Below are 1,006,680 nucleotides of genomic sequence, written 5' to 3' on the forward strand. Positions count from 1 at the left end.
TATTTTCTTAAGAACCCAAAACCTAAACTCACGATTTTTCCTAATGAAAAACTTCAACAAAACTTTAAATTCATCATCATCCAAACCGCCTAAACAGGCTTAAATTTTTAATTCGCTATTTTATTTGTGCTCTAGGTGGACCCAAACGATCTTTAATAAGAATTCCTAATGTTTCTACCAAGCGCATCAAACTATAATTAACATGAATTTTTACTCAATAACTTTTTCAGGAACCAGGACTGAGTCGAATGTTCTATTCGCAGGTAAAACCTAATCAACATTTTAATTTCCAGCCCATTTTCTTCAAATCCTGATTCGCCAAATTCATTACAACACCGTTGAAAAAAGCCCTAAATAGATCCAACCCATGATAGTTTTAAATACGGCCTGATGCGGTGTTTATAAACATAGCGTCCTTCCCGGGGCGATATGAAAATATTAAAGGGCTTGGCCATGCTTTGTGCAAAAATCCAATAACTTCATGTAGTTTATAATGTGGCTAATTTTGGGTTAAATGGCAATGGCGTCGGAAGCCGTAACATCCCCTCTAACTTAGCTTTATGAATGTTAAAGCAGGTCAGGAAAAAGCGCATACGAATAACCCGCCTATGACTACCCGGAAAATCAAGATTTTCCTACCATGATACCGCTGAATAGATCATAATAGGATATGCCAATACCCCATTAGCGAAATTAATCTGGCTTTCATTCTTTTATGGAAACTTTTAGCTATAGGGGAGGTACAAAGTAGGCCACTGCACCAATGAAACGAATTCCTATATTACTCATTTATTATGTACATCTTAAAATTACAAAGCCAATAAATAGTGAGTATCAGGGACTTTACCCCCGAAATTCAATTTCCCCGTTTGTGGACTGTAAATTCTTCTCATGACCTCCTTAATTTCGCCTACGCTTATAGGAGCCTGGTTAGTGCGGATCTGCATAAAAAAAACATTAGCCCCATCAAGAAACTTGCAAATAAAATTGAATATACCCTGGCACAATCAACACGCCCCCTCTCCAGGCCATGAGGAGCCTTAAACATTGCAGCAGTGTAATAGGAGCCAGAACCAGGCAAATGTGCCAAGGGATCACTCCCTAAAAGTGATATAGTTCAAACATTTTTTTCAACCCTAATTTATAATAAAGGGTGATCATTAAAAGGCATCTCAAGTAGGCATTCGAATTTTGGGGGTACCTCTCTCAAAGTTTTTTATGATCACTTCCTGCTACCTGACTGGGCGTCCTCTCTGACAAGCAAAGCATAATCTACAAGTTCGGCAACAGTCTGAAAGGCTAAATAACACAACACATCCATAGAGTCATCCTCAAATATTAGTTCTTTTTTCGGATCTATCCACTGCTTTATGTTCTCAAATGATCTGGGACAAGTTTTGAACGACGCGCACCTGCAATACTTCCACAGTAAATATTTTGATAATAAAATTATCAAGGACTTTACCTGGACTTTTGAAACTCTAGATATTTCTCTTCACTGAGATTTCTAGAGATGCGATCAGCTCTCAGCATGCGTTCTACTTTAGTTTCATCAACTTCAGACATATCCAAGAATTCTCCAGTTTCGTCAATACTCTCAATGAACTTTATCAGTTTGTTTTTGGTCTTGTCATCATGATCAATCTTAGATACTGTGCTCGAACACTTTAGTTTTTGACTCAGCTCTTTGTGAAGAATGTAACTGTAAAAAAATTGAGCGTTTCTAACCGTTGTAGGAAAAAATATCTTAATAGACTACTTACCGGATAAACCTGTGCATTTTGTATTTATTATGGCGTAACAAAAAAACCAAGTCCCTGCCCCGCAACACTTTCCCATCCCCATATTTAAGAGCCTCGATCACAATTGTCTTAAGCTGGCTTTGAACAATGCTCTCGACTAACTGAACAGTGTCTGGATTTGGATCGTGACTATCTCCTAACCCATACATCATCATGTGAATTTGATGATGATGGTTTTGCATTTTATTGGGCATATGTGGTATTATTTTTAAGTACTTTTTGGTAATGTTTTGTTGAGACTATTAGTGAAATTAAGGGTGAGGATGAAGAGCTCGAATATTATAGTTATTGGGGTCAAAACTATTTTATTAAGTGAATTTAAGTTATGTCATCTACTTGAATATAAGGAGTAATAATTGTTCATAGTTTTTGTTAACTTATGAGGTCCTGTTTATGATACAAACAATATTAATTAAATAAAACATTATACTACACCGTTTAAACAACAACAACTTCTCATAACCTCACTTTCTCAAACATTAGATTTGACAGAAGTTAGTCCTGACGCATAACGTATATACTTATATTAATTGAGTTGAGTAAAATGTCGCTTTATGAGTAAATTTTTACTTAACTATTACATATATATTTCTGCGGTAAATTTTGATTGGGTATGAGGTCATTTATGGTAAATCTATGATGAGGTAAACGGCAAATTCTCTGTGCACTCTCCACATGAAATTAATCATTTCATATTAAGGTCTCGTGCAGTTTGCCTGTTCCCTGAGATCAAATTAAATTAAGGTTCTAATCTTTTTTCATTTATGTACAAGATAAACGAAGATAGAAATGATGAATGGTTGAATGCCTTGCATCTCAGTCAGTTGCATTCCCCACCAAAGTTCCACTTCTATGGTTTGATACATTTCATTATATAAAACGTGCACGAAGAGCTCTTATGCTCAACGTGTAAATAGTCACGTCTCATTAATAACTATTAAAATTTGCCTTTTTCTACAAATAAGCTCTCCTTATTACATTTGTACTGATTTGAGGAAATCAAAACACTTGCAAGAAAACCGGCTTCGTCAGAGAAATGCTTGAATTATTTGGAGTGACAGAAACATATCGGAAACTCTCATTTCGCAAATTTTTGTTATTTTGAATCAAAGTTCCCGGTTCTTGAAAGAAAAGCATACAAAAATCCCATTTCTTTTTTATTTTGAATGCGACTCCTTTCAGTCGACAAGAGATGTTACGTCATATTCCATCATGTAGTTTGTCCATTCCCGCAAACATATCCAATCAGCTGTTTCTACGAAAGATGATAATATCTTCCTTTTCATTCCAACTAATTTTGATGATGAGTGGCGTATGTCGTGACTACAGCGTAAATTGATCATCTGGGTCAGATTATTCAGGGGCGGATCCGCTTTTCCCCCTTATTCCGGCCAATAAAAGCCCAACACAGAGGTCACCTTCAGATCCAAAATTTTCAATTTTACAATAACAGTTTGCTAAATATTTCGAGAAGAGATAGATTAAATTTAAAATCTCTCAGTCATACTTTACGACAGACAAATCAAAAGATAAGAGAGGTTGTCCGTGTAGCCGGCTGTATACAAAATAGTGCGTGGACGTCGACCGACCGCAGAATAAACAGGTGAGGCCTACCTTTGGCAATTTTCAAACTTGGTGCGGAAATGCGCCAATTTGGCTTTGTCAGCACTGACAAAATTCACGTAAGCTTTCAGACAATATGACTGAAAAACCGGGAGCCAAATTCATTGAACGGGGGGCCCACAAAGGGAAGGGAATTGCTGTCTTCACCAGTGGAGGAGATTCCCAGGTAAAGCTCCTCGACTAACATATTGTTATATATTCACCAATCCATGCCCTTTTGGGGTTCTAAGCTAAGTAAAATGAACTTACAGAACCATTGTTTTAGGGCATGAATGCTGCTGTTAGGGCAGTAGTACGTATGGGAATCTATTTAGGATGCAAAGTGTATTTTATCAAAGAAGGCTATCAAGGTTTGTCTATTTGTTATAAAGATTTATTTGTCATGTTGGGGATATTTGCAGGAATGGTAGATGGTGGTGAATACATAATTGAGGCAAACTGGGCAGCGGTCAGCTCTATTATTCACAAAGGTGGGACTATTATTGGATCTGCAAGATGCCAGGATTTCAGGTAAAGTTGTAGAATGTTGTTGAGTGATTTTCATCCTGTTTTCTCAGATGAAATGAGGGGAAATTTGGCACTAAAATGTTGCATAATTTTACAAAAGAGGTCATCAAGTTTGTAATTAGTGTGTGAACATGTGGCACTAACAGAACCTGAGATGTCATTAGGCTAAGCCTGTTAACATACTGAGTTTTGCCTAGGACCACAGAAATATCAAATTGTCAGCAGTGTATTAATGTTTTAAATAACAATACAACTCCTAGGTATAGGACTTTGTACTCAGGCTCTTAATAACTTTAATTTTTTAAAATAAATATACATTACTTGGTACGTTGTTACTTGTTGACCTTTGTACCCCAAAAGGTTTTAATTGCAGAAAACTTTGTAATTTTGTAACATTACTTACTAACCTAAACTAACCTGATTTAAACTCATTTTATTCAGACCTTGACTAACCATAACTGATTTGAAACAAAAAAATTAGTGCTGGTAACACTGCATTTTATAGTTAATAAATCACTGTTTTAAACCCTATCTATCAATTAAATTTTCTATCTAGTATCTAGTATCTATTCAATTTTATTTCCCAATCAGAGAACGTCCAGGACGTCTAAAAGCTGCCTATAATCTCATATCAAGGGGTATAACCAACTTAGTGGTAATTGGAGGTGATGGTTCGCTAACTGGCGCGGACTTGTTCAAGCAGGAATGGGTCGGCTTATTGGAGGAACTTCTCAAAACAGGTCAAATTACTGAGGAGCAAAAAAATAAATACAATCATCTCTACATCGCCGGCCTGGTGGGGTCTATTGATAATGATTTCTGCGGCACTGATATGACTATTGGAACTGACAGTGCTTTGCATAGGTGAGCTAATATTAATTTTTCTTCCAAAAATATTCAGTTTTTTTCTTTAATATCCAGAATTATTGAAGCCACTGATGCAATTGTCTCTACTGCATATTCACATCAGCGAACCTTTATTATGGAGGTCATGGGCAGGCACTGCGGGTAAGACACTTTTGGATTAATTTACTCTCTAGGCGTTTTAGTAGAGATAGAAATTATTTTTATCGAACAGGTATTTAGCTATTGTCGCAGCATTAACCTCTGAGGCAGACTATGTGTTTGTCCCTGAAAATCCTCCTCCAGAGGATTGGCAACAGAAGCTGTGTGACAAACTTGAGCAGGTTGTTATTTTTATAGGTTTGGAGGACTTTTAAGGACTAACTTGAGGAATAATGTATTTTGGAGTTGTATTTTTTGTTTTAACTAATATTACTATGGTGGAGATTGTACTGTGTGTAGTTTGTGTATGTTTTGTATTGCTCGTTGCAGTTATTTAGCACTGGTAGCCGCTCTAACAAGCGAGGCTGACTACGTTTTTATCCCGGAAGATCCTGCTGCGATTGATTGGCCCGATAAACTTTGTAAAAAGTTGATGCAGGTACTTACAAAATAACTTGTAATAGAAAGTAGAACAATTTTCATAAAACGGTGGCTATGTTCAACAACCATAAAGACACGTAGTAAAGGAAAAACTTCTTCTGATGTGGTTTATGTAAGAGCAGCGAGTTTAAATAAAATGTGTTTTGTTGAGTTAGATATGGTAACTAACATTAATTTTTGCCAGAAATACTAAACATTCCATAATAATAATAATCAATTCATAAACAGAGCTGTCGCAGCTATCCAAAAACTAATTGAACTACTATTTGCTCAATGAAATGAGTGTAGTTAAAGTAGCAATTATTTAAGTAAAACAGTAAAAATAATTATACTGCAATTAAACGATGTACTTGCATTGATTGAAATACTAGGTCAGGCCAGTTACATAGTATCTGTATAGCAAGATAACAAAAAGTTGGTATACACTCATATGGAACAAAAAATATTTACTATTTAATGGCAATTATGTAGTTCGATGCGTAAATTCGGTCTTATCAGACTTCATGACATAGATGATCTATTTTCAATCAAATTTCTCCTTAACAGGAACGAAACGTAGGTCAACGTTTAAACATCATCATAGTCGCCGAAGGCGCCATCGACCGAAATGGCAAACCAATCACCGCTGAAGATATAAAAAAGGTAGTCGTGGACAATTTGCACCAGGATACCAGAGTGACTGTCCTGGGACATGTTCAAAGAGGTGGAAACCCCTCCGCATTCGACCGTGTTTTGGTATAACAACCTCATTGAATCTTCCCTTATTTTTGCTCACATTTAAACATCCAGGGTTCACGGATGGGAGCCGAGGCTGTTATGGCATTGATGGAAGCCGATGAACACGCAGATCCGATTGTGATTTCCTTGGACGGTAATCAAGCCGTTAGGTTACCTTTGATGGAGTGTGTTAAGCAGACAAAGGCTGTAGCACAGGTTTGTTTCGTGTATAAATGGGAAAAAGATTGTTTAATCGTTTTTATTTGCAGGCAATGGCGGATAAAGAGTGGGACAAAGCTGTGCAGCTCAGGGGAAAATCTTTCATGAGAAATTTGGAGACTTACAAGCTGCTGACGCGCCTCAAGCCCCCCAAGACCGCCTTCGACGAACAGGGACGTGGCAAAGTAAGTGCGCACATTTATTTTAGAAGCAGAGTTTAATGTATACGTGAACAGGATGTCAGAAAAATCTCAATACTTAATGTGTGCTTCTGACGGTATTTGCTAAAGGGCAAATTCCTGTAAGTGGAAAATTTGTGTTTGAAATTTAAGAGTGCTCTTCGGAGCATAAAGTAAATTTTGCAGCTCTTTAACAACTTTCGGTTATTATCCTGAATTTTTTAATTTCAAACAATAATAATATATTCCTTATGCTATAAACACATGTATCTAATTGACTCTGAAAAATTTAAAGTCAAAATATATCCACCGATTTGACAAGAAGAAAAGTTTTTAGTAAATAATATGCTTTATACGTTTCAGGTGGGTTAATTATTTTTCCTTTTATTCTGTTTGAAAATAGCGTTTCACATAAAATTGAGGGTTGTTGGAGCGTTGAAATTGCTCATTATTCTCAGTTAAAACTGACTGGGAATAGCATTAGCCCTTCGCTGAGGGCGTGAACGAAAACCCTTGTTACCCCTTCAGAACATATAAAAAATCCACCTCAAATGTATAGAACACATCTATAATACAATACTTTATCCAGATTTTTTTATTTAGAATCTCGGAAACTGTTAAACTAATTTCTATGTTTCGTAAATTTTTTGGAAAGGATTTTTCATCTTAATCGTTATAATTGTCCATAATCCAACATTTCCGAAACTAAATCACTAACAATTAATTGTATTTGTTTTTGCTTTCCACTAAGGACGAGAAGCACACTCTTCAGAAGGTATTTAGTTATAATTTTTAAGGTTGAACGAGGTCACCTTAAGGCTTTTCAGCACGGGCCAAATGCATTATTATATTTTTTAAGTTGCCTGTACAATTTGATTTTACGGTGCCAATACATGATCGAAATAACCGATTGCTCCGCATGCGATATACGATATTCGAAGTGCATTTGTAACCTACTAACCGATTTTCTTGATTTTTCGTTATTTTTAGCGAGATACCCTGTGGGGCTCGGTGAGTATACTTTTCAAACCCGCATCTGTCACTGCTTTTACTAGGTAGTATACATGCTCGTTCGTTCTACACGAAACTTTTCACTATTTTCTGCTTTTTATGCCTTACCTACCTTTTCCAGTAATTGGTATTCTAGCCGAATGGAATGACCTTTTAAAATTTAAATATTTTGAAAAAAAGACAACTTAAGTATTAGTTTTTAGGGGAATCCCCAAATTTTGGCGAAATGCCAAAACGTCTTATGTGGACTTACTTTCAAAATATTGAAATTTGAAGTCAAGTAGTTTACATATTATAGTTACGAGGATAATTGTGGTGTTTAAAATTGCTTTATAATACTCACAAGCACCTTTTAATAACCTAGATTGTTATAGATACACTTATGGTGGATAGAGTAGCTGTTGTGGCATGGTCAAATCTTTAGAATTCACAATGTAAATTTAAAAAAACTCGGGAAATATGCGTTAATTTCCCTTCACTCTGTCAGCTTATATTCGGTAATTTTTCTCGACTTTTCTGCTAATTTCATACCATTGGGCGCTCTTCTAGGAGGGCTACAACATGGCCGTTATGCACATTGGGGCCCCCTGCTGTGGTATGAACGCAGCTGTGCGCTCTTTCGTGCGTAACTGCATCTACAGAGGCGATACTGTACTCGGGATCCACGACGGTATCGAAGGTCTGATTGCAGGAAATATTAAGCACATGAGTAAGTTTCATTTCACTTTATACGTATATGTATCTAATACAGGCTCATTTTAACATTAAAAGGTTGGTCTGATGTGACTGGTTGGGTTGGCGTCGGTGGCGCTTATTTGGGCACCAAGCGTACCCTGCCCGGACATCGCATGGGGCTGATAGCCTCAAGGCTGGAGGAATATAGAATTCAAGCCCTGTTGATCATCGGAGGATTTGAGGTATTTGTCAGGAATAAAAATTTTGCCAGAAGTTCACGGTTTGGTTTTCAAGGGCTTCCAAGCGGCGCTGCAGCTGAGCGAGAACCGAGACGAGCACCACGCCTTCCGCATCCCCATTATGGTCATCCCGAGTACCATCTCTAATAACGTGCCTGGCACTGAATTCTCTTTAGGTTGTGACACAGCTCTAAATGAAATTACTGAGATTTGCGATCGCATCAGGCAGTCCGCTCAAGGCACCAAGAGGAGGGTCTTTGTGATCGAAACCATGGGTGGATATTGCGGGCAAGTTCCACAGTGCCCCCTTTGCTTCATTATTGATTGGTTTTGGAAACTTTAACAGATATTTGGCCACATTGTCTGGGTTAGCAGGTGGAGCCGATGCAGCCTACATTTACGAAGAGAAATTCACGATCAAAGATCTACAACAAGACGTTTATCATATGGCCACAAAGATGTCCGAAGGAGTCCAACGTGGACTTATCCTTCGCAATGAAAAGGCCTCCGAAAACTACAACACCGAGTTTATTTATCGGCTCTATTCTGAGGAGGGCAAGGGCCTGTTCAGTGCCAGGATGAACGTTTTAGGTTTGTTGCTCTGGATTTAAGTTTTTGATCTAATCGAAGCGTATTAGGTCACATGCAACAAGGTGGTTCACCCACTCCCTTCGATCGCAACTTGGGCACTAAAATGGCTGCCAAAGCGGTAGACTGGATGGTGTGCCAGTTGAAGAATAACACTGATCACGACGGCAAGATCAATTGCACTGATCCCAACACTGCATGTTTACTGGGCATAGTCAAGCGACAGTATAAGTGCACCAGTTTGCAGACACTGAAAGAACAAACCAACTTTGAGTAAGTGACTTTGAGTTAGTGGTGGTATAAATCGTGATTCTTTGGTGTTGGTTCCTAATTATAGTTAGAGAGTTGCTTTGAAGCCTGTTTTTGCCACCCTCCATATTTAACACTCTAAATACGAAATCATTGATCATAAATACCATGGTGTATTCGAGTTGATTTATTTATGGAAATTTGGCAATATTTTTAAGGAAGTTTATGGAATTTCTTTTATTTAATCTTTTCTCTGCTTCTTATTAGGTCCCTATGCGTGCTCTCTGTTTCAATGTTTTTGACATTCTTCGCAAGTATACTTCTTTTTCATTCAATTTCCCACCAAATTTCCCTTTAATTAGTCATTTTCTGGAATGCATTTTTCTCTATCTTCAAGAACCACTTCCTAGCGCCTGTTTTAAGTTGTAAGAGTCCTCTATTCATAATTCTCGTTTGTCATCTATAATTTTTTATAATTATACCACCTTGTATCATCTAAGAAAGTCCTTTCCTATTGAAGTTTTTGTCACGTTTGAAGATCTTCATGGTTTCTCTGGTTAATCTAACCCTTTCATATATCAATTTTGAACTTTATGGATAAAAATCTGAATTTTGTCATTTAATTTATTTAATATTTTTAATGAAATTTCTTCATATTGTTAAAGTATTGTAGACTGAAGTTTCTGAAGAAGGGGTTATACTACCTATAGTACATCGTCGCGAAACAGTCATGTTATCAACACTTTCTTAGTTAAGCGTTATCAATCGTACTCCCAATCTCTCGTCTTAACTCAAACAATCTGGACATGTCGTCAATCCTATGAAAATCCCAAAAATGTCGTCAACATTTTCTTGCTTCAGCGTTGAAAAAAATTGGTAGAAATGCTGTGTCACTGCTAAATAAAATTTGGAAAATGCCATCAACACTTATCAAGAAATTATCGAAATCCTATCGATCCTGAGAACAATGCGAAATTGCCATTAATGGCCAAAAAAAATGTAGGGGTTGACGGGGGAATATTGCAGGGAAATCAGGAAATAACTTCCAGGAGATTTGGCAACAACGTGTCGAAGACCACCGGAAATGCATGCTGGGTTGCCGCCCTTCATCATATATCTCTCCTGTGTTTTATCGAGCGGCGTTGCCAATGTTAACTTTTTGTTGTGTGAAATATCTAAACATTGCAACGGCATGCATTTGTTACCATGTTCCATAATGCTGGTAAATTTCCATGAATAGAATCGGCCTGAATATACCGTAAATGCACTTTACCATTATTTCACTATATGGGTATAAAGGATATGTTTGTCTCATAACGAAAAAGTCGATGCATGGGAATAATGGTGTGACAAGTCAGCTGAGAAAACCCGGTGTTATTGCAGCCAGCGCATACCTAAAGAGCAGTGGTGGCTCAAACTGAGGCCTCTTCTGCGTATTCTGGCGAAACACGACTCCACCTACGAGGAGGAGGGCATGTACATGTCCATTGAGGATCGACTCGTCGACGTCACCATTTAAGCCACTTCGGTTTGAAGGAAACGAGGTTTTGGGGTTGTGCTTTTGTTAGTGAAGTTATACACTGCTTGTATTCGCTTATCGGTATATCCCTTCTGATTGATATCAGGTTGAAAAACAGCGAATGAGTGTATTTTTCAGGATATCAGAGTTGCTGGAGCTGATAGGGACTTGTTTATAAAATTCAGGACGCCTAGAAGTGTATGTAAAAAAAAATACTTGACTGTTATGAAACTCAAAAAGGCTCTATAAAATACGAGTTATTTGGCGTTTAAGAGCGTCAAAATATGAGAAATAACTGAGAGTTTCTGTGTTTCAGCATAGATATTCATTTTTACATAGATAAAAGTCAAGTTTAAGGTCAAACCTGTGTGGAAAATAGACTTTGGTAGGTAAAAGGTCTTTTTTGCATGCGCTAGAAAGGCATGTTTTCTCGTCTTATTGCTTACACCTAAGACGAATAAAAAAAAAGAAATTATTTGAGATGCTCTTAAATAGTCATGAAGTCTTTGAACGAAATTGCACAAGCTCAAAACGTCCTCCCCCTACATCGGAGTTATTGATAGTTTATATTAGTGATGATGGTGTCGCCATGGACGTAGCCAGAAGGTAACAGGAGTTCCTGCCCCCCAGTTCCTTATCCTGTAAATTAAATTAGTAAAATTAAATAGTTTCCTCGTGTGGGATAGATTTGTGATGTAGCTCCCTCTGGTGACTGCTCTTCAAATTGCATTTCTCCGAGAGCTACCAGGGACCTATGTGAAGTTATATTGACGAGTAATTTTAAGTTTTAAAAATAGATTGTACAGAGACCGGTTTAAGAATTAATGTGAAAACAGTCTAAACTCGCATATTGCGGAATCGGTAAGTACAATGTGAAATTGTTTATTGAACCTGGAAGGATAGTTAATGAACTTTTAACCTTCAAATTCGGAATCTGCACTCGTATATTCCTTAATATGAGTGTGCATCTGCAACCAGATATACATTAAAAAGTGCCGTTTCTAAGATCAGAGATAATGTTTTCATTATGGTGGAACTACTGAAACCTAAAGGTCAATTATTCCTCCTATTAAAAGTTTTAGCATATGTGTGTTATTTTAACGTTTATTACGTTAGCTTTGTACGTGCGTCCCCTCTAAACAATCTCCTGGCTACGATCATGGGCTTTGCCTATAAATTGTAGAACAAATTTTTAAGGTAATAATTCAGTCTCGTTTAACAAATAAAACTCAGTATTTTGTATAGTTCTATGAAGGAAAATGGATAGGTAAATAATTATTGTAGACCTCAGGGGTAAAATGTGTGAAACGAAATAAGAAATGCTTTGTGAATTGCACTGATTTTGGCCAGTTTACAGCAATTCAGTTACAACCTTATTTTATCCGTCTTTATTTGTCCAACGCGTAAATACTCAAATTTTCGTCCACGTCTGGTCCGCTTTCGATGCCTCTTTTATGAGATTTATATAGTTTTTAATTTATTTATTAGTCGAGTATACATTTTAAAGCAGAATTTTAAATGCAGCAAGGGAGCCGCTAAACTGTGCCATAAACGAACATATATCGGCGATTCTGTTGTTCATTCATGTTTCATCTATTTGCATTACGGTAATTTACATTATGGTGACCTTAGTTGGAGAGAATCAGACAGAAAAGCGAATTTAGTGAGTCTCATATATCTATCCCGAAAATTGCTTTTCTGACTTTCCGAAACCAGGGGCCCCACCATTCTTTATTATACCTTAATAAGCTAATATTGTATATTTATATAACAGAATTATTAAGTAGTCTCAATGTTGCATTAAAAAAGTCAAACATATGGAGCACATTTTATTTACGCCCCCTAACACTATCGTGGGTCACATGCTTTAATACAGCACTTCTTTTTGTCGCTTCACGCTCTGCGCTTTACCTGCTGCTACGGTAAGTAAGCTCTATATGTCTCTATATTTTCCCTATTTTTTTCAAAAATAAAGCCTCAAATTACTCCCCATTTTTAGGCACAGGATCCCCAAGGAGCAGTGGTATTTGAAGCTTAGACCATTGCTTCGAGTGTTGGCCAAACACGACTCCACCTACCAGGAAGAAGGCATGTATATGAGTATTGAGGATAGGAATTTGCAGGAGTTAGTTATCTAGGCTCTGTTCCTCTGGGAAGATCTCTCTAATATGCAATAATAATCATGTATTTTGTGGGAGTGTATAGAGCTTTTTAGGAAAACTTAGTTTAGTTACTTACCACTTTACTTATTTCAATTCACTGTACTTTAGCGTAAACGCTAATTCCACGTTTCAACGCTTAAACGGGATTTATAAACTCGACATTGGATTTGACTTTGGCGCCAGCTCCAAACTTCGGCGTCGTAGCGCTGCTCGACACCCTAAATTGGGCTGTATCCTTAAAGTTGGATTTGGTGTTGTACTGCGTAAACACAAAAATATTACTTCTCAATTCACCCATTTTTAACAAGTAAAAACATGATTCTGTGTCGTCGGTTGATTTCATTAGCCAAAAACGCCGTGCTACGGTTTGGATGTGAGTGCGACGTAGCCCCAGATTTCGACTTCAAATTACCTCAAGATGGTTCTGACAAATAAAATATGGACGAGTTATAGGCCAATGAAGAGAACGAAATTAAAATTTTCTGTAATTTTTGACGTCATTTCTGTTTGTGAAATTTTTTTGACCACTAAGTACAATTTTTCTGAGGTCATCTTGTAACCGTTAATGTCAAAAGGATAAAACTGGTTTAACTTTATATCTCACAGTTTACGGGATGGCCCGAAATTAAATAGCAATAATTTAAGGACCAATTCTACGACCAAAAATATCAAGAAAAGTTCTTATAAGCATAGGGCGACAAAGAGGCACTAAGGACGGTACAACTTTTTCAAGGGCCGCCTCTGAAAATGGTTTTTGGTTTGAGATACAGTAAGAAAATTTTGTACCTTTACCTAACATTTTACGCCGAATCCAAAAATCTAAACAAAATTTTAGAAGTGAGTTGTACAGGGTCGGCTTAGAGTATTTTTGGACCTAACTTTTTTGCTTGCAATTGTTTTTACGATTGACCACAGCAGATGAAAATATGGATTGTTTTGCAAGAAAAGGTATTATTAATTAGCTTTTATTGTTGCTACTTAATTTCGGGACACCCTATATATAGGATGCCTCTAACTGATCTGTAAGAGATTCCACCGTTCATTTCTGTGGTCAATATTCGACAATTTATCCCAACTTGCTTTAGTCCAAAAGGTACTAGTTTCAAACAACAGGGCTTCAAAATTGAATATTTGGATGAGGTTTTTTTCTTATTTCTTCTGTAATAACATTAATTGAGCAAAACTTCCTATTTAAGGGGTAACTTTTTGCGCTCTCTACAAATCTTTCGTTTGTGAAATTTACATTCTACACTATGCTTTGTGCAAATAAGGTACACTTTGAAAGAACCTTCAAGAATCCTCGTTTTCAAGATATTTGCGGCCCAAATAATCAAAAATTCTGTAATTTAAAAACCACTAATTTTTGGCCTAAGGTAAGTTGGCTTAAATCGTCGCATATTAACATCAGGCACCTGCCTGATGTAGTTCTTCACAGACTAGTTCGAGATATCCTGGATAAGCGGGGAAATTAAATTTATTGACATTTATCTTTCAACGCTAAATCTAAATCCAACGGCGAATGTAAATCCGACTTTAAGTTAGGTACTACTAGTCAATATTACCAGATGTTTTATTAGTTTATTGAACTATAGCAACGTTTATTCCGTTACTACTTGATGTTTGTTTCATTACTCCTTGGAATGCAAAGTTCATCTAGACTCCAGGTCGCTCAATAGTAGCAAAGCAATAATTTATTAACAAAAAATGGGGCGTTTTGCAGGTCGTGCAGTCCCTATCTGGGATTTATCAGAACTCCTCAGGAGGCGAACCTATATGTGTGGAACCAGAGCCGAAGCTAGAATTCACTTGAGTTCCCAAGAATATGAAAAAGCAGTTCTCGATTTTGTTACTTAAGTACGACCTGATTTCAACAGATCTGTGGTATTACGTCTGTGATATTTTCACAATGTTGTTTTATTAAAATTTACATATTACTTAAAATCGATTTCAAAGATTTTCAGATTTAATGCTGATGATGTCTTGCGAACTGTGCATGTTTGCAATGCTTTCAAATTGGAGGGTGTCTGTAAATATGTTTAAATTTAGAAGAGTTAGTAGGATCATTTTTTAATCGTTTTAACAACTTTGATTTATTTTCATTTATCCACGTTATTGAATCATCCTCAAGTGGGTTTCGTCATTTACCAGCAACAGATAATAATGGTGCAATGTTTATTCTGTGGGCACGTCAAAATCAGGTTTAAAAATTAACAATTTTATTTACATAATCGCAATTTAATATAAAGTAGGTCTGGGCTTGCCCCTTAAGTCCTTTGGAACTTCCTCTGGAGCCAAGTCGGAAAACTGATTCAGACCTTTACTAAAGGTGACTTCTCCAGCTTGGAACTTTTTGTTATGCTCCAAGATGTCTTTAAGATGGGACTCGAGGATCTGAAATCGTTTCTGTTCTTCCTCGTCTGATTCATAGGATTTTGAGTGTTGCGCCTTAGGAATAGATATTTAATTGTTAACTGCACTTATCTTTGATTTGGTTATGCTAATACCTTGCAAGTAATCCATTTCTTCTGGACATTCACAGACCCCACTAAAATAGAAAAGGTGCGGTTCTGAGTTTAAAACAAGTGTGTCAGAATTTCCTCAGAACAGATTAGATAAAATAACATTTCAAGGTTTTGCAGGGTAAAAATTAAGACAACAATTCGGTTTCTTCCTCTAATGCATATTTTATTAGTGCAAAAATTATAAAAAAATCTAATACAAGTATATCATGACCCCGGTGTTAACGTCTTGTTGCCGATAAGCCTCCACTACCAGTCCCTTTTGGAACCTCCTCAGAAGTAAGGTCAGAGAAGGAGTTTAAGGCCTTCTTGTAAGTTTCATCCCCAGCCTGAAACTTTTTGTTGTGCTCCACAATGCTTTGCAGATTACTTTCAAATATTTGAAATCTCTTCTGCTCTTCTTCTTCGGAGTTGTATTTCTTGGAGAATTGTTTCTGAGCCGGTAAATATAGTTAGTGTTAAAATAAGGTTGTTTATAATAATTTTACCTTCCACTTGGACCATTCTTCTTTGGCATCTACAGGGCCAACGAGCACAGACATTGTTGCTTTTTCTTGATAAAATTTTTATAACTGTAAGCCAATTTTTTGGTAATAATGCCTTAAATACCTACGTCTGACATAGCTCGCAAGATTAGATACAGGTGATACTTTGTAAACATATTTATAAGTATTAGGATTTGATCGGTAATGTTTAACCAGTCACTTAAAGAAAACTTATTTAAAGAAACTTTATTCTGGGTTGTGACTCACAACAAATATTGTTTTTAACTTTTTTTGAATGTGTACTTACTACCAAACATACATGGATTTTCATTCCGAGTCATTATAAAGGCAAATCTGTATTACTGAGATTAGCTATTGGGACTGGAAAAGCAAACGTTTTTTATATCCACGTTGAACTCTTAGTTTTCAATTTTCATTGCACCTTAATTAACGAGTGAAATAACTTTCAATTTCCATTTAAAAAAGTGGATAATGAAAACATCACTGAAGTTGATCATGCTGTGTATATATTGCTGAATATTAAATAAACGTATGGTCAATGTGATGGTGCCGATGGTAGACAACAATTAAGTTATTTTAATTTTGACTTAAGAGTTAATTTATTAGTAAATTAACTCAAAATTGGACGACGCTGTATGTGTTGCGTACATAATATGATTTTATTCAACTAATCCATTTATGGATAACCTAATTAGTCTCACAAACTTGAAAGATTACGCACTGATTGCATAATAGTTACCTCACCCAAATTAAACAGCTAATTTGCTACAGTATGAGTGTTTTACGGACGAGGAACATTAGAAGTCGAATCTGAAGAATATCAACTAGTGCTGTAGCAACATCTAATAAAAGCGTACCATATATTATTTTATTTTGTTCTATCATCTAAGTTATAAATTCTTTTCTAGCCCTAAACAATCTTTCTTGAAAATATGGCGAATGAAAATTTGTCACTTCAGTTCAATCCAAAGTAAATATGGATTTATCGAAACTTGCCAGTGTGGAAAATGTTTAAGTTTAAGTGAATAGTTGCGGAAAGACTGCAATTTTCCAAATGATAGATCCCTAATTAGAATCTCGTGAAGTTGCTTAGCAACAACATTACAGAATCGAATATTAAAATGTTCGATTTATCGGCCGCAAATCAGCACAGGATAAACAGTACTACCTGAGTAGTGTGAAATGAATAACTATTCTAAATTACGTCCGATAGGAGAAAACGGAGATAAATAGAGTAAATTACAGTGCCTATAGTCAGGTTATTATTTATTCGGATAATTAAATTCGTCACATCACAATTGATTTTCTATCATCAAATTCGAAAATTATATAAATTCACGTCCCTTTTTGCATACCTACTCACTTTCCAAAATTCCATTAACTTTCTCTCTTTTCACTTCAATAAATACTTCAGGATTATGAAAACGAGATATTTATTTTAAGTCTCATTAACAAAACAAAGAACAGTAACATAACACATCTTTGGAAGAACTATTATCATAGAACATTCAAGACAAAACATCCTATCTGAGTACAATTCTAAAATTTACAACATAAAGATCTAGTAAATCATCAGCCTTTTATGTACTGAATATTAATATAAAATATATAAACATCAAACATACATTTACTATGATATTTAAAGTAGTACTGAGACTTTAATACTGTCGTAGTATCTGTGGAGATGACCTATTTCAACAAGAAGTCATATGACTAAATGAATAGTTTCAAACTCTGGACTGTTTTGTCCAACTTCTTCCAGATAACAAACACGTGATAAAAAAGAAAGTTTTTATAATTTCGTTGGTTTTCTCACAGTTGCGCATCTTTAGTCCTAAAAATCCTAAAAACATTACATAAAAATATTCTATCTAGAGATCAGACTTTGAGCAATAGTGGCCTTATATGGGAGTTAAAATCCTTCACAATTTTAGTTAATTTAACATTTTATCTCCCAAAGGCCTCGTCATACTTAACCCTAACATAAAAATATCTTTGGTCATGAAAAATCATGGCTAGTTATTAATCACTTTCAATTTCCGCTGGACATTTTCCAGCTTCCCCAGTAGTCCCATGTAGTAGTATTCCAGGTAGGGTAACGGAATGTAGAACAAAATGTCGTTCTTGATTCGAATGCATTGGTCGGAAAAGTACTTGATAGTACCGCTGTTTAAAGGAAAATTAGACTATCAAAAATGTACTTAAATTTCACGATTGCGTTGCATTTATATGTTAATCGCAATATACCAGGAAATAAATTGATTACGAACCATATAAAAGACTGAAGGAATTTTAGCCACTTTACAAACCAAAATGCTATTTCAAGAGGTTATCACAGTGTTATTGGCAATAATAAGCTATTCTGAAAATCACAAAATTATTTTGGATAATGAGTTTGAAGTGGACTTAAACGAAATCAACCATGAATTGGATAAGTCAGACGGAGAGGCCAGAGTCTCTAATTGGTTCTTCATTTATCCTGGTAATTATTAAATTCAAATAAAAATGTAATTTTTTAGTTCTTCAAACTTAATTAGGCACTAAATGGTGTGGAGCTGGAGATATTGCAGAAAACGACGAAGATTTGGGAACCGCGAGAAACACTGATAAGTGCTGTAGGGCTCACGATAAATGCTCGGATATAATTGAAGGCCATGGGGTGAAATATGGATTAGAAAATCCTTCATTTTACACGAAATTAAATTGTGACTGTGACGATTCTTTCTACAAATGCCTCAAGTCTGTGAACACCAAAACATCCGCACAAGTGGGCCATATTTATTTCACAGGGTTGGGTACTCAATGTTTCAAAGAAGAGTATCCTATAGCTGGATGCAATAAATATACGTCTTTTCCGTAAGGATATTGCAGGTCCTTAGCAAATATCTAAGTGAAAATAGAAATTTTTCAGGCACAAGAAGTGTTTGGAATACATATTCAACAGAGGGATGGATAAACGATATCAATGGTTCGATGTCCCTAACTTCTGATATTGAAATTTGTTATGCAGGGTGTCCGGAAAAGTAAGCAGAAATAAGAGGATTTTTAAGATTTGCAGGAAAGTCGTTATTATACTGAGTTTCAGGGCGTTTCTATTTAAAGATTTGACTTCACAGTTCTTTCAGTTTAGGAAGTGTAAGTTAAAATTTGAAATCCATGATTATTCTTGAATTTTATTTTCTCAATTTGAGAGCCTCCCGGTTAACAACGATCAGATCTTGATTAACACAATAATAATTCCTCTTTAGGAGTTTTTGTCTGTTGTCCATTCTATAAGAATATGGTGATTTTACATCTGGTTTGTAAAAATATCAGAAGGCCTATTAATAACTACAGTACCACATATGTTAACGAAAATACTCATTCCATCACGCTTCATTAGTAATAAATACGAAATAGCCTAGGCCTTTAATATCATGTTTTAGCGCGGCAGCAACCATGCAACGACCAATGACTTTTTGTCAGTTATTAGTCTTAGATCGTAAGTTAAAATGTAGCCAATTTCAAGACTACATTTATAGCTCATAGGTGCTGGATGATAGGTTGAAAGTGAGCGTAAACCACAACTGGCTAAGTAATGAATGAACGTCACTTTTCACTAAGTATTAAATACCCTATCGGACATTGGATAAGTCACCGATCGTCCATGACCATAAACGTACCATAAAGCGTGGTTTAAATTGACTTTTTTTTGCACGAAAGGTCTATTGAATATCCATAATGTACTGATCTCTACTAATAATCATCTTTGATAATGTTCCGTTTATTGAAGGGTTTTAATACTAGAAGTTTATTTCCACAGCTTAAACGTAAATCTCTGGTTACCACGCGGACACCATTTTCCGGTCACCCTGAATAAAAAGAAATATTGTTAATGCTATTTATTTTTAAACTATTAAAAATCTCTCAGTAATAAAATGAAGTTTAATTTGTTCCTGTTGATTATATAAAGTTATCGTGCCGTGAGATACAAACAGCATTTAAATTCACAAGTTGCACCTCAATCGTGACATTTTCAAAACTTAACTAGACTTTTATTGCATTTTGCTCACGACTTCCGTACTATATAAAATCAAGAAACCCAACACCAAACCGCATCAAAACCTCAAAATGAGGAATTTTCCTATAGTTTCCATTTTATTGTTACTGACAATTCAATGCGTGACTCCACAAGACCCTTCAGAGCTAATCAAAGGTAAGAAATAATGAAAATTTATTACTCATTAAAAATAACCCCAAAGTTACAGACTTTTTGACTAAACAAGAATATTAAAGTATTTTTCGTAACATCGTAAAGTTGTTGCAAACGGTCGAAAAAGTCAATGAATGTTGCATTGAATATGACCAATGCAGAGACTCATCCCTGGACTAAAAAAAAAGGTTACAGGAAGTTGGATTAATCACCAGTTAGGGCCTAGGAACTAAGAGATTCCATACGCACTATATATTAATTACGCTTACTATTATTTAATTCAGAGCAAATTGTTCTTGCGACCTGCAATTTCAAGCATGTTTGAAAAATTTGGACCATTTAGTGGCTGATATAATAGGATTCTTTTATTACACCTTTCTAGGTGGATAATGCTCAGAGCTTGAACACCTCATTAAGACATGTCAGGTGTATGTGACTTCTTCTTGGTAAGAAGACAATTTTTCCACTTAATTTCTAGTTAGAAGGAAATTTGTAGGAGAACTACATGTGCTGAATATGACTTAGATATCACTCAATAAAAAACATATCAATGGTTCGATGTTTCTCAACATGAGCTACCAGAAAAAGAAGCAAACACATTTAAAGAATTACTAACATTCCAATGCTCAGATATAATCGAGAATATCCCTAAATTATTTTCTCATGTATTGACGATTTTTAAGAAAATTATAGAAGTATTGTGCACATTTATAGACTGTTAAAATAAACTCACAACTCATCGTCAGTCACCCTCTCTAATTTCATAAACTTCTTGGAGTTGATAATTTCATGGAAAAACTTCACTTTTGCCTCAAGAAATGGCAAATGCAGCCTTGAGACATACTCCTCCAGCACCTTAAAAAACATCAGTCCATATTTCATAGTCTCTAATGGTTTCTCTGAAATTTGCCAAATTCTACAACTGCCAATTAATTGAACTTCAAAGAAATACCTCCCCATATTGAAAATTTATCGTACAATACACGATAAGCGTCGAGTAACATCCACGAATCCTTAGGGAAAAGTCGGTCATAACTTTCTGCTATCCTAATAACAGGTTCCACAGTAAACGTCTTTCGATCTGAAATATATTTACAAATTTCTGATTTAAAGAAAATGGAAGGAGGTAACAGACAACAGAAAACACACAAAACCACGAAAATATAAGGCGAAAGCAACCTACACACATTACCCGCTATTTCAGCAGTCTTCTCAGCTATCTTGTCGATGTGAGAGTAAGATTGGCAGTCTTTGCACAACAATTTTTCTTCTTCATTATTCAAGGTAACTTTCTTTGCCACGCCAGTCTCGCAATTGAGGCATTTATAAGGATAGTTTCGCTGCAAATCATATCTTGTGATAAAATATTTTCAGGAAAATTGCTATACCCACCCAAGTGCTTTCGTAATTGCATAAACTGCATCCACACAGAGCATTGAAATAAAAGTAATCAGTCATTAAGAGCTGCCGCTCTTCCAATGAGAAAAAAGTACTAATTTCCTGATATGATATGGTGATTTCTTCGTTTAGGCCTATGGGTTTTATTGCTTTTACTAAAATTCTGTCATTGTATGGTCTAAAAATTTTGATATTAAAAGGTTTTCTAATATTCTGATTTCAGAGCGTACAGAATAATAGCAACTAAAAAATCCTCCAGAAAATACTAAAAATTTCAACTTTTGATATAACACTTTGTATATTTATTTTAGATGAAGTGCAAAAATTCAGTGGTGTAAGATTTTCTTCAATTGTTGGGATTGCGCATATGTGTTTTATTGCAAGTTTCACTACGCCACTGTTTCCTTATCAATTAATTAAAAAATATATACAGGGTTATTCACGCTATACGGCGCGGAATATTGTGGCTAAAGTGCGAGACTTCCAAAAAGTTTCACTTTTGGGCTATATGGGGATCTATTATGGCTACTTTTTAAAATTATTTTCATATTATACAGGGTGTCTCAAAAGTCCTGGCGCAAAGAACAATTATTTAGCGTATTCTGTAAAAACGCGAAGACTTAGCTATGAACACCCTAATACCATTCGATAGGTAATTAAAAATTACATATCCTGGTAAGTTAAAAAATATAGCGTTGTATTTAAATTAATCAAGTTATAGCCACTTAAAGTTCTTATTTGATTAGTTTTAATTTTTGCACATCCTGTATAAAATGGCAAGTTTATCATGATTGGGATATAAAATATGATCTATTGTTACACTATATTGTAAATTACACTTGCATAACTTAAATACTTCTTAAGTGTTTAAAACATGAAAATTAGGTCAAATTTTGATAAAATTCAAATTATTTAAAAATCCTTAAGTTTTAGGTATAGTAAACCTTATTAAAACAAACACTTATTTTGATCAGAGAATCCAAACATGCAATAATATACAGAGGGTTCCATTAAAAAAAACGCAACTGTGATACTTTTAGGGCTTTTGGGACACCCTGTATAATATGAAAATAATTTTTAAAAGTAGCCATAATAGATCTCCATATAGCCCAAAAGTGAAATTTTTTGAAAGCCTCGCACTTTAGCCACAATATTCCGCGCCGTATAGCGTGAATAACCCTGTATAATTTACTCAGAATATCTATAGGAGTCTTGATCAATTAATTAATAAATTTAATAATATACTTCCATTGTTTAGATGAGTATCCCTATAGCAACTAGGAGGCGTCGGAAGGTTATTTTAGGGATCAAAATTATTAGGATTTTCTTTTCATGCAGACTCTTTAAATTTGTCAATTAAAGGGATTTCCCTACGCTTCTTGAAGCATGACAACATTTAAATCTGAGTTTATTTTAGGTTTTTCGAAGTAGTAGGTGTAATTATTTGGTTTAATGACAAAAAACACTAAAAAGTTCCGGTTATCGTAAAGATTCCAACTTGCAACAACTTTAAGAATTTATTGCACTTTTTCGTTTAAATTGGATTACGTAATTTAAATAACTACCCATTTTACACTACTTACATGATAACGGCGTTTGGAGAGCAAGAATGATTGATCAAAGCTATTGTGGGGCAAATAGCCTTTCCATTGCCTCCTAAAGCATTAAAACAGAATTCGGCGTCTAAATTGGTGTACCTCAATAAAACTGTGTTCATTTGAGCTTGGCAATAGTGTTTAACTAACAGTCCTCCAACGTATATGTGTAGAATGTTTTCGTTCTCCATTTGAAAACTGCTGAAGAAGTTGGTGCGCATTATTAGATATGTAACTGTTTTCACCGCTTGCTGAAATAAATTCCTAGATGAAATTTATGTTTTAATGATATTGGTTAATTACCCATAAAATTTCATAAATCTTTTTAATTGGTATTCTATCAAAATTACTCTCTAGCCTATAAATGAAGGGGTAATTATTGCCATCTATCCCCCACTTATCTTGGTTGTCCGAGATATTGTGGACGAAATTATATCTGGCACCATAGAGAACCATTCTAAGGGCAATATAACTGAAAATTTTCCTTCAAACCATGATATGCTATCAAATAATCTAGTTTTTACCTGTAATCTGTTTCCTCTAATGTCCAAAAATGCCTCTGAAAGCCCTCACACTCAAACCTATGATAATCATTATGAGACTGCAATAAGCAGTTTAAGGAGCAATATATCACTATGTTACACCCTGTACAACTAAAACCCTCAGTAAGTTTGATTTATACGGAAATGAAAAGGAAAACCAATACTAACGTATAAAATTTATGGATTGTATAAGCGCAATGATGGCAACGATATATTTTGTGTTCCCCCTCCATGCACATACACAATGGGTTTACTTGCAATATTGTCGCTTTTTCGTTTATCAAAACCGCTCCTTTGTCTAGATTTTCAGTACTAATTAGATGCCTTCCCTTTTCTTCAGTCTCTCTGCAACAATCATTTTTGTCATTTTTTGTCTTTTAAATTTTATATTTCTTACGCAATCTTTAAAGAAGGATGAGCAAACTCTATAGACTCATTTGTCTTTTCCATCGGGGGTACCACAAGGTTTTGTTCATCTTTCTTAGGAATCCTTCTCACTTTTTCTGATAAATCACAAGACTCATCGAATTGTAAATGATCAATTTGGTTTACAATACGCATGATCACCTTTGAGTCACTACATAAACTGAAAAGCTTGGAATGTAATGAAAGCCATGAAATGTTTTTATGTGACTTACTTAATTTTGGTATAATACTTTTGAAAAGCATCAAATTCATCGGTATAAAAGCGAGTTAAGCCTAAAACCTCTATGGAATTACTGAATATCTCTCGTAATGTCGGTGATGCGTCGTCCATAGTTGCAGGATTTGATTAAATATCTGAAATTGGCTTTTTTAGAGAGATGTTTTGAAGGAAATTTGTAATTCGATTGTCGCAAAATGTTAAGGACACTCAAACAGGTAATGTTGAGGAAAAATTCAGGGCTACAAGATCATTTAAAAAACAGGAAAAAGTATATGTGTACAGTATACATAAAAGAAAAAATGCAAAAATAAAGTGAGTTTTGAGTTCTCTCTCCTCTATCCTATCTTCTGACATAAACTAACCTGAAGCAATAATTTGGAGCAGGAATTTCAGGCTAAAAGATGTTGTAGAAAAACATGAAAAAAAGGTAGGCAGAGAGCAAAAAAATTACACTTATCAATAAAAAAAAACAAAATAAATATACAAATTTTATGGGAAAGTTCCAACACCTGTAATTTACACCCTTCAAATTTTTAAGGGTACTTAAAAATGAAATTAGAAGAGAAGAATATTTAACATTAAAAACAGAATATTAGAAGACTTCTGACATTACAGAAGAAAGATAGTAAGCATAATCATCCAAGAACTCTTTCAAAATGATTAAGAAACCTTCTGTGCAAGCTACAATAAAGATTTTTGCTTGAACTTGCTCGGGAAAATTCAGAGACCATTCTATGATTGTCTCCATGTGGGTGAAAATAAGTCTTAAAAAAACCTTTTTCAGCAAGTTACTTAATTTAGCTCGATCACAATTGAATTCTAGCATATTTGTTTAATTCAGATTTAAAATGTTTGAGCTGAGTAACCTGAGGTTATTTTGCAAATGTAACCCCAGCAATCTTCTGAAAGTTTTAAGTGCCTGTCTTAACAATCAGTATGGGAAATTTGGGGTTATTTAGGTCATAGGAATGGCACAGAAGTGAGGCAACAACTTGTGGCTTTCAAGAGGACCTCAAATACGGTCTTTTTGCCGATGAACTTACCTGATATCAAGAAAACAACGTTGGAAAAAATAAAAAGTCCTTTAAACGCTTAAGAACGCTACATATTTTGCTTTTATTAATGAAATAAACAAGTAAGTGCCTAATAGTCATTTTTACACACTTCCATTTTCATTTTTTTTGAGGAAAAAACTCTAAATCAAAATAATGGTGAGAGGAGGGAAATGAAAAACTGAAATAAATTTCCGGTATTCCCACCAAATGACATTTTATGATTTATGACAGCACGTGTCATTTTTCCATTTTTTAACCAATCGTAAACCAGAATTTACCGACCTACGCTACACTCATAAACCAATCACGAATTACTTCTTAGTTGGGTAACAATATTAGCCAGCTTCTATCTCGTTCTTATATCTTGGCAAGAATTGTAAAAAAGTGAGTCAAATATATCCTCAAGGTCATGTGCTTACAACTATCATTGTCAATTCACATGTGATATGGTATAAATTCTAAAAAAAGATTTTTAAGGTTATAATTTTCAAAAAATTGTATTTTAAAAATTTTTTATTATTGATATCTTCCAAAGAAAAATGTCTATAAAATTGTGCTGTGTCCTCCCATTAACACTAAACTGTCTAAAATCAACCAGGACTTTACTTGCCACCTTCGAAAACGTGAATTCACTGCGAAGTCCCGTTCTACAAACTGCAGTCTCAATTCTCAACTCCCGTGGCTTTTCTTCTGATTTAGCTGCCAGAAAAGCCTCAAATCCAGAGAAACAAAAAAACCTTTATAAGAAGGTGTATTCGGCTCCATTAACTGCACATGTCAAGTCAGTAAAGGCAAGTTGTAGCGACTACACAACCAATAGTCAATACCAGTCGTCAAACAAAAACTTACAGGTCTTCTCAATATCAAGCAGTATAGTAGGAATACTGGCCCAGCCAATACTTTATAAGGAAATTGTGGGCACAGGAAATGTGCCAGTTATTATAGCTGCATACTCTTTTATAGGGTTTTTCACCATTATCACTCCCCTTTTACTACACCTCATAACTAAAAAATATGTAACAGAGTTGAGCTATAATGAAGACACCAACACATATCTGATCAAAAGCTTAAACTTCTTCAGTATAACCAAAGAGGTAACACTCCTAAATTAAAGATAATTTTAGTCTTATAGTTAGTTACATCTAGATTGAGTTCAAATTGGATGATGTGTATGTACCAGAGGTCCCTGGCATGTTTGTAACATTTCATATTAAGGGTAAGCCATTTTTTGTGGACCCACGATTCTTTGACAATCCACACCATTATGGGAAACTGATGGGCTTTGATAAACCCATGGACTTCAAACTGCTGGACAAACATGAGAATACTGCAGATACTGCCAGCCCGAGCTCAAATAAAACTTAACTGGACCTATTTAGTAGAAACTATTCAGTGTCTTGTGATCTTATTTATTGTTAAATATTGTTTTATAAAAATAGGCATTAAAATAGTTACCTACATTATTGTTCTTGAGGCTTATTTAATCTCTAATTTAATCACTGCAACAAAAGATTATAAACGGATTTGTTTTTTATCCAATTAAATTAATGCTCTATAAAAATCCGATGCAGAGATTAATTGTGCCAGCTTAAAAGGCTCAATGCAAAATGAGTCTTTTCAACTGGACAAGTGTCTCCTATTATGAAGCAAGGTAATTTTACTAAAATTGGAAGAATTTGTCTAAAATATACAATTTTTAGAACCAAAGATGCAGGAATTTCTCATAATTTAGGATGGGATTTAGGTCCTGAGGACTTAATTCACATTCCAGAACATTGGTTAATCTACCCAGCCCCCCCTAAAAGCCTTCACCTCCTATTGGGCATGATTTATGTATTTTTTTTTTTAGCTTCAATTGTGGGCAATGGTTTAGTACTATGGATTTTCACCACGTAAGATTTAATACAACTTTTCAATAAATAATTAATTGTTTCTCTAGGGCAAAGCCTCTGCGAACTGCTTCCAATATGTTTGTTGTGAACTTGGCATTTTGTGACTTTGCAATGATGCTGAAAGCCCCAATATTTCTGTATAATTCTTTTCATTATGGGTTTGCCTTGGGAGCTACGGGGTGCCAAATTTTTGCTGGGATGGGGGCTCTTTCAGGGATTGGTGCAGGTAAGTATAGAAATGGTGATTTTTTGTTTAGTTTAATTCAAGATTTAATAGGTATGACAAATGCTGCTATAGCCTATGATAGATATACGACCATCACCAGGCCTTTTGATGGCAAAATCACCAGAACTAAAGCTTTAGTGATGGTATTATTTATTTGGTTTTATACTATTCCTTGGACTGTTTTGCCTGCGATGGAAATTTGGGGCCGATTTGTTCCAGGTAAAACAAAATTTGCATATTTGAATATTTGTTTATAGGGTACTTATTTAGAGGGATTTCTCACTGCTTGCTCTTTTGATTACCTAAACAGAAGCTTTGATAATCGCCTATTTGTGGGAGCAATTTTCACATTCTCCTACGTCATTCCTATGCTTATGATAATCTACTTCTACAGCAAGATTGTAAGCAAAGTTTTTAGCCATGAGAAGGCCTTAAGGGAGCAAGTAAGACTCACTTTATTTCATTGCAATAATTTTATTAAAGCGATTTGAAGGCTAAAAAGATGAATGTAGAGTCTCTAAGAGCTAATCAGCAGCAAAATGCTGAGTCTGCAGAGTTGAGAATAGCCAAAGCAGCCATTACCATATGTTTCATGTTCGTAGTATCATGGACTCCTTACGCAGTCTTAGCACTGATAGGAGCATTTGGAGATCAAACATTACTCACCCCGGGAGTGTCCATGATTCCAGCATTAAATTGCAAATTAGTGGCGTGTATTGATCCTTATATTTATGCCATTAGCCATCCTAAATTTAGGTGAGTAAAATATATTGAAGATAATTTTCCTAGAGGTTTTTTTGCAGAATTGAACTGCAGAAAAGATTGCCTTGGTTAGCTATAAACGAAAAAGAACCAGATACGCAGTCTGTATCCACTGAACAGACAACTGGACAGCAAATAACTGCGTAAATTTGTTTTTTTCTTTAAAGGGCTCGAAAAGATGCCCGGAAATTAAATTTTTACGACGATCTTTGGCTGTGGAATCCAGGAACAACGATAGAGGACCTTGCAAGCTTATGCATTCTTATTTATAGTGCCAGAATTTCAGTGTTTGGGTTAAAGTTATTAATTAATAAAATGCATGCAAACAGCTGGGTAATCATTAAAATAATATCCCTCCTTTATCCCCTTTTCACCAATCTCCCATGGCAACGCCTAACAATCTCAACAAAATTAAGCACCTCAATTGGCAGTTCCTTTGTGTATAAAAAAATTAATCACATCACAGGGCGTTTCTTGAGGAGTGGAGGTTTATTGTGCGACCTCCCCTTCCGCCGAAACGGAGGGAGATTCGGGCAATGGGGACAGCTCCTTTAAGCCCCAGAGGGAGAGAAACTGTTCCCATAGTAACGCTTAACAACCCCAAGGAAAATAAAGAGCCCAATTAGCAGTTTTTCTGTGCGTGAAAAAATTTCATTCTTAAAAATAAAAAGTCTGTAAATCGTATTACACGGCGTTTCTTGGTGAGTGGAGGGCTGTGGTGCGATCTTCCCTTCTATCGAAACGGAGGGGGATTTGGAAGATGGGGGCAGCTCCTCTGGGTCTCAGAGAGTGAGGAGCAGCCCCAAAATAAATCTCAGAAGCAACATGAAACTGGGAGGATGTCTGATGTGCGCCCCACCTGTATCTACACAAGGGTAAGTGCGTGCATACTTGAGAATCTAGGCAATTTACGTTAAATAATGGGGAAATTTCAAAGAGAGCGCTTAGTTTAGGGAAGCCGGAAAATACCAAAAATGATAATGGAATAAATTAATTTAGATACTATAGATTACCATTTAGTTACGGTGGGGATTAGAACATTATCGAGTCCATTAAAATGGAGAGGTAAGCCGACTTTAAATAGTCAAAAATATACGCATTACATCAGTTGGGACTAATTGGACATATTTTTGACTATTTCTGATAATCTTAACTTGGCGTTCTTTCTTGTTAGAACGGAGATATTAAATCTTCTAGGATGGGTGGCCCAAATGTAGTACCTATGCACATCCCTCACAAGGAGCTATTGGAGAAAATCGAATTCAGAGACGAGAAAGCTGCCTCTTTAGTATTTCTATTTCCTTTGTCATTTTAAAATTTATCTTTAAACAAATTAATTTTAGACCAGCAATAAAAAACGACAAGAAAATATCTTGACTAAAAGGCGGAAGCTACCGCCCATAGGTCCTAAGACACACACTATATCTGGTAAGATGAATATTGAAGAGCAATATCTAAATTGAAACGAATTCCGTTTAGAGACTCGCAGTAGAAAATTTAACTTAAGAATCACCACTGGAGTCCCATTTTGTCATCAAACAATCGACGACCAGTACGAGTATGATTCAAATTTGAACTATATAAATTACTTTTGGGACTTGTAGGGCAAAACCAGCAAGCCTTAGAAAATTGGAACAAGTGGCTGACCAGAAAGAATGGATAGCGAAAATGAGAAAATCCACTGACGGATTTTTCGTCTATTTCACGTACGCAGTACCGAAAAACTCCAAGTTTTTCAACCCCTATATGCTAAAGTAGCTTTTACATAGAATAAGTTTTAGATCTATTTTAAATCATGGCAATTTCTAGGGTTGTGGGCTATGAAGATGTGGACAAAAACGAGTTTTTCACTATGAGCGCCAGGGGGGTGATGCAGCATGTGGGAAGCGAAGTGACTTTCACCTCTCTGGATAAATGGGAGGACGAGTATGACATGTACCAGAGGTTGATGACTATTAGAACTTTTAGGGCTTTCCGGAAATGGAAGGTGAAAATTTGCAAAATTGAAAGGTTTAAGATGAATGTTTCGAGTTTTGAAAGGATAGACTTTAATACGTTTTTATTAGCATGTGGTACAACTTTGGTTTATTCCTAAATATCTTTAAAATTAGAAAATATATGCAAAAAAATTCTATCTTGAAGCTGGAAAGTGTCAGTGGCGTAGGCCTTATATAAAGCTAGTTGAAAATTTTAAATAATATTAAATAATAAAAAATCATTCAACCCCCATGAGCTATAACTTTGATATATTTTTGATATGATGATTTTAATTTGAAGATTCTCAAAATCTAAGAGTTTATGCAGGGAATTTCCGTGTTTGAAACTATAGACAATCAGGGGCGTAGTCTGCCTATAAAGGCCGGTAGAAATTCTCTACAACAATAACTCCTTATATTACCTCCCCTATATAACCTTATATGGGCCTATATACCCTTATATAACTTCTTAGTCCCCAGGCAGTTATTCAGAGTGTTATTTTTCACAGGGTTTTTACGTGTGGCGCAAGAACATAATTTACTCCAAGTACACTGCAGCTCAAAAGTATCTCGCTCAGAACATGTTCCTTCTGAATCCGTTTCTGAGACAGGGTCTACTAGACATTCAATACATGTGCTATAAAATGATGGACACTAGTTTTGTAGATCTGAGCGAGAAGGAGAATATTTTGCTGTTTTTCTTTATTGAAAATCAGGTATGTCACTAAATATGCAACAAATTGCACAAGAAAATCGTAATTTTAGATGGACAAATTGAATCATATCAAAGAAAAAACTTCAGAGTTTCACGATTTAGCCAAAGAAATTGTTTCCAATGCCTGCCATCGAGCTTTCCTTGCGAAGGGATTTACTGAAGATGAGCGTATAGTTGACGAGCAGGAGAAAGGTATATTCTAAAAAAGTTCATTCTTCTTAACATTAATCTCAAAACAGACCAAAAGAGGCGCAGACAACAGAAAGCTTCATACATAGCACAGGCCAGCAAAAAGAAGTTTTGCGAGAGATTAGCTGCGTATATAATGCTTGTAGATTACATGTCTATAAACATGCTTCATCAGCTGATAATCAACAGCATTACCGATTTGAACAGTCTATTTGAGATCCACTCAAAGTACCTGCCCAGAACAGAACTGTTGGAAAAGGCAGAGATGAGCCCCGTGTTGGAGGGCAAGAGAGACCCCGTAGATCCCACTGTGAGTGAGAAGATTAATTATCGGAGCGTTTTTGAGCGCCTTTGGTGTGATTTAGCTGCCGTTGTTTATCGTTAACGTGACCCTGGAGCCCGAGCAAATCAAGCTGGATCCCTCATTGGAGGTCTCCAAGTGCATTTTCAGACAGACAATCCAGCTTTGGGAACAGCATTGCAAGGAAGTGAAGTCTTTCGTCGCCGATCCGTTTTACTCTTCTTTCACGACGTATGTTAAAACCACAATCTTACGTGTTTAAGCACCAATCTCCCTTCACCAAGGCCGGTGATCAACGAGAAAATCGAAGATCGCATTTGCGGCTGGGGCCCTACATTGGAATTCTACCTCAGCACAGATGAACACTTGGAGTTTGAGCTAAACAGAGTTTTCGAGTATTTCGACACCAATTACGAGGCCGCAGACTTATATGTGAGACGACTGGACTCTGTCCGAGAGTTCTTTTCTGAGGATTTGCTGGTGACCGAAGAGGACATAGAGAAAGAGACTGGCAAGTTGCTTATTTTGAGTCCGATTTCAAGGGTTCATGTAGATGTTTAGTTCCCGAGCATTTAAGAAACATGTGTATCCGATACAACTCTGAAATAGCCACAATCGAAAGCATCATCAAAGCCCAACCTTTGGGATTGCTTCGCTTGATACTCGATGGCTTCAAGAGTAGGGCTTTGCCGGAGCCGACAGGATTGCTGGAGATTGTCAAGCGTGTGATTCCATGGTAATTATAATTGAACATCCCCTAAATACCGATATTATTTACATAGGATTGGAAGAGGAAAGACTCAGAAGAAATCCGACTCGTTTTAGAGTCAGAAGAGTATGTTTCTGCGTATTTAAAATCCATACATCATAGACTTTTTTTTTAGTGTGCTTGTCCCTATACCCATCTCTCATCATTATGGAGATACAGAGTCTCAAATGCTGCATTTCGAAGAAAATTTGTTATAAATTACGATTTTAACCTTTTCTACACATTTTTCAAATCGCGGTTCAAATTTTGCCTTTATCAGAACAAGGCATGGCTTCATGCCAAAAGTCAGTGGCGTAGAATTGCCTTTATTTAGTTTGATAAATTTCGCGTTCATTTACAAGAACGCGGAGTTGCTTCATGCGGAAAGTCATTGGCGTAGACTGACTTTCTTTACAACCATAAAATGTTTAAATGATAATTGTTTGATAAGTTTTCTAGTATTTTTGAAGACGTAGGATCAAAATTCAGCACGCCTCTGCTTTTCATCTGACAAAGTCAATACATTTTTTTATTATTTAGAAGAATAAGGAGCGACTTCACGCTCAAACTCAGTGGCACGGAGCTTTCTTTTTTATAACTACAAAATATTTAAATAATTAATATGAAAATGAGTTTTTTCGTGTTTTGTTCACGTGGAATTCAAATTCTGCGCGACGCTGGATTTCTGAAATAAAATTAATATGTTTTGCAATTATTTAGAAGAAAGAGAAAGTGCTTCATGCGAGAATAAGTCAGTGGCGTAGAGCGCCATTTTTGGAGGTATAAAATGATGTAATGATACGATGAGTTCACCATAGTTTCTTCATAGACAAAAAAGTATATAAAAAAATGTGTAATTTTTGTCCCCCTTCGAGTCCTAATTAGCCCAAAATCGCAGTTTTAATCGTTTTCGAGATATTGAGATTTCAGCGGAAAGTTGCCAAGAAAAAAGCCGTTTTGGGAAGGATTTTATGGTAAAAAACCACAACGAAGGGCGCTATCAGCTCAGAAATATCATGGGGTACGCTTCTGAAACCATTTTATTTGCACGAGGATCAAGTTCCAGATCCTCAAAGGCGATATATCTAAGAATTTCCTTAGAATTTGAATCTACTCATTTTATCATGCCTTGCATGATTGAAATTCCCTTCTTTTGAAAACATTCCCAGGATTGGTAGAGGAAAAGTCTCAGGACTAATTCAAAGGGTGGAAGAAGCTGTTAATTACCTCCAGCAAGATCCCGTGACCACGATGGACTTTGTAAAGTACCTGGAATACCTGAAAGAAGCCATCGCAAAAGTGGACAATATGAAGGAGGTTTTAGACTATTGCAAAGAACTGTATGACGTCACCAAAGAATTTGCCATTCTCGTTCCTGAGGATGAAATGACCGACTATCTGGGCTTAAGTGAGTCTTTGGGGAACTTGCGGGATTTGGTGGTCAGTAAGATTGAGGAGACTAGAAAGGTCTCTAAAGCCTTCAGTGACCAGCTCAATAAAGATATCAGTGCGCTGATTTGGAAAGTTGAAGGCATTAAAGATGAGTATGTGGTAAGCTTTAATTTAAGCCTTTGCTGGGGAATGCGTGCTTAAACCTCCCAATAGCAGCCTTGGCTGTATGACATCAATTCGAACATTGACGAGGTCACAGATTTCCTGGCCGATCTCTATGAGCGTCTAGTGGCCTGCCAACTAAAGGCTACAGAGTACGAAGGCTATCAAAAGCAATTTGGGGTATTTAACGCTAAATCTTCTCAATACATCTATGTAACTTTACACGGCACTGCAGCTTGAAATATCGCTCTTTGATGTACTGGACGAGGCAATGAACGATTTAAAACTGAGACAGCTTTTGTGGGAGAGTGCAGACTCCTGGGCTAAAACTGTTGGCGAATGGTACCATTGTGACTTCAGCACTCTAAACGCCGAAGAGATGAGCTTGTTCACCGCCAAAAGCGGCGAGAGTATCAAGCAACTAGAACAGGGCTTGCCCCACAACTTAATAGTACCAAAACTTAAAGAAGAAGTCGAATTAATGAGGGAAAAAGTATGTTTTTTTTTTAACTTAATAACAAAAAACTAAAAACGGAATTAAAGCTACCAGTGATAAGATACCTGCGCAATCCCACCATGAAACCTCGTCATTGGAGCCGCGTCGAAGACGCCTTGAACCACAAATTCATGAGAGACGAATTGATGACGTTGGAGTTGTTAGAGAATCTGAACGTCTTTAGCTGCTCCCAAAACCTAATGGAGATCTCCAGGCAAGCCAGCAGCGAGGCAGCGCTTGAGGCCCTTCTCGAGAAAGTGGAGGAGGCCTGGAAGGGGCTGGAATACATCGTCATCCCTCACAAAGACGCCAGGGATGTGCATGTCTTCGGCTCCCTGGAGGATGTGCACACTGTGCTGGATGAGACCAACATCAACATAACAACCATTGCCAGTTCCAGGCACGTGGAGCCCATTCGGGCACGAGTGGAGCGGTGGCAGATAAATTTGGACTTGTTCTCTCAGACTCTGGTAGGAGTGACGCATTTGTAGAAGTTTAGAGCTTTAGGATTAAATATGGTTTTAGGATGAGTGGATGATGTGCCAGCAAAAGTGGCTGCATTTGGAGGTGATTTTTTCGTCTTCTGATATTCAAAGGCATCTGCCAAATGAAGCAAAATTGTTCGTTATTGTGGATAAGTCGTGGAAGTTTATAATGAGGCACACTGCTAAGGTGAGGCGCTGAAACTGATGTTAACATCGCGTAAATTAGTTCTATTAGGCAAGGTGTAACGTATCATCGTGGAGATATTTTAGGGGGCGATGGTACTCTGCAAAATAATAAAAAATGCTAATAAACTTGTGATTAAAAACACACCATTTTCGATATATAGGGTGTTTCTGAATGGACGGTAAAAATTTTAATGGGTGAATCTTGAGCCAAATTTAAGACGAAAAGTTCATAAAAAGACATGTCCAAAAATGCTTCGTCTTCGAAATAAGAAAGTTGACCTTGACTTCCGGTATAACCGGAAGTGATATAACCTTCAAAATATTTTTAAAAATTAGAGTCTATCTATATTAGTTTAACTCCCAAATATGAAAAATTTAGATTAGCTACAAGTACAAAAGTTTCTAATGAAACAGTTACGTGAATCACCCTGTATATATATATATATATATAGCATATAGTAGTGGCCCAAAAAAACATAACTCCTTGTATATGGCTATCGACGATTTTGACATTTTGCTGAAGAGGGCCCTAGAGAAAATAGGGGTACAAAATTTCAAAAATTTAATTTGAGGTATACGTGAGCAAAACGCAAAGTATGAGAAAAAATGTAAAACTATATTTCGAAAATGGTATGTTTTTGACTATGAATCCATTAGCATCTTTTTCATTTTGCTGTATAAATTGTCATTTTAGTTCATAGTAGAAGTAGTATAGGGTTTTTAAGGCCCCAAAAATAGAATTCATTAAATACAACACTATGTATTTATAGGCATTTAAAATTCTCGAACGACAGAATCTCTCACAGTTCTGGAGTTTCAGAGTCTTAAAGGCGATTTTTCTAGGAAAACTTAGATGAAATTGACATTTTAATTTCCTTTCTCTTTTTTCAAGAAGCTCACTTTTGCATAATTAATGAGATTTTCAATTCCTTATGTTGAAAATAGATTCACTCCTTTAGAGTTTAAAGAAATTTCCCCTTCAGATGCCTTCGGCCTTGGAAGCCACATTGCAACGCGGCCTCCTGGAAACCCTCCAAAGAAACAACGCCCTTCTGGAACAGATCATGAAGTGCCTAGAATCTTATCTGAACACAAAAAGAGCGGCATTTCCCCGATTTTATTTCCTTTCCAACGGTGAGCTTCTCGACATCCTCTCTCAAGCAAGGCAAGACGACACACGATAAAACTATCAACAATCCGATAAATTTCAATTTAGGAACCCACATGCAGTTCAGCCCCATTTGAGGAAGTGCTTCGAAGCTATCGCACAATTGGAATTCGGCCTGAAATCTGCAGATGAAGGTTGGGAGCTTAAACTCTTAAATAACGAATTTAAATGAGCTTTTATGACATAGGAGAAGAGACAAGGGTACAAAAGGGGGCTAAAGAAGGAAAGAAGGGAAAGGCACCTACAATGGTCCCTACCAATAATATTATAGCTATGATAAGCCCCGAAGGTGAGCGGGTGCAGTTGAGCCAGGGCCTAAAGGCTCGGGGGACCGTGGAGGATTGGCTGGGGAAGGTGGAGGAGTCTATGTGTCTCAACTTGAGAAAATGCATGAAGGCAAGCTTCGTCTTCGTTTTCCCGATAAGTATCGCGAATATTCCCTTTTCAGATTTCAATAAACCACTACGTGCAAAAACCAAGGACCGAATGGGCCATTTGCCACCCCAATCAGATCATTCTTACCGTGTCCCAAATCATGTGGGCCAGAGGCGTGCATGAAATCCTGGATGCGGATAGAAACGCTGCGAAAGAAATGGACCAGTACGAACAAAAATGCGTCAAGGTAATTAACGCATTTATTTAATTTAGTTTGCGCTTAGAAATTAGCTTAAACAGGATTTAAACGATTTGGCTGTTCTCACACGAACCGACCTACCTGCAGTTACCAGAAAAATTCTCATCGCCCTAATCACCATAGACGTGCATGCCAGGGACACTATAAGAAATATAATAAAAGGGAAAGTCTCGAACAGGTCTCTTTTTTTAAGAAAAATAATATTTATCTGAGATATACTTCTGCGCAGCAACAACTTTGACTGGCTTAAAGTGCTGCGCTACTATTGGCTGGAAAACATCGATGACTGCGTGGTCAAAATGTCCGGCGCTTCTTATCGCTATGGGTACGAGTATCTGGGGGCTGGAGGAGTGCTCGTTATCACTCCATTAACCGACAGATGTTACTTGGGTCTTATGGGAGCTTTGCAGTGGGACTTGGGTATGTTACTCGATATTATAAACTTTTCTGTAGAGTCCTGGAAGAACTTATAGTAACCTAAAAGGACCTGAATAATATAATTTTTGTATCCTTATGTGGATTAATAAAAAAGTCAGTGGCGTATCTGGGAGAATACAAGCATAAAAGGAGAAAAAGCATATTTGCATGGATTTTAATATTAAAAATTTCGCTGCCATTCATAGAAAGAGCACACGGATAAACAAGGTTTCCAATAATTATACCCCTCGTCTACAGGAGGAGCTCTTGTAGGCCCTGCAGGAACCGGCAAGACCGAAATCACCAAAGACCTGGCCAAAGCCCTTGCGATCCGATGTGTCGTCTTCAACTGCTTCAAGGGTTTGGACTCCAAAACGATGGGGCGATTTTTCTCTGGGCTGGCCCAATCGGGCGCCTGGTGCTGCTTCGACGAATTCAATCAAATCGACATTGAAGTGCTCTCCGTTATCGCTCAGCAGTTGGTCACCATTAGGAATGCCAAAGCTGCCAAACTCTCCAGGCAAGGCTCTTTAGGGTTCTTTGGTAGTGTCCAAATCCAACCCAAAACTTCCTTAAGGTTCATGTTCGAAGGTCGAGAAATCAAGCTGGTCCAGAAATGCGCCGCTTTTATCACCATGAATCCCGGTTATGCCGGAAAGACAGAACTGCCAGATAATCTGAAAGCCCTGTTTAGACCCGTATCCGCGATGGCCCCGGATTACGGTCTAATTGCTGAAGTTTTTTTGTATTCTGAGGGATTTGAGTCATCAAAAAATTTATCTCAGAAGATTGTGAGAATGTATAAATTGTGTAGCGATCAATTATCCCAGCAGGATCATTATGATTTCGGAATGAGAGCAGTCAAGAGCGTGTTAGTAATGGCCGGATCTATGAAGAGGATCAGTCCGGACCGAAGCGAGGATGAGGTGCTCGTTTGCGCCCTTAGGGACAATAATTTGCCTAAGTTTTTGTCGGATGACGCAGTGCTGTTTCAGGTAATTGAAAAAACATCCAAAGGCACTTTACTAAGTTCTTTGGTACGTAAAGGGGATCCTGCAAGATTTATTTCCTGACACTGAACTTCCAACGAGAGACTATGGCGTATTGAAGGACACTATAGTGAAGGTGATGGAAAAAAAGAATCTGCAGCCTGAGGAGTGTATGATACATAAAGTTATCCAGTTGCACGAAACAATGATTGTTCGTTGGGGGGTGATGTTAATGGGGCCCGCTGGAGGAGGAAAAACCACCATTTTAAACGTACGAAATTCAACCCCAACTCAAAACTTTTAAAGTCTGTTTCCAAACATAGACTTTGAACTGGTCCTTAACAAGAATGGGTGAAGAAGGGCAACAAGGGCCTTACTACCAGTCCGTACGCACATTTATCATGAACCCAAAAGCTGTCTCAGCAGGAGAACTCTATGGAGAAGTGAACCCTTTTACTCTGGAGTGGAGGGATGGTTTAATGGGCGTTGTAATGCGAACAGCTGTAGAGGTAATTGATTGCTAAACTGTGTATAGAAGTCTCAACAAGTAAAATAAAAATTTTAGTCCCTAACAGAAGATCATCAATGGATTATTTGCGACGGTCCAGTGGATGTGGTCTGGATAGAAAATTTGAACACGGTGTTGGATGATAATAAAACGTTATGTTTGGGTAATTCTGAGAGGATAAAGCTGACTGCTTATGTTCGTATGGTGTTTGAGGTGCAGGACTTAGCGCAGGCTTCTCCTGCTACTGTCAGCAGGTATGATACGCAATTTAGAGCCAAATTATTAATGTAGAGTTAACTTTAGTATTAATGTAGATTTCAGTGTAAAATTATCGATTTACTAGTAGTACTTAACAGGAAAATCATGAGAAAAGCAGAGATTTTACGGTACATAAATAAAAAATATAAACTTTTCTTGTGACTGCACTGTAAAGTAGCAGTCGCCAAATTATTCAGAAATGTGCTTGGTTGAGTACATTTTTAACATTTCTTTAAATTTTATGCATCACATAAACTTCTGCGTTCATTAAGAAGTTACTCTTTGTTCTGAGGTTCATCCACGATCTTATGCTGAAAATAATGTTTCAGATGCGGAATGGTATATATGGGCTCAGAAGAGTTAAAATGGATGCCTTATGTTAGGTCATGGATAAACATCATCAGGGATAATCTTCTGAATAGCGAACTGAAGACCTTTTTGCTAGAACTATTTAGCATTTACGTGCAAGACGGTTTTGACTTCATCAAAACAAACTGCACATGTGCGATTCATCAGGTACCGTAATTCATGACTTTTTGAATTAAGTTTGATAGTAAGTTCCATCAGGTGGACATCTCCAAAGCGAGGATGATTTGCTCCCTGATTCAGAGTCACCTATTTTTACCGGGAGCAATGGAGAACATCGAAGGAAAATCCGAAATCCGCTGCTTTGTTTGTCAAGTTTTCATCTTTTCCTATGCCTGGGGGCTGGGAGGGAACATAACGCACGAAAGCAGAGAGAAATTTGAAGCTTTCCTGCAGAGGCAATTTGAGGAGTGCATTGACGCCAGGTGGGAATTTTTCAGTCACACTCTATCTCCCTTTTTAAACGACGTTATATTTCCTTTAATCAATCAGGCTGCCCTCTGGTCAAAATATTTGGCACATTTACATGGACATGCAGAGCAAGCGACTTACTCCCTGGCAGGAAATAATGCCCCGGTTTCAGTACGACAAAAAGACACCGTTTTTCGACACCCTGGTACCTACTTTAGATACTGTAAGATTCGGCGACGTTATGGAGAGATTGATCAACGTAGATCACGCAGTAATGCTGACGGGAGACACCGGTAACTTTCAATCCCTCCTCAGGGAAATTCATTTTAGATTATCCAATTTCATGTAGAAGACACTGAATGATTAATTTCCATCAAATTCTACGAAAACGGTTAAAGGTACAAAAATACTGCAAGGGATCGAAGAGCGAAAAAATTGAAGAAGGAACTTAAATTTGGTACTAGAATTCATACGGGGAGCCCCCCAAAAAAATACAAAACATAAAATAATATATGACCCACAAAAACTTAACACTCTGTATGTAGCTACCGGCGATTTTGACATTTTGTTGTAGAGGGCCCTAGAGAAAATAGGGCTACGAAATTTCAAAAATTTAATTTTAGGCATACGTGAGCAAAACGCAAAATATGAGAAAAAATGTAAAATTTTGCCATCCAGATATCGAGAATGGAGCGTTTTTGATTATGGGGCATTAGCATTTTATTATTTTGCGGAGTACTATGGCTCCCTGAAATATCACTCTGCTTAGTGGTGAAGATTTAGAAATATTGATATTCATTAAGTGGGAATTTAAATAATTTAAAACAAGTTTTACCCCTTTGAAGAACAATCATCTTCCAGGGGTCGGAAAGTCTGTGGTGGCAAAAGACGTGCTGAATCGTATGGGAATGACTGGCCGATTCGTTTCTGCTTCGATGAATTTTTCCGTCCAAATCAGCAGCAGGTGTACACAGGAAAATATTGAGCTGAAACTGGAAAGAAAGAAGAAGACGTTGCTGGGAGCTTCCCTGGGAAAGAAAGTCATCATATTCATCGATGACGTCAATTTGCCGAGGCTGGAAACTTATGGAGCTCAACCCCCGATAGAGCTAATCAGGTAAGATTTGTTTACTGCAGAAAATTTAATTCAAATTAATCTAGATTACCGCAAAGAAAGAGAATTAAGGTCTTTTGGGGTTGCTACATAAAATTTTGCTTTGCTGTTACTATAAAAAATATTCAAGTGTGTCCAGATTACTGAAAAGACGGTTTTGTCTGTGCGGCTTACTACACACCAACCACTTTCTAATTTTGACAAATAAAGTGAAAATTTTCGTAATCCGAGCTAGTGACCAAACGAGTGCCCTTTCGCACCTAGTTGACGAATTGAACCACTAACTGCAATGTTTGTCGGTGTTTTGCAGGATATTAAAAAAAAAAGAGTTCAGGTTAGTTCAGTGAGTATCTCGAAAACGGTGCGTTTGCGGAACCATTTTAATAGGAACTTTTTTCTTAGAATGGGCCAAAAAATCACACCCTTAATTTCTGAATCCTTTTTTTAAACACCCTGTAGAAATAATATGGCAGAGTAGCTTGACTATGTACAAGGTGTCTCAGTAACTCTGTTACAGGGCGATATCTCCATTATGGTTAGAAATACTCGAAAATGTTTTGGGGACAAATTTGGGATTTGATGAAACGCGTTATGTGGTGGAACTTTACTGTTTTTACTACTTCCGGTCCTACCGGAAGTCAATGTCAACTTCCTTATTTCAGACGGAACACCCTGTATATTTTTGCATTTTTAGATTCCACACATTAAAGCGATTAAATAATTATTAGGTCTCCCTATTCCTAGACCTTACGTTTAAATTCTATATGTGATTTTTGGCAGCATAGAGCTCAGAAGCACGCCCGTAATTTAAGCAATGTAAAGCAATGTCAAATTTAAACAATTTAGATTTAACATCGTCCTCGTACAACAAAATTACAAAAAAATCATGTATGAAACTCGTTAGGAAATATTAATTTATGCGACTGGTCTCACATTATGGAACCGCGCTACCCCCCCCCCCCCCCTCCTCCTCCTCCCTCCCCTTGCTACGTACAATCGTACATTTTACAATTAGTTGCAATAGTGAGTTTAAGTTACTATAAATACCAATGATTTTCTGCTCCAGATTCAAATCAATCATGGATTTAAACAAACTAATGTCTTAAAAATTCGCAGGTCACCCTTTCTTTCTTTAGGGGTCAAACTAGTCTCGGATAAATTTATCAGCAAGGTGGATCCAATTTTAGTTTAAAAAATTTCCATGTCTCTGATAAGCTTATCAGAAACCTATGTTTATCTTCAATGAAAAAATTATATGATATTTTTACGACTTAGACAATTACTGGATTACGGCGGCCTCTACGACAGGGAAAAACTCTTCTGGAAAGACATTCGGGACGTTATTTTGACTTCAGCATGCGCTCTTCCAGGAGGAGGCAGAAACCCCCTTAGTCCCCGCTTTGTCCGGCATTTTGGCGTGCTGCTGATGCCCCCACCCAGCGAAGTGACTCTAAAGACCATATTCAAGGTAGTTTTGTTTACAGGGCGTCCCAAAAATAAATCGCTATACTTTACCCACATGGCTCATGTGTAGCGACATGGAGCTTACTTAGAAGACACTTTTATGAAAATATGAGTGGTTTGCATTTCTTCACAGTTATAGCACTCTGTATTTTCGCATAGCTCTTTTAGAACACTACGACATCCTGTATTCAGTTATTCCTACGATCTTTCCAGGCAATTCTCAAGGGGTTCCTAAACGACTTTTCCAACGAATGCCGAAATTTGGGGGACAACGTAGCGAGTGCCGCAGTGGACATTTACAATAGAATTGCCCGCGATTTGTTGCCCACTCCCTCAAAGTCGCACTACATATTTAATTTGAGGGATTTGTCCAAATGCATTCAAGGTATCACTCAGGTCGATGCCGGCACCATGAGTGAAGAAGGGGCGCTCATGAGGTTATTTTACCATGAGTGTTTAAGAGTATTTCACGACAGGTCAAGAAGACTTGCTCCACCTTTGCGTAGGGTCCCAAACATATGTTTTTAGATTGGTCGATGCGGAGGACAAGTCCCACTTTTACTTCCTGATGAGAGAAATATGTAACAGAAACTTTGGCACTCCGGTGCTGCAGCTGCCTGACAACACCGCCGTAATAGAAAAACCCCCCAATTTGCTCTTTGGGGATTTCATGCAGTTTGGGGCGAAAAGGACCAGCAGAATCTATAACGAGCTGAAGGACATCGACAAAGCTCAGCGCATCTTGCAGGATTATCTGGACGATTTTAATTTGACGTACAACAAGGACATGCAGGTGATACTTTTCATGGCGGCAGTGGAGCATTGCGTGAGAATCGCCAGGATTCTGAGGTTGGAAAGGGGGAACGCCCTCCTCATTGGGGCGGGTGGCATTGGGAAGCAGTGTGTGACCCGGCTGGCTTCCCACGTCAATGGATACAAGTAAAACCGGGAAAATCTGGGGGTTTTTAGTTGTAAAATTTTGGATTTTCAGGTGCTTTCAAATTGAGCTAGTGCGGAACTATGATCATTCGTCGTTTTTCAAGGATTTACGAAACATTTACTTTCACACAGGGGTGGAGAATATGGATAGTGTTTTCCTTTTCACTGATATGCAAGCAGTGCAAGAAGAGTTTTTGGAGGATATCGATAACATTCTCAATTCGGGTATGTGGCTGAAAACCCACAAAAAAACCCTTTTAGGACCAATAAGTCGAAGTACTGGCAGCTTTGTGCGACAAAGCAAAGCACGAGGCAAACCAGTTTCAAAGCACAAATGCGGCAAAAATGAGGTTTTATATCATTAATTAGTAAAAGAGCTCAAATTAATCCAACATGAAAGGAACAATTCAATTTTTAAAACCTGACGATATAACTAACATTCCGGTTGATGTCTCTAAATACCTTATTTTCATGGACTTCGGATCGCAAATGTGCGACAAGTTTCTATTGAACTTAGGTACCTACCAGTTACTGAATTCATTATTCACACTCATACTCACACTTAGAGCCTCTTTCCTGACGATACATATCCCATTTTTACCTAAACTCTTTTTCTCCCACTGCACTATACATATTCAGTTAGTATTTAGAATAAGTCGAAGTACCAATACTCGACGAATACTGTAAAATATACGAATTCTTAGCAATTTATTTGAATTCATGATTAGTGTGAGGGGGGGTATTATTGAAAGATAGAAACGGTGGTGGAGGATCTTTGGGATGCTGTTCGGATTTCGTATATCTTGGAATAATTTTTTAAAGTTTGATATTTTCTAAAATATTAAGTAAAGTAAAAAGCTCTGATCGTTTTTCGCTATATTTTGACGATGAAAATGAACATAGTTAGAATCAAATACGCGCCGTTTTGTTCGATAACTTGTCTATTTTGAAAGCAACTTCATAATTCCGCGATTGAACCCTATTGGTAAAAAACATGACCAGCTCATTTTCACAAGTCTCTCTTGAGACCAGTTTTTTACCATCAAGAAAATTTTGCAAATCCTTGAAAAGGTGATAATCGCTTGGTACCAGGTTTAGACTATACGGCGGCTGCGATAGAACGTCCAATCCAAACTATCGGAGCTTCTGATGCGTCGTTAAAGAGGTGTGCGACCTGGCGTTGTCTTGATGGAACACAACACCCTTCCCATTGCCCAATTCTAGTCGCTTCTGGTCGATCGCCTGTTTCAATCTAATCAGTTGTTGACAGCAGAGGTCTGAATTGAGTGTTTGGACCGATGGGAGCAACTCATAGTGAATGATTCGCTTGCAATCCCACCAAACACACAGCAAAACCTTCTTGGCCGTTAATCCGGGCTTAGCGATCGTTTGGGCCGGTTCACCGCGATTGGACCAAGATCTTTTTCGGCTGTTCTCGTATATGACCCATTTTTCATCTCCAGTCACCATTCGCTTCAAACATGGGTCAATTTCGTTACGTTTCAGCAAAGGATCGCAAGTATCAATTCGGCCTAAATGGTTCTTTTGCCTTAATTCGTGTGGCACCCATACATCGAGCTTCGTCTTGAGACTTGCCTTATGCAAATGGTTCTAAACGGTTTTTTGGTTAATCTTCAGTTCCTGGGCAATGGAATAAATGCTCATATGTCAGCCTGACTTGACGATTTCCATGATTTTATCGACATTTTCAACGATTGGCCTACCAGAGCGTGCCTCATCTTCGACGTCCATAGTACCAGAACGAAATCATTGAAACCACCGCTTTGCTATTGCTTTTGATACTATGTTGGGTTCATAACCAGTACAATTTTTTTTGGCTGCCTGCTCTGCTTCTTTACCTTGGTCGTAGTGGTACTGAAGAATGTATCAAATTTTCTCTCATTTTTCATAATTCTATTTTTTCGTGAACTAACTCTACTGAACAGTTCGTTACAGGAATGAAAATGCCCTTTTTCCATTTTTCTGTTTTGAGGCCAATAAATGAAACTACTCTTATATGGGGACATAAATTCCATAGAAACAAAAAAAAAACCAAGAGCCCAATGCTCGGTCCAAACGTAATCGTTCCTTAGGTGATGTGCCAAACCTCTTTGAAGCAGAGGAATACGAAAAAGTGATAAATAGCAGTAGAGACTCGGCTACAAAGGAAGGTCTTCCCCAAGAGCGTGACCACATCTACCAGTACTTCATAAGCAAAGTGCGCAGTAATTTGCACTTGGTCATATGCATGAGCCCTGTGGGAGATACCTTCAGGTTGACTGAGCAAAAATTCTACATTGAACATTTTTAAATTCAATCTGACCCCTTTAAGGCGTCGCTGCAGGGTGTTCCCCTCGTTGGTGAATTGCTGCACCATAGATTGGTTTGAAAAGTGGCCCCAGGAAGCTTTATTATCAGTGGCTCAATTCAGCTTGAAATCGTTGGGAAGTCAGGAATTGTGCGATGGTCTTTCTAGAGCTTGTGTAACGATTCATGAGAGTGTGGAAAAAATGACTGGCAGGTATGTTAATAATTCCACAAATAAGGAGGCCGTCAATGCCTTTTTATAGATTTTATCAAGAAATGAAGAGGCACTACTACACGACCCCCAGCAGCTATTTAGAGTTCATCAAGCTCTACAAAGAGATGCTGCAAGACCGACAAGACAAAATCGCCAAAACCAGAGACAGAATCACGAATGGACTCCACGTAAAAATTCTCTAAATTAACCCTCACTCCATTAATGATATTTTTCCAGAAATTGTACGAAACAAACAATGTTATTGACACTATGAAAGAGACCCTGATAATCCTGGAGCCTGAACTGGCCAAGAAGTCCATTGCGGTAGAGGAGCTTATGAAGAATTTGGCCAAAGAGCAGAAATCGGCGGACAAAGTGCGAACCACTGTGAAGAAGGACGAGGAAAATGCAAAAGTATTTTATCTTTAACACTTGTGAAAACATTTTGAAAAAAAGTAAAATTTATTAAGACGCAAGCGGATGAAACTCAAATTCTTGCGGACGACGCCCAAAGAGACTTGGACACTGCTTTGCCTGCATTAGAGGCAGCTACCAAAGCACTGGAAGCATTGAACAAAAGCGACATTAATGAAGTGAAACTCTTCCAAAAACCCCCTAAATTGGTTCAGTTTGTCATGGAGAGTGTATGCATATTAATGGGAACCAAGTAAGATGCGCTTAATTTCATGTAAACATAGGTATTAGTCAATTTCTCGTGTAATAGAACCGATTGGGCGGCTGCAAAAATAATCTTAGGAGACACCAACTTCCTCAAGAAGCTGCAGGACTACGATAAGGACCACATCACAGATTTGATGCTGAAAAAACTAAAAACTTACATCGAATATCCGGATTTTGTGCCCGAGAAACTGGTGACTTTGAGCAAGGCCTGTAAAAGCTTGTGCATGTGGGTGAGGGCTGTGGATATGTACGCCAAAGTCTATAGGATCGTGGAACCCAAAAGAAAAAAGTAAGCATTTAAATTATCTTTTTGAAAGTGGTTTATGAGGTGACTCAATTAGGCTTCAATCTGCTGAAATGGAGCTCAATACAGTAATGAGTTTGCTACGCGAAAAACAGAAGCAGTTGGCCGATGTGGAAGCTATGATCGCGTCTTTGGATGCTAAGTTTAACACCACTATGGCCGAAAAGGAAGCATTAGAGAACAACATTGCATTGACATCTGCAAGGCTTAACAGAGCCGGTAGACTTAATATTGCTTTAGGGAATGAACAGACGAGATGGGAAAACAACGTCAAGGCAAGAGTAGGCCACATCTTGAGAGCTTTATCTAGCATTTAGGGTTACAGAAATTTGCCATTGAGCTAAATAATTGCGTGGGGGATGTTATGATGGCGGCTGCTTGTGTTGTTTATCAGGGAGCTTTTACTACCAATTACAGGGTGAAGCTGGCGAATATTTGGGAGAAAAAGTGCATTGCGGAGAAGATACCTTACACTAAGGGTTTTAGGTGAGTTTAAATGAAATATACAGGGTTGTCACTTTATAGTAGTCGCAGCTAGAACATGTCATGTGCCACTAAAAGCTCAGTTCTTGAGTGTTGATAAAAGCTCTGTTGAAAAACAATCTGACAACACTATTTACGGCATATTAAAAATCTCCAAGGTTTGCGTCTTGTTTCCTGTTTAAATTACTTCATAACTCTCACCGTTTAGAGCAATAATAAGGACAGCAAAATAATACACCCTCTGCGCAGTAGGAATATCTAATTCAAGATAAATCATATCCATCTTGAAACAACCCCGGAACGCTACAACTCCTTCATAAATCAAAAGTTTCATTTGAAAACTAAAGTTTGCAAAATATAATTATTTTTCGTCACAGTGGCAATGCCTCAAGCAACGATACGAGCCACGTGAAGCGCCATTGAGCCAATGACGAGGCGCGAAATTTGAGACATCTTCTGAGCAGTGTTGCCCTTTCAAGCCAAGACAGTTTAGAAGTCTTGATTTTTCGCCCTCAAAAAACATACATATTTCAGTTTTTTCTTGAATTAAATAATTAATAACTGTGCGATTTTAAGTCTGCTAGATGTTCTGGCAGACGCATACGAAATTCGCACATGGAACGCATGCGGTTTGCCCAAAGACAACGTTTCGACCGAAAATGCAATCATGGTGATGAAAGCCAAGCGATGGCCGCTTATGATTGATCCTCAAGAGCAGGCCAATAAGTATTATATTTTATTTGTTGCACTCACTTTTCCTCATCATAATTTGCTTAGATGGGTGCGTCAAATGGAGGCCCAAAACAATTTGAAAGTAATCAAACTAACCGATCCAGATTTTATGAAAGTTTTGGAAAGCGGGATGAGAATTGGTACGCCAGTGCTCTTAGAAGAAGTGGGGGAGACTTTGGACCCAACTTTAGGGCCTATTTTCTTGAAACAAACTTTTGTCCAAGTATGATTTCAGTAATAATTTTAAACAAATTTTCAGTTTTTTTTCTAGGGAGAAAAGACTCTCATTCACTTAAGAGAATCCGACATTGAATACGATCAAAACTTCAAGTTTTATATCACAACGAAACTAGCGAATCCTCATTATTTACCGGAGGTTTGCATTCAAGTCACTATAGTCAATTTCACAGTTACTACTTCTGGACTGGAGGACCAGCTTTTAGCGTATGTTTTATCTTCATTAATTCAAAAGAAGATTCAAAGATTTTTTCAGAGACGTAGTCCGATTAGAGCAGCCAGAACTCGAGCAGCAGCGTAATGATTTAGTAGTGCGCATCAACGCTGATAAAGCCCAAATCAAAGGAATTGAAGATAAGATTTTGTACCTGCTATATCATTTCGAAGGAAATATTCTGGATGATGAGGAGCTAATTGAGACTTTGAATGAAAGCAAGGTAAATAGATAAATTAAAAATAAAGATTTCGATTAATAACTTGTTAACTAATAGAGATAGGCATAGTAGGATATATGGAGGTTCTTGAAAAACTACCATTTCTTGAGGAACATCCGCCTAAAACTCCCTCAAATTTGTGGCATACGTTTAGAAAACACCTTGTATAAAAAATCGAAAAAATCACTGGAATAGCATGTGACCGCCCTTCATTTTCTGAGACACCCTGCATATTAACGCAATTAGGATTTAAGATGAGGATGATGTTTCTAAAAAAATCGGATTCATTTCCCTAATTAGGGAAGTTTCAGGAAACGTCTGCTATAATTGAAGCGAGATTAGTGGAAGCTGAGGTCTCAGAGGAGAAAATCTCCATAGCCCGAGAAAAATACCGGTCAGTGGCCACCAGAGGTTCAGTCTTATATTTCGTGGTAACACGGCTAGCAGAAATGGACCCTATGTATCAACACTCTTTGAAGTACTTTAGTCAGGTACTCCTGCCTTTCTCGACCTGTAAAAAGTCATTTAAGTCATTATGTAGGTATTCAACAACGTAATGCTAAGCTCAGCCAAAGACCAAGTATTGGAAAACCACCTAAATACCTTGATAACCAAAAGCACCCTTGCAGTCTACACAATAATTTCTCGCGGGTTATTTGAACGTCATAAATTGGTGTTTAGCTTTATGTTATGCATCGCAATTTTGCAACAAAAGGGTGAGATCATAGACGCCCAGTGGGAATTTTTATTGCGAGGCCCCGTGGGCAGCAAGAGCATAGCCAAAAAACCAGATGTGCCTACCATAACTGACGCCATGTGGCAAGGTGCTAATTTTCTTGCTTCGACATATAAGCAATTCCAAATGTTGCCTGAAGAGATCACTAAAGCTATATCGGTCACTGTGGGGAGCTATAGTGTGGTATGTCCAGTTTTTTGGAAAGCTATAAAATACTAAACAAGACCTTTAGGTGATCAAAGTGGTGCCCAATGCATTAGCCAGCAATGTTAATTGGGATGAGACTTTGGCGGATTTTGAAAAGCTCCTCCTAATCCGCACTTTACAGGAAGAAAAGCTGGTGTTTGTCATAATGGAATTTGTGAAGCTCAACCTCGGACAAGCCTTCATTGAGAGCCCTCCAGTATCCCTCAACCTTCTGTAAGATTACCGTTTTAACCCCCTCACATCAAAGTGATTAAAAACTCCCACAGCTACCAAGATACCTCAAACGCAGTTCCCTTGATATTCGTCCTGAGCACCGGTTTAGACCCTTTCAGGACTTTTCAAAGATTCGCAGCTGATATGGGATACTCCGACAAGTTAAAATCAATTTCCCTGGGTCAGGGACAAGGTCTAGTTGCAGAAAGATTGATCCAAGATGCTTTGGAAACTGGAGATTGGATTTTTCTGCAAAATTGCCATTTGGCTGAGTCCTGGATGCTTTCCATGGAGAGGATGGTTTTGAATATTGCGGAAAATGCCGGGAAAGTCAATAAGACCTTTAGGTTGTTTATGAGCTCTATGCCTTCTAAATCGTTCCCAGTGGCGGTGCTGCAAAATTCTGTTAAGGTCACGAATGAGTCTGCTAAAGGGCTGAGGGCGAATATGAAGAGGGCATTTGCCGACATGTCGGAGGATTTCTTCGAAGAGAATCGTAAGTTTGATAATCGATGTTGATGATGGTATCAACTTTTAGATGAAGGTAGAAAATTTTAGTTTTTCAAATAACCCTCATGCTGTGTCTTTTCGAAACCGTTAGAGATAGGGATAACAACAAAGTATGAGTAATTCTGTCAATGAACTGTAAGTAATAAATTTTCAAAAATATACAAGAGATTCCACTTAAACAAATCGTCTTTTAGTTAAAAGAATATCGGAGATACAAAAAATCAATATTTCAACCAATTCTCTTGTTGACTTTCTGCATTCTCAAAGCCGGTAGAGTTAGGTACAGAGGCAAATTATTAAGAATTTTCCCAACTAGATGTTAATAATACATATTCAAAGAATATACAGGAAGTTCTATTTAAAATTTTTGAGCAAACGAAAATCTTTAGAGACAGGTATAGGGACAAATTATTAGTAAGTCTTTTAATGAGCTGGAAGTCACAAATTTTCTAAAATACACGGAGGTTCTATTTGGATCCATTAATTAATAAAATAACCCGCTTGTAGTTAAATGGAATTTAACAACTGAAGTAGAATTTCGGAGACTTAAAACATGAAGTCAGGGACGTACTTACATTCTATAAGCAGTCATGAATGTTTCTATAGTAAATTCGTAAATTAAATGGTTTATATACCTTGCAACCCTATAAATAATCCTCTAATACGCCCTTGGATTTTATTGCTATATGTTTTTATACATTAATGTAGTTAAATTTTGAGGATTTTGAAAATGTGTAATCACTGGTCTGGCTGGCTAGAACAAGCTCTTTAGTTGTACCAGGCATTGACAAATAAATTTTAATACACTAAAAAACTTTAAATAAATAAATACAAATGTTCACATATACATGAAATTATGTAATTATCATAACATTTTTTAAAAATGTATGATTATAGCTCTACATCAAAATTGGAGAAGCATATTGTTTGGTATCTGCATGTTTCACGCAGTAGTTCAAGAACGACAAAAATTCGGGCCGATGGGCTGGAATGCAGTGTACGAATTCAACGATAGCGACCGAGATATCACCTTCAACACCTTCGAAATGTTCTGCGTGGAGGGTTTCATCCCTTGGGACGCTTTGGAGTATTTAACAAGAGAAATCACGTACGGAGGACGCGTTACTGATTACTGGGACTTGCGCTGCTTGAAGACCATCCTCAAAATCTTCTTATCACCTCCAACGTTAAACAAAAACTACAAGTACTCAGCTTCAGGCACTTACTACTGCCCAGACTTCCCAAAATTGCAACTATACCGGGATTTTATTGACAGCTTCCCAATCATCGAAGAACCGGAAATTTTTGGTATGCACGACAATGCAAATATCGCCTCTCGGATCAAAGAAACTCGTACAGTGATTAACACTATAATGGAGTGTCAACCCAGGTCTGAAGGAAGTGAAGAGGATATATCTAGCGATCAAATTGTGTATGAATTGGTTGAAAAGGTTACTAGCATGGTTTTGACGAAGGTTGCTACAGAGGATGCCAACATTTATCTATTTAAAAAAGATGATAAAGGGAGACTGCCATCGTTGACTACAGTTTTGACCCAAGAAATAGATAGATACAATGAATTATTGAAACTCGTGCACGAGTCCATCGATCAGCTGAAGAAAGCCATTACAGGGTTGGTGGTCATGTCTGAAGCTTTGGAGGATGTCTATAAGGCTTTTATGAATAATCAGGTATATTTTTGATAATCAGACGCAATTGAGGGGCAATGTGAAGTGTTTAGGTTCCAAAAATGTGGTCTGCAAAAGCCTACAATTCTTTAAAAAGCCTTGCGAGTTGGGTGCTGGATTTGACACTAAGGCTGGATTTTATTGGGGTATGTCCTTTAACAAGAAAACAAATTAATAATAGAAATTTTTGCATAGATTTGGGCTCGCTCAGGCCACCCCACTTCCTACTGGATTTCCGGGTTCTACTATCCTCAAAGTTTCCTTACTGGAACCCTCCAAACTCATGCCCGCAAATATAACCTCCCCATCGATAAACTGAAATTTGACTTTGCGGTCAAGAACGTGAATTTGAGCCAGGAAAACATAAAGCTGGTGCACGATGTTGAAGGAAAAGAGGTAAAATGGTTTTATTGAGGCTCTATATACAGAGTGCACATCCATGATAAGGATGTTAAGCATAGGAATCTCGTAAACGGTAAAATATAGATTAAATCATAAATAAAATATATTAAATCGGAGAAAAGTTGGGCATTCAAGGGACTAGTTTCACGAGAAATAGATCTACTTTGATGGTAAGAGATGGATGAAAACTTAAACTACTTTTCAATGGCAGCTTTTCACAAACTTCAATATGACAGTTTTGGTTTCTTTCTATGACATTCCATTGAGGCCCTAAATAAATGACAACGCCCGAGTCAAAAATGACACTTGTAAAACTCTTTAAAATCTTAACAGCTTACTTAGTTTTCTTTATTTAATATAGTAAAGTATCACTTTTTCCTGTAAGTCCGAAAAACAATAATTAAAACCTCCCAATTAATTTAAACAAACCTATCTCACTTCCAGCAAGGTCCTAGCCCTTACACACGTTTCACTCACTAAATGACAGCCACACTAGTGACGTGTTTCACAAGTCTTTGAAACAAAAGAACCAATTATCCCGATGATTATTGTATTTTATATAACAAACATCCCATTTTCAGCAGCGCTAACACTCGACTGAATCATCGAAGAAATGATATCGCTTCGAAGCATACAAAAAACTTTACAGCTTTTTGTAAACATACAGCTCACCGGTCTGAAAATCGATACGCGAGACGAAATAATACATGTATTTAAATTTTAATATTTCTACATATTGAATAGGTACATCCTTATCTTGGATGGAATATTTGGCACTTGAATAATTGGTCCTTTTTTTAATAATTCATCTCACTTAAAAGGCCTTAGGAAATAACGGAAATTTGTTTGAACAAGTCTTGTAATTTAGACAATATACAGTTAATTAAAAAAATAAGCAGTTTCGCTTTTGTAACATTAACAGGCACGTAAAATGATAGAAAACAACAGAAAACCTAAACCATTGCGTAGATTACTAAGTATAAATACATTAATGAATTTGTAATAAAAAGTCGTCTTAAAACCGACAAGAAATTTACCAGGGCCATATTTAGAAAAAAGTTGATAATTCTTGATAAACGAAATATTAGAGACGAAAACCAGGACTCACATGTTGAAGTTTATAAAATACTGCACTGGAAAAGTTGTTTTAATTTTTATTTACCTCTCACAATACGGGGATTTTTTTTAATTCAAAAATTTCGGTGTATTTGAAATAACTGAAAAACCAAAAATAATTTTGTAGATATGTTTACACCGTGAAACTATTCCCTGAAATGCGCAATTTTTCTCACCTTTAACCAAGTCTGTACCTATTACCGTTTACGAGATCTCCATGCTACACATACTGTACATGTATATATATACACACATATCTAAAGGTCTATGAGCTTTATCAATCACTAAAGCCCCCGGAAGATGGAGTTCTCGTGCACGGTCTTTTCTTAGATGCCGGGAAATGGGACATGGAAACCATGAAGCTTATAGATCCAAAACTAGGTAAGTTCCACTGCAAATTTAACCGTAATTTGACTTAATTTTTAAAGGAGAAATTAATCCTCCTTTCCCGGTGGTTCACATAATGCCCAAAACGAAGCTTCCAGAAGATCTTCGTTACATTTGTCCCCTATATAAAACCTCAATTAGGGCAGATGTTTTATCCACCACAGGTCACAATACGAATTTCGTAATAGCAGTACTACTGCCCACCGCCCGAACTCAAGACTATTGGACTTTGAAAGGAACTGCCTTGTTGATGCAGATTACGAATTAAGATTTAAACGAATTGGATGTTTTGTAATTAGACTGTCGTATCACAATATTAGTTTTGATCACCTTGTATGTGTTCATTAATAAATCAATTACACATATAGTTTATTTTTAAAGGATGAATCACGTGCCTGTTATGAGTGATTGTTGCAGAAGCAGGATTTCCTCGGGTAGGTTTTGCCTGTAGAATATTCGGGAACTTTCTGAGTAATCCGTGTAGAAGTCCATGAAGTTGAGCATAACGACGACTTCAGGTAAAATCTCGGGAGACTTTATTCTGAAATGACAATCAAAGTTTCTTAAGAGCTTTAGGTATCGAATTAATAAAGTATGGAAGCTTAATTGTATACAACTGAAACCTCACAGGTACTTCTCTATTTTCTGACCTTTTTAAAACTACTTAATCGGTTCCACTAATAGCAATGCCAAAAAATCCAAAAACTCCAACTTACCCTGTATACTTGGTCAACTGCAAAATGTACCCTGTAATCAATTTAATAAAATCCCGATTAATATCACTGTGAACCTGCTTCAGTATTGTGTGAACTGCAACCGACAAGGCTACGCCATCCATTTGATCATATGCTTTTTTACTCAAACTTCCTAAAAAAATATATAAGTAATTGAATAAATCTCAATTAACAGTACAGATTTACCAATATTTTGAGGTAAAAACATCAATTTAATGTGTGCCAGCACAAAAATAAATATGGTAATTGCGTAGTCCATATTATTTCGCGAACTGACATATACTTTACTAAAAGGTTCGTTGAGACCTGCATAGTCAAAATACGCAGACAGTTGCTTCATCGCTGTCTCCGAAGGCATTGGATTATTCTGCTTTAAGTCCAGTAACAACGACCTAAAATTACATAAAATAATTACTTTCTTATAACTCATTAAAAATACTTATACAGAATTTACTTATTCAAAGTCCTAAGAGATGCTTCATAGTTTTTGGCATTAAACTTGCAGGATTTATTCAAATGGAATGCTATAAGATTCCTGAGTAGCTGCAGCTGCCCTATCAGCAAAGTTTTTTCCAGGAATTCAGACCAAATTTTAGTGGTTCTGTTGATGTATGTTTGATACACCTTAAGGGGATTATTATTTGCCTCATCCAAGGATTTTTGTTTTATGTCATTGTGGATCGCGGAGATTACATTGGACCAGGAATTGGCTTTAACATTTTTATTCTCTAGGTGAGCTAAAATTATGATGTTTGTTAATTATGTGTGCTGGAAGGAAATTTTTGAAATTTACCAATTATTCTCTGCAAGGCTGTGATTATCATAAAAGAGAATAATCTATCTAGGCCAACTAATCCAGTTATCTCAATGGCTTGAGCTATACATGCAATGGTTTCTTTATTCATTATTGGCTTGTGGACTTTTATATCGTACCAGGTGGATGTTGTGGGTAGAAACACCGATGACCTAAAGAAATGAAAAATATATATACATATATAAAAAGATAATAATCACATTTATTGTACCACCTTGGATCCGTCAATCTAATAACTTCCCGAGCCAACCTCCCTACAAAATTTTCACTCCCATCTATAGGAGGGTAAATGGGTATAGGTACATAACGGCTTTGATAAATGCTTTGCCAGGGATGCACTTTACTTCTAAGAAACCCATTACACTCCTGTTCTACATTATAATTCACAATCCTAGTCACTTCTTCTTGCCAGATTTTTAATCCATTTATGTTGATGTAATCTTGAATGTACTCAAAAGACCTCTTATATCCATCCATAATTTGTCCAAGGATTTTAAGTTTCGACTCTAGTTCGTCTTGTTTCGGTTTTGAGCTGAAGGTAAATTCGCTGTTTAGAGATTTGGAAACATGCTGAACTAGTTCTTTTCTTATTCCATCTTCGAGGAGTTGTTTGGGATCAAGGCAGACCACACCTACTAAGGTACTTTTCATCATACGCATGCCTGCAATTGAAGAAACAAGTTGCTATAATAAATATTGAGGTACAGTAGATCAGTTTCAGGCCCACTCGTGTTATATCTAATATAATCTACTAAATTATAGGCTTTTAAAATCTTAAATATTTTTTAAATACACGGTTACCTTGACTGAAAATCGACACTGAATGAGTCAATTCTGCGAATTCAAATCTTTCATCCAACTGAGCAAAATCTTTTAGTTTATCCTTGTCCACCCTGCTTGGAACTTCCTTTATCACCCGAGTCTGCATTTCAATTATTCGAGCCAGCTTTTCAAACATTGTGCTAGGGATTATTTGCAAAACCTTTCGAACATAAATCTCCAACTCTTTGCTATAATACTGGGAAACGGAAATAAGATCTTCACTATGTGATTGATTAATTCGCAAGAGAGGAAGCTCCAGAGCTGAAGCCAGCTACAATTATTATTTTATTATATAAGAAATATTAAGATAAAATATAATAAGGTACTTTCAAGAAAACAGCTCGGAGTTTAATGACCAATTTTGGCTCCTTTTTAATGCCATTTTGCATGATTTGAGTATAAAAATCTATAAGCTCCCAGGCGTAGCTAATATCTCCTATTAAGTGTAAGTTAATCATCACATCCTCCTTAATGCTCATGGTTCGAATCATTTGATTCAAATCGCTGCGAGTTTCGGATAAAAATTGAATGACCTAAAATGTTCTTTGTATTTTCCTTTAAATCTCAGAAACAGCTCTCAAAACCTGCATATTATTATCTAGCTGATGATATTCCTGCACTTCTTCTAAGGCCTGAATAAGTTGCACCAATTTCCTAGAAGACCCGGAATCCTCTCTAGACAAATTCTCAATTTGCGCGGCTATTTCCTTAAACCACCCTTCTAAATCCGAGTTTTTTTTAATTCTAGAAAGAGGCTTGGATCCGCTGAATACCTCAGATAACTCTATTAAGCTCTCATAACTATTTCTCTTTAAATCCTCCCATTGACTGTCTTTCTCCAACATGAGACTCTTATACAAATCCTGCGTTACCAATTCAAGCTGTGCAGTATTTAAAAGAAGTTTAAATAAATATGATTGCTCGCAATTTGACTCAGAAGTTACTAAATCTCTAAACAGTTTTAGCTTTTTGTTTCTATTGTCGTTGGTGCCCGGCTTCAGAACTGTGTGCAATATGAGCCATCTTAAAGTGACATTGCACTCTCTCAAAGTATTAACAATGTTGTTAATATCCTTTAAAAGGGAGTCTTTTGTGATATTACCCTCTTTCAAAAGATTGCTGCTAATTTTCAATAAATTTGGCACCTTTTGCCCATAATTACTGGCAAAATGCTTGATATTAGAGACTTGTAAAGTATTGCTTAAAGCTTGTTTTGCTGATTTAAAGTTCTCCCAAGTTTCAGCCAGATTCACAATAAAACTATAACATTGAAAATTAATTAAAACAAAATGCATGAGTCTAAATTACTACCCCATATAAACAGAAATTATCCAATTATCTGGGAAATATTTGTCTACAATTTCTCTCATTACTGCAGATTCACAATGCAGGATAGTAGGAGAGAAAAACAGACATATGTAAAGCATTGAAGCTTGAGTGGCTAGTGCTGTGCTCCTATGCTTTGGTAAAGGGAAAACAGATATTTGGGAATAAATGTCGTCTGAACGTAGTCGTCCTATCACCATATCTATGTAGTTACTATTTATAGACACTCTCCTATAATCACCTAATTTAATTAATATCAAATTTTTGCCCACGCTTTAAACTTACTTAAAATAATCCTCAGGATAATTCTGGGGCTTTTTAGATGTGTTTAAACCAGTGTCCATAAGCAACTTACAAACCTCATCAAAGCTGCTCTCTGTGTCTCGTCTTTGAGGGGTGTATCTATTATATGAAATAAGTAATCTCTCTCGGATTATTCCATCAATATGAGCATCAATTGCGATTAACATTAAGCCATAAAGAAATAATGATTCACACTGTAATAAATTTGGTGATGTATTATTATATGTTGCTTTTTTAAAGACTCACAAGAAGTTGTTTGCCTTCATTATCTTGGAAAACTGTCTCTAGGGATTGGTGTATGTAGATCCCATCCTCAAGTTCCTCAATGTAATGGTTTAAATCCATAATGTAGCTATGGATGCTTTCAAACAGAAGGTAAAATCTTTTAATTATTTCAATGTGATTGTCACGGAATTCTTCATCTAGTTCTCTTAAAACCTATAAAAAATATGTTATTGACAGATATTATGTAAAATTCTGAGGACTATCCAGTGAATTTCCGGTTTTTAAAGAAATAAAATTATGTTTTGGGAACTAGAAACTCACCTCACTCTCCTCAATTTTCCTCTCGTGGGCCTCAGAAGTTTTAAGGTAGGAAAAATCCTGGATAATTTCTCCATATATCTGAATATCCTGCTTGGACTCTAGTCTGGAAAATCGGATTTTAATTAATGGTTTTTTTTGGAAATCCGGGTCGAAAGCTACCTGTAAACTTTGGGAATGTAGTCTTTCAACCTTAGTAATTCGGCAATAATTGCATTTCCCCTGGACACTAAAAGAAGGATGTTTTGGCCACAAGCGTTATTCTCCGCTAAAAATTCCTTCATTTTTAACTTTGTAATTCCGTAAGTCCAAACCCGCCTATAAAAAAAAACAAATAAACAAAATCTAAGGTTATGGCTTCAAATATGAAACAGTACTTGGACACTCAATCGATAATGTTATATCTATATTTCGTATTCATTAAAAAAGGACGCATATATTTTTGCTTTCTAGGGACACGTCAAACCATCTGTCAACGTCATCCATTCATTCCCCGCTTCAAACATAAACATAACCAAACATTTTAGATTCCAAGTTTATTGTTGGGCTTACTATTTCATTTTGGCAATTTTTATCATAATTCTATTATGAAAAATGTTACCCAACAGGAAAAGGAAGAGTTCGCTGGAAAGAGAACCCCAAAATCCGAAAATCAAGGTAAATTCTCCTTTGGTGCCAATGCCTCAGCCACATATACAGCACTTAAATAAGGTTTCCCAGGAATTATGCTTAATTTTCTAATATATGCAATTTTTTCAGAAATTAAAGGATGCTTGGAAAACTTTTCCGGAAATTAAAGGTTTGCTAAATGAAGCTTCACTGGACCAAACAAGTCCTGAGCCCATCAACGAGGCAAAAATTAAGGTATTTATCCTCTAATTTACCACTCCAGTTCCCAATTACTTTACTTTTTAATTAAGCCTATTAGTTACTTTTCAACTTATTCAATTGAATTTTAGATGAATAAGTTATTGCCTGATGACTATGACTTTATAATACTAACAGCGAGCACGAAGCCTGATGATCAGAATCAAGGCAGTGATGCAGTATTTGGCTGCATAAGGCTGCCTATACTTACCAAAGAAGATGCCTTTAAGTGGTTAAAGAAGTTTGAGAAGAAGACATTCACTTCCTACAGGTCACAGAACCATTGGAAATGTAATTCTGGGACTGGACTTACCAAGGTAAGTTGAACAGCTGTAAAGCGCAAGGTCAGTGACTTGCTGAAATGAGGTATGTGAACAATTTACCTAACAGGTGGTAAAGCATGTAGGGTTTACATGAACATGTGCAATAAAAAGTTTTACCATATGCATGTCAATATTAAATGAACATAAAAGTTTTGATACCATGCCACTTTGATCTACATGTGTTGTAAAACTTTTTATAATTACCATTCCCATAAAATGCTACTTTCAACTTGCAAATGTATGTGGTAAAGGCACTTTATCACACACTCTTAGGAAAATAAATTTTTGGGGTAAAGTCTGTTGATATAATTGGATCAACTTTTTCTATGAAATTTTGACATATTGCCCCTTGTATGCTATGGCAGCCATTAACAGTCATTTCAGGGATGTGTTTGGTATTCTCGGGTTTCAGGGACATTTCAGAACAGAGATTGTGATGGATCAGAGTGTTAGTCTGAAACATTAGAACCTAAACATTTTGAACAAAGATGTGCTGTTGTCTCTTTTTCAATTTTGACAATAATCAATTAAAGGCTGTTAACTTCACGTTCAATCCATCAAAATAGATCCCCAATGATAGCCAGCCCATCCAATGGTGGAGAGAAGAACACCATTGTCTTCTACTATGTGTTTTCTGATATCATGAATGGGTTTTATCAGTTAATAAAGCATATTGTAAAAAAATTGGGAAGTAATGTCATAGACATTACAGTCTTTCTGGATATATTGAAGACATTTGATTGTGTTTGACATGACATGGCAATAATTATTTGAAACAAAATTTTGGATCAGGTAAAGGACAAAACTGTGAGAGGACTAACTACAGTAAAAACATTGCTTGAAAATTGCTAAATGCACAAAAAACTGCAATTATGTAAATTACAAAATGTTAATTACAATCACTACCTATAAGTCTGTGTTTTTAATAAAGCTTATAATGCGCGGCAATTCTGTGGATAAATAAGGTTGACTTAATCTTATCACATGGATTTTTGGGTAAAAAATCTATATTCATTTGTCTTTATTATTTATCGATATTGTTTAAGATTTAGGCTAGGTCACTAGTTCAGATACACGTTCTGACATCTTGCAAACCTTCATTTTCACTTTTCAGATGGTTGTGCTGTTGTCAATATAGAAAAACCCCAACATCCGAGAATATTAAATGCATACTGGGTTACCTTTGGACTGTCAGACTGAGGACTTCAAATAAATTAAATTTAACATCCCTCATTCTCATATTTTCCAGAACAAATTCGTCTGCTCCTTCCGGAATCCCAACAAATTATCTGATTCCTGCAAAGCCTGCTTAATATTCACCATCAAAGATGCAAATGAAGTTGCGTAAGTAACTTCATTTACTTAAATTCATCAAATCTATTCTTCAAATTATTGCTTTTTGTCTCTAGGACTAATCCTGACTATTACTTAAGGGACTTTCCGTCCCAAGTGATAATCCAGTTCTGCCACAACCACCAAATAGACGTGGAATTGTTCCTGCGAAACTTGCGTCCTACAAAAGACTTGAGTGATGTGTTTAAGATTTATTACATGTATGGCCATTCCCCATTTTCTGCTCTTATTTGTCATAAATGTGACTTGCACAGCTCATATGGGCCAGAATTTTATAACGTGGTGTCCAGTAATGGCATTTGCCCCCCTTATAGTTGGTGCTCGCAGGAGTATGAACAACTGTTTAATCGAGGGTTTATTGAACCTGGAAAGGTTGAGTTAATGGAAAGGCTGCAAGAAGTTATAAAGAAATATAACGAAGAATGTGGCTCAAAATGTGCAGTTCTCACTGAAGATAAGGATTTAATGTTATGCATTTGTACTCCCCTAATGAAGAGTGTTTTTGAGTCTGGCTTTGCTGAGGATTTGATTACAGTTCGGTGCTTCTCAGGTCCTAAAGCAGCTTCAGAGCATCAAAAGCTAATTTTGTTTTTGTGTCATACTCCTATTGGATCTCTCCCCTTTGGTATTGTGTTGACACGCAGTGAAGAAACCACCGCCGCTTGCAATGGCATAAAAACCTTGCTCACTTTGCTGGGAATGCCTTCATATAGTCCTAAAACAATTATAGTGGATGAAAACCCTTTCGTGCATAAAACCCTCAAAGAAGCCTTCTCCACATCTGAAATAATCTTCAATGAGTTTCAATTGCTGCAGTCTATATGGAGAGTGATTCGATTGGTGTGCGAAAATGATCATGAAGAATTCCAGGCATTATATAATATGTTTTTGGTGATTTTGAGCAGTCGCTCTGAAGAAGATTTCAACAGGAACTTCGATAATTTGCAGGTTTATGCAGACAAATATCCGAAACTAAGTGACTTTGTAAAATATTTTAAAGTCAAATTCAATAACTACGTTCTCTATTGCCGTCCTCAAGTTGAATTCAATATTGACGTATTAAATTACACAGATTCAGGCACAATCATTTTGCAAGATGTTTCAGTTAAATATTGCGATTATTTTAATATTTTGCAAATTTTTGATTTTTTGACCAAAACTTATGTTACTCATTATGAACGGAAACTAGGGAATATCGTGGATGGGGATTTAAAGGGATTTTTCAAGACCAACTTTTACGTTCCCTTGAATCAAATTTCTGGGTTTTCTTGCACCAAAGTGAGCGATACAGAGTTTTTGGTGGCGCTAAATAATACACAGTTTTATGTCAACGCCGAGCTGGACACGTGTACTTGCGAAGTAGGGGTACATGGAGGTTCTTGTGTACATCAATATATCGTGGAAAATGAAGTAGGGTTGCTTCCTGAATGTTACACTCCCCTAGGCGAAGACATGCTGGCTATATTAAAGTCAATTTTAGCATACAAAGGCTCTATCAATAAAACGAACCAAGTAACTTATGTCTGCCAAGAGGAGGAGAATGCTAATATCAAAATTGAGGTGGACTCCGTTATTGATGTAAACAATTTAGGCCTTGTTGATGAGATTTTCCTTTCGAGTTCGAAAATAAATAATCCATTTACTATCACTAAAATTGACGAAGAATTTGTTAAAGAACAATTAGGTGATAAGGAGATTGAGATGGAGCAAACTGATACACAGGCTAAGAGAGAAGAAGAGTTAATAAGGAGTGATGAAAAGGCTGGAAAAATAGCGGAATTTCTCACTCATCTGAATGAGAACAGCACCTTCAGTTCAGTTGCAGTAGCTACCGAAACGAAGGAAACTGTAAACACCATTGAAGACTTTCGAAACCAGTTTCCAGATCACATAGAAATCATTAATGAAGAAGACACAGAATTACCAGAAGAACCATATTTTGCTGAGTACAAGGTAATGGACAAAGGAGTCTTGAGTATAGTTACTGACAATAATGATTACACCAACCCTGGTATTCCTTCTACCAGCGAAGGCCTTGTAGACAGTTTTGAGGACTCTAATTTAGTTCTGATCTCCCCTAAAGACTTCTTTGATGGCCCTGAAAAAGGAGAGGATGACGCCACAGATAATTCAGACTCAAAAGTCAACATTCTCTCTTCCGTGGTGATTAAACCTCACAAATCTCCAAACCGAGAGAAAATTCCTACTAAAATGAACCTCAAAGATCTAAGGAGGAAAGACCCAAAGACGTCTTCAAATTCCAATTTGGTGGCCAGAATTAACGAGGTCTCCATCTCTCGTGTTCCAACCAAAAAAGTCAAAAGTATTAATGGTCGCAGTTTCAAATCAGTTTCTCCTGATGATAAACGTCCCCAGATCACTGGATTTACAGTGCTACAAACACTGCAACAGAAACCCGATTTGCTTGTGGTTCCAACATCAATAGATGAACTTGAAATCGTAAACAAACATGAAGATTTAAAGAAGGAAGAAATAATGGCACATCTCTTAAATGTTACAGGTGAGGAGAATAAAGATACTGCAGAAACTGAAGAGATTATTAAGTTTGTAGTAGAAGAAGATCCTGAGATTGCACCAAAGACTATTAAAAAACCAGATAAAGAGTCATCTCTAGATCTATCTGGATATGTTAGTGATACTGTAGGAGATATTATTGAGATCGACTCGGATGATCTTGAAGAATTAGCTTCTAAAGAATATTTCCCACTAAATAGTCGCTCTTTTAAGGCAGATTCAAAAAATGACATCACAGATAGCGGAGACGTCTTCAAAAATCAGCTATCAACTGCTTTTGGTCAGCTAACAGAGTTGGCAAACAAAAACACCTTCAAACAGTCCGTATCCAAGTTTCTCAACAAATTCAAGGAGCTCAAGTCTAGTGAGAAGCTGGTATCAGCACTGGAGAATTTCGGATCCGAGTTGCCCACGCAAACTAAAACTCAATTCGTACCAAGAAAATCACTAGGAATTAACTGTGATCTTTCAGACTTCTCAGATGACTCCAGCGACTTCGAGCATTACAGTGACTGTAGAACTAGCTGCAGCGAATATCACTCCGAGTTAGAGGAACTAGACGATGAAGACTACCAAGAGTATCTTCGTCAAGAGGCTAAGGCTAATGAATCAATTATGAGACTACCAAGCGATTTGCCTGGAAACGTGAATCAACCCTTTGGGATTGAGAATAAGCCCTCACAAAGCAGTAGGAACACAGCACTCACAAAACCTCAGGTAAATGTGAGTCGTGTTAAGAAAGTTGCGCCAATCAAGAAGAGATTCTACTCGTCTGATGATTCTGATAGTGATGCTTCGAAATCTAGCGGTATATTGAAGAGTAACGTATTGAGAAGTGTTGGGTTGACCGCCAGGAGAGTTATTCCGAATGTTAAGCAGGAATTTCCTAGTGATGTCAGCAAGAATTGGATAAGGAAAAATAACAGTGTAAATAAGAGAAGATTTTTACAAAGAAATTCGATAGTTCAACCTAATTATCACACGTTTATTAGCACTGAGACTTCAGATAGTGAGAGCGAGGCAAGGCCTGCTAAATTCAAACTTCAACCTAGAACTAACAGCATCACTAACAATCCTAAGAAACATGCCCAAAGAAGAAAATGCGAGAGCGGGACTGATAGTGAAGTTTATGAACCAACTAAAGCTGCAAAAACCATCACTGCATTATCATCCGGTAATATGGTGAAGCATGATACTAGAGAATTGGAACACATATTGACCGGCGATGACGCTAAGGTGCCTTGCCAACCAAAGAAGAATAAATTAGAGACATCGCTGTTAGAAAATGAGGAACTTTCGTTTTTGTTCGACGACCCCAGATTTGAGGCCATAGTGATGGATGCAGAAGAACCTCTTAATGATGTCTCCAGTTTATCAATTTCAAAGCCCAAAAAGAACAGTAACGGGAATGCTCTAAGAAATGAGTTGCGCGAGGATATTGATGACATCGCAACAATGTTGGTTGGGCCCAAGGAAACTAAGCAGGCAAGTGTTAAACCTGGGAAAAGTAATTTAGAATTTATAAAAATGAAGTCTGAAAAGACTGCACATCATCGAAATTCCAAAGGTGCGAATTTAAAACTGGAGAGAATGAACATTAACAGAAGTTTATTCGATCGTCGAAATTCCGAAAGTACTAACTCAAAACCAGAGAAAGTGAAGACTGTTGGCACTTTATTAGATCGTTCCAAACGTACGAGTTTAAAACCTGAGAAAGTGAAGATTGAGAGAAATTTCGTAGATGACCGAAATTCCAAGAGTACCTTCATGGCAGCCTCCACCCTGGAGCCTCGCAATCTGGGCTATGAAGATATTTATAAGCAATTCCTGGAAAATTCCCATTTACATAAAGAAAAGAAACTTGCTGTGAAAGCACGGACGAAAATGAACTTTCCCGAAGAAGCTTCGTCGAGTGACAGTGCAGATTCGGAGATTTTGGAAAAATTCACTTTTTCTAAGAAAAACGAAAGGCGCAGGCAGAAAGTACCCGATTTGCAACTCATAGTACTGATAGAGAGAAACATGCAAGTTGAGGAGAAATGTAGAGCGATGAAGCGGAAGCAAGCTGGTTGGAAAGGGAAAAGGGGATACAAAGAACTATTGGAGAATGCACAACGCATGAAATTTATGTGAATTTTTGCATCTCAAGAGTTAGTTTTTTTGAATTATTTAGAAATATTAAGGCCTTATTTTCTCATTGGGTATGTTTCCACAATGTTGCTTTTATTTAGAAAAGTTTATAATATTGTAAATAAAGACCTAATTTTACTTGTCTTATATTTTTAAATCAATGCAAAAGTCTTTCTTTTATTTCATTTGGGAATCACGCCTCACACGCAAATAGGGGTTGTTGGAGAGGTAGAATTGCGCAATATTCTTAGTTAAAATTAATTGAGAATAATATGCACCCTTTGCTGAGAGCTAAGAGAAAACCCCTTGTTTTGAATAATTTAAACTAACAAAGAATAACATTCATCCTTTACTAAAGGCGAAACTCCTTGTTAGTGTTTCGATAAGAAATCGGTTACCGTAAAAATAACAGAACTAAAGTGTATGGGATGTGAGTATGTATAGTATGTGAAACATTTTCAAAATTCGTCGCCTCAATCGCTGAAGAATTATAGGTCTTGACTAGAGATGACTGAATGGTGCTTGGTCATTTTACCCAATTTAACCTATCTTATTTTAAACTTTATTATCTGTGTTGGTGTTACTTTAAGTGATATTTGTTAATGTTTAGTTTCTTGTTATGCGCCCCGGGCTGACCTCATGTTCAAGCAAAACAGCCAAGCGCTTTTAGCCATATCGGTTTTATTAAGCAAAGTATATGGATTTCCTTTGATTTTAAGCTTCCTTGGTTCTATTTAATTTTGTGACCATTATCAAAGGCATTCTGTCGCCTATGAACATTCTTTTTTTTAATGTAGTTTAGATGTTCTTGAATGTTATTTTTTAAAGGTCTAGATTCCGCACTCCCCCAATCGAAGAACTCATTATCAAACCAACCTTCAAAAAAATATAGAACCAACCCATTAGAAAAGGCCTGCGGCATATATTTCATCTATGGAATTCTCTATTTGTAATGTAATTTTGGCGTTCTTTAATTATTTTTTTAGAGGCTGCACCAATTTAAAGTTTCTGATATTTGCAAGGAATTTTATACAAGTTGTCCGTTTTACGAGCCCCACCGTTAGGCTCTCGGTTGTCTTAAGAAATACGAGGTCGATTAAATTAAGGCAAAGTCGGGCAATTTCAGGCTCAATCAGTTTACGTTTTCAAATCGGCCGAGGTTGCCAGTGCTTTTCTAAATACCCGTGTAAAACTGATTTTTGTTCCCGTTTTTTACTTATGAATCGTTTCGGCGTATTTTTTGATAGCACTGCCAGTTTTCGAATGCACCAAATTTCCTAGATGTAAAGTGTAAATTTTTGGCTTTTCTTATGGCCTCCATATTCGCTGTTTGAATATTTGACTACCCCTACTCTTTTCAAGTTCGCTGATATGACACATGTTATAGTTAGTGCTGTCATATTGGTTAAAACAAAACATTTCCTTTTTTGGTAATGGTGTCACGAAGCGACAAAATCGCCTTTCGACGATCGAAGAAAGCCATTCAAATGAACATTATCATGATCTAAGATTGAGAAAATAACATGACATCTCAAATTTTTGCTGACAATCAGTTTGATATTAAGGACAAATCATTCTCACGCAATCCGTCAAATTCCCTGACAGTTTTTATATCTAGTTTAGTGCGTTTTCCAAGATTGACGTCATTTTCAAGCTTACTTTGACAGTTGAAAGTGTTTTATCAACTGGAACATTTGTGAATCAACTTGAAATGTCAAAAGTTACCGTCGTGTTATATGGGATTAAACCTATCGTCTGAGACCTTAGCAAAGGACGAATTATTCACAATTAGTTTTAACCGAGAATAATGTGCAATTTCATCCCTGTTTATGTGTGAGGCATTATTCCCAAACAAAATAAAAGAAAAGTTCATTACTCCACTTCAAACGTATAGAACAGATTTAATACAAAGTTTGTAACAATAAATGTTTAAAATAATTTTTGTTTAATTAGATTTTTGTGTACTGCAATTATTACTTTATTGCTTATATTGTTTTTTTTATTGTTATGTATTTGTGTTTATCCCCAATATATTTTATAGGCTTGTAAATAAAACCACCTATCTTGTAATTACATTAGGATAATCACCTAACATATATTTATCATAGAAAATTCGCCCAATCGCGGCATCTTGATCTATTCAAATCAAAGCACCTCCGATTGAACCTGAAAAATTACAGTATTCACAATTCCGCCGCCTATTTTGGCTCATCCTCATCAATCAATAAAACTCCAAAATAAATACAGTTACTGCTTTTGCTGCTTCCAATAGCTGCGCGAAGCGAAATTTTCTGTTATAAAAATATGTTGGGTGGTATCGTTTGTTATTTCATTGTTTTTGAAGATGGCGGAACTTGAGTTAATTAAGGACGTTTATGTAAATTTATGCTAATGGGAAAAACTGCGCATGACTTTTGTTTTTGAAGAAAAGTCAAAGTTTGACAGATTTGGACGGGCAATGTTGCCGGAGGGAGTGAGTTTTGTGCCTCGCGAAAAATACATAAGTAAGCAAATTATAGTAAAAACTTAAATGCTTTTTCTTGGAATATTTTTATGAAAGTTTTGGAGCCAGTATGGAGTGAAAAGCTCCAGAATAAAAGAATTATCTAAGATCAGAACTTTCGTTAAAGAAAAACTTAATGCTCATCTTTAGAAGTTTCCAGACAAATTTGAAATAGAAAATTTCTTAAAGCGTGTTACGCAAACGTCGGAATTAAGCTAAATTTGCATAATGAAGGAAACCTGTGAAAATGTGTGTTATATGACAACGTTGCTTGCAATCAAAGGGCATCAGAGTTTGACAGATTTGGGTAAGAATGTTGTCAGATGGAAAATCGAATCTTTACAAAAAGACGCCACAGTTCGACAAACTTGAACAGATTTAAGCGAGCAACGTTGCCGAATTGAACACTAAATCCTATGGTCTCAGAATTTTCACCGTGACAGGTAGGAGCAGCGTCTTCAGAGATTCAAATAAGAGGCACGTGGTAACGTCGCGTTCAGCATTTAGTTTCCAAGAGATCTTTCAAGTTTTTAACAAAAACGCCGTTCGGGCTCACAAGGAGCATTGCTACCTTTTCCATAAAATTGAAGATTTGAATTTTTTTTTCAGAATTTTGTCTGTGTCGCACATGTGTTTTTAGGCGGGTTCACGTATATCCACACTATCTTATGTCATACACGAACAAAATTACGAAAATATTTCATTGGACGACACAGATATATCACTCCTAATATAATAAATAAGAGTTCAAGATTTATTTTCGTCGAAGATGTTGCGATCCAGTGGCACAAAAGGTACACGAAATTTATGGGCAAAGATTTAATATAAGGGGGCCCTGTCTGAAACGAAATTAAACCGATAAAATGGTCCGCTAATGTCCATTCGTCAATCATATATATATATAACGGATTTCTTAATGCCCAGTTAAGTTTTTTGATATATGTAGAATGATGTAAAGCGCAGTAAACTTTAGCGATCACGTGAAATTGAGTTTTTCAGTAGCGATCTCATTTTCCATTAAAAATTCAATTAAAAGGCTCTTGTTAAAAACCAATTTTTTGCCATTCATGAGTCTCAAGTAAAGAGAGATTCAATGAAAGCTTATTTCTATTAAGTGGGTACACACTCAAATAAATAGGCAACAACTTCAGTATAATCTCAGAATTAAAAAAACGCGTCTTTTTCCTTCATAAAATTGCCTTGCAGACGAAACAACTTCCAGCTTACCAAAGAAATTCCGGAGATTTTCTAATAAAGGCAAAATTACTTTTAGCTGTTGCTATCAGTGGGTCTGAATTTGGAAGAGAAGATGAAACAGAAGGACCCTAGGCAATTAAATGCCCCCCCACCCTCAAAACTTTATAGCTTTAGCATTTATTATAAGGCTTTTTTTTCTTTCTCCATGAGATGACAATCTGCCAGCTCTACATCGGTTGGAAATCAGAGCAAAGGGCCTCAATAATGCGATCTCATTGAAACGGTATAAATTACTCTCGATTCACTTTTTTCAGCTGCAAATAGGGCCTTTTCGAGATTATTGCACTTTAGAGATAGAGCAATGATAGCACGTACGGAGCTTATCGAGTTTAACAGAGGGTTGAGCAGCGTTTGTGTTATTTTTGAGGTTTTAAGGGGGGTGAATGGCAATTTAGTTGATAAGACGTTGTGGTTTTTGGATAGAGAGACGTTTGCGAGGAAATTGCCCTTTGGCAAATATAACAAAAATGAAGAAAAGTGGACATGGTAGAGGATGGATTTTAAATTTTAAGACTACATAACTGTACTAAAAAAAAGGCAGAACACGCTTATATTTTCTCTTGAACTTTAATTGAAGGAATAACAAAGGTTTAAGAGAGTTCTTGAAATACTAATAATATTTCTTATTCGATTCTTGTAATTTTAGAAATTAATTTTTTTTCACTCGGATAAATTTTCCAATTTTTGAAGAATTTCCGATTGTTTTTTAACATTTTTTTGGTAATCTTAAAAATATTTTTTGTTTTAATTTAATTTTCCATATTCTCATTTCTTTTTTTTTTCTCTTCTTTATTTCGTTTCTCTTCTTTCTATATTTACTTCACTTTAATTTAGGCTTTTTCCAATTTTTTATTGATCTTAAAGAATTTCTTTGATTTAATATAGAATTCCTGATATTTATCTAAAAAGCCGCAGATCTTTTTTCTATTTTTGCTTGGAGATTTCGATTATTTGCCGATATTTTCTCTCCTCTTTAGACGGAGAATAAACTTAATTCCTGTACACTTAATTGTTCGTAGTTTTTGAAAATGTTCAATTTGACGAAAGAGACACCTATGCCAATGTATTTTGCTGTTGAATTTAAAAGAAACAGAGGACTAATTTTAATTTGCGTTAACTCATCTTTTAAAGAGTTCCAGTGGCGGTACTAATTTTTTCTTAACTTGGCTTCTAAAAACTTAATGGGTTGAAATTTTTAAAAATGTTTCATTTAAAGCAAGAAATACCTCTGCCGAAACATTTTATTGTACAATATGGAGAAGTTGTTATAGAATTTGGCAAAAAATATCCAATTTTTTTATGCAATTTTATTGGTGATAACAATTTTTTTATTTGATGCATTAAACTCATAATTTATTATCTTCTAACCTTCAGTGCTGTGCCAAACTCTTAAGGGTATCTTAAATTTTGGAATCAAAGAGTAACATTTTCTAACCTACTACGTCCTTGATTAAAGTTTCTGACAATGACTTCTTTATATGTATTTATATCCATTAAAAGCTCAGGTTAATATTCCCAAACTGTGGTTGACAGGCAAAAGTAGAGTTTGTTTTCAACTTTAATTCAAAATATGGTTTGAATTCTAATTGCTACGCCTCTGATTTCAATTATTAGATTTTTTTGTCCTTTTCATCAGTGGTAAGTGAAGACCTTCAGAAATGTTCAAAATTTGATTTAAAATTTATAAAGAGAGCGTGATATTTTTTCCCTTGTTATGTTTATGATTTCCATTATCTGAGGATTTTTTTAGCCTTTTTAAGCAAGTATATGCAATGAAATATTACGTTGCTAGTACCTAAATATCAGTGACGTGCAAAGCTCTCATCAGATATGGGTAAAATGTGTCCTAATTAAAATTTTAAATTCTTTATCTTTTTGCAGGTCATCCCGGATTTTATTCGCAACTTGTACGAGTAATAAACTTTTCCTAAAAAAACAAAAAGTCACCCTCAAAACTCTAAAATTGAACTTCAAACATCATATTTCAACCGAACCCTCTTTTCCCACTCGATCCAGAACATCCATTTCATTATTTCAACAACTGTTCCCATTTTCCTGGAAACGTGTGCGTTTTCCTGCCCTGGTGCAATAAAAAGTTCAAGAAGCGCTCTTTTCTGCGCGCGTTTTTCAAACCCGTTCCCGAGGGAACAATTTCCAGAATTTCCAAAGTCACGACTCACTCCATCGCCACGTTCCATCGAGGGCGCTCACTATAAAATCTTTTTAATTTACAATCCCAAACAATCATAGAGTGCCGGTTTATGTCAGATGTCAAGCGCTTCAATTGTTTTTGTTTTGATTGTGAGTAATGTAGTTCATTTGTTTTAGTTGTGAGTATACGTTAGTGTTTTGTTTTATATAGTGAGTGTTTGCGAGGTTTTTGTTTCTCATTCTCCTAAAAAGGTACGAGTTGTCACTGTATGACGACGCCAACGAGTGACACCTCGTTTTCAACTGTTTTGAGTAGAATTCATTCGTATCAGTAGATTTAATTTAAGTGGTATAAATCGACACACTAAACAAACTCTTATCTCGGTTCTCAGCAATGATGATTTCGAAATATTAAGTCAATTGACTTCTAACCCGCTTATTTAGGAGTTTGAGCGCCAACAATTTAACTTTTCTTCCTCGCTGATTATTTTTAATTAAAATCGTTTTAACTCGGCCTCGGAGGAGGCGGTTAAACGACCATTTCTATGCCGGCGACGAAAATGCATCTAAGAAGAGAATTAGCGCTAAATAAAATGCTAATTTTATGTTGAGTCATGTGACTTTTCGTTGGTGATTTGTTTTGGGTGGAAGTGTGCCGTGTAAATCAAGTCAACGAGGATGCTGCCTTGGATCCTGTTTTTCCTTGGTAAGTCAACTTTTGGTTTTGTGCAGAAATTTTAAAATCCCCATGTTTATCAGGCACAAAATTGGGGGGATTATTGGGCCCATTCACGTAAATCCCCCATAATTGAGCCCATCTGTTATTTTCTGGCATCTAAAGATTATCTGAAGACCCTACTTATGCAGATGATATGGGGAAATAAAAGCCCCCCTCCCCACTCTCTTAAATGGCATCGATTAGGTGCTCTATTTATTGTTACCGAGAAGGCAATTTAATCCAACACTATGCACATCCCCTACCTCCGTTGCCTGAATGTATCTAATGCACCGCACCCCCATCCTTCCTGCAGCAATATGTTTTCATTAGCTCTCCATAAAAGTAATAAGATTTTTAACACTTCCACAATACGAATTTCTAGCTGAGGAATATAGAAAGTTTTAGGGGTGCAATTTACGTAGTTAAAGAGGGGTAAAGTTCAGTGGTTGCTTTGAAAAGTTTTGTTATTATAACGCGTGTTAATGGAAATAGTTAGGATCAAATTTGAGGCTTTTGTTAGGCCCCTATGTTGCACTTAAATTAAAGAGGGGATGGAGGAGTGTTACTTCGCATCAAAAGTGACCCTGTATCTCAAAAACTAAGAGATATGAAAATCTGATTAATGCAGGCTATAAGGCTCATTGAGACAATTCACATTTTATATTTTTTTCAGGAAATCCTTTGGCCTTTTCGTGATTGCTTACTGTTCTTGTGTGCCAATGAGTTTTTCATAATTGTTAGTTGTCGAGTTCCAACGCATTTTACAGCTTGGCGAAATCTTTATTTCTTAACGACTCTACGAATTTTAATTCCGCTTTTTGAAAAGTTTTGATGACCCCATTTTAAAGAACTTTCTCGGATTCTAAAATATCCATGTATCAACAAATCTGGAATTTTTAAGGATTTCAAAGTGAGTTTTTGAATTTTGATGCACTACTGATTTATACAAATTTCGAAATCCCGAAAATTTTTCTACAAAATTGGGAAAAATTCTAAAAAGTATGCGAAACCCAGGGCCACACTATGCGTGGTTAAAAACAGGATTAAAAAATACATTAAAATGATCTAAAACACTTTACGTAGATTCTTTAAAATAATATTTGATTCCTCTTGAAGAAGTTGTACCTTTTTAATTCGAGTATAAACAGGGATCTGTGGCTAGGAGGTAAAGAATAGCGCACAAAACAAAACTCAAAATATGGATAAGTCTTAACTGTCTTTAGAACGGTACTTCGCTAAAAATTTTTACGTCGCCTGTAGAATATAATTTTCTGTCTAAATCTTGGAATTTACGATTTAATTCCAGAATATTCAGAAACATGCTAAACTAATATTTCGAAAAGCAAAAGTAACGGGTGAAACAATCTTTGACAGAACTAAACTATTTTGAAAAATCTTAATTGCTTCTGAAATCACATTACGCCCATGAATTTTATACATTCCTGTAACGTAAAATTTTCATTTCAAATCCTGAAATTTTTAAATTAATCCAACAATAAACGGAGACGTGTAGGATACACATCCGGAAATTTTCAAATTAATTCGGGATTAAACATAGCCGTTCAATTCAAATATCTGAAGAAGTAATAGATGAAAATATCGGATTAGCGATGTAGACATTGGTAAATTGTTCTTGTAGTATTATACAACTAGAAAACATAAAATATGGAGGACCTTCTATTTGAAAAAAAATTAAAATTTCAGTCTATTAATGACAAAAAACTAGTTTTTAACCGCTCACGTCTAAAAGCCCTCGAATATCTCGAAATCCGAAGGAGGTGGATATGGGGCTATGTATTAGTAAACTGTTCCGATAGCATAATACAATGTGAAAACACAGAAATGTACTGGGTATTCTATGGGAAAAATCCAATTTCCGGCCTCTAAAGAATATAAAACACGTTTTCAATTGTTTTTGCCTATAAATCCTCAAATATTTCCAAATCCGAAAGAAATGGAAAAGTATAGAACTGCGTATTAGTAAACTGTGCCTCTAGTACAATAAAATTTAAAAACATAGAAATATACAGGAATTTACTATTTAAAAAAAATCGAGTTTCCAGCCTCAAAATTTGAAAAATATAAAAAATTAGATATTATTTCCTATTTTGAACGAACCCTGAATTGAATTGACCGTTTTATTACGATATTAATATTATAAAATATTAAAATTCACATACCTCTTAGGTAAATCTTTCATAATTTTCCAATGTTCTCATATAGCTTCAACCCATCAACGACTTTGGTTTTGCCCCCGCGAAACCCATCCCTGAAACAAAACACCGCCAATTCCAATTTAATCAAAAAACCTTCGTGATTTTTACGACTCTAGTAATTTTTCACAAGAATTTCTACACCTGTAATCGGGAATAATGGAGGGTAACAGCGGTCCCCACTCCCTAATCGGATTTAAGTGTGGCCAGTCATGAAAAATGACCAGTAGTGACCGCTACAGCCATAAAAATCCCATGTATACGTATTAAATCAATTACGCTGACAGGTGGGTTTGGCCTTAAGGGAGAGGAAATTGGGTAAATTTGTTATATGGAATGAAATCTGCTTCAAAGAAAATTCAAACGGATTGCCAAAACTAGCGGAAAATCATATGGGAAATTGGTAATAAAAATTTCCGAGGCCACTTGAAGGGGTTGTGATTGCAATTTTTCGTTTTCTCGCACCCACATCAGCAGCAAGGGCGATTGCAATATATTTTTATCGGCTATTTAACGTTCTTATTTAGCTCTAGGCCAAATTGATTTTCGAAGGGGATGAGAGATTTTAGTGAAAAATTAGGGAAGGGAGGGTTTAATAAAAATTAATGAATTGAGAGTGCTGTTTAAGGGCCACTGCACTTTAGGGTTGATTGAGTTTTTGGAAAATAAATATTAGAATTTCCTACATCGAAGTTATTTCCAGCCTTAATTATCTATCTGAACACTTCTTGGATTTTCAGGTCAGGCTTGAGTAATAGGAAACGTGCAGATTACTTAAACATGTAAATGAGCCATATATAAAGAGAACTCACGTTATTTAAAAACCAATGAATACAAACCTCCGTTTTGCAGCTAATTTTCTTTGGGAGTCCTCTCACTCCCTCAAAATGACCGAATTCTACGTTCCAAGATCACCTAGAGGTACTACCAACGAAGTACCCATGAACTGTAAGTACGACCTAGAAGGAGAGGTACTTTACGACGTCAAATGGTACAAAGATGATATGCAGTTCTTCAGATGCATGGCCAATGGCAGTGTCCACGAGTATCCAGTTGAAGGGGTATGTCTAACACCTTTTATTATAAAAAAATAACCATGGAATTATTTTTATATTTAGGTGAAGCTACGCTCTTCAACCTATGCAGCAATAGGTTCTTGCCCTTTCACCCTTATAGGACTCACCAGCAGTTCTGGAGGAACATACAAATGCGAGGTAACCCTAGATGATCCAGCTTTCAGGACGGTTTCTGGGGTGAATGTTTTTAAGGTGGTACAGTCCTCCAGGAGGACGCAGGAGTTCAATGATGTTAGTTCTGAAAGGATTAGAAGTAAGTGTTATTTGTCCTCTTTAGAGAAGTGCTGTAAAGGAAATTTTTGTCGATTTTTAAAGGTTCACCAGTCAGGAATCAAACCAATGTTCCCTTATTAAGTAGTGATGGTAAGTAAAGGTGTGGACTGTTAGGAGATTTTTATTGAAGCATTACTGTATTGCAGGAGACAGGAGATTGCAGCCAATTATATCTGTTTATGTTGTAGTATTTATTGTTTTGTTATTTTGTAGGTTGTAGGATAATAAATAGTTTTGGAAAATTTTTTGAAGGTTCTTAAATAAAACCCTCACTAGCACGCATATTCCTTGAAGTACTAGATTAAAAGTTCCGTAAATTTTGTTAATAAGTACTTTCAAATTTCTGAGAAAACAACTCTACAAAGGTCTAACTTTGCGAATACTACATACGGCAACTTTAAACTAACCAAACGTTGAGGTATGTAGTTATAGAGGATTTGTTTTTCAATAAAATTCATGGAGAAATTGTCTTAGGCAGTAATTACTACAATTAATAAGGCATTGCTTGGTCCTAAATTAACTTGTATTTGAAAATCAGAGATTAATAATATTTGTTTGGACAGAAATAACTAGGGTCACTCTCATAATTTTATTGTGTTGAAATCAGGGGCGTGCTAGCAGGAAAATTGTATTATTACTAATTTTTTAAATAAAATTCTTTGGTTTAAAAAAATTGCAACTCCAAAAAAGAGGCCACACGCCTATGTGTATTTGGGAAACACTCGACATCAGTTTTGCGCAGCAGCTCAAAAAGCTAACACTTGATCACATTGAAGCCATGGGCGTGCTAGCAAAGGGTATATCAATACCATAATTTGAAACAAAAATAGCTGTATCTCCAAAAAACAGGGTGCACGTCTATGTGCTGTGGCGAAATACTGATTTTGAAATAGTATCTAAAATCATGGGTGTGCAGCAGGAAAATTGTTTCAATATCAAAATTTACAAGAACGACTTTTGAACTCCAAAAAACAAAATTGCACGCTCATGTCTCGTGAGGAAATACTCGAATTGTGCCTTGTGAACAACCTCAAAAATGTGCACTTTTTTGAAACAATTATATCATTCCCATAATTTGAAAGAAAGACTTAAAACAAAAATAATTGTAACTCCAACAACCTTTTTGCTTTGCCTCCCTTGAGAAAGAGAGGCCACCACCTGTTTCTCCAGGGAAGTGTGTATTTAAAGGAAGCTCCAAGGTCTTTCTTCAATCGACAGCACATATTTTGCCCTATTTCTGAAGGTTCCTAACAGCTTTTCTTATTCGGAGCTCAGCGACGTAAAATAAAGTAATTAAACAAAAATAGCTAATTAGCAGATTATATTGGACAGTCTAAAATAGAAATATGAAGTCCCTTCAAGGAAAAGCGAAGAAACGTTGTGCCACTAAAATAATCGTTACCACCCTTCTACTACTAGCAATTGTTGACTAGCAGAACTTAAATTCAACCTATAAGCAGTAGTTCGAATTAAAGCCAGTAAGAGAGATTGAAATAATAAAATAAATTTTAAAAAAAACAATAAAATTGAAAAAATACTCAAATATAATTTACAGTCGTGTTAACTTAGTTATAAAACATTTACTTAAAATAATGTATTAATAACTCCTGAAAAGAACTTTAAATATTTTAGTAGAAATAACAGATATTTCATGGTAAAAATAAATAAGAACAATTTTGAAAGGACTCTAAAGAAGTCTCAATTACATAATTATTAACTAACCCAAATTTCAATTGAAGCAGTTCCATAAATCGCCATTTTAGTAATCTCGCAGAACTGTTTCGCCATGACTAGTCACACCCTGTGAGAGAAAAATTACTTGAAAGTAACAATTGGAGCCAATAGTTCAGGAAAAGCACTAGTTTCTATTAATATTAATATTAATAATAATTATTATTAAAATATTATTTTGCAGAAATTAATTTTTTTTGTCACATTTAAGTTTCAGAGCAAGACAAGCTTTAATAAAATAACATAATAAAACCTAAAATATGGCATATTTTGTTAATCTTTATTTGATCTATTGTGGGTTTTTCAGGGAACTACAGCTCTGGTGAGGAGCATAAAAACACACATTTGACCTTCGGAAATTAAACGATACCCTTAACTAAGTTATTGAATAAAATATATATAAAATGTAAACATTTTTAAGAATTTGTAACAAAATATATATTAACACTGTCTGGCACAAAGAAGCCTTTTACTGACCCATATCAACTTGACGAATATTCAACAACTCCTCTATGGATCCACCGTCACTAACGTGTCCTCTCAAAATCCTTGTTTTATCAATCTCCAGTCTTGTCATTGTCTCTTCCAATCTTTTAAGTCTCAAACTCATTCTTCTCCCTTCTTCCAGGCTTTTCTCAGCTCTATCCAATACTTTATCCAATTTCTCATCAATTTTCTTCAAGTATGTAACTATCTCATTGTCTTCAGAATTCTCCCTGGTTGCTCTTTGGATCTGAGCCATTTCTTCATAAGAACCCTTCTGCTTCTTGTCGTACCGGTCCAAATATTTCTCGATACAGACTATATCTGAAGGAGCAAAATCTAGTTGACACAATGGGGGTGGAGAATCGGGGGAGTCAATGGAGAAATGTGAGGTATTCAACGCTCTGTTCACTTTTGATTTCTGGATTCTCTTCTTCTGGTTTTTGCTCAAGGGGATATCCAATTTTAATCTTTCAAACTGCTCAGTAGTGACTAAAATAAATGTGTACGTTTATCGTTTTTATCCAAGTTATTTCGTTATCTAATTCAAGCTATAGTTGTCGTGCAAAGTGAGCGGTTTAATGACACAATAATGTAAATGAATGCGAATGTGGTATTTTATCTGTGTATTGACTGGGTAATTCCCCTGGTTAAATCTTTTCTGGATTGTTTTCCTCGAGATTTCTTTGGAATGGAATATTTACTTACGCAAGAATTCTCCTATAACATAAGGATCTATGGAATTTTTGAACCCTATCTCTATTCCAGAAATAATTTTCTTCAGCCAATTTGCCATTCCTTGAGTAGAGGATTCATTCAAAGACTCGATGAGATTGAACTTCTTGTTCCAGTAATACGGAATTGTCCTTTCTCGAATATGTTTTTCATATGTCTTTAGCATCTAACACAAAGCATGAAATGTCCTCTGCACTTCATTTTCTTACTTACACAAATAATCATAAAGCTCATTGGCTGTTTCCAAAACTCCGCCCTTTTTTCATCAACACTCCACAGGAAGATTGTTTTGATGAAGTAGCTAGGAATATAGTCTTTGTTTCTGTCCCTCAGTTTCTATAATACCAAATGTATTTTTTCCAGTGTGGAAGTATTACAAATTACCTTTAAAATCTTCAAAGAAGGCTTTAGAACATTCTTATCATTACCAATGAGCTCCCGCTCCTGCTCTTGAAAAGACAACCTCCAATATCGCTCTAGGAGAGATTTGTTCATGGTCTTATCTTTCGGTTTCTTAGGCACCACCAAGAATGAGGACTATGTTTTCAATAAGCATGAATTAAGCCTAAACTTCCATAAAACTATTCGCAATAGTACCTTTGCACTGAAGGGATTCGTTCGATACCCACTAGACTCCTTAGGCCAATGTCGATTACCATCAAACTGGAAACAAGGCACTAGATCAATGTCCAATTGAATATCGGAATCATCCATTTCTTTGCCTGTTATTTTCAAGGTGAAAGCCGGCCCTACTTTAATCATTTTAATCTGCAAATGAACCATTCAGGACGACTTTAATTAATAGAATTAAGTCCTTAATACATAGATTTTGATAACGTCAAGCTTCAGCGGATTTAAAGTAACGTCAAGGTAAGTCTTCTTTCCCTCCTTCGGAAAGTTATTGTAGACTTTGTTGAACACCCTTTCGAACCAACTTTGGACTTTTGTGGTGGAGAGAAAGAAGTTTGATGCCAGCAAAGTCTTGAGTTCTCTGTGAAATGCTGATGAATTAAGAAAAAGGACATGAAACATTTAAAACGTACTCGAATTTCGCTTCTTCCTCAGCCGACCCTTGAAAAATCTTCTCGTAATCCTTCACTTGCACTTGAACAAATCCAGGTCGATCGCTGCAGTTCAATACAGGATTGACCATTTCCTATAAGTTATTCATGGTGATTAGTGGTGATAAAGTCTTTATGAAAGTTCAGTTACAGGTAAACTGAAAATTAAATCTAGGTCGTATTCGTTGGGGTTGCCCACTTTCAGTTTGTCGTAATAGCTACCCCCGTGGTATTTCCCTTTGAACAAAGCAGTAAAGAGAGGGCTGGTCTGCTTCATTTTTCCTACTATTTCGCTGATTATCTGAAAAAAAAAGAAATATATGTATAGGATGAAGAATAATTAAAACGTATTGATCTCAAAAATCGTAGAAGACAATATTTTCCATCAAAAGTCTTTATGAAATAGTCCAATATAAGTCTTATAAAAACAATCTCGATGTAATAATTCAGGCCACACATTGGCATACAATATGTAAAGTTGCGCTACAATTTAATGTTAAACTTCCTTAAAATTTCAAATTTTGAACTTAAGCCTAGTTGATTGTGATTTGCACCAATTGTAAATTGTGCAGTTCTGTTGTCGCTTCATTGCTCTATTTATTTATCACAGATAATAAATAAATTGAAAGTCAATTTATTTAAAAATTCTTCCCTTCCAGTGGAAATAAATTACAAATTTGAAATTTGGAGACTGAGGACGTGCGGATGCGATCTGTCAGCTATCGTAAACCGTGCAGCTCTATCTATATATATATATATATATATATATATATCTATCTGAAATTTGAAGATCAAGGATACTTGAAGGTAGTAGATCAATCGTAAATCGCGCAGCTCCATCTTTCATTATTGTAGACTTACGATTCTGTTTTTCTGTCATAGAAAACCATTGGAATTTACGGAACATCATTTTCAAAAATTTACCTCTCAAAGAAGAAATAAATAAAACAATTTGCAAATGGAAGATTGAGGACACTTTAATGTGCTCTGCCAGTTGTGACAAATCGCACAACTCCCTTTCCATTTCTACCACCCAAGGAAGAAAGGAATTATAAATCTGAAGTGTTTAAGTTAAGGACACCTGAGTGTGATTTGACAGCTGTCTTAAGCTACGCAATTCTATTTGTCCTTGTTTCAGAGGTAAAGCCGTGGTATAGTTCTGTTTTTCTACCATGCAAAATTACTGTAAATTCAATCACAGATTTTCCAAAAATTCTGAAAAGGGTATCAATAAAAATTTTGAAAATTGGATGTTAAGGACACTCGAGTATAACCCGGTAGCTATCCGCAATCTATCATTGCGCAAATCAATCTTTGTTTCGAAATATACAGTTCTGTTTCTCTATGGCTACAACACCTTGATGAGAAACAGTACATAATCTTTACCGAAGATGTAATAGAGTCGAACAGTTTCGAAGCCTTCAAAGGGACTATTCGATGTTTGTACACCGTTGAAGCCTCAAATTGCCCGTAACCAGCTGAAGGCGGCTTGTTTTGAGGTAGTTGATCAAACATCTAAGAATCCAAAAAGTACGAAGTTTCACTACCTCTTTAGCTGGTGATTTCAGGAAATGGTACTTATCACAGGTGGCAGAGCTTTGCTTTCTGGACACCTTGTGCCTGATCATAGGAGGATTGAAGATCGAACGTCTTCTTCAGTATCCTCGCCGATTTCTTTAAGAAAGCACTGGTACTCCAGTTTGGCGGTCAACAGCTGGGTACCCAAACAGCAAATTCCGATTCCTTTGAACGAAACCCGGATTTGAGCCATATTTCATATTTAAAATTTTTTTGCAAGTGTATTGTGACATGAAGAGAAACCGTCTTTAGCAGTATATTTTTTACGCACGTTCATTACCCAACAATTATTTGACTATTGATCAAAACGAAAGTTTATTATATCTCAAAACTAAGAACTATGGATGTTCTGAGGAGATATCATATAATCAATTTAACCACTACGAAGCAGTATGGGAAAAAGCTGTTTGAGGTCAACACATGGAACTATTCCAATCTCTCCAAAAAGAAACTTTCCAAAAAACCTTTCAAGTAGAAATTAAGGAGAAAGAAGGGAAGGTTTCATTGTTTTGCTTCTAAAATCAGAGGTATAATGAGCAATACATTATATCTTCGGGCTAAATTTTGTTTTACAAATATCAAAATGGCCCTCAACTCCACTGGCACACAGCCTTGGCAAGGCCCCAAATACGAAGAAGAACCACATATGAATGGCTTAACATAGTTACAATTAAACTGGACGCCCAGGTTTTTAAGCAAAAAACGGTAACTAAGTTCGACCCAGCAACGTGAGTGTCTTCTGTAATTTTTTGGAAAAATTTTACTTACCTTATTCAAGATGATATTGTTCCTCCGTTTCTCTTTTTGAGGCAAAGCTATGAATTTGCCATTAATATAGTTGATCACGTTGTCCATAGAATTGTAGAATCTTTTTTCATCTTTCGACATCATGACAGAGTTGCTATTCATCTGGAAACACTGGTTCCTAGGCGTGGATAAGTACTTGCCTAATGAATGGATTATTTCCTTTTATATGATGAAATAAATGCTATCATCCAGTTAGATTAACATTATTTTAATGACAAATACTGAAACAATGTTCTATAAAATTGCAGATAAGGAATATTTTTATGATCAAAATGTCCTTGAATTGTTTATAAATTTGTCTGTAATAAATTCAAAATTAATCTAAACTTTGGAAGTTTTCAGATTTCTTAAAAAAACACATTCATTTAAAAATAATAATTGATGGACGCCACTGAATTGGTATACAAATAATTAGTTTAATTATGTCCCTTGATTCGAGATATTTTCCATTTAATTTAATAATAAAACAGTAGGTAAAGTAAGTAGAAGTAAGGAATGAATTGAAGCCAAAATTCTAGAAGTTTTCATATATTTCTTTGAAAATACATGTTAATTTAACATAATTCATGACCGTTACTGAATTTTTATAAGAAAATTGCTTTAATTATGTTCCTCAATTTGGAAAATTTTGAGCGTGATTAATCATAAGACAATGACGCCAACAACAATAATTATTTAAAAATAAATCCTTAATGTGGAAGTTTTCATAGGTTTCTTTAAAATAACTATGTGGATCTTATATCGAAACTGGATGTCTCAATTGACGTTCTGGATCTTTGGAAATATAATTTCATGGAGTTTAAAATAGGGCCTGAAACTATAATAAAATCTCCTGAAACAATCTACTAGTAAATTATTTAAATGAAATGATGCTCTTAACAAAAACTGCTATTGATTTTTACAGAGTTTAATTCTCCCAAAATACTTTCACAAAGTTAGGAAATTTTTAGAGGGATTACGGAATTCAGGGCTGTGCCATTATGGGTGATTAAAAATGGGGCTGAAAAGTTCAATAAAATATCCTAAAACTTGAAAAAATATTTAATGCCCCTACGCCTCTAATTTTAGAGAGTTTAAAAACCCGAAAATTCTTATTCACGTCCAGGGAATTACAGGAAAATTTCTAGCGGTAAAACTATTTTTGAGACCATACTGACTTGAATGACTTTTATTTAGTTCTGAAGCACATAATAATTCGTGATTAAACAAGGACGTGCAATACAGACATGTGAGGAGCAAAAATCTATGGAAAAAACCAATCGATTTAGAAAAAATCAAAACTGCACTACGCCAATGACTTTTTATGTAGTTCTGCAGGGCAAAGCAGTAAAAATCTCAAATTAACTTCGGAATAAAGTCGGATATCTACGTACTACACGAGTATGTGGAAAAAATAATGCAATTAAAAAAAAAACGTTATTAATTGGTGGAATCTCACTACTCTAATTACTTTTATAGGGACGCTTGGACAATTTCCTCAAGAAATATGATATACATTTTTGCTTCTAATTCTGGAAAAAAAAACATTTAACGGCTCAAAAAAATATGTTTAATCGCCTATAGAGTTTGATTAAAACCTGTTTGGCCTCAAAATCAAATCCTGTCTCTACTCTATAATTTGAAACTCCTCTATCTTTATTCATATCACCGAAAGGCGGCGTTAAATCCGCATAGAGAGGCATATCTACGAGCCGGTAAATCACCCCCAAAGAGACCATTTAATTCAAGAAGGTCTTCTTATTTCATTCTATTAATCTCGAGGGTCGTCTGCTACTGAAAGACAGATGCTTTATTTCCGTTTTATTAACCTCCCGATGGAACGTCTTTTTCATTTATTAGTCCAAACAGCTCCAATCTGGAGCAGAGGGTGACCTACAAGGGCCTGGCTACGACATAGTATTAAAGCGTGCGAAAATAAATCAAAAATAGTAGGAAGTAGAAGGAAAGTTAGTAATAATCGATAATAAATGATGTCGAGCGATGGAAAACATGTGGCGGTTTCAGTCAAAGTTTTGTAAGCGGAGGGTGAACTACACATTATTGTTTATCGGGGGTGGAATTAGTGCGCCGTTGCCAACCAAACAACGAGACATCCGAAGGGGTAAAGAAATAGCAGTTTAGAAGCACTCTGTCTAGCAACTAGATCCGAACTTTCCACCCTCATGCGTAAAACAGACTCGTAAGGGGGCTCTTCACATCATCATGGCAATGACCAGGAAGCTCCCCAACTTCCGGCAATTTTCCCTCATTGCAGAATCCCCGCGGCAAATGAGGAAACCCCTTTTGAAGAAACAATTCTCGGAAGATATTCCCGATTTCAAAGACCCGTGGTTCGAAAAAAAGGTACCATCAGTGAAACTTGCCTGGGGATGTGAGGAGGACGCGGCGAAATTAAATGAGGAGGTAATAATTAAGAAGTGTAATCGGGAAATTAAGAGGAGCGGAAGTGGGAAACTGACCAGACATGCCTCATTGGAAAAAGACTCGATTTTGAACTCAAAACAGGAGCTTCTGGGCAATAAAGAAAACGAGAAATTAATAGAAACGAAGCCCAATTTGAAGATCTTTCTAGCACACAATATCTCAGACTCTACAAGTAATGAGGAAAACTTAAAGATTCCTCAACCCAAATACTTACAGCCAATGCTCAACACTACAAACGCTCAATTGAAAATCAAGAAAAGCACAATGAAGAAACCTTTAGACTCCCCTAAAGCTGTAGATCAAAAAAGGCCCAATTTAGGCAACAAAACCAACACGATAGTAGTAGTACCTCTAATTGAGAACAGTCCTAGAAATCCAGAAGACTCATCAAGCATCAATGTAGTCATTCGTCCCATGACAGCTCAATCCAGAAGAGAAAAATTCCAAAAACGCACTAATTCAGCCTTCAATGGCAGCACCTCCAAAGAGCCCTCGATACCCTTCAGGCCTCCGTTAGTTAGGTCGTCCTCAGCTCCTTCAATCAAGCCAGAAAAAGGCAAATTTGTGGCTACAAAACGAAGACTAAAAGGAAAGAAGTTACATCACTCCCCGAATCTCGAAGTTGCTGAATGGAAGAATGCTCATTCCGGAGTCGAAGTTGAGACCATGGTATCGCTAATTAGCCCCAGTGGAAGTGAAGATGAGGAGGATATTGAAGAGGCACGACCGAAGTCTGTGCTTAAGGGAGGAGGCAAGGAGGAGGTGCACAGCAGTCGAGAGGTATCTTTGAGGAAAACTGTTAAATCTGGTAAGTAGTTATGTATAAAAAAAAAAATGAATTGCGTGTCTTTCTGGTGTCCTTAAACTGTCGTAGAAATTCGTGCCAGTGCCCCACCAAAAATGTATGCAATAAATAAAAGAATAGAGGGCTCTAAATTAATGATAGAGGCCTTGAGTTAATACAAATAGACTACAATACACAATTAAAATTTCAGCCCCATTCGCGCCTATAAGTTCATAATTTTGAGTATAAATTAAGGCTATTGTTGAGTATTGAAAAGGCTGTTTGCAAGTGAAGGTCATATTGCGGTTTTTACCCTCAAATGCATCAATTTTAATATAATGATCGTTTAAACAGGTTATAAATACACATGAAATTGAAGCAATAGAAACAAGCTTCAGTTGTGAAATTCAGTGAAAGCAATTTTCCCGTACAGAAGAGTTTCAAAATCAGGGTTTATCAAAGGACTCATAACTTCATTTAAAGCTGCGAAATCAACTAAATTTATTAACAATGACGGAAATTGCACTTTCAAACTTCAAACTATGGAATCGCGTGTCTAAATTTCCCGCTTGCAGCTTTGGGGTCATTTTCCCTCAAAATTCGCCACCTTATGACTAATGGCAAGCATGAAAGATTAATAATTATTGAGTTCTGTGAGTTTGAGTACAAAAAAAAAATTGTTTTTGCGAGCACTAAAATTCACGTCACACGGAAAAAATGAGGGTGATGACCTACCTCGCTAAAGATCAATGTCGAAATGATCTAGATCCTGAAATATCACTTCTAAGAAAATGATTTTCCGTCCAAGTCTCAAGAGGGGTTTATAGATTGGGAATGTTACGGTTTGGATTCATCGAAGGATCAGCGTACTAATTACGAAAATATCTGTAGCAAAATTTTCAAAATTACCTAGAAGCTTCAATCGAAAAAATTAAAATCCAAAAATACATCAGCCCTACACCAATGATTTTTTTATATGCAAGTAGCTTCAGGTGTATACCACAACTGAAACAGTTTACAGAATTTGCTTAAGATTAATAATCGGAAAATTTGTTATTTCAAATAATAGAAAGGCAGTGGCGTGTAAGTCACGAAATAATCCTCGACAATGTTTTTGATGTTTATCTCACAAGTTCGTTGTGAAAATGTTGCTTCTACGCAAATCAATTTCTAGAGGGAAACATTATTTTCTTCAATTTGTAATTTTGCAGGTCAGAGTTAAAAAAAAGAATCGTATGTGGCATAAAATGCATCATTCTCGATCACTTTGCCTAATTCCTGTAGGTAACTTCAAATTCCTGCCCCTTGGCCGTGTTTCAAAAAGAAAAAGAGTGACTTCAATTGCAAATTAAAATTTAGAGAATTAATAAAATATAAAAAACTAGAGACATACATGAAACAATGTTCCTATTATTTTGAAACATTCCTATGATTCATTCTAAAACCCTCTGGGGTGCGCCAATGTGTCCTTAAAATAAAGACAGGGGCTTCTATGACGCCTTCAAGCTTCCGACATTTGGAGAATGAATGAAGAGACAAACGGGTGTAAGAAGAACATTTTTTTCTAAAATAAAGACAGTGGTTTCAATTCCACCACCAAGTTTTTTGAAATTTAAAGAATAAATTAAGGATAAGTCAGAGGCGTATAGGGCGTGGATTTCCCGGCAAGATCTGTAAAATGTAATTACAATTTTTTTAGAAAATTAGTAAATTCTTCTGTTGATGCTGCGACAATGATTTTTGGGAAAGAAACAGTATTAATACGAAGAGGAAGTAATCTTGATGCTTCACGTCAGAAAATTTCAAGTCAAATAGAAAAACACAGAGGTGAGTACATGGAATGGAATCGACTGTTTACCCAATTTTTCCAAATGTTTTTCGGATATTTCTTCCATTAATTGGCAAAAATCCTGATGCTCCCCTAATATGTTTCTAAAACAAGGACCGAGTTTGGAAAATTTAGAGGATGAATTCCTGAAGACCCAGAGGCGTGCAAAGCATTAAATGTTCCTTCGCTCGATTTCCCCAATTTCAATGAGAAATTGTAAAAATTCTAGGGCTTCGCTAATAGTGTTAGAAAACAAAGACAGTAGCTTCAATTTCTCCTTCAAGTTTGCGAAAATTTAATGAATAAATTGATTAAAATCGAGGCGTACACTGCATTAAATTGACACTTGTTCGATTTCTCCATTTTCAAAGTAAACATTCCGACGAAAAATTGTCAAACGTTGGTGCTCCACCAATGTGTTTCTACAACATAATGACGCTCGCTTTAATTATGATGTGAAATTTGAGAAATTTACAGAAGCAATTAACGAAAAACCAAAAAAAAGGAGTTTTTCTTCGATCGATTAGATTAGATGAACGAGCACAACTCCCTACCAACTTTGGGACTCCGAGAGATATTTAGCCGGAAAATTGGGTGAAGCTTGGAAGTCCGATTCGGCTCCCTGGAGAAACTTGTCGATTTTAAATTTAATGAACACGATTTATAAAACAACTTTTATTGTTGGGTAAACTGGGAGGAAATGAGGAAATAATCACTGACAAACGTTCAATGGGGGACAAGCTCTATTAAAAACAGTTTGGGATGATTTCCAAGAAATCTCCGATGGAAACTCCAGGAAGCTCGTCGAACCATCCACAAAATTGCCCAACTAGTTAATGGCCAGCTTTTGATAATATTGCCGATAACATATAAAGGAATTAAAAATTGATCTCTTTCAATTCGAATCGTTTCAAAAATTATAAAAAATTCTTCGACAATGGAAAACGTTTTGCGACTGCCACCGCCGTAAATCTTTTTTCGTACGATAATGGAACCAATAAAAAGGAATTTTGTGCTTTGTAATCACGAACTATGAAATCGACGACCTAGCCCTTCAACTTTTATCGACCCGAAACAGTCCAATATTTTATTTTATTAAAAGGTATCGGCAAACATTTGTCTACCTACCCGAAAGCCATTATTTGCCCTTTTCAAACAAAACCAAAGTTAAAATGAAGCAACTTAGGACGGTCGATGCGAACTTTTTCCACTCGGAAAGTTTCCCATTGAACTTCCGAGACTCAAATAACGTTCCCGGCTAAAAACCCTTATCAAGGTAGTCAATTATACGTGAGCCTCTATCAGATCCCGATATTCGTTTTCTTGGAGCTATCGAAGGTCAAACACCCTATGGCGTGACCCGGAGAGGGAGTTACTTCAATTAAACTACGGCAATTAAGGGAGAAACCTAAGTTTTCGAATTATTGCGCCTTGTTCCGTTCGGAGCGGGAATTATTTAACTTCCCAAACGAAGAGTCAAAAGACTGATTGGCGTTTCCGAAAACTTGATGATGGTTGCACCGTTACGAAACTCCTTTAAGTTACCCTCTAGAAATGAGATCACGAAGCTATATTTCTAAGCCGGCGACCTTCCCTTGAGTCCCAATACATCGACCCCTACATGAAGTGACACACATAATAATTCAGGTAATAAATTTTTAGTTTCCTTCCAACAGTCGAGCATCCACGCAGTGCGGAGCTTCTCTGCTAGCTTCCCAGCTCGCAGGGGCTCTATGGCTACAACTTTCACTTTACCTTTAAAAGCTAAACAGAGCAACGCAGGAAAGTCTCAGGAGAAACGAGGGACCAATCCCGGATCACCTGATGCAGACGAGAGGGTGCCTAAAAGGCGCCTCCTGCGCAACAGCACTGAGGGGCCCAAGCACAGGTACCTACTGCTCAAGCGCAGATCAAATAATTTTCTTGGGTCTAATAGCTTTGCAGCCACACATGAAATAGAGGCAATTAAAAGCGAGGAAAAGAGGACAATTTCCATAGATATTCATAGCAAGGAGAGCCGCGTGAATGAGGAGTTGCAGACTTCAATCAAGTTGAATCTTCAAGAGAACAAGGGACTATTGCCTACGTTTGACTTGAAACAAAAGGTTAGTCCAGGATTCTTTTTTTGTAAGATTTTATGAATTTTGTTAGCAGAGAGAAGAAATTGACTTTAAAGAGGAGAAACCCAGCGATGAACCCACGTGCGACACTCCAAAAGAGAAGCAGTGCTGGGAAATGTATTGCAAAATGACTGGAAAAGGTTCTAATAGAAAGCAACTAGTTCCAAATTGAAAATGTTTATTAAATTATGGAAATTTCAGGTATTAATGTATCTTATGATACAATTTTGCGAGGAATGTTAACTCCAACTGAATACAGAATAAGGCGAACGACTTCTATTGCTGAAGAAATGCATATGATGTTAAACCCACCTACTGACGAGGATAAAGAAGATGAGGACCCTCTTAAAATTTTGTAGGAAAGCTGATAAAGAAATTTGAAGTGTTTACAGACAGTACTTAATAAAATTAAGCTACTTACTAATTCTATTTATTTCACATTTATTGCTCTAATTTTTCAGGGATCCCCTTTATGAGTGTGTGAAGCTTTTGTTAGTTTAATTAGATATACGAAATAGAAACAGGAGTGTTAGCCTTGACGTATTTCAAGGTTTTAAATTAGAAATAAGAAATTAGAATTTCTTATTTCTCAAAGATTTGAGATTTAAGAATTTAAAATTTGAAAATAAAACTTTCCCCGGGAATTTTACAGGTGACATGTAGCCAAAAATACGTCCATAGACAAGGTCAATACCCTAACCCAACTAAAACACTATAAAGTTAGACCCAACATTTAAATTGCAGAATATTCTTACCTTCAAAACTCTGAGTAATTATAATAACAGTAAAAAACAGGAGAAGACACAATTAATTGAGTATTATTTATTATTCGTCTCTCACTAAAAATATAAACATTACGAAGAACGCCCTCTTCACGAAACTAATACAACCACAAAACTGACAAACGCCATTCCCAATTGTAAAGGTTTTGAAAAAGAGAAAGAGTGAAGATATAAGAGAGATGGGTCTTGTCAGAATGATTATATCCTAGATAACTCCATCTCTCTCGCACTCATGACATATGAATAGCAATAACAGAATCTAGGAACTTTTAACTCACATCTAGGAAATTTTGTACCGATTGGTCATGAAATAAAAACCGTTGACTTTTTTTGACGTTGATGGCTTTTCAAATGCTCGTGTTCTCAGTTTTCCGCAATTAAAAGTATTCATAAAACTCTTAAAACACCAATAATTTTACCTCCAAAACAGTCCTTAACCCAACGGAACTTTCCCTACAATGGCCAGTAAACCGCGAGTGCTAAAAACCGGCCCTAAAAACTTACGAAACAAGGAAAACCAAGTTATCAAATGCGTACAAAACACTAAAAACTCTTCACAGAAAGAGTGTAAGACGACGAGTTTTTTGAATGTTCTGACTCCTGCGGACAGTAATAAACCTACCAGTCAGGTACAGGACAAGGCAGGTAGTTCTTCGAATTCTAAAGAGCCCTTGGATGATGGAGCTGGAACAAAGACTGAGGAGAAGAAGTTGAAGTGGACTTTAAATGATTTTGATATAGGTGAGTCTGAGTTTGCGAAATCTTCAGAAAACCCCCCTTTTGTTGTATGGAATAACTGAAAGTTTTTTTCCATAACAGTTGACCTGTGAATATAGTTTGTAAATCTTATATGTATATAATTAGCACTATTAAGGCCTCAATGGCAAACTGGTCGGATAGTATATTCTATTTTCTTCTTTTATGTCTCTTTCAATGAATATTTTCTATCAAAAAATGATTCAAGAGTTGATTTGTAAATAAATTGTAATGTAATACTCTCTCTTCTTTTTTCTCTACATTTTCTCTATCATATTCTATGTAATTTTGAAGGTTCTTTGTGGGAGTTTGCTCTTATATTAGGTTGTGTAGTATGAAATGAGTAGATTCTCGAAATGCCACATTCAACTGCGAATAACTTCACTCTAAATCTATATTTGGACTTGACTTTTTTATGTGAAAAAGGCAAATTCTTTCTCTTTCGATCAGAGTTTAAAGTGTTAAAAATTATTGAAAACTTTTATTTATATAAAAATTTTTGTGCAGCCATGCAAAATAGTGAAATTCGTGTGTTAATGAAATATGAGTTCCACCATGGAACCACAACAGCTCAGACGGCTCGCAATATTAATGATGTGTTTGGTACTGAAGTCACTTCACAGCAAACAGTATCTCGTTGGTTCATGAAATTTCGGTCTGGCAATTTTGACCTAACAAATGAACCACGTGGACGACCTGAAACTCCAGTGGATAACGATTATCTGAAAGCTGTGGTGGAAGCGAATCCACGTCAAAGTGCAAGCGAATTATCGTTAATATTCATTGTAACCAAAAAAACAATATTGACTCATTTGGCTGAAATTGGTAAGGTGAAAAAGCTGGACAAGTGGGTACCGCATGAGTTGAGCGACATACAGAAAGAACGACGTCTCGAAGCTTGTGTTTCTTTGTTGTGCCGGTATAATAACGATCCATTTTTGAATCGGATTGTTACTTGTGATGAGAAATGGATCCTATATGACAATACCAGACGTTCATCGCAGTGGTTGGATCAAGATGAACCACCAAAACATTGTGCGAAAAAAAATCTTCATCAAAATAAGCTTATGGTGTCCGTTTGGTGGTCCAACGCAGGTGTCATCCATCACAGCTTCATGAAACCTGGTGAATCGATTACGGCTGATGTCTACTGCCGACAACTGACCGAAATGATGAGGCAACTGACGGTTAAGCAGCTAAGATTAGTCAATTGAAGCGCACCGCTATTGTTGCACGACAACGCTCGGCCACACACCGCACAAGTCACCTTGGCCAAGCTACAGGAGTTGGAATTGGAAACTCTTCGTCATCTACCATATTCACCCGACTTAGCACCCACTGATTACCACTTCTTTCAAAATTTGGATAACTTCTTGGTAGGAAAAACATTCAACTCCGACGAGGCTGTCAAAGCTGCCTTCCAAGAGTTTATCGACTCCCAGCCTGCAGGCTTTTACAGCAGGGGAATCAATGAACTTCCTGTTAAATGGCAGAAGTGTATTGATAATGGTGGTGCATATTTCGATTGACAATAAAAACATTTGATATGAAAAAAAAATTACTAAAGTTTCAATTCAATTCTACTCATTTCATACTACACGACCTAATAGTTTATATTTATGTAATAAAAAATACACATTAATGAATCTATTGAATCTCTTATTTTGTCACACAGATAATTAACCATTAACTTCCTTTTTTTAATTCTTCTTTCTTCTCTTCACAGGTAAACCATTAGGAAAAGGAAAATTTGGAAATGTATACTTGGCCAGAGAAAGGAAATCTAAATTCATAGTAGCATTAAAAGTCTTATTTAAAAGTGCCATCAAAGAATGCAATAACGAGCATCAAGTTAGGCGCGAAGTAGAAATTCAAAGCCATTTAAGACACCCAAATATACTGCGTATGTATGGCTATTTCCATGATGAAACTAGAGTTTATTTGATCTTAGAATATGCTCCTAAAGGTACAAATAACTGAAAATTTCCTTCAGTATTTTCAAAGAGAAATTTTAGGGGCAGTTTATGTAGCCCTAATGAAACTTCCTGAAAAAAGGTTTTCTGAAGATGTGTGCGCTAATTATATAGCCCAAATCGCACATGCTTTGAGGTATTGTCACAAAAGGAAAGTGATCCATAGAGATATTAAACCTGAGAACTTGTTGTTTGGGGCTAAGGGAGAGATTAAAATTGCAGATTTTGGATGGTCCGTGCATGCACCCAGTTCCAGGCGAACAACTTTATGTGGCACTTTAGATTACTTACCCCCGGAAATGGTAATTTTTACATTAGTTTCACTGGAATTTTGTCTAAATAATAAATTTATTGCAGATAACAGGTAAAGCTCATGATGAAAAAGTTGACTTATGGGCTTTAGGAGTATTATGCTATGAATTTCTAACTGGGAAGCCTCCATTTGAGGCCAAAGAGTATAATGAAACATATAAGAAAATTAGTAGAGCAATTTTCACTTTTCAACCTCACATTTCTGAAGGAGCACGTGATTTAATAAAGAAACTACTAGTTGTACAGCCAGAATATCGACTGAGTTTGGAGGGTGTTCTTTCACATCCCTGGGTTTTACAACATCACCACAAGGCACAGGACGAAGCTTGTACCTGATAGTTAATATTTGTGATATGCGTTACATTAAATAATTATTTTTTAATATGTACTACGGTTTTTTTAAATTGCTTTTTGTTAGTCAATATTAAATTCTTATAAGAGTGCATTTCATAGTTGAATGAACCACGAGTATCCGGAGATAAATTAACCATCCGCTTATCTAAAACGAGCCTATAATTTTTATGTCAGATTCAGTGAGTGATTACCGTATGAGTTTTTTACGAATGAGGCGACGTCAAAGGCCAAGTTCTGGAAAATGCTAAGCAGTACTAGAACAAACCTAATGGATGTTTATCATCAATTATTTTATTTCATACTGTGACCTAATTTACAAAAGATATATGTTTTGAATCAAAACAATGTTAATTGAAAACTTGACGAACGTAATTATCTATACTTGATACTCTGGCGCAATAGAATGAAGTAAGATATTTATAGAAACCTACCAGTATGAAATGCAATGTGGTATTTATGTTATAAATATTTGACTACTTACAGTCAAAAAAATGTATGTTGCAATATTTCAAATTATCTTTACGATATCGAACATATTTCCTTCATCAAATTGTCTAGAACTTTATTACTTCTTTCTGAGTCAACAGCTCTGTAGTCCTTAACACCATATGATCGCCTTGGCAACTATAGTCGATCTCTGAATTGCACTTTTGAAGTCTATAGTATAATAACTATTAATTCAGCCGAAAGCCTGTGCCTCTTACACCCTCTAATTCTCATTTAATTGTTGATTTTTATCATAAACCCAATTTGACTCACTGCTATAATCAGTTCCAACAAAACATCCGCATAGATTTGTTCCATAGTGTTGTGGATATGCCTGCCACAGAATCTATAGGTCTTGAATAATTGAAATTTTTATAAAAGTTAAAGAAAAACATTCGCTACAGGGTACTGTCTAGTGTTTTTCAGGACTTTAATGTAAATTCTTGTTAGTTTAAGGTAGTTACGCATAGAATAATTTAAAATTAATCTTATTAAGGTAGTTACACAGAATAACTTAGAATTAAAAAAAAAAAACGTAATCTTCGGGCCCAGCATCCTCGTGATACGCCTATGAACGTCACTAGTTCGAGAAGTAACTTCCGCCAAGCACAACGTTTTTTCACCCATTATCCTTGGATAGTAGACGAGCCAAGTGGTGGAATTTCCAGCGGCTTCCTTGTCGGAACTAATACCAGGGTGCAATTACGATTACCGAAAGACACAAAAAGGGCCAAACCGTGCCTCCCGAGCGTTACGCTTTAACGCGGCCAGTGGTTATTGGACCAATAACTACTCCATCGTCTAAGAACGCCTATGGTTGTTCTCCAGTTGATGCGGTATTTAAGAAGTTGCAACATGAGACAGATCTCTCTTGCAATCTTGCACCCCCGCGTCTTAGGATCTTGCTTTTGGTTCTCAACTACCGGCTCAGTGTCCTCTTTTTTGTTAGGTGCCTCCCGTAAATGAATCTGTGAAGTGGTTCCCGGGGGGCCGAGCGGAAATCCCGGAAGAAGTATCTAATCCCGACTGGTTAATTTCACGACGAATCCTTCGAAAGTTCATAATCGACACGCTGTAAAACAGTGAGTTCGGGAGTGTTAGTGCTATATCCGGCAACAAAGAGACACGCAGGTTAGTTGTAGATTATTTAGCATAAGAATGGCATTGTACAATTAGTCTTAGGTTGTAGAGTAGCTTAGAGAAATATTTTTCTTCCTTTGTAATTCGGTTAATTCCCAAAGTTTCCTAGGTTAAGCTGTAAAAGTACCGTAAGGGATCTTTTAGAAAAACTTAGGTGGTACCCCTTGGCAAATACATTATACGCGATAATTTTTTTTTCTGTCATTAATAAATTCGTACACAGTAAAGAATGACCTACGGTAATTCAAGAAGCAGAGAACAAGCTTTCTTTGATTCGTTAAGAGGCGAAGGGGATGACTCCCCAAGTACCATTGAGGAAAGGGTAAGTTTGGCCGACCAGGCAGGAACAAAATTGGCCCGGACGACACCGGTTCCCCGCCCGCGACGTTCAAATACCACCAAACTCCGCAATAATAGCCCTAATGTTCTGGATGAAGAATATCTGACAGAAGCGCTATTCATGCAGCGTTCTATGAAATTTCCGCGTCTCTCTAGGCCAAATGTTCTAATTGTATTTTGTATTTAAACATGCTGCAGGATAATAAGATCGTAGTTATCGTAATTCTCTTTTCTTTCAACTGTCCAAATCAACACAGCGAAATCTTCATTCTAAATAATTATATTAGGGATGTTACTGCAGTTAAACATTCTGTTCTATCATAAAAAGTCCATTAACACACCTTTAATTATACAATAACTTTTGTAGTTATGCACATTAGCGGTAACAAAAAATTAATAGCCGCAAATTTACATAAATGAATTATCTACAACTATATCTGTAATTTAAAATAATATATACAGTGCGATTCGCAGAGCAAAGAGACACAAAACAAGTGTGTGTTGAGGACCTCAAGACAAGCCATTTTTTCCTCAAACCTGTGGTTGTTGAGATATTGGGCTCAAAACATGTCCTTAACAAATCGTTTCATTTTAAAAGTATACAGTCAAGTTGTTGAAAAATTCATGGGGTTTATTCTGTGCCTTTGCAGTCTCAGCTAAGTACTCCGCCAAAAAAAAAAAAAAATTGACTTGTTTTATGATTCTACACGCTCCTGTTCTGGGTTCTCTGCATTGCGAATAATCTTGTATATGTTAGACTAAGGTCTATATAAAAATCAATTAATGTAGAAAACTTAATAATTTTATGATAATTGGTTATGCATATGAGCAGGGAGTTCCACTTCCTACGAAAAATATTTTTGATCACAAAGAGTTTTAGATATACCCTGCATAATTATACAGATCTAAAAAATAATACAAATTTAAATAAATGAATTGTTAAAGTAATTTTCGAGTACATCAACTTTACGCTACGATTTATTAATAAATTTGAACATTTTCCGTTTTTATTTTAAATCGATGTCCTCCTCCATCTTCCTTTTGCGAATTTTATACTCCTTCATCGGTGTGCCAATCAAGTTCTCAAGAAACGTGTGAAATGTTTTAGCATCTTTCGGGTTTTCCGGCTTTTTTCCTTTCTGAACACTCGCATCAGGGCCTTTATCACAACTCTCTAAATTCGACACATTTAACGTAATATCCTTCATGAGCACGTTCGATTGTAGAGTCCCAGACGACAAACTCGGTATGATACGATTATTAATGCGTTTCAAAGGCACCTCCGGAATTAAAGACGAATATTTGCGTTTGCGATTCACATCCAAATAATTTTTGGGTAAAATATGAGTCGTTCTTGGTTTGATGTTGGATGTAAACGTAGGAGTTTGAGAGTTACAAGCAGGGACGTTGAACAACGAACTATTAGACGAAGTTTTCAGCAGGATTTCATCCCTGGCTCTCACAAGTTCAGCAGTGAGGTCCTTGTATTTCTGTTCCCAATCATCCATGTTTTTCTTGAGATCTGTTAAAGTCGCCTCTTGCTCGGCAATTTTGGAGTTTTGTTCCTGGAGTTTACGCTCCTGGCCGCGTAGCTTTACAGCCTGGATGTGAAGTTTGGTGTTTTGTTTGCGCACCTATAAGGGTATACGAAAACTTAATCTCAGTTAACAAAAGTTAATGAAAAACGAACCCTAGTATCAAGTTTCAGCGTATTCCGAATCAAAGAAGTAATACGATGTTTCTGAGACTTGGTGACCATCTTGAGTTTGCGAATTTCTGAAGTTAAAGTTGTAGGAACAGGCTGCTGGAGGAAGATTCTGGGTTTTGAGACGGAGGCAAGTTGTTTGTACAAGACTCCTACGCAGTGCGACAAAACATTCATAAAATAAGGAACTGGTGGCACATTCACTATTACCTGTCTTCAATTCCATTTGCTCCCTACATTTCGGTAAAATGTACTCATCGAAATGCTCTATAGCCATACTGCTCAAGTCTCTCAACTCTTGTAAAAGCTGGTGAGACCTGGCTGGCACTTTATCGCTTAACACTATATCTAAGATCCTCTTTATCTCATCTAATACCTAAAAATATCCCTCTTTGATATTTTAAGTTACTTTGGTTTGAAACCAACCTTCCCAGGTATAAAACAAATGAGCTTGTTGTCAATATAGCGCATGTAGGTCATATTGAGCATGCTGAGTCTCGTTTCTACCGCTTGCAGGATATCGCAATGTTTCGCACATGGGTGATTCCTCCTTTCAGATTCGCGCCTCGGTAGAGCCGCTTTGACTCGCTTGTAGATTGCGGAATTGCGCTTTTCCAGCCGAATGAAACCACGAGAGAGGAGCTCGCCTCCCATTTCATTAAATTTTTTACATACCTGACACAAGAAATGTTCATTTTTCATTCACCATAATGGTAGGAAGTGAGTTGTACAATAAATAAAAAAAACCTGATATATGAAGAAAAATTGTATGTATTATTATAACACTGGGTAAATAAATTGTCCGATAATACATCTTCGTCATGAACTTAATAATACAATAAAATTAAATAACATAAAGATTTTCTTATTATAAACGGCCAAAGTTCAACTATCATTCGGTACTAAGAGATCCAAATTGGCATCGCAAACTTCGGAATTAACAAACTTTTGCTCTCCTCCCCTAACTGATAACTTATGCTGCACTAGTGCCACCTTTTCCTTCATCATACCAGTCTTCTCCCATTTGGAGCTTCCACAGTTGCCACAAGGCTTTGTAGGAACAAATTCTATAGTAACAGTCCGGTTCTGACAATTTCCGCATTTATAGAACCTCTTCATGGCATCAAAAACCTTCAACTGATGCCCTTCACTCTTGCACATGTCTGAAGCAGAAAAGCTCACATACTTGCACTTAAGACACTTCACAGCTTTGCATTTCACTTTGTGAGTGTTTATCATCTTCTCCTCCATCCTTTCTTTGACCTCTAGTTTTTTGAAGTATTTCTCCTTTTCCACATTATCATGAGCTTCAAGTAAATGAGCGTTAATTGAAGTCATAGCCATCATTTTCTTGAATCTATCAGAGATAAACTCACTTTCTTGTAGTTTGGATTTTTTGGCTGCATTGACGGCAGTTTCAGCGCAATTTTCTAATGGGCGTTTTTTGCAGGTTTTAGTACAGTTGGGGTCAGCTTTTTTGATGGGGCCATGCCTCTGAATATATTTCACTGCATTCAGTTTAGCTCTATTGACATGTCTTGATGTCACTGGTTGATTTAAATCAATAAGACCACCTTTTCCAAAACCAGAAAGCATTGGAATTCCCATGCAAAGATTGTCCAATGCAGAGAGAGACTTAACTAGAGGATTTTTTTTGGCGATTTCTATCTTCTCATTTGTCTCACCTGATTTGTTGGAATTTGCAGAGGGAGATTTAATTAAAGTGTTTTGTGCAAGATTTTTAGTAGCAATCTCATCTGTTTTGTTCAATTTTAAATTGTTCTGAGGAGTTGTTTTAATATTTGAGACTGGCAAATCGTTTTCTTCATCAGTATAGTTAAGTTCAGTTTCAAATTCCTCAAGTGAGATTAATCCTGAATTTTCACTTTCAGGCTGAGCAGCACCATGTGAAATCTTAGAAGCTTTTAGTTTTGTTATAACTGATAAAGTTGTAGCTTTGCTTTCATCCATTGTGATTGTTTCTGAAACTTTACCAGAAAATTTGCTTTTGCTTTCAATGTTGGTAAATAAATCTCCTTTTAGATTGTATTTTGCTTTTGTGCTAGTAGCTGGAGTAACATCTTCATTTTTAGCTTTAAGTTTGTTTATAACATCTAGAGCTGTAGCTTTAGAACTATCAGTGGTAACTTCATTGGACCTCATTCCAGAAAACTCTGTCTTGCTTTCTAAACTTCCTCCTAATTTTTTCAGCAATTCCAAGTCTTTAGCTCTTTCTGCTGGGTTTACATCAAGCATTCTAGCAGCTCCCTTTTGTTTCTTTCTAATTTTATCTTTCACACTTACACTTGCCAGACTACCATTTAAACTTAATTTTTGCATAATGCTATTCTCCCTTGCCTCCAATTTACGATTTTTCTTAGCAGGTATTGCCATGTATGATTTCCCTGCATAAAATACCTCATTTTTTCCTAGCACTTTATTGCGAAGATTAACCAATCCTTTGCCCACAAAATTAGCTTGCAGCTCTGACCTTTTGCTACACTTTTGATATTCCTGTTTAATATGATAAATACAGAACTCACACCTACTTAAATTTACTACAGCTGTACATTTTTCCCCATTTTTCTTTGTGCTTTTACATATTCCGAAATCCTTGGAATCCCCAAAAATCATAACTCTTTGAGCAGTGTCTATTGATAAAGCTGCAATATCTTTAGATCCTTCTCGTCTTTCCAATTGACTAGGGTTTAAAACTCCCACAACACTGCCGACATGAGTTTTCCATAAATCAGAATGAGCACCTTTAAATAAAAACAAACTAACAATCTTAATGTCATCTTTAAGGTCACTTAATGTCCAAATGGAGTATTGAGTTCCTTTTTGTGAGGTTTTTGGAGGTGATTTGCTAACAATTACCCCACAAATTACCCAGTCTTTTTCTTTCAAATTACCCAATGATATTTGCTTTTCCAAAGTGCTAAAAGGAACTGCTAGACGGTTTTCCATCTTCTCTCCAAGCATTGATAAGGGGATTTTAGGGTTTATAATTCGCATCCCAAAAACTGGATCCATATAAACATCTTTTACAGTTTCTAAAGCTGGTTTGGGTTTAAATATGTTTGTTTTTGTTGAAGAGGTCCAAGTAGAGACACGTTGCTTAGGAGCCCCATAATGACTTCGTGAAATGGAGTTTGCTTCTATAGAACTTAAGTTATGCTTAATTTCTCGCCCACACTCATTGTACTTTTGATCCTGATAGTTGCGATTACCTTCATCATCAGACGAGTCTGTGTCGCCACTATGCACGGCATTATTTTCCTTACTGAGGGTGGTTTTTAGGGGAAGTTTAAGGTTGCTTTCGAACTGGAATAAGTCCGTCTCTTTGAGGGTGGTTGTTTTGGGGTTGGGAACTGTATCTTCCGACTGATCTGTGATTGCTGCCACTAGGGCGTCTAGTAAATCTTTCTGTTGCGACATTTTGTGTTTATATGTTTTTTAAAAATAGGTATTTTCTGCACAATAATTAATAATATAACAATTTTTTGTTGGCGCCAAGAACATGAGTTTTAACATGACCTCTAATGTCAAAATCATAAGGTAAACAAAATGAAAATTCTTAGTGGTGACATCTAGTGGTAAAACTGACTTCTCTGCTTTCGCTGTTGAGAGGTGATTGGGGCGCTGTTAAAGAGCTAGCAGAGTTTTATGGAAGCGAACTCGATCGTGCTCGAATTTTTTGAAAATACCATTCATGCTTTCTTTGTACTTGTTTATTGCATTGTAAACAAAACTAATGCGCAAAATCAAACCGTACTTGGCTCTAAGTATTAAAAAATACTAAATATTATAGATTAATACATAGATTTGTCGTCTAATAAACCTTTTTTTGGGGTTTAAATTGAGAATCAGAGGCAAGGACTACTTACTATCCGGTTCTTGGCAATTTCCTCGTATGTAAGAAAGGAAAATATCTTTTCTAGGGCAATTTCTGGCAGCATCAGTAGAAATGGGTATCGTAATTGAGCCATGACTGCTTCCCAGAACGATCACCACCCTTTTACTGTTCGTACCTTAAAAACTTGTTCTACACCCGGAAACTGGGGTTTACAACGTAAAAATGCTTTAAATTATTGAAAAAAGTAAAGAAAATTACACAAAGATACGATCTTCGCTAAATGTAACAAAATCTTCTTTCTTACTGCTAATCTGGAATCAATAGGGAATTGACGTTTGAATGTCAAAATCAACTGATTTTTGTCAAGTTGGGGGACATTAGTTTCTTCTTTAATTTGTATGAATTAAAACTGTGAGAGTTATTTCATTAATCCTTTTCGGTTTGCTTTTAATTATTTAATGATGCGTAAAACATGTTTCGTAAAAGGAAGACGGAGATGGAGGTTATGTAAACTGTACAATATCGACAACAAAAAATCACGTGATAAGTTTTCGTATGTGTGGCAAGGCCGTGCACATTTGAATCGAATTGAACTTTCAGAACATGTACAGAACTTTCAGATTCGTTTTTTATAGCTCTTTTGTTATTTTTCTAAAACAGTCGATGATAAAAAATTATATTTAACTTAAATTGCCGAAGAGCTGTAAATCAGATTCTTTAACAGAAGGGGTCGAATTTCTTTGCAGCAAAACCCAAAAAAAATACTGGCATCACTTATTTCTTCTTAATTAAAATAAATATCTTTCTGACCATTTTTAGTTAGCAGAGATCTCTACGATGGACGATATTCTTGCTTTTCTAAAAGAAATGTCTTTAGGCTCAGGCGTCAATTTGGCAACGTTGGAGACCCACGTGTTTTGTTTGAAACATTTGAGAACACAAATATAACCTCAAAAAATAAAACATGTTTTTGTTTCCTAACGTTCTAAGTTTCTAACTTTATTTTCTTTTTTCCCAATAATTAGACTTGCAAAATGGACATTTCCCTTGATTTTATAGCCGGCGCTTCTATAGTTAAGCTAAAACCCCTATTTTCAATCAATGGCGAGTAAGTAAACCTTCATAATTAGCACTTCTTATAAACTGTTAGTCCAGTAAATCTTTGCAATTATCCTATTCTATGCTTCTAGAACTGTATTTATTGCCTCGAAGAAATCGGTGTATCAGTACAACACCAAAACAGGCAAATTAATCCATGAGTTCACAGGTTGTAATGCAGATATTATTGGTATGAGCTTCCAGATCATCAACAGCTTAGAGTGTATAGTGGCATGCTCTAAAACAGGCAAAATAATAATATGGAAAATCACTAATAAAATAGAGTTGTTTGAATTGGTAAGGTACTTACAAATATTTATGTTATCTTTAATCAAGGGGTAGATTACTGTTGAAATTTTTATACATTGAAATACCTCAAAATACTTTAGAAATATCTAAAAAATAATATCTTAAGATACTTTGCAATGCCTTAAGTATGTGTGCTAAAATATCTCAGTGACCTACCATTTACCTTTACTATTTTTAATAATTTCAATCCCTTCTGTAGCAAATTCCCAAACGTAATGTCACCAGCTTTCACTTACTTTCTGGAAACATGACAGTTGGTCTGCAAGCCCTTATAGCTTACCGAACGAAAAAGAAAGGAACCAAATTTTGCTTAATCAACACAAAGAAACTAGACATCCACACTGTGCTTTTAAAAATCCCAAAAACTGACTTTCACATTGATGTTTGCCAAGACAAATATTTTTCAGTTGTTGTTGAGAATTTTGTGCACTTCTTTAGTTTGTCAAGTTTCACTCTTAGCAGGTAATTGTACTACCAAAACCTACTTCCTTAGTCACACTTATTTATGAATATTTCAGTTATCAAATGGCCAAAAATAGTAGAAAGTTTACTTGTGTGTCTTGTCACCCACAAGAAGAAGCTGTACTCACTGGGGATGATACAGGTAGAGTTGTTTTTTGGCAAAATCTTTTTGGTAAGAAAACTCAGGCAATTTATCACTGGCACAATTTACCAGTAAAATGTCTGGCCTTTTCTACTTTGGGCAGTTATTTCTATAGTGGGGCCAATGAAGCTGTTCTAGTGAAGTGGCAGATTGACAACCCTAAAATCAGACAGTTTTTGCCAAGGTACGCAAGTATCTGTACTTAATATTCTCATATAATAATGATTTTTTAAAGATTGCCTGGAGGGTTAGTGCAACTTGCAGTGTCAGACAATAACGCCTATGTAGCAGTTGCAACAACTGACAATGCAGTGAGAATAATTGATTCAAGAATGAATCAATTAACCCTTATTCAACATTTAGTAGTTGGAAGTCAGTTTGAGTGTGGGATTATATACGACCCAATAACACGAGCTTTAGTGATGAATGGAAATGTTGGATGTGTGCAATTTTACTCACCTATTGACCACTCTTTATTATACAATGTATGTGTATTTATATTGGGACTTTGATTTTATGTACTTAGACTTGTATAGGTTGATATTGTGGGTCAAAATAAACTGACTTCAGAGAGAGAATGTGACTTGGAGAATACAGATTTGAAGAAAATTGCATTGAGCCGCAGTGGAAATTGGCTTGGGACAGTTGAAGAAAGGAAAGATGGGGAACAGTTGAAGGAATTGAGGCTGAAATTTTGGTTTTTTAATAAGGAAAAGCAGACGTTAGTTCAGATTTTTACTAGAAAGATTTAGTGTAAAATTCAATAATTTTAGATATGAATTGAATACTTCAGTTGAATTTCCTCATGAGGCGTCAATCAGTGACATACAATTTCAGCCAATATCTTCAGAAGATACTTTAAAGTGCATCACTATAGGCAATGACAAGACTTTTAAAATGTGGCAAATTGCTGAATTTGTTACAGTTCATAGTAAGCTAATTTTAGAGACGTTAATAAAAAGAATAAATTTTCATTGTTTGATAGGGAGAAGCCTAATTTGGAAATGCGTCAGCATAGGATCATTTCGAGGCATGCTTTGCAGAGGTCTATCATTTTCCCTTGATGGTTCATTATTTGCTTTGGGTTTTGGTGCCATTTTGACTATATGGGCTACAGAAAACTGCGAACTTAAAAGCTCCTTATTGCACTCAGAGTTTAAGGAAGACATCCGGTTCGTACAGTTCGGACATGGTAAGTTTGATTTGATGTTTTAAGCGGTTTCTGAAAATTTGATTCAAGGAAGACAGTGCCACCTTGTAGTAACTGCGAGCAAGTCACATTTGTGTGTTTGGAATATATTAACTTTGACCATGAGCTGGGTGGTGCCTCTTAGTAAAGTGAGTCTTTTGGTTTCTGACCCTTTATCGCCTTATATGCTTGTCCTATGTAAAGTCGAAAAATCTAGATATAAATGTAAGTTTTGGTTTTGCACAAATAGGAAAAATTTACTGATTTTTATGTAAAAATCTATAGTGTGCGTGTTTGAACCTTCTTCTCCAAACCTCATATATTCAAGCAATAAATTGCTGCCGAAAAGCAAACAAATCGTAGCCGCCGCTTTCGTTCCGCACGCTCACACCTCAGACTCAAAACTGCAATGGTATGAGCGTTCCAATCTATTCCTCATCACCTCAACTAATGTAAGTTCTCGATTAATAAATTGCTTGCAAGTTTAAATGCCAACTCTTGAATGTTTCTCAAAGGAATTATATCGATTGAATAAAAGTGGAGATTTACTTTTCGATAAAGATGGCCCTGCTGAAGATCTCTCGGAAGAAATGTCTGTGTTTAGGAAGATGAAGCCTCAAGTTCAAAGCAGTGACGTCAAGCAAGGTATTAAGCAGCATTTGTTCCCCAGAGATATGAATTATAAAGGGTATAAAGAGGTAAGGGAGAGTTTTGAATCGTTTTGATTTTGTGTAATTGTTCTATTTTTTAGTATTTGGAAGCTCCTATTGAGACCTTGCCTCCAATTAGACTATTGGCTGAATCTTTGTTGAAAAGTCTTATTTTGCAGAGGGAAGAGTCATCATAGTGTTATTGTACATAAAATGTGTGAGATTAAGTACTATTAGTTGCGTGATCTTCCAGATTACGTTATTCAGCGCCAGATGAATCGAGTTAAAAACTATGAAGGCAAAGCAAAGATTTTCCATGCCAAAAACTGAGACTAATTGCACGTGTTTATTGTATAAATAAAAAAAAACATAAATAAGATGTTTCCTTAACAATATCAGACTTTTAATCCATATTTACTTTATAAAACCTCTACATGGCATCGGCTCGAGTTACGGGTACCCTTTCCGCGGTTTCTCCTCGTCCTTGATACAAGACAAATTTAGTCTATTCACCTCTTATTTCCAACGTTCCCACTTACCTCGTAACATAATCCCATGCTGCTTCAACAAATGTCTTTTTCTAGACGTAAAATTCATTTCAGTCCCGCAATATTCGCAGGTATATTTCTTCCGCTTAATCCCTTCTTCTCTGATTTTGTGGCGCTTTAAATGCTTTCTTAGCTCGCCTTCTGTGTACATTTTGCCGCATTTTGGACACGGCTTCTTCTGCGATTAATAATAAAAAATGAACGAAAACATTTAATATAATTAAGTACCTCTCCATGACTATCTTTTCGATGCCTCAATAAGGTTCCATTACAGCTAAAAGCTTTGCCGCAAATCTCACAGGAAAACGGTCTTTCTCCTGTATGCCACTGCCTAATGTGCGTTTCTAAATAGTGTTTTTCGTAAAATTGTTTGCCGCAGTAGTTGCAAGTACATGTGGGTTTTTTTAAGTGCACTTTGCGTCTGTGCAGAATCAAACCTCCAATTTGCCTAGAATTTTAAGATAAAAATCGATATTTGTCCGAAAGAAAAATACGAACGTGTATGATTTATCCGGACAAATTTCACAAACATATCCCTTTTCTCCTTTATGTATCCTTTGATGTATTATTAGATTTTTTTCACGATAAAACTTTCTGGGACAAAGATCGCAAGTAAAGCGCTTTTTCACTTGAGCCTTGTCTGAATGATGGTACCGCCTGTGCGCCACAAAATTCTACAATAATATTATGATAGGTTCAATGTACAATAACCTTTACATATGTATAATATTAATACTTGTCGAGTTCCGTTGATGACTCTGCCGCAATCGGGACATAAACAGCTAATTTTATCAGGTTTATCCGTCTTTCTATGTACAGTTGTCATGTGTGAATTATAGTTTTGACGTGCCTTAAATAACTTCCCGCAAATTGGGCATAACCTTGGGCCTTCAGCAGAGCCTTCTGCATTATCTAATATCTTTCCGCCCTTCTCATCAGGTTCTTTTTTAAAATTTTCAAACGGAATGTCTGAGTCTGAGTTCTCTGAGGATGAATAATGATGTTTAATATCTTTTTTCCTGGTTTTTCTTCTATGAACCCGCCGCGCACGAGTCAATGGTTTCCTTTTAATCTCTTTCTTGACCATCATCACTTTTGTTTCCTCCAAAGAATCCTCAGAAGAAGCATTTTCTTCAATGTTATTATCCCAGTCACTATCACTTTGATCAAATTTAGTCCCTGGGACAAGTTTAAAGTCCCCATTCTTTACAGCCACATCAGGCTTTATTTCCACTTTTTCATCTTCACTCTCGCTAACCTCGACTAACAACTTCTTGCTGCAGGGAGAATCAGGTTTAGCCTCTCCATTAAGGTCATCACAACTGACAAATAAGGGATCTTGTAGCTGAATTTCATGACGTTTTTTTAGCTCAATGTGTGCTATGAGCACTTGCTGTCTAAATGAGAGAGCAGCTTGGAGGGCTTGGAAGCACGTCTGGCAGATGTGTTTAGGGAAGAGATCAGTTTCAGATACCTTAAAAGATTAAAATCAAAACTACTATTAAAGAAATTTTTTATATCTATTTGAGGAAATATCTTTTTATTAGCATCTAAGTATGGATTATGGCTATGCCTTACAAAGCACAAGAATTGCCTCACTCATTAGTCTGCTATAAGTTTTAGAAAGTGAATCAATAATTCATCAAAAGAAGGAAGAGCATATGAAGTGTTAAAGGAAATATGAAGAAATCACATAAGTGGTAGGATCTCGAGCTTGATAATTTGATTTTTTGTAAAATTGAAGTTTTTATGGTTTAAAAACTTTAAAGATGATATAAACAGGCAGCTAACTAATAGAATCTTTAATTAAATTAATAAAATCTTCAATTCAAAGTAGAAGAATTCTTAAAGTCTTTGATACCAAATTTGTAGTTTATCTCCCACTCAGGTACTCTTTCAGTGAACTTTACAAGTTTATAAGAATTGCTGAGTAATTTACAATATATTTAATAACTTAATTAACGCAAACCTGGCAATTGCATTACACTATAATTCTTAGTAACGAACTAAAATATCTCTGAAAGTAACCTACCTCAATGGAAGCCACTTCTTTGATTCCCTGTAACACATTCTTCTGGTCAATAACTACTGTTTCGACTTCAATTAGGTCACTTAGAATGTATTGGAGCAGACAAGTCCTGCATTCAGTACTATTTTCCATTTTTTATTCACATTTACTAAAAAATATAATTTCTAAACAATTTAAAGGTTTCTTTTATGGGTTGTTTTGTTTACCGTTTTTTTATTTACAAACGTCATTTTGACAATCAGCTGATTCAAATGTTGATGTCAAGAATGCTGTGTAGTATGCGAAGTGTTAGCGTAATTTAATTCTACAGAACAAGATTGTAAAGATTGTCATAATATTTTCTTACATGATAATTTTGTTACTTTCAATTTTGAAATAATTATTTGGGTTTAAAATAAGAATAGGAAATAAAACACTTAAAACTTTAGAGTAGGTATAATTTGAACGTGAACAAAATCAGAATAGTCTAGATTAAGATACCTACAATATTTTTTTAATTTATTTTTTTAATAAAATAAAATTAATTAAAACATATAATCGTTGTTAATATTGTTCACTAGCCGGATCGGTGTTTATTATATAGCAGAACCAACTAAACATTACACAGAAGACGCATTGTTATAGACAATAAATAACATTACTAAAAATGTGATGGCATCAATTTTCTATTCTCTTACTTAAATTTACTACTATTCTCAGAATTAGTTTTCCCTTGAGCCCCATTATTATTCGTCTCCTCCTTCTCATTCAGTTCCTGTCTCTTTCTAAACCTTGCACACCTCGGACATCCATCTTTCCTCCTCTCATAACAATTTTTGTGAAACACTCCTTTACACCCCTCACAGATAACCGCGGTCAACACAAAAGGAAACAAAATCTCCTCGTTTTTGCATACCTCACATATGTGCCCCCTGCCTTTACAAATCTCACACTCGCATTTAATATGTTTCATGTAAATATCCACTAAATTATGTAATTTTGAAGGCAAGTCTCCTGAATATGCGTCCATTAAATCTTGCAAACTATACAAATCTACAGTTTCAATTAAGTGAGGTCTGTCGCACTTCCACAATAGGTGTTGGTCAATGGAGTTACGGCACACTAATAAATATCTCCTGATGCCTTGTAATTCCCGCCTAAGACGCTTGACTAAACTCAATTCTTGCACTCGGGAAAATAGCTTTGGATTGAGTTTTTCTAGGTTTATAATTGGTTTTTCTGCCGTCACCTTTAGGAGCTGAAGACTTGCTTGGCAAACTGGATGTGCTTTAAAATCCCAATTATGGATTACACGTGCGGGTATTATTGCTGAACTATTCCAGTGACAGGCAGAACAGTAATATAGGCCATTGTAGTCGCAGCGGCGGATGTCTGACCATTCTTTATCTATTGTAGAATTAATTTAAACTTCATTTAAACCCAGAGTTTCTAACGCAGTTTAAAATTTCATTTTACAAATAAACATTCTTTAGAATTACCTGAGAAAAGCAATTTACCCAAGCAACTTACTACACCCTCAGGGACAGCTAGCAGACAAAATTTAACCATTATTATACATTTATTGCCAGCAATAATAATAATATGTAATGACAAATACTCACTCAAAACCAGATGGGCATTGCACTCGGCACACAAATATTTTTGAGCAGACATGCCTAACTCAGGGCAAATATTGAACTCATATTGTCCTTTTTCACATGCAATTACATGGGCACACTCCCTCACAATGGACCCCATGCACTTGTAATGACATGCATAGCTGCAGTCTTCACACATGTACCATGCTTGAACTACACTCCTGTAAGGGTAGGTCTTGAATTATTTTATTATAAATAAGAGGTAATTTACCATATAGTTCCTGTGCAGTGATCACAGTAGCGATAGTTAGTGCTCTTTAATAAGGACTGGAGCTTTAAATGATGGCCTTTTATTGATCTATTTGAAACAACGTTTGATTTGTTTTGTGGATGTCTGTGAAATAATTTTTTACATTATTTTATTAAATATGTTTTTGCACATTTACTGAGGGTCTGTCATGGCCTCTCTAAACTCTTCCAATTTTAGTCTAAGTTCAATTAAATGCCTTACAAGCACCTTTCTTTCCAATGAATATTGAGGGTTTTCTAGTATTAAATCCTTACAGCTCTCAATAGCTTTTACAAGGTCCTCTTCATTAGCTTCCTAATATAATAGTCACAGTATACATAGCAGGAACAAAGGAATGTATTTACCTTATTTAAAGCTGACTGCAGCTCCTCTGAGATTAGATTTGGAGGCACAACTTGATCAATTCCTTCACTGATTGATGTTGCTCCTGAGAGAGTGGGAGCTGGACTGATTGATGTTAGAAATCTTGTGATATCTTCTTGGACATTCATGTTGAGTAATACATTGATAAAAAAAACATTACTTATTAATATGTTGTTGTTTTAAGACGATTTCTCGGTGTTGTATCTAGAATTTTATCATTACGAAAATGTAAATAAAAATCAGCTGTTTGAGGTGTCACTGTGACGTCATGTCAAAAAAACTCTTGCTTGGAAATATACGAACTATTATTCTCTCTTTTTTACTTATAGCCGTAATGAGGGACAACACCATTTCCTAATACTTATCTAAATGTTTTGGCGGAAACTCAAATTTATAACCTCATTTTCGAAGTATACGTTTCCTAAATTTCTTTACATCAAAAAAGCCTTAAAATGTCCAGTACAAATACCCCAACAACACCGCTGCGTAGAACCTCTCGTGTGTTGAAACCCAGCTTAAAAGCCGTGGAATCGGAATCCGTTTCTAAACTTAAAATCTCTGGTTTTGTACACACTTTTACAAGTAGTGATGAAGAGCCCCAGTTCAGTGATGAAGACCTGGAGACACCTGAGAAACCTAAGCTGTTGCATGAAGACGAAGCTATTAAAGGTAAGGACATGTTCACCTTTAAGAAAACAAAACAGCGAGAAAACTTAGCTGAGAAAATTCAAGAGGCCCTTGTTAAGACTCCTCATGTAGTTCGATCTAAAATGAAGCACAAGCTGAAGGCTGTTTTCGAAGATAGTGGGAGCGAGTATGAGGTTTCTGAAGAAGAAAGTTCTTCATGTAATAGTGATAATAGTAATGAATCCTCTGAAGAGGATGTTAAGAAAGTTAAACCCAAAGGAGAAGTAATGAAGTTTGACAATGTTAAAACCACAACCAGAGGCCGGATAGTTAAACCTAATAGTAAATATACTATTGACACTGAGGAGTACTTTGCAAACTCTGGGTCAAACAAAATTAAGACTTCAAACAACACTTTAGATAAGTTGCAAACCCCACGTCTACCTCAGTATGAACTGCAGAAACTGTTGTCCAACAAACAATTCTCATCAGAGCATTCTATAGCAATAAAAAAGCTTACTATGAGCTACAAAAGGAACTTCATTAAGTGGCTATATATTTTAAAACAGAACTTTTCAATTCTTTTATATGGATTAGGCTCAAAAAAGAACATACTCTCTAGCTTCCATAAAGAATACTTGCAAGATGATCCAGTTATAGTTGTGAATGGCTTTTTCCCTTCTTTAACTGTAAAGAACATTTTGGACAACATTATTCAAGACTTATTGGAGCTGAAAGACTGCCCCTTAAGTTTACATGATGCAACTGACTTAATAATCCATGAAACCAAAAGTAGGGGCATTTATATTTATTTACTTATAAACAACATTGAGGCATTACGAAGCATGAAAGGTCAAAAAATCTTGGCAACCCTTGCCAATAGCCCCAATATCCACTTGATAGCCAGTATAGATCATATAAATGCCCCTCTAATTTGGGACCACAACACATTGAGCAAATTCAACTTTACATGGTGGGATGTAACTTCCTTCCTTACATACCAACATGAGACTGAATGTGAGATGTCTTCAATGACCCAGCAAAATAGCGCTTTAGCCTTATCTTCTCTGCGCAATGTCTTCCTGTCATTAACTCAAAACTCTAAGGCGATTTACTTGAAAATAGCAAAACACCAGCTGGAACATTCCAAGCAGTATTATCAGGGTATGGCGTTTAAGGACTTGTATATGGCGTGTCGGGAAGGGTTTATCGTAAGTTCAGACTTGGCTCTTAGAGCTCAGTTGAGTGAGTTTATCGATCACAAGATGGTGAAGAGTAAAAGGTCGACAGAAGATGGGACTGAGTATTTGGTTATTCCATTGAATAATGCGGTTTTGGCGCAATTTATTGACGAAAATTAGTAGCTTTTGTGCGTGGAAGGGAGTTTAAGTGATATTCATGTTTTTCTTATAAGTATATATGTATGTATTAAATTATTAAGTCAATAAATTATTTTCTTGGGAATATGGAGGTATTAAATTCTATTTAGTTCTAAAGTTTATTAACTTTAATTCCGGTATGTATATTTAAAAATTTTAAATTTTCCAAATTTTTGAGTTTTTTTTTCAGGTAAGTAATTTTCTACTGATACGTGCATACCCGGTGGCGTACGTCGGTCTCTCTCCTTTCTTATTGGTCAAAATCAATTTTCAATTTAGCTTCACAAATTTTAAATCTTCAAGTGACATAATCCTCAATAATTGTCGTTTAGCAATGACTCCGTTTTGAGAAAGTTATCGGGAAACTTTTAGAACAGAAAAACAAAGAAAATCCATATAAAATTTAAAATACAAATAATTCATAAACAGAAGATATTAATCAGCTGATTTTGGACTTTTAACATAACCTCAAAATATTTACAATTATTTTGTCTTCTCATCCACATAAACTTTAATAAATATGGCTCTTTTAAGCAATTTAGACCCTCTTCAGCCTCTGCTAATTGCTGTCAGCGACGAGGAGAAGTCCAAATACATAGAACACGTCAAAAACTTCACGTCAGTGAAGTTCTCTTCACCTCAAATCCTCAAAGGTAAATCAAATTTGTATACTGCCCTGGCTACACAAAGATTACAGTCATTTCCCTGCTTTGCAGATGTTGAAAAAGACCTCTTTACCAACATAGTCCTAGATCTAAACCCAGAAAAAGTAACCCCGCAAATTCTTTCCATCCTGCTTTCTATATTAAACCCTGAGGGGACAATTTTAATCCCAAACCTTGAAAATGTTTCTACAACAGAGTTTTTGTTGAAAACTAATGGTTTTGTAAATGTCACTGTCAATGAAACCAGCATCACAGCCTCAAAACCGAAGTATGCAGTGGGATCTTCTGCAAAACTCAATTTAAAGAAACCCAGTGCAGTTTGGAAGATTGATGATGACGGGGATGAGCTTATTGATCCTGATGATCTTTTAGATGAGGATGATTTGAAAACACCTGATCCAGCAAGTTTGAGAGGTGAGTGTTACAAATCTAAAAATGCTTTAGCAGAAAAATATTTTGATGAGATTAATAATTTTGCTCTGGATGAGCTTTTAATGGTGATTTTGATATATGTAATTATATAAGTGTGTGGCACAACTGGTAAGCGTAAAGCCTGCAAGGATTGCTCTTGTGGCTTAGCTGCAGAATTAGCTGAAGAAGCTCATGCTGGGAAAGTGGCTGCTGCAGCTAATGGACCAAAATCATCATGTGGTAGCGTAAGTTATATTCTTCATTGCAGTTTAATTGTTATTTTATTTAAATTGTTCTAGTGCTATTTAGGAGATGCCTTTCGTTGTGCCACTTGCCCCTACTTAGGAATGCCTGCATTTAAACCTGGAGAGAAGATCACACTCTCAAGTTCCTTACTAAAAAGTGATATATAAAAATTTGAGACATATTTGTGCGTTTATTGTAATATATGTTTTTGCATCAATAAATTAACAAATGAATAGATATAGTAAGAGTAGCCTAAGAGTAAAAATTGTACAAAAAATATCACAAACTTAATTCGCGAGAGCGCTACTCGCATAACTCTTTCGTCCTGGGTCGACCCAGTTTTAGCTCGACCAAAGCGTCCAATTTGTTAAGGCCAACACCGTTGGTCTCTTCATAAAAATCCAAATTTTTGCACGTTCTATACCAGTGCGACAAATTTGGATATTTCTCTGTTGATATGGGAGTGATAACCGTGGCGGTGCTCACTGAAGCTACGCAGCACAAGTCGGCTACAGTTAAATTATCGCCAATCAAGAAATTCTTGTTCTCCAAAAACCCATCTAACAGCTTGTAGGATTCAGTAATGGCACTTATTTTCTCGGCTGGGATCTCCTTTTCGTTCTCCACGACAATTTCCTGCTGGAGTAGAAAAATAGAGTGTTTCCTTTGATTTTCTTTTACTTACAATAACTCCGTCGATCCTAGGGCTGAGAGTGTCTGATTCGAAAAACAGCTTTTGGTCCACTTGGTGCTTGCTCTCCGGGTCTTTTGGGTATAGAATGTCGTCCTGTCCATATTTCTCCACCAAATAGCCTAGAATAGCGTGAGTGTCCCAACTTAAAAAATCTCCATCCTGGAGAGTGGGTATCGTGTAATCCGGGTTGATCTGCAAAGCAAAAGAAAATTTTATTGCACAATTAAATATTCATGTAGCTCTATAAAAACAGTCTATAAACGAATGTTTTAGTCATGTTACTGCGTACTAATGAGGACATTTTGCCTTCACTTGGAGACACTTTGAGAAACTAATTGCCGCACGTTATGAATGCCTAAGTAGTAAATGGCATATTAATTCTTTTGAAACGTAAAATATATACGCATTCCCAGAAGGAGTGTAAAACGGCAATTTATTGCAAAATTAATTAGAAAGGGTATTAGAAATTTCATTATATGCGAGGAAGACTTGGTGGTGTAATTTGCCCTCCTGTTGCATCGAATCGATAATATTACTCTGGCTCAGCAGTTCCTGTTTTCTCTCTTCATTATCTCTTATTTGAATAACAACAAATTGCATATGATTGGTGGTTTAATTAAATATGTACACTTGTGGTGCGACATCGCTGCTGTAGATTGTAAATAAATCGACACATAAATTGCCTTTTGAATTCAGAGATTTTGGTTTTATAGCATGGAAACCTCGTTTATTTCGGAAAAGGAAACCCAATTCTGGTCTAAGCCCCGTCAGGGATACCTAATCCTTCGAAGCGTTCGTTCCTTTAACCATTCAATTTCACACTGACTGACTATGAGGAGGGAACTATTTGATTATCGATCCCGAATCCTGCTTATTTACACCAATATAAACTTGGATTAGCTGGATTTTTTGCGCTACAGGGATTGTTAAAATATACCTCTTCTTCGGAATAATTTACGATTTTGTAGCTGAGAGAGGAAGTGGGAAAAGTTTTCCATATGCAAATGCAAGCTGGAAGTTTGCGGATGCATATTTCAAAAGGATGATACAAGAAGAAAAACGAGTCAAGTGCATGCAGGATGGGTAAAACACATTGTGTATGTCAAGTCGAGGTTAATGCGGGAATTTTATCTTTTTGGGCTGCAGGTCACGGAAAGAGAATACATTCTGAAACTTAAACATTTTTTGTGGCAGGCTGAAAACCGCATCTTTTTGGAAAGTCTCTCTATTAGGAATTCCGCTTTAAGCCTCGGAACCTTCAGGCGTAGCCCCATATTAATTACTTTTAATTTAAAACTGGAGCTATTAGTAAACCTTTCTCGAGGCAAAGTTTGTCACACGGGTAAACTTCAACGAGGGATTTATTATACCCTTGGAACACAACGAAGTTTTCCTCGTCTAAAAACCTGGAAAGTAATAATAAGTTTTCTTCTATTTTTAACAGAAGAATTTTCATTACGTTTATCCATGCTGATGGGACAAGACACTAAAAACACTTTTCTTCCTCCTAATATAAAAAAGAATTTTTCGGCGTTTAAAGGAGCTTCGAAGGCAGTTGAGGGGGTGGTGGGTACCTGTTTCAATTTCTTGTATCTACCCTTTTTTTCCAAACTGCTTAGGGCGATGATTATCGATCTGTCGGCTCGGATTTGAGGGCGAAAATGTGCTTTAAAGGGCGATTTTACTACTGCAAATATTTGTCCATACTAAAGAGAATTTGGACCCGAAATTTCTGACGGGCCTTGTAATAAAAGGCGCTGTTTATTCGAAAATAGAAAAATAAAAGGTTATTCATCATGTCTAAAAATACATCCCTTATTTCATTATTTCATGACTTGATCTGAAAAGGGCTTTTGTTCGTTGGTCACGCAACGGCCCCTACGTTACATTTATTATTAGGTGTAAGTAGTCTAAATCCCCTTCTTTACTATTGCTATTCCTTGTTTTCTACTAAAAATACATGACAATTACCGTGAAACTTCATACCCCGAGTCCCCACATAAAGCGAGATTAATTTGTCTTCTAAAAATACTAATGGACACCATTATAACTCACTTTATTTGTTTTTTTGTACACATTGCTAGCTGGCAAATATTTGAGCTGCAGATTCCAAACGATAAATTATTGTCTGTCCACGGTACTTCAGTGTGTTCCAAAAATGTAATAAACTGAAATAGATTGTAGTAAATTGCTAAACGGTTTTAGGTCTGTATTTTTCAATTCGATGTTGATTGGTTTGTAAATTAACGGAAAAATCGAAGAAAACAATTTTTAATTATTAAAACCTGGGTTTAGGATTTGGCAATACTTGAATAGGGGAAAAATCGCTTTAAAAGGGTTTAGCCAGATAGGTTTCTACAATTTTCTTCAAGTGACATGTGTATACAGGGTGTTTCGGAATGGATGGTAAAAATTTTAATGCATGAATCCTGAGCCAAATTTAACACGAAAAGTTCATATAAAGAAATGTCCAAAAATGTTTTGTCTTCGATCTAGAAGGGATTAAAACACTTTTTTTTGTTTTTCAATTACTTGTTTATTTTTTTATCGAAACTTGCTGAAAATTTGTACATTTCATACGTCCAGTGTTTACTTCAAACGGAAATTTTCGGACTTTGATTTCATATACAGGATGATGCGGATTGATGGGTCTTGAGCTCTCGTTTATCACATTTTTTTTCTGTTAATATTTTGATTGATTTGATTTTTAGACAAATTTCTGAAATGGGCATTGAGTTTTCTCACTTTTCAGTCTCTTTCGCATAAATCGATGGTTTAGGTAATATTCGCGATAATAGCCAAAGGTGTTCACATCAATCAATTTAAATAATAAAGTAATACTTAGTGAAGTTGGCCGTGATTTTTTGCTGCATTTGTTTGCTGTCAGGTTTGACAACTATTGCCTGTCAGTTGCCTACTATTGCTTATTTACAAACCCATTGCGGACTATTGCTCATGACTCATCAATCCACATCATCCCGTATATGAAATTAAAGTCCGAAAATTTCCGTTTGTAGTAAACACTCAGCGTATGAAATGTACAAATTTTCAGCAAGTTTCAATAAAAAATAAACAAGTAATTTAAAAAAAAAACGAAAAAAAGTGTTTTTTAACACCCTGTAGATCGAGAACGAAACATTTTTGGGCATGTCTTTTTATGAACTTTTCATCTTAAATTTGGCTCAGGATTCACCCATTAAAATTTTTATCATCTATTCAGAATATTTATAATATATTAATAAATATAATATATATAATATATAATAAACTTATTTCGGAAGTGTTAACCGATTTTTAGACACGTTAAGTCGGATCACGCAACTGACTAACATATTTAGGAAGCTTTAAGAAGAGTTTTGGCGGCTTTAACAGACTCTTAGCTGACGGCAAAGAATAGTATATTATGAAGGATGTCGCATATCATTATGGAGATATTTTAGGGGGCGACAGTGCTCTGGAAAATAATAAAAAAATGCTAATAGATCCATAATCAAAAAGTGCCATTTTCGATATACAGGGTGGCAAAGTTTCACATTTTTTCTCATATTTTGCGTTTTTCTTATGGATGTCTCCAATTAAATTTTTGAAATTTTGTGCATCTGTTTTCTTTGAGACCCTCATATTATTTCGGATAGATGATAACTGAAACCGATAATTATCCTTTACATTCTTAATTTGCATCGATATATTTTTGCCCGTTCTACGAAAACGGCGATAGATACGAAAATACTGCAAAAGAACAATAAGCTAAAGAATCGAAGAAGGGATTTAAATTTGGTATCAGAATTCATATAGGGTGTTCCAAAATAGGTACAAAGCATAAAATAGTACATGACTCAAAAAAATATAATATCCTGTATACAACTATTGATGATGTTGACATTTTGTTATAAAGGGTCTTAGAAAAAATAGGTATACGAAATATCAACTATTTAACTTGAGGCATACGTGAGAAAAACGCAAAATATAAGAAGAAATGTGAAATTTTGCCAGTTTTTTAAAATCAAAAATGATGCGTTTTTGGCCATGGGTTTATTAGCTTTTTTAAATTATTTTGTAAAGTACTATCACCCCCTGAAATATCTCCATGATGATATCTTACACTTTGTATAACGAGTGTGGGAAGTAGATTATTATTGTCCGCAAATGATTGCCGGTAAGGTAAATTTTACTCGCATACGGTAATAACCAAGAAGTAAAATAGTCTATGCGAAAATCACTGAGCTTTTGACATACAAAATTGAATGTGTTTAGTTTCAAATAGTCCTGTTTGTTAAAATCAGTTTGTCACAATTGCTCTCGTGTTTTCTCATTAAGTCTCAGTCTGAGGAAGCAGTCATAACATCCCCTAATCCCCCTAATCCCCCCTAATCCCCTTGGGTTTATTAAACCCAATTTACGACAACATCACTCACAAATAAAATTTTATTTTTAAATATGAAATTTGTTAAAGCCTTAAAAATTCCTCTCAAAGTCTATTAAATTTATGTTACAGTTTGTTGAAGTTAGCTCGCATTAAGTTTGTTTGGATAAAACGTACGTTTTTGTAAAATATAGTTTGTTAAATCCCTTAACATGTTTTTTAAAGTCTATTAAACCCCCTTTTCCTTAACGGCAACTCCGTTAAAACCTTTAAAATTGTTTTTAAACTCTGTTAAAATTTTTTAATAGGTCAGTTTATGATACGGCTACTTGGAAAAAATATATATTTTGTGAAGATATACTAAAATGTTCTAAAGTCGCTTAAAGCAAGGCAACTTAGATCTGTTAAATCATGCATGTGTGCGGTAATATACTACTGACCTCACTCGAATAAGTGCGGTAGATACTACTTACCACAGAATTGTATAATTTTATATTATATATATTTTTATATTATTTTATATTTATATTTATATTATTTTATATTATATAATATTGTGTAATTTATAAACGATATATTAATACATACATCGACCAAGTTTATGAAAGCAAGTTTTGGAAAAAATACACAAGTAAAAAAGCTTTACTGAAAATAACATAGGATTTAAGTCAAGGGACTTTAATGGAGCTTTTATCATAAAACATGTAGATCGGAAGTACGAAGACACTTTTTAAAACTAATAATAATTGAGGTGCTTTAAAAAGATGACCAATCATTGTAGTGCTTGCTGTTATCGTATTTTGAAGAGTTTGCTGGACTAAAGCCATCTTGTTTTAACCGACTTTAGAACGTTCCAGCAGATCTACTCAAAATATATATTTTCTCCAGGTAGACTTGATGCAAACTTACTTTATGAAAGAGGAATTTAACAGAGTTTGAAAATGTCTAGAGTTTTCAAAAAGGAATTTTGTACACTTTAACGGATTAGTCGTTAAGGAAAAGTGCGTTTAATAGACTTCAAAAAATATCCTGAGGGATTTAACAAACTATGCTTTAATAAAACGTATGTTTCATCCGAACACACTTAATGTGAGCTGACTTTAACAGACTTTATAATGAAAAATAAATTTTTATTCGCTGTGGGTATTACCGTAAACGGGGTTTAGTGGGCTTTAAGGAACATTTTTAGCGCTTTATTAGATTGTGGCCTAATAAAAAATAGAAGAGTAATCCTGACAAACCGATTTTAACAAACTTTAAATTGGGAATATTTAAAACTTTATACACATTTTCTTACAGTTTTGACGCCACAAACAGGGCGTTTTTCGCACAAGCTATCTCGCTAGGTGCAATATTGCAATAACTTTTGAAAAAGAATATAGAGGACTTTCGTGAAAGGTAGTTTTAATATTTTTCTCTAGACGAACACAAGAGATTGTTCATGGAAATGAAGTAACTTCGTATCCATCTACAGAAACTCGTGTTTGCACTTGCAAAGACGAAAACTTTTATAATGTGAAATGCGTATCTCTTTCGAGCCAATTTCCCTGGGAGTTGCATGTAAATAGGTACACACACACGTTCACTGATCCGATACCTTAAGACTGTTTTCAGCAGTTAGAATTTTAATTTTTTGAAATTTCTTGCAAGTTCTTCTATCGCTACTTTATCAAGAAGCCTCAATCTATCAGTCTTAGGTAAAAGTTTTAATTACTTAACGTGTTTCTGCATACATGCAGGTCCCCCTTAAAAATCGATATCTACTGCTATGTTCAAATAATATTCACGGTAGCGCCTTTTGTTCCCTTCGGTTGCTTATTTCATCCATAAAGTCCACAAAAGAAATTTGGCGAGGTTTTTTACTTTTGTAATAATTACTTTTCGCTCGGCATTCGCGTTTTACGGTTTATTTGCACTAATTTCCTAAGGGTATAAGCGCGGCCTTCACCGAGCACCCCTATACAAGTCGAACAAAAGGTCCTTTGAACCATTATCGTAGATTGTCGGTAATGCTTTAGGGAGTACCTCTTTAGAGCGTTTTACATCTCACTTACCTTCAAAAGCTCTTCATCGCTATATTCTTTGTTATAAACATTCACATCCACAGTCTCCAAGTCGAGTCCCAGGACTTTGGCCGTCAAAAGAACCGCCCGAACTCCATGATGCATGTCGCTGCCGAAGAGCTTTGGTGGCATCCTCCACTTGATGCACACTGTTAAGGACCCTTTCCCTTTAAAAAAGTTGCTTTTCGCACTATTTCCGCACTGTTTTAAGTGTCGAATAATACGTTAGTGATGCTGTCGGAAGAACGGTACTTTGATGGGCTCAGTGAGGCATCGCGAACGTCCTTCGAATAGTTCAAGCTCGATGTGAACGCCCTGGAAGAGATTATAATGTGTTTTTAAATTAGAACTTCACCTGTTTTTTGTGTGGAGACTCATTTATAGTTTTTACCATGATTGGAAAATTAATCGCGATGATGATGCGCGATGTTCTCTGGGTGAAGAAGCGGTACAGAAATCACATCACGTTGGGAGATGCACGGACGAGACTGCCACCTTTTTAATAGAGTTTTTTCATAAAGGTTTTTGCTGAAACTCATATATCGACGAATCTATTTTTGAAATTTGTCGTGAGATTGAAAAATCGAATTGTCACGCTCTGTATTACAATCCCGTTTTTGCTACGTCTGAGATGCTATAACAAAATTTTTTGATATACAAGGTGTGCGTTTCTGGAACGCAACCATAAGGATCTCAGTAACGATGAAAGATGTGAATTCAAAATCATTGATACTTTATCAAGGCAACTTTTGCTCTTCTACAACGTGATGGTGCTATATTTGAAGTTGATGATGGTTGCCGAAAATCGAAACGTCGCCATATGAGCTGAGAAAAAATAAAAATATTTTTCCGAAATTCCGGATTTTCCGAATACCTCCGAAATTCAGCGGAATTTTTCAAATTTTGAAATGACATATTCTTAAATTCTAAATTGCGCCAATTTAACTGATCTCGCATCTTCCATGAGCACAGAGATCATTTTCAGGGCTTTTTAAGCATAGTTTTCGTCATGATTCCCTTTAAATCCTGAAAACTACTGTTTCTTTAATGGAACACCCTGCATACTATCACATATTATGAATTTGTGCATTACAGAGAAAAATATCTCCTTCAAATGTCTATCCCTTTTCGAGTAACTTTAGTCTTCATGAGACCATGATGTCAAAATTTTGGAAAAATATTTCCATCATCTTTTTCCATAATAGACCTCTCTGTATATTATGTGAATTTTTGAATTTGCTACTGATTGAGGCTAATTTGTTCATCACATTTACGTGTCAGTTTTCAAGTAATTTCCGCATTCGCGAAGCCACGATTTCAAAATTTTGAAAAACTATTTTCGCAATGTTTGGAACGCTAAAATTCCACTTTTTCATATAAATAGTTCTATGTATTGTGTAATTTTCTGAATATGCTTCTCATGAAATTTACCTATAGAAATCTCTCCTAAATTGAAACAGATGAGTGTTCTAGTTTTCGAGTATGTAATAGAATTCGATTTCGATTTGTTACGAACTTCCATGTTATGGTACGATATGTCATTACTATGAGCATTATTTATGGCAAAATTCTCTAAATAACTACAGATTTCGCAGTGTCCATAAAGCAACCTACATACGTGCAACATAGTGGCGTATCGAAAGTTTGAAAAATTTTAAAACATATTGGTACATAGTAGAATGTTCCTTTGAATTTTAGCTCACTTCGCTTTTGATTTTTTAAAGGTAAAAGTTGGCCAACGGGAAAACCCCAAATTTGAGAATGTGTAGAAACCTAGTTAAATGTACAATTATTCAGGGGAGTATAATGGTTCAAGAAGGAAGAAGTGCTTAAATTGGTTTAAAATTTAAGTAAAATTTGAAGGATTGAGCTTCTTCTGAAAATGCAATTTTGTGCCAAGCAGTGGCACATCTTGATCGATTTTATGTCTAAGGATTAAAAAAAGTTCAAAATCGCCACTTTTATCTTCAAGAAAGCGTTGAATCAAATTAGGTATTTTTGTCTTTATTATCTGAAAAATAGCTCTCACGACATTTCCGATTTTCTTTATAGGACAGGTCTAAATTTGATATATTAAGTGATATTTTCTGGCTCTGAAATTGTACGATACACAATGGCGTACCTTAAATTTTATTTACTGGCAAAAAATGTGATCAAAATAGATATTTTTTACGTCAACATTTTTGCAAAATCCTTTTTACTGTTTTCATTTCATTGGGTCTAACACAAAGGCGTCTCTTAAGTTTTCTACTGCTAAATAACATCAAAAACGTTTTAAATTAAAGTGTGACTCTTTACGTGCACAGGACAGATTACAGTGTCTTCTAAAACCATTTATTAAAATCGAGAATTTGCTGTTTGATATTCGTTCAGTGCGATGGAAACTAAAGTTGTGATTGAAAGAAAATATGTGTCAGTGCAGGCGCAATAACCCAAACTCACTGCATTCACGCGGTCATCCACCTTAACCCTTCCACCCCAAAAATCAGTTTTACCATGAAGCAAAACATAGAACAATTGACCCATGGCTTGATACTACCAACAAACCTTAATCGCACTAGAAGCAGCCCAAACCACAGCAGCTGAAGTCCAGAACGCTAGATAGTTGGAAAAATCGAGTGTCCGGCAAAAACAAAAGCCGATGCCGCATGCCGCGGCGCGCGATTCGCGTTTGTCTCCGATGTTCCACTGTTTCCCGAACCGATATTCGACTGTTTCAGCCGACCCAAACCCAAAACGCCGGCGGGATGCACTTTCAGTGTGTTGAGCTGGCGGAGGCCAGGGAAATCAATAAAACGTCGCCGCCAGTTTTCTGGATTTTAATCCAGGAGCAACTTGATTTCCAAAAATTCTACAGAAGAAAAAATAAAGAACATGCGGTTGATGTCATTGTCAGGTGAACGTGACGTCAACACGACGAGGTCCAAGTGAGTTCGCTAACGCGTTGGTGGTATGCCAATACGGCGTCACCACAATATTAACGTGACCTAAATTCGACATCAATATGAGGTCAACATGTAACATCAACATAACGTATACATACATATATGACTTCCATATGAGGCCACCGTGCAGGATTAGTGAGGAGTCAATGTGACGTTCGTATGAGGGGAACACGACCTCTGACATCGTCTAAACTCTTCCATGGAGCTGCCATAACTCTACGAATTAAGGTAAGTTAAAAATTTATTTTTGTTTGGTCTGATTTTATATCGGACCCTGTACTAAAACTGTTGCTGCCTCGTACTTGACATTACACGGAGTTGTCACAGGGGGATGACTGCCCCCGGGTTAGTCGCAACGATCACGGCCTTTTCCATCCATCAATTTCGATCTACTTTTGCAATATTGCTTTAACCTTTTACGAAGCGTTTAAAGCCAAATTACATATTAATGACCTTTAAGGGAGCTTTGGAGGTAAAATATTTCAGATTCCGGGGTCGTTGGCCCCCTGGAAAGCCTGGCAACACCATCGTAAACGGTCTGCTGCAGTAAACAAGATTTATCGGGAGAATTTAAATGAGGAGTCGATGAGTATTGTGTAATAAAATTGTTGAATGCGACGGGGTCGTCGAACACAGGTGTTTTTGTGATTACCGAATTGGAGGTTTTGATTGATCGATGATTTGACCAGTCACGGAAATGATTGGAAACGTCACCAGAAATCTGGAGAGTGAAAATTCGATCGGTTTTCTTCACTAGGTATTGCTGGAACGAAGATTTTTCTCTGGAATTTCTCGAATTTGAACTGCCAAAGCGGGTTTAAGTCCAGCAATCTTTTAAAATTTTGAAAAATTTCAGGTGTTTGAAATATAATCTTCAAGAATCATCAGGTTTTCAAAAACCCTTAATTTCACATCTTTTTATAGCCCCTTTAAGATTTATCTCTCATGTAGCGTAGTAGTCATTGGCGCATCTTTCTATTTTTTTTCCAATCGAAAAATCATAAAAAATGTTTGAACAAGGCGAACATTTCTTATCTTCTCGCATTGCGTACGAAACAGTGGTGTATCTTGGTGGTCTTGATTATATAAGTAAGTGTAAATAAGAATAAAATTAGGTTTTTTATCTTATTTCGAATTTTGAAAAATCTGTTTTATTACGCCTCTAATTTTTTCAAAAGACAGTTTCAAATTTCAATAATTAGGTTGCACTTTTCAATGAAATTGCGTTAATAGTTTGGATCTGAAGCTTGATTTTTGACGCAATCAGAATAAGTGAAACCAATTGTGTAAATATATATACAATATACAGGGTATTTCAAATTCGACCCTCACCATTGGGATCTCGGAAACTAGGGGAGATACGAAGAAGTTTAAATGGGGGCAAAGTTGCGTAATCTAGCGCTTGATCGAATACCATTTTCGAAATTTTAATTTTCCGAGTACTTTCGGAGATATCCGAGAAAAACTAAAAATTGGAGAATCCATTTTTATTTTTTTTTAGTGTTATTTGACAAGGAAGATTAAATCCGTAAGCACATTTTCATTGCCACTTTTTCTCAGCTACACTATGACATATTCAGATTTGCCATCCGACGTTTCGTCTTTCGGCTCATTATCATTTATCATCATCATTTAGCTGAGTTTTGTACCTTTGAAAATCTTTTTTCATTCTGCTTCCATACTTTATTTTAGGTTTTTGGTCAGTTTGGTGAGTTTGGTGCTTTCGAAATGTTCATCCAAAGTTTTAAATAATGTTTTATGCGGCTGTTGTCTTTCCGGATATAACTCAAAATACATTTGAGCTGTTTTCGTACTGTTCCTATCAAATTTGTAATAAAGTCTTAACATATCTCGTTTCTCTTTATTTCTGAAGCTCATTTTCATTGGAAATCTGCGCACGCTCTAATCTCGTTTGAGGAGTTCTGTCATAAAACGTGAACAAAAGAAAGGCTTTCGATGAAGTCAAGGCCAACTATGTGATATTTCTTTTTACTTAAATATTTCGGTTTTAAAAAAAGTAAATTATAAGAAGTTTTATATCAATGAAATCAGAATGAAACGCACTATTTTTCTGTCGAAAAATTCAATATGGCGCCCATAAGAAAAAATAAAGTTAATAATGGTAGCCGAAAGACGAAACGCCGGATGGCAAATCTGAATATGTCATAGTGTAGCTGAGAAAAAGTGGCAATGAAAATGTGCTTACGGATTTAATCTTCCTTGTCAAATAACACTAAAAAAAATAAAAATGGATTCTCCAATTTTTAGTTTTTCTCGGATATCTTCGAAAGTACTCGGAAAATTAAAATTTCGAAAATGGTATTCGATCAAGCGCTAGATTACGCAACTTTGCCCCCATTTAAACTTCTTCGTATCTCCTCTAGTTTCCGAGATCCCAATGGTGAGGGTCGAATTTGAAATACCCTGTATATATATATTTACAAATCTTTATTTCGCAAGAAACAGGCTATCGATTAATTTGTCTTTCTGCTTATGTTACAATATCAATAATGTGCAATAATAAAAAAAAAGAGAACACATTTTCATTTGGAATAATGCCTCAACAGGGTCGTGGGAAAAGAGAGGTATCGGGATTATCTCGTTTGCTTTATTAGGCAAAGGGGATTAAGTATGGTCCAGTTATGAGGGTTATCTTTCCGTTTTGTCTGCAGTTGTAGTCGTCTTTCATTGTGTAAATATTAGGTCCCCATGTAGAAATTTAGAGTGTGGCTGTCCCATAAGACAAATTCCCCATCTTCCAATACTGGAACTGTATGGTAAAACTCCCCAAAATTCAGTTTTTGTGCAAATTTGTACAATAATTGTTATTGTACAAAAAACTTAATCTGACAAGTTTATAGGACTGAATTGAACAAACATTTGAATGCTGCAAACACTTTATTTTTTCATTAAGAAATCAGCTTCTTCCCTAAAACCTCTAGCACCTTCTTCAACCCTTCCCCATTCACCCTCTCCCAATAAGGCAAAGCCTGCATTTTCTGGTACCACGTTCCGATCCTCTGGTGCTTTCCAACGCTAAGCTTCAAATAGCTTGTTGATGAAGACAAAGTAGTGGCAATACTAAAGTCAGCTATAGTCAAGTGTGCTCCAGCTACATAAGAGCGGCCCTCAAGAATAACCTCTAAGAGGTCATAAGCTTCTTCTAGGGGTTTTGCCAAATAAGGGTTTAGTGGTTGTGGTGAAGGGGCCGTTACTATTGATTTCTAAATACACGTATTTTTTAGACCAGTATAAGTCCTTAGAAAATAATGACTTCTGCTTACAATGAGGTCGTCATGGGCAGCAAATAGGAATCCTGTATCAAACTGATTCATTGCATCCACCAAAGCTCTCTGAGCTGGATTTTTGGGGTACAAACTATCATCAGCGCCATATTGGTTGACCAAATAAGCATTAATAGCATGACTGTCCCATACGGTTAAATCCCCATCCAGCAGAACTGGCACTTTGCAAAGCGGATTGATCTAAAAGCTGTTTCTAAAAAAAAGTTCTTCGAGTTCTCATAAAATACCTTTTGAAATTCTGGCGTTTCAGTTTCTCCTTTAAACAAATCCACTGCCTCAAAATCCACGTTTTTGAGGCCTAAGGCCTCGATGGTTAGCATTACTGACCGCACACAAGGGCTGACCTTAGCTTCATAGAGTTTGAGTGGCATTGTTAAAAGTTGTGGTAAAACTGATGGTGCAGGTGAAAATGGGTTTCAAGCTTATGGTAAAATTGATGGTGTAGGTGGAAATGGGTTTCATGGTTGTGGAATAAATTAGTGATAAATAATGTAAATGTGAGGGGCTGATAATATGAGTATTAGGTAGTTTTGGTGAAGGTTACAGGAGTGATTAATAAGCCGTGAAAAAAACAAAATGCGAATTTAATTATTTTTAGTGAATATCTAATCTTTTTATGAAAATGCGTTAAATTGTAAGTTTTAAGGAGAACTTAAGAATTCCTGATGGTGCGGAGTTCTTTACGGTATCTACAACAGGAAAGTCACAAATGGTTTCGTGAAGTTAAATTTTCATGATTTAAATTTTAAAATTCGCAGCTTTCTGAAATTTCATGCCAATTCGTTTATCTGTCCCAGGTTCAATTGGTCACAAATTGACTATTTTCGAGTTTTTTTCAGAGTTCTTGCAACTCTAGTTTTAGAGATTCAGGGCAAAACACGGAGATACTATAGGAAAATGGACACTTAAACTCAAACACTCGTCCTATATACATAATAGTTGGACTAAATAGAAATACGTCATTTATCCCGTTCGATACGCTCTATTCAGCTCCATTCGGCGTCAATGCGAATCCCTTAGCTCAATTTCTTAAGAAACCATCAAATAAGTCAGAAATTCTGTCGCTTTCACTTTACTTTGATTTAAGGATGCACCATAATTTTTTGTTGCTACCTGTACACCTAAATAAACCAAAGATAGTCCACTACATGCTCTTTCCAGAAAAAATTGCTCTATACCCTACAGCATCAACTACTAGAACCATTTAGGTCTAAATAAACCAGGCACGCGCAAGATTTGAGAAATTTTTGCAATTTTTCTACTCGTTCGGTCTTGATGGCCTCAATTCTGCCCAAGAACTTGTTTAAAAGAGGTCAAAATTTCGACCTTTATTCACAAATTACTCTCTTATTAACTAGACATCAACACACACAAGTAAAACCCAATTATTCCTCAACATTGGCAATGTATTTCACCAATAATATTAGTTACAAGGACAAAACTCAATTCCTATTTTCCTAAAGCCATTCACCACCACTTCCTTGTACATTTCCAGACCTTCCACATTGGTCTCATAACAAGGAAGCTTCTGGAACTTTTCTACATATTTCTTCAAGTTAGGAAATTCTTGGAACGACTCGACGAAGCCCCAGGAAGTTACCGATGTGATAATACTAAAATCAGCAATCGTCACGTTGTTTCCAGCCACGTACTGAGTTTGCGACTTTTCCAGGATTTTATCCAGTATTTGGAAAGCTTCTTTCAGCATGTCCAGCTGCTGTTTTGTGGGTTGGACCTCTTGAAACAGCAACTGCTTCTTTATATTAAAAAAAGATAGAATTGATTTTTGTTTTGATCTTCATCGTACTTACAGAGATGTAAAGCCCTCTCACAAACAAAATACTGGAGTCAAAATGAAGAATGTGATCAATAACAGCTCTTTTTTTGTGGTCATCTTTGGGGTACAAGTGGTCGTCCTTGCCATATTTGCTAACCAAATAGGCCATTATTGCATGGCTATCCGCGAGGCAAAAACCATCCTCTTCTTCCAGAAGAGGCACAGTATGTTGAGGATTTTTCTATTGATTTGTAATTATGCGGATAACTAAGATTATCGATTTTACTAACCTGCAGGAAACTATCTTCCATGTTCTCAAAAGCCAACAAATTTACAGGTACAAGTTGCAGTTCCACCCCCAAAACTTTGGCACACATTAACACAGCCCTTACTGGAGGACTTGCAGGGATACCGTAGAGTTTTGGGGCCATTTTTTCTCGGTACAATGTTACGCACTGTGTGTTAAAGCGAAGAAGAACGAAGACTAAAGGTGCTTATTAAGCACATATATTTTATTATGCCACTTTCATGATTTTATTGACTAAGTTTACAAAGCCTAGGAAGCATCGGATTTAATGCAAGTTGCATTTATTGCAAAACGAATGCATTTGAAAGCAATACTTTTAGAAAAATACAACATTCCAATTTCTTGAAAGCTGCACGCGCCGTTTCCTTATGCTCCCCCGAATCCCCCACATTTTCCTTACAATAAGGGAACTCCTGGCATTATTCAACGTATCTCCCAAGTTCAGATAATCAGCATAAGAGACAAAAATATCCCATGTGGTCAGGAATTTAATAATATAAAACACTAATAATGCTAAAACCTGTAATAGATACATTATCCCTTGCTATATACGGAGTGTAACAAATTCGAGTCTATGTATGAGGATCTCGTAAACGGTGAGAAATGCGAAGTTGGTTAAATGGAGACTAAGTTGTGTATTTGGCGTTCAACAATAATTCATTTGCGAATTTTAAAAAATTCGAATACTTTCGGAGATATCCAATAAAAATCGAAAATCCAAATTTTCGGATTTGGATTTTCGGTTTTTATCGGAAACAAATTAACAAAATACGATCTGACGTTTGTTGACTTGACATATCAATGCAATCCAAGGCTTCTTCGATGGAAAAGGTGTTTTACTTTTATTCATATGAAATCCATTAAAATACTGGAGCATAATACATCACTGGAAAGGAAATTACCCGTATATTTCAATTTTGTAAAAATCAAAGATGGCGCCCATAAGAAAACCAAAAGTAGTTCATAATATTTCAAAAACCAATTGTTGAGGAAAAATATCAATCACCCCAGTAGAAAACCAGACAAAACGTGCTCTAGTAGTGTTTCATTATCAGTTTTCTCCGAATAATAGTTTTCGAGTTTTTTCAGAAGAACGAAAATCAAAATTTTCGGTTTTTATCGAATATTTCCGAAAGTATTCGGATTTTTAAAAATTCGCAAATGAATTATTGTTGAACGCCAAAATATGCAACTTTGCCTCTATTTAATCGACTTTGTATCTCTTACCGTTTCTGAGATCACCTTGCAGAGTTTTCAATTATTCCAAGAGAATATTTGGAAGGCCTTCGTGATAGCGATTTAACCTACCTCACAGGAGGACTTGTCGGAATTCCATAGAAGAATAGTTTTGGGGCTATTTTTTTCTCAATGTGAGCCAAAGCGGCTCCTCCAGACTTCACATAAATAATTTTTTATGTGATCAAATTTACAAGTTTCCAGAACTTGATGAACTTGAGGTCTTATTTGCCGATGAAATAATATATTGAAGACTTGCCAAGTAAACCCACTGGACTCATACTCTGTGTAATCAATAATTAAAGTGGTCATATGATGTTTGTCTTGTTTTTTGCAAATAATAAGAAATGCTAAATAACAAGAGAAGCTCCATAAGTTGATAGTATGCTTAATCCGATTGTTATTCAATTTAGAATTTGTGTTGATAAGGAGGTCAACTCGTGGGTTATAGCACAAGTTGTTATGCCAAAAACCTATGGAATCATGAAGTCTAACTCTTGAAAGTCACCAATCAGCTGAGCTTGAGCTGATGATCTTCATATTGAATTGGTGCTTCTTAACGCTTTTTTCAAATCTAAATCTTTACTACTACTTTAATGTATAGGAGCTCAATCTTATCGACCGTTATATCTAAAGTAGTCATTCAATTAAAGTAAAAATAGAGGCCAAATTAAAGCAAACGATCAGTTGTTTAGTGCCGAAATAATGGTTGTCTTAAACAGTCTATTGTTAGACATACCATTTATGTTTAATTGCTTTCATCAAAAACTTGAGGGTGATTCGAATGAAACACTATGGACCACCACGTTTAAAGTACATATTCATCTGAAATAAAAATAAAGCTTCAATTAGTATGAATTATGAGGGATCTTATACCGAAAGAATGGTAATCCTCAGTGGTATATTGAGGGAGAAGGAAATTTTTAAAACTGGCTTAACTAAAAATTTTAATTAATTAAAATTTGGAGAAAAGTAATAAAATAATAAAATTTAAAAAATTAAAAAATAATAAAATGCAGAGATCTAACTCAAGGAATCGCTACGCTCAGATTACTCATTCGATGTAAACAAAAATCGAGGCTCTGTTAAAGCTAACTATGAGCTGGGTAAGGCTAACAAAGAGGTCATTATAAGTGGTGTAATGACCGAGATATAAATTTTTAATATTGTCCTTTTATTAGAGAATAATATTAAAAAATATATATATTTAAAAATTAATCACTACGCCCAAAAAACACATGTTTGCTTGAAACAAAATTTGGGTCAATTAGGGCATAACATGAGCTATCTAGCTTACAAAGAATTATTTCTCGAGTGGAGAATTTTTAAAGTAATAATTTATAAATCTATAATTCTAATAATTCTCTAATAATCTAAACCTAATAGTTTATAAACCTTTACATCGAAACCTTAAGCTTAATTTGATTATGTTAATTTAAGTAGTTTGGTGGTAAAGCAATGGATTGCTTGTTAGGACTTGCGACGTATTGTTATATCATGGATTATGGTTGGGTTATTTATTAGTTTAAATGTTCAAAGTGAGTTTAAGAAACTGATGTTACGCCCATGAACAACCCCAGCCATTGGGTAATACTGTTGGAATTCCCAGCGCTTAACACCCGTCTTCGGTTGAGGGAAGTTATTTTATGATTGGGATTTCCAGCACTATTCTTTGTCGGACTAACATTGCGAATTTAAATTAAAGGTACCGCCAAACGAATACCATGGCTGGGCTCCAATAAAAGCCCAGCGATCGTGCCTCTAAGTGCTACGCTTTAACGCGACAAGGTAGCCTAGAAGCCGCTAATGGGGCCTTATCGGGGGTACGTCTATGGGTGTTACACCTCCGTATCAGTACTTAAGGAGGGTGCGAAACTGAAGAATCTCTCTTTTTTCGCTACTTCATCACGAACTTGTACGCGCTAGATTCTCGTCAACATTCTTTAAATAACGCATTTCTCGATATTGTATAGTTGTTAATGTTACCAATAAACCTTTGTTAAGTTAAGAAGGTTTAGTTTCTTTTATACGCGAAAACAATGTCTCTGAGACTGCGAACTCAGGGTGGTCCTTCATAATCGATCAATCCAGTCCACGATCTACGTAGTTCACGGTTCTCGTATCGAAAGGGGTGAGTCGACCCAATCACGTACACGCGCCAAATTTGGACCAAACATTGCTTTTTGTGACATTTTAGATTAGCTTTATCATTTCTTTGATCATTAATTAATGTAATGCCAATTTAGACTCTTCAAGTATTAACTGATATCAGATGCTTATCGAGCGTTTTAAGAGTGCAATAATTGAAAAATTAATTATCACAAATGGTAGCGAAATGCGAAATAGTTTGTTGGTTTATCCAGTTTCATTTAATTAACAATTTTGCTATGGGGAGTTTAATCGGCAATGTTTCTTAACTTTGTCAATCTTTTTGTAGGATTCGTTCAAGTTGTAATTGCTTTGAACCGCCTGGCATAGAGTATATTGAAATTTATATAAAATAGTGGATTTTACATGGAAAATTGAGATTCATATAGAATGTTGAAATTCATATAGAATATTGAAATTCATATAGAATATTGAAATTCATATAGAATATTGAAATTCACATAGAATGTTAAAATTCATATAGAATGTTGAAATTCACATAGAATATTGAAATTCATATAGAATAATCTAATTTATATAGAATATTGAAACATTTACTCTTGCCATCAACTGTTCCACTCTAGTTTAATTTATTAACTAATGCACACGGGTTCCTGCCGAACATATGCAGATATATCGAGCAATATGTTGTTGATTGCAATTAGAGGAAGCTAAAATGAAACTCGTTTTTCAATTTGATTTTAGTTAATGACAATTTCCCCAAAGCCGTTCATATTATTGTTTAACATCCAATAACGAAATCAATCAAACTTCTCAATACAAATCGGTTTACGAGATATTGTGTAACAATAATTACCGCTCAAGGCATTTATTAATGGCCTCGAGCGGTAGTTGTGAAATAACAATCATTTACAATGACACGTTAGAAATAGTGGATAAACACACAGTGACAAATCATGTAAGAGGATATTTAAAGTACTTAGGTCGGTCTAAGCACATCATTCTATTAGGTAGGCATGGCTCCGATACTTTACGGAACTCCCGCGAGTGTTCCCTTTAGGGCTGTGCTCATGTGTGCCAAAGCTATAGGCCTGGAACTAGAAATTAAGCTTGTGGATCTCTTCAAAGGGGAGCATTTGGAGCTTGATTTTGTCAAGGTAATGTCAAGACTAATAGATGGCAAACTATCCAATAGAAAATTTCCAGAAAAATCCTCAGCACACGGTTCCCTTGTTGGAGGATAATGGATTTTTTCTGGCAGATAGTCATGCTATCAATGGGTATTTGGTGAGCAAATATGGCAAGGAAAACGACAGTTTGTATCCTTCAAAGAACCTCGAGAGAAAGGCTACCATAGACCACAGAATGTATTTTGACTGCAGTCTTCTTGCTGGGAGCGGAGTTCTCATAACTGTAAGTATCTTCAGTAAAACTCTCAAGGATTTGAATTAATTTTTTTCAGAAACCTTTGATACTAGAAGGCTCCCCACCATCACCGAAGGCCTTAAATCAACTAAGGGAGGTCTTTGACATCTTGGATAAGCTCTTAAAAATGCAAGGCAGTCTTTATGCTGTGGGTGACACTATTTCTATAGCAGATTTCAGCATGGTTGCCTCAGTTTCCAGTTGGAAATATTTTGTAAGCAATTTTGAGAAGGACTTCCCGCACGTTAAGGCTTATTTGGACAGACTTTCCAAAGAAGAGTTTTACAAGGAAAATATAGAAGGTCTTGAGATTTTTAACTCTGTTGTAGAAGCGAAGCTGTAGGAAAACCATTGTGTTCTATTAAAAAACTGATATTTTCACATGAAGAAATAAATACATCGTAACTCGAAAATTTGTTTTTGTAGTCCAGGAAAACTTTCAAAAACTACTTTAGTTATCATCCAATCAAATTCATAAATCTTTAAACCCTTGAAAACTCACAATGCAGCCTCATTTAGCGGTTTAAAAGTATTAAGGGGAAATTCATGCCTCTTTTGCAGGAAATTGAGAAAACTAAATTAATTAAAAACAATACATTTTCTTTTCAGTTGTCTTCAGGATAAAAATTCGTCTTACTCAAAGCAATTCCATTGCAAAATTTCAGTGTAAGGATAGATTTAGAAATTCATAACTTTGAAAATGTTCCATCCATGATAATCATCCTTTCTGCGCGAGATAGAAAGCAGTTTGCCTAATCTGTTGTTGTTTAAATCGGATATTGGATATTACGGGTGTCACTGGCGATAAAGTTATATCCCTATATTTGAATATCATGGTTTCAGAACGAGAACAGATTTAAAAATGTGTAACTTCGAAAATTTCTCGCTGACAACCGCTAATCTTGCAGCACTAGATAGCTTAGAGTTTGCACTAATTGAAGCTCAATTTTTGTTTGAATCGGATGAGTAATCTCTATGTAGTGGTTTATAGAGTTAGATTTCTACATTAGAGCAATACTCAAATTTCTTGGTGGACAGATGCCAAAATGGGCAACTCTGACAATTTTTTTATCAAAATCATCATTCTCTCAGTGCTGAATAGCTCAATGTTTCTCCTAATTGAGCCTCTATTTTTGTTTCAATCGGACGAGTACTGTGGATGTAACCGCAAATAAAATTACATCCGTACATTTCAGTAATAGGATCGAGTATATACAATTTTTGATGGAGGGTAGCTTTTTTAAATTCTCTAACTCTGGTAATCTATTCATCAGGATAATTATTCTTCCAGCGTTGAATAACTCATAGTTTGCACTAATTGCGGTTCTATTTTAATTTCTGTTGGATTATTTCTCTGGAAGTAGTAGTGAATAGAGTTAATTTCGTCATTAGAGTCACGCTTAATATTTTTGGTGTAGGCAGATTTAAAAATTTGCAACTCTGATAATTGATCTGTTAGAATAATCATTCTATCAACACTAAATAGGTCATACTTTACTCTAATTATTCAAGGTTTGCTTTGCGTTGAAGTTTATAAAATTCTTGTCTGCTTTCGTATCTCACTGTAGATTTTGCCATCAGGTCAAAGAATTGCTGTGTACTTAAAAATGTGGAAAATTAAATGAGCTTGAATGATTAAAGTTTAGGGGCATAGCTAAAACATGTGGTAAATTTAATTAAAAGAACTATTACCATGTTTCGGGGTTAAAAAAATATTTTAAAATTCTCAAAAAATACATTAGATTAACTCTACTTGAGGGTTCAAATATTGATTGGAAATTCGCAATTCTTTTGATATCCCACTGGGGGCTCCCCTAAAATCTTCGTGAATCTCAAAATACCCTCTGAAAAAATCCTTTAAAACCCTTGAAAACGAAGTGGAAAAGCTTTAAATATTAAGAAGAGGTTTATAAATATATTTCATACGCTATTGTGGACTGTTCTCAACACTCTATGGTTATTATTTATTATTCCTGCAAATATCTATTTATATTGAGGAAAAATTTTAAACTCTTCGGTACACGAGTGGAGCCTCTCCTATGAACTTCCACCATTCTTAAAAATGAATGCAACATTTTCAAAACCCCTTTTGAAAAAACCTTGTTCAGGCAATTTGAAGGTTTAAATACCTTATTAAAGAGCAGTTTATATAATTTTATAATATACTGCTCTCCCTAAAAATTTGATTTCTCTCAAATATTCCTACAAAGCTCCATTACTAAGCAATTCACTAATCTTGAAGTAATTAATGAATCAGCAGTAATATTGGGTATGCTTAAAATAGCTACTTATCGCATTTAACGGTAAACAATAATAATGCAGTATAATACCGCACAACACATAATTCCGGGACTAGTTGCTTTATAGGTCTCGCTAAGCTAAGTTTACCATGACTCCAAAAATCTATGGTATTGTAGGTAGCCCCCCGTATGGATCTGTTTTAATGACAGCAAAAGTCTTAGGACTAAAACTGGACTTTCAATTTGTAGATTTGGTTGCAAGAGAACATCTAAAGGAAGATTATCTCAAGGTATGTGTAAATTTGGTTCAGTTTATTTTCAGCTAACACGAATCTTTTAGAAAAACCCTCAGCACACAGTTCCTTTATTGGAAGATAATGGATTTTTGCTGGCAGATAGTCATGCTATTAATGGATACTTAGTTGGCACCTATGGTACAAAAGAACATGACTATTTATATCCAAGAAATGATATAAAGAGGAGAGCTCTTATTGACCATTGCTTGCATTTGGACTCTAGCATTGTGGCTGCTAGAGGTTTTCTGATAAGTGTTAGTAACATGCAAATATAGGATCCGATTTATCAAAGTTCTGTTAACTTTACCAATGGAATAATATTGTTTCTACACGAACTGGGCAAAGTTATCAGGACTTTGAGATATTAGCAGTAACACTAGGAAATATTTTTTAGAGACCTCTGATACTTGAGAACATTCAACCCTCTAAAGTTGCTCTTGATGGTTTAAGAGACGCTTTTGTAATCCTGGATAGACAAATCAAGACCCAAAACAATAAATATATGGTAGGGGATCAATTATCCATTGCAGATTTTAGTGTGACGTCCACTGTGACCAGTTGGGGGTATTTTGTAAAAAATTGGCAAAAGGATTTTCCCAATATTAATCAATATATTGAGAGGATGAAGAAGGAGGATTGGTTTAATGCCAATGAAGAAGGAGTTAAAGGGTTTTATGCCATTGTGGATACTCTAATAAAGTAGTTGATTTTCATCAAGTTGTAATTTTTGTTAGTTTACTCTTCAAAAATCAACTGTTTTTTGTTAAACTTTATCATTTTTATTTCAAAATTAAAAATATATCTTAAAACCCAAAGGAAATTAGAAACTATGGAATAAATCAAAGTAGTGAAACATTTTTTCATTGAGGAACACATTTTTTGACCATTCACAACTAAACAATGACAGAAAAAAATGGTGGTATAACTTGTGATCAAATAGTGAATGGACAGTTCGTGAAACACACACATATCAATCTACATGAAGCTATAAATGATGAAAGTGTGTGTAAGTACAAAATTCAATTTATAAAATGAGTGATTTTGCCAGAAAATTTTGGATTGCTTTAAATAGGGATCTATGGAAATTTCTGGAATTATGTGATACAATATATGTATATATAAGCAGTATATAAAATATTGTATAAAATAGAACTATATTTTTGCATTAAATTAAAAATATAGTGTTTGTTCATCAAAGACAAAATTAAAGGAAAAATTGCACATTTTTTCTGTGGAACTTACCCCTATAATAACTTAAATACTTTAGCTCCTACTAGCTTAATCTTTAAGATACTCATCATTTCTTTAACTTGGCTTCAACAAGAGAGTTAAAAATTCCAAGACCTTCCAAATTTTCTATGTAAAAGTCTTCATTTTTAACTCTCTCCAAATAGGCATTGACACAAGGAAATTCACTTTCAAAGTTAGAAAAAAAATACTTCCAACTAGAAGCTGTAGCAATTATACTAAAATCTGCTATTGACAGGGTATCTCCCACAACATAAAGGCTGTCATACACCTTAAAGAGTTTCTCCAACATGGTAAAGGCATCCTTTAAGTGTTTTAAGGTCTTTGGCTCTGGTTGTAAGTCTTCAAGTAGCAAAGGTCTCTGAAGAAAATTACTTAAAATTCCCTTCAGTTTTGCCTTATAAAACATACAGTTATTAGAACTCCAGCAGCAGCAATAATGCTGGAATCAAAATGCAGTCTGTGATCAATAATAGCTTTCCGCTCAAGGTCTTTCAAGGGATACAAAGGGTCATTTTCTTTGCCATATTTGCCTACCAAATATCCATTAATGGCGTGACTGTCAGCAAGAAAAAAACCATTATCTTCTAAGAGAGGAATGGTGTGTTGAGGATTTTTCTAAACAAAAAGTCATACTTATAATGATTAACAAGAGTTGTTCTCTGTACCTTGATGAAATTAGGCTTTCGATGCTCTCCTTTGAAGAGATTCAAATGCTTAACATCCAGGTTCAGCCCTAAGGCTTTTGCGCACATGAGAACAGCCCTAAAAGGCACACTCGCAGGGGATCCATACAATATTGGAGTCATCTTTGACTTTTAAGTGGATACTATTTAAATGTGTTTACGTATTAAGTACACCAACAATTCAAACAAGTTTGAAGCCTTATTTCTGGTTATACGCAATACCTTCTAACTGAGGGAGCAAATTTTAATCCAATGGACTTTTTGAAGGGTGTGATTTCAGGGGTTCATTTAAAATAATGAGCACATGTAGATAGTTTATTTAATTGTTTTTATATGGTTTAATTCACAGAATAATTGGAGCTAAAATACCTTTACAATGGATTGGACAGATCAACCTCTACCCTTTTTCTGTACATGTTTACACTGTTGCCAGACATACAAAAAATCAATTATGTATTATTGAATACAGACTATGACGCTTAGTACTTTCAACATGACTTACAGTCTGTCACCTTATGGATACGTGCGACATCACTGGTGGCCCACAGAACTTCCACAGGGCGTGTGATTGGAGGATGGTCACGGGGTGCGACGTCCAAGGTGTTTTTTTTTTAATATATTACTATTCCCCCTTTAAAAATGTCATTTGAACAACCTTCATTTCGAGCAATTTTCGCGAAGCAAAATCGCGAAAATCAGCATTAAAGCTATCTCGAGATAAAAAAAAAATAGAATAATTAACTCCAGTTTATAGAGTTCATAGAGGCGATTAATTCGTAGCAGATTTACGGCGAAAATCCAAGCCTGTGTCAGCATGATATACAGAGGACTATCTGAGAGGGAGATAAGAATAGAATTTGATTGAATGCAGGGCTGACTTTAGCAAGTCTGGTGCCTTGGGCGACATTTTAATCAGTTTACCACTAAGAAAAACCACTGCCCTTTTTACTCTGCTGCCCTGGGCTGTTGGCCAATCTTTCCCTAAGGGCTAGTACTGATTAAACGTATAAATTGTCCATTTGTAAGTTTATTTTTTAATGTTAGAGCCTGTTTGAAGAGAGCTTTTATTTAGATTTTGCCGTTAATGTACTATTGAGAAGTAACACAAAGGAATCAATGAGACAGTAACCAGTAACCGTTACTTTATCAATGTAATTTGCAGCTGAACGCATCATTATTAAGGAAGTAGTTTCCAAATTAGGATCAAGTTTAATAGCAATTCTAAAATAAGCTTTCACTATCCTGTTCAAAGTTTCTATTCATGGCGCGTTGCTGCGTCAATATATAAGTGATGTATTGCAATACTAGCTGGACTTTACGATTAAAATAAATAATACATTCATAAAAAGATCAAAATTCTTATGAAATGGCGAACGTTAAAAATACGATGTTTAATACTAAACGTGCTCAACGTTTTTCTATCCATTTTAGGGCCTTGCAAAATCCAGAAAATTTCAACCTAAACAATAAAACACTAACTAAAATCTAGCTTTGTTTTTTTATTGTTTCATATTTTCCAAGATCTCTGTTTCCACAATCATGTGCTACAACGTTTGTGAATTAGTTTACAAAATGAATGATCGAGTAATATTAAATCAGTCTATGGCACCGAAATCGGCACCTAAATAACCATTTTTCTTTACGTAATCAATTTTTCGAGAAAACATCAAATGCGCTTCGTCGTTCTTGATTTTTCGTGAAAATCAAAAATTAGGCATATTTGACATTTTTTGGGGCACTTTTATACTGTGTTGAGACTGGCAGTAACACATCTATTTGGTAATAGGAGATTTTTGTATTATTTGACAATATAAAAGTACCCCCTACACTTGTTAAAAAAAGCTTAAAATTAATTTAGTAGATGATATAAATGTCTAGCGATACAAAGGGCATTTACTTACAATCATAATTACATAATATTAAGATATGTAGAAAACCAAGGCAGTTTTGGGTTAAGTTATTAAAACATATCATAAGGCAAGAAGAAACATGTGTATATAAATAGAGTAATTAAAAAATGTATAAAGGGACAATAATAACACATTAAAAAAATATCAAACCCAATGTTCATCTTTAATCACTTGGGATTTGATTCACGAGTAACAAAGCAGCAAACCGTTTAAAAATATTGTAGCTACCTACACTGGGACCTATATGCACATTCAAAAAACCGAAAAAATAACATATTCGAGCATAATTTTCTATTGCTATGAAACACGTAAACCTTACAAGGACCAAATTGAGATTTGAACCCATTGCACAATGACAATACAAAATACTAAAAATATCATTTGCTAGTAATTAATTATGTTGTGCACATCAGGGCGATTTCTATACATCTTTTACCATAACAATATATTCTTCTCCCACTGTTAGGCACATAATTTACACTATTTTCATTAGTAATAGTTCGCTTATACGGAGCGCTCGTCGGTAGCGCGTCCTTTGCCTGTATCATCTGCAAACATGTAAAAGCGGAAAACGAGTGTTAATAGGGCAAGGGCCGCCCTAACCAACAAAGGTTAACAGAAGAGCCACTCAAACAGCAGTTATTGTCATCTTCTGTTGTCTAATTAGAACTATTAGTTGGTGTAGTGATCGAAAGATCCCAAGTATTCTAAGGCTGCCCGATAGCAGAACTGGTACTGATCCTAGTATTTACGGATTTAACAGAGTTATAAAGTTTTAATGCATACATTTAATTGAAAACATACCTCTGTTTGCACCATGGCAGGACGTTGCGTCCGCAGTATCCGGGCAGTCTGGAACACATCTACAACCCCCTCATATTGCATCCTTTCCAGAACTATACTTAAGGTAATAAAAACCCCAGTTCGACCTACTCCCGCACTGGAAAAAGAGAAGTTTTGTACGCACATTTCAATGGAAATCATCCTCACCTGCAATGAACAGTTATCGGTCCGTCCTGCCCAAACTGCTCCTTGGTTTTGTGAACCTGACCAATGAAATCGATGAACCCATCTCCGGATTTGGGCACTCCTTGTTCAGGCCAATCTGTGAACTGGAATTGGCGCATTGTGCGAGACGACCCATCGCGCGCATCAGTCACCTTGAACTCGCGCAAAATGTATTGGGGCATGTTGTATTCGGCAATGGGGTCCACCACGTAACACCCATAACGCACTGAACGGTCACTAGGCCAGTACTGGTAACATTTTTCCTAGAAATAACATTCCTTAGAAATTGCCCGATGAATAATTTATAATCGAAAATCTTACCCTTCCCATTTCCTTAAGTTTTGTAAGCATGACAACAATGGTGGAATTGTGTTCCCACAGCATGCGCCAAAGGTCATCGATAGTCTCCTGTAGAGGGCCCTGAGTTGCAATGTAAGCCTTCCTGTAGCGGTAACCATCGATGAAGCTTGCGTTGATGTAGTCCGAACCTTCCACGCTTCTGATGGGCTGCAGACATACTCTCGTGCTCTCATAGGGCAGGATATGTACTAATCTGTGATGCGAACATGATTATACTTGTTAAAACATGGGAAAAGAAACCTGCCTATTTTTGTGCTTATTGCAAGGTAAATTTGCAGTTACAAAACGTGAAGAATCAGTCTTAATGTTGCCCAACTTCTTAAATTCGTGCTCCATTCCCGTAATATTCTCTCCCGGTTCGAGTTGCATTAACTTCTGGATGTGGGAGTGCAGACTACGTGCTGGTACCTCAGTTTGGCCGCAAATGTACGCCTCCAAAAGTGCGTCGTGGATGAAAACATACTGGTCTTCAGTCTGAACCATATAGTTGCGCTGCGCACGCAAACATGTAACATGTCCGTAGATATCCACAGTTTTTTCGTAACGCATCCGTTCCAACATGGAATCGATGACAATGAAGCATCCAGTCCTCCCCACTCCTGCGGAACAATGTACGATGATTGGTCCGGCATCTGGAGGATTTAAACTCTTCACTCTGCGCAGGAATTGTAGGAATGGTGCGGGATGGTCAGGAACCCCATGATCAGGCCATGCAGTAAACTGTAGCTGCTTTATTTCTCTACTTTCAATTTCTACATCTTTCTTGATTTGGAAGGTGCGAATGCAGTAAGTGGCTAATTCCTGTACGTCGGAAATGGTCACTGCCATAGAGCCATAAACTTCAGTCCCACGAGGGGGCCAGTATTGGTCGCATTTGATGCGAGTGCGCTCTTCAAGCTTGGTCATCATCACTATGGTTGTAGACTTCAATTCCCAACACATTCTCCAGAAATCGCCAAAAGTTTCCGGCAGAGGTCCTTGGGTGGCTACATAAGCGTTGTGTTTCCGATATCCGTCACAATAGTTCGCATTAATGTAGTCTGAGCCTCTTCTTCCATCCTCGATGGGCAGAATTACCCGGCTATGATCATATGAAATAACGTTGGCATATCGATTTTTGGGTTTATTCACGTCCATATTAGAAAACTCCCAGGTGAACGTTTGTCCAGGCTCAATACTTTCGTACTCCTGAGAAAACTTGAGATTGTCATTCGCTTTAAGTCTTTCAATGTGATTAGCCAGCTCCGAAACCGGAATGGGCGGATGGGAGATCATTGCAGGAGTTTGAAAGTTTAGTCGACGCTGCTCTACAGGATCACTTGGAGCTATGCTACTAAACAGAGACCAATTTAAACCTCAAGATCTGGCGTGTATATATTGGATGTGTTTGAAAGGTGGTTCTCCCCAATTTTTTTTATGCCTAGAAAGGTTAAAAATAATTCTTGCATAGACCACGAATTATTACAAAAAAAAAAAAGAAGTTAATTATTACATGAAAACAAGCATATTTCTTGACCATTTGGCGCAGGAAACTATTTGTTGCTAAAATAAAATTTAACGTATTTATTGGAACCAATTTTTGACCTTAGTTGTTACCACTTAAAATTCACGTGATTATACTCATAAAAATGATGGCAATAGTCAACTGAAGCCAATGATTCGTGCATAGTAAGTATATCCTGCTAAAGGATTGTTATTATAGACCATGAAACAGTTTTTTTCCTTAACCGACCCAATCTCTTGGTTTATGTTAACTATCCCCGGAGTCTGCAGAAAGAAGCAACAAGCAAATTTAAACTGAGTTAACCTAAGTTATATTTGATAAACAATATTATCAGTATACGTGATGTTAAAGTGATCCTTTTATAAACTTCGAGAGAAGATTTCTCTCAAAATTATAAAGATTTTGACAATTTGGTGAAAAACTTAATCAGGGTCCAATGTTTTATGCATTCTCTTTCCCCTTCAAAATTCCTAAAAAATTCCAAAGGGGCGCGTTATAATCACCATGTGAAAAACTAACGACTTCCAATAAAATTTTGAATTGTGACGCAATTTGAGTTTGATGCTATTTTGTGCCTTTTTGGTTACGGATGCCGTAATGAGAAGGGCATCGTTAGAATGTCTCGGTTTTTTTCTACGCTTCATAATTTAATGCTTTTTTTAAAATAAAATAACTAGATTTAAAAGAATTAAACTTGCAGACATGCACAATTTACCGAAATTCTTTCAAAAATCACCGCAAAATTCATCTAGTGTGCCATGAATGCGTGTTTTGTCGTTCGCGCAGGGTTGGATTCCATTGTTTAGTCGGCCATCATTGTTATTTGTTAGTGCTATGCCCGGCTTCGATATCTGTCGAAATATTCGGTAATGTTTTGAGTGAAGTTTCGGTTTTAAAACCTGTAAAATTACTTAAATGCGTGAAAATATGAAGAAATAAGTGTTATAAGTGTTTCCTACTCAAATCCCGATAAGTTTGTTTCGCGTTTTCCCCGGGAACCGCGTAATGAACAATTAGAATTTTGTGTCGTGTGTTGATGAGAGTTTAGAAACAAATTCTGGTAAGTTTTGAGGTATATTCCCAATTTTTTCATTGAAACTTCGTGACAACGGAACCTATGATTAAAATCATAGATTCCTAATTATATGTTATTTGCTTGTGGGATGCTTCTTCAGCATATTTTGGTATATTAAATTATTTGATATTTCACTATTATCGTATGGTAATCGTATCGTAATGTAACAGAAGACAATTTTTACAATGATCTTCCTTACATGGTTTAAGAAAAAATGTATCAATACATTTTTTACGTGATTAGTCATTTCTACCTCGGCAGGAGTAATGGCGGGAATGTGAGGAGTTTTCGCATGGTCTGCGTTGTAATCAGAGATGATATTAAAATGACATAAACCGCATACTTATTTTTTCTTTCGCTCTAAAAATGGAATTTGAATCGTCAGTTTCAATTATCGGATTTTTTTTTCATATCACATATGGAACAGGTAAAATATTAAAGTTAATATAATTTTGAGTTAAACCGAAAGTGATACGGGTCTGTCACGTATATCATAAATAACGAAAGTAAATTTTTATTTTAAAAATTTGGAAAAAATTACCTTTCAAAAACACCTAACACACTGAGAAGAGTATAAAATGTGACAAGTGTGACGTTTTAATTTTAAAACCTTTACCTTAAATCGGCCGGAATCAAAGGTTTAGTCACAGCAGCCTGATCTGGGGCTTTGCAAGGCTGACGCCTCCTTCGTAAAATGAATAATATCACCAGGATTGAGCACAAGAAAATAGCGGCAATCACCGGACCAATCACCCATAGATACGTGGCCTCTTTTCGTTGGGAGCTAACTTTAACATCATTGTCGGTAGGCGCGTTGGGGTTGGGTCGGATTGGCGGTTCCCCTGGTGGAGGAGGGCGCATGTCCAACGAAAGAAACTCGGAGAAGGGGCTACTGGTGTAGAGGTGCTTTTGGGGAGTGTCTACAACCTGTAAAGAAAGGAAACATGTATTTTGGGATTGGTCAATTGTATTTTTAGTGTGAACAGGGTGTTTCTTATTTGACGATTGAACTTACTTAGAAAAATATCTTACAACAAATATTTTATTCATTACTTGTGATAAAGAAACGTGTATAATTAAAAAATTATATAATTTTATCACTACCTAAAAAATGCGAAATTAAATTTTTTTTCGGTGTCATTTAAAGAGAGGGAGATACAAAAATTGCCCTTGACACAATCTGCAATTTGTAGCATACAAATTGCATACCAAAACAAACCAGTATCTGTTTTCTCGTACTTTACTGAATTTGAAACTAGTATAAATAGTAAAACTAGTTTTTTCTTATGTTAAATACGTAGTTAAATTGGCGTAATTGCAATTCAGGACACGCATATAGTATATTTTTTATGCAATTCTTCGCCTTTATACACCTCTAACCGTTGAAAGGGACGCAGTCATCGGTCATTGATTTGAAGCTTGACCGTCGATATTATAACCCAAGCTTCTCTAATCATTACATTTTACGAAGAAGGGTGGAGTAATAGCACCATGACAAATACGGCTGACTATTAATACGCAACACCACGCCCCTCCATGCCAAAAACCTTATAAAAAAGAAATGAGATTATTCAATCATTCAATCATTAATCAATTTGACAATTGATGGATAATAAAGGGTCACTATTGAAAAGAAATCTCAAGTAGACTTTGAAATATCACATGCATACCTTGACAAATTCAACTGTGATCTATTTTTAAGGTCAGATGTTAGATGGTAATAGTAAAATGCATAATTAAGACCCTACTTTACTATTAATCGCCTGCGCACGAGGGCTTTTTAAATGATTACTTGTTATTATAAGCCACGCTTTTCAAGTCAATAAATATTACATTTATATGGACATAATATATTCTTTATAATCCTTACCGCTCTCACAAAAATCCTGTATCTCTTCCCATGCTTCAACTTGAAGTTAGTCAGCCCTTCCTTTACTTCCCCAGTCCCCAAATGAAACGTGTACGGAATGGTCCTTTGAGGAAATTTGGCAGCGATGTACGGTAGTGTTGAATCTTCCTGGGCTCTTTTGATATTGGCAAGCAAATCATCAGTTAAAAACTGGTCTGGATTCATGTAGATTGTGGATTTATCCTCAGGCACTACCACCAAATAATAGTGACTAATAGGGCCGTATTCTTCTGAGGCTTGTGGAAGAATTACGTGAATTTCCGAGTTGACTACGCCGTAAAAGTCGGGTTTGACCATGGGTTGAGGAGCGGCCATTTGGGTAGTCACGGTGATTTTTGTAGGGGGGCGATAGGACTCGTCACTGGGTATGGCGCTGACGTTGACGTTATAAGTGGTGAATGGTGATAATTCGTTGATGGTGTGGGATTTTACGTCATCACTGAGAGTAATCTCAACTCGAGGGATGCTCTGAGTTTGGGTGATTCCTTGAGAATCTACAAATTCTTTGATGGCATCAAAGGAGATTTTGTATTTAATTGGATTTAGGCGAATGGGCGGAGACCAGGAAAGTGTCATAGAATGGGTGGTAACATCATGAGCACGCAGCTTCAAGGGAACATCCTCAGGTTTTACTTTAACCAATACCTTTTCAGATAACCGTCCCAATCCATTCTTCATTCTTGCAGCTACTGCTACCGCATACTGAGCGTATTTTTCTAAATTCACTAAGTCAGCTGAATTAGTCAAACCTACAGATTTCTGTTGCCACTCATCTAAATCTTCCACTGCAGTCATAGTGTAAAATATTTGATAACCAATAACTTTATTCCTAGACGGAACTGTCTCCCACCAAACCTCCACACTTGATTCGCTAGTAGCTACTGCTTTAACCGACATTGGAGCCCGCCCTATGTCCTTCTCAGTTTCTACAGTTTGTTTATCACTATTCGGCCCCGCCCCTTGACTTGTATACGCTTTAATATGAAACACATACTCAGTATTCTCTTCCAAATTCGTAAATACAACCTTAGTTTTAGTTACATTACGGAAAAGAGCGTTATTATGATCGGACTTCTTGTGAAACTCTACGTCGTATTTTATAATTTGTCCATTGCGGTGTTCTCTTTTGGGGGGATCCCAAGTGACGCACACTACATCAGGGGTTTGGAATCTATAGGTTATGTTGGTGGGTGGGCCGGTGGGCGGACCTTCTGGTGTGTGCAAATACTTGATTGATTCCTGACCATAACCTATATGATTTTGTCCAGCTACTCGAAATTCATATTCAACCCCCCTTTCAAGGTCATTTATGCGATAATTGTGAGTGATAGATTTTATATGGATGTCTTTGAGCAGCTGGTCTTTAACTCCATACCGAAGCCGGTAAGCTTTAAGTTCACCGTAGGTTTGGGTAGGTCTAGACCATTCTAGTTCAATAGTTACAGTGGGTTCGCGCTCAATCATTCTGGAAAATGGAGAAACATTGTATTAGTTGTGGAATTAAATCTAGAGAGCAGCTAACGCCGTTAAACCAATTAAACCAAACCTAAACCAACCAACATCGAGGGAAAAAGTTTTTTGTTGAATTCGTTCCTAAACCAATAATTTGCCTAGAAGGCGGTGTTAGCACAAGATCTCTGAATAAAAGTTTGCCTAATTAAAGGAGACAAATTAAACAGGATTTAACGACTTACTGATTTTATAAAGGTGCTACTAAAATGTTTGGATAAACATCGAGAAGTAATAAATCTTCGCAAATTAAGAGGAGCAAGTCTTATCAGAAAACTCCAAAAGAGTTTGGCTGATCATACACAGGAAGTTGTATTACAACTTCTTAAATTAACTAGATATTTACTTCACATTTGAAGTGCTTATTTGAGGTGTTAAGGATATGAACGATATGCCTTCTCAGTTGATTCTGAAAATTCATAATGTAACAGTTTGTTTGGATCAGGTCTTTGTCTATCACTCCGAAATTTTAATGCCTCGTAATAAAAATCATTCAGTAGATTTTCAGCACCAACTGATGCGACGTATAGCACTAGTAGACTCGAAAATTTTCAGGTAAATGTTGGATAAACTTTAGAAGCTAGAGAGAAAATATCGAGAGAGCCCTTTTTAAAATTTAAACATGTTGTTTTTCATTAACGTAAGACATTTTTTAACGCATTTTCCTTATTTGCCCTCCTGTGAAAAAATTAAGACTAGCAAGTCACTGGTCACTGCGGAGGTCTAAATACATCTTTTCAGTCAGATTACAGCTCTATTTGCCAATTTTTGAATTGACATTTATTGTGTTACAACAATCTGCAAGTTTTTAAAAATTTTGTTGATCTTTGATATTTTTATTAAGTTGAAAATTTTGTTATTATGAAAATTTGTGAATAAGTTTTAAAAATTGACAGGAATTTCGGTTCTGAAACCGTGTGAAAATTCTGTCACTTTTTAAAAATTTAGTAATTTTCAAATATTAACAAAATTTACATGTTTACAAAATATTCAAATTTCATCAATCGACAGAATCGCTTTTATGGAAAACGGGGTTCGCGCTCGTACGAACGTTGATAATGTAGGGAAAGATAGAGGATGATTTCTTTTGACCATGCTTCTAGACCACTCATTTCAATTGATCCAACTCAAATTTACCCCCTGAAATATCTAACTTACTTCAATGTTAAATCAGGTCTGTTAGGTACGCCCCCAGGGGTCTTCATTTCAATGGGAGCGCTTCTATCCCCATCCCCCTTCCTGGTTAAAGCAGCCACTTGTACTGCATATGTAGTGTCTGGTTGTAAACTTGTAATATTCAGCTCGAATATATCCCCACTCATTACATTGAATTGCATAGGTTCATTGAGAAAACTTTTGCTCTGTAATTATCACAATTTACCCTTTTAAGTTCAAAATCCCTCTAAGCATACCTCTTCTTTTATTTCTTGCACGTGAACGTGATAACCCAAAATAATCCCATGTTGATCCTTAGATTGGGGTGGTTGCCAGTTAACTTTGATGGTGGTGGAATTAATAGGGGTTACTTTGACGTCCTGAGGGTCTCCCGGCACTGTGAAATGTTGAAAGGTGAGAGATCGAGGGGTTACGAGTGATTGGGGTGGTTTTTATAGTTTTGAGATTACATGCGAGCACATCACACGTTTTTCATGTAAAACTTTGTATTGTTACGGTTGTTTAACATCCTTTTTGCTTACACATTTGAATACCAACACACAGAGATGGGTATAGTCATAGTTACCTCTTCCAGTAGAGTTTTTGCAAAAAAATTGAGGGGGAGATGTTAGGAAAGGAGCCCTAATGTAATAGAATTACAGAAAAATCCTCCTTTTGAAAAAAGGGGGGTTTCAAAAACAGTTACCTCTCAAAATAGTAGCGTATCAAAAAAAGCACAAAAATCTACAAAATGTCTAACACCACTACGGCACACAACAAGAAAAAATACTCACTCCTCCATTCTGTAGGACCGCGTTTAGCAAAAAATTCAAGAAAAATATCAAATAGAAAGTGTAAAAAACGCTATTCTATATGGAAAAATTTCTCCGCTACAAAAATGCTTGGAGGCTCTCAAAAAACTCGTCTTTGTATACTCACACACATGTAGTGATTATCAAAAAACTGCGAAAAGTCGGGACAAGGGAGATGTTAAGCTGTTGTAGTGTAAAAGAAAACAGCATTGTGGCCATCTGCACATGTTGAAAACAAAAATGAAACGCTATCATGACATGAGCACCAAAAAGTCGTTACGGCCCACGTCACCAAGCAAAAATCCTCGGTCCGCACCTGCTCGCAATAAAACACAGTTAAAGGTATATTGGTATTCAAATGTCCATCATGAACGCAAGCGATTAGTGCTTGAAGTAGATCGCCAAAAGCGCTAAAACTAATATTTGTTAGTTGTCAAAAAATGCACTTTTGTTAAAACTCTCAAGTACCTGTATTACGTGTCCATATTTTTGAGACTTTGCTCAGTAGGAATGAAGTATTTTCAAGTGACAGTTGCCTGTATTTGGGGTTAGAAATGTGGGCATTTTGGGTTAAAATTGTAAATTCACTTTGAAGTGAAAGATTCTGAGTATCTTTTTTGAAAAAAAATTTAGTTAGTTGATATTTTGGAATTTAAAATTTTTGTGATTTGTTTTTGCTATGGGATGCAATAAAAACTATTATATGAAACAATGCAGAAACTTTCATTTATTTTAAAATGTTAAGTGTAACAAATATGTTAAACTTTGCCAAGTAGTAATTTAAAAATTCCGCCAATGTGGGAGGAAATATTACACATCTTGTGTAAAAATATACAGTCAGATGCTGCGCTCTTTCTAATTACTAAAAATTTAAAAAAATGTCGACTAATCTTTTGCTTGAGAATCGAAACTCTTAGGAGTGAGGGTGGTGGAGTTTCTATGAAGTTGCTCTCAAGTTAGTTATAATTCTTGTTACTTTTTCCTAGAGTGTTGTAAGCTGGCCGATCAAGAAAATATATTTTACTTGTGAACATACATATTTGTCTGGTAAATTACAAGAAAATTTTGTTTTATATGTAAAAAATATTATTTCTCATTGTCAGGTCAAATTTAATTTGACTTGTTCGTATTCGTCAAATATTTTTGTGGTAATTTATCACTCGGACAATTGCCATCTTATCCTATTTTTTCTATTCCTCTAATCATTACGTTTTTCTACTAAAAATACAGATCACGTGGATTAGTGGACAAAAGTTGATGACAAATTAATAATGATATTGAATTTTTTTTCTCCAGCGATATCCAATTTTACACAGTATTGAAAATTCCCTCTCATTTCTCCAAGGTTTTTAGGTTTTAGTTTGTCCATGAGTGTCGACAATATTCAACTTTCTATAATTTTTACGATGTTAATGGAGGCGAGGAACCCACAAGCTGCAGCCACGGAAAAGTTATCTAACCTACGAATTAAGGGTAGTTTTGAGAGTCCGACTCGAGATTGGAAAGTAAACGGTCGTACGTGGGAACACAACCTTATTCACAGTAATTGATAGCGTGCATGCCGGGTACATCTCAAAAAGTTACATGCAGTTAGGATTTTCACCGGAACCCGATGTTTTGGCAGTAAAAAACTGGTACACAAGCGGTCTGATTAGTTTAGCATAGCACAGGGGCAAACGTTACTTTATTAAACTATATTGATATAAACATTTCATATAAAAATTTTATTCTTGTGACAATCTTTGCGTCCTCGTAAAAGTCGTAAATCAGGGGGTTAAAGCGGTGTCAAAGCGGCACGCGGCGTTTTTACGATTCTTCATCGAACGACGAACGTTAAAGGTGCCGACATGGAGTGACGGAACTTCTATCGCATAAATGTGTAAATTTTGCCAGAATGATGAGATTTTGAGGGGCTAAAAGTTAATCGGGAGTACGTCGAAAAAGGATCAGCTCTTCTTTTATACGTAACAATGGGTAGTATGCTTCAAAAGTGGTATTTGCTAATGCTTCAAGTATCTAGTTCGCATGTGGAGGGTCTACTACACTAACGAAGCATTTTTCCATTAATTACCTTATTGGTGTAGTTAGTAGGTACTCATTAAGATTTTTTAGTCTTTACATTAGGTAGTGAAAGACTTTTAGTGACTCGATTCGGACCGTGCCGTACATTGTGAGTAAAAATGTTTCTGCCAGAATTCGACTCCGTTAACAAAAGTTTTCACGTATCCCCTCGGCATAATTAACTTTTGGCTCGTTAAAAGTCCGATCGTTCCGGTTAGACCCAAACTTAAGTTGATACTGCTAAGGCTGTGTTTCCACGTACTGTTTGTCGGTTGCCACTGGATAAATTTTGCTTAGTTGCATCTTGGGGATTCGTTGTCTCTATTAGTGCTTATTTGCTTTCTACAAAGTTGAGTATTATATAAAGTAGTATATAAAGCTATTGGATGATCAACGGCTATTTATTGTAAAAATTTCAATTTACGAATGTTGCAATATGGAAAATTCCATTCTTTGTGATCGTCTATTAATATAAACTCATATCGAAGACGAAAATATCTTAAAAACTGCAAAACCTGAAAGCGCTTGAAAAATTAAGAGAATTTTTGACGCCCAGGCTTGTAAACACACATATTATAGTCCTTATTATATGCTTGTCTAATGATGTACTATTTTCTCACCAAAAAATGCCCATATTCCTAGTAAGACCCCCCCAAAAAATCACCATAATCACAAAATTCCCAATCACTATATAAACTCGATACAGTCACAATTCATCTTGCATCACAAAACTAATCATCGTTGTCAATCAATCATTCACTCACACTCGAATAAACACTTGGTGCAAGTGTGATTAAAATACAATAAAGTGATTCATAGAAATGTGCCATTTTAGTGCGCATGTCACCTACTGCTGTGAGGTGCTTGTAGCAAGTAAGGAGGTGATGAGGAGGCTGTGAGGGAAAAAGATCAAGTTTTGCCTGAACTTTTTCACACGGGAAGTGTGAACAGGTGGTCATGCGAGGATGAAAGAAGTCTACTAAATATGAAAAAACTGTGCCGGAAATAAAAAGTTAGAAAGTGACTGAAAGTGCCATTGCAAATGCAACTCGGTGCGAGTGTGTGAGAAAATACCTGGATAGGCACCATTGTGGATTAATCATGATTAATCATCCTTTATATATTACACATAATTTAATCATGGTTAATAATTTTGGTGCCTACGACCATAAAAAGCAATCAATACATGTGAACGTGAGTAGCGAAATTAAAACAACTAGAAATAAACCAACTAAACGGAAGTCTAAAAAACCTTTCTCGGTGCTCTCCTGCAAACGCTTTTGTAGACAGGAAAAATGCAAAAAATCATCGATTAGTTCAATTATTACATCATCATACAAAAATACGATCCCCATCAAAAATGCTTTAAGGACTCAAAAATGGCTGTAAAAATCGGAAAAATACAAAACCAGCATCAAAAATCCTTCCTGGGCGGGCTGCAATGGTTAAAAATCGATAAAAATCACAGTTTTACATATCATAGATATGTCAAAAAAGAAATTAAATATCAGAAAAAAAGTATTAAAAAATAAAATTTTAATGTTCAAAATTAACCGATGTACCTAAATAAAATAAAATAAAAAATGAAATAAAAAAACGGATTAAGGAGGATTGAGGATAAATTTGAAGGGCTTACTTTCCACCTTGGTAGCTGACGTCATGGGAGCTCGTAGAAAATTTGTTATTATGTTTAATGGGCTTACAGAATCAAGAGAATTTGCAAAATATTCAATTTGAACCGTAGCTGGGTATAGAAAATTTATAAGACTAGGCATATATTTTTGTAATTATTTAGTAACTGGTTCTGCAAAATGAAAAATTTGGACTTTTGACGATTTTTTTAAATGAATGTAAAAAAACTTTTTAGTTTAACTTATTCCGGTTTAAACCGAAAACAAATTTTAAAAATATGTATTTCCAAGTGTGCGGTTTATGTGGGCAAACGGTTCTGCCAAATATAAAATAGGTAGGATGACATTTTGGGAAGAGAAAAAATCAAGAAAGTGATATTTTCCTATTATTTTTTGCAGAAAACGACAACTCACTCGATTATTCATCGTTTGCACTGCAACAATATAATCTTCACTTAGCTGAGTCTTGCTTATAACAATTAGTGCAAATGACGAAATGGCGGTAATTATTATTTTCAATTAAAAACATTCAAAACCGCCGACTAGAGTCATTTATTTTGAAAATTATAGTGTCGTCTTGATATTTTAGAAAAAAATGTTCGCCCGCCATTTTTGGACCAAATATTAATTTGTGATGTATTGTCATAGTGGAAATTTGACGTTCTTTACGAATATTTAAAAATGTCTTTTAAATCGAAGTTGATGTCCCTTGTATTATGACATGCTTGTTGTATGTCATAAAACACTAAAATTTGAACATATTACATAATAAAAAAAATGATTGATACAATTTTTTCTTTTAAAAATTCGGAGAAGCCACCTTTCAGAAACGGTTTCAACTTGAAATATCTTTCAAAGGTATTTTGAATTATAATTGTATCACTTAAAGCAAACATTTTTAAAATCTATTTACGAAGTTTCTCTTGATTTTGTACATCTCTGGACGAAAAAACCCTAAATCTAGCGAGAAATCCCATTTTCCCATAAACGACCCAAACACGACATAATTAAACTCAGGAAACGTACCGTCTTCTAAAGTTTGAACAGTGATAGGATAAGAAGTCGGTCCGTCCCCGACAGAGGTCCCGGCGAGCACCCAAATCCTATACGTGGTCCAGCGTTTCAGTTCGTCCAGCTCCATGGACGTGTCGTTCAATTTGCTAATGGTCGCATCGCTATCGGACCTATCGGCCTCCACAAAATACAGCTTGTAGTAAGTTATCTTTCCGTTGCTCCTATCGGCCGCCGGCGGATCCCAAACGACCCGGATGGCCGTCGGACTTACCGCCTTGCCCTGTACATTGCTCGGTGGCGCCCCCGGCACTAGAGGGCGCGCGCATCGTTAGTCAACAAAACAAGCGAGCAGCGTTAGCAGGTCCGGGCTCGAGAACCCGACCTGCGCGCTGGAAGCTTCGGTGTTAGTCACTAGGTGGGGGTGTAATAGTAATGTGCCATTGTGTGGTGATGTATGTATTGGAAATAGATTTGTTTAGTTTTTTTGAGGTAGACGTAGGCTCACATTATATAGAATTTTTGTTATTTGACTTATCGTCTTGCGTCTCATATCCTAATTTATTATATTTATTTTAAAAAATATTCAAGAAAAGTTGCGTTTTTGGTAAAAAAGTTTCTTTCGTCCCCTTCTTGGTACAACAATTTCCACATCACTGAGCATATATCCATGTTCCCTTAAAACACAAATTTCGAATTCAATATGGAAACGACACAAGACGACAATATTTAAAATACATTTTTAGGTATGTATCAATGAATTAATCTGTAAAAATATAATAAAATATCGGACAGAAGACTAATAAGATAAATAAAAATCGGGAGGGTTGAAAAGAGAAATAATAAAACCCAAAATTAAAGTCACTAAATAAAAAATAAAACTCGATAAGTACCAGCTTTTTCATAATTTTATACGTTTTAGGAATGAATATTCTTACTCTCATTACCAAAAACACAAATAAACCATTCCCTACTGCAAATCAAACAAAAAGTCCGAAGGCAACACAAATCACTAAAAGTGTCAGTTATGTTGAGTGTCTATTTGTAACCGTGTTTGAACTCCCAATTTAATGATCAATATTCACCTGTAAAATCCTAGAATAAAGTCTACTTTCAGCCGATCAAGAAACAATAATTTAAATCAACAATCACGCAAATTTAAAAAGTTCATTAAAAAAAATGAAGGTGCATTTGCACTCCAAATAATTAATTGCATGGCCAGTACTGTGCGGTGCTTGAAAAAGAAAAATAAACCACTGTACTAAAAAAATAAATAAACGTTACGCATGCTCGACAATAGTTGAATGCAAATCGCACATTCACACGCGCAAACGCCCTAAAACTAAATTATTTTTAGTCACTCTGCACACAATATGGTTGTTACACTTTTAAATTTTACTCATCAATATAGCATAGTCACATATCTCATTTGATATTAAAAATTACAGGAAGAAGTTACTAAGTTGTAGGACAAAATAAGACGAATAACTATTACTTGTGAATATACAGGGTGGTTTATTTAGATCAGCGATGAAAAGGACAAAACTATTTTAAAGAACTTCCTGCATATCATGATATTCGGAGTCTGCAAATGATGATATAATCATTATTTTTTCTACTTTTTGCGTTGTTGTCAAATTATTTACAAAATCTTTACAATTTTAAGAAAAATATTATCATATTAATTTCAAGAATAACTGTTACGCAGATTTGGGTATTCGTCATTTCTCCAGATTTGGATTTTCCTAAAATTTGCAGGATTTGGCGAAAAGGGTGTTTCCGATATTTTCTTATATTATTCCTGATTTGTCGTGTAAATATTTCACATACTATTAGAAATTCATGAAAAGCTTAAATAGAAATGTTTTAGGAATGTGTTGGGGGTATAAATTAAGTTGCACTTTTTTCAGCCGCCTTGCATGTTTAAAAATATTTTAAATTTTAATTTAGGCTCCTGACACATTTATACAACATTTAAGCTTTCCCTGAATTTTTAATAAGTATGAGATATTATTTGTTCTACCCGAAAATGTGAAACCCTCCATCCTTATTCCATAAAAGTATACTTTTTATCACTACCTCTTATTAAATCACCTTGTATATCCAAAACTACTTATTTATTACCCTACAACTTTAGTTCTTAACTTTTCACTCAAGCTTTATTACCAAACGAGATATAATACTGTACCACCCTGCATTCTATGCCTTTTATCGGATTTTTGTTTAATGAAAATGTCCAGAAACTAAAGTACTTTCTGGACACTTTCAACAAACACCAAAAACCTTTGCTTCGCATTTTCTTCGGATGTCAAACGTGTATGTGTTTCATATATTTATTTAAGACCCATTTGAAGTTTTAGCCCTTACCATACTGTTTAGTTCGTACGGGGATGGGGGGCGTAGTCGCCCCCTCTCCTCTCTGCGACCTAGCAGCCAGCCACACATAATACAGGGTGTTGGGGTACAATCCTGTCAGAGTATACGTCTCTGTGACTGGAATTCTTCGATGGTGCTTCTCCTTAGCATAAGTGTCATTCCAGTACAGCTCGTAACTTGCAATGCTTTCTCCAGAATGACTTGGTTTGTTCCACTGTAGAGTTACGGCGCTTTCTCCCACATCTGAAGCTCGAAGATTGCTGGGTTGACTTGGAACTCCTGTGAAGTAACGCAATATGTGTTAGAATTGGATTTATTACTAATCTAAATTTTTTTAAAAGCTGAAGAAAGAGCGTAAAAAATAGGAACTTACATTATGAGTGTGATAAATAAAATACTATAAGAATTCAAACAAATCATTGTTAAAATAGTGAACATGAAAAAATATTATATTTAATGAAACGGTAAATCGTGATCTAAATTTTGGCGTAATCGTAGAGCATCAAAAACATGTGAAGTTATAAAAAAAGAAAAACAAGACAAATTAGTAAATAAATCTATACTTCTATATATTGGAAATTCTCTATGAATAACCTATTAGAAATGAGATAAATTACTGCACTACGAGTACATCGAATCCGAAAATTCAAAAAATTCTTTAAAAAATCGACCCCGACAAACCAAATTTGGGGACTTAAGGGTCATTCTGTGACGGACTGGATGAAAATTAAAACTAAAATTTGAAAACTCTTCAAACTTCCTTAAAATCGTTGAATTTGAGAACACAACGAGTTCTCAACAAGATGAAAGGCGTGATAGTAGACCACAGGTTCGCTCTGTAAGGGTTAAAATTACTTAATATTCAAGCATGATTTAAATTAGATTTAAGTTACATAGCTTCAACACTAAACCTAGATGTGAATCCTTACTTTTTCCTAAGTTTTCAAGTATTATTGCAATTTAGACAACATTTTAATCAGAAGTAACACTCTGTAATTACCTTGCTGCGTTTTCACATGTACCGGAGGACTAAGTGGGCCTGGTCCAACTGAGGTCATAGCCTGCACTCGAATAGTATAAATAGTATGAGGGGTCAGTTCGCTGATCGTGGTGAGTTGGTTATTGTCCACCACTTGCGAGTCCCATTGAGCCATGGGCAGTTGGGAATTTGTGGTGTAATACACCTTGTAACCCTAAAAAATCTGTTAATAGACTCAGTTTTAATGGAGAATGAGGTGGTACCGTGACTTGACCGTTCGGAGTCTCCGGCTCGTCCCATTGAATGACCATGGTGCTGGAGCTTAATGGCCTAACTTGTACGCTTCGAGGGGCAGTTCCGGGTTCTACGGAAACAAAATAAAATTTGTAATAAAAAATACAGGGAATTTGAAGGGTGCATCTATCTTATAACTTATTAGATTTTCTGCTTTTTATTATTTAAAATTTTCAAACTACGTACACAGGAGCAATGGAAGTATTAGAGTGTTTTGGCAAGCGACCATGGAATTACAATGCGTATCTTCGCAAATAACAAACCATGTAAAGTACGAGGAGTATTCCAAAACTAAGGTCCGGTGACCAATATTTAATTGATGATAAGCCTGAATAATGTTTCACGCGTGCAGCGCTATCTACCGACTCTTTAGAAAACTACCGCAGTTGTTTTGATTTGGTAGTCGTTTGTCAGTCGGTAAGAGCAGATCGCAATAGCCGAGACAATCGTAGATCCTGCTAGTTGGCAAAAGGATCTTTAGCTGCAGAAATCCATCATGAGTTATGCCTAATGCACGGACCGGAAATAATAAGTGACAAACAAGTTCGAAAGTGGTGTCGAGAATTTCGAAATGACCGCAAAAATGTTCACGATGAACAGCGGAGTAGCAGGTTCAGTATTCGAACCGACAACATCGTTGATCAAGTGAACCAAAAGTACAGTCCCGACCTAGCACCAAGCGACTATTTCCTCTACTTGCATTTGAAAAAGTGGCTGGGTGGACAACGATTTTAAAACGACGACAAACTCAAGACTGTCATTATCAACTGGTTCAATTCCCAGGTGGCAGAGTTCTATGTAAAGAGATTAAAGAAGTTGGAGCAGCGTCATAGAAAGTGCATAAATGTGAACGGAGATTGTGTGAAAAAGTAAAGTAGATATGTAGTAAAATATTACTGTCAATAAAAACTTTTTCTCATGAGCTAATTTTTTTTATGACCAATCGGACCTTAGTTTTGAACCACGCCTCGTATTTTTAACATATCCAAAAACTATCATGATTATTAGAGATACGGGAATATTCACTACACTGTCGTTTTGGCAGAAAAACAATAAACTTATTAGAGTACTACACAACACTGAGTTACACCAAATACTTACTGGCACCTCCAAAAGAAAAGTCAGCTAGAAAACACAGGACCTATTAGAGAGTGCCCAAGGTATATTGGAACGATTTAAAACAATGGCAGCAATATACATGATAATACCCGAAGGTTTGAAGATATATTACAATGGTTTCAAGCACTTGTCAATACGTTGCCGGATACCATGAGTTTTAGTGGGTAATAGAAACATTCAGCTTTTGGCAACGCATTAACTCACTTCCTAATGTCGCAAAAACAGCTAAATGGGTCTACCACATAAAAACAGGTGCTCAATACTAGGCTAGTGCTGTTGAACACAAAATCCGGCCTGTAACTTACATCAGCGAATTTCACAGTGGTTATTAGCAGTTGGCATGAAAATGGTAAATAACCCTTAAAGTATTCAGTTGGAAAATATTATGTAATATAGAATATCCTCTCATGGAGAAAAATTCCTAAACCTGCGTAAATGTCCCAATAAATGGTTCTCTTGTGCATATTTATTTATTTACCTGTCTCTCCAGTGGTGACAATAGCAGGAGCACTTGGAGGGCCTCTACCGATGTTATTTACGGCAATCACGTACATTTCGTATTCAGTGTAAGGGCTGAGATTCCTCACTGCGTAGTACATGGTGATAATTCCACTTATTTCGCTGAAAGCTTGGTTTGCGAACTTTGGCTTGAACTGAATGACGTAGTATTGAAGGTCTTCTGGTCCCGTGTACGACCACGTCAGCCTCACTGAAGTGGCGGTTATTTCGGAGGTGCGCACATTTGAGGGTGGTCCCGGCAATGCTAAAAAGAAATATCAATGAAGGAGAAAAGTCTTATGCTCACATGAAAACTTACATTGTACTTTGACTTGAGAGAATGCCTCCACAACACCCAGAGCACTGGCCGCTATGCAGGTATAATTTGCTGAAGCCTCAATTTTCTTCAATTCCAATGTATTCTTCCCTATCGGTAACTTATCTTCCGGTGTTAAATCTTCGGTAGCACCCTTCCGCCACTTAACGAAGGGCATCGGAGATCCCACAGCCACGCAGGTCAGATTTACATCATCCCCTAATTTTACTTCCTCCAATAGAGGAGGAGGAATAGAAAAGGATGGCGGAACACGTCGAACTATGGAGAATCGTAAATTTTTTTAAGATAAGAAATTGATAACAGTTTTGAGGGCCGAAAATTAAGGAATATAAAAGAAGTTTACAATAAAAATGTATTTTGCTGAGTTTGTAATCAGTTTTGTCGGCCAGGAATGAATAGAGCAGGAGAATTCAATACAAGGAAAATTGTCTAAAATACGTTAAAAAAGCTCGTTTTATATCAGGCTGAAACTCTTTGTTTTCATATTTCTGCCATATATGAAATTCTGGACTTACCTTTAACATAAAGCAAGGCGTACTTGGAATAATCAGTCCCAATCGAGTTCTCAGCGACACACTCGTACTTGCCCTGATCCTTTTCTTCACTGCTTTTTATTTGAAGAGCCCCTGCAATAAGAGTACCTAATTGCGATAATTATGTTATGCCAGGACGGCGAGAAAACACTTGACACCAAACCTAAATTAAACCCCTCTCGAATTATGAAACTTTAATCTGTGATTGTGTGGCAGCAGTCGAGGAAAGGGCCAGCTTTCGCGAACTTCGTGGACACTTCAGCGCGAACCGAAAGGGCCCTCATCCGTATTGACATCCGTGGGCTCCCCGAAATACCTTCACGTGCCAAACTCGAATTCCCTTGACTTAGCCGAGAGTTTAAAGCTTTCGATGTAAACATTTCCAAGGGATTATTAGGTCAAAACCGGTGTTGATTTTGTCCCTTCTAACTATAACTCGATTCGTAGTTTTTGTGCGTTTCCGGACAAAGGCGCAAAGTTCTTTGTCTGGTATTCGCGACAAATGCAAGAAGGGCTCATTTATTTTGACACGTAAAACGTTCATAAAGGGCTTTTTGTTTGGCGGCAAAATGGGACGAATTTTTCTTGGCCGTTTGTTCGCTTTTGTGATAAATTGGCCGTAATAAGGGGGAAGAGTATTTTTAAGTATGTGTGGGTTGTTTATACGGTTTGATCCCGCGGGTGTCTTTTTTTCATTTGGCGCGTTTTTATAAGAGAAACGTCAACGACAATGGAATAAATTATAAATGTGTTTTTTTTTTGTAAAAAGTCATGCATTTCATTTAAACATACAAATTGAGGAGATAAGTGGATCAAAAAAGTATTGGCACACCCCTGATTTTTCAAATTTAACAAAAATTCTAACATGTTTTTTCAAAAAACAAGTTTAACTATTTTCAATTACTTATTTTACAAAAAAAATCAATAAGGTTTTCTTGTTGTAGGACTGCATGAGTAAAAAAATATATTTTTGGTGCTTAGAAATTATATGTATAAATTTGAAAAATCAGGGGTGTGTCAATATTTTTTTGATCCGCTGTATATCACACACAGTCTGGAAACACTCAATACTTCCTTAAACAACTTATTCTTGTCAAAACCCAGATACAAGTCAGAACTTTTATGATAACATATTTTGATGACACTAACTTACTACTCATTCTTATTAATACCTGTTATATTTATAGAGTTGTGTATTCTTGTATATAGGTTGAAGGTATTATTTTGAAACTAAGTGGCATTAATGAGGGGCACCTGGGATTGATATACCCTTGAGATACGCCCCTGGTAGGCATTAGTTGGTACTAGGGAATTTCCCGTGTTATACTTTGTTAGCATTGGAATTCCCTGCAATAGACTTTGGCGGCCCTATAATTGCAGTTCCAATTCCCAGTTGAAGCGCCACGGTTTAATCCGGCGGATAGTGTAGATAGCACCTTAGCCAACGTACGCCCATGGTTTATCACCGTAGACTTTAGTATTTAAGGATTGGGGCAGGGCATGTACGGGGCTATTCTTCTTGGTTGGTCGCTGGCGACAGAAGCCGTGTTCGGGTTCGCAAATTCATAAAATACCCTGTCCTCCGCTTTTTTCACTTTGTATTAATAAAAGCACATTTATAAAACTTTTCATGACCTGTGATTTCTTTCATAAGATGTAAACACTATCCTATATCTACACCAGTATCGAACCTGATACTACATATTTCTAACGTTATGTTCATTATTCTAAGCATTAAGATGGGCCGTGTGATACCTTTAATGAAAGAATTTTCAGGTCTGAACACACCTGCAAAACGTCATTGAATTCGGTTAAACTTAACATATGTGGTATCGTGTTAAACATTTCGAATTTTTCACAAATATAAAATTAAAACGATCATAACTAAAACAGACTTCATTTTGGTTTCCAGAGTAACTTCTAAAGTTCCAATTCAGAAATCACTTAAAACATAAAACATTCATGGATCTAATTGTGTGTTTCGAATATCTGTTAATTTAAACTGACACAACTGGGTCCCAATAAACCGAAGCTATGGCAGCTGCCCGACTCGGCTCCCTGAATAATTTAAAAGTATCCGAAATGGAGCTTTGAAAATGAACTCTTTGGGCTCAATTTTAAAGCAGGTTTTCAGTTAAAAATCGCGGCAGTTTCTCATTCGGGTTTGAGCAAACGTTTCACTCGCGTTCCTCGCGGAAATATGAGTTAGTTTGGATTTATCCTCGTGAAAGGTTTATAGCCTATTCTGGGGCTATACACGTAAGTAAATTCCCATTGGAATGCGAAACGTGCCCCGGCGCATTCCTGACATTTCTATACACTCCAAATAACATTCTCGAAGGGTTTTTATCGTGCACTCATAAATCGACTTTTATTGTATTCAAAAAGCGGCCTCCATCAATTTTTTCCGCCTTCTTGCAACATAATAAAGTCACAGTCAAACATTATAAGGGTAGAAAGGCGATGGCTCGGAAAACATGTTTTCCTTGCCCGTGGAAGGTAATATTTCTGAGAAATTTTCCTTTTCATAAATTTTATATGCCTATGCCTCGGCAGGAATGATACTGAAGCCGCGCTCTGGTGTTTGGCTTGCATATTGATTCGGGTTAAACGAATATCTACGCGATGTGCTCTGGCCCCGTTGTCCTGAATACGTAGAGTGCTCAAAACCGGTCTGGCATATAAATTAGACCACCAGCCACCGATAAATATTAAAAGCCGCAAATGGGAAGTCTTACTTTACTACTTTATCGTCCACCTTTAAACTTTACACGCCTGATTAGTATTTCATGCCCAACGCCCATGCAGACCGGAATGTCGATTTATTCGGAGAGAACTGCTCTACTACGTTGCAGAAATTTTCCAATGTTCAAAATTAAAAATTAAGAATAAAAAAATGAGGCAAGACAAACCACGTTTAGATTTCTCTGAGAAAATTGTGAAAGGACGAAAAATATACGGAGTGTTTTCTAGACATGTGCAGAAACTTAAGGGGATATTCTTTGGGGTTTTTGAAAGAGTTTGGAACCCACTTAGTAGAAGATTGGATTTATATCTTTTACTTTGTGGTAATCAATTGGGATGCAATTGTTGAGATGAATTTTTTCCGATTTATTTTTTCGTAAATTGAAGAACATAATTTAAACAATATAGAGATCCAAAAAAACGCTATCTTTGCTGCCAATTCTACTTCAAAAATATAACTATTTAATAATGTCCAGCAACCTACAGCACCTTAACTACTTGTAAAAATTTGTGCCTTTACAGTCTTTTCATATCATTTCATCTTTTTCTCCCCACTGGAACTCAAAACTTAGGCCTAAGATGATAGTAAATCTTTCGTGGAATAACATTTATAAAGTATTTTTTAAAATTGTATTGCATTTTTTACTGTTTACCATAGTTTAAAAATTGTTTAAGATTAGCAAACACTGCTATGTAATAAAATTGATATGTAATTTTATTATTTATATTTATTGTATAATGTATTATGCATTGTATAACTGAGAAATTTATTGCAAAAGTTTTTTTTGGTTCGGAAATTATGGCATTCATTTACGAGTCTCTATTCTACTTGCTCTACTAAATCCACTTCGCTCCTTAAAACAAACAACTGGCTTGGCTACGACAGTGATTCCCTCAATATTTTCATTGGATGTTTTTTGCATCACATTTTGTTATTCATCTTATTATGTTGAGATGTCGCCTTTAGTGATTTTCTTATAAACACGCATCAATACTTTAAAATAATTTTTTTGCTGATCCTAAAAAAGCCATTGTGTGGGCGAAAAAAATCTTTGCGTGCACTATTAAGGCATAACATTGACCTGCGTGTGATAAAATTTTTGCCGCACTCAAATTATTGGTTAAACTCATAGGAGACAACAAATATATGCATGCTTAAAGTACCCTTTTCGCACGCTAATCAATAAATAACAATATTATTTTTTTCCAGATTAAAATAGTCAATCAGAGACGTTACAATGTAGACGTAGTCTTGGATGAGGTATTTAGGTATGTTTTCATCATATATATATTTAAATAATATTATATTTTTAATAATATTTAATGTACCCGTTGTCAATTTTTAACTATCGTTGAGTGCAATACTAACACTAAATGGGTGATAAAAATTGATTTTTTAATTAATGCAAACAACTAACGTGCCATACGGCTTTCGTTCGCGCGAAAATAATTTATCCCAAAAGTGCTATTGTCGCCTCTAGTTGCACAATATATTAAAATAACTTTACAAACTACTCTACTACTCTAATTGTTATTACTGAGATTTACGATCTTACCTAGTTTATCTTCCCTCATGGAATACCTCGGATTGTTGGTCATGTTGATCGGCAGCAAATTTTTAAGCCACGTAACCTTCGGTGTGGGATTGCCGGTGGCGACGCAATTCAGCATCGTATTGTGCCCTATTTCCACCACCTTGTTGTTTTGGGGCGACTCCACAATTTGGGGGAAGCCTGGCGGCACTTTGTCCGCTGAAACAAGGATTATTAATTAGATAACGCCACGTTGGGAAACATTACTTTTTTCCAATGGCTTATTTTTAATCAATTGCGCATAATTATTCCGTAAACAAGTTCGTTTTTATCAGACTCTGTTCGGGACGGAAGTATTAAGTAGAAAGAAGAAATTCACGCTGAAATAATTTTATCGCTCAAATTTCCTTGCAAGTGCACCAGTTTTCTAAGGAAGGCCGTAGAATTAAAAGACCTTAATTTCCTTTTTAGTTCTAAACATATTTAGCATTAATTATGCAACTTTTTAGGAAAATTCATTGCCATGAAGAATAATCCGGCTTTACTTACTTCAATGCCATTTACAAAACATGAATGGACTCGAGTGGTTCCACTCGAATTTCCCAGGATAATACGCGAATTGCATGCAATAAGAGAGGCCCCATTAGTATATTTTACTCGGACTCTGAGCGTACACATGCTTTCGCCTTAATTGCCCAATTAATACAAGACGAAAGTTTAATCTTAGAAAGCGCCCGGGCAGCATTAAAATAAAGTATTCGGAACTTGCGTACTTAAAACGTCCGACCGAGGGGCTCTCGTATTAATGGTTTCGGTTATTGAAAAGTTATGTCTCCATTTTCAACTTTTTGGGGAATTATTTCGAGTCGGCTGAGAACACAACGAGATGTACAAATTATAAAAAGGTTTGAATGGATGGGTATAATGATGTCCTTAAATTTTATTACGTGTCAAAACAACAGCTTTTCAAGTTAATATCTCTACCATTAATAGCTGGTTTTATTTAGCCAGCCTTCTCCCCGTTAAAAGCGCTTTATAAGAATACCTTAGCGACATTATATTCCATAGAGCTCGGCAAAACAGCAATTACCGACTGACTTAAGCGAGGTTTTTCCCGTCTGAAACTGTTTAATAAAAGTGTATGTGTTGTATCCAGGGTATTCAAACTTCGGTCTTCGAACAATGGCCTCCAACGACTTGTTTCACTCTTTGAACTTGGTCATTATAACTTTGCCAGGCAGCCAACAAAGGGGCCCTATTTTGCACAATAACTTTGCCTTCTTCTTCATTGTTTTCGTTATGCGCTAAACTGATGACCGAGCTTAAGTTCGTTTTATTAGAATCGTTAAACAAATCGTTTCAGCGTATATAATTCAAAATTCCGTCTTAGGATCAACTCACAATCAATCGGACTAGATTAGCCAAAAGGCACATATCTCGTCGTAGTTTTGGAGATGGGGTCTTGTTGAAATAACTTGGGAAATACTGAAATTCCTTTGAAAACTCTCGGCCCATATCGGTCTAACATATTCGGCGTTTTTGGTTTTATTTGGTTCAATTCTTTATTTTTCAGCCCTCCACAGAGACGGTACACAGCTTCAAATCTGTATTAAAACTAGTAACATGGATATTTTTAGTCGCATTTCGTTAAATAATAGTTTTAAAAATTGATAAAATGAAAAAATGCATTTAGAAATCACACCGGTATGTCTCTGTTTTGAATTAAAAATCGACCGACAATTTGAGTATCCGTAGAGACACTCTGAGCTTGCAACTTGTATTTCAGTCAATGTCGCATATATTTTTTCTTAATAAACATATTTAATTGAATTAATAATATTTATAATTACTAAAATAAATTATTAAAAATTATTGGATTCAACAATTTAAGTATTCGTAGAGAACGCTTTGAGGCCAATCTATACATTTAAATCAGGGTTGTAGACTCTTTAATTAATATTATGATCTAAACGAATGTTGTCAAATTTAGAAAACTGAGAAAAAACTATAAATATATTTAAAAATGCCCCTGATACGTCTCTGTCTTGAATCAAATTAAATTGAAAATTTAAGTGTTCTTAGATCACGTAAATACTATTTTAAATGACATTTAGGCCAGAACGAATATTGGGAAATACAGAAAATTGAGAAAAAATGTTACCAGAAATCCTATCGGGATTTTACTGTCTTGAATGAAATTAAGTTTAAGATTTGAATATTCCTAGATTGCTCTGAGTTTGAAATATGTATTAACGTCGAGATTTCAAACAGAACAACTATTATCAAAGAAAATGAAAAAGATTAGAAACCCCACCGGTTTGTCCTTACATAAATAAAAAAGATTTACATATGGGAAATATGAATAAGAAATTTAGTTTCTCATCAAAGTACATCAGTCCGATTTGATTCTATGTAAAAATCAAGTTCTCTTTTACTTCAAATAAGTTCATGAGAATATATGAATAAAAAATATTAAAATTTCATGAAATACACTGACAGCTGAATATTATGAATGCTACTTGAAATCCTTCGGTCCAGATCAATAACCAAACTATGTAAAAATAAAATGCCCTATTTTGCACAATATTCATTGTGTTCTAACAAAAATCAGTTCTAGCATATTCATTTTTAAATGGCTGCATTAAGTGGCAAACTGTGGATACTGCAAAATATAGAATTCCGTTTCGTGGTCATGCGGTAATCGGATTAGGCCAGTTGAAAGCTATCGGCACATATCACTTCCTATATATGCATAGAAATAGCGTTTTATTATACCTCAAGGTATACCAGCTGCGGGATCATCGGCATTTTTGTGTATAGGAATATTTTATCGGCGCAATTGCGTTAGGATTTATTTTATTATTTCAGTTTATGCAGATTCATAATGGTGCAATTTTGTTTAAAGGCCTCGGACGGAATATTAAGTTTTGTTTGCTTTGTCTTTGTCTCTTGCTTTTCTGGAGTTTCTCTAGTCTAAGGGAGTTTTTCCTAATTATTCAGAATCGACTTTACGTGAGGTTATTAGAGCTTGATGCAGAGGAAACGTAAACACTTTCTCTTTACATTAAATGGAGCATCGAATACAATATATTACCCCCATTACAGTTAAGATGTTTCGGGATAGATATATAGTGAAATACCCCTTAAAATTTCAGAGATGTTCCATTACCGTTCCGGAAAATGTGCAATAAAAAATCATGACAACCTAACTTACCGTAACTTTGCTATAAACAAACTCTACGCAGGTTTCCCCATTAGAGGGGTTCGGATGGACTTTTCGAGAAGTCTACCCGTTTTTTTACGATTCTGAGCAACTAAGTTGAAATATTCTCTTCGATTGTGTAATGTTCTCCATTTTAAGAGCTTTTGAACTGATTAAAATCCGAAAAATAGGAAACAATTGGGACATTTTCCAACGTGGCCTCTATTGAGCTTCCCCCAAGCACCAATTAATCCTGAGAGCGTATATGCAATCATGTTGAGATAGAGCTGAACCCGCTGTTATTAAACGGAAAATAATGAATAAAGTGCTCAAATTCGCCAGATGTAGATATTATTCTGAGGGATATATGGCGCAATTACTAAACAAAGGCCGCAATACACACGCATCCGAGCCACGGGGGTAGTAATTTCCCGAGGGAGATTTTTACTCTCTTATCTGGAAAAAAGCTTATCTACAACGCACCAAAAGGGTTAGAAGAGTGAAGAGAATAAATACTTAACCAAACACTCAACCGGTCCGTGTCGTATTAAACACACAAACGATTTGTTTGGACAGTCAAAAGCAAATGTTGCGGCCAACGGAAAGGGACACACAAAGGGCTGTATTCGGTAATAATGGCGACTTGATAGAGCCATTGTGGTCTCACAATGGCCTCAGTGATGGTGACACGACTCGGCTAGTCTGAGGATGAAGAAAAGTCAGTTCAGTTGGGCCTTTTTCCTAAAAGAAATCTGCGTCTTTGATAATGATACCGTTTTGAACGTAACGTAATGCGATGATGCGAAGGAACATAGCAATTTGTTTGGCAAAGCGATTGCAGAAATACAAATCTTTAGACCAGAACTTATCAATTTTTTTACTGCTTTTTAGGTTTCTATGTTTATTTTCATTTTTCTTTAATATGTAAAGCTGATTTATCAAAAAGTACCTAGATTCCACATTATATTGAATAAAACTGACAATGTAACACAGTTCTATAAATATAGGGAAATTTCCCTAGATCTAGCAAGTTTGAATTGTGTAATGTCCTTTTCAAACATTCTTAGTTTCCCCGAGCATCCCATATTCCCAAATAATTTATGTATGAAAAGTTCTAACATTATATAGTTACGGGCTAACAATCGATGATTTTTAAATTTCTTGTAGGTAAGGCGCAGGAATTTTCAAACAAACCTAAATGTTTTTTAATCATCCTCAACAGAAGTAATTTTTTACATATTAATTAATTAAGAAAAATGCGAAGTGACGTCAAGTTGTAGTATTTTTTGGCTCGAAAAAAATCCCAGAATTGACAATTTTTAGCAGATAGACAATTACTTATCTTAAACCCGTTCATTATAGTAAAAATATCTCAAACTCGGTAAGACCAGCCTATCGAAAAAGGAAAAGCATTCTGATTTCTTCATATTTACTTGCAAACACAAACCAATTTTCTTCGAATTTGCAGAAAACTCCAAAAAGTGATGAAGTTCCATGACTGTTAATATTTTAAAATACAACTTTCTCTTACATTTTCAATGGACAAAACTGTCGTTAAATACACCAAAATATAATTAATTATGTTGCCTATGTCTTTTGAATTCAAAATTATTTTATTTTGAGTTTTGCATCGAAATCCCTTTCGAATTTAAAAACTCCAATAGCTCGAAAAAGTGTTTCTGCTACTTTAAGAAGCTTATAACATTCCTATGAAGATTTTTCGATTTAAACATAATACGATCATTTAGAGCTGAAGAACGGAACTAGCTATGAGAAGTGGCAAATGTCTGTCTCTATTACTTAATTTATTACTTAAACTAAGTTACAGGTCTCAGTTAAAATTAAGAAAATTTGTAAAAATGTTGATAGAAATATATCTTTTTTCAAAATTGTATTTAATTGAACTTAGTTTGCGTGGACTCATTAAGGTTACCTTTGTTAATGGTTAAATTGGTTTACAAATTATAGAGGTATCGGTGGTTAAAGTTTGAAAATCAGCAAAAGTAGGCCCTTTTATAAGTTTTCAGCAAAATATTGAAATTTATGAAGTGCGGTTTTTCAAACTATTCAACTTTTTTTAAACAAAACTGTCCATTTTTGCAATTAAAAATGATTTAGATCGGTTCATTGTCATCTCTACTCTCTACATCATGCACAGGTACATTTACCTAAAGCTTCGTGTTTCCAATAATACTGATTAAAATAAAAAGCGAATACAATCTAAATTTGTATTATTTATTATAAACTGTAATTTTCCAAATGTGTTGTTTTTCAATATACTGAATGTTATTTTTATCATCTTCCGTAGTATCGAAAAACCAGCAATTCCGAACGACTGTTTGGATTTCCATCGAATGTTGTTGGTAAATTGCGAAGAAAAACGACCGGTCCGTTATTTAAAATAAACTGAAACGAGCCTACATCTATTTCGTGTTTTGCCAATTTACAAAATGGAAGTGCATTAAACAAATTTGCTCCCTGGTCCGATATACTGCAAATAATCGACCGTTCCAAATCAAATTAGTTTACCTATGGCTGGCGGTTTTTGCCTCGGTGTTATCCATTTTCATTTCGACGAAATTTCCACCGAACAGAAGTGGCATTTCAAGATCTACGTATTTCGCGTTGAAGCACATCTCCGACTAACTATGAAGCCTACGAAATATTTCTCTTTTACCAGGTACGTTTAATTAAATTTGCAAAGAAGGAAGGAATTCCAACAGAAGAATGTTCATTCCTTTAGAACGAGCTTTGGTTTTTCCATATTGAGCTTTTCGAGTGCAACCTTTATTAGATCAAGAGAACTTGCAAACCAGCATTTATTAGAGTAAGCAACGAAATTGAACATTTAGACAAAATCTTGTTGAAATAAATGAACTACTTCTACGATCATTATCAGTTTGAACTGTAAACGTCATGTGGAACTAAATTTATATAGAAGTATCTGAATGTCTTTCTCAAGCCTGTTGATATAAATATAATAAAGTTAAACAAATCTTCAATTCGTTTACCAACAAAAAAGGTGTTTCTGCATTATTTTTCGTTTTCTCCTAAACCTATTGGTTGAAAAGTAGAATTAAATTTAAGAGAATTGCATTTCAGAATGGGATATTTAGTTCTTGAGAAAATTTAAGAAATGTTGCAAAAATTACCGTGCAGAATGAAGGTTCTTGCTGACAGAGGTACTCGGAAATTAAATGTAAGATATTCTCTATTGCCTCAGAGAATTTTCAACTTCAATAACAACTCAACAAAGCCGAAATAAAAATACAGGAAAAGTTTCTAAACAAAATGGGATGTTTATTTTTAGAAACTCACAAAAAACTTTCATTAGAAAATCTGAAAAAGAAAGAAATGCGAGGTAAAAATACAAGATCTACCCTCCAGATCGGGATTTTCATTGATATGAGCTCCCAGAAAAGCTTCATTAGGAAATCTGAGAAATACTATGGAAACTGCGACTTAGAGAATTTTCCCCATTGTACTAGGTTGTTCGGAAAGTAATTTCGTTTTTTTATGTGAAAATGAATGACAGTTTTCGTATAATAAACAAATGCTTTATTAAATTATATATTGGCCGTTCTGGTCCAACACCTTTTGCCATCTTTCTGGTAGTAGCATAATTCCACGCTCATAAAATTTTTTGTCTTTGCTGGCAAAAAACTGATCGAGGTGGTTTTTGACCTCATCATTTGAGATGAAAGTTTTACCGTCTAAAAAATTTTGGAGTGACCGGAACAAATAATAATCCGATGGTGCCAGGTCTGGAGAATATGGTGGGTGTGGCATTGTGTCCCATTCAAGCTGTAAAAGCTTTTGGCGAGTGACCAAACTTGTGTGAGGTCTCGCGTTGTCTTGGTGAAACACTACACCTTTTCTGTTGATTAGTTCGGGTCTTTTCTGTTGAAGTGCATCCTTCAGTTTGTCCAGCTGCTGGCAGTAGACTTCCGAATTAATCGTTGTGTTATCCGGTAAAAGCTCAAAAAAAACGATTCCTTTAAAATCCCACCAAACAGACAGCATCACCTTTTTTTGGTGAATATCGGCTTTGGAAATGGTTTGAGTCGATTCATCTTTTTTGCTCCATGACCTCTTGCGTTTGACGTTGTTGTATACAACCCATTTTTCGTCCCCAGTAATGATGCGCTTCAAAAACGGATCATTTTTGTCACGTTTGAGAAGCGAATCGCAGACGTCAATGCGGCGACACAGATTTCTCTCTGTGAGAACATGGGGAACCCATATATCGAGCTTCGAGGATAATCCCAGGCCTTTCAAGTGGTCATAAACTGTTGAATTCGATAAATTTAACTTCAATCCGATCTCACGTGTTGTTATTCGACGGTTCGCATCAACTAATGCCTTTATGGCGTCTTTATCAGCTTCAACCGGCCTTCCCGAACGTGGTGCATCTTCGACATCAAAATTGCCAGATCGAAATTTAGAGAACCAGTTCTGACACTGGCGTACTGTCAACACACCTTCTCCATACACATCGGTCAATTTCTTTCTGGCTTGAACAGCATTTTTACCCTTTCTGTAGTAAAACAGTAGGATATGTCGAAAATGCTGCTTATCGCTCTCCATATTTAAAAGGGCACCAACCAAAAACTACTGCGTAGAATTAATTGAAATGTTTCACACACAAGCCTTGTTATATGAGCTCTCAAAGCATATAAAAATTATATGGCTTAAGTGTGAGGTTAAGTGCAAAAAAATACCATTAAATCCTCTGTCGGGAAAAAACGAAATTACTTTCCGAACAACCTAATAGTACTCAGTAACCATATTCCCAAGATCATTGGCGAATTGCAAGATTTCAAAATTTCATTTGCATGGTTTGTCGGCGGATTCTTAGTTGAAGTAAATTGTGATCTTGTAGAATAATAACGTGAAATGTTTTTCAAATTAGAGTGGATCTTCTTACAGTCAGTGGCGGGCCTAGGAGTAATATTTCTTTCACTGCAGATGATTTGTCTGAGGCAGACGTTTGACTAATTTTATGCAAACAAATCCCCATGTCTCGTTTTATCTTAAATATAATATATAGGCCTCTGTCTCAAGGATAAGGAGCAGTAAATTGCCTTTGGGAAAAAATCATCGCCGTTAAAAGAGGAAATTTAAAAGATAAATGTTTGCTATTAATTTAAGCGACTGCATTTCCGACAGCAATTAATTTAAATTAGAAAAAAGCGTATATTCAACATTAAGGAAGAAATATTTTCAGTTTAACTGCCACAATTATTGTATACTTGATACTATGGGACTAATCTGATACAAGTAGTTCTGATTATATCCTCCAATTGCGCCTTGCAAGTAACAGCAATTATACTAATGGATTCCGAAATGGCGTTTCCATTTGTCCCGATAAAAAGATTTTGCGCTTTTTGCATAAACGACGCCGGCGTCAGTCTCCAGCGGCCCTTTTTGCCACCTTTTCAGGAATACGTTTCCTCTTAGACGGCTCGATATAAAGGGCTGGGATCCGCTGCAAATAAACGGAATTGCCTTTTCTTAAGCGCTCAACTTCAAAATATTGATAAAGGACTCGTGTTTCTGCTTTACAGATATCACACAAAAGACATACAATAAAAATGAGAAAACTTTTTCAACAAAGTAAATCTGAACTGTATTCATTTATACTGCTGGAATTTTTCTATAAGATGCATGGAATCTGACGCAATATAACTTAATAAAGGATGCACATTCTCGTTTTTGGAGTCCTTGGACACGTTATTTGAATCTAGGATAATATTTTTAATTGCTTTTTTTGGAAATCAATTTAGCAAAGCTTCAAAAATTGGCTGCTATCCAATGTGGTAATCCCTTGAAATTCCTCCCGATAATTCAATAAACTCTTCCGCCTCTATCCTTTTTTGTTTGGCTTAATCTGTTTGCACTTCTTGTATTTTCCAGACCAATATTTGCTTCGCTCGTATACATTTTTGGTTTGATTTGCACATGCACCACCGATCCCGATATAATTACAAGATGTCCGAACCAGACAAAAATTACTGGCATAAAATTATTTATTTTCCAGAGTCAGTCAGTTGTACCATTAATAATCCTTTCTCCCGTGTAATCGTCCATCTTCCTCGCTGATAATGACGTAAGCATGTCTTCGACATCTCCGACTCCGGTCTGGAACAATTAGATTTTAGGAAAACATTTACCCTGATTAATAGCGATGTTACGTCGGACAATGTTATGTTTGAGCTTGGATCTGACGTTCGCAATTTAACAAAACCGGTCCCGTGTTCCGAAGAAATTTGTTTCGTTTTTAACTCCGATTAATTGAGTTTGGCAGGTACATCGCTCCATTAAAGCCTCAATCTCTCAAGGAGTGAAACAACTCCATTAAAATTCCAATAGATTTTGTTTTGTATCAAATTTTTAAAAACTTTCTTCCATCCAAGTCTAAAATAACAACAAGCCATTGTTGCGGCGCACAAAAGAAGTGGCGAAAATGATATTGAAGCTCGAGCACTCGAGGCTAAAAAGTTTCTAGTTCTGGCTTTTTCTGACTCCAATTTGAGAAACTTTGTTCGGGTTAGTGGTCGCAATTAACGTCGCTCTCAAAGCTCCTTATGTAAATAGTCCCCCTTGAATTATACAGGAGCGAATTTGCAATGGAGTTCAAGATTACTCGCTTTCGTCATTTATTTTTTTATCGAGAGGGTCAATTTATTTTTCGTGCTGAAAGTAATCCCAACTTTTAAGCTGATTAGTGTTGTCTATTGTCAGAGTCTTCATGGGGAAAAAAGGATTTATGTAAAAATGAAACGTGACTTTTCGAAAACAGAATTTTCGACAAACAGCATCGGTTATCAATTAAAAACAAATGTAAACCATGAGACTAGTCCATCACGGCCTGTGTGAATTATCGCCAAATGAACGCAATTTTATTCAATGCGCCAGAGATTTAATTAAACCTATTTCAAATTGGTTAGTCTCGAACCACTCCAACTACCCCAGAATGCATAAAATAGTTAAAATATAGGGTATGGAGTATTATTAGATAGATAAAATTTAGTATTTATAGCCCATGAGCATCGAAAATCCATTATATGAGCACGTAATGTGTTTACGCCTTTGAAATATTCAAATATCGAAGGGAAATCTAATCGAGGGGGGCGAAATTGTAAATAATGTTGAATTAAATGATGAGGTACAATAAAATTTTAAGTGCAGAGAAATAATTTCAGTGATACGTTAATATACATATTTCTATTGCAATTCGTATGGTGCATTAAAAATGAGCCCCATTGGAGAGATTTATCAAACCGAAACTAATACGAACTAACACTAATCCGGTTCAAACGGTCCAATTCCTAATTTTTAAATGCGCAACTTGAATTGCCCTTTAAACCATGCGGGTTTCATTATTGCTGCAACTTCGTATTGGGACCGAAACTTCTATTTTCTATTTTCGACAACGTTTATAAAAGCGGGGTTCAATTTGCAGTCCGAGTAATGAAAATCAGGGCCGAAACGGTGGAGTTCCTTTATGTTTAAATCTACAATCTAAATATTAGTATGTATGCATGTATGGAAAATTGGGACTTCTTGTTCAATTTAGAAACTTTGTAGACTTCGTAATGTACTATAAAATATGGGAAGTTGTGCGTGTTATCAGGAGTTAAAAAAATCACGTTACAAGTTCTTATTAAAAACCACAGTATAGAAATCGTTATAGATAAATCACCTTTAGCGAACAGTAAATTCAAAAAATTGCTTAATATACAGGGTGTTTCTGAATAGACAGTAAAAATTTTAATGTATGAATCCTGAGACAAAGTTAATACGAAAAGTTCATATAAAGATATATCCAAAAATGCTTTGTCTTCGATCTACAAAAGGTTAAAAAACGCTTTTTTATTAGTATTTTTAATTAATTGTTTATTTTTTATTGAAACTTGCTGAAAATTTGGGCATTCCTAGAAGCGTTCCCTATTAATGTTGAAATTTGTATTATTGTCAGATATGTAGACACTATTTTAAATTTTATTTAGGTCCGAACAAGTATTCGGAAAATTTCCTGTAGAAATCCCATTTTTACGTCCCCGTCTTAAATAAAATTGATTTAAAATTTTGAATTTTCGTAGAGAACACCGAAGCTTGTAATTTGTATTCAAGTCGGTCGGTGAAGTAGACGATATTTTAAATCGCAAATTAATGAGCTTAAACGTTATGAAATTAAAAGTTAACCTAAAAATTCTTCTAAAAACCCTATCGGGAAGCCACTGCCCTGAATTAAATTAAATTTGCAATGTAAGTGTCTGTAAAGGGTCCTTTGAGCTTGAAATATGTATTAAAGTCAGTGGCGTAAACCCGTTTTTAAGTTAAGTTTTTCTCAGAATAATTGTTGTAAAATTTACAAAGTTGTAAAAATGACTAAAAATGTATTTAGAAACCTTACTGGTCGCACATAACACACGCCTCTATTATGAATTTGATTAAATTAAATATTTTTTAATTCTAGAGATTTATTTAAAACTCTCGCTACAGATCGGCCTAAAAAAGATTCTACTAAAAACCAAATGTTGTTTTCAATTGAAAAAGGGTGAATTTTACAAGGGATAATTTACATACACATATGAATTATAGAATAGATGCAGTCTCCCATTAAAAACGCAGAATTTAGTTGAAACAATTGAAGCAAATTTAGAAAATGGTATAAAACGTTGAGTTCTACATGAAAATGTAATTTTGGCGTTTCAGCCCTAGGAGGAAAAACTTTTCCAAATTAGTTGAAACGGACCCTTTATGAGATATTAGGCAAGTGCACTATACGATCGTATTCATTCAATAATATACAGGGTATTATGAAAAAAAATCGAGGTTAAAAACTTCTATTGGTACATTGAAATATTCAATATTCTAAATTGCCCCTTTAAAAAATATAATGAGATACTTTTGAACCTCAATTATTGGATTTTTGTTCGCGTGTAGCAAATGAAACTTTTACACAAAATCTTCACAAACTGTTACTAGTTTTCAGTTTTCACTCAGGAGAATGTAGACGAAATAGTGATATTTCCTTTAAAAGCTGTTGTTTAAGATCGAATAGGTTTTTTATCCCACAAACGAGGCGTGATCGGGGTGATATATTGCTTCCCCAGGGTATTGATATTTAATTAGGGTTAAAGAGGCTAATCCATTTTATTTTCTGGCTAAAACTCGAGTATTATCTAGTGTCTAAGGTTTCTTTTGTCGCATCTACAAAGTTGCGCTAGAGCTTAAATCAATTAACATCTCGTGTTCCAGGAAACGAGCTAATTATAACGGCGATAATTAATAATGTAGCAGGAAAAATCGCCGTGTACGAAAATAAGATAAATTCCCATCGAAAACATAATAAATTATAAACAGACCCTGTACAAAACATCAGCGGCACACACGCATTCGCCACATCGAAACGAATTTTATGTATACTGTGTACCATGGGTATACTGTGTTAAAATATGTATATATGGCGAAGCTAAACCGCATTTACCACAAAGTTATTAATAACTCTCATAAATACGGGTTCCCATTAGTCAAAATTCCCGCCTAAACTTTGGCTTGTCTGACTATTCTAACGGAATAATTCCTTTAAGTGAAATTTACGGCGTTGTGGCACGTTTCCGGATTCTCTAGATATTGTTATTTACTACCTTCTGGGGACGCCTTAATCGTCACTCCCATAAAAGCGATTCCAAATTAGCGAACTAATTATTTAACCTATAATGACATAATACAAAACAAATTCCTCATCCGCTTATGTACGTCCAATACATCAATTTGCATACCATTATGTCGTATTTACATGCAAGCATTAGGCGGCTATTGAAGTTTATCAAAATATTATTAACAATTTTAATTTAAGCATTTTGTCGATATTATTGTCGGACGATGGTCGACAACATTTTCCCACTCAGTCGTTTAATTAAAGTTGAAATTGAGGGACGAATAACGAGTAAATACGCGACATAAATTATCAATTGTCTATTATTTGTGGAAATGACAAACAATAATACTAATTACGTTGAATAGGAAATTGGCAATTAAACGATGGATATCTTTTTAGCTGCTGCCAATGAAATGAGGGAATTTGTGGGGAATAAGTAAACACTATTCTGTACAAGCTGAAAGCGCCAAAGTAATTCTTCTAAATGTGTTTTTATTAATTTAGAATACTCGTTTGATGTACAGTGTTGACCATAAATCTAGCAACTTTCCATAAATTTGTTAGGACTTGCGACGTATTGTTATATCATGGATTATGGTTGGGTTATTTATTAATTTAAATGTTCAAAGTGAGTTTAAGAAACTGATGTTACGCCCATGGACAACCCCAGCCATTGGGTAATACTGTTGGAATTCCCAGCGCTTAACACCCGTCTTCGGTTGAGGGAAGTTATTTTATGATTGGGATTTCCAGCACTATTCTTTGTCGGACTAACATTGCGAATTTAAATTAAAGGTACCGCCAAACGAATACCATGGCTGGGCTCCAATAAAAGCCCAGCGATCGTGCCTCTAAGTGCTACGCTTTAACGCGACAAGGTAGCCTAGAAGCCGCTAATGGGGCCTTATCGGGGGTACGTCTATGGGTGTTACACCTCCGTATCAGTACTTAAGGAGGGTGCGAAACTGAAGAATCTCTCTTTTTTCGCTACTTCATCACGAACTTGTACGCGCTAGATTCTCGTCAACATTCTTTAAATAACGCATTTCTCGATATTGTATAGTTGTTAATGTTACCAATAAACCTTTGTTAAGTTAAGAAGGTTTAGTTTCTTTTATACGCGAAAACAATGTCTCTGAGACTGCGAACTCAGGGTGGTCCTTCATAATCGATCAATCCAGTCCACGATCTACGTAGTTCACGGTTCTCGTATCGAAAGGGGTGAGTCGACCCAATCACGTACACGCGCCAAATTTGGATCAAACAAAATTAATCTTTTTACATCCCTTTACTATTTCCAGACCATTTTTTTATACCTTTTTATGTATACAGTATATCAAAGTGAAACTTGTACACCTTCAAATTTTCTAACTTGTCCTTCTCGTTTCCTTATTAAAAGGTTATTTATATTTCTCTATGTACATTTCGAGAAGAATGATCAAGAATGATGGATTCTTATCACAATTTTTTTCTTTCAGTAACGTTTTCTTCCTTGACCATTGTTCCCCGAAATATACACAGAAACGTATAAATAAACCTTAATGACCAAATAAGAAGGACATATTAGAAAATTTGAAGGAGTACGAGTTTCACTTATATTGTATATATTGTTTAATACTTTTTTCTTTTTATATTTTATTGTATTTGTCAGAATAGATATTGTTAACAAAGCCGATATTTACTCTTTCATGGGTTAAATTCGGTATCATGGAATAATTTGTTTTTAATTGTCGACTGGTCAAAAAATAGCAACTTCTGCTCTTTCAACGTTATACAGGGTGAGTCAGAAAAAATGGGCCAACACTAAACTGGAAATACTAGTAAGTAATATATTGTGAATAAGGTCAACATGGCTTATATCAATGTCGCTGGTTTAAGAGATACAGTACGTTCAGTTTAAATTTTATTTTGAAATTTCTCGATAATTAAGAAAGATTTGATAGTACAAATCTGAAAATTGGTAGTTTTATGTTTTTTTGGTGTAAAAATTGCGAATTTTCAGATTATTTTGACGTTTCTTCTAGAGAGCGCTAGTTTCACTGTATTATTTAAGTAATATGAGATATATTTTTTACCTGTTGAATCATGCTTAAAAAAAGTCGAGAATGTAAAAGAACGTTCAATTCTGCAGAGAAAATGTACTCTTGTTTAGGTTGTCTAAATCTGTTTAAGTTATTTGCATTTAAAAGGTTCAATGTATTTTACTATGATTGGGGGCAAATTAAGGAAGACTATGTTAATAAATTAATTCCGTCAACATCCAAGAGATGTGAGGCTGTAACTAAACAAAAGGATTACTTAACTAAATATCGAATTTGGTTTTATTTTGTACAATTTATGTGAAAGAAAATCTACAGAAATGTAAAAGTTACTATCTTTTTGACTAACTAAAAATTAAATTAATTTTTTAATGCCTTTTTGTATGATTTTTTTATTATGTTTTCTTTAAGCATCTCAAACAAAATGTTAAATAATCATTAAAGAACATACATATTGAGTCCTCAAATTGACATTTCCAGTTTTATTTCAGTTATTTAAAAGTTGCTATATTTATAGCCAATATTGTAGATTTAAGTGTTTCTGTCACAAGCGCAGAAAGGCTTTCGGTCGCCTTTTTATCACGAAATAACTTGTTTTATATCGTACATAAATATTTTTAACGAAATTTCCCAACTCCGTCAAAATACATCGGCGTATCTTTATCTTGTGGTTGTTTGGCGTCTATTATGTAGAATTTAAGTTTCTGTCCATATTGAAACAGAATATACTAGAATTACCTCCATAATTACACCACATATGTAATCGCGAGTACGAGTAATTACTCCCAACACCTTCTTGTTTACGTTCTAGGAGCAAACTCGGAGCTTAACTTCTGAACTAAAAATTTATTAGCAAACTTTGAAGCGTTCGTTGTAAGCTTGTACGCGAACTATCTTTGCATGTTAATAACAAACTGTGTTCACCTTGAGGCCTAAATAAAGGTTTCTGTTGTGGGAAACTTGATAAGGGTAGTGTATAACTTTGAACCGCGTCTTCTAATTGGAGAAGATTGTTCAAAACCTTAAGTTAAAAAGGAATCAAGCAAACTACGTGTTTGTATGTGAATGAAAAACCCCTTGATTGGGGTGAATTATTATAAGTCTTTTGCAACATTTTAAAACTCACGGCTGTATTCATTATGCAAATGGCCAGCTTTAGAATTTAAGGGTATTATTAGGATTTATGCTTTTACGGTGTGTAAAATATGATTTTTTTTAAATAGCTGTGCGTGCATGAATTTTCTAGGTAGCTACATAATTTTGCTTCGTATTCGTTTTAGTTTTGCATACTGTTTTTTTTCAAATAATTCTATATTGGCCACCTATAGCCCTTATGTATTACCAAAATTACAAATGTAAATATAAAAAGGTTCCCTTCTCGGCTTCCGTTTCCGGTTGGGCGCGTCCCTTTAAAACACATCTCCAAATTATGCATACGTATGCAAATCCAACGCCGGGATTTATTCCCTGCTTTTTGCATGGCTTATTTTCGGATTGTTATGAATATTTTCGGCGGCAACAAAAGTTACAATTTTATATTTCTACGACTACAACATAAAGGCTCTGTTCCGAATGCTCGCCAACTTTCGTAGACATAAATTCCCACATTGAAACTCGTAGAATAGTTAAAGGAATTGTGCGCGGTTCTGAATTATCGATGCAAAGAAAACACACACCCGCCGATGCTATTCTATGATTTCACCATGGAATCGAGTAAAACTATGTTATATTAGTTTGAATAAATTAGTTGCGACCACGAGTCCGAAGCGAGTTTCTTTGCCAAGGGTGGGAATTCCGAAGTTAAAGCAATGGCCAGGTTTTGCTTTGTTTTGGGAAATATCGCTAAGTTCCTAGTAGAAATTATTATTTTAATGAGTGGATAACAAGAGAATAGTATTTCCTTTGTGGCTGTTGTTGTTGTCTATAATTTTGTCAAATTAGAACCGAATTTTACTAAAATTTGGAGAAAGTGGGCCCAAATTCTAAATAATAAAGGCACAATTTGATTATTTTCTAAAACTGACGAAAACCCTTTCTACCAGATTTCTAAACTTAGAATTTTTCTAAGTTAAATGACGCAGCAATAAATGAATGTTGTTTAGGATTCAGTGTAATTTCTGCCATATCAGAACTGAATATTTTTTAGCTTAACTCTAGTGAATTTCCTATTAATTTGAAACAAAGGCAACGAAAATATCTGGAGCCCAAAATCAGCTGGAATCCTTTGACGATTTTTGATCAACTTTGGGTCTGGAATGAACTTAATTTCGCGATAAATTGGCGAATGAGTCAGATTATAATGATATGTGTATGTACAGTGACGTACCAAATTCTGGTCCACTACTTTTACTATTAGTTTGATTTAAAGATCAAAAATATTTAAGAAGATCTAAATACAAAACTAACCAAATTTTGTAAAAGAAATCGTCAAATTTTCGCTTTGAAATACGCTTCATGTAATACACAGTGGTGTACTAAGCTCAGTATTGGTGCTTTCACTATAAATTTGAACTCGAAATTTTTAGTGCATTTTTTTTTCAATTTTTCGGGTAGAATGGGTATACTGTGTTAAATGTGTTAGATAATAAACAGTGGCGTATCAATCTCAGATCTAGGCTCTATTTATTTTTGACATGAAAGTAACTAAAATTTGTCAATATCGGAGTTCAAAACTAACTCGAAATTTTTAATAGATTTTGGTGAACTTCCAATCTTGAATGAACTATTAAATGTGTTAAATCGGGGAAAGTGTCACATAATAGGCAGTAACATGCTCAACTAGAGTCTAAGGCCTTCACTATTAGCTCGAAAAAAAAATATCTAGGTTCTAGTTTGAATATAAAAATTTTTCAAACTCTTAATTTTGAATGCATAGTGATGTATTAAGTTCACTTCCAGAATCTTCACACTGATACTTACTAAAGGATATAAAATTTTATATTTGTTAATTCAATGGTTAAAGGCTGAATGTATTGTAATATTTGCCCTTCAAACGAAAAATTCCCTATGGTAGAACTTTGACCATAAAATCCAATTTTTGGCTTAACAGCGCACATGGCTGGAAAGCTAATAAAAGAAAATTCGTTAATGGACAATTAGGTTCCGACCAATGGCGGGCGTGTAGGGGTTGCAATAAAACGCACAAACAATTTGCCCCGATCGTAAACAGCAAATGTCGCCACAGAATGAGATACACTGGGACCCCATCCGGCAATCATACACTTGATAGAGCCATTTTGGGTCGGACGCAATCATTCTTCGCTTTTTTCTGTCTTTGTTTCAAATATTTTTCAACTAAATATTCATGTCAGTCGTAAAACTACGTGGTAGTAATAAGAAGTTCCGCGATTTTATTTCCAAGAAAGCTTTCAGTATAAAACCTCCATCAGATAGAGAACAGACAATGCGTGTGTATCTCGTTTGAGTTCACTAATTGCGCCGTTTCTCAGAATAATATCTAGAGAGATCTGCTAAACTAAAGCACTTACCATTGTTGAAGGTGATAAGCTGACAGCCTCGGGTCTATGCGACTTTGTTATTTTGGTTTTCTTGCACGTATATGACCGTCTTTATTTCGATTAAATGAGGTGCGGATTTAGAAACCGGGAAGCTGTGTAGTTTTTGAACCAAGCACAATTCTACACCTTCGAAACAGTAATAGTAAAAAATTAATCCCGAGAGAGGGATGGGAGGGAATAAAAAATAATGCATGTCAGTTAATTTTACTTTCCGCAATGCTTTAGGTTAGAAAGCGGCCATTCTTTTATATTAAGAAGATCCGGCCGCGTAAATAATATAAAAGAGCAAGATACATTGCCAGAATTAGTTTAAATGCTGTTTAAAGCTCGTTTAAGCCATTTAAGTTGAAATAGTCTGGCTGGTGCTATGCATCGAACGTTATCACACTAAAGTGATGCAAAGTTAAAAAAATTGTATTTTAGACTTAATTATGGGGCATCAACACTGCTTTATCATATAAAGCTACAAAAGCGAGAGTTATCTAATTTTCGTGGCCAAATTAAATTCTCTTTAAACCCGCAAAACCCGAAAAGTTTTCAGAAACTGTCAAGTATTAGCCAACTACTTTTCTGTTTGTTTTAATATATTTAATGTTTAACGCATATTTAAAGTTTGTACGGTGTAATATACGTATGAATTTATAGAATTTTAAGGGCCAAGCCACTTTATTATGTAGAGCGATGAAAGTTGGGTTTTTTTAAATTTTGCTAATTTAAATACTAAAAATGTTATTTGAGTTTGTACATATTTATAGGAACAACATTTAAATTTTGTGCAATTGAAACGTAAAAATCTAAAACGATCAATTTGTGAAGTATGAAATTATTAATTTTTGGAGTAACAAAAACAGCATTATCTTTTAGAGCGATAAAGGTCACGAGTTTTTCAATTTTTGATTCAAATTTAAAATGTCGCATATCTACAACTCGAATAAATCCGTTGAATTGTCAAACATTTATATGAAATATTTGGAATGTACTGCAAAATTCCGGATCTTTAAAGCACATTCTGACCTTTTAAGCCTCGCTGAGAACATAACACATACTATATAATATCTGTAAGACTTTCCGACAATTCTAATACAACACCATAAAAATGAAAGCAAAAACGACTTGCACTTGACTGCATAACACCACTTTCTCATAAACCATCCGACCATCGTAAATGGGCTCTGACTTTTCCTTTAGAGATTCCGACATTGAAAAAGCATAAAATGGGGGTATTCGTAGCCGAGAGTTGACGGCGATATTAAGTACTCGGCATGCACTCAAATCTACTGTGTTCTGGAGGCGAATCGCACCAAAAGTGACAGGACATTGCGATGCTTTTATCGTCAAACGAAATAAATTTTTTACTCTTAAAATCGAGACCAACCTCACGTTAGAAATATAAATCATCACAGGAACAATATTTGACTTTAGAAATTTGAAAAGGCAGATGGGAATCGGAGCCCGGGTCTAACAACAATAATAATTAATAATAAAGGAGAAGTTATCAGGTGCAAACCCATCAAATCGTTATTAAGCCTATACCGTTCCGAATTAGCCACATCGGGATCGGTTTCGCAGCTAAGCTCGGCTATACGTTTCGGCCTGGCAAATCTATAATTCAGGTTTTGATTTACGCAGATTGTCGTTCGAAATTTGCTAATAGATTAAACAGACAGCCAGAAAGGGCAGACGAGACGGGATTGTCTGCTTCTGGCAGATAAATCATTCGTTATAGAAATGCCTTCAAATCGGTCTGTATAATAATTCATGTCAGAATTTATTCGCTAAGGCGAGAATAAAGTGAACTTGGCCAAAAGGCATGTTCCGTGTCATTGATATTCGAGACTGTGCAGATAAGACTTTGTTTCATGTTTGATCCGTACAGTGGTCTCATTTCAAAAATAACCACCTTAGTTGCTTCTGATGGCAAAGGAAGTCGAGTTTAGACAAAATATGTATTAAAAAATTGATATGGAGGATTACATGAGAAGACAGTAGAACCCGAGCGGTCACGATTTTCTAGTAAGAACAGCAACAACGAAAAAATCAGAGCCGTAATGAAAGGCTATAAACCCAAATTGTAGGAAAAAACCGATCCATAACATTTAAAAAAAGTCTGATTCGAAGAGGATCTGAGAGAAGTACACCACATATTCTCAAGCATATTTTTACCGGTAGTTTTCTGTAGATATTGAAAGCTTATGATTCTAAATTGTGTAAAGAAAAATCAACCTAAAGAGAAATATATAAGTAAAAATTTAAAAGAATAGTCATCGCGTATTACTGAAAATTGAACACAGAAATTGTCAAAATTGCTGGTTCTAAATACTTTGTGATATACCAGTGATTGATCGTATATTAAGCACCCTAAAAGGTCTCGGTTCTTTAAAAAAAAAATTCATTTTAATCTAGTAAAAACTGGGGTGTACAGAACAGAGTTTTCCCAAGCCAACAAAGAACTTAAAAGGAAGATTTGGATTAGACTAAATGAAATTTTAAGATTGTTAAATGCACTGAATACTGAAATTCTCAATTATTAAAAAAATGGTTTATTTTTGACTTGCTTATTCTATTACTAACGATAGTTGTTAATTCGGGAGAGAAAGGAATCCGAAACACAATCACCTTTTCGAGCTGCAATTTGATCTGGAAATAATTGAAGTCAAGGTAAATCAGCAGCAAGGAACAGATTAGCCCTGATCCGAGAAAATGGCTTTGGAGGCGGTATTTTTCCAGGCAGCCGTTAATGTAAGCGCCCCGTTCTATCGCATTAAATATTAAAGCGGGATTCCGGCTCCACCGACCAGGGATGAATGCTTAATGGGCAACACCGCACTGCTTATAATCCTGTTTACTTTCAATATTATCAGTCATGAAACATATTTCTATTCTCACTAGACTTAAATTGCTGGATAAATCAATCGGTACAAACATATCAGTACTTCCTAAACTTAAATAGTTAGCCGAAGAGATAAATCACGTTCAAGCACACATTTGAAATTATCCAGAAATATATTTGTCTTGTTTGTTTTGTCTAGCAGTGTAGTTCATTTTTAAAGTTAATATACACAAAGAAATTCAACAAAAGCAAACCGAGTATCGCCGAGGTACTTTGGGGCGCACTTAAAAATAAATCAGGAAAATTCATTTTCAGTTTCTTTGTAGTTTTTCCTTATTTGTCGGGAAAAACGGAAAATAACGTGGTTTGCAGTCGGCAAGAGTCTTTCCGCATTCCTAGTCATTTAATTTCGCCGAGCCACGGAGAATCTCGCAATTCTTTTACGTAGTCGTACAATCGCTCTTAAGAGATTTTTTTCCCATTTCTTCCAACAATTTTTTATTACCTTTGACTTCCTTTATGGCAATTAGAGGGGAATTTCCGGGCCGAAAGGCGAGGTGACAATGGCATTGTTTGGTTTATTAGTTGTCGAAAAAACCAATCCATTTGCTATCAGATAATGGATCGGGTACGTACGTGGAAAAATAGTCTTTCATTATGTGAGCACGTTTACTAATTGGCACTAAAGTAAACAAATTGCGAACGGGAAATAGGTTTTTCATCAGTTTTTGTCGCGCGAGAGACATAATATGACCCGGATCAATATTTCCTAATTGCGTTAGTGTATACGAGAAATTGACTGATGGAAACGTATTATTGGACGGGTGATCAAACATATATATTTTTTTCAGTTTACAGAAGTATTGTGTTTATTGTCGTTATACCACATGATGAACGTTTATCGATTTAACAAATGCCCCGCTTTTTAAAATTTTTGCTACTAATCGCTTCCTCAACTGATTCATTATTGAGCTAAATGTCCCATAAACTCTGAAAGCTATAAACAAAAAATTGTAAACATTAAAGTAATAAAATGTGGACGCTTTTTATTTATGTTTAGCTAATTTTGATAGCCTTATACAGGGTTTTTACTTTAGGTGTCATACACTTTTTTCACATTTTGCTTTCTGTTCTGACAGTTTTTGAGGTATACTACATATTATATACTAAAATAAACTAAAATGAAGAAGCTGATGAAAGTTGCCAAATTCAATAGAGAATTTGATTTTTCGGAAGGAAATACTCAGTGGTGTTCCTCAAAAGAAGAATAAAAAAAAGGGGGGGTAAGAATGTCTGATTCCATGGACAGTAACTCTTCATCTTTAAAAAGAGTTCTAGTAGAAGTTGAAGTATAAGAGGCAAGTCTTGGATAGATGCATCACTCATCTGTTATCAATTCACATTTTATATGGTAATAGTAAGAACATTTTATCGAATTTAATGATTGTTTAGGAATAATGTATGTATCAGGTCAACGGCGATTTTGATCGGCGATTTATAAGCGGCTGTTACTTCAAATTGGTAGGTTCTTTTCTCGTTCCATTTGTGGCTTTAAATAAGGCTAAACCTTAATATTTTGATGTTCCTAACACATATGAAATCGCTTTAAGACACCAAAAAATATTAATTAAAAAAAAAATATTACATGCAGCTAGAAAATATATTCATTTTATTATTAAATAATTTAAAAACAGTCTTAAATAACTAAGTAACATTATGCCGGTTATAAAAACCATTGAAAACGTATTCCTTCAATTTTAATACACAAAATGCTTTCCTCTCAATGCTTCCGATAACATTATTCAAAGAAACAGAACTTGCATTAATTTGTTAGATTTTTTCTTGAATTCGTGTCTTAAATCATTTAAATTTCGATTTTAAATTTGTATTTATCTGCATTCTTACTGATTATTCAGTCATCAAAGTACTGTCTTAGACAATTCAAAGTTTGTTCAGTATAGGGAGCAGTTGCACCATCTGGTTGAAAATAGCCACTTTCCAGTTCATCATTGTGTAGTTATTCAAGAAATGGAGTGAGCATTTAATTCAGAGAACATTCTGCTATTAATAGTTAGTGCTGTTGAAAACAAATAATTCTCCACTTTTAACAAATAGTCTCGTGAAAATAAACAAAGTACATTCATAACAAAAAATGCATTTGTTCGTTTTCTTATTGCTGTCCAAACTCCTACTTTCTCTGGACATACGATTTGTCCATAATCGCTGCCGAAATGTTCATAATCTCAAAATTTACATAACAAGAAATATGAAATCAGGGTTTTTTGATATGAATAATTTTTTACAACTATATTGTTGTTGGCAGTATAATGCAGGTACCACTGGCAGAACTAAACTCGTCTATTATAACATAATGACAGCAATTTCCGAACAGACTGGACAGAATAAGAATAAAGCTCCAAATCTTTCCGCATAAGTTAATGACATGCTCCAAATAAAAACCTGAATTTGTTGAAATAGCTGCCTAATAGCCGTGGTGCAATTTTCATCAATTATCTCTTGTGCAGCTTGAAGTACCTCTCTTGTAAGGGGAGTTGCCCGTCCACTTCCCTCTTCTAAACTTTAAACGAGTTTACGCTACTTTTAAGAGTATTTTTAAACTATTCATAATTAACTGCCGTATCGGGAAGAGCTTCTTGAAACACCTCAAGGCAAAGCTGAATGTGGTATTGTCATTCCTCATTTATTTTCTGATCTTTTTGTTCAAATGTACCTTCAGTAAAGAATCATTATTAAAGAGTTACTAACAAGCTCATTAAAATTTAAGTATTTGAAAATACTGGTTTTTGTATAGGTGTGGAAAATCCAGTGAAAACTGAAAGAAAGTGTTAAAAAATTTGGTTGTTTTTTTGTCCTTGTTATCTTCTGCAGCAAGTCGGAGTCAGACGGACTATGTCCGCAGCGCTTAGCGTGAAATTGCCGAGCTCAATGTAAACAAAACACGAGTGATTTTTAAGTGAATTGAAAGGGACAACGTCAAACTGTAACTGAAAGTTTTCTTTCCAAAACCGTACAAATGCAAAATTATTCTTTGCAGAAACTGCATAGTATCAAAAAACTCAAGAATTCATTGGAAATTCAAAAAAAAAGTTGAGTATATTTAAAAATTCTGTCAAATGAACACTTTCGAATACTCCCGAGAAACCATTCCCGAGTTTTATCGAAAAGTTCAAACTGGAAATAGTCGAAAATATTTTGGTTGAGTTTAGTCGACTTTCAGAATATTTCAGATTTCTCCAAGTTATAGTTTTCGTATAATCGATCGATGCAATTTTTAGGGGGGCATTCTGTATATTATTTAATTTTCCCTACCAAACGGTTAAAGCAATAATGCAACAAAGCTTCACAGTTGAATGACGATTAAAGCAACTATAAAATAAACATGCTTCGGCTCCCTAAATCGGATAAAGTATTTTTTGGTAATCATTATAAATAATGCAAATCTCCGGGCAACAACTGTCTCAAATGATGCCTTGAAGACTGTTATTAAATCCCTCTAAGCGCTGTTTCATGATTTATAACCGAAATTATGACCGACAGTTACGTTCGCTTTTACTCGAAAATTCAAAATGGATTCCTCCATAAACCATCTTGAAAATCGCTTTAAAAATAATCACAATGTCGGTAATGAGCAATAGTTTTTTTGTAATATGTTTTAAAAGCTTTGTTGAAAAAAGATTCGCATAATGAAAAATGGGATTGCAAGCTGGTGATACGATCGTTTCATAAGACGTTTCCTTCAACGGGTGAAAGAAAAACTCGACGATGGGGCGCAAATGCCAAAAGAATAGAATGAAGGATGGCATTTTGAAATAAATTGTTTAGTGTTCAGCGTTTCGGAGTCAGATGTTGAATGGAACGAGAATACAAAGTAACGCTTGCACAATGGCCTCCGATATGCTGATTTCAAATTTCGCCAGACATTTGAAGGCCCCGAAGGAAAATGAATACACGATGATATCGTGATGGAAACGAAATTAATGAGATATGATGGGAAAGTGAGGAGCCACTTTCACGACGACGGATTATCATATTGAAAATGTTCAAATGAACGCCGATTTACATAAAGCGCATTAAAAATTTAACATATTCAAAGAAAACACCTTTACGAAAGCAGTTTCCAACGATCGATCGCCGCTCTATTTGCAATTTCCAGGAGCCTCAATTATTGTTCGATATCGGCGGCCGTTTTCGTTTTAGTTCCACCGTTCTTTCGCTGTTTTACATCGCTTTTTTATCGCTTTGGCACGCAAACTTTTTAAATTAACTTATATCCCGCTAAAATGCTGAAACAAGATTCAAAATAACTTTGCAAGTAGATGAAAACTGAAGATGCATCCATCGCTCCATGGGGGCGCATTTACGCTTGGTTTCCTCTTCAACAATGCAGATGCTCAGGAGGATATATACGAATCGCTGTAATTAAAAAAACTTGCGACGAAATGCGAATACGACACTCCTGGAAATGCGAAACGCTTTTTCCTTTGTGAATAATGACTGTGCACTTTAGCTTCCAGTTTAATCCACTAGCAGACAGTCAGTGTATGTCTCTAAATGGAGGTATGCTTAACGGAAATCGCTCGGAATTTTCTCGCTGTTTGGACACATGTACACCCTTTTATTTTTGTTTCGGATTCGGCTTAATCTCCTCTAATTCATTAAACAAACTTACCAAATAACAGAGAGCTAAACTTTTCCTTTATATCTTCTCAATTCCTTTTTTATGGCAAAACCCTCCCCGTCCCAGTTGCCAAACCCATTCGAAATTTAAAAGTGAAGGGGAGCGCAGCAGGCGAATTATAATTTCAGATATAAATCCTGAGAAATAACGCTTATAGCAGTTTAGTATAAGTCTGCCAAGGATCACTTAAGACAGTTGTTGCAGGCAATCTACATTTCTATAGAGGGGAGCAGGTAATAAATAGCATCTTAAATTGAAGCTGTTGGCATTTTGTATTCAAAAACAAGTTCATTGATTGTACTTTATTTATCTTTCAATTTGACCAATTTGACGAAAATGAGCAAAAAACGTGTCTGCATATATACAGGGTGTTCCTTAATGATGTGCGGATATTCTAAGGTGGGATTCTACGTTGAAAAAATAACGATAGTTTGTTCTATAAATTATGTTCCAAAATGCTCCGTTACGAAAATACAGGGCCGCAAAGTTTTAGAAAAATAAATTAATATTAATGAATAATTCCGAAATCGCTTGAGATATTTCAATGAAATTTGGTATGTAAAGACAGTTTATAAAGGAACATTAATTGCAATAAAAATATGCGTTTCGATGCAAAATTACTCAAAACTATTTTAATATAACAAATAGAACAATAGAAAATTTAACATATTATGGGTTGACATCGTAATGAAATATGAATTACAACCAACAAGGAACAAAAAAAAACGATTTTTACAATAAGTGTTGAAAATGGCCTCTTTCACTTAATATGCATGCTTCCGTTCTTCTTCTCATCGAATTGTGTACTCTTTCCGATTTTTCCGGAATATTTCGTATTCTGTCACATGCTGCAACTATCCTTATATTATATTATTATTATATCATATCATCTTTACATACCAAATTTCATTGAAATATCTCAAACGGTTTCGGAAATATTCATCAATTTTCATTTTTTGTCTAAAACTTTGCAGTCCTGTATTTTCGTAACGGAACATTTTTGAAACACAGTTTATATAATAAACTATCATTATTTTTTCACGTAGAATGCCAACTTCAAATATCCGCACATCATTAAGGCACACCCTGTATGTTGACGAGCAGTTTATATCGAAAACGTCTATTAAAAAACATGAGTAAGCTCACAGCTCTATCTAGACGTCGAACTTCAATAAAATTTCACTGATATCTCAGAGTAAATCTAATTAAATTTAATGCATGTCCACATCAGGGGAAAATGATCCAACAACTTTATTTAAAAATTTTAATCTTGAAATTTTAAATTAAAATACAGATTAATATGCAACAAAGTCCATTTCAATTTCATCGCTTCTTTGTTCACCATTAAAAACGTTCGTTAGTTTTATTGGCGAGATGCAAGAAGATATTACTGTCTCGCTTCTATTTATACATCCAGATAGAGTAGATCCGGGCGGAACGAAGAAAATCCAATCCAATTTAACGCAGTTTAAGCTTGTACAGGTCTTGGCAAGCTTTTCTGTGTTGAGTTTAAGACATAAAAAGCTCCTTTCTAAATGAGTAGAGAGTGTTTTTAAAGTGTAAAGGGAAATCCTCCTTGGTCCGGGGTTGAATTAGACGAGGAGGCTTTTCTTAAGGCACATAGATTTACAGGAGTTCGTTTTCAAGTACCGTCTAGAGTCTAGATGTGGGCGTGATTTAAACATCCACAATTTGGAATAATCTATCACTCGCAAGTTCCCGCTGACACTGCGGTATTAATAACACCCTATCTCACCTCGTGAAATCGACTAAAGCTGGAAAAAGTGACATCTTGCCTGGAGAAGGAGAAATTAATTCATTCGAGTAAATCTTTAACGAAGCAATTTGTAGGTATATAGCGGTGACCTTAAAACCGCACTTTATTATTCATTCTTGAAGGGACCCAAAAGCTCGGCGCAACCCTCGTTATGTAGTTAAGCTCGAATTATACGCTTAATCTACTTTTGTCGTGATTAATAATATTGTATGTCTTCGAATTTAGCTCCCTTTTGGCGGGCGTATGCAAAGTTTTCAACTTGGCCTGTTTGTTACGCTCATGCTGCCCGGATTAGGAACGTTCGCGAAAAGTTTCGAATAATTTCAGATGCCCCGGTTAAGCCTTCTACGGAATTAACTCTTTTGGGGTAGTTTTATGAAAAGGGTCGTGATATAATAAAGTTGATTAAATCATGTTCCAAACGGTACATCACGCGCGTATTGGCTTTACTTGATTAATGATAGTTCAACAAAGACAACTCTGACAAGTACGGTCCTATGTTGCTATTTCAGCCTGACTTATATAACTTATTTCTTATGAAATTAAGAGGCAAATCATATAGTGACTAAATGACGTGTGATTAAAACCCCAAAACAAAACGTTCCACGGACATTTCACTGCGACATAATATCCGGAGGACGAGCCTAATGCCCCAACATGCTCATAAATCATAACCCATTCACGTCGCCGCTGTTAGATGTTCATTTAATTAAACTTTAATGCCAAGCCCGAGTTGTATGTGCGATATTGAGTCGAAAACTGTGTTAAAAACGATTAGGAACATGTAATAATATACCAGGAAAGATTCACAATAATATATACAAGTATCGATGGTGTGGTCAATACTTGGCAGAGGATGATAGTCCTTTTTGGTGACATCGTTTAGTTTCTGGTGATCTACACAAAACTTAGTTGAACCGTGTTTCTTGATCACCAGTAACATTAAATGTATCTCTGGACTTGTTGAAAATTCTATGACTGCTTGTTTCTGCGCGCTTCGAAGTATTGTCTCCACCTCATCCTGCTTAGCTAATGCTATTGGGCGAGGCCGTTCTTTCATTGACGGATGGTCTGGCCTTTGGTATTGATTTTGTACTTAACAAAGCTTTTTTCCAGCTGGTATTCCTGTGTAGTTTTAGTTTCAACGCTCAACAATTTTAATAATATAAAATATAAATATATAATATAAAACGGTTTTGGATACCTTTAACAATAAAGCTGTATGCTGTTGCAGTACTTCAATATTTCGTAGATAATGCAAAAATACATCTTGATTATTTGATGATTTTATTAACTGATGATGATGACAGCTTTGTTTACAAACTTCACAATAAATATGCAACATTTTAATTTTTTCGTTGAAAATACATTCCATGCGTTTGAGGCGAATTGTTTTTTTTTTTATTCCATTTGGGAATCTCACACACAAGTAGGAATCGTTAGAGCGGTTGAATTGCACACTGTTTTCAGTTGAAACTAATTTAGAATAACATTCACCTTTCACTAAGGGCTCGGATGAAAATCCCTGCTAAGGTTTCCGTGGTACCTAATTTAATTCGTCTTTTTAAAATTTCATTTTCTGTGTTGGTACATACTGCAAGTGCTATCTGTTCGTGTTTAGTTTATTTTCATGTGTCTGAGGTTAAGGAAAAATGAACAATCCAAATGTAAAAAAGAAAAATATACCGAATAAAATAAATTTTACAAGTTAGTTTAAGAAAATGTAGCGGTAAAGATAGCAATAAATCCATCCATAAAAAACCCTGTCTGACACTGAGACTTTTATTCTTTGTAAAGGCTTAAATTACTCTGTCCCTCCCAAATGTATTCCTAAGTTTGACTGCATTTCAGCTTTAGAAGAAACAGCTCAACCACATTTACAAATGATAGTCTAGAATTTAGTCAAAACTGATTTTAAATAAATCCTTTAAACTTAAACAAAATTCAACCCTCTTTGAACGAAAAGCAGTGATAAATTTTTTGCAAAAAATAATAATATTAAAATCCTTCCAGTAGACAAGGGTCACACTTTGGTCATAATGAATTGTGTTACTTATCTGTGAAAAATTGAGAGTCTTCCAAATTATGGGAAATCATTAAATTAAATTAAGACTCCCAAAAACAGTAGGGAGACAAATTTATAACACACTGAAAAAAACATAAAAATGGTTTCACAGACGTAGAAAGATACAAATTAACACCTCACAATAATAAAATACCCCATTGATGTCGCTAAGATCTACAAAAATAACATATCCTTAAGACCTGTAATTAGTAGCATAAACTCACCCACTCATGTAATAATTGATTTTTATTAAATATCCTAAATCCATTAGTAGAAAACACAGATTCTTATATTAAAAATTTTACTCATTAAAAAAAAAATATTAAATATATAGAATAGCCCCAAGTTACACTTTGGCATGTTTTCACTTTTTCAGTTTATTTACAGATATTCCAGTTGATAAAATACTTTCAATTGTCCAAAGTAAACTTGAAAATGACGTCAATCTTGGAGAACGTTCTAAATTAAACATAAACATTATTATGGAGTTAATAACGGTTTGTTTGGGAACGACTTATTTTCAATATTAAAATCATTATTCTCAATAAAAGTCTGAGATGATAATGGAATTCCCATTGTCGATGTCTCTCACGAAAATGATCACAGAAAAAATGTCATTTACAATGTTCCTTGCGGATGTGAGAAGTTTTATATTGGTGAGGCCTTCAGAACCTTAAAAAATAATTAAAAAATATATAAAAATTTAAATACTAATCAATACCACTTAATCACCAACAAAGGACATGAAAAAAAGGTTAAATTAGGCATAATGATAAAATACCAATCACCTCACATCAACCTTTTGGAACGATAACTGACTGGTTACAAAAAAACTCTCATTCAACAGTGTTAGGACTTGTGAAATCGACAAATCCATCCATAACCTTTTGTTTTTTTTTCGTTTAATTAATTTTGTTTATGCATAGGTCTAGGTTTAGACTCGCAATCAAATACCCTTTTTAAGTGCACGCAGTTAGTGTCAGTGGTTTTTAAAATTGATTTTTGTTTATGTTTAGGTTTAGTCTAGATTGTAATTAGGTAACCTTTAAACTCATCTAGAATGAGAAAATATTTAATTATTCTTTTGTTTATATTTAATTTAAGTTTAAATGTTCAAGCAGATTTCTTTAGGAAGGAAGTCAGATTTTGGACTCACTTACATTTAAACACGCCTTTAGACGAATATAGATACGTTCACGTTTAAGTGAGATGTATGACAATAGTCCCAGAAGTACCCGACTTAACACTTAAAGGAAAAACAAATGGAAAATATTACGTTATTTCTCAACGTAGTGTCCTTTGAGATTGACACACTTTTCCCAGCGATGTTCTATGGCTTCTATACCCTGTTTATAGTAAGAAGCTTCGAATATTTCAAAATAAACATCAACCTCGGACTTCACCTCTTCATTATTGGCAAATCTCTTCCCACCGAGCAATTTTTTCAAGTTTAGAAATAGAAAATAATCTAAGAGGGCTAAATCTGGCGAATAGGGTGGGTGAGGAAAAAGTTGAAAACCAAATGTGGACTGGTGCGTTGTCTTGATGAAATAAGACTTTCTTTTTCACCAAATGCAGTTGCTTTTTCCTAATTCCTTCGCTCAAACGCTGCAATAAATGTATATAATATTCTTCGTTTATTGTTTTTCGTTTAGAGAGAAAGTCAATAAAAATTATCCCACATGAATCCCAAAAAACTGAAGACATCACCTTTCCAGCAAATGAAACGATTTTCGCTTTCTTTGGAGTCGATTCTCCCCTTTGAGTTCATTGTTTTCACTCCTCTTTCGTCTCAGATGTGAAATGATACGTTTCTACGTACGATACTACGTTTCATCCATGGTTATGAATCGACGCAAAAACTCGGTTTTATCGCTACGAAACTTTGCCAAACACTCCCTTGAAACATCCTCATGGCGCTGTTTCTGTTTAATTGTGAGTAATCGTGGCATCCATCTTGCACATAACTTTCTAATATCCAATTGTTCGGTCAAAATACGATGTACAGTACTTTTTGAAATGCCTATTATGTCTGCTAACTCGGGCAATTTTAGCCGACGGTCTTCCAGTACAGTTTTGTGGATTTTCACCACAATTTCTACAGTGGTCACCACATTGGGCCGACCACTGCGGAGTTCGTCTTGGCAGCTCGTACGACCGCGTTTAAACTCTGCCACCCCATATTTTACAGTTGTTAACGAAGGATTAGATTTCTCCAGAGTAGAATTTAACTCCGCTTTGATGTTGGATGGACTAAGACCTTTCAAATGGAAGTATTGAATTACGTATCAATGATCAATTTTTTCCATGTTCAAAAAATCTTTAAAAGCGTTCACTAAAAACGGCTTCAAAACAAACACAAATCAACGAAGCACCCTCAAATTTTAGACATAAGCCTTTTAAGGTTAGGTTTTTGTAAAATTTTTAACAAAAAATCTATATGTCAGGCAGGTACTTCTGGGACTATTCTCGTAATATTCATATTTAACTAGTGCACATGAAAGTTGTTTGCTCGTTTTTTCTCGATTATCGCATTTTGCGTTATTATTGTTTCACATGGTTTTCGATGTCAATCAATTTTAGTTAAAGTTATGAAGGTCGTTTTTCAATTTGCTTGAAACAGTGTTCCTAAGACTGCAAACTCAGAGTGGTCCGAACGTAAAATATATAGTCCATAATAATCTTGGCTGTCACTCCATAGAACCACCATACCTCGATTAACACGAAGGATCACACATCTTAGTCCTCCAGCCCGATCGTACAATTTGGTCTCTCGAGGCGTGCTACACATTTGGTTCCTCTACGCTCAAACTACATTTGGTCTTTTCATCGTACCAAACAACAAACATCCATTCAGAAGAGCAGTGACTCAGCATGTTTCACACTTTTTATTTACATAATTTTTTGTCGTTTTAGAACATGGTGAGAGATGTGTCATCGGAGCGTTAATAAAGGTTTTTCATCTGATCTCCAGAAAAAAATAAATATTTATTTTCAGTTAGTTTTAGCTGAGAATAATGTGCAATTCCACCCCTCCAACAACCCTTACTTGTGGGTGAGGCATTATGCGCAAATAGGTTAAAAGGAACAAATCTAGTTATAATGGAGGAAAAATACTATAACAATATATCACTTATCATAATCAATAATTGAATCGGAATGAAAGAAATCTCTCCATAGCCTGAATGGAAAACAAAACACCATGAGGTTCCAATATGTACAATAGGAAAAATGGTCGAGCCCGAAACACTGCTTCAATGGAAAAGCCATATACTGACGAGCAAAAAGCTCTTCCCTGAGTTATTGTTCGCAGTTGTTCATTCTGAAGTTATTGGACATGAAAGTTGTACAATAAGTTCTTGGAAAAATATTGAGATTCAGAGCTCGCAATATTATTGAAAATTTTAGAGGAACATGTTTTCCATGGATAGATTTCCAATACGTCTAATACAGAAGTAAGTCCTCAGATAAAAAACTTTCCGTCTTTTGCTTTTAAGGGCCAAATCTTTTACGAGTATTTAAGCAGACACCTGACTTTTAAAAAGCCTTATTTGAAAATGATTTGCACTCCCGATATGCGGAGCTCCAAGAATTCGCAGATATCGAAACCGGGAAGTTTTGCTCAAGATAGGGGATTTATTCCATGCCCAACAGGAGGCAATGAATAAATATTCCGGAAAGTTTGCACTTGAGCAGTCAATGAGGTTTCGCACTTCCCTGGAAAGAAAATATTCTCCACAGCCTGGATAATGAATTACTCACATCATTCAAAATATGTTACGTTATGTTAGTTTAAGGTTTCTCTTTTAATAATAACATTTAGTTTCCTTCACTTTCTAATTATTACAAACAAAATCCAATTTAATAACAGCATCAACCGCAACTTAAGAGCTTAATCTTTATTCTCCTTTATCGAAATTTTCAATATAAGCCGGTTTAATCTGCTACGATATTCTGTTTACCATTTTTCTATACAATTTTTGCTGAGGCATCAAACGAACTAGCGGGCCAATTAACCTAATTAAAAGGGCTTTCAAATTTCCTAAAGCAAGTTACGTCGCCTCGTAGAGGGAGACTCTGAAGAACAGACCTTGAAGTCGGATTTAAAATCGATAATGTATTTTTGGTGAATACTGGAGAGATTGAAGAATTTAAATGACATTTCTGATTTTAAAATGTGTTTTACACGTCTATGGCGGATTGTTAATGTTTTTAAACTCCATTTAGGGACACTTCACGCTTCTGTAGGGGTTTTTGAAATGATGGAATTGAAGACTATTCATAGTGAAAACTAACTGAGAATAACAAACACCCTTCACTAAGAACTCCCTCGAAAAAAATTTCTTGGGATTTTTACGCTTTTTGATTCGATTTATCCGGTTGGAGTCTCTTGGTGTGTACAAGGTACGTTTCAAAGTAAACAGGTCTTTTTCAAAATAATAGCAACAATTTTTTTTGTTAAAACCGATTTATTTTATTCAAAATAGTCTCCCTCGCATTCTATACAGCGATTTACACGGTCTAAAAGCATGTCAAATGAGTGTTTTAGATCATCGACCGGGATGTCCTTCAAGATGGTGGGACAAGCCTTTTGGATGGCATTTACATCCTCGAAATGCTTTCCTTTCATTGGCAAATGCATTTTTCCGAAAAGGTAAAAGTCGCACGGTGCCAAATCAGGTGAATACGGGGAGTGGTTGATGGTGAAAAAACGATTTTTAGTAAAAAAATCGGCACAACTGTCGATGGATGAGATGGCGTATTATCGTGCAACAAACGCCAACTTCCTTCTTCCCGATATTCTGGGAGAATACTACTACGAATACGATGCACCAAACGCTTCAAAACATCAGCATAGAACACTGCATTAACGGTTTGACCTAGTGGAATGAATTCCTTGTGGATAACGTCTTTGGAATCGTAAAAGCAAATCAACATTGTCTTAACTTTTGATTTCTCCAAACGTGATTTTTTGGGATTTGGTACGTTTGGTGCCTTTCACTTGGCAATCTGACGCTTCGTTTCTGGATCATATTGAAAATACCAGGTTTCAACATCAGTGACAATGTTATAAAGGAAGTTTTTGTCTTTCTTGGTCTTCTTAATGATGGCTTGCGAATGTTGAATTCTGAGCAATTTTTACCCGTCAATCAATTTATGCGGAATGAATCATGCACACACCTTTCGTAAACCCAAATGTTCGGTCAAAATGCGATAAATGGATGCTTTGGACATACTCAATCCCATTTCCATGAATTTTAATGAAGTTTTTGGCTGCTGTTTGATGAAACAACGCACAGTATCGATGGAATCTTCGGTGATCACGGATTTCTGTTGTCTAATATATTGGTCGTCATTTAGATCCTCACGGCCGTTTTTAAGCCGCGTATACCACTCATGAACTTTGCCACGGGATAAACAATTATCACCATAAACTTGGTTCATCAATTGAAAAGTTTCGTTAAAGTTTAAAATAAAATTTAATATTGGCCCTTTGTTCGATGCTTATTTTTGTACAAACATACAGTCACTTCAAACGCTATAACTCCGCTTCCAGAGCACTAAATGTCATAAAATTTTTACTGGAAGGTGGAAAAGAATGTAGCTTTCTAACGCTCTATGTCACATATAGGTGGTTCCGCTAGAAGTGGTTATTTTGGAAAACTCCTGTTTACCTTGCAAGGTACCTAATATACTGGGTACACCGTTTGTCTTCATGTCTACTAACTCTATTAAAAGAAAATTACATTCATTTCTCCTTAAAAAAAATCACATTTGGAAACTTACACTGGTTTTTGCTAGGCACTTGAATGAGAAATTATTTTTTTCTCGAAAACAGCCACTTGGGCAATAAAATACTAAGAGGCCTTTTTTGTTAAGAATTGATGGAATATGAAGAAAAAAATATTCATATTAAAAAAAGTTAGTGGCGTGCCATTTTTTTAATTAAAAACATCCCATTGAATGGCCGCACGGGCGCCACTGGTGTAGGTGGAAATGGTCTGCATACTCCAGAACATGCACATTTATCCCGCCATAGCATGTCTAGAATTTCATGTCCGCATCTCAAACCGTTTTTGAAATATTAAAAAAATATTAAAAAAAAAAAGGAATTAACCACCCTGTATCTTGGAAACGAAGCGATTTCGGATCTAACTTTATTTATTCTAAATTTTTTTTTTATGAGCTCTACAACCCCTGAAAGTTTGTCGGTATATTTATGAAACACCCTGTATTTTAGTCACTTTTTGGCCTTTATATGAAAATTCAGAAATTTCCGCAGAAAATTCTAAATTAGATATACAATTTGAAAACGTAATAACCACTCAACTTCCTGTTGTTGTCAAAATAATAAAAACTCGTTACGCCATTACGGGATCCTTGTAAAGTAGACAGACGAGGCCTTTCCGACGAGCGGCGGAAAAGTGAAGTGTTGTTTTGTTCGGCCGCATTGTAAGTCGTGTTCCGAGGAAAACACGACGTAACATTATCCCAATTGCAACAAACTTCACTCCGGGTTTTTGTAAATGACAAGCGGAATTAATTATCAAATCCAGTCACGAACACTGCGGGCACTTTTACCAACTTCATGGAAATGGTTCACGTGTACGTATAACGTTTCTTCCGGGGGGCGAAAGCGCCACTTGGGAGAAACTGTACTTCTGGATAAATTACTAGATATTATGAGAATATGTGATTTTTCTTTAAACATCTGCTTTATTTGTCTGTGCAGAGTGTCGCATATTTAACTAATTTATTAAACATGCGGCATTATTAATGGAACATAAACGAGCCACGAATTGAAAAATAATTTTAAACATCGTAGAACACGCGGTATCAATCATATATTCGACAAACTTATGTGATCTTAAACACCTTTCAAATTTCCAACGTTGTTCGTTGTTTACCGCACACTAACGTAGTTTATCATTTATATGCGGTAAATCCGTGTCATGCCTGAACTATCGTGTACGGTGTATTATTAAGATAAATTAAACAATTTAAATCGACCCCAGAACATTAATCTTTGTTTGCACAAACGATGGATTCACTTGACGTTCCAAAGGCAAACGCGCCTTTCCAGATTTCCAGGCATTATTACACGCAAACTAATTTAGTATAGTTACTCTATATTATAAAAGTCCTTGGACCCTGTTTCTAGATGAGAATAGCCTATTTTACTAAATGCAATAATGAAATCAGATCCCGTTTCGCACCACGAAACTCGGTTATGGTTTCCGACGACATGTAATCAACTATTGTCTTTCTAAATGAGTTTTATGTAAATTTCGCCGCGATAATAGAAATTCAGGTTCTGAGGAAACTTCGGGAATTAATTTAATAAACGAGATCGGGTCTAGTGTGACACGTCTTGCTTTTAAAACACCTCGACTGTGGATTTCCATACATTTAGGTAAAACTCTTTTAAGGCAAAAATCAACAAAAATTACTGTTAACTAACCTGAATTATGTTTAAAATGTCCAAAAAATTATTTAAAAAAACACTGCATGAAAGCTCCTTTAAAAACCTTACCAGCCACGAACCAATTTATTCATCGTTCTTAATGATGTTATCAAACAAAAATTCCAAGTTGATGGCAAAGTTTTAATGGCTTGTTCAGTCCCTTTGACTTCATGTTATTGTACAAAACCATGAACAAACTACATATTATCGAAGAATAAATACCCTTTTGAGGATGTTGAAAAACAGGATCGTTATAACTGCAATAATCCCGTCTCGCTTTCAAACATCCAATTACGTTCCTGAGGTCTAACGTTGAAAAACGAGGGAAAATCTTAAAAACTCATTTTACGAGAGAGGCGAACTTTTATATTCCTAATAAAATTAATGAGTTCATATTCCTTCCTAGAGTTTTAATTTAATGGACAGCGCTTTCCTTTTAAAAAATAAAGCCGGTTGCATCGTAATGGAATTCCCGTGTTCAACCTGGAATTGGGGTTTTGGAAAGTTTGCGCGATGTGTCCCCCTCGAGGGAGGGGGAGCGTTATGTCCACTGTTGGGAGGATGCATTTTAAATAGCTCACCTTCGAAAACTTGCAAGGTAGCCTCAGCACTCACAGCGTCTCCTACGCCATTTTCAGCTACGCATTCGTAGGTAGCATCATCTCGACCTGCCTTAACAGGGTCGATCCGAAGTAGAGCCAAACCATCTGGGAAGTCCTTCACTTGGTATCGAGTTTGAGAGCCTGCAATAGAAAACTGTTTTACGCTCTTTATTAACTCGTGAACACTACATAATCCAGACCTCTCGGGACTGTAAAGTACAAACATGCAGAGGAGCAATGAAACGATTAAACAGCCATAAACCCTCCATTCGGCCTTACACAACTGGGAAATTACGTCTGTTTTTCCTTCGTTTAAATTTTCCGCTTTTTCTTTCCGGGGGAACTGCAAACAGTGACGTTTCAGGAAACGACGGTCTTCCATCCACATACGGAGAGGATTAACTACTCTCCTTTGCTGCGGGGGTTTCATTTTCTCTCGTGTCGCACCAGTTTAAACATGTTGTAAATTTATGGCCGCTTTTCGTGATTTTAAGCGAGTCGGATCATGCAAGTGCACTGCTGAACGAAACAACGTATGTATATTAGGAGGTGGTTTGAGGGTTTTTTTTTAAGTGAAGATTATTCTGAGTTTAAATATTCAAATTTTTGTACGGCGTTTCTGATTATTCATTCGGAAAAGCACGGTTTAAAGGTATGATCAAATTCCAAAAAATTTATAACTTGATTGTCTAATAATTGAATCGATGAGATTGAAAACAGTACGAGTCCAAAATAATGATTTTTGGGTAAATAAAAAAATAATGTTTATCTTCTTTTTTGTGCTTTGTGTCGTCCGAGGTTATTCACACATATTATTATATAGTATATTTTTTACGTCTTTTAAAATAAAAATAAGTCTTGATATGTTATGTACTTTTCAATTTTTCCTTAAAAACAAACGTGAACTTGTATTGTTCTTCTTCACAATGGTATTCAGTAAGTTCAAGCAATCGCATTAACAATGCAGATTTGAGATTGTTCTACTCATTTGATGCAGCTTTGCATGACAAAAATATGGATATATTACCTAAAAACGGCAAATTTTGGACTTGTACTGTTCTTAATCTCACCGATTCAATTATTGCATTGATACTGAATGTGCTCCTCTACTGACTGTAACAATAAAATTATAGTTAAACCGTTGAAAATATTCAAAATTTGATTATCCAAAATGTAGGTACGTATTAGATATGGTTAACAAAGCCTTACACATATATTTTTCGATTTATAATAATTCAGAAACCCAGAGTTTTTGGTTCTACTAAATCCCGAGAAACTTGCAACTCGATTGCACAAAACCAAAGGCGCACCAGGCAAAGTCATGAAGACATTACAAACACACATTTATCAAATTTTTCAAGCAGAGATTTAATAAATGGTTACGATAAGTTGAACGTATTCCGCCACTGACTTTTTCCGAGATATCTTAGTTAAAGCATCTATTATATGGCACAAAATTGGTGACTTGAATGTTTAAAATGCAGAGTCGAACCAGCCCCGATTAGGAAGGCATTACATACGTGTTTTCATTTAGTTCATTTACATACTTTAGAACATCCTGAATATTATGCGATTTTCTAAAATGACTAATCATTAATGTTATTTTACTTATGGAAATCCTATCATTTGCCTCACAAATTATTCCAATAAAATATTTGTGTTTTCCAGTAGTTTACTTTTGTGCCTGCAAGAGAAACTACTTACTGGAAACCTTCTTCCCGTTCTTCCTCCATTGAATCTGCGGCAACGGATCTCCTTTGGCATGACAATAAAACCCCGCCATTCCTCCCGCCCTGACTTGCTGATTTCTCGGCTTCGTAACTATCTCTGGTGGATCTGAAACAAATATTCTGAATCAGTCTCTGAGTAATGCGAAGCCCTCCATAACCTCTCCTTCAGGGATTCTAACGAAATCATCTTTGAAAAGTTGTATTATGGAAATAAATTTCCTCTGATTTGAAGGCACAAGTTACGCAATACAATCATCCGAATTGCAAATGAGACATTAGCTGTGTTTTGATGGATGGCCCCGAAAATATGTTTTTAATGTAAATGATCAAAAGAAAGAGTTCTATCGGGGGAGTTATTTAAATTCAATTAAAAACGGAGAACTACAGGATACATTAGAATACCAACAAGTGCATAGCGCACACGAACGCGACTGGAAATATTCAACGACAGGAATGCAATTTCCTGAACTAGTTAGATAAGACTGCGCCATGGTTGGATGTGTCTTGTTAGTTGATACCAAACACTAATTTGTCGCTTTATCTTGATGCTCATAGAAAGCACGCTATTGGCGAATTATTAGATAAAGAGAGCGGCAAAATTCGAGGTAATTCCGAAAAGTATTAATCAAACAGCAGGCGCTGTGCAGCGAAATTCTCGATCCATTGTACCGGACAGAAAATGTAGCCGAAACAGATAAAAGAGCTCAATAAAAAATAAATAACTCACATTTGTCAACTGGACATTACCGGCCAAATCGGGGGGTCGTTTGCCGATGTACCTGTATTAAAGATTTTTCCGCATTGGGCGTTGCAAATCAAATAAATTGGCGCGTTTCGAATTTGGTTTCCATCAAACGCTATCTGGAAACTCATTTATTTGGCCCCGGACATGTTTTATATTTTAATACAAACCAAATTTCAATTCGCGATTTAGGGGTGAAATATTTGAAAATGTTGGGAGTTGCATGACGCATGTGGCAAGCTGATGGGCTATTGACTCAGAACCAGCCTAAACGCTCTACTAACTAGAAAACTAGAACAATTTTGCATTGCCATTTGTAGGAGTTTCTGTAAATTTCTGCGAACGACGTTAATTTCGGAAAGTTTAAAAACACTAGCGATAGATAATGAGAAAAAATCCAGAATTACTAGAAATTAAGTATTCAAAGTTTTGCCTCTAGTAGTATAGCAGAATGGGCTTTGCGTTAACTGCGTGACACTACAAATATCGCATCAAATTGATATGCAGTAGTGGCCATAATTATAGCAACTTTTAAAAAATCTATATAACTTCGCCAAAACCATTTTAATTAACTTGAATTTATAATACAATCTTCGTTGACTACTTTCTTGTTCATGGTTAAAAAAGAACAATATTGTCTTAACACATAAACAAATGAATACATTAATAAATATTGAGCAGGACAAAAATATAGCAACTTTAATTTCAAAACATATTTTTAGTAATCAAAAAAATTATAAAATAGTTAAAACTAATACTTGGTGTAATATCCCTTTTGTTTTATAAGTTTTGCACAATCGTCGCGGCATGAACTCAATTAGTTTCTGGATATAACACATGTCAAAGGTATTCTGAAGCTCTGCGAAGAGTTCGTTAAGATTTAAGTAAGTTCTATGCCTTATTTTATTATCAACATGACCCCACATGTCTTCTATGGGGTTCAAGTCTAGTGACTGTGAAGGCCAAGCCAAAATATTGAAGTTCTGATCCTGTAACCACTGTGTGATAAGTTTTGATTTGTGCTTGGGGTCGTTGTTACGCTGGAAAATACATCTTCAGGGCATTGCATCATCAAAATAAGGAACCAATTTGTTGTTTAATATGTTTTTGTACATAAATTGGTCCATATATCTTTCTATACGATATAGGGGACCCACGCTAAAACCAGAGAAATATCCTCAAACCATAATGGAACCGCCACCGTGTTTCACAGTAGGTGTAATAAATTTTTTGTCAAAACTCCACAGGTTGTTTAACATAAGAGGGCCCAGTCTCTTCTAAATAAATTAAACTTAGATTTGTCGCTAAAAACTATCCGTTTCTATTGCTCTAGCGTCCATTGAATCTGTTCCTGAGCAAAGTGAAGTCGGGCCAACACATTCTTTTTGAGAGCAGTGGCTTTTTTGCCGGTCTTCGAACAAAAAGACTATCATCCACTAACCCTTCTTCTTATGGTTCTTGAACTTACTGTAGCAAGTCCCATTTCTTCAAGGATGGCTTTAATTTGTACTGATGACGAAATTGGATTTTGTTTTGACATCCGAATTATGCATTTATCGATCTTTCTAATCGTTTTCCTGACCCGTCCAGAGTGTTTTGATGTTGCTACTTACCCAATTAAGCTAAATTTTTTGATAATTCGGGAATTGATTTATTTATTCAGACGCAAACTATTGGCAATATCAACTTGCTTCTCTCCATCTCGGTGACGTTGAATTATTTTTTTTTATGGCAAATAAGACGGTTTAACTACGACCTATTATCAAAAATGAATAAAGAAGACTAAAAAACTAACAAACAATGTATAAACGTTCATCAAAAAAGACGCAAGGCGCAAAGGCGCAAGGAGCAATGAAGAAGGCGAGAAAGAAAAAGTTGCTACAATTTTGTTCAACTCAAAAAATCTATACAGAATTTTAAATGATAAGAAAATATTGGAATGTGATATGCTGTAAACAGGAACGACAAATATTTTATAAACTCGTGTCAAGTTGAAGTGGTCTAGCTTATGTTTTTTTTAATTTTTAGAAAATTGCCATAATTATGGCCACTTGTGTACATATTTAGTCAGTTACAATATTTATGAAATTTCCTCTTCTCAAGCATCAAATGCATGGCATATTACGGATAGAAACCCCAATACTCCCTATTAATAGTTTTCAGGTTAAATAAGCTTGAAGTTTTATAATTAATGCAGTCCACGACTTTTAGCGAGGCAAAGTAAACAATCTACTAAAAGACAGCGTAATCAGATTAAAATGGGAGCCAGTTGCAGTGTCAAAGAGGAATGATTAATTGTTTTTTTGTTTCAAGCTTAGGTAAACAAAATGAAATTAGTGTAATGAATATTAACGTCGATTTCAAATGAAGAGAAACAATGCGGGAGCTTTTTTCCTACCCCAAATCCCTGTACTACACGTGTAACGTTTAAAACTCCACAGAATGAGTTATTAGTTTCACTGAACTCGATCACGCAGGACCAATCACGCTACTTCAAACTCTATATACATTTCTGACCCAATTTCGCAGCCTAATCACAAAATACTAATCAAAACAATGGCAGGCTTAAAAAAATTCAATAATCTTTTAATTAACTTTCGGCAGGAAAGCTCGGGAGGCCGCTGAAGGGACAAAAATAAAAGGGAAAATGCCAAGGGGGCAAGGAAATTATGAAGTGGACGAGCTATTTAGAACGACATAGATAAACCGATCACAGGAGTTTTAACTGGAAACCGGCTTGTGTGGGTGATATTCGCTTTGAAGTTGCTCGCGGAAGTTGTTTGGCTACGGTTGTACACTGGCAAAATGGCCAAAAGGCAGGAGTTTTAAGCGGGAGTTAATTAAGGTTAGTTTTGTGTTAATACGAAATGTTGAAAAAGTGCCCGGTACCTCGATACAAGTTGTTAGAGGGCATGCAAAGCTGAGTGGTATTAGCTGCATTAAAAGTTATTCGGCAAAGCCATTTTGTGTTTTGAATATTGAAGATTTTTTATCTCTTTGAGTTTTTCAAAACGCATTGTGCATCGATGGGCGTTGAAAATTGGGCGATGCGACTTTACCAAAGCCACATCTAATTCAATTAGGAAAACGAACTGAAAAACTACTTTGAGGAAAACACCCTTACTTCTTTTATAGGAAAAATAGCGCCTAATTTTACGAAATATATTTCCTCTACACAACACTTCGAGGCTCTGAGTCAACCAATCAGACACACTTCATCCACAGTTAGTTTGCCAACTAATAAACTGCAATATCAAAACTCCCAACAGAGACGTAGAATTTATAGCCAAATACGTAAAAAGACGCCGGCATCATATTGGAGTTTTTCGGTAAAAACTTCCGGGGAGCAGAAAGGCAACTTCATGGTATCAACTTTGAGCCAAAACTAAGAGAGTTTTCTTGTAAACCTGTCAAGTGAAAAAAGTTACCGTCAGCTACGTTCGAGCTTTAGATAGCTGAAGGACGGTTATGGAAGTTTCGGATTATTTAAAGATTTCCTCTTGACTCGGAAACCCCAACTTACGTGTTAAATATTGAATATAAGGAAATTCCGAATAGTTCCCTGGAATTAAAGAAATGGAGGTTTAATGATGTTTTTGGGTACATTCGAGAACCAACGGTGGTGGCTTAATTAAAATGATAAAAAATTAATTCTCCACCCTGAAAAATTCTCCTTCAGGGGGTTTAAAAGCCCAGAGCGATTTCTTCTTGGAAAATTAAAAAGACCTGCCCGAAATTGAAAGCAATTTTAGGAAGTGATGAAACCTCGCGAATAAGCAAAAACATAATTTAAATGTAAATAGGATTATCTTAAAAATATGTTCTTTACGACCAACTTTTGACAAAATAAAGGCGTTTTTTCTTCCAACTTCCGGTTTAATTAAAATTATGGACGCCGCTTTCTGGAGGCGACGATTTTTTAAAATAGATTGACGCACATCCAAACAAATTTATATCACCCTTAGATATTTTGGGTAACGTCCCTCGTATTGTCAAAGCGCTTTCTATCCGAAGATTCCCATTAATCTTGCAAGACTACTCAGGGCCAGACAGCTTTGCTGATGCCGTAATTTGTGTCTCTCGGATTTATATCTTTTTCCTGGGGAAAATCTTACAGGTCCAACATTTGATTGGCAGAACAAAATACGTCCTACCCGAGTTCCCTTTGTCTTTCATCCATTTACTCCCTGTCAAAAATTCATTCATTAAAGTTTAATTTTGTATTGTTTACGCAAATTTTTCCCAAAACAGATTTGCTTATTGTAAAAGGAAATGAAACAATTTCTTATACGGCATGTCCCATCCAATCTACGGGACCATTTTGAGCAAATCTAAAGTTATTTTAACCTCCGTTTCAATTACTTTTATGTAACATTTTGGTAAAGCAAACATGCCATTAGACAAATTATTGTAACAATGGCTGAAAGACTAAATGGTCGATAGTCTGTTCCTTAGAGAATGAAAATTGTTTATATATGTATGTACAGGGTGGTCCAATTACTATGGGCCCCTATTGTTATCTTTTAAACTGTAAACGTTAAAAGTTCAGTTAAATTAGACAAAAGTTGTCAAATTTGATGACAAGTTAAGATCTCGATACACTGTTGCCATATGTATAGTTTCCAAAAGACAAACCCAAAAGTATAATAAAACGAAACATGTCTTCGGCAAAATTTCGTTTTTTCCCAATTCTTCCAAAATCGAACAAATTTTGGCAACTGTACCTCGAGATCTTAGCTTGTCATCAGCTTTAACAACTTTTGTCTAATTTAACCGAACTTGTAACGTTTACGGTTTAGAAGATGGCAATAATGATCCATAGTAATTGGACCACCCTATATATACAGTATATTCATATATATATACAGTATATTTTGGCCAATCGCTCTATTTCTTCATTGTTTAACGTAAAAAATGAAATTGTATCAATGTTTCTGGGACTCTCTGTATGTATAATTCAATCAGCAGTAAAATTATGAAATAACCTTATAAGTTTAATAGGCAATTGATTTTAAATTTAGTTAAATTGAGTGATGCAGACCTTCGATTTCCTTTTAAAAAACGGTGAGGATTGCCTGATGATCCCTTGCTAAGTGGCAGTAAAACAGAGAATCAGCAGGTAGCTCGATATGAGGGTGCAAGCAATTTTGGGCTTATTGATACCTCAATTTTGATTGAATATTGATCGAAAATCAACCAAATTTTTAAATTAGAAGATTGTATAGAGTGGTAATTAGTTCTCTACTGCTCGATTTTAGAAAATATTGCCTGGGTGGAAAATGAGATTAAACCCATGAGAATGCAGTAGGAATGTTGAGTAGTAATAAACTTGAGGTAGGTGAATAATTAGCGACAATTTTAAATATAAGTCTTCATAATATATTTTTAGCATTATTTCTCAAAAAGCGCCTTACACGCAAAAGAATGAAAAAGCTATAATTTACCTAGCTTATGCCTACAAAGTAAGATTCACCCTGTATATTTTGGTTTCCGGATAATATTTCATGGGAAATCATAAATCTATTTAGGAGCACGTCTCATTCATCACGCCACGCGAGAAATGATATAGTACGTAATTTTAGAGTCTATCAAAACGGCTACATAAAGAATGAATAACTGAATTACATTATTAAAATCATCTTTTGCAACTTCTGAAGCATAAAAGTAGTTTTTGAGGGGGTGGAAAGGGTGCATTAAGGATTCATAACGTGCGAGCTTTTGGGGGGTGCATGCTATATTTAGGGTGTGTATAGTCAAATATTTATGCTGCTGTTAGCGCAAAGACTCTGCCTTGATAAACTGGAATGTATTTCCAGTATAATAACACAACAACACTACTATTTGTAGTAGTGTCTTAATAATATTCATTTTTAGCACCAACGATAAGACGACATATATCAAAAACATCGAAATTACCGCAGAAGAGAGATTTTATTTTAGATCCAGGAAAATACATTTTTTTGTTTCTTTGCTTTGGAGCCCTGGATTTCATAGTCTAAGCGGGTTGTGATTGACTAATAAGTCTATTACAACCCGCTTTGAACAAACCTACAAATCTCATGTAGCCGATTATTTTTTAAGGCAATTGTCCGCTGCCTCAAAAAACAGCTCAAAACAGGTTCCCTTATTCGAGTAGTGGAATCCGTCACATTTTATTTTAAAAATTATTGCAAATACGTAATATAACACTATTCCCTATTTACTATAATCTACTCAACGAACTTCCTAATTAGCTTTAATCTAACAAGCACTATCCTTCACTTTTCATTGATATAGACAAAAAGACCTAAAACTCCAACAGAACTTCCGTTCCCTCGGGGCATGTTAAACCGGATACATTTGTCATGAACATTTTATATTAATATATGCCGGCATAATATTAAATATGAATATGCAGGGCGTACATGCAGGAGATACGAAATCCCTCGTATACGTTGAAAATTCTATTAGAACTTTGCTTCGAAGTTGGTCTAGTGCATTTAAATTACTTTTATGTGTGTTTTAGAAATGGCATTTTACGCTTTCTCCAAGTATTATAACCTCTAATGCGTTCTTTGATAATTTGAGTTGAATGTTTACTTGTGCAGTGAGAGACATATTGCTGAAAAGGAAACAAGGGAGAGAAATAATGTTGTGCTATTATGCAACCTCACACGAGACCATTTTTATCCTGAGCCTTATATCTCAGTTTATCAACTTCCGCAAGCCGTTTCTTGGGGGAATAAAAGACACTGCCATAAAATGCGATAAATTAAGGCCAAACTCAGAGGCGCACTCCTATTTATTTTAATAAATTTTAGACCAAAATCGTTTTCTTCGTGATTTGAATTTTTGAGCGGAAATGAAGCAAAGCCATAAATGTGTGATCCGCAGCTAGACGGAAGAGGAAGTTCCGAAGTACGCCAATGAAATTAAGGCAGGTCGACCATAAAGTTGGCAATAGGCTTTCGGGAGAAAACCCCGGGTAAGTGAAATGAATGACGACCGTTGAACCGCAGATATTAAACCGTAACCTTCAGCCACATACCAAATAAAGTGCGCTTAATGCCCTCCGGGGAACGTCGGCCCTTTCAATTTAACGCATCTCAGTTTATGAATTTTTTTGTGTTTAGTGTGAAAACTCGCGGCCCCCATCGCTCTAAAGGGTTGGGCGCGCTACCATATGTTGAGATCCGAAAGGAAATAGCGAGCCATCGAATTTAATCGAAAATACTCCGATATCTAATATCAAGATATATGGGTTGTGACGTCCCAAATATATCAGATATTATTATACATTTATGTATGAATTCTAGGGCGGACCCGTGCAACATATGGCAACAGCATATTTAGATCTTGCTGAAGTATAATAGGGTAGGACGGTCTAAGTGTATTCAATAGTCAGGGGAATTGATAAATGTTAAATTATGAATTTTTGATATAATTCAGAATTGGGAAATAACATTGTTTGAATTACGAAATATGATTAATGATTCTGTCTGCTGTATTTTTATTATAGCGATCAAGTTCGGTGAGCTATATTTTTATTGCGGCAAAGTGTCGGGTGACGCTGACATTGACTAATTGTTGGGGTTTAATGTAACATTAATACGTTTAGTAATGAATTTGTAAAATATTGAACTTTGATTTATTGAGTGAATGTTTCCAATTTTCAAAAGATTTACGCATTCAAAGCGGAATAATCAAATCTCAGCAAGCGAAAGCGTTTAATTAGGCGCACATGCAACTTAGAACAATGTCACTGAAAGGGCGGCTGCAAACAAAACCCGCCTTAGTCATGTGCTCATTACCTTCATTACGGTTTCTGTACGTACATGTGAATGTTTTGTCGTGCCGTAAATTTTCCCGGAGATTTGTACCTTGGTTAGGACTTTCAGTTAATTTACTTTCAGCATATAGAGCCCCGGAATACCGAAAGGCTCTATGCAAATGCGGTGGTAATTGGTGGCGAACTTGTCGATTGAGAAATTCCAACCTTGGAATTATTTAAATGAAATAAAAGACCCTCAAATGAGAGGGGGACAATTGTTCTCTGAAAACCGAACGGAACGAACTCCCCGTAACAATGGTCTTTCTTGTAATTATCAGCCAGCTAACCGGACGGTAAGATAAAACCTTTTGTCTGCGGAAAACCCGATTAATTTACAATGGCCTAATTATCTTGGCACAATTTGACTGCGAGATATTTTGAAATATGATATGCTACACAGTCATGAATCTTGATAAAAAGTGTCCTAGGTGTTGTTGCCCGAAAAAACAGGCTTTAGTTAATTTTACAGTTTAAATATAACTGGACTTCGGAAGTTTTTGGAGGTTCAAATGGACACTAAATCACACATCAGATTAAAATTGATATAGAATTTTGCATAGAAAAAAAAAGGAATATACTTTTTCAAAATTGGAGGACGAGATGGACATTAATTGAGCATGTAGACGAGCTTAAAAATGTAGGGGAATTTCACTATGGTGAAAAGCGGTCTTAAAAACCCGAAGTTTATAATTTAAAAGTAGAATATTTTGGAGATTGACATGTACAAATTGAAAACACTGTTGACATTTGAGCTACCAATGTAGTAATCAGTTTCAAGTTAATAAAAAGTTCATTTTGATACATAATAAGAGGCTCCTCTGGACATCAACTTTCCTTCAATAAACTTGGTCTGTGAGAATAAAAATCGAATGTAACCTAGAGAAATTTAACTTCTAAATTTGAGACACTTGACGGCATACCATATATGATAATAATAGGAGGACAAAATGTATTTATTTATCAAAATTGGAGGATAAAATACAATCTTTTAAGAATTAACATACAGGGGAGATAAAAACGTGAGGTAATTTTGTTGAAACGTTGGGTATAATGTGGCTGAAAAAATATCATGAATTTGTTCTAATGGGTTTAGCAGAGAGATGTTATACTTCGGCACATGTTCCCTTTATTTTCGATATCTTGTTTGGTTCAGAAGTGATCATACGCATCTTCAGTACTGAATATTAAGTCAGTTGCGGAAATCTAAAAGCTTATTAATAAAAAAATATATCAATAATTTCTCGAGACCTTTCGCTGAAATCCGATATTTTCGTCCCTCAATAACCGATCCACTTTTCCACCCTCCAAGTTTCTTCAATTATTCTATATTAGCACCGGAATGCGCTAAAAGTTGTATGCCCCGTGTAGAAATTGGCAGTTGGTAATTTGAAAAAAAAAAGGATTTTTTAAAATTCTACCGTAAGTCTTATGTAGTGGCGGAAAAAGTATTTAGACTCCGCTTCACTCGGAGTATAAAATGTTCTAAAATCGAAAGTATTAATTGCACTTAACAATGTATATTTAAAAAAGAAATCTCATAGTCAGGTCTTTTAAACAAAATGATTTATTAGCACAAAAAAAATCTAAAAGCGAATAAGTACAAATTATACTAACATCAGTATGAAATACATGAGGAAAAAACTATTTAGACACATTCTACAAGATGTGACAACAAAAAAAAAATTACAATATTTTGTCCAGTACCCTCGATATTTTATAATTACTTCTAACCGCCTAGGCATAGAATGAACTAAATTTTTAGTTACTTCTACGAAAATGCTCATCCATGCGTCCACTAACTCTCTTTTTAAATTGGTATGTTTGTGTGTCCTTTTTTTATTTCTTTTGGTCAATTCTTCAGTTACAGACTTCCCTGTTGCAGTTTCTAAATTTCTGGCGATGTTTGTTGAACTTTCAAATGGGGTTTTCTTAATAGTTCTGACGATAGTGCTCATTTCTGTCGTCAATTTTTGAAGGTTCGCCGGTTCGTTTTTTATTTTGGACTGTATTTAAAATTTTAAATTTGTTCACAGTATATGCCAATGAGGAATAGTGTCCATCCACCAGTCTTCATATTTCTCTTGCAGATTTACCTTCTTTATAAAATTTAATACTTCAACTTTTTTTCGATTGTTTATTCCCTAGTTGTTGGAGTTATATAAAATTTGAAGTTTATCTTATTTTAATGAAGAAGCAACTGATTTTAAAAGCTCGTGGTAAGCCTGTTGGTTGTATTGTTTTTTACAACCAGCAAATAGTTGAACAGCGACCTGCGTGTAAGTCCAAATACTTTTTTCCACCACTGTAGCTACCTTAGAGTAGCAACATACAGGTCACCGCTCGCAATATTATTTTATATCAAAATAATAAGAATACCTACATTTCGAAGCCCAAATAATAGCGTATATACCTCCGCACTGAAGCGCATTTTCATCTTGTGGCGATTAATCCCTGAGATCGGGCAGTAAACTTTGCCGCGGGATTAAAAGACTTACTTTAGTCTCTTGATATATACTATTCAATTGCGCTCTCGAAACGTTGCAACTTTAAGGAAATAAATCGAATTTCTAAGAATTTAGTAGATACCAAGAAGAATAGAAAAAGTTCTCGATTAATGATTAGGAGTTTTAATAATCAGACAATAAGGATCGGTATAGGTCCCGAATTTGAAGCGTCGACGTCGCGACGTAATGACACGGCAGCAATTGTGAGGCGTCAAAATATTATAGAGTTATCACACGAAAATCCTCGTATATAAATATTTCCGGTGAAGCATAGTATTATGCTCGCATACAATGAGCATGATCTCTTTAGGACAATGAGGAGTTAGAGGTAATTTTTGAAATTATTCTAATCAATTCAATTCAATCAAATTAAACAAGCACTTATTTTATTTTATTTCTTATATTTTACCCCTATTTTTTGCCTATTGTCGAGTCTTACAGGCAAAAAAATAAGGGAAAAATCGTAGTTTTTTAGCGTGCCTTATGCTTATCGGCCCCAGCAGATGAGAATCCTGATGTATGTAATCTCGTCTTCTATTTTTTTTTAGAAATATCGAGATGTAACAGTTAGTTCGATTGGACAAACCACCATCAACAATCGGCGCCGAATCGTGTTCGCTCGTGCATTTCCAAGCGATTTTAGTGGAAGCGAAAAACCCGGCGGCCTAAGCATGTTTTAATTTCGTTATTTTACGATTTACCACAAAAATTACGATTTTTAGGACAAAATTGATAATCGATACCTTTTTTAGAGTAATTAGCCTCACAGATTTTGCACCTGCAATATAAAATTTTGTTGCCGTCGACGCCAGGTCAGGTAACTAAAACCTCTCCATCGGGGATGACAATCTTCATTATATGCTCGTTTAATAATAAACTACAATATTTTTAGAGATCTAGGCAAGATATAAAAGAAGCGTGAACATGTCCTGATGTATGATGAATCACTAGTAGATTTAATCTCAAATACCATATGTACTAATGTCGCACCTTCTAATAACCCAGCATGCACTTCTCACACATGTTATGTTTTCACGCGTCCCAATTTTGGCGTCGGTTTGTCACGCGCTCCAATTTCGGCGTAGTTTTGTCACGCGTCTGAATCTCCACTCCTTTTGTTTTTGTCGTGTAACCGTTTTTAATGATTACTTTGCCTGTCTACAAGGCGATGATTCACGTAGCCTGTTGACTAGAGATTAAAAAAAACAATTTTTTCAAAATAAGGTTCTAATTAAACCTCGCGTTGCAACGCGATTTGAATTCGCAAAGAGCAAAAATTTTGAAGATCTTTTCGAAAATGCCCACCTATTTGTTCTATGTAAAAAAATTGGTCTACCTTGTACAGGGTCGCTCAAAACTAATGATTTTACAGTTGTACATTAGACCTGCCTAGAGCCCGTTTTTTAAATAGAAATCTCTGTATGTCAAATTCGCTAAAGTAAAATTAAATGTAACGTAAATCATTGCATTTAGTCACCTCTAAACATTGAATTATAATGGTTGAAAACTGTGCAGTTATTCAAACAATTTCTCGGGTAGGGGGCTTGTGAACATTCGTTTTCGTGTTTATATGAATGCAAAATAAAACTATTAAGTACAATGTGCACGAAACGATTTGAATTTTAACTAAAACTCGCATAAACAACGAAATAATACAACATTTTAATATTTACATTAGACGCTCAAAATGATGGCCATTGAATTCCAAGCACTTCAAAATGCGCACATTTATAGGCTGATTTGGGACCCCCTGGATCTCATTTGCATCAACATTGACGCAATTCTTCTTTACGGTTTACTGATGTAAACTTGTTTTTTTTATCTTACCCCACGAGTAAAAATCCGGTGCGGTAAGATCGGGAATTCCAGCGGGTGAGTCCCTCGGGCCCAAACGTCTAAACCAACAGTCGCCTAACATTTCAAAAAGCTCCCTTGGTACCTCCGCGATGCAATGAGCCGGCGCTCCGCCTGATTGGGCACAACAGGTGCGATATTCTTCTAGAATTAGATCTTCTGAAAAACCGGTTACTACCGACCTCAGGACCGAGGGATTTACAAAGCGTCACATTTCAGAAGCCACGCTTTCGAACACAGGTGAAAATCAACATATGCTAAGCGACATGAATACGGTTAGAATTTTGAGGTGATTTGAAAAATGTCGAAGTTTACGGGATGTTTCATTTGAATGTGTTGAGTTCCGCGAACGATGTTAGTTCCAGATACAATCGAGAACTTTGCACTGGTGAAGTTGTCTTTGTAAGGCGGGCCGTGACACAATGCGGCCGCACACCTGACCTGAGGAGGTGGCCTTCCCCTTGTAGAACACTTTATTTTCCGATAGAAAAGTTGGTGACATTTTCTGATGTTGAATCCCACTTCCGAAGCACAACAAATGCATCCAGCGGCGACAGTCGAACAAGGAAAAATATGCCCTCAAATAAAAGTCACTGGACAGCAGCAAATTGAACAGTAGATCAATAGGGGGCGGATGTTAGACTGGTGGCGAAACGAAGCTGTCCCTGCAGTGCAATATATCAATTAGGTCCAACTGCTTTCGCGCAAAAATACCTTCACAACAAACATGAAACAAGTGAATGCAACGGACGGTGTTCGTTTTCGTTCCAGCGTGATTTACGAAGTGAGCCAAAGTGATGGGCGGTCCCGACCTGCGGAAGAATATTTTTGTTATTCCTGGAATCTGGATTTCGTTTGCTTTGGCTTTCAGTCGTTAGCAACTGGGAAAAGTAATCCAATATTTCAGAGCCCCGTGTATTTCCGGCAAATAAATCCTCAACATAATACTCTCCGTAAGTTAGTATCCTTATTAAACCCCTTCAAGCTTCTCGGCCGCTGAAATTTATCGCCGATGATAAATCACAACCCGTACAAAAGATTTAATCCGCATTAATCTTCACATAGAGCTAAACCTCTCTTCATAAGAATATACTTTAAAAATGCGCCTGCTTTACTAGAATAATAAATTAGACCATATTTTATCTTCTCTAAGCCAAGTATTATCCCTTTAATTAATAACTGCAATTTGGACGTAACACATTTAATTCTCAGATTCCCCAAATCCCTCCCAGAAAAATAAAAAAATATGTATGAGAATGGGTGATTAATAATTTGCTAGATGCGCGGCCATTAATCCTCGAAGTCATTGAAAAATGCCCGCTTTATTACGAAAAAATAAGTCGGTGACTTTTTGTCAGTAAGCTCGCTATCAAATCGGAAATGCAATTATCTCTCTCTCTGTCAAAGAGTCGGAATTAAATTTTAATTAAAAATACTTTAAATCGTTTGCAGAACGACTTAAAATTAATTGCCATTTTATTTGACTCGCCAGATTAATGGGGGGAAATAGATCACGAACTTCCCGGTCCACGTAAGACATCAGCAAAGTGCAAAAACGACTTCATCCACCTTCTAAAAGTCGATGCAAAATGGCGTAGGAGCAGAGACGAAAAATAATACAACAAAATACTTTAATGCTGAACGCGGCAGCTTAAAACTTTTCACGTATTTTACCCGCCTTGGTAATTTAATGGTGAACAATGTAAATTATAATCTGCGCGGGCTTAAAACTTGCTCACTCCGCGGCACACTGTTAAATTTACACAAAATAAGAATAGGAAAAGGTCGGTTTGGGTCATGTCAACACCACTAACAGTGAGAAGGGATTTACATTCTGGCGATATTAGTATGGCTGCAGCTACAGATTGTCATCATGATGGAGATTAAATAGTCAAACCCCATTAAGATAGTCAAAATGCCCTTTGATCTAAATTGAAAAGCTAACTGAATGGACATATAAGTGCATAAGTTATGATCCTTTAATGCCAATCAGTTGTGCAAAATACCTTTATCCACACCCCATAGACCAAAAAAATTCTTAAAACGCTATCTTCTCAATTATAATTTTTAACTTGAAAACTGGTTTTTCAAAAAATCTGAATAAAATCATACGTATATAGAAAACCCTCGCGCATTTGCTACATATTTTTCATTTTTTTTCCTACTAATTCTAGCCTAATAATGATGTTTAAAGTTTCAAAATGAAATAGCTTTTTTTTCAAAACGGGCTACAGGTCCAATTTTTCCTTCTAATGGTGGGTATTTTAATGGTAAATTTAAGTGTATATAAAACGTGTCCCTTTTTAGGCTGCGCTATATTGAAAAATGCAAAAAGCTCAATTTTTTGACATTTTTTTCAATACCGAATTAACCATTTCGGCTTTTTTGGGCATTTGATGCATTTTTTTTTATAATCTAATAGTAATCTTTTATGGCATTTTATGCCGAAATGCTTAATTCGGTATTGAAAAAAATATCCAAAAATTTAGTTTTTTGCATTTCTCAATAAGGCGCAGTCTAAAAAGTGATATATTTTATATACACTTAGATTTTCCATGAAACTGTCCATTATTAGAAGAAGAAACTGGATCTGAGGCCCATTCTGAAAAACAAGTTATCCCATTTTGAAATTTGATGAATTGAATGAAATTTTAAAAATCGTTTTTAGGTTAGAATTAGCAGGAAAAAATGTGGTGAATGAGCGAGGATTTAATATATACGTGTGATTTTTTTAAAGATTTTTCGAAAAACCAGTTTTCAAGTTAAAAATTATAATTGGGAAGATAGTGGTTAAAGGTTTTTTTTTTATCTAGGGGATGGGGGTAAGAGTATTTTGCCCAACTGATTGACATTAGAGGGTTATAACTTATGTATTTATATGTCCACTCAGTTAGGTTTTCAATTTAGATCAAAGGGAATTTCGACTATCTTAATGGGGGGGATACTCTTTTTCATTGCTACGTTGAATTAGCTTGCGCAGGGGGCAATTATCGAATAATTTCGTTTGTCGCAGGGTTGCAGTAAACTGAAACGTATCAATCCCTCCATTTTTAGAAAGTTTACACTGGCGAAAGTTAACTTTCAAGGAATTGTATTTTTAAAGAATGCAGCCGCAAGTGTGAAGCATTTACGGTGGCATTCTGGCAGTTTGCGATATTCAAGGTGCCAAGAGCGACCAGGAAAATGATCACAATTATTGCACTTATGCGAATTGCCGCTGTAAGTTGCTATCGATTGATCCAACGTAACAATAAGTCTAGAATATTAAGTTTCAAACATTTATAAACAGCAGTTTGGTTTTGCATTATTGCTCCCATCACAAGCTGGATTACCGCATTACTGCCAGCACAAAATTAAACTTACTGTACCAGTACGTATACAGTAGCTTAATTGAAGTCTCTCTGTAATGTAGACAATATTTATGAATAACTAAACAAACAAAGCTAGTTGAAAACGTACACCCAATCTGTACAGCATCAAACTTAAATTTACTAATTTGCAGCCGTAGTTAATTTTCATTGCATGTCCGCAAACCGTATGCCATTATACGAGAATAGCATATTTTTGAGCTGTATTAAATTAGGCGTGCTTATTTAATTAAATGAACGCACGGCTCCACGCGTTTGCCATTTAGATTTGTTGAAACAAACACGTAATTTAATTAATTTAAACTGCTGTTCTCTCTCTCCCTCATTGAACGGCATTCTTTATTATTCCGAATTGTTTTTGTTTGCCGCGGAACTGATAACAGTAAATAATATTATTAATTAATAACCTTCGTTCTAGTTAATATAGAATTCATTCGAAACTTACTGTATCTCATGGACGATATTTCAATCTCGGGCCCGCAAAATAGGTGCGGCCTTGTCGCGCATCCCACATAAAATATTCATTTTTCTCCCTGTCTGTATTATTTGTGTCATCCGTCGCGTTGCGCGTAACTACGTGTTCCTTATAAATAATGTAATTCAGTACCGGAATTTAATGCATTTTAATGTAGCGCTAGATATAAATTTCGATAGCCTTAATAAACAACACATTTCGAATTAGCCATACGCCGCGAAACCTCCAAGTAATGTTCTTTTGAAGTTGCTTTTTAGCAAAAAATGTCCACCTACTCAAGTTTAACTTCTAAAAACTCCTTGAAGCAAATACGTCTTTACAGTTAAGTACCAAGTTAATTAACTAAGCAATCCTACTTTTTGAACTTAAGTTTGTGGCCTTTATTTAATTTTTTGAGTGGTTGTAAAAGAAGTTTCGAAAGTTGTAATGATCGTCTAGTTAATTTTACTATTAAAAGCTTCGTTTCAAGTTAAAGTTGTTAATTATGGATAATTTAAAAATCCGATAACAGGTATTTCCAGTTTACATGTTAATTTTCCCTCCGATACACGAAATATTATTTGTATGATATTTTTATTTGATATGGATTTTAAAAGGCAGTTATTTAAAATGTATTTTGTTTGTGAAATAATTTAAGCTTATTGATTTTGGCGAAAATTTCAAAGGAGAGTTGTTTCACAATAGCTTTTGACGCATTGAAGGAGGATAAATCTATGCCTGAGTTTAAGCAAAAAGGCTCAAGTAAACTGCTTCCGTTTTAGCCTTATTTATTTTCACGAAGAAATGTAGATACAAGTTTTCGAGTAATTTGAGCAATCATTACACCATGATTTTATAAAAAGGAAATAAAATAATTTTATTTTAAATCATTTTCAGGCACTCAAATTACGAATATTACAAGATATTTTTAAAACTACTGAATAGAATTTTGTTTATGTATATATTAATTATTTTAATAAAGACCACTGTATATTTGACTGCATTCTAACAAAGCAGGTGTATCGTAAGGTTGTTTGGAATCGTTCGGAAAAATGATTTTAACGTCAGTCTAAAATAGGAAACATTTAACTTTTGAGCGACTCGAATTTTTCTATAGCTTAGATTCGGTTGGTCAGAACAATCCCGGTAATCATATAAATATTGTATTTAATTATAATAGAAATCCCAGAGAAACTAAATTATCCGAAAATTTGTCCATAAAAAAATTGTCCACAGAGATAAATAAGGAGAAATTTTCAAAAACATCCCAATCAAAAAATGGAGAAATTTGAAATCTTTTTTGAGCCAGGACAGTAAGAAAATCTCTGATACTTTAGTCTTATAAAATCAATAAAAAATCTCGAAAGAATCCTCCGAAAATGTCCTCAAGTCTATAAAAAAATTCTGTTAAAATTAGATGAAAATTTAAAAAAAATAGAAAATACTGGAAATTATATATGGGTTATGATGAAAGTAGCAGGTTTTTTTTGGAATATTACCAGCAACAGCAGCAGTTACAGCTTCTCCATCCTAATTTCCTTTTAAACGTATCGTTAACTAGTGAGAATTTTCTCGTGCGTTAATAATTTCGAACCCCGAATCTGCCAAATGGAAATATGAAATTTAGGAGGGTTGAAGCCCCCTCGACGTTTAACCTTACTTTACTCACTCTAAACACTAACAAAATACAAACGTTGTTTTATGAGGTGAACCTATGTCATTAGGGCTTCGAGGTCGGGGGATAAATTAGGTTTCTCGGCGGTGGAGATTTCTGCCAAAAGTTTCTTCCTGTTTTTGAGTCTCCGAGTATGGTTTCAAGGTAGAAACTACCTTCAAACTTGTGAAAAATTTATTGTTACATAAAGCAGTTATTCCACGTTCGACTGTCTAACTCTGAGGTCTGGTTGATGGTAAAGTTCATAAATCGCCGGCATAAAGTTATAAATCTTTCATTCGGGATTTAAACTATTAAATGTGCTTATGGTTTAAAGGCGGTTCTCGAGGGCGATACTGAGCGGTGTTAGGGCGCGACTTCCACGGTTTATCCCAACATTAAATTTGTAAATTATAAATGGCCATAGCTTAGGTAGATAACAGTCATACACGGCTCCCTCGCGGCTAATTTTAATTGGATTATACGACTGTCCGGCCCATGAGACCGGCTTTAGTTTACTATTGGCAGCTAAGCACCCCGGGCATTACGGCAGAAGCGTCTCCTAATATTAATATTTACGGTTCCTATCAATCGATTAGATGTGCGGAATTAAATTTACGATTTTCTGGATTCTTGAAATGAATTATATGCAATCCCTGCGGTTTGTCTATAATGCGGGGCCATAATTTTTCCCTACGCAATATTGGCGGAACGTCCGCCATGTCCCGCCATCCCGGTGAATTATATTCGCATTACCTGACCTGGGAATCTGTTAGCGTTACGGGATCGGCTTAATTGATTCGAATGCAGCAACATTGCGCTAATGAACTGGGAAAATTGAATTCAATGGGCTGTTTAATTCACTCTCGCGAATAACAGCGCTTTTTAAATCCGGCGTCAAACGGAGGTCATGTAGTGCGAAATTGTTTTATGCCGGTTTTTTCGCTGATTAATTGGTAGCAAACCTATGTATATCGATGCAAATTCGTTTGGAAAGAAAATAACATTTGTGTAACAAGTTGAGGTAACTTTTATCACACCTTTTAAATGTTTTACTTTCGAAATATCCATAAAATCGTCAACTAGCAATTTAAGCTCCCGCGTCCAACAAGAGATTCTTATAATTTCTAGTTACTTGTAGTGGCAACTGTTCTGGCACGATTATATTATCAGTCTGTTACTAAACTGGGAAATGATTTTCGAGTAACCGCAACGAACCAGCGACCACTTTGGAACAGTCCGAATTACGTTACCGAGGCTCGGTTTTGGACCGTAATTATTACCAAATGGGATTGAAGTGCGTATCGCTTTTTCACTTCTTTCTATAACGCTATGCAAACTTCCTCAAAGTGAGTAAACGTGTACGGAAGGAAGCAAATGCAAAATTCCTGTCCCTTCAAAGTTTCTATTACCTCAAAGCAATGTCTAGTACTTCTTACGATCTGGAACTAGTATATCTTACTCAGCAGTGTTTTAATTGATAGTTTTTACGGGTAAAAAGTCGGTAATTATTATCTTAAATTTTCACTTAATAGTAATCGAAATATTAAAATAACTTTCGACACGTAACGGAAACTAATAAATTTTACTATAAAATTTGTGGTGTCACAGAAGGTCTTCTGACTAGCATTTGTTACATTCTTGTTACCATCAAAATAGTTTAACTGTTAAGCCACGTTAAAGTTATCGAATAAAGTTATTCTTACGTTGATGAAACTCATTAATACTTCTTTTATGTAACTCTTCTTGAACAGTAATATTTCTTAGTAAAAGTGACGAAATTGTCACTTATTTTAAGTAAAATTTCCCAGAACTGGGCTATTATAAATTCTCCATTGAAAACGATTGATAAATTTTATGAATCAAAACTATGAAGACATGAAAATAGGAATTGTAAGAAAATAAACTTAAAAGCTAACCATGAAATCTAAACAATTCTAGGAAAGAATTCTGAAGAATTAGAGTTTTGCCAGTTAAAAATATTCAAAAACCACTCTGAATGAATCTGAAATCTCTGATTATTTCCATCAACTTCGTACAACTCCCGCAAGGAAATTTTTCCAAATCTGGTCAATTGGGATTAGTCTGCTTATTTCAAATTCAATGTTTTTGCAATGATTCAGACCTTTAAATTAAATTTTTTTTTCTAGCTATAACCGTTTTCGCTTATCATCCACACACATTCTGTTGTGCCAACCTGTAGAGCATTATGTAAAATCTGCACGATACTATATTTTCGGGGGTCAGGCCCTCTTCTACATCTTAATTTTTTAGTCGCTTTTTGTGCAGCTCCCTCCATGCTCGAAAGGAATCCAGAATTATCCAGAATAAACGAGAAATGTCAAGAGAAATAATAATCCTAAAACTCCTCGGGCGGGTTCAGATACCAAAGCACTGACTGACTTTTCCGTTCTGATGTTCTCGCACAGCGTCGTACCGATGGGGTTTGCGTCCTTCGTAATAATAATATTTATTTAAAAAAATTAATTTACCAGCAAATTTACAATATTGTTTCACTATTGGAAACTAGCACTAAAAGGACGGAATTTTTCTAAGAATTTCGAGCAGAGTTATTGTATCTTTTACAGTTTCGGGTATCTTTTAGTTTTATAGTTTTGAATGCTCTCTTTATAAACCAGGGCTCAATTGGACGAACGTGGAAGTATATAAAGTACAGACAAAAGCGGAGGACCGGACCACCTCTTTGCGTCATCTGCGGCATTTCGGCATATCGCTAATCTAATAGTCCCATTTGTCCCCTCTAATATGGTGCCCGTCCACAATGACTTTATCGTCCAGGGGCGATATTACCCCCAGCGCTTTCATACAGTTTTTTCACGTAATATGTTTACTGGATAATCATTGAAGCGGAAGGGCCATTTCGTTCCGTACAAAAGGCGAGACAAAGGATGTATCACTGTAGATGGAACTGAAATGGAATTATTACTCCTTATCACTTTGGTCGCGGAAATAAAAATTGGAAAAGTCTGTTTAAAGTGTGATCAGCCAGAAACTTACAGCAGCACAAAGTGTATTGTAATCAGATCATAAATTAAATCCTGCTTATTGAGAGGGTGCATGCAGTAGAGCGGATCACATTGCGCAATGATAATAGTTCCACACCGAATTTGATACCTTATGACTACATTCCGTAACTGAGTTATATAGGAATCGATGAATAAACGTCTTGAGCGATGACTTGAACGACGATTATCCATCTCTAAGGGTAATTGTCTTGCATATTATACTGCTACTGCGGTTCGTTAGCTAAAACCCCAAATGTTGTTTCCTCGGCACATGTACAGGTTAATTTCATGCAATAAAGTTTAAATCAATTTTGCCATATCATTGAAGATACGAATAAATCTCTCAGATTTCCCTATTTCTAAAGGGCTCGCCAAATGTAGTGCAAGAAAGTAAACGTCAATTTGACAGAGACGCTTTTTTGTTTTATAGCTATGGAGTTATATACGATTGAACAACGAATTAAAGTTGTTCAAGAGCACTATAAAAATGGTGCAAAAATAAAGAATACGTTTCGCACAATACTCGAATTTTTCGGTTGGCATAACCGTCCAAATCAGAGCACAATCGGTCGTTTATTGCACAAATTTGAATCAACTGGTTCGGTTAGTGATCTACTAATGACTGGCAGACGAAAAAGTGTTCGTACACCAGAGAATATCGCTGCTGTGAAAGAAAGTGTAAAGGAGAATCGAAAATTGAGTGTAACTCGTCGATCGCAAGAATTGGGCATTTCATCCGCCAATTTACACCGTACTATGCATAAAGACTTGCGTTTACATGCATACAAAATTCAATTAACACAAGAACTTAAGCCGGCAGATCGTTTTGCCCGTTGTGTTTTCTCGGATTAGCTCATTGAACATCGTGCAATTGCTGCCACTTTTTCATCGGAAATCATCTTTAGTGATGAAGCGCATTTCACGTTAAATGGGACTGTAATTAAGCAAAATTGTCGCATTTGGGTTAATGAGAATCCTAGAGAATATCAAGAACAATCGATGCATCCCCCAAAAGTAACGGTTTGGTGTGGATTGTGATCGAAAGGAATCATTGGTCCTTATTTCTTTGAAAGTGATGATAGAAATACAATTACTGTGAATAATGACCGATACCATGCCATGATAAGTGATTTTTTTTTCGAAAATTAATCGTATTGATATAAAGGACCTTTACTTTCAACAAGATGGTGTGACATGCCACACAACGCATGGAAACATTGAGTTGTCGCAGTCGAAATACGAAGTACGAAAAAACGTAATTTTGCGAAATGGAAATGTGTCTTGGCCCGTTCGTTCATGCGATTTGACACCTCTCGACTTTTTTTGGTGGGGATTTTTGAAAAGTAAAGTGTACGTCAGTGATCCAGCTACCATCCATGATATTAAAAACAACATTATTGCCGAGATAAATGCAATTGAAGCGACCACGTTGGAAAATGTCATCAAAAATTTCGATCATCGTACTGACGTCTGTGAAACAAGACCTGGTGAACATTTGAGTTATATTATTTTTCATACATAAATGGCATAGATCAATGTTCAAAATAAAACAATAAATTGGATTGAATCGATATTCCTTACGTTTTTAATTTGCCTTTACCTTCCTGCGTCTATTTTGGCGGACTCTTTATATATGAGCCACGTCATTTATCAAGTTGCGAAAATCTTTCTATGATGTCATTCATATGTCACTTTTCCTCATTTTAATCCTCAATTTGTAATTGAAATCACAATTTTCAAACCGCAATTTAATTAACCCTAAAGTATGGCTTTAATAATTGCACGCCCGAATAAATAACAGAAAATGCTTAACATAATTGCGTTCAATATCTAATTACTGATAAATTATTCTATTTGGATTATATACGTTATGAAATTTTATTGACAGCTTTTCCCGAAAGTGATATAAATATTTGTTGCCTATTATTAACCGGCCAGAAATATTAAATTCCCCTCTGAAATATGTATTTGTTTAATATTGTTTGTTCACGTTGATGCAGCTTTTTCATGATTTTTTGTAACAGATATCCAGTAAAAAAATCTACTTCAAAATGTCTATTATCCCGGCTCCTGCTGCTTGCCAGACTATAAAATTACAATGTTCGATGGTTTTTTTATCTGGAATGATGGATGTGCACTCCCTTCTAGATTTATGGTGTCTAAGAATCTAAATATCTCAGATAGTTGCAGTTCAAAAAGGAAAAAAAAATACATGGAGCAAAGTGCTTGAAGGAAGTGTGTTTCCAAGCTGCTTGGAACTCTATGTACTCGAAAATACTATATTAATATAAACAATCAATGCTTCTAGCACGAAGAATATATACAAATCAAATTTACCTAAAACGAGACTAATTGAAGAGGTTTAAAAGTTTCTGAAATACCCTAAAAAATAATGAAAACCGGCAATAATTATTTCAACGATAAAAAATGTTTCTGAAAATACTTTTTTTAAGAAGAATTTACGTTGCTCTATCATAGATTGAGCTAGTTGACAATAATTTACAAACGTGCAAAGTAACCTAACTATAATCAACTCAGAACATCATTGATGTTAAAAGGATCAAATCGAATTAAAAGCGAAAGTTGGTATTATGTTGTGCTAATGCATTCAGAATTGAAAATAGTAATATATTTTGGGATAATTTTTGATCCGTTTCAACATCAATTGAACAAACATAGATTGAACAACGTGCAAGAAAAACAGATAATAACGAAATTGGGAGTATAGAGAACAACGTGCAAAACTAGTTTTGTGTGTAACTTAAAGAAAATGGTATAAGAAACTTAACAGAGGAATATGAAAACATAAGTTTATGTAAAGGTATCTATTACTATTATTATTATTATTATTATTATCATATACCGGTTATTAAATGTTATATACAATAATTAAAATGTATGTAAAAGGTGTTTGAGTTCTGTAAATTAAATCTAAATACACCAACGAATATTAATTGTGCCTTCTTTAGACAATCCGTCTTGAAAGCATGCTGTGCGTATAAAATGGTCTCAAAATAGACATTCTCCTTAAGCCCACATACCTTCGTCAGTTTCTAATATTGTGATATTTTGGCAATTGGTGAAATATCCTATAAAGAAGGTTCGAATCAGTATCAAATCGTTTTTAAAGAATGGTTTACAGGGTGTCCCAAATTCGACTATTGCCTTGGGGATCTCGGAACCCATTAGGGAGGCATAGTGGGTTCAATGAAGGAAAAATTGCTGCTTTATGAGCAGAGAATTTTTGAGATATACTTCCGGAGATATTCGAAAAAACAAATATTTTTTCGAAATTTTGAATTTTCTGAAAGCTAAAGACAAAAAACCCTACCTATTTTGAAGTGACTCGGACCTGGACATTGTGAGAAGGGTTTTCTCCATCTGTAGTTGAATAACTCAATTGAAAGATAATAAGAAACTTTTCACAAAACAGAACTTTTTGCTAAAGTTTAAATGCAAAAAAATCTGTGGTAAGCGTAGTTAAAATTCTATTTTCAATTTTTAGTATTTAGATCGATGTTTTTTCAGCTTAGTATTGAAGAATTCAATACCATGAATTCATTAGTTTGTTCACCATAAAAGTCTCTAGTAAAAGCAAAAAATTAAGTTTTAGTCATTTTCAAGTATTTCACAATTTGTGAGTTTAAAATTAAGGCTTTCGGTAACGTACCAAAAGATCAAGAATTTTATTAAAAACGTCAAACCACAAAATAAAACACGTCCCTGATTTTCGGTAATTAGATCCAATTAAATTTTCCATATTTTGAGGTGTTGATATTTTTTCACCTTAAAGTTAACGTTTTTAAAAGGGCACATTAACAACTCAAGGAATTTTAAAATTTAGAAACTCCGAAGTCAAGACTACACGTGAATTAACTTATTAATGAGGCTTTAGTAGAATTTTTTTCCAAAATTTTGCTTCAGCGTTTCCAACAAAAAATTAAGTATCAAGCTTATCAAGACTTCCAAAATTTTTTTGTGCAATTTCTTGAAGGGACCTTTGGATTTCGATAATTACGTTAAAATCAGATTTTGATACTTTGGGGCCTTGTTTTCAACCAAAAATTGAAGTTTTCAATGGCGTATGAAGAAGTATTAAAAAGTTTTAAAAGCGTCGCATCCCCCTAATTATTAATGCGATCCTTTGTTTCAATTTATCGACCCCTGTGGAGATGCTCCCGATTTATGGCATTGCAGCAAAATTTATTTTCCGCGACATCTTGAAGAGTTTAGTAATTTTTAGCTAAAAATCAAGTGCACCAGTGGCGTACCAAGGCAGTTACAATTTCATATTTGCAGCTCCTAACACAGTTTGGCAAAATTCAATATTTGTTTGAGAGACGCTTATGGAATCCAAGAATTAATACTTTAAAATTGAAATATGTTTTTTGAATCATTTTTCTACTCCATTGCGTCTTTTACGGAATATTATGCAATTAATTTTTTTCCGTTTTTTCATTGACAGAGTGTTGCATTTTTATTGCTGAGAATTAAAAAAATTATCGGAACTAATTGCTTCATGGCATCGTCTACTTTGAGTTTATTTAACATAATTGAATTTCATCTTGAAATGAATGAAGAACTAGTTAGTTAATTCGCATTTTATCAAAATTTTGTAAAATATTCCTTCGTCTTTTTCTTTCTTTCGCTGAGTGTTTTCGAATTTCAAAAAAAAAAAAATTTAACTTGTTTTTCTTGTATATCTAAAAGGTATTAAACATTGAAAACGTAAAGTTCGCTTCTGACAAAAGCGCATCTTTGCCTCGATCTCTGTGTCTCTAAAGAATTCGAGATTCCCATGTATAGAGCCGAATTTGGAACATTCTGTTAATTCTACTGGACAAACAAAATCAAGGTATGGCAGGGGAATAATATTCACTTTATTTATTTAAAATCGTTTTCAATTTGTTTCGAATAAACATGGACATGTTTGTGCTGTACCAATTGAAAACACGAAACGATCGATTGTTTGCGCTGATGCCGCTGCAAGTAATTTAAAACTTGAAACACCGGCGGAAAAGTTTTATTTTTAGAAATTCCATTTCGGATCACCTCAAATATTAAAGATACTTTATCTCGCCATTTTGTCAAACCGAATTCGGAGTCCCCGCAGATCGTACAAATGCGATTGCACAACTTTTATGTGTCTTGTCGGCCTGGCCTAGAATTGTTTCGTCTATATTTGCTCAACCTTTAGATAATACATGAAACTTGCGGAGGTAATACGTTCCTGTCTCAGTTTACTTTAGGCTTAAAAGTTTTATCTGATCGAGGATTTCAAAGCGGTTTAGGCTTGCAATGCGGAATAGTGCCATGAGGAAAATTGTTTCAAACATCCCGAAAATGTCACAGCCTCGCGCTAGGATTATATAAAAAAAAAAGTTCATTTATGAACATAATGTGAATTCCAAACGTTCGGTCCGGCTCAATTTGCTCTCTGCTGACTTATTGAATTTTCGAAATAAACTTCGACTTCCGCAAACTTTCCCAATTAATCAGAGCCGGAGGTGCCGAGGTGCTCGACCAATTAATAAACCATTTTAATTTCCCGGAATAATCTCATCTTCGCCCCGAAACAAAAACGGAAATAAACACCTGACAAAGGACAATGCCAAGATAACTAATCCCGAAATGTATCAGGGGAACAAAGCGGCGCACAATAAGCCCTGCCGTTAATTTAAAGCAAACCGAATTAATTTGCATTGTACGATTTAAATAAACGAGAGATGGCGACGATGCATTCGTAACATATACATTTATCGGTTTAAGTATGCGATAATGCACTTAATTAATTAATTGATCTTTGTTACATTAAAATATGAAAAAAAAAAACAATTGGTCTAATGAAAATTGTGGCAAAACCTCAGTTTTTTAATCATTTTAATTTAATTTTTATACGTCTTTAAAGAGAAATCCGAAAATTAAATTAATACTACCATAATTTCATAGAAAGTTCGCAATTTTGATATTTTTAAGAAAGAAACATATTACGATTGAAACAAATTCAAATTGCCACAAATTTACAAATAAGGAATTTAGTTTTTTGAAAAAAAAAATCACTTAATTGGATAATTCCAAGGGAATTTCGGAATAAGGGGTTAGTTACTCTCTTGAAATAGAAATTAATTTTAAATTGTTAAATTTGAGAGAAATGAGCTCTCCTATGACGCTTTTTATTACGACTCTCCGTACATGACTCAAGAAATATGAAAAGGGAATGTAAAACAATAAACAAAAAACTCATGCTTGATAGAGGGGTTTTCACTTCAGTAAAGCCACTTTAAAATCCCATTCACCCAGCCCTTGAGTTTCATAGGGAAATTTGAAACCAGCTCATTTTGTAGAGAAACCTTCAGATTGTTCAATTACTCGCAGGACATTGGCTTATCATGATAATGTGAGAGGTTGTAACTCTATACAATACTCAGTTTTGAAAGAAGGTGTTTCGCAGTAGTACAGCTCCCTTAAAATCCTACTCACTATGTCTCTGATTTTCAAAAGAAACCTTGAAATTGTTCAACTGCTAGACATTGGCGTGTCATGAGAATTTACGATGTTTTGAAACCTTAAAAAATCCTCAGATTTGAAAAAGGGATTTTCACATCAGGACAATTGTTTTAAGATTCCACTTATTATACGCCTCTGACCTTTTCCATATGGAAATCTTCAACCCACACATTTTTGTAGAGAAAGCTTTACAGAAGTCAAGTACCCGTAGCGCATCGGCGTGCCACGCGAACTTAAGAGGTTGTAAAGCTCTAAAAAACTTAAATACCAAATTGGAGGAATAAAGGGTTTTTGTCGTTTTGATGATAATGAGTGGTACACGGGGAAGCATTTTCAAATACAGGGTGGCGCAGGTAGGAGGTACTATTACCCGGATAACTTGCGTAATTTTTAAATTAAAGGCAATAGCTTTTGGTGAAATTAATGCTTTCGACGTGCTACGTTAGGGGGGGTACCTACCCCTTACAAATTTCATATGACAACATAGGGCATATAATACATCGAATCAAAGGTTTTTGAATCCCCTAAATGAACCTTTAAAAAAACTTAAAAATGAACATTGACAGGTTAAGGCTACCTTTTTTTTGACCCAAATTGAAAAGTGAACATTGCAAATTATAGTTTTAGCTACATAAGTTGTACTGGTGATAAATCATTCCTGCGCCACCCTGTATAATTTCTATACCAGCTACTTTTATTTTTCGTTAGATATAAATACATTTTTGGCAATCAGTACAAATCGCCCTATGGACTACCAGCGTTATCCGCTTTCCCGATTTTTCTCTCTCAATGGTCCTTACTATGTCCCAAACAAAATCATCCCCCAAAGCATAAAAAGTGAAATAATTTACTTAAGGTGGTAATAACTGTTCTGTCCTCGTACGTAGCACAACACGCAGCTTGAATGGGCGCAGTGATTTATATCCAGGGCTATTGTGCTCGGCAATTACACACACGAAGACGCCGCTTCGGGGGCGGGACGCCTGGGGGCGGCAAAGGCGTCCGTGTGAGCGACCCCGGCGCGTCGACACAACCGACGCTTGTAAAGCTGCAGAGATATCTTGTCCGATGTGATTTAGGTACTTATTTCTTGTCTCCATAAAATTCCCTTTTATCGCAACCCCATTGAGGGAACTATTTTGTTATTTTAACGATCACAAAAAACGCAGTTTTCAGACCAGCGAAAAATTTTAAATGGAAATTGTAATTAAAATTGTCATTTCTAATGATCGAGAGAGGCAATTTTCGATGGAGCTTCTGGACGATATAAAACAACGTCGGTGAAAAATGCCCGATATTAATTGTGGTGTCGAAAAGCTTCCGCTGGTTGTTTCGAAAAATTGAATTTATTTTAAACGTCCATCAGGTCAAAAACAATATACAGTGCATGATGGCGTAATGGGTTTTAAATATGCTTCAGAAAATTGTAATTTGATAAAATGCATTTTGATTTATCTACTTTCAGAAAGCTTGTGGAACGTGGAAACCTCGTTGAAAATAATGCAAAAATATGTATAATTTCTTTGATCTAGACATTTTACCGAAAATAACAAAAATACAGAACGTAAAGAGCAGCTGTACGTTTTTAATAAAAAAAGAGAGAAATGTACGGTCTATTTCATCTAACAGACCAGATTAAGTACACTATTATGTAAAATTTTGTTTTGCTTTTTCTTTATACTGCGAATTTTTTAATTACATTCTATTGAAAAACAAAATTGCACAGCAAATAGAAAAAGCACTCCAGCTGTGGAGCAAAGATGTATAGACATGCGACGAATGTTTGGTCTCAAAATTTAAGTTTTTAATTTAGGTCCTCTTTAAACTGGAAAATGTTTAGCAATTATTGAAATGAAAATAGCAAAATACAATACAGATCGTTTGGAAAAGGAGCTAAACCACTTGAACGAAAATAAGAAGAAATGAACGATTTATCGCATCTAGAGGTGCGGGTTAGAGCAAAATTGTCAAAACGTGGTCGCTTTTCCGTTCAAATGGTAATTAAAAAAGTACCTTTCAAGCTTTGCCAGAGAGGGCAACTTGGACGAGAATAAGCGGGTCTATCCTTTCAACGCTACCTATATGAACAAAAAGACTTAAGAGCTAATGGTAGAGCTCAAATTATACAATACTTAAACAATGAGAGCATTCAGAGAACAGCAGCGCTTTATTGAACTTGTGCGTTATTGACTTAAAACGGCAAGCAGTAAACGCTGAAAAGCTGAAATTTTGAATCTCCACTTTTCAGAGGATCGCAGACAAAGACAGACCGCTGTAAATTCCCTGAATGCACCCAAGAACTGAAGGGTGGCAAAAGTTATCAACTCAATGTGGAAATTTTTCGATTATCTTTTAAGTTGGGTTAGCAGGGGATGGAACTCTATATTTTGAGGGAAGCCAATAAAGAACGTTGATTGATGTTTTTTTTAGACCTAATTTTATTGAAAATAGTTTAATTTCAGCTTCGCGTACTAGAATCGTAGTAGACAGTTTTACTAGAAAATATACAATAACAATTACGGGCTCTTGAATGAAACCTGTCCAATTCATTTCAACAATATCGACTCAAATTGGTCTCGCACGAGTTTCCATCAACCCTGGAAGGAACGAATGCCTCAACCCACGCTCAACTCCAGTTCCTCAAACCCATATCTCTAATTCTGACACTTTCCTTCATATACCTGAAAATAGTCGTTCGTTTGTGCACCTAAAAGCTAATTTTTCAGGGAAGGCCTTTAACGTTCCGGTTCGTGGAAGCATTTCGCGTTTTTGCGCAACGTGCATGTGGGTGGGTGCACGGGAAAATTCGCTCCACTTTTATTCCCCGGTTATTTATCGGGACGACAATTACGTTACAGAAACTTTCCCGGAAGGTAATGAAGACTAAATGGCTGTTAAATTGGATTGCGCATCCATAGAAAGACTTCCGGGTGATCGAAGGCCGAGTTCGGAAGTAGTTTCTCCCCCGCCTGGGGGATCATGTAGTGAACCCTTTGTTGAGCAAAAATCTTGGATAGGTAATTCGTTTTGGTAGCTACAACCGAAGGCATCCTTAAACTTCAGACAAACAAACGAGACAGATAAAAATGACACAGGTCGAAGCCTATCTCGGTAAACAGAGGCACGTGAGGGGAATGGCTGACTTCGGACTGTCGTGTTCTCGAATGCACGGCCCGATTCCTTCTGCTTAATTGTCGGAGAAAGTATATTTAATTTTGAGACACCAAGTTTGTTTAGCTCTATACGTGACTTCCGATGGGGTGACGAATTTTTCCCTCTTAAGAAGCAAGCACAAAGACGACTAATTGGCTACAAGACCTGATCAATTCAAACCTGATGCACATTACAATGTTCATCCATATTTAAATTCCTTTAATTATTAATTTCATTTTTTCAACGTTTGCAATTATTCCAGGAAGGTTTTGTACTATGACGCTATTTTCTCATGAGATAGATTGTAAATATAACTACATTACCGTCGGCCGCAAACTGCTTCTTGGAGTACTCACCAGCTCCGGTACGACGAGCTGTAAAAAAATTAAAGTGTACTATACTGTGCAAATCAATATCAAGCTAGAAATAAATTACTTTGCAGTCCCATCAGTCAGAAACCTGGAATCTGTGCTAAAATCACGTAATGACGAATATACCTTAAATAAATAATGAATTTTTGGAAATTCATAACTCTGGCAAGTATGATTAAGTGCTTCCTCAAAGCAACCTTAATATTCTATAAGATAAAACTTTCGAGGCTAAACTACGATAAGCTAGCCCAGAAAGTTGGTAAACGAAACCCGGGAAAAGTAATAAGTCTTCTTTGTAAACGGTAAAATATAACTAAAAACGTCAAAAAGTTTTTTCTCCAGAGACAATTCCCCGGCAAATCCGTTCCTCTACAATTTTAGATTTCTGCTGGCCAAGTTAATAGTTCTTGTATAACACTTTAATCCAAATTGAGTTTGTCTTTGAGAAGTTTTGCTACCGCCATCCAGTTCGAGGCTTTTTGGCTTTATTTTTACCAAACTAGAAGATTTCTTTGTAGCTATATATGTTAGAAGTTTTATATTGGACATCGCAAGTAATGAGATATTTTTCAAATTGTAAAATCTAATTGAAATCTTTCGGTTTAGGTCAGGCTGACATGAACGATGAAAATTAATTTTACATTTAAGCGATGAGAAGGAAGGAGTGGGGGGGAATTGCAGTGTAAATTATGTCGCATTAACCATGTGTAATTCATCTCCGAAAATATCGACCTCAGTTGAAACAAATCAACTGCCAAATTTAGAAATGTATTAAAAACTTTTGGTCCGTATCGATCTGAAATGGATTCTATAAAAACAATTTTCTCGTTAATTGAAACAGACCGATATTTACAATGAATATATGAATAATAAATTTAGGTTTTCATTTAAAATATCGAACTTAGTTGGAACAAAACAACCGGAAAGTTTTGAAATAATAAGATTTGAAAACTTTCGGCTTCGATCAATTTAAAATAGATCCTATGAGAAAAGAAAATTTCTTTTTAATTAAAAAAAGAAGTTTGTCGAGTAAATTATGTACCATGATGCATATGTAGTTTATCACTAAGAATGTCGAGCTTAGTTCAGCGGAATTTATCTGGAAATTTAGGAATTCATTTTAAAAGTTTGGAAATTCATTTGTACACTCTCGGCCTAAATCAATCCGAAACAGATACCATAATATCAAATGCACGTTTAATTGAAACAGGCTGACGTTTCCAATGGAGATATGAATGACATATGCAGTTTTTTATTCAAACTATAGAACTTTGTTGAAACAAAACAATAAAGGTTTTCGAAAAATATTTGTATTTGAAAACTCTCGACCTCGATCAGTTTGACATGTACGTATACTGGTAATAATTATAAATTCCTGAGCAATAGCCTCTTTCCGAATAAGTCGGATACAACTTTTTCATTTTTGTTCAGTTAATACTTCGATGTTAAAATGACTGCGACAGAATTAAATTTTCCACGCTATAATAGTAAAATATATTATTCATCCTTTAAAATATTATTATGTGCACGAGTATTAAGAATTCATTATCCATATCATTTAATAAAGATATTCACTATTCGCCGAAACTGGCATTAAAGCCACAGCGTTGCCACGTAGACCCCACAAATACTAATTTGGATCAAACGATCAGCGTGCCCGAGCAGCAAACCATAATTCATCAAGGGACTGATCGATACAAGCAAAGGCGATTACTTCCACTAATTAAGTCTAATGCCCGGAATTTCGAATACCTCTATCTAATACTGACTTCCATTTTTCCCGTGTTGATATTATGGCGACGACCTTTATATGTGAGGTAAAGGTAATTTATCACTTTCTGGGACACGATGGTAGAATTGTAATTAAAAGTTAAAAAATAGTGGATCTATAAACGAATAAAGGGAATTGAATCCTTAAAGTCTGCTTAAACAGCCTTTGAATAAATCCACTCTTTTTGACTGTTTTTCATCTTTTTCGTGTTCTGAGGTTTCTCTATTCTTCTAAATGTATCGGTTCTCCACCTTTTTGTTTTATCTATTAGTATCGTTTTTTGCATAGTTTTAAATTTTTTTACACATTTGTTCTTTTCTCTATTATCCTTTTATACGATTAATTTATAGACTCGAAGATAGAGTTTACTGCTTCTTTACTTATAGTCTCTGTTTTATAATTAAATATTGTTTTCAGGTTAATTTATAGAAATCATTCCAAAATCTCCTGGATAAAGTTGTAACTCGCTGTTTTGAACTCTGCGAATGGTCCAGGTTTTCTAAATATCATATTACTTTCAAACTGATTTTAGGTGTGTTGAATAAATCGTAAAACTTGCGGAAATCCTTTAAAACCACTTGAAATATATTACACAAGAGATTCTATTAGTTTGATACAAAATACGTGAAAACAGATTTTGAAAAAACTAACACATTTTCCTTTTACTTCGCGGGAGACCAATTTGTTAAAACAAATTTATATCGTCACATAAAATAATTTTAGAAAATAGCAAAAGGGGAACATACATCTGCAATGCGCATTTTGTGGCTTATACGATACATACCAAATGGGATGCATAATTGTTGTAAAGTGTAATAATTTGGTTTTCCGCCGATTGACTAATAACACACTCCTTTAATGTGTGCAAAATCATTTATTAAGAACTGCCATCAGTACATTATTTTTCATTAATGCACGATGGTGCAAATTTGGTAAACCGCCTGTGCTCTTTGGGTTTAACCAATAGCTATGCGATACGTTTGTCACGTGAGATGGCATGAATGTGATGAGATGAAATTTGATGATAAATAGGATTCATCGATTTCTGAATTTGAGGAAATACTCGTACATTTGCTCATTTTAATTTAATCTGAAGATATAACAACATTCAAAGGAACAGCAGTGGTACACTATACAGAAGTTATATTTGGAAAATGATAACATACCTTGAACTAAACCTATATTTTTAATAATTATTAAATAACTGTGCCCACTAACCCCATGGAGATTTTTTTGTTACATAAAGCCTCATAAATGCATGCTAATTTGCCCTCACATCTCTGAAATTCACAAGGCTAATCCCCCAATATTTCACCTCCATATTTTTCACTTATAAACAACCATGTTTAAAGCATTAATAAATTCTCGGAAAGCAGGGCAGGCGGTAATGGATCCTGGGCACGTTTTCGTCTCCCACTTTAAGTAATACACTATATCAGGTTTCCTGTTACTCCTAACAATGTACGCTTTTTTAATAAAAGTAATGCGATACCTGAATATTCTTTACGTACCCTCAAGAAGAGGATCATTAAAAACGCAAAATAAGGAACGCGGCGCTCCTAAAAGAAATTTTGTTATGGAAGTAATGAGGTCGAACCTATTCCGCCTACGGTCTCGAAATCTGAGATCGCGTACCTCGTGTGCTTTTGCTGTTAAGGCATGCATATATCATTAGACGTTTGATCAATCTGACGGCTTTTCTTCTGGGGTAAATAAATCAACGAATTTGGGGACGACCTCCCCCAGATAATTAAAATGCCGAGGGCTTTTAGCGTGGCCGCACAGAATCATTTAACTTATCCCTTAGTGACGCGTTGAATGGTTTATTTATGCCGTTTGCGTCTTATATTGTTTTACATTTTCTATTAAAAGTATTAATTTTGTGATGATAGATATGATAACTTTATAAAATTTTGTGTTGTGTCATAAATCTCAATTTAATCTTAAAAAGTTATTACTCTATTTTCCTTTTGCCCTCATATCCAAAAGCGCGCTTCAGTCGTCTGAATTTTATTGCCACCATGATACTAAAATCCACTATAGGAGACAGTTAAGAAGCGATAAAGAAATAATCACCATAAACTGTCTTGCGTCTTAACCCATTTTGTCCCAGTGGTGCATTATCGAACCACACATTTTATGATTTTTTTTTGCTAAATCCAATATATATTCTTTCATACCTATTTAGAAATTTTATTACTATTAGATTATAGAACTTAGTATCGTACATACTGTTGATTTTTGTTTTAAAACAAAAAAATTATGACATCTTAGAGTCATGGAAAACGCTGCATAATTTTGTGTCAAATGTTGAAGTGATTCAAATATAGTAAGGTAATTTATTTTTGCAAAGTATAATCTTTTTTGATAAGTCTATAATATGTAGATTACATAGTAGAAAAAGTGCATTTGAATTGTCATATAAATTATCACTTATTTTGTGTAAATAATACCGGTGCCTAAACGCACCACTGGTTTTATCTATGAAATAAAATCAAGTTATTGCAATTTTCGAAAAGTGTGTGCATTCAGAGTGAATAGTCGCCGATTAGTGTATTGTTTAGTATTTATTTGTTTCTTGTGTTGGGAAAATACCCAACACTATTCTAGAATAAATAAACCCATCTATCTGCCCAATTTATTGCTCAGACTAAATAATGTCATTACTCACAAAATCTACCCAAATTATTGCTTAGACTAAATAAGGTAATTACCGATAATGTTGATATAGGCATAAAGTTCCAATCAATTTATAGGTTTGAAAACTGATCCTCATGAGAAAATCATTTGGATTTTTATTGACTCAATACTCTTTTTTGTGGCTATGATCTCACGATGAAGAAAAAACGAATTAGTTGGTTTGAGTCTCTCTAAGCGAACAAAACTCACATCTCTCTATAACCCAGGTGCCTATTAGAATTTCAGTAACTATACAGTGTAGTTTTGTTGAGTGACCGTGTATTCATCCAGTGTTTTTTTTGTATCGGTTCAGCGCCATATAAGCTGTAGTCCGTTCATTTGATATTTAATTACAATAAAAAAAATCCATATGTCGTTTTCGAAGTATTTTACTCAAAAAGAATTAGAAGCAGCCTTGGAGGAGATCGTGACGGATTTGCAGAATAATGATGAAAGTCGTAAGTATTACTTGTATTTACATATTTTTATATGTATGTATTAGATGCAATATGGTAATATTCAGTTTTTTGCGAATTTAAGCTAAAAGTAAGAAAAGATAATATTTTCAGAACATATTGACGCTGTTTATATTCCACCCGACGTGGATACTTTGACCGATGAGGAAAATATAAACGATGAAAATAATCTACAAGAGTTTGAGGAACCAACTGATATAGTTGGAACTTTCGAATTACATCTACCGGAATATACAAATCAGTCGTGTACGAATCAGTCCTGTACTTTGTTGACCAATGAAGCTCAATGGGATTCATCGGATGATGAAACTTTGGGAGTCCAAAAGGAGACGTTTGCTTTCGGCAAATGAAAGGCTTGCTTCTACAGTCAAATGGAGGAAAGGTCAAATTGAATATACTCACGCACCTATATCTGATGAATTTCAATCACGCGAGAAACTAAAAAATAAGCTCTCGGGGAAAACTCCCCTTGAAATATTTTTTATGTTTTTTGATGATGAAGTGATTGACTTGGTTTTAAATTTTTCGGTAAAATATGCTCAAGACAATAACCACCATGAATTTTTATTATCAAAAAACGAATTTTTAAATTTTATAGGAATTTTACTTTTTTCTGGTTACCATTCATTACCACATATTCAACATTATTGGTCTACTGATGACCGTCTGTTACCAGTGGTGCGTTAATGCACCATGAAATATTATGCTGTTTTTTATATGAAATAAAGTTTTATGTACAAAATAATTCAATTTTAGTTATTTTGTGTAAGATTGTAACATTATGGTATAAATTTTCGTTAAAATTATTAGTAGTATCCTTATGTGTCCCAAAACAGTATTTCATATATATTCCCAATGGTTCGTTTACGCACCAGTATTTTTTTTTGTACATAATTTTTTTCTAGTTTTTTTTGACATATGTAATGTATTCTTAAATGTAACAAAATAAATATTTACAAACAAAAAATTCGTTTTGTTTAATTTTTCGATGCTTGGGACAAGATGGGTTAATGTATGAACCTTTAAAGTTGTTTATGAAAAAATGAGGAAAGACCCTTGTAAATATACTCGTAAAGATTTTTATCACATTTGAAGGTTGGGAAACAAACCACGCAATAAATGCGCTTTTTTTCCGGCTTTATCCGAAATTACTATTAGAAACTAATACAGCAACAATTTCAATTACCAAACTAAATGTTTGAGCCTTATATTTTATTATAAAATATTTTAAATCGATACCAGGACGTGCCCTGAATTTCAAGCTGGGTAAATTTATTATTGTTCCTGAAACAGCGAACATTGGTCCTTATTCCTCACCTCGAGATATAAATATTCATTAAAACCTTGAATTCATTTTAATTGGGTTAATTTGCATTTGACGGGCTCTCGCTGGGTGAAATATCATCTTCATAAATATCTTACTTCGTGAATGAGCGTGGATTTATTATTGCTTTGTGCATAAGTTTAAGAAGTGCAATATGAATTTTTAACCGTACATTTCACAGTAATTATTAAAATATAAAAAACTATATCGTTGTGGCACATAATAAATTCAACGTATTTTTTTAAATTTTAATAGCTAAATCCGTTTACCAAAATGAAATATTCTATTTGTATTCAATTACAAGCTTATATCCGTTACGAAAATTACCATCATTTATTTTTATACACAAAACTCAAATATGCTTTGTTTGTAGAATCATATCTATATGGCTTTCAACAAGTCAAAAACTGTAGGAGGCAGTACTTTACTCCAGAGTTGTCAATGCACAATTGCATGCGAAAAAGGCATATTTCTTCCCGTGTGGGCGCGAATGTAATGTATATTCCCCGAACCGCCTGTAAATTGAGTTCCATAGATCATACGTGTAATACGACGAAAAATAGGGAAACTCCGAATCCAAGCATAAGCCCATTTTGATGGCTTTAGTTTGTAATTCCTTTTCTGTGAACTATATTACAGTTTCGGGATAGGGGCGAAATGCGGGTATTATTTGTTGTTTCAGAAATTCTTATATTAGAAAGTTCTACATGGAACTATTAATTGCTTACATATATCTCAGAAAAATCTATTCAATTTCGATCGTAAAACCTTGGTAAAATACTTAAAGACCATAAGTTATCATTTACCTCCTACTGCTGTTTCAGATCTGCAGACATTTCCGAGTTTCCTGAAACTCGAATTTTGGTCCCTTAGCCATCCACTGACTAAAAGTGATTTTTTAAAAATTGATCACTCTGTATATTCTTTAATGTTTAGGTCCCGTAAGGATCATTACTCATATACAAGGTGGGCCATCGAAAAGTTTCCACTTGATTTTGTGAGCGTTTGCTGTTTTTCAATTTTCTCCAGCTAACGCTCACAAAATCAAGTGGAAACTTTTCGATGGCCCACCCTGTATATTTTCTTATATCCCGTATCGCACATTTACAAATTACTTCCTCTATAGTCATCTCTATCCGTTTTGCAGTTTTACAGCGTCATAAAAAGTTTTCTAACTCAGCTTGGTGGACTCGATTGTTTAATCTCTTTCTTCATCACTAGTAAAAACGTAGATTTTTAAAAATCGTCCCGTATTAATTTTTTTAAATAATTCACCCTGTGTAACGTTACATATTTACAAACTACACATAGCATGGGATTATTACTGACGAAATTGATGGAACCCTGTGTGCTACGCTGATTTATGACTAAGCAAACAAACCTTTTAGAAGGTTGGAATTTTTGTTTTTTTATTAACAATTATTATTGTAATCATAATGGCCCGCTGTGATAATTATGTTCATTTTTTGCTTCAATAAACAGCGCTCCTGTTAAAAAGGAGAATACTGGAAACCAGTTACCACTTGCTTTAGTTTTTCAACTTTATTCTCACATGTTTAATTTATGTTTCATGTAGAAAACTGGTTATTAAAAAGGCACTACCCGCGGGCCTGAACCGATTCAAAATTAGCAAACATGCAATTGCCCTTTTTGCTACTTAAAACAAAGCCTCGAATAAGTGGCAAGCAACTTTTGAGTAAATTCGATGACCCGAGGCGAGGGGAGTCATATAAAGTGAATAAGAGCGCAAAGCGTGGCAAAGCAAAAACAAGGTAGGTGCCTCCGCTAATGAAAGCTTTATACGGGATTACGTTCTAACACTAGTTCGCCTATTCAGTTGATGGCATTATTCAGTTTTACTTTGTTCGGATAAACAATAACCGAAATTAATGTTGAGCGTTTGCTCCTTTCGGAGCGGCGCGCTGAATAATTGAATATTCATGTCGAAGTTTTTGCAACGAAAAATTAGATTATGGATAAACTAGCGGCGCAAGGGCTACGAGTTTTATCCGTAATAAAGTTAAATAGACTTTAATATTAGATGGCGCAAGAGCGAGAAGACCTTTTCGATTCCCCAATCCCAGTCTAGAATGAATTAAAACAGTAATGTACCAGATCTCAGCTCTGAAATTGATGCGATAACTGGCATGAAAGCAACTGCGGTCCTCTAATATCAAGTTTAGTGTTTAAGTGAGGGCAAAAATGTCACTTTTCGGTCAATTACTCTCCAAGACCAACAATGTCGGCTCTCGACAAGTTTCGCCCTGTGGCGTTAACCGCCGGTCAAATTGGCACAATTCGGCCAACAGCTTTGTGGAGTTAGCGTCGCAGAGATAAAGCTTTATATGCCATAAAGAAGGTTTAACAGCTCCCCGTTCTGACAAAAAGTAAATTTGTTTGTGGTAAATATAATGCAGGCCCTTCTGGATTTAATTGCTACGAAACTGGAGTGATCCGGTTAGACCACTGTCTTTGACCGGTTTCAAAACACCGGAAAATCACATGTTAACTCAGGGGGATTTAGAAATGAAAGAGTGTAACGTGAGTCGAATGCGCAAACATAAATTCATACACACTCATTCCAGATGGAAACGGCACCGTCCAGTTATGTAACATAACGGCGGTTACTCGTGATCCGAATACATTAGCTGCTAAATGGACGAAATATGGCGATTGTCATGGAGAAAGGCAGCTTTCTAGGTTTCTAGAATCAATGATTCTAGGATTTCGAGCTCGTAAATGTTTCCTTCCCGTTGGATTCACTATACAATATTTATGTTGCGAATGCAACGCTTATGTCGATATATTATTGTTATCAGTAATAGCAAGAGCCACAGAAACAGATTCGGCATTATTTCAAATTTTTTTTCTTTTTATATGTAGACTATGGGAAAAATATAAGCGGATAGTTTCTACGTCATCAGCATCAATAAGTATAAACTGTAGTTGTTAAGAATTGCACAGCTTTCAGATTCTGCTATGATACGCTGATTATTCTATCTATGCAGATGTTGCTGATGCCCTGAAAAATTATAAAGTTTAATTAACATGTATATGACGAAAATAGTTTATTGAATCTAGGGAAAGCTTAGATTTAGCTTCTCAACTTTTCTTTAATAAAGAAATTTCCAATAAATAAATTTTTTATTTAAATTTAAAATTGAATTCCTGAAGCATGTATTGTTTTTTTTAATATCTTCTTCAGGTCTCAGCAACACCTTTAATTCCACCCAGCCACCTTAATTCAAACCCAGAAAATGTATGTTAGTACTTTTGTGTCCCTTATGAGAAAACCCTAAACCCGATTTGGATCATCGAATTTGGACCTCGTTGTCCGTATCGATATCCTGCAGGGGCATAACGCAATAAATCTCTCTATGTTCATTATTAATGCATAATTTCAATTCTGACAAATTAAGTATGGGCCACAAATTAAAAAAAAAGAGCTTAAAATTGTTGTGTTGAACAAATTTATGTGGAAAATGTGACAAAGTTATTAAGAAAAAGTGTTTAGAATCAAAATTTAGGCCACCAAGATATTCGGCCAATTTCGATCTCCCACATGTTTAATATTCATTCAAAAACTTTGCCAAAAAAGGTCTTTTATACACATTAAAAGGAAACGTGAGAAATTAAAGTTGGTGCGGGATTTTGAAAATTGGTGTAGGGGCGTAATGTTGCTTTTAAACAACTTTTCTTAATAAATTTGTGTACTATCTGCCGCATAAAAGGCACTTTACTCGTGATATAGATACGTTTTTTGCACATTTTTCGCGCTCTTCTCTCACTTTGTTCTCGAAATTTGAATTATGGAGCAAATTGGTCTTTAACCAAAAAGGGCTGGGTTTTCTTGGCGGTGGCGAGCCTCGTAAAAGCTGATACTGAAAGATTTGTCCCTGATGGACTGGTTAATCTCTGTCTGTCATTATCATCGACAGCAACAAAATCTTCTGTTTCCAGTCGTTTATAATTGTATATCAATTTTATAAGGGAATTTTACGAGCCCAGCTCGACGTCGCTAATCAATTTCGACCACACATCACATCGAACAGTACAAACTAATATGATAAACGACGTCCCAGTCTTATTAAACTAGGTGAGATATATGTACGCTATTAAATTGATATGAACTGCTCGGTTTATCATCCGCCTTGATAAATCGAGCTTCCGCTTGACAGACGTTGATATAAATCACAAACTTCTGGTATCTGTTTTGATTTCGGTCCCGGTTTTAACCTGCAATTCGGCCGCCCGATTAAACGAGTTTCGGAATTGAATATGCTAATTTTGCACAGTTATTGACTGCGAGAGGAGTTTCTCAAGCACGAAACTCTTGCACTTTAAAAAGCTAACCGATAATTCATTGCAGGAATTTACGAACGTTAATATCCGTTGCTCAAAGGGGATTTATTAAGAAAATGACGCTTCCAGCAGAAATTGAATTCTAATAAATGGGAACTGATACCATTTAGGCGGCGAAGTAATTTCAATTAACAGCAGCTTGCATGTAACTTATTTGCTTCGAGATTTATTAGAAAAATTATTAATGCAGGGACGCACCTAGAATACCCGAGTTGGCTTTTCGGAGCTAGTAGGTCTAACTTTTTATTTTTTTATAATAAAACTTATTTCAATGGAGTGGAATTAATTCATACCAAATTCATTGGCTTCAATTAAAAAAACTGAAGGAAACTGTTTCATGACACTACAAATCTACATGGTGCAGGTGTGGAATTTGTGACATTTTCATATTTGGCTGATGAATGGTGCGTTAAGACTTTTTTTTCCAAGCAGCAATTTTTCAACTTGGTCTTCCATGTCACCGTTCACATTCAGCGATCATCCCTGGAGATAAATTAATCATCCTTTTCCATTAAGTTCCCCTGCTTGATTGAACGTGTCGTTCTTCTTACTGCTGGTATGCTGATTTAATTCTGTGTATACAAATGAGGAAAACCTCTGTGAAAGACTTGCTACTCAGCTTAGAAACTTAGACCTATTTTTCTTCGTGGACGATTGCCATGGATCACTTAGATAGCGGTAGACAATTTTAGTACATTTTGTCGAAAGATCTTTCAACGTAGGAACGTCATGAATAAAGACAAAACCCAAAGATTTTCCGGAATTACAGATTCATCAGTGAGAGCTTCACAATGACATCTTCCTTTACGTTCCTAGCCGAGAGAGATGTTTTGGGTAAAATTAAATTTTTAAGGGATCTCAAATTGTCTAAACTACGAAAATTTTAATAATCGAAAATTCGTCCTCACTTGAGTAAAATTCAGTACTGCCGTACTATACTTGTATGGAGCAACAAAGAGGTCAGAGAAATACAGGGCGTTTTTTAATGATCGCGAAAAATTTCAACACCCTGTATTTTTTCAACAAAGCATTTTCGGTATGATTTATATGACAAATTGGCATTATTTTTCAATGTAGAATCCGTGGTTAAAATTTTTGGCAATCATTAAAAAACGCCCTGCATGTATTATAATTTGTTTTCTTCTCTTTAATATTAGAATGATACTGGTTAGGAGTTTTAGAATTCTCTATTCAGCAAATGCAAACTTGAACGGATGGTGGTACTAATTAGAGTAATTAAGAAATCAGAGAAACTTCTACCATAATCTATTATACTCATGTAATTTGAGTGGCGTGAGACAGCTTGAAAATGACTAAGTAAAATAATTTCTAAAAAAAGAGTTTTTGTGGCACAGCTAATCTACATGTTTCAGGTCTGTTGTTTGTGGTAATTTCACATTAGGTAGACCCTTTTCCAATTTCACCATTCATTCAAAACAGTCGATAAAGCTTTGAAAAAAATAGTTTCATTCTCAGGATAGGGGCGTCTATCATTACCGAACTTCACGAAATTAAGTTTTTCACTACAAGAACAAAAAAGCGACCCCCACACTAATGATTAATGACATGTATATTAAAGTTGTGGAGTAGCAGTTCCCTGAAAGTTCACAAGTTGAAAAAGAGGTCCCGGCTCTTGGCTTCTTTAATTGACACTTCCCGGCAGCTGATATAAAGTTAGTTATAAATTGAAGGGCTGCAGTGTCGTTCATGAGAGGTGTAATTAATGTTTGTTTCGTACAAGTTTTGCAGATGTCTTAATAGATTTTGAATCCGTTTGATAAAAGAGAGAGTTCTATTCCTAGACAAATTGCTATTGTTTAATGCTCAAACCCTTCCGCCCACAAGTCGCCTCGAGCGGATTAATTTGCGTCTCGAAACTTCGTGAAATCTTAATAAAGTTTCTAGGGTTTGGAGAAGTAGCTACTAAGGGACGTCCGTCGTGCTTATTAACTTACTAATTTGACTTTATTTTAGTTTCTCTCACTTGATTTCGTTAGCTCTATTGTGCGGCCCCCATTTAAAGTCAAACGGCTATCATATTCTAATTTTCCTTATGAAACCTCGGGGGATTGCTCGGAACTTTTCCTTAATTTATTTTCTGATTTCACAGAAGGCACAATTTTATGACTAACAGAGTTCTTTCAAAAAGTTTTCGGCAATGAATTTTAAGATGCGATTCAGCTTTTCAGGAATTCCCTCGATAATTAGGTCTATATTTTTCTGAGATTCAATATGAGTCGGAATACATTAAGCATTAGCACGTGAAACGCCCTTATGGGGTCCGAGAACGATAGCTTGCATGTTTCGACTTCTGGTGTTTCTTTGTTTAAAAAGGACGAATATTGAACAGTCCCGTAAATTACGCCAAAAACCCCAGATTATTATACAGTCCCCTTTCCTTATCGGACAAGAAAAAGGTCGAGGTCAGACGGGCATTTTTCATAATATTATTTAAGCCGTTTTGGCGTTTGCACAGGGTGAAAAATTGCAGGCAAACGTTACAAGAGCACTTCACATTATAATTTATGAGATATAATCGATTTCACACGTGGCGGTATATTTCTAAGCGGTATTGAGAGGCTTCGGATATTTTGCATGCGCCATTTCACTCCTTATTGATAGCTCTGTCTTAATTTTGAAAACACCTTAAAGGTGGAGCGGCTGGGGACAGTTTCTGTAAGGTGAACTTTTAGATAATAAGTTTAGGAAGTTTTCGGATCATTTAACTCAGTTGCAAAAGGAGTTCTACCATCTGCATTGTGCGTAAGTGATTTATTGCCTTATGAATTTCTAAATTGTTCGATATATTGGGATCGCCAAAAAAGGGTATTGTGGCGTTTTCACATAATGAAATGTGGGCTTTCTTTGAAACGATTCTATATTTATATCCCATATTTAATTTTTTCCAACACCTGGCCCAACGGACTATTTTCAATCAACGAAAGTATAATGTTGGAGCTGTTTTCTGACGCGGCAAAGAAGCTATTGAATCTCGGAGCGAGAAGGCCATCTCACGATCGCATCGTACCTAAGCGCAAGAGTGCAGATGGTAGATATAGAGGTAGCTCTATCTGATGTGACTCATGTAACCGTACGTATTTATCATAGAAAAGTCACTTGGCTAGACGCCAACTACGACTTTGATAGCTCGACTACCCCTATCTCTAGCCTCACGCACCCGCTGGAAATAGCAAAAGCAATAATTTTAGTTAATTTAGCGTGCTATCATCGGACTTATGTTTATTACAGAAAGGTCACTCAATCGCGGTACCTTGATCTGGTTACATCCAAGTCAACGATGTCAGGACTATTCACGATTCCATCGCTTACCATAACTGAATGTTATCATCCTCTTACATCACATACTAAAGAGAATAAAGTTGTTACTTTCGTTGCTTCTAGCAGGCGCGCGAGGTGAGAGATAGGAGGAAAAAAGTTATCAAGAAAAAATTCGGAAGTTTAGACAAGTGACTTTTCTATGATAAATATATGTTCCGTGGTGCAATCGGGTGATAAGAGTGATTCGAAATAAGCGACGGAACTCTGAATACAGCTGTCTTGCTTGGGTTTTATTGGCGTTGCTCTGACCTGACTACATCAAGGTGCAGTACCTAAGTAAATTTTCGGTGATAAATATATGTTAGACGTCTCAAGAGTCCTACTCCGATGCTTTTATCCCCCAGAGACAGTTCCGGGTCGTGGCAGGTTTGTAAGGAAGCCCGAAGTTTTTAGTGGGTAGGCGCTCCGACGAATCTCGCACTATCGGGCCGCCAGGACAACAAGTGGGGTGTCTTTGTGACGATTTTCCTCGTGAAAAAAAGGTCTCTCAAGGGTCTTATCCCAGTCTTTCCCTCACTCTCTTGTGTGTCTTCATTAACGACTTACCAAATGGTCACGAGGAAAATCGATATTATTCGCGAACCGCAGCAGTCTGACCGAAAAGCCGAATTTATACGGTCCACGTTGGATTTCGATTTGAAATTGACTTTGGCACTGAAAGATAAATGCCTGTAAATCTAATTACTCCATGTGTATTGTCGGATGTGTAGCTGTCGCGGATCTGCCATAGAATATAAGTCAATTTCATTTTTCTGGCGCTCGCAGCAAAACGAGAGCGCCGAAATTTTTGGGGTTTTTCAGTCTAATCGACTGGTATGGATCCTACATCGACCATACTTTCAAAATCACGAAAATAAGTCACAAAACGACTCCGTATCGCAAAATCTAAGAGATATTATAGATCGGCAAAAGAAGACAGTCTGAGGTATTTTTTTCGTTATAATATCTAATATATAAAATGTTGCCCTTGCCATAGATAATGAACAGCACACGACCGAAAAAGGCGACACCCCAGGCGAAATTGAATTTGCCTCCGTGCTGAACTAGAAAAATCTGATAAATGAAATATTTTTCGTGGCGGCAAACGAGCACGTAAAAAATTAATAACCCCGGCGTGTCGGGTAAACTCTGCGGTGGCGTTTTCCCGGGCAGAATGTTTCTTAGGAAATTCAGTTTCGACCGGCCGGTTTCGGGTGTGATGTTGATTATGATAGGTTATCTCACGCTTTAACACGAACTGGCGTGCCAGGCAAACCTAACGAGTTTAAAACTTTCGGGACTCTTCCGTAGTATTAAAAATGCATATCAGATACCGCCCGAAAAGAAATCCGGTTGTGCGATACATGGCCACCTCACTCCAGAGTACCGCGGCTCCCACTCAATGGTAAATATTGTCACTGAATGTCGCGTGCAGCCAATCTCGTAGGACTGCCACTGAGTATACATGAGGTACGTAAACCATTATTTTGCGCCGACCCTTAAAATGAAGGCAACACGAAAAAGGCCATCGCAGTTAGTATCACGCAAGTCATTACCTCATTACTCTTTGCACTAAAAATAATAAAAGAGTAAACTACTTTCCATTTAATAACCGGCGTGGTATGTTGTTAAAAATTTTATTACCTCATGATGTGCATTAATAATGAGCTTAGGAACGACATAATTTGCCACAGAATGTTTTTGCGGCTCGAAAGACCGAAAAAATATGTTTATGCATAAGGCGTAATCCGAACACTCGCTTCTCATGGCATGCGAATTCAGATTTAAGCCAATTCAACCTCCTGCCCCCCCCCCCCCCCCCCCTCGAATGGCATTCCGTGGTTATAATTTAAAACGCATTAGCCCCAATGAATTTCATCGTACCATACATTATGCAGATATATTACACTAATAAACATAATATAATAAAATACCCTCTATTGTGACTTTTTTCAATAAGCTAATAATCAGCTAATTATAGATCCATAATTTCATTAGCGTAATACGAGTCTAATAAAAAATATCATTAACCAATTGTACACGTGGCACCTTAATAACTACTTATGGAGGTGGAAAAGAAGCAGAAGGTGCAGGAAAACGGGAGGTAATATCGAGGACTTGGAGGAGCCTCAGGGGGCGAACCCCCACGAATATATTAACATCTATAGAGCGTGTGATGGCCCCCAGATGCACGCTAAGACGGTATCGATTGGGGAATCGTTCTCCGAACGGTCACGCTAATATTGTGTGATTGTCGTGCTATTTTAAGAGAACTTAACTGGACATTGGTGCTACTGTTGTTGAAGGCAACGGCAACAAAATTGCTCTCAGATATCAACTGATCGATAAAGGAGCAAAAGAAAAGAAGAATGCTGATGTTGTAGGACAAATAGGTGCTACTTCTCTGGCAACGAGGATGTCAGCCAGTCAACGAATTAATTCTGTTCTGAACTAAATAGGTAAATATGTCTGCCAACTTGGAGATTGATAATGTCTCATTGCTTATTTAAACATATTCGCTGTGCTTCTCCTATATGTAATAGAGTATATCGGTCTCTAGCAATCGCATCAATTCATGTACTCATTGTTTAAGCTCAAGATACACAACAGCTCAGTGTCCGGATACGCCCAGAACAAGCCGATCTTGAATAGCAATCAACATTGGAATCATATTAGTTTATGTCAAAACTCCAGACACGATTCTACTGAACTAAGCAACAATTGAAACGAAACAAAACTGGCCACATTCAATTGGAATTATGGACGTAATTCAATTGAACTGGAAGAAGCAATTTTTATACAATTGGATCATAGATCTACACGTCACGGCAACTTATAGTTTATCGAAATTTAAAGAATTTCTTTTAAGACAGCTCAAATGAGGTTCTCTGGAAAATTGGAAATGTAATTTGAGATACCTCTATTTTAGAGGTATCTTTGGAATCGCGGAAACAGGTATCTCGTATTTCATGAGCTAAAAGAGATATTAAAACCAGATTCGGCTCAAAAATCGAATATCTACAGATTTTTTTACAATTTTTTTAACTTTTAAGCAGCTGTAAAATGCTGTATTTTTTGGACAAGAAACGAAAAGAAGAGTGAAATGTGAAATATTGAAACAATATATGTTCAGAAGATACCCTCATAGAACGATTCTGATTATTTTAATTCTACTAATGAGATTCGAATTGTACAAGATTTCAAAATTTCCCAAAAGTAAACTGAAAAACAAAGACTTGTATCAAATTTTTGTTACTTCTTAAAACCCTTCGTGGAACGAGCCTGAGTCCTGTGGTCTTACTTACTAGAATTAGGTTTTGTAGACAGACCTTCAAATCCTACAAAAGTTATTAATTAGCGTAAATAATATTTCAGGATTTCCATAAATTTTCGAAAAACATTTTCAAGCATTCAAATAGTACAAAAATCAGGAGTGTAATTGATCCCTCGGATTTTCAGAAATTGGTAAAATGGCATAAAATGAGATTTATGTCTTGCTTTTTATAACTTTCTTCAATCCCCTTATGGGGCGCCCATGGTTTTTCTAATTATACATATATGAAACATAGATTTGAAGGAAAATCTTAAAGCTTTTCGATTCTACAAAATTCAGTAGCGTATTTTTTTCTTACACTATCCATTTCTAAAGCAGAAGGAATAACTGAGATGTTCTTCATTTCGCAACAACTTCCGTGTATCACTGCTCTTTCAGGATTCCTGGAAACTCAAGAGGAAAAGTACGCTACTGGCTTTTTCTAATTTCCTGCTTGAGGATTTGGCTCCAAAATCCGACTCTCACAAGTAGAATTACAGGTACGCTGCTATTGACTTTTGCAGCATAGAGGCTCACCGAGGCGGTTAGTTTGAGTTATTCTTTGAAGCAATTGCGTTACAGACTTCTAAGCTACGTGTGCTGTTGATGCATCGTGATACTGTTAGATCCTTGGACAACAATAATTGATAAAAGCTTTAATAAAAATTGAGACCGGAACAAAATTCGTCCTGTCCAAAATGAACGATAAACCCTCCCATATTTCGCAGTTCTACGTCCGTGTTATGCAGTGTCAATTGCAAGGGCCGAAAGCCCCGAAGTCAAAAGTGAGTTTCTCCTTTCCGAAATCCTGACTTTCTTTTGGATTCCCTTCGAATATTTATTGTCAAAGCGATTTCTCAGCCGGGTCGGTCTTTTATTTTCATCTGGTGTCCTTGTTTTACGTGTGTAGATATATGACCCAGCCTTCGATTTTATCTCCCGAAAGTTTAAACTTGGCAAGCGATGGACCCGTCGAACTTTTGTTTGGATTGGCGATTGTGTTCTGTACGGGTCCGAAAGGGTCCCGAGTTTTCGCCGGGATTTTTCTGCCCTATTGAACATTTACTTTGCGTCAAACTTTTGTCTATTATCGTAGATTTGGGTCTTGAATTAGTATCGGCGCCCGGATTCGATGCTGCGTAATTTTCGGCCTTTGCTCGTTTCATTCTCCGAATATTTCTGCATTATTACAAGACTCGAACATAATTTCCGGATAGAACGCCGTACACTTCTTAGTTTATTTTCCTCTCGTGAAAATACATTTCCGCTAAGTAAAATGCCGAGTTTATCTACTCCGATATCTCTCTCCGTATCGCTTACAGAAATAAATTCAATCGCCTTCAAAACCCGAAAACAAATTATATTAATCCAACAGCAATTTTCTGTCGGAATCGTATATTTGAAACGGAGTAAAAGAAAAATTGATTACCTCTAATACAATTTTTAAAGACAACATTACTTCTACTTCGGGAAAGTGCCTGTAACTCAATAACTCGCCTTGATGGAGGGTTTTAAGGTTCCTATATAGATCTCCGGTCTGAAGGAAAACCGATTTTTCCCATTGACGGCTTTTCCTTTAATTCGAGAAGTCAATCCAGATATAACTCGAAACTACCTTTGTCAAAATCCATTTTCCGCTATTGCAAAATTGCTTACTTTACAGCACATGCAAATCAACTTCCAAACTCAAAATACATACTTGAATTTATACATTCAATTTATTTTTCACTTTTGGCGTTGCAAGTTTATGGCTTTAACAACACCTTTATTTAGGCAACTAAATATTCAGTTTGTAGAACCGGATTGGAGCTATTTATGTACCCAGTTAGGCAATACATCTTTGCATGTTTCCCTCGACTAGATTGCAGCCTGATTCGCCTCTGTTTAGTTTCTAATTGGTTTATAAATTTCGAGGTTTCTAAAGGACATTTGACACTATAAAGTCAGTCATTGGCGTGGAATGGTTCTGAAAGAAGTTACGAATTTAACAAAACTCTTTTATTATCGTTTCAACACTTCCTTCAGCTAGGTCATGTCCGGTACGCCTCTGTTTATTTTGTGCGGTTATAAATTTCAGGATTTTCTTATCGATTTATGATTTTATGGGTCGCGTCCAGCACTGCTTAGAAGATTAACATAATACAAACTTTTTGCTGGTGAAAATCGGCGAAGAAGTTTCCGACATGTGAGCTCTCAGAAATAACTGAAAAATGTGCCGTTTGCATTTTTAAACTGTATAGTCATTTTTCGACTTTCAATATGCACATCATAAGTGAACATATTGAATCTTACGCTGCAGACGGTTGATTTGAAGACGATTTTTGCTCGAGAAGACCAATTATCTAAGTTACCAAGCAAACACCTTTTATCCTGCACCGTAAACTTGTTACCTTGCCGAACACAACAATTTGAAAGAAACGGATTAATTTGCCAGTGCCGAAAGCAAAATGGGAAAAATTGTTTAGCTTAGCAATTTGCTTTTGTGTACCCTCCGACCTTAAAAGGGTCAACTAATCGATGGGGCTTTAAATAAAAGTTAAAATTACTTTGCCTTTCTTATTAAGGCAGGAATTCTAATGGCTCCAATTAAAGCGTTATCCGTACACATAGATTTTAAATTCAGTGTCTATCTATGTCAAATTAAACCCTGAATTTTGCAAATGTCATTCCGAATCGATACTGGCAGTATCCTTCCTGTGAAATTCAATTTAAATTGGCTTGATATATAAATATAGGTCACGTCAGACGAAGTCGACGATGCTTGACATGATCACACGGATGTGCTTTTAGTCCAAATTAACTATTTACGGACGTGATGAATAAATTTCGTTCGTCCACTAGGGACTTGAGCCGTTTTCTCCATGTTTGCATATAATAACTGGTGCATTAGGGTTTTAGAAGGAATGCATTATTTATGCGAGGTTCACGTAATCCTTTATGGAATAGCAGTGTTAATCGATGGCGGTATCATGAATGTCTGGTAATAAAGGATTTAAATTAAAGCGTACTTTGAAAAGCAGGAAGAATAATAGCTACGGCATTCTAAAACTCTTCTCCCTCATCTGTTTATATAGTGAATGGTGCGTCCCAGAAAAGGAATACTGCAAAATTCTTCAACTTAAAATAGGCCCATTGAACTCGATTAATCTTCGAGTAAAAGGGGATTATTTAAATTAACTCTTCATTATGCGAGCGGTTAAATTAACATAAAAGGAAAAAAGCGAAGTGGAAATATCTGGTCGTCTTACACGGTGTCCCAGGCAACATCGGCAAAAAGATACAGGTTGCTCTGGTACAAAGAGTCTAATTTATCAGCATTACTTGAGAAACTTTTGGGATCTTATTGCCAATGTTTCTCTGTAACATCTTGAATGTTGATTCCAGAGACGTCGATTTTGCCCTCTCTCATTTTTTGTTAAAGCAACAGAGACGTCTTTAATAAACTGTCTGGTGCTGCATTGACCTCATCGCGTCCATCGTCAAAAACCTTCTGCAAGAGAGTCCCATCATCGGTATCGAAGAAATTCGATTTAAAAATCTCCTTCGCAAGCGATCAGAATTCATTATGGACCAGAGAAGTGATGGGTGATAAATCGGGCATCAAGTTAAAATGGGAAAAATTCGATTGCTTACTGTCGCAAACCGAAAAGAGTGATGGTTTCAAGCTTCGACCAGACAAAAAATTGTTCGCGAAGACGCCGCCGCCGGGACAATTTCATTAAAACGGGACAAATTATGCGGAGCAATTGAGATTTATCTTTAAACTGCGACTGGCAGCGGCAGGAATACTTGCCTGGAGACAACAATGCAATTTAAAAGGTGTCGGGGAATACTACGAATTTGTTTGTAGAGTCATTAACCTACTTATTAGAATTCATTGTTTGAACTAAATTTTGATCTACGTGCCCCCGGAGTTGTGTTTTTCTTCGTCAACAGTTTTCGATTTCTGCTTGTGAAACATGAAAAATTTCATAGAAATCGTTTCAATCACTCACACTACTCAGAGGAAAACAATGGAGTCATGTTACCCAAACATTTGGTTAAAATGAATTTATCCGAACAAAACAAACGAGTTGCCTATTATCATTCCCTGTAAACGGTAGCTAAAAACAAATTATTCCCGCAATTTCGCATTGTTCGATCAAACGAGCGATACGCGAAATGTTGCTAATAAATGCACAGGTGTCGCATTTGCATTTTTTTTTTGCTTCGACGCGCCACTTTTGAGTTTCCCAAGTCTTCCAGGTGAATAATGCACATTTCGTGTACGAGATGCTGCGGGTCCCGAGCAACGAAATTCGGATCTAAATTTTCAAACAAATCCCGTTTTACGAGCCTTTGTTGTATAATACGCGCGGCGTTATATGGCGTGCGACGTCCGCCATGATTTTAATATACCCGAGGTGCGCTCCAACACCGCTCCATCAAAATGACGTTCCGACACGCGAGACTCATGAGATTAAATATTTTTCACAACTATTGGATGTGATGCTATTTTTCATATCGCGTCGCATATTGTTGCTTTCGTTATTTTTGGTCCAGACGTTTCATGCCTACTGAATAATTTTATTACCACCTTCAGTTTCACGCGTTTTTCTCATTAGTAGTTAGCTCAACAGCGGCATTGGTATAAATATTTTTTCATCCCAACCCTTTTCTCATGTCGCCCGTAGCAGATTTGAGGCACTTGCCTTTGATCTACATATGCGTATATAATATCGCACAGAAAGTACGTATTACATGGGATTTTTAAAATTTTTACTGCCTTCGAGTTCTGCTTTAAAAATGATGAGAAATGAAATTCTACAAATAACTGCAATTTTTTCACTAAAAATTTAATTATTTAATCCTAATAATAAATTCCGCTACCAATATGCTTACAACACAACCGTGTGGTGCGATTTGTTGAAATCATTTTTTTAAATATCCTAAATACTGAATCAATACAAGTTCTCGATAGTATGTTCTGGGGTGCAATAATTAGACGCAACATGGAGCAATTCTGGACTCCTAAGTTACCCTATTTGACCCCGCTGGACTTTTTCAAGAGGGCTTTTAAAACAGGACGTTTATCAACAGAGACCCTTCCGACCTGTCGACCATCTTGAGACAGTTATTCAAGAATATGTTCTAAATATAAGTCCGCAAGGCACCAATAATTCAATGACGAAGGTTGCCAGAATGACAACACTTTGTATTGAAAACGACGGAAGGCACACGGAAACATTTTTTTTCTTTTTAGCAGTTACCTATTAGGAAACATTTTCATAAATAAAATTTCCATAAACATGTACCTTCTTCAAATAGGTGTTGTTCAGTTTTTCATACTGCTCTATAGCGACAATATTTATTATGGGGTGTATTTTCGCCTTTCTCTTGTAACGCTATTACTGTTATGACGTCCATATAACTTTTGAGGGAGAAGTTCCAACAACTTCCAGACGGCCCAGAGAGGCTGTTGAATAAGTCTAAATCCAAGAAACCAAAAACTTGGTTCACGGTACGAGTATCTCCTAAGACTGTTTATAACTCATCTATAACTCAATCAAAAATCAGGCAGAGTCAGACATGATTACAATTCTGATAGCTCAATGTGTCTCTCTGAAGGGCATATGCCTGTGGGGAGCCTGCAATCCTTAATATCAACTATTTTTCTTCATAGAAGTTTGGCGTTATCAATCATACGGAGGCTTGTTTATAAACTCTGATTCTACATGCCTTTCGTTTGTCATGGTTTTACTTATATTTATTTTTAGCTTTCATGTTAATGCGTGAATCTTATTGTTCATTGTGATTTGAGTGCTGTCGATTTTATTCAGATATATGCGCAACAATTGCACATCCTAAAGAAGGGAAAGAAGAACCAAAAAGAGAATGAGTGTACTCATATATTTCTTTATTAATGTCGACTATAAACTGATTTAGAAGCGTTAAGGTATTGTGGAATTCATAACAGCCCCATAAAGGTTAGTTACATCAAAACATATAGTACAAGAATGTTTCATTCGAGTCATATCTTCAGTTATGCAATGTGTTTGGAAAGATTTAAAAATGCGATTTTTGATCCATACTAGGGTGTCTAGAAAGTGCAAATGTTAATATAATCGTACATTTTCCAATGATTAAACTAGTTTGTCTAGAAAATAGACCAGCTCAAACGGAAACACCCTGTATTATTATTGTCGTTTTCGGCTTGTTTTTCTCACCGCTGCACGGACTGTGCAAAACCTTTCTTTACCGTTTTTAAGGGTAATTTTTCAAAATTTGAGCCACAAGCCTTATAATTACATCTCTTGCACATTTCTTACGGCATGCTTTTTCTCAAATCGAATTTTCTACAGAATCAACAGATATTTATTTAGGCCGGTTCATTCTGGAAGGAAAGCCCCGATATGTTCCCTTTTTCGATGGTTCTGACCACATCAAAGAATACTTTCAGTTTGTTATTTGTTATTAAAATACCATTACTTATATATTACTACTACGAAAGTATATTATTTCGCAAATTTATCCTCCCGGCCAAATCCTCTGAATACACAAAGCACCTTAGTATTTGGCCCTTTCAACACATAAAAGTAATTTCATTTCGTTAGTATAGCCCAACATATACACGAGCGATCTATTTAAAATTGGCTTGAAAGCCAGGGCTTTTCCGAGAATTTTCAATTGCCTTGTTTCAACGGCACGAGGTAAAACAACCATTTTTGCCGAACAAATGTGCTTTCTGAACAATGGCTTACATACGGAACTGTTATTGTAGCGGCTCGCTGATATTTTTACCTTCCCTTGAAAAGTGCAAACTTTAATTAAGGGCGATGATCACTTGACAGCTTGCGCTCTCGTCAAACTCTTCTCGAATCGATGGGAAATTTGTCTGAAGCATTAAAATATTCATCGGGAATATACTGGCACAATTACCCTTGGGTAACGGCTTCCATCAGCAATAAGCCATCAGCATGCAGCAGTCGGGCGTTAATCAGTCCAATTTCCGGGCCTGGTTTCCGATTCCGGCATTTACTACGACATCCAGCGGGTCCGGGCGATTTCCTTACCGGAGCGACAACACCCGTCCCTCAGCTTCCGCCATCTCGACGATTCCGATTTATCGAAAAGTTGTCAAGATGCAGAATTTCAATATATTCAATTTGGCAATTGACATGATTTCCCACGTAATTATTTACAGGGTGTTCATTAAGTAGGTAATCAAACGCTAGGGAATGATTTTCAAACTGATTGTAGGGCACAAAGGTCGCATAAACGTAATTCCGCAGAACGAAATTATCCATGTAGAAAACTTGAGCCAGATATCTCCAAAACTCAGGAATGATATGACCCTTTTTCCTTTTGGTAATGCGTCGCAGGCGTATTCCTTAGAGCCGTCTACATACTTGATTGAACCTTGTATATTTTTGGTACATTTGCGAATTAAATTTTATACATAAATTTCCAAAAATGACAAATCGGTGAGCTGATAAACGCAATAATTATCGTTCTCCCCCGATTCTGTAATAACTAATTTTGGGAGCCGCAGAAACTTTATTAAGTCTCGACAACGACAAAACTTGTAGACGTAGATTAATCTGTTTAAGCCAGATTTTGGGTAGATGAAATTTCCACTCTAAATGGCAGCAATTTGTCTGGAAATTCGATTGGGGTAAATGTGTCAAGATTTTAAAACGTATTCATAATCATAGTAAGATTCGATACGGCATTTTTTCAACGTTAAATTACACAGGGCCAGAAAAAATGTCCAAAAAGGTTCAACATTTGCTGAATTCCAGAACGACGAAGTTTTTTTCTATTTAGGAATTCCTTGACACGATCTATCTTTTAAAAATATTACCGCAAATGTCCCGTAGCCAGTTCTACGTGGAAACACGGAAACCTGAAAATTTAACATAGATCTCCAGGTAAATTGTCACATTTTTTGATTTTTTTTTTGACATTCTAACAACATTTCGTGGTCTACGCCCTATTTAGATTAGCTTTTTCAAGATATTTATCTGTAAAATATGCCCATTCTTGTGGTTCGAAATGCCATATTTTAACGATCTGAGGGAAAAAAGATCGAAATGGTGTCTTTGAAGAGGTTGTATTTTTCCTTTAAAGTTGTACGAACGAGTATTGACAAATGCTAAATTTACACCTTTTCGTAAATTCCCATGTGTCCCTGACCCGACACCATTAACCCTATACACATATTATGAATGAAACGTGTCACATTTCGCTAATATTAAAATGTATCACGGTTTTCTATATCCAATCCGTCAAACGCCGAGTCCATGACACCGAAACATGATGAATGAAGTACGAAAATGCGAAATACCGTTATCAGTTTTCGATTCAACTTTACCAGTCCATTAAAGTATTAACCTTTGTCGTTTTTAAGAACCTCAACACTTTCACTTACACACACTAATCTGATTAAGAGGGCAAATTTGGGTCAGACCACTATAACCGAAAACATCGCGTGTGATGTTAATCTTGACTTTTTTCATATCTACAACTCACCCTAAAATATTTATATAACCCGAATTAATATCTGGACTTTTCCTTTTTCCGGGGAGATTAAGAGGGCGAAGGATATCTGTTTAATAATGAAATCGAGGACAACGCCCCGAAAATGTTTGTCCGCAATGTGTTTGGGCTTATCACTGTCTGACCATATTAAAAATTAAATCGCCCCTTTTTACATTATGGATCAGTTGATCGCGTGACATAAACCGATGTTTTTATTACATACTTTTTAAAGAGGGCTGTTATTTAAAACTAGTCTCGGCATTGTACTTTTATTAGCGGGCATATTAGGAACAAAAAACACTGACCATCGTCAAGAGTAATAATGACAATCCTTGCCAGTCAAAAGACTCTTAATTTCCCTAATGAAGTTAACTAGGTCGCCGCTGTGTTCTTTGTGACAAAGAGCCCATTATAATGTCTCAACTGTCGCGTAGCCCTATTTAGGTGGGGCCGCGAGAGTAGATGTGTGCGGTTACATGTCAAGGGTCGTCTGACTAGCAGAGTCTGTTTTGAAACAAGTACAAGGCCCTTAATTACATAAATATTTACCGGATCGATATCACTGCTCCCCCTGTTTCATTACCTTCGTCACAGTCGAGTAAATCTTTTCGTTGGTGGGACTAACTGGTGTGAAAAGGGTTTTTTGAAATGTGGAAGTATGTAGTAAGCCAATGACCTTTAGGCTAACTTGCTGGTCATGGAAAAAGGAACAAAAAGAAGGTGAGCTTATTCAAAAAACAAGAAAAAGAACCAGTGGAATAATATTCCTCATTTCGAGACATAAGAAACTAAAAAAAAAATCAAATAATGGAACTTGAAAATTTTGCCTTTAAGATACCTGGGAGCGGCACCGTTTTTTTAACTAATCGAGATCGAAATTTTTTATGTAAACTTTTTTCTCAAATTACTGTTCCACCATAGAAATAACAGAGGCAGAATAGGCTCCATTTGAACAATAAAAATATTAAAATTTCTGTTTATGATAACATCAAAAATCAGCCTGAAACACCACTGGTTTCCAGCCAATCAAAACACAATTTTCTCTGGAAGAGGCTGAAACTCACACCAATGGACTATCATAAATAAAGTGGAACGTTTCTCTTTTTTAAAGTCTTAAAAAATTAAAAAACTCATTTTGTTTTTGAAATAACGGTTTGAAGTGATACTGGCTTTAAAGTAATCGTGAGAAGAATTTTTTAAAAAGTAATTTAGATTTCAAATTGAGACTCTACTATGAAGGCAGTGGTAAAACGCGTTTTTTATGAACAATATATATGTATTTTTCGTCGATATATCGACAGTTTTATCAAACTCATTTTACAGGGAAATAAATCAGAATTTTTGTTACTCAAAGGGAAGATCCGCAAGATTTTTGATTAGATAGGCCTTCTAGAAGATGATAAGATGATGGTGTGTTTTTACTGACATTTGTAGAAACTTTCGACTGTTAGCCATTGAGTAATTGAGCTACTGAGTGACTGATTCGTCGCGGAAATATTCAAAGCTTTTTATTTGATGATGGGAATTTGTCAATTAAGCTGGAGAGAATATTAAGAGGAAATATTGGGAAAATTGGGACTAATGAAATAACTAGCTTTTGCGGATTTAATTTGAATCTTTTAGCATTTTACGCAGAAGCACAATGAATAAGAAGGTAGTAAAAATTGCGAAAATGGAAATTTGCAAGCAAAGCTGGGTGGCGATGTTCCCATTGATTATGATTGATTATTGCAGATAGATAAAATATAAAATTAAGTACAATTGAATTTTTTTCCTCTCTGCTCAACGGAATTTTTCGGTATTTTTGACTTCGATACCTCAATTGTGGAGAACGTGCAGCCAGAAAAATGTGTAAGCAAAAAAATTTTTTTAGGCACTTTCAAAATCTCAAAATCAAGAGTTGAACCGACCAAATGTCTCAGAAACTAAAAGAGATGTACACATAACAACCTGGTTGGCAATAGATAATATGCATAGAGCGGAATAATTTGAGTTACATTTTGAATGGAATCCCTCCATGGCTTCTCGAGATACCGACGCTGAAAGCTCAAAAGCCTGGCAGTAAAATCCTGGCGAGATTATTGTGGTGACATTTTCTAGTATAACCTAATGGTACTTTGGTGTAATCATACGAACACCTGATTTTAGATGCACGTTCGAAATCGCAAGAAAAATAGGTATCAAAGTGACCCTCAATATCTCGGAAACTAGAAGAGACATTACAACCAGTCTCGCGCAGGCTTAGGGGCTCATCGTGATTACCGATAGTTTCTAAGACAATTGTTAAAGTTTTGGCGCTGAAAAACCTCAATGATAAAGCGAGGAAACCATATGACGAACCTCCACACATCGAGAGTTTCAATTTTCAACTGCTATGATTTATCACCACTTACCTAACCTCAAATTGGAAGTTGGAAATAAATTTGCTTCGCTCCCTCAAACTGCCATTAAAACTCCGCTTTAAATAATGCGCTAAAAACTGCCGGCCAATTTTCGAAGTAAATGGAGATCCGCCGAAACCGTTAAATAATTTATTGGACACTTAACCGATATTCGGATCGGCCCAGTGCCGGAGTTTCAAAAAAATCGAGATAAGATTAACCATATACACACACATTAAAAGTCCGTATAGCAGGGATGGGTGTTTATTATTCCGAACGTTACGTCAGTCACCATTTAGGAAATTAGAACGGGGCTCACGGTACGTCGTTTAATTTTGTCTGAATTCGTTGGGACGATTTGTATGGAAATGGGTCGAAACGGTTGCGTTGCGATTTTCGACTTCGAATTCTACACCTTGCGATTTTTATAAAAATGCACGTCACATCATCTTTAGTGAAGCTGCAATCATTAGACTAATTGATGATGACACGAGAGAAAGCGATCGATAGGCTTGTTCGCCTACAATGGAAAGTTCGGATAACACATCAGTAATTAGATCGGAGTTGACGCTTTATACTATACAGTTTCAAGCAAAAATCGCTTACAGGCAATACAAAGATTTTCCAGTAAATAAAGATATCTAGGCGGCAATATCACGAAACAAATTTATTCTGGGTTTTCGCATTCTTGGCTCAGGTTTGTGCCAGATATTAAACTAAGACCTAAAATGTTTGATTTTTTCTGCAACTCCCTCTGATATTCAAATTAGCTGAGAAGCACTTATTTGCAGCATTCTGGTTTCCTAGTTTACATAACCCACACGCAGGCAAAAGGACTGTTTGAAACACAGACAGGTTGTTCCAATGAATTGTTTCAATAAACAGACAAAGTGTAATTGAAATGGAGGGAGGGAAGATATGTTTAGATAATGAAATAATGTTTTATTTTTTATAGTTATTTAATTAGAAATTTCTGAGGAACTGCGCAAAAACTCCATAATCTTCGAATAAGCTGACAGTCATACAGATTAAGTAATATTTGCAAAACCGTCTACCGTTCCGCTTTCGCGTCGGCTTAAAACTTCGCCCCGCTTAACCCTGCGGAAAAGAGGCAGATTTGGTTGGAAAATAAAATTCACAAAACTACTAGTTTCCATTAAAACAATTTTCTAGGTAAAAGGATAAGTTTGGTAAATTTTATAATTCAGATATCTGCATGCATACCTCTACAATTTACAAGGACCGTTTGATAAGTCAGTGACTTTTTGAATGAAAGATATTTTTTTGGGTCAAAAAACGTTCTATTTCTCAACATAGTCTCCTTTTAGCTCGATACATTTAGTTCAGCGTTTTTCCAATTTTTTTTATCCCTTCCAAATAATAGGTTTTTATCAACGTCCTCAAAATAGGCGTGTATTTCAGTGATAACCTCTTCATTAGACTCAAATCTCTTATCGCCCAGCCATTTCTTCAGGTTTGGAAACAGGAAATAGTCGCAGGGGGCTAAATCTGGAGAATGCGCTGGATGAATTAGCAGTTCGTAGCCTAATTTATGGATTTTTACCATGGCGACTGCACATGTGTGCACCCATGCATTGTTTTGATGGAACAGCACTTTTTTTCGCCAAATGCGGTCGTTTTTGCTTCAATTCAATATCGAATCTGTCCAAAAGCTCTAAATAATATTCACCAGTGATCGTTTTACTCTTTTTTAAGTAATCGATGTGAATGACACCGCGTGCATCCCAGAAAACTGTGGCAATCACCTTATTGGCCGACAGACCCACCTTGGCCCTCTTGGCCACCTGGAGAAACCCACTGTTTCGATTGTTCCTTGATCTCTGGTGTGTTGTGATAGATCACATTCAAAAAGTCACTGACTTATCAAATGGCCCTCGTAATTAGATATACGTCCAGGATGCGTGGGTTATAAATATGTAAAGAAATTATTTAAGTGACGGTAAGAAATTGAATTTTAATTGAAAAAAGTTGATATGAAACATACTGGGTGTCCCAAATTTTCTGTACAAACGAGTATCTAAAAATTTCGTGGAGATAAAAACGATCTTAAAAATAAGGATGAAGGTACTGGTATACGGTGAACAATTTTAAACATACGGAGAGGTTCAAAAAGTATCAGATGAATAAACTTTTTTATTTTGAAACAAACTCCCTGTCTAATATTGCACTTTTAGTACTTTTTACACTTTTAATAGTTCTAATTTCCGAAAGATTATGGCGAAATGGTTTTCGCGTTACGTTACGCATATTTGCCTTAATTTAACCGATCCTGAATGCCTTATGGTTTAGAATTTCCGCTAATTTGTAGCACCCTGTACATATAACAAAACAACGTAGAAATGAAGAAAAATGTGGCAGAAAATCTAAACAAGTCCCTCCTGAAAAGAAGGAAAAGGGCACGTATGCTATTATCTTTGGGCAAAACGAAAGTAAATTTGAGGAAATAGCCGAAAACGACAACCAGTAAGAGGCAAGAGAAACAGGAGCGTACAAGAAACCGCTAAAATTGAAGATATAGATAGGAACGGAGATAGGAGCTAAGCGAATACAAATGAGATTAAGAGATGCATATAAAGGATATGTATGGATGTGGCATGGATATGATACGTATAAGAGATAGGAATCTAAAATTTAAAACCGTTGCAAATAGAGAAAATGTTAGGGAATTATTATTATCAAGTAAACAGAATTGGGAAACTATTATGAATGCTCTTAAGGCTGTTATGAAGCAAAACGAGAATTAGAAAAATTTTGAGAGAAAAATGGTCAAAAATACGGGCGAGAAGTTAGAGTGAATCTCACATTGTTCGGCCGCCAGAAGGTCAGACTTCCGATTCTCTACCACATCACTTTAACATCATTCCCGGAAGAACGGTTTATTCTCCAGGGAATGTCATCAAAATGATGTTAGTTCGTTATATGTGTATACGACGGCACTGGTTTGATACGCTATCTTAACGTCATTCCCCGGAGAACGTTCTACTTCCCAGGGAATAGAATACTCTCCTTCATAAAGTGGTCAGACCCCTTTGCTGAGACGGCAGGGGTCCATGTGAAGGGACCCCTAAGGGTCTAATTGCAGGTTTTAGCCGACCAGCTCTACTACTATTACTCGCTGTTGTCTTAGTATTTAAAATATAATGCTTGTGGCGCAGGAGAAGAAATCATAATAGCCAAAATTGAAAAAAATTGATAAGTCTGTTCCCGGAAAGTTCGCTCGAGCTTGGTGAGATTAGAAGGATGCCTACTGGTTCACGAAACTATCTCTAATTTAAGAAGATCCCATCTTAAAACTGAAGATCACTAGAATGGCAAGGAGAATCAATCTTGAGGATATCTTTTCCCAAGAAAATTACCCTTGAGGTAAAAAAACATTTAGAAAATTAATAAAACAATTAGAAGGAAATCTCTTCCTGAGAAAGTTCAAACCTTCGCTAGGAAAAATACAAACAATTATGAAAAAATTACATGCCAATATGCACAGAAAGTAAAACTATTATTATGGTCTCGAATGAATTTAACCGTGGCTTTTTGCTCAATCATTCTAAATTGATTTTACATCAGACCCGAGTAAAGCGCTGACTTTTTCTATAGACACGCGAGGCAAATGTTAAGTCAATACAAAAGTTGATTAGTTGGTTGTTGGCGTAAAGTAACACTCATATGCACCATTATACTAACTCGCATTTTAACAGAAACAAAACTGAATGCAAGCACTAAATTACCCGAGATGGAAGAAAAAGTAGATCTGGCTGTGTAAACACTACATGCAGAAGTGTTTGATCGCAGCAAACAATAAAAGTAACTTTTAAATTAAGCTCGAGTTTCAGTTCAAAGCACGTACCGAGATTTTTGTGCTTTATTTGTCTCAGCAAATAAAACAATGAAATTGAATGTACGCGGCAATATCGGCGTTTAAGTGTACGTGCAATATCCCGGTATTGATTCGTTCTGGAGGTTTCGATACTAATTTCGTTGAGATTACTCGTTTAGGCCGTTTTCCGGTCATTCCGTAAGTCTACACTATAAATAAAGGAGTCATTAAAAGTGAACAATAAATAATACGCGTCAAACGTAACGTGCCATTTCAGATAAGGGATTTCGATAAAAAAGTCATTAGAAAACAAATATTGCGTGTCTTAAGTCTGGGAATGTAAAAATACTTTGTTTTGCGATAAATGTTTCTTTCTCTAAGAAGTCGCTGGTAGTAAGATGGGGAGACCAAAGACCCTTCAATAAGGCTGAAAGTGTCCTTTCACAAACCATTAATCTCTAGAAATTTGAAGCAATTTCTCTGAGAGGCATTTCGTGAAGAATCCTTAGTTTACTATCGATGATAATATGTTACCGGACTCTTTCAGCTTTTCCTCACTTTTTTTTCAAATTGAAGAATTCAAATTCAACTCGTTGGGAATCCTCAAATTTCTGAATTGAAATTTCTTTTAGAATAAGCAATTTAGCTCTATTCTGGTGATCATGTGTAGGAAATTATTTCAGTTTTCTTCGGGTGTTTTTTTTTCAAATTAAGGATAGTTTTCCAACTAGCATCCAATTTTCAGAAACTTGCAGCAATTTCAGCGGAGAAAATCTCTTCAAAATTTATTCAATTTTCCCATATGCTAATCGTACGTTTTATTGTATAAAAAACAAACCATAAAATGTTATACATTTTCAGAGAAATGCAAAAATTAAATCAACTTTTTACCTGGATCAGACTAAAATACAATTTTATATACCCCTGGCATTTTTATCAACATGATGAATCATTTCAAATTTATATTAATATCGGCGATGACGTTATTGATAAATATTACAAAGATATTTTTAATAAAATCGAGATTATATGTTATTGGAAAATGAATTATATAATATGATGCTTTGGCTCCGGTGCTATTACCATATCATCATTATTAAAACAATGAACACAACCTGTGTTTCAAATAAAATTTGCTGATGGGTTTTATGTACTATTAATCACCAACTTAAGAGATGAAGATAGATAGGATGGTAAATCGTCCTTACCTACTAAGGAGGTGATAATATAATACCAGAATTCAGAACATTACTCAATTAACGTACCAAACTTAATAAAACCATAATATATAGTATATATTTGTTTGGAAATATAAGAAGGAAGGAACTCCCGGCCTTGATCAGCTTAAAATTCTATATTTGTACAGACATTGATGAGTCGCTTAAGTTTGGAATATTTTGCATTTATGGAAAAGTAGGTACGACGACTTTACAGCTACTCTGCCCAAAAATATGTAAGTCCTTTATCCATTTGTCCTATGTGACAACTCGGACTCACAATTCAAAACCAAACATCATTTTTTGTATAATTTCTTCAATTATCCACTCTACTTTGTCACTATTCTGCTCAATATCCAATTTTTTCCAAACCAATGGAATGGCCGCAAAGCAGATTTGCTTGCAAATTTCCATTTTGTAATTGTATTATTTCGTATTCAATATAAATACTTCGGCGTAAACGCTAAAAATTCCAAACTTAATCTATTTGTCGCAGAAAATAAATCGTCTATTGAATAATGAATATATAGGTTACTGGACAATGAATTATACAATGATATGATCGACGTGATGCTATTACGATTTTTAATAGACAAACTTTAAAGCCATATTTTCATTATTATAAAATATTCGTTTTAGGTGAAATTTACTACTGGATTTTATGCATTACTTCCTCAGCACCTTTAACCATTTTTACACGACATTTCACAATTTCTTTATTAATCTTTGAAGTGAAAAGCCTTTTGAACTCATTTTTTTGTCAGCAAAAATCCCCTTCATCGATTCCCCCATCATTCGAGTCAATCTCCTGTCGTGGTAATCAACATTAATATAGACGTTCAAGTCCATCACTCAAAGTAATAAAGAATTTTTGTTACATTAAGAAAAAGATTCGAACAATAAATACTAATTAAACTGAAATAACGCGGAAGCCTCGAACTTTAGTATAAACCCATAAAGTTTTTACAGCGATTTTACATCGGTTTGGCGTGTCTACGGACAACTTTACATTAAAATTTATATTTCCCCGTACCGAGCCAGACATGGTCCGGAATCGACGGCTAATTGACCACCGTTGGTTCTATCTCGAGTGCATTTTCGCAGGCCAAAATGGCGCCTGGACATGCAACGCCAAATGGATTCGCTGAATTTGTCTCAAATCGAGAAAAGACGCAAATTTCCTCTGAAGATCTTCTCGTACAAAGCGGTGAATAAAACTTGTTGCCAACTTACCATTGCTGCACACTTGCCCCAACACCAGCAGAACCAGAAAGGCCAGAAACTGACCACCCGGATATTTCAGCATTGCCGTTATTCGGGATCACCTGTGGGGGAGAAAAAGAAAAAATTTGTTACCACACGAGTTGTTCCTTTGGTGAGCTTGGAAGGACTTGGACGCTAAGTACTAGATTGGTAGAATTCAGCAGTTTCTTTGGAGATATCACAGATAAAACACTTAGGGGTATTGGTTTTTAACACTAGGAAAGTTGGTTGTAGCACATTATTCACAAGAGGAGGTGAGGGATCACAGATGAGACACTTATTTATGGTCTATTGTAGTTCGTATTCACTAATTTGCATGTAGTGTCAATGACGTGAGGCCTTTTTGCGATGATTCGACATAACGTCACTGTAGGACTCCATTTCGCTTGTTCAGGGAATTTAGGGCCAATGGCGCTGCATTGATTTCAGTTTTTATCTATGATGTTGAATTAGTATTAATATTAAAAAACAAATGTTTGAAACATTTAATACGTTTTTTATGCATTAGGAAAGCGTGCTTATAAATTTACAATAATGTTGATAATAAATACTGAAAACGAATCGACTTGTATGATCAGTGTTATCATCATTAGCTTGATCAAACATAAGGTAATTTGTCTATAAACATAACAATCCTCGATAAACTAAATAAAATTGAAAATGCATTAAACAGAAACTTTATGAATAAGTACTATATTGCTCCATTATATTCCATTATGGTATTTTAGATTTTCTTCTAAGGAACTGAACTTTTAAATTCATGAAATACGGTATTGAATAGAGTTCAAGATATATACTTATAGGCAACAATTTGGAAGATTATTTTGGTTTTGTGGCAGCAAATTTTATTCAAGGAGATTTAGAATTTCTTCAATTTTTAAGAAATCGACAGATCGTGGAATTACATAAAAAAACATTAGTCACAGAGGTGTTTTTAAGCGGAATTTTTAAGGGTTATATTTGTATTATCCAATAAATAGAATGTTAAAAATTTTTCAATTTTTTTTAATGCAATTCTAGAAGATTCAGAATTTCAGTGTTCAATAAATCGTGAAAATTTCTGAAAATGTAGGTTTTCATAGAGTTGTTTTCAAGCAGAAACTTTAAGAAAAAGTTTTGCTTTGCCCTGCAGTATCGAAATGCGGTATTTCTTAAAATTTAATGAAAATGTAACATTCAAAAAGGTATAACTAAAAATCCAAGAATAATTTGCGTTTTGCCTGAACACCGTTCGTTTTCGAACGTTAAATATGCCTCGACATTTTCGACACACTAAAGAAACTTGAAATATTATCGAGATGAAGCCTCGAAAAGAGGTGTTAATACGCAGAATCTTGGTGGATTATATCGCTTTTGCTAGAAATTAATCGACTCTAGTATATCCAGAATTTCTAGAAATTTTAGCGAAGTTGAACAATTTCCGGGAAATTTGCAGTATCATGAAAATGTAGCTTCGCGAAGAGATATTTTTAAACAAGAACTTTCGGCATAAGTTTTCATTCCTGAATAAACTTCTTTCTAGACAATACTTTTTGAGAAACCGATATATTCAAATTTGCTCAATTCCTTCATAATTCCGCTATAAAATAATTTTAGTCGTTGTCATCAAAGACACCCTTCTCTTCCACGACAAAACCAGCCACATTTTCGAAATTCGCTAACAAACCATCAGGCTGATGACGGTTCTGCAAACCACCAATCAGTGGCACAACCCTCATCCACCCCTCACAATTAGCAGCAAATTACCGGAGCCGAAAAGAAAGAAAACATCGTGACGCCACACTTTCGACGCACAACACTTAACACCACATCCCTCGCGGCCACATCTGTCATTCAATACGCATCCAATTAACTGTACGCGTAACGCGAAGTTCTTTTCACACTTCACACGTGCTATACCGAACGTTCGAGGGCGTCGGGGCGGCGTGCGTCTCGCGCCTGTAGCATGGCCACTACTAGCGTCGGGATGCCCGTATTTCGAGGTCCGATCGGCGGCGCTGCGCGTCGATCGCGTCCGACGCCTCGCCAAGAGCTGGAAAACGGGACTTTTGCTTCTACTTTGCCGTGTTCTTGCTTATTTTTGCGTTAATAATGAATCGGATGGCGGTGAGGATGGTTCATCGGTGAGCGATTAGTCCTATGCTCTGAAATGCATACTATTTTGTCAGGACGATATTATGTGACTGAAGTGCAAAGGTGCCATGAGAGTAATAATTATTGCTGAAGAACTTTCTATCAAGGCAGCATTTAAGGACGTTTAACGACGGAAACAAAAATCACGAATGTAAGTACGCTTATAGCCATCAACATTATTACGCATGTCTATTTGCTTGAATCAGTAACCAAACCCCCAAAATATATAGTAGTCAATGTAGAAAAATAAAATTATAAAACTCGCGTCCCCAATCGCTTTAGACAATACGGCAATACAAATGAATATAGTTAATCAATGTAGTAAAAATACAGATACATACAGAAGGAACTTGGGGATCTTGCCGCAAATAAGAGGAGCATACATTTTTATAATTGATAAGAAAGAGAAAACATCTCATTTTAAAGCTGCCGTTTTACTTCACTGAACAGTTAAATTTGTAACGGAAAAATGTACCATTAGAAATGTTAATGGCTATGTGTCACGCAAATTGTATTTCAGATCAGCAACAAAAAAACAATAAAATGGCAGTTGCCCTCACCTTCATCTAAAGAAATAATAACTCAAATAATGTCAGAAAAAGTGGTGAATGAAAATGTTTTGTGTTAAGAAACTTTACTGAGTTTTAACAAAATACTACAGTTAATAACCGACATATTTTGGGGCTGCTCCTAACTTGTGCGCGTTAGGACTCGTTGGTGCAAATTATGCTCCCAAAATGTATTTAACGTGCATACTTACTATGTGATGATCTGCTTCTTTTCTGGACCAAAAAGGTTGGATACTTTTTTTGTATATAGTTGGAAATATGTCTTATTATGTATTTCTAGAATATTAAATGCAAATAATTCATCGACGTGCGTTATCTGCAAAAGCGTAGGAACTTGAAGAAATGGATGAGATTTTCAGCTTAATTTCTCTTTTCCCTATAATTTTTGTGCGCGTCTGGTTATTGTCAAATAAATTCGTGCATTTCGACAAATTATTAACGATTTTTGGTTTATTCAATATATAAGACTCACTGGCGTACTTTGTCTCCAAACACGTAGAAAAGTAAGTACGTGAAAGAAATTATTTGCTGTTTCATTCCTCCGTTCTTTGCCCTTTCCCACACAACACTGGTTTCTACTAGATGAATTTATTAATTCCTAATAAATTGAAGAACCTTAGAGTGACTATACAATAAACATAGCTTAATGGCGAAAGTAATATTTGAAAAGCACTAAAAATTGAGGGTGTAAAATATGTGAAATTTAACAAACAAATAAAAAATTTGAAATTATTAGATCTACATAATTCATTGATGTACGTTGTCTCCATACTCAAGAGTACTTAGAAATTTGCAGAATTTTTCTAAAGCTCTAGAAAATGTGACTCAATCCAAACGACGGCTAGAAATTCTGGAGACATCGTAAAAAGTTCCTCCCTTTTCTCAAATTGGGAAAACTAAATATTAAAGATGATCCCAGATGTTGTGAAGAAATTAAAAGAGAAATTTTAGAAATTCTGAAAAGAAGAAAATTTTAGAAAATCCTTGCATTTGTAGTATGAGACAAAACAGAGTGATGGAAAAACGACAATTTATAGACCAATATGTAGATGTCTTTAACTAAGGAAAAACACCGTTCTTTATTTTTCAAGGAAGGAAAACATTACAACTGCAATGGTTGAATTAAAATTTCCAAATGCCTCCTCTGCATTTTTAATAAATTTTGCGATGGCTTAAGAAGAAAGGTCGATCTTTCATCGTTCCATAATTTAGCTCGCCAGATCCGGCTTCATCTCTGGAAAATGAATATTTGGACTGACGGTACGGAAGTTAGAAAACAAAAACTGTTTGTTCTCTTAGCCAGGGCTAGCCGTCCATTATTAACGAAGCTGAAATTCCTCTATTTCAAATGACATTAAATTGGATCTCTTATTTATGACTGGATCTCGCGGAGTATCTTTAGACCTACTATAATGAAAAATTACCAGAAAATATTAAGAAAACGACTAAACTAAATTTACAAATATGCGCAATAAGAAGTAAACATTTCTTGTTCCTGGACCGCAAAAAGTATTTAATGCGGTAAATCATCACAAAACAAGAAAACTATGGCCTCCGTGCTTCATAATAGGTTTAGGAATATTCGATGCGCGTCTCCCTTTGAACTTCGAAATCGCATTCGCAATTATCCGATGAGCTACAATGCCCGAATGAAAACCGAAGCAAATCGTTAAAACGCAAGATAAATCCAACCTAACGATCCTGAAGGGTTAGCGGAGGTTTCCATCTAAATTTGGTTCTGAAAACATTCTTTTATTAGCATCACAAAGCAATGTCCACATACATCCGTATTACGGAAAAAGTTACTTTGACACGTTAACACGTCTATACGCTGACGTGTCAGTCCACAAATTCCCGGCTTATCTCTCAACTCAGTAACTTTGGCAACAATTCAAGCTGAAATTTCGTTTCGTTTCCTTGCCCGTCGCAAACTTCTTGTTGACATTTGAAAAGTGTCTGTTTAACCGCAAAGAAAACTTTCGGATCATCCCAATTAACATTTGAAATTGTTTTCGTCTGCCGGGAATTTGTTAAATTATCACCTCTTTTCGAGGTACCTGCTCCACGGATTTCCCAGATGTTCGTTAAAAAGTGGACACGAGTAGATTATGTAACTTGCTCAGAACAAAAGTGGATCTTTTTGTGCTGAACCCAGAGGTTGAAGGCGGAATCGAGGCTAAGCCCTGCCACTAGACTAAGCACAACAAAAGCCTTCTACTCCGAATAAAATATACCATTTTTCTTCAATTATCAATGAATCTGAATAATTCATGTTTATTATTAATGCAATTATTGCAACGAGATTTTAATGGCATTTATTCCTAGGAATATTGGAATATCCATAAGCATTATGGAACCATATAATAAGACAAGTTGTCCCTATGATATAGCAATTGATTAGTAGTAGTATTGCACTACCATGAAGTGCAGTGAGTTTATGAAACAACTTTTACTCCTGAGCATGCAGCAGCATGCAAAAGCAGCGCTTTATGTACGTTTTCTGGGGTAAATAAATTTGCATTTTAAGACCGTAAATTTAATTTTGGGACTGATTCAAAATGGTAATAATAAACATAAGTAAATATAGAGGGTGATATTTATGTATCGAGACAAACTTTAAAAGGCAAGTCCTTGGAAATATGAAGATAAAAAATGGATATTAACATGGGTCCGTAAGAGTTAAGTTCTCGAGATACAGGGTAGTCAAATTCAAATTTCGATTTCGATATTTAATTATATTTTCGAACAAGAACGCCGAATTTTGAGGAAATTTTGTACATTGGGAAAGTTGGGTATGTGAAACTAAAATTTTCACCCAGTTTTTTGATTTAATGGAAAAGGACGCAGCATACTGTTATATATATGAATTATATATGAATTTATACAGCTATAACTTTTTATAGTTTGCAGTATGTAATTTTTTTGTAAAAAAAATAATTCTTTATTTATTTTTATCGATAAAAGGCATAACAATGGTTAAACAATTGAAGTATCAAAATAACAAAAATAAATAGTATTACTCGTAATAGACCAATGATATTTACAATAATGTTCAAAATTACTGCCGCCTATTGCAATACATGCATCAAACATTGGTAGTCCGACTCATTCGAATATACCTGGTTAATAATGGCAAAGGACTCAAAAAACTTGTTACTTAGAACGACTTCAAGGGATCTCACAAAAAATATCTAAAGAAGTCATATCCGCTAGTCCGGGAGGCCATGCACACCGTCCTAGTCTTCTTATCCAACGATTAGGGTGGTTGTCGTCCAGAAATAGACCGACATCTAAACTCAAGTACGGTAGTGCACCATCGGCAATGAACATCTTCGGCTGGACAGTTGTTCAATCTTCAAAGAGATCGTACTCTAAAAATCTTTGATACTATTTTTGACGCCAAAGTCTATGTGGACGAATTCATGGTCAAATATGGTGATCATTGATAATTTCTAACGTAAATGTTTAGCAAAAATTGTACTTGTAAAAATTTATGTTTCGGCAGGCATTGTCAGGTTTTTAAAATGCCCTGTCAATAAATTTTCTTATTTTATTGTCAAGAAAACGTATACATTGCTTTCAAAGGTTTGTATTTTATCATGTATTTCCGCTTTAGGGGCAAATTATAGAGTGTATTCTGTTATCTTGATAGAAAAAGTTAAAATTTCAAACTCGTTTTTTTTTAAACAATTATTTTAGCGAGAATTCTTAAGAGTGTATTTTATCGACAAAAATGACTGGAGAATACATTTTTTTTATCTAAAAATAATATACTGTGAGCGATAAAATGTTAATGCTCTTTACGTTTAGGTAATCACAATATGCAGCGCCCTATATCGGTAAACAAAAAAATTGAATAATTATTTGAGTTCCCCATGATCAACTTTTCAGGTATGCAAATATTCCTCAGAATGTTGCGTTATTGTCCAAAAATATACTCAGTACATAAATTTAAAATTTTAATTTGAATACCCTGTATCTTGAAAATTTAACAGTTTGCGAACCAATGTTAACGTGAAATGTTTACCTTAAGATTCTTCAAAAATTAACCCCTGAAAATTTACCTACCAATTTCATTAACGTTCTATGCATGTATAGAATTTTTCATTCAGTTTGGTGTATTTATAAAAGTAGTAGACCTCATCGAAACGATTAAAGCGAAGTATTTTTCGATGCAATTGTTCGACGAGTTCCGGATGGTTCGGGCTTTAGGTATGCATTGTTAAAATAAATTTGAAAAATTTTCCATAACAATCCGAATAATATTCAAACGCATAATTTGCAGATAGTCGAATGCAATTATCTAATTATAAGGAAATAAAATATTAATGCGGGAGATCTTTTTCCAAAGTACGAAATACGAATATAATAACTCTCCTTGATCCCTCTTAGTCTGGCTGTAATTAAAGTTGAAATGTCCAATTTAAAAAGACTTTGGTCAGCTTAAGCTGAAGCTCGCATTTAATCAGCGCGCGTCAGGAAATGATTACGTAAAGTAACGTACGAGGTGTATTCACGGGTCAAATCAATTAAAAGTTTCACAATGCAGATGTGTCGTAGTTTTCAGCGTCCATTCGTACAAGTTTATTTAAATAAAACAATCGCCGAAATTTAATTAAACCGGCTAAGCAGAAACACATCATACCGGCGGCGGTTATGGGAACATTACAGCTTGTCTATGCGAGCCGGTTGGCTCAGTTAATTTTCCAATCTGGTTCACAACAATCAGCGCATACAATAAGCTCATCTCCTGTACACCGACCCGGTAATTGAAGGTTTTAATCTCGCCGCTCCGAGAAAATCTTCGATGATATTAAACACAACACCAGGAGTCAGCGCTAAACATGACGCCTCACTGCTTTCCGTAATATCTTTGTCAGCTCGTGTTTATGTTCTATCGACGGCATTTGATTGTCTTTTGTCCCGGAAAAATCCCAATTTTCAAAATATATAACAAGAACCGGCCGAGAAGTTATCACAAACTGCCATAATTTCAACAAGCAGGAAAGTAATTAGCTTAATAATTTCTCGAGTCTGTTCGGCGTCTTCGTAGTTTTGGGGCCTTTTATCATCCCAGTAACTTCTTACCAGTCTCGCCAAACTTAATTTCCGACTGTAAAGGCACATTTTGGACTATTTAGGAGACCACAAGTTAAAGCCCGTACACACACATCCGCGGTTTCCAACCGTTCCCCATGAAACTTCTGACGTGTTGCTAAAATGCAAAATTAATGCCTCAATTTCGAACGATGAAAATCGCCGTCTGAAAGTGTTTTTGTGTGATGCCACCCGCGCAAATCGGGTTGTAACCACTGTTTCGGTCTCTCTGATCACTTCGATTCAATATTACTTTCGAGCGTCGTGTTACAAAACGTGGAATTGGAAAATTCCCACCCCTCATCACTGGGATATTTGGTTATAATCCGTCAAAAAGCCGTTCAAGAACTGGCTTGCACCTGAGCAATGTTCCGAACCGTTCAGTCATTTGTACGTTCACATAAGCGCAAATCAGCGTACACGGAATACAATGGCTCTGCTGGTTCTGCTATCACTTCGATTCAATCCCACATTCGTGTGAGAACAGTAATTGTTGCGCACTCCGTTGTATAACGTAGAATTGGAAATGTCGCGATTTTCATTGCTTTAATCGCTTCATTGCTTTTCGTTGCCATCGGTTGCAGAACCATTCCAAACCTGTTTTGAGTCGGCGCAAAAATTACTATGATACTACTTCCAACTGAACCTCCAGTTACTTGTATGAAGCTACGGAGTGCGCACTCCAGTTTACGAAACTCACCGTCCAATTACGATTCAGTTAAACGTCCTAACTGAACATGGAATCTGTTGGGAACCGTTCGTGCACGGTTTTACCGGTGCTCATTTAAAAGTTCAAATCGGCAGAGAACTGCTCTGAAGGCTTGCGCATTTCCATCGTTATTGTTACACACCCAAATAATTTAATCTGACATTCGTTGTCTTCTGATTCCGAATTTTTTCCGTTTTGGCGTTGATAATTAATGATGGTTTAAAAAGGTTCTGTTTCGTACTTTGTTCACCAATCCTTTTCAACTTACAATTACGTAGACACCTTAACAAAACAGTTCTGACGTGTGCGCACAAATATTTCGCGATTACTAAACGATTCTAGAATGGTTCACAGTGTAGGACGATAGCGAACATACATATGACTGATGGAAATTAATGAACTTAATTGCTGCCAGGAAAAATATCTTAAAAAAGTTTTCCAATTCACTTTCAAGATGATCATATACAGTGTGTCAATTAGAGAACGAATCCATTTACCAGGAAACCTCTCGTAAAGCCACTGCCTAAGAGGAAGAAAATGATATTGTGGAACTCCATCTTGTTGAAAATGAAGACGATCTTGTAAAACGCTATTACCAGCCGCGTCAACGTGATTTCCTAAATTCGTTGTTGTTAACTGATCTATTATCTCTTCTAGCAGATTTAAGTAAAGCTCACCAGTTAAGTTTTCCTTTACAAATAAAAGGTCAATTACGGCATTTCCAAGAATATCAAACCAAACATTTACTTTTTGTGAATACTGTGTATTATCTTTTCTAAATAGTCGGGGATTTTTATCGCTCCAATATCGACAATTCTATTTGATGACATGTCTATTAAGGAAAAACGTAGACTCATCACTAGAGCAAATGTTCCTTAAAATATTTCGGTTGTCATCTATAAAATATATTATTGTTGCACAAAATTGGATCTTTCTTTCAAAATCGTCGTCAAAAAGTTGAAGGATTTGCATTTCATACGGGTGAAATTTATTTAACTTTAGCGCTTTTCTTATTGTTTCATGAAACATTCCTACTTCATGTGCTACGGTACAAACGGAGCTGATCGAATCGGTAACGAAAAAGCCTACAACTTCAATTTGAGCTGGTTCATTCAAAACAGGCATATGAACTCTCTTTTGTTGACAACGGAACCAGTTTCAGTAAACTTAGCAACTAATTCCAGCACGTATTTATGTTTCAAATTAGTATTAGAATTCCTTTTATTAAAAATTCTCTGCTGTTCTTCCTGCGTATTTTCCACATTCTTCATAGATGAAAATAATAATCTCTGTTCTTTTTTGTTGAAGCGTGTGTACCATTTTTTTAGATAACCTTATAAACACACAACCTTTAACTCACAAAAACAAGTTTACAATAATAATTATCTAGTAATTTTACAAAAAAGTCAAGAATTCTCTTGTCCTTTTTTTAATCGAGTAGTATTATTATTATTGTTTTTTTACAAGTAGAATATTTAAATAAATGCATTAACAAATACAAATAAACAAATAAAAGCGAAAATAATTATCTGTTGTTTATAAAACCCAGCTTCAAGATTTGGAAGAATTGAGGAAAAAAATAACTGCTACGTGTAGAGAACTTAAAGTAGAAGTTTTTGTGAATTTTAGAATGAAGTTTGAAAACAGACTTTGTTACTGTTCAGAAAATAATGAACATTTTGAACACTTAAAATATTAATTAACAACTTTTCTACAATACAATTGGTACCGAAAATTGTTTATGGTCTGGACATGATTTTTTGAAAACCTCTCGATGGAAAAAAGGTACATTTAGGAAGGTAATCGAAAGACCTTTCAAATGAGGTATAACTCGGCCCCCCTTCCCATTTAAGATTTTAGTAGTTGTTCCACCCCCTCTGGAGGGGACGTGCAAGTTAATAAAAAAACGATTTAAAGAAAGTCCCCTCTGAAAATAAAATAGGCGTGTTTTTGCATATTTACATATTTCCCATAATCACCGAAATATCGAGGGTGGTTAGTTTTCAAATTGACACACGACACGTATGTATGTATATTGAATTTTAACTACTACTTCTTCGTCAAACTGCAATACAACTATTATTCAGCCAGATGCACAAACTTTAGAACTTTACTGAACTAAATCCTTCAAAAACACGTATACATAAATCACAACCAGAATAGATATGAAGACTTACTAGTTTCATCCCACATAAGCTGCCCTTCCGAGTTTAGAAATGTAGGTACTTTTAAATCTTTGTTGGCCAACGAGCATCATGTCGGCTTCTGTTTACTAAGTTCTAACGAACAGGGATCTTTTTGAATCGTATCGGCCAGTTTGATCTGCAGCAAATTATTTTCCGCAGTATGAAATGTTCCCTACAAACGGAATGGACAAGTCGTGTTTACTCGAAGGAACTACTTTTGAAAAGAATCTTGTTTGCTTTTGTGTGTGCCGGTTTGAAGAAATATGTGTAAGTCAAATGGTATTCAAGTTAGCTTCTTGAATGTCTGAAATTTTAACATGAGAAAGGACTATTTTCATTTAACAGATGCTTCTTCACAAAATACACAATTCTTCATCAGGTGGGCAAATACGTTGTAAAAATAAATAAAGTAAAAACAAATCTTTAATATATCGTAAACGCCTTCGGAAAGGGAAACGTTATTTTCATAAGACCAAACTTTGCCTTTGAAAAATAAATGTGTTCCCAACAAGCTGGCAGACAGATGAAAGAATGACACGCCAGACTAACCACAGAGTTTCAGGAATATCATATAAATCCCCAAAGAGTCGGGTTTCATCTAGAGGTTTGACGTTTTGATGTGCTTACACGAGTATTTTAAAAACATGACATAACGTTGCAAATAGGAAATTAACTTCAATTTTTCTAGCACGAAATATGGGGAGAACGCTCGAATCGTGTTTCTTTCATCTAAAATCCACGATAGAACACAAAACTACTTTATCGGAGAAAGTTGCACAATGAGAGCTGAAACTTTTTGAAGACACTTAGAGTAATTTGATTTCTTTCCGATAAAATCGATAATGAGCATTTTACCGAGCGATAATGATTAAGATAATTCCAGATCGTGTGAGCCAGCCCTAAATATGTGCAACGAGTCCCGATCGGCCTATGGACTGATCATATTTCTGGCTGTGTCTGACAATCCTGAATCGGTTTACTGTTTTGCTGAAACAGACCTATTTAAACCGAATTTAAATTAGTAAAGGTGTTTGAACTTTACATAGCATTTCAGGTCCGCCAGGGGATTAAAGAGATTGCTATTTAAATTGCAAAATTTGATAATGGCACTGTTTTTTCAACAGCTTCTATTTTCGGTTTATCTGACGGGATTAGCATTGCGCCCACAGTCTAATTAGTAACACATTTATTTTTAATTTTCCCCGCAATTTCCTTTCAACCCTAAGAAATGTACTATAAATTTTATGTTTTCTCGTTTCAGCACAAAAGCTTTTATTAGCTTTTGTTTAGCATTAAAATTAGGTAATTTAACTTCCAAGAAAGTAATTTGCATTCAATAAACATTTTATCCCCCTTTGAATAATAGACCGAAACTTTTGATGTAATCCGCTAAACAGTATATAAAAGTACCTAGTATTCACTCGCTGCTGTACAAACTCATCAACCTCTTGAATTTATAATGCTGCTCTAAAGTAAATTCATAAAACTTGCCATTGATGAGGTTAACGCTAACTTCCCTTATACAGGAAATCGAAGGAAGTTGGCGCCTCAAGCTGCAAAATTAATCTGGCTTTTATACGTCGCAGTGTAACTTTAGCAGGACGAAGGTAAAAATTGGAAGTTCGGTCGGAAAGTCAGGCTTTTCATTACTTTCGCAATGGACACGTTCCTGGTTCCTTTTATTGGCTCTTATTGTCAGCTGTACCGATGCCTAAATTGCCAATAAGACCCATTTACAGACACAAAAGTGCTGCCAAAAACTACGTTTAAGGAAAATCCCCGTTTTATAATTAGCCACTACGTGGCGTATTCCAGGAAAGTCTTAGTTTTTATCACTTTCATTAATTAATTGAGTTCCCATAAAACTTCTTAGAAATGGTAATGAATGGAGGGCTGGGCTATTTACATAGTGCGTGGCTTGAATGGCGATAGGAAATGCATATGGGGGCTATTCTTGTCTAATTGCCATGAAATACTGCAGCAGGCCTCCTGCAAGGGCTTGACGTAGTGTATGTGTACATATGTAGACGGAAGTGCCAATTTACATAATATAGTAACGGTAATAGCGATGACAAGGTTGGTTACACTTTCTTCAGCAGGCGCCGTTAATGTCCAAGAGAAACGCGAAATAGATGTTATTTTACGCGTATTGCGAAATATCCGGAAATTTCAGAAATTTCGCTTCAGCTCACTGCGGGATATTAAATATTAATAAAAAGTTCCCTTTGCGGTCACTTTTTGCGTTGCCCCAAATAAAATATATTCCTACGTTTTCCGGTAAATTAAACAGCGCTCTTCTGGTAAACCAAACCTGACACATTAAACAGTCCTGTCGTCTATTCGTAAACAAAACTCGCAAAGATATATATTATATAGAAACTGGAAGAGCTGAGGGATAAAATTTTAAAAACATACATTTTTTTTGGCCCTGCATTTCAATTACGAAGAATTTTTGAATACGTCTGAATAATTTGCTGCTTGACTCCGGTCACCTAATTTCGGAGCACCCTGTGTTGTATTACAATATGACATTGTTCCCTAATAGTCCCCTATGCAAACTGCGGCAACTGTGCAACTAAAATTCCTCCCAATTAAAATTCCGTTTCACCCAAAGGCGGCATTTAATTAAAATAAGCGCAGTGCATTTTAAAGTTTCGCAACGAAGTTTAATTAGTTATTGAAAGGCGACATTTTTTCGATTTCATGTCGATGAATCGTAAAATTAAACTAGATTCGGCAAATAATTTGCAAAATGATTTCTTCTTATGCGGAAAAATATCCATTTAAGTTTTAATTGCCGCTGAAAGTTGACCGTTGCGGACACGAAGAAAGCATAAAAGTTGACTGCCGCTTTTATTTGCATAGATCCTCGACATGCAACATTTTTTTTTCAAATATCTTCGCGAGACAATTTTAAGTCGAAGTCTGCATGAAGAGGTTATTGTCGGTAATTTCTTGCAGTGGCGGCAATTATTCACGATCGAATTGCGAAAAGAAACACGAACGAAACATTGAACGTTATAAACGAGGTGGGTGGGGCCAAGTTTAAGGAAACTTGTTTCGGAATAATAGGGTTCATTCGGGGGATCGATGGAATCAAAGCGGAAGACTAGGGTAAAGTAATAATAGGCTGGGATATATGGATAAATAAAATAGTTTAAATAATGGACACTCGGAAATTTTAATGAAGCCCGCAACGGGGTTTTATTAAAAAAACAATGAAATAATATGTTTGAAACCTGCAATTGATTCATTGATTGCCGGCGGTGAAATGCTACAGGCGAATAAATAACCTTTCATTTTAACAGACGCGCCCCATAATAAATCTATATTTTAGAATTGCGCTATTATCTTGACTCTGGGTCTCTGTTTTTCCTCTATACGCGCTACATCTTGTTCCAAGGGCGTCTAGTACTGGTCCGATTTCAATTGGCTCAATTTCATAATTTTTGTATCCAGGAAATATTCCGGCGGAATTTATCAATGACTGCTTCGACTCAATTGCCTCCTAGACTGAAGGAGTAACCTAATACCTTTTAAAGCGTATCGCCTTACAAAGATACACTTTTCTCTATAAGATCAATATAACGAAGTACTTCGTCGCCCGTATTGTGTTACTTCATTGTCAGCTAAGTGCACGAAGTTTATGTTTCAGGTGTCGTAAAATTTAGAACCTCTGAATGATGCGTATTACCATGACATTTACATAGGAAGATGTTGATGAAGATAAAGTTACCGAAACCCTTGTACGTCAAAACGAACGCATTCGCAAATACATTAAAAAAACTTCGTCGAGATATGACGTGTTGTTTATCAACACTCCCCAGTTAAACACGATACTTTTAAGGAAGTCAATTTCGCTCTTTCCAAAGCAAACAAACATGTTCCCCACATTATCGATCGATCCTTGTTTAATTCTTCCCTTTGGATCGTCTCATTCCAACTCTAATAAATTACACTTTCCAGGTATGTATTAGTGTAATTGAAAGCCAGGCGATTCTCGTCATTAAACGTGGTGGAATGAGTTAATAATTGTAAATATGTGTGTTATTCCTAATCTACGCTAGTTCGTGAATATAACGATGGCATCGAGCTTACTAATTTCCATTAGGAAAATTGCGAAAACATCTTTTATTTTTCATTTGAAATTCCCCCTAAACGGTAAAAAAACGATTTATCCTAAGCCACATTTGCTGCATTTCCGATAAATTTTCTGGATTTCGGTACAATTTCCGAAATTTTGTCACGTTTCGGCTCCTCTCTTCTTAAATTTCCTGAAGAAAAAGATAAAATGGTTGCTAATGACTATTCACAGAGCAAAACCGCCAGGTGTCTCCTTTAACAAAAAATGTGCCAATATGATCGAATTTGATATCAGAGGCGCACTGGTCACATTCTGAAATGCGGGTCGATAAATTGTCATTTTGTGCAAATGTCCTGGAAACTAAAAAATTAAGGAGACACACGTGATTTTCTACCAGGTGAAACCCCTAAGTGTTTTCTTTTAATTGAAAAAATTGGTAACTAGTAAAAATTGAAAACGCGGATGTTCTAGACGCCCACTGAAATATTCGTGCAATAATCCACTGAATTCTAATTTATAATTCTTTTTATCATTTTTTCAGGTAAGTAAATATTTGCGCAGATGATTGGACATGTTAGGAAAGAGTTGGAGGTACTTCCGCATAGCGATCAAGTATTAGAAAGGAAAGAGGATATTGGGCAAGCCAGCGACGCGTATTTCTCCTTACTGGTTTCATCAGGCATGTGTTTGTACAAAGTAAGTCCGAAGATATACGTACATGCGGGTGTATGCTAGAAAGGATCGAAAAAGAAAAAACTTTCTTAACATGTCCGCTCATCCGATTTGAAAAGAACTTGTGCCGCCTCTTTATTGGTTAAAAACCAGAGGAGTGCATAGCTGACGTTTGAAAATATTCAAAAACTGAACCGAACTCTTGAATCCTACTGCAAACAGAAAGTTTAGAATGTTGTGTGACTTGAAAAAATCTTGTTCCGCATCCGATTATTAGAACTGCTTGATGAATCTGATATTTCCATAAAAATCATTTTTCGTTGATTAAAAATGAGAGGCGTAGAGGGTGAGCAACTTGAGATATTTAGGTAAGAAGTCTCGGAAATTATTAGAGATACAGAACAACAACCAAAGCGCTCTCGATGTCTTTTTTTGCATCCAAATCTAATGAAGTTATCAAAAATTTTCGATCGAAGGTTGGCACATACATACATATTTTTCTTATCAGTTAAGTACGGTACTGAATTTTAACATGAATAATTAAGGAAATTTTCAAAACCTAATCGAGTTTCGCTATGAGAAAAATAATCAAAACCATCTCAACAAGAGTTTTCACGCACTGAAACAGGGCAAATCGCAAATCTCAATTTGATCACCGGATCCTACGCTCCGATGCGTACTATGAAAACGTTTTCCATTTCGGCGAACATTACAATCATCATTAACATTGTCTCCATACTCATCATCATTGTCATAATCCTATCCGCCACCACTTACAGCATCAACATCGTCAACCAGGTGCATTTTATTCACTTTACAAACTTTGACGAAGGTAAGGGCCCGTTATCCAATTTGTTAAGACAAAACGATGGCCTGCGAAGGGGTTTTCATCATTGGCCGGTGGTGCCCCTGGGACACTTTATTGCGAAAAACACTTAGGCGGAACGAAATCTTTATTTAGAAGATTGCACTCTGCTAGTTCGTACCGTCGTCGCCAGGGTGATTCGCATGTGTTCGCCTTGAAACTTTTATGGACTTTCCAAAGATAAAAAGAACCCTGGTTTGGGCAAACTTCCCCCTTTTCTAACGCCTAATGGTCTCCTCTACCGGCGAATTAAAAAGTTTTTTCGGGGATGATTATTACAAGATTTTAGGTGGGGAGCTCGCATCATACTTACAGGTCGATCTGCCACTCCTCCTTAGGAGCCCTGCAACAAAAGACCGTGATAATTAATGGAAGGAAAAACAAATGGTCCACCTACATCTACGGGCTGCTTTTAAGTATATTACGGCTAAAATGAAATTTTAATATAGCCACTTAAGCCGGCTTTAAGCCTCCAATTAGGCTCCTATGTATACAGTGAAAAAAGCCCTACAGATAATCTTAACGTGAAATATTCATTTCAGCCGCGGACCTCGCTCATAAAATTCCTCTTTGCAAATTTTACTTAGACGTTAATTACTGTTTAATAATTAAAAGAGGGTTTCTTTCCATTAAACTTTCAACCTTGTCCCTATTTTGATATGAGCACTTTGCTACTACGTGAATAATAGAGGCATTAATGGTTAGCATGAATGAGTAAATTATTATAATTAAAAAAAAGTGTTATTGGAGATAATATTTTTTCGATGTATCATGGAACTCTAACTGACATTTTCAGAGACGTTAAAAGGAAGTTAGTTGCCTAAAAACTCGTTAAAGAAACCAAAAAACTATCAAATTATGCTCAAAATATTGAATATTATTTTTATTATCATACACTTTTTTATTTATTAAAGGAAAAAGTAGCATTTTTTCAGTAGCAGTTTGAAACTTTCAGGATGCTGTTGATGTCAATCAACTTTATTCCTGTAAGAATTGGTTAAATAAACTTTTGAATTTGAGCTTAAATCAGACATTCGCCTAGGAATAATAGAGAAGCAATGTCACAGTCTTTCAATTCATTGCAGAATTTGATTTGAGGGTTCGATAGAGGTTAGACGAAGTTATTTTTATACAAAGTTATTTTAAAAAACCTCTCGAATGGGAATCAGGTTGTTGAAATGACGAGGTTATTTTTTTACAAATTTGTTTGCCAATTTTTTTGTAATTCTTACTTCCTTAATGTTCGTTTTCGTCCTTTTTTTCTAACCTTTTTTTATGATATGTTTCGTAGTTCTGAAAGATGAATTGAAGTCAAGCATAATTTAAAATTTTGTTATTTAGATTTAGATAGTTAAATGGCACTGAAGGAGCAAGCGCACTTACGCACCCAGCAGAAAGTAATTTTTCTCTCCAAAAATGCATAAGTTTTTGATCAATGTATTCGCTACGTTGATTGTGACTCACATTTCGAAACCAAACCTCAATTCTGTGTTTAAATCCTTCAATTATCTGCTTTATTTTGTGGCTACATACTCAATTTCATTCTCTATTTATTTGTAATAATCAATTACAACCAATGGAACGGCTCCAAAGCAGATTGCTGGCAAATTTTCATTTTGTAATTTTATTATTTCATATTCAATGTCAATGCTTTGGCGTAAGGGCTAAAAATTCCATACATAAATTATTTTTCGCGAAAAATAAATCTTCTATTCGCTAGGTATCGATCTGAAGCATTTTTGGAAACTTAAAATTCCTAAGATTTTCAGGTCTGATGGTTTAAAATTGAGAAACCGGGTCGCAATTTTTCCATCTCAATTTTGAGAAAATTAGTAAACAACTACCAACCTCGAAATGAAAAAAATCATCGTAATTAAAGCTATTTGATAGATTTTTAGTCTCGATCTATCGAGTCGATCAAGACACCGATTGGACCTACCTCTGCTTAAACGACTGTTGTAACTTTGAGTTGTTGCTCACAACAGGAACGTAATTGATATAAAATTTAAAAACAGTGAACTGTTTATAACATTCACATTTCCAGAGAAGTCTCCATATATGATTTGCAACAAATCCCCGCTTTCCAAGAAGGCAAAACGTATTTCAAATCAAGCAACTGCAAATATGAAAATGTAACGTCGACTTTTTAAGCCGCAGCTCGTCTACTCCAAATTGAAGTATACACATAAAGGCGGTATTATTCTCCGCAAAATTTCTATCTGTATTTGCAAGGCACTTCTCTCATTGCGCAATGGTTTATTTGCATACATTTCAAATTATTACTCGAAACCGGAATTTTTCTATTTCAGCTCTCGACGTTGCAAAAAAAGTCTGAGTTTTACCCATCAGCGAGTTTTTAAATTAACTCGAAGGCAAATCTGTGTTATACGTTGTCAGTTCGGTTGTCAATGGAAACGACCTAATGTTTTAATCATCCCAGGATCTGAACAAACAAAAGGCCGAACCCTTATTAGATGCCCTGAGCTGGCCGGTTAAAACCCGCAAGTAATTAATTCTGGATCACATTTCACCCCATCCGTTTACTGGTTTATTAAAATCAAGCCAGTATGTTTTCGAATCGGATTGCGCTCATTTTCCAGACAAACCTTTGTTAGGACACAAGACTTATGCATACTTGTTTCAACTGCCCCGGAGCTGCTTTAAAAATCCTCAACGAGATAAGCTGGCAAGTTATTTTCTGGCTCATAGAGCTAAATAAGTTCCGTGTGTTAGCAATATATTTTGTTGCTAATGTCTGAAATTATTCGAGTATCTCCAGACGTCGGAGTTCTTCCATAATCTGGATGTGAGTACATACGTCGTCGTAAATATGGATGGGAAAACACAATATACTTAACAATAAATAATGTTCGTGTCGAGAGCACGGAGCAACACAAACGAAGAAAACAAAGATGTTGAAAAGCTTTGGACTCATTTTTCACCCATCAGTAAATTCTCAGTTTTACACAGTAGCGTACCGTGTTTCTCACGGCTTCTAGAAATTTTTCAAAAATAAAAGGTAACATGATACTTCATTTTCCAGGGCCTCGCGATGCGACCCTGTCAGATTGAGTAGACAACTCTTTGAGCTTTGAAAGCCTATGAAACTGACTAGTGTACGTCGGATCCTAAGTTGGAGTTTCGTGAGTCCAAAACCCGATGTCCGAAGAATCTAATTCCTAGTTAACTCGAGAAAACAAATTCTCAAATCATTGCAATTCATCTGGGTCTAAAGTGTCTAAATAAAAAAAATCTATAAAAAACATAGACTGTAAGAATTTTAAGTGAAACGCATTGTAAGATTCCCAATAAAAACTTTTTTCCGGGCAAAACAAACGTCTAACATCAAAACGAACTAGGAATATGATTTTTCGGACATCGGATATTTTGATGACAACGTAAAATGATTAGCTCTATCAAACCCTCTGCATTTCCTGCTTGTATAGAGCAGCACATTTATTGTCAAAATTCAAATAGGTTGATTGAGCATACATAATGATGTCAGCAGTCGTGACACCGTAAACAAATCAACGGAAGCGAGTAACAAATTTTAATCTCAAACGTCATTATATTATGTTAAATTTAATGCCAATTTAATGGCGTAGTTCGTCGGTTGACGTCATCCAGAATGCCATAAGGAATGCTTCTTTGCCAGCTTCTCAATGATAACATACAATGGTCGGCAACGTACCTCATTCTCTGATATTTCCTGAAAAGGAAGCGGGAAACAGAGATTTATTCCTTTCATTTTATGACTCTTTGCCAGATCCTCATGATACGACCCTGATTTTTCTAAATCGGATTGCAGGAGTCGGATTTTTGTAGGCAATTGTGTAGGCTTTCAAATCCTATAAATAGTCTGTAGTGTACCTTACACGCGCAGTTTCAGGAAGTTTTCTAAAACTAAAGTGACAAAAAACGGTTTATATTTTTTTGAAGCCATATTTTTTTAGAGCCCAAAACGAATGAAAATGTCTAAAAAAACCCACCATCCAGAAACTGGCATAGATCAAAAGAAAATTCTTGAATAAAATTTTGGGTATACAAGAATCATTACAGAACAAAACCTCTTTTATGATATCAAGATTTTAGGGAAGCTGAAGTTCACACGGAATTTAGAAAGAAATTCTCAAAAAGACATGTGTGCTATATAATAATATACTGAAAACTTCCAGTAGATCCTCTGGATATAAGGAAAGCTAAGGAATCCCTCGTAAATCTGAACAAATCTTTCGAAAACGAGGTTGGGAGGAGACGGTACCTCCTTCTTGGTTATTATTCGCGCTTTGATAGATTGAACTTAAAAACCTAGAAATCTTTCGGAATCCTCGACTTTTTCAACGGATCAAAAAAAAAAAATCTTTAGAAGATACAAGAAATCCTAAAACGTATATTATATGAAAACTTGAATTGGTACCAGAAAACCTTTCAGAAACCTTCCGCAGAATGGAACAGCTTCAAACTGCAAATAACAACATACCTCTATACCTCTACAAATTCAAAATCGTTCTCCGCACGAAACAGCCGGGGATTCGTAGTAAATTTTTAAAAAAATTTAAAAATGGCAAAAACCCTGGGTTCATTAATTTCAGAACTTCTGAATATTCACGCGAAACAATCATCGAATTTCCCTGACTATTTACGAATGGTTCAAACCTTCGTTTGGAAAATTCGCGACTCATACATTACCTAATTATATCCATGTTAATTTAAAACTAATTAAAACTGTTTGCTTGAACGACGAGAAATGGCAGCCTCATATGGGAAAATAACAATTTTCGCACTCGTTAGGTAAGTACCTATTAAAACTTGTAGTAATATATCTAGAGTGCCGTTGCCGCTGCTGCCGTTGAAGTAGCCAAAAAATTATTAATGCGGCCCATCTGTATCTATTCACGTCACACAATCAAACCAAAGCTGCTGTTGCTGATGTTCATACTTTTTCATCGTTCTAAGTAAGAATTTTAGATAGCAAAGAATTAAGGAATAAACATACTCCTAAGCGGATTATCTTCTTTGCTATTCCTTTTTATCTGTTTTCCGGACACGAAGTCTAACCCAAATCCTGTCGCACACTAAAGTGTAAATCAAGGGAAAGGCTCAAGGATTTCTCCGGATATCTTCTATAATTCCGAGCAATTGCTAACAGTTGTCCTTCTGCGTGTAGTAAAAGTAGAAAATCGATGGAGCCTCCGCTGAAACACACATAACAAGTTTTTAGGCACCAGGTGGCATAAGTGACAAGAGTAGAGATATGCGGTAAAAGCGTCTTTACTAAATAATGGGCATCTTAACGTCGTTATTTACATTTCCTTAATGTACCTTCTTCAATTCCCGCTTTTACTAGACTCTTCCCGTTGTTTTAGCCGGAATATCCCGCTACAGAGTGTATATTTAATTCTTAAATGGATATTTTAGTACTGAGTTTTATGGCTTTATTTACATGCATGCGCTATTAGTTTATTACTACGACGTTATAGGCACGTCAAGGGAGCACTTCAAAGGGTTACGGCTTCTCCGATAGAAAGTTTTCTTCAAATATTTTGTTCCCGTTAAAGGTAATTAAGTCCTTAGTTAAAGGAAGTTTCAGGCCGACGTACATCACCAATTAGCACAACTTGCTTCTAAATTAATTTCGACTTGACGTGTAAATTCCACACTTCGGTTTTCAGATTTCATATTTCAGACGTAAGGGATTTACGTTAATTTAGTTGCTGCAACTGTATAATGGAATTAATATCTTGGGTTTAGGAAGTTTTAGGCCACAATGCCCTTATTAGTTTGGCCAAGTGTAGTTGCACTGGGGAATATTAAATAAATATATCTTACAAATTGACACAACCGAATTTGGTTTTGTGAAGCAATATATATAATTTCTAAGCGTTGTTCAGGACTTATCCTGGGAAAAAGTTGTTGTAAAAAATATTTGTTGCACAAATGAGGTTCGGTGTAGGATTCACATTACTCTCTGTTGACTGAAAAATAGGGATTCAGAATTTCCAAAAATTTCTGACAATTTTTGGAGGAAAATTATCTGCTTTTCGTTACTGTTCAGTCTTTGAGTGCCAATATCGCGGAATCCATAGAGATACCTAAAATAAACTGGAATTAATAGTCTTGATGACTGAGCTTTATTAAAAATCTGCACAAACCGGATCATCTTTTTTTTATGTACGGGGTCTCTTTGAAAAGACTTTTTGAAAAAATATTTTTTAATAAAATCACGGAATATACCTCGATACCTAGAGACGGCGAAAAATTCTGAAAACTGCAATATCACATCTGATTTTTCATTCTCGGAATTGCGTCAAAAGCTCTATAGCTACGTTGTTTATCCTTCACGAATAAAGGTCAAAATTTCTGGATATGTAAACCATCTGGCTATAAAGTTGCTTCAATTGATTTTTCTTCATTTCAAGGATTATAACTTGTAACCTCCAAAGTGAAAAAATTCAGTGGCGTACTTTTTCTGAAATTCAGGTTATGTTTTTTTAGTTCATAACACTTCACTCGCGTACTTTTGGTTTTGATTTGTAATTGGTGTGTTAAAGCTATCTTCGATGCGTCTCCGATGGGGACTCCTGGTAGATTTTTGGAGATATAACTTAAAACATTGTAAACTTATGATTTTGAAAATTAACAAAAATTTTAACTTGCGACTTCTAACGCCCAATTCACCTCTAGGGTTAGGCAATGGATTCTTGAAGATTTAAGAAGCTGTACGTAAAAATTAAGACTTAAAACAAGAACTTGAAACGTTAAAATTTAAATGTGACTAGCGTAGCTTCTCTTCAAACGCATTTGAAAAATTTACTCCGATTTTTAGTCATGTCAAAAATCTTTAAAATTTCAAATGATACTTTTTTTAATTCCCTATCATTACCCTTCTGGTCTTTTACAGATAAAACTGGAAGCTCAGGCTACATAAAAATGTCGTGTAAGTACGAAATTTTGGACTGCACATTGATGTATCTCGAAATTCTCCAAATTGTCAAATCAAAAATTAATATCTTATTTTTGAAGTTGTTAGAAAATTACTTTCGCCCCAACTTTGATTTTTTACGAATAAAATTGGAACTTGCAAGTCGAGTAGAAACGTAATTTGGCTATTAAATGGCGCATAACATACATAGGGGTACTTCAAACTTTCTAAGTGTTAGAAAATTATTATTAATTATTATTTAATTGTAAAACAAGAAGTGATTTTTTTCCAGGAACTACCTTAAACTTCCTTTCACCACATCTCTGATTTGTCACAGATAAAATTAAATTTAAATGAAAATGACCTAATCTTGCAATTTCTAAACCGATCACCCTTTATTTTCATCATAATAATTTTAAATTTAGTGTTGGGACTGCTCCAAATTCGTTTTTCTTTTTTCAGAATTAAAAAAAAAAAATTAAAAAGTTACAGGATATATCCTCAATTTATGGTTATTCATTGGTATCATTCAAAATATTTAAAAATTTATAAAATGAAAAATTGAATGTGTTCTAATGCAAAAGTGGCATTACGGTTTTTAAATCTATTCAGTAATGTTCTTCCACGGTAGTTCACCATAATCAAATATTTTTAGCAACAAAGTCGTGACCATTATCATTAGTGGCTTGGTCATTGTACTCGCATTAATCCGTAAAACACTACAATATTTTTGAAGCATTCAAGTTAAAGTAAATACATAATAGAATACGTGCTAGAATTCTATAGAGCTGTTAAGAAACGATAGAAGATTTATTAATAAAAGTGTTTTAAGCTCTTCGGTAGCTTTTAATTAAATTAAATTTCCGAACGTGGCGCTGTTCTGTGAAAATTTCGCTTTATTAAAACTTTGCTAACGATGCGAGCTGCGGGATTCCTTTGGATATATTTAATTTAAGGCTCCGCATGATTGCGAGATCCACACCTCCGGCTTAAGAACATAAAATCCTATGAGATGGCTCGAATAGTTTAAGTTTCTCGAGAGTAATCAAGCCCTTGCAGTCAGTATTTCAGCTATTTTCCATTTTGTTTGATGGTGTCGACACAACTCGTCATTGTGTGTCTACAAATTCACCTATGAAAGGCAAAAAAAGCACTAATGGCATCATGAGTTACATTTAAAATTAATAACGAAAGGAACAAGTGAATCAAAAAATTTCAACGATGTTAAAATATATTGAGAACTTTTAAAAATCATCCGTCGTTGATGTGAAACTTTAATAGATATTTAAACTATATTCGAGATTAGATTTGAAACGGTGTTACGCGGTGCATGTAATGATATTGGGCGCATTCAGGGAACAGATGCGCTACAGTGCTGATTTAAAGCGGTAAAATGTATTCCGTCGCAAATCTGGAACTCTGAATCTTCAATTTTTACCAGATCTAGGAAACAAATAGCAGTCAGCCAATTTAAACTTCGAATGCGGCAGCACCCAACCGCCGTGAATTCCCTGAACGCGTCCACTCTTGCGACTGCTGCCGCTGCTGACGACGATGATAATAATAATGATGATGATGATGACGACAATGCCGCTGCTGATCCAGTCCTATACGATCTAACGAATGAATAAAATTCCTCGTCCGAATCTACAAACGCATGCCGGACATACACCATTTAACATATTTTTGCACGAGTAATGCGACACTCTGACACATAAAATCCACTTCAAAAAGTGTTGGATTCAACATCAGAGACATGAACATCGGTCAAGCACAAACAAAGGCCTCTTTAGCAATAAAAATCTGGCGTCAAGCATAAAATAAACATAACCGAAACTGCGCGATAAGATGATGACAAACGTTCCATTTTTGACGTTCGGAAATCGTTTAACATATTTAAAGGGCTTGCGCATAATGCCCTTCAGGTGGAGGCACGTTCGCTGCTCATTGCGTCACGTGTGCGATTCATATTGGCACGTCAAAAGGCGAGGCCCTAAATACGCGAAAAATATTCATTGGCGGTGACGATGTATGAGCATAGTTATTGAGTTTTCGTGGGTTTTTATGCCTCCGATTTGTCCTTGTCAACGAGTTGTTTTATCAACGAGTATTGGTAATTTTTGAATGGATCGAGGCCATTTTGTGTTTTCCTCATAAGGCTAGGTAGAATCTCTAAGGCCCGAACATATTAGGGAAATTTAGTAGGTAAAATTGAGCCAGGGATAAACCCGGGTCCCTTACAAGAACACCGCATTATAACGTAATATTTTCTACTATAATGGTTGCACTAACGACACAGCCCAGCGTTGAGATCGGCTCCCCTGATGGCGTTTTATCTTCATTGACTTGATGCATATCTCAGACTATCGGCTAACTTTAACGTTAAGCTAGACAAATGCTAGATATTCGCGTCATAAAATAAAATCGGATGTTAGTCCGAAACCAAAGCAGCCGAAGGAAAAACCGTCGGAGTATTTGGCCCCTAGGGGCTCATAAAATTCGCTCGGTCGGTCGAAGCGCAGATTAGCACCGGCCCGAGCCTGATGCATATTTCATTCCAGGGGGACTTCTCGCTATTATTGTCACCTTTTGGCCGGGAAGCTCCATCATGGAGCTTTACCGAAAAGACACTTAAAAGTCCGCCATTCCCGACGGCGCTGCTGGGACTACTACACCAAGTCGTTTCTCGGTATTGGCTTTATTTTACATAATGTGCCGAAGCTTTTCTTTATAATGTGGTTGGACCTTTTTTAGATTTCCAATCCGTTTGTCCTATATGGATTCGTTCGATAGTGCAGAGAGATGGAAAGTGATGGTAATAATGGAGACATTCCCTGGCTTTCGGACGGGAATGGGGAGAGGCAATAATAACTTTAAAATATCGTACGTTACGTCCCACATTAACTGTCTCGTAAATCGATTCTGGACATCTGTAGGACGTTGGTTTTTCGCGCATTTAAATTTTCTGGAAACAGCCGAATCCTAAAGCGAGTTAACCTACCATGGGACGGTATCGAAATGTGCCCCGTTCCCATCATAAAATATTCTAGAGGTACATAAAACCAAACCACAAGCTTTTCCCCAATATATCCTACCTACAAAGGTCCTGCGCTGGATTGTGCACCGCAGAAGAAAATGTTAAAATAACTCGGTCTTCATTAATACCGCCACCGAGAATATTCCACCAAAACCATGGAAATCCTCGAACAACACAATATGTCGACATCCATCAACCCCTTTCGTCGAATTTCACGCACTAATACGTTTCCATCTTTTTTTCCGCGGCGTGGGCTTTTTATCACGTTATTTTCTGATAAATACGGAATCATAAAAGATCAGCCAGTGACGTGTATCAAAGCAGGAGAGATCCTCCCCTATATTTTACTTTAAAGCCCCGAGAGAAGTTATTTTTGAAACATCAATGGAAATCGTGAATAACGAAGAAGGACAAAGTGACGGCAAAAATTGAGGTTGGCCAATTCGTTTGGGAATTTTTCTAGCATGGATGTATTTAGTGATAATTATGTTTAATAGAGGTCCCTGTGGTAAGGAAAAATAAATAAAACATGGAAAAGTAAACGGAGGAATAAGAATCGGAGAACAAATATTTACATTTCAAAGGAAGTCTTGTGTGCACAACGGTCCTTAAAATAATATCAAAAATTACATTTTATCAGTAAATTTGTTATTAAATCTAGTCCTATGCTTATAAGAGTAAAACACAATAGCACTTTAGAGGTCTTTTGCATGAGAGCACTTCTATTTATAATAATTTAAACATAAAGTCTATTAAAGCGATAGCATCGCCACTAGGTTAGAGAGAATAGCATTTTCCGGTGTGAGATTAGAGTTTGCTTAATGTAGTTTAAAGTTATTTTACTTAGATAGTACACTGGAAGAAGCGTGATTTAAAAATTTGTTTACTATTGTGCATTTTGCGAGGAATCGATTTCTAGTAATCTCATCGAAGGCTGTTAATTTGATCAGACTTAATTAGGGCTGTCAATGTTTTTATATCCGCGCTAAACACCGTAAAGAAAACAAAGTATTAAAGGAACTCCTTAAAGTGATCGTAAAACCGCTTAAGACCCTTATATCGGGTTTAATAAACACGTTTTATCGTGCCCCGACCGGAAAATAAACGACTTGCTAGATCTTAATTGGCTTAATTTAATGAGAGAGCACATTCTGTTGGCCGCGAAATATACGAGCGAGACTATCCACCCATTTCTAATAAGCCGACGTGCATTTCGAATGATTTAAGTAAGGGTCAAAATATGGTAATGTCCGGCAGGAATTCCTAGATGCATTCGCTATAAAATAGCACTGGGGCCGGCCACGGACCATCTATTGGCCGCAAATTTAGCCCGATCGCGTTGTATTCAGGGATTTCCATCAGTTTTATTGCTGATTTATTCGATCCGGACTCAGTTTACATGGTTCAGAACGTTCTACCTGATTGCGGACAGATTTGTCCTTCCTTTGGTTACCTAGACGATAAAGCTATTCCGTTCTTTCAAGAAAACCTAAAAAAATAACCTAAATTGACGCTACATTTTTTAGCTTTGAGAAAGTCCAAATGTGGGTCGACAATTTACTAACTCTGCGGGTTAATATATCAAACTTATGGTATCTTTACGAACAAGATATTTTTCATGTAGCAGACAAAACCGAACCGAAGTACTGCCGGCTTCTCGCCATGCCCACGGAAAATATCAGCTTGGTAACTTGCCGGGACCTCCATGTATTACACTTAAGGACGCTTCAGTTAAAACCGAAAGATTTCTCGATTTTTTCATTAGAAAATTTATTACGCCTATTTGTAGTAGTCGAATATTTTACTCATCTAAATCTGGGCGTTCAAATACGACAAATATTTGAATAACAGTCAAATTCTCGATAGCTTTAATAACTTCGAAGACATCCCTAGAAATTACCAGTATCTTCTTAACGTTCCCCGGGACAATTAAGTCTTCAGATCCTTCTGTGGTCCGGTAGAGACATCTTTAGAAATTTTGAAAGCATTTTATATCCTCAAGATATTGAAACACTTCCTAGAAATTATTAGTAACTTAGTAACTTCTCTAAACTTGAAAATTCCCAAGAAAATTGAGGGTCTCTTTTGGGACGATAAATTACTGAAGGTTCCAGGAGACTGTTCGGATATCTTTAAACCCAATCAAGTCCCGGAAAGCTTTAAGACCTTCTAAAAGGCATTTTTAGCTTAGCACCGACGTTAATTGAATTGATCAGGAATTCACCAAACTCTTCAAAATAATTAAGAGACTTCTGAGGTATAGTTTTTATTACAGATTTTGTCCTAAAAGTTTCTGAACCTCTGGCAATTTATGTTTTATTTGATCAGATCCTTCTTTAAATTTGGGATCTCTCCATTCGCATTAAACGTCCTTAGAAATACTTGGGTGTTCTAAGAAGTCCTCGACAGCTTTAAGATTTCCCTCCTTTGATAACAACTAGTTTAAATTGGAGAATTTCCCAAGAAATCGATATATTCGAGTAATTCGAATGATTTAGATATTCGAATTGCTGAATGGCACAGTACATCACAGTGTTCGAATTTTAAGGTGTAGATTGATTGTGTAGGAAGGAAATATTTTCACGATTTTAATCCTTAAGTGCACTATTATTTGGTTTCTGTTGAGATTTCGTTAATACATCAATGAAAATTATTTTTAGTTAGGAAAAGTAATTTAAAAAATCCAGCAGTGCTGTTTACAAAAAAGAGTTTGATGCCAAATGGCTACAACATGCTTTTAAATAAGGATTAAATCAATGATAAAACTTGTTTAAACCGTCATTAGGTTAAGCCTGCAATTTTTAGCGTTTACGCAGAAGCAGGAACAATGAATATGAAATAAGTAATAAAATTACAAAACGGAAATTTGCAAGCCAATCTGCTTTGCAGTTATTCCATTATTATGTCCATTAATCGGTTGCAATTAATTATTACACATAGGCGGAGGACGAAATTGAGCATAAATAGCCGCCAAAATAAAGCGGACAATTGAAGAAATTAAGTAAAAAAAATTATTTTCCTTTTGACATGCAGTGTACTTTAACGTCGGTAGGAGTATTAGTTCTCCAAGTAGTTGTTTCTGTTTGCCTCCTCTAATTATTTTCAGCCCTACCTTCTATTACAATTAATGGTATGTCCGCAAACCACAGTTTCTTGCACATTTTCATTTTGCAACTTTTAATTCGCCCACATTGATTTTTGCTCTATATTTCCTAAGCTTTTTTTATGATAACTTTGATAGTTCCAAAAGGTGGATGAATGTCAAAGATAATTTTAAATTTTATTACTCATATTACGTTAGGGAATCGATACTCGAATTAACCTATAGAAAATTATTTTACTGTCACTCTGTTCCAAATTGGGCGAGCTTTTTTTATCCATTGATTCCATATGTTAACCTTGGCCCACATTTCGAAACTAAGTCAGTTTTTTTATAATTCTTCTTTTTTAAATTATAAATTTAATTTTTCCAATTATTTGCTTTTTTGCTTGGTGTTGTGGTAATGTCTCTCCAATTTCATTCCTCATATTCACTGTACGTACTTGTGTAAACGCTAAGAATTCCAAATTTAAACTATTTCTCGCAAAAATTGAATCTTCTATTCAATATTTAGTTTTGTTTCCACATCAGTCCACTCAATTTTGTGTCGTTGCCAGTGTTCTGAGAGCCACATTATGTATGTGCTATTAACTTTAAATGAAAGCTAATTTCCATAAAAACATTGAAATAGAAGCTTAGAATTGGTCAAGCTCTTTGTTTCTACGGAAACTAACTTTTAAGCACTCCTTAACTTCTAACATCAGTTTCCTATCCAATAAAAATAATTTTCTAAAAAAGCGTCATTGTTTTTACATATCTGGGTGTAATTATGCGATTCGAAGCAAAATATGGAATATCGTATAAACACTTATTGCTGATGTTACTGTTACATTTTTATGTTGGTCTTTACCTACAATGACAATAATGAAAACCGATCTAAATCATTACTCACTAGAAATTGTGTAATCCTGAATACGTTGCTATTTCACAACGTTCTTGAAGCATTATGTCTGGAATACATCCATACCAACTCGTGGTATTAACTGCCTTTGAAATGAAATAATCTGAGTGACTTTTTATGCCTTTTCAACGTCTGCTGGACGTCGGGCGGTTTCAATAACGGTGCTTTCTCGACCCCGCATGATCGGTCAGTGTTCATAATTCGTGAGGACGTGACCCACACTCGAATCGGGTGCATTTTCTGCGGACCGACAGGAAGCATGTTTTAATAATCGATTTTAATGTAAAAGTCGAGTTTCTCCATACACTCCTCAACGAGGTTTATTTGTGTTTTATTGCAGTTGAAAAATGCGGGCCTCAATTGTGACGAAAGGAGAAAATTTTGATTAATCCTCGGAGGGAGGATTTGTCTTGTCGAGGGGACTTAGGGGATGACACCTCCTTTGAACGTTTAAGAAAAACAACCTTTCGGGGTCTATAATAATGGAAAAATTAATACGTCCGCAGCGTTTCTCACACTAATCCAAACATCGGGATATTTGCGTACGTTTCAGCAAAATTCCGACGTATTCCGGGCAAAGCCCGGATTTGGTGTTTACCGAAAATTAAATGGCTATATAGAAATTTTTGGTCTGGTCACGTCTCGGCCTATTTACATTACAAATCATATTCCCTGGGTTTATTGGCGTAATGAAAATAAACGTTTTATGATCTGACCATTACTTTAGCGCCCTCCAGTGAGGCGGAGAAAAATTTACCGCTCGTATAAAAAGAGATTTGAATAAAGGAAAATTACGAGTTAATTTTTGTTTGATGGTAGTTTCGCAGATTCGGAGTTTACGAGAGGTGATGGTGCTGTAATCTTCTAGTTGAGCAGAAGTTCTATTATTGTTGAGCGAATGGCTTTTGTGCACAGTTTATACGATTATGCTACGTTTTTAATATTTTTCTAGTTTCTCTTAGGAGTTGCGACCCATAATCTTTGGTACCAATCTGAAGATGCTCATACTCAGGGGGAAAACTTTCTCCTGGTTTATATATAACCTCACTTGAAAACATTTGCACATTCAGCGAGCCTGGGGTACGTATGTGAATTATTCGAATGTTCCAATAAACTGCACCCTAAAATACGAACATTTTTAAATTAATAATTGGGACATCTAGTCGAATTAATCACATATAACAGTCGACTACGTATCTCTCAAAAAGGTTCGAATATTTTTCAATTTTTTTGGGGAATTCCCAAATTCAGTTAATAAAAAATTCTAGAAAGTTCTTAAAGCTCTCGAAGACTAGATAAATGATACAAAACATGTCAACGATTTGAAAAAATCTCCAAGAACCTCAGAAGCCCGAAAATTAGTAAATTTCATGGGCAGTTTTCACAATTTGAGTTACTTACTGAACTTATAATATTCTTTTATAAAACTTTCGGGATTCACACTATGAAGGGCGTGTACCGAGGAAACAACTTAGTAGATCATTTTACAGATTTTTTTCAAGATGTCAGCGTCATGCTATTCCAGTGAAACTTGAAAGTAAAATTATCTCAAAAATCAAAGGAGTAGCAGTAACCATTAATAAATTGAATAAGCGATATACTTTATTCCGGCTTTCATGACCTTTCAATGAGTAATGTGTCTCATATAATGTCTATCTTTGGGCAGAGAAACGATGGCATATTTGTACCTGCGATAAGTCAATTTTGAGTAAATTTTAAAAGTGATGGATGTCCCTAAAATGAGGTAAAAAGAGTTAGAGTAACGCACCTTATCGTTTTATTAGGTATCTGAGATTTTGGAACAAACTCTTTTATTGGTAATCTACTGTAGGCCTTGCTTTAACACTGAAAAATTACTAACTTCTGAACTGAACGTGAGCTGTAAAACCCTCTAAAATAGCGGAAACTCAATTTAATTTCTACGCAATCAATCTATACCTTAAAATCAATATATACTACGATTTGGGCTAGGAATTTTCCAATAACAACTAGCCGATGTTGCCTGCTGCTGCTGATGGAAATTAATAAAGGAATATACACATTTCAATACTTCTACGTTCACAAATGTTGCTAAGACCAGTCTCAATCACTCTTACATCAATCTCCACACCAAAAGAGGCCAGCGATCATAATACAACAATGAGGAGTATTATCCAAATGCAGGGTCTATTTTTCACGCGTTTACGCTTTGTTGGATTCCGGTATATTTAGCTTTGTATTCCCGACTTGGAGATCATTTATAACCAATTTCGGGCACAATGTAATGGAGATAAGAAGAAAAATTTCTTTGGCATGTCTGTGGAATAAAAAATAGAGCACACTCGACCGTAATAATGGTATTTGCTTAAGAACGCGTGAGATTTTCAATGGTGTAGCAGAAAAGAGAGATAAAGGTTCGTGTTTCATTATGGAACACAAGCTAGTTAGGATAGACAGTAAACTGTTGAATATACGCGACGTCCGAAGTCGATAAATCATTGTGTCGCAAAAGGGGCGACAGTTGGGGCAAATCTGTCGCCCGATGAGAAATATGGCGCCGATTAAAACTATTAATGACCATCAACGGGGTGCGTCATCGACAACTATTGGGAATTTCGAGATTAATGCACTCCACTCGGAATATTTGCTCATTCACGGTAGGACCACAGAAAATTTTGTCAGTCAAATTTAGTCAGCAATGTATTTCGAAAAAATCATACAAAAAAATGCATTCAATATTACTTTTAAAAAAGGGGGTTAAGTGTAAACGGTAAGTACCTACTTTTATAGGAAAACCAGATTATAAAATGTGAATTCAGTCCATATAATGCATCTGGTGCTGATGGCATAATCTCTGAAATGCTGCAGAAGGCTCGACACAATGCTGCCATTTATCGCTAATTCGTATGTTTGAGACTAATGGTGCTACAACATAGCCAAAAAAGTGTTTTAACAAATGATCCAGAAAAAGTGGATGTGGCATTGTTTTTTCGCAGTGCCGTCCGATTTTTTTAATAAATTAAGGAAACCACCAGAAACAAATCAGGGCCGAGGGTGGCTATCCGCAGGCACTTGACGAATATCTGGCAACAAAGTAATGCTGCCATCTGGGTACCAATACATGGCGGCTTTCAGTTAAAAAACAGAACCACTTTTAGAGGAACGCCGGCAATTGTTTATCACATCTAGCCCTTCTGGCTCATTGAGGGAAGAGATAAGATCTTTCGTCGTTGGCATTTACTGCGGTAATCACACCCAGAGTGTCCTACGAAGACATGGTTTGGAGGGCAGCGATGGATGAGTTCTGTTACGTACTGAAATTGACGAGACTACAAAGAGTGGTCTTCTGGCTGACTATTGCCGGTGCCTTCGGGATCACATCGGAAAAGGCGCAATCGTCATGCTGGGTAGCCGGACCTTCCAATCTGCCTTCGTTAAGAGTATTAAGTATACAATCCCGTCATCCTTGTATTAGTCTTTAAAAACATTAAATTTTCAAAATTAATACACTCGATCCGTGAGACTCACTCGTGTAAGAGTCTTTCCAGAAAATATTTAATATTTGTTAATTTATCGCCTCAACTTTATACTTAACCCAGTTATTTCAAGCGGGCGTAAGCTCAACTTGAAAATACGGTTGCTGTTGCTTGAGGGCAACACAACGATTTATCATCCGCGATAAATCAAGTGCTTCCTCAAAATTAAAAAACCTAATGGCACGAATTTTTCATCCGGGTTAATCTCCGAAATACAACTTCATAGTTTCTGCTGACTTACAAAATTAAAACTTTACGAGATATGATTTACGGTGCGGCAATTTCAGGATTTCAGCGGTCCCCCTCCCCCCACCCCCCTGACTTTATTACCCTCATATATTTAAACTGAGTTAATAAAAAATATCTAAAAGATACCTCTACCAAAATCCGACCCAATATAGGAATGAATATTTTCGACATTTTTAAGTTAGATGACACGGCAGAGGCGTGCCAATGTTTCTTGTAATAAACGCATAAAATGAACTAAAACTTTCCTCCGTCGCTGCTTCATTCCTCCCACGACCTCTGCAGCTTTACTTGCCAGTATTTTTTAATTAAAATTATTGTATGTAGATAGTTTCATATTTTGAACTAATTTCTTACATTTTAATATTCGATGGTGTTCGTGTACGCTTCTGCGTATAAAGACCTTTCGCCGAGACAAAGAACTTTATTGCAGCTGCGAGAAATCCCTTCAGATTATGAAAAAGGGTCGAACTAAAAGAGTTTAAAATAGGGAAGAAGCCGAAAATATAGGTGCAGTATTTCGGGAAATATTATCATCCCTGGAAAAAATTCCTTTTGCCCCTTTTGCGTTTTATCTCGTCACATTTAAGTAGCCATTAACCGTTAAAAGGTCCTCGTGTAAGTAGTTTAAAGCAACGACTCGAGAGCTCATTAACTTTGAATAAACAAAAAGCCTGGCCCAATTTTCTAGCATATCTAAGCCCATCTAGTCCGTGATTAATATTCTGAGTCAAGATCGCAATAGGGCTGTTTTCCCTAATGCTTCAGTGACGTTTTCATTAAAACATTAACCGTTTGGTTTCATTACCAGCGGTAGTTCGGGAACAAAACCAAAACACCATAACACGGCCATTACCGTAAAGAAAATGGTCTGAAAAAGGGAATCTTCATTTTCGGTTATTACAGGTTTTACAATTTAATGTTAAGCTTAAAATGTTCACGGTTAGTCTTCACTGCAATGCCAAATTATTTTGATTAATTAGGTCGAAATTAATTTCTGTGCTCTTTCTGGTTTATTGGGCTTATCGAGTATCGATTCGAGTTACACAAAGTAAACTTTCATAGCAGTAGAGGATATCTATTTTTATTCGTTTTTCCTCCGGTAAAACTTCCCGAAATTATTGCCCAACTTTTCCAATTGAGTTTTGCTTAATGGGAACCAGAAAAATGTCAAATGCGAGGGAATCTTCCTTGCGTTATCCAATTAAGAATTGAGACTGTGAGTGCGGCGGCGTGCAGACAAACACATTAGCTTTGATTTTATCGAAGAAGCGGGAAAAGCTTTTGGAAGATTTCGGATTAAATACGTACAGTTTCGGAAAATGCTTGTCGACGTGGATGTGTGTGGGGAGAAGGAGTAGTTTATTCCAAATATAATTGGGGCAAAGTAGGACGCAAAGACCTATGAAATGTGACAATCCGTGGGGAGGAAAACACACGCAATTTATAAGACGCAAATTTCAAGCTATTCTTCTAAATAAACATTTCATGTTTTTTACGTGAGAAAGGGACATGCTTCGCCAATGTATTTACGATGAAACGTTGGTTTGAGGTCTCAGTTAATTCCACAAAAAATTGTGTTTACATTGGTTTAAAACCAGTGGCTTTCCACGCCGGAAGCTTAAGGACAACATTTCCGAGTTGTTTACAGATTTCTACCTTTTATAGTTTGAAATAGACGCGTTACGCCGCTGTATCTACGGTAAAACATTGATTTGAGGTTTCGGTTGCTTCCAAAGAGTTGTGATTCATCGAATATATGAATACATGAATATATGAATATTTATTTGAATCTATAATTTTTAAGCTCGATTTTTGAATTTATTGCAAACAGAAATGTTCATTATCCGAAAAGGACCTGCTTAGGACATTGGAACACAAAAACACTGGAACGTTGGTTTGACGTCTCAGCTACTTCCCGAAAGATTTGTGAGTTGATTGGCTAAAAACCAGTGGTCCCACGTAGGCATTTGAATTTATAATGTTTAAACTCGATTTTTGAATTTATAGCAAAAGATATTTTGAAATCTTTGGTATTCATTAGTTTGAGGTATCAATTATCACCGGAAGAATGCTCGTCTTAATTAGCTGAAAAACAGTGGTTATCCGACACGATATTTAAAATTCAAAATTTTTAAGTTTCACAGTTTTTTATCTTAATGGTTTGAAAGTTGCGTGTTCCGCCATTACTTCTATAGTGGAACGCTGATTCAAGGTCTCGGTTTTAATATTTTCACTGGCCCGAAATCAGTCGCTTTCCAAATCGTTTATTTGCAATTTTCGAATAACTTAAAATCTGAAACGGATATTTTTATTTTTTCGTCATTTTGTGCCACGATTTCTGTGGCGAAAACGCTAATTCCGCGCTATATTTAAACATGCTAACACTGACGAAAAAATATGCGCTGCTCTCGATTCATTTTCAACGAGAAAATAAATCGTCAAGTTCAAGACGTAAAACAAACACCTCAGAAAAAGTCTCTCCCTGTTCACAAAACTGTTTTGTTTTCTATAACAATAAAGATTTTAGATTCGTTTAACCGGCCACGTAGGAACGTTCAAGGGGCCGTAGGATAAATTGCGCTCTACTCGTATTTTCTCTTTTCGTATAATTCAGACTGCCGGCACAGTGACGGTTCGTGAAACTAAACTTCTCAACAAGCTTCTGCTTACGGGAATCAATAAATTTTATACGGAAAATGTAAATTTAAGTTAGACTAAATCATTCAAAGATAGTCGTGATTATCCGCGTTCGTTGAGAATAAGAAATAAAGTTCTAGAACATTTTTCCCCGACACTGACTGTGGAACACGGCGTGACCCAAGAAATAAAGTGGACAGCTGTAATGACCATCATATAAATGGTGGCGGTTTTCCGGTTGGTCCCACTGGCAAACCGCGTCTCCAACTTTGGATGTTGAGATGTTAACATCGGACTTGGCTTCGAATTTACGGATATGGCACTCGTGTTTTAATTCCCTTTTAGGACGTTTCCAGATCAATATTAGTGCCGACAGTCTGGTGTATTAACAATTTGTCATTATTTGGCTTATCTTGCTATCCATCCTATCAAATTACCAGGACTAATTTCACTAATTGAATGCCCAGAGGCTTTGATGTAAAGGATGGGATTATACGGCTATAGAACGCCTAAATTATAATGGATATTTGATGTTGCATACTTTCCTTCAGTGGCCGGAACCGTGGAATTAATTCTATCTTTCTTGGAAAATACTGCAAAACTGCTTCATTAATCGGATATTCAACGTTAGAAAGTTTAAATACGCTTTCCGGCGAACGTGCATAATAAATTGTCGCCGTAATTAAATTTTAATATAAAATTGCGGTCTAATAGAATGCAAGAACGAGTATATAACGCAAACTTTCTACGGGTTCATATTATTCGCTGTGTGAGTTTATAATGATGAATCGTGCGGAAACCCTGGAGAACAAAATAGACAAATTAATCAAAACTTTGAGTTCGCCGGTAATTTTATAATCTGTTAGTTGATAGTGCTTTGGAATTTGTTTTATGGTAATTTTTAGATAAATTTAAATAAACGTAATTCAAAATTCATAATTCATTTAAACCTTGTTGTGCTGTATAAGGTCTGTATTGCAAAATTCTGTCCAGGATTTGTTTATGAAACTGTTGACTTCCAAAAACCACCGGCCTACACGTTATCGGCTAGAACTTTGGCTTCAGTGGAATATCGAAATGAGAGGCTATAAAAATCATTATTCGGAAGTGACTATAAATAATGCTCAGCTAGTAGTATGGGTATCTGTGATTTATTAAACCGGATATTAGGCAAATACCGTGTCTATCAACCTGGGTATACCTCGATTTACGCAAAATTGAGGTTTTCTACTTACAGGAATTTTAGTTTTTGTTCATCACAAAATATGGTATGAATTAAAAACAAAAGAGAGAAAGCTTAGCTGCTATCGAGTTAACCTGACATTAACTTGATATTCAGTCAGTGTTACTGAATGCGACTGGCTTCTGATGCTTTAAAATGAGGTCTAGTTATGTTCATTCTCGTGACAAGGAAAATAGCAGTTCAGATATCTCAAGCACAGAGACCACCTTAAAATTTCTTCTATAAGAGTCTAAAATTTCTAATTTCGAAATTCGATGAATTTTTAAATTTCGTATCGAAAAATTCAGCGAATGATCAAAATTTTTCGAGATAAATACTCAGAAAACTTTGACACTTTCAGTCGGTCTGAGGAGATTGAAGAGATCCTCTTTAAAAAAAAAAGCGAAGAGAAATTTCTCCAATTTCGAATTTTTGGACTTTTAGTAGATTTTTACATAAAATAGTATTTTAATTTTTCTAATGTCATGGGAAAGCAATATTCCAGGAATCTTTCTTTGAAATTGTCCTATTTTATTAAAACTTTCCTCACGCTGAAGTAATCAACAATCGTCCCAGGAAGGTGCTTCGAAACTTTCGTGAAAAGTGGACGTTTTTCTTTTAGTTTATGCCCTATTAATATTGTCTGTGTTTCAATTTAAAGTTGGCAGTGTTACCGACTGGGAATATTAAATCGCGTTCCAAGGGATTTTATTAAAAACTTCAGCATCCGTTTCGGAATATTTTAAAAAATTATGCGCGAAAATGAATTTTAAAAGTTTCCAATTAGGGATTTACTTTTTTGCAAGTGCTCTTAATAGAATAGCTCTAATTCCGCTAACATGGAGTTGAATCAAAAGCAAAACTAAATTACATTTCCTTTAATCCATCCAAATGCCCACATTTAGGTGGTCGGAAATAAATAAATGTTTCTGGAGATTACTGAAAAGGACCGTTTGGGAAAATAATCTTGTGGTATTAACAGTTTTATTTATAACATGTGGAAAAGGGTTGAGATGGGGAAAAATCTAGTTAAAACAGAGGCGTACAAAGAACGTTCAGGTTAGTTCAGTTAGAAGGCGAATTTCGATTTGAAAATGTGAGTAATGCGAAAACTTGAAAATAATCATCTCTAGCTCAATAAAATATTTCGAAACTATGTTGTTCAAAAGCCCTAAGTTTCTTTCACATCTTTTGTAATTTAAAATATGGGATTGGAGAGGGTAGCACAGATTTAAAGCAGGGACGTACAAAGACTGCTGCTAAATCCTAAATTTTTTAATATCAGGACTTTCAAAATCCTCGTTTCTAGTGAGATAAAATGTTCGGAACTATGTTACCCGCCCCTGACAAAACTCTGCGCTGCCTGCCTCAACTTTCCTCTAGTTTAAACCGAGACTCAAGATGGTGGGAACCAACTAAGTAGAGAACAGGTGCAGATGGTCGAGTTAACCGGCTAGTTCGGATAAGGGCCAGTTGGAGGGACATATGCACTGCTGGATTTCTACGGCCCAATTTTCTTTCGTGGTCGAATTTCGCCACCTCAATTACCCACACGTGAAGGAAGACTGTCTTGGCAATTATTACTTCTCCGTTTTACTTCAGTTGGATAGCTATACGTATGGAAAGTATATCTGGAAAATTTTAATAATTTTTGGTATATCAGGAATAAAATCTCAATATTCTTGATCGGAACTGGGGACTAGACGCGCTTCATTTCGCAAGTCGTTTCGTAATGAATGCAGGTACCTTCATCAGACTCGTTGATGACTGCTCTAATTCTACAGAAACGGTCAAAATCTGTTTTAAAATAGTCAGAAACCACACCCGTTTCGATTACCAACCATTCCTAAACTGTTCATTTCGTGTGTATGTGACATTATCACATGTGCTGTAATCATGCCTATTACGTATCCCAATGGTCCTTTGACGACATATTAACTTAAAACTTACCAAGAAATGATTGCCACAAAAGTAGCAGTATCGTCCAAATGTATGTCGGAATAGCGTTTGCTGCGTTTTCCATTTTGGAGGAAAGGTATCTCTTTAAAAGTCAAAGAATGAAAAGACAGACTAGCGAATTCACTACCCCACGACCGCTCTTCTGCTCGTCAATCTATTAACTGCCAGTTCTTTGTCCCTGTTGTCTTAACTTTTCCAGTTCTGGTGAGTCCTTCAGAACCGTGGAAAAAGTACCTGCTAGTCCCTATTACAAAGGAACCAATAGTTTAGTGTCACTCAAATAATTAGCACACATGGCCACTTAAGAGCGTCGTGGTATTAGTGACCTCGCTCGACAATGCTTTTTCTTAAGAAGGCTGTCAGCCTACCCTTCATCTTATTGTCTCTTCTAATATTACATCTACAGAACTTAAAAACTAATAAATCTCCGACATATACAAATCGCAAATGTTCGGTTGTCTAAAATATTCTGCATTTTCCACTGCAAATTCTAGCTTTCTTATGGAACATTTCTGATTAAATGTTTCAATAGTTTCACTGAAATTGACTTAGTCGGTAGCTGTTATTAGAAATACTGCTTCTCATTCGACTGAATTAGATCCTTTTTGTATTTAATGATCATTTTAACGTGATCTACCTTGGACACCCTGACAGCATACTTTATTATTAATACATGGTTTTGCCCGGAAATCGTTAAATAATCAATGGAGACACATTTCCAAATAAAATTACATATTTTCACGACGATGGTTGGAATAGCCAGGTCTAAAATATTAAATCGCTAAGCAAGCGTTAACACCGAAACTAAACCAGCGCAATTAAGATGTAACGCGGTCTCATATGTGGAACTAATATCGCCTCAGCCTGGCTCCTGTTTAGGGATTAAATTTCAGTTTAAAGTTGTTTTCTTGTTCGCTGTTTGTACGCGAAACATTATCGTCAGGTTGCAGCTAGATCGACCCCTCCATAATGGATGTTTCCTTAAGGTTGAATAAACAGTAAATAATAATAAACGTAAATCCTCATGAACGGAATCTGAAGTTTTCCGGTGCAGTAAATTCATGTAGGCCACTCGAGAGACTCTACCTAAAAAGAAAAGTTTCCGAGACATTATCAGAGTGACTGTCGAAACTTGTTTTATTGGCATGATTTCGAAATCGATACAAAAGCCGGAGGCCTGAACAATGTGTTTTCCACTCAATATCACAAAAGTTTTTGGGGAGTTAAGGCATTAATATAATTAAACACAGGGCGTCCCGGCGTACCAATTCCCCCGGAACAGGAATTTGATAAATTATTTGGTTTACGCGGATTTGCCCGTTCCTTCGACTACGCCGACAAGAAAATGTACCTTGAAAGCTCCTCCCGCTCAGCAATTTCAGTTGGAAACTGATCACTTGAGCGCGTGAAAGTAATTAAGGTTCTTTGTTGCCTGTCTCGGAAAATACCGACCTGTCTCCTCTACTTCCACGTACAACTTTTTCCTATGCCATGTTCTATTTACATCCCCCTCTTATCTATCAAGCATCAAGGATACGTGACCGTCATACTTTTCTCGGTTGTGCGACTGAAAATAGGGCCTGATTCTATTAAAAACTTCAATTTTATCTCATTCGCAATTGCGTTTGTTTCCATAGTAGTTGTTTGCTGCTCGTAATTTACACGGAATTACATTCAAATCCAGTTCCGAGGAAGAAATAGAATTTCTACGATTCTGCCAAAACTGTTAAATTGTATTACAGTGGTTATTTTGAATTTCGGTTTAATTAACGGATAGGTGCGCCATTAGCGCCGGCAGCAGTACAAAACAGTAATGTTCATTTTTGCGCAGAGATTAAACGTCGGGATATGGGGGCTCGAATTAAATGCGTTAATATTTCACAAAATTATTCTTTGCAGCGTTCCACGGATATTGCCGTTTGTTCGCTTTTTTTGGTTTAAGCGCGAGCGCTTTACAATGATCCACTCGAGAATTATTCATTCTTTTTATATCGGCGGGATGAAACATTTTTAATGGGTTTTTCACTCGAGCTTTAGGTAAATATTAGGGTTTTACCTACGTTGAAGCAACAGGGATTACAAGTATCTACAGTTTTCCAGGACTTGAGCGAAATTTATTTTTTTTCTTATCGATAAAAAATTAAAGCGAACCTGGAATACTCACGAAAATAATTTTTCCGCATAAACTGATACACAATTTTAAATGTACCTATAATTATTAAATATTTTTAAAGTCGACCGTAGCTTGTTGACAAATTGAATTCCTAATAATTGGACCCTTAAAAATTTCTACCAAATTAAAGTAAATTAATGGCCGAGATTACTCGCGGACGAAACGTCTTTTTACGTATGATTTTCCAGAGGACTTAAAGCGGCTATAATAAGCTTTCAATCGACTATTTGTTTGGCGTTCCCTTTTGGGGCAGCGCAAAAAACATATTGGTCGAAAGACCCTAAAAGTGCTGAAATTTCGATTGTTTCGATGATTTTTGTCACCCTACATAGGGATGCATTGCAGGTCATCTTTATGAGATGCAAAACCGGTCTATTAAAGCTCAAGTGAAAAAAATTATCTCCGAAATTATGAAATTAGTAGTTCTTGTTATTTCAAGCATCGATCTGCAACTTACGTCCATTGAAAATATTTGAGTAAAATCAAAAGAGTTTCCCTTGATATGCTAAACCTAGAGAAACTCTCAGTTATTTTAAAGAATTTGCCTGGCCATGAATCTAAAATTTTAATTTGTCCCTTCAATCTTGTTCTCGAAGCGAGTCTAGTTGTACCACAGACCATGCCAAAATTGTGCTAAATGGATAACGACTATGTAATTTTCTTGTATATATGCCATATTTAAACATAAACACTCCAAGAAATCTATACAAAAAATGCAATACAAAGCAAGAAACATACAGAATGTCCCAAAAATAAACGATCATATATTAACCATGAATTCTACGTTGAAAAATAACGCTAGTTTGCTATATAGACTATGACCCAAAGATGTTTCGTTACAGAAAACAGCGTTGAAATAAAATTTAAAAAAAAAACAAAAATTTAATTATCTTCAAAACCATTATAGATATTGTAATAAAATTTGAGTGGTGTCGATAGAAACGTAAGTCGAATATTGTGCTTTTTAAATATTTATACTTTCATGACAGTAATGCAGTGTATAACAACAATTTTTTTTTTTTACTTAAAAGCGGTGCCTCGTACGATAAAATGTTAAGGGAGCTATTTCCTTCCGAATAGAACAAAGAATTAAACAAAATAATTTCTTTATGGAAAAATTAGTGGCGTATTTTTTTTCTTCAAAAGTACTACCAGTGGCGTTACGCTATGCGCGCCACTGATAGTTCTGAAAAATTATTTTGCATTGAAAAACATTCAGCTTACATTTCTATTGACACGACCCAAATTTTATTACAATATCTACAACGGTTTTGAAGATGATTGAGTTTTTATGTTTTTTAAATTTTATTTCAACACCCTGTATTTTGGCAACGAAAAATTTTTGGACCATGATGATGATATAGCAAACTAGAGTTACTTTTCGACGTAGAATTCATGGTTAACGTATGGCGGTTTACTTTTGGGACACCCTACATAGAGAACGACCCAAACAACAACGCTTAAGCGGCTGAAGTTGAGAAAATTGAAGGTAAAAATTCACTTAAATCTATTTTTTCCGGTGTCACTTGAGCCACTGGGCTGCCACCGTGCCTTCGTGGGGGCAATAGTGTCACTTTTTGGACAAATCTTCACCAAAGTACAACCTGAGCTGTGTTGTTAAACTTTACTTACAAATTGAAATTATGAATTATTTTATTTACGCTGCATTCAAATGAATATTTTCTTCAAAAACCATCCGCAACACCTGCAGTAGGAGTAACAAACTTCTGTATTAATAGCCCATTAATAATCTCAACTCCATTAAACTACCCTTCCGCTTGTCAGGCAATCGTCTTCATTAATACACTTGTTGGTTAAATAACTAATAATCGATTGCGCTAGGTGATAAAATTAAGATTAAAACTTTGAGTAAAATATTGCTCTGTAGACATTAAGTAACTGGGTAAGCGCAGTTATGCCAAAGAAATGTCGCCAGGAAATGTAAAATTATTGCTCATACTTGAATAACACGTACAAGAAAGACGTCTGCGCAGCTGAACTATACTGCAAAAATAGGAAAAGATTAGCGTCACATCTGTACCCTCGAACGTTTCGAGATAAATTTTTACGTAGTCCCGAATGGATTCGTAGAATAATGTTCGCGTATAACTCATTTATTACACCTACTTGAAACATTTCCAAGATATATTAACCGCCCTTGTTACCGAACGTAATATTGTTAAGTTTGCCCTGAAGGCAAAAAATCTGTTGCTTTCGCAAAACGGTTAATTAATCGAGAATTTAATTGACGGTGGGATTTTTAATTTATTGAAAAGAAAACTTTTTCTTATCCGAATTGTTCGAGTATAAAATTTTTCCGTTCGAATTGACTCGTCGACCCTCGATAGCGATATTTGGTTCGTTAATTAATTATCCCTTAAGGGGATCCAAACTTTATTTCCATCTACGCTGAAACGTAAAAAAACTCAGGATTATTATCAACGTACGTATTCTTGCCTGAAGCATCCCTAAAAGCATTACGGAGAGATAGCAGATGGCTGTCGGTTAAAATCAGTGCTTCCCAGTCCCTTATTAGAAACACTTTTGCGATAAACCAGCCATTTGCCTTGCCAACCGGGTGGTGCCACCTGAATTTTATTGAGAGTGCTAATTCTCGAGATGAAGAATAAATTTTTATTGCGCAAATTCCGAAATAATGTAGTACTTTATCATTGCACAATCAATACCCACATATATTAAACCGGAATCGGCATTTAAACAGCCTAAACGCAATCCGTAATGCTGTAGGGCCGAGCAGTTTACCCAACGTTCCATGAAAAACATGTTTTAGGCTTGATCCGCCTTTGTGTGGCATCGACCCTGATGCACTCTGGTTACCCAAACGCCTCCGCTTTATCCTGCTACGTTGAAATATAGCCAGAATGAACAGAACAGCGTAAATAGAGTAAATTGAATAAGTACCGAAAAGCGGAAAAAGAAGTTAATAAACCATTGATCTAAAACGGTGAAAGTGTAATCGGTGTGTGTACGTTATCGGGCCTGCAAAGAATCTCATGTCATTAAGTGTATAGCACAATTTTTAGATCAAAAGAGATTGTGGAACTTTCAGCGTGCGAAAACGTAATACTCTTTCTGAAGCAGTTGAAAAGCAAAAGAAGGGGTATGGATTACCAATGGGGATTAGAACATTGACGAACGGAGCGGAAGAAAGTTCGCCCACCACCATCTTAATTTCTTATCTCGAAGTCGGTTCAGGTTCGTGACTATTATTACTATGTATTACAAGAAAAAGTCTTTTCACTCCTCTGCAGGAGGCGATGGGGGGTGGGGGTGGGGCCGCCTCATCCCAGATACCACAGACGTTAAAAGGATGAAATCCGGTAGGATGGGCATGGTGGTAGCGGATAGGTCCCAGGTGGCACGGTGTCCTGCCTCCTTTCCTAGAAATTTGCGCACGTTACGAGCTGTTGCTAAGAGGACCGCCTTCTGCATGGGCCTAAACAAATTTCTGTCGCATCCCAGACCTTTTAGATTAGTCAGAAGATTTTCCGGAATGAGTCCAGTTGTAGACGGGATAACTAGGACTATGCGCACATTCCTCACTCCCCATTTTTTCCCAATCTGTTCCTGCAAATCCCTCTATTCACGGATTTTCTCACTGCGCTTTGTCACCAGATCGTTGTTGTTTGAGATGGCTACGTCGGTCAGGGCGACATGCCTAAGTGTCTTATTCACAAGTGTTACGCCTGGCCTATTGCGAGCTACTGTAGGATCTGCCAGAACTGTACGGTCCCAGTACAACCTGTGGCTCTTCTTCTCCAAAAGAAGCTCCGCTACGTACCCGTAGTAGGGGACCTTGCCGGCTTGAAGGAGCCCCAGCTTATCAGCCAGTTCCACATGCAATATGTTGGTTTCGGAGTCGTATACTTCGTCCCCTCAAACGCCTGACAGCCCCCGGCGATGAGCTGAATGATTTCGGATGCGTTACATCCATATTTGCACTCATCGTTCGCCACCGTGGCGTCCCGAATGACACGCTTCAGATAGTTCCGGGTTGGCACAACCTGGTCTCGTATTGCCGTAAAGTGGCCCTCGATTTCAGGGAAAAGTTGTCCCGAGATCAGCCAATAGTTCGACGCTTTGTCGTCCACCTGTTGTTAACTAACCTCATTTGGGTGTTTTCCGTGCAAGGGCTTCCCTTTCCAGACCTGAACCTTCTCGGCGCTGTCAGGATGTCTGGACCGAATGTTCGGTTACCCCAACATAAGTGGTGCCTCGTCATCCGCCTGGCCCAGGCCCCGACGAAACGCCGACATCTCAGCCTGTTCGTGGAAAAATCGTTTCAAGTTGATTATTTTTTGGTCTGAAAGTTTCTTGAGATACGTCAATCCCCTTCCTCTCATTAATCGAGGCAGAGTAACTCTCTCAACTGCACTTTTCCGTGTGTTTCTGCGATGTTTCCGTGCTCTCGTCATAGAGGACTGCACTTTGCATTCCAAGGTGTTGATGTCAGTAACTGACCGCTTCGCTGTTCCAAACGAGTAAGTAAGCACTGGATAGGCACAAGTATGTGAAACAAGTTTTTGCTGTTAAGGGTAAATCGTAACGATTTCCTCGCCCTCCTGAGGAATTCTGATGTTAACTCGTTTATCATAGTTTTGTGATCAATGCGCTGAGCCTACCTCATTCCCAGGTACCTGTATGTGGAACCTTCCGACGGTATCGTCTCTATATTATATCTATCACATGTAGCATAGATCGAGTCTTCTTTGACTTTTCCTCTTATTATTCCAATGGTGCAACATTTGTTTAAGTCGAATTATATTATTATTATTATTACTATCATTATAGTAGTGATTATTAAGTGATTTATTTTGAATTTTTTTTTGAGTTACTACAACTGCATTTTCAGGAACGTGGATTAAAGGGAGTCAAAGACTCATTCTTCAATCTCTTTCCTAAGCTTCTGAGCAATTCTATTTTAAAACTTATATTAACTAAATTTTCAGAGATAAATTAAAGAATTTGATATATAAATCGAATGTTTTTATGTCCCCACGAGTCTTGTTAATCCCCGTAGAAGATTTAGCGTAAATAAACATCAATACAATTTATCTAGAACTTTGCCTCTCAATAGAATAACAGTGCCTATACCCGAAGAAAGAACACCACTGATTTTAGGGCAGTTCCAGTTCTCAAAGATGTCTGTAGAAAATTGGAGATGTACAAGTTAATTCCCGTTAAAACTAAAGAATGTATTGATTGATGGAAATGTTTATATGAATCACTCAATTCCTGAGGTTATTGAGGCCCCCAGTTATATATTGGTGTAATTTCCCTTAGCAGAACCTATATATTTGACAGTTGTAGCGTTTTCTACATCAGTGGAAGGGCTCGCTTTCGGTTAAAATGACAGTTACGGTGTAATTTTTAAGCTCATAAGCGTTGACCATAAAACTAAGTTTACCTAAATCAAAATTGCCAGTTGAATCATCCCACAGATAAGGCATTGCTATCGCCGAGTGCTACAAATGAAATTAATTTGACAACAATGGTATTCTTATAGGCTGATGCAGACGAATCGACTACCATACAACGGGGTCCTAAATTGTCTAATAAATTGCCAAAAGTTATTAAATTAACACATTGTTAAATTCCTAAATTTAAATTATGTTCCTCTGGGTTCTCAAGCAAAATATCCGATTACAAAACGAACCGTAGGAGTAATCCTATATTTGTTGATGCCGTTTTAGATTAATCTCAAAAGTTCCGCGTATTGTCTTTTAATCTCCTCCTTAAGCGAGCAGCATTAAGATCTTAAGTGATAAATCGTTTGCTGTTATGTCAGATTTAAATTCGTTTCAATGGGATATTAGGCACGTTTTCGAACGAGCTAAAACATCAAAAGGTGTTAATTTAAACTCATTGATGTAAAAGCTTCAATAAAAATGAAAGTAATGCAGCAGTACTAAGAAACGAGATCATTAAAGGCGCAAGCGAACCCACGCAATCAAATAACTTCAAATAAAGCTGTAACTTTAAGAAAATTGCTTTAAAATGAAATCTAATGATCCTACCCTATTCTTTTCAATTCCGGCAAATTCGTCGGCAATTTCAGGCGTGAGGCTTACCTGGAAAGTAAAAAAAGGAAATTAAATTTTGTTTATTGTGTCGGAGACGGCTTAATTTAATCATCTAAATGGCTTTCAAATTTGTTGCCCTGTATCAGACGTCGAAGGAAAGAAACCTAGCCAGCGTTCATGTTGCTGCATATAGAAACAGAAGGGGTCGAATGTAGAATACTAATAAGACAACAAGAGAACAAGCAACATGGCCTCCGTTCCTTTCCAGCAGCAGGATTTGCTCAAGTGGAATTAACATAGCAATTTGCATTTCAGTATATCCCCTTGACTTTATGTAACTTTAATACGTCCAAATTCACGGGTATTTACGGCAGATGTCTTTCGCCAACTTTTCCATGCCCCGAGCCATCGAATAAGCAAAGTTTTCGAGAAATAATTTGCTTAAATCCCGTGCAAAATTCGCGCAGTACAACCCGAGTTTCCCTAATTTGATTTTAATACAATTACGCCGGAAAATGGGGTAATAAGATAGGACGCAAGAAAGCAAAGTTGCTGCACAACATTATTACAACGTCGACTTGAGTCTTACAGTGGACGTGAAATGCAATTTCCAAAAGTACAACTCTATGTGACGCCTGGGAAAAACCTTAAAGGATATTTGAGGTAATAAATTAAGTTTTGAAGTTTAGATTAATACAAACATTTTTTTATTTACTATTAACTTATTAACGAGAAATATTTTCTGAAGATTTCTAAGAATCTTAAAACACGGATTTTAGGGCAGTTTCAGCTCTGGAACATTCCTCTACAAAATCGGAGGTTACAAACTATTGCTTATCGAAGATTTGAATCGAAAATGCAAAAAAAATATATATTTTCGAAAGTTTCTGACAATTTTTCGACGCTAAAACATCCCCGATTTTAAGAAACTTTCGAGGATTTCTCTTCAAAATTGGAGATTTGAATTTGCAAATCAAAGTACTATGCAGGGTGTTTCTTAACTACCTGTAGAAAATTTAAAGACATAATCCTGGATGCATTTCAAATAGAGAATATATAATAAACAAATGTTCGCAAATGTTTCATTTTCAAAATACGTAGTTAGAAAACACCCTGTATATTTATACCATACACCTACAGAATGTTGAAAATTTCCATCCATTTCACTGACGTTTCTATGAGGCAAGAATGTTGTCACTATTTCCAATGTCTGCATTTCAAGCAAGACAAAACGAACCCTGAAAAATAAGTATTTAGGAAACAGGAGTTCACATATTTCTTTTTACTTTTCGCCCTGAAATTATTTATCCAATTAAATTTCCATTTCAAGGAACTCATACAAGGGCGATTGTCAAATAGGGCCCTCCAAATTTAAACCATCTTAAGAGCGGCTCGTTCATATATTTTATACTTTTCGAATTCGTGATATATGTATGTATAACAATCTTTTGTAACGATTCGTACGGAGGAGAGAGAAACACGCTCGAAGTTGTAACCTTTCGGAATAAAGCTAATGGCGAGCATGGAGAAGGAGGTACTGCGTGGGTCCACTTTACTGCTCTCCCTATTTCAACATATAGTACATACATACAGTAAGGTATTTTATCTCTGAACATACCATGTTATTATCCTATGTTCAATTTTAAAAAACACATCTCAACACATTGGAATGCGGACAACCAAGATTACACAGCGAACGTTTAAAACTGAATTTTTTTAAAAATGTAACGCCAAAGTCAAGAATTTATGATTAAAAACTTACTCTTTCGCTTTCGTTTAACGACATTAACCTACTAATAGGTACAAAATAATGTTTGTATGATAAAAAATGAAATTTTAATTGAAACAAAAATCTTTAAAAGTTAAACAAATTAAAAATTTACAATAAGTGTTTGAAGTGCCCTCCTTCTCGTTCCAAACAATAGGCAAAGCGGTTTTTAAATTCCCGCACAGAATTTCTTAGAAAAGCGGGATTTATTTCATTACAAGCGTTACGTATTCGTTGTTTTAATTCTTTCGCATTTTGAACTTGAACGTAATTATAAATCTTAGATTTAAGATAGTCTCAAAAAAAGAAATCATTGCGGGAGAGGTCTGGAGACCTGGAATCCCATAAAATTGGTCCAAATCTATCTATTCACCTATTCGAAATTCCTTATTTAATAAATCTCTAATAGCATTTTTAGAATGGGGAGGAGCACGGTCCATTTGAAACCGCGGATTTTCAATATTTAAATTAGCAATTTCTGACAAAATTTGATTTCGAAGAAAATCCAAAAATTTAGGTGAAATTTTTGGATTGAGATTTCCTGGAATAAAAAATGGTTCAATAAGGACATCACTAATTATGCCGATCCGAACGTTAACTCTTGAATTATATTGTATGTGGGTTAAATTTTGTATGTGGGCATTTTTATGTCACTAATAATACCTAAGCAATAATAAAAATGCAGATATAACGAGGTTCAACAGAATCAAAATAAGGTCTTACCTATATTTTGAGTATTTACACAATCATTTAGGGAGAAAGACGCTTCATTAGTAAAACACATTTTTACTAAAATGTGCCCATTTTCATTGAGTAAATTTTGTATACGTTCGCAAAAATCTGTTCTTCTAATTTTATCTTCTTCGTACAATAATTGATAATTAGAATATTTATAAGCTTTGTATTTGAACTCTTTTAGGGTTTTAGGTACAGAAGATTTTGAAATTGCAAAATATTCAGCTACGTGCTTCAAAGATGCGATATGATTTTCTTCCACAAAACATAAAATAATTAGCTTCATTTCTTCAGTAAGGCCATGTGAGATTTCAAGTATTTTTTATGTAAATGGACTACACAACCTTCCAAGTCAAACGATTTTATAATGTAGCGTATGGTTCCTATGGCAGATATAGATTTCCTGGAAATTTTGCTGCCAATAAATCCCGCATATTTGTGAAACTATTGCCTGTTTGGTATACATCGAGTATTTCTATTTTTTTTTCTTTATAATACATAATTTTTGAAAAGTTCGGAAATTCTTAACCGAAGACTGATTTTGATTTTTCAAACATTTGCTGTGTAATATTGGTTAATTACGTTGCAATGCGTTGAGGTGTGTTTTTTAAAATCGAACATGGGGTAATAACACGGTATGTTGAGAGGTAAAAAACCTCATTGTATATATAACAGTATGTTTCTGATATTTAGCGAAAAAATCTTAAAACACGGATAAATTTCACAAAACCTGTACAAAAACCAGAAGCCTTAAAAACATTCTTGCTGTTTCTTGAGTGGTAAAAACTATTTTTCCCTATTTTGACAAATCAAATAATCCACTATTACTTATTTTGTGGTAACAAAACGTTTTTTTTTCTATTTTATGTGTTTCTTTGTGAAAAATATTTTGTGAAAATGCTAAAAATTTATCGGAAGTAATAGAACTACATTGTAACCTTTACTATGTGATATAATCGAAAAAAGGTATGTCAAAAACTCAAGTGAACGACTACAAATTCGATTTTCTTTTCTCTTGCCTCTTTATGTTTTATAGTAATGCGAGAATGGAGGAATGACGTAATCCGATATGACTCTAGAAAGCAACATTATTACCTACTATTCGACGTGTAGTCTTAGTGGACGTGAAACTCAATTTTCAGTTCATTCTTTGTGCGCTTCGCGTCAAAAAGCCAAATGCAAGTTTTTTATTCGCCAGCACAAAGACTAAAAACATATACGGCATATTTTCCTTTAGTGGCAAACAATATTGGATTTAGTTCTATGCATGTGTGCCCTCATAAAATGTCCTTTGTATTCAAACGAACTCACAAATACTCGAAACCCTGGTAAATAACACAAAGGCGGTGTAATATTTGCTTAGTTTAATAAGGCGAGAACGTTCTGGCGAGTCAGGTAGAATAAAGAGACCTGATCGGCAAGCGAAAAGCTCGAATTTCCATGCCCTCTCTCTGTAGCTAAAAAGCCGTAAAATATTCACTGCAAGATTTCCGAGGCATAATAAATGATGTATTGAAAAACCAATATGTGATTGATACGGTTTTGAGCGATAACAATGGAATTTTATTAGCGGTTTACTTTAGCCAGATTGGCTCGGGAGAACCGCACGTAAGTTACTCCCCTCCCCAGGAGGATCCCTGTTTCAGGCCTTTATTAAAAACAAACACATTTGCTAAGGGGAAAGGTAGATTTATTTTTGCACCAGGAAGCGTTAAGTGAACGTTGAAAGGCAACGCGACAAGGGGATTCACTATAATGACATTTTACATTTATATTTGAGCACACTCACGGCACTACTCCAATGTTTAAAATAAATACGTTTCTTTAGAGAACATCAGATTCAATTCGAGTCGAACTGTTGATATACCTGGAAATCAGTTATATCAAAGTGGATAAGAGGATTTCAACCAAGACTGGAATTCGTATGTGAATTTTCGAATACTCGAGCGAACAGTAAATTTCCCAGAAACATCCCAGAATTCCTAAATTTTCTACAAGAATTCCCAAATTTAGTTAATAAACAATTCTAGAGAGTTCTTTAAGCTCTCGAAGATTAAATAAATAATGTAAAAAGATGTGAAGGGTTCTAAGAAATTTCCAAGGATTTCGGAAATCTAAAAATCCTTAATTCTGAGGAGTTTCCTAAATTTGAATCACCTACTGATCGAGTAATATTTAAATAACAAACGGCTCATAATATAAATAGTTCCAACGGCGCTTAATCCTAACGGAGAGATTTCAAATTTAGAGAAAGGTTTGATCAAATAAAACGTAAATTCCCAAGGATTCAAAAATTTCTAAGAATATATCTGCAAGAAAAATTATGCTTCAGAAGTGTTTCAACTATTTGCAAGAATTCACTTATTTGAATGAATTACTAATGGGTTCAAAAGATGTCGGTTTTAAGTTAAAGATACCTTTTGGAAGTTCTTAAAGCTTTCCAGAGTTAGTTCAGGTTAGTAGAGAGCTCTTCTAAGTTAGAGACATCTTCGAAGTTATTAAAACTCTCGAGAATTGACTATTTTTTAATAATAATTCGAATAGTTGAACCATTCAAATTTAATACCCGTTTATTCAAATCATTTAATTACTTTCGAAAATTAGTTCATTACTGCTGTTGTATTCGAACGTCCAGGTCCAGATCACTCAAGTACACTCACCTTCAAAAGTCTTGCACCCTCATGTTAATTACACACATAAATTTAACATATTCCTAATAGTATTGTTGATAAAAAGAGCACTTTGTTTACAACTGTAGGCAATAAAAAGAAATTGAAAACAACATATCACTAGGAATTTAAAAGGTTTTACAAAACGTTGCTAAAACCAATATAAGTAGGGTACAAGACTTTTGACACTGAGCATATTTAAAAAACCGTATATGCTCAAATAAATTTTCAAATTACTATTTGAATCATCAAATCGAGAAATGCCTCGATTTTAATTTAAACTTCAAACGAGAAGAGTCAGTACTTAAATCAAAAAAACAGATATACACGTCATCTCCTCATCTTCTATCCTTATGAAAACCTGAAAAAGACATGTCGATCCCGTTTGTGTATCATTATACAGCTTATTGAGACAATAAATTTAATCTATTTTTTGGTCCTCATGTCTCCACAGGCTTTTGAAATTCGTCGAGACGATTAGTACGTATTGACTCCACTAATACCGAAGCTAGAAAAAAACTGGAAATATATCAAGTATTGTTTTCCTGTTAAACGAATTATTTACTTTTTGCCACTTTGTACATATTTATGGAGCTCGTCCACATCATTACTTTGAGAAGTTTTGTAGCACCTGCTGCAACGTTATCTCGAGAAATTAAATTAGCACTCACAGTTTTAAAAGCAACAAAAAGTAGGGGAAAAACTTGAGGATAATTTGAACATTTTGGGGGTACTGATATTACGGTTTAATTGACTGATGTGAATCATATATTTAATCTGAATACGCCAATTTAGATCCTGGAACCGTGGAAGTTCAATTTGAAGAACTTTCATTTTTAGTAAGTAAAACCACATCTCAGAAACTAGGGGAAATATTGCAACCCGGGTTGTTTAAACATTATTACTAATTTTAAAGAATTTATTGTTCTTAATATTGACAAGATATTTCAGGGATTTTTAATGCAATATACATTTAGGTCTATACATCTATCTACTCTGCTATTACGCTTAAGTTCTACAGTGGTATTCAAAGTTCGTTTAGTTTAGGAAACATTCAAATTTTGAGAATTTAATGCTCCTAGATATCTACTGATTTTGATGTACTTTTATCTCTGCATGAGTGTGCTCAACCAATATAGAAAGTGTAATATATACTAATTTAACAAACGGAAGTGTATCATGCTTGGGTTCCTGAACCTACCCGGTAACCTGAACTAACCTAAACCCAGGAATTCAATACCTTTTTTATAACAATATCGAAATTTTGAAAATTTCTTGCAAACTAAACTAGCCAAGATATATCAATGTGATTTATTAGAAGCATACTCTAGTACCAACCTCTTTGTGTCGCCAGTAAACTTCAAAGTATGCAGCAGGGTTACTTAATAGGCAGTGGAGTATCACAGCAATGCCCAACACTGAAACTCAGGAATCTAATGTTGTTTTAGTGATGAAGAATTTAAGCTTTATGCATGTATTGCTAGTAACGCAGCCAAAGTATGTAAATGGATTTTGGCAAAATGTAGAGGAAACCTTAAGACTTCTTTGAAACGCTTACTCCCCTGATAAAACACGTAACTGATTTTTGGTTTAATCAACGGTTATGGAGGTTATATTGAAGCTTAATACATGAATTTAGTTGCTGCGTAATCTAAGAAATACACTCGCACGAGCCTTTCTTAAACGGCACTTCATACGGAATCTTTGCAGATCTCTAAAGAATTTTCAGACTTCACGAGTTTTCTACCTTAAGTTTAACATATTTCAGTTCTTTGAATCATTTGAATAGTCTTAGAATTAGTTCTGTATTGTCTTTAATTCGAGTTCAGCAATTTTCCTGTTATTAGAACCCTACGAAAAGTTCCTAAAAAATATTCAGCCTTCTGTTAAACTTTTGTTCGCTTTTTTTCTACCTAAAAACTTACTACAGACCTTTTTCTTATATGATTTTTCATCCTTCATGAGATTTGTGAGTTCTTAGACACCTTTTACTTTAGAAAATTGCATCATGGAATCCTTTTGACGGCTAAAAAAAAATCTCCCCTTCTCTCTTTTCAAATCGCAATAAAAGGTGTTTTAGTATCTTATTAAAGCAACGCGGCGCGGCCATAAAACACCACCGTCTCCATGATACAGCGTGGTATCGGTGTTGTATAAATATAAATCAAGTCATAATTTTTGGAGGCATTACGGAACCCCATATTTCACACCCGGTAATATCGAACTTAATTAATAAAGAACAGTTTTATGAGCCTGCATGCGCACTGTCACCGTGGGGCGCCTTTATCTCAACCCGGATTTACGAGCCTCGCGCAAAAACGTCTGAAAACATGTACACGAATATTTCCTCAAATAACCGCCAGTATACTCAAAATGTACCATTAAAATTAACTCTCCCAACGTCTTTCGAGAACAACATATTATTTAGGAAAATACTCTGCTGCTTCCAGACTTTTTTCGCGTGCTGTACATGTTTGCAGAATCTTGTACAAAACAGCAAACGTATTATAAAACTTAAAGCGTTGCTTATCCAAGAGTAATGAAACCGCCGTGAGCTGTTGCTAAACGGCCTGTGCGTGTTATCGGCACAAGACACCATCGGCATCCAAATGCCTTAATTAGCCTCCGAAGGAAGTCGCTTACCGGCAGCTGAGCTGTCAGCGGCTGAAGCTAATATTGCGTTTTCCACATTCACATCAGTTTTCCAGAGTCGCATCAAGGTCCCAAGTTTATTGCCCCGAAGAGGGTTTTTTTAATACAGTCCTCGAAACTCGATCGCTAAAATACGGCCGGGCCAGGTACACCTTTCCCATGTAATTTTGTGACGAGGTCGCGTTTGAAATATGACTCAATCGGCTAATGCTTATCAATACAGCGGACCGGGGAAAATGGGAATTTTCTCTGGATTTTTGCTTTCCCCAGCTAAATTATGTAAATTGGAGTCCGTGGACGGTATTGCTCAATTAGAAAACGCTCCAGAGGCGCTTAAAGTGAGGCGTAAGAGTTGCCGAATTCAAAAGATAAAAACGTGGGCATATTACCCTAAAACTAATTCAATGGAGGACAAATTGAACAAAATTTCATCTCTTTCGAGAAAAGGGAATCTTTATTCTCATCTTGGCATATTCCCATTTCTGTATTTCTGCTAGCTATGAATTAACAATTTTCTATTTCCGACTTTTTGTGTATTTCCCAGTAAATTTTTGTCTGTGACCTGCTTGCCAGTCAACCGACTGTGCCTGGCATATATTTACCAACGGATGAAGTCCTTAATCTCTGCACCTGTATATTCACAATTCTACATTATTTCTCCTTTAGAAGTTGAAATTTTCTAAATTTGCCTTCTTTCATTTATTGCGTTTTTGCAGCTCTGTTTTTACACTCAATTTTTGGCTACCATGTGTCTGTGACTCAGACCACTGCGTTCAGACTTCTTATCAGCATTTGAAACTCTTCACGCGCAGCGTAAACATTACTGAAAACTTCCAAAAGCTCCTTCCAACAAATCTTTAAAAAAACCACTCATATTCAATTCAAGTTTGTAACAACCTCAAATACATAACAGGGGTCTCCAAATGGCATCCACGTTATAAAATTTACCAAACTTGGATCTTCGACGTCTCGAAAATTTGTGATCACTTGAATTCCTATTTTCGAGATTTGAACGTAGTTCTGAAATAAAAGTGGCCAGTCATCTCTGTCCTGGTCTAGTGTCCATGTTATTCATATTAATCACCGCTAAGTTTCACGTGTTGATTAGTATTTAAGTTTGTTTCTATACTGTACTATACTACAGTACAAATAAAGCCGTATAGTATAGGCAACCTACTCTCTATATTAATATTAATTAGTTGTTGACTGTTCGCTAAATTAGTCCCCCCTAATGCGGTTATTAATTAAATAATGTTCGAAACGTAGACATGCCCTGAATTGTAACCGATTTTAGTGTTTCCCTTCTTGTAGGTAAATAAGATTCAATCAATACAACTATACGCCACAAGCGATGTGATCGTCGATGCTCCGTCGAAATCATAATGCAAAAGTGGGAGTATAATGCACTAACAACACGATTATTCAAATGTAAATAATTAATAATAACATTGTGCCCGATAATGCAATCCTGGCAAGGGAATTGCGATTTCTGGGATGAATTATTACTATATGATGCAGAAGATAGCTGCGAGAACTGGCGGAGTTTATCAATTAATCATCTTACAGGTATCAGGGGTATATTTAAGTTCGACCAGGGTCTTTCAGTCTGGGCTACATGCTGGGTTCTTCTATGTATGGCTCCTATGGGATTAAGGACAATGCAATTGTATCTGCAACTTCAACTGCCAAAAATATTTATATTTCGGAGTTTACTATTCAGCGTGACATATAAAGTACGAATCACATGGGAAATGTGTTTTACCTATTTTCTTTGCGAGTTTAGATAAATTTCGACTTTGTCTTCTGTTCCTGCTTAGAATTTTTTTCATGTCAATGAATCGTTAAGTTATGAGTTATCAAATTATCGTAAGCAATGTGCTGTCTCTTCGAGGAAATGTTGAAATTGTCTTGATTTGCGGAGAAAGTACACCGCATCGAGAAGTAGATGCTAGCTTTAATGCCCAGCATCCAGGAAGAAAGGTTCAAATGGCTAGTTTAATTAACTAGTTCTGTAGGTAATAATTTAAAAAGGCATCATAGGCGATCAAGAACAGGTGTTAACTGTGACAGTATAACACGCATTTTACATGGAAACAAATAAGTTCATCCATACAGGCCAAAATTTATAAACACCTTGAAAGAATATGATTTGGATGTGAAAATGATTTTTTTTTGGTTTGAAGATATACGAGAATTCTCGAGTTTCTTCCAAATATTACGGACAAATCATCAAGCCTTCTTCACATCTAATGGAAGGATGAGCTCATTAAACTGTAGATGGTGGACTCAAAAAAATCAAAATTTTATAGTCGAATGTCGCAATTAACGTTCTTTCAAATGTTTGATGCAGTATGTTGAATAACCAAATCATCAGTTCTTACTTTTTTAAATAGGATTTATATTTCTTAAACTCTAAATTAATCGAAGTTCTTGATAGTATATCCCTGGCCGCAAGGAACACTTTCCGGTACCGGTGCGACGAAGCACCTATAAATAATAAAAGGCGCGTTAAAAATCGCTTTCTGGAAATGTGGGACAGAACACGAAGGAATTTTGGACCTTAAGTCATCTGATATGACCTGGCTAGACTACTTTTATAAGGGGTTTTAAAGTGGAACGTTTATAAACAAAGACCCTTTCGCAATATCGATCATCTTGAGACAGTTATTCGAGAATGTGTTCTAAACATACGTCCGCAAACCATCAAGAATTCAATGATGGAGGTTCTAGATGGACAGAACTTTGTACTGAACGCGATGGACAGCACACAAAAACCTTTTTTTTTTCTTTTTAGCAGTTGCTGATAAGCAAAGATTTTTGTACTGTCATGCTCAACGTTATATCATAAATCAAATTTCCATAAAAACGTATGTTCTTGACATAGGTGTTGCTTATTTTTTTATACAGTTCTATAGTAACAATAATTATTGTGGAATATATTTTCGCCTTTCTCTCCTAACATTATTAATTTTATGACGTGTAATTAATATCTGTCTGGATTCATAATAGCTATTCAATACATAATGTAGCTATTTTAGGTTGCTATTTGTTTATAAATCTGTTTCTGTGTCAATTAACTTTATAAAAATAACGCAATAAGCTGACTTGAATACTTGCTTTATAAGCTAAATCAATTTTGTATCAAGGCGTTCGTACCCTCTTTCATGTATTTTGCATTTCCTTTAAAAATATTTATTTATTATAACTTTAACTAATTCATTCAAATAATTACTTTCTTACAATGAAATTGTTATTATAAGGTTGCTAATCGATTTCAGTACCTCGGAAATGCAGAAATAGAAATAAAGTCGCCCGAGAAACTTGAAAATTGGCATCTGGATAAAAAGTTGGAAATTAAACAACTCCTTCCTTTATGATCTTTCAAATTTTTAGAAAATAGTTAATTAAAATGTTTTTTCTTAAAAAAATCTATTTGATACTTAGAGACAGTCACTTGTTTTTTGACTTAAGTGTCATTTCTCATTATTTTCGAAACAGTACCCAAAGGCAAAGTCAAAGTTTACCTAAATTTATAGCAAAAACTTTTCCCATATGATACGTACTTTATGCGAAACCCTGTATATTAGTTTTAAAATATTTTATGAACGATGGCCTGAGGGCTATATCGTTCATACACAGAAATATCTAGGCAGAAACCGGAGGAACTACTATATAAACATTAATTTAGCTGTGCACACATGTCGCAAATAGGTTTTACCTAGATTTCGCGTTAGAAAGCATCACATAAACTACATGTTAAAATCATAAAATTCCCGTTCGAGGAATAACCTGAAATAATTAAAGGAGTTCCCAAGCTGGAGTTAGAACTTTCTCAAAATTACAACCATTCGCTGGAGCTACTGAACCGTCTTTGGTCGCCGTTAATACCCGCTTGCGGCTCCTCAGAACTGGCTTTAAATTATGCAAAGTGGTATCACCTTTTCTACTTAACACTTCACTCGTTGAAATTCCTATAACTCCGCTCTCTAATTAATATAGAGAGACAATTCGTTAGGCTAATGAGAAAACTTTCCAGAGGGTGGAATTATTTTGTTATTAATGTGTCGTTTGCAACTAATAAACACACACGAACGGCTCCATTAACCAATCAGAAGCGCGAGTTAATGGTTTTCCTCAATGACGGTTATTGACTGGGCGGCACACGTCACTGCTTGTTAGTTTATTTTCAAAGTGGTCAAACGGCAAAACAATGAACACCCTATTAGCCCGTTGGCGCCATTATCTATTCCAACCAATCAAGCAATTTCAACCGCTACTGCGTTAATTAATTCCATTCCGAATGTGCTATTGTCATTATTAACATACCAACAAATAAACAATACAATGCGATGTTGTGTACTTCACGTGATTCCATCATCTCTAGGCGTTCCGGTACGATTAGATTTTTTTTCTCTTTTACCATCGATAAATTCGAGTTAATCGGCATAAATAAAATCAATCGTCTTATTACCGGGACGCTTTTCCCTTCGTAGTTCGACACCCCGCCACCGTCCCGCCACGTTCCAGATCCTCAACCGGGATATTCAGATTCGACGAAGGTGGTCAAGATTCGTCGTGTTTAGGGCGAAAGCTCGACGAATTCCCAAGGCATCGGCACTCTAAATTTAAAAGCCATAAACGCAATAGTAATTAGCAATTCCCTCGTATTGAATCGCATGTTTGAATGAACCGCAACAGACATTAATCTTATGTAACTGATGCAAATTTCCCATTTCTACTAACGTGAAAACAAAAGATCAATTAGTACATTACAATTGTCTTCTAAATGGCAACTATTCGCATGATATACATTAGCTTGTTATACTAAAGGTTTTGTTTAACCACCCAAACTAATGGACATATTCAGCATTCAATGGATGTTTGTTTACGGATTGTCTTAGCCCTATAGTGTAGAAGCACTCAGTGGCGATCAATATCCTTTGTATCAAGGCTAATTATAGAAATTTTAAGTGGGATCTTCTTCCCTTTCCTCCTCTTAATAGACATTGAAGTCACTTTATATATTCCTAACAAAACAGAATAATAAATTCCAGAATTCTTTCCAGAATTCTAGAAACCCAGAAGCACTCGTTAATTCGAAAAAATCTGGAGGATTACTGGGGAAAGTTTCCCCTTAACGTTGTCCTTTTGACAAGGTTCTTTAATCTCCAACTTTCGGATTAAAATGTGTCTCTTTAGAAAGAGACGTAATTCAATTATTCAAATGAAACAAATTCATTAAGAGGCGAAGTGGATTTTAACAAGATCGTAGCATTAAAGAACTCTTACTCAAGAGAAAACTTTGTTTTAGATGGTTCGACTTTCCGGTCGTAATTGCAGGTAATCGATTAAGGGTTTTGAATACACTCTTAAAACGTCTTTCGAGTGAAGAACAGGGGACAAGGGACAGGCAAAACCGAGGGCAAACGAACTATTTCTATTCTCGGTTACAATTAATTCATTAAAAGCGATTTGCTCGAGCACGAAAATGGCATGACGAATTCCAGAGGGATAGAGGGAACGTGGCTAATTAATCAAATGTAAGACTCTAGGGGATTAAATATTTGAAGTCCTTTAGGTGTGTGTACAGCATGAATTCGTAGGATTTTGAAGGAAAATAAATGTCATTGTCCGAGATTGGAGGAACACACAGAAACGAGCTCGTGTGGGACAAATCGCACATCCCCTTTAAAACAAAAGAAATTTCTTGGAATTTATTTTCGCCTTTGACAAAAATGTTTTCTCGCCGTTTTTTAAATTAAACATTTATTAAAACAAATCAAATTTTCGATTTATCTTATTAAATACATTAATAAAAGATAAATAAACACAGAAACTACATTTCTATAGCCCGTTTTTTATAAAGTTTGGTATTCGTATAATTCTAAAACGTTTCGCTTGTCAAAAATCACCAACCGTTTTTTAAATACGGCCCTAGTAAGTCTTTTTTGCGAATTTTAACGTAAATTATTATTACTAATTTGCAAATTGATTGCTGTACCACACTTATTCTTTACTCATGTTTCTGTTTCCTAGACCAAATTTGATTATTTTGCAGTACATTTACGTACATCACATACATTTTGTGGTCCTGAAAACCAAAATTTAAAAAAGAGGAGAAAGTATTCTCATGGTTTCATTTGCGATATTGAAAGTCAAAAGTTTTCAAATTCAAAATTGCAAGATTCTGAGTAAACATCTGTGGTCGTATTTTGTCGATCAAAACGTCAAAAACCCAACAATCCTGGATTGAAAACTAAATCCTGGAAGTTCAAATTTGCAGTACGAAATGACAAAAGTAACAAATGAAGAAAGACCTACACATTATCTGGCGAATAAGTCAAAATTCTAAATTGTCGATTCGGGACAGATTGAGGCAAAATCGCATATTCTAAAGGTTCATTTCGAGGCAGGAAAGCTTCGAAGGCTTCAATTAGTAAACAACAAAGTAAAATATAGTCTAAGTATAAGCAAAAAACAACTTTTCGCGTTTATATTTGCTTTCGGAAATAAAATTCTCTGGTTGCAACGTGGTTTTCAAGTTAAGGTTAACGTTAGAAAATAATAAAACTGTTCATGTTGCCTTGACGAAACCGATAAAACTCTGTTATTTTATTGTCATAAAAACACACTTTAACTGACACCGGAACCACTTATTCGGTTGTATATTAATGGCTGGAAGAGAATCGAATGTTTCTAAGAATGAGTGCATTTATCGTGATAAAATTTCTGTCAATGTCGATCACTATGGTCTTATTAATTACTTAATAATGAAATACCTGATTTTTAATGTAAAACGGGCGGTGAATAACATTCTCTTAAAAATATTTAAAGTATTTTATTTCAGTAGGGAGCAGGCCGTACACGCGAGCAGCCGTCGACAGGAGATTTACGAAACATTTCGAGGCGTTCTACGAGAACAGATAGATCTAAACTCCGCCTCTCATGCCTTATGTGTGTACCGATAACCCTATTTGTAGCCTAAAAGGATGTTTGATTTTGTGGATACATGACAATAATGTGTAGAAATAAATTAGAAACCACCTTCACCGGCAATATCCGCCGACAAATCCCCCGACAAGACTCACGGTACGACATCTAAACCATTGTTCCAACGATCCATTTTTGAGCTATTAACACTCGAGATACCTCTGAGGTGTATCCCCTCATGACAATGTTGTAAGACATAGACATAGATTCACGAGCGTTCATATTACTCCTTAGGGAAATTATCGAATAAAAGGTCTTATTGAGCTTGACGCAAACGCTATCAATTTGACTGACCGTGTCACACACTCATCCACTGACACCCCCAACAGGATTGTAGTTTTGGACATCGTTACCTGATGTCCATAAAAATTTCAGTTAACATTGCAAAGAGGGCATCGATCAGATCTAGCTTCTATGCACACAGTCTTGGTGTGCTTTATCATCAACCTGTTTGCGGAACAACAGAGGTAGAACTCTTTTAAGCCAGTCCCCGCGTTTCCATTCAGCTCGAACTCATCGGCCCCGGCAACCATGATCGCATCATCGGCATGCGAGAATGCCCTGTCTGCAAAAGTGCAGTCCTGTACATTGTTTAACGAAAATCAATAAAAATCGTGGGGTTGAAGACTCCATCATTTCTTACTGTACCCCCCCCCCCCCCCTCAAAAAGTGATTGATTCCGTCGTTCGGCTGACTATTAGCTCTCAAAAATACAAGTTAAGGGAAACTAAATTTCATTTTTACGAGCAAGATATCGAGCCGTGATATTTTCATCATTTGTAATATTCCTAAGCCGGTTTAGTTCTCCAAGGCGTTTGAGATCGACGCCAAGTCCCCGGGAGAACGCTATCCTTTCTTTCCCGTACGCGCAAAATCCTTCACCCCCTTAAGTGGGAATGTCCTGGTAAAGCACCAGCAAAACGTACCAAAGACACCTTTAAAATTCTCATTAAAGTAAAAACTCGAAATAGTCAGGTGCAATAAATTGAATTGGCGCAAAAATTCATTAACTGAATGACCGTTGCAGTGTCCGTCCAGAGCAAATTTTGTATTGGTCCGTGCCGTGCCACGTGGAAACAGCTGAAACTCGACAAACTGACCCGGATCATCCGAAAAGTATCACTATCAGAACTCGTTAGGTAAACAGCCATTACCGCAGTCGATGGCACCGGCAATCGCCGGCCGGTAAAGTACCGCTTTCCGCATTTGTTGGCGAAATATCTATTAATTTGCGTAACTATATTTATGTAACACGTTCCGGGTGCGTTCGCAGGACATTTACGATTAGGATATTAAAAAATGCCCCCGAGCTTGCGATACGACACGGCAAACCTGCAGCTACGCGCGAACACACCCCGCTGCCACTGCTGTATGGCCGATGTCGCGTGATGCCAGGCGAATATTCGGTATTCGGCAAAATGCCCGTCCCGGGCATCACTAATATTTTTCACATAAAAAGAAAAAAAAACACTGCAGGTAACTTAAAATATATGCAACATTCCTGTTACCGAAACCATTTAAAACAAACACACATATCAATCGACTATTGACAATCTCAATTTCATGTTTGAACGCACACGAAATAAAAAATCCACGGCAACTGGATAAAAATCCCGAAACAATCACATCCCGAATTGCGAGCCTAAAATCGTTGTGAAATTCCCCAATATTCCAGGACGGAAAAGCCGGTTCATTTATAATAAATACCGACCGCGTCTGAGCCCCTGACATCCATCCTACCCTTGTCTGTTTAAATATACAGGAATTTCTTAAAATATCTTTAGGACGTCCATAGTTATGGCAGGTGTCAGTTTATTAGGCACGTTTCCAATTAACCTTTGCGAATGTTGTATTAAGGGGAATCTCTCGAGGACACGATAATCCATCACCCTTTTTTTAAGATGCGACACAATAAAAATTTCTTGATAAACCGCTGACAACGGGAGAGCACAGGGACGGCACCATCTCTATATTAAATCGTGCATATTTCATGAGAAAGTGCCACATAATTCCGCGAAAAACGCTTCTGCCCTCGGTTCAGAGGCGTAACCTGGAAAAAAGCTATTAGATGATCTGAAATTGGAGTTGGGACAGACTATGCCACTGTTCCTGCAAGCAAAAACGTATTAATCCTTTTCCGTTGCGATAAATTTAATTCTCTTTATTCCCGAAGGACCTGTATACTTTGTGAATTGCCTTCAGTGCCGTAGAGAGTTCGTCAACCCAGCGAAATACATATCAAATAATGTTTGCTGATGCCGAATAGCAAACAAGCTAAATTCATGCAGAACATCATTTAATAGAGGACTTTAACTGGTCAACTTAACATATTCTGATTTTGCCATTTCATTTTTGAAAAATCAGAATTCTGTCCGAGGACGCAGCTTCTCAGGCATTTCCTCGTTTTTCCACATTGCAAAATTGTTGATTTGGTAATTCATCATTGGAAATCATCAGAACTCGCCCACTTATATTAACAAATATCATTCATCAACATCAGCAACACACTATTTAATAATTACACCCATTGAATCGAGATTTAATTAAAAAATGCCGCCACATTTAAATCGCGATACCCAATAATTTATTAATAATAACGTCAGTGCGGCCGCTATTTTGACAGCGCCACATTTAAATTTGATACAGGCTAACGCATTATTGACAACAATGCGGCGTTGTACGGAGTTTAGAAATTCAAACCTGAAACAGCCCTCGTGTGCTAGGTAATTAATTTATAATGCGGCCGTCCCACAATGTAAACTTTGATGCGGAACGCTACTAATGAAATTGTCCGAAACTTTATGTGTAATTCATAATATGAAAATCGAAGTTCATTGATTATTATGATATCAAGGGATAAGGATTAACGTCGGTAAAGAACGTTGGCGTCCTCTATGTGTAAAACTACGAAGGAACGAGAAAAACTGGTAATCCATGCGCCGCGCGCCGCCCTCTGTTGAAAGAGAGCCCATTCCGCTGTCGTCAATAAAGGAAACGCACGGAGCATCGCAATCAATAAATGAGGCGCCATCTCTGAACCGGCAGCTGAACACAAATGCCTGAGCGCGGATTCGCAGATTCCTGCGGCAGCGCTATTGAACAAACAGTCGACTGAAACTGGAAGGGACATTCACAGAGGGCAGCATGTACCACTCTAGTCGATAAACTCGGTGATGTTCCAGAGTGGTTCCAACGAAAAATCAATGAAACTTTTAGATTAATGATTGGATTTAAATTGCGGAATATTAAAGTGCTTTAGATCTAATCAAAGCGAATTTCGAGGTTGGCCGAAAAGCTATTCTGTGTCCTGCAGATAAGACATTAAAACGCGTCATGCGATGTGACGGCTCATCAATAATTTACGAGGTGGAAAACTGATTTTGTGTGCACAACATTTCCCACTCGAACCATATTTTTCCAGTCGAATTGGCGTTCGTTTTACGATGCAATCATCGAACTGTCTGTTCGGATATTCACAATCACAATCGATTGTTGCCCGCTTCGACACAGGCTTGCTGCTAGATGGACTGCAAAAGGTTGTGCCACTTGACGTGTTTTCCACCTTGTTATCTGGATCGCGTTTTGTTTGGTTGTTGACGCCCGAATGAATATGTTTTTGTCAACTTATTGTACACTTTCAAAATGTAGACGCCAAAGGGAAATAGCATAGTCGGAAGTTAACTTACCGTGAGAAGTAGGGGAGAAATGCGCGGTCCTTCACGGGAGGGACAACACGCTCCCCTGTGACCTGAAAAAAATGTACATATCGTCAGGAACTTCATTGATGACGTTCAAAATTCGTCATAACTCCGTAATAAGTCAAAATATTCGAATACAAGCAGGTTAAATTTTTCCTCTTAAAGTTTCAGAAACTCCGTATCTTGCATGTGATGTCAGTTGCATTATGAAATATCGTGAACTCGCGCCAATCGCGAACAACAATCCCTCAAAGCAATTTCCTATAGTAAACTTGATCAGTTTAACAGGGATTGGAATCTTGGTGAAATCACGAGCCAAGACAGAATAATTTGGCAAAATAACAATGGAAAACTATTTTTACACGGTTCCGAATGCTAAAACGCTATTTGTTATACAGGGTGTTTCCTAACTCTATGGATAAACTTCAGGCGGCGATTCTACAAGCAAAAATATGAAGAAAAATTCCTATCAACTTGGGTCCGGAGCTGCTTCTTAAGGGAGCTACCGCTCTTTAAAGACGGTGGTCAAAAACTGGTCACCTAACCTAAATCCATTAGACTTTTTCCTGTGGGGTTATTTAAAATCCTTAGTTTATCAAACACCAATAAATACTGAAAATGAACTTAGAATGCGAACAATCCGTTGTTGTGAAATAATTAAAAATAATCCAGGAATTTTTGCAAGGGTGCGGAATTCTTCATGAAGAAGATGCGAAGCTTGCATCGACGCTGGAGGAAGCCATTTCCAACATTTGCTTTAGATAATGAAATATTTAAAATGTTCTGTTAAATAAATATTATTAATATTGTTATTAATTCTTTTTCAGTTAGTCAAAAACCAGTTTTTGACCGCCATCTTTAAAAAGTGGTAGCTCCCTTAAGAAGCATTTTCGGACCCAAGTTGAAAGGAATTTTTCTTCATATTTTTGCTTGTAGAATCGCCTCCTGAAGTTTGGTCATAGAATTAGGAAACACCCTGTATAGAGCACTCAGTGTATTATACGATTTTTTAACATTTTCTTTTCATTAAGATTAATTCACCTACCGAAAGTCTCTATAGAGTAATAAAACGATTAACGAGAGCACATTTTCAATGTTTTTATAACACCTAAGAGCTCCATTTTTTCTGGGTTGTCCTGGATATTACTTAATATTATAATCTTTAGGGTCACAAAGAATTCCTTTTTGTGAATCCAGAACAAGCCGTCACTGATTCGTTCCACATAAATTTAAGAAACCATTGCTGATTTATTTCAATTAAAACTAGAACCGTATCATATCACATTAACTGATTATTACCAACAAACTTTTTAAGCGATATATTAAAAAAGATACAGAGTGTTGCTGAATAGACGGTAAACATTTTAATGAGTGAATCCTGAGCCAAACTTAAGACGAAAAGTTATAAAAAAATAAAAATACTTCGTCTTCGATCTGCAGGGTGTTAAAAAACAATTTGTTTTCGTTTTTTTTAAATTAGTTGTTTATTTTTTATCGAAACTTGCTGAAAATGTATACATATCATACGCCGAGTGTTTCTTACAAACGGAAATTTTCGGACTTTGATTTCATATACGAAGTGATTAGTATTGATGGATCTTGAGCTCTCATTTATCGCATTTTTTTTTACATTAGGAGGTGAGGGTCATTTTCGGCAGTTGTGATAAAATTAAAACACTATCATATTAAATAAAGTTAAGCTCTCATTTGAGCTTCGTTGATCAACATTAATGTTAATAATTGCTTTTGCAAGAAGCAGTTGCTTATTATCACGAATAATACCTAGACAATCGATTTAAGCGAAACTCTGCAAGAGACTGAAAAGTGAGAAAACAATACAGATTCCAGAAACTTGTCTAAAAGAATTAAAATGTTAACAGAAAAAAATGTGATAAATGAGAGCTCAAGACCCATCAATACGGATCACCCCGTAAATCAAAGTCAGAAAATTTCCGTTTGTAGGAAACACTCGGCGTATGATATGTGTACATTTTCAGCAAGTTTCGATAAAAAATAAACAAATAATTTAAAAAAACGAAAAAAAATGTGTTTTTAACATCCTGCAGATCGAAGACAAAGCATTTTCGGACATGTCTTTATATGAATTTTTCGTCTTAAATTGGACCCAGGATTCACTCTTTAACATTTTTATCATCTATTCAGAAACACCCTGTATGTATAAACCAGGAAAATCGACTTCGGGTTACCTCCCTAATTGAAATCATCATGATTTAAACATTTTTTGCAAAATCATCTTTGCTTAGCTGCTTAATGCTTAGTTCGAAAAACTCTTTACTGCCATTTGACAAATGACACGATATAAAAACTAGTGAAATCTACGTATTAATTGAAATGAAATGAGTCACCAGCAGATCGTTATTCACTTGGGGGAGTTGGTTTTTTTCAATTTTCCTACACCTAGCTGTTAGTGATCCGAACTGGCTTGTAGAAATATATTAATGACCGCGACGATTGATGTAGAATTAATTACTCTCGCCGGGTCCCGTGATAAATTGTGACACCTGGGCCCCGAACAGGAAAGTGGAATTACCGACGAGACAAAAAGTTAATTAAATATTTTGGTTGTCGGCCCCCTGTTTTACGAATTATTCCCATTTTTCATCGTAATCGCCATATTTTAGCTTCAAGGATTGTTTGACAAAATTCTTTAAACAACTTGACCCAAACTTCAAAATGAAATCCAATTCGGCTCAACTTCTCCGCAAAAAAAGTTTCAAATTTAGGCCGGATATTTGACAGTTGGATCCGAAATATGTGATTTATCGCGGGTCCTTACAAGAAATTTAACCAAATCGCCGTTCGTCGGGGTTTCAATTTGTGGATATATGAAAAAATGCCAGCTATAAGGTGAAATTTCTGAAGCATTAAAATAACCCACATTCGAATGGGTTTGAAAGGCGTGAGTGGTACTTTTATTTCTCATCTATTTGTACTCGTAAGCTATAAATATAATGCCCAATGGAAGCCTGAATATGAAATCGATGGCTCTCTATTTATAGCTTCTCACTCCTTTCGAATTCTGCCTAACAATTTTTTTTAAGAAAGCCTTCCAGTGATTTTTCTCAGTTCCCGACCTAGTCAAAAGAACACCATTTTCCATATATTCCATTCCACACTTGAGAAACGGCATTTATTTATTGTTATGTTATTCAGAAAATTTATTGGAATTGAAAATTGCACATAGAAGATTAAAAAAGTTAAAGGGATTTGCTTGGGGATTTACGCTTGATACAAACTGAATTCAGTATTAAAACTACCATTAAAAATTGAAATTTTGAATAATGAAAGAGTTTCATGCCGCATTCTATCTCAATGGTAATAAACGTGAAATATGCAATTTAAAATATAATAAATCAGAAGTGAAATTTTAACGAGAGTTTATTGTTTTATTGCTTATGAATAATTAATACGGATATACAAGTTTAATAAAATAAGTACAAAAGGCAAAACAATATATTATTTTATTGATGCTGATTTGAAGGCACTTTCGAAATTTTGAAAACATAGGTATCTTGGTCCCTATCTTCAGTTTAAAAACTTTTAAAAAATTAAGACATTTTGACATTGAAAAGCTGTTGCTGATTACATATAGAATATATCAAGATACCTCAATTGAGGTCTTAGAAAATGGTTGAGGTTGAAGAATTTTCATTTTAACACACAATTAATTTAATTGATTGATTTTAAAAAAATGTGGATTTATTGAACCTTGTTTCAAAGCTTCTCATTTTATTTATAACAGTATCTGTCTATAGTAAGAAACCTTAATAGCGCTGCCCAATATAAAATGATTTATTAGATTTAAAAATAAAAAATACAAAAATGTCCCTTTGAAAATTGAAAATTATGGCCAGTTCCAGTCAAACTAGGATTAACCTAATATCAGAATTATCTAAAACAAATCTGTAGCATTGTCTTATACAAAAAAAATTAAAATTATAACAAATCAATATTAAAAGAAGTTGGATAAGCAGTAGTGTAGATAAATAATAGGGATTACATAAGTAAAATGCAAGAATATCCTTAGAAATTGGAGGATATTCTAAATAGATCTAAGGAAGTTAAAGAAATTTGAAAAATCTAATGATATTCAACTGATGATCTAAGGAAATGTTGAGATATTTGAAGGTAACCAAATAGATTTTAGAAGATTTTTGGAGGGAGATAATATTTTTTGTCCCAAATATTGGTAACTAGCTCCTCGACCAAGGGATGTCAGACATCACTAAGGGTTGGTAAGTATCAACTATCATCACTGATTTTGAAACTCTTTCCGAATAAGGAATATCGGTGTCAAAATAGCTCTCTAACTCAAATACTAAAAGAGATGTGACAACTCTTGTTATGTAACCTGACAGAGAAATAACGCATACCAAACTACAATGTATACCATAGTAGTTGGCATTTAAATGTCTACATAGACCCAAGCACAGCAAGAATATTGATTCTTCAGCTGGAGGAAAACAATTTCGGCAACTTTTCAGTTCCTTTAAACGCGTTATAAACCTTCACTCTGTCACTTAAACTAGAGCGGGACCACGAAATTTAAACAAATAATTGTCACATGTGCAAACAATAACAAATAATAAAAAATACATAACCAAAGTATGGCAAAACTTACGGGATTTTTATGGAAATCCGTCGGTCGTAGGCACTAAAACATCGCTCCTATTGTTCGTACACAAAGAAAACAACACAACATGACGGGAAAACGAAATTATTTCAAAGAAAATCAGAGAAATTATTGGAAAATTTATACAATAAAATTATTTGTTGTTTAAGGTTGATGACGGCTGACGGCCATATGTCAAACCGCTGCTTAATGAGCATGCGCATTATATTCGTTTAATAATAATTAGGAGCACGACTAGATTTTTCGCTTATGAAAGGTGTACATCATAGACAAGGAGAGCGATATAAACTACTACATTAGACTACATTGGAGACTAATATCCATGCAGCGCCCTCTCGAGGCGAATGGCTGAAATATGTGCAAAAGATCGATGTCGATATGAAGCAAACTGTAATATCGCATCTCTGGTATTCATGAGGAATTTGAATCTAGGGTTTAACTAAATTTTATTCATTAATTCTTACAAGGGCGGACTGAATAGGATTTAGGTTAACCATCGAAGACAAAGAGATATTCGTTTGCGACACAGGTCTACAGATGATTTTCGTTTTTAGGATCAATGTCTCTGCTAAAGACTTGTTAATTCAAATTATTTTTTCTGGAAAGATTGCTTTTGATCTCCTTTTTATTTTTTTATTTTCACAGATTTAAAAGGTTTTCTTGGGTACATTTTCGAAACTTTTTATGTTATCTGAAATTTCAATTAACAGGGTACTTATCTTGCCATATATTGGATAAATGGATACTACTTAATTAAAAATATTTGATTTTTAGAATTTACACATATAAAAATACAATGATATAAAGTAGTTATCAAACCCTGGAAAATTTTAATAACATATAAAATGAGGCAGGAAAATCTGCAGGAAGCTTTGCCAAATAGTTTCCAAAGATATTTTCAACGTTTATAAAATGAAATGATGATGAGTTGTTAAATATTGAAAAATTGGCAAGTTCAAAGACTTTGTAAATGATGTGGCCATGCTGATTTTCTTTTTCAAAATGTATTGAATCTGCATTACCGTTTTTTTACTTAGCCGAAGTAATCCACAGAACTTTTCAATGTCAACAATGACGATAAGTAATTCTCGATATAACTATATGCATTTAAAAAAACAACAATTGGAAAATAAATTTAAAAAATCATTATTGCTCCATCTATCAAGTGATTCTCTCCACATTCAAGCCTCATCAATTACCGCAAGCGACATCTATCACCTAATAGCCACCTTACGACATCACCTTCCACAGATGGCGCCGTTTTCATGGCAGTCTAGCACATGAACGTAAATTTTGTTTTAAACAAATTTTTGCAAAACTCTATAACGAATCTCATACGTACACAGTGAAGCCAATCCCGTGAAAGACATACACGTCACCGCCAAGATATATCCGACGCTTTATTGGGTTTCGCAGCCTCAGACGGGGATGGATTCCCCGGGGGATGCTTTAAGATAACAGGTTTAGAATGAGCTCGGGGTGAAGACTTCGGTTAGTATTAAAATCTATAGAGAATTGAGGAAACGGAAAAAGTCTGTTTGTTTCCAATCTGCCTCGAGGCGAGAGAAAGTCGAAAGTTCATATGGATGGTTGTTTTGCGAATATTGGTTAGCAAGATACAATGAAAGGAAATTAAGCAGTTTTGCAATTTTATCCCGACAAAAAGGAGAATTTTCCGTCTGGCATCTCCGTCTGCAGTACCAATTTTCACTGTAATATCAACGGTAAAAGAAACGCGTAAAATGCGATGTCATCTCGTTAACCTATTTCGCAAAAGACCACAACGAGGGCGCATTTAAATACTGGAGGAAGTTGGAGGGAAGTGCGACGAATGCCAAGTTTTTCGGCTGACAAAAGGGTCAAAGAGCAAAATGTTTTCGAGAATTTTGCTTCATTTTCTCATTGAAATACCGGGAAACTTTGAATTAGTTTTAGATTGGTAAATTTCTGCTTTGTTAAACTCGGCAAATATAACCAGCAAATTGTTCTCTCAAATGATAAATATAGCTCGTGATTTCCCTATGCTACCACTCGATAGAGGGCCCCATCGTCTTCCCGCTAATAGGCGAAGGATGGCGCATTTCTAACAACTCACCTCTCTAACGACTGCTGCTTAACAAATCAATCTAATTTTCAGACTAGTTGAAATTCAGCAGTCTTTTCCTAATTAAATAATCCAACAACAGTCTTTTCGTTTTTAAATCCTGAGTTAATTAGAAAGTCTTTTCTGGGAAAAGGGGGCACGTCAGCCGCTTATCTGTGCCACTGCAGCAATTTGATTTAGTTTTGCTTGGAAAGCAGTAATTTCCATTCGGGAAAAAAGTTGGAAATAATTGAAACACACTCTCTTGTACCTTTTTAGCCTCAAAACAAAGATTCGCAATTGTAAGCGAAGCTGTGCCTCCAGGGGCGGACTAGGCGAAATTATGTTAATGGGGACCAAATATATTTTTTCGGTGGTAGAAAATTTATATTCGTATCATGATTACTTTTACATAATGTTTAATTTTTGAGTGATTTTGCCACCGGGGAAAATCCGATCCGGTCCGCCCGAGTCTGCCTCTGGTCGGATATGTGTCACCCTGGGACTTATATTACATTTCTGCGTTTGCCAGCCTGGGAGCTGCATTAAAATTGATAGCAATCTCATTAGTGGGGACGGAACGTACACATAGAGCGAATGTGGAAGGTTGTAACAGCAGAAGAATTGAAATTGAAGATATTTAAGTGTTTACAAAATTCTGCACTCAAAGCCGCTCAAGGGGTTGTTACTTAGCCAAAACCGGGTGTAAAGGGCGTTCGACATCTAACACAAATCGGTGATTAAACAATGAAACAACTCCCCACAATGAAAACCTAATTAAAACAAATCAATAATTCGCTTTCACAATGGAAGAATTGATCGTAACAGGCATTAGTGATCGACAAACCCTGGCTCAAAGGTCGGTTACATCAGCGTGGAACGTAAAAGCCTCTGATATTATTTATAGCTTCTCTGGAACACAATACACCCGAACACAATGCTTTATTTTCCCAATAAATTTACTGACTAGTACAACAAGACCGTTTGATAGTCATATTCAAGATAGTGAGGCATGAAAAATTACTGCAGCCCTGCTGCTGCATTGTTATGTTAACTTTCCGATATAGGGATTTTTGACCTCAAACTGGTCTAGTTATTCCACAAATTTTAATCCTCCGAAAGCCGGAGAAATTTGTCTAAATCTCCCAAAAGAACTGGAAGAAATAAGTTATAAATTCCTAATGGAGCGCTTATACGTTTTCTGTATCTTAAGAGATTAGTTTCGGAGAAGATGTATTAATAACCCTCCCGAATGGAAGCAGTAAATGAAATTGCCCTTATTGGCGAGACAGTTAAAAGTCGTCTTTAATCCGGTCGGTTTAATCCGGCCCCATAACCGCTGACAAGACTGGAAAGAAAGCAGCCACAAGCCGCGCAAAAACGTGACTGGATACGTCACGGTTGAAGAAACTCCCGAACAGGAAACTAATTAGAACTCCCGACACTTTGAAGTAATTGTTGGAGAAACGGTCTTGGCTTTTTTCTCACTTTTCCTTCGTTGCCAAACTGCCATCTGCTCGGGCTGAGCGTATAAACATGGCTTGAATATATTACAATGAAGAGAAAGTCTGATATGATAATCATTAACCTAGAGATTTTCAGTCTCTACTCTTATCAGGAAACAGGGAAATTTATATTTTGGCGAAATGAGACCTACGGGCATAGTGAGTCGATAAATTCGAAAAACCAATCCAGAAAAATAGCCGAGCTTTAAAAAGTTCTAATCGTGAAAATAAGTAAGGAACTCCTCTGTTATTTTGCCACGAGTTCGTTTTTAACCCTAAGCTTAGTATAAAAAAAATGTAAGTTTGCCGCAAGTTGTTCGCCTCTGAGATTGGTAAATCACATTTTTTAAAGAGAAATCGCCAAGAATTTCAGAAATCCGAACGCCGTTAATTCTCTTGGGGAGTTCCCAAAATTTGAGTTACCTACTCATCAAATCATAATCAAATATGAAACTTCAGAGACGTTCAGAGCCTAAAAGGGATATAACGTGGATATAACTCGTCTTGTAATTTTAAAGACATTTTTATTTTCATAAATATCTCAACGTCATGATACGCCACTAAAACTTGGAAGTCTGTTAAAGTATGTAAATACAATTAAAGTGATACAGTTTGTCGCTATTTCAAGTTTCTAAGCATTAAGTTTAAGTTCTTTGGTTTTTTTTTGTTACGCTACTATGGTCCTCAAGTTTAAGCTAAAAAAGTACTGAACTGAATGTGAACTGTGAATTTTATTAATTGGAGTAAAGAAGAGCACTATTTTTTTTTAAACTTAATTTGAACCAAAAAAAAAACCAAGCCCTTTAAAATAGCGGAAGCCCAATTTGATTTCTGTACAATCAGTCAACACCATAAAATTCAAATATTTTGAAAGTCAATAATTCAGATATTCAAATTATTTCTTGGGAAATTCTCAACTGTAGAGAAGTTATTAATCAATTCTAGGGAGTTATTAAAGCTCTCGAGGACTTGCCAAATAATACAAATAGTCCCTAAGATGCTTAACTCTAATGGAGAGATCCCAAATTCAGATAATGGTCGGATGAAATAAAATATAAATTTAAAAATCCATAAACCAATATCCAGTAGTCCAACCCTATTGATTTTTTGTTGGATTTCAAATACTATTAAGTAGGAGAAATTAAGATCAGGGGCGTACTGAGCCCACATTAATGTTTCCTACAAGAAAATCGTAAATATGTCTGCTAATAATTCATTTTTTCTTTTTTTCATTATTTCATCTCTTCTGGGAATTTGGAAAAACCACCCACAAACTTGTCCCTAATCCTGTCCTTAACAATAAATCAAACCCAAGATAACAAACCGGATAAATTCATATATAACATTCTACCCTACTAAAATATTCAGAACCGCTTTGCTCTTTAGAGCGATGAGGGATGGGAGATTTAGAATATTTAATAATTATGTTACAGTAATAGAAAGCTATATTTAAAATTTAGAACTGTTATGCGATCTGAAAATAGTATTTTAAAACTTTGTTAAATATATTACAAATCATGCATAAAGAAGCTTTAGAGGAATTGAAATTTTTCACATTTTTGTTCCTTGAATAGGACACATGAGACCCTAATCAAAGTATAATTTCAGTTGCTCTCAAAAAAATTGGTATTTCCATTGATTGAAAACCAGAGACAGAGACCTATAAAGCTGGTAATTAAAAATATTAGGAAATCATTTTAAAATTGCTGAAAACACGGATTTGCGGTTGTTTTTTTTTGTTTTAAATGGGACAAGCTGTAGCACGTTAACTCATCTTTCATCGATAATCACAGTTTCTAAATCAATCTTCTCAGATTACTGGTGAAAACAGACAAACTATACGTGATTAAAGTTCTCCGATTAGTTTTGAGTTAGAGGGCTTTAAGCTAACTTGCAGTAATGGTTTTCAGAGAAACAGGTGTTTGGTGTAATTACAGCAAAATTTAAATGTAATTATGAGATGGAGTTCGATTACTTTTACATGTAAATAAATAGGGTTTTAATGCAACAAAAATCGATTTCTTCAGCATCTAAAATGCAACATGTTTCTAGATTTTTCTGCAATAATAAACAAGTTCCTCGTATTTTCAAGCCTTCTAAACGAAAAGGGATTATTAAAAATCTCTTCTAAGCCCGCTTTTAACTAAAAAGCAATTTCTTCACTTCCTGCCTAATACACCACTTTTTCATAATTTTAATAAAAACCTGTTTTCATTACTCTACCCTTATCTTTTTCATTTATATGGAACATTTAAGCTAAACTGCGAGACTGTTAAGCTAGCAATTTGACTCCAGATTTTCCATGGTTTTCCATGATTTACCTGAAAAACAATTTCAGGAGTGGCTAATATAGAATCAATAAGATCATTCTAGTATAAAGCCTCGTAAATAACACCCCCCATTGTATCGTATCCTAAAAGGACACTTCTCCATTGAAAATATTGAAATATCGTAGCTTATCGTCCCTGAGTTGGGCGCAAACGGGAAAACTAATTTGTGTTTCATGTAAATTTCTCTAAGAGTAATGCAAATTCAATTCCCGATAACGACTACGTCCCTTTTTTCAGCTTGAGCCAAATCCTTTCATCCACATCACGTTTTCTTTTAAAGGAGACGAAAATTTAATAGGGTTTTTATCCCGGGTCGTCAGAAAGTTGTTTTGCATCTGGCTACTTTGAAAAAGCTCGTCGGTAAATTTACTGAGAACATCTGAATCTGAGAGTGTATGGAGCCGATGTAGCTTTAGCTTCCTCTTATCGTCCCTTTACAGATTGCCGACACATTTAACTTCAGGTGACTTATTTACATTCGTTCTTTTCGAACGGGAATTCAACGTAAATTCCTGATTGGTTTTGTCAGAAGAGGTAACTCACAATAATTTTAAACTAACTTTGCAATTTTATCCATATTTTCCATGAAGACTCTAATGCTAGAATTACTGCACTGGCGCGACCACACGACAACTTCACATCTTTTACTGATCTTTCTGGATCCTGAAACTCTTAGTTCAGGTACGCTTTCCAGATTATGAATGTAAGTATGCCCTGCCAGCGGCGACGCATAGGACAGACGTAATAAACCTTAACGTAGCAGCATGGAAAATTGTAGGAAATGGTGAGCTGATTTGTAAAGAAAGGACCTTCTTGTTTTCCCCGCTGGGGTTCTACTGTTAAACCACTACATTAACGTAGAATGCCCAACGTTAATAGAAAAGGGTCACATAACTAAATCAAAAAATTATGTAAAATAATTAAAGTAATAATCAACTAAAAACTGAAACTTATTAAACACGTTCGCAATATAAGAATAGAAATTACTAAACGGACAAAAGGATTTCAATCTCTACCCTATAGACAAAGAACTCAGTACAAAAGCTGCAACAAAAATATACGAGTCTATCTACAGACCATTGTTAGATAACGGACATATATTGAGGGCAAATGCAACGAAAAAACGAAACAATAAATACAAACAACACAACCAAATCCACTAAGACTCATTGTAAAGATCTATTCAGCCAATTACTATATAAACGCAGAAATATGATAGAAAGAATAACTAAAGAACTGAAAGACTGCAACAAGTTCAGTCAAGATGGAAAGACAATCGTCACAACTGAACCATTCTGAACCCTCTTTGCCTTACAAGACAAACAAGACAATCCCGCTTCCTTTTTCCGTCAACCACTCTAGTGGAGTATTTCCAAATGTAATTTTTTCTTTTCTTTGCATTTTATGAATATTTATTTATGAATTGATGTAAGTGTTTTTCTAATAAAGGCATAAAGACCAGACGGTCGATAGGCTTTTTCTCTGGGAATAAAGATTATATATACATACGTGTATACAGGGTTATTTACGTCATGCTACACGGAATATTACCGCTATAATATTTATAATAATATTTTCACCTTTTTTGCGTTGTATAGAACTCAAATAGAAGTACATTCTAAAATTATTTTCCTTTTATACGGGGGGTTGTAAATAAATGAAAAATATAAAAGTTATGCTTTTTATATGGAACACCCAATATGTTAGTCCGTTTTAGATTCCTTGACAAAAATAAATGTAAGTTTGAATTAGGTTTACCTACCCTAAAAGTTAAGGATTTTGAAATAATTGAGATTTTGTAAAAATGTAGTGCAAATTTTAAAAATCTGATGTAAAGAAATTTACACAAAACTTCAAGTATGAGGCATATTTCATTCTATAGTTATGAAAATTTAGATATCTTATACAGGATGTCCAAAAAATAAGTTGAAAAAATGTATTTACTTTGAAGAGTATTGACTTGCTTAATTTAAATGGAACTCCATACATTTGATAACATGGAGGAACAGATAAAAATGTTACCGATAGAAAAATCATACTTTTCTATACCTAAAGGTACAAGTTTTCTGCGGAAATTAAGGTTTAAAAAAAAGTAGAAAATCTTATTATTTTTTGTATTAGTTCTCATGGTTACATCTAAAATACCAATATAAAAAGTCACGTCTGTACATTCTTGTTTCGGATAATTTTTTATTAATGATATTTTCAATACAATTTGCGTAACTTACAAGACAAAGGATGGTATTTATGTTTTCGAAGTATTCTTGATACATTCGACTGATTCATGTTAGTATTTTGAGGAATCAATGTCTGGCTAACATGAGAATTTTCAATAACGACACCAAATTCATTTTTTTAATCAATTTTATCAATTGTAAAATTTTAGTTTTGTATAACGCAAAAAAAATCTAAATATTAAATATTTTAGCTGTAATATTCCGTTTAGCATGACGGACCTGTATACAAATACATACTGTGTGTCCTAGAAATATTAGTAAAAATGAGTTACCGTGCTAGCGAATAAAAGAATACAGCGATTCAACTCAATATACCTTATAAAAAAGTTGTTTGTTTTCAATCTACAGAATGCGTAAGTATTGAATTTAATTATGTAAATAGGGAGAAAATTTCACAGTTTTTAATTTATCGACTTGAAATTGCACCAAATGTTCCCACTGTGGATCAAGGAAAGGAAATTTTCATCAGCATACTAGACAGTCCAAAAACTAACCTCAGACATACATATCTCTGAAGCAATGAGGATCAGCAAATCATCAATCTTTAGATTTTGAACGAAAAAACGAGCTATTTCCATATCGACTTGAGCCTGTACAAAATATATTATTAAGAGATTTTCAATCTAGAACTGATTTCAGCAACAACGCAACATTTACCAGAAGAAGTTTATTTGATTAGAGGAACAACCACTTCAATAACACAAAAAATCCGCATTGAACGAGAGAACATAATTTTCAGCATGAATTTTCAAAACTAATTTGCGATGTGTTTAAGATGTGACAAAATTCCGGTTCAAGGCTTGGAAAATATTATATATTGGTGAAGATGGTCGAATTTCAATAATTTGTTTTAGTTCACTTTTTGTAATTTTTAAGATGTAGTTTAATACACGCTAAGCTAATCTTCAGTAATTCAAAGTAGTTAAAAAATGCTAAAAAAATAAATGCATATAACCGAAAGTCAAAATAAAAAATTCCCATAGGAGCTCATACAAAAGGCTTCTGACGAGTTATCCTTTACTTACCTCTATAGCACTAAAATTTGTTACAACACATTTTATTAAGAACAATAGTGAATTGGGCTGGTCCATAATTGGTACGTCAATGGTCTACACACGGGCCTACGCCGATGACCTGGCTGTTCTCTGCAGCGGCTCCAGGGCCGACTTGCGGGGCGCCATGGCGAGGGCTGTCCGAATAGTCGATAACTGGTCGGTCTGTGGGATTGAGAATAAATCCAGGGAAAACGCAGCTGATTGTTTTCAGCAATAAAAGAAAAAAGATGTCACGACGGGAGATCTCTTTCTAGCTTAAACTTGAATGCCACCAGACGGTGAAGTATCTGAGCGTCCTCCAAATTATCCTGATGGCGCCCACACTTCTCTGACAAACTCAAGAAATCCACGTATACACTGTGGGCGTGCAAAGAGGTTTTCAGCTACACAAGGCATCTCAGCCCGCGGGTTCTGTCCTGGCTTTACCATAAAGGGGCCGGATTATGTACGAACATGGGAGAGCGGAAATGAAAATTTTGCCAAATCAAATTGGTGAATTAAAGTTTTTCATCAATCAGCGTCGACAAAAAGGTCGTTCTCACTCTCACCTCCTTCTACAGAATCAGGCTTCAGTCATGAGGTCCGTTCAGACCATTGCGTAGGGGCCACGTGTAGAGAAGTCAATGTACGCGAACAGCTGATTAAGGTTCAGAGATTCACGTGCTAGGGACTCCTAACACAGGGGGTGCCTTGCAGGCGTCGGGACTTCTGAACACGCGCTGAAGAAAATCCAGCTTTCATACGTGCCAGAATACTATATTTAGGACATCCATTCCTATTATCCAACGAGATCAAGAAACTGCGACATTATAGATTCCTCGGCTCCAGTCAGACTTGGACTCAGGAGAGACATTACAGGCCCAACAGTGTGGCCCAACACGTCTGTAAAAGCCCTTTCGTGCTTCCCGCGTTTCTGTCATTGATTTATTCATTAAAGCCTAAATTGACAATAGAAAATTCTGAGTAAATTATCACAACACATTTAAAACTTTATTACCTGTTTGTCGTAAAACATAATTTCTGCTCTGAAAAGCGAAATACCGGGGCCTCGCCGTTTCCGGCGACACTAAAATAAATTTGCAAGTTATTCAAATTCAGCAAACTTTTGTTTTAGTGTCGCAAGTGTTCGGTAATTTCTCTAGGCCGCAAAACGGGAACTTTTGTCCGGACGAAATGCATAATGAAAAGTGGGAAAAGTTTTTTCGGATTTGTTCTATAAAGTTCGTCTTCCTCTGTGGACGTACAGGATTAAAGCTTCGCTAATGATTCCGTTCGTTTGTAAGCCTTAGAATTTGATTTATCTCGCTCATTTCCATGGACTAAGCGAACTGGGTTGCTTTATTTTGTTTGAGTTTAATTTATTGGAACGTCCGGTTTTAAGGAAAAACTGATAGCGAGGCTGACGATCGAGATATTACTTGATCAGGAGCTAATTATCAGTGGTCTGTTACCACTAATAGTTATAAGGAAAAGGACAGTATTGATTACTAAAAAATCGTTAAAGCAGCTTGAAACTACCTACTTAAAAACTAAGAACTATTTCTTTTACGGAAAATCTGGATGGAAATCCACGCCTTAAATTACTTTGATTCCTGAGTTTCGATAACTTGAAACTCATATGGTTCAATGTATGGGTATTTGATTGATATTTGTCTGATATGCAACGAAAACATGAGACTGTACCTAGGGAACTTGAAGCTTCCTTGAAGCTGAAAAGAAATTATTTACGAAAGATTCTTATCCTATGCAAGTCAACAAAAAGAACCTGAACCATTTGATCGTTATTCCAATGAACTGATAAAATGAAGTAAAAGCTGTGACTTTAGATCAACGGTGGACTCAATCAAAGAAATACTCCAATAGAATGTTTGAAGGGAAAAGGAAGCCGGATTGTGTTATTTGTCTTGTAAGCCAAAGTGGGTCCAGTTGTGACAATTGTCTTTCCTTTTTGCCTGTATTTGTTGTAATCTTTCAGTTAGACTTTTCGTGTGTACGCGTTCGCACAGTAATTGGTTAGATGGATGTGTAGCGAGTTGTCGAGGTGCTTTATCTTTGTAATCAGTCTTAGTGCAATCTGTTCTGTTGTTTGTATGTACATATGTATCTTTTAGTTTTTATTTATTAAATTTGCCCTACGTATGTATCCGCAGTCTAACAATTGCTTGCTGATGAATTTTTGTATATTTTTGTTGTAGTTTTTGTACCGATCCTTTTATATGTATGTCAGCCAAAACGCTTCGTTCGTTTAATAATTTTTATTTCCATATTTCATCCATACTTAGTGAATTTTGCTTTTTTTGTTGATTTTTACTATACTTTCACTTATATTACATCATTTTTTAGTTTAGTCGTGTGATTGCATACAATTCATGTTAGGTATTCTGCGTTCTTTTTTTATGATTTTGACAGTAGAACTTGGTTTTTAGTGGCAATTGGTGTTACTCTCCATTTGTAGAACCACGTCGTTGTATTGTCCTTTAGTGCCTAAAGTCTTTCTACCGCTTTCTCGTTCTTTTTATCTTGTGGAATAACTGCAATATCGTCAGCATGTTGTAGTATGTATGTTGTTTTGTTTATATCTTTCTATGCTGTAGACTGTGTAGAATATACATATAAATGTAGTGTAGTATACGTATATCATAGTAGTACATGTACATTATAAATTAAAACTGAAAGCAGAGGTCTCTAAGGAAGTTTCTACTTCTCTCTCGTACCTCTAGTTGGCCGTTTTCAAGTACATATTTGATAATATGAAGTATGTGTTTTGGCGGTTGAAATTTGAATAATTTGCATAGTAGACCACTGTGCCAGACTCTCTCAAACGCCTTATTAATGTCCATAAATAGACTCTCTGATCTTCTACCATTTGGATGTATTGTTTGTATGTTGCTCGTCAAAAGAAAGAGTGAATGAATAGTCGAGTGTTTCGGTTTAAAGCCAAAATATTTTTTCGTACTGTAACAGGGAAACGAAAACAGCGGTTGAGAGGAGAATTCAGGAAGGGGTACTTCGCTTTGCCTAGCCTTCTTTTTGGTTCCTCTGGCCTTATGAATAGTATAGTCACGTTTGCAAATCTACCGCCAGTCTCTATAGGTCGGTGTCTGCCCCAATTTGGTTTTGGGTTCTACAAACAGAGAGCAATCAGTATTATTACGTTCCATGTCATTGTAATTCAAATCCATTCCTGTTGTTCCTAGTCGTTAAAGGTTGTTAATGATAAGTATCATGCCGTAGACATTGATGACTGTCGACGCGATAATTTGGCTCAAAGTCCGGTCCTCTATTTCATCTAAAAGTGTATCTTTACTATCAAACCCACTTAACATAGGTGAAAAAAAAGTCAATTCAGTCTAAATTGGCGCGGTTGCCATGAAACGTTAACAAAAAAGAGCTGGATCTCATATTGGTTCCATCGCCGTCGATTTCAGTTTTCTGTCCTATTTAGGGCTTGGAACGACAGCAGTTAGGTCGGAACAGGGCTGGGACTCCCAGGGGCGTTTGCTAATGACAAGGGACGACTTTCCGTTGTAAAAACTAACTCGATGTAATTCTCAGCGTGCGTGTCGGCAATCAGATCGGCAGTTCAGTTAATTAAATCTAGGAGATAGATATAGGAATGTTATTGGATCTAGGTAATATTACTTCGTAGGTAAGAATATGCGTTTGCTCGCAATGGAGCTGATTGGATATGGGAATGAAGAATTTTGACGTAGCTACCACCTTTTGAATATTTGAAGTTTGATGAAAACAAATTCTACATTATAGAATATCCAATTGGCCCTAACAGAAGCCCGAACATTGAACTCCCCAACGTAATCAGCATAACACCCTCATCGCGAAAGCAAAACGCCATGTTTTCCAAAAACTGGCCGTTATCCAATATGTCTTTATTAGCTCCATTTGTTCCGTATATTAATGCCACAGGTAAATAATTGAATATCCAGTTACACATCCCCGGCATATTGGATTCATTACGTTTCGTGTCTGTTTTGTTTTTGTCTGATGGTTTGCAGGCGCAATGACGTATTTCATGCGATTATCGCACGTGCATATTTTCATTACTACAAAGCTGTATTGATCAAATTTCCAGGGCGAATATGCTCGAAGAAGGGCGCGAAAAGAAAATAATTGGGCCATTCGGTTTAAATAGCCCAGGCGAATTTTAAAAGGGAGAAGGTAGTAGAATAAAGTGGCTATATTGTAGAAGACAGACGTGCTTTCATCCCCCTTGAAGTCCAAACAACCCCGATTCTCTTCCACAGAAAAAAGCTTATTGAAAGGGGGGTGGAATATCCACAGTTGCGAAGGTTTTTTAACGAGTTCTCTGCGTGAGACTTGTATATCTAAAAAGTTTCTTGCGATGTGCTTTTAGGTTCGAATTGTTTTATTTTATATAACTAAATGGAAATAATGTCTTTGGAAACGAAAAATGGATGTTAAAAAAGGTTTCATACTGTTGACTATTTAATTTAACAGTGCCTTTTTTACAAATAAGTTTAGTGGGTTTCAAAGCATCACAAATTAATATAATTTTATTCAGTTATTTTTAAACATTTTTTTTTACAAAATACTCTGATTCATTACCACAATTGAAAATTTAAAGCTGGAATTTCCATTGAACTTTTCTATAAAAAATGCAATTTATTCTTCTGAGTCAAGTAGTGAAAATTTTATCTAGCAGGCAGCTTTATCCAGTACTATTTTTAATTAATTCTCAGTCTAAATTTTTGAAGAGAAATTGCTTTATTTGTGGATTTCAACATTTTAGATTTAAACGCGATTTTCTTCAAAATAAAAGTCAAAGAATTTTCTTTCCTAACAAATTAATGAAATTCATGCGTAATAATGTACTAAAACTAATGCAACTCTCCAATTATTTTTATTGAATTTTCACTCTGAATTTTTCCAAAAATTTCTTGATTAAGAGTTTCAAGTTATCAGAATTCAAAATGTTTAGCAGTTTTACACAAGCGTCTGTCATGGAATTTTTCTATAATAAAAACTTATGTAACTTTATCCAATACTACTTTTATCATTAAATTTTCAAAACTAAATTTTCCCAAATGTTTCAGTGATTCATCGATTTCAAATTTTTCATCGGAATTTTATTCAGAATATACACTGAATTTTCTTTCAAAACTTTAAGGAACTTTGACTATTAAGACGATGGTTTGATACGCAACGGTTTGCTAAGAGATTTACGACAAGTTTCCAAGTTTTCTGGCTTAAATGGTTAATAGGCGATAAATTCATAAAAACTAAACTAATTGAAATCGCACAGTTGACTGAGTGTAACTAGAGGTATAATTGTACCAAATTTGACAGAATTATCCTAAATAGGTTACACGCTGTAAAGGCACAAACTTTCGTTCATTAGACATTATGATCATGATGATGATTGCTCCCAAGTTAGCCTGATACGCCACTGTTTACTACGAAATTTAACTGCAAACGATTCATTTAACCTCATAGTTCATTTAATATACATAGCTAGAAGTATATCTATATCAAATTTCAAGGAGATATCTTAAATAGATTGTGGGCAGTAAATTCAGAAACATTCAATTTCGCCTTAAGGCATTTTAATTAAGATAGAGGTAGTTATCATGTCGACGTAATACATCACTGTTTGCTAAGATATTTAATTGAAAATTCCTAGTGGTATAATCGTATCAAATCTGATGAGAATATCTTGACTCGTTTACGAGTAACAAATTCACAAAATTATTTTTTTCATCTAAGGTCATTTAATTAATATAATTATAGTTTTTAGTCTGATCTGCGACTATTTGCTAAAACATTTAACTCAAATTTGCAAAATTTATCATAATGGTACCAAATTTCATGTAAATATCTTGACTGGTTCACGAGTAGAAAAATAAAAAAATTTAATTTTTTTTTTTTAAGTTTCGTAAAGCTATCATTGAAACTTATATTCTAAAAAAATAAGTAATGTCCGTGACATGTCACATTGCATCTCACTTTATGTTGCTTTGATTAAATAGATTAACAGAGATAAAGACCTGTCACATTATGGTCAGTAGCAATTTCATATATTAAATGTACAACGGTTTTTTTCTTCAATTTTGTCTTGTAATATGAAACAAAGTTTTTCCTCTCGTTCTGGGGTGCGCCATGCAAGTTTTTACTTGCCTTAAGGGCAGTTTTTTCTAGTTTTGTAAGGTTTTGTTCCTGATGTAGATCTCTAGATTTGGAAGATTAATCCTTGAATTTTAAAAATACCCCTGAAATTGAAAATTCCGTAACTAAAAGGACATTAAACATTTAATTTTTAATGAAAAAATTCCAAAATTCATAATTTCCCTGAAAGTTTTCAAAGTATGTGTGTGCGTGTGGGAGAGGGGAATACCTGGTTTTGCCACCTTTCAAACTTTAAGGGCCATTATCTCGGAAAGACGTGGCACAATTGCCTTGAAAATATAGCTCAAATTAATCATCTCAATATAAACGTGCACACACCGAACTGTAATATCACTTTTAGTTTTTGAGATATGGGGTCAGTTGGATATCTCTGTTTATCATTAAAAGTGCTCTATAGCTCCATAGAGATCTGAACATTTTGCCGAACAACGATGAATACAATAAGCCGATCGTCAAACAGGTTTCCCCTGTAGTTTCCTTTTCATGTTCGAAATACCGATTGTTTGATTTGGTTCGTAGGAAAGATCTATATTTTTCAGGTTTGCTCGCATCAATTTCCTTTTGTTTCTGACGTTCTTCACTCCCTACAGTCAATGTTCCCTTGTTGGCGATTTCGCTGCGGAACCTTTTTGTATTCACCATGTGCCTGAACATCTCTTGTCGGCGTTGTTTGAGAAGTTTTATCATGGTTTAACATTCGGAAAAAACGACACCGCAAACCATTTACCGGACACAGATGATCTGTCAGTCTGTTTGAAAACGCGTTTTTGGCCTCATCCAAATTCATGTTCCATTTGCCGTGTGGTTCGTTGCGTTGATCATTACTCGACGACATGTTCAAGTCTCTACAGAGTTATAAATGAAAGTGCCTCAAACTGCATTTCCAGTGCTTCAGAACTTTCATTGAGGTTCCATTTAGGATCTCTATATTTCTTATCAGTCGATGTGGATGAAAAACAGCATCATAAAATTGTTGTAGTTCGATATTGTTGAGTTATATTCCATTCCATTTGCTTAAAGCTCCATTAACTCACAAACTAGTACCGAACTCACTTAACCTCTCTCAACCACCTAAAATATACACCTGTCTCATTGCGAAGTAATAAAATAAATTTGAAACTCGTTTAAATCGCAGGAACTTTCCCTTTGAAGCCGCCATTGTTCCGTAATTGTGCCGGGTCTCAGACTGGTAAACTTTCGAGTGAAATGGAAATATGCGACCATTCGGGTTTATAGTTTTATTTTAATACTTTTCCTGTGAATAACAACTTCAAACGGGAAATTAATGGTACAGGCGCATGGAAAAATTACAAACTGAAGCTAAATGGATTTTTAATTGGGATGAGATTATGTTTGATACGCGTTTAAATGGTATTTAGGGGGTCTAGTTTGTGGATTTATCGATTGTACGTGTTATGGAAAGTTGGGCGGCAAATTGCTCGCCAACTCAATCTGTGCGATACAATCGGTTTAATTCAAGTGTTATCGTGATTGAAATTATCATTTTAACTATTGTGAGCGACCTCACAATAAGGAATTATCACTATCGCCCCATTTAATATTTGATTTTACCAATTTGCCCATAAAAGTTGTATATTTTTAAGTTTTGTCAACTCTTTAATTACCAAAAATAAGTGTTTCTCCTAAGTTACTGGAACTTTCAAAAAGGGGCATTATACAATTTGGCACACAGACTTGATGAAGTTTCGCAAAGTTCCTCATAGTTGGCTTAAAGGGAAACTTCCATGAAAGAGACTGGAGTTTGAGGTGTACGTATATGTGTGCAACCATTTTAACATCGCAGAGACGATGTGGAGAGGTTTTTATTCGTTTAAGTTCAAACAGGTTACAACAGGTTTAAAGTTTATATCCAGGGACGTATATAGAGAAATAATAAAAACTTTACCCTCGAACGGGCTCTTTATCAAAAGGAATGCTGATCTAAAGAAAACTTATCTTATTCCCTTTGTTTTACTGCTTTGGCCTGCAATAAGGCGATTCTTTGATTAAAAGGCAATAGAAGGAGACTTTAGACAAAAGAAACTTTATTATTTTCATGCCCGGAAACTAACTCCCTCGGTGTGGTTTAAAGCTAAACAAATAATCGTGTTCCATTAAAACTACATAAATCGAATCATAAACCGCAAGATCCAATTACTACACATTTTGTAAATTAAAGCTAAGTTCGGGAAATTAAACTTTTTGGTATCCAAGTTGCGCAACTTTGTTTTTATTAATATTAAGTTCGGAAGTTTTCATAATGGGGACCGCAGGTTATTTGGCGGTGAGCGAGGTATTGATCTTTAGAGAATTTGATTTAAAATTCAAATTTTAAACACTATTATGTGATCAATTGTAGGTATCTGTAGGAGCATAATTAATGATAACAGTATTAGTTTCATGGAATGGAAATAATGGAAAATGTATTATGAGTTTTGAAAGTGGTAAAAAGTAAAGTTTCTACTGAAGATTCTCAACTTAGTTCTTCAAAATATTTCAATATTTTTCCATATCAATCGGATTTTCCCACTGAATTTCACGAAAACAACAAAAGTTTTCTAAAGATGTCCTGATGGATGTTTCTGCAAGACAAATTGAAATTTTTGATTTAGACTAGAAGTTAAGATTTCAGAGATGCTAACAATGTTTCTTAATATTGCAGGCTTTCTTAAATTTTTGCATAATATTCTTAAGATAGTGCGGATTGATCATTATTAATAATTCTGAATATTTCAATATCTCTTCGTATCAACGGGCCATTCAAACTTGTTTAACTAAAGTAACCTGAACATGAAAAAAGTAAAGAAATAGAACGAAAGAATCATAATAAAACTAAAGCAAACTATACTGAACTGAAAGAACCTGCATTGAATATTTGGGACTGGAGGGCATTATTTGTTAGAATAGGACGAAACTGGATCGAAAAACTTTTCAAAATGTGTGTCAACTGCCTTTAAAATAAGAACGGACCTGCGATGAAAAGTTTGAAAAAAGAGGATATTTGTTCAATATCAAAACAAGGCGAAACTGAATAGAAAGCAATTCTAAATATGTGCTAAACCGAATGTAAAATAGCAGGAAAACAGCTGAAATATCCAAAAAATGAAAAGATGTACATAGAACTATCATACTTACATAATCCAACAAACTCCTCTCCAAATACCTTCAATATACCGGATTCGATTCACCTCCAAACACTTAAGCTCAACATTTCCTGCAATTAAAACCTAACCCCAAAGCAAATTCCTATGGGAAATCTTGGGAAATCCAACAAGCACCTTAAAGTGCTTAGTTATGTTAGAAAAATCCCTTTGTAGACGAATTTGCCGGGATGAGAGAGCGAATTTGGCCGAGATATCTTTCAATTGTTTGGCCAAAACAGAGCTTGTCATCAAAAGTAGAAAAAGGTGTAACGTAGAAGCCATTTTTAAGTAACATAGCATGCAGCTTTCCCATTTTTGTCTGTTAAATAATACCCCTTACTTAAGTCGGTCTAACACAGTACGAGTACGGTAAACATTTAATAAATCTCGGGATTAGTATGCAAATTTAGCTTCATTTAAAATGTAATTATTAATACGCTTTTAATATTAAGTAGCTCAGGGGGATACGGACGCGTTGGGGTTAATGTGTAATATGGCCGCGGTGAACTTTGCTTAACGTGTCTCTGGATAATTGAGGCTGAAATTAAAATTCCAAAGAATGTTGAGTGCGTAATAATATTGTCTTAAAAAATTTCACGTGTGTTCGGTTGCACAATACAAAACGAAAGCCAAAATATAATACCCGCAAAACAATATGGTAGCAGTAATCAATCATTTTCTTTGTTCCAGGCTCCCAGTCCTATCAAACGTTATTTATATATCCAAACAAACGCCCTTACGAAAAAACGTGCTCCATAATAGCGTGTAATTAAATTACCCGCCGTAATTTTTTGCCTCTAATTGCTGGAAAGATACGTTTTCGGATCCTGTCAGTCTGCTCTTTTTTGATTGATCATTCACAAAATTCGAACGGAGGGTTGCAGCTCAAGGCGACTTAATCCACACCTCGTTTAAAATGACCCCTGCTGCGACACCTGCAGTCCCTAAAATTATTTAGGGCTCTGTTTTGTGCTGATGTATGTAGTAATAACCGAAACGTCACGTATTTCTCGAGGAACTGCAGCTTTTGATCCGAACTGATATGAGTGTGGCACAATATCTTGTATTGCCATCGCTATAATGGCCTTATTTCACTTTTACCCCCCATGATGTTTGTTATCGGAGGGTTATTGCTATTCTTGACGCGCGATCTCCTCGACGTATTAGTCGGGTCTTTTATGTTGTATCAAATGGGGAGCGGAGGGTTCTCAGCTAGACTCACTAGGAGTTTTCTTCGTTAAAGCTAGGGCTGGGCTGGGATACAGAAATTTGTCGAATCGATCTTCGCGGCAGTATCAGTTGATTATTAAAATTTCCCCAAAATTTATTTTCAGTCAAATTTTGGATCGTTAATCTCTGTTCTCATTATTTTTTCTAGGTTTTAAAGACGGTAACTAATGTGTCCTGGAAATCTTAACAATGGTTTTCGTCCGAAGTCTCAATAAAGGGTGAATTGTATTCTCTGTTAGTCTTAACTGAAAATAGTGTGTTATAGTACCGCTCCAGCAACCTCTTCTGCTGTGTGAGGCGTTATTCCCAATGGAATAAAAGGAAAAACACTGTGTAGAGAAACAATTTAGCAATGTATAGTTCAGTATCTATTTCTTTTCGTGTCCGAAATAATTGAGATTTTATATAGGGACCAGACTGCGATGGGCTAAAAAGCGAGTTTCTTTTATTATAGAAATCTTAAATCTATCTCTTTTCATTTTCGAAATATTTACGCTATTGTTATGATGATTTAATGAGTTAAGTAAATTTCAGTTTTTTTTCATATTTACGAATAAGTTATCGTTTTAGAATTATTCTAAAATATTGATTTGATTGATTATGAAAACACAAGATTCTGAGCTCAATTTGAGGATTGGGGGGGATTTTTCAAAGTAGTGAATTAATCTTTTGTTATTTTATTTCTTATTTTTGTATTTAATAACTGCTTATGTAGGTGTAAAATTTTTACCAGTGTGTTCAAATTGTGTAACTTGAGAAGCCTATAAGAAATTATGATAAATATTTTACCCTAGAAAAAGATTCAATACCTTTAACAACAATTTGCAAAATTAATGTGCAGGTTCGAAAAAATCATCTGTACAAAACATTTCAAATATATAACCTAAAAATTGGACTAATTTGGAAATGAAAACTGTAAAAAATCCAAACCTTTAACAGTTGGTATATCTGAAAAAATGTTATTCACGTGATTGAGCGCATTTAGCAGGCAGAACAGTTGCTGCACTTTGTCATAACGATTGCATTTTCCTGTAGCGCTGACCTGTAACTGAGAACAGACTGCTTATAAAAGCCTTAGTTTTAAATATACGGATAAACATTTTGAAGTATTTAATGGCTTAGGATATTCACCATAGCTGAATGACTTTGAACAGGTACATTATAATCATCCAAAAAGGATGTAAATTCAAATGTAAAAGAAGGAAAAAACAGTCGATATTTCCATCTATTTAGATTTCATAATTATACATTTTCCTAATAACTTAATATTATGTATTTTGCGTCATTAATTAACGCAAATATATGCACTTATTAATCCACGTTAATTAAATGGAGTCTCGGCAATAAAATTCGTTAAAACAATCTTTCATAATGAAATATTTCAATTGAGCGCCATCAACGCAATAGCGTGAACACTTTAAATTAAAACTAAATTCCGTAGCATGTCAGGTCTACCAAATATAAATCAAAAACGTTTCCACACGCAGCAGTAATTTACTACATATGCATCAAATGAAGTGTTGTTTTTAAAAATGAGCCTGTCAATACAATTTCAACATTTCCGTTTATCCGACGAATAAAATATTTCCAGTTTCGGTTAAAAAAACAAATAGCTGGCAGTTTTATCGTCCACAACTGGTTTTATTAGGGGGATTTATTTACAAATGCATATAAACGACCAATGTCAGCTAATAACTATTGAAATTAGGGTTTAAAGTAGCTTTTTCCTCGTTATGGTTTTAATCCCGTTACCATTTCAAATCCAAACATTGTAGGCTAATAGCACCCCCACAAGGAAAACGTCTTATCTCGAAAGTGCTTTGCAGAAGGACCATTATTGTGCAAGAAGTATCGTTCTTGCTTCGTCCCTAATAATTAGAGGGAAAATATATAATCTCCCCGCTGCAAATAGAATTTTGAACTGTTCCGGGTCGGGACCAGGTCGGATTCTAAATTAACCCTCCTCAAGTAAGGAGAATCCCACAATGCGACTAATTCCGAATTAATGGACGTTGTGTTTGTCGTTGCATCTTGAGGGGAGGATTTTTGCTTTCCGGGAAATTTGTTTAAGATTTACGGGCAACGTAAACTTAATTAATGTTAAAATTAATTATTGAAAACGTTGCCTGGACTTGGGATCTATTGAGCCGAGGCAAAGGGGGGAAAACTAATCAGAAATTTCGATGGCTTGATAATTAAATTAGTGATTAATTAACGGGGAAGCATTAGCAGAACAAACGTAATAATTAATGGAAATATTGTTTTTAAGTTTGGAATTCGAGAAACATTAAAATTTCGTGTTTATCGATGAATTTTTTTAGAATAATTATAATTTTAATAATATCTAATGTACATTGTTGTTGACTTGATAATGGTTAATATGGTCATTGCTGTTATTTGATTATTACGATCGATGATACTGCCGATTATCATAATATGTTTTATTCCAAAAACGACTTTTCATAACTATATAATATACATAATATGTATAATTTTTCTTTCTCTGCTAAAAATATCAATACAGCTGCAATTCGTTAAAAATTAATAGCTAGCAGGAACAAAAAAATTCTTTGTACGTTTTATTGTTCATGTTTGTTTTGGGATCAACTATAATTTGTGGGTATAGGCAGTTATCCATGGAAGTATTTAATCACGCATAAAAACGTTGAAAAACTGACACCGACAAAACTCTGCCTAGCAAGTCGTCCTCTATCAAATGCTGTGTGGAAGAATTGAAACTCTAAGTCAACAAGTGATATCAGCAAAATCTTCACGTTAAACAAAACGATTTTCAACTACAACTGGCAAGGGGAATCCTCCGATTTTTTTTTGTAATTTTAGAATAAAAAGTACGATGACTAACGCTGTAATTTTAAAATAGATTCAGCAGCGCCTTGATTTTTCAGAATTTAGAATAGATTAACTTAAAATAGAATTAACTAAAAAAAATCCTTCCTGCTCTTTGCACGCCTCATTTACCTCGTCAGCAGACTGGCCTTACGGGTTTTGCAGCTTAAAATTACTTTATGAATGCTGAAATTTGGAATTATTAAATTGACTGAAAACCATCTTCATTAAAATAAAAAACTCCACCGCAGTTAATTCAAAATAAAACGGAATGTATTTCCACAGGTTGAAACATTTTAATAATGTTTCTTATCCTTTGCAAGAAACTCAATATGCCACCATTAGCCCTAATATTCAACACCACCCTTGGATGAAACTATCGAATTCAGCACTCCAACGAGCCGAAACAAACAGTTCCCGTTAATGGCACCCTAAATTCGCTACTTCTCCCCCATTAATTAACTTGCTAACACCAGAATTTGTTCTCATTATCGGATTTTGCAACGAACGTTCTCGCTCTTTTTATTTCCCATTGCGAATGTACATTACCTAGATGTCGCTGTTGTTTTTTTGCACCGCCGCCCCGTTCCGCCGCAGTTTCATTTGCTTGGGCTTCGCGAAAAATTATGGCTACTCTGGGATTTTTTTTGTGGCAGGAATTTATGACATGTTTGGCTGAGATTGTCTCGGAAACGTATCACGTAGAGGCTGTCATTAATGAGGAAATATGAACAAAAGGGGGAACGATACAAAGGCGGTAAAACGGCCAGAGGGCAGATTTATCTCTCCTTCTTCTTAACCTTGTTAAAAGAAACATAAAGGATGTTGTAAGACGGACTACTCGCACTTACTCCACCCTCCGAAATCCTGAATAATATTTTATAGCTGCGCCCTTGTAAAGGGGCACTAAATTTCGCTTCTCATCTTCTCTTAATTGAATTCATTCCTTCTCAAAATTATCACCAAATTTGCATTGCAAGAGAAAACATTTACTATCATAAATGAAGAGATTTAAGTGCATTATCGTTATAAAAACGAATCAAGTTTTTTCTTCTGTTTACACTTGAATTTACAGCCTTTTCAAAAGATTAATGCCTCTGTTATTGACTCGCATTAGTCCACCTGAGGAAATTGCTTTTCCCACTTTTATACGTTACACGTCGACATTGAAGCGTCATGATGCAGTTTGGAACAAAAAAACAATGAACTTGTGGTGGAGAAAATTGCAAGAAATATTAATTGTCCTCTAGGGATTTCCAATATCTTTAAGTACAATATCGAGGCTCAGTAAACCCAATTTTAGGGCCTAAGGACGGCTATAAAGCCCTTTGGTTAGTGTATTCGGTTATCCGTTGGTTTACGACCCACCCTGAATTCACGAATAGGATGCCTCATTTTGTAAGAAGTCTAAAGCAAATAAAGCAGGCAAAGAAAGAAACACACATGGTACTGCGAATATGACTTTTTTTCTTCAAATAAAGTTTGAAAGAATTTAAGAACGACTACAAACATATATTACAAAAAAAATGTATAACCGTGGAACGGCAGAAACTTCATATTGAGATACAGGATGTTTTCTTAAATTATTGATGTGTTGACGTGTGTAATTGATACTCCAACAATATTTTTGTAAGTTAAACAGTAAATTGCCTAGCGTATTCTCCCGTTAAAGATTTATTGCCCAAAATTACACTTCTAATTTTTTGCAGGATCTGCCCCATCACTCTGTCCAAATCTCATAACGCCGCAGGCCAGAACAAAACCGCGTTAATCTCGACGCCAGTCAAAGTCCGTTCCGTGCCAAAATTAATTCATCAACATTATTAATGGTCGAAAATGCGTAAGTTTCAAAGATATTAATGCTCAACATTCACTAGAGTGTAGGAATAGATCTGCATTCGACTCAAAGCTCATCTGGACGATTAATTTGAAGTATTTTTCAGACATACGCCACGGATTCCCGAGATATCGACGCTGAAAGATTCGAAAGGCACAAAGAATATGGATATTTTCTTGATGCTCATTTTTGAGGAACCTGGATGCCTCAATTGGAGCACATATATCAGTAATATAAAGTTTAACAAAATGATTAATTTGAAGTATTTCTTTAAAGCACTTGCTTTCTGAATAACTGAGATATTTTAGTTTAGGTCCTGAAACTTTAGAAATACAGTTTGAGCTTTTTCATTTTGAGTACCTTTAGTATTATAAAACTAGGTGCTAAAATTATTCGGTACCTCAGAAATTAAAACAGACAGTAAAACTTGACAATACAACCTATTTTCGCAGACTTATAGAGCTCATTGGGACGACTACTTAGTACTATTTTTTAATACAAAATTGTTCTACAAGTGTCCGAGATATCGGCGTTCAAAATTTGTAAAGTAGTCAAAAGTACAGGATGTTTTTCATTAGCAATCAGTGTTTTTTTTTACTTTATGCTGAAATGTTATAAAAAACAAAACAAGCGTATTGTAACATTTCTCTGAGCTATTTCAATGTCTATACCACAAGAACAACTACTCAAAATCGTCAATGATTTTTTGGAAATAAAAAGTTCTAAGTGTCTCTTATTATGAGAGAAAAACTCATTATTTTCTGTAAAAAAAAACTAAATGCTTTATATGTAAAATAAAACACAGATCTTTCCTATGTAGATATTTAGGTAAACTCTTATAGATTCCAATAATATTGACACATAATATATATTTTCAATTTAATTACATGAAAATATATTAAAATTTCAAATAAAAAATGATATTAGGAACTATTCCGAATCCTTTGTTTATCCAGGCTCTCAATTATTAGAATTCTTAATAGGAAGTTAAGCGCAATTTGTAATGGTGGTAAAGAAATAGCTATTCACACCACTCCAAAAAATTATTTATAATTAATCATTCCACAATATTAGTTTATTTCTGAACTGAAATTTTCGAATACATTAAATAAGAATTAGAAATTAACTGGTTCTGACAAAGCTCTTAAAACATGTTTACCATTTTACGAACGAATAGAAATGAGAAAAGTTCACTAGTAATTAGTCCCATTAAATCCCTTAAGAATATGTCGAAAAAAATAACATTTACTTTAAAAATATTATCTACAAAATCGAAGAACTTTTTATTGATAGAAACAAGTTTCTCTATTTAGAATAAAGTGAATGTGCATTGGAATTATTCATCAATGACCATTCCTAACAACCTTAATGACCGACGCGGGTAAATTCCTCGATGGTCGAGCACGTTTCCCGCAATTTTAAATTAAATATGAATTGCGAAAGTTCGAGAAGTTTTATTCGCAAAATTCGATCGAGAGTTTTCTCGAAACTCGCGTCCAATAAAGCGAGCCGTCAAGTCGTTGCGGTAAAACACAAACGCAATTACGTTCGTTTAGTTTTGCCATGTCGGTCGGTTTCCGAACGAATTCCACTGTCAGACACGCCATTTTAGAAAATTCGATCTCCGTTTTCCAGACCACATTGCATGCATTTTAATTGTTTATTTAATATTAGGTACTGTACTGTAACTGTGTTGTGCTCTAAGATAGCTCTGCAGAGTTTATCATAGTATTTATTGACAGTAAGTTCAATGAGAGATTAGTAAAGTACCTAAACAGAATCAACGAGTATTAATCAAAACTATAAAGCTTTCCCATTAATGCATCAAGAGTCTGCAAATCGAAAAATCTCATAAATTTAAAAAATTTAACTTATTTTAAATTCAACGAATTTCTGCGAGTTCGTTCGTACATGAAGATATTTTAAAAATTCCAGGATTATTTTAGAAGTCATGAATTGTATGGAAATTTCAATCTTCTTCCATCAATTCATCAACAATTTTACAAATCAGAAAATATTTTCAAAATTTCCGAAAATTAAAGTTGTTTTAAATTCAAAAACTTGGAATCGTGGCATCTATAGAAACTTCAAAGCTTTTTCATCAATTCATCAACAGTACTTCAAATCAAAAGTAACCCCAGTTCAATTGATCAGCTAATAATTAATAAATGAGACAGGGAAGTTGTGTCATAGAGGCGTCATGTAAGTCTGTTCGAAGGATCTCTCCTTGAAAAACCTAAATGTGTTCTTCAATAAATGTTTCCCTTTTATTAAATTTTAATTGCCAATTAAAAACTAACAATAAGATTGCAAAAGTTTAGGAATGTCGATTGCTCCTTTTTCAGTTCGATTGTTTACTTTAAAAGATTATAATAAGAATTCTCTAAAACTAAAATATATTAAACAGATAATGGATCGGAGTATTCAAATAAATATTTTACAAGTAGTAATACACTTAAATCATATCCGACAATTAATAATATAATTTAATTATTTTAATGCAATAAAGGAAGATTTTAATTTTTTTAGAAAATGAATGCATGTTGCACATTTTAAGATATTTCCAGCGTCTTTTTCTAATTAAAGAAAATTTTTTTCCGAACTCTTGCAAAGTGTACCTTTAATATTGATTTCCCGAATAAAAACTGGGTTGACCAGAATTTCTATGCGGGCAGTGAGTGATAAACGAAGCTGAATAATGTCGGGTTGCTCCGGCGAAGCGGGGCCGAAATTTATTTCGGAAATTTGGCGCTTTCTCAGTCGTTATGTGTGCTACATTCATTAAATCGGCCCGACATAAATTGTCCTCTTTTTCTACACTAAAAGGAAAAATGAGACATCTTTATCTCGCTTGGAAACCCTCGGGGAAATAACTCGATTAAACTTTAAATTATCAGAGAAACTAATCCTTTAACGCATATTAATTCGATATTTCAACCCTCGACAAAATCCAAAGGTAATTCCTGCGAAACCACATGCCACTCACTCTCAAAGTTTCTACGATATTATTTGGAATAAATTAGGAATGTTCAAACTTCTCCCCAAACAACGTATTAGGGATTGGAGCATACTGGATGCTAGAAATTTGTGATGCATGTGAGCGTTTTCGGCCCGAGCCAGTTAATATTCGGACCATAATAATTTCTGGAATTTTGCCTCTCCAGTTAAAGTATGCCCGTGTTTTAGCACAATTTTAGTTAATTAATAATAACCTTAGGCTGTTCGTTATTAGTACTGGCAAGCAACGCATTTTAATGTAAACCAAACATCAGCCAAAGTTTGCGAACTCTTTCGAATATATTTGAACACCGTTATGGCAGGAATTTAATCGTAAAGTACAGGTGAATATTTTACAATAATTTCGCGCCTCAGCTGTTAAATATTCATATCATTAGAAGTCGGAGAATTTGGTGGTGTACTTTCGATATGTAGGTGCTAGAACTGAACATGTTATGGTAAAATAGACCGTAAGTAGGTTAATTCTATTAATGGTTTATAGTTATTTAACCAAATTAAGTTATTATAAATTAATCAAATATATATTCCATAAACAGAAAAAATTATAAAGGCGTACGCCACTGATTCACTGTCAAATCATAGTTTATATTTCACTTCATAATCTACCAATTTAATGCTCAAATTAAAGGAAAAACAGAGGCGCAGCAATTCCGAAATGTCAACAATTTTCGGCGTTTGCTAATATTAAACATACATTCAGAACTTCTGTTAAAGCCAATTTATTCCCCTTAATATAAAAGTCGTACGTCAATGATTTGAGGCTAAAATATTACTTTAAAAATATTCCCCTCATTGAACAGAAAAACAGAACTAAAAAACGTAATATAAATATAAAAAATACCATTCAAAATAACTTTCACCATTTGATCCATAAGTATGCACTCTGATGGCGCAAAATAAACAAACAGTAAATAATTTTTGTGAACCGCCAAATCGCCAAAAGAAAGCAAAACAAGGTTCTACCACTTATATTAGAGTTGTTAAATATTACGAAATTCACACGACAGTGACGCAAAATAGTATCAAGTAAGTCCGCTTTTTAGCCCAGAAAGTCCCACCTTGATTTTTATTTAATGCTGTTTGTCTTTACGTGTTTCTGTTGATGAAAAAATGATTTACCACTAGATGTTTACTTTTTTACCTAATATTAAGAATTCGTTTAGAACCTTATATTGAACCCTCGTTATATTCCTTAAATTATGTACGTCAAAGATCTCTTACCGAAAGAATTTACTTTGCATCAGCCTTCACCATTTGGTCCACAAATGGACACTCTGACGACACAAAGTAAACGAAGTATAAAATTATTCCTCCGAACTACACTTAAATACTGTATAATTTGATATTTGAATATGTACTTTGAATTTAATTCTATCATAAAAAAAACTGAAAAAAATAAAAATAACATATTGCTCTTCAACTAATGTCGTACACCGCGCATAAAACAAAAACAAACATCATAAAGACACTTCAATAAAAACTCACCTCATTTATCTCTCCAATAAACCCCCCCGAACGTACTCAATCATTCCCCTCCATCGCATTCTTTTTGCAATCCAGATAGCTGATTCTTATCCGTCAGCCAAAATAAACCCCGAAACTTGAGTTATAAAATAGAAGGACAACCGTGTTAACCACGCTCAAGTAAACTTCGACATTTAACATTGACGTGAAATAGAGGCTTAACGAAAAGATTGATTAATGTATTATGGATGGCAAGTAATTAAAGTTTTGCTAATTTCGCTCCAGCGGTAATGAATGGTCTCAAAGAGGCAACCATGTGGCTCTGCGAGTGGTATTAGGAAAGTTTAAAGAAACTCTCGCAAAGTTGGGAGTTTTCAAGAAGTTTGCATGTTTTTAGGGGCCACTCTAATTGTTTAATTGAGATGCGCTCCTCAATGAGGTGTTTGTTTAATGTAATTTGTCAAACTTTTCGTAGATGAAAATGACATTGTTTTTGTTAGAAAACTTCTCGTTATAGGACTCACTCGGGTCTGAAATATTAGGATCATGTATACAAGTTTACGAAAATAAAGATGGAGTAGAAAATTACCTCCAGTCTCGAGTTTTATACAGTCGCGTGTGACACGTCTTTTGGGACGCTCGTAAAATTGGTGTCCTATATTTTACGTGAGAGGTGACAGGGATTAAAGCACCTGTAAATTTTATCCCCAACAGTGACGTGTCAACCTAAGCTGCCGAGAAGAGGCTCTAAATTTCTACTGCAAGATTTCTTTCAAAAAGCAAATATTATGTACTAATGCAAACATTACATTTAATGACTCTTTAACCCGTAAATTCATCATAGTTTTAGTGTTAATGACAAATGGAGGCCGAAGTAGCCGCACAGACCCTAAATTTATTTCTGACGCCACGGTCATTACATTTACTAAACATGTATTAAAATTAGGATTATGTGTAAATTGCATTCCTGCGCTGAAATTACCATATCTTATATGCAATTCCAACTTATTACACTATATAATTAAAAATTATTATATTATTAAAAATGTTAAGTCGTTAAAATAATGGAGAATGACTATGGCCAACATCACACACACAATGAGGACAAATGAGGGAGGTTAGAAAATCAGCAACGTCTAATTATATTATAGTGTTTTCCACCATCTACGCTAGGGCAATGTAAAAAGCCCTATATGTTTCAATTTGAACTTTGATACTGGGTAGTTGCCCCCCCCCCCTTTTTGTCCACTTGATTTAAAAATCGACTTGTCCGTTTTGTTGTACTTTAAAAATAATACAAAAGTCATATAGATGGTAATTTCTTCCTATGCGACCCTGTATGTAACTACTTAAAATTATACAAATTATATAGGGTGAGTCAAAATTCAAAGTGTCTTATATGCATACATCAGGCCAGACTTTCTTTTCGTTTAAAATGCAGATTGGTAACTTTTTAAATATTTTTTAATATTTTCGTCATAGTTTTTTTTTAAATTTTTTTATTGCAACATCAAAATCAATGTGATGATGTTTGTCCAGGAACAGTCTTTTTCCATTGGAAAAGAGCGCTTTTCCACGAAGATTCACCAATATTCTTGAAAATGATCTCGTTAGATAGAAAAAATTTCCACGGCCTTTTTATACTCTTTAATATTATTGTTTTGAAATGTTTTATCATATTTTTTAAAGGTTCTTATTGATGTGCTCTAATTTCCTACCATTTACCTTAGATATTCAACTATAAGATCCCAAAATTTTTTTTCTGCTTGGGCACTTTCAAAATGTGTTCGTACAATTAATCCAAAACCACTCAGCGTGCATGCAAAAGCCAAAATTAATCGAATAACAGATTATATGAGCCGCCGTCAAATCTGCAGTAAAAGCTTCCATTATCTTTTAAAAAAAATTTAAACGACTGTGTAGGTCTGGTTTCCAAACCACTGCTGCTTTTATAAGTGACTGTTATTTTAATGGTGTTTGCTTTTAACTCTGATTGGAGTCCTTTTACGTCAAGTGCGGATAGAGTTCTTTCCGAAATAAATTATCCCTCATTACGTGGAAATATTATTACAGCTCCCATGCCATGCATCATTTGCCACTACTAACGATTTAATGATAACAATAATGTTGAAATACAAAACAGGACAATGCTTGTATCAAATTCATTAAAACGATTATTGTGCTTTCGTTAAGCTTGAACAAACAGCAAAATTCAGCCAAGCGCTAGCACAATTTGTTTATTTTAGAAAATATACAGCTACTGCAATAATAATTATAATTTAGTCTTGCTGCTGTAAATCATAAAGCAAATAATGGATTTGAAATGTTTTTATAGAGATCGGATATAATATTAAACCAAGTTTTTGTTTATTACCCATTTATAATACTACAAAAAAAAGCGATTAAGCTCCTTCAACTCCATTTCCAAATTAATTTAAATACCGACTGACTCTACTGCCTAGGTTTTGCCCGCGTGTATTAGAAGCATCAGCCTTCAACCCTAATGAATCTTCCAAGTTTCACAGAATTTCTTCAACTTTTAAACAATATATATTTTTTAAACATACAAATACTCCAGAGGTAGCTCCGCTAATTGCCCAGATAGTTATAAAGGGCAACATCTGCTTTACTCATAATTAACCCACCACCCGTTTCCAAGTAGCTTTTGCCGTTTAACTCATAAACACGTAGTTTACGTAAGTTAACGAAAACCCTTGCTGGAAATTTGATCTTTTAACATACTTAACGAGTTAATTTTATGGAGTACTAATTATTTTTCAAATCCATTGTTCAATTTTGGAAAGTGACGTAGATATATTAACATCTATTCAAAAAATTTCAAATCATAGAAATCAAATTATTTCTTTATGTACAAATCAGTCACGTCCCGTTGACACTCCTTAGACCGTAAATTCAAGATAAACCGCCCTTATTTCGTATTCATAAAATATTTCCCAGAATCCTTACTTCTCCTTGTTCTTCTGACTTTTTGGTAGCTTGAAAACTTGGCTGTCTAAATAAGAAGTGATCGCGAAGTTGCCCTTTGCTCCCAATAGATTGATACAATTTAAATTCCATCCTCGTAACTAGAGAATCTCCGGGTCGAACTTTTTCAGCGGAAATCTTGGTCTGGTATTAATCTACGTCAATTACTGGCAACGAGCCGATATATCTCGGAGTAAAGACAGTTGCCCAATCGAGATTCCGCTTTCTATCCAGAGACCGCCGAAAGCTCTCTCATTAAATCAACCGTTAAGTTATCTTTTCTTTTAAAGGAGCGTCACTCAAAATTAGATCACCAAATTTAATTTTCTCCTCCTGAATTCCGGCTTTTTATATTCCTGGAGAATTTCTAATTGGATTTTTCGGTTGCGCCAATGTGGAGAACTTTCATTTGGGAAATTCCTTACTCGGCTATTTTCACTCAAATTGGAACCAAGACTGAGTATTATAATCTGCGCTGAACTACTAAAAAATTTAACGACAAACCCACTTTTGTTGAAATCTATAGAATCGTCGACTTCCTGAAGGTAATTCCAGGCTTTCAAAGCCCTCAAAGGTATCCAGTTCTCGTTAAATAACTTACGCTGATACTAAAATCCCTTGTACAGTAAACAGCTTATACGCCAACAGGATTTTCCCAAGCGATGTCGTATGTCTGGGAAAACTTTGAAATCGGCTCTGAATCATTTTATTAAAGCGATAGGGTTAAGTGATTGTTACAAGATCGAAAGAAGTATATTTATTCAGAGAAATTCTCTGGGAGTTTCAAAATTTTTAGTTATTTGCATAAACATAGAAAAAGTATACCAAAAATCTTTGGAAACAGCGACAGATATATAGCCGAGCAGTTTGGTGCTGCGTCGGAGAGTTCAGGTAGTCAAATAAGTAGTTCACGAGATATTTAATCTCGAATTTCGCCTAAAATATCACCGTTTCCGTTTTAATTGTGGAGCAGTATATTTTATTAATTCGAGACAAGTTTGAGTTGGACTTACGCTTGAAAGAGTGTCAACAAAACGTGACCGAGATTGGATATAAATTGCACGTATGCCCTGTACAAAAAGCTCATTTCCTGGAAGGGATATGTAAAATGAAAAATAAATTACATAAAAATCTAACTACACACATTTTGGCTGAAATATGATCCTTTATAGACCCATCATATACATATTTAAAGAAGCACTCGTAGTTATCAGACAAAAAAATACCCACCATGGTAATTTCAAATTTATATTCAACACAAAAGAGGCTTATTTGTGAAAAGCTCTAAAATACACCCAAAAGCGGGTTGTTTGTTTTAAATAATCAGGCCGTGAATAAAATCCCTTTCTATTTTTTTAAGCTTGAGGGAATATTTTAAGTTTCCCAACCGTTACTTAACAGCAATAATCAAGGAAAGCCCGCTTTGTTTTATTATACTAATGAATTTAGTTGACAGATACATGCCCTGGCAATGCAGGAATATTTCATATTGTACAATGTTCCACTGACGCACTATTCCATATTGTAACGTGACCTTAATAATTTTTTATGCTAATGCCTTGTAAATGAATTAGCTGGCATTATCAAACCTACGGAACGATATTTCATGTGCACGGGATAAATAATGTAATTTACAAGGTAACTTTGAAATGTTTGCTGGATAAATTAGGTTGTAATCAACACAGAAATCCCTATACGAGAATATCAATTAACTGACATACTCACCGATTTGTAGGGCAAATTTACACTGGCTGATTCATTATCGGTTTAAATCTGAAACAGAAAATATGCTATCTTTGAATTGGTCTAAAATAGGTGTTAATTAAATTTGTATCTGTGTGGTTAATTTTATTAAGCCAATGCAATTGATATTGTCAGTATGATTAATTTGTTTTACCGTACCGAAAATTAAAATACTGAAATCTCAAAAATGTAATTTGAGAAATTTTCTGCGCCTCTGTAACTCGGCTTATAGAAGCGCAGAATTGCTCCACAAGTTCCCGAGATATTAGTGTCCAAAATTTGGAAATTGGCAAAACGCAAATACAACCCTCGGAAAAAGTCTTCTAATCAGTTCGAATTTTGTATAAATATAACAACGTCCGGTGGGGTTTTGCAATTTTCATAATTATTTCGAATAGAGCAATTAAAATAAGGGTACAGATATGATGTGAAGGTTCAACAATAACGCTATTCCAAACATGAGCACTTGCAGTAAATCCATTTAAGTTACACCGAACCTGATGCCCTGGCTGTTTTTAGTTAGTAATATCCGATTTAATCCGGCCACTCTATCGCCTTACCCGTTTGTACCAGTGAATCCATTAGATCCCGCTGTTGCATGATTTAATACGAGGCCCATATTCGAAAAGTAATAGGATTTGATGCACTGCGAATTTCAATTTTCAGGCCATAATCTTTTAAAAAGGTCCCGGTCGTTGTTGCTACTACCGATGTGCATGCAATGTTGGATTTTTGTTTAGTTAACCTATATCATGATCAACTTTTATATCGATAAAGAGGTTTCAAAATCTTAGAAACTGCAACCCAAACATTCGAAACTTTCCTTGAAAGATTACGAGGTGGGGAAGCTTCGATCCTAAGAAAATATTGAAAGTGTAAGGCCATCCGACCCCATAAGCTGGTCAAATTTGTGTTTAACTTGCAAAGTTGCGCGTTGTTTGCCTTTGTCGGTTTTGTTGAAGACTTTGTCGTATTAGATTGGGAAAGTTTTGTTGGGACGTCTGTTCTATGCTGCAAGGACATGATTTGAATTTATTATTATGCAGCATTAATATCAGGCAGATTATGGCCAAGAGTTTTGTAATATTTTAAACTGAAGGAATAATATTCACGTGTGATTCATAGTCCATAAACTACGACCATCCCTGTCCAGCTTAGAATGCAACATAATTTATGACTCGTTTCAGATTAAATGGAGCACATGCGACTATATTATACATAACCGAAATAAGATCATTCAACCATTTAATGTTCTATGCAAATAAAGGTTTCAAACTCGATAGGACCACATTCTAAATGAAAAAAGGAGACTTTCTTTGGGAGTATATTTTGCAATTTTACGATAGGTGAATTTTAGCTGAAAATGCACTTAGTGGGTGTTGTATCAATTTGCGGAAAATCAATAGTTAGGAAATTTTACCACAAATTTATCTGCATTAATCGTCTAGACCAATTATGAACTAACGTCCCAAAAACATGAAATTGTTTTGAAATTTATCGCTGATGTAATAATACGTTCTTATCGTGCTAAATATGAATTTGCGAAGCAAGATCCAACGATACCGAATATTTTTTCATGGAAAATTCTTGCGCCAAAGAAAGGCTATCGGATTATTTTTATTAAAATATCACGTTGGGTAGAAATGCAGCACTCCCATAGAGGTTATGAAATTCTTCAAATTTCGAGGTGAGACGTCCTCGCTGGAAATTAAATTTTGCTGCAGGTGAGCGTCCTGATAGTTAAAAATATGAATAAAGTGTTGAGTGGTGTTAATGTGGAATTTCCGTGCATTGTTGTCAAGACAAATGAAGGCGCAATTATACACTTGTCGGAAATAAAGCGTAATTTCACCGGTTCTACTCCGAATATATTCTTTGTTTGCCTGCTTTTAGCTGGCCGTTATTATTTTGTACGATCAGTCACTTGTGAAGTAGTAATTAGTGTGTCCGGCTGTTGAAGTACAGAATTTCAATAATTATGATTTTAATGCCTAGTCGTAACACTGACTAATCTACATGAAAATGCAATAGTTCACACTATAGTAGGTACTCTACAAAATTGAAATCGAAATTTTCCTGAAGATTTACAATGGGGAGTAAGTACCCACTTTTTATCATTTTTCAAAATTTGAATGCCGCCATCTTAGGATGCATGGAGGAATATCGTTAAGCTAAATCTACTGCTGTACACACGGTCAAAACCTGACTTGGCATCGCTGTAATGTGTGTCACAACCATGAACATCATCATATATAGTATATTTATTTCTGTTTTTTTTATATGCTTCAGAGAAAGGCATATATACAAAGCATATATTGCCAGTGGTCCATGTTTTTCAAGAATGGTCAAAGTCCGTGAATCTCAAGTGGATATCTTGAATGAGAATTAAAAAAACCTTGGAAAATGTAATTTGAGACGTTTTTAAAATTGCGAACAGTGGTTTCATAAGTGTCAGTTCAAAACCTTTGTAATAATAGGTGCATAAATTGGTTGATTTGTCAAATATAATATTACATTTTAATAACATATTTATGAATATTAATATCTCGAAATGACAATAATTTACATATTATAGAATTAATTATGTCGTTTGAATTGGGTATATCAAGAGGACATTAATTATACCTTAATTATTAATATTAGTCTCCATATTAAATTATGAATTTTATGTTTTAATGGAAGGCTTTTATAAAGTTTATTGTACTCTTTTGACAATATTGCCAATACCGTTTTAAGCTTATCACCCTACGAGACCTCCCATCATCAATTTTTATCGATCAAACCGGTTTTGAAATAATTGACGGTTTCGAATATATTTTTGCTTAAAATGCTGGATTCTCGAATCAGCAATTAGTAGCAAATGAGGTGCTTAACTTAAATTTCGATGTATAGTATAAAGGAGTTTATGCTAGGTAGGATATTTTGATTTTTTCTCATTATAGACTGTTCGAAATTATGAAAACATTTGTCTATAAAACTCACAGATAACTATTTTCATATAAAACGCTTTTATATAAGTCTTTTTGATATTGAAATTTTGGTCACTGCATATTAATTTTGCCCGATCATATAGACATTTTACAATCCCTTTTTTAAACATGATTGGTTGATTGGCGTTATAATTCAAATAACAGTCTGTGTGAAATGGTTTTCAATAAACACTGGTTTTAAACCTTTGCAATTTTTTTGATAAAATGCACATATGATCGGGCCAAATTACTATACAATGAAGAAACTTTCAATATCAAAATTACATGCATGACAATGTTTTATGTAAAATCAATTATCCTAGTAACTGTATAGACAAATGTATTTGCAATGTGAAACAGTTTATATTGAGGCAAAATACGAATAGAGTTATTATAAACCTTTTTAACTCATATACTAGGTATATGAGACCGAATCAAATAATTAGGAAATAAATTCAATATCGAAATACCTTTTAGGACAGAAAATTCAATATGTTCAAAACTTACAAAGATAAAACTATAAAATGAAAATGAACACAAAAAAGATTATATATAAAATTTCTTTGCGAATGTGAAAAATGTTATATTGGCGAATAACTTCTAAACCCTTAAAAAAAGAATTAAAGAACAACAAAACTATATTAAAAATAGAGTTTCATGGGTTAAATATATGCCAGCATGCCTTTGATAATTATTTTTCCTTTAAGTTTTGAAGATGGTAACCGAATGTTAACCAGAGTTTTCCGTCCGGAAAGGGATGAGTGTTTTTAATTGAGAATAATGTGCAAGACCACCGCTCCAAGAGGCTCAGTCTTTGTGTAAGGCGTTATTTCCAAACAGAATAAAGGAAAAAATTACAAACTGCCTCAAACCTCAAACGCATAGAATATACTTAGAATGCCTGCATTTACATGTAACAGTATACCTGTATTAAGTACACTAAAACAAGAAATATTGTAGACCACTGACACATGAGTGTAAACGTAGAGCTTTTCCTTACCAACGAGATTTGTCTCTACCCGAAACTAAAGCTGAAAATGCATTTTCAGTGAGAGAAAGACAAAAACCTGTAGGTTTAATTAACAAAACAAATGTTTGCTCTGACAAGGGCCCCGCAGAGCCATGAATTTAACAGGCGATTTGCTCCTGGATTTCCACGCTAGACAACCGATAATGATCGCTGCCTAATTCATATTAGGTCCGTTTTTGCGGTCGGATTAGATCTGACGGTTAAATATTTGCCGCAGAAGCTCAACCAGGGGATGCTAATCTGCGAATTAGTTTGGACGTCTGACCGCTTTTATACTCACTTTCCATCCAAATACAAGTTTGCAGTGGAACGCTGAGATATCGGTTCCCAGCTTTACAGTACAATTTTCTGGAAATATTTCCCCGTCCTAAACAAAATATGACCATTGTCCCTGAAATTTACCGTCCGCAGGGCCCTTTAAATGAAGTAGAAAGGGCGGACCAGGCAGAAATACCCCGATCAAGACATTTAGGAGATTGCTGCCAACTGACGCTCGCACCAGGCAGTCATGTGATTGGATTTACGGGAAATATTGTTGCTGGACGTTTTTGAGGCAGGTTTTACTAGATTTTATTGAAAGAGAAACAGAGATTATTTTTTAACTTCGAATCTATATATAAGTACATATATTTATACATATAATATACATATCTGTACATACATATATAGATAGATGGATAGATAGATAGACAGATAGATAGATAGATAGATAGATAGATAGATAGATAGATAGATAGATAGATAGCTATATATTTAAACCCGATCTTCGCAAAGAAAATATAAAACTAAATTATGAACCATATCAGACACACCGCAACCGGAACAAAATTCACTTGATAATTCGAACAGAGACCGCAAATTCCCCCAGGCAGCATGGTCGCGTCGAATCCAATTTTGCATTATTTAACATCGGCTGGGAATTAAACAGCGTGTCAGGAAAGTGTTGGCATTTTCCTTTATTTTCCCAAAACTCGATCGATATATGTACGTAAAACCTTACTGACCAACAAAATTTTCTCCCAACTCCTCCTAATGTTAGAAACCAATTCCAGAACGTCAGACACAATCAGAAATATGTGCAAAGAGCCCTGACCAGTATGTTCTGCGCATATTTCTAACGGTCCGGAAAAAGATTTACCTCCTTGTTGGAACAGACCTAATACGTCACGACAGAATTTTATAAACAATCGCGAAACGCATTAGAGCTAGACAAGTAAAATAACAAACGAGAGTGAATCGGGTTGCCATGGCCACCTCCTCGCTGTTTATTCGCTATACGGCACTTTGTTAGCAGCTCGCAGCTGGCGATGACAGCCCCAATTCCCGAACATTCGAGCATCGTCGGTGTATGAGGCTTGCATAGGGTGCAAGCTATTATTGTTTTGTCGTTTACATTCTTTACGGTAATCAACTGTCGCAATATCCCAAGCTGGAGGCGTTGTTGGAACATTCCTTTCCTTCATCTGTGTATAGAATCGGTTCCTAATATAATATGTAGATTAACACACGTCTCTTATTGAGCAAAAGGGGAACCGAAAACCTCGGTAAAACTAGGTTTCATTTATTAATTCTTAAAACAAAACTTGTACAGTATGTTCCCTACTAGTACAGTGTGTTCTCTTTATTTTATCTCTTTTTTAAATAACTGAAAATATTATTTTACTACGTAGAAATATTCTTTAAAATAATATATTGGATACAATAGCAGTAAGACGATAGTATATTAGATTTAATATAAGTATAAAAACAATTTTAAAGGCTTTCTACTTCTAAACAATAATTATTGGTTCCGTTAAATTACAGATACAAAGTGTTTAAGTTACAAATTCGGGCTCCATCATGGCGATTTCGGAGGCTATAAAAGCTGCAAGGTAGCTTAAATTGAGACGAACATGCGTATTTTAATTGTTATTTATAGTATGTTTGAAAATTTGGGGAATAATTTAGAATATTTAACTTGACAGTAATACGTGCATTTTCTGGCATATGTAGGTTTCTTATGTTAGCGGAACAATTTGGTAATGTCAATGTTAGTTGACTTTGATAATTACAAGCATTTCAAGGCATTATCATGAAAGAGTGGAGAATCTTGGAAGTTTAAGCTTTTAATCTGTTATTTAAGCTCGCAACGTTACATGTATTTTTAGGCATTTTGTACTGTTTAATCTCACAGAAATGCCAACATTCTGACGCACTTGCATTTGAGGAGAAATTTCGAATATTTAGCCTGACACCATTACAGGTATTTTCATGCATTGAAGGCTTCTTATGTTAACTGGAAATCTTATAACGTAAGTTTGGTTGATTTTCACAAATACAGGCATTCTAAAGCTTTCTCATAAGAAGAGAGATTGGGAAATTTTATTACCATTTTTTAATCAATTTTCTATTTAAGACAATGTTAATTATTTACTGGTTCGTGTAATGTTTTTTTAGTTCAATATCTCTTATCGTATTCTTATTTCTTGTAACTTTGTCTATGACGAATTTTCCTAACAACAAAGCTATTTATGATCGATACCGAATTCTTCGATTATCATTTTTTCTTAACAATTCAAGAACTACTAATAATGGTGATATGAAACTAAACCGTTATTAGAGAAACATTTTGAAAGATTTGTAGTTACAACAGAGTTTCAATTCACTTTTTTTGATATGGATTTTGTTATGGGTGCTATCTTGGATTTTTACAGTATTGTAACCATAGAAAAAATCCATTACAGTGATGTGTCAATTGCCATTATTGACATTCACATTATTGTGGTGTTTGGTTGGGTTTGTGTATTTCTATGATTAATGTTTTTTGAATTACTACGGAAAAACATATAAAAAAAATTTGACATTAACATAAATTAATTTTAACAAAATAAAGAAGCATTCCTTGTTGTTTTAATATCGCGCATTATTATCGCAAAAAAGATGCGAAAACTCCTCCTACTCCCTCTGGTAATAATTAACACAAAGTGTCATTTCGAAAATACGTAGGCAAGTCGTCAAGTAAAGAACCTAATGACTCATTTTTGTCTTAAACCACTTAAGAAGGTATTTTGTTTGCTTTCTATTTTATTAATATTTGTAGTAATAAATTACCAGACATTTTTAATTAAAATATCCTAAGATAAAAATTCACAAACAGATGACACTGGCGTCTATGGACATCAGTTATGTTGAAATAATGGAAAATTTGCATAAAAACTTACCGTAACGACCTTCAAAACTCGTGTTAAGAATTTTAACCAGTCATACTGTATTTCTTGGCTCTGGAAGACATATCTCATCGACCAATAAAGAAAATGAAATGAGCAGGCATACGATATACAACACTTGGAGCATGGAATACGATTTCTCGTAAAAACACCAATCAAATATACCGGGATTTTAGTATGAAACTCTTAGCAATTCATTTTTCTAGGTTTGGTAATAGATGTAACACGAAAAGCTTTCAACTAACTGGAATGTTTACATCACCGACAACAATATGGCTGACAAAACAATAGAATTCAGGCTCACACTAGATGGCGTTTGCGTCGATGCTTAAGAAAACATCACCAAATTCTTGAATTTCTACTTATTTAGTTATTTTAAGGGGACTTCTTAATAATTAATATAAATGTGTTAAATGATGCGTTTTAAAGAAAATTTCAAATTTTTTGATAACGCCCGTCCTATTATGATATTATGATTCATTCAGACAGTCAATTGGAGAAACTATAGAACAAAATGAGCATACTATTGAAGACTTTACATAGCTGACCCTGTATATGATGGTTAGGGTGCGATGTTTTCGATTATCCCTATTCAATCGCATTGCAAAAAATTTGATTGAAAGAAAAAAGGAAAAAGAAAACTTAAAAATAATTTTTTTCTTGTAAACAGATTTGATTTTAAATTTTAATTAAAAATTGTTTTTTTCACTCTCTCATTATTTTCATTCAGGAATGTTTCACAATTTTATCATGTGATACACACGATTTACTTAAATACATTAAAGATAGTCGACAATATGCCCTCTCCGAAAATATTTCGCTCTACGCCCTACAGCTTTAAATAACCGAGCTGTTTAGATCCAAATTGGGCCGCGCACTAACAAAACTTTGAACTTTGAAATGGCCAAATAAGACGACTTCGTAAGAAAACATTATTTGAAAATCGCATCTGTAATAACAGATATGTAGGATGTTAAAGTACCCCATATTTTTTTGTTTTTTATTTGAAACTCTTCCAATTTTCGAGATATTTAGTTTAAATTTGTGAAGCGCATTTCTCGTAAAAATTCACATAAACTTGTTCGAAAACCCAATTCGAAAATCTAGAGGGTGATATTTTTTTAAGGATGAGACGCCCTTTTAGCGCCCCAAACTTATTTGTGGCGGACCACTGATATTCATTAACCACCATTTTAAATTTCAGGTTCAAAATAAAAACTTTTCTTGTGTGCATCATTCTTTTATATCTATCACCTCTTTTCTAGCAATTTGCCAAAATATCCGGAAAAATGCCCCATTTTTACTATATTTCGCTTGCATGCGAGTTACGAAATTTATAAAACCCTACTCCTTTTCTTCAAATTAACATCCCTAACTCCGTCCCTGATGGCACGAAAAATTTAATAAAATAATATGAGTTTTAGTAACCACCCAGGTAGGAATGCAAATTCTAAATATGTTCGCAATTTATATGCAAGGAAAGAAGAATCATATTAAAGATGGGACGTTTTTTCATCAGGTTTACCCATTAAAAAAGTTCCTAAATTGAACGAGAAATTTAAAATTTTAATTAGTGGATATCACTGACGTGCCATAAAACGCTTAGGACGATAAAAGGGGACCTGATCTTTCAAAAAATATCTCCCTGTAAATTTTCGAATTGGTTTTAAAAACCAGCCGACGTGGACTCTTGAGACAAATGTGCATTCCAAAATTGAACTAATTACCTCAAAAACTGAAACTTAAAACGTACAAAGAAAAAACGAAAAATGTTTGTGGTCATTCTATTCGATCAATTTAAACGCCCAAAAGTAGACTTCTATTACTCTTAGAAACCAGTCGATTTCCACGCTATGAACGCAATTAACTGGTATGAAGTTTGAAATAAGAACATTTTTGCAATTTCGATTTTTTAGGCCAAGGCGCCAGCCCTGGAAATCGAGTGGACTCCACGGTTGCATGATCAGAAAGTCCGAACCTTTCTCTTCAATATTCTCCATTACAGCTCCCCTGGATCTCGTACTGAACAGAAGCTATTCTCATTTATAAAATAAAAACACAACTGGGCAGATTTCAATTATTTTCATCATAATTAGGAAATTTTTATCGTCCGTCAGTCTAAAGGATGTAATATCCTTAACAAGAAATTTAATAAATTACTTTAATACTTATTACAGCTTTGCATTAAGACACAGTTCTACACTTATCGTTCAAAAGCCTCTGTAGTTGTACCGCAACTAGCTCTTGAACCACCTCATAAGGACAGAATTGCTAGCGAATGAATTTCATTTGGGACAGCAAGGCTATCATTACGGAATGGTTCAAGTGCCACTTTTGGTTCAGCTAAACTGACTTTTAAACGATAATTGCAAACTGTACTTAATTTTAGCAAAGTTAAATGACTATTGTAAATATTATGAAAGTTATGAATTCGCCATTTCATCAAGAACTCCCTTATTCAGCCATGCGTATTTCATCTCTTCGAAGTTTGTCACCTAAATTTAATTAAAGTTTTCAATACGCTATTGTTTATTATAACTAGGCATAACTGAACACAATTCTCGTCAAAATGGCACAAATATAGATCGGATGACACAACGCCAATTTTCGAGTCGCATAACAGCGAGATGTGTTAAAATGAAATTTTATTACACAGATATTCTGAGGTCTGAGTGAAATTATCGGCGTTAGATAAAACTCAATTTATTACTGGGATTGCTCTCGTTCCAGGATTTAAAGCTGATTTTATGCTCCGTGCGAATTTAGAAGGAGTCGCAGCTGTGCCTGCAAATTGCTGAAAAATTCCTCGCCTTTATACGATTATTCTGGCATTAATACCAGGAAGATGTCAATGGGTGTTAAACACGCACGTTCACCATTTTAGCGTAAGTGTTATATTAAGCGCATTCGCCATTGGATACAGAAGTTGGGACAAAAATAATTTAATTAGGTCAACAGCTTTTCCCGAGCATTGCTCCTAAATTTCGAATGCAAGACTTACAGTGTCTACTCTTTGTTAAGAAGGGGTGGATTACGAGCCAACTATCGATTTCCTCAGTTTGTCAGGTTCCTTTTTGGATATTTTAATGTGTCGAGATTTATTTCTGCTTGAAGGTTTAATCGAACCGTGTAGGACCATCCCCATTATAAATAAAATCCTTATTACAAGAGGGCTTAAGGTTAAAAGGGTGCCTAAGTTTTCTAAACTCATCCATTCCCAGGCAAGTAATTCCTTTCAAATAGCATTATCATTCGCCTTATAGACTTTTTTCATCGAAATTCCTCCTATTTTGGCCTGGCTTATCGCTCTTATATTCAACAGAAAGATCTGGCACGAAATCGAGTCAGATGGATCTCTTCTTTGCAACTGGGTCTTAGCGGACAATAACGTGTCTCACCAGATACTTTTGTCTAATTGCCTTAAAAAAGGGGGGAAAATTGAAGCCGTTATTTAGGCCTCATCTAAGATTCATTGGGCTCTTCGAAACTTTTCCAATTATTTTTTATCAGCTCAATAAATTCTTTATGACCTGGTTTCAGCCAGTTCTTTGGATAATGGGTATTCGGTGCAGTCCTGAGGATCTTTGCATGCAAAATGCAGCACAACAAATAATGTTTGTGAACTCAAATTTGTAGGTGTGGTTTAAACATCCCCATAAATTCGCCTTAATGTTAAAAGCACTCAATCTTTCCCCTAAACGTTAGGATCATGAATTTTGCCGCAATAAACGGCTTTATGAAATTAAGCCTTATAAATTATGGAAATTCGCCGAGTTTCTCGACTACACTTATAATAAACGAAATCACTGAGAAAATAACGTGTAACATAATAATCTCCGAGGAATACTGCTCAACGAAACGAGCTCAATTTTTTTCCCTCCTGAACGATCTTCCGAATTTAATTTGTTTAGTAGTGGAAAGAGCAAATTGGAATCTCAAAAGCAGACAAGAAGTTATTATGATCATGACAGTTCATTATTTAAAATCTCGAGTTTGCCAGGCTTTTCGAATCCCGGGCTTGTTTAAAAGTTATAATCCATTATAATTTGCTCTATGTTTGTAGATTTAAATTGAATCGTTCGGGCGTGCCTGGTTCGAGGAGAGATATTATTTCCACCTTTGAAACTTTAGTAATTATTCCCAGTGCATCTAAACTCAATTAAAAGAAGTGTAAGCTGGCCTGCGCTCTTTTTACATGAGGGATATTACATGCTAAGTCGAATGATGAAGAAAGAGGCGATAGCTGAATGTACAACAACTATGTGTATAAATCACATTTTCTTACGTTCCGTTATAGGCAACAAATCTCCCAATACACGACGGCCTTAAGAATATAATATACGCAATAATTACCCTTTAACGCACCTCGAACACGAACCAGCTCTACCTAAACAAAATCGTAGAAAATCCACCACCACTAACTTATTTTAAGGCAGCAACACCACCACTTTCAACTTAGAGCACCGGAAAGTTGAGATTTATCGAATATCTAGCAAAGCACACGTCAACGGCCACGTTTGATCAATCGTGTAGAGGGTAGAGCGACGTCGACGTCGGCTCTATCGGTGCGACAACCCTCCGAACAGTGAGGAGGCCGTCGCGACGCCGAGCGTCGATCTTTAGAATGGAGGAAGGGAGAGGGACGGGGGCGCCGCGCCGTCTTACTACGACTACTTTGCCTGATGTGATTTTTTTAATGTAGAGTGATTGTTATCGATAAGCGATTTTTGCACTTAATTTTATTAGGGAATAAGGTTATCGGGTACAAAGTCCGACACTAATTCGACCGATAAGTTCTCCCCCGGGGAGCCGATTTGAATAACATTAATTTCGATGTTTTATTCAGGGGGCGACCTATAAAATAAGTCATGAGCACGAAATATTTAATTAAGTTTCAGGCAAGACGAGGGCGAAGATATTATACGCCAGTTTGATTATGAGTTGTTTGAGTTGTGTCTGCTTCTTCGCCTTAACGTTTGCTTTTTGTTGTGTGGGCGCCTATGGTAAGTAAATGCTAAATTAATTAAAATATGATTAATATATAAAAAAAACTCATAGAATCATCCAGAATTGTTAATGGAACTGATGCCGATGAAGGAGAATTCCCGTTCGCGGTAGATATTACCAAATAAAACAATATAATTCTTCAACAGAGCCAACTTCTGTAGGTGTCCTTGAGGCACAAGACAAAACATATTTGCGGGGGCACAATTCTAGATAGGAGCCACATACTGAGTGCAGCGCATTGTGTGTGTAATAATAATAAGTATGAGTAAACGAATTTTTTAAATTCCTTTAAAAACTTTAGTATATTTTAGCCCAAGAAACAGTAGTACATATTTCATCCAATATGGACTTACTGAAATTACTAGAGAGGAAATTAACACAGTCAAAGTGGACAAAATTTACTGTCACGAATTTGATTCTGAAAAACTGATTTATGATTGCGCAATATTGAAGGTGGGTCAATTCAATCAAAAATATTATCATATAATAAAGACGAAGATATGAAGGAGACTTACAGAAAAAAATTCTCCCAACAAAAATCCTAATGGAAAGAGGACCAAATATGTCCATGAACTGATAGTACAAATCCGCCCCTTCAAGAATACTCTTGCAAAACTACAGAAATTCAGAAATACCCAAGGAACCTAGAATCTTCTTATTGCTCATGGCAATAACTTAAATCAGCTCTTGAACTCCCCACTGGCCATATTAAAATATTTTTACAACTTTTTTGAAAATGAAATCTACAACTTCCTATTTCTGAAAACTTTCTTTTCATAGCTTAAATCCCCACTACCTGAAACTGACACTTGGAAACCAGTCACACTTACAAAAAACTTCATCTCAGCCAAACCTCAAAGTGGCCTAATCATTGGCTGGGGCAAAACTGGGGTAATCCACTTCCTTATCAAAAAAATGCATAGAATTTATACATTTTTTTTCCAGCAAAACCAACCAATTTCCCGCAAGCTTCAAAAACTAGAAGTGGACATTTATGATGATGAAACATGCTTGAAAGCTTGGAATAAGAAGCACCACATCTGCTTTGGAGCAACGAGTGGAGGGGCATGCAATGTAGAAATTTATCGTTTATTATTGAAATGTAATTTGCATTAAATAAGTTTTAGGGAGATTCTGGAACGGCCCTTTTAGTTGAAAGAGAGCAGGCAGGAATAGCCTCATTTATTACCAATAAATGTGGCATTGCCACCAAGCAACACCCCAACATCTACTCCAGAGTGTCTAGCTACTATGACTGGATATATAAAACCATCAAAAATACTAAATAGCTTTATTAACTAATTTCAAGATTAATTTCTTTTTGGCTCTAATAAAGTGGCTCCTTTTGGTTTCAACTTACTAGCCAATATTTTCTCTTTCTTACTCTTCTCCTCTTCCTGTATCCTATTGTACCTCTCAACTGCAAAGTCAATTTCGTTTGACAGAGCTATAATCTTCAACTTGGCCTCCTCATTCTTTAACAGCCTTTCCTTTTGACCAATTCCTAAAGGGGTGATTCGCCCATCAAGAAAACTATAATCAGAGCTATCTGCCAGCACTCCTGAAGCATTAGGGTTGCCGGAAAGCCCTTTTTCTCTACGGAGGTTCTTGTTTTTCAACGAAACGTATTTGTAGTGCTTTAGTATAGTGGCATGACGAATTTGCTGGTAAAAGCAACATGATTTTACTAAAATGTTATATGTTAAAGAGATAAGACATAGAGGCTGTAAAAGTGCTTACCAGATGTGCTTAAAACCGATTTGCAAAGCATTATTTCCCAAGTTTAAAGTTTGGAAAAATTGTTATATGGGGTAATTGTTTATTTTCATTTGAGGTTATTGGTTGGTGTTAATAATAGGTTTTTAATAAAAACCCGAACAATATGGTTACCGAAGTAGGCGCTAATTCCAGGAATGAAACTCATACAAAATCTAACTGGGTTTCTTTCAGTTGCGAAAAACATTAAAATAAAATTGTTCTTAATTTTAAATAATAAAAATTGAACTTTATAAAAGTAAAAAATACAAAAACAACACTTTACTTATATTTGTTATGGAATTAAAAACTCCGGGACAATAATTCAATAAACTTGCAACATATACTCCTAACCTCAAAACGTCACTGACTCTCATTACCTCACAACTCCAATTCTTGCATAAATTTAATCAATTTGCAGTTTTCTGGACCTTGTTTTAAATGTACCAGTCTCAATACATATCAAACTTATTCAAATTCAATCATCAGTAGCTTTACTAAGGTAATTACGCCTCAAATCGGGCAATATTCGCCCCTAAAGGGACCTTTTCTTTGTAGCTCTACTACTTTTTTCCTCACTGTTTAAACTTCTAATGCACCGTTAGTGAGGATTAACTACCTTAAAATGGCAAGTAAACCTGCGAAAAGGAAGTCTATTCACGCTACAAAGTTGAATTTCCGGCCGACAATGAGTGACGTTAATGTGGAGTTTAAAGGGACAAAACCAACTTCTGAGCCTACCTCCATAAAGGAAATTTTCGTCCTTATGGTGTTGTACTTGTGCAAAAAGTCTTTGTTTTTCGACACGAACTTGAAAGTTGCCTTATACTTAGCCTGTTTGTTTTTGGTTTCTTTAATTGCAGATGTGGCGACAATTCCTAGGATATACTTGTCTCGTTCAGACAACATATTCAACAAATACTTTGTCAAGTTTGCTTGGGGATGGAACTTATTGCTTCTAATGCCCTTTGTCATTTTCACTTCTTATATTTATTGCTGTGGGCAATTAAAGCGCATCCTACAACATCATATGCCCCGGCTAATAATAGCAACCCTTTTTTGGTATTTTTGGACAAATCTATTCAACTATATTGAAGCCTCTTTTGGCAGATGCCAGTTCAAGCAATTTTCTTCCAAAGAATCCTGCCTAAAGCAGGGCCATATTTGGAATGGGTTTGACACTTCTGGGCATTCTTTTATTTTGATCTATGGTAGCTTAATCCTCATTGAAGAAACACGTTGCATGGTGAATTGGGACAGCATTAAAGAATATTTAAGGCTGGAGGATCACAATCGGGCCACCAGGGAAACTGAGCAAAGCACAAATCCCTTAAGACACTTATCTCCAGAAGAATTCAAGACCTTGCAGTTCAACTATGAGAAATACACACCATATATTCGGAGCCTTTTTATCATCATCACATTATTTCAAGTTATGTGGGATGTTATGCTAATCTGTACTATGCTCTACTATCATGTAATGATTGAAAAGTTTTTGGGGGGTTCTATAGCAATACTTACATGGTTCTTTACTTATCGAGTGTGGTATGTAAACCCAAATCTCCTTCCTAAATTGCCTGGGGAGGGAGTTTTCAAGTATATTAAAAAAGTAGTAGAGAAACCAGTAATAGGGGCTCAAAGGAGGCGTACGGGTAGCATTGTTAATGGAAATTCAGGGCCCATGTTTATGGGCAGACCAATTTATACTACTCAGGGTGGGGGTTCAGGGGAAGATGAATCTGCTGGGGGTTCAAGATAGCTGCTAGATTGTTAGTAATAGGGTAAAAAGGTTTTTAGCTTTAAATTATTTATTTTATTGTTTTTTTTATACATGGGCAAAGAGTTAAGTTTGTGATAATTTATTAAATAAGGTTGTGGTGCTAATTAATTGTTAGCTATTAGTCTATTGACTAGACTAACTGTTTTGTGTTTGTTGAACAGAAGTACAGAGTGGGTAAATTTCTACATTTATGGATTGGTAAATAGCTCTACCTACTGTAAAAAGTAGTTTTTTGGAAAGTAAGTAAAACATTTTGATCCATATCAATTCCAATATGTCATTCATTTTGAAAAGGAAAAAACACAACTTCACATTATAACTGAAAAACTGATTAAATTATAAACATTTCCTTATCATCATATTCTATTAGAAAAAAATTCTAATATATAAATTATTTTTATTTATGTAAACAATAAATAACTAAATGATGAGAGTTTATTGAAAATTGCCAAAATTGCACTTTTGCCTTTAGTTCAAAAGCGACAATTAAAAACTTAATTACTCTAGTAAATTAGTCTCCAAAAAGAATTCAGGTGCGCGATATTTTCTCTCTTTTCTATAGTTACAGAGATTTTCAATATTGTAAATTTTAAAACTTTTTTAAATGAATATTTTAAAACTATTAAATGATCATAGCACAAACAGGACTTATTGTGGCTTATTGTGAAATATATAATTTGCAACTGCAAAATATTTTTTTTGTTACACACAATATTACTTAAAAATAATTTAATGATGTGGATGTAAGTGCCTAAAAGGGATGTTTTTATAGTAATTGAATAAAGAGCATAATACTAATTATTTTTTATGTATTAATTTATACATATCACTAAAATTGTTATAGGCCTTTTTCCCAGAAAAGATGATCTGGATCAGATTGATCTTAACCAGCCAATTAAATTAGATTGCTATCATCAGAGATCAATCAAATTAGAAGAAAATGATAAGGATTAATCTCATCTAGATCATCAGTTCTACAAACAGCTTATAAATATTTAAATTATTATTGGTCAGAAAAGTTTAATTTCTGTAGTAAGTATATATAATAAAATATCATTACAAAATAATTTTAGAATTCAGTTAGTTAATTTGACTTTCTTTTTAGGAGTTTGGCCAGATGGCTTTTTATCTCTATAACTTATACCATGTTTTACAAACCTACCTACGGCTGCCTGATCAACTTTTGGTCTAAGTGTAAGCCTCTCATGAGCCTAAAATTTTAAATAATTTATGAGAAACCCAAACAAGCACAACACTAGAAAGGTTTAAAACAAATATTGATTATTAGGAGTTTCAGTTGAATCGAAGACTTACTTTTTGTAAAAAAATAGCTTAAATATTCTTTGTCACATGTGATCGATGAGGAGTTTTTGCAATATCATATCACTATAATACTTATTAAGACTATGGTGCAGAAATTAATAAAAATGGTGTGGCTTTCACTTCCCCTGCAGCTCTTGCTTACCTCTCTTGCCTTAATCATGTACTCCTTGACTCTGTTGAGCTGATTTTTCACATCATGAGTATTAGGATCTTCACCCTTAGTCCTTAGATACATCCAATAGAGAGTATTCAAAGCGTAAGTGACAAATAAGTCCAAATCCACCTTGTCTTTTGTGGAGTACTCTGCAGTGTCTACCTCTAGGGCTGTATCAAGAAACTTCTGGATATTCTGAATGCTATCGTGTAGATTTTGCAGTTTTACTTCAATTGCTTTATCTTTTTCTAAGTCTTTTAATTCCATTTTATATATTTTTTAATGATTATTCAAAGAAATATATCAACAAAATGGCATGGACAAATTTGTAAGGTTAAGTGCGACATTGCCATTAAAATATCAGAGCCGCCGGCGGCTTTTTAAGAGGTAAAATAAACATTAAGATTACGACTATATCTTATTCCAGCTTTGGATTGAAATGTATAGTCGTAATAAGGCATAAAGTTGTTATAGACCTTGCCCTTCTTAGATTGTTTTTGCGCCTATTTGCATTCATCTTCATAAAAAAACACGTTGTAGAACGTCTATATTTATCTGACCCTAAGAAGAATGAGATATGTTATGATTTAATTCTTCGTGGCAGTTTTGCGTTTGCAGCAGGAAATTATTCTACCTGCATTATCTGTCTTGTGCTTTTCGTTGCATCTCCACGAAATCTTCCAGGATAATTTAGTTAGAATACTGACGTATGTTCGTGTCAGTAACTACATAAGTGCAACAAGGACAAATATAATTTGGACGGCTTTATTTTTAATTCATCTAATGCTTTCGGACGATAATTCGCGAAATTATCCATTGCCAAATTATAATTTGTAATCAAATGGAATAATTTAAAACCTGAACTTAAAGATATAATTTTGACCTTTAGCCTTAGTGACATCAGTCCTGGTGAAAAACAGTTTCAAAGTATCCTTAAAAGAACTTAAAAATCAGGTTCTCATTAGAAGACACTTCATAGAAAAGGCCAAAATGTCTTTAAAACGCTTGGGTGGAAGGGTTGCTATTGTTACAGCCTCTACTGATGGGTAAGGACCTTTTAAGCCCTTATTTTTCTGTTTAGAACCTCTTGATTTCTTTCGTCAAGATTTTGAAAATGTATAAGTTGTGGTATAAGGTAATGTTCAGAGGAGAAACCTGTACTGGATAGTTTTGTTTAAGTGCTGAGTAATACTAGAAAAATGGGTGTCTGAGTTCCGAAGCCTCTATAATTTTACTTAAATCCTTCATAGAGACTTAAAAAAAAATGTTATATATTATTAAAGGGTTAAAATATGACGAAATATTAATAAAGGAATTTCAAACATATAACAAAACTTCAAACATGCTAAAACACTGTTGCCTATCTAATTCTGGAACACCGTATAAGCAGGAATATTCGATGTAACCCTCTATAAATATTTAAACGTCCAGAAGAGTCGGAATGAGGCAAGGGCAACAGTAAATTTGGAATTTTCAATTAGTCTGAAAAGTTTTGGTTATTCAAAATTTACTTATATAGTGTTACATAGAATGCGTTGATCAATTTTTAAAACAATTTAACTGTGTATTGTATTTTCCCAACTTCAGCATTGGATTTTCAATAGCGCAACGCTTAGCTCGTGAAGGGGCCAAAGTCATAGTCAGCAGCAGAAAAGCAAAAAACGTCGAAGATGCAACTCAAAAACTCACTAATGAAGGTCTTGAGGTCACTGGTCTTGTATGCCACGTGAGCAACGCTGAAGACAGGAAGAAATTGTTTAACCAAGTATGGTTTTAAACTTCTAGTGAAACCATGAATAGCCAATTAAGCTAATTGCAGGCAAAAAAATTAGGGGGGCTGGATATTCTGGTATCTAATGCTGGTGTTAACCCGGAAATGGGAGGAGTTCTTGATGTACGTAAATATGTAACGATTGCTACAATAAAAATGAAATTTAATTCAGTGTTCTGAAAGTTCCTGGGACAAAATCTTTGACGTAAATGTGAAATCTTCTTTTCTGTTGGCGAAAGAAGCACTTCCGCTTTTGCGGCAAAGCAAAGTGGGCAGGATCATATTTATTTCCTCTATTGCAGGCCTCCAACCAATGAATGTAATGAATTTTTCATAAATTCTTTTTTAGTATCTAATTATTTAAACTGCAGGCTCTAGGAGCTTATTCGGTCAGCAAAACCGCCCTTCTGGGACTAGTCAAAGCAGCCTCAATGCAACTCGCCTCTGAGGGCATTACAGTAAATGCTGTTTGTCCAGGAATTATTGCCACAAAGTTTTCTTCAGTTGTAAGTTCTTTTTATCCCTAAATCTATAGTTTTAACGCTTTAAAAATAGATTACAGATGATGGTGTCAAGGACATTTCCTTGGCTCAAATACCCCTGGGAAGGTATTTATATTATTTGATTTGCAGGGTTTCTTAGTATTAAAAGGTTGTTTGCAGGTTTGGAAAAAGCGAAGATATTGGAGCATCAGTGGCGTATTTAGCCTCGGATGATGGCACTTACGTTACAGGGGAGAATTTGGTGGTTGCAGGGGGGATGATTTCAAGGTTGTAAGGCAAGACTAAGGATAATTAATATTTAGTGATTTTGTTTTGTATAACTAAGGATTAAAAGTGAAATAAAAAGCAACCTTAAAGAGTACTAGAAATAATAATAATTCTTAAATGACATCCAATACAGCTTATCATACGAAAACATTTTTGCATCCTTTCCAATTAATCAATGCACCAAACTTTTTGAAATATTCTTACCACTTATTAAAAAAACATATTTTACATTTATGGATGAAACAGGTAGGTAAAGTTATTTATTTAAGGAAACTAACTATAAATGAAATCATCTCTGAATAGAAAGATAACTAACTTAGGAATGAGAGAAATGACTAATACAAATTCAAAAACGACCGAAAGGGCGCTGCATTCGAGACCTCGGTCTGCGAGGTGCGGACTGATTACCGCCAGGATTTCCGTGATTACCTCGTCCCATACCTGAAATAATGAAAAATGAATTAATAATATTTGGAGTAACTCCTTACTAACATCATTTACGGCTAAGTTTCTTCATTCGATAAGATACTTTCGGTCTAAATTGATAAGTTTTGGAAACGTAATAATGCTCTTTGACGCCAGTGATAAACCAAAAGCAAAATAAAATGGATTTTCTAAAATTGCTTCAATACTTTCTGTCCAGAATTAGCCCGAATCCAATCATTAGTATCGATCTGTGACACTATTTTTTAACAGGGTTTGAAGGAACCTGGATTTTTCTAGGTATTGTCAGACTACATAGATACCCCATACATCTTCTGGGATATTTATTAATCGATAAATTAAGCTGAATATTTAACTAGATGTATGTAGACCATCACTAAAACTCACCATGGGGCATTTGCCTCTGCAACGAACGTCTCGCGTCTCCCCAAACAATAGGGGTCGGCCCCATTCTGGAGCCTCTGGCGGGACTCATCCTCATAGATCTCCTGGCAGAAGGGCCGTTTCCTCGCGTCGCCCTCCTCGCTTCATTCGGGCTCTGAGAAGCTTCAGCTTCCCGGCCTTCCTCTTCTCCTTCCTCTGTCGAAGGAGGTTTCTCACCCTCAGAGGTAACCCCGTCGTCCCCCTCCAAATCCTCATCTGGACGATTGTCATCCGAAGACGGACCCGCTTGCCCTGGCGGGCCCATGGTCGCCTCCTCCGAACTGCCTTCACCTCGAGTCTCACAGATATTTGAGTCGGTACTCACAGATATTTGAGGATTTTCTTCTATTTATATTTGTTACTATTCACATATAAGGCACAAAAGAATTTAAAAAATATTTACCATCACTTTGAGTGGTTTGTCTATCACCCTGTTCCTCCGCAATATTAGGGATAGATTCCTGGGGAGATGACTGTAAGGGGGTTGTCGGAACACTGCGACCGGTACCTGCAACAAAGACCAATTATTAAGAATTTCCCGTGTCCATCTAGTCCATCGACTAGCCAGAAACCCAGTCCGACCACTCGATGAACTATCCACCATCACCTACTATGATCATCGACTTGGGGGACCTCCAATAAATTATGCTCCGGGGGCTCCCGCCCCTGGGCGGCGGTTCCCCCGATGGCCAACTGCGACTCGTTAAATGTAAACCGGCCAGTCGCGCTGGTCGGGACATGGGGGGAACTCACAGCTTCCCCAAAACCGTCGGAACGGCGATGGGGAAATAGAGTGGGGGTTGAGGGCACTATACCATCATCGAGCATACCTTCGTCTAAGAGCTGGTGCCGGTAGGGCAGCGGCGGTACCACACGCTGGCGAGGACTTAGTGAAATGGGGTGTATGGAGGAGCTCGATGGACCTGCTGCTGCTGTTTTGTTATGGGGAAGGTCGTGACATTCGTAGGGGAATAATAGAGATTTCGATGTCTATTTGGGGACTTAAATCGTTCCCATAATTTACAACAAGAATGGCTATGTACAATTGTGATTCGAAAACCGTTGAAATTTAACAAACAACTAAGCGACTTTGTTACTTCTTTTGGTAGATCAAGAAACCACAGCACCTAACCGTCGTATGTTAATGAAGTCTATTTCAAAACTTCTACAAATTTTCTCGATAAAAATCAATGAATTTTTCATGCGTTTCTCAAAATATCACAACATGAATAGATTTTTTAGAAACTCCTTAGAATTTCCCAATTGTACAATTTTTTAAATTTGGAACTTCCCATCCCTTCCTATCAGTAACCACATATCAACAATGGCCAAATTCTGTATTATACCCACAGAAATGCTCTACTATTCCCTCCAAAACTAATATCTCCCCTGTACAAACTTAAACAAACAAAATCAACTTACCGTCAGTCCCACTGCTAATAGCCTCGGATTGGGCCTGTCTGTCCATCATCTCCACTTCCGCACTCTCCTGACTCTCACTCTGATTGGGCACTTCGCTGGAATCCTCAATTACCTCCACCTCATTCCCAGCCTCCTCCTCTTCTTCTACTTCTTGACAATCATTATCCTCATAGTTGTCCTGTTCCATTCCTTCCATGTCATATACCTCGGTGTCATCAGGTTCCTCCTGGTCATCACCTTCACCCTCATCTGGACCATCGCTTTCCACTAGGATTATATTGTCATCGTCTTCCCTCTGACTACTAGTCGGTACTTGGTACTCCACTTCCAAGCCGCTGTCGCTGATACCTTGCTGTAACCTTGTACGTTTGCTCTGCTGCTTCAATTGCGACTTTTCTTCCGCTTGACAACTATCAGTGTCCGGATCTCGTTGACGTTTCAAACCTGCCTGGGTCGTTGTCACAGTATTCGAGCTGCTGGAGCTGGTGCCTTGTTCTTGAGTAGGACCACTACTTGGAGGTTCCACTCTAGGGGAAATCACTGCTAGAGTTTGTTGTTGAGGAGCTGTTTGGATCTATGAGAACAAGCTTAGCTTTAACGTAAAGTAAGAAAATATCTTCTTTTTTTTTAATTCTTAGAAATATGCATCAAGAATTATTACGTCAATATTACATTCAGTAGTTTTATAAATAAATATTTAGGATTTTATGAGTCAAACGTCTTTCATTTTAGTCAATCAGATAAAATAGAAAATTGATTTTACCTGCATAGAATTGTCATCATCTTCCGAAGACTGTGTTGGCGGCACTGCTACTTGTCTAGCACCCAACATGGCGGAACTAGCAGAACTTGTAGCTGGCACGTACTCGGTGTGGGACGAAGTAGGACTGCTAGACAGAGCCTCGATAGACGAAGTCCCAGTAGTGTGAACCTGCTGTTGTGGAGGTACCATAACAGCGCTAGGAGTTTGGGTTGTTGGTAATACTGCGGCTGTTCTCAACTGCTGGGACATTGGTCTTATACTAGCCAGTGGGGGCTCCCCACCACTACGCCACGGCTGGATAGGAACTGACTGGGTTTGAGTATTGGTTGAATGCCCAGGAATCGGCTTAATATCAGCAGTAGGTCTTTCAGTGGAAGACTTCTCACTGGAAGCAGAACTAGTGCTGGGCTTGGAGCCTTGTTGCTGTCCCAACTTCCTTTCTAACTGACTAATGCTATGCTTTAGTGCTTCTACCTCTGATGTATGCGCGCTCTTTTCCTGCTGTAATTTTTCTATCAACTCATCTTTCTCTTGCTGCAAGTTGCTAATCCTCTCAACAAGCTCATTAGTGTTGTTAGCACCATCAGACTGTTCCCCTATATGTCCGGATTTGTCATGTTTGGAAAGTTCTTCTCTCAAACCCGTATTTTGTTCAGTTAGACTCACTATTCGGTCTTTAGCGTTCTTGAAAAGAGTCTTGAATTTTTCCTCCTTTTCTTGCGAAGTCTGTTTCAAAATATCAATTTCCTTTTTCAGCGAATCAAGCTGCTCTTGACTGCTGCTCACCTGCTGGTTCAACTGATCCACATTCTCTTTATGTGAAGTCTCTAACAAGCTCACCCGCTCTTCATGCTCATTCTTCTGCTGCTCTAGCAACTGAATTTGCTTCTCTGCATTTTGGCTTTGTTCACTTTGGCTTTGCTCATTCTGTTGTCTAAGAGATTCAATATCCTTGACTTGATCTTCATACTGGGTCTTATATTTCTTGGCAATCTTTTTCACCTGAGTTAAGTTATTCTTGAGCTCACTTATTGAGTTGTCTTTAGCACCTATTTCTTCAGTTAGTGATCGGTTTTCTTGAGATAATCTTAAATTATTCTGAGTCTGCTGATCTAAGCTCTCACTGAGTTGGGAAGCTTGGTATTGCAAGCTTTGCACCTGCTCCCTCAGCCTGCTAATTTCTTCACTTTGATTATTATTCTGAGCCCTCAAGGATTTTAATTGATCTTCCAGTTTTGCAACTGTTTGTCTAATATTGTTATTCTCATCGGAGAGTTTGGCATTATTGCCCCGCTCGACAGTTAACTGTTTGGCTAAAGTCTCCCTTTCAGTCTGCAGCTTTTTCCAGTCCTCAGGACTAGTCCTGTTAGTTTTTTCAATGAGTAAATTAGCCCTCTGTCTCCATCGAGTACATTCAGCTCGTAGAGAGATATTCTCCGTTTGCATCTGATCAGCTTTAGTTTGCAAGTCTCTATTTCTCTCCTGTAGGGGAGCTAACTCACTTTCCATTTGTTCAGCCCTTGCGCTTAATTCTTGCATTTCACTCAACAGCTGATCCCGTTCGTGCCTCAAAGCTCTATTACTGTCAGTAATTGCGTTTAATGTCTCCAATCTGCGCAGAACTTCTGAATGTTTGGATGCAGAAACATTAGTAACTTCAAGCTTTTGTCTCTGAGCTTCGATCTGTTCTTTAGCCTCCTTTAGCTGCTTGGTAATAGAGTCAAATTGGGATTTAAGCCTAAAGTGTTCAGCTTCGATGATATCAGCTTTGCTCACAGCAATATCCTTCTCTCGTCTCAAGTATTTAATAATCTTAAGCAGCTGACCTGATTTATGAACTTCGTCTTCTGTAAATGACCGATTAAGGTTTTCACCAAGACTAGAATTCTGACTTGTGTTAAGATTATCTGTGGAGACTTGAGATTGCAGGAGGGTGAGTTGTGTGTTTAGTTGCTGAATCTGATCTAACAGAAGGCTGTTTTGTTCCTCCATATTCTTAAATCGTTCGTCCAATTTTTGTTTCTCTTCATCAAGCAATTGTTGCTGTTTTACAGCGCCTTGTAAGTGTTCATCCAAAGCTTCTACCGCTCGATCTCTCTCAGATTTTACTTGTTGAATCTGACCATTTGCCTCGTCAAGTTCTGCCTTCAAATCAGTTAAACTTTGCAAATCAGCTGAGTGCAATGTAACTTCCCGGGCATATTTGTTTTCTGAGGCTTTTAACTGCTCATTCATGAATTTTAATTCACTTTGAGCTTTCTCCAATTGCTCTCTGGCTGACCGCAGATCCAAACTCCGAACATTAAGTTCTTCTTGTAACTGTTGAGACTTGCTTCTAATGTCGGCTGCTGCAATATCCTGGTCATCCATCTGAATCGACAGTTCTCCTTGCAATTCTGCATTTTTCTCTTGCAACTCCCGCACTAGTTGCTTTTGCATTTCGATTTCCTTCAAATGTTCCTGCTCTTTGTCTAGAACTTCTTGTAGTTGTTTTTCGGCATTTTGAGCCACATTGAAGTATTCCTCAGATGCGTCTTTGGCACCTTTTAGTTTGGCTTTTAATGCGTTAATTTCAGCTTCAGCATCTGCCATATGCTGTTCCAACTCCCTTAATTTTCTGCCTTCAATACTTGCATCAGGAATTGCAAATACTGAACTTTTAAGTTTTTTAGATAAATCTTCAATATGAACAGTTTTGTTGATTAGATCGTTTCGGAGTTCCGAAATTTCTTTGCGCAGTTTATCTGCTTTAAGCTTTTCCTCCTCCATTCGCTCCTGTGCTTGTTTGGATTGTTTCTCTAAATGTGCAGTTAGTTCCCTGAAGTGTGTCTGCTCCTCCTCGAGTCTTCTGCGCAAAGATGAGCATTCTAAGTGAGCTTCGTCAAGCTTGGCTTCAAGTCTCAGCTTGCTTTCCGCTTCATTGCGCTCTAAAGTAGCTTTGATGAGTTCAATGTTGCTTTGCAGCAAACTTTGTTGATGAGAATGCTGTTTAACCATCTCAACTTCTTTCAACAATCTCCTTTCAGAATCTCTGAGGAGGGCGTTTTCTTTTTGGACACTTCCCAGAATAACTTCAGCCTTCGATGCTTTAGTTTGGTTCTGAATTGCTTCATCTTTAAGGTAAGAGGCTGCCTGTTCGTGCTTGATTATAGCTTCACTGTAAATTTTGTTTTGCTTTTCTAAGGCTATTATTTGTTTTTTGAAAATTTCTGCGTTATTTTGGAGAACTTTAAATTTCTCTTCGTTAAGCTCTGCTTTAGACGTGAGTTGGCAGCTCATTTTTGTAAGTTCTTTAGACTCATTGCGCACAGATTCTAATTGCTCCAAAAGAATTTTCTCATGATCCAATCTCTCTTTCCTGTAAGTCTCATACTCCTCCTTCATTTCCTCAACTTGTTTTTTGTATTTTGTTATCTGAGTTTCTAAATCCTGCACTTTTTCATCGGAATTCGCATTAGAATCTGAAGCTTCGGATTGAGTTTTATTGAGAGTTTCGCCATTATCAGTTGTACCAAAGGCTAAATTCACTGAGGTATCTCCTCCTCCTTTAGCAGCTTGTGAATACAAGTTCTTATACATATCCCTTTGATTTCTCAAGGTGGCCATCATTTTGGTCTGTTGCTCTCTCTCTTCAAGCAGCTCAATCTGCGATTCCCTTAAGTCCTCCAACTTTCTTTGTAAGTTAGCAACAGCAGCTGGGTCGAAGGATTCTATTTCTTCTTGTCTTTCAGTCAAATCTCGTACCAATGCTAACAACTTCTGGTTGGTAGCTTGGAGTTCAGCAATATCATTGAAGGTAACTAAACGCTTTGTAATGATATCTGCTGAGCTAACACTATCACTTAAATCATTATCGGTGGAAGTACTTGAAGATCCAATTCTAGAATGCTCAACTTCTTGTAGCAAATGTACCACTTGCCGGGAGAGATCTGCTAGCTCTTTCTTCATTCTCTGGTTTTCCCTGGCCACCTGACCCTCAATTCTTCGATTTTCTACATTGGCTTCGCGTAGTTGTTGCACCTCTGCCAATAACGAATCATTGGAGGCCTTAAGGGTTTCATTAGCGTCTAGTGCATCGCTGAATTCCTGACGGAGCTGCGTAACCTGTGGACCTTTCTCCTCGATTTCTCTCACAATGCAGTTGATGTAATTGTTGAGTCTTACACACTCTTCTGATTTACTTGTAAGTTGTTCTGAAGTTGAAACATAGCGAGAGTACATTTCTGTGTAAGTCATCCCTGATTTCATGACTCTGGAAACTGTGGCTGCCGATGATGAAAGTCCTTCAATATCTTTGCTAATCGATCCGTTTTTGCACTGTTCAATTAACTCATTAGCAGTTTCCAATTCTTTTTTAAGCATTGCAATGCATTCGTTCTTCTTTGAAATGATTTCCTCATGGGCCAGTCCTGATTCCTTATGTTTAGTCTCTAAATCTCCATACTGCTCCGTGGCCTGCCTCAACATCTGTTGAACCTCGTTCAAGGCATTTTTCAGTTCTTCTGCATGCTTCTGAGTCTCCTCAAGCATGGATTTGTATGTATTGGTCATCATAGTTTTAGCATCAATTTCGGAGACGTATGATTCGCTGACTTTCGAATGAGTCTCATTCAAATTAAAGATTTTCTGAGCCAATTCTTCATTGCGAGCTGCTAAACTCTCGTTTAGTTCATTGAAAGATTTTAATTGTTCAGAAGCAACAGTTAGTTCTTGGGTTTTCTCTAAAAGTTTCGTTTCAAGTTGAATGCAGCGGGATGAGTTGTCTCGACGCATGTTTAGAAGTTCATCAGTCCTGTTTTGAAGTTCCTCTGTAAGAGATTAATAGATGATAATTACATAGAAAACACTTAGAATTGTTTGGCGAAGTTTTAAAACTCACTTACTTACCTGTAAGACTTTCAATTTGACTGCTCATCAAAGCCCGTTCCTGCTCCAATCTTTTCTCCCCATATTCCAAAGTAATCCTCATTGACGCCACTTCCTCTGCTTTAGCCAAAGCCTCACATTTCGTGCTGACAGCGTCCTGCAGCTGCTTGGTCAAAGTCTCAATGTCCAATTGTAAACTTTCAATTTGGGCGTTCCGTCTTTGAATCATCTTCACAGTCTCGTCACGTTCGTCTACGGCCAAATTGCGTTGATGTCGGTATTCCGCAGCCTCTGCTTCAAGTTGGTTGGATTGCGTTTGTAATCTAATAAGTTCAGAGGAAAGGTTTGATACTTGGGATTCCAGCTGAGTGATTGAGATGTTGGCAGCTTCAAGGCGCGCTTTGTGCGCTTCATTTTCGCTGGTGAGTGCTTCATTTTGCCCTTTGATTTCTGTGAAGCTTTTTTCTGCAGGGATGAAAGGAGTGAAAGGTTTGTATCATAATAAAAAAAAATATTGAGTTATATGTATGTTTATATAGGGTGTCCCAGAAACAATGGTACAAATAAGTATTTAGTGCTAGAGGTTAAAAAATAGAGTGATCTATTTATCAAAGTTTGAACTACCTGATCGATTTAGAAAGTTTATTACTCCCTAGCATTGCTTTTCCATTTGTCACTGGTAGCCAGCTATTTGCCAAACAATCTAGGAATGCACATGGTTTTTCTGAAAGAAGTGCATATGCTTCATATATTCCCATTTAAATTTTCAGATGTTTAATAACTTATGTTAAAAATAGGGTTAATAGTGTAACGGAATTAGAGAAACCATTCTACTTTTACAATCATGTAATATATAGAAATCTAAATTGGTTGCCTCATATGTACTTCAGCACATGAAGAATAATATGCATTTTTATAGGTAGAACATTTGCATTCCTCATTACTTTTGAAAATAACTAGAAAATGATGATAGATATGGAAACAATATAAAAAGGTGAAATATGTTCTAAACTGAACAGATTATTCAAATATTAATAAAGAGATACTCAGTGTAATGTCATAAAGAAGTTTGGTACAAGAAATCCCAGCTCCTGAGAAAGTATCACCCCGTACATATTGACAACAAATTGTAGGTCTTGATGGTTTAGATTCTAAAGAAAAATATATTTATAAAATATTCACTTTTTATCTTAAAAAATGAAGGAATGATGAGATAAAATTAAATACATATATTTATTTTATTTATTGTCATATTTAACAGTATGCTTTACAAGCACCTAGAGATAAATTACATACAAAGAAAATTAATTTAAAAAATATAAATCTAACACTAGCATAGATTCTGATACATCAAGAAAATAGGTTTTAAGTCACTAAGGATAATATAAAAATATCTGTATTACATTTTTAGAGGAAAACTCATTACAAATAGCCATATTAATTACAAGCTACATATATGGGAACCTAATGCCCATAACACATAGATCATGAGACAACATTCTTAAATTAATCTTCAATTACTTTAATGCACATGTAATGATCACTTCAATAATTATCATTAAATTAAGATGCAATAAAATTGTACTTTAGTTTAGATTATTTATTAATAAGATAATCATAATTTTGTACCTACATCTTAAAAGAGAAGCTCACTACAACGAGAAAAGCTTTATTTAGTAAGATAGATAGGGTGTACCAAATATTAGGTTATTACAATATATTCCTTTCAATAAACTAACAATCTGGATAGCAGCCTTTATTGTATACTATTGCTGACTAAGCATGTGCCAATAAATACAGGCAATTTATGTTAGGGTGATTTAGGCGAAAGTAATAAATTGAATTTCCAATTACCATAAAAACTAAAATGGCAAATTCTGTGCATAGTCGAAGGCTCCCTTGAAGATATTCCTTGGAAATCACTTTACATGCTCGTCAAAGGAACAAAGCCCTCTAATATCTAGAAACCACATCCACTTACCCGAATTAGAATTTTTCGTCTCCAACAAAGCTTTTGAGGTGATAAACTCCTCGAACTTCTCATTGACGAACTTTGAAATTTTCTGCCCGATTTCGGCGGGCACTTTTTTCCACTCTTCTTGGCTCACCACCGAGGCAAAAAGGCACGTCTCCATATCGCCGGACTGTGCACAAACTAGCCTTTGGTCTAATTTACTTTTTACAGGTCATACTATGGTTTAAACTGATTTGTGAAATGGTTTATAGCGATAAGAAAGCGTCAAGACTTGAAGAACCATGCAATTTCATTTTGCAAATGAAAAACATGCCGGCTTGCAGACTTGCGTTGTTGCCACATTAGATACATTTTCTTTCATAGGATATTAAAAACCTTTAGAAGGTCTATTTACATCAATATGTTATGATTGACTTATATTTAGAATATTCCTAAAACGGGTTTCATAAAGAGTCAAAAGAAAATCTGACGGAAATGTATTCTAGAAATTTAACCACATGAGAAATAATAATCGATAAAAATCATTTTTAAGTATTTAATTGCTAATTAGGCAACAGGGTGACAGTATCATTTGGCATAATTAGGGGTGCCAACGACGAATTCCAATTTGTGTGCCAACATTTATAAGAATTTCTCTTTAGTAACTAAAGAATGCTTCTTTTAAAACTTCGTTGTAATAAGAGTCCTTCCAATGATATTTACATGAGGTAATTTGTATAAGGAGCTGAAATATTAGCTCGCATTTATTGTCTCTCACGTTGGCAACACTGACCATGATGGCGATTGCAACAATCTTACTCCCATCGGTGATACAAATCTCATTTTTATTGGCGCAAGGACTTGCATTTGTTTGCACGTGTTTCTTTCTCTTTTTTTGTTCATCAATAACATTTTTTTGACAATCATTGAACTGAGATAGATAATTCAGGTAGAGTGATTATTATTGTATATACTATGCTGTAAAAGAGAAAATATGACAATGTGATGACGTATTCTAGAGTATATCGTAGATTTAATTGTTCAAATTTTAAAAAAATCTCATTTAATTGGATCCCAATTTACTGTTTTAATTTGTTATTTATGTATTGATATTCCATTCTTTAAAGCGCAAGTAGATAAAAACATTGATATTAAAAAGATACATATAAATTATTCTACTTTGTCGATATTGCTTAAATGGAATGCCCTATTGCCGATATTTCATGGTGGCATGGCTGATCGTTGATATCAGATAGGAGGCCACTTGCCTAGTGTTTTTGCACCATTTCAATGTGAAATATTCAATTTAACGAATTTTTCATATAAAAGTCGCTCATATAAGAATCAGAATTATGTCGACTGACGAAGAATTTAACACAGAAGTGCCTAAGAACTTCTCAGAAGTTCTAGAGCAAGAATTAGAAGACAATTTTGAAAACTTAAATTCACAGTTTCAAAGGTACCAGAAGAATAAATTTCTTTTACAATGCATTGAAGACTGTATAGCCCCTGATAGTCCTCTAAAAGATCATCTGAAAACAAAGATTCGTAAAATCATTTTTGGAGAGAAAGTGTCTCAACTCAGCCTAGAGGGTTTCCCTGGAGAAACTCTGCTTGGGATACCTCTCAATGAATCACAACTAACATACTCAGAAAATGAAAAACTTTGCAACTGCTTAATAAATTTATTGGAACGTAAACACAAAATATTGCCTGAATCGACAATTAACTCCCCTTTAGAATTAAACCATCACAACCAACAACTCTTAGACCTTCAACGGCAATTAACAACCCAACAAGAGTTATACATGAAAAACCTTTCTGAACTACTAAAACTACTAGAAAAATTAAAAGAAACTCGCCTTGAAGCTGTCCCCAAAGCAGCAGAACGCAAGTATTCCAACTCAAAATTGAAAACCCGTCTCAATTCTCTGAAAGCTGAAATTGCCAAGCGAAAGTGCAGAACCAATATATTTACTGAATCAAGTGATTCATTGGAGGCTTATAAGGAACTTATTGAGGATATGAAGGAGTTGGAAGGGGATTTAAAGCAAGAGGTGAAGGATTTGAAAAAGCTGAAGCAGAAATACACAGAGGTTTCTTGTGCAGAGTATGATGCAATGTTGAAGACTTATTCACAATACAAGGCTGTATTGGAGAGGAAGAAACAAATGCTGCAGCTTTGTGAGTGATCTAGACGTGTTTGATTTTCATTTTCTTTTATTGAAAGTAGTCTTAATATTAAATAAAATTGCATGAAACATCAGGTATTCAGATATTTACCAGTCTTCAGAGTACAATAATTCTTTTTAAGTAGAGCTAAAACTAAAACTTAAAGCAAATTCTTATTCTAAGTGATGTTAAACTATTCCCTTATAATATGCTCTAATAGTTAATATATAAAAGTCACAGACATGAGTTTTAAGAAAGAATACTTAAATAAGAACCAAGATATTTTATAGAAAAAACCTTATAGTTGAATAATTTATGGTGCTATTTGGCACATAGTTTGGATTTTTTTAAGACTGAAAGTTTTTACAGATTTGTAACTGCTTCAACCAAATATTTATACCACAATTTTTGATTTATTTAGAATGTATACAGATATAACATTGATTATTAATGTAGAAACATAGCCTCCTTGTTGAACACATTTTTCATTTCAATAGAACACTTTTAAAAATTTCAAGAAATTAAAGGAAAACTTAACCTTCTATAAAGTGTTTTATACTAAATAAATATAATACTCTTCAATTGCAAAGAAAAACTTAATCACTATCATCAGAATCTCCTGGATTTGAACTTCTAATCAATACAGGCTTTAAGCTTTTATCTTCCAATAACCCATGCTCAACCAAATATCCTTGCACATCTTCAATCTCGAAACGATTACCAATTTCATTGGAAAGCTTAACAAAGTTTCCAATGATATTACCAGCTTTATACACCAACAAAGCTGGAACTCCTTCAACCTTAAAAGCTCTGCTTACCCCAACCTGTGAGGCTGATATAGCACAAAATTTCACTGAATTATATGTTTTAGACAATTCTTTCAAGCAATGGTTCATGATTCTGCAGGCCTCTACATGCTCTTCATAAATATGGATGATTACAGTTACTGTTTTGTCTTCTTTGTCCACTGCATCTAAGAATTCTTGAGTATCTCTTAGAAAATACAGATTGCCTAAATTACAAAAAAGAATAGTTTTATAACAATTAAACTAGGGGGGAAGACTTACCAAATTTCTTTTGTAAATTGGTTTGGTGTAGCATTTCTTGAATTCTGTGCTTCTGATATTTTAGCAGAAACGCATCATTGTAAAGTTCTGCAAGTTCTGGATCTTCCAATGCAGATTTCTCTTTTTCCTCATCTAGGGCTGTTTGCACAGTCATGGTGAGCTTCTTGGCAAGTTCAATTCTCTCTTTCTCACTTTCAGCACGCTTTTCGTTTTCCAGTTGCTTAAATTTTCTCCAGTCTTCAATTACCCCTTTAAAAAATAGTTTGAGTGAAAATCGGGGCAGAAAGGGGAATTTACCGACGGCTTACCTTTTGGCCCAGTATTAGTAGAAGCCCCTTCCCATTTACCAGCATCAGGTAAAACTTTGGGAGTCTGAGCCCCCACGCTATTTCCCTTTTTTTCACCTCCTGAATCCTCATTATCACTTCCCTCACTGCTACTGCAATAATTGTGCAGCTTTTCACCTAAAATTTTGTCTTCTAGAGTGGCCATTTTTCGGCGAGACCACTACGTTTGAGAGAGCGTTTTTAATTTTTCAGTCAGTTTAAGGTAATTTTGGTCAATTTAAAAATAGACTCTGCTATAAACAGCTTTAAATTAAAAGTGTAGTTTTTAATTAGTTTTGTTGAAAAATAAACATTTTCTCACGTTCAGTGACGTCACATTGTCCGTTGTCAAAAAGAGAGGCAACCAAAAATACGGGAGTGGTATTTCAGTTGCAGAGCAGTAAAGTTTAAAATAAATAAAATTTTTAAAAACCTTGTTTTGCCAACAAAATAAACTATAGAATAAACCCAATAATTGTTTGTAGTTGCTTATTTTATTGATCGATTAAATCAGAAGTAGTATTTGGAAAAAATTCAAATTTAAAATTTAGCGCCGAAAGTGACGACATCTGTCGATAACAACAATGTGTGTGGCATGCTCTCGGATCTAACCTCAATTTATTTTGCAGGTTACAATTTTTTTAACTGGCATGCTAAGTGAAGAATTAGAATTTTGATTTTAACGTTAAAATGGCCCTACAAGCGGCCTCATTTAGTGAGGACGGTAAATATTTTGCCCAAATTACTGGGGATGGTAAACTGCACATATGGAACACCCTGTCCAACTCCTTGGAGCAGGAATTCACCCCGGATTTCCATCTTACCACGCCGTGTACCTGTTTACATTTTTGGAATCCCCGGCAAAGTAGCAATAAGGTACCCCAATTTAGTGTAACTGTTCTCATATTTATAATTACTGGCGAATAATTGCTATTTAGAATTTTAGTCATCACTCATTATTTTTTATAATTGAACTCTCATCTATAAGAAGTACTAGTATATGGATATATGTTTGTTTCATAACTTTACCCAACGTTTACCCTATCCGTAGTTCTGGTAATTGTATTGACACTAACTTTCTTATATCCTTTTTATAATATTTGGAAATAAATAGTTCAGTAATTATTGATGAATGGACCACAACAGAAGTCAAGTTGTAGTTGAGTGTTGCCAGTCTATGCACACAATGCAAAATACAACACACTATTAAACTGCTTGCTTAAAGAGCTATTAGCAATGAGAGAAATTGAGTCTACTTAACTTTTTTTGAAATTATTTTAAATACAGTTCTAAGATAAAAATGTCCTTTGCAAATTATGCTTGATCTTCATATTTTAACTTTATTTCTTGTCAGAAAGAAGTTTCATCAATCAACACACAATTTCAGGGATCACCTTCTCCAAAAAAAAAAAAACGCAGGGAGGAAGTCAGCACTTCCCCCAACATAGTCCTAGGAACCACATCTGGCATTTTATTAATTTATTCTCTTACTAAAGGAGCTATAGAATACACTATAGACAGTAAAACTAATACACAAGTCAACTGTGTTTCTATTACAAGCAACAGCTTATCATACTCAGGGGCCGATCAAAATATATTAGAATGGAACTTAAAAAATAAAGAATTACAAAGGTAAGGTATTTTTATATCTACATGATAATTTCCTTAAGTACAATCACTATGTTTAGTAAATGGAAAGGAGGAAATGAAACTATAACATCAATCCTTGCACTTCCGGATAATAAAACCCTTTTAACAGCCTCAAAAATCATCAAACAATGGCAAATATCCTCCAGAGAGGTGCTAAGAACATTCACAGGCCATAGTTCAGAAATAGTATTTATGCTCTATGTAGATTTGCCTCAAGCTGGATCTTATGTGTTGTCAGGCTCAAAAGTATGTAAACACTATAAAGAAGGAAGTTTTGATTGTGTTATAAGAGTTTTTTAGGGGGACAGACTTTTGAGCTGCTGGAATTTAAGCAGTGACAACAAACAAAAAAATGCAGTTTGCAATTATTTAATGCAAGATTCAGTGCAGTATATTTCAGTAAATGTATCAGACCAAGGGCTTACTAAGGTAGCTGCCACTAATAAAAGTGGCACGGTGCATGTTTTTCAACATAAGCTTAATGGGTACTTTGATTAAATATTAGAATTTTAAAAAAATAACTAGTTTAACTTGTAGAAAATGCGACAAGCCTCTAAAACCTAAATCTGCCATTCAAGTTGTTTCAGATACTGGCCAAACTAATGAGCCGGTCAAACCTCTCAGAGTTTTTGGAGCTAGGTTTATCGATTCTGATACGGTTTGTTTAGGTCATGGCTCAGACTTAATTCTGACATTTGAGCAAGTGGTATGTCGTATTTTTCAAGCCCTAATATATTATGATTTTAATCAAACATCATTAGGAAATTACATCCAAAAGAGTTGAAGTTTTAATAAGACAGGATCCACACGCTTTGAAAAAATCGAAAGATGTGCAAATCACTAAAATTAAGAAGCCTCTAATAGGGGATGGCGTTCATTATGTTTCTACTGAGAGTAGTAAAAGAAAGCCAGGACAGCAACAGGAAATTCCCATGGAACAACGGTTTGAAATTCAAAATTATTGAATTGGAAACTTTTTATAACTGCAATATTGTAGACTCGAAAACTTGACTTTAAGCAAATCCGAAGGAAAAGTACCTCGAGTCGATAATGTGGCCCAACTGCTTTTGCAGGGGATGCATAGTAAAGACAGGAATATATTAAGAACAGCCCTGTTTAGATCTGACGAAAATGTTATTCGGAATTCTATAAAAAGGCTTCCGGTGACGGTTTTCGAGGGTTTAATTTCGGAGCTTTCCATTTTAATTCATGGAAAAACCATTATGTGAGTTTCAAAAGTTTCATGGAAGTAAAAATTTGGGGAAATTTAATTTTAGGAGTCGATTTGGGGCTCTTTGGCTGAAACATTTGGTTCAAGTTCATGCAGGAGTGCTGATTTCGAACCCAAGCCTTCCGGAATTATTTTCAAGTGCTTTAGGGAGCATTGATAATAAGATTAACTCGCAAGCTGCCCTTAATAGGTTAAAAGGCAAGCTGGAATTGCTAGTTCCTCAAGTAACCAGCGCTGCGAGCGCGGAGAATGACGAAGAAGATGAAGCGTTGCTGGTTTTTAATGATAAAGGTAATATATTTGTTTGGTTTTGAATGTTTTTTTAATAGTAAAGTCCGTTTATTAGGATCTAGTGATTCGGAATCTGAAGAGGAGGTTGCTTTGGAGATTGACTCAGATAGCGAGCCAGAGAATTGGGAGGAAGACGATGTGGAAGATGGGAATATGGAGGTGGACAGAAACCATATGGGAAGCAGTCCGGATTCTGGGGATTCAGTGGTCATGGTTGACGATGGGCACGAGTCTGATTGATTTTTTTTTTTTTTGTCAATGTCTATCCAGAGTTTTTTTGCTCCTGCCCAGTCTATGTTAAGTTACTTTCTAGATAAAACTTTATACATTTCTGACAAGAAAATACAGTTCTTAAAGTGGTTTAGGTTTCTTAGTTTTATTTGTTGAACCTTTAACGGAAAAATTGGAAACAGTCTAGTAAGTCGTGGTACATAATAGCGGCCTTTTACAATATTGTAGGGTGGGTAACAGATTGCGCATAATCAAATAGAATGATCTAACAATAAAGCCTTCTGCATAATCATGAACGTTTGAAATAGAGTATTTCAATATTTGGATAAAATGCTAATGAAACTTTTCTTAGACAGTCTGTGATATTTATGGATTTGTGTGTCTTAAATTTTACAGTTTTTTTTATCGAATATAGTCTTGAGAAGGACTAAAATAATGAAATATTGGAAGATAGAGAGTTTCGTTGTTCTCAAAAAAGTCAATAATTCTTTAATGATATTTTATATTTAACAGAACAAATTACTAATTATTTTAGATACAAAAAACGTATACAAAATTTATACTTAAGTATTTACAATATAAAAATATCAATACATCTAATAGCAAAAAACTTAACAAAAGTTTTGAGCTTGGATTTCTTACGAAAGCGTGATCCGTATAGCGGCCACTAAAAAAGTTACCCGATGTATTTTACATTCACAAAATTTTTAAGCAGCGGTAAGCAAGGCCATGGTCGACTTTGGAAAGTATTACTGACGCTATACTGCGGCACCGACGCTTTCTTAGGAACCTTTAAAAATAACATTTTAACAACAAACATAATTAATTAAAAACTGTAATTATTCCTCATGTTGACGTGGAGATTATGACGTTACAACAACATTTGAATGGAACTGATAAACAATATTAATTTAACATCTCAAATATACTTCATATGGAAATTATCAGAATAAACTTTAAGAATCATCTACTGTACTTTTTATGTTTTCAATCAACTCGTGTCTTCGACGAATTCCTGAAGATTTGTCTTCCTCAAATGAAGAATCGGAATCTGCAGGCAATAAAACATACGTCTAAACTCACAAGAAACGAACAAGTTTTTAATGTTTTTTCGGATAAGTAAAATTAAACACACTAACTAAATTAATTATCACTAATTTATTGATAATACAACAATAACAACAACCAAACTACAGCCATTTAGCGCACTCGCTGCAGGAGAACTTCCTGTGCTTCTCGCATATGGCTCTATTACACGCTGAACATTTTAATTTCCTGCCTACCAGAGAAAAATCAAACCACTTGTCATAGGGAGTTTTTTCTAGAAATCGCACCGCTTTAAGGCACAAAAACAGTGACAAATGAGGCCGTAAAAGCAATTTCCTCACCGACCTCCAACCTGAATGAAAACAAGGGAACTACAATAAAACATATCGAACAAAAAAACCTTTGACCGGGTTATTAAAACTCCGTTTCCTGTGTAACAATTATCGTTAGAAAACAATCATATGAAAACATTTAACACCACCACCCAACAATATTAACCACTTACCGTTATCAAAAATATCTAGATTGGTATTGGAATCTATAAAGTTTAAATATTCATCAGAGTTAATTATCTGGTACCAGCTAATTAGGCAGGAGATTGCAATGAAGAATAAGTTAGCTGTTATACCTGAAAAGCCACAAAAAAAAAAAATGTTTTAATTAGTGCTGAACCATTCATACCTAAAGCTGCAGACAAAATCGGCCAATTGAACATCACATATCTTAGACCAGAAAATTCCGCATTAACTGAGAATTTAGCAGAGTAAATTTCTATATGCCTTGACTGAATTTCAACATAAATGTCTGTTACAGGTTTATACTACAAGTATAAGGCAAATTAAACAAAAATGCTTTAACAGATCAATGAGCTTCACTTTAGACTCCTCATAATCACTAAAAAGTTCGACATGAACTATCTGCTTTTCCTCTGAAGATCCAAATATGAAGAAAGGAATAAAAACAATCTTATAGAGAGTATCTAAAAGACTGCTTTTATAGTGCAGCATTGTAGATCTGCATGAGTTTGCTAGTGTTTCTCCACCACTTGCTCTGAAGTCCACACAAACCATGAACATACCTATAAAACTGAATGCTACAACCCTGCTTTAACAGAGCTAATTTCAAGCTACCTAACTCTCGATTTGTAGGTGATTCTGGCATATCCAAATCTAGAGACACTTTATAAGGCTGGCCCATCATTAATAACTGTTGTCGAGATGTGAGTTGTACGTGCGCGGATGGAAAGCTGCACATGCCTTTCTCAGAGTTGCAGTTGTATGTGGCCCCGCAAGGCCTATGTGCACCTCATTAAAAACTAATAAAATTGTAAAATGAATACTTACTTGAACTTTAAATGCACAGGTCTTTCATGCTTAATGCTGGGGACGTAAACATAGTAAAATGCCACATACATGAGAATGGAGAGCCACACAAGTATGGTTGTGATTAGCGCTATTACAGTACCCCGAATTAATATTTCCTTAACGCTATTAACTCCAGTTTGAGTTCTAGTTTTGTACAAATCTATGGTGTCATAAATGAACTTTATTATTGGTAGTTTTAGTCGTTGTCGAATGTACTCTCGGGGGCCCAAATGGTAGACGCCTTTGACTGTATTGAATATTGCGGACATCCTAAGAGCTGACAGCAATTGGAGTAGTGATTAAACTGAAGTTATACTATCTAGACGCATGATAGTACATTGGGTTTGGACTTTAGTTTTTTAGATAATGGGTTTATCTTAGTAAAAATTAGGGTAATCTTTGGTTGGAGGTCAAAATGTTAAGGCGAGAAAAGTGGGGTTAACTTTGAGCGTCAGGTATTGACATTTTTGTTTCAATTGGATAAGATGGAACTTGTGCAGTGTATTTGGAGTAGAAATTTTCAGACATGATGAATGTAGAGAATGTAAATTTTATAGTTAATAAGGTACGAAATAAAGAACTTTTTGGACGAATATTTTTATTTGATAATCCTTACATTTATTTATACATTTAAGCTCCGCCTATTAACAAATTTTTACATTTTTGCAAAACAACATAGAAAACTATACATTAAAAAATTATATATTTTATATTCATTATTTTTCAAAATTATTTGCATCAGAAGCAAACGATGAATCTTCACTGTAGTTCATCGTTTCCCTCCCTCAAAACTCCTTTTTAGGTACTTTATAAAAGGTGATGAACATCGTATGGGACCTTATCTCTCTATGAGTAGTTCAATATCAATATAAATACATTACATATGCATGTTGTATAAAGAACTATCCTCAATAAAACTAATCAGTCAAAAAAATTAACAATTTATTAATATCAATGAAAGAATCACATTTAGGTAAATTGTAGTTAAGACTATCCGGGGGAGGTCGCATGATGAGGCCGATGTTTCGATTTGGGGCACATTGTAGCCGCTTGCGTAGGTCATATTCACGAAAAAGGAGCCCTCGGCGAGGCCAAGGGGGGATCGGACTATGAAGTTGTATTCCCCGGTATCAGTTGTCGTTACTTTTGTCAGGAAAAGTACCGCTTGATGACAATGGGAGTTTGATGTGTTCTGCAAAAAATTCAGTGTAGATTCTCTACATGGAATCTTCGAATGTTTATGTACATGAGAAATTGTTTACTATTTGGAAAACAAATGATAAAATTACAAAAAAAATTAAAGAAAAAAATTCAGTTTATGATTTTTTTCAAGCCTCGAATATCTCGAAAACGAAGAAAGACAGGCACTGTTTATTGTTAAACTGTCCCTATATAGGGTCTTTCAATGGGAAAAATCGAGCTTATAATATTAAATCGAAACGAACCCACTTAATTAAAATGAGAATAATGTCTCCATAAAATCTAAAATATCTCGAAAACAAAAAGAGACAGCCATATTATCAATGAAAATGCCTACTCTTTTCTCCTAATTAAATTTCTCCCACCCAAAAAATAATGCACCCCAAAACACAACACCCAAAACATTTTTCTTGCTCACGGTAATGCCATAGGCGATAATGGTCTTATCAGCATCCCCAGGCCTGTAAACCTTCTGGTTTTTGGCTATCCAAAACACCTTATTATACGGGGGATTGGCACAGAATTCCATGGTCAACGTTAAAGGTTGCCCGGACACCGCTGTTATACTTTTGTTTGTCGGAGTCACCGTGGGCCATCCTGCAACAATAAGAAAACCCCCACTAAATTTCTAGATTATTAACTTAATAATAGGTATTTCAAAGCTGGAACAAAACAGAATTCGGGTCCTTTGCTACAATGGAAACTGCTCCACTCCCAAGGGTACTATTCAGCATGCAAAGCTTTCTATTAAACCTAAACCGGGACTTATCTGAGGCTCAATTGCGACTTTAATGACTTGTTTTAGATTCCTCTCTTTTCAACGTTGTTAAATTTCTCAAATTATTCAAGATTAAGGGCAGTAACTAGCAAGCAATTCCCAATGCACTGCCGCTTTTTGTCTCCCTTCATATTTGCGCGAACAATGCGGGAGTAATTAATGTATCTCTTCTTAAATTACTGCCACAACAAAGCCCCTCATACATAGTTATAAGTTGGAACGTAACAAAACGAAACACTTAATAACCGGAGTACAGAACGCCAGAGAATTATGGGGGTTGGAATTCCCAGCACCCTTTCTTTATTGCTTCACCTTTGGTCGGATACAAAAGCGAGTCTATGAGTTATCGACCAAAGTTTCCACGTCATTTGCCGCTGATATCGATCCAGATTTAGGCTTTTATGGTCGATAAATTATCGACTTTTAATTCGAAAAATCCTGGAAACAAATAGGCACTCTCGTTTTGTCGATTCCAATAGGACCGCAATAACGCCGTACTCGTATACCATCCGATGCTATCTCCCTCTGATTTGACGGGTGTAAATTGACTTTGGAAATAACGACTATGGCCGCACGTATAATATCGGCTCTGGATTATTATCCAGAGGCAGACCAGTAATTCACACCGAAAGCCTCATTCCGACTGGAACGCGATATATGGAAATGCGATCGGAAATCTGCTGTTTGCACGATTTGGTTTGGGGTGGGTTTATCGACATGTTTCCCTATTAGAAGCCATTTTGTCAAAGGGAGAAGGATGGATTTGATTTTGAAAGACTTCATAAAGGTGATATATACGTTGCAATGTAAAACACTGATCTGTTAAATGGAGAATGAAGAATAAACTACTAATGTTCCGGCAATTCTAAAACTCGCGTCCCTCGTCGATCTAAATAATAAAGCGCTGTGATTTCTTTGCAGCTGTCTGTGATGTGACTCTGTTCCCGGGAGTAATAAACGTAAAGCTTCTCATTTCTGGAAAAAAACAGTGGCGTAATATGAGGCATTTTCAAATGAGGAAACCTGAACATTTCTAAAACCTCTCCAATCTAAATATGTTTATATTGTGTATTGTATTAAGTTTGAAACACTTATATCCCTGATTTCAGAGCAAAAATAGCGAAATTCTTTCTGATAATAAAAAGTACTAAGAGATCATTGGTTTTCAAGGTTCTTGAATTTTAAAAACTAAAATCCATCTCACATAATTAGATTTGAACCCTTTCTTCACACGCTATTATCTGTTAAAATAAAAAAAGGATATTTGTATTTTTTGTAAAAAAACTTAAAGCCCTGTATTTCTGAAAAATCATAACGAAAATTTTCAATTGACAAATTTTCTGACTTTTCAAAAATCTCTACAAATGTTTATGTTGCATTCTTGAGACTGAAATCTGGCATCACACGTCACTAACTGTTACTTAAAGAAAACTTAGAAACTTTTCAAACACAAAATCTCCGATAAAAATTGGATTTACAGACTCGGCCCTGAAACCGCACCTCGTAGGGCCCTTGAGAGATGACAAAGTTCTAAATGTGTAAATACTCGCATTGAACGTTTTCCTTGAGTAACATTAACAATTATGTACGTGTGATTTTTTTGTTAGTAAAAGAAACTTACAGCTTCAAACTGTCAAAAAATCATTGGCTTATCATGGGGTTTGATTATTCATTTAGCTTCAAAGCTACGCCTCGCACGCCACTGTCAGTTAAAAAAACATTGTGATTTTTTATATCAATAAAACACAATTTCATCTCCTTGAATCCTAAAACGGTAATGCACGTACCATATTTTCATCCAAGCGACACATTTCTACATTTTCAAATCAAAGTTGTAAAACTCTCGACCCTCATCGGTCTAAACATCAAAGCGGCTCTGTTCCCAAGGCACACCCTCTCATGTGATTCGGGCACAGTTTTAAACCTGAGACTAGTGGTTGTTACACGTGCTGACATATAATGCGGATGTAATCTTCATACCATTCGGTTCCAAAGCCGAAACCCAGTTACATAAATCCTCGTCTCCGGTTAAATTGGGAATTTATAATCGCGGTTACACCCCCCACTTGTTCCTGTTATATCTGCTAGGCTAATGTAATTCGTTATGGGAGCGAATTGCGATGTTGAAACGTTGTCTGCGCTGCACGTTTGATTAACAATTTCCAATGAATATGCCTGTGTTACTCACGGTCTCATCTGACATAAAAAATTCTATAATTAGGAATTTAGATGCAAATTGACTTCAGGCACAAATGCAACTCTCTGGTTGCTGATTATTGAGAATCTCAATTTATTTGCCGTTGCGGTTTTATAATTCGCATCACCAGGGATTTTAAAGTATAATTATTCCTGTCGCGATCGTTTCCGGTGGCGAAAGTGGGAAGATGATGCACAGCATTCAGGCCGGGATTAATTTTTTTATCAAAGAGAGGAGTCTTAATGGCTGTTTACGACTTGTTATAAAAAGTTTTATGGGCGAATGTCTCCGCGCCCAATCTTTCGTCGTAATAAGCTTTTGGCTCGAAAAAGTTTCCAAATTGGAACGTTTCAGACTTAAATGATCCTCCTTTATCCCTTTAGAGCTTCTAATCCAATCTAATAGGGGAAATGCAATGAAGTAGCAAAGGCAAGGACTGTGGCGAAATTATTGCTTTGTGTATACTTTTACAAGTTTTGGAATATGTGTGAAACTAGGGCTGTTCGAATGTGACGAGTAAATTACTTAAGTGCAATGCTATTCAAATCAAGAAAACTTGAATTGCAACAGCCCTATGTTAATGGAATTTTAGATAGAGCATTACTTGATGATAATATTACTCATACATGGCGTTAAAATGTATGAATAGTCAATTTAAAATCGGAAAATAAAATATAGAAAATTGAACATAATTTAGGTCTTGATGATTTTGAACAGGCAATAAGTGTAGACAGGGAGTTTTGACGTTGAAATTACTTAAATGCAACATTGCTCGAATATCGCAGAAATCAATTTGAAATCAGGAGATGAAGCGAAACATAAATGATCGCAATAGGCATTTTAATAATTTTAAGTAGGCACTTCCAGATATCCTAAGGTTACATTGAAATCACCTAAATACGACGTTACTCAAACAAAGAAAGCTAGCGTTGAAATACAGCGCAATACTGATGCAACTTCAGATACATCATTACATGACGTTAATACCATCTACAGATAATGTTATGATGCAGGAAATGAAATAAAAATCGGAAATTAGAAAAATATATCAAAATTTCCGTAATACTAGTTTTGCAATCACTTAAATGCGACGTTGTTCAGACATCGCAAATCGAGAAGCTGTCTATGTAAGCTAGCCCAATTTCAATGCAATTTTAGATATGTCGTATCTTGGCCTTAAACTACCTATACGAGACGTTAAGTCGCATGAAAATCAGTTTGAAAGTAGAAAATGAAATGAAAACTCTTTTGATTTCAAAATGGTTTTTATGCAAAAAGATTACATTTTTCATCTTAACTATTTTTAGTAAATAATTGTAGATATATCTTTTAAGGTAACGTAGAGATCACTTAAAGACGGCGTTGTTCAAACAAAGAAAATTGGCTTTACAGTGAAGTCCAATGCAAAGTAATTTTAGATACGTATTATTAACGTCATTTCTTGATCTTAATATGACCTGCGCGTGATGTTGCATTTCGCAAAAAATAATTGAAATGAATAAACGAAATGAACAAGTTTTTGAGGCAAACATACTGAATTACGCGTATATGGTGTTGATACCGCCCAAATACAACGTTATGTTATAAATTAGAAGTTATGCAAAAGGCTTCAAACGAAGCAAAAAAGCACGTTTCGTGGACAATATGAAATATTTATATGTAACGTTACAATGTAATTTATTTTTGGAACATTGTCCCAACGTAATTTATGCTCGATTTCGTTCAATAAATGAGATTTGTTCATATGGTTTCTACTGAGTTTTGCTCACGTTTCTAGGCTTAAAGTATTGTGAATAGGTTCTATGGACATAAAAAATTGACACAACGTCTGTGTTACGTGTGAGAATGACGTTGTGTAAACTATAACTGAGACACAGAATGAAGCAAAATTTCAATTATAATTAAATGAACTTAAAGATGTAGAGAGTTACTGCAATTAATTGCGATATGATGAACGTGGCGCCATCTAGCCATACAGTTTCGTAAGGGACCCAGATCTGCACTAGGTGGCGTAGTGTCCTATGCATTACTTCTATGATTTGCATCTTAACGATCTTTAATAGACATTTCTCCGTATTTTAATGCTGTTTGATTAGATCTAAAAATTCAAGGCACACTCCTTTGCTCGACTTTATCGGAAAGAATTCGGGCATTAAGACAGAGGAGCTAATCAGCACCGCAGCAGCAATTGTTCTCACTTTTTGGGACGGAAGTAATTAAGCGAAACGTTAAGATAAAACAAGATACATGGACCAATTTTGTTAAAACGGTTTGCATTTCTAAAGTGGGACTCCGACTATGGCCGGATAATCGTGACTGGGAATTAAGTACCTCTGAGTCTAATCTTGCCTGCGGGATATCTTACTTTTCTCTGCAACAATTGTCTCTGAGGGTGATTATTTCTTCACAAAAACCCCAAAAATTTTGAACAGACACCGAAAAAATTCTAGCTGAAGCATCAGCAACGTGCAACGATTGTAATAAGCCATTAGGGGTGTGTTTTTTAGGGTTTCTCCGTTACATTGTGAGTAGGAGAACTCGATAAGAAGAAAATACCTGAGAAGACTCGACAAAGGAAATTAAATTGCACATGGCAGGTCGTTATTTGAGTTTCGGCTTTGAAGTTATTTGCTTTCGAGTGGCTTATTTTTAAAGTTGGGAGGACAATTGTCTATTCGAGACTTACACGACGAAGTGGAGTGAAAGCAAAACGATAGTGTATGGTTTGAAGTGCTCACGAATTTTTGTACAGTACAAGAAGCATTTCGATCTGGATCAAAATTTCTGCTTTAAACGAAAAACTTTTATGAGAGTAACTGCAGATGTGATGGCTTATTTTTTACGACTAAAACCCTAAAAGAAAACGTCCCGTTGAGGCGCCAAATAAATTAATACTCTCCATTGTTGCATAAACCCCGATAACACCCACCATTTACTTTTACGAGCGTATTTTCCAGCGGTTTACATCCATACTGTCCTAACTAGCCCAACTGCACACGCAACAATCAAGCCCATTCATAACCGAATCACATATGATACTTCGCCTTCCCATATAAACGCTTCGATTCAACACGCAATTCAACAAGCCCCTTAGAATGCACGAAAGGGCCTTAAAACCTTGAAATTTAAGCTGCGAATAAGATCGACTTTCGCCCATTATTCGCACGTATTTCCTGGGGAAAAATGTAATGTAACAATGCATGTGCGAACCGGGGTTTAAATAAATAATCCCCGGAAAGTGGATTGTGTGTAATTTAAACCACAAAGCTTGAAAGTTTCGGGTGGACGTGACGTGTGCAAATGCATTGTACCGGTAATGTTGATAGTCCTGTTTTGGGCCTCTTTTCAAGAGAGTAAATACGGAATTTTCGGAATGAAACTGAATACACTGTATGTCTAAACCCATGAAGAAAGGGATTTTCTAATTGTTTAATCAGTGGATTTCAGTAAAAATTCCACTGGACGTTATATATAAAAGGAAGTTTTCAGACACATTTGGCCATTATAGACCCGAATTACTAATTCAACTGTTCATCTTTCGTCACATTTCTAAGAAGTACTACCCCGAACTATACCTCGTTGTATGCATAAAAAGCTATGTTTTCAGACCTCTACAACACTTGAAAAATTAATCGCTAAAAATAGCGTTTAACTTTACGGTTCAGATGGATAAAGGGGATGAATTTGCCAATTCTTGAATTTCACAAAATTTTTATAAAACTTATTCTTACCTTAACCCTGTTGAATGCATGGAAAATAAGGCTTTTTAACCATTTTTGACTGGCCAAGTACAACAAATTTAATATTTCGTGTTAAAACCCGCGTTTAACTTGGAGTCGACATCAATATTTAGGGCGCTAAAGAAGAATATTTTTTTAATTTTCATATTTCAACAGTTCTATGATAAAAATTACTCTGAAATATATTGAATGGTTGCTTGCACAAAAAGTGAAGTTTGTGAACACATTTAATCAGTACAAAAATTCGTTTTTGTCACAAAAAACAGCTTTCAAATGAAAGTTAACTTCAACTTTCGGAACGATTAAGGAGGAGAATTTTCTATTTTAAATATTTTACCAGATCCCCTATAAAAAATTAGCTTAACTATTGTTGCATACATGAATAGCGATATTTTTAGACACCTTTAAACTGAAGAAATCTTCGATTTTTCATCACGAAAAACCGCTTTCAAATAATTGAAGTTGACTTCAACATGGAGAGCGATGAATTTTCTAATATCCATATTTCATCAATCCATATTTCATTCATAACAAAATTTGTCCTGAACTATACTTTATTGCATGCATAAAAAGCAACGTTTTTAGACACATTTATCCAGTACATAACTCCAATTTTTCGCGACGAAAAACCCCTGTCAAATTGGAGGCGACTTCAATGTTTAGAGCGATAAAGGCGACGAATTTTGTAATTTCCATATTTCTTCAGGCCTTTATGGGAATTTTAACACGTACAAAAACTTCAATTACTCCCCGCGAAAAATCGCTTCCTAACTAAAGTTGACTTCAATGTTTAGAGCGATGAAGGAGATGAGCTTTAAAGCTTATTTCATACATGTTTGAAATAATAACTGAGACATTTCTGTGCTTATTGCTACCCTCAAGCTTAAGCACTTTTCTGGACATAATGGTATTCTCACTGACAAATAAAAGGCAATTTAGCCATTCTAATGCCAGATAATTTATTTTCACCAGGAATTCCGGCTGCGTACAGTTTAAGGGAGCTTTATGCTCCCCCTTCCGGCCCAGGAAATCGACGGCGTCCCTATAATTTTTTCCGTCGTTAAACACTCTTAAATTTCCTAAAGCGAATAATTAGACCTGACTATTGCACAAATACGGTTTCTAGTTTCCAGGCCAGAAATCCTCTCGTATATCAATCGAGCTTCCGGGCTTCCGGAAAAACGAGCTTTAGACGGTGGCATATGAGAGCTGTAAATTCGTTTCTCGGAGAATAATGAGCACCGTCCTGTATAATATGGCAATAATTATTATCCAGGGATATTGTCATCAGTAATAAACTGGAAGCTGAATTTGAATGGCAAAGATAGGAACGTCGACGATAATGGAGAGAGCTTTGATGAAATTGAGTTTCTATTTCTGGCGTTCCGCCTCCTAATTAGTCTTTATGCTTTGAATAAGGCATTTGAATTTGTTATTGTCTCTAAGAAATGAATTTTGAGAACTGAGGGAACAAATAATAACTAATTTGAGAGAGAGCCCAGTTTGGAGTAATGGAGGTTTACGCTCTGTGACGTTGAAAACACTCAAATGCGACCTTCTGCAATCATAAAAGTGGCTTTGTGATAGTACAATGTCAGCGTAATTTTATATACGTAATTTATTGACATTAATACTGTACTCACTTAACATTAAGACACATGAAAAGTAAATTGAGTGATGTTACTTCCTACTAATAACTAGTTACAACGTTGCGTTGCAAACTACGTGTCTGTAATTACGTAACATAATAATACTTGTTTGTGACATTGCAAAATAGCATGTTGTGGAAACGTCAGAAAAACGTCATATTTATTCGTGAAAGGTTTGTGTTTTCCTAATTTTCAATGAGTAGATATGACGTTCCAGGAACGTAACAAACTGATGCATCATCTATCTCACCTGAGAATGAAAATGAGTTAAGTTTTACTAAGTAATTAACTTTACATTGACGCATTTTCTCTCATGTTATTTTCGCTAATCTGCATTTAAATATGTTCGCATATTACCTAAACTCACTTCAACACCATATTTATGTAACAACAGTATTTAAAGCTCGTTTCCAACTGCGGCAAAATGGTCAAAAGCTGTACTTAAAACTCATATAGCCCGACCGACTGGCTGTTATGCAAAACTTCCATTATTCAGCTACAGATATCTGACAGATGGACCGCCGAAAAGGGCCTTTTTATTTCCTATTTAAGTGGCGGAACGGGGTCAGCAGGAATCCCGAATATTTCATATCCCGAAAACGAATAACCGAGTACCTCACTGTCTATTGAAAAATAATGGTCCGATTCGGATTTTTTTCAGCCCCAAAGGGAGCGTATTATTTCTAGTTTCATTTCCATAAAAGGCTATAAGGCTTTTTGCCTGGAACGCATATGAAAGGGTCTGCTATTGGGAACTCACTTTATTTATTGTCGAATATTAGACTTTTATGAGAGTTGGGAATCTTTAAATTTGCTCTCAAATACGATGAAAATTAATTTCTCAGTCCTTGCAATGTTAAAATGACGTTAGCCGTGATTTAGTCAAATATTGGAAGCCATTGCTCGGCATAAAATTTAGAAGCCTACAATGTAACAGAGAGGGGAAAAAATGATTAGTAACGTCGTAGAAACGTCACAGTAACGTCATAGTAACGTCATAGTAACGTCACAGTAACGTCATAGTAACGTCACAGTAACGTTTTACGTATAGTTAATATTTTTTGACTTCCTGAAGATGTAAACCATAAACATTCAGAGAAGTCACAATACATACTAAATTTGCAGTTATGTCACGTTTAGAATTTACCTCAGGCACCTTAATCATGAGTAGGAAAGTCTGACCTGCTGAACATGTGAGACTTCAGTCCCAATATGGGAAAGAAAGTCAGAACATCGCCTTAAGGCCATAGATTATTTTGATTAAAAGTGTCAACGTTGCAGAAAGAAACCTACAAACTTGAAGCGGGTAACAGGATGTATTGTTAGGTACTATTAGAATATTAATACCGAACACTGGCAGATTAAGGTTAGGAGTTTTCAAACCGCACAAAACGAATTTAATTCGGGTTTCAGTTTGAAGAAAATATATTTCTGCTGATTACAAGCGTTCTCTCTCCATTCCCTAAATAATCCACCCCAAATTTGACATCCCTGAAAATTTAATGACTCGACCCTCAGAGGCTGTTTGTGCCTTAGATCTTAATTAAAAATTAAGAACCCGAAATGTGCCGAGATTTTGTAAATTTGTCCCTAAACGTGTCTCAATTTGAGGAACGTACCCGGGACGGACCCGGATAGTTAATATTAAAGCCGGGCGAAATTGGGGATTAAGAAATTATTAATATCAGGGCGAGACGCTTTTGGTGAAGATTATTATGTAGAGAAAGGGGAAGTTTTCTCGCCCTTAAAAATAACAAATAATGTCGTTCTGTTGGGAATATAATTTAACTGCTTGTTCGTCGAGACAAATGATAATTTATCCATGCCACGAAAGGAGGAAGGTATTTCTTCCGACAGGTAAATAGCAAGTAAGCAATAAAAATTTCATCATCGAAATCCCGTCCTTGCAAAGAAAAGTGCATGGCTCGGGTAATTCCCCAAATCTCCTACGCTATCAAACTTTAATTCGGTTGTAAGCCGGATCCATCACCCCTCGAGCTCCGGCCAAGAGATTACTTAATATTCCCGGCCTGCGAATGGCGGATTCTGATTTGATTTGGCGGCAATGGCCGTCCCTGTGATGCGAATATAAACGACACGAACTACACTCGTGGACGCTGAATTGGCGCCAAATTTGCCAAACAAGCACTCCAAGTCCCAGCAGATTTCCCTCGTAGTCGTAGCTATCTTTTTACGTATGCTAATGGAGGAAGACCTCGTTCGCTTTGGCTCTTTTGCCTAGAAAACGCTTTTCTACGTGGCTAGAAACCACTTCATATGTCGTTCGCATAACAATTGCCCGTCAAGGGTGCAATAGAAACGAGGCATTTGGCCCGCTTCGTTAAAACTGCCTACATGTGGCTTAAGAATAAAGAAAGCTAGGATTAAGCCTTATGCCCCCCCTCCGTAAAAACCTGGAACAAAAAACCGGAAAAACCTCATACATAGGAAGTCTGTTTCTGGGGCTCGACAATGGGGATCGTAGTGGCCATAAAAGATACGAGGTTGGTCAAATTGGGGCAAAGTTGCGTAATTGAGAGTTTACGAATGCACATCGTATCTTTTATGGTTACCGGGATCCCTATGGTTGAGTTCCAGAAACGGACGCCCTGTATATCTAAAGTTGCAAGGGCAATTAAAATTTATGCCCGAGTGGCCCACCTTCTCGACCATGTTGACGAAATATGGTCCTGGCCCGCAGGGCATTCTACCATGAAAAATATTGCCCAAATTTAAAGTCGATAAATTTCAAAGTTTTATCTAACAAAAAAATACAAGAGCATTAAATTAGACCCTTTATCCAGCAGAACAGTCTTCCTGAAGGGATTTAGGATTAGGAACATCGTGTACTAGGTTATACCCTTAATTTGATAAATCTGGATGTAAATATTTACATCCAGATTTGTCACGCCAGTAACCATGAAGCTTATAATGGATTTTGCAACCTGGAAGTTCCTCAAACTCCAGGCTTCGTGCAAACAGGCAGAGGCTAAGTCCAGCGTTCATTTCACAGGTGCGTATGACGTTAAACACGGTCGAACGCCATAACTCAAGAAATAAAAGTAATATGGCATTTTCTCACATTTTTAGGTGAAGCAGATTTAGTAAAGTTTTGCATGCCTAATAGCTTCCTTAAGAACGTGTTAATATTCCGGTTAAGAAATTATCCTCTGAAGACCTTCGAGAAACTCCTAATTTGGGCAAGAAAGGCCCCGCTTGCTTATACTCCAGCAAACTCACATTGTTACGCCCAAACTTAATTATTTCCTGAATCTACAATCACCACTTCGACAAAGTCAATCAAACATTAACAACTTAATTTCCAATTACCGGTTTAGTATCTTTATGGAACTCCAAACTTCAGTCAAGACCTGTCGATATCCTAGAACTTTCCAGTCTCTAATCAACCCTTTCAGTTTAGGGCTAATGCCATCACTCCCAGGACAGAGTCCCACTGCTTGAATCATTTATGTGTTGAGAGAAGCCCGAAAACAAATTTTCAACATTGATGGATTTCTAATTCAATTTTCACTGCGACTCTCAAAAGTAATGAAAAACACACTAAAACCGGGCTATCAAATTCCAACAAAGGCTGAATCGAATTTATGGTTTTGCTTGGTTTGGCACGACCATTTTCGATCACGAAAACAAACCATTCTCAATCCCTCCAGGCCACTTCTAGACTTCAATTTTATACGTTGTCTCGATAATACGAGTTGATAAAACTCTGGTCCATAAAGAGCAGGATTGATACACCCATAAAAATTGGAAATCACGTTAAAATTCATGTTTGGCTTGGATTGCAGAATTACGAAAAAGCAAGAAAACCTCAAGGAGAGGATCAAATTAAATAAACATTTTGAGTTGTAATGTGATTCCAAGCTTAAAGGGGCATTTCGCCTTTGCGCTTGTATGAAGGAGCCCTAAGGCGTTAGGGGGGAATAAAACAGTTCAAAGAAAGTTCAAGTCAGTTTGCTTTTAAGCGGGATTTCTCAGGCAGTAATGAATAGGATTGCTTTATTATGTATAGCGATGAGGGACAAGAGTTTTAATTTTACGACTTCATCCATCGCATTTGGTAATTTATATTCATAAATTTAAGCATATCGAGTTGCAACAGCAGCAGCAGCAGCCGCAGCAGATAATTTATAGCAATTTTTGCGAAAGGTGCATAAAATATGGCCCATGATCTATTTTAATTGATATTGCTTGAGAAAAATGGGCCACAATTTATTCCCATCTGACCCTGACGTGCCTGGCAATTTAAGCTTACACACGTGTCGGTTTTCGATGATTAATTTCCGCAATTTTTTCGTTGTTCAAATCATCAAAATTTAATCAGAGAAGTGGATAAATAATTGATTTAGTAAATAACAAATTCCACAACTAATGGTTTTTCAAATAAGCGGATGTGGGATAGGAGTTTTATAATTCCAAAATCTAGACTCTGAAGATATATTTACCTGCAATTACGATTCGCTTGCGCGTTCAGGGATTTTCTAAACGCAACTACTCCCCAGGGTGTAAACAGTGCTCAGGGCTACGTTTATATGAATCAGGAAGGGCGGATTTGAGACTATTCGTTATCAAAACCGGCGAATTGGTGCCTCGGGTGGCATTCGGGCTCGAATTCAATCAGCCACCCTTATCGACATTTCCGCTTTATATTTTTGGCACACTCGTTTTTATTTTCGTTTCTTGGGAAATGGCTTTTGCGGTAATATACTTAACAACAATTGACTTGTACCGATGAATTAGAAGATTGTTCTCTCCTGTCGTTTATTAGTTCAAGAGACAATTCTACATTAGAAGCTCGACTCTGTGTTGACAAAAATATGCTGAATCGTGTGAAACATTTTTAAGTCGAGGTCCTGAGTAGACAATTTCTATCATTGCTCCAAACTGCTTAGAGCAAGTTAGTTCAAAACGCTTTAAATAATACTGAAGATAGGACCCTTATTGTCAAATCCAGTAAGTTCAATAAAATATAAATTGGCCCAAAGAACCTATCAGATAAACGAGGTAAAAATGCTTAAAATCGGATTATAAGGTCGGTTAAGGCTGACTAAAAATAATGAAAATTAGATTTTGAGGTTAATTCTGGTTAGTCTAAAATGTTGAAAATTAGATCTATGGGTCAGTTTAAGTGCGCTAAAAACTCTTAAAATTCGGTTTGAAAATCGGTACAGGTTGCTTAACAATGCTGTGGCTAAATTTTTAATGGTAATCGGCGTACTGGAAAATTATGCACTTTATAATCACAACACCATCGGGCGTGGAACTACTCTGTGACGTTAATGTGAGGCTTCTGGAAGTAATTTTATTTAAACGTTATTATAGGTTTGACGGTAAAAGGCGCGCGATCAACAGGCGACGTTAATGTGATATTAATGTGACGTATCTGATATAGTCAATTTGATCTATGTTTAATTTGATTATTTTCTATGTTTAACGATAAGTCACAAGACTAATTTGTGTAGGTACGTTACTGGTTGTGGTTATAGGTTTCATTGTTATACCTACGTAAATTATAAGTGACATCAGTGACTTTACTGGATGTGAATTTAGCAGAGCTGCGACTATATTTAGATTACAATTAATATATTAAGAGATGTTTACTTCATTCGTCCTATATAACAATTAACTAGACTACAACGTCAATACAACGTTTCAGTATTTCTTGAATTTGAATGCCACATCTTGAAATTACAAAACATCCTAATGGCAGCTTCAATTTTGAAAGTTTACGCATAACATTTTTACAACGCCTTGTCTTACCGTGAGTTAATGTAAGTTTTCTTAATATTAATATGTGGCGGATGCGAATATAATTGGATGGTTATTCACGTGTTTAAAAGTCACGTGCGAATGAATCCGTGACGTTAATATGACGTTTCAGACTTATTTGTCCTATTACATTCGAATGGAATTATTATTTTCAAACTTTAAATCTTCTGCTCACACTTCAATCCCTCCTTTAGTCATCCATTTATCCCTTTTATTAAAACCTAAAACGCAATTACTCAAATTTGATTCAAGCCCTCCAGCTTCAGCATCGGTCTTCGGCTGCAATTTGTCCAGTTTGTATGCACCCAACCGGTCGAAACAAACTCCCTCATTGCAAAGGGTGACACTGCGCCCTTATCTGCAGCAATTACTCTAAATAATAGGGTTGTTTGCGTTGAAGGTGCAATAATTATTACTACGGTCGGATGTGGCGCAGTTTCATTTGTTACGGTATTTTAACCGTAGAGTTATGATTCAGGACTGGAAATATCCCACCATTCGTATTCGGATGTAGTTAGCAGTTTGCGGAGTGGATCGTTAAGATGACGGTGCGTGTTTAATACAAATGCGTCTTAAAGGGCCCGTATAAGCAGAAAAGGAGATAGGATCCCTTTGAATCCCTTGCCAACAACTTATACGCGCTTCACGCTTTAAGCGCTGCTGATTCCGGAGTTTAAGCCACTTCAATGAACGGGTAATTACTCAACGGGTCTTAGGAGCGCGGTGTAATGCCTTGAAATGGCTATATCGTTCTTAACTGTTGTCTATTAAATACTTAACTTTGAGATGCCCTAGGAACCGCAAAACTGAAAAATTGACAAACTTAATCCCGCCATTTCTCAGATCTGAAACAAGCATAAAAACTCGGACCATTAAACGAGAGATCGTTGGGAGTAACTGAAGGAAGCTAGGGAAAATTTCAAAGTCATTATCACGAGTAGGAATAGCGGTATCGTTTCGGTAGTTTAGCCATTTTTGGAATAAAATTTGCCCTGATTGGTAGACTGATTTCAGAGAGAAGTCTTCAAACATGCAGATATAACAGAGCCTCAAAGTAAACTCAGATGTAGGTTAGGAATTTTCAAAATAAAGCCTGATTGCCTTTCTTCCCTTACTCGCCGTCTTTGGGCAATAACAATTAAGAGCGGAAATGTCTTCGTTAGGGGCTTGTTCAAACTTTCCCGCGACAGGCGAATAATAACAATTTTAAGCAAATATGTCGCTTAACAAGAAAGAGTTTTTAGAATTCCGCACACCTCGAGTGCTGTAAATCAACTGCCGTAATTCTCCAACTTTACGACACCGAATCAACGAAACTTTGCATATGAACATCGAATATGAATGATGTTTCAAGTCGCAAATGAGTACGGCTGTGGAAAAGAGAGGGAAAGTTTGCCTGAATTTTTCAATTATTGTTAAATTGGTTAGACGTTGATTTGTTATGCAGACCGATGGAGGGCAAGAGTTTTTTAATTTCCATAAAAATATAAGTTTATGATAAAAAATACCGTTAGCGGCAAAGACGAATGAAATTGAAATATCTGGAAAAATAGAACCTTGATAAATCATGGATGGAACGCAACCTAGATATTGAAACGTTATATTAATATTATAGGGTACATAGATATTAGACTTTCACATCGATTTCCAATACATAAATTACCATAATAATGTGCTAGCAGTCCTACGAAATATAGGTAAACAATAATATTGATGTTAAATACAGACATTGTACAACTGCGGGAAAAATTTTCTCATCTGGAGGTATAAGAATTAAATTTTAGCATGAAGAAAATTTGAAACTTACATTAATCTCACCGATTAGTTACAGGTGAGCGGACACAGTGACCATAAACTGCACAATGTTCTAACACGAAAATTATCGTGAAAACTACGGTCGCAACTATGTTTCATAATCATAAAGGAAAATTACATTAGCGTCACATAATGGTTTTATGCGTCTTACTTTGCTGAATATTAAACTTGCATTGTTAGAATCCACAATCCGCACAATAAACAAATATTCTTGTTTTTGTTAGACAGAAGAAGATGTGCAATTAGTAGGCAAAGACCAAGTTAATGATAGGGAAGAGTCTTAAATAGTTTTATTGTGAGAGAATTTAACGCGATAGAAAAAAAATTTGAAAATAATCAACTATGTCTGCTTGACTTATGTCCGTCTTAGCCTTGAAACTGAGTACCGCAATTGGTCTAGACGCGCTTTAGAAACGCGCTCACTAATGCGGACACTTGCAAATTGCCATTGTTTAAGCAATTTTAGAAAGCAAATTTCCAGGAGAGTTCGAATTCGACAAAGAACAAGAATTTGAAAGCTTCTGATTCCTGATTGACTTGGAGGTCTTCTCTTTAGTAGATTGAAGTATATTGAGCACTTTAGTATTGAGAACGGATATTTTCAGTTAAGGTCGGACGGAAAAGCTTCAGTTTTGTTCAGCTTCTCATCTATTGCTTAAAATCTACCAATAAACTCTACCAATAAATATTGAGAAGGATCTGGTTTTGTTCTTTTCTGGCTTTCCCTGTTGACGATGATGGTTGTACAAATGCAGCAGAGGGTAAGCATTAAAGTTATGTGTCATTTCCGCGCCTTGTGTCTCCAGTTCTAATAAGACCATAAGACAATTTCCCCCTTCTCACAATTCAGGTATACACACATAGATATTAATCAGGATATCTCACGTCCCCATTGAGTTCAAGGTTGCAACACAAAGCCCATGCAAGCAATTACAAATGATAAATATTCCTCGATGACAGCTCATCTGAGACGATCCCACCGACCACTATTTGTCATTTGTTATCTGCTAAAGACATATTAATCTTGGTGAAACAATGGGGCCTCTTCAGACAAGGCAATCGGTTCGATTCCCGCGAACCATTATTCCCTTGGCTTTTTGTTCGCGAAACACATAACGTCTTATCTGCTCTCGGTGGCGAAAAAAGCCATATTTTAAGCCGGTAATATTGTCGGATGGTAATCAGGTAATTATGTGCAAACTCCGAAAATCCTCGGGCCTAATCCCGGTTGATAACCGAGGTATAATTTACGTTTCCGGAGACACATCCCCTATTATAAATTCCTTTCGTGTTGGAGCTGCAGCCGTCAAAGTTGACGCTGATTCATTTGTCTTTATGATATGGCAGAGGAAAAACCCGCTTCGGTCTTTTAAAACGAACGGCTCCCATCAGGATATCAGCTGGATGGTAATAGAGGCAAAATTTAAATTTCGGTTCGCGAAAATATATGGATTTGTCTTTAGGAAAGATATATATGTATATTATCTAATGGAAAATGAAAGCTAATTTCTCTGCTAAAATCAACCTGAGACACGAGCATCATCCCCAAAGTAAAAAGGGTCGTTTTCCCGAACAAATTAGCTCGAACCTTCACTGGCAGACCCTAAAAAAATAATAATGAAGGCATTATATCCGAGTTTCAGGTTTTTTCTGGATTAAGGATTCAATTTAATTCGGCCCTAAAGGCATGCCCTAGAGACGAGCCCTAGAGGCCCAAAGTTCAAATAATGTAACGCTGCTTCCAGGAGATGTAATTTATTTTCGTGCGCCAAAAACCAAATAATTCTTGACACTTAATCGAATATACTAATTAATTTTCGTATCCAAATTTCAATATTCCCGGCCCTAAAGTCATTTTTGGTGATGTCCTTCGGGGAATCAGGAAATGAAGTCTGTCATTCTATCGGGGTACTTTTGGGTAATTGAATTTGGAATTCCTGGCAAGCTGATTTAATTTGCCCCCTAAATCTGAATGACGCCAATTTTAGATTGATATATGTAAATTTTCGGCGAAATAATTATAAATCTCCTAACCTAAATCAGTTTGTAAAATGAAGTGAAACACTGCAAACGACAGAATATCTTTAAGACACTCAATTCCCACTCGAAACGACCACAACAATCCCCAAGTTGGAGTCTGGATCTGACACCCATATTTCGAGAGGTGTATCACTCAATAATCCAGACCCAAGAGCACTCTGCAACAGAATTTAATTTGCAGGCAAATTATGAAGGGAGCTCAACTTTCCATTGGGAGAAATTTAAAATGAAATTCCATTTCCAGCAAAGATGGCCGTCAGCAAATAATAAATGCACTTTCAAGTTTGGATCTGACTTATCGTGGACGCGCAATAACGATGTGAACTTTCCTTGGAAGTTTCTGCCATTATTGATGTTTCTGGCAACTCTATGAGGAGCGATTTATCGTCTGTTTTCGAGTTTTATTCTTATTATGGCTATCGAAAACACTAACGAAAACGAGAATCGTTATTTCGCAAATTCTCTCTATATTCTCTCATCATAGAACATTAAACCTCTTTTGAAATGCAAATCGCTCTTAACGTGGACTTTATCTTTATCAGCACAAATTTAGGTTGCCAGAGAGCCCAAAGACTAAACGGGCCAAACAGTTTTATATTGAGCCAGCAAATTTTGTGAGATTTTGCAGCTTATTCAAATATGTATAGGAATTCTTCCCAATTCGGATACAAACATGCTTGGATGACAGAAAACTCGAACATTTCGAATTTATATTTTTTATTTAACTTGCAAGACGGGAGAATATTTGCATTTAAATTGAAAATCTACACATCGGTTTGGTAGTTTGAGGGATGGGAAATGAGAAGTTTTGCTGAATTTCTCTTTCCGGAATTGTCGCTTTGGTAATAAATTTGCACAATTTTGTGTAAATTAAGCAATGCAAGAACACCATAAAGCTCCATTAGGTAGGTATTAAGAACAGTGAAGTCGAAATCAGGCTAATTGGCAGGTATCCGGAACGCTAAGCATGTCTCTAGAGCGCAACTGAACCAATCGCTTCCGATCCATTTCTCGCTTCCAAGGCCAAGGCGGACGTAAGTCAACTAAGCTGGTTATTTAACCAGTTACAGGCAGATTTATCGGAAGAACTTGAACAGATTTAATGAAGACTGTATTCATGTGTTATATAGGGCGAGAGGCCTTTAATCTAAAAAATTACTTGTTCTCGCATATTCTAGGTTGATAGAATTATTAAATAACAATTATTTAATGCCGCATTATTTATAATCTCTTAACATAGAAGTCCCTTAGTTTCAAAAAGTGTCATCATTTTTAATAAGTTAGGTTTCCAATGCCAATTTAGAACATTTAGAGCAGTAAAATTTGAATAAAAACTGTTGAAAAATACCCGAAACATATTCATCGAAGTCCACTAAAATCTTATAACGTAAAGCCATAAAAACCTTATAAACCTTCACCTGAGTCCGTTTACCTCTGGTTTAAAACAAGCATAAAAACTTCGGCCATTAGCCTGCGGATCGAAGGGTGTAACTAGGGCTAACTGAGATAAATTGTGAACTCATTATCATGACATTAAATTGGGATATCGCTCTGTTATCCTCGGATATTTTGACACTGAAAAAGGGGGGCTTGAAGGCATTTTCAGGCTGATGTGGGAGACGAATATCAAAATTTACATGTGAGACTTCGTATGATATTTTAATTGTGTGAAAATGAAACTGAAGAAATCATTTTAGAGTCGACACAAATTATTTAACTCCGCGAAATATTGTGAAATATTCCTGAGAGTTATCACGTTTTGAGTTTTAGAGGCTCACGTATTTGGAATGTATGAAGCAATTGCTTTAAAAATACCTGAAATGAATAATCTCACTGAGCTCTATATGCAGCGTAAACGGGATTGTAATATCTCTTTTAATAACAGATACTTCTTCAGCGGCACTAAAATGACAATTTAATGGAGCTGTGTTGAAGATGTGCAAAGAAACGTTGATTCAACTATATCAACCTGCTCAGCTCTACCAAATCGCGCATCACTACGTTTAGTGCTATACGCTTGGCGTGCCAGTGGTACTATCCATAGAGGGCACATCAACAACATGCATTTGTTCAGTACAGACTTACATAAATGCGGTTGTTGAGTTGAAACTAGGAACTCATAATCCGCAGATGAGTATTCAGGGTGCTATTTAAGTACTTGGCCAAACTTCAAGGAGTAATTCTTTGAAAGATTTTAAGAGAAAAACTTTATGTAAACATAAGTTCGGTAATATTTTGTTTTCAAGATACAAGATGTCAAATTTTTCTTAAAAAATTTTTTTTTTTGCAAAAATCTCAATAATCGTTTAGTCGATTCTGTTGAAATTTGTCAGTGTTATTTATGGTTATTAGTGTTAATTATGCGCCACCGACTTTTTTATAACTTTTATATCTTTTTCGCATTAAGCGCAGTCATGGCCAGCCAGGTCACCGGATTTATATCCGTTAGATTTTTTCTTTTGGGGGCGTATAAAGTCCTTCGTTTATAGAACTTCGGTCAACACTGAAAAAGAATTAATCCAACGGATACGGGATTTATTTAATCAGATAAGATATACGTCAGGAATATTTTAACGTGTTAGGCAATCGATGTTAAGGTGAGCTAATGCTTGTATTGAAGCTGAAGAACATATTCAGCAATTATTGTAAATTACTTAAAGTTATTTATCGTTATATGTTTTTTTACTAAAAAAAATGTATACCATTTGTTTAAGTATAATTCCAATAAAACGTTTTTTTATTTGTTTTTTCTTAAATTTCTGGCGATACCTCTGTCCATGCTACTAGTAAAAGGAGACACACAATTTCTAGCTTAAAAGATTCCTTTGCATTATATTAAAAACTGTCACCGTGTTTCAATATCACATTAGTTTGCGTCTTCTTGTTATTTAGGAGTTTTTTTAATATGTAACGATTAAAAAAAACAAGTTTGACACCCTGTATCTTAAAAACGAAGCGCTATCGGACCCATGTTTATATAAACTTTTCGGCTTAGAATTACTCAAAGAATCATCTCTTGAAGTTTGGCCATGTACTTGAATAACATCCTGTATATCCGGATCAACATTTGGTATGGATCTAAATCGTTTTCCCAAGCGTAGATTCAGTAAAAAATGGCTTGTTTTCAGATCGATACCCTTTCGATTCGACATCTGACTCCTTAGGGCCTAGACACACACAATACGCAATTACGGAATAATAGGTGAATATCGTCCAGAAGGAGCGGCAAAATAATGCAAAACCGATAAAATTCTTTAACTAATAATCCATCCGTTCCCATTTCACTTTTTTTCCAGGGAGCTAATCATTTCGCTACTTTCAATCGTAATTCCTAGATAACCTCACCAATGAATGGTAATTTACTTTACCGAACGCTAAAATATCAATAAGCAACAAAGTATACGGATACCTCGAATGTACAAATTCGAATATATCGTTACAAAATAATGGGTATCGAAAGGTAAAGCATCGATGCTCCAGAAAATCGTACCTCGCAACTTCACGTATCAGTTCTTCATCGGCGTAGAAGACACCGGTTGTCCCTCCGGATTAGTTTTAGATTCTTCACAATTTTGGTTTAGATTCCCGTTTTTTAGGTTTAAGATGCCCATATGGATTGCAATGGGTCAGTCCGTATCTTATCCCGCTCTGCCCACGCGAAAGGCCCTTTTGCCCCGAAATATTTCAAAGGATGGCGCGAATTCGACTTCAGGGCGTTATAAGTTTGGAGCCCGAACAGAGACCGACGAAAGGGAGTTATAACTTCTCTGAAATCCCTGTGAAATTCTGAAAAGAATTAGGAACGCGAACGACCGCCAAATTCTCGAAAATATATTTTTGCACGTGTTGGTGTGAGGCACGATTTTATTTGCAGGCGTAAAACGGCTCTTTTATGCTTTAAAAAAACCGTAAAATTTATTTTTCATTATTTTACGATGGCAAAATTTTAAGTTATCGACACCAGGAAATAAATATCACTTGCAGGAAAAATTATTCAATAGTTACGAATGTGTAGAGGGCTAAAGGAGGAGGACTACTCCCGCAGTCGAAATTTGAGGTACGAGGCGAGGCAGTGGACCTTCATTCGGCCAACGCCGTGATCCTTCCTTCGGCCCTTGGTAGATGCAATGTTTGACTAGTTATTTCATTATAGGCGGGTAAAAAACTAATAGGCATTATTTTTACTTTACAGCCCGTTGCCAAGAGCGATTGGTGTTATTGTAACTTTACGGTCCGTTGCCGTGAGCGACGGGCCGTAAAAATAGACGACGCCCGCTAGTCGTAAACTCATTGTTTCCGCCGTGGAAACTAAAATTTAAACAAACAGTTTCCATCAATTTATGCGTAAAAATAATGGAATTTCATGGCAGTTTCCTCGTGATGCAAAAAATATTGTTTGCAGCTTTAAAGCAAAATCCTTTTACCCCCATCCGAATGCTAGTTTCCCCGGCACAGATCGAGTAATAATTTTCGGCTGCGGGCGTAACAGTTGAGCTTTACGCCCTTGGTGAGAAATAACTATTTTGAGCTTTCTCAATTTCGAGAATTTTTGAGACGTAGTCGCAAGACTTTAATCTGATTTTTAAGCAGACTTACGAAACGATGCATGAACGAATTTATCCGGGATTACTTTTATATTTATATAGACGGGGGCTTGGAGTCTTTTAACTCCAAAGCTCGGTGTGAATTCCTTTCCCTCGAGCTTGCCTGCCGCTCCCCCATTCGGCGTCTATAATATTTCTACAATGATAATTAAAGGCACAAACATCTTCTTTAGAGCTATCTACGAACTTTCCCGAGATAGCGGAGTAATAATAATAATTCTAGCGTTCACACAAATGTGTCTTTCGAAATTCCCACACCTCCACTACACTGGATATAGAATAATCCCTTTGTTATGTGAAACAAGCACAACTGAATTAACTTTTTCATGTTTAGAGAAAGATATTAAACTCTCGGGAGAGTCAAGTTGAAAAATCCGGTGCTAAATGATTCGAGAGGAACGTTTTCTGGAAAAAAGCGCGGACGCCTTTGCCGTGTAAGCGAATACGGAATAATAGAAATTTAACAAGATTTCAAGAACTGAAAGTGGCAGACTTGCAGAGCCCAAAGATAAATGACAGCATTACCGCTGCCAGTCCGGATGGCTTAATCGATATGAAGCTGGATTACGACCGGCGAAAGGCCCTTGGAGACTCCAAGAGGGACTTTTCCTCTACATACATATCGACAACAAGGGAATTTAGCAAACAAAAGTGTCTCTGCTGGCAATTAATTTGCAGTGAAGACAAAAGCCGCCGTTAATTATCGCAATTATTGTAGTTGTTCGTGCTTAATTAACTGAAAGATGACTTTCAGCTTTTGTTATATCTACCTCGATTTTATCATATTTTCATCAAGACATTACCTAATTAAAATAACCCAGAGAAACTGCGTCTTCGGTGCAACCGAGCGGCGTACAACAACTAAATTGGGTTCCAACTTTAAACACTTCTTAAGTTGAACTTAGCAGCGAAACGAAACAAGTTTCGCTGCTGCTGCCGCGTGTAATTTAATGCAGCACTTATGGAAATTTAATGAACAGTAATTGAGCGAAGTGAGTTAATACTTGTTAAGTAGTTTTGTGCGTTCCTTGAGGCTAATTCCGGAACATTCGCAAGCTGAGACTTTCCTACTCAAGATCGAAAATACTCACCCGTAACTATGACTTTTACAGTCGTGGCGTTTCTTATGGCTTCGAGTCGCTTGGTGCTCTCTTTGGATGGAGCAACGCACCTGTATTCTCCGCCTTCTTGATAGAGGACGTTGTCCAGTCTGAGCTCCTGGGAGGCTCCTATGGGGTCCAGGCGACCAGTTCCGGATTCGACCCGAGCCCAACATCCACTGATGCCTGTTAAAAAAGAATTTTAAATTTATTCCATGCATCTGAGGCGAAATATTCACTTTTTCTTCAGTTTGGGAATAATGCCTCACACATGAGTGGAGAATTTTGGAGTCTGCACATTATTCTCAATTACAACCAACTGAGAATTATATTCACCCTTTACTGAGAACTCAGACGGAAACCCTTATTAACGTGTCGGTAACAAATCCTTCACCGTGTTGAGAACATGGGAAAAATACGAGAAAAACGAAAAAAGTAACAGAACTAAAGTGAATTGAATGTCGGCCACGAAGAGGTGTTCGTTCAATAAATTCGAAGCTAATCTGGCCAGCCGGTTCCAAAGATCATTTGCTGGACCCGACTCAACGTTGGACAAGTGCTCCACATCCATAGCATTGTCCACAGGAAAGCCCCCAGGAGAATGTCCGGCACGGACCGGAAGCACCGAAGCTATTTGGAGGAAGATATGCTGCGGAAGTGACGATATGGCTTAGTTATCCAGGACATTTTCTGGCCTAGTTATATTAGCTAAAGGCTCTTTTAATTTTAGTGTAAATTAATTCCTGGACGTTTAATTAGACGGAAGATGTTGGCAAATTTGAACAATCAAGATTGAACCCGAAAGAATTTTGAAGGTCTTAATAAGAGTAAATTCTTGGTGAAATTGAGTTTAACTGGAGTGTGTCTATGGAAGTAGGATTTCATTGATATTTTTAATCATGCTTGAAGAGACTATTCCTTATGATTATTTATTGGGATGGGATATGATCCTAAAATCGGGCTCAAGTTTCACTTTTATTGGTCAAATGTAGAATTAGAGTAAATGACCAAATCAGAGGTTTTGATGTCCGTTGGGGTTCTTTTCGATATATAATTTTTTATTCCGTTTCTCAGCGGTTGAACGGTCAGTTTTCAGAGGGTTTCGCACATTTTACATATTCATAATCCATAAACTTTAGTTCGGTTATTTTCCTAAAATTTTTTTCCAAGTTTTGAAGATGGTGTTAACCGTATCACCGAACTGTTAACAAGGAATTTCGTCCGAGCCCGTAATAGAAAATCAATATTATTCTCAGTTAGTTTTAACGGAGAATAGATCACAATTTCACCCCTCCAACGACCCCTACTTGGGTATGAGTTGTTATTCTTAAACAAAATAAAAAAGAAAATAAGAACTCTTAGGTAAAATTAAATTTTAGAAACCTTTTCGAAATCCCCAAACACCCTTCGATAGAACAAAAATTTCAATATAAATTCAATGTATATGTAGGATAATCCAAACTACTTTTTGGATGGTTGTAGAATATCTCAAATAGCCCTAAGCAACGCATACATCCTCGAAGATTGAAAACTAAAAATTTGTCACTGCCGAAAAAAAATCTCAATAGAAAATTAAAAACACCTGTGAAAACTTGTTATTTTAATCCGATGATCATAATCTGAAAAACGGCCAAAAGTCCTCACTTTAGGTTAGGTTCTGGAACTTTAAAACTTCAGCTTGAGCTATCCGTATTTTAGAAGCGCTCTCGAAGGAATCTCCCCATCCTTCCATATTTGATCCGATCTAAAAACGCTCTTCAAAAGCTTCAAAACCCCAGGAACTTTACTGGAAATGTTTTTGTTGAAAGACACACCAGATCTTTTTCTTTTTCCTAATAGTGTTTCGTGTTTATTAATAAACTTTCAATTAAAAAGTTTAGTACACGAAAATATAGACAGAAGAGGTAAATTATAGCCAACGAAGTTCTTGGTAGTGCGAACTAATTGCCTTTAATAGAACTTTTTCCATCGCCAACTTCCCTAATTGGTGGCAATTAGCAAAGCAGGCGCATCGCAATTATGGATAATTAATTTCCGGTACGTTCTTTATTTGATTTTTCTTATTTTAAAAGTGTTTGAATAATGGACGTGTACTGAGGTGACTTCTTATTGTACCAGTCCATTGCTCTTAATTGATGGAGCAGGAGCTTAATGATGGAATCGAGAGGAGGGAGGAGAAACCCACTTGAAATTCGCAGTTGAGAATTTTTATTCTTTCCTTTGCTGAATGTTCTGGTTGCTCTGAATGAGAAAAATAAGGCGTTGTGGAATATGTAATTTGCTTGGAGAATATTAAGGAATTTTTGGAATGTAAAAATCTAGCCGGTTAACCTAGAGCAATAAAGGAATGTTTTATTTAATATTTCTAATACGAGCTTCTGCGTGTACGTCCCTTGTTCAAATTTCATTACAATATAAAGCAATTATTCAGCATTTTTTCATGCTGGACCCATCCTTGATTCACTCGACGGTAATTTAATAAAACTTTCGAAATTATAAACGAAATCCGCATAACCACCCCAGACAAACATGCAGAAAGACGCCACAACTAAACGAAAAACTTCGCCACGAACGGAATGCGAAGGCTTAAACTTGTCGGTTTTTCGCATTCGTTATACGAAGATAACTTGAAAATATCGGGGTTTTGTTGTCGACCGGATTTCAATACGAAATAAATTTATCCCGCAGGCCGCGGAAGCCACGAAACTAAACTTCGGTTGCACTGTGGAATTCACAACGCAAATCAAGCATTTTTAGCGAGTCAACAGGAGATTTCTCAAGCTTACCAGCGGGGCAAGCTAGCTGAACGGCTCCACCCAAAGAAACCTCCACCTGTCTGCCTGTAGAACTCAGCTCTCCAACATCGAAATCTGGTTCTTGAGTCACCTCCATGTCATCTAAACCAATTGAAAAGTTTGCAAAATCATGAGAAAAACTTAATTTTAAGACACTTACGAACGTTAAGAAAGTACCCAATGCTGCTGAACCTGCCCAGCATATGTCTGGCTATGCACTTGTACCATCCACTATGCTCTCTCTTGATTTCAGTGAAATTTAGATACCCATTAGGGCTCTGCATTACAGGGGGGTCGCCATCGTCCTTTTGCCATATGGGCTTTGCTTTGGGGTTGGAATCCACATCGCATTTTAGAGATACAGGGATACCTTCGCGAATTGGGAAACCGAAGCCTGGCTCTCTTGATATGGCAAATGAGGGAGTGTCTGAAAATAGTTAAATATTGTTTTATATCCCTTAGAGACCATAATACTAATCAATATAATTTTCTTTCAACTTCGGATGATCTTTTCCACTAATTGAGGCATCCCAAAGTCTTAGATAGAGAAATTGAGAAAAAAGTTTTCTAATTTCTCTAATTATGAGAATATTCCTGTCAGTTTAAAGGTGAATGTACAAACAAACTGAGGCGAATCTTCGGCTCCCTTACATTGTTTTAATTTTTTAAATAAATTAAAGCCCTTATAAAGATACACATGTAAATCAATTAAACAGGCTCGAGATAAAAAGAATCGATAATGTCAGAGTGATGAAAGCGGAGAGTTTTCACCCCCCCCCCCCCTCCCTAAAGTTTCGGTAAAACATTTGTGGTAGTTTTTCAGTGAGTTTTTGCAGCTATTTAACGTCGATCTCAGGCTCCACTCTCCTCACGGACTCACATAAATGTGAATCAATTAATATAATATATATTAATAATAATAATATTAAAAAAATAATAAATAAAGCCGTAAAAGATCCATATGTATGTTAATCGAACAGACTTGAGGTAGAACGCAATGGAGAATATCGACGCGATGAAGGCAGGGAGTTTTCATATTTCCCTGAAGTTGAAAAAAATATTTGCGGCAACTTTGCAAGGAATTTCTGCAGTTATTTAGGTTGATTTGATTTTGAGGCTTAAGTCTACCCACGTACACACAAAAACATGCACATGTGAATCAATTAAATCCGAATGTAAATTTTCCCCCTCTGACAAATGTTTCCGCTAATATTTACCATGCGCTTAAATTGAGATAAACATTATATATTACACCGATAGGTACTCTAGAGGTCATGCATTATTTGTCGGTGTATTAGCTATTAATATTGCCGTCATGCTTTTAATCCCATAATCCCATATTGAGGTAATCGATATTAAATGGGCTTGCATGATGACGGACAATTTAATCAGATTTTGGCCAGATTTCCTAACCCTCTATGACAGGCTTGTCTGCAAATTAACTGCCAAAATTATTCGTTCAAAAACCGGACCTTCAGTCCTTAAACCGGCTATGAGATGCCTGCTCGCTTGAAATGCTGCTGTAGTGTCTACGATTCCAGACCTTTCTGCAAGAAATTCCTGCAAAAGATTGCACCTAATTCCTGTTGCGCTAGATGGATCGGGATCGTGCTTAGTGTCACTTTTATCGGTTACATGCTGTTGCCGTATTTGCAGCCTTGCTCACCCTTCCTTAACATCCCTGTGATATACTAGAATGCACTCCTGTGTATGCAAGAAGCTCCACACCCTGCCCAGCGGAAGAATCCTTCAGCAGAAGAATCCAAAACCCAAAATTTTCGAGGAAAAAGCCCATAGATTTATCGAGATTCATGACCGGGCAATGCAGAAGTGTATCAAAGATGAGCCTTGCTTTTATAATAGCCCCTATCAGCGATCAATTATTAAAAATATTTGCGTTAAATCCTGTTTAAAAGACGAAAGGTCTTTCTCTACTGCTACTTCAATATGCAATACAAAATCCTGCTGCAATGCTGCTTGCCAGGCTGTGTACGAGACAATTACTCTTAAAAGCGCACCCTGCAGCGCAATTAATCTCCCTCCCTGTCCGATTATTGAACCACCAAGTCCGATTCATGAAACTAATCTAACTAATCTGACTTATCCGATTTATCACAGTTCTCCAGAGACTCCTGAAGAAAATTATGCTGACAAAGGGAGATCTTATGGGAAAGATGTGGATATTACTCTGCAGCCCAATATGTTCTCTTCAAAGAAGAATGCTAAGAAGTGCTGTTGTAACCCATTAATGGTGCTTTGCCAGCGCAATGGGCAGAAGTACAAGAAAACTAAGAAGAAGTCGGAAGATGAGTCTAAAAAGTGCCTGCTTGAAATTAGGAAAAGGGGTATTGAAGTTCCAAAACCTATAATGATTGGCAACAGGTCTCTAGCGAATGCGAGGAAGTCTCCTCGTAAAAGCAAGCTGAATTTTGTAGAAAAAGTGAAGGACATTATTAGAGATAAAAACAAGAAAGAGCATATAAAATGCGAAGCTATAAAGCACAAAGCTCTTTACAAAAGTCCTTTTCAAGGAGAAACCCAAATTGCTTATTTTATTTCATGCATCAAGGGGGCAAATACAGACGATGTATGGACTACAGTGAATGCTATTTGCCATTGGTCTATTACTGAACATAAAAAACGCGAAGAAGGTGCCAAAAAGGAACACAGTAAAGGTAACCATGAAGCAAAAAGACGAGAATTTGGATATAAACATTATCATAAGGAAAACGGATATCGCGGGTCTGAAAATCACCATGAACACAACGGTTATCGCGGACAGGATCATGAATACGAGCATCAACATCATCTAATTGGACGACAACACGGTGACCATAAACATCGCTATTAAGGACTTATATATCATCACAAACATTCGAAACATCTTGATTGCTATCATCATGGCCATGAAGAGCACTCAAGAATCGACAGCATGGAATATGATCATCATGAGCATGGACACCATAGCGCAAAAAGTCACCGCAGAAGTTGCAGTGTTGATGAACATGTCTACAGGTCAAGAAGTCGTAGTGAAACTCGTAGTGCATGTGAACATCATCACTCCTCTGAACTTCATCACGAAGGACGCCATGATGATGAAGAACATGATCGTGGCCATTTCAAGAGTGGTACTGGAAGTAACTTCATGGATTATAAAGAGCATCATGACTCTCAACGAAAATCATGGATCAAGGTATAAAAGAAAACATTCCCGAAGTAGCAGGAGAAGCGGAAAAACTGTTCGTGGCGGTTCTACGAAAAAAGACCTTCGATTGGCAGGACAGTATACTCGTCATAATGATAATTCTTTTAAGAGTAGCATTAGAAGTAAAAGGCATATAAGTAATAAGAAATTGAGTGTGATCTACAATGGGAAGAAGACAGAATTTGAGACAGTGGTAATTGATCCTAAAACTGTTGGATAGGTGTTCGAAGAGTCCTTAAACCTATAGAAGATCGATCTTTGATTAGGAAGAGGAGTGAAAAAAGGTTTTTCAATTGGATTGGAAATTTGTCTGTGTAAGAGGAATAATCATGTCCGGTGTCTTATAGTCTGACCTGAGGATTTTAGTAATGTTTTGTGTAATTTTTATAAGAAATATAGTCTACGTTATTTATACATGAATTTTATTTTAAATTGAAGGGTCAGGTGTTCGATTGATCAGCAGAGAAGCAATTGAGTTTGAATTAAAAGGGGAAAGTCACGACATATATAGGGATAAATTCACTTAGTTAAAATTTGAGAAATTTAAGTACCAACAACTTAAGAAAGTCTAAAATTAGTCTGATAAAAATAGGAGCACCAAGAAAAGCTCTTATTCGCCAGGAGTAGAGGAGTATACTCATTTATCGTTCAGTCTCATATGAATACAACAAGCGTCTTTGTTTCTCTTATTGGAGATTTGACCATTTAAGCAAGTAATAACATTTTAAATCACTGCTTCTACAACTAAATCAGCTAGTCGAAAACTCCTACCCAACATCGATTACAATAGAAAATTCTAACAGGAATTTCATAACAAATTCCCATATTGAAATTGAGAAAATAAAACCGCAAACCTCTACCTTCATTTTTATAATATCTCGAACAGTCTTGCTAAAGTCTCTACGACTTTGTTTTTGACCCTCTCGGCCATTGCAGACAAAAGCTTTTTAAGTTCTTCAATTCTTTTAGTATCTCCGTCGTGGCTGCTCCTCTTCCTTGCAATTTTCTCAATAAATGTCTGCATGTTTTTATCAGCTTCTTTGAACGTACTCTCTAGGTTATCGTCCTTTTTCAATTCTGTCAGCAAAGGGTGACTTTCCTCGGCTATGCCGCTGAGAAACATTCTTTTGACTCCCCGGAGTGGTTCTTTGTCTACCTCCTCCCCGTTTATTAAACCGTTGTTGGGAGAAAGGTCTTGCAATCTAGAGATTTTTTTGGGGTTAGAAGCTCGCCTGGAACTGAATTTGCGCATGTGGAACCTACTTTGATGACTGCCACTGATTGCTTTGCTTTAGCATATGATTCTGGTTACGATTAACAGATGGCGAATTCATACATCTGCGCCGGCGCGCGCTTAGTGCACTCACTTTATCGACTGTCCTTGTCTTATTGTCATGTTAGACAAACTCAGATGGCTTTCGCATGGCGTGTCACCGCACTGGTTCGGGCGAATTTCCAATCGGTCCAGGTAACCACAACCACATGTAAAAGGTAAATTCAAATTGAAATTCAAATGATAGTCTGCACAAGCACTTTCAAAACTCCCTTCCGGCATCACTCAAATCAAATGGAAGTTGCTTAAGAACTGCGAACTTTCCGCAACACAATATGTAAAATGTCAACTTCTATATGCGAAATCCTGCCAGGCACGTTTAAACTTTAAATACAATGGCACAGAATTTCATCTTCATTAGCAGCCAGGAAGTCATAAAAATATATCCGGCTTTAGTGCAGAAAGGGCACTAAAAGACCGCCTCGCCATGATATATTTCCGTATTAAGACGCAAAGAATGTGACCCTTCTTAAATGCCCCAGTCATGTATCTATTTTTATGGAGCCGTTAAAACTCTTATCTATAAAAATATATATGAAAGTGCTTACATTGTACGTTCAGCAGAACCGACACGTTGAAGGGCTGCTCCAGGGCTATGTGCCTCACAAAGCAGGTTAGGGTGGCATTGTGGTGCGCCCTTAGAACTTTGCTCATGTGGGCGTCGATTCTAGCTCCAACCTAAATAGGATTAACCCTCCATCATTGTATGGAAAAGTGGCTTTATTAGAATTTTAGATTAAATACCAACTGGCATAGAAGAAATCAATTCCTATAATGGAACACTCATGTTAGAGGTGTATTACATGGAAATCCTGGTAAGCTTTCCTGCTTGGGTAACATTCTTATTCCATCATAGGGATGATTATCCCCTTAGACAGATAATATTATTTAAATTATATATTTCGAGACATTTTTAGCAGCGCTGGCACGTCATTAGTTTGAATTGTATAGAACTAAAATGCTTCTGATTGAAGAGGGTTTCTACACTGCCTAATGTCTTCTTGTTTCGGTCCTTAAAGTTGTGATGAATTTCGCAGCTCATAAATTTCGGTGGGTGCAGATTTATAAATAAACCATTTCATAATTCCTCATAAGTAAAAATCTAATGGAGAAAGGTCTGGTGGACGTGCCGGCCAACGTATGTCTCAATTGTTTCGAATGACTGTACTGGGAAATATTTCAAAGAATTAATCAGCTTAGAGCTATGTGGTGGAGTATCATCTTGTCGGAAACAAAAAAAAATTCAAGTGGTTGAGGCAAATGTTATCGATTCAAGCCGTAAGGTCTTTAAAAATTGCAAATACTCATGTGCGGCCAAATTGTCTTCATAAATGTATAGGACAATGATCGTATCGCCAAATAAACCAACCTATACGTTTGGCACGAAACGTGCTTGTGGTTGGCGGCCTTGATGTTCGTTAGGATTTTCAGTGGACTAGACATGTTCATTGTAACGATTGAACATGCCTGAGGTGGTAAACTTGCGCTGATCCGTAAATATCACGTAGCAAAGAAAATAGGGATTTGGCTCTAACACAGTCATCACATTTCTATAAAACGGTTCTTGGTCTAAAACCTAAATTAATGAGAAATGTTACTTTTTTCTGTTATAGAAGAAGAAAGTTGCAATAATGAAGTGTGAATCATTAATTTGGATATAAACTGATTTAATAACCTTTTAATACGATATTTTTAGAGGAGAATCAGTGGCGTAGGACAAGTTTATTCAGCATTTTAAATTGAAATAGTTTCATGAAAAAGGAAGTTATTGTACTAAAGTTTCAATAGAAAGCCGTGGCGTGTGATAAGCCCAAAGTAGTTACTCAAACGCACATTCTTTCTTTTGAAGTCCGGTAAGCCTGAACTAACCTTCTGATCTATGACCGTCTCGGTTAAATTGAGCACTTCCAAAGGCAGCTCAGGGACATCCAAAAGGGCCATAGAACCCAGAGACAACTCCCAGGATAGAGAAGGCTTGGGGTTGCCATCGTCCACCACACAGGACACTGTGAGGTCCCCATTCTCCTTCACAGGGATGAAAGGATTGCCTGGATCGAGGATTCTGTTGTCGATCATTAGATAGGCTTTTTTGGGAGGATCTGAAACAAGAGAGACATACTACTGGTTTATCATATGAAGCGATCAAGCTTTGTTTGCAGATGAGAGTTTTCAAATGTTGGTCAGGTGAGAATTTATGAACTTCAGCATTAATACAAGTCCTCACGAGAGCAATAATCCTCAGCTCTCAAAATGGCTTTAAACCCCATTAAATCCCCACAAAAATGGTTTTCCACTCGTCCTAATTAAAACCGAGAGGTGACAAGTACAAAACAATCTCATTCCGCGTTGTTTGCTGAAGCAGCTGCAAAAAGGGCGGTAAAAGCTCTCTCTGGCAAGCCCCGACGAGAATATCCTGATATTGTAGTGGAAAGCACTCGGGTTACTTTTGTCTCTATGTGCGAGCTTTGCTCAGCTCTAGCCTGAAATCTAAGCTACAATGGGGCTGCTTTCTGGATTGCATGTCAAATATGGAGCAGTATTATGGTGCCTGTGTTTGTTTTAGAGATAGTTTAATGTGGAGTGGAGGTAAAGTGAGAGCTTCGACGAGTTCTGGGCCAACTTGTTTGATAAAGTCATGCGTTTAAAGCTCAAAGCTCGCCAGGAATTTTATCATAGACACACACGAAAGTCGATTTTAAGCAAATGAATTCAGATCTACCTTTCAAGTAAACATAAACCAACCCTCACGATCTTGAAGTAGCGAAGTTAATTCGCAATTAAAGCCTCCAAACCTCCACAAAGTAAACTCTTCAGTACGATATTAAATTTTTAATCTGTAGTTATGAAAGCAGCCAATAATTTCGGTCCAAATAATGCTGGAAATCGTAAATTTTGAACTTCTGGCTGTTAAAAAGCAATTTAGTTGCAGGAGGGCCTAAGCGGATTTCCGTGCATTATTGGAATCTTCGGATGTAATGAAACGTTAGCTTAAAGGGTGTGTTTAGTTTAAAATTTCAACTTGCCTGCAGCAAAGCTGAAGTTCGTCTGAAACAACACGACAGTCGATAAAACTCCGAGATTATTATAAGCCCCTCAAACTAATTAAAGTTTCGTCGTTAATTGAGGGGAGCAAGCTCGGGAGAGGAGGTTTTTGCTCCCGTTTTTGTAATGTGCCATATTATATAAACTTGAAAAGCCTGCTTATAAAGTTATAGGAAAACCCGAAATACATAATGGGGGAACGGAAATGTTGCATATCTATCTGTGAAATTTGAACCTTGAAATTCGGCAAATATTCAAGTCAGTTTGGATTTCAGCGAAATTTTCGACGAAAATCAGGTTAATTCGGATTGCTGCAAAATCGTAAAAAGCGACAGATCAATTAAGGTTTATAGGAAATTTTCGATGGAATTTTTCATGAAAAAATTCAGATTCATAGCCCCAATAGGGAAAAACATTAAAATTCAAATTTATTATTTCGTGTCTATCGATTTTTAAAACCTGTGAGCAGTATGTTTGCCAAACACAATGTTACAAAGCCTCAATATTTATCAAGTTTTTGGATGATTCGAAGCGATATAATTCCTTAAATTATTAAGCTGAGTGGTAGCGGGGCGCTAATGATGTCTTCAGCGGAATAAAGACATCAACAATGCAATAGCGAAAGCTCATAACAGCTCACCAGTACGATGAGCTTTGAGTGAGCGAAAGTGAGTATTTTCAGATATTTTGTCTTTCTTGGACTTCAGTTTCACGTACGAAGAAAATGACACCATACCGTACTCATTTTGATTCAAAAATACACGACAAATTGTCCCTTTGGAAATTTTCCGGAGTTTCGAAATTTTCGAGGTGCCGTTTTCTGCTTTAATGGGATCGTTCGGGATTTAAACTTTGAAAACGGGCAAAAAGGAAAATTTGAAATTGCCCGGGAAGTTCAAACATTCGGGAAATGGAGGTGATGATATGTTTTGCACTCAAACCGGTTGTAAAGGTAGTTTAATGGAAAAATTTCAATGTTCGCGAGTAGAGTGTAGACATGTGAAATTCAGATAACTTCCCTGAACCTTTCATGTGAAGGCGACCCCTCAAGAGTAACTTCAAACAAGTTGTGAACGTGAATGCTTTTCCTACTATTGATTATACTACTGGCGCTTTAATTTCCATCTTAAATCACCCTGGTACTACATCACAAGCCCCCTTGAGAAAGCAATGTTGTTTCTGTCTTTAGATGGGGGGAGTCCTTTAGGTCCTCCTTTAGTTTCAAATATCCCAAATTTGTCAAATTTCTGAAGAAACTGCCAATTTTCAGGTGATATCACATATCCTCATCTAGTTTTAACTAGTTGTTAGAATTTTAAATCTCCCGAATATTGAAACGAACAACATCACAAACGGCCCATCAAAGCCGCACGAATTATGCAGGCCATTCAAACTAATGGAAATAAAAATCCGCCAACCGGGGCTTGTTACATTGGACAGCTTTTGCATTACTGCAAAAGAGCCGGTTTTTAAGCCGAAACGTTTTAATGATGCGTTTTGTCGATGGTTTCTATTACCGAATAAATTAACTTGCATTGAAAGGTAAATTTTTTTTTAAATAAGCCGTAGAGCTCGTCCAGCTTAACTTTGATTGATGAGGCGTATGCGCAATTTCGCTTACAATTTCAGGAAATTTTCACGTACTCAAAGGTCCGAAAGGTTCCGGAGAAACCGAAAAACGACGTTCGAAAATTTTAGAAATAAAGAAAATCCACGAAAATCGGAAATAATACCGGCAACATCCGTCTTTGTCTTGTTCGCCCTCGGTGATGTTCAGACCGATTTCGCTAAATATTTCCTAAGTATCGGATCTTGGGAGTTCTAAACGAGAGAATGACTTGTTGAAAAAACGCAAAATTTGGGGTAAATAAACATGCCGCTTTCGGATAAAAAAAAGCAGTTTTGAAGATATTGGAAGGAGTAGCTGTTCCGCAACATTGATTGTTTGGATAGCTTCATCGAATGCATAAATTAATTAAGTCACATAAAAGGCCATAAACAGTCTGAAGCAAACCTAAGAGTTGCCATATGCCATAATTCCGTGTAACATGTTTTGCCGTTGCAACAGTAATTAATTGTCCGTTTAATGGGGCTTAATTGTATTTAATCCAGATTGGAACTGAAACATTGAATGAATGGAAATCTAGTAAATCCGGCATTCTGATTAATTATGACCCGCTTTTTCGATTATAGAATATTAATAATGTATCGGACTGAAAGGGATAATGCAGTAAAATCGGTGACAGTCCGCTTTTCAGCCGGTTAAATAATGTAAAATTTAATAAAATTTTCATTGTTCTAGGACCAACATAATTCATGTGCGACTGATAATTATTAACTTTGCGATTTTGCAGCAAAAATCCCTGAAATCGCGAAAATTCTGATTGGGGTTTGTCACTGCTAATGAACTTTTTATTTGGACTTTTAATTATCTTCTGGTAATTGGGAAAAACTTTTTGGTTGAACTTTTTTAAGTTCCTTCCCTCTCTCCTCTGTCTCAGCGACGAAAATTGATAGGGAAGTAAATTTGGAACGTATTTGCATTGGGAATTATTAATTAGTAGATTGAAATCATGAAAAAATAGGAAAATTGCGAGACTTTTAATTAAATAACTTTGAGGGAACAAAACCAAAATACCAACAACATTTCGAAATTTACCCAAGCCCTTATCTTACACTTTCAGCTCGGTGGAGTTTTTCCTGTCGGACGCGTCCGCCGCAAACAAAGCTCTGCCAGAATGAATTTTCCAGAGTCGTAATTTCGCAGAGTTAAAAACCGTTTGGTTTAGATATGGCCGCGGTTATGTGTATCAAAAATGTTACGTTATACGGCCGTGTGAAATAGAGCCCGGCAAAAATTGTTACGAATGTGTTTTTCCAGGAAGTTGTAAATCTTCACACGATTCTGCCCTACGCCATGTGGCAGTCATTTCTTTTTTGCCGCCCTAGAAATATTGTCCTAGAGAATTCGTAGTTTAGCGCAAACAAACATACATTAAAATGTAAGTTTAAATTCAGCCACCCTTGGATTAGAGTCGGAGTGGTATGTTGGTTGTTACTCGGTTAAGGTTTTATTTCATTTCCTCCAGTACCTTCTCTACAGCTCCCAGCAACTATTCCTCTCAATCGCATATTTCCACTTCTTTTTATAAAGCTTTCCATAAATCGTGTCGTCTATTTCAGCCCTTGAAATTGAGGGCAAATGCAGGGTGTAACAAATTCGAGTCTATGTACGGAGATCTCGGAAACTGTAAGAGAGACAAAGCCGGTTAAATGGAGGCAAAGTTGCGTATTTTGGAGCTCAACAATAGTCCATTTGCGAATTTTAAAATATCCGAATATTTTCGGAAATATCCGATAAAAACGGAACATTTGGATTTTTTTTTCTCAAAAAGCTCGAAAACCGTTATTTGAAGAAAGATGACAATGAAACATTATTAGAGCATTTTTTGTCTGCCTTTCTACTGGTGGGATCGGTATTTTTACTCGACGATTGGTTTTTAAGATATCATGAATTATTTTGGATTTTCCTATGGGCGCCATCTTGGATTTTTACAAAACTGGAATCTACATGAAATTTCTTTTCCAATGATGTATTATGTTCCAGTATTTTGGTGGATTTTACATAAATAAAAGTAAAACAAAACTTTTTCCACCTTTTTTTTATAGAGGATTAGAGAATGTGCTAACTGATATGCAGGCTTGGCAGCAGGCGCCCTAAATTGCCCGCATAGTGTCGGATTGGTTATTCCTACGGAATAATTGACCGACTAAACTCCTTTCCCATCTTCACCCTCCCGAATCCCTCCTGGAATCGCCGAAGCAATACATTACCTTTTCCATCTAAGAAGCCTTGAACTGCTTTGCCATGTCGAATAAAAAAAAATCAAAATTTTCGGTTTTTATAGGATATTTTCGAAAGTATTCGGATTTTTTTAAATTCGTGAATTGATCATTATTGAGCTCCAGAATACTTAGCTTTGCCTACATTTAACAAACATTGTCTTTCTTACCGTTTATAAGATCCTCATAGTTAGACTCGAATTTGTTACACCCTGTATAGCTCAAATACACGCCAGTTCATATCGGGAGACACATTTCAAATCGGTGTGCCTGACAACGACGAATCTATCTACCAATCACCGCCATATACATGAACAAATATCTAATCTAATGATATAGAGATTATTTGCTTTTGCCTCTAATTTGAGAGACGATGAACTAATTTCAGTTCTATTAAGACTTTTTAAGAACTTTAAAATAGTACACCTCAAGATAGAGGGTGTCATGAAACAATATTATGGGCGGTCAGATTTACCGCTCTAAGCCCAAAAACCTCTGTGTCAACCGAAATCTTTCCCCGACTCGTCGAAAAGCCCCAGTTTAGAGGTCAACAAGGTGCATCATTTTTTTAAAATGTAAATGTTTTTTATTCACTTGGAAAAAACACATTACTATGGACAGTTAAATATATTAATTAAAGATAGGACTGCTTTTTGTTGTTTGTTTTAGATTAAAAAACTCAGAGATATTCTGGAGATATCGGAAAAAAACGCTAGATTTGAAAAACCGATTTTAATCTATACCAGTAATTTTTGAGTATAGTTATTTTCTCAACGAGTGCAGAAAGTGATACTTTCTCGCACGCAATTGCAATTGCGCAGGCACGCAGTCGAGTGTGAGAAAGACACTTTCCGCATGAATTAATAACAATAATTTTTATATTATCGCAAATAAATAGAAACACTTTTTTATCTTTTCATTAAAACAATTTTTTTAACGATTATAAAAATTTTAAAGTGGATACAAAAACAACCTTTATTTCCATGTTATTTTTCATATAAAAATTAAAACCACCGCACGTTTCAAATATTGTCACAAAGAACCAGCGAACGGAATTTTCTATATTGCAAGTTTTGCAATTTGAGGTTATTATTATATAATAAACGGTTGTTGACCAGCGAAAAGTTTCGCGATGCTCTAATTTTTTGAAAGGTCCTATCAACTAATTGAAAAAGATGAGCTTAAAAGTTGCAACTGGATAGAAAAAGTTCAGTACATTCGAATTTGGAATTTTGATCGAAACAGTCGCCGAATCATCAGGAGTTAAAAGTTGAACGTCTGGGGGCACGTGGGAACACGGCTAAACCTGAGTAAAAAGAATGTAAACCGGGCGCGAAATGGTGAGTTTAAATTTACGGCGAATTCTTGACTTCGGGAACGATGACTTCCGCAGTCGAGTAACTGCCAAGTCCGCTATCCAAAATTGAGTCTCAGAGGTCTTACAATAAAGAAATTTGTATCGTGTTTATCCATTTCCGTTATTATGAGGGAAATAAGTGGACGGTTAGACAGGCATTTTTAAAACAGTATTTAGAGTGGTGGAATTGTAATTTCAAAGCAGTGAGCCAATAGCTATGATTGACCCTATAGTGTTCTTAAGTTTTCGTTAGACTCTGAACCGCAATTTTCCTTTAAGGCCAGTGTAAGATCCTTTGGGAGCGATGCAATGGATACCGTTACCGGATCTTTTTGTTTCAAAAAGTCACGAAACCATCTTAGTTAAAAAAACTCTGAGTGCTTTATTTTTAGTAATTTTTTAGTACCAAATGAAGGCTTCTATTCCGTGACAATAGTTTACCTACCAAAACGCGTGCGACAAAGAAAACGGTGTTTGATAAATGCAAGGAATAAGAAAAGAAAGCTAAATTTGTACCTACAAAAACGCCCTATTGATGATATGTAATTATATTCCTGCTAAAAAAATACTCGTTCACACACGTAAATGCGTGCGGGAAAGGGCCAACTCAGCACAATAGCGAAAAAACAATTTTTCAAATATTCACACTTCATTTATTCATCTATTCAAAAGTCGAAGAAAACGAGATCCGTGAAAACTGCCGATAAAAGCTAAATCTTATAACATTAAATATCTCTCTTTTGCGCCCTAAAATCGATATAAGCCTGTCTTTGTTCAATTCAAGGTAGTAGGGAAAATTGAAGATTATTCTATACATGTTTTGCAGCGATCAGGTTTTTTGAAATCTCAAGGTGGGATTTTGGTGATAAGGAAAATCCAGGTCTGTTTTCACGTCGTTGCCATGGTCGACCGAAAAAAAATTATACTACCATCAGAACACCACGAAATATCTCAAAAACAGTAGAAGATACCGTCTAAAGATAAAAGAGAGAATTTGCATACAGGATGTCATTTAAGTGCGTGGCCAAACTTCAAGGGGTGATTTTTTGGGTGATTCTAAGACGAAAAGTTTATGTGAACATAGGTCCGGTAATGCTTTGTTTTCAGCATTCAGGGTATCGATTTTTTCTATTGTTACCTATTAAAAATAAATTCCTAAATAATAAGAAAACGAAAACTACTACGACGTTGAAACTTGATAACAGTTTTTAATGTAGTACAAAGGAACCTTTTAAGCTAGAAATTGTGTGTCTGCTTTTGCTAGTGTCGTGGGGTAACGCCAGAAATTTAAGAAAAATCAAACAATAAAAACGCTGTATTAAAACTACACTTAAATAAATGGTACGCAATTTTTTTTAGTAAAAAAACATTTAACAAGAAGTGACACGAAACTTACAATAGTTGCTGAAAATGTCCTCCTTCAACTTCAATGCAAGCATTAGCTCGCCTTAACATCGATTGTTGAACATACTGAAATATTCCCGACGTATATCTCATTTGATTACATGGATCTCATATTCGTTGAATTCATACTTCTTCAGTGTTGACTGGAGTTCTATAAATGAAGGACTCCTAAGGGAGAAAATCTAACGGATTTAAATCTGGTGACCCGGGTGGCTATGACAGTATTTAATGCGAAAAGAATATAAAATTAAAAAAAAGGCGGTGATGCATAAATAATACTAATAACCATAAATAACACTACCAAATTTCAATAAAATCGACTAAAGAATTATTAAGATTTTTGCAAAAAAACGATTTTTTAAGAAAAATTTCGCACCCTATGTCTTAAGAACGAAGTATTACCGAACTTATGTTTACATAAACTTATCGTCTTAGAATCACTCAAAGAATCACTCTGTGAAGTTTGGCCACGTACTTAAATAACGCCCCGTATATATAAATAAATATTTATGAAAACGCTGCAAATCCCACAAATTTAACTTTATAAACCAAACCATAAGACATGTTTCATTTAAAAATGCACTTTTTACATCCACAAGACGGGGAAAAGCGTATGATCATTACAAATCAAAAGGCACGTAAAACCCTGTCGTAACAGGGAATAAATGCAGTGCTCTTATAGCTAATTCATGCTCTAAATCCCTCAATTTAAAAATGGTTTTAGGATCTTACTGGCGACGCAAAAAATATGCAGTTAAATGTTAATTAAGCTTCGCTCAGTTAAAATCTCTTAAAGCTCACTATAAAATGTCAATCACACATCCCCCGCTGCCATTGTAGACCTAAAAACAGAACCCTTAAAAATGTTAATCGAAAATCACGCCGAATAACAAAATTTCAACCCCACCAACATTTCCTTGTAAGAACTTAAATCGATATCGACCTTTGCCTTGCAAACAATACAGTGGCAATCACACCCTTTAAAATTATGTAAGTCATACGTCGTCTGATCCCAACTCCGACAAACACGTTACATCCAGCACGTGATCAGACTATTATACGCTCTCAAATACCCCCTTAACTCTCGACAATAAAATTTTACTCCAACTTTTCCAGATTACCATCCAGCCAGATGTTGCAGCTCTTCCTCGTAATATGTATGACCTATTTCCAGAACTGGCTTTTGTTGGACGACATAAACTGAATGAAACTAATTAGCTGAGCTCCAATAACTCAAATATCGATGCGTCAATTAAATTATTATTATTATTATAGCTTTGCATATTGGACTTCGGATGATGGACACAGGTATACTTCGAATGGAAGCCATTAATTAGGTTTAATTGGAATTCGCGGTTCAATGCGTCATTATCAATCATTCGCCTCATTAGATTCATGGCAGAGTGTCAAATTTATCAAGGTGTGATTTAGTTGTAAATGGGATTGTTAATAAAAGGGCGAAAGTTCCCTTTTTGAAATTGCTTCGTCTGTTAGTGCACTTACCGTTAAGAACCATGAAAACAATAACACTAAAAGTATTTTGCGGCATAAGCAATCTTGCACGAACTTTCAGCATCGCTTTAAGACGTTCTTTGTTTTACAGTAATGAACACGTTGTACCTGAGATTGTAATGGAAAATTGTTATTTCAAAACTCTTATACTAGATCAACTTAACAGCTCCAACTACACAAAACCTATAAAGCCTTATAATTATCCTCCCTCTAACGAACCCAACAATAAAATTTTTAATTACAGGAATGATGTTAATGTTTCATTCTATAACGCTGAATTTGCATTTCAAAATGAGTTTTGTTCGATTTCGAATGGTTTTTGTGACGTAAAGTTTTACAGCAGTCCAGTTTCGCTGCGATAACCCCTTGGAATTATAGGCATCAAACGGTGTTATGGCTAATATTTGGGTTTTATTTTCCTGGCACTATCAAGCCAAGTGAAGCGGTCTTGCCCATTGCATCTATGAGATGATAATATTTCATCGGGCATTTGGAAAAATTCTATTTTTCAGCGAAGTTTTATTTTCACCAGTTTACTGGTTTATATTTGTTGCGAGGGCCGCAGGAAAATATAAAGAAAAGATGCTGCTCAATCTTCAAGTGAAAATGGGCGGGGCTAACTTGGTTTCGCTACATGCGAAGATGAACTTTTACGACGAAAATGAAGGAAGTGATCAAAATTAACAGGAAAAATGTGTAATTACTGCTCATCAAAAAATTTCAAATTCGCCTAACTTTCTGAATAATTTTTGACACGCCCTGATGTAGGCGGGGGATATTGTTAGTCTCATGTGATTAGTTGCGAACCTACTAAGGTAGTCCCTAGGACACTCCTTAATAAAAATTGCATTATTTTTCCTAAACACTCTGTACATTTCAAAGCATCTTTGTGAAAAAAACTAAGACTGTTTTTTTCACTTTTCGAAAACGTTTTGAAAACGATTTCATTGCTAAAACTTGCGTGGTCTTTCGTGCTAATTTTTAGTCGTTTGCAAGTCAGTTTTGAAGCCCTTTTGCAACGAGATTGATGGTTTCACAAAAAACAGAGACGATGGACATGCTATCAAAACCGATCGTTTGGTTTGATCCGCTTTGCTAATATTTTCCAATTTTGCACGTATTCACACTGGTTTCAAAACCGTTGTCATTTGCGACTCTTTTATGCGATTTCAATCCCAATACGATCCCGAAAATTGGCGATTCGACCTTGAAGCAAAACAAAATTAAAATCGAATTGAAAACGGATTTACGTGGCAAAATTAAAAACTAAAAACGTTTATAGAGAGTTTTCAATTCGCTTGGGAACTAGCAATTGATTAGTGAATTCGAATCGAAATGCTTGGAAAAGTGTGTAACAAAAATACTTTTTGGAAATCGACTCTGCAACGGCTTAATTTCACTTAAAACATTTATAGTATATAATTTTACATGTGTTTTTCTTGGACACCCTGTATATGATTAGAATCAAATCTGGTAATGTTGGTAAAGTGACTTTGTTGGGTATTTTTACTAACAAGTTTTAAAAATAGATTAGAAAAGTCCCTATGCAGGCTTAAAATATCCTGCACTATTTTTCACGATTTTATGTGAGTTCTTTTATTACAAAAACAACTTTAAATGGGCAATAATCAATACGATCTAAGAGGTGACACAAAAGAACTCATTTTAACGAATTTCCACCTCTTTTTATCACTTCAGTAGGTACCGACAGGAAACTAAAATTTTATCATTTTTTTACCTTGAACATTTTTGACATGATCGCTTTTTGATTCCATCGCCCTTCTTCATTGGTCAGATAATGTAAGTTCGATTAAAGTTCTGCTACCCCGAAGTCTGATAAAGTTTTCCTTTTACACACCCGCACGAGTTTAAAAATGTAGTAAAAAAAGTCTATCACAAAATACTAAAAAAAAATGTTTTCAACGATTTTTGATAGTGTTGATATAGTTGATAGTGTCTCCTTTAGGACTCCTTAGGACCTTTAGGAATAATATAGAGTATTGCCGATATTTCGGTTTTAATGCGTCGGCGATCAGTGGTGTCTTTCCCAGGGACTTGATGAAGGTCGCGGATATTGTTTCCAGTTATAAAAAGGCTGATGCAGAACAGACAGAAAATTACGGGCCAATAGGATTACTAATATATTTTTCTAAGATCATATACGTGATCTTTGCAATGCACTATGGTGAATCATGTCGAGGAGTCTTCGAACGTGAGCACCACCTTATGGAAGCCCAAGAGAAACTTAAAGTGACAAAAATAGATCGTGCATTAAAATTGTGACCAAAAATTGCTTCAGAGCTGCAGAGGCTGTTCTTCGAAATTCCTAAGAGATCACTAGTTTCGAGAAGAACAGGAAACGATACAATCACAAAAATGGTTTTAAAGTGTTTTTTTTTTGGTTCGAACTTTTACCATTTACAGTTTGTGAGGTATAGTCGCGGACCGTTGTTAGTAGACACCTCGAGACACTTTTACAAATACGTTTTAAAAACATGTATCCAACTTCAATTTTTAATGAAAGCTCTCATGTATTTTCTGCCCATTTCAGAAAAATAGTAAAACTAACAACAATGTACATCATTCAATCCAGAGCAGAGTTGGGAAGTTTAAAACTAGTGCATAATACAGTATAGTATAATACTAGAAAATGTACATACAGCAGTAAATTTAGGTCGTATTCCACGTAACTCTTTATTCCATATGGCTTGAAGCGGCATAAGAATAAGCATTACTTGAGGCATTTTCATAAAACGCATCTGCGCTTCTTTCTTCTCTCTTTCTCTTCGTTTAAATTCCAACTCACAACGGATTATTAAATCTTCTAAATTCAAATCTCAAAGAAGTACCGCAAACACAGGAGCAAATAGACTTTGATCCAATATAAAATTTAAAAAAATCGTTATAAACGTGAGCCCGCAAAAACTAATCGCTGAAAGAGAGAGAGCATGTTAATGTTTAATATTTCTTTAAAAAATGCAAAACTATGGATTCCCTTAAAATGGCTTTAGATATTTTAATTAAACCTTTTAGGTATTGAGAACTATGAAAGACGCATGATTTAAAAAAGTCTTTTTGCTTCCACCAGCGACTCGTGCAGCAGCATGTTGCTGGTTATTTTTGAAGAAAAAACTGGTACGCCCCTGTTTTTTAGGAAAATGGAAATTATTTTTTATTTTCCTGTTCAGTTCTAAAGGGAGAATGTTACTTCGTTTTTTTTTTCCTGGAACTCACAGTTCCCAAAGGAAAAAACAAAACTCGTTTGTCGTAACCAAGTAAATTTTTTAATTTAAAACTAACCTAAAAATTAAAAATTAACCTGAAGTAACCTGAAGTCCCCTTTTCGAACGGGTTCGGTAGGGGTCACCCTCTCGCACCTGGACGACCGGTGTTTTCGATTGGATTGAAGGATTTGTGTAACAGTACAAGTCCCTAATGCAATATCCTTGATGGAGAGGAACTTTTTCAACAGGAAAATCCCAGAAAACTGGCGAAAATAATTTGCGAAATATCACAAGTGTTCCTCACAACAATCGTTACGCACTAATGTAATTTTTCTCATGATGTGCGTAATGCGCTATTTACAGTTTAATTCACACCACCAGATAGAAGCGTTTAATAGAATATACTTGAACGAATCATATTCAGCAAGCAAAAAAAGTATAAAATTAAAAGATTTAAAAATTTTAAACGTTTTAGCGCTGGCTCCTCGGACTGTTCAGTCCACAATAGAGAATGGGCAATCGCCATTGCTTTTAATGCGAATTAATTTAGCCAGAATTCACTTTTTATGCGCGCAGGACAGTAAAGCTGCAGCTGAAAAGCACATAAACGCGAAATAAAAACTTTGGGCAGTTATTGTCCCTCCCCCTTTATGCCGGGCAATTAAAAAGCAGTTCTGCGTCCACGAAAAAGTACGAATTACGTTTCAATCTTCCTAACGTGTATGACACGAAATATAGAATAAATTGGCTCCATATTCCCGGTAAAAGGCAAATACGAGTTCCATCCTCCCTGGAAATTAATGGTTCAAACGAGAGCTTCTAAATTGGCAAACACAATTTTTGTTTGTACGAGGCCCCAAGCCGCGCTTTATTCTCGTTACCGAATACGCAATATTAGTTGTTTTAATATTTACAAGCCTTGTGAAGCCGCGAAATAAAAATGTTTTTCCAATATACACGCAGCGAATACGTTAAAATATTCTATCGTATGAATGTGGGACGTGTTTCCTGTTATGCGTTAAGAAAGCCCGAATTTATATGAAAATTTTTTAAATTAAACTTTTCGATAAATTTGACGACTCTCGGCCGCGTTCGCTTTACTAGAATTACCTCTAAGAAGAGCCCATTCGGATAATCCGCCTCTAAAAATAACTGATTAGAGCACGCCCTAGAAATTCTGATAACTCGTTATTCCATTATTTGTCGCGAATGAACATTTCCATCATGAAACTGAAAGCACACAAAGAGAGACATATTGGTAGGGACAAAAAATCCTTTTCATTTTTATGGATTTCAGCAGCGGGGACGGAAATTTGCATTCTGGTTTAGACGTTTTGTCGCTTTGAATCAACCAGACCGGGAAGTTTCATAATTATCTGCTCTTGATTGGGAAAAAGTTGGACAAGGCCCAATATCCTAATAGGAAAGTTTTGAGAATAATTTATACTGTAGTCGCCAATAAAAGCACACGCACATGTGACTACTAAAAAAGTATTTCCATTTCCTTGTAGCTTATTTCACGGTGTCCGAACAGTGAAATCTCCTGCCAAACCGACCAAAAAGTTTTGCAGTCGCAGGTGTCCTTCCATGACGTTATTTACATATCGTTATTTGGGTGTGGAAAGGACAGTTTATCGTCTTCGGTTTAGTTTCCGGCTCAAGGATTTAGGCAAAATTATGCGAAATATTTCTCATTTCAAATATATCTGAAAATAGACGTTTGATTTTTATAAGTATAACGTTGCTTGTTGTTTGTCTTTGCAAGGTTTTATTATGTTTTCGTTTAAAATTTTCAGATTAGTCTACATAATCTAATAAACTTCAGATAAACTTCAAACCTGTTTGGATATGTATATATAATTTTCTTAATGTCCAGCGGCGGTAAGATGTTCTAAGCTCCTCCCCCGACCTGTCTGCGCGCCATCTGTGAACCGTCAGCGAAACTCCTTTCAGCTATTCAAAATATCAATTCTTAGCGATGGATTTTCGCCTTTTGGTTTCTTTAAAAACATTCTCTAGTTTTAATTCGCATTGCTTTGTTGCATGTCATTGGGATAGCAACTTAAAAAAATCGATTTTACTCGTTCTCTGTCCTCATTCTTATTAAATCACTCACTTTCAGTAGCAGACGTTTCGCCTATGGAAATTCTCATCAATTCAAAAAGACCCATTAATAACAATATATTTTTTTATTTATCCTGCCAAATTGCGGCTGGTTTGGAGAGCTCAGGGCGCCAAGGTTTTCTGTTCAAATAACGCCATCACATGTGCATCATCATTGATATTGTTGAACTCACGCCAGATCTAATCTAATCTAATCCAACAAACAAAATCCACAGGAAATGTTAATTTATTGTTCCATGGTCCCCAGAAAAAAAAGCAAAAACCATTTTATCACCGTCCATAAAACCCAACGTCGATCAGCATTAGAGCGCGATGTGTTTATCAAATAATAGAGCCATTCATCTAGATTGGACCGCTCTATTTCGGATAAATAGCTCCCCATTAGGCTTAATGGGTGATTAGCTTCTTCAGGTCGGAATGCTGATGCGATACCCGCACGCTTCATTAATTGATTTAAATATTATATTATATCGCTCCTGCACTCTGTTTGCTCTATGCAAACCATCCCCTGGGACAGAGTTAGAGCGCACAAAGTAAATTAATAATGGCTCGTGTAGTTAAAAAATGGAAGATGAATTAGCCTGCAGGGTGGACTGAAAAATATATAGGACAAAACTGGCAATTCTAGTCGTGTATTGGCCACTGAGGTCATTATTTATCTAGCCACTGGACACGTAGAAATTAATTTGTTATGCATGCAGTCATGTACAAGTTCTTTGGTTTGACGCTTTTAAAAAATTGCATACACACCATATATCATATTTCAACAATATTATAAGTGCATATTAAACCTACCTAAAACGGTGAGAATGATGGGTTTTCCAGGAACGACGAATCCGAATCCATCTTCCGCCTGACATTGCCACTTTCCATCGTCCTCCAATCGGACATTGTCGATGTACAAGTTGGCCACATTGTCCACTAGAAACCGGTGGCCGATGACACGTTTATTATTGTTAATTGTATTGTCTTTTAATATAGTTTGCACGATCTGCCCGTCTTTCAGCCATATACTGTTACTGCAAATAAAAGAGGGGAGTTAATGGTTGGAACGTTTGGGTCTGGTGAGCAAAATATTGATTTTGTTTATTTAAAGGGACCGTCAGTTTCATTCATTGTAAAAAAGAATAAATATGTAAGGTAACGATGTGAGGCATTTTATGGACATTTTACAATATTTCTCCTGAGAATCGAAACTGATCAGGGATTAGGGAAATTCTCTAAGGTGACCATTCTCTGAAAAACCGCCTAAACTATGTATATAAGTGTTTTATGCGCATTCTTATAGGTTTCTGATGAAGATTTAAACAAAAGAAACATTCAGGATCGTACTGGGTTTCACTCTCCAACTGGGTGAATTGATGTGATAGACATATCTCCTCAGTGGGGCACTAAATACAAAAATTCTTAACACCCAAAAAAAAAAATCTAGAAGGTGGATTTGTGGACGTAAGAGGCTTTAGTATGTGAAAATATTAATATAATGTGTCAATTTGAGAACAAATCACCCTCGCTGTTTCGGTCCTTATAAAAAATATGTAAATATGCAAAAACATGTCCGTTTTACTTTCAAGGGGGATATTCTTTAAGTCGGCTTTCTATTAAAATTCGCACACTCTCTAACGGGGATGGAAACCACCACTAAAACCTTAAATGAAAAGGGAGACTGAGATATACCTCATTTGGAAGGTCTTTCAATTACCTCTCCAAATGTACCTGTTTTTTTTTTATTGATAGGTTTCCGACAAAACTTGTCCAAAGTGTAACAACCGTATTGTAGAAAATGTTTTATTAACGTTTTAAGTGCTCAAAATGCTATCCATTATTTTTTAAACAGTAATAAAGTGTGTTTTAAAACTCCAATCTAACATTTACAAAAAATTCTACTTGAATTTCCCTAGACGCAGCAGTAATTCTCCTCCTCAATCATTCTAAATCTTGATGCTGGGTTTTATGAACAATAGATGATTATTTTAGTTTTTATTTGTTTATTTGTATTTGTGAATGCATTTATTAAATATTCTATTCGTAGAAAAAATAGTAAGAATAAAACTTTTCTATTAAAAAAAGACAATGGAATTATTGGGTTTTTTATTAAATCATTATTTTTTATTTTAAATTCTATTTTGCAATTTAAATGCTGGTAGTAGTATTTTATAAGAAGATCTCCCCATTTCCACCAAAATGAAACTCCACCATACTATTTTCTTCCTGTTAGACGGTGGTTACACGATAGGTTTCCTGACAAATGGATTGATTGAAGAGGACTAGTTGAGTGGCCATTGCGATCACCCGATTTAAAACCTCTAGATTTTTTTCTGTGGGAGCAAATTAAACCTGTTGTTTATTAAACCCAGTTTTAAGATTAGGGAAGGATTAAGGAGAAGAAATACTGCCGCGTTTAGGGAAAATCAAATAGAAGTTTTTGTGAATGTTAGAGTGGAGTTTGAAAACAAACTTTATTATTGTTCAGAAAATAATGGACATTTTGAACACTTAAAATATTAATTAACATATTTTTTTACAATACAATTGATACTAAAGCTTGTTTATGGTTTGGACATGACTTTGCAAAAACCCTTCAATAAAATTTTAAAAACACAGGTAAGTTTGGAAAGGTAATTGAAAAACCTTTCAAATAAGATATATCTCAACAAACATTCTCATTTAACATTTTAGTGGTTGTTCCACCCCCGCTGGAGAGTGCATGCAATTTAACAGAAAACCGGCTTAAAGAATGTCCCCCTTGAAAATAAAATCGACGTGTATTTGCATATTTATATATTTTCTATCAGGACCGAAATATCGAGAACGATTTGTTTTCAAATTGACACGATGTAGAAGCCGAATCAGGCAATTTTCCTGATGTAAATATTGAGCAGGAAAAGCAGATCTTTAGCGAAAACCATACTCTGAAGGTTGAGCCAAATGTATACATTTTTAGTTTTCAATAAAAGGAATCCAGAAGGTTCATGCTTGAGCATTTTAGATTCAGATGCACACCGTGTAACGACGCATGTGAAAAGAAGGGCTTTTTTCCTGGAAATCCTGTACCAGAAAAGCAGGTCGATGAAAATTATTTTTGATGGTTGAACCAGATACATATACTCATTTTTAGTTTCCAAAAGAAGGAATATAAGAGGATCATTTTTAGGTAATATAGGATCACATTGATACCCAACCGTGTGTGAGAATAGGAGCTGCGTCGTGTAATTTTCCAGGAAATCCTGGACAGGAAAAGAATGTCTTCAACGGGAATCATATTTTAGTGGTTAAGGTAAAGACGTATACATATTTGTAAGGGCCAAAAGAAGGAATTCAAGGGGGTAATTTTTAGGTGATAAACATACATATATCCAAAGTTGATTATTGTTTCTTAAAAGTGCAATACATGGGAACCTGGATGATGCATCCAGATTTAACCAATGGTCCCTGTGTGCTTATCCTACGATGAAAGGAACGATGAGCATTTGTAGTTACCAAATTATAGAAATTCTTGGAATGAAATTTGCAATATTTCTTGCCGCCCTTCTACGCCTTCGAAACTTAAAAAAACAACTTTGATTTTCAAACAATTTTATCTCTAATTAATTTTCCCATGAAATTGCAAATTTTCGCCGACATCTTAAGTGTTGTGGCTCCGCCTAAGACCTTCGCAATTCAAACCACAAAGCCGGCGGCAACCTCTTTATGTGCCTGAACATAACTTCTAAATTTTTGAAACTTTTAATGTTTCCACCGAGTGCATCCCCATTTCCGGGATTTTCAAAGGAAGCTAAATAAGTCCCTCGTAACTTATTCACGTCACTAATCTCCAACGACGACTTTATTCTCAACTTATTTACGAGCTGCGTTTGTATGAAAGTACTTACTTGAAATTTATATTAACTGCGCAGTCTAAGACGATTTTCGTATTCTGTTTGGCGAACGTTTGCGTATACTCTTCGCCGTTTTCACTAGTTTTCTCGTAGCTCAAGTTGCTCCTGGTGTCAGCTCTTGTAGAGCGGCGGTGTGCGCTGCCACTGTGCGGATGCCTGGTATGAGCCTTTGATTCCGCATGACCTGGAAAAGAAGAGAAATATCTCAACATTGTTTTAAAAATAGTGGATGTGGCTCTCATTTCTTTCAAACTCCAGCTCCATATATCTGGAGATAGGAAAAGAACCTTATTTATAACGCCGAACTAGAGCCAAGATTGGGAACATTGATCAAGCGGTAGTGGGAGAAAGAAGTAGCACGCTGACAAATTTGGATAATGTATGAAGTTGTAAATTCGGGGGTAAATAAGTGCCAAGTTAAATATTCCAGTCTCGAAGAAGCCATTTTAAAGTGCTTTATGGAGTTATTATAGACACTTCGATGGGGGTCATAATCTATTCATCATCTGGCGCAGACTAAAATATAGACTCTATATGTTTTGCATATCCCGTTTAAAACTGGCGCAAACTCAAAATTTCCAATTTTACTTAAAAAAGAAAAAAAAACACTTTCGAGTTACATTTTGCGCTCTCTTTAGAAAACAAATAAGTAAAAAATATCTCTGAACGATTTTCCTTCGCTCCTCCAGGAAAATTGTAATTCATACCCTTCCTTAGGCCCGTGTAATTTTTATGTATTTATTTATTTATTTATTAAGGGGGATATGATGTTCCCTTGGCCATAAATCATTTATTTTACAGCAGAGCGAGCTCTTTATAAACCGCTGCTGATAGACAGTTTAAGACCACTTGATCACACTCGGGAGATCCACTTTAGGAGTTTCCTATATGTGAAGGGTCTCTTCAATGCTGTTATATTGCGGCTGTCGATGTTTTCACCTTTTCGATAGGATTTTAAACCTTGAAAGCAGCAAGCTGTGAAAAGGTTCATATGCGATTTATAAAGCTACTTTTTAGGGCAGTAATTCCTTTATGGGTTCCCGAGATATTAACGCGGAAAGTGTGAAAAGTAGGTACCTCCACCAACGCCACTGACTTCTACTGAGAAGAGACAGGAATTTAGACAGGGCGCAGGTGAATATAAATTAAAGAAGTACGCTAAAATTCATTAAGAAAATTTATAAGAATTTTAGTGATTCAAAGTACCTTAAGTTACGCCCATGGATTCACCCACAATTTTACCACCTTTTTCACTTTTTTCCCATAGGACCTGAGGGCACTGTTATATCCCAACTTGAGTAATTATTATTTAGTACCCACTATCTTTTTATGTGACATGGTAAAACCATTAAAAAGATAGTTGACTTCGATTAAGGGTACGAGATGTGGTCACACCATAACTACCCTTAATGATGTGTTAGGTAAGTCATGTTGTCGCTTTTAGGCATATGGTTTTCTAGGCATATAGTTTCCTTCAGGATATGTAGTTCTAAGATCCTTCTGAAAAGGGACGGGATTTTTTATCGTTCTCTTTTCGTGATCACACGAAAGCTCTGCATTTGACCTAAAACACTCTTGTGCTATAGAGAAATCTAATAAAAGGGTTATGGTTTAAATCACGTCTTACTAGTTCCTACCGGTACATTACAGTGGTTTAAATTTTTAATAGATAATAATTAATTATACATTTCAGGAAATGTACCATATGCCTACATAATTCCTATGCTTTTCCTGCCCACCTCTGATTTTTACCTAAATAGATATCCAAACTTGTGCAGTTGACAAGAACACTTAAACGCCACACCATATAAAAGAGTGAGTGACGTCTCCCGATTGATTCAATAGATTTGATTTTTTTAAGGAAAGTTTCATCACAAAAGAAACATTTCTCTAACTGCTTAAAACTTTTAGCCTAATTCTCGCGCGCCCCTGGACCACAAATAGAAATTAATGTGGTTGAAAAATAAGGCGCATAGAATGACACAGTGGCGTAGCACAAGAATTTTTGTAGTTTTGATAATAAAGGCTGATTAATGATATTCAGAAAAATTAATCTTTATAAAACGGATTTTTCATACTTCCCTGATTTCTGTTAAGAAACCAAGGGGAAAGCACGAATGTCCACGCTCCTTAAATATTCGAGATATTGGAGTTTGAAACCTAAAAAATAGCAAAATGTAAGTGCCTCCTTCGTTTTTAATGCATTTGTGCATATTTTTCGACGAAGGCGAGAGTTTTTATACATTTCCTGGGACTTTCATTAATGCGATTCTACAAGTTTCTAATTTATGCATTTTCAATTGACAAACTTCCGATATCGGTCAAGTTTTAAAAAAAGTTCTTTTTCAAGGTTGACCCCATTCTAACAGGTTTTTGACGTGTTTGTTAGCTGAAAGGGAGTTTTTTTTTTCTTGGAATTTCGTTAATACGCCTCTGGAAGTTTCTAATTCATAAATTTTGAATTAAAAAAAGAACATGAAATCTGTCAAGTTCTGAAAAAAGTTATTTTAGCAGGTGTGCAACTTTTAATTTGATCCTTATACGAGTAGGTTGGTTGAAAGAGGATACTTTAATGTATTTCTTATTAGTTTCATTATTCCGATATTAAATAAGTTTCTAATTTACTCCACGACTTCCGGAATGTGAAAAATTTTCAGAAACGTTTTTAGGAAAAAAGTACCCCCCCCTAAAATAGTTAAAATGCCCTTACCCCTACCCTCTACACCAAAAAAATCCTTAAACCGTCATTTTCTCAATTATAATTTTTAACTTGAAAACTGGTTTTTCGAAAAATCAGAAAAAATCATACATATACATATTTAGAAAACTCTCGCGTATTCGCCATATCTTTTTCGTTTTTTTCCTGCTAATTCTAATCTAAAAACAATTTTGCAAATTTCTAAATGGAAAAACGTTTTTTCTGAATGGGTTGCAAGTCCAGTTTTTTCTTCTAATGATGGGCATTTTTATGGCACATCTAAGTGTATATAAAATGTGTCACTCTTTAGGTTGCGCCATATTTGAAAAATGCAAAAAAACTCAATTTTTTAGCATTTTCTTCAGTGCCGAATCAAGCATTTCGGCTTTTTTGGGCATTTGACACATTTTTGATAATTCGGTAGTATCTATTTAAATAACAACAACTGAAAAAAAATCCAATTTTAAAATTTGGTTTTTTCAATTTTTTTGTTATTTTTTTCAGATTTTTCAAAAAGTCAGTTTTCAAGTTAAAAATTATAATTGAGAAGCTGGCGGTTTAAGGATTTTTTTGGTTTAGAGGGTGGGGGTAAGGCACAACTGATTGGCATTAGAGAGTCATAACTTATTAATTTCGATGAAAGGGCATTTTAACTATCTTCATATGGGGTACTCTTCGGATATCGAATAAATGTTGACCCTGGATACCTCAATCGTACTCATGGAGTCTTGAAAATGCAGTTTGAGGAGCCTTGGCTTCGAAGTTCATTCAAAATTGCGAAAATAAAAATCAGAGTGGCTTCGTGTTTTAAAAACAAAAAAAGGGTTATTCAACTTTGTGGAACACTACACGATATCAGATGATAACTTTTCCAATTTCTTAAGGAAGTTTTGATGGGTGTATCTTTAGTAAATACACATAGAAATTGGGAAGCTAATAAAGGGCATATCTCTTAAGCTTGGATTGGATAGGGAAGTTTTCCGGGAAATTGGCGGAATAAAAATTTTATTACGCGAATAAAATAAAGGAACATAGCAATTGGTAGACAAATGGAATATTATCAAAACAACGCAATTCAAAAAACCAATAACTTTAAAAACGATGTATGGACTGCTTTAGAGGCACCTTTATCTCGGGTACATGAAGCATAAAAATGCAAATAACGATCGTCTCACTCGAGAACAATCTTCATTTTCCAATAAATATGTGCCGACCTAAATGAAGTGTCTGGCACCCTCAAACCCCGTTATGAGGTAAAATTAAGGGGATCGTTTTTGATTAAACAGGGAGACAAGTCCGCCCCAGGCTATAAAGCAAACGAGAAGCACTCCCTTAATCAAATTGCAGATATACGATAGAGAACACTACTTGATACCAATTCAAACAGAATTGAATAATAATTTCATTCGAAAAACCTTGATAAATATGTAAAACGTCTTGTGTCGCAGATCGCAGAGCGACTATTCGAGAAATTTGTTCCCGAACAAAACTGCACACGACGATTTTACGATCAGTTTAAAAATGAAAATCGCTTCGATTTGTCTAGGCTTCGTGCCTTTTTATATCTGCAATTACTTTCGAAGTGTTTGAAAATTCGTATGTGAGCGCTCATCGAAGCAAAAGGGTAGATCCTCTCCAGCAGAAACACTTTCGCCGTTTCCTTCGCATCAGCGTTACATCTTCGTCAGGCCCTTGATTATCTCTTGCCCTGAAGGGCACCGAAGGTTGGATTTTTTGATGTCTGATAGATGAAGCTCTCCGACAAAAGGAATCCTGTGTTTTTCCCGTATTTTTGTGCTACACGTGTCGGCAGACACTTCGGAAGTAATTGTTTCGTTAAATTTTAATGGGTGCTTTTGTGTGAAATATAACTTTTTTCTGTGCGGCAAAAGAAGTGAAAGGAAATAAATACAGTTATTATTGCTTGGCTTTTTTCGAACTTTCTCGGCCTGTTCCTGGCAACCACTTTATTACGCAAACCACTGACACTGAAGAAGGCAGTAAGTAGGACATTATGCGTCTACTGTAGTTCACCTAAATAGCGAAGAAATTAATCATCGCCACGGGCCACACAAAGAAAGCGGCAGCAAAAAACGTCCAGACGCCCGATAAACCGTCCAGTGGTCCAACATATCGGAAATGTTAAAATATCTTATTAATCGTAAACTTCAATGTGTCTTTCATGTACACTTTTTTTTTAAATATAGGGCCCTAGTAAATGCTGTTTTTTTTATTGGTACTTTGTTACGAATTTATTCAGGTACCTATAGGTCTCCCAAGTAAAATCTATCTTTGCATGCACCTGATGGTTTCCGATTATTTCTGAACGTGAGTTATGCAGCCATCCGTAACATCACAGGGCCATCAAAATCTTCATGTGGTCATTTGTATTTCTTCGCATTTTATCTTGTCCATATATTATCCCCACATATGGACGCCTGGCGCCATGAACAATCGAAGCTCATTACGATCCGAGCATGAGGGATAATATACCGGGTGGTTCTAGATAAGTGGGACGATCAAATATTTTAAAATCGAGATCTGCAAAAAACAACGTTCAAATAAAATCTTTTTTATTTTCGAGGGCTCGAAATTTTATGCTGTCAATTTTTCTCCGAAGTTACCTTCACCTGCCTTTTGGGGCCAACTTCGTTTCTCCCAATGGAGCGCCCAACTTCTTTTGGAGACTCAAATTCTTTGTTGACAGCAAGAATGTTTTCACTCGAGACATTTTTTGCTGAAAGTGATATTTTAATGTGATTTTGACCATTCAGCGACATTTTGATCCACTGTAGTCGCAACGCATGTTTACCTCTGCCCATTTTTTGGGTGACCTACCGTGATAACTAATTTCTTCAATATTTGGACAGAGCATAGATGTCCTTTTAGCTACTTACAAATAATATTCGAAGTTTTGACTCTCAGGAGACTTATTAGAATCTGAAACTTCCTTTGTAAATTTTCCACCGCTCCTGGTAAATTCAAATTAAAAAAACCTGTTTCGAGGCTAAATCACAAAGAATGTCCAGCAAAATTGGGTTGTCACTCTCCAAATTTAATCATTTTACTATTCATCAGCGAGTTTCTAGGAAACATTAACCGCTACACCCTCACAGGCGACAAATTAGATTTTTCAGGACGATCAAGGCATGTAATGAAATATTTCACAAAAAGGGCTAAAAATGGGTTTCTAAAGTGAAAGCTAACCCATAATTGGATAATTCTGGCGAAGCAATTAAAACTTGATCGAGCATGACAGGCGACAAGGCGGGGACGAAAATTTGCATTTTCTGAAAATTACGTTCAATAGATGTCATGCTCGGCAAATAAGTTTCGTCACGTTTAATGAGACCTCTGTGGGCGATAATTCGTGATGATGCTGAACTAATGGCTATTAGCGGTCAGCTTCATATTTAAATGGCGCTGAGGGGATGAATGTGGGAATACTATCGTTTTCTGCTTAGTTGAGAACTTGACGCCTGCATTTTTAAAAATATTCTTCCCCTGAAAACAGCCCAGAAACCAAGAAAAACATTTGTCTAAAATTGTTTTCTAAATAATTAATGCAAAAACAACTTTAATAGTAAAAAAGTAAACTGCCTTATTTATCGGATCGCCCATAAAAAAGTCGTTGTTGAACCAAACGGATCTTCTAATTTTTTAGGGACAATTAGCTATCGCTCGACGCACGTTAAGAGACAATTTCCAGCAGGATTTCTTTTCTTTTGATGGCAGGAGAACATCGGATGAAAAAGGTGAGTTTTTCCGAATGAATAACCTCTAAAGAATAGGCCTTTCATGCAAACAAGAAGGTGAAGGTATTTAGGGAATCACGTCTTAGATTCCATTTATGAAAACATGTTAATACAGAAGATTCACATTTGAGATTAAACCGTGAAGGAACTGACTGAGAAAATAATGAAAATGACTCCGAAGCGTGAATTACAAAAAAAGTGAAAACCTGTAGCAGGTTTTTATGTGTGTTTTAGTAAAGGATACTAGAAAATTTCCAAATTCTTGCATTCTACATAGGTCTAGTTCTGACTTCTTAGGAATGAACTCATTATATTCAGGTAAACATTCTGCATTCGATCTCATTAAAACCAGCGGTGCACAATATGCAAAACACCACAGCAACTGCCTCAGATCAAACTTGATCGATACAAAAGAAACTTATAACGGGCTGACAAAATATTGCTTCAAAATTTGCTCATTTCCATTTCCACTTTCGAAAACTTGCTAAGATATCCGGGAAAAACCGAATATAATAGTGATTTTCTTTGTTCCTAAATAACCAGTGGCGGACGCAACCGAGCAGCTCGGTGCTATGCCCTGAATACCTATTTACCCCTAAATCGGCTGGGGGTAAGTGGGCCTGTCAGTAGTAAGATTAAGAGAGAGTTCGTAGTTTGGAAAACATGCATTTGGGAGGCAATAAATTCCAGGGAATACAGATCGCAATTTTTTTAAAGTAAGAAATTAAATGGAAAGACAAGAAAAATTTTGCATCTAACTGTACACGTGTTACACACGGGGTGTAATGTACGCAGTTTAAAATCAGAGACCAAAAAAAGTATGAATGAACAGAAATAATACTGAAAAAAATTGGAAAAGTAATGATTCTCAGAACATTTTAATGAACACTATAAGGGCCCTCTGTTATAATTTAAAAAACATGCGTTTGAAGGCAATAAAACGCCAAGAGAACATAAATTTCAAGAACCATAATGGGCCATGCCGAAAAATACCTTTCTGAAAGGAGTTAAGTGAGCAAAACCGAGAGAGAAAAAGTCATCGCTCGTTACTAAAATTTTTCAAAATTCCCATAGACTCTAAGAAATGATCCACGCCACTGATCTTAATGGAATAAGGTAAAAAATTCAATAGAAAGAAGGAAAAAAGAAAGAAATATACTCACAGGAAATACAGAAAGTCATCTGTCATTTTCGATGAGTTTTGTCGGGGGTTTCCTCGTTTCGAAATACTTTATAAAGTTCTTTATAAACTTGTTAAGGAATAATTGACATTTATAGGTCTTTTGATTTTCTGATATTTAATAAATTTTCAAGAGAATTATGTAGAATTTTTTGCATTGAAAGATTTTCCCATTATTTTATCATATCTAAAAATGTTAAGCGAAATAATAAGAACTTTTTAATCACCTGCAGAGGGCATGTTTTTCAGACGTGCAGATCGTAGGTCACCTCGGCTTTTCACACGTAAAATGAATTTCGAATTTTCAAAATGTTTGTAAACGAAAGAAGCAAAGCAGAACTTGGAATACTTTTGAACAAAAAAACATCTTAATCCCTTTACTTCCTTTGAGCAAGTAGAGTTTACAGACAAAGTTCGGAGAAAGTTTGGCATGTTCAGTTCTGTTCGAAGGAACGTATACTTATTGCCATTTAAGAGTTCTCTCTAATTTGAAAAAGTTGCATTTAAAACCAGCAGAAACAACAAAAACTTTTTTTGAAAAAAAATTGAAAAAGAGCTGTGTTACACTAAAAAAAGGCTGTGTTACATCAATTTAGTGTTTACTGAGCAATGCAAACGGTCCGCATAACTTGGAAAAATTTGCATTTCATTGGAATGAAAGCAGTAACGCATTGGGCGTAATTTTGTTGTAGCAAACCGAACCCGAAGAAAAATAAAGAGAAACAATAATTTTAGGCAATTGGCAGGTTTTGAGGCTTCACGGCACGCTAATGACGGACTGCATGTGAGCATCCATTGAGTCCTACAAGTCTTCCGTTGAAAATAGTTCAAAAACTATTTATCAGAGGAACGTGAAAATCAGATAAAGACATTTTAAAAATGCAAGAATAGTACACACAGTCTAATAAAATAACGTCGTTCCATTTTGGTAAAAAAACTGAAGTTTGCAGGAAGAGAACGCCGGAAGTGATTGAAAAATCGCTTGAAAAGCACACGTTCACAGCCCTACAGATTACTAAGAAACTTTTGAAGTTGGATATGCTAAGTTCGTAACTGAAGACTCCTTTTGAGCGTACTATTCAATTATCACCTTGAAATGCGCACTTTCCCCACAACTTTATAAAATTACCCAGACTTCTGCATTGTCTCTGCGGATATTGCCGTTTCTGTTGATGATGATAACGTAATGCGAAAGTGAGAGAAACTAAAGTTATTCGATACTATCCGGATCCCCTAGCCAAATCTCCACTCTTTCCCTAAATTTCACTTTTATATCCCTTTCGCAAATTTTATTGAGCCACGTTTTCACACAAACCAGGCTACGTAATCGCGCCTCCGACGCCTTATGTTCGTCCTAAACAAAAACTTATTGGACAATCTCGTTTTCCTAGCAGACGTCCGCTATAAATTCCATCTGCAGCCCCTTTGTGTGAAACTATGGCTAATACGGTGGATTTTATTCATCTTTTGCGAACTATATTTTTAAGGGAGTGAGGGAGTGGCAATTTTAAGACCGACGCCCCCGAGCGCAAGAACGTCAAAAAGAAAACCTCGGACCGTTTGAAATGGTTCACAATGTTTTGTTTCCCAAATTGGTCGTAAAAACGTTTTATTTCTGCAGCGGAAGGGTCGTTAGTTTTTGGTTTGTAGAGCTGCATGGAGCGTTTATAATCGAGAGTTTTATATGGAGCCGATAACGTGGAATCTGCAAAGGGGAATCTTATTTTCCGCAGGAAAGAGGCAATAACACTATTTCTATCAGGCATTTGAATACTTTCGGTGGGCGAACAATGCCTTCTGAAGATCTACGGCGCAATAGACACAGCCCTATTCCTAGAATTTTAACTATTCTTAGAGGAAAATGCTGACATCTACGAGGTCCTCAATTCCAGAGGAGGGAAATTGCCTTTTTCTTTGCTCGAAACACACACATAATATATCCCCTCGAAAACTTGACGAAGCAAAGAAGAAATTTCGAATAATTGCTCGTCGACATAATACCCCTCTCAAGGCGGAAATTTAAAACTACTTAGCTTCTCTTCGCACTTTAAAAAATAAAAGAACGAGTCCTTGTTCTCGTCGACTTTAAAGCTGTCGAGTCGTGTTATAATGAATCCTAACAGGCGCTAAGAAAGTCGAGTTTTAATATTTCAGGATTGTTGTTCAAGTTCTCATAGTAAAGTTTTGATGCCGGAAGTTGTATAGAAATCTTCGTCGGTGCCAAATTAGATTTTAATTATTATGCCTCTTGCCGAAGCAAAGCCAAAAGGAGGTTCAACAAAAGCAGCAGCAGCATCATTAGCAACAAACATTCCAATTCAGTAATTCATGTATTTTGTATTATGAAGAAAACTTCTGGAGTTCCGGTTTTAAGGGTACAATGCTTTTTTATCAAAGCAGAAAACTCCAGGTAATTGCACTTACTAACTGACTTGAACTTTGACTAAAAACTGCTTCTACTGGCATACAGGGAGGCCCAAGGAAAACTTTGCACGTCGACTTTCAATGTTTAAAATGAGAATACGTAGGGACACTCAGACCAGTCGATTTTTGATTCGAGACGGCCAATTTTTTTATCGCATTCTCAACCCTCCAACTTCAATCCCTGAACAGGGGTGACGTCACTCCCAAGCCTTCTATTGGGAAGGGATATCGAGTGATATGTCATTTTAAAGGTAATTCATTATAACCTCCAAGTTTGAAGTCACTTTGAAGTTGACATGACAGTCTGTCAAAGTCTGCGGGGGAAAAAGGCGTTTTTGTTAATAATTAATTCATCACAATAAGGGTTATACACTTCAAAATGGGGGTAGCGAAACCTTAAAAGTCATTGAATCGTTTCGACGGTGGTGGGTTCTACCCCTCAAATTTAACAGGGTACGTTTCTCTATTTGTAATTTTTTCTTAGAAAGAAAAATAAATGAAAACACGTTTTCATATTACTTTTCTGACCAATTTATTAAATGTCGGAAATAGCCGTCATTTACCTCCATGCAATAAAATAAACTTCGTTCGAAGCTTTGTCGTACGTTACGTAACACTTCGGGTGTAATTTGGTGGCATTCATGAATTATCCGATTAGGGATAAAACTCACCTTCATCAAAACGATCCAATGATATCTCATTTTTAAAGGTCTTCCTACCCTCATTTTGGAGTCTGCAGCTGTTATTGTGTTAAATTCATTATTAACCAAAAAGCTTTTTTCCCCATGGACTTTGACAAACTGTCATATCAACGGGAATAAGGGCAGTGACTTCACACCAGGAGGTTATAATCAGGGTGCAACTGCCTTTAAAATGAGATATCATTCGACACCCCTTCCCATTAGAAATTTTGAGAATGGCTGTCGCCCTTGTTCAGGGGTTGACGTTGAAGGGTTGAAAATATAATAAAAATTGTCTCTTTCGCATCAAAAATAGATAGCGTTTTTACACATTAACAATTTAAATACTGAAAATCGAGGTGCAAAGTTTTCGTTGGGTCACCCTGTATAAACGCAATCTGTTGCACTGGTGCTTAACTCGCCTCCTTTAATTAATCCAACAATTTCTCTCTACTAAAATTTACTTTCTGTAGCAATATCCCCTAAGAATCTTACAGCCGACGTTTCCCTTACAACGACGTAACGACTGTCGACGTGTGGTGTACTGGCCCTAACTCGTTGCCTGACAATGAAATCAGGTCGAAACTTTGGATGCCTTGGAACTTCCAAAACTTCCTTCTGGGTCTTGACAGTGGTTTGAAATAACTGTTCAGCTGCGATCGATCGAAGAGCGCTTAACGATCAATCGATCTGGAGAGTGGTGCTTGAGGCCGACTTCACGTGGCGCCTGTGACCTTCCCGGATTTGGTGGAAAGAGCGTCACCTCTAAATTGATTCTTCGTCACACACTTTCCAATTAAATAGAGAACCATTGGCGAGTTCACCGTTCCAGAGTTCGATTATTACCTACAACTGTGCTTTATAATTTTTTTGCACAAATATCAGAGTCGGTATCTATTGGGGCTGGAACTTGGGAGGGGAAGTTACTAAGCCATCATAAAAGCCTATTTATATTTATTGCTTCTACGGTTCCCGAGATATCCGAGCTTCAAAGTTCGAAAATTGTAACAATCCCATGCACCGCCCCTTAGGAATTTTCGGGCAAATTTTGGAATTCTTAGATTGCTCTTTATCGCTTGAATCGACAAACGTGAACTCTATGTCGACTCTGGATATCTCCATTGGAGTTCTGGATGGTCGAAAATGCAATTCACGGAACTTTCATCTCGAGATGACTTCGAAATCACGATAATCACTAATACTAATGTTACCCAGTATCTCGGGAACAAAGAGAGATAGGGCAAACAGCTCAGTGCAGGCTTATAGAGCTGATCGAGACGATTAATTTGATCTAGTTTTTTAACGCAATCTGTTATGACATTTGTTTTTTTCAAAATGTTCGGACTAAAGTGGTGTTGGCCGAGCTAAAATACGACCCTACGGATTACTTATACGACAAATGCCGGACTAATCCAGGGAGAGTGGCCGTAGGCTTATCAACGGAATTAATTCCTCTTTTATCGCGCTCAGTCAATCCGTACGACAATCACGTTAATGAAAAGGGAAAAAATGATAGATGTAAAATATTATTCTATGTTTCGTACAAGCCCTCACCATCCTGTATTTACGGTTCCGTAAAAAAACACATTTCGGAACGACCCCTATAGGAACCTACGAAAGGGTACCATACACACGAAAACGGGTGATAGATAATCAGACAATTACAACATAAACAACTTAAGTTGAAATTTAAAAAAACCAATAGATTACTAATTTCTTCTTACTGGTCAGGGAGGGACCCCAGGACAGTTCAAGAATCCTTTTTGCCAATTCATATTGCAAATTGTCATTCGAAATTAGCAATGTGTTTGCTTAAAAGGGTTTTTGAACCATTCCGAGACAATTTCCTGGTGAGTTGGAACCAGGGTCTTTCTGATTGATTTCATTTTCGTTGCGATTTTAAGATGAGAAAAAAAGGAAATTTCATTCTCTAATGTATATTCAATTCCAATGCTTTTAATGTCTCTTAAATGGTTGAAAACCTTTTCCAGGAAAATGCCGAAAACCAAATTCAGTACGTAGATAATGTCTAGTTCGGTGCAAAATTTAGAGGACTCAGTTGAAATGCATTAAGTCTTATCGTCTGGTGGACTCAAAATAGACAAAAAAACTACGTAAATATACTACTTATCACAAAATTTGCAACGCCTAAAATTAATGCATCAAATTCAACCAAAATTGGTATGCGTGTTTAGTTGTAGTAGTACAATTGATCAGATTTTACATATAATGCCATGCGTTACATACAGGAAGTGTTAGAACCAATAGCTGTACCATACATTCGACGTATTGTAAACGTGCTTTTCCAGCAAGACAATGCACGGCTACATATTGCGCGTATAATTATAGCTCATCTAAAACGTTGCAATGTTAATGTACTTCCTTGGCCTCCACGCTCACCTGATCTTTCCCCCATCGAACACGTGTGAGACATGACAGGAAAATGAGTTGCTATACTGGAGAACCCATAACGTACTTCAGAAGAGTTACGAAACGCAATTCAAGTTGCCTGGGATACACTACCCCAAGAAGAAATCGACCATTTGCTTAGAAGCATGCCCAGACGAGTTTCTGAGGGTGTAAATACACAAGGTGGTTATACACATTATTAGAATTTTAAAGACTTTCTGGACTTCAGCTCATTCACGAGTAATATAATTTATTTTGTATAGCGTTGTCAACATATTTACAAAGTTGCAATTTTTACGATAAGTAGTATATTTGATCATAACTGTGCCTGTTGCTGAATTTATCTATTTAACAATGATGAAGCGGTTGCAGCTATCAGCAGTGATGAAAACGGCACGATTTTTATGTAGTTCGGTGAAATTCATATCGACTTTTCAAACTGAAAAAAAAACACCGCAATAACTGTGTTAGCGACATCTGCCTCAATTATTAATCTCTGACGAGGGCCGTAATGGATAAGAAGTAGTGGACCCTTTAGCACATTGTTGGTGGCTCTGAAAGCCTTTTCATGGTTTTGGCACCAAATGGCAATTGAATTTCCTTAGAAGTTCTTGTAGAGGACCTCTAATATCATGTAATTTATTCACAAACTTAGGAGCAGTTTACTGGCCCTAGTAGAGAACGCACATGTTATCTTCGCTTCAATAGAATCAGCACTGATCCCACTTGGTAAGACAATCATCCACAAAAATTTACATTTTGCAGGCTGGAGACGGAAACCCCACTCTTGTAATAGCCGCAAAACTTGCCGAAGTCGATGATTGCGATCGTCCCGTTCAGGAGCCCTGACCAGAATTCGTCAAGATAAACGAGGATGCCATTGTTGACCTTAAACATCCACGTTTGAATAATGATTAGGAAAAATTATTTTCTTCCATTAAAATTACATCTAATTAAATATTAATATCTCTCGAGTGCGAATAATGTATCCAGAGACCAGGACCTTAGTAAATTCGCGTTGAAAATCACTTTGGGCAACTACCCAAGTTTAGTAATACAAGGACTCGATACTGCCACCATTCCACACCTAATGTGCTGACAAATAGGAGAGAATTTACGGTATGTGCAAAGTTCTTGCGGGGATGTAATGAAACTCAGCTTTACCGGTCTGTAAAGCTCACTTTAAACTTCCCTTTTAGTTGATACACAAGCACAGCAATTAAAAACTTTAGCCTAGATTTGTAAGTGCAGTACCATTGCTTAATTAGTTTAGATAATTGATATAAGTGGAGAAATAATCTTTTGGATTTGTACTAGATCGAGTCATATGCAAATTATGCAAAGGAGTTAAAGCTTTGTTACATAGCATTCCAATTAGCACGTTTACCTTCAAAACAGAATGGCTTATTGGTCAATCGTTTATTTAAGGGATTGTCGGCTTATCAACTGCTTTCACAGCTAATGAACAGTTTCATATCAAAAGTGTACATAAATTTGCGTGTGCGTGTGTTAAGTGTGCGTTATAAGCCCTAACGAGGGAGCCTGAGACACGAAAAACAATTTTTCACCATCACTATCATCACGAACTTATGTTTCACGCAGGATGTTCTCGGATCAAAGGAAGATACCTTAGGCAATGAAAATCAGGCGATTTTTGAAAAAGGTTCTTAACAATGTTTACCGACGAAGAGTAAGCCGATATGGTTTTTATTTACGGATTTGCTAACGGTAACGCATTTGAAGCTGTTAAAGAATATTAATGTCGCTTCTCCGAACGGGATATTCCCAATAAGAGGACATTTGTCATAGTTTATCGTACATTGAGGGCAACTGGCTACTTTTCACCTCGAGCAGTTAATGTCAGAGATTTTATTGAAAATGAGAATCTTGAAGAAAATATTGTCAGAATTTCCGGACGAAATCCTATAACTAGCACATGGAGGGTGGCAAGGATGCTTGACATATGTATGTATCTCAAATTATGGTACATAGACCACTCCGATGAGATCGCCTATACCTTTTCCATGGACATGAAGTACAAGATTTATTACAAAGCGACAAGAAACTTTGCGTTATTTTCTCTCAGCGAGTCACGCAACTTGGACTATTGGGCGCACGACAATCCATTTGCAACTCGCCGTTTCCATTACCAACATCAGTTTTCGATTAGTGTTTGCTTAGGATTAATAGAAAACCGTTTATTTGAGCCCTATTTTAGCCAGAATTGAGGCAGTTCGTCTTATAAATTTCTTGGAATTAAAGCTTAACCCTCGCCTTGAAAATGTTCCTTTATTAGTAGGACAGCTGGCTTGGGTTCAACTGAATGGATGTTTAGGTCATAATGATGGGCAGGTGACTACGCGGCTGAATTGAAATTACCTGGGAAGATTAATTAGATGCATCCTATAAGGTGGCCTCCGCGCAGCACAGACCTAATCCTTGAGGGTTGTTTAAGAGTTAAAGTGTGTATTGTCAACCTGCTTATTTTGAATGTTGTATTGTTCTTTTTGTTCTTGCTTGAAAGTTTTTCATTTCTCTCGATATCAGGAGACATGTAACATCGTTAAAAATTTTAAAAAAACACTGAATATTTCTTAAACCGTTGCAAATTGGGACTTTGTTTATGTGGCTTTTTTGTCAGAAGTGGGCGGTAAAATCGTCTCCTAAAGCATGTTTCTCTCGTCGTAGAGTGTAAAATGCCAAAAAGTACCTGTCTAAGTACACAATAATATCCACGGATTAAATCCAATTTCCTCGCTCAAACTCATGTAAGGAATGAAGTAAATGTAAGTGTATTATGTATTAACAATAGCAATATAATCCGATAAGTCCAAATATTGCCATCGATAGATATTATGATTTTCCAATATGCGATGTTGACTCATAACCGCAATTCCAGGGTTCTAAATCCACAAATCCTAACTGCAATTAAGCGGGATTTTGTTGTAATGGCGGTATTCAGTAAATATTAAAATCTAGTCAGGACCATTGGTCATTCGTCAATTCAAGATGCCTCCTTTATGAAAAGTTCAACAACTGAATAGTTAACGTTCCGATTGCCAGACATGATAAATCTATTATTTATATGCACAAGACAACAGGTTTAATTCAAATTAACTGAATAGCAAATTTCACTTTAACGTTTGGTTGCGTTCATTTGCATTTGTGATTTAATTACGTCTCCAGAACGCATCCACCTGTCGAGATGGATAAATAATTATTCCTTTGCGTTCTATTGATGTTACTGTTGCCGTTCATGTAATAACTAATTTATTGTTGTTTTTAATCGACCGCATGGAGCCGGGCAAAGAAAACAAATAAATAGTTCTGCCTCGAAATTAAGCCCTCCACAAGCGTTATTTTTTCACTTTATTGACTGATCTATTAAAATCATGTACCGAGTATTTAGTGCAATGAAAAAGCACTCCATAATACACTGGTCGGGTTTGTTATCTCGTGTATCGTCCCTGGTGCACAGCAAATACTCCGCCAAATAATTAGATTACTCTTGTTTTACGGATTTATTGGTGCGCATAAACTAGATAAATCCGCAATGTTAAATTAAATTTTGTTTTTGCGATTTTAATCCGCATCCGATAGATCATAAAACCTTCTAATACGGCAACTTAATTAAGCAACTAATCTTGATACTACTCATATTTACGGTTAATCCCGGGCGGAATTTACTACCTACATCTTGTCCCCACGTTGCGAACCATTTTCCGTAAATGGGCCGTAACCGAAAATTAATTACGGAAATTTATCGGCCCAAATTGAACAAGCAACTTTAGATCTCCTCTGACGAAGGAAGGGCCTTTGATTATGTATTCAACTGGGCCCTCGGGTCACCTGGTCCAGTTCCGAAATCGGTAATTTATTTAGCAAGGCCTTGCTTACTAACTAAAGGGACAACGTTTTCGACGTTGGTCCTCGTAATTTACTTATGTCGTTGTGTATTGTTGAAAGGAGGTTGGTTCGGAGCAGTTTACTTTCGGAGCGTAATGATAATTGCATAGAAAATTTATTCTATTCAGCAGGAGAAAATGTTGCTCCTGCGGAAGTTCCGCGCATTGTGCATAAGAACTAATCCGGCATAAAGGCCACACGATATTTTTTAGAAAATTAGGTTGACCTGTTCATGGCAAAGTTACAGAAAACTGTCAGAAACGGCCTTTTCGAAGACACACAGCACGCCCCATTCGAAACGTTAACGAGTTTCCTCTATTAAGCCTTAAATTTGCTTGTTCACTGTCCAATTTAGGAACTAGAACAGGCAACAGGCCAATTCGGGTTAGTATGAGCTAGTTCGGCAATGGACTTGCACATTCCAAATCAAATAAACTTGCCGAACAATGTGGCGACTTTCGTGGATCGCAGGCATTTCCAGAAAAACTGGGGCGTTTGTTTGGGAAATTTGCAAATCAATAAGGTAGCAAGGGTTTTTTGCACCCATATGATCCCCCAAGTTTTCCTCCAGGCAGGTTTGAGGGGACCGAAAACATTCTTCCCCAAAAAAAAAAAAAAAACAAGAAGTTGAATTTGAAGGTAAACTCTTCCCAAGTTTAATGCCGCAAGTGCTAATAAGTGCAGATTTGATGCGGTGTGCCTTCTCATCCAAGAAGGTTGGATCACAGGGCCTATTAGCACCGATGCAAGAAGACCATCGTTACGTTTATCATCTTTGTTTATGTAGTTTTAAAATCCTCCTTTACTAAATCATCAAAAAGTAAAAGAAACAAGAAATCGAGATTGAAGGTAAATCCTTGTCAAGTTCATTGAAGAAAGTGCTTGTAAGTGCAAGTCTCATGGGGTACGCCGTTTTATCCAATGCCTTTAGATGAAAGGATATTTGCATAATTGCAAGAAAATTACTTTTCTTCTATCTTTATTTGCGTCATTTTAAATTTATTTTCATCAATCCAAATATTTTTATCACGTCATGTTGTGTACAAGGCATTTCAAATTTAACCCTCATTATTGGGATCTCGGAAGCTAGAGGAGATACGAAGAAGTTTAAATGGGGGTGAATTTACATAATTCGGCGCTTGATCAAATGCCGTTTTCAAGTTTGAATTTTCCGAATACTTCCGGAGATAGCTGAAAAAAACTAAAAATTGGAGATTTCGTTTTTATTTTTTTAGCGTTATCTGACAAGAGAGCCCAAAATGGCAAGCACATTTTCATTTCTCAGTTATACGATGACGTTTTCAGATTTGCCATCCGACGTTTCGTCTTTCGGCTGCCATCATCAACTTTGTTTTTCTTTATTGGCGTCACGTTAAATTTTTCGACAGAAAAATAATCCGATGAAAAATATGAAAGCGTCATCGTATAGCTGAGAAAAAATGGCAATGGAAATGTGCTTATGGTTTTAGGCTTCCTTGTCAAATATCGCTAAAAAAATAAAAACGAAATCTCCAATTTTTAATATTTTTTTATATCTTCAAAAGTACTCGGAAAATTTAAATTTTGAAAACGGCATTAGGTCAAGCGGTAAAGTACGCGATTTTGCCCCCATTTATAATTCTTCGTGTCTTTTCTAGTTTCTAACGTCTCAATGGTGAGGGTCGAATTCGAAATGACCTGTATATCCCTTCTCCCCCTTCTCTCTCTCTCTCTCTCTCTCTCTCTCTCTTTCTCTCTCTCTCTCTCTCTTTCTCTCTCTCTCTCTCTCTTTCTTTCTTTCAAATGATTTCTCACCATCGACAATTGTTTATTATATAAAAGTTTTTCACTAAATCATCATTGTGCATTATTTTGCATGCAAACTTTCTCACATTACAAAAATCTGCCTTGAATTGAAAGAACGCTTGTCATTAAGAAACTGGAAAACACTCTAATTGCTCCCTTAAATTTTAATGAAGCTCTTAACGATTTTAAACGTTGTCGCTAGCTTGTATTTGCCCCGTTCCTTAACACCCCACTCTCAAGAACATTTCCTATTTCATTATTTACGATCCTCATTCTAGAAACAATCCATACAAAAAAAAGATCAAAATCTGTGAGAAAACTGGAAATTGTCGTTTGCAATTTTAATGAAACCTTGGGCAGGGTTCAAAGTAAGTCCTCTCCAGTGGCGGTTGTTTACTTAACCTATGCCCCCGGGCCGAATCGTGTTTCTAGCAATGAAATCTTTCGCAATGAAGAAATCAACCTTCTGGGCCTCAAAACACGCCAACCCACGTCACATATCCATCTTTCTGGAGAAGAAAAATGTCTGGAAATAAAATGGGAAATTTATATGTGCGGCGAAAAAACTTCTTAAGCGACTTATTTATGCATGAGTTTGGGGATCTTGGAACTCGTCGCAAGCGTGCCGTGAAGAAAAGTCAAATTTGGCTTTAGACAGAATTAAAATCTTTCTGTCTAGTTATCGCCCCCTTCATGTTACCAGAGGCCCTCATGAATATCTTATGCCGGTTTTGAGAAAAGTTTCTGTTTTGAAACACTTGGCATGGAAAGAAAGTTTAATGAGCGTGTGTGTGATTGAAGTACCCGCCTAGTAAAATGTTCAGGTTTTTTTTTTATTTCGCAGCTTAAAAATCTAAAACCGGTTAATAAACAGCCATAACTCATTTAAAAGTGAGCACGTGTGACGTTTCAGCCGTCATTTGTCATGAGTCGTGCCCGGCCCCTATATTGCGTTTCTAGGGGCAGTAATTTGTTATTTTGCCTCCTGGTCGAGTTTCCTTTTTCAAAATATTTACTTTCCCTTGTGCAATAATTAAGTCTTTCGGTCAACAATAGGGTTAACTAATGTAATGAAACATTGAGGCATATGGGATGATAACTTTTTCGATTCATTAACGAAGTTTCGATCGTCATATTTTAAAGTAAGACATAGAAATGGGGAAGTTACAATAAAAGATATATCTTTTATGTTTGCGCAGTTTTGCGGAGAATTGGTGCGATAAAAGTCTTATCGTCGATATAAAATATCTGGCAAATGAATCACTCAAAAGTTTATAAATAGACGGGATGTCCCGTAATTAATAGCAAATTTAGCCTAAATTACCCACATTAAGAAATATGCCACTTTCTCTTTTATTTCATGCTCACCCGTGGAAAGTCGTTAGTTCCAAGCAGACTTCTTTGAGAGCACCTTAAAATCCGAGAAAACGCGCGCCCTACAAGTGAGTCCGCATCTCAAAAACTAAAGGAGATATTACAGTTTTAAAATTTTGTACGCGATAGCTCGGAAATCCCTAGAGCACTTGCTTTTACTAAAAACCGGAATCAAGGGAAGAACTTTAAAAGTTTTAGAAATTAACTTACGTAATTAAATCTAGAATCACCCATTTTTTGCTACCAAACAAAATTCATTATAAAAGATCTTATCTAACCCTGTAAATAGAAATCTCAAGAAAGAACAGCGAGAGAAACGTGATGAAACTGATAAACTACTTCTCCAGCAAACCGCAACTTTGCAGCTAATTGACTAAATTAAAGAACAACCGAGCTTTCGCCTTTAAGGACTCGCCCCCAGAGCAGGATAATTTCCTGCTTAAGTATGCCATTTAAATAAGCCCAACACGATACAACACTCGGATCATATTTCATTCCACTTAAATATCGCCAGGAGACTTTCCCTTGTCCTACATATCGTCCCCGAGGGACTCCCATAGACGCAAAGGTCATTTCGATCCAGAGCCTGGAGATATTCTAAACACACAGAGCGTTTTCCATTTATTTTTCCCTTCGCATAAACGAAATATTATCATTTTCTTTAAGCGGTTTCAATTTTGCTGTTTATGGCAAATTGTATTTTGATTTCGCCCTTTTTTCCGTACGGCTTGCCCTTACACGATTATCATGAATTATTCAGGGAATGTAAGTAGGTATGGTCCCGCGTTGCTGTTTAGTTAATAATACATGTTAGGGAAAAGGCAATCCCCTGAGAATTTTAAATTCAAGTTTCTAAAGACGTGTAAGTGCATTAAAAACATCGTTGCCCTCGCTTCCGACGACGATTGAAACTTTAATTTGCATGTAAACCCAATATTTTTACATTAATACTAACTGGAATATGAATGAAAGTGATCAATTTTTGTATTCCCAAAGCTCAATTGGTCCGTTTCAATTATGAATGGCCCCTTCAGCATTCGTAACGAACCCGGAAAAAAACCGAGAACACAAACAAAAGGAAGGCAAATAACAGACCTCCAGGGTCCCTACATTTCAATAAAATTAATAGCTTCTCTAATCAATTTATTCAAAGTCTGTCCTCGAACGGCAAAAACCTCTGTTATTCTTTAATTTAACCAATTTCTTCGTTTCTCTCTGCGGTCTGCAGGAAACTGTTTTGTCAGGTTGGCACGCCCGCTTTTTCGCGATTCGTCGACTCGAATTAAATTATACGTTGCATTTGACGTTGCATTTATTTATTGTATGCAGGCGGTTTAATTCAATTACATTTACCCGGAAATTGTTTCAAACTTTCTTTATGTCTATTGATTAGTCTGAAAATGAAAAAGGTTACGTAGCCCGTAGAGAGAGATTGATCATTTCCATCATATTTTTCATTAGATTTTGATAAAACAACAAACAGGTCATATACCATCAAATCAATCAATCATCAAATCAATTTTAACCTATTTACTCATGTTTAAAACATTTTATTTCTTTACAGGCAATTGTGATCTTTTTATAAATAGGTTTTGCGCGTTTGGGGTGGATTGTTCATTTTTTCATTCATTCTGTTTCGGAATAATGCCTTACGGATCGCGTTCATGGCAACGCTTGCCTCAATCACTTGAATAATTTTTGATTCCAGCAAAACGGTGCTCAAATGTGGATTGGTCGGTAAGCTCACCAGATCTGTCCCCATTAGACTATTATTTATGGGTAGCTATGAAAAAGTTTATTTACAAATATGTACCCACCGACATTAGTGAGCTGCCAAGGAAGATCATCGCAATTTTAAGACCCAATTCGTTTGAGGTAACTCCGAATTCCAACCAAATTTTTATGGCTGCCGAGATCCGCATCGTCGAGCTTCAAAACAGGCACCCTGTATATACATATATATATATGCAGATGTTTTTGTTGGGAATTTTCTGCAAATTAAAGAATTTCCTGAAGTGCAATCTTCGTGTTTCTACGATGTCATCAAATACAAGAAAATCCATCCTCTTCACATTAGGTGCAAGAAAAAGGGATGAGCGCATCTGGGGTTCCTCTAACCCGCTAACTCGACACAAACCCTCGGTATTTACATTTTGTATTATGCAGAATACATTTAAATATATATTAACATGGAGGATTGTATACTAGTTTGTGAAACCTCCTCGTCGAAAATTAATCTCCCTTTTAGTGTGCGCAGTTTTGCTGGGATAAGCGGTGCACCCTCGGGGGATGTTTATATTTTGAGAGTAGTTTTGGGACATTTGGCCGTGTTTTGCACCATTACAGTTTGCCCTAAAATATGTATTATTCGAGGTTTGCAACGTAACATATTGGAGAGGTCCTTTTTCGTAAATCGAAAACTGTTATTAAAATAAAAATGTAAACCTTTTTAGAGCGAAAATTCGACGTAATACGAATTTTGCTGAAGGAAGGGTCAATAAAAATATATGAAAAGCTAACACAAGTGCTGGCTTTGCACATGACAGCAAATCATATTTTTCGGTTTCGTTCTCATATTAAACTGCACTGCAATGTTAGTTGATGTCTGTGTTTGTTCCAATTTCGAGGATTAAAAGTTGTATAGCACCACTCTGTAGGAATATTTATTGAAGGTTTTACTTTAACGGTACACATATATAAAACAGAAATCGCATGATTTGTATTTTATTGAACGCATTAATAAATATTGAATTTTGGGATGCTGCAGTCGGTTGTTATTTCGTTGTAACGGGATGATATATTGTTGGTGGCTTTGTATTGTTTTAAAACAATTATTTTAAAAAGTGATTTATCTAGCGTGGTATTAAATTTCAATTATTCAATAACAGAGACATAATAATTCTTCAACACTCAACGGAACATAATTTATTAAAATATTGCGGGGGTTTTTCATTTAAAGAATATTGTCCCCATCAGCAGGTTTAATTCCGAAGGAAGCGATGCGATTTAATACCGTTTTAGTTCATTACTCTATTAAACCTAAGAGTTGCTGACCTAATCCTAACTTATTACACAGGGCTGCTGCGCTGACCTATTTCTGCTTTTTCACGTCCCAGTCAGCTTAAATTAGGAGCTTAATTTCGTCTGATATTGTTCGACTAATCGATGTTTTAAAGTTCTGTTTAGAGTCTGTAAATTTTTACTCGCTAATGCTCAATTTAATCAGTGAGTAAAAAATGAGCTCTCAAAAAAAGACGCGAAATCAAAAAGAGCATAAGGAAACAGGCGGGTCTGCGCCCCCTTTTCTTTCGCCATCCGCACTTTGTCATGAACTCCAATAAATCATAGGGCTTACTAATATCACCAGAGGCGGCAGCGTTGGCTATAAGCCACTCCACACTGTTGCCAACTTTTCAAACCTTGTCTTTTTTGGACATTAATCCAGACACCGGAGAGTGGCGATAAGGGCTGCAAGAGTGAAGCGCTCCTGGTGTAAAATTATAGGTGCAATATGAGAGTATCGCATAAAATATTTTAGGCATTTGACGAAACGTTGCTGGCAACATTGCTATAAATAGTAGGGCGAATTTATTGTTGGATTCCCACCAGAGGGAGGAAAGTAAATAATTTATTTACCATTTGTGAGCGGGACGACAGTTCGGAAAACATCAGTCAAAAATTAAATGCAAAATAGCACTTCAATTATACAGGGCGTCCCAGAATATGTGGGCAATCTCTCGGATTCGCAGAGAATGCGTCAAAATACTGTGGCGAGTTCCTATAAAAGTGTCCAATGGAGTGGGACGCTGAATTTGTATTTGAGAATATAATGAATTTGAATCATTCATTTCGAGTAATTTTTACGTGAACATTGAAAAAACAACAATTGACACCATACCACTATTCTCACAAAAAATAATGTAAATAAACACGAATGGTGGTTTAGTCCACTGTGGCGATAACACCCTGGGCTACGTTACACATAGAGACAAACCACCTGTCGACAGTTAAAACAAAAGGACAAGTACCTTGTACTGAAGTACAACCTGATGACACACATGATCAGGTGTTATACACTAAACGCACCACAAAAGTTTTCCCTACGGACCCTTCTTACGGAGGTACAAGCTCCTAAAGGACGTCTCTAGAAATCAGTTTTTCTTGAATAAGTTTTAAAGTGCTTGGCGTAATTAAATAATTTTTTAGTATGATGGATGTTAGACGAGGTCCCTAAAGTTCTATCATTTAAACACAAATTTTACTTGTCTAGTCTATCAGGAACGGACCAGGTTTAACACAAAAATAAGTTTTCTACACCCTATATCAATAAAGGCATCGAAATAACTTTTTTAGATAGTCTTCACTTTATGTTAATTACTCCGGGTAATTAAGGATAAAAAGCTGCGGGCGTGGAATTTTCAAAAGAACAACTTTATTCTCTTCTCTAGTATACAGGGTGTTCCGTAAGTCGATAATATCGCTTGAAGGGTGGATAGGCCGACTCAAAATAAGTCGATTTAACTAAGCTTGCCGTAGTCCAAAAGTTGATAATAACCGAGATACAGAGTGTTTGTAATAGGGAGGGTCCGTAAAAGAAACTTTTACAGGAACTTGTCATACTGTTGTAGCATCGGGTTTGGTACTACTGTAGATATACCGAACCCAGGAAAAAAGAGGGCTTGCACATGTCCTGTAGATCCTTAAATACTAAACTAAATACTAAAAAATGATGATAAATCATGGGCGTAACCTGGCTAGGGTGCCATCTGCACCACCCGCCACATTAAACCGTGGTGTCTTAGCTGGGAATTAGAACTGCAACTATAGGGCCGACGAAATCTATTGCGGGCAATTTCAATGCCGGCCAAATTTATTGCGGGAATTTCCAATGTCGATCAGGCATAAAATAGGAAATTCCCATGCTCCAACTAATGCGTACCAGGGTTGTACCTCAGGGGTATATCAATCTTAAAGATAATACTTATTACCTAACATCTATCAAATTTAAAAGTAACCCCTATCTGCAAGAACCAACAGTCAACTGCGATCCTACACTATTTATACAATATAGAGATCTCCCACATATTCTGGCACACCCTGTATACTCTAGTGATTAGAGGGGATGAATGCGTTCTATACATTTGAAGCAGATTATTCATTCCTTTTATTCTCTCTGGAAACAACGCCTCACACACAACTGGGGGATGTATTCTAAGTTAAAACCAAATGAGAGAAACATTCAACATTTACTCTAAGGGCTTTTGTTGGATATTTCAATCAAGAGAGATTTTCAATGGTTCGGAAAAATGTTCGCAAAAATCGCACGGTAATCTGTGGAATGCAACTACAGAAAATTCTTCAGTGTTGTGATGATGGCACTAGCGAATGCAAATTGCGAGTTCATTCTAGAGGTTGACGTAGGAATTAATAGACGAATATCAGACGGTGGTGTATTTAATTACACAGAGTTTGGGAGGGCATTTTCAAATAATTCACTTGAAATCTCGCAATCTGCACTACTGCTAAATAGTCAGGAACAATTGCCATTCCTTTTCCTGAGCGATGATGTTTCTGCACTGAAAGACAATTTCATGAAGCCCTGCGTTCAAGCAGGTTTAAGTCTGAATAGATTTTTTTTAATTACCAAGTCGGGTACGTCGTTCGTAGACAATGCATTTGGCATTTCGGTCACGAATTTGATGTATTTTAGAAACCTATTAAGCATTGTTTCCGGAAGAGGCTAAAAAATTGCCTTGGAATGTGGCTATTTAGACACCTAATCACGAAAACGTTACGAACTTTCTTTACGAGGAGTTCTGGAATTAATGAGGATTTGCAGGCAGCTGCAAGATTCCATCCAATGGACGTGGAAAGGAAAGGCGGTCGATGACTTAACGCCTCTTTAGGCAAGTGTCTCCAAGAGCGCACGTACAAGTACTAAGACTGCTAGAGATAGATATTGTAATTTTTTATCATAATGTAACCGCAACTGTCCATATCAACCATGATGTTGTGACAATTTTAAATAAAGTTACACTTACTGCGCCTTCAGAAGCAACAAGTATATTATCACTACCCTCGCTTCCCTTTTCAACTGAGTCCTCAACGCTCTTCCTCGTACTGGTCAAAACACTTGGTGTTTTTGTGGTGTAAAAGATTTCATTTTTTCAAAGTACCACAGTGAAGGTGCATTCACACCACCTTTTTCAGTCCCATCAATCACCTTTAGTTCTTTGCAGAAGTTGGTGCTCAAAGAATTGATTTTTTTTTTAAACTTGTTGTTTAGTCAGAGAATTTTCAAGATGTTTTTTAATTAACACGTCTTACTGTTCACTTTTTTACACAATTATTATGCAAGGTGTTTCTAAACATAGTGCTACGAATTAAACCATGTATTCTAGGTCCCAAAATATGACGAAAACTTCATATAAATATATATTGAAAGGTGCTTCGTTTTCGATATACAAGGTGTAAAAGGTTGACTTCTGAGGATGGTTTTTTATCAATATTTTCGAAAGTTTTAAGATAAATAAATGTAATTTTATACTTAATTATAATTTTTTTGTGCTCTTTCTAAATCTCTATAAAGTTGGCACATTTTTCCAGGAGCGGGTGATGCAGAGAGGTAGTGCTTGAAAAGTACCTAAATTTTTTTGTAGTTACCTTTATTGATGATTGTATGGGAAAAATATTAAATTGAAAGATTTTTACGTAAAAAAGGTACTTTTGTTGGGAGTTGAAATCTCCAACAGTTTTCAAGGAAATTGATATTTAATAATTCGGTGGATACAATGTTTCATAAAATAAACATGTTTCGTTTCAAGGCCAGCTAAATTTTAAATCTGATGTTTATTTAATAAAACATAGTATCCGCCGATTTATTAAATCTCAATTTCCTGGAAACTGTTGGGGATTTCGATTTTAAATACGAGCACCTATCTAAATATCTTCAAATTTAATATTTCTCCTGTAAAATCGGTAATAAAGTCAAGTACAAAAAAGTTTAAGTACATTTTAAGCCCCTGTATTGTCCGCTCCTGGAAAAATTTGGCAATTTTTTTATAGAGATTCAGAAAGAGCACAAGAAATTATAACAAAGTAAAAAATTTCATTTGGTTATCTTGAAAAGTTGCGAGAATATTAATAAGAAATCATTCTCAAGAACTATCCTTTCACACCCAGCATATCGAAAACGAAGCGCTTTTCAATATATGTTTATATGAAGTTTTCGTCACCTTTTGAGCCCTAGAATACGCAGTTGAATTTGTGGCACTATATCCGGAGACACCTTGTATTCTCCGCTCTCAACTACGAACACCAGCAAACGGCACACCTCGAGAAAACCAAAAACGAACCTTTTCTCATCGTTTTTGCTCCCCACACACTCTTCATGCTCTTCGCAGCCTCTTGGTACCAACTATTACCATATTCCACAATATTACCTACACATGGCGCGATATTTCCCATAATGTGCAATAAATATCAAGCTTTTTTGATTTCATGTAATGTATTGCACAGCCCTAGAATATCATTTGGCAACGATCGATTCGATTGCACAAACCCAAATATTGCGCAATAACTTTATACTTGTATAGGCCGCTTAAATGTTCAAGATGCTCTTCAAAAGGTAAGAGCCTAATAGAGTAATAGAGTATCATCAACGTTGCAGCAGAAAACCTAATTTACGTAACTTCCTTCATCAACCTTTGGGAAGTTTGTGTGGCATTCTGATGTCTGAAAATTATACACGATAGTGGAATCTAATTGATAGCTCGAACTAGATCAATAACAGAGAAAATATTTTTTTAATGCATCAGCTAGGAGAAATCATGAATGTGTCGCACTCCATGGGGGCTTTTGTTGCTCCGCTATTCAACGCCCAATAATCATCGCCTTCACCGTCTTTTGGCCCTAAATGTAGTGGAGGTGACCATGAGTTCCACCTCGTCATGGCTTTAAGTTTGTGTTTCTCGGCTTGCAGCTTATCGGGTTTAAATCAGAGTTACAGTAAAATTTAGGTATGATCTGAGTCGGCTTAGCAAGTGTGGCGCTCTGGACAAAATTTTCAATCGCTGTCCCGTTACCCTTAAGAAAAATCGGCGACCAGGAAGGTCTGCGCCGCCCTGGGCCGTCACCCGACCTCATCACCCCATGGTGGTGATTCCTCAAATTTAATTTGACGATGCGGAATAATTTCAGACTTATTTCCCGCCATATAAAAATTACGTTAAATTTTCAATAAATACAAATTACTTCGGATATTCCAGCTTGTCACTATTCAGGTAACGCTTTCCAACCATAACAAATTATATACATTTCTCTGATAATTGTAGTAGGATATGCATTATACGATAATTAGAATTTGAATAGCTGTAAATTTGGGTTTTAATTGCTAAAGCAGATTAATTAATATTTCATCAATAGGTTTAATCCTTTTTGTATCTAATTTGAATAGGCAAATATGTTAATTCTTACTCGCTACACGCGCGTGGCAAGTGTTAGTTTCCACCACTAATAGAACCTTTAAGGGACAGATTCAACCACTTTTTTTCGTTTTTGAATTCATGATTGAATTTCTAGGATTTTGATGTATTCGGTTCATTTTGAGGCACAGTGAAATAAAAATAAATGTTACAGGAACTAAAAGAGGTTTTACAACGGAGTCTATACAGCTTACAGAGCGCACTGACACGTTTAACTTGAGCGTTTAAGCCAATTGCTCCACGGTTTTCCGAAATATCGGCGCTCGAAGTTTGAAAAGTGCCAAAAACTAGATGTGTTTTTACCTATCCCAGAAATCTGCAGTTAAATTTCCTAAAGACTCCATTTCTCACGAATTAAAAGAAATTCAGGGTGTTTCATTTAAAGTGACACAAGCGATTACCTCCGAAATAAAATTCAAAGTAAAAAAATATTTCAAACAAACATTGCTTGTTATGAAAAGGGACGTCCAGCGCGTATAAACAAATTTTTACTCATGGACATTTTAAGGCCAAATTTGCTTTTTTGAACAGAACACCTATTTTTTTGATAAATTTGTAAAGAGCTTAAAAAATTTAGTATTTTTTGATAGAAAAGTGTTTTCTTAAAATTCTTATTTTCCAAATAACAACAAGAATTGAATTCATAGATTCTAAAAATTAACCCAAAAATCATAGTAAAAATTATTTATTAGTCCAACAAATGCTCAAAATGTTAATATTCAACATCGAGACATTTTACAATTCTCATGGTAAATGATCTCGAAACATTTCCAAGCATTTCTTCAGTGGTTGCTTCGCAAACTACTTTGATGCGGATTTTCATATCATCCGGAGTTGTTGGGACTTGAACGTGAACTTTTTCTTTAAGATAATTCCAAAGAGAAAAGTCTAATAGGGTCAAGTAACGTGATCTGGGGGCCAGTTCGCTGAATCTATTTGGTTGTTTTCATTGATCGCAGTTCTTCCGCCGGTTCTTTTACTTGTCTCCACGTTATCACTTTCAAGGAATTCCTTGATTATTCGATAAAAAGTTCGACGACTAGGTGCTTTTTCTTCAGGAAATCTCTGCAGATAAACCCAATAAATTTCAGCGCCGTTTTTTCCATACACCAACACCATTTGAATGTTGTTTTTTTTAGGAAAATTCTCCATTTTCCTCTTTTAAATTAACAGCCTTAGTGAAAAAACAAATAATTAGTTTCATCTCAAAGGTTCCTTTTAAGGAGATTTATAAATAAATTCGATATTTCCAAAAATATATATCCGAGTACGTTCTAGTCAAAACATGGCTTTTTTGTTGGACTGATAAATGTTTAAAAATAATTTTTATTTTCTATTAATAAAATTTTTTTCGTAATGAAAATTATGGGTTATTTTAAATGTGCCAATTCAATTTTTGTCGTCATCTGGAAAACGAGAAGTTTTAGAAAAAAGCTTTTTCAACAAAAAGTACTTAAGTTTTTAAGCTCTTTGCAAATGTATCAAAAAAGAAATGGGTGTTCCATTTAAGAAACAAAATTGGCTTTAAAATGTCTTTTAAATGATATTTTGTAAAAATTATATGCCTTGGATGTACCCTTTCATAACCAGCAGTGCTCGTTAAAAGTTTTTTATTTGAAATTTGGTTTCGGAGATACTCGCTTGTGTCACTTTAAACGAAACACCCTGTATTACTACCCGGTTTGTGCGGATTCATTTCGGGAAAATATCGCGATTTTTGATGTGCTGTTTTTCAGTCTAACCAACCGAGATACATCGAACCTGAACGCCTCAAATGAGGTCCTGCATCCTGGGAAAACCGCGTCAGGGAAATATGGCACATATTTTCTTACACATATTTTTAAGACGTGAAATGGTCCCTGAACCAATGTAGCTGTACCATAATAGAGCAACTTCTCCAAAGAACTTTTAATAGGCAATCAGAGGAAAACCTTATGACGGCAGCAAGCATCAAGGTTAATAATATCTCTAACATGGGAACTTGCTCCCTGAAAATAGAGCCCTGAGACTGACAATATTCGGCGACATCCCTTTGGAAGTTGCGGTAAAGTATTAAGTTTAGTTCACGGAGCATAATTTGAAACTTAATATTATTTCATACTACAAGAGTTCATTAAAAGCTTTAATAAAGGTTTCTGCTTACCACAATGTTCGAGGCAATTAGGTGTGTGTTTCACGTCTGAATTTGTCCCGGGCAGGGCTAATTTACCTATATTTCTATTTATTCAACGATTATTGTGAAGTTTTCATAAATGTCTAATCGCATAATTATCCCCAAAGCCGTAAAGTCCTTTCTCCGGAGTATAAAATGCAAATACCTGAGTTAAAAAAAACCGAAAGCAGGTTCGATGGGACGCGAAAAATTTTAATTATTTTCACGGGTTTTTCCGGAAGATATCAGCGAAAATTTTAATTTAAAAATTCTGTTTATGCAGATTTTTGCCGCATTATGAATTTCATTACTTCGAGGGTTTTTAAGGTTAGATGAATATGCAAGATGCCGAATTAATTTTTGCCATCAAACTCGCCGCGCTAATTGAGTTTTACGCCCTGATAATTAAGTACTGCTTTTAATACCCGGATGCAAGACAACATAATGGCAACTTCAGAATGTGAAATACGGAACCCCTCAGGTTGAATACTTTAAGAACTTAAAAAATTAATTCCGTCCTCTCAAAATTCCAGAGCTCTCTGGCGATCAAATTTAGTTGGCGAAAGGTTTTTACCTGCAAAGTACTTTTCGCAGCAGCTTTTTCTTCTCGGAGTTTTGTGCTGAATATGAATGACACTTCAAAAATATAAGGTTGCTTAATATTCTCTCACTTTTTAACTTTTGGAGTTTCCCCCACTTCGAACTATTTTAACATGCCTAAAAGATTCAAAACGTATGATGTATTTTAGCATTTGCTGCAATGAACACAAACGCTCATTACGCCATCAGAAAGAAAAATAGTCCAATTCGCTCGCCTCAAAGTTCAAGCTTAATTTGATTTGCAAACTCATGCGAGCCGACTTCGAATTCGAAACGTGGACGTTTAGCTGAAATGTAGATAGAAATTCGTTTTGCTAAAATAAAGTCACAGAGTTTCCCTTAATTTAACATTAAATCGGTGAGAGGAGCTGAAATTTTCTCGGATGGTTGCGTGGGGGTTTTGCAAATCAGTTGCAGGCATGTTAAATGCAAATTTTAGGAGACATTACCGTACCTTTTTTGTCATACTATGACGCATCTAGAGGTTGTTAGATTTAAATTAACGTTCCATTAGGGGTAGCTGTGGTTTCTCTAGTGCATGACATTTTGATGCTTTGATATATTGTTATACATTTACAAGTAGGTTATTAACAAGACCGATAATGACCTAAAGTTAAAACGAAAATGAATTTGGGAGATGGGGGCTAGGTTTATTGCAATAAATCGCCCATTGCAAGCAATCGGCTTAAATAATAGCTGGTAAGCTTGCACACACCCGGTTTTACTGTCCTTTTTAGTTCCTGAGATGTAGGCGCCATTTGTATTCCTATTTTTGCTCATGCTCAAGCCTTTATAGAATCCGAATTAATCGGTTTAAACGAAATCAACAAATTCGAAAATTTACAATTTTTCCGAAAATTTCAAGATTTTCCGAAAATATCAAATTTTTTAGAAATTTTCAAAAATTTCCGAAAATTTACAAGGGATCCGCAGATACTTTGTTCTACTTTTTAAAGATTTTTTATCGCTAAAATTAATTGTCGCGATAAGCCCTAAAAACCTGCCCACACTTAGTTGTAATATCTCTTTTAGTTTCTGAGATACGCAGTCGTTTCGGTATTCGCGACTTTCAAATTGCTCTAAAATAGAGAGTGATAAAATAACCGAACTTAATATCAACAAATCTCACATCAATGTTTTTTAAAGAAAGTTAAGAATTTGCTACTCAGAATGTCAAGAGTTTGCTTAAGTCTTCTAAGTAAACTTGAAATCAGGAACTTCAGGATATACTAATTGATTTATACAAAAACCGAGAATATGCCGATGATTTGCAATTGACATGAAATGTAATTTTTATTAGTAAAATTGAATTTTAGGAAAGCTGAATATATTCTAAAAAAAAAACTGTGACAAATTATGTGCAAGAGATTTCTCCAAAACAGCAATAGATTGCTACATGAATACATGTGGAGATTTTTCATAGAGTTTAAAACGAATTCAAACCTTCCCTAATTGAAACCCATTTTTAGTTCCATTTTCTCTAAAATTCAGACACCTTTTTGGGGCCCAAATTCAATGTAGAAATCGATTAAAAATCCTTTATAGTAATGCATTTTAAGCACTGTCTTCCCATCAAGTTATCGTTTAAACGTCAACTAAATATTTCTATTTCCTCTTAGATGAGACGATCCCCTAGAAAAAGACAAAGTTTATCCACTCAAGGACTCTCAAGACTTAATGCGAAGGTGCTCTAGGGAAAAGGGACAAAATATTGCTTTGTACATGTGTCTAACGTTTCAAGGGACAAGGTTATAAGTGATGTTTTCACGGTGAATTAAGGGCCCCTCTAATGTGGTGCGGATGTGGCTTTATTTGATATTTTTGGGTAGAATTTTTTTCGAGCAAACAAATAGCAGCTACATTAATTATGATATTAAAGCAAAGCTCTTCCAAATCATTGACTGAATCAAAGCCAAACAAAACAATTCCCTGCTTGCCATAACAAGGGCTGACGTGTCAACCCTTTCCCTTAAACAGCAATTTCACACAGGACTTGGCAGTTGGCACAAAGGCAATCGTGCATCATTGGACTTTGGACTTGACGTGAACACTAACGGCCAATTAGATGATTGGATTAATAGGGATGAGAAGTGTCTAGTTATCGAAGTATTAGTTAAAAATTAGTATCAGTTAGTAATAGTCATTAGTAGAATTAAATAGTTTAGAACTGTATTGGCATCCATGGATTTTATAATGCCTGTAATGCTATTTTCAAGCTCGGTCAAGTTCGCATATCTCCTTTTATAGATTTCGTGCTTGACATAACCCAAAAAGTAAAAGTCTAATGAAGTTATGTCAGGAGATCTTGGGGGCCAACGTATCGGGCCATTTGATGCAATCCATTTATTTTGGAAAAACTTTTGGGAAACAATCCATTGGCAAAAGAGTAGCCTCTTTTCGATATAACCAGACACTAATGTTTGTACTGGTCGGTACTTAAAGGGTATAAATTTATATGTTTTTTAAATTCTCCAAATCGTACATCACTTTAAACTACTGTCTTTTGCTAGATTTCTGGTTGATTTATTTTTGTACGCTTTGAACTATGTTCCTTTTATTTCTTAATGGTCTTTGAGTTCTAGTTTTCACAAAGACTCTTTCATTACTCCTAAGTTTTCTGTACAATTTTAGAAAATACCTTCTCTCTGGTTGATTACATTTAGGATACATTTAATCCTATTGTTCCAGTGCTCAAACACTATTTTTTTCTCAACACAAGATACGTCTCTAACATGTAGTTTTTTTAAATGAGTGAACGTTATTTTGTGACATTCATAACTTAACTAACTAATGCTTGCGAAGAAATAAGGAAAATGCAGTTCGTTGAAATAATAATAATAATTTCAAATTTAATATGTTAATTTATTAGCTTGCTTTTTTGACATTAGATTGACGTATGCATGGAATGACGTTTTTATTTTAGACATACACAGCCAACTAGTCTCAAAGAAAATTGTGCTGCCAATTTGTTTTTTTTTTTAATTTTAGGCCAATATTGCATTTGGTCCTTTTTGTTCCGTTAACATTAGAACGTTAATGTTTAAATGTTAGAGTAAAGAGTATACAGGGTGTCCCACAAAAAATACATTTTCCTATTTTTTTCTTAAACGCCACATTCAATTGTTTTCCTGTTTTCACCATCTTGATCAGCGGCAAAAAAGCTACTAAACTACTAATTTAACCAACTCTGTATCTATAACAATAAAAAGTTACCTACGGTGCGCACTTAAATTAGAACACCCTGTATTTTTTAAAATTATTGCTTTATTTTATTTCCCATGGAAACCACGAAGTTTGATAAGTATCTTAGTTTCAAAGGAATAATCCTCTAGATAAAGTTGTCAGTACATTGATCTAATGAGGCTTAAAAGCAGGGAGAAATCCAAATAAGTATGACTCTTGCATCAGGGGCTTTATTGGTTGGCAGTAATGAGATTTCCAAGTTATGGGAATCGGTAATCTGATTTGAACTCCCCTTGCGTGATAGGAGGGGGGCCGATAAATAGAATTGCAGGAAAATAATGGAAACATCTTTCGAGAATTAACTCAGCGTTTCATTCTTTAGAGTCAAACTAGCGACTTAGTGAAACACATCAATAAGAAAAGACTCTAGGAAAGTTCATTTTTATTCATTGTTCAAGACACCACAATTCTTTTCCTAAGCAGATTCAAGTCTCACGTGTCTCCCTCAAGGCCCCTCATTTACATGAATAAAACCTTGGACGTCTGCTGCAGCAAAACACACATTATAGAGACGGGGAGATGTATACGTGCCGAAGTTCGCATTAGGGGGATTGGTAATGCCCGTAGGGGAGTAAATTCTCATCAGCACAATGGGCCACCCTTCAATTTGATTCGGATAATGAAAGACCAAGGGCGAGATTACAAGTCGAATTAGGTGGTGCCCGTTAACGAATATCGATGGATAGGCAGAGTGTAATTTATGAGTGACGATGGAATCGCTGGAAATTTTGGTGGGCAATGATGGAGAATGTTCGTATTAGTAGATATTTTATGGCAATCGCGGCTTTAAGTCTTCATTGTGCTCACATGCATATGCAAATTCCTTTTGGACCACTTCCACTACTGCGGGAATGTAATAATAACCGAAAAGGGAAAATGTAAATTAGTTACATTGTGTATGAGTTCACTGGATAGTTAGTTGGTCCTGTAATTTATGCTCGGTGGTCATTTTCTTGTTTATCAAAACGTACGCATGGAACATACACGAGATTTGAGAGTTCTCAAACTGAAATCATCTGAGCTAATCAGCCCGCCCGGGCGAAGAATTAAAACTTTAATCTGGGTTAATAAATCTCGCAATTAAACGAGATAAATCGCTTAAGATAGCGAGTGACGTGACGAATTGAGCTTAACAAACTTAATTTCGAAGCAATTAGGAAAAGTTAAATTTAGAGTGTCTCGTGCCCCATAAAAAGGGATTTCAAGGGCCATGGATGTTCGGCAACAGCATCACCAGCGGCAGCAATTCCAGCCATCGGCAATAATCCAATCAGCTAATTGATCGTAGTTGTTGCTGTCAGCCCTAAAAGCCGGTCACGTAAAGACCCTTTTGTGATGACTGCCAAGTCCTGCGTAAAATGGGTTTAGATAAATGCTGATTGATGTGGTGCAAAAGCTATATTTAAAAATGTCACCGAATTTTTGAGCGAATGATGGAACATGAAGAAAAATCTGCGCCGAATTTTAGGTCCTCGAGAAGCTCAGAAAAGCTGGAGCATCCAATTACAACCTGCGACATGCTTTTAATTCCGAGTTTAATCTTGTTTTGTTTCCAGAATACTTCATCACCGCTTAATCCAGCCTTAACTGTGCGGTTTCGACTACGTCACGCCATAATTCAATTTTATTGGATGCTTCGCGATAATTAGCGAGAGTTATGAAGATGTGGGGTGTCATATATTTCCGTTGTCGTTTTATCGAGACATGCTTGTCGAGGAATTTAATTATTGCTGCCAAAACGTTTATTGTAATCCAGTGTTGACTGACATTTACCGAAAATATTGGGATAGGCCAGTAAGCAGTGTCCTCGGGGGTCCAATACCTAGCCGTATGTCCGCGTGGTGGCCCCTGGACGCCTCGTCCCCTGAGTCAACATGTTCCAGAATCAAGCTGACAGAGATATACAGGGTTCGCCTTTGCGCGCTGACGTGATCCGCATATGGAAAATTACAAGTTTATGCGAGTTCGTATTTTTGTTTTGTGGAATGTTGGATTTCTGGTTAAAATCAGTCATGTACAAAATTCAACGGTCTTTATGTCTTCTTCTGATTTACTGCCTGGAAGAGTCAAGTTTCTGACTTCCTCTATTACACAGGAAGAAGTGAAGAACGTTCTTTCTTTATTTTTGACCGGTTGAAAGTTTATCTTTTCCTCGTTGTGAAAACCTGATGGCCGAGGTGGTGAATCGAGGGGCGTCCGCAATATTGGTCCTTAAGTATACCGGGCGTTCGGGAAGTAACTTTCGTAACTTTAACCGACGATTAAGAACATCGTTTTGAACAAAAAAGTTCCTTGCAAGAGGGATCAAAAACCCAATAGTTTAAAAAAAATATATATGAAAGTTGGTAACCGAAAAGCTACGACAAGCTTTAAAATTTGAATAAAATGTGGAAAAACGTACCTGACAAATGTTGATGGTTTGACACGTAACAAAAAAACTTAAAATTATTCAACAGTAACATTGCTAAAAGCAATTAAACACTTAATAACTTAAGGGGTAAAAACCAACGTAAGCGGCAACGCCGCACTGAACGTGACCGAGGAAGAGGAGTTTGTTTTTGTTATGATTGTTTTTGTTTTGATTGTTTTTATGACCCTTATCAGCGTCGTTCGCCTACTTTGCAGGTGAAGCGATAAGGCATTGGAATGCGCAGTAAACAGGAAGACCAAGTAGTACCTCAACGGTACATGAGTTATGTAATCATCTGCGTTATGCTGTGGTCATCTGCATTTCGTCCTATCTTATCTGACATATGGTCCTGTGCAAAGACGCCTGGCTCCATGGATAAGCGAAGCCTATTAGGGACCATGGAGAAGGGACAAGATAAAACCGCCCTTATTTTTCAGTTTTGTCATGGACTGTATGTCTTTCCATACTTTTGTTAGAAGTTTTGCACGCGACGTAACTGGCAGACTAAGACTAACTAACAAAAAAAAAACTTAACAAAAACCGTACAATAGTAACTGCTAGGTATGAATCCTTGTCGAGTTGCTCAAATCAAGAGTTCATAAATAAGAATGAAATAAACCGGCTTGTCTTTAGACGCCGCACAAAGACTGTTTATTTTAAGTCAAATAATTATGGTTGAATATAGGATTCCAACAAGTTTTAATATTTTAATCTGATTTCGTTCTCGCTGAACGCATCTTCCGTCAGTACACCCAAGAGATCATTCGCAGAGTCAATTTGGGCGAGCTTTAAGTGATTTTATTCCGACTTATTAACAGTACGTCTGTGACGATGTATTCTTTACGCGAGTACCATGACGTGCTTTTGATCCATGGAGAGGCGTCACAAAATTCTGAAGAAGCTAGGTGCATTTACCGTAATCGTTATCCAGAAAGAAAACTTCCAGCTCGGCAAACATTTGCGCAAGTTTCCCAAAGGCTTCTGGACACAGGTAGCGTTATTCCTATGTACATATCAAGGACGAAGTCGACAGCGAGAAATCGGTCCTGACGCTGAAGACCAATTTTCAGTGAAGAGGCCTCAACAAGGAATATGCAGAGTGGAGCATGCATGGACTCAAATAGTGAACATTTCGAACATTTAATGTAGTAAAAACAATAACAAATTTGTATTTTTGATTGTGATATTAGTGGTACGTAACATGTTATGCTAATTAGAGATGACCATAATGATCTAAAGATAAGTGGCTTTTCAAAATCACAAAACAAGGATCACATAATTTTTTATTTACCGGAATCTAGTGCATTTTGCTAATTATGTACGTTCTTTTGGGTCTGATACCTACAAGACCTTAAAAAATCGTGTAAAAAGGCACCCCAAAGCAACTCGCTTTATGTGGCTACTTAGGTAGGTATGAAAATGAAATAAATGCCAATTCTCACAAGATGTTGTTTCGATTTTCCAGGGAAATGGCTGTATTTGCGACCCCTCTAGTAAGGAACTTTTTTGTTCGAAACGTTTGTATTTTTGGAATGGGGAAAATTAGGGGAATCAGAATAGTTAAAAACATACAGGGTGTCCCATTTAAAAAACGTAAGTTTGGTCCATATCTCAAAAGGTGTGAATTGTAAATAAAATCTGAATACGTCACTAGATATTACGTAAAAATCTCTATCCGACAGCATTTTTACATTTTCAATAACTTGTCGCTTATTCAAACTATAGGAGGGTCCCAAAATACAATATTTTCAAAAACACCCTGTAGTGCAAAAACTAAGATGGCGGGATCAATTCTGTCGACATCATCATTAGTTTCGCTAAAAAGTGGCACAGGTTCGCGAAACCGCATCTCCCCATTTTTGCTAATAACCGAGGTATCCCACGATTACCACGAAAATAGGACACCCTGTATAGAGGCTCCCGGTTTAAATGATACAGTCCGCATTGGAAAAAACGAACTTACCTCAATGGCGAAATATTTATTTTGGACAAACAATATCCTAAAATTAAATTAATATGAGCGTTCTGAAAGCGTATCTATTAATACACTGGTCAAAACAATTAAAGGACATTTAAAAATTGGACCTTAAAAATCTTCCACATCATTCAATAAACATTTTAAGATTTTTTATACAGTAAATAGAGGTATTCCTGCATAAAGCTATTGAAGTTTTTGTTATAAATTTTATTTGTGCGAGTGTAAGCCTTTTGTGCCTCAAAGGTATACGAGTATAAATACGCATTGCAGGTCTCCGGTTCGCAGTTAATTTTATTTGTGTTGTTGAAGTGCTAAACGTACCTAATACAAAATCGTCAAAAAATGAAGCGCTATCATGATTTATTGGAATCTGAGGCTTGGCGAGCCATTGGACAGCTCGAAGGCGGGCGCGCCCAGCAAGCATTTGCCCAAGTGTTTGAGGCAAGCCAAAATATCATTTCACGGCTTTGGAATCGTTTCCTGTAAATTGGAAATGTTTGCTAGATGTAAGGTCAAGGCAGACTGTCGTCGACATCGCCTAGAGATGACTGTTATCTTTCACAATTTACGGGAAGAAATCGATCGTTAAATGCAACACAGCTCCAAAGTGAATTTGCTTCTGCTATTGGAAGACTATTTTCAACACAAACAATAATAAATCGCCTTCACAATATTGGGGTATACGTTAGGAGGCGTTTAGTTTGCATATCATTAACCGCAGCCCATAAAAGGGCGAAACGAATACGGGCCAACGAACATATCAATTGGATCGAAGATGATCACTGGGCTCGAGTATTATTCAGTGATGAATCCAGAGTTACTTTGCGGTCAGATAACCGACGTGTTCTGCTTTGGCGTGAATCCGATGCAAGAAATTATCCACAATTTGTGCGGGAAGTTCCCTAATATGAAGGAGGTCGAACAATGGTATGGGCTGATATACGCACAGGTGGTCGTATTGACCTCCATTTTATTGAGAATGATGCTCTAACCGCTCAAAGGTAAATGACATTCTTGAACTTACTGTCCTTACGTAATAGCAATAGAGGAAAGATTCATTTAGGTGGATGATAACGCTCGCCCACATAGAGCAAACATGGTGGAAAAGTTTTTACGTGATAACGGAGTAAAAAGAATGAACTGGCCAGCAAGCTTTCCCGATGCTAATCCAATTGAGTATGAGTGGGATGCTCTAGGAAGACGAATTACGAGAGGAATTTGCCACCACCAATGATTCTTAAACTTCAAATTGCTCTTCGTCAAGAATGAAACCAGATTCCTTAAGAACTCCTTGGCAATTTGACAAGATCGATGCCATCAAGAGCCATTCTGGCAGTCTAGGGTGATCAAACGCATTATTAACATAAGATTTACACAATTTTTTAATGAAAATATCGCTTTCAAAAGCAGTTGTTCATTGCATTCATTCGTTCATTATGTGCAATTCCTGTAATAAACTTACTTAGACTTGCCCACATGACTTTAAACATGATGAACTTTTATGCATTTGTTAATCACCATTAATTTTAAATGTTTCGCATATTTACACAACCAATTTCTATTGCGTCGGAGGTTAATCAGTAAAATTGAAAATATCGGGTAATTGTTTCGAGCAGTGTATTTTACTCAGATATGCCGCTCTTAAGTAGCAATAAATATTTATTGAATTTTACGTGCGATTTCAATATCAGAGCTTAAATGACGCAGTTAAGAAAAAACTGCGCAAAAAGTGTCAATTTAAATTTAGTCAGTTAGTTTAGAAGTCGGCGTTGATTTAGCAATTGTTCGTTACTTAGTTTGACATTTCAAAGTCAACTTCAATTAGTTAAACGAAACTGCATAAGAATGAGCTGTCAAACAACGCTTAGTGAAAGAAACTTAATTCTGATCTACTGCAAAGATAGATACAGCGAAAGGAGCATAGCCAAAATGCTAATAAATGTCCATCAACTGTTCAGCACATCATTGAACATTAACGCAATGAAAATAGAATCGCCATTAAGTCCTAAATGGTCAAAAATAAAATATTCACGAAATGCATAGAGCGATGGATTGCACAAATAATAACCGATAATCCTAAATAAAGTTGTCCAAAATTGTGTGTCGAACTGGAAAGACAATTTGGAAAAAGATACTGCCAGAAATAAACCGTTATTATCCACAGAAATTGGAATTCGCCAGAGAGCACATTAGTAAAGATTTAAACTTCTGGAATTCAGTCGTGTTAGCTGATAAAGCCAAAATCAATTTATTTAGGTCGGATAGAAAAATATCATTGTGAGGAAAGTCTAATAAAGAGCTGAACTTAAAAAATGTGAAAGCTGCGGTGAGGCACGGTGGAGGTGGACTGATGCAGGGGCGTGTCGTCTGCAGGAGTAGGTGACTTGCATTTTATTAAAGGACTTATGAACCAATTCTTGTATGTGGATATACAGGGCATTTCAAATTCGACCCTCGTTATTGGGATCTCGGAAACTAGAGGAGATAGAAAGAAGTGTAAATGGAGGCAAAATTGCGTAATTTAGCGCTAATGCCCGTTTTATTAAAATTTGAATTTACCGAATATCTCGGAAGATATCGCAATGAAACTAAAAATAAGAGATTTCGCTTTTATTTTTTTTAACGTTATTTGGCAAGAAAGCGCAAAACCACAAGCACATTTTCACTGCCGCTTTTTCTCAGCTACACGATGACGTTTTCAGATCTGTCATCCGACTAATTTCTGTCGAAAAATCCGTTGTGACGTTGTGCTTGGAGCATCATTACCTCAGAAACATAAAATTGGTAGAACCAATGCCTAGATAAACATTGATAGCAAAGGAGAACCTGACAAGTATTAGCAGTGCCATATAAATTTATAAGAGTTTGTTACCCTTTTTAATTTTGCGATTGCATCATTTATGCTGGCACATTAAAATCAGATATAATTTCATAAAAAAATTTGTTTTTTAAATGTGGCACACCTGAGGCAAAATATTAATTTATGTGCTTTAAAAACAGTTATTTAAACAAGTATTAAACAAATTTTATTACGTCATTTCTTAAAAACAAATGATATCCTCTTGAGACAAGTTAATATCGACTGCATCATTTGCGTGATGCCCAAGGGTGGTGCACGTGTACCACCCGTGAGCCACCGCAATCAGTCGAGATTGAATTAACAGAAATCCACGCATTGAGAACATGTAGAATAAAATTCGGCCCCCGGGGGCAGTTTTTTAGCATAAATAAATCTATTTGCTATCAGTGGTGTAGAAACCAGGAGGGGATTAGGTACACTAAAAAGTAACTTATTTTCAACATTTCAATCAGTTCAATTCATCAATCAATAAACATAACCTCAGAGTGTCTCTCCTTTCTCGTTCCTTATTCTCGATCTTGATTTCGAAACCCAATTTAAAAAGTAGCAGACGAATTCTCCTTTTATTTGCACTAAAGCTGACCAAGTCCCGGCCATTTTCTCGATGGCCTCGTTCTATTTATTTTCACGTGCTCGAAGCTTCTCAGTCCGTTCGGTTTCCTTATTTCTGAGAGGCATTAAAGAGTTTCGTACCTGCTCCTAAGCGGATACAGCCGCTTTTATTCTTTTTACGTGTGAATTAAGGAGGAACATGTACAAATACGAGAACCTTAAGAGTAGATAAAGTTTTAGAGCTTTGGAGCTCGATGCAATTAGAGTGAGGCCAGTTGAGAGGGGGACCAGAGTCAATATACTAAAAACCGCTGGCTACTGCGGAGTAGGAGAACTTTATAGAGCTATAAATATTGAAATTGGCTCTGGAAGTCTTGTTTGCCATGTGAAGCCATTATCAAAATTGATAACTGAGCTTTTAAGCTAATATTGTGGCGGGATTCTTTTGTTCGGTGTTCAGATTTATACTTTCCTTCCCTGGAAGAGATAGATCATCGTTGAAATTACATTCTCCCCTGCGGGAATATGTGGGTGTATTTTTTACCTTGTTGACTGAACATTGTCTTGCCTCCAGAGAATCCATGCAGAAAAAATGTATTTGTTCAGCCTCGCAGGTGTTTGTCACCCGAGGTGAAAGCGCGCATAAAGCACGCAACTCTGTCCATCTGCTCTAGAAGTGTCGCTTAACATAGAAATTGATAGAAACAGTTTATTCGTGCGTTCTCGCTAGCTGAAGTGTCTCTGTATTAGTGACTTCTCCCCATGCAAATCAATCACTTAGTAAGCTCCTTGATTACTCTGAGGTGTCAAAAAGTTTCCAGTCTCCGACAAAGTCTTAACTCGGTTATCCCCGATTTGCATAATTCCCCTAAGGCTGACCAAATTGAATAATTTATCGCAACTCCTTCTGTGATTATTGTTTTTGCCCGATAAGAAGAAGTTATTAATTATTGTCTTCGTCTGCGCCGGGGGAAGGAACTAAGACGACATCAATTTGTACACGTATCCACGCAGGGGGAGCGAAGGTGTTAAATCAGTTGGAATAACGCTCAGTCGGTTCTTTTTTGGGGCAACCTTTTGAATAATACAAAAGAAACGCTTCATAGAAATGTTGTCCGTGTTAGGCACACATGTGACTGTCATTTTAGTGTTTCATTATAAGCTCGGAAAGTTCAATTTATTATTGAAGCAGTAAGGAGCCTTCAAACTCAACGCCACAAGACGAACGGCAAGTTATTATTGGATTATTGGAACTGAGGTCGATATTTCACTTTAAAGGTTCTTGCAAGAGAAAATTTATCTTTGCAATTGGGAATTGAAATGAAATTTACGACATATTATAATAAAGTGAATCTAAATTGCAGTTAGGAAGATCAAAGGACTAATTGCGCCTTGTCAAGCTTTACGCATGCTGCAAACACTTGAAACATCGATATTCTAAACTTAATAAACCTGCTCCAGTGGAGGTGCCTTTAAACATGGGAGCTCAAAGTTACCGGTGAAATGAATCAGACCGAAAGCTAATATTGTTAGATCTAGTAAATCGACGTGACATGCTGTTATTGATTCAAAGACAATATGGAGAGGCACCGATGTAATTAATTTCAAAGCAGAGTGATTGGAAACGCCATTATTTGGATAGCATGGGAAGATGAGAGCAGGTACGGCTCAGCTCCTGCGCCACGAGATAGAGCGCGAGGCCCGCAAGGGGAAAAACGCTCAACAGTGAAGAATTCCTGATAACACGTTAAATGTTCGCAATTGAAAACTTGCCCGAGCGAAGCACTCTCGCCGCATTAAAACCATGAAGTATTAAACAGAAAGTAACTTCTCTTAAACCTCTAAGTGATTTTAATAAAGTTAAAATTAATCTGAATCAAATTTCCCGGACGCACAAAATAAACCGAAACCCTCGAGGCCAAAAATATTCCCCACCTTGTTGCTCGCAATGAAATGGGCCCTAAATTTGAAACAAAGTAGCAGGAATATACAAAGGCAAAGAACTCCCCCTCAGCCCGAAGGGTTTAATTTATGTAAAATACCACGAGTATTGAGGTTGAAAGTTATTGGGCATGAATTTTGATTTTATTTATTCAGCGCCGTTGCAAGTTTTTCTACGATCCCCATAGAACCAAACCTCGTTAGGACTCATTTTAACAAAGCACAATGTTTGCCTTTCGCTCTGCTATTTCTGAAAGTGATTTAATTATACGGCGAGCACGATTCCCTCAGAGCAAGCTAACACGAGATAAAGTTGTTTGCCCTAGGAGTTATATTTGCTCCGAAACACGTAGGATTCTTATTAAAATGTTTTCCTTTTCCCCGGGAGTTATTACTCGCAATATTTCCTATAAAAAAGGAGCTCGGATCCTCAAAGGCCGCAGAGATAGATTCGTCCTTTTTTTGTCTACACAACGGCGGCCCCTATAAGGGCCGATACACATTTTGCGGGCAGGGAACTAATAAAATCCCACGTCTGGAAGTAGCAATACGTCGGGAAAATTATGTGAACCGTAAGATTGGGAACAAACAAAGGCCCTTCAGATAAATTCCGGAGATATAAAGCACTTTTACGTTGCGGTTTTTGAAGGGGTTTCGTCTGAAAAATGATTTTATCACTTTTTCATAACGCACGCTCGATAACAAATCGCCCATTGGAAATTTCGCCGAGCAGGTTAAGACACTGATAAGAAAGTCGGTCGCCCTAAATTGAAAATATACTTGTCTGATTCAATTTAATTTATCACTGGAAAACATTTAATTATGAGTTCCTGGAAGAAAAATTAACCCTTCGTGACGCGAAACTGAAATTCTTGTAACGTGCCAATGCGGGCGACAGAGCAAAAGTTCTGCTCGCATTAGAGCAATTTGTTTTATGTTTCACGCTTGTTATAATAAATATAAATATCCAGTTTACATGACGTGAGACGGAAAGAAATTAGGAGCGTTTTAATGAGTAATGTTTCTGGAAATCCGCGTAAACAACGGCTAAAAGGAAAAATCTATCCAGCTAGTTAAACGAGGATCTTTGAATAGTCGAAATCGATTGGAATTGCCTTGGAACTTCTCCGAGGGAATAATTTAAAAGTCTCTTTAATGAAATTTTATCTCCTAAACGGCCTTCTTTTAATTAAAAACGGACATTCGCAAGACTAATTCCCATTGGGATTCTTTTCGAATTTCAAGCAGTAAATTTCTTTTAAATGTTTTTTGTGCCCTATTTCCTATTGACGTCTAGAAAAAGGTGAGTCGTCGATTTAGATGTTATGAAAAAATCCTTTAAAGCAATAAATCCCGCGCATTCCCGGCACGTTTCTGCCTTGACCAAAGACATTTTAAGGCATTTAACCCCCAAAGAATTGCACTTAACCGTCGGAAGTGAAAAAGTGGGGTTTATTGTCAAAAGCATAAAACTGCATTATAGGCCTTCGTGTAAATGCGACATAATTTCTCCTCCGCCGTCTCGTATGCAAATCGCGACAGGTGAAACGGCTTAACCATATTTTGTACCTTTAATAAACCATCTGTAATTCCCACTTGATAAGTAATCCCGACGCATCACGGAAGCTTCAATTACCTGAAATTTTTAGTTTATTAACTTTATCAAATGTTTAGTTGTGTCGATATATCACTTCGCAATTCCTCGTCGCAAACTCATCCATCAAAATGTGCTGAAACTTGGCCTGTTCCATCGAAATTTCGAAATTGCAAACGGGGTGTAGTAGTTTGCTAATTTGAGTGGCCATGTCGATAACACAGGAAGCCTTTTGATCTTTTGCACCTTAGTTTCGATTTCCGCGAATTCGCTGCAGTGCAATTTACAACTATGGAACAATATCAGCATTTGATTAGTTCTGTTTTACTGCATGCGAAGCTGCAGTTTGGGGTATTGTTACCAGGGAATTGATGCTCATATCTGGTGAATGATTCTATGCCGCATGCGACCTTCCTCATATTTTAATGTTTCCCCGTCTCATTGTCTTGTCGTTTTATTAGCATTGCATGGACGATGGCGATTGTGGTGGCGATGCCAGAAATTATGTTGGGAAACGAGAGCCCAAACGCTGTAAGGGATGTTTCAGGAAGAGGGGGCCAGAGGTTGAGGATGGACGGGCCACGTAAAATCTAGTTAAATGCAGCCAGAATGAAGGCTCGCGCCTGGCTCTTCTTCGACATCTAAGTATTTTAGTAAACTTCGTCGAAATTCTGACTTTTTTATCTGAACCTGTTATTTCCCCACTTCGGACCCCTTGTAAAGTACCTCAAGTACCTCAACTACTGTGTTCTCCTCTTACATTACTTGTATTTCTTTCTCATGGAATCCTCAGGGCAATATTACAACATAATTAGAATGTATATTTATTTAAAAACACGATTTCTTTGCCTGATATAACTAAATCATCAAATTGTAATTAACTGAGACCAAAGGTCTCAACTACTCTAAATGGTCTGAGACCAAAGGTCTCAAGTACTCTAACGGTCTGAGACCAAACGTCTCAAGTACTCTAACGGTCTGAGACCAAAGGTCTCAGTACCGTTTAAAGTTCAAAACTACCCTTATTAATGTACTTTGACAAAGTCCATTTATGTATCGTATGGGGGAGATCTACACAGAAAAACGAAAACTAATAGAACGTTCTCAACACGTCTTCTCAGATACTCACATTTACACCAAAGGGTCTTTGCTCCTCACTTTCGCTCCTTTATTATCGAAAAATTCATAAATAATGTTATACTTTTGACTCGCGTATAGTTATTCCAACCCGACACCCTACACCCTCAAAACACAAATATGACTACGTTTTTAAAATTCACATTAAATTTCTCATAAGATAGAGTTTTTTTTTTGTTCGTAAATGTGCCTTTTCAAATGCAACGTAGCCGCCAAAGAATAGCAACATCTGAAACTCCATATTTCTTAATATTGCTCAATGGCGGCTCACGCAAGGAATTTCCCAGCTACCTTTTTGAAGATTTCATCAAGATTGCCCTATCTAATATAGTTTTAAGCGATATAACCACTTATGCGTTTGTTGTTTTTAGTTGTTTAGCGCGGTATTTTCGACCAAAAAAATTTCTGAATCTAAAAAGTGGATATTGCGTTTGAAAGTACCGGATGTCCTCAGGTAGGGTCTCGTATACCACAAATGGACCAAATTTCGCGTTTTTCGACAAAAAGTCACTTTTCATAAAAGTTTTCGCTTGTTCCAAAAACACCTTTTATTCTGAGAACAAATGATTTTCTTATACGAGAAGCTCAGAATCTTTCAAAACATGATTTAACTTAAAAGTAGACTAACTCTATTTTTTAGTTTCAAACAAAATGTTACTTGACGAAGTTGCTGAGAATTGCTTTAGTAGTAAAAGTCCAAAAATTCAATTGTTTTTATTTTGAAATTGATAATTAACTCTTAAGCCACCTAAAGGAGTAAGATTCTGCTACTACGTAGACAGGTAAATAATTGTAAACAACTAATAAGCAAATTTCGACAGGTGTTCTAAACATATTCTAACTATTATCATTTCTAAAAATAAACTTCACTTGCCCTTCTTTAATTTTTTAAAGTTCTGTCGACTGCCTTGTACCTCAGGATATTTTCAGTGGAATATTTCAATAGCATGACAATACAAAGTATCACTAATGCCGTAGCACTTAATCAGATAAATTCGATGCTTTAAAGCGAGCATTTTTGCTTCAAAATTAAAGAAGTGTAAGCGCAGCTTATTTTCTGAAATGGCAACAGTTAGAGTTAGAATACCTGTCGAAACCTGCTCGAAATCAGCTTTTTATAAGTACTTACCTATCTGCTCAGCAGCAGTGTCTTATTTCTTTAGCAGGCTTAAGAGTTATTTGTCAATTTCAAAATAAAAACAACTGAAATTTTGGATTGTGACTACTAAAGCAATTTTGAGCAACTTCTTCAAATAACATTTTGCTCAATTATAAGAAATAGAATTAGTTTATTCTTAAGTCAAAGCCAAGTTTTGAAAGATTCTAAGCTCCCCGTATAAAGAATAATTTTTTCTCAGAATGGAAGGTGTTTTTGGAACAAGCAAAATCTTTTATGAACAGTGGCTTCTTGTCGAAAAACGCCTAATTTGATCCATTTGTGGCATGGATCATCCCAAACTTTGACGAAATCTCCAAAGAGATAGCTGGAAAATTAATTGCGTAAACTACCACACCCAGAAATATGGAGTTTCAGATTTTCCTATTCTTTAGACGGCCACGTTATGTCAAGGCACATTTGCCGACAAAAACTATCCCATCTCATAAGGAATTTAGTGTGGGTTTAAAAAATGTAGTCGTTTTTGTGTTGTGAGTGGTAAGAAATGGAGAAAAACAGGTTTAGATAGAAAAAGTCGGGTTTTTGGACGAAACGTATTAAAATGCCTAGACGTTGAAGAAGACTCAGGCTAGGGCCCTCACTCTGGCTGCCTTTAACCACATTTTAGATGGTCTATCCACCCTTAACCTACATCCCTTTCTTCCTGAAGTGCCCTGTATAATATACCCGACAGAAAAAAATCCAGCTCGATATTTGCTTTGGAACATCAAACACAAATACATCGACCCCGTTCCAGGTGTAATTACAATGAGGAAACGTCCAACATATCCAAACAAAGGGTCATGCAAACATCCTATTTACCCTGGTTTGACAGCGACAACCTGTAAGACGGCTACCATAAATTACGGTAATGAGGTGCCACGAGAAGGGATTGTTTTACCCAACCGCACTCCTGGAATTCCGTCACGAGTATACTTTGATTGCCATGAAACCAGGAAATGGGGGAAATTAATAAATAATTGAACACCCCCAGTATTACACGCACCGATGGGCGGTCAGATTGAAAATTAACTTCGGACTCATTTCGTTCCGGAAATAACATGTTTGTGTTCTCCTTTGAAGTCCCTCGGTTATTGGATGTAAAGTTCTATTGAAAAGCATTTCAATGCTTAATAAGATACGAAGCTCACGGAATTTGTCTCTATTTTAGTTCGTTCGGAAATTATAAGTACGGAAAATGCGAAAAAGTTCGAGTTTTAAACGTAGTTATCACAAAAACTGTGTTGCGTCAGACGTAATCTGTAATATCTCTCATATGGAGTCGAGAAAATGCATATGCACATTCACACAGAGTAGTCCAAGGAAAATTATCCACCTATGCAATCTTGCACTTCTAAAACACGCCACGTGGCTAAAACTCACTAAAAAAATTTCTGAAAATTTTTACATTTAGCCAGCGTTTCCACTATTTTGCCTAGAATTAACGAGGGACTGAATCTGATAAAAAAAAATACACCCTAAGGCTCTAATATCGGGTCGAAATTCAAAACAAAAGATTCTTTAACTGCACCATTTTGTCGAGATTTCTTACGGAGTCCCTTGACAGAACCCGCAATATTGAGGTCTAGAGCTGAACATGTTAAAAGCCAATAAAAGAAATATTTAATATTTGCTTATGCAGATGTTCCAGGAAATCCAGAGTTTAGAAGAATTTCACTGACATAGTACATTCACCATTTTGGCAAGAATTGACAAAATCTATATTTTTTCATTTAAAAAAAAATCTAGATAGTAGGTACTCTAAGATCATGTTGAGTGAGATAAAAATGCTTCTATGAAAATGTTCGCTTATTGAGTGGGTACTTCGACGATTTTGTCAAAAGCTGAAAACCTAACTCTTTATGCCTCAAAGAAACGTAGGTGCATATTTTTAATTTCAGGACACTATACCATACACATATTAGTTTACAGATAACCAAAGGCTCGGGCCATAGTATTTAGTGCTGCCTATCGATTTTTCCAGTTCAAAGCTCGTTCTTCGTGTCTTTATCCATTTGGCAATCCTATTTTACAAATGTCTCGTATCATGCTCATATACAAGCAGTATTGAATTAGTTTGAATAATAAATAACGCGTCTGCTACACGACTGAGTTCCTTGCATGACGTGACTCCATCTATGCGGATGAATATTTTATTCTCGTCTAATTGAAAATTCGGATGCATATGGGGCGGATGAGATCTCGCAATCGGATAACGTGGTTTGATTTGCTATATTTGTGTGTCTCACTGTATCAAGAGATTAACGTGAAAGGGAAGGATTCGTGTATGTGAACTTTAGTCGATAAAACCAGTTTTAGATTGTCCGAAAACATTTGTACATAAGGGACACACGAGCGGAAATGCGGAATTCAGATTAAAGGATTTTAACAGAAATTGGAGAGGCAGCTTTTCTATGGAAAACGAAATACGTTTATTCGCAGGCAATGCTAGCAACATTAGGTACAGCAATAGTGACGTATCTATGTTTAATATTGCATCTAGTTGCTTACGACCTCTCTCTTTAGAGACATGTACATTACAATACATACATTACCTTTCATAAATTACCTTATATTCATTACCTTACACCCATTATCCTATCATTGCCTTACATACATTACCTTATATTCATTACCTTACACCCATTATCCTATCATTACCTTACATACATTGCCTTATATTCATTACCTTACACCCATTATCCTATCATTACCTTACATACATTACCTTACGTATATTATTTTACGTGCATTATGCATCACAATTCAAAATTTTGAAAAGTGGCAGTGCTCGTGCTGCTATAGAAAATGAAAGCTCTACTTCTATATCTAATTTCCTCTCTTCGCTCTTTTCCCTTTCTCTCGCTGGAAAAGGTACAAAGTCTTTTACCTAAGGTTATTATTTGTATTTGAGTCCTGAGTATTGTTAAACTCTGTCGAGTTGCATTTGCGACATGCATTTCCTCAATTGGAAAGTTTCGGAGTAATAATTTAAAACGTCGAAATTTAAAAAAGTTAAATCGCTATTTCCGGTGGCGCTTTTCCATATTAAAGTCTCGTTTTAATTTTATTTTTTTTGTGTTACAGGAATGAATAATGGCCCTCCGATTTAACGTGGAGTCTGAATCTTAAGATTGATCTGACTCGACAAAATTAAATTTGTTCGCCAGAAGGAAACAATTTTCTTGGCCAATTTATTACATCTGTCAAAAAACGGGCCTCAGTGAATATTTTTAACTCTCCTGAATAAAAGTAAATCCCATTCATTAGAAGGTTGAATTCCTGATAAATAATTCCAATTTTATTATTATCCAATATGCTGGGGAGCAAAAATATCTTTCGACGTTTTAGTATATTGGGTCTTCGACGTAGCTCTTATCGGGTATTAACATCAGACGGGCGCTCTTTTATTGTTTCCCATACCGTTGCTTTTCTAGACGATATATCCTAAGATATACGATGAATATTTCAGGGCCAATGAACCGTATTAAATCTTTATTAAATTCGTAATTTTGATAAAGCTTTGAAGCTAATCTCAAACCGTATTATTAAGCTCTCCAGACACAGCGCTCATTACAATAATGTAGCTTGTACGGGGTAATGTAGGTGCGTGTATTAATGCACGATACAATCTATGTCGGGTAAATTGAGATACCAATAAAATTAGTTGAAAACGGATTTCCGCAAATTCATATGTCTATAATTCGATTTATTCCCATCGAACTCTGGAAAGTTCTTTGATATTCGAAAAAGTTTCAACGATCTAACCTGACAGGCGTCAACTCGTTCATTTTGAATTGAACGCCCTGTATAATTGGCTATTTTTGGATTCTACGTGGAGTTTTAAAAGCAATTAACGGAGCATTTGAACACTTTTCGTTAGCATAAATACTAATTGCCAGAAAATCACGCAAAAATCGTTGGTGTAGCGCCATTGCGGAAGTAACGGCGATTTTCTCAAGAATTAATTCAGTTCCCAACATCTCCAAACTAGCACGCCTATGTTTGTTCAGAACTAGTTTCTCATTTGCGGGATTTAAAAAACACAATTTTAAGAGATAAAACCACACAATAGCATTGGCGTAGAGCAATTGCAAGGGCAGTTATAAATATCTCAAAAATTTTACATCAGACTGGCACGCCTCTGTTTGTTCTTAAATCAATTTGAACATTTCGGCATTTAAAGAGAAAAACTTGCGTTGAAGGTCATCGGTCATAGATTCTCCACTATTGAAAAAACTAAATTTGAATACAGTAAAAGCAACGGCGCACCGGGTATGAACATAAGGGAATACCGCGTGCGGTAAGCAGTAGCGAACATCTAGCCGGACAGTCCATACTGATCCCTAAAACCGTCGCTGACCTCTACTAACGCTATTTAACTAACCCCTTCATTTGATTTTATTTTTACCATTGTCATTTCCTTCTCAAGGATGGATTATCTGCAGAGCAGCGTTGATCTGCCTCGCCCCGGAGGACCACCAAGAAGGAGCCCGTAGGTCTGTGTATGGACCAGCTCGAGAAATTCATCTTCCGGCACAACCGCAAAACCGGAACAATTTTACTGCTGAATCGTTCGATAAGAACGACGAGTGAAGTGGAGGAGGTGGTGAGTTAGGAGGATTTGCCCACGTAGTTGTCCAAAGAACGCAAGAACAAGAAGATGCGCGTTAGAAATGGCAGTGAACGTAATGATAGAGAACACGCCAGTAATGATTTTTCTAAAGTTCCCTAGATGTCTTTTTAATTATAATTAATCCAATTTTACGATATTTCATTGCATTCTACGGCATGAAACCCCAATATTATTTTGTCCTCAGTAATTTTACAGAGCTATATAAACATAAAGATAATTTCGGACACTCAAGGGTTGAATCTTAATCGTTTCATTACAAATATTACTCCCGACTTCGGATAGTTAAAGTCTAATAATATCGCCCAGGAAATAATTAAATTGGGCAGAACACTCCCGAAAGGAACCCAAATTAAATTTTCAGAAAACTTTATTGGATTCTAAGTTGGCGTGTCGCTTGCTTAATATTCCTGGGGAATATTGAATCGAGGGTGTTTTTGTAAATGTTTTTTTTTTTTAACAAAGAGGATCTGAGCCAAATTTTCATTGTCACTTATGTACGCTATAAATATTTTAACCAGCTTTGTCGTATGTGGTGTGCAGCTGGGATATACTTCTTTATTAAACATCTCATCTGCATGTTGATTCTGATGGAATTTCAATAAGGAAGGCAAAAGGCTGACGGGGATATAAATAGGAATTGGATGAGATATGGTTGTCATATCTCATCCTACTCGGGAAACTTCAATTTTATCCACATATTATTTATGTTTTGCCCGGGTAAACGCGAGCGAAGCGAAAAATATTCGGGGACTTTGAAGCGAAGTTAGAGCGTGTTGATCAATATTTTTTTAAAATTTTAGCATCCCCCAGGTAGTAACTGAGTGAAACCCTTAAACAAAACTTTTAATAACTTTATAAACGGACGTTTTGTTGATTGCTTTTAAATGTAATTTGTGCCGTAACTTGCTTTGCGGAGTGATTTACGTCGAGAAACGTAAATTTCATTTCCTCCGAATTAATTCTTCTTGTTAAAGCAAACAAAACACGAAACAATTTGCACTCAAAATCATCAATAATATGCTGACAGTAGGGCTTTCCTCACACACGGAACTAATTCCAGTCAATATAGAAGAGGAGCAAGGTCGATGTATGCCGATAACTAAATTATTTATCTTCCATTAGTCAATGCAAACAAGTCGAATATTGAAATGTTTATACTGTGCCAAAACGTGAGAGCTGCTCAAATAGACGATTAACGGTGCACGTGGAGGTGTATTCAATTATTAACTTATTAAACGCATTTGAAAAAGATTGGTATTACTCTGACAACGAAATATTTTAAATACCTTGAACTGACGGTTTCGATAACCATATAATGAATGATTTTGTCGATCTGCCGCGGGGAGAGCAGGAAACCGAAACGGTGCAAAAAAAATTTGAAACAGTTCTGTGAAATTTCTCGTCTTCTACGCTTGTCTGTAGAATTGTGGATGGCTGCCAAAAGCAATTCACTCAAAGACAAACAACAAACATACATTTTATAAAAACACTTCCGAAACTTAAAAATCATCAACAAAATCTAAAAGCGGAAGAAAAAGCTCGAACTTGACCTCTTTAAATTGGCATTTCCCCCACTGTTCGGACCAATACATTGCAACTCACCGCTAGTGAACTACTACGTAGCATATCACCAGCCTTTTCCGACGCACGCTCTTCAAAGAAAATAGAAGATATAATCACATAAATGCCGACCGCCGTCAGAGCCGAGTTCACTATTTAGAGTAGAAGCATCAATGCATAGCTTTTGTCGGCTGTATAATGCGGAATATAGATGGCACTAAATGCGTTTGGATGACAATGGCACAGTGGTGGCAAGTCAGAATTTAAGCGGTAAAAACGGCAAATTTATCCAGAAAACTTATGTGACATTAACTTAGAAGCCATTTCACCAATGTATCCCCCTCTATTTGTTATTTCAGCTATTCAAACAGCTAATGCTCAGATTAGAGTATCCCCGCGACTTATAAACTAATCCCTAACAAACTTTCGCCAATACCGAAACCGTTTCGCCTAGAACGTAGTATATCTCTTGCTAAAACTATTTATCTTTCATTAATAACGGGTTTAATATCTGTAATTTAACCGACCTCTATTGTTATGAAGGGACCTGATAGATTAATTTATTAATGCCCAGAGAAATTTGAATTTTCGCTTTGTCAATACTTACTCCGATGTTAATTGAGAACATGCTTAAAACAAGGATAAACTATGATAATATCAAATTTGGAATCAAAGCATTAGGAGTTCTGTAATTAATATAATGATATTGTCAATATTTGAACTTTCAAATGTGGACACTTCTGTTTATTACTAGGATAATAATGACAAAATAAATACACGTCTCTCGACAACATAATGGTGATTATAGCTGGAACATTAAGCACTTTTTTCGAATTTATTTTAAAAATTGAAATCCATGACGATTGTTTTCCATTAAAACATCCACAGAAATAAATAATCGAGGGCCGAAATATAGCAATAAGGCTCACAGAAACGTCGGATATATCAAAAACGTCCATCAATCTAATACATACACAACCTCCATTAATTTCCCAATACTTAACTTTTTCTTTCTCTTCCGCTTCTGACGTCCGCAAAATGGTTTGACGTGTTCCTCGGAAGGATATGGCGGCCTAAAGATAAGACTTTATCCTATTATCGGTGATGTCGGAAAAGAAAATATAATTAAATCATCTCGAGGCCAAGTCTGGACCATATAACAAGAAATAAAATTTTAAAAAAATCAAGGAGGTTCTTGGTGTTTGTGTGTTTAATTCAGTGTGTTAATAATAAAAAGCTAAGCATCTTCTTCATCACTGAATCTAGGTTAAAATTGGTATCGATAACCCAAAAGAGGGGGGTTAAAATCATATCGATCTAAATCTGGCGGCTCCCAAAGTAAATACAGAATATTAAAATTGCACGGCTTTAGTGCCAACTGGCGCTGCAATCTAGGATTTTATAGCCTTAAATGTATAATAAATTGAATTTATTAAATCTAACCATCTCCCATTCACGGATATAAAATGCAAGAGTAAAGTTGGGATTTTGGATGCTGCGACTTGAGAAATTCTATTAGCGCAAACGAGTTAGATTTCACTGACAAAATAGTTAGTTCGAGAGATGACAAATTATTTTCTAACTTTCCAAAAAAGTGAAATATTTCTTTTTAAACTACAAAGATAATAAGGCGATCTATCTACAAGAAGGTTCTGAACTCGTGCAAAATAACTTTTCAGTTTCATTGTTTTTTCAGAATTTTTGAAGTCTTCACATCTTTGTGGAAAATATGCAAATATAAATTTTATCCACAAGAATATAAAATGTGTCTCACGAAAAAAAAAGATAATACGTAAAAGGTGCTAAGCATTTAAAATGGGATTTTAGTGTTTCTTCATATTTCTTCATTCGATTAGCTCTAATTAACCATGCTAATAGTATTGACAAATTCGGCAATATATCAATATTTATAATTTAAAACACCTATTAAAGGATGATTTCAGTAATAAAATGGTTTAATGAACGCAAGTAACTATATACCTAACATCTGAACTCAGACTCATCTCCATCTACGTTTGGTACTGTAGAGCGTGAAACCCTTAACATCGGATTTGTGAAGAACTAGATGGACGTTTTTGGAAATTATAGTATTATAGTTTTATCGAAGGACCACTTAACGAAGTCGCGAATCAGTACCAGCATGCAGATACACTTTCCCAATCTAAAATAGGTAGTTTTCGAGCTTAAACTCTAAAATTTGAGGAATTTTTTTATCAAATTCAAGTCCATGAAATACGGATTCAGATTTATTATTAGACAAAATATGTTTCAACAACCTGAAAACAAAGTGAGTGCATTTCTAGAATTTCCAGATTTAAACGGTGAAGTTTCACGCGATTTATAATTAAATTTTAGTTCATATTTCATTCTGCGCTCTTTTCAATCGTACGTACGTAATATACAGGGTTCGCCATTACTCCGGCCTTGGTTTCTGGTGTCTTTGTATAAATATCAATATAAAATGTTTAGTACTCATTTATATTGGAAAGCTGCATGATTTAATAATATTTTTGTTTATACAGTGTGTTCCGTTTTCGCTGGGCAGCATAAAGTTATACTTTTTTAAATAACAACCCATAATTTTTTTACGCCATTTGATGAAGCCTAAATTTAGAAGAAAAATACATTAAACATTTTTTAAAGTGGTTGCGGCGTTGCCATATTAGAGCAATTTCTTTAATCGTAATACGTAAAATTGTTCATTTGCACTTCATTGATTTTCTCAGAGAAGGTGTTAACGGTATAGATGACGCCGCAGATATGCAACCAGGATCACGTCCCTGCTCTACGACACCACTTTGATACCTATTTTAATGGCTTTGAAATTACTTCTGAGATAAAGGGCCGGAATCTGCGTGGCCAAAACTGGAGGGCTTCAGTTGAAGTACTTCATATTTTATATCTTAAGTTTAATATTTGAATCTCCTAGGTTTAGATATTTTTACTTTTCCTCCGCTTCTGTTTGAAATTCTCTATGTTGTCGAACATCTGTTTTTGAAGAACGTTCTGCGGCGAAGGAAATATTTATTTCTTCGATATTTCAACGAGTCCGGAGAGTCGATATGGAACAGAGCCAACGTAAATCTTTAAAATATAAAAGCTGTTGAACTCGCAGGAAAGGCGAGTTAAAAAAGCAACTCCACAGGGCCCATCCATCATTGGATACGTACCGACAGCTTAAGTGTCTGTGTATATGGACACACATTTTTACTCTACCGGGGATTTTGGTAAAATAGAGAGGCGAACTTCAGACAGGTCAATTTATAATGGATCGGTCGATGTATGACAGAAACGTATTTGATAGATCGGTTGATTTATCAATTCCTTGGGTTTGCTGTCGATTGTTGGTGTCAGCTGCGAACTTTCAATTTTTAAAAGTGCTACAAGTTTGTGATAAAAAAAAAAACTCGTTTTACATGTTCAGCCACGAGGTTCTGCCAGGTTCTAACTATCGGCAAAATCGGCAGCATCAGCAACGCGAACTAAAAGCAAAATAACAATTGCTTTATTCATCGTTTTCAGATGATCTACTACTTCCACGCAAAAATTGCAACTTTGCGGAAAAGATGAGATAACAAAAAAGCACCGGAACTAACGTAAGAGACAACTGCTGTGTCACATTTTTGGTTCAATGATTTTGTCAAATTTGTAGAAAAACTGAGAATAGAACCCGACTAGTGCTCTGGGAAAACGTTCCGTACGTTCGAGGTGGATTGGTCATTTTTCCTTTTATTTTGGGCGAGAAGACCGCCTCAGAAACAAGTAGAGGTTGTCGAAACGATGAAATTGCAAAGTATTCTCAGTTAAAATTAACCGAGAATAACATTCATCGTTTCCTAAGGGCTCGGACGAAAACCCTCGTTAACGTTTCGGTGATAAATCAATCACTTCTGAAAAGCAAAAAAATAACAGAGCTGAAGCGCTGGGAATGTGAAAACACTCTGAAAACTCCTCATCTCAATAGCTGAGGAATGACACTTTTTAACACGAGTCATCATTTTCAAAGCCAGCAAAGGAAAAAAGCCAACCAAAAAAACCTCGCACTCATGATTTTTGTTTTTTTGCCCGTGTACCGTTAACCCTTGCACTTTTGCTAGATAAAAAATGAATTTTGGCATACACATTTTAAAGTGATGACATGGCTCGTGGTGAAAACTATCATTCCTCAGGTGTTGAAACCAGGAATTTTCACAGTGTTTTCGTATTTTACGTACTGATATTCCAGACACTTCAGTCTTGGTAATTTTCAGTTTTAGGACAGCAAGAGCCAATTTTCTGGACATAAAATTGACCTTGACTATGAAATCTTATTGCGAGATGTACAGGGCGAGCAACAACGATTGAAGCGCGCCGCTCTGTACTGAAACTCAGCTCAATACTTTTTTCCACTAATTGTTTTGGTCAAGAACTAAAACGTTGATTAGCTGGGCTCCAGTGACGCACTTGCTACATTTTCGACTTCCTGGGTAAGATTTGTTAATTTTCACTTAAAAAAAAAGCTAATTTGTAGGGAAATACGTTATTATTTATTATTATTGATATTGCATTGCTCAATTCGGAGATACGCTTCAATTAGAAAAGTGTCTTGTTATTGGCTTAAATGCATTGTTCCCTCTGAAGATTAAACTCTTTAAAGTATTACAAAACGTGTAATTGCAAATTTACTTACGGTTTACCAAACAACCAGTCGCAAGTTAGTGTTGAAAAACACAATTGGTTGTGAAAATCTGAAAGCGCAAGAGAAATAAGTAAAGGATTAAAGACGCCCAAATCAAATGTGAGTAAAAAACTGTCTGTACGCATCTGATTAATGACTGTTGTTTGATAATGGATGAAAGAAGTTTTGATAATATTTCAACGATGGTCCACTATTTAAATCGATAAAGTGGACACTTCATCGAATTCAATCATTGCCGCTTCAATCAATCATTATTACTCGCAATGTAGAAAAGTTGAAGAAAGGAGCAAGGCTTGAGCTGACACCAAAAACGATTTAATCGCATTTTTAATTAACAGATGCATGGAAACGTTTAATTTTCAGCCAGTCATATCAAGTTGCTACGCGATAAGTGCCCCTGGAACCGAGGAAAGCATGATTTTCATTGTGACACTCAATCAGATTTTCATCAGTGTCGCCAAAGTATACGACCAGTTTAATTATCTTCCACCATCAAAGTGGACCTGATAATCACTTGTTCGTTGTCATGTGTTACGTCTCATCGTCAAAGAATCATTCGCATATTTAATTAATAAGGAATATACCAAGGTTAATCACATTTCCCACGAAGACACGTACATTCTTTCTTATTCATTCTGACTGTTAGAATTCCGAGAACACAATCAGCACTTTTAGAAGACATAAGTAATTGGGCCTCTGCCCAAGAGGTGAGAAGACACGACGATTTTCCGGGCATCTGTTTAGCCGAACTAACTCGACCTCATGTTTGTTCAGATAAATTTTGCCTGTATTCGCACTTAATCATTCTTTCCCTAAGCAAAAGCACTCAAGACCAGGCAAATTCCATCGCGCTCGTGATTTTTTTTTGGTTTTCTGATGTGTCATGCTTTTGCCAGTTAAAAATTATATCGTGCCTCCGGACAAATCACGGAAAATTCACACGAAGCGTTGAAGAAATCATGGCGACAAAGTAACTTTAACTAGAGCAAAAAAACAGTTGTTATCTCTAAAGTTTCGGCATAAAATTTGAACCTGATTTGCAGAGAAAACCGGATTACCAAGTTCCTCGGTTCACTTAAGAACCTCCTGCTTCTTCAGAATTGATTTTCCACTGTTTCACCCTACATTATGGCAATATATTCGCATTTTCTTGTTATCCTTAAGCAAAACCATTCAACACCGGCAAAAAAATCTCTTGAGTTAAAGCGCTCCTGACTTTTGTGGTTTGGTTGGCGTACCATGCTTCTGTTAAGTAACGATGATTTCATGCTTAGAGGCCAGATTTATTCGATAAAACATGAGGTTTTGGGGTGTTATTTGAAAAATTCTCAGAAATTGATAGAAAAATCATGGAAACAAATTAATTTTAATTAGAGCAAAAAGACAGTTTTGCTCTTCGCTTACAAACTTCCAGCTCCTCCCGAATTTGCTTCGCGAATTTGTTTTATCCAAAATTTTGGTGATATATTCGAATTTTATTGTTGTGAAATACGGATAATTGCCTATTGCATTTAAGCTTTCCCAAGCCGCAATATGTCATCACAAAAGCGACAAAATATGGTTTTGTCTCTTTGAAAATTCACCCTACTGACCATACACCGGTGCGCTCGTTTCCGATAAATTCGCTTAACGATTTACTTTTTTTTTTATTGCAGGGAGAGCTATTTTTTAAGCTCCAATCTCGTCCATATAAAAACAACGCTGTCGCCTTTTCAGAGTCAGCAAAGGAGCTCCATTCATCTTCCCGAATTGTTTAGCTTTTTCCCGCCGTATAATGCTTGTGCTGCAATTTTAAAGATGTGCGAAGCCAACTTTTATTTATTGGCCCCAATTTTCGAATCCTGTAAATCTTGTTTCCTTGCAAATGCCTCGGATCTGGGCTCAGATTAAATTTTGATTTATTTCGCCAGCGAGACCCGGAAAATATTATATACGACCCATCTTCTGTTTGTTTTCTCCGGCAATTATAGAAATATATCTCCACCAGACTCTTGAAATGCGGCGAAAGGAATTGTTATAAAACTTCCGACCTCCATCTGTCTAAATATGGGTGCGGATCTATTGCTTTTACGTTGAACCCAGAAAATTTTGTATGAATAAAAAATTTCCTCGGGAGCAAAAATTTCTCTTAACTTAATTTGGCCTGTAAGAAGCTTTCGACCCGTAAGTTACTTATGCAGGAAGTGAAATTTAGACGCCCACGTCTCCTGTCAAATCTTCATTTCTTAAGAACCCGGATTGTCGCTGTCTGCCACTTTTATCCTGCAATCCTTAGTGTATTTTACTGTTCCTGCTGCTTACTTAAGGGATGACACAGGAGCGTCAGGTGCCAGCCTACACGTTTCACCTTGCGTTACCAGTTTGATGGCTCCCTTTAAGTTTGTAAATTTAAGCCCGAACTGTAGTTTAAATCCGAGGAAAGAAAAGGAAACCAATTTATAAAAGAAGCGAATTTAAATGTCTAACTCCGGGATAAGTTTGCGTTCCTACGGGACGTCTCGCCCGGGAATTTATTTAAGTCTCTAGGTCGCGAAATCCCAAACCGAAGAAACCTTGCCTGATCTTATATCCTAGTTTAAAGTTTGCAGTTCCAACTAAATCTCGGATTTTACCGTGTGTTTTGTCGAGTGATTTCGTTTGAGGCGCAAAAGTTTCCCTTGCAGATCTGTAATGAATGTTTACTGATGTCTAATAAAAAAGTCGGTTCAGTACAATGCACAATTCTCAAAAAGTAACCATTTTTCGTAATTTCAATATAGGTATAAGATTTCAAATTTTACTAGCAAACACAGGTGGAACTGACTCTTCATTCAGATGGTTGGCGCATATTTGGTTGTCTCGACTAAATTATTCTAATACTGCAATAAAGCTTTAATTTTTGATGTTGTTAATTAGGTACTTCGATATATTATGAGGCTTTACACAATTAAAGGAACAAATAAAGAAACGGCAATTATTAACCACCTAAAATATCTAATATTTTCCACGTATCTTCAATCTTTAAATCATAACTATATTCGCCATTTAATCAAGAAAATTTAATCCAAGAATTTTGTAAAAACGCCAAGCTGAAACGAATAGTTATTTTACACGTTTTCAGCGCAGTTTTATTGGTTCGAGTACGTAATTCTATCTTTAAATCATCCCTTGCCCTTGCAATTAATATTTTTATTTTATAAATATTAATAATGTTGCAAACATTTCAGTATTCTAGACAGATAGACAACCACATTTTATTAGATAAGAATCCTTGCCAACTAAATCTCGAATTGTACTCTGTTTTATCGAGTAATTTGATTTGAGGCTTACATGTTATCCTTGCAAACTCGTAATGAATATGTAGAACAAAAATTCCCCTTAAAATCTCAAGAGTCATTAATTATGGACTTTTTTATAACGAGGCCCCTGTAAACATTTCCTTATTAAAAATGTAGCATTTTGTCAAGGTTTGATGGATTAATTTTAATTAGTTTGAGGTTTTTATGCGTAACGCTCAAAGAGAAGACGTTAGATTGTGAGTATTCAGCTTTTTTGACAGTTTTAACGCGGAACTCTCAGAGGATGATTAATTGCAGCTAAAGGACATGTAAAAAGGGCCTGTGAAACTGATTATAGACTCGAATATTTCCCATTGCTTCAATATTTATAGCGATGAGGGCAAAGAGTTCTCTAATTATTAATAAACATAATAGCTTCTTGAGTTAATAATCTAATAAATCCCCCTCTCATAACCTTGGGGAGTAATTCGATCCTAATAAACGCGAAGAATGCGTGTACAAGCCGGAAATTGGGGACTTTTTTTTAAGATGGATGACAGGTAATAAAGCTAATGGGCCTATAAATTCGATATATAAACAATGCGCGTATCATATGGGAATTTATGCACGCATTTTTTCTCAATTTCCCTAATAACGCGAACCTTGACACTTCTCTTTAACTTCGGAAATTTGGGGAATAAACGAACGAGAATAAGAAATGAATACAAAACCAAAACACGCCATTTACCTAAAGTATACCCCCCTTTAAGAACATATATCTTCACGAAAACTACGCAACAATTGGCACAAAGATACATCAAATTAATGGTCTTTATGAGCTCTTTCAATACTTGTTTTCACTGCATTGAAAACAGTCTAAAATAAAGTTAGCTAAAAACGTAATTCCAATGCTCCATGACCTCCATAAAACCATTTATCAAAAGAAGCAACTTATTTTTTTTTCCCGAAAATGTTCAAAAGGGGGAAAGTATCTACTGTTTATATCCCCACCTTCTTGAAGCTTTTCATTTTTAAGGCTCTTTCAAAATCACGAAAATCAGTTTAAAGTAACTCTCAGGTATCTTAACAGGTATAAATTGAAATATATATTTAATAAAACCAATCAGAATAATAACGGCAGCCACGTAATCCTGGTTGCATATTTACGACGCCATCCATAAAATTTGCGTTAACGCCATCACGGAGAAAGCCAATCAAGTTGGCAACAAGAATTTTATGATTCATGTAAATTAACACGAATTTCATCTTAAACACATTAAGTTTCGTTTCAGTTAAATTCTTAAGCAATTACTTAGGGAGCAATTCACTTTATGGTGTGTTAGAATTAGTTAATTCCCGGATTTATACACTAAATATAAAGGATTGTCGATTAATATTCGCTTCTTTCTCATACCCATAAAAGATCTCTCTCTTCCTTAGATTGCCTAAAGTAGTAGATACGTTATCCCTCTCGAAAATTATGTTTTTCATGTCCCAGTGATCCTCTGAAGGACTCTAGTTTAAAACAACAATTACCATGAGATTAGCTTCTTAGTCATTGCGCCTTTCTTCATTTGGGTTTTAAGGAAAATGGGTTTGTTATTGTTCTCTCCATTTACCGCATTTAATTATTTAAATTTATTTTCCTTTTTGTTATCTAGATCTCTCTTTCCCTTTTCCCAATTTCACTTCATAAATTCAAAAGTGTTATCTCCTAGCCTAAACTGTTTTAGAAACATGAATATTTTGATATATTGCAACTGTTATAGTTTCCGAGATCCTATATCTAACAATAAGAACAGCCGTATCTGTGTATTTTTTTCGGTCAATGTTACTACAGGGATTGAAACTTCCCAGTGAATGAATAATGTCGACAAATTTTCCGTCGACTCCCAGCATCAATTTGCAAAAACCTCGGATAAAACTCGTGCAATTCAGTTTTACAATTGGCCTTAATGGCTGCGAACAACAATCCGACGAACAGTAACTTTTATTCGCGAGCAACATTTCCATCGGGCAAATTAAATAGTTTTGCAACCGCCCCCCAATTAGAAGCCTGCGAACAAAGAAAACCGAAATCCATTTCGCAAAAGGGCTTTGTTTTCAGAAATAATAATTCCCGTTGACAACGGATCCATATGCTCCATAATTAGTGGGGCACTAGACAAAGGGCTCGTTTCGGCACAAACTTTTTCGCATTTCAAAGTTACAGTGATAAAAGTTACACACATCGCTCGGTAGAATACGTTTAGAATCGGCCCTTAATTAGGAGAAAACGTTGCTGGCAACTTTTGCTCGGAAGGAAGTAGATGCGTCTAATTTATAAGCAAAACTAAGACAAAGAGCCTCGACTCTCCAATAAACAGCCCGAATAATAAATTGCTGTTACGTTCTCCAAGTTTATGTTTAACTTTTTGCAAAACAAATAAAGATACGTAGGAATTTAATTCGATCGAGGCCGAGATAGGAACCAGTAATTAATTATACTTTGAACAGTTATTTGTTAGTCTCGTTGGAGAATTGAGATAAGCCCGAAGTTTCTGACTTTTTTGGAAAATTACAATTAGAAAACTCTTGACTTTTTCGTAAATTGCCCAAGCAAACTGCAACATGGTGAATACCCCAAAGTTGCTAAGACTTGAATATATGCAAGATTCGCTTTAAGTAAGCGCGTGCAGGCTTCTACTTGTTTATGGCTAATTTCGCCGCAACGATCAACTTCTTCGGAAGTTTCCGCACTAAATTGCGGAGTTTGTGTATACGAGTGTTTTAATTTAAGTTATGGAAGTAGGCTTTCGGGAATGGAAGAAAAGTTTGATTGTTGAGTATTAAAGGATGATGAAAGAAGGAATTTGTTGGTTGTTGAAAGGTTTACGAAAGAATAATATTTGATTTATGAAAATGGCGATAACAACAGCACGTTAATGGAAATATGTGGGAATCAGCAATATTGGAATATCATCTCTGATAATAGTAACACTTAATTGCATGCAATATGTCCAAAAAACTTTAGAAACCTTCAGCTCAGTTTCCCCGTCTCTTATAATTTTAAGATTACAAGTTCAAAAGTTTTGAACCTGCATTCAATTTGTGAATAAATTACAAGGTATTCCATATATAATGACGTCACTAAACCATGAAATTTTGACTGATCTTGTAGACTAAATTTTTCTGGCCCTACACGAGGATTACTGCAATTATTCAAAACAATTTTTTGGTACGGAGAAAAAGTTAAAACGAGATTCAAGAAAACTTCTTATATAGAGAGCTATGAAAAGTACCTTTATGTGAAAATAAGGAAGAATGAAATGTACCAAAGATTATTATTTAAATCAGCCAGAAACGCGAATAACTATGTAGTTAATGTTGAGGAAACTATTCCGTTATGTAGAGCGATGTATGCTAAGAGTTTTCTAACACGTAAATACTTTTTGAATGTAAACTACTCTTGCCTAGGAATTTGCGAATCGTTTACTGCTTTTATGCAGCCTTTGATTTAAATTTTTTTTTTCAAATCTGATTTACTTCCTCCTCAAATTCTTTATATGTTCTCGAACATCTGTTCTTGGAGAACAAGCCTCCGGCAAAGGAAATATTTATTTCGTCGATATTTCAGCAAGTCCGGCGAGACGATATGGAGCGACACCAACGTAAATCTTTAAAATATAAAAGCTGTTGAACTCGCCACAAAACCGAGTTAAAAAGGCAACTTCACAAGGTCCATCCGTCATTTAGATACATACCGACAACTTAAATGTCTGTGGACTCAAAATTTTATGTTACAAAGGATTTCAGGTAAATAGAAAAATACACTATTGACAAGTCAATCTAATATCGATCGATCTTTTGAAATGCAATTGGTGGATCGTAGTGTCGATTAAAAACAAAAGTAAGGTTTCAACATTGAAACTGTTAGAAACTTCAGCTAAGATGAAATTCTGCTGTGCTACGCCACTCTTTGACCAATCAAGTTATAAATTTTACTGTTTATATCCTATATCTGGTCGATTATTCTGTCTGAAATTCATTGCCGTAAAAGATCTATTTATTTGATAAAAGTTTTCGTTCTTTTGTAAGATGAACCAAAAGGTCGATGTTAATTGGATTGGACGGACTAAGTCCTTTTGGGTTTTATACATGTTAAACTTTTCAGCATTCCGTATAATTCGAGCATCTTGTCTAAAACTTTATGTTTTCCGTCAAACAAAGTCTCTCTCAAAGATTAATTCAAAGATTAACAACCTGGGGCTAATATTTACAAGCAGAACAACAACTTGCTCTCCCCCAATATCGTCCATATGGATGAAATCACCCCGGGAAATCTGTAGGATATAAAGAATGGCCCGGTTAATCGGGCAGCTATGCCGGGAAGCTGTTTAGTTAATAATGTATGATGCTGGCTATCCCTCGTTGCCCTTTCAGCTTGCCCAACTAGAAAAGATTTTATGAGGGAATTTTAAAGACATACTTACAAACTTACTTCAAGGAATACACCACAAAGACACTTACCTGAAACAAGAAAAATGTCTTTTAGATTTATTAATTAAGTAAAGAACGTGTGTATCATACATTTTGAAATTATGCACAGCAGATGTTTTTCCTTTGCAGATGAAAGAAATCTAATTTGCGTCCCTGTATTCAACACGTGAGCAGTATGTCCATATAAATTAGATCCGATCTTCACACTGGCGTCTGCCACGAACAGTTATTTCTCGAATATTCGACGCGCATAAATGAATAATGAATATCGAAGGCCTGCGGTACGTGTACGTTGTGACTGCATAAATATTAAACAACGTGTTATACGCTCCTATCGGGGCCCCGGTTTGAGTTAATTTTTCCCTGAACAAAATCTACGTAAAGATAAATGAAAACCCTCAGCAAACTTTTCAGTTTCCCGTGGTCGGGCCAAGTTTCAGCGAAGTTAATCGCTCGTAGAAAATTAGCTATAAATTTGTATGACTTTCGCACGAGCTACAGCTGAGAGTAAAGTTGCATAAAACCGAGCTGGTTTAAGGAGGATGCATAAAATTTCATGGAGACAGACTGCTCGAAATAATAAGTCAGTCTCACCTCGAAAATAAATGTTTCTCTTATGTGGAGAAGTTTATAGATATCTCAGGCAATTGCTGTTCGTACATATAGAGCGATGAAGGTGAGATGAGAATTTTTGATTTAAACTGCTATATACCTCATTTAACAAAACTGCCCTCAACTCCAGGAAACTCTCCTCGAGTAACTTGGTATAAGTTTCATAGCCAATTACTACAGGGGGCTGCATAAACAGTTTTGTCGCATGCCTTACGAGGAGACCTTCATGAATATGGATCAGCTAAACTTTACCTGCTGCTGCCGCTGTCTTCGTATTTTCACGAGAGGAAACTACTAAGGCACTTAAGTCACGTATTTTGTTTCTAAAGCAAACTATCTAATTTTGTCGTGAGGAAAAAGTTTATTTACGTAAAGATTCCAACAGGAGGATTTTTGATGCTATAATTGGGGATCCCTGGGTTGTGATCACGATATCACTAAATAAGGTTGAGTTAGAGAGAATTTTAAATTTTGTGGTGTGACAATAATGTAACTGCTTCCTCCTAACTTTCTATGAATAAATTTTGAGCAATGGAGCTATACTTTCTCTAAAAGGAAAATCGTTTTGTCAGTTTCGAGGAATATTACAAAAAATGCGTACATTAAGTGTTCATTTTGAACGACTCTAACTTCATTATTATTAGATATAAAGATGTCCGCCAAACGCCATTTGTAGCTCCATTTTAGTTCACTTTAAATTATATTAATAATGTGATAAATATTTCATCCGGGTGAGTTAGCAGGCTCTAAGTATGAAAATACATATTTCGACAATAGCAAAACAAGTTTTTTCAAAATAACGAAAGAAGAGACGAGATTTTTGAAAATCGACATACCCACAGTGTAGAATTTATGTTCTATTCCTTAAATTCAAGTCAAAAATGTGTCACCATTGTTTTTTGATAACGGCAAAGGAAATGAACCACATTTTTGAACGTTAACTCATCCGCACTGTGTAGGAGAAACTTTAGGATATTACTTTACTTTTCAGATTCAAAAAGGTTCTCAAAATACCGGTACGTTGTCAAGAATACTTTCTTTACACTACATTTTTAAATAATATTGCGCCACTTTATTTTGAGATAAAAAAAATTAAATTAAGAAATTTTGTATTTTTTAAGCAGTTGCGCACTATCTAGCACGCGCTTTTTCAACAATAACGTATATGTTCCAGTCGCTTCACTAATATTTGTAAAGATACCACATGTAAATATAATCAAAGTTCAAAGACTGGTTCTCTGCTGTCTCCTCAATTTTCCCCGAAATTGGAACTTATTGTAACCCACTCAGAAGACGAACTTATGAAGTATCACGTATAAAATCCATTTGGACTATTGCTGGATCCGGGACCGTTTCGATTTAAACCGGATTGCCTTCCGACCTCTTCTCTTTGTCCCATAAGTTAATTGGAAGTAAAGCTGGTTTTAAAAGTGTAAAACTAACTGGGATGCTCTTTCACAATTATTCCAATCCCCATCTTAAACGAGGCGTCGCGACGGTAAATAAGGCCGGCTCCGAACAACAATTTAAGCCTCCGTAAACTGAGCATAAATTAAATTAAAAGACTTCTATATACAAAGTCTTGAGCTCATAGCGAAAAGTTTTCGGCGACTTAATCTCGGCGAGGAAATTAGCAATAAATTTGCGTAAATCTTACACGCGCAACATAATCTACTTCATGCTTACAATTTTAAGTAATTTATTAATCTAGTATTACGAATTATTGTAAAACTCCCGGCCTTCGTCGCCCCATAAAGTAGTTTGTCGTATAGTTTATCCCGTTTCGGGCCCTCAAACGATTAATTTCGTCTCGAACCCGAAGTCCCGGATGCAATATCGACTTTATATAACGGTTCGACCGCAAACTGTGTTCTCTACGGGGCGGCTTAGACTCGTACCTAATTCCGTTCCAACTTATTCCTAACTATCAATATAAACCAGTCATTGAGGCAGCCCGGGAGATCCGCATCCGAAACCGGCAATTAACAAAACTTCAATTAAATTAATTGAACCTAGTGTGCTGGACACTGGATAATAGGGGACTTTAATGTACCCCTTCTTGGATTATATTCGGTATACGAATTGAGGAAAATCATACTAATCCAAGAGAGCATAAGGTGATTTGGCATTCTAAATTCAACCATATAGATTTCTTTAATTTTAGAACTGGAATTATGATTAGACAATAATCGATAGTTTTCTGCTCATCTGAAAAGTATTTTATTGATTTACAAGATGCACTTCTAGTGGTTTCTGCAGGTTAAACATTTTTTCGATAATTTTTGCCAAGACGGGGCTTTGCTAGAGCTAAAATAAAATAGTTTCCATTTAATCTTCAAGTCAAACCATTCTCGAACTAATCTACGAATCCTATATTTTCAGCAGAAAAATGTGTCTCTTCCCATTTCCACCCTTATAACTTACTTGGACGAAACATCTGCTACATACATATAATAAGGTGATTCAGAGTCGAAGAAGGGAGCTATAAAACGGTTCCCCGCGGACATCTTCATCCTTAGCGCTAACGAGGTTACAGTGGTTCAAAGTTGACTAATAAATTTCCACTTTTTTCAACTTTTATCAAAAACTATAAAATTGATTCAAATCTATCCTCAAGAAGGTTCACATCAAATGTATCACTAGAATACAACCGAAAATGTAAAAAAATCTTCTCTAGTAATATTTTGGATTTTCAGAATTCCTACTACTGAGTGGTTATTTTTAGTCCTTCTAATATTATAACCTTCACTAAATTGCAAACTTCTTGAAAACGGTCTGAACTATTGATTGAAATGCTACACCGGTCGAAAGAGAAATGGAAGGGGCATGTTTTACACCGAAAATGAACCAGGTCGTAAATATTTTTAGAAGTATCAAATTTTCCATAAACTTTCATTTATTTTACTAGTTTTTCCTCCCAGAGGACCAACCACCGGAGGATGGAATCTGCGTTGAACCCACCTAAAACACAATTCATGTGAAAAAGTGCGGGGTTAAAACTTTAATATCTTGAGAACAAGATGAGCCATGAGTTGCTGTGTCTTTTTTTTAAGTATTTAAAAGTGCATATTTTAAATCTGAGACATAAGACCCTATGCCAAAAACCGACATCGAAATAAAACTGAGATTTTTCTTTTCTTCTGGTGGTGTGTGACCGATATTAACGAAGCCTTTTCGCATCTTTTCTAACTCTTCTCGAAAATCGTAAAGTTCCTGTATATCAATTATTTCACCCTCAAATAATATCTGTTGGTTTTCCTCTTCCGCTTCCATCAAGTATACATAAGTTCATCCCCTCGAAAGGTCCGCACTTGAGCAAAAATAATTAATTTCTTGTCGCCCCACTGGAAAGGAAGTTAAGAGCGAAAGCAACGTCCTTTCCCTGCAGTCAATATGTCTTTTCGGGGCTTGGGACCCTCGTAAAAAGTGGAAGGGATCCAGTGAAATTGGCAGATTTGATGGTCCTCAATCACAGTCAGCCATTGCGTGACGGAGTTAAACCGGGAAGTCGATTGCCTTCGAGGACGTGTGGAAAAACTATAAAATGCTGGCGCCTTTGCCTGATTTATATATTTTTGAATTTCCCACCCTATTAGAGGGGAACAAGGATCCGACCATTTTTTTATGAGCAAGGGAGGCAAATTGGGAAAAAACACACTTAATCAGCAAAAATTTGAATGATCGATATAACCCATTGAGGACTCGATCTTTGTAGATCGGCTTATACGTACATCGATACTTCTTCAGCAGCTGTTCGTGCCATAAATCGTCATCCGCCGGGTGTGTGTTCAACAAGCCTCGGTCCGAATTACGGGGCTTGTTCCCATAAATTAACAACTGCGGTTGCAATGATGATTCTTCTCTTTTTCGTAAAATCGCAAACTGTCCTGGTCACGCGGACATTTTTAGAGAAAGGCACGTGTCATTGCAAATGAGGGCTCTAGGCCGCAGATCAAACCGCATAGTGTATGTTGCCTTAAACTTTACCAGAGTTTAATCAGAACCGGGAGAATGGCAACCGCAGAAGTCGTCTTCAGTTCCGGGTTTCGTTAGATTGCTGACGTTAGTGTACTCTAATTAAGGGGGAAATAATTGGGCCAGGAATCAGCTCTGTATGTTCGAGGTTTTCACTGAAAGAGACTGAACGTCAGTTCAATCCCTCTTTGCTCTATCACCAATCCTTATCTGTCATTTACTTTTAAGTTCTTTCTCTCGGTTCCTTCGTAATTCACCTGAAATCTGAAAGAAACAAAGAAACCCGAATTTGCAAACTTCGGTTCTAATTCGGCCCTGAAATCCTCTCTATGCCAAAGGGATTTCGACTTCGCAACAATTTGAGGCCATTTCTTAGATGCTTTCCACGTTAGCATTAGATCCCAGCAGCTTTTTATATCTTTCCTTATCAGCTTATCCTACAATTTTCCCTTCTGCGCACCAAATACTATAAATTTTGATAAGCTTTTCGGGGGTATCCAGGAACCATTTGACTATCTCTCTCTTAAGTGTTTTGTCCCTTGGCTCTTTAAAAATAATCATTTCTTTAACGGGTTTCGTTGTCTGCTCTTTTCAAAGCGCTAGTAGTGTTTAGTTTAAGGTTTTAAAGAAAAAGGAGAGGAATCGTTTTAAGGCGATCCTAAAGAGCTCTGCAATGAATTAGAGATGTCTATCTAAGACATAAGGGCCCTGTTTCCTTTTTCCATTATACGCAAGAACCAGCGTAAATGCCCTAAAAGCGTTTTCACGTGTTTTGGGTCTCTCTATAATCTAAATGTCCATTCTAATGGGCTCTTGCACGTACGCACTTCCTTTTGTCTTAATAAATTTTAATGCCAAATGGAGGAGATTATCTTTGTTTGCTTTGTTAGGTTTTCTTTTCATGAGAATTTTAGGTATTCGTGTGTAATAAGATAATAAGAGTTTTGATATGATTTAAGTATAATGAAATTTAACTGAAATGGGATTTGTTTTAAGAGGAAAAAACTATTATTTAGTTACCTGCTTCAGGTACCCCCAAAAGTCAAAGCGAACCTTCGAATAAACCTCTCAATGACAAGCTTAGTAGAGCGGCAAAAAACAAAATCTTCCAACAGTTATCTTGGAATAGCCGCTCCTTATAAAAGTAGTCCTAAAGTAAAACAACCATTTATTCGAATTCTCATAACACGGTTAAGACTCAAAACACAACTGGACCACTCGAATATTTTCGGAGCCCAAACGTAATAGTTTAAGAATACGTAGATCTCTCGAGTTAAAATCAAATAAGTTTTGGGATATTGAGCCGTTAAAACCACGTTAAAGGATTATTCATTTTATACTGTTATAGAATAATGGAAAATTACATGAAATCATTCTGAATACAGTTGGCATTAAATCAGATTTTTCAATTTTTATTGTGTGTCTGAAAGCACGCCTATGGTAGTTGAAAAAAACTCAAATACACACAATATTTAAAAACCGTGACTATGACGATTATGTTCAACTATAGCATAACATTACATCAAGCCCCTGTGGCCTAATGGATAAGGCATCTGCCTCCTAAGCAGGGGATTGTGGGTTCGAGTCCCACCAGGGGTACTTAACTTTTTTTATTTATTAAAAACGCTTTTTTATATTTGTGAACACCAATAAATAATTATAGAAAAATGTTAAATGTTTTTATTAATTTTTTCCAGAAAAATTTATCGTTTAATTTTTTTAACTTTGGCTCGATACGAGTAGTCTTTTTCCTGTTAGCGTTCGGTAATGTGGCTTTACCGTACACATTTACGATATGAAAGTGGTACTTTACCGCACTTGTGCACGTAAAAATTCCACCGCATGCTAATGTTTAAGTAAAATTACAAAAGATAATCGAATTGACACACATGCACTAATAGAAAAAAATATTACAATAACACATACGATAAAGTGATTTACATAACTAGTGCGGAAAGTGATTTTTTACCACACACTGATTCCGAACGAGTATATGTGTACTATTAAGGATAGACTTAATAAAACCCTCTCCCTATACACCTCTCATCATCTCAAACAGTTTTCAAACTCTTATAACTATTCAAATTAAACCCTTTCACACTTTTCCTTAAGCAAACCACCCCAGGAACGATGGAAGAACAGTTAGGAACTAATTGCACCCTTCGTTCGGTTGCAAAGCAGACTCGGGGTGTCCTCTAGTTCGAGATTTGCGGGCTGACCGTCGTCCGTTTATTAAATTCTTTGTCGCCCCCCTCCCCTGTCCCCAATTCCAGTTTACATTCCCCACTTTGTGGATAAAATACGGCCACTGTTTTGTCCTTTATTAAATTTATTCCTTATCCCCTTGCTTTGCGAATATCTTCTGGGATGGTTCACTACATCTACCTGAAGGAGGGATTTTGTTATGGTAATGTGTGTGAGTTAGGGTTTAGGTGTCTTTTGTATGTTCAAAGTAAAGAGCTTTGTGATGGATCTCACTCATTAAGTTTTTCTTGTTTTAAATATTTTCTTTAATGGTGAAATCTCTGCAAACAAGAATGTCAAAAAGAAGAGGAGAATCTTTTAAATAACGCCAAAAGTAAAGAACATCAAAGCTCCAATAATGAGCTCTTTATTTCCTTTCGGGGAAAAGGCGGTAAGCAAACAATCGCTGATCCTGATTAGATCAAAGGCCCTCTCCGAGAAAAATTAGAAAAAGAACCGGAGGAAAGACGGTCTTTGATATACGCCCTAATTACGGTACTGTGCCAGTTTCCGTCGAAAGTTAAAACTTTAGAATATTCTGCGATTTGTTGTTATATAATTTAGTTGTAAATGTTTTGATTTTAGTATGCAAATAAGTGTTTTCCTCCCCAGTTCTAAAGTTTTCCTTTTTCGGTCTTTGCAGGCACATAAACTCCGCGGGCGAAGAATATAAACTAACAAAACCCGTTTTAACTCCAATAGAAAGTTTATCCCAAATAAAACGATATAATAGGAAATTCATTACAAAACCAACAGTCCATTATAAAAGTCGATCCGACGGGCCGTGCAGAAACTGGGCTATTACAGCATCACGAAGCAAAAGTTTGCAGTTTGGGCACGTAAGCAATTATTTATCGCACCAGAATTCCTGCTGCACCTTATTTTAATTAGAAACTTACTTTACAATATATTTTGATTTAATTAAACGGAAAATGGATTTATTTCCTGAGAGCAACTGCGGCAGTAAAGTGGGTTTGTTTGTTTTAACGATAGTTTCCTTGTGAGGATGTATTTCAGTGGCGGACAATTCAGTAGTAAGTACACATCGCAATTTTCGTCATGCCCGAAGCGGCGACAAAGCAAATTGAAGATAGTAATTTTGCAAAAATCTAAGAATTTTAAAGAGCTGTGATACGCCAATGATTCAAAGAATATTCAGAGTGCTATAAATTTTCCGTATAACTTGAAAAACGTCTTATTTATTGGCACTAAAAGCAATGGCGTATCGAACAAAGTTTTGAGGTTCAAAAAATAGTAAAATAAACAGGAGAAATAATGTTCAAGAATTGATGAGTCGCAGTCGCAAGCACTGCAAGCCCACTTACCCCTAGTCACGCCAATAGTTTGTTTTTGGTAGTTTCCTTTTGGGGTGTATTTCCAACAATAACCGCAGAAAATGCATGCTGTAGTTTTATTTTGTCGAAGATCATTATACTTTAAAAATAATTCCAAGGGAAATTTCATTAAATGAAATCTTATCAAACACATTTCCATTCGAAAGGAGCAGCGCTCGTTCTATCGCAGACCTCCCTTCTGGTAATTGGAAAAATGGCTGATCTGCTTACCGACGTGGGGATCCAATTCAAATTGAGGTCCTATACCCCGTAATAGAGACCAGATGAAATATAAATTAGTAGACTAAAGGTAGAAGCCCTAAGCCCTGTAATGGAACGAGTCTCTCTACAATGAAACAAAATGGGCGCCAGGAAATGCCATTAAGAGAAAAGCCATTAGTTGGGACCAATTAAATTGACATTAGGGCCTCTAAAAACCGTTCCCATTTAAAGTCAGCTGTACTTCGACGCCTCAAGGGAAATTGGACAGTTTGAAAGCGATAATTTTCGATTTTACTCCGCTCGTTATTTCTTCTCCGAAGCTTAGTTCAAAAATACAATTACTACTAGCTCGCAGGAATTTTCCTCGGTTAATGAGAATACCCCTGGATTTTCCAGAGTTTCCTTGAAAAAAGACCAGCTTAGTATGGTAGGGAATAATGAGATCCGCGTCCTTTATCGTGATCCCGCTATTAGCGCAAATCCCCGTAACAATAACTTCTTAAAGCTTTTGTTAAGGTTGATCCGTTAAACCGGGCCGATCTATCCAGTTATTTGCCGACGATCGGAACAATGAACTTTGATCGAATGAGATTAATTGGATTAAAGTTTAAAGAAAGTAGGTGAAACGGGGATTAAACTGATTATTTAGGCTTCAGTGGTAAATTCAAGCCCGGATGAAGCCAGCCGATGTTAAGCGTGCCTGGATTACCACATCAGAAAACGCGAATTTTTTCCCAACCAAACCACAATCATTTGGGAAATTTCCCCGATATGGCAACAGCGCCAATCGTAATCAATTGTGTCACTTCTTATTCTCACAATGCTTTTAGAAAAATAAAAGAGTGCCGCAACGTTGCCATATACCTTTTTCCTCCAAGATAGAGGGGCATGTTTGTATAGTCTTAAATTTGGGCAAACGCATTTTCCCCCATCGAATTTCCACTTTATTTCGCAGTCCTTTCACGAATCGGTACACAAAGTGCATCAAGCGAACGCCGACCGACCAGAAAAATACATACACATAGCGGAAACATGTCAAAGTTAAAAATCACCCCGACAATAGGAACGAATCGTGTGTAAACGCGAATCGAAATAAAAAATGGCCCCGCATGCGACATTTTGCGGTCCAATGGAATTGTGTAAATAAAAGTGGAGATTTTTGTTTTGTTTTTTTTATGGGGGGGGGGGGGGGTATAAATTCGGTCAAGGGATTGAATGTCCATTTGTTCCGCACTTACTTGAAAGCAAACGGCTTGGAACAACGTATCTTATCAACTGACTTTTTGAAATTGAAATACTCTGACTTATGGAATAATCCTTCTAAATTCCTTTGAAATGTTCCTTTTATAGTAAACACTAGCACCTTGAAAGATTTATTCCTAGCATCCACAACCCAAAACCTTTTTTTTATTCTATGGTTCAACTCGTCGGTGTCTTCCTCTTGTACTCTCGAAAGACCAAAAAGAGAAAAATCCACGTTTACGATAAGTTTTTTTTATGGTGTTAACAAAATCGCTCACTCTGTATCGTTTATTCACGTTGTTCTATTTCGTTTTGTAGGCCCAGATTTCAGCTACAATTTACCTCGTCACATTTTTCTTGTCGAATTTTAAACTAGCGAGTTAAATGGGGTTGAAGCGATTTTCCCTCATTTATTTTTTTTGCTTCTGAAATCCTCTAGCTCACTGTGTAACATTTTTTCCAGGTTTCCCTACGTCATCTTGTAGCCTCGAATTTAGACTTCAAATTACTTTACTTTTTTCTTTTACTTCCTGCAGCAAATCAGTGGAAAAGTTATCAAAGTTATTAACAAAAATAACCATTGGAAAAAAAATCTTGTGTTTTAGTGTGTCTAACCGGTTACTCTTCAAGAATGGCACCACTGCAGCTCTCTTTTGTTTTGGACGTTTTTCTACAGCCCCACTTCAACTTTAAAATTATTTATCTCGTGTTGTCAAACTTCCAAATTTATCTTGAAATATACGACAATTTTCGTCTTATGATTTATAATCTTGCGAACTTCAAGTGAAATCAACAGCTGGAAAAGCAAGTTTCCCACCGCTCTTTGTAGTTTGTAAAGATTACCTCGTTAATACCTAACACATTCCTCTCCAGGGGGGGAGCTTGTGTGACAAACGTAATGTGTTCGACGAAAACCTCAAACCCATCAGCTGTAATCGAAGAAGCGTATATACGAACGAAGAACATCTCAAAGGAGTTGCCACACTTTAGGAAAGATTGTAAAAGACAGCCGCGCAGCACACGGAGAAGGAAGTTCTCTTAAAAGGATAAAAGGGTCTCTCCTTTCTCCAAGAACCGGTAACAAAATATCTGCCCGAAAGAGGAAAACTGTATCACGTAATATGCGAAGACATAATTGTGTGCCGACTTTGATTAAAATGAGGTTTATGTACTTACCAATAGCAGACATGAGTAGGACGAGCAACAGAGCGAGCTTGATCCATTTCACTACACCAATTTGCCGAGATCTCATGTCGTCAACACTAATACCATGTCTGTTTTTTAATGGACGAATTGGAAAGCACATTCACTAAATGGAGAACTTCCAATCGGCACCGGCGAGCACTTTAGAGGATTACATCCTTCGTCGACCTGCCAAACAGAAGAACACTGCTTTAAGTTTAAATGTAATCGATTTTTGTCACAAACTATAATGACTTTTGTAATTTCTATCGATCTTAAAAGGGAAAAAAGAGTTGGTGCTGTGCTGATGATCCGACCCGAAGGATCAAATCATAATGATATGTTGATCCGCATTGAGGCACCAAAGGAACATATGATCTTTTCTGTAGGGCCAAAGTCAGCAACCTTCTTGACTATAGCTGAGGTTTATTGCTAACAACTTATGATTTACGTGCTAAACAATATCGATAAAAACGAGCGAAAATATGTGACAAAGCAGACGAGTCACGACACGATGCAAGTGGTGCTAGCTAAGCTCTTAAAGAGAGTTCTTGCCCTTATTTAAAGTTAAACCAAAACTACACAAATGTGATTTAAAAAAAACTGCCTACATCGAATAGCGCGATTCCCACATTGACTTGGGTCTAATAAACCTTTGACAAAAACATTTTGGCCTTTTTTCCGTGATTGATCATATCTAGTCATCACATTTTCAATCTCCAAAAAAACGTTTACAAACAAACTCAACAGCAAAAACTGCGTCCAATTAATGTTTTTGTTCCCCGCAAATTTCCGTTATTTAAACAATGACCCGTAATGTTTAGATTTGATTTTATAATGCCGCCAGTTTAATTATCTGGGAGCCTTAATGATGGTAAATATATCAATAATGGAACCGGTTCGATTTTAATTAAATTTCTGAGCTGCAAGATAATAACTAAAATACAGCTGGAGGTGGCAGTGAAAATAATTGTGGAAATCGCACTTTTCTCCTCCTCGAAATGAAAAACCATTAAAAATCCCAAAATAATTTTCTTTCATCCTAATTTTCTATGGCAGTGTTCCATTGATTTCCATCAGGCAGTATCTTCTCTGACTCTTTATTGAGAGATTTTTCTTACTTCCGTCAAGTCATTTACCTTATCAGAGGTTTCTTTGGAAATTACAAAAAACCGAGTTATTAAATAGAGAAGTCTTAATTTTCCATGATTTTTTCCTTTATTCGAGTTTGTGACCCCATTTTGTTCGCTCTGTAGAATTTTGACCAGCTTTCGTTAGATCATTTTATAGCCCTAGACGTCGGGTTTAAATTTCCGTACCAGATGTGTCTTGTGTTTCTTTTCAAATTTCAATAAAGCGGCTTATTGGAAGTTAAAAAAGGAACCGTTTAAATCTTCTATAATAATTAACTACTTGCTGTAATTTCTGTTTATACCACTGTGTTGCGCATAGAATTTATACTAGTTTCCTCAGTCATCTTACAGCGGTAGATTTTAGCTTCAAGTTACTTTATTAGATGTTTCTTTGCAAATTTCAAGCATGAGAGTTATTAAAGCTAAAGATAGAGAAGATTAAAATTTTCTGTAATTCATTCATGCTTGTGGCATTGTTCTGCTGACTACATAGAGTTTTTCTCAAGTTTCTATAGTTCACTTTATAGTTCAATATTTCAGCTTCAAAATACTTCCTCAGATCTCTCTTTCAATATAGTTAAAAAGAAATGATGAGTCGCGGCAAAGAGGTCAAAAAAAAATCTATTCTGGATGATATGGCGAATGATTATCGCGTTTTTTGATACCCTCCTCGAAATCCCGTAATTGCTATAATACAAATTAAAGAGTTATTGGAACTTTATCAAAGATGAATGATACCACCTATACAGGGAGTTTTCGCAATATCCGGCAACTTTAAGGGATACCTCTTAAATAAAATGAAAAATTCCTGAAATATAGGGTATCAAAAAACCAATCCTGTTGTTTTTGAAATAATTTGGCAGTTGCTTAGATGTAGATTGAATTCATGTATCCTAGTTAGTGGTAGGCATCTTTAACTATTTTGTAGATACTAAGCGTTAATATGTATTTAAATGTTTGAAGTTCTATTAAATGTGTTCAGGTATGTACAAGAGTTTGGAATTCAATTTAAATCGGGAAAACGAAGGGAAATGCGAGAAAATCGGGAGATAGTTAAATTGTATTCTGAGTTGCTCTATTCGAAATAATTATGAAAATTACAAACATCTACTGGGCGCTTCTATTTTTGTGTTCCGACCGATTTGCCCTATAGGTATGTCTATGAAGTTTCAAGACGAGCTCTGTGTAGAAGATACACCACAACATTGTTATCAACGACGAAAATATTATTAAATTGGCTTAAGCCTCATTAAAAAAAAGAATAAAAAAATGATCTTTTTCATTTCGACATCATGTCTTCCGGAAACGGAGCGATTCCGGACATACAGTTACAGCCTCCCGTTTAGGATACACACTGTATATCAAAATATCTAAAAGAAACAAAGGCGGAAAATATTGTTTATATAACTTAAGAGTTCTTCTCCGCCTTCTTTTTTTTAGAGCATAATCCTGATTGTTCCCTCGTTATTTTCAAATATATCAAAAAAGGCAGAGAAAAGAAGATATAAATTTTTATTCGAGATGATCCTATCTGAAAGAAAAAAAAGCTGCGTCACAAGCGAAATATATATTCAAACTTAAATATGGGTCTCCTAACGACAATTTTACGTTCTTTTTACGAGAAACACGTAAATTTGCGCGACGAGGCGTCTTCGCAAACATTTTCCTATATAATATCTCCCTTCATAGCTTTGCCCTTCGTAAATGGTCGGATCGAGATGGAATACGACTTTACGGCAAAGTGGGTAATTTAATGCTCACTCAGCACACAGTTTTTTCTAAGAAAATAAGAAGAAAACTATGACTGTGTTTGCTGAGTTGATAGGTGGCGGTTTGCTGCGAACCAGGTGAAAATTTCAAAGAAATATCTCTGGATATCGGAATTCAAAATCTCCTCGTGGAGATGGAGGTTTTTGAATATAAAGAAAACATACATATTCTATTACTTCGTGCCTGCTAATATTTTGCATAAAAAAAGTATTCCTCTGCTGCTACTTTTACTACTTTTAATATTTAAGGGTAAATTTGAAGTCAAGCCGTAAAAAAGCGACGCTTCATTAAAACTAAGGGCATAACCTTGCTAAATGCAGATAATTAAAGAAACTTTACGAGAAAAGAACTGGCAAAGAAACGCCATATTTCTAAATGTACGGGCATGGTGCTGCAAGGCAGCTTTCGTGCTTCTTTTCTAATTTTTCCCATTTATCTTTGCGGGAAATTCCTTTATTTCTCTTCGGAGAGTGAATTCAAACAGATTTATACAATTGGGTCGGACTGGTTATAATTAATATTTCAACTGCGGCACTCCAGCTTTTCTCGAGCGAATGTTGTAACTTGGAACACGAGAAGGAAAATAACTTAGCAATTTGTTATTTTTATGTTTTCGGGGATATCTGTGTTTGAATTGGAGTATGTACACGGAGAAAATAAAGAGTACATAACTTTTCGTGATAAAATGGTGAATGAAAATTGGAAGGTCAGCCTCAAAATATGTCTAGAAACGGCATAAAAGCGCGGCGTTTCCACATTATACGCACGCATTGGGCAATACAAACATTCCCGTTATTGGATTCTAGTCAATCAGTGGGAATCCATCCCCGACCATGGGGAAAAAATAGAGAGCCAATAGAGGAATTTTCACCGGGAGGGAAAACAATTGGGGTTTACGTGCTTTGCGCGAATGTGTGTCAACCGGAAATTTCTCTTTTGGGTTTAATTATGGCCCTGCGTAAACCGGAAAGAAGCTCTGATAGATTCAAATTGGAACGAGGAATCCTTGTGCGCTTCGAAGCGTCATTTAAATTCAATTCATGATATTCCAGATTAGGGCTCCGGATGATTAAGATAGCGCACATACTTAGTAGTTTAAGTTTAAAGAATCAATTTGATTTAAGACTTTGAAGTCTGGAAAACTCCACCGACCATGCTGATATTTAGACGACCCCTTGTTTCCCTTTTCGCAAACCTTAAGGCGAAGGGCGACATCGAAATGTCACCCGAAAACCAACTGAAGGGCATATCGCGGCGCGATCTTGCATTAAAATAAAACGAAACCACTTCCACCCTCAACGGCGCAGGGAGGTCGAGCCCCCTTCAACCCCCTTTCAAGTTATGAATGAGTTATGGCACGGTTTTTATCGATTCGGAAACAATGTTTGAATAAAGGATTTGAGAACACGCTCTTCCTTGTCAGAGGTATATGGGTAAGGGGGCTCGTTAATATTGCAGGGCTACGCTTTTGTCTTTTGTCTCTTCGTTTCGGAGTAGTATCGAATTGTATTCTCTCTAATAAGATTTGGAATCTCGGCAGGTGAGCAATTAAACGGGGTAGATAAAGGTTAAGAGAGGGAGACTTCGGGGTTTATGTCTTTATTGTCACCTGTGTAGGAGGCTTGAAAATTACCTGTGGGATTGAGAGTGGATTACGACGAAAACAATATAAGATTAAAATTCCTCCTCTTCGGCCTCCAAACTTAAATGTTTGAAACATTGAATAAATATTTGATGGTGTAATTTGAGCGAGAAATCTGTCTAATGATGTACAAAAATTTGAGAGAAGCTATACGCTGTGGACAAAACAGATTCATGAGAATCAAGGGAAAAAATTACATAATACACAGACTTCTCCATCTTTAACCCCCAACAACTCAATTTACGAAGAAACTTTAAATGAAGTATTTTAAAAATCGAAATCTGAGACTACAATATAACGTGATGGTTATTTTTGGGTTATTTACAGGAAAGGTTCTAATAGTTTTCTTCGTGCTTTCTGAGGGAAAAACTATATGCTAAATTAATATTACATGCCCAATTTCCAATAAGGTCGTATTCCATCTCGATCCCACCACTTACGAATGGCAAAGTTATGAAGAGAGCAAATGTGTATTATATAGGAAAATGTTTGTCAAGACGCCTCGTCGCGCAAATTGTCGTATTTCTCAAAAAAAGAACGTAAAATTGTCGTTAGGGGCCCCACATTTATGTTTGAATATATATTTGGCTTGTAACGCAGCTTTCTTCCCCCCGATGGGATAATCTCAAATAAAAATGTACACCTACCTTTTCCTTACTTTTTGAGATATTGCAAAATTACGATGAAATAGTAACTAATCCAGAGTATTGCTCTAAAGAAAATGATAATAAAGTAAAACGTGATAAGTGAATATTTGATATTCTATCACGAGCAAGTAAAGATAGGTGCCTATCCAGTATTGGAACTCACTGGTAAAGCTCCAAGAACCTGAACCTGAACCTGAACCTGAACCTGAACTTTTATATGGTCTAATTGGGGCATGTTTTAAAGACACTCGAGAAGCATGTAGCTTACAAAAAAAATTCCTTCACCATATTATCAAGAACAATAATGCTATTTTACTTACTTTAGTTTTATCGTTTTGTTATATTTATCTTAACGCTATAGAAAAAACATTTAATGAAGTGTTTTGGAGCCGAAATACAGAGCAACAGGATAATATGAAAAAACCTTGAGCAAATGCTATACAACGAGCAAGACAGTCTTAAACAAGAATGGGTATAAAATTACAAATTATTTTGACTTCTCTGTCTTTAGCCTCATATAACCAACCTACTTGTTTTATATTTGCGAAGAAAATTTCAGAAAGAAAGAAAGCAGGTAATTTGAAGCCAAAATCTAGGGCTACAAGATGACCTGGAGAAACCTGGGAAAAATTCTACGCCGTGAGCAAAACAGTTTCATAAACAAGAGGGAAGGCAAAAAGAAATTTTAGATTTCTCCGTCTTTAACTTCCTACAACTTGCTCGTTTGAGATTTGTAAAAAAAACATATAATAAGGTAATTTGAAACCCTAATCCAGGGCTACAAAATAACCTATAGGAAACTGGGAACCATTCTACACACTGTGAAACAACATCTGAGGAGGCAATTTGAAGCCGAAATCTGGGACTTTGATGACATACATATAGAATACTGTGAACAACCGAACAAAGATATTAGAGAAAATGTTCACTTCATTATGTTTAGCCTTCTATACATGTTTCAAGCTTTCAAAGAAACATGTTATGGGTAATATTTGAAATCCAATATTAGAGTTACAGAATGATTTAAATAAACCTAAAAAACATTATACCAAAAGCACAGGGATTTGATGAACAGAAATGAATATAAAATTTCAAGTAAATATGAATATCCCTGCATAAATTCAACATCGTTTTTCTATTCAATAACAACAATTTTAATTTAATTGAACTCCCGAAATTTCTACAATAATTTTCCTTCACCATTGCATCAAAAAACTGTTTTTTCCCTCTCCAAAAAAATAAATGCAATTACTAAGTGAATTTACCCCCCAACCCCGAATGCGTTGCACCCATAAAACAACCAACCCTCACTTCAACCCCCACTTGAAAAGTGCCCGATTAATAGATGGTTTCAACATCTTTTGACAAAAATAAAAGATCGGGGGGTGTCAGTCGTGTGCTCGGCATGCTCTGCCGCTCTTTATAAATATCTAAAACGAGTGGTATACGAGTTGTGCGACACAGAGCTTTAGGAAGAAAGGGGGATGAAATAAATGTTTGTTCAGAAGCCATTAAGCCGAACAATAACGCTTTCATAAAGTTGCATTGAGTTGGTAATGATCGTTTGGTGTCTCGTTTCCGATGGCATTTTTCATTATCGACCGTTGTCTTTTCGCATCAAATTTCTTGACCAGAAACAATAATTAATTTAATCATAAGTAAAGTTGATTAAAAGTAATGGTTCCTTATTAGTGCTTAACACAATAAGCAGGAGTCTCTTGGAATATCCAATCAAAGACTTTTTGTCTCAATTCCTTAACAAACTTGAGCATTAGCCTCATTTTCACCCAATTTAATTCCTCAATCATCTGGCAACGTCGTCATTAAACCGTCAATGCCCTTACAACTCGGTCTTAAAATGTCCCCGAAAAAGGTTTTTGTAGCCCTTTTTGCGCCCCGTCTTAGTCGAATAGAGGAATCGCTCTGCTCTTTTTCCATTGTTGTGCCTTTTTGCCATCCGCTCATACGACAGAATGAATTTATCAACTCTTTGACATCGCCGCACCTTATCTAAAATATCAGTTTGAATAGAGTGAGGGCGTGAATGACGGAATTTTCTGCATGTATGCATGAGAGAGTCATATCTTAGAGTGATAGACATACACCCTTAGAAACTACGTTTCATAGTGAATAGGAAAATGCAGTTGTGATTGAAGAGAGAAAAGTACATAGAAACCCTCACTGATGTCAATTCTCCTTTCATTAGCTCAATAAACAATGTCCAGTTCAATTTAATTGGATATCATATAAGGAAAACAAAACCGCTCAACACAATCCGACTGCTCAAACAAGCTCCATCCCCATTTATTCACATTAAACAAACCCATTGTTCGACAGTATATCACTTTCAATCAACTGATTAAAATTGATGACAGAATTTGTTCAAGCACCCGCATGACTGATTCGATTAATTAAGGTGCATTCATATTGTTCAATGACAAATTATTTGTATCCCACGATATTTCTGTTTTAGAGAGAGACCTACGTTTCACTATATCTTCATCCATCGGCTACCATGGTAGGGTACCAGGAACCATCCTGCCTATGGTCACAATTCGGCTGGTTCGCACTGTGAAGAAACGAACCAGAAACAAAAACGACGCTCGTGCTTGAACCGAACGTAAACAAAAGCGACGCGCGACCGTCCGTAGCAGGCCGTGAAAGCGTCCCGACGTTGAGGGATGCTCGGCTAGACTGTCCTGTGATTCTGCGGGAGCTGATGTCGCTTCCTGGAGCGCCGTTGCTAGTTTAAAACACACTCGGGAGTGTTGGGAAGAAGGATAAGTGGTTGGCAGCGTTGTCAGATCGGGCAGGCATTCCTGAAGGGACAACAGGAACGAGGATTATTCGATTTATTGCGGAAAACGCTAAGAAGAAACTTGTCAAAATATAAATTTGCCAAGAATTTCTCCTGATATTTTTCATTAAGAGCCCGTCCTGTAACCTCAGATGTCGATTTCTATATATTACCTCATCAGATGTTTATTCGCAAATTTTAAACAAAAAGTTATAGAAGGCAAAAGGTGGAGCAGTTTAAATTTTCTTTTATTCTTGTTTTTTGGCCTATTTAATTAGCTTGCTAACTGTATAGAATTTTTCCCAGGTTTCTGTACGTCGTGTAGCTCCTCAACGTACTGTCTGTACGTTGTGTAGCTCCAAATTTCAGATTCAAATTGCCTCATTAAATATTTATTCGATAATTTAGAAACGGCTCAATTACAGTTGGAAGAACATAGACAAACAAAAAGAAACGAGCGCTTCTGGACAATATGGTGAAACAAATTTAGATTGAAGCATATTTTGAGTTTTACAAGTGCCTTGAAGAAATCCTCCAATTTTGCTGCCTTTTACTGAGAAATTTGTCAACTTCTGTTCTTTTTTGGCTCAAATAGCACATCAAACAGGTTTTTGCCCAGAAGTTAAAAGTTGTAAATTTTATCGATCCCTCCCTGAGAAATCACCCATTTTGTACATCTAATTTATACGCAAACTGAAGAGCATTTATAAAACGTTACAATAAATTAGTCCTTCGTAACTTGGGCGTCCCCACGCAATTTGTCGAACTCTTTCGACAGTGCTCATTAAGCAGCCGATTTTTCCCTGTCAATTTTTTTCCCACGTACAGGGACGAGCGATAAAAATTAAAGATTATCCGGCTGGTTTCCGATCGGGAGTACTGACCTAGAACGAGCGACAAAGGTAGAAAGGTAAATCAATTTGCGTGCCTCAGTGGAAGTCACGTAAAGAAATAAAGGGGCACTTAACTAATTTGAGGAACACTGGTAGTTCAAAATAAGTAAGTTTAAATGGCTCTAATACACCTTGGGGAGGTTTATGGACGGATATTCGGGAAATTGCTATTTAAAACTGTAGTAGTGGTATAGTAGTAGCTGTAATTTTTCTGTTCCTAGACAGAATATCTTCAGAAAAAAATCTCATATCTCACGATAAAAAGCCCAAAAAGGCGAACAACTGAAGGCATAAACTCAGGTCCAATAAAGGCGAACCGTAAAACTCTACCACAATAATTCCACCTAAGGGGTTGGCTCTCTTAATTGCTCCCGGACCAGCTTCCACTTTATTGCGTTTCCCAATTATATCCAGCCCACTCTAAACATTAAAAGAAGTTAATGAATTTTAATTCAGGTCTAAATAAACGTTAGAACGAAGTAAAAGCCTTTCGCCCCTTTTAAGCATCACTTAGAAGGCCTATTTTATTCCTCGCAAGATACAAGATGTGGAAAGCCGGCCCTTAACCCGCCCGTAAGGGGAGCTTTTGTAACTCTAGAGTCCTCGACTTTGTATTGGAAGATTGAAAATCCCCGATCGGGCAGACCAATCGACAGGAATCATTTCGGATTCGAAGAAAAAAACTTTTAAAACTGTCTCAATGGATCTTATTTGGGACTTTTCAAGAGTCGCCTTTTTTTCTTCAAAAACACCCTCCTACGGAATGAAATTCTGGATTTAATTTGCACATTTCCACACATACGAGAGATATTAAATTTCCAACGTATGCATTCCAATCGTAAAAACACGGTCTCGCAGTAATGTTTCCATGAGCAGCAAATGTGGCGAAAAGATGCGTCTGTTGCCATAGAGACGGCGTTGAACCGACGTCGGAGGGGTGTGTCGGCGCTTTTTCTTCACCCTGCCATCCTTTTGTATACCGGGCGATTCTAACTTTCCCCTTCAGAGGCAGCGTTGCATTATTTAAGATATCACTGTAAGTATTAGATTGGAAATTTTATCGTTTACGCGAACCTTGCACGACAATACTTTTTCTTTTTTAATATTTATAATTTCATCGGCAACATTCAAAGTTAATACTATGTTTGTGTAAAAAGGCCTTAAAAACTCTTTAATTTTCAGTAAACATAAAAGTTTTGAAGGGTTGTAAATATCCATCAATGCATTACTTATTCACCACATTGTCAAGAACAACTTTTACTTATTTATAAATTTTCGAATAATCATTTGACGAGTTGTTTCGAAACATAAATCTCGAACTATAAGATGGTACAGAGAACCCTGGGCAAAATATAAAACACTGAAGAATTAAAGAAATTAAGGCAAAAATTTTAAACTCTTCGTTTTAGCCCTCTGTAACTCGTTTATTGTTTTAAATAAATTTATAATGAGGAAATTTCAATGTGGCTATAAAATAATAAGTCTATGGAAACATTAAAAAAAAATCCAATCGCTTCAATTTAAAGAGTTTATTATGACGGTAAGAGATACATCTTCATAACATAATTTAACCCCCCCGTTATTCCTTCCAAGAGAGGAACGTTAAAGTGGAAAAAAGTAGCTTTAAACACACACACGCCTTTCAGCATTATCACTTCATAAGTCTAATGAGTTGCACTTTCACGTTTTAAAGGGGACTTGCATGCATCATCGTTAAGGGGGAAACCGCAAAGAACGATGGCAAGGGGAGCACTTTATCTTGGAGGGGTGGGTTTTGCGACGTCCGACCGATAACCGGATGAGGAATGTTTTTTCCCGTCTTAGGGGAGAATTTTATGAGCCCTTTAGTGAGGTTTCATAAACGCAAAACCCCAAATAAATGGCTTGTAGTTCCTCATTTATAAAAAAACTTTCTTGTACTGTTCCATATGGTGCGTTATAGGGTGGCGTTTGTTGAGGGTTAAATTCGCTCCCTCCATACATAACCCTCAATTAATATCTGTGATTTATGCCCTTGTTAGGTGAGGAATAACTTATGTTTAATAGTCAGCAGTGGTTTGGCAAAGGGAGACGATGTACCATATGGCCCTTTTAAGGGCAACAATAACCCATATATTCACTGGATAATATTCAAATCAGCATCAATACGAAGGAACGTGGAAAGAAGGAATTAAAGAACCTTTTATTATGCATTCGCCAAAAGTATTAAAAAACAATCCATCATCGACCAGGCCCGTTTCGGATGTTGCCAAATTTAAATCCACTTGAATCACTTGAATGCTGAAACATTATGATTGATAATATTGTAAGGAGACATAAAAGAGGTCTCTTTTGTTCGCGCATTACAATACGGGGGGCCCCTCTATTATTATACCGTTTCGTGTCCTGATTGTTGTAGAAACTGCCATGAAATCCCGACATACTTGCGTTGCTTGATTTGTGTTAGTTTGTGTAATAAAAGAATAGCGCAAGCACGTTTCTCCGATGGGGATGAAATTAGTTTTCATGGCTTGTCTGTGCAAAAGTTTCGAGGTGGCGAAAAAACCGGTGTTCTCTGGGGGGAAGTTTTCAGCTGTTGTAAGTTTAGCGCAAGGGTTGCAAAAGGAATCGATATGAATCCTGCAAATGGGGGTTTTTGCCTCGATATTGGGTAAATCTGGGATTTGCTGATACAAAAACGTTCTCGTATAATGGAGGGAAGTTTTATGAGGATCCTTACCGAAATCCTCAAATAAGTTTATTCTCATAATTCCCGAAGTGTATTCCACGTAAAATCTCCCTCAATCCTAAGCAGTCAGCACAAAAAGACGACCCGCTTTATTCCAACATAAAATAAAAAAAAAACATTCTATCTCGTGTAACACCTCACCTAAACCCCTCGTTTAAAATACGGATAATAACGCAGAGGGACACCCCTCTCGATCCAATAAAATTATCATAAAAACATCTACCGATCATTCGAGCCATCAAACGGGAAATTCGATGTCAAATCCCGTTTCTTTGAGGGTGGCGAGAGAGGGATGATAATCGGTCCTTGTTTAACTGGTAGAGGAAATGAAAGAGAACAGAGGGAAAGTTAGTTTCGATCCTGCATTGCATCCCTCAATTGCCCGAGGCAGTGAAAGTAGGCTTTGATTAAAAGGGTGTTAGAGAGTAGTCTGTATACGAAGAGGCAGTGGAAGAGGCAATTTTGCTAGATTAGGTCCTTCCTGGGGATGATATTGAACGAGATATCCATGTTCCACTAATTAAGATTTTTATTTTGAGAATTATATTAAGGAAAGAAATTATAAGATTTTCTGGATGCGATGGCGAAGGAGACCTAATATAGTATTGCATACTAACGCTCCCTTGTTGAAATAATACTATACATTGCTAAGATAAAACTGTTTTCGAAACTTAATAAGATCATTCAAAGACCGAAAAAAGAAAAATAGTGTTTTTTTTATTACCTTTTCTAAAATAGTTAAACTAATTTGCGTTGTTGGTGTTTCGCTTTGTCAACATATTACTGCTCGTACCTGCTTGGGGACACGTGAAAAACGTTCCATTCCTATAATTCTGGCTAATTCCATTCATTTTGACTCATTGCCAGTAACCCCATGACTGCTTTTGCTTTTACGCAGACGGTTTCGTTGCGTAATATCACAGTAATATCCTTTAGAGCGGACTGCGTCTCTCGGCGTCAGAGGATCCAAAGTCCTAATGTTATCATCGGGAACTCCCAGCATTACCGCGATCGATCGTTGAATTGGCAGTATAATTTAATAATTTTACATCTTGATTTTGCTTATTCATACAATCTAATAATTATTTTAGGATTTATTAGGTAATTAGGTTTTAATAGTGACTAAATTCGTTTTTTAAAGTTACTGGAAATACGAATTGCAGGATAAATATTTCGATTTTTGATGGAACCTTATAGCATACAAATGTCATCCGCCATTTTCATGTACCTCTCTGACGTCATCTCACTATTGTCAAATCACTCTCCAATCACATGAAGTGAACAAATTTGTGCTTTTTAAATCCATTTTTTTAAGTATTTTTAGGAATTTAGTGAGTGTTCTCCTCAATTAGTAATTTCGCATGCTCTACTAGTTAACGTTTAAATCATAATGGCCTTAAGTGAGTTACTAGTTTAGTGCCTTCACTTTTTCCTTTTCAAAAACACCTAACCTAACTGACCTTGTGTTACAGCTTCTTGTGTAATCAAATTTTGCTTTTTCAAGCCTAGTTCAATGTATTTTCACTGAAAATTCGAGCTGTTTTTAAAGTAAATATTGCCATTGGCATAACAAGAATATATAAGAGTTCGAACACAGTTATTAAAGCATGATCCGATATAGTTTCCGAGAGGCCCCAAACATCTGTTAAATAACTCCAATTGCATGCATAGAAGTTGCCTCACGTAGTTAGATACTGTAGGCTTTACATCTTTATACAACAATGTTATTATATCTTACAAATTATTTTGTTATTATATATGTATAAAATTTGATAAATATGTGTTTTCCATAGCAACTGGAAAAATGGGTAAAGAAGACATTGTGATGTTTGAAGAGGAATCTCAATCCAGCAAACTCAGTAGAAAAACCAAAGAAACCCCAATGTTCCCTATAGGTAATTTCCTATGTTCCTTACAACATTGATACATTTAACCAAATATTTCTTTAGCAATTGGCACATGTACCGTAGCAGTAGCTTATGGAGCGTATATGTTTAAAAACAAAGGCAAAATGAGCACCAGCGTATACCTGATGCAACTCAGAGTAGGAGCTCAAGGTGCTGCAGTAGGAGCTCTGACCTTAGGGTTAGCTTATACTATGTACAAGAACTATATAGAAAGGAGGGAAAGCGCAAAACAGTCTCAAGAATAGATTATTCTAAATTAGTAAATAGATCAAAATTTATTAAGTTTTTTTAGGGTTGTTTGTTGTTTTAAAAGTGCAAAATTTGTCCAGCAGGGAGTATTATTCCACTAAGAACCTTTGTTCCATTATAGCTCATTTATGTATATAGTAATTTATTGCTGTTTTAAGTACTTCAGTTCTAACTGTAAGGTACAAGGATATATACTTGTGATAAGTTATCTCTAATTCATGAATAATTAAATAATATGATTTATTTCAAATTTGAATGATTACAATCAGTTTATTTTATTAAATATGGATTGTGTTTTATTTATCATCAGTTTATACAATGCCAAAAGATGTAACCATTAACATTCAACCTTAAGGCTCCTAAAACATTTCTTAATATGCTGAAATTTTTCTCTTTAATCTGATTCCCATTTCCAATGTCGTCTTCCAATCAAGTACAACTTCTACTTCGTTTTCTCCATATCTTTCAAACCTTATATTTAAAAAATACAACGAAAATGATGTAAAAAACATATATTTCATAACGCTCAGAAGAACAAAAAACCAACAACATAAACAATGAAACATATATGTAAGATCCCTCATACAAGAATATACCTGAACCCATCAGTTATAATAATAAGGCACTCAAAAAAAATACATTCATTATAACTTTTCAGTATTGTTGATTATAAATTAGCTCTACTAATTCGAGCAAGATTCAAAGCTTTTTCTAGCCGAGCCCCCATATTTTTGTCTACTCTAGTGTAATTTTTAACAGCTCTTTCTTGAATAAAATCACTGGCCAATTTGAGATTCCCAGCTATATTCTCAATCAAACGAGCTTTGGCCCCTTCATCCAAAACTTTGCGCCAAAATACTCCGGGTTGCTCAAAATCTTCATCTTTCACTGGCTCATCATATCTAAAAAATAACTTTCTTTCGCAAATCCGTAAAAAAGCTAATTAAAATTTACCTGTCAATATTTCCCGAAACTGGGAAAGGTTCGTACAAAACCTTAACGTTTGGGTCAGCTTCAGGACCTGAGAAACTGTTAGGATGGTAATTAGGCGCACTGCCTTGATTGTTTAAAGCCATAAACCCATCTCTCTGATAGTTACTAACTTTGAAAGGACAATTCACAGGGATTTGCAGATAATTCGGACCCAAACGATATCTATGTGTATCTCCGTAGGTAAATAGGCGACCTAAAAATTCAATCCATAAAGCAAACTTTTGGTACAACAAATAATCATCACCAACCCTGAAGCATTTTATCAGGAGAAGGTTGAATTCCAGGTACCATGTGAGCAGGATTGAAAGCGATTTGTTCAACCTCTGCAAAGTAGTTTTCCGGGTTCCTATTGAGAACCATTTTTCCGACTGGGATCAAAGGATAGACGCTATGGGGCCAAATTTTGGTCAAATCGAAGGGATTGTATCTCGCACGAGTAGCTTGTTCAGGAGTCATAACCTGTTGTTATTTAATTAACTAACATTATCTCTTAACTTAAGCACGATGTGATTACTTGAATATAAACGGACCAGCTAGGAAAATTGCCACTGGCAATGGCATTGAACAAATCTCGAATGCTGTAATCGGGATCAGTGCCTGACAACTCTTCAGCTTTAGCAGCGCTAAGATTTTTAATCCCCTGATCTGTCTTGAAATGGAATTTGCAGTACACATATTCCCCACGGCTATTAATCAGCTTAAAAGTATGAGAACCATAGCCATTCATATGTCGATAACCATCAGGAGTACCTTAAAATACGTCAGATATTAAATTTAATCTTGTTTTATGGATTTTAAAGGTTAAATTAAAATTTCCCCCTAAAAACGGTAAACGAAATAAACATGATCAATGTAGTACCCAACAGCACCTGACACTATTGACTAGGTTTACATCGGATGTTTAACATGCCTCAAAATGATTTCTTTTTAAGTAAATCTATCAAAATCCCACCTCTATCCCCAAATAAAAACATAAACTGATGAGTCGACTCTGGCCTTAAAGTTTGAAAATCCCACATCATATCAGGGTCTTTCAGATGAGTCTGCGGGTTGCGTTTTTGGGTGTGTATAAAGCTGGAAAACAGAATGGGGTCTCTGATAAAGAAGATTGGGGTATTGTTGCCCACCAGATCCCAAATGCCGTCCTCGGTGTAGAATTTCATTGCAAAGCCTCGAGGATCTCGGGCAGTGTCTGCCGAACCTACATTTTTTAATAGTTCAAATATGTAAGTCTTATCTTCTTATGTAAAGTGACTAGTACCTGCCTCCCCTCCTACGGTAGAAAACCGAACAGCTACAGGAGTGCGCTTCCCGATGGTGTCAAAAATTTTAGCTGCACAGTACTTGGTAATATCATGTGTTACCTAATAAGGAATAAGCCTTGATTTTTTAAAAAAGATTTTAGTATATTGAGGAAGCACCTCAAAATACCCAAAAGCTCCAGCCCCCTTGGCATGGACTACTCTTTCAGGAATTCGCTCTCGGTTAAAATGAGCCATTTCTTCAATGAAATGGGCATCTTGCAGCAGAATGGGGCCCACTGGGCCAACGGTTTGAGTGGCGTCTTTTACCACTATAGGGGTGCCATGGGCAGTGGTTGATTTTTCACTCTTTTAAAATAAATTTGGAATTACTAAGAGAAAACCTATGTATGTGATGCAATATTTTTTTCTACTAATTATAAAGACTAAGGAGTTATTGTGTTATAATGCTGCGCAAGGCTATTTTTTTTTAAATGTTATTTGATGTATTACTACCGAAGTAATTACACTTTATGGGTCTTATAATCTTAGTGACTCAGCTATAAATGGTGTAAGTCTGAAAATTTTATGGCCGTAAATGGGAACGTACGAATATTGAAATTTCATTACAGTATTTACGCTCATCCATAATCAAGCATTACACGGCAATATTTTTATCATATTGATGGTATATTCCTTTTAACAATCCAAACGGGCATGTGGACAAATAAATGGTGTTGATGGCACAGTTTTAGAGTGCTACAGATAAACATATTGCAAATTTATTCATAGCTCATGGTCAAAAACAAAATGTTATTTTGATATATTGAACTTTGTTCTATTATCTTATTGACAAAAATCGATTTGTAAAGGAGATATGTAGGTAGGTATTATTATCATAAATAAGTGATCTTTAATAAAAACAAGAGTTTATTACAAATGTATTTTACATAGTACATAGAGGATAGATAGGGTTCATTCAGTTTATATTTTAAACATGCCAAGTCTTTTACCCTTAAAAATATACAAAACAATAAATTACCTAAAAATATACACTTTAAACTACAAAAAAATACGAATTATATAATAATCAAGTATTTACACAAAATTTTGGACATTAAATTATATATTTTCTTAATTTGCACTTTGTTTCTGACACTTATTTTATTCATCATGGTCGAAAGCCAATTTTGATTATTGGGAACAGAATGCAACAAATATTAATTTGCACAATTACACTGATTAACATGCTTATGGATGGAAAAAACTATGTAAACAATATAAAAAAATACCAGTTTGATATTTGGTCACTACCTTAAATCTGATATTTTAATAGTAAGCTCATCGCAAATAGTCCTACCTTGGAAATAAAACCAGAGAAATAATAAAAAATTGCAACCAAATATGAAATAATATAGGTATTAGTGTTAAACTTTTTTAATAATTACTTATCTAATTCCTTTCAAATCTTTTTTGTTATGTGCTCTGTAGGTATCTAAGATATGAGTTTTTTTAGGAAAAATCCCTAGATTTGTAATTTTGGTTAAAAATTCAATAACATTCTCCATTTCAAAAAGTGATTAATTTAATTTTTTTGCTCGCGACCTCAAAACTCGACAAACTTTTAATAACACATACATGATTTGAAAAAATATAAAGTTTAAGCCTACGGTTTGGAGAAAAAAATAAAGTTCAACCAATTTGAACAAATATTTTTAGGAAAAATTTTAAAAAGTGTACAAATACTAGAAGCACTTTGGAAGCCTGTATGATGATAAAATTTTTGACAAGGTTTCACTATGAAGCTCCATTAGTTTGCTTTAAGTTGTTTTATTAGATACATGTTTTCAGAAAAATTTTCATTGGAGTGTCTTATTTGAATGCAAAGGTTAAAGTGTCCTTTTTAGGGCTTAAATTTTTTTATTGGTTCTTTAGTGATGGCAAAATATGGCTTCAATTGAGTTCTAAAAATTGAATTTTTAGGGTTTTTAATGTGCAAAAGGTGTTATTTATTATGATATGACTGGGGCCATTCTGACATTATCGGAAAAATTTGTCCAATTGGAGATACAACATGAAATTTGATCTTATACTGGATGAATTAGTAATATAGATTTTCATTTTCCATATCCTTTTTTGTGAAATTAAGACTTAATATTTGCTTTACAATTATTATGATGTATCACAATGTTGATGTTTGGTGTTAAACCACCAGCAAATTCTTTTTCAAAATATTCAACTATAATCTCAATTTCGCTGTCTTGGTACTTTGAAAAACCATTTTTTGTTGCCCTTTTGACTCTCAATATCCACGTCGTGATACATTCCTGTAAAGGAACTTTTATGCTCTTTTGCATTATGATATGTCACCAACATCATCAAATTTCACCATTTTAATCAGGAATTTTCATAAATTCAAGAATTACCTTTCAGAAACTTCTGGAAGTGTTTTACATGTAATTTTATGCAAAGAAGAATTAAATTTTAATATGCAGGTGAATGCTCTGAAAAGCTGATAAACAGTGGACTGTGAACTAAATACTTAATTAGACCTACGTTCTTGATCATTAAAATTTAATCGTCAGAATTTAATTTTCCTACTTTAAAATTACTTTTGCTTTTACGATCTGAATACAAATAAAACATCAATCTAATTTGGCTCTTCGAAGAGAAATCGAAATTAAACTGGTACTCGTATCGTTATGGATTCTTCAACTAACGTCATACGCAACCGGTATCATTAATGTACTTTTTTAAAAACAATTCAACGAGGTAAACAACATGTAAACATAAAGTTGGCTCACCTTTGCCTTTTCCTGGTTCTTTGCCTGCCAGTCCAACAGCTGAGTTGAGGCTTTATCCCTTGAACTCATTTTGAATAAGAAAACTCGGAATTATTTTTATTAAAACCCACGGAAACAATAGAAAATACAAAAAAACAACCGAACGACTCTCACTTCGAACGACGATTGTATTTTGTTTTCATTTGTTTATGCTCTGCTGTCATGTGTCGTGTTTTGTTATCATCTCCTTACAGTGATATGTGTAGGTCTCCAAGGAGCAGGCGCGGAAATACGTAACGGGAAACTCAATATCAACTTCGAATAAACTGAATTTTAATTTAAAAAAGTTAATAAACAGACTTGATTTGGATTAATGTTTAAAAGTTTAGAGACTTTTCGTGGGTACTTAACATGCAAAATTACATAAAACCTGTTTTATATTAGTCTGAGTGCTCTTAGTGTAATTAGGGTAGTTCTCTAAGGTGAGAATATATAGGACAAAGTTAATCAAATACCTCGCCTGCACCGATTAGTAAGTTTTCTTGTTTTTGAGGGGAAACTTTAATCCGGGTGGTTATGGCAACCTTTTTATAGCTAGTTCCCGCACTAGGAGACTAGAAATTAGAGAAAAAACATACAAAGTGCCCGCGGAATTTGGAAATAGTTTTTTCATAATAGCGGAAATACGTTTAACTTGAAGTGCTGGTTTTTATTTTAACGGTCAACATCAAAATCACGGTTTCGATGAAGTGACCAAAATTCTCATCTCTAGTTGCGCACATATTTTGCGTAGCCACTTTGTCAATGTTGCAACGCATTCATACTTCTCAGTAAAAATGGGTAATAATTAATTTATAATAAAAAACAATTGAACGACTCCTACCTTCAATAACTTGTATTTTATTTTCATTTGTTTAGCCTCTGTCGTCATATGTCGTCTTTTATTGATACTCCTCTTCTAGTGACGTGAGTGTCAAAACCGCACAAGCGGGGTTACGTAACAGGGCAAATGAAAACCAACATCAAATAAGTAGAATTTTTATTAAAAAAAAAAAAAAAAAATGAACAGATTTCATTGGATTATTGTGTAATAGCCTAGAGACTTTTGGTCGGGCTTTGACACAAAAAATTATATAGAAATGCTCATGTTTAGTTATGTGCGTATTTTGCACAGCAGCGTTGCCAATGTTCCGACGTATTCACACTTTTCAGGAAAAAAGGATAATAAGTAATTTCGACTCACAAACTGAACACACAGTTTATTTGGCATAGTAGCGGGAAAATACAAAACTATTCTCTTAAAACAATGCCATAAGGTCATACAAGCTATAAAATACAGCACAGAGCAACTGTAAAATATCCTTGTTGTACTATGTAGGTAACCAATTCATCAAAAGTATTTTTTCTTGACAATAAAAAATTACGTATATCACAGGGCCGATTTGAAGAAACAAAGCATTGATGAATTAAATTAGGTTTTCAAATTATGATATCACAGTTACATATATTTTAGCTTGATACTTTTGATCTTTAATTATAAAAGTAACGTAACGCTAGTCAGAATTTATGGAAACAAAAACATAAAAAAATGCTTAAAGTAAGTAACGGTTGACCATTACAACAAAATCTCACATAAGAGTGGAAATATCAGCAGCCTGTCTGGGATCAATTCATCTGTTAGCCAGATGTTTGATTGAAAATAGCAAATTGGTTAATCGAACGTCTTACATTTAAGGCTCGACATCTACTGCGAATTTTTTGTTTTAATGATCAACCGTTATTTCATATATGTATAAAAAAATCTACTGTTGCTCAGTACTTTCAACAATAAGCATAATACTCTGCTGCCCTCCAGCATCTCCAGTCACTCCTCTAACGCATTCCACTTGATGTGAAGCCCAGTCTTTTCTTTGGCAAAATGTGGAGCAGTATGGAGTCCTTCTGCAAAGAGAACACTCGGCCAACGCCTCCCTGTTGCAATTAGCACACTAAAAAAAAACTATTAGTATTGATTATTTGTCTGTTATGGAAAATTGCCTTTTTCTGATTATCAGTATCAATCTGCTGCAACGTCGAATCAGCATTATTCCCGTCTGAACCCAAGGCAGCTACTTGCGCTTCAACTCTGGCAGCCAAAACCGCAGACTCCCGTTCCCTTTGAAACCGTTCTTGCTGCCTACTTATCACCTCCTTCAGTTCCTCAATTCCCCTGTTAATATATAATTAAGCAACGGTTCAAGCAACGGTCAAAAGAAGTCCAATAACCTTCTATATTCCCCCGACAACCTGGTAATTTGGTTAGAAATATCTTCCAGTTTTTTAATGCACCCAGCTGGATCGCTGGTTACGACAGTTTCCATAAGTTGGTAATCTTCAGAATCGAGGCCTTCGGCCAGGCTGTGCCACGCCTCCTCTTTGGTCTGGTGATCGCTGTCTTCTTCATTGGAGGTCACAAGAGCCCTTTTACTTTTAAAATATTGTTACAACTCTATGAGGAATATGTTATAAACGTACTTCATGGAATCACTCTCTTTTCGTCTCTTTCTCTTGTAGGGAGTGAATAGACGAACAGGGCCAGTAGCACTTTCGTCATCACAGCAAGCTGCGCAGGTGCAACTAGTTGCATGAGGAAGGATGATTCCTGAATAGAATTATTATAAATTGTTTATATTTTGAGCTTGAGAAGTAAAACTGACCTTCATCAATTAATGTTTGTAAACTTCTGCCTCCAAACCGTATGCTCCTCTTCCAATCCTTACTAGATGCCCTTCCTGAAGTCACAAACAATAATATATTTATTAAGAAATTTGTGGGTAATAATAACCAAAAACATACCGCACAAAGCTTCAAATTCGCTGGGAGTGTACCAGGAATTTCCAAGTTTTATACATCTTCCTCTACCTCCGGACCCAAAACGCGCTTTGTGCAACTCGGCCGAAGTGTTCTTACATCTAAAAACAGTTCTTAATCTCCCTCGCAAACAATTCAATACAAATCAATACCTCACAGGCAGAATTGGTAAATTGGCTGCTTCACTCCAGGAACCTACCACAGTAGGATTGACCTAACACAACAGAAAAATATTTAATCTTTGTTTATTGAGGTGGCTGAAAAAAATTACAGTAACAGACACACTCTCAGAACCACTCCCTCCAACATCTTCTTGTTGGATAACGATGGTTTTCAGTTCAGTTGTCCCATTCCCATCAGTGGCTAAGTAACCATTATTGTCCACGCAGAGCATAGGTTTAAAGTGTTGCATCTGGTCTTGAGTGATGACATTGAAAGTGCTTGCAATGAGGCTGCCTAATTTTGCATACAAAAAAAATTATTTATTGGAAATTGGCAAATAAATTCAAAATGGAATAAAGTTTCATTATTCATATTTTCAACCAGAGTATGAAATTTGTGGTCAATTTTTGATTTCACTAATTTATATGGTTTCTAGAATATCAATATAAGATTTTAGTATTATTTTTCCTTATATCTATTTATACAAGGTGTTTGCGTGATCATAGCACAAACTTTGAGAATAGACATCTTTCGATAATTAGAAAATCATTAACAAAATCTTCCGCAATATCTCATTTCTGTAATGGAGGATATGGAATTTAAAACATTATTTTTTATTTTCTTTGCTACTTTCTACTGTAGTATTAATTTAATAACTGTTACATTGTCCACACTAGAAATATGTTTATTTTTTATTATTATCCTATAATTTGTATTAAATATTAAAAAAATTTTAAGTTCCTAGATGTTTAAAATCCCAGAAGTACCGAATTTTCAGGAAAAATGTAAATTTTTTGTGAAAAAAATATGAAAATAAATTTTAAACAGTATCAATCTAAACCGAGGAAAACCTTCCTTCAAAGTTTGTACCGTGATTACATAACACCCTGTATATACTGCCAAAAAAAATTCTTTTATGAGAATTCATGACCACCTATGACGACGTATCGTGTTGGTTTATGAATCATTTGACAACAATCGTGACGTCACAGGAAACGGCACATGACTATCGGATTTCCATGTTGTCTTCCCATATCGATTTAATTTTTGTTTAATGAACATGATCCGAGATTAACATGCATACAATGGCAATGGAAAATATACTGACCGACAGGTAGAGAAACAGGAACGCCGGTATGGCGAACGGAAACGGTGGACACTCGGGTATTTTTGGTCTCAACTTGGTCGCCATGATCGCCATTGTCGTCGTGCTCGCTCGCAAGATGTTCGGCTTCGGAGATGTCCGGTAGGACGACGTCGTCCGAGTTTGAGTTCTCCATGTGGAAAAACGCCCGAACAGAAACACCGTTCTCAGAGAGTCTGAATACGCTTTCCACGCACTTAATGTCACCAAATTTTCAATTTTCGCGAGCTCACACAGGAGAGTACGGACACCGTTTCAAGCCGCTGAGTCAGGCCGTTTCGGGGGTATTTCCGATAAGGCCTGCTCAATCGCAACACGCATGCGTGGGAATTTAGTTTAAATAATTTTTTAAATTCCATTCAAATTCCTTTCCATTATCAACACTTGGGACATTTCATAACGTTAAATTTAAATAAATTACGTAATTTTGTTTAATTATAAGAGGGACTTTTGATGAGAAAAGATTTCAATTAAACTTTTTAATAATTGACCATAAAAAATGACCTATCGCTGAGCAAAGTACTTAAAAAAAGCATATATATTTAAAAAATAATTTATCTAAATATTCTATAAGATTCTACAATGTTTTCGATTAATAATTTAAAATAAACAAACAAACTTAAGTAAAAAGTCAGGACTACGATGTCCGCCATTATTTAACAAACTAACCACAATTATAAACTCATCATCTTATTGGTTGTATACCCAAACAATTTTTTAACACGCGATCTCTTTTGAGCCCGCTGATTGGCTTTTACAGTTTCATCTGTCGTTCTCATTTTTGACAATTGATTAAATGGCCGACTTTTCCGAATTGGGGGAAAAATGTTATGGAACGATTAAATCGCGGGAACTGCCTCGAACAGTTTTGTTCTTTTGTGAAAATCTATTTCTCAAACTTGTTTTAGAGAATTTACATAAAAGGACGTTTTATATATGATTGTTTTACTATACATTATTATATGATTTACGGGTCATTAAAATTGAAAAAGAGGCCGTGGCAGAATAAAACCCGCGTACCTACTTGAATTCAGAAAAAAAAATGTTTAAATTTATGCCTTCTTTTAGCACTACAGTAGAAAATAATACCGAATGAGCAAAAAAGCTTCACTCAGAATGTCGCGACGTCGGTAATTTCCTTTTGCCGATTATAAAAGAACAGGTTCAGTTCTTCTAACAAGAACTGTTGTCAGAACATATGGCAGTTAACCTGTTCAGTTCTTTCCGTAACATCCCTACTTGAATTTGCCATTTTGGGTATAACTAACGCCGACTGGTTATAAATTATCTAAAATTTGTAATTTCCAGCTAAATAAACAGTTTTAAACCATACACTAAACCGGTAAGTGTAACAAGATGGATATTTTAGTTATATTTAGATAGTTTTCAAAGAAATCCAGTATTTACAGCTAAAAATCTCAATCTGTCCTTGTGTACGTTTTATAACTTCAAGCACACTTACATTTCATTTTCTTGCTTTTTTTGGAGGTGCAAAATGAGCCACAGGCACGACTCAGAGAATGAGGATGACCCCGAGCCCTTTGAAAGCTCGGGGGACGAATGGGACATGCAGGTAAGGCTGGATTTTTAACGTGTTTACTGTAGTATCAACATGGCCTTGTGAAGCACATTTGCACCTTGCCTCCTCTGATAGCTCTTAAAATTCAACTTTTTCTCTTTCAGAAAGCAAAAGAAGAAGAAACAGGACGCCGAAAATCCTCAAGAATCACTCGCAATCCCAAGAAAAAATTTGTGGCCGAAGAAAGTGCTAGTGACTTTGAAGGAGCTGGTTCAGTAGATGAAGAAGATGATTATTTCTCTGAAGAAGAGCCAGTTAACAAGAAACAAAAACGTAATGCTGGGGCAAAGAAGTCTGCCAAATCTGCCACAAAGACAAAGTCTATTCCAAAAAAGCAAAAAGTCTCGAATGAAAGTGAGCTGTCCAATGATGACAATTCTGATATGTTCCAGGAAAACAATAAAAAAGAGAAGGGAAATACTGATTCAGACTCATCTAGGACAAGTATCCATGTTCCTTCTAGAGGAGTTCACAGGAAGTTCATTCCAAAGACCATTTATTCAGAAGACTATGCAGTATGTTCTTAAACCCATATTGTTATAATAGCTATTGAAATTCAAATTTTAGACTGGTTCCTTTGTTATTTTGAAAAAAGATGCTCAAGGGGGAGACCCTAGCAAGCACCCAGTGATCTGGAGGATTGATGGAAAGGCATTATTGCAGAAATATGAGGCTTTTGATGAGGATGATAGGGTTAGACATAAAAATACTTCCATTGTAAGTGATTTTTCATCATGAAACAAGTTTTTCTAATTAATATTTTTAATTTGTAGTACACAGGCTGGTCCCCCTTGGATAAGGATTTATATGCTCCCATCACAGTTGGTGTTGTTAGACACAATAACAACAATTTGACAGTCGAAGTGCAATGGGAAACATTGAAAATCATCAATGCAGATAGCGATTAATAAGTCAGATTTTTACCATATAATAATAGATTTAAGTTTTTATTGACAGGACAATGTTTGAATGTGCATCACTATTTTGTCTCCAACTTTACTGATAAATGTTCTTTATAGTGTTACAAATTTGAAAAATTGAGAATCAAGTCAAAGTTAAGTTAACAATCTATGTTTTTTTTATTCCTTAATCCCCACTTTAAAATTCAAATTTGTTTGGAAGTGCAATTTTTGGATTTCCTGTGTTTGATATAGAGGTGATTAATAAATGTTACTTTTTATATTAAACATGCATAAGGTTTTTTTCTTTGGTAGGAATATAGATGGGTAACGCAAGAAATTGTTGGGATGAAAATCGCGGCAAACTTCTATATAACAGCGATGATAATTTAGCTTAAAAGTGAACTGCAGATAGGTGGATATTTGAAGAAAAAAACTACAAATATAGACCCTTCACATCTATTGTATCCACATATGGATATTTCATAGGTGCATTTTTAATTCCATAATATCTGCATATTGATATTCGGTTAATTTTATTCTATGGGGTATCAAAATTGGAATTTCAGCTGCTTGCGTTATAGTAGAGGCAACTATCTTAAATAAATAAAGAAAATATCAATAAAAAATAAATAAAAACGTGAAAGATTATACATATTCTTATTATATCAAAATATCCATACGTGAATATTCAGATACTCTTAATTATCCGTAGGTAGATATTTTGGAATATTGACTAATAAATTTTATATTGCAATTTACGTAATTTACATACTATTTAATAAATAGGTAGTTTCCAATAATTAACTTCTGAAACTGATTTCATAAATGTAAATTTTTCAAAATATTTGAAATTTGTTTTCTGCTGTATAATTGCGTCAGAATAAAAAGTGTTTAAATATGAAAGAGTTAAATGAAAATAGTAATTCTCTCAAGTTTTCTTGACCATATGGTGAACGTACATTTTCACTAATTAGACGTTTTTTGTGAAATATATAAGTTTTTATAACAAATCATGAAAAGTAATTGTAGTCAAGCTTACGTACTGCTTCCTGTTTTATACACTGAGGAATAACCTGTTGTATCATTTTTTATTTCTAATATATTTCCACTTTTCCAACATTCTCATTTCTGGGCATTTAAGGTCCAAAAGCACATTTTACTTTAATAAAGAAATGTTTGTCTTTTGTTTTTTTAACGCCTTGAAAAATATTAAACTAACCACATTGATTTTAAATATACGGTAAAAAATATTCTTTATTCACTACCGTTGGAATCATATTAATAATATAAAAGTCATGTATGTATGAAAAAACTTATCTTCGTTTTATATTCAAAAATTGCAATTAAGCAATATCACTGGTAGCAGCCATGGTATAATTTCCCTGCATGGGTGGATCGATTATGGATTTCTTCATTATTATGTAGACAATAGCTCCAATTACCAACTGTCCTATGCCCACTAGAAGAATGACTGCCCATGCTGGTAGTGCCATAGGTCCTAAATTACACATTGTTAAAACATTCTCTTATCGTATCTCTTATTATTTTCCGTACAAGATAACGAATTTTATCAGTTCTTAATGGTTAGAATCAGTAAATATTGTATGTGTGTCACTTCGTGCCTAGCACATTATTTCATGTTGGCAATTATAAAGAAAAATAGGTACTTACTAAGGTATCTTCTGTTGACTGTTTTCCTGTTTCTTAAAACATTCCTCCTACCCTCAACTTCTGGGGTGAAAAGTGATATAAGAACTATAAAATTTAAACAATTATGAAAATTTTAGCGCTAATATCTTAAAACTTTACCTGCAGCTACTGCTAAATAAAGAAAAAAGGATTTGCCAAAAAGAGCCATTTTTTATGTTCTTTTATTGTAATATTACAAAACACAGAGATGTTTGCGTATAAATATCGAAAACCAACTAATCTTTGGGTCGTACATCAATACGTTTAATAACTCAGGTATCACTAATTTATCTCAAAGATAAGTCAATGCATTCAGATTATCAATGAAATGGGTTTAACTATTTATTATTTCATATATCATACATATGTGATGATTCATGGGTATGTTTGGAGGTGTATAAATATAATATACTGGCAACTTTACCTAGAAGATGATTTTCTTGATGAATTAAATTGAGCAATACCGCGGCTTTATTTCACCTTTTCCATGGATGTTATCATATTGGTAAAGTTGCCAGTACTTTAATTTATTCACTCTTAAGGTGTTAAGGCAGGATTGAGTCTAATTTGAGCACGAGTCTCCTCTGTGGGTGCCGGAACGTATCGGGATGGCATGGGCTTATCCAGAATGGCAACTTTCATGATTAAATACATAAGGGCACCGACTACGAGTTGTCCAATGGATATTAGAATTATTATCGCCCATGCAGGGATTGCCAGGGGCTCTTAAAGAAGTTGATTTTAGTTTGTTACTATAAATTTATGCATTCTTACTTTTATAAGTTCTGGTAATCATTTTTCGCCCTCTGAGGATTTTTCTTCTGGCATCGCTTTCCTGCACTATGGCGCACAATACCACTATCGCAATAAAAATAAACCGAACCTTTCTGTTCATTTTTGCAAAGCTCGTGTAGCATATATTCAAATTAATTTTAAAGTACTTCCTACGAGGTGTTAACTGAAAGAGTAATTCATGCGCTTTCTTATCGTGATGATCCTTATCATTAAATATACAAAGATGTGTAGCAGTTTATTATGTTTTGTTAACATTTAAGTTTATTTAGGTGGAGGTGAATAATTTGGGACAACTGAATTAGTAATTCTCCAAGTTCCTGACAATATGGTAGATGAATATAAAACAGTTATTCTTACGATTCAGCTTACAAATGTAATAACAAATTTTCCTTGGAAAACTAAACCACTGCTAGTCCATTCTGCACAAATTTTACCACTGAACAACTTTTGAGTAATAATCTGTTACAGAACGTCCCAGCCCATGGCCTTCTCAACAGCCAATTTCCACCTAGCATATCTAACATCTCGTTCATCGTCACTTAAATTGGGAGTCCAAATCTCATTGGGAAGGTTCATACTTTTGCTTAAATCCCACAAGCCCACGGCAGCCCCTGCTATCATGGCAGCACCCAAAGCTGTACTTTCCGCCATTCCTGCTTTAGTCACTTTAACTCCTGCTAAATCTGCCTGAAGCTGCATGAGGAGAGAATTGGCTGTCATACCCCCATCAACCTACGGAAACGTACTAATTACTAGATATACAGGCTGCGTTTGAGGAATCCAACTAAGAATTTCAGTTATCTTAAGTGATAAGAGGTAAGTCTAATAAGGGTAAAATTGTCTAACTTAAAACTTTGCCCTATTTTAAATGACTTCGTATCTCTTAAGATAACAGAGATTCCAATGGCGAGGAGCGTGAAACGGGTACCCTGTAGGCGCAAATATGTATATACATATAGATTTACTTGAATGCTAGTTAAATGAGATCCGTAGTCCTTGTTCATAGCATCTAAAATATCTCTGATTTGGTAGCAAACTGCATCCAACGTGGCTCTAACTATGTGACAGGCTTTTGTGTCCTCTGAGATGCCCACAATAACTCTGTGAATTTTTCTCTGTGAATAAGAGAAAAATGTGTTTTTGTCCCTTTTTTACCCTCTAGCTTCCTGCTGCCAATATGGCGCATACAATCCACTGAAAGCTGGGACAAAGTACACATCTCCAGCGTCAGCAAGCTCTGCTTCTTCAGCGATTTTTTGGGCATCTCCAAAGGATGGAAGAATGTTCATGTTGTCTTTTAACCAGTTTAGGGCTGCTCCAGCGATGGCCACAGAACCTATATAGAACAAATAAGGAAATAGATAAAATAAGGAAGAATGCAGTAAAATCGAAACTTGAGTACCTACCTTCAAGGGCATAAATAGGTTGAGATTTAGGGCCCAACTGGTAGGCTACTGTGGTTATAAGTCCATGGGCACTGTTTACCTTAATAGTACCAGTGTTGTACAAAAGAAAGCAGCCAGTACCATAAGTGGCTTTAGCCTGAAATCACAGACAATACTCGGAGGAAACTTGCGATTCTGATAATTTCTTACTTGTCCTCTTTGCAAACATTGCTGTCCCAACAAAGCGCCCTGTTGGTCTCCAATGCATCCAGCTATGGCCACTCCTTTCAAGGAACCCACAGTAACAGATCCATAGACTTCAGAACTGGATTTGATCTTTGGGAGGATGCTGGAGGGCACTCCGAAAAAATTGAGGAGAACTGGGTCCCATTTGAGGCTGTCGATGTTCATAAGCATTGTCCTGGAGGCGTTTGTGACGTCTGTGATGTGCAGACCTCCATTTATGCCTAGAAACGACAAGTAAAAGGATTTTTATCATTACATTAAAATTTATCTAAAAAATATTTGATACGGTCAGTTTCTTTGAAACTGGAACACAGCTAGCAATATTTTTCTATTGTCAACATACGCAGATGTCAATTGTTTTCTGTATTAATTTGTTACTGCGTTCTAAATTTACCTTTTTCTTACCACTTCGCCCTAGATATGTAAAATAATTTTTTTTTTCGTTACCTCCAGTTAAATTCCATATTAGCCATGAATCCACAGTTCCAAACATACAATCATCGGTAGCTACTGCCTTTTTAACTTTCAAAACATTGTCGAGTAACCATCGCACTTTGACAGCACTAAAATAGGGGGAAATGGGGAGTCCGCATAAAGGTTTGAGGTAGTTTTTATTTTTAGTCTTGTTGGGGATGTTCTCCAAGAGTTGGTCCACTGTGGTGGACGTCCGAACGTCCAGCCAGACGATCGAGTTGTATAAAGGTTTGCCAGTGGATTTTTCCCATACCAGGGTTGATTCTCGCTGATTTGTTACGCCTATAAATCAAATATACTGTGGAAGTTTTGAGTTGACAAAAATTTAACAACTACTAAAGGTATGTGGGAATACCCGCAATAATATAAATTTAGCACTTCAAGCATAAAATATATTGTATATTTAAATAATTATTGATCAAATTTGCTTAGTGCTTCACTCAGGAATTTAATTTCCTGTTGTTTTGCTTTACCTACTGCTGCGATGTCATTAACGCTGCCTCCCATGGCTACAAGTTTGTCCACAGTTTTCTCAATGCACGTATTGACCACTGAGAGAATTTCCATAGGGTCTTGTTCCACCCATCCTTCCTGGGGACATATTTGAGATAGCGATTGCTGATGGGAAGCTACCACTTCCGCAGTTCCAGCTCTAGAACATAGAAATCAGAATCTGGAAATATTCATATATGATTTGATATTGATAAAAACGCTAATTATCATAGGCCACATCTAATAAATCATCGTATAAAATCGAATTAGGCACATTTTTCCATGTGGCCTCTCTATTAAAGGCTTTATGAAATTTATTTATAGTGTCTCGAGAGATGGCGCTCTTAACAAAAGTCACGACAACTTCCATGAAATCAGACTATTTGTTTGTTTACTCGAGGACTGCATTTCACGTGTAATAAGCAAGTACAATAACAAACCGTTAAAACCATATCTCATTACTTTAATTTTTAAATGTTTGTGTTAGGTATTTATCAATGATTTGTAATGACACAGATGGCGTTGTTGGTGTTGATCGTCATGCGTGGACTGGACTCGGGAATCAGGTTGATGGACCAAATTCATACCTGAACAGAATGAATCTGGCACTGGACGTGCCTTCGTCGATTGCACCAATCAGCGGTCCCATTTCAATTTCTCTTAAAATACCACGTAAAACTGTCCGATCCCGCACAAAGCTTTACATAATCTGGCTGATTAGAAGGAGATAGGTCGAAACACTGCGTTCCGCGTTCAGCGTTGATTGGCCCTGAATTATCGTTTTACCGGGAGATTGTGAGTAATTTTTCAAATTTAGGGTTTTGATAACAATCTGGGGATTATTGATGTTTGAAATTCTGTCATACACGACGTTGATCAAGCGACCGATTATTTATATGGCAACGTTCCTGGTAATGTGGTAATTATACTTCATGGTCCAATGTAGGGGAAGATCGGGTACCGTAGCTTGGATCTCTGCCAAGAGATGTCGCCACTACTAATAATAACTAATAAATGTATCATCTAGTAGCCCTACTGCCATTAGATACCATCGTTGGCAAGGACGATAAAGGGATCTTTAGAAGGGCAGGGTGTTTATTGCAATAAGTAGATGGCGTCATTATGTGTAAAAGAGACATAAATTAGTTTCCAATATCAATTTGCTCGCCATTCTCCTACCAATAAGTTCTGTTAAATATAGTCGCTAATAGCCTTGTGAAAAGGCTTGCTAAATCGTTGTCTGTATAGGCAATAAAGACAGAGATAGCGTGTATTAATTAGTGGGAAAAGTATTTCTACTTGATACCTGATTTTTATGAAAACAACTCATTTTCTTCTTATCAAATGTTATTCAGAACATATAACGGGCAATGATCGAATAAGGGTATTTATTATAAATAATTATTTGTTGCTGCGGCACCATACTCTCCTCAGACAAGATTGTATTTTTAATTATTATGTACACTCGCTTAAGAGGAAATTAAGGACCTAAGAAATGAAAATGTGAAACTTGATAGCAGTAAACTGGCACCATCTAATGCTGATGATTAGAAATTTATTAACTGCGTAATGGAAAAATAGTTTTTCTTACATAATAATCAATTAGTTCAACAAAAAAACGCATAGATGTCGCCAGCCATTCACAAAATCAATATTAATGACTGATTTCATTCAACTCAATGCTCATTATTTTATGGTGGATTCATGCATCAGTCCGGTTATGGTTAAACGCTATGAACACATAAATCAAGAGGACCGTATATCTAATATATAATTTTCCCAAGGAATAGGTAGGAAGGATTTCTAAAAAAGGAATTTTATATTATATATATATATATATATATATAATGTATAAATAATTGTATAAATATAATAAATAAAATTTAATAATTACAAAACCGCATACATGTTTATTACTCATCTAATCCTGCAAAGTCTCTGCTAAAACTGAAGATACTTCATAATGGCTGCTTGATGGTGATTTCATTTAAGGGGTTTACCCAATATCAGTGATTTTAACGTCTGACTTGTGTCGATTTGTTGTCTGAGTTAGATAAATTGTAAATAATTAAAAATAAAATACAACTACTTGTATTGCATATGGAAAAAGTTGGTTCTTTAGACAATCAGGAATACTTACTTGTTTTGACTACACAGTTATGAAATATTTCATCTTTCACTAAGTAGCTATCCCATTAGGGTTCATCGTATCCTCACTTTGATGTAATAGGTAGTTTAAAGGTTGCAACAATAGACAATAATTTTGTGCGCGTCTGCAATGTATATTCCTATCCATTATGGTTCAGCTATTTGTTCTTTTTTATTTTAGTAAAAAAATTTGAAAATTAGGACCAAAATTGGGCTTTTCCCTTTCGTAAAAAGCTGTGAAAATTGCGGTCAAAATTGGCTCAGTTACGGTTAATTAGAAACCTAAAAAATGGTATCAGAATTGCCAAGTCTGGTTTAGTGAATATAACTATAGTCAAAATCATTCAGTTGCAAATGGTTAAAGATTTTTAAAAAAGGTGAAAATTGCACATTTAGTCAAAATTCAACTAAAAAATTTCAGACTCCCTGCGCCTTCGCCAGGAACTTTTTCAGAAGAATAAACTATCAAGAACCAGAAAGATTCGTTTCAAGTTTGAGGATCAAAACAATGTAGATATTGTTAGCGAAATTACCGACAAGTCAATACTGAGTTCAATTAGAGCTGCAGCAAGCAATGGCAAATTTCGTTTTTTCTGCAAGTTCCTCTGACGTGGATCCGATTCAAAAAAGACTTCACAGATGGGGAACAAACTTCTTCATCTTCTGAGAAGCGATTTTCTCCTTCTGACGTCGGCAGCACCCAAAGAAAATTCCCCACATCCACCGGTCTTACTCATTTCCATGGGAAAAACAGAAAACACCCGATACATACCTCTTGTGTGCGGGAAAGTGAACGGAAGCTCGTGGTGCGCACTTGACGTCATTCGCTCACCATCTTATATAAAACTAAAGAAGAATCCTTAGTAGCGTTAGTTTGTCTGTGTTGTTTATCGCGAAAGCAGTCCAACAATTAACATGGTCGAAATCGGTCTAATCAACGGTCAAGGAGGCGAGTTGGACCCGGTGCATGTCAACCCCAAGAAAATAGATACTGCCACCAATGGACATACCAACGGGGTCTCCCAGGGGAGTTCCCAGGGGAGACATTTGGGCAGTACAGTGGTCCTCCCCAAATGCCATTGCGTTAAAGGTGCTGAAACTTGCTCATATCACGATTCAAGAGTGCAATTGCCCACCAGAGAAGCGCTCATTCCAGAGATGACCAAGGCGTACAAGTCTCTCTTGGGTGCTCTGGGCGAGAACCCAGACAGGGAGGGACTGTTGAAGACCCCGGAGAGAGCTGCCAAAGCCATGCTGTATTTCACCAAAGGGTACGATCAGAGCCTTGAGGAGATCCTCAATGATGCAATTTTCGACGAGAACCATGACGAAATGGTGGTGGTCAAGGATATTGAGATGTTCTCCATGTGTGAGCACCACTTGGTGCCCTTCTATGGGAAGGTATCCATCGGATATTTGCCTTCCGGGAAGGTTTTGGGTCTGAGTAAATTGGCTCGAATCGTTGAGGTTTACTCTAGAAGACTTCAAGTCCAGGAGAGACTTACAAAGCAAATCGCTGTTGCTGTCCTCAAGGCGGTGCAGCCTAATGGTGTTGCAGTGGTGGTGGAAGGATCGTAAGTCGATTTTCTTATAATTTTTACGGATATTTCAGATATTTTTTTAATAATTTTTATTACATTTCTTTGCGTTTCATCTATTTTTCTAATCATACTCGTTGCAGGCACATGTGTATGGTCATGAGGGGCGTCCAGAAAATCAACAGCAAAACGGTGACCTCGACCATGCTGGGGGAATTCAGAGACAACCAGAAAACCAGGGAGGAGTTCTTGAAGTTGGCCCTCCACCATTAGCGTCGAATTTTAGACTAAAATGATTGTCTGTGGTATTACTAGAGCATAAGTTTGTTATTCCCATCTTCATGGATCGGTTTATTTATTTATTTATTTTTACCAGTTGTGATTCCACGGTATTGTGTGATATGTTTGTGTAGAATTGATAAATAAAAGCTACGTTAGTTTCTATGAATAACAGCGTTGTTTTCCTCATCAACGGGTGAGATATGGAGGCATTTCTCAACGGATTCTTCTTTATCACAAAAGCATTAATGGCTCGAACATAAAAATACCAAAGATAAACTTTTAGCTTCTTTCTTGTGTACAAAATTGCATCATATTGCCAATGCGAAATCGTCTAAATGGTAACGTTTACGGCTACTTTCATAGATTCCATTAAATAATAAAAAAAAGGTTTCGCTGGCTTGGAGAAACCCAGAAGATGGTAAAACTAGACTAATTTTTATGGGCGTAGCGCTGGTCAAAGACTCCTCTCGCGAAGGCCCATTTGCATTTTATTAGCATAACTTAAACGGCAAAATTCCCGTTCAGATCGACAGCACAAGGCGTTCCTGGGGAAAAACCCGCCACTTTTCAGCTGAAAACCGGCCGTAGTGCTGGATTTTCCCCTCGCCAAGCTGCGATGTGGGGTAAAACCCAATTTTTTTCTTAATCTAAAATTAAAATTTATTTTATCAACAGTTGCTAAATTAATTAAAAAACTTATTGTATGCTAAATCCATAAAAAAGTTGCGTGAAATATACGGATGTTGCCTGATTTAGCGATTAAGGTTGCTAATAGTGGTTGTTGGCTAAATCTGGTGAAATAGTAGAGTTATGTACGGTTAATTATTATTCTAATCAAAATAAATGTCTAATTAGACAAGAACTTCATTGGTTTCAATTCTACAGGGTGTTTGTTAGCTTACTTGTACGAAGGATTTATAGAGGAACGACGGAAACGTTCGGACCAGACGCTTTTAAGACGAAGACATCAGCAGGTAATTTGTAGGAAGTTGCAATAATCGCAGCGATTAAATTCTGGATGGAAATTCTACCGAATTTCCATAGAATGCTGAGGAATTAAATTTGAAAAACCTAAATTTTCTTAAGAAGTTCAATGAATATCAAGTGAGTAATATTGCACAATGGAATTCGCAAGTCAAGTCTGTTTTGCGGTTATTCGATGGAGAGAGTGGTTAGATAAATATAGAACAAAATAGAATATCATTGGTCACAAAATAAAGAAAATAATTAAACAAATTAAGCAAGAAATGAGGTATGGTTTTGAATTTTGAATTCAACTTTGAGGTTTAAAGTGGAATTATTACTTGACTGAGTGCAATTTTGTATCCATCAATTTGTCAAGAATTAATAAGGTCGCACATATTTGTCGAAAATTTCAATTTTTTTGGCTGCACCTAGACTTAAAAAGCGCTCCTCCGAAAGAAACAGAATAAAATTTTCTCTGTCAACAACAGAAACTTACAGTTTTAAATTCTCAAAAAAATCTACCATGGACGTAGTAGGACAATATTTCAAGTGAGATATTTTAAACTTTCAAAATTCCCCACCATTAGTACTTTTACAGTCTCAAATCTGATTTCACCCACCTCTGTGTTCTAAGGAAGCGGAATACAAATTTTCTGTTAATAAAAGACATTTGCGGTTTCAAATTCCTATAAAGTCATTGGCGTATCACGACAAATTTTTGAGTTCTAAAGTTTCGGAATCGCGCCTCATACACTCCCGTCCCTTACATAAAATTTTGAAAATTTTTTCAAGGAATAAAGCTCCTTATTTCCAAAAAATCACTACGTTTATTCAAGTGACAAGTTTCTAAGTAGTAAAATTGTTAATTTCTAAATGTAATATAAGAAATAATTTGAGTTTAAAACTAAATTTTATTTTTTGCTTAATATTTTGTTATCTTTTTGTCGCACAAATCTAATTTTTTCACTTATTCAATAAATAAAAAATTATAATTCATTTTCTAGTAAAAAACAATTTTAGTATGTATTCTGAACTCGACTTAAGACCCAAAAAATGGGTTTGCACAAAAAATTGTCCACACATTGAGTACATATTTCTTTCCACCATTTTGACAAGAATTGAAGATCGACAAAGCGAATGAAACGCACGTTGGTACTTTAGGGCTTAACTCCCAGTTATAGGTCAATTGATAACATTCTTCAAAGATTATTTACTCTCCGAATGCATTAATTATTTTGTCAATTTATCAAAATTTCAGTTTTTCAACATGAAAATCATAAAAGAATTACCTTTTGGTCTGATATTAAGTTAAAACTCGTCAATTCTTGATATGTTGCTCCACCATTTTGTCAAGAATTAACCAAAGCGTGTCCTCTTTGGTCACGTTTCAAACACAACTTCCTCAATGATTATAGAAGCATTGCCCCATAATTAGCCGCTGATCATAAACATCAATAAGTCCAAAGACGCTTTTTCCGCTGGCGAAAAAGCGTCTACGTGATATTTGGCCGATATCTTCAGCAAACCTAATAAACATCGTATTACATGGTTTGAAGAACAACCACAAAGCGTGGCATAACCCTGAAGTTGATCAACCGTGCTAATTGAATGGGACCTTGTCTTCGCCACCATTATTAATAATATAAATATTTGATTATTATTTGTTATTGAGACCTAAAAGGGAGCGAAAAAGAGGAGCAAAATTGGGTACCTGAGACTCAAACGAAGGCCACGGTGTTGGTAATTTCCCATTTGCCAATCTCCGGACATGAATAAAATAAGATTAAATTTTTAAACAGCTCAACAATCGCCTGCTTCCTATGCTGATTAGCACTGATTGACCGAGGTCGAAATGAGAAAAAAAACTATAGTGAAAAAAAGCAAAAGGAAAAAGTTATTAACCTTAAAAGTAGACAAAACGAAACCGGAAGTTTCACTAGTCGCTGCAATAGAAAAAGTATAGTGATCCACCTTTATTGGGGTGTTCAATGTAGATGGAGTAAATCAGGCAAAAAGTACCTACAAATGCTTTATGTAAGATCGATTTAAGTCAAGGTTAAGAGTAAAATGCAAGTGCTTGCATTTGTTATATATGATTTAGCCGCGATTAATATACTTGTCCTGTGTCATTTGAAAATTCCAATGGCCAATAAGCTGCTGGCTTATTACGTAACCTAGATTTTTTTTGCTAAATTGAGAATGAGATAATGGACTGTAATGGCTAATAGTTCTCGACAGGATACGGATCTGCTGCTTGCGTAGATCTACAAAGGGGGGGGGGGGGAGGAGAGGGGTTAAACCATCGGTACATATTGAAATCCGAGTGATCTAACAAGGCAGGGGGTTGCATAAGATTTTTGGAAAAAACACATGAAAAATTCAAGAAAATAAGTTCCGTTTTAGGAGAAACATTGTTAGGTAAACCTAACATAAAATCCATTATTTCCTTTAGACGCTAAGACAACAAACTATCTCAAGAGCCTTCAACTTGTGAAAAAGACTTCGATTTTGCAGTTGGAGAAACGAGCTTGGCTTTTTTGTGTTCTGTAGATTCTTCAAATAGGTACAGTTTCAGATACATGGATGACATACAGACATCCCTTTCATTGAGTTTTCTGTGATATATAACGTTATTTCTTCGATATTTCGTTGGAGAACTGGTGTCCCTATTAATTCTTCACAAAATGGTGAATGCAAAACGTAAGTGAAAAATCTCTTCTAATGATTTAATTCGATTTCTAGTGGGTTAAAATGCGATTATTTTACAAAAATAAAGCCAGTTGATGATTATTGGCAAAAAGATGGAGCAGCACTATACTTGAAAAATGTTATAGATATCCTTCCTATTGAATTTTAATTTGGTTTCCGAGTTCTAAAATGTTATTAACTTGCCATTTCGTAGGAAAATATGCAAATTTGTCATTCTCGACAAAATGATGGAATCTTATGCAAGTAGAAAATCTCTTCTATATAGTTTAACTTTAATTTTAGCAGCTTAAAAGTGTCTTTTTAATAAAAATGAAACCAGTTGGATTGTGAGAAAATAGTACAGATATTCTGTGAAAAGAATATTGATAACTTTTTTTATTACGTTTTAATTGAGTTTAAGAATCCCACAACAATACTTTCTTGGCCTTTCCTGGACAGATGCGATACCTTGTTAATTCCTGACAAACTGGTGCAAGCGAGATATGTTGTAGACATCTCGGTTATGGAGTTTGGACTCGACTAAAGAATCTGAAGAAATATTTTTTTAGAAACAATTAGACTCTTGCTAATTTTTAACAAAATGGTGTGGGCAGAACACAGCATAACACTATTGAATTTGGACTCGATTTTAGAGTATCAAAATGTATTTTTTTACAAAACTTAGTCTTTTGCTAATTCTTGGCAAAATCATGGATGCGCCAGAAAAATAAAAAACTTCCTGGAATATTTTTTATTAAGTTTTAACTCCATTTCACAATTTCATAAACGTTAATTGGGTACTTTGTCATAAATAACGAGATAGCCTTACCTTAAGGTATATAAAAACTATAAAAGTAATAAATATAGGATAAGGTAATAAGTTCTTATGAAAAAATAAGTTGACTGAACATGATTTATTATTCAAAATAATTCCATTGGTTGTTATTTTCAATCGGCATATGGCTGATAAAAGGTGCAATTGTTGTTTTCAGGAATTGGCTGTAATTATATATATATTGCTTTGAGGGGTTAAATCATGTAAATGTTTTTAACTAAAATTATTGTTATTTCAATTATTAATTATTGAAAAATAGATAATATTATTGCTTATGTGTTGGATTATTTATGGTTCACGCAAAAGCGGGCAAATCTATTTTGTGATTTTTTAAAAATTAAAAAAATTATTCATTTATTGATAGAGTGCTTGTAAAATCATTACTCTCTGCAGGTGCTTAATTGCGTCTGCTTGACCAGTATCCTTTCTCTCATTAAATTTGAATAATAAAATTGTAAATTACGTTTCAGTTTGTTTCATCTTTAGGAACTGTCAAAGTTGTCATAAGAAAAGTGTTAAAAGAGGTAAGTGAAATGAATATGAAGGAAATGAATTAATAAATAAAAAAAAGTAAAAAAAATTAATTGAAAGTAATTTGAGAAGATAAACAGAAATAACTCCTTCGGGGGCTAATGCCTTTATCGATATTGCCTAGACTGTTTCCCTTAATGAGAAAAGAATTGACGAAAAATTATCTATTAGGCGCTATATATGGACTTTGATAGAACATTTATTTTCTTGAAAGATATAATTTAAATTTCGAATTTTTTGTGTTTTTTTATAATTTATTGTACTTCTATAAACCATTTCTCATTATTATATTATTCCTTTTTTTTCATTATTGAAACAAGCTGTGTAGTTCAATGTTGGCAGTCAGTTCGATTACGACAAAATATCACTATAACATTTCGATAAAATGAATACAATAATTTCGAAAACTATTTTTGGACTGCAATGCAAGTGCACATTGAATGCAAATTAAAGCATTTTTTCAGCAGTAAAGCAAGCCTCCCATCTTCCCGCTTATTAATCAGGTTATCGCCTTGTGCCTCCAACTCCATCAGCCTCCAGCATCCCCATTCCCCAAGAAGAAGAGAACAAAAGAGAAACATAATCCGATTCGAGATATAACTCTCCAGTCTGCTTCGCTCCCGACCAGTTCAATCACGGCGTGTGTTCGGTAGAAACGCGAGCTTTCATGACCCAGTCAGAAACCGACACGTGACAAAATAGTGCTACCGGTGATTGTCACCCTTTAAACGGCTTATTCACTATTCTAGCGACAAAAGGTAACCTTGCCTGCAAGCATAAAGAGCGTTTCAATTACTGTTATTACCGTGTGGTAGTTGATGGATCGATAAAAGAAATGTTTTTGTTCAGATATATGGTGGTTTTGGTTGTCTGAAGAGGGTGTAAACGACCCTCATTAGTAGAGCTAAAAACATGTGTTTCCTCATCCGGTTTCAATTTCAAAAAATGTCGATTCTGGACATTTACTTTTGGAAAGGAAAACGTTATTATCGTCAAAAGTTCTTGTCAAAATGATGGATGAAACACGTTGGAAAGGCGCCTTAGGGGAATATTCTCTGTTGGCGATGGACTCGATTTTATAATCATAAAATGTATTTTTTCTTTAAAAATTAATATTCCTAACAAAACGTCGAATGCTCTCCATAATTGTGTAATCTTCGTGAATCTTTTTATGTTGAGTTTTAGCTCGGTTTGAGAGTCGTAAAAATGTGATTCAAGTGCTTCTTTCATTGCAAATAATATGAAAAGTAAGAAGTCAATATATAAAATAGAAAAAGTTACCTGCCAATTATATTTTCGCCAACCCCTTTAGCAGCTCCTCTGGTTTTGAATTTGAAATCATATTGGGTCTTGAGTGGTGTCTCAGGAAGTTACATTTTTTTAAATCGCGTAACGCAGGCACAAAGCTAGAATTCGATGATTCAAAAACTTGCCAGAAATCAAATTTTAATCGTGTAATCTAGACAAACCTAGCGTGCGTTGTTTCAACAATCTCGCGGCCCCTTTAACGCCGCCTCTGGTTTTAGTTATTTTAACTTTGCAAAGTGTTTTTGATAATTTTGCAAATTAGAATCTACGTCTTCAGTGGCGTGTCATGAAGTAAATCAATTTTAAAAGTACGGTCAAATGTAGAGTGCACTGTTTCAACAATTTACCAATCCCTTGCGCTACGCCTCTGATCCTTGTTATTTATATAAAATTGAGTTTTTAGTTTTCTGAACCTTAAGTTTTTGGTGTGAAATCGAGATTTTCATTACATGTTAAGAAGCAAAGAATTTTGAAATAATCCTAAATACCAAATAAGTAAATTGTTTCAGATTTAGTACCGATGCGTTTGATGAGTGTTCTAAACGTAATTTATCGGCTTATAACAGAGGTCTTCAGTAACGTATTCAGAAGTCGAGAATTTTATTGGAAAATCATTGAAACCAGCTACCCTAAAATTTTTTTTTTTCAGTTTGTCGAATTTTTCAACAAATGCGTTTTTTATATTAAAATGAAATAGAGTTTTTCACGTTTGTGAAATGTTAAGTACTTTTTCAGGTTAAAATCGAAGTCTTCAGTGATATATCATCGTAGTGTGATTTATCGTAGAAACCGAAAACGAGTGCATTATTTAACCCCCGCAGCAACGCCCCTGGTTTATGATATTTATGTAAGCTATGACTCAATGGCGATTCTGACTGATTAATGTTGCTCATGGGTGTTTTAACGAAAATCAAGGTGTCCAGTAACGTTCCGAAATTGGAAAGATTTTTTAAGTTCTCAAAATCAAAATGCTGAAACTGCCTTTATTGAGAGGCCAATCCCCCTTGATAATGGTTTGATGCACGCTATTTGTTTGAAATAAATAATAGTACATTATACTCAATATCACAGGATGGGTGTTTCCAATCAGAGTCTGTTTGATTCAAAATATATATGAAGGTGTTTAAAACATAAATTCCTATTCTTAAATAGCACACGTTCACGAGAGCTATAGTGAGTTCACGATCGTTTTGAAGTAACTGAACCCGGAAATAGACCATATAAACCGCTGTCTTGTTTTGGGCGAAATTACCTTCAGATCGCATCAACACTGGTCACCAAATCCTCATGGATTGCGCAAAATAATGCTGATAATATGATAAAACCAATTCTGATGATTTACGATATGGTTGTTCCCCAGTTGAAAAAAAATGGATATACAGACAACAAATGGATCCACCTGCGAATCTAGTCAGAACCAAACCGTCAAAACCAAGAAAAACTACCACCAAGTGATACAGAGAACATGGGACCATTTGGAGGATGTGGAAGCGCCTGGGACTCCCAAGACTCCCAGAACCTCCACAACGCCAGGTAAATCTCGATAACAAAATATCAGAAAAAATCTAATTTCGTACAGAAATTCAGTTTTGTTATGTCAACAAAAGTGTGTCATTTGTGAGAATAAACTTAAAAGCAAAAGAGGAACAATTAACATTCTCAACTGATAACTCGGTTGACTAATGGAGGTTTTATGGGAGCACTTGTATGAGGGGAAATACATTTTAACTATTAAAGTTTTTTTTAGCTTTTAGTTAGAAGCACGTAAGAAAAAACTCGGCAATTATTCGCAAAAATTGATTTGCAGGCCATGAAAATTGCACCTTCCACCATGACTTGGAGCTGGATCATAAGCCACCCACAAGAGAAGCTTTGATTCCAGAAATGTCCAGATCGTATCGGCTTCTTCTAGGCTCTTTAGGCGAAAATCCAGATAGGCAGGGACTGCTGAAAACCCCTGAAAGGGCTGCGAAGGCCATGCTATTTTTCACTAAAGGATATGACCAAAACTTAGAAGGTAATTATAGCTGTACCGCTAGATGGCAGAATTGATGTTACCTCAACTAACTCCATCTCTTAGTCAAAAATATCGTTCCTCCTTTTAGTGATCTCGTATAAATTTGAAAGTACTGTAGAGTGTGAAAGTGGTTTGGAGTGCCTTTTAATTAACAGCATAAAAAGGTTTTATCATTAAATTTTAGTACTTCCCACATATCAAGGCAGATCGTAAAATTTTGATGGATTAGGTCTGATGATGGCCACTCACCGGGACCCATTTCGTCCAGATTAATGGGCATTGTTCCGATTTCCAGCTCGAAATGATGTAGAACTGCTAGAGGGTCATGATGTAATTCAATTATGGATTTACCTCCGAAAATTGACTAACTACAGTCTCCCTGACAAAGATTTTCTAATCGCTTTCTAGTCGCATTTGTACACCAGAAGAATCAACAACTTTTCTCTCCTCGTTAATTCCTGCACTACAACCTCATTGATTTATCTGCTTTGGATGTCACAAACATTAAGGGCGAACCCCTTAAAACCGGAAATTAAGGGCTTCTTTTGTTGACATTTAATTAACATTTTTATACTATATAGGGCACTTCAAATTCGACCCTCACCATTGAAGGTTTCGCCCAATGAGCATCCGACGTTTCGTCTTCCAGCTGCCATCATCAACTTTATTTTTTCTTATTGGCGCCACATTGGATTTTTCGGCAGAAGAATAGTCGCATGGCAAATCTGAAAACATTATCGTGAAGCTGAGGAAAAGCGTGGCAATGAAAATGTGCTTGTGGTTTTAGGCTTCTTTCTCAAATACTAAAAAAATAAAAACTAAATTTTCAATTAATAGTTTTTTCGGCTTTTTTTGGAAGTACTTAGAAAATTCAAATTTTAAAAAAGGCTTCGGTCACGCTTTAAATTATGCAATTTTGCCCCCAAATTTCTTCGTATCTCCTCTAGTTTCCAAGATTTCAATGGTGAGGCTCGAATTTTAAATTCCCTGTATATAATCTTAATTCAGCCAAAGTCTTGTTCTGATAAATCCAAACCGTCTCTAAATCCAGTAGAAATGTTCCAAGTGGCTTGATTTATCCGCTTAAACGTGCCTGGCTCCATAGGAACGAGCTTTCGCTCTTTTTTCAGTCGTGCCGTCATTTCCGTGAAGGAAAATCGTCTTAGTTTTCTCCTTTGCTTCCTATAACGCGATTTTCCACTTTCCATGTCAAGACGTCCGTTGTAAGTTTTAATTTCTACCTTTTCTACCAGGGCACATCGGAAATTATTGCAGGATTTCAAGATGGGAAAAGTACAAATATTTCCCAACAAGCGTGCGAGAAAGTCACTTTTTGTGTACGCTTTGACGAGATAAAAACATTGCTTTTCCGTGTCGTTTGAGCATATTTTATTGATGACTCAAATTTAGCTCGCTCTGTACAATTTGCGGCAGGTTTCCCTGCGTCATCCTGTAGCCCTGATTTTCGCTTCAAATTACCTCATCAATTGTGTACTTGAAATTTTTAAATTGTCGAGCTGAAAGCGACTGAATAGCGAGTACCTCCAATTTTTCAGGTTATTTACCTTTATTATGTCGATATCAATTTTTCCCGCTGTGTGTAATTTTTTGCAGGTCTCTTTTTAACATCAAATAGCCCCACATCTCTACTTCAAAATACCTCTTCAGATCTATCATTGAACTTTTTAAACGAGGCGAGTTATGGGCGACTGAAAAATGAGAAACCTAATTTTTTAGTAATTTCCGTTTTTATTCTTGTTGATTAATCAATTTAGCTCATTGTGTGCATTCTTCTAAGTTTTCCCTCTGACGTCTTTTAGCCTCAAGTTTCTGCTTCAAGTTACCTCTTCAGGCATTTAATCGAAACCTTTAGAAAACGCAAGTAATGGACGGCTGAAGTGAGAAGAGTAAAAAAAATATTGTCGTATTTCAGGTTTCGCAAATTGGTAGTTTCTGATACCAAAAAAACTAGATTTTCACCCTCTAATCATCTCACCCCTCTTAGAAATCCCCTGCACATTGGGTACTCCGAAGCATTGAACATATTTTCTACACCTTTTTGTCAAGAATGTGATGAAAACATGTCTTCATCATATAAGTGTTCTCACTCATTAGTCCATAATTGCAAACACAAAGCCGCACATAAAATACTTACACTTCGCAACCCTCAATATTGCCCCTTTCAATCACTCAGTGAATCGAAAAGTAAGAAACCCAGAACACTTCAATGCATCCCTCTCAGAATTTCAAATTAACCCGATCCCTTAGTTTCCCGTATAAAAGTGTGTGGGCGGTTTCTATTTCTTGGCCATTAAATCCAGCCCTTTTATGTGCTGTATATCTCAAGCCACCCTTTCAGATTTATTGCCAAGAAATAATGAACTGATAATATGCTCTATTTGCTGTAAAGCGGGTCTGAGAGGCCAATTAAAAGACGCTCGGCGTAAATCTAATTTTATGTGTCGTGCTGACTTAAGAGCCCTTTGACCTATACTGCGTATCATATTACCCCTTTTCTCATTAAATACTTTTGTCGTTGACAAAATTCTTCGGTTAATTAAAGCACTTGAATGTCTTTAGAAAACATGTTTATTGAGTCACAGTAATAAACTGAGCCCCAATAAGGATTCTGTCATATACATAATCAGGATACTAATGACCGTTTCTACGAACTCTATCCAGATAATTTTGCAGAGTTTCTATTCTAAAGCAATTTTCCAGTCTCGTCTCCAGCCAGGAAACCATCAGCCTTTTCCGGTATTTAAGCCTGAGAGCATCCAGACCTTTGCCCTAATTCCACTAAAAGAAATTTATACTCGAGAAACCAGATTAAACTTCTGTTCCTCTTGTTGTCCCAGGTTCTCGTTTATACCAGGGAGCGTGCAATGTTTATTCCTTATTTTAGAAGTGTTAAACGATGCAATTTTCGACGAGGACCACGACGAAATGGTGGTGGTCAAGGACATAGAAATGTTCTCCATGTGCGAGCACCACTTGGTACCCTTCTACGGCAAAGTCTCCATCGGGTACTTGCCTTCCGGGAAGGTTCTGGGGCTGAGCAAATTAGCTCGAATTGTGGAAATATTCTCTAGGAGGTTGCAAGTCCAGGAAAGATTAACCAAGCAGATTGCGGTGGCTGTTTTAAAGGCGGTCCAACCTAATGGGGTTGCTGTGATCATCGAGGGCACGTAAGTGTCACGTAATTTATACAATTAGATGCATTGATTGAATGCATTTAGATGCATTGATTGTTATTTTAATGCAAATGAATGACACAAGTTGGTGCACATAAAAAAAGTGAAGGGCCTATAAGGATTATTGTTATTACGTGTTATGTAATTTGTCTATGAATAAAAGATGGTTTCTTATCAGGCATATGTGCATGGTGATGCGGGGAGTACAAAAGATCAACAGCAAAACTGTCACCTCCACCATGCTGGGGGTGTTCAGGGATGACCAGCGCACTAGGGAGGAGTTCTTGAAGCTCGCTCTGGACCATTGAAGATTCCAATAAGCCTTTGAAGACAAATAAAAATGCAAATACATGACCAATACATTGCTAGTTCTTAGATTTTTTATGAATATTTTTTATTAAAACTATTTTGTTATATCTTTTGTACGTTTGCTTAGAAAAATAATTTATAGTTTCTTGGTTGTCTACGTCTACGTAAATCATTAAAGGTAAAGGTGACTTACCCCAGAAACTAATTTATTCATTCTACAGGTAATAAATAGAAGTTTGTTGGGTTACTTGGATATATTAAAAATTTTATTATATATATACAAATATTGTACTTAGACCAGTGTTGTTGTTGTTGTTATATCTGTACATCATCCAGTATATAATCTCTGTGATAAGGTAGAAACGATTTTAACATATTTATACACATAATATGTATACACTTCACGGATCATTCAGCATCAATCATCTCGAGACAAAGCCTTGAAGTTTATTACCTTTTTTGGAACAATCTACAAAGGTGTTGATGCCAATGATTCTATTAGTAAATCTATTCAATGTACTTACTAATTAAAAGGTTTCTGATCTTTGTAACACAGCCCATAAATGATCTACTGAAACAAAGTTATAAAATGCTATAAATGTTAAATGACAATCCATTAATAACCTAATAAAAGGGAAGTTGAAAGGTGTAAAGTTTTATTTACAGTAATGGTTGTAACAGTTATTATTTAAACAATAACTAATTTGCTAATACGAAGAGTAATAAATTCCTCTCAATATGGTGACTGTAAATCTCCCTACGTGATGTTGGAGCTTTTAATTCATCTCGTGGCACCCTCTCTGAGACACACATTAAAACCTCTATAAACGTTAGATCTCCTGACGTGTCTGCTGATATTTCTAACCTTACACAAAATTTTTTGTAAACAAAAAAGAGACCCCTTAAAGAATGCTTTGATTTATAAACATTTTTGCTTTAAAATATGTTAATTTGGTCGTAATGTAAAATTCAGGAATTCGTAATGACCTTTCTATTTGATTGTACAGTGATATTTTCCTCTCAGGTATGTGTTTTTTAGCAATGAAAAGACTTCTCTGGATCTATTTTTGCAACACATATACAAGTTTTTGATAATTTCTTGGGTTTCTCAACAAATTTGCCCATATTTAATAAACTAACCCTAAATTTAAGATTTAAAGAATTTTATAAAATAATTTACTTTCAAATTTATGATTAGAGTAAACCCTTAAAATGTAATAAACCTTTTCTATGTACATAAATCTAAGGGCTACTTTCAAATATTTCTATTATAGGTACTTTTCTTTATTGGAGCATGGCTGTTCTTTATGAAGCAACTATTTACAGACTATGAAGTTCGACACAAAATGGTCCAACTAATATTTAGTATCACGCTGACTCTCTCATGTACCATGTTTGAACTTATAATTTTTGAAATTTTAGGTTTCCTTGATGCCAGGTAACATCCTCTATTCTCCCCAAATACCTTTCACTCACTTCCAAAATAGTTCTAGGTCCTTCTTCTGGTACCTCATGCTTTATTTGCTATTATTTGTTGTTATAGTCCTAAACCCATTCTACATTTCCTACTACTGCATCAGCAACATTAGATATGGTAAGTTTTTCAAGTGTTTAAAGGTAAATGTGGGTAATAGAAATTTTTTAGTAAGGCCTGACTATGTTAAAACTCTCACTTTCATCACCTGGTTGATATTCCTGGCCGTATTTTGGAAAATCGGCGACCCATTCCCAATCAACCATCCCAATCATGGGTTTTTTTCCATAGAATCCTTAGTTTCCAGAATAGGTGTCATTGGGGTGACAGTCATGGCTCTTTTATCAGGTTTTGGTGCTGTGAATTATCCCTATTCATCTATGAAGTTCTTCATGAGGTATTTCTATGACGCTGGTTTGTGGTGAGGCGATTGAACACAGAGTTTTACAGAGATGTTGCCGAGGCGGATGTATGGAATATTGAAAAAAGGTTGCTGCAAACAATGGATATGATTGTCATAAGAAAAAAGCGAGTTGCTATAGCAAAAAAGCAGATGTTGGGGAAAGCTGACTTGCCTACAAGTAAAAAAGGAATTTGGGAAATGATTTCTTCAGTTACGGGAAATAGGAGCAACGAAAGTATTTTATTGAAAAAATTTTGAGGTATAGGTACTTAATTAGAAATGGTTTCAGATATTAATCAATTAAAACTGGAGATTGATGGGCTTGAGGAGATGAGTAGGCAGCTTTTTTTGGAAGTACACGAAAACCGTAACATGCTTCAAAGGATTGAGTGGTCTAAAACCTGGAAAGGGGCTTATTTCAACTTTTTAGGCTATATTTTTTCTGGCTATTGCTTGTGGAAGATTTTTATTGTAAGATCTATTAAGTCTAGAGATACTTTTTGACAATATTAATAGTTTTTTTGTTAGTGTACAATAAACATAGTGTTTGACAGAGTGGGCAAAAAAGACCCAGTAACCCGTGGCATTGAGATAGCAGTCAACTGGATGGGTTTTGATTTTGATATAAATTTTTGGTCCCAACAAATATCATTTTATTTGATAGGTTGCATTGTAGTGACTTCAATAAGAGGATTATTGCTTACTTTAACCAAGGTATGTGTAGCATTATTCAATATGGGTTCAAACTACATTCATAATACACATTTCTTTTTAGTTTTTTAATAAAATGTCCTCAAACAAGAGTTCAAATATAATAGTACTGGTTCTGGCTCAAATTATGGGCATGTATTTTGTTTCCTCAGTGCTTTTACTTCGAATGAATATGCCGGTTCAGTATAGGATAATTATTACTCAAGTATTAGGTAAGTGTTGACTTGATGGTGTTCAGCAAAATGATAATCATCTTTCAGGAGCTCTACAGTTTAATTTCTACCATCGATGGTTTGATGTTATATTTCTAATAAGTGCCCTGGGCAGTATGGTTACCTTGTATTTGGCCCATAAACCTCCCGTAAAAGATAACATGTTATGACTGATTCATTAAGTGGTCAACATTTTTAATACATTTTATATTTGAGTTAAAGCTTTAAAGAAAATACACCATTTATTTATGGAATAATTCTATGACTTTATTTTCTTTTTTTTTACCTAAAAACAAACATGATAGGATCCAAAAATAAGAAAAATGTGGAACGACTTAGGGCTAAATTAATGAATAAGGCTTAAAGCTATGATCATTTTTAACAAAAACAAATTCCTCAGGCTTTTATCTCCACATAACTGACCTATTTGACTGAAATGAATTTAGAAAGCCCTTCTAGCAACCCAATGTAGGCAGAATGTTCATAGGCTGTGCTGTAATTGGAAAGTTTTTCCACAAATTCATTGGTGATTCCCTTTTCTTCCAAATAATTTAAGATCAGATCATACAAGTACTGAAATCAAGTAAATTAAATTTGTTGAATGTAAGTCCAAACAAACTTACACTTACAGAGTCTAAAACCTCCCCAGTCACTGAGTAAACATTTTCATTCCATTCCCCATTGTAAATACTAAGCTCGTCAATGCCAAAGGCATCATCTATGAAGAAAGAAATGAGTTGAAATGAAGAAATATTTTAAGGAATTAGACTCACTGTAGCCATCATCTTGTTCACTGGGAGGCACAAAGGAGCACAATACACTAACAGTGGTGTCTGCCCTTATTAAATCAACTTTAAAAGCTGGCTTTGATTTTAGTTCTCCTATGTCAGGTTTGTCCATATTTTCATGAATTTCAGGTTCAGCATCAGTGTCCACAGAATGGTTTACATTAAAGCTGATTTTTATGCTGCACCAACAATATTATTTTGTTAGGTGAGATATTTTAGAGAAAAATTGGGAACTTCAAATTAAAAGAAGTTTGGTTGTCATAATAGTTATTTACCTAACCAATGCAGGGAGTGATATTTTACCACATGTTGCCTTGATATCTTTATAAGCACATATGCAATAAAGTTTTACTACACATATATCAATGTTAAATACCCTTATAAAAAACTGGCTCAGAATCTCAAGTAAACTTCATTAATTATCAACAACTAAATAGTTTCTACTCACGTTTCTGTATCTGTCTTTTTAGTCAAAGTAACTTCAGCCCCATTTAATCTGGCATTAAACCCTTCGATTTCAGTGGGAATGGTGGTCACTTTCTGGGCCTTCCTCTCAGCTAAAATCTCCTCTGTCAAGAACTCCACTAGCTCTTTCTCGGCTAGCATATACTTTTATGTTAGTATGTCCCATGTGTTTGCCCAACAGCATACTTACAGTTACCTTTAGTGTGGACTCCCTGCTTGGTCCCACCGCATCCACAACCACACAAATTGTTATGCACTGCCGATAGTTTCTGAGACTGCAGAGTGCTCATGTACCACAGATTCCTAGTGGTTAGAAGCTGGGCTTGCGACTGTGACATTGACGCCAATGTTTTGGCAGGTAATAAAAGGGACTTTAGGGCAGTTAGTCGAGAGACTGACTTTAAAATTGAGTTCATTTTTCTTGGATTTTGGCAAAAATTCAATTAAAAAAAAACGTGCTTATTTTCGCCGGGTGCGTACCCCCTTCTGAAAGAGAAAGTCAAAAACTGAAAGATGTCAAATCAAATGTTTAAATGTAGTACTTACAGCATCAGAGTACATTTGTCTCTTCATCCAATTGCATTTGTAAGCAAAGGACAGATACATTCGGACTATCTACAACTCTATTTTTCTTGAGTTTACAAAAACTACTGTAGTATAAGAGAGATGGAAACTCCCTAAAATTGTTTCTACTATCGCTTTCGCTATTTTATTTATTTAACTGTTTATTTTTTATTTCCTTTTGATCGTTAACTAATTTCCTAGTGATATAAAATTTATCATTTTGTATGTTGCAGGATTAATTAATCAGTCTAATTTTCTTTACTTTTTGAATCATTTGAAAATTTCCACTTACCAAATAGGGCAGTGGTACTGGCTCTGGCACCTAGAAATAAGCTCAAAGTCCAAAGGTAAAAGTGCTTGTTTCACATTCAGATATTTGTTATTTACTGATTTCACTTGAATTAAGTACTCAAACAAAGTTCATTCTATATTTCACCTTCTCTGCCAAAGTATAGTTTTTGTCCAGAATTGTTAAGACACTCTTAAGTATTCATAATGGCGTTTTCTCAGGTAAGTTTCATTCCTCCCAATTTACAGAATTTTCGGTTTTAAAGCCCCTTTCTAGTTTGTCAGAACTGCTACCAGAGCCAGCTTTAAACCTCTGCCATCAAGAAACTACAGTGCTAAGGTTTATCCCAATGGATATAATTTTCGTAAGTGTAACTACATTTTAAAATTTCACATCTATTAATTTGTATCTCAGAACTTAACGACACCCAAAAGGAATTCCAGGAGACAGCTCGAAAGTTTGCAAGGGAAGAAATTATTCCTGTGGCAGCTGAATATGACAAAACTGGGGCATATCCATGGGACATTTTCAAGAAAGCTCACCAACTGGGTTTGGTGAATACTCATATTCCTGAGGAGTTAGGTAAAAAACATTGTTTATACCAGTAATAAGTTTTGCAAGCTTTTTAAACCTGCATACCATAAGTGAAATTGTGAATTTTATGGTTGGTTTCTCCCTGCAGGTGGTTTAGATATGGGAACTTTTGATGGGTGTATTGTAAAAGAGGAAATAGCCTATGGTTGCACTGGGATATCTACAGCTTTAGAAGCAACCTCATTGGGTGTAAGTTTTGGTTCAGAAATAAAGAAGGAGGTGATCTAAAATATGCTTCAATACCTCAAATTCTGAGTTTTACATAATGAAGGTTTGTTCTTAGAAGTTTGTCATATGTGTTTCTATGATAAGGTTCTTGTTTATTTGCCTGAAATTAAGTTGAATGATTTTTATTTTGTGGGGAAATTCAGTCTTTTATTTATTTTCCTTGCTTCTTTAAAAAGAGCAATTGTCATTCATAGGCCGTTTTCTCTTGCTAATATGGTTTAAAATGGTTTAGAAATAAGTAATTTTTATGATAGGTACTGACTTCATACACAATTATTCTTGAACAATTTTCAAAAGCATCCAGCATATGTATTTAAATCAAGTCAAAGCACAATTGATGAGAACTCTTAATTCAAAATGTTTCAAAACTCCATATTTTTATGGAATGAAATAATTATGTTATAGTTCAAATACTATTGAGTACTTGGATTGATAAGGTAATCAAGAAAAAACACTTTAATCTTTGAATGACCTTGTTTCTTTCTTTCAAGGTAGAAACTGGTTTATCAGAATTTTTGTGTTATGGTTGTATTTAAAGTAATTTTTGTATTGTGAAATGATGGAAAAAGCCACTCTCTTCTAGGTGGTATTGGCTTAAATACATTTGATGGAACTCTCATTACTGAAGAGTTGGCTTATGGTTGCACTGGCATTAATGCATGTTTACAAATTACACATATTGGAGTAAGTATGGAAAAAATACCATGCCTTTCTTTAAAAACTAGTAGATCTGCAAAATTGTATTTTCCCTTTATACAAAAAAAATTAGTAATTTTATCCTTTAGCCAAATTCGTTTTGAGTTGTAGTTTAACAGAGTGTAAGATTCAGACATTGTAAAATGTTTTAGATCATCTTCCTTAAATTCATGTTTAATACATAGTTTTGGATCAATTTTACAATTGAGCCTGAATTTGCTCAATCACTTCCAGCAAACTCCTGTACTATTAACGGGTAACAAAGAACAACAGAAGAAGTACCTAGGAAGACTGATTGAAGAGCCATTAGTAGCTGCTTACTGTGTTACTGAACCTGGTGCTGGATCAGATGTAAACGGCCTCAAAACTAAAGCGGAAAAAAAAGGTGATGAGTATATTTTAAATGGTCAGAAGATGTGGATTACTGGAGGAGGAGTTGCTAATTGGTAATAATTGCCATATATGAGTATTTTTGTTGTTTAAACTTGGGTATTTTAGGTATTTCGTCCTGGCAAGAACCAACCCAGACCCAAAATGCCCGGCTGGCAAAGCATTTACCGGTTTTATAGTCGAAAGAGAGTGGCCTGGAGTCACTCCCGGTCGTAAGGTTAATTATTTAATTATTTCCTTATTTATTATTATGTTTTCAAGATAGAACTTCTATTAGGAAATCAACATGGGACAAAGAGCTTCAGACACTCGAGGTATCACCTTTGAGGACGTCAAAGTACCTAAAGAGAATGTGTTAATTGGTGAAGGGCAGGGATTCAAGATCGCTATGACCACTTTTGACAAAACCAGGCCTCCAGTAAGGTTTTCACTGAAAATTTTCGATTTTCTAGTATAAAAAAACAAAACATTTCAGGTAGCAGCAGCAGCTGTCGGTCTTGCACAGCGAGCATTGGATGAAGCTTCCAAGTACGCGTTAGAAAGAAAAACCTTTGGAACACCCATTATTAACCATCAAGCTGTGGCGTTTATGCTCGCAGAGATGGCAATAGGTAAGACACTTAGGTGAAAGACTAATTAAGACAGAATAAATGTTTATTTATCCGGAATAATAATTATTATGGGAAGAACTTAAAACATTTAAAATCAGGGGTGGAAACTGGTAGATTATCTTGGATGAAAGCCGCCTGGGAAACCGACAACAATATAAGAAACAGCTATTCTGCAGCGATTGCCAAGGGCTGGTGTGCAGATATGGCCAACAGATGCGCTTCTGATGCAGTCCAGGTTAGTTTTTATTATATTTTATCGTTTTTGACTTTCTGAGACTTTTTATTTTTTAGATTTTCGGAGGCAATGGCTTCAACAGCGATTATCCAGTGGAAAAACTCATGAGAGACGCGAAAATCTTACAAATTTACGAGGGAACATCGCAGATTCAGAGAATGATTATTTCGAGGCATATTGCCGAGAGAGCTAAAAGCTTAATTTAGGAATGTAATACACATATAAAGTGAACAGAAATGACTGAGGATTTAAATAACAATTAAGTAATAGAAAAGAGTTATTGTTTACTGCAGGTAATATACGTAAAGTAAAGTCTTAAATGGGATTTAGGTAAATGAGCAATGAGCAATTTAAATATGTGCTATACATTTGAGATAGATTGTTCATTTTTCTTTTATTATATTTAGGAATAACATCTTACAACGAAGTAGGGGTTGTGGGAGCGGAAGAATTGCACACTATTCTCAGTTGAAACTTAATCGACGCTCGAACAAAAATCTTTGTTAAAGTTTCGGTGATAAATTTATCGTCTTTCTCCAAATATAGGGAAATTCATTTTAACAGTTAATATTAAGAGAACTAAAGTGTATGAAATGTGAGTATGAAAAATATGTGAAATACTCTCAAAATTTCGCGAAAGAAAAATTTGTCACCAAAGCGTTAACAAGATTTTATTTGAGCCCTTAGGTGAATGTTATTCTCAGCTAATTTTCACTTTTTAAGTGCAATTCCATTGCTCCAATAGTCCCTACTTGTTTATGACGCGTGTTATTATTCCCAAACATAAAAGAAAAATTTAGCAATTTACGAAAAGATGTCTAATGAACATTATATTTTTATAACGTCCTATTATATTAGAAAGATTCTATACATTTATACTATTATATAAATTAAGTTTTTAAGGCTCAAGTTGTTAATATTTCTGAGGAATTTGTACCGTATATTGTGAAACTTCAAAAGTTGCATCCACCATTTTGCTGATGTTTGTAACTAATAAAACATGAAATTTTTATATAATTTAATGATTGAGATTGAGCAATGCTGAATTTCTAGTTCTAGCCTTTAGCAAATAAAAATCTAGGCTTCAAAATATCAACTACTAATGTTCATCTCATTACCATAATAACACTTTACCAGCAACTACGTACTTAATAAAATAATTCCTGTAGGGAAAGCAGACATTACAAGCAAATTAATACAAATATTTTTAAGGTATCACTAATTACATTCGCTAACTCATAACCGCTATGGTCTAGCATTCCTCTAGTAATTAACTTGTTTATTATTGGTAGAATGACGTCAGTACCGTAGTTTATTAACAACAATTAACGGAAATTCTATTAAAGTTTCGAAGCGGAGGTGTCTGGCGCCATTAATTCAAATGCAAATTACCCACAATGCAATGGCGCATCGATATCCGTCTACGAAGTCATGCGCGGTTGTTAAATGATCACCTTCGAAATTGAATTTATTATTTGAATTTTGGTTTGATCCTTGGGACTTAACTTCAAATATTAAAACTTTGCTTCTGAATAGAAGGTCGAGTGGGAAAAATCCACTTTTTAGTTTGAGAATTATTACTGCGTATTTTTTTACGGTTATTTCAGTTATCGAAGTGTTTTTCTTATTTTGCACCGTTTAGTTGCATATCGGTTGCATAAATTGTGGACTTAAAGATCTTTCGTAAAAATTGTGTTTATTTTGCTCTTCAGGTCTAATAAATATAAGTTAATAATTTGAATTTATAATATATGGAACGTATGCACTTGATTACAGCGAAACGCAATAGCGCACTGACAGTTGGCAGCTGGTTGTCAAAAGTCATAAGTGACTGCAAAAGTGGACGGAGAAGTGGCCTACAGACCTATATTTTCGAAAACGTCGTGAATTTTTATGGTAAAAGAATTAAAAATTAGCAAAACGTTGGCGCGAATTTGAAGGTCAGAGCTGTTCAAGGCTCTGGGGCGCGTTTTTTTCGGTTATCATTTCCTGGGCAAGTGGGTAATTGTGTAAACAGTATGCACGACGAGACGCAAAGCGTTCCGGGCTCTGTTGCCGTTTCGACGGTTCCACAGGAGGAGGAAAACAGCTCCACACAAACCCTTTCTGTTGTCACATCGGAGGCCGATTTGGAATTGACCGCAGACAATGAAATATCCGAAATCCCAGTGCCTTTCTCAGTAATACCCACCACAAATGCAGGTTAGTATGACCTACCCAGTTTTGCAGGTTATACCCACCAACCTCCTAAACCAGTTATGAGACCTCATTAGTCTTAGATTCGCTTTTAGTATTACGACTATCTAGGTAATAGCGAAAGCGACGGAAAGCGAAACTGTTCATGCATCATGCCACTTGAGCAGCTTTGTTTAATGTTGGTGAAACGCCCCATCATAATGCGATTTGTTGAGCCCCAGAGTAATGCAAATATTAACCCCTTTTTTGACCTTGTGACCCAGAAATTAAGTAATCAAGGAAGTAGCAGCTATGCGCTTAAAACTAGGCTAGACAGTCCTAGACTATAGCATCATAATAGGTCAGGTTCAAGTGTACAGGTGATGTGAGGTAGAAAAGGACAGCCTCTGGTTGTATAACGCCTTTATGGGCGCGCGCACCTTCTATCACTACAGTAGATTATACTGGGTGCATCAGCAATAATAGTAAATAGTAATGGGTTATTTACAGCATTTAGGTATTATTATTAGCACTAAATAAATATATTCGGTTTGAGGGGGCAGATCTAATTCCATTGAGTCTAAAGTCGGATTTTAGTTCAGGATTGTGTAGGTGTCTCGATTCTGCCTGGAAATCCATTTTCTTAGTAGTACCTAGATTTTGGATAAGTCTAGGTGTTCGAATATAACTCATTTTCTCATTATAGTCTTTAATAATCTTTCCCCTTAAAAATATGGTATACATAAGCATTTTTTGTAAATGCTCTTGTTCGAAAATGAAAAAAATTAATAGTGAAATTATGAAACCCAGATTAATTAGTTAAAATGAATGAACCTAAAGTTTTGCAGAATATTTTTCACTTTTACAAATGTAGCAGAACATTTGTGGTCTTGAAATTATGTTTTTGAAAAAACCAGTTTAATTGAATAGAAACATGTACGCCAAGAACATGGATGTCATTATTAATAATAATGTCTTTAATGTGCATGTGCTCATTTAATGATACTGGGTTGTTTGAAGGCACAACTGTAGTGTCCTAAACGCTTCTACCAGGTTTATAAATGTGCTTTTGGTGTATGGCTGGCTTTCAGTTAATTCTCAATCAGGGGAAAGACCTGATATTGTTTTTTTTTGTTATTCATCTGATAAGAACTTATGTCTGATAAAAGAATTTAAGTACTACTCAGATTCTATACTGACACCTTAACTTTAATCAACAAGACAAATACAGAATAAGGTGTCTTCCAGTGTTTTCTCAATGCAGAAGATATACAAAAGAAAAATCCTAATCAGGAAGCATTGAATTGAGTCAAAAATGAAAAATGCAAAAGGAAATGGACTGTAAAAAAATCAACTTTTCTTAAGTTGTTGATTGTCTTGTGATGTCGATTCTCCTTCTGACCCTCTTTGCAATATTAAAAATATGTAAATCAGGTTAATTCAAGTTCTTAGTAAAATGTCAGGTTACTGTAGGTTATAAGTAATAGTACATAAGACCCTAAATAAAAAATAAATCTAAAAAATGAAGTGTCTTCCTATAATCCTAATAAGTCTTTCTGGATCACCTTCTAAGCTTCAGGTTGTTAATGTGAATCTAAGAATATGTATGCCTATGTTGTATCGGGAAATATCCTCAATACTGGAATTTAGTATTATTGTGATAAAGGTAGTCTCAACTGACAAGTTAAAGTGAAGTTCTTAGGATGTCAGTTTTGAAGAGGGCTCGATTAAAGACTGAACTTTGAAATTACCCAGCTTTCAGAATTTCAATAAGTACTAAAGATAGAAATAAACATTTTAATGACAATTAAACTTAATTAGTGGCCATTGGTCTCGCCTTTGTGCACTATCCAGCAACAAACACCACTTTCTGAATCAATACCAATGATTCAGAATCTTTGTCAGTGGCGAATTCAAAAGAGTTGTTTTATATAACAAATATAACAAATAGGATTGTTTTCTCCCTTATTGAATCGTCCTCAGAACTGATACCTTAAGAACCTCTCTCCACGCAAATATGTAATGTGTTACCCCTGTTACAATGTTAGTTCTTTAGGATTTAAATAATATCCTAATAAATACTTTTCCCTCATAATTCCTACTTTTAGAAATTTACTTAGCCTTATGAGAATATTTCCATTCCCATTTATATTTCCGAAATGGGGCTGCCCATTGCTACATATATTTCACAAAGGTTTAATCAATTATGCTGAAGGTAGGAATAACTCTGAAAAGGGTGGGTTTCTGAAGACAGCCCATTAGTCTTTAAGATGTAAAAGATAACATCTTCTATGCATTATCTATCCTTGTCCACTACCTACAATTTCGCGCACGTTCTGTTGGATACATAGGGATATCTACTTATCTACCTATTTTACCCTCAGTTTAATATAAAATTTAGACGTTGTTGAAGTGTTGTTTTTCGCCTATATGTATCAACCAGATGGCACAATTGAGGCTCTGGAGATTTGGAAATACAGCTTAAGATTTATATTTTAGAGGCCCTGTCGAAATTACGAAAATAGAAATCAAAGTGAGGTTATATATGAGAAACTAAAAGAGATTTTATGAAACTACAAGAGGCATTATAAGCCTGTTAGCGCAAGATTATAGAATTCATTGAGGCGATTAATTAGAGCTAATAATAGTTTATTTGCTTGTTCAACTGGTTGTAGGTAAAAAGCCGCACACATCATTTGCATCGTCATAAAGGAAAACAAAACATTCAAAATAACATAGAAGTAAAACACAGAGGCACCCAGAAGTAGAGCTTTAATGTAATTTATAAAATAATTTGAAAACAAAATCGTAGATCTCATGGATCCCTATATCAAGAACATCTACAAGGAATACGGAAGTTCTTAGACACATTGTACGGACGTAAGGAAAGTAAGATTTCCCTAATCGCCACCCTGAAACTTGCAAGTGACAAGAACAAATGTAGTTCGGGAAACGAGAAGTAAATTCTTTGTTAAGGAAGCAGCCACATATCCCAGACTTTAGTCCTGTAATCATGGACGTTTATTTACCATCCAGATTCTTCTAAACAATAAAACGACATTCATGAATGTATAGTGCGGGAAGTGTCATGTGTAATATAAAACTATTTAAAGCAATTCCTGCAAGATTCCATACGTGATATCACGATCATAGTGCGGACTGCAATTTTTTGCTTTTTAAAGTCCAGCTCCCACCCCATTGCGTTGCCCCACCAAATGAGATAATATGAAAGTATGCTGTGGTATAGATTCATATAAACACCACATGAGATTTCTGCGACGTATAGAGAGTAGCGTCATCAACATAGTGAATAACACTGATTCCACTTCTGAAGCATGAACACCGCAACACCGGACAAAGAAAGAATGTAGAATATCAAAAAAGCTTTACTTCGCCATGAATATTGCGGATGAACATCATCCTCTTCTCTCTGTGTTACTTTCGCCCTCTTCCATATTCGATATACAGGGTGTTTGGTAGAGCGATAGAAAGTTTTCAATGAGAGATAGATGGGGTCATGTTGAATCACTAAAACCATATTTATCTTTATACAAAGTCTCCTTTTTTGAAATATTGGCCAAGGGGGTGAGAAGGGAGAGCAGGGGCGGCCAGTAACTGCATTAGAAATGGAGTCTCATTTTGAAAATGAAATTAATTAATAGTAACATTGCTTAAGTTAGAACCAGCACTAGAAGTTTTAAGGTAATTAATGCTTATTTAAATTTAATGTCGCTTATTTTCTTATTGTGAGTAATATGTATTTCCTTTTGCTTTTAGTTTTGTGAACTATTATTTTGTCAGAACGTCATTATCATTTGAAAGAATAAGTATACAACAGAGGAGTTTTTAAAACCATTTGAATTTCTTCGCGCTTGCGCGAGCGACGTCACGCGTGTGTGTGTGTGTATGTGTTACGTGGGTGCGTGTATGCATGCGCATGTGTATGTGCGCGCGTAGGTGCGTGTATATGATTAATTATCACTACCAAAGGAACAGATTTGACCCGTGCGCTACTAATATCATTTATTCTCATCAGTTGGCGTCAGGAACGCAGATTGCCTCAAAATTGCGAAAATAGAAGACGTCACTCGGGCTGTGTTGTGCATGTAGACATAGCAAAGTTCTTTTGAAGCTAAAACGGAATTTTTCATTTCACACGAGCTTTATAATATTATATGTTTTAGGAACACACAGCTGAGATATTTATTTAATAAAGAATACAATACAAGATCATTTCCTCCAGCAGAATTGATATCCCTGGTTCAGCCCAACATAAAAAAACACTTCGCCACGCTCATTATATACTTTTCGAAAATAGTACTCTCTCATTAAATGTTCCATCCAAAAAAGCCATCCTCATCTTTTCACATAAATCTCCCTGATTAGTGGACCGCCTTTTGTAAAATGTGCGTTTTCCGTTATGAGTTAAATTTGTCATCAGATCATTTGATTTAATAATTATTGGGTGGTCCCACTTGTTTTTTTCCTATAGCATGGAGTTAATTGACACCCCCCTCCCCTAATAAATTCAGTTTGGTGTGGGTAAATGTATTTGAAATCCATTGTGATTCGTTGAAATATGGCCTTTTTGTTTGCATTAAGTTAAAAATTGGTGCACTGCATCACTTGCTAGCTTGTAGCAATTTATCTCAGTCAGAGCTGCAATCTTTGTGTTTTCCTGCAGGCCCTCGTTATTTTTAACTCCCAAGGAGACATGCTTATCCAACAGGATTAAACTGCTTTTCCTACTCTATATCCGCGAAAGACCTTGCAGTTTTCAACGGACATTAATTATTATGTCGTTCAACTCTCGAAAATACTACTTTACTATACTCTGTTGTTTTCACATTTTTATTACCTCTACAGTTTTTGTGTGAATAATCAATTATTTTTCTTAAGATCCAACTTGAAAAACTGGGTCTGAACAAACAATGCGCACTCCCTAAAAATACCCCGACACCGGTTCCCATTCTTCTTTCTCCCTTTTTGTCCCGGATGCTCGAGGTGTTCCTTGTGCGAAGCCCTATTTATAGCTCCCCTGGCCCCTTGTCCCGATTCTGAGCCCCACAGTACAAATGGACTGTAAATCTGGAAGGCTGTTAGCGGAACAGTCATGGCATTTAATTTAAATTTGCGGGGAAGTGATTTCTTTTTGAATTTTGCCACGGGTTATTTTTGGCACATGGTTCTCAGGACTTCGTTTTTTTCCCTGCCCAGCGATGCATGCACTCGGCGTTCTAGGATTTGAGACGAAATTGGGATTTTTTTTGCACATTAGAGGAATAGAGAAGACTCCCGATTCTGGAAGATTTCTGATACATACCGTAAAAACTTGTATTATTGCAGAGGAAAGTAAAACTGTAACATTAAGGCCGGCCAGTCAGACGATTTACTTGCCGAATGACTTTGAAAGCACATTAACGCCAAAACTATTGCCCAACGGAATTCTCTCTTATAAGAATTTAAAACGTTTACCCAAGTTGAACACACGATTCTTCAATATTAAATATTCCCATTAATTCCTCGACAGGAAATTTCGATTCTAATAACATCATAACACCACCCGTTCCATTAAAAGGCGACCTCACACGTTTAAAACCTAATGCAATTTAAATTAAGATCTATCGGTAAATCCGTTGGCAATGGGGAAAGAAAATGGCCCTCCTGGACGTGGGCGTGACCGGAATCGCCCGGAAAAAACCATTAATTCCTGGAAACTGGGTCGGCGAATTACGTCACTAGACGTAGTTGTGCCTGGAATCCGGGTTAGTGGGTCAATATGGGCCACTCCGGAGCGGCAAGTGCACCACCGGAGCTGGGGGAGGGTGGAAATTTATGGGCGATTGTTCTAGGTGGCGCGTGTCGTGTCACTTTAATTGGTCACGTCCCAAACGCCCTTCGAGAAAATGGGGCGCGAATCGATGCAGCAGAAAAACTGCCCGACTTTGTCGCAATTATTAATGCTTTATCGAAATCGAAAGCGATTAAGTTTCTCTCCGAGATTACCAGATTTGGTTCGTCTCGATTCACTTGTTCTCGCCGGTTAGTTGCAGCGAGCCCCTACCACGATTGACCCCAAAAAGTGCCTGACCATGACACAGTGACCACTTTTGCTCTCGTTTGAGTACCATAATCGCAGGAGTAATTTAGTTGCGTAATGATGCGCTATATTTGGGTTCTACCCGTAATGGGAATTTGCACTGAGTGACCACCAATTTCTTTTAAACCGGATGATACGGGCAGAAGACATAAGATAACAAATACCAGGATGTCGCCGTTGGTATCATTACATACAATTTCGGTTATGTTGTGGCAATGTTATGTAACTAGGTATTTAACATTTCTTATAAGATTCGACAATTCTTGTTTATGTCCTTCGAGAAGGTTTTCCGTTTAGACTCGCTTCCAAGGAAGGTTTCTTATTTAGACTCACCCCACATGCGAACTTACCACTTCGACACTAAATGTACTATTAAATTCACAATTTTTATTGGGCAATCTCTTATTGCAGTGAGATCGTTTTTAAATTCGTTTGAAACACGAATTACAATTTTTTATCTTTGCTTAACTCGAACCCATGCGAAGAGCAATTTGAACCCCAAAAAAACGTGAATATTGTGAATTTCGTTTAACTTGCAGTGCTCACTTGAAGCGCAGCTTTTGAATCCCAAAAGCATGAATTGGAACCTGTTTAATTTCGTTGAACTCACACTAACCGGAAGGGTCTTTTAGCGTTTACATCCCAAGAAAAAAATCATCCATCTCATACTACCAGGAGTGCCATTTGTGGAATTATCAAATCCGGAGGAAGGTGAGTTGCAGTTTTTTGAATTTTGCTTCACTCGAGTTTGGCTTTTTTGGTATTTTTGTTCCAAGAGAATGGAAGACAATTTTTTGAAGTTCGCATAGGCCGAACTTAAATAAAAAGAGGCCTCAAAAATGCCTGAAAATGATTCAGAGTCAGTAACCAAAAGAGTTTAAGAGCATTAAGAGACCCGTAAGGGCATATTTGGTATATTGTTTACTCCCGCATTTCTACCCGACAAATAAGCTGATATAAAACCGTAAGATTATGGGCTTCTACCAAACCCTCATTGAGACCAATATTTACTCTATTGGAAGACAACATCACCATTAAAGCTCTTAGTGCCGCCTAATCGATTCGCAAGGGACGTAAAGAGTTTACACTTACAGCCCTATCGATTGCCACAGCATTTCATTATGAATACACATCAGTGATTATTTTAGCGACTAATTATCAAAATTGAGACTTCTCTGCTTGTTTGTGCCAGAGCGGGTCATCATCCGTCTTTATTTGTCAGCAGCGGAGAGGGATGAAAGCAGAGATTAATGTTGATTTTAATTATTATTTGAAGGATGTCAGATCAATTTTAATTTATATAATAATATGTGCAAGACAAGTCAAGGAATTTTGCGTAAAAACTTCTATTTAAAATTGCCGAAAAGGGAAAATTTATAAATTGATCCCTGATCGTCGGCCAACATTACCCAAAGGGGCGTTACACGTCTCAAAAATGTAAATTGAACATGCCCTTTATTTTCCCTCCAAGGGCCAAACTATTGGAGTGCTGGCAAATTTAGTGGGAGCATAAAGCTACCGTTTTTACTACTCCCAGTAAACTCAGCAGCATTCGAATAATTTCGCCCCGAGGGCTACTAGATCAATGTAAAGTTGCCAGCTTTACTTAGAAGATAATTACCATAGAAGCCGCGGAACCGGCCGTTACTTTGCCTCTATTTTAAGGTTTCCTCAGATATTATCGTCTTGATAAAATTGCCGGGACTTTGATGTGTTGGCCCTAAATTTAACAAAAGAACCCAGATTTATCTGCGATGTAAATCCAAAAATTCATTGCATTTTCCCCTCAAACCTTGACATAAATGTCAGGGCAAAAGGCGGTATCATTGCCACTGGGTTAGTGTGTCAACCAAACACATTTACATGCCAGATATAATGATGAATCCGTCTTTAAAACTCCATTATTATGTTTGTTGTTATTGCTGGAAAACTGTATTAACATAGGGCAGTTTGCTTTCGAGTAATTTCCCCAACAAAAGAGCATTTCTCCTTTTAAAAATATCACCTATTTTTACCTCCAATAACAGTGCTTAATTAGTTTTTAATTGTAATTCGTAATTTGTAAGTAACTAGGCCAGGGTAACGCGCGGCGCTCAAACCTTGAACATCTCCATTATAAAAAAAAACCTATAGCTTTGTCATTCTTTGAATTATTTGCCGTGGTGCTTATCATTACTATTCGCATTTAATTGCCGTGTTTAGCTTTTTTACCTATCACCAGGGTTGCTATGTTTTAAACTGTTGTTTTAACATTGCTTTAAACACGGTCTAAGGGTTTAAACTATGTTTTAAATACAGTTTAAACCCTGTTTAAAATACTTTGTTTTGTATTGTTTTAAATGCAATTCAAAATTGCATATTAAAAAAAAACACTTTGCTTTCACAAAAATACATTCTGAGGACACAGGGGCAGGGACTAGTCGCCCTGAAGGTAAAATTATAGTGGTGGTTTATGCTTTTTCGAGCCGATTATACAGAGCGTCCGGGTTTTATGATCAGGTCTTCAAGGGAGGTTAAAACAATGTATTAAAGTGGTTTGCTCTTGTGAACAGAGGCCCTAGTTCTTTTCGTGCTTGAGTTAAGGGTATGAACATTTTCTAAAGAAATTATTTCCTTAATTTCACAACTTTCAAAGCACTGCAATCCATATTTGCACAATATCTATGATATATCGTCACATCATCTCGTGATAATGTTTATTTCTCTTTTTTCCCATGGGTTTACGTTTTGTCATCTAATCCTCAATACAATTAAACATGCTTAAAACAATTAAAGACAGATCTTTAGTTCACAATAAAAACATGTTTTTTAAGCATCATCTTTTCGGCCGAACTTCCAGTCTCCCCTCCCATCTCCACGCATCACGACATGCATTATACATTTCCAGCCGATTGCGTATGGCACGTTTATACGAAAAATACCGATACCCATTAATAAATATCATTAAAATACAATGATGATGATAACATAAGCGAGTTGTTTTACTAGGCGACGGCCTTGGCACCATTCGCATCCACTTCGAATCAGATTCGCTCTCGTTGACCTACTAACCCACTGACAATGAATCTAAGATGGTGATTTTTGCATTTGGTGCTGATCTGTGGGTAGGTCCTTAAGCATGTAATACAGAGTGAGCAAAGCTTTAAAATTGTTACCTCCAAACTTGGTCCATCTAAGGTTTTCTGGGAAGTTAGCGAGGTACAGGGCGTAGCTTTTGCAAAATCTCAGGTCTGAAAATCAACTTCAGAAAGGAGATTTTTACGCAATTATTCGCGCAAAATCAAAGGAATGTTTAAATTTTTATTGCAACGGAATGCCCGCGAAAATTTTGAACGTAAAATCCTTAATTTTGAAGTTGACGGCGTGGTGGTGTCAATTAATCATTTCGTTCAGCTTTGACATTGCAGTCAGACTTTTGTTTTCTATCTTTGCCCGGCATTTGCATTGTTTATATCAATTTTAGTGTTTTTAGCATGAATAGTATAATATATACTAGTATAATATATAATAGTATAAAATATGCATAAATCAGCGAAATCATTCTCGTTTTAAGTTCTTTTTATGTCCAATTAAATGAGGTTTGTTAAAATTTCTCTAGTTTAAACTTCAATTTTGCGAGTATAGATTCATCGTACGACCATTTTGTTTGTCGTTTTCGGGAGTAGTAGCCGAAGGTCTTTACAGTTGAATTCGAGTTTTTGTTTGCATTCCGCAACTGTCAGTAATGGTCAAAATTTATCATTTTTGCAAAATGACTATTATCCATCATTATTGCAAATTGCAATAATTTGAATGCACGCCAGAAATTCAATTTTTTTCGAGTTCGCGGTGCCAGTCAGGCAGGAGGCAGCAGACATGTCATTTAATCTTTGTTTTATTTCTCCGATCCGGATGCCTGTGTTGTTTGCATTCGTCAATTCCCTTCTTTTTCTGCTAGAAACTTTCCAAAAACGGTCCACCAATAAACTTCTCACATAAAAGATCGACATAACAGAATGTTTCGTTATTTTGGAAGGCCTGTATTTTAGAAATGCCGTGGCCCATTATTTTCAAGACTAATTGTAGTGAGACTTGAGTAGCTACGCTCGATATCTCGGAACTTTGTGAGAGTTTTTTTTCGTTTTGGCGTACAAAAGCAGTCACCGATGCGTATTTACGGAAAGCTCGCATTTCCTCATAACCCGTATCGCAGGAATAAGACTGCAGATTTTAATAAGATAAACGGCTCTAAAAGTTCCCTGATGGTAACATCAGTGACGTAGTAGATCGATGCTTTATTAATCGCTTATCGATATACGACTCTGTTGTAATATTTTTCGTCGATTGCGTGACCAAAAACCAAAAACATTTTTACTTTCAGATTTAATTTAAGTTGCTTACTCTACACTTGCATGTTAGAAATTGAAATCTCCTATGCCAGAATTAAAATTTAATGTTCTCATTAATAACAGCTCCACTTAAAATTCATTTGATTGGCGCTCACGCAGAAGGCAAATACAAAATAATTATGGATACGCAACATGGAATAACAATGGAAACTAGTAATAGTAGTAAATAAATATTAGGTTTGTTTCAGCTGGCAATCCACAATCGGTCCGTGATAGTTTGAGGACGTTTTCGAACTGCGTACAATGAGGGTGCGTGGACCACGACAGTTTCAGGAATTGAAATTGCTGCAAGAATGTCCGCGTTGGTTAGAAAATACGGGCAACTACGGCCACGTAAACAATAAAACAGAGGACACGTGGAACGTAAACTATTGGCACATAGAAAATAAAATGCGGCTACAGAAAGTCGGACACGAGACCAACTACAGTAGCTCGAGATATCAGCCACTCTAAAAATAATCAAAAACGCGGGTCTCCAACACAGTTTGCAAGCAGTCCTCAAATCGTTCTGATAGTCAACAAACTATCAGCAAATTCAACACACCAAACAGTTAGAATGAGTCAGTTTCGAACATTAGCTGCCCAAACGCTAAATGTGTAAAACACAGGTCCCTAATCGTTAATCGGCATTGCTGACGTTGTTAAAATATAAATATTAAAATTTCGAGTATGTATCACATGAAGACAGGACCAAGAAAGTTCATGAATCTAGCGATTAACTGATCGGTTGTTCGCTTGCTGTTAGGACAATCAAGACAACAACATGTAAAATCATAGTGCCAAACGATGGAAACGCGTCAATGGTAAACAACGAACGGAAACAGCAGAGTTAAAAGTCCAGTGTGTTCGCGAATTTTTCTTCCAAAATGTTAGTAAATGAAAATGCAATGAGAGCAAATGAGAATTCAATAACTTGATGCGGGAAAATTTATCTTTTCGCTTAAAGATTTAATCAAAAAGGATGGTTATTGGACTTACACAACGCTGACTTAGTAGGGACATCAACATGGACAGTTCAAAGAGTACTGGCAATAAAATTTATTTTGCCCCTGTGTTGGAACAATTTCGGACGCAAAAGGTGCACAACTCGCAGAGACGATCGTCTGATTGATCTCGATGTCAGGAGCAGAAGAATATTAAATACGACGCAAATAAAAGACTTCACACAGCAATAGGAACGAGAACATCGACCACCGTCCTCCGAGACCATTTGGACGAGCGAAGTTCGAATGCGAGAAGACTAACCTGAACCAGCCTGGCCATCGAGTTTCTCGTCGAACACGGGCAGAAGAGCCTTAGAACTGACGAATTAGCTGAATCGAGTGGTTGCACGTTTTCTGATGTAAGTCCATGTGCAGTTCGTGGATTTGGCCGGTGAATTTTAATGCGGAGACGGAAGAACGAACGACATGATGAAGAAAATGTGGAAGCTAAAATACCAAATGGTGGTGCAGGTGCAAGTGTGCAGGATGAAGCGATAAGGAATGAAAAAACTGATTTGGTAGTTTTGATCGAACGGACTGTGAGGAGGTTGGACATTCCTCCTTACTGCCTTTGCTCAGAACTTCGGCGATGGATTCACCTTGGTAGGCGATGGCGATTCTAAGGAAGCACGGCGAAAGAAAAGAAAGAGAATATAAAGAAAAATCTGAGCGAGAATGGCATTGAGCGAATTAGCTGTCCGGTTAGGTCTCAGGGTATAATTTAATAGAGCGTGTGTGGAACAGAACGAAGCTACACGATCATAAAGACCCCAACGCACTTCCGGCGATGGTATTGTTGCATTGTTCCGAATGCTAAAATCTCAGCAGATTTCGATTTTTCCATTCGATCTACTGTAGAGTGAGAGTAAAAATCGAAATTTATCGTCTGGCATGACGACAGTGGTCGACGGTTGATGTATGTTTTTACAATTGCGGCGCGAGGTGGCGGGCGTCACTTGCCATGTCCTACTGACCCACTTACCCAATGACATTGGCACCACTTTTATTTTCATTTTGCGATTGCACAACTTAAACGGTTGGCGTGATATCACTTGAATCCACTTAATCGTCGATCTCTTCTTGTAAATTCGCTGACGGGCGGCAGTGGCGTCGAGTCAATATTTCATCATCAATCATCATTTCTTTCAACGAAAATATTATGTCTGAACATTATTTGGTGTAGAGCCACTTTGGGCATGAGCGGAGTGCGTTAATGTGGCCTATATGCTAAATTAGCATTTTCCCTTGTTAACATGGCCTCACAATTGTTTTCCTACCAATATTTGCGCGCTAAAGCCACTTAGTTAATTAGTATGTTTCGCAATATGAGACTTGAAGTCTTGAAGGGCTGCGGAGAAGAAATTATTCCTCATTTGGTGCATTAAATGTATGCGGTATGCAATTATTGTGAAGAAATATTTAACCCAGATATCTTAAATGGTTCCGACCGTGACACACTGACCACTTTTACTCTCGATGGATGTACTCGGTGGATATACCATAAAAGTGTGATTGGCATAAACATATGCCGAACCTACCTTAATTATTATACAATATCCATAGCGATATGCGCCTACCTAATTTCGGGGATTTCTATCAAGGTCGTTTTCTATTGACAATATTGGTAATTTGTTTCAGGTAAGAGCGATTGACAGAGAAATCAATTATGCGAGCTCCAAATTCCAAGTGGTAAGTGATTTTATGGTAATCTATTCAGTACCCTGACCCAATTCCCAATAGCTTGAAATTTTTCCTCGTTAAATCGGAATTCGCGCTTTTATCGCGCTTTGCGAGAAAGACAAAAATTCTTTCACTACCGTAAAACAAAACCGTAAGTTCATTAATAATTAAAAAGACCAAATGCATGAGGTGGGTCTTTGTTTACCAGCATGTGTGACCCAACACGAAAAATCCGAACACACCGGTAACATATTTCTGTCATATTAGTCGGCTTTGATTGATAGTTACGGGGCGTGAAATTGCAATTAATATTGCATGATTCAATGCAAATTTTGTTAAAAATGGGGTCGAAAAATTTTGTTTATAGTTGTCGTTTTTTTCCGAAAAGACGCGAATTGCGCAAGGATTTAATGGAGTTGAATTGTGTTCGATACTGGGTGGTGTGTTTAATTAGAAAGGGCGTAAACGCGTGAAGACATGCGTGAAATTGGGGGGTAAGAGAGCGTGTTATGTTGAATTGGTACTAAAAGAAAAATGGTTGAAATTAAAATTGTGTAACTGGAAATTTCAGTTTCTTGGAACCTATTTAGAACCTGTTCAATATCTCTACTCTTATTTTTTAATTGCGTTACATAATTTTATGGTTCGGCCATTGGAGATTTGGTGAAAGCATTTTGATGGTTTCGATAAATTTAATTCTAACATTATAACGGCTTTTATAACTGGACCGAAACTGCGTCATCTAATTTTAAATTGGTCCTTTGACTTTCTGCCGTAAATTATCTTCTTAACTTCCTTTGCAATTCCATTATCATCACCGCCTTAATAAAAGCAACCTCAAGCAGTTTTATTAAGAAAATTTTGGATGTAGTAAGATATTAAAGTATAGGGAAATTCAGGCACGTGGATTCCTGAAGATCTCCAAAGAAAACTGTTAAAGCCTCTGTTTTTATCACTTGAAATTCGAAATATCTCAATGATTAAAATTGCGGAAAACTCTTGAGTCTGACAATTTTTCGTACAGTCTCAAATGTTAAAATCGCGAAGAGATTAAATCTGAAAATACAACGATATTATTCTGAAAAATTTCGAGCATTCTTGATATTCCATAGTTCTGATAGTCTTGTCGGAGAGATGGTAAAAATATTCCGAGGGATCAAAATTGCCGAAGTTCCAAAAGCCTCCAAGCTAAACCACTGAATCAAACTACACATCATAAGCAGTGATAATCTCCAGAATTTCTTGGTTCTGATAATTCATTTCAAGGGTTTAAAAAACTCTTATCGTAGATGGATTAAATCTGAAAATAGGAACAAGTTTTCTGAAAAATCAACCACCTTCGATTTTTTGTAGTTATGCTAGTTTCTAATAATGTCAATAAATCAAAGTTTAAAAATCGATATATCAAAGTTGTCAAGTAGACCAGTTTACCTCGAGGTTAATTTCCATGAAAGTCAAGGAACTGCCCCTGCCGTAATTTCGTCGTTTTCATGGAATTAATTCTCTTTGCACAGTTAATTGGATTTAGATCTTATAGTCTTAAGGGCTATACAAAGCTAGAATCCATAGAATAATACGAACAATCTGACTAATACGCATTCGGCTCTATTTCAAAGTTTGTAGAAACAGCAGCTCGCAATTATAGTTAATATCACATTTATAATATGACCCTTATCAAGCATAAACCATTATAACTTGGAGGACGATTTGCACTCTCCTTTCGGGAGATTATTTGGTATAGGGAAAGTAGCCCGCATTATCAATACTGCCCATGCGATTTGTCTCTTCGCAAAATAATATTGGGTCGCCCCCATAGCTCAGTAATGAAAAATCCACGAAATCGTTATTTAGTTGCATAACTACCACCATTTCAACTGTTGCACTCGAGGTGGGATTATGCAGTATAAACTAACAGATGCCTCCGATTTTCCTGGAGGCATCTGTTAGTTCGCTATCAAATCTGAGCTGTGCTCCCATTAATATATTATTATTGTTCTAAAATGGGCGCCTTCGATTCACTTCTCTTGCTCGAGCACTTGAAATATGGAGCTCTGTGACCCAGATACCCACTGCACTAGACCCACTTCGGAAAAACGTCCATGGACGCCCGCCTCTCGGATTTTTATTGCAAAATTACTCGAGATTCGTAAAAACGATGTTTAAAACTTTCAACAGACCGACTGCAGGAACTGTGTAATTTCGCAGGCGCGAATAACAGCTTGTAAGATATGTGGTGTGTGTGTGTCTGGATTTGGTTTAAAATTAGAGCAGGAAAATGGGTCAATGCGACCCACTAACCCGTTAAACTAGACCGAATTCCTCAATTATTTCTTATCGAGGGAAATATTGCTATTTACGGCAATTACCGGCGATATTATGCGAAATTGCGCGTGTGTGCGCGACAGTTATGGGACCTGATTAAAAAACTCCATTATCCTTAATGAGATCGCATAGGACGATTTCAAGTGTAATTGGGGCATCGGGACAAGGTTTTTTATTGAGCTTATACATTGAAAAATATTGTAAAAAAAATGCTCTCAAATATCTTCAAATGTCCCGCGTTTTAAGCATAACTCACTAATCCGATGATATATGGCGCGTTTACCAAATCTGACAGTTCTCAAATAGGTGACATTTAATAACAATAATAGCGTTTTCGACTTATTGCTCTCAGTCAATCTGAGGTCACTCGAGGGATGATTCACATCTCCGATTTTAAAAGGTTAATCGTTCACAATTTACTTTGTCAACTTTCGAAAAATTGCTCTGAAGTGTGATTTCGATGGTTCTGAACTGATAAAAAAATCTTACAATATGCCATGCTAGGGGTAGGTCTCAATAGTGAATTTGACATTGCTGGCAGCACCCAACTGTGATCAGGCCCTCGCTCGATCCTGAATTCGAAGTTGGTGCAACTCGATCCAAATTTGAGCTGGAGATTCGAGCAGGTGCGGTCGACCGAAATCTAATTTCTGAAGCCACAGATCCTTTATGGAGCAATCGGGCATTGAACAAAGAGCCGGAAACCGAAAACGCTATTAGTACCAAATTGTGACATAGCGACCACCATTTAAGAGAGGGACTGAGACGGAGTCAATTGTTACACTTATCGTGTTTGCAATAAATTAGTTTTTTGCAAATTTGTCACTGTTTTCGGTTAAGATGACGATCAATTTCCTCCATCAATCATCAAATGAATTTGATCGAATCTCAGCCCGGTTTAGCGATTTTGCAAGCCGTACTGCTCTTTCCCTGCCGCGAACTGTGTCATTCGCCACATTCGGTTACGCTTCAAGAGTGTCCTTGTCTGCGCCGACTAAATATAAATTTTTTAAATACTTTTTTAATCCGTGCCACTTGCAGATTTAATTACAAACGCACCTCGAGAAGGAAATTGAATCCGAGATGAACATCTGAAATAGGTTTTTTTGGCGATTTTTTTGTCAGGTTGCACAATTTTTGAAAATATTTTCGATTTCACGTGGTTGATTCTGTTTGCCGCCGAAGGAAATTCGAAAAAACTAACTTGCTCCGGCAAGTTTTTGAAAACTCGAGACACCCCGGAACGCCCCTAGGGGCCCCAATTGTAATTACAAAAAAATCTACACAATTCACAGCGTATGATTTTCTGAAAATAAAGCTCAGGGGGGAGGTAATTCTAATTGTATACATGACCAAGGACAAATTTGCTAAATACTCAGTAACGTTAATTACGGCCAGTAAAAAGTACACGCTAATGATAGAACCCACGGAATTTGCAGACAAGCAGGACTTGACAGGTTCTTGGAAGCTTTAATATTGATCTACCAGGAGAATAGGAACTTTGAAAAGGGGAAAATGGACTTTGAGTGGATCCCTTGCAAATAGCTCCTCAAACCCAGGAATGATAATAATAATAAGCAGTGACAGCAACGAGAGCCCCTATAGGGGAGAACAGGCGGCTTTCACTTTAACTGGCTTTACCGTGTCCAGAGATATTAATAAATGATATTTATGGAAATACGGATATGCTGCGTTCCCATCTTATCTCAGATTGAGTATAATTATCACGAAAAAATTTAGGTTTTGATTTTAAATTAGGCTGTTTTGAGTATTTGCCGTGAAGTCTTCAGTTTGAAGTGTACATCATTTAGATATCAGACTCTTGAAAATGTTTATAAAACGTTCAAGAAATGAGAAAAATTACCGTGATTAATAAATGTTGAGACGTGATTTAAACTATTAGAATAAAATCCCATTATTTCGTCCTTCTTGCAAGGCTCGAACATTCCTTCATTCTCTAGTGATTCTTAGTAAATACATTAACTTTGCACTTAACTCCCCAATGGAACCACCATATTGTGTCTGAATCATTGACAACACTATTTACAAAAGATATTCACATAGCACCAAGATGTTATGCTAATAAATGCTAATGTTACGCCTTTCGAAATCTGCATTATTTACATTAGCAAATTTTAATAAACAACGGTGAAATTTCATAACGGGATTTTTTAAATTTTCCCTTTCAGGTATTTGATCTTCCTCAAATAAGTTTAAACATACAGTACGTATCGAAATAACGACTTGCAACACAGTATCGCCTACGCAAAATCGATCCGTGGCTGTCCTAAATAAACGAAAATACCAAAGTGCATTAATGCAAAACGATAGTTTATGCATGTATTGTTCCCATTATAATTCTTCGGAAAATGTGTTATTGGCTCATATGCCATGGTATAGGACCTTTGGTTCGGATTATTTATCGACGAACATGCCGCGTGCTTATTAAACTGTTTCAATGCATGATTTGATATTGGGAACAGGTTGGGTTGGGATTAGCTGTTGAGTGCTATTTTTTTGTCAATTTAGTGTCAAGAATTTGTGGTCAAAATCTAAACTGAAAAATGTCGGATAGGCGCGCGGAAGTAGTTTAAGTTCACTAGGTCAAGAAAGGGGTCGGCGGGGGTTGCGAATGGAGCGACGCCGCGCTAGCGACGCCCGACGTCGACATTGACTTTCCTCAAAACGGAAGAACGTTCCATTGATTGACCTCGATTCGAAAAATGTAGACACGTGTACAGGGGATAGTGTATGTAAACAGTTTAAAAAATTTTCTTGTATTCCGAGGTCTAATGTTTAATAGTAGATATTTAAAAAATCCAATCATAAATCAATTTCCCATATTCACTTCTTTTTTATGATTTTTTTGTCTAACATTCTTATAAAAAAAATTACTAACAGCATCTGCAAGACTTTGTACCACTCCTTCATATTCAGGGGGAATTTGCCCACCCTCGGTATTTCTGTCCATAATGGAGTCCTTAAATTTGTTTCTTTTGTCTAACGTTGTCCACATATTTCAGCAATATCGCCAAACTCCACTTATTTAAATAAAAAAAAAAAAACACGCAATTGTAAAAAAGACAGTAAATTAGACAATCTTCGTTCGTTCGGGTCGAGGGGATTTATGTGGGCAATTTATTATTTGACATCAAATTAAATAATTTAAGTATGAAACGAGGTAGATAATCGAAGTGTTTGGCCTCAAATTGAATTTTATTGTGAAACCGACACTTACTTTGCAGCCAAACAAATTAATAAATAACTACTAGCGAGACTTTTTTTCTTGTTAGCTTAATTGGTTTGTAGCAGGACTTGTAATCTCTCACCAGGTAAAGTATGCAAATATTTTTGATAGGTATTAGTTTAATATAGCAGAAAATTTGAATTACTTCCTAAAGGCCGTATGAAGATAACATCACGGTATTAGTGATTGGGGTCGGGATTTTGCCACAGTAAACTGCGGTACTAGTGCCGCGGGATTTGATGTGAAATTAAGGCGAATTAACAGACGTCCACTCTAATATGTAATTCTCATAAAAACCTTAAAATCAAAATGACACTTTCTTAACCTTTTAAAATGGACATGATATGTGGGTGGGTGAAAGGGAGGGATTTTTTTTTTTTTGGCCAAAAGAATAAGCCAATTCTATTATCAACCCAATGCCGTGAATTTGTGTGTATAGCGGCCGTAATATGCTAAAACATTGTGTCTCATTCTACAATCTGTTATGCAGTAAATTTCAAAATCGCGAAAGTAGTAATTAAAGTAGCTTTATATCTTAGAAATTAAAAGGTTTATTACAACCCACCACAGACTCGTAAAGCTCAACAACACGATTCATTTGAGGGAATTTGAAGGAAATTGTTTAATGGGTTTCCGAAATATCGGTGCTCAAAGTTTGGAAAGTGGCAAAAAATAGATATTTAATTTTTTTTGCTCAGTAACATTTCGTGACGTATCTCGTTGAAAACGATTTTGTTTAATATAAAAAATTAGGTGTCGATTGACACTGAAAAAATGGCAATTGAAGACACATTTTTGAGTTTATTTAATAACTGCAGTGCAGCACTAAATTCCATTTTTGAGTTCAAGATTTTTTCCTCAACGAATTTCAGTGGCGTATCCTGTTGAAAATATTTTTTCTTTTAAAGTTTCAATTATCAGGCAGATTAATGATCATTGAAGGCAAATTAGTACCTTAATTACATCACGGATTTATTATTAATGGACTTCTCAATGTAATTTTTTTATTTTCTTTTTGCCGAATAACACTCAGTGACGTGTCCCGTGGAAAACAATGGGGTTTAGCATAAATTTTAATAAAAAAATTCGACATATCTTTAAAATCGCGAATTCGGTTACATATGTGACGATACATGAAAAATTCTGAAAGTGTGACACGTTTCCATGTGTGTTTAGCTTAACCAAATTCATCGAAATTTCATAGGCGTATTGAGGATTGAAAACCCTTTTATTGACAATATCACACGCCCTATCTTACTGTTGAAAATGATTGACTATGATGTGACAACTTTGACAGGTGTCAATAAAAATTAACACGAGCGACATCAAAATATGTCATTAAAAAAATATCTTCCGACGTGTTTAGGAGTTTTCTATAGCTTAAGGACATGCGTATTTTTTGGGACAGCTGCTCCACGAATTCTCGAAATACGGGCACTGAAATCTTTAAAAAGGCACTGAAAACCTGGATGGACTTTCTTTTAGTTATTGCCCTATGGACTACCGAGTTCTTAAAAATCATCAAATACCATCATTTGACATTTACGTCGATAAAGGAAGTCATTAGATGTTTTAGACAAGACAGGGAAAATGGGCAAGTCACAACAACGGCCATAAATCTCAATTTACAAGTTCCTACGGCGTTTGTTTAGAAAACAGTTTAACTTGGTGCTTTTGTTGCACGATCCGGCCCTAAACGGTTGACAATCAAAGAGAAAGTCATATGTTAAAAGCCGGATTGAAACAGGTATTTTTTGTTTTATGACATTACCTGACTCCTACAATCGGGAAGGTACAAAAAAGGGAGAATTCTCGGAAGAATGTCATTTTGATATTGTTGCGACTTGCGACACCCGGTGTATGCGTGCAAGAATTAGTCGCTATGGATAGCATTAACTAAAATAATATATTCCGAAGAAAAATGTGCCAAGGCTGTTTTTATTGTTCAACACGAAATATTAGCATTGTTGTACATAAAAGAGCAATTTGGTGTGTACGCGGCTTGGGTAATCACCTGTGGACCGCCGTATTTGGATTTTCTTTGCCAATGATACTCCTCGTCGTTTCATCACTTTTCGATTTTGGTGAATGAACGTCGTGCCTCGTTTCGAAATAATTGGCACTTGAGGCGTTGGGTAAATATTTGCTGTTAAAATCTAGTGCTATCTAGTTCTGATTTGATAAAGATGGTATTTAATGCCGAATAAAATATTCAAAGCATTCCAGTATCGTGTAGAGTTTTAATATTACATAAAAAAGTTACTATGAACTAAATTTACTCCAATTTTGATCATTCATTATCTCATTCTTGATCATACACTCATCGTGTGTTTTTTTTCACTTTTTGTTATTAGTTTTTTATCAATTTGCGTTATCTTTAACACAAAGTTCGTTCTAGCGGTATGTATTGCATATTCGTTAAGCTGTCTCCTCAGGACCCATGGACTCGCGTTGTTATAGAAAATTCATATTATATTAATTTTCTTTATAGTATTTTATATTTTTATTTTGCTGGACAAATACCAAAAATCTTTTCCACAAAGCCGGAAATTGATACCTACGTGATAGATTCAAAGTAACCCAAGTGTTAGGTTTTCTGACATATGTTAGAAAACCTAAAAATTAGCTTATAAAAATAAACTTAAATTAACTTATAAATTTAAGCTATTCGAAAACTCATTGAGATCTTATTCTTATCCGTCAACAGGTCACATCTAACAGGTTTAACACATCAACAGCAACTGTGACAACTTAGAACAGTGACGGGATTGACAAAATATGTCAGAATGACATTCAATCATTTAAAAAAGTCTCCATACGCCACTATTCAATAGTTTTTCGGCATAAATTTTTATTTGAACTGAAATATAAGTAAAGCTGCCAAAATCAGTATAAGCGTTCTCTTGAAAAGTAATTAAACTAAAAATAAATTCATTTAAAACATTTCATTTAAACATTAGAAAATGAAATAGTTGAGATAACAAAAAATTGCATCAAAAAAGTTTTCATACATTTATATGTATATTTAATTTTAATTTGCAACTGTTATAATTTTAATATTTTGTACAATTGTCATTTGCTTTGATGATAGCATCAAGTCTTTTTGGCATTGATAATACAAGCTTGCTTGAGCTTAATATCTGAAAAATTGAAGGATAACGAATAAAAATGATTAAAGTTGAATCTGTGAATTTCTAAGGTTGCCTGCTTTGACATTCATCAGCTACAAACACCTGTCAAAGCGAAGACATCTTTCATTTGTCGTAGCTGTCACGTTGTTCGCAACGTTTCCTTCGCTCATTTTGCCGCATGAATCTGAGCGCCCACATGTCGCCTGTTTGAATTTTTGAGTGAAAATCAAAATTATTACAATTAAAATTTTGACATCTTATACCCCGTTGATGGGTGTTTGCGAGACACTTATGAGTAATCGTAATACATAATACATGAAAGAAATCTATTATCACTGTTGTTGTAATAGCATGGATATTGCACACCAATTGACCATGTCATTATTTGAGAAACGCAATTTCGGCTAAATTGCGTAATCCCTGCGTACGTTCAAATAGAATTAGCGTTTGTGCATGAAAAAAAGGCCGCTTTCTCTCCAAAATTTCACCTATATAGTTATCGACGCATTATCAACATTCGATTACGAAGTAACGATACTTACTAATTATCGTTTGTGGACCGCTCGAAAACAGGGAACTGTTGCATTCTTTCGGATTTAGCAGAAATGGGGCCAAGGGCGTTTCCTCCCTCGAAGGGCCTCCCAGCAGGGAAGTCCATTACCGACTCCCTTTCCGCCTTTCTACGCAAAAATGTTTTCCTGTGTCGACGCAATCATTTTATTTGAGATTGCTGTTCACGTTTGATTTATCTTGGGTATAGGGTGCGGAAAAGGGTTTTTGTGTTGGCAATAAAGTTTGATTTTTCCCTCGGATTTTCCTTCAAAAGTCGTTCTACTGGGAGGTGCGTTCGCGTGCCTTATTTAGGCACGTCAAGTCGAACAGGTGCCTCGACAGATACAACTAATTTAACCACCAAAAAGTGATTGATACAGGTAACTTACGATCAAAACACTTCCAGTCGAGTTTTTCAATTGACCGTTTATAATTTTCGAGAATCGAACAATAGCGTCATGTCAAACGGTCGTAAATTCGCATTAGGGCTGCAGTCGAACTGTTATTGTCCAATATTGCTTAGTTTACCTGCGATATGGGTCGAAACATGCTTTGTTGGACGGATAAATCGTCTCAAACGAGGTGTAAATGAACGTTAAAGCAATTTTTCAATAAAGCTTTGGCACACGCTGGGCATGTTGGCACACACATTTAGATTTATTTGGACTTCGAAGGTGCGGAACGTATTTCTTTATTAGGGAGACAACATAATGCTTATGGCCTTTTGGTAGGCACACAGGGAGGACTGTGAGATGGAGAATTTGGGTTACTTATGCATGCATGAGAAACTTTTTTTAGAAGAATAATTTGGCTCTCGGGCATGAAATAAATCTAGATTAATGAGGTTCGATAGACTCGCAAATCAGAATCATGCTGAGATAAAAACATGGACGGGAGGAGAATTCAATTTGGATCCTGATTAAATTAGTTTTTTTTTAATTAGGTAATCGTTTAAGGGATTCATATTTTCTTATATAAATGAAATATCAAACCTTAAAAAATATATCAATTAAATCAAAATCTGAATTTTTCAGCAATTTTCACAGTAAAACACGAAATTCCAGACCTTTTTATGTCCTATTTCCAGTCATTCGAACTTTCCGTCCAATTTTGAATCAGCATTTGGTTTCAGTAGTTTCAGTTTTATTCTATTCTGTTTTAATTATTCATGTGTAATTATAACAAAGTTAGTTTTAATTATTTTTGCTAAAAAAAGAAAACAATACCACGTAGTGTTTTGATTTAAAAAAATCATAATTTTGGAATCGCGATTTTTTTCACCTCCGAATGAAAGGGAGTTCTGGTTTAGCCGATTTTTCAAAATACTAATAAAAATAAGTTCAGCAACCCCACCGTTCATTGCATTTTTAAAAATAACTGAAGTCCCAAAAATCTCCGTTTAAAAAATGTCTTTGTTTGACAAAAGAGGCCTCGAGGCAGATTTACGATCTCATTTGAAAGCCTTAAAATTGATGTACATACGCACAGGTACCGAGGGGCCCACCGCAGAGCGAATAAGTGCGACAGGCCTTATATTTGGGATCGTCACGCCCCATTCTATTAATTAAAGCAATTTCGTAAACAGGATAAGCACCCGGCTTTTGTTGTGACAAGGTGCAGAGGTATCAAAAGACTCCTTTTTGAACCGGAACGGCTGACACTTTAATGGAGCTTGTAAAGTCGGGAAAAAAAGCAATTCGGGTGTTTGCACCATCAAAGACTGCTCATAACGAGACATTGTGCTTTAATGAAAGTATTTTAGTGCTTCTAAAGTAATATTTGATAATACGTATATAAATGTACATATGTGTACAAATTTAGATTCAACCATTTGATTGATTTAGGTCCTATATCGGCCATGAGACCATTATTTAAAAGTCAAAAGTATTGGAAAAGCCATTTCTAGGAACTCTATTTTCCAACCCATTCGCAGCTGAATTCCCTGAAAGATTTAGTAGAGATTTTGGTCCCCCTATAGACCTGCCAATACTATAAAGGTTTCTTGTAATTTGAAAGACATATTTTTTTAAAATTTACTTACTTTTATTTTACCTATTTTTATTTACTTAATTTACTTAAATGCTCGTGTTTTAATCCAGTAAAACACGAGTATGCAGAACACAATTTTCATGTAAATATTAGCAATAAAAGATAGAAGATATGTTTACATATTTGGAAAATTTGACGTTCTTAAAAAATGATGATCCACCAATGTTCTATCGTGTACTGAGTGCTATAAAGTTTCTCTATTTTTTGAAAAATTATCATGTAGATGTATTAAAAGCAGGTGCGTCCTGGGCTCAATTTTGATTAGGACATTAGAAAAATAGAAATTGTCGAAATCATTTCCGAAACTTGCTTGGTCTAAAAATTTTTTGTTTAAGAAATATACTGAGATTTACTTTTTCTATAGTCATGAGAAAAGAGATATTTTTACCACAATTTGTCATGTAGCCATACTTTACCTACTTTTGCAAATGTTTGGGTACCTTGAAAAGAACTACAGACGCTCAAAATATACGAGATAAAAAACACGAAATTAAACATATAAAATTTTTTTATGGTAAACATAGATCAGTGAGGAATATAAAAAAAAGTTAAAGGGGTAAAAGATGCTGGTGCTTAAAAATGCTGCACCAATAGATTTTTACAATCATTTGGTAAATTTGTAAAATTGCGTGAATGAAAAAAGTCGTATTCATATTTAAAAAATTAGAAAAATTTATGGCTGTACCTAAATTGAAATTTGTCGAAATCTGAATCAGACTCGACGAGTGTTTCATGTAAACTTCTAAGGATTTCAAATGCTTGGTTCAGCTTCTATTAACATGTTAAATAGTTTGCGTTATATAACGTATTAACGTTATTCTTGATCATTTTTTGAGGTTATAAAGAATTCTTCTACTTTATCATAATTTGAGGTAAAACATTGTCGAGAATTTTCAGATTTCCAGATTGCAAAGTTCCGGTGTTTTTTAGAATTGATTTGTTCTTAAAATTTTCTTTGAAAGAGAGTTTCTATTACGCATAAAAAACTTCATTCTCACAGAATTTATTCCACTTTTCAAGAACATTCTTGAAGAAAATCGTTCGGATCTGTGAATTTTTAGCTTCAACACCTCAAAACCTGTTACCTCTAATACCTGATTTTAGGTAGAAGTTATTGCATAATTTAGCCACTTATTGAAAATATAACAAAACATTGACTGTGGTACTTCCTAACATTATCCCGATCCGGACAGGATCTGAGAAGCCAAAAGGCCCCGTGCAACCCGAAATGTTGATCCAAAATTGGTAGCCCGACGTCACTTGGCCCACCCATCGGGCCTATTGGGTCGCGCCCCAAGAGCCGCGAATTTCATGAAATACCTATTCATTTATTTTGATAGATAGATTTGTTAATTATTTAATGATTCCCAGGGTCATGTACGCGGAGGCGGGCGCGTCGGTTCAACAAAGGGCCGAAAACAAAGCCCCAATAAAAAAAAGCACCCAAACTTTGGTTAATCATCGGTTCTTTGTTTTAAGTGGAGAAAGTGTTACGGGGTCCGGACAAGCGAATCAGGTCAGCAGACAGAGCCAGTCACACGTGCTCCAAAGGCGTAAAACAATCATAAAAGTCGGGCTCCGGTGATTTAAGTCTCGTTCCCAGGAAGTTTTTTTTTTATGGCTCCTTGTCTGGAGGATCAAGAGAGTTGTGCAAAGTCAAATATTGCTCGAAACTGCGGAGCGTTACATAAAGGGTCGTTATTTGTAGAAATTATTGGTCCGCCCATGTTTGAGTCCTCCAGCTGCTGTGTCGAAATCGCTGAACTATCAAGGGCTCTTCATTATCTTCATTGTTTTAAGCGTATTGAGCAACAGCAGCGTTTGTTTGTGTTTTAATTAAAGTTAAAATAATTGTTGTTTCCTCTCGACGAAATCTATTCCATCATAATCAGATACAGCTCGAAGTTATCCGTGTCAAGGTTTTACCTAAATTACAAAATTAAGTTTCGATGCGTTTTTCTATGGCGCATTTACTATAGACACAGGTGCGTAGCAAAATACGGTTTTTCTTGTAAAATTCATGTAGCGACGATAAACTACAGAATACAATGGAGTATTTGATATTAATAGTCGATTCTCATCGATCGAGGATAATTAACGTTGAGGATTCGCGGAATTCGCGAAAGATGTGAAACCCAATTAACTTGTTGTTCCCTTGTTTCAGGTACATCCAGTTATAAGAAATCGTACAGTCACGATGGTGAGTATTTGTCGAAACGCGAAGGAGTCTCACTGTAAAGAATTTAAAGGAGAGGTACATTTAATTAATATAAACATCTATTCGCTTAAAAAGCAAAGTTATAATTAAAAGTTCAAAGTGTATGGTCCAAGAGCTTGTGTAACTTAATGTTTTTCTTCGATCTCCAATATTGTTTTGGAGCCGTCAACATTCTGTTTCAATAGAAATAGTTTTTTCCCTGGGATCTACCTTACGGGTCCTGAGACTGGCACCAAATGATAACAGTTACCGCTCTGACAAATGACTAGATATGTCCAATATAAATTAAAAAAAATTAATTGTCCTTGTCACCCCAATTTAAAAACATCATAAAAAATATGTTTTAACTTTGATTGGTCCAAATTTCGGTTTCTAGACAACAAGAGGTGTGTAGGCGAGGAACTAACTAGAGTCACATTAATTAACTATAAACACTAATCACTAGATAAACAAACTTATTATTCCAATAATTTCATTTTAAGACCAAAAAAATCATAGGAACACGGTTCCGCATAAAAGTCTAGGGCGAAAAAATGGGGCGTAACCCTAGAAAAAATACCACCCTGTAGATTCTCACATCGCATCTGGAATGTAGTAATGTGGGCTCTAAAAAGTACATATCATATATTTAAAATTTCAGCGTTATACGTATTTCTAAAACTGAAGGAGCCATTAAAAAACAAGGATATCCTTAAACATGTTACATCCTGCATATCAGTAATGAAGTTTTTACCATTCTCTCTCGATATGAACTTTTTGTATTAAAATTAAATGCAAGATAATCCTTGGGGTTGTCCTACATATTTAATTAACGTCCTGTATTTATATATCTTCTTTTTTTGCTTTTTATTGACGCAGACACAAGTTAATATAATGGAGGATGCAGAAGGTGTAAATCCATAATTTTTCCCAGAGCAACGAAGGTAAAATGATTGGTAGAAAACATCGTTTTAACTCTGATTGAGCTAAATTTTGGTTGTTACAAAGACTGATAGAAAGAGATGGGGGTTACAAAGGAAGAATTTGTTGAGAGGAACTTGAGGAATAGAAAAGTTCCTGTCACAATTCCATATACAATGTAAGCTGCACAACACCTTAACCGCTTTCATAAGTAATGACTATATCTCTTAGAAAATTTAGTTAACAGTTCGTTTGAAAGAAGCAGTGAAATCCTTTGCATCGAAATCCCTATTGCTCGTATTACACAAACGTTCCGTTTGAATATATAAGGAGCTACAGGGTGACCAAAAAAAAAACTGAAAACATTTCTTTAAGCCATCTTAACTCCAGGATTACTCGAAATTATGTCTTTTAGAGAGAAAAATCATATAGTTTTATGAGGCCCTCTTTCACATGTGATCCACAAGCGCAAGTAAATATGAAGGTGATCAAAAGTTAGAGTTCTATTTTCCGATGACTCAAAATTACTATGATTGCTTGAAATACGTTATAAATTATCTGTAATTGTGGTAGCTCCCCTGATGCCATACTTTACAGGATTTTTCTCTGATAAGAATCCCTCTACCTATTTCAGTATTACTTTGCCAAAAAATTCGCGAACCACGTCAATATTGCTCTGTGCCCTTTAACCTCCCCCCGCTCCCCACACTCTCGCAACATTGCCACGGTACGACGGAACCTTCCTGAGATTGGCGACTGATTAAGTGGAATGGTAGAAAACTGACGTTGCTTGACAACACCGCAGACCATCAGTGATGTCATAAAACTGGTTGCCGAAGAACAACGTGCGTGCTGATGTTGCGTAATTGCGGCCGGCTGACACCATTCCCATTAATCCCCCCCTTTAGTCCCCCCCTCGGTCCGACCGACTAACTAACGCGAAAAACCACGTTGCCACTTGCTACAACAGTGATGATGGTCTAGGTCTTAAAGCTTGCCAATTTCAGACCTACAGAATATCCCAACGCAACTCAGACATACGTAAGTGCGAATTTCACTTTCGTTCGGTGAGAAGAAAGTGAAAATCGCGATGGTCTTGCCTCACGGTCTAGCCCCATAACACAATCCAATTTCACTGTCATTATTATAAAACTTGTTTATGTAACTCGGTTACCGAAAGAGAAAGAAGAAAGGCCCGCCTCAGAAGTGGGTTAGTGGATAAAAGTGAATCTGCTGGGGCGCCATCATGGCCATTCATCGCATCGGCGGATCGAACCAGCCGTCACCATCAGGTTTGGTATTGCAAGCGGATTAATGGCGACCAGTGGGTGAGCACTGGTATTTGTGTCAGTTGGTGGTTTTTGCCATGTTGTCAATTCTACATTTGGTTCTGAAATTGCGACGAACCTGATGACCAACAAAAGAACTCAGAAACTCGTATGCCAGATAGTCTTTATAAATTGAGAAATAGATACATGTTCTGGTAAGAACGTATCTCATTTGCTTTTTTGAAGATTTGGAACATTTCCATGAGGATTTAGATGAAGTCTTTAGATTTGCACAAGAAACGCGTTTTTTGATATTGTGAAAGTTGAAATTTGAGATATCGACAAACAGCATTCATAATTTTGGTTACGATCTTCGCGAATGATCTTCTAAAGGTTTAAAAGAATTGAAAGCCTGTAATAATATCATGTTCTTGGATTTGTAAGGTGGGTCACCTTTATAGTAGACAGGCAAACTGATCCTTTCTTTATGTTGATGAAGTTTGCGGAACTATTAGGCTATTTTTACCTCTTCGTCCGTGAGCGATTAGATTTTCAAAAACGAAATTAGAGACTACTTTTGGCCATACAGTGCGGGTCAGAAGTTTACCGTATGTCATTTTAACATACAACATTATAAAGTCCACAATTGTCTCATAGGATTTTGAGCCATGAAGTCCTTATGCATAAGACCTGCCTCTTTAACTTGATCAAAGAGGTGGCTTCTAGGTTGGCTAGCTTTTTTTAAAATCGATAATGTTCACGAACTAAATTTCTACAATTTGAAAAGACATTCTTGATATTAAATCAGTAAATTGAAGATGTATACAAACTTGATTCAGTTCATCAACGACTCTAATCTTCGTAAAAAATCCGTCAACCTGAATCCGAGCCTGCACTAACCCGTACTCAATGATAAAAAATTCGACCTGATATTTCTGCAAAGTTTTTACGGGGCATTACTGAGCTAGGGTCGCAAAGTTTTAAGATCGATTTGAAGCGTCTTCCAAATAAAAGTCACGTCTCTGAGTCTCATGATTCTGGGGTAATTAAGTTTTATAAAAAATTTTCATTTGTACACTCAAAAACGTGAATTTCGTATTTTCACACATAGAAAATGTCACATCAGAATAGTTTTTGGAAGTTAAAACCACGAGTTGGAGAAGTGCACGAACTTTTCCAATTTATTAATAGAATTAACCGTTATATTCGTGAAACTGGCCGCATTCAGGGAACAGCAGCGATTGCGTTCTGGTGTAGCATTGAATTGCAGCGGCAAAGCGCGTCGCGCTGAAAATCTGAAAATGGTCAAGTTTTGAAAAGTTCCGTGTAGCGAGAGAACCAAAAGCAATAGAGGAATGCAGTTTTCGTAAGATCAAATTAACAGCTGCTTGTCAATTCAAATCTAAATCAACTTCAGATAAAAAGCAGTCAGCGACTTTACGCTTTAAGTGCTGCAGTGCTCGATCGCTGCAAATTCCCTGAATGCATCATATATACTTAGTTAATCCGCTATAAATCCAAATCCGCATAACAGCGAGTAAGCGAATTTTATTTTATTGAAACATGTGTGATTGGCAGTGATTTGCGATTTCAGTGCGGATGCTGATCACGTGATATACAGAAAAAAATCTGCCAGGTATACTCATTGCAGGGCAAGTGCAGTTTTATAAAATGAAATTGTAAAAACGCCTTCGAGTCATCAACGAAATGCCATCTGTTTGCTTTTGCAACCCGAGATGACCTGGCAGACCTAATTCCTGAATCCTGGACCGTCCTATATTCAGAACCCCAATGTGGCAAATATTAGGGTGAAGGATACAGGAAAGGAAACTTGTATTCTTGTCTGGTAACCTTTATAAAGCCGCACACCGTTAAAAAAGAAGGCAGCAATTGGACATTATTTGTAATCCCTCCACAGCTTTTGTTAAAGAGTTGGGATATTGTCCCAGTGTTTCTGATTCGAAAATTTGTGAGAATTTGAAGCTACACTTAATATTATAAAATATCTCCCTGAGGCTTCGAGATATTTCTGACCATACTAGAAATCTTAATATTTCGCCAGATGCAGGTCATGTTTCTAAATAAATATCATGTCTAAACACTTCTTAATTTCTGCTTCATTCAATTATTCAAAGAACATCTTAAAAGCTTATTATTTGCAAACTTATAATGGATTTTAAAGAATAGTGATTCAGAAAGATCATGTTAAAATTGTATTTTCACTTAACGAATTAACACTTCCAGTCATTCCCAAGTACTTACCTGTAATTAGCTACATTTTCCCAGAAGGAAATTTTCTCGATTATTGTCGTGTCGCGTTTGGAAATTTCGTGCAAACGAACATTAATATTGGAGCCCATATATCTCTCATGGGCCATTGGGTTAAGTCATTCGATTAAGTAATTCGAACACCCTGCATTTTGAATGGGCAATAATTGCCGAACTCACCTTTCGCGTATCGAAGGCGTAACAAATCGAGGCTTGATAAATAATGATCATCTTTGTTTCATAACGTCCATAATGATTTTAATCTAAAATAACCAATCCGAAGTAATCCGGTGGTCAGTGGCCCGGTCAAATCGGAGCGCGGCAGTTTCGCTTCGAATGATCCAGAATATTCCAGAGCCGAGCATCATTTCAAAAATATTTATCATTATCTATAGGCGCTGTTGTTGAACAACAATGAACAACAATTCGTGCATTCCTAAAAAAAATATCGCTGATTGCAAGTAAATTCAAGGACACTGTTGCGTTTGCACTAGGAACTCATAACAATGACGTATGATATTGAACGGAACGTTCTGCTGAGTCTCGAAATAACATCACACACTATAGAGTAAATATTATAATCGATTAGATAATTATAAATAAAATGTTGGCATTTCTATTTTTAAGCAGGAATGTTCTTCATTAATAGTGCAAGTGACATTCCAAGTGGTTCTCTTGTTCCGCCGATGATGATTTAATTCTTTCCTAGAGGTCGGCAAATCTCCCCAAATACGTGCGTTAAATCTAGAAAAATCAAAAATCCCTGTAAAACTGAAGGCAAATTGAAACAAAAAGGAGCTAAGTGACTGGGTTACACTAAGATATCCATCCTTACAGGTTTTGTTCCCTTTCAACTGACATTTCCGTACTGAGACAAAAAAAAAGCGAAACGTGCTTGCGCAAAGGTTTTGAAAAGCGCATTAACTATGCCGAGAATGTTGTTAATCATGTATTGTTCACCGTAAATTTTGGTAACCGATGTATCGCGCTCTCCACTGATTTAAGCAATTAGTGAAAGCGAAAAATGCTTATTATTTAACCCGCACGTCTTGTAATTTTTGGGTGCCTGAAAATGCGAAAAAAAAACTCCACGCCACTGTCCCTCAAACTAACTGTCAACGTCGATTACAACAGCAACATAACAACTATTAATATTACACCGATAGTGAATTAATTAAACAAATTAATGAATTCTACAAACCTACTTTTGATTTCATAGCTCATGTAAATTCTATAAAAGACGTGTTGCAATTTTGAATAGATAATGGGCCCGGTGTGTGCTCATCGCGATGGTTTATTTAGGTAAAACAATTATTTTACCATTGTTGGACAGGATTTATACATTAGATAGGCGTCGTTGAGATGGTAAAGATGTCCAAGAAAAGACCGAACAATGGCGTATTAAATGGATGGCGAAATTTACTGGTTTGCAGTGTCGAAGTGCGGTCAGATCTGGTATTCTAGATCTTGAAAATTATGAAGTTTTGAAAGAGGTATATGCCAGATCCATATGGGGTTTTGTGTTGGTTGGAACGGGAAGTTCTTGTAGTAACTTAAAACGCCAATTCTTAGGTCGCTCAATTCAGCCTCGAAGGGCCGAAAAACTGAGTTAAAACAAGAGCAATAGTAGTCGCATAATCTTTATACCGCAAGTTAAAGTCTGATACTCATTAGATGACTGAAATCATTCTCGAATGACCAAAAACTGAATACAAAATCAGATTATGGTGGTTTTAATCGCGAATTAGTCGTTCAAACGTATGCTTGCAGACCTCTTGCCAATAAAAGTGACCTCATTGAGAATATCTTCTTATGTTAAGCTTCTAAAGTTAAGCATTGCAAATATGTGCTTACGCAAGGAAATGTGTTTTAAATTGCCCTGTTCTAAGTCGGTGATTAAGCCCTTGAGCACCTTCCGATAAACTTGTCCTAAGAATGACTCACATATAGAAGATCGTGCTTCGAATAGCCCTGTTCTAAACCAGGAATGCTCAAGTTAGTTGAGGTTAGTTACTTGACGAGAAAACCCAGTTCAATAAAGATATGGAGTTGTTATCGAGCTGCAAACTAGTAACTTCAACAAGTTGCTTAGTTGGAAGGTATAAAACCACGCGATTGTGAAACTAACAAGCTGCTCTAAACTCGGCTACGTTCTAAATTGAGCTTTGTTTTTCGTTGAGCAAACTGAACTTTCAGAGAAATAAAAATTTATATAAATGAAACTTCAAGTCAATTCAACTAGATCGAATGCTTGCCGATGAATTATTTGAATCAAGCATTGTACGGTCTGTCGGAAAAGACTGTTTATGTCCATAACCATCTTCTAAATTTCACAGTTTTAAATCGGGGAAGTTCGGCTAGGTTACCTCGACGACAAACTAGATCAATACGAAAAATGAAAACTGGCAATAAGCTGTTCCAAATAGAGTAAGTTCGGTAATTGAAAGTTAATATATTTCAAATTAGAAAACTGAAACTTTAGCCCGAAAGCAGCCCGACATTGACGCAAAAGCGGCAACATTGCATCCCTCTTTTGTTTTGTTGACGCTTACGAGGTGTTATCAAACTGTTTAGATATTGCCAAACTTTTGTTTTTACCTTAAAATTTCATTGTTAGCAGAGGAGAGAGGGGTCAAATGATAAATTATTTTTAAAGAGATATTATTGCCAATATTGATTTGTCAGATATCGGAACTTCCTGAATTCGTGCCAAGGGCCCCAACCGGAGATAACAGGCGCTGATAAGATGTTCCAAATTTTCCTGCTAAAATTCGCTTTTCTAATTGGTCCGTTTACGAGCGGGATCTAATCCGCCTTAATTGCGCCAATTCTGAGATATTTTCATAAACGTAGTACCGTTTTAGCTTTCCCATAAACACGTTCGTTCTTCAACTTCGTCTCTAAACATGTTTTCTCTAGTCTTCTCCGATGAAATTTGATTTTCGTGAACTGCTTCCAGGTTGTGCAGGTGGAAGTTGTTAGAATAAATTTGAGATATCGAGGTAGGTAGTGAAATCATTTTTGTCAAAATTTTTTAGATGTGCCCATGAACGGCCTAGTCCAAGCTTCATTATTGTATTATAGTTTAATGAAAACAAAAATTAATACGCTTGGGCAGTGGATTAAAATAAATAATTCCCTCTGATAAGATCGAAAATACTCTCGATTGTCGATCGACGAAACGAGAGAATTTGGGTTTCTGGGTCAGCTTTGTTAACAAACGCGCACTTACACCATTCAACAGTTTGTTTTCGGTTACCCGTCGATTATATTACACACTCGATTTACGACTTTTCCGAATTTCCAGTTAAAGATTTTTCTGCAACAATTTTGACATCCAATAATGCGCCGATGTGGGCCAAACCCGTCGCCGATTTTTCGCCGGGAATATTTGGGTCAAGTTCGCAGCGCGCGCTCTCAAACGTATTTTTATCTTATTGGAAAAGTAGGTTATGTTATTGTGATGATAATGATTTTATTTTAATAAATGGCATAAGGACGAATTTATTAAGTTTGGGCGGCGTTGCCGCTCGCGCGAAAATTCTTTCGGAGTGCATGAGTTGCATCGGCTAATCTAATGCAAGAAGATGTGAGGCAGGTCTTAAGGGCTGCCCTTTCTTCGCCGGCGCTGGCCACGTGATGCGCGAGCAAAATTGGGTCAGTGGGGCATCTCCCCCACATGTTTCCCTCAGGGACGCCGCAAACCCAACCAAAAGCGCTGCGCGAACGCGACGTTGCCATAGTTGGCATGAGTTTTCTTGAGGGCTTGAGGATTTTGCTTCGAAAGCTCACTAAAGTTATTCGGCACCAACGTTTTCGCTATTAAAAAAAACGTATTTACACTTATTAAATATTTCTTAAATGGCCATCCTAAAACGTAATGTTACGAGGGTACGCCACTGACTAATTGTCGAAAAACCTAATTTCAATTTTTCGCCATAGCTAGAAGAGAAGTATAGAAGATGTTCTATTTAAAATTCCGTGACATTGCATACATATTTTGTTAACATGCAAAAAAAAACATGTAAAAAAGAATTCCTTGACTTTAGTAGGCAAATCTTGCATGTCTCATGAGTCTTGCGGCCGCACACGTTTCAACAAGACTTCAGTGTTTTCTATTATAAAGCCTTTTCCAGTAAAGAATGGGTGACATATTTTGATTTTTATTCGTAAATTGATTAAGGGATAAAAAGATCTTTTACAAGATTTTATATGTACATGATTATTGACTTTGCAGGAAACCACTGCACGACACTGCGTTTCTTTCATAACCCAATATGTTCCATGACGTATAAACCGTGGGAGCCATTCCTGATTGCAGCTCAGTGGCGTTTCCAACGTATTTTGGTACTTGAAATTTAATTCAAATTCCTGTATCATGAAATTTCTACACCAGTGATTGTTGTGTTTAGAAGAAAACATTGCATGTCACTGGCTTATTTTCAAGGTTTTTCCCATAATAGAGAAGTTTCGTAGAAAGCTTTTCCGAGTAAAACTTCAGTAATGTTACATGCGTGCTAAAAGTGATATTCTGAACACGAAATAAGAAATAAAATGGAACCACAATTTCGAGGCTAGAAACCACAAGTTGTAAGCCACTGATTTTTCTAATGTGAAAGTTAGATATAAGTTTACTTTTCAAGCAGAAATATTTAGGTGACCCCTGATGGAAAATAATGGCGTCAGCAAGTCAAAAGTTTAGAGAAAGGTATTGCACATCACTTGTTTATTTTTAAAGTTTTTTCTATAATAAAAAAGTTTTGTTCACAGCATTTCCCATTAAATCTTCAGTAGTACATGCGTACTGGAAGTTACTTTTCCAACACCAGAAAAACGAAACAACACAGAGCGAAAATTTACAACCTAGAGATCACATCGCTGATTTTTTATTAAAAACTCTAAATATACTTTTTGCGCAAAAAGTTAAATTTCTTGTAATTGAAAACATTGGCGTACTGGAAATGACATTCTAAATATACATATGATAATAAATGAAAAATAAATATACATGAAAAAAATCTGATGAGACCCTTTAAAAATGTCCAACCTTAAAACAACCCTTTCTACGCCACTGATTTTTTACTCAAAGTTATACGTAAATATAAAGTGCAAGTCAATTTTTAATGGGGCAAACTGATCAAGCGATGGATCTCCGAAAAATAAAGAGTAATTTTCATGTGATCTTGTATGTTTTATACCTTCGCTATCGAAACGCAAGGTGACAAAAGTTTTAGTTCGTGTTGAGTTTTTGTTTATGACTCCAACAGTTTGAGAAATATTCCACTGAAATGTTCAAATATAGTCAAAACTTTACTTAAATATCTCAAAAACTCTACGAGCTATAAACAAGAAACAAAAATAATTTTGAAAGTTCAGCGTCGTGTATTTGATCAAGGAAGCGTGAAATCATTCAAGTTCTAAAGAAGTTTTATTTTTGTTATCATGAGTTTTATCACCTGTTAAATTCTTTCGATTATAATACGAATCTCCCTGCACGAATTCCCTATTGAAACAGAAATATTTTACTTATGTAACGGAAAACAGTGGCGTAAATAGAAGTACATATATCCCTGCAAATGGTTGAAGGGATGATGTTGAATCAGATTGACGGCCTGATGTTTCGAAAAGTTCAGTGAAGTCTTAACTCAACATCGATTAATAATTTCATTATCCTGTCCGGTAATTTTTCATCAGAGCCTGTTTTTTTTTCAACAAAAAAAAAACATCATTTGCACCAATTGGTTTTCGAAAAACGTCCCCTGTCTATATCGCTGACAACGCTGGTAAAACATTCCAAAAATCCTTTTAAAACAAACCTCCTTAATGCCATGCAACTAGGCTAATAGGTAATGATGCGCTCAATAGCTATTATTATTGCCACTATTATCGCATGACGGGCAAAACGGCAACGTCGCACCCACGCCGCTCTATGCGAGATGTGTTGAAAGTGTGTGTGGTGTGTGTGTATGTATGTATGACTTCACAGCACACAGCACTCGCAGCAGTAACATAGACCTGGTTCAATGGAAAGTAGGTCAGTCACTTTCACTTGTTATTACACGGGCCCGCTGTAATCATTTCGTACCGAACCCCTGTAGGAGCCGGTCGCCTAAAGGGGTCTATACCGTCGTCGAATCCGGTCAGTCCCGTGTTGTCAACCATCGGATGCGGACGCCTCCTCGCACACCCGACCTAGACCTACTTTCCTACTTTTTCACGCGAGCGTGAGTGCTGTTCTTGTGCTACCTATGGATTTACTCTAATGGATTATTGTTGTTGTAAAATGTTGAGTGTAAAGTTTGCAATACGCTTGCATAGGTGACAAACATTTCGGTCTAGTGAGAAATGTTACTTGAAATGGATAACCATTCAACGTTGTTATCCCTGAACATGTCCCCGTTCAACGCGAACCAGGGGGAATCTCCCGCGGCCACTCAGGCGTCCAGCCCCCTGAGTCATTATAGCTCGCCCCCCGTGTCCTCCCCCTACACTAGCTGTCAACAGTCCTCTATGGGGATGGGTCAGCACCATCCCGACATGATGATGCACCAGACCATGTCCAATATAGACACGTCGTATTTTTTTTCTTCAGGAACGCAGACCATCAGTGGCATCGACATGGGGCCGGCCGCCTACCACATCCCCATCCGGGCGCCCACCGGAGGTGACGTCCCGGACACCAAGGACGGTATCGAGGAACTGTGTCCTGTTTGCGGGGACAAAGTGTCCGGGTACCACTATGGATTGTTAACGTGCGAATCGTGCAAGGGATTCTTCAAAAGGACTGTGCAAAACAAAAAGGTGTATACTTGTGTGGCCGAACGGAGTTGTCACATCGACAAAACCCAGAGGAAACGATGCCCATTCTGTCGGTTTCAAAAGTGTTTGGATGTCGGAATGAAGCTGGAAGGTGAGTTCTTTCATTCTTTGCACTAACCATATTAATGAGCGCGAACAAAGAGAAAGACGTTCTTTGTTCAAAGATGCGCCCATCAAATTGTATGTGCCACAGTTTTCCAGATGGAACAGTTAGCTTTAAGTGTAAGCTTCATTTGCTCTAATTTAAATTAGATCAATTCTTTGTTTTCTAAACGAAGCGGTGTACAGACTCGCCTTAGATCATAGACAATTCTTAGAAAGTAGTAAGGTGTGAACAATTTTTGTAATCGCCAAAAAGTAAGAGAAACAAAGGAAGTTAATGCCTGAGGTATCTTAAGATTGTAATAGTATTGTTTCAATATAGAAAGGACCTCGGAAACTAAACGCGACAAAATGTTATACACTGTTTAAAAAATTAAAATCTGTATCAAAAAGAATGTTCCAGAGGGCCTTGTAAACTGCAGTTTAACTACTCACTCCTACAGATTTGTTACAGTGTGATATAACGTCCTTTTTATAGCTCATGTTATTGCATATTAAATCCACTTTTCATAGAAATTTTTGATCCTTTAATATGAATACTGTCAAAGAATTTAAAATGTCCCGTTTACTTTGTACGGATTGAGTCACATTTGTATTTTTTATCCTTTAGAAGATTGCCGCGCTAAATATCCTTATCTTGGATAAATTTTATGTAGATAGTAATGTGAAAATAGCGCTTTTCGCGCAAGGAGGAAGGTTTGGTGGTACAAGTCGTAGACGGGCATCATGAACCGTTAAGAATTTGAAAAATGATTTTTGTACACGTTACTCCTCAAACCTTTCATAGGCTGCAAAAGAGGGGGAGAGAGGCTGCTTCATTTCTTTATAATGTGATAATAGTGTACTTGTCGGTCATAAAAATCGATATTTTTAAGCTTTCGCTAAGTAATTCACTGGCGAAAAGCGCTACGAAGTTCACATTCTTTTCTTATGTTTGATGAATATTTTCTGACCTACGCAGGCCCCAAGACAAGAAGAGGTGTTCTCCGAAACGACGTTACATAATGAGTATTTCAATATAGATTTGTCATAAAGTGCTTCGTGATTGGTTGAAACACGCTTATGTTGAGTTCTAGTAAATGGTCAAAAAAATCTTCATCTTTAGTATTTCAAGGTATCAAAATTGGACCCTGCAAAAACTAATGAAGCACGAAATGCGAATCTAACCGTGACAGCAATTCTAACGCTATATTTGAGATAAAATGGCATTTACGTCAAAATTTGCTTTTTATGGTTAATTTGCTTCACAGAACTCTCTTTGATAGTTAAATTTCCCATTCATAATTCAGCCTTGAATTTATCAATATAAGAAGAATGTCATTAGTTGTCGTCATCGTTAACGCCATGTTGTTGCCAATTGCCACTGGACAACGACTACTCTAGCTATTGAAACTCGTCCACACCAGCGATCTCCAATCTAGAAAAACTCACAATTACCAGCATTCTTCACTAAATGTGACACAATTTTTTAACTAGAAGGTCCCCATATATTAGGTTTCTTACGGTAAGCAATTCGTGATCAGTCCATGATAGGTTGAGAATTCTCGGAAGCGTGAACCATGCCTATGTCGAATCCTTGGAAGAAAACGTCTTGTAGAAAATAACCCACAGGCACGTGGAAAGTAAAGTACGGCCGCAGAAAATCGGGTACGAGACCAACTACAGCAGCTCGAGATCTCAATCACTCTAAAAATAGTCAAAGCGCATGCCTTCAATACTTAGTTTTGCATGCATTTCGCTGCTTGAACTGCAAATCTGTAAAGCGCAAGTCCCTGATCGTTAGTCAGTATTACTGACTGTTGCCGAGACATAAATTGGTGCCCTTATGGCGTCACTTCCTCGTCAGAGATGCGTCTTATGCCGGAGCACATAAGACCTAGGAGTCATGCAAGAGTCATTTCCTCCAATTTCGTCGCCATGCATTAGTGTCCCATTTACCGAAAAGGGGCTTCAAATCTATGGGAAAAAAAACGATGGTGCTACATCCCGATTTTCTGGATCATTGATCAATGCTCATCAAAAACTTTGATAATGTTTCGTCATTGACGTGCGGACCTCGTGGTCAAGAATACTTCTGTCACTTGTCAAAACAAACTCAGTTGTCTTACGTTAGTCTACTGGCAACACAGGACAGACCAACTGTCCTCTCTGGGTATTTTAGGACGACGGTGTAACTTCCCTTATAATACAGCGATGCAGATGAGCTAAAGATGTTAATTTTTGAGCTTGATTCTAATGCTTTTGTGTTAGATCTTGCTTGGTCTGGTCACCGTTAATGTTCATCAGTGTCGCAGGAATACCAGCGGACCTTAATCAAGTCGCGAATTTTTATAAACAATACTAAAATTCGTTTATGCATAGGTCTATTGAGTGGAAGTTCAAGTTTCCGCAGAGAAGCAGGCAACGTTGGTAGACTCATTTTCTTGTTCAAACTGCACTCATTGTGTGTGGAAAGTGCAATTTCCACACAGCTATTAGTCTATAAAGTACACGATTTCCGACGTAAGTCTTTGTTTGCATCGTTTCGATTATATTCTTCATTGAAAATCAAGAATCCCACAATGCCATGTTTCCTTAGAAATGAACAGTCTAGACGAAGTATGCGGAGCAACAACAGTGCAGTAGTTATTTCCTAATTTAGCTTTAATATAAGTTAATGGTCGTTTTGTAATATTGACGGTAATTGCAATCTTTAATGTCTTTTAAGTAAATTGCAACCGGTTTAAAGACACATCGCCGTACCGCCCGCTCTTATTTTCATGGTTTCAATAAGTATCCTTCCGTCCCTTCAAAGTTCAATCAGAGAATTGTTTTTTATTGCCTCAGTCGGTTTGGTAAATTTGAGAGAAATTTGGGGTTTTACAACCCCTGTCATAAAAGCGGTTTGCTTGCGCTAGGCCTTTTGCCCTCGGTAAAATTTGTTGCCAAAAAGTCACGTCCAAGCATAAAATTTAACGTTACTCCATGCATCTTCGTAATTTGCCAATAACAATCATCGATAAGATTAGGCTTCCCTAAGCAAACAATTTTTTAACGGAGCATGCGCTCCACTCCCAAGGAACCGGGAAACTTAGGGGAACCCGTACCCATGCACGATAACGTAATGCGAAGTGCGGCTCTGCTCCAATTTCGTAAGATGTCAAATCGCTTTAAATAAAAGAAAGTCTTTGTGATTGCAACACGGCCAGAGATATACCCTCGATATCTGGGGTATCCATTAGCATTTCCGAAATGGGATTTTCATATTTCATTGTTGCGGGAGATGTTGAGTAATAGGCGTTTTGCTTGCACCCATGTTCTCTCATCGGACGGGACGCCGCTGGTATTTAGAGTCGTGATTTAGAACGTAAATGTTAGTAGGGTGAGCAAATTGGGTTGTTAAAGATACACCTTTAAAGGCGACGAGGCTCGATTCAAGTTGTAAATAACGGCGGTAAAATGAGAGGTGTTATCAGTGGTTGGGCAATACTGTTCTAGTCGTAAAAAAGGCGCTAATAATAAAAGGGCAAAATAGGGCAAAAATCGGAAGAAGCTTCGAGAAAGGGGAATTAAACAGAAAAAAAACAGCTCAATAGATTCGTTGGAGGTAGAGAAAAGTCCCTCCGAAATAATGGCGACAGGGAGGTCTGGTCGGGAGATTTTTCAAAGTATCATAATTCGACGGCTTTGCCGTTGAAGTGATGAAGTAAAAATGGAGAGAAACGCCGCGATATGGATCAGATCAGTTCAAGGTCCCGACTCTGCACTTTGGTATGTAGAATATTCCCCAAAGAATGATCAAAATATCGCAGGAAAACGACGCCACGTATATAAGTTTAACCAACTCTTGTTACTTTGACATTTTTCCCCGGGCACGTTCTACTCCCTGGAGTACAGAATTAATTGACTTTCCTTTTTATCAGATCACTTCAAGTTACTCGATACTCTTTTTTTTTGCCAGCGCATTTCACGTCTCCTTTTTGTCATCAAATCAATGAACTCGAGAGGGTTTCCTACAATAAAAATTATGATCCCCCTAAACAGCAGACAAGCCATGAAAAGAGAACCTTTTTACGGTCTGTTTCTAGTCCCTAGACGGACCCTCTATACTATGGACACACTATAAAAGGTTCTTTCTGCACTCATTTGTCACGTTCCGTCCATTCATACGGTGTAATATAAAATTTTGGGAAAACCCAATGTTATGTCAGTTCTTCATTTTCTTCAATTTGAATGCCTTAATCTCCGTCTCAACGGCTTCGTTGTCAAATTGTTCATTTCTAAACTGAGAATCGAACCGCGTCCCTTTCCTACCTTTACACGGCACGATCTCCTTCGTCATAAGATCAGCAAAATTTCAGGCAACATTCGTCGTGAGAAATTTTACTCTCTAATAGTTTAGTTCTGGCATGTTTGATCCCGTTTTGAATGATCGATTCAAATTCAGCGATTTTACTTACCCATAATGCCGGAAACATTTTAAAGTTCTGAACGAAAATTAAACTTCGAGCGTATTTTCGATTATTTGAATGTCTAATAAATTAATAAAATGACAAAATTTTAGGCAAAAATTAAAAAAATTCGGATTAAAGTAATAAAAAAATCAAAGCGCTGGGAGGCCACAAATCAAACGTTTGGGGCTTCAACCTAAACCCTGTATTACCTGACAGTCGCTTCGTCATTTTTGCCATTCGTTTGTGGAACAGGCCCAGATAGCAATTTTCAGACTTTTAATGACTGATGACAATCGCACTCACATGGACATATAACCCTCCCCGCCAAAAATTGGTTTCACAAATAAACCAAAACGATTAACCCACTTTTCGCATTCATTTTATACACAAACATAGCTCATTCTTACCAAATGTGTGTATGTGTGTTCATTAAGCAATATCAAGTCATTAAGATTGTCGAACCACATCGCTGTTATGGTACCCTCTGGTAGCCATAAGGCACCAGATTTTTTTGTTTCGCCAAGACGAGGCTGTAACGTGAAGTTTGAATGAAAATCAAGTGGTATTATGCTTATTTACCTTCCGTTACATAAGCACATGTCTTGTAAAATTAAAAGAATATATTCGGTCTTGTGTGCCAATACTATGACACACTTCTGCACCGCCATTGGGCAATTTTAGAAAACTAGTTTGTTTGAAGTGGTCGGGTACTACAAATATTGCTCCGGTGAAGATTGGAGGAGCAGTTATTGCCATCTTCTTTATACTAAAATTTGATTGATTATGTTTAGTTGCAATATCGGATAATTTATTGAAAACGAATCAGGAACTCAGTTCACCAACTGCAGAGGCTAATAAATTGGAATTGTCGAAAATTACAATGTTCTCTATAGTTTACATGCAATTTGTGTCACTCGGCACTTGTTACAGTTGCACGGTACGTATAGCAGAACAAGCGTATAAATTTTTCTTGTTCTGTGTGGTGTGCCATTCCTTTTGCTTCGAAGAAATCGCGCTAACAAGGCGACAATTTGCGCGACTGCGGGGGTGTCAATGTGGTTACATATTCCTTGATGTGGGTGAACCTTCTCGATTTCAACGGGCATAAAATGGAACGTGACATTTTAAGAACAAAGATCTCCTTCTGTTCACAAGCAACATTAAAATTTTGTACAATTTTGTTTATTATACTTCGCGCAGTCACGCGATAGGTACAGAGAGTGTGTCTTCTACGGTAAATTGGAGGTATTTCAACTTTGTAGATTGCCTTGAACGGTGTAACACAAACACACGCCACTTAATTCGGATACTACGCGACGTGTCGCTTTTTTCCTCTACAACCGTTGCAATGGTCACATGGGTATACAAGAAACCAATTACCCATTTGATACACAACTTTCCGGTTGGTTTGACTAGACGACATTAAACCTGCCCAACCTAAATATCGGTGCATATCAATCTCGTGTAAAATTAGAATGTTGCCGAAGTAGGGCCTCCCCGATGGCGGGACTTTGTCCCATTTGATTCGTGTCAGTTTCACGAAATCAGTGCAACGTCAAATAATGTTTCAACAACGAAAATGACATGATCATAATTGGAGTTCGCATGTCTAATTTGCTGTATACATCCGCTGGTATTGCCTGAATTATGATTAATAGATTGGTTAAATAACCCGACTGTATGCATGCCTGGTTTTTCGGGCAAATTACGGGAGGAGCATTGTCGTTGTGATGTGGGAAATGCTAATGAGGTGATTGGCCCATTAATTACGTTGATGGTTTTAAAAGGTAATTAAATTTTAGATCGTACCAAAAACCCTCATAAGCTACTTTAAATAAATTGAAACAAAAAATGAAATGACTCCTTGGTTTGGTAAGGTAAAAGGAGAACGTTAAAGCCATGCTCACGTCGAATCATACGTAAACAACTAGTTCCTCAAAAGACTAAAAGGTTCTTTTTGTTATGTGGGGATTTTCTTATAGCATATGAGCCAACCATGCACTAAAGATCAAATCCGCGGTAATATTAAAATTGAGTCTAAATGCGTGGAACAAACTAAAACTTGCTCATATACGTTTAGATTTATCCAACAAAAAATAAGAAAAATATTTATGGCCTGAAAAGAGAGAATCATAATGAATCAAAGATAGGCTCAGAATTTTTTGGCATTCTTCTGAAACGGAGCAATTGATGCAAGGAGCTAACAGTCTCTCATTGTTATCGACAGTTCGCTCTTCATCTTCATCAAGTTTTCGAGATATTTTTAAAAAAATGTTCGCGAGCTTTCTCCCCCTTTGGTCTTCTTAACTAACAGATAATAATCAACATCCAGTCCACCGTTGCAATGTCATTATAACAACACACAGTATAAATTTGAAGAAAAAAACTGGTCTTAAGCTAATTTCCGGCTCGTGAAAAATTCCAGCACCAGTTTTGCATACACAATCGTGAATTAAGCATCAGTACTCGTACGCTTTTAAATGAGCATAAACAGAGGATAGAAGATCGAAGAATCGTGCGACCCAACAACCTACATCGCCAAGATCGTCTTGCATCATACTCTTGGCGTTTTTCTCAACAAACAAAGTAGTTTCCTCTTTGTCGCACTCGAGCGGTACCACAATTGGTACTTTCCGTTTCGTTTTGGTCCCTGCCTCGTTACGACATCTCCCAGGCCTTGTTCTCCTTTATCAGTACCAATTCTCGGCGAAAAAAAGCGCGCGTTTTGACCAGAGAGTTATTTATAAATGCACGCAGTAATTGTAGTACTATGTACTTGTTATCGCGCTGATTGTGTAATAATTTATTTTAAGATAAAAGCGGCCTTGGATGACCTACGACATGGAGTTCCTGATTGACCTGCCAGTCGCATATTAATAGTTCGTTGTTCCGATGCACGGATCGTATCAACGACGTAATCGAATTATCCGGTGGTGGTACTATTTACCATCAAGATCGCCTGTCGAAATGTCGTTTCGTAACAAGCCAATTGAGTTGGGCCAGACAAAACAACATGCTAGAGGTGTGTACCTGTGCCTTTTCACAATTACGCCCATGGGGCAAGGATCGATGACATTTATTCTGGTCTCACGTCCTACTATTGCCAAACGACGTGCCATTTCGGCTCTTGTCCGGAAACCCACTTCTGATTTAAACGAAGATTGATTTCAGACTGTTTCCACGTCATCACGTTGTTTTGTTGCATTCAGACACGAGTAATACCTGACAATAAACATTGAAAGTATTTGAGGATCAATTCAGGTGAACGGACGACGATGTTGACGGTAAAAACGAAAAAGTTTATGAGAAAAACGAAAATGTTGATCAAGGTCCTGAAGGTGATGATGATCGTGAAGATGACTTTTATGGTACTAATTAATCCGGCTTTGCCTCAACAGTATCAAAGAAATATTTTGTTTTTGTGTTCAAGAACTTTTATGTACGAATCCAGCTCCGAAGCGACTTCTATGAAATAAAGCAATATAGAAAACCATCTTACGTGCCGCAACACAATTAGTCAGATTAACTGCCCATTCAACATTTTCCATAATTGATACTTCAAAGGTAGAATTCTTGGAAATGTTGCTCAGAAATTTCTCCAGATAGAGGAACGTACGTAAGCCATGCCACAACAAATTAGAATAAACGTTTTTCACCATCTTCAAGATATTTTGAAATAATTTTATTCCTGTGTTGAAAAACTCCAGAATTTGATTCTCCCTATTCAAAACTGTACAGGAAGTGTCATTGATCAACTGAAGGACCAGGTCTTCAATCTTCAACATCTTGCTAAAACTGCACATGAAGTAACGTACAGTTAAAGCTAACTGAAAGGGTAACGATCAGTCAAAGCGCCTATGCTACATGCGAAGAAACTTACAGTCAAAGGTAACCATCAGTCAAAGTGTATCTGAAGGCCAGTTCTTCAGTGCCCTGCTAAAACTGCATGTGAAATAACTTGTAGTCAAGGCTAATCGTTATTCTCTCTGTTATTTGCAGAGGTGTTTCATACAGCTATTCTTACTTCAACTGTGCGCTTCGCTTAAATTTCTGTGTGAAGAATACTTCATCTGTCGGGTAATCGTTAACTGACTACCGTTACTTCCTAACTGGACATTAAAAAATCTGCCCTTAGGCAGTTAAACCGTCGTTTTTGGGATACTTAAGTTTATTTTGTTTCTCGTAAAGGAAACCCTGAACTTCGGAAATCTGAAAAGGTGATTTGATCATCGAAAATTTTCTTTTTGATACAGAGATTTTAATTTGTTGCCACCTTCTTTAATTTTCACATGATAAAACCTGATTATTCTGCTCATCTTGGGAACACTATTTCAGAGTTTTTAGAGGAAAATTTTAGCTTTGGAACTCTGAATAATCAGCGGTGTAATTCGCTTCGAAATACTGATAAAGTAGATCCCATATCGCCATTAAATCCAATAATTTTACATATGATACTTCATTATGGGTAAGCGAGTCTTCGTAAGAATTTCCTCAACGTTCTGGTAAATTTGGCACAAAATTTAAATGCCCCTTTTCTGGTTTTACGATATAAATTAACGGAGGTTCAGTTGCTCTACAAAGTCATTCAAATTTGAGGCACGTAACCGGCATCTCAGAGGCAGGATTTCCTATTAACAGTTCCTTTTAAGTCTGTAAAATTCGAGACATTCCGAGAAAAACGAAATCTCCGAAAACTTGTGGTTTGCCTTTCATGACAAACCGAAGACATTTTGAAAACTTCAGGTTTGGGGCTTTTCACATGCTCAATCGGCGGAAATGGGGTAAAGCTTTTTGAGATCGCTGTTCTAATATGTCATCTTCCCACGTACCCCCGGCAAATCCGGCGGGAATATCTTGGAGCGAAAACCAATTTCGTTTCGAATGGATTTCAAGTCAGAATCGAACCAGACTTTTCTTATCCTGGAACCTCGTTACTTTCGGAAGTAGCAATTTAAGAACCACATGCAATGCGCTTATTTAACCACCCAAAGCGCCTATTGTCATCGTTTATAGTTGCTAAAAAAAGGCACAAAAACAAGCAATTAGTTAAACTAACAACATAATGTGTCCGCAAGTTCTTGACCCAAATACGCGGCGCATACGACTGGCAAATGTCACATGACTATAGTTTGGTATTGATAACAACCATGCTAGTGTGTAAAACTCGATATTCGTGCATAAAGGCTCCATTATTGATAATATTTTGCCACCATATGTACACAACTATAGCGACGTGGCACCACCGGTACCGACATAGGAAAATTCTGAATTCTGACCCAAATAAATCGCGTTTCCTGGCCCGATGTTTGTGCGAAACTTTCAGGCAATCCCGATAAGTGGGTGTATCTCGCCGTTTTATTTTTAATACGCGCTGCATACAGTGTGTACTGGCCTTAATAAGCCCCATTATCAGTTTGACCCAATTTCCGAATCTGTGCTCATTATTTTTAGCTCGGCTGCGTTTAATTTAATGCCGCATTGTAGTCGCGAAAATATCACATTATTCATAGTTTGTTTATATTGAAACTTATCATTCAGGAACACCGTTGTCCGATTCCCTGGCGCAACGTTGTGCACATTTAAACGTTTCTCACGCATTTGCGTGCCCGCATTGTCATTCTCCGTGCAATTTGTTTAAGCAACGCAAATGTTAAGAATATTACTTCTATGTTATTAATAATGCCTAGAGATGTGACGCAAGACCGAAGTCTAAATATTTGAAGCAAACAGGTTCGAAACCGTGTAAGCGGGGCACAGATCGATTCGATCTTTGTGGACCGACCGGCCAAGGAGTTGCCCGTATTTAGGCAAAACATCTGTTTTCAAGTTGTTTTGCATCGATCGCTTTTAGGCACACACACACACGGAAAGCTACCGTCGTTTAAGGGTTGTTGTGCCACGTGAAACCACCCCCCGGGCTTATCGAACGCGCTAACGGTCCTTTCAAGATAGGCCGAGATGATCCACGAAAAGCCTTTGTCATGGAATCATTTAAAGGGAGCTTTAAGTCAGTCTAAATGAGTTTTAATCTCTAGTCTAATCCCTAATTTTTAACTCGCCCGAACCTGAAGTAATTTGTTTTCCCCTCAAACGGACGAGAAGTCAACAGAACCTTTAAGAAATTCGCTTAAATGCCGCTTTAAATCGTCGCGAATCGGATTATAAAGCCATACCCTGCTCCCCGAACCCTCAGAATCGCCGCTAGTTACCAATTCGCGTTGTTTTAATTTCGCTTGTCTGCCGTAATAGTCATTTACCTAACGAGTGCGAAAAGCGCCACTCGATCTACCGCAGTGAAGACACTTTCGCACGTGTCATGCTCAATATTTTGCTGCGTGCGCCTTGTGTAACTTCAAATAAATATTAGCGTGCGGTAAAGTCTTTGCGGTCACATAAAAAGTTCCGGCACTGACACAAGCCACTTCGATTTGCGTGCGATAAGGCGTTGCACCGCACACATGTGGCAAAGTGCTACTTTCAGTTCGCGAGTGCTTTTAGCGCAAATTATACCAAAAATGATGAGTCAATCGGTCTGAAGTATATCGCGCCCTTATGTAGACTTCAATGTCATGCATACCATCGGTAAATCGTACTGTTACAATTTTAAATCGGCTCGCAAGTTATGTAAATCCAGTTACATCAGAGATTAAATTAGTTTAAATCTTGTTACAAAGTAGCATAACGATGTTTGGGAAATTTTCGTATTGGTTTCTGAGTTGTCGTTGGTAGTATTATAATTCGGTTACATGAGAGCTGCGCTCACAGTGCATCGTAAAATAAATCGCCCAAAATCCTCATTACACTAAACTATATTGATTCCTATGAGTTTCGAGCTGAAGAGTCGTCTTGAAATTTTATCTACTGCAGTCTTGATAATTTTAGTCAATTAGCGTTAAATCTACTAAAAGCTACTTTAAATATAAACAACCACTGAATGAAAAGGAACAACCTATGTTTTGTACTTAGTTGGATTTGAATGTTATTGTAGCACAAAGTCAATGATAATATTGATAAACTGCATTGCTGCTATCTTAAATCCGATCAAATGTTATCGCAAATTAGTTTAAATGTAGGTCGACAAATTTTCAAAATTCCTAGTGGTGGCTAGCTTGTAATATTATATTACTGTTACTGTTACAAAGAGCTAAGTTGTTTCCTAAATTTCACTAAATCAGGGTTGACCACTGCAATAAATTTAGATCATGCTAATTAATAATCTAAGTTTTAACCGATATGACGAGAAACCCGGTGAAATGTCGCCATGCCATGCGCTCATTTTTCTTTTCAGTCAGAAGCAAACCAGTTGAAATTTTAATGTAAATCGCCTCAAATCATATTTCAATTTTTCTTAAATTCCTTATCACTCGATTAATACACGTGATTGAAAATGTAAGTGTGCGTGCAGCGTGAGAATACTTGAAACGTGAGAATTTTTCAAATTTAATTAAATTAGTATAAAGTAAATCGCCTTTAATTACAGTCGGCTGGGGCGCTGATTTGTTAAATCCATGCGGTTATTTTTGACAGTTGCAAAGTCAAATGTCAACATGACAGCAACGCCTCGTTCCCGAGCGAGCAATTTGTTGATACTTCTGTTTTTGATTTTTTTTTTCGGTTCCTCAAAGTGGTTCCATGTCCGAAATGGTCGGCTACAGGTATAACAACCGCGGTGAAAAAACCTGACACGGGCCATTGTAGTCTACTTCCTGGACCGTGTCGAGAATCCGGCAATTACGATGTAATAACGGAGTGTATACGAGTTTCGACAGAGGGCTTCGGTCACGGATTTGGGAGCGGTGTTCGTGGAATGGAATAACGATAAATTTAATGTTCTTCGAATATGCGCCGCCGCGGTGCGTTTAAACAAACACAGTCACCACTACCAAGATAATCTTGGTCTCGGAGAGAAAATCGTGACTGAAGATGTGTCAAGACGTGAAATAAGTAATAAAGTACGTCCTGGTCCGTTTAACACCCCTAATCGAGTGGTTTCCCACGGCAAGGAAGTGCGTGTTCGCCCCCCTTGAGGGCTGTGCGCAAAAGTGGAACTACACGTTATTGTTTCTTTACGTCCATACATAAATGTGTAACGTAATGAACATTTTTCATCATTCAGTTTCGACTGAAAACGTTGTGTGAAGTTTTACGTTATAATATTGTTTTACTTGCACAATGCGTGTGCGTTTCAAAATTTGTGTCATTACAACTGGAACCTGAACCTTTAATTTATCAACAATGTGAGCGGAGCCCTATTAGTGAGCAGCAATTTTTGCGGTATAAATACTTAACAGTGTTTACTGCTAATGCTACGCCTTCTATGGCGTCATCTAACGATAACCCTAAACTTTCCAAAAATTCGATTTAGTTCAAGTCCTGTAATGGAAATTGATCATTTTCACTCCATTTCCGAACTTTTTGTGAAGGACTGACGCGGTAAACTCACGTTCAGGTCTCCCGCGTTCTCTTCCAGCGAGAGTGTGCAGCATTGTGATGTTCCCGATGCCTGTTCCGTTTCGATGTTATTTTTCCATTTTCGTGATTGACGTTAAAATTGTTACGAACTGAGAGTTCGTAATTGCCGAGGAAATCCACATGGTAAATATCATTCGCTTTTTGAGTGAGCATATGCAGTATTCTGCTATTTTCATTCACTAATTTTCTGTGTAAGAAGAGGTTGTCGAGGAGTTTCATTAAAAACACAACTGGTTTTAGACGCTGATGAGAGGGCATTCGCAGTGCTCCTACTTTGCAGGCCCCCGTCTGTATTTAATAATTGTATTTTTTATGTCTAATGGAAGACTAGAGTTCGCCAAATTGTGATTGTAATTGTCACTTTCGTGTCTACGAAGTGGCCGTTGAAAAATCAATAAAATCGACAAGACAAGCGACATCCGGCTTATTCCAGTTGGCATGCGCAGCATAGCTACGTTGCCGGCTTTATTTTTTTCTTAAAAACGGTCGTCCGAGATTCCCGACTTTCCTCTCGAAAACGGAGACTGTGCAACGTTGGCCTTAGAACGGCAATGATGACATCTGGTCAATAACAAGCCAAGTGTCAACGTTCTCATTTTTAATTAAAAAAGATTCCCCAAAATCGCCGCAATAGCCGCTCTCCGCGCGCCTCTGCCGATCCTCCTCCCAGTACCAGATCTTGCTGTTCCTTCACGATAATCGCCACGAGTTCCTTATGGTTTCCACATAAACACATACGTCTAACATTAAACAGCAACCGTGGCAAATAAAGCTATAAATTAGCCTTATTTGCTTAAAAATGTTTTCGTATCGGGCTTAATGATTATTCGCTGGCAGTTTGGCGAATCGACTGTGTTTCTGTAATCGCAGGGGTTTAGGAGTGCGTTCGATGATTTTTTTTCTGTATAGTTGCGTTGGCCCGCTTACGCAAAAACACATAAATACTTCCAAATTCTCCTTTCTAGCCACCGGTATAACACAGATAATGCAACTCTTACTTTCAAACCTATTAAATTAAGCGACATACGTGGGCATTCGGCGGCCTGGCATGTCCGTAACTTCGCTTGAGCAATTCTGATTAACCGATTTGATAAGATCGTAATAAAAATTGTTTGTTTGCCTTTACATGCCCGCGTAAATCTGCAATTTAGTAAACGATCTCTTGCGGTGACGTAACAATGGCTTTGTCTTAAGTTCACATTCCTCGGAAGCGAATTTCATAGGAACAGGCAAATGCCCACCAAAGTGGTTGTAGATCAAAAATCAACCGCATACCCATAATATCGGTTTTTTTCTGGTCAGATCTGGGTGCACTTCTATCACGGTGCAGCGGACATCTAGGTCGTCAATGTTTGCTCGGAATCCTGCCTTTTATTGTTGAAACGCGAGCCGGCCAGACAAAGAGCGAGAGTGTTATTTCGAATATTTAAATGTAACTATGTCAATTGGCGAACGCTATAAACAATAATTATTTGCCGAAAGGCTGCTATTGCAACAGGTTGATTGTTCGTTTTATAATGGGCGTGTTCCGGTGCAAATATGCATCGTCAACCCACTAAAAGGATACTAAATATCGCGTTAATATTTCGCCACTAGATGGCGACACGTGAAAAATTATAATGCGACATCTATGAAGGTCGGATTTTACCAACCGAACGCATTCGTGGCCTGCGAACGGGTAGTCTTCGGTGCGATCGTCTTAAGACATGTCCCCAAATACAAATACGGGGTGTAACGTTAAAAGCAGCAACATTAACATTTCACCTCTAAACGGCAGCACATAAAGCGATACACGGTGGGCGAATTTTCTATGGTACGTATAGAAATGTAGGTCAAAGTTTGTAACCCAGTTATTCTCCCCTGAATAACATTAGATGAACCAATTTAAGATTGAAGCGTGTAAATAATGTATTAGAAGGAGAAGAACTTTATGTCAATTCTCCGGAGACTTCCTCGCCGCGACGACAAGGCCATGTGAAATCGCAGCCTTGGGATAAAATGCATGTTTTCCTGCGGGCTATTTTCAGACTCCTGCGGGATTGGATGTGTTGCCCATAATGGCACTCAGCGAGTTGACTTTAGAGCAGGAATTTCTCCTATAAGTTTGTTTTTATTATATTTGGGAATAGCGCCTCACACACAAGTAGAGGTTGCTGGAGCGACGGAATTGCACTCCGTCCTAACTTAAAACAAACTAAGAATGATAATTGTCCTTTGCTAAGGGCTTAGACGAAAACCCTTCATCGACGTTTCCAAATTGGTTGCCGCTTTCAGAACTTAGGAAAAATAGTATAAAGAGGAAATAAACGGCATTTTAAATAGCGTCGGGGATGAATACGTAAAACACGCGAACGCCCAGAAATTATTTTTCTCAACCCCTGAGGAATGCAGTTTTTTGCAACGAGTCGTGTCTGTTCCATAAGGTTTATTTGAGGTAATAAATGGGCATTTAATCATTGTACCTCACTCAACCTGGCTTTTTTGCAATTCCATTTTCCCCGCTGGTGATTATTCTAAGTGGTATTTGTTAGTGTTTGGTTTTTTTTTATGCGTCCGAGGTTGACCTCTTACTCAAGCGTAGATAACCGAGTGTTATCCATGCTTACGGAACGTGAGGCCACACATCGATTTTATAAGTAAGTTTATAACTTAAGTAAAATATATGCATTTTAGTTGCAAATGTTTCCTTGGTAACCATCGTTCCATTTAGTCCTGTGACTATTATCAAAGACATGCTGGAACATATTGGACTTACGAAACTATTTATTTTTAATTTAGGATTGGTGTTTCCATTTCGCCGACATAAACATTCCCACATTCACCAGGATCTTATATGTGACTTTTCTTTGTGAGTCGATTTTTGTTTCCTGATTTTGTCTTGGTAAGTTTTGAACGCAGTGCGTTTCCTGTTCCAAAATCGGTTCTAACGTTGAATTATTGGTTCCTAATCGCTTGATTTTGGTACAATACATACTAGGTACGGTATAAAAGGGCTTTGATTTCGCCTCATAATTACCGTTAGAAATTATGAAAATGGATATTTTCGCAATTCTACAAAATTACAAGGATAATTGTTTCCACACCACATAGACCTTATAGCGATTTCGCGATCCCTTCTTTTGCCATGATTGGATGGTTAGAGTTATAATTGAAGTAACAGTCTCCGAGTTAGGTTTTGATAAATGCTTGTTTCGAACCTTTAGAAATATTTCCTGATCAAAATGTCTGAAAAGAGAAGCTTTTATTTTTTCCCTTGCCAATCGTAAATTTTCTAATAGGTCCTTTTAGATTTTGAAATGCAGTTACAAGGGCCCAAAGCAGGCGTTTACGAGAGATCAACTCACACAAACCGTGACCTTGAATTAGAACTCCAACCATCCAATCGTGATAAAAAAAGGGGATTGTAAAATGATCAAGCACAATTAGTATTCAATGAACAAAATTGCAATGTCGAAAAGACATACATAAAAAATGTTTTTATGTGGAAACAATTATCCTGGTAATTTTACAGATAAATGTTTGCGCAGTTTCGAGCAGCCCATAACAAGGCAGAATCAAAATGGACCTATTATAAACCTTTTTCCGTCATGCATAGCAGATATATTAGACCAAATGGAGCGATTAGGAAATAGATTCAATGTTAGAACCGTTTTCAGGACGGAAAAAACGCCACGCTCAAGACTTAGAAAGATAAGAACAGAAAAAAATGGCATATTTTTATTTACGTTTTTTATTATCTAAACCTCTAGAAACTTTCTTTAAAAAAAGGGATAAAAAACGTCAAAATTACATTAAAAATAGATAATTTAATTCGTAAAATATGTGCCAGCATACGTGCCTTTGATAATAGTTACGGAATTAAATAGAACGGTACTTGCGCCGTTACCAAGGACCCATTATCCAAGAAGCGCAAAATGAAAGAAAGTTCTGAAGACAAAGGTTACAAATGTGTCACCGAAACGTTAACAAGGGTTTTCGTTTGAGCCCTCAGCAAAGGGTGAACGTTATTCTTAATTAGCCTTAACTAAGAATAGTATGCAATTCCACCGCTCCAACAACCCAAACTTGTGTGTGAGGCGTTATTCCCAAATATAATAAAAGGAGAAGTCAACAATCCACCTCAAATGTGTGGCATATATTTCCCCTAAGTTTGTTTTGTCGAGATGAGACTGCTCATTTTATGGACCTCAATAAAAACTGACCAACAATTGACCTATATTGTCGAGTAAGGGATCTAATTTTTTCAAATTTAGCAAATTATCTGTTAACAATTGATTCTCTGCGTTAAAGTTTAAGATGTTTCAATACAATAATTTCAATAATAGAAATCTCAAGTTCCCCATGGGGACTGTGACTCGAAAGCTTCAGAACTTCAGGAATCTGTAGAGATTTCTAAATTCACAGTGTGTCGTAGGAATCTAAGTTCCACCGAGAGTCGAGATAAAATGCAAAAATTCCAGTCTTAGATTAGTCTCGACTGTTGAATTTTGATTCTTCAGGCTTCCGCTTCGAACCCGCAGAAGTTCAAGGAACTTGTGGCGGTTCCGAAATGAGACTTCCACTTAAATTTTTAGGGAAGTTTCCGATCTTCTGAGCAACAGTGGGGCGTTCCAGCTTTGAGATTTATTTATAGCTCAGACACTGCATAGACAAGCGGAATGAAACAGCTACGCGTGAATCGGGCACCATAGAAGAACCACCGACTTCGGGTACCCATCGGCGCGGCTTGGCAGCGGGTTTCGCGAATTCGCCATTCCGGGGCCCCTGGTCGAGCGTATTTCGCTATTAATAGACTTCACGACAAGTCTTTTGTGTTACGCAACCGGCTCGTTTCAAGGCCAGAGAAAGTCGATTTGCTTTGCTCCTGAACCACTCTGAACTTCGCTCTTGTCTGCAGGATTTAGCTGGTTTTTGCCGTCCTGCGTCGGGTTTTTTTCAAAGGATTAACGGTGCCCCGGCCGTGTTACGTTGTTGCGCCAGCTGATGGCACGTTATCTAACCGAATTTCGGCAGTTTTACTCCAGATTTGTATGCGAAGTGAAACCGACCCGAGCGCAAACCCAGAAAAGAAGTGAAATCAAATAGTTTCGAAACGAATTCTAACGTAATATTTGCGCTTTCATTTCGCCGGCGCATGTCCACGGGCTTTCCTCAATGTCTGTGTTCGATCACGTATTTTCCATGGTTCTCCATGGCTCCATAAAAGTATAGTAAACAATACCCTCGGCTTGGAGTTGATTGTGCTAATTATAGTAAAGAGAGTCTAGTACACCCAAGGCCAGAGCCATTACAAAGCTTGCGGTTATTTTTGAGATATTAACGTTCGGCAATGCAGCCGATTTTCTTTTCATTGTATGGAAGTAATACAAGGCCGGCAATACTATCAAGGTAATATAATATGTATTCCTGAATCGCTTATGGCGTTCGATTCGAATACATCTCTTGGGGAAATGTTATACAACGCGTAGCACATGTGCTGAACGTGTTCTTGTAATTATATATTGTATTGTGGGAATCCGTTCTTTGTTCGCTCAAAGGCTGAATGGATTCGGCACGGTTTTAGCACGTCGCGGCCTTGACATGTTTCCTTAACACTAATTTTTAACCCCACAATTTTGACTGTTCGTACTAATTTTTGGCTTTTTTTTTCCAGCTGTCCGAGCGGACCGAATGAGAGGTGGTAGAAATAAATTCGGACCAATGTACAAAAGAGATAGAGCGCGCAAGTTGCAAATAATGAGACAGAGACAGCTGGCGGTCCAGACTTTGAGGGGGTCGCAGCTGCCTTCGGATGCGATGTACGCCAACCAGCCAGGAACTTCACCTTTCGCGAATATCCATATTAAACAGGAAATTCAAATACCTCAAGTGAGTATCGATCATCACAATCGATGCACTCGATTACGCGTCCCGTGAGCAAAGGAGAAAGTCGTTAAATCGGAGACAAAGCAGAACCAGATTTAGAAGGGTCCATGTTAGGATTTTCGCATAGAAAGAATCAAATTTTGAACACTTCGAACTCCTTAAAGATGCAAATTTTGGTTACATTCAAGAAACTAGCTCATGAATATGTATAGGGATCAGAATCATACAACAGAATATCGTCAACGGGAAAAGTGAAAGTAAAATCCCAGCATCTACGCCTCTGTCTAATATCAGGCTACAGCAGTTTAAACATTTTTCCCTGCGAGTTGCATACTTTTTTGAATTGGGTCTACCCCTTTTAAATGGCATTTTTCCTAGTCCTAGTACGTCATTGTTTAGTATCAAGTCGTCCAGTTGACCGTTTGAGAGAGTGCGTACTCTGTTGAGTCTGCTTTTCGTTACTGAAATGAGAAATTTTAAAATATGATAGGGGTAATCAGATCGGGAGCGCATTTGAACCAAAATTTAAAAATTGTGATAAATCTGTAACATGATTTCATCAAAATTGAAATTTTCAGGTATCTTCCTTGACGTCGTCCCCCGACTCGTCTCCCTCGCCCATCGCAGTAGCACTAGGTCAGGTGAACTCCCAGATGCAGCTGGCTGGTAACCAACAACCCGCCCTGCAAATCGTGGGCGTCCAGGGCGGTCCCACCGCCCAAAACCCCAACATCGATCAGAAACTATGGGGTGCCGCCAACTCGACCACGACGTCCCCACACTCCCTCAGTCCGAAGTCCTTCCAGTTCGATACAGTGTTACCAGGAGTGGCCCAGGGCAAAGTGTCGCCCTTGATCCGCGATTTCGTGCAGGCCATCGATGACCGGGAATGGCAGAACTCCCTCTACACGTTATTGCAGAGTCAGACATATAACCAGTGCGAGGTAGACTTGTTCGAACTCATGTGTAAAGTTTTGGATCAGAACTTGTTCTCGCAGGTCGACTGGGCGAGGAATTCGATATTTTTCAAGGATCTCAAGGTTGGTATTTCTTCTCCTCGTTCGCAAATGAGCCGTGAAAACTGTGTAGCTGAACGAAATAGGGGACAAAACAATTACCAGCGCGCACGTAGCGATGTGTGCAATATTATCCAATGCGACCCAAATATTAAGCCAAGTTGAACTGAGTAATCTCGAGTCGGCATTGCGCAAACTTTACCGAGTTTACCGAATTAAGGTGGATTCGTTTGCGCACCTAAATGTCAACTGTGCGGTTTGGGCATGATTCTACAATACTTCGACAAAATGATGAGTTTCTTTTATGTTTTAATGGATTCACATTATTTAATCTTCATTATAATAATTTCGCAATTAACGAGATTGCCATAATATTCTGTTGCAAAGTTCTCTTTAATTAAGATTCTCGTACACCTTTATAAGGTTGAACTAATTTTGGCCAAAGTAGATTTAGCCACCATTTTTTATTTGGTCTTTTTTGTCTCGGTGAAAAAGGTACTTTGTCCACTCGTCGTAGACCAAAACGAGCTAAAACGAATTATAGTGATTTCGTTCTTTATCCTTTAATTCTGAAACACTTAAAATATCCATGACGTATTATATGAAATAGAACGTTTATCAAAGTTAAATATGGGAATCTGTGGAAAGAAGTGTTCATTGAGATCAGTAAATTATGCACGTTTCACAAAATATACGAGGTTTTATGGGAAAAACTTAGCTTCCACGTAAAAAAGTGAACGATTGCACTGAACTATAGAAAATTTCAATTTTTAATGCCTTCAATACCTGGAAAAACATGAAACGTAAATAGATATAGGAATTTGACTAGGAAAAATTTCCTTATTGTAGGAGATTATTATGGATATTCAATAATTTCATGGATATTCTACAAAACATGACGTACTACATAACAATGTCGATTTCCAGACAGAAAACTAGAGAATACAAATGGAAAATTTTCAATTTTAAGACCGAAATTATTGAGAAACGTAGGTTTAGAAATACCGATAAAATATGCAGATACCGTAATAGTTATTTACGTGCAGAAACCTGAAAGAAAAAGATTACGCCTGCGGCCGAAATTTAAGGCCGGAGGCGGAGCAGAGAGCCTTTATTCGATCAGGGGCGTAATCCTTCGTTCGACCTGCGATACGTACAATTTTATACGCACAAAATTAATTATTTTTATTTCCTATGTGCAAATAGAGTATTATACCCAGTTATTTGATTAAAGGCGGTTCAAAAATTAAGAGCTGTTATTTTTAATTTACTGCCCGTTGCCAAGGGTGACGGGTGTTCTTGTAGTTTTGAAGGCTATTGCCGTGAACGACGGGTAATAAAAATAAAATATCGCCCCGTGGTCAGAAACTCATTGTTTCCACAGTGTAAACTAAGATGTAAACGAATAGTTTTCATCCATTTGTGCACAAAAATATTAAAGCGACAATACCCCTTATTTTCAAACATTGGCTACAAACTTTTTATAGTTGCTTATTTACATACATACCTACAGATGGAAAAACTTATATATACAAATAAATGCTAAAAAACAATACTATTTACCGTATCTACAAGAGAAATTTACACTCTTAGCACATGTTTTTGGAAGGGTTTCTCCAAATTTATCCGCAATATTCATATAAAAATATTCTAGATAAAACAATAATATAACAATAACAAAAAAATGTTGCGGCGTAATTGGAACAGGATATGGCACATGTAATACAAAATTTTTGCTGTATTCAAATTCTCGCACATTACTCAAATTTCAAATTTTATTGATTTTCATCGCTTTTAATTAATTGTTAAGTCCCTATAAATGCTTTGTAATTTCCAGCCGTGAAGAGCTTACGAAACTAAACATTGGCGAAACGGTTTTTACAAAGGGTCGAGAATAAATCGAAGAGTCCCTTCCGATTTATTTTAGGCCAAAAAGATGTTCCGAGAAAAATGGCGATAAAATTGGCCTCATCATAGTTTATGAAATTGACTGTGGCAACATAAATTACTGATAATTCAATAAAATTGAAAAACAACATCAGGTGCTCCGTGGTACCCCTCCTGATTAGATTTTTTTGTTGGTAATATACGAAAAGATCCTTAGATGGACACACAAGAACGTATGTTTAAAGTTTTCATTCAGTTAGTTCATAGTTATATTCAAGTTTTTTTTCTTGTTTTTAATGTGGACTGGTACCTTGAAGTTTGGTACATGAATTTCTCAACACACTGTAGTAGTGTTGTTTACTGATTCTTCTGTTCTAAACCGCCCATTATTCACAATTGTTTCCTCGCGTGTTGATTTTTGAATGGATACTCTATATTTTTTGAAATTTTTCGATTCAGCAGATCATTTTATCTAGAGAATCATTTTGGAAAATTTTAATCAAATTGAATTATTTTATTTAATTTAGGAAATACATTTGCGATTTTGGACTTCATTACATTTAATCTTTACCCTATTTAGAAATTTTTGGTGTCAAAATGTGTATAAATGTTCATGTTTTCCTGACTCAATGAAACTCACCCTACTTGCGTAACAGACTTTAAAATACGTTTCGAATATATGGATGAAAATAACTATTGAAAAATAAAAAATATATATTTAGGTTTAGTATTTTTGCCATAATTAGAATCCAAAACAAACGTGATTTATGGAAATAACTGCTTTATAATTAATTCTTTTAAAATTAAATAAAAAATACTTTATTATTTTTATAAAATCTAAAATGATTCTGTCGTAAATAAAATGATTGCCGTCCAAAAACCTCAAAAAGTACTGGATGTATTTAAAAATCAAAATTTAGAACCATTCCTTATCAAATCGGAAGCAACAAAATTTAAACATCAGCTTCTAACATGGCCGGTTAAGACCCGATTTCAAGAAAACGCCTTGGAAGCACCTGACACCATTTGACCTCTTATGTCACTATTTTGAAACAAATTGCACCCAATGTTTCGTATTGCCAGTATTTCAATTTAAAATGAAGAAACTAATGCCTGTTTACTGCGAAAACATGCAGCGTCGTCTCGATGTTGGTCGCATGTTTGAAATTAGCTTTAAAATTACGTAAAACAACAACATTAAGTTCAAAGCCGGAATAAAAAGAAACCATCTTCTTAGATGATTCCAAAAATGTAACAAAATCTGGAATATTTTAATCCCAAAACATATTCCACCCTCTAGGCATACAGAAATCTAGAACATTTAAAATTGTAAGGAAAATATTTATGTATTCGTTTTTCTCTGCGCATGTGCTAGTGTCGTGCAGTAACCTAGGGCAACGCACATTTCGTCAGGTTTCACTTTATTTCCTCCGCAAGAAGGTCCTCATGGACCTGTCGGATAACTGTCACTGTTTCACTTCAAGTTGAGGCCCTAAAACGCCCTGCAGTAGTTGAGAACCTTACGGGTAGGCCCACGAGGCGCCCATTGCGCAGCCTGGGATTTAAATTGCAAAACCGGCCTGAGTCATAACCTCAATTCGCGGTAACAGAAACCGACTTAAAAAGTGTATCGCCTCGATTTTTGCTGAACTTGGCCCAAATCGCCGCCATCATTTTCACTTTCGACAACGTCGCTCTCTTGCGTAATTCCCATATTGTTTTCTCCCTCCCGCTCGCTGCGTTTCGCTCTTCCTTCGCTGTGATATTCGTGTCAGCGGCGTTGCCGATGTTTTTACAATCTCTTTTCGGTGCTATTTAGACATCACCAGCTGTGTTTAGGTTGCGTTATTGTTGGTAATTAATAGAAATAAACAATAATTTCCGATTTATTTTTTAAGTTGCAATTTGAACGTTCAATGATTGATTGCGGTTATTAGCGGTTCCATTATGGTCCGTTATATTTTTTCCATCGGCAGGAATTATTTTCAAAGCGAAGGTTCTTCCTAGTGTTAGACCTTTGGTTTAATTTAGCTCATTAATTTAAAAAAAGTGCAATAATAAGCTTAATGATGATCCAGTGCGTTAGGTTTATTAATATACAAGACAGTTAATGTAAATTAACGCGGTTCAAAGTTTATCAAACAGGTATTATGCCACGCAAGCCGTTACGCCAAACGGCCATGCGGAACCAAATTTACATTTTAATTATTATTTTAGAATGAAATTATATTCAAAAGCACCTGATCAAGAACCTGGCTTGCAGAAGCAAAATCGAAAAATCAAACCTACACGTCACCCAGCTACTTTCGATTTTCATGTGCCTACTCGAATCTTGCCACCATTTCATAATAGTTGCGAAGCGTTCTTGACCCACTAGCAATGGCCTACTTGACTAGTAGTTAATAGTAGCTGAAGGGGGGAGAGGGGGGGACGTGATCGCGGGTGTGTTGTTTGTATCTAGTCAACGTTGCCTGAGCGTATTTACTATTTAGAAACGTCGCAGGCCGACGATGTCTCTTATTTGTCGCATTATCTAATAGGTTAGTGAGTAGTGTATCGAGCAGCATCGGTAATTAGAAGGAGCATGCACCGACAGGCGACGTTGCCAGATGGTAAAAATTATTTTTCATTATCAAAATTGTCACTAGTCACATGTCGAAGATGTCATACCTCGTTAAGTCAAACGTCAATACTCCTGTGTTACTACATACTCATCTTTATGTCAAAGGTGTCTTGCGTTATGTCAGACATCATACTTGACATATATGCGTTTTGCGATAATTATATTGATAATTAAATTTGAAGTTTGGCGGAGAAGTTCAAATACGTTTAGGTAATTGTGATTTTAAGACGGAAATTTTCTGATGTTTGAAGCACGGGGTGTTCAACAGTTTCATGACCGACGTTTTTCAGTAAAGCGAAAGATACTACTAATTCATTTTCTGGTTTAATTTCTAGGAAAAACTTATCTTACCAGTAATTAATTTGATGTGCCTTTGCATATATTAAAGAATATTTCATGTCATATACATATATATTGGGCATCATGATTAAAACATTAAAATTGTTGAAAATCGTTAAGTCAAATGTCATAAATATCATCGGTCATGTCAACTTCAGTAGTCACACTGAAGCAAACAACTTTAGTCGACCACTTAGCAACGAAAGGTTACCGCGTATGTGCATTTGGAAACTTCCTTGGTATATTACTTGTCCGCACTAAAAAGGTCGAGACCGTCTAGCTTATACGAGCTGCTTTGAAACTGCCCCATTTACTGACTAATAAGTCTCTTTTTTTTTCAAGGTGGATGACCAAATGAAATTGCTTCAACACTCCTGGTCGGACATGTTGGTACTCGACCACATGCACCAACGCATGCACAATAATCTGCCTGACGAAACGACGTTGCACAATGGCCAAAAGTTCGATCTGCTCAGCTTGGGACTGTTGGGAGTACCCACCCTCGTGGACCACTTCAACAGCATCACCGCCAAGCTTCAAGAGTTGAAGTTCGACGTTAGCGACTATATTTGTATCAAGTTTATGTTGCTGCTTAATCCAGGTTGGTACCTTAAAAAAAGGTTGCGCGCAGCATGAAATTCGAATTACATGCAGAAATCTGACTAGATAGTACTGCGCGCGTTCAGTTCTGCCGATTTTACAACACATTCTAACTGCCAAAATGTCGCGCAGATTTGGAACATACGCGCTAAGCGTTTAATAACAAAATAATTACTTTTTTTAATCGCTGCGTTGCTTATAAATGCAAAAAATCGAGAGTTTTGAACTCCACCTAGTTGGAAAGCTCAATGCTACACCTTAAGTTGATGTGCTACCTATCCATATAGATTAGAAAAAAAATTAAAGTACAAGCCATTGTTTGCGCAGTCGCCAATTATTCAAGAAAAGTGTGGTGTACAGAAAAATGTGAATGAAAAATGGCTTCAAGATGGTCATCGCTATAGGCACGTATACAAGATGTTATTTTAGTACGTGGCCAAGCTTCAAGGAGTAATTCTCAGACGAAAAGTTTATATAAATGTATATCTGGTAATGCTACGAATTTTTAAAATATAGGGTGTCAAACTTTTATAAAAGAATCGTTTTTTCGTAAAAATGTTAAGGATCCTTTAGTCGATTTTGTTGAAATTTGACAGTGTTATTTATGGTTATTATTGTTATTTTTATGCCACCGACTTTTTTAAAACTTATATATTTTTTCGCATTAAGCAATTAAAAGTACAAGTTGATGCGAAAAAAAATCAAGAGACAAAAAAGTCGGCTAAACAGATATTGAGATTTTTACAAAAAAACGATTTTTTAAAAAAAAGTTTGACGCCCCGTGCCTTGAAAACGAACCATTACCGGATTTATGTTTATATAAACTTTTCTTCTTAGAATCGCTCAAAAAATTACCCCTTGAAGTTTGGCCACGTACTTAAATAACACTCTGTATGCCCTTTAGATAGAAATTCGAGAGAATGACCCAGAAGACATTAAAAATTATCTGCGAATGAACAATCCAATAATCCAAGTTCGTTCTTACGTAACGAAGCAAGATATAGGAATGAAAATTTGTGATCCATCTACCTGCAGCGAAACGTCTACATAAGTATGCCTACACGAATATCAAATGTATAATATGTGTTAATGTTACCTGCGTTTTAATTCTATGCGTCTGGTGTTCAAAACGTCTCCTTGTTCCACACGCTATACCAGGGGCAGATTAAACTGTATCTAAAGTTAACGCTCTAAAAGTGCTTCAAACATCGTACGTGTAAACAACACTAATCGTGTTTTGTAGAAAAGAAAACGTCCAAATTTTGCCTTTTTTGCTTAATTAGTACATTAATGATTATTTTTTAGCTTTTTATGTTTTCTCCAATTTCAATTCTAGAAACTGGTAAATTACTGTTCTCATCTTGTACTATACGAAAACAAGACGTAGTTAGCAGGTTGTTAGCAGTAATTTTGCGAGATAATTAATTTTTACCTATTTCTAGCAATTTTGTTTCTGCTTTTTCAGCTGAGGTTCGAGGCATTACCAACCGAAAACACGTGCAAGAAGGATATGAACAAGTTCAACAAGCCCTACTCGAATACTGCCTGACTTGCTATCCTCAGATACAGGTACAATACATTTTATACTATTCATTGATCAATTAATATGAAACAATTGTGCAATGAGGCCCTATTTAACAATGGTACTAGATTAGCCTTCAAAACGTCTATATTATTGATTTCAAAAGACTAAAACATTTTGAACCTACTTAATAGTCCTAGAACCGTTAGAACTATTGATGTTGCGCATACTATACTCATTAATTTTGGTGCATAATCACGGTCCGGATGAATCGAAATTGAACTCTCGCTTCTTATGGAAAGATTAGATTCATGTAGAAGATTCTCAGCTGCACTATCGTTCGTATTTTTTTTTAATTCCTCGATTTAGCCTGCAGCAACGCGTCTGATTTCCATCCTCAATGTTTTCAATCAGCATCTACAAAAATTTTATTCTCTCTTTCACATATTGCTATAAAATCAAAGTGTGGTAATAGGGTCATCCAATACTGCGCCTGTTTAACACATTACCACACGTCATAATAAAACGACATTGATGGTAGATCGTCATGTGCGTACTATACACCGGCATAACGGCGTTTTGGGTTCCAATTCTATAGGAACTAGTCAAAGGAAAAATGAAGTATTTGCCCAATGAAACTGGCAAATGAATTTTTTTGTCAATCAACAAGGTTGCAGGACCGTGGACGAAGACCACGGTCCAGCAGCACCGTGGTAAAGAACAGGCTTTGTCTAGAAAAAAAAACGACCCAAAACAAAGATTGATGTTAACTAAATATAGGACTATTTAATCAGAAAAAACACAAATATGAATTCCGCTAACAAAACAGAAGTGACTATTTACATTATATTAGGAAGGATATTAAGATGGATAGCCACGCTACCGATGAAGGTTTTGCAGACGAGCTCTCTAATCTGCGTTCTTGTTAGTGTCAGCTCAAATCCCCTCGCTCCCACAATGACGCTGCCTCTATTATTTTAGAGCTCCCACGACGACTTTGCCCGTTATTATAAAGAGAGTAATACTTATTCCCGGCCAATAAAATAAGGACAGTCGAGAAAGTCGATCTTTTGCGCACTGGTGCGGGTGCCTGAATACGCCATAACATATATTGTATTTGATTCGGAATATAAGTGAATTTGTATGATTCGTGTGGATGTAATTCGCCTCGGTGGCGATTACACTTCTATGCTCATCACATAAAGTATAACTTATACTTGCAGCAATCAAATGAAGGAAGAAAATAGCGCTTGTAATTTGATGCAGAGAGTTAAGGCAAAACGAATGTTTCAAAAAGATCTTTGAAATACACGTCGTTAACGAGGTACAGGATGTCAAAAATTTCCATTTTTATTAAACTTTTTCCTTCGCGTACATTATTGGCTGTTCATTTCTCAAAATTTGATTTTCTTATTTGATTTTGATCTCTCTGGAAGCTTCTGCTCCTTTGCAGCAATCCTAATTCCTATTTTATATGTGATTTTAATAAAATGGCTAATTAACAGGAAATATATTTGGTATTGTTAAGTTACGGGTATTTATTTTTCCGTTTCAAGTAATATATCTTAGTGAGACGTTCAATGCTCATACTTCCTCCCTTATTTCTGAGAACATATAAAATTTCACATCCACTAAATAGTCAATTCAGCAAAATGCTAAAAATCTCATTTTTGCAGGACAAATTCCACAAAATGCAAACCATTCTCCAGGAAATTCATAGCCTGGCCGCGCGAGGCGAGGAGCACCTGTACCTCAAACACTGCAACGGCTCCGCCCCCACCCAAACCCTCTTGATGGAGATGCTCCACGCGAAAAGGAAATAACGGAGCCCCCGTCCAGGACCCAAACTCACCTCTACGTTACCATATCCGTGTGCAATACCGGCTCTTACCAGGATGACAGGACACAATGTACATAGACCATGTAAATTAACGCTGCTGTCGACGACGATGAAGTTCCGTAGTACTGTTGTTTGTTAATTGACAGCAAAGTGACAGTAGCAATAGTGAGGACGGCCTGGGCGGTGAGGTCGTCTCACTAGTTAAGAAACAGGAAAGAGAAAGAGGCTTATTGCTATGTAACAGTGATGAGACTTTAGCGGCCAGCCGTCCTGTTTATACTGGGTGTACAAACCAAAAAAATATATCATAACTTGGTTCTTAATCTTTGTGCTCCCCGTATTAATATGTACATGTACAGCAGGACAAACTAGAAAATAACGCCTTCATTAAGTACAAACAAGTTCTTGGGGTGGCAACACTGGCGACGGGCCGTTCGCGGATCTTTATAACTTTTAACTTTTTACTTAGTTTGTACTACTTAGCGGCCGCAGTACCCTGGCTCGGACTTTTTTTTTATTATTATCTATTTTTAGTGTATCGGGAGATTTTGGCTTTCTAAGATCGGCCCGAACTTCGATTAATTATTTCTATGTTATTTGTGTGATATCGTGGCGGGTTCGCAAGGTCTCAGTTGCACAAGTAATGAAAAAAGATTCAAAATTGTTGTATAATGTACTGTATATATTATATAATATAGAATTATACAGGGTGTTCCAGAACCAGTTATATACAAGACGTTTCAAATCGATGGTTTTCAGGAGTATCTCGAGTTACTGTTCAAATCAGAGAAATAAAAAACAGCAGCTTAATAGAAGTAGCAAGAAACATTTCACTATTTTTTGCGCAGAAGGATAATTGGGTAGAAGTATGAATTTTAGAAATTTGGCAACTTTCGTTTTATAACAATCGAGCAGATTACAAAAACCATTGAATTTGAAATACTTGAAATATATGTTTCAGAATGGGACTCTTCAGTTCATTTTATAAAGAAATTCATAAGAACGTAGGCTGGCAAGCGTTTCCTTGCCGAGGTACACGATATTAAATGCAGTGTTTTCCAAATTTGTTCTATTTTTTGCTAATAGTTCCTACAGTTTTTAACACATTGAATGAACTAACATTTTTTTCGTTTGATTAATAAATAATAACCAAATGAACCAAAACAGAATTGTAGTAAATAATAGTAAAAGATACTTTTTAAATATGCACTGCCTCATATTGTTGCGTAGAACTCGGAGATGGAGGAAAATATGAGAAAACTGCAATGGCCAAATAAGTTTCTAAATTGAATAGGAACGGAATTGAATTCTAATTTTCTGAGAAAAACGGCGAATGATAGACAATATAAAATGATCTAAAGAATCACATCCTGAAGTTATTCCCTGCATATTACTACAAGTAAAAATCTTAATTTTTTACAGTACGTCTAAAATATAAGAAAGATAGAGAACGGTATAAACATGTAGGTTTTGTAAAATGGGGAAAAATTGCACAATTTAATGGAATATTGAAGTGAGTAATGGAATAATGGAAATAGATCTTGAAGATAATATTGAAAGGAAGGTGGGAGGCTCGAAAGTGCTTTTACCACGTTTGTTGGGCTTGTTATCGGTAGATTTGAAGCCAAGAAGTCTTTCGGGGTATAACTTCTTTCCTCCCTAAATCCGATTTCGTTGGGCAATAGGATTGGCTGTTCAAAGTAATGCATTCTGGCAGCCTTGAAGCCTTTAGAAGGCAACAGAGACCGTAAAATATTAAACTTCTATACGCTTTTCTATTAGTTTTATCATTTGCCCATTCAAGATTTGCAAGATATTAGTATCATTGACAATACTAACCTGCTTTTTATTCAAAATACCAAGTTGCTTTGTACCGTGTTACTTTAAAACGAATTGATGGACAAAGTAATGATAATATGCAGCACATTACATCATAGTTTGCAAGTAGATTATAAACTCATCAATGTTTTTAGGCTTTGATTCATAAGAAGATCCTGACAATTGGTTCACCATCTCCATGTTTTTGAGGAAAATAACGTGATGTATCCGGAGAAGAATCGAATGTCCCTGGTAAATCTGTCTATAAACTTTTTTTGACTTTGGATCGCTTCGGCATCACTTATGCCGAAAAGCTTGATTTCGGTGATGTAAGGCTTACCAACCATTCCACAGCTCATAAGGTATGGTAATCTGCGACTAACCCCGCTGCCGCGAACAACACCCGTATTTACAGTTTCCGCCCACAGTTTCTTGAGTAAACCAGTATCGAACAATAAGCATTTGACCTTTTCAACTATGGAGCGATTCATGCTCTCTACTAAGCCAGTTTGTTCCGGAGTATGCACGTTATTTGTTTGATAGATGATGCCACACTTTCCTAAGAAGGCCGATACGGTTTTGTTGCAAAATTCTCTGCCATTGTCTGTTTTTAGAATCTCGAATCATAATTCTTTCTAATTCTTAGCCAAAGTCTTGAATTTCTTAAAACGTTCAAACCATTCTGAAAAAGACGCTTCTTCTTGAAAAACTTTAAATTATGCTCAGCGTATACCGCTGTCTTCATCTTGCGACCTTTGCATGTGAACCGTTCTTCTATCTTTACGAGGTTTTGAGATAATTGCTGTCACGTAAAGTCTGGGACATCGTGTACACATTATTTACTAACTTAGCTTTAGCCACCAATAGACCCTCCGTCCGTCCATTCAGATTGAATTTGCCTACCGAGAGTAGACTTATGGTCAGCTCTGGTATACATAAATCACCTTCAACGAAAATATGGAACTGCTTATTTCCTATCATAGTTTCTATGCTGATATCCCTTTTAGATGAAACTTGCACTCTTTTATTGTTAACCAGAACGATTTCTCAAACTTATATTTGGCTGACAATCTTAATTCAGTTTGAACGCATAGTTAAATGAACTCGGGGTTCCGAATCCATAAATCAGTAAGTTTTTGCTGAAATTCCCGCTCCTGAATACCAATACTAAAAGCAGCATCACTTGATTTAGAACATCAATTTTTGCAATGCCCCAACTGCTTACAATGGTGATATCGTTCATTTTTCAGGTTAGCATTACCGCTATCATTGTAAGGCTGACGTCTTTCTTCCCATGCATTTTTCTAAGTCATCCAGGGCGAGCATGTTCTCATATTATTAGATAGATATATGTATTTATCTCGATATGTACTTTATGATGGTGAGGTACAAAAAAATCAATTGCGCGTCCAAAAACGTGAAATATGTCGGCGCCGAGGCCAAAATGAGGAAATTTCTGTGTTGATAAGGCCGTTTTGGGATGGGGCTGTGCCCCGCCGACCTTAAGCGTTCCGAAGAGGAGTTTATTGTTTTACAATTCTCACTATTTTCAATCTAACGGTTTCCAGCGAATCGACTACAATAAATTGGCAATAATTGCTTGAGCTTTCAGAGCTATTTAAGGTTGGTGGCATTCTGAGAGCCGAAACGAATTCTCACCGATAATTGTTTCATTTCACGTTTTTACACATCTTGAAGTGCTCAAGTTGTACGTGATAATTTGCTCCTAGAAAAATCTAAAGAACTTTCCGAGGGCCTCACGAATGAAATTTTCGCATTTTGTCGCACCTTGTCCGCAGTTTAGAGCGCGACATATCCCAAGGAGGGTCGGGCGAAATGAATTTTCCTCAAACGTTTTAAATCCTGAAACAATTGGAAATGTTTCTCTGGTACGTGTACCAGAGAGATGATACCACACGTCCTTTTGGTATTTGTTCCTGCTATATTTTTTAATGCATTTTCCGCACCTGACCAATTGCGAACCCGCTCCGTTCTCGCTATTTAAGCGTGAAGGGAGTGCCATCCCAGCCTTTTAATGCTACACATTCCAAAAAAATGTGCTCCAATGGGATAAGCGGGCATCAGTAGACGTTAGAGCCTACCGTAAGTCGTGTGACTGACGATTTTGCGTGGATGTGTTGGGTGAATGGGCGATTGTTAATGTTAATCCATCGTCAGTCTCGCTGAAAAATCTTCATTGTCTTTGTGGTGAAGGGCTTAAACTAACCCCCTCCTCCTCCTCCTCCTCCTCCTCCTCCTCCTCCTCCTCCTCCTCCTCCCCTGTAACGGAAATTGCGAGCGCTCTATCGTAATTGTTATTGTAGCATAAGTAAGTGTTCTATAATTTTAAGCATTAATGCTATGATAACTTTATTTAATTCTTAACGTAAGCGTCGAGTGGCGGGTACTGGGGTCGACTCATTGTTTAATTATCGCATTAAGGAACCAATTGAAAGTTAACATTTACGTGCTGCTGGTTACTATTTTAAGCAAACAGATCGTTACGTTTTGTTTATAAAAAATCAATCAAAATCGAAAACCAAAAAGGAACAGAGCAGAAATTGAAACATCGAAAAGTCACACAAACCGTGTAAAAAAGTTGATTATTGTTAAGCCGTACATAGCCGTTTAAATATTATATTATATAAAATTGTGATAATGCGCTGTTTTAGTAGCTTAAGTGGTAGTGTTCGTTGCAACTTGCGCATTGTAGAGCAGGCTTTTTCAAGTGTATTCCTATGGCACAAGGATTTACTGCTTCAACCGTGGACAATATTACGAAGGTTCTGTGTATAATCTAACTGATTTAGTGAGAGAAAATTGCAATCTAACTGTTGGGGAAAATGTCGGATCTCGATGCGTTGCCGGGGGATTCCTATTTAAGGCCTATTCGTGAGGTTGCCAATTAAAATTTATCGTAGTTAAAATTCAAAAATGCGCAACGCATCGGGATGGGAAATGTTGGTTTAAACGTGACCGGTCCACTTATTTTTGTTATTTCTTTGCGTCATGTACAGAACTATCCAAAATTTTATTTTTCCCGTTTGTGTAGCGTCCTTCCTCTCCTCATTATCGATCTTTTGGATAACTCTGTGGTGCAACACGATCAGGGGAATTGATTACTTTTTAATTGAAAACTAAACTGTACAGACGTGTTTCGGGTACAACTATTATAACCATTGTAGATAATTGATGTAAAAAGGCGTTTATTATTATATTTTGAGAAAACAAAGAAAAGAAATGCAGAGAACTATATATTTATTTTTGTACGCCCGAACTGTGATAAGGTACACATAATATTGTTGTAAAACCAAGCAGAAACGGATTTGTTATACGATACACATCACATCACAAAGGAATTTATTTTTCCAAAATTGCAGCCATCACGATATGCTTCTTAAGCTGTATCTATTAAAGTTTATTTTTTTAAACTGGAAATTGTCGCATTTGTGACGAATTGTGTAAATAAATTAGAGATGAGCCCTCCAAAGCAAAGCGTAGTGATATTCGTCTTAAAATGGTGCTTAGAATCGTTATGATTATTGCCGTGTTACCAATAATTAATTATCGTGGAAAAGTAGAAGCCTGTATCACAATTTTATAGTTTGTACGTACTATTAAAATATTTTGTGTGTAAAAGTTTATCATGTACGGTCGTTTAACACACACATACACACACAACTAAACCCCCTTGTGTAAATACATAATTATTGAAAAATCTTTCGCATATACATTATACAGATTTGCGTGTGTATGCGTAGGAGATTTCCGGAGTTATATTATAATATTGTTAAGCAAAGAGTAGATTGTTACTGTTGATATGTTTGCATAAATGTACTATATTATATTTTTCTCTTTTCGGGCTTCGCTAATTTCGCAGAAGGCAGATAACCTTTATTTTTCTACACCAAAAAGTTGTTGCCACTTATTAATTTCGGCCTAACAAACCCTAAAAACTGTCGGATATTGAATACAGTTTATTTGCCCTGTGAATACGGTGGATGGTGGAAGCCGCAGTTGCTTTTTGACATGAAAAATATATATTTATATGATAAAAGTTCTACACTAATTTAAAAAGCAGTGTGATTGAAAGGTTGTAAATATAATTTATGTGGATTAAAGTGAATTGTTTGTAGAATAAAATCACTGTCAAATAAACAAAAATGTTTTAATAATCCCACTTCATGGTAAGTTTGCAGTCTTCTTCGCAAACTTTTTTCTTTATAGAGGTTCGGAAGAAATGCGTTTACGTATCCCAGGCCGTGATGGCCTGATATAGTGCAACCTGGGTATATGAGACTCAGCAGCACCTTGCGCAATACCCACTAAAAAACCCTCTTTTCCTCTCTTCACACTCCTTTTCCGCCTTGACCCGCTTTCAAGTGTTACTTTGGGTTTCGGAAACTTTATTAACTGTCCCATAAATTTAAATCTTTTTCATCTGGCCTTAGTTCGTTTATAAACAGGGAAGTACTTTTTCTCCAGTAGCCCTTTTTTGATTTATTGAATTCACCCACAATTTCTTTTTGCACTCGTAAACTTATGGAGTAATAGCCAGTTTCAAAAAGCAATATCAATTTCCACTGACTCATCTTCGTAAACTGAAATCTTGAACGAAACTGAACAATTGTCTGCATCCCAAATAATTTTGACTAAAACTATTTCGCCCTGTATGCGTCCGCCCAAGACAAAAACATTTTGCTCTTTCTATGTGCGTCCATCATTAGAGGAAATAAAACGAGGTGTGTTTGATTCGATTGCTCGTTATTCGACGAGTTGTCTAAAATTGTCAAAATATGAAGTTTTGTGTTTCAATTCAACGGGGGTTTGAAGAAACACGTAACGAGATCACAACTCGCTATCAATTTCTTCGTAAATTTTGTCATCGAGAAACCAGTGGCGTACATGGCAATTTTAGGTTAAAAAAATTAAGCGAAAATTGTGTGCTCCGATTTCAATGAGATTTGGTTCCGCAGTAGGCGTACGATACAACTTTGATATGGTGCGGTCAAAATTCGAATTGGACAACTTTGATTTTTTGGGTCAAAAATTTTCATGATGTATAGTCCATGGTATTTTTCGGGCCAAAAAATCGAAGTTGTCCGATTCGAATCTTGACCGCAGCATATCAAAGCTGTATCGTACACCTACTGCGGAACCAAATCTCGTTGAAATCCGAGCACTCAATTTTTACTTAATTTTTTTAATGCAAAATTGTCATGGACGCCACTGGTTTTCCAACTGACAAATATTGGATAAATATTAAAAATTGTTTCTCGATTTTGGTGTTCAAAAAATATCATGGGCTAGACATCATGAAAATATTTATCTTCGAAACGTAAACACTAGAGTATGTACATATCTATATGTACATATATCGTTCTTTCAGCGTCTTACATTTTTCACCTGTTTTCTCTGCATTAAGTTTTATCCTCATTGAATTTACCTTTAGGTGGCTCATAGATAATTCTAAACATATATATTATGTATTTTCCGGAACAATTAAAACAACAAACATTAGATTCCTTTTGTATAATTTTACTATTCCAACGATCCTTATGCTAATTACATATATACTGAGAAACACAATTAACCTTAAAATGTACCAATTTTCTTTACCAACTGACAGAGTTTCGTTAAATTCATTTAACGTTTAAACAAATATAGTTTAGAAGTTAAAGTTTTGGAAACCCTACGAAATATGCCGAAAAAGTCGTATATTTTTGTCTATGGAATAGTCCTCCAGGTAATGTGGTACTTGTGATGCTTCGATTGGTTCCGCATTTGACTAAAAAAAAACGGAAAAAATATGCATTTTTTATAATAAATAATCTTTATGTGATATAAACATTAGGCTTAAAAAAAAGTAAATAATCATACTTGTTTTCGTTTTGTGGCGCCAGCTATAAACCACGCGATGCATTAGCTGTTAAACGCAAGCAAAATTCTGATTATACAATGCTTAGTTTGGCTACTCAAATCTAGAGAGCGCGGTACACAAAATTATAGATTACTTTACATGGATAAAGATGTACTTAACATAGTCAAGTATAGATGACGCCACGCCAAGACATTTTTTGTTCAAATGGTCAAGATGTATGGAATTTTCCCCTAAACATTAAGAACTCCCCCAAAACGATATAGAAATTTTACGTCTCTTCGGTTTTGCTTCCTCGTTGGCATTTGCTTATTCATTAAATTTAAATATTCGGAATAACGCAAAATTCAACTCTTATTTTTCCTCTGCGAATTTTCTGTTACAAAATCACGGCAGTTATTTCTTTGACTTTGACCATTGTCAAAATTTTAACTTTTCAACTCAATCATATCTGAGCGATTTATCGCGGGTTTTTGCATAATTGAGACGCTTAGGGGAATATGATTACTCTTTTATTAGGTATAATTATTAATTTAAAATCGCTAAGATCTACAACTTACTTCACACACACACAACAGCTTACTTCAATTGCCAGAGTGTGTTTGGTAGTCTTCTGTAATGTTTAAATCCTGTTTTTAAGATATGGTTTAAGCATGTTTGAAACAAAAAAGCCGTTTTAAATAATTTTTTCTATCTATTAATTAAATTCGATCATTTTCTTGATCAGAGATAATTTCAGTTTTAGAGCAAACGCGTGAATTTTCTTTCTAATTTTCAACTCTGATGTCAGATTATGATTTATAGAGTTTCACCGAGTTGAACTCCTTCTACAGTCAAGAACAGAATACTCCATTAACCCTAGAATGCTACCCATATTTTCTAGTACGTAAAGAGTACCCTGGAGTACAAATGTACCCCAAACGAAAATTACAATTACTTTTAAACAGTAAACTAACGAAGCCCGCATCAAAACGGGATACTGGTGCTATGAAACTACTGTGAAGGACGAATAGTAGAAATAAGTAGAATAAAATAGTAGAATAATTTTTCCTTTCTGGGGTACAGGTGTGTCCCAGGTAGCATTCTAGGGTAAATCAAAAAACACTAAATTACAAACTTGGCGGATGGGAGAAATAAAACGCGTCACTCACAGAACAGAAAAAGAGTATGAGTAAAATATTCCCCAGATAACGGACTCAGGATGAATCCGAGAGACGGAAAACACTGTATAAAACAAACGGACTGAAAAGTGACGATCCCAAATTAGCTATTGTCGCATCCAGGAATCAGTCGACTCTGACCTTGGAGAACAACTTAAAAAAACTAAAGACATTAAGTACCACTGTAGATCAACGTACTAGCCACTTTACCAAGAAGATAATATTCCTGGAAAAATTCAAATAAAAGCAGAGTATTGGTTTGTTGTCCCATCTTGTTACTGTACTGAAAATCAAAGTTTGGCTAACTTTACCACGAGGATAATTCCCATAAAGCATTGAAATTCAAATACCGCCAGCACTTCGTCCTTCGAATCAACTTCCTGGACCTTCTAGATATTGAATGGTATTTTCCCGTTTACCTCCGTTCATGATTCGTATATTAACAACTTCCAACTATTTTTCACTGCAGTAGATGACGTCAAAAATATATAAGAAAATGTTTCTGAAGGGAAATTTGGTCTTTTACACAAAATGAGATAATAGTCAATACTAGGTCTCAATGAAGGTTATAGTTTTCCTTACAGCCCTTTTCTCGATCCTAAGCGATCATTTATTGACTGAAAAGTTTGATAAATACGAGAGGGATTTCAGTTTCTAATCTTAGTTTGTTAAATCTTCAATTTCTATTCCACTGAGAAGTTAAAAAATCAAAAACCCTTTTGAGATTTTTTCCTCATACTCCAATATTTCCCCAATGAATGCGACCAAGGACGGGAAATCTATTTCACTTAAATATTCAAAACATTCAAAACACAAATCTAAATAACAAAACGACAAATCCTTCCCCTTTTTAATGCAAAATCTAGCAATACCGAAAATAGAATTTTCCAACTAATAAAGGTCAGTTTTTCCATTTGAATGGGATGACGCTGACTGCTAGTCCCGAGCTAAATTCTCTACGCCACTGAGCGAAAAGATACGTACATATAGCCCCCCAAAGTGAGGCTTAAGGGCAGTACCCCGAAAATCGTAAATAAGTGAACATGATCCTCTTATGGATCTTAGCGCTAGTGACAGTGCTGTGGCTAGTGAATTCTTGCATAAGGCCACTCAACTATCCTCCGGGTAAGTACGTTGATCTTTGGTGAATTTCGAAATAAATAAACGAAAACAATTTTAGGGCCTGCATTCCTCCCTTTGTTGGGGAATTTAATTTACTATAAAAAGCTGCACAAGGTTCTCGGGTTCCACCATTTAACGTGGTTGGAAATTTGCAAAAAATACGGCCCTGTGATTGGCTTAAAATTGGGTAGGATTTAATTAAGCAATATTCTTGCATTTTAATTTATACAGGGTGTTAAATATGGTGTGTAGAGGAGCTCTAAGGAATCTTTTTTTAAGACAAAAAGTTCACATGAACATAGATCGGGAAACGCTGCGTTATCGAATTCGGAGTGTTAAATTTTCATGTTTTTTAAATAGTTCCTCCAGTTTTCGAGATATTTAGGTCGAATTTAGAAGAGCCCAAATCTGCGCTTACGTGACCTCTTTGTCTTAAAATGAGCTAAAGAGCTTATTTACATATTTAATTAATACCATGTATAGGGAAAAACTACATCGTATCGGTTGCTGGGTCTGAGGCAGTCAAAGAGGTGTTGAGCAGGGAGGACTTCGATGGACGACCCGACGGGTTCTTCTTCAAATTGAGAACATTCGGAAAAAGATTAGGTAAAAATCTGCTATAAGATATTTGACCACACAGTACTAAAAGGAACGGTCCGTATTAAAAATGCGTTGACCCCCTACGCCCAAAAATTCGAGGTGAATGAACACTGGTTAAACGTCTTTCTCCGTAACATAGGTCAGTACTCATTCTTGAGGGTCAAACAAGGACAAAAACAATTTTAGGCATTCTTTTCATCGACGGGCAAATGTGGAAGAAGCAGCGAAAATTCTCACTGCACCACCTGCGAAATTTCGGCTTTGGACGCAAAGCAATGGAGGAAAAAATCCATATCGAGTGCGAAGCTTTGGTGAAGCACTTGAGGGAAAACTGCGGAAAACCCGTGTTTATGCACAATGCTTTTGCCATTTATGTGCTGAACGCTTTGTGGGCCATGATTGCCGGTAATGAGTCCGTTTATTGCAATTCGAGGGACGCAAGACACGTTCATTTTGTAGGTCAGCGCTTTGACGATAACGACGAAAGACTGAAGAAACTGTTAAATATCATCTATGACTCTTTTAGAATTATTGACATATCCGGGGGCTTGATTGATCAAGTGCCCTTTTTGAGGCATATCGCGCCTTCGGCGATTGGCTACAATCAGGTCATGGATGTCTTAAATCAGATGTGGACTTTTATGAAGGTATGCCAAGTGGAAATCTCGGGGTTTTCCGAATTAACAATAAAACCTTATTGTGTAAATTTTCCTAGATGTTATTCATATATTCAAGTTTTAAGTTAAGTTAAGGGTAGTTCCTTAGTTCAACTGTGTCTTAATTTTATGTTAACACGCGAACCCCAAAAAGTTGATGAACCTTATGGGCGTATTTTCTTGCATTTAGACATATAATCTGGCCTAGACTTCTTTGAACATCAACTTGCGGTATCCCGCACATCTTTAATAAAATTAATTTAATTTTTATCAGGAAACTGTAGATGAGCATAGGCAAAACGCAGTTTTCCAACCTAGGGACTTAATCGACGCGTTTCTGCACTCCATGGAAATTAAAGTGGACAATTCATTTACAAGTATGATTTAATAGTTGAACGATAAAATCGTCTTCATCTATGTTTTTTTAGATGACCAACTCCTGTCTTTATGCCTGGATTTATTCATGGCCGGTTCAGAAACTAACAGCCACAGCTTAGGTACGTCTAATGGTTCTATTAAAATATCAGAAGTCAAGACAGGGAAAAGTGTCGGCAAATTCAAAACCTGACCTAAATTCATCAATTCTCCCTATAAGAACAACCGTTCGACTGCGAATCCCAAAAAATGCTTCTTTTCAGGTTTTGCCGTAATGTACATGACTGTGTATCCAGAAATCCAAAAGAAAGTACAAAAAGAAATGGACGATATAGTGGGCAGAAATAGATGGCCCAGTCTCAGCGACAAAATCAAGTAGAGTCTTCTTCAAACACTCTGAGCAATATTCTAGTTTAATAAAACACACAAATTTAAGCTTAAAATACACTGAAGCAGTTCTTCTGGAACTCCTAAGAGTGGTCAACATAGGGCCGCTAGGCATTACTCATAGAGCAACGAAAGATACTAAGCTTATGGGTTACAACATAGCTGAAGGTACTCTCATACTGGCTAATTTGTACAGTGTCCATATGGATGAAAAGATTTGGAAGGATCCCCATGCTTTTAGGCCTGAAAGGTTCTTAGATGCGGAGGGCAAAATCTACTACAATGAGGACCATTACATGCCCTTTGGATTAGGTAACGCCATATCAATTTCAACTAAATTTAGGATTTTTCTGGCGACAAATTATTTGCTTCTAGAAGATTATTTTTTTGGCAGCTGTGAACCCCTATTGTGAGTCTTTTAGCTCCACAAAACGTGATCCAAATCTAGATAGATGAACGTTAGTTCTCAGTATGGGTTGCAAGTCACAATAAAAAAGTCTTTACATCTGCTTAGTTCAAACCGAATTTTGCGATTGTTTGTGGTTTTAGAACGTTCTTTTTTGGGGATTTAGAACCTGTTGCGCCTTTATAAATGCTTTGCTGAGGCTCTGATATACAGGGTGTCCCAAATGCCATGGGATACCATCGCTATCTTTTAAACGGTGAGAGCTACGACGTCGATTAAATTGGAGAAAATGTGGGAATGAAGGGAATTGAAGAAAACTTGGGGCTTAATTTATATTCGAAAGCAGTGTTGCCAACTTTTTCTTATTTTCTGAGATACTGGGAAACATCTGAAAAATGCCAAAATTAAATTTTCATAATAAATCAAAATTAAAGATTTTTCAAAGAAATGTTTCATACAAAAGTTTTACACTTTTTCGGGCTCTTGAAGTGTGTGATTTTCTAAATCTTATAGTTGGTTTAATTTTCGAGATACTGACCCGAATTTTTTTGTTAATAGTGACCTAGATAAATTTTGGCATATTTTGAAAGTGGCTTTTCAGCGATGAATCACATGATAACATTTTCCAAAGTTTTGATTCAATAGAGACCATCGTCAAGGTTTTTTTTTTTATAAAGGTGAACGGAATTTTATTACAGATATGAACATTAACGACTAAATAACAAAAAAAATCTTAAAATAATAATAAATTCTTAAAAATCGATCTCGTAGCTCTTCACCGCTTAGAAGACAGCAAAGTTATCCCATGACACTTGGGACACCCTGTATGTGTGTAATCATTTCTGAATAGGGAGGCGCAGGTGTCTGGGAGAAATATTGGCGAAGACCAACTTATTTCTATTCTTCACTGCAGTAATGCACAACTTTAACTTCGAGGCTGTGCCAGAATGGTATCCAGATCTGACTCCAACCGACGGAGTTACATTGGCGCCCAGACCGTTCAAAGCCAGAATAACGAGGCGTGATTGACAAAGTTCTTTAAGACTGGGACTTGACACGTTTTCACTTTAATCATTTTCAGTATCCGTATTGCAAAATGATATATCTAATAAGAACCGAATTACAACATATTATTATTAAGTACATGACGTGTATACTGCTGTTTTTAAATAAATATTAAATACAAGTTTCTATTCCCTTATCTATCCTAAAAAAAATATGTAATATATGTATTTATTAAATTATACAGGGTGTCTCAATATTCTGTGTATACAGAGTTACTGTATATGTAGATTTACGAGATAAAAATATGATTTAACCATGTATACCTTAATCCAAAAGTTGATAGTTACAAAGCTACGGGGGGTCAAAGTTAAATTTTGAAAATCAATTTTTGGCCATAATTATTAAACCGAAGTGGAAAATGTTTCGAACTTTACCACTCGGGGGTTTTTCGGGATGGAGAATCCACATTTGCTAACGATTTTAGGTTTACTCATTGAGGGCGCAGTATGCGGTTTATGTTACTCATTTGATTGCTTGCTACTTTTTCTGCGTTACGTTAATTCACTTTTTAATAGAACAACGTATTGACCTATTATTTATGTTTAAAAAAGGTATACCTTACGCATGTCGCTATGAGCAACCGTTTTCGAGAAAAATGCATTTAAACTAGTGGATGTTCAATAATGAATTACTGTTATAGTAACCACCAACATGAGTAACATAAAGCGTATACTGCGCCCTCTATGAGTAAACCTAAAATCGTTAGCAAATATGGATTCTCCATCCCGAAAAACCCCCGAGTTGTAAATTTCGATACATTTTCCCGTTAGGTTTAATAATTATGGCTAAAAATTGTTTTTCAAAATTTAACTTTGACACCCCGTAGCTCTGTAAGTATCAACTTTTGGATTAAGGTATATATGGTTAAATCGCCACATTTTGATCTCAGGAATCTCCGGTAACTTTGTATACACGGAATATTGAGATACCCTGTATTTAATCTATCTTAATGTTTCTGTTTATAGTCAAACTACTACGTTAAAGCTGGTGTACCAGGACCGATCAATATAACACTTTTTCAGAAACAAAAACTTGTATTTACGTTTCTATTTTCTTTTGTCGTACACGGATAAAATTTCTATAAAAGTTCATATAATGATAAACAATGTGGAAATAGATGTATTTAACAGTATAAATATTTGCAAAAAAAGTCCTATAATATATGTTTACTAAGAGTTTTTTCAGTTCAGTGAAATTTCACTGTGCCGTGCGGTCAAAATTTTGCATTATTAGTAATAAAGGAAAAAGAATTTATTAATAATTATGAAGAATACGATGCATGTGATTATTGATGAATATAAACCAAAAATTTGGAATGAAAATATATTAAAACACTAAGTATAAAAATACAGGGGGTAGGTACCGCCTATGTTTAAACAAATAAAGTGCTACCTTAAACATTATCCACTTAGCTTTTTTTGTTAAATTAAAACGTATAAGTATGTTAAATGTCAGATTAAATAACTAGTAAATTTATATATTTTCTTAATAGTGCCCAAAAACGATTTATTAGGTACGTCTCAATAAGTTATAACAGCATTTGTCAAATTCCTTTCAATTCTTCCAATTTCGGCCTTAATGGAACTTCTTTTCTTTTGGAAGTTGGCATTTAAGGAGCCTCTTTCTTTTCCTTTCTTTTTCAAATTTGAATACATTTTCTTTTCATGAATTCGCTACTGTCGATTATTGTTCCTTTTTTCTTTGCTTTATCGCTCGTCAGGCTCTTCTACCTTAAAATCGACGCTAGTCCAGTCCTTTTTGTTCTGTTGTGAAATCTTTCCTTGATAAGCCTCTTTCTTTTGATTTCTTCTTCACAACTCACCGCATTTTTCGCACATTCATTCTGTTTCATTTCCTCGTTTCTCAAATCTTTGAAATGTAATTTCCTCATATTTAGTCAAATCTATCTATTATACCGCGCGTTAAAAAAAAAAATCCGTTGCAGTAAGAACTTTAGAAATACACCTAATTCTCTTTTTACACGACAGATACGTTTCCAAAAACTTCGTGTAAAAAAAGATATTGGCTAAATGGAAAAATAGAAAATTGGTTCCAGATTTAAAAAAGTAAATAAAAAGTACAGTAAACAATATTAAAAAATGTTTGTTAGAGTTCACTTAAGAATTTATTTTGTGCTTACACATTTTAATTCATTAAATATGTTATAAAAAATAAATTATACTTGAAAAAAAGGAAGTAATATCTGAAATTCACTAATAAAAAAAAGTAAAAATAATATAAACATAACAAAATTTTATGCAACATTTTCTGACAATAAACGAAACGTTTGCGTAAGACTACGATATCACTGCTATCACTAGAATTATTTTGTGCATCACCTTGTGAAATTATTTCTGTGTTATCATCTTTAATCTCCTGTATTGATAATTCGATAATTTTTAGAAGGAAATCAGTCATTAAAAATTGTATTTGATTTCGTGATAAACCACTATAAAGTTTCCTGTAAGATGCCATTAATGATTTCAGTTTACGTTGAAATTTTGCAGCTCGTTCCTCATCAGAATCATGTTGTTCAAAATAATTACCATTAAAATGATGAAGTTTAAAATGCATATTTCTGAGGAATGAGAATGAAAAAATTCATAGAAACGTAAAAAAAATCATAAGAAAAATTCATAGAATATTGAAAATTATTTAAAAAAAACAATTCGTGTAAAAAGAGAATTTTTTTCTCTTTAACTCGTGTAAAAAGAGAATTAGGTGAATTTGACACCGAGCCCGTATGTCATTGATATAATCTACGGAATCTCGAACATATACAAATAAACCTAACCTCACTTAAATGTGACTCCGTTTACCTTTATTATTTATTGAGTTTTATTAAATTTAGTCTTTTTCGAGGCTCCACAACTTGTGTATTGATTAGTTAAAGTTTTCTAAGTTGTAAAAATGTTGTTTACATTCAGATAAAAAGCTTTTATGATGAATCTTATTTTCGGAATGGACAGTTCATAAACGGAGAATGGGCCTTTGAAATTCAACCGTGTCTTCAAGAGCTTCGTGTAAAATTTCCCCACATTGCAGTGTTGGAATCGCAATTTCGCCACACTTTGCATTATGTTGTGAAATTGTTTCGCGAAACTGGCACTGTTCAAAGGAAATGGGAAAGTGCGAGAGCAACTAAACCAGAAATTGTTGAAAATATGAGGCAAGTAGCAGGTGACAACCTTAGTACATCTTTAAAAACACTTTCTCAACAAGTGAACGTAGCATCTACCACTTGTCATTTAACTCTTAAAAAAAAATCTATAATATTTCTTTACTTACCCCATTAAATTAGATTTATTTATGTTTAATTTTTTCTTTACAACCAGCAAAGATTAAAATTAAAAGTGAGGTTAGGTTGATTTATTTATGTTCGAGATTACGTAAAACATATCAAGACATACGAGCATGGGGGCAAATAATTCCAAAGCCTACTTGAGCGAAAGTTTTTTAAAACGCACAATTCTGATTTGTCCAAGAAATCTGTGACGTATCACGTGAAGCATAAATGGCTCAATCATACGACGTTCACTAGAAAAGAAACTGAATTTCTCAAGCTTTGATAATAAAGACAAATTTTTCATTTGTAGACAGCGTTCTAATTTTGTAATTTTCCGGATGTATGAGAGAAAATGATTACCCATTAATAGAAGCCAGATTCTTGAATCTGGGCAGTGGAAATATCCCTAGAAATGACGTCAAAATGCTTCAATTAACGCAGTTCAGGTCTGTTTAATGTTAGCAAATACATATCATTGTGACGTCATTCTTTCTCTCTCTCTTCAAGGATCTGGATCCTGCATATATAGGGTGGCGCATTTCACCTCCCATCTTCCATAGCTCGGTTATCGTTGAAAGTAGGATTTTAGTATTGTGTATACTTTACCTGTGTCTTGAGGCATGTTCCAGGAAAATATTTCCAATTATACAGGGTGTCCCAAAAAAGTGTGAACATACCGAACTATATTTTTTAATGGAAGTCTCTATATATTTTTTTAGTTTTTAATTTCTTACGTCGGTATTATCTAACCGATTCCAACAAAACTTCAGGAATATATATACAATCATAGAAAGCATTTAAATGTGGAAAAAATAGTTGGGTATCTTCATATTTTTTTGGGACACCCTGTATAATTGGAAATCTTTTCCTGGAACATGTCCTAAGACACAGGTTAAGTATGCACAATACTAAAATCCTGCTTTCAACGATAACCGAGCTATGGAAGATGGGAGGTGAAATGCGCCATCCTATCTCTGAGGATAACCCCACAGAAACATTGGAGAGGGAAATTTTAGAGCCGTGCGGTATAACTAAATTTAACGAAAATCTAATAAAAATACATTAAAAAGGCATAATTGATTTTCATTACAGTTCAACATCTAACAATTTTACATTTTATAACCTCGCCATAAAAATTGCATAACTCACACTTAGCCTTGGTTTGGCAACACCGAAACTCCTATCTCGATTTAAATTCATTCATTTTGCGTCGGCACGTGGTCTCATCTATGCGATACCGGTCCAATAAATCACTCATTATATACCATTCAAATAATTAACCTCTTCCGTTTACTCCAGTCAGCTCACACAAAAATCAAATCTGATCTCGAAGGATAAGACACTGAAGCTATGTGGACAGAAGTTTTATTCACGATTTTGTGTTTGTTTCTCATAGTTTGGTGGGTCTGCGAAGGAAGCATCCACAAATTTCCGCCAGGTGAGTTTCGGATTTGGGTTACGCCGAGAATATATTGAGGACCTATGATTAGAGTTGTTAGGTAATTGAGAGAGGAGCAGGGAATGTTTTTTGTTGGGTGCCTAAGCCAAGTTAAATGTCGTTAAATATTAATATTTTAGTGTTTTATCCACTAGAATGAATACCTTTAGTTCTAATTAATATGATTATCGTCTCAGTTTCTGAGGTATAGTTAAAAGAAGCACAATATTTATGTAACAGGATGGAGAACCTTCTGATTCCAAATACAAATGGTAGAATATTTTTACATTTACATTACATACAAAGAGCGTCAAATTTCCTTTTTATTTAACTACCACATTTCGATTTTCGAATTGAAAATGGCGGAGAAGCATGCATTTTTCGAAAAATCAAAATGGCGCCACTATTCTAAAAACAATTAAATACACTAAAGTTGAATTAAACGTCAAATAATCACGCAAACGGAGATGCCATCTGTTTTGCTTAATACTAATAAATGACACCTGCCAATTATAGTCTACGTCAATTGTTTTTTAAATACAACGCAATTTTAATTTTTCCAAAAAGGCCCCTTGAGACGGATTTTCAAAATCGAACTTTAATACCTTTATAAGAATGAAATTATAATATCAAAATGTACGCCTTTTTGGTTTAAAGCAACTTTTCAAACTGTGTATTACATAGCAATGCGTCTTATTGCCCGTTTCACTCAAAAGACTACACTTAAACTGTAGCTAAATGACCTTAAAATGTCAATTTTTCAATTTAAAATGACCCATACAAGCTTTAAAACAGCAACGCAGGATTTTGTATTCGCCATTCAATCAAGAAATTTGCAATCTTTCTATTACAAATACATATACATTATTTACTAAAATAAAATAAAAACAATGTAAAATTATCTTAATTCTATACTTATATTTCTTTTTTGTAGGCCCTTCGTGGAAGCCCTTAATTGGCAATGGACCGGAACTACGACAATTGGCCCAAACATTGGGGGGACAACATCTGGCCTTCATTGAATTAGCCAAAAGGTACGATACCGAAGTCGTAGGGCTCAAATTGGGCAAGGAAAGAGTGATTTGCGCCTGTTCATATTCCACTGTCAAGCAAGTGCTTACATCGGACGAATATCTGAACAGGCCCGTCAATTTTTTCATGGAACTTAGGACCATGGGCACCAAAAAAGGTAGTAATAAAACAAAAGCTAAGCACATTTAAAATGTATTTGTGCAGGAATTACTGGAGCCGACGGTGAGCTATGGAAAGAACAACGCTCCTTCTTAGTATCCCATCTCCGAGCCCTGGGTTTCGGCAAAAGCGAGATGGAGCAAATGGTGAAAAAAGAAATTCGAGAAACCATAACTCTAATAGAAAAAAACAAAGATGGAATGTCAGTTTCCAAAACACTCGCACCCTCAGTACTCAATATTCTATGGACTCTCACTAGCGGTACTTACTCAATTATAAACCATTTATCATCCACTTAGAACTCGAACTAACCAAAAACATCACAGGAAGTAAACTAAAAGGAAACAACCTCATAGAACGTCTGATTGAGCTACTTAACAAGCGCACCATCGCCTTTGACATATCCGGTGGGACCCTCAATAACTACCCGTGGTTGAGATTCATCGCTCCAGAAAAGACTGGATACAACATCATGCAAACCGTTAACAACGAGATCAGAGAATTCATTATGGAAGCTATCAAAATACACCAGAATAGTTGGACGGAGGGCCGATGCGATGACTTCATCTATGCCTTTTTGACTGAAATGAAGCGGAAGGAGAAGAATCTCGGATTTTTCAGCGGTACAGATTTTGCTTCAATTTATTTTTAATTTTGCTTAGTAACATTGCAGAGGAACAGCTTATGATGGTGTGTTTGGACATTTTCATCGCTGGGTCTGCGTCAACGAGCAGCACCATTGATTTCGCCTTTTTGGCAATGATTTTATATCCAGAGGTACAGGAAAAGGTGTTCCTGTGTTTAGATAGCGAGTTTAGAAGAAAAGAGGATCTGAGTTATTGTGATAAACAGCGGTAAGAAATTATGATAGAAATAATCATATTACTACTATTACAATATTCCAGAGTTCCCTATATAGAAGCAGTATTACTAGAATGCCAAAGATTTTTCCCGGTAGTCCCGATAATAGGACCTAGAAGAAATCTAAGACAAACACACCTAGACGAATACATAATACCTAAGGTGAGGATTTGTTGTCGTGTAAATGGAAAAATCAAAATTTAAAAATCATTTCAGAACACAACAGTATTAATCAATTTGCATTCAGTGCACCATGATAAGCAGTTCTGGAAGGATCCAGACCGGTTCAGACCGGAGCGGTTTTTGGATCGAAGTGGAAATCTTGTAAATCAAGACAGAGTGCTAACTTTCGGTTTAGGTGAGTACTTAATGGGATCAGTTACCCTAGATGGGAGTACAACATCTGTATGTTACCTTTAATTTCATTTAATTGTACAATTTTAGTACTCATTCCTTTTTTATTTTAACAATGTCTTGTATACTCATTGCTAAAATTGAATGGGTTTAAAGAAGCTATTGCCACACAGCTACTAACAAACGTATAATTCCCAATGAAAACTTCGGTTTCAAACTTTAAAGTCGATATTCCTAGAAGATATGACAAATTAACTTTCCTCCTTCCACTTTTACTTTTACTTTTACGTTTTACGTGAAAATATGCGCCCTATATGAGAAACTCATTCGAGCAGACTCCTTCATGTTTTCTATAATTATTAATTCAACTAACATGACGCAGACTCAACTATTTTTAATTTAATATACCCGGGAGATAGTCCAGAATTTTTCCGTGGAACGAATCAGAATTAACTCGACGTAACTATAACTATAAATGTAAGGGCACATAAGCCCTTTGGCTTCTTTAAGAAGCTCTTTGGGAGAGTTTATAGACGAAATGAAATATTGTGATAGGTTTAAAAAGTGATTAAGTTTTTAATTGGATAAGATTAAAACATACAAACAAAAAGAACGTTTCACTGTCGAGTCTCACCTTAAGGTTATAATTATTCTAGGTCAACATTAACTATACAATCAATACCACACACTTGTTGATCTAATTCTTCAAATCGATCATAAATTACGACTTTACATAAAAATCCTCCAAACAGATCAATTTGAAAGTTTATATTGGCAAATTTCAGGCAAACGAAGGTGCCTAGGAGACGCGTTGGCCAAAACCTGCATTTTTCTGTTCTTTGTGGAAATCCTCAGAAAGTACAAAATAGAGTATGAAGGCGAGTGTATACCCACAGGAAAGCAAGTTCCAGGCATTCTCTTGAGCACAGAAAAATACATAGCCAAATTTATACCCAGATACGCACATTAGCAATGTAATAAAGCAATTTTAATTTATTACCATATATATTGTGTCAACAACATTAATAACAACGTGTTTTATTTTATTTATTAGTTTGTTATATTTGGTTGTGAATAATTGACAACATCTAATGTTGCCTTTTACTCATGTGTAGTTTGCTTCCATTTATGACCTTTGGAGGTCAAAGGAAGGGCGAACTAAGTACAGTTTCTAGTGGTTCTTACAATTACATTGCGAACTTCAAAAAGTGATTTGCCACAATTCAATGGCCTCCATCCTCAATTTACAAGTCACAAATTGCAAATTAACATCAAATAACTTTTTCACTACCTCTACGTATATTGCTGTTGTTTACTCAATTTTCAATAAATTAACTAGCTAAAAATAGACGTTTGAGCAATAATTACCAACGAAATATTTTGCAAATAGGTTCTAGATATTGCCCTTGAAATAGGTAGAATAGTTCCTCCCATCTTAAAAAAAATACTGGAAAATGTGGTATTCATCAATAACTTTATTATTCCCTTTAATACATATAATCACAAGGAAAATTTTCTTAAAATAGCTTAAAATTTTAATAACTTAACAAATATATATTAAATGCATATCTTTTCAAGCCAAGCTTCTAGTAAACATATAATAAAATACAAAAATATGCCTAATATGTTGTGCTAATATGGCTTATTATTTGTTGTGGTTTCTACTGAGAATTTAGTCGACTTCCTCTACAGTGGGTCCTCCGCTGTGCTGCTGGGCTCCCCTAGTAAAATTGCCCTGCTGTGCGCCTTCCCCATATAGCTTTGACATAATGGGGCTGCACACCCTCTGCAACTCCTTCTGTTTGTCTTCAAACTCTTCTTTCTCGGCCAAGGTGTTGGTGTCCAGCCATTTCAAAGCCTCAGAACACTCCCGCTCTATTGTGGTCTTATCTTCAGGGCTCATTTTGCTTCCATTTTCCTCTGCTGCTTGTTTGACTTGGAAAATATATGCTTCAAGGGCATTCCTGGACGACACTTTTTGGCGCTGCTTTTCATCCTCATCTTTGTATCTCTCAGCCTCAGAAAGCATTCTATCGATATCTGCTTGGGAGAGACGACCTTTGTCGTTTTTAATAGTAATGTTTCTCTCCCTTCCAGAGCTACTATCTTTAGCTGAAACATTGAGGATACCATTAGCGTCCAGGTCAAAAGTGACTTCAATTTTTGGGACACCACGAGGAGCTGGAGGGATGCCTGTGAGGTCAAAAGTTCCCAGTAGGTTGTTGTCTTTGGTCATTGCCCTTTCTCCTTCAAAAACTTGAACAGTCACTGCAGGCTGATTGTCAGAGTAAGTGGTAAAAGTTTGAGTTTGTTTACAAGGGATTCGAGAGTTGCGTTCAATGATCTTAGTCATTACTCCGCCTGCAGTCTCAATTCCCAATGAAAGAGGGGCTACATCCACTAACAAGACATCTTGGATCTTAGAGTCAGTTTCTCCACTCAAAACTGCTGCTTGAACTGCAGCCCCATAGGCTACTGCCTCATCAGGATTGATGCTGAGATTTAGCTGCTTGCCATTGAAAAAGTTCTGCAATAATTGCTGGATTTTGGGAATCCTGGTGGAACCTCCAACTAGAACAATGTCATGTATAGCTCCTTTGTCCATTTTGGCATCAGTGAGGGCCTTTTCAACAGGTTGCAAAGTTCCCCGGAATAAGTCAGAGCAAAGTTCTTCAAATCTGGCTCTGGAGATCTTGGTATAAAAGTCAACACCTTCATACAAAGCATCAATTTCTAAAGTTGCTTCAGCACTCGAAGATAAAGATCTCTTAGCTCTTTCAGCTGCTGTTCTCAACCTCCTTAAAGCCCTAGGGTTACCTTTAAGATCTTTCTTGAATTTTCTTTGAAACTCATCAGCAAAGTGAGTCACCAAGCGGTTATCAAAATCTTCTCCTCCAAGATGAGTATCACCTGCAGTGGATTTGACCTCAAACAATGAGCCTTCATCAATGGTGAGGATCGAGACATCAAAAGTGCCACCTCCAAGATCGAAAATCAGCACATTTTTTTCTCCTTTCAAGTTCTTGTCTAGGCCATAAGCCAAGGCAGCTGCAGTAGGCTCATTGATAATTCTCATCACATTCAATCCTGCAATAACTCCTGCGTCCTTAGTGGCTTGTCTTTGTGAGTCATTGAAGTAGGCTGGCACAGTAATAACTGCATCTTTAATTGATAGACCCAAGTAAGCCTCTGCGGTCTCTTTCATCTTTGTCAAAACCATAGAGCTAATCTCCTCAGGAGCAAACTTCTTAACTTCACCTTTGTACTCCACTTGGATCTTGGGTTTGCCACCATCGCTCATCACTTTAAAGGGCCAATGTTTGATGTCCTGCTGAATTTTTGGATCATCATATCTGCGACCAATCAACCTTTTGGCATCAAAAACGGTGTTTGAAGGATTCATGGCCACTTGGTTCTTCGCAGCATCTCCAATGAGACGCTCAGTATCCGTGAAGGCCACATAACTGGGAGTTGTTCTGTTTCCTTGATCATTGGCGATGATCTCTACTTTTCCGTGCTGCCACACACCCACACAAGAGTATGTGGTACCCAAGTCGATACCAACAGCTGGAGCTTTAACCATTTTGCACTGCAAATTCACTGTCACTTGCGAAAATTAAATATCGTTCGGTTGTAGTTCCTATCTTCTTGCTTATTTCAAATTCACTGAGTTTGCCGCCGGACCGAACGCTTTTATATAATACAAGTTTTATCCCGAATGTACCCGAAGAGGATCAATAGTTCTAGCAATTACCAGAGTGCGCGCGCCGGAAAATAAAATCCAAATCCAAAACATTCCTATCTACGCTAGATCCAGATCGTCTATCTGAGTTTGAAACTATGAGAAAGAAGGAAAAAGAGAGAGACCGGGAAAGCACTATTACGTTAACGTTCAGAAAACTATTTACTGTTTTCTAGATATTTCCCGTCTTTCTCTCTCTTTTCCATTGGTAGAACGGCTGTTTGGATATACGTGACGCTGTGACGTAGATGTTTCATGTTTGCGTCCTGTAATAATATTAGTATAATTGCTATGGATAATTAAAATCTAACAGTACGTATGATGGAGTAACGTTATTAATATTTTTTAAGATTAGAGAGGCATATTTTCTATTGTATTTTCTTTTCATTTAAAATGAGTAAAATTAGCTTTTGAAAATGTTTAAAATACCAATACTGAACTTTGAATACTTTTTCATGTATGTGCATACGTACATACGTATGGTAGCTCAAATTGCTCATGCAGAGCATATTTTGAAATTCTAAATATTTACAGGTTTTCAAATTATTCAAAAAGTTTCATTTTTCTTGGGTAAATTTGGGACTCCATTTGTCCTTTTCTTATCCTTATTTATCACTTATTTAATATTTTTTTGAATAATTCGGTATACTAAATCTATTGGAGAAAAACTAGCTAAAAATTGTTAGTTGCCATCAAAATTTTTAGCTTTTTTCGGTTTTTTTTTAGATTAATTTACAGCGTTGTTCAATTTCGCTGCTTATTGGGATGTGGAAAGCCTTAAAACACGAAATTCGGCGTTTGTGGAACAAAAAGTGACAAAAACTGCAATGAAACTGTCTTCGTGAAAAATGACTGCAATGTGAAAATGTTAAAAAATATTACTGTTCTGAGTTATACATTATTTAAAAAATAATTATTTCTGAATAAACTACACAGAATTCGAAAAAAAGCAGATCATTTTTTTCTTTAAAAAAGTCTAATTCATTAAAGAACAATATTATTTGTTTGATGATTCAAAGGAATTTTTTTAAAAATCGAAAAATTTCTGTTAATGGTAATTGGAAAACTACCCTTATTTATAATCGATTTTGATGAAGCTTATGATAATTAAAGACACTTATGGTACGATTATTATCTACAATTTTCATTCTATTATCTTAATCAGAAGGAAAGTTATTCTAAAAAACATCCAAATGATAGAACCTCTTTGGAGGACCATAGCTCAATAATGGTGCTCCATCGGACCAATGTTTGTAAGAACTTGTTTTACTATTTTTGGCTCTACCTTCATCCCCTTAAGTTCTATACTAACTTTTCCAAATCCCTCGTATGTAGACATTAGCTTACTTCATCATCATTATCTAAACAACAAAGATAAAACTGTCGTGAAACATGAAATCTGTATAATATATTGTACAATAACAAATAAATTCTCAATATTTACAATGAATTTTTCCCCAGGTTCTTATGTACCTCAGTTATTCGTAATAGTAAGCCCGTAGTTACATTTCATTTTCGTAATATAACCTGATCTAAGTAAAAAAAAAACTTTTTGCAAAGAGATTTACGTAGTTTTTTTAGAGCATAACACCTTATTTTTGACACTACTGAAGCAAATTTCATTGCGGCTACTTATTGTTACTAACAGAGATATCAATCGCAGATATATTTTCCCCATATCTATTTTTCTTGACAGAATGATGGAGTAAAATTTTTCTTTACATATATACCAATAGAAGATAACGGGTGATCATCAAAAAAAACTTCTATTATAAATAATATAGACAGTAAACGATAAAAGTAAGGCGTTGATGAATCTACTTGCTCATTACACATCTGACTGATAACTAATTATCCAAAACATGTCTGATATTTTAACGTCTACTTGAATGTTTTTTTCAATAAATAATAATTTTGAGGTTTTGGATTTTATTGCAGATAAATGATAGCTATTTCGACATGTGAAATATCTGAGAAAATCTTTTAGGAAAAATCGTAATTGAAAAAGTTTAAGGACCGTTTTCAAAATTGATCATATATCTATGAAATTGACATGGAATAGTTTAAGACTAAACCACAAATAATGGCAAACAATTTTAGTAGCTTTATTCATTAAAAACGATCTATGTCAATATGTTACGTAGGATTTGTTATTGAATGCATGTAAGAAGTTGATTCTAAGGTAGTTTTACACGCAAACAATCCTCTGGAAAAGAGCAATCAATTATTTAAACTAATGCACTGCAGTAACATTATATGCAATGAGAATTTGTCTAAATGCCTATATTTTTGTTAGCCAGCAACGGTATTACTGCACCCCTTCTGTACCCCAGTGAATGAAACACAGTGATGTCATTTGAAGTGTATTTTATTAAAACAATTTACTAAGAAATACAATAAATAAAGTCTTATATATCTCTATTTATACTAAATACTAAATCTAGTAGGAAAGTAACTTATTTAATTTTTACATACTTATTTTCAGTCTTTAATATCTATTTACAAATTTGGTCAAAAACTGTTTTGTCAATGACTTAGTCTACTTCTTCGATGGTTGGTCCCCGAGCTCCACCGAAACCTCCTGCTTGCTGGCCGCAGCTTCCCCCGGGCATTCCGCCTCCATAGTTGTTATTTTGATTTTGAGGGCTTCCACCATACAATTTGGCCATTAGCGGACTGCACACCGAAGTCAGGTGCTTCTTCCTGTCCTCGAACTCCTCTTTTTCTGCCAAGGTGTTGGCGTCTAACCATTTTAAGGCTTCGTCGCATTCTCTCTCCACCGTCGCCTTGTCTTCGGCACCGAGCTTGTCACCACAATCTTGTACCGCTTGTTTAAGTTGGAAAACGTAGGCCTCCAGTGAGTTGCGAGAAGCAACTTTTTCCTTTTGTTTTTCGTCCTCGTCTTTGTATCTTTCGGCTTCCGAGAGCATTCTGTCGATGTCCGCTTGAGACAAACGGCCCTTGTCGTTCTTGATGGTGATATTCTTCTCCTTGCCCGAGCTCGTATCTTTAGCGGAGACATTGAGGATGCCGTTGGCGTCCAGATCAAAGGTGACTTCAATTTTTGGAACCCCTCGAGGAGCCGGAGGAATGCCAGTCAAGTCGAACGTTCCCAGAAGGTTGTTGTCCTTGGTCATGGCTCTCTCACCTTCGAAGACTTGGATGGTAACGGCTGGCTGGTTGTCCGAGTACGTCGTGAAGGTTTGTGACTGCTTGCAGGGAATTCTGGCGTTTCGCTCGATGATTTTGGTCATCACTCCTCCGGCCGTTTCGATGCCCATCGACAATGGCGTCACGTCAACCAACAGCACGTCTTGAATTTTGCTGTCGGTTTCTCCACTGAGGACCGCGGCTTGGACAGCTGCACCGTACGCCACAGCTTCGTCGGGGTTGATGCTCAAATTCAGTTGTTTTCCGTTAAAGAAGTTCTGGAGGAGTTGCTGGATTTTGGGAATTCTAGTCGAGCCTCCCACCAGCACGATGTCGTGGATAGAACCCTTGTCCATTTTGGCATCGGCAAGAGCCTTCTCCACCGGTTGAAGCGTCCCCCTAAACAGGTCCGCGTTCAATTCTTCGAATCTGGCTCGAGTGAGTTTAGTGTAGAAGTCGATGCCTTCAAACAAAGCGTCGATTTCTATGGAGGCTTCGGTGCTTGAAGACAAAGTCCTCTTGGCACGTTCCGCTGCCGTTCTCAGCCTCCTCAGAGCCCTAGGATTCGAACGAAGTTCTTTCTTGTATTTCCTCTTAAATTCGTCTGCCAAGTGGTTGACCAGTCGGTTATCGAAGTCTTCTCCTCCAAGATGCGTGTCGCCGGCCGTGGCTCGTACTTCGAACAGAGATCCCTCGTCGATGGTGAGAATGGAAACGTCGAAGGTACCTCCACCCAAATCAAATATGAGCACGTTTCTTTCCCCTTTCAAATTCTTGTCCAAGCCGTAAGCCAAAGCGGCTGCGGTGGGTTCGTTGATGATCCTCAAAACGTTCAGTCCTGCTATGACACCGGCATCTTTAGTGGCCTGCCTCTGGGAGTCGTTGAAGTAGGCCGGTACAGTAATAACTGCGTCCTTAATGGTTTGTCCCAAGTAGGCTTCGGCCGTCTCCTTCATCTTGGTCAAAACCATGGAACTGACTTCCTCGGGGGCAAATTTCTTTGCTTCGCCCTTATAATCGACTTGGATCTTAGGCTTGCCCCCGTCACTGACGACTTTAAAGGGCCAGTGCTTGATGTCCTGCTGGATTTTAGGGTCGTCATACTTGCGTCCAATCAACCTTTTCGCGTCGAAGACCGTGTTTGAGGGATTCATGGCCACTTGGTTTTTGGCAGCGTCCCCAATGAGACGCTCGGTGTCCGTGAACGCCACATAACTGGGGGTCGTTCGGTTCCCTTGGTCGTTAGCGATGATCTCCACTTTCCCATGCTGCCAGACACCCACACAGGAATACGTGGTGCCCAAGTCAATACCAACTGCTGGAGCTTTCTTCACCATCTTCACTTCTTTTAGCACAAAAATTCACTTGATGAAAACACTAGTTTTAGCACGATAATGTACTTAGTTCTCTCGTGTATAGCTTTCAATTGCTGTTTCAACTGTATCGCTATATTTGAATTGACTGACTAGCCCGCCGCGCCGATGTGCTTATATTGGTCGGCCGAGGGGACCCGAAAACGTTCGAACAATCTAGAAGCTCCACATCGATTAACGGAAGAACACTGTATTGTTCTAGAAGGCCGTTTTATGAAATTATGCGTGAATAATGTAATGTTACTTAAAAAGTGAATTTATTCTCCCACAAAGGTTTCACCGTTATGTATGGATATAATATTATTATATTATATTATGCACGTGGATACTTCAATTATTAATAACAGATTCCTTAGAACTTAATAATGCATTAGTATTTGAAACGTATGTAATCTATATGGCTACTAATTAACGAATTAATTAACAAGTTATTCATTAAAAAAATACTGGCTTAGATCTTTGTGAAAAAACTGTAGAGAAACCGAAGTTAAAGAAAAAATTATTGTTTTTTAGAGTGGACTAAAAGTATGGGTAGAACAAAAATTCTTTAAAATTATCAAATATTTATTTTTTTGTTAGATCTGAAAAAGCTTGTTCTATCTGGATATAATTGAGTAAAAATTCTAGAAATATGGAAAATGCAAGTGTCCTTGTGGATTGGAACAAGGGGCCGGATAGAAATAAACTTGTACTAAAATGAACGCATTTTTATTCGTCATTAGATCTGAAAAAATATCTTTAACAATTGTGTTTAGCAAAGACAATTTTTTAGTTCTTTTCTCCCCTTTTTTGGATCACTCAGTACAGACGAGCATCTAGAAGCCTGAAACAAAATAAGTGACGCACCGAATTCTAGATAAATCGTTCTAAATTTGAGCGGCAAAGGTCCTAAAAATTTGGGATATGCCGTAAGGATGATTTAATAGAACGTTATTGTAAGTTGGATAATGTCGCAAGAAAAAAAATCTTAAACTATACATTAAACGAATTGCAAAGAAAACTCAATACTATGTCCTTTTAAAATTTTATTATTCAGGCTCATAACAGCTGTATCGGGCAAAGCATCTTTTTAAATATGCGTTCAAAAACTTTACACTACTTTTTAAAATTTGCATGTTAATTTTTATTTAAGACTTCCTTAACTTTAAGTATACTTTAAAAAAAATCATATAAACAGCGTCAAGGTCGTTGTATGCTAAAAGTGGATTAAATTAGTAGTTCTAGAATTTAATTCAAGTTATTATTTCCTAGAGTTAAATTCTCCACTAGTCCAGAAACTTGTCGATCGATGGCATCCGATGCAACGGTACAGTCTACAATGATTCAGAATAATCTCGAACATCGTTATGTCGGGTAATATAGGGTGTCCCAAATTTGGAATTTAACAATAATTTTGGAAAGCTGCGTACCTTTGATATGTTACATTTATGCTTTTTCCAATAATTAAAAGATTTTGATTATGCTTCTAAAATAATTACAAATTATTACTGCGTAATTGTAAACTGCGACATTAAAATATAATAAACTTGCAGTAGGTTCATTCCACGAACATTTCTATTATCCTTCTAAAAATAATCAGAGAAATTCGAAGAGGGACACTGATTATCAATTTTTCCGCTTTCCCCTGAATGTAAAAAACTGAAAGTGCTTGTTAATAGAACTATCATAATATGGAAATTTGCCATAAAATACAACTTTCCTAAAACAGTATTAAGCAATTCCATCGTTAAAACTGTTAAAGCTCCTGGATTAATGTATTGGCAACTTTGCCTGGAAGATAATTTCTATGGAAATCACTAAACTTAACAATACTGTGTCTTCATTTCAACGTTTTTATGTAGTTTCTCTGTAACGTTGCCCTGACTTTGATCTATTTACACTTAACCGTGCACTTCTATTACATTTCATATAATCTATGCGTTTATTTGGCTCTCCCTATAAAATTGGACAACAATCTAGAAACAGCTGTTCTCTCCGTGCTATTTTTATTCGGTAAGCTTCTAGAGTATTCGGAACCCGTCGAGTGCATCCGATTCGGAATATAAAACCACCTCGGTTTGCCGCTCTTTTCAGTTGATTCAAACAAGCGACACGAATAAAGCGACAAAGCGAAAGCTCCGTACTCTATCTAAAGCAAGCGAATTTTTATAGTGTTAAATCCATTGAGTATTAGTGTTTTCATCAAGTGAATTTTTGTGCTAAAAGAAGTGAAGATGGTGAAGAAAGCTCCAGCAGTTGGTATTGACTTGGGCACCACGTATTCCTGTGTGGGTGTCTGGCAGCATGGGAAAGTGGAGATCATCGCTAACGACCAAGGGAACCGAACGACCCCCAGTTATGTGGCGTTCACGGACACCGAGCGTCTCATTGGGGACGCTGCCAAAAACCAAGTGGCCATGAATCCCTCAAACACGGTCTTCGACGCGAAAAGGTTGATTGGACGCAAGTATGACGACCCTAAAATCCAGCAGGACATCAAGCACTGGCCCTTTAAAGTCGTCAGTGACGGGGGCAAGCCTAAGATCCAAGTCGATTATAAGGGCGAAGCAAAGAAATTTGCCCCCGAGGAAGTCAGTTCCATGGTTTTGACCAAGATGAAGGAGACGGCCGAAGCCTACTTGGGACAAACCATTAAGGACGCAGTTATTACTGTACCGGCCTACTTCAACGACTCCCAGAGGCAGGCCACTAAAGATGCCGGTGTCATAGCAGGACTGAACGTTTTGAGGATCATCAACGAACCCACCGCAGCCGCTTTGGCTTACGGCTTGGACAAGAATTTGAAAGGGGAAAGAAACGTGCTCATATTTGATTTGGGTGGAGGTACCTTCGACGTTTCCATTCTCACCATCGACGAGGGATCTCTGTTCGAAGTACGAGCCACGGCCGGCGACACGCATCTTGGAGGAGAAGACTTCGATAACCGACTGGTCAACCACTTGGCAGACGAATTTAAGAGGAAATACAAGAAAGAACTTCGTTCGAATCCTAGGGCTCTGAGGAGGCTGAGAACGGCAGCGGAACGTGCCAAGAGGACTTTGTCTTCAAGCACCGAAGCCTCCATAGAAATCGACGCTTTGTTTGAAGGCATCGACTTCTACACTAAACTCACTCGAGCCAGATTCGAAGAATTGAACGCGGACCTGTTTAGGGGGACGCTTCAACCGGTGGAGAAGGCTCTTGCCGATGCCAAAATGGACAAGGGTTCTATCCACGACATCGTGCTGGTGGGAGGCTCGACTAGAATTCCCAAAATCCAGCAACTCCTCCAGAACTTCTTTAACGGAAAACAACTGAATTTGAGCATCAACCCCGACGAAGCTGTGGCGTACGGTGCAGCTGTCCAAGCCGCGGTCCTCAGTGGAGAAACCGACAGCAAAATTCAAGACGTGCTGTTGGTTGACGTGACGCCATTGTCGATGGGCATCGAAACGGCCGGAGGAGTGATGACCAAAATCATCGAGCGAAACGCCAGAATTCCCTGCAAGCAGTCACAAACCTTCACGACGTACTCGGACAACCAGCCAGCCGTTACCATCCAAGTCTTCGAAGGTGAGAGAGCCATGACCAAGGACAACAACCTTCTGGGAACGTTCGACTTGACTGGCATTCCTCCGGCTCCTCGAGGGGTTCCAAAAATTGAAGTCACCTTTGATCTGGACGCCAACGGCATCCTCAATGTCTCCGCTAAAGATACGAGCTCGGGCAAGGAGAAGAATATCACCATCAAGAACGACAAGGGCCGTTTGTCTCAAGCGGACATCGACAGAATGCTCTCGGAAGCCGAAAGATACAAAGACGAGGACGAAAAACAAAAGGAAAAAGTTGCTTCTCGCAACTCACTGGAGGCCTACGTTTTCCAACTTAAACAAGCGGTACAAGATTGTGGTGACAAGCTCGGTGCCGAAGACAAGGCGACGGTGGAGAGAGAATGCGACGAAGCCTTAAAATGGTTAGACGCCAACACCTTGGCAGAAAAAGAGGAGTTCGAGGACAGGAAGAAGCACCTGACTTCGGTGTGCAGTCCGCTAATGGCCAAATTGTATGGTGGAAGCCCTCAAAATCAAAATAACAACTATGGAGGCGGAATGCCCGGGGGAAGCTGCGGCCAGCAAGCAGGAGGTTTCGGTGGAGCTCGGGGACCAACCATCGAAGAAGTAGACTAAATTCTAATTTAAAATATGGATCTTACAAATGTAAAATATTTAAGACTGATGTTTATTATATTCTATAACACATATACTTCTCATTAGTATTTAAGTAGATTGTAGTGCATTTAGTAGCATTGTAGCTGTGATATTTTTCCATCAATAAAAAATATTTGTTATAAAAAATTCATTTGTTTTATTACCTAAAGAATGAGTAAATCAGATTTCATTCCTCAAATGATGAAAAATTTAAACTTAAGAATAACGGCATAAATATATGATGGACATCCACAACATAAAATCTGAGGGTGGAATGCTTAAGAAAAGTTGTGGGTAAACAACAAGCAGAAAGTTTCAATGGAGTTCAGTCGAAACCAACCATTGAAGAAATAAATTAAGCCTACTGGCTTACACCCTGGCTAATCATCTTGCATACATTTACACATATCAGCGACTATAAATTTATAAAAAAGCGAAGCTGGGTTGAAAAGTTTCAAAGTTATTGAAATTTGTGAAATTATAAGATGAAGGAAAAGATGGACTAAGTGATTTTATGGAATTACTGCTGTAATTACTATAACTTACGGTATTTACGAAGTCAAAGGATTATCTCGAAACGCACACGAAAGGAATATAATCACCCACAAAGTACTTAGTAACTAAACTTGAGGCTTAGAAGCCTGGTTACACTCGATTTTTAACTTTTATAACTGTAAAAAAATTCTCTGTCAAAGGGAAAACGCAACAGACATAAATATATCATAGATCAGATAGCCTACCTTCTCTAATAAAATCTACTAAAAAGAGACAAATTAAACTCTCATGAATGAATTTGCAGTGACGCAATTGACAAATAAGTCTTTGAAACGAAAAAATTAAAAAAATTCACAGAGGTATAGTTGGCTGCATACTAAAATGGCGGGAAATGTTAATAGGCGGAAAATTTGAGTATGTGGAGGCTCACGTTGGTAATATATTAAATATTACTTTTAAATGATTAATATTTTAATAATTAATCACCTAAACTAATTAAATAATATTTTTACGCATTTAAGAAATTTAAGAACAAATTTAAGATAACAAAACCATAGTAAAGATAAGAAAACGCTCAAATACCTTAGTGGAGCGATGCTAATGAAGTTAATTATTGATAGAAACAAAAACACATATTATATTCTTCAGAACATATAAAACTATTTTAATATTACAAACAAAGCGAGTTTTCAACAACCGATCTTATCATTACTCGTTCTTGCACCAATTTGGGCTGCTCTAAATTAAATTTGTTGTTATAGTCCGTTATTTGTAAATTTACGCATACGCGCGAGTTCTTGGCATTAAAGCCTCACGATTAATGAGACCATTAAAAAGATTAAATGAAGGACAATGTTTAGGTCAAAAATGAAAGCACCGATATAACTGCTTTCTTATTAGTATTGAAAAAATATTGGTGTTACAGATGTTTATAAAGTAACAAAAAAAGTACTTTTAAAACATATTATTGGTTTTTCAAACAGAAATTCAAGGCAAGATCACTTTATCTCCTTCCGAATAAGTGACAGGGTCCTTAATTAACCCGACCTTCCCCAGCAAAACACAAAAGGACCCAAATAACCTTAACATTAAACGCTCGTGGCCTTAATCCATTTTCTTGGAAGTTGCACTTGAAATTTAGTTGGGAACCGCAACAGACCTTAAGAAAAATAAACAATTTGCATTGAGCAACAACGAACTGGTTATAATGATACTCATTGCGCCCATGTGGTGGTTGACGATATAAATAGGTGGTTAAATTTAGAGGAAGGTATCAGTCGACTTAAAGGTACCAAGTAATACTATTAACCCAAGTTCCTTTGCAGAGAACAGGAAAATGGCTTTCAGGGTAAGAAATAAAAATCTCTGTATGGTAAAAAGATTAAATAATTTTATTTTTCAGTGTGTCATCTTATGTGCAACCCTCGCATTGGCTAGCGCAGGCTTCTTAGCTCCCTCAGCTCTGACTTACGCCTCTGCCCCTCTTTCTTACTCAGCCCCAGCGATCACTTCCCAATCCTCCAATATCTACCGTTCAGCTGGCAACTTAGGCCAAATCTCCACTTACAGTAAGAGCATCGATACCCCTTTTTCTAGTGTGAGGAAAGCCGATGTCAGGATTTCCAACCCTGGACTAAGGTACGCAGCCGCCCCAACCATAGCTTATGGCGGAGCTGTTGCCGCTCCCACCATAGCTTATAGCGGAGCTGTTGCCGCCCCCATAGCTAGAGTGGGACCAGCCCCTCTCTTAGGAGCCACTTACTCTGCTGCCCCAGCAGTTGCGCACGTAGTTTTCGATTCTGGGGTAACTCATTACGCTTTTTAAGGGATGTTCTTGTTGTGGTTGTTTTATTTATTGTGATTTGAATATAATGTACTTTCAAGATGATGGTTTTAATTTATTTTTCATTGCGTATAGTGGGGGCATCAAATCTACAGTGAAACGACACAAGTCATGGAACATTTGCAAAATATATATTTTCATTAATATTAAAAGTAGATATATATATGAGAAAAACTGTAACATCACTGAAAAAAGTAAACACCTAAAACCGAAGTATTTGGTAAACGAACTTAACAAATTTATATTAAATTTTGTAAATGTAACAAATATTGTAACATGCAATAAAATCAACGGCACAAAAACAACATAAAACATAATACTTTTAAAGAAACATATTGTTTCCACCGATTTGTTTCATTCAAATACAGGTGGTTTAAGAAGTTCTCTTAGAAACTTGTGAATACGACTCATTTTTTTTGCCGCAGTCAATCAGCATATATAATGAGAACATATAGCACGAAATCACAAATATTAACTTTAACCTACATAACATTTTGTTTAAACTAGTATAGCCTTTTGGGTTTCGAAAACCGTTGAACTACTCATTAGTAAAAAACTTACTTTACTGTTGTTTTAGGCGATCAAGTCTGTTCTTTGCATTCGGTTCAAACCCCGAATCTTCAAAATCCCCTAAATATTTCTGCAAAACCTCTTGGTTACTCAACCCCTGTATCACCCCTTTTTTGTCCTTATCCAATATAATCCCCAAAAGTTCAGGTGCTTTAGGCAGCTTAATGTCCCATTCCGGCAGGTTCTCTTTGAGGGTCAAATTCTCAAATCCCCATTCAATCTGCTCAATCTCTTCCAAAACACCGTCTTTACTAGTTTCCTTCCTGTATTTTGTGGGAGAAGTCTTGCATTTCGAGCAGTCTAAATCTTCCTCGAAATCGCTGTCATTTTCATTGCAAAGAAATGACTGTTTGTGCCCGCACGGCCTTCGAATATAAACTTTCTCCAGGCATCTGTAGTCTTGCAGCTGATCCATGAAACATCGAATGTGATGTCCGCAAGAGAGTTTTTGCTGCAGTTTGTGGCTACATACGCCACAGGGTTGGTAGCAGAGTTTCTGGCATTTGTGACTGGGATTTTTACAAGAGGATCTTAGGAAAAGAAGATTTTAAAACAATTGTTTCAAACAAACGCAGATAGAATTGTATTTGCACTTAAACTTACTTTCGACAAGGTTCCATACATCGATATTGTTCGTGATTGTCAAAATGACACTGTTGAGTGCACTTGTGACCGCAAGGCAAGATCTTGTTGCACACCTGATTGCAGCCACCATTAGGAGCCAGTTTATAAAATTCTTCAGGACTTTGTATGTTGGTAATAGTGCTGTGTTGCTTGCACTGTAGAGGCAAGTGAAAACCTACAGAATCTTGCTTTTTCAGTTGAAGGTAGATTTTCTTCCAAAGCTGAAAAATATGATGAATTGAAATTGTTTATGATATGTATTGGTGCTTACCTAATTGGTACTTGTTAGTGATTAGTTTCTTTTTATACGTCTGAAGTAAAAAAAACATAGAATATATTTACCCTGTATATTGCTACGTTTTTGGAATTCTACAATTATTAAAAAATAATTTATCATTGCGTTTTATCTCGATATCCAGTGATTTTCGAGAAATTGCTGATATTATGAGGTTTAAGCTTAAAACATTTTTTTCTTTATCAAGAACTTGCATAAACGAACCATTTTGTCGCGCCAGTCACTTGTGCGTATCAGAGATTTTGTTGAGCTATTTACTCGCCATAGAGCGATTAAGAAGAAAGAAATAGAAGTTATTCATACAAGATGATCAAGTTTTGTTTAATTGGCAAGAAAATTAATTCTGCTACAACATAGGCCCTTTATGTTGAGAATTGAAAAAGTTTTTTAGAAAGACAAAAAAATACTTACCGGTGAACATGCCATCAACAGCGTGATATTTCCCATCACATACATCCCTTCCTTTGCTCTGCTCAATGCCACGCATACTCTATTTTCAATCGACAAAAATCCGATGCTGTTGCGATTATTGTTGCGCACCAAAGACAACAAAATAATCTTGTTTTCCTCCCCTTGGAAATTGTCTACTGAAGTGATTTTTACCTCCTTCACACGCGTACCCACAGATTGGCTTTGCTCTTGCATCAGGGTGCTCACTTGACCCAAATAGGCGGCCAAAATGGTGATTTCATCAGGTTTATACCCGTTTTGAAGCAGATATGAAGCCAGTTGGATCAGGTATTTTGCTTCATATGGGTTCTTTTTGCTCGAATTGCCAGAGGATTGCTCAGGGTACCTATAAAGAAATTCATTGCCCTGAAGGATTAACCAGTTTGTCTTTGGAGAAATTACCGATGCGTGATAAAATATAGACACTTTTTCATGCCGCATATTTCTGGAAATTTGGTTACACTCTCATGGTTATGGAGTACTGGATAAATACAGGGTGTAATCAGAGAAGAGATTTCAGGACGCATGCGATGTTGCACATTTAAGGTGTAACACTGAATATCATTCTGGACCATTCTTTCGAACATGCTCATTCCTAACTTGTAATTGGTTTCAATTTCGTAATCGGCCGTAGTCGGTTTCAACTGCTGGTGGTCTCCGATTAAAATTAGTTGTTGACAATGTTTTGTCAGAACAGGTATAATATGGGCTTCCAGCAACTCAGCAGCCTCCTCCACAATCACAATTGGACACTGTACCCTCTCGAGAACAGAATGCATTCGCGCCGCCATAGTACTGGTCATTCCGATGATCATCTGATGCTTAATTAGATCCAAATTGTTTTCCTCCTGTATCCGATTGAATTTTTGGTAAATGGGTCTGTACTCCTCGATTAAAGTTTCCATTTTCTCGGTCATGTAGGTCTCGTATTTGCTCATCCAATTTTGGTAGAGCTGCCAACGCGTCCAAACTGGGATACTGAATGGGTCACGTCGGTTATTTGCATTTACGTGTGTTTGGGTATTGAGGTGTAGCCTCAGGCAGTACTTTAATAGAAAGATTGTGTTTCAGTCAGAAAGTGTTGATGAGAAATATTACCTTGAAAAACTCGAATTTGCGCAGCAAATAGTTGTACGAATTAATCAAAATCTGTAGCTCTCGATTTTTTGCATGAATGTGTCTTCGGGTCGAGCCTTGAGATTTCTCCTTCATAATTTGAATTCCCTTGTTAAGCTCGAGTATTTTATCATAGAGCTTATGTATGGCAACAGACATTATTGACACGGATAGCAGACAATACTTTGAGCCTTTGTTGGAACCCCTGGAACGGTAAAAAGTGCCCTTAAAGACAACCTGTTACATCACATCGGCAATTAATAAGTTCATAGATAAAATAAAACTTACTTTAAAAAGTTATTATATACCAAACTTATTAATTTACGATCTTCCGAAGCGGATACTTGAAGATGTTCCTGGAAATTAAGTAATTTATAAAAATACCTTACTCAGACAATTCATTGATTATCAGCATTTCAATGATTATCATAGATAATTTTATAGCGCCATGCGTTAAAATAGTGGTCTGATCTATTAGAGATCTCTGAATAATAAAATTATAAAAGTAACAAATCATTCGAGAAATGCTTATCAATTATACATAGTGGTATATATATGGTGTTTAGGGGTTTTAGTCATATTCAAACGAAAATAGCAAACACTTACCTTATCCATTTTCATGGATTCATCTTCTTCTAGCAGCCACGTAACCATTTGCTCGTGATCGAAATTAGGAAAAAAATTAGCGATTTCAGGTACGCCTGTCGCCAGGACTTCGAAGAAAAATATGCAACTAGGTTTGATAGTAACAACATTGTCCATCTGATTACCCATGGCTATTATTTTGTTTTCCATGGAACGATATTCCTGTAAATTTGTCCTTCTTACCATCAATTACCATTCAATGAAACAAACACTAAAACTACCTTAAAAACTTGTCTCATTTGCGAACGTCTCCACCACCCATCTATGTTGCTATTGTAAAATCGCTGTCGACATTCCCGTACTGAATAATTTTTCATTTTGGGGTTGCGAGATTGACCACCAAGCCTATTTCCAATGCAGAAAATTGTCTTAATTTATTTCTTACACCTGCGAATCTTCTATACCTCAAAATTCGGTCAGTAAATTTAGTGAGCCCCTCCAAAAACTGATCTAAGGCATGATTGGTGAAACTAATCACCAGCATGGGACTATTTTCCCACCATTTATTTTTGAGAGTCAGCAACTGCTTCGCAATTTTAAGACCCAAAAAGGTTTTTCCTGTGCCTGGAGGTCCTTGAAGAATCATTAACTCCTGTGATAATGCTGCATTAATTGCGGTCTTCTGGGACAAGTTCAGTTCGTTATCTGAGATAGTCTGCTTGATGCCATTTAGGTATTTGGGCATACCCACTGGGGTTTTGGTCTTGATTAAATATTTAGTTAATGGAAAGGATATTCTGTCAATGTCTTGGATTACTCTTAGAACATGGTAATAAGGTTCAAAGAATTGGTTGCATTCAATCATCAAATAAGTCTTGTTGCACTGTACATTGACTTTATTCTCAAAGCTGACCAGCACCTTTTTGTACAACAAGTTCCTATTATCAGCAACTTTCCCACAAATTATTGTGTTAAATGTGTCACAGGAGAAAATGAGCAAAGATCCCAACATAAACCTCTTGCCGTCTTTCTTAATGTTCCAAGAATTATACGTAACACCTTTCTTAATTTCAATACAGACGCACAGATCACTATTTTTCACTCCTTTCCTAATGAACTGCACTTCATGAATTTTGATATTCATCAACTGCTGAGATGAGCGCCTTAGAAAAATACGTAAATCGTCTCTGATGGGTTTGATGAAGTCTTCTCTTAGCAACATGAAATGAGTCCTTAAGTAATGGTCAAGATCTTTGTATGCTCCTTTAGTAACGTTAAGAGGGAGTACATGTGGTGAGTCGTGATTTTTTAGCTCTGATGCTGTGGGATAAATGCTCATAACGCGGTAGGCTACTGAATTGTCTGGTGTGGGGGAAGTGTTGGCCTTCAAGCTGCGAATCCTTCGTACTAGGTCGAAATTCATTATGAGGGCTAAATTTTAGTAAAAAATAATAATTAAAATAAATACATAAAAATATATTAATAAATTATGGATACTATTATGATAAGAAGAAATGAAGACCTTTACCGATTTTAAATTAACAGTTACATAAGTCCTAGTCCAAGTATACATAAGCAGGTGGGCATAAATATAGAGAAAAGAACCTAAATACTTAGGTATTCTTCAGAGGAATTTTTAATGCCCATGCTAACTCAACTTTAAAGAGCAGAAAGGCCTCAAGTGATATTTGACTGCCTTTTGCATTTATCAGGCATTCTCCACAGCTTGCCTACTTAAATTTGAATTTAGATGGTACAATTGGTACAAAACTTGAAAAAAATTACAATAAGGGATCTAAATTTCAATATGTGGGTTCTCCAAAAAAGTCAGTCAATGTAGGAACAACTATATTTTAGACTCAACTTTCAATTTAAACCTACTTTCATCAGGAAAGTGTCGAACATATCACGGGATATTGCCATGGCTAGGGTCAATAGTTTGGAACAATTTTACACACATACTATTCAAATGCCATTTTATTTAAGCTTTTCCTGTAACAAAAGTTGGAAACGAGAGGGAAACCCATGCGTTTTTTACCCACTCTCAGGAATGTCCATAATATTTTTTTATATGTTAATATGTTGCAGAGCTATAAAAAGAAGATATTGATAAGGTACTTCTTTATTGTTAATTTAAACTTAATGCCAGATTTTTCTTGCATGTAAAATACAGAAGTACCTGCATCAGTTATTTTTTCCTAGCAGTGGCATGTTGGAGACAATGATTGGAACTTTTAATAGAAGGTTTCCATTTAAATTTGACAATGATCCTTACTTCTGGAGAAACATTGTTTGGAAAGAAGCTTTAAAATAATTATCAATTAAGGAAACTTGCAATTCGCTACATTGTAGGTATATTTTTGTAATTGAGAATTTTGTTTCAACTAAAATTTATATTTGTATCAAACAATTAGTTGTCAAATGAAGTCCTACTAAAATACAAGTCATATATAAGGTGTCCAGAATTGCAATCATGACAAAATTAACCATATATTCTAAAGTTAGATACATAGAATGTTGAAATGTAATTTATTTTATTTTGCAAGAATTTGCAACCCATTGGTTGCCCTTTTTGATCTCCTTGCTAATTGTTTGCCTGAGTCTAGAGGCTCCCATTTCCCATAGCAAACCTTTTTCATGGTATGTAATAGCATTTATGTGCCCAGATTTGAATCTCTGAATTAAAAAAAATTGGCTCTTTCGTCCTTCCATCATTTTGTTAAACCTATTTCATACCCTTGCATGTCAGAAACTTTCTAATAAAGTTTGTATGGAAAATTAGTATTATTTTTAGATATAGTATATATGGGTGAATTGTCACAATTGTAATTTGAGCCACTCTGTATATTGCCATTGGACATTTAATCATACAGATCTAACTGAGGTTCCAACATTGTTTGCATTTGAAACATTGAAATCCTCTATTGGTCCTTTCCTCAATTAGCCCTAATATAGCTTCTTTAAATCACCCTACAATATATAATTTCTTATATATTTACAAAAAACAAAAATTGGAATATTCATTTTTCTCAGATGTCTCCAGAAGTAGTTGGAATTCTCTGATTTTTTAAAAATATTCCACCTTAGCATAAAAATGCATATATTTATCCCAATATAAAGGACCTTGTATCTGTTATCGATTTGCAGATACCTGTATATACCCTCGAATTTGTAATACCCTATATAAGTACTAAACTTGATAAAATTAATAATTTTACATATAATATGGCATGCTTATCAGAAGGTTAACATATTATAAGACTTTTAAATCTAGTCTTATTTCACACAATATACTAGTTAATTGCAAACTTGACTTACCTCCAGGAGTTGGACAAATGAATAATTTTGACAATTAAATAGTATAACACATATAAAACTTTACGGCAAATTACACAATCAGATACTATCGTGATGATTTCACAATAGGTAAAAAGTAAACTACTATCAACATATAATTTATCAATAAATATTTCACAACAGCATCTTTGATACTTGCTTGAGACGCATATGACGTTTGAGATACACCCGAAAGACTGTTAAAACCTTATCAACTTTCCCAAGAATATTAGTACCTAAATTGCTAATTAAGCGCTGGGTCAGCTTCTAGTGCAAAAACACTGTGATAACTGTGAGAATTTTGGTACAGGAATTTTAGAGATAGTATTATCTCTGAAGTTCGGTGTTTCACAGGGAGCAACGCAAACTGACACATTAGTTAGACGTGACGTAATATAGTATTTTACGGTATACCTGCGATTATTCACATTTTCAGTACGATTTCAGACGAAATCACATTTAACATTGGATTTTTGCTTTTTAAAGAAAATCCAAATTGGAATTTGAAACAGATATGGAATTCGCAGAAAAAATGGTTGAGACACGTAAAAAAGACATAAGGAACTTAACCTATGAAGTGAGGGTAGGCAACACGACATACACGCCGGGTTTTATTTCTGTATAGTTTCCATAGTCTATAAGCGAATGATAGATGGCGCGGGCGCGAGGCAGGGTAATGTTCTTAGATTTAATGCAATTTCATGGCAAATTATGGGGTTTTATAATTTTAGGAAGCTCTGGTTGCATTAAAATTTCTTAAATCGATTTCAGCCGCAAATTTAACTAACGCGCTAATATGGTTCTCATGGGAGCTATCTAGGTTTACATCAGAAATCTCTAAAAGCTTGACACGTAAGGCAGAATATTAGGAGCAACGACATATTTGCTTAATGAGCGTATTTTAATATCCTCAAGTCGACACATACTGCATACATTTGGCAGTGCAAGTAAGCACCGCCAAAAAAATTATAGTTCTACTTGCGCCTCCACCAAACTATTAATAAAACACCACAATTTATCAAATAAATTTTATTTTAAAGAACAAAATTACTTAAATAGAAATACTTCGGTAAACCTATAGTCTTTTTCCATCATCTTAACAATTAATTAATTAACAAATCAACTCAATCCTAAAGTGGACCAAACTCGTCTCCTTCTAGAACCAGCGTTAAATACAAAAAGAGTCTTAAATAAAAGGCATTGCCATTGAGATAGTTTAGAAGCACTTGCGGTGCACAATTCCCGGTCCGGACTCGTCATATTCCTGCTTGGAGATCCACATTTGTTGGAAAGTGGATAGCGAAGCCAGGATGGAGCCACCGATCCAGACTGAGTACTTTCTTTCCGGGGGAGCGATGATCTTGATCTTGATTGTAGATGGAGCAAGAGCGGTGATTTCTTTCTGCATACGATCAGCGATACCTGGATACATGGTAGTACCACCAGACAATACAGTGTTGGCGTACAAGTCCTTGCGGATATCAACATCGCACTTCATGATGGAGTTGTAGACTGTCTCGTGGATGCCGCAGGATTCCATACCCAAGAATGAAGGCTGGAACAGGGCCTCAGGGCACCTAAAGCATTAATCTTAGCAAGAATTTAAGTTGCAATAGTCAAACCTACCTAAATCTCTCGTTTCCAATGGTGATGACCTGTCCATCGGGAAGTTCATAGCTCTTCTCTAGAGATGTGGAGTTAGCTGCAGTGGCCATTTCCTGTTCGAAGTCCAAAGCCACGTAGCACAGTTTTTCTTTGATGTCTCGGACAATTTCTCTCTCAGCGGTGGTGGTGAAAGAATAGCCTCTTTCGGTCAGGATTTTCATCAAATAATCCGTCAAATCACGGCCTAAAGATAAGAAAAAAGGTTAATTAAGTATTTAGGGGAAAAATTAATTCGGTATTATACCAGCCAAATCCAATCGAAGAATTGCATGAGGCAGGGCGTACCCTTCGTAAATGGGCACGGTGTGAGAAACACCATCTCCAGAGTCCAATACAATACCAGTGGTACGACCGGAAGCATAAAGAGACAATACTGCCTGAATTGCCACGTACATTGCAGGGGTGTTGAAGGTTTCAAACATTATTTGAGTCATTTTCTCCCTGGATATAACGATATTCGGTTAAAATGTATCAAATTTTCTCAACTGAAACAAACCTATTTGCTTTAGGATTCAACGGAGCTTCAGTCAACAGAATTGGATGTTCTTCTGGTGCCACGCGCAACTCATTGTAGAAGGTGTGATGCCAGATCTTCTCCATGTCATCCCAATTGGTGATAATTCCGTGTTCAATGGGATATTTTAAAGTTAGAATACCTATAGATTGCCGATTAAATAGAATATTTAGCAAAGAATAGAACCGAACCTCTTTTGCTTTGGGCTTCATCCCCTACATAGGAGTCTTTCTGACCCATTCCCACCATGACGCCCTGGTGTCTCGGCCTGCCCACGATGGACGGAAACACTGCACGGGGGGCGTCGTCTCCTGCGAAACCGGCTTTGCACATACCGGATCCATTGTCGATCACAAGGGCTGCTACATCATCGTCACACATGGTTGTTTAAAGGGTGTTGCTTGCTGATTAACGGATTGAAAGTCAAATTTGCGATATTGGGGGAAAACAATAATATTTGTGATGATTCAGAGTTAAAAAAACTGTGTCTTGGTTTTTGTGAGTAAAAATTGCTTGTAAATAACTTTTTTTTGGAGTATAAACTAGTCGTGTTTCTAAAAAATTATAGAGATATTTCTGATTTTTTTAGTGATATTTATATGATCTCCAAAGGTTTTTGAAAAATTTCTGGGAATTAGCTTTGATGCAGTCAATTCTGTTTCCAAATATCAGATCCAATTTTTACGAATTAAATATTTCCAGTTTCTTCTAGAATTTTTTGTAGGGTTTTTGGCCCATCAAGGGCTTTTAATCAGAGGTTATTTGGGGGAAATCGAATGCTTGGCATCCCAGTGCAAGGACTTTTTTTAGGATAATTTCTATCATGTCTCGATTTGTTAATGTTTTTTCACCGGTTGAAAATCAAAATTCGCAGTAATACCGCTGTATTTTAAATATCTACCTAACATATTTAAATGTGAAAAAGCCAATAATTATTTTACCAGGGGGGTCAATCCCATCCAGTCCGTCTCTGCCTTACATGACAATAGTTCTTGAATTGCGAAGCGATAACGCTTGGGCAATGGGCACTATATTGCCTTTACACTATCTATGTCGTATTGGATGAATACCTCTATATCAAATGTTTATTTTTAGTTTAATCATACTATAGGATTACGTCCAATCCTAATTGGTTTAAAGGTCATCCCGTTATATCTGACTGTATGCAACCCAATTTTGGTTTGGGCATGCCTCTAATTCTTTAATTTAATTTATTTATATCCTGTGATTGAAAATGGGAGTGGTGTTAAAAAAAAAAGGTACTACCTAAACGAGGATTTCAGAGAGCGATTTTCTTGCCCAAGGAAATTTGAATGAAAATATAAATGATAGTAATATAAAAGCTAAAATCGACATTAAAACCCAGATTCCTTGAGGAGAAGATGAACAATCAATAGGTACGTACTTATAATCCTTTTTCTTTTCAGATTCTTTTCCTTGCAAATGAAGATATATACAGACTGTCCCAGATTAAGACACGAATATATCAATCAAAGATTCCCCTAATAAAACTAACAGATGTGTATTTTTTCTCGACATTCAAAAGCTCTTTATTGAGCTCTGTCGTTGAATGAACTATCCCTCTGTATACGTATATCGATTGATAAACAATAATTAAATATATAATTAAATGCGTGCAAGGAATACTCAACATTACTGTAAATTGATGAAAGAATGAACAAAACAAATCTGAAAAAAAAACGTACAAAACCAGTTTTTTACATTTTTTGTTGAAGTGTTCAGTAGAGGATTTTGAGAAAATTTGCTTGTAAAGGAAAAAAGGCTACACTTATGGAAGCATACATAAAGCTACTCTCTATTTGACTTTAGTTGACTCAAAACCACAGAGTATGATTTTTAATTTGACCGGTTGAATTTGTCTCTGTTCCCGATGGTCCTTTGACCAAGAAACTCACAAAAAAACGCACAAAAACCTCCTTAGATCACAAAAGTAGTTTTTTACCACCATCATGGTCTCCAACCAGAAAATTCAATACCCCCTTAAGTGACCCAAGTAACATAGCATACCTGTGTATTATTAAACACCAACTCCACTATTAATATCTACACATCAACAGAACTACCCACAACCCAATACTAACCTCACGGTAAAAAAAAGCGTGACTGATGCGACTCGAAGGAGGTAACGTGACGAGTGAGGACCTAACTTGATGCGGTTGAATATTTATAAGAGCCCTACAGTTATCGTATGAGGCTCCATTTATGGTCGACGGTATTGCGGCGCAGATCAACTGCGTCCCCCATATATGGTTTGAGGGCTGCCCTCAATAGTAATCGAATGTTATCGGGTCCCCCTCTTCCCGTTGGAATCGTCTAAGCGTCCCCCACTTTGAGGTGAAATGCATTTTTTTGGTTGACGTTGTTAGATCCTTGTTTGATCCCTTATTTGGTAATGTTTGCTCGTGTCCAAACCCTGTGAAATTCAGTTTAATCCTTGTAAAAGGAATTTTTGGGATAATAATTATGATTGAGGAAGTTAAAAAATCTTTTTACGAGATTTACTTTTAGGGGATGTTATTATTAATAAAACGTCCCCAGGGTCCAAAGTCAACACAAGGGCTCTATTTTTAGGTCGCTGTTTAGATGATTATTCCTTGCCGGTGGCGGACATGTGTTTCTGGATTAATGGATCTTTTTTGGAAACCAGAATTTTGTGAACGTGCCCACACAAAGCTACATAGAATTTTATGTTTGTGTAAAAATAGCTGGCATTTCTCTGGGTTAAAGAACGTGGAATCCCCTTGCTATTTTAAAGTGATGTCTATTATTTAGGTAGGTGTGAGCTATTATGTAGAAAAAGATGCTGTAGGTCAAGAATTTACAAATTTTCTCCATTTCCGCTTGGAGTGCAAGCTAAAATGCGATTGTAAAAGGTGATTAAAATACTAGTTCATATATGTTGTGCTGTTGTTTTGAAATGCTAGTGTTTTCCTGCATGTTGAAATTTTCGAAAAAAGTTTCAATTGAAGTACCATTCACCAAATTAAAGGAACGTGTTAACACGCAGTAGATGAAAATTTATTAAAAACCTGATCCCGAATAACTTCCCTTCAAAGTCTCCCTGTGCCAGTAGGCTCCTAATTTTTCAAATATTGCACAAATTAAATTACACTAGAAGCTTTGTATTGGCATATAAAATTATGCTAAATATTTAATTAAATAATTAGAACATTTAAATTGTTATCGTCTTAACCATTCTACAAATTCTTGGTATAATTATAATATATTTTTTTAAATAAATCGCAATTTTTTAAATAAATCGCAATTTTTTAATTAAAAAAAGTCCTTTAAAAGGCAATTTCTAAATAACGACAATAGGGGGTCAAAGAGTAGGAGATCAAGCTTAGAAGAGTTAATAAATAGGTAGCAAACTATATTAGGAGTCAGGGTGTCCTAAAATTAGGATCTGTAAATTTAACAGGGGATTCTCCATCAACATCTATTTGCCTTATTTAGGGCCAAGTTACTTGATTTGCTCTGACAAGCTTTTTAATTTTTGAATTCAATAGCCAATTTTATATAACTTTTAGGGCTATTTCCATATGCTTTTCAAAAATTTGCGAAAAATATTTATGAATATGCTTCATATATTTACAGCAAACGAACGGACAGAGGCAGAACGTCAGGAAGTTTATATTGTACAAAGAGGCGAAGTCCAGAAAAGCAATAAACTGGTAGATATTCGGAATCATTTTACATTTTAATTTATTATTATTATTTAATTTGTTATATTATTAAATGCGACATTAACAACCTTAATCCCTATCTAGTATCTCATTAAAAGCCTTCCCGACTCTTCATTCATATGAACTTTTCGCTGCATCTTTTTACGTAGAATACGGTATTAAAATATTTTAGTTTTTTTCCAAAGACACCTTGTATAAAACTCAGTAGACACATTTGAGTTTTTGTTGAAGTTTTTGAGGGCAAAACCTACTAGACGAATTTTTTTCGCTGTTTGACATACGTGATATCATTTTGTGGAAAATTTAAACAGATCCAGAGTGAATACTTAACAAAACTGCATATGAACCCGGGAAATGTGTAAATGTGCATGCGCGTGTGCCATGTTGCCAAGTTCAACATCGCTAAGTAGCAACTGAAAAGGCAAATGCTACTTGTACATTTGCATTACTCTGGTATGGTAGTTTTAAAATAGTTATAGACATTCTATAATATCACAAAAGAAACCCCGATAATGGAGAATTTTAATGATCAAATCGCTATAGGGTTCATCTGAATTGAGCTGGCAACAGGTACGTATGTACATATGTTGGTTTAACTATAATCAAAGCGTTGGTAGTTCAGTGTTTAGTGAGTGAGTTAACCATTCTAAAATGTCAAAGAAAAGTAATAGACAAGAAAAAGACAATAGAAAATATATTGATTGTCTTCTTTGCGATGTCAACAAAGCTCAATATAACACCGAAAGGGCATTTTTTCGGTAAGAAATGTTTTGGATTTGAACAAATCCAAACGCTTTCAGGGTAGTGGAAGTTACTTCTGCTTATTTCATGGTTTATTACAGATTTCCCAAAGACATCAGGCAAAGGGCAATGTGGGTGGACTTCTGCGTGAAATGTAAAGTTATGGAATACTCGGATATGCCCTTTATTAAAAGGGATACTTTTCTGTGTTCAGGACATTTTCATCCTTTTGATATTATTACAGCCAGCAGGAGACTCAAAAAAGGAGCTGTGCCTATATTTGTTCGCTCCGGTACGGTAAAGTAAAAATTCTATTTATACAACGTATTAATATAAGGAAGGTTCAGTGGTTAATCCAGGAATTGGCATGAGTGAGACGGGGTGCCCGGCAGAATATTGGCTATTATTTTGAATTAAAAATGACAGTTTACGATTTGCGTGGTCATTTCACACGGCAAAGGCTACTCACCTTATCCTTACTATTGCGAAACATAGTAATTTACCATAATTTAAAATGTATTGCAAAAAATCAAAATAATGAACAAAAATAATAAAATACTTGTTTACATTACAATGGAAATGTCAAAACAGAAGAACATTAAAACTGCATCGCCCATGGCGCCATCTCTTCGACAACAGTCGTGTTCTGTGCAAATTACAGACGATGTTTTACCAAATTTCTTTTATATACCTAAGGCGTGTATAGATGGCATCACAAACAAACTATTTCGTGCAAAATAATGCGTTCATAAATCATGCGATATTTCCACCACTGAACATAACGAAAAAGCATGTGTCACCAGCGGTTTTCATAATTGTAGTTGTAGTACTAGGACACTAGATCAATATACTGGCAAGTTCACCTGGAGGATGGAAATCACGCAAAAATTGACAATGGTGTCTTTATTTTTATTTGGTATAAATTAACTAGGATTTTGATCTAATGACTCTTGGAAACTAACTCCGTGTTTTGCATATCTAAGGTTAAATACACACAAGGAAAAAAGTTAAGAATATTAAAAAGCAGCAAGTAAATTTAAACAGTCGTAAATTTTTTGCCAAGGTTGTTCGTTTCATTGTATGAAAGGACATATTATGGCCTACGACGAGTTAATCGTAAAAATTTGACAAATTGAAATATTTGGAGGTTGATAGCATGTGCCTTACAAGGTGGTTCAACAAAAGGTATCGGTGGAAAGTGTTGGAATATTATTCGTTTTTGGTTTTTGTATTAAACTAAAAGTTTTTTTCTTGAAACCTGTTAATAGAGAATCGATTTTATATTGAATTCAGGAAAAATTGGTGCCTGTACGGTAAGATTAGTATTTTTGTTAGTTGGTGTTTTAACTATGGTTTTTTAAATGAAATAAACCTTTGATATTGAAAGAGTCCTACGAACCATATAAACGTTATTCTTGTACAGGGCATCAGCCGTAAAGTACCATACAATTGGCACAATTTTGGTATGGCCTATGGCACATCGAGAGTTACCTACTTAGAGAATTGTTTCGTTTGTGGGTCCTCATGTACGTTTTCAAAATTTGAATTAAGCATTCACCTTTATGTTTTTCCAATTTCGTTCTATTTTCATAAATCCGACAAAAGTTGATGAAGGCTAAGAGTTTGCAAATATATATATTACATATTATTATAAGTTCGGAATTTTTAGTTTTACGCAGAGGAAGGTGTAATGAATGTGAAGTAAGTAATAAAGTGACAAAATGGTAATTTACAAGTGAATCTGGTTGTAATTTGCTATTATAGATGGATGTAGAATAAAATTGAACATAGTCACAAAATAATGGATATAACTGAAGAAATTAAGCAAAAAAATGAGATTTGGCTTTGAAATATGAATCAGAGTCCACGCATGGACTAAATTGATAAAAACCTTTTTTGAGCAGAATGACTGCAAAATCATTCTCTGCAGGTGCGTAATTGCGCCTGAATGGCCTTTGGCTAACCAAATACCCATAATAAAATTTTAAATTATGTTTGACTTCGGTTTACCCTTCAGACCTATTAAGGTTGTCATGGAAAAAAGCTCAAAAACGATAGAACAAACATGAACATGAAGGAAGTAAAACTTGTAAAATGGAACATTGACTTACGCTGTTTGCCCGAATGACTCGTTATACCTAGAGCTTAATTGAGTAGGAGACTTGTTTTCTGCGAGAATAAATAACGTTGAATTTTTTTTTAATCGTTTGCTTAATTTTATGAGTATTTATGCTCAGTGTCACCTATCTGTAATAATCAATTGCAACCAATAGCCGCAAAGCATATTTGCATATTAATACCTATTCCTATTAGTGTGCATATAGGACGTGTGTATGGTTAATGATAAACTTCGAAGTTCTTTTTATTTGTTAGTTTTAACGACGCATTCCTCATATGACAAAATTACTGTAGCTGTTTAATCTACGGGGTAGGATGAAGGGGAAGAAAAATATAATGAAAAACGATGGCTAATCATTACGTAAACAGGCTCTAGGGAAAAAATTGCATTATATTCACGAACGATAAAATCAAAATAAAATTTCTCTACGCTATATCGTGTAGCTGAAATACATTCAAGCATGGCGAATGGCGAATCCCGGCCACTGCGCATTACTGCGCAACTGCTTTCGTAATCGACTATGTAGAACGATACGGGCGAAAATTGAGGTCAACCAAAAGTGAAATATGTTCCGGTGTTCACACAAACAATCAAAGAGGATCAGGCAACATTGTAATTTCATTTATTATTTTTTATATTATTTAAACCATCCCTACAAATTACCCTTACAAATGCCTGATGCGGTACGCTCGGATGCTCTATTGCCGTTGTGACAATAACGAAAAAAAAAAAACAATAACCCCCGCAAAACCAAAATATTATTGAACACTGAGGATACCCCTTGACAAAGTTCGAAACGCTCGCCTAGTAACAGAAACAAAAACCCGATAACATGATCCACTCCGTGAACGTTCTGAAGGTTATTTAAGGTCAAATTAATGCGTTGCATAGACATGCGGCGTTGCCTGGCCGCTCTGGTTTGTGAGGCACTAGAGAGCTTTCTATTGAGTTTTTAAATATTTAGTGTTTGTGCCCTCCACGAACATCCCGTTTTTACCTGGTGGAAAAGATAAGGCGGTTTTTAAAAATTTCTAATTACTCTTGGTCGGGCCCTTACGGCAAATCGACCACTTTGCCTGCTTGAGGAACCTCCAGAATGAGATTCATCAACGTTTCAAACCACTCAACTCCTCATCAAACAAAAGCATTACTGGGAGGACAGGGAGGAGGAGCCTGACGGCTGATGCGCATTGGTCGGGAAAACGGTTTGGCGGTGATGTGACAACGTCGCACGCTTTTGGCGCACTTCGGCTCTCGTACTCGACATGCCAACCTCGTTGCCGAGTGTTTTACTTGAAATTTGAATCATTCGTTTTGAATTTCATGGTTATTGTGTGTCGGTGACCATTATTGAACTATTGAAAATTCCGGTATTTAGATGAGTGTTGTTCTGAGTTGTTGAGGTAAGTGGGGATTGCAGTTGTTTACGTTACGTTATGGTTATTGAGGTTGATTCTGGCAGTTTGATTTTATTTTGATTGCGATGTTGACAGCGCCGCCATCTTGGTTTTCGAGTTTGATGGGAAAGTCGAAGGTCAGGAAAAGAGGGGTTTTCACTAGAATAAAAGTGAGGTTATCGGGGATTGGTTGCACGAAATGGCGGAGCTTATAGGAAAGTAGTGGGGATATGTAATTGAGTCGGATATAGGAGGACGAGTCAAAGTTATGTTTGGTTCCTTCGTTTCTTGTGTAACAGATGCAGTGCTGAGCACTGCTGATGGTTGGGTTAGTGCTTATTGTTATAAGGACTATTGTGATGAGGGGTTAATTAAGTAGATGTTACCAGGACGGGTCAATTGTTGTTCTTTTTTGCGTTGTTGCCAATTTTCTTTTTTTCTTGGGTTTGTGATATATGAAACATGGTTGTTTAGGTACTGTTATAGCAATAATTTGTGACGAGGAAGGGCCAGTTTTATGGTACGAAATTGGAAAAATAAATCTTAAAAATATAAAGCTTGCAAACAAGTTATAGTGAAAAAATTGGGTTGGGCTGATAGAATTTTCTGCAATCAAGTATGTTAAAATTTTTCTTACATACCTAAGAAGTGATGGCGTTTACGCATATACAGAGTGTTTCATTAAATTGACATGGTGATCGGAATGAAATAATGATTTAATTATTTAATAAAGAATTGAATTAATAATTACTTAATCAATAATTGGATTAATAATTATTAAATCAATTTTTTAATTAAACAATCAAATTATCTGGCATTTTTTGCTTTCACAAAAGTAAAGGATTTTGTGACGTAAAATTCAACAACGTCACACTATGTCACAGTCACAATAAATAAAATTAAAAAAAAAATAAAATAAAAATTGATAATATAATTTATTCGTTTTTGGAAAGCTGTAGACGAGACAATTCAAAATACCTAACGATATATAGGGTGTTCCATTAAAAAAAAACGCAACTTTATATGAGAACTTAATAGGCGCCATCGATAGAATATCGCGACATATTTGTCAAAAATAATTTCCAGAACCAGGAATGTGTGTATTAAAGCTGTACTTTGACGAATAACCCTCGGAATAACCTAAACAATTTATAGCATATTAACGAAATATTTTATAAATAAAATGTACCCCAGGTCAGTACATACTTGCCGATGTTTTCCACCTAAAATCGAAAATAAGCCACTGGGCGATCCTATGATAAAATCCCATCCGATGTTGATGTGTCGGGTAGAAATCGGCTGACTCAGTGCAGTGGATGCAAGAAGAGATACAGTCGGCCGGCAATCGTTCCATCGATTGCATCCAGGTCTATACGTGGCCTTACAGAAATACAGAGTGTTAAAGTTATATTCCAATTTTGATGTACAGACTTTGCAATTCTTGAGACATCTCGCTCGAATATGGAACATACATATGTAGATTATTTTTTTGTTGCCTGCATCATTAGTTATACCAAATGGTTGTGAGAATTTTTTCCAGGGTGATTTTTTTCCAATATTTGTTTGGTCCTAATGCTTACCCATTTCCTTAAGCCGTTGGTAGAGAACCACCGAATTTCCGCTAGGAGTGCTTGTAAAGCATTTAACGCTTTAAAAGACACATGTTCTCGAATATTTCCCTCCTATGTTAAATTCCCAGATTGAGAAATTCGGTTACCAAAAAAATTCAACGGTAAATTAACAGCAGGTAGCGATTGGTGCCTGCAGCAGGTATCAATCAAACATATCAGTATCGAGTGAAAACTAAATTCTGACAATAGTTTTTAAAAATGCCTCTCTTCGGGGTTGATTCCTAAGATAAAATGCAATTTTTTAAAAATTTATATATTATATAATTACATCGAAAAGTGAAATCAAAAATATTAGAAATTATTAAACACGTGCCTGGCACCGAGATTGTCACCTAACTGGGGGCCATATGTTCAAAGAGTGTACGTCAGTGATGCAATTTTTTCGTTTTGAACGATCAACGCAAAGTGAATTGAGACAGGATGTAACATTAGTCAGTTAACATTCAAAAACTATTAGACAGACTTTAGGTATAGCGACTACGAAGCTCGTCACGAGCATTGGTGATACGTGGTGTTAGAACATTAAATCATTAACAAAGAATTAATATAGAGTTTGACTTCCGATGAACAACGCCCATTCTTCATTATTACGTAATTTTAAAAACATCATCAAATATTATTAGAGGTATTAAAGTTAGGTGTATAATACTATGTGTACATGAGACATACAGTGTGTCCAAGAGAAGCATGGACTGAGGAATTTTGAATATTGAGAGATAGTTTCCCTAAATCTAATTACATCAGCTTGTAGAGGAGAAAAAGGGGCCATTTAGAAAATGTAAAATGTATTTTAAACCACTTATTTTGTAATCATAATAATATAGATTTTGGAAAAAATAAGACTCCTGTGAAGTGCATCCTTATTTTGAACACACTGTTGATAATTTTAAGCAGAATCAGAATATTTGTCCTATACGTTTGAGGCGGATTATTCATTTTTTCTTTTATTTTATAGAAAAAAAGAGAAGAACAAGAAGAGGAGGAAAAAGAAGAAAAGGGTAAAATCAAAGAAAGTGCAATATATTGTACTTATTAAAAACCAATGTGTGACCTCTTGTTCAAAGCGTGTGGATAACACTTAGTTACCTATGCTTGAACAAGAGGTCCACCTCGGAAACATTAAACGAATCTAAACACTAACCAACACCACTTACAGTAATCACCAACACAGATAATAAAGTTATATATAATGTAACGAATTAATTGCATATTATATAACATATAATTATATATGTATTATATAATAAGTAATTTAGATAAGACAGGTTAAATTAGGTATAATGATCAAACACCGATCACTTATTTAAATCAGCGTTGTGGAATGATGGTATCAAAAACTGTCATTCCTCAGTGATTGAGACGAGGAATTTCCATAGCGTTCGATGTATTTTACACACTCACATATGATACTTTTCGTTAATTTTCGTTTTTATAATAATTTTTCCTGGGGTTCTGAAGACGGTAACAGATTTGTCACCGAAACGTTGGCAAGGGCATTCGTCCGAGCCCTCAGTAAAGGGTAAATGTTGTTCTCAGGTAGTTTTAACTGAGAATAATGTACAATTCCACCGCTCCAACAGCCCCTACTTGTGTGTGAGGCGTTATTCCCAATTAAGGTAATAGAAAAAACCTGTTATATTGAAAAATTCACTCTGCAATAACGTTAGATTGCATACAATAACTTTTGTATTTTTAACATTATTTGATATATCAATAGCTGAAATGTAATCAATCGCCCTGTATGAAATTCAGTGTCTAGATTAAAAACTTTTGTCAGTCACGTCATATTTTTTCAGTTCAAATGATGTCGGAGCGGCATCAAAAAGTTCCAATAAAAGTTCAAGACTATTGAAGATATTCGTCATCGCTATGGTGGCTGTTGAAACAGTCCGTTGATTGCGGCAGTAGTTCATCAAGTCAACGAGCTCATTCGACATCTTGAGTGCTGAGTAGTAGTCGTGTGGAAAATGGCGAATACAACTGTGAAGATGGTAATCAACCGGTTAATAAAATAAATTTTTGACTCGAGAAGGTCTGCGACATATCAGGCGTTCCTGGTCAGGCGCCACTTAGAAATTTTCCAATTTGTTAACGATGCAGAGCTTCAAGAAATCCAGAAAATTTTTACACCTCAGCCCGCATCTCATGCAACGTCTTACGTTCAAGAAGAATTATGCGATAGTTTTATTTGCAAGGATATAGGTAATGACGTTTTTTCTGCTCTTCTTCTCAGGGGGGGGAGAGGGGGAGGTTGCTCATTTCTAGTCCTTATTTTGAGAAAAGCCATTTAATGGATGTAAAATTTGATAAGATAGGAAGTTGGAAACCATTTCGCTCTAATTCGAACCATTTGGAGCCAACCTTCGAAAATGCAAAAAATGCCAAATTTGAAAGGGTAATACATAATGTTGAAAAGGGTTCATGACCGGTATGGTATCTGCGCTACACGAAAAATATTAAAACCATGAAAAAAGTGAAGTTTGGGTCTGCTGTGGAACTCCCTATATATGTAATAATATCTACACCTCGCCAAACGTTTTTTCGAGATTAATTTATAATTTTTCCGCAATGATAAATTATAAAATGTATATGTGTAGAGGGCACATATACTTTTGCACTCTGTATAGTAACTTGAATTGTTAATTATTGTCCAAATGACCTTTGCTCTATAGGTTCGACCATTTGATTCAGCAATTGTTACGAGATTTTGGTTGGTCAAGGACGATCTCGTAAGGGTCAAGATAAGTTTCGGTCGGCTGCGTACTTATATGAGTTTAAAAACACGAATAAATACAGAAAAACAATTTCAAATTTGACACTGGAGGACTTGTTTTCATACTCTTCGCGAAGCTACTTTCGGGAGAAAATTTTCCATTAACGAAAAATACTACTTTTATTTGTAAAAACAATTAAATGCATATTTATCTTTGATTTAATGAAACAATCTGGAAACACCTTCGAGGAAACGTCAAAAACGTGAAAATGGAATTTGACGTTACAATACCGAATTTATCCTATTCCACAATAATGGCTGACCTCGAACCGAAAACCGAACAAACAACCCACGGAAAGTTACCGATCTCGCTTCAACGACGGGGGCCTGGGATCCGCTTGCGAGGAATTTTTACAAAAAGCCGCTTGGCAACGCCGCGTTATTCACTTTTTTTCTTTCCACATTACGTAGTATTTTCAGTTGTTTTGTTTAATCATGCTGTTAATAGTTGCTTAATTAATGTTTGTCTCCGTTTTTCGGTGTTTTGATTTGGATCTTCGTTTAGATAGGTATTTTTTAGTCGACCCCTGTAAGCTGCTATTTATGGCCGCATTATCGACTCGAGTGATATTTTGTTTGTCAAAAGTGAAAGGCTGATTACTATAGAGATATCCGCTCTCTACAAATCTAACCCAATTTCAATAACTTTTCCACTCTAAATCGTTTATATTTTCAATGGTCGTATCACAATCTGTCAAATTTGACAACCATGGAAACAAAAGCAGCACCTTTCTGGAGAACAACAAGAAGGTCAAACTCAGTGGCTGACAAAACTAATCTAATTCCCAAGCTGCACTGGCTGGCCTGACGTCACTTTCACGTAACGGCAACGTCGCCTAACTGTTCCGGTTCCCCTCGTCCTTCCTTCGTCGTCTACGATGTCATTAAAAAGGTCGCTGCCTGGCATGCTTCGCTGTTCGTTTGTTTTTATATTGGGTTTCAATGGAAGTTTGAAGAAGGCTCAATGGAAGAAACTGGGTATGCGTAAAGGAGTGGGAGAATGCGTGAGGTTCTTGAGGGTTGAGTTGCTAATTAGTCCAACAGCTCCACAACACAATTTAGTTGGTTAAAATTTTCTTCCATTTGGAAACTGTTTGTTCCAGACAATTTTCTCACTTTTTATCCGGGCTGAAATGTTGCCGGAAATTTCGACCGTCGTGTTATTTCGCATCCGGGTAATGAAAAGCGGGTGCGAGAGAGAGAATGAAAGAGAGCAGAGGACATATCTGGAAAGGAGCGACGGAAAGAGAGTTAACGTAGAGAGTAAATTAGAGAGTGCGTTGAACGTAATGATGCAATGCATCCTATTACTACTCACTAGATTAGACGAAGACGAGAAGGATATTATGACTGATTCATGTTCTAATAATAATGCCTAATATATTATTCTTTTTATTCACATGATAATATTGGATATCCAGGAAAGTTGTATCCTGCTACCCGCTAATCTGTCAGTATTTGACACAATTACATACTACTAGCATTTTTAATCACTCGTGAGTAAAGGAAACTCGTAATGACGAAAATACGCATTATAGAACAGAACTTGATAAGTGAAGATAAACAACCTCCGAGGTGGGGATTGGCGCAGTTGTGCGCAGGCGTTGCGTTGCCAAATATCGTCTGCCTGGCCGTCCGTATAGAGAAGCGGTTTCATGCTTTCTGTTCGGCCATTTTCTATATTGGTCTGTTGGATATTCGTGATTTCAATAGATAATCTCGTGATTTCATTGCTTGCTTGGTGTTGTTGCAGTCGGTGAGTACGTAGTTTCTTGATTAGGATGTTTTGGTACATTCTGTTGTTATGAGTCAACACAACTGCGCATGATTAAAAAAGTGAGTGGGGGTCTGCGTGACAGCTACTTAAATTGACGTAAAATGTCATTTGAATTATGAATTTTTAACTCCCTTTGCTCGGTGTATACGCGTCTTCCTATGCTCATTTCGGTACAGCTAAATTTCCCATTGATGTTGAGTTCACGTGGTCGGTATGATGTTAGTGATCTATTATTACAACAATTTTTTTTTGAAGTATACAAGGTGTCCCGTTTAGAACTCGATATTTTGTGATGTTAAGTCGCGCATTTTCGAGTTTGGTAAGCAGTCCACTAACGAAGAATGACGAAAAAAGCCGTCATAGCTGGATGGCATAAATCGGACGTCATTTCCTGCCTAGCGGGCAATATTGAATGATCGGTCTGCGACTGTCATAGACCGATCACGTTATATTCAGATGAACAAATAACATCTTATTTGATTGCCTGCTATTGCCGCATAAGTGAAATATTTCCTCAATGAAAGATCGTTTTGGAATCCAATTTGTAATACTATAAAATGTTTTTACGTTAAATGACCTTTTTATGATACAATGGCGTGATATGAAAGCCAGCTTACTACCACGGGAGGCGACAACGAGCTTTAAATGTTAAAGAAAAATGGCCTCGAGTTTTCTCAAAATCGAAGGACGATATTCTCAAGACACGTAGTGAAAAGTGACGTCAAGACGACACATATTTTTCACTATGAAATATTATGAAACTCGTTGATGTGCACCATTTTGATATCAATTGAAGGGGAATAGGAATATATTACTTCCTAACTTAAAACATATTTTTGTCCCAAGGTTGCAAAATCCTAATTGTAACTGATAGAACACCAGAAGGTCCTCTGTAACGTCATAAATCTTAAAGTGTTTTGAATGGAAAGATGTTTGTGGTACCTACTGGCTGTAGAGTTATTTTCTCGTTGAATGGTTTCTTTAGGTTCTTACTAAGGGTTCTAGTTAAACTGTCTTCCTGGGCGCTTTTGAGGGAAAAGAATTACACGAGGAATCACCATGACGTAACTGTCACTTTGTCGTGGTAGAATGTAAACAAATATGGAGGACAATGAGTAATTCTGTGTAGAAAATGCTGTGAATTGATTGGCTGAAAAGTGGTTGAAACTGGATTCACATTTTTTCTCCAGAAGCAAGAGTGGATTTCTGAGACTGCCTATGCTGTGACTCGTTACTTAAGCCGTCAAACAGTCGTTGCCTATTGCGTTTTGACGGTCGTCATCATATTCATAAGTCGTTGGAATCCTTGGAGTCCGCTTTATTTACTCTCCGAAGTCTGGAGACTGGACGAAATCTGAATAAATCGAATTAATATCTCTCCCTCTCTTTCTCTCACCTCAATAGAGGAAGTGTTTATGATTTCACACACAAAATCAGGCCCAGGCACAATCGAGAGAGCTAACAAGGTGGCGCAGGCGCGCTGTTGCTGGCGACGTCAGGAGTGACCTCGGCCTCAGCATGATGAATACCAATGTATTCCTTTGTTTGTTTCTTTGGCTTCTGTTTTTGAGATTTTTAAACCTCAAATTGCCGACTTAAGTAAGTAGAGTCCGCACCCACTCATCGGAGATTTGGTAGAATAACCAAATTGGTGCTAATTGTGATTTTTGGTTAACATCAGCAACGCCTTTTATGCTGTGTAAGAGTCACATCCTGAAATTTTTGCTAGTGAATAACGGCCCATAATACAGCCTGGAAAGTATTGATTTTTCCAGATACCATGAACTGTAATGTGTCCAAGGCTAAAGGGGGCGAAAAAATCCCATTAAAAGGGTCTCCCTTCGAAGGATTTTCTTCAATCTATTAATTTTATATTGACAGTTTCTTTATAACTTGACATTGACGTAACATAATATAATTATTACTTGGTGACATCATATGTGTTTTATATGGACAGACTACCAACTACGAAACCACAGAAAGAGGATAAACTACAAGAATTAAACGAATCCGTCGAGCCTTGAAGACTAGAAAGAAACGTGGAATGGTGGCAGCTAGCGCAGCCGCGGAGTTGCCGCATTTTGCTGTCGACAACAGACCCGACAAGGTCGTTTCGTTATTATGACCGTTCTCCACACAGTTCAGAATAATCCACGTTGCTGCGTGTAAAAAGTTACTGAATATTCGGACTATATTATAAATGTAATAATACTTGTCAAAAGGTGCAACAGTAGTGCGCAGTACAAGGAAGTTCAGTAAGTATGTTGTAGTTGCATGGAGTAGATCAAGATGGCGGGAGGGCTTACTAGGTGATGCGCGGTGGCCAGCGAATGCTGCGCAGAAGTTGTATTAACGGAAAATGGGTTTAATTAGTTTAAAATAACATGGCAAGTAAAACCTGCTAGATGTACGGCTACAAGCAAATAATTGATGGTAGCGTAAAAATAGAAACGTTGTGTCGGTAAATATACGAGGGTGTCGCCACAGATATGCCAATTATTCGTATGTGATAAAAATAAATCACGATATAGTAAACTATATGGTGATAAAAAGTTATAAAAACCATGTGGTCAATGTGGTCACCATGGTAAATTTTATTTTGCCAAAACTTTTATGTTTTTGCGGTCATGGAGTCACGAGATGTCAGTAGCCAAAATTGTTTAGCTCCAGGAAATTAAGTAGGTATTTCCTTCTTAATTTTCTTTGTTAACTCCTACTTAATCCTCTCCTCAGAAAATTTCCAGAGAAATTTGGAAATTTTTTAAATGCTGTTTTTTGGCGTTTTCGAAATCGCCTAAATAGGTGTTAAAGTGGCCCTTAAACTTCAAAAATACAAGAGATGTTACAATTGAACATATGCAGGCTTTTAGAGCCCATCAAGACGATTAAATTGAACTATTTTTAAAACATAATTGTTCCGTTGGTTCCTGAGATATCGACGTTCAAAATGTGAAAAGTAACAAGAAGCAGGTACCTCTCCATTCTGAAGTTTTTAAAGTACAGTGTTTTGCTCGAACTGGCTGACGTGGATCTAAGAGTAAATCTGGATATAAAAGTTGATGTCTTGGAGCCTTGGAAAAACAGTGTTATGCATCTTTAAGGAGATAGCTAAGAATTCAACAATGAGGAGAGAATTAAGAATTCAATGCTGCCTTATTGAAGATAATTATTATACTACTCGGTTGCAGTTCACGCAGACGCGTTGCGAAATATGACCTTCCAAGGATAATCGATATCTTTTCGTTCGAACCAGCGTTCATTGAATCGATATATGTATTAATGTAGTAGTTATGTTTTATATAAAGTAAATATTAAATAATATAAGAATAAGTAAAATAACTAAATAATTTTTTTATTTGGCTTTTTAAAATTATTTTTAAGTTATAATATTTAATTTTATTTTTTGATAATTCAGTGCGAAAATTAGAGCATAATTATATCGCGCGCGATTTGAAGGCGTTATACGTTTATATTTAATATACTATCATTGTGGATTAAAATATTACCCGCAAAACACATTACAATAATTATTTCTGGCGTCTATTGTGTACTACAGATCGTGTACCTTTCATTATTTACTTAACCTATCGTTATATGTATACGTTATGGATTGACGCATTAATCATGCCGATTGCTCATCATCGTTGGCGCATGTACAAAACAAAATGGCACATATAGAAATCAATATGGCGGTCTATTGTCATTTGACAGATATGACGCACTAAGATACCAGACATGGATACGGAAATACTTTGTTTTATAATTTATGCACCTTATAATGTCCTACTTTTCGGTGTCGACAATAGACAAGTAACGTAGCTGCTGTTTCCGTGAAGGTATCATTCGTTGTTCGGGTGTGGCCATTTTGGTGGTTAACGTGTAATACATGGGTTGGAAACGTGCTTGTAAATTCAGTGGTCTCACAAAGGTCGATCCTTGGGAATTTAGGTGGTAAGTATCCTTTTTGGATTGGAATTAATTCTTACGGGACCAATTTTTGGCACTACATCTGAGGGAGTTGTCAGAAGTCTGACTTAAAGGTCGATCTTGGTTTGAGGCTTCGACAGTCTTCTAGCGATGCTTACAGGATAGTTATATCCAACCTGTGGAGGAACTTCCGTTTATAATCACCGTTGAGTAGATGGCAGATTGGAAATTTTAAATCCACAAAAAATGGAGATGGGACATGGAAACAATTTCCAGACGTGATTAACACATTTCTGCATCATTGCCATTTGGATCTTGTTGAATACCAGGCAGATGAAAGCAATTAATTGAAACAAGAAGAAAAGAAAAGACATTAAGCATATTTATGAATAATTCCGGGTATTTGTGAGTTGTGGTGGCAAGGTGAAATAGGTGATAGATAATAGAAAAATAAGTGCAGTTTTGATTAATACACAAATGTCGAAAAATTTATCATTTTTAACATACAGAGTGTTCGGGTTTTAAAGCTTCTTGGAACGTTGCAGTTTTTTAGATAGAGCAATTGTAAAATCGCTATCTGCAGAAGTGAATATGTGCCTATTTCACCAGTATTGTTTCTCTAAATTTGAATAATAAAATCTTAAATTTAATTTGACTTTGATTTATCACACAAAAGGTAAGAAAAGATGGAGCAGACAGACAATAATGCACACGAACAGAACACGACACAGACAGATCACATAGGACAGAAATTAATATGAAGGAAACAAAAACAACAACTTCGAGGACTAATACCTTTACTGACGTTGCACTACAATTGTAATTTATCAACTGAAACCAGTGGCACGGTCGCAAAGGAAATTTACTTACATTGTACCTACTTCCACGTAAACGCCAAAAATTTGAAACTTAAGCTGTTGGTTGATTCGTCACGTATTAAAATGGTTAAATTTTTTTTAAACTAATGCGTCATAGTAAGAGAAGTCAACCCAGCCTTTTTTCAAAATTCACCAAGCACTGCAGGAATCCTTTTTGTTTTGAGGGTGGACAGTGGCGTACACTTCTCTTTGCTTTAAAATGTCCAGATTTGTACTGTTGGGCCAGTCACTGGTAGGAAAAATCGCATTGTAAACGATGAGTCTTGCTAGATAAGCGGCTTTGGAGAAGTTTTTTACATTTCAAATTTTTAAAACAAAATTTTTAAAATACGTGAATTTTTTATAAAACCTTGATAGCCTGCATCTCGACAATCACCGATTTGCGGAAAGAAGTTTATCAATTAGAGTGGATTCTGCATTCGGTGGACGTTTAAAACGATCAACATTCAAAATGGCGTTATTTATACAAGTTTTCGAAAGCGCAGATCACGTTTACTGCGACAAGGCTCTATCAAGAACTTATTTTAAAGCGGTTTACCGTAGAATTTAAATCAAAATGGCGGTCGCTGAATTCTGAAAATATTGCGGTTTGTTATATCGGTTACATATGCTATCACATATACGCCTCAAAGCTACATGACACTCGACCCAGGCCATACTATACCAACATTTGCGACATTTTATCGTGACTACTCAGACACAGTTAACCAGGGAAAGACTCTCCTCAAGTGTAGCATGCTTTACGGAATCGATAAAAATTCGAAATTACATGCTGTAGTTTCTCGCAGCATCATGCTGTTTATTACGCCTCATTCCACTCAGGCGCAAGCGTTTTATACCGCCAACTCTCTCCGTTTCCCCACACTTTCGTGGGTTGTCGAACCGCGGTCATGTTGCAACACCGCATTCTTGTTAACGCAATCTAGATAACTCGATCCGTAATCGATATTTCTGTAGTTTTTGAGATAAAAACAGAACCCCGGAGGTTGTATGTTTATACTTATAGTTGTCTATTTTGTTTAACTGACAAGTTGACACTTACTGTCAAAGCTGATCATTGTAGTCATTTGTTAAATTTTCAAGTACCGTTTCAATTTAGCTCGTAATCCTTATTGTGTCATCCATCTTAAGTCCGCTTTGTTTGCTGGCCTTGAGTGATGTTTAATTTTAAAATCAGTTACGGGGGACTGCACAAAATGACGCTAATTTGCTGCTCTCTCGAAACGCACACGGGCGTTGGCGTAGTATATGATTATCCACAACGCCACAAAGTGACTTTGACACATGTATAATTTCCCGTGTTTATACTACAATTGGGCTCGATTTTATTGCAGAAATTCCACCCGCAATGCCCTCAATAGAGCAATGCGACGTGGCATCTGGAAACGTAGCGGCAGCGCTGCCCTCCACTTTGGAAATCTTCGATAAATTCAAGCCCACCACCGAGGACGGCAATTCGGATTCCGAGGAAAGTTTCCATTTAGTTTTGGACGAGGACGACGTCGAAAGTAAGTTTCCACTTTCCCAGTTTCATGATGATTAATTGTGAATTGTTCGGGTCAATCTACAGTGCCTAATGGCCGGGACAAGGAGACACGCATTGAAGAAAGTGAAGATGAAATTCTAAACAAGTTCGATACTTTGGTAGACACTTCGTTGGACAATTTAGATGAAGACAAGATACTGGGCGATGTCGATCTCAGTGATGCCCAAAATGGAAAGGAACGAGCCTGCACTAAAGGAATTGACGGGCAAGGCAAAACAAAGAACAAAAATGAGGATTTTGAAAACAATACTGATGAACAGTTCAAGAACTTGTACGCACATGATGCGGTTCCAAGCGATACTGCAAAATCTATCGAACCAACTAAAGAACGTGTTGAAGTTCCTCAAGACTCAGAAGCGAATGACGTGGAAATGACACCAGAGAATAAAAAACAGTATGATAAAAAGAAAAATTTGGGAGATGCTACTGAGGATATTTCTATGCCTTCAAATCAAGAAGGCATAAAAAAGTCTAAAGGTAAAACCTCTTTGAACCAAACTCGGTATCCAGCTCAGCCTGTGAATCCCTTAATTCGCACGTTAGTCGAGTACCAGGAATTTTGTGAAGACCCTCCTGAAATACTAGAAATTTGCTCAAATTTTCCTGTTTCAAAAAAAAAATCAACAACAATTGAACACCTTAAAGGTGACAGTACAACTTCTCAAAAGCCTTGTAAATCAATTAGTGGCGAAGTAACGCGATCTCAAACTACTAAAAAAGAACCAACTCTTCCCACTACTGCTACAAATCAAAATAATTCGCTTGAGAGCGGGAATATCGTTGAAAACGAAGAAAATTCCCCTAAAGAAGCAACCAATGAAACTGAAACTAAAATCACCGAACCTCAAGAAAGCCCCAAAGAAGACAAATTTAAATTCCCAGCAGACGTCCCTAATAAAACCTTTGAACGAAGCACGTCAGAAACCCACTCAGAAGATAAAGAATCCATTGACGATGAATCTGATTTGATGGATGTCTCGATGGTGCGTGAGACGGAAGAAGACGACGCTTGTGCCATTGCAGACGCAATCGAGGAAAACACCGCCCTTGCAGATGCAGAAAACGAGAGCGAAAACAATGAAAAATCTGACGGAGAACAGAGTGACCGTACTGAAGCAGAGCAAGAAAGCTGTGATATGGATAAAGACCGAGAATCCAATGATGACAACGATAATTCTATGGGCTTTGACGAAGATGATACTCACAGTAGTTTAGATATGCCAGTTGAAAGCAAGGAAGACGCTGAGTCATCCTCAAAAGCTGCAGAGGAGGATGCATCGGGGAGTGTGGAGGCATCTCAAGGGGTCGAATCAACAGTTGGTCAAGAGTGTTTGGCGGTTGATGAGGCATCTCAAGAGGTTGACTCGGCAGTTGATCAAGACGAGCAGGTTTTGGTGGTTGATGAGGCGGCACGCGGTGAGAAGAATACGGAAGATGCCAATATGGCACAACCAGAGAAATCTGAAGTTGCCAATGATACAAATAAGACTGATGACGTTTCTGTAGCTGAGCCTAAAGATGTCGAGATGGAAACGGCGCCTGAGGAGGGGACTACTGCTGTGATAAAATCCGAAGTTGTTGAGAATTCTGAGAATACTGGTGAGTTAAAAGACGTTTGATAATTTTCGTGTTATCCCCTGTTTGGCTTTCAATACCGAAATGCTTGCGATTAAAGCCGGATTCTATGCATTCGAAATCCGACGCCCGAAAAATCTCGTTTGCTTGTTAGTTAACTTGAGAAAATCGATTTTAAAATTATAGCAACCCATTTGGATCTAAAATGCCCAAACGAGGGAAATAACATCAATTTAAGCATGAAACTCCAGGACTAGAATTGGAAATCTGTAAAACTCCATTTTAAAGCTTCTTTTCGGACAACTTGGAATGCCATTTTTACAACATCGAACGCATGAGACTCCGGCTTTAGTTATTACCGTTGCTGGGCACATAATGAGTAAGTAATCATGCACTGGGTCAAAATTTGCTTATCGAAGCGACATGGAAGGTTCTTTTCCTTGTTTCCTCTTTTGTAGATTAAATTTCTCGTTAACTGACCAACCCGTCTCCATGCCGTGTATCGCTCAATGTTCGACATTTTCCGTTACTCAAGGACATACTAATTTGAGATACTAGACGCTAGCCGCCGAAATTACCTCAAAATATCAACTCATCGTTCTTGAAATAATCTAAATGATTTACGTCATTTCTCACTCTCCGTAGGCAACCAGTAATGCGTGTATTTTTTAAAATCAATCAAGCCATTCAACGCGCCTCTTTTGTTATTTCTACCAAAAGCGCACAAATGCCACATTCGTTCAAAATGGCGAAGTTTAATATAATTCGATATTATTTTAAGTTATTCAAGAATCGCCAATACGTATGTTACGATAGTTAATAGCCGCGCAACCTGTTTTGGAGTTGCATAAAGAACATGTTGGATTTCTTCAGAAGGCCAAAGGTTTTCTCAAGAATTACCGGCAGTTTCCTTAGTTATATTTTATTTTAGGACTTGGAATTTTGTTTTATAAATCTGCTTTATTTATTTTGCATTTTGAATGCACGGTCGCTATTTTCGCTCATGTACGCGAGTACCAATTGAACAACGCGAAATGCCGCAATACGTTTCATTTATTTTCCATCGCGTTATGTTTGGCGGATATGTTCGTCCTTGTTTAGCAAGTGTCATTAAACCGTGACAATTGCGTCATTATGGCCGCCATGCTGCCAACATTAACAAAATTAAATTATTAATTTGTGTCATCTCTCTTTTTGTTTGGTTGACCTTAACGCGTATTTTGACAACGTTTGGTTCATTATTATTATTATTGTTTATTTTGCTTTATACTCTAAAATAAATCCTACGAAAGCTTATTACTGCTCCTTAGATTATATGGAGGTGTCTACAAAAATCCCAAGCTGGCTTAATGATATTTTAAAAGGTAGTGCTCTTAATTTATTCATCATTCTTAGGCGATTTATTTTGAATTGAAGGCGGTTTTATGCAGCAAATAAGAATTTGTTGGACGTTTATAGGATCCAAATAAAATAAGAATAAAATGACTTTTTGACATTTTATTTGATTATTTTTGCGTTTATTGCCACTGGTATTTTTATTGCGCATCAGGAACCCCGCGCGGAACAAAAATATCGATTTATAATATAATTTAGAGAAAATATTTAACCTTTAACGTTTTATTTCGCACTTTTCATTTTCGCATAAAATAAACTTTAATAGTTAGCAAACATTTATCTTATTTCTTATTCCTAATTGATATTATTTTTCGGCGTAAAAAGCTACATAGAGATAAGGCACTTCAATGCCCATTTTTCTCTTAACTTATTTTTTTTTGTCACCTTATTTGCTGTATTAACCCGTTTTACCCTTTAACCCCTTCCAGAGCGCAGGAAATCTGCCAACAAAAGAAATCTTTCCTTAAGCGATTCGGAATCAACAGGCGAAGCATCGGCTAAAAAAACTAAATTAATCATTGAAGCTCCTGAACCTGCAATAACCGACACCGTCCAAGTTCAAACTCCCTCAGAACCCGTCGTAAAGCTCAAAACCCTGACATCGTTCGCGAAGTTCATGCAATGTCGAAAGCTCACCGCGAAACTCTCCCGTTCCGACTTGGAGCAGTTTTGCATACAAAAGATCTGTGAGAGTCTCATGCTGAAAAGCACCGAAGGTGAACTGAGTCAAAGCATCAAGAAGCACGAGAAAACCATTGAGGCTTTGAGGAAGGATCTGAACCAGTTGACGAAACAGTGCAAGGACTTGGAGATTGTGAATAAGAAATTGATGAACGAGTTGAGGAATCAGAATGGCATGAAGAAACCGCTGGTGCCACTTAAGATCACCAGGTCGGTGGGGCTGCAGGTGCGGTTGAATCCCGCCACCGAGGTGGTCAATCAGAATCGTAGGAGGCAGACAATGCCTAACACATCCCCTAAAGTTGTCACTCCCACTATTGTAGCTAATAAGACCAAACTAGCGAATGTGCAACCTTCAGTTGTCAGACAGGTAATAAGTGCGTTTTATTTTGCATGAATAGAAAATTAATGAATTTCGTTTTCTAGCTTGCGCAGAATTTACCTCCCAGATCGCCCTTAGCCACTGGTCAAACAACGGCGCCACATACAGCTCCAATGCTAAGTCAGGCTTTGCAGAAAAAACCTATTTTGGTTAAACGGACTACTCCTGTCAGAAAACCTGGGCCTGGCGTGATTGGTATAAGAAATTATTTTGTAGCGTCTTTCAGCCTTCTATAAAAAAATGTTCCAGACCTAACAGACGAAGATGATAGGCTGAAGAGGCCTAACAGTAAGGTACTAAATAAAACTGTATCGTCGGCTGGTACTCCCACAAAGACTGTTGGCGTCAACAAAGCGATGCCTACGAATAAAGTAATAGGAAATAATCAGGTGGGTGAAACATTCATATAAACTGTTGCATAATAAATTTCTTGGTTTTAGTGTCGAAATAAGAGCAGATTATTAATTACGTTTGATGGTTTCCATGAAAACGATCTTTATAAAAAAATTTATTGTCAAATGCCATGTTAATTTAATTAGGTTTTTCAATTTCAACAATTTCGTGTTGCTCCTAAATGGCTACCTACTTACAATTTAAGACTATAAATCCGAATTTGGTTTTTACGATTCACAATTTAAAATATTTTTGTTCTAGGGTAAACAAATGGCTGTGTCTAAAGGAAGTCCCTTAGGACCCAATAAAGGGAACAACCTTTCTCCAGGTAGACATGCAAGCAATTTTTTTTTTTTAGTGGAATCGTAATAATCGTGTTTGATTTTAAGGAATAAGACTGACTCCTGCAATTACCACAACTGCGAATGGTTCACCCCAAATGGTGTATGTGGTTCCTACCCTTGCTTCAAATGAAGGAGGACAGCAAAAACTGGCCTTTGTGAATGTGCAGCAGAACGGTGTTCTCTGTAAGTCAACTCGATATTTCCTGTTTCAGTTTTAGATCAGTTTTTATCTACTTTAAGTCTAGCTCACGTGCAAGTTTTTACAGCAGCATCTTATTAAATTATTCAGTAGTATTAGGTGTACAACTTTGCTTCCGCCGTTTTTGAATAGATGTATGTAGCGGTAAGTAATGATCGAAATAAATAACCCCATGTGGGCATGCAGGAGCCTTGGGCACCTGTTAACATAACCTCATAAAAATATTAGTCTATTTGTGTCTTCATCATAAAGTTATTCGCAATTGAAAATGTCAGTGTACGAGCCAAATTCTCGTCATTTGCGGGAGGTTTTACTTTTCTGCTTCAATATGAAGAAATCTGCTGCTGAGGCTCATCGAATGCTCTCAGATACTTATGGGGAAGCCACTATTAGTGAAAGGACATGTCGTGAGTGGTTTCAGCGCTTCAAGAACGGTGATTTTCACGTCGAAGACCAACATAGCGGTGGAAGAAAGAAGGTTTTCCAAGATGCGAACTTGGAAGCATTACTTGACGAAGACTCGTGTCAAAGTCAACAAGAATTGGCACAATCATTGGGAGTGACTCAACAAACAATCTCAAAACGCCTCAAAGACATGGGAATGATTCAGAAGCAAGGATATTGGGTGCCGTACGAGTTGAAACCAAGAGATATTGACAGGCGTCTGTTCGCTTGTGAACAGTTGCTTGCAAGGCAAAGACGGAAGGGATTTCTGCATCGTATTGTGACTGGGGACGAGAAATGGGTTCATTACGATAATCCCAAACGCAAAAAGACTTGGGAATATCCCGGCCATGCTTCCACGTCGACGGCCAAACCGTCTATTCATGGTTCCAAAATCATGCTCTGTATTTGGTGGGATCAACTCGGCGTAATATATTATGAGCTGTTACAACCAACTGAAACAATCACAGGTGCTCTTTATCGAACCCAATTAATGCGTTTGAGCCGAGCATTGAAAAAGAAACGGCTGCAATACAACGAGAGACATGATAAAGTGATTTTGCAGCACGATAATGCTCGACCCCATGTTGCGCAAGTGGTCAAGAAATACTTGGAAACATTGAAATGGGAAGTCCTACCCCACCCGCCATATTCTCCTGACCTAGCTCCTTCTGATTATCACTTGTTTCGATCCATGGCACATGGGCTAGCTGACCAACACTTCCGGTCTTATGAAGAAGTAAGAAATTGGATAGAATCGTGGATCGCTTCAAAAGATGTCCAATTTTTTCAACACGGGATTCGTATGCTGCCCGAAAGATGGGAGAAAGTAGTGGCCAGCGATGGACAATACTTTGGATCCTAAAGGTATAATTAGTTTTTTACAATAAAATCGCGAAATTCGGAAAAAAAACGGCGGAAGCAAAGTTGTACACCTAATATTTTTTTCACTTTGTTCAAATTAGAGTAGTCGCCACAGCTGGTCGATGCATAAGTATGAAAGAGGACTAAATATCACAATAAAACTCGAATTCTTAAAATGAAGTTTTAAACAAGGAAATTACACAATCGCAGGCCAGTACAAATGAGTGTGTAAAAACAGATTACGTGATTAAAAAAACTAGAAATACATATCAGTAAAAAAGTAATAAATATATACATATTAACGCTTTCGCAGTGTGATTTTGAGAGGCTAGTCGATTTCTGTTATGTAAAGGTGTTATATTTAACAATTTATTAGATTCTAACGTTATTCCCCAAATTCTTTTAAAGGTTTTTGCTGAAAAAAGAAGCTAATGCGAAATAAAGAGTTGCAAGTGAGATAGCCTTATAATTTTCAAACTAAAATTGTATCTTGTTTCTTTCTTAGCTGGAGCCCTCAACGGTTCAACAGTACTAGCGAATAAACAAGGTCAAACTATCACCCTCAAAACAGTCCCAATGCGCCACAAACACCCGGCACCTCTTCCTGTGCCGGTTAGCTCTCGTACTCTTGTAGACACGAAACTGAAAGCTGTGCTTCCAAAACCACACCTGACGATAAAGAAAATCGACACGGGCATCATCCTCCAATGGAAAATGCCCTATAATCTGGATCTTTATGAAAGTATCGCGAGTTATCAACTGTATGCGTACCAGGAATCAAGTTCACCTCCCAGTACGGAAATGTGGAGAAAAGTCGGGGATGTTAAGGCGTTGGCACTGCCTATGGCCTGTACTTTGACTCAATTTGCAGATAAAAATAAATATTATTTTGCTGTCAGGTCGGTGGATGTGCACAAGAGGATTGGGGCTTTCAGCGATCCTCAAGAAATTTCTTTGTAAAAATTCATATTGAAAAAGTTCCTCGTGTCTCACTGGGTGAGGTGGTAGAAAGTCGACGGAGCCTGCGTTAAAAGTATCAGATTCAAACCTGTGAAGATTCTCATGATTCAATTCCGAATATCTGAGGAATTGCGAATCAGATTTGGGTTAGGTATTCACTGTATACTTCTCATGATAATTGTTACATAATAGGTAGGCACTCTCCTGTTTTTTAAAATTTATTTGTTTTCATTAAAAGAACGTTATACATAATAATGCGAGATATCTTTGCATATAAAGCAATGCTAACATTTCTTTTTTTGCATTAGAACACTCAGAATATATATATTTCCCTGTTTAGTATAAAGTGCTCGAAGAAATGACAAACCGTTTTTAGAATTCTCGACGTATTGTTTTCTGAATGTGCACATACCGAATCAGTCTGAAAAGTTGTATAATTTCCTTACTGTTTTAGAGCTTAATGTTTCGAACAAATGTGTATATATTATGTTCTAAGTTTTTTTTTTTTTGATATGTGATGAATGTAGTAAATTGTCTACTTGCATTGGCATTATCCATTATATGTAATAGTAGATGCCATTGTAGAGTTAATCGCTCTGCATATAGGTCGACAACAGTTATTTATTTGGCATCATAAGTAATGGGAATTAAAAGAATCTTTTCAATTTTTGTTTTATTCATACGAAATACATTTTTCTGACGTTCGGTCTTCATCATCGTTATCGCAAATCTTTCGAAAGGGTTTTCGTGGTGTCTTTGTAGCAGAGTACGATGCAATTCGACAACTTCAAAGAATTTGGAATTTGCTCCTTACGAATTCTCAGAGTTTACAATGGAAGTTTTTGGACCCTTAAAGAGTTTCATATTTAAAGTATCGGCGGTTCTACGTGTAGAGAGAAGAATTGAATAAAAAGTTGGAAGGAGAAATAAGGCAAAGCGAGGCACATCTTAGTAAAAAATCTACCATCTAAAAGAATGACATTATAGTCCCTCACGATACCGTGGGAATAAATACGTATATGTATATCGTAGATAGGACAGGTTTTCTATCGAGTTTCGACGATAAAGTTATGGAAGCGCACGTCATGCAAATCCGAGGAAGGACTTACTTTGAACCTGCGAATAAACGTGGAAGGAATGAGTTTTCGAAAAGAGGAGATAAAGTTCAGAAGATTTGGCAGAAGCAATTTTAAGTTGGACACAACAGTAAATGTCAAGACAATTCACAGGTACAGCTGAAAGCTGCACAACTAGAAAACTATAAGTATCGAAGCTCATTTGCGGAGAACCAGTATCTTCTCAAAATGGTGAACAAGCAGTTATATAGAAAGCAGTCAGAATCGCACACAGGAGCATGATAGAATAATTGAATACATTTATAAAAGGAATGAACTGTGACTGTAGGGACACAAATGCACCATAGCGAACACAGCACAGTTTTAAATACTTGTTGGTACAAAACCGGTTCGTTTTAAATATTTTGAATTGTGATTGTCTGAGTGTTCCTCATAATTATATGTAAATTGTTTTGTATAAAACCGTCTCATTACTAGGACATCAAATCCTGGTTGACCTTATGAATGTTTCCGATTAAGTTAATTTTTCAAGTTTATTGCTTGTATCTTGTCCTGCTCAAAGTCGTAAACTTGAAAGGTGTTAAAATTTAAGGGTGAAAAAAATGTGATTTATAGAAAATTTTAAAGAATCTGTCACTCTTGGAAGGCCATAGTAGTGGAAATGAGTAATGCGAAGAGTATTGCCTACGCGCAATGCATTAGGTTACTATATTAGAATATAACCAATTCACATATTTGACAACCTGTGTAATTCACACACATTTAAACTTTGTTGGATCGGGATGTAGGTTTGTTTTAAATATACTTCAAGTCCTAAATTTTGGAAATAAATTTTACTACAATTTTACCGGGAATTTATTATTGAAGAAACATTTTACACTATATGCAGGGATATTCTGGAGAAGCTGAGAAATCTTAACATATGAAGAGTTAAAAAAAGAAACCTTATCAGTTTAATCCCCAATTTATCGTCACTTTCCTTAATTTTCATGCTCAAGTACACCTCATATTAAAAAAAAAAGAAAAAAAAAGAGAAAATTCAACTTTATTTCATTACTCATCACGAATAAGTAAAATTAATGTTACCCTCTTTGAAGTTAAAACTGAAATAAAATTGTAGAACTTTAACTTGTTTTGCTGAGAACAAACAAACTCCCTGTCGAGTATATATGTCCCAATGCACTTTTTGTCCCACTACTATTGGTTGTGTGGGACCAGTTGAGATAGTACCTTTTGCTGTATCATCTAAGTTCCAGTTAACCCATAAGGCAATGCCATTACACGGTTGATCTCTAAGGAAAAAAGCAACAGACTAGTAAAAAAATCTGTAAAGAAAAATATTACAATTCAATGTTAATAGTTCCTTGTGTTTCTAAAACAGATTCATGCTCTTCAAGTAAATTAATCTGAGCTATATCAGTCTCTTTACTTAAGGCTATTCCTGGGTATTCCCACAGAGGTTGAGCCTCCACATTATCATCACTAAGATTGCTGGACTCCTAAAATCCCTCCTTAAAATCCCTGGTATTATTATAAATAAGCACTTACTGAAATCAAATGATCAAAATTTGCCATTGAGAATCCCTCACATATCCCCAATGGCTCTCGAATCTTGTTCAAATTCTCAAAGTTAACAGCTACAGCTTTAACATTGCAGCTCTTAGGAAAGACCTTCACATTTTTGTTTAAAACTGTCCTTATGCTGCCTCTGAGATACAGAAAAAGCAAATTATCCCATGGCAGAATGGTGCTGGTAAAGTAGGGCTCTCCAAACACTATGGATACAGTGTTGAGATCAATATTTTTTAGACTCTTTGCGTCTTCAAGAATAACAGCATTGTCTATCTTATTGTGCTTTATAAACTCTTTTAAAACTTTTCGGCATATCATGTTTGTGTCCAGGAAGTATAATTTTTTAGCACCCAGCTTTGAGGCTACTAGACCATAGTGAAAACTATCACTCAGAAACAAAATGCAGCTGTCTTTATCGATGTTTTCTTCCAAGATTCTTAAGAATTTTTTGTATCTTTTGGTGTCATTCAATTGGCCTATTCTTCAAAGTAAATACCATAATATATGTGTATACTTATAATATTTCAAAAAATAAACTACCTAGTTCTGGAAAACGCCACATGTAGCCCACACTCACAGACAGGGCTTAAGTAATGCAAGTCAGTTATTCTCAGTGTGGTGGTAAAGTTAAACCATAAAGAATATTCATCATGACAGCTTATTAAATGAATCTGAGAGAAATACATTTACTTTATTGATTTTCTTGAGAGTTCAGACATGGAAATAAAACATACCTCTTGCCCTTGTTTAACATCAACTTCTTGAGGCAAGTAATACACAGCTTGCATCCAATGGTCCCTCCAAGGCACCTCTACTGTCAACTTTTCTTTTGACTTTGGGTGTGCCCAATATGGAGCGCAACTCAATATATGCTCCCCATTAATGTCCATTTGCAGCTCCCACCACATGAAAACCATCTGAGCTTTACCTTCTCTAAGACTCGTCAAAGTCTGAATTGTAGATCTTTCAAAAACAAATGGGGTTTTGCCTGACCTAAAATCTTTAATTATTTTACCTCTTATTATGGTTTTTATTTAAGATTACCAATCAAATCTTAAAACTGGAGTTGGAGGAATAATTGGGTTAAATGAGGACAAGGGCAGCTGACTCAATTGAATATCATGTACTGCAGCTGAACCTGGACATTTTCGGATATTTTCAGGGACCTTAATCAAAATTTCCAAGTCATCATTGTAAATATCTTTAAGTTTGTTCCAATTTTGTGCAAAAGGACACTCAACCACCTGCAATAAAGTCACACTGGCTTTTGGTCTGTTGAAAACAAATGGAGTTGTACTTACTTGAGCAAAAATGGTAGCATTATCTGGAATAACAATACATTCTTTTTCAAGCAAATGTTTATGGGCATGATCAAAAGTTGACAGTGCCCCTTCACCAATTAGCTCAGTATCAAAAACTTCTGTCACCAAGATGTTGCACTTTTCAGGCAAATCACCCTCACATCCCACAGACAAAGTTGTGGACCTCTTGGGAATCACCTTAATTTTATCTTTGAAACCATTTAGCTCTATGATGTTTAAAGCACATTCACTCATAGGCTTAAAAGCTTCGCAGGCAATAATAGAATCAGCTCCATTTTTTGCTGCCATCATTGACAATAATCCTGTTCCAGTTCCTAAAACAAGCATGATTCACAATCTGATTTCTATAAGAAGTAAACAGTAATAGTAAACAAATAAAAATATAAACTTTAAGATTAAAACAATAAGTCATAGTGTGACATTAAGAAGTAAGCAATAAGTGTTACAACTAAATGTTTGGAGATCTATAATTTTAGCAATTAAAATTAAAATTGTTTTTAATGCCATTCTACAATTTTTGAATATTTACTTAAACATTATTTTATACATCTTTTAAACTATTATGTAATATTTGTGATGTTTAGTTTGTCAGCACCTATTAAATTGTAAATTTATTTATTTAGCATATTTTGTTTAACTTTATATTTTGATAAACTTATTTAGATTACAAGAAATTTTTAAAACAAGAAATGTTAATGTTTCTACTAATATCATTGATCAAAATTTCATAATATTTTAAATCATTATTGTTGCTAATGTTACAAAATCCACTATTCCCATTACACAGTACAAACAAACATCTAAAAATAAAATTCATCATTAAGTTTCTGAAAGATTTAACAAGAAGATAGCATATGACATTAAATCTATTTTTGCTACGCATTGGGATATCATTAGAAGTTAAGGAGATATCAGACACACAAGTATTTTAAGCAAAAAATTGTAATGAGCAGTAATAACCAACAAAAGTTAGGTCAATTCACTTCAAAAAATACAAAAATCAAAGCAATTTTTGTGAGATATTTAGGCAAGAAGGCATTTTGATCAGTGAATCACTGCTACTGCTCACATTCCTAAGAGAAAAGTACTCTTTAGAAAAAACTGATTTGAAGAGAAGTAATTTTTTGTTAATTCATATATATAAAAACATGCTTAATCCACACATTAATAAGTGTTCTGAATTAATTTTATGGTATTTAAACATCTTTCAACCTATACCTTCTTCTTACCTATATCTAACACATTAGCCCTTTTTCCCATGGAATGAATCTTCTCAATAGCGGTTTTAAGAGCTTTTTCATAGAGTTGATTCCTTTCCCTATCATGAAGCATATCTGCAAAAGCAGACCTAGCAACCTCCTGGTGGTAGTCGTAGTCTTCATTTTGAATTACCCAGTCATTACTACCGGTAAGGGGATTGACTTTTTGCACGAAAACACTCATTTTCCGCTTAGTTTGAATAAAAGTTTGAGAATAAATTTTTGAAAATGTTTTTATAAACATTGAGGTTATAAGATGGGAATGAACGACAGTTATAACATTGACATATTTAGGAAGGGATTTGCAGCAACCTATCTTTCTTTCTTTGAAGAAAAATCGCTAAATCTATTTCTTTTTAATGAGCAGTTCAAAAATTGAATTACTGGCTGCAGATACAACAAGGAATTAAAATCCTAAAACTATCGCCGAGACGAGAATAATCAAATAAATACTTTTAATTTATTTGATTTAAGATTTTCCAGGTTAAAATACCTCAATTCTTCCCCATTTTGTATATATTTTAATATTATAAACGTAATTATTAAAAACATTAGTAAAATCGTGTCTAATTAGGACGAATTGTATACCTAACATTGACATTGCAATTCTCACATGCCAATTATCAACATTGGACATTTTCTCATATTTATCAAAATTATTTGGGTGTAACTCGCTTAGGCAAAAAAAGCTATTTCATACTAATATTTTATATTCATTTGAAAGACATTTTTCTATAGTTTGTAGCTGTGTATTACCATTTTATTAAATACAACTTGAATTAGCCGCCTTAACTTGACCGGAAGTATGGTGGGGCGGAGCGCGGCGGTTGCCGAGTGTTTCTTCGAACAACATCCGTCTACGCCTCGTCCATTTCGCCAGCAACCGTCGCCAAAGAAGCAGTTCCATGAATCACCTCCGATGAAATTTCAAGAGAAACTGCGCAAAAATGGATAATCCCGGTGAAATTTTACGTTTATGTAGACTGTGCTTAGTTAAGGACCAGGTTAATATTCCAATTTTCGAGGAGCAAGGTGATATAAGGCAGACTTTCCTCAAAATTCGTTCCTGTCTACCAGTTAAGGTGAGTGGCTTCGGCCGCCATTTTCTCCTTTTCAGGTTTGATTTTCGACAGCCCACATTTTGGACGACCATCCTGTATGTTTACGGACATTACCATTTCTCTTTACAGCTTTCTTATACAGGGTTCCAGCCAGTGCCCAGCTCTAGTTATAATTACTTTCACTAATAATGTTTTAAGTTACGTTGAGGCGGCGGCCATCATGGCGTCCCCTTTGTAATTTGAAGACAACTACTTTTTGCTCAGACATGCTTCGTCGTTTGTCTCTGTTTTGTCACTACTTAAATATGATTTAACTTTGAAAGTTTCTTGGTTTTCAACGAAATTCAACACCCAATTCTTCTGATATTACATAAATCAAAGCATAATTAATGTTTTAAATAATTTTATCTATTCTCCAAATAACGTCACCATTTTGCGATACAAGTCTATTAATTAATTTTTTTCCGCTGTACCATGAAAAAATTGTTTCCTAAATTTAGTGTTTTAATTATTATTTTGTGATGTAATATATCAATACTTTCCTCCCTGCCCCTATCATGTTTTACATCGATTTCCTTTGTCTGCTCTAGAATATACCGAGTACGCAAAATCAAATGCGTAGGATATACAGGATTGACCAATAGAATTTGAGCTCGTCCGCGTTTGCTGACAAGCGGTGGGAAAAAGACCGCGCGGGTTTAATGGGTTGGGTGATGTCACCGCCATTTTGTCCGTTGATATTTACAGCGTCTTTTTAGAGTAGTTTGTTTTGAGCTAATTTTTATACTGAGTATTGCATCAAAATTGAATGGGCCTCAAACTCTAATGACTTTTTATTAAGGATTTCATTGAATTTTAACATCTGATAAATAGAAGCAAGTTTGTTATTTAATGTCAACCAGGTAATTCAATGTTATTCTTATGACGTTTCTTAATAACGTAATATTTGAAACCTGGAACGTTATTTATCCATTTTTAAAAGGATGATGTTTAATTCAAGTTAAAAGCAGTGAAGTATTTCAGAGACATTTATTTTTATTTACTGTTTCAATGGTGCAAATGCAAAGTCAACTGATAATTGGTCTAGCCTGTAAATATATTGGGTTTTGATTTAGGGATATAGAGTGTTTTCTATTGAAACCATCTCATTTTGCAAAATTTCAATCTAAATATTTGTTACAAGGATTTTCTGTTATTTCTTGCCATTGATTTGTTTATGACTGGAATATGCCAAGTATGGAAAAAGTTTTTTTTAAATAGAACTATTTTTTTGGAAATTTTCTGTTTTTCTGATTCCTAAAAACAGTGTTACAGTATAACAAGTTTATAACAGTTAACAGTTTTTACATTTATATGTTTTTAAGATACATCTATTTTGACAACTCTATTTTTTTGTGTGTAAAATTTCAATAGTTTTTTCAAATAATATTCTATACATTGTTGTTCACTGGTGCTATAAAAGGTACTTATATGAAGTGTTGGTTGACTGTGGTTGCTTGTAATAAGAACTGGACGTAAAATTTAAGCTATTTGTGGTTTTGATTTACTGTGATCTATTCCTTTATAAAGTTTTTGTATTATAAATTATATTGATCAATCATAGTCTCAATTCAAAATAAATTAAATGTGTGGTCCCACACTGGAATGTCATGATTTTGACAGTTAAATTCAGATAAACTTACATAATTAGAGTCCAGACTCTTATCTGTTTCCTCAAATTCAATACTCATTTTCTTGAAATGTTTGATACAAAAAATTGCCTGTATATAAGCTCTTTAAAGTTTCATACCTAGGAGTGGTCTCAGTTCAACTTGCAATTTAATTACTACATGATGATTGTTCATTCACAGACCTGTTCTGAGATTGTAAGTGATGCCAAATAGAACGGCCATCTGAAGCTTTCCACTTAAACACTCCATATATTTTATAGTTAATTCATCACACTTAACTAGATGTCTTTTTGTTGCAGGTCTCTAGAGATGACAAACTTCCAAAAAAGATATGCGGTGGTTGCTCGAATAAGTTAGATTTATTTTATGAATTTTGGAGCTCAACGGCCAATAGTGAGAAGACTTTACAGTCATGGCTGGGCCAAGAAGAAGAGGATGATAAAATGCAAGAGATCACCAAACCTGTTGAAGCATTAGTTAAAGAAGAGTCTGAAGCCTTGGAAGATGGACATGCACATGATCAGTCCTTTGATGAGGCAACCAAAGATGAGGCTGAGGCGCCACCCGCTAAGCGGGCGCGTCGAACTGCTGCTGTTAAGGCACAGATTAATATTTCACATGACTCTGATGAGGATGAGGATGTGGATGGCGCTGAACCCATAACAAAAGTGAGTTTTCTTCAATCAGTGTTATTTTATTGGTTCTAAAGATGAGTTTCCTTGTTCCAGATTGAAGACGAAAGCGATGATTCTGACGGTGAAGAAAAGGATCCCAGTTACACAGAAGTACCTGGAACAAGTGCTGATGACCAAGCTGGTCCATCAGGGCTAGGCAAAGATGGAGTGGAAGCACCGTGAGTACTCGTTTTTTATTTAATTCCTTTACCCTAATACGTCTGGATGTACCTCGGGTTTTAAACTCGTTTGCCTTCAGCTTTTTTTTTTTTATTGCTTTGAAATTTTTATGAATTTGTGTATTTTCTGCGGTCAAGTTTAGGTAATATTTTGATAAAAATAGTATGAAAACATTTTGGTGGTATATTGAGTGAGTTTTATATGGAAATAATCAAATATTATTGCAATTATTCTTTACCAAATTTCATAAAATTTATTCATGAAAATTATTCTTATTAGAGTTAAGTTTAGAATTTATAATCTGATAAATGAAGATTTTCTTAATTTTGACGTTTTTGATATCACCATAAAATTACAAGCTGAGATTCAAAAATTGTGTCTTTTGATAGGGTAAGGTAAGTGGAATTTTTATTTCATATATCAAGGCAAACTAGTTTGTTAACTTTTTTTTGCTTTATATGTAATCATATTCATCAATAGTCTCTTAGTTTGTCATATCTTCATTAAAGGACGTATAAAATCAATTTCCTGCATTTAACTACTTAATTAAGTATTGAAGTTGAAAACTAAATTAACCTCACAACTCTACTTGTTTGAATAGTCATTTCCAAAGATACTATTACTTCCTGGTGTCTGCGGAGCTACTTTGACTATTTTAAAACTGTTGGGAGACTTGGTTTATTCAGCAATTATGTTATACAATGCTGGCAATATGTTTTTAAAACGTCCCATTGGATATGTTAAACTAAGTTTCGTATTTGTTTAAATTGGTACAATCCAGGCGAACTTTGGGCAACGAAATTGAGTATCAAGTGATTCATTTTAAAGCTAACCTTTATGTTAAAAACGTTTTCAAATATTACAATATTTGGCAGCGTTGGCATATTTGTTACTTTTTAAATGTATATAATTAATTTTGTCCTTCATAATCCTCATTGGATTTAGTCATAAATTTATTGTATGGGTCTTTGACATTTATCCTTCCATGGAATTCCTTCAATAACTTTCCAACTCAAGGGTTGTTTTGAATGAATTTCTAAAGAAGGCAGTTAATGTTTCAAATATCTTGCACTTATTATAATGAAAGCTCTCAATTTCATTGCCTATTTTACGTTAAGTTTTTGAAAATATTGTTTTCATTTATACTTTCCATTATTTAATGGCAAGTTATTTTTGTTATTGAATGTTGTCCAAGTTTTTGGACAATACATTTATATCTTTAGTTCTACACCATTTGGTGTTGAGCAGATTTGTTAGTGATTATTCTTCCATTTAGGTAATTTGAGTGAGTGTTTGACTGAAATGGTTATAAGGCATTCTTGAGGCAAAAGGGGAAAGTCGCTAGTTTGTGAGTTTTCCTAAATCTACTCATGCGGCCTAGGACTCCATGATCACTACCGCCTGTAATTTATTAGTGTGTCGATGTCTGTTTTCTTTAGCAGACACTCAATATGCCTAGAAATTGTGGTGGTTGGATGATTGGAATTTTTAGAACATAGTTCAAAATGTTATTTACTTTGATGGCATTTTGCTTGTTCCTAGTCTGTTAAGGCAGCCTGTTTAGCTCATTTCAGTCAAACTACCTCACATTTGTGTTCATGAAAACAAAACGTAAGAGGTATTTTACAAATAAAAGGTATTGGGAAGTTTTTGTGGGACCGAGTTCCAGCATGAATGTGCAAGTGCATTGTGCATGTCTAGTAGTTCATATTTATGGGTATATTTAAAAGCATTTAAGGTTTAAGGTGTATAAAAATTTGGTGTTGGGGCCCCATATAATTAAATTGTAATGCGGAAATGAGTTTAAATTTCATTTCTTCTAATAAATATATTTTATGTTACTAAGGATTTGTCGGAGTGCAAACTTCCAGGTGTTCTGGCATATTTTTCTTTCTTCCAAGGAAAATTATGATTGAACGTGGGGAAGTAAATTTCAAACAAGGAATTTATATTGTCACTCCGCCATTTTCTAATTTTACATAGCTAATACTCTAGAAGAAAGAAGAAATAGCTAAACCTCTAGATGAAAGAAGACCTGTGTTTTGTGTAACGTGTCTAGTCTTCATAAACCAGAAGATGAGATATTAAAGAATTGTAATTTTATTGTTAATTAAATATATATATTTTTTGAACATTTTGTGTTTGAATGGAGTAGAATTTGCATCCTAAGGAAAAAGCGGATAAATCAGGCCTGCCCTAGGGTTAAAGTGTTATTGCACCTATTGCTTAGTATTTCGGGCTTTGATTTATTCGTCTGAAGGGCGATTTTTCAGTCGATAGTCTAGTAGTAAAAGTAAAGTTTGCGTATGTCTACTTGAAACCATTAATTGAGTTTTAATGTTTTGCAAATGAAAATGATAATGCGATTGAAAATCCGTCTTTAGGAAATATTGACCTGACCTATAAAAATTGGTTGGTTGATTATTGAGTTATCGGAACCAAATATAAAGTAAATTTAATATGGTGACAAGTTTTCTCATGACACCAGAAATTTATATTAGAAGTTTTAAAATCATTTCTTAAATTATTTTAATAAATTAAGTAAAAATTTGTTGGTCTAAAATTTCACCAAGGTCAGCTCTATTTTCATTTTTCTACAAACCTATTCCTTCAAGAATTTAAAGGGAGCTGTTCGGACGTATCTACGGTAAGTATTACTTAGAATGCTGCCAGTACAAGATGTTTCAACAAATTGTTATATACAATTTTTATTCGACGTTAATCTGCTTGACAAAATTTAATTTCCAAGTTGACAAACTGTTGTTTTAATTTCGTAGAAAATTAAAACAAGATATGTTTATTTTTGAAACACCCTGTATTTGTCACCGTTACAGGTATATTGTGGTTTAAAGAAAGAAAGAAGTAGGTGATTCATCTTTATAACTTGTCTCTACCTAGTAGAATTAAATATTTAACTTTTCCAAATACAACTATACATTCATGAAATTTGATCTAACGCTTATAAAAAAGCAAACAAATTTAATTTGCGAAAATTATAATTTCATATATAGTAATTTCCGAAATTCTGAGAATGAACATGAGAAATTGTATTTTATACGGGTTTCTTAAACTGTTCTGGTTGTGTTTGGAGTGGTAAGAAACCTTGAAATATTGAAGTGGACGGGATGTCTCATGTAAAAATTAAAATTTAATTTATCGACGTAAAAATAAGACAATGTTATAAGGGTAAACCATCTCTCATTGACATCAGGTAATCAGTTTGATCATTTAATATTTCTTAGAATTACTTGTGATTTAATGATATAATGACTGGAAATGACTATTAGATTCGTCTGCTAAGGTTGTCAAATTAAGGCAGCAGAGTAACTTGAGGATTTTGGAAAAAAATAATATTTTCAAAACATCTAGAATAAACTAGTGAATGAATTTTGGTGTTTGATCAGTTGAGCTTCTTTTACGCGAAAAATAGAAATCTTGCAGGAACGACATACTGCTATATAAATATTTTGTTTTTCTATTGATGTCTATCATTTATGATAGAAATTAAAATATGTTTTCAAACATACCGCTTTCTATATTACACTGTAACAATCTGAGGAACTGTTAATTGATCATTCTGTATATTGAATGTTTGAATGGGATCGGAAACTAATTGGGGGTCTGTGATCAAGGTTTTGCCAAATATCTTGACAGGACCCATATGGCATATTTACACTTTGTCGATTCTATAAGGATAAAGGTGTCAAAGATCTGTATAAAATGTCATTCCATTTACAGCAAGTCATATATGGGTGCCGAAGATTCTCCTGTTGAAGCAGGCGTTATTTATCCTGAACCATGTTATTTTTACAATGTGACACATGGTTTTTTCGCAAAAATTCATTGTTTTCATATATACGAGCATAAACATTTAGAGTATACACTATCATACGTTTATATGGGATTTTATTCTAAAGTTTTCATTAAGTAAAAATGTCAGAATTGTTTATTTATCAAATCTATTGGGGGATTTTGGTTGTTGAGCTACAAAGCTAAATAATTGCGGCAAAAATTGGAAGGTTGAAATCTAATTGCACGTTTGCTTCTACCTTTTTTAGAGGCTCTTCCTTTGCTTGCTCTATTTGCGGACAATTTTTCAACAAATCCTGGCGCCTTAAGTACCATCTAAAGAGCCTTAGCATTCAATTACAAATGCACTGTTCGACTTGCAACCAGTACATGGATGAACCTTGTGACCACGCTCCAAATCCAGATGTCCTCTATTGCAAATTTTGCAGAGCAGTTGTTGCTAAGGACAGGGAAGACCATATATGTTTCCATGTAAATAGCGAAACTGGCAACTCTTCAAAACCAGCCATACACTTAAAACGAGGTTGGCCCCCTCCTCCGTACATCTGCTCTTATTGCAGCAAAGAATTCGGCAAGTACGGTTACCAGCAGCTTCTCAAACACGAAAAGATGCATAAGAAACTCCACAGCTCGATTATTCAATGCAAAAAGTGCGACTTGGTGTTTAAGACTGAAAAGGAAAAATCATCCCATAAGTACAAGTTCCACAAACATGTACCAGTGGGAGTTTGTGATATTTGCGGTTTTGCCACCAAGCATATCGCCCGTCATAGGGCCGTACACTTGAACGACCGACCCTTTCAGTGCGAATTGTGCCCAAAGAGTTTCAGGGCCAATTACGGTCTGAAAAAGCACATGCTCATTCATAGTGATGAGGCTAAGTATCAGTGCAAAGTATGTGGTAAAGCCTTTAAGTTTAGTTATAACTTGACTGTACACATGCGCATTCACGAAAATGTAAAGCCATTTGAGTGCTCGATTTGTAATAAGACTTTTACGACAAAGCAGTGGAGGGATAAGCATGCGCAGACGCATTGTTGAGGTGACTGGCAAAGATGTTAGAAATATAATAAATATATTTTTTATTAGAAGTTTTTTACATTAAAAAGAATTTGTGGTGCTAAAATTTTTCTCAACGGCGACACAGCAATTCTAACATATAAAGGTGTGCCTCGTTTTTAATGCCGATATAAATGTCAATATTTTGGAAGAAAGGTAAATTTTTCAGGGTCGTTCGAATTAATATTATTGCATATATTGGTGGAAAAGTTGAGGGTATTTGAAGTTCTTAACAGGGCGTTTTTAAGTTATATGGGCAATGAAACAGTGCCATCTTGAAAATTACAGTTTGTAATTATTACAAATTGCACTTATTTTTTTCGTAAATTCGGCACTATTTAGGAATTTTTAAAACGTTCTGCGCCAATAATTGGTTATTGAATATTTACTTGCTATTATTTAATGCCTAAAAAGGAATGTTATGTTCTTTTTTTTTTCGTTTAAGTAGCTTTAACGCTGCATCTGCCAATGTCTTTCCCACCACATCTTTGTGTATTACACCTGGTGTTTCTCAAAGGTGGCCCATCCAAAGTTTTCTACTACTTTTAAAACAAATTAAGCAGATTTCCCTACTTTATATATGTAAAAGGTTTCACATTTTAATCGTAAAAAGAAAGTACTTTACAATGATGTATCGCAAGCTAATATTTGGATACAAAACGGCGGAAAGTATAACAAAAGCAAATTTCCGTTTGTTTAAAACTTCAGGAGAACCACTTCTCAAAAACACCCGGTATAGTTGATATTTTTAAATTCTTTAGTATAACTATTAATTAAGTTGAAGTGCAATACTGATTTAAATTAATACAAAATTTTGTTACATTATTTTATTTGCTGAATTTCGTTGGATTAGTTATAATATAATGACTAAAACACCTGTGATGCACCTTATTTCTGCAAATTAACTGACAAATTTTATTAAAACCATTAAGCAATTATCTTTCAGGCTAGTACTAGCAAAGCGCACCTCCAAGAAAAAGGTTCAATGCGAAACTTGCGGACGAATTTTCAACTCCAGAACTCAACTTCAATACCACATTCGGAACCTGATAGTGAAAGTTATCTCCAAATGTCTGGATTGCCATTCCACATCACCAATATATGATAAAGATTGCAACCACTCTGAGGACATCAGAACATTCCATCGGTGCGAAATCTGCGGTCGCCAAGTGGAGGAGCCTTTTCATGATCATGCCTGCTTTCATTTGCATCCCAAGAAGTTAGTCCGGAGAAGCAATAATTGTAGAAGAAGAGCAGTTGATGTTGATGTTGATGTTGATGCAGAAAATTCTGTGGATGGAATTAATTGGAGTGACGAATTTGAGAAGTGTATTTATTGCAATACAACCATGGCAGCAACTCTGCTAAACAAGCACGAATCATGGCATAGGAGATTCGATAAGAACGTTAAAGATCTCTTAGAAGTGAAACCTTCTATTAGAATTCACAAAGACACGGAAGGACTCTGCGCATACTGCGGAGTCCTCAAACCGGGCAATAAGCTACGCAGACACGAATACGTTGAGCACGTTAAAAAGTATATTAAGAAAGTTTGCGATATCTGTGGAATTTTTACTTGTCCTACGTATATTAAAGAGCATATGCGCACTCATGATTCAGAGAAAGGGTTTAAATGTGAGGATTGTGGTAAGGCCTTTTTTAGGAAAAAAGCTTTGGCTAGGCATAGGTTGGTGCACTCTGATGAGGCTAGGTACGTCTGTACCATATGCGGAAAGTCGTTTAAGATTAAGTTCAATTTGAGGGTGCACATGCGCAGCCATGACGATGTGAAACCTTTTCCTTGTTCGGTGTGCAAGAAGACCTTCACGACCAAGCAATGGAGAGATAATCATCTGAAAACTCATGGGATTGTAGGGAATAAGTAGTTTGTGAAGACGTTTAAAAAAATGAGGTGCAAACAATTAATGAATTTGAACTGAATTAAATCTGACATAATTAACACAACTATTACATAGTTGTCTTATTAGGACAGGGTATTGATATAAGTAGTGAGAAAGTTGTAATTTTTGTAAGGTTTCTGTCTAGTTTAAGGGATTTTTCATTGGTTTAAGAATGTTCAGAATTAGGCCCACTGGCGAAAATAGGGTGGAGTACATAGTGGATATGTAAAATCGTCATAAAGAACGTTCATTTCGGAAGATAGCTTTCTGCTTATTTTGAGATAAGAGTCTTATTTTTCATTTTAGAAAATCTTTGTTTTAAATTAAACACATTTGAATCAAAATTTTCATAAAATTTCACGTCAGACTTAAGTGAAAAGCACATTTGTTATACTAATACATCATATTAGTCAAAAAATTATACTATCAACATAAATTTGAGATACCGATAAAAGCATACTTCCCAAAAACATTTCCTCGCCACTCACAAATGTTTCACCAAAAAACTTATGTATCACAATAGTGATACTTTACCGTACGATGAAGCAGTTTGCAGCAGTCGAGGGTGATATATAATTTGTAGTGATTTTTTAAATAAAATCGCTAACTTTAACCTTATTAAAAAACTGTTTTGACAGAATTTTTTCTTCATATTTCTTAAATCAAATGAATTTCAGTAACATAGTTTTCAAATCTTAGTTCAAGATCAGTAACTTTTGCTTTATTTAGCCGACTTTGTAATTCTCAACCGTTTAGAGATAGGAATAAGGAACGACTGCAATTGGACCACCTTGCATAATAATTAGATAATCTAGCAGCCGGCAGTAATTGAAGTTTTAATCTGTCTATAATTCAGACATACTTCGTGTAATAAATTTGTTTATATAACAGATTTTATGGAACATTTGCTGCAGATTCTATCCGCTTACTTTAGGACGTAGTACATATTTTTTTTGGATCGTGATTAGTAGACAAATTTTCCTTTTTATGACTCTAGCTTTAATCTCCAAAAGCTTTCTGACAAATTGCATTGGTCAAAGACAGGCACCCGTTAAATAATGCAATCGTGAAAAGTTTGTAGGCCTACATTCACACCAATTATTTGAACTTTTGAGATGTTCTCTCTCCCTGAATTCTCAACATCAATTCAAAATGCTCATTAGAAATAGAATGTCTTTATCTCACTATTTAGTGGTATACACTCGTATCTCGAACATTCACAGGATTTAAAGTTTTAATGAGATTTATATAATTTAAAATTCTGCGAATGAGCTTATTTGTTCATAGGAGGCAAAAAACATAAATTTGTTATTATATTATACTCTCTTAACATGTTGTTACTTGACCTACAATTAATTTATAATAATTATATGTTTTTTGTTAATTTTTTTTATTTCTCGGGCCAAAGAAAATTATAGTGTTTGTTATAGCACTATTTTCATATCTCGTTAATATACCTAGTCACGTGATTTAAACCGACACTATGCATTCCAGGACCTGTCGCTTAACCTCTAAATGCTCAGTCTGCTCCCTAAAGTTCAACTCTAAACAAGACCTACGTCTCCATTGGAAACAGGTGATCGTGGAGGCTCACTGCCAATGTATTTCCTGCGGCTTGACGAATCAAAGCTGCGATCACTCCTTAAACAATAAGATTTACAATTGTTCCTCTTGCAATGCCGTGCTTGACTCTTCAAAACTCAAACACCACAAGTGTTTCCATGGAACAACTTTGTATAGTAAAATCGAAACTGATATTTGCGTCTTTTGTTCCCAAGAAGTTCCCTTGGGAGAGTTGAAATCCCACGAAGACCGTCACAAAAATCAGGAGAAACTAAAATCGAGACAAAAAAAGAATTTCCCGAAGCAGGGGGTGACCATTTGTACCTTCTGCGGGGTGACTGTCTCTTATACCCAGTTGAAAACGCACGAAAGAACTCATCGAAGGCTTCAAGTGGGCATCTGCAGTATCTGTGGGTTTAGAGCAAAGAATATTTATCAGCATATGGTTACTCATAGGGACGAGAGAAGGTTTCCTTGTGAAAAGTGCGGCCTGGCTTTCAAGTACAATAAAACTTTGAAAGTGCATATGTTGGTGCATGACAGTGTTGGCAAGTTTAAGTGTGAAACATGTGGGAAGGCTTTTAAGACTGCGTATAACCTGAAGGTGCATATGAGGAGCCATCAAGAGGTGAAACCTTTTGGGTGTCAGTATTGTGAGAGGACGTTTACCACCAAGCAATCTAGGGATAATCATACCAAGATTCATATTATTCATAATAGTTAAAAGGGCAATAAAAGTTAGGTTGTTGAAGGGAATGGTTTTCTTTAGTTTTGATGAATGGGAAAAAAGCAATTTTTAGAAAGGTTTTTTATTTTTGGCCTCAGAAGGGTCTAGGCCTGAAAGGTTTTCAAAATGATTTATTTGATATCAATCAAAACTTACATTTTTGTATGGTATTTCATAATCTCCAGTGGACTACAGAATGTTCCTGTTGGTGACAAGTTTCATGTTTCACAATTTGAAGGGAAGTAGGTGGTCTTGGCAAGTATGTAGAGGTTCAAGGTTGTTAGGAAATCTAAGAGTAACACGACATCAAACTGGAAAATTCAGAAATTAGAACTCGATCCTTCATCACTAAAATCCTTTTCATGCATCTTCATTTCTTAAATTACCAAACATGGACTTGACAATTGAAATAATCTAATATAACATTTGGCCGTAAAGAGGAAATGGAAACAGAGAACCCTAGAAGATTTGTAGGCGGGGTTAAAAATATGTAATTTTTTGTACCTCAAAGTTGTATTCTGCTGAAAGGAATGGGGCATTATGTTGTAATGGTATTGGGAATGGATATGTTCGTAGACATCCCATTTGTCCATCTTAAGACAGTCATCGTTGGGACCTAAGATTTTAATTAGTGTGACAATAGATAAGCATTTTGGTTCGCACTCGGTAACAGTACCGTGTCTATGGGTGTGGTAACATTGTGTGGGTTTTACTTGTGAAAATTGCTTAACCACACAGAGACAGTTTGAAATTAATTATAAAATGATAAAAAAAGTTATTAAACGAGAAATGAGAATATAAATATACCACATTGGAAAACTTTAAAAATTATTTTAATTTATCCCGCGTCATACGCTTTGAATAACTTTAATTATCGTCGGATACATGAAAGCAATTTATTAAGTGTCTACAGAACAATGCAAAAAGACGATAGAAGTCCGTCTATCGTATTCTACGATGAAGTATAAGTTAATTATTCCATTAGGAACTACCTGAGAAGTGATCAGAATTCTGAGTTACCTGTAATACTTTTGGTGGTATTTAGTAGGAAAAATTTATGTTTTCTGAATTACAATCTATTAAATTAGTAAAAATGATAAAATGTGTCTATCTCATAAACCTTTTGGGAAGTGTTCTATAATTAATAAGTTCTAGAAAATCCATATATTTTTTGAAATTTGTAAAGACGAAAAACAGAAAATTCATCAATTTTCCTAAATTCTGAGACATATTCAACAATTTTACAATAATTCTTTCAGGAAGACAAGAAGATTTTTTCCATGTCGAGAAATTCATATAAATTCGAACGAAGTTCCGCAATTAAGATATCTTGAAGAAATTCTAAAAAATGCTTAATTTTTCAGAGATTTTGTATAATAAGAAACTATCCACTCATCATGGTTCTTAGTTACGTTCCAATATCATGGTAACTCTTTTCTCAAATTTTCATATATATATTCATTCAAATATTCATCCATTAAATTGTCATTCAGCGGAATTATTGCGTAGCTTGCGAACTCAATCATTCAATATTTCCATTTTCCAGGCCTCAAAAACCACACACTTGCAATGTCTGCCGCAAACACTTTCCTACTGCAAAGCTCCATAGCAACCACATGGACAATCTCCAAGCTTTCGTTTATGTTTATTGCAACTCATGTGGGAGTAGTGACAGTATCAGAAACTCAGAAAAGCATCATGATACATTATTTTTCTGTGCAGTTTGTAAACATTTTCTTAGTGCCTCTTATTGGACTCATAAATGCCTACACAGAAAGCACATTCAGCAACTAGCTGAGGCTGAAAGAAGTTCTTGTCAGATGTGTTTGAAAGAATTGTTTAATGATTTAGATGCGTCTAGACATAGTTGCGCAGATGATAACGAGGTTTACTGTAAGTGCTGCAAAATAACATTTTCTGATTTGAAACTGCACTGCAGGAATTTTGAGCTTAATAATTTTCCTACCAATTACTGCGCCTCTTGTCAAATAAGCTTTAGCTGCGCAGCAAATTATCAAAAGCATCTGCTTGAAAAGCACTTAAGTTCTCATTTTCTTAGCAGTAAACAGGAATTTAATTGCAAATTTTGTTCCTTAAAATTTCCTAACAAAAACCTGTTGACGGCCCATGAACGAAAACTGCACAGCAATGAAACAACCGATTGCCCTCTTTGTAAAAAACAACTCAAACTTGCTAAAATGAAAGGCCATCTTACAACTCATAGGTCTCAGAAATTCTATCAAAACGCCCCAGTGAAGATTTGCAGCATTTGCGGAGCTGCAGTAAAGAATTTTCGAAGACACATGACGACACATGCCAGCGAAAGGAAATACAAGTGCCAGTTGTGCAATAAAGACTTCAAGTTGGCTTGGGACATGAAGAAGCATTTGGTGTCTCATCAGGGTGAAGCCAAGCACAAGTGCTCGGTGTGTGGGAAGGGCTTCAAGTTGGCTTATAACCTTAAAGTGCACCAGCGCATTCACGATAGCATCAAGCCTTTTGATTGTCTGGTGTGCAATAAGAGCTTCACTACCAAGCAATCCAGGAATTTGCACTTGAAAATCCACGATAGGGTGTCGTTTGGAAGTTGAGTGGTCCAATAAACTTTGTGAAAAAGTAGCATTGTGTATTGACAACTTTTTTGTACAAAACTTAGTAAAACCTAATGAAAGTTCCCTATGGATTTCATTTGTAGCTTCAGACAGTCCAATCTTCTAAGTCACTGTTACATTTTAGAGACCAGAATCAAGAGCAACTTCTCTTATGCAATGAGTGCGGTAAGAGAAAGTACCGAACAAGAAATTGTCTACTTATACATTTAGCCAGGCACAGGAATCGCAAAAAGGGCATGTAAGTGAAACGTAAAATCTTCTTTCGTTATGCTTTCACAACCGACTTTAGCTCATATCCATGTAACATATGTGGTACTGTGTATCTGGATCGATCCAGTCTGAAGCTCCATACGCAAAGAATCCATTTAAACGATCTGCAGTATTGCTGCGAGCAATGCGGGAAATCTTTTGTAAATCCCGGTTGTTTGAATCGGCACATTAAGGGTGTGCATGCTCAGCAGAAATCAGAAGAACGCTTTCCTTGTGATGTGGACGGTTGCAGTAAGATTTTCAAAAATAAAGGAACTTTGAATTACCACAAGCATAAACACAAAAGCATTTCCCTTAAATGTGAGTTGTGCCCTAAAACTTTCACCCACCCTTATCGCTTGGCTGTTCACCTCAGAAAGCATCACTCCGGCAAAGACAAGACTATGTTTCAATGCAATATCTGTCAGCTGCAACTCACAACAAAATCTAGTTTGAATGCTCACATTAGGACTCATACAGGGGAGAGACCGTTTGTGTGTGAGCAGTGTGAAAGAGGCTTTACGACAAGTCAGCAGCTTAAGAGTCACAGAGTGGTGCATACCAAGGAAAAACCGTTTGGCTGCACTATGTGCTGTAAGAGGTTCACACAGAGAGGTACTTTAAGTGCTCATTTGAGGACTGGTCATCGGCCTGAGGTTGGGAGGTTTTGAGTAGAAGTTGAGCGTTTATTTTCGTCTCGTGTATCAGTCATGATTGCATCCTGATTTGTCAATTGCTGTAATTGATTGAAAAAAAATAATACGATGAGAAATGAGAAATGTATATATTAAATACGGGTTTCTTTCTTCTTTTATATGTACTTTTTACAGTTCCCATTTATTGTTTATGTTGAGAAATTTTAACAATTTAACGTTATTTAGGGATGCTTGAAAATCAATTCAAAAGTTCTCGTCCCGTATATCCATCATCCGATGATGCGATGATATGACTGGTTATTTGATTCGTCATAAAACGGTTCCTTGTCAGAAAAAGTTAAATAATAAAAAAATGAATTATATTAATATTTCTACATTAATACTATTGCACGTTTTGTTTCTTAATTTTTTTTACAGTTTATTATAACCTTTTTTAGTGACTTTCTATCATTGTGTTGTAGGGTAACGGATGTATGAGAAAGAGTCATTAGTGGTCAGGAGCAGTTCCGTTTTAATTAGTGTTTTTAATTACTTATTATCTACATGACATTGCTGCAATTTTTGGAAATTGGAGAAATTTCCATTACAATGGTCTTTATTCAAAAATTGTTGTAAATGCTTGAAAAGACTATAATAAATGAACTGGAGAAACAATAAAACTAACATTTGATGAAAATTAAAATTGTTAAGTCCTTATTCAATGCCGTACGCTTTGTGTCAATTCCGAGCACTCGTGACGTCAATGTTTCTTCCCATGATGGATGCATGAAAAGCTAACTTGAAACGAAAGAAAATTTAAGTGTCCACTGTGCAACAAATATCTCAAGTTGACTTCGGACGTGATGAAGCCGTTTGTGTACTATTAGGATGAAGCCAAGTATAAGTGCTCGGCTGGCGAGAAGCGCTTCAAGCCGGCTTATAACCTTGAAGTGCACCTAAGTCTTTATGATAGTGTGAAGTCTTAATTATCTGGTGTCTAGTAAGAGTATTAGCACCAAGAAATTTAGGAATATGGACTTAAGATTCATGATAGGATGTTGTTTGGAAGTTGAGTTGTTTGAATACAAAATTGTGAATAACAGGCATTGTTTAGGTATTGATGCCACTTTTTGTCAAATTTAGTGAACTCTATTTTAAGAGTTTGCTTAGATTTTCGGTAGTAAAAAATTCTGGGTTTTATATACGTTTTTTCTTACGTACAAGAATGGCAATAGGGGGCATGTAATGAAATCCAAAACCCCTTTTAAAGATGCTTTCACGATCTACTTTAGTTCATGTCAATTGGCCATATGCGGTAATATCTTCCTGGATCGAACCAATCTGAAGCCGCACAAGCGCAGAATGCACAGTATTCAGTATTATTGGGAGTAATGCTGTAATCATCTTGTGACTGCCGGTAATTGAAAAATTTACTTTAAAATTCTTCCTTCTATGCCCCAATTACGTTATATGTTAAAATGCAGTTTTTAAGGTTTTTAAGGGGCTCCTTGAATACTAATTTCAAATGGTTCCCATGTGATGGTCAGTTTTGCTGAAGTAAGCTTAAGCTGTGAAAAAGAGTTTTCTGTGGTAATATGTAGTTATGCCTAGTTAATTAAATAAATTCGTTTCTATAGTTAGCGTTTTATTTGAACCACGTATACGATTCATCACCCAATATTGCACTAACTCGCATAAAAGCAAAACTTTTGTTACAGCAAACACTTAAAAATCGAGAAAAAATATCCGTATAGGCGTCCAACCGTTTGTCGAGTTATCTTAAAGATACCGAGAATTCTCGTTGAAACTGGTCTGGTACGACTACAGAAAGATCCCCCATTAAAGAAACCTTTGATTTCAAAAAATCCCGAAGATGTTTGGAATGAAACAATTGACAGGCCTATTCAACCTGTAGGGGTACGCCCTAAAGCTGCTCTTAACGATCCAGAGCTTTGGCCTGTAAATGAAAGACATATGGGATCGGATGGAATGTTTAAGTGTCCCAGTTGCGGAAGACTATTCAATAAAAGGACAAATCTTCGAGAACATATTAAGAATATCCATCAGCAGAGATATGCGTGTACTTGCCCGGAATGTGGGAAGTACTTTGTCACTGGGAAGTCTTTGGTTTGTCATAGGGCTAGTATTCACAAAAAGTTCAAATGCTTGTGTGGAGAAGAATGTCCTGACATGGTTGGTTTGAAAGACCATGCAAAAATTTGTCCTCGCAATTTCCGCAATAGATTTCGCGTTGTAACTTGCAGCGCATGTCAAAAGCGAATTGCAGACATTGAAATTGACTCTCATATAACTCAGGATCATCCAGGTGAAAATGCTATAGGAATCCGGGTATGTCCTCGTGAAGGCTGCGGCGCTAATTTCGATTCCTATGTGGGGTTGATCAATCATCTACGCATGCATCGCAAGAAGTACCCAACTAATAACTCGAAAAGTTCTCACGTGAGAAGAAAATATCAGTGTTGCGTGTGCGGTAAGACTTATACCAGCGCTCCATTTCTGGAGGATCATGTGCGTATGCACGCAGGTAGTCGACCGTTTATGTGCGAGAAATGTGGAAGAACCTTCACCAGTAATAGTTACTTGAAAACACACATGAGTGTGCACAGAAAGGTACCCGAGTACAGGTGTACAGTGTGTGGGAAGGACTACATGAATCGGGCTGCATTGTACTTACACGAGAAAGAGAAACATCCGGAAGTTATCGGAAGGATTAAGAGAGGAGCTAGGAAAATAGTGGCACAAATTGAAGAAGATTAGTTAGGGGTCATAGTAAGTGTAGAAGTATTAATATTTTTGTTAAACTTCTTATTTTTCTATTGTAAATTTGTATATTTATGTGTAATAATAATAATAATAATAGTAATAAAAGTGCTTTATTCCCGTAGTAGCGACAATTTCACCGATATAGCTTAGTTATTACCCATTAAAGAAAACTATATCATTACAAGTGAGAGAAGAAAGTATCATTAGATAATTAAAAGAACAACACACAAACCAATATTTTGCCTGAAATGCAATTAGGAACCTTAACATGTGGTTTCTAAAATGGTTGACGGATTTGGTATAGGGAAAACAAAATTTGATGTAACACCCACTGCAACCCATTAAAAAAATCGTCCATGATGTAATATATTTTATAGTTTACCCTGCATATTTCACTTTTAAGTCAAAAAATGCGCGAGTGGAAAAAAATTGAGAGGATTAATTTGCAATGAATGTATCCTATAATTTATGTACGTAAACACTTCCATAACGGGCGTTAATTGGTGTTTAGTAACGTTGCTTATTTTCAGCTTTAATGACGATTTTCCTTGGGGTAAAACTTACGAATGTCCCCTCTGCAACTCCCTCTTCAGGTCCAATGTCGATCTCCTAAAGCACAAAATAATCTGCGATCCTGCTGCTTTGTACGAGTCCTGCAACGCTTGCGCCAAGTTTATACGGAAAGAAAAGATGGAAAACCACATTAAAAGACATGGAATCAAAAGAAAAAAGCAACAGCATTCGTGCGATAAGTGCGGAAAGTCCTTCAATAGTCGCCAGTACTTGAAGATCCACATAGAGGTTGTGCATGATGCTAAGAATGTTCAGTATCCTTGTGATGTTTGTGGAAAGATTTTTTCTACGAAATACCGGGCTACATATCACAAAAAGACAATTCATCTCAAGGATTTTAATATGTACTGTGAACAGTGCGGAAGAGGATTTCTGCATCTCACAGAACTCACCACTCATGTAAGGAAAGTCCATGATAAGGAAGTGACAACTTTTGCCTGCCATTTTGAGCATTGCAATAAACGCTTTCGCGCAAATGCATCCTTACAGTACCACCTTCAAATTGAGCATTCAGATGTTCAAAACCAGCACATATGTCTTACATGCAATAAAACATTTAATCACATTTCGCTTTACCGACGGCATTTGACTCGGCACTCTGACGCCAAAAGGTTCAAGTGCGATTTGTGCGGGAATAGATACACTGCGAAACATGCTATGGAGATTCATAGGAGGTCGCACACTGGAGAAAGACCTTTTATGTGCGAGATTTGCGGGAGTTCTTTTACTGCTATGAAATTTTTGACTGTGCATAAAGTGGTGCACTCTGAGGAAAGACCTTTTATATGTAAAGTGTGTGGGAAAAGCTTCACGCAGAAGGGAACTTTGAATTTGCATGAGAAGAAGGAACATCTGGGCAAAGGGGAATTTAGTCAGAAGAATGTCATTAAAGAGGAGGAGGTGCCTTTTTATTAGTTGTTTAAGTCTGTTAATGTTACATGAGTATTAGGTCTTTTCTTCAATATTTTGTCAATATTTGTTTGGTATATGTGCAGAACAAATTATTTTTTGTATGTTTTAGTATTTCGTAAGTTTTTTATATCAGCCATTTTGGGTATTATAAGGTAAGTAATCACATAGGTGTTTAGAAGCTGCAAAGTTCTAAGTTTGTGGTAGTTGATTTATTAGGTAGGGATTCACAGTTTTACTTGATTTTGGAGCTATTTTACTTGGTTTGAAATGAAGTTTTTTTATAAGTGTTTTGCTTTAGCTTTCTTCGAAACCGATTCTCGGATTTTTGTGCTGAGATTTATCAGACTCATTTCAATCAAACCGTTTGAAAATAATTATTAAACCGTTATTATTGAAGTTAGATTAAGAATTTATTTTTCAAGTAGTACTTCGCCAAAATAGCAAACCACTTGACTTAAAGGATCATTGTTTTCTTTCAAATGGTTGCACTTTTTCCAATTTCTCCCCAGGCATCGAATTACTATTTTTAATCACCATTTCCACTTTTTTAGACTTTGCAAATTAACCTCACAACTCTTCTTGAAGACTAGTTGCTTCGCAACGCATTGCATTATCTGCTACACCTTAGTGGATTCCGACAAATACCGACGCCACCTGCGTCCGCATAAGCTTAAAAGCTCTTTTGGAGACCTGAAATTCAAGTGCAATATCTGTAAAACAAGTTTTTCCCGCAAAGATACCCTTAGGGCCCATCGGCAGGTCCACAGCGGCAAGGTGGTTTCTCGGTGGTTACAAGTGAAAATGATATAGAAAAAATTGCTTTTTTGTGGAAACTCTGTTTTTCAGTATTTTCCTCTTTTAATGTCGGTAGGTAAGATATCAAACCTACAAAGGGTCAATTGTTTTTATTGTTGTATGGGTGTTTACAGAATTTAGCAGTCATTCAGAATTCTATGTAGTAATTCGTTTGCTACTGTCATGTTTAAGAACATTTTTAAATGTACTGGAATATTTAGACAAAAATGAAAATCAGCAATTGTTTCAGTATTAAATATATCCTAAACTATGTACTGCATAAATTTAGAAACGATTCGTGATGCATATTTACCTATGTTGACAAGAAGTTCAAATGCTTATGTGGCAAAAACGGTTATGACTATAGTCCTAAAAGAAGTTAGATTAAGAATTAATTTTTCATATGGTTGCAATTTTGCCAATTTTCCTTATGCCTCAACCCACTATTTTTAATCCACATTTCCGCTTTTTAGACTTTGCAAATCTACCTCACAGCCCTCCTTGAAGACCAGTTGTTTCGCAACATATTGCATCATCTGCTACACCTTAGTGGATTCCGACAAGTACCGAAACCACTTGCGATTGCATAAGCTTAAAGGTCCTTCTGGAAGCATGAAATTTAAATGCAATATCTGTCAGGCCAGTTTTTCCCGCAAAGACGCCCTTAAAGTCCATCAGCAGGTTCATATCGATAAGGTTCTCAGGGCTCGACATTCATGCGATCAATGTGGAAGGGTTTTCTTGCACTTGAAAGCCCTGAATTTTCACATAAAACGAGTGCATACTAAAGAGTTCAAGTTCCATTGTACTAAGTGCAACAAAGGGTTTGTGTATCAAGGGGCGTTGAACCAGCACTTGAAAGTGGTTCATCTGAAGTCGGATGCAATTCTCTATAAGTGCTCTTATGAGGGTTGCAATAAAGTCATGAAATGTCAAAGCTCTTTGAGGTACCATATGTATATCCATGAGGGTAATAATTATATTTGCGACCAATGTGGGCAGATGTTTACGCACCCTCATCTGTACCAAAGGCATTTGCGCAAGCACAGTCAAACCCCTAAGATGTACACGTGTAAAGTCTGTGATAAAAGCGTGACTTCCACTTCAAGTTTGGAGGATCACATGAGGGTGCATAGTGGTGAGAAGCCCTATATATGCGAGCACTGCGGTAAGGGGTTTAGGACCAGGGTGATTTTATCCAGTCATTTAGTGGTGCATACCAAGGAGAAGAAGCATGTTTGCCAATTTTGTGAAAAGGCCTTTACGCAGAGGAGTCCCTTGAAGAATCATTTGGTAAAAGTCCATCAGAAGGAGGTGAAGGAGGGGAAAACATAGATAAAGTTGTTGGAAATTGTCTTTTTGATATTACGTTGAAAATGTCGCTTTATTAAATTAATTTGTGTGTGTGGGGGGTTAAAATGAAATAGAAGAGGTTTATTTTCATCGAAACACGGTTTCCCAGTGTTTTTTTCTTTTCATGTAAGACATCATGTTTACCTTTTAAACGGCATTATAATAGGCTCTAAAGTCTCATCTCTTACTATAACTATTAATATCTAATTCTATATATTTCTCTGTTGAAAATGTGTTTGATGTTTCAATATATTCCAGTTTCTTCTCATTCTCGATAAAACTTGTGAAATTAATGTTAGATTAAACTGAAAGAAGTAAATCTTAATTAAAAATCAAAATTTTAATAAAACTGAAATAACAAGACAAAATTGTTGTAATTGAAGGAGTGAACGTTGAAATTTATGTGATAGGTACTTCCTATCATCACTAATGTATTTTGCAGAATCTTCAGCTACGAAACCTAGGTTATCACGCAGCCACATTCATTATGAAACTTATACTTAAATAATTTTAGAGAGGAGAAGGCAAGACTTATTTTCATCATAAGCAAAGATCTTCCTGAGGATACCTACGCCAAAAACCACATTTGCAGCTACTGTGGAAAGACCTTCGACAGACCACGAGGCCTCAGAGCTCATGTTGCACGAATCCACACTAAGCAATATGACTTTCACTGTCCGAAGTGTAATGTAGGATACGTCACGAAATATTTGTTAAAGAGGCATATGGATAGTGTGCACGGAAATGTTTACTTTTATTGTGAATTGTGTGAAAAAAAGTTCAAGCATCCACTTTTTTTGAAGACGCACATGAAGCTTCACAACACTGAAGGGTAATTCAGCGGTTTATTTTTATCTGTAACCGAAAAAGTTAAAAAAAAACACTTTCAGGCAGCAGATTTACAACTGCTCAAATTGCGGCAAGGGATTAAGATACAAGAAATCTCTAGTGAGTCATGAAATGCGATGTAAAGGATTGACCTTTAAGGTGAAGTGTGAAGTTTGCTATAAAATGGTGGATAACTCTAATATGAAATATCACTTGTGGGTTCACCGCACGGCAGCCATACACGAATGTTATATTTGCCATAAAAAGTTTCGAGATAAGGGGTATTTAGTTAAGCACATAAAATATCATAAAGGGGAGTTGAAGTATCCTTGTGATGTTTGCGGGAAGTTCTATAGTAGCAAGATGGCCGCTGATGATCACAAAGTCAGCGCTCACACTAAGAAGTATGAAGCATTTTGTGATGTTTGCGGTAAAGGATTTCCCTCCTTGAACAGAGTGAAACATCACTTATCGGTGTCCCATCGACCTGAAGATGCTCCCATTAAAATGTTCCCTTGCCCTTTTGAGGGTTGCAATAAAACTTTCAGAGGTCATGCCTCTTTAAATTTCCATCTGCCAACCCATAATACCGAAAAACCTCTTCACCAATGTCCATATTGCCCTAAAACTTTTGGACATCCTCTATCCTATAAGCGACACATAAAAGGAAAACATACGGAAGAAGGGAGACTCGGCCACACATGTCATATATGCAAGAAGGTACTTACCTCTCAGAACAGCTTAAGAGATCATCTTCGTTCACACACGGGAGAGAAACCATACTCCTGTGAGGTTTGCGAGAAACCTTTCAAAACAAAGGGCTTATTGAGGATTCATTCGGTTATACACAGTAAAGTGAGGCCTTACATTTGCAAAGTGTGTAAAAAGGGATTTACGCAGTATGGAAGTTTGAAGGGACACTTCTTGAAAATGCATCCTGAGGAAGAGTGGAAAGGAACGGCAAAGGAGAAGTCTAGTTAGTTGAGCATGTTAGTAGAAAAGTATAAACCTATTCGTTTTAGAGATTCGTCAAGTAAGTTGATATTGGAAATGGAATTACTCAAAAGAATAAATACTTGACTTGATTTCTATAAATTGAAGTCTTGTAATCCACATTTTGCTTAGAACATGTTCACATTTTTGAGTTGCTTGATTTAAAGTTTTCTATGAAAAAAATTACTTCATTTATTTAGATAATTCGGGTTAGTTCAGGTTTCTTCGATTAGTTTTCTAAGCTAGGCGTAGTTTCAGTTGTTAAGATTTGTACTAAAGGATGTGGTTATCCTGCTTTTAAATAGGAGTTGACGTACGAATTTTTAACAGTTGTGAAATCGTTGATTCTGTTGAATCTAGCCACCATCTCTACATAACCTGAAATGTTGAATTTTATTGGTGAAAAACCCGAGGCGTAGTGATAGGAACATTTCAGTTCCATGAACGAAAATATCAATTTTTATTCTTTTGGTTTAGTAGCACTTTAGGTATTTGAGATGTGTTTTTAATTGGCTTTAGGTTTAGGATTCGTTAATAAAAATTCTTATAAAGTGCTTTAATAATTAATCACAATTTTTACTTTTTAATGAGGTTTTCATTGACAAATTCTTTTCTTAACGAAAAGAAAACCATCATTTCCTTCATATCGGATCAAAACAATTTCACAATGAATTAGTTATGGGAGAGAAATTTATTATAATTATTCGCTTGTTAAAACCAGACCATGAAACTGCTTGATTTATATGCTATATGTGAAATTTGATTTACGTCAAGTGAAGTAGCTTCAAAATGAAGTGAAACCATGGGTTTAGACACTCGATTTAAATTCCTTAAGGAATTTAAATATTGTATACTAAGCATGATTTGTGATGTTTTATTGTTACGTTTTGCAAATAATTTGGAATAAAATGCCATTTTTTATGTTGATGTCAATGATTTCTTGAAGTAACTGGTGAACATCTGAGCTTCCTTCGACTTTTACACCGGCTCAAAAACCTATCCATGGAACACTCTATGAACGCCATACGAAGAAGTTGATCTGCTCAAAAACGCTATAAAGAGTGCCGTCAAGAAAACATTTCTCAATATATAATTATTTAATTTTAGGTTTATCCAATTTCAATGCTCCAAATGCCAACTCACCTTCATCACCGAAAAAATCTGGGTGCAGCACCAACTATCCTGTCTCTACAAAAAATGTGAAACTTGCGGTCGTCAAGTGGAACAGAACAGACTTTATAGACACATGCGCTCTCATAAAAAACCCAAATTCAACTGTACTGCTTGCGGGAAAATCTTCAAAGAAAACTTCCAGCTGAAAAGGCACACTCTTACCGTGCATGAAAGACGTGATAGATGTCCTTGTTACGTTTGCGGCAAGATTTTTAACTCTAGACGCAATGCTGAAGCTCACGTTAAGAAATATCACACCAAAGAGTTTAAGGTTTACTGTGAAGAGTGCGGATTGGGATTTGTAGGTGCTAGTTACCTTAATGCTCATAAAAAGGTGAAACACCGCAAAGAAAAAGCGCCTTTGAAGCTTTTCCATTGCTCCTCTGAAGGTTGCGATAAGACTTACTACTCCAAGAGCTCCTTAGATAATCACATGTACCTTCATGATACAATCAAGCAGTCATTCTCCTGTCCTCACTGCTCGAAAGCTTTCGAATGTCCTAGACCTCTCAAACGCCATTTGAAAGTGCACCATAGTGGAGGTCCTTCTCACTATACCTGCAAATTATGCGGGAAAAAGTTGAAGACTTCTGCGGGACTGAAAATGCATCTACGCAGTCATACAGGGCAGAAACCTCATGCGTGTCACTACTGTGATAAATCCTTTGTTAGCCAATCGTATTTGAAAGTTCATTTGTTGGTCCATACCACACAAAAGCCCTACGAATGCGCGGTTTGCACCAAACAGTTCACACAACGTGGTAATGCTATTACACATTTCAGGAAGAATCATCCCGGAGGGTCGTTGGATCAGATTGTGAAAATTAAGATTGAGGTTTTATGAATGAAATATATTATGATTCTGTGGAGAATTCCATTTGAAAAAGGTAAAATGTGAAGTTTCATTATATCTTTTCGTCAAGTAAAATTTTCCACAGAATGAAGAATTGCAAACCCTTTATAAGCAAACTTAATAAGTTATAACTAAAATTTTTACAAATAGAAGATTAATATTCTGTGAGAAATAATTTAAGTTTGGATTTTTTAACAATTCCGCAGAAGCAAGTATAATAAATATGAAGTAAGTATTAAAATTTTTGTGTGGGAGACGTTATTCCCAAGCAGAATGTATAGGACAAAATGTTATAAAATTTGCAAGCAAATCTGTTTTGTCATACTACAGGTGCACGTGATTTTACAGTCATTCTATTCAAAAGTCGGCAAATTCCATCGAACTATTACATATAGTGATTTTGATTTACATTTTAAAACCTAATTATATTTTTTGACGAATTTGTTCAATTATTTGTTGTATTTTATGGTTATGCTCAATTTCATTCTTTTTCTATCTGCAATAATCAATTGCAACTAAACTGCAAAATAGGCCTATTTCTGAATTTCTATTTTGTAATTGTGTTACTTCTTTCGTATTCATTGTACTTAGTTCTGTGTAAACGCTAAAAATTCCAAATTTAAATCAAATTTCCTACATCTGAAAAATGTATTGTCATGTTTTAGATCTTCAAAGAAATTCAAATGTCTCCATTGCGGCAAATCCTTCATCACCAAAGTCATCCTCGATGAACACGCTGTTGTTAGGCACACCCACCAATACCGGTACTTTTGCGACTTCTGCGACAAAGGGTTCTTTATGGCGTGCCGGAAACGGTACCATGAAAAACTGGTTCATCATAAAGTCCTTAATCCTACACAACCATTTTTATGTAACCAATGTGGTAAAACTTTAGCCAACAAGTACTCATTGCGTCAACATAAGTTCTTGATGCACGAAAAAACCATCAAGTACTACTGTGATAAGTGCGGAAAGGGATTTCCCATGATGAATTACTTAGTGCAACACGAAAGGGTCAATCATGTTAAATTGGAGCCGTTCCAGTGCCATATAGAAGGCTGTGGCAAGAAATTTAAGATTAAGGACTCGTTAAAGAAGCATCAGTTGATTCATGAGAAAAATAGGGAATTTTGCTGCGAATATTGCTCCAAGAAGTACATCCATGTAAATTCGTTTAAAAGACATTTAAGAGAACACTCGAGGGGCAAGAAAGTGTTTCAGTGTGAGGTTTGTAAGAAGGTAGTAACCAGCAATACAAGCCTACAGGATCACATGAGGACTCATACTGGGGAGAAACCCTTCCAGTGTTCTGGATGCTCTAAAACCTTTGTCACAAGAAAACAACTTAAAATTCATAGTGTGGTACATACGAAGGAGAAGAGATTTATTTGCATCTTGTGTGATAAGCGGTATACACAGAGGGGAAGTTTGAGAGCTCATTTGATGAAGAATCATTCTGAAAATGTCATCTGAGGGTAAAACCAATAAATTATTTGCACAAATTTTTTTTTCTGTTTTCTTTTTTAATTCTAACCTTCAACTGTTTGTGACGATTTTCTCAATTTGTTTGTAGGATTGTAAAGCATTGTTTTTACCAATGCTCTCAATTCACCAAAAGGCAAACCACCAAAGCCTTTTTGCTCAAGTATAGGGGTTTCCATAGAGTAAAGAAATATTTTTGCGATCTCTGCCTTAGAAAGTACGTTTTTCCTTACGTGCTGAAGCGGCATAAAGGGCTATCACATACTGAGAAAAATAGATAAATACGATATTTGCAGTAGACTTCCTTTTTAAATTCACTCTGATTGATAACACGTATAATGTGGCAGATTCTTCTGGGGAAAGTGACTCATAATGGATAGTTAATGTGTCATAGGCGGTATGGGAAATGTTAAAACTACTTAAAAAACTACATTATAAACTAATATTAAAAAACTATTATAAGAAAATTATAGATCGATACCCCTTTATGGCGTGGAGTGGGACACCAGCTCATTTTGAATATGTAAGCTGGGGTACGAAAAGGGGTTGAAAGGAAATTAAAGAAAATTAAGAGGAATAATAATACGATAGGTCTGTGGCAAATCTTTCGTTAATGAAAGAGAATGTGCATTGTCTATTATTTTTCTATTAGACGAGACTATCTTATAATTCGTCTGTGAAAGAAATCTTTGGGTTCGTCTTACACAGACAAACAATTTACAGTTCTCATAGGTTCTTTCCATTTATGAAGGAAATCCTAAATTCCTGCTTTTTTAAGAGTTTCTTCTTCTCAATCTATCCAAAACCATCAGGTCTTTCTTTTCTCTTACTGGGAGAGGATTTACAGCTTTTTAAAATGTTAAAGTTAATTACTCGTAGTAGGAATCTATTACATAAGCACAATAATAGGACTTGTGGACGACGGATTACAATAAAAATATGTCTTACTGGTATTAAATATTTCTTTCAATATGGTACTATTGTAGGTTGCATTGCCCTAGCTGCCTCCAAAAATTCCCAAACACCCCCAAACTGAAGAAGCACCTCCGGCAAGTGCACTCTGGAACCAGACCTCAATGTCATTTGTGCTCTAAGCAGTTTTTCTCAAAGTTTGTGCTCCAAAGGCACCACTCCCAGATACATTCCTCTTCAAGGGCTTTTGTTTGCGAGTTTTGTCCCAAATCCTTCGAGAAATTGGACCAAAAAACCAAGCATGAAATGTCTAGACACTTGAAAATTCGGAACATGCATAGTTGCGATTTTTGTCAACAGGAATTTTATTGCAAAAACATCTTGGAGAGCCACGTAAAAATAAAGTACCAGGGGGTTACTTTTAAGTGTCCGGTATGTCACAAGCCTTTCCTCAATGAGGTTACAATGCATAGACATCAAGAATCTCACAACCCTCATTACCATAAGTCGGAATATCCTTGTGAGTTGTGTAGTAGCGTTCTAGGGACTTTGAGCTCCTATAAAAAGCACAAAAAGTCTCACGAAATGTCTAAACCTTTAGTTGTTTGTAATGTGTGTGGTAAAACCATCATGAGAGACAATTTTGCTATTCATTTGAGAAGACATACAAGAGAGAAGCCGTTTCATTGCAATTTGTGTCCGACAGCTTTCATTAGGAGCAGTTTGTTGGCAGAACATATGCGGAAGCATTCAAAGGAAAAACCCTATCAGTGCTCTTTTTGCGAAAAACGCTTTATTGTGAAAACAGCTCTAAATAATCATCAGCTTCTTCATAAAGGGAAACGGGATTGGAAATGTGAGGTTTGTCTAAGAGGGTTTTATCATAAAGCGCAATTAAGAGCTCATCGATGTATGGGTAGGAGTAATTGAACAATAAATATTTTGGAAAAGTCCTGTATGTTAGTTTTATTTCTATGTTAGTTTATTGAGCTTTTGGTAAAGCATTTTTTGACAAAAATTACCTTTTAGGCCCATACAAGGCATTTCAGATGCTAGGGACGCAGTGATTGATGAGATATTAACACAAACGGGAAACAAGGTTTTAATTGTCAAATTGATAAAGCATAAATTTAATGTAACTGAGCGTGATTACTTGAGAGTTTTGATCAGGGTGAAAAGGATGCGGAGGAGGTGGAGATAGAGGTATGTTTCCTTTTGACATCGTTACTAAGTCCTGAACCCCATAACACTATTGAAAATGATTGTCAATTTGATCATATGGAGAGTGAATGTAATGCTGAAGAAATAGAACAAAGAAGTCTTTTGGAATCGTCACTGAGTTCCAAAGAGTCCGTAGTGAAAGAAGTTAAACTTGCTATTAAGACTGGAGGGGGTGTTGAAGCAGATAAGAAAGGAGGCAGCTCTTTTTTGGATTTTTTACAGATATCTAATGAATTTAATGGAAATGCTGAGAAACTTACAATTTCGAGTGAAGGAAGTGATGAAGTAATAAAGGAAGGAAGTACTTCTCTTATGACATCGTCACAGAATTCTTATGAACCCATTGAGAATAAAGTAAAAGGACGCAGTTATCTATTGGAATCAAGTCAAAGTGCATTGGGAACTTCTGAATCTGACAGAAAAGTAATTGATAAAGAGTTATTCAGAAAGAAATTGTCTCCCGAAAAGTCTGACGGTGAAGTAGATGAAGCGTTGTTTGGAGTTATAGATTTGATCGCAGAAGATAATAATGTTCAACAATATTATGATGAATTCGTTAAAGCCAAACCGGGATAAAAACTTCAAACCTGCTCAACATCTTGGGGCAGCAGGTTTCTTCAAGAAAGATAATAGTAGTGATAATATTAATTTATCAGTAAAACAATTTCCTTCAACGTCCCGAAAATTCATCAAATCAGGACAGACCATGAATTCTAAAGCTGGTAATGAAGAATCAACAGATGTAGTTATAGATTTAAAGTCTGTGTCGAATGTTTGCGATGTGATCAGCAAACTTAGGTTTTTAGACCTAAACAATGTTAACAAACCAGTTGGAGACAAATGTGACATATCACTTTTAGATAAAGCTGACTTAATAGTTAAAGTCAACCAATTAGTTTCAGTCACACATGACACTCTAGTCACAAATCCAGTAGTTTCAAATAAGCCTCTCATTAGAAAACTCTACTGCCACAAATGCAGCGTGCTCTTTGATGATTTTTGGAAAGTTGCACGATCACATCTTTAAATCCACGCAAAGCGGCCATTTTTTCAATTGTGCTAGCTGCAGGTTATATCGTCGGAAAAAGCTTAGTGAATCTTGTTTTGCACACATAGAATAATTTTTGCACTGTTGATTATGCGAACATGTGTGAAAAGCAGCAGCCCGGTCGATTTCGCTAGTTTTGCGAGCTTTGCGGCAAAAGCGAAAACCTGTTCTCCGAATTGTTAAATCATTATAACAAGCATTCCTATGTGTTGATTTGCTGCTCCGCTCGCAACGTTAAAGTTGGGACTTTCACAGAATTAGTGATACATTACCGAAACCATGTGGTGTTTGGCAATATTGAGCTTAAGTGCACTACATGTCAGCTGTCGTTTTATTCACCACTAACTTATAAGCGACATTTTATTGCTGTGCATAAAAACAATTGCTTTGTTCGCTTTGACTGCGAATTATGTCCAAGATTTTTTATGGACGATGATGAGAAGGTTTTGTTCCATATTCAAAGCCATTGCATTGTGGGAACGAAACAAGGGAGGTCCAAAAGAGATGTTAGTAATGTGATGTGTGAAATTTGCTCTATAATATTCAATGGTGAAGGTGAATGTGTCAAGCATAAAGAAGTAGCTCATAAGTTGCTGCCGACCACTCAGCTTCAATGCAAGTTTCGCAATACTTTTATTATGTATAAAAATATAGTTAAACATACGTTTGAACATCGAGTGTCAAAAATCAGAAAATTGAAGAAAGTTGTATCAGAGTATTCAAGTTAAGGTCAGTTCAAGATCCAGTCTTCTACAAAGCCTAAACCATCTTCAATAGTTACTTCAGCTCTTAATAAACCTGTTGGTATTACTACAACGCAATCTAAGGCTGTAGGACAAAAAAATCCATCATTGTTTGATGTGTCGGTGGATGAGCAGGGACAAAGTTTCAGGCAATCTAGTCAAAATCTAAAGCTTATACCTATAATATCATTAAATATGCCTCGAGAGGCTAGAATCACAATGTGGGAAGGTCTATTCCATGGAAATCCAGTATATCTTCTAATAACACTGCTATGCATTTGCAAGATATGACCAGGAAAGATTCTAATAATTTCCTCGAATGGTGTTCTTATGGGAATAATAAAGAGAAGTTTTTATCTAAATATTCAAAGGAGAATGAAATATTTACTTATGGAGATCACTCTAGATCAAAGCAAGCTTTTATGTATGACTTCAATAAATTTAGAGAATATAGAGACTCCACCATAAAGGACGAAATTGTTGAATATAAATCAAGAGATTGTAAATCAAAAGAGGAACCGAGGTTTAGAGGCACTAAAGAACTATGTGATCCCTTTAAAGAAAATTACTCTGATAACTCTTTAGAACACAAAGAGGGCTTTTTGGATTACATTCCAGAATACGCAGACCCTTCAGAGGTGCCTTTTACTTCTGAATATCCCGCTGAGTCTTCCAGGAAGATATTCACCTATGGAACAGAGAAGTAGATCTCATATTTCGGGGTCTATATACCGATCTCGTTCTCCTAGAGATAGCATATAGGATCGTTGATTTGACTGTTAACGTAGAAAATTTTCGCTAACACCAAGCTTTCGTTCTTTTTCTTTTGGCTACTTTTAGAATGGAACGAACTTAGTTCGCCTTTGAAAGAGAAAGGGCTCGATCTCGATCTTCTCATGGAGGGGTGAGTGGTGATTTTTTTACAGAGCGGTAATTTTTTTACAGGATGGCAATTTTATTTGTTATTTTTTAGTAAATAAATTTAAATGTCGATTGATTTTTTTATTTGAATTGTCCATGATTTTCATAATCGTCTCGTAGAATTGTGTTATTAACAAAATAAATATTTTAGATGTGGTGTTCCTCGTCCCAATGAAGACAACTCAAAAGCAAAGCTCGTGAAGAAATTTTATTGCAGCAAATGCTGTCTGTTTTTCGATAATTTCCGGAAGCTGCATGATCATATGTTTCAGCCTCCGTCAGTTTCTCACATATTTCGATGTGCACATTGCCAGTACATTGTGGGACATACATTGTTGGATGTTATCTTGCACACCAAAAGGTTCTGCTCTAGGGAACAATTTAGGCGAGCCGAAAGTGAGATCTCTAAAGCCCATCCAGACCAAAGTCGCTACTATTGCGAACGCTGTGGGCAGGGATTTGGAGTGCTTTCCAATTTGCTCCTGCACTATAGCGAACATAAAGGCCAAGAGCTTTGCTGCTCTGTATGTGACAAAAACGCCAACAATTTGTTGGAGTTGCTAATTCACTATAGAGATCACACAGTATTAGGCAACTTGTTTTTGCAATGCCAACGTTGCTCTTCCACATTCTTGTCAACTACACCTCTGAAAATGCACTACTACACGGTTCACTCCCAACTCTTCAACATTCCTTATGAATGCATTTTCTGCGATAATGTGACTTTTGATGATGAAGATGGTTTTTTGCGACATGTGCAAAGCCATAGCGTCTTGAATACTGAAAAAGCCTCAGATAGGCCTAGAACGGACGTTAGCAAGACCACTTGCGAGTTTTGTGCGCAAATGTTTGATTCTGCTGTTGCTTGGAGGGAGCATAGGGTTAGAGTCCACAAGGTAGATGGGACAGAGAAAAGGGAATGTCCTCAGTGTTATGAAAAAATTTTAATTCCTGCTCTGTCTAGTCATATTTTGGGACATTTGAAGGAAAAGTTTCGAATGTTGCCAAAGAATGTTTTGACCTCTAAAAGCAAGGAGAAAAAAAATATGAAACAGGGAAGTAAAGTAGCGATTGTCCAGAGCAATGGAGTTGTTGAAAATGCAAATGCAGTTTGTGAGATAAGTGAGGAGTCAGGGAATAAAGCTTCTGAGGTTAGACTGGATGGCTCAAAAAAAGTTTCCATTTTTGAGGTTGAGAGTGAAAAAAATAGTAAATCTAAAGACCCTACACCTGTTGGTACACAAGAAAAATCACCGAACTTAGAAACTCGGCTGCGGGTTAGTACATTTAAACTTAAAGACAATTCCATTTCCAAATTTTCGGAAAAATCAACTCAACCGCAAGAAGAAAAATCTGCAGTTGTCTCCCAATTAACAAGACCTCATACTAGATCAGAACCTTTATATTGTAGCACTTCTACTTCTAATCCCCCAAATATAGGTTTAAAGCCAATTCAAAAAATAACTGCAGAAACGCAGAAAACAGATTCAAGAGCTCACAAAATAACTTCAGAAGTTCGGACAACTACAGCTCAAAAAATAACTACAATTGCACAAAAACCAATTTCAGTAGCTCAGAAGACAGCTTTAAGTGCTCATAAAACAACTACCTTGCCTACAGCGATTACACACCAACTGTACATGATCTCAGCATATCCACAGTCACGGGTAAAATGTGGAGAATGTGGCAAGACTTTTTTGTCTGTTTTTGCCCTTAACTCTCATGAGCAGGCCCATGTGTTAGAAAGGCAGCTAGAACTAGCTAAACAGAGAGAAAAGTCTAGGCCTCCGCCCATTTCTCCTGGCAATACCCCTAATAAAGGGGGCGAAGAGCTTAATTTTGAGACTCGTAGTAAGTACAAAGTTGCTGGTGGAAGTTCTCAGAGAAGAAATCCGGGCCAGAGGACCTACTATGACTCAATACGAGAAAATTTGGATCAAAGTTTTTCCAGGCCTATTTACAACCGTTCCCCATCTCCAATGAGCCAGGAGGAGTCTTATTTGGACAATATTGACTCCTATCCTGTACCTAGACGTAGATCCAGGTCCAGGGAGAGAGAAAATTATTATATACCGGTAAGGGAAAGGAAATGGTCTCCTGTGAGGTGGCGCTCCCGTTCTCCAATGGAAAGGGAAACGTATTATGATGATAGAAGGGAAAATAGGTACTATGGGGAAATAGGACGCTATCCCTACAGGGGATTTAGGCGTTAGTCAAAGCATGTTCTTATAATAGTATAGTTGATATCTATATATATATTTTGTGTAGGCTCAATTGTTTGATGAAGATATGTGAGCTTTTATTCAAAAATGTTGGGTGCAGTTAATGGGCAAATAGTAGATTTAGAGTCATTAAATTTGTCATTTTTAACCTTTAAGCAGACGTAGGCACAATGAATATGAGGTAGGTAATAAAATAACAGAATTAAAATTTGCAAAAAATTTCCTTTGTGATCATTCCACTGGTTACAATTGGTTGTAATAGGTAATAATTGACATAAATAGTTCCGCAATGCCGTTGATAATTCAAGGATTTAAGCACAACATGAAGATTGGTTTTAAAGCTTGAGTCAAAAACAACATATGAAATTTATAGATACATAACTTACCTATTTCTGGACGTAGTGACTGCAAAATCATTTTCTATGTGTGTGATTGCGCTTCCCTCCTCAATGCCGTTGGTAAATAAGTAGTCAAGCAGATATGGTTGTCAATTTCTATTTTGTAATTTTTTTATTTACTTAATGTTTATTATATTTATTTCTGCTTAAACGCTAAAAATTTCGAACTTAAACTATTGCAGAAAATAAATAATTTATTCAATTTAGAGTTACGACAAAAGATGACACAAAATGTTTTATGATCATGAAGGCTTTTTATTTCATACTCTCCGGGTAAATTGACATGTATTTATCTGGTGCTACACGGTAAATTAAGCATTACAGTACCCGATACTGTGTGCTAACCGACTTGACCAAATTTTAACCTGAACTAAATAATTAGTTCCTTCCACAACTACTACCTTACTTACGTTACACATATTTCTTTTAGGGTGATCATAGTGGGCACTAATTTTAATCTAAAGATATTTTAAAACATTGCAACATTCACATTTTTTGCATGTAACCAGTTGACTGCCAGGTTTCGATACATAACATACCCAATTGCGTTCGACTTCGTCAAATTAACAAATGTAAACAAATAGCACGTTCGCTATATATTGAAGAAACATTGTTTTGACCGAGAACACAAATCCTTTGTAAATTAGGCTACAGTCTGAAATAAAATTATTTACGACACATGTGTTGTTATTGTATGTATAATGAACAGTTCTTGTTCAACTTCCCGTTCGTTTTCCCGACTCGGCTCCTAAGGTACCTCGTCTACCAAAAATTCGTAATTTAACAAGTCACCTTCTGGACTTATGAAGTAAATATCTATTAATTTATTACAATGCAACTCGGACTCTTTTGGATACATTTAATTCGAGTGTTTTAGAGAATGTGCCTAAGATTTATTTCTAAAAAAGATATGGGATATGGGGGTAATGTTGAAGTTTGATTTTCTGATGTGCAATTTTAATGTTTAATTTTTCACCAAACATGTTTTTTAATCTGCTCTTTTTGCTTCATTATCATCATGTATTTCTCTACAGTGTCACTCTTATGTTTTTATTTTAGGTCCTCTAAGGAATCCGAAGACGACATGATTATCGAGGACGATTCATCCTCCTCAGAAGTCTCTACCTCTTCAGCAAACCCCATCAAAATTCCTTGTATTCAATGTAATCTTGTATTCCCCATTGAAGACTTTTTATTACACCAGGCCTCCCACACCAACAACAATTTCAATAAGGAAATCAAATGCAATGAATGTGGCATGTCCTTTGATACAATTGAGAATTTGATAAACCATACTCAAGCCCTTCATTTGTCCATGTGGGGCCATTATTACAACTGGCTCAATTATCCAGTTATGCATCAGAATTATGTTCAAGAATACAAACCGCCTTCTATGAGACGTTGGGCATCTGTGCATCCTTCCCGTCACCACAGTCGAAGAAGATCGACCTCTCTTTCATGCAGACGCCATAGAAATCACTACCATCATGGCCGGCACCATAGAAGGCATTGGAGGGGAAGGAGTCCTTCGGAGGACGGGAAGAGGAGAAGGAGAAGAAGCAGAAGATCTAGAAGTAGTCTTCAAAATGAAAAAGTGAAGAATTCTGAAGAGTTACCTATTGAGGTATCAGATTCGGATGTGGAGGGCGGAGATAAAGCAGTGCCTGATGGTTGGATTGTAGCTGATTCATGGAAGAGATACTAGTGATAATGCAGTAAAATAAGTAACCAAAAAATCATGAATTTTTTAAATGTCTGAAGTGGCCTTGAAATAAATTTAGACTAAGTTAATCTGAGGTTATTCTCGGCGTTCGCTTTCATTGTTGATTTTAGTGATTTTATTTAAATTAAACTTTTAACATCTAAGTTAAATTTAAAAAAGTTTATTTAATCAATTCTTGAATCTTTATTTTAAGTAATTTTAATTGTATTTGAAAAGTTGCAGGAAATTTATTATCCCAATAATGTAGTTTTAAGGAGTTGTTGTAAATATATATTTTTTTAATTACAATTTTTAAAATTTATTTTATCTTTGTTAGTATCGCGTTATTATTAAAAACTTTCAGGCTCATTCTTTTATATTTTAGACACATCAAATAATACACAGCACACAAGGTAATGCCAATGAAGAATAGAACACCTGCAAAGAAGACTTTTCAAACGTACTTGTACTGCATAGCATGTGGATTATTCTGAGAAAACTACTACGCTTATGGTGGGCATATATTGAGCGATTCGGAAGAACGAACATTTTAATGTGGCTTTTCCGACAAAACATTCAGGTGTTCATCGGGAGAGCTTGCTCACATCATCATCATCGCAAACAGAGGCGATCTAGAGTCCCTGAGGCTGAAAAGACCAATTGTTATTATTTACGGAGACAATAAAGGTAGCAGTGGGGTATTTATGTCCATGTCCAAGAAGCTCATGGTAACGCCTTTCTTACTCACCCAATGCATTGAACTAGTTTCTTCTTTCGCCATTTATTGTTTCTGTTTTTTGGAAATGTGCATACTCTTACTGATGATGTAGATCTCGCTTGGCCAAAGTGTCTTCTGCACTTTTACAGTCCGGTCCTCTACAAGTACCATATTGAAATGCATAATCTGCCTAATGTCAATCTTACGTATCAGTGTGTGTTGCGTCCAGTTGTAGTGGAAAAAATACACGATTTCGTTGGTCTATAGGCGAGAAGTCTACGATTGAGCCTAAAAAACTCAGAATAGAATGTTGAACTTGCTACTGTGTTTTAGATGAGCCTGAATATAACAAACACATGAGTAACCACCGTAAGTTACTTACAAGAATTAACAAAAAGCCACTTCCAGAATATGTAAATGCCCAGAGACTCGTGTTAAAATGTCATAAATGCCATTTAAAAGTTATTAAATATTTTTGACAGACCATTTAAATTGTACAAAGCAGAGAAGGCTCCTTCGAAGCAAAACGAGTCTATGATACGTAATAATAATGGACAGAGTTAATTGCAACCCTTTCTCATTAGTAATAATCAACCAGTTCAGAGTCCTTCGCTTAACGCACACACTCTTATCATACAGGCACCTGTGCAAAACTCTTGGTTCAATCAATCCTCTGCCCCGGTGCATTCAAATGGTGGATGTGCAAGGGGTTTCAGGAGTTGTAGTTGTTATAGAGGTGATCTCTAAGGCTAAATTAAGTAAATTACATAGAGTGCTTCGATACTTTGGCGATGATGATCTATCATTTGAAGATTGGTTACTTTGCACCTGCGCAACTATAGCCGCAGCAATAGCTTTAATTAACTAACAAACTGTTCATCGGGATGGGATTGTTCCAGAATAGTCTTTTACAATTCTAAAGTTTTAAAATGAAAAATTCAAATTCGTTTTCCCTTAGGAAATCGTCTTTTAATTGAAAACAAAGGAATTATGAACCCCTAGAGAATTATTACACACGACAGAATTAGTTTTTAATTTTTTTTTATTGCTTGTAGAGTGCAAATCAGTGGTTGAAGCTGAGAAGAATCATTACACATTGAAGCTTGCTCTTGTAGAATATGATGCAGAGACTTAAAAACTTATACGTTTAAACCTTCCTTTTTACCCTCCTCCTTCTCCTCCTTTTTCTCCAAAATATCATTATTTGGAAAACCAATGAAAAGTATGGATTAAACTGAGTTCCAGGGAAACTAAAATATACCAGAAAAAAGAGTATTTTTGAGAGTTTTTCAAAACTGATTTTAAATTAAGTGCGAGTGGAACTTACAAAACTGTAATCTTAATATCATCTGAAATATAATGTATAGGGAACATACTCACGTATTTCAGTACTGTTGCTCATAATGTCGATATAATCACAATTTTAAAATTCTCCCACTAATTTTTTATTTTTCCAGATACGCTGGCATCGATACTTTCCAAGACGGTCTTGAAGATCTATTCGATGCAGGTTTAATAGTAGTCGACAGTGACAGCACTAACGATCAATTACAGATTGAAAGGGAACTGGGACTGCTTTCAGGGAAGAAAAAAATTATTATAAAAGGCACATTATATTGCGAAATATGTGGACTTCCTTGCGCCGCATATGAAGACTATGAGAAGCATTTGTTCAGCGATCCTGAAAATCATACATTTAATTGTTACATCTGTGATAAGTCCTTCAAGGATTATAATGAAATGTGTCTTCACGGGAAAACAGAGCATGGCGATGAACAAACATTCCTTGACGCTGAAAAGAAGGCACAGCGTAAAGTTTACTGTTATTTTTGCGGGATTTTGGAAACTGATATGGGAGTATTGAAGAAACATATTAAAGAAACACATCCAGGTTTTGCATTTAGTTGTCCCTCTTGTCTATTCATCTTCAAAAGCCCTCGTAGTATGTTCTATCATCGCGGTTCAGACTCTTTGGTTAATAACGTAGATTTGGTTTGCTCCAAATGTTCACTGCACTTCTACGAACCAATATCGTTCAAAAAACACATGACTTTAATTCACAAAATGGAACAATCTGAGTGGTCTTATCAGTGCATCTTGTGTCCAGACAATATCAAGGAAATTGAGGACTATAGACGACATATTCATGAACATTGCATTTTCAAAAAACCTGCGCCAATATCCGACGGGGTAGTCATACAAAATGGACTTCCGTTGATAAGAGTTTTTAGAAGACAGTGTCTGTTATGCGCCAAAATCGTTCTCGATAAGACGCTTTTTGAACATTTCACGGAATCACATGTTCAAGGTAATAAATGCCCGATATGCGGATTGAAATGCAAACCTTCATCGTTAATGAGTCATTTAGAAAAGTATAATATTCCATGCCGAGATAAACGTTTTGTGTGTAATGAGAAGTCTAAAAAAGTAGTACCATGCAGTAAGATAAACATTGATCCATCGAAGGAAAATATGGACGAGTGCTGGACTTGTCACTGTCTAGTAAAGAAAAAAAAGTTTGCTAATCACATCAAGCACCACAAGGAAAAGGGCACCAGGGTTTACCTTCATCCTCAGCACAAGAAGAATAAGCTCCAGACCTATAAGTGTATTAAGTGTCGTCAATGCAACCTGAATGTTTTTAGTATAAAAAAGCATTTACGTGTGCACGACACTGAACGAATTCCTCAGAGGAATAAAACCAAATCTATTCCTGGGAAAGACATTAATAAAACATCGAGACGTGAGAATCAGAAATTCTACTCTCCTCCTCGATATACCCAGGGGCCTAGAGATACATATCGTCCCCCTGAACGCCAACAGGACAGATATGAATCAGATCGCTTTCAAGAATATTACGAGAGACACAGATCTATTTCAAGGGAGCGTACCACGTCCCCTAGAGGAAATAGTTCCTCTTCAAGAGCACGTAGGTCCTCCTCAAGAGCACGTAGGTCCTCCTCAAGAACACGTAGGTCCTCTTCAAGAGCACGTAGGTCCTCTTCAAGAGGGCGAAGATCCTCCTCAAGAGATCGCTTTGACACATCCCATCCTAGCAGAAAACGTCAGAGAGATGATAGATCCTCTTTACGAGATCATTTCTCATCTGGTGATAGATATCCGAGCAGAACGAGGGAACAAGGTAATATGAAGTGCACTGACTGCAGTAAAGTATTCGATTCCTTGGAGAACTTGGTGAATCATATGAAAGTTGAACACTTTGGACTCGGTCATCCGCATCAACATTCCTTTGCCAATCATATGATGATGGCTCAGACCAGGATGATGCAATTTCAAGGTTTGCAACAGATGATGGGCCCGCGAATCGGGCAGGGCAGACCGCATTGGAGAATGATGCAGCCTTTTGGGCAAATGTCATATCAGCAAGGAGGTACTGGGCCTAGTGCACCAGCTTTTAATTAGTGAAGATGTTATCTACCTTCTTAGACTTAAGGATTAATATCTAATATTCACTCTATTAGTTGTAGAATGTTTTGGGTTTTGGGTGATTAATATTCACAATAAACATTTAGTTTATACAAGAGGAAGAGACTGTTATTGGGCTACAAGTTCTTCCAAGCACTTGTAAGGATTGCACAGGAAAAATTGGAAACCGATCAATACTGAAGGTTTCGATTGTTGTCATTATAGATTGGGAAATTATCTTCAATTGTGTAGAGCGAACTGTAAGTGTGCGAAAACTTAACTCGTAGTTTTTTTTAATTGAACATTTCATATTTTATATTAAATTTTAAACCGGATATTAATTTCTGGAGCTCAACCTTCGAAGTCTCGATAATCACAAAAAAGGCAAGGCCAGTAAAATTAAGGCAAAGCGGCGCAAGTTCAAGGACATGCCATTTTAAACATTCCGATGCCTGCCCGAGGTATTAAAAAAAGATGAATGTTTGGATAAAAGTTTTTATTTTTTACTTCATTATTGTAACTTTTCCTCTTCTACAACGTGGCTATGGCACGTTGGAAATCCGACGTTTTGATTTTCGAGCCCTAAAACAAATGTGCACAAAAGTAGGTTGTGTTACACACTTCTAGAATAGATGGAAATAATTTCCTAAAATATAGGGGGAAAAACTAACACGAATGACGATTGAATGAATTTTCTGTCTTGATGGTTTTCAAATGGTGGGTAGATTGATCACTCACCAGGTGTGCCTATAGGATAACTCATCTACATGTTCCATATATCGGAAATGGTTATGGAAATCAGATTGTCTTGGGATATATTTTTAAACTCACCGATTTAATGATCTGGATGTCAATTCTACTCTGTCTGGAATTACAAAAAATGTAACAGTAAATTTCACAGCCAAAGTAAGAGCTGTTCGCTCACAGAACGACTTTACTAATCCGTTTAACTGACGTCTGTCGGGTGTTATCCTAAATTAGGGAATTCACTAAGAAAATTGTAATGCTAAGTAAAAAAGGGTCAAGGTGATAAACATCGATATTCATGTCATTACGATTGATAAAATTGTAACAGTTTATAGTTTGAATATGTCGATATTGTTAAGTTTCAATTAAAAAATAGAAGAGAAATTAGGTCGTGAAGAATAAAGTAAAACAATTCAGCCTCCATAGCTGCACTAATGAATAATTGTTTGTCTTTATATTTAAGATGTCACATCTTAAATTATGTCTCAGTATAGATGAACACTTTGTTCTTGCTTTTAGTATATGTCACTATTGGAACAGCGTTCATTAGTGATGTAGTGGAGGTGTGGAGAAACTAGTTCTTTAACATATTAGTTACCCATACTCGCAAATATCTCATAGTTTTTGTCAGTTTCAAGCTTCAAAATTTTTTAACTATTATTGTGAAATCTCCATAAAATACTGATTTCTGGTTATTTATATCCTAAATTTGTACAATACTTTTATTTTTATTACTGATAATTAATATACTAATCCCTGAATATTCTAGGGTTACTGACGTTTTAAGTGAAGTCCTCGATGATCTCCGAGATGAACTCGATGCTTTATTAGATGAAGTTTTAACAGAAAGTGATAGTGACACCACTAGCGATCAAGCTCAGCTGGACCCTGAACAGATATTGTGTCGTGTAGGGAAGAAAACATTCATAAATGGCCCACTATATTGCGAAAAATGTGGACTTTTCTGTTCCGTTTATGAAGACTATGAAAGACATTTATTCAGCAATCCTGAAAATCATTCATGTAATTGTTTTATCTGCAATAAGTCATTTGAAGACTGGGATAAGATGTGTCTTCACGGAAATTTGGAACATGGCGACGAATTCTTTGTAACTATGAAGAAGACAAGATCAATAGTGAATATTTACTGTCAATTTTGTGGGAAATTGGAACCTCATGTGGATAAATTGAGAAATCACATACAGACTACACATGGAGGTGTTTCATTTACTTGTCCTTCTTGTCCGAATCGTAAGTTTCGTGTTCCTCGCAATTTATTTTCCCATCGCCGCTTAGAATCTTTGGTCAATAACGTGGAGTTGATTTGCCCTCAATGTGCGCTGCATTTCTACGAACCAATATCATTCAAAGAGCACATGACTCTGATTCATAAAATGGAACAATCCGACTTTTATTACCAATGTATTTTATGCCCAGAAAAAATCAACGATGATTTAGAGTCTCATGTTCATAAACATGGCATCTTCTATAATCCAACTGCTGCATGCACTTATGATGGTAGAATAGCCTTAGAAAATGGTCGTCCTACTATAAATATTTATAAGAAACAATGTCTGGTATGCGCCAAATTAGTCATTGGTAAAAAGCTTTATGTTCATTTCTTAAAATCACACATGCGAGAGAACAAGTGCACGATCTGTCACTTGAAATTCGAGACTTTATCATTATTAAAGCTTCACTTACAAAAGTATAATATTTCAAGTATGTATATGCCAGTTGATCGTACAGAGGAGCTGCCCCTTGGAAAACTAATACTACAGGGGAAGAGAAAAATTGACCCATTGAAAAGAGATATGGAGGAGTGTTGGACTTGCTTCAGTCTACTGAACATAAACCAATTGGAAAACCACATTATGAGCCACAAAGAAAAAGGCACTAAGGTTTACTTGAAACCACATGGGAAGAAAAAGAAGCACTCCACATACAATTGCGTTATATGTGGGGATTGTAAACTGAAAGTATTTAATATAGGACCGCATTTAGCTGTACACAGGGCTGAGCGAGAGAGGAGTAAAAACCAGACAAATCCAAGTGACTCACATAGTTCTTCTAAACTGGACACATTTGGACTAGATCGCCACCATTCAGTAGATTATCCAACAAAGATGTTTTACGATCGTCTAATACCCTGTAAAAATGACAAATCCTCCTTGGAACATAGCGTATACCCTCAGAAGGAAAAAGATTTTAATAGAAAGAAAATGAGTAAGATACAAGATATGAAGTGCGGGGATTGTACTCAACAAACAAATTCATTGGTCGTCAAAGGGGAACTAAATCTTTTTCCTTTAAATGATAGCAATTCTTCTTCAAAGGATTTATTAGATAATCAGTCTTCATTAAAATTTTGCGATGGAGAAGGACATTCTTCAAGATTGAGCGAACGTTTCTCAAGCGAACTTAGTCAAGACAGATCAGTATCAAAGGATCTATTCGATACGACTCACGATAATCTATCATCCCATAAAATGAGTTACTCCTCATTAGAAGGTCGCTTTCAATCTCCGAAAAGGGGAAAGTACGTCAGAAATAGCGATAGTTTCTCATTGAAATTCCGCTTCCAGCCTCCTGACAGAAGCCCCAGTAGGAACGACCTAATATGGCGTGATTTTGACCCAACACCAAATTTTAAGTGCGCCTATTGCAGTAACGTTTTCGATTCCTTGGAACAAAAGGAAAGCCATATAAAAGTGCAGCACATTGCATTCCCTCAACAAGTACAGCTGTTTACCAATCAAATAATGGTGGGATTGAATCAGAACACGACGATGCATCCTCAGGGTTTCCAACAGGTAATGGATCTAAGGCTCGCACAAGCCAGATCTCTTGGGCCAGTACAGCCTTTTGGGCCAATTCAGCAAAGAGGCTCTAGGCATTATGTGAACCCATGGAAGCAGTGAAGGTATAGACCTATAGTTGTAAAAATATGTTTATCATTTTATTTTATTTTGGTACGTTATAATCGTTGAAATAAATGTCAAGTTTGCACAGCTGCTGATTATTTTGAGTAATTAATCATGAAGGTTAATTCATAGTTCCACGCGACTTCTTCATTGAAAATCCCTTTTTTATTAACCCCATCATTTTATAGGTGCGAAAAAATGTGCCCTCGGCGGTGGAACAAAAGTATTTTAGAGGCGTTAAGAATATCAGGAATACTGTTCATTCAAAAGCGGTTGGAAAGCAAGGCAATGAAATGAAGAGAGATAATACTTTGTCGAATCAAACGAAGTGTACATTGAGAAACCAGACGAAATCTGGCAATCAAGAAGTGAAAAATATGAATACCAAAAGTATTATCAACCAAAAGAAGCTTGTAGTTCTTATACAGGCGCTCAATTTTTCAAAGCTTTTTCTTCAAGTATCCCAAAAAGGTAAGTTGTTCCCATTCCTTCGCAAAATAACCAACATCTTGGTATAGCCTAATGACAAACTCATCACCAACTGCAACAGCGACGTTAGTAAGTACCAGAAAACTTCGAATTTTAAGCTTGGAAAATTATCTGGAAGCAACCATCAAAGACCCTGAAGCGAGTTGTCACGAAGCTTAAGTCTCAAAATCTTTCTGCAATAACTGATTATTTCCATTTGCAGAATAAGGTAGAGTATAAGATTATTCTGTGCAGGATGTATTTGTAAAAATTTCCTAACCAGGAGGCTTATGACTATCATGCTTGATCCGAGCCTTTTTAATCGGTTTTTTTACACAGTTACAAGGCTGATAGAATTTTATGAGAAGCAATGTTATTTATTGTTGAGTTAATATTACAGGTATATTTTAATCTATTTTTTTCTAAATTTAAGAGTCGAGTTTATTAAAAATCTATATAAATTTAAGTCAGTTCTTAGATCGTAGTTCTAGGGAAGTTATGTCAGAATTGATTTGGTAAGTACCGATCTATGTAAGTTGAAGATGGTTTGGCCTAGTTTACTGTTAATGTGATCTAAATAAATAGTTGTCGATATAGACTGTTTTTCTCTGTGTTTAAGCTTCCCCATTCCCAGCATCCGAATTAAGTGAGATATTAGAAGTGGCTAATTTACAAATATATGTACATAATCGAGTATAATGTGCATAATCTTCTAGTCAATGAAATGTGTTGCCACGTACTGCGTGGCACGATTGTTATTCGTTGATTCGGTGCTTGACGACGTATTTAATTTCATTTTGAACGAAACATACGGAAGATGGGGACTAATGTGGTCCTCTAAACAATAATAAATTTATTTAGTATTTTTTATTGTTCCCATTAGTTTTTGTCACTTGTTTAACTCTCCCTTAGCTCCCATTAAAGCAGCCTTAAAAATCATTAACCTAAGTCACTTTTAGCATCTTCCAATGCCAGGCCTGCCCTAAGCTCTTCACCTCCCGCGCTAAGCTCAGATATCACTCGCGCAACCACAAGGAAAAAACGTTTTCCTGCACTTCCTGTGACTTAAAGTTCAACTTCAAGTATGTGTTGAAGTTGCACTTGAAGAACGTCCACTTTAAAGAGTACAAACACACTTGTGAATTCTGCGAGCGAAAGTTCAATCTTGAAGAGGTACTGAAACGCCACATACGGAACGTGCACTTCAACCAGTACAAAGTGACCTGCAAGGAGTGCGGACAGGGCTTCAACTATCAATGTGAGTTGCAAAAGCATGAGCAGTTCAAACATCTTGGATTGAAGTTAAAATGCACTCACTGCCCTAAGGCCTTCAGGAATGAGCAATATTATAGAGAGCACTTGAAGACTCATGAGCCAAACTACAAAAAGGAGGAGTTTCTGTGTAATGTTTGCTCTAAAGTACTGACGCACAAAAAGTCTTTTAAGGTGCACATGAGATCTCATACTGCGGATGCCATGGCTAGTGTTTGCGATGTTTGTGGCAAGAATTTCACCTCAAAATCGAGCCTTAAGCACCACATGAGAACGCACACTGGGGAGAAGCCTTTCCAGTGTGTTGTTTGCGGCAAGAATTTCACCACGAAAAACCTCCTGAGGACCCATAGAGTAGTGCACACTAAGGAACGCCCATTTGCGTGTAAATTATGCAGTAAAAGTTTCACTCAAAAAGGGAGTTTGAATATTCATATGAGATACCACACTGGAGAAAAGCCTTATAATTGTGATATTTGTTCGAAGAGATATGTGTCTAAAACATTGCTTAATACGCATAAGTGTGAAGTGTTTCTTTGAATTAGAATAAATTTTACTACTTTCTCAGTAGTTTTATTTTTTCTTATAGCGTTGTTTTTTGTCTCTTTACTTTGGAAATTTTCAGACGTCCCTCCGAGTGTCCGACATGCTTCAAAACTTACACAACTTCCTCAAAGCTCAAAAGGCATTCCTACGTCCATGGTCAAAAAAAATACGAATGTTTCGATTGCGGCAAGAGGTTCATCTTCAAGAATCTTCTAATTAACCATATTAAGTCCGTACACCGTAAGGCCACCATCCAATACATCTGTCCGCAGTGCGGCAAACCCTTCAAGGAAAAACCTTATTTCGAAAAGCACCTTAAAAGCCACGACCCTAACATCCAACCGGAATTCCAATGCTCCATATGCCTTAAGGCTTTGACTTGCGCCAAATACTTGCAGGCACACCTGCTCAAGCGCCATTCTGGAGAATCGAAATTTCCTTGCTTCTCCAGAAAGTACTGCTGTGATATTTGCGGTAAGCAGATGCTGAAAAAGAACTTAAAGGTACACATGATGTCGCACACTGGGGAGAAACCCTACAGTTGCGAGGACTGTGAAAAACGATTTGTAACTAGGAAGTGTCTGAGGATTCATCAAAGGATTCACACCAAAGAGAAACCTTATTTGTGCGCATTGTGCGGGAAGAGATTCACTCAGAAGTACTCAGTGACTGTACACATGAGATATCACACTGGGGAGAGGCCACATAAATGTGATATGTGCCCCAAGGAGTATGTTACGAAGTCTGAGTTGAAGAATCATGTGTGTAGAGTTGAGATTAAGCAGGAGGTTAATTCAGACTGTGAAGCAGATTGTTTATGAGGTTTGTGCATTCAGGGAACACCGACACTGAACTAACCCGAATAACTTAACTGTTATCCTGGATCCTTGGAAATGCAGTTTGGGGCACTCAAATTCCTAAAAATATAATTTCATTATACGGCACCGAAAATGAGTTTCCTAGTTGGTTGGTTAACTGTACTGAAAATACATATTTCCTACCAGCGTACGGAAAAATGCCACTTTCCGAATTGCTAATGAAATTCAAAGCCTAATAATGAAAAGTATCATTCATTACACATCTTCACCAGATTGAAATTTAAGCCTATTTTTGGTACCTGAATGTTCGAGAGACTGACATGTAAACTAAGAAAGTGTGTACGTACTATGCCAAAAAGAAAGCTAGGATTAAGATAGCATGAATGACATTTCTGCTTGTTCATCTGATAAAATAATGAAATGAAACTTCTACTTTATAGAGTCGATTTCTGCCATAAATATTGCTAGTTTGGAAAGTTGTTTACAAGTCAAGAACATCAATTTATCTGGAACAAGTTACTCAATTCGAAGTATTGTTAATCGTTTTCATCGTTACATGTTCGAAATTTTCCCGTACTTACATGACTTCCTTGGAAACCTATTTCTCGGACTTCTAATAAAATATATACAAACTATATAAAAGCGATATTACCACCCTGTAAATTTTCACAAATTTCTTTATACAAGTCTCTAGCGATGGTTTTTTAACAACTGAAAAATTACCTAACAATGTTTATTTCGGGGTATTGTTACTGGTCAAAATTCTGCATTAAGCAGTTTTTATTGATTAATAATTAATTAATGATAGTTTCCGGCAATAATAATTTGATTCAAGTAATGAATTTATGTGCCTATTTGATTTGATTTTTAATGTATTGTAATAAATCGTGTATTTTTATAAAATAAAAACGAAGTTTTCCTATCTCCACTATTACCATCCACACACAACACATAACCTTTTCTTATTTTTTTAGGCTTCAATGTACAATTTGCAGCAAAACCTTCTCCACTGTAGGTAACTTAAAACGGCACTCCTACCTTCACTCAGACCATCGCAAGTATGAGCACTTCTTCTGCGCAATTTGCCAACTTTCCTTCGAAAACAACAATTTTCTGCAAGCCCACTTCAAAAAAATGCATTCCCGCACTAGTGCAGAAAGCGGCCCGCAATGTCCCTTTTGCAAAAAGTCTTTCAGAAACCATCTGAAAGCCTTGAAGAATCACGTGTGGACCCAACATGACTCTAGCTATTCATTCAGGTTTCAGTGCTCCATCTGCGATAAAATAATGACTTATGAAAGCAGTTACATTAAGCACGTGCAAACTCATAATGTAGACGAACCAGACTACAGGAAGCGCAGAAGCATCTGCGAAATATGCGGCAAAGAAGTGCTGAAGAAGAATATAAGGCCGCATATGAAGGTTCATCTGGGAATCAAGCCGCAAAAGTGCGAGTTTTGCGGAAAGTCTTTTGCAACTCATAAGATTTTGAGACATCACATTCGTACTCACACCAAGGAGAAACCGCATAAATGCCCGATATGTTTGAAGGGCTTTTCTCAACCCTATACGGTGACAATACATATGAGACATCATACTGGAGAGAAACCCTTTTCGTGTTCGGTATGCGGAAAAGGGTTTGCTACTAAGCCACAGTTGAGGATTCACAGGTGTAAAGGGCCTGAACCGGCGAGAATAGGGGAGGTTAAAGTCGAAGGGTCTTGAGAGGAAAATCTCTGCATCTTCGAAATTTGTACCCATGTGTTCCATGAATGAAATTGAGGAAACATTCCAATTATGTTTAAATAAAGCAATCCTCAATTGAATCACAAAATTTTAGGCCAAATTAAAATTTAAATATATTGTGAACCGGTGACACGGATTTTGTTGCGGGGTTCCTTAAAGATTTTGATTGAGTAATAGACATACGCATGATGTTACAGGATGTTGAATAAAAACGAAGGCAATCGCTTGATTTAAAGTGAAGTCAGACCCAGGAGGGGAGATCGGGTTGCCCCTTAGGTACCGACTATTAAATGGGCTCACCATTCTGCAATCGCTAAAACTAAAAGATTTTAAGTGTTTTCAAATTGTGGGTCCCCTGTTAAGTAGCACTTATCAGTGCACTGTTGGCTTACGTTAACTTCCAAGATGCTCAATTTCTTGTGTGGCTCCTGTTTGAGTTTTGTTTAAACAGTCTTCGTGTCCGCGGGAATCGAAGAAAATTCTTTCGAATAAAAATTAAGAAGCACAAAAATCAAATCGATGGTTCCTCAGATATTAAATTTTTGGTTTTGGCCTAAAATTTCATCATTTTTGTCTTAATTTTTAAGTACTGTATTTTTATACATATACAATAATGTTGTTGTTGAACCTATAATGTTTTACTTTATTTTTAATTTGAAATTTTTGTGAAATGTTCAAATACACAAACCATATCAAACATTCGCATTTATTTAAAATCTCACTAGTTAAACTGTCCAAAAATCGCGACACATAAGCTAACCACAATAAATTATTTTAGATGCGCAGAATTGGACCAAGAAGATTTAGTCTCAATTAAAATAGACGATGAGACAATCGACGACAACAACACAATCTCGATTAACATAGACGATGGTTTCATAGACAACCCTCCAATCGAGCAGTATCAATGCGGCATTTGCTGCACGATTTTCTCCAGCAAGACTGACTTTATAGAGAAGCATTTGAATGTTTTCGCTAAGAAGTTGACTTGCTGCAAGTGCAATCAGAGTTTTAATACTTCTGATGACATGTACGACCATCATGAGGTTCATAAGGAGGATGAGAGCTACGGGGCCATGTTCCAGGACCAGAATTCTGAAGGAGAGGAGTTGATTGTTATGAAAGAGGGTCAGCACTTGGTGGAGGTGAGGCAGCCTGATGGGACTGATATGGTTTACATCTTGGATGAGATTATAATGGGGGAGGACGAGTTATTGCAGGGTGAGGAATCTAAGAAAAGTGTTGTTAAGAAGCCTTTGAAGCCTGAGCAGTTAGTGAATTTCGATCACGGTTATGTGCTGTCTGAGGTAGTTTCTAGCAATGCCATATCGTTGAACTCAGTCCCTACAACCAAACGCGCTTATACCCCCCCAAAATCCCGCATCACACCTTTGAAGAAACGTCACGAAGTGCCTGACTTCTCGATAACAGAGTTTATAGAAATGGAACCCAGTGAAGAGTTTGATGCTTTGCACTACAAATGCCAGAGGTGCGAACAACTTTTCATCAACACATTCGGATTCTATCGTCATTTTGAGAAGGGCAAATGTTATGTTAACGGATGCGATATATGCGGTTCTAGTTTTACTAGCAACAGCGATTTCTATGCTCACTATGTAGCTGAACACCCCGACAGGGCCATTTGCAACTTTTGCTTCCGGACTTTTATGTATGAGAAGAATGTAAAAGAACACATGTTAAGGCACTTGGACCAGTTCAGGCACCGCTGCGAGCAATGCAGCAAAGGGTTCTACACGGTGCGAGAATACCGGAACCACTACAAAAATAGGCATATGGGAATTAGGCACACATGCGAGGTGTGCGGAAGGAGTTTTGCCGATGAATACTATTTTAGAAAGCACATTGATACGCATAAGAAGGTCTCTAACCGAAATGCGGTGGTTGCTGAAGTTGTCGATGAGGCTGTCGAGTAGTTTTTAAGTAGTTTCAGTTTGTCCTTGTTTGAATTTAGCGTGGGGCTATGTGATTTTTGGTTGGAATATTTTCCAATATCTCATAAGCGGGTAATCTACAGTGTTAACCCCATCTAAAATCCTAATTTTAATTGGATTTCTCTAGGGAAAATCGCGTTCGGGTACCAGCTTATGGCGAGAAAAGTCGCATTAGTGCGAAAAGAGACAAAAGTTTTCTCTATTGTTCTGACATAAAATATTAATTAGTAGATAAAGTTTCATTCGAATTTTTAGGAAAGTTAGTCAATTCGTGAGGAGTTTTGTCGAATTATCATATTTCTCCGTTCGGGACTAGCAATATCACAAAATCGGATGTTTTCGAATATTTCAATGACCAATCGGAATATGTTAAATTTTAAAACGGACTATAGAACTCTATAGAAGTTTTTCAGAAAGGTTCTGAGTTTTAAAGGCCAAGAATTAATTTCCCTAAGTCACATTTTATTGATCGTCATTCACAATTTCTGTATCTCAGAAAGTGCATTTTGAAAGAGTACAAACAACAAAAAAATCAACTGGAACGGAGAGATGGTTATAAACCAAAGAAAAAGGAAAAATCAGGAACTAATCACTTCATCTAAGCTCTATAATAGAATTTCATTTGATATATGGGTAACACATCGATTTTCCCTCAGGTAAAGCTCATTACAAAATTACTTCAAGTTTAAAATGAAAATGGATATATAAAATATTTATGTATATATATATATATATATATATATATATATATATATATATATATCGATTTTACCCCAGTCCCACTAATGTAGTTTTAAGCCTACATTGTAAAGTTCCCATATATGAGTCATATTGTATTGACATTGATGGTCTTTACGGTAGTTCCAACAGGAAAAGCTTAACTTAATTTGCATTATTATTATTATTATTTTGTAGTTTAAGTAAGGACATATGTAGATTTTCGTAATTGTGAATAAATTTCACCCAAAGAATGTTATTTATATCACTACCTTGATAGTATTTAGTTATCAACAATGATTCTATTTTGAGTGGGAGACCCAATGAAAAATGCTTAAACTTAAATAACATTTTATTAATATACTCCTAAATTTACAATCTATTTCTTTTCGTTTATTCTTTATTGCATAATTAAATCCATGTATGTTCACTGGACTAACTGCCTTTCACTCACCCATCCCATTCACTCACCAACTACTCCTCTATCACTCAAACCCCTTACTTTTTAGGTCCCCAACCCAGCAGCTTCTACAAAAATTTAATATCAAAGAGTGTCATATCCTAGTAGAAGACATCACCCTTAACCCTTCTCTAAAATTCCGAAATGGCAGGGTTAAAATCCCCAGATTTAAGTACAAGTGCTACGTGTGTTCCACCAGGTTCTTCTCCAGTGTGGATCTTGATACCCATAGAGTGAAGTACAACAAGCAGTGCAAGTACTTTTCGAAAATTAAAATCAAGGCTGTCAAGCGCAAGCGTAAAATGAAGGCTGTGAAAAAGGAGGATCATCAGGAGACTGATGATTACATTAAAGATACTTCTGAGGACGGTAGTGTGTTCTCCTGCAAACACTGTTGGAAAGTATTTCTAACAAAGTGCTCCCTGCAAGAACATATTAATTGGCATTATCAGAACTTTGAGATTGATAATGGAGAAGTTAAGAAGTTCTATAACGACTACGCGTTGCTTATGCCGGATGTAGACCCCTTTCTCGGTCCAGAAGATGTTCAAATAGTCTCCGAATCTAGTTTGCTAAACAACAATAACACAAATGTTGAGGCTAATTTGAACACTTCAGAAGCGCAAAAGAAAAGCAACTTTAAGGTACCCCTTGAAGATTCGTCTGAATTGAACCCTAGTGACTTCCCAGTACTCAATTTAGAGGATGTGGGGGTTAATCTAACAGCATCTACAATGGAGCAGGCAGTGTGCACCAAACAACCTCCCACTTCATTGGTAAACCGAGAGCATTTCAGATGCAATACCTGTGACAACTTGTTTTTAACTTTTGATTCTTTCGGGCAGCATATAGTCAACGAGAAGTGCGCCATCATCGGCAAATGCTGCCTGTGCAGAACTCCTTTTGGTTCCAATCAGCAGTTATATGAACATGTGATGAGGAAGCATAGCAAATTTCGGTGCATATGCAATTTTTGTTTCAAGACTTTTATCAATTCTGAAAATATGCACAGGCATATCATGAAGAAGCATAATTATTTTTCTGGACTTGTTTAGTTTGTTATGGTTAGAATTTTTAGCGTTTAGGCGGAAGTAGGTACAATGAATTCGGAGTAAATAATAATATTACAAAATGAAAACTTGCAGTAAAATCTGCTTTACAGACATTCCGCTACATTTGGTTTTGAATTACAAATTGGGCATTCGCAATTTTATCATTTTTATTTCTTTCGTATTCATTGTAATTACCTCTGCGTAAACGCTTAGAATTCAAAACTCAGACTATTTCTTGCAGAATTCGTTTGTTATTCCATGTTATAGTTACTGTTAATATTTTGTTTTTTCTTTGTTAGGCACTCCCTTCAACTGTGAAATATTTGAGAATGTAAGCACATCAAATCGAATCTGTAATGTTTTTCGTAAAAATAAGTTGTTACTAGTTTTTCTAAAGGTTAGATAATTCCTTAATAGTACGGGATGCAAGCAACGTTTAAAAAGTCAATGGTAGTACCAGTAGGTCATTAAATCCGGGATCACATTAATTTTTTCTCAAATTTCGGTCTAAAACAATTCGTTCTTTAGCTCAATTATGTTTTTCTTTTGATTTGATAAATGACTTTAGCATTAATATGTGCAGCGTAATTTGAATTAATCGATATTCGAGCAAAATTTTTCCTAACATTAGTAATAAGGTTCGAAAAATCTCCCAAGATCAAACAGTGATACGATTCACCATTTTTCCAGCAGCAAAGACAAATGCAATTTTTTTAAAGAAATAATCATTTCGACGTGATCCTGAATTTCTGGGAATTCCCAGTAAACCATTGATTTTATGCCTTTTTTGTTGCCCATATTCTTAATTATGATTTTCAAAACGAGAAATATTATTTTTATTAGAAAATATTGCAAATTTATACATTTTTAATTATTTCATAATTTTGAAGCCGAGTGTATTACTGTTGGGAGGTAAATGTCTCCCTACGGGTCTGTTAAAAACCGTAATGAGATTAGATTGCATATAAATATGAACATATTTGCCTTATTGATTGTGATGATGATAATGACCAATAAAGCAATCTCAGGGTTTCTAAATCACCTCACCTTTTTTATTACCTGTATTATTTTATCTGCTGGAACAACAACGCTAATAAAAATCATTTTTAGGTTCCACGAAATGAGCTTCAAAGAGCAACAATCTTACCTGAAACATCACTTCTCCAAAAATTGTACCATTGTATTGGTAGACATTTTGAAATGCCCAAACAAGAAACCTATTGTAAAGAAGAAACGCAAAAAGCACTTTGCTGCATCTCCAGATCTGCCAGCAGAGAACGTCGGTCGCAAGAAATACAGTTGTTACATCTGCTTTGAAAAATTCTCCACTGAGGGTGACTTGGATTTGCATAAACTCATTCATAATGATGATGAAGACGAGGAAGATGAAGCTAGGTGCAAGTCATATGAAAAGGATATTGCTTATCAAGTTGTTGATGAATCTGCCTCAGAGAGTGATGAAGAATCTTCAGAAACCACTGTGCGAAAATTAAGGAGCTTTGTTAAGCCCGTAGACAACGTTTCCTCTCTAATTAAAAATCCTTCTATCATCCGAGAGGCATTAATGGACCTCATAGATGAAGTTAATGCTGACGGTGCACAAAAAGTTAAACCCACTGAAGAGAGTGGGCAAATAAAAGAAGATTCTTCAAACAAAGACGGAGAAGACTATAAATGCGTTACATGTAACATATTCTTCGCCAACCAAATGGACATTAAAGCTCACGTTCATAATCAATATGTTTGCAAGTATTTTTGCAGACGCTGCACTAGGCAGTTCAACACTAAAGGAGGTTTTATAGTGCATGTTCTACAACATGGAACGGACAGCTCCTTGAAGTTCGGTTATAAATGCGCTAAATGTTCTGCGTCCTTTGACGATTGTTATCAGCTCAAAAAGCACTACGTCGCGGTTCATAATGTTTTCAGTAAAGCTAAATCGGAAGAAGAGGCCTCAGCCAATATTGCTAAAGCTGCCGATTCAGACCCTAAATCCAGTGGTGACCCCTCCAACCCTGTAACTGGTTATATCCCCATTTATGACTGTGATGTTTGTTATGATGTTTTCGCGACAAAGAAAGCTTTGCATCGACATAAGAAGTTTCATGAAAAGCTCGATAAGATGAAGACTTCCCCCATTTGCATTGAAGATGATGATGTGCAAGTGGTCCAGAAGGATGCCTATACTACTCCTCACGAGGTTGTGTCCAATTTCACCACTGTCAGGAAAACTCAGAAGTTTGTCCCCATTAAGCCGGCTATTAGCGCTGCTGTGGCAGGCCCTAGTGGGAATGCAAGTACTACGTCATTCAATAAAACAGAAGTGACGTCTCAAATAACACAAATGCTAGGAGGGACAAAGATTGTGAATACAACTACGGCAAATAGTAGTTTACTAAAAACAAGACTGCTAAAAAAGGTTTCCAATCCTCTTACATCTTCCTCATCTCTTGTACTGAACCATCCCCCACTTTCTGCACCAGGGCAGCCTGCCATGTTGAGCCTCCCCGGATTAGACCCCAGCAAAACTTATTACGTTTTACTACCCTCTCAGGATCCTAGTCAAACCCCTTCCATGATTCCCATTGCTCCTACTTCAGCCACAGCATCAACCACCACCACTTGTCCACCAATGGTGCCACTAGCAACTTCCTCATCCTCCATTGGTCGAGTCATACCTGCCTCCGTAGTACCTAAACCTTCTACTTTGACCAAAACTAAGCAGAATATAATTCCGTCTATGTCCGTGCCAATTATCAGTAATGTGGAAACATGCCAACAGACTATTCCAGGGAGCAGCAACGAGGGATCTTTTGTAATGCCTGTCATCACTAGTTTTGGTACAGTGACTGATGATGTAGCTAGTAAGAAGATGCGCAAAGATCCTGCTTCTCACTTTGAAAATGAATACGCTAGGTTTCTGAAAGAGGGAGCAAATGAAAAAAAGAAGAAGATATTCATAAAAGAGAAGATTCCTCTTGGAAGTCCCCCAGCAATAAAGCAAGATATGAAGAATCAAGTAGTGGCAAGTGACCCGATTACTATTGAAGATGAGGGTAATTCTGTAACATTTACAGAGTTGACTAATGTACCTTTCGACGTGAGTCAGAACACTACTTCTAGCGAATTGGCTGATAGTGCTGGGAATTGGAATAAGCCTAAAATTTTTGTAAGAAAAATGGCGGATTTAATTTAGGTATTCTAGTCTGATAATGGCCAAAGGATAGTTGAGCATTAACCGCTAAGTTTTGTTTCCATTTCACCAAGATCAACTCTATAAAAAGAGTCTTGCTGACAGGTAAGTTAGATAATTTTGGGTGATTTATTAGTACTTATTTTATTATTCACCCAAAATAATCTAGCCTATCAGAACTGACCTTCACGCAATTTGTCTGATTTTGAACTGCTAGGTTACTGCACTGTGAATTTTCCCTGGAAGATAATTTTCGTGGAAATCACGAAACTAATTAATCTTTTGTTTTTTTTTAAATCGTTTTCAAGGATATTATCTTGGTAAAGTTGCCAGGACTTTGATCTGTTACTTCAGTCAGGTAATTATTAAAGTATATATTTTCATCATATCTTCATTGTGTATTATTTGGGTTTTGGAGTGAAGTAGGGACTTCAAAACTACTCCATTCCCAATTACAATTGAACTATTTTGCCATAATATTAATAATACCTTTAGGGGACATTTCTGTTTGGAGGAAGATAAATCACAAACAGTTCTTATCATCTCAAAGTATTTCTTTGTGTTTTATTAAGACTTCTTTACACTCACGCATTTTAGGCCTAACAATTTCCGGATGGTTCAATACTATTTCCATTTACATCGTTTCATTAATGTGATCATCAGACAAACACTTTGTAAGATGTAAGCACATCTGTAAATACTTTCATGTGCGATATAATTTCCTGTGAGGTACTTTTTCTTCTTTTTGACTTTAGTGTAAGTCTTTTATTTTTAGTTCTAGTACCTTAAGCTTGTACTCGTTCGTCTTTGAATCTTGTTTTTAGTTTGCAGATATCTTCTGTATTTAGTAATTATACAGCAATGTGATTATTTGAACTCTAATATAATGTTTTGTAAGAAGAGTGGGTTTTGATGTTATATTTTGAATGTTTTTAAATTAAAACGAACAAAAAATGTCTTTTTTGTAAGTTTTTGTGCAGCGTTTTTCCAACTTTTGAGCCTATAGTTTGGAACAAAATTTCGAGCATTGTTCTATCGCTTAATTCTACTAGTACTATAATCCTATGTTTTAATGATATAATTCGATAATGGACAGTGGGGGGGTACACAAAATCAAATCTATAAATTGCATTTTACAAAAAGCCTGTGTTATACTACTGCTGTGTTGTGTTGTGTCAATTTATAAATCCGGCTTAACGGCCATTTTTGGATTGTATAAATATGATGATATAAACTTCATTTGTAATTAAACAAGTTTTATTTGTTTTGTTTTATAATAATCGATATATACGCATGTTTCAGTTTTTATGGTAATTTAAAATACACGTTTTCATTGTTTAAAGATTTGGGTTAATGAGGAAAACACATTTGAAATTTCGCTTTTTGGCGCAAATTAACTGAACTCGGTTAAACTGAACGGGTTAAAGCTATTAAACACTTAATATATTTAAGCGGCCATTACGTGTTTATAGAAAACATTCCATAAGCGCGGAGGAGCTTATATTGATAATTTAATATACCGGGAATTAACTTGAAAAAGTTGAACTTAATGCTGAATATGCTGAATATCTTGGTAACAAAATCGTCAACACTACTTTTGGGTTGTAAGTTGAACCGTAAGTAAGTCTAAAAATGTTCTGTTTCAAGCTGGATTTTTTCAATAAGTTTTAGCTGCAATTGTGGCTAAAACCTTCCTCTTTACCGCCTCAAGGTCTTATTATTATTTGTTTTAGCTTTAAATACGAAATCATTGATTTCGTCGAACACAACAAAATTTTCCTAGCACAGACGAAAAATTTTTGACGAGTACCAAGGAAGGCTATCAATGTCTTTATTGTCTTAGGTTCCCTCAGGTTTAAAAACTATGTCATAACCTAGTATTCTCCTGGAGGTGCAAGTGGTGCTGTAAAGCACTGAAGCAAAAAAGGATGTGCTATGTACATGAAAGACACATCCATGGTGAAAACTAAGGAAAGCAGTAGTTGTGGGATAAACGAAAAGACCTTGAACCACAAACGCTATTACGTACCACATCAATAAATATGATTTACTAGAGATTTGAGGTAAGACTGCCCAAAAAGATCCTTTTGAGGAACCACAAAATTATGATTAAGAATGTTCCTACTCCGACATAGTCGATTATTAAAATTGTCTTAAGGACTACCTTCCTATATGGAAGAAGACAATCAGAACTAGAACTGACTTACACTCGTAGAAACTAAAAATATCGAGATATCTTACCGAGCTTATTTAATCTTACAGTGAATTTCTTGGATGTTTTCTCCAACTTCTCCGGACTGATCTTGTAGGAGCATTCTTTTAAGATTCTCGGCTAACTAAAATTAACTTTATGAAGTAATTTTCAGGATTTCCTTATTGAATACCGATATAACGTGTACAATGATCTTGGAGTTTCGCTAAAAATGTATGAATAATAAGGATTGACGGATCTATAATCAAATAAGACAATCACTAAAATGGGACCATAATGTTAGAAGTTATTTAGCGTCAAAGCTGTTGTATATTTTTAATGTTTTCTATAGAAGCCTTCTAGACATTTTCTTAGAGGTAGGTATGTTTTTTTGATTCAAGATGGGTTTTCCTAAGTTTTGATACAATGTGGGCAACTTTGAGTTTGCGAATTTTTCTTTTTGAGGCAAGCTTTAGTTGCAAATGTAGCTAAAACGCGCCTCCTTTATCCCCTCTAACACTCACTATTACTATTTTTAGAATAAAATCCGAAGCTATCGACATCGACGAACTCATCAAATCAAAGATTGATGTAATATTTTCTATTCCTAACACCGATACTTCGTCCACAGTTAAAACCAAAGAAGATTATCCATGTCCTTATTGCTCTAAGGCCTTTATGTAAGGACGGAAGCTCAAAAACCATCTTATAGCTTACAGTTCTGAGCGTCCTTGGAAGTGCTAGATTTGTGATCAAGCTTTCAAGCAAAAAAATTGTGCTTGACACTCCTGAGAAGACTGTTCATGGAATCTGTGAGAACTCTTGTCAGACCTGCGGCAGAATATTCAACTGCAAACGGTACTATGAAATACACTGCAATAGGCATATTAAGAAGTATTATTTGACGTGCCGGGAATGTAGTAAGACCTTCTCCAATAACTTCTCCCTTAAGAGGCACATGCCGTAAAGGATTCACCAACAGTCATACTAAGTTGGAACATGAGAATTCGATTCACATGAAAAAGGCAGTTAAGTAAAGACATGTTTGTGCGGTGTTAGTATACAGAATAGCAGGAACAATATCCATGGTGAATTACGAGAAATTCCTACTAGTCTGTGGGATCTGCAAGAAGCCATCTTTATTAAAATTGTGCTGCGAACACCTATTTTGGTATTTACAATAGCGACTGTATTTACAATAGACATTTAAAAAGAAATTTCTCTACCCATGGAAGGAAATAAACACAGTTATTATAACTTAAAGCATTTCTTTGTCCTTCCTTAAAACTTCTTTAGACTCATTTCTGTCAACCCCTGTATACTACTGACATTGAAGTACGCAGTATACTACAGTATATAGGATATTTAGTAGCCAAGCAGTGGGAGAGCCGATATTTTTACTCTAATTTATCCTGTGGTGAGGGTTAAAATATGTTTTTATTTTGATCAATAACTGTGCATCATATCGAAAAATTACAAGAGGCGAACGATTCTAAACAAGTAGTCTTCACGTATGTATAACACTGAAAATAAAATAAATTTGCTTTTTTAAAAAATTCCAACAAAAAAACACTCTTTTCTTTCCAATTTTTTTAACCAAGTAGATAATCGAAAAAAAAAATGCTGTAAAATATCTTTACATGAGTCAGTAATAAACCTTATCGAAAGCTTGGTAGCTTTAGAGTTTTTTTCTTATCACACAAGGCCGAAATCCCAAGGTTTTCTATTCTGCGGTTCAACTAGTCGGTCAAGACTACTTTCCTTCTATTTCAACATTTTTTGCTAACCTGAAAACAGTGATTTTCAATATTCATTTATTAATCCGGAATAATCTTGTAGTAAATAGATATAATTCCCGACTTTCCCCGACTGATCTTGACCGGCCGATCCTTAGATCCTCCCATTTACCCCCCTCAAACATTTACCATTACTATTTTTAGCATCAAATATGAAATCATCGACATCGACGAACACACATTAACAGAAAATCTCCCTCTGAAGATTTCCAGCAGAGACGAGAAACTTTTGACCAAAACTGAAGAAGGCTATCAATGCCCTTATTGCACCAGGTTCTTCAAGGTGCGTTGGAGGCTCAACAAACATATCATAATCCACAGTTCTGAGCGCCCGTGGAAGTGCAAGGGATGCGATAAAACCTTCAAACTTAAAAGCATTCGCGATTGTCATGAGAGGGCCATCCATAGCGAAACTAAAGAAAGCTACACTTGTGACATATGTGAAAAGATCTTTAACCACAAACGCTATTATGTGGCACATCGCAAAAGGCACCTTAAGGAATATAACTTAAAGTGCTTGGAGTGTGGAAAGCTCTTTACTGATAACTTTACACTTAAGAGGCACATGATTGTGCACTGCGAGGAGAGACCTCTTCAATGTAGTGCCTGCGGCAAAACATTTAAATACCAAAATGTTTTGGATTATCACTTCGAGACTTTGCATGGAGATCAACGAAATGAAGAGCACTCTTGCGACATATGCGGGAAGATATTCAATCATAAACGTAAGTGTGCAGTTCATCGCAAGAGCCATTTGAAACAGCATACTGTCCACTGTGAGCATTGCGGTAAAGGGTTCTTTAATAATTTTCGTAAGAAGAGGCATGAGAATTCGATTCACTTGGGAAAACAAAATCTTTGTGAGATGCCAACATAGGAATTATCACGATATCTGAAGTATCTCAATAAAACTTAGGAAACAATTTTTATACGGAAAAAAATAAATACAGTTATTATCACTTGAAAGATGTCTTTGTGCTTCCTTAAAACTGCTTTACACTCGTGATATTTTATATATTTTAGTTATGTTAATTTTCGTTTTTATAATATTTTTTCCCCAGGTTCTGATGGTGACAGAGTTGTCACTGACACGTTAAGAAAAACTTTAACACGCACACACACACACACACTTTTTTAAGGTTTTTGTTTTTCGTCAGAAGTCTTACTGATGCCTAGTAAAAACATTTACTGAATCCATATTATCATAAAGGTGATCATAAAGTGCTTTTTCGAAGATTTTCGAAATCGATGCGACGATAGAATAGAAATAAGTTTGAATGTCTGTCTTATTTAAAATACATTCTTAGCAACCATGAATGCAAAAACACTAGTGCTGTCTTTCAACGTTTATATAGAAATTTACCTACAGCTAAAGTTGACGATACAACTTGGCTGACAGTAGACACGTATACGTACAAGAAGGGGAATTTGAAGAAAGTGCAGTTAGCAACTTTTCCGAATTGTCCCCCATTACATTCCAAATTTTGATTAAATATATGAATAACCGTCAGCTACCAGGAATTAATTTCAAAAAGTTTAACCTTGGTACCTAATATCCTGTTAAAACATTTCACATCCATTCTATATTATAAGTTGAACTGTAAGTAATCCAAAAATATTTTTGTTTCAAGTTGAATATCTTCAATACGTGCTAGCTGGAGTTGTGACTAAATCCCTCTTATTTATCCCCTTCAAACATTTATCATTATTATTTTTAGCCTTAAATATGAGATCATCGACATCGAGGAACCCACATTGACGGAAAATCTCCCTCTAAAGATTTCCAGCACAGATGAGGAATCTTTGAACAAAACCGAAGAAGGCTATCCATGCCCTTATTGCTCTAGGTCCTTTAAGCTGCGTTGGAGGCTCAAAAACCATCTCGTAACCCACAGTTCCGAGCGCCCTTGGAAGTGCCAGAGGTGCGATAAAACCTTCAAGCTTAAAAGGGTGCGCGATTCTCATGAGAAGACCATTCATGGTGAAAGTAAGGAAAGCTACACTTGTGGAATATGCGATAAGTCTTTTAGCCACAAACAGTATTACGAAGCACATCGCAAAAGACATATTAAGAAGTATAATTTGACGTGCCGAGAGTGCGGTAAAGCCTTCTTGAGCAAGTTCTCCCTTAAGAGGCACATGATTGTGCACTATGAGGAGAGTCCTTTGCAATGCAACGTTTGCGGCCAAACCTTTAAGTACCAAAATGTTTTGGATTATCACTTCAAGACTTTGCATGGGGATCTGCATGGAACAACGTTGTTAAGAAACAAGGTTGTTCACGAATAAACATCTATAAATTTGTAAAATATACGAGAGATCATGCGTAAAGCTGAAAACTCAAGAATAACGTTTTAGAACTGGGTCAAAAACGATCTTTGTTTGATATCGTGGTTCATTAAAATTGTTCTACGAACTCCTATTTGAACGTTTTAATAACACTTCGAAAGAAGTTTTACAGAAAATTCTATATGGAAGGAAATAAATACAGTTATTATCATCAAAAATATTTATTTATACTTCCTTAAAGCTTCTTTAGACTCATATTTCTGATAATCGCTGTACATCATTGTCATTGAAGTACGCATCAATAAACTACCTGTAGTATATTGTACATATAGTAGATGAATTATCATATTTTTGACTAGCTTAACTGCAACAACAACTTTTCTATCAGACTTTAAATAATTTTCCTCTTGATCTAATTACCAGTATTAATATCCGATAATCTGACCTGTAATTTAGGTACTTTTTCATATAATTTTTAAACTGACCTGAAAGTATTGATTTTTTAGGATTTATTTATTAACCCCGAACAATCTTGCAATAACTGGATATAATTCTCGACTTCTTCCGATCTTAAATATGAAAATTTAGGTTAATTTAAATTCAATTATCCTCAAACTTAAATTCACAAAATGGGGGAATATTTCTCAAATTTTAAAAAAATTTTGGTAAGAAATATTACCAGCTATCTCTATAAAGAGTAAGATCAAGTTATATTGTTATATTGAGTTACGAGCTTATACACATAGAGTCGTACGAAAGGGATAATCAGGAAATAAGGGTCACTATTAAACTCTTAAGTTTGTACTTTTGTCAGATGTATATCCCTGGGTTTGACATGAACCTGCGTTAAACACTTTAATGTAAATTTGTGCTTCAAGGCATCCTCTTTAATTTTACATTAAATTGAATTCGACAATATGCTGTGGCGTACAAGAAGAAATGCCCTCAATAACTTTTTATACCACCAAAAATTTGAATCAAATGTTTGAAAAACCCTTAGAGCTCCCAAGAATTAATTTCAGACATTGAATCGGTAACGCCCAGCATTATTAAGATCTTTTGCAGTAATTGCTGATTCTAAGTTGCACCGCAATAATCCAAAAATGTTGAAATTGGATTTTTCCAATAAGTTTTAGCTGTTATTGTGATTAAAACCTTATTTGACCCCTAAAACATTTACCATTGTTATTTTTAGCCTCAAATGTGAAATCATCGACATCGACGAACATACATTAACAGAGCTGAAGATTTCTGTCACAGATGAGAAAGTTTTAACTAAAACCGAAGGAGGCTATCAATGCCCTTATTGCACCAGGTCCTTTAAGCTGCGTTCGAGGCTTAAGAACCATCTTGTAGTTCACAGTTCTGAGCGCCCTTGGAAGTGCCAAGAGTGCGATAAAACTTTCAAGCTTAAAAGGGTGCGCGATTCCCACGAGAAGACCATTCATAGTGAAATTAAGGAGAGCTACACTTGCGGGATATGCGATAAGATTTTCAGCAACAAACGCTATTATGTAGTACATCGCAATAGGCATATTAAGAAGTATAAATTCAAATGCCTGGAGTGCGGTATACCTTTCACTGATAAATTCAGTCTTAAGAGGCACATGAGCGTGCACTGTGAACAGAAGTCTCTGCAATGCAGTATTTGTAGCCAAGTGTTTAAACATCAAAATCTCTTGGATCATCACTTCAAAACTTTGCACGGGAATGAAGAGCATTCTTGTGATATTTGCGGAAAAATTCATAAACACAACTGCGTGGCCCACCGTAAGCGGCATTTAAAGGATAATATTCACTGCGAGTATTGCGGTAAAGGGTTCTTTAACAACTTTGGTAAGAAGAGGCATGAGAATTCAGTTCATTTGGGAAAAAGGCCTATCTTTGAAATGTCAGCATGGAAATGACATCAAGAACATGAGAGAATTAAAAATTAGTAGATTAAAAAATTACAAAAAAATTGACCTGAGATTGAGGCAGGACTGCCTAAGAAGAATCTTTAGGAGAAGCGCAAAATGCTAGTTCTTTGACGTGCTGGTATGTTAAAATTGAAGACTCTTTGTTTTGCCATTGTAATAATACTTAGAAGGAAATTCTAATAATTTAGAGAAAATAAACACAGTATATATTATCATATCTAAGATCTCTTTGTGATTCATTCGAATGTCTTTAACCTCGAATTTCTGGCAACCACAATACACCAATGATTTTAATTGCATAATGAATAAGTTACCAACCTATAATGCTCTTTCTTCTCTAAGATGTTTAGGCAAAGATGAAAGCTAAAAAATCGCCTCATAAATCATAGTTCTGACCGCCCTAGAAAGTGCCAGGTATGCCATCAAACTTTGAAACAAAAATATTTACGTGATTTTCATGAGAAGGCTACTCATGGAAAATCTAAGGAGTATACAGGAGGAATTTTATCTTATGTCAGATTATTTGGTAGAACACCCATTGCCCCTTTTAGATGTACTCACTTCCTTAAAGTCACTACGACATATATTCCGTGCAGGGATCAAACAACTAAGTGCCTGACCAATCGAAACCATTAACATTTGACACCATTGACCAGTACCATTATTCGACCTCTACGCAACTACTACTTTATGTACTCTTGAACGTTAGTTCTTTAATAAATTCCTTGTTTGAGTAGTTATCGTCATCTCTCATTATCACGAACATTGCACAACGACCTAAGATAACTTGTTCTACAGAAATTTGTCAGGATTCACTGATAATATATGTATCATTCAGCTATCTGATATATTTATATCCACCCTCACAGCGTTAGAACTTGTAATTTTTTTATTATTTCATGATTTCTCTTGAGTCATTAATGTTATTATAAACCTCTAATGGGATATTATTAAACACTTCAAATATGACATCTTGACCGAACCAAAATTCTTGAAAACTTTAAATCACAAAATCTGGAAATGTTTATAAAATTTGTAGAGAAGTATGTTTTTTTGATTTAAGATGGACTTTTTAGCTTCCAGCCTTTGAAGTATTCCATTTCAGCCGCAATTGTGGCTAAAATGCTCCCCCTTTACTTCCTAAAATACTGACCATTTTTATTTTTAGCATCAAATACGAAGACATCGACATCGATGAATTGACAACTTCAGAGATTGATGTGATATTTTCGATCACAAATATGGATCTTTCATCTATAGTTAAAATCGAGGAAGGCTATCCATGCCCTTTCTGTTCCAAACCTTTTAGGCAAATATCGAGGCTCAAAAATCACCTCATAGCTCACAGTTCTGCGCGCCCTTGGAAGTGTCAGATGTGCGATCAAGCTTTCAAGCAAAAGAGTGTGCTTGATTCTCATGAAAAGACTGTTCATGGAAAATCTGAGGAGAGGTACTCTTGTCAGACATGCGACAAGACCTTCAACCACAAAAAATATTATTTAGTTCACTGTAATCGGCACCTTCAGAAGTATGATAAGAAGTGTCAGGAATGCAATAAGGTCTTCTCGAATAATGTTTCTCTCAAGAAACATATGATTGTTCATAGCGAAGAAAGACCTTATGAATGTAATGTCTGCGGCAAGAGGTTTAAGTTCCATAGGGTAATGGTGTCTCATTTCAAGACTTTACATGGGGAGGGTAGTTTTGAGGTCCATCCTTGCGACATTTGCGGGAAAATTTTTAGCAATAAGAGGAACTGTGAAGTTCATCGTAAGAGGCATTTGAAGGAATACACAGTCTACTGTGAACACTGCGGTAAAGGGTTCTTGAACAGCTATGATATGAAGTCTCATGAGAATTCAATTCACTTGGGAATAAAGCATATTTGTGAGGTGTGCGGTGCCAGCATATCAAATAACAAAAAGAATATCAAAAGCCACATGAAGCAGCATGATCCTAATTACAAAAAAACTGTAGAGATTTGCGACATTTGTAATAAAGCATGTTCTAATTTAAAAAGACACTTTAAGACTGCCCATGAAAATGATGGCAAAAATTTCCATTGCGAACATTGCGGCAAGTTCTTCAAAGGCAGAGACGGGCTTAAGTTTCATTTGATGGTTCACAGAGGAGAAAAACCGTTTACTTGCAAGTTTTGCGAGAAAAAGTTCTTATCCAAAGGATTTTTGCAGGAGCACTTAAGAAGCCATCCTGAGAGTGATTTGAAGCCCTTCGAGTGTGGTGTTTGCGGGAAAACGTTTATAAAGAAGAGTGTGTTGGGATACCATATGAACACTCACACTGGGAATAGACCTTTTAAGTGCCAATTTTGCTCTAAAGGTTTTACCATGCAGAAGTATTTGGCTATTCATGTGAAGAGTCAACATAGAGGTGTTGAGGAGGAGGAAGAGAATGTAATAGAGGAAGATGAGGGAGTTTAAAATTTCCTTCCAAACCTTTAGTTTCGTCGTTGTAGGTTGGCTATAGTAGCGGAAGTTTTTTATCCAACCAACCTATTTTGGCAAATTCAAAACAGAATTTATCATATCGCGAGTGGGCAAATTGCATGTGCAATGTGCGTTTATAAATCGTAGTGTATAACTCTTTTTAATCACTTGTTATAATATACACTCCATAACAAAAGTATAAAAAGCTCTAAATAATTGCCTATCTCAAAAAGTGCCCATGGAAATTTTAGATGTTTTTTCTAATCATAAGTATTAATATAACGTTTTTACAATATATTTACCTTTTTTTTAGGCTCTTCCTTCACGATTACCCCCCCTTCAACATAGACTCACTCCCCACCAACCTTACCCTTATCGACTCTCTCGACAAATCCGCTGAAAACATGCCCGCAAGTAGCGTTGTAAACCAACTCAATGCTTCCGACGAACTCCTCAACCTCCTTTCAACTGAAGAGGAGTGCACTGCCATCTTGAACAACATAGCCAGCAATGACCAGTTCGGACCCTTGAGCGATTTTGTGGAGATGACCGATTTACAACCCCTTTCAGGACGCCCTAGTGAGATTCCCGACATGTACGCCAAACCCCTAAAACCTTCAGAGTTTACTTGTGATATTTGCAAGAAGGTTTTTGGCGCCAAAAAGCTTTTAAAAAAGCATTTGATGAGGCATAATGAGAAGCCTGGAATTGCATGTGGGGTGTGCGGAAAACTTTTCAGGTTCAAATATGAAGTTACTGAACATGCGAGAACGCATTCTGGGCCTACATTTCAGTGTGATGTATGCTCGAAGTGGTTTGTACATAAATCGCATTTAAATGCCCATAGAAAAAGACATTTGAAGCAGTTTGTGGCATTTTGTGATGTTTGCGGAAAGGGTTTCATATCCCAGCATGAGTGTGCTAGTCACAAAAATTCAGTGCATTTATCCAGTGGGTTTGTTTGCGAGAGTTGCGGTCAAAAACTGAGCAGTCAATCAGCTCTCAAAGAGCACATGCAACTGCACACTAAATTAGTACTCGAAAAACACTCCTGCAATTTGTGCAATAAATCATACACTAGCAGTAGATCTCTCAAAGCCCACTATATGAAAAACCACTCCCAAACTAAACAGTATCAATGCTCAATCTGCAGAAAGTCTTTGAGCAGCAAAAGAACATTGGAAACTCATATTAAAATGCACACTGGGCTAAAAGACTTCCTATGCACAGTGTGCCAGAAGCTTTTTGCGTCTAAGGAGTACCTGGAGGTGCACCAAAGGATCCACACTAACTATAAGCCATTTCAGTGCAGTAAATGCCCGAAGAAATTTACTCAAAAAACTTCACTGACCGTTCATTTGCGTTATCACACTGGGGAACGACCGTACAAGTGTGAATGTGGTAAAAATTTCATCTCTAAGAGTCATTTGATGTCTCATTATCGGACTCATGATGTTGGTGGCGTTGATATCGATTATCTCAGTTATCAACTGCATGATGTTACATAAGTAAAAAGTAAAATTTTGGTATTTGGGTTTTATTTTCCGTTTATCACATGTAGTTTTGAAATGTTCGTGGTACCACTCCTAAAATGGATTTAAAAAATTGGAAAATTTTGATGAATCCAATTATGCGATTTATTTGGAATAAACAGTCCCCAGGAATTATTGTGTATTGACCCTTGTGCATTTGAAGTTTAGGAATGAGGGGCTCATATAGACCATTTGCGTCATCAGTGGTATGAACATTACTGATTAAAAATAAATACGTTATGATATTTGCGTTTTATTTCGGTTGTTACTTTGAAAACACGTTTTAGTCGCGTTTGTGGCTAAAATCCCTTCCATCACTCCCAAATTAACAATCTAACATGATTTTTTACATTTTTAGCATGAAATACAAAATACTTGACTACAACTCTGACCCGGACGATCTCGCTATCGCAGAAAAACCGTTTAAATTCGTAGGAAAAGACGAGGAATCTTTCACTATTGTTAAAACTGAAGTGGGTTATCCTTGCCCTTATTGTTCCAAGCCCTTCATGCAGCGGTGCAAGCTCAAGAACCATCTCATTATCCATAGTGCTGAGCGTCCCTGGAGGTGCCAGGTGTGCGATAAGACCTTCAAGCATAAGCGAGTACTCGATTACCATGAGAAGACTGTCCATGGAGACCCCCAAAACTACCCTTGCGATATTTGCGGCAAAATTTTCAGCAATAAGCGGAATTGTGTAGTGCACCGTAATAGACATACTAAAGAGTATACGGTGAAGTGTCAGGAATGTGGGAAAGCATTCTTGGGGAATTTTTATCTCAAAAAGCACATGATTGTGCATAGTGAAGAAAGGCCTCATCAATGTCCTGCATGCGGCAAAAGGTTTAAGCACCAAAGGGTGTTGGATTATCATTTTAAAACTCTACATGGGGATGAAAGTCATGAGAAGCACCCTTGCGACATTTGCGGAAAGATCTTCAGCAATAGGCGAAATTGTGATATTCATCGTAAGAGACACTTGAAACAGTATACAGTCTACTGCGAGCATTGCGGTAAAGGTTTCTTAAACAATTTCTATCTAAACAAGCACTTGAATGCCAAGCACTATGGTAAAAGGCATATTTGTGATGTGTGCGGCGCCAGCATAGGAGATAAGAGCAATATGAGAAACCACATGAAGCTGCATGATCCCAATTACAAGAAACCACTACCGGAGGTTTGTAATATATGTCATAAGGCATTTTCAAACTTAAAAAGGCACTACAAGGCTGCCCACGAAAATGACGGAAAAAATTATAAATGCGAGTATTGCGGAAAGTTCTTCAGAGGCAAAGATGGTCTCAAGTTCCATTTAATGATCCACAGAGGAGAGAAACCTTTCTCCTGTGAGTTTTGTGGAAAAGCCTTTATATTAAACACTTTCCTGCAACAGCATTTAAGAACTCACCCCGAGAGCAATGTAAAGCCCTTTGAGTGCTCAGTATGTGAAAAGACTTTCATTAAAAAGAGTTTATTGGAGTATCATATGAATACTCACACGGGGAGTAGGCCATTTCAATGTGAGTTTTGCTCCAAGGCTTTCACAGGGAGGAAATATTTAACTGCACATGTGCGGAGTCAGCATGCAGGAGGAGAGGGCGGAAGTGGTGGAAGAGAGCCTGTGATAGAGGAGGAAGTGAAGGTGTTAACTTTGGAGGATGCGGGGTGTGACTTGATCTGATTAATTCAGATAACTTGGACATTTATTGTAAGGATGCATGGGTATGCTAGTTTAGGATTAGATGTAAATTTAGCAATAAAATTAAATTTTTAGAACCTCTTTCATTTTGCTGGAATTTTGATAAGCATAAAGACAGATTTGAATTATTGCAAAGTTCTTATAAACTATTACAAGGTCTATTCTAATACCTATTTGGTAAATTGCTTGTATTTTTAAAAATATGTCTTTAAATATAGAGATCTTCAAATATAAATATATTGAGGGCGACCCAGGTTTTATGATGAGTAATATTTTAAGATGAGTTGTTATTTGTGTCAGTTTTATGTTTAATTCTTAATTTTATTTTTTCCATCATTAGTTTTCTTTAGGGTTTTACTGTTTTTTTTTCAGGATTGATGTTTTCGTAGGATTTTATTTACATTCATTCTCTGTTATATTTGTATGTTATTTTTTTCTTCAACCAAGAATTATATTTATTTCTGTGCTCTATTTATAAATTATTGATCTAATCGAGTTTTTGAGACATTATACAGAAATTTCTTAGATGTAAAAAGAAGAGTTTTGAAACATTATGTATTTTTATATCTACTTATGATTCCATTTTACAAATTGTTCTACGAGTGGGAACTTTTTCTGGGGCCGTGTCCTTTCTTTACATTTCCCATGTTTTATCGGGGTGATGCATTCCTACAATTTCTAAAGTCTGATCATAAAATCTGGGACTCCAAGTATATGAAAAAAATCTTCATGCTTTTCAATATTCCTATACTATACAGGGTGATTCGAAATTAATATGCTAGGCAACTTATTCTACACTTAAAAACGATAAAAATTCAAATGAAAAGATATGAAAACGTCTTGTATCTTAGTAGCACTAATATAGCGGGTGTTTAAATTTTTCGTCAGAGCGCATACAATTCTTGAGATATTCAATTAAAATATTTTGATTTTTTAATTAAAATATTTTGAGTTGAAAAAAATTAGTATTTTGTTTGTGTTTGTAACATGTTATGTTCTATTTAGATAAGTTTTTCACATAATGTTCAAAACTTACCAGATCATTTGTAATTATCAAACCTACAGGAATCCAAATCTCTAAAAGTAAAAAATCCTCAATAGAAAAAAGTCGCAAGAATTTCGAATTTCCAAGAGGTCCCTGGAGTTAAATAATTTTAGATTTTGCTCAAACTATTTTGCAAAATAACTTGAAACTCGAAAAGGGGTGATGCGAAGACAATGCAAGAGCCTATATTGTTGTGTTATGAAATTTGAGGTGGAAAAATAGACTTGGCCCCGGAAAAATTATTTGCGAACTTATGTTATATAGATGTTTTTGTCATATTTTTAAACGAAGAATTCGTTAAACGTCCCGTTAAAATATTAGGTATTGAGCTCTCCAGTATTAAATTTGTCTATCTTTTCCTTGTCCTTCCGTCTTAAATTTAATTGATACGAAGATAGAAAATGAAAATAAATACTCAATTTTTATACTTCCTAAAGTAGTTTTATTTCTCCACTCTAAATCAAGTATCTGCAAGCCTCATTTTGCACCATTTCAGGTCGAATACCAAACGGAAGCGCCAGTCTCTAATGGAATGCTTCACCTGCCAGCTCACCTTCGCCAGTAAACTGAAACTCAACCAGCATCTTTCCACTCACAATAACTCTTCCAGGCCCTTTAAGTGTCCCAGCTGTCGGAAAATCTTCAAAACCAACAGTTCCCTCGCCTTCCACATGAAGAACATTCACTCTTCCCCAAGGGGGTTCAAGTGCGAGATATGCGCAAAAGTGGTGTCCAACGAGCGCTACTTTCACTTGCACACTCAAGCCCATAAAAGCGACTTCAGTTTCTTTTGCGAGCATTGCGGTAAAGGATTTGTTTACAAGCACCAATGCAAACTGCACATGGAAACCATGCACAGCTCTTCCTGCAAAAATTTCGTATGTGATGTCTGTGGTAAAGAGTTCTCCATCGCTAGTTATTTAAAACGACACCAAATGCGTCATGGAGGCTCCACAGAACCCAAAACAGAGTGCAAGATCTGCAAAAAACCTTATGTGCGCATTCAAAGGCACTACAAGGAACAGCACTCAGCTCAAAGTGCACTCTACATGTGCCATCTCTGTGGACAGAAGTTTAAGCAAAGTTTCGAGTTGAAACTGCACATGATGCGCCACAAAGGGGAAAAGCCGCATCAGTGTAGCTACGAGGGTTGCTTTAAGAGCTTTGTGAGGAAGCAGCATTTGCTGCTGCACATGAGGAGCCATACTGGGGAGAAACCGTTTGTGTGTGCAGTGTGCGGAAATCGGTACACGCAGAAGCCTTCCTTGGTGATTCACATGAGGGGGCATTTGGGGGAGAAGCCTTATGAGTGCGATTTGTGTTGGAGTAAGTTTGCTTCAAAACAGAGGTTGAATATTCATAAGAGAAAGGTGCATAAGTTGGTGGGTGATGGAAGGAAGAAAATTGAGGTCTGATCACCAATTGATTTTATCAGATCAGAATTAGATGATTTTGTGATTTATTAGTTATGTTTAATTTCATGATGGTTGTAAAAATGTTTTACGTTATTTAGTAGAACGGGAATTGGATTTAAAACCAATTATAAAATTGGTTCAAGTTAGTTCGGGTACAGACTGTTCGCAATATTTATTCCTACATCTTCAAGAGAATAAAAAGTACTATTCCAGAGCAAAATCTTCGTTTCTGTCAGCTCTTGTTCATTTAAACAAAATTTGGCTGAGTTGAGTGCATTTCACTTAAATCGTGTAGTTCCAGCATCGCACTGCATGCGCATTATTTTACAGTGTCCTGAAGATTCCAAAATAAATATTTCGAAACGTCGAATGTTCTTTGGACAACTAAATGTGTAGTATTTTTATCCTGTCTATTAAACCATACAAAAAAGTTATGAATTACATATACATAACTTTTAATCTATATATGTACATATAAACGTTTTGAGTTTTTCATTCAATTGATCCCCAATGTTCCGATCCAAGAATGCCTTCTAATAAACTGTACTTTTTAGCTACATCGAAGAGATAAAAATTGAAGTAACCGCGGACTATAGCGACGAAGAAAACGATCTAAATGAACAATCTGAAGACGTATCCAACGGAGTCCAATCGAGCGCCCCCCTCTATGTTCTCTTGACCAAAGACGGATACAAATGTCCTCATTGCCCTGCGATATATAAAAATATCGATGACCTTAAATCTCACTTCTCAGTACACAAACATGACAACACTCTTCGCTGCACAATATGCTACGACGAATTCAGCAATGCAGCTGCTCTTTCTAAGCATTTAACCATTTTCCATGAAGTCCAGAGGAAGTACCCTTGCCGTTGTGGCCAAATGCTTGCAAGTCTTGTCAATTATCAGAGGCATTTGGCCCATTGCGAATTTCCCAATAAAAAAGGATATTCCAGCATAAAAAATGAGGAGAACCATGTCATTTTTTGCAATGCTTGCAATGCTTCGTTCAAAGATGAAACGGAGCATAATGAGCATTGGTTAATTAGCCACGTAAAACGTGTGGAGTTTGACAAGTTTCGCTGTCTGAGGTGTGACAAAGAGTACTCAACTCTAAAGCAAATAATGGGGCATTATAAGCAGCATGCACAGGAAAAGAAGTACCACTGTCATCACTGCGGGAAAGGATTTATCACAGAGAAGTTCTTGGAGCTCCATGTGAAGAGTGACCATGTAGAAACTGGTGTAATTTGCACTATTTGCGGGAAAAGTCTGCGCAATCGTATTACATTAAATGCTCACATGCGAGGCCACAATCCTCATATTTCCAACGCAGGCACCTGTGAAATTTGCAAGAAGTACTACAGGAACCTTAAGCAACACCAACAAGACGCGCACGAGTCTTTGCTGACCTGCACCATTTGCGGGAAGATTTTTACCTCAGAACGAGGCCTGCAACTACATATAATGATCCATAAAGGAGACAAGAGATTTACCTGCGAGTTTTGCGGTAAAAGGTTTTTGATGAACACGTTCCTTCAAAATCACCTGCGCACGCACCCTGAAAGCGGAGTGGATCCTTTCACGTGTGAAGATTGCGGTAAAACTTTCTCGAGGAGGGTGGCTTATGTCGATCACATGAATAGTCACTCGGGACATAAGCCCTTTAGGTGCCAATTTTGTTCGAAGACTTTCGACAAAAGGAAATCTTATGCGCAACATAAGAGGATCAAGCATTTAGGAGTGCGCAGCCAGGCTTCCTAAGTAGGTTAGTTAAAGGTAGCATTGATTTGTATGCTTAAGATTAGGAGTTTTTAATGATAAATTAAAGTTCAGGTTATTTTGGAAAATAGTTTATTGGTCAATTAACGTTACTTTGGTATATTGGCTTTACTAAGTTTTTTTAGAATATAGTTAGAATAAAGAACAACTCGTTTGTGTGAAAAAACTATTTGCGATTGTAAGTTCTACTATGTTTAGGGTTTCACTAAGTCAAGTAATTTGATGTTGTTATATTTTACTTGACTTGAAATTTAAATACTTGAAAAATAAATACTTGATTTTCTGAGATCTTTCTTGCAATTTTTTAGCAGGAAACAAAAAGGGCAATTTTGATGTGATTTCTTCACCTTTTTTATTTTATTGGAATTCTTCGGAATTGGAATTTGGCTTATTTTGTATAAGAAATATACAACGTAAATGAGGTTAAAAAGAGAAAAAAAACTCGATATTAAAACCTGCCTGAATGTGTCAAAGACGAAAAATCTTTTCATTCAGAGCTCTCTGAGCGCGCACTTCATAGGTAAATGGAATTCTCTTATTGGTTAACCATGTTGATGATTAGGTAACATTTATAGATAATAGATTTGTGTGTCATGGTTTGCCTCAGAAGAAAGTTTAAATTTAAACACCTCAATTAAGTGCATTAAATCACAGTTTTGTGTAACTTAGATAAAACAGGTGTTAAAGTCTGTGTAATTTAAAATGGAATCATACTACTAATTGCGGAATTTTCATTCTAAAAGCACAATTTTTCTTTAAAGAATTTGGGTCCATAGCGTTTTTTACATTTTTTTTCAGTTTTAAACCTGCGTACATGTATGAATGTTACTACATGGAATCCAGGTTTTGCAGGAAAGTCTCGTTTTGAGTTTCATATTGAACTTTCCTCAGGGGTTCAATGGAATTTACATGTCTATTGCAAGTGTCCTAATTTTTTATAATATTCGACACTTTTTTGTTTATTTGCAGTTTAGTTTTTTTAACTGAAAGCAACATTTATTGGTACTACTTGACAGTTCATGAAAACCATAAAACTACTTTGCTTGATATTCTATACGTGAAGCTTGACTTGATTTCAAGTGAACTTCTGAAATGTGCGATTTTTTAAATAACGCTGGTTTGAAATAAAGCAATATAATTCTATCAAAAACATTTGAAAAGCTCATACCCTCCAAACTCATTTCTCTCTACTTTTTTAGGTTCCAAAACAGAAAACTGAAATGCCCTCACTGTCCAAAATACTTCGACCAAAATTTCAAACTCAAAGCCCATATTATAGTTCACAAAACCGACAAGCCATTCTCCTGCTCCATCTGCAGTACCACTTTCAAAACCAACTCAGCCATGCGCAGACACACCAGAGACCTTCATGATCAGACTCAGAAGTATTGCTGTACAGATTGCGGTAAAGAGTTTAATAGCAAAACCAACTACGTCATTCACAATAAAAGACACAGATTAGACTTTGTTGTACATTGTGAGCACTGCCATGAGGGATTTGTCACTAAGGCTGAGCATCGAAGACATGTGGATGCGAAGCATAGTGAGAAACATTATGTTTGTGATGTCTGCGGAAAGAGTATTTCTAGTGAGAGACACTTAAAAGAGCATCGGAAGATACATGAAGCAGGTTATGAAGAGAGGTACTTCCAAGAGTGTAGGTATTGCAGTAAGAAATTCAGGCACTTAAAGAAACACATAAGGGAATCTCATGAGGGAGTTGGAAACAATTACATTTGTCACACCTGCGGCAAGTCTTTTAGAGGGGAGAACAGTCTCAAGGTGCATTTAATGATTCATAAAGGGGAGAGGCCGTATGAGTGCGATGTGTGTCGCAAGAAGTTCTACTCTAAGCAGTATCTTACAGTGCATTGGAGGATACATACAGGAGAGAAACCTTATGAGTGCGAGTTCTGTGGGAAAGGGTTCGCTCAGAGACCTCCTTTGAAAATACATTTGAGGTTGCACTTGGGAGAGACTCCCTATGAGTGTGACGTTTGCGAGGAGAAGTTCGTGTCCAAGCAAAGGTTGAGCTTTCACAAAAGGAGAGTGCATCAAATTGTCGGATTTAGAAATATTAAAGGATGTAATTGAAAACCTGTTTTTGACTGTCCTTTCAGCTTTGAATTTTATAAAATTCTAAGTGTTAGACAGGTATTTCTTCGACGTGTAGAAATTCCAGGACAAAAGAACTTCTGGAGTTTTGAGAAACGCGTAAATGTGTTTTTTTAAATACCAAATTTTGTGAAATAAGTTCTGTGATACTGAAGAAGTTCGGAAAAAATGATAGAAAATCATATCTGGATTTTGTGGAATCTGTAAATAATGGGGAGTCAAGTGATGGTATAATTGCTATTTAATTACACCAACTGTTACTATTGTATTGCGTTGCAGTTGATTAATTCGTTCTAATTAAACTAATTGCACTAAAGTCCAAAACAGCTTGTAAAACACAATTAACCATTTACATTATATACCTAAAATTTTTATAGCCAAACAGATTGTTGCATATCTTCCTATATTATTCCTGTTGTAACATTCTTGGCCTTCTCTTAACTCTAGGAATATTATTAATTTTACAGAGCAGATTCCTAGGATAACAGGCTTTCAGCAAATAGATTTTTTAACATATTTTTTAATTTTCCAAGTAAACAAGAAGTTAATACACTCCAAGAACATCTATGCCATAATTAAGGAAATTTATATTTTTCATAAAGTTTTAATATGTATATTCTGAGATATATATTGCAAACCCAAATTTAAGACTTCCCTTATAACATGAATGGCCAATAGAAATCTTTGCAGTTTGTTTTGGCAATCAAGACGCACCCCTCGTTTGTTTAAGCCCCACCCACTTTTAGCTCCACCGCACTCTACTGTAGAACAATTTGACAACATGTTATACTGGACCTATTTTAAACACACCCCTTTGAGTAGTATACATTTTTCTAATTTTAGTATGTCTCATAAAATAAAATGTATAAAGTATTTCATACAGAGTAATAAAGCTCTTACTAAGTAGACATTCTTTATAATGTGCCTATTAAAAGGAATGAAAATTCGAGACTTAATTACTTCATAATGATCATTTTTAGCCTCAGAGAAGAGACAATCCTCCTTCAAGTGGAAGACTCCTCAACATCCAAAAAAGACATCCTCAATATCCTTTTCTGGTGCCATATTTGTGGTAAATGCTTCCGCCGCAAAATCGATCTCAACAAACATTTCGCCTTCGTGCATTTCGGAGACAAGAAATTTGAGTGTACTGAGTGCAATCTTAGATACAAGGATGAGGACTCATATTTGAGGCACAAGAAGCGTCGCCATGAGCCTAAACTTCAAATCGAATCTGTGCTTTGCCACTCTTGCGGAGCTGTCTTCAAGAGCGATAGGGCTTTGGAGAGACATGCTTTGAACGCTCACTCCAATGAGGTTGAAGATAATGAGCATCTAAAATGTGATTTGTGTGAGAAAAGTTTCGAAGATAGAGCTGCTTTAAGGGTGCACTTGCGAGAACATCCGGATGATCGTGTGAGGAAATGCCAAGTTTGCGAAGAGGTTTTCTTCTCACTGCACAAGTATAGGTACCACGTGAGAATAAAGCATGAATTGGACACTTATTACTTTTGCCAAGTGTGTAAGAAATTGTTTCCAAGTGCGACGAGGTTGAAAGTGCATGAGAAAACCCATGACGAGGACCATGAGAGGATAGAAACTGAGTGTCCAATTTGCCAGAAGTGGGTGAAGTATCTTAAATCCCATATGGATAATGTGCACTCAACAGAGATGAGTACAGTGTGTGAGGTTTGCGGGAAAGGGTTCAAGAAGGGATGGGACTTTAAGAAGCATTTGGAGAAGCATTCAGAGGAGGAAAAGTTTAAGTGCTCTAAATGTGAGGTTGTGCTCAACAGCGATGCAAAACTGAAGAAACATGAAAAGACACATGCAAAGCTTGTGTGCAGTAAGTGTGGAAAGAGGTTCTTTAAGGGAAGCACTTTTGAGAAGCATTTAAAGCAGCATTTAGGATGATTTTTTATGATTTAGTTCAGTTGTGTCTTTTAGAAGAATAAATCATTATGCTTAGAGTAGAGTATTTTGCTGTGGATTATTTTTGCCCTAATTTTATCATTACAATACTTTTCACTTATATTCCTATAAATTTTTAGTAATACCTACGAAACGATCCTTAAACTATTCACCGGAACTGAAAACACCCATTTATCAGACACCAACGGTATCTTCAGATGCGGAGATTGCATCCTGGACTTTCCCTTCAAACCCAATCTTGTGAAACACATCCGGAAAAAGCATCCTGGAAAGTCCTACTTTAAGTGCAAGGGCTGTAGAAGAGATTTTGATGAGGAGGTTTATTTTTTCAGCAGAGCCCACCTGAGCTTTCACATGGAGCAAGTCCATGAAAGTGAAGAAAAAAAAAGTGAAGCTAATAATCCTGTAACATGTTTTATTTGCGATAGAGAATTGAAGAGTCTTGAAGGCCTTAAGAGCCATTTGATTTATCATCATATAAGTCAACATTTGATGATTTGTTACATATGTAATAAGACGTGTAAAAATACTATGCACTTGAAGGGTCATATTTGGAAAGAACATTGCGAGAAAATGCTTTATTTGTGTGGAACTTGTGGGCAGTCTTGTTCTTCGAAAGGATGTCTTAATGACCATATAGTTGAGGACCACTATATTAATCGCAAAATCAAGTGCAAGCTTTGCAGGCCTTTAAATATTCACACAATGTTCGTAGATGAAATGTTCTTAAGAGGTCATTTAATTGCTTCACATTCTCCTCAACAACTCTCTAAGACTTCGAAAGAACATCTTCCACATTCTACAGAATTTGTGTGTGGCGAGTGCGGGCAAGTCATGGAGTCTCTAGCTCGAATCAAACTTCACATTTATTTAGATCACTACACTCCATGGTCAAAGCATTTGTCTTGTGAACATTGCAAACACCATATTCGATGGTACTTTGTCAGCACTGCAGCCTTAGAGAAGCATATTTCCAATGATCACCCCCAGCTAGTGAATCGTAACGAAGACAATGGATTAGGGGTAGATTTGGCTTTGGCCGATGAAGTGGTGCCTTTAAGTGAAAGGGATGTAGAAGGTGTTGCTTCATTTGATGACGTGCATGATGGTGAAGAAGAGGTATTGATTTTAACTATTGAAGATACAGAAGAAGAGTCGGAAAATGAAGAAGACGCCGTTGTTGATGAGGATTTTACTGTAGAAGATATTGGAGATTGTAAAGAGGACTCAGTTGATTCCACTGAGAAACTCTCAAATGACCATGTTAAAATTGAATGGATTGTCGATAACAATTTTGAAAAAAATCTTCGTACTGGATTTGCTTGCGTTGACGATGAAAATACTGAGAGTGACAATATATCCTTATGGAAAGGGTAGTAAATGGTTTGGTTCGGGTGTGGATAATTGATGTTGCAAAGATGTTTTCCAAAAGACAGTAATTTTCAGTAATGAAATCGCTAATCCTGTGCGTTGGCAAAACATTGTTTTAAAATGAATTTATTTTGAATCTAATTTAAATACATTTTTATAAATAATAATGAAATACTGATTATTCTAAAATTCTTTTAAGAACTGGAACAAATTGATTAAAAAATTTGTTTTGGTAGTTTATGATTCCCCATTTCTGAAAATTATTCCGTGTTGGAACGTGTCTATTAATAACCAATTTTGGGTGTGGAAGTCTAGATTCATGACGGGAAGCTAATTTGTGTAATTAGTACATACTTTATATGTATATGTAGGAAATAAGCATTAACCAAGATGTCACAGGTTTTCATCTCTGTTAGCCTATTCTGAGGGCTGCTTCCTGTGCTGATTATTTTATAATTAATTTTGAGAAGCTGTTTTTCTTCAAAAGTGACATTGATGATAGATGCTGTATTATTATCAATTTTTTTTTCAACTTTGCAAATATGTCTCAAATTACTAATTTTATATTATAATAAATCATATTAATAAGTTTTTGCTGTTTTCTTACATTCTCCCTTTATGCTTATGTAGACATTCTATTACTCCATAAATTATTATGTTTTAGATCTATCATTGGCACCAAACGAAAGCAATTAACCAATGCCATCATAAGATTTAGCTGCGGAGACTGCTGCTTGGGCTTCAAATCCCAACATCAACTTCTACATCATTTCCAGGAAAAACATATTGGAAAAACCTTTATTTTATGTAAAGGCTGCTCAAAGGACTTTCAAGAAACTGCATACTTTGCCAGCACCTCCAAATTAAATCTCCATTGCAAATATGTTCACTACTCTGGAACTAACCCAATTTCTAAACCTTCAAAATGTATGATTTGTGAGCAGACTTTTAGTAACTCCAACATCCTCCAAGGGCACCAAATTTACCACCATTTCAGTCAAATTATGATGCAGTGTTACATTTGTCGCGATACTTTTGTTGACCCTAAAAAATTGAAAAACCATGGTTGCAAAGGAGAACGTATAATTGAACTTTTTGTGTGTGGTAGTTGTGGCAAAACTAGCTCCACTGAACTTGAAAAGCATGTGCAAAATACTCATAGTTCCGATATAGTGCCAAGCTTAAAATGTAATTTTTGCGAGAAGATGGGTCTCCATGTTGGTTTTATAGATGGAAATATTCTAAAAGGCCACTTGATTGCCTGTCATTCCGATGAAAGTGCACAAATGCTCAAAAGGTTGAGTGAATTAAAAAAAACTCCCAGAGCAGATTCTATAAAGAACACTACTTTGTTTGTCTGTGGAGAATGCGGGCAAATCAATGAGACTCTTATACAACTCGAAATTCATGTTCTAGAGGATCACAAGTCAAAGTGGTCAAGGAAATTTACATGCAATTTTTGTGCGTCTTCAGATTTTCAATGGTATTTCCTCACGGCCTGTTCATTAAACGATCACATTGTCAATGAACATGAGAATGACAGTTATGAGAAGGAATATAATAGCTTTGAGGTGGATTTGAGTTTAGCGGATAAAGTACTTCCTTTGAGTGAAAATGATATTGCTAATGTTGCCTTATTGGAGATTGAACGCGAAACTGTGAAGAAAAATGAGAGTGAAGAAGATGAAGTGATTGTCTTGAGTGATGACGAAGAGGAGAGGGTTGGACTGAACGGAGTTGAGAAGAAGTTGTTAGTTGTTTTAGAGAGATTACCCAACAATGTAATGATGGCAAAAACTGGGAGGAAAACAGCGAATGGTTTTTTGACTAAAAATGCTGCGATGTTGAAAGCTCATTTTCTCGAAGACAAAAGTGTGGAAAATAAGAGTATAGAGGAAGGAAAAAATCGTAAAAAACGAAGTTGGTGCAAAATTTGTAAAAAAATCTTTCAATCAAAGAGGCTTTATAAGAGACATATGAAGACTCATTAAGGTCTCTAGGTTTTATAAGTAACTTGTGGTTTATTTTCTTTAAATCGTGCACGATACATTTTGTTAAATTATACAGCGTATACTAACATTAATATAAAAGATTTACGGCTTAACTGAGATTAACAGCTTAATTTTTTTTAAGTTTACTTTTGGGAGCTATTAAAGTTTATCAGATATATCTGATGTCAATTGATTAATTTTGCGTTACTTTTATACATAGAGATTAAACATTTATAGGAGTATCTTTGATAAAATTTCTATTTTCCTTTGAGGGTTTCAGTGGTATGCAGAGTTAATTTCCTTTTTAGACTTTACAAGGTACCAGTTTATTACATTTTTAACATTTTCATTTTTGCATAGGTGTAGGTATATTCTTTGTCATGTTCCTACGAATACACCTATATGTATAACTGCATATTATATCAAGATATGGTATGTTTTTACAAAAATTGTTTTATCCTATTTCTTTGATTGTTTGTTCTACGAAAGTCTCAGTGGTACACTGAATTAATTTACTTACGTTGGTGTCAACTTTTACGCTCTTCATTTTCAATAATGTATCAAGTTTCACCGATAGCGTTTACGCCACAGAGTTTAATGTCTAGAAATAAAACATTCGTGATAATCAATTTACAAATATTGTCAGGCTGGCTGGGAGCTTCACTGACGCATTTTTAATTAATTTAGAGTTTAGAAAGTGCCAACTTATTATTTTTTCGAATCCTCTATTTTCAATAATTTATTAAGTTACTGCTAAAACACCTATGTTACTGCAGTTTATATCAAGAAGTTGATTAATTATAGAATCTCCTCACAATAATTTTCACTTTCCTCTCAGAGTTTTAGTAGTGCACAAAATTAATTAATTTAGGGTTTAGGAAGTGTCAATTTGTTTTGCCTATAGGGTGTAATGTGTAAAACCAAATCATGTTTTCTTCCATGAAATGTCCTGGTAAAATCATCTACAATGTATTTCAAAACACTCTGTATAGATAGTTTCTGTGTTTAATAAAATATTCCTTTAATCTCTTGTTGTGGGTAATATTTTATTAGCTTAGGAATCTAGGATCTTCAAGAGAACATTTTAACAAATCACCAAGTATTAATTTATAATCAATAATATTTTAGCACATCATCAAAATAAACGCTTTTTTTATTGTTCGATATTTCAGTAACTTAAACTTTTTTTAGGCCCTTTCAAATCAGCACCTTCATGGACCAGTTAAACACCCCATTCTTACCCTCCGAAACCCCAAAATTCGGAAGCAAAAATTGCCCAGTTTGTTTCAGAATATGTAAAACCACCTACGAGGTCAGGACTCACTATGCTTCAGTGCACTCCGAATTAAAATTATTTGGTTGTGGAGACTGCATGAAGGGCTTCAAGTTGAAGCACCAACTCCATACTCACTATAGAGGAGTGCACGACTTGAAACCTTTAGATGAGGATCTTCGATGCAAGGCTTGCAGATGGGATTTTGGTGAAGACACTTATTTCACTAGTAAGGAAGCTTTGAAGTTTCACGTGGAGTACGTTCACGAAAGTGAGGATGGAGATGACACAAATGCTAAAGCAGTGAAGTGCCTTTTATGTGAGAAGATAATGAAGAATATCAGATGCTTTAGGAGTCACTTGATTTATCATCACTTTAGTAGAGTGAGATTGAAGTGTCATTCGTGTTTGCAGCAGTTTGACACTTCCCACAATTTGCTAGTTCATTTGGACGATTCCCATGGAGGGGCTGCAGTGTTTATTTGCAGTCTCTGCGGCCAAACCGAGCAAACAGAGCAGGATATTACAGATCATGTTCTTAAGGAACACAATTCTACTATTATTGAAAATCTCCGTTGCTTATTTTGCCCTAGGGACAGAGTTTTTGTTAAGTTTATGGATGAAGTTTTCCTCAAAGCCCATATGACCGGTGAGCACAATGAGGCCTCAAGGAAAGCATTACATAAAGACAGACGTATTTATAAATGTCCGCACTGTCCAGGGATTTACAAGCAGTCCCAATCACTTAATACCCACATTAAGATTGATCATGAATCTAAGGCTGGTGTCAATCTAGTGTGTTCGGTTTGCGAGAAGGAGTATGTAAGTGCCTACCACCTTCAAAAGCATATAAACACCAAGCACAAAGAACTGAATCAGTTCGTATGTGGGGAGTGCGGAATGAGTTACACATCTCAACAAGACATACAGCTTCATATTTCTCAGCTGCACGGGACTTTCAACGACAATCAAATTGCTTGCAATTTTTGTGAGGCCGATTCGGATTATGCGAAATATTTTTTCACACAAGCTTCTAGTCTTGAGAAACACCTTCGTTCCTGTCATTCAAACCAAATACTCAGCACCGAGCCTGGGGAGTTCGAGTGCCAAAAATGTCCTAGAAACTTCGAAACCAAAGACGCTTTACAAAACCACATTATCCAAACTCATCCATTTAAGTGTCTAAAATGCGATAAAACCTTTACTCAAAAGGCAAGTTTGAACATGCACTTAAAACAGCGTCACTCAAATTCATGCAAAAAGTGCGAGTTTTGTGATAAAGAGTGCAATAACTTGCGCTCTTATAGAGATCATGTGATGCGAAAACATGGGGACTGCAACATGCCTTGCGACATATGCAACAAAAACTACTCGTCCTCGGAGAGTCTAAAGCAGCACAAGAAAATTCACTCTGAAGATTATTACCAGAGATTCAAGGAGTGCCACTTTTGCAAGAGGAAGTATATGAACATTGGGGTGCACATGAGAAATTTTCACGAGACTGACGGGAAGAATCACATTTGCGAAATTTGCGGCAAGGCCTTCAGGGAAAAAGGCACTTTGAAGCTTCACCTGATGATTCATAGAAATATAAGGCCTCATGAGTGCTCAGTGTGCGGATATCGATTCCTCACAAAACAATTTCTTTTAAAACACTCCAAACAGCACACTGGGGAGGTGCAGTTTGTGTGCTCTTATTGCGGAAAGGGGTTGATTAGTAAGGAGAGCAGGGATTTTCATGAGAGAATGCATCAGGGAATAAAGCCGTTTGAGTGCGAATTGTGCTCAACTGGGTACTATAGCAAACATTATTTGAGGAAGCATCAGAGGACGGTGCATGAGGCCAAGGAGGGAAATGAGAAGGAGAGTGAATTCAGTGGGTATTCGGAGAACGAGGACAATGAGATGGAGTGAAAGAAGGGTTTATATTTGTATTTGTAAAAATTGTTCTTGGTAACGTAATATAAGTCGAGTATTGACATGAGAGATCAATAATATGTAATTTATTTGGAAATGTTTAGAATTTATTACCTTTAAGATGAAGCAGTATGCATCGATTCTGATGACTCTGTCAGAAACGATGGACATTTATGCTGTCGAAAAGTTGACCACAGATTTCTTAACGATACATTCAAGCGAAATGTTAATTGTGTTTTCTAACTTTTGAGTCAAGCCGCAAATAATTTTTGGGTATATACATTTATAGAACGTTCTTCTCTTTTTGAACTTTCATTGATCAGTTGCGAATTTATTTTCGCAAAAATCACTTTTGCTCTGCATTATTGAAGGTAGCGACTAAAAATTCTGTCGATGTGAAACTTGCCTTGATCAGGATATATTCTAACCTTCTGAGCGTTTCAGGTGTGCAGCTAATCGAGACATCGACAAAAAATCCTTAAAGATCAACCAAACGAAAGTTATTGGTTTTAATTTCCAGACGTCTTCAAGTATGCTAAAATGCCAGTATTGCTACTTCGGCACAATCCACAAATCCCTGATGGATGATCACATTCTCAAGACACACACCGTCTCTGAAATAAATCCGAAAATGAACGGCTTTAAATGCAGCAGGTGCTCGAAAACTTTTCCTACAAGCAACAAATTGAGGATTCACGCCACGAAGTGTCAGGATTTTGACACTTTAGGATATGTTAGTTATTACCATTTATCCGAAGGGAAACAGGCAGAATGCCATCAGTGCGGTAGTTGCGGCCTCATACTAAGGATGCGGCAATCCGCAATCAGTCACATGAAATTGGTACACCCAAAGGACGAATCTGTGCACTTTTGCTTCATATGTTGCATCACTTTCCTCACCCTGAAAGAAATGAAAATTCACAATGTGCTGAAACACGAAACAAAAAAGAATATTATTTGTGGGGAGTGCAGCCAGTCTTTTCCTACTAAGAGGGGAATAAAATCACACTTCCAGACCCATGGGAATCTATGCAAAAATTTAACTTGCGACATTTGCTTAGAAGACAAGTTGCTGAAGTATTTTGCTGATAAGACAAAGTTGAAGCGTCACATTGAAATTGAGCACAGTTACGATGAGCGAAGAGTTGAGAATGGGCAGGAGGTGAAGCAGGAGGAGCTTATAATCAAGAGTGACGAGGATTCATTCAGTAATTGATAATTTGATTTCAGATCAACAGCTAAGCAATATATATGTTTAGCCCCATTTTACTTAGTTTTTTTTCCAAAGAAAATTGGCAATTATCAACTGTAAACAAACTCAAATTACCAGCGTCGCATAGCAAAAGCACCTTTCTGAAATCGCATGTGACCGATGCAAAGTAATGTTCAAGCATCCTGAAGCATTGGACATCCATATGAAGCAAGGCCATCTCTGTGACTTTAATCACTTTTGCGAAACGTGTCAGCAAGGCTTCGGGCTGCTTTCAGGCTTTAAGCGTCATAAACATAACGCTCATGAGCCTTCAAAGCCTTGTAAATTATGTGGGGATTTGTTTACTGTATCCCGCAACACTAAAGTGTATGTAGGGGGATACAAAGATAAATAATTACAGAAGAAAATGTTGCAAATTTGCAACGACATGTAATTGATTCTCATTCAGAGGTTGTTCGCCTGCGAAATATTTGAGTAAAGCTTTCAAGCAAAAGTCTACCTTGGAAATTTACCTTAAGGTTCATACGAACGTGGCAACACATATGTGTGAGTTTTATGCACACGTATGTCTGACTGTTCAGCATTTGAAAGTTCACAGACGGAAGCACACTAGGGATAAGCTTTATGAACATGAAGCATGTGAAATAAAATTTAGGGGTAGAAAATCATTGGTCCGGTAATTTAGGGTGCATTCAAGGGCGAAGCTTTTTATTTGCATGGAATGTAGTAATGTCTTTTCGACGAAGAAACGTTAGGGCTAGCATTATAGATAGAATCGTGGACGGGTTGAAAAGTAATGCTATTCGGTCACAAATTAAGTTATTTTGGCAGTCAGATTGTTCCAAAATACTGCTATAATACATATTTGTCGCCAAGTGTATAACTGGTCAGTTCCTTCTCTTCTTAGCTGCTTGTTCCCAACCTTTTTCACTGGATAAGGCCAGTTTACTATGTAAATAAATTTATTACCAAAATTCTCTTATTGCCTATTTGCTTTGAGATTTGTAAAATAATTTTGACTAAGTAGATCTTGGAAAACCTTCCAAAGCCAAGTTTTGCCAAAGTCAACTAATTTGCCTTGGAATTTAATCACTCCTTCCAGTGTTTATAGTGTGAACTGCTCTGTAATATATATTTTTTTAGGTTTGAAATGTTACTAATCGACGTTGAAAGACCCTCACCAAAAACGTACAAGTGCCTGGTGTGTCTGTCCACCTTCCTCTCCAGACCCAGCCTAATCAGCCACATCCAGATTCACAAAGAGCTTACCAAGAGAGGTTCGCATCATTGCCCAAGTTGTCCCAAGTCGTTCTTCAACCTTGAAGACCTTAAAATCCATCAAGACTTGACTCATGAAAGGCGCCATCAGTGTCTCGAATGCACCGCCACTTTCACGCACCAGCAGTCATTGGAGGCTCACATGAAGGAGGTGCACCTCTTTCAATTTGACTACTTCTGCGAGATATGCCAGCAAGGTTTCTCCTTGTTCGCTGACTTCAGATTTCACCGCCAGACCATGCATGAACCTGCTAAACCTTGCAAAATATGCGGAAAGAAATTTAGTTCATCTCGGAGTCTTAGATTGCACATGGACCAGCATTCTGAAGGAAAGAGGAGAGGAGAGACGAAGGAGTGTCCCATTTGCAAAGACCCGGTTAAAACGTTGAAGAACCATATCTTTCTTTGTCATTCCGATGTTAAGCTTTTTACCTGTGAAACTTGCGGCAAGTCTTTCAAACAAAAATCAACTTTGGATATACATTTGAGGGTGCATAAGGATATTAGGCCGCACATGTGCGAGTTCTGCGGCAGGGGGTTTCTAACCAATCAGTTGATGGTGGCTCATAGACGGATTCATACAGGGGAAAAGCCCTATAAATGTGAGATTTGCGGGGTGGGCTTCAGAGTCCGAAGTGGCTTGGTGAATCACCACAGAATTCATAGTGGCGAGAGGCCCTATGTTTGTGAACATTGTGGGAACACTTTTGCGAGGAGAAAATACTTGGTGTCCCATTATAGACATATTCACCAGAAGAATTGAATTTTTCCCCGAATGGCAGAAGAAGTGACCTTTTAATGACACAATCCAGGCTGTACCGAGTCACTTTTAATATCTAGGTTGTAAAGTAAAGCAAGTAAAGTTTAAGCCTAAGCATTGGAAAGTTTTTCAATGACAAAATTCATACTGAAGCTTATTACTGCCGATGTAGTAAAAATTAAAAAATTTGAATCTTTTGTATATGAAAAATATGCAAAAATAAAAATAAAAACGGATTTCAATAGATAACAATTGGAAAAAAAATTCTGTTTTACTCGGCGAAAAAGCAAATTTGTCTTCATAATCTCGCCTTAGGCCCGACAGAAAATTTGCTTCTTTTTCGTATTGTGTAACAAATAACTGTTCTCCGATTGAGAGAAAAGGTCACATTTTAATGGCACAAAACAGGCTGAAAGTGTAACTTTTAGTGGCTAGGCATTGAAAAGGTGTTAAATTAAATGTAAAAAGTTCCAAATAAAAGAAATGTACAAATATCGAATGAAAAAGGATGTTAATTGGTACCAACCGGAGAAAAACTCACATTGCTGCCGCAGCGAAAATGCAAATTTGCTTCATTAGTTTACTTCATAGCCTTTTTTTTGGTTCAGCTATCAATATCGCTATGGCAGTAAACTTGCTATTTTTTCGTCTAATGAAACAAATAATTATTGTGTAATTCCTGAAGTATTAATAAAAATGATTTTTTTAATAGTGGAGTTTTCCTGTTAAAACTTAAAAAATATATATTTCGTAATGTTGCGTTTAAGGCTAATTTGAAATCGAATGACATTCTGCGTTTCGATTAACATGAAACATTTTTGGGTAAAGGTTGAAATTTTGCATTTCTGGTTAAAAAGTGAATTCTTTCTTTCAAGTCACGAAATGTAGCATTCAATTTTCTTGTTGTACCATCCACAAAATTTCCTTATAGAAGGGTAATGAGTATTTTTAAATATAATTAAATTACAATTTTTAGGACACCTTGTATTTTCCTCAAGAGAATGAAACAGTATCTGGTACAGGATTTATCGTTGTTACACTTCAATTATTAATTTGTGTTTTAGGTTGGAAATAATTCTTTTAGAAATCGAATCTGAAGCAGAAAGCACACAGTTATCATCAAGCACTCAATCGAAATTCTACCAATGCACCTTGTGCCCCTCAAAGTTCAATAGATTGTTCAATTTAAAGCGCCACCAATCGGTCCATGATAAAGTTAAACTTGGCCCCACTCAACGAAAACACTCCTGCAAGGATTGCGGAGCAACTTTCAGCTGCGTTTCATCTTTAAAGAGGCACATTCTAGGTGTGCACTTACCGGGCCTCAAGAATGCGAAATTTAGAAAGAATGAGGTGCGACTATGCTTCACTTGTGGGAAGCTTTTCTACACTCAAGAGCTGTTGCAGAAACATGTCACTGAAGAACATGAAACGGAATATAAATGCTCTTACTGCAGCGCAAGCTTTCAGCACGAAAAAGCCTTGCAGGCTCATGTAAAGCAGAAGCATTTGAAACAGTTTGAATATTTCTGTTCCCTCTGTAGTGAGGGATTTGTTTTAGCCGCAGATTTCCGGTTCCACAAAGAGAGCATTCATCAACCGAAAAAATCCTGCCGATTCTGCCAAAAGCTTTTTCCATCTTCACGTGATCTTAAGATTCACATGTCTAAGCATTTGAAGAGTGGACATACTCAGCAATGTCCGGTTTGCAATGAATTTTGCTGGAACCTTAAAATGCATATGCGAATGAATCATTCGGAGGAAGACAAAACTTGGACTTGTGAGATTTGCGAAAAGGAGTTCAAGATCAAACACTCCTACAATCTTCATATGAAGATTCATTATGATATGAAGAACTTTACGTGTGAGATTTGCGGGAAGAGATTTCTTACCAGACACCATCTTAAAGTACATACTCGCACTCACACTGGAGAGAAGCCTCATGAGTGTGAGGTGTGCGGAGTCAGGTTTGCATATAGAGGGACTTTGATAGAGCACTTTACTATACATTCTGGCGAGAAGCCTTTTCGATGTGAGCATTGTGGAAAAAATTTTAGCAGGAGGAAGTATCTTGTTTCCCACTACAAGTCTTGCTGAAATGAAAAGTACAATTGAATTTGATTATGTGATGGAAATATATTTTGTATTCTACAATTTTCATTCTTTTTTTTTTTAAGTTTACCCGTTAAATAATGAATATATCCTGTCAAAAATAGACTGAACTAACAGAAATAGGAAAATATTAAGAATTAAGTAACAAGAAAAAATAAAACTGAACCTCGGAATCTCCAGCAATTCCCAAAAAGTCTCTGAATTCGGTCAAAATAGGAAAATCAACAAATGTCTTCAAATTTTTTTAGAAATCCCCATGAAGGATTCTGAAACTGTCTTGATAAGGTCTCATCGAACTGTAAATATTGTATATGGAAATCCTAAGACGTTGCCCACGACATTAGAAAACTGTTGAAAAATCAAGGCGAATATTAAACTAAATAATTTTTTAAAATAAAAAAAAATTAAAACTTTCTTGCCTTTTAAGTGTTTTAAAATTATTGGAATGTTTTCATTATTTATTTAAAAATTATGAATGAATAGTGGAATTGTTTCAAGTACTGTTAACATGTTTTATAACACAAGAAGGTAATAATATTGAAGGTGTCCCCTTTTCAAAAACATTTTCTACGAAGTTAACTATTAGATTTTTTCTTTTGGAGTCTGGAAACTCTTCATTTACCTTCTTTGGAAGCTTCAAAACTGCATTACTTCTTTTCATCTCATATCTAAAGGATCTTCGTTACATCTCAAAGTGTTCGATTAATTTGTTCTGCAAACGCGAAGTTCTTTAATTTCTTCATTCCGAATATTTGTCATTATTGGAACGAAATATTTTTCAGTTTTTTCTGAATGCCTAGAAACCCCTAAATTAAGGGTCTAATAAGCCTAGAATTTATAAAATTACTGGTTCATTTTAGAAGAACTAAGATTCTCTATTCTGAACCTTGAAAAGACGTGAAACTCTTTAATTAATTTATTGAACTCTCGAAGTTCATAAATTAGGAGTTAATAAATCAATCACACTATTTGTCAATTTTTTCTGAATATTTTGGAGTTCCGAAATGAAAGATTAAAAGGCAAAATGGTCGTAAAATTTACTGTTAGAGAAAAAAGAGTTTCTGAAATCTGGAATTTCTCAAAGTAGATCTTCAAGAATTAACAGTTTGTTAAAACTAATTATTATTTTCTTTTTTCGCAAAGCTCGTCAATTAGAGCCTAAAGAAAATATGAAATTTTCAAAAAACCAATTATCTTTCTTCAATAAACATGCTACTGAAAACTCGGTTGTTTAACTGTTTCCATGAATATTCACTTCAATGATCAAGAAACTAAAATTCCCTTATTTTTTAGATATGATCTCAGCACCGTGTGCCAGGTCCTCCTGAAAAAAACACCCTCAAATCTCCTAATAAAAACCTTTCAATGCAACCAATGCTTCAAATTCTTCTCCACTAAAAAGTATCTGAAGAGGCACATCAAGAATCACCTTCGAAATCTTATGAGGCAGTTCAAATGCCTCCATTGCAGCAAAACCTTCGCCTCCAACTACGCCCTTAAAAGCCACATGGAGGTGCATGAGAATCGCCCTGCGATCTTTGAATGCGACATTTGCAACAAGAAGTTTAAAAGGCTTAAAAACCTGGATTTGCACCGGAGGAGGCACACCAAGGATTTTGTGATTGAATGTGAGGAGTGCCACCAGGGATTCGTTTGTAAGGGGGATTATGTGCAGCACGTGAGGAACCGCCATGATGGGGAGAAGGAGAAAGTTGTGTGTTTCGTGTGCGGCAAAGACATGATCAAAGGACACCTGAAGCGACACATGGAGAATGTCCATGGAGAGACTGGAGAGTTTCCATGTGAGCTGTGCGGAAAAATTTTTGACCGCAAAATCGGACACGAAAGACATGTGAAGATGTTTCATAATTTGGTACCTCAAGTCTGCGATATTTGCGGGCAAGAATTTAGATGGAAGCACAGCTTGAGGGACCATCTGAAAAGCCATGCCGGTGTGAAACCGCATCAATGCACTTACTGCGATAAGGCATTCACTAGAAGCGACTTCTTGAAGCAGCATATTCGTACTCATACCGGACAAAGACCCTTTGAGTGTCCTGAGTGCGGAAAAGGTTTCACGCAGGCCACCCCTTTGAAGGTCCACATGAAGGGAGTTCATAAGAACCAGAGTTTTGGGGGTGTGAAGCAAACAGAAACGGTTGTAAGTTTTGATGCTCTGTTTCCAATGCAGCCGGAAGTTGGTATTGGGTCGTTGCAATCTTAAGTGTAACTTTACCACAAGGATCGTTTTTTATCTACATTATCATTTAGGTGAAGATAATATTTTTGTCCATTGTGAGAGACATTTTATAGATTAAAGATTTTGTTTTATTTTATTTTTTCCATTTTACATATATAATAATAATAATAATATATTGCGTTATTTGTATTTTTGTTGTTGTTAAGTAATTTATGGTATTGTTGATTTAAATTAAAAATTTGATAATCATAGGTTTTGTTTTCATAAATACCACACTACATCACCCTCAGACCAACAGCCCAAAGGTAAGTAAACCTCTTTTCAAATTAACTTTTCAATTCAACTTCATTTTCTAGATTTTGCACCATTTGCATAAAACCCTTCAAAAGTCCCAGCGCCCTAAACAAGCACCTCATTTGCCATCAAACCGAAAGGCCTCACAAATGCCAAATCTGCCTAAAGACCTTTAAACGCAAATACGATATTACAATTCACATGGCAGTTCATGGGCGACACTCTCAATTCAACTGCAATTACTGCCCTAAAATCTTCAAGACCAAACAAGCCTTTCTAGTCCATCGAAGTAGACATTTAAAGGAATACCATGTTTTTTGTGATATTTGCAGCAAAGGCTTCGTAACCAAACCTGAATACCTTAAGCACAAGGAATACCGCCATGGTAATAATAGCAATGTATGCGAAATTTGTGGTAGAGCTTTGTATGACAAGGTATCACTTGCGAATCACTTAAAAACCCATGAAGAAGACCATTACAAGAAAAAATACAAATGCCAGCTCTGTAATAAAGAATTTTTCACTGAGAGAGGTTTGCAGCAACACCATAAAAGGATCCATGAAAATGGAGGGCAAAAATACTTTTGTCACATATGTGGTAAAGAAGTTCATTCAAAAGAGAGCCTCAAGGGCCACGTTGACCTTCACAAGGGTGACAAACCTAATAAATGCCCTCAGTGTGAAAGGAGGTTTGTCCTAAGAACCACATTAAAGCAGCATCTGCTGACTCATTCAGGAGAAAAACCGCATTGCTGCACCTTTTGCGGGAAAGGATTTACGCAGAGGAGCCCTTTGAAGTTGCACATGATGACGCATTTAGGGCAAAAGCCCTTTGAGTGTGCCTTGTGCGATGGGAAGTTTGTAAGCAAGGCCCAGTTGAACTACCATGTTAAGAATAAACATTTGCAAGTTTGAAGACTTTGTTTCATTTGGAATTGTGTTCCTGATTGAAAGTTTGAAGTAAGATTTTAACAATTGTTCTATTTCTTATTTATACGCGCCGATGATGAATTTCTGAAGTCTCGAAGGTTCCAATTTCCAGCCAGGAAATAAACATTTTTAATTTATGCCAATGTATTATGATTTATTCATCATCCAATAAAATTAGGAAAAAAATTATACGAAATTTATTTGAACTATTTTGAGGGTTCGTTACGCAGTACTATTTTAAATATTCTGCTATCCCACTGGTTACATAAAACTGTACATTTCCTAATTGATTTTAACACTATTTTAACATTCTTTATAAGTTTCTTCTAAATGTTTCGATGCTCTTAAATTAGGAGTTTAATAAATATTGAATGTATCAAAAGTAACTGTCTGCGTTCAAAGTCTGAACAGTCTTATAGCAAGCAGTCGATAGTATTCAAAACGATTTTTTTTCGCCTGATATTTCGAAAGCACGAACTTAATAAAACAAATATTCTCTATAAAACCTTGAAACTCTCCAAAATTCGCTAATTATTTTCTGTAGTCATTTTGAAATGCTTAAAGTAAAACATAAGAAATCAAAACAGTTTTATACTTTTTTTTGTATATTTGAAGTCTATAAGATTTTCAACGTTGTAAAGTATCGAAATCTTTCCATTAACTGTTGTGATGTCTCGAAATTATTAAATTAGCTTATTCTGCAATCTCAGTATTTTTCAATTAGTTAACTCTAAAGTGGCAATGATGTTCATAGTCATTTTTCCTGAAGTCTCGAAACTCTTCAATTTATTTCTTCTGAACTCTCGAGATTTTTTAATTAGATTATTGATTTGGAATATCTGAAAGTTCGTCTAAGGATGTCAAAAGCAGTTGCCATTTTTTCCGGCAAAGTCTTGCAGCTCCTAACTTAACACTTAAGAAAACAGCGGCAGTTTTAAGACTTCAGAATGTCAAAATTCGCACTACATCTTTAAATTCGTGAAATACTGAGTTTTCAAAGTGCTCGTCTAACCTGAACTAATCGCAAAATATGTAAATTTTTGAAAAATCTAATTAGATTTTTTTTTAGATCCGACGTGCTCACAGTAATCCTGCAAGAATTCAAACCTGATGATGTTAAACCGGTAAGTGTGCAATGCCCTCATTGTACTAGGATCTGCAAGAACAGAAGGGTTTTAAAAAGGCACCTAGTCAGCCATGAAGAAGCGAGACCCTATTCCTGTCCAATATGCAGTCGAGCATTTAAAAGAAACCATGAAGTCAATAACCACATGAAGTCTGTCCACGAAAAAAACAAGCAGTTCCACTGCAATCAATGCCCTAAAGTATTCAAAACCAAGCATGGCTTCATGGATCACATGAACCGCCATCTAAAGCGTTTTGTGGCGAAATGTGAAGAGTGTCAACGAGGATTTGTGACGAGACAAGAGTTCGAGGCCCACAACAACAAGAAACACAACGAAAGAAGGGAAACTTTGGTTTGCTTTGTCTGTGGGAGGACTTGCGTAGACCAAGCTTCTCTTAAAGGTCATCTGCGAACTCATGAGGATGGTTATCATGATGAAAAGTTTACCTGTGAACATTGTGGCAAGAAATTTGCTCAAAAAAAGGGTCTTAATCACCATTACATAAGAAAACACAAAGATGGAGGAGAGCGCTACATATGTGACCTCTGCGGTAAAGAAGTGAACTCGATGCGGAGCCTCAAAGGGCACAAGCTGCTCCACGAAGGGTTGAAGCCGTTGCAGTGTCCGTTTTGCACCAAATGCTTCGTTTTGGATAGTACACTTAAGCAGCATCTACTGACGCATACTGGGGAAAGACCTCATAAATGTGATTTGTGCGGGAAGTGTTTCACTCAAAGGGGACCATTAAAGGCGCACTTGCGCATGCACACTGGGGAATTGCCTTATGTTTGTGGATTTTGCTCAAGCGCATTTGCTTCGAAGGCTCAGCTCAATTATCATGTAAAGAATAAACATACTAAGGTGTAATTTTTGATAGTTTTTTCTTCACCAATTTTATTATGACAGCCGGCAAAGGTAAATAAACGTAGATATTGAATTGCCCTCTCTAACTCTAAGCTCTTTCAGGTACTGCTCAATAAATCGTGAAGTGTTTGAAGAAGTAGACACAAGATGCACAAGAAGGAAAACTTATGCTACAACTAAAACGGCAAGAACTTGTGAAATATGCGAGAAAGTTTTTTCAGACTATCGCCAGCTTACCAGGCACCTTTTAGTCCACTCAGATGAGAAACCGTTCAAATGCAGCAACTGCAGCAAATGCTTTAAAAGCAAGGCCCAAATGAAGATGCACCAGGACCGCGTTCATCTGGGCCTGGCAAAAGCATTTGAGTGCGATATATGCGGCATTGTTCTCAAATCTAAAGGTTCTCTAAACATCCACAAGAAGCGGCATTTGAAGCAATATGTTGCGGAATGCAAGAATTGCAAAATTGGGTTCGTTACCAATCAGGAGTACATTAACCACATGGGCTCGAAACATGGGCCCAGCAATCACGTGTGCAACATTTGCGGTAGGAGTTGTTACGATAAAGCAGCCCTACGAGGGCACATGGCCACGCATGCCAAAGACTACGGCTTGAACCCCAACATCAAATGCTCAATCTGCGACAAGACATTTCTCCAAGAAAAGTACGTGAAGCACCACATGCAGCGCAAACACGAGAATGGAGGGCAAAGCTTCATATGCCATTTATGCGGTAAACAGGTCAATTCCAAACGATCATTAAGGGACCACATGTACATTCATCAGGGCATTAAGCCCTTGGAATGTAAGGAGTGTGGCAAGTCCTTCGGTTTGAGGACTACATTGAAGCTACATATGAGGACTCACACTGGACAGAGACCCTATGAGTGCACCTTGTGCGGGAAAAGTTTCACTCAGAGAACGCCACTGACTGTGCATATGCGGTACCATACGGGGGAAAGACCTTATGTATGCCATTTGTGTGAGGAGAAGTTCGTGAGTGGGGGGTTGTTAAATACGCATATCAGAAAGATGCATGGGAGTAGTATATAATGGCTTTAGAGCGATGTTATTTATGGTTTTGACGTTTATTCAGTTAAGAAAGTTCAATCAAGTATGAATATTTGAAAAATCTAGTTAAATTTTTAAAAATTGAAATTTTCTCTCGTGTGGTAAAATTTAAAGGCGGATGCGCACATATGCGGGATTTACCGAGTCTCGAATAGCGAACTAGTATAGATTCTGCACACATATTCATTGTTCATGGCATAATTCGTCAATCCCACCTCGCCTAAGGCAAAACATGTCGAATTAAATACGCCACTATAAATGTTGTCAAATACGCGCATGTGTGAATTGAGAGCTCGTCACTTTGACAAATACGAATAATTTGACCAATAGTTCGCCAAACGGCGACTATTCGGGATTCGTCAAACACCGCCTGTGTGGATCTGTTTTATAACGGGATATTATTGTAGGGACGTGGGGAGAATTATGGTAATTTTTCAGTAATTTAGTTTTAAAGAATATTATTCGTGAGGCTTGAACTAACTTTTCTCAATTCCTACATTGAGAAGATTGAAGAATTGAATTTCAACTTATTCTTCACGTGAGACAAATGTCAAACGCATAATATTAATTTTTTTTATATAAAAGGACCTTATCGCATTTTTTATTCGAAAATTTGTTACAAAACCTATGCATTGTCATATTGCGGGATAAAACATCAATAATGACTTTGATTTCTGGAATTTACTTCTTTTCTTATGTTATGAAAAAAATATCATTAACATGTGACCCTACTTATTTAATTTTCTATGAAAGCTATATTTTATGCAAAACAGAATTTTGCAATTTTGGTTCAATAAAAAAATCAAACCCGTATCACAAACAGTGGCATCAATTATTTTTGTCAAATATCCGTTACTCTGCTGCGTCACTTCAGTAATTGTTTTTTTTAAATTTTTACATATTCCTCAAGTGAAAAGGCTATAATAAAAATATGAAGGTTATTAATTTGAGTGGTATGTTATGACATTTTATGAATATATTGGCGTTGTTGAAACATTATTATAAGCATTTTCATTGGGAATTCCCGGCTTGACTTGATTTTCAAGGTTGATTTTATTTGACTTAAAATCAAGTTAAGCAAAAGTCAAGTTGTTTTATTATGAAAGAATTTTAACAGCCAAATAAGACATCATCATTAAGTTAACAATTGAAAAAGGTTGAGATTTGTAGCTCTTTCTTCCCTTTAAAAATGTTTTTTCGATGTTTGCTTTTTCTCGAAGTCATATCACTTCGTTTTCTCTTAAAATTTTCATTTTATTGATAACTAATTCCTTTTTTATCTAGCATTTTTCCTTTTAATTTTTGATCGATTTTAATTTAGATAATTAAAATTTGCATTTTTCTCAAACTATTTCTTCATTTAAAAAAAGTTTTCTTTACAAAATCTGAAGTCGGGGTAGTTCAGGTTAGTTTGGGTTTGCAGAGTTTCATATCTTTTTACATTTTTTCTGATCTTTCAAACGGACTTTCGATAAAAAATGATCGAGCTTCGACTGTTTTGTACGTTTTGCACTTTTGAAAGTTATATCTTACAAATAGTTTGAGTTGCGCTGAAATGATTTTCTCATTTCTATATAAAGCTTTCAAGACTGATACAAACGTTAAGATAGAGGTGCAAAAATAATTTTAGTATAACTTTGTCCACATGTTTAAGTCTCAAAATCATATAAATTTCGGGAAATCTCCGGTTTCGCTGATAAGCTTTGTCGTCTTACCTCACTAACCATCTACACTTTGTTGATTATTGAGGTTGAATCAATCTCATTTTGTCACTTCAACCTCTGGATCACCGCAGGAGTCCTACCTGAGATCCCTATTTTTGATTTTGTTTGTGGATAATTTAATCGAAGCATTAGATTCGAAAACCCCCCTTATGCAGGTGGACTCTAAATTTTTCCGCACCTTCACACCATCAAAGTCTATGTATTACTCACACACACACACACACACGCGCAAAAAAGTGCAACTTCCATAATTTGTATAAAAATTGCCTCACCATTGCATCAACTGTCCATTTCTCAAGCAAATATTTGTGTCAAAATCCTCGCTTTCACCCTATACATTTCTACAATCTTTGCACCTTCTTTTGCAGACTACTAGCTATTGAAACAAACTTGAAATCTACTTAAAATAATCAATACGTTTTCAACACGTCAAGAAGAAACTCAGGCCAGACAAAAAAAAATTATAAAAATTTGAAAAAGGAAAAAATCTCAACATTTTAGAAAATATCAAAAATATACTCTGGTTATTGAAAATTAATCTGAACTAGCCTGCTTTATCGAAGTCGCCAGTCAAGTATTTTTTTATAAAGAATGACAAATCAATTAACTCAGAAATTAGGAAATATCATCAAATTCCCACTAATAGCATTAATTTTTTTAGCCGCCAAGTACCCATGTCTCGAAGACCCAAACGTTTCAGTAATGAGCAAAACATCACCATCACAGACTTGAAAATTAAAGTGATCAATTTTCTGTGTCAGTACTGCAATATTAACTTTAAAAACGAACGTGACCTTTGCAAGCATATGAAGAAACACCGAATAGAAGACACTCAGTGTAAAGTGTGCGATAAAGTGTTCAAAAACGCCAGGATTTTAAAGGCTCATGTGAGAAACATTCATCTGATGCCTAGGACTAAATTTGAGTGTTGCGGGGTAGTGTATGTAGTCCAAGAAAAGTATAAAGCTCATAGAGATAAATATCACAATGATCGATTTGATAGGCTTCAAGATAAAACTTTTAAGTGTAAAATTTGCAATAAGATTGTTCAATCATACCAGACGGTCTTGGACCACATTAACACCAAACACACTAAATACTCCACATATCGCTGTAACATCTGCAGCAATTCGTATCATTCTTCATCAGTGTTGAAGAATCATATGAGAAGGCACGACAAACCTCAGGTGAACTTAATTAAAGTCACCTACGCGTGCGGAAAGTGCCAAAAAGAATACTCGACAGCAGAATCTCTGGAAGCCCATAACATAACTTCTCACACAGAACATTATGATAAAACTGCAGAAGGGAAGTTCCAGTGTAAATACTGTCCAAAACTTGTTGTGGCCAAAATCTCCATTGAAGAGCACTTGAACTTCGCCCACCTCAACGACAAAAAGTGGATATGCTTCAAATGCGGCAAGAACTGCTATTCTCAAATTTCTTTGAAAAGACACGAAGTAGTTCATGAAGAGAAGAGGGACCTTAAGTGTGAGAAATGTCACAAATGCTTCAGAAACTCTGAGCATTTGAAGATACACTGGAAATCTGTGCATGAAAGTTTGGTCACATGTTCAGGAGATGGTTCTGGATCGCGTGAAGAACTTATAAAACATATGAATGATATTCCTCCAGATCAAAACGAAATTGAAACTTTAGTGGTTGAAGAGCTTGAGAATAGTGAAGATACTGCTGCTGAGAGGGTTGAAAATGTAATTGCTGCAGAGGAGGACCCTGAAGTTGTATTTGAGAGAATGGAGAATAATGTGGATTTCCACGCTTCTGAACAAAACGTTGCCTCTCTTGATATTGATAGTGTTGGATTCCTCAATACCGATATAAATGGAACTTTTCTAAATCCAAGTCTGATAGATGTAACCGAAGGGAGCAATGAAGATCAAGGCACCATTACAATTTTTTTAGCTTAATAAATTAAGTTATCATATATGACGTCTTTTTTAATCCTTTTAATGTTTTTGTTCACAAATCATACAAATCATAAAGTCAATACTACCTCAACTTCGTAGGTTCTTTCCTCGCTCCAAGCTCAAGGAACTTCAAAAAATATTCCTCAAAACTTCCAAAGCGGACTTGGAACTTACCGTTGAAAAGGATCATAAAATTCGCTTTACCTGTGAGGTTTGTGAGTACACTGCCAAGCACAGCCTGGATTTCGCCCTACATTCCAAAACTCACACCGAAAAGTATTACTGTCAGTATTGCTCGTACAAAACCAATAAAGAATCCAATATTGAAAAGCACATGAAGCGACACAGTAGCAGGAAGGCCGTTAATTGTAATGTATGTCTGGGAGTGTTCACGGATGATATCCAGGCAAAGGAACACAAGAATTTCCACTCTGGAGAAATGCCTTTTAGTTGCCAGATGTGCGGAAAGCATTTTATGTTCTCTTGGCTATTAAATGCTCACAATAGGTATGTTTTCTTGCAATATCCCATTAGCTCAAGTTTTAGGTAATATTTGTAGATTCCTGCATCATGGCCTCGTCAAAGAAAACGATCACTACACTTGCCTGTTCTGTAAACTCACCTTCGGCACAAAGTCCGGCTTAAAGAAGCACCAAACCCGCAAACACGAACCCAAAGTTCAGCACCTTTGCGATATCTGTGGCAAAGGTCTTTCCAGTGCGGAAACATTGAAATTTCATAAAAGAACCCATACCGGGTACAAACCTCACGTGTGCAAAATTTGCGGGAAAAGTTTCTGCAAAAAAGGGCTTCTGGTTGAGCACGAAAGGGTCCATACTAGGGAGCGACCCTTTTTGTGCATGGTGTGCAATAAGGGCTTCAGCCAAAGGGGCCCTTTGAAGATTCACCTGAGGATCCATAGTGGGGAGAGACCATTTGTTTGCAGGTTTTGTGGGAAGGGGTGTATTTGCAAAAGTGTATTGGATGCGCATTTGAAGAGTTGTGCAGGAAGAGTTGGCGCTTAGGGTAAATCGTGACTTAATTGTAATAAAAAGTATTATTGTTTTTGTGCCATTAGATTTGTATTATTTTAAAGAAGGTTATTTAGTTAAATTGTTGTTCTTGTTATCTTGGTTTTTCTATGACGTATATGTTGTAGAACATGTGTGTCCTAAAATAGCAAGGATTTATTAAGAAATGGGAAAATAGAATAAGTGAAGAGATTATTTTTGGTGACAATCGTTTTTAGGAAATTTGGCGAATGTTGAAAACTTCAAAGGAAGCTCTTTCAATTCTGACTGCGTCGGTAAAAATTCAGTTCATTGCTGGATGCACAAGGTAGCATGTCAAACATTGCCAATTTTCAAGCCATCGGAAAAGAAATCCATAAAATTGTATAAATACCAGAACTAGGTTGACAAATATTATATTTGAGCAGCTTTTTGTTAATACTTTTTACGCAATTTTACAGATTTCTTTTCCACATCCCAAATAAGAAAATATTTGAGTCTTTCCTAACGTGTTCTGTATCTTAATGTCGTTCCACAGGGAATTAGTGAATTATTATTATAGAATAGGATCTTCGATATTTTTTCCATGACTAAGTATTTATTTATTCAGTGAGTATGTATTGAAAGCCTGAAAAAATTGGAAAAAATTCTTTCCTCAGTTTTAACAAAATTTCTGAGAAATCACAGCAGTTCAAACTTGTCCTCATACTCCACTATACAGTAAATTGGAAACATGCACAATTGTCTAAAACTTTCTTATTTTAACCGCTCTCCAATGTGTTACAGGTTATAAGATCTCAATATATCTATCATCATTTTGAGACATGTTTTTTGCCACATTTTTTGGTCTCATATGAGAGCTTTAGTTTATGACTTATCAGTTGTTACATGCCGTTACAGATTTCTCTTATTGACCTGTTGTTTAGTTTTTAAAAAATAAATTAATTCTTAACTTTTTTTATTTTCATTCCTTAAATATGGTAAGTATTAATCCCCATTTACCAATCACCTATAATAACAAAAATACCCATTCTAATAATTACCTCTTTTAGGTATTTTGACACCTCCATCTTAAACAATTTAATTTATGGCCCTGGAATATCAATAACACCAGTTAAACCAGAAAACTACGAAGCGTCCAACTTTGCAAGCTACAGTGGAAACGACACCATTCACAACTACAGCGACGAAGATCACTTGCAACAACCCCACAATGGTTTAAACCAAGCTCAAGTACTTCTCAATAAAATTCTGGAGCCTCAAGTGAAAATGTTGGATGACTTAGAAATAACCAAAAGCGAGCTACGTTCTGACACTTCCTCGCTCAACTTTTTGGCCAGCTTCGAAGCATTCATGAAGGCCGATATCAGCCCTGTGCAGATCAAAGAAGAGCCAGTTGAAGATCAGCCTAATATCCTGGAGTGTTTGCTTCAAAACGAGGTAAAAAAAAAGAAGGTGAAGAAGTCTCAGAAAGGTGTGGCTGAGAAGCATCCTCCTCCTATTGAATTGGATGAACCCATAGAGTGTGATGTGTGTAACGAGACTTTTAGGAATAATGTGGCGTTTGCCTTGCACTCTATCGATCATGCTCAGGATAATAAATACTATTGTCATTTATGCGATTTCAAGAATAATTCAAAGTACCATATAGAGATGCATGTGAGGGCCCATGAAGGTACCACCAAGTATAAGTGCGAAATTTGCGGAAAGGCCTTTACTATTAGTACTCACGCTATTGAGCATAAGTATTTCCATACGGGGGAAAAACCATTTCAGTGCGAAATTTGCGGAAAACACTTTATGTTTTCTTGGTTCTTAACCTCACACAGAAGGACCCAGCATTGGGAAATCGTCACTGGAAGTCCATTGGTGAAGTACGACTGCACCGTTTGCAATAAGCACTACACCTCCTCCACTGGCCTAAAAAGGCACAATATGACCCATCATGGTACTCCAGGCATGGACCAGTCAGTTCTCTGCGATATTTGCGGAAAAAGTTTATCTTCCAAAGAAAAGCTGAAGTTTCACCGTAGAATTCACACAGGATATAAGCCGTTTGCGTGCGAAATTTGCTCCAAGAGCTTTTCGAGAAAAGAACAGCTTAAAGAGCATGAGAGGGTGCACACTGGAGAGAAACCTTACATTTGCAAATACTGCGGAAAAGGGTTCACTCAGAGGTCTCCATTGAGAATCCATGAAAGAACTCACACTGGTGAAAGACCTTACAAGTGCATGATTTGTCAAAAGGGCTTTATTTCCAAAGGTGTTATGGATACTCATATGAAGAGTTGTTCATTGGGGAGGCGTGCATTTGAACCTCCGATGGAGTTGCCTTAGAATAAGGTTTAGTTTTGTTGTGTAGTGTAAGGAATATTGCCAGGGAATTTTAGTTCAAAATTTTTGTGCATACAGGGTTTTTGGTGCAGGACTTGATTGTACGGTTTTAAAACAAAATGTCAATAGAAAACGGTCTTCGCTTCGACATTATTGTATGTAAAAATCTTCATCAGGTATCGAAAAATTTAAATACTTTACGTCAATCGTCTAGATGATTTATTTACTACGAACGACAGTCGAAGTTTTAAATTTTTAGCGCAGAACCAGATACAATGTACGAATGTACATATGGATACAAAATGGAAATTTGCAAGCAAATCAACATTGCGGCAATTCCTTGACGGCAACTGATTTTACATTAACAAATTAAGCAAGAAATGAAATTTGACTTTGAAATGTGTGTAATTACGTATTGTACAAGACAGTAAACGCGTCTACATTACCTGTGTCCTCACTCTACCTAAATTTTGATCATGAAATTTTGAATTGCATTTGATTTTGATTAATCTTTCAGAACTGTCAAAGTTCCGATGGGAAAAGATTAGAAACAGATATTAACATGAAAGAAATAAAAATTTCAACATTTTTCTTTTAATAAATTATATTTATGTAGTTAGTTACATTATACTTATTGTACCTACTTCTGAGTGAACGCTAAAAGTCCAAAATTAATTTTCATATCAATTCAACTGTTATAAAAGAAAAATTGAAAGTAAGTGCAAAATCTTGACGCATTTAAGAAAATAAGCCAAAAAATTATCGGCCAATATAAATTTATAATGACATTTTGCTTTGAAATATATACTACTACAAGCTATTAAAATCCTGCTAACGAAGACCCAGACACGCTCTATTTCGTAACGAAAATAGTGAACGTTTATACATAGGGAAATTCGGGCTTTTTCTAATTCGATACTGTAAATTGCGACTGCGATTTATTGAGATTTAGACTTCCCCTATCAAGGGTTTTGTTGGTAATTTTAAGACTTAGCATGTAGTAGGTCTATGAATAAATAGCCTTTTTGCGTGCATGTTTTATGAAAAATTAATTTTGTTTATAATTAGTTAAGGGCAAAAGTCTATTGATTAGAGTATTTCAAAAATAATTTGAAATGGGAAGTACCTCATCAATTAACTTTTGTCTGGGTGTATTTGTGGTAAATCTGTTTTGTTTAACATGATTTTGTTTCTGGTCATGAAAAGTTGCAAATAAACAAATAATCAGACAAATAAAAAAAAAATAGATACCCCTAGTCTCCCTTTGTTTTAAAAGAAGTCCCATTAAAAGTTCAAATCCCCAAGAATCTCCATTCTCACTTCCTCCTCCTTCACTAACTTCCAATCCTAACTTTGATCAATTTTTAGTTTCAAGCAACGCAAACGAAGACGAAAACCTTCAAGTCCTGAGCTCGCCGAACTGAAAATGGAAATTAAACTCGAAGACCCCTTGACATTGGATGAAACCAAACCAAAACTCAAGAAAGGACGCAAAAAGGGCTCGAAAAACCGTCCACTTCCTTTGAGAAAACCCAAGAAGAACCGCACTGCTCATCCCCCTCCTATAGAACTCGATGAGCCCATTGAGTGCGATGTTTGCAATGAGACATACAAAAACAACGTGGCCTTTGCTCTACATTCGATAGAGCATAGTAAGGACCGCCGCTTCAGCTGCCATCTATGTGATTTCAAGAACACTTCCAAGTACCATATTGAAATGCACGTGAGGGCCCATGAGGGCACCACTAAATATAAGTGTGAGATTTGCAATAAAGCTTTTACGGTGAGTACCAATGCGCATGAGCATAAGTACTTCCACACTGGAGAAAAACCATTTCGTTGTGAGATTTGCGGAAAGCATTTCATGTACTCGAGATTTCTCGCGTCGCATAGAAGAACCCAGCACTATGAAATAATCACTGGTACCCCTCTAGTCAAGTATGATTGCAAGATATGCAACAAGCACTACACTTCTTCTAGTGGATTGAGAAGGCACAATCTCAGGAACCACAACACCGAAGGCATTGATACTACAGTGCTCTGTGACACTTGCGGAAAAAGGATTTCTAGTAAAGAAAAGTTAAAATTCCACATGCGCATTCACACGGGTTATAAGCCATTTTCATGTGAAGTGTGTGGCAAAGCGTTCTCTGAGAAAGAGCGACTCAAAGAGCACATGCGAGTGCACACCGGGGAGAAACCTTTTATGTGCAAATTCTGCGGAAAAGCCTTCACTCAAAGATCCCCTTTGAAAATCCACGAAAGGACTCATACAGGAGAACAACCCTACATTTGTAGACTCTGCGGGAGAGGGCACGTCTCCAAGAGCTCCATGGATGCTCACATGAAAAGTTGTTCAGCTCTACAAATTCCCAGCAGTAATCCCGGCCCTCAACACTTGCAGGAACCATATACATGCAATATAGGGATGTGCAACAAAATTTTTGGCTCCAAGGCTGCGTTAGAAGGACATTTGCCCTGTCATGTGTTCCCGTCTTATGACATTTTCGATGATAAAGATGAAGGGATGCAAGAGGTGTTGGAGCGCAAGCAGTTTACAGCTTCATTGAATGAGTTGGCTGGGAGGAGAGATTTTTCCAATAATATGGTATTTGGGAAGCAGGAGGGGCTGGGAGGAGAGGCGCAGGATTTTACTCAAAAAAGAGTGGTGAGGGGGGAGGCTTATGAACAGGGGGTTGGGCAGTTGTAAGGGGGTTTTATGTCTTTAGGGGGGAATTATTTGTTATATTGTTAAAAGATATCAGTTTGGTTTTGCTAATGAGTCCGAGACTGATATGTGTATCACTGTTACTTATAAGAAAATCATTAATCGATATATTTCTTTATGACACTTATTGTTATTAAATCAGTAAGTTATTGGACTCTGAAAGCATTTGTATCGATAGCTAAAAAAATTTTATGTATCCTTTAAATCTTGGAAATTCCCTATTTGTTTTTAAGAAATCTTGACTCGCTTACATGCACAAATATGTAAATCTAAAATATAATCTATTTGCTTCCCTAAGAATCCTTAGATGTGTCTAAAAATGGTGAAAGTTGTATAAAGGCGGAAAGTTCTTTATTTTTTCAAAAAATCTTATCATCTTAGAAATGAAAATCCCTTAAAAATTCGAAAAGATACTTCCGGAACCGACACATGTCCAAAAAATGGGCTTAGAAATCCTTAACGTTTACAAATCTAATCTTGACAATTTTTAACCTTTTGGACAGACTAAAAATCGCTAAAATAAGAAAACAAACATTTGAGGAAAATCTCTGAAAAACATCAACAATTAAAAAATTGTTTGTCGAGAGGGAAGAATTTCCTGGAAATTTTCTAAAAACCCTTAGGAATTAATTGAATAAAATTATCTTAACATCTTCTAGAAATTGTTAAAAATTGCCCAAAATTCGTTATATTATGTGGCAAATAATTTCTCAGGAGTTTGCTCTCATGGGAATCTATAAAAAACTCCATCGCTCTGAAAAGATCTTAGGCGGAAATGTTCTCTAGAAATCCTCACTGGTACCTCGGGACTCGATAAATTCCTTGTTGTTCTTGCAAATTGCGGAAAATTCCTCAAATTATGTAATTCTTTAGAGATAGTCCCTGAAATTTCCTGTTTAATCACCTCTGGGAAAATGCTCAATCTCAAGAAATCTCAATGTTAGCTCAACCCTTTTCCCCGGAACATCCCGTACATCGCGTAATAATATAATATGTCGCTTTATATTACATTAAAAAACTTACCACATATAGGAATATAAAATTTTTTACTCTAATAGTTGAAAATTAATGGGAAATTAGAAAGTGCATATAGGGGTAAGTAATATACGAGGATAGAGCTAAGCAAAGCCAAACTTATATCATGTTATAAGAGGTCCTAAGGACGAAATTATTAATGTGTTGTCAACTTTGCTTGCAAACTATATAATTGCCATAAAAACACTGAAATAACATCAGTTAAAGTTTTCAGTACATTAATAATTTGGCCTTATATGATACAAATATTAAGCGTTTTTGTATTTTTCTGTTAATTTTATTAGGGATTAATAAATAGAAAAAAGAAGTGTAGGGTGAGTATAGTTCCACGAGTATCACCATCTTTTTTTAATATTGAAAAGGAACTTAGTATCTTTTCTATTTATTAACATACAACAGTTCATTCCCATTTTTAGTACAAATGTTTATCCATGTTACCTATATTTAGTGCAAGAATGTTAACACATTATTTTGTTTTAATTACTGATTAAATTCTATTTACAAGCAATGTAACATAAAGTTATATATTATTCTATGATAGTACTTAAAAAGGGTGTGTTAAAGAGCCAAGCTCAAATATGTAATATTCGTTATATTTAGTATTTTTGGTACTAAAGGGGCTTTAAACTATTTAACAATACGTTTGATACATACAAATATACGAATTGTTAAAATTTTTATTGTTTTGTTTGGGAGAAGTTTGGACAGAAACAGGTAAGAAAAATTCTACTCTCCACTTATACAGTAATTTTGTTTATCAATTACCTGCTCAATCGCCACTCTTCATAAAGCCAACTTCCATACTAACATCTCTCTTTTTTAGGACCACAAACCAATTTGCGCCATTCACTGATGAAGACCTAAAGCTAGACATTAAAGATGAGGGCGTTTTAAACTCACTATTACAATCATCCTCATCAGAACTCCCTGAGTTGATTCTCCGCAAGACCCTCAAAGTGCGCTCAAAAAAAGGGAACAAACCGCGGGTCAAGAGCGAAAAAAAGCGCATTAGAAAGCACCCCCCACCCATCGAGCTAGATGAGCCAATTGAGTGCGAGATGTGCAATTCAACGTACCGGAACAACGTAGCGTTTGCGTTGCACACCATTCGCCATAGCGAGGAGAACAAGTACTCGTGCCATTTATGCCCTTACAAAAATATCTCGAAGTACCACATCGAAATGCACGTGAGAGCCCACGAGGGCACCACCAAATTCAAGTGCGAAATTTGTCAGAAGGCTTTCACTGTCAGTACTCACGCTGTAGAGCACAAGTACTATCACACCGGAGAGAAGCCGTTTCAATGCGAAATCTGTGGCAAGCATTTCATGTTTTCCAGATTTCTGGCAGCTCATAGAAGATCTCAACACTATGAGATACTCACTGGAAGTCCTCTTGTTAAGTTCGACTGTAAAGTATGCAACAAGCATTATGCTTCAGCGTCGGGTTTAAGAAGACACAAACTTAGCAAGCACAATGATGAAGGAGTTGATTTATCGGTGCTATGCGACATCTGCGGTAAACGTCTCTCCAGTAGGGAGAAACTTAAGTTCCATAGGAGAATACACACTGGTTACAAGCCCTTCAGCTGTCAGGTGTGCAATAAGGCTTTCACAAAGAAAGATCAGCTGATAGAGCATGTGAGAGTGCACACTGGGGAGAAGCCCCATATTTGCAAGTACTGCGGCAGAGGGTTTACGCAGAGAACACCCAAGAAGATTCACGAGAGGACTCACAGTGGGGAGCGACCTTATGTGTGCACATGCTGCGGTAAGGGCTTCTTGACTAAAACTTCAGTGGATTCTCACATGAAGACATGCGGGGGGAATGTGATGAGTGCATTTGCGTCTACTTGGATGGGGCATCCGTTGCCGCAGTTAAGTCAGTTGAGCTCGTTGAGTCAGCTAGGGCAGATGACGCAGATCGGACAACCTCACAAGTACTTTCCCTTGTGAGGAAGTAATTTTGCAATGTCATCAGAACAGGGTATTTAGAAGGGAGTTTATTAGTGCTTTATTTTGGGCTTAAATAAGAGTATGACTACAATTGCAAAATATTGTTTTGGTTATTCATTTCAGATTTATTTAATTTTAAAAAACATAATAATAAATAAATCAATTAAAAACTTGTCTTTATAAGATTTGTATAATAGCTGTAATTAAGCGAGTAAATTGTTATTTCCTGTAATAATTTTAATATTACTTATCATTGTATATTAAGTCGTTCTGATATGGAGTACATAATAGAAAATTTTGTTTGTTTTGCGAAATAAATTTTTAACTTTATCATTGTCATTATGATTGGTGTATTAATGGATTGATTTAAAATAATTTATCTATTACTCGTTTTAAATCTTTTGGTTACATTGTATACGTGAACGCAAATATGATAAGATTTTCACCATTGTTTCAAACCCTCCAATAAAATTTTCCTATCTAACTTCTTACACACGTTTCCCACCATCTGTGAACGAGTTTATTGTTCGTTACCTAACAATCGTTAGAAATCCACATAAATGAATAGCAAAGTTGTTACTACGTTATAGCTGAGTAGTCATGTTATAAGTGTTGATGTGCACCTTAATTATCTACTTTTCATAATGATTATTAAACAGAATTTATTAATTCTGTTCAAGATGGTCAGATTTGGACTGTTTTGGCAGGAAACGCCTATTGGCAGATTAAATACTTGATTTTCTTATAGATTTCAAGAGAAACTTAAGACTACTAAGATACAGAGGGCTTTTTAAATTTGTGCTCACTTTGAAAATAGCGAACTTTTTTCTTATGAGCGTGCGGTAAATTGGCGTACCGTACGCACTTACGAGCTGACAGTAGCGCTTTACACTTCAATTCTTTTTCCTAGAAATATATGGTAAAGTGACTTTTCTGCATGCTTTTGTGAACTGACGTTAAACTTTATCGCACATAAAATTAACCGGTATGTATCAGTGTCTAAAAGCTTTGTGAGCAAGGAAAGCTATGACCACTGGCATGTGTGCGGGAAAACTTTTTAACTTTTTTATCTACAACGTGGTGAAAATTTCGGTGCCTTTAGTATCTTGGAAAGTGTGACAGGGACCAGGTCGCGTGAAATAGCAGAGTTGCGCATCTTAAAGTTCATTAAAAAGACACGTTGAAACTAGATTTTCTTGTGACATCGTTTCTGAAATACCTATAAAAACTGAAAACAATATTTATATAGACATATACCGTGTATTTCTTAAATGCAGTTCCTAATATTTTTTCCACAACAATGTTCAAAATATAAATTTGATGTTTTGTGACTTAATAGATTTCAAATTTATTATCTTGTGATGTGACATTCCTTGATGACTTCCGATTTAACAAGTGACCACAATTCCTATTTAACACATATATGAAATTTGGATTCAAATAATGGCAGAAGAGTGTCATTTTGAATAGACACACTATTTCTCACAATATCCCTGTTAATCCTTACATCCTCTTCATGCGGTAATATCAACAGTGTGTTAATAATTTTAGTGAAGGAAATCTCAATTTTATTTTGGAATTTGATGCTTTTTAGTTTTATGATTTTACACCATTTAAAATCCTCCGCATTCCGCCTCTGCCCTCACTATTATCACACTGTTTCGCTTTCCTCCTCGCTGACGCATGTGCTTGTAATGCGCATTTTCCCATTGTTGCCGGCTGTTATCGACCTTCATTAATTTAATTCTGATTTTTGTATTATGTAATACCAAATTTCAAGCCTTAGATTGTTTATCGTGAATTTTATCTACAATAATCAGAAACTTCAGTTATAATTTTTTATTTATTGTTGACAATAAGTAAATGTGAAGATTTTTTTTAAATTTTGATATTTAAGCTTTTGCCGCGTCATTACACTTGACAACACTGTTCCAAGATGGCGAAATACCGAGTGTTGTGTTGATTATGGCTTCATTTATCGTTCGTCGATTTTCATATTCGGTTTAGTGTAGACGTAGCTAAATGTAGTCTTAATTGTTGTGAAACAACTAGGAAAATTAAATTTAATGGAAATGGAGGACCAAAAGTAAGTATAAACAATTTTTAATTTGAATTCTGGAAATTTGTATTTGTTGTTGTCATTGTCATGTGAGCGGTGTGCGATTGCGCACAACTGGTTGCCCGCATTCAGGGGGGAATTGGAGAGATCCATTTAAATTAAAAACACATAGAGTGTTGGGTTGGGTGAGGAAAAATTGCTCAAGAATCGATAAAGCGCCAGTTTTAGGGAGCTTAATAATGGAAAACAGGGGTGGATTAGAACGTTTCTTGCAAATCAAATATAAGCAATAGATATGTCTATACAGGGTGTCCCATGATCAATGGCACATAGCTAAACCATTATTTCTTTTTGTAAAAATATTAAGATTGGATCAAATTTGCCTATATCTACAATAAACGAAGTACATGGTGTGAAAGCTTAAAGTATTTTTACATTTTTTAATATAATTCTTGGAAAAAGATTCTCAATTTTCTGACTATATTACATCAGGGCCACTCTGTATTTTCTCAATAATGAACTATATTTAACGGTATATATGAAACTCTTTTTACGCCTTTTTACTTCAGTTAAATTTTCTTCGTAGTGCTTTTGATCTATAGTTTAATTTAACATTCAACTTTTAATACAAATTTCCATAATGTCTTTCTTCAGTTATCAAGTTTTCCTCATTATTTCTTTTATTTGAGCTTAACTTAAAAAACGTCTATTCTCTTTCATTTTTAGGTCCTGTCCCATGGCTTTCTTCACTCCGATAGTGGAGCTAGCCGAAACCCCCCTAGAAACCAAAGATATTAACTTGCGTAAACCAAACCAAACCATTCCAGTCCAACCTGCTACAAATCCAAAAGCAGATGTGATAGAAACCAAAGACAAGAAACGTAATACCAAAGAAACCGATTCTACTTCTATTCGTAATAACAGCAAAAGAAAACGGGGTAGACCAAAGAAAATTGTAGATATAGATTTTGAACCAAGGAAACCCAAAAGAAAGTATGTCAAAAAAGCCAAAAATGTTAATGATTTGAATAAAAAACCTAAAAGGTCTAGAAAGCAGGCCACTCCTAAGAAAAAGCCCCCTGAAGGGGATGGCGTTAATGTTCCCCTTGACGTTGAAGAGCATGAAGATTTGTTGATCTCGGCGGAGCATTTGGATTTAAATAAAGTTATCAAATGTCCGATTTGCAAGGATGAAAGAGAGTGGAACCTCAAGGCTGTCAAACAGCACTATAAAGAAACTCATCCAGGGAAGCGTTTGAGGATTTCCAGGTTTTTCGGAGAAATGCATCCCTGTGATGTGTGTGCCAAGGAATTTAAATCAGCGGCGAGTTTGAAGGACCATGTAGAAACTCATAATAATTACTATTATTGCGAAGTGTGCAACCACTCTACCAAGAAAATCCTAGACCATATCGTCCACCTAAGGGTGCACAGCGTCATGGGATATTTCCAGTGTTTGATGTGCGATTACAACACCACCGAAATCAACTTAATCACGGACCATGTAACACACCATGAAGATCTTCTGAAGTATTGGTGTGACTCCTGCAAAAAGTCTTTCAATATCCTGCAACATTTCCAAGAACACGACAACTACCACACCGGACTTAAACCGTTTGATTGCGAATTCTGCGGAAAATGTTTCCTCTATTCGAGATATTTACACGCCCATAAAGTGAACATGCACAAACAGGAAATTAGCTGTCCGAATACGTATCAATGCGTGATTTGCCATAAAATTTATCAGCATAGAAACAGCTTGAAGTTGCACATGAATTCACATACTGGAAACTTTGCGATTTGCGATATTTGCGGGAAAACTTTGAGTAGTAAAGAGAAATTAAAGTTTCATTTGCGGACTCATACTGGGTATAAGCCTTATAGGTGAGTAAGAGTTTATGTAATTTTCAATTTTTTTCATATATTTTTTTTCACTTTTAGTTGCCAATTCTGTGGAAAATGCTTCACAAAGAAGCCAATTCTCGTGGAGCATGTGCGAGTGCATACAGGAGAAAAGCCATACATTTGCGATTATTGCGCTAAAGGCTTCTCACAAAGAAGCAGCCTTGTGATACATATGCGTGGACACACTGGGGAGAAACCTTATGTGTGCCAATTTTGCGGTAAAGGCTTTGTGGCTAAGGCTATGCTAAATATTCACTTAAAGAGCTGCAGAGGTTTGCTGCAGATGGCTAAATTTGAGTTTTAGGGCAAATTAGTATTGTGCTGCGTACAATAACGTATTTATATACAGGGTGTCTCAAAATTAATGCAAAATATTTTTAACAGGATATTTTACTTCGTTAAGTTCCAACGACAAAAATTTCATATGATTATAAGTCCGAATACCTTCGTTAAAAAGCACAGGGTATGCCTACTGTTTTTCATATACAGTAAGTCACAAAATTGATCAAATCGCATGAGACTAACGATAGATCAACATGTTTTTCACGTGTTATACCAGTTAAATTACAACATCATTGTTGCGAAAATATTATTTACGAATAAAATAAACAAAAACTACAAAAAAATTAACAGAATAATTTTTTTTACTCAAAGAAAAACCAAACATTTCCGTTTTTTTACATATGATCAATATTATGACTTTCACTGTAAAATCATTAGTATTAACGTATCGTATTGCGTTCAAAATTGTTAACAAAAATTAAAATTCGTTCTTACTTACTGTTTTAGATGCTGCGGAGATATTTAATTATTATTAATAATTTATTTTAGTAGCACTATTGAAACTCGCAAAATCGATCAAGTGATCTTGTGAAAATTATGAAAACGACTAAGTGTTTTATGTTTACAACGAAGATGGAAATGTGTTTGAGGATTATAATAAAAGACTGAACGAAGTTTTTTGAACTATAATAAATATGTATTGGCAAATAACATTTCGATTTAGGATGAATTTTTGACAATACTACAAACATTTGATCAATTTAACCTAAATTTGGAATATTACTAATGTCCTACACCTAAAACCATTCTTATGTGTGCTGGTTCTTGGGGGTGGTCCATTGTGAGATGAGAAATGAAAAAACAAATTCCTTAAAATCTTTGAGTTGTAGACGTTTCGGTATTGTCTCACATCTTCCTCCGTATAAGTAGTACGATAACGTATTAGTTCAATTAAATATTACCTCGTGATTTACGTTTAATTGAACTTGCACAAGACAACAAAGTTGACCCACATGCGTTCGTAGAAAATATTTTACACCTAACACGTGCGAAAGCGGATTTCTCGCGCTTAACTAGTGACTGATTCACTCCGATCGAACAAGTATCACTTTACGCACTTGTGAGATAAATATTTAGGGTGAACCTTCATAAGCAGTTGTAATTTCTAAAATCTCAAAAAAATTACTTTATTATAAACAGAAATGCGAAACTTTATCTCAATTTGATCTCTTGTCGTTTTCGCGATGCTCATACTTAAATGCGAATTTGTGACACCTTGTATCGCCTTCCATGGCAATTAATTGCCTAGTAAATTTGCCAGCACATTAATAATTTGGCCCTAAGTATTGTATTATGGTTAAGGCAACCGTAAGGTTACTTCAGTTCCCGTTAGAATTAAGTTAAAAAAATGTTTTTTGATTATTAGTGCAATAATTAATTCAGCTGCAATAATTATTGTTAATTTGTTTTGGAATTTTTATTTTATTTATTATGTAATTTATATTCAAAATGTGAATTCAGGAAATTGGCCTGCCACTCTTCTATCATATTTTAAAAATCAAAAACTCAAATAGTTCTCTAATTTTATGATTTTTCATGTAGCAAATGTTACTGGATTTTTTTAACCGATTCAAACAATTACAAAAATTTCTTTGGAGTTTCATATGGTAGTCGATTCCATTAGCCTAATTATCTGATTATTTTGGTTCCTATAGTTGTACCTTAACGAAAAAGTAATATGTAAATAGTTCGTAGTAGTAACATGACTTATTAAAATCAAAATCTAAAGAACATATTGGAAATTTATACAAGTTCGCTTTTTTCAATTTAAATTGTGGATTATTTTCTAAACTAAGATAACAATATCTAATGTTTTCTTTTCAATCTATTTCAGATCAGTAGCAAGTACAACATTCTTCGTTTTATGCAACAATTAAATTCTGATCTACATTCTACACAAAAACACGTTACATGCCTAAATTTAGCCGCTTTCGGTACTTTTGAGTTTTTCCCCTGTATTTAATTAGTTTCAGGAAAATAGACTGGAAAGAATTTGATCACTTTTGTGGTTAAACGTTTTTTTTCGGCGTTAGAAAATAATTCACTATTTACATACATAACAGTGACCCTGTAGAAGAGTTCAAGTATAGGTTACACAAAATAAGATATTGTATATTCCAATAAATTCCGATTAGTTTTTATTGCAGTATATTACTTCTTTCTCCCACCAACCCCTACGAAAGTAAATATAACGAACAGAGATAGTAGTCGCGAAAACAAATGCTAATACCCGTGTGCTAGGACTTCCTAATACACAGGTGTGTTAGGAAAAACAAATGAACAATAGACACGGCGCAAAGAGCCACTCGAGTTAACAGTATCGTAATGTGCAATTGTATTAATGAATTAGGCAATTAACTATTAACTACTAAAACTTTAAACCGTCCATACAAGATTTTAAAAGTTTATAAAATATCCTTTATATTCCTGATGGTTAAAATCGATACTAAATGCTCCACTAAAAGATAAAAATGAAGAAAAGGCTGTTACTTACCTGCGCCTTTATTATCGAAGTTGTGTTATTGATTGATTGTACAACAACAAAATTGACTAGGGTTACGTTATTGGACTTTAATGATGATTCTTTATAAATATTCTGATATTCCGTATATTACCCTTTTCATTTGTCCCGTCGAGAGTGAAACTAAATGAAAGCCATTGCACCATAAATTAAAAAACTAGAAGACATTTGACACTTAATGCCAACCAGAACGCGTAACCATAATCGTACAACATATAAACTGCTCATGGGCAGTAAGAATTATTGTCATTGCGTTATCAGTTACGTGAGACGTAAAGTTGCGACTTACTACGTGAAACGTAAACGCAGTCGTGTCGGGCCAAATTGCGTACGTAACCGTATTCGATCTTCGCCAAGCAGCATTGTACAATGCCCATTTTCATTCATACTTCACATACTACGTACATACTTGAATTCTAAATTAAGTGATGGTAAATGAACAGTTTTTCTCCTTACAAACAAAACTTGTTAATAGGTGTTCACTAATTTGCCCTGGAACTCCAGCAGCAAAATTTTATTTGTGATGTGATGCTAACTATTTCTGGTTAAGTTACACCTCATACGTAGGCTTAGCCTGAAGTCAAATCTGTACGGTAGTTATGTATTGGCACAGAACTCAAAAACGTATGTTGACGTCAACAAATTACGTCTGCGTTAAAAAATTACGTCTACGTTAACAAATTACTTCTACGTTAATGTCTAGCCTTAAGTCTATTTTTAACCTAATTTTCAGGTTTGTACCTTTAAAGGTAAAAGAAACAAAATGTCTATGTTTGTCTGCCACCCAGACACCTAAATTGACGGTATTAAATTGAATATTTCTCGATGACAATATGTCATAATCTGAAAAAGTTTGATAATATTTGTTTGCATTCCTGTATTCTTTTATATTCCATATATTTAATCAATCGCAATTTGAATAAAAGATATTCTTAACTAATTTTAATCCGAATAATTCGGACGAACACCTCAGAAACTTCCAGAATAATTGATTGTTACTATAAACAACCTCTTTACGGTGAGTATTAATTATTTGTATGATGCCTTCAAAGCTCTATTTTTTAGTATGCGCCTCTATTTCCCTGAAGAAGGTTCCCTTTTTGTTCAAATTTCTGCACGAAGAATAATTATTATCTTCACAGTAGTTGGATCGTACGTGCCAGGGAACTTCCAAAATGAAGTAATTACGTAGGCCCTAGAAATCGACTTCAATCGACACCTTCGTCCTTTGCGATCGACAAAAAACGTTTTCTAGCAATTTCAATTATTTTCATTTCCTCCCATCCTCCCATCACCCCTATTTAAAAACAACAACCTACATCCTCCCTATTTTTAGTTCTGATGGCGACATTTACATTAAAGTTGAAGGAGAGAATGAAGAAATTTGGATTCAAGTAATGAAAGACGATAGTGTGAACACTTTAGCCGAACAATGCAGCGAGGAGGCTTTACTCAAAGCCCTAAAAGAGCAGAACATTAAAATCCAAAAAGGCAGAACCTGCCACATCTGCGGCAACGTTTACAAAGATCTGGGACGTCATCTAGAAACTCATGGTTTCCACAACTGTCTCGATTGCTTCATCAACTTCGAAACAAAAGAGTTGCTGGATGTTCATCTGCAGAAAGTTCACAATATCATACCAGAATCCCACTATTGTTCAACGTGCGATATCAGTTTTTCTTCCTTGATCAAGTTTGCTTTACACAATTATAAACACAGTCGCAAGTACTCCTGCCCTTTGTGCGATTTCGTGGTTAAGGGCACTTTCAGGAATTCTTTGGTTAACCACATTAAACGTCATCAAGGGAATTTTGAGGTCAATTGCGAGGTCTGCGGCAAAGGGTTTGTTACCAAACATACTTTGGCAAGTCACATGGAGATCCATGAGGATATTCCCAAGTATGAATGTCAGATTTGCAAGAAGAAATTTACAGTCAAGAGGTTTGTAGATGAAGTTGAGTTATTGTGTTAGTTTTGAGAGTTGTTTTTAGATATTTGGAGGTGCATAAGAGCCTTAATCATAAGATGGAGCTCTATGGAATTGAGGAGATTTTTCAGTGTGAAGTTTGCGGCAGGAAGTTTACTTTTGAGAGAAGCTTAATAAGACATTTGAGTGCGATTCATAAAGTGGGTGTTGATAGAACTGTGGATTGTCCAGTAAGGCTTCGATGGTGCTACTGGTCAAATGGAACGCTTTTTCGTTCCATGTTTGAAGCTCTAAAAATTTTAATCTGTTTTTTATCGGATTTTCTTCAATGAGGGGTCAAAAAGTCAAAAATGTTTCAGATGCCTTTCCTAATACAGGAAATTAAAAAAAATCTTTTTCTTTCCCGATTCCTTACTTTCATTAAAAACTACCTTTTTGTGGAAGTCTGAATTGTTTTCTGAAATTTCAACTACAAAACACTTTTATCCATTATTTTCATCAATATAGAAGTTTGAAAGCAATTTTTCCATTTCTTATAGGAGAGCCATAAATCTTCTACATGCAGGGTTAACAAAAAAAGGTACGAAAAAGCGTGATTAAAAAACTAATTGCAGCAAAGTTTCCACTTATGCTTTGAAAACGGTGCTACAAATACAAAAATCTTGAAAATCGTAAGAAATATAGAAAACTGGAATATTTCGATTTTAGCTTTTGCAGTAAAATGAGCATAAGACATTAGAGAATACGTTTTTGTGAAAAATCACCAAAATCTTAAAATTTGCAACAATTTCCAGAAATTTATAAATCAATTTAAAGATTTTTTTTGACACTCCGCTAATGAATTTCACAGATTTGATATTTGAAGCAAAAGTCTTCTGGTAGTTCCAAAACTTTAGCTGTAAAACTACCAGAAGATTTTTCTTTGTTTTTTTAGTGCTTCAAGAGCTTCTAGAAGAATTCGTTTCGAATTTTGAGTCTCGAAATTTTCTAAGTGGAATATTTTTTTTCATATTCCCAAAGAGGAAAATCCAGTTCGATATTTTTTCTCAAAGTTGTACAGTGAAGAAATTTGAGCAAAATTACATCTTCTTCTACCCTATATTACTTCGGAATTATGACCATCCTTATACAGTGCTACAAAAATGCGCCTCTCACAAGAAAATCCAGAGAACTGTTTAAAAGTTTTAGATTTGCTAATTTGGCACAAAAATTCGCGTTCTTCATCTCGTTTGACCAGCAATTTGTGCTTTTGCGTTTTTATGTCTTTTTTTTTGTAGGTTTGTGAAAAAAAATTAGCCAACAATCACAACCTTAACAAGCACATGCGCACTCACACTGGAGAAAAACGCTTCTGCTGCGACCTGTGCGGTAAGGCCTTCTCTGAGAAAAAGGACCTAAAGAAGCACCAACGTGTCCATGAGCGAGAACGCTTGCGCAATCTAGGGTCCATCGCTAGTACCAATAAAGACAGCGACGAGGATAGTTCCGATTTGACCAATAATGTCTTGTATTTTGCGTATGATTCTTAGAATTTTTATTTCTCGCTTGGTTCAATTTCATTTGACATGAAATAAAGTATCTTTTCCCAATAAACAGTGGAACTTAATTATTACCCTCTCAAAGGAAAGTAATAATTATTCTAACTAAACATGTTTCATTTTAGGTGTGTCCCACGTACATCCCCTCAGGTATACCTCTTGAAAAGCCCAGCAGGGATCCAAGTGGTGTTCGGCGCTATTCCCCCCAAAGTAATAAATGTGGCTCAGCAAATTAGGGTAATACCTGCAAAAATTGCCCCTAAACGAGTACAAACCATAGCTCCCAAAGGAAATATCGTTCCAAAAGTGAGGCCGCAGCCATGTCCGGAATGTGGGAAGCTTGTTCTGTTCTTAACTGAGCACATGAGACGCAAGCACAACAAAGTCCCACTAAGTTCCATGGGAACTTCACTCACCCCTGGTAATAAAACTCGAAAGGATCGCAAACCAAAAATTTGTCCCGATTGCGGGAAGGCTTTTATTCACCTAAAACTCCACATAAAACTTGCACACAGTAAGATTCTTTCAGCTCCCCCTGAAAAGCCTCTGCGCGCCTGTCCAATTTGCGATAAAAAGTGCAAATTCTTAGCGAAGCACATTAGAGTGAAGCATAATGCTTCTGCGAAGCAGCCTCGAACCACCTTATGTCCCACTTGTGGCAAATTAATTAGCGATAACACACGACACTATCACAAGGCAGAATTTGCTTGCGATCTTTGTTTCATTAGCTGCAAATCTCAGGAATTGTTAGAGGAGCATAAAAGAGTGCATGAGGGAGATCATCACAAGTGTGAGCACTGTCCGTGGATATTTCTGAGCCTCGTTGATCTTGCAGTGCACCACTACAAGCACACCAAAATTTACAAATGCCCTAAGTGCCCCAAAACTTTTAAGACCTACAGCGCCCTAGTACACCATGTCTCACTTGAAGAAAACACTTTTAAGTTCCGGTGTGAGGTGTGCGGAAAGGGTTTCACTGCCAAACATTTACTAGTGAGTCATTTAGAACGCCATGAGAACGTCAAAAAGTATCAGTGCAGGTTCTGCGATAAAAAGTTCTCAGTTAAAACTTACGTAAAGAGCCATGAAAGACTGAATCATAGGAAAGAAGTCTATGGAGTTGATGAGTCTTTTCAGTGCGAATATTGTTCTAAAATGTTCAATTTTGAATGCTCCTTGAAAAGACATTTGAAGTTGGTGCATAAGGTGGGAGGGGAGAAAAAGGTGCAGTGTACAGTATGCTCCAAGGAATTCACGACAAGGTACAGCCTCACGGTGCACACGAGGCTGCACACTGGAGAGAGAAATTACAATTGCACTATGTGCGAAGAGAGGTTTCATAGAGCACAGTGTTTGACGAGACATATGGCGAGGAGGCATGGGGTTGTAAAGAAAAGGGTGGAGTCTACGTAGAAGTAAGGATTCATCAAGCCAAGTAGATAGATGTTTCTATAAAATACTTTAATTGATTTTAAATCTAAACGCTTGACTTGACTTTTCTATAATAATACTTGACTAAATATCAAGTTTTTTCAAGACTCTTGATACTTGATGCAAATTTAATACACATAAATGTCTCACCCCGTCTTAACGTTTTTTCTTCAAGATTTTAATTAACTTTTAATAAATTAACTATTTTGCTTTAGAAAGTACAGTTTTCTTCTGTTCGTTTAAATAATTTCTTCACATCTGAATTTCTTTTTGAGATTTTCTTATTTAAAAATTGCAAGTTTATTTTTTAAAATGAATTTTCAGAAATTTCGAAAATTGCGTAGAAACTTCCTGAATATCTAGAACTCCTTAAAAATTCGTGTTAAGTTTTTGATTCAGAAAATATTTCACTGTTAAAAAACCTTAGGCGTAGTTTACTCGTTTAAGAGTTTTAAGAAAATTTTAAAAATCAACTGTAAAATTGATTTTTTTGAAAACTATAAGTGCACAATACCTACGCAATAATTTTTCCGCAAGTTTGAGAATCATGTTGAATGTCTCTATATGTATATTAAGAGAACCATGCCGAGTTCTTCAATCCAGAAATTTCTAAATAATTAATCAATTTTAAGGAAGTTCAAGTCAATCGTTCTGTTTCAAGAAAGCGGTAAGTTTCGTATGAGAATTTTTTATTTTTTAGCTATGAATTAAAACTTAAGAATAGTGTTTTAATTGAAATATTACTGAAATAAAATATGGAAGAAAGACATTAATTAAGTTAAATTTTTCGCATTAGTTCATCATTATTAGATAATAGATATGTATATTCTGATTATTTTAATAAAGATTTGAACTCACTAGATTAACCAACAAAATCAATTTCAATTAAAAAAGTCTCTGAAACTAAGTAAGTATTTCGCCTAGTAAAAAAGACTTATGGGCGATAACTCGATTATTTCTAGTACATCCTCCTCTTTCCTACTCTCCTTTGTATCAAATTTAATCTCATTTTTCTGGCCATTTCTGTTGGTTTAGTGTATTCTGCTTCCTGATTATGTCATTAAGGAAATAACAATCATCATTTTTAACAATGACAAAAACAGCCACAGTCGTTTATTGCAATGGTGGTAATGGTGACGGAAAAGCTAAGATTATTTCAATTTGATTTTTTTCACTTTCTGAATCTTTCAACATAGAATTGTTAGATTGCTTTAAATATCTGTATTCTTACCAATTTTGACCAATTTATCTTTTGAAATTGTTGTGTCGTTTTTATAGACCTATACTCTAGAAACGTTTTTGGGAATTTCGAAAACATTTCATCTTCAAAGAGCGCGAAATTAGCAATTTAATGACGCTATTTTGACGTAAATTGATTGATTTTTACAAAAATTCCCATCTAGGTGACTTCATCTCGACATTTTCCTCAAGCTGGAAAAATAAAAAATTGTTTTATTTGGCCAAATTTGCTTTCGGCGAAACTCATTGTAATATTTTAGCAACTCAGTGACTTCATTATAAAAGTGGTATTTTTTCCGAACTTTGAAACTTGACTTGCTGTCCTTGGCACTGTTCTTTTTTCTATGGCTTGAAAGTTATAAAAATTATGCCATGTTGAAATGAACAGGTATCTTTTCTCGAAGTTTAAAATTACAAAAATTTTTAATTACGAAAACGTAAAATTTTTAAAAATTCGTTTTAAAACTTAAAAAATTCGCATGTCAGTTCAATATAGTTTTTTCCCTCAAGATTCAAAGACCTTTAAAGGGCCAAAAACTTTCTTTTCAGTATCAATAGCTGGTCGATCTTCCTCATTCGCAATATTTTTATTTCACCACTCTCACAAAAAAATCTATAATTTCCGCTGTAAATACGGACACTTAGATAATCACTTGTGAAAGAAACCATTTAAGTTCACTTTGTCGTTATGTAATAAGTTTGTTTCATTAAGTTCTGCATCAATCTCACCCTTTGCACCTACCCTTTCTCCCACTAACGCAACATCTTTTTTAGTTTCAATTGTGCAACCGAAATAAAGAGTGAGCTAATTCCACCACGTCTAAAACTGGAAAGGAAGTCCAAAAGCACAAAACAACTGCGCCAAACCCGCAAAAGCTCTCTTCTTCTAAAGCTGTCGCAATCCCTTGAGGACTCCGATAGTCCCTCATACGACAGCGACTTCTCCGATTTCGGAATAACAAAAGAGGAGCCTAAGAAAAAAAAATGTCACGATAAATCAGGACTGTGTCCTGAGTGTGGAAAAGTGGTACCCAATCTTATATCTCACATCAAAAGCCATCAACACCCCTTCTCCTGCGATCGATGTTTTATCAACTTCAAAAGCCTGAAGCATTTGAACGAACATAAGGAGGTACATGATGCGGAAAACCCTCACAAGTGCGACATGTGCAATTTGATCTTCAAAAACGTCACCAAACTGGCTTTGCACAGATTTTCCCACACTGGCGGCTATGAGTGCCCTATATGCGGTTTCATGGCTACTAGCAAATTCAGGAATTCCATTATAGCTCACATAAAGCGGCACGAGGATAATTATGCTGTGAGATGCGACATATGCAATAAAGGTTTCCTGTGCAAGAAGAAACTTGAAGAGCATATAGAATGGCACGAGAACGTGCCCAAATATGAATGCCAAATTTGCCATAAAAAGTTTCCTGTTAAGTCGTACCTCACTCTCCACAACAAGTTCAATCACAAAAAGGAACTTTATGGACTAGAGGAGATTTTTCAATGTGAGATTTGCGGGAGGAAATTCACCTTTGAAAAGAGCTTTAAAAGGCACTTGAGCTGTATCCATAGAATAGGCAAAGATTTCACAGTTAAGTGTCCAGTTTGTGATAAAATGATAGCAAACAACCATAACTTGAAGAAGCACATGAAGGTGCACACGGGAGAGAAGAATTACAGTTGTCACATCTGTGGGAGGACGTTTTCGCAGAGGCAGTATGTAACCAGACATCAAAAAGTGCATGAGGCAGATAAAGAGGGCAAGACAAGAGGGCTCGTTGCATCCGCCGATGTCCAAGAGCAGCTTGAGAATAACGTTAATGCCCTGGTATAGCAGATATTGAAAAATTGTATGTAAGGTATTTAGTTGTAGGGATTGGTAGAGTCTACCTTCGCTATGATGAGCAATATTAATCTTAACCTGATTTGTACTTAAAAGTATAGTTTCCTTTAATTTCCATAACATGTCTCGTTTATTTAGCTAATAAGTATGATCTCGACGCAAGAGTTGAAGAAATTATAGAGACTGCATAGTAGTAATTCGTAATTTGCCATAAATCGAATAAATCTCAAATATCGATTTATGTTTTTTGCGTACAAAATTATTTATTTTCCCTTTCGATTACCCCAATCCCAATAGAAAGTGTGAAAATGGGTAGCGTGCTTGAGCCCCTAACAAGGGTCAATCGTGTATTGGATTTCAATACGGGCGATTTACTAGCCGAGTCGTCTGTCGAATACTCAAAGGTTACTTCAGGTTAACTCATTCTCATATCTAAAAACGACATAATTTATATTATGCATAGGTAACTCCTCCATCCCTTTTAAATCCAGAATTAAACATCAAGAATTCACAAATTTCAGTAGAAGTTACAACTTACGATTGTTTCATTTCATGATTCAAATAAGGCCAAAAATTTCTAAATTTCTACCTGAAAACCCGAACTTGGACTTAAGAATTTGAAAAAACATTTTTGAATTTTGCAAGGGTCAAATAAATATTTTTGCAAATTCCAGACGACACCAAATTCGATAGTTCCAATTCGGGGTACAGAAAGTCAGTATTAGAGGAATGATTGCAGATTTTGTGTTTTTACTTCGTCACCGTGATTTCATTAAAGGATGAGAATTGAAGATAAGTCTTCCAAAAAATTTGAAACATAATGGCAAATTTTGTGGTTTACTTTGTTGTTTAACAGGTCAAAAGTTTCAATATTTTAGAGAGAATAACAAATTCTTGGTTTAAAATTGGGCGGACAAAAAGTGGAAATGTATTCAACATTCTGACGAAATTTTACATAGAATTTGTGGTTTTCAATTCGTCATAGGACAGAAAAAAATCACAAATTCGAAGTTCTGCTATTTTAGAAATGATTTTGTTCAAGTCAGTATTAATTTTGCGCCCTTTTTTAATTTTCGGATCCCTATCTAAGAATATCCTGAAATATTTTACAAAATTTTCAGTATATTAATTACTTATCGCATCCGTATGGAAGGGAATTTGGCTAAGTTTTTCGTTGACATATCAGAATTATTATTATGTTTTTTCCTTCATCATTTTGAGCCCCTTCTCATCCAAATTCCTAGCGATTTTTAAAGCACATATTCCTTACGATCTTCCCTCATTTATACTGCGTGTAACCCCACAGTGAAACCTTTGTTTTCATTTCTTACCTTAAAACATCTCCGAATTAACCTCAACTGGCCGAAGTAACCAAATCTGTCTACAACAACTGGACTAACCCGAAGTAACCTAAGAAACCTAAATACCATTATGAGTGATTTGAATTAACCCTTAATGATAATTTAAAATGATTTTTGATTAATTAATAATTAGTTTGGAACGATCCTACTCTATTTTTAAAGTTTATTAATCCATAGATGATATTACGGCTGAGTATTTATTCAGGCTCCCTGCTCAAATATAAACCATTTTACTAATCTAACACCCCTTTTAGGACTGAACTGACCATTAAGGAAGAAGCCTTAGAATCTATAGAACCCCTCTCAAGACCTAGGAGAGTGCGCAAGCGCCGACTTATAAAAAAGCCACTAAAACTTTGTACTCTGGACGAGGAAGACGACTCAAAACCTCGAATGCGTCGAGTGAGAGTGAAAAAAGAAAAACCGGACACCCCTCCGAAACTTCCCAAGAATCAAAAAGCTAACATGTGGACCTGCAAGTTTTGCTTCCAGACCTTTGGCTCTCGGAAAGAGATGTTTCAACATAGGAAAGACCACAGTGAAGAAGAAAGACTTCACAGCCTCTCAAGTGAGGCCCAAAAGTACTACTTCGACCAAGAACACGAGATCTACATATGCAACAATTGCTCTGCAGAGTGTCAGGACATTGATGAAATCGAGAAGCACGTTCAAACCCACGAGAAGAAACTTACCTGCTTTGTTTGCAAAGAAGACTTGTATGGTCCTATTAACTATTCAGTGCACGTGCAGAAACATAGGGACGATAAGATGTTTCCCTGTCCTTGGTGCCAATACATGTCGCAGAAAAAGGAAGCGATGCAAGTGCACATCAACAGGCTGCACTTGCAGATCTACGATTTTCAGTGCACCAAGTGCGGCAAGTGCTTCAATGACGCTTTGAGCTTCAAAGAACATGACAATGTTCATTTGAATCTCAAACCTTTCGGCTGCGTTGTTTGCAGCAAGAACTTCTACTACTCAAGGTACCTTCTGTCCCATCAACTGCGTACACACACAGTGAGAGTCTTCGACCCGGAATCGAAGACTCAATGTAATATTTGCCAGAAGATCTTCGCAAGACTGGATACCTTGGAAAAGCACTACAATACCAAGCACTTGACAGTGCGCACGGGACCATATGAAAAAAAACATCTTTGCGACGTTTGCGGACAAGGCTTCTCCAGACCGGACAAGCTTAAGATCCATTACAGAAAGCACACAGGGGAGAAGCCTTACTCGTGTGTTTACTGCAGCAAGAGCTTCATCAAGCGGGACTATTTGATCATGCACGAAAGGATTCATTCAGGGGAAAAGCCCTACAGCTGCGAAATATGTGGGAAGTGCTTCAATCAGGGAGCCCCGCTGAGGATACATTTGAGGAGCCACACGGGGGAAAGACCCTACATTTGCCCTTATTGCGGGGCAGGGTCGGTCTCGAGAGGAGCTTTGAATAGTCATATTAAGAGTTGCCTTAGTACAGCGCAAGTTTTGAATATTCCGTAAAATGTTTGGGTTTGTAGAAAGGATTTGTAGGGTAAAAATCTGCATATTGAAGCTACGTGCAGGATGGTCTAAATTTGAGGATCATCATTAAGATCTCAGAAACTAGTAGAATATAACAGTAGAACCGCGAATATTTTTGGGCAACCCTGGAGTGTTAAAATTAACGGGATTCTTCAGGTTTTAACGTAATAGGCACTTTTTGTTTGGAGTTCTTGGAAGTTCTCTCATGGCTAAGACCGAGTTATTGATTGGGTAAGAAAATCTGGTAGACCTATATGTGTAAAAAAAAACAAAATTTTGCAATTCTATTTTTACTTTTTTGAGTATTTTAAGCTTATCGTGCCATGGTCAACGGTATAAAATATATTTACAGACGTATTTATAAGCGCTGTTTTCGAGAATTTGAAAACATAAAGCATCCCATTCCAACCTGTTGCAAGGCCAAAATTCAATTAAATACAAATATTCGCTATGAAAATATAGCACAAGAATATTTTTTAAGATTTGAAAAATCTTTACATTTACAGCGGTTTTCAAAAATTTCAACATTTCCTTTTTTTTTATTCCTGAAAAATTAAAGGCAAACAAACAACGATCGTTATTGCCTCAAACTCTCCCCAATTACCTTTTTTCTGTATGTAATTTGTGGTTTCTAAGATCCTGATGTGTTTCGCCAAATATGCCCATCCGATATGCATTGGTAGTATTGAGTTACGGTCATATAAAATGAAAGATGTACATATTATAAAGTATTTGTTACTCTCTCGAAATTAGTTGTTTAGTTTGATTTTCTAGTGAAAATCTATTCCAGATCATCGGTATGATAGATTTAATATATTTAGGTTAAGGTGAAATCGATCGAATGTCCTTGTAACTATGAAAATCTCATATTTATTATTGTGGTTATAATCATAATATAGTGCCTAGTTTTGCAGCTGCCTGATCAATTAAAATATAAGTTTATGTTATTTCTTAATTATACTGAACAATAGAAAATGAATTTGTTGCAGTATTCTTTCGAATATTCCTTCATATCTTCGTTCTTTTGAGTGAACTGAAAGAAAATTCAAAAGTGTAAGTTATAGTCGAGTATCTGCAGTTTGAAACAGCTCTTTGATGTTACCTGTAAGAAAACGCTTCATTTTTTTATTTTCAACCGTTTCGCCGATGATTTTAGTCGAATATTGTCCCGTTCGACGGAAGCAATGGTTAGTATCCGCGCTAAAGGACACGCTACTCTTTAAATACATTTAAATGGAAGACGTCATTATTGCTAGAAATTTCAAACAGTTGCACAAGCGTCACCTCGGCCGAACGACGCCAATGACCTCCTGACGAAATCCAGAAAAATTAATGATTTCATTGATTAAACGCCAGAGGCGTCTTGAGTATTTAAAAAAAGCCCGGGCTGCAATAACTAGATATGCCAATTTAAATTTATGTTTATAAATCATGGTCAATTTATAAACACCGCTTTATATAATTTTATAAATCCTACATAACATGAATTACTCATAAAAATTGCACGACTAGCTGCATTCGGCAACAAAAATAGCTTCAGCTTCCATGTAAACACACTCAAATGGTAGCATTCATTAGAGTGAGTCAGAAACGTCAATAGTTGATGTTGCTGAACGCAGCCTTTTTCCCATTGGTTTGACAATAGGAGGAAACGGAGTTAACATGATTTGACATTTTTTTTTTTTTGACAAGCGTGACAAACTTCAGACCATGGTTTGGCACCAAATGACTAATAGAATGGAAATATACAGGACGATTAAGACTTTTCATAGCCGATTTCATCCATTTTGGAAACTTATGACCTCATTTTATGGGGTAAAGTGGCCATTCGTACAACTCCTGAAACATCGAAATAAACGGTTATTTTCGATTTTTCTGCGTATATTCAACCATAAACTCCCATACACACAAAATCAGCCCAAATTCCATCCTTAACAATTCCACCTGCTACATACTTTCCTAGTGTTAAATTTTTTTTGTGATTGTAAGGTTTAATTGATATGGGGAACGACATATGAACTTCACAATCATAATATGTAAACGATACTTGTTTGACTTGTTGGGGTTGTGCGACAAGTGAACAATGTGTGTCTTGAGATGGACGATCAATGGATCGTTGACCATCAGCAGCCTCATTGACAGTTGAAGCAGTAGTCAGAAGTTGTTGAACTGCGGGCGAAAAAACTTGATATTTGTAACCCTACAGGGCCAGTCTTTTGATCTGAAAGGGCTATGAGAAACCGCCGCCAAAGTCTCCAGTACGTAACCATAAACATCAATTCCAGCCAAATCTCTTGAACATGTATATGCTCTCAAAGAATTGTTCTGGAAGTAAAACACTTGCGAGATGATCTAAATCCAAAAACTCCAATTATTTCTGAAGAAAAGTATTTGTTACTGGAAGAAAATCTGAATCATAAGTTCAGAGTAGTTAAATGAATTTCTTCATACATACATTATCGACAGAGGTAATGCCAGGAACTAGTGGCAACAGTAGAAGTACTACGTAAAATAATCAAAAAAACGCAAGCCTGAAATGATGTGTGGTTTGTAGTGGTTTGTAGTGGTTTGCTATGTGGTGTCGCTCACCGATGGTATTTGTCTTCTTCCGAGACGAATCATTCAGTCTCTATGTTGACTAAAGCCCTTTATAGAGCTTCATGGGGGTAACTTTTACTACCAAAAGCTAAGAGGTTAGTTAGAAAAAAAACATTATTACATTTGTAAAGTGCGATTTGGCTCAGCTCAACAACCAGCCAAGAGCTAACCAAGAATCAAAAAGAAATCTCTAGCACTTCGGGACCAAAAAAGGGGCACATTTCAGTATGTTAAATATTGTAGAAAAGCACTGGTACATTTTTCATTTTCATGTTTAATGATATCGCACATTTAAATTATTATCTATAGCAAATCATCGCATTATTTCGATCGGAGGACCTGCCTTATTCTTGGCTTCATTTAAGGTTTTGGAGGAAAATTAGTCGTTAATTTGATAGATTCGAAATCGAGGAATGTCGTAAAAAAATTGTAACAATGCGTTCCTGTCAATTATCCCTGACACTAACATTGACACTGCAGGTCTCTTAAATTCATCTGCACCATAAAACCTATAAATCCTTTCTCTGAGTGACCTTCCTTACAAGTATGTATATCTTAACGCGTAGAAAATCCCTAACACTCACCTTCATATTTTAGATTTGGGTCTCCCTACCATTGGAGCGAACACCTCCAAGTCGAAATGGAGGTGAGCGACTACGAAATCATAAATCCGGCGACGGGAATGAGAATCAAAAGGGAAAATATCAAGCAGGAGACTGTCCCTAGAATTGCTCTAGCCAAAAAGAAGAAATCCAGGAACACGTTCAAGCCAGCGAAGAAGCAGGAGCACAAATTGTGGACTTGCAGGAAATGCCTTCAGGAATTTAATAGCCGCAAGGGCCTTACTCAGCACATGAAAATCCATGTGGAGCCTAATATTAACTCCGAAGAGCACACTTTCAAACATGACGAGACGCGGGATTTGTACTTTTGCAATACATGTTCTGCAGAATTTCACTCCAAAGAGGAGGTTGAGGCTCATATCAGTAAAGTGCATGAGGAGTTCTATACGTGTGACGTGTGCGACCACACCTCCAAGAAAGCCTACTCCTTTGCAGTGCACATGAAGAGCCACTCTGAGGATGGCATGATAGTGTGCCCTTTGTGCAGCTATAGTACTCAAAGAAGGACGTGCTTGCAGACTCACATCAATCGAGTGCACTATCACAAGTTCTACTACACTTGCGAGACATGTGGAAAAGGCTTCAACGACTCAGTGATCTTCAAGGAACATAACAATGAGCATTTGGGGATCAAACCTTTCGTGTGTGTGGTTTGTGAGAAGGCTTTTTGCTACTCTAGGTACATGAACATTCACCAAGTGCGCCATCACACAGTCTACATCGAAGGCGCCCTGCACAAAACCCAATGCAGCATTTGCCTGAAGCTCTTCTCCAAAGTGGAAACTCTTCTCAAACATATCACTTCCAAACACAAGAGTGATGGTGACCGCAATGAAAAGCGCCATCTGTGTGATCTTTGTGGAAAAGGTTTTGGTTCCAGCGATAAACTGAAGATTCACTATAGGATCCATACTGGGGAGAAACCGTTTCATTGCAAATTCTGCGAGAAATCTTTCACGAAGAAAGATTATTTGATCATGCACGAAAGAGTGCATACGGGGGAGAAGCCCTACCCTTGTGGATATTGTGGCAAATGCTTCAATCAAGCTTGCTCCCTTAGGATCCACGTGAGGGGGCATACAGGGGAGAGACCGTATGTTTGTCAGCTGTGCAATGGGGGGTACATTTCAAGGGGCTCATTGAACCTGCACCTGAAGACTTGTTCGGGGAAAAGGAAATAAGAGCACATTGGGAATTGTTTTCGAATTTTTTTTTGTTGATTATTAGAGGTTACTATATTTTGTTGTTTATGTTTGTTTTTTGTTTCTAATGATGTTGTGTTGCAAGGCTGTAAGGTTTGTTATCATTTTTCTCGATTCTATTTTACGATATTCTAGTGAGTGATGACTGTAAATAAAGAGATTTGCGAAGTTGAAGAAGCTGTTTGTGAATGGAAAGAATATGCGCAATATTAATTCTCTTGTGTTTTGTGTAACATTTTATTTATATCGAACCGAAATTCCATTTTTAAAGCCTCTACAAGCAGATTTTTAATTAATTTCTTGCCAAACGAAGAAGCGTTAAAATGGTGTATTGAAATGTTCGAAATTGTTGATGTGTAATTTTTCATTTATTGCGACTGGCCCAGTATCGTCACCTTTGTTAGAACACTTTGAAAATTCTACGAATCGAAATTCAAAACATTTCTAAGCAAACATGGAGAACAAAGCGACGCGAATCTCCTAGAAGCTCTTTCAAAACAGGCCTCATAATATTTTTCAGATCGTTAACGAGATGTATTCTGAAAGTCTGCATGAGAAGGGATAATTTTACTTCGGGTTTCTATTAAACATTTTATGAGAAAATGGAGAAAATTCTGCACGTTTTCTGAGAAAGTTGCCCAATTTTGCATGTCTACTAGGAAAATCTTTAGTTCTTCACAGCGGTTTTTAATGCTTTTCTCAGATTTTTTTCAGACTTTTCCTGGAATTATTTATGAATGTAAATCCCATTCGACTGAAAATTATTTTGCAGGATTTGGAATATGTATCCATATACGCTTTCCTAAGAAAATTGAAACTCTAAGAGGAATGCCATCTAGAACCAGTTTTCAAAGCGTTGATCAATTTTTCACTAATAAAATCGATTCTGTATGAGAAAAAAATAAAGTCGTGTAATTTCCTCTCTTTATTTTGCGCCAATTTCTAAATGAACCTTCTCAGTTCAGGGAATAAACAATATTCTCGGAGAAGTTTTTCTCAGTATCAGTACGAAAAGAATTTGTAGTGTTTTTCATAGTATTTTACAGATTTGCAATCATTTTTTAAGAATATACTCCTTAAAAATTATAAAAAAGTAATAAACATTACGAGTTAACCCATGTTAGTCACACACACAGGGGCCCCAAAATGTTGCTTATGTTTCAGGTAATGTGACACTTTTTCGTATTTCTGTAATTAATTAAAAATAGTAATCCCATCACTATGAACAAACAGAAAGTAATTTTGAGCTGATTGTGGTCTTTCCGGACACCACTGTAGATATGTCTCCCAGATCATGATTGAGCTGCAGGCGGACACACTCTAAGTATACGAGAAACGGCACCTGAATACCAGATTGGTTTTCATCTTCAGCTTTTTATTCATTCAACTGATCCAAAAATGTTTTTAAATTAAATCTGGAAATATTAAAAGTAAGGTCCATGCAACAGAGATTTCAAGTTTTCGTGAGGATCTCCGATGAATCATTTGGTCGTTTGAGTCCTCATCTTTTACATAAAATGATCTTGCACTTGCACAGTTTTTGAGGGAACGTTTTCAGTTTCAATTTGAGGCTAACGAATTCAGTCTATCAATCAAATACATCTTGCACATGCCAAAGGGTTCGCGAACGACACATAGTCATCGTGAGACACATTAATTAAATAAGAAGTTAAAATCAAGCGGGACGTTGCCACATCATAGACTAGCAGGAATACATTATTAAAGCTGAATTGATGAACTCAGTTGTGTCCGTTGTTCACTTGCTGTTGTTGCTGTTGTTGCTGTTGGGATGATCGAACAAGAAAATAACATATTAAATCATAGTGTCAAATGAAGAAAACGCAACAGCAGCAAAGTGGAGTGGGGACAGCAAAGTTTAAAAATTGAGTTTAAAAGTAAGTACGTTATAATTAAAAGAATTTAAGATGAAGCGGAAATTAATGTGTAAACAATTTGCTAAAGAAAAAATCCCTATTTGGAATGGTAGGACCTTTTTTCAGATATTTGAACGAACCCTATTCTGGAACTTCCTGCAAATGAGTATTCCGCTTTGAAATGCACTTTCTTATGTGAAATGCAGATCATTGTTACCCCAATTAAATTTTTTTATAGTTTTAAAGCATCAAATTTTATACTTTAGAACGTTTCGTTTGGCTAGCAATTGGATTCCAACGAAAAATCATTTATACTGCTTTCAAGAGTGAAATCTACTGCATTTGTAACATATAATAAACCTTAACTAGAATAAAATATTATACTGCCAAATTAAGAACCATCTCCAACATCCCTCCCCATCCCCAAAAAATGCACCATATTAACTACCCCTAATTTTTAGATCTGCAAAATCCAGGAGATCCAAACGCCACTTAGCCAGCAAAGCTCTGACTGGAATCTCGTTTCAATGTTCCGATTGCCATAGCAAATTCATCAGCCTCTCTTTCCTGAAAATCCACATGGAGAACGACTGCCCTGGTACCAAGAAAACGGCAAAGAACCTGTCAAAGAACAAGGTCTGGTGGAAATGTACCGACTGCAACAAGAAGTTTATCAGCTTGGAGAATCTGAAATCGCACTTGATTAACAACTGTCCTCATGTGAATAATAAGCCTAAGAAACTTAATGTAAAACCCATGGATTTGCTTCGCAAATTGCCTTCAGACATCAGTGCCAAGGTTGTCAAGCCAACGTATTCCTCGAAACGAAGTGCTGATAGTAAGCTGATTTCATCGGGGAAATTTTTCTTTGTGTGTCAGAACTGCCCTCAGATATTTTCCAGTCAGAAGGCTTTGGACGAGCACTCAGAAAAGTGTAATTTATCTGAGTATTTCATAAAAAAGAAGTCTCAGAAGTCCTCAGGGGAAGCTTACACTTTCAATAGATTCAACAACGTCTACGTGTGCAGTAAGTGCAATCAAAAATTTGACTTTAAAACCGGCGTTGAGGAGCACATTAAAGTAGCCCATACAGTGTTTGTTTGCCCGGACTGTGAGAAAACCTTTGAACAACTCATACATTATGGGTATCATACTTCCAAACACCATCCTCAAGGCATAATGACGTGTCCCAGCTGTTTCGGTTTTAACACTAAAGTCAAGCCCGAGCTTGCTTTCCACATCCAAACTGAACATGCTTCGGAATCCACATTTTTGAACCCTAACATGGTAAGGTTTTCTTGCGTAGTCTGCTGTAAAACCTTTTACAATGAAAGGAAGCTCTTTACCCATCAAAAGAACTACCATAAAGCAAACATCGAAGTGTTACCCTCCATGGGGGCGCGTTTTATTGATAAGAGTTTAAAATCTGACACACCCCAATCAATGTTATGCGACAACTGCGGCAAGAACTTCAGCTCCAAGTACCGGCTAGAGCGTCACCAAAGGGCCATGCACATGGGGCTTAAACCCTTTATTTGTCGCTACTGTGGGCGGGCTTTTACTGGAAAAGATACCATGAAGAAACACGAGAGGATTCACACTGGGGAGAAACCGTATTCTTGTGAATATTGCGGAAAGTGCTTTAGACAGCCAGGGCCATTTGCAGTGCATTTGAGGATTCACACTGGGGAAAGGCCCTATCAGTGTAAATTCTGTAAAAAGGGGTTCATTACAAATCAAATGAAGAAGTCGCACATTAAGAACTGTTCTGTAAGAGCAGGCCCTGAGGCTGAGTACACGGATTATGTGTTTTTGTCAACTGCAGATTATGCTTAGTTCAGTTAAGGTTTAAGATTCATACTTAGTTACGTTAAGGTTGGTTAATGTTCATGTTGATGTGGTTTGTAGAGTTTAAGCGTTAAATTGATTGAACTGAAATGACTGAAAAATTCTTTAATTTGGAAGTATTACTCAGAAGTGTTGGCAAAGTTTTACTGTATAGTAGATTGAGATACAGAATATTGTTGCGATTTCCGGGATTGAAATGATGTCAGTATACTCGCTTTCACGTTTTTCGTTCTCTACAATTCGCTAACCCAAGACTGCAAATTGACGACCAGTTATTCTGTTAGGCATTTTCTTGCATATATCTGATTTTTTTCCGTTCAGAAGCAATCAATTGACTGATTACGAACCCATGCCTTCATCAGTAATTGATTGCACACTCCAACGGAACCCCCCATGAGCCCCCAACTCCTTGAAGTTCGGACTCCTATCAGCAATCTCCAAACTTTCGCCAAAAAGATCCAATGATCGAATCTTCGGTTTGTTCCTCCTGAAAGTCTTCGATCGTGATTCAGCCAAGTTGAGTTCCACAGAAGATCTCGTGACAGACAGGTAGAAGTTGCTCACGTTGCTCCATTCTTTAGCAATGCTTACACTCTTCTTTACACAATCTTCCAGACAAAGCATCGGAATTTCAGTGCCATCTTTCTGAGCAATGGTCAATTTGTAAATCCTACTGTTGTAGGCGCTCTATCCATCTGGTCATGGCTAGTGCTAATCAGGAACCTTTTCTGTATAAATAGTGGTGGTAATGCTCGATGGACTTACCGCTCCTTTCCATAATAGTAACGCAGCACTTCTGGTTTATTGAGTGCGTTAGTATAATATTCGATAAACCTCCTCTTTCCGTTTCCAAGTTCCATCATCATTAGCCCGCAGAATCTTTGTGTGGAGTGTGCTGAAACTCTCCACCCAATTGTTGTCATCTTCGATTCTAGGAACTTCTTTTCCAGTTCATGAACTTTGTGGTTAACACTCTCCATTTTTTCCATTATTCTGTTGTTCAGGTTAGTTCAGGTTAGTTTGCTCTCTAGCTGCAAGACAGCTAAGTAATTCTTAGAGAGTTTTCTGTTTATGGTAATGTTTTTTCTGTTCTGATTTCTGTCCTTACTTAAGGACAATAGAATGTTGATTCTCCACTGTATTGCATTGGCTTATAGTCACTGAGATAAAACACACAATGTCCGATAAATAAGCATATTATTTTTTGGCCATAACTGTAACTAAAGATCCTATGACCAGAGGATTCCACAATTTTTTTTACCAACACGTAAAAATTAATAGAAACAAACAAACACCCACAAAAAGAAGCTATAAATGATTTCGTCGAGCGCTCTACGATAAACTCTTTTTTACCTCTGTCTTTCATCGTCGACTGTCACCCGCCAACCGTAACAATATTGTAGTAATCGTAACAAGACTCCTCACTCATGTAAATCAAATTTTCGTTTTTAACTTATCAGCATTTCTACTATAGTGGATATAGATTTTTAAGATTCTTTTAGGCGTAAATTTTGATTTTGTGTTTGTATTGCTAATAATAAATTGTAAAGAAGAGTTGTTGTAGAAAACTTTGTATTAATCCTAAACAATTATTTGAGCTGCACATACAACAGAACCGGTACCACAAAAGCTTCAGTGGTGCCTCAAAACCACCAAATCACATAAAAATATACTACCTAAATGATATCAACCTTGCCAATATACTATTTTATGCTCTAGAAGAATGTAAGTAATAACCAAATTGCTCCTCATTTCTCAAAAATATATCAGTTTTTACTTTCAGGTTAATAAAAAGCAAAAAACTGGTTTCTGCAAGTGAGGCCCTTAAGGACATTACATTTCAATGCTCCCATTGCCATAAAAACTCCAATGCATGGTGATTCTTGAAAGCCTACATGGAGAACTAGTATTCTAGCCCTAAAAAAGCTTCAATGAACCAATCCGAGTTTCAAGTGAAGTAAAATAGTAGCGTTTACTATTAACAATTTATTTATTTTCAAAACCCAAAAACTCACTTTAAGAAAAAGCCTTGTTAGAAAGAAATTGAAGAGAAAAATACCGCAGATTTTAAAAATTGGGGTGTGCTGATTGCAACATACAGTTTTTTAGTTCGCAAAACGCAAAGAGCACACGTGCCTTAAAATGCCTTTTAAAGGCTTCATCATGTGCCTCATCTGCCTCAATTTCAAGGCAAGCAGCGAGTCCAAGTTTGGCTCTCACATGCACATTCAGCACCCTTTAACTCACCCCCTTGCTTGCGGAAGTATCTTACGTTCTTTGCGTAAAACCCTTCAATGGCGAGCAAAAGCTTTTGCTATATCAAAGAAAGTTTCATAAAATCTTGCAATATCCGACATCGAATAATGACGAGCTTCATCACCAATCAGAGCTCTGTTGTGTCTGCAGCAAGAACTTCACTTCCAAATATAAATTTGAGAGGCATCAAAGGTCCATCCATAGAGGGCCAAAGCCCTTCCTCTGTGGCTTCTACGGAGTGACCTTTGCAAACAGTGATGCATTGAAGAGGTACGCAAGAGTGCACACTGGGGGAAAAATCTTACTCGTGTGAGTGTTGTGGCCGATGCTTCAAACTGCATATTCCTTTTACTATTCATTTCAGATTGCACACTGGGGAGAAGTCCTGTAAATGCATATACTGTCAGAAGGATTTTGTCACTAACTAAAACTAAAGTCTGGGCCTCGTTATGAATTCTCAGCGTTGGATTCGGAAAATAAACTTCACTCTCAAATAATTATTCTGCTTTTAGGAAAAAAATGCTTTATATAATATTTATATAATGTTATAGACGATTTGTATAAAACATTATAAGAGACTGACATGTTTTATAACTGGACGACGTCAAATCTGTCCTTATAGCTGACGAATTTTTATAAAGCCTGACCATTTTATAAGAAAATATTACTGCAACTCTTATACAGCAATAAATTACTTGTCGAGCTAGAACTTAATCTCAATATTTATTACTGAAACCAAATAAAGTGTGTTAAGTAGACAAAAACTCTTTTCGTGTGTCATCTAACCCTAAAGTATCTACACAACATAATCTATAATAATCAAAACAATTTTTAGACCTAAACGTGCCTGCAGAAGAACAACCAGACTAACCATAAAAGAAGAAAGTGACTTAGATGACGACTTAGACCTGCAATCTCGCCTAAATCTCAGAACCTCTCAGAAACCCAAAAAAAAATATCATAAAAAATCTCAGAAGCACAAGAAAACGGAACAAACTGGCGAAGACGTGGAAGAACATTATTTTAAATTCGACATCCTTCAGGATTTATACATTTGCTGCACGTGCTCAGCAGAATTCCAGGAAGAATCAGAGGTGAAGATACACATTAAGACTCATGAGAAAGTGATCTGTTGCCCCCTTTGTGAGGAGCCCTTCAAAAGCTATTTTGACTTGGGAATGCACTCGCGAAAGCACGATCCAGGGGGAAAAATCAATTGCCCCTTATGTTCTTATGTAGCCACAAGTGCTAACCCTTACAGCTTCAAAGCACACATCAACTATGTGCACTTGAAAAAGTTCCCTTTTTATTGTAAAGAGTGCGGGAAGGGCTTTAAGCATTGCAAGACTTATGAGGAACATCAGAACACTCATGCGGGGAGAAAGCCCTATGTGTGCGTGGTGTGCGAGAAGGGTTTTACTTACCAAAAGTATCTGCATGTGCATCAAGTGAGGAATCATCAAGTAAGTAATCACTTTGAAGATGAAGCTATGAAATATTTTTATGCTATTTTTTGTAGGTAGGAACTACTGGCAGGAAAATAGAAAACGAGTGTCGCACTTGCAACCGACACTTCTATAAGCCGGAAGCCTTGGAGGAACACATGGAAGTCTGTTACAAACGAAAGAGGAAACCCAAGAGTGAATGTCCGGTTAAGGCATTTTTGTGCGACTCTTGTGGACAAACTTTCACGGAAAAAGCGAAACTTCTGGAACATTTAAGGGTGCACAAAGGAGATCTCCCTTTTGTGTGCAGCTGGTGTGGGAAGAGATTCCCTGTAAAGTCGTATTTGAAGATCCATGAGAGGGTACACACTGGGGAGAAGCCTTATTCTTGCGAGTTTTGCGGGAAGAGGTTTGCACAGCATGCGCCCTTTAGGTATAAATGCAACATTTTTTCACGTATAATAATTATTATGTTCATTCTGGCTTTAGAGTACACAGAAGAATGCACACTGGAGAGCGACCTTATGTGTGTGACTTCTGCACTAAAGGTTTCACCACCAATCAAGGGCTGAAGTTGCACAAGAAAAACTGCCCTGATAATCAGCTTAGCAAGATGCTGAAAGCTGACCATGGAACGTCTACTCCACTAAATTCTACTTTAAAAAAAGTTCCCTGTATTTATGGCTTTACATTAGATTAAAAACTTCTTTGTGATATACAGGATTTGCCAGAAAAACTTAGTTAAATGAATATCACCAATTCCTTTGCTGAAAATAACCCGATTGGTGGTATATTAGTATATGGAAGAAGAAAACGCGATTTTAAAATTGCAAAAATAAGGAAAATTGGTGTTTTTGTTTAATTTGATACATCAATTGCTTATCAAATTTTTAAGAGAAAATAGGAATATTTAAAATTTCCTAAATAAAAAAAGAAGGAATTTATTTTTTTCGATTTTGATGCCCACTTCGGTTCGATCCTGATATTTAGGTGGCCGATCCTGATCCTGATTTATCAGGTGACAGTTACCTTCAGTGAATTTGAAGGATTTGAAATATACATTTTCCAAAGAAATAGGAGAGATCAATTTTTAAACAAGACAATAGGAATCCTTTAAATTATCGGAATAAGGATTTTTCATTTGAGTTCTGTAAGTGTTACTCTTTTCGGTACGGCCCTGATATTCCGATTTATCAGGGACAGTTAACTTCAGTGATTCTCTCCAAGGTTTGAAGTATACATTCTTCATTCATATATTAAATAAAAAATTATTTTTTTTCCAATTATCAAGGGGGGGGGGGGCGATCAAATGTTTTGTATTCTTTTTTTGTGCTATCTTCAGTACAGTAAAAGAATTTTTTTTAATGAATTTAGTACGGTGCCCCCATCCCTAATATTACAGTTTGTGATATGACACCACATAGGTCAACTGAGGAATTTATGGTATCCGTTTTCCGTGTTTTTCCCGAGCACTCTGTATTTATTTATTTACACCATTTTAGGTAATAAACATATAAAAAACCACTAAAATCTACTTATTGTTACCTACTCAATCATTTTTTTACAGTTTATAATTTTTTCTTTAATATTTTAGGCGCAGAAGAAGATCTGGCAAATTTCTTAAAATAGAGGACGATTACTTCGTATACCCCCAAAAACTTCAAAAAAACCTTTTCTGCTCACTATGCCAGAAACATTTCAGAACTCAGTCATCGTTCCAGAGGCACAGGGCGTGCCACCAACCGACAAACAATAACAAAAAGCAATTTTTTCCCTGCAAATACTGCAATGAAACTTTTTCTTCTCAAGCACAACTGCGCAACCATAGAAAAACTCACAAAGCGGAGGTGTTCCCTGAGGACAATCCTTCATATAAATTCGACTCGGATCAGGAATTGTACATCTGCGATTTGTGCTCTGCAGAGTTTCAATCTTTAAATGAGGTTCAAGAGCACATCAAGGGTCATTTGCCCGATTACCGGTGTAAAGAGTGCGATCTAGAGTTTCTGAGTATTTTAGACTTAGGAATGCACTCGATGGAACATAGTGAGGAGAAGAAAATCAAATGCCCTCTTTGCAAGTATGTTAGTAAGGGGAGCAATATTTATAGCTTTAAATCGCACCTCAATTACATGCATTTTAAGAAGTTTCCATTCTACTGCAGTGAATGCGGAAGAGGCTTTAAACAATTCAAGCTCTATCAAGACCACAGTAACAGTCATACAGGGGAGAAACCTTACGTTTGTATTGTCTGTTCTAAAGGATTCAGTTTTGAGAAATACTTGGTAGTGCACCAAATCCGCAACCACGATGCTACAACATCTTCAGATGATGTTCTAAATCAATGCAAAACCTGCCATAAAGCCTTTAAAACCTTTGAAGTTCACCAATGCTCAGCAAGGAAGAAACAATTCAAAAAACCCAATTCTTTCCTCTGCGATACCTGCGGGCAGGGCTTTATCGAAAAATCCAAACTCCTCAAACACATAAGAGTACACAAAGGCGATTTGCCCTTTGAGTGTTCTTGGTGCGGCAAGAAGTTCCCCCAAAAAGACTACCTCAGGACCCATGAAAGGGTTCACACTGGCGAAAAGCCTTATAGATGTAGCTTTTGCGGTAAAAGCTTTGGGTTTCACGCCCCTTACAGGGTGCACCTGAGGACCCATACGGGGGAGAGGCCCTATAAGTGCGATTTTTGCGATAGGGGTTTCACCACCAATCAAGGGCTGAAGCTGCACAAAAAGGGCTGTCCAGAGAATCAGCTGAATAAAATGCTGAGCGAAGAGAGTTTGAGGAAACAAGATCCAGTATGTTTGAAGTATGTAACCGTTGAGGAAGATACGGTGGTTCCCTTCCTGAAAGAGGAGGTTGAGGTAGAAGAAGAGGTTTTAAAGGTTGACGCAGTTTTTTGATAGTTCCTGGTGCAAGGAAGGAGTTTGCCTTAAGGGGTGTAGTTAGTCATAATGGATTTTTGTACCTGTACAGAGTCGATACGTTTCTATGTTTATATAGGAAACCTCTGTAATTACAGCACTTGTAACTAGGAATATTTCAACTATATGAGGGATGATATAGGATATAGGAGGATATAGGAATGATTCAACTACGCCTCATATAGTTGAAAAGCGAATAAAGCAATCTCGAAGTCTTTTTTTGGAGACAATCCTGGTGGAGTAATTAAAAATGTTCAGTCTGTTCGATCGAGTTAGAAGCAAAAGTTTGATTATTCTTTTTAAAGTTTTTGTAAAACATATTGAGGACAAATGAGGCCGAACGCTACTCCGATCCATACTAGTTCTAACATATGTGTCTTAGCTCATTTTGAAGAGAAAGAGATCCTCTTTGCCCAAATCAATAATTGCTCCACCAGACGTGTCTTCAAAAAAATGTCGAGGGTACTCTATTCTTATTTCTTTATCTCCTCCAGTTACCGAGATTTCCCATGTAAATCGAAATTTGCCTACTCTGTACAGTGTCCTATTCTCGTGTTCATACAAAATTACTAATAATGTATCAGGTTTACGACAGAGTTTCTCAACTCACGCAGAAGAACATGGAAAAATATATCCTAAAGAACCGTCTTTTAGGAACGTATAGACCTAGCTCAAGTACTTATGGAGTATTATACTTCTTAAAAAATGGTTTGAACGTTATTTCAATTAAAATTTATCAATGTCCATTACTTAATGATAAAAGTAATCTGTGTCCTGTACGCCTCTGTTTTACTTATTAAATGAAATTTATGATGGCCTAATTGAAAAGCAGTATTTTAGGAATACATAGGCATATCTCAATTATATACGTCGTTTTATAACTTTTGAAAAATTATTGGCAAAATTGGTTGAATTGAAGGGAAATCTTTGGTAACTCATAAACGTTACCCAAATATATCTGGAATTTAACGATTATTATCAGAAAATTAGTTGAAAATTATTTCCGTTAAAATTTACTTGACGTCATGTTTAAGAACATCAAACGACCTTAGAATTAGTAAAATGCCGACGTTTCGACCGATATTTCAATCTTCCTCAGATCTTGAGAAAGTAAATAACCCCGAGCAAGTTTGAAGTATGAATCGAAACCTCGACCTCCATTTCAGTATTTCGAAGTATGTACTTTATCACAATTTTGAGTGTTAGGGAATTGACTTTATTTAATAATCCAGAATTTACAATGAACCTGAGGATGGGCCACAAATAATGTCGTCAAGACCGCCTTTAGTGTAAACTTTTTGGGAAACATTTTATATAACCAATTAACCCTGGAATGTTGTAATATATCGACCCTTTATACGCAACCTCTTTGATTTCACTCCAGTCCTCGCCATCAAATCCCCACTAACACGCCAACCTTTCCAGGCCCAAAATTGCGATTCGGAAAAGCCCCAGGAAATCGAAGAATAAGCTCACAGACTACATAAACGAAATCTTCAAGGAATCCGACGACGAGGATGACCTTTTTGAAACTGCAAGGAAACCAAAAAAAGAGATTGATGACGATATTTACCCCTGCAAGAAATGCTGCTCAATATTCCTCTCCAAAGGGGATCTGCTGAAGCACAGGAAAACGACTCACCGAAATAACCGAAGTTTAGATGTACAATCGAAAGATGAAATTCTGGGGGATGTGAAACGGTTATATGAGTGTAGAAATTGCACTGAAGTGTTCCCGACAATTCAGGAACTGAGAGCTCATAAAAAAGAGCACATCAAGAAGGAATTTGTCGAAAGTCATACGTATTACTTCGATGCAACTCAAGAGATTTATATTTGCAACACTTGTTCGGCTGAGTTTAAAGATGAAGTTGAGGCTGAGAGACACACTAAGGGCCATGAGGAGTTTTTTGAGTGCTCATTATGCTCTGATAGGTTTCAAAGTTTGTTTCAATTGGGGAGCCATTTGAAGGTAAGTTTGCCAAACTACAATAATCAATTAAACTACAGAGCGTTCTTTGCAGGCTTCGCATAATGAGGACGACAATTATAGATGTCCCCAATGTCCAGAACTAAAATTCTCAAAGCCTTCTCTGTTCATGAAGCATATAGACACCATTCATCAAAAGAGATATACCTACACGTGCAAAGAATGCGGCAAAGGCTTCCACAGCAAAAGCCTGTGCAGGGAACACATGAACATTCACCTGGGGGTGAAACCCTTTAACTGTATTGTTTGTGGAGCCCTTTTTACTTACTCAAAATCAGTGGTGACCCACCAACTGAAAGCACATAGGGTCGAAATCCTAGGGGAATCTCACAGGACCGAATGTTCTTTCTGTCGCAACAGATTCGTCTCCATAGCTTCCTTAGAACGTCACGTGCAGCAAGTCCACGCAACCCCTAAAGCCCCTAAGGGGAAGATTCACCTGTGCGACTACTGCGGCATGGGTTTCGCCAAAAAGAACAAGATGGTGGTGCACCAGAGGGTGCACACTGGGGTCAAGCCTTATCCTTGCCGGTACTGTGATAAATGTTTTTCCAAGTCGGGAGAGAGAAATTGCCACGAGAGGATACACACTGGGGAGAGACCCTACAGCTGCAAATATTGTGGCAAGGCCTTTAGGCAATCTGCGCCCTTTAAGGTGCACATAAGGACGCACACTGGGGAGAGGCCGTACGTGTGCGATCTGTGCAGAAAGGGGTTTACCACAAATCAGGGGCTGAAGCTGCACAGGAAAAGATGTACTAGTATCGACTAAATTTATGTATATTTGTCTAATTATTTGTTTGTAGCTGTATTATATGTTTTTTTAACATTGTTGGGTATTATTTTTGTAGTCAAAAGAAATTGGTAATTAGTCAAAGATTCCATGAACAGAACTAATAGGTTGAAATGAAGAGTAATATACAATGGGTCCTGCATAAATTCGATGGAAAATTGGACCCATTGAGCCCTAGGAGTATCTATTTATAAATGAATAATTTTGAGATATTCGGATTTTTATCCATTTTAATTTTTTTTTAAATCATGATTTCGTTTATTTCTATTCTTTTCGCCCTGTTCCGAATTAAGTATTACTTTCCGTACGCCACTTCTTTTAGCACATTAATAGGAGAATTTTTCAAATATAGAGGACCCTTATAGCTCTCAGTATGCCTTAAATCATTGATGTATCACAATGTTTTAAGATCCAGCAATTTTCAAAATGTACCAATGTTTTTCATTTGATTTTATCTTGTTTTTGGGCCACCCTGTGTGAACCGAATAACTCAAAGTGTAAGAAACTTTTTCCGAAAACTTCCCAACTTTTCATGGAATTTATGCAAGATCTTTACAAACTCATTAAGCTATTTTTGTTCAGGGAATCTGTGCCATCTTTTCCGGACACCCTGTATAATCCATGTAGAACTTCCCAAGAGGTAAGTCCCTCCCTTACCCACATCACCCCTTACACTCACCTAATCTAAACCTCTTCCATTTTAGGTTCTACCAAAGAAAAATCACCCTAAAACTCTCCAAGCGAGAAACTCGCAGCTGCAGTCGTCTTAAAGACCCTCTGGATCCCCAAACTCCCGAAATAAAAGAAGAAATGCTAATCATAAACTACGCAGTTGAGTCTGAATCAGATGAAGATGAGCCTCTAATGGCGCAAAAACTCAGAAAGAGGCCACGGGCTAAAAAAGTCAAAGTCTGGCAGTGCAAGAAGTGTCTGGAAACTTTCCCCACTTGCAGTTTATTAAAGTCGCATAGGGCTATCCATATTAAGAAGGATTCTGCGGATGATCATACTTATAAATTCGATGTTCTTCAAGACCTGTATATTTGCAATACCTGCTCTGCAGAGTTTCAGGAGGAAGGTGAGGTGCAGCATCACATGAAGGATATGCACGAAAAGGAGTTTTCCTGCACGCAGTGTGAAAAGAACTTTAAGACTTTATATGAAACGGGGGTGCACTCTGGAGAACATCACCCAGAGGGGCACGTTAAGTGCCCTTTATGTGCTTACAAGAGCCCTAAAAAGGGAGCCCTTTTGATCCACATCAACTACGTTCATCTAAAAAAATTTGCTTATTTTTGCGAGACTTGCGGCAAGGGCTTTAATGACCATCTCCTCTTCAAAGAGCACGCTAATGAGCATTTGGGCATTAGGCCCTTTAGCTGTATAGTTTGCGAGAAAACATTTACCTATACGAGATACTTGTACACCCATCAAGTGAGGGCTCACCGGGTAATTATCGATGGGCAGCTACTGCCCAACCAATGCCCTTACTGCAACCGTAAATACAGCAAACGTGAAACTTTGGAAAAGCACATCGAAGACTCCCATTTAAAGGTAGGCCCACATGAAAAGAAGCATTTATGTGATACCTGCGGTAAGGGCTTTGCCCAAAGGAGCAAGCTGGTGATCCATGAAAGGGTGCATACGGGGTATAAGCCATATGCCTGCAAATACTGCGAAAAGTGCTTTACGAAGAAGGATTATTTAGTGATGCATGAGAGGGTGCATAGCGGAGAAAAACCTTACTCTTGTGAGTACTGCGGGAAGTGTTTTAGTCAGGGGGCTCCTCTGAGGATTCACGTGAGGACTCATACCGGGGAAAAGCCTTACGAATGTCAGTTTTGCTCGATGAAGTTCAATTCGAGAGGGGCGTTGAATATGCACAGGAAGTGTACCGGGTTGAGAGTAGATGGGGCATCCTGAGGTTTCGATTAAAAGGTTTGCAGAAGTGAAGTTGTTTTAATGCCCTTTTTAATATTGGCTGGTCACAATTTATAAACTGATTTACAAAATTTTGAAACTTTTTTCAGTCCAGTTTTCATCCAGCTTCAACTAGGAATTCATCGCAACCGTTTAATTTGAAAACCATTTGGTTTTCAAGTTCCGAAGATAATGGCGATGATTTAGACCTAATTAGAAAATATTTTTAGACACTTTAACCTATATCATACAGTGTATCCGGATACTCTGCTGAGGTACTTCAAGGCGTTATTCTTCAGCAAGAAAAATTGTCCTAATAAACGCGTACTTAACATTCTTTAGTTTTTTTTAAACTAACTTTCATTATATTTTAGGAAAAGGCGCCGCAGGGGCAGGCCCCGCAAATCCGCAGCCCTCGACTACCCCTGTCTAAACTGCCCTAAAGTTTTCTCCAACCAAAGATTCGCAAACTTGCACAAACACACCCACATCGACGAATCTTCCTTCAAACCCGACGAGGAGGGCTTCACCTGCATTTTTTGTTCCTCAAAGTTCGTCCTCAAAGAAGACATGAAAACACACATGAAGTGCCATTCAATGAGTTGCAAAGAGTGCCACGAACACTTTCTCAACCCCTTCTTTCTAGGCCTGCACATGGCTGAGCATGACTTAGAGTCAAATGTTGCATGCCCCCTATGTGAGTTTACTTGCAAATTAGCCTTGGCTTTAAAGAAGCACATTTGCGGGACCCATTTCGGGTGCAAACTTGAAGATGGAGACGAAGATGATATCGAGGAAAGGCCTTTGAGGAGACGTTTAGTAAGAGTTAAATCGCAGTTATACTGCAAGATTTGCAGCAAAGAATTTATGACTTTAAAGCAATTGAAGAATCATAGGAAGGTGCATAAAGCTGAGCGTCTTGAAACTTTATACACGTACAACTGCCTCAGAAAAAGTTATTCTTGCGATACTTGTCTGCAAGAGTTTTCTCTCGAAGACGAGGCCAAAATGCATGTAGATGTTCACTCTTATATCTGCTCAGTTTGTAATGCTAAATTCAAGAAGGCTCTTTTGTTAGGGTTGCACATGTCCGAGCATAACGATGGGGGCAGCGTAAGTTGCCCCATATGCAATAACGAATTTAAGGCTCACTGCAAAAGCAGGTTAATAAGGCACATTAGGCAAACCCATCAGAAGGAAAGACCAAAGACCAGTCAATGCGAATATTGCGGCAACTCTTATTTGTCTAAAACGATGCTTGAGGACCATATAAGAGTGGTGCACTTACAAAAAGAGCCCTATAAGTGCATAGTGTGCGGCAACACCTTCACCCTCCAATCAAGTATGCGTATTCACCAGATTAACAAACATCGGGTAGTGGACGAAAGCGAGCTCTCCTCAAACTACTGTACCTTATGCAAAATGTCCTTCAAGAAACCCTCATCCCTGATGAGGCACTTGGAGATGAAACGTTGTATCCCCACCCCTCGAGTCGAGCGGCAAGGTCACTTCGTCTGCGACCTGTGCGGCAAAGAGTTTCGATTTTACAAGACCTTCAACCTCCACTTAAGAGAGCACGCAGGTGATAAGCCCTACAAATGCTCCTACTGCCCTAAGTCCTTTGTGATCAACTCCAAGAGGTTGGCGCATGAGGTTTCGCATACCGACGCCAGGCCCTTTTCTTGCGAAACGTGCGGGCAGAGTTACAAGACTTGGAAGCATCTGCGGAGGCACCTGGTGGTGCATGGTACTAACCCCAAGGCCACTTTCAATTGTTCGTTTTGCGGGAAGGATTTCGGTACCAAGGAGGCGCAGAGGACACACATGAAAGGCTGCGATAAGCCGCAAAACGCTGCTGGTGTCACTTAACTCTTTCGATAGATCGATAAACTGGCAACTTTATCTGGAGAATGCTCTTCAGGGCGACAAATTCCAAGCTTGGTTTATTGCTACTAAGGGCCAAACTACTCAAATTCTTGTTAACTTGGAAATATTGGACTACCATTGCTTCGTTTCTGCGTTTTCATAGGACTTGTACTCTTCAGTAATTTAGCCCTAAGTGTGTATAATAGCGATAGTTTAGGATTTAAACTGTGTAATATAAACCTAATTTTATAAATCGCTGTGTTTGTTTTAGGGCTAAATCAAAAGTTAAAATTTTTGAAAGCTGCTGAATTTAGTAGTTTCCTTAAGGGCCAAATGGTTAGTGTACTGTTAACTTTAACATGAAGCTAGCTTCTATTAAACCCAAGAATCTGACCAATGAATGTCTGGGCTCTATTTTAGCATAGAAAATAGCCTGAGGCTAAAATAAGCAGTATATCCTAATAGCGTGTTTGGAGGTAAGTGGGCCTCAGTGCTAAGCAAATAATGTCGGTCTTCGCCGCAACTGACTACAGCACCCTTACTCAGAAAACCATTGGTAAAACGCCCTTTTAATATTTCGTAATTATTTTTCTTCCATTTACTTCATTGCTTACTTAAAAACAAAATCGTGATTCTCCTCCTTTTCCTGAATTAAAATGCCTAATTTTCAAAAGGCAGAAAACCTTTACAATCAACGGCGGATCTAGGGGTAAGTCAGGTGAAAAGATCAAGAATGTACAGTACCCGACAAATTCCCTATAGGCTCTTTCTTACACACTAATTTTTTTAGGGTTCATGCCTTTTCTCTGAAATCGGAATTTGATTTTGAGCCAGTAAACATTCACATTGTTCCTGAACGAAAACCGTACATTAAAGTGGGACCTAGACGCACTAAAAAGAAATCAAAACAGGCAGTTCTGGATTCCCAGTCTCTGCAATGTAGCATATGTACCAAGCAATTTGTCTCAAAGAAGCTCTTTGCCACCCATCGTTACTTCCACAGAATCGAATCCTCGGATAACCTCTCAAAAGTAGATTTTGAAAAGGAGGATTTTGTGTGTACCTTTTGTGAGGTCAGTTTTACCTCCATGGATAAATTGGGGAGTCATTTGAGTACCCACGAGGAGACTTGCAAGCAATGCGGAGAGGTCTACCCCAACGCTTTCGTATTAGGGATCCATTTGGCGGAGCATGATGCAGGGGAGCAAGTTTGCTGCCCCTTTTGCGAGTTCAAGGGCGCTCACCCCTACAGCTACAAAAACCACCTCTTCACTAAACACTTCAAACTGAAAATCCTGAGGTGCGATTCATGTGGAGCGAGTTACAGCTCCAAAGCCCATTTGGAAGAGCACGTTAGATTCGTCCACAAAAAAATGGACCCTCATGAGTGTATTGTGTGCCAGCGCACCTTCATATTCCAATCCAGCTTGTACAAGCATCAAGTGAACTCTCACAGGCCTTTCATCGATGGAGACGTTCCTTCGAATTTCTGCATCAAGTGTAAAAGGACTTTTATTACAGTGGAGAGCTTCCAGAAGCATTTGGTTCTCATCCACAGCGAGGAGAAACCCTCGAAACCCCAGGAAAAATACATTTGTGATATCTGCGGCAAGGACTACTCCTATAGACAGTCGTGGCTATTGCACACTAAAGGACATAGTGGGCAGTTGCCATATCAGTGCAAGTCATGTCCTAAAAGCTTTAGAGTGAAGGCCTTTTTGACGCAGCACGAGAAAACGCATTCAGATGAGAGGCCCTTTAACTGTGAGATGTGCGGAAACTGCTTTAAGAGGAAGGAGGGATTAAGGAGGCATTTGCAAACCCATACTGATGTGAAACCCTTTGGGTGCAGCAATTGTGGGAAGCGATTTCGGAGGAGGGAGCATCGAAGACTTCACATGAACAGTTGCAATAAGAGCTGTGGAGTTTTTACGGGATCATAGATTCTAATATACCATTTGATACGACTAAAAAAGCGGTTTTATTGTTACTTTGCTGCCTGATTGTTGGTTGGTTTGGAGTTGTTTTGCTGACTTTATGTTTGTTTTTTAGGAGTGTAGTAGAACTTTCCTCTTTTTGTGATTTGTGCTACAAGGAATTTGACGCCTTTAGCTATCATGCTTGTGATGATGAGGTAACTACCGAAAATAATAACCTTCTGACGAGACATTATAATGTAAAAGAGGCTGAAAAGGATGATCAAATATTAGTTATTGATATGACCCTCGAAAGCGACTCTGACGACTTTAGTGCCGATACAGAGAAAGATTTGCATGTAACTGAAGATGATCCCCATAATTTGATAAGTGGGGAACTTATTGGTCCCTCAAAAAGGTAATTTTAAGTATTTTATCTAGGTGTTGAAGGTAAGTTTGAAATTTCAGCCATGAGAACGAAAATGTAACACCGGAATCAAATCCAAAAACTGAAGAAGCAGAAAGTGAGACAAGACTACCATGTGAAGCTGGCAAAATTGCGTTTACAGAAATGTATGCGCTGTTTTTATTATTTTTTATTTTTTTTCTCTGTTAGAGCCAATTTTTTAGCTCTGCTCCAATTGTTCAAGGAACTTTGGTAAAGCCACAATATAACTTTATATCCAAAAACGATATTACGAAAATTACTAATTCTAACTTAAAAGCAGTAAATGAAAAGACGCCAGAAAAACTAAATAAATCCAAAGCTCATCGTCTGAGTACGAAAAGGTACAATCTAGAGTATTCTAGAGTTCTGCAAATTATATATCCCTGAAATTCTAGATTTAGAGCATCTAACGCTTTATCGATCACACAGACATTTACAGACCAAAGTCCTTTGGAATCTTCAGAAAAAGCACTTGCCATTGAGGAAGGTACGGAAAAGCCTCAAAGTGAAAAATGTCCTGAAAATATACTTTCACATGAGAAAATTATTAATGGGACCCTTCCTCAAATTATTTCAAAAGAAAAGGCTTTCGCAGGAGATAAAAACGATCAGAATAGCTTAAGCGTTAAAAAAACTTTAAGTGAGATCGAGAAAATATCATACGAAAGAGACGAAAAAAATTATTTATGTGCAATTAAAGAATTAGCAACTATGCAGAAACACTCTCTTTCAAATGACGAAAGGTAAAGAAAATTTAGTCAATATTCCATTTACATCAACAGAAAATTTGCAGTTCCGAAGCTTTAGGTGGATTGCCAGCTAGAGAGATGAATGATGTGACGACAAATAAAGCTGATATTAAATTGAAGAAATCCAAAGTTAAGCTTAACGCCAAAAGGTATGCGAAGAAGTTAGTACAAAAATTTCATATTTCGTGTATTCATTCAACTTCGTTTGTATTTTTACAAGACCGTCTTTTTAACCAGTTTTATCAGCTTTCTCTCCTTTGATACAAAATTTAATTCCAAGTTTGATTATGGAAAGATTCTGATCATAACACTTTTCGTTTTTCAGAAATCTATTAATAGCTTTATAATTTTTATGTTCAACATCAAGGGTCTGTTTTCACACGAAGAGAGCCATTTTCCTCTATCTACGAAATATCTCTTGTTGGAAATGGAACGTTTCATTTTATTGCTCTTTTTGCTTCTCGATGATAAAAGAAAACAAACTCTTGGAGGGACTTTTTAAGCTCTGCAATTTCAATTAGTGCGTCTTTTTTATCGGACACAGTGTAGTTTCCGCTGCAGTTTCAATAAATTTCGTTGACGTAACTTTCCTCAAACTTCACGTTACGTTTGTTAATTTACAGATCAATCTTTTCTTCAAAGCCTTTTCCTTTCGAGAAAATAGAGTTAAAACCTACAAATTCGAAGCCAAGTGAAGGCCCTCAAATAAATGCACCGGAAATTCTGAAGACAAAAATCTCTTCTTCAATTAGAGAAAAGCACTTTTGTCTTCAGGCTCCAAGCTCAATGGCCAATACTGGAAATAAGGAGGTTATATTTGCTCTTGCAAATAAAATTTTGGGCCACTTCGGTGCTAACACTTGTTTAGTACCTCAGAAATGAGATAATTTGTAATTTGCAGTCTAGAAAAATCATTTACAAAAAAGGAAAAACGTAAATCTCCCACGCAAAACCCTATAGGAGGCCACCAGGAAAGCCATCCAACTACTGATGCAACCAAAGAAGTGACCCCTGTACGGTATGGTTTACGTTAACATTTTATTAATGGTGCTATTGGTACCTTCTCAATAGATCTGCTGAAGTTACTAAAGCTACACGACTCGAATCTATAGGAGGAACCAAGCATTCATCAAACCTTCAGACAGTGACCTCGGTCGAAGAAAACCAAGAGAGGTTGAGATATTTTATGTATTGAGAAAACGTGGTAACTAACATTCTCTAATTTGCAGCAAACCATCAACCGATTCTCGACAAAAAACTCGAAAGCAAAGGAACTTCACCAAAACTCCCACACCTTTAGATGAAGCAGAGACTTCTTCATCGAAAGAGATTAAATCGTCATCTGAAGCCTTGCAAGGCGTTTCATTACCTTTGGTGAAAAGTGAGAGTCCTGTGGCCCGAAAATCAAACTTCTCAACACAAAAGAAACTGGAGAAATCAAACGCAACCTTCGTGTGCACACTCTGCGACTGTAATTTCAAGCTCAAAGGAGATGTGATGATTCACTGTATTATGAGGCATCATTGTGAAGCACCTGAATCGAGTCTTTTGCCTGTAAAAACAAAAAAATCGTCCATGGGGTCCGGAAAGAACTTGCTAGACGCTGCGTTGAAGACGAATGAGGGTTACGTTGAATGCGAAAATAGAGGTGCGAAGATGGGTGATTTACCGGTGAAGAAGTTGAAGCAAAAGAAAGTTGTCACTCTTCAACAGTATAAGGAGAACAAGACACTTTTCAATTCGAAATATGACAGTGATTCTTCTGGCTCCAGCACAAGTCAAGAAACTTTTAAAAGCAACAGCTTTAAAACTGGGACAACACAAGGAAAAGCGAAGAAAGTTCTAACCCTCCAGCAGTACAAAGCAATGAAATCGTCCAAATTGAAGTTTTCATGCGATAATGATTATTCTAGCTCTCCTACAGGCACGATTGTCGGACTTGAAGAAAATTTAAATCAATCTGCTTTGCAGGACACAAAGATCGCCACATTTTCCGACGAACCTGATTCCGAGAAGTAAGTAAATTCAACTTAGAAAATTTTCAAAACATCTTTGCTTCTTCAGGGATTGTATGCAGAGAGATTCTCCCTCCTACTGCGAAGTCTGTGGACTTCAAATTGATAACTCCAGCTCTCGTGCTCACCACATGGAATTTGTCCATCCAGGATTCGCTCTCAAGTGCTTCGTATGTGGCACTTCATGTGGCAACTTTGACTCCCTTATCAAGCATCAAAGAAGACACTCAGAGTTTCAGATATTAATAGGGGAAAATCAGTTTTTGAAGACGAGGAAAAGTGGTCCTAACCAATCCTATCCCTATTACTGCACTTTTTGTGGAACAGGTTTCACGCTTGTCAAGATGTTTTTGGCGCATAAACTTAGCTTGCAGTGCAGGAAAAAGAAAACGGGTGAACTTGCGAGAAACGATGTTGCTGGTGAACGTGATGGAGGTGGGAAGAATGATGTTGCTGGTATTCCTGAGGAGGTTGAGAAGAGTAATGTTCCTAATATTCTTAATGAAGTTGAGAAGGATAATATTGCTGGGGATCTTGATGAGGTTGAGGAAGACGATCTTTCTGATGACCCTCAGTTAAAAATCGATGAGGAGGCTGGTGAGACAGATGCAGATTCTGAACAGAAGACGATAGCTGATGCAGCTGAGGCTGGTGCAAGGTGAGTGGGGATTTTTAATTGGGAAAAATGAAACCATTATTAAATAGATAAAGGTTTAGACAATTACCATTGAAAGCCATTGCCATTAGATTTTTCTTCTGTGGTTTTTGAGTCCATGACGAAATTTTATCAGCGAGTCTCCTAACCGTTCTCCAAAAACGTTTGTCTCTTTCTATGGTGGGTATGTGACACATATTAGAAATTTTCTCTAGAACTACTTATCTGCCAGGGAAACATTTTTAAACATTTATAAACATCATCGTCAGAAACACTCATAACGTCCAGGGTCCCAAAAGATGCACTATCAAAAATGTATTTCTCAATCTTAAAACACATTAAGGATAAATTTCCCAGAGGAACAAAATATGCCATATGATCTTTTGGATCTTTTGCAAAATGTGCAGACGGAAATTCTCAACTCTACATGACCGAAAGCACTCTCAGATGAATAGCTTTGCAGTACTGCCAGAACGTAGAACTTTAGAAGAACTCATTAGGCTCTCAACTTATTACATATTCAGCCAAGCCAAACATGAAATTGTTGAGTTCAAAAGTTATCGCTCCACTTTTAGCAAAGACCTCAAATACTCCAATAGAACGTGCCAATGATGTTTTGAACTTGGCCAGAACGTCCGTGAAGCCTCTAGTGGTCCTTGGCTTAGAAGTTACGATAACCGTTGATGATGTTAGTATTGTCAATGCTGATGGTGATGCCAGAGATAATCATCAAGAGAACGCTGAATCTAAAATTCAAGAAGTCCGCAGAAGCAATGATATGTTTGAAGTAGTTGACATGAATCTTAAAAGTTCGTCCAAGGGTTCGTCTCTAGGAGGGTACTACAATTGCTCCCATCTCAGAAATGTAGCCGGATAGTTCTATTATTTGAATTTTATTTGTACGTTTTATTTGTATGTGTAAATCTGATTTTTACATCGTCCCAATTTACAGAAGTGGAGCACTACTACAGCACTACTATTAACCAGAACTAACCCATCATAATTTTTTTAATTCTTGCTTGATTTTTAAAAGCTTTAAAATTCACCCTTAATTTTTTTGCAGCAGCAGCCACCGCAATCATCACACGTAGCTTTTTATATTGAAGCACCACCAACGCAGAAGACTGAGTAACTTGAGGATGTTTTTGTGCCTTATTTACTTATTTAGTTAGTTACGTTAGTTGGGTTTATAATGCTCTATAGAGTAAATCCCTACTTTAGACTTTACAATATTGATCTTTTGAACTGATACTAATCATGAAAGGAATCTATTAAAAATCTATTAATTTCAGTAGCACTCTTTGTGACTTATTTCATCAATTGAAATGATATTTGTTCGTATCAAATTGTTTTTTTTTATTTCTTATATTTGCCAATAATGTTATCGATGGTTTTGTTAATTAAATTTTCACTATGATTTTTTTTTACATTTGCTTACTGTGGTCCTTAGGATACTGTAAACTTTGCAACGTATTCCCTTAAATCTGAAAAAGTTCTAATTAGATCAGCAGCTGGCATGATTGCATATTTTAGTAGTTACCTACTATGTGCCATAACGAATATTATATTTATCTAATCTCCTTTCTTCCTATTTAACAAGAAATATCAATTGTTGTAGCTCATTATTTGTTTAGGCGCATATAAGGATCTATCTATCTATTATCTATCTAGCTATCTATCAAGATCTATTTTTTTAGTTTCTCATGTTTATTATTAGTGGATATTCAGTATTGCTCATTGTATTATTAAAGTTAAGGCATTTTTGAAATATTAAAGTTTTTCCATAAATCAACCGTTTATTTCCCCGAAAACTCTCCAATTTCCGTATACTAAAACTCTCTCTATTTTAGGGAAGTTTCGGCACGTGATGCACAACTCAGTGTACCATACAGCTATTACAAGTGCAAATCCACATTTAGCAGTCTGAGAAATTTAATGCCAGACATAACCAGAGAACGCTTTAATAGAAGCACCTCCACCGCAGAAAGCTCCGCAAGCGCCAAAGAGACTAAACAGCAATTAGAGCGAATAGAGACTCCACTTTCTTCAGGCTCAGACGCTCTCATCATGGAAAACAACAACTACATTTATTCAAATCAAATCCCCACTCTTGTATGTTCTTATTGCAACAAATCCTTTTTCTATTACTTCGACTTAAAGAGACACAAGTCTCAACGGTGCCAGTCGTATAAGGAGTTCAAGAAAACCTATAAGAGACTTTCTCTAAGTCAGAAAAATATTTGCAAGTATTGCAACCTCAAATTCAAGAGTGCGACTGCTTTGAAGAATCATGTGATGATTTATTGTAAGTTATTGAAGAAGAGGAGCAACTCCCCCAAAAAGGGAAAGTTTAAAGGTAAAAGAGTACGGTCTGCCAGAAGTAGGTCAGGTAAGAAACGTGAGTCTGTACGAAGTGACAGTAAACTCGAGGCAGAAAATGTGATTTTGGAGACTAGAAATGATACCGAAGATGTCCGTTCTAAGGTAAAGGCAAGAGAATTTGCAAGTAACAATAAATCTGTTGATGTAGACTCTATTAAAAGAGGCTGTGAGGTTTGCGGCTGTGTTTTTAAATATGAAACCGACTTGGTAGTTCACAGGTTCAAAGGTTGTGCTCAATTGAAACCTCCAGATAGCAAAACCTGCCAGGTTTGTGGGCTAAAGTGTCTCTACGAATCTGATTTGGCCATTCACGTTAGAAATGCACACGGCGGTGCAACTACCTCCAAACATGATAACTCAGATAATACTGTGATTGTAAATGCTAAAATAACATCCAGAGCTATCAGTGAGGATGTCAAAGTAGTTAAAAAGAATCAACAAGCTCCTTCAAAATCTGAAAAATTTCATTGTCCTCAATATAATTTAAGTTTTAAGACTCAGCTTGATGCATCTACTCGCAAGATGCTCTATTGCGTGAACAGAGTCAACACGGATTTCTTGGTCAAAGATCGTCAAAATAGAAAATCGGGTGACGCTAAAAGTTGTGATGAAGCGATTAATACAGCCAAAGAGGTCAAAATAAATATTGCTAGTGATAATCGTCAAGATAAAATCCAGGAAAATTCATTCTCGAGTAGTATGACGAAACATGTTTGCTACATATGTGGCAGCCATTTTTATTCAGATTTTGCGTTGCAGACACATCAATCCAGCTATTGCAAAATTTTCTATGTGCCAAGTAAAAAGAGTAAAATTACTGACAATATCAAAGAAAGAAGCGTTAATGCATCGAAAATAAACGACGAGAACGCTTACGTTGCAACCGAAATGAATGAAGATGATAAAAAAGCTGCTGAAGAAATTAAAACAAAAAAACAAGACGAGAAAACTCTTGAAGTTCCTAAAACGCTTGACACTCCTAAAACTAATGAAGTTGCAACAACCAAACTTACTGAAAAAGAAATTACCAAGGAAGCTGAAGTTAAAGCGCTAACCGAAACTTCCCAAACTATTGAAGCATTCGTTAAATCTCGGTCCGCAGAAAAAGCATTTAAAAGACAAAAATCCCTCATAACCGCCCCTGAAGTAGACCCCCATGAAAGTGAAAACATTTGCAACATCTGCGGCTATCGCTTTGAATATTCTTTCGCTCTCCGGAAACATAAAGCTCTGTATTGTAAAGTCTTCAATACTTCAGATCCCCAAAAGGCGACTGAAGCAAACATTAATGAGTTTGATAAACTTGAAGAGGAGAAAGATTATGAACTAGGTGGTCAAGAAGATGAACAATATGAGGTGTTTGATTTGAGGGATACTTTAAAGAAGAAAGCGGAGTTTAAAAAAAGTGTGCTTTATCGCCGATCAGGAAGTCAGAAAGACGTTGAAGAACAGTTGAAAAGTGGGAAAGGGTCTTCTCACCCAACTGCACTGGCAGTTAAGGCCCATCAAAACCCGAAAAATTCGGTTCAGTACGATTCTAGGGTTCAAGGATTAAAAGCGGCTTCTGTTACAACTTTATCAAAATTTGAAAAAACTTCTTTCAGTGAATTGCTTCATCCGAAACCTGAAAGCGATGAAAAATATTATTCTAAAAGAAACTCCTCTCCTGAAGATTTTTTGTCACGAAATGATCGCTCTAAGTCCCCTCTAAAAAAGAAATTTCATTATTTAAAATACAAATCCCATTCAAATAGCAGACGTTACTCCACTCCGTCTCCTACCAGAGAACATCTAGAGTCATATCGAAGAACACGTGAGTGCTCAATTGCTTCTAGGCACCACTCCGCGTCTCCCTCCAGGAAATCAAGACCAGGGCGCTACTCCCCTGACCACATTCCTAGAAGAAGCCACTCCTCTCCAAGAACAATCTACACCAGAAAGTCCAATTCTCCACCGGGCAGATCACAACAGACACTCTACTCTCCAGATATTCCAGCCCTGACCAGATCAACCCTCATTTCTCCCCAAAGGAGAATTGAGTCTTTTAGTAGGCATTACTCAGCCACCTCCAATGAAAATCCAACAGTTCAGTCTCCCTCTGTGAGAAGATATAATAAAGTTATTCCCAAAGCAAAAGCAATTTTCTGCGAGAAGTGTGGTGACAGCATTCGTAGCTATCAAGAACTGCTGAAACCTAACTGCAAGCACCACAAGAACATGTTTCCTTGCCCTGTTTGCAGCTTAAAATTCCCAGATTTGAACACTCTGATTCTCCACCAAGATCATGCGCATGAGCCAGATGAGGTTACTTTGAAGGAGCTGGAGAACTCTACGGAGAAAGTACGGTACTACTGCTACGCCTGCGGCATGAGATTCAACTTCATCAAGAACCTGATTTCGCACAAAATGCTCCATAACAATTTCTTCCATGCTAATAGCAGTAGCACACCTGTGATCCAATCAACCAATCCAACCAACCAATCGCCTTCCATCACAGGCGTAGTCTGTGATGAAAAGCGATTAGAGAATTTTGATCACATGTCCACCAACTATGCTCCAAGAGAGCATCACAAATTTGAGCATATCTGTTATATCTGCCAATTAAAGTTTTTGACCTTCAGAGACCTGCAAATACACATGCTGGAGAGTTCTGATCATTTCTTGAACGAACCTAAATCAGTGAAGGAAAGCTTTAAAACCACCAACCATCGGCAGGAGCAGTATTCAAAGCCAAGAGCCGCAAGTGTTTGTAATCCTAAACAACCTCAATATCAACACAGAGTAATTTCGCAACAAACACCAATAACTCCTGAGCCTAAATCGTCTTTTATAAAAAGACCATCATCAGATAAGATGTCATCGGCATCAAATGACTCAAGTATGTTACCAACAAAGGCAACTTCAACTCCGGAGTATCAAGTGGCTTACACAATGCCATTTGAAAACGTTGAGATTCAGGTAAAGCAAGAAGATGGTGAAGAGCCCTTTAAGAGGTACTTTCAATAGAGTAGTACGAACAATGAAATAGTGCTTTTCGATGTTGATTCACCGGATGATGAAGCTGATAAGAAAGTTTTTAAATGCTTTATGTGTAAGAAGAGTTTTGGAAGTTTCAGTTTGTTGGATGAACAACAGTGCAGCGGCCTGTTTTAAGAGTTAAAAAAAACTGTTGAATATTCTTCTGCCATTTCATAGCATTTATAGTTATCCTAGAGATGAACGTCATCAGCACTATGAAGTTAGGAAAAATATTCCTAAAACATTGAAATCATATTTTTTATAACTGCATTGTTTTCAAGGGCATTTTTTTTCAGCCCATTATTGAAGTTATTATTGCTATTAATCAGTAAATTTTTAGTTGTTGTTTGGATGCGTTAATACAAAAGCTATTGAAAAACACATTAAAACGTGAAATCCTCTATTATGATCGTCATTACATATTTATTGACCTTGTTATTATATAGACTGTTATTTTGTTTTTCTTTAAAAAGTTTATATGTATAATTTCTTCGAAAATTTTTCAGATGTTACTATAATCCGTTGTTATTTTATGAAATATTTTAATAAAAGTCGATTGCTCTCAATTTTAAACCTCACGACGCTTCAGATTTATACCATGATTACCACAAGTATTAAATATTTTTCAATCTGCTGTAAGTTATTAAAATTACCTTGAGCATTGAGCAGCTAGGGTTTAGCGCAATCGGACTTACGCCGGTAATGCGGCAGTTAATTAATTCTAAGTTGTTGCATTGTTATTGTTATAATTTCAGGGATTAGACCTTAAGTTCGTATTTATGAAACAATATATTAAGGTTTTTAAACTGAAATCTTCATATTTTTTTAACTAATTTTGTCTTTACAAAAAAAATGGATGAAACGGTACGTATAAATTATGATATATCCCCTGTAATATAAACTATACTCTCACAATTTTCAGACACTAGTTCTAGGAATTTCTGCACGAAGTGGCATCGCCGCCTGTAACACGACTATTCCTAATAGCCCCATGCTCGCCTTGTTGAATTAGAAACAAAATAGCAGCGCCGTGTTGCCAAACTTCCCCGTTTCCCTTTTAGTTTAAAGATTTTGTTTTGAATCGTTCGACTCTGATGGAAAGACCTTACACAATGACAACAACGTTTAATAAATGTTTCCTATAATTGTAACAAAATTAACAAATTAATATAGTATTAAAGTCGGAAACTTAATTTATTAAATTAAAGCTAATATTTTGGCAATTGTCGGACCAAATGATTCAAGAAATAAGTATTCGTAACACTGTGCTCGATTTCTATGAATGTGGGAAGTGAAAGAAATGCCATGTTAGTTTCATAAATAAAAGGCTTTTTTTTTGTTGGTTAAACAAAATATAGAGAGTATTTTGAAATACCCTGTATCTATAACACCTACGAGGCTATGACATTTCTGTCATTTCACTAGTTAAAACGTAAACCTTAAACACTTAAAAACACTTAAATATGCACTTTGCGGTGCTCATTTGTAAGAGGGGTAGGGGAGTCCCTTCTGCACTGAGTACTATAAATCTGTTTTACCGCACTTACTCAGGTGTGACCTATAATTAAGAAAACATTCATGTCAAACTTAATTTCTCAATCCAAAAATTATATTCTCATGAATTCACAAAAATCAAACTTCATTTTTTACGTAAATTCTCCTCGAGTTAAATGTACGATTGCTCGCCAGCTTCGTGTGGAAAAGTACTACTTCCCGCACTTGTTAGGTAAATAACTGTATGGGCTCTTGAGTTATGTTTTCAGTAGCCGTAGCCATATGAGTAGTCAAACCTAACTCCTCCCTAATTTTCCAGGTATGTTTATGATATGCTGACTCTAAAATTCGAAACACGCGAGTATATCTGCGACTACTGCAGCCAATATTTCGAAAAATACCGGCAGCTGGCTTATCACCTGCGTACCAAGCACAAATCGCAGGACGATTTTGCTTGTCCAACCTGTGCAAAAACCTTCAAAACCCGCAGCCGCTTGTCGAGACATTGTGAACAATGCCTTGGACCATCCACAAAGGGCACGTTCCAGTGTCACACGTGCGATAAAGTGCTTTGTTCAAAACAAGCTTTGGTCACTCACACTAAAAGGCATTCCCGTGTCTACGACATCAAATGCCAATTTTGTGGCAAAGGATTCTTCAGCAACAGCAGCTTAAGGCTGCACGTAAACTCCAGACATACGGGAAAATCCAGGTTCGTCTGCGACATTTGCAGTCGGTCTTGCTACGATAAAACAGCACTGAAGAACCACATGGAGAAGCACGAACCCGGTTACAAGCTGCGCAGCAAAGTCAAATGCCCTCAGTGCGAGCAAGAATTTCTGGATAAAAAATATCTGAAAATTCATTTGAGCAAGAAACACGGCACTGACAGCAAGTTTATCTGCGATTTATGCGGCAAAGAACTCTATTCCAAAAGCGGCCTTAAGGACCACATGAACATTCATCAGGGGTTGAAACCGCACAAGTGCGAATTGTGCGGAGAAGGATTTGCGAATTCCACGACCTTAAGGCTGCATTGTAGAAGGCACACTGGGGAGAGGCCTTACAAGTGTACCATGTGCGATAAGGCTTTCACGCAGAGTCACACCCTTAAAGTTCATGTGCGAAAGCACACTGGCGAAAAGCCTTATAGCTGCAATATTTGTGATAGGGGATTTGTTAGTTCTAGTATTTTAAGGTCGCATATGAAAGGCACTCATAGGACCGATTAGGATGTACTTTGGAAGAGGATAAAGCTGTATGTGATTTAATGCGAAAGCATGTCTTCGTATTTTAATTATCTAATGTTGGATTTATACAGGGCAAAACGCATAAATTAATGCATAGCACAGAAAATTGGGTTTACAGTTGTACCTTGACCCGTTGATATGACGCATAACATATATAGGGTGTCCGTTTGTGGAGTTCAACCACGGGGATCTCGGTAACCATAAAAGTTCGGTTAAATTGGAATAAATCCGCGCTATTAGAAGCTTAAGAATATATCGTTTAAAAAATTGAAAAAATCCGATGACTTTGAGAGCTATTCGAAAAAACTTAAACTTTGAAAATATATTTTTTATTTTTCCTCAGCTTATTTGACAAGATAAATCAAAATCATTGACACTTCATCGTTACAACTCTTCCTCTTCTAAAACGTAACGATGTCTTATTTCAAATCCGACGTTTCGATTTTCGGCAACCATCATCAACTTCGTTTTTTTCATATAGACGCAGCGTGAATTTTGACATTTTCCAATACAGCTTTTTTTCTGAATACGATGATAAACTTCATATAGCGCAATTTTGCTCAAATTTAATCGACCTCATATTTTTTACAGTTACAGAGATCCTCATGGTAGAGCTCCAGAAACGGACACCCTGTACTTAACAAATAAACGACATACACATGTTTCGATGAAATTTTTACACATTACATTATGCATAATGCGCTGTATAAACCCAGCATAATATATTATGTTCTTACTGATTTTTTTTTATTTCTTACTACACTTACCTGCATTTACAAAAAAATATATATTTAACGTTGACCATCTTGTGAAAATGTCTTTTCTGCTCCTCCATAGAGCTCCTCATGCTCTGCTGAACCACACAAGAGGTAAGTAGGATTCAGGTAATATTACGCGTAAGCTAAACTCTTTAAGCAAGATCAAATGTTTAGGTACCTAAGGCAAGCATTACTGACCCTGAACGCTTCATCTTCAGCAAATTGAACGGTGGTGAGTTATGATTAAATAAACAATTACTTCGACATTCCAAAGTACCCATTTTCTGCCATGAAGTAAGAAAAGGATATTTCCACTCCTCGCAAGAAGAAAAAGGACCAATGGAACGAGTTCACGTGCAAGAAACGGAAAGCTCTTCATGGCTCACACCTCAATCATAACTCTAATTACTCAAACTTAACTATCTTAAATAGAGCATTCTGCTGTCAGAGCTTCAAAAAATCCAGAGTCGGCCACCTCGGAGAACCTAAATCTACAGCGCGGGTCTAAATTCTACCTTCCTCCCTATTAACTTTTTAGCATCTTTTTCAATATTGCTTACGTTATCTGTAGCGCAAAATGAACGATTTTAAGAAATTTAAACTTAGATTAAGTAAAACCTCAAATTAAAGGTCTTTCAAAATTATATTCAATGGTGTATTGCGGCTCAAAATCTATCGATTAGTTTTTGAGAAAAACAACTGTAAATTGGTTAAAAGATACAATACAAACTCAGTTTAATACTACGTAAACAATGGAGAAACGGCAGAAGATAGTATTTTTTTATCCTACTTAATGCTGCTTTTAAATTTTTTAAAAATAATAATTTGTTAAAAACTTAACAGAGGCGGGGAAGGACAATTTAGAGCCGCAAGGTATATTTATAAGAGCAGGAGCCTTTCCTCACCGATCCTGCATTTTGACTGTTCTTTTACTAAACTTTGTAGGATGAGATAGATATCAAGTGGAAAATTCGCTTTTCAATTAGGTGCTTAATAGAAAAATAATTGTCATCGTCCCTGGAAACTTATTATTACGTCACTTCTTTGAATGCATTTGCGACACTCTCAGCTTTTACGAATTCTGAAATTTGCTGCGGTAAACGACGAAAATCAGGGTCGTACCGCTTAGGGGTAGGTAAAGTTTGTTTATAAAAAAAATCGTAGCCGTCCCTGGAATTTTTGGTCTTAGAATGAGCTGAACAATGATTCCATAGAGTTACTCCACTTGATTAATAACACCCTGTACACTATTTTATTTTTGGTGATATTATTTTATTTGGTACTTCTATTGCTTTTGAGTTGGTGTTTAGTTTATGTTGTAATTAATAAATTTGTAGGTATGTGGACTGGAACTCCAATACCCAGCAGCTGAAAATTGCATCTAATGACCATAAAATTGTCTCTAAGAATGCTAAATTGATACACCCTACCTCCAACAAAGACAAAATGGACTTTAATATCAAAGAAGAACTCGTCGAAAAAGATAGTAATCTTTCTAACACTACAGAAAAATCACCGAAAGATAATCTTTCAACAACAGTAAATTTGCTATCACAGCTCTCACACATTCCGTTTAGGAAAGTTTCTGGCTATGCTGAAACATATTCTATTAAACCTATTAAGAGTAGTCACTCCTCGCAGCCATCTAAGGACAGTTTTCTTCCTATAACTTCACATCAAACTGAACCTGGAATAGTTCATGTTGAAGCAGACATTAGAGATCTACTTGCAACACAGTTTTCCCAAACATCAAGTGATGTGGGTCTTAAAACTGTCCTTCAACCGGTTATAGCTTCCAGGGCAGTTAGGACAAATTGGTCTCCCACTCCACTCGAACAGTTCAAGAGTCATCCTCATCCTTCAAGAACTCAACTTCCTGGCAGTTTACTCAAAAATTCATGTCAAAAAATGAGTCCCACTTTCAGATCTCTCAACCAAAGTATAAAATCGAAGAAGAGAAATAATTTATGTCTTCCAACCGTCTCCTTTAAACAATCGGTGAAGAAATTGAAGGAAAGAGGCGAGATGGAAGCTCCAACCCCTATTGCATCGATGTCAACGAGGGCCAAATTTATATTACCAAAACCATTATGTGGGTTGATTGAAACTTCCAACTCAGATAACAAATCTTCTGATAATAGTGAAAATCAAAGGAGTTCCTCCCAACTTTCAATAGCACCGCTTGTAACTTCTCAACCAAAAAAAGGAAGAAATGTTAAAGTTGTAAGTATGGAATCTTTGTATTTTGGTACCTCACAGCGATCGAGATTTGAGGATGGAAGTTCATTTAGGGCCTTGAGATCAGTTCAAGAGCCGAAATCGCAGGGGAGACAGAGAAGTTCTCGCGGCAAAACCTTGACCTTTTCTGAGGGGGAAAAGCGAACTCAATTGGAAACAACAGGCAAAACTAGAAAGTTCAAAAAAACCAAGCAAGAAACGAAAAAATCTTGCGTTGTTATGCAGAAACGAGAGCCTGAGCGTATCATCGTTAAAAGGAACTTAATTTCCGGGACCTTTGTGGTCATGAGCCACTCTCGAACAAATCAGGATATTGCTTCTAAGTCTACACCTCTGTCGAATATTCGTTCAGCAGAGTCTCCAAAACCAAATGATGCTTCTAAAATGTTACTCGAAAATAAAGGTGGATCAGAACAAGGAAAAGGGACTTTTTCAACTTTTGTTAATTCGGGCGCTACCGAAAAAAGGAAAATTACTGAGAAAAAGCAGTATAAATGTCGTATTTGTAATGTTACATATGTTAGTTTTAAGGAGGTCCAGGAGCACCTTTTAAAAACACATTCAATGACTTAAGTATAACTTACATTGCCCTGAAACTTTGTTTTGTCCAATAAATGTGGTTCTACCTTTGACGTGTTGTTCATTTCCTTATTCTGCTTGAAAATTATTTGTACTAATTAACAATCAATTACAGGTCTGCAAACGCAAATAAACAGCCGTTTTTTGGACAATTGGAAGTTGCGCTTTACGACGTCTTGCTCTACCCCCAATGTGCCCTTAAAGCCTCCTCCAATCCTCCAATAAGCTCCATATGCGACAGAACTTCATCCAGAGAGATTAAAATTGAGACTGACGAAATTAGTATCAAAGAAGAGCCTCTGGAACAAGATTTTCAGGAATTCAACCCTTATGACACTCCAAACGTGATTAAGCAGGAAAATTCTCCTCCTACGACGGCAAATTTCAGCATTAATTCTGAACGCAATACTCAATATCCTCCATTTCTTGTCTATAGGGATCAGCTGTATTTGCGCGTAGAGTTCACTAAGGTGCCTACGCCCCCGGCATTAGAGACAGCAGTAAACACGGCAGATTTACAACCACAAATTGATAAGAATTCGGAGTCTTTCTCCCAGCTAAGTGGGCCCGAAAAAAAGAGAAAAATAAGCAGGAATTCGCCTTTGCATCCAACACTACCCAAACTTCTTCCTGAGTCCAATACCGTCTATTTTAATTCGGATTCAAGGGCAATTCGTTCTCAAAGGAAGCGTGGTAAAGTTTCATCTAGAAAACAGGGCAAGAGGAATGAGAAGAGGTCAACGCCCACGAGCAAAATCGTCCAAACCGGGACACCCGCAAAAGTTTTATAGTAAAAAGAAACATCGAACTGAATAATTCCGGACTTTGATGTGGTAGTAAATTCTTCAAGTGTCTCCTAAGTCAATTCAAAGTGTCTGTAAGAAAAGACCCTCTCACAGGACTATGAAACGTATAATACAGAAAGTTACGTGCAAACTTATATTTGTGGATTTTTTACCATTTAAGTAATTCATATTTGATGATATTTAAATAATGTCAATTTAGATTAACCATAGCTTGTGCTCAGAGATTATGGACTGCAGATTCACCTTTCCCCGAAGATGGGCCTGATATGTATAACTCAGTTTAGTCGGATCCGCAGATCTACATATTAAGAACAAAAATTGTACATATTTTAACAAATTTTTCAGGAAATTGAGGCTTCACTTGGCCAATTCTAAAATTCTTGACTCTCATATTCCTCAGAAACTAGATCGTTAAAATTACTTACTACTATACTTCGTAAGTACTTAAATCTGCAGATTCTGTCTTCGAATGTAAATTTGCTTGAATATTGCTTGTATCTTAAGTAATAAATATTCATTGTAGGTCTGTAAGTTCAAACCAAAGCCGAGGGCCACCTTCTTCCGTGTACTAAAAATATAATATACTGGGTGTTAATGAATACGTGTTGCATAATTATAGGGCATACAGGGGGATTGAAAAGTGAACTTTTATTAAGAAATTCATATGCGCACCGTTTTCGAGCCATGGCTAGATTCATTAGTGATGCTCATATTAATCAAACACGGCGTTTCCGCATATGCGTTTATTAATAAAAGTTGGTCAATTCTCAATCCTCCTGTATGCCCTACAAGTATGTAATAGGTATTCATTAACACCCTGTATAACTTTATATGTATCTTGGGTATGCTCATAAAGGGAAAAGGGGCCGAGAGAAAGCTCTGAAAATAGTTACATTTGTGATTGCTGGAGTGAAAGTTTCGCTTCTATCCGCCACTTTTAGAGCAACACAAATTTTTGCATATCTTGAGATTAAAATTGAACCCGATCGAATTACTATCAAGGAAGAGCTCTTAGAATAAGATTTTAAGGAAAAGTTCGCCACTATTGAGTACGAAAGTATTGATGAATCGATAAATAACCCTTCAGCACAAGGAACTTTGAACCCCCTCTCCATGAAAATATACAAGATTATCATTAGCAGGCAAGAAAAAATCGATACAAGCGACAACTAATTTGAAGTTATGCAGGATGGAGAAAAAACATTATCAAGAACGTAGAAAACTGGCTAGTTCGAAAATGAGAAGAGAAATAGATTACTTCGTGATTCGGTCCATTACTAGCCACCAAGCATTTGAAACAATCCTGCTTAAAAGTGAGCAACTGCACAACTGCACAACTGAAGAAGAGTAACGATGAAAATATAGAAATGCAACAATTCCACAAGATAATCCCCCCTTCCAAAGTATTGCTTCGCATTGCAACCCGGGGATATCCAGAGTGAAGAAGACAAGGGTGGAGTTTAGTAGGTCGGCGCTTCTGGATGGAGACCCATCCCACAGTGTGTCGACTTCCAAAACGTCTTTGAACCAAGTTTATATGTCTGGGGGCAGATCCTCTTAAAAAACAAAAACAAGTTAGCTCTGGTCACTTACCTTATGCATTCACTATTTTGTCAAGATTTAATAAGGTGACACTTTGTGTTAGGAAATGTTAAGAAAATAACGTCTTAGAACTCTGAGACCCTCCATAAAAAAGGGAAAGTTAGTGGCTAGTCCGCAAAAGGAAAGAGGATGTCAAAGAACCTGGCGACACGTGTTTCTTATTATTGGCTTCTTATTGGCCAAATAAGTACACACCCATCATACTGCGAATGTCCAAAGACGTCCATAACCACACATGTGAGTGTAGACTAGAAAGGATGAAAAAGAAAAAAATATGCATATGATCCCCACAAGCATTTTATCCTTTTCAGGCTACATCCGCATTTGCATGTCTTCAGAGATGCGCAGTATGATGCGTGAACTCCAACTTTGCACTCACACATGCCTGATGAGGCCAACAAGTAGAAACATGTGTCGTCAGATTGCCCAACATCCCCTTTCCATTTGTACATGATTCCATTCGAATGCCCATTCCTTATGCAGACTTTCCCTTCATCATGTCCATTCGCACAAACTTTTCCATTGATGTTTATAATATTTTTCAATTGCACACTATATTTACCTTTTTGGCAAAAACTAACTAGTTTCTTTAAATTTACAAATTATCATTTTACACCAATAAAATCGAGGCCAAACTTATTAGAAAAATTTTTCGCTTGTGCAGTGTTCACCATTTTGTCAAATTGGAAAGTACCTTGATCCCGCCACAGGTTTTTTAGTTAATGATGAGGGAATTGTTAGTTTCTTTAGCTGAATCTCTGACTTTGACGAGTTAAAATCACTAATGTAGGTAAAATGAAAAAATGCATGCACATTTTGAAAATTGAGTGAGCTACCGAGCTTTCGGGTAGTTAAATGGAAATTTTAAAAACTAGAATTAAAGAATTGTCTCTTTTGCCTGTAATTAACATTCGCCTTATTTCTAGGACGACACTACATCCTTCAAAACCTAAAAGGCAAATACGTCAATTCACCTGCGACTCATCCGTAATGACTCACCTGAAAAGCTGCCTTCGCTGCAAACTTTCCACTACCCTCAAAACCGTAAAGAAACGCCCATCCACACCCTTAAAAGCTTGCAACACTAGTTTAGCCCTCACACTACTCGAAGAGATGATACGTCTCAAAATATTCGAATACTCCGTAAACTCCGTCTTGAGCTTTTCGATGATGGTGGTCAATAAACGCCTCATACCTAACTATCTAGTTGAGCAAGTGTCCAACTTTATAGCTCAGCATAAGAGACCTGAAAGCCAAAGCTATTCAATTTCAAAACCTCCTATAGCGATACCTCTTCAATCCAACTTGATATTTGCCCAGTCCAAGCAAGTCTTCATGCCCAACATCACGCAACCTCAAATGGTTTTTCTGCCCAATAAGCAAAGGCAGAATGTAGTAATTCTACAGCAGCCCTCGCCAAGCAATATCTGCAAGATGACTCCTCAAATTAACCTTAAAACTAAGACAGAGGCGAAGCCTATAATGCCTGTTATTAGCAAAGTAGAGTCTCTCTCTGAGGGGGATAGAGCTGCTGAGATTCGTGTTAAAAGTGAAGAGAAATCCACAGATGATCGTGAAAACGATGGTAAAATGAAAGACTTAAGCCACGAAGCTACATCACTGAGGTGATCAATGTGATGAAGGACGAGAAGAATTAGGAGTAAATTTGTGAATATGTGATGTTTTCTTATGGGATTTGTTGGCTAAAATTTTGGGTTTGCTTTATATCCTTTGTATCAGCAGCAAGAACGAGTACTGTTAATGTTAATAAAATCAAAATTATCTAGTTATTTTGAAAATTGGCCTGATTTTACGCTACTTTATTAGACTAAGCAGAAACGAGAAAGGGACTGAGAAAAATCCACATAAAACTAATAAGGGCTTTAGTTTCATTCCAAAAGGGTGAAGGAGTGAGTGTAGCTGAGTAACTGCCTCTTTAATTAAACGCCTTTTTAGATTAGTGAAAAATTAAGACCTAAACAGGACTAATAAAATCAAATTTGAGTTCATGTTAACAACTTGAACATGAACATTTCGGCATATTCTAAACTAATTCTCCATAATTTGAAATTTCATCTGAGCTCCTTCATCTTGGCAGGACGGCTTGACTGTAAATGTACCAAGTACCTCTGTGAATTTTTGCAGATTTTTCGCAGCTGAACTTCGGAAGATACAAGACGAAACCTGATAGAGGAATGTTATGAAAATTTGAGTTAAATTTTCATTGAAACAAATATCCCATTATAATAGTCGGACTAAACATAATATGCACTACCACGTAAACAGTTCCTTTGACCCTCCTGCCGTTTTCGGGAACATAAATCAAAATTTAGAAGTTTTTTGTAAAATTCCAGCTTAGCCAAACTTTGATTTGCCTATTATGTAACTCCCCCTTTTTTAGGTACGATGAACCGCCCTACAAAAGTACCCTGATCTGCACTGAATGCGGTATCATTTACAGTACCAAAGCAGCCGTTTTATCGCACCTGAAAATCCATCGGACCTTCATTAGATCCACCGATTTCAAACAGTACAGGTTTAGTGGACCACTAGATAGAACCCCAATATTGGCCGTTGATGAAAAAGAGGGTAATATGGTGTTAGTCAGAACAAATGGGACTCAAAGAGGGGGCCCCCTGGTGATGACCCGTGTGCCGTCTCTAACGAATAAGCCAAGATCAAAAGCGAAGTTATTTAACACTCTTGCCGTTGGAAATTTATATCCGGAAACAGCAAAGATCAACAATCCCACTATTATCAAAGCTTCCAAAAAAGCTGGCCCAACACCCTTAACTCTCATAGTTAACCCCATATTAGCAAAACCGCGTAAGTCGCTCATAGCAGAAGAACAATCCCTGGTAGACATGTCCGATCAGGTTCCGAAATCTAAAAAATTTAACATCGATGAAAGAATCCATGAAGACGGAGATTTTAATACTCAAGCTGACAAGGACTCAAATGGAAGTATCTCAACCTCAGAATTGGAGGCTCAGCTAATAACCTTCGCAGCTGAAGCCGAGTTCTCTGCAGCTCTCAGTGAGTTCAACGGGGATCCCGTGGAGGTTTGCCATATATCTCTGCTGGGGTTGGGAAGTTTGGGTTCTAAGTTGATGGAGGAGATTCTGAGTGAAAGGTTCTCGGTGTGCATTGAAGCTGACAATGTCGTTTTAGTGGGCGGTAATAGTGGTCACATGAAGGGCTGGTCTGAAGCATGATTTTGCCTAATAGTTCATTATGTGGTCAAAACATGCATTAAAATAAATTACATTTTTAATTGTAGACGTTTTTGTTTTATTTCTGTTAATGATGATTTGAAGAAGTGACTCAGCTCAGTCGCGATCATTATTTCCGTTAGGAATCGACGTTTCAAGTTCAGTAGCGTTCAAAAAATCACTGATATCTAAAAATTTTGAAATCCCGAAACTAAATAAAATTTAGAGAGTTTTCTAAAATTATTGAACTCCTTTAAAGACTCCCCCAATTTTTGCCACTCCAACGCAATTGTCCTACACGCATTTTAATGAATATTTCCATTCAAAGTTGTAATTTTCAGTGGCGTATCAAGATTTTCAAAAAATCTCAAAACTCTTAGAAAAGAGATCGGTATCGAAATCATTGTGTTTCGATGAGGTTATTTGAGCAGATTCTTAAATTTTAATGTCCCTGGATGTTCACCGAGAGCAGCTAAACACAGAATTAAATGCAATAACTAAGGTTTCCAATTCCGATTCTCCTATGCCAGCAACGCACTGGACGAAGACGACATAAACAGTAAAAACCAGATACACCGTATTAAAGCAATCCATTACAGCGCTCAGAGAGAAAAATTATATTTGAAACCCAATTTTTTATGATTACGATTACTTTTAGACTCCTCATTCATTGCCTGACTCGGGTTTGCTACACGCACTTTCCCTGAAAATACTTAAAATCATGGAAGTGGCAACGTCGCAATGTTATTTTATTCGTAGAATGTATAAGAGAAATTGCGCAAGGTTGCCAAATATAAAAAGACATTATAATACTTAATCGAGTGATTTTAAGTAAGGAAAATAGGAACTGTTTTAGGGCAATTTTATATTTCGGACCCATTAAAAAATTTATCTACAAGTGAGAGCGCTACAGAACATAAACAGACACGTGACATTTTATGTCAAATTTAATGACAGAATTGCTCGCTTGGTTTTATGCCCCACCAAGCGTCATGTTCCTTTGTGGTATGTCAATGGTAAAATGGCGCTGGTTTTCAATTCGGAAAAACCCTGACAGAAGACGCTGTCCTCCAATCGTAATCACGCATAACATGTTGCCAGACTTCCGAATTATTTTTAAGTTCTAGGAAGTTTGGTCACAACTGAGCAACACTGGATACTTAATTAAACCAGACGCCTAACCTGGACTAACCACAAAGATCAATAAAATGGCTAATATTCACAAGTTTTAGGGCTTCGCTATCACTCCCTGTATCTTCCATCAAAATAGAAGAACCTCCCAGTGATGACGAAGAACACCTTTTTCCCTCCAGCGAACTCGATACCTCTTCATCTAAATCAGACTCAGAAGAAGACCGAGACTCAGCTAACAAGAAGAGGCTTTTTAAGTGCAATACCTGCAACAAGACTTTCAAATACCTCTCGGATATGAAGCGTCACCTTGTAAGCCATTCTAAAGAAATATCTTTTGAGTGTCAGGTATGTGGTAAAGGATACAAGAGAAAGGATACCTTCAAGAGCCATATGAACACTCACACCAAAGAGAGAGCTTATAAGTGTCACATTTGCCAAAAAGTGTTTTGGAAGAGTAGCTCCTTAAAGCTGCACTATACGGTGCATTTATCCACAGAGAATTTCGGTGACCATATTGAGAGTTCTGAGTCACCCAAAGGGGGGACTCACCAATGCTCTGTTTGTGGAAAATCCTTTACTTGCATGAAAGACTTGGACCTGCACTCATTGTACCACTCTCAAATCTTCAAATGTGAAATCTGCCATAAACTCTTCAAAAGGAAGTTTAACTATCAAACTCACCTCAATACCCACACTAAAGAGCGCTCATACAATTGCGACCTCTGCGGAAAGATCTTCTGGAGAATTTCTTCTCTGAAGAGCCACATGACTGTTCACTCCACGGAGAATCTCTTCCAATGCGAACAATGCCCTGAAAAGTTCATAATGAAGAGTGAGTTGAACAACCACAGCAAAATCCACACTTGCAAGAAATTGCTCAAGTGCAAATCTTGCAATGAGGCGTTTCTGAGCATTTACTACCTGAAGCTGCACCAGCAAAAGCACCTAGATGTCAAGCCATTGATAAAGCCCATCAAGTCTTCTAAAGATGAGTCTTCAGAACAAACTGAAGAGACGTTTCAGTGTAGTGTATGTGGTAAGTTGTTCAGGAAGAAAAGGTATTTAGTGAAGCATTCGAAGACTCATAATGAAGAGAGAACTTTTCAGTGTAATAGGTGTGAGAAAGCTTTCAAGAGTTCGCAGCATTTGAAGAGACACATTTTGACTCATTGATTTTGCCTGTTGTTTAATATATTGTAATGTTATCTACTGAGTTGGAGGTTTTATTGTAAATGATTGGGACTTCAGTGTAAGTCCCTCAAAGCTGATTTTCTAACAGAAATTTGAGAACTACTAACTTGATAATTTATTAAGGGCACGAAAAAGAAGACGAATTTATATTACAAAATTATTTTCAAGTATACAGGGTGGGTCGTAAAAGTGCGAGAGGCGCAAACCATCATTTTCTTCAACAAGTTATTTTTCTTTAACAAATGAACTGTATCAACTGTATTACGCAAATGGCATTTTATAAGCACTCTCCTAGTATGTTATTCAATTTGAGCCATTTAGAGTATGAGGGATCACACGACAGATGCATAGAAGATGTAAAATTTTGAATTTTTATAAGAATCTTTCAAAATTTGGAAAATTTTGAAAACCCTTGTTATGCCTATAAAGTTTTATAGAGCAGTAATCGTAAGAAACAGTTCTTTTATAAATCAGTTTCTCACTTATTAAAGTTCATCATATTCACTAAGAAGAATTGCGAACGTAATTTTATAATTTTTTTCAAAGTTTTTTGGCAATTTGGAAAGTTTCTAAAATACTTTTGTGGCGCCAATGAAATTTTATGCGTCATCGGCTTACTAAATGTAATTTCAATTTGGGTAATTTGGAGAGTCTGAAGAATCAAAAACAGGGGCGTAGGGACAAGTCACGAAAATTCAATTCAAGCTCAATTTAGTCATTTTTTGGAAGTAAAACTTAAGACGTCTTTTGAGTCTGGGAAACTGTCTGCACAGCTCATTAAGTACCTTAGACAGTCATGAAAACTTAAACAAAAAAATGCCTCACTTGAAAAATAATATGTTTACGCGATAAAGATTAACTGACAAATTTAAAAAATGTGTAGGGTGATCCATTAAAAAAAATATATCCTTAATTTGTCACACTTTTATGACTCATTCACTGTTTACTCGAAGATAATATTGTTGTACCTTACTATCAATAAGTTTTGCATTTACCACTCTTCAAATTCCTGCCAGGAATAGAGCTATGGGGGGATTACACTAACTCTGTATAATTTAATAGATAATGTTACTTTGAAAACAATAAACACCTTCTAAGTTTAGTGCTTTTCAGGATATCTGTTGAAGACGATGAATCCCACAACGTTTCTAAGCTGACTTGCGATCAGTGCAAAGCAGTTTTCTTGACACCCAAGAAAATGGAGACTCACCTAACTCACCACCATGGAGGATTTCTATGCAAAATTTGCTTCAAGCAATTCAGTGGCAAAGGGGCCAAAAATCACCATACGGAGCACTGCAAATCTCACCATAAGGTTGCCTACATTTGCTGCCACTGTGAAAAGCGCTTTAAAGAAGAGAAAGCCTGGGTGAACCATATGCGAATATTCCACTCATCCAAATACATCTTCAGGTGTAAGTTTTGTCTAAACACCTTCCAACGGGAGCACAACTTGATGAAGCATTACAAACTGCACGCTGAAAAGGAGATTCATCTCTGCAAGCATTGCAACGATGTATTTCTGCGCAGCTCGGACTTGCACGTGCACATTTCCACTCAACACTTGGGGAAGAAACTGTGCAGTTGTCGGTTTTGTGGAAAAGAGTTCTCTCATGATTCATTTTTATTGAATCACATTTCTTTGAAGCATGGAAATCTTGTACAAGCTATAAAAGATATTCCTGAGAAGTAAATAAAATTCTTTCCAATGGCTTTTGCGTTCGTTTAACAAAATGTTTAGTTTTAACTTAGATAAGATTTTTGTGAGTTTCATTGTATTAATAAATTTTGTTGAGTAACGTAAATATGGCCTGGATTTGGGTATGGATTGTCTCTATATTAGTAATTGGCAACAGCGCGGCGCTCTTTTGTTTTTCAAACGTTGATTCATGGCTTGACTTGATTTTCAAGTCGCTCCGCTTGGTTTCACATGAAATCAAATCGTGTGTGACGTATCAAGTACCTAAATTTTTATTAATTATGAGTTGAAAACGGTCAAAATTTCCTTGTATTAATTTTAAAGGTAAGTCTGAAACTGCTCACGAGTTCAAAAAAAATTATTCTTTTCATTTTTTTTCGATTTCGTCGTTATAAATTAGTGCCTCATTTACCAAAAGAGGGAGGACCAACTGTAGAAATCAACGCTACATTCGGTCTTTCTATCATTTGAAGTATAAAAAATAGAAAATTACCCAACTCGTGCCGATAATTTTCACTTTGGTATTAAAAAAAATTGAAGACAAATATCTAAATTACACGACTTCTTTGCTCAAAAATTTGAGCATAAACTCAAATTCTTTTGTCTTAATTCGAACCACAAAACCTTTTTAAAAAATGTGCTATAAATGCAAGACAGAACTGAAAGTTCCACAATTTTGTTTGGGTCGAAGCACTAAAAATTCCAAATTGTAGATATAAAAAGTCAAATTTTGGGTTTCGATTCTCCAAAATGATAAAATATCCCGGATTTTTTTTTCTTAAGAGTAGAAAAACCAAAAAATGGTAAAATCGCGAACGTAAATAAATTAGGAAAAACTTGTCTCTTCAAGGTTTATCATGCGTATATATGAGCGCATTAGATATTGAGGAGTTCTATTAAATTACAGCAGACATATTGAGAACTAACTTTCTTAACTTACTATAGTACCTCCACTCCCACCATCTTCAAGTACTAATCCCTACTCCTTTTAATTCCAGAGTTACCATTAAAGACGAAGATGATATTGTTTGCATAACTGAAGCCCGAAACAAAATAACTCAAAAGCGGGAAAAAACCAGTAACCCTCTCGGATACCTAAAATGCAGCAAATGCTGCACCTACTTCACCAAGTCCCAGATAGACATGGAAATCCACCAGGAAACTCACAAGTATATCCAATGCCAGATCTGCTCCAGGCGATTTAACGGCAAAAACAAAGAGACTCTTCTGGAAAAACACCAGAAGGTCCACGAAAAGCATACCACGTGCAAGTACTGCCACAGAGGGTTTAAATACAAAAGGGCCTTATCTAAGCATGAGAACGAGCATCATGCGAGTTCATATCCATACAAGTGCAAGTTTTGCTTGAATCGTTTCGCGGGTGAGCACACTTTGATGAAACACTACAAAGTGCATGCAACGAAAGACGTTTATTTGTGCAATCATTGCAATGACGTGTTTCTGCGCAGCTCGGACTTACACGTGCACATTTCCACACAGCATTTGGGCAAGAAGTTGTGCAAATGTCAGTTTTGTGATAAAGAGTTTTCCCACTACTCATTTTTGATGAATCACATTTCGGTGAAACATAAGCCAGTTAATTGTTCTTAGGAGGTCCGGTAGATTCCAAAAAATTATTTTAAAAATCTCTGTATTTAAGAAAGTGAAGTTGGAACTGTGGAGGAGTGAGAAAAAGTGCCAGTAGCAAAGTATGCTTATTTTGAAAATATTTTGTCAAATAGGGCCAGGAAGAAATAAAACCACCTTTGCAAGTTTCCGTTTCTTTTTCGGAATGTTCTAATTCTCCAAAAAAAGACTTTGATTGAGTGCCTCCTTATGTAACTTTGCCACAATTTAACCTACCGTTTATCTCTTCTGGGCCACCCAGAACATAACACGGAAAGTTCACATCTTTCTAACTTTCTGTGCAATTCTTATACATTATGTAACGCCTAACGCATTGTGCAGATACTGGTAACTTATGTGTCGGCATTAACACCTCCTATTAGTTCATTCGGGGTGACCCGAGGTGGATCGAAGAGGAAGAAGAAGTAGTAGTACTTAGATTCGCTCCCTCACCAAAAAATCTCATGAACTAATCCTAATAACTTCCAGAAGAAGTCCTATTCCTAGCGGCGTTCCTTCTGAGTCCTATGTTTCCTTCGTTTTGTCCATCAACGCCCGGCTTATGGAGTTCATTGAAAATCTTCGGTATTTAACTGAGATGTTCCATCAGCATCGATTAGCTCCACTGGAACAACATCAAGCTTTTTTATTGGTTTTATTATGAGAAAATTCTCGTTGCTCTAAAGAATTTTCCTGGCATGGTCTCAAACACCACTAGTAAATCTGGCTATCATCTGGTTTCGGTGCTTCTGACGTGGAACACTGTCCACTTGTCCGTCATCATCGCACATTTTGCTGTGCCAGAACTCAGGGACTCAAATTCTAAGCGTAAAATTCACTGTAATGTCTGCCATGGCCTAGGAAAATATGTGGATTTCCTAGCCCCTGGCAGACACCACAAGACATCCTATACCTGGGTTGGGCAAAAAGTTATCGTGTATTTTTATAGTCACTACTTTTGTGATAGTTGTACCGACCTGCAATTAACTTTATTCTCGTATTCACATCACAGAGTCATAGCACACACTTCGTCCTAAAATTAAAAAAACATACAAAAAGCCTAAACGCGTCGTTTTCTGTCCGCAAACGCATTTCCTGCTCGACTGAAAGTGTCCACCATGACCCCTTCAACCCTTAATCGATGTCTCAAAACGTGTCTACACTGATCCTCTAGTTGAAAATTTTACCATAGAGTCGCAGCAGACACCGGTGTCTGCTAGTCGCATTGTTCTCTTTAGCAGTGTATTAAGCAGTAAAAGTGAACGCCACGTTGCCAGATTTTAAAGATTTTCTGTGAAAACTAACTTGTTTCATATTATCCAATACAATTGATCTATAATATGTCCATTTTATTTTAGACTCAATAACATCAAAACCGAAACCACAAATGCCCCGAAAAACGGACCATTCCCATGCACCATCTGCGACAAAACTTTTTCTTCTGTGAGGTTCCTAGGAAACCACCATGTCAAATGCCAATCCAAAGACGCTCTTTCAAGTACTAAACTCAAGCATTCCCATCATTGCCTCAAATGTCCCAAAACATTCAGGACCATAAGGCAGCTAACAACTCACCAAAAGAAGCATTGCGACCAAGAACTTACGCTTCAGCACGACCAAGACTTGGATTTGTACATTTGCCAGATATGCTCCACTGCTTTCCAGAGCAGCACCGAGGCCGAAGACCATTTAAACCTCCACAAAGAAAGTTTCGCCTGTCTCAAATGCCCCACTCAGTTCACCACCCTCAAGTCTTTGGCTGTTCACATGGGACAGCACCCTGAAGAGGGCAAAATCCCTTGTCCTTTGTGCCCTTTCAAGGCCCCTAAAAAAAGAAATTTGCTGCATCATCTATCCTCAACGCATACGGATACTTTTTCTTGCAAAATATGCGACAAAACCTTTAATAGCAAATCGAATTTGCGGAGGCACATGTTTCGGCATGACGAGACCAAAAAAAAGACATGTGTTGTCTGTTTCAAAATTTTTTTCGAAGAAAGGGCTCTGCTGAGGCATCAGACCTGCATCCACAAGGTAGAAATTAGGGCAGACCCTTCACTGCTCTGGTGTGACATTTGCAGGCTCGAATTCAAGACTTTGAATCTCCTGAAATATCATCAAGACAAAGCGCACACCAAAGAAAACGTGAATAAACCCACGGAGAAGAACTGTCTGTGTGATATTTGCGGGCAAGGATTTCGAGACTCTGATAATCTCAAAAAGCATAAAATTTCACACACTGAGGACCGGCCCTTTGTGTGCAAGGACTGTGGAAAAGGGTTCAAGCATCGCTATGTTTTGAGGTACCATCAAAGAACGCACACTGGGGAAAGGCCCCATGTTTGCGGTTATTGTGGAAAAGGATTTAGGCAGTGGACGCCTTATAAGGTGCATTTGAGGGGGCACACTGGGGAGAAGCCCTACGTGTGTAAGCTGTGCGGGAAGGGATTTACGACCAATCAGGGACTGAAGTTACATGTTAAAGGCTGCTTTGATAGCGGGGATAATGAGTGATTTGTCTATTTTGTGTTCAATAAAATTTAACTGAAGAAGTCTTTTAAGTTGCTTCATTGTAAAATTTCTTATCAGGGGATGTTCAAATGGTAAATTCTCAGAAATGCCTACGCCACTGAATGAGACTCAAAAATTGCCAAGAACCTCATTTGATACTATAATATATAGTATAATGTCCAGGGACGTTTCTATCAACCTCTAAAGGGGCGATAAATTGATACAATACACTTTGGACTTGTTTCCATGGGTTGAATTACTTTCAAGGTGGATGTTCTTACAGTACGCCAATGAATTAATATCATTTTTTAAATTCTCAAAAATGATCTTTAAATAAAATAACAAAAATAGGGTGCGTCTCTATCAATCTTGAAATTTCCAACATCTTCCAGCAATAAGTTTCTCGACCCGGAAAGCAACTCGAAATTTCAAAATGCTGAAATAACCTAGGAAACGTACATTTCAGGTCGAAATCTAATTAATCCCAATCACCCTAAAAATCTAAATTGAACCTCAAAATTTGCTAATCTCAAAGCTAACTTTCTAGCTAAAAATGTGATGATTTTTGTTTTTTTTTTTTGTAGAGAGGATCTTACAAAAACCTCCACCTTAATCGACGACGAACCTCCTAATGAGGATGATTCCAACCGCGATGATCCCCTCAAAACAACCCTACCTCAAAGTTTTGATCTTGAACCTATACACCGTCGACACGGCTACACCGAGATGGTTTTAAATGGAAAATATCGCATATTCGAATGTGATTCTTGCCAAAAACGGTTCAGAAACCAAGTTTTTGCTGAAATCCACCTGAAAGATTATCCGAACTGTTGTATAATGTCCAATACCGTTCAGACCATTCATATGAATAAAGTGGACAAACGAGTCAATCTGAGACGTAAGAAATACCTTGAAGTTGAGGAATATATCTTGCAGTATTGCAGTCATTGTGGGGAAGGTCTGTTCACTTTAGAAGACTTGAAGGCACATGTTTCAAAGGAACATCCAGGGAAAAAGTTGTTTAAATGTCAGTATTGCGACAAAGAATTTTCACATAATTCGTTTATTTCAAATCACATGTTTTTGAAGCATAAAGAGTGATAAAAGAAAAGTTTCTTTAATAACCATTATATTATCAATATAGTTATGTTTTAATGAGTTTAATATAATAATTATTATTAAATACCTTTTTTTTCTACGCGAACATAAGTTCTCGTTATGAACAAACTCAAATCTGGCTCAAACAACCACAAATATAGGCAATCCACAATACCTCAGCATATGGCATTCTTATGAGACACAGTTTTTGCATCAATTCGATAGGTTTACCCTGTAGATTCTAGATGAATAAATCTCTCCCTCGTATAATTGAGACATCAAATTTCGGAACCTCTGTGCGGTACACGCGTTTTAATTTAAGTCTTTAAATCCCAAATTAATCTTTTCCGAATTGAGCGAGGAAAGTAGATATCCAAAAACAAGTTTCTTGACTTGATGGATGAATGTACATTTTGAATAAACATTGATATTCAATTAATAGCGCCACCTATCAGGCAACAGTTCAGTTATATAATAGCATTAGTGAAGCTTAATTCGCAACGCCGCTAGCGTCACCTATCGCAACGCGCTCCTAACTAATTTTTTTCGAAGTTGTTTTGCGGGCTCTTGAGCAGTTTTCAAGTTTTTCAATTGCATTTTCGAAATTACTATGTTATTCTTCTATCTGTTATTAAAATAAATTTGCCATGATTACATTTGACACATGTAAACTCCTTAAATGTACGTTTTTATTCCAGAATAACCATGAAACTGATCACGAAAACCAACTCAATCGAACTAGAAATTATGAACGTTTTCACCTCATTATCCGATAGAGACGCTATAGTCCCAATAAAACTGAAACCAAACACTACAAACACCAGCCATCAAGCTTTAATAGAAGGTCCTTTTCCTTGCACAAAGTGCCCAAAGAAATTTAGATCTTTCAAAGGCCTATTCCGGCACATGTTCAAACACGAAGGGGAAGGCGATATGCCGTGCCCCTTGTGCCCTTACAAAACAGACAGAAGGAAACTACTTGCAAACCATTTCTATAACAGACACTCGAGTAACATGACCTGCCAGAAATGCGGAAAGGACTTTGCCAGTAGACCAAGCCTTAGGGACCATGTTAAGGTTGCTCACGAGGATACCAACAAGTGTAGTATTTGTTCCAAAGTTTTCTTAAAGGAGAGTAATCTTGTTAATCATGGCCTTAAAGAGCATAAGAAGAAAATGAAGTTCAATTGCTCGCAATGCGACAAATATTTTGAGTATGAGCATAGTTTGACTTACCATGAGAGGGCACACCAAAGAAACACAGCTTTTTCTTGGGTTTAAGGAACGTTAAGACCGCTTAAAGAATTTTTTGTTTTGGTTCTTGTAATAGATTTCTAAAATCGGTTAAGGCATCTCCTTTATCTCATTACTTATCATTGCTTCACTCTCAAAGAGGTTCCGCAATTGTCCTCGAAACTAAAATGTTGATAAAATAACTCATCTGAAAACCAATTTTTTTCAGATCTTATGTCCGCATCATCTCCGATGATTTTTCTGGAAATGCAGAAACTTTCGCAGCCAATTTAAAACAAGAAGAATTGATAATCAAAATGGAGGATCCAGTTTTCGCCGAAAAACCCTACTCTGGGTCATATATTTGCCCTACATGTTTCGCAAGCTTTCATTCTGAAAATGATCTCTACCAACACTTTTCAACCCACAGCAAGGACAACAACGGCAGCATTCCCTGCCCTTTCTGCCCTTACCAAGCAAAGTCTAAAGGGGCCTTGAGGGCACATTTATATTACCGACACACGTGCCACACCTGCATGCATTGCAATCAAACTTGCTCCTCAAATTACAGCATGAAGAACCACATTCTAGCCCTCCATAAAGACAAACACGTCTGCATGGTATGCTACAAGTTTTTTTTGCAAGAGGAAAAACTCATTCTTCATCAAGTCAGACATCACGGGGGCAATGTGTTGCTGCGTCAGCGCAGGTGTAAAGTGTGTTCCAGAGAATTTTTAAAAAGAAATGCCCTTTTAGAACACCAAATCAGCTCTCACAAAGTAGCGTCCAATTTGAAGATCCCAGTGGAGCATTCCTGCTCCAAATGTTCGAGCAAATTTCCACAGGAAGTCGAGCTGTTTGAGCATATGAAGAGCCACTTTAAGGGAGACGTTATCGATTGCCCTTTGTGCCCTTTTACAGCGGGAAGAAGGGATTCTGTTAATCGGCTACTGGAGCATCGCATGCGCAGACACTACCCACAGAACATTATGGTGAAAATTGAAGCACGGCCCCAACTTGAAGAAGATGATAATTTGGAAAAGGAAGGCAGTCTTCAGGAATTTATTTGCCCTAAATGTTCCTTTCAATGCGATTCGCAAAAGAGCCTTTTTCAGCATTGCGTTGGACATGGTCAAAATGGATTTTGCCCTTGCCTTTTCTGCCCTTATATCGGCTTTAATAAGCAGAATCTTACCATCCATCTGACCAGCAAGCATAATACTTAACTTACTATCCTTACCGAATCCCAAATTAGCCTCCATATTAAATTTGAAGTAAACTTGTGATTAATTCTTAGACTCTCATCATTTAAAACCGTTGAAAAATGGCATAGAGCTCCCAAACTTCTGAATTCTAGTTAATATGAACTAAACCCCATAAAACTCCCAAATTTTATGCAGGGTGATTCAGGAGGAAGTAACAATATTTCAGTACGTATTGGGTGACTCAAAATGAGCATAAAAATTCCTATATAGGTGGATATAGAAATTCAAGGGTAAGTTCAACATTTTTATTAAATGTGCTAAAGTGTCATTTAATGATTATTAATAAAACACGTTGGCTAATAATTTAAAAAAATACCACCGTTTGCATTTAAACACATGTCCGTTGTCCACGTCTATAGGAACTTTCATGCTTATTTTGAGGCACCCAATACCTGAAAATTTGCTACTTCCTCCTGAATCACCCTGTATGTTCATACAGAGATTTTCAACTCTCTGAAAAGCTACAAAAATATTCTTACTGTGGCAGAAGTTGAAATAATAATTCGAAAAATTTTTTTGGAATTTTGAAAAATGTAATCGTGATCAAGAAAGACATTCAAATTTCTGGAATTTATGGTTTGTGTCACAAACAGGAAAATATCTCATAGATTCAGAAAACAGTAGAAACTTTCACTTTCGAAGAAAGTTTGGAAGAAGCGAGGTAAGGGCAGCTAGAACTTTTAAGAGTATTCCACGAGGTTTATCATGAACCCAATGGGATCTCATGAATTTCGAAATTAGCGGAAAATTTTGATTTTGTGGTCACACTAGCAAAAATGAACGAAGGCGAAATCAGGCTTTGAGCATCTTCAGAACATATAAGCTTCTCCCAGAAACAGAAAAATGAGGCCAGAAAATGGCCACTAAAAGTTCATATTTTCCATCAGAAATACCTGGCATACCAACAAAAAGAGTCACGTCAGGCATATATTACAATGTAAGCAACCTTTATGGCCATGGCGAAGAACCAAATTTTTAACGTACTTGATGAGAACGAGTATTGATAGATACTTAAAGTGACCCTTTACTGGTCACATGAGGAATAAAATTTGATCCTAAATGAAACCTAGAAATATGAGGATATTTGCTCATCGACAGACTTAATTCTAGGTGAATGTGATAGTGATAATTTTTTGACCTGTGGTCATTTTAATCTGCCAAATGTTTCATGGGTTAATGATGAATTTGGTGGATGCCCAATGGTCATTTAAACAAGCGCACCTTGGTTGGTTCTGATTTTTTCAACTATTTTTCACTGCCGAACAATTAATAAGTTTATGAGAGATGAGTAGCAATAGAGCGATGATTCATAGACGTAAATTATTCCTAATCGTTACAAAAAATCAAAGTAGATTTAAATTTTAAAAACGACATACATATGGTGCTAAAAAGGCTTTAGGCTGTCGGTAAAAATTCACATTTTTCAGGTCCTATGAATCCCCGACAACGCCCCAAAGTGTAACTGAGTATGAAGGTGAAGACTTCCCAGCTGAAGACAATAGGCAGCAGTTTGCTTGTCCAAAATGTCTCCTTGAGTTCAATGCGCGAAGCAAACTATTCCAGCACTGCACTTCTCATGGCCAAACCGGTTTTTTCCCGTGCCTTTTCTGTCCTTACATAGGTCACAGTAAGCAGAACCTCATAAACCATCTGAGCAGCAAACACCAAAGCCTTCAAGATTCGACTTGCGAACTGAAGCCCCCAAAACATGTCTGCCCTAAATGTCCAGAAAGCTTTCCAGGGGAAGTGAATCTCTTTCGTCATATGAAGAACCACGTCGAGGAGGGCAAGGTGTCGTGTCCTCTCTGCCCTTTTCGAACGGAGGGCAAAAATCCTGGAAGGAATTTAATGGATCACCGAAGAACTATGCATGTCGATACTCTGGGCAAGTGTCCGGAGTGCGGCGTATTGTTGAAGAAAAAGGACATGAAAGACCATCAAATGTCCGTGCATTTGGGAAAGCAGAAAATGTACAAGTGCTCGAAGTGTTGCGAACGGTTTTATAGTTCTGGTGATTTAAACAGACATCTTAGTACGCACGTGGAACTGATGTACAGGTGCTCTCGATGCGGAAAAACTTATAAGTACAAGTGGAACTTGCTGGTTCATGAGAGGAAGATTCATGAGGGGAGCTAATCAAACAACACAGTCGCACTTTAAAATTATCAAATTCAGCGTGTCTCTAAAAGGTCTGTACAAAGTTCCACCACAGATTTTTGAGGCGAAAACATGACGATTTAACTCAATTCACCTTAATCCAAAAATGGACAGTTTTCAAAATATAGGAATCAAGGGAAAGATTAAAAAAAGGAAAAAAATTAATTACATCGTTTGTAATGCTACTATCTCAACAATATGCCGCATCGGGGGTTTTGGGAGCGAGAAATCAGAATCCGTTTGTAGAAAACGCTGTCAGCGCTTGGCAAACTCTCTTTAAAGGGACATAACTTTTTTATCACCCGGTATAAAATTTGTTTACGACTAAATTTATGTTTTTCTACGTGTCTTGTGAAAAAATATATCTTGGTACGAGACCTTTTGAAAGACCCTGTATATTATTAAATATTTAGTTGAATTCAAAAAATCGGGTAGAAAATAAAGGCTGCCGTTTCGCTTCAGTACTTTCTTCTTGGAAGCACCACTTGGTCAATTTGGAAAGGACTGTGGAGCTGAGGATTGCTAATTGAAAAACCACCAACATCGATTCACTTGCCCCAAAGCGGTTTTCGCCATCGCCTCTTCTGCCCTTGCGTAGGTCAGAGCAGGCAGGATCTCAGCCCCTCTGTGCCAACAAACCCTCAAACTCCAACTGCTCTCATTGCAAGCCATCTTTCCCCACTACCACCACCTTATAGCAACATATCATTGTATTCCATAAGACACTCGATGTCCCAAGACACTTCGTTAAGTTTTCAAATTAATTCCAGCAAAGTTACTTAGGACCTGGAGTTTGCTAAGCATTCATGTCCCAAATGATCAAAAAGCTTTCCAAATGAATTGGACCTCTTTAGTCCTAGGAAAAATCATCTTGAGTAAAGAATGATAGCACGTCCTCCCTACTGCTGTATTTCAAAGGGGAGGACCCCGTTTCGAAACTGATGTATCACCGAAGGTCTAGGAACGGTATTACTCTGGATAAATGAAATTTTCTGACCAAAAGAAATATCATACTCATGTATCTGTGAATCTAAAAAGAGGAATGATGCATAAGTGCTAAATTTGGGGCTTTTATATTGGCGCTGATTTAAACAAACATCGCTACTCGCATACGCAGGTATTCGAGTAAAACCACGGATTTTGATGAGAGCGCTTAATAAACCAAAACAGCGGACTTCGGTCAACCATATTAATCAATGAAATGACCCAGGAGCAATATATTAAGTGAGAATTCGTACAAGACTAAGTCACTTCGTAGCTAAGTTAAATTGCCGAAATTCTATCTTGGAGCTGCAGCCTTAATTGCTATACACTGCCACCCTGTATATCTTGAACCGACTTATCGGAAATGGCGTCATCAATGGTTACTTTTCTTTGAATATTGAATGGAATGCTACTGATTAAAGTAACGTTTTTATTTCGTTGGATTGCACCGTGTAACAACATCACCAAAAAATCTGATAATTAGACCCTTCCAGCTTCGTCTTCGCAACGATTATTATCTCAATTTTATCTCTCAACTTTTCCACTTTAAAACTAATCCCCCCGTCGGGAATCGCCCTTGCTTCCACCACATTAATGTGGCTCAAACGCAGCTTCTCTCTAACTAGTGCCTGAGCGAACTCTTTTGGAGTGGATTTCATGGGAAATCTTCCGAACACTTTAACCACGGTAGCATGGTAGTCATCTTTCTGAGCCAGCTCATAAAGGATTCGGTTTTCTGTCTCGAAATACTCATTTGCCTGTGCTAAATAAAGCAAGTCGTAGGAGGCATTTAAGAAGAGGCCACAGCAGGCAGTAACTTGCGAGTCTCTTGTCCTCCCTCTCTCCATTGACTTGTTGGAGCTTGTCGGTTCGTTCATCCTGTAGGAACGAACATCCAGAAGCGGGTTGTGTTGATTCGAACGTTCAGGGTTGAACAGAAAATCGAGGTTTACTGCTGCAGTGCAGTTTAAGGGGGTAACACTTGAAGTGTCTGCAAAACGATAGTTTATGGGTTAATAGATAAAAAAAGGCAGGATTCAAGTACCTTTAACAATGTATTCTCCATCATCGTACCTATATCCTAGCTCATCTTTGATGACGAACAACCAAAAATAAACAATATTCCCTGCGACTAACTTTCTAGTCTTGTCCTCGAAAACCCATCGATCGTTACACTTTTTCAGAATATCCTTAGAGAAATGTCCAGCTTCCAGACCATTCATGGGCTCGTTGATGTTCCCATGGAATGCGAACAGTTGTACCCCTTCTTCATGAGGAATGGAAAACCTAAACCCTTTGTCGAAGATTTCGATTTTTGGTGCTGGTACTGTGTAATCGCCACTACACACACAACATGCGAGAGAAAATGCTAAAACAGCCACTAACAAGAGCATTATTGCAGTTAGCGTTCAAACTGATGCTTCTTTAGTTTTAACCATCTGGTCTATAACAATTTTTGTTGTGTGAAATGTATATACTTACTATAGGGGGGGGGGTGTGAAAATTGGCTTGGACGCATGTGCGTCATTGGTTTATGGGATTTTTCGATGGTAGATAAGTACCAAAAAAGTTATTTAATTCCCTATTACTCAGATTCATATAAGAACTACATTATTGTGTTTATTTTGCTCGTAGCTATGAATGCGAGTGCATATAGAACCCACTAATGAGCAGAACCTCGTAATTCCACCATCGGTTATACCGAGATTACAAAACTGGTTTTCCCATTTGTCTGATGGTAGATTATGCTGACCTTCTGACATGTCTTCCAATAATAATCAATGTTTTTAATTCATTAATATGATAAATTATAGCTGCCATATAGTAATTCTCAGAAGTTGGATAGGCACCGCAAGTCCTTATTGTAGACATTTGTAAAAAATTAGAATGCAAATGTACCCGGCTGTGTATCAGTTTGAAGCTTGAGGAATCCTACAGAAATCTGAATTTCTTGTTTAATCAACAAAAAATCAGCCTATAATTACTAATGATTCAATTCTAAGAATGGCAGCCATTCAACGTTGCCAAGATCGTATCGATGTTGGTACCATTTATGGTAATTTTTGAGTACCACTATAATTCCTCCTCCGTTATATGGTAAATGGGTTTGTGATATATGGTAAATTTTCTCCAGAAATTCTTCCTTGTGCTATTAAAGGCTTGAAATTTTAAATTTCTTGATAGCATGGTGAGCGTAAATTAATGGTAATAATGAAAATAGAAGTTGCAATTTTTAACATCACTTTTATTCTTTAGAATAATCTCTAATACCATATCACCGAACAAGGAGAGTTCTCATCTTAACCACTTCCATTAATTCTACGTTATTGAGCAAGAAAGACTTCAAATTGCAACACTTTTGTTTTATATACGAAATTTTATCTTTCAATTTCTCCTCTGTGAGTGGCAGCACTAACTTAATTACCTCTAAAACGCTAAAATATTACATTGACTTTACAATTTAATAATAGTTTACCCAAAGTGTCTTGTTGCAGGCTCACGAGCCTCTCCAAGCACTGGCAACAATCCACATAACACGTTTCCATATAAGGCGAGTAAGTCCATTCAAAACTGACCAAAGGATAGTAGTTTTGCAGGATTTTCATAAACTGGTCGTTCTTCATTGGCTTCTCCACAATGAGGTGCACCCTAGCCTTAGGCAAACAGACAAAGAACTTATCCCTTTGATCCTCTCGCACGATATTCACCGTGTCGATTCTCTTCGTCGAGTTATCCAGGTGCAAGTTTAGAACTTTAAGTTTACTAAAACGCACCTGAAGCTGCAAATACACTATAAAAACTGTATCACTATGGGGATTAAATCGAATACTTTGCTGAAAAATTGCATGAATATCCAACAATCCAAAGTAAGAGTTTCCAAATTGTAGAACATTTCAATGCAGTTGGTGAAAACTGTACTATCAAATAATCTTTTGGAGTTAAAGGTGGAGTAGCGCAAGCTGATGCTTTTCAAAGTTCGTTTAGACTTCAGGCAAGCGATAAGGATGTTTGAGAAACTCATGTTATTCATGTTGGCGTTTGTTAGTTTGAGGCTCTCCAATTGAGCTTGATGCCTGCAATCACCCATATTGTATGATTTAAATTGCAGGAAAGCGAACGTACTTGACGAATCTTATTAGCAAGTAGGAAAGTTTCTTCAGCTGGTATAGATCATACCACTCTATAATAGCAAGAGACTTCAACTGAACTAAGCGTTCAAACAGTAAAACCAGAAACCTCCCCACTTTCTTCACAGTCTCTTTATGCCTTGGCGCTCCCTTCTTGTCACTCTGAGAATATGGGACACTCCAGCCTATCTCCAAATGCTCGATATTCTTGTAGTATTTTTGAGTTAGGAAAATAATGCTCGGATCTGTGGTGAATTGACTAGGTGTAGAATATGCCAGATCATGGAATATCGCAAACCATTTAAGTCTGTGTCCACTTGAACCTGGAGTTTTCTCCAAAAAGTCGCAGTTTCGGCAACCTCCCTCCATCTGGAACAGCTGGACATGAAGGCCAATTTGTCATAGTAGGAAAGTAAGTTGAAAATCTTGTATAAAATCTCTAAAGGCATGTAGCTCCAGTCGATCTCCTGGTCTCCCATTATGGGCAGGGTACCCCCAGTAAATCCTTCTCATCCTATAATTTTCCGGATTTATTCGCGTTATCCCCCCTGGTCTTGTTGCGGTGATTAGTACGTTGTATCTTTAAATATACTTTTGATTTTAATGCATAAAAAAATGTGGTAAAAAGGTCAGATATAATTGCTAAAAACGTCTATTATAGACAAACAGCGTCAATTTCATAAAGGTGGTTTCCATGGTTTGGACGGGTTGCGTGAGGTTCCTTGTTGTCCACTATTTAGATTGATTAATTTAAAACTTATTGGAAGGTTTGTTATTGTAAAATTATAGTTATTTACTTAACAGATGCGGGATGTGATACCTTACCACACGCTAATTGCAAATAACTGAACTCCGCTTTGCTCCATATTATAGCCAGCAACCAATGCGGTAAAAGCACTTTCGCACGTATTTAGTACAATACTTTTCTTACGAGCACAGGTGCGTTAACTTTATTGTCGTCTCGGAGTCCAATTAAATATTAAGCGTGAGGTAAAAAGTTTTACTTTAATTTGGGAACGGTAAAGTTATTTTCTTAACAAGCGAAATGCGACACTTTCCCACACGCCTACTCAGGCAAGTCGTCAAGTGTGGGAAAAACACTTGCCGCATGAGTTAGGAACTATTTTTTTCTTACTACTACGAATAAATAAAAACACTTTTATTAATATAATTTAACTAATTTTTATTAATATAATTTAATTTTACTGCATGCTCGTTGGGAATTATATTTTTTGTTTCTTGCTTAAGAAGCTGCTCTCAGAGAGTGCATCGTTGCCAGATTGATCAAAAAATCTCAAGTTGAAATAAACCCTAGCACTTACACCAAAGCATACATCTTTGAGACTTTCTTTAGTCTTGATTCGGTTTTGAAACAAGAAAATAAGTAAAGACTCGTGTATTTAATTGACTAGCATTACTCTAGCCGGAGCAACTCATAACTTAAAAAAAAAGTAATAGAAATAAATAGTAAAGTAGTATCATAATCTGGCAACCCAGCAACCGTTGCCATGGTTGCGAGAACTGACTTCAATCACGTGCTTTTTGTTGACATATTAGATAGAATATCACATGACATGTCTGATGTTTGGATTGTCCATATTTAACTTAACCTCACATTTGATATTTTCATAAACAATTTGCTTCACTCTTTTCTACCAAATTTCAAAGATTTTTCCTTCCAAAATTACCTTAATATCCGCCACAAAAAAAAATTGTAATAAATAAACTTCATAATTTAACCTTAAGTTTTGACAATAAAATATCAACATAAAATTGTGCGACTATGAGTGATAATAAAGAGGAGACTGTGGAACCAGATGATGCAGTTTCAGCCACAGGTTCCCACACTACAACCACCTTACCATCCGCCTTTCCATCTATGATTGATGAAATTAAGCAGCTCAGCCACGAGTCTATAGCTCCTCAAAATTCTTACCAGATTAAACCAGATTTCCAAGATATGTATGTTCTTCTTCTCAACCCTCGAAACAACTGTTAATATTCATCTAGCTTCAAGGAAGTTCCAGTAAAAGATATAATCCGAAACGTCCAAACGAGCACGCTTGGGGGCAAGAACTATGATGCTGACAATGTTAAGAACTGGACAATTAAAATGGCAAATGAAATAAATGAAAAAGTGAGAGGTAAGTCCATGTGATCATTTTGAGTGGTTTTTTTTAAGTTTTGTTCATACAAAGACATTGCAATGAAGCGGTACCGTCACATAGTGCAGGTTGTTATTGGAGAGAGAAAAGGACAAGGTGTTAAATCAGGGGTTCGGTGCATTTGGGATCCTGAAACTGATTCCTGCTGTAGCGAGATTTTTATGAATGTACGTTGAATGGTAATGAGGTTCCAAACAATAAATTTCCTTGTTTTCAGGACACAATTTTCTGTGTGGTCACTGTGTTTGCAGTATTCCTGTATTAAATTATTATTGAAAAATATTTTAAGCACATAGACACCAATAAGGTACAAGTACGTTCATTTTATTGATTTTCTACACTCTAATTCATCATACACGATTCATAAGTAGGTATGAGGTATTTTATATTAATAAAGGCATCCTCTCCACCATATCTCTCCAATATTTCCAAAGTGTCATTAATTATGTCTGCCAAATTGTCTCCTCTCATTTGACTATAATCAATTTCATCTCCACAATTCACTACGACAAAAATAACGATTAAATGTGTTTAATACCAAGTATCTGATTAGCTTTCAGTACCATTCCTTTCTTTAAATAAATTAAGAGTTGGAAGTATCTGTCTATAATATGGCACTAAAGCTTCCCCTATCATGTCTCCAGCTTTCACAAGATGTTGTAGAACTTTGAGAGTTGAACACATGACTTCTTTATTCTTGGTCTTCAGTGCATCTAAAAACAACATTTTATATTTAGTTTATTTTTTTATAATTGAAAATTCAAATGAAAGGGACAACCTTTAATAGGAATAATTAGCTGAGGAATGCATGGGAATATTTTTTGTCCTCCATGAGCTAACATATCGTAAATGCCTTGTTGCGCAAATAGCTTGTATGGATTCTCAGTTTCGCAAAGTCCCTCGAAGAACATTGGCAAATAGTAATGAAAATCCAGCTTATTTACGTCGGCCTAATAATTAAATATTTTTTCGTAACATACAATTCAATTTGACTCTTTAGTGCAAACCTTCCAAGAAACTTTTCCTCCTTGTGCTTCCAACGCAATAGGCAAATTGCCTCTCAAATAGTTCATTCTAAATTTCTTAGCCCCTTTCGGCTCCACTTCCTTGAAAGCGTTGCATTTCTGAGGGGGAATTACGCACGTACCTGAAAACTAAATTGCACAAACACTCTCGGATTCTAATAAGAAACTACCTTTTTGTAATGCTTGCACAGTGAAAGCAGGCACCAGCCGACATTGTTTGTCATTTTTCTTCACGTTCGGCAAGGGTTTTCTTAGATTACTGCGAAACTCTTTGCCACTCACCATTTCCAATTAAATAGGTAAATGATCATGGCATGAAGTTGTGAAATGGGGGATGAATTGGGACCCTTCTGAAAGTGTGGGGAATGTAAACAGTTGCCAGGGGTAACTTCCGTTTGGTCAAGTATTGGGGATTGCTAAATAGAATGCAGGTGAAAGGTTAAAGGGGGTTCGTGACACAATAAGGTGTTTTCTAGGCTATTTTTAGTTATAATGCGGCAAAATAATGTGGGAAACATTCTTTATTAAAACAAGGTTTATGTACAATTTCAAGAATTGATGTTCTACAAGATTTTCCACAGACATATCACAAAAATTTAACTTAAATACGCGTTTATTTCTTAACTCTCTAAATACATTTTAGAGCTTAAAATTCCAAAAAGAAAATAATTTAAAACAATCTAATAGCGCCACTTTAACCTACAAGCAGTGTATCCTCAGTGGGGAAAATATACTCTGGGACTTCTAGATTAAGAGGAGCAGGTCCTTTACGAATCCTGCCAGAGGCATCATAATGAGACCCATGGCAAGGACAATAATAACCTCCAAAATCTCCGGAATTTGCGATAGGTACACAACCCAAATGGGTGCACACACCCAACACCACAAGCCATTCAGGCTTCTTGGTGCGCTCATTGTCATGTTGAGGATCTCTAAGGTTACCTACAGCAACTCCCTGTTCTTGAGAAATTTCATCGGCAGTTCGATGACGAATAAATAGAGGCTTTCCCCTCCATTTGAAGGTGACAGATTTGCCCTCAGGGATATCAGCAAGTTTAATTTCAATCTTGGCCAAGGCCAGTACATCAGCTGAAGCACTCATAGAGCTAACAAAGTAGGTTACCACATTTTTGGCGGCATACGCTGAAGTGGCTCCTAAGCCTCCAGCAATAAGATAAGTAAAGTTCTTCCTGGAGTCCTCAGAATTAGTGGCCTTTCTTTCAGGGTCCTTGGTTGAAGGTCTGCGGTAATTGTCAAAGTTGGGTACTGTAATATCTGTATGTGTCCACCTAAAAAAATTCCTTGTAACCACAGAAAGTTTTAATAAATGGGGTGTCAAGCAGTACCTGATTTGAGTGGACACTGCCGGTCCTGAAGACACGGAAAAGTCAGCATCCGGCAAGGCCTTAGCTAAAGTTATAGTGGTGGAGCCCTGGAATGGTATTTTAACTACTTTCCTTTTGGGCAAGACCGCGGTGTTGCTGGAAATGCTTAACTGGTTACTAACCACTTGACTGGCAACTCGGAAATAACCCGAAACTGTAGTAGGTTTTAGCATTTTGCAGTTTTAGAGAAAAATAAACGGGAATTTTATGTTATGCAACGAAATAAGGGCAACCCGCTGATTGAACTTTTTGGATGGGAACCGAAAAATAAAACGTCAAAGTCAATGTACATAAATATAAAGATATCCTTTAACTAACAGTAGAGTTGGCAACAATGCAATGTTAAATAGTGGTGCGACATTGCCTAAAATTTAAATTCCTTAAATCTATTAGTTATTTGATGCTGTATTAAACTTTCCTCAATTTTGTACAATTTTTAACACTTCATTCTTTACTCTCAGAAAGTGTTTTCTCATGGTCTAAAAAATGTATGCTTCCTTATTTATCTTATGAAATAAGCAAGAGAGCAAATAATCAAAATATGACATCTCGCCTCGCAGTACATAACCTTAATTTTTTTGTTTACATTTTACGTATTTGTTCACCTTGATGATGTCCTAGTTTTTCGAAAAGTTCTGTTATAAAAATCGCCTTTACGATGGAAGAAACTTAGTTTAAGCATTAAAATGAGTGACGATGACGATGAAGAATGGCTCAAGACCTTCTTGGAGGAAGAGGAGCGGTTGTTAACGTAATATAACTTACTTAAATCTCTATTATAAGAACATGATTGATAGCACAATGAAGACATAATGTTATTTTTTTAATTTTCAGTAAAGGTGACGATTTGCAGAAGCTGAGTGTAATAGGGTCACTGCCCGAGCTCCTCAAATATGACCAGACAGGAACAGTATCAAAGATTATTCCGAAAATTCAACAAGAGTTACCAAATTCATCTTCAGAATTTAACTTGGCTGTGAGTAGGATGTTCAATATTTTAATGCATATGGATATTCCTGTCAACCTTGTACCTCAGGTAAGTTATAGCTTTCATTTAGTGAGTCTCTGTTAACGATTTTTATAAAGGTATTACAAGGTATTGAAAACCGAGACCCAATCATTGCAAATGCCTGGATGGAAACACTGCTCGCAGTAATACCTCTACTCAAAGAGCAGGTATTAAAGAATGAGATTCTCAAATGTGCAGTTTCAAAATCACAACTATCAAAAGCTGCTTATTTCCGAGTGTCTAGTTGTAAAATACTGGGCCAAATTTCCATTCACAGAACCATGAATCCTTTTGAGTAAGTATTTTAAAATATAACCTGTAAACCTCAGCAAAAAAAAATGTTAATACCAGGGTTAAAAAGGATGTTCTACCCTTAGTACAAAGCTTATGTCAAGACTGTCTTTATGAAGTTCGTGCTGCTATGTGTAAAGAACTTCCTTGTGTTGCCAAAGGTAGCTTTATATATTGTGTTTACACAGATGTGCAAATATAATTATTTTAGGCTTATATAATCTGGGAGATGCAATAGTTAAAGTAAACCTCTTACCACTGCTTGTAGAATTATCTGCAGATGAGAATATTTCAGTCCGGTCTATTGCAATTGAATCTATGGTTGCTATTATACCATTTCTAAGTGCTGGTAAGAGCAAATGAAACCAATTGTTAAAAAAAGTTCATAGGAAATCTCTGTTTTTTAAACTTTTAGACACCACCAAAAGCACAATAATTCCTTTAGCCAAAAAATTATGTACAAAAAGTGTGTCTGAAGGTAATATGATAATATACACTCAAAAGTCTTTAATGCATCATAAGTAATATATTTTTAGGTGACACTACATACACAGCAATATCAAATGTCTTTAGTACACTGATAGGAAATTTGCAATTTCAAATGAGCTCTTCTGACGCCATGTGGTTTCTAGATTATTATAACCACATTTGCAAAAAGGGGCTTCCTTTGATGGGAAACCTGGATACTGACTCTTCCATTGTAAGTAACAAAACACCTGTAAAATCAAATTTAATCACCTTCTTCCTAAGTGCATGTTATGTAGAGAAAATTGTGCCAGTTGTCTTCCCAAAGTAGCTGCCATGGTTTTGGCCCTCATTCCTGATGAAATTAACCTTAAATGGTATCACACTTTTAAAGTATTAGCGGCAGATCCTTGTTATATTGTTCGTAAAGCTGTGGCCATTTGCTTTTGTGATATGGTCAGAATTTTGGGTGAGTCTCAGAACATTGTCTGAGACAAATATAAGAAAGCAACTTTTAGGACCCACAAATGAAATAATGGTACTTGACTTTACCAAACTCCTAAAGGATGAAGACGAGGATGTTTTGCAAGCCTTGGTGCCGAATATTTCACATATTTTGGAGTTGTTTTCAAACTCAAACGTATTGCAAAGAGGTACTGAATAAGTGCATTAAAGAGCGTTAAATTATTTAAATTATTTTGAGAAGAAGTGGCAGTGCAAGCAACTCTGGATATTGGCCGAGCAATGCTAAAGTGTCAAAGCGAAGTTTTTAGAACTAATAACTGGCGCATGAAAGAATCTCTTTTGATGCAGTGGGAGTGCTTACCCAACTGTTTTCCATCTGATTTCATTCATCAACACTTCTCTCCTGTGGTTCTCACTGCTACAATTCATGGAGTAAGTGTTTTGACCCATAATCAGTATGAGAAATAAAAATGCAATAGAAATATTTTCTGGAAAAAATTGGTTGGTGTTATACATATAGCAAAATTTCCTCCCCTTGCTATAAATGCTATAAGTTCATGAGTACGAGTCATAGATGGTCAAGTTAAGCATGACAACAATTTTAACGGGAAAAAATAAATCACTGTCCTTAATTTGGACTGAAAGCATTCAGAGAAAAAATTAATTTTTATCCCGGACTCTGCAATTACCGCGTTAGACAACGTCGAGAGATATTCAAGATCATTTCCTTCATTAGCTCATTACTTTTAATAATATCAATCGTAGTTGAGAAGGAAAGTCAAGAAGCAATTTAAAGTGAGCCGCAGTCTAAATATGCCCAGATAATATTTCCAATTGTATTTTACCGGACCATGAAAGCCTTCGCAGTTCATTACAAACAAAAATATTTATAGGGAGCGAAACCTGTGCGTTCTCAAGCCACTAGAACGTTACTAATTTTCTTAAAATATAGCTTAAAGGAAAACCACCGAAAATGGATTAGAGAGATGATCTTGACTCAACTTTGCAACGCCTCTTGTTGCTATGCTCGACAAGTTTTTGTTACTTTATGTGGCCATGCCATCGAGATTTTCAGCTGGAAATATTTCAAAGAATACTTCTATGTTCCACTTCTCAACTTAGCGGGTAATTTTCATTTTGGGTAATCGACAAGAGAGTTTGAATCTTTTTGCAGAGGACCAAATCGCAGTAGTGCGACTCTGCATGGTTAAACTTTGCCCTATTCTCAAACAAATGTTAATCCTTCCGAATGATAGGGCATTGCAATTTAAATTGGAACGTGTCCTCTCGAAAATGGAGAAGATGGAGACAGATAAAGACGTTACTATGATGTTAAAGGTGAAGCTTAAGGAAATGGGAACATTTGGATGTATTAAGAATAATGTCCTTATGGAGGACAAGAGAAAGGCTGAGGAAGAAGAAAGGATTTTAAAAGGAAGGTAGGGGTGACGCACTTTAAAAAACCAGCAAGGATATTCTGGGGTATTTAGGATGGGAGCAGTAAGAGCTGGGCAGTCATGTACTGTGGGGCAAAGAAATCTGAAAGCAATGAAAGACTTTCATGAAAAACAGATTCCGGTATCACTGACCAAAAGTGTAATATCCAAACTCTCAACCTCCTCAACGGGCAGTAAGCGGTCAGCAGAAAATAGCAGCAATCTTGGTCTGGGATCAAGGTAATTGTCTCTGAATTTTATAACACTTTCCCGCTTCCTATCTCTTACCGCTTACTTTTTTATCATTGTAGTCCTATGCCTTTTCTCGATCAACACTTTTATATCGACGCGGGCGTCGCCTTACCACAAGATTTTGGTGTCGCATTTCCCGACAAAGATGTAAAATCTTCTCTTAAAACTTCCCTGGAAGTGAAAAAACTAATAAATTCAGCTGAGAACTTAACCACCTGGCTTGATCAAGTCAGCGTTCACGATGAAGTGCCGAAAATTCAGCTCCAAGAAAGCGATATGATGATTTCTGTTGAGAATGTCAAGCTAACAGAAAATTTAACTGAAAGTGATGTTAAAGCTTTGAAAACCGCCACTAGTAACATGACTGATGATCTGAAAGCTAATATTCAAAGTGTGGTTGCAGAGGAATTGAAAGGAAGACAAGTGAATAAACGTAACTCTTGTATATTCACTAGTGAAATGAGAGTTAATGTAAATTCTTCATTAAAAAGGCGCAGCCTCAATATTGCAATTGAAAGCAAAATTCCGGTTTGCTCCCGAATTAAGAGCATCTCTCAGCAAGGCAAATCAAAGTCTTTTGGAGATCAAAGTTTAGAATCTCAAAGATTCGCTCGTTTTACGCGTAGCAACACTAGTTTAAACCAAAACAATAGTGTATCAAAAATTTCTTCAGCAAATAAAATAATCAACCTAAGGAGATCAAGTAGCACAGATAAAGTGGTTGGGAGCAATAAGTTGAAGTTCAAAAGATTTAGCGCCAGTGAAAAGATCTTCCAGGATAGTTTGCGGAACAATAATGCTCAGGGACAAGAGGGCTGCAGTGATTTAAGTGCCAAAAATGTGGGGAGTAAGGCCTCAGGTTTGCCTTTGTCAATTCGAAATAGGTAAGTACTGCTTTTAATTCCTTTTATTCTGCACTATGACAAATAGAAGGATTTTAATTTTAAGCTTCATTTATATTGTTTCAGAAAACAACCTCCAAAGTGAGGAGTATTAGAAACTCAGTATTTTTATGTCTTATTTTATTGTATGTTTAACAATCAATATTGTTATTTTATCTACACAAATATATTTTAATACTTTTAAAAGTCTCTCTTTAAATAAACTTTTCGCTCAACTTAAAACCTCAATTTTTTCATGTAAGATTATTTTTATAGGTATGTATTAATGTGCAATAATAAACCTATTGTTTCTAGTCTAGCTGTTCTATTATGTCGGCCACAGCTTCCACGAAACTTTCAAATACTTTCGTGGGGGGTGGAGATATCTTATTTTCATCTCCCTCTCTATACTTGCCAGTTTTTATTAAATAACCTTGCAACCCTGCGTCCATTGCCCCTTTTATATCATCAGTTACATCCTGCAGTATGCACAAATTCAAAATGTTAACCACAATTAAAAATTTCAATACAGCAACTTACATCTCCAATCATAACTGCTTGTGAAGGAGAAGTTGAGGCAGTTAGGGCTGATTGAAAAAATATTTTATTGGGCTTTCCCACTAAAAATGCTTTGCATTGAGCTGCATACTCTAGACCCTTGACAAAACACCCTGGCCCCAATGATAAACCATCATTAGTTTTATAATACTTGCCTGAATGAATTGCAATTAATTGAGCCCCATTTTGCAGATGCCTTCATACAAAACACACTGTAAATTTTTATTTAAGCACATTTGTAAATCTTACCTGAAAGCTTCATTTAATCGATTATAATGAAATTCCGTTGGCGCTAACCCAATTACCACAGCATCAGGGGTTTCTTCTGACGGGCAAGACAAGTCCTGGAAGTCTTCCATTGCTTCAGGGGCAACCTAGAGGATCTTATATATTTGAGACGCCCGTGTCTATGAGAAAATTATTACCATTAGCAGGGGTTTAAGGTTCCTGTTTGTAATCAAGTTTCGGCATGCTCCAAGGGAGCTTATTATGTCATTTTTGTTTACTTCAAAGCCTAAGTTTGTGAGCCTCTCATGGAGGATTCTTTTGCTCTCTTTTGTCGTGTTGGTGACATATTTTACAGTTAAATCTTGCTGTTGTAGTCTAAATGGGGCATTTTCAGTAAAAATAGATTGCTATGGGGAAAACTACTTGCCTTTTCAAGGCCTGTATTGCGCCAGGTATAGCTTGATTGTCGATGTGCAATGTGCCACTCAAGTCCACTAGGACCTCTTTTATCATTTTTGATATTATAAGTCGCTTTTGAGTATACTTCTAGGATATTTTTTACATTTATTAAAAGTTGAGAGTGTTACTAAATAGTAAACAAACGGATTTTGAGGTTATGTCAATTGAGGCAAAGAGCTTCGAGACTGCCACAATAGATAGCGATATGGTCGGTTGAAGTTTATTGGCTGCGAATTGTATATGTAAATGACGTCAGAAATGGTGAATTGAAAAGAAGAAAAATGTATTTCAATCAATTACAATTTCCAAAATAATAAGTATAAAAGGATTAAAGTAAAGAAACGTACATAAAAGTACACAGAAGTGAATCAACATAAATATGCAAGGTATGTTTAAAAGCCAAATTAATCCCTTAATGTGGCTTATCTGCAGGGCGTTTTTCTATCCAAGCCTTAATGCTAGGAATGTTGAAAACAGTGCTTTGCAATTTCTGCAGATTAGGATATCCATTCAACATGGATGATATTTGAAGCTTCGAAGCAGCCATGTTGTCAAACACCTCAAAAAGGGAAGCAGCAACTATATCAACCCATGTTAACTGCAAAAAAACACTTATAGATATTGTTTACTCATATCAAATGTTCCATTTTTCCCTACCCTTCCCAGAGCCAAATATCCACCGTTGGCTACCGCCCATTGTTCAAATTTGCTAAAATAGAATGGGAAAATTTCGTTGAGAAGTTTTTCCTTGAGCTCTTCCTTTTTGGGTCCTTCTTCCTGTTGATACCATGCCCTTATCCCTGAAAAATCCTTTTTTCAGTTAGGTCTTATTGGGACTAATCTTTCACCTTACCGAGTCTCAGATCAGTTATCGTGTCTGCAACAGCATCAATCTCGCAGTCCTCCAAAAGAGTCTTCCCAGCAAGCCCAACTATATGACCCAGGTACCGGTCAATGGCGATACTTTGGAACAGAACCTTTCCGTCCACTTCCAAAGTTGGCAATTGGCCAGCAGGCGTCGCTATTCAAGAAAATGTAAAATCTTTTTATGTTAAGGTAATATAAATTTACTTGATTTGAGTGTTGGCCAACTTTCTGGGTCAATACGATGGTCCTCAAACTCGATTCCTCCGTAACTGAAGAGGAAGCGGATTTGCTCGGCGAGGCCAGCTATGGGGAAGTAAGTGAGCTTGTATTTTGGAGCCATATTAACTATTTTCCTTATGAAATTAATACTCAATATATACACTTGAGGATCTGTTTGAAAATAAGAGCTTTAGCGAAAGCTTTATATGTTATTGTCAGCTCGAACTGATAAGATAAAACGATAATATTACCGGCAACTAAGAAGAAACCTTCGTAACTAATAACGCTAAAGTGTTGTGTTTGTTTAGATGAGACTAATAAGAAATGGCCTTGATGATTTCATAAAACCACGTAACGTGCCTATATTGTTGCAAGTCAGGCAATAGTGACTAGGCAAATATGTATGTTGTTGAAGATAATATTTCTCAAAAATTTAACCGTTTATGCAGGGTGTAAGCTAAGTAGGGGTTTTCCTTTTAACACGACATAGATCTAAAAAAACTGTGCAACATTTTTATATAACGTTTTTTCGAAATCTCAAAGACAACCGAAATATGCGCCCATGAAAGAGTTAATAAGTACCATATCTGTAGCTACTACTCGCTCCGGGACTGGCTACTAATTCACTAACAGTCTGGTTAAATTGCATAAAAACAGCAAACATTAAATGTTTTTTGCGTTTTTACAATAGCTGATGATTTTTTGAAGGACGTTTTATTTCCTTTACATTGAATTTCCTATTTTATACAGAAATGAATTTAGATTTTATACAAAAATTTATTAAAACTCATCTGCGCACATTTCGTTTTTTTTTTAGATTTCGAAAAAATGTGAAGGATTATGATTAATAATACTACGTTCTCATGGAGGAACTATTTTATTTTACGGCGTTAAAGATACTACTTAACAGAGGCCAAAACCATGTTATCGTACACCCAAAAAAGAACGACAAAAAGTGGCGACACATACTTTAGTTTCTGCTCCACGCTAAACCGCTCTGACTCACATAAACAACATTATTTACATTTTGCATTTACTAATTCAGTATAATATTTTTTGAGGTCTATGTTGTGTTAAAAGGAAAACCCCTACTTATATTACACCCTGTATATGGTAGTTTGACGGTTTAAATAACGCAGTAACAAACGGCTCAAACCGTGCGCGATTAAAGAAACACATTTTTTATTGGGAATAGGAAGACATCTGAAGAGCACACGAAGGCAAAATTTAAAGAGGAAAAAACTATACGAAGTCAACTTCGGGAAATTATTAACATTTTTTAAACAAGAAGCTTTTAAGCTGTTTTCATCCTCATTATGGAACTTAGATGTGACCATGTTCACCTAGGAGAATGTACACACAGCATATTCGTTTTAACTTTTTTATGATTTCAGTCGAACGAATAAAAATCAATTCTAATTTAATTGAATTGATGAGATCAGAAAGAGCGTAACTCACTGGTTTTATAGTTCTAGGAATTTGAAAAAATTTTGTCGGAACGAGTAACAGTTATTTGTTGCAATGTAAATTTATTTGCAGTAATACAACATTGTGTAGTGGATATTTAAAAGTAAGAAAAAATATATTTAGTTAATTCGACTAGTAGAAAAAAAACATTCAAAAATGAGACACATCCCCTTTCTGCACTCAAATAAAATAAAAATCAAAAATTAATAAAATAAAAGTAATTATTGTTAATAATACTATTATTATCGCATTAATACATTATTATCAACGTCTGAATTAGACATGATATAATACTTACTTTTAACACAAAACAATCCTCTAGCTTCCAACAGCACATATTAAAATATTTTTAAATTGTTTATTATTTTTTAAAGTAAACAACACGATTCTGCTTATCAAAATTCCTCTGTATCGAGTATATTCGCCATGTGGAATCAAAATGGGCATAAATCATCGACTAAAGCCATTTCTGCGCTCATTATATTTTAGAAGTTTCTATAAACAAGCGTTAGATTCGAAAAAGTCATGCCTTTTTGTACTAAATATATGCGCCTACGTACTAAGGTACGATATTACACATAATATCATTTTTTGACAAAATACGACTCATGCCCTTTTTGATCTCACCGATTCAATTGATTTTGCTGAAAGAATTCATTCACCATTACAACGAGAAAAACTTCATGTCTATCTATTCATTTAATAATAAAAAATTCCTAACATAATTGTGCTTCAATATTTAAGAATTTTCAATAAAGAAACGATTTCCTTTGCATACTGTACTCTTTCAGTTAGCTTCTCCGACCTATCTTTCTGTTAAGGAAATTCTGTATTAACTAGAATTAAGTGAAGGTCACTACGGCTCCCATTTCCGCAACTTAAGAAGATTTGTTCGGTGAAGCCGGTCATTTTGCTATTATTTTTCGACTATTGAATTAATTTCAACTATATTGAAATAAACAAGCTGTTGAATGGCTGTTTGTTTATGTTGCCACATCTACAATACTCATTCATTATAATATATTAATAGATTAGATAATTTAGGCCAATCCATTAGCAAATAACAACCATCAAGTTATTTTCGGATTGTTAGGCCGGAGAACTTGTTTAGGAATATCATGTTATTGATGCAATGCAAGTCATAATGACTAAGATGATGGATTCGCCATAGTATCAAGAAATAGAACTAAATTTTTGTTTAGTTTTTTTAAAATTATTATTAATTTACATCTTATATTCTCTTTGCTGGATGTTTCTCTAACCAATTACTAGTCCTTGGCAGCTTTTGAACATTATTCTTCAGCACTTCAAGATTAGAATAATTGATAATAAGGGTTCGTCACCTTCGATAATTATTAGGTTTTTATGTTGCTTTCTATTGGCCAGCAGATGTTACATAAATTATAGCAAAATTGTAAAATTAAAAATTTACTTTCGTATCTATTCAAACCACCAAGTTATTATATCGGTTGTCCCAAGCGATAAACATATAACTTGTTTGCTAATCATTTTTTTTTAATGAAGTTCTGCTTCCATTTAAAAAGGTTAAATTGAAATATACAGGGTGTTAGTGAAATAATTTTCGTAAATTTAACCAACGATTAAGAACATCACTTGGAACAAAAAAGTTCGTTACAACAGGGGTCGAAAATTGAATGTTTTTTTTTTTTAATGTCAAACTTGGTAACCGAAAAGCTATGATAAGCTCTAAAATTTGAATAAAATGTAGGAAAACGTACTTGACAGATGTTGATTATTTGACATGTAACAAAAAACTTAAAATTATTCAACAATAACATTACTAAAAGCAATTGAAAATTTAATTAATAACTTAAGCGGTAAAAATCAACGTAAGTGGCAACGCCGCACTGAACGTGACCGAGGAAGAGGAGTTTGTTTTTGTTTTGATTGTTTTTATGACTCTTATCAGCGTCGTTCGCCTACTTTGCAGGTGAAGCGATAAGGCATTGAAATGCGTAGTAAACAGGTAGACCAAGTAGTACCTCCACGGTACATGAGTTATGTAACCATCTGCGTTATGCTGTGGTCATCTGCACTTTATCCCATTTTATCAGACATATGATCCTGAGCAAAGACTCCTGGTTCCATGATCAAGTGGAACCCACTAGGGACCATCGAGAAGGGATAAGACAAAAACCATCCTTACTTTTCGAATTTATCATGGAATGTATGTCCTTCCACACTTTTAATATTTTAGTGTAATTTTGGCCTCACTGAATGCATCTTCTATCAATTGTTGGATACCCATCCGAAACACCGCCTTTTATGCATTTTTCGGATCTAACCGATAACCAAAATACACAAATCGCTCAACTTGAGGGATGTTCTGGTTTGACCGTGAGAAGCAATAAGTAGAAATATTCTCGAGTACTCGTAACACACCGTGACTATCGCCTCTCATCAGTGTCACATACCTCCTTATGTACCTTAGGTTACACCTATGAATTTATTCCCTTATATTTGATTTCTTATGAAAACCTGATGATAATGTTACAACGCGATTAAGGTTTTATTTATTAAGGGCTAGTTTACTTAAGAAACATCATTCCTTTGTCTGATATGACAAAACCATCAAAATATAGTCAATTTAAACCAAAGGTTTAAGTTCTGTTTAAACTGCTAACTACCCTTAATGATGCTACTGTAGTATAAGTAGTCAAGATCCTTCCATTACGATATACATTCGTAATTCAACATTCGTTCTTCGACATTCTTATAAATCATTAATTATTGTTATTACAATTCCTATATTCTAAATCTTGCATTGTCTTATTTCCGTTGGAAACATTAGTGAAGTAAAGAAGTCGTTAGTTAGTTAGTGAGTCGTCTCACGTGATGGATTTGTCAATCCTGACAAATCCATCACGTGGTGTCGCCCACGTATAAAATACCGACTGGTGTTACAACATCAGTCGTTATCAGTAATTTGGCCTTTCGTAGAATCGATGTGTTAAGACGTTAATAGCAACAACCTTTCAAGGTCTGTTTTTCTTTATTTAAACTAAAAATCCCAAATTCGTGGGAACCCGCCTAATCCGTATTCTGATTGGTTCATCAGAACAAAATGGGCAGGTACCGAATTTTGCTCATTTTCCTTGGTCTCTTTTTTCAGTAGAATTAGAGTGGAACTCGAGGTGTAAAGTTAGATTCACAATTCCTCCAAACTCGAACAACACTCTTAACTTGATATTCGAATGCCTATGTACATGTAAGCTTTCATAAAGAAAGTAATACGGGGTTGCTTATCAATTCGTTTAATATAAATGCAAAAAAAACATAGTCTCATAGTGTTGTAACTTATCTTGGACCTACATATGCAAAATGTTACCTGCTAGTGTCCCATTGTATGTTAGAAATGGACAAAACATGTACTAGTCAAAATAGATCACTTGTGGTCAAAGATAAAGGTCTGTTTATTATTTCGCCTAAGAACATGTGGAGGTGCGAAGAGGATGATTAAGGGAGGCAAGCGTGAGAAGAATGCGGAAGGTGTGGTGCCAGTTCTTTGGAAGAAAAACAGTGGCACGTGGGGTAACTCCCACGCATCGTATGGGGGAGGCATTCGATTCCCGATTCTAGCGAAATAAAGAAGTGTTTCTAGACTTGTGTTTTATTGATCTACAAAAAAATAACCTTCTGACATACAGATAAAGTTATCATTCATTCTAATTATAGACTTGTTGATGTTAACGGTAGTGTTTTTCTCGACCATCATCCTGATATTTCGTGGCGTTATCCACGTATAAAATAGTACCTGGTGTCGTAACGTCTTTCTCTGAAGACTCCAACACAGTACACTCAACATATCCGCAAAGTTAATTTGGGCGAGTTTGAAGTGATCTTGTTCCGACTTATTAACATTACCTACATACGTGACGACGTATTCTTTACGCAAGTACCATGACGTGCTTTTGATTCATGGAGAGGCGTAACAAAATTCTGAAGAAGCTGAGCGTATTTACGGTAATCGTTATCCAGAAAGGACACTTCCAGCTCCACGAGCATTTGTGCAAGTTTCCCAAATTCTGTTCTGGATATAGTAGCGTTATTCCTATGTACATGTTACGGAAAAATGGAAAAACAACTCTTTTTTTTAAATATTTAATTTCTATAAGATTACTAGGGGGTAAAATGAGGCTTGCGGTAGACGCGGCGTCTCAAGAGCAAAGATGTCCCTTCTTTTCTTAAAAATCCCCTTTTCCACCCAAAGCTCCAAAATTGCCCGACAGCGTCTGTTATCTGTCTCCCTAACAGCTCGCAAATTTAGAAATCCAAAAAATGAAGGTGTTGCTTCAGCTCGTAAATTAGATAAGTTCGCCTACCATTAATAGCTACCATTAATGCCAACCATTAATAGCTACACAAAACAGAACACTATCATTAACACCTAAACTCAAGGAAAAGGGGCTCTTGCCCTTGTCGCCAGGTACGGTGTCGAAATATGAAGGGAACGCTCACATACATATCAAGGACGGGGTCGACAGCGAGAAGTTGGTTCTAAAACCGAAGAACAAATTTTCAACCTTGTCCAAGAGAGTTCAACAAGGAGTACCTGGAGGAGAGCATGCATGGGCTCAAATGGTGAACATTTCGAACATTTAATATAGCGAAAATAATAATAAATTTGTTTTTGAATGTGATGTAAGTGGTGTAAAGCGTGTAACGTAACATGTTATCCTAATTAAAGATAAAGATAATTTAAAAATAAGTGGCTTTTCAAAATAACAAAATGAGAATGACATAATTTTTAGATTTTCTGAATTTAGTGCATTTTGTTAATTATGTATGTTTTTTTGGGTCTGATACTCATCAGACCCAAACCTACCAGAACCGTGTAAAAAAGCACACCAAAACAACCCACTTTATGCAGCTACTTAGGTAGAACTTTGTCTTTAATAATACAATTCTCGTTTTTAAAAAAGATTTTTATTCGCAAGAATTACACATTAGATCCGATCAACAAAGAAAACTTACTAACTATGCATCTGTTAATGTTCTATATGTATATTGTCAAACAGCCCAATTAAATGCCATGTTGCTTGAGAATTGCCTGATGGTATCTGTAACTGTTAGAGTTATAATTGTGTCAAGTCTAAGGCCTAAAATAAATAATTATTGTTGGAAATATTACTACATATATATAATTCTTGTCAATTTGGCGACTGCATTTTCTCAAAAAAAACAATGACATTATTTAAATGACATTTTTATTAATATTTTTTACAAATTGTTATCATTACATGTAAATACAGAGCTTAGTAATTTGGGTCTTATACGTATATCAGTCAAACTGTATTACATCTTTGGGCCGATTTGCAATCCATGCCTTGATTCGTGGAATACTAACGACATTTTCTCTCATTTTTATCAAATTGGGGTGTCCCTCGATTAAATTCTTCTTAAAAATCGAGCCTAGGAAGTCCAAGATAGCTATGGCATATATATCAGCCCAGGTTAACTGAAATTACATCTTGAATTTAAGAACTAAAATTTCTAAAAATTATCTATGATAATTACCCTTCCCAAAGCCAGATATCCCCCGTTTTTGCTAGCCCAACTTTCGAATTTATTTAAGAAGAATGGGAAAGGTTCAGCAAACAAAGCCGCTGCCAATTGGGCTTTTTTTGCTTTGTCAGTTTCATAAGCCCAATTGAGGGTTTCTGAAATTATGCCACAATATAATCAAAAAGTTAAACAATAATAAAATAATACTCACTAGATCTTAAATCATTGACGGAGTCCACTACAGCGTCAATTTCGGAGTTTTCTAAAGCAGTTTTTCCATCCAAACCCACTATATGGGCCACATATCGAGTAATAGCGATACTTTGGAATAATACCTTGCCATCTACTTCTAACAAAGGCAGCTGCTCCAAAGGGGCACCTACATAACGGCGAAATTTTAAAGGCATAATTAATTATTTGACTAAAATAACAATACCTGATTTGAAGGCAGGCCATTGATCCTTAGGAATACGATTATCTTCAAAAGCAATACCTCCATAGTGGAACAGTAATCTTATAGGCTCGCCAAGACCGGTAAGTTGGAAATAAGAAAGTTTGTATCGAGGGGCCATCGTCACCGACTTCTAGAAGACTGAGCTTGCCGTTCATGTTTGTAAAGGATTTATCATTATTTATACGTTCACTTAAAAATGAGAATCTATTTAATTGATTGTTGTTGATCTTCTTAGCAAGTCATTGTTGTCGTGTTACGTAATTTAATGTAATGTAAGCCAAAGCAACATCGGGTGATAACAGAACATTGAATAAGAGTTTTATGAAAAGCTTATTTCTCCATGTACAGAGTGGGGCAGAGGAACCTGACGAATTTCAAAATTAAATAATATCGAAACATTTTCATTCCTTATTAAGTGCTACATATCATCATAAAGAAACGATCATGCCATTTTATTGCTTAAATAAGACTTCTATCAGATGAGCTCCTTTGGTTCTTACACATTGTTTTAGTCTTCTTCAAAGATATTCTGTTAGTCTCTCAATCATAGCGTTAGGAATGCTGCAATTTCATTTTTAACGTGTTGCTTTAATTCTTGGATATTGGCAGGACGAGGTGTATACACCTTTCTTTCAAAGTAATCCCATAACCAATAATCGTAAAAAGTTAAGTCAGAGGAACGGGCAGGATAGTTAATATTGTCATATCGTGAAATGAAATGTCGATGAAATAGTTGGCGCAATACATTCATTGATGCTCTAGCAGTATGTGAAGTTCCACCATCTTTCTGAAATCACACAATGTTAAGGTCAATTCCACGTTGACGGAGTTACGTTACTAAGAAATTTTGAAGCATTTCTACATAGCGGTTTGATGTAACCGTAACCGCATTACCTGTAGCATCTTCGAAAAAGGACTCAAATATCCCTAATAATCCTACTACACGCCACACAGTTACTCGCTGACTGTGAAAGGGATGTTGTTGAGTTAATGAGGGCTTTCTGGTGCCCAGTAGGGTAAATTTTGTTTGTTAACACACCCCGATAATTGAAAATGAGCTTCGTTTGACATAAGCAACAAGTTTAAAACATTACCCTCATTTAATAATTCGAAGAATTGTTGGGAAAAAACACGCGATTATTACGGTTTATTTCAGTTAACTCTTAAAAACGATGACCATTTTGTAGGGATGAAAATTCTTCACATTCTACGAATGCTGCAACTTGACATTTGTAAAGTTTTGTTGTCGCGCTGAAGGGCAAGAATGCAGTTGGATTGCTACTCTCACACCTCCGATATTCTCAGTTCTCACAGTACGAACAGAACCTGGTGGCTTTTTCTTTAATGCAGAATCACTTTACCAAAAATTTTGTTCCCACAGATTTATGGTGCTGCGGCTTGAAACCGCACCATGACGAGGAACATTAAAATGTCTGCGAAAAAGTCGCTGCGTTGCAATGATCGAGTCACCATTTTTAAAATATGTTTTAAGGACAAATACACAATAGTACCCCGTCCACTGCTCTATAGCTATTGAAATAGCATCACATGTGCTAACTCCCCACCACAAAATCTGTTCCATCGATGGCTGCAATAAGCGGTAAATATTTGAAATTCGTTAGGTTCCTCTGCCTCAACCTATAAAAGAATTATAACATGTTTATTACAAGAAAAGATATATTTTCACATTAATTTGCTTTATTAGAAATAACATCTCAATCTATTTATTGTAATATTAAACTCCTCATAAACAATTCCAATATAATACTGTGCAAACATGAGATAAACACTTTTGAACATGAACCACAACATCAATTTCGAGCACGTATTGCATAAGGTGCTATAGAAAATAAATAAAAAAATAAACAGTTACGTCCCTAAAAATTTGTCAAATTTTGCTCCACTCTAAATGTTTGGCAACAGAACAACATTGAAAACTGCAAATTAACTTCAAACTAATGATTCGTTGGACGCGATTCCAGGTATTTTTTAACGTTAGGCTCCTTGGCCACATGTTCCTTGACCTTCAGCAAATTTGGCGCGTTAGCCAGTAGATCTTTCTTGGCCATGAAGTTGATATAGTCAATGAGCCCGACAAAGAAAAGATCGGCCCAAGTCAGCTGCAAAGACATAAATTAAAAACTTGACTCTTACTCAAATTGCTATAATACCTTGCCTCCAACAAGATATCCACCATTTTCCTTAGCTTGATTATCTAACTTTTCCAAGTAAAACGGAATAATCTCCCCAAACAAAGTTTTCCCATAAGCATCCTTCGCAGTATCATCAGTTTCATAGTGATATTTCCCCACCTCTACAACAACCACTGAAACAACAAAGCCAACCACCAAAACTACCCACTTACTAGTTCTAAAATCATTAACAGTATCAACTGCAGCATCAATATCAAGATCCTCAACATCATCTTTGCCTACCAGTTTGACCTGCTTGGCCAAATATCTACAAATGGCCACACTCTGATGAAACATTCTGCCGTTGTGCTCCAAAGTTGGAACTTGACCAAAAGGGGTATCTATTGTATGTTACTTTCAATTTAAGGTAAGTTCTAGGTGTAAGGGTAACTTTACTGGGTTTTACTGTAGGCCAGTTCTCCTTGGGAATACGACAGTCCTCAAAATCCAAGTTGCCATAACTGAGGATAATTCGGATTGGCTCACCAAGACCCATGATGTTGAAGTACGAGAGTTTATATGGGGGAGACATACTGGTTGAGTTCTGATGATATATATAGTGTATTTATTTGATGGTTAAGGTGCTGGTAATAAAGTGGAATTCACCGAAGGGGAATTAGCACTCTCCAAGTTTTCATATTACAGTTAAAGTGAACGCTTACTTACCGATGACTTCTCTGTGATTCAAATTCAAAAAACTGACAAAATACTGATTAGCAGTTCTGGAAATTTACTTGAAATTGAAAAAAAAATTCTGGGTGGCGATGGCTCTCGTCACTGCGGTACCGTTCAGCTACGTTTATGTTAGACTTGATCCTCTTATTATGAATTTCTTTTTGTCGCCAAGTATTTGTTAGGGTGCCTGAAAGGTTTAGAATAAATTCCTTCTCACTGTTAGCATAAATTGAAAAATATCCGGTTTATTGGGTTCTGGTAAAGAAATCTGACTAAGTCGCCTACTTGCCACCTCGATCTGCTATTTCTGACCAATTAAATAAAAAGGTCAAATTAGTGTCGTCAGCGAAGGTAGGCAGCTATCCAATCACAGAAAAAGAGATATTTCAAATTAAATGTGACTTCGAAATTAGTATATTGATGGATTCCTCAGTGTTTAATACTTTGAGAATAAATACATAAGATAATAAATCCTATTTTGTAGAATATTTGAAGGTTTTAATTTTTTTTATTAAAGACTACTCTGTGCGCCATTTTATATTTATATAATATATTATGACATTTTGTCATTTGTGAATTAACGTCAGTGAAGTGCAATTTGGGGTTATGTTATATTTACGTTTTTTAAAAACTGTGAATATGGAGTGAAATTTTATTAAAATTAGCTGTAAAATTAACGTGAAAGACCTAAAAAGTCATTTAACAGTTTTGGGTTTTTAGGTAAATAAACGAACTATAATGTAGTGCTTTAAATGCATTTGTTATTTGTAAAGTTACAGGTTTATAGCCTTGTTATAACCGGCTTTTCCACGTGTTTTTGCTGTTGTTTTTACATTTTATCTTCTTGTTCTCAACTTTATTTCCATTTTCTCAATAAATTATCAAAGAATTCCTTCTAAATTATTATCATTCAGTGACCTCTCTTATATCCTCATTTAAGTCAATTTTGATTATCTTTTTAGTCAAATTTTTCCTTAATTTTTGGTATCAGTCCTTCATCTCCTTTTACCTTTTATTGTAATCTACCTGAATCTTTTTTCCTTGTTCAAAGATTTGTTACTGAATTCTAAACCTATGTCGTTCAGAGGAGGTGGACGTGGTTTTGGCAGAGGCCGGGGTGGTCGAGGAGGTGGACGTGGAGGCTTTGGAGGTGGTGGTGGCAACAGAAACTATGATCAAGGACCTCCTGAACAGGTAATAAATTGCTAAAATATCCACACACATATATTACATATCTCCATTTTTAGGTGATTCCATTAGGCTTCTTCGACTACAGTGTACAAGATGATTTAGTATGTAAAGTAGAAATACAGGACGTTCCGTTCTTTAATGCGCCAATCTACCTTGAAAACAAAGAGCAGATTGGAAAAATAGACGAAATTTTTGGCAATATACGGGATTATTCGGTGACCATTAGGTTAGGCGAAAACATGAATGCAGGGAGTTTCAAGAAAAATCAAAAAGTAAGTTTTTTCTTTTTTTCAAAATTTATGCTATTAAGCTTTTTGTTACTTCCACAGTTTTTTATTGACCCAGCAAAACTCCTGCCTCTGCAAAGGTTTCTCCCAAAACCTCCAGGGTCTGTTCAGAAAAGGCCCTCTAGAGGAGGATATGGAGGAGGTCGAGGTAATAGTTTTGGAGGCAGAGGCGGCGGTCGAGGTGGTGGTGGCCGTGGCGGAGGTTTCAGGGGCGGAAATGCTGGAGGAGGAGGTCGCGGAAGGGGCGGTGGAGGGTTCGGCAGAGGAGGAGGCGGTGGAGGGTTCGGCAGAGGTGGAGGCGGTGGAGGGTTCGGCAGAGGAGGAGGCGGATTTAGGAATAGTGGAGGAGGATTCAATAAGTGGTAGAGTGTTTCAGTGTTTTGTAAAAGTATAAGTTTAAAATATATGGGTAATTTTCTCAGCTTTATTTCCTTAAAAGGTATACAACCATCAAAGGGCAATCAATCCCAAGTAATGAGCACAACAATAGTTGAGAAAATATTTTCTGCACAAGGGCAGTTCTTATTTCTCTTCAACCTTTTAGCCCCGTGAGGTTCCTCTGCAATTTTTCTATTCACTATTAGTCTCAAAACCAAAGAAAAACATACCAGATTTTTCGGACCGTGCATTCGGATAACAATCCCATCCAATTTCTCCATAAGCATCTAGTCCTAACAAAGGTATCCCTGGAAATACATCATGAAATGACTGCAACTCTGATTCTTGATACTTTGCAGAGCAACACAGGCGAAATCCTAAAGTATGGCGCTTTAACGTCACATTCTTCTTCAACTATAAAATCAGAGTATAATAAAGGCAAATTTACAAGTAATTCGTTTATTACGTCAAGGAGCTTTGAGTCGAATTCTTCCTTGGACAAATGATTTCCTCTTATAACACAAGAATATGCTTTAAAGTTGTCTTCCAAAGAATTCTGGTCTTTCAAAAACAGAATGCACACTGTGTCCTTTACTGTATATATTTTGTTGTCATGATTGAATTTCTGGAAGGTTTTTGTCCCTCTTACCACGCCTCCTCCTAGTGCTACCGAATTTGGATGATCCCTTAAATTTTTTTTCCAGGAAACAAGTACTTTGATGTTACAATCACACACTTGGGTAACAAACACTCCAGTAAAGTATACAAGCTCTCATATAGCTGTGTTTTGCAAAATAACAAAAGACACTTTGCTACTTCGTTAGGCCGGACGTAATGTTTGACAGTTGCCTCAACCTCCTTTTTTTTACTGGGGTTGCAATGGAACATTACAGTTCTTACCGAGGGAATTTTTGGTATGAAAACTCCGTCAAACGTCGAACCATGATACTGAAAAGCATAAATACTAGCTAGTACACGTTTATTCGTTTTAAGTAGGGATTGATACCTGGACGTCTGTAAGGCATCTATTGCTTGTATCAAAGTATGAGGCTACTCTATGTACTGATAACATGCAATAATCAACCGATTTAGGTACCAATTCTTTTTCTAGATATTCTGGAACTATAGAATCAGTTATAGAGGAAGCATGTTATTACAAAACAAATTGAAAATAGGAGGATTTTCTAATTGTCTATAGTAATCTGTTTTAAATCTGAATCACATATAGCCGTGTTTTGCAAAATTGCAAGACATTCTGCTCCTTTATTTAGTCTAAAGTAATTTTTGGCAGTTGCCTCAACGATATATATATATTGTTTTTGTCCAATAATTGATCCTATAAAAGATCTAATTTAAAAATGAATTTTGAAAAGTGGTTTAATGGTCCACCATAATTAAAATTATAGAAAAAGTTCACCACCTTTGGTTGGGTTTCAACCAGTGACCACTAACTTTCTGTCTCATATATCCTGGAAAGCTATTGTTTGTTTTTGCAAAAATACTTTCCCTGGTCACACACTGCTTGCTGGGCTATATAGCCCAGATGGTAAACTTTTTTTATACTTTAATTATCATAAAATTATTGTAATTGAAAATAGTTTGATTAAAAAAAAACTTACCAGACATTTGACTTAATTCCACATTATTGCTATGTAAACAAATATACTTATTTAGCTTGATCCTGTAATTATCATACAAAATAATCCCTATATCTACATTATTGTAATTAAAATTTGCACTATGTGAGATGAAATTAGCTTTATATGCTTTCGAGCCCACTTTATAGCAGGTAAACCAACTTGGAGCTGTCCTCCTTGACAACTCCTCTAGGGCTTTGCTTCTCCATGATTCACATACTTCCTGGCATATTTTGAGATCACTGTAAGGGAGATAAGCAAATATGATCTCCAGTAAGGGGTACACTTGGCCCAGGGCTTCAGCAAAGTGAAAACCTGCCTTTGGAACTATGTCAGTATCTGATTTTCGCTGCTTGATACTCTTGATACAGAACTTGCCTTTATCAGACGTCTGCAAAATTGTTTGGGTGTTTATGTATGTTATTGATGAAGATATGTACATATGTGTTTATATTACCATTCTGTTTTAATGTCAGCCAGTCCAGAAAAGGCTAGTGGCCCTATAACAAATTACCACATAATCTTAAGTCGTTTTAAGGACAAAAACACGTGAAGGTACCTTTTAAATAAACTGTTCTGCGATCTTAGTGAATATCCATAAACATTTTTTTTTATTTTTTCTTTTTGTTTGGCGTTGCCATGTCTTGTGAGTTTTGGGCAACAAAAGGTCAGATTTAGTACTATCCAAGCAGCAAATATGCTTATTCGGCTTATTAAAAATCCCTACCTGTGCGTTACTATGACTAAAATTCGCACTAGGCGACCTGGTATATTTCAAGTCGTAAGGCAGAAAAGCGGATAAAAACTTCAGAAGGGTTACATTGGGTTTAAAGGTTTGCCAAAGTAATAAACTTGTCTTTGGGACTCTGTTCGTGTAAGGTTTTCACTGTTGGATATAGAACGTGTCCCTGTGAAACATTTGCAGAATTGTTTATGGTGTTTGTTTGTTTATTTATCTTATGTGACGAGATATGAGAGTTAGTCGCCCAAACATGCATTTGAGAAGTCACTACGGTCGAAACACGGGAATGTTTCACCAGTGTCATAAGCCGAGTTCGGTATATTTGTCTCCTTTTTCGCCATTACTTATACAAGTTGGAAGGAGACGGAATAAGCCCAGAGCGCTCAGGTTTATCACAGATTTCAGTGATAGGCGCGAGATATAACGAAAGACAAGGATGCCGTTAGTTGGGGCAAAAAGAGACGCAATTTTATCATAAAATTAATTTATTGTTATTTTTTTAATTGCAAATTGTGCTAAAGGTAGATACTGAATATTACTAAAAAATGCCAATACTTCAGACGAATTTGCTTTTTTTAAAAGAAAATACTTTGACGGTTTTATTTAAAATACTTAATATTTATTTATATAAAAACATACATAAATTACTGATGTTCAGAGCGATCAAAATCATTTAAAGCCTCAAGCAAAAAAAGCGATATACTTTTATAATAATTGCTTTCATTTCATTTTAGAGCAGGTGTGATTTCATACGTGATATGTGGATGTAATAAATTATACGCTTTCCATTGCATAAAAATCACTAGAACTATCTTAAAACTGGACATACTAAAATAGTTTCTATTATCAGCTATAAAAATAAATTATACATAAAATAATTATAACAAAATAAGTGCCTAAAAATATCACGTTTTAATGCGCAATTCGCCGCATTATAAAATATAACGAGTAATGGCACCGCTCAAGAGAAACCTAAAAACTAAAATTACTTCAAATAACGAAGCATATTAAAGGTAGGATTGATAAAATAATCATTATCGACCGAGAACAGGCCCAACTTGAGTGGTGGCTTCAAAATTTAGATGGTCTTCATCTTCATGGTGATGATGGTGGTGTCCAGCTCCCCCATGAGAATGTTCATGTCCCACTAGAAAATCATAGATTTCTCAAGGTTTCATGAAGACGTTCTCAACAGCACTAATATTTTATACAATACTGCAGCCTATTAGGTGATACAGGAAGAGCATTCTTTTACCAGTTTAATAGTGCATGCATGCAACAAGAAAATACCAAGAAACTTGACCCAATGCTTGACCAATCAGTTGAGAATTATTATTGTATTTACTGTATTACTCAAGGTTGACGCAATAATGGAAGAAAAAGGAGAGGCGAGTCTATCCTTGAAATAAATGTCTCAGTGTTATGTAAGACGAATGTCGATTAACTCAAAAGAACGAAATTGATTTGTGGAGGAAATGGAGAAATTAATGTCGCAAAAACTTTGACTAATTCGCTTAGCGAAATTATAAAATTCTTATACAACTGAATGAAAGTGAATTTTCAGTGTTTTACGACCACTGCGTTTTATTCACTGAGCAAAGAAAGTTTCGTGTTTCAAATCAAGTTGAAGGTCTTCGCCGATTAGTTCCGATATTGCGGAAGAGTTATTGATAAAAACCCAATTGCAATTACTAATCCTTTTAAGTATCCTTGTATTTCGCTGCCAGGGTTACCTTTTCAGCAGCATCCGCCATGGCCACTCTTTGTTTGTTAATGCTGAACTATGAGATCTCGATTCACACGGCACCTAATGGGTTTTCCGAAAATAGAGAGGACTGCGGTTACAAAAGACCTAAAAAGGTTGAGTTTGAAGGCAGACCGCGTCATCCTCTGTATTATTGTAGAACGCGGGTAAGTGGAAAAATCGACTCAAGAACGCTTTGTTGCAACGAAAAATCCCCATCAAGTTCAGCAACCGCAATAAAACTCGGTGAATCAAAGAATATAGGAAGTAAATGATTTTTAACCAAACCTGATTATAGAAAGTAGGGTACCATCATGTGACTGCAGTAAAAGCAAAAGTTGGTATACTAGAGGTAGATGGAAGGTCATGAGCGGTCAATCTACGAAAGGCTAATTAACATTCACGCCTGAACGCATCTATTGATCTACAGGCATCATATATAAACTGAGTTTCCGATGGCACGGTGTCTGAACTTTCGTTTTTACGGGCCCCCATCTAACAACTAAATATCCTTTCAGCGCAGCAAAAACACTAAGAAACCTCAAATCTATCAAATTTTCTAATTAACGAGTAAAATAATCCTTGAAACAAAAATTTTAATCAACTGCAGGCATCCCTGCTCGCAAAAATTGCGAAACTGCCTCCTATAATCATCAAATTGTGGCTATAAACTTGACCTCAAATTGACTCAGATCCGAATTACTATTTTACTCACTTAACATCTGCAAGGCGAACATGACCAGGAATCCTGCCAAGATTGCCAGAAGCTGCCACATTCCACTGTGCTTGTTGTCCTTTTCTCTGGACAGCACTTCGAAGAACACCACGTAGAGCAAAGTACCAGCGGCCATGCCTTGGAGTACCACGCAAGTTAAGTTTTCCTGGTTGCTCTCCCAGTCGCTTAAAATGATCCCGATGCCAATGCCTGGAGGTGCACAGAAACATATAATTCGGTATAAAACGTATGCGATATACCCACCTAACGGGGTAACCACAGCAAAAGTGCCAATGTACAATACAACCAACATAGCTTTGGTCTTGGATGTCACCAGCTCGATTCCCACGCAGAATCCAATGACCAATTTATGGGTGGCAATGGCCCCGAACAGGTACCAGACCTTTTCCACGCTGCCCTCCAGCCCTACGGCCAAGCCTTCGAAGATTGCATGGAAGCTCAAAGCCACCACAGCCAAGAACCCTCCGAGAGGATTTTTTATGGAGTCGTCGAGGACATGATGGGAGTGCCCTCCGTGCTTCTCAATGTTTATTGTGGTTTGCGAATTGAGCAGCTCTTTATTGGAGTTAGAGATGTAGCTGATGTTACCATCATCAAATTTCGTGAGGGTCACTCTGGGGATGGTCATATTATCCGCCTTACGAGAATTGCAGCGAATTGAGAGAGACCTAAATTGACGTACAAATGTGTTAACTGAGAGAACTCGGATAAAATGCTCTTACCTATGGAGAGCTTCATTATGAACCTTCTTATCCAAGCACATATGCACCAGTTCCTCAATTAAGTACACGAAAAAAAAACCTAAACAGAAAACCAGCTCTGATATGGGGACACCTTTTAGATCGACATTGGGCAGTTTGTGATGGGCCGCTAAGATTTGAAAGAACTCCCTGACTTCAGGCTGGAGGTGGATGAAGGTGGTGAAAAGGAGCACTCCCCCTCCAAAGCATAGCAGCAGCGAGAGAAGGAGGTTCTTATCTCCGTCTATGGATTTGAATGAGGGCAGTTTTGCTAGTTTCAGAGGCAGGAGGCCCAGGAGGAAGGAGGAGAGACCCAGAACGAGCATCGCCACCACTTTGGCGACGATGAGGTCGCTGCTCGAAGAGCCGGCTTGGCTTTCTGTGGTCTCCATTGCTGCTGAGTGCTGATGAGGTTAAGAAGCGATGGTCATTCTTCGCTGGCGATGAAGTAGGTTTGCAAGAGATCTGTGATGGAGGAAAATATACTTTGTAATGTATCTTGCCTGCGTTAATCCAGGAGTCAATTGAGGGCCTTATAGGAAATACAGTGAGGAAAGTATGAGCAATATCAATTACAAGTTGGACATTTGCCAGGAACGTTTCCACCAACAAATAAACTATAAATGATGCATTACCTGCAAGTGTTAGTATTATATGCGCTACCTTTAAGAGCTTCTAGCAAACAAAACAGTGTGGATGTTGCAAGACGTAATATATTACAAGACAAATAAACAATATGAACATTTCTCGGGTGAATTGAAGCCATTAATTCTCGGCTAAGAAATTGTGCGTGCTTGAGGTGAACAAGACGCAAGAAAAATCGCTAAGGTTTATAGGTTGTTCACCTGCCTGTTAATTTATTTTATAGGCAAAAGAACCTAGGAATGCATGCATGGTAATTTATCTTTGGCTCAATGTGTGTTCTTCAATTTATATAGCTTTTGAGGAGTTATAAACTGAATGTCTTCATTTCTTCCATAAAGAACGCACTTTTCCAATTCTGAGAAAACGCCGTTTCCCATTCTCAAGAAGACTTTTACTGATAGTAACATTGGAAAGTAACGCCTGTAGCAGCCGTTTAAGTTTTTTTCATTTGATAAAAGAAAGTATAATAAATAAGGAAGATTCGATTTAGTTTTAGTAGAAAAAACTGATAGAATTTAATGTCGAGTAGTTTAATGAAGAAAAAGTGTCCTGATTTTCTGCTTTTATTACAAGTTTGCTCATAAACCGACAAAAAGTGGGCGAGTGTTTCCCTATTGCATTTTGCTGCTTTTAATTTATTTACTTATCTTTTTCAGGTGCAAAGACATAAATCATTCAGTACAGTTATTAATAATTATTATGTCCGACTTGATTGTAAAAGACAAGATATGATATTATTGCGCAGCCATGAACTTATGCATTACAGTCTTAGTACAATCAGGTGCATTTCCAATTCTAATAGAATAAAGCGGATAAATATCATATATATTTATTGCATAACTGATAATGGACATCGCCTTATTAACTCGCTCGCAGGCTCCTCGACTATAAATTGATTAGTTTCATGAAAACTTATGTTAAGTATTTATTAATTAAATAACTTAAAATTATTTTTAAACCAAAATGTCTGAACTATTATAACAATCTTGCGCAGTAAGTTTTTTTTTTTAATAATGAATTGGTGAAATCAAATTTATATATCAATTTGGAGCAGATTACGCTTAAAGGAGTTAGTCCTTTGCATAAGAGAGAGACAGCAATATAACCTAAAACGTGATCTGCACTTATTATACGAATAAAGGTTTCATTTGTTTTTTCTTTGTGGTTATGTTTTGGGGAATGCTGCATTCAAAAGGTATTGTTTCCTGCTAAGAATCAGAACATTTTCGCCTTTAGCTTGTTTTTTTTCTTAACAATGGGTAATTTGCTAACGAAAAGCGTGTCTCCTATAGAGTAACATGTTAAAAAGAGCCTATACATTGAAGTTTCATGAACTCCAACCCGAATTCCGGCATTACAGCAACCGGGAAATGGAGAATCTTCTATTTGGCCTCCCTGTTAACCTCTGGAGTCACCCTCCGTGAGGAAAATTTCACAAAATCTCCAGTATATTCGGTAAGTAATATCTGGTAAATTTACGTATGTAAGAAATAAAGACAATCCTTTCTGTTAAAACAATTTTTTTCCCTTAAAATTACAATAAAATGAACGAAAACCCTGTGTTCGTAAGACCAAGCAGAAAACCAATCTGTCCTGTCCCCCTGGTTCAAATGTTCTCTCTTCCCAGATATGTCATTATCGCCCTTTGACACCCACGCCCATGTCTGTCCTATTAGTCCACCTAAATTATGATGCTGTATATGTGTCAGTTCCACTGCGGGCGGTTCAGAGAAGAGGCGATGTAAACTTGGGGGAATTCTCACATGTAAGTATAGTACATATGAATTAACCCATTACAAGGAAACCTAATAAAATACAGGTACTTGACACCCAAGGGCGCAAAGTACAAGCTGTTTCAAATTCGATTGTTTTATGACGCATGTCAGATATTATTGAAATTAGAAATATGCAGTTTTCGCAATGCCGTGCTTAATTTTTATGCAACGATAATTGACAAGACAGAGAAGTCGTCTTCATCTTGGTTTGGTCGATACAGGGTGTTTTTAAAAACTGTGGATTTTGGATGCCACTCTGTACTTCACTTATCCAAGAAGATATCGACAAAGTAATAACGGATAATGAGAGAGTTTTTGCCGTAAAATCCATCACTGGTACTACGTCAGCGTAGTTTATTTTTTTATTGCATCAACTGGTTTAACTCAAATTAATTATAATTATGATTTTTTAATGGGACAGATACTTTGAATTGTTGAATCATGTCGTCAACAGGTTGCAATAAAGCGAATATTTTTTTGCATTTTTCAAATTAAAATAAAGTGAAAATATTGTTTTCGCACATGCAAACCTTAGGAGGTTTATAGAGTCGAGGATACTTTCTCCCATTCATTTGCTTGCAGAAAGTTCAATAATCAAGGGTTCAAACTGTAATGATGGAATTTTCAATGAAGAAGTTCTAATAGAGAACCCTGTTGATCTCGCTGGGCGTGTTACTAACCAGGTTGACTAGGAATCCAACATCCACATCATTTTACGTTGTTATGTATAATCGAGTGTAGCACTAGGTACTTCCCTTAGCTTGCCAAATCGATTACATGGAACCATTTTCACCTGTAATTACTTGCATTGTTGAACTGCACGTTTCTTTACTTGCATGATCGGTGTTGTCCTTCTTCACGGTCCGACTTTAAAATTGAAATTGCGCTAACGGTACCATCATCAACAATCAACGGTTGTTCTTCAGATTCGGGACCCAAGACGACGTCTCCTGAATTTGCATTAATTGGTTTTTCAGAGACAAAAAACAAAGAGAGTCCGTCTGAGACCAGCCTTGTGCTAATTAATTGTCTGTTAAACTGGTTGAAATTAGTTAGGTAATAACAATATTTTATTTAGTTTAAAACCACACCTGCGATGAGATGTAACTAGTGGATGGACCAGTTTGGGTCAAAAAACTTAAGTAAATTCCGTGAATAACTTTAAGGATCTGATTATGGAATGGCGGTCAACAATAAACAATGACGTCCTTAAATAAAATGTAAAACAGGCTTTACCTAAATTGCACAGGATGTAATGCGAGATACAAGTGAATAACTAGCCGCTGGAGCTATGTTTGTTATTGCCGAATTAATCATCTGTCTACTTATCTCAAGTCAGCCCCCTAAAAGCATTTTATTTACATAAAAATTTGGTTAATGTTTAATTTTAATACGGCTGCTTGTTGCTTTAATGAAATGACTCTTAAAGATTTTTATTACGCAGAAAAGAGAGTAATCGATCTAAAAATCTATATTCAAGTAATAAAGGTAGTAAATATAAATGAATATGTATATAAATATAATAAAAGTAAATTATTAATTCGATGAAACACTTAGTGTGGTGTCGCAGTAACGCATGGCATATTGTAATAAGTACATACATGATACACACATCGGTTATTTTAACTAAACATTAGAAAACCTTCAAAGGCAGATAATTATTATTCTTGAAAAAAATATTGTCATTTAAGTAGTTATTATTGTTTCAGGATTATTTAAACAGTTATATTATGATTAGTGAATAGTGCTGGCATAATGTAGGTAATAACCATTTGTTCAGGGAACTTCACGCATGGCAAACCATACTACCAGCAAATTAAATTAATGAAAACATGAGTGGTTTAAGTGATGGTAAAAGTACCCATTAAAAAATATAATTATTGTTAGATCGTAAAACAATTTCTTCAATACCACCTCACCTGCACTAAACTTATGACGAACTTTTGAGCCACTTAGACGTTTCAATCACTCTTTGAACCATCTTGGATTCGTTGTATACTCATCTAAAGAATTTCAAACTAATGATTTATGTCAGTGACATACCTGAGTTTGTCGACTTAGCAGATAACATCTTCGTTTACGCAAAACACACTAATTTAACCCACGAGACCTGGAACACTACCATAAAGCTACTAATCATATAAATAAATAAACAAGACCTAAATTCTGCTGCGACTTAGCTATTAATATTATTGTTAAAATAACAGAAAGAAATATTTTTAGATCTCTATCTGCTCGAAGACCAAGGGTCACTACTAGCTCATTGATGTTAATCACGTGTGTTGAGCGACCACAGAGCCCAATGTGAGAGAGAGACGGATGCTAAAAGAATAATCGAAAACCAGGACAGAGGGGTTCGTTATTGTAGAAGTTTACAAAAATTGTTTATTCATGATACCGAACAATGAATAGTCAGTTTAGAAAGATCTTTGAAGCATGGATAAGACTGGGATTGGAGGACGCTGGCCAATGCAATGAGTAACTTTATCGGCCTTCCTTGAAAGAGAAAGGGTTAAAGTGGCTTATTAATGGCGAAGAAATTGGTAACGAGCGTAATTTGAGTGGCGCTTTTGTGTTGGATTAAGTCATGGCGAACAACACGTAAGTCTCTATTTTGCCCTATTGTTTTTGGGTTCAACTCACTGCTTTTGAGTTTATAAAGAGCTTTTAATGTCCCAGAAATGACCTCATTTATAGATAAGTTGATGGTAGGCTTTGTTTTAATGCTCTAAATCCAAGAGGTGTTTGCAATTTTGCAATAACAATGCAAATTAAACATGACTCATTTAGAACTCGATTACAGAAATACTATTGTAAATGAGTGAAAATTTCCCCAAAGTACATTTTTTATTGTTATAGTTATCGCAAGGTGATTCTGTCGCCTTTAAGTTCTATTCAATCAAAAAACAGATTAAAGAATAATTTCTAAAATAATTCATAGTTTTAATAAATGCAGCACAGTAGCGGACGGTACGCTCTTGTACACACTTTTCTGTTGTGTAAAATCTTAAATAGTACTTACAGGAGCGTGTTTAGCGACAAATCTGGAGGTTATTGAAATGGACGAGTCAATGAATGTTTAGAAAATAATCTTTTTTGGTTCATTTTTTTAGAACGCTACTGGTTATGGCACTTGTATACGATCTTAAATCCTTCGTTAAAAAATTGACATAGCTTTATTTTGGGTTTAAAACAGGGGCGTATTTCCGTTTAAGGCATTCAGGGGCCTTGTGCAATAATAGACGCAAAAAGTAATCGCTTTTAAAATTTAGCAATTTGACTTAGGAGCATAATTAGCTACTGATTATGGCATTTCTATATGGCATAAAGTCAGCAATACAAGCATTAATAACAGATTTGCAATTGATATTAAAGTGGAAGCATAGTAGGTAGAGCGTTCAGGGATTGCGCTCCATGATAAAATACTGGAAATCCAAATTTTAAAGATTGATCATTTTCAAAGTCAGTATTATAACAACTGAGTTCTAATTGGTATTGAAATAAGCGCGTACTGGGAGGAATATGGAAGGATTGAACTCAATGGTAAAATCAGTTGAAAATCAAGGGCCTTAAAGAAATTGTTTCTTTTAAGAAGAGAGTACAATGTTGATTTGACATTTTTGTATATTCCAAAACTAGTATGCATATATGCAATGATAGAAAAGCTTTATTTGGTACTAAAACTCGAACGCACTACGCAGGGTTTTCAGTGGTATATTTGACGATCAAACAGTGAATAACTCACTTTTTCAACTATTTGTAATTTTACTTAGGAAACAACTTTGCTAGAAAAATGTTTATATGTTTATCGATCCCAAATGAAAGTTTTTACCAGAATTGCAAATATGCTAGAAAAATTAGATTTAAAAAAGTGAATTAAAAAAACTTATACATGTATTTGCCTCCATATTACCAAAGATACAATCTCTGGAAAATTATTTTAGATATTTTTAGAAGAAAAAATGGCATGCATGGTAAATACAATAACATTTTTTAGCAATAATTGAAAGTTAAGATGAAATTTAAAACTCATTCTTGTTGAAGCTAATATATAGATAAACCTCAATAATACATGTTTTTGAATGTTTATGAGTTTCGTTTGAAATCGTAAAGCTATGGTCGCTAAACTGATGTAGCTAAACTTGACACTAAACTGAAAAATGCCATCTACTTGACTTAAAATACGTTTATACTCACCGAAAACCTCCTTTAATTACAACCTTCCACGAGGTCCAGTACTCCTCCGCCAACAATAAACAAGCCAAGACACACCACGCTGACTGCAAGTACCTTCTTACACATACACTCACCACGAACACCACAAATCGTACTAACTGGTCCAATAATGCAACATACTGAGTGATGGCGAAATAATTTCCTGCCAAAGAAATATCTACCGACTCTTAACGGCCGACAGGAACTTTCAACATCACCACTGGTCAGTGTGTTTCAGTGGTGGGCAAAATTTTGATTTCATAAGAGAGAGGGTATCTATGGTACCTATTGGTAATAATTGGTATGCGTACATTACTGTGGTTTCTGATGGGTTTGGCTAAGTTATATCCCAAGGGGATTCCTGTTGAAGGGGTTTCCCTTAGCTGTGGGTGCTAATAAATCGAAGTTTGTGGTTTACTATATCATTGTGGTCTTCTTGGTTTTTACGGACGTTTGTTGAATTGAAATGTACGCGATTTCCCCCCTTGTTTTAGGCATTAAAACAGCAAATAACAATAAAATATAATTGCACAGACGGAATAATGTTTTATTTGTTGTCTTATGTCATCTAGAACTAGTATAACACCAACGCAGCCCCACCGGGGGCGTTACGAGGAATTAAATTCTTCCTGGTTCCAATTTTTTCCAATTTAAAAATCGTTTGTCTCCGTCTATTTGCGGTTGTACTAAAACAGCAATTTTATAAGCGTCTCGTAAAATTTTACCATTATTGAATAGCCGGATGTTCCAAGATCCAAATTTTATCTGCTCTAGTAAATTCCGTAGCAAAAAGGTGAGATTATTGTCGCTTTTGACAATAGTTGCATTGCCTGTTTGAATTGATGCAAATATCGATTTCTAAAATTATATCGTAATATGCAAGCACGAAGCAACAATTAGTTGCAAAATTGTGGGTTTTTGCTAATGTTTCTGTTTTTTTATGTGTTAACTCGTGAATTCCTAATGGGACACGGATTTCATGGGGAATACAAAGTACATTAAATTACTACTTGTGAAACAAGGACAGGTCTGACAAAGATGATTACTTTAATTACCACATCCTAGAGGTTTGGAAATTATTGTTGTTCGGTAAATCAAAGAAATCCCTTTTCGAATTAATGTTGAATAATTTGGTTCCGGAGCGACGACTAATTTACTTTCCATAATTGGTTTTCTTATGTTTGAAAATTTGAAATGCGTATAAGATTTGTCTGTTCGGGGTAACACTTAGAAACCGTAAAACCTGAAAACAAGCCGATTTTGTGGCGTTTCATGTATTAGTGACCGTGGTGGTGTTCTTGTCTTGTCACAAAGGAGAAGGTCGACGAGGCATATTCACACATATAATGCACAAGAATTATTGTAAAATCCTGCAGGTAGCATATTAAGTTGAAAACAATGCAATAATAATTAAATCTATATTTTGAAATGAGCTCATTCATTTTTTTACGTAGAAATTTTAGTTCATTTTTACCATTAAAGTTGATGAAAAGCTGAATTTTTCGAAAGGTAAATCACTTTCCAGAAGCAGTTTTTTTCTTTCCAAATAATCACGTCCACCGAATGCGAATCCAACGGCACTACGGCTGTGAAAATGTAGCAGGTGTTGCCAAGTTGTTAGCATTATAGTGAGATTTCGCGATATTTTAAATATACCATTTTTAAAGATATTTATGCAGGCAAATTTATTAAATTTTTCGCCAGAAGTTTGTGACGTTCTGAAGCCGACACACGAAAATTATGGCAAAAGAAAGATATATTTTTCATTTCTGTTTCCTATAGCATCTTTAAAGATACCCACCAAACATAGCAATATAAGTTTTGGCGCCACTCATGCTTAAATTCAAATTTCCATAATTTTAGAGATGTGCTTTTGTTTAAATGTAAATTCCTCTTCAAGGAAATGAGAGCAAGGCTCTATTTTTTGTATTAAATTTTAAATTTAAAAAATATTTCAGTGACCTGGTTTTCTAATCATTTTTAATGGCGACCTTTAAACCCTCATTAGTTATTTTTAAAATTTTAATATTTATTGTCTGTATCCATTGAAAGCTTTTAAAAACCACACCATAAATTTTATGATCTCGAGTTGAACCTGCGACGTGTAAACCTGCTTGAATAAGTAATATTAGTTAGGTTTATATACGTCACCTACAATCTAGAAGCATTGTTTCTAACTATTATATATCTTATATTTAAGAATTTTTATTTGACACGTGGACTACATTGTAATTTACTATAATCCGTATTTGAGCCATCATATCTGAAATTTGATAAATTTCTCGATTTATAAATATCTATAGGCACCTAGATACCACTCAGGATTGTAATTAGAAAAGTGCTAAATTGGAATTCTCTGGGTATGAAATACATCGTAAAACAAAAAAAAATAACATGTCTAATTAGGCAAGATTAAAATCGAATTTTGTTATCTATCAGCGACGCAGATACTTTGTTTCGCAATCTAATATTTACAGATATGATGTCAAATGTTATAAGATTTTAATTAAGTATCTATTTATCTGGTATCTATAGAAATATGAGGCACTTAATAGTCTGTGAACGTCTCTATATAAATATGCGAGGACACAGATAACAGACGTATTTGATAACTGTGATTTCGCTGGTTTGTGTCTATATAGGGGCCAGGTATCTTATTTGTTTTATCTAGATTTCACTTTATAAGGTAAGAAAAGGAGTTTTGTTCTCTAGTGGCTGGTTATTCCGTCATCGAGTACGTTGCCTAATTAAACATATCTTAAAGTGCTAGGCATTGTTAAATTTATCAAATTTGTATTAGTAACAGAGAGAAATCTGTATGATCGATTAGATCTCATCAGATGATTGCGGAATAGTGGCCACTTGAAGAAACATTACATTTGGAACGGAGCCTGATTTTGCCTACACCTTAAGTTTGCATACTAAGGTCTCATGTCGAAATTTCATCTTTTTCGTAAAGGTATGACTAAAATTAAAATCAGGTATTGACACTATAAATTGTGATTACAAAGGTAGTTGTACATGGGCTCTTTGTCAATAGCGTGATATTTGCTTTAACTTATTACTGCTGGTAAACATTGGCTTTTCATTTTTTTTTTGCTTTTTGACCAGAAAATGCGAAAAGCGGGTCTGTAGAAATATAAAATGCCTAATGATTTATTAGATTTACGATATTTATGAATTATTTTTAGATTATTAGTACATACATGTCCATATAAATCATTATGTCAATCATCATCAATAATAATCATTAAACAGAAAAAAATTGTTGTGTGGGATCAGATTTTCGTTGATCGCTTTAATGCATGAAAGCAGCCAAAAGATTCACTATTAAAGTCATTAAAGCAGCTTATATGTATAGTTAATAATACTCATAATATGTTCAGTTTTCGAGATACAGGACGTTACAGCCTCAATTATTTTTTCAATTTTTTTCCTTAGCACTGACAGTATTTTAGATATTTGCTTCAAGTTTTTACTGTAAATCTAAGTTTACGCTACACGGTTGATATTTTTCATGGTCCACTTATATCCAAAAAAACTCTGTTTCATGACGCCGCTAGCAGGTTTTCAGTTCAGTTCCCAGTTGAACTGTGTTGTCACGTATTTTAACAAGTAGATAATTTTAAAACAGGGGCTGCGGCAGCAAAATACAGAATAGAACATCAAGATCGAAAGTATTGGGAACAATGTCAAAAATGCGAAAAGAACATTTGAAATTCTCTTACAGAGAGAAATCAATGGCGCAACTCTCTAAAGTTCGGTGGAGAAATAACGCATCTGAGTCTCAATAGTCATAGATGTTAATAACTGCTAGTCATACTGTGATATAAATAAAATTAAAAAAAAATAGTTTAAAGTCTGACCCTGCTCTGTATTTCAAAAACTGGGAGCTTTTTTGGTTTCGACTTAATAAAACCCTGACTGGAAAAAATTAAAAAATAAATAAAAATTTAAAACGTTACCAAAGCCATGTTTCTGAGCCTCTTCGTGCAGAAAACAATGTATTGCTGTCCTCATTCACACAATTAAACTTATTATCTTCTTCTTCACTCAGTGATAGACCTCATCTCCGATGCACGCACTCATCTTGCAAATTGCAAATCTTCCCTTGCTTTTTGCAGCTGAATCGTCAGGAGCGTATCTAACTCCAAGACAATTGCTTAAGATAATAACCCACAGTAAACAAATTTCCAATCCACTAAAAAACGGTTCCTTGCATCGAAACAATGCAGACGGCATCTATTTCCTACTGAAAAACTTTTACCTGAATTATCGCAAACAATTCAGATTATTATTTACTGTTATTTCAAATTACGGCAAGGGCACCCAGATTTTCGAAGTAGTATAAAAGTGTATGAAGTTATTGACAGCTCCCAGAAACCAATAGGGAACTATTATATGTGCTCCTCTCTGGTACTTTACAGCGGCTTCTCAATCAATAAAAACTCAAAATAGGTAAGTTCATTCAGATTTAATCAACAAAACTAGTTTTACATTTCTTTAATGCAGATATAAATTTTTATGGGCGACGTTGGGTTATGTAACTTCTACTGGTTGTCTTAAATTTACCTTCAGAATACTATTTTTGTTCCTTTTATTCTTTGAGGAGACGTTCAGTATAACATTTCTCATGGGAACGCAGGTGTTCTTTAGTCACAATAAATTGCCAAAAAATAACATTTTTTGCCTGTTCGCATTAATATAAAATTCAGTCCCATCAGCGCCTTTCCTGTTCGTTAGAATCATTGATCGGCCTTACTAATGATTCCCCAGGAAAGACGTTCACAAGTACCATTTTCCACTTACGATTAGATATAGTAGTCTACATATCCATAAGTAAATTTGAAAGTAAATACACATTTATATTGTTATTAGTATTTAGAGGTCAATTTTGTTTTAGATCCAACTTTTCATCAGTGATGGAAGTTATTAACGTACCACTGCATGGTAATCACGAGAATGGGGACGATGATGGCTCCAACCCCAACATCGCAAAAGCAACCGCCATGTGCGTACTTTTCCTCTGCTCCTTCACCTTAGGGCTAATTCCCATCAAACTTACCAAATGGCTGGTAAGCAAGGACAAAAAGGGGGGGCCTCCTGACAGCAATAAATACGTGCAAATGCTCCTTGGTAAGAATCATGTTCTATTTCCACATAGAAGTAGTATTAGTGGGGCACTTGAGGCATAGCTTTGCAGTTGGGAAAATGCTATAGGTGTAGATTTTGCAAACGACTTCAAACAATGTTTTTTGTGTGTAATACATATGCATAAAAATATATTAGTAAATTTAGTACATTTTAGCATATACAGGGTGTGAAAAAAAATAAAACAAAATTAAATTTCTCAACATCCCAAAAGGTGAATTCAATTCTTGAGCGAGTTTTCTGACAAAATCTTGAGATTTTTTAAAAGACTTTTCCAATTTATCTTATATCAGATCCGTTGAAAATTTTCAGAGAAGTTCGTGTTCTTATGAGCTTTTTCAGATTTCTAAATTGGTTTTTGTGACTTTTCCAAATTTCTGAGGGGGTTATTTGCTTGCTGGAGAGAATCTGAAAAAAACATAGGCCGGTATTTATGTTCATTTTTACCGTCACTGATCTCCTATAATTTCCAGGTATCGGAGGTGGAGTTTTACTTTGCACTACCTTTCTCCACTTGCTGCCTGAAGTTGCCGAATCCTTTGAAAAGCTCGACTTTACTCCGAATATAGAAATCCATTATGCTGAACTTTTGATGTGCATTGGGTTCTTTGTGATGTATTTAGTGGAGGAATGCGTCCACGTTTATTTGCGCAGGTATTTGAAATTATCAAACTGAAGTAACATAGTAAATAATGTTGTTTTAGACGTGAGGAGAAAGCCGGCAACCCTTCAACATTGTTCAGAACCCTCTCGATCAGAAGAGGAGACACTCCAAGGCAATCATTAGCCCAAGAAACAAAACTTACAGAAGTGATTGATAATTCAGAATTTGGTAAACCTTCCAAGCACAATCACGAGCACCACGGAGAGCATCATCATAGCCATTTTGTCCACGGAGACGTAGACTCTACAGTAAAGGCAATTCGTGGCCTCTTGGTAGTTTTAGCTCTATCTGTTCATGAACTGTTTGAAGGGCTCGCTGTGGGATTAGAGTCCAGCGCTAAAAATGTATGGTACATGTTCGGAGCCGTCAGCGCTCACAAATTAGTCATAGCTTTCTGCATTGGAGTTGAGCTGGTTTCTTCCAACATGAAGAACGTCTTGGTTGTTATCTATGTATTCACTTTCGCCGTAGTTAGCCCCTTGGGAATCGGCATCGGCATGGCCATTAGCAACATCGAGCAGGACTCTTCAGAGGTGATTTCAGTGTTCCTTCAAGGCTTGGCTTCTGGTACTTTGTTGTACGTAGTCTTCTTCGAGATTTTGCAAAATGAAAGGAAAAGCGGCCTTAGACAGTTCTTGGCTGTATTTATTGGCTTCGCGTGCATGTTTGGAATGACTATTTTAGACTAGATAATTCGGTGTTGGCAGGAGGCGGTAGAGGTAATTAATGTGATATTTTCCCCTAAGACTTACAGTATCTTATTCGACTGTATCAGTCCAGTTTATCTTGGCCAAATATATTTTATTATCGATTTTATTGCCCACTAATGACGTTATACAAATTTTATATGTTATGTATTTTTGTTTGTATACTATTGCCACTTTGTATTATATCCCTACAAAGCGAGAAAATAATTGTAAATAAATATATATTAACAAACACACTTTAGATTTATCTCAAGTAAACATGAGGTCAAAGACAGATATTCTCCTAAGTCTATCATTGACGTCACTACACCTGATATCAGTATTATACAAAAAGGTCAGAACTCCCGCTGAGATATTCCAAGGTGTGCAAAACTGAACTGTCTTTCACATGAGTAAAGATCCACAGGCAGCATATTACTTTTTCCTTTGAAATTTCTTTTCTTAAGGAACATAATTCTAAAATTGTTCAAGCATTGATACCTGAATGTATATCTATGGATGACTAGTATGAGTCTGAAGAATGTTAATATGATCGTCTCGCACATCACGTTGCATATTAGGAAAAGATATCAATTCTTGCTGCTGGAGCTAAGGAAAAAGGAAGTTGTTTAGGACTTGGATAGCACTTTGTTGTTGATCCTTAATTGGTCATAGTTGACCACAATGGTGGTTAAACGTAGAAAAAAGAACACTTCCTTGATTCTTGAATATAGTAATAAATGTTCACCATTTAGACCAGAAATAGTGATACCACTGACTATGTTTTTATACGCATATGAAGGAATGCTGGAATTTAAATGTCATAACTCAATTCTGATCGTTCAAATTAAGCCAATACCTAAACCAATACCTTAGTTATATTCTACTGTTCATTCTAAAGGACCTTTTTCTCCCTTAAAATTTCAAAAAATTTGATTTGATGAATCTGAAAATCATTCATGTCAAGTTTCAATAAATTTTGGTCAGTTTACACTCCTAATATTTCAGTTTATTTAAAACTTTGGAAGAGGGAAGCAATCTTTTATTGACAACCCTTCAGAATTTGTTAAATTGTTGAAATTTCACCAGTCTATAATACATGCCTACACATTTGTTTTTCTTGATGGTCAGCAGATTATCTTTATTTCAATTGAGAGCAGAGAGTTGGTCAATGCCTCCATTTCTATGGAAATTATTTGCTTCATAAAGTTACCAGGTGATTGATATATTGGCCTTAGAAACAAATTTATCTATCTATATGTCTTATCTATTTTTTTCAGCTACAACCAGGCAATGGCACATTTTATTATCCACATATTATTTAAAAATAGTAACATATCAAACAATATACTAGCCTCCCTTGTATTCTTGCAACTTTGCAATTTTCTGACATTATTGTCAGTTGTTTTAAATGGATAAAACTTAATTTAGTGAATAAATAATAAAAACTACTCATAGTTTTATTTGAATAACTCATGTGCTTTTAGTACAATGATAATAAAATAAGCAACAAATTACACATTATCAAACTATACAGAAAAAATAAATACACAAAAATTAGGACTTTTTGGCTACCAAAGAGTCCACAGAATTCGAGTAGCTTTTAGCTATTTTTATAAGAGCCAGGCCTGATCCTATGCCACATACTGTACAGAGGGCCACATTTTGAGGTACCACGCTTCTTATGATGGCCCAAATTAGCACTGAGCCCAGTGAGAATGTTACAGCACCAAATGCACTTAAATGATCATTAATCATGTATTAAACACACCACAATATTTTGAGCATAATTTACCTGTAAAGTAGTTTTTCTTTCTGGGGTAAGGCAGCTAAATGCGGTCTGTTATACAGATACAAACCACTTCCTACCAAAGTGTTGAATAACAGGACATTTGTGATATCTCGTTTTGGAAATATTCTAAATATGTTTCTTAGTTACTTTTCTGTTCAAGTAGAGCGTATGGATGAAATTTACCTTAAAACTAAGGAAGGGTTCATAACGTTGACTGAAAGAGCTGTATAGCTAAGCACCCCCTGGGCTGGTGCATAGTAAAATAGCAGACTTTTTGATGTAAGAGGTTTCAGCCCTAATCTGCTGCAAAGGGATACTTTGGACTCGGGCGCTGACATTTTTAGATTTGATCTTATGCAAATCACGTGGAAATTAGGAATTTTTTAATTAAAAATTTTCCAAAAATAAACCGAATATTTGACTATTGTTTGACATTCCTGCTGAAATCGCTTAAAATTGACAGTTGTCGCTTATTTTTGTGTCATGCAAGAGCGTCATCTATTGAAATTTTAATGAATTTTCCAAACAACAAATAAAGTGAGGTTAGGTTTTTTTAAATTAAAGATAGACGAGAAAAGTCAAAATGCTTTTAAGAATAATTTCACGAAAATTAACTAATGCAAGAAGCATTACCAACGTAATACAAACATGTAAACGTATGTTGTCTTCAGAAAGCACAGAACCAACAGCAAAGCCAAAGGCCGGTTCATATGCAGATGCCTTCAATAAGTTTGAAAACATTAAAGATACCCAAGAAGAGAAACCGCAAACCTTTGCCAGTCTCTTAAAGAATTCCAAATTCATTGATGTAAGTGACAGTACAATTTAAGAATGATTCAAAAAGTACATAATCCAACTGCATAAGGGTATAGTAATAATGAAATTAAACCCATGCAAGTATATCGACTAGCTATTTGATCACATTAAAAAATTGTAGTTAAGGTCTGAAAAAATATATGAAAATAGCTTGATTATACATAAAGCCATTAAGCAGCACTATGCAGTCAGATTAGCCTACTCTTCAATGACTAGAATAAGCTTCTTTATACTCAAGCAAGTATTGAGCATTTTATTTCAGTTGGGTGACCCTGAAGGTAAAGTGGTAACAGGCCGAATATTCCATATAGTAGAGGATGACCTGTATATTGATTTTGGTTGGAAGTTTCATTGTGTCTGTCCAAGGCCTAAGCAAAATTCCAGGTAACATCTTTCATGCTTCAAAAACTAATTTATAAAGCATCATCGTACAATTTTAGCAGTTACATTCGAGGGGCAAAAGTGCGGCTAAGGATCAAAGAACTAGAATTATCAAGCAAGTTCTTGGGCTGTGACAGAGATCTCACATTATTAGAGGCTGATTGCTATTTATTAGGATTGGTTCAGGAGAGGAAGCAGTAGAAGTCAGGTGTAGCGTTATGTAAATATCAATTTTATTTAATTGTAAATTTCATAAAAAGATTATTGTTGTTTAATATTTTAATTGGCAAGAAATTAGTATTATACAACAAAACATTACTTACAAGTTAAAACAATAAAATTGAATTTATAAGCTGCCAATTTAGAGAGACTTTAATAAGAATAAAACAATACGTTATTTATTTAAAGCTCACTTACCAAAATATTTAATATATACACTTTGCAATGAAACAAGTAAATACTTAAAATTTAAAAATATTAAGATAATATTACACACCTATTTATCAGTAAAACATTATTAAAAAAGGTACTTAATCAGATCTAGACAACAACATTAGAGTTTTGAGTATATTTTTGTGAGGTATATTAAACAAACATGTAGAGGGTATAATACAATAAGGCACATGGAGAATTCCCTTGTAGAATATTAAAAAATAATGAAGAATCTAAGAACACAAAGAATTTGTTACAAAATGGTGCAGGGCAGGCCACAGCACAATGGTAAACACACTGGAACCACTGCCATTCCTTTCTTGGTTTTTGATTTAGCTCCACTTTCCGAGCCATACATGTATTTTCCAGAAGCCTTGCCATATTCTCCCTAAAAACCCAAGATACTGAAGATTAAATCACACTTAAAATTGAGCAATTACTTGTGCTCTCCATGCGCCACCTCCTTCCTCTTTATTGGCAAACATTTCATGACCTGGTGGATAATAAACTGGAGGTCCTGTCACATTCTTTGTTGCAGGTTCTTTCTTCTGGATTTCCTCAACTTCAGGAGTTTGCTGTTGTTTATAGGTTTCTACCACCTTCTTGTGGGCCATCTCTCTTTCATGAGCAGTGAAACCCGCATTTAACGGACTATTGGGTGGCTGCAAGCAACTGCAAATGAAATCCAAAGCGTCTTAAAAATGCCCCTAAACCTACCTCGCCTCCTATAGTGGCCATAAGCTCCTCCACCCTCTTGGGCGGCCCATCCGCTTCATCACCCCTAGGAAATTTGCGAGGTAATAAAGTTTGACTCTCCTCGTGAGGAGGATAACCACCCTTGTATCTAGATGTATTTTTGATTAGACGTATTAGAACCCCATGATGATATTTTAATATACCTGTTTTCGCTCGAGTTAGTGGACTTATATGAATACTGAATGTTAATGGGCTCCTGGGGCTTCTTTCCGTATGGTGGGTTTTGGGGGTTGAACAACTCGACGTCTTTGGGCGGCGACCGGTGTCTTTGAGGAGGATACCCGTTCTGATAGTTAGTGGTGTGAGTCGTTTGAGTTTCTTTTAGTGCGTAGGTTTTTTTCCTGTCAGGGCTTGATGGGGGGTTATACACTGGATATCTACAGCATATACAAAGTGTTATTCAGAGTGATACAAATGAGTGTTTAGTGTTCTATGTAATCGTTAATATTACTCTCTTACCCTCTCTCAGACATTGGGGTTTGATTCCTGTTTATGGTCTCCTTGTTTATGTAGTACTCTCGAGTTTCTTGTGTGGTGGGAGGTGGTGGTAGAGGGAAGTTCTTTGTTGTGACTGTTTCGTTGTATGTATAAGTCTGATTTCGGGCTGTAGTAAAAAATTTATATATGTAATATTTTAAATTAGCTCCGAAACTTACTTGGTGGATTTAAATCTGGTTGATAGCCAGGCTGGTAATTCCTGACTGTAGTAATTTCTTCAGATACAGTGGTGTGCTCATCCGGAGGTGCTGGTTTCCTGTAGCGTACAACCTCGTCTTTGACCAATTCCTGATACGATTTTTTCAATGTAGAGTCCTTCCAGCTTGGCTCTTGGCTGAAGTAATTTTCCTTATTTTCTGTCTGTAGAAAGAAATTTAAATGATAATGATGTTGTGTTAATTCCACTTCCAGACCTTATTATACTCAAAGCTCTTGCTGGGAGTGGTAATTGTGTCATTGGGAGAATACGTGTACCTCTCCAATTTATTCAAATACTCCTCATTGATATCTGTATTTTCCCTCACTTGAGTGGGGTAGTTGCCAGATCCAGGAATTTCGTAAGTGTAAGTTTTGATGGTGGTGGTCACTTTAGTGTTTCCTGTTATAAGAGAAATTTTTTATAATGTTTTTTATATTTTAATTGTAATTTAACCTGCTGGGTGTAGGTTGGGGTCTAAATGGGCCAGGACCTCTGGGTCAATGTCTGGTACTGGGGTTTCGAGTACTCGAATCGGGTAGTCGTGCACGTTCATTACTTTAGTCTGCTTCGAAAGGGTGGAAGTCCTTGAAGAGGTTGGGGAGACTGGTCTTAAAGGTCTGATATCCCCGTAGGTTCCTTATCGTGGATCAATCAATTAGCACAATATTCAATAAATTAATTTGATAAAACTACCATCACTAGAATAACCTTCCTTTCTATAACTCTTCTCTTCGGTTCTCTCAAAAGTCCGAGATTTGGACGAAGGAGGGGTATCCCCATAGTGGAGCTCCCTGTTGACGCTGGTGGTAGTCCTGAAATTGTCCAGTGTAATTAAATCAGTCAATGTTACGTCGAATAGGCACTTACTGATATCCTGGATCCGTGCCAGTGCTATTATAGATCTCTGGAAAACAAACGGATATGCTAAAAATACGCCTTGATTCATGTTTTCAGTATTATGTCTCGATTCTTTATGGAAAATATATTGGGTCAGCGGGAAGATTTGTGTTTCCTTTGCGAATTGACATATAAACCCACCTTTCTCTGAAAACGAAGATTTCTTGACTTGCTGCAGATCATCGAGAAGAGAGTCTAGTTGATTGATGCTGTTCTGCATCCTGGATTTTTCAGGCCCAATTTCTCGTTCCATGGTACTTTTACCGTACATGTATTTCTCCTTCTTGTAGCCATGCACCTTCTCCCTGCCATCTGGAGACTAAAATCAAGATGAAATTATACTTTTTACAATCAGTAGAAGCATTGGTTACCTTGTAGGAGTAGGCATCATCTGAGGAATATTCAGTGATTGGGTTTGCCGATTTTAAATTCGTAACTCTGTTAAGAGAGTTAGTTCTTCCGTACCCATCACCGCTGCTGCTGATATATTTTGAAGTCTCCTTGTAGCTGGAATTCGCGTTTTGGCCTAAAGAACTGCCAGGTCTGGACACAGAGTTTTGAAGGTCCTCTAGTAAGTTGTCTGGAAAATTTAAATGCTTTTATGGATGGTTTCGAGTGTTAAACTCTCACCTAAATTTGAATCAAATTGAGTTAGATTCCTCCCCGGTGACCTGTTGCGCATTATCCGAGTTTCTTGATACTCCTTCCTTTCGACTGTAGACATGCTGTCAAGCGAAGCCTATTCTACACTAATCTGCAACAAAATGGGCCTTGAAATGGTTAAATCTTAACCAGTTCAGTTCCAGATTAAGATTCTATATTTAACAGACATAACTTTCGCATGAATTTTCTAATTTTAAAACGTTGAGGTAAGTCTGGAGAGTTCTTGTTTTATTTTGAAAAGATTGGGCCTGTCTTCAAACACCAAATGACTCAAGACTTCAAAGATAGAAACTCTAACTGTACTCTCGAGAGACGCGCCAGTAAAAGACAAATTGGTCTTTTTAAGTAGTTTATTTCTGGAGTTCTTTTCTCGGACTCTGACCTAATTTTAACGGAATCTGTCTTGTCGCGGATGTTTTTTCCATTTGCAAGGCCGGGGTATTTTTAAGATTTTTTCGCATGCATTCACGTGATGAACTTGGCATTAAAAAGACCAAAAATCAAGTAAAACCAATGCCGTATGTGTAATTGAAACTATATAAGGTTGGCGCCTACACAGTCGATTTTTTCAAGAGCGAAGTCGGGTGGCATTGACCCACATCAAGCCCCCAAAGTGTCCTTAGTATTGTTTACTTTACCGTCATCAACCTTCGTTTTAATTTCAAAGAAAACAGTAATTTTTTGTGGGGAGATGGTTTAGGCTCAGGTTTCCCATACGCTCTGGAATGATGCATTTTCAATAATTAATGGTTATTACTTACTCTGCTGGAGTCGTAGGAACAGTCTCGGTTACTCAGCACATGAATGAATTAAGTTTTTTGGATGCAACAAACCTTTTGGTCTGATTCAAAAATTCGATAGTATTTAGATAATCATGTAATGGACCAGTCAGAGCTGTATATAGCCGTTATTTGGACGCACGTACCACTTAAGTAGGGTTTTCGAGTAGTACTTTTCTTTTATTTCGGAAAAAAATCGTTTTTTAGATTATTAACTCTTAAAGACGCGGCACTATCTCGAAAATGTATCATCCCACTCAAAATGCATTATACTAGTATACCGAGTACGTCTCTGCCCGGGATTAAATAAAGTACCTGTTTACCTAGTTAGAGATATTTACCAAAATAAAATGTCTTTAGTCATTATCATTATCATCATTATTATGTAATAAATAGAATTAATTTTTTTTCACTTTAGTGAATTATCTCTAAGATAACGATATTATATACGTACATGTGCATTAGTCATGTATATAATACACTATACTGTATTACATTGAATAACTAAAATATTGATATATATATACAGGCTGTTTCAGAATAGGCCTGCCGACCGGTTACTGTAGGTTGCTCTGACCGAAGTCAGGAAAAAAGTTCATTTGGACAGGGCCCGTTTTCACTTCCTGTCTAAAATACAGGGTGATAATTTTTTTAAATGTTATTAGTTTTTCCCTAACAAGTCCGTTTCGGCATTAAATATTTTCTATTATAATTGGGGAGCGTAAGATAGGTGTAGAGACACGTCTTTTAATGGGAAAATAATGTTTTCAATTTCACCAGTGGCGTCCCCATTGATACAGCTCTGAACATTTTAGACGAAAAGTATGATACGCTTCTGGATTAAACAAAATGAAAATAATTTTCTGAATGCTTGGTGTTTCTGTGAAAAAAAGACTTTCGTGAATATTTTTCATAACTTCACCCGTTTATACAAAAAAAATAAAACGCAACAATTATGAGAGGGTGGAACCGAAACGTCGTTAAAGGCCTTCTTGAAGTACTTTTTAAAGTACTTTTTCTTTTAATGCACCAAGTTTTCTAGATATGAAACGCAACTTCTATTTTTCTGATAACCTCCATATTCGATGTTTCGGTTATGTCACTTTTTCCAAGCTCATGATGAGACACATGTCAAAGTTAATGTTGTCATATCGATAAAACAAAAGAATCCTTTTTTGGTAAGAAGGCCATGGAGCCACAAAATCGAAAAGTAGTTCACTATCTAGTTTTTGACAGTTCAGCTACAGATTTGACGTTTATAAACTTGAACACTAACAAATATCAAGAATATTCCATTTATTCGTTCGAATAGGAGATGTGAGCTTTATAAATCATCGATTTTGCAACCAGGCCGTCTAAAGATAGTGAAACATATTTCGATTTTGTCGCTGCATGATACACTTACTACGAAAGAAAATTTCTTGTTTAGCCAATAGGACAGCATTAACAATGACATGTGTTTGATTATATTGTGTTGGATTTATAAGTAAAAAAAAAAACAGTTTTTTACATATATTTAGCAAAATTTGGCAACACTGCCGCTTCGCAAATCTATTCTCGTTAAGTTTCAAGTTGCGCCACTTTGCCTTAATTTAACCGAACGTGCACCTCTTAAGACAATCGAGATACTAATGGCGAAGTTCGTAAAACCTATATAGCTAGCCTAAATACGCTCCAAAGACACACAATAGGAAATTTTATATATCAATTATATACAGGTTATATATGCGCGTTTCTGGAGCGTATTTAGGCTAGTGGGCATAAATTCCATTTTAAACACATAACGCGCGTTTAACGGGTTTCAACTTACTTAACACAACAAAGCAATTTGTTATTTTTCACACGGATGATATGGGTGACCGTTAGCCACATACTATTGACTGGTGAATAGAAAGTGGCAGCCGTCGATTACGATAAGTGATTTAATAAACATCCCATGTCCATTTTTGGACGGTTCTAAGAACCACACCGAGTGAAAAGACACGTTTACATACCGTACAATGCAAACATGTAAACTGACCTTCGCTGACTGTCTGCGAATCATCTTTAGATAATATCTGTAACCTTCTATAGGGTGTGCAACTGAGAATCGACCCAGTGTTAAGACACTCAATTACCATGACTTTTGTTATTCCAGGCCTTCCCGAAACCTCAATTTAGTCATTTGCCAGAAACAAGCGTGCTGGTTTCCAGAAATGCTCACATGAGCGACCACACGTGATCACAAAGCAAGCGGAAATCCTTTTAACGTAAACCCGTAAGTGTGACCGTTTATTTATATTTACACGTCCGCCATCTAAAAATTGATGTCTTCTTATGGTGGTTTTATTGTTGAAATAATAAGCTTTTCTCGGAAATGCATCAGTGTTAATTGCATGGTCACATTGATTAGAACTCATTAATGAGGGTCTGGATATGTTTATTCAATATTTTTCAACTAAGAAGTGAGGTGTTAACGGTCAGCAGTCAAGTGGCGAGCACTGGAAATTGAGAAAGAATTTAATTACCCAGCTCTCGTGAATTTGCTATATCTACCTAGCTGTTACCTTCCTTTGGAAGGATTGAAGGTACATGTTGACTGCAGTACGTGCAGGTGTACTTTTACAGAGGAAGAGAAAACTTTGAAAAGGGGAGGGCATCAGCCGCAAAGAGAATCCTCAGTTGAATTCAAAGGCGAGAAAAGAAGATCTTTTGACCTCTCTTTTGTCTTTTTCGAAGCCAATTACACAGATCAACGAGCTCGATACTAAACAGCAAATTAAGGAATAAATTGCACGTATGCGAAGAAGTAATAACATAGAACTGAATAGAGGCGAGTAATTGGCCAGTGAGAATTGATCGGCGATTGAAAACATGCCCAGAAATTTTCGATGAATGACCAAAATAAGGATTTTGATCCTGAAAAACTGGATAAGAGCACTTTTGCCGCTTTCCAATGTTCGGCTGCTTATCGTTTTTGCAGCTTCTCACTGCCAGGCTACAAACCTCAATCCCAATATTATACTGGGTGAAGCATTTAGCTTGAAACATCGCAACGTCTCGAATAATAGCTGCTCTACGAAAAAAATTTCCATTATGAAAGTTTAATTATTCCGTGGGGGAAATACATTGATGCTAAAATTAGTGCCCCTCCTCATGGGGAGGATGGGGGGTCACTTTGATTTCTTAAATGGCATCCCCAACTTTTTTTGCAGATTCGAATTCTACGGCAAAAACGCGTAGAATTTGTCTGGAAGATTTTCTTCGATTCACCATAGATGACTATAATCAACGAATTTTTTTTCCTTTCGCTTATGATTTATCGGAATGTTTGATGGGATTTCCTCAGAAAAAATCTTGTCCTCTCGCGTCGTTGGGAATAAATAAAAATAACACATTTTTATTTGTTTATGTTTTTTGTTTAAACGTATAAAAAAGAAATAACTTGAATAAACAATTAATCGCGCGTCTCAGGAATGCTGAAGCCGAAATTCCAGGAGACGCGCTTCTCGGTTGTGTCCGGCCGAAATGCGGATTAATAAGTGCATTAAAGTTAAAGGCCATCGTTTTGAGCACTTACTTTAAAAACTAACTGCAAAAAGTTCTCGTTTACATTGGTTTCAAAGCAGATTTCATCAAATATTCCGGTGAATCACAAGAGGAGGGAAAATTGAATTTCGCTGCTTACAGCGCCATCTATGCGAATCGAAAAAAATCTTCCAGACAAATTCTACGTGTTTTTTGCCGTAAAACTCGAATCTGCAAAACAAGTTGCCATTTAAGAAATCAAAGTTACCCCCCTCGGCCGTAACCACTCTCGGTTACAGCGAACGAGCGGAAAAGTCCCTCCCAAGTTCCTATAAAACTAACGTATTTTTATTCGCTTATAACAAACTCGGATATAACGAACACTCGGTTATAACATACCATATTTGTTATTTTTTGGAACTTTGAGCTTCATTAAAACGAACCGCCAAGAGCTGCTGCTGTGAGCGAGCTGCCTCAATGCTCGCTCACAGCAGTATCATTGTTCATTGTTGAGCGTAATAAAACAAGAATTATAATATAAATCAATTAGAAGTATAAAATACCGAGTAGTTAATGTGCATAATTAATTTGTATATGTTTATGTTTAGTTTAGACTCTAAATCAACCACTCTTCAAGTGTACGCTAACTGCGTTGAATTGACGCTCATGACAAAAAAAATGAATTCAAAATTTCATTATCGAAAGCAATTTTACTGTTTAATTTGGCCTGGACAAACCTTTCTCAAAAGACAATTTCCAACTATTTTAAACATGCTGGGCTCGATGTTGAGGAAAGATATATAGACGAAGATGAGCTCCCTCTTGCGCAATGGATTACAACAGAATTGGATTTAAGCGAATGAGTCAAAAACCAGCATATTTTCATATTTTGAGGAAATTAACTTAAATGGATGTGACATGATTGATGGACACGTGGAAGTTGCTGAATTTCCCAATGATATCATTCGAATAATTGCCAATGATCGATATGAACACGGTTCGAGCGGCGAGGAGGAAGTTGCCAGGAATGATGAAGTTTTAATTAAAAAATAAAGAATTATTTAATAAACTCAAGAGGCTTTTTTGGTTGGGAGATCGCAACAAATTACGTACAGATGGTTTATGCAGAAAATGAATACTTTTTAAATGCGACAGATTTTTTGCAGAACAACATAACTGAAGAGATGTTGAAAAACCGCAAGGTGCAGAGTCACATCACGGACTTATTTTCTACCTAAACTTCGATTTTATTTAAGATTTTTCTTTTTAATTTAATTTATACTTTTTACTACAACGAAGAATTGCGCAACTTGGCATTTGGTTAAAACAGAAATTTTAAATCAACCAGCTTTTTCCTTCAGTCGCCTTCAACGAACCTCGGCACACAACGAACGACGGGCCAAGTCCCTTCAAGGTTCGTTACAGCCCAGTTCTACTGTATTTAGCACATTAACTGGTCTAATAATAATCTGCATATATTTTATCCATTTTTTTCAGATTTAACCGTTGAAAGTCCTGCCTTAAAAGGGCCTAATTAGCTCGACTAAGAATGCAATTAAAAAATTTTTGAACCGTTTTTTACCATGTCCCTTAGTACTCAATAATGGCGAAATCGATCGTAATGATACCCGGAATTTTAAGCATTCGGCATTGGGTCTACAACGTGTATTCGTAACAAGTTTCTATATTTGGTCTCTCCATATTAGGCCACCTTTTGCAACGTGTAGGTTATTTGACCATATGTTGGGCTTGTACCATTCATTTCAGTCTCTTTAATTACTGTCACTAACCTAGGAGGTGTTCCCTTATTACCAAAATGTTCGTTTCTGATCCTACATATATCCTGTGAGTAATCAGCTTTGGATACGCCAGACGCATCTGGCGCCGGAACCCGGCTTTGTGCGAGTATTTTTGAACTTAATACTTAATCACGCCTGTTGTTCACAGCTTAAAGGTGAACGTAAGTCCTATAAATCATAGATTTGTGTCATGACTTCGTCAGCAAACGGGTTTTGACACCGCTGATCATTGACTCTTATCATCTGATGGCTCGGAGCACTGGGGTGGCAAGATATACTTTTCATGCATGGGTGTGATAATTCTTTACCAGTAGGTGTCAAAACCATTAATTAACACACGGCTCGCGCATTTAATTTCAGTGTGTGCTTAACAGCATAATTACGTCAGATCTTTTCATTGATGGTCGCCCACAGCGAACACCATGGCTAAAAATGGACATGGTGGCTTATTTCGTAGGAATTCCACAGCGTGTTATTTCCAATTTTGCTGGATTTTCGTCACTCACGTAGGCAATGATTTGGTTCCAGCAAATCGAGCTTATTGATTTGCATCTGCTTATTGCATGACCTAACGTTCGAACCTCTCAAGCAGGTCTAATTCGGAAGCTGACCGCTTGTCCGCATGGGTCATTGCGAATATTTTTATTATTACTCCCAAGCTAAATCCAGTTTCTTACGGTGATCAAAAGTCGATATAAGTAAGTTGCTTATAATCAGATTAGGACACGGCCATCGGACATAAATACTCGATCAAGGCTCATAAGTAATATCTGGTCATCACGAAAAGGATGGCCGGTATCCCATCAATTTGGCTCTAAAAATAAATCCGGTTTTCGGTAACCTTCGAACCGTTTTGCAGATATTTTCGGGACGAGTGTTTACAAAAATCAGAATTGTTTGGTTTTCCAGTGAGATAACTTTCATGCAAAGAAATTGAGCGGTGCTTTAAGCGTCCTTAAGGCGGTTAAAACTAATAATGCGGACTACGAACGTTTTTGATAACAGTTATTGAAGGTAATAAAATGTAACAACCCAAAAATTGCATTACCGCACGATCATTACAGAACCATGACTGTGTAACTAGGAATTACTAAAACGCGATTGCTAAATTTTTTCTGGCCTCTGATGGTGACGGCCTAATTTTTATCAATTTTTCTGCAGGGTTTTCTAACACGCGATGCGGTTCAGAGGCACGTACTTTGGGTCAAAGTGAGGAAAAAGTTCACGAGAAGTCTCCAAAAAGTCAGTTTTCGCTGCTTTTCGAAAAATTCCCGAATCGATTTAATTAAAATTTGATGACAATGTCATGGAGGTCTTTTAGGCACATCAGAGCTCGGCCAGCAAATTCGGGGGGAGTCCCCGAGGTTCTCGCGAATTTTACGCTGAAAGAGCAGCGCTCGGTAGGTTCCTCTACTTTTCACAATCATTTCAAACCGACTGGAAATACGCCTTTTCTGCCCCTTGATATTCACGCGTATTCGTGCCCCGTTTCCTTTCCGAAATTAAAACTAAAGTTCAGGCTCTTGCACATTCCAGAACACATTGAAAATTTGCAACAAAACCTGCTTTGCGGCCGTTCCACTTGTTACGATTGATTGTTACAGATAAATAGAGAATAACATTGAAAATGTGTTGCAGACGCTTTAGACCAACTGTCCATTTTGCCTAATTGTCTGACCGCCAGGGTCCTCCTTTTAACGTCCCCCATTTGGGGACTGGAGCGACATGTTTCACAGGCACTCTGTATACAAAAATCAACTGTTTTTATCGCAACTGGCTCTAAGTACAACTCTGTGGCTTAAATTGGAACATGTGCGTGTTAAATTTCCTCCGTATTAGCCCAATTTATGATGCTTGTTCTAATGGTGTGCCTTTACTTCACTGAAACCGACACATATTTTTTCATCATCAGATAAGAGGATTCCGCAATAACTTCTATTAAAACCTATTAAACTGAAAGTGAATTAGTTTACGCGACTAGTTCTACGGCATGAAAAAATGAAATGTTGAAAACACATCTTTTATGTGTTTACCTTGAATGTTAACGAGTCGCCTTACATAATAATGTGATTATTTTTAAAGCTAATAAAAAGCTATAAATAATATTGAATAATCCTGTTTCGCTGTGAATTGCAAAGCAAAAGACCATTCCGGCAGTCTAAGGAGCACTTTACCGAAGTCGTGACCCTCTAGTCTTCAGCTTAAGGCTTCAGATGCGTCCTCGAGTGGCGATACGTATGTAGGTAGTACTCACCTAAAAGCGTATGTGCTGGTACAAGTATTCCTGGGTTAAGCACACACATGCACACCACAACACACTGTATGTATGAGCGGCAAGCGAAGAGCAGAAAAGTTATTCTCGGATTGCCTGTAGCAGTTAGCAGAGAGAAGTTTGGACCACGTTCAATTCAAATGGCAGCGCGCGTAGGTAAAAACTCACTGCGCGTGTCCCTGCGGTGGTATTATCGAACCGCCCAATCAAAATCCCCACTAGAAAAGCGGCCTCGAGATCGCTGATTTTCGGGTTGGGGAATCGGCCCCCCGTTCCTGTTGCACTGCAGGTTTTGCAAGGGGGATAAGAAGAAGCGTGGGTGGCTACACCATTTCGTATTTTTCCGAAACAGTGGAACAGGTACTAAATAATCACCTGTGTTCTTTTACAGTAGTCGACGGCGCCAGAGTGCGTTGTCGGCAGGAATTCTTAGAAATGATGGCGTGATGATGGGCGAGGTCCAGTCCTCTTTCTGACCTAATATGTGCTGGCAGGCTAAAAGCCTTTTTATGCTTCTTTTGAAATGCGATTTCGCTGAGGTTCATTTATTTTGCTCTGCCACATGAGTCATTTTGCGTTTGTTCAATCTAAAAGATGGGTTTTAATTGTCCGCTTTAAGGGTGCATGGCACGTAAGAATGTCGTTTTGACTGAATTCATTGTGGAAGTCCCAGTAGTATTCCCGCGTTTGGAAAATTTCAGTCCAAGGTGCTTTGCATAAATCGATCAATTTGGGTGCTGCGTTTAACCCAGATAGTTCCTTTGCAGATTAAGATTCTTTTGGAATTAAATGTTGAGGCATCTTCAATTTTAAATAACTAGAATCATGAAATGAAGATGTCAAACTTTGATGTTTTTGATGTCAAACTCGAGAATTATAAAAGGTACCACAACCCGGTGTGCGCAGGCTCAAAGAGCCGGCGCACGTGCACGTATATCTTATAGATGCTTTATTTTTCTTTTATTTTGCTTGGGAATAACCCCTCACACACAAGTAGGGGTTATTGAAGCGGTAGGGTCGCACATCATTCTCAGTTAAAATTAACTGAGAATAACATTCACCCCTTACTAAGGCCAAACGGACGAAAACCCTTGTTAACGTTTCGTTGGAAATTATACTACTAGCAAAAGGTCTTAAATGTTAGTCATTTTTGTAGATCTTAGGAACAGTACAAAAATGAAGTGTTTCGCTGTTGCGAAAGTTTTTTAAGTGTGTGATAAGCGTTTTAAATGCTATATTGAACACTCGCCTTTTTGGAAGTGAGTGCCTCAAAAGGAATTTAAAAATTCAAGTGATCCCATATTTTTGAGAAACCAACAGAAATGTGGCAACCCTGTGTTACATCGATTCTTGAGTACCCCTAGGACCTTGGAAATGCAGTTTAAGGCACTCATTTCATTTTTGAGATAATTATCTACTATCGAAATCACCCAAATAGGTATCAAAGTGAACCCATCGAATGAAATTTCTGCATAAAGGAAACTCTTCTGGTGAGTCTATTAACAACTTTACAAGGGAAAGCGATAGAATCGACCAAAATATGTAATTTAAACACACGACAAATGTAATAGCTGAAAGAATTTTAAATCTTTATTATTCAAATTTTGGCTTATAGAGCTCATCTAGGCTATTAATTTGACCTATTGCTTAAGACAACTTGATCCACGAGTTCACGAGATATCGGACCTGAATGGTCTTTGCTCAAAGCTGAAAAGGTCCAATCAACTGCTGTGGACGGATCCAGAAACCGTCGAAATGCAATTTAAGGAACGTTCATTTTGAGACGTTTAAAATCGTGAAAATAGTAGTCAAAAAGTCGGTAGTCTAAGCCAACCCTGTATCTCAGAAACTGGTAAAGAGTAGTAGTAGAGTATCACAATCCGACTTGCGCCGGTTTGTGAATTTCGTTGAGGCGATTAATATGAGGTAATTTTTTGAAGCAATTGATACCCGAATTTCCGAAATGTAGTGCTTTAAATTTTGAAAAGTGATAAGGAGTAGAGCTAAGAGCTCGGCTAAGGATCTTGGAAATGCGATTTAAGGGGGAAAAAACAGCCGCTCATCTCTACAATATTTCTAAAATAATTTAATTTGCAATAATAATAAATAATTTAATAATAAATTACTTAAACCTATGATTGTAGCAATGAACCGTAAGTTATGGTTGATCGCTTCAGTAGTGAGAGCAAGATTCACATCATGCATCACTCTTACCACCGGAGCTGGATACTTTTTAGAAATTCAAACTTCATCAGGCATGTTCCCAAATTCACAAACACCACTGTTTTAAATCGAATTTACTATGTACAGCTAAACCTAACTATCGGTTAACTTTCAGTTCACACAACACCTCTAATAATAAAAATCAGTACTTATTACACCTGTGCCATATCACTTATTACTCTTCCCTATCAGCAACCTCCCCCTCACTTCTGGCATCCCCATCGGGCAAATTGTATAAAGGCTTGAACCCTCCAATGAGCTGCGGCTTGAAGTTCTCTATATCAAACTCACTAGTGGTAGCCAAAGGCAAAGTGGTCACTTCAGTCTCTTCAGGTGTGGTTGTCTTGTTTTTCTCCCTCACCACCGACCATCCCTGATTGGTTGCAGCGTCCAGCTTAACGCTGGCCTGAAAGGGTGCTTGAAAGTCCAATTTTGGGGGTACCGAATCCGCGTCTAAATCAATTTTGTGATTTATTTGAGGCACTGGTCTTCTTAGGGGTAGTTGAGGCATATGTACCGCAGTTTCGTACCCAGTGTCAGCATTATCCACCATCCCTGGGCGAATTTCTGGAATTACAGGGCTTCCATAATTGGGCATTGAGTATTTGTCAGCGTTTAAATTGGGCTCAGTAGGGGTGTAAGCAATAGCTATAGGTTTTTCCGTGTAAGTCTTTAGCGTCGCTGATATTTGATTTGAAGCATAGTTGATTTTACCGCCAGACACGATCCGGGATTCTGAGTCTTCATTCACAGAGTTCCATTGGTTATTGAAGTTAATATCTATTCCCTGGTTTTTGTTGCCATTAGGACGTTCTAGAGGGTAAGGAAAGTCGGATTTTCCAGGAAATACTGGAGGTCTGGGATGAGGTTTTAGTATCGGAGCATCATTGCGATCTTGCTGCTGGTAGTTGAAGTCGTTTTCGTGAATTTTCGAAGGTGGTAATGGGGCATCCAGTTTACTCCCGATTACCAGCTCCTCCTTTTTGTCCACATCGATTATGGGAGCTGCATTAACTGGATAAACTTTATAGATGGTTTTATCGCTATTATTTCCGTTTGTATCTGGGTCTTGCGCTGCCACTTTAACGCTCTTGTCGCCCCCCTCAACATCTTTCTCGTTCTTTGCTTGTATCATTTGCAACGTTTCCACCTCAGTGTCCCCATCACCATGTCTTCTATTAGCAACGTTAATATTAGGAGGTGTATGGTACATTGTCAGCTCAGGAACATTATCTTCTATAGCAGGCCTTCTCGGGTCCACATTCATAATCCTATCCTCAGCCATGGGGGTTTGGCCTTCGTCTAAACTTTGAAGAGGCTGCTGGGCCAAAGGCCTCCTCTCCTCCAAATCAAAATTCGGGCGACGTTCTTCCAATGGGGGACCTCGAAGAATGTTTTTTGGAGGGTACCGTTTGTAAACATTGGGGTGAGGAGGACCCATTTTCTCGAAAAATCCTATAGGTCTGTTTGAAGGCCGCTCTAGTAAAGGTTGTCTGTTAAGACGTTGGTCGAAGTGAAAGGGTGGAGGAGGCCCAATAGGGTGGTGGTACTTCATGTTGGGTCTAAACTGAGGCAGAATATTAGGGAGGTTGTCTATGCGTTTATACGCTACTTCTGGATGAGGACGTGGAGGACGTGCATACTCAGGCTTTCCTGTGTAGAAGTGGCCAGGTCGTGGGTCCCACGGAGGTCTCATTGAAGGGCCATAGCGAGGAGGTACTCCACTAATATCGTTTTCTTTAGGAGGTGTTAAATCACTGGGTAATTGGTGATACATTGGTTTGGAGTTTAATTTCAAAACTTCTTGCTGCGTTCCTTCCAGCCTGGGAGGTATTAAATTCGATTGAACATTTTTCTTCTCATCTGGAAACACTATTTTTGCTCCCTCAGGCTTGGGGAAGTGAATTTGAACTTGATTATCTACAAGACTTGCGTCCATGACTTGACCAGGCACTTTGTTTCTTCGATTCACTGGAATTCCAATAGCCACTGAAGCTTCTGAGTTCTGCAAAGGTTGAATGGTCACAGCACTACCTCCTACTTCAACATTTAGGGGAGCCCTATTCGTATCCATGTTACTAGTATACGTAGCCTCGTGCCCATATAAGGGCCTGAAAGGCTTAGTATCAAAAGGGCTCTCTTTAAGGGCAGTCCCTACATATTGCCCCCCTTCAGCACTTCCCACACTTTGGTGTTGGCCCACCACGAAAGAAACTGTGTCTTGGCCCGGCGCAATGTGGATGCTGCTGGAACTTGGAGCTAGCTGGGGCCGTTGGTGCTCTTGCGGACGCGGGGGCAGCTCTACCACTAGATGAGGGGGAACATTTTGGGCCACCTTTTCACTGTTTAGTTTCTCTCGCAAGTTTTGAGTGGCTACGATTATAGGGTCTCTGTTAAAGGATGGGGCGCTTATGTGGTTCTCCCCAAGGGGCAAAGAAGTCACTCTGGAAGTTGTAGCTACTGTGGTCGTTGTAGTTGGTTTATATGTGGTGGGACTAGGAGTAGTTGTTGAGGTAGTTGTGGTTGTTTTGTCTTGGTAGGTGTCATAATGATTGCTAGGCTTGACGCTGAAGAACTTCGTGTTTACAGGCTTTTTCTCAGTTTTTCCCTTCTCTTCGAAAATAGTTTTATTCACAGGACTAAGCTTCGTCACTGGGTTTAGAGGCTCCACACTTAACAATTCATCTACTTTAGTCAAATGCACCTTATTTTCGACCTGAATATTGTCCTGTATACTTTCATCACTATAATCGCCATCACTGTACTCGTCCAAATCTACATTAGGCCCCGCATGAATATTCGGGTAACTAGCCTGAGTTGTTGTAGTGAGTGATTTACTTGTAGCTGTAGTGGTTTGGCTGATGGTTGGCTTTGTAGCCTCAGTTGTAGTCACCGTTTCATCATAATCCCCAAACAGCTGCTCAAACAAACTCATTACTCTTTTAGTAGTAGTAGTAGTAGTAGGTTCAGTGGGTTTACGGTCAGTCGTTAAGTAAATTATAGATTTTTTGGTGGTACCTATAGTGATTTCCTCATCATCATATTCATATTCATCAGTGAAGCTTGGATGAGACATACCAGAACTCAAAATATTCATAGATGGTGTGGTTAACTCAGGATACCTTTTTACAGCTGTAGGCCTCGTGGTTACTGTAGTGGTACTCACAGGAGTTGTAGCCATGGTTCTTTGGGTAGTCCTTGGGGTGAAATACGCCGCAGTTGTGCTAGTAGAATAATAAGCAGGCTTCTTGGTGGTAGTGGGTTTTTGAACTCCAAATGTGTCTTTATGATTATGGTACTTATTGACACTTCCTTGAATTTTTGTACTGGCATAAGAGCTCGATATCAGCGGATAGACGTACTTGTTGGGGTTGTATTTTACAGGTAAATTAAGAAAGTCGTGGAAATTTGGAGTCAGTTGATTGATATCTGCTTGCTTATGACTGGAGCCGTAACTCGAATCTTTACGATCGATATTTTTCTTGTCGTAAATGTCGTCTGAGGGAACATCATCGTCTAGATACTCATAGGAGTCACTACCATCATCAGACTTCAACGTAGGAGATTTGTGTTCCAAGTCGATTTTGCCAGTTAAAGGGTCTTTTTCTGCATAAAACGGCATTCCCCGATTGAAAATATTCTCGGGTAGATTATATCCTGGCAAAACCAAAGGTGATGGATGCGGAATGTTCTCTGAACGGTCCTGTAATAATTATTGCAAGATTTAATGATTTGCTTCACCATATTGTCAAGAACTTACCGCCTTCTTCGAATTTTCAGTGCTTTCGGAGTAGTCATACTCTTCGTAAGAGGTTTGTTCGGTATAATTCTGGTTGTCTACGTGTCCACCCATTAAAACCGCCCCTTTTGCGTAATAAACGACTTGTCTGTGCACCAACCATGTCGATATTACAATTTTCAAGATGGTTAGCAAGACGTGTTTCAGCTCCATTGTATCTTCTTCGGATCTGCAAGATGAAAAATGTGATTATAAGAGGAAAATAATATAAAGTGGTATGGTATCATAATTATAATTATAATGGCATCTAGGTCAGCGGCAATAAAATTCGCCTGACCTAGTGACAATTTCGAAAAGCAACAATTAGTGTCGAATAGTTCTGAAAAGGCCAGTTCCTTATTGCAAGAAGTGTAACGGCCTATGCAAATAAACGCGCTCGCGGAATACACGTTTTTTCGTTTTGTTTTGGTACCGCCAGCGGTTCTTAGGTACCGCTAGATCGGTTTTATGGATGGTGGACAGTGGCGTGTGTCAGTCTATGCACTGGATCCACGTATTCCCGTTAGTCTTATGCCTTAACCAGTTTCAGGACATATCCTGTGAGAAGCGGACTTTTCGGCACTTACAAATAGTGGGTGATCAAACAACGCTTTAACGGTACATTTAAAACGTATTGTGGGCAAGCCTAAGCGGCGATGATGAGATCCTCTTCTTCGTGGTCAAGGTGAAGGTGTTACCTTGAGCCTAATTGACCTACATTCGCGGGCACCAGGAAGCCGTGCCTCGATGGTACGCTCTGATAACTCCAAGAAATTCTCACTGGAACTTTCTTTTCAGGGACCGATTTGTTTTTCCGTTGAGTGCATTTTACTGTTCTCTCAGCTGCACTTTGCTTTTTATAGGTTTGCGGAATGTCCGATATAGGTCTCGCCCACTTTATCGTAAAGAAACTTTCTTTTTTAATTATTTACGCTAATATAGTCATGTTATTAAAATTCTTCATTATGAGTCAGATTTTATGGAAAGCACACTGTTTTGTATAACGGTCGTGCAAATTGACCTGCATTTTACGTTGTTTTATGCCTCGATATTTCCTCTAATAAATTATTATGATTAAGCCGAATATGGTTCAGTATTTCCACTATGGAGAGAGATTTGATTAACAGGCCAAATTGAATGCTTCAAATGTGCGCTTTTTCCTCATCCGTCTGCGATTCCGTATATTTCGGTTGGAAAATAAGGTTTCGGTGAAACGTCTTTTTAACCTTATAAATAAACTACGGGAATACTAACTGTTCGGAATTACAGAGGTTGTCAAGAATTCATTGTACCGTTCTATAGACGGCTGAATGATTGTACGTACAGCTTGCAAGAATTCTGTTGCAACTGGTAAAACATCTTAATTCCGCTGAAGTACGAAAAAAATTTGTCTAAATAAATTAACCCCGAATTGGAATAGGCAGGCGCAGGTAAAAGTTATCTTTAAATAAAATTTTCCCCTGCCACGCAATTCTCAATTTTGTCTGTCTTTTGTGTTCGTTTTTGGGCATTTCAACTGGGTAAATGATATTTTAAATATCCCTCCTAAAAGAAGGAATATTACACGGTTTCTCTTTTTCTAATTATATAAAATTAAAAAAGACGCCACTTCTTCTTTTCCTTGAAGTTTGAAACTTAAGAGCCCTCGGTTGCTGTCAAGGTGCTCGGTTGCTGTCAAAGGGTTATTGTCAAGGCGCTATTAAGCTAGTTTGGGTCCCTCTGTTGGTATTTTTAAAATGTATATTTATTATTATATTTTATATTATATTATTATATATTTTTTTAGCATCAAGTAAATAAATTTTCTGAACAAAAGTCGGTTAACAAGGGAGTAAAGCGTATATTCTAAATAAAGTTAAATTTATTTGTTACACATATAATAATAAAAAAAGAGGTAAATTAATAGTTATTTAATTTCTAATGTCTGAATAAAGCTGGGAAATTAGCACTTTTAAATACGCATTCTCTAGGTTTGCAACCCATCATCTTCATCTTCATTTCTTGCATCACTTTTGCTAGCAATTTTAGACACTTTAGGAATTTTTTATTGGTTTTATCTGGGTTCTTCTTTTAAAGTTCTCTCGTTTAGGACAAATACATCGAAATAATGGCAAATTTATCTGGGAGATAAACTCCGAAGCAATGTTCAGTTTTAAATGTATCGCTTTTATTCGTATATTCATGTCTAGAGACGCTTACTCTTGGGTTTGTTTCAATATTTTCGACAATATTATCAGATGCAAGGTATACCAATTTGCACATCCCACTACTGGTAGAACAAAACTTTCCAGCAAAGGCCAAAAATGCCTTTTACATTGAAATTTAAAAAAAAATCATCAGTGCGGGGTTAAAAATCATGCTGAAGCATAAAGATCAACAGGGAAGGCTTTTTGAGAATAATACCACAAAAAAGTTTCAATTAATTTCATTCTAAAAAAGAATCGTATCACTTTTTCAAAGCATTCCATAATACTAAAAATGCTATTGTAATGTATCAAAATTCGTACCTAGAAAAAAGAATTCTAGAGAATATGGATCTTTTGCTAAACCCCAAAAAAAAATTCTAAATTAGTGGATACTAAAGACGATTTAAGTATGTTGGGTAGATAAAGCATGAAATTAAATTAAAACGAAACTCATTTTTGTAATTAAATGCTTGATTTTAGGTTATATTCGTTAGAAAAATGTTAATAATGGCGAGGTTTCTCTAAAAATTTTAAAAATGTCGACAAGAAAGACTTTACATCGAAATAAATGTAAACCCTGAAACTGTTGAAAAGTTCAACATTTACGATGAATTGATTATCCGAGAAGAAGAATGTTTTGTTGAAGGATTTTAAAGCGGAAAATGCAAGATTCGGATATTTGCCAAAAAATTTTACGGACTGATGAAAGTAGTTAATGGTTAGTTTAACAGAAATATTCATTATCGTTAGACATAGGAAAATCAACACACCCGCCGGGAAACGACAATACAGGAAATGTTTGGAATCGACGTTTGGCTTGGAATATTGGATTTAAAAATAGTGGGCCTTCTTTTTCCAACGAGCACGTTATATTTAAATTTTTAACACATATTTAGCACGATTTATTCAACGATTTTCGCTTTAATATAATTAGAAATTTTATTTATTGTTGACATAATAGGTGTACCCGCTCATCGTGACCGAATGTATGGATTTCTAAATCATTTTAAGAGAAATTGCTGGATTAGCAATAATGCACTTGATTATTGGCCCGCTCGCTTACCAGATTTTACCCAACCAGACTTGATGGGGTTTCTTAACGATAACGTGTAAAAAATTGCACCCTCGATTTGGATGATCGTATTTTAAAAATTTGGAAAGCAAAGGATTTTATGAATTCGCTAATGCTCTTAGTAGTAATTTATTTTAATTCATAGCATAGTAATTTTAAAATTGTTATTCTAAAAAAAAGTTAAAAATACTAATGGTGAACTTGTCGTCCATGAAACGTTGGAAATTATATGCTTGTGATATATAGTTGGATTACAAATTAAGTGGGCTTCACTCTACGGACAAAAAAAATCTAGGACCATATTTCAAAAATGGTATTCAATCGATATGTGGTGCATTAACCACTTTTTTAAAAATGTTATGCTTTTCTCTTGTAGAACGCAAAGCATTTAAAATATTTTGTATTAAAGATTTTTTTGATTAGATCCATAGTTTTTTAAAAAAATTAAAATTTTCTGTTAATTTTAGATTTCCTCAATATCTCAAAAACTAAAAACTTATTGGCATCACTATATAGAAAATTAAAAGTCTTAAAAAATGCCAAATTTTCCCTATTTTAATTAACTTCGTATCCCACACCGTTTTGAGGATAGCAATAGTGTGAATGGTATTTGAGATACCCGGTAGAAGTAGAAAATAAAAATATGACCATAGAGAAAATCGAATTATATTTCAGACACCGTATAAGACCACTTCTTCCAGCTAAAAAGAATTTTAAGGGTGGCTCCCAGGGACAACTTAAGAAAGGCTGAAAAAAAATGGTTTTTCTCTTCCACATGAAAATTAACGCTTTTTAACGTTTTTCATCAAAAAAATCGTCAAAGACGTATCCGTTTATGGTGAATATCTTTCGTTGAGGCATCGTGCATAGAGAATAGCCGAATATGCTTCTAGCTTAATCCTAAGCGGAATATAATGAACTAATCTACCATAGAAAATCTTGCTTTGATAAATACGTATTGAACTTACTAATTAACTCTTACCCAAAAAATCTTCCAAACGAAACTGAAGATATTCAAAAATCCTCGAACACCCCACTAAAAAAATCCAGTAAATCCCAAATCACAACAATCACAATTTTATCCAAGTTTCAGTAGCGGCTTCCTCATGTTCACCCCCCAAATGACCCATTGATGTCTTCCAGTTTCAGTATATTTTAAGCGACTCCCGCTACCTTGTTCATTTTCCAAATTTAGTGATGCAATCCGGACGAAGATAGTTGGAGGATATGAACACCAGCAACTGCTGAACCGATGGATGATGATCTTAACCGAGAACGAAACCTCGAGTGAACAGTTTTTTGCCCACGGTTTGTTTCTTCGGTATTTCTTCTTTCGTAGTTTTCGCACCGTCTGAAGAAGCCCAAGAGCGACGAAGAGATGGAAAATGACAATTGTCCTCAGAGAGACCACTGAAGGTTTTTTGGGGGTGCAAGTGGAGAGCTCCACGGGTCACTAGTGGAATGTTCACTTCGATGGGTAAGTGATATCTTGATTTGGAGAAGATCTTTTAGCGTTCGGGTCTGGTAAAACTGCTTCAATGGTATGACTTGCGGGTCCGCTGCAGGGATCTTAACTAGGTCGCATATTGAATGTAAGTCTTTGGGCTAATGACACCGCAAAGGTAATACGGTTATTAAAAAAATTTTTTTCGGAGTATCAGAATTCCGATTTATTCTTCTTCAAACCGGAGAGCTTTTGGGTGGTGAAGTTCACGGTCAGATTTCTCAACGAAGGTGAAATTTCCTCGCTCTTACACGTCGAACGATGGAAAAACGCAATTTGAACATAACCGTGTAATACGTGGTCGTTTTGCCCGCCTTATTGGGTTGAACAATGCGGATTTATACGTAAACTCAATTTCTTCATGGCGCACCGATGATGCCTTTCTCCTATTAGCACCAAATAAATAAAATAAATACATAATCAAGTGCGCGTGCAAGCAAGACGATCTTCGATCCGAGAAAGTCTCTATTAGGGTAATCATGGCTCCGTGAATGATAAGGAATTAACATGTAACGCAGGTAAATCACCGTGGTAATTCTCAAGCAAAGTGACCACGTGGCTGCTCCCCTCACAGGGAGAAGGGCGCTATGGCGAAATTATGGCCCGATTTTCCAGCGCCACGTCAGAATCTCCCACGTGGGAAGAGCGACATAAACCCAGGAAAGTGTGAGATTTCGCGGGCGTGTTTGTTTTCATTACGAGGAGTTTAATCTCATTTGATCCCGACTATGCAAGACGAAATATTACGAGATTTTTGGCAATTAACAATAAATATTATTCCTGCCGGGACATACCAAAAACACGCATGAGAATAAAAGCCGCGCCCACATCTAAACAGCTAGCTAGAAAGTTCAACTACCGGGGGATTTCCCAACTCGTACGAGAAACTTGGCAATGTTGCTTTGGGCCGTTAACATTGACAAGTGCCCCAAGCTTCAAGTGCCCTCAGCGAACGGTTGATGGAATTGCAGCCAATTGGAGGCCAGTGCGGAGCGCCGCGTTGCCAGCGTTGCTATAAAGAATTGAAAGAAGGTATTTTGCGGTTGAATTGCGTCTGTTACGCATTGGAAATGTGTTTATGCATTTATAAACCTGGGCGACACAGCTGTTGAAGCATTGTTTTCTGCACGTATAAACAAAATTAACGTGTGCGAGGTGTAAAAAATATGCGGTGAACAAACTGTTGCTATTTTCGGCCGGTTTAGTCGGAAAAATCACGTTTTGGCTCAAAGTCTTCATATAATTTTCGTTTTATACAGAGTTGACACTGGACACATTTCATTCGTCTAAAACACGAAACTCATGTGCTACTTTTAGACAGTTTTCACCTGGCGTCTAAAGACGTCTTATAGTGTGTTTGGAAGCCAATTTAGCTGCCTAGGCCGGAAATTAGTCTGCCAGTGACTCAGATATTTACCATTCTTGTAGTCGCGATCCAATTTGGGTTTTCTGTCGCAGGAGCAATTACCTTAAATAAAACCCACCGTAATCTCGGATTGCAACAACTTAAATTACCCATTTCCTTAATAATGGCAATAATAACTCTCGAGTGATATTTCTGCAAAACGACTTTGAAATTTTATAAGTTTCAATACCATAAATCCGAGTTGCGTAAGCCCGAAAAGCAATGTAGCAGTAAATTATCTACTTAACGGGTATTTTTAACTTTGGATTTATGGACATTTGGACCGTAACTCCAAAGCATTTCCCGCATTTTCCTCTGTATTGCCAGTTGTTTACGGTTTTAAAAAACTGCCTAAAAACACGCTGATGGATAATCCCTAATTTCAGGTTTAATGGGCGATTATTGTTTGATGTTAATATTTGCTGAAAGTCGTAAATTTTTAATGATTCAATTAAGCTCAGTTGATCAAAATTAAACCAGATATTTCGGAGTATTAATAGAGAACCCGCAATTAGATAGATGAAAAAAATAGCCAATTTGACACGGTTTTGAATTTATTTTCCACCCGAAGGCACTTGCGTGGTTACATTAGCATCTAACTGTTTATTAATAAGGCAGTCATTCAGCTGTAAGCCGTCAATCATCTTAATGCATATCTACAATCGTAAAAAATACTAATTTGTAGTCTTCAAATAGCAGACGTTGTATGAAAGCTAATTTGAAAGAGATGGTCGCGAATTAAAATCCATTGCAGTGTAATTGAATCCCGTTTATACAGGGTGGTCCAACGGAAATTTTCCACCTCGACTTTCAGCATTCGAAATGAAAATGAGTAAAAACGCTCGGACCCGTAGATTTTGAATCCGGGGAGGGGACAGTCTTTATTGCATTTTCGACCCTTCAACTTCAACCCCTGAACAGGTACGACCCCTCAAAATTTCTAATGAGAAGGGATGTCGAGTGACACCTCATTTTAAAGGTACCTTTATTATACCCTCCAAGTTTGAAGTCACTGCCATTATCCCCGTTGATTTGACAGCTTGTCAAAATCTGTGGGGCAAAAAGCTTTTGGGCAATAACTAATTTGTCAGAAGAAAACTTTAGACTTCAAAACGAGGGTAGGAAGACCTTTAAAAGTGAGATATTGCTGATGGAGGTGAGTTTTAGTCGTAATTGTATAAGTCACGAATGCCATTAAATCACACCTGAAATGTTGTGTAACGCAAGACAACGCTTTGAGCTAAATTTATTTTGTTGTCCCGCATTTAATAAATTGATCAGTAAAACAATGTGGACGCTTTTTTTTCGCTTATTCACCTCTTTTTAAGAAAAAGAACTACGAATAAAGAAATGCACCCCTTTAAATTTGAGGGGTGAGGCTCACCTCCGTCGAAACGATTCAGTGATATCTCACTGCTAAAGGTCTTAACCTCATTTTGAAGGTGGCACCTCTCATCGCAATAAACTAATTACTACCTACGACTCAAATCAAGTCACAAGGTGTAACGATTGAGAGTCGCGTTACGTAAAATGACAAGTCACATCAATTTAGTGTGCTAAAAAAGGATAAAGATATATTTGAATGTTTAAACGTAACTCCATTTTCTTGCAAGGTTGCCGCTTTATTTCATGACGTTTTGGTTTAATTTGACGTTTTAAACCATTGTGCTCTTTGTTCATCAATTTTGGCGGCAAAAATTTGTTCTTTCGAGAACTAAAATAGTGCTTTTGATTATGGATTATCACATATCACACCATTGTTGGTGTAACGTCCAAGTTAGGCAGATTGGGAGTGATGGATATTCAGAAACCAGTGCGTTAAAGATGTGCGAAGCTCTTCAGACTGTCACGCCAGACATGTGGAAAAATTCTATTCAGCATACTGGAAAGGTAATTTTGGCTTAGTTTAATAGAGAGAAACCGTTTGAAAGTAAGGAAATTTCACCCATAATTATTAATATTGATGATTAGTCAAGTGAATCAGAAATTTCCTTAGTGTTTTTGGTGACCAAGTATGCTTTTCTAAATGTGTTTGTTCAGAAGATTTCCTGTACATTTGTTAGCACTAAAGATTATTACTATCTCTACTTTTTTGTTCATTGGTACGATAATTATTTGCTCCGGATCTAACAATACCGCTAAACACTGACAGTGTCGCACCAATACCTAACAAATTCCTGCTACGTATTAACTTGGAAAAGACGTGGCATCACTGCTGATATGACGTGCATTAAAAGTTACGTCATTTAAGCCATGAAGCTTTTTCCCACGGACTTTGACAAGCTGTCATATCAGCGGGGATAATGGCAATGACTTCAAACTTGGAGAGTATAATCACCTAGGTACAACTACCTTTGAAATGAGATATCATTCGGCACCCCTTCCCATTAGGAATTTTGGAGGTAACCGTCGCC

At 36.2% G+C, this 1,006,680-nt stretch overlaps 81 protein-coding genes, 1 long non-coding RNA gene and 1 other non-coding gene across 179 annotated transcripts; 42 read left to right on the top strand and 41 right to left on the bottom strand.

Annotated features, from left to right (window-relative positions):
• Window positions 1-773: 773 nt before the first annotated feature.
• Window positions 774-2,236, bottom strand: Spt3 (Transcription initiation protein Spt3). The gene is made up of 5 exons (XM_066398175.1): window positions 1,764-2,236; window positions 1,466-1,702; window positions 1,237-1,412; window positions 998-1,101; window positions 774-941 (listed from the first exon to the last, which is right to left on the bottom strand). The coding sequence occupies exons 1-5, from the start codon at window positions 1,994-1,996 to the stop codon at window positions 810-812; spliced, it is 882 nt and encodes a 293-aa protein (XP_066254272.1). The 5' UTR covers window positions 1,997-2,236; the 3' UTR covers window positions 774-809.
• A 960-nt stretch (window positions 2,237-3,196) lies between these two features.
• Window positions 3,197-14,522, top strand: Pfk (ATP-dependent 6-phosphofructokinase). 11 transcript variants are annotated; one of them, XM_066398259.1, is made up of 18 exons: window positions 3,197-3,405; window positions 3,490-3,591; window positions 3,691-3,775; window positions 3,827-3,935; window positions 4,524-4,796; window positions 4,854-4,940; window positions 5,268-5,376; window positions 5,925-6,113; window positions 6,168-6,311; window positions 6,365-6,499; window positions 7,245-7,268; window positions 7,484-7,504; window positions 8,054-8,213; window positions 8,276-8,421; window positions 8,474-8,706; window positions 8,765-9,009; window positions 9,057-9,279; window positions 12,774-14,522. In XM_066398259.1, the coding sequence occupies exons 2-18, from the start codon at window positions 3,502-3,504 to the stop codon at window positions 12,910-12,912; spliced, it is 2,412 nt and encodes an 803-aa protein (XP_066254356.1). In that variant the 5' UTR covers window positions 3,197-3,405; window positions 3,490-3,501; the 3' UTR covers window positions 12,913-14,522. The 11 variants fall into 11 exon arrangements, with proteins under 11 accessions (XP_066254356.1, XP_066254355.1, XP_066254354.1 ...); XM_066398258.1 differs by lacking the exon at window positions 5,268-5,376 and adding an exon at window positions 5,011-5,119 and having other exon boundaries at window positions 3,497-3,591; XM_066398257.1 differs by having other exon boundaries at window positions 3,497-3,591.
• Window positions 14,523-17,377: 2,855 nt separating this feature from the next.
• Window positions 17,378-25,591, bottom strand: LOC136414330 (uncharacterized). 3 transcript variants are annotated; one of them, XM_066398275.1, is made up of 12 exons: window positions 25,378-25,591; window positions 24,327-24,468; window positions 24,086-24,274; window positions 23,857-24,033; window positions 23,671-23,799; window positions 23,450-23,618; window positions 23,135-23,397; window positions 21,546-21,729; window positions 21,346-21,493; window positions 21,106-21,234; window positions 20,887-21,052; window positions 17,378-18,127 (listed from the first exon to the last, which is right to left on the bottom strand). In XM_066398275.1, exons 2-12 carry the CDS (start codon window positions 24,443-24,445, stop codon window positions 17,977-17,979), a joined length of 1,824 nt encoding a protein of 607 aa, XP_066254372.1. In that variant the 5' UTR covers window positions 24,446-24,468; window positions 25,378-25,591; the 3' UTR covers window positions 17,378-17,976. The 3 variants fall into 3 exon arrangements, with proteins under 3 accessions (XP_066254372.1, XP_066254373.1, XP_066254371.1); XM_066398276.1 differs by having other exon boundaries at window positions 21,337-21,493; window positions 23,450-23,603; window positions 25,378-25,590; XM_066398274.1 differs by having other exon boundaries at window positions 21,337-21,493; window positions 25,378-25,590.
• On the top strand, window positions 18,124-19,009 carry LOC136414350 (phospholipase A2-like). The gene is made up of 3 exons (XM_066398326.1): window positions 18,124-18,443; window positions 18,499-18,817; window positions 18,873-19,009. Exons 1-3 carry the CDS (start codon window positions 18,275-18,277, stop codon window positions 18,949-18,951), a joined length of 567 nt encoding a protein of 188 aa, XP_066254423.1. The 5' UTR covers window positions 18,124-18,274; the 3' UTR covers window positions 18,952-19,009.
• Window positions 25,592-25,875: 284 nt separating the features above from the next.
• Window positions 25,876-26,852, top strand: LOC136414347 (transmembrane protein 70 homolog, mitochondrial). The gene is made up of 3 exons (XM_066398324.1): window positions 25,876-26,180; window positions 26,241-26,483; window positions 26,536-26,852. The coding sequence occupies exons 1-3, from the start codon at window positions 25,929-25,931 to the stop codon at window positions 26,752-26,754; spliced, it is 714 nt and encodes a 237-aa protein (XP_066254421.1). The 5' UTR covers window positions 25,876-25,928; the 3' UTR covers window positions 26,755-26,852.
• A 70-nt stretch (window positions 26,853-26,922) lies between these two features.
• On the top strand, window positions 26,923-28,606 carry LOC136414340 (opsin, ultraviolet-sensitive-like). Its single transcript, XM_066398313.1, has 7 exons — window positions 26,923-27,040; window positions 27,090-27,281; window positions 27,329-27,507; window positions 27,559-27,726; window positions 27,778-27,950; window positions 28,001-28,263; window positions 28,311-28,606. Exons 1-7 carry the CDS (start codon window positions 26,997-26,999, stop codon window positions 28,414-28,416), a joined length of 1,125 nt encoding a protein of 374 aa, XP_066254410.1. The 5' UTR covers window positions 26,923-26,996; the 3' UTR covers window positions 28,417-28,606.
• A 502-nt stretch (window positions 28,607-29,108) lies between these two features.
• On the top strand, window positions 29,109-54,106 carry Dhc16F (Dynein heavy chain at 16F). The gene is made up of 57 exons (XM_066398215.1): window positions 29,109-29,144; window positions 29,444-29,557; window positions 29,613-29,697; window positions 29,749-29,827; window positions 29,874-30,023; window positions 30,079-30,256; window positions 30,755-30,961; window positions 31,011-31,152; window positions 31,200-31,459; window positions 31,515-31,681; window positions 31,735-31,961; window positions 32,012-32,186; window positions 33,368-33,749; window positions 33,804-33,932; window positions 33,988-34,245; window positions 34,296-34,718; window positions 34,774-34,920; window positions 35,903-36,084; window positions 36,136-36,221; window positions 36,275-36,483; window positions 36,536-36,709; window positions 36,763-36,899; window positions 36,951-37,141; window positions 37,397-37,658; window positions 37,716-38,133; window positions 38,186-38,398; window positions 38,451-38,636; window positions 38,693-38,889; window positions 39,223-39,409; window positions 39,461-39,684; window positions 39,752-39,963; window positions 40,532-40,787; window positions 42,060-42,252; window positions 42,462-42,724; window positions 42,777-43,187; window positions 43,240-43,412; window positions 45,281-45,461; window positions 45,520-45,708; window positions 45,758-45,896; window positions 45,946-46,122; window positions 46,179-46,375; window positions 46,433-46,678; window positions 46,731-46,968; window positions 47,019-47,179; window positions 47,753-47,902; window positions 47,954-48,131; window positions 48,180-48,352; window positions 48,402-48,582; window positions 48,891-49,070; window positions 49,121-49,498; window positions 49,548-49,735; window positions 49,789-50,231; window positions 51,143-51,936; window positions 51,987-52,079; window positions 52,129-52,329; window positions 53,715-53,832; window positions 53,880-54,106. The coding sequence occupies exons 1-57, from the start codon at window positions 29,109-29,111 to the stop codon at window positions 54,104-54,106; spliced, it is 12,165 nt and encodes a 4,054-aa protein (XP_066254312.1).
• A 4-nt stretch (window positions 54,107-54,110) lies between these two features.
• On the bottom strand, window positions 54,111-58,716 carry Strump (WASH complex subunit strump). Of its 3 annotated transcripts, XM_066398239.1 has the most exons (14): window positions 58,543-58,716; window positions 58,384-58,486; window positions 58,084-58,275; window positions 57,820-58,031; window positions 57,520-57,765; window positions 56,793-57,468; window positions 56,535-56,741; window positions 56,188-56,479; window positions 55,601-56,048; window positions 55,366-55,538; window positions 55,027-55,309; window positions 54,759-54,964; window positions 54,555-54,705; window positions 54,111-54,379 (listed from the first exon to the last, which is right to left on the bottom strand). In XM_066398239.1, the coding sequence occupies exons 1-14, from the start codon at window positions 58,662-58,664 to the stop codon at window positions 54,226-54,228; spliced, it is 3,465 nt and encodes a 1,154-aa protein (XP_066254336.1). In that variant the 5' UTR covers window positions 58,665-58,716; the 3' UTR covers window positions 54,111-54,225. The 3 variants fall into 3 exon arrangements, with proteins under 3 accessions (XP_066254336.1, XP_066254338.1, XP_066254337.1); XM_066398240.1 differs by lacking the exons at window positions 54,111-54,379; window positions 54,555-54,705 and having other exon boundaries at window positions 54,832-54,964; window positions 55,018-55,309; XM_066398241.1 differs by lacking the exons at window positions 58,084-58,275; window positions 58,384-58,486; window positions 58,543-58,716 and having other exon boundaries at window positions 57,520-57,775; window positions 57,820-57,941.
• A 177-nt stretch (window positions 58,717-58,893) lies between these two features.
• LOC136414416 (uncharacterized) lies at window positions 58,894-65,731 on the top strand. The gene is made up of 5 exons (XM_066398419.1): window positions 58,894-59,037; window positions 59,140-59,244; window positions 59,340-59,564; window positions 60,820-60,914; window positions 60,980-65,731. Exons 1-5 carry the CDS (start codon window positions 58,975-58,977, stop codon window positions 65,589-65,591), a joined length of 5,100 nt encoding a protein of 1,699 aa, XP_066254516.1. The 5' UTR covers window positions 58,894-58,974; the 3' UTR covers window positions 65,592-65,731.
• A 5,806-nt stretch (window positions 65,732-71,537) lies between these two features.
• Window positions 71,538-76,024, top strand: LOC136414421 (uncharacterized). The gene is made up of 5 exons (XM_066398424.1): window positions 71,538-72,205; window positions 75,283-75,491; window positions 75,549-75,759; window positions 75,822-75,869; window positions 75,926-76,024. Exons 1-5 carry the CDS (start codon window positions 72,178-72,180, stop codon window positions 75,997-75,999), a joined length of 570 nt encoding a protein of 189 aa, XP_066254521.1. The 5' UTR covers window positions 71,538-72,177; the 3' UTR covers window positions 76,000-76,024.
• A 1,114-nt stretch (window positions 76,025-77,138) lies between these two features.
• Window positions 77,139-90,164, bottom strand: LOC136414418 (cyclic GMP-AMP synthase-like receptor). Its single transcript, XM_066398421.1, has 11 exons — window positions 90,086-90,164; window positions 82,136-82,314; window positions 79,941-80,090; window positions 79,772-79,884; window positions 79,551-79,719; window positions 79,326-79,496; window positions 79,113-79,265; window positions 78,942-79,064; window positions 78,702-78,894; window positions 77,988-78,485; window positions 77,139-77,580 (listed from the first exon to the last, which is right to left on the bottom strand). The coding sequence occupies exons 2-11, from the start codon at window positions 82,274-82,276 to the stop codon at window positions 77,570-77,572; spliced, it is 1,722 nt and encodes a 573-aa protein (XP_066254518.1). The 5' UTR covers window positions 82,277-82,314; window positions 90,086-90,164; the 3' UTR covers window positions 77,139-77,569.
• LOC136414297 (uncharacterized) lies at window positions 84,198-89,689 on the top strand. The gene is made up of 5 exons (XM_066398216.1): window positions 84,198-85,406; window positions 88,873-89,098; window positions 89,147-89,315; window positions 89,362-89,470; window positions 89,532-89,689. Exons 1-5 carry the CDS (start codon window positions 84,377-84,379, stop codon window positions 89,687-89,689), a joined length of 1,692 nt encoding a protein of 563 aa, XP_066254313.1. The 5' UTR covers window positions 84,198-84,376.
• A 318-nt stretch (window positions 90,165-90,482) lies between the features above and the next one.
• Window positions 90,483-93,586, top strand: LOC136414420 (uncharacterized). The gene is made up of 4 exons (XM_066398423.1): window positions 90,483-90,853; window positions 92,595-92,834; window positions 92,884-93,143; window positions 93,199-93,586. Exons 1-4 carry the CDS (start codon window positions 90,571-90,573, stop codon window positions 93,487-93,489), a joined length of 1,074 nt encoding a protein of 357 aa, XP_066254520.1. The 5' UTR covers window positions 90,483-90,570; the 3' UTR covers window positions 93,490-93,586.
• A 2,206-nt stretch (window positions 93,587-95,792) lies between these two features.
• pall (pallbearer) lies at window positions 95,793-101,284 on the bottom strand. Its single transcript, XM_066398422.1, has 5 exons — window positions 101,065-101,284; window positions 97,604-97,852; window positions 97,388-97,553; window positions 97,163-97,329; window positions 95,793-97,106 (listed from the first exon to the last, which is right to left on the bottom strand). Exons 1-5 carry the CDS (start codon window positions 101,164-101,166, stop codon window positions 96,480-96,482), a joined length of 1,311 nt encoding a protein of 436 aa, XP_066254519.1. The 5' UTR covers window positions 101,167-101,284; the 3' UTR covers window positions 95,793-96,479.
• Window positions 97,969-100,806, bottom strand: Mcm10 (minichromosome maintenance 10 homolog). The gene has a single exon (XM_066398420.1). The coding sequence runs from the start codon at window positions 100,613-100,615 to the stop codon at window positions 98,063-98,065; it is 2,553 nt and encodes an 850-aa protein (XP_066254517.1). The 5' UTR covers window positions 100,616-100,806; the 3' UTR covers window positions 97,969-98,062.
• Window positions 101,285-101,991: 707 nt separating the features above from the next.
• l(2)05287 (WD repeat-containing protein l(2)05287) lies at window positions 101,992-105,276 on the top strand. 2 transcript variants are annotated; one of them, XM_066398095.1, is made up of 12 exons: window positions 101,992-102,141; window positions 102,224-102,428; window positions 102,640-102,902; window positions 102,959-103,228; window positions 103,280-103,529; window positions 103,581-103,765; window positions 103,818-103,975; window positions 104,030-104,236; window positions 104,285-104,458; window positions 104,519-104,685; window positions 104,749-104,931; window positions 104,985-105,276. In XM_066398095.1, the coding sequence occupies exons 1-12, from the start codon at window positions 102,068-102,070 to the stop codon at window positions 105,078-105,080; spliced, it is 2,232 nt and encodes a 743-aa protein (XP_066254192.1). In that variant the 5' UTR covers window positions 101,992-102,067; the 3' UTR covers window positions 105,081-105,276. The 2 variants fall into 2 exon arrangements, with proteins under 2 accessions (XP_066254192.1, XP_066254193.1); XM_066398096.1 differs by lacking the exon at window positions 101,992-102,141 and having other exon boundaries at window positions 102,300-102,433.
• Window positions 105,222-107,660, bottom strand: LOC136414219 (zinc finger protein 684-like). Its single transcript, XM_066398097.1, has 6 exons — window positions 107,464-107,660; window positions 106,168-106,905; window positions 105,930-106,105; window positions 105,660-105,879; window positions 105,423-105,609; window positions 105,222-105,366 (listed from the first exon to the last, which is right to left on the bottom strand). The coding sequence occupies exons 1-6, from the start codon at window positions 107,590-107,592 to the stop codon at window positions 105,314-105,316; spliced, it is 1,503 nt and encodes a 500-aa protein (XP_066254194.1). The 5' UTR covers window positions 107,593-107,660; the 3' UTR covers window positions 105,222-105,313.
• Window positions 107,661-108,017: 357 nt separating this feature from the next.
• DEF8 (differentially expressed in FDCP 8 homolog) lies at window positions 108,018-109,904 on the bottom strand. 2 transcript variants are annotated; one of them, XM_066398098.1, is made up of 6 exons: window positions 109,692-109,904; window positions 109,484-109,641; window positions 109,309-109,431; window positions 109,062-109,258; window positions 108,939-108,986; window positions 108,018-108,846 (listed from the first exon to the last, which is right to left on the bottom strand). In XM_066398098.1, the coding sequence occupies exons 1-6, from the start codon at window positions 109,836-109,838 to the stop codon at window positions 108,134-108,136; spliced, it is 1,386 nt and encodes a 461-aa protein (XP_066254195.1). In that variant the 5' UTR covers window positions 109,839-109,904; the 3' UTR covers window positions 108,018-108,133. The 2 variants fall into 2 exon arrangements, with proteins under 2 accessions (XP_066254195.1, XP_066254196.1); XM_066398099.1 differs by lacking the exon at window positions 108,939-108,986 and having other exon boundaries at window positions 108,023-108,846.
• Window positions 109,905-110,112: 208 nt separating this feature from the next.
• Orc2 (origin recognition complex subunit 2) lies at window positions 110,113-111,741 on the top strand. Its single transcript, XM_066398406.1, has one exon. The coding sequence runs from the start codon at window positions 110,163-110,165 to the stop codon at window positions 111,696-111,698; it is 1,536 nt and encodes a 511-aa protein (XP_066254503.1). The 5' UTR covers window positions 110,113-110,162; the 3' UTR covers window positions 111,699-111,741.
• Window positions 111,742-112,091: 350 nt separating this feature from the next.
• Window positions 112,092-113,275, top strand: CIAPIN1 (cytokine induced apoptosis inhibitor 1). The gene is made up of 4 exons (XM_066398127.1): window positions 112,092-112,369; window positions 112,433-112,795; window positions 112,907-113,037; window positions 113,092-113,275. The coding sequence occupies exons 1-4, from the start codon at window positions 112,237-112,239 to the stop codon at window positions 113,203-113,205; spliced, it is 741 nt and encodes a 246-aa protein (XP_066254224.1). The 5' UTR covers window positions 112,092-112,236; the 3' UTR covers window positions 113,206-113,275.
• Window positions 113,216-122,945, bottom strand: LOC136414234 (glutathione S-transferase 1-like). Of its 3 annotated transcripts, none has more exons than XM_066398128.1 (4): window positions 122,706-122,945; window positions 120,150-120,473; window positions 113,724-113,924; window positions 113,216-113,677 (listed from the first exon to the last, which is right to left on the bottom strand). In XM_066398128.1, exons 2-4 carry the CDS (start codon window positions 120,288-120,290, stop codon window positions 113,342-113,344), a joined length of 678 nt encoding a protein of 225 aa, XP_066254225.1. In that variant the 5' UTR covers window positions 120,291-120,473; window positions 122,706-122,945; the 3' UTR covers window positions 113,216-113,341. The 3 variants fall into 3 exon arrangements, with proteins under 3 accessions (XP_066254225.1, XP_066254227.1, XP_066254226.1); XM_066398130.1 differs by having other exon boundaries at window positions 113,216-113,674; window positions 122,706-122,944; XM_066398129.1 differs by lacking the exon at window positions 122,706-122,945 and adding an exon at window positions 120,550-120,679.
• Window positions 122,946-125,981: 3,036 nt separating this feature from the next.
• On the bottom strand, window positions 125,982-128,681 carry LOC136414298 (uncharacterized). The gene is made up of 7 exons (XM_066398218.1): window positions 128,476-128,681; window positions 128,220-128,426; window positions 127,840-128,164; window positions 127,522-127,529; window positions 126,636-126,824; window positions 126,388-126,588; window positions 125,982-126,327 (listed from the first exon to the last, which is right to left on the bottom strand). The coding sequence occupies exons 1-7, from the start codon at window positions 128,614-128,616 to the stop codon at window positions 126,013-126,015; spliced, it is 1,386 nt and encodes a 461-aa protein (XP_066254315.1). The 5' UTR covers window positions 128,617-128,681; the 3' UTR covers window positions 125,982-126,012.
• Window positions 128,682-132,630: 3,949 nt separating this feature from the next.
• Window positions 132,631-136,515, top strand: LOC136414299 (uncharacterized). Its single transcript, XM_066398219.1, has 8 exons — window positions 132,631-132,795; window positions 132,848-132,994; window positions 133,044-133,250; window positions 133,300-133,601; window positions 135,473-135,531; window positions 135,641-135,792; window positions 135,843-136,052; window positions 136,193-136,515. The coding sequence occupies exons 1-8, from the start codon at window positions 132,712-132,714 to the stop codon at window positions 136,499-136,501; spliced, it is 1,470 nt and encodes a 489-aa protein (XP_066254316.1). The 5' UTR covers window positions 132,631-132,711; the 3' UTR covers window positions 136,502-136,515.
• A 428-nt stretch (window positions 136,516-136,943) lies between these two features.
• LOC136414236 (glutathione S-transferase 2-like) lies at window positions 136,944-137,941 on the bottom strand. Its single transcript, XM_066398131.1, has 3 exons — window positions 137,715-137,941; window positions 137,458-137,664; window positions 136,944-137,407 (listed from the first exon to the last, which is right to left on the bottom strand). The coding sequence occupies exons 1-3, from the start codon at window positions 137,853-137,855 to the stop codon at window positions 137,096-137,098; spliced, it is 660 nt and encodes a 219-aa protein (XP_066254228.1). The 5' UTR covers window positions 137,856-137,941; the 3' UTR covers window positions 136,944-137,095.
• A 1,270-nt stretch (window positions 137,942-139,211) lies between these two features.
• On the bottom strand, window positions 139,212-386,055 carry Lar (tyrosine-protein phosphatase Lar). 8 transcript variants are annotated; one of them, XM_066398112.1, is made up of 26 exons: window positions 386,039-386,055; window positions 374,451-374,498; window positions 336,164-336,225; window positions 286,218-286,247; window positions 269,560-269,651; window positions 207,953-207,991; window positions 203,662-203,793; window positions 201,937-202,098; window positions 164,115-164,309; window positions 159,796-159,906; window positions 159,263-159,538; window positions 158,924-159,208; window positions 158,428-158,451; window positions 157,296-157,396; window positions 157,054-157,246; window positions 156,045-156,332; window positions 153,693-153,989; window positions 148,420-148,559; window positions 148,166-148,368; window positions 145,460-146,963; window positions 144,206-144,516; window positions 141,255-142,343; window positions 140,972-141,203; window positions 140,633-140,913; window positions 140,447-140,582; window positions 139,212-140,383 (listed from the first exon to the last, which is right to left on the bottom strand). In XM_066398112.1, exons 5-26 carry the CDS (start codon window positions 269,630-269,632, stop codon window positions 140,315-140,317), a joined length of 6,141 nt encoding a protein of 2,046 aa, XP_066254209.1. In that variant the 5' UTR covers window positions 269,633-269,651; window positions 286,218-286,247; window positions 336,164-336,225; window positions 374,451-374,498; window positions 386,039-386,055; the 3' UTR covers window positions 139,212-140,314. The 8 variants fall into 8 exon arrangements, with proteins under 8 accessions (XP_066254209.1, XP_066254210.1, XP_066254208.1 ...); XM_066398113.1 differs by lacking the exons at window positions 374,451-374,498; window positions 386,039-386,055 and adding an exon at window positions 340,818-340,988 and having other exon boundaries at window positions 141,255-142,340; XM_066398111.1 differs by lacking the exons at window positions 374,451-374,498; window positions 386,039-386,055 and adding an exon at window positions 340,818-340,988.
• Window positions 200,063-388,553, bottom strand: mRpL52 (mitochondrial ribosomal protein L52). 2 transcript variants are annotated; one of them, XM_066398133.1, is made up of 3 exons: window positions 388,421-388,553; window positions 387,963-388,367; window positions 200,063-200,077 (listed from the first exon to the last, which is right to left on the bottom strand). In XM_066398133.1, exons 1-2 carry the CDS (start codon window positions 388,449-388,451, stop codon window positions 387,991-387,993), a joined length of 408 nt encoding a protein of 135 aa, XP_066254230.1. In that variant the 5' UTR covers window positions 388,452-388,553; the 3' UTR covers window positions 200,063-200,077; window positions 387,963-387,990. The 2 variants fall into 2 exon arrangements, with proteins under 2 accessions (XP_066254230.1, XP_066254229.1); XM_066398132.1 differs by lacking the exon at window positions 200,063-200,077 and having other exon boundaries at window positions 387,958-388,367.
• On the top strand, window positions 211,256-365,457 carry LOC136414238 (uncharacterized). Its single transcript, XR_010752533.1, has 3 exons — window positions 211,256-211,393; window positions 365,131-365,261; window positions 365,365-365,457. It is a non-coding gene; the product is annotated as an uncharacterized lncRNA (long non-coding RNA).
• Window positions 302,552-562,816, bottom strand: LOC136414229 (catalase-like). 2 transcript variants are annotated; one of them, XM_066398120.1, is made up of 9 exons: window positions 562,654-562,816; window positions 560,030-560,218; window positions 559,870-559,972; window positions 559,561-559,809; window positions 559,123-559,358; window positions 558,857-559,067; window positions 558,570-558,801; window positions 558,267-558,517; window positions 302,552-302,584 (listed from the first exon to the last, which is right to left on the bottom strand). In XM_066398120.1, exons 1-8 carry the CDS (start codon window positions 562,720-562,722, stop codon window positions 558,283-558,285), a joined length of 1,524 nt encoding a protein of 507 aa, XP_066254217.1. In that variant the 5' UTR covers window positions 562,723-562,816; the 3' UTR covers window positions 302,552-302,584; window positions 558,267-558,282. The 2 variants fall into 2 exon arrangements, with proteins under 2 accessions (XP_066254217.1, XP_066254219.1); XM_066398122.1 differs by having other exon boundaries at window positions 559,870-559,965; window positions 560,023-560,218.
• On the top strand, window positions 386,233-387,982 carry LOC136414231 (chymotrypsin-2-like). The gene is made up of 7 exons (XM_066398125.1): window positions 386,233-386,676; window positions 386,732-386,787; window positions 386,842-386,939; window positions 386,992-387,133; window positions 387,461-387,571; window positions 387,626-387,754; window positions 387,808-387,982. The coding sequence occupies exons 1-7, from the start codon at window positions 386,610-386,612 to the stop codon at window positions 387,967-387,969; spliced, it is 765 nt and encodes a 254-aa protein (XP_066254222.1). The 5' UTR covers window positions 386,233-386,609; the 3' UTR covers window positions 387,970-387,982.
• Window positions 388,802-391,016, top strand: Fitm (acyl-coenzyme A diphosphatase Fitm). Its single transcript, XM_066398226.1, has 2 exons — window positions 388,802-388,937; window positions 388,994-391,016. The coding sequence occupies exon 2, from the start codon at window positions 389,061-389,063 to the stop codon at window positions 390,192-390,194; it is 1,134 nt and encodes a 377-aa protein (XP_066254323.1). The 5' UTR covers window positions 388,802-388,937; window positions 388,994-389,060; the 3' UTR covers window positions 390,195-391,016.
• Rrp47 (Ribosomal RNA processing 47) lies at window positions 391,216-392,035 on the bottom strand. Its single transcript, XM_066398227.1, has 2 exons — window positions 391,681-392,035; window positions 391,216-391,426 (listed from the first exon to the last, which is right to left on the bottom strand). The coding sequence occupies exons 1-2, from the start codon at window positions 391,957-391,959 to the stop codon at window positions 391,292-391,294; spliced, it is 414 nt and encodes a 137-aa protein (XP_066254324.1). The 5' UTR covers window positions 391,960-392,035; the 3' UTR covers window positions 391,216-391,291.
• On the top strand, window positions 392,613-394,327 carry Dhrs4 (Dehydrogenase/reductase 4). The gene is made up of 7 exons (XM_066398126.1): window positions 392,613-392,738; window positions 393,280-393,457; window positions 393,512-393,586; window positions 393,636-393,782; window positions 393,835-393,969; window positions 394,019-394,071; window positions 394,126-394,327. The coding sequence occupies exons 1-7, from the start codon at window positions 392,683-392,685 to the stop codon at window positions 394,238-394,240; spliced, it is 759 nt and encodes a 252-aa protein (XP_066254223.1). The 5' UTR covers window positions 392,613-392,682; the 3' UTR covers window positions 394,241-394,327.
• On the bottom strand, window positions 394,318-404,449 carry Mgtor (Megator). Of its 7 annotated transcripts, none has more exons than XM_066398109.1 (8): window positions 404,133-404,449; window positions 402,173-402,616; window positions 397,286-402,093; window positions 396,523-397,096; window positions 395,931-396,023; window positions 395,504-395,608; window positions 395,065-395,445; window positions 394,318-394,674 (listed from the first exon to the last, which is right to left on the bottom strand). In XM_066398109.1, exons 1-8 carry the CDS (start codon window positions 404,284-404,286, stop codon window positions 394,580-394,582), a joined length of 6,654 nt encoding a protein of 2,217 aa, XP_066254206.1. In that variant the 5' UTR covers window positions 404,287-404,449; the 3' UTR covers window positions 394,318-394,579. The 7 variants fall into 7 exon arrangements, with proteins under 7 accessions (XP_066254206.1, XP_066254202.1, XP_066254205.1 ...); XM_066398105.1 differs by having other exon boundaries at window positions 395,712-396,023; XM_066398108.1 differs by having other exon boundaries at window positions 395,931-396,026.
• Window positions 405,406-406,754, top strand: LOC136414364 (probable DNA double-strand break repair Rad50 ATPase). The gene has a single exon (XM_066398341.1). The coding sequence runs from the start codon at window positions 405,458-405,460 to the stop codon at window positions 406,295-406,297; it is 840 nt and encodes a 279-aa protein (XP_066254438.1). The 5' UTR covers window positions 405,406-405,457; the 3' UTR covers window positions 406,298-406,754.
• LOC136414363 (phosducin-like protein) lies at window positions 406,319-408,017 on the bottom strand. The gene is made up of 3 exons (XM_066398340.1): window positions 407,653-408,017; window positions 407,345-407,593; window positions 406,319-407,289 (listed from the first exon to the last, which is right to left on the bottom strand). The coding sequence occupies exons 1-3, from the start codon at window positions 407,834-407,836 to the stop codon at window positions 406,874-406,876; spliced, it is 849 nt and encodes a 282-aa protein (XP_066254437.1). The 5' UTR covers window positions 407,837-408,017; the 3' UTR covers window positions 406,319-406,873.
• LOC136414386 (WD repeat-containing protein 43) lies at window positions 408,284-411,202 on the top strand. Its single transcript, XM_066398373.1, has 9 exons — window positions 408,284-408,546; window positions 409,058-409,302; window positions 409,359-409,566; window positions 409,621-409,805; window positions 409,858-410,026; window positions 410,082-410,263; window positions 410,318-410,545; window positions 410,598-410,842; window positions 410,898-411,202. The coding sequence occupies exons 1-9, from the start codon at window positions 408,361-408,363 to the stop codon at window positions 411,080-411,082; spliced, it is 1,833 nt and encodes a 610-aa protein (XP_066254470.1). The 5' UTR covers window positions 408,284-408,360; the 3' UTR covers window positions 411,083-411,202.
• Window positions 411,736-413,914, bottom strand: Seipin (lipid droplet biogenesis associated protein seipin). Of its 2 annotated transcripts, XM_066398124.1 has the most exons (7): window positions 413,464-413,914; window positions 413,251-413,414; window positions 412,996-413,198; window positions 412,802-412,940; window positions 412,626-412,748; window positions 412,050-412,124; window positions 411,841-411,863 (listed from the first exon to the last, which is right to left on the bottom strand). In XM_066398124.1, the coding sequence occupies exons 1-7, from the start codon at window positions 413,751-413,753 to the stop codon at window positions 411,856-411,858; spliced, it is 1,002 nt and encodes a 333-aa protein (XP_066254221.1). In that variant the 5' UTR covers window positions 413,754-413,914; the 3' UTR covers window positions 411,841-411,855. The 2 variants fall into 2 exon arrangements, with proteins under 2 accessions (XP_066254220.1, XP_066254221.1); XM_066398123.1 differs by having other exon boundaries at window positions 411,736-412,124.
• On the bottom strand, window positions 414,410-551,779 carry tei (teiresias). The gene is made up of 11 exons (XM_066398119.1): window positions 551,527-551,779; window positions 543,844-544,038; window positions 466,106-466,295; window positions 463,029-463,252; window positions 447,597-447,826; window positions 446,276-446,405; window positions 441,350-441,616; window positions 441,181-441,291; window positions 438,386-438,580; window positions 415,103-415,281; window positions 414,410-414,676 (listed from the first exon to the last, which is right to left on the bottom strand). The coding sequence occupies exons 2-11, from the start codon at window positions 543,971-543,973 to the stop codon at window positions 414,419-414,421; spliced, it is 1,914 nt and encodes a 637-aa protein (XP_066254216.1). The 5' UTR covers window positions 543,974-544,038; window positions 551,527-551,779; the 3' UTR covers window positions 414,410-414,418.
• TRNAR-CCU (transfer RNA arginine (anticodon CCU)) lies at window positions 539,152-539,224 on the top strand. Its single transcript has one exon. It is a non-coding gene; the product is annotated as a tRNA-Arg (tRNA).
• Window positions 556,704-557,898, top strand: LOC136414261 (HIG1 domain family member 1A, mitochondrial-like). The gene is made up of 3 exons (XM_066398173.1): window positions 556,704-556,859; window positions 557,253-557,354; window positions 557,409-557,898. Exons 1-3 carry the CDS (start codon window positions 556,850-556,852, stop codon window positions 557,609-557,611), a joined length of 315 nt encoding a protein of 104 aa, XP_066254270.1. The 5' UTR covers window positions 556,704-556,849; the 3' UTR covers window positions 557,612-557,898.
• Window positions 562,817-563,876: 1,060 nt separating the features above from the next.
• Deaf1 (deformed epidermal autoregulatory factor 1) lies at window positions 563,877-567,107 on the bottom strand. Of its 2 annotated transcripts, none has more exons than XM_066398348.1 (9): window positions 566,753-567,107; window positions 565,754-565,938; window positions 565,635-565,696; window positions 565,468-565,583; window positions 565,329-565,403; window positions 565,147-565,273; window positions 564,898-565,098; window positions 564,670-564,841; window positions 563,877-564,620 (listed from the first exon to the last, which is right to left on the bottom strand). In XM_066398348.1, exons 1-9 carry the CDS (start codon window positions 566,922-566,924, stop codon window positions 564,435-564,437), a joined length of 1,296 nt encoding a protein of 431 aa, XP_066254445.1. In that variant the 5' UTR covers window positions 566,925-567,107; the 3' UTR covers window positions 563,877-564,434. The 2 variants fall into 2 exon arrangements, with proteins under 2 accessions (XP_066254445.1, XP_066254446.1); XM_066398349.1 differs by having other exon boundaries at window positions 564,898-565,092; window positions 566,753-567,106.
• An 889-nt stretch (window positions 567,108-567,996) lies between these two features.
• On the top strand, window positions 567,997-569,563 carry LOC136414398 (myb-like protein V). The gene is made up of 5 exons (XM_066398389.1): window positions 567,997-568,130; window positions 568,277-568,361; window positions 568,472-568,882; window positions 568,935-569,084; window positions 569,141-569,563. The coding sequence occupies exons 2-5, from the start codon at window positions 568,284-568,286 to the stop codon at window positions 569,273-569,275; spliced, it is 774 nt and encodes a 257-aa protein (XP_066254486.1). The 5' UTR covers window positions 567,997-568,130; window positions 568,277-568,283; the 3' UTR covers window positions 569,276-569,563.
• A 929-nt stretch (window positions 569,564-570,492) lies between these two features.
• On the bottom strand, window positions 570,493-571,273 carry hoka. Its single transcript, XM_066398660.1, has 3 exons — window positions 571,079-571,273; window positions 570,941-571,024; window positions 570,493-570,767 (listed from the first exon to the last, which is right to left on the bottom strand). Exons 1-3 carry the CDS (start codon window positions 571,125-571,127, stop codon window positions 570,613-570,615), a joined length of 288 nt encoding a protein of 95 aa, XP_066254757.1. The 5' UTR covers window positions 571,128-571,273; the 3' UTR covers window positions 570,493-570,612.
• A 155-nt stretch (window positions 571,274-571,428) lies between these two features.
• Window positions 571,429-575,250, bottom strand: Gk1 (Glycerol kinase 1). Its single transcript, XM_066398650.1, has 9 exons — window positions 574,938-575,250; window positions 574,332-574,510; window positions 573,832-574,140; window positions 573,349-573,605; window positions 573,160-573,295; window positions 572,909-573,089; window positions 572,719-572,854; window positions 571,733-572,485; window positions 571,429-571,683 (listed from the first exon to the last, which is right to left on the bottom strand). The coding sequence occupies exons 1-8, from the start codon at window positions 574,997-574,999 to the stop codon at window positions 572,216-572,218; spliced, it is 1,530 nt and encodes a 509-aa protein (XP_066254747.1). The 5' UTR covers window positions 575,000-575,250; the 3' UTR covers window positions 571,429-571,683; window positions 571,733-572,215.
• A 2,073-nt stretch (window positions 575,251-577,323) lies between these two features.
• Window positions 577,324-578,487, top strand: LOC136414391 (GTP cyclohydrolase 1-like). The gene is made up of 2 exons (XM_066398381.1): window positions 577,324-578,072; window positions 578,180-578,487. The coding sequence occupies exons 1-2, from the start codon at window positions 577,414-577,416 to the stop codon at window positions 578,307-578,309; spliced, it is 789 nt and encodes a 262-aa protein (XP_066254478.1). The 5' UTR covers window positions 577,324-577,413; the 3' UTR covers window positions 578,310-578,487.
• A 5,441-nt stretch (window positions 578,488-583,928) lies between these two features.
• Window positions 583,929-590,798, top strand: LOC136414544 (GTP cyclohydrolase 1-like). Its single transcript, XM_066398654.1, has 5 exons — window positions 583,929-584,096; window positions 586,007-586,179; window positions 586,454-586,663; window positions 589,569-589,851; window positions 590,036-590,798. The coding sequence occupies exons 2-5, from the start codon at window positions 586,017-586,019 to the stop codon at window positions 590,163-590,165; spliced, it is 786 nt and encodes a 261-aa protein (XP_066254751.1). The 5' UTR covers window positions 583,929-584,096; window positions 586,007-586,016; the 3' UTR covers window positions 590,166-590,798.
• Window positions 590,799-590,986: 188 nt separating this feature from the next.
• On the top strand, window positions 590,987-593,223 carry GPHR (golgi pH regulator). 2 transcript variants are annotated; one of them, XM_066398566.1, is made up of 9 exons: window positions 590,988-591,190; window positions 591,441-591,604; window positions 591,654-591,760; window positions 591,812-592,037; window positions 592,091-592,278; window positions 592,333-592,514; window positions 592,572-592,757; window positions 592,819-592,966; window positions 593,015-593,223. In XM_066398566.1, the coding sequence occupies exons 1-9, from the start codon at window positions 591,149-591,151 to the stop codon at window positions 593,134-593,136; spliced, it is 1,365 nt and encodes a 454-aa protein (XP_066254663.1). In that variant the 5' UTR covers window positions 590,988-591,148; the 3' UTR covers window positions 593,137-593,223. The 2 variants fall into 2 exon arrangements, with proteins under 2 accessions (XP_066254662.1, XP_066254663.1); XM_066398565.1 differs by having other exon boundaries at window positions 590,987-591,190; window positions 591,654-592,037.
• A 33-nt stretch (window positions 593,224-593,256) lies between these two features.
• On the bottom strand, window positions 593,257-594,722 carry P32 (complement C1q binding protein P32). 4 transcript variants are annotated; one of them, XM_066398571.1, is made up of 5 exons: window positions 594,416-594,722; window positions 594,203-594,353; window positions 593,740-593,933; window positions 593,590-593,684; window positions 593,257-593,539 (listed from the first exon to the last, which is right to left on the bottom strand). In XM_066398571.1, exons 1-5 carry the CDS (start codon window positions 594,633-594,635, stop codon window positions 593,390-593,392), a joined length of 810 nt encoding a protein of 269 aa, XP_066254668.1. In that variant the 5' UTR covers window positions 594,636-594,722; the 3' UTR covers window positions 593,257-593,389. The 4 variants fall into 4 exon arrangements, with proteins under 4 accessions (XP_066254668.1, XP_066254669.1, XP_066254666.1 ...); XM_066398572.1 differs by having other exon boundaries at window positions 593,596-593,684; window positions 594,416-594,721; XM_066398569.1 differs by having other exon boundaries at window positions 594,410-594,721.
• Window positions 594,723-595,024: 302 nt separating this feature from the next.
• Mcad (Medium-chain acyl-CoA dehydrogenase) lies at window positions 595,025-598,832 on the top strand. Of its 2 annotated transcripts, XM_066398567.1 has the most exons (11): window positions 595,025-595,130; window positions 595,189-595,293; window positions 595,349-595,436; window positions 595,487-595,654; window positions 595,755-595,855; window positions 596,825-597,036; window positions 597,089-597,197; window positions 597,258-597,398; window positions 597,456-597,591; window positions 597,690-597,826; window positions 597,883-598,830. In XM_066398567.1, the coding sequence occupies exons 2-11, from the start codon at window positions 595,279-595,281 to the stop codon at window positions 598,030-598,032; spliced, it is 1,257 nt and encodes a 418-aa protein (XP_066254664.1). In that variant the 5' UTR covers window positions 595,025-595,130; window positions 595,189-595,278; the 3' UTR covers window positions 598,033-598,830. The 2 variants fall into 2 exon arrangements, with proteins under 2 accessions (XP_066254664.1, XP_066254665.1); XM_066398568.1 differs by lacking the exons at window positions 595,025-595,130; window positions 595,755-595,855 and adding an exon at window positions 596,478-596,578 and having other exon boundaries at window positions 595,174-595,293; window positions 597,883-598,832.
• Window positions 598,833-599,647: 815 nt separating this feature from the next.
• ftz-f1 (ftz transcription factor 1) lies at window positions 599,648-672,607 on the top strand. 3 transcript variants are annotated; one of them, XM_066398648.1, is made up of 8 exons: window positions 599,648-600,028; window positions 626,618-626,653; window positions 637,700-638,017; window positions 656,587-656,801; window positions 657,377-657,838; window positions 663,006-663,264; window positions 664,729-664,832; window positions 666,462-672,607. In XM_066398648.1, the coding sequence occupies exons 1-8, from the start codon at window positions 599,845-599,847 to the stop codon at window positions 666,606-666,608; spliced, it is 1,725 nt and encodes a 574-aa protein (XP_066254745.1). In that variant the 5' UTR covers window positions 599,648-599,844; the 3' UTR covers window positions 666,609-672,607. The 3 variants fall into 3 exon arrangements, with proteins under 3 accessions (XP_066254745.1, XP_066254746.1, XP_066254744.1); XM_066398649.1 differs by lacking the exon at window positions 626,618-626,653; XM_066398647.1 differs by lacking the exons at window positions 599,648-600,028; window positions 626,618-626,653 and having other exon boundaries at window positions 637,120-638,017.
• A 3,865-nt stretch (window positions 672,608-676,472) lies between these two features.
• On the top strand, window positions 676,473-688,286 carry LOC136414485 (uncharacterized). Its single transcript, XM_066398533.1, has 18 exons — window positions 676,473-676,606; window positions 676,662-676,790; window positions 677,087-677,209; window positions 677,390-677,608; window positions 677,663-677,850; window positions 678,134-678,236; window positions 678,288-678,356; window positions 678,498-678,609; window positions 678,671-678,933; window positions 679,878-680,051; window positions 684,718-684,816; window positions 685,751-686,005; window positions 686,053-686,268; window positions 686,334-686,630; window positions 686,681-686,861; window positions 686,913-687,030; window positions 687,085-687,226; window positions 688,008-688,286. The coding sequence occupies exons 1-18, from the start codon at window positions 676,525-676,527 to the stop codon at window positions 688,190-688,192; spliced, it is 2,955 nt and encodes a 984-aa protein (XP_066254630.1). The 5' UTR covers window positions 676,473-676,524; the 3' UTR covers window positions 688,193-688,286.
• A 396-nt stretch (window positions 688,287-688,682) lies between these two features.
• On the bottom strand, window positions 688,683-690,880 carry LOC136414535 (heat shock protein 68-like). The gene has a single exon (XM_066398643.1). The coding sequence runs from the start codon at window positions 690,803-690,805 to the stop codon at window positions 688,895-688,897; it is 1,911 nt and encodes a 636-aa protein (XP_066254740.1). The 5' UTR covers window positions 690,806-690,880; the 3' UTR covers window positions 688,683-688,894.
• Window positions 690,881-693,316: 2,436 nt separating this feature from the next.
• Window positions 693,317-695,581, bottom strand: LOC136414534 (major heat shock 70 kDa protein Ab-like). Its single transcript, XM_066398642.1, has one exon. It carries the CDS (start codon window positions 695,449-695,451, stop codon window positions 693,499-693,501), a length of 1,953 nt encoding a protein of 650 aa, XP_066254739.1. The 5' UTR covers window positions 695,452-695,581; the 3' UTR covers window positions 693,317-693,498.
• A 2,066-nt stretch (window positions 695,582-697,647) lies between these two features.
• Window positions 697,648-699,821, top strand: LOC136414222 (major heat shock 70 kDa protein Ab-like). Its single transcript, XM_066398101.1, has one exon. It carries the CDS (start codon window positions 697,701-697,703, stop codon window positions 699,651-699,653), a length of 1,953 nt encoding a protein of 650 aa, XP_066254198.1. The 5' UTR covers window positions 697,648-697,700; the 3' UTR covers window positions 699,654-699,821.
• Window positions 699,822-701,132: 1,311 nt separating this feature from the next.
• Window positions 701,133-702,036, top strand: LOC136414309 (cuticle protein 67-like). Its single transcript, XM_066398229.1, has 2 exons — window positions 701,133-701,517; window positions 701,572-702,036. The coding sequence occupies exons 1-2, from the start codon at window positions 701,506-701,508 to the stop codon at window positions 701,992-701,994; spliced, it is 435 nt and encodes a 144-aa protein (XP_066254326.1). The 5' UTR covers window positions 701,133-701,505; the 3' UTR covers window positions 701,995-702,036.
• Window positions 702,037-702,234: 198 nt separating this feature from the next.
• On the bottom strand, window positions 702,235-708,986 carry LOC136414396 (NFX1-type zinc finger-containing protein 1-like). The gene is made up of 10 exons (XM_066398387.1): window positions 708,971-708,986; window positions 706,117-707,083; window positions 705,934-706,057; window positions 705,674-705,874; window positions 705,356-705,423; window positions 705,050-705,272; window positions 704,354-704,997; window positions 703,913-704,297; window positions 703,186-703,427; window positions 702,235-703,112 (listed from the first exon to the last, which is right to left on the bottom strand). The coding sequence occupies exons 2-10, from the start codon at window positions 707,073-707,075 to the stop codon at window positions 702,575-702,577; spliced, it is 3,384 nt and encodes a 1,127-aa protein (XP_066254484.1). The 5' UTR covers window positions 707,076-707,083; window positions 708,971-708,986; the 3' UTR covers window positions 702,235-702,574.
• A 1,016-nt stretch (window positions 708,987-710,002) lies between these two features.
• LOC136414541 (actin, muscle-like) lies at window positions 710,003-711,548 on the bottom strand. Its single transcript, XM_066398652.1, has 5 exons — window positions 711,359-711,548; window positions 711,150-711,309; window positions 710,898-711,094; window positions 710,615-710,837; window positions 710,003-710,565 (listed from the first exon to the last, which is right to left on the bottom strand). The coding sequence occupies exons 1-5, from the start codon at window positions 711,546-711,548 to the stop codon at window positions 710,205-710,207; spliced, it is 1,131 nt and encodes a 376-aa protein (XP_066254749.1). The 3' UTR covers window positions 710,003-710,204.
• A 3,881-nt stretch (window positions 711,549-715,429) lies between these two features.
• On the top strand, window positions 715,430-739,565 carry LOC136414526 (activating transcription factor 7-interacting protein 1-like). 5 transcript variants are annotated; one of them, XM_066398583.1, is made up of 10 exons: window positions 715,430-715,632; window positions 715,717-715,907; window positions 731,452-731,625; window positions 731,688-733,262; window positions 735,062-735,684; window positions 735,741-735,891; window positions 735,946-736,085; window positions 736,351-736,417; window positions 736,479-736,616; window positions 738,446-739,565. In XM_066398583.1, exons 1-10 carry the CDS (start codon window positions 715,526-715,528, stop codon window positions 738,898-738,900), a joined length of 3,621 nt encoding a protein of 1,206 aa, XP_066254680.1. In that variant the 5' UTR covers window positions 715,430-715,525; the 3' UTR covers window positions 738,901-739,565. The 5 variants fall into 5 exon arrangements, with proteins under 5 accessions (XP_066254680.1, XP_066254681.1, XP_066254682.1 ...); XM_066398584.1 differs by lacking the exon at window positions 715,717-715,907 and having other exon boundaries at window positions 715,449-715,632; XM_066398585.1 differs by lacking the exons at window positions 715,430-715,632; window positions 715,717-715,907 and adding an exon at window positions 718,957-719,137.
• Window positions 739,566-741,004: 1,439 nt separating this feature from the next.
• On the bottom strand, window positions 741,005-744,379 carry Art7 (arginine methyltransferase 7). The gene is made up of 8 exons (XM_066398336.1): window positions 744,100-744,379; window positions 742,850-743,184; window positions 742,593-742,792; window positions 742,283-742,541; window positions 742,089-742,219; window positions 741,525-742,029; window positions 741,321-741,475; window positions 741,005-741,268 (listed from the first exon to the last, which is right to left on the bottom strand). The coding sequence occupies exons 1-8, from the start codon at window positions 744,371-744,373 to the stop codon at window positions 741,037-741,039; spliced, it is 2,091 nt and encodes a 696-aa protein (XP_066254433.1). The 5' UTR covers window positions 744,374-744,379; the 3' UTR covers window positions 741,005-741,036.
• Window positions 744,380-744,972: 593 nt separating this feature from the next.
• On the top strand, window positions 744,973-928,404 carry LOC136414528 (zinc finger protein OZF-like). Of its 43 annotated transcripts, none has more exons than XM_066398593.1 (6): window positions 744,974-745,211; window positions 747,160-747,528; window positions 747,589-747,713; window positions 783,359-784,834; window positions 784,877-785,323; window positions 785,356-785,371. In XM_066398593.1, coding segments are annotated over exons 1-6 (2,553 nt in total). In that variant the 5' UTR covers window positions 744,974-745,076; the 3' UTR covers window positions 785,357-785,371. The 43 variants fall into 43 exon arrangements, with proteins under 43 accessions (XP_066254687.1, XP_066254688.1, XP_066254690.1 ...); XM_066398594.1 differs by having other exon boundaries at window positions 744,975-745,211; window positions 784,898-785,323; XM_066398614.1 differs by lacking the exons at window positions 783,359-784,834; window positions 784,877-785,323; window positions 785,356-785,371 and adding exons at window positions 883,438-884,065; window positions 884,122-884,480; window positions 884,537-884,765 and having other exon boundaries at window positions 744,980-745,211.
• Window positions 785,461-789,972, top strand: LOC136414536 (uncharacterized). Of its 4 annotated transcripts, XR_010752549.1 has the most exons (5): window positions 785,461-785,587; window positions 786,844-788,997; window positions 789,187-789,469; window positions 789,517-789,695; window positions 789,750-789,972. XR_010752549.1 is itself a non-coding variant. In XM_066398644.1 (3 exons), the coding sequence occupies exon 2, from the start codon at window positions 787,142-787,144 to the stop codon at window positions 788,993-788,995; it is 1,854 nt and encodes a 617-aa protein (XP_066254741.1). In that variant the 5' UTR covers window positions 785,461-785,587; window positions 786,844-787,141; the 3' UTR covers window positions 788,996-788,997; window positions 789,187-789,972. The 4 variants fall into 4 exon arrangements, 1 of the variants encoding a protein (XP_066254741.1); XR_010752547.1 differs by having other exon boundaries at window positions 789,517-789,971; XM_066398644.1 differs by having other exon boundaries at window positions 789,187-789,972.
• On the top strand, window positions 856,359-864,849 carry LOC136414486 (zinc finger protein 432-like). The gene is made up of 6 exons (XM_066398534.1): window positions 856,359-856,587; window positions 857,287-858,444; window positions 858,502-858,768; window positions 862,665-863,270; window positions 863,321-863,486; window positions 864,534-864,849. The coding sequence occupies exons 1-6, from the start codon at window positions 856,568-856,570 to the stop codon at window positions 864,783-864,785; spliced, it is 2,469 nt and encodes an 822-aa protein (XP_066254631.1). The 5' UTR covers window positions 856,359-856,567; the 3' UTR covers window positions 864,786-864,849.
• Window positions 896,515-900,965, top strand: LOC136414537 (uncharacterized). The gene is made up of 7 exons (XM_066398646.1): window positions 896,515-896,656; window positions 896,707-896,811; window positions 897,564-897,680; window positions 897,734-897,835; window positions 897,892-898,677; window positions 898,727-899,335; window positions 900,396-900,965. The coding sequence occupies exons 1-7, from the start codon at window positions 896,625-896,627 to the stop codon at window positions 900,421-900,423; spliced, it is 1,779 nt and encodes a 592-aa protein (XP_066254743.1). The 5' UTR covers window positions 896,515-896,624; the 3' UTR covers window positions 900,424-900,965.
• On the top strand, window positions 902,293-905,396 carry LOC136414531 (zinc finger protein 43-like). Its single transcript, XM_066398637.1, has one exon. The coding sequence runs from the start codon at window positions 902,414-902,416 to the stop codon at window positions 904,718-904,720; it is 2,307 nt and encodes a 768-aa protein (XP_066254734.1). The 5' UTR covers window positions 902,293-902,413; the 3' UTR covers window positions 904,721-905,396.
• Window positions 928,405-929,607: 1,203 nt separating the features above from the next.
• On the top strand, window positions 929,608-930,564 carry LOC136414300 (zinc finger imprinted 3-like). The gene is made up of 2 exons (XM_066398220.1): window positions 929,608-929,630; window positions 929,856-930,564. The coding sequence occupies exons 1-2, from the start codon at window positions 929,608-929,610 to the stop codon at window positions 930,562-930,564; spliced, it is 732 nt and encodes a 243-aa protein (XP_066254317.1).
• Window positions 930,565-931,982: 1,418 nt separating this feature from the next.
• On the bottom strand, window positions 931,983-933,003 carry LOC136414543 (beta-1,3-glucan-binding protein-like). The gene is made up of 2 exons (XM_066398653.1): window positions 932,615-933,003; window positions 931,983-932,560 (listed from the first exon to the last, which is right to left on the bottom strand). Exons 1-2 carry the CDS (start codon window positions 932,961-932,963, stop codon window positions 932,031-932,033), a joined length of 879 nt encoding a protein of 292 aa, XP_066254750.1. The 5' UTR covers window positions 932,964-933,003; the 3' UTR covers window positions 931,983-932,030.
• Window positions 933,004-933,844: 841 nt separating this feature from the next.
• Window positions 933,845-935,421, bottom strand: LOC136414301 (uncharacterized). Its single transcript, XM_066398221.1, has 5 exons — window positions 934,996-935,421; window positions 934,693-934,942; window positions 934,400-934,643; window positions 934,046-934,349; window positions 933,845-933,996 (listed from the first exon to the last, which is right to left on the bottom strand). Exons 1-5 carry the CDS (start codon window positions 935,174-935,176, stop codon window positions 933,845-933,847), a joined length of 1,131 nt encoding a protein of 376 aa, XP_066254318.1. The 5' UTR covers window positions 935,177-935,421.
• Window positions 935,422-936,296: 875 nt separating this feature from the next.
• LOC136414280 (dynein light chain Tctex-type protein 2B-like) lies at window positions 936,297-937,265 on the top strand. Its single transcript, XM_066398202.1, has 4 exons — window positions 936,297-936,659; window positions 936,708-936,841; window positions 936,896-937,029; window positions 937,080-937,265. The coding sequence occupies exons 1-4, from the start codon at window positions 936,481-936,483 to the stop codon at window positions 937,125-937,127; spliced, it is 495 nt and encodes a 164-aa protein (XP_066254299.1). The 5' UTR covers window positions 936,297-936,480; the 3' UTR covers window positions 937,128-937,265.
• On the bottom strand, window positions 937,176-938,339 carry LOC136414279 (parkin coregulated gene protein). Its single transcript, XM_066398201.1, has 5 exons — window positions 938,058-938,339; window positions 937,870-938,009; window positions 937,641-937,812; window positions 937,426-937,575; window positions 937,176-937,365 (listed from the first exon to the last, which is right to left on the bottom strand). The coding sequence occupies exons 1-5, from the start codon at window positions 938,170-938,172 to the stop codon at window positions 937,205-937,207; spliced, it is 738 nt and encodes a 245-aa protein (XP_066254298.1). The 5' UTR covers window positions 938,173-938,339; the 3' UTR covers window positions 937,176-937,204.
• A 51-nt stretch (window positions 938,340-938,390) lies between these two features.
• LOC136414278 (cytochrome b-c1 complex subunit Rieske, mitochondrial-like) lies at window positions 938,391-939,530 on the bottom strand. The gene is made up of 2 exons (XM_066398200.1): window positions 939,234-939,530; window positions 938,391-939,176 (listed from the first exon to the last, which is right to left on the bottom strand). The coding sequence occupies exons 1-2, from the start codon at window positions 939,443-939,445 to the stop codon at window positions 938,582-938,584; spliced, it is 807 nt and encodes a 268-aa protein (XP_066254297.1). The 5' UTR covers window positions 939,446-939,530; the 3' UTR covers window positions 938,391-938,581.
• Window positions 939,531-939,850: 320 nt separating this feature from the next.
• LOC136414527 (serine/threonine-protein phosphatase 4 regulatory subunit 4-like) lies at window positions 939,851-944,296 on the top strand. The gene is made up of 15 exons (XM_066398588.1): window positions 939,851-940,023; window positions 940,107-940,308; window positions 940,359-940,576; window positions 940,633-940,733; window positions 940,784-940,921; window positions 940,988-941,050; window positions 941,109-941,272; window positions 941,323-941,506; window positions 941,556-941,690; window positions 941,744-941,934; window positions 942,396-942,627; window positions 942,677-942,941; window positions 942,993-943,178; window positions 943,250-944,074; window positions 944,159-944,296. The coding sequence occupies exons 1-15, from the start codon at window positions 939,959-939,961 to the stop codon at window positions 944,175-944,177; spliced, it is 2,988 nt and encodes a 995-aa protein (XP_066254685.1). The 5' UTR covers window positions 939,851-939,958; the 3' UTR covers window positions 944,178-944,296.
• LOC136414545 (haloacid dehalogenase-like hydrolase domain-containing protein 2) lies at window positions 944,219-945,499 on the bottom strand. The gene is made up of 5 exons (XM_066398655.1): window positions 945,285-945,499; window positions 945,055-945,232; window positions 944,879-945,003; window positions 944,612-944,825; window positions 944,219-944,550 (listed from the first exon to the last, which is right to left on the bottom strand). Exons 1-5 carry the CDS (start codon window positions 945,368-945,370, stop codon window positions 944,383-944,385), a joined length of 771 nt encoding a protein of 256 aa, XP_066254752.1. The 5' UTR covers window positions 945,371-945,499; the 3' UTR covers window positions 944,219-944,382.
• Window positions 945,500-945,582: 83 nt separating this feature from the next.
• LOC136414550 (glutathione S-transferase-like) lies at window positions 945,583-946,564 on the bottom strand. Its single transcript, XM_066398661.1, has 4 exons — window positions 946,388-946,564; window positions 946,170-946,337; window positions 945,974-946,116; window positions 945,583-945,914 (listed from the first exon to the last, which is right to left on the bottom strand). Exons 1-4 carry the CDS (start codon window positions 946,521-946,523, stop codon window positions 945,729-945,731), a joined length of 633 nt encoding a protein of 210 aa, XP_066254758.1. The 5' UTR covers window positions 946,524-946,564; the 3' UTR covers window positions 945,583-945,728.
• A 6,583-nt stretch (window positions 946,565-953,147) lies between these two features.
• On the bottom strand, window positions 953,148-954,065 carry LOC136414551 (glutathione S-transferase-like). Its single transcript, XM_066398662.1, has 4 exons — window positions 953,832-954,065; window positions 953,607-953,774; window positions 953,408-953,550; window positions 953,148-953,348 (listed from the first exon to the last, which is right to left on the bottom strand). Exons 1-4 carry the CDS (start codon window positions 953,965-953,967, stop codon window positions 953,172-953,174), a joined length of 624 nt encoding a protein of 207 aa, XP_066254759.1. The 5' UTR covers window positions 953,968-954,065; the 3' UTR covers window positions 953,148-953,171.
• Window positions 954,066-955,569: 1,504 nt separating this feature from the next.
• On the bottom strand, window positions 955,570-956,964 carry LOC136414547 (glutathione S-transferase-like). Its single transcript, XM_066398658.1, has 5 exons — window positions 956,708-956,964; window positions 956,438-956,585; window positions 956,215-956,382; window positions 956,021-956,163; window positions 955,570-955,969 (listed from the first exon to the last, which is right to left on the bottom strand). The coding sequence occupies exons 2-5, from the start codon at window positions 956,571-956,573 to the stop codon at window positions 955,805-955,807; spliced, it is 612 nt and encodes a 203-aa protein (XP_066254755.1). The 5' UTR covers window positions 956,574-956,585; window positions 956,708-956,964; the 3' UTR covers window positions 955,570-955,804.
• Window positions 956,965-957,312: 348 nt separating this feature from the next.
• Gar1 (Gar1 ribonucleoprotein) lies at window positions 957,313-958,632 on the top strand. Its single transcript, XM_066398657.1, has 4 exons — window positions 957,313-957,436; window positions 957,768-957,910; window positions 957,964-958,179; window positions 958,237-958,632. The coding sequence occupies exons 2-4, from the start codon at window positions 957,791-957,793 to the stop codon at window positions 958,558-958,560; spliced, it is 660 nt and encodes a 219-aa protein (XP_066254754.1). The 5' UTR covers window positions 957,313-957,436; window positions 957,768-957,790; the 3' UTR covers window positions 958,561-958,632.
• LOC136414540 (uncharacterized) lies at window positions 958,605-961,153 on the bottom strand. Its single transcript, XM_066398651.1, has 8 exons — window positions 960,769-961,153; window positions 960,667-960,709; window positions 960,192-960,600; window positions 959,579-959,694; window positions 959,309-959,520; window positions 959,039-959,258; window positions 958,803-958,986; window positions 958,605-958,753 (listed from the first exon to the last, which is right to left on the bottom strand). The coding sequence occupies exons 2-8, from the start codon at window positions 960,667-960,669 to the stop codon at window positions 958,656-958,658; spliced, it is 1,242 nt and encodes a 413-aa protein (XP_066254748.1). The 5' UTR covers window positions 960,670-960,709; window positions 960,769-961,153; the 3' UTR covers window positions 958,605-958,655.
• A 395-nt stretch (window positions 961,154-961,548) lies between these two features.
• LOC136414522 (zinc transporter ZIP1-like) lies at window positions 961,549-971,099 on the bottom strand. 3 transcript variants are annotated; one of them, XM_066398577.1, is made up of 5 exons: window positions 970,789-971,099; window positions 964,154-964,636; window positions 963,675-964,099; window positions 963,411-963,620; window positions 961,549-962,098 (listed from the first exon to the last, which is right to left on the bottom strand). In XM_066398577.1, exons 2-5 carry the CDS (start codon window positions 964,561-964,563, stop codon window positions 961,986-961,988), a joined length of 1,158 nt encoding a protein of 385 aa, XP_066254674.1. In that variant the 5' UTR covers window positions 964,564-964,636; window positions 970,789-971,099; the 3' UTR covers window positions 961,549-961,985. The 3 variants fall into 3 exon arrangements, with proteins under 3 accessions (XP_066254674.1, XP_066254675.1, XP_066254676.1); XM_066398578.1 differs by lacking the exon at window positions 970,789-971,099 and adding an exon at window positions 968,635-968,783; XM_066398579.1 differs by lacking the exon at window positions 970,789-971,099 and adding an exon at window positions 968,511-968,629.
• Window positions 969,021-978,864, top strand: LOC136414523 (zinc transporter ZIP3-like). Its single transcript, XM_066398580.1, has 4 exons — window positions 969,021-969,192; window positions 975,710-975,942; window positions 976,431-976,611; window positions 976,662-978,864. Exons 1-4 carry the CDS (start codon window positions 969,179-969,181, stop codon window positions 977,308-977,310), a joined length of 1,077 nt encoding a protein of 358 aa, XP_066254677.1. The 5' UTR covers window positions 969,021-969,178; the 3' UTR covers window positions 977,311-978,864.
• Window positions 978,734-979,538, bottom strand: LOC136414524 (uncharacterized). Its single transcript, XM_066398581.1, has 3 exons — window positions 979,283-979,538; window positions 979,103-979,225; window positions 978,734-979,045 (listed from the first exon to the last, which is right to left on the bottom strand). Exons 1-3 carry the CDS (start codon window positions 979,435-979,437, stop codon window positions 978,865-978,867), a joined length of 459 nt encoding a protein of 152 aa, XP_066254678.1. The 5' UTR covers window positions 979,438-979,538; the 3' UTR covers window positions 978,734-978,864.
• Window positions 979,539-979,671: 133 nt separating this feature from the next.
• mRpS28 (mitochondrial ribosomal protein S28) lies at window positions 979,672-980,652 on the top strand. Its single transcript, XM_066398659.1, has 3 exons — window positions 979,672-979,907; window positions 980,178-980,299; window positions 980,356-980,652. Exons 1-3 carry the CDS (start codon window positions 979,683-979,685, stop codon window positions 980,495-980,497), a joined length of 489 nt encoding a protein of 162 aa, XP_066254756.1. The 5' UTR covers window positions 979,672-979,682; the 3' UTR covers window positions 980,498-980,652.
• Window positions 980,653-980,667: 15 nt separating this feature from the next.
• On the bottom strand, window positions 980,668-992,237 carry LOC136414532 (uncharacterized). 4 transcript variants are annotated; one of them, XM_066398639.1, is made up of 14 exons: window positions 992,081-992,237; window positions 983,709-983,832; window positions 983,450-983,658; window positions 983,220-983,397; window positions 983,049-983,085; window positions 982,875-982,993; window positions 982,635-982,817; window positions 982,396-982,580; window positions 982,141-982,342; window positions 981,944-982,055; window positions 981,628-981,861; window positions 981,446-981,572; window positions 981,169-981,390; window positions 980,668-981,116 (listed from the first exon to the last, which is right to left on the bottom strand). In XM_066398639.1, exons 2-14 carry the CDS (start codon window positions 983,800-983,802, stop codon window positions 980,982-980,984), a joined length of 2,037 nt encoding a protein of 678 aa, XP_066254736.1. In that variant the 5' UTR covers window positions 983,803-983,832; window positions 992,081-992,237; the 3' UTR covers window positions 980,668-980,981. The 4 variants fall into 4 exon arrangements, with proteins under 4 accessions (XP_066254736.1, XP_066254735.1, XP_066254738.1 ...); XM_066398638.1 differs by having other exon boundaries at window positions 981,944-982,088; XM_066398641.1 differs by lacking the exon at window positions 981,628-981,861 and having other exon boundaries at window positions 981,446-981,509.
• A 1,923-nt stretch (window positions 992,238-994,160) lies between these two features.
• Window positions 994,161-1,002,653, bottom strand: LOC136414525 (uncharacterized). Its single transcript, XM_066398582.1, has 3 exons — window positions 1,002,340-1,002,653; window positions 998,082-998,289; window positions 994,161-998,024 (listed from the first exon to the last, which is right to left on the bottom strand). The coding sequence occupies exons 2-3, from the start codon at window positions 998,271-998,273 to the stop codon at window positions 994,497-994,499; spliced, it is 3,720 nt and encodes a 1,239-aa protein (XP_066254679.1). The 5' UTR covers window positions 998,274-998,289; window positions 1,002,340-1,002,653; the 3' UTR covers window positions 994,161-994,496.
• Between the last annotated feature and the right edge of the window lie 4,027 nt (window positions 1,002,654-1,006,680).

Source organism: Euwallacea similis, chromosome 17 (genome assembly GCF_039881205.1).
Source record: "Euwallacea similis isolate ESF13 chromosome 17, ESF131.1, whole genome shotgun sequence".
NCBI classification, from domain to species: Eukaryota; Metazoa; Arthropoda; class Insecta; order Coleoptera; family Curculionidae; genus Euwallacea; species Euwallacea similis.

Coding starts and splice junctions, on each gene's coding strand:
- LOC136414301 (XM_066398221.1), bottom strand. CDS start 935,176: ATGGGAGACCAGGAGATCGACTGGAGCTACATGCCTTTAGAGATTTTA. Junction 934,644..934,692: donor TTGCTAATAAGATTCGTCAA/GTACGTTCGCTT, acceptor GGGTGATTGCAG/GCATCAAGCTCAATTGGAGA. Junction 933,997..934,045: donor CCTGCAACAAGACACTTTGG/GTAAACTATTAT, acceptor TTAGCGTTTTAG/AGGTAATTAAGTTAGTGCTG.
- LOC136414261 (XM_066398173.1), top strand. Junction 557,355..557,408: donor AACCCCAATGTTCCCTATAG/GTAATTTCCTAT, acceptor ATATTTCTTTAG/CAATTGGCACATGTACCGTA.
- Spt3 (XM_066398175.1), bottom strand. CDS start 1,996: ATGCCCAATAAAATGCAAAACCATCATCATCAAATTCACATGATGATG. Junction 1,102..1,236: donor CAGAGAGGACGCCCAGTCAG/GTAGCAGGAAGT, acceptor TATCACTTTTAG/GGAGTGATCCCTTGGCACAT. Junction 942..997: donor GGCGTGTTGATTGTGCCAGG/GTATATTCAATT, acceptor TTTTTTATGCAG/ATCCGCACTAACCAGGCTCC.
- LOC136414545 (XM_066398655.1), bottom strand. CDS start 945,370: ATGATAAAAGAGGTCCTAGTGGACTTGAGTGGCACATTGCACATCGAC. Junction 945,004..945,054: donor ACCTTAAACCCCTGCTAATG/GTAATAATTTTC, acceptor AAGATCCTCTAG/GTTGCCCCTGAAGCAATGGA. Junction 944,551..944,611: donor AAGCAGTTATGATTGGAGAT/GTAAGTTGCTGT, acceptor TGCATACTGCAG/GATGTAACTGATGATATAAA.
- LOC136414531 (XM_066398637.1), top strand. CDS start 902,414: ATGACGAAACATGTTTGCTACATATGTGGCAGCCATTTTTATTCAGAT.
- LOC136414524 (XM_066398581.1), bottom strand. CDS start 979,437: ATGTCAGCGCCCGAGTCCAAAGTATCCCTTTGCAGCAGATTAGGGCTG. Junction 979,226..979,282: donor AACCCTTCCTTAGTTTTAAG/GTAAATTTCATC, acceptor AAACATATTTAG/AATATTTCCAAAACGAGATA. Junction 979,046..979,102: donor AAAGAAAAACTACTTTACAG/GTAAATTATGCT, acceptor TGATCATTTAAG/TGCATTTGGTGCTGTAACAT.
- LOC136414219 (XM_066398097.1), bottom strand. CDS start 107,592: ATGGAAAATAGTACTGAATGCAGGACTTGTCTGCTCCAATACATTCTA. Junction 106,906..107,463: donor AAGAAGTGGCTTCCATTGAG/GTAGGTTACTTT, acceptor TAATCTTTTAAG/GTATCTGAAACTGATCTCTT. Junction 106,106..106,167: donor TCATCAACGGAACTCGACAA/GTATTAATATTA, acceptor ATATTATTGTAG/AATTTTGTGGCGCACAGGCG.
- LOC136414547 (XM_066398658.1), bottom strand. CDS start 956,573: ATGTCTCCCCCATATAAACTCTCGTACTTCAACATCATGGGTCTTGGT. Junction 956,383..956,437: donor CTGGCCTACAGTAAAACCCA/GTAAAGTTACCC, acceptor AACATACAATAG/ATACCCCTTTTGGTCAAGTT. Junction 955,970..956,020: donor GATATCTTGTTGGAGGCAAG/GTATTATAGCAA, acceptor ATGTCTTTGCAG/CTGACTTGGGCCGATCTTTT.
- GPHR (XM_066398565.1), top strand. CDS start 591,149: ATGACCTTTCTATTTGATTGTACAGTGATATTTTCCTCTCAG. Junction 591,605..591,653: donor TTAGGTTTCCTTGATGCCAG/GTAACATCCTCT, acceptor CTTCCAAAATAG/TTCTAGGTCCTTCTTCTGGT. Junction 592,279..592,332: donor GGGAAATAGGAGCAACGAAA/GTATTTTATTGA, acceptor AAATGGTTTCAG/ATATTAATCAATTAAAACTG.
- LOC136414280 (XM_066398202.1), top strand. CDS start 936,481: ATGAGTGATAATAAAGAGGAGACTGTGGAACCAGATGATGCAGTTTCA. Junction 936,660..936,707: donor AAACCAGATTTCCAAGATAT/GTATGTTCTTCT, acceptor ATATTCATCTAG/CTTCAAGGAAGTTCCAGTAA. Junction 937,030..937,079: donor GTAGCGAGATTTTTATGAAT/GTACGTTGAATG, acceptor CCTTGTTTTCAG/GACACAATTTTCTGTGTGGT.
- LOC136414420 (XM_066398423.1), top strand. CDS start 90,571: ATGGCCAGTAAACCGCGAGTGCTAAAAACCGGCCCTAAAAACTTACGA. Junction 90,854..92,594: donor TTTAAATGATTTTGATATAG/GTGAGTCTGAGT, acceptor TTCTCTTCACAG/GTAAACCATTAGGAAAAGGA. Junction 93,144..93,198: donor ATTACTTACCCCCGGAAATG/GTAATTTTTACA, acceptor AATTTATTGCAG/ATAACAGGTAAAGCTCATGA.
- LOC136414485 (XM_066398533.1), top strand. CDS start 676,525: ATGATCCTCTTATGGATCTTAGCGCTAGTGACAGTGCTGTGGCTAGTG. Junction 678,610..678,670: donor AGTCTCAGCGACAAAATCAA/GTAGAGTCTTCT, acceptor CACAAATTTAAG/CTTAAAATACACTGAAGCAG. Junction 686,862..686,912: donor AGTTATTGTGATAAACAGCG/GTAAGAAATTAT, acceptor ACAATATTCCAG/AGTTCCCTATATAGAAGCAG.
- LOC136414363 (XM_066398340.1), bottom strand. CDS start 407,836: ATGGCCACTCTAGAAGACAAAATTTTAGGTGAAAAGCTGCACAATTAT. Junction 407,594..407,652: donor TACTAATACTGGGCCAAAAG/GTAAGCCGTCGG, acceptor TATTTTTTAAAG/GGGTAATTGAAGACTGGAGA. Junction 407,290..407,344: donor CAATTTACAAAAGAAATTTG/GTAAGTCTTCCC, acceptor TTTGTAATTTAG/GCAATCTGTATTTTCTAAGA.
- LOC136414551 (XM_066398662.1), bottom strand. CDS start 953,967: ATGGCCCCTCGATACAAACTTTCTTATTTCCAACTTACCGGTCTTGGC. Junction 953,775..953,831: donor ATGGCCTGCCTTCAAATCAG/GTATTGTTATTT, acceptor GCCGTTATGTAG/GTGCCCCTTTGGAGCAGCTG. Junction 953,551..953,606: donor CGTCAATGATTTAAGATCTA/GTGAGTATTATT, acceptor GCATAATTTCAG/AAACCCTCAATTGGGCTTAT.
- LOC136414523 (XM_066398580.1), top strand. Junction 975,943..976,430: donor ATACGTGCAAATGCTCCTTG/GTAAGAATCATG, acceptor TATAATTTCCAG/GTATCGGAGGTGGAGTTTTA. Junction 976,612..976,661: donor GTCCACGTTTATTTGCGCAG/GTATTTGAAATT, acceptor ATGTTGTTTTAG/ACGTGAGGAGAAAGCCGGCA.
- Gk1 (XM_066398650.1), bottom strand. CDS start 574,999: ATGGGACCGCTGATTGGTGCAATCGACGAAGGCACGTCCAGTGCCAGA. Junction 574,141..574,331: donor TAATGACATCGCAGCAGTAG/GTAAAGCAAAAC, acceptor TTTGATTTATAG/GCGTAACAAATCAGCGAGAA. Junction 572,855..572,908: donor TGGCAGCAGGAAGCTAGAGG/GTAAAAAAGGGA, acceptor AAAAATTCACAG/AGTTATTGTGGGCATCTCAG.
- LOC136414364 (XM_066398341.1), top strand. CDS start 405,458: ATGTCGACTGACGAAGAATTTAACACAGAAGTGCCTAAGAACTTCTCA.
- Mcad (XM_066398567.1), top strand. Junction 595,856..596,824: donor TAGAAGCAACCTCATTGGGT/GTAAGTTTTGGT, acceptor AATCACTTCCAG/CAAACTCCTGTACTATTAAC. Junction 597,198..597,257: donor GAGTCACTCCCGGTCGTAAG/GTTAATTATTTA, acceptor AACTTCTATTAG/GAAATCAACATGGGACAAAG.
- LOC136414537 (XM_066398646.1), top strand. CDS start 896,625: ATGCAGAAACACTCTCTTTCAAATGACGAAAG. Junction 896,657..896,706: donor TCTCTTTCAAATGACGAAAG/GTAAAGAAAATT, acceptor GAAAATTTGCAG/TTCCGAAGCTTTAGGTGGAT. Junction 897,836..897,891: donor GTCGAAGAAAACCAAGAGAG/GTTGAGATATTT, acceptor TCTAATTTGCAG/CAAACCATCAACCGATTCTC.
- Art7 (XM_066398336.1), bottom strand. CDS start 744,373: ATGTTTATAAAAACATTTTCAAAAATTTATTCTCAAACTTTTATTCAA. Junction 742,542..742,592: donor CCAGTTTTAAGATTTGATTG/GTAATCTTAAAT, acceptor TAAAGATTTTAG/GTCAGGCAAAACCCCATTTG. Junction 741,476..741,524: donor ATTTTGATCATTTGATTTCA/GTAAGTGCTTAT, acceptor GAGGGATTTTAG/GAGTCCAGCAATCTTAGTGA.
- LOC136414527 (XM_066398588.1), top strand. CDS start 939,959: ATGAGTGACGATGACGATGAAGAATGGCTCAAGACCTTCTTGGAGGAA. Junction 940,734..940,783: donor ACTTCCTTGTGTTGCCAAAG/GTAGCTTTATAT, acceptor TAATTATTTTAG/GCTTATATAATCTGGGAGAT. Junction 941,051..941,108: donor TACAAAAAGTGTGTCTGAAG/GTAATATGATAA, acceptor ATATATTTTTAG/GTGACACTACATACACAGCA.
- LOC136414522 (XM_066398577.1), bottom strand. CDS start 964,563: ATGGAGACCACAGAAAGCCAAGCCGGCTCTTCGAGCAGCGACCTCATC. Junction 963,621..963,674: donor TGCTGTGGTTACCCCGTTAG/GTGGGTATATCG, acceptor GTGCACCTCCAG/GCATTGGCATCGGGATCATT. Junction 962,099..963,410: donor GTTCGCCTTGCAGATGTTAA/GTGAGTAAAATA, acceptor ATGATTTTCTAG/TGGGACATGAACATTCTCAT.
- LOC136414528 (XM_066398590.1), top strand. CDS start 745,077: ATGGATAATCCCGGTGAAATTTTACGTTTATGTAGACTGTGCTTAGTT. Junction 745,212..747,159: donor GTTCCTGTCTACCAGTTAAG/GTGAGTGGCTTC, acceptor TTTTTGTTGCAG/GTCTCTAGAGATGACAAACT. Junction 747,714..799,139: donor AAAGATGGAGTGGAAGCACC/GTGAGTACTCGT, acceptor AATCATTTTTAG/GTTCCACGAAATGAGCTTCA.
- LOC136414298 (XM_066398218.1), bottom strand. CDS start 128,616: ATGGCCCCAAAACTCTACGGTATCCCTGCAAGTCCTCCAGTAAGGGCT. Junction 128,427..128,475: donor TGGAAGATAGTTTCCTGCAG/GTTAGTAAAATC, acceptor ACAAATCAATAG/AAAAATCCTCAACATACTGT. Junction 128,165..128,219: donor TGAGAGGGCTTTACATCTCT/GTAAGTACGATG, acceptor TTTAATATAAAG/AAGCAGTTGCTGTTTCAAGA.
- Seipin (XM_066398123.1), bottom strand. CDS start 413,753: ATGTCCGCAATATTCAATACAGTCAAAGGCGTCTACCATTTGGGCCCC. Junction 413,415..413,463: donor CCTGTGCATTTAAAGTTCAA/GTAAGTATTCAT, acceptor AGGTGCACATAG/GCCTTGCGGGGCCACATACA. Junction 412,749..412,801: donor GATTTTGTCTGCAGCTTTAG/GTATGAATGGTT, acceptor GTGGCTTTTCAG/GTATAACAGCTAACTTATTC.
- Mgtor (XM_066398103.1), bottom strand. CDS start 404,286: ATGGAGACGTGCCTTTTTGCCTCGGTGGTGAGCCAAGAAGAGTGGAAA. Junction 402,617..404,132: donor GACGAAAAATTCTAATTCGG/GTAAGTGGATGT, acceptor TCATCCCTGCAG/AAAAAAGCTTCACAGAAATC. Junction 402,094..402,172: donor TCAAATTGAAAGTCTTACAG/GTAAGTAAGTGA, acceptor AATCTCTTACAG/AGGAACTTCAAAACAGGACT.
- LOC136414418 (XM_066398421.1), bottom strand. CDS start 82,276: ATGAATAGCAACTCTGTCATGATGTCGAAAGATGAAAAAAGATTCTAC. Junction 79,720..79,771: donor GAGGAAGAAGCGAAATTCGA/GTACGTTTTAAA, acceptor AGCATTTCACAG/AGAACTCAAGACTTTGCTGG. Junction 78,486..78,701: donor TGTTATAGGAGAATTCTTGC/GTAAGTAAATAT, acceptor CATTTATTTTAG/TCACTACTGAGCAGTTTGAA.
- pall (XM_066398422.1), bottom strand. CDS start 101,166: ATGGCTCAATTACGATACCCATTTCTACTGATGCTGCCAGAAATTGCC. Junction 97,554..97,603: donor TTTGTTTTATACCTGGGAAG/GTTGGTTTCAAA, acceptor GGATATTTTTAG/GTATTAGATGAGATAAAGAG. Junction 97,330..97,387: donor GCAAATGGAATTGAAGACAG/GTAATAGTGAAT, acceptor CGCACTGCGTAG/GAGTCTTGTACAAACAACTT.
- CIAPIN1 (XM_066398127.1), top strand. CDS start 112,237: ATGGCTCTTTTAAGCAATTTAGACCCTCTTCAGCCTCTGCTAATTGCT. Junction 112,370..112,432: donor TTCACCTCAAATCCTCAAAG/GTAAATCAAATT, acceptor CCTGCTTTGCAG/ATGTTGAAAAAGACCTCTTT. Junction 113,038..113,091: donor CAAAATCATCATGTGGTAGC/GTAAGTTATATT, acceptor AAATTGTTCTAG/TGCTATTTAGGAGATGCCTT.
- LOC136414231 (XM_066398125.1), top strand. CDS start 386,610: ATGAGTTGTTTGAGTTGTGTCTGCTTCTTCGCCTTAACGTTTGCTTTT. Junction 386,940..386,991: donor TGTGTGTGTAATAATAATAA/GTATGAGTAAAC, acceptor AGTATATTTTAG/CCCAAGAAACAGTAGTACAT. Junction 387,572..387,625: donor TTGGCTGGGGCAAAACTGGG/GTAATCCACTTC, acceptor TTTTTTTTCCAG/CAAAACCAACCAATTTCCCG.
- LOC136414340 (XM_066398313.1), top strand. CDS start 26,997: ATGAGTCTTTTCAACTGGACAAGTGTCTCCTATTATGAAGCAAG. Junction 27,508..27,558: donor TCTTTCAGGGATTGGTGCAG/GTAAGTATAGAA, acceptor AAGATTTAATAG/GTATGACAAATGCTGCTATA. Junction 27,727..27,777: donor TTGGGGCCGATTTGTTCCAG/GTAAAACAAAAT, acceptor GTACTTATTTAG/AGGGATTTCTCACTGCTTGC.
- Gar1 (XM_066398657.1), top strand. CDS start 957,791: ATGTCGTTCAGAGGAGGTGGACGTGGTTTTGGCAGAGGCCGGGGTGGT. Junction 957,911..957,963: donor ATCAAGGACCTCCTGAACAG/GTAATAAATTGC, acceptor CTCCATTTTTAG/GTGATTCCATTAGGCTTCTT. Junction 958,180..958,236: donor GTTTCAAGAAAAATCAAAAA/GTAAGTTTTTTC, acceptor TTACTTCCACAG/TTTTTTATTGACCCAGCAAA.
- LOC136414350 (XM_066398326.1), top strand. CDS start 18,275: ATGCTATTTCAAGAGGTTATCACAGTGTTATTGGCAATAATAAGCTAT. Junction 18,444..18,498: donor TTGGTTCTTCATTTATCCTG/GTAATTATTAAA, acceptor AAACTTAATTAG/GCACTAAATGGTGTGGAGCT. Junction 18,818..18,872: donor AATAAATATACGTCTTTTCC/GTAAGGATATTG, acceptor GAAATTTTTCAG/GCACAAGAAGTGTTTGGAAT.
- Orc2 (XM_066398406.1), top strand. CDS start 110,163: ATGTCCAGTACAAATACCCCAACAACACCGCTGCGTAGAACCTCTCGT.
- P32 (XM_066398569.1), bottom strand. CDS start 594,635: ATGAACTCAATTTTAAAGTCAGTCTCTCGACTAACTGCCCTAAAGTCC. Junction 594,354..594,409: donor AGTCCACACTAAAGGTAACT/GTAAGTATGCTG, acceptor AGTATATGCTAG/CCGAGAAAGAGCTAGTGGAG. Junction 593,540..593,589: donor AGGTTTTAGACTCTGTAAGT/GTAAGTTTGTTT, acceptor ACTTGATTTCAG/TACTTGTATGATCTGATCTT.
- Fitm (XM_066398226.1), top strand. CDS start 389,061: ATGGCAAGTAAACCTGCGAAAAGGAAGTCTATTCACGCTACAAAGTTG.
- hoka (XM_066398660.1), bottom strand. CDS start 571,127: ATGGCTCTTTTTGGCAAATCCTTTTTTCTTTATTTAGCAGTAGCTGCA. Junction 571,025..571,078: donor TTATTTAGCAGTAGCTGCAG/GTAAAGTTTTAA, acceptor TAAATTTTATAG/TTCTTATATCACTTTTCACC. Junction 570,768..570,940: donor AGTCAACAGAAGATACCTTA/GTAAGTACCTAT, acceptor TGTGTAATTTAG/GACCTATGGCACTACCAGCA.
- LOC136414421 (XM_066398424.1), top strand. CDS start 72,178: ATGCTGCCTTGGATCCTGTTTTTCCTTG. Junction 75,492..75,548: donor ACGAGTATCCAGTTGAAGGG/GTATGTCTAACA, acceptor TTTTATATTTAG/GTGAAGCTACGCTCTTCAAC. Junction 75,760..75,821: donor TAGTTCTGAAAGGATTAGAA/GTAAGTGTTATT, acceptor CGATTTTTAAAG/GTTCACCAGTCAGGAATCAA.
- LOC136414236 (XM_066398131.1), bottom strand. CDS start 137,855: ATGACTCCAATATTGTATGGATCCCCTGCGAGTGTGCCTTTTAGGGCT. Junction 137,665..137,714: donor GAAAGCCTAATTTCATCAAG/GTACAGAGAACA, acceptor CTTTTTGTTTAG/AAAAATCCTCAACACACCAT. Junction 137,408..137,457: donor CTGCTGGAGTTCTAATAACT/GTATGTTTTATA, acceptor AATTTTCTTCAG/AGACCTTTGCTACTTGAAGA.
- LOC136414396 (XM_066398387.1), bottom strand. CDS start 707,075: ATGAATTTCGACCTAGTACGAAGGATTCGCAGCTTGAAGGCCAACACT. Junction 706,058..706,116: donor TTTACTGACCGAATTTTGAG/GTATAGAAGATT, acceptor CATTGGAAATAG/GCTTGGTGGTCAATCTCGCA. Junction 705,875..705,933: donor AAATGAGACAAGTTTTTAAG/GTAGTTTTAGTG, acceptor ACAAATTTACAG/GAATATCGTTCCATGGAAAA.
- Dhrs4 (XM_066398126.1), top strand. CDS start 392,683: ATGTCTTTAAAACGCTTGGGTGGAAGGGTTGCTATTGTTACAGCCTCT. Junction 393,458..393,511: donor GGAAGAAATTGTTTAACCAA/GTATGGTTTTAA, acceptor AGCTAATTGCAG/GCAAAAAAATTAGGGGGGCT. Junction 394,072..394,125: donor GCTCAAATACCCCTGGGAAG/GTATTTATATTA, acceptor GGTTGTTTGCAG/GTTTGGAAAAAGCGAAGATA.
- LOC136414532 (XM_066398638.1), bottom strand. CDS start 983,802: ATGTCTACAGTCGAAAGGAAGGAGTATCAAGAAACTCGGATAATGCGC. Junction 982,089..982,140: donor ACCAGATTTAAATCCACCAA/GTAAGTTTCGGA, acceptor TTTTTACTACAG/CCCGAAATCAGACTTATACA. Junction 981,573..981,627: donor ACTAACTCGAGCGAAAACAG/GTATATTAAAAT, acceptor AAATACATCTAG/ATACAAGGGTGGTTATCCTC.
- LOC136414234 (XM_066398128.1), bottom strand. CDS start 120,290: ATGCCACCAAAGCTCTTCGGCAGCGACATGCATCATGGAGTTCGGGCG. Junction 113,925..120,149: donor GCGATGAAGAGCTTTTGAAG/GTAAGTGAGATG, acceptor TTTGCTTTGCAG/ATCAACCCGGATTACACGAT. Junction 113,678..113,723: donor CTAGGATCGACGGAGTTATT/GTAAGTAAAAGA, acceptor TTTCTACTCCAG/CAGGAAATTGTCGTGGAGAA.
- ftz-f1 (XM_066398647.1), top strand. CDS start 637,453: ATGTTACTTGAAATGGATAACCATTCAACGTTGTTATCCCTGAACATG. Junction 638,018..656,586: donor TGTCGGAATGAAGCTGGAAG/GTGAGTTCTTTC, acceptor TTTTTTTTCCAG/CTGTCCGAGCGGACCGAATG. Junction 663,265..664,728: donor TATGTTGCTGCTTAATCCAG/GTTGGTACCTTA, acceptor CTGCTTTTTCAG/CTGAGGTTCGAGGCATTACC.
- LOC136414544 (XM_066398654.1), top strand. CDS start 586,017: ATGGATATACAGACAACAAATGGATCCACCTGCGAATCTAGTCAGAAC. Junction 586,664..589,568: donor ATATGACCAAAACTTAGAAG/GTAATTATAGCT, acceptor TCCTTATTTTAG/AAGTGTTAAACGATGCAATT. Junction 589,852..590,035: donor GCTGTGATCATCGAGGGCAC/GTAAGTGTCACG, acceptor GTTTCTTATCAG/GCATATGTGCATGGTGATGC.
- DEF8 (XM_066398098.1), bottom strand. CDS start 109,838: ATGAATGTCCAAGAAGATATCACAAGATTTCTAACATCAATCAGTCCA. Junction 109,642..109,691: donor TGCAGTCAGCTTTAAATAAG/GTAAATACATTC, acceptor CTATTATATTAG/GAAGCTAATGAAGAGGACCT. Junction 109,432..109,483: donor GAGGCCATGACAGACCCTCA/GTAAATGTGCAA, acceptor ATTATTTCACAG/ACATCCACAAAACAAATCAA.
- LOC136414386 (XM_066398373.1), top strand. CDS start 408,361: ATGGCCCTACAAGCGGCCTCATTTAGTGAGGACGGTAAATATTTTGCC. Junction 409,567..409,620: donor ATGTGTTGTCAGGCTCAAAA/GTATGTAAACAC, acceptor AGAGTTTTTTAG/GGGGACAGACTTTTGAGCTG. Junction 410,546..410,597: donor ATTCATGGAAAAACCATTAT/GTGAGTTTCAAA, acceptor ATTTAATTTTAG/GAGTCGATTTGGGGCTCTTT.
- LOC136414541 (XM_066398652.1), bottom strand. CDS start 711,548: ATGTGTGACGATGATGTAGCAGCCCTTGTGATCGACAATGGATCCGGT. Junction 711,095..711,149: donor TTGAATCCTAAAGCAAATAG/GTTTGTTTCAGT, acceptor CGTTATATCCAG/GGAGAAAATGACTCAAATAA. Junction 710,566..710,614: donor ATTGGAAACGAGAGATTTAG/GTAGGTTTGACT, acceptor TTAATGCTTTAG/GTGCCCTGAGGCCCTGTTCC.
- LOC136414486 (XM_066398534.1), top strand. CDS start 856,568: ATGGAAATGGAGGACCAAAA. Junction 856,588..857,286: donor ATGGAAATGGAGGACCAAAA/GTAAGTATAAAC, acceptor TTTCATTTTTAG/GTCCTGTCCCATGGCTTTCT. Junction 863,487..864,533: donor ATAGAACTGTGGATTGTCCA/GTAAGGCTTCGA, acceptor TTTTTTTTGTAG/GTTTGTGAAAAAAAATTAGC.
- LOC136414540 (XM_066398651.1), bottom strand. Junction 959,259..959,308: donor CTGGAGTGTTTGTTACCCAA/GTGTGTGATTGT, acceptor AAAAAATTTAAG/GGATCATCCAAATTCGGTAG. Junction 958,987..959,038: donor TCGACTCAAAGCTCCTTGAC/GTAATAAACGAA, acceptor CTGATTTTATAG/TTGAAGAAGAATGTGACGTT.
- LOC136414330 (XM_066398274.1), bottom strand. CDS start 24,445: ATGGACGACGCATCACCGACATTACGAGAGATATTCAGTAATTCCATA. Junction 23,619..23,670: donor TTAGAGGAAACAGATTACAG/GTAAAAACTAGA, acceptor GAAAATTTTCAG/TTATATTGCCCTTAGAATGG. Junction 21,494..21,545: donor GCAATTACGAAAGCACTTGG/GTGGGTATAGCA, acceptor TATGATTTGCAG/CGAAACTATCCTTATAAATG.
- LOC136414299 (XM_066398219.1), top strand. CDS start 132,712: ATGGCCTCGAGCGGTAGTTGTGAAATAACAATCATTTACAATGACACG. Junction 133,251..133,299: donor GGAGCGGAGTTCTCATAACT/GTAAGTATCTTC, acceptor AATTTTTTTCAG/AAACCTTTGATACTAGAAGG. Junction 136,053..136,192: donor CTAGAGGTTTTCTGATAAGT/GTTAGTAACATG, acceptor AATATTTTTTAG/AGACCTCTGATACTTGAGAA.
- Mcm10 (XM_066398420.1), bottom strand. CDS start 100,615: ATGTCGCAACAGAAAGATTTACTAGACGCCCTAGTGGCAGCAATCACA.
- Lar (XM_066398112.1), bottom strand. CDS start 269,632: ATGCTGAAATATCCGGGTGGTCAGTTTCTGGCCTTTCTGGTTCTGCTG. Junction 153,990..156,044: donor CGTACGAACTAAACAGTATG/GTAAGGGCTAAA, acceptor CGCGCCCTCTAG/TGCCGGGGGCGCCACCGAGC. Junction 146,964..148,165: donor AGACCTGATTTAACATTGAA/GTAAGTTAGATA, acceptor TCCATTTTCCAG/AATGATTGAGCGCGAACCCA.
- LOC136414416 (XM_066398419.1), top strand. CDS start 58,975: ATGTTACCCAACAGGAAAAGGAAGAGTTCGCTGGAAAGAGAACCCCAA. Junction 59,565..60,819: donor CTGGGACTGGACTTACCAAG/GTAAGTTGAACA, acceptor CATATTTTCCAG/AACAAATTCGTCTGCTCCTT. Junction 60,915..60,979: donor AAAGATGCAAATGAAGTTGC/GTAAGTAACTTC, acceptor TTTTGTCTCTAG/GACTAATCCTGACTATTACT.
- LOC136414297 (XM_066398216.1), top strand. CDS start 84,377: ATGGCAATGACCAGGAAGCTCCCCAACTTCCGGCAATTTTCCCTCATT. Junction 85,407..88,872: donor GAGGAAAACTGTTAAATCTG/GTAAGTAGTTAT, acceptor ATAAATTTTTAG/TTTCCTTCCAACAGTCGAGC. Junction 89,471..89,531: donor TTGCAAAATGACTGGAAAAG/GTTCTAATAGAA, acceptor TGGAAATTTCAG/GTATTAATGTATCTTATGAT.
- mRpL52 (XM_066398133.1), bottom strand. CDS start 388,451: ATGCTTTGCAAATCGGTTTTAAGCACATCTG. Junction 388,368..388,420: donor ATCGGTTTTAAGCACATCTG/GTAAGCACTTTT, acceptor ATAACATTTTAG/TAAAATCATGTTGCTTTTAC.
- LOC136414398 (XM_066398389.1), top strand. CDS start 568,284: ATGAGCCACAGGCACGACTCAGAGAATGAGGATGACCCCGAGCCCTTT. Junction 568,883..568,934: donor TTTATTCAGAAGACTATGCA/GTATGTTCTTAA, acceptor TTCAAATTTTAG/ACTGGTTCCTTTGTTATTTT. Junction 569,085..569,140: donor GACATAAAAATACTTCCATT/GTAAGTGATTTT, acceptor TTTAATTTGTAG/TACACAGGCTGGTCCCCCTT.
- Dhc16F (XM_066398215.1), top strand. CDS start 29,109: ATGTCTGATGTGCGCCCCACCTGTATCTACACAAGG. Junction 29,828..29,873: donor ACAATCGACGACCAGTACGA/GTATGATTCAAA, acceptor TGGGACTTGTAG/GGCAAAACCAGCAAGCCTTA. Junction 46,969..47,018: donor GATGGGAAAACAACGTCAAG/GCAAGAGTAGGC, acceptor TTAGGGTTACAG/AAATTTGCCATTGAGCTAAA.
- LOC136414347 (XM_066398324.1), top strand. CDS start 25,929: ATGTCTATAAAATTGTGCTGTGTCCTCCCATTAACACTAAACTGTCTA. Junction 26,181..26,240: donor CACATGTCAAGTCAGTAAAG/GCAAGTTGTAGC, acceptor AAAAACTTACAG/GTCTTCTCAATATCAAGCAG. Junction 26,484..26,535: donor TCTTCAGTATAACCAAAGAG/GTAACACTCCTA, acceptor AGTTACATCTAG/ATTGAGTTCAAATTGGATGA.
- LOC136414229 (XM_066398120.1), bottom strand. CDS start 562,722: ATGAGTTCAAGGGATAAAGCCTCAACTCAGCTGTTGGACTGGCAGGCA. Junction 560,219..562,653: donor AGAACCAGGAAAAGGCAAAG/GTGAGCCAACTT, acceptor TTATTTTAAAAG/AGTGAAAAATCAACCACTGC. Junction 559,810..559,869: donor TACCGTAGGAGGGGAGGCAG/GTACTAGTCACT, acceptor TAAAAAATGTAG/GTTCGGCAGACACTGCCCGA.
- LOC136414222 (XM_066398101.1), top strand. CDS start 697,701: ATGGTGAAGAAAGCTCCAGCAGTTGGTATTGACTTGGGCACCACGTAT.
- LOC136414536 (XM_066398644.1), top strand. CDS start 787,142: ATGTGTCTTCACGGAAATTTGGAACATGGCGACGAATTCTTTGTAACT.
- LOC136414534 (XM_066398642.1), bottom strand. CDS start 695,451: ATGGTGAAGAAAGCTCCAGCAGTTGGTATTGACTTGGGCACCACGTAT.
- Pfk (XM_066398259.1), top strand. CDS start 3,502: ATGACTGAAAAACCGGGAGCCAAATTCATTGAACGGGGGGCCCACAAA. Junction 5,377..5,924: donor TTTGTAAAAAGTTGATGCAG/GTACTTACAAAA, acceptor TCTCCTTAACAG/GAACGAAACGTAGGTCAACG. Junction 8,422..8,473: donor TGATCATCGGAGGATTTGAG/GTATTTGTCAGG, acceptor TTGGTTTTCAAG/GGCTTCCAAGCGGCGCTGCA.
- Rrp47 (XM_066398227.1), bottom strand. CDS start 391,959: ATGGAATTAAAAGACTTAGAAAAAGATAAAGCAATTGAAGTAAAACTG. Junction 391,427..391,680: donor ACATGATTAAGGCAAGAGAG/GTAAGCAAGAGC, acceptor TTAAAATTTTAG/GCTCATGAGAGGCTTACACT.
- LOC136414550 (XM_066398661.1), bottom strand. CDS start 946,523: ATGGCTCCAAAATACAAGCTCACTTACTTCCCCATAGCTGGCCTCGCC. Junction 946,338..946,387: donor TTGGCCAACACTCAAATCAA/GTAAATTTATAT, acceptor TTTCTTGAATAG/CGACGCCTGCTGGCCAATTG. Junction 945,915..945,973: donor GATATTTGGCTCTGGGAAGG/GTAGGGAAAAAT, acceptor GTTTTTTTGCAG/TTAACATGGGTTGATATAGT.
- tei (XM_066398119.1), bottom strand. CDS start 543,973: ATGTGCTTTCCAATTCGTCCATTAAAAAACAGACATGGTATTAGTGTT. Junction 463,253..466,105: donor GCAGTTAATATAAATTTCAA/GTAAGTACTTTC, acceptor TTTTATTTGCAG/TAACAGTATATGGCTGAAAG. Junction 441,617..446,275: donor GGTTCTGCTGAACGTACAAT/GTAAGCACTTTC, acceptor AACTATTTTCAG/ACACTCCCTCATTTGCCATA.
- LOC136414543 (XM_066398653.1), bottom strand. CDS start 932,963: ATGCTCTTGTTAGTGGCTGTTTTAGCATTTTCTCTCGCATGTTGTGTG. Junction 932,561..932,614: donor TGGAGAATACATTGTTAAAG/GTACTTGAATCC, acceptor ATCGTTTTGCAG/ACACTTCAAGTGTTACCCCC.
- LOC136414300 (XM_066398220.1), top strand. CDS start 929,608: ATGAATTTGGTGGATGCCCAATG. Junction 929,631..929,855: donor AATTTGGTGGATGCCCAATG/GTCATTTAAACA, acceptor CACATTTTTCAG/GTCCTATGAATCCCCGACAA.
- mRpS28 (XM_066398659.1), top strand. CDS start 979,683: ATGCTTTTAAGAATAATTTCACGAAAATTAACTAATGCAAGAAGCATT. Junction 979,908..980,177: donor AGAATTCCAAATTCATTGAT/GTAAGTGACAGT, acceptor ATTTTATTTCAG/TTGGGTGACCCTGAAGGTAA. Junction 980,300..980,355: donor AGGCCTAAGCAAAATTCCAG/GTAACATCTTTC, acceptor GTACAATTTTAG/CAGTTACATTCGAGGGGCAA.
- LOC136414278 (XM_066398200.1), bottom strand. CDS start 939,445: ATGCTAAAACCTACTACAGTTTCGGGTTATTTCCGAGTTGCCAGTCAA. Junction 939,177..939,233: donor GCAGTGTCCACTCAAATCAG/GTACTGCTTGAC, acceptor GAATTTTTTTAG/GTGGACACATACAGATATTA.
- LOC136414525 (XM_066398582.1), bottom strand. CDS start 998,273: ATGGAGCTGAAACACGTCTTGCTAACCATCTTGAAAATTGTAATATCG. Junction 998,025..998,081: donor CTGAAAATTCGAAGAAGGCG/GTAAGTTCTTGA, acceptor TAATTATTACAG/GACCGTTCAGAGAACATTCC.
- LOC136414526 (XM_066398583.1), top strand. CDS start 715,526: ATGTCAAAGAAAAGTAATAGACAAGAAAAAGACAATAGAAAATATATT. Junction 736,086..736,350: donor AAGTAATAGGAAATAATCAG/GTGGGTGAAACA, acceptor TTTTTGTTCTAG/GGTAAACAAATGGCTGTGTC. Junction 736,418..736,478: donor AGGGAACAACCTTTCTCCAG/GTAGACATGCAA, acceptor TTTGATTTTAAG/GAATAAGACTGACTCCTGCA.
- LOC136414391 (XM_066398381.1), top strand. CDS start 577,414: ATGGTCGAAATCGGTCTAATCAACGGTCAAGGAGGCGAGTTGGACCCG. Junction 578,073..578,179: donor GCAGTGGTGGTGGAAGGATC/GTAAGTCGATTT, acceptor TACTCGTTGCAG/GCACATGTGTATGGTCATGA.
- Strump (XM_066398239.1), bottom strand. CDS start 58,664: ATGAAGGAATTTTTAGCGGAGAATAACGCTTGTGGCCAAAACATCCTT. Junction 57,766..57,819: donor TATCCTGAGGATTATTTTAA/GTAAGTTTAAAG, acceptor AGGTGATTATAG/GAGAGTGTCTATAAATAGTA. Junction 54,380..54,554: donor CAGTTGACCAAGTATACAGG/GTAAGTTGGAGT, acceptor TTGTCATTTCAG/AATAAAGTCTCCCGAGATTT.
- Deaf1 (XM_066398348.1), bottom strand. CDS start 566,924: ATGGAGAACTCAAACTCGGACGACGTCGTCCTACCGGACATCTCCGAA. Junction 565,939..566,752: donor TCCTGTTTCTCTACCTGTCG/GTCAGTATATTT, acceptor ATGCAAAATTAG/GCAGCCTCATTGCAAGCACT. Junction 564,842..564,897: donor TTGTCGGGGGAATATAGAAG/GTTATTGGACTT, acceptor ATATATTAACAG/GGGAATTGAGGAACTGAAGG.
- LOC136414279 (XM_066398201.1), bottom strand. CDS start 938,172: ATGGTGAGTGGCAAAGAGTTTCGCAGTAATCTAAGAAAACCCTTGCCG. Junction 937,813..937,869: donor GAGGAAAAGTTTCTTGGAAG/GTTTGCACTAAA, acceptor TTTAATTATTAG/GCCGACGTAAATAAGCTGGA. Junction 937,576..937,640: donor GCTAATTATTCCTATTAAAG/GTTGTCCCTTTC, acceptor TGTTGTTTTTAG/ATGCACTGAAGACCAAGAAT.
- LOC136414535 (XM_066398643.1), bottom strand. CDS start 690,805: ATGGTTAAAGCTCCAGCTGTTGGTATCGACTTGGGTACCACATACTCT.